Here is a 1,133,760-nt window from a genome sequence, read left to right on the forward strand (position 1 = left end):
TCTGAACAGTCATATAACTAATGGGAAAGAAAAAAGGTTTTCCCTTCTAAATCCCCATAATACCCTACGCACATTTATTACTGTACTTCCCACTATCAAATTTTGTCCAATGTTTGTCCCCCCAACTAGCCTGTGAGCTCCTTTAGCACAGCAATTACCTGAAGGATTAATCTTTGTATCCCCAGCCATTAACACTGCCTGTAACACAGGTCCTTAATGTCTGACATTAGAAAGTGCTGAAATATGAAGCAGTTCGCTATGACAAATATACTTCAGAAGCTGAAGGGAATAAAAAACTGCCAAAATGCAGAAGCTCAAAGATTTAGAGGAGGACAACACATTTAGTTTTATTTCAGTCAAATCACAACACTTTCTTTTCCAACTGCTGAAAAGTGCATCTACAATTTTCTATTACAGATCCACTTTTTAAAGGTTTCCTGTGACATTACAGCAAGCCTATTTTTTTCATAGAAATAATCCAAATTCTTCCTCAAGTAAAAATAACTCCATTCCAGTAAATGGTAATACATGAAATTACAGTAAACCAGACACTTAAAAGGACAGCCAAGAAGTCTTCCAACAGTTTATTAGAAAGAATGTAGACATTAAAAAAAAATTCCCACTGTCATGAACATAAATTGAGGTTTTCAGCCTGGTACAAGCTGGATCAAAAAAATAAAAAATCCAATAGTGTATTAACATTTTTATCACTCATTTGCCATACTGACAGTGCAAATACAAATTTGGTCTAAATGTACAGACTCTCAAGCAACAATGTACAGCCTTTCCTCGTCCTCCATGCTAAGAGATGTAAAAGGTTAAGGGTCAAACAATACCAAATGTACAGGCTTCAAAAACCATCTAAATTAGGGCATTCACTAGTTTTAGCTAAGATACATCTGGAACACTGACAAGTGATCACTTATGTACAATAATGTGAAGTAAATTTTTTTAAAAATAAAACTTTAGTGGAACAATCCTGAAGAATATACCAGAGGAACAACGGGTTACCAGTTTAAGGTATCAACCAATTTGTTTTGGCCAGTTTGAGTCCATGTTCTAAAACCTAAAACTTAAGTTATCTTTCTGTAAGCCAAGAGCTTTCTATTATGTCAGTATCTATGTTATGAAGTAAAGGAGACTCAGGTGAAATGTTTTTATTTATCACAATTGCTGTATCAATTGTCTATGACCTCAACAGTGTCATGGAAATCTGGGAAATGTTCATGCATAAGGTGACTTAAAATTGCTTCCTTAACTGACTTAAAATTGCCCCATACAATGGTACCTATCAACCCTTAGTGAAGCCTTTAAGAAAACAAACAGGTTGAAAAATGGGTTAAAGGAGGCAAATACAGCATCTGCCTTTAGAGCTATCAATTCAGGAATTCTCTCAATTCTGAAATCTTGCAGAGAAGTTATTTTTCTTTCTCAAAATCTGGTGACGACAACATTCCTTACTCCAGGTCTGGCATTTCTGAAAGGATTTTTAAAAGATTAGTATGAATTACAAGGAAATAATCTATCAACTTCAAAGTCTTACAGAAAAAGCAGCCAGCAACAGAGCCAGTTTCTTAGAGAATTGGTTGTCTCTTTATGAATCTGAATCTTGAATCATTTAAATTTCTGCTTTGGGTATTTATTAGAGACCATAAAGAAATAATCATTTTTCTTCTAAGAATTGTAAAGAAGTTAACTTCTGCTTTGAGAATTGGTCTTTGATGTGAAATATCACTATGTAATACATATTTTTTACAAACACACTTACTTTCATCATCACTGTCTTGTGAATCCTGCAGAAGGGGAAATAAAAAACAGTTACCAAGTTGATTAAGTATTCCTCTGCAAATTAAACAGTTTGCCTTAAAAAGCTGATGCACTGTACTTTTCACTAAAGTAGCAAAGACATACGGTTATATCAAGCTTATGAATATCATCAATTGACTTTACAGTAAATTTACTTAGGACGAACATATGTACTGCTGAGGAAGGTGTGCCTTTGGCAGGAACTGTGCCGCCCTTCAAATTCCCCATCAACCAGACTGACTCATGGTATGAAATGACTTCTCTTCTCTCGACATTCAATAAAAGAGAAAAAATGACTCAACTAGACCCTGGGCTGATAGAAGACAATGAATTCTAATCATAGCTGTTGAATTGTCTAAGTATTTTCCAAACTGTATTAAACAACTTTCTGAAAGATGTTTAACAGGATGCCAGAGGGGGGCATGTTGAGAAGAGCGGTCCAGTATATCCTTTGTAGATTCACAGCATCCATCTGTTTACTATTATCTCTGACCAATCCTGCCGTGGAAACTATTTAACTTTCTTTGTCAAAATAATTCCTAAACTAACTCTTAAAATTGAGTAAGACACATGATGTCTCTATGTAATGATTCTTTTGAGATCTGATCTCTTTAAAAATGGTCCACAGGATACCAGTTCCCTAGTAGGTATCCATCCCTCAAAAATAAGCACATTTAAACAATTATTTTTCACCCCTTTAGAGAAAAAAAGTATTGAGAAGCGGCAAAAAAAGCAAATATTGAATCTATATCAAACCTGTCAAATACATTGTTTCTTATTATTTAAGTAAACAGAAAAGAATTGATAGACTTACATCATCTGCTCCATCTACTTCTGGTAAATCTACATCCTCATCACCACCCATGTTGTTCATCATCTATTTGAAGTGTAAAAATTAGTTTTAAAAATGATGTTAAATTAAGCCCTAATTATTAGGTTGCACGCTCCAGAACAAACTTTATATCTGCCATAGATTTCCACCAATAAAAAAAAAGCAAACAGTAAGTAGCTTCCTTTCTGGAAAAGGTAAATCATAGATAATTACATAAAATCCTGAAAACTTGTAGGGAAGAAGTTAAAACTAAGTTATTGAAAAAAAAAAAAAGTGAAGTTACTGAAATTCATCCAGCAAGGTATGTATGACGTAGAAACTAAACACCCAAATCCCGAATAGCAGTTACCACTGATTAAAAAAAAGAATGGGGTTCATTTGTAGTTGTCAAGTTCTATATTCTGAGCTAACTGGCATGTGTATTATAGTATTCTCATTACAGTTTTAATTATTGTGAAGAACAGATAAAGTCCTTCGGAATAGTTTGTATAAAAGACCTGAACACAGGCAGACGAGTGGCTCAGTTGGTTAGAGCACGAGCTCTGGGCAAAGGGGCTGCTGGATCAATTCCCACATGGGCCAGCTGGCGCCCTCCGCAACTAAAATGAAGTCAATAAGCTCAGCTCCCGGGTGGATAGATAGCTCAGTTGGTTGGAGCGTGGGCTCTCAACAACAAGGTTGTAGGTTGGACTCCTTGACTCCCACAAGGGATGGTGGGCTCCTTCCCCTGCAACTAACAATGGCAACTGGACCTCAACCTGAGCTGAACAACTAAGATTGAAACGACAACAGACAACAACTTGACTAAGAAAAGTCCCGGAAGTACACACTGTTCCCCAATAAAGTCCTGTTCCCCTTCCCCAGTAAAATCTTTAAAAAAAAAGACCTGAACACATTGAATCAAAGACTAAACAGTGGTTAACTAAGTTAAAAACATAAACACAATACTTGAAAAAAAGGTACACACCGTGGAAAATAACCATGTATATATATAAATACCCTTGTATATTTACAATAAACTGGGACTAACAGAACATACTTACTTGAAGTACCAATTTCCTACATTTAGTTGTTTCTAATCATAAAGCAAGTAGTGTATTATTTAAGGAGGTACGAATAGCCAAAGATGAAATTATTATCAGATGGGGAAGGTTACAACTTTTCTGTGATGTTTAAATTTTTAAAACTTTATAGTATTTATACAACCATGCGTAACTTTGTAAACAAAAATCAAAGACTTCAAAAATATATGCTTACTTGGACTTTAGACATCTAGTCAAGTCTCTTGGTATAAAAATTCTGACCAATCTAGTCTTGAATGACATGAATAGTAAAATTTCCCTACATCTGAATGCCATGTCAAACACCTTGGTCAGGCTTCTTTGAGGAGCAAAATGCTCAAAATATGCCAAGCACAATTTAAGTGCTGAGGATACAGCACTTAATAGAAATAGAACTGAAGGACCGGCCCATTGGCTCAGGTGGTTGGAACTGCCATGCTCCTAACGCAGAGGTCGCCAGTTTGATTCCCACAAAGGCCAGTGAGCTGCGCCCTCTACAGCTAAGATTGTGAACAACGGCTCTCCCTGGAACTGGGCTGCGGTGAGTCGGCATGGGCTGCTCTGTGCAGCCATGAGCGGCCGGTGGCCAGCGTGGGCTACTGAGAGCGGTCGGCCAACAACTGGCAACTGACTGCCTCACCTGGGGGGAGTGCAAGGCTCATAATACCAGCGTGGGCCAGGGAGCTGTGTCCTACACAACTAGACTGAGAAACAACGGCTTGGACCAGAGGGGGGGTGGGGGAGGTAGAAGAAGGAGGGAAAAATAGAACTGAATATATTCAAAAGCTATAAGCTATGGAGAAGGTAAAACAAAAAGACAAAGCAACAAAGACAGCAATTAATGTTATATTGGATAGAGAAAGGCAGTGAAAAAGAACACTGTTAAGAAGTTGGGAAAACTCACATAATGGTGGCACTAATTGATACGGGTAAGAAATAGCACAGTTGAGGAGAATCACATGAATCCTTCCCTCCTGCTTTTGAAATTAAGGTGCCAGAGTCATGTGAGGAGAGATGTTAAATGCGCAGTTGATACACGAAGCTGGAAACACACTCCTTTTAACTCTTGTTTTCAAAAAAGAAATATAAACAGTCTAGTCAGTTTTTCAAACTGCAATGAGAAATGTATTTCATGGGCATATCTTCAACCTACACCTAATGTCCTCTTCTCTGATTAGTTTTACTGCAGTACTTTTGATAAGGTCTAGTCTACCTAAAGTGACATCTATGATTTGTTCGGCCATGGCAATATGTATTTGGGAAACATCTTGGAAAAACAGACTTACTTAAACCCGTTCCTTGACTTGGCAAAATAAAATATCCCTATATAACACTCATTGCGCACATCTGGTCATGATTCTTTAAGAGTTTATTATATTCACATTATACGGCTCCAAAATGCAAGCCAATTACTGTATTTCGTGCTCCTAAAAAATCTGTTCCAATGCTGGAATAAAAACTAGCTGTGTTACACTGATTGACTGAATGGTTTATTTTTTGTCTTTATACATAAACTTCAAAGCTTAACATGAATTTTTTAAAAACCATACAAAAAATGCTAAATTTCAGGATTAAATGACTATTGTAAGATCTTTTTAGTATATGTGCTGCCGAAACGAGCACTATTGTTAAGATCTTATTTGAGGACGGCCGGTTGGCTCGGTTAGTGTGCAGTGCTTATAACACTTAGGTCACCGGTTCAATTCCCACATGGGCCAGTGAGCTGTGCCCTCCACAACTAGACTGAAAACAATGACTTGACTTGGAGCTAATGGGTCCTAGAAAAACACACTGTTCTCCAACAACAAAAAACAAAACGAAAAAAACCCCACAAACAAAACAAAAAACCCAAAACAAACAAATGAAACAAAAAACTCAAAAACAACCAGAGACCTTATTCGGTTTTTACTGCAAAATGGCCTTCAAAGTAAAGCGATGCGTATCTTAAATACTACTATATGCTTTAAAAGCAAATTAAACTGATTACATAGAAACAACTGGGAGGGCGGCAGAAGAATGCATTTTAAAGAACTTACCTCAGAAAAACGATCAAAATTGGACATGTCCTCATCTGAATCATCTTCCCAGTCTTTCCAATTATTGAAGTCCACACTAAGCCAATTAAGCTACAGAGCAATAAAAACACCATCCTATGATTAGGTTAACTTGCACTCATTGGTGTGTACTTTTAGACTGGCTTTTTTCTTTTTTAAAACTGGGCTCATACCCACTAGGAATTAGCACACAAAAAAGAATAGACTAAAAAAATCAGAGTTTAGTCAAATGCAGTAATGAAGCTTCTTTCACAGTTATTAAACAAACCTACTTTTTAAAAGCAACAACAAAAATTCACTGGTAGGAACTATGCTAAGATATCTGATTAACTTCCTTTGTTCAGTGGCACAGAAATATGCTCCTGGGTGGTATGTGAATAACTTATGAAGGCTCACAAATGCAAAAGATTCTACACATCAACTAGTGGCTGATCTTGTTCTGACCACACTTGGCTTTAAGTTAAAACTAAACATTAATAAATCTCAAAGTAGAGAAAAACATGGTCTATGAAACAAAAACATTATGTTCCTCATACCAAACAAATGCATTTTTTGTTACTTAAAGTAAAAAAAAACTTTCGAAGAATGAAAAAGAAACCTACCTTTGCCCTTTCTTTTGTTAACCTTGGCCATGACTGGCCAGATTCTCCTTTTCGTAAACAACATAAAATTGATCTATCCGTTCTTTTATGCTTGGAATCCTAAAAACAAAAACAAAAGCTCTATCACACCAGTTATCTCTCCAGTATCACTGTAAGATATCAAGTAGCTTGTCATTCCTCATGTCTCCTTTCTAACTTCTTTCCCTCAGCTCTGAAAGACACATCCCCTAACTACTGAGAATTTCATAAGCTATCCAACTGCAAAAAAGATCATTTTTTCTACCCTGGACAAGGTGAATAGAATAAAACTTTTTAAAAAATTAAGTAAATATGATACAATCATAGAACAGTTTAAAGATTCTATACTTCGGTAAGACAAGCCTCAAGAGTATCAACCTGAGTCCAAACAGTGACGGTAAAAGCAGTATGCAGAAGGGGGAAAATATTCCAAAATACAAACATACCTAGGTAGCCCTGTCAACTATTAAGAAAAATAGAATTAGTGCTCACTGCTAAAAAGAGTACTTGAAGTATGTCTCTTTCCTCATGATTTAAAAGCAGGATTAAAGCATCAAGACTACTTACATTTGGATCAATACAGTGAAAAAGATCAATTTCATTTAAATGTTTAAAATTATCACTTCCTCCAAGACAACTGTATAAAAAAAATAAAGAAAAAAAAATGAGTCTCTTCAAGAGGTAAAGATTAGTATAGTAACTCAATGAAAACACAAAACAACAAGCCAAAGTTATTCAGTTGTCTGAAAAAACTTTTTACCCAATGATGTAAAATGGAAATTTACCTGAATGTAAGTTTGGATTTTTCAAAATTTACATTTACATCTTTACTGTCTTCAACACAAAATTCAATGAAGACATAGTCCCTTCGATCGTACCACTTTGCAGAAGCAGGCTGCCTACAAAGAGATAAAATTAGACAAAGTTAAGCTGGAATTCATTAACTAAATATTTACACAATCTCCAAAGTTTAGCATAAGTAACATATTTCGCTATTCCATTAGAGCATTGATTATTTTATGACAGTTTACCACAATTTCTAACAGAAACTACATTTTTATCCTAACAGCTACATTTCAAATTAAAACACAATGATACTGATTTTGTACTAAAAAGGATTTAAAAATAAAACAATGTTCAGTAGAGTTAACCAATTATGTAGTCGTGTCAAAATTTATGTACCATTCCCATAAAGCTCTGCTCCTAGAATTCAACTTCACGGAATTAAAAAATGAGGCAGACTAATCCACTGTCAAGTGAAATATAGTATTCATCATTTTTACTTAAAATGCTAGGAGCCATGGGGAGAACTTAAAAGTATGAGACAGACAGTATTTGTCCTCAAAAAATATTCTCACCTGCAGTTTGTTTCTGACTATGTAAAGCAACCTTTGTTTTTTTTCTGAGCAAAAACTCTAACAAACTTTTGATTCTAAATGACATTAGGTAACAGCCTCGTTGTTTATTTACACGTCTCCAATATATGCTATACTAGAAGCAACCTACTTGCTTTTTCCTTATTATTCATCTGTTTCTATTGCTTGCAATATAGTATTATCCATCTTCATAGTGTCAGCTGCCTAGAGCTTTCTACCCATCTGTTAGAATATGGCTAAAAAACTGTTAGAAGCAAATACAGTCAAATGTGGTTGATTAACAGCTGAAAGATTATATGCAGTAAATACTTAAAAATTTTTCTTCCTAATCTTTAGCCAAGTTACTTAAATATCTGCATATGCATAATTCCTAGAGGAATTCACACGCACATAAATTAGCTGCATTTGCCTCTGAAGAATGAATCGGAAAGACAGTAAGGGAAAGAAAGAACCACGTCATTCTCAAATGTTTCAATTATTTTTTAAAATTAAGCATGTGATGTTTTGACAATCTTATTAGTTATTGGCTATATAGAAATTCTTTGTATTTTTGTAATGCTTCTGTAAATTCAAGATTTCAAAATAAAAGTTTGAAAATATTAATTATATGTTCAAACACTACTCATAAATTAACTCAACTGAAAAAATTGTTTTGTTTCCAAGCTCTGAAATTCCCAACCCAGAAGTAGCAGTTTATAAAATCCCTTCTATAAATAAAAGTTGCAACCAACTATTCATTTTTATACAACTGTTAAACTTGACCACTGTACTCTGGAACATTGATATTGTATCTGAAGTAGGTTAAAAATTATAGATGGCAGTATCCAATGTCTAAATACCAGCATATCTGCAAGGGTAACGCTATTTCTTTAGGCATCCATTGGCGGATTCAAACCAAAAAACCAGATTTTAAAAATTCCTCTGAAAAAGACATTTAAACCAAACTTCTGTGGACTAAGGAATCACAACTTCTATTAGCATGTTAATATAGCTAACAAATAATTTAGTTTTATGAATAGGTCATAATCCCAGTAGGCCACACATTATTTCTACTAATTTTCTTGCCCTAACGGTATTTTCAATATGTGCTAACATGTTTTGTCTTTTATAGAAAATACCTGCTAACTCAGTAATTAAAACTTTAAATGACTAGGTTCATAGATTTTCAAACTGAAGTGACCGCATAGTCCTATTATTAAAAAGGACCAATGATAACAATCTGCAGCAACTAACACTCCAGTGCCAAAATACTATTTCCAACTAAGAAACCAAGATTCCTACAGAGAAATGGCTGACCTTAGGCCTGAGGAGGGAAACACTGACACCCCGTGCAAATGGGACTAGTAAGGACAATGAGGTCAAAACAGGAGGCAATGATCAAGGTCTCGCACCTTGGCCAATGACAATTTGAGCATCAGAAAGACTGACTGCAAATTGATTCAAATACAGTAAATATAAAAACTGAGTTTATAGTGATTAAAAAAATATGTAAGGGGCGGTAGGTTGGCTCAGTGGTTAGAGCGCAGCGCTCATAACACCAAGGTCGTTGGTTTGATTCCCACGTGGACCTGTCAGAAACAACAGCTTGAGCTTGGAGCTGAGCCGCCTATAGGCAGCCGGTTTCCTCAGTGGTTAGAGCGCAGTGCTCATTAACATCAAGGTAGCCAGTTCGATTCCCACATGGGCCCAGTGAGCTGCGCCCTCCACAACTAGATTGAAAACAAGGACTTGACATGGAGCTGATGGGTCCTGGAAAAACACATGGTTCCCCAATATCCCCCAATAAAAATTTAGAAAAGAAAAAAAATATGTATACAAGACAAACTACCTACAATTCTTGATCACTGAAAGATGCTACAGCCCCAATTCTTTACAAATTGGTAACTAAAGAGCCAGGCATTTTTCCTTCCTTCCCTTTATGAACCTTCATTTATGGTAACTAAATAGGACCAGTTTATGAAGGAAACTTCTGTACAGAATTCCAGCTTTGGTGTAAGTGGGAAAAGTCACTAGTCTGCAGCCTTAAACTGATGTGGCAGTGATCATAATGGATGAAATAATTAACAATGACAAGATGAACAGTTGATGAAAAGAACTTACGATCTTAACATCACTTAAAATGGGACAGCTCAACATATCTCCTAATCTGATGCAACATGATACATTCCACAGTAAACTTAATTCCAATCTACAGGAAATATGAGAAGGGACAAGTTAATAACACAAGAAAACAAATCCAGAGTACTGTTTCTTAGATCAATGGTGTAAAGAGGAGGGAAGAACCACTCTAGATTAAAAGATTTACGAGTTATCAAACAAGTGCAATTTGTGGACTTGGTCTGCCATCTTGATTCAAATAAACTAAACATAAAAAAAGATTACTGAAACAGTGGAGATATGGATATGGACAGAATATTAGATGATATGGAAATTACTGTTAGCTGTTAGGTGTGAAAGACACTTTTTATTTTTAAAATGTCCATTTGAGATGAAAACTGAGGTATATGGGGTTTGCTTTAAAATAAGCAGGAAAGGAAAAAAGGGACAAAGGATAAAGCAATGTGGCAAATGGCTGCTAAGAGCTGAATCTGGATGATGGGTAGATGGAGACCTATTATGTTCGTAATACTTTTTAAAAAATGGTATTAAATGATTTTGGCATGAATGCTTTCTTGCTTTGGAGCAATCCAGTCTAATTATGAAATTACATTATTTAAAAATTTTAAAAGCAAGAAAATCAATCTTTTCCATTCAATTAAAACACAAAAGAAAATGAAGACTGCAATAGTAATTATAGCTCACAAAATCTGGCTGTAATTGTCCAATCATTTATTCTACAATTTCGAAAATTGTTGCTTTGGTCAACAGCACTTCCTAGTAGCCATAGGTATCCAGACTGTAAATGTTCCCTATTTTTAAAGAATTGTATCTGGGATTAACTTCAAAATAAAATCCTCTGGGGAAAAGGGGAGGAAGTAGACAAAAAAATAATGACCCTGTGCTGATACTGGTTGAAGCTGAATAACGGGTACATGAGGATTCATTGTAGTATTCTATTTTTTTGTGTGTTTGAAAAAAATACATCATAAAGCTAAAATAATTAACTGGGTTAATGAGAAGATTCTTCTCCCAATCCATTTTACAAATGGCTATTTCAATAAACTCTGGTAAATACTTTCGTAGCTACATTTAACAATATAATCTGAAGATACTTAACAGAGTACTGTTTACCTTGAAAACAGTTACATATTAAGAGCCTAGTAATGGTGGAGGAGCACATTTATGGTGACCTGGTTATTACAATGGCTCTATCAAAAACCAAGTATATAAGCTCTTCAGTTTCTGTCCATATTAAGGACAATGAAACCAGGGGAGAATCTTTTTCCTTTCTTCAAATTCATATTAAGTATTTCCTCAAATTCACATTAAGTAACCCAGGGTTACATCATTGTTATGGGCTGAATTGTGTCCCTCACCAAATTCATGTTCAAGTCCTAAACTCATAGCACTTCAGAATGTGACTGTATTTGGAGAGTCTGTCTTTAAAAAGGTAATTAAGATAAAATGAGGTCTTAGGGTAGGCCATAATCCAATATGACTGGTGGCCTTACAAGAGAGCAAGACACAATTACAGAGGAAAGACCCTGTAAAGACACAAGAGAAGACTGCCATCTACAAGCTAAGGAAAGCCAAGGAGTGAGGCCTCAGAAGGAAACCAACCCTGCTGATACCTTAATCTCTGATTAACACCCTCCAGAATTGTGAAGAAATAAACTTCTGTTTAAATCACCCAGTCTCTGGTACTTTGTATGGCAGCCTTGGCAAACTAATACAATGACTTCCCAAATTAAATGATCTAAACTTAGGTTGGCCCAGGAGCCAAAAATGGTTTTTCTATTTTTTAAAGAGTAAAAACAAGAATGGGACAGAAATATTTGTGGCCCACACCACCTAATATTTACTAGGCGATCCTGATCTAAACCATCGAAAATATGAGGGGCCCTACACAACCTAAACCAATAACAAACATATATTCACTAACTTGAAAGGGAAATCAAGAATCTATGAAATCCCTTTTTGTCTTCAATGAAGATCACAACACTCCTTTTTCTCCTATTAACTCAAAGAGGGACTGATTTTACTTTAGCTCCTAAACTAATTACCATTGGATTTATCCCTAACTGTATATTAACATTGGCAAAATTCTTAACTACTGTGCCAGTCTGTTAATTCATTTTAGTAGTAACATACCTATAGATGCAAAAACTCTTTTCACCTCAGCATATATTACGTAAATAATCTACTACTTAAAATACCAAAAAAATTAAAAAAAATAAAACCCACAGTGGGACATTCCAAGCTCTTCTGACAAGAACTTCAAAGCTCCACATTAGGGCTATGTCAATTCAAGCAATTAAATTTTGCATAACCTAAAAAGTCTCCTCTATAGTTCGGACTAAAATTTCTTAGTTTGTCTTAAAAGAACAGAATGGAAACCATGTGTTCCCAAACACTATTTTTAATATGCTAGTATCTGGTGGGCTTTACTTCTAATTTGTAGAAAATTACAGGCACCACTCACTTTAAAAAATGGATGCACCAGTGCAGTGGTCTGAATGCATCACCCCAAAATTTGTATGTTGAAATCCTAATGCTCAATGTTATGGTATTAGAAGGCAGGATCTTTGGGAGGTGCTTGGTTATGAGTGGAGCCCTTATGAATAAGATTAGTGCCTTATAAAAGAGATTCCAGAAGAGATCCTTAGCCCCTTTTCACTGCTGTAAGGACACAACAAAAAGCTATGAATCAGGAAGAGGGCCCCTTCACCAGAAGGTGACCATGCGGTGCCTAGATCTTGCACCTCCAGCCTCCAGAACAGTGACCAGTAAATATATTTCTGCTGTTTATAAATCACCCAGTCTGTGGTAGTTTGTTACAGCAACACAAAAAACTAAGACAACCAGCAAAGCTAAATGGAAAAAATTTGCTAAGGAAAATTTCCCAGTTACTGCAATTCTTTTGACAGTTTACTATGTGCAAGGCATACTGAATTATAAAAGACAAAACACCTCCAGCCTTTTATGAACTGGTAGAACAGGCACACTACACATAATTTGAGGTACGTTCATAAAGTTTAAGTTTGAAAAACCAAGTTAGGGATAGGTCACAGATGTCCCTGAAGACAATGTAAAGAAGGTTATTTTGTCACTGGGTAGTTAAAAAAGCAGTATTAATTACAGTACCATGTTTCTCCAAAAATAAGACCTAGCCAGACCATCAGCTCTAATGCGTCTTTTGGAGCAAAAATTAATATAAAACCCGGTCTTATTTTACTATAAGACCGGGTCTTATATAAGAAAACACGGTATCATCCCTTTAGAACTTTTGAAATTTCAGAGGGGGGGGCGGGAGAATTCCATATATAATAGAATTCTACAGCACATGACTTGTCTTTATAAACAACACTACGGTCAAAGCTCCAACATCTTTATTTTCTTTTTTCTCAGAAATCCCAAAGTTCAAAAGTTTTTAAGCAGATACTCCAGACCATCACATAGCAAACACGAAAAATCTTAAAGTTCATACATGAGAATTTAGTGAAACAAAAAATTACTAGTATTCAAGTGAGAGGCCTACAAATCTTAGCCAATACACAATTCTAAATGTGGCTACCTGAAGTATATCGTTTAGATCGACATCATGGGAGATACATACATACATACATATATATAGATAGAAAAATATATAGATCTATCTATATATCTCATTCCCTAGAATTCCACATTATTTTGGTATATTTCCCCCAGAAATCTTTAATGTCTGTCATGGCTTCAATCAGATCGGTTCCTTTATTATAAAGTTTCTATCATACGAAATGTGACAAACCATTGTTAATATTTGAATTACTCTAACCCATTGGAGAAAAAAAGGATAATATCATTTGGTCACAAAATATTAGGCTCTTCAACACATACAATGACTGGAGAAAATAGCAATAATGACCATTTAATAAAAATGTTCTACTTCTGTAAAAGTATGTAAGGGACTGCAAAATGTGATACAAGGATGTGATAATTAACAATAATCTTTATGATAAAACAGGCAAATGTTTTAAAATCTATTAAGTTTTATCTTCAATCAACAGCCTCATATAGAAATTAAGCAGAAAAAAGTGGGAAAAAGGGATTAATTTTGACTGAAAAATCAACTTCTTTAGATTTTAAAAAAATTGGTGGTGGTGGGTAGAATTAGTTAAAGGGAAACCTATGGCAATCATCCACAGGTAAGAGAAAGTTCTGACTGAAACATAACCAATAAACTAAATATTCCCACAATAATTCCCAAAATAAAGGGTTCACAAATTAAATGTACTTTGAGGGTATATCCTGATAATGGTGGTTCTTTTCCAGATTTCCCAAAATATATCAAAGCCTCAATAGAATATAAAATTAGATATTTGATTTATAGATGGCACTCACCAAATTTATCTTTCAACTACTGCCCACCAAGCTATATGAGATATATTTACTGTGACTGAAGATGTCATATAGCAGAATACAGGACCAGTAGAAGACCCCAGTTAGTCCCAACCCTCACCGTAGTCAAGCACCTCATGTGTTCTTTATAGCTAAAATTCATTTCGTCTTAATGTTATTCAATAAACAAATGTTTATTGTGTTTATTGAACATGGTGCTAGGAATTGTTCTGGAGCTACAGCCGTCAACAAAAGACAAAAATCCCTGCCCTTAGGAAGCTCACAGTTAGATGAAATCTAGGCCCAAAATCTAAGAAACATGAGGGTAATGGAATCAGGTCCATTACTAGCTATGGTTTATCTTTCTTAATGTATAAATAGGTGGGACATCATAAGATAGCATCCTTTGGTTGTTAGTACTTTGAAAGGTAACATCTACATTGTGTATTTAAACTTGTAAGATGTTGGAGAACATTAAGATATTCTGTAATAGTATACAACCTCAGATACTTTATTTGGAAGTAATTAATGAGTGTCCTCTTAAGAGTTTCTTCGTAATGGAGCATTATTTGTCTAAATTAAAAGATCACTTTGAATTCTAAAATAAAATAGAAATCAGAAGACTAGTCTATTACTATAGCTTAATAAGGGAGTAAATTTCTTCTAGGTTTAGAAAGAAGCTAAATGTAATACTATTAAGTGAAAAGCTTCTTCAAGACTAGATTCACTAATAGTTTATACATCCCAGAGCATCTTTAAATATCAAGAAGGGTTATAGAAAAATAAAACTCATTAAAACCAATAAAAAAAAAGTTAGCAGTAAAAAAAGATGTTATAAAGTTCAGAATTACTGATTTTTAAAACTAAATTTGTCAACTGGGTTGATTTGCAAAAGATAATTAAGAAACTGGTATATCTATTTCAATTTGTACTAAGTGAGAAACGATATGGAAACATGAAAATTTTGCTATAGAAAGGGAAAAAGTGGTTCTAGGTTCATAGGCTGAGCTGTTTTTCCTTAAATATTATCAAAAGCCCCGCCTACAAATGTCTAAAACCAAACTCTCTCATACACATATTCTTTGCTCAGAGAAACCCCAAGATATGCTTCTCATAGTTTCAGATCTTCTGTATTATGTAAAACTTTCTGGAAAGGTGACCTAAATACACTCATGCTAGCCCTGTGGTTCCCAAATGACGTGCCAAGGTGCATGAGGGCACCACTACACAGGAACCTACAGGGCAGCCACAGAATAATTTGTTTGTTTCTTCTCTTTTTTATGTTAGTTCTTTCTTTTTTGAGAATATTTTCAACTTGAGAGGAATTCAGTGATACTCAACTTCCATCAAGATACCAAGTGGTTCAGTTTCAACTGTACGTTGCTCTACATGCCTCGCCATTAGATTGTATCTTTGCAAAGTGTATCTTTGCAAAGCTGGCTTTTTGGTGGATGTTATAACTAAACCAAAAAAACGGGAAACAGGAAATGAGATGCAACTATCAAGGTATAAGAAGTTATGTAGTGCCCCAAAAGCATACTGTGATTATACAATAAACTACATTTTTCTTTCAATTTATGTGTATTCATTTTTCAGAGTTACTAGGCTGTTAAGACGAACTCAAGTTGTTTGGACCCAACTACCTAATAAACAGAAATGCTAGGTTACTCCTTTTGGCCATGCAGCACCATAAAAAACAAACAAACAAACACACCAAAAAACTACCGTGTTTCCCCGAAAATAAGACCTAGCCGTACAAATTAGCTCTAATGTGTCTTTTGGGGCAAAAATTAATATAAGACCCAGTTTTATATAATACTATATAAGACCCGGTATAATATAACATAACATGACCGGGTCTTAATAAGACTGGGTCTTATATTAATTTTTGCCCCAAAAGACACATTAGAGCTGATTGTCCGGCTAGGTCTTATTTTCGGGGAAACACGGTACAAAGATACCAAGGTGCGAACAAAGAATGTTTGTGAATCTGGGAGCTAGTGCCTTTATTTGGTAATTCCCACTCTAAAATAGTAAGAGTGAAAGCTGTTCTTAAAAATAACACCCCCCCCCCCAAAACTTAGTGCTTTTCTTCTCTGAGCTTCCCAGGTTCCCACTTTTGTGCACACATCCTTTTAATATTCCCCAAAGCAGGTAAAATAATTTTTCTTCATATAAATTTAGACTCAAACAAGATCGATCTCTCACTGCCTCCACTACAAATTTCAGAGCCTTAGGGCTCTATTACAGTACTTCAAGAAGTGGCACGGGGGGGGGGGGGGGGGGGGGGGGGAGGAGAGGAAGGGTGTTAGCTGAGTTGGTTAGAGCACGGTGCTAATAACACCAAGGTTGATGGTTCGATCCTCAGATGGGCCACTGTGAGCTGCGCCCTCCTTAAAAAAATAATAAAATTGCATTAAAAAAAATGGCACAGGTTTTAACAGAAGCAGTGATTTAGATTATATAATAAAACTGAACTACAGAGACGTGGTTATTTGTCTGGAGATAAAAGGACCACCTGAAAAATTACTCGCCCTTTTTTCGTAAATTAGGAAAAAAATTAGCCTTCTGTCACAAATGCTTGGTTCTAACCCTTGGTTCCAATTCTATTTGGGACAGCTCCTTATATTAATTAGCACTGCATGAACTGCTATTTGAAGAACCAGATCCCAGAATAATATTTTTAAATATTTAAACACTTATGACTTAGATTCTTTCAGTACACAAGGGTAATTAAACATGCTGAGTTGGAAAGGGCCCTGATATAAACATGTATTAGCAATAAAGTATGGCTACATGTGAAGAAGATCAATTATTGCACAGAAAATCCATAACAGCACATTTTATTTGGCTTTGGAATACAACACGGGGGAGAATGTATTGCTCAAGATAAGGCTGAAAGTTATTGCCATTTTCCTGAAAAATGAAAAGTTCAAAGATGTCCTGAAAAAGTATGGAAGTCAGTCTATCATTGCCAATCTATACAGTAAATAAAAAGTTTACTATAACAAAGTTTGTATTTTTGTAGCAAAATATACTAGATACAACAACTCTCAACTTAGGAACTCAGGTAAAACACCAATCTAAAGCATTTAAGAGCTAGGTTGATTCTAAACAGTTGATACTATAAAGGTATTTTTCCCCTGAAAAGTGACAATTACTAACCACCTAAGACCCCCAAATTATATAGCTTCTAGAAGATTTTAAAATCGAGAAAATACAATTAAACAGGAGAATCTTAATTAACAATACCAGTACACACTGGTCTGCACTCAAGTGATTTGTCCATTCCAGTTTCTACTGCATTCTAGTTAAAGTCTAACTAAGCACAGAAAGAAAAAAAGTAAATCCAGTTGCCAAGTTACAGTGGTTAGGAAATCAACACTTAACAAAGGCCATCATCAGTTACTCTTCCTTAACTTACAGAAATTAACTATCTAGCACATGTTCACTATTACAAATTGTTTTGGAGGCTAAAGACTGATTTTATTTTGGGGTCTCAATCTTATAAAGTCGAGTGATAGCAAAGGAAGAAAGATTTTAACCAATGTTAAACAGTCACAGTATGTTTCTGGACAATTTTTTAAGTACCAGACACCAGAAAGAATGACTTCAAATAGCTCAAAATTCATGAAACATTTTTCTTTGTATCTATTGTTTATGGGTCCAACTTAGAATTAGAACCAACAAGAATTAAAAAAAAAAAAAAAGTAGTGCAGTCGTCCTGCGCTCCACCCCCCAGGGGCTTTGGCTGGGCTCCTCTTAAATGGGCAAAGGGAGGTCCTAAAATCCCAGCTCTCTCCAAGGTAGGTGGGTGAGAGATTGATGGCTTTTATGTAAACTACTAGACAAAACTTTAAAAATTTGATTAAAAGAAACTTACCTACGAAATCACTACTAAAGAGAATTCAATAAGAAAAAAACAGACCCTAAAACCCTTAATATATCCAGCATAAAAGTCTCTCTCCACATCTAAAAAAATTTTTACAGCAGATATCAACAAAATGATTATCAGACCATTATCAGACAGATTCTTCCTAGGACTGGATGACCCATTAAATGTTTTTTTGCAACTAAGCAACTGACTCATAATATTCACCTTGTAAATTCATTCAAGTCATTATTAGTTCAGTAAGATCCCCTAAAGAATTTGCAAGGTGACATATACTGAGTATTTTAAAGAGGATGAAATTATCTGGCCTCTTCAAAACACTAATTTTGAAGTAGCCGCTTATAAACTACATAGAAGGCTTTTTGGTATTGGTTGTTACACTTTTAATCCACTTACATAACGTGTCTTACCTACTTTATTTTATATGATCTCCAGAAAATTTCTATTTCAAACCATACTAAATATGGTATTTCTTTGTGAAAAGATGTATTTGGCTACATTAGTCTATTAAAAGTTGGTAATGCTCTGAGTATTCATTTTGTACTCATATATTTTAAGATAGACAATCCTGCTACATTAGTTAGAAGAGATTTCAAAGGGAAAAACAAAAACTATTTTACATAGATCAAAATCTATTAGATACCACTTTTAGAGGGGGAAATCCTTCCAAAATTCTAATATATCCCCTTTACAGTAATACATGCGTTCTTCTAGACGCTTGTTCTACGACATCAACTCAGAGTGTATCCTTTCCATTTAAAATTCTAGCCCAATATACTCACCGTCAGTTATTATTTTAAGTAAAATTGAAAGTGCATTACTTTTTATGGGAATAAAAATTGTTCCCCTTCTATTGCTCTCCGTTAAAAAGGAGAGCAGTTAAAAAACAAACAAAAAAAACCCCAAACCTATAAAACCTGCAGTTCTCACATCTGAAAAGATAAAAACTTTTCCTAAGAATGTGAAAGCCCGGAAGCGGCAGTGCCAAGAATTCCTCCTCGGTTAAAATCACCAAGGTTTTCCTATACCATAAAAAAGAATCTTTAGTTACCCCCACGTAAACAGATTTAAGCGCTTTAAAACAAGGCAGTTATATTCCTATTCCATCCTTAAATTAAGAAAGGATCATGAAACGTCGCACAAAGTTTAACACACAACACTGAAAAATGTCCACAACTATCCTTCGACTCGACACGTGCAGAACTACCTGTTCTATGGTAACTCCTCGCTGCCAGGGACACGACTGAGTTTTGGCAACCTTCACTCTCTTCGAGAGACCGGAGTTAGGAGGAGGCCAGGAAAGCCCCCCCACTCGCGAAATCACGGCACCCGTGAGAAATAAGTTGTGGTGATGATTTGGCCTCCCTCCGGTTGCCTAGCAGTCCCTTGTCGCTCACGGTGGAGGGCCGCGTGGTGCTCTACAAGGAGCACCACCGGCCTCTGGTAGCACCCACCACAGGTGCACTTGGCCCAGGACGGGCGTCTGAGAGCGGCAGAACCAGAACGCCCAAGAAACGAAGTAGCAATCCAAGACGGTCCACGCCTCCAGGGCGCCGCATGGCCAAACGCTCACAGGAGATTAAGGCCTAAAGCTAAGTTCCGGAGAGTTAGGAGTGACCCGAACAGCCCAGGGAGAAAAAGTGGGATTTCCGGCATGGGGAAGCTGAAGGACGGTTTAGAGGTGGGGGAAGCGGACATCTGGTGGAAAAATGTCCTCCACCCGCCAACGGTAACCGGAAAAAGGATACTGGACCTCCCACCCCTAGGCAAGAACGACTGCCACCACGGAGGGGAGAAAGCTGAGGGGCCGAAAGCGGGGGAGGAGAGGGGGCGCTTTCCGGCAACCCCCAGCGTGGCCTCGGCCTCCCTCTGGGGCGACCATCCCTTGGCGGGTGTCGCACTCACATCGTGAACGGGGCAGGGGGACGGGTAAACGGGTGGGCGGGCCTCTCCGGTGGCAGCTGCTGGGCAATCGACTCTTCTCCGGTGGCGACTCCGGCGTTTTCTCCCCGGTGCGGCCTCTTCTCGCTTCTCTCAGACGACGGCGGCGGCGGGTTCGACCTGGGTCCCCAGAATGCACCGCGCGGACAGAGCGGCTCCTCCGGTCGGGGAGAAGAGGAAAGTGTAGGAAAAGGGACGCGAGGACGGAGAATGAACGTGCGTGCGTGCGAACGAGGGCTGGTGAGGCCGGGCGGCGGCTGGTGACGCAGCAAAATGCCCGGGCCTTGCCGCCGCGCCTGCGCACTCTTTGTTTTCAGGCTCCGGCCCGGCTTTCTAGAGATATCTACGGAAAGGGCGGGGCCTCCCAGCGCGTTCGCGATCCTTCCCGGCGCAGGCCCCGCCCATCGCCCCCGCCCTCCGGCCTGACTTGTTCCCGCCTCTCCTCCCGCGTTCCCTTCTCGCGGTAGAAAACCGTTGGCCACCTAACTGCCTTGCCACGCGCGTTGGGCGGTCTACCCGGGAGACGGATGCGTTGACAGCGGGAGGAAGGTTGAGGTGGAGGGACGCACGGAGGCGGGAGGCTTGGAAAGTGAAATGGGGGATTGGTTACTGTGGAGGGAATCCATCAACTCGCTAAGGATACGTCCACCGCATAAAGATTTGAAAAGAGCGCCTTTCGCTGGTTATATTTGCGGAAAAGGGCTAACTTCAGAATCGAGGACCTTGGTCCACTTCGCCATTTTTCTGAAGATTGGAGACCCTGTTCAGGGGCAACAGAAATTTGAGGCCTTTGAGGAAGAACGTTTGCCATTGGGGGCGGGCATTTGCCCCTGCTTTGAGAGATTAGTACTGTAGGTGAGACAGGAAGGTTATTAAAGTGGAGAGCCAAGGTTTGTGGGAATGGACTAGAACAGTCGTGGCTCCAGGCACATCAGTTGGGGAAGAGTGTTCCCTATCTGTTTTCAACCGATCTCTCGAACTGCAGCTTTGTGCAGGGCAATGGAAGATAATAACCAAGAATCAGCAGTATACTCATGCTTACTCCAGAAGGCCGCGTTTAACAATGGAGTAAGGGAGAAATACAATGCATCGCTAGGTAGAATACAAAGGAGGTTTATGGAAAGTGCTATAAGACGTTTTGGAGAGAGTGGGGGTTTCATATTAAACATTAAGCACTTAGTGTCCTGGGTGGCGGGTTAGAGCACAGTGCTCTTAAGGATGCGGGTTGGATCCCCGCATGGGCCACCTGTGAGCTGCGTGCCCTCCACAGCTATATTGAAATAACTACATAATTTGGAGCTAATGGATCCTGGAAAAACACACTTAAAATAAACTTTTAAAAAAGGATTTAGTGTCTATGCTGTGCAAGGCAGGTATCGGGAACAACTGGACCCTGTGCCCAAATCCTGTTAAAATGGAAGGTTAAATCCCAGCTCTCAAATAGTGATTCTAAGGAGCCTACTGCCTGTTAGGGGAAATAAAATACACAAATCAGGATAATGGAAGTACAAAAAGTAATGGGAGAATGAAAGGAGGAGAGGTCGAAAGGAGGAGATGTCGATATTGACGGGAACAATTAGGACAGGCCTCCTGAAGAAAAATTACCCAAAATATGGAAATAGGCAAGGAATAGAGGAATGACCTCTCAGTTCATACAGGGATATGGTTTAAACTGCTTGCCCAATGATTAGTCTCTAGGAGGGAGATACCTGTGTTTGACTTTGCTATTCAATACATGATTGGAGCTTAAATATTAATGAAGTTACTTGTTAAGTTGTAGACTTCTGACTGACAGAAAAGCTAACCCCAAAGTTACGGGTTTGTTGCTCTGTAAGGCAATCAGTTTTGTTTAACTTGTTACCTTATTCTATTTATTTTTATGCCTATAAATACCTACTTCCTTAAATGCTCCTGGAACCAGCTTTACCATCTTACTGGTTCTGTCAATAAGTTAAATGTCTGGCTCACATTAATTTTATATTTGTGGGAGAATCATGTTTTAAATTTTTTTTTATAAACTATTTTGTTATTTAAGATTTTATTGGGGCAAGGGAACAGGACTTTATTGGGGGACAGTGTGTACTTCCAGGACTTTTTTCCAAGTCAAGTTGTCCTTTCAATCTTAGTTGTGGAGGGTGCCATTCAGCTTCAAGTTGTCCTTTCAGTCTTAGTTGTGGAGGGCGCAGCTCAGCTCCAGGTCCAGCTGCTGTTGCTAGCCGCAGGGGGTGCAGCCCACCATCCCTTGCGGGAGTCGAGGAATCGAAATGGCAACCTTGTGGTTGAGAGCCCACTGGCCCATGTGGGAATCGAACCGGCAGCCTTCAGAGTTAGGAGCATAGAGCTCTAACCGCCTGAGCCACCAGGCTTGCCCTAAAATTTTTTGAAAATTCTACTTTGACACCTCATAGAGGTGACAGCAGGAATGAGTGGGAGTAGTACATTCCAGGCAGGTGTCTTGATAGGTGTGGAGATAGAAACAAGTATTGGAGGTGCCAAAAGAATGTATACAAATGGACACTTCGGTCAACATTGCTCAAGCAGTAGTTCGCTGTAATCAGAAATGTCTGGACACTGATGGTAAGCATTTTCAAAACTTCTTGTAATTGCAGAAGTCAAACATGACTTGTATTCGTCTTTTGTTATTGGTATATATTGAGTATTACAATCTTAATAATAGTTTTCCTTTCTTAAAATGTGTATACTTTTTTTTGGCACCCTCTATATATCTAGGTCAGGGGTTGGCAAACTTTCTGTAAAGGGTCAGGTAAGGCCACAAGTTCTCTCTTGCGACTTTGGAATTCTGTTGTAGCATAAAATCAACCATAGAAAATATGTAAACAAAGGAAAGTAGCTGTGTTAAAAAATAAAAAAATACTGAAAGTTGTTTCTTTTTTTTTCTGTTTATTTTATTTTTATTTTTTTAAATTTATTTTTAAATTTATTGGGGTGACAATTGTTAGTAAAATTACATAGATTTCAGGTGTACAATTCTGTATTACATCATGTATAAATCCCATTGTGATGGCTATCATCAACAAGACAAATGGTAACAAATGTTGGAGAGGCTGTGGAGAAAAAGGAACCCTCATACACTGTTGGTGGGAATGCACACTGGTGCAGCCGTTATGGAAGGCAGTGTGGAGGTTCCTCAAAAAATTACGAATAGAATTGCCATATGACCCAGCAATCCCTCCTCTCCTGGGTATCTACCCAAAAAATCTGAAAACATTTATACATAAAGAAACGTGTGCTCCAGTGTTCATTGCAGCTTTATTTATGGTGGCCAAGACATGGAAACAGCCAAAATGTCCTTTGATAGATGAATGGATAAAGAAGTTGTGGTATATATACACAATGGAATACTATTCGGCGGTAAGAAAAGATGATATTGAAAGTTAAATTTCTTATGTTCACAGGTCACAAGATATTTTTTACTTTTAAAAATGTAAAAATCATTCTTACCATGAAGGCCATACAAAAATTGGCAGCCTGCTGGATTTGGTCTGTAGGCTATAGTTTGTCAACACCTAGCTTACATAGTTCAGGGTGCAGGAGAATAATTCAAAATAAGGTTTTGAAGGTAGGTCACAACCAAATAATGCTGGCACTGAATATCAGGCTAATTGTTTTCAACTTATTGCTCTTACAGTGGGAAGCTATTGAAATTTTTTTGAACGGGAGTAGCACTTGTGTACAAGAAAGATTAATTTGGTAACAACGTATACAATGAACTGAAAATGGAGGAACTAAATTGAAATAGAATGTAGAAGACTGCAACCCTAAATAACGTATTTTTCCCTTATCAAAAGAAGTGCCGTGGGAAAAACTGCCTTTCAGACAAGAAGTTTTTGAAAATTCAGCCCTGTTGCTTCTGAATTCATATTATATACCCCTGTTGGGCATATTTCAAGTGGGTTCATGTTAGTGTAACTCTGGAAATGGCTTCTCACCCAGAAGTTGCACAAATACTGTAGTTATCAGGTTTATCCATGGCTTTGCATGTTATCACAACCATTAGCTGGGGGGGACCCAAATTGTACCAGGTTCTTGTTTTTGTTTTTTCAAATTCACTAACAAGTTCTGTTTCTAGTAGGGCCCCAAATCTAGATTCAAACATGTATGAGGTATGACACTTAAGTTCGCAAACTCATCCTAGAAAAAAACTCATCCTAGACTGTAGTGATTGCTGAATATCACTACAGTCACCTTCAAAGTATTCCCCTTGGGAATCTATACACCAATGCCAGCGCCCAGTCCACCCTTCAAAGCAATTTTGGAACTCTCCAGAATGGCCATCAGAGTTGTCATATTATCCTATATCCTGAATATCACCAAAATGTCTTCCGTTCAATGTTTCCTTTATCTTCGCGTAAAGAAAGAAGTCATTGGGGGCCAGATCAGGTGAGTAAGGAGGGTGTTCCAATACAGTTATTTGTTTACTGGTTAAAAACTCCCTCAGACAGTGCCATGTGAGCTGGTGCATTGTCATGATGCAGAGCCATGAATTGTTGGCAAAAAGTTCAGGTTGTTTTCGTCTAACTTTTTCACGCAGTTTTTTTAGCACTTCCAAATAGTAAACTCGGTTAACTGTTTGTCCAGTTGGTACAGATTCATAATGAATAATCCCTCTAATATCAAAAAAAGGTTAGCAACATCGTTTTGAATCTTCATTTGGACGGACAGAACTTTTTTGGTCGCGGAGAATGGTCTGACTTCCATTGTGCACGTTGACACTTTGTTTCAGGGTCGTACTGGTACACCCATGTTCCATCACCAGTGATAACACAGCCCAAAACATCGTCTTGCCTCTCCAAAAGGTCTTGGCAAACTTCAACTCTCCTTTGCTTTTGTTCATCGGTGAGCTCCTTTGGGACCATTTTAGCACACACCTTTCTCATACCAAGATTTTCAGTTAAGATTTTCCTAACTGTTTCTTTTTAAACTTTTATTTATTTAAGTGTGTTTTTCCCAGGACCCATCAGCTCCAAGCCAAGTAGTTGTTTCAGTCTAGTTGTGGAGTGCGCAGCTCACAGTGGCCCATGTGGGGATCGAAAGAGCAACCTTGTTAAGAGCACTGCGCTCATAACCGGCCGCCGATCCTAACTATCTATCGATGTTTACTTGGTCTGCTATGTTTCTCACAGTCAGCCAATGATTTTGGTGCACAATTTGATGAATTTTTGCAATGTTTTCGTTAGTTCTGCGAGTTATTGCCTGCCCTGACCGCTCTTCATCAATGAGGCGTTCTCTTCCCTCAGAAAAACGTTTAATCCATTTGTATATCTCCGTTTTCTTCACGGAATATCCCCATAAACTTGGACTGACATGTCCCTGATTTCACTTACACTCTTGTCAAGTTTAACAAGGAATTTAATATTTGTTCTTGGCCGGCCCGGTGGCTCAGGTGGTTGGAGCTCCATGCTCCTAACGCTGAAGGCTGCTGATTCGATTCCCACATGGGCCAGTGGGCTCTCAACCACAAGGTTGCTGGTTCGATTCCTCGACACCCACAAGAGATGGTGGGCAGCGCCCCTTGCAACTAAGATTGAACACGGCACCTTGAGCTGAGCTGCCGCTGAGCTCCCAGATGGCTCAGTTGGTTGGAGTGCATCCTCTCAACCACAAGGTTGCTGGTTCAACTGGGGGTGCACCCTGCAATTAACAGTGGCAACTGGACCTGGAGCTGAGCTGCACCCTCCACAACTAAGATTGAAAGAACAACAACTTGACTTAGAAAAAGTCCTGGAAGTACACACTGTTCCCCAATAAAGTCCTGTAAAAAAAAAATGTTTGTTGGTTGCTCTAATTCAAGCTCAGACATTCTTGTAACGGCACACAAAAACACAGAACAATAATGAACGCCACTCAGCAAGACACCGCCACACGTCGACACGAGCACAGCTGTGAGACACTGATACAGCAAGGTTATGAAACCTTCCCGAGCTGTTTGTACAGCGCTGCCAATGTAAGCGTACAGTGGCAAGTTGGCAAACTTGTCATACCTCGTATAGCTATAGTGTCAGGGCTTTGGGGATAGAACGCTGCAATCCGAATTGGCAGAAATTAGAAAATACTTGACAAGTATTAGGTACCATTTCACAAGTTTAATCCTAACAGTCTCCTAAGAGAAAAGAAATTCCCAGGCCAATTTTTTGTTAAATTCAGAAACTACTTATCAATTATCATTGTAGCATGCGCCTTCTCTCTGATATTTTTCTGAGGACTGAATTTAAATGTGTATACAGTCACTAATAGCAAAAAAGATCTTTATAAATTGACACGAGCAATTTTTTAAAAAGTTTATAACAGATGAGAACAATCCAGTTTTATGAGGGAGTTTGCTACTGTGTTTCCCCAAAAATAAGACCTAGACGGACAATCAACTCTAATATGTCTTTTGGAGCAAAAATTAATATAAGTAAAATAAGACCCGGTCTTATATTAATTTTTGCTCCAAATTTAATGCATTAGAGCTGATTGTCCGGCTAGGTCTTACTTTCAGGAAACATGGTAATAAGAAAATAATTTAGAAGTTGTTAACTTTATATTTGTAAGGCAAATAAACAGAAAAGGAGCAAAGTAGTAATCTAGGTATAAAGAATAAGAAATTGCTCATAAAGTTTAAGGGAGACACCATGACCTAGCTAAATATAAACATCATGTACAGCAACTTACATTTCTTTATGTTCTCTGATGTCATCATTATCTTCCCACAATTTGGAAGCGTACCCTATCAGTCTGGTTTAACTGTAATGGAAAGGGTTAAAAATGACTGTGTCTTGTGGTGAGCTTTTTCATATTCTGAGTTTTGCTACCAGTATCTAACTGTGGGTGGACAAAAGCATGAATAGCTAGGTGAAGGAAGAGGCATTAAAAAGCTAATTTACATTCTTAAATGAAATATATTGAAATCAAAAAATGGTATTCTACCCCAAACATCATCACCTTACACACACACACACACACACACACACACACACACACACATATAGATACATAAACTATATATCTATATATATATACACATACATATATACACACATACATGGAGTTCATATTATAGAAAATAAGGCTATAAAAAGAGAGATATATGCTTATTTCAATGTAAATTAGCAATAGTCTCGGATCAGAAGAAATCAGGTAGTAAAGGCTTTTAATTTCATGGTCTTCATGAAAGAGAATGTATTACAGTTCCAGGGTAACTCTGCCATAAGTAAATACTTCATTGTGCTCTTTCCATTGTATATCGTAGGCAGTGACAAGAAGGTGACATACGCATTCAGACGTTAGATTTTGGAAGAATATTATGTAACACCATTTTGTTCAGCACCTTGCAGGATAACTGAGGGATAATGGAGGGGCAGCCAGATGGCTCAGTTGGTTAGAGAGTGAGCTCTTAACAACAAGGTTGCCGGTTCAACTCCCACATGGGATGGTGGGCTGTGCCCCCTGCAACTAGATTGAAAACGGTGACAGGACTTGGAGCTGAGCTGCACCCTCCACAACTAGATGAAGGACAATGACTTGACTTGGAGCTGATGGGCCCTGGAGAAACACACTGTTACCCAATATTCCCCAATAAAAATTAAAAAAAGAAAAAGAAAGAAAGGGATAATGGAGAAATAGGATTTGTTTCAAAGATAAGGGGCCTTCTTTTTCTCTCATTTTTTTAAGTTGTTCAATGCCAATTTTTTTAATGCTCCCTTTTCTAGGAAACAAAGGCAGTGTAATGCCATTTGGGGGGAAATAAGAGAAGACCAAATGCTAAGAGATTCATTAAAAATATATATATTTGGGAACCATCCATTTTCTTTCAGAGTGCACTTCCTTGGTGCATCAAGCTTTCACTTTAATGAAACATTCTCTCTGGAAAAAATAAATTGAAATTTAGAGCCTACTATGTGCCTGATTCTGCAGAGCAATATTGTTCCTGGCCTCCAGGATTTGTCTTATGAAAAACGTAAAGAAGTAAATAGATTATTGTGCATCTAGGTTAACACACCTTTGAAATACCAGAAGTAATGCCCCTCAAAGGGGGCATTAATCCTCAAGAGGGCACATAATCTTATTAACTATCCTGTAATCCAATGCCTCTGTGCCTTGCTTTCTCCCACCTCCATGTAATCTTCCTTACATTCCCCCCTTAACTTCAAATGCATAAATGAAGCTGCAAAACTGTTATACTCCAGAGCACTTGAGATTTTTGCTCCCCAGCATTGTCGTCAGTTTGGCTCAAATAAACTTATTTAAAAAGTAAACAGATAAATTATAATGTGTTGTAATGAGTACTATAACTTAGCCTTGTATATTAGAGCTATAAACAGTACTGTGGGAACAGCAACCTGAAGAACTAGGTAGGGGAGTCTGGGAAAGCATCAAAGTGGGATAATGATTAAGAGCTGAGTTTCAAAGGCTGAATAAATTTTTCCCAGGCCAATGGTGAGAGGCAGAATATAGGGTGTTCCAGGCAGAAAATATAGCATATATGAAGCAGAGGCAATGGAATTTTCAGGGATCTGTGCAAAGTTCAGTGTGACTGGAACTTAGGAGAGACGTGAGAGAGAAGGCTAGAGAGGTGGATTCAGGCCACATTGCAAAGGGCCCTACATGCCTGCCTAAGGAGATTGAACTTCTATTGGCAACAAAGAGAAGTTTTTAATGGGACTGATGCTGCAGTGTGTGTGGACAAGTTTCTTGAATATAGAAACTAGTGTCATATTTGTCTTGTGTTTCCAGTGCCAGACACATAGTAGATGCTCAGAATGTAATTTGCCACCTGGAGTGGAGAAGGACTGCAGACAAACCAGCTCTGGTATTTTAGGCAAGAGAGTAGACACAGAACTAAAGCAGTAGCTGTGGGAGTGAAGAGAAAAGGTCACCCAGAATTTTGATAAATTTCTGACCTTGAAGACCAGTGAGAAAAGGGGGAAGAGATAAGGAGGTTTCTAGTTTGGGAGATTGGGTGAAATGTGACACCCTTAGCTGAGACTGAAAGGGACAGATGGAGGAGTAAAAAGATAGTATTGTATATATTTAGTAGTTGAGGGAAGGGTTTTATTTTTGTGGCTTGTTGAGGAATGAGGGGGGGTGGTTTGTTTTTGTTTTTTGTTTGAAAGGTGAGAGAAGAAGAGGTCTGTGGAAAGGGAGGGATTGAAGAAGACAGGATAACTGACAGAACAAGGTCTGGCATGAGATAAGAAAGGATAAAACCCAGAGGAAAGAAAGAGAAGGCTTAGGAAGAGGGAAAGGGATGAAAGTAAGTCTAAGGGCTTTTAAACTAGTATGTCTTTTATGTAGTTAGGACTATTTTGGTAGTCTAATCCTGGAATGTTGCAGTTTTGGATTTGTGCAATGGACTGAATGTTTCTGTTTCCCCAAACTTCAGATGTGGAGATCCTAACCCCCAATGTGATGGTATTAGGAGGTGGGGGCTTTAAGAGGTAACTAGGTCATGAAGGTGGAGCCTTCATAAATGGGATTAGTGCCCTTATAGAAGGGACTCCAGAGAGCTCTCCCTCTCCACCATGTAAAGACACAACTGAAAAGTCAGCAGTCTGCCACCTGGATGAGGGCTTTCAGCAGAACCCAACCATGCTGGTACCTGATCTCAGACTTAAAGTGCCAAGGCGTTGAAGGAATATTGAAATCACCAACAATTCTGGAAGTTGAAAGAGTGACAGAGAGCCGAGACTTAAAAGTTTAAAGAAATTAAAGTAACCGAGGGGAAGAGGAAATAAAGGAGGAACACATGAAGGTGTATGGCGGTGTAATCTGATAAAATATGATTTGAAACGGACTCTCTTCCTCTAAGTCCAATGGTACCAAAGGGTGTTGGAGTGATAACTACATTCAAGAGGGATGCAGGAGAAACATTGCCATCAGAGGAGAGCCAGGTTGCAGTTATGAGACAGGTTAGTTAACATGTTGTTAGGTAGACAGGAAGGTCCCTGGTGGAATAAACAAAAGACAGCCATATCCTGAAACTCCAGGTTCTGCAATGGCTCATTCACTCCAGGACAAAATGTAATGGCTCCTTGAGGTTAATAAGTTATCTCATAAATCCATTTTGGCCAGACAAACGGAACAGATCTAATCGATAGAAATGGGTTCGTTAATCCCTTTAGGATGGGCAAACAAAACAAAACTGATAGACGAATTCCATTAGAAGGTGTCAGCTCCCTTCTCCAAACAGACAAGGAAAGATATAAAAATAAGATCCTTTTTGCCCCAGGTTGGGCACCCCAGTCGGGGACCCTCTCTCCTTCCGAGAGCTGTGACTCTTTGCTTTTAATAAACTATTCTCTTTTACAATGCCTTGCATCTCCTTTGTCCGTGCTTCCATTCTTTGGTTTCATGAGACAGGATCCTGTCACTCACGGAAATTTCCTACATCAGTTAGAGCAAGAAGGTGAAAGGAATGTTCAAAGAAATTGAGGATATAACGGATTTTGCAGATATTTGATCTTGAGTTCAGTTGTGAAAGAATTTCAAAAGATGGGACGGGGTATAAAATGGAGTTAGAAGCCCTGATGTACAAACTGTAGGACTAGTAGAGTCCAGGATATAAGGCATGTCTGGAGAATCTTGTATTCCTGTGATAACTGACATTACCAGGGATAAAGGGCATGATGACCTCAAAGGGGATGGTGGTAGAAGAGCCTGTGAATGTTGAGAAGAGTGGGGAATCTTGCCAGAACATGCAGAATTCTGGGGTTCCCACTTGACCTCTGCTAATAGACAACAGTAGGGAGACATACAGAGGGGCTGTTCCTACCTTGAGGATACTGACTCCCTCTTTTTTTAATTTATAAGAATATATATTAAAGTGTACAAATTTGAGTCTCTCTTGACTTCTCAGAAACCTCCAGACTCACAAAGGGGCATTCTTAATTCCTAGCCAATGGGCAACTCCCTTGACCCCTGCAGATGCCAACAGAGGTCTTCACAGAAGTGGTTTTATTCCTAGTAGCTTTATCTTGATTCTTACTTAATAAGTAATTTAATGAATGAATGCATCAAGTTCCAGATCCATGAGGGAAATAATTTTTTACTTCAGAGCACCTCAGATCAGTTGAGTTCTGTGTTTCCAGGTTTGTTAGGTACTGCAACATGGAAATAAAACTAACATCTAACTCCCTCATAGTATCTAGCATATCTAGCTTTGAAATCCTCCGGAAAATGCCAAAGAAGCCCTTATGTTTCTCGATTTTCTGTTCAACATGTATGGCTTATTGCATGATGCTCATGAATAGAAAACTGATTAAATACTAACATATTTATTGTTTTCATCAATATGAGGAAAGAGCAGGGATAAATGTCATAATTGGTCAATTATTTCTATATCTATATTTTCTGTCAAACTTCATGCCACCTATAGTCCCATTTAAGCTTCATCTGTTTAATTCTTCATATTAGAAAGTGATCCTGAAGTAATATTTAACTCAATCTATGCGTATTTTAGCTTTTAAACTCCATATCTTAAAGTGAGCGTGCTAATATTGCATTGAACTTTAGTTTTCTAGGACAACCCAAAGTTTACAAAATGTGAGGCTGCAGAAAGAAATATCTAAATGCAAGAATAGTGTAAGGCTACCTTCATCCTCACTGACATTGAGGACATTACTAAGTGCCATGTAAAAATTGTGAAGTACACACACACACACACACACACAGGCACGCACACAGTCTGAAAATGGTATGAAGAGTCTAAAATATCATCAGGAATCCAGGCTTTTAAATTCTCCACTCCTCCATCCCCAGAACCCTGTTTTTATGGCCTAAGATAGTTGTTGGAGTTCAGGCCATTACATTCATGTTCCAAGCAGCAGGCTAGAGGATTGGAGAGAAAGAGAAAAAGAAGGCATGCCAGCAATCTTTTAAATCAGTCTGCCAAAATCTGCCATACAACCTTTTTTACTTGCATCTCATTGGCAAGAACTTATGTGGCTATATATAGCTGCAAGAGAGACTGGGAACAGGGAAGTATTTAATCCAGGTGATTATGTGCCAAACTAAAATTCAGATTTAGAAAGATGAAGAGATGTTGGGATAGGTAGCTAACAGTCTCTACTTCAGACATGTTCACATACAATTTTTAAAAAGTGGGAAAAAGTGCAGGTCTCAGAAACAAGATACTCATTACAAGGGGTGGTTGGAAAAGGGGTAGAAGGAGAATGGGAATGGCTAATATGGATAAGGATCGGGTTAACATTTCTTTGAGAATACCTTTTAGTATGGTACAGTAATGCTACACATGTCCTTCCCCGTCCTCCCAAAATAAATTATTCAAATTAGTGAGAGTGGGGAGGGAACTCAAAGTGGAATAAAAACAGTAACACATGAACTTAACTATATTATAAATAAAAAACAATCACACTCGAAGAGTGATGAAACAACTACCCTAAATAACTTTAGAAAATAGGATATTTTAGAAAATAGTATCTAGGTTAAGGACAAAAATAGGGCAGCCGGATGGCTTGGTTGGTTAGAGCGAGTGCTCTTAACAAAGTTGCTGATTCGGTTCCCGCATGGGATGGTGGGCTGCGCCCCCCTGCAACTAAGATTGAAAACGGTGACTGGACTTGGAGCTGAGCTGTGCCCTCTACAACTAGACTGAAGGACAATGACTTGACTTGGAGTTGATGAGTCCTGGAAAAAACACACTGTTACCCAATTAAAAAAAAAAGACAAAAATGACTACATAAATGCTGTAATATAGTTAGTAAACATGTTTTCCATAGGAATGTGGGTTAGTAATTCTCTCTGTCTCTCTCTGTCTCTCTCTCTCTCTCTATATATATATATATTATATATATATATATATAATAGAATTGAATAAGTAAAAATATTGTTTAAAATGAAACTTGTGAAGTCTACTTTGGCTTTCATCTCTAAGGAAGTGTTCTCCTTCAAGGCCAGGATGACCCTTCTGCCTGTGTTCTTAACCTCATTGTCTTCTGCCTTTTAGAGGACTATGCGTTTTCTGCTTGTGCCTTTAATTTTTCCACCTGCCTACAAATACAATATGTATGCTTATCTTCCATCTTAAAAAGCAAGGCAAAACCACAACAAATCCTTTCACGCTCTGGTTTGCTAAACTTTTTCTGTACTTCTAAGCATAGTTCACACTTATTGTTCTTACTAAAGACACTTTTTCAATATCTGTTCACTGGTTCCCACCCTCCCCAAGCTACAAAAAAATACTGAAGGTCACTCAGTTGCCACATTCAAAGGCCTTAAAATTTTTAAGTCCCCATTCTTGACCTCTTTAAAGCATTTGACATGGTTGACCAACACTTCCTTTTTCTTGAAATGCCTCTCTTCTAGTTCTTATCAATCTCTATGACTGGCTGGCCTTTCTATATCCTTCACTGACTCTCTGCTATTCTCTAAATATAGGTAATCTCTCAAATTCTATTCTTGGAGCTCCCTTCTCCACCACCAGTGGCTGCTATACTTTCTTGATCACAGGACCTTGTTGATGTGTGTGTGTGTGTGTGTGTGTGTGTGTGTGTGTGTGTGTGTGGTCAGTTCTCATTATTTACAGTAGTTATGGTCTAAAGTCACCATGAGCACTGAATTAGCAAATACTGAACCGTTGCTCCTAGGAGATATACAGGGTTGGATTTCCTAAAAGCCTCTGGTCACGTTTTTGTCACTGATTGGTACATAACCTTGTTTTATCTGTGTTTCTGTTTAAAAATACTTTATTTAATATACATTGTTGGTTCATTAACATTGAACTCACCACCAGCAGCACTGTAGCATGCCTGAACAAAGCTTATCTGACACACGTATTTTCTCTATCAGGCACATGACAGCATTCTTGCACTCAGGAAAACTAGACAGCACTTCAGCACTACACATGGGGGGCATTTTAAACAGTGCAATCAGTGACAAAACCTGCAAAACGCAAAAAACATGTCACTAAGTATACCACAAAAACGCTTGTTTACAGTATGAGAACATAAACAACCTCACCTGGGAACAGGCCCATCAGGCATCTCAGGGTTTTCACTGCCCTGCCCGTGTCTGTGGATGACCATGAACTCACAAATATGGAATCCGTGAATGATGAGGATTGACTGTATATACATACATATTTATAAATTAAAAACTTGTGCTACCAGTTGTTAATATACTTGTCTTATATATCTGTCTCCCTCAAAAACAAACAAACAAACACAAAACACCTTGAACTGTGTTGTGCAGGGTGTCGTGCAGAGTCTCTGCTCCCACTCCCCACACAAGAACGCAGGATATGGTGAGGCCAAAAAGGAACACCCACGGAGCCATAGGTAGGGCAGTCATACTAGTATATTCTCGCTGGCGGCACTATAGTCTCACTAGAGGCTGGATCCACACTGTCCGCAAACCGCCATCCACGCTTGCCAGCCCAGCCGCCATCTTCTTGCTAGCCCCCATTCTTTCTCTCTCCGCTAGCGTAGCCACGGCAGTTATATTAGTGGCCAATGGCTCACTGGTTACAGCTGACGGCCAACTAGCCACAGCTGACGGCCATCCAATCACAGTTGATGGCCATTTACTACCTGAGCCAACACCTTTCTATGTGAGGCCAAGAGCCTGGAAACTGCTTTTTGGGGTTCTGTCCCCACAAACTGCTTGATACAAAACTGACTTTTATATCTCCATCCTAGCAGCACACTGTGAGGTTTTGGGGATTCTCACCTATGCTTGTTGTATGTAATCCAAAGGTTCCTGAAAAGATGCAACAGCAGGGGCCTACCAGTCAAATGCATAACGTCCTTGAAAGAATGACTCTTGATTTCATTTTCTACCTTAGTGAACTGCGTTCACTATATAGAAAACTACCTTCCCTTAGTTTCTTAAATCCTAAAGAAATTCCTATGTAGTCAGGTCCCTATTCCTTATTCTTTGGACCCCACCCAGAGTTCTCCATAGTAGCCCAGAAACTTGGAGGTCCACCAGTGTTCCCCCTTCTCTAGTCGATTTATATCTATCCTTAGATTTTATTACAGGTGAAATTATAGTCCTCTGCTTGCCTAGGCAAGAGAATATGGGTGGAGGGGGAAGGAAGGTGGGCAGTACAGTTTTACTTCCCATTGTAAATTACATCCTATCAATAGTTTTCTGCATTTCTATGGTAGCTTTAACACAAACCATATTGTAATTCCTGGGTGGTTACCATGGCCCTTCCCTAAGTTGGAGGTTGAGAGAACTACTTTTGATTATATTCTTTGCTTTCAAGGAGGAAGGGAAAGCATAGCGGAAGTTAGTTTTGGGGTGGCTGGGGCAGAAGCTTGTGTAAATTCCAGCTACTTCATCTCTAGGTTCTTAGTTTAAGGTTTTCTCAAGTTCCCCTATTCTTCTGCAAATATTTGTGATAGCAACAGTTACCATGTGTTTTTCGTATTTAGTGTTTTTCACAGTTCTTGGAATGAGAAGGAGTGAAGGGAAAAATTTTTTTAAGATAGGAAGGGTAAAAACGATTGCTCAGTCTTAGCATCTGGCTAGTGTATCTCCTGGGTAGAGAAACAGGGGTTGTGTCCAATTACAGTTATCCCCATTATAATGGATCTGTTCATTTCCCATCATTGTGGTTTCTCCCTGTGATTTTGGTGGAGGCTTTCCTGAACTATTTCAGCAATAATAGAAATTACCAGAAATGTACAGTGGGCAAGTCAAGAGTCCTTATTATTGGGTCCCAAGTGACTCTTAAAGGCTTGTTTCATTGTTGAAGACACAAGCAATTGTAAATTGCTAACCACAGCCCTTTAGTTTTAATTTTAAATAACAAAAGAGGATTTATTTATTTATTTGCTCCTTAACACAGCTCTCCATCATACAGTTGGCCAAGAGCAGTTAGCAACTTTCATCCTTAATTTGTGTCCTCTGGGAGCTGATGCTTTCCCAGTCAAGATCACTAACTGGATCTAGGCAATTATTGCCTCTTTAACCCAGAGTTGTACCCAAAAGGAAAGACAGAGAAGATCTGACTTGATGATTTCTATGAACTGGATCAATAAATTGATGGGACTGCAGAGTCAGCTCTTGGGACAGAGGTCAGGAATCTTTGTGCTTAATTCAGAAATCAAAAACCTATTGATTATAATCCTCATGCTTGATCAGATACTGGTTTGAAAAAAACAACAACTATAAATGACATTGGAGAATTCTGAACACAGATTAGTATTCAATGATTAGTGAATTATTGTTAATTTTGTCAGGTTTAATTATGGTATTATGGTTTTGCAAAACAATACTTTTTTTAATTCAAGCATCGCATATTTCTATTACTGAATTGAGGTTGTTTTTATTACCTGAATGTGATTAGAGAAGTCTGTGATCTTCTTTAAGGTAAGTGAGACTTACCCCCAAATTTTTTTCCTTCAATTTAGTTTTCAATCATAGTTGAATACAATATTATACGTTAGCTTCAGGTAGACAACTTAGTGTACAACATAGTGATTAGACCTTACAAAGTGATCACCGATAGGGCTAGTACCCATATGGTACCATACATAGTAATTATTACAATATTGACTATGTTCCCTATTATTGACTATGTTCCCTATGCTGTACTTTACATCCCATGATTTTTTTTTTTTTTTTAATTTTATTGGGGAATATTGGGGAACAGTGTGCTTCTCCAGGGCCCATCAGCTCGAAGTAGTTGTCCTTCAATCTAGCTGTGGAGTGGGCAGCTCAGCTCCAAGTCCTGTTGCCATTTTCAATCTTTAGTTGAAGGGGGCACAGCCCACCATCCCATGCGGTAATTGAACCGGCAACCTTGTTGTTGAGAAGCTCGCGCTCTAACCAACTGAGCCATCTGGCTGCCCCTCTGGAAGCTCAGCGGCAGTTCGTTGTCTTCAATCTAGTTGAAGACAACTAATTGAGCCATCCGGCCGCCCTGAAACTTTACTTTTAAAATGGTTTCTTCTAATATTTTAGGGCCTCTTTTCCCTGTTGGGTTTGGGGAAAATGAGATATCATTTTAGTAATATGTTATGAGTAAAATATAATGAGAAAAGTGAATCTCAATATATTCCAAAAATATAGGAAAACAAAAATAAAAATGTTTTTCCTCAGATAAGTTTCAAACTACATTTAACTTCCATTTCATGGACAATTGGGAATTGGCTGCAGTTCCAAATGTAGCTCTTAAGAAGCTTGGTATTTTGGTATATTCTCCATCCAGTAAGTGTAGGTTTCTAAGTCTCAGGGGAGGGAAGCAACCTCTTTGCACCTTAAAGCCAACTTTGAGGAGTAAGATGTTTATGTGTGAGAACTGTTCTCCTGTTTGGCTCAAAATGAGACACATTCATGGAGTACTGGACAAAGTGAGACACATTCATGTTTTCTTATATATGTAGTCAGAAAAAAATTAAAGATCTTTGTACCTGGATATCTTTTCCTTATGCTTATTTAGTGAAAAATCTGTAGTTGGATAAGACAGACCCAAATCAGCCACGTATTTTACTTTACTGCTTCAAGATTTTTTGTAGCCGTCTCAAGGACAGTCTTCTCTTTACCTAAAGACGTCTCCCAAGGATGTGGCCATTCTATCTAAATGCCTTTGGCCTTTGTTGCATAACGAACCACCACAAAACCTAGTGGCTTAAAACAACAATTTTTAAAAATTTCTTACTATTCTGTGGATTGCCTGGCTACAGCTCTGTGGCTTTTCTGCTCCATGTGCTATCAGCTGGGGTCACTCATATGACATTCATCTGGAGGCTCTGCTGAGTATAAGTGATCCAAGACGGCCTCATACATTGGTCAGTTGGTGTCTACTGTTGGCTGGAGCTTTTCTCTCCACATAATCTCTCTAGCAGGATAGCTGGACTTTTCTGCAAGGTTCCAAGAGAATGACACATGGAAGCTGCCAAGTCTCTTGAGTCCTAAGCCCCAAACTGTCACAGCTTTATTTCACCCACATTTTTATGGTTAAAGCAAATAGCAAGACCAGTCCAGATTCAAGGGGTGGGGAAATAGATGACATGTCTTGATGAGAAGAGCAGCATGCATGTATAGGAATGGCAGGAAGTATTGGTAGCTATCTTTGCAGACAATCCACCACATGCGGGGAAAGAGAAGACTGAAAAAAGGAGAAACATGAAATGAGACAGGGAAACAAACAATACAGATAAGCTTATACAATGCTTTTGTGAGTTAATTCTTGAAATTCAGGACAACTAGCCGAAAGCTTATGTACATTTGTTTTAAGAAAGGAAGGTGACATCATGTATTTTGTCTGTCCACCTTGTTCTTAAGTCCAGAATTTGTATGGTCATATATTATATAATACATAATTCATATGTATTATATTTTAAATATTTATATTGTTTTATATATTATGTATATTATTTGTTTTATATAACATAATTAATATTTATCATATATTTATATATGAATTGTTGTGTTTAGAATATAAGTTCTCAAGAACAACTTCTTGAATTCAAATCCTTTACCACAAATTGGACGGTTACCTAATTTCTCTAAGTCTTAGTTTCCTCATTTTAAAATGGGCTTAAAAGCAATATTTATTTTATTGGGTTATTGTGGGGATTAAATAAGATAATGTACTCAGCATACTGTCTGGAAGATAATGAACACTGAATAAATGTTCGTTATTATAATTAAATCTATTAAGTCAGTCCTCATTTGATAGAGACTATTCTTCTGGAATGGGTAAGGATTTCAGGCAGTGTAAGGTAATTATTTTGGCCTTCTGGGTTAAGAACTCCATAACTTACTTTGTTTTTTCCCCCCTGTGTTCCTAGACAGACAAAGAGAACATCAAAACTAATGTTTACAATAGGTGAACATTAGAGGTCATTTAACCTTCCATGTAATGGGCAAATCCTCAAAGGATCTCAACAAAACCTAACCTCTATTTGAGGTATTATTATCTAATAATAATGCTTAACATTTGTAGACTATTTTGAAGTTTATAATGGCTTTTCATATCCATTATTTAATTCTCACCATTCCGTGAGGTATTATCCTCATTTTACACTTAAGGAAATTGAGACTCAAGGGTATCAAATTACATTCATATCCAATATTACATAGCTATTAAGTGGCAGAATTGGTATTTGAATCCGGTGTTATAATATCTATAATTTAAAGTATTTTAGTACAGAGAGTGAAATATTATGGATATGCCAAATTATACTCTAGGTGCAGCTAGCCTTCTAATTGGGAATTTACACTGCGAAGGGATCACCAGAAGCATTTCGGCTGTCTTAACTCTGATCAACATTACATATTTTGCTTATTAAACTAATGAATGTCAAAAATTAATTTATAACGGAGATATTAATGGATTGTTAATTGTTGATGGTTGTTAGAAATGGGCTCTCGTTGAAAATAGTGGTATTGTGGATTGGCTACAATAATTAAAATGTTCCCAGTGCTTACATGAATTGGTAATGGTACATAAAATGATAAAACATGAAAGAAAGCATTTCAGTTAAAATTTAGCAAGGTCTATAGCCTATGTCCTTAGGGATGGAACCTAACACTCAGCATCTAAAAGGTTCAATGTCTTGCCATTGCAGGGGAGGAGTTGTGGTTGACTGATGCCAACTCTAAGGACAATGACATCCTGACTTTGTAGTGTTATTGCATCTTTCTTGATTGAAGCTTCATGCCAAATGTGGTGGGATGATGGAACATAGTGCTTGGAGTTTTAAAATTGTTTTATTTGGCTTGCTTGGAAATATTTAATATTAAATGTCATTTAAAAAAAATTTATTGGGGTATATTGAGGAACAGTGTGTTTCTCCAGGGCCCATCAGCTCCAAGTCGTTGTCCTTCAGTCTAGCTGTGGAGGGCGCAGCTCAGCTCCAAGTCCAGTGGCAGTTTTCAATCTTTAGTTGCAGGGGGCGCAGCCCACCATCCCATGAGGGAATTGAACCGCAGCCTTGTTGAGAGGCGGCGCTCTAACCAACTGAGCCATCCAGCTGCCCTAAATGTCATCTTTACAAATTTTTTTTTCCAGTCACACTTGACATTCGATATTATTTTATATTAGTTTTATATAGAGAGCATTTATATAATTTATGCAGTGAACCCCTGATTAGTCTAGTACCCACCTGGTACTAGGTGTTGCAACATTGGCTATATTCTCTATGCTGCACTTTACATCCCCAGTGACTATACCAATTTGTACTTCTTTTTTTTTTTTTTTTTAAGATTTTTATTGGGGAAGGGGTACAGGACTTTATTGGGGAACAGTGTGTATTTCCATGACTGTTTCCAAGTCAAGTTGTTGTCCCTTCAATCCTAGTTGTGGAGGGCGCAGCCCAGCTCCAGGTCCAGTTGCTGTTGTTAGTTGCAGGGGGCACAGCCCACCATCTCTTGTGGGAATCGACTGGCAACCTTGTAGTTGACAGCCCACTGGCCCACGTGGGAATCGAACCGGCTGCCTTCGGAGTTAAGAGCATGGTGCTCCAACCACCTGAGCCACCGGCAGGCCCCCAATTTGTACTTCTTAATGCCTTCACCTTTTTCACCCAGGACCCCCAATCCCTCCTCCCCCTAAATGTCACCTTCTGACTTATAAACTTATGCTCTTTTTATTACATCACTAGCTGTTTCAGCTTCTTTAATATAAACTATAGTTTTCTTTTTCTTTGTATAAAAAACTACCTACAAATCTCACTTATACAGATACAAAACACCTTACTGGCAAGGCAGTTCGGAGGTGAAGGGGGAGTCTGTTTAGCACTGTGGGGTTGGGGGCTCCCCGGCGTTTGAGCAGGCTCGGGGGAACCTGCGGGCCAACGCAATTCAGGCCGCACCCTCAGGTCAGCCCGAGACTTCTCTCGGGTCTTCCCAGCTGCCACCGAGGACGGTGTCTATGAGCTCCCAAACCTGACTCTGGAGGAGCAGATGAGCTGGAGAATGTCCTGCCCCGCAGCGGGAGGTGCTAGTGGAGATCCATTACCTGCAGGAGGAGCTCAGTGAAGCCATGAGCGAGGTGGAGGGTCTAGAGACTGATGAGAGCAGTAGGACCTTGCAACGAACCGGAAATGGCAATGGTTTGGAAGAACTTCAAACATGGACCCCAAGAAGGAGTCTAGTTCTTGGTGGAGAACGAACTTCTCCGGTACACAACCGAGGAGCTCGCCCGTTTCCTGTATAAGGGCAAAGGCCTGAAAGAGACAGCCATGGGGAAGAGGGAAGAGCTGAGCCTGGCAGCGCTCCAGGCCGTTGCAGATCTGCAAAAGTTCACCGACCTCAATCTGGTGCAGGCCCTCAGGCAATTTCTATGGAGCTTCCTGCCTCCCCACGAAGGCTCAGAAGATTGACCAGATGATGAAAGCCTTCTCCCCGAGATGCTACTGCCTGTGCAGTCCTGTGGTTTTCCAGTCCACGGACACATGCTACGTACTGTCAAGCCGATCATGCTGAACACCAGCCTTTACAATCCCAACGTTTGGGACAAGCCAGACCTGGAGCGCTTTGTGGCCTTGAACCCAAGTATCAAGGAGGGCGAGACCTGCTGAGAATCTGCTCAGGCACATGAGCCCTTCAGGATTCCTGAGGATGATGGGAATGACCTGGCCCACACCCTATTCAACCCGAACCGGTAGGGCTGGCTCCTCACAGATAACTGCCTCTGTTTTGAATACACAACACACAAGGAGCCGAGAGGAATCATCATCTCCCAGAAGAATCTGAGCACCCAAGAAGTGGACAACTCCTGGAAACCAAACTGCTTTGAGCTTTACATACCCAATGACAAGGGGCAGTATGGCTGGTTGGTTGAGGGGAACCCATAGTGTACTGGATCTCTGCCCCCACACAGGAGGAGACGGACAAGTAGATCAAGTTCATCCAGGCAGCTGTGAGCATGGGCCCCTTCTATGGGATGCTGCGGCAAGGAAGAAGCAGGTTTCTGTCAAGAAGAAGCAGGAGCAACCCTGCTCCCTTGCTCCCAATTATTTATTAAGGAGCTGCCCCACCCTAGTGGCTGGACCCCTGGGCTCAGCGGCTGCAGATACTGGTTTCCCCTTTGCAAAATTCACAACCTCTAGTACCTCTCTCATTATTTGTAATTAATGACAGACTGTTGATAATTATTAATTATTTAACCACTAAAAAAAAGTAGGGAATTTTCTACTTTGTGGGGCAGTTATTCTAAACAAAATATTAGCAAAGAATAATACTTTACAACTAAGTAAAGATTATTTTTGGAGTGTAGGGATGGTTTAATATTAAGAAAATGATTATAATTTATTATAATCATATTAAGATTATGATATTAATAAATGCTGGAAATTTTTTGATAAAAGTCATCATTTATGAATAAAAATGTAAATAGTAAATAATAAAATAGGTCTAAGTAAATAAGAATTCAAAGAAACAACTTAAATATAATAAAGGCTATATAGCCAAACAAATAGTAAATATGATCCTAAATGGTAAAACACTATAGCATTTCAGTTAAAATCAGAAACTTATAGGGATGCCCCGTTACCATTTATTATTTTGTATTTAAGCTTTTCATTTTAATCAAAATTATACATGCACATGGTTTAAAGAGTCATTTAATTCTATAATACATGTTTTGAAAAAATATCCCCAGGTCCTTAGTCTCTATCTCCCCTTTCTCAGAGACAACCTCTTAAGTAGCAAAACATATAGAAATCAATACGATTTTTTTACTGTAGCAATAGGCACCTAAAAACCAAATAAAAATATTCCATTCTCAGTAGTGCCAAATGTATAAAATACTTAGAAGCTAACCAGAAAGGTTACAGAAACCAAATAAGTATGTTTATTGCTCATGATGGCAAAAACCTTGAAACAATGTGAATGTCATCAATAGTAATTGTTGAATAGCTATGCCATGTTCCCACATCATTATGTACCTAACAAAAACCGTTATACCAGTTGCTTTGAATAGATTTCTATGATGTAGGGTTGAATAAGAAAACATGCAGAAAAATGTTTAAGACTCTATTTTTATAAAGCAGTTATTCTAGAAATCTTTGTGCACTGAAAAAACAGTAACAAGAGACTTTTGTAGAATATTTTTGCATGTATGTAAAGTTATATATATGTAAAATCCTTCTAGCAAAGCAATTAGTTCCCTCTATTAAATCTCTTTCCTGGCTTATTCCTGGCTTCCACAAAACTCAACAAATTTTTGTTCACTCCAATATTATAATGAGAAGTTATCATTCACAGATGAGACATTATATAGATATTACTGTCATCAGTAACTGGCCAATTTTAACATTACCAAGATAAAAAAAAAAGGCTTGGCTAAGTTTATTGCTTTCTGTGACTAACTGCCCAGTGGAAAATTTACCATCATGAGGGAACAGTTTTTTTTAAAAAAGAAAGGTAACAGGTTCCGTTTTAATTCATTCTAGTTCTAATATGGAACAATGCTAAGTATATATGTCCGTTCTTCTATATAATAATTTTGAGAAATTCACCAAGGTGGCAGCTTCGTATCCCTAGAATGAGACAATGAATCATGAAGAGAAGCTGTAGCAAAATTAAGTGGCCCTGGAAGTATTATTTGAAAATGTATTTTTCTTCCTTAGAAGTTACTGCCAGAACTTCATTATTCCTAACTTGATTTTAATCTGTCCTCTCTATAAAGTGCAAAGAATGAAATAATACAACAAATGAAATACAAAATGAAATAACAATACAAAATGAAACAATGCAAGTCCAAAGCAGCATAAGGCACACAGATTTTCAGCAAGTTAAAATTTTACTCTAAGTAAATCATCAATTGACAATAATTGTCAGTCAGGAAGTAAGGAAATACAGTAACTAGGTTCATGATCTAATATGCACAGCTTTAGGCATCGCTCCTATTTACTCTGTTAACCTTCCCAATGCTTGGAATTATGAAAGTTATCAGAATTAACTTCTAGTTGTATTTGATTGGACCTAGCCCTATCTGCTCCAAATTTGTGGATTGCCTTACTTGATTTCACTGTCATCTTCAAAACTGGTTTTTTTTTGAGACTTGAAAACAAAGTATAAGAGCTTTTTCTCAACTATGCCCACACTCTATGAGTGGGAACCCTAATCCTAAGGTATCAGGGACAAATGTCTATAAAAGGAAATAATTAAAGACTATAACCTATGTGGCTGGGGCCTCTTTCCAGTCCTACTTGAATAGAAGTAGGACACTGCTCTCTACCCAAGACGGAGTAACAGGGATTTGAGATAATCTAACTGAAAAAAAAACCAAACAAACAAAAAAAACTGGACAAAATATATGAAACAACAGTTTTCAAGATATTGGAGTTCAGGTAACAAAGGATAGTGATTCCTTAAAGATGAGAAAAAAATGAAGTGAACCCTATGCTTGTCCCAGCTTACTGCCTGGAGAGAATTTCTAGGTCATGGCACAAGGAAGAACGTTGGAGGAAACTGGTGGTCACCCTGACTTGAGATGGAGGCTAAGGTGGGTAGAGAGCACAGGGCTAAATACCAGAGAGGAGAGAGTTATACACAGGGACTTTTAGAGAGCTTTAGAGGTTTCCCCTTTGAGTCTTCTGCTGAGTACTGTTTAGTACATGTACGTGATGAAACCACTTACTGGGGAAAGAATCATTTGAAATGATTGAGAGCAGTATCTGAATCTCACATAAGACCAGGAATAGTGTCTGTTCCCACTAGCCAGAGTGAAAAAAACAAAACCTCATAAGTCACTAGGCAGAGTATTTAGAAGAGATTGCTTGAATAGTGGGAAAAAATTAGCCCTAGTTTAGTTGAACTCTGCTCTGGCCCCAACTAACAAAGTTTAAAAGCAAGACCCAAAAGTATCAAACTATGTCAAAGTAATTTAACTACACCACAGAACAAATCTCAAGAATATTTATAGGAATACAAAAACATCCAAAACCCAACAAAGTAAAATTCACATGTTGGGGTACTCAATCTAAAATTAGCATACATACAAAGAAGTAGGAAAATAGAATCCATTATGAGAAGAAAATCCAATCAACCGAAACTAATTCAGAAAGTATACAGATGTTAAAATTAGTAGACAAGGATATTAAAACAGTTATTTTAACTTTATTTCATGTGTTTGAGAAGCTAGAGAAAATTCTGAAAAGATGGTGGAGTAGGAAATACCACAGATGTCTACCCACCTAGAAAAAAAAGGATTGGCACAATCTGTTTGATGTAACTATTTTGGAACTCTGGAGTCTATTGAAGACTTGCAACTTCCAAGGGAAGGCTTGGAGAGTAAACTGTAATTAATTTTGGTCAATTTTAGCTCTTAACACAGTAGTAGCAGCTACCCATCCTCCACTCCCAGCCCCATGGCAGGCAGCTGTGTACAAGTTCCGGGAGTGGCTTGCAAGCAGCTTGTGGGATCCAGAGTGGGCCAACAGGACCCTCTCCTCCACATGTTGGTGATCTGTGTTCTGATCTCTGATTTCTGCTTCTGATCACAGAGGTGCAGACAAAGACATGGTGAGTCATTGTTGTTGCCCCTGCTCTATTGTTGCAAGTCCCTTCCACTCTGGCTGAAGTGACTTCCAGAGGATTTAAATGACTGGTAGCTCCTTTTTTCCCCCTCCTCTTTATTTTTCTCTTCCCGCCTTTGGAAACCAGACAAGAAAGACAACAAGCACATTCTAAAGCAACTGCATAGATGAGGAAAACTAGAACGTGACTGCATATGCCCAGAAAAAGGTACAGGCTTAGAAAAGACAAGAGACAACATTAAGTTTACACCTACGCTGATCCTTGGCATAGAGACAGATTGCAACAATGAAAATACTAGAACAACAGCAAATCTGGGGAAAGGGAGAATCTAATTTCTAGAGTTACCACATTATTAGATTCAAATGTCCAGTTTTCAACAACAACAAAAAAATCACAAGATATACAAAGAAACAGAAAAGTTTGGCCCATTCTAGGAAAAAAATCAACAGAAACTATTACTGAAAAAGATCTGATGGCAGATATACTAGAAAAATACTTAAAAATAACAGTTTTAAAGATGTCAAAGAACTAAAGGAAGATGTGGAGAAAGTCAAGAAAACTATGGTTGAACAAAATGAAAATATCAATAAAAAGATAGAAAAACCTAAAAAGAAACCAAAAAGAAATTCTGGAGCTGAAAATTACAAAACTTGAAATGAAAAAAAATTTGCTAGAGGGATTCACAGACAATTTAGGCAGAAGAAAGAAATAATGAACTTGAAGATCAGATAATGGAAATTATTGAGTCTGAGGAACAGAAAGTAAAAAATATAGAAGAAAAGTGAACAGAGCCTAAAGGATTTGTGGGATAGCATCAAGCAAACTAACATATGCATTGTGAAAATTTCATAAGAGATGGAGAAAGGGGCTGAGCTATTTGAAGAAATAATGGATGAAAACTTCCCAAATTTGATGAAAGGCATAAACACAAACATCTAAGAAAGGATGAATTCAAAGAGACCCACACAGAGACACATTACCTTCAAACTGTCAAAAAGCCATAAACAGAGAGTTTTAAAAGCAGAAACAGAGAAGCAAGCTGTCACATACAAGGGATCCTCAATAAGATTATCAGCAAATATCTCATCAGAAATTTCGTAGGCCAGAAGGCAGTGGGTTGATATATTCAAAATGCTAAAAGAAAATAAACTGTCAGCTAACTTCCTGCGGCAGCCTGTGAGTTTATAACCACTGCCGCCTTCCCCCCTCAGCTCCAGAGGCAGAGCAGCAGTGGCAGCAGAGTCTGGACACCTTGCCTCAGGTGTCTGTGGCCTGGACCCCACCCCTTTCCTCCCCTTCCCAGGTGCCAGCTGGGCGGGAGGGTAAGTCAGATTTTATCAAGTGGGCAACCTGCTGCAACTGGTTCTGCCTGGACAGCCTGAGGAGGCCCCACTCCTGGGATCCAGGACTCAGGCCTATTCCTACCGTGGGTACAGCTCCTTCCTTTCCTCAGCAGGCTCGGATCCAAGCTGCAAGGTCTGTGGGGCCAACTTTGTAAACATGGCAAGAGAGCAGACCTTATTGGACTGTAAGAAAATTCTGCATGACCTGTTTGGGCCCTGCCTCTGCCTTTTCTGCCAAAGATTCCAAGCAACAGCCTTTCAGTGGGAGGAGCTCATAAAGATGAAGGTGAAGGACCTGAGGGACTATTTCAACCTCTATGACATCTCTACCAAAACGTGCCTGGAGAAAGAGGTCCTGGGGATCTTGGTGCTTGGTCAGCAGCCTGTAATCTCCCAGGAGGGCAGGACTCAGATGCTCACCTTGTCCCAAGACTTCCTTGAGCAACAGACCTTGCTGACGCAGACTCATGCCAGCACAGTACCTCCTACCTCACCCAGACTCCTTTCTTCACCCTCACAAGCCACCTTTGCTCCCCCAGCCCAGGCTCAGGAAATTCAGCCGGCTAGTGGCCATGCGTCTCAGGACCAAGAACCCGTCTACTTGGAGAGCACAGCCAGAGCACCTGCTGAGGATGAGCCCCAGTCCATCACTTCAGAGAATAGATGGAGGGCCTCTGTCTGACTTGACCAACCTGGAGGACATTAAAGGTCTGACTATGTGGCAGTTGAAAGATCCTGGCTCACAACGACAACTACAAGGGCTGCTGTGAAAAGTGGAGGCTGATGGAGAGGGCGAGTGGCTGTACAAGGACCAAAAAGGACTCCAGCACCTGGTGTGTGGTGCTGAAGACCAGAACGGGGGAGCGTGGAGGAGAATCCGTGTAAGATCTGCATGGGCTCATCCACTGACTGTGTCCTGCTGGCATGTGGCCACACGGTAACCTGTACCAAGTGCGGCAAATGCATGAGTGTCCCATCTGCCGGCATCACGTGGTCTGAGCCATGCTTGTCTTCCGATTCTGAGGGCTTCATACCAGCTTCTTCAGTGCCTTATAGGGACATAGCATGAGGTGTTGGGCACAGGCTTCGCCAGCTTGCAGAGGGGCAGCCTAATACAAAAATTTGCAGTGTTCCCAAGACCAGGGCCAGCAAAGATGCTCTGTCACCTCTGGGCATGCCTGTCTTGCCACAGAGAAGCACTTCTTGGCTGGCAGAGCCCAAGATAGTGAGAACTGCTACAGACTGCATGGGCAAGTCCCTGTTTTAATGACCTTGGGTGATGATGGTAACTGAGAGGACTTTACAGAACTTGGTCCATATCTTTCTTCCTCCTGTATCCTACCCACTCTCCTCAGCTGCTTCCCTGTGTTTTACCAATCAGAAGTCTTGGTAGAAATGGTTCTCTTTCTCAGCGCATTTGGATGTATTTTTGGTCTCTCTGGCTTTTTGTGCTTTAACCTACCTTTGCTAATGTTTCTTGCTACATTGCCTGAAATCCACTTGTTTCTTCAGACTGAAAAGATGTTAGCTTACCAGACCAATAGTGATCTTGCTATTGAAAAACTTCAAAGTCATTAAGAGTTGCTTCCTTAAGTGCTGGGATTGGAAGCTATCAGTCCCCCGACCTGACGTTGTTGGGACCCAACAAAGCATCTGGTTCCCAACTGCTGGGAAATTCCAGTCTGTGTGCGAGATGGCACATGGATCATTTCTGCTGCTGCTCTGAGGCCTGACTTTGCGCCATCCTTAATTTTAGTTTCTGAGGAAACGGAAAGTATTGGGTGGATGCAATGGCTTTCTGCTTAACTTTGACTTCTCCAACAGATAGGAGTTTTAAACCATTTTTTCCTGAGAATGAAGTCTCTTTCCCACGAAAATTTTAAACACAGTCTCACTGAACGCATAGACTTGGGCAAAGAGACTTGTTCTTCCCTAGCCAGACTTCTCATGAAGTTCCTGGAGACCAAATGTGTAAGACAGAGCACCTAACAGGTATCAAAAAGTACTGTATGAAGCTCGTTTCAGCCCTTGAGCAGACAGCTGGGTCTTAATTCCCCAGGTTGGTGGGGACTCTCTACTCCCCTTCCTTTCTCAGTCTACTGATTTGGGGGTGGGTGAGGAAGAAGCATTCTCTAGGCCCTTTAGGCAGGACCATGCAATGAGTAGGTCAGACTCTTGAGCCCTCTTCAGGTCCTTACATCACTGAAGAGCCAAAGGGCTAACGAAACTGGAGCGGCTTAGCCAAGGACAAACATACATGCTATCAGAAGAGCTGTGTGTGCTGTCATTACCAATGGATGAACTGTATAAACCCTAAATACTTGAGGACTTTAGCAGATCCTCCTCCCTCCCCCCACGCAGCCAAGATCTCAGATTAGAAGAACCACTCATGATTCTGGAAAGCTGTGGGAAACCTCTAAGGAAACCTATTTATCAGTACAGACATACTTATGCGTTCCCTCCATCAACTACTAATCCCTTTTGGGGAAATGAAATAATTTCATCAAGTAGTTGTCAGCTAAACACTGGACCATTTACATTGACATTATATCAAGTCCTGGATGATTTGATTCTGGGCGACAGCATTTGTAGGAACTGGGGGAATTGAGATTTCCCTGTGAAGACATCTTTCTGCTGGGCGGTAAGTACTATAGTTTACAATCCTACAAGTTTAGCAAAGGATTCAGCTACTCCTCGATTGCAACTCAGTTAAACTCTAGCAATAACTTCAGGGCCGAGGATGACTCTTACCCAATTTAAAACTTGCTTTCTCTGCTGAGGCTTTACCTACCTCTTCCTACCTTCCAATTTCCGTCCTAGGCATGAGTTAAAAATATCCTAATGGTTGGTTAGTAACCTAAGAATTAGAACTGATGCCATTTATTCATTTTGGAGAAAGAACTGGCCTTTAAGTCTTCTAACTTCTTTTGGTGAAGGTTTTAAGGTGTCAAACAATGCTGATTTATTTATTTTTTGTATTTTCTTTGTTATTACTCCAAATAAAAGTTGGGAATTCCAAGATCCCATTTCAGTTACTATCTAGCCTAAGTAGAAAACTTGATTTTTTTATCCTTGAATACTCCTTCCTGCCCCTCACAGACCCTTGGTCTTAATTATCATGGAATCATCTAATCCTTAAACTTATTCTGTGGCTTTTGTTTTTTATTATTCAGAAGTTTCAGTTGAGACATTTTAAAAGACTTGGAGAGCTAACTGGTTCATAATACATTGGAATACTTGGATTCAAACTAGTAAAAATAGTGCTCAATATGTTGTATAAGTTTGTTGAAATCTTTTGGATGTGAAATGTTACGTCAAGAGGCTTATATTAAGATTCTCTGAGACTTATTCGGGTGTTAAAACAAACCGAAATGTGTTATTTTTTGTCACAAAGCTCTGCTTTGTAATTTTGTAATAAAGTTTCAATATAGGTGCCAAAAAAAAAAAAAATAAACTGTCAACCAAGAATCCTATATCCAACAAACTGTCTTTCAAAAGTGAGACTATACCCATTAGAAGGCAACTATCACAAACCCCCAGAAAATAGCAAGTGTTAGTGAGAATGTGGAGAAATTGAAAACTTTGTGCACTGCTGGTGAGCATGTAAAATGATATAGCTGCTGTGGAAAACTGTATGGTGATAACTCAAAAAAATTAAAAATAGAGTAATTTTATGATCCAGCAATTCCACTTTTGGTATATGCCCAAAGGAATTGAAAGCAGAATCTCAGATTTTGTATACCATATTCATCATAGCAATATTATTCACAATAGCTAAAACGTGGGAACCACCCGAGTGTCCATTGACAGCTGAATGGATAAGCAAAATGTGGTATATAATGGAGTATTATTCAGCCTTACAATATGGATGAATCTTGAGGACATATCCTAAGTGAAATAAGCCAGTCAAAAAAGACAAGTACTATATGACACCACTTATATGAGGTACTTAGTAGAGTCAAAATCAGAGACAGAAATGTAGAATGGTAGTTGCCAGGGGCTGAGGGAGGGGGTGAATGTTTCTTTCTTTAATGGGTAGAGTTTCAGTTTTGCAAGATGGAAAGAGTTCTAGAGATGGATGATGGTAATAGTTACACCTTATGAATATTATTATTTAATATCCTTGAACTGTACACTTAAAAATGGTTAGGGTGGTAAATCTGATGCTACATATTACCATAATAAAAAATTGGGGGCGGCTGGTTGGCTCAGTGGTTAGAGCACAGTACTCATAATACCAGGGTAGCATGTTCGACTCCCACATGGGCCAGTGAGAAACAATGGCTTGAGCTTGGAGCTAAGCTGCAGATGGGAAGCCGGTTGGATCAGTGGTTAGAGCGCAGTGCTTATAACACCAAGGTCACCGGTTCGATTCCCACATGGGTCAGTGAGCTGCGCCCTCCACAACTAGATTGAAAACAACGATTTGACATGGAGTTGATAGGTCCTGGAAAGACACATTGTTCCCCAGTATTCCCCAATAAAAATTAAAAAAAAAAATTGGAAGAAAAGATAATTGGCTGTTTAAGCAAAGCAATAACCATAAACTGCAGGATGAAATCATACATAGAAGTTAAATGCATGACAAAGACCAAGAAGGAAGTAATGGAAAACATATTGTTGCAAAGTTCTTAATGCTGTAATGATTTCTTAGCTTTAATACCAAATGTACAAGCAACCAAAGGAAAAAAGCAGATAAATTAGATCAGTAAAATTTTAAAATCTTGTGCTTCAAAGGATACTATCCAGAAAGTGAAAAGACAACTCACAGAATGGGAGAAAATACTTGCAAACCATACATCTGAAAGGAGTCTAGGATCCACAATATATAAAAAACTATTACAAGTCAACATTAAAAACACCAATAACCTAATTCAAAAATGGGCTTTGAAGATATATTTATCCAAAGATATAAAAATAGCCAATAAGCACATGAAAAGATGCTCAACATCAGGCATGAGGGAAATGCAAATCAAAACTGCAATCAGATACCAATTCACACCCATTAGGATGGCTAAAATAAAAATAACAAATTTGGTGAGGATGTGGAGAAATTAGTACTCTTACACCTTGCTGGTGGGCTGTAAAATAGTAGAGTCACTTTGGAAAATACTTCCTTGAAATGTTGAACATAAGAGTTACCATATGACCCAGCAATTCCACTCCTAGGTATATGCAGTACTGAAGAGAAATGAAAACTTATGTCCACACAAAAATCTGTACATGAATGCCATAGCACCATTATTAATGACAGCCAAAAAAGTGGAACCCCAACTGATAAATGGCTGAAGAAAACGTGAATTTATGGTTACATGAATTTATACATGTAATAAAATTGCATACAATACCACAGATACACATTAAATGAGTACATGTAAAAACTGGTGAACTCTGAATAATGTCTACTGACTATACTAATGGGAACTTCCTTTTTATATACTAAAGAAAGATGCAATCATTAGGAGAACTACATATATTGTACTTGTGACATCTGTACTATTTTTGCAACTTTGAGTCTATCTATAATTAGTCAAAAAAACTAAATGGATGGGGAAACAGTATACAATACTAAAAGTTTAAGTGGTTATATTAGTAATTAGCATAAGTAGATTTCACAGCAAAAATTATTGCCAGGAATAGTCACTTAATAGTGATAAAGGGATCAATTCAGCAAGACATAATAATCCTAAATGTTTATACTCCTCATAGAGCTTCAAAAGACATGAATCAAAAAATTTGAGTTGTAATGAAATAGAAAATTCCACAATTAAAATAGATTTTTAACATTCCTCTCAATAACTGATAGAATAAGTAGACAAAAAATTAGTACAAGTAAAGACTTGAACATTACCAATTTAACCTAATTCACATTTATAGAACACTCCACATAACTACACACACTCTTCAAGTGCACATTACTTCTACCAAGATAGACCATATCCTGGGCCATAATACAAGTCAATAAATTTACAAAGATTCCAGTTATACAAACTATGCTCTAGGGCCACAATGGAATTAAATTAGAAACCAATAGTAGAAAGGTATCTAGAAATCTCCAATTTTCAACTAAACAAAACAGTTCTAAATAACCCATGAGTCAATGAAGAAATCAGAAGGGAAATTTAAAAACGTTTGAACTGAATGAAAATATCAAAATTTGTAGGATTCAGTAAGGTAGTACTTTCTGGGAAATTAGTACTAAACTTATTTACTCAGCATTTAAAAGGAATAAACTATTGACTCACACAACAACATGAATGAATCTCAATTATTCTGAGTGAAAGAAGCTAGACAAAAGTGTGTTATGTGATTCCAATTAGATTTTTAAAAGTTCTAGAAAATGCACTTTATCTCTAGTGGCAAAATTAGTGATTGCCGGTACCAAGGTGTGGGGTGGGGAGAGGGATTACAAAGGTGCATCAAGAAACTCTTTAAGGTGATTTTTTATTCGGTAATGGTTAATGGGTACATATGTCAAAATTTATCAAATTGTACACTTTAAATATAGTTCATTGTAAATTATACCACAATAAACTGTTTAAAAATTAGAAGTCCAGAAGTTGCAGAGATCTTGAATCTTTGATTAAATACTAAACTGTACACGTGGGGATTAAGTTTCCACTTAGTTTTAGCTTTCTGACTAAGCGCCCAGTGTTGACACAATGCAAAGAGTTTATCCATTCTTTAAAATATTTGAGATCTATTACGGGACATGTAGCGGGAAAGCAAAGACCAATGAACTCCATTTCCACAAGGAGCTCATTCAGAAACACCAAACCCAATCTTCAGGAGCCAGGCATGCAAGTGTAGAGACCAAGCCAGAAAATACAGACACCAAAGCACACTAGAAAGGACAAGTGTGACAGCAATAAAACCCAAATACTATGCACATTTCCATACTATTTAAACAATTCTGAGGGCTGAATCTGGCTCATCATTTTATCACTCCTATTGTAGATTCAGGCATAAAGTGTGGCAGGTACAAGTTATGCTGGTATATTGGTGAAGAATATAGGCAAAGGATTGCAAAATAAAAGTTGCTTTCAACAAGTAGTTGTATTTGGGAAGGCTGGAGAATGTTAAGTGAGAAATCAATACTTGTCCGTTTAAATATTTGCCTAGTGCTGTCACTAGACTGTGTAGTGCGGTGGAGTCTATTCCAATGCCTTGGAAAACAGGCTAAATAAATGCTTAAATGAATATGTAGAGTCATACATGGAGGCCAACCTATGGAATTTAGATCGCTGTAATTGCCTTTCCCATTATACTGTAATTTCCACTAGGGCAGATACCGTGTCTTATTCTCTATTGGAACCTCACTGCTTAGCAAATAGGAACTGAGGAATTTATTAAAAGAATGAATACTAATTCCCACTTGTTTTCATCCTCTATTCTGAGAATATGTTAAGGCTGAGTGGGCTTACTAGTTTCTTCAACCTGAGTTTAATATTAGAATTTTAATTTACTCTTATTTTAAACATAGGATTCATTTGAGAACCAGGAAGAAATTACTCTTCAGGTTTGTTCAAACGATACACTCCCTAATTTGAGAACCAAAAGTTTAATCATTCTGTGACAGAGGAAATCAGTCATACATTTCAAGTGTGATGGAAAAGAATGGTTGAGAGAAAGGAATTAATGAATAGAAAAGAAGGGGTAGCAAGAGCAAGGTCCTTGAGGTGGGAAGAAACATGACAGCACTGGTGGCATTAATAGCCTTGAACGAGGTACTTCTCTAAACAAGGGAAGGGTGAGGAAATTATGAGTTAATATCCCTAAATTTATTCCTGAAATGAGTATTGGCTGACTAGGATTTGGCAGCCAAGGAGCCCATTGTCTCATTAGTTCATCAAATGATCTAATATGCTCGACCCGAGTGAAATGCAAGGTCTCCCTCAGTCAAATGTTAATTTGTGCTCCTTCAGGATAGCCTACCACTTCCTACCAACACAGCCTACTAGAGATGGCCCTGCTCTTTAGTGACTGTCTTTGGGGAAGTCATTTAACCTCTGGTCCTCAGCTTTCACTCAACATCTACTAAAATGCCTACTCTCATAGGGATCGAAAAGACTCAAGTCAGTAATAAAAATGTCTATCAACTATAGTTCCAAAAGTCTTCTACAATGTTAATCTATTTTCATTCTAACATTCTTTCTAGGTATAATGTTACATTCATTTTAGAATTCTTGCCTCTAGTCATTGTAGCTTTTCTATTTCCAAATTTTAGTCCGCTGCTTCCCCTAGACCATTTTCTAACAACCCAAACTCAGAAACTTGACCCTTAGGACTTCTGCAGACCTATCTATATTTATCATAATCTGGCTAATCATATGCACCAGTTTGCCTGGTACAACTCTGGTTTTCACTCATTGTCCTAGCATAATTATGGCCACCCTAATTATAATTTACTTCGTGGATTAAAATGTCTGTATAGTGAATGTCTAAGAGCAGAGTTGTCTGCATTGTATACAAGTCAAAATCCTCTCCTTCATGAAGTACCTTTTAATTTGATATAAAATGAAGTCTTTTCATCCATATTCATTATGCACCCTCTCCAACCCTGTACCAAGCTCTTACATGTCAAGATGTAACCAATGTGAACTGCCTCTCAGAGGGAAGATGAGGCCCAATATGTGTTCAGAACGATGGTAGGTCAGAGACGGTGCTGGTTATTAAATAATCAGCATTTGCTTACAGTTAACATTTGGGCAAGAAACTGAAAACGAGAAACTTCACAATTAAGTTATAGTCTCTGAAGACAACCAGCGTCTTAACAGATAGCCTAGTACAATACCTTCTTACAAGCGAAAAGGCTGAGGTTTTCAGGGGTATCTGTGGCACTAAAGATTCTGAAGCTGAGGTCTTAAGAGTAATAAATGTGTTCTCATTTCTAGAGTATTAATGTATTTTTTTGGAAAGAGACCAAGCATCCACTTGAGTTCATCCCACAAGAAGCCATAACTTTATTAATGATAGAAACAGTACAAATTTCAAACCAAGCTGCGGTTACTCTTTTGAAACACCAAAAAAAGGTCCTTGTCTTTTATAGATGGTTACATCGTTAATTCCTGTAAGAGAAAAAAGATCATCAGAGGCACAGGCAAACAGAGAATTCAAGTCACTAACACCCGAGGCAACTCAGGATAGCCTTTGGAATGAGGCTTCCTAATCGGCTGATATTAAGCATAGAAAACACAGTCGCCCATAATTGATCAGGGCAGAGGAAGTCAGGAATAAAGGCTTGGACACTTACCATAATAGCATTTACAATATCATTACTGTTGTTCTTTAGGGCTCGGACTGCCTTTGCTCTCGACACATTTGCTTGTGACATGACCAATTCGATGTCCTTAACTTCCACACCTGTTTCATCAACCTGAGAGGGAAAAAACATGCAATAAACTAAAGGCAACAACAACTTCAGTATAGTTCTTTGGAGTCAGGAGGCTCTTGAATCTAGTTTTAATTTAACTCAAAAACTATTATACTTCATTCAATGGGATTCAAGAGCCTAAAACAATATAGAATTCACCCATCAATACAAACATACTACTATCTGGAGAGGATTAAAAGTATAAAATATTTCCTTGTATACCTCTTCCTCTTCGCTCTCCTCTTGTACAGTTGGAGTCTGCGTGTTTTCTTGAATGTTTGAGACAGCTTCACCTTGAACTTTGAATTTCTCAGCAGCTGCTAGCTGTGCTTGCTGAGATAAATCCTCGATCTATAGAGCAGAAAATAGAGATTCATGTGATATCAGTGTGCAGTAAATGAGAGAAATCATTTACATCTTTTCCAAAGTCACTCTAAACCCACTTCAGGTTAATTTACTAAACAGCTTTAAATTGCTTGCCCTCATTCAGATTATCTATCACTGTATAAATAGCTTAGGCTTTAAAGCAGTAATTCTCAACTAGAGGGTGATTTTTGCTTCCCGGGTGGATATCTGTTAAATACCTGGAAATTTTTTTGGGTTATCACAACTGGATATGATGCTGCTAAACAAACATCTCTAATGCATAGGGTAGCTCTTCCACAATAAAGAATTATCTACCCCAAATGTCAATGGTGCTGAGGTTGAGAAACTCTGGTCTAGAGCAGCTCCCAAGAAAACTTTCCTTACCTTTGCTTCCCCGAAAACTATGTAGGTATCTGAAGCTGGGCTCTTGTAGACATCTGGTTTTGTGATGACAAAGAGGATATTCTTAGATTTCCGGATAGTGACCCTAGTAACCCCTGTAACCTGTCGAAGACCCAGTTTGGACATAGCCTAAGGAATAGAAAAGAACATCAGATTTTCAACTTCTTTAGAAGCAGCTTTAGGAAGGACCATAATACCACATCCAAAGAAAGCCTTTTCCTGGGCTAAGAAAAGTTTATGTAAGAATACAGAATTGGTTTATAGGATTCTTTTATTTTCTGCCATAGTAACTTCTATTAAATAAACATACTACCACTACTAAGAATTCTACTTCAGTTCCCTCTGTTCTAAAGTTGCTTCATCAGAAACTTTAATTCTTGCTTCTAAGTTAAAATCTTACCTTCCGTGCTTTCTTTTCACTCCGGCTCTGTTTTGCTTTACTGACAGGTTCTTCATCGATTTCAGCTGCTGCTGCCAACTAAGAAGATAAAACAGCTGTGAGTAAGCTGGAATGTAAGACTTGGCTAACACAACCCCCCTGCGGTTTTCCCCTTTATGAAGATTTATAGCTCCAGATACATAGCTACATGAAGTCATCTTCTCTGATCAACTCTGGTTCTCCAATGCTTCCTTAACTCAAGTACTTATACCAGTAAGAAATACCTACCTGGGCTTGTTGTGTGGTAGCCTGTGTGGAATCTTGTTCCTCAAGCTCTGGTACTGATTCATCACTGTCAGATTCTGTTCCAGACCCTAGATGACAAGTAACTTTTACTATTTTATAGTAGAGATTATTAAGGAGGAGGCACTTCACTATGGCCTGCCTGAACTAGAGGTCACTGGCTTATGTTAGATCTTGCAAAGTTAAATGTAAATCAGCTGACTTGTATGAAGTCAGCTCAACAACTCCCCACTTAGTCACAAACTAGTGTGTACACATCCATTCAAGACCCAGCCCCAGAAATGAGAGGTAATTACCAGATACAGCTAAACAGTTCATACACTATAATGGCTTCCTATCCCTCAAGGTCTTTACTTCTTGGTATAGGCAAACACCAATGACCTATGTAACCCAAATCCTACCCAATAGCCCAACCACCCCAGAAAGGTTCTGGCAGACAAGGGGTCTGCAGATACAGTGAAGTGAAAAAACAGTATGATCACATAGCGGAGGCAGACCAGGGAGGGCACTTTCCCCTCATCCTTTAAACTGGGTTGGGGGAGGCCAGAAGCAGTTGTGTACACACATTTAAGCCTTATTTTCAAACCACTCACCCTAGCAATTTGATCTTATCAATATAGCTTAAAGATTCTCAATGATGCCGACCCATAGTTCCAACAGTCACCTCTACTAGTTATTGTCCCGTGACCTCTCCCATATCTTTCAAACATAATCCACATATTTTAAGTTTTCCTCAATTGAAAGGCCAAGCATCAATAAAGACTACTGAGGGAAAAAAGCATACACCGGCACCATTCTCAGGCTAGGAAAAATAGATCTTTTAAGAAAAAGAAACCCCTGGGCACTGGTCATTACTAAGTCTAAGAAGTGAAAAGAAATTCACATGGTTCCAATATTCAATAGTTTCCCAATATTTTAGCAAATCCCAGGCCCAGGGACAAGGTTAGTGATGTGGTAGAAATTAGAGCAAACTAAAGATCTAGTAGGTCTTGGTTTTCAATGTCAGATCAGTTAGGTAAAAAGATGGCAAACTCAGGTTAGTCAGGACCCCATTACACAAGATGATACATAATGGACTATCTGAAGTGATGAAAACCAAGACTCTCTTTCACATTCCTAGTGCTTTTGCATTTAAAATTATGATTCTATGTTCTATGTCCAAACAAACAGATATTCTGAAGAAAGCGGCGCATCCTAGAGTTAGTACTGGTGGGTAGCCCCCAGGAGGGGTGTGGGCGACACACCATGCACACGGCAAACCAAGGCAAATACCCTTGTTGTTCTTCAGAACAGGCTGCTTGGCAGAGGGGGTTGGGACAGGGATCCCAGCAGGTTTGGGGCTGGGCATGTTGACGAGGACCGACTGGAAAGGCACTCCCCCCGAGATTGGTTCCGGGGGAATCAGAGGCGGCAGCTCATCCTCATCAGCAGGGGCTGAGGGCTTACAGGGTGATTCCAGCACCAGCCCAGGTGAGGACGGCAGAGGTTGCTGTTTAGGAAGCAGAAGGGGCACTGGGGAGGGAGCAGGAGGCAGAGAGACTGATGGGGTGGGTGCTGCAGAAAGAGATGCTGATCCAGCTTTAGGAAGGACCTTCTCAGAAGCAGCTTTTGTTAGAGGGGTAAATGTCTCAGACTCAGGAGGAGGAGCCACAGGACCCTTTGGAGAATGAAAAGAATCTTTGCCTTTTAGGGGAGAAATAGGGTGGGATTTTGGAATCTTTGGAGAAGTGCCTTTCTGAGCAGAGACTGTCAGTGGAGGGGCTGGAGCCACTGAAGAAAGGGGTCCTTTAGTACCATTCTTAGCCGAGGGATCTGGGCACACAGGAGGTGAACTCTTCTGGGCTGGTGGACCTTTCTGAGTGGGAGCTGTGATGACTGGTGCACTTTCTGAAGCTGGGGCAACAAGCACTGCTTTGAGAGCTGTGGGGTCTTTCTTCACTGAGAGCCCTTTAGATGCCTGAGGGGCATTGGACCCCAAGGAACACGCGACTGCAACGGGAGAAGTAGGGGAGTCTTTGGGGGATGGGCTTGCTGGTTCCTCTTTGGGCAGAGGAGGAATTACAGGTGAGGGATTGGGGGCCCCTTTGGGGGCTGAGGCTCTTTTGGGGGCTGGAGACTCTTTGGGGACTGGAGAAACCACAGCTGAAGGAGTAGGGGCCCCTTTGGAGGATGCAGTTCCTGGGGCTCTTTTGGGGGCTGGAGTTGTTGGGGCCCCTTTGGGAGATGTGGTAACTGGGGCTCCTTTCCGGGAGGAAGGAGTCGCAGTCAAGGGAGCAGGGGCTTCTTTGGGAGATGCGGTAGCTGGGGCTCTTTTGGGGGCTGGGGTTGCTGGAGACTCTTTGGGGGCTGGGGTAACTGGGGCTCCTTTCGGGGAGGAAGGAGTCCCAGTTAAGGGAGCAGAGGCCTCTTTGGGAGATGCGGTAGCTGGGGCTCTTTTGGGGGCTGGGGTTGCTGGAGACTCTTTGGGGGCTCCTTTAGGGGAGGAAGGAGTCCCAGTTAAGAGAGCAGAGGCCTCTTTGGGAGATGCGGTAACTGGGGCTTTTTTAGGGGCTGGGGTTGAGGGAGACTCTTTGGGGGCTGGGGTAACTGGGGCTTTTGAGGAGGAAGGAGTAGCAGCTGAGGGAGTGGGGGCGTCTTTGGAAGATGTGGTAACTGGGGCTTTTTTAGGGGCTGGGGTTGCTGGAGACTCTTTGGGGGCTGGGGTAACTGGGGCTGCTTTCGGGGAGGAAGGTGTCCCAGTTAAGGGAGCAGAGGCCTCTTTGGGAGATGCGGTAACTGGGGCTTTTTTAGGGGCTGGGGTTGAGGGAGACTCTTTGGGGGCTGGGGTAACTGGGGCTCCTTTTGAGGTGGAAGGAGTCGCAGCTGAGGGAGTGGGGGCCTCTTTGGGAGATGTGGTAGCTGGGGCTCTTTTGGGGGCTGGGGTTGCTGGAGACTCTTTGGGGGCTGGGGTAACTGGGGCTCCTTTCGGGGAGGAAGGAGTCCCAGTTAAGGGAGCAGAGGCCTCTTTGGGAGATGCAGTAACTGGGGCTTTTTTAGGGGCTGGGGTTGAGGGAGACTCTTTGGGGGCTGGGGTAACAGGGGCTTTTTTAGGGGCTGGGGTTGAGGGAGACTCTTTGGGGGCTGGGGTAACTGGGGCTTTTTTAGGGGCTGGGGTTGAGGGAGACTCTTTGGGGGCTGGGGTAACTGGGGCTCCTTTCGGGGAGGAAGGAGTCGCAGCTGAGGGAGTGGGGGCCTCTTTGGGTGATGTGGTAGCTGGGGCTCTTTTGGGGGCTGGGGTTGCTGGGGATTCTTTGGGGGAGGGAGGAGCTATAGTTGAGGGAGTGTGGGCCCCTTTGGGGGCTGGGGTTGCTGGAGACTCTTTAGGGGGTGGGGTAGCTAGGGCTCCCTTGGGGGCTGAAGTTGCAGCTGAGGCAGTGGGGGCCTTTTTGGGAGAGGTGGTAGCTGGGGCTCTTTTGGGGGCTGGAGTTGTTGGGGATTCTTTGGGAGAGGGAGGAGCTATAGCTGAGGAAGTATAGGGCGCTTTGGGGGCTGGGGTAGCTGGGGCTCCTTTGGGGGAGGAAGGAGTCGCAGCTGAGGGAGTGGGGGCCTCTTTGGGAGATGTGGTAGCTGGGGCTTTTTTGGGGGCTGGGGTTGCTGGAGACTCTTTGGGGGCTGGGGTAACTGGGGCTCCTTTCGGGGAGGAAGGAGTCCCAGTTAAGGGAGCAGAGGCCTCTTTGGGAGATGCGGTAGTTGGGGCTCCTTTGGGGGAAGAAGGAGCTGCAGCTGAGGGAGTGGGGGCCGCTTTTGGAGACGGAGTTGCTGAAGCCCCTGTGGTGGGTGGGGTAGCTGGGGACTCTTTGGGGGATGAAGTTGCTGAGGCTCCTTTGTGGGAAGGAAGAGCTACAGTTGGGGGAGTGGGGGCGTCTTTGAGGGACAGAGTTGCTGGGGGCCCTTTTGGGGTGGGAGTCACAGCTGGGGGCTTGGGAGTCTCTTTAGGGGGTGGGGTTGTTGGTCCCCCTTTTGAGGAGGAAGGAGCCACAGCCGAGGGAGTAGAGGTCCCTTTGGGAGGTGGGGTAGATGGGGACTTTTTGGGGGATGGGGTTGCTGGGGCTCCTTTTGTGGGGGAAGGAGTCATAGCTAAAGAAGTGGGGGTCTCTTTAGGGGATGCAGTTGCTGGTCCCCCTTTGGGGGAGGGAGGGGCCACAACTGGGGGAGTAGGACCCTCTCTGGGGGCTGGAGTGGGGGAATGCTTCTTGACCAGTGAGACTTTAGGAGCTTGAAAAGAAAGATTGGCCTCTGGAAGAACGGAAGCTTCAATTAGAGAAACAGGGGACGAGAGATTTCCAGCAGGAGTATCAGGGATAGCAGGTACACTTTTAGAAACAGAAGGAGCAAGAGTTAAAGTAGAAGTAGCTGAACTCTTCTTGGTTGGAGGTCTTTTAGTCTGAGGAGACACACTAATCCCTAAAGGAGACGGGGAGTCAGCCAGGTAAGTTCCTTTGGAAGATGCAGTAAGAGAAGCACCAGAGTCCTCAGGTTGGCACCCTTCAGGAGAGGAAGCCATAAGTGCCAATTGTGAGGTTCGAGAAAGAGCATCAATGTTCTTTACACCCCGGGGAGTACCACCAGCTGGGGGAAGAGAGGGAAAAGGCTCAGACTTGGAAATATCAGAAGCCAATGCCAAGGGAGCTGGAGAAACAGAAACATTCTGTGGTGATGAAATCACAGCTGGAGCCCCAGGGCAACTTTCAGGGGTAGGAGGAACCAAAGGTAAAGTAGGAAGAGTGGAAGTACCCTTCTTGGCTGGGTGGCTTTTAGGAGGTAAAGAGACAGCTCCTTCTAGAAAAGGGCAGGCTGTAGTTGTAAGAGTGGAGGTGCCTTTGGCAATTGTAGGAGCCATCCCCGAAGTGGCAGCACTTTCCAAAGGAAATGTAGCCATAGTTGTGGTGAGAGAACTTTTGAGAAGCCGACACGTGGAGTCTGGGCTCACATAAGGGTCTGTCCTGGTTATAGAGGCTGGGGAAGTAACACCCAGGGGAGAGGCAGTACTGGCTGGCTTACCTACGGGAAGAGGCTCCACAAGGCTTTTCTTCGCTAAGATGACTTCAGGAGAAAGAGCTATCTCCAGAGGAGATGATGTACTTTGGGGACAGGGGAGATTTTTAGGGCCTGCCAGGGACAATGGTAGTAGAGTGGGGTCTTCCTTGGTAGGGAGTCCTGCCTGGGCTGGTGAAATAGGGGCTCCTACAAGAGAGGCAGGTACAGTCTGGAGATCTTTTTGTGTTGGCAACTTTACCAATACTGAAGCAGGGACACTTTTGGGGTCCTTGGGGGCTGGCAGAGGAGAGACCGGTATCCCCAGAGTGGTTGTTATTTGAGGAGCAGGAAGCTCTTTGGGAGCCAGAGGTGCCACAGCCAAGGCAGTATGGGAAACTGATTCCTTACTACTTATGGGACCTGATGAAATTGGAGGAGACACACAAGTAGTGACCTCAAAGGTAGACGGTGCTACAGAAAATGTAGAGGGATTAGTCATCACAAGTGAGGTGACTCCAATAGAAGAAACAGGAGCTTCTTTTAATCCTGGACTCCCTGGAGAAGCAGGAGGAATCTGGGTCACCAAAGGCTGTTTTTGAGTGGCATCAGGAGAGCCTTTGAGAATGAGAGAGGCTGCAGGAGGTAAGGGAGAAGAGATCGCTGCATCTGAGGAGGCAGCAGGGCTGTAGGAGGCGATACTAGTGATGGTAGAAGGGCCTTTGTCAGCAGACAGAGCCAGGGGGGAAGGTGGAGCCCCCACTGGAAAAGCAGCCACAGCAGCAGGAACTACCTCATTTCTGGAAGGAAGGGGAGGAATTACAGATCGCCGAGAAGAGGCCCCTATGGAAGAATGCTCTACAGAAACGGTTTCCACTACAGGATCTGACAGGACAGTAGAGCCCGTCTGACCCATAGGTTGGACAGTAGAACCAAGACAGCTCTGATGTAAAGGTGAAGGATGAGAGCCCCGAGAAGTGAGGAAAACCGGGGACACATTGGGAGCCACAGGAACAGGCTGGGTTGAAGGAGATAAGGCAGTAGGTGAACTAAGGGGCCCCTTTAGGCTGAGGCTTACAGGGTTTTGTGGAGAAGTAAGAGCTGAGGAAACAGGGCTGCCTTTGACCTGAGGGGAAGTGACGGCTAGGGGAGTGGCGGGGGAGGTCTGAGCACAGGAAGCTACTCCAGATTGAACGGAGGCCAAGGGAGTTACCACGGGAGTTACGAGATGGGAAGGATTAGCACTGACTGTACCGGGAGGGATGGGGGTACCTTTCAGAGTAGGGACTACCTGAGAGGGAGCTTGAATAGGAGAGGTCTTTGGCCCTGAGGAAGCAATGGGGGCTGACAGAGATGTCACCGACCCTGACTCAGCCACAGGAGCTGAAGGCGAACTAAGAGGGTTAGGTGGATAAGCAGAGCTTTTCTGAACTGAGTGGGGAGCCAAGGCCACCAGAGCCAAGGGAGCTGAAGAGGAATGGGCACCTTTCAGAGTTGGAGTTATCATGGGAGAGGCCAGAGCTAAGGCAGCTGGGGAGATGGGAGGCCCTATTAGGTTTGGCAGGAAAGTTGGGGTGTCAGGGGCGGCTCCCAAAGGCAGGGCTGTCTCAGAGAATGACTGGGGAGAAGGAGCTTCAAAGGAGGTTGAGGCAATAGTAGAGGGAGAAAGGAATGGGGAAGGCTGGATAGGGGTTGCCGGAGGGAACTGTTGGGGGGCCAGGGAGCAAGGAGGGGGAAGGGTAGGTTCAGGCTGCCCTAAGGCAGCAGTGACACGCAAGGCTGAAGACACAGGAAGCAGAGCTGGAGGAGAAAAGCAAAAAAGGGGATAAACAAAGAAAGGGAAGGAAAAAAATAAAGGTGAGTTATGCAGCCCAACTTGGTACAACATGCTTCATAAGAAACACTGGAATTTTTAATCTGAGGATGAAAGTCACCACACAGGATTAGACAAAGGTAACAGGCAACAGCAACCTTCCTGGAACATACTACAGTAATCAAGTTAAGAATACATCCCTCCCATTCCTTCCTCAAATGAACCCTAAATCTTTCTCACAGGCCATATAATAACCACTAGAAGAATAGCTATTCCACCCTGTCCACTCAAGGATCATGAACTAAATAAAACAGATACTGAAACGGGAACAAGGAAGGTAGTGAGTGGTGATAATGATGGGGAATTAGAGCTGAATGAGAAAAAACAGGTCTTTATATGCTCAGGCTTCCACTAGGTCAGGAAAAATCTGACTCTTAGAATAAAGTTTTAGGAAGGGGGTCTGGCACAAGTCAATTCTTCCTAAAGTGGACACTTCAGAATTTAATACTAAAGTATTACATTAGCCCACAGCCTCCCTGTGCCTTGGTTTACTTACTCCAAACAAAAATCCAACCACAAATGAGCTATACTCCATGATCTCTACAGACCTGCCCAGGTAATGTTAGCTCTTCAGACATCAATCTAAGATGAATTAGACTGCCAGGAAGAGCTTAGTCACAAGGGTAGGGAGTGAGTGTATTATGAAACTGTAACCTAACTTGTTAAACCTTTGGTCTATTTTGGAAGTAGGGAATTGGAGTGGAGCAAATATATTGGTTTCCCACCCCTTAATCTGGACAAGCATGTCATTCTGCCAAAATAGACCAATATTTGGCACTAGAGTAAAGCTAAGCAAGATTTTCTGAATGACAGAAAAACCCATGCTTACTATTCAGGACATAATAACATTAGAGCAACAAATGCTCAACACCTAGAAGGGCATATTAAAAAAAAAAAAAAAAGCCCATAGCATCCAAATTCACAATTTACACAACCATAATTCGGAAGTTCTTAGAGTAAAAACACAGCCAGCTCAACCAGTATTACCTGGCGAGTTGGTAGGTCTTATGACTACAGTACAAATACAAACTTAAAATGTTTTCCTCTGACTGGACCTCAAGATGGGATAAGACCCAGATTACTTGGTTTAGACACCATAACCAATTCCCGAGTTAGTTTCCTCATGCATTCTAATAATTATTTAATTATACTTACAGGGAAAAATCTGAGTGTTTATCACTGGCACTCCCATTAATACCAATATTAGTATTAAACCTATGGCGCAAGCTCAAATTATTCAGGAATAAGTTTAATAGCACTGTCAAAGGATTGCTTCAGAAGCAAATGGAATTAGTTTTGACGCTTGAAACCAGATTATTCTAAATTCATCTGAACTTCAGTCTCCACATTTGCAAAACCAAGTTGTTCAATGAAACGCTATGATTTTGTCAAACACTGAAATTACAGGATTTTTTAGAGACAAGGCCTTTATTTTTTCCCTTCCTTAAGTCCCTGTAGTTCAAGGATTTCATATTGCTCATTCTCCAGCTCAGGGCCCCCCCCTTTTTCTTTTCTAGCAGCTGTATTAATCCCTTCAGCTGCTAAAATCAGACAGGCGGGGAGGGAGAACCATAATACTTTCAACTATAAACAACTCTATTTTAATTCCAGGAGACAAAAATTGCCCTTAAGTGACAGGTGCAATTTAAAAAAAATAATGAATTTACCATAAGAAAAAAGCGAGGATGGAGTTGACAGCCTGAAGATCCCCCTCATTTAGTTCTGCACAACTGACTCAGCAAGATCATCATTATATTTTTTCATTAACCCCCTTTCAAACTGTATAGAGATGTATTTTAACCAGAATTCAAAACTTGCCTTTACACTATGTTCTACATCCATAATTTCAAAGCTGAAGAGCAGTCAAAGGAAGGCTTTATTTCAATCGTGGGTTCCAGACCAGCTGTTGATGCAGGCCTTATTCCAGCACACTAGAAACATCTCAGCACCAATCCATAAAACAAGTTAACCGAACTAGAAGGGCCCTTGGGCCCAGTAGGACACATTTACCACCAGCACACATCTCATCCAGACATGTGATGATGGCACAATGCCAAGCTCTGCCATCTAAAACCTTGATGCAACTTGCTGGCTGGAACTTCACAAAAGCTCAGGTCTCCTCGGCCTGCCAGTGTCATCCAGTTCTAATTGGTAAGAATCACTGAGCCCCTGCACTGCTCAGTTTTCCTGTGTATATGAGGTGAGGGTTCCACAGCCGAGTTCCCTTTGAAGCAGTTGCCATACCTACAAAGCGGGCCAGGGAGCTTTTAATGTTCCTGAAACTTAAATATACTGTTTTTATTCCACTCCCTAAAGAAGTCCTTCTAGGACAGCAGTTAACATTATGGATTCTCCTCCCTGGCAGAGCTACAGCTCATCCTCTTTAGTAAGAGTTAACTCTGAAAGAAGTGTATTCTTTTTGTCACTTTACCCACCAAATGGTCTTAGGGTCAGTCTTAATTAAGGGCACGGGGGCTAGGGGAACCTACCTGTCTCAGCCTGCGGCTGTGGCAACTCCTGCTCTGTAGCAGGAACGGTTTCTGTGGCTTCACCGGGCATTTCTGAAGGGAATAAAAATAAAGTCTCAATTGACTGGGATCCGTTCTGCTGCCCAACCCAGAGTCAAATACTCTTAAAAACTCTGCGGAGGACTTTAAAGGAAAAATCATGAGGGTGTTTAGGGGCAACCCTCCCCAGAGCAGCTGGGAATAGGTTGAGAAGTATGACATGACCCTCAGAAATCCGGTCAAGTGAATCACCTTCTTTCACCACTCAACTCTTCACTCTGTAGAGTGGACTTCCCAGTGCCAAGGGGTTCATTTTATTCCATATTCCAAATCTCACAAGGGCAGCAATCAGCATTGCGTTCTCAACCCAAGGGAGGACCTCGGTCTGGCTGACCGTGGGAGGCTTTAAAACGCTACCTTGACCCACCTCCCCATGTACGTTCACGCTGTCTGGGCTGGGACCTCCAGGACTCCCGTTTGCCTACTTCCGGAAATCCGAAGGGGAAAGAGGGTGCCCTCAATCCCAACACTCGCTTGTCACAATAAGAACGATGGGGTGTGTGTATGGGGGTGGGGGGAGTTTCCAAGGCTGTGACCCTATAACCTATGGATTCTCGTGAAGCCGTTCCCAACAGCAGATACATTTCGCTTTCGCCCTCAGCACCGCAACCGCCCCATCACCCCAGGCCTGAACTCCGGACCCGAATCGCGGCCCTTCTGCCCTGCTTTTACCAGGACACCAATCGCAGACCCCATTTTGTCCGGAGGCCCCAAAGCCACACTTCCCAGTGTCGACTAGGAACCCGGCGGCCGCATAAAGCCTCCAACTCTCCTTAGCTCTCAATCCCCCGGGCAGCTTAGCCTGCAAGAAAGGCGGATGATTGCGGATAGAGCAGCGGCGAAGACAGAACTTACTGTGCGGGAAACGCGAAACCAAGATGGCGGCAGAGAGAGAACGAGCGAGAGCGTGACCCACGCCTGTTGCAGAAGGAAGCCTGGTAGAGGGGGCGGGGCTAGAATCTGCTTCCGGGTCAGGGGCTGCCGGGGCAGTCACTTCCTTTAACTAGTGACCCCTCCGTCCGGCTGTTCCCGGAGGGTGGTGATGAGGTCTAAATAAGGGTAAGAATTCAGAACAGGACGCGCTGCCCTGGCAAGAACTCTCATTTTGGAGCCACGCGGTCCTTAGATAGCCGACCCCTTCCCGTCCCCCAAGTCGAAGAATTTTTGATACCCGAAGGGTAACTGCAGTGAGAGAAGCAACAAACCTTTGCCCTCTGGTCAGCAAAATAGTCACAGCAGTATTAAGGCGACTTCTAGTTTTCCCTTCTCAAACAATGCAGGAAAATAGGCTTTAAATAATATCGAATGCCAGAGATTGTATTCACACCAGTGGAAGTTAGCGGTGACCTAGGTTAACCCTTATTTTATTTTTGGAATACACAATTTGGACCTATGTTGAAATTATAGAGGTAGATTCCGCTTTTCAGAAGAAAACACACATCCGTTTCTTTTTGCTTGCTATTTTGGGCCCTTCTTAGCTATCCTGAAACATCCATTCTAGGCGTCCAGCATTCCACGTTAAGAACCCGTACAGTACCATTCTTGAGAAGTAGAATAATCTGTCTTGTTCATGAAAAAGCTGTGGGTCCTGACTTCCATACTCTCAGCCCTACCAAAAGGAACAACAAATATTACCTAAACTAGCTAATACTACTTGAGCTATGGCTTTAAGACAATTGTGGCTGCCTTTTAAGGGAAGCAGTGAACACTTAAAATGCTCTGAAAGCTACTTTAAAATATCTAAGATCTTTACCATAATGAAGTAAGGATTAGGATTAAATGATAGTTTACCAGGAATGAAAATGAGAAATTCTGAAATTTTCAGACAGGAGAGGTAATCTTGTGATTAACATGGCCCTGAAACCAGACCCCTTTGTCTGAATCTCAGCTTGGTCACCTAATAGTGATCTTACGCAATTTAATTAGCCAATTTGTGCCTCAGTTTCCTTATAAAATGGCGATAATGGTAGTTACTTAATAGGATTGTTCGGAAGATTAAATTAGGTAAAGTATGTACATCACTTAAAAAGTGTTTATTGTCACTATTAAAATTGTAGAGATCTGCCTAAGTAAATAAGCAATCTGAGAGATACCAGTGCAGTCCACTTACCGTCAGAAGGGCCAGCAATTGCCAACTGTCTCCTTAGACAAATAAAACGTTTTGACCTTTCTTGCTCAGCAAGCCCACTGACTTTTCCATCTATTAATGACTAGCTAAGGATATTATTTTCTTTCTTTGGGTTTCTTTATAAATTGGGCAAGTTTGGAGATGGAAACCAGTTCTGTGCCGTTTCTACAGTTCTCATGGATGGGTTGGCAAATCAGAGAATAGGGAGGTCAATAGTTTTTGAGCATGTTTCTGCTATCTTCAGGAAACAAACATTTATTTACTCTTTTACATGAGCACAGTATGTTTTATAATTAATTTTATGGGCTAATATACGAGCTTTTTTTTTTTTTCTTGACCAATCTAAAGTTATTTAAGCCATCTCCTACCATAAGCAGAGGAATGGAAGATTAGTATACCGGCTTTTATCCAAGGGTTTAAGCTTTACACATCTAGTTGAAAGTGTGTTGCCAGTCTTTTCACTCTCATCCTGAGTTCTTAAAATGGACTAATGCGTCTATATTAAGTTTGTATTCAGGAATTACAATTGACCCAGTTTTCAAATCTGATGACTGAACAATATGTAATAAATAGAAGCTCTCAATGAGGAATTTTGCACAATAGTCTTTAATATTTTTTCTTAAAAATTAGAAAAGAGAAATGAAGGCATTTCAGTGTGTTGACTGCATTACAGAATGTTTTATATAAATCAAAAGATAAAAGAAAAAACTATAGAGAAAACAAAAGGAAATGCATAGGGAGGAAAATTTTCATAACTCATAGAAAGTACCCATCTGATAGCCTGCTCCCCAGAAGATAGAATGCAAACCAGAATGACTGTTTTGTTTAGATCAGTTGTAAAACCAGGCAAAAGAAATCTGACACTTCAGAATCTATCATACAAAATAAAATATGGAAGAAATGGAAAGTTTAATATTAAATTTAAGTATCTGGATATATAGAAAGTTCAAGTGTTTTGACAAAACAAGTATAACAGGATTTATGTTGGTGAAGTCGATTATTTTTTTCTAAGCTGCTTCTTTATGGTGTAGACTAATGTAATTGTTCCAGTTCTCTGAGGGAAGAAGTTAGGAGCTATAATTGCAACAGTTGTAAACCATACTCTACTAATAACTCATATAATCTAGTAACTCATATCTTTAAGTTTTGGTAGATTTAGATGAGTTTTAAAAGATGGATAGTGAGGAGTGGCCTGACCCATAAAAATATCAGTAAGCAAAATTAGGAAATGACTGAACACACACTCCAGGTATAATTAACTTAAGTGTCTAATACTTAAGGACAAAGCCCTCATTTACCTAGAGTATTCACTCCAGAAATATGGAGGCTGTATCCAGTGAGCTGAGATTAAAGTCTTGGACATATTACTGCTCAGTTACCTCTATACATGGCAAATGGTAGAAGCATTTGTATCAGAAATCTTAGAATTATCGTTGTATAATATTACATTTTACAAATTTATCTGCAATCCTCTTACTCCTCTCACTATTGCTCCTTCCAGGAATCTGAACATCCTCCCTTGGTGAGCTTAGGAATCTTTTCAATATAATTATTTCTCAAGAAAAGGAAATTTTGCTTTGAGCATTAAAATGCATACATGGTTTGCCACATTTATTAAATGACTTGAAGCATTTGATTCTTGGTTGAAGGTAGAAGTTATCCATATTGGTTGGAGGAGAGTTGTTATCTTCAGAAGTCTTTTTGTAAATCTAAAATAGAATAGATCTGTATCAAAGGATAGTAAAGAAAAATAAAAGCCCATTTATTTTCACATTCTGATGTGCTTAGTGCTTCCATTCAATTCACATCATGCATAAAGATTTGCTTTCACATTTGCTGAAGCCCACATTATAGGCTGAGCTAGTACACAAGAAGAATGCAAAGGACTTAATATGGCCAGTTGGAATGGCAGTTTCAACCAGGCTTTCCAAGCTCAGTCATCATTGTTCATTCAATAGGCATATACTTGAGTGTCTTCTATGAGTAGAACATTGTCTTAGGCACTACTCTTTAACCATCACACGTTTTATTCACAAATGAAGTAGAAAAGGAGTTTGTATTTCCCTAATGTTGCTACAGTTTTCTATGGTATCCATCAATCTCCTGAATAATATTCACTGCTGATTTTTTTGCCTTTTGCCTCACACATACGCTCAGGTCTCTCCTATTTAAAGAACTCTTCCTTTGACACTGCTATCCTCTTAGCACCTCCCTCTAGTTCCTATACCAACAACATTTTATCATTTCCCTAGTGCATTTGACACTTGATAATCTTGAAAATTTCCTTTCTCATGGCTTCTGTGGCACTTTCATATCCATCTTTCATCTCTCCACTTCCAAATCATTACCAAGTTTCAAGGATGGCTCCAGTATTTGCACCTTTTGGAGATCTCGATGCTACTGTCCTACTGGTAATAGCCCAATTGAAGGTTCTTTCTATCCCCTACGTCTCTTCAGATATACTGTTGCTAGATTTATCTTTCTAGACAAAACTATACTCCCTTCCTTCAGCCTGCTTCCTCAGATTTCTATCCCATCACTTCCTGACACATCTTTTTCCAGGTTAGCTGTATTACTTGATGGCCTCTAGAGTGACCCAATGCTTTTCTGCCTGTATGCCTTTGTTCCTGCTATTCCTTCAAGAATAAAAAACCTGTCTCCTTTTTCCACTCCTGTACCTTGATCTCAACAAATCTCTGCTTGTGGAAATACTATTCATACTTCAAGGCATGAAGTATTGGTAGAGGAGATTAGAATTCATATAGCAGCTCAATGAAAAGAGTTCAGATACCACCCTTTTATATCTTCTTGGGTTATTTCAATGAGATAAGATCTCTTTCTTAGCATTTTGGACTTCTTTGTTTTTGTACCAGTTAGTACTTCCTAAGGGCAAGGAGGCATGGAGTGGAATTCATCTTTGTGTAATTTATCTTTGTTTCCCTCATAGTACCTGGAAGGTGTTTAATATGTATTGAACTGAATTAAGGGACCTCAATTTTCAAAAACACTAAGGACAGTAAGATAAATCAATAACTTTTTTGGGGTGTGCAAAGACTAGACCTCTAAAATTGCTCCCTTACTGGATGCTTTAAACTACCCATACTAAGATCTAAATAGCTAGAAGGGAAAGGTATAAATTCTTACCACTCTTCTTGAGAAGTTCTCCTTTTCGGGATTTATCCAGGTTTTCAAGAAACTGTTCAAAAACTTTTACATAAGGAGCCAGACTGGTCTTCTTATAATCTAAATTATAAAGACCATGCATTATAATTAGCTAGCATTTTGGCAGCAAGAATAACATGAAAGTATTAACTTTAAGTTTCTTGTAAGAATTCTCTAGACCAATGCTCTCCAGTAGACATATAAGAAATGTGTAATTTTAAACACTCTAGTAGCCACATTAAAAAGGTGAAATTAATTTTAATGTTTTATTTAACCCAGTATATCTACAGTATTATTTTAAAATGTAATAAAATTGAAATATTTCACATTTTCTTTCATACTATGTCTTTGAAATTTAGGATTTTGTACTTTAAAGTACATCTCAGTTTAGATGTTATAGTATCAGAAATACTTGATCTATATTTAGATTTAAATTATATACAGTTGAAAAAGTAGGCTCATATACCCAAACATAAAAGTTTTCCAATAATATAATCAAGCATCAATTTTAAAATTTAAATTAATTCAAGTTAAATTAAAAAATTAGTTCCTTAGTTAATAATAGCTGCATTTCAAGTGCTAATTGCCACATATGGCTATTGTGTTAGACACAAAGAGACAGTATTAAATTTTTAAAAACTTAAAGTAAAATATGTACTTTAAAGTAACATATGTACTTTGTTAAAAAGAGTAAAATAGTACTAACAGGTTTATAATGGAAAACGTATCAGTTCCCTGCCCTAATTCTGACCTCTCCACCCTACTGAATAGCAACCACTTTTTTTTTCTCTAACCTCCATTTCTAATGAACACTTCCATTATTATTTAGAAATCCGAGGCTATTCTTCTTAGGTCTCTGTGGCTTTTGTGGGGGGAGTGGAAGTAGGATGGGGTCTGAAATCTCTTAAGATCTTTTTTTTTAATTCTCACTGTTCTGAAATTTCAAACTCTGTGCTTTGGTATAGGTCTGTTTTCCTATAATGCTGAGCCCTTTCAATAAAGGACTCATTTTGGGGATGTTTTCCTATGTAATTTTGACAATTATTTCTTTCCTGTTTTATTTGTTCTTTTTCTGAAACTCCCATTGTCAGATAATAGATCTCCTGAAGCAGTCCTCTGGTTTTATCTTTTCCTCCTTAAAACAATAACCACCACTACAACAAACTTATCTTTTTTGTACTACTTTCTGGGAAATCTCAACTTTTCTTTTCCATCTCCTCCATTGAACTTTTTATTCTAATGATCATGTTTTTTATTTCTAAGACCGCTTTCTTGTTTTATGAGTGTTTCTTTTTCATAGTATTCTGATCTTAACTTTGTGGATGCACTATCTTCTCTTGTTCTCTGAGGATATTAGTTTTTTTAAATTTTTACTGGGGAATATTGGGTAACTGTGTTTTTCCAGGACCCATCAGCTCTAAGTCAAGTAGTTGTCCTTCAATCTAGTGAAGGGTGCAGCTCAGTTCCAAGTCCAGTCGCCATTTTCAATCTAGTTACAGGGGGCGCAGCCCACCCTCCCATGCGGGAATTGAACTGGCAACCTTGTTGTTAAGAGCTCCTGCTCTAACCAACTGAGCCATCCAGCCGCCCCAAGTTATTTTTTTCCCAAGGTTTCCTTTGTTCATTTCATTGTCTGTGTTCCCTGAGTTCCTTTTTCCAGTTTATTTTGATTTTTCATGTTGGAGACATTTTTCAAATATTTTAAACAGAATACTTGTAATCACTCTTTAAACATTAATATTGGAATGTACTATGTTTAGGTATTCTGTTAGAGGTGGAATAGATGAAGTGATATTTGAGCATGGGTTTTGAAAGAAGGGTAACAACATTTGACCAAAAAAGGTCAATCAGAGATCACAGCTCTATACTGTCCATTACAATAGTCACGAGGCACATGTGGCTATTAAAATTAAATGAAATTAAAAATCCAGTTTCTCACATTCCAAGTATTCAAAAGCTGCAAGTGGCTAGTGACTACCATGTTGGCAATGCATACCATTCCATCATCACAGAAAGTGCTATTGGACTCAATTACTACAGTGTCTCTAGGGTATTGGTATAAGATTTGAATTCCATTACAGTAGCAGGAAGATTTATAAATTCCCTAGCTTCTTCAAATTCTTGACTATACAATTCAATCACAGTTTACATATATTTACCATGACACTCATCTGGATACATCAAAGAATAAAAGTATTGTATACATAGTTGTTAAATAAATAGCTATTGAATCTAAGACTGAGATTCAAACAACTATCAATACCAATTGACAACTTAATCTTACAGCATAGATCCTGGCATTTAGATATTGCTTAGTAAATATTTGACGTCTCAAATTGGATTAAACAGCACCATTTGGGCAATTGCTGAAGAAAGGAAAGAAATACTGCTGTAATATTTGTTACTATTCTGGTTTCAGGATAAACATTGATCCATTCTTGGCTTAATACAAGAATTAATTACTGGAGCAATGGAAGGATGTCTATACAAAAAGCTTATGTTAAAGTGAGACTTCAATATATTAACCTACCTCTGGTTCTATGTTTGATATCGGATTCAGCTTTGTTCTCTTCTTTTTCCTTTTCATTAGTGGAAATGGCATCTAATTCATGGCAGATGGAGCTACACATAATAGAATAAGAGAATTTTAAAGTTGGTTCTTGGTCAGCATTACCCAGTGTATCATAGCACATGAATCCCACAAGATTTTATGTGAAAAAATAATGTGGCCAACTACATTTGGGATATTCTAAAAACCATAATCTCTTCCTGGAGTTTTTCATGCATATTGGCATATTAAAGATTGGGAAATCTTGCAAAAAGAACTTTTAATCTGTTTAAGTCAGCATTTCCCAAACTTATTTGAACTTAAAAATCTTTTTCTTGCATAATAGCAGCTGAAAAACTGCTATTGTGGACTCACTAGAAGTGTTGTGCTCTGTGGACTCACTAGAAGTGTTGCTCTACTAGGGCGTCATCATACAGCCTCTCTGGAAGAGATCCAATCCAATCTACTTCAAATTCAGAATAATCAAACAAAAACAGTGATTAATGATCTGGAACATACCTTATGGTTGGAACAGTAAATGGATCAAACTGATCCACTTTCTGTAAATCAATAGGCACAGAAATTCGACCTGGAAGAACCAAAAGTTAATAATTGTGAAATACAAATTGTTACAGGCTGCCACCTACAACTTATTTTTGGCTAAATGTTAATCTAAGGTTTAGAAAAAGGGTTAGACTTCTCTGTTAAGAACAATATTTAGAAAAATAAATTAAAAGTACTTTCACATTGTGCCTTTTATTTCTTAAAACAAAACAAAACCAAAAACACCAAAAAATAGGTATTAAAGACTGTTGAGCTATTACTTAGTTGCTCTTATTTCTTTCCTTTCCTTTCTCCTTCCTTCTTTGCCTGCCTTCCTTCCTTCCCTCCTTCCTTCCTTCCTTCTATATTAAATACAGAATGATCTCAAATTTCGTGAGTCTTGAAAATGGAATGAAATAGATGGAAATTGTTCATTTCATTACCTTGGTTTATTTGCGGAGATCAAAACAGACACCTACATGTTGGGCATATTTAGAAAGCATTTTGGAAATAAAATAGATAACATTATACTACCCTTTTATAATATCCACACTTGGGACACTACATAAAATTCATCACATCTCAAAAGCGAGATAATGAATCTAAAGAATGCCAAGTGGGTAACAAAATTAATTAAGGAAATTAGAAGTTGCTGTTTGAAGATAATAAAAAGACTACACCGCTACTTAATGGGAAAAGGATCTCATCAAAATGTATATACTTATGAAGATAATTATTTATCCAAACCTTGAATATTAGAATAAGGGGATACCCACTGAAGCTTTAGAATTAAGCTTGAAATAAATATTAAGAAATATTTAACTACCAAAATAAGCTAAAAACATAGCTGACAGGTTTGAAAAGGGCTACATAAATGTATGGATTATAGCGTATTAAGAGAAACTAGGCAATTTGGGAGAATTGAATGTGTGACACACTTTTCTAAGTGCTTTTACAGTTTAGATCGTCACAATAACCCATTGAGGTAGGTCCTTTTATTATCTCTATTTTACAAATGAGAAAACCAAGGCACAGAGAATAATTTGCCTAATATCCACAGCGAGTGGCAGAGTTGGTTGTTGACATTAGAAAGAACAACTATATACTTCTCATTATGTCTCTTGGTTGGATGGAACAATGTATGCCAATATAGCCACTTTTATATTTAAAGTCAGTTTCAGTCCATCAAATCTTATCGAAGAGAAATGTGAAAGAGGAAAGCTACAACAATTGAAAAAGCACTGAGGGAGGCAGTATAGTAGAAAAAGTATTTGAGTTTTAAAAACTGAACTGTTCCTAGCTCTGATACAATTTGTTTTAAAACTATGGACAAGTCACTTTAATCTCTTGGGCCATTGTTTCCTCATCTGTAAAACAGGAGCTGTTGTCCTGTAATTTCTAAGTTCTTTTCCAACTTTAATTCTAACACTGAACCTCAGAAACCCAACTGAAAATTATTTACATACTAGAAACTAGAAACTCATCTGGTAGCTACTAATTAACAATTTAAAAATACGTTTAGGTATTAGCTGACAGAACAATTCTTCAACCTTTAATATCAGACATCATATGTATTCACACCCAGTGACATACTTGTTAAAACAAAAAATAATTTTCATTTTTCTTTTAGTTTTCCTTACTTTCTTTACATAGTACCTGTTTTAGGATGAACACTAAAAGGGCTCTTCAGCAAATGATTGATTCCTTTGCTAACATTGATATCCAGTCGTGGAAAACAGTACTGGAGCATGATCTCACAGTCAAGCCAGGGTCCACATTTGTCATTTTTGATGTTATTCTAAAAGCAGATGCAAGTCTAACATGAGGATCAGTATGAACCTTTGAGGATTTTTTTTTTTTAACTTTTATTTCCATCAGCTCCAAGTCACGTAGTTGTTTCAATCTAGTTCTGCAGGGCGCAGCCCGCAGTGGCCCATGTGGGATCGAACCCGGCAACTTTGCTGTTAAGAGCACTGCGGTCCAACCAACTGAGCTAACTGGCCGCCCCGAGGATTTCTTCGAAAGTGTTAAAAAGTGTTCAACCATCTTAAAAATCAAAACAATCAGCATTTAATTAAGATTACATTATTATATTTGTAGTACAGATTTCAATGGAACATACCGGACATCTGGCTATTTTCTTCACTTTCTCCCAACGCTGAAGTGAATTGTGATGCTTTTGGAAGGCTTCCTGAAGCTTATCATGAATTGGTGATGGGTCATTAAGGAACATACTCATTTAGGCACATCAATGAACAACTTATTTTCTGATGTATTCCCAGAAGGATATCTAAAGTTTATATAGAAAGTAATTACTGTTTTCTTAAATGCAAATATTAAATACATAGCCTTAAAAAATGCCCCTGTAAAAATACAGTAGTGATATGACAGAAAGAATGCCAAAATAACAATATAGTTTAATATAAAATCTTTCCCTGGTTTGTACATATTTTGACTAAATGATTCAGCATTCTTTAAATAGCCATTAATTCTAGGAGGATCAACTTCCATAATAAGAATATTTATAAAATGGCTTGTCTTATTATATACCAGAATAGAGATACAAAAATGCAGAAATACAGGAGATATTTTATATAAAAAAGATTAAACTTATAAGAATAAGTATGAGACTATGCAGGCAGAACACATAATATAGATCAATACAAGTAGCTCATATAGAAATGGTCTTGGGAAAGGATATTTTCAGGAGCAAGGGCTAAAATCTTATCGCAGCTTTCTTTATTTCCAAGAATATCTTGATCAATCAAGGCATATTTTTCAAAGTATTTATTTATTATGTTTATAGATTTTCTGTAAGAATAACAAAGTCCCAATACTATTAGCAACACATACCCCACATAGCTTTTGTTGTCATTTGGGAGGCTAGTGCTTATTTTCACTGAATTTCTAGAACTTTAGGATACTACCCCTTCACAGGATTGAGAATTAAATGAGACACAATAAGGGAAAAGAAACTAGCATAGTACCTGACTTACAATAGATATTCAAGAAATGTTTACTTCTTAAACTCCACAACTTAGAAGGTTAATAACATCATAAATATGTAACAAGGGTAGAAAGCAACCAATTCAGGACAACAAAATAATACATCAGTAGTAGAATGTGGGATACAGTCTACAGTTTCAACTCTGAATTGCTTGCTTTAATATCAATAATTATATAGTGTTTAGCAATTTGCAAATAGACTTCACATCTACGGTTTCATTTAATCTTTGTCACAACTCTGAGATAGATGGAGTAGATGTTGTTCTTCCCATTATACAGATAAGGAAATGGAGGCTCTAATATTTTATCAAGCACATAGAAAGTGGCAGAATAGGGACTTTACTACTAATGCAATGCTCTTTCCACTATCCTAGAGAAGTAGTGAATTCAATGGAAAAAGTATGGGTTCTGGTATCAGGTAGAACTGATACCAACTACAGGACATGAATCCTGAATTTAATGATTACTTGTGTGATGCCAAGCAAATTATACAACCTCTCCAAATCTCACTTTGCTCATCTGCAAGTGGAGAGATCATCATGTACCTCATGAGGTTGTGGGAAGACGAATGAGAACATTTGGAAAGCACCTATCATGAACACTACAGCTTAAAATAGATAAATTAACTCTAGCAATTATTATTGTAAAATGCTACCCTCGTAGAGAAAATTTATAACAAGGTAATTCTACAAGCACGTGTAGGTAAATCGGACACAACTTGAACTGCATGGAGTCTTTACCAACAGACCTCACAAAAGGGTGAAGTTTTTCACTTAGGTGAACTTTCTTTTTAACGTCTTGACCACCCTGAAAAATAAAACATCAAAAAAAAGAGACCTTCATTTATATCATATAACATAGATTAAAAAATTTCTGTGTTCTAAAGATACTGATTCAATTCTGTCAAAGTATATAAGCTTGCATGCTATTTTATAGTCCCCAATACCTGTAAATTTCTGGGTTAACTTGACTTGATATAATTGAACTAGAAAAGTAAACTAACCCTCTTTTTGCCACAAAGGAGAATACTTACAACAAAATAGGAAATATCTTTAAAAAATGTAGTGACCATGATTTTAATGGATCTACTGGTAAGATCACCCACACTGGAATGTGGATGCTATTAAACACAATTTAATTCTGTTACTAAACATACCAGGTTTGGTAACATCTAGTAAAAAAGAAATGTAAATTATCATTAAGAAGATCTTACCTTTACAAGACTCAAATACTCAACTATCCCTGAACGTACAGCAGAGGACAATTTTCTGACTGATTCATCACAGACCCAACAATGAACACCTCTTCTTCCAGAATATACCCAGAGGCGATGCTTAAATCCAAAGTCCTCTGAGGGGAGAAATAATAGGTTTAAAACAGGAGTCTATAAACTCCTGGTTCTTGCTCACTTCCTTAGCTTCATTTTTGACCTCTTATTCACATGTACTCAACTATACTAAATTATTTGTACTTCCCCGTGGCCCCCTACACCCCCATGTTCTTGCCTTCATGATTTTACCTATCCTGGTCTCTCTGTCAAGAATTTCTTACTGCCCCAGCACTTCCATTTTTCTTTCTGACCAATTGCCATTTATCCTTAAAGACCCAGCCTAGGGATATTAAAGGAGTTAATAATTTAAAGTGCCCTAAACAGTGCCTGGCATATAAGCCTCCTCTATAAGAGTTAACTGTTATTATCATCCTATTCCTCCTCTTCTAGGAGGCCTTTTCTGATCCGATCACTGCCCATTCCTGTGTGCACTCCTGCTGTCCTATGTCCCCACAGCACCCTGTACATATTAACACAAGTGTAATCCTCAGTTTTCTTATCTGTCTCCTTCGTAGACTGCATAACCTACTTGAGGTAAGAATTGTTCTCTTTCATATTTCCCTCATCTAGAACAGTACCTAGTACAGAGTTGCTCAAGAGATGACTGAATTCGGAAAAAACTCACTGGTTTGATCACAGCTTTATGAGTTTCAACTAGACCTTTATTCTAATCTTTTATTTTTCCATCATAGGTTTTTAAGAAAACATGTTAGAAATTTATGGGATTTGATTATAAAAAGGTATAAATAGTCTAATATCCTGAGGAACCCAGATTCTTGCATTTGACCTCACTTAGACACAGCCAGTACTTGCCCTTCAATGCTCGGTCAATGATGCGTATGGCCATGGTCATGAGGGTCCAGCACTTAGAACATATGTCTGCAGAACTAGAGCAGAATTGTCATTACTCACTGTCCATGATGTCACCCCCCCTCCCAGCAGGGCGTGAGGTGCTTACCTACAACAGCTCCTCACATCGTCATAGTCTGTCATGTCAATGTCAAACACCAGTTCTTTTTCCTGTGCCTGGAAAGCTCCTAGCTTCACTGTATTATGTTGATTGGGCTACAAGTATAAAGCATCAATCAGTTGCTATAAGAGCTGCCATGCTGCTAAATATGCTTATTTTCTACCCACACAGAAAAAGTGGCCAAAGAGAAGTGAAGAAACCATGTAATGCCAAGTTGTCAGTTAAAATTCATTAATTCATATACATCCAGAATTTGATAGTGTAACTTGCATCTACTTAAAACAGGGTTTGGTAAATACATATTACCATAAATATTTGTTTTTTTCCAGTTCTACTGAGGTATATTATAATTGACATATAACATTGTATAGTAAATATTTGTTGATCAATAGAAATAATAAAGCTTTTTTAGGTTTCTGATAAGGAAAAGTACATACAATTAATTAATGCCCTATTGTAAGGACTTCTTAAGGAACTTTATTTGTTGCTGGACATGTAAGTAACAAAAAGATCTCCCCAATTAGTATGAACTGAGTCTTTGGCTCAACCTGTAAGCCTCCTTTGAGACTACAGATTACCAGGTAGAAAAGGCAGACTGAAAACAGATACTTATTTTACTCCATTCATACCTGCACAAAAATGACTTTTATAAATCACTTAGACCCATGAAAGCTCTCAGTAAGGAAAGGTAAACAACCCAACTTACACCTCAGGATCCCCAAAAGGCTCAGAATAGGTGACAATGGGTATCTCTGAAGTGAGTGAATGAGTGAATGTACGTGTGGTGGTGAAGCTGAGATTAAAAATCAAGGACTGGTTAAAAATCTATTTGTGAAGCAGTTATTTTCCCAGATTCCTACACTTCCTTTGCAGAGCTAGGCAACTGTGTTTCCATTTCCCAGGCAGACACCTGAATTATTATCTGGAGATAAGAAAACAGAGGGTATCTGGACCGGGGGTGGTTGGGGGTGTACGACAACAGGCACAGTTGAAGAAGGTTGTATTGTATTGATATTTAGGGGATTAATCAGACAATTACATGTGGAATGTTGAGACACAATTCTCTCCCCCCACTTCTATACCCTTCCACTGCCACTCCAGGCAGGAGACTGGGAGATTCCTCTCTGAAGAATCTGACCAGGAATGTCAGGCACTGTTATAGGCTCTAGGAATAGATCAGTGATCAAAACAAAGATCTCTATGCTAATATTGTTTTTATTCCAGCAAAGATATAGAGAAACTGACATCAGACCTTCCCTCCAATAAAATGGACCAGCCACATCACCCTCTAGTGAAGAAATCTCAGCCATTTGTACAGAGCTTCCAAGCTGTTCTTAAATAAAAGCAAAAAGCAAGAAACTAACAGACATGAGGAAATCTAATAAAAGAAGCGGGGTGGGGGGGGAAGAGGAAAAAAAAGAAGCAACTTAGAGAAAACAGACTGTGCAATGGAAGAAAACTTGAAAAACTATCATTGATATCTTCAGAGAGCTGAGACATATCAATGAAAAAAGTACAGGATGCTCCAAAAAAAGTTCCTGTAAGTTAAAATATAATAGCAGAAATGAAAATTTCTGAGGAACTTCTCCAGACAGTAGAGCAAAACGACAAAGAAATAGAAAACAAGAAGGAAAAAAATAGAATTAGGGGACTAGTCTAAGACATGTAACATCTGATTTTAGGATATCCAGAGAGACTATAGAAAATAGGTAGGAAAAATATTAAAAAAAAAAAATAAACAATGAAAATTTCCCAGAACTGAAGGACATTAGTTCATGATCATAAGGGCTTATTATCTAACGTAATAGATGAAAAAAGATGCACAAGGCCCATCATGAAATTTTAGAACACTAAGGATAGAGGGTATAAAAAATCCTAAGAGCTTCCAGGTCCAACACAATGGAACAAGACTCAGAATGGCATTAGTCTTAACAACACTGGAAACAAGATAATGTAGCAATCTCCAAAATTCTCAAGGAAAATGATTTACAAACCATTAGTTAAGCGTAAAGATAGAATGAAGACATTTTCCAGATGCAGAAAGTATGAAATATTTTGTCTTCCATACGCCCTTTCTCAAGAAGCTTCCAGAAAATATGCTCCACCAAAACAAAGGAGTAAACCAAAAAAGAGAACATAGGATCTGGGCAACTGGGGATCCAACATAGAGAGGTGAAACGAACCAAGATGATTATAAGATCATACTGTACTTAACCCATCAGACTTAAAAAGCAATCAGTCCAGTTTGGTAATCGGAAGGCTGGAGAAATTCCGTCAGAATTAGATTTACAAACTACTTGATGGGTGTCTAAATCAGGAAGAGTTAGACAACTAGCAAAGAGTTTGGGGTTGAATTTGTGATCTAACCCTAATTTTTAATCGAACAAACAGGAGCATGGGAATGGGAAGGTTGTATGAGTGGTGAGGGTAGGGATAAGGTTAAAAAAAAAAGCTAAAGCCACATCTGCTAGAATGGAAAGTCAGTAGACAATGCTTGAAATGGAAAAATAGAAGACATAAGCATGTTATTTAAAGACAAGGAGACAAATACCTTCAGAATCAGCTGAAAGAAAGTGATTGCCTCTGGGGAGCAGAAACGAGGAAAAGTAAGAGAACTTTTTTTTTTTTAAGTCAAAAGCCTAATGAATTGACATACTTGATTTTGTAAACTATGTGCATATGTAACTCATAAAAATCACAAACAAAATACAAAAAGAGAAAGGTCTATAGACACCTCTGTCTTGGCCCAGTAAAAAAGTGAGGTATTTCCCAGTGTTGGGGAGGAGTAGAGTGACACCCTGGCCGTTCTAGAGACTTCAGTTTTAATCTCCACCTCTAAAGACGAGTAAACTGCTACAAAGCATTTTTCCTGCCTGCTTTTTCTTATCTCTTTTTCCCCTTCCCCAGGGATTTAGTCAGAAAACCTGGTTCAGGTCCTAGGTCTATCATTTAGAAATAGTGTGACCTAAGGCAAATTAAGCTCTCCAACCTTGTTTTCTCTTTGTAAAATGAATGAGAATTTATATGAAAAACAAGTTATACAACACATGAAAAAGCTCCACACAAAGCTATTATCTAGTGTATATTTTTAAGGAGAGGAAGAAGGGCAATTTTGGTACGTTCATTCATTCAACAAATATTTATGGTGTACTCTCTCTGCCAAGTACTATTCTAGGCACTAAGACTATATCAGTGGCCGGGGGTAGGAGTGGCAGGTGGCAGTAGGCCTCTCTGAGTAAGGACTGTAAAGAGGTGAGGGAATGAACCAAGATATCTAGGGAAATGGGTTCTAGGAAGTGAAACTGCTTGAACAAGGGCCAGTTTGGCAGAAGCAGAGTGAGTGAGGGGGTGCGGGGCTTTTACTTTGAGTGAAATGGGGAGCCACTGGAGAATGGTTTTGAGCACAGGAATCAGAGAATCTGACTTGTTTTAAAAGGATCTTTCTGACTGCTGTTTTGAGAAATAGGCTCTAGAGCAGGGGTGTCCAAACTTTTTTCAACGTTTTTCACCAAGGGCCATATGCGGTAAAATACACAAACAGCTGGGCCACTCACTCGAGGTGAAGTACGTATAGCCTCACCTGGTTTATTTAAGTAAACTAAATATATTTTTGGAATTTGCTGCGGGCCAATTAACAATGGATCATGGGCTGCAGTTGGCCCGTGGGCTGCAGTTTGGACACCCCTGCTCTAGAGTCTATAGAAGCAAATTGTTAGGAAGTTTTTCCAGTAATTCAGATGAGAGGTGATGATGATGGTAGTAGCACTGGTAGCAGTGGTTGGATTTTAGATATTATTATGGTAGAGATTTCCTAATAGAACAGATATAGGAGTATGAAAGGAATAAAGAATAACTCCAATGCTGGAAGAATGTAATTTTCTTTTAATTCCCTGCCCTTAAACCATGATGACTTCTTCATTTAGTCTTTTATCCAGATACTCATTTTTTTTTTTGTCTTAGTGAGAATACAACCAATTCACTGATTTGGTGAGAATACAACCAATTCAGTGATTTCTAGTCGGTAATGTACAGTGTCCAAGCATAAAAAATATTATAATCTACTTGCAAAAACAGTTAAATAAACTGTGGCTCTTCAACTAGAATAAACTCTAAAAATTTTGTCTCAAAACGCTAGGGGTTCTTGGTGTAACAAAACAAAACAAAACAAAACAAAATACATAACAAAACGATTTCTTACTCTGTGGGAATATACCGCGCCTATATCAATCTTATATGGATTCATTTTCTGCATCTCCTTTTCCAGATCATTCTGGTTGTTGAAGGATTGGTAGCGAATGTAAATATCATCTTTCAACGTGAATGAAAATTCACGGTGTTGAAAGTAATTCTTTATCACTGCAAAATAAACATACATTTTAAAGTTAATTTGGTACTTCATTCAGCTCAGGGCATTATAACATTAACCAATGAGAAGATATTTTTAATGAGCCCTCTGTGCCCAACATTGTGCTACATGTAAAAAAAAAAATGTAGTCCCTCATTTGAAGGGGCTTACTACAGGGCATCTCAGAGGGAAAGGTAAAAAATGAGAAAAAAGATGCAGAAATAAATATGTAATGCCACCTGTCCTCGGTGGGCAGTAATAAATTCAGCCGCGAAGAGTTAAGTACCTCTTTCCCTCCCGGAGATACCTTCGGTCCCTGATGCAGATCGCGCCTCTGCAGCTTCATCCCACGACCAGTCAGGTAAACCAGACACCAAACGTGTCCGACCACGTAGTGGTAGGAGCAACGGCTCTGTCTTTCAATGTGTGGCCTGGTCATTATATCCTCTCTTGGCCCATTTATACCTCAGAGGTGGTGGGGAGGGCTAGAGATAATAAGTGAAGGAGCCCTGCCCAAAGGCTGACGCGTAGAAGGCACTTCATATTGTCATTCCAAAGTACCCTCTTCATACTCCCCTCCCGACCTACTACTCATTCCGCTCCCCGCCTCCATCACCTCCGCCATAGTTGAGCCAGCGATAGTACTGGGAGTAGGGAAAAAGCCTCCGGTAATAAAGCTTAAGCAGCTCCGGCAGCTCCGCGGGATCAAACGCCTCCATGGAACACAGTACTCAGCCACGGCAGGATTACCGCAAGAATTGGCGGGAACCGCACAGCCGGAGCTTTCGACACAGCGCAGGCGCATCGTGGCCGTGACCCATCGTCTGCAGGGGTCACTGGGAATTGTAGTTCCCTCTTGGGGATGTAAAAGCTTGGCGCGGTAGGCTCTCCCGGGGTCTCTGCTCACCCTCTCCGACTGAGGGCCCGCTGCTCAGGTGGGCCAAAGGCGGCTGCGCCGATTCCAGGAAGATCTGTGGAAAGATGAGCTCTTGAGCATATGAAGATGAAGTAAAAAAGATGTTCGCTAATTTTGAATGTTTCAGAAATAACACATTTAAACAGTGTAAAACGGTATCTTTTTAAGAGGGTTTGGAATTTATTTCTTCATGGTATTACTAGGTCCATTACTATGTAGAAATATTTCTCATCAAATGAGAAAAGCAAAGGCTATTGATTCAGAGTTTGCTATACAGCAAAGGAGTCAGCTACCGTCACTTGCGTTTTGGCAGAAGACTCAAAGGCAATCATAGGAGTGGGAAAGCTTTATGGCAGAAAAAGGGAAAGGTTTCAGGTGTGACCTAGTTCAAGGCTGTTTGCTTGGGGAAGCTGTAGGTGGGCTAACTAGGAGCAGGGCATCAATGTGATTTGGTTAGGGGTGCATATTTGACCTTCTCCGGTTGGCCCTAAGTTGGAAGTGGGGACAAAAATTAGAGAAGCTGCTAGTTATTAATCAAGTGCTGGCCATTTGGGACCAGTTGTTACAGGGGTTATTGTTGGCTTTCTGGACTATCACTAGAGACAGCGGTCTGACTTATAGCAAGCTGGCTTCCTGGGCTGTTTATTATAGATAAAGCAGATGGTTTTCTGGGTAGGCTTTTGCAGGTTGTGGGTCAGTGTTCTGTTTCTATATATGGTCTGGCCATTGTTTGTATTTTCAGTCTCTCAAATAGAACACCCAGGAATACTAACATTTGAATTAGAGGTAGCTTGCAGAATCATGGGAACTTTGCAAGTATGAAAGTTCTGTTTGCTATTGATGTACAGATCGTCAGTCAGTCTTACCTGGGAAAGATACACCTCATTGCAAATGTGGAGTGGGATGGACAGTCTGATAGTAATCCCATTCGTATTGTGTCACTTGAAACCCATCATTTTCATGAATTTTGTTTTTACAATAATAGTAGGAGAGCAAGGAGAGAATAGTCTGTAGTAAGTTATTATTAGCCTATTCTTGAAAATGATTATAGTCCCTCAGCTCCTGTGGGCAACATGGTAAAAGATGGGCTCTCAGCAGATTACACTTATTTTGAATATTCCCAGAAATCTGGCTTCCTGCACAAATCTTAATTGATTTTCACAAACCCTAGGCATCCTGTTTTAGGTAAGGTGAATTTCATTGCTGGGAAAGTCTTCACTATAATAAAACTAACAAGAGGGCCCTGTAGAGCGCTCTTTTCCAGAACCACATCCCCTTGGACTTTTTAATGGAGGTTTCTCAAGTTCCTCATTGCTGCCTTTAAGAACTGACTTCTTTGTGCTATTTGGGAGTCCCCTATTTAAGTTTCAGAAACACTAAGGAGAATAACACCTTAAAGAGCGAAAACATAAGGGGAGAAAGCAAAGGAAGTTATATTAATTGAATTACTATGGTATGCTCGATTTATTTAACATAGTTTTCTCATTAGGAAAAAAGGAATAATAAAGACTAACATTTATTATGCTGTCAAGTACCGTTTTAAGAATTTATTCCTCATAAGAACCCTGTGAGGTAGGTACAAATGTTATCCCTGTTTTACAGATGGGGAAATATGCAGAGAACTGAAGTAATCTGTCCAAGGTCACACAGCTACCATGTTTCCTCACAAATAATACTGGGTCTTATATTAATCTTTGCTCCAAAAGATGCATATGGGCTTATGTTCAAGGCATGTCATCCTGAAAAATCATGCCAGGGCTTATTTTCCGATTAGGGCTTATTTTTCGGGAAAACACGGTAGTAAGTAGGAAAGTCAGACAGCCTGGCTCCAGAGTTTAACCCCCAAGCTACATACTGTGTCTACAAGGGGTTGTTGTGAGGGTTAAATGAGATAAAATAAGAGGTGCCTAGCAGAATTCTTGGCCCAGAACCACTCAATGTGAGAAAGCTATTCTGTAAAAGTGCTCTGCTATAAGAGGCTTTTATCCCAAGTGCCACTAAGAGGCAGTATTGCCATTCAGTTGGTTTCTCCTTGTGCTTCATCCACGTAGTAGGTGCAAAACCCTTGTCCTTCAAGTCTTACACTTTTTACCATCCTCTTTACATTTACTACTTATGTCTACTAGCATCCTCTTTAAGTAATCTATCAGCCCTAGGTCTCTCTCCTAAGTTCTTTGCAAACTTAGACACTTACCCAATGGACTTCCCTTCCAGTGCAACTCCTATTGTTATTATGGATGTTTTTAGCATGTGAAAAGATGATCTATTCTGTAAAGATATGGTTCATTCAGTCATCTTTTAACTCATTCACTTATTCCACAATTAATGAACATTTGTGTTGGGCACTTAGCTGGGCTCTGGGGAGAAAAAAATTAATGACATGATTTCTGCTTCGAGAAAGTTATAGTCTAGTAGGGGCAATAGACACAAATCACAAAGTGTAATGAAGTGTTATAGATGCATATAACGCAAGTGTTTTCGGGCACGAGCATTTTCCTGAAGAATTGAATAAGATTGGCACAGGGACCACAGTCACAAAAGTGTAAGTGGCATGGCAGTTTCAGGAAACTGCAAGCCATGACCAGAGCATTGCATGCCAAGCTAAGGAGTATGGAAATAAAAATTATTCATCTTCCGTTTTTACTCTGCTTGGGTTAAATTAAAATAAAATATTGATCATGTTAATATTTCATGACAAGCCTTGGGAGTAAATAATCTTGTTGAAACAAGTACGTTGGAAATTTGCAGTACTCTTGTGTTAGTTATTTTCCTTCTCAATAAGAAAAGAGAAGATTAGAGAATGCGTTCTGTTGACACAAGAACATAATGAACAAAGGGAGACTATCTAGGTGGGGCCAATGTCATATTTAAGTTTAATTATGGTAGGTTCTGTCTCTTACTATCATAAACTACTAAAAAGTAATAAAGAGTACCTTTATATTTGTTTAATGACAAAGTTTTAGTTTAATCTCATAGGAATGTTTCTTTTAACTACAAAGCAAATGATGACCACAAAGCTGATAACACATATGTTATAGTACATTGCAATTGTTCTTTAATCTATATAATGTATTCAATATATGAAATTGAATTTTTTCACCTAAGCTAATAATTAACACACCAGATTTTTGATTAGTAACTTGCTAATATACATATTGTATAGGTTCTCTTGAGAGTCTCTTGGTAGTCATAAAACTACATACTCTTTGGGTCTAGCTTTCTCCTTGCAGACTGCTTAAAATAAAGGATGGCAGGTTCATATCAAAACACAACATAAAACCTTGTTCTTCCATAGGAATTTGGATTTATCTAAAGACAGTGGGGAGTCTTGCAAGGCTTTTAAGCTGGGGAGAAACATAATCAAAGTCGTGTTTTATAAATATCTCTGGAGCCCTGTGGAGGGCAAATAGAAGGGGAGAAAGCAACCAGAGGTAGAGAAATCCCAGGAAATTTTTGCTGGGATCCAGGTGACAAGGATTCGTGGCCTGAACTAAGGCAGTAAAGTGGAGATGGAGGGGATTATTTGAGATAGATTTAATATCAATTAGATGTAGGGAATGAGAAAGCGGTCTAGGATGATTTCCCAGGTTTTAGGCGTGGGCAACTGGATGGAAGGGGGTTGTCTGGTACCTAATGGGCACTCATTAAATTTGTTGAATACATGTAGGGATAGGAAATAACATGAAAATGAAGAGGATCAGATTACAGTGACTCATCATTACTTCAGTTTGAAAAGTTGAGTTTGAGTTACTGCTGTAATACCCTCTAAGCTTTCTTCCATAGCCCATTCATCCAAATGACCACATACATATTTCTTATAAATCACAATATTGCATACTGATAATATGCTACAATACGGATGAACCTTGAAAACATACTAAGTGAAAGAAGCCAGTTAGTCACATGTGAAATGTCCAGAACTGGCAATCGTAGCCACAGAAAGTAGGTTAGTGGTTGCCAGGGGGCAGGGGGAGGGAAGAATGGTGACTGCTAAGGACTACGGGGTTTCTTTTTGGGTGTGCTGAAAGTGTTCTGAAACTAGATACTCTGTGAATATACTAAAATCCACTGAATTGTACACTTTGAAAAGGTGAGTTGTGTGAAAATTAATAAACACAAACCTCAGGAAGCTAGAAGAGAGAACTCACACACGTCACCCAACACACACTACTGATCCCAACAGGAAGAGACTTACCTTGCATCTTCAAAAGGAAGCAATACTACATTACTACCTCAGAAGAAGGAAGATTTCTCCTTGTCCCGGAACAGCTCAACCAATAGGAGGCTGCCATAATTCAGTCAGTGAAAAGTCACTATACTTCGAACTTTCAGTTTCCTCCACTGGACTGTTTACAACAGCCCTTCCATAAAAGAGCGGTCCTCTTGTTTGTTTCTCTGGACTTGCACTTGTTTTGCCATTAGACTTCACGTCCTGAATTGCAATTCTTCATTTTTCCCAAATAAGCCTACGTTGCTAGAGAAATATCTGGCAATCTGTTTGTTTAAGGTCAATTTGTATAGTATGGTATGTGAATTATGTCTCAGTAAAGCTGTTGTTTATGAAGCTGGCTGCAGGACCCAAGACATGAAGCAAGTGCAGCTCTTTTGGAAAGGTGTGTGACAGCAAGAGCCCCAGTTTATAGCAGCTGATCTGCGGTTGGCAGGCTAAAATTAGCCTGCCTTCCCCCCTTCCTGATGCCAGCAGGGGCTTTCCATACTAGTATTCCAACTTAAATCAGAGGGTGGGGGCTGAAGGGCACTGGAAACTCTCTGGCTCTGGTTGACGAGGGCAGCTCTTTTCTTTCTGCTTTTTATTTTGGCTGTAACATCTGATTCTCCAGCTGAGCAAGGAAGACACTGGTGAGAAACAGAGAGCAAAAGAGAGCAATAGAGAGTGGAGCAGCCTGGACTCTTCCCACAAAAGGAAGGTATTTTGAAAGCAGTGCAGAAGGTGGGAGCATGGGGGGCCAGCATGGGGGAAAGAAAGGGGGTGCTACCTAGTGGGGGATTCATGAAGTCCTCTCAAGTCTCCAGACTGGACTCTTTCTGAGCAAATGATGTGTGTGTGTGTGTGTGTGTGTGTGTGTGTGTGTGTGTGTGGTGTTGGACGGGAGATAAAGTCTGTCTTTTTGGAGAGGTCATGATCATAGTTTTTTCTTTTCTTTTTAAACTTTCATTTATTTTAAGTGTGTTTTTCCAGGACCCATCAGCCCAAGTCAAGTAGTTGTTTCAATCTAATTGTGGAGGGCGCAGCTCACAGTGGCCCATGTGGGGATCGAACCGGCAACCTTGTTAAGATCACCACGCTCTAACCAACTGAGTTAACAGGCTGCCCCCTAGTGTTTTGTTTTTTTTTTTCTTAAAAGATCTTGCATCTTTGATTCCTGGAAGAAATTCATCACCATTGTTTTCTCTGATTTTTTGACTTTCACTCCTTTGGAATTTGGGAAAGTATTGTTTAGAAATTGGGAATGATTTTATATTTACAAAAAGAACCCCCTGGGTATGCTTCGTAAATTGGGATTCTTGGCAGTGGGGAAAATCAGCTCTTTCTTAGTTCTGATAGCTGTGGCGTAAGTTTGTGAAACTTTGGGTAAGCAAAAGGGGCCTTTTTAAATTAAGCCACGAAAATTGTGTTGCTGAAGCTCTGTAGTCTAGTTTGGGTCCTGCCTTAACCTCACCTCCATCTCCCACTGTGAGCAAGCTCTTTGCAATGGGAGTGGTGAACATTTTCTTTTCTTTCTTTCCTTCCTTCCTTCCTTCCTTCCTTCCTTCCTTCCTTCCTTCCTTCCTTCCTTCCTTCCTTTTTGTTTTTTTTTCCCATGTGGCCATAAACAATGGTTTAATAGTTCCATCATTCCTTCCCACTTGTTACATTTCTAATCTTGTAGTGAACAGAGAGGAAGTACAATCCAAAGGAAGCTAAACAAGAAATATTTGAAATCCCAAACAAGAATTCTTCAGGTAACATTTTTCCTTTCTCTTTGTGGAATCCTATATACTGATGTGAAATGAAGTGTGATATTAAAACAAATGGCAGTACAAGGCATCAGCTGCCAGAGTATTTGCTAATTTTTTTCCCTCTTGACAGAGGGATTGAGTCAGCTTTTGGAGTGAGGCTGAGATAGAGAATCTTAAATTTTATTCTGGGACAAATATAGCATCTTCAAAAAGAGTCTGAGGTAACCTACAGTAAAAGACCCATATACAATAAAGTTATTAAAATGCAAATAGAAGTACAAAAAGAAATAGAAAATAAAAGTGATGAGAGAGGAGAGAGAAGAATAAAAAATGCTGTTTATAAGTGCTAACAGAATTATTTTTATACCTTTCTTTCCTTCCCCCCCTCATACTTACATTGCCCCATCCACAAAAATAAATAATCCCTGGGAGAAGAGATCACTCCTAAGTGAGGAGAGCAGGAAGGGCATCTCAGGGTGGGGGATGGTCAGATGCCCTTTATACTTCATGCCGATAATCCCAGCACCAGTGGGCCATGACTATACTGTTGGTAAAGAAAAGGCTCAAGGGAAACACAGAGTCATGTTTGGACCTGAGCATCTCTAGCCCAAGGAAGTGGCTGAGGGAAGACACCTGCTAAGCTGCGCCCAGACCTCAGTATTGTTCATCTCTTGGGGGCTTCTCCCAGGCTTTCGAAACCTTTCCTTCTCTCAACATCCTTCAGGTTATTCTAGTTGTTCTGCCTGGGGACTGATGATGTGGGTGCGTCCCCTCCTCCCCCCATTCTCACCTACACTAATCTTTTTGATAACAACCATTCTAACAGGTGTGATCGCTGATATTTTATTGTGGTTTTGATTTGCATTTCCCTGATGATCAGTGATGTTGAGCATCTCTTTAAGTACCTGTTGGTCATTTGTTTGTCTTTGGGGGAAAAAAAAATCTATATTCAGGTCCTCTGCCATTTTTTTTTTTAAAGTGTTTGCCATTGGGTTTTTGTTTGGCTGGCTGTGTGTACTTTATCTTCTGATCATAAATTTCTAATTCGGTGGGTCATGGTGGGTAGTCATGCCCCAGGCATACAACTTTTTAGTAAAAGGTTGATTTTTGCCTTAAGCAAGCCCTGTCCATTTTTGTGCATCTAGGTTAAAACACCTTTGAAATAATCACCCTCCAGAGAGTAATTTTGTTTACTATCTTGTAATCCAATCCCCACCTTGCTTTCTCCCACCCTCATGTACTCTTCCTTACATTTATTCCTTAATTCAATTTTGGCTCAAATAAACTTGTATAAAAATTCTGTAGAGGTTTGGATGTTTCTATGTTGACATATACATGTTAATAAACTTTTACTTCATTAAAGAAAAAAAACCACAGGCCCAAAATGGCATCACTTGTGCTAAAAGCCCATGATACCAAACTTAGATCTGATACCTGATCTAACTGCAGTGTCATCCTCTCTCAGAAACATTATCTTAATCAACCAGTATGGAATTTTTTGGTTGAGTACCATAAAGTAAGCTGTCACATAGGCCCTCTTCATCTGCCATAGAAAGAAGTTGCAGTCTACATAATAAAAAACCTTCCCCTTCTCTCTTCCCCCAAAGAGAAGATGTCCTGCGCCTGCCAATTTTTAAAATTGTATTGTTTTGTTTGTTTGTTTCTATTGAGTTGTATGAGTTCTTTATTTTGGATATTAACTCCTTATCAAATATGTGGTTTGCAGCTATTTTCTCCCATTCTGTAGACTGCTTTTTCATTTTGTTGATTGTATCTTTTGATGAGCAGAATCTTTTTCATTCTTTTAAGCCCCACTTATTTTTGCTTTTATTGCTTGAGCTTTTGGTGTCATATCCAAAAATTTGTTGCCAAGACAAATGTCAAAGAATTTTTCCCTGTTTTCTTCTAGGAATTTTGTGGTTTCAGGTTTTACATTTGTCTTTAGTCCATTTTGAGTTAAATTTTTTTTTTTTTTTTTTTTTTTTTTTTTTTTTTAGGGGGCAATTGGATTGAAATCTACTTTTCTTTTCTTTCTTTTTTAAAGATTTTATTGGGGAAGGGGAACAGGACTTTATTGGGAAACAGTGTGTACTTCCAGGCCTTTTTTCCAAGTCAAGTTGTTGTCCTTTCAATCTCAGTTGTGGAGGGTGCTGTTCAGCTTCAAGTTGTTGTCCTTTCAGTCTTTGTTGTAGAGGGCGCAGCTCAGCTCCAGGTCCAGTTGCCGTTGCTAGTTGCAGGGGGCACAGCCCACCATCCCTTGCGGGAGTCGAACCGGCAACCTTGTGGTTGAAAGGATGCGCTCCAACCAACTGAGCCATCTGGGAGCTCAGCGGCAGCTCAGCTCAAGGTGCCGTGTTCAACCTTAGTTGCAGGGGGCGGAGCCCACCATCCCTTGCGGGACTCGAGGAATTGAACTGGCAACCTTGTGGGTGAGAGCCCACTGGCCCATGTGGGAATCGAACCGGCAGCCTTCGGAGTTAGGAGCATGGAGCTCTAACCTCCTGAGCCACCGGGCCGGCCCCATTTTGAGTTAATTTTTGTGGGTGGTGAAAAATAGGATCCAATTTCCTTGTTTTCCGGTTAGGTCTTATTTTTGGGGAAACACTGTAATATAGACAGGAATTGGGAATACTGGAAGAGAAGCAGTTTTAGGAGAAAAGATGATGAGTTCTATCTTGGATGTATTGAATATCTGGTTAAACATCTGGCTGGAGAATACCTAAGAAAATTAGAAATACAGGAGAGAACCTCAGAAGATGGTCAGGTCCGGGGATATAGATTTGAGCAGCTGTGTGGAGGTACAGGTTGAAGCCTTAAGGCGGGAAGAGATTGCCAAGGAGAGAGTGAGGAGCAGACAGGGAAGAATTCTGGGACAATACATTGGGGAATCTTTGCATTTAGGGTATAGGAGAGGGAGGAGGAGTGGAGGGGAGAAAGGAAAGGGATGCTGTGACAGACAGAAGCAAGAGAGTAGAGTATCTCAGAAGTCAAGGGAGGAACATGTTCTCAAAATTGAGTAGTCAGAAATATCAGATGGAGGCTTCTGACTGTGAGAGGCAGGAGCTGAGTTTCGAAGAGCAGGCCAGGGCCAGACCACGAGAGTGAGAGGAAGTGTTGCATAGTAGTTAGATACAGGCTTCTTCAGGAAGACACCCTAGATTTGATCTTGTCCATACTACTCATTATCTGTTTGACCTTGGATAATTCACTTAATTTTTGCATTAACCTGTGCCTCAGTTTCCTCATTTGAAAAATGGGCATAATTGCACATAACTCTTGAAGTTGTTGTGTGAGGATCACGTGAGTATGTGTGTGTGTGTGTGTGAGAGAGAGAGAGAGAGAGAGAGAGAGAGAGAGAGAGAGAGAGAGAGAGAGAGAGAGAGAAAGAGGCTTTGAACAGTGCCTGGCACAAACTAAGTGCTATATTACGGTTCACTATTACTATGGAGCAAGCTGGGTAGTTTTGACTTCATCCTGTGGGTGACAGGGAGCCATGGACAGGTTCCATCCAACAAAGACATGGCATAATCTGAAAGCAATCTCCTCCTTCACCCAAGACCAGGTTGGAGTCTGATGAAATCACTAGAAAAAAGGAAGGGCTAAATATCGCAGTTAGGTCTGAAAAGGAGAGATAAGAAGCCTTGGAAATTAATTGGCTCCTAGGTCCTTGGTGAGCTCTGAGAGAGCTTCCAGAAAGTATGGGAATGGAAGGTAGAGTATGAGGGGTTGGAGAACACGTGCGTAGCTAGATAATAAAGGCCCTATGTTTATGCTCTTTGAGTATTTTGGCCGTACAGGGTAAGAGGATTGTCATTTAATGGGTGGCTGGGTAGCTTGGTCATAGGGAGAAGGAAAGACAAGCAGTAGCATAGAGGACAATATGGACACATGTAGAGCAGAGCTGCCCTTAGTGAACCTGGAACCCCCTGAAATGATTGACAACTGTTGGGTATGAATTAGAGTATCCAGGCATTGGTTTGGAAGTGAGGAGGATGGAGGTTGAGCTGACCTGGATTTTGGCAGGGAGGCAAGATGTGAACTCATCTGTGGAAGGAGAGCCAGAGGAACATGAAGTTGGGAAATTGAGAATGTTGGACAATACTTGGAAGAGGTGTTGTTGGGAAAACGTTAACAGTGAAAGTCCAGCTGAGACAGGGTATTATCAATTTGTTGTGGAAATAACTAACTTGTTTTCTCGCCTTTCTCTAGCACCACTTGGCAGCTGGTAACTAGAGAATGTGTACAGTAAAGGTTTTGAGGTTCCAGTAAGCACCCCCCAAGTGACCGAGTGTAGGACCCAGGCTGAATAGGAGGTAAATGAAGCCATGAGAGGATTGCAATAATAGAGAGAGGCTGAGGACAGGGAAGGCAGTGAAAGGAAAGATGGTGGAGAAGTGAGGGAAGAAAGGGAAGGGCTCTCAAGATACGAGGGGGCTGTGGTCAGAGAGGGCAGTTTTAACTGTCAAGATCTTTCTGGGAGGGCAGCTTCAATCAATGAAGACCAAGATGGGGGTCAGGCGTGAAGTAAACAGCAGAAGATCTTAACTTACTCATTGTGATTCTGAAGGTGTTTTCTAGGTTCAGTTTCAAACTCCTTAAAATAAATTAACCAGGCAGCACCATATGGATGATAAGGAAAGAGACTGACAATGTAGTGTAAGAAAGCTAAATTCTCATTTGTGCTAAAAGGAAGTCATTTGAGAATATCTACTTGTAGAATTGATAAATCAAGAAATAGTATAAGTATTAAATGTCTTGCATCAAAGGCAGAAACGTAAGTGATTGCACAGCTTTTGCAGATGAATGGTTGCAAAAATAAGCAGGCCACTTTGGGTTTGATATTTGAAAAAGTCAAGGCATCTTCAGGTATTAATTTGTGTTTATGTTTGGCCAATGTTTTGGGATGCTGCCTGGCCTAGCATATCTCTTCTGTAAGTATAGTCTTCTTGCTGCTACCATGTTTCCCTGAAAATAAGACCTCGCTGAGCAATCAGCTTGTCATGCAGGGTGTCAGGCGGGGTCTCTGGTCCCGCTCCCCACATAAGAACGCAGGATATGGTGAGGCCAAAAAGGAACACCCACGGAGCCATAGATGGGGGAGCCAGACCACTATATTCTTGCTGGCGGCTGGGTTGGAGACACAGGAAGCAGGAGCCACACTGTTCGCAACCCTCAGTGTGCCGCTTGCAGGCTTAGCCACCATCTTCTTGCTAGCCTCCATTTTCTGCTAGCGTAGCCATGGCAGTTATATTAGTGGCCAATGGCTCACTGGTTACAGCTGACGGCCAACTAGCCACAGCTGATGGCCATCCAATCACAGTTGGTGGCCATTTACTACCTGAGCCAGCACCTTTCCATGTGAGACCGAGAGCCCGGAAACTGCACTCCTGGCTCTGTCCCCACAGTAGGTATGCGATGGTTGAATAGTAAAACCCAGGGAGGCTTTGGGGTCTGCGCTTCTCCCTAATGGATTTTCATCTTTGACTGGCATCAGGAAATTATCCTTTTAGTCAATAAACAGTCAGGGTGAAGCCTTGTCTGTTACTACAGTGCACCAGAGAATGCCATTTGGGGAGAACAGAGGCAGCTGGCTAGAGAACACAGTGCTCTCAGATTGGAGAGAGGCAGAAAGCTTGGGGGTGGAGGGCAGAATGGGGAGGTGGGTAGAGAGGAAAAGGAGAGACAGAAGAGAGGCGGAGAGAGCAATCAATGTCCCAATCCACTATTTTTTCCTCTTCATTGGCTTCTCCAATTTTACTCCCCTCCATGCTTAGTCTGAACCCAATTACAACATTGCCGGGAGAGAGTTCTCCCTCACCAACAAGCAATTCTCCATGACACCAGCTGGGTGTGCTACATTTCAACTCAATTCTGACACTGTCTACCAGGAGGTAGCATCAGATTTGCAGGCTAGAGGTTCACTCCTACAAGACTTCCTGTTCCTCTTCCACTTCAGACACCAGTTGCAAACTCTGACTGACTATAATTTGGAGGTTCCAACCACCCCCTCCCTGGATTTGACTAATTTGCTAGAGCAGCTCACAGAAATATTTTGCTTACTAGATTCCTGGTTTATTATAAAAGGGTATAACTCAGGAACAGCCAAATTAAAGAGATGCATAGGATAAGTTATGGGGAAAGGGTGTTGAGCTTCCACGCCCTCTCTGAGCATGCTACCCTCCCAGAATCTCCAAGTGTTCACCAACCTGGAAGCTCTTTGAACGCTGTTTTTTTGGTTTTTAAGGAGGCTGCATTACATAGGCATGATTGATTTAAATCATTGGCCATTGGTGATTGAACTCAATCTTCAACTCCTCTCCCCTCACTGGAAGTCTGGGGGTGGGACAGAAAGTTCCAACCAATTTTTCCAGTATGGGACTCTACTGGGCAGTCTTTGCTCCAGGACTCCACATGTCCAGGCTGAGACTTTCTCAGGGTTGTACTTCAGTTTCACAGTCTTCCTCTCAAATCCTCCTTTTCTCTCTCTCTTCTTTCAGAGGTGTCACACCTGCATTACCACCTCTTCCTGCACTCTCCCTTTTATTCTACAGGTGTTTCCTCCCATGAGTCTCTTGCTTGTCTAATTCTGTCTTGGCATCTAAACCAACACACAGCGATGTGACAGGACCTTAAAGGCTTTTGTGAGAGTTCAATATGTATGTGAAATGCTTACAACAGGGCCTGACCTGAGACACAGCAAGTGCTATGCAAGTGTTAGCTGTTATTATTTTATTATCCTTCAGATCTCAACTTATATTTTACTCTTTCCAGAAAACTTCTCAGATCTCCCTAGACTGGCTTAGAAACCTCTCGTGAGTGCTTCAGCAGCATCCTGCCTGTACTTCTGTTATATTGCATTGTTTTCTTGTCAGTTTTCGCATTTAGACTGTGGATTCAATGAACAATGGAACGTTGTTTTGTTCACTATTGTGTGTCAGTGTCTACTGTTGTGTCTGACTCATAGTAGATGTTGAACTGATGTTTGTTGAATGAAAAGGATGGTTTAGTGGAGTCTTAACATATGAGTGCTATTTGCCAAATGGATGAGGGCTGGGAAAGAAGGAGTTGTAGAGAACTGTGTACCGAGGCATGAAAAGCCTGTGTTTTGCGGGGTGCTGAAAGTTGCTTTTTATGACTGAAGAGTAAAGTGCAAGGAGGTATGGTGAAAGAGAAAGCTAAGGAGGAAGGCAAGGGCCAGAGCACTGGGAAAGTTTTAATGGCAAGCTCTTGCAGGCCTCTATGATGTCCTAGCGGGCCCATGCCCATCTTTGACCTCCCCTATGTCTTTTTGAATCATATGTTAGTTCGACGAACACCAAAAAATGGTGGATGTTTCTCCAGAACTACATATGGAAATGTATGCATCTCTGAACACTCATTTCTTTTGAAGAGGAAGGGGATCCCCTCACCATGTGGCTGTACCTGGCGGCCCTTGTGGGCCTGTGCTACCTTCTGCGCTGGTACCGGGAGAGGCAGGTGGTGAGCCACCTCCGAGACAAGTACGTCTTCATCACGGGCTGTGACTCGGGTTTCGGGAAACTGCTGGCCAGGCAGCTGGACCTGCGAGGCTTGAGACCTAACATAAGACCCCGTCTTATTTTACAGTAATATAAGACCGGGTCTTATCTAACATAAGAACTACATATGGGTCTTATCTAACATAAGACCCGGTCTTATTTTACAATAATATAAGACCAGGTCTTATTTAACATAATGTAATATAAGATTGCGTCTTATATTAATTTTTGCACCAAAGGACGCATTAGAGCTGATTGTCCAGCTAGGTCTTATTTTTAGGGAAACACCATAGTTCCAAGTATGGAGTAGAATCCTTTTCAGATGTTCTGAGGTAATGCTCTTGAGTTAGAATAAAAACAACTATTGAGCACTTAAATATGTCTTAGGCCTTGTGTTAATTACTTTCACCTACATTATCTTATTTTATCACTCCAAAAATCTTGATATTTAAGTATCTTTCTCAAACTTCACTTGCCACAACCAGGACTTGGCAGAACTGGGTTTTGACCCCAGGTCTTTGTCTCCTGCCACCACATCACACTTTAATTCTCAAGATTTATTCTTCATAAAATTTCATTTCTGAAGAGAGGATGACTTCTTTTTTTCTTAAAGTGAATCTGTCCTTGTCTCTGCACGGTGATTCTCTTTCTCTCTCAGTCACCTGGTACAAAATATTTCTGCACACTGGTAGGGGCTGACCTTGGGGAAGTTTCCCTTGGAAATAAGCTGTGAATATTATAGGCTCCATGTATTAGTTTCCTATGGCTGCTGTAGTAAATTATCACAAGTAATTTACAGTGTCTATTGTCTTAAAATAACACATATTTATTCTCTCACAGTTCTGGAGGCCAGAAGTCTGAAATCAGTATCACTGGGCCAAAATCAAGTTATTGACACGGGCATGTTCCTTCTGAAGGCCCTAGCGGGGAATCGGTTACTTGCCTCTTCCAACTTCTGGTGGCTGCCAGCATTCCTTGGCTTATGGCCACATCACTCCCATCTCTGCCTCCATGGTTACATTGCCTTCTCTTCCTCTGTTAATCTTAATCTGCCTCTGCCTCTCTTATAAGGATAGTTGTGATTGCATTTAGGGCACACTCATAATCTAGCATAATCTCGCCATGTCAAGATCTTACTTAATTATACTTTCAAAGTCTTTGCTATACAGGGTAACATTTACAGGTTCCAGGGATTAGGACCTGATATCTTTGGGCGCCATTAGTTAGCCTACCACACGCTATGACTGGTATACGTCTATTACAGTGCACATATTATATTACCTGCCTAGGAAGGGAAATAGGGAAATAACCGGGGAAATTACATGAGTTGTTACCATGGGCAGGCACCTCTCCTGACTTCCTGTTTACCCAACATCCTGTCTACCTGCACGGGGCTGCTGCCTGCTGATCTATCACCACTCACGATTGGTCTCTTGGACTCCTTGACTCATTCCCAGACCAAAAGCAAAGATATGTCCTTTCAACGTTCAAATCACTATTTGGTCTCTTTAGAATATTTCAGTTTCCCTTAATTATGCTAAGGATAAACAGGGAAAGGAAGTGTTGTCCCACATTGAGTTGTGGTTCCAAAGGGGAATGGAGATGTTGCGGGGTGAGAATAACAGTGAGCGAGCTGCAAGGGGAAGTGAAATTTAGAGGGCAGAGGCACACCTGGCGTGCATAGACCCTCTTCCAGAGCATGCACAGGCACTTGGAGAATCTTTTTCTGAAGGTTTAACTTGGAAGGTTTTAGGTTGGGGTTTGATAAAGGGAGGGTTTTCCTTTAGAACAGTGGTTCTTAACCTTTAGTGTGCCTCAGAGCCACCTGGAGGGTTTGTTCAAACGATTGTTGGGGGTCACCCCTGAGTTTCTAAGCCTGGACTGGGGCCCAATAATTTGCATTTCTAACAAGTTCACAGATGCTGATGATGCTATTGATTTGGGGCCCACATTTTGAAAACCATTCACTACTTTAGAGGAGCATGATGCTTTGTGTTTTACCTTCTTGTGGACCATTGTTTCTAACATTTCTCCTTGGCATGACCTGGGACTTCATCTTCTCCAGCAAGTCTGCTTGAACCTATAGATTAGGGAGCACCCCTCATCACTGTCCCTAGGGCACCTAGACTATACCCCTACTATGGTGCACAATGCCATTTTACTTCACTTGATGAAGGCAACACTTAGCCCAGTGCCTGGTACATACTCAGCCCCTAATAATTATTTTTGGAACTGTTTATTAGACTAACCTGAATATTTTGGAATGACCAATGACTGGTACTTTTAATTTCCACATCATATTCCATTAATGGTCTCTTGTAGTCTTTGTCACACTGTAATTTTTCACAGGCTTATGTTTTTGCACTGCCTGCTATTCCACTGTTCCGCTTTCTTTGCTCAGAAATTTCCTCTTTATGCTTCAAGGCTCAACTGAAACAACCTCAGAAAATCTGTCTACATCTTTCCCTCTACTAATGTAGCCCCTTAAATACCTCTCCTTTATAATTCTTTTGAGTTGTATTGCAATTATTTGCTTACTTATTGGACTCACCCACTGTGAGCTTTTTGAGGCGAGGAACTGAGTCTTAATTTTCTGATATTGTACATGTAAAACACTTAGCACACAAGCTGCCATAAAAATGCTAATTTTCTTCATTATTGTTTGTATTCTTCATGCCTCCAGCATCCAGCACATGGCAGGTACTTAATAACTCTATTAAAAGAGTGGATGTAGAATTGAATGGTTATTGTAGTTTGTATAATCATATCCCAATTGTTGGACCTAGGTATGTTTAAAATTTTAATTTTTTTCCTATTTCATTATTTTAAAAAGTATTCAGTAAACGTGTTTTTGTAACCTGTTTTGTTTTGTTTGTTCTTCCCTCAGAGCATTGAAATTGTGGTATCTTTAAATCAAAGGAGTTAATTTGAGGATTTTTTTTTTTTCCCCAGGCATGACCTTTGACATTTTGGGGTGAAGAGCAGGATAGTTGAACCTGGCTACTTCAGAACTGGAATAACAGACTTGCAGGTGTCCTTAGAGAAAGGGAAGCAAGTCTGGGAAGAAGTCCCTATGCATATTAAGGAGACCTATGGAGAGAAGTGTTTTGATGGCTGTGAGCTTTTCTTTTTCTAGGATAATGGACAACCTTGCATGAGAAGGGAAAAAAGGATCGGTGGAGAAGAATTGGCAGATCCTTTGAGAACAGAGCTCCTTAAACAAAGCCTTCCCGTGCAGGAGGGGTTTGGGAAAGTACCAGTGCGTTCAGGGCTGGCTTGTGATGGCTGTTGTGGCTAAGGAAGAGGCCATATAGACAGCCTAGGGCCAGGGCCTGCCCTATCACTTATGGGCCTAGCCACCTGAGAATTAGGATAGAGGCATGGAGCCTCTGGGTCTTTGAGACAGGGTACGCTGGGTACCCCTATGAAGTTTGGCAGGGTTGGTGTGGGAGACATGCTCAGCTAAACTGCAGCCTTTAATATTGTCTACCCTTTGGTAACAACAGGCCTAGCCACAAACACCATGTCTTCTTGTGAGAGGAGAGGGGGTGTCAGTGGGAAGAGGTAAGTGGGTGAAGCCGAGGCTTGTAGGGCCCTATCGGCTATTCCCAGAGACTGAGCCTCATGTGCAGGCCATGGGAGCCTTGTGGGCATGAGATGGTTCATTTCATGTAAGAATGTCATTCTGATGACCTGGAGGAAGAGGCAGTTTGCGGGTGGAGGCAAGGCAGTCCTTTTGGTAGAAGTAGGCCCTGCATGCTGGTGTGGGGCTCTACCTTCCTGGGAATAGGGGTGCTTTTCTTCACACAAAGAAGTCTGCAGCTTGCCAAGGCCTAGGGGAGCCTCTTTTCCATTTCACAAAAAGGTCGTGTGGTGGATAGAAGCATTCCTTTTTGGGATGATGTCTTTGGGTGATATTGTAGTACAGAGGACAGGAGAAGGGGAGTGTGTAGACAGAAGACTCCTGACCTGCAGCGCTGTCGTCTGGGTGCATCAGGCCTGTGAGGGTCATTATCAACAGAGGAGAGAGAGAAACTGCATCAAGGAAAGGCTGACACGAAATAGTACCTGAGCCTCTCAGAACACATAGCCAGCTAAGGAACTACAGTTCCCACCATGCCAGGGGCCAGCCATTGTTCTAAGTTTTTCCCCACCTAAAATTTTAAACTGTCTATTAGGGAATTTCCCCCCCTTGCGGGTACATGTAGTTTGATAATAAAAATCAATAGGAAAGTAGAATTTCCTAAATGACTATATATAAAAAAAGGGATATATGTATTTCATGATATAAAAGGAATTGGAATTGTCCATATATCTGTCTATAAATTAGAATAATCTAGATCAGTGCTGTCTAATAGAAATGTAATGAGAGCCACATATGTAATCTTAAATTTTCTAGTGCCACTTTTAAACAAAGGAAAAGAAACAGGTGAAATTAATTTTAATAATGTATTTTATTTAATCCAATATGTCCAAAATACTAGCTTTTCAATATTTATTATCAATATAAAAGTTATTAATAAGGTATTTTATATTTGTTTTCATGTTAGTCTTTGAAAATTGGTGTGTATTTTATACTTACAGCACATCTCAACTTGGACGTTAAATTTTCCTAGGAAATACTTCACCTATTTAAATTAATAAAATTTGTAGTTGCCAGCAGCATTATTCATAATAGCCCCAAAGTGGAAACAACTCAAATGTCCATCAACTGATGAATAAATACAATGTAGTATAGCCATACAGTGGAATATTATTTAGCAATAAAAAGGAAGGAAGTACTGATGATACACGTTACACATGAATGAACCTTGAAAACATTTTGCTCAGTGAAATAAGCCAGTCACAAAATGCCACAATGTATGATTTTATTTATATGAAATGTCCAGAAAAGGCAATCCATAGAAACAGAAAATAGATTACTGGTTGCCTAGGGCTGGGTAAGTGGTAGGAAAAGGGATGACTGCTAATGGGCCTGGGGTTCCTTTTTGGGATGATGTTCTAAACTTAGATTGTGATGATGGTTACATAACTGAAAATACTAAAAGTCATTGATTTGTATTATTTAATTGGCTAAATTATAGATACCGTGTTTCCCCGAAAATAAGACCTAGCTGGACAATCAGCTCTAATGCGTCTTTTGGAGCAAAAATTAATATATGACCTAGTCTTATATTATATTGTTTTATATTATGTTATATTATATTGTATTATATAAGACCCAGTCTTATATTAGTTTTTGCTCCAAAAGACACATTAGAGCTGATTGTCCGGCTAGGTCTTATTTTCGGGGAAACACGGTACATGAATTATATCTCAATAAAGATGTTAAAAAATTTCCAATATTGAATAAAGTATAACCACATACCTATGTTGTTCCAAAGATACTTAAAAGTTTTCCAATAACAGAATTGAGTTTTAAATTTTAAATTAATTAAAATTTAAAAGTACAGTTTTCAGTCACATTGGTTATATTTTAAGTGCTTCAATAGCTACATTTGGCTAGTGGCTGTCATATTGGGAAGTACAGATCTGATTGGCCTAATCCTTGTAGAAATTAAATGTAGTTTGACTTCTGCGACTGTGTGCAACAGGATCTTAAAATAAAAATACAAGGAATAAGATTTCTGACCACCATTTCTCTTTTTGTATAGATTGCAGTGAGGTAAAAAAAAAGGGCTATTGAGCTGTAGTACCAACCTGAACCTGGTCACTGACCGCATGGAACACACTCTGACATCTGTGCATCCCCGTCCCCGCACTCGATATTCAGCTGGCTGGGATGCTCAGTTTTATTTCATCCCTCTATCTTAATACTTACCTACATCACTGGCAGACTACATATTGACTAGATCTTCAACCAAACCAGCCCAGGCATTTTAAAGAAAACTGGTTTGGTGGCTCTTGAAATGAAGAAGACAAAAGTCTGAAATTGTCTCAGTAATCCTTATTTAGAACCTAAACTTTCTGTAACAATAAGATTTAATGCCTAAATTCATTTATCTGGCATCATCTGAGAACCAACATATTTACATTCCAGATATCCAAAATTTACTCTTTTAGGTGATGAATCTTTATTATTTTAACCATTTTTTGACGAGAGTATTTCCCAAATGCATCATTCTTCCTTTCCCTATTAACCAGATAGACTGAAAACAATTTAACTTGTTTTGATGTTATTTCTTTATGTAAATGAATAGCTGTTCTGTGCTGTGATAAACTATTGCTCAGGGACTACTGAGCAATATGTGGGTGTGTTCATCCTTACTTAATATGTATCTGTACTATGGTACTTTTAATAAATATTTCATCTTGCTTTCTTCCTATTTGCCAGCTAGACTTTATTTATTTATTTATTTAATAAATTTTATTGGGGAATATTGGGAAACAGTGTGTTTCTCCGGGCCCCATCAGCTCCAAGTCATTGTCCCTCAATTCAGCTGTGGAGGGCACAGCCCAGCTTCAAGTCCATTGCCGTTCTCAATCTTTAGTTGCAGGGGGTGCAGTTGGCAACCTTGTTGACAGCTCGTACTCCAACCAACTGAGCCATCTGGCTGCCCCTCCGGAAACTCAGCAACAGCTTGTTGTCTTCAATCTAGTTGTGGAGGGCGCAGCTCACTGGCCCATTTGGGAATCGAACCAGCAGCCCTGCTGTTCAGAGCTCATGCTCTAACCAACTGAGCTATCCGGCCACCCTAGAATTTTTTAATGTTTCTTCTTTACTTAAAAATAAATGATTTTAGGGGTGGCTGGTTAGCTCTGTTTGTTAGAGCATGGTGCTAATAACACCAAAGTTGCCGGTTCTATCCCCGTATGGGCCACTGTGAGCTGCGCCCTCCTTAAAAATAAAAAATAAATAAAAATAAAAAATTGAAATTATTTCAATTTTTAAAATCAAAATAACATTCACATATACAGTTAAAATTCAGTTAATACTCAAAAGCTTAAAAGTGTAAAGCAAAAATTCCCCACCCTTCATTGCTGCTCCACAGAGGTAAATGCTTTCAACTTTTATCTATTTCTTCTGATATTTACCTCTGTATTTCTAAATAATATACTGTTATTTCTTGATTTATTAATTTTAGACATTCTCAATGATTTCCTGGTAAAGCAAGTGAGAATTTAGCTTTTCACCACTTTCCTGACCATTTTCTGTATTCCCATAGTTCTAATATAATTATATCACATTTTGAATTAAATAATAGTGTTTGCATGGTTAAGTATGTGACTACTGTTTAGTCAAGTGTTTTTCCTTTATATTACCTTTTTCTGTTGGTTTTTCTTGAAGGTAATTATTAGCTTGCTTTTTTACTTGCATTTTATTTTATTTTATTTATTTATTTATTTTAAAGATTTTATTGGGGAAGGGGACTTTATTTGGGAACAGTGTGTGCTTCCAGGACTTTTTCCAAGTGAAGTTGTTGTCCTTTCAATCTTACTTGTGGAGGGCGCAGCTCAGCTCCAGGTCCAGTTGCCGTTGTTAGTTGCCATTGTTAGTTGCAGGGGGCACGGCCCACCATCCCTTGTGGGAGTCCAACCAACAACCTTGCAGTTGAGAGGACGTGCTCTAATCAACTGAGCCTTCCTGGAGCTCAGCTGCAGCTCAGCTCAAGGTGCCATGTTCAATCTTAGTTGCAGGGGGCAGAGCCCACCATCCCTTGTGGGATTTGACGAGTCGAACTGGTAACCTTGTGGTTGAGAGCCTGCTGGCCTGTGTGGGAATTGAACCCACAGCCTTCGGAGTTAGGAGCGCGGAGCTCCAACTGCTTGAGCCACCGGGCCGTCCCAGCATTTTTATTTTTATTTTTAACTTGCATGGTTTTATATTTGCTTTAATTTTTTAAAGTTCTCTCGGTTGTACCACTATCAATAATACGAGGTCTGACAATTAAGTTCGCGAACTTGCCACCCTGCACTTACATTGACAGCACTGTCCAAACAGCTTGGTAAGGTTTCATAATCTTGGTATCATGTTTCCCCGAAAATAAGATCTAGCCAGACAATCAGCTCGAACACCTCCTTTGGAGCAAAAATTAATATAAGACCCAGTCTTATTTTACTATAAGACTGGGTCTTATATAAATTATATATATTATATAACTTATATAAATTAACTTACATAACTTATATAAATTAATATAAGACCAGTCTTATTTTACTATAATATAAGACCAGGTCTTATTTAACTATAAGACGGTCTTATATAATATAAGATCCGGTCTTATTTTACTATAATATAAGACCGGGTCTTATTTTACTGGAAGACCGGGTCTTATATTAATTTTTTCTCCAAAAGATGCATTAGAGCTGATTGTCTGGCTAGGACTTATTTTCAGGGAAACACGGTATATCAGTGTCTCACAGTTGTGTTCGTGTCGACAAGTGGCAGTTTCTTGCCGGGTGGCGTTCATTATTGTTTTTGCGTGTTTTTGTGTGCCATCATGAGAACATCTGAGCCTGAATTAGAGCAATGAACAAACATTACATTTCTTGTTAAACTTGGCAAGAGTAGAAGTGAAATCAGGGACATATTAGTCCAAGTTTATGGGGATAATGCCATGAAGAAAACGGCAGTGTACAAGCGGATTAAACATTTTTTTCTGAGGGGAGAGAACGCATCACTGATGAAGAGAGGTCAGGGCGGCCAGTAATGAGCAGAACTGATGAAAACATTGCAAAAATTTGTGGAATTGTGTGTCAACAATTGTTGGCTGACTGTGAGAAGCATAGCAGACCAAGTAAACATCAAAAGAGAAACAGGAAAATCTTAGCTGAAAATCTTGGCATGAGAAAGGTGTGCACTAAAATGATCCCGAAGGAGCTCTTGCATCACAACAATGCACCAGCTCACACGGCACTGTCTGTGAGGGAGTTTTTATCCAGTAAACAAATAACTATATTGGCACACCCTCCCTATTCACCTGATCTGGCCCCCAAAGACTTCTTTTTTTATCTGAAGATAAAGGAAATATTGAAAGGAAGACATTTTGATGACATTCAAGACATCAAGGTTAATACAACTACAGCTCTGATGGCCATTCCAGAAAGAGTTCCAAAATTGCTTTGAAGGGTGGACTAGGCACTGGCATCAGTGCATAGCTTCCCAAGGGGAGTGCTTCGAACACATATCTGGGGAGTGCTGGGGACACATATCAGTGGGCATAGATGTCATAGTTATATCCAGCAATGAGGTATGTAGCACATTTTTTAGGATGAGTTCGCGCACTTAATTGTCAGACCTTATTTTCTAGCTAGTTAAATGGATCATAGCATTATCCACTCTATTTCAACTGATCCAATACAGGATCACGCTTTGATTTAGTTGTCATATCCTTGTACTCTTACTTAATCTATAATAGTTTCTTAACCTTTTAAAAATATTTTATGATTATGACATTTTTAAAGAGTATAGGCCAGGTGTTTTGTGAAGTGTCCCCAATTTGGATTGTATAATCTATCCTCACGATCAGGTGCAGGTTATGCATTTTGGTAGACGGGCCACAGAAGTGATATTGTGTCCCTCTCAGGACACATATCAGTGGGCATAGATGTCAGTTTATATCTTTGGTGATGTTAAGTTGGAACCTTTGGTTAAAGTAGAGCCTGCCAAGTATTTTTCACTGTAAGGTTAGCTTTTTTCCTTTATAATTAATAAATAATTTGTGAGGATATTTTGAGATTATATAAATGTTCTGTTTGTTATCAAACTTTTACCTACTAATTTTATGTTCCTGATCAAACCTTTATCTCCTAAATGATTAATGATTCCTTTTAAAATCAGTTATTGCTATGATGGTTGCAAATGGTGATTTTTAACTCCATTGTTCCACTTACATTTACAAATTGAAATTCTATCTCCTTTATTTTTTATTTTTTTATAAGAATGGACTCATGGATTCTTGTTTTATTTAATTAGTTATAAACCATTTTTATCCATACGTGTTTCATATTTTTAGAATTCCTATATCCATTCTACTATAAAAATCAAATCTACCAGTTGGAGTTCAGTATTTGCTTGTGGTTCTTTTAATTTTTAAACTGAAAAAATAGTCAAATACTTCTTGCAAATATTAGTTCTTTGTTTTTTCAATTCAGTGTGTTATTATTATTCATTTGAAATAATTGCAATAAAGTTTGGTTCATTTTTTTCGTTTGTTAGTGTTTAATTTGGTTTTCCTTCCTCCTGCATTTTTGTTGATTCAATGTTATTTTTTAAATACATAAAACATTAACATGGTTCTAAAGTCACACCTGGATTATTTTGAAGCAAACCTCATATATCATATAGGAACTGTAAAAAAAATTACCATTTACAATAGCAAGAACACAATTATAAGGTACCTAGGAATAAATCTAACTAAAGATGCACAATACCTTCATATGGTAAATTATAAAATTTTATTGCAAGACATTAAAGAAGGCCTAAGTAAATGTAAAAAGTACAATATTCATTAACAGAGGATCAAAATGAGGAAAAGATATATCAATTTTCCCCAAAATAACTTATAAATTCAGTGTTATTCTGATCCAAACAAAATTCCAATAGCATTTTAGTCAAATTGAGAAGCTGGTTTTCAAATTTAATTGGAAGAACAAAAGGGCATGCTGAGTCGAGAATTTTGAAGAACAAGGTGAAGAAACCTGCATCCCCAAGCATTAAGACTTACTACTATAAAATTGTAATAATATAAACAAATAGATACAAAGCAAAGGTAGACAAATAGATGTAAAGAATAGAGTGGAGAGCTTGAGATACAGAAATGTGATATAACAGGTATTATAATGAGGTAGTGGGGAAATGATCCAATAATGGTGATAAGACCATTGTTTTTTTCTTATGGAGAATAATAAAATTAGATAATTGCTTCATCCACACACAAAAATGAGTTCCAGAGGAACAAATATTTTAAAGTGAAAAGCAAAACTTTATCAAAATAAAACATTGAGAACATATTTATGTCTTTAGGATAGGGAAGACTCTTTAAACAAGATACATAAAAACTCAATCGTAAAGGAAGAGTATTAAGTCTAACTACAATAAAATTAAGAACTTCTTTACATCAGATACACCTTGCCTAAGTCAAAAAACAAGCCATCAATTGGGAGGTAATTTGCATCATAGATAAAGTTCTTTTTTATTGTTTTTATTTTTTCAATTTTGAGAAATAATTGATATATATCACTAAGTTTTAGGTGTACAGCATGGTGGTTTGATTTACATATATTGTAAAATTATCACAATAGGTTCACCTAACATCCATCTTCTCATCTAGACACAATGAAAAGCAAAAATTTCTCCTTGTGATAAAAATTCGGAAGACCTACTCTCTTAACACCTTTGCTATGTACCATACAGCGGTGTTAACTCTAGTCATCATTGCATGATACATTTTTAGTACCCCCTCCATCCACCTATCTGATGGTTAACATGAATGGGCTTAAGCTGCATGTATGTAAAATAGGTAAATTTTAAGAATAAAATGAATGAAAAAAATAAGTTGCGGAAAAAATAGATGGTGGTATGATACCTTTTGTTTAAAGTGTTAATTTAAAACTTGCAGAAAGTGCTATATTTTGTTTATGGATATATATATATATATATATATATATATATATATATATATATATATATATATATGTAGTAAAAGTACTGAAGTGTTTATAAGAGTGATAAACATGAAATCCTGATGGTAGCTATCTCTGGGTATTGAGGAAGGCTATATTAGAGATGTCAATTGAAGTAATGTATTTATTAAGCTGGGTGTTAGATACATAGGTGTAGGTTTTAATATTCTCTATACTATTTTGTAGGACTCAAATACTTAATAACAAAAATAAAATTTGAAAAATGTCATAATCTGTGTAATCTCACACTACAGGAATTTATATCTCTTTAAAAACCTATTCCTATGCTTGTGTATAGTAAACAGTCAAAAAGCATTTGTTGAATGTAAAGGACAAATCACATTTTTTTCTTTTTTTTAATCAAAGTTTATTGGGGTGACAATTGTTAGTAAAGTTACACAGATTTTATGTGTACAATTCTGTAATACATCATCTATATCTCACATTGTGTATTCACCACTCTGAGTCAGTTCTCCTTCCATCACCATATATATGACCCCGTTTACCCTCTTCTACAACCCCCTCTGACAAACCACATTTTTTTCAATAAAGAGTAGTAATTTGAGTCTACTTTTCTATGTTCTCATTTTAGTGGATATTGTTGGAAATTTTACTGTGATCAAACACTGATTTTAAAATTTTATTTAAGTAAGTCTAGTAGGAAGACCTGTTTGCCTCGTCAACTGATGTAAGTAAAGTGCAGAATATTTAGAGGGCAACCGCATTACCAAATAGCTCAGTCCTTGGGAAGAAATCAATCAATGAATGTGTCAATAAAATTTTAATCTCTAGGACCTTGCACCCAGTAGTCACTCATAAATATTTGCTGAATGAAGCAAATACAGGAAATATAAAATTATGTGATATGTAAAAGCTGTTTTTCTGATGCTTTGAGAGGGAGGTTTTCTTGATAAGTTAGCAGTTGTAGGCATGAGAATCAGAATTTAAATTGCTAACTGGAACTCAAAAGAGTGAGAGTTCTCGATGAATATTTAGGAGTTTTCCCCACAGACTACATTATTGTGTAACACTGAAAGCCTCTGAACACTTATTTAGATCTGTTGGACAGGTTAAACAAAACATTGATCTTCCTGTTAATGAATTATTTCAGCAAAATCTCTAAATCATCAACTTCTTACCTATAATACATGGAAAGCTGTGTCTAAGATGCACTATTAAGTGAAAAATAGAGAGTAGCATATATAATATGAAACCTCTGTAAAAATAAATTTATATATATATACATACTCGTATATATACATGCGTGTGTGTGTGTGTGTGAAATAATCCATTTTTGGTGTGTATCTCAGAAGTGGGATGAGGGTTGGACCTACACTTTTTGCATTGTACATTTTTATAATGTTTGAGTTTTCTATAACATATTGTGTTTATGATGGGGGAGGGTATTTATACTTAGCACATTTATGTCAGGTCAGAAAACCAGTCTGTTAATCAGTACAGTGGGGTTCTTGTTCTTAGGGAGTAGAGGGAAGACACTTGGGGTAGATAATGGGTTGGGAGTTGGGGAGAGCACTACCAAAGCCTCTGTAATAATTTAAGGGCCAAGTGGACACTCTAACCACTTGTATAGCTTCTTATTGCACGAGGAGCAGGTAAGCAGCTCTTGACATTGTCAACAGTACTTTCACTTCCAGTTGAAGGAAACCAAGCCCTGGAAAAGTTTTCAGGGCTTATCTTGACTGGAACCCTTCACCGCAGGTCTAGCAGCAACTATCACCTTCCAAATGGGGCAGCAAAGTCCATAAGGAAGCCTGAAGTCCTGGCTCAGGGCACTTTCACCCACTGCCTGTGGGAGGGTAGATTGATTTGACCCTGTTGGGGGCCAGTACGATGACACATCATTAGAAATTGTAATATTATGAATACTTGTATATCCAGCAATTTAATTAAGTCTTTATTCTATGGAAATAAAGTACAAGCCAAGAAAAGGCTTAACTACAGTACAAGGAATGTTCATGTTTGCATTTAAAGAAATATAAGAAAAGAAATGAGAAATCACTTGAATTTCCAAAAAATAGGAAAAATGGTATAAGAGAAACTAAACAGCCGTGTAATATATGAATATTTAACATATTCTTTTATTCACTATATATATATTCACAATATATTTATAAATTCACAATATATTCACAATATATTTAATATTTCACAAATTTAAGAATAATAAATTTATATTTACATAGTATAAAGTAAACATAACACATTAACATTATTAAATAAAATTAACAAATGTTATATTTAGTTTAATATAATAATTTAATAAATATATTCACAATACACTTCAAAAGTGAACAAAGACTGCAAAACAGTCTGAATAGTATGATCTAATTTTGATTTAGACAACATGGATGTATCTAAAGGGTACTATGCTAAGTGAAATAAGTCAGACTGAGGACAAATACTATATGGTCTTACTTATATGTGGAATCGAAAGAACAAACAAAACGGAAACATAGATACAGAGGGCAAACTGATGATTGCCAGAGGGGAGAGGGTTGAGGGACTGGGTGAAAAAGGTGAAGTGATTAAGAAATACAAATTGGTAGTTACAAAATAGTCATGGGAATGTAAAGTACAGCACAATATTGCAACAACTGTGGTGCCAGGTGGTTACTAGACTAATTGGGGGATCACTGCATTCATTTATATAGATGTCTAATTACTGTGCTGTGCACCTGAAACTAATATAAAATAATATTGAATGTCAACTCTAACTGAAAAAAATAATTAAAAATAAAAAAGGATACACATGTGCACACACACACACAGTGCGCACACATACACACACAAAGAAAAGTCTGGATGGTTACACAGTAAATTGTTAACAAGGGTTATCTATCGCTAGTGGGATTATATATTTCTTCCTCCATCCTTTAGCTGTCTGCCTTCCTTCCTTCATTCTTTCCTTCTTTCCTTTCTTCCTTGATTCTTTCCCTCCTTGTTTTCTTCCTGGATACCATACTTTCTAAATTTCCTACGATGAGGATTGTATTATAATAAGCAAAAAACCAGTAATACCAACCTCGGCTGCTCACTGTAGCCCAGCTCCAGTGAGAGCTGTTGTTCACAATCTTAGCTGTAGAGGGCACAGCTCACTGGCCCATGTGGGAATTGAACCGTTGACCTCAGTGTTAGGAGCGTGGCACTCGACCACCTGAGCCACTGGGCCAGCCCTGAAATGTTCTTAATGCCACTTAACCATACACTTTAAAATGGTAAATTTTATGTTATATATGTTTATCATAATAAAAAAATAATATCTCAGTTTAGGTATCACTCCTGAGAACACTTTCCTGACTCTTTTCTCTTCCCCTAAGTCCGATGAATTGCTTTTTCTCTGGTCATAGCACAGAGCATCCAATGTATGGCTGTCCTAGCACTTATCACACTGTAGTGAAAGTGTTGAATGACTTAACTATTTCTTCCACTAGGTTGCACAATTTTGAAGACTTCAGGCACAAAGAGATTTGTTGAGCTAATGAATAAAAACTGCAGCTGGTTCAGTTATCTCCCTACATCTATGTTAAATAAGAGTTTGGAGTTGGAGCATGGTTTTAAATAATATTCCTAATCTCATACCTTAGTACATGCTATCTCTATCCTTTGGAATGACCTGCCCAGGTGACCTCTCCCTCCTAGGGACTCCCATGGTGCTTCATCAGCACAATTCCTGAGCCGCTTACTCTTTTTTATTCACAGACTTCTCTCCCATTGTAGATTACAACATTCTGGAGAGCAGGATGTCTCTCAGAGTTCCTGGCCCTGGCCCATCTAGATACAAACACAATAAATATTTGTGGAATGAGTGGATCTACATGATTTTCCAGCACCAATACATCAGATTGAAGAGCAAATATTAACATGGCAAAATATATTAAATCTCTATCTTTTACTTTCAAGATAAGGTATTTGTGTTAAACTCTTGTCAAGGAAGGATGCAGACAAGTGCAGAGGTGAACAGGCACATCTTGAACAGAAAATTCAATGGTATGTTTTGAAGATTTTTCAAACATCAGAAAATATTAAAGACATGTTAACTGGAGAAAGAAAACACTAAAATGGTGTATGATCCTAAATATAGAATGACGAAATAATTTATTGCAGGAATATTTTTGGAATTGAAAGTCAGTGCTGAGATACTTAAAATTATATAATTTTTGCACTATTTATTAACAGATAAATTAGTTTTTAATTTATTAGAAGACATATAATAAATAGTTCTACTCAAATCCATTTTCAAAAATAAGATTCTTTAAAAATAGTAACAAATCTGTGAATATTAAATCATAAAATCTTCTTTGTATTAATTATTTCAACATTAAAATAGTTTAACCAGAATTCTTATTTTCATACTGATTCATGTCTTTTAATTAGTATATCAGCTTTGTCTGTCTCTACTAAGTCATTAAAAATTTCTGATGAATGTATTTTTCAATATGGTCTTACTATTTTTAACTTTTCATAAAATTGCATGTAATTGATTAATAAATTTGAAATAGTTGAAAACATTAATTGATTCTTTTCTGTAGTTCATAATATTTTTAATTGAGAAAATACTTACTCTATAGGTACTGAGTACCTAGTAACTTCAGAGGAAATTCTATTGAATGGAGCCTATTTTCAATTTTTTTTGTATTGTAAAGCATATGTATTCCAGCCCAAATATTTTCATAAGTACCTTTTTAGGGCTATATTAAAAAAATAATTCTGACCATAAAACTTGCCTCTATGGTTTCACAAAATCTAGATGCTGCAAAATGATAGACTGTCTCAATTTTGTTCTATTCCAGTACAGAATATAAGTTTACCCATTAAAAATAGGAATTCTAAATCTAAGTGTCCATTGACCAATGAATGGATAAAGAAGATGTGGGATAGCACAGAGACAGATGGTTACTAGACTTAGTGTGGTGATTGCATCATAAGATATGTTGTACACCTGAAACTAATTAATATTGTATGCCAACTATACTTTAATACAAATTAAAAAATAAAATAGAAAAGAAGATGCAATATATACAGAGGGAGCCAGAAAAGGGTATACATATTTTAAGAAAGGAAAAAACTGTATTTAAATTGTAATACTCAACATATACTGATAACAAAAGATGAATACAAGTCATGTGTATACATTTTTTTTGGCCTTCCCCCCAGAATGTGCCAAAAAATATGACTTGTATTCATCTTTTATTGTTGGTGTATATTGAGCATTACAATTTTAATACAGTTTTTTCTGTTCTTAAAGTGTGTATACATTTTTTGGCACCCTCTATATTACTTGGCTATAAAAAAAAGTTGAAATATTGCCATTTGGGACAAGATAGATGGACCTTGAGGGTATTGCGCTAAGTGAAATAAGTGAGATGGAAAAGGACAAAAATTGTATGGTTTTTACTCATATATGGAATATAAAACCAGAAATAAAAAAAAGACAGGCAAATGAACAACAGAACTAAACAAAAACAAACTCCTAAATACAGACAACGGATTGGTGATTACCAGAGAGGAAGGGAGTTGGGGGAGGGTGAAATGGGTAAAGGGGGTCAAATGTATGGTGAACTAGACTTTGATGGTGAGCACACTATAGTGTACACAGATAACAGATTATAATGTACACCTGAAACTTATATAATGTTATAAACCAATGTTACCTCAATAAAAAATATCAGATGATACATACAAAACACACACCCAAAAAGAAAAAGAAATTAAGGATGAAATGATTATGAGGTAGTGTCAAAATTATCATTATATGTAATACTACATCTGCGACATATGTGACATATCTGAGAAAATAAGAATTCACTATAAATGATTACATTTACCAATAGAGGTGGAGAGTTTCTCTTGTTTGAAAACAATATATATGCACATACAAACCATTGCTATTTAGTTGCATTAACCTATTAAAAGATAAAAATGTTAAAAGTCATGTTAATAATAAAGGAGATTATTTTGAAAAATTGGAATTCCATAAAAGATTCTTTCCATAAATCCATACAGTCCAAAACAGTAACTATTGAATAGACTTTCAAAATTAAACCTTATATACTTTTGAGTTCTCATTATTAATTTGTTCTGTTTCTCTTTTGTTTTGTAGGGATGAATTTAAATGTCTTGGTGTTTACAATACTATTTGTTTTCAATAATTGCCATTTGCTAAAAGTTTCAACATGGTGTTCCATTTGTAGAATAATGAATAAAGATTTCTAACTGGTTTTGAACACAATCCAATTAGAACTTAGAAGACTCATTTACAAAAAGTTAAAAATGTAGGGCACAGAATGATTTACAAGGTAATTCTTCAAAGGCTCATGCATTTCTAATATTGAATTAATGATAAGCAGGAAAGGGAAGAAGGGTGTCCTGCCGTGCTGAGGTAGTTTTTTAAAACCACTTTATTGAGATCTAATTCACATTCCATAAAATTCACTCATGTAAAGTGTACAATTTAGTGGTGTTTAGTATATTCACAGAGCTGTGTAACCATCACCACTGTTTAATTTCAGAACATTTTCATCACCCTAAAAAATAACCCTATAGCCATTCAAAGTATTTATTTATTTATTTATTTATTTAAATTTTTAACATTATTTTTACTGTGAAATACAAGGTATATATGAAGAAATGCATAAACATATATAGGATTTAATAAATAATTATAAAATGAATACCCTTGTATTCATTTTATTCCCACATTGGTTAACATATAGAACATTGACACAAATGAAAGGTGTACATCAAATGTATACATACCTTTCTCATTTGATGGTCTAGAGGTAATCACCATCCAGACTTTTGTTAAAATTATTTTCTTGGTTTTGTTTTAGTTTACCTATGATTTTCTTTCCTTTTAAAAAATTGAGATATGAGTACAATTGACAGCTAGCATTAGTTTCAGGTGCACAACATAATGATTTGATATTTGCATATATTATGAAATGATCCCCACAATAAGTCTAGTTAACATCCATCATCATGCATAGTTACAAAATTTCTGTTTCTTGTGCTGAGAGCTTTTAAGATCTACTCTCTTAGCAACTTTCAAATATACAACACAGTATTGTTAGCTATTGTTACCATGCTAACATATTACATTCCGTGACTTATTTATTTTATAACCAGAAGATTGTACCTTTTGACCACCTTCACTCATTTAGCCCACTCCCTACTCCTACCTTTGGCAGCCACCAAATTGGTCCCTGTATCTATGAGCTCAGTTTTTTTAGATTCCACATATAAGTAAGGTCAAATGAAACTACCTATGATTGTAGTCCTAAAAAAAATGTTTGTTTTGCATATTTTTATTCCTCTATATCTTGCTTCTTTTGATCAGCATTATGCTTACAAGATTTGCCTGTGTAGTGTTGTACATGAAAGTATTTTGTTCATTTTCATCACTGTGTATTCAAACACATGAAGACTTTCTAGATACTATTTAGTTATTGATTTGTAGAACAATTATCATTTGGGCAGAGACTTTGTCATCAGAAGACTTTGGTATTTGTTGAGACTTGTTTTTTTGTTCTGTTTTTAAAAGATTTTTATTGGGGAAGGGGAACAGGACTTTATTGGGGAATAGAATTGAAGGCTAAAGAGCCAGGCTTGAAGACAGATTCTCAGTAGCAAGAACTCCTTGTCAGATTTGTCAGGGCACTATTCTGAAATGTGTCCCAACCATCCTTAGCATTTGTACTGCTCAAAGTCTAGAGAGAGATAATGATAGAGATTAGATAGATAGGTAGATGGATAGATTAGATATAGATATAGAATATTTCAGCTGATCTGTGGTACTGTGCCCACCCCCTTGTCTAGAGGAGGCAGGGTGCTGGAATGTACACACCCACTTGGCCTACAGACCATGAGAGAGGTATTAATAATTCCCCCAAAGGAAATCAAGGTACTGCATTGAAGAAGAGGAAGCAATGGAAGTTGGGCAGTCAAAACCCAAATGCCTACCTTACCCGTTACAGTCTTTCATCTGGCTTATGGTCTTCTTCTTCTGTCACAGTTCTGCCATCAGTCTGGATGTCTCCAGTGTTCATGAAGATTATATAATATAATAGTTTCACATTTTCTTGATGTTCCCAACTTTAGTGGCCATTTCTATTTCACACAGCCACAGGCCATAACTTCAGTCTGGACTTACAACACTCAGCGCTGTTTCTTCACCGAATTCTAAAGTTCCAGTGCCTACTTTCTGTTCACAGAGTCCTGTCTTTCCAGGTCTCTCAGTTCCGTCTTCCCACATTCCTTTGCTATGGCCTCATGTAGACCTCAGGTCCCTTGATCCTATCCTCCATTTCCTCTGATCTGTCAACCTGTTCCTGCCTTCACTTTCTTCCCAGGAGAACAGACACATGGCCCATTGTCTCAGTCAATCTCTTGCTGCTTTGTTATTGAGCTTACAGTGTAATACTGAGCTTATTACAGCAGCTTCTGTGTCCCTAACTAGCTATCTCCCATTCCCCTGAGAGTTATTTTAAAGACTCACCACTGTTCTCAATGTCCTGACCCCACAATCTACTTGTCATATTGAGAGAAAATTTAGGGTACCAAATGAGAAATCCCTCCATTTCCTGTGTTCCCCACTAACCAACAAAATTTCCTCCCCTGCAGTTTTATGGGAGAAGTGTCTCTTTTCCTATGTAAAGCTAATTCCTTCCCCTGTGTTCTGAATCCAATCCCTTCCTGAGTCCTTACGCCAACAATTATTCCTTCCCTAGCCTGTATCCTCAATCTCTCTTTTCCATTGGCTCTTCCCCTAAGCCTAGATGCTGCCCTGTCTTGTTCTTCCCTTTGAATTCAAAACCTTCAAAAAGAGTAGTTTACATGCTCTTTTCCACTTCATGCCCTCCTCAACCTAGTGCAATATGCTCTTTTCTTTGCCAGCACCACAACGACTCTTTTACCCTTCAGATTAAAAAATTCATGGACGCTAGTCAGTTTTGACCTCAATTGACCTTGCTATGTAGCTTTTGCCTCTTGACAAATCCTTCTTTCTTGAGACTTCTTTGTAACATCGCCCCTTCCCAAGTCTTCTTTCAGAAGGGCTCTTTCCTCTGTGTGTCCCCAGGCAAATTCGTACACTTCTTTATGGAGTTAGAAACTGAACTTCTATTTCTATGCAATTTAGTTTTATGAGGAAGAGTGACACATTTTGTTATAGCAGACAAGTTCTTCAGTCTGAGGACGCAGTTTACTTTGTAGGTATTGCACTCCCTTTCTATTAGTCACAGGAACTGAAATGAGACTATATCACGCACCGCAAAGTTTTCCTAAACTTTAATAGCCTTTCTTTTAAAAGATGTTTCTAGATGACTTTTATCATGCTGAAGTCCCAAGTTACATAAATTTAAAAGGCACAGGGAAAGCTGGAACAAAGGAAGTACAGGATGTAATGATTTTGAAAGCATGAGTTACAGAAGTAAAGCTCGATGCATTTATAATAGTGCCTTTGTTTATCTTTTGCAGTGGGTCTCAAGGGGACTACAGGAGACATCAAAGGAGATTGTTCCTTGAACATAATAGTTGCTTAATAAATATTCATTGAATGAGAAAGCAGACACAGGCATTTCAGAGCTTTGCAGATATGAAGAGTTGTTCATTGAGATGTGCTGCAGGTTTTTGGTGTGGGTGGAGGTGGTAATTAGATCGTGGTTTTATGTGGAACACGCAGGGCACAGAGGCAAATGGATGGAAAAGAATGCCATGGTAAACTTCTGATGTGATTATGTACAAAGTTACCCAGATAGGAGAATGGAGCTCTAACCGCCTGAGCCACTGGGCCAGCCTTGTGTGTGGGTTTTAAAGAGGAAGCAGCAATTGCCAAAGCAGGAAGTGAGTGGTGAATCAAAAATGACATTGTTGAAGATCCTTCAAGGATTTGAAATCAGGTAAAAGTTGTGCTGAGTCACTCGCCCTAGGGCTGGAGCTTTTTCAGGCTGGTCTTGTTCTGAGGGCATCAGGATCAAATAAGTGAGAATCGAGTTTCCATATGGGGAGGATAGTGGGGAAGAGAAACATATACTTTCATTGGAAAGAATAGAAAATGATGAATAATAGATGACGGAGAGAACGGAGGAGGCCAAAGTCCACATCATCTTCTCTCATGTTAGCCAGGACTTGCTGAACCCCCTGGTCCCATGTGCCACCCCTACCCCTTCCTCCGGGAGGCCGTTAGACCACAGCTCCCACTTCTAAGTTCTCCAGTGCTTATTCCTGGCTTCACTACTGTGACGTGCACTGTACATCTTCTTGCATGTGTTTGCTGTGCTGCCCTTGAAGGCTAGGATTTATTTGCATTTCTCAGTGTATTGCCCAGAGTTTCCATAGGGACTGGGAAGGCAGCCTGGGCACAGATGATTACAATGGCATCTGAATGGGCCTTCCACCTCTAGCTTGCTTCCCACTACCCTTCTTTTCAGCATATTTTCTCATGACAACCTCAGTTCTCTTGCTCAAAAACTTCAGGCATCATTTTACTCTATGATAGAGTAAAAAACAGTGATTAAAAATCAAGTTGTAGAAGGATGATGCTTAATGAATAGGGAAATATTCATGACATATGGTTAAGTAAAATGCAGATTTTGTTCAGTATGATCTTCACATTTAGTTAAAAACAGGCCACAATGACTGAAAACAAATCGAGATGCTAACAGTGGTGAGATTTCAAATGATCTTTTATTCATCTTTCTGTATTTTTCAATTATCTACAATAAATGTATCTCACTTTTATATTTAAAAAGACAATAAATTTTTTAAAAGACAAAAAAATGTTCATCAATAGAAGAATGAAGAAATAAATTGTGGTATATGAGGTCTGACAATTAAGTACATGAACTCATCCTAGAAAAAGTGCTACATACCTCATGGCTAAATATCACTACAGTCACCTTCGAAATACTCCCCTTGGGAAGCTATGCACCGATACCAGCACCTAGTCCACCTTTCAAAGCAATTTTGGAACTCTTTTTCTGGAATGGCCATCAGAACTGTTGTTGTATTACCCTTAATGTCCAGAATGTCATCGAAATGTCATCCATTCAATATTTCCTTTATCTTTGGGTAAAGAAAGTAGTTATTCAAGGGTCAGATGAGATGAGTATGGAGGGTGTTCCAATACAGTTATTTGTTTACTGACTAAAAACTCCTTCACAGACAGTGCTTTGTGAGCTGGTGCAAGAGCCATGAATTGTCGATAAGTTCAAGTTATTTTCGTCTAACTTTTTCCTGCAGGCTTTTCAGCACTTCCAAATAGTAAACCTGGTTAACTGTTTCTCCAGTTGGTACAAATTTATAATGAATAATCCCTCTGATATCAACAAAGTTTAGCAATATCGTTTTGACTCTTGATTTGGACGGACAGAATTTTTTGGTCATGGAGAATTGGCTGACTTCCATTGTGTACTTTGACACTTTGTTTCAGGGTAATATGAGTACACCCATGTTTCATCACCAGTGATAACATGGCCCAAAACATCGTCTTGCCTCTCCAAAAGGTCTTGGCAAACTTCGACTCTCCTTTGCTTTTGTTCATTGGTGAGCTCCTTTGGGACCATTTTAGCACACACCTTTCTCATGGCCAAGATTTTCAGTTAAGATTTTCCTAACTGTTTCCCCATCGATGTTTACTTGGTTTGCTATGCTTCTCACAGTCAGCCAATGATTTTGATGCACAATTCGATGAATTTTTGCAATGTTTTCATCAGTTCTGCTCGTTATTGGCCTCCCTGACCTCTCTTCATCAGTGACGCATTCTCTCCCCTAAGAAAAATGCTTAATCCCTTTGTACACTGCCGTTTTCTTCATGGTGTTACCCCATAAACTTGGACTAACATGTCCCTGATTTCACTTCCACTTTTGCCAAGTTTAATAAGAAATTTAATGTTTGTTCGTTGCTCTAATTCAAGCGCAGACATTCTCGTGACGGCACACAAAACACACAATAATGAACGCCACTCAGCAAGACACTGCCACACATTGACATGAACACAGCTGTGAGACACTGATATACCAAGGTTATAAAACCTTCCCGAGCTGTTTGTACAGGGCTGCCCATGTAAGCGCATGGTGGCAAGTTCACGAACTTAATTGTCAGACTTTGTATACATATTCCTTTGTGTATGCAAATAATTATAATTAAAAAGTGGGGGACTACATTGTAAATAATGCAAGGAAAGAATGAGTGGGGCCCAGTGACTGATCAGATTGTTAAATAACAAAAATTCAACTGAGTAAATTTGAAAATCTAATTTGATTTATTTAATGAGTTACCAATTGGGCAGCATCTCATCCCTTAAATAGAAAGGAGCTCCCCCAAGCTATTGAAAAGGAAAGGGTTTTAAAGCTATAAAGGGGGTACAGAAAAGGACATTATTAGCAAAGAATGCATGGTTTCAGGCAAGGTTGCGCTCCTAGGGGTAACAGAAGGGGTCTATCAGCAGATTACCTTCTAGGGTTGACCAGGAAACTCCAGGTTAACTGGTTAAAGTTACATTTCTGGGAAAGGTTGAAACTACAATTAGGTTAGGTATTAAATTTTGGTTTGCTGATGTGGGGCCTAACCCAAGTGAGTCCATTTTGGGCCTATTGTTTTCTTTTAACAATAAAAAGTAGTGAGGGAAGGATTCCAGTGGTCCTTTTTTTAAAAGATTTTATTGGGGAAGGGGAACAGGACTTTATTGGGGAGCAGTGTGTACTTCCAGGATTCTTTCCAAATCAAGTTGTTGTCCTTTCAATCGTAGTTGTGGAGGGCGCAACTCAGCTCCAGGTCCAGTTGCCATTGTTAGTTGCAGGGGGCACAGCCCACCATCCCTTGCGGGAGTCGAACCAGCAACCTTGTGGTTGAGAGGACACGTTCCAACCAACTGAGCCACCGACCAGGCCGGCCCCGTATACTTTTTGATGAAAAAGTGTTATTTTTTTTTTTTTTTACCAATGTCATGATTCTCACCTTATAAATATGAATTCTGCCCTTTTGTAAATTGCTTAGTGTGTATAGATGAAAACCAATTTCTTTGCTTCTATTTCTTAAAAGAGGAAATAATTTGGGGTTAAGTTAGAATGTTAGCTATCTGACAAAATTCAGGAAGTCCAGCCAGGAAAACATCTAGCTCAACTTATACAACACTTGCAAAACACTGCCTTTTACAAACATTATGTATTGACAAATGTATTGAAAGAGATGGTTTTGACAGAGGTCGCCATGAATCACATTGCTCTGGGGACAGACATCATAAAAGCACCATCTGAATTAAAGAGACATCGTTATTTTAAACAATATTTATTTATTTATCTATTTAAATTGAAATATAGTTGACATATACCATTACATTAGTTTGAGGTGTACAACATAGTAATTCAACATCTATATACCTTATAATGTGATCACCACAATAAGTCTAGTAACCATCTGTCATCATACAAAGTTATTATGATATTGTTGACTACTTTTCCTATGCTTTACGTTATATCCCCATGACTTATTTGTTTTCTAACTGGAAGTTTGTAACTCTTATTCCCCTATACCTTTTTTTATTCCCCACTCCATCCCCTCTGGCAAATATCAGTTTGTTCTCTGAATCTACAAGTCTGTTTCTGTTTTGTTTGTCTTATTTTTCTTGATTCCACATGTAAGTAAAATCATGTGGTATTTGTCTTTCTATGACTTATTTTACTTAGCATAATACTCTCTAGGTCCATCCATGCTGTCACAAAGTCAAATTTTCATTATTTTTTATGGCTGAATAATATTCGATTATATATATATATATATACACACACACACACACACACACACACACACACACACACTACATCTTCTTTATCGTTGAATACCTAGGTTGTTTCTATATCTGAGCCATTGTAAATAATGCTGCAATGAACATAAGGGTTCATATGCCTTTTTGAATTTGTGTTTTCATTTCCATATTATAAAGAATTCTACAATGAACATCCTTCTATGTGCCTCGTTATAAATATGTACAAATGATTCTCTAGTATATACCTAGAAATGGAATTTCTGTTCAAATTTTTCACATTTATTGTTTATTTATTTTTAAATTTTAATTAAAAATATAATAGTAAGTACATGCACATGGTAAAGAAAAATAATTCAGTAAAAGAGTTGTGCAATGAAAAGTAAGTCTCTCCCTCAAAACTGTCTCCATTTTTACAGGTCTCTTCCCTAGAAGCAATCACTGTTGTTAGTTTCTTGGGTAACATTAATACTGTTTTATGGTACATTCTGTTATGTACCTTGTTATTTTATGTTGAGACAATCTTAAACATACAGAAAAGTTGCAAATACAGTATAAAAAAACTAGTTTTTTCTGAATTATTTGAGAACAAGTTGCTAACATGATGCCACATCGCCCTTGAATACTTCAGCTGTATTTCCTACCAACAAGATCATTCTACATAACCACAATATAACCATCAATATCAGGAAATTAACATTGTTACATTGCTACCACCTCATCTGAGACCTTACTTACGTTTTGCCAACTGTCCTAATATTGTTCTTTGTAAGCAAAGATCCAGTTGGGAATCACATGTTGTATTTAGTTGTCGTGTCTCTTGACCTCCTTCAATCTGGAACAGTTCCTCAGCCTTTTCTTGACCTTCGTGTCCTAAATACTTTTGAAGATTACAGGCCAGTTATATTGTAGAATGTTCCTAAATTTGGGCGTGTCTGCTGTTTTCTCATGGTTGGATTCAGGCTATCTGTGGCAGGAATATATCATACTATGTCCTTCTCATTGCATTCTTTCAGGTGGTGCATTACTGACAAGGTTCACTTTCATCACTTGATTTAGGTGATATCTGCCAAGCTTCTCCACTGTAAATTTATTTCCCTTGGTAATATGTGTATTTTGTATGGAGGTAACTACGAAACTATGTAAATATTCTATTACTTGTTAGTTAATTAATTAATATCAAAATGCTAATTAATATTAAAATGAACTCATGGTTTCCTATTTTATTCAATTGGTTATTTTATATTAACTTTAACATTTATTTTGATGCTCAATTTGTCACCTATATAACCAGTGGGATTCCATTCAAACCAGCTTCTGTGCCCAAATGTCATGTCCCCATCATTCTTTGAGCATTTCCTTACTTTCTGGCAAACAAAAAAATATATTCCAGGCTCATCTTGTACTTCCCCCACATCAGCCCTGAAATAAGTATCTCATTTCTTTTTAGTGGAGAATGGTACTTAGAAGCCAAGATTTGGGTGCTAGGTGCTGCTGCTCCTAGGCCCTCTCAGTGAGAGAGTTCGGGAACATATGCCTATGTTCACATATACACACAAACATATTCACTTTTAGACCTCCTCTCTCTCTCTCTCTCTCTCTCTCTCTCTCTCTCTCTCTCTCTCTCTCTCTCTCTCTCTCATCTATCTATTGAAAACCTTCACTTCACACAGATACCATTAATACCAACCCAATATCTCAGGGTTCATTCTAGTTTTCTTCTTTTCCATATTTCTTAGTCTCTTCACAGCAAGAACTCTGGTTTTTATTCTTCCTAGTAGACTTCTTATCTGAGCAAAGCCCTTGTATGTAACAAATTTCCCATTGCCTCCTCCTGTGTGTATATTCCCTTCACATGCCGCTTGGACTCTGACACCCCACACCAGGCAGCCTTCCTTCACGGACTCCCTCTTCAACCTGCTTAGGTTCTGACATTTCTTTCTGGCCATTGTAGCTCTTGCTATACACCACCACTTCCACCTAGCATGCATGCCTACCCTGCTTTAGGACTGAATTATTCGGGAATGGGCTGGTAGAAAAGAGGAAAAATGAACCTTGCTTTTAAAAATTATTTTGTTACTAATTTTAAAAATCACAATTATGTATACATCCTTATCTTTAAGAGTGGAACATTAAAGGTAAGATTAAAGGCTCTTTTGATTGTTAACTCCAATTCTACTCTGCTTACTCTGTCTCCAGAAGTAACCAACTCCTACTAGTTGGGTGTGTATCCTTCTAAACTTAAAAAAATAAATTTGCATTCATATATATGTTCTTCCCCCCAAAATATACACATTAACTTTAAAATTTTACTCTCCATTTTAAGAAAAGCCCCTGAGACCAAAGCACTTAAAGTTTGGTGGAACTCTAAGTCCTTTTCTTTGAATGAGGCTTACTAAGAGCATTAGTCAGGACTCTTGTTTGCCAATGACAGGAATCCAACTCAAAGTGGCTTACACAAAAGGAAAATGTATTGGTTCATATAATTGGGAAATTGAAGGTAAAGGGACATTGGGCATACAAGGAAACAGAACACGTAATCATGTGCATCTAGGCTATCAGTTAGTGCAACTCCACCCAGAGCAGTGGGAGTAAAAACAGACGTAGTAGCAAAATATCCACATACTGGCAATATACAATCACATGGAAGAAGGATGTGATAAACATCTACCAAGCAGAGATTTTGCAAATTCTAGCTAGTATCCCACAGAACAAGTTTTTGATTTGCAGGGTAAGGCTACCACATTGTGCAATTCTAGGTGGCAGATCAAAGGGTTGGGTTCCCAGCTTTGTCAAAGAGCATTCCACTGCAAATAGAATGGAGAAGCCATGGATGAAACTCTAAGATTCAACATCTTGGTACATAGCATTCTGTTCAAAGAGGAAACATTTAATGAAGAAAACGCCCAGATAGATTCAAGACCCTAACCTGTGTCATTAAGATGCTGTCTTTCTCCATCTTTTGGTTCCACTCTGTGTTGGCATTCTCAGTCAAGCACTCCCCTTGTGATGGTCAGGATGGTCAGTAGTTAGGCCTACATTCTCCTAACATTACAAGTTTCCTAATAGTCCCAACGTAAGTCCCAGGATTAACTCTCATTGGCTTGGCTTGGGTCATAAGCCCATCCCTGAACCAATTATTATGAATAAGGGGGGTAGAAATAATTTTTCAGCATTAGGCATATCATTACTCAGAGAAAGGAATCATTTTCCAGGCTCCCTTCAATCTGTATGTTGCCCTTATGACTAAATTCTGGGTACTGGTCTGTTATCAGAAGTAATTATGTAACTTAAAATTCATAACCTAAAGGAAAGGAGCATGTCTCCTTTTCCCTATTTTCCCCTTTCTATTGGTTGGAATTAAGACTTTATGTTGAGTCATATTGGACTGTGTGAACAAGGGCAACACTTAGAGACGGTAAAGCAACAGGTCTAAGGAGCCAGATTCCTGACATGTTGGAGCTGCCGTACACCCTGGACTGTTTGTGCTCAAACTACTCCAGAGAGAGAAATAACTATCTATTTTAATTAAACTACAAACTGGCACTTTAGATACCTGTTTTGTAACCCAATTTACTCTTGAACTATGCAAGTGCTAAGTATTTCTTAGGGTAAGGAATTGACCTTCTCTATCTGATCATCTAATTTATTTGTATGGTTGAGAATGCTTCTACCTGCCACTCATATGAAGGCATAGATTTAAAATTCTTTATGCATTATTTTTCTGTTTTTATTTCTAAAGTAGCTATTAAATGAAACTAACTTTTTGTTTACATTTTTATTGGGATTTAATTCACATACCATAAAATTCACCCTTTTAAAGTTTACAATTCAGTGGTTTGTAGATTATGCAACCATTACCACGATCTAACTCCAGAATATTCATCACGCCAAAAAGAAACCCTGTACCCATCAACAGTCACTCCTCATTCCCCGCTGCCATCATCCCCTGGCAATCACTAATCTACTTGCTGTCACTATGGCTTTGTCTATTTTGAACATTTCATATAAATGGGATTTTACAATGTGTGACATTTTATGTCTGGCTTTTTTCACTTAGCATATTTTCAAGGTTCATCCATGCTGTAGTATATATCAATAGTTCATTCTTTTTATGGCTGAATAATATTTCATTGTATAGATATACCACATTTAAAAAAATCCATTCATCAGTTGATAGACATTTGGGTTATTTTACTCTTTAGGTCTTATAAATAATGCTGATATGAGCATTTGTGTACAGGTTTTTGTGTGCACATCCTTTCAGTCCTCTTGCATATATACCTAGGCGTGGAATTGCTGGGTCATATGGCAACTGTATGTGAAACTTTGGGGGGAAATGCCCAACAGGTTTCGAAAGCAGTTGCATCATTTGGTGCAATTAACTTTATGTTCTTCTTGGGCCAAATTTCCTAAATTTGCATCAGTTTGTGGTATTTGATTTTCTTGGCAGCTAAAGCATTGTTGGTTTTAGATTTCATCCCTGATCTATATAATAGTTAAGGTAATATTTTAATGTATTTTCTGTGGTTGGGCATGTTCCCATTCTGCTCTTGTAACCACAGAACCAGTTCAAATGGTCCTATCCTGTTTCTAACAAAACCCAGAACCAAAGTTTACACCACTCATGTGTAACACTTGTGAACCCTTAACTGCTCGTCTCTCATGGAACCAAAGAACCGGGACATGACCCGAACCTGAGTGCGGTAACCCTTTCAGAAGAGAAGGGTCCGTTGTCCTGGAAGGTCTGGTGTTGAAACCCCTTAAAATTCTGCCCTGAACCCTGGATCAGAAAGTCAGATTTGAGCCTGTCTCTTGTCTGCTTGCCAAGTGACTCACAAATAAAGCTTTTTCTTTTCTCAAAAGCCAATGTCATAGTATTGGCTTCTATGCACATTGGGCAGTGAACTCTTGCTTGGTTGTTCATTTTAACACATTGTACAAGCAAAACACCCTGATTTACATTTTTTGGAGTGTGTCTTAGTGTCCAGATATATAATCAAACTTGTGACATGTATGTCTTCTTGGAAAGAAATGGCATTTCTTTATCTTATTTGTCAGTTATTTATTGTAATATATAACTTGTGGGCATCAAACAAGAACCTTATAGTGTATAATAGATTCATCATTAACATTTTTGCTTACTACATATCATGCTTTGATAGTCAAACATTGAAATCTTTAATTATATTTCTACCTATCCCTGCTTCCTGCTCATTCCTCTCATCTTTATAAATTGTATTTTGTATCTAGTTGTTCAGGATCATTAACTTTTTGATAAGTTATTTTTATCATTATTGAGTGATCCTCTTTTTGTTCTCAATGATTTTGCTCTGAAATATATCATGGCGAGAACACTTGACTTTCCTAAATTATACTGACATGATAGATCTTAGATCTCCTAATTCTTGTTCATGTCTTTTTAAGTGTGTCTTGTTGCCACCAAATTACTTGATCTCTTAAAAATATCCCTGACAACTCTTCTTTTTACATGAGAGTTAATCTATTTACATTTAATGTTTTATTTAAGAGACATTTTTACTGCCCTCCATAGTTATTGTTGTTTGCTTTCTCCATTCAGTTCTGCAGTTTCTATAGCAGATTTTAAACTCATTTTTCTTTTAACATGATTATAAAATAGTTTATCTAAACCATATATTTTTCCATGTCAACATCAAACATTTAAAAATAATAATCATTGGGGAGGCCAGATGGCTCAGTTCATTAGGTCGCAAGTTCTCAACAACAAGATTGCCGGTTCGATTCCCACATGGGCCAGAGAACTGCGCCCTCCACAACTAGATTGGAGGACAACAATTTGGACCTGATGGGCCCTGAAGAAACACACTGTTCCCCAATATTCCCCAATAAAATTTAAAAAATAAATAAATAAAAAGAATAAAAATAAAAATAATCATCATCACACTTTTTTGGTAACTGACCATTACGTAAGCAACCTTTGAACTTATTTTTGGAGGTGATAAAAAACAGAGATAACTTTGCAAACTGGTTCCCCAGCCACTTTGGGGCCTCGCTTGTCAATTACAGCCTGGTAGATAGCATTTTTGGACTGTTCAGGCAGGCTTACCTCTGATTGTAACCTCGTTGCCGGGTGCTTTGGTAATGAATTCTCATCCCTCTCACGCAGGTACTTTAGTATCTTTGAGGTACAGGCTTTGTGAGCTGCCCTTGAGGGGAAGGCGAATGGTCAAGATTTCTTTGCTCAGCTTCAACTAAGAAGCCTGGCTTTCCCAGAAACCCTGTTTGCCCTGAAACAAGGTGTTAACCTTAAAACACTTAAGCTATCTCTTTTAATTCAGTGAAATTTTACATTTTACATTTCTTAGACTCTAAAATTATTCATCTGTATTTATCCTATTGAGTTGTAAGAGTTCCTTATATTTTTTGGATATTAACGCCATATCAGATATATGGTTTGCAAATATTTTCTCCCATTTTGTAGGTGTTCTGTTCATTTTATTCGCTCCTTTGCTGTGTAGAACATTTTTAGTTTGTTTATTTTTGCTTTTTTGCTTTTGCTTTTGTTTCTTTTGGTGTCATATCCAAAAAATCATTGCCCAGACCAATGTTAAGGAGATTTTCCCTATGTGGTGTTTTTCTCTTTTCTTCTTCTTCTTCTGCCTCCCTCCCCCCCACCCCACCCCCCGACCCCTTGCCACCACCACTCAGTTCAAGATGTTGTTTGTCAGTCTAGTTGTGTAGGACACAGCTGCCTGGGCCATTCACAGCAGCTCATGGCAGCTCTCACTGGCTGCCGGCCACTCATGGTAGCCCAAGGCAGCACAGCAGACCAGCTCCAGGGAGAGCAGTTGTTCCCAATCTTAGCTGTAGAGGGCACAGCTCACTGGCCCAGGTGGGAATTGAACCGGCGACCTCTGCGTAAGGAGCATGGTGCTCCAACCACCTGAGCCACCGGGCCGGCCCTTACCCTATGTTTTAAAAAATATTTTTTTAATTTTTCAATTACAATTAGCATACAATATTATATTAGTTTTAGGTGCACAACATAGACATTTATATAACTTATGAAGTGATCACCTTGATAAGTCTAATACCCATCTGACACTATACATAGTCATTACAATATTATTGATTATATTCCCTATGCTGTAATTTACATACCCATTACTATTATGTAAATACTAATTTGTACTTCTTAATCCTTCCCTACCTTTCACCCATTCCTCTAACCCACCTCCCATTTGGCAACCATCAAAATATTCTCTGTATCTATGAATTTACTTCTTTTTTGTTTGGTTTTTATTTTATTTTTTTAGATTCCACATATGAGTGAAGTCATATGGTACTTTTATTTCTCTGTTTGATTTATTTCACTTGGCATAATACCGTCTAGGTCCATCGATGTTGGATAGCAAGATTTAATTCTTTTTTATGGCTGAGTAATATTCCATTGTATATATGTTCCACCTCTTTTTTAATCCATTCATCTATTGATGGACACTTAGGTTGCTTCCATGTCTTGGCTATTGTAAATAATGCTGCAATGAACATAAGGGTGCATATGTCTTTTTGAATTAGTGTTTTGGGTTTCTTTGAACAAATTCCCAGAAGTGGAATTACTAGGTCCTTTTTTGTCTCTTGTTATAGCCTTTGTTTTAAAGTCTGTTTTATCTAATATAAGTATTGCCACCCCACCTTTTTTTTCCATTATCATTTTTCATGAAATATTTTTTTCCATCCCTTTACTTTCAGTTTGTGTATGTTTTTCAATCTGAAGTGAATCTCTTGTAGGCAGCATATGTAAGAGTCTTGTTTTCTTATCCATTTAGACACTCTGTCTTTTTTTTTTTTCTTAAAAGGGCGTTTTTATTCAGGTAAACAGTTTATAAATTGGGGAAACACAGCCTCCAGTGAAAACCAAAAGTGCGTTGCCTGACACCCTGTCTTTTGATTGGGACACTTAATCCATTTATATTTAAAGTAATTATTGATAGATATGTAGCTATTGACATTTTATTATTCCTATTTTTGGGTTTTTCTTCTTCTTAAAGAAGTTCCTTTAACATTACTTGTAATACTCGTTTGGTGGTGATGAACTCCTTTGGCTTTTTCTTGTCTGGGAAGCTCTTAATCTGTCCTTCGATTTTAAATGATAGCCTTGCTGGATAAATTAGTCTTGGTTATAGGTCCTTGCTTTTCATCACTCATCACTTTGAATAGATCCTGCTAATCCCTATGGCCTGCAAAGTTTTTGTTGAGAAATCAGTTGACAGTCTTCTAGGAACTTCCTTGGAGGTAACTAATTGTCTTTCTCTTACTGCTTTTAAGATTCTCTCTTTGTCTTTAAACTTTGTTATTTTAATTATAATTTGTCTAGGTGTGGGCCTGTTTGGGGTCATCCTATGTGAGACTCTCTGCACTTCCTGGGCTTGTATGACTATTTCCTTGGCCAGCTTAGAAATGTTTGGTTTTTTTTGGAGATAGGCAAAGCAAGTTCTCTTATGCTCTTTACTTTGCCTTCTTATTTTGGGGGTAAAAGATGCATTACATATAACTTACCATTTAAGAACCACATATAGGTGAAATCATATACAATATTTATCCTTTTGTGACTGGCTAATTTCACTTAGAATAATGTCTTTAAGATTCATCCATATTGTATCATGTGTCCAAATTTCCTTCCTGTTCAAGACTGAATAATATTCCGTTGTATGCATATACCATGTTGTGTTTTTCCATTCTTCTGTCAGTGGACACTTGGGTTGCTTCCACCTTTGGCTTTTTAGAATGTCCTAATCCTTTCATCTCCAGGCCCATAGCTGCTGTCAGTTCATATAATGGCCTCATATAATACACAATTCTCAATGAAACACCACAAATACTTCTTATCACCTAAGAAGTCATACATATCACTGGAAGACATACATGATCACAGGAGTACAGTGCTGGGAAGAGGAGGAAGGGGGGCAGAAGCAAGGTGGGAAAATCATGATAAATATAAAATTATCTGATTAGTGTACTTACAGCATCTTAAGACTCAGTGTCATGGAACAAAATAAAACTAACCCCAGAATTTCATAGTGTTAAGATCCCGAAACCTGGAAGGTTAAGTCTCAAACTATATTATTTGAGGTTATAAAGGTGGCAAGTGTTTGTTCAATTGAAAATAACCTATTTTTATGAAAACTCACATCATTATTGTTGTGGTGACCGTTATTTGTTTTCTCTTCTTCTCCGGGTAGGGAAAGTACATGCATCTTGTTTGAAGTGGGAGCAAGATAGGCGACAGAGCCCCAGCTCCCTCCTGCCCCCAGCACACTGGCATTTTCCCCATAAGAGACTGGCATAGTTCAGTGCCCCAACTTGGGTTATCTATGGTATTATTTACATTCTTCTGAGTAACGGGAAGAGAAAGATCTTTTTAAAGGAAAAAATGAAACCTGAATCCCTGGAGTGACTTTGGGGGGCGTTGGAATGTTTTACTCCATGGGCAAAGGATGGTAAATTTTTACTCTGTAAGAATGAACTTCTGGCCACTGCTTGAGCAAAGAATTTTGTGACTTGAGTGGCTAACTTCACAGCAAGCCGTTAAATCATTTTAGTAGCAGAGGACTTCAGGTCAGCTTATGGAAAACGGACATCACTTCCACTAGACCCTTGAAAGAACCAAGAAAAGAATCAAGGTGCCCTGATCAGGACTTCACGTCCTGACCTTTGTATGCTGTGGTATGCACAGTGACACAGAGTTTATCAGGAGTCCTCCTGACATTTTCCCCGAGGCACCGGGTGGCTTGTGCTCATGTCATCATGTTACGAAACAGTCTGTGGATCTGATAGTTTAAATCACCCGCCATAGAACTTGAGAGAAGCCGTCATTTGAAAGACAAAATGAGCATGAGCCACACAATTACATCTACCTTCCCTTATACTTTCTTCCAAGACCTGATTGCCCTTGTTAGCTTGGGAAGTGGTATGTGCCTACAATAAGAACCTTTACTTATTTATTTATAGAGATAGTTGTTTTTCTAATTTAGCAGGCAGCAGAAGAGAAACCAGTGAAAACATGTCCCATTGTTACGTGCCTAAGCAAGTAATAGGTGGGTGGTGGAAGTACATTTTCAGTGTGGCATCTGGATACATCTTAAAAACTCTGTAGTTCTCGGAAGCCTTGTCTGGGTCCTCTTTGTTCTTGATTTTTTGGAAATCAATGTGATAACCCCATTTGGCATTTTTTTTAATGGCCACTAATGAGGGGCCTTTTTCTCAGTTTTTATAAGCACCTGGAAAACTTAAAAAGAAAACACAAAAACTGATGTAGTTGGTCTCAGGTGAGGCCCACACTTTTTCTTTAAAGTCTCCCTAGTGAGTCTAACGCACAGCCAAGGCTAAGAATCACTGTGGGTTTCAGATGGTTTCCCCTGAGTGCCAGAGTTCCGGCAAGCACCTTCGGGTTGGCCTTACGGGGAAGCGAATGAGTGCAGGCAAATAGAAGGGGTTCTTGGCCCTTCCTGTACCCTCTTCTGCCTGAGAAGCTCCCCGATTTCTGTTGTACATATCAGCTTGCTGTGTAGATTTCATCTGATTTGCTCTATTTTCCAGTCATACATTGAGTCACTGTCTCCTTTAAGCCATCTTGAGTGAGTGCTTCTGTGTGTTGTGGCCGCTGCCACTTAAAGGTGAATTTCTTCTGTTCATCTCCTTTTTCACAACTATGTAAAGGCTGGTATCCCTCAGTCAAGAGAAGTAGCAACTGAGAAGAGAATTAAGATTTGGGGACATGGCTTCCTGCTCTTTCATTCGATAGTTGAGCTCTTCTCAAACATCAGGTCAGGTGCTAAAACGCTAATCACCGTTCCCTGATGTGCCTTTCATACCTGCCCAGGCTACTCCTGAATGACGAATCCCCACTTCTCTGTTTGGCGAGCTCAGCTTTCAGAATCCACCTCCAGGTCACTTCCTCTGTGAAACTTTCTAAGAGCTCGGTTCTGGAGGCTGGAGGTCTGAGATCCAGGCCAGCATGGGTGGGATGCCGACTTCTCATTGCAGCCTCACGTGGTGGAAAGGGCAAAGGAGCTCTCCCTGGCCTCTTCTATATTAGAAATGTTTTCAGTCATTATTTCTTCAGATAGGTCTCAATCTTTTGCTTTCTCTATTCTTCTGTCTGGTACCCCTATGATGTGAATGTTGTTACACTTGATGTTTTCCCAGAGGTTTCTTAAACTATTCTCATTTGGGGGGATATTCTTTTCTTTTTGCCGTTTCAATTGGGTGTTTTCTGTTACCTTGTCTTAAAAATCACTGATTTGATCCTCTGCTTCATCTAGTCTACTGGTGATTCCTTCTAGTGCATTGTTCATTTCAGTTATTGTAGTCTTCACTTTTAACTGGTTCTTTTTTATGGTCTCTTTGGCCTTTTTTATGCTTGCAATCTCTTTGTTGAAGTTCTCACTAAGTTCATTGAGCATCCTTATAACCACTGTTTTGAACTCTGTATCTGACAGGTTGCTTGACTCCATTTTTTTTAGTTCTGTTTCTGGAGTTTTCTCCTCTTCTTTCACTTGGGATGCATTTCTTTGTTTCCTTATTTTGGCTGCCTCTCTGTATTTGTTTCTGTGTATTAGGTAGGTTTGCTATGTCTCTCAGTTTTGGCCAGGTGACGTTATATTGTAGGTGCCCTGTGGGGCCCAGTGGCACAGTCTCCCTGGTCACCTGCACCGGGTGCTCCAGGAGTGTCCCTTGTGTGTGCCCTCCTGTCATAGTTGAGCCTTGGTTGTTATTGGCATGTCAGTCGGTGGGATAGACCCCCAGGCTAATTGGCTGTGGGGTTTGGCCACATCCACTATTTACAGGCTGCTGTGCAGGGGGTGGGGTGGAGGCTTACCCCACTAAGTGGGATTCACCCCAGTGGGCTCTGGTGCCTGTTGAGACTACCCTTTGTTTGTGCCACTTGTGGGGCCTATTGGGCAGTGCTCTGCTATGATCTGAAGTCAACCTCCAAGTATGTTGGTTCTGGGGCCTCTTGGGAGGGGTCCTGGTACAGGCCCAGGTCAGCCAATGCCTGTGACTGCCTGGGGGATACCTGGTAGGAGCTACCTGATAATGATCTGTGGTCATTCGTTGCCTTGCTAAACCTGGAGATGCATGGGAGAGGCCATGCTGTGATCCATGGACGGCTGCCACCAGTACCAGACCTGGGGTAACTGCAAAAAGCCAGGACACTCAGAGCCTGCTGCCACCTGATAAAGCCTCATGTGTTGTGCAAGTTGGGTGAGGCAGGGTCTCATGTAGTCACTAGAGTGGGAAGAGTTGTGGTCACCAGGTTAATGTAGACTCTGGTTTGGTGCCAATGCTGAGCCTGGAGTAACTCAGCAGCACACCGAGGGCAGTTGCTGCCTGCCTGGGACCCATGGACTCTGATAGTTTTCCCAGAAAGAGTGCAATGCTCAAGGGGCTGGCTGGTCACGGAGAAGGTGCCTCTGGTGGTGAGAGAGTTGGATGAGGTAGGGTCCCAGCTGGGTCAGCAAGGCAGAATAGCAGAGATCACCAGGCCAATCAGATTCAGTTTTGGCCTGTGGGGGCAGGCTCAATGTAGGAAATATGGCGCCAGCCTTCCGGCTGCATGGGAGAAAAAACCTTCACCAGGAAAATGCCCACTGTCCTAGAGTTCTCCTCCTGAAGCCACACACCTAATTCTGCCCTCTATATGTCTCCAACGAGTCATTGTCCCTCTGCTGGAGCCCGAGGTGAGTGCATGCGAGCGAGTGAGTCTGTGTGCAGGCCGTTTAAGAGATGTCTGAGTTTCCCACAGCCTTTCATCCCACCCAAAGGGTCTGAATCCTTACCGGTTTTCATAGCCAGATGCTGTGGGGACTTCTCTTCCCAGCACCAGTACTCCAGGTCCTTCTCTAGCGTGTGTTCCTCCTCTCTCTCTTTTCCCCGCTTGTCATTACAGAGGCTGAGGTCCCTTGTTCCTCCATGGGGAACCTCGATGGCTGAGATATCCCTCCTGATTCTCAACCACCACAGGGAGGTTTGGGGTCCATTCCTCGTCTCCGTCCCCCCTACCAATCTTGGTGTGGTCTTCTTTATACTTTTAGCTATAGGATTTCTGTTTGGCTAGACTTCAGATGATTCTTCAGGTTGATTATTATATAATATATTGTAATTTTAATGTGTTTACAGAATGATGCAGGCACTATGTTTATCTACTCTGCCATCTTGGATCTTTCTCCCTCTAATGTATTCTTCATTTCAGTCATTGTATTGTTCATTTCTGACTGGTTCTTTTTTATGTTTTCTATCTCCATTTTTATGTTTCCTATCTCTTTATTGAAGTTGTCCCTGAGATCATTCAGCATCCTTAAAACCAGTTTTGAACTCTGCGTCCGGTAGACTGCTTGTCTCCATTTTGTTTAGTTCTTTTTCTGGAGTTTTGTTTTGTTCTTTCATTTGGGACATGCTTCTTTGTCTCCTAATTTTGACTGCCTCCCTGTGTGTGTTTCTATGTATTAGGTAGATCTGATACATCTCCTGGGCTTGGTAGAGTAGCTTTATGTAGTACGTGTCCTGTGGGGTTCAGTGACACAGTCTCCCTGGTCACCTGATCTGGGTGTTCCACATGTGCTCCTTGTGTGGGTTGTGTGTACCCTCCTATTGTAGTTGAGCCTCGGTTGCTATTTGCGTGTCAGTTGGAGGGATTGACCCTTGGGCTGATTCGTTGTTAGGACTGGCTGTGACTTCAGTGGAGGAGCTGTTGTGTAGGGGCTGACACCACAGAGCAGGATTTGATTTATCAGGCCTCTGGTGCCTGCTGAGTCTGCCCTTTGGGTGTCTTGTTTGTGGAGGTGGTTGGGTGGTACTCTGGTGTGGTCTGAAGCTGGCCACCATGTTTGTTGGTTCTGGGATCTCTTGGGAAGGACTCTGTTGCAGGCCAAGTTCAGCTGCTGCCTATGCCCTGCCTGCGGCCACTTGGTAAGAGCTACAAAGTGATCTACAGATGGTTGCCACTTGTGCTGGGCTTGGAGGTGCCTGGGAGAATCTAAGCTATGAACCATGGATGGCTGCCACTAATGTCAGGTTTTGGGCCACTTAACAAGAGGTACAGGGCTTGCTGAGGCTCAGTGCTGCTTGTTTGGGGTTTGTGAACCTTTGAGAGTTTTCAGGGAAGTCCACAGCACAAACCAAGATTGGCTGTTCATATGGAAAAGCCCCTGGAAGTGGATTGGGTGGACCCTAAATTTTGGTGAGGCACTGTCTCAGGGAATCACCAGGGTGGAACAAAAGGTGTTAGCCAGGTTGATAGATTGGCATCTGCCTGTGCCTGCAGGCTGGGTGGGGGAGGGCTCAGCAAAGGAACAATGGCTTCTGCCAGCAGTCTTTCTGGGAGAAAGCTGCCCCTTCCAGCCCTTGTCCTAAAGCCAGGCAATTTAGTTTCTCCCTGTATGTCCCTGGCACTTTTCGAGCTGCTGCCCCAGTACTTGAGCTCAGAGTGTGTGAGTTCATCAGTGAGCAAATCCATGCATGGGCCCTTTAAGAAAAATGCCTGGGACTCTAGCAACCCTTTGTCTCACTCAGCCGCATTCCCCGCTGATTTTCACAGCCAGACCTCGAATCCTGGGCTGGGGAGCCCAGGTTTAAGGCTGGGATGCCCTCACTCCTAAGAGCAGGACCTCCACAGCTGAGATATCCTTCCTCATTTCCTAACTGCCAAACCCTAGGTGTGGGGCCTGCCTGGCCCATGTCTCTGCCCCATCTACCAATCTTGATGTGGCTTCTTCTGTATAGCCTTAGTTATAGACTCTGTTCTGCTAGACTGCAGGTGATTCTCAATGATGGTTTTTCTGTAGTTTAGTTGTAATTTTGATATGGTCATGGGAGGAGGCGAGCACAGCATTTGCTTACTCTGCCTCCCCCATCTTGACCAGAAATCTTCCCTATGTTTCTATCTAGGAGTTTTAAGGGTTCAGGTCTTTAATCCTTTTCAAGTTAATTTTTGTGAGTAGTGTAGAGGTCCAATTTCATTCTTTTGCATGTGAATATCTAGTTTTCCCAACTCCGTTTAGTGAAGAGACTATCCTTTCCCATTGAGTATTCTTGGCTCTCTCGTGAAATATTAGTTGACCATATATTAATGATTTATTTCTGGTCTCTCAATGTTGTTCCATTGGTCTGTGTGTCTGCTTTTATGCCAGTACCATACTGTTTTGATTACTATACTTTTATAGCAATGGTTCTGATCTTCTTGCTCCACAATATACCTGAGAGATAGAAAACATTCCCTTGAGTAACAATGGCTCTTTATGTTTAAGGGAACTATGTATTTCATTACACTACTAACAATTATGCCAGGACAATAGGCATAAATCAATATTGCAAACTGAGACATATGGGCACCCTAATTACAGCAGTGATTTTCAACTGAGGAAAAGGTTTAATCTCTAAAAGAGTATGTCAGAATAGCCACGGGTTAAGTATCCGTTAAGGCCTAAATGGAAAAACAGAAACCACAGAAGCTATTTTAAGAGGGAGAATTTCACATAAAGAATTGCTAATCGGTGATTGAGAGAACTGAAAAGACAAGAAAGGAACACTGAAGTTTTCTGGAAGTGAAACTGCAAGAAGCAACTGCCACTTCTAGGGCTGGGAAAGAAAAGATGTTGGGATTATTTGAATCTTCGTGCTCCAAGGAGAACACCCGCCACCCCCACCCCCACCCCCCGCCGCTCCCTAAGTGTCTGGAACTCAGGTCCCTGAGGATGGGGCACTGGCTGGATGGTGCTGGTGCTGTAGGAGCTTGGAGGAAGTTTGTGCAAATCTGGGAGTCAGACATCTGGGGTGAAAGTGTCAGTTGGCTGGTGGTGGTGTCTCTGAAGGGGCATAATGAGGCCAGTTTGGGGAATGTAGAAAAGAACTGCTCCCTGCAGCCAAATATTGTTACTGAAACTAAATGTTGATACCAGAGGGAAGAACAGTTGCTAGGGGGGCACTTATAGGAACAGAAAGCAAACAGGAAAGAGTAAATCCCTTACCCGCTCTAGTCTTCTAGTCTCCCTATACAGCCTCTATTAGATGATTTTAATGGGAAGGACTGGCAGAATAGAAATATGGTTTGCAGAGTCCCATGAGGCATAGCAGCATAAAGCAGAGCAAAGAAGGGTAGAAGCTTAGAGAAAATAACTTCATAACCAGCATGTTCCATCCATTTGTCTACTTGGCTTCCACTCAATCCTTCTACAAATATTGAACTTCCATAAAAGAACAAAACAACTTTATGCCTTTGATGATAAGATGCAACTTCCATGTGTACAAATGAAGACATTCTCATTCTCTCCCCATAATGAGAGAACACAAAGTCCTAATACTCATGTATCCACCCCTGGGTTTCAAGCACAATATCCTTTTCTGGAACATAGGTGTATAACTGGTTAAAAAAATAAAAATAAAATAAAATAAAGCACCCTTTCACCCCTATCTTATGTCTTATTACAATGAGAACTCAACTCATTTTTTCATTTTCCAAGAGAGAAAATGATTCCATTTTGAACAGGTTGGTGTCTCTGAAAAATATCTTCACTGAGCTTCAGGTACTACTAGTTCAAAGTGATTATTCCACGCATATAATGCTATGTTTGCCAAATTTCTGTTTACTCCAATTAGAGACTCTGTTTAAGAAAGCGTTTCCTCCTTCACTGGCACTTGTCCAGTTGAAATCCCCATCAGCTAAGTATCTGATTCCATGTAGCTATTGGAAGCAACTACTGCAGGGTATACAGGAATCAAAGTAAATCATTCCTGGTCTTTGTTCTGTACGTTCCCACCTCAATCTGCTCCTCACACCTGCTCCAACACTCTTTCTGACATTCTTTGAACACTGCCTTTTTCTGCTCATTTTTGCCTCATCTATTCAGTTGCACATTTTTGATTTAACACTTGGCATTATCACCAAACTTAGTATTCTTATACAAATGACGCGGTTCTTCTTCTGTTTATGCTCACTCTGACCTCTCGAGTAAAAGCTCTTCTTGCTGAGCTCAGCCCAGGACTCATCCAGCGGACCCAGCAGGATTGGGCACTGACCATACCCCTATGTAGTTATACAATGACACTTCTGCTAACACATTCTCCCTGCTTGTATTTTCCAGGCTGACTCTACACAAATACGTAACTCTGCTCTCTACTGCAGCCATGGTTTTCAGTAATTCACCGGAGCAAGTTGACTGTCTTATAAATTCTGCCCCTGTGGCATTAACTTCTTCTGCAAACCTGACAAACTTCCTTACCCCAGACAATTGTCTAATCTTACTAGCCTTACTGGTTAGTTTTCTTTCCTATCTAATTCATGGGAAGTAAGCCACTCCATAATTATTGTTAGATGACAATAGTATATCTTACTATATTTCAGACTCAGTTGCTTTTTTCAGACACAGTTTTAATAATTTTGTGAACATCATCTCACTTCACAACAACCCATTTTATAGTTAAGGAAACCAAGGCACAGAGAAATTAAGTTATTTGACCATGATTGCATAGTTGGTAAGTGGTGGAGCCAGGATTCAATCCTAGACCAGCTGGCTTCAGGCTACCTGCTCTTTGGCTACCTCCTCCGAGGCTCCATGTAACACCCCACTCCTCTGTCAGAACTCTACTATGCTCACACTGTGGGTGGGTGTCATGTGTATTCAAGTCATGTACACACGTCACATTCCAACACTGCTTTCTAGCCCCAGTGAACTCAGAAATTTCTCAAGCCACTTCAGTGTGACACTAGTAAACTGTCTCTTGGGTCGGGTTGCTTCTAGGATGGCTCACCTCACATTCAGAGAGTGATAGGATTTGTAACTTTATTCTCAAATTCTGAGATCATCAGCCAATAGCTGCCTTATGCATCAACTAGGGAGTTCAACATGTATGAGTGAAGTGATAATACGTGATTGTAGTGATTTGGCAAAGAAGGGAGAAGAGGAAGAAGGGAGGACTCTATCATTGAATTAAACCTGGTTAATTGCCAGTGATTATATTCAAGTAACTTTAAAACTTTGTACTTGTTCTATTTGTTTTGGCAAAGCATAAACGTGTAATCTGTTTTCATAAGAATGACCTTCGTACTGTGACCCTTGAATCAAACAGACATAAGTTTTACAGAATCCAAACAGGTGTCATTTGAATAACTGTATGACTTGTAGCACTGCAGAAAGGAAGACTATGAAAGTAATTCAGCTTAGAATATAACTGGGAAGGATCTGTTGGATCCAATCAGTTGGTGAAGTAATGTGGATGGGGTTGCAGGCTTAACTCAGACATAAAAATTAGAGGTCACACACTCAAAAGCTTATCAGGGGATTGTGTGAGATAGGGACAGGGACATTAAAAGAGACTTCTAATGATACTTGTCCTCCATCATTGTGAGAAAACTCATCCTAGATGTTGTTGAAATAAACTTCTAGGCCCAAGATGGACCTGCTCCTTCCCGAGGTGCCATGTCAACAAACCAAATTTTTGAATTCCTGTAAATTATCTGCTTGACCAGAAATGCAGCGTATCCAGCCAGCCAATCCCCAAACACCATTTCAACTCTGGACTTTCACTTATTTTCTTGTTCCTTGATCTTTCTAAAAAGGTCGGACAGGCATCCCAGCCAACCATGCCTCGTTTGGGCGTAGGAACTTCTTTCTTTCTTTTTTTTATTTGATAGCAGCTTTTTTAAATTGGTTACAAAACCTAAGCCCATATACAAAATTAGGAACACATTTAGATGCCTCTTTTGAAAGAATGTTTTAGTCTTTTTTAACTGAGTTTTAAAAAAAATAAAAACAATGCAATTTTTCAACACTGTTTCGAAAATTTAAAAGTGCAGCAATATACTTAATTTCCTTTATCTACGAAATGGCGCAATTCCAATTCCAAACTGATAAGGTCACAACAAATTGAAACAAGCAAATGCACACATACGTCTGCACAACTTGATGCTAATGTTCACTTATGTTAGTTTGCGCTTCAAACACAAGAGGAAATGGGAATCTATACAATAGAGGCCCAATTTAATCTCAATGTGTGCAAAATTTAAAAGGTAACTGTCAGTAAGTATGGAGAGTCCAGAAGAAACTAAACTGGAAGGGGTGCAATTCACAAAATCAAGAAGATTTGGGCATTAAGGCTTTCACCGAAGTTTGTGACCTTAATTACCTTTGATTTTGTTATCCCTACTTTTAGCGAACACCACACAGTTTCAAAAATTTAGACTACCATGTCTGAACAAGATGCAGTTACCATATGAAGCTTTAACTCAAACTCTGGGTAAAGAAAAAAAGGCACAATGAACTTCAACTCAATTTTATGTGCACAAGAGTTGAAAAATCTGAGCCACCTTAAAGAGAAATTGATTCTAAAATTTATAAAACCTATAAATAATCAGAGGCCAAACCACTATATTAAAATAGATTATCTAGCAAGTAAAAATCTTGCAATTTAAACACACGCCTGTATCCACTTTAGGTACAAAACTCACTCTTTAAAGTGGCTCCGCCTTGGCAGATACATATGTTTGTAATGAATGCACACCTACTACGCGTTGTTTATCAGTGAAAACACCCCAGCTGATTCACAAAGCTCTGATGGCATCATCTGTCTCATTTTCATCGCAGTAAATATACCCCCCATCAGATAACTACATTAGTTTAGATTTTCTATCTTTTCACACCAATGCGTTGGAAAATTATACCCAGTAAACAATAGCAGTAAAACCATTTCCATGACAGCACAAATTATTCAGTTTAAAAAATTTCAAATTCATATTGTTTCATTAACAACAGGGCCAGACAACTTACCAAAAGCAGTGACTTTACATAATAATACCAGATTTTGCAGATGTACTTAAAGATCACTGCAAATCAGGTTTATGTTAAGTAACTGCAGATTATTCCTCATACAGCTTCTTGTCTGAATCTTTTAATACGTGAATATGCTTTTAAGTAAGATCTGAATTAACTTCCCCAGTACTCAACGAATGAAGTTTTATGACACTTCTAGATAGTTGCTGGTTTGTTGCCAACCACATTATCAAAAGCACTGGTTACTAAGTAAAAAATATTTTAAGACTGAATTACAGTAAACATGAAAGCTCCACAGTTTAAACCCAATATAAACCAGCCATACCCAATTATCAATTTAAAACGAAAAATATTAAGTCCTGAAAGCTAAAAGCAAGATTTTCTTTTTTAATATCACCAATGGGTACTTTAGACCTTTGTGTTTTTTGCTTTTTTTGATTATTTTCTTTATAGTCAGGGACTCTTGCTTTCAACTTAAACAGAAGTTCAAGTCCATAACAGGTGGCAGCTCAGGTAAAACACCCTGCACAGCATTTGATTATTTCAAAACAGCAGGAACACACAGGCTGAAGTGAGTGGTCAAATAGGGCTTGCTGTTCTCAAAAATTAGGTTTAATGGCGAAAGCATTACCATCCATAGCTAAAGTTCTTCCTCCAACCCTGGCTTCTGAGGCAGATAATAAACATATCAATTACTGGTAGATGAAGTACAGTTTTTTTTTTAAACTTATCTGTTTAATCAATAACCAAGTTTCTTTTTTTAAGTTACTTTTTTTGGGTCAGTTCCACCAATGAACATCATTTGGCTTGTACTTTAAAATCTATTTTTCCACATAAAGAGTATGAAAATGTGTTTGTGGAGGACAATGATGGAGGCTCTTTAAGGTCTTCCAACGTGTATATACATCATACCAAAGTGTCTTGATCCACAGCGCACCATTTTCCAAAGGAATATCAAGTGGGCAGCTGACACGCCACCATTACGGAATATTCTATACTGGAGATTGCAGTTGTCAGTGTGTGGCACCAGGGCACAGGGAATAATAGGGAGTTGAGATTGTTAAGGAGAATTCTAAAACAGTTGAGGAAATCACGCGTATGCATTTACAGTCCATGCGATAGTGACTTTTGGCAACTGCAAAGTGAGACTGAGACATGGCTTGCTTTAGAAGCATCAAAACGAAGAGGCATTTGTGTTTTGGAGCCTTTTGTTGTTGTTCTTGTCGTTTGGTAGCTGTCTGGCGGTGCTTCATATTCAATGTGGGAAATATGCTGCACTCAACTGAGCTCAAAAATTAAATTCTTTTGTTTGAAGGTTGGCTGTCGGGACAAAATTGTAAGTACCTCCTTGGGTTGCTTCAGGAATGAGGCTAGGATTTTCATCAATATCATCACCAGAGAAATACTGATCTATGATTTCAAATGCTAATTTATATATGTCTTCATTTTCATGTTGCTGTAAGACTTCAATTTTCTCCAAACCTCCACATTCTTCTATTATTTCAGCTATTGTGCTTGCTTCATCACCAGCCATTATCAGAATGTTTTTCAGACCATCTAGAACCACCTGAACAACTTGAGAATCTTTTACTGACAGTAACTTACAGAATGGTGGTATTACGTTCTGCTGTACAAGGTACTCAACTTGATCTTTTCTGCCACTTATTGTTAAGTTGCTAATTCCCCAAGCAGCTTCCTTTTGTGTTCCCAAGTCTCCCTTAGCTAGCTGATGAATAATCATAGCGATTTATCCAGCATCTATTACAGCTAGAACTTGCTGCTGGTTGTCTGCTGTTATGTTGGAAAGGAACCACACTGCTTCCTTATTTATCTTCTCCTTCGGGTGTGACAAGACATTTGGGACGTGGGACAGGACGTCACAGTTGAGAACAACCTGGGTCTGCTCATCGGTGCCAGTCACTATGTTGCCAACTGCTCTGAGTGCTGCCGTTTGACCTTTCACTTCCTGGTGGCTCAGAAGGGGTACAAGAAATGGCACAACCCCCAAATCAATAACCATCTGTATCTGCTCATTACCTCCATCTGTCAGGTATGACAGAGCCCAAACAGTATCTACAAGGATATTTATGTCCATATGGTATATGAAGACACATAATGCTGGCAAAATCTCCTGAACTGTCTCCATAGGCGGTGGGGGGTCCTTATTCCTGTAGAGATTGACAATGACCCATGTGACATTCCGAAGGAAGGTGATGGGAATGGAGGGATTGATGAAGGACAGAAGAGGTTTGACAACTCCCAGTGATATGACATAATCTCTACATTGAGGACCATCACCTATAATGTTTCCTAAAGCCCATACTGCTTGTTCACAAACATGCTGATGGGTGAATGGAGAAGTCTCAGAAAAAGAGGTACGGCATTAGACTGTACAACAGCTTGAGTCTGTGCAGAAGTTCCTGATGCAAGCAGCTTCAAACTGTAATGAAGGATTATCATCCCTTTCTAGACATTTGACTAGAATTGGTAAAATCCCAGATTTTATTAGGTCATCAATTGGTGGGTTTCTCTCACTGGATAACAGCTTTCTTGCAGCCTGGACAGCGCTCAACTGGACTCCTGGGTTATCACTTGTAGCATTCTGCAATATAGCTTCTAGTGTTACATTTTGTGATTTAAAATCAGCATCAACATCTGAATCTTCTAAACTTTCTTCTTGGGGAACATTCCCTTTTTTCAGTAAGTGTTCATCTCTTTTATTCTTTCGAAGTTCAACTGTCACTTCATTTCTGTGTCTTCGCATTGTTTCCACATCGGGCCCTTGTTCTTAAAGCTCTTGATGCTGTGGTTCTCCAAGCCGGGGTTCTCGGCCATGGTTGCCCGCGGCTCCAGCGGCGGCTACTCAGGAACTTCTAATGCTCTACAAAACTCGCTTTTGCCCAAAATCCCCTGGGAAAAGTGCTCCACTGCTTGTGAGGCACTGTACTCCCCCAATCCATGGATTGTTTTTCCTTAACTAAAGGACATTATACTCATTATTGGAGTTTTGCCATTTGACAATGTCTACAGTTATAAATATTCTTATCCCAACCAAAGTCTCAAGTCTGTATGCAACCTCACCTACCCAAAAGGGCAATGTCAAAATTCTTGGGAGAAAATAATTTCCTCCTCTGTGGGTAAATGTCTGGGGAGATTTAGAATTAAGGATAGAGATGGCTAAGTAAACCAAGCCCTGAATTATTGCTATTTTGAATTAAATTTGGGAGTACTCTATAGCTATATAGTATTTTAAGTACTTAAAACAGGTAAGAGAATTTGGTATATTAAAGAACAATTTGGCATAATAGACTAACAGATTTGCCTTATAATTCTAATTTTAAAATGTATAATGAGTATGTTTTAGATTTATAATTTTAAGACAAAAGAAAATTGTGCTAAATTCATAAACCGTATTAGAAAGTTTAAGGTAAATTTGCCATATTTATATATTGTTATTTGATTTGTAAGGCTTATTTAAAGTTTGTTCATCAATCACACAATTAATGCACTTTTTAAAAAGTTAAATATGTTAAATTTCTAAGGCAGTTTAAATATTTCAAAGGAGCTTAATTAGCAGAAACAAATATTAATCAAACTTCCCCTTAAAAACTGTTAAAATGTGGTAAATTTTATGAATAAAATAAGATCTATAAAAATCAAAAAATTGTTAAAGAAAAAATATTTTTAATTACAACTTTAGTAAATCAAACATTAATTTTAAGAATCAAAGTAGCCTGAGAAGTCTTTTCTACTCATATGTCTTGCTCAGGGACACACACACACTCACGCACACGTGCAAACCTCCTTTAATGTCTAGCATTATGAAATGGGCCTTGAGTCCAAGAGACCCTGGGTACTGGTCTAACTCTCAAGTGAAAAAAGCATTCAAATTAATAGAAAAATAAACAAACGATGAGAATACTCACTTTACAAAAGAGAAAAGCATCAGTAAACGTACAAAAATAAACTTTGCAATGGTTAAAGAAACCCCAAGTAAAGCAAGAATGACTTTGCAATAACCAAATGTATTTTTTGCTTGGTGTTTTTTTTTCTTTTTTTTCTTTTTATGACAGATTCTGCCTCAGCTTTATTTGTCCAACTAGCACAGGAGGACACCAGGCCCATGCAGACAGCAGCCCAGGGGTCCCACCAGTCCTTCTGTCCTCACATTGGCAGACAGAGGCCTGTGCTCTGGAGCCTTCAATGGGGGCCTGGGCAGGCGGAGCTGCAGCTGTGGGCGCGGCTGGGGCCTTGGTTTGAGCTTTGGCCTTGGCCTTTGGCCGGCAGAGCCTGAGACCCTTGGTGATGCGAACTCAAGCACGGTTGCCAAGCTTGGGGTGGGCAATGTAGGCAACTCGACTGAGCTTGCGGCTGCCGCCCTTTGGGATCTTGGGCTTGACCTCCTTGGGCTTTATGAGGGCCTTGATGACCTCAGCCCGTGCACTCATGGCCCTGGCATTGTTGGTTTGCATCTTCTTTAGGCCCTTCTCGTCGTGCTTCTTGCCAAAGCACATGTTCCTCCGGACTTGGGGTCCACCTCCTTAAGAGATTCGTATCTTTGTGATCGCGGCTTCTTGATGCCATTTCTGTGCCATTTTCCGGACTGGTTGTACGTGGTGTGGTTTTTGGACTTGGCCATGTGTGCACACAAGCCTACAGCTGCTTGGTTTTGTTTTAATGCAAGTGTCCAATGTCAGCAAGAGCTCAGGGACCTGGGTACTTATATACTGACAGTGGAGGATAAGGGTAATTTGGTAGCTCATAAAAAACATTAAAAACCACATCAATTATACATAGCTAGTGGACCAGCATTTTTATTCTCAAATTTTTATCCTAAGGTAATAATGAAATAACAACTTAAGCATTTGACCACCTTGCAGTGCTGTGGATAATTGCTAAAAATTGGAAAGAATACAGCCAGCCAAGAATAAATAAAACGTGGTATATTAATACAATAAAAACTATGTGATCTAATATGACATAAAGGATATTTAGTACTTAAATGTATAAAGAGAAAAAAGTATCATATGAACACTGTGACCTATTTTTGAAGTGTATACATACATAAAGAAAAGTCTGCATCATGGTGAGAAAAATATTAATAGTGGTTATCTCTGAGTGGTAGAATTATGCTCATTATTATTTCCTCCTTTTTTGTTATTCATGTGTTCTAGTGTGTTACAATGAGCATATATTGCTTATATAATAAAGAAAAACAATAAAAGGGCACATTCATCTGTGTGTGTGTGTGTGTGTGTGTGTGTGTGTGTGTGTGTGTGTGTGTGTGTTGTGTGTTGCTTGTTTGTTCATCTGTTTTAAGGTATGAACCAATCTTAAGGTAAGGTAGGAAAAACAAGATGAGACCTCAGGAACAACATAAACAACATTGCTATAAGGGGCTAATATGCCTGACAAATGGACCTTTCCTTCAGGAATCAAATACCTATGTGACATTCATCCCACAAACATTATTGAACACTTCCTATGGGTGGGGTACACAAATGAAAATAGTGTCCCTGCCCTCCAGGAGCACAGAGTGTACAGAGAAATATCACCTGTGAGAGATCAGGCTGTGAGAGTAAAGAGGATAGTCACCTCACAAGGGAGGGATTCAGGGAAGGCTTCCTGGAGGAGGTGATGCTTAAAGGGAACCTTGAATAACTAGTAGGAACTGCTTGTGTGGAGAAAATGGGGAGGACATGCTTTCCCTTCTTGAAATGTGTCTAGATAGGTTTCAACCTCTATAGTAGAAGCTGAAAGGTGAGGACGTTCTCACCTGAGCTGCAGATCCCTCTGATGGACACAGGGCTCTCCAGTCTCCCCAGGTTCCCATCTACAATCTTTAAAAACAAATGAGTAATACAGCTCAATGGAGATCAAGTTATGTTTGTGGATTTGCAAACCATCCTGGTTTAACTGGAATGAGAGAAGTGCAGTGGTTAGACAATGGGTATATGTAATAATTGAGTAGGTAAAATTACCTGCCATTTATCCCAAGCTTATCATGATGTACTGCTCTGAGGAAAACTCTTCACTGACGGTGTCTCTCTTAATCCTCAAAAACACTCTGAGAGGCAAGATATAATTATCCTCATCTTATCATTACACACAGTGACATCTGGGTGACAGTCTGTTAAGAAGAGGTCTCATGAGCCCTCATGAAATGGCACAAGTGGCCACTTAGTTGCAGCATGAACAATGGAGTATGTGGAGGGACTAGCCCTCCTAGACTGAGGGCAGTGAACCCCTCGTATTTATCTGTTCATGATCAAAGTGCAGAATGTCATCCAGACACAAAAATTCAATGACATACTTGAAATTTGGCTCAGATCAGTGCTATTGGCTGTGTGACTGTGGACAAGTTATTTAACCTCTCTGTTTCCTCTTTTACAAAACAGAAGAAGTAACACTTTATAGGCTTTAAAGGTGATAATGTATGTAAACATATGCATATAAACATATACATGTAAATGCTTAGCCCAGGGCTTGGCACTTACGAAGATCTCAATAAAGATTGGCTGCTAGTATTATTTTATTTTTTCTTCTATCTTATTGCAGGCTTTCAAACCTAGGACAGTGGGAAATTCTTACTTTGAAAGAGTTAGTACTTAACACTTACTGTAAGGTATCACTCTCTTCTACTGGAGAGTCAAGAAGACACCACCATTGGCAGGTTAGAATGGGTCTGTAATAAACATTTCCCTCATACCTTTGTCACTTATGAACAGCTCAGTCATTCACATTTAATTTTCCACAAAGGATCTGAAAACCAACCTGACAATTCTGTCCCCCCAACCCCCTCTTCCCCCCCACACACAATTGGCTGTGAATGTCTCACACTCTTAGGCCACCCCTCACCTGCTCTCTGGATCATATAAGAACTTTGGGCTTACACGGAATGCAGAGGCTCCCTACCATTTCCTGCCCCCAGCAGGAGTGTTAAAAGGGAAGTCATTTATTCTAAAACTGGAAATTGGAAATGGGAAAAATTGGGTTGACTCTTCAAGCATACTCAAGACCTTTATATTCAGCCAAGCCTTCTGAATCATATTTGTTGTGGGATTTGTCAGGCATTATATTAGAGTTAGTGTCCACTAGAGTGTTTGGTTTAAACTTCCAAAGCATCTGGACTCCTGTAGTGGGCCCAAGAGTGAGTCTACCTCACTTACTATAGGTTATACTTAGTACCAGCTAGAAGCAGGGGTTCTTCCAGGAAAGTCAGTATGAGAGAGGAATGTAATGTAACTTGGCAGAGTAGTAAGTGTGGTCATATAAAATAGTCAGTGTGTGCCCCTCGCTGTCTGTCTCTACAGACAGATCAATTTGCTTCAATTAATAACCTTTATAAATAGGTACAGTCTATAGGGACACAAGGGAAAGCTTTTTCAACCACACGTAGGAAAAAGATCTATGAGAGAAGTGCAGGGTAAGCCTGAGAAAGCTGCTGGGGTAGATTGCAAGCCCTCTAGTTCTATTCCTAAATTCTACACTGGCCTGTAGATAGAATCTTTCTCCTTTTAGTAGGGACCTCAGCTTGCCTTCTATGACACCACCATGTAGAAATAGATCATTTATTTCTATTTAGCTTTGCTAAATAACTTGGTTCACTTCATAATAGAGGTGGGAAGCAACTAGAGACTGTCTTACCCCTCTCTTTTTACTAATAAAAAAGGGGGAACTGGGACTGGCCTGTTGGCTCAGGCAGTTGGAGCTCCATGCTCCTAACTCCGAAGGCTGCTGGTTCGATTCCCACATGGGCCAGTGGGCTCTCAACCATAAGTTTGCCAGTTCGATTCCTCAAGTCCCACAAGGAATGGTGGGCAGCGACCCCTGCAACTAAGATTGAACACGGCACCTTGAGCTGAGCTGCCACTGAGCTCCCGGATGGCTCAGTTGGTTGGAGCGTTGTCTTCTCAACCACCAGGTTGCCGGTTCGACTCCCGCAAGGGATGGTGAGCTGCGCCCCCTGCAACTAGAAAATAGCAACTGGACCTGGAGCTGAGCTGCACCCTCCACAACTAAGACTGAAAGGACAACAACTTGAAGCTGAATGGCACCCTCCACAACTAAGATTGAAAGGAAAACCACTTGACTTGGAAAAAAGTCCTGGAAGTACACACTGTTCCCCAATAAAGTCTTGTTCCCCTTCCCCAATAAAATCTTTAAAAAAAGGGGGGGGGGGACTTAGAGATGTTAAGAAGTTTGCTCAACATCACCGAGTTACTCAATAGTAGACCAGGATTAGAATTTCAAGATTTCTGAGTCCATTTCCCATCAGGGGCATAAATCTTTTCTATGTCAACTAGTTTTATATGTCATGCTGGGAAGCTGCCAGGAAATCTAAGATTTTGTTTCTCAATAATCAGGTCAAAGATTATTTTCATTGCTGCATGAAATCTCTCTGGCTATCTTTCTAAATCTATCTGGTTTAAATAAACATTAAAATAAACTAGCTTTCCTGGATGATCACAAACCAATTTAAATAAGTAGGGTGAGGCAAGGAAGCAAAGTAGAGGGTGATCTAGAAGTCAGGTGAGAGGGTGGAAGGTAGAGCTAAACTTATCCTGGTTTGCACATTTGTAAATAATGCACAATGTAAACTAGCTGCCTGCCTAACTCTGACTCATTCCTTAATGTTAGTTCAGACACTACTTCTTCCAAGAAGCCTTCTCTCATCCTCCAAGTCTAGACTAAGTGCTACTGTCTTATATGAGTTCCTATTAACAACCTGCCATTATGCTCAACATACTTTATTATAAATGCTCATTTATTTGTGTCTGCTCCTTGGTAATGAAAGTTCCTCTAGAGTGGGAACTGTGGCATGATCGCCACTGCATCCTCAACCCCTAGCACAGTGCTGGGCTCTATAGTAGGTACTTACACAAATCAGTTGAATGAATGAATAAGGTATGGTCTTGGATTTTTGACACTTGGAGGAGAATGTCTTCAGCAGCCCCATCCAGGGCCTTCATTGGGGCACCTCAGATATAGGTTCCTGGTCTCACTGAAGCCAGAGTTGAATTGCTTTAGAAAGCAAATTTCCAGTATAACTACGTATACACACATGTGTGCATGTGTGTGCTTGTGCTTGTGCACACATACCTGTGCACGTGTGCAGTGGGGGAGATGGGGGAATGCGGGGGACTAACATGCTAAGGAGAACAAATACCACAGTGTAAGACTTCAGGAAGCTAGTTCTCTTGGGATTAAACTGACCAGCTTTGAGGGACTTGTTCTCTGTGGATCAGAGCCATTTAGGGCTCAGAATCAGTTGTTCTGAACCAAAGGTCAAAAAATACTTGCTGGAATCGTGCGCGAGGCGTGGGGTGGTGCTGAAGAGTCGAGGTTGGGGTGAGCTCGACCCCCGGACTGTCCAGGGCAGCGCAGCGCGGCAGGGGCCCACACCAGAGCAGCCCCGGAGCAGAAGCTGCCTCCGCTACCACCGTCTGTGCAGCCCAGCCGCGCTGGCCATGGCGTTGTCGGTGCCGCTGACCGGGCTGAAGGAGGAGGACAAAGAGCCCATCACTGAGCTCTTCGTTAAGCCTGGCAGTGATGGTGAAAGCAGAGGAAACTGCCCTTTCCCCAGAGGCTTTTCATGATTCTGTGGCTCAAAGGAGTTGTATTTAGTGTCACAACTGTTGACCTGAAAAGGTACTTAAAGCTTTCACCAAAACACCCAGAGTCAAACGCTGCTGGGATGGACATCTTTGCCAAATTCGCTGCATATATTAATAATTCAAGGCCAGAGGCTAATGAAGCATCGGAGAGGGGTCTCTTGAAAACACTGCAGAAACTGGCTGAGCATCTAAATTCTCCTCTCCCTGACGAAATTGATGAGAACAGTATGGAGGACATTAAGTTTTCCACACGTAAATTTTTGGATGGCAATGAAATGACATTGGCTGGTTGCAACCTGCTGCCCAAAGTGCCCATTGTCAAGGTGGTGGCCAAAAAATGCCGCGACTTTGATATTCCAAGAGGAATGACTGGCATCTGGAGATACTTAACTAATGCTTACAGCAGCGACGAGTTCACCAATACCTGCCCCAGTGACAAGGAGGTCGAAATAGCATATAGTGACATAGCCAAAAGACTTACTAAGTAAAATAACATTTATGAGAGAGATGCCTTCACATCTTTCCTTGACTAAGAATATGCTTTTCCTAACAGACTGCTCCTCTTCCTATAAAGTAGAAATTTTATTTTGCATGAACATGGCAGTTATCCAAGATTAGGATAAAGGATAGACCAGGTGTAGTAGCTATCTTTAAACATACACTCCTAAGCAGCATTGTTTTAAAATTTTATCCTGCCTACCTCCCCTCCCCCATATCCTCCTCTCCTCTAATTTGGAGACAGTTCACCAGAAACTTTTCACTTTAGAGGTAGTTTGCCATCTCTCTAGGGCCCTCATCATTGTGTCCATTCACTGTGGCAGGACTTTTGAGGTGCAATGTTTGTCAGTTAAAATAGTAACCATGACCTCATCAGTCAGCCCCAAACGGGTGCCTAATGCATGGTACAAGGAGTATTTATGTATTTTTTAGAATTTTATAATATTTAGTAAGAGTATATGAAAGGATGGCTACTGTATCAAAATACTGTTCCAACTTAGTCTATCCTGGATATGTACCAAGGGAGTTACCACCAGAGAAGAGAGCCTTCCTTCTACAGAAAGTCACTACAGATTTTGCTCTTTGACTTTGTACATGGATTTTTACTTTTCCTAAAAGCATTTATTCTTTATACCAGTTATAACATCTGACACTATGTAGAAGCTAAAAGTTTAGAGGGAGGGATGATAGTCTCAAGATCTTCCTCGAGCATTTTATCCATAGAAGAGAAACCATTGGGCACCTGATACTCTGACTAAATGTGTTTGTTTGTATGTATTTTGCCCAGTGCCATTCATTTGGAACATTATTGCTTTCTTCCTTTATTTTAAAAACCTCCTTTTTAGGTAAGCATAGACCTTACTGTTTGTAGATATTTTGAGCAACACTACATAAACTGATATTTAGTTGATTTAGCTATAACACAGTACAAAGATTAGTAGGGTAAAAATTAACACTTTACAGAAATTAACCTAAGGAATATAGGGTAGGGTGGGTTTGTCAAAATATCAAGTAGAATTTTGTCTCTAAAGCATATTTAATGTGGGTAATCTAAAGGATGCATTGTCCATCCTATATTAAAAACAAGATAAAACACACATACATTACCAGCTTTCCCCGTCCCACCCCCCTTTACTGTTAGACTTTGGGAGGAGGCTGGGTCACTCCTTTTGGACTAAATTATAGTTGTTGTGGTGAGTATGTTATTACCACCGTTTTGCCTAATCTCAATCATTGTGTTTCCTTCAATTAAATTTTTCTGCAGCCACATTGAGGAATAGCACTCTGCATGGTTGTTTATTTCTTTGAAATTGAAGTCCTAAACCAGGGATTATTTGTACTCTAACAAGGGAGGATGAACTTGGTGAAAATAAAACAAAAGTTTGCTATATATTTATTAATTTTTTAAACAAATTAGACTTTTTAAGTACGACTCCAGAGCCAGGGTTATAACTGTATTAATTTTTGGTAATTTTTTATACCTAACTTGTTTTAAGAAGTGCTATTTCTCATAGCCTGTTTTTGGAAATTTTGAATATATTTCTTTAAAATGGCAACGATTTTCCCCCTTGATAGGCTAACATTAAGAAGCACTGACTTTATGGAAGCAATCTGGTTTTTATAAGCATACTGCGTTTTTTTAACCTATCAGTAATTAGCTCAGTATAGAAAGATAAGAAAAGCTCCATATTGTATCCATTTGGCCCAGGGAGATTTTTTCTTTTTCTTTATCTTTCTTAGAGCTCCTTATAGCTGATCAAAAAGTTTGGGCACCCACCTTTTTGTAATTAAATACTGGATTGTGATTTATCTGGTTCCAGGAAGAAGCACTATCAGGTAATCTATTAAGAAATTCTATAGCAGTAGCTTCGATGAGTGAAAAATGTCACATTTGCACCAGTACACAGACAGCCATCGTCATTTTTCATCTATTTTTAAAATAGTGGTAACTTGGCTTTCAGGTGATATTGAACCTTTCCTCAAAGCTTAAAGTATGAAAAAGATTCAAAAGAAGGGGTGTCTATTCTTTCAAGTGAGTGGTTGGACTAAGTAGTGCACGATGTAGGGCAAGTGAGGAAAGAGCAGCATTTCTTAAAATACAGTGATGAAAAACACACTCTGAAACTCACCTGTGGAGTATTTTCGTCTTGGCTATTGTCTTTGGTTTTTTTAAAAATTTACCCCAGGATTACACTTGGCTGTCTCGATGTACAAGGAAGGCAGGTCTACCTGTTACGATTTTGATGGAGGCAGAATTATTTTTCTCTGTAGAAAGACAGATCTTTCTTATTACTTTATCAGGGAAGTTAATCAAATAGAGTTGAAATTGGCAAATGGACAAAAGCCAGTAAAAAGGATGATCCTAGAACATGCTCTTTACCCCGTCTTATATTTGTGGAAAGATCACAGCTTAAAATTGGTGGAGATTTGGGACATAAAAGTTTTCATGGCAATTCATGTAGTGTATGCATTGACATGATGGAATCATCTGATATTATTTCTGCAACTACTGAATCATTTCCCCCTTCATTTAAACCAATGAGGAGATGAGAGTCTAAATGGAAGCTATCACTATTTCCCAAGGGATTCTGAAAAAATTTTGTATTCAATAGTTGGAAAGCTTTCTACCATTTAAGTTGATATGACTTCCTTTTTTAAAAAATGTAAATGCAGATTTTCTGTACATTAGGCATTTTGACTTCCATTGAATTTTGAATCTCTCCAGAGTTGCATGTAGATAGCTTTCATTTCTGTGCATTTAAAATATCTATTTAGAAAATATCTACAAGGTAAAAATGATAAAAAATAGAAATGTATTTTTTCATGAACATTTTGCTACACATTTCATCAAGTTTATTGATTAACCAATTTCTTACACTGGTTATAATATTTGATTCAAAGAGAAGGGAGCATTCATTATTGATACACTATATGGGCTTTTTTATTCCATTCTTTACAAATTATCAAGGCTGGGGCTGTCAAAATTATATTTTTATCATGGAAAATAATTTCAACTCCCCAAGTCATAATGTTGAACAGAATTGGAGTATTTTCTTCAGAATTACTTGAAAAGGCAAATGAAAGCTTATTATAGAATGCTTGTATTTTCTTTTGTCTCTCTGGAACCAGTATATTGCTGGCAGCTATTGTATTAAAATAAAGTATATTTTCACTATCATAAAAAAAAAAATGCTTGCTGGACTGCTGGTAAATAAGAGTCAACAGTTTTCAAAGAACGTCTACCTTTAGTTTTCTTTGCTTAATAGAGCAATATGGACCCAGATTTCCTCAAGGATGTTATTACCCTTTCAGGGGTGAAATGACTATGCTAAATTTGCCAGGTTTTATGATGCAAGCTTTAACTCCAAAGTAGTGGGGGAACTTCGATCTATGGTGTGAAGAGAACGGCAAATCCTCTCCTCCAAAAACAAGTATAAAATTGGACAAATTTTAAAAACAGTCAAAAACAATAGTTCTCTGGAAATCAACAAAAGGTAAACAAAAAATTGGGAATCATTATTCATGGAAAACTGCTTTCTCTTCAGCAGGAATCTGTGATTTTCTCACTGAAACTGTTCCTACATCTCAAGAAGCAAGAATGCCAGAGCTGGCCAGAAAATTAGCAGCTTTGCTGCCAAAGGGTAGGCTCAATTTCAGGGAGAAGGTGAAAACACACCACAGAATTATCAGTAAAAGCACGACATGAATAGAAAAAACCCACAGATCTTCTAGTCTGAGCCTGTGGCTCTGATTGGGGCAAGCCACAGACCAATCAGAAATTTAGCAGTGAGATCCTGGAAATGAGAGAGTCATCGAAGGGCTGGAATAAGCTCTCCATATATAGCCCGCTGACTGGCACACTACTTACATGCATGAAGAAACTTGTGGGAGCCACGTTAAAAGCTAAAGCCAAGACTGACCTGAGAACTAGCTGAACTCTGAATGGCCTCCCAGGCTGTGACAAGCAAAAATGTCTCCAGACATTTCCAAATGTCCTCTAGCAGGAGTGGGGGAGCAATATTGCCCCTGGCTAAGAACCACTGCTCTAGAGCAACTATTAAGAAAATAACATTTTTTAAAAAGTTTTTAAAAATCAGAAGAGGAATTAAAAGGGTACACTAAAACTTTTAACACAAAAGGTGGCAGTAAATGAGGAACAGAACAAAAATAACGTAAGACCTAAAGAAAATGAATAGCAAAATTACAGATGTAAATCTAGTGACATCAATAACTGTGTTACTGTAAATAGAGTAAACTTTTCTATCAAAGGCAGAAATTGTGGAACGAGATACAAAAGCAAGACCCAACTATATACAGTCTATAAGAGACATATTTTAGCTCCAAAGACAACCAGATTGAAAGTTAGAAGATCAAAACATATATACCATGCAAATAGTAATTGTAAGAGAACTTGAATGGCTATATTAACTTACTTTAAAAATAGAAATATTACTAAAGACAAATAGGGACATTTTATAATGTCATTACATCTGGAAGGTATAAAATTTATAATGTATATGCACCTAATAACAGAACCTCAGAATAACTTGAAGCAAAATGAACAGAATTAAAAGAAAAACTATGCAACAAGTATAGTTGTAGATTTCAATGTTCCTCTCTTGAGTATTGACAAAAAACATTTAGACAGAAAATTAATAAAATAAGGAAACTTGAACATTATCAACCAACTTGATCTGATAATTATAGAACACTTTACTCAGAATACACTTCATTTTCAAACACACAAAAAAATTCTCTAGAATAAATGATATGCTAGGCCATAAATAAGTCTCAATAAAATGTGAAAGGTTGATCTCATACAAAGATTGTTCTATGACCATAGAGGAATTAAAGTAGAATTCAACAACAAGAAGAAATTTGAATGTCTCCCCACCCTGCAATATTTGGAAATTAAACACATGTCTAAATAATCCTTGGGTCAAAGAAAAACAATCATGTGGGAAATTAGAAAATATCTTAAATTAAATGAAAATAAAAGCAAAATTTATGGGATGCAGCTAACGCTGGGCTTACAGGGAGTTTTATGCTTTTTATGTGCTCAATATCATTAATTATCAGGGAAATGCAAATTAAAGCCATAATGGGATACCACTGCACACATACTGGTATGGCTATAATCCAAAAGACTGACAATACTAAGTGTTGGTGAGGGTTTAGAGAAAATAAAACTCTCACACATTGCTGGAGGGAACGTAAAATGATACAGTCACTTTGGAAAGAGTTTGGCAGCTTCTTAAAAAGTTAAACATACCGTAGGACCCAGCAGTTCCATTCCCAGGTATCTACTCAAGAGACGTGAAGACATATGTTCATATAAAAGCTATATGAATCTCACAGTAGCATTATTTACATTAGCCAAAAGCTGGAAGCAATCCAAATGTCCCTCCCTGGTGAATGGATAAACGAAATGTGGTATACCCATTTTACAGAATACAATTCAACAATAAAAAAAGACTGAACTACCGAGATACGCAACAATGTGGATAAGCCCCAAAACATTGTTCTAAGTAAAAGAAGTCAGACACAAAAGACTACATAATTGTATAATTCTATTTATATAAAATTTCTAGAAAAGGTAAACCTATAGAGACAGAAAGCAGATCAGAGGTTGCCTGGGGAGACTGGAGTGGAAATGGGAATTGACTTCCAACAGGCACAAGAGAACATTTTGGATGAAGAAAATGTTTTATTACTGGACTGTCCAATGGTTGCACAAATTGTATAAATTTAGTAAACAATTATCTAACTGTACACTTACATAAAGTTCAATGAGTGAATTTAAGGTATGCAAATGGTACCTCAACAAAACTGTTAGAAAAATAGAGACCACTCTCTAACTGCAAAGGAAGTAACTCAAAGACTAAAACTGATTGCTCATGAAAAATGTCTCAAAACTCGTCTCAATTCTCTGCCATTAAGAGAGGCTCGGGTACATTAGAAAGGGAGGATTCCTAGAATCTGAAAGTCCAGTCCAGTCCTCCTAGAGAAATCGCAACCATTTGGCCCATAGATTCAGAAATGCAATTATTAATCCTTTTGAACACCAAAGACTATAAAGGAAGCAGCTGTTGCTGAAGATCCCCAACAGGAATGGACTTATCTTGGGTGGCAGAGACTGCCAGCAGGGCCACAATATGCATTCTTCCCTTCATCCGTAATAATGAACGTTTTAGCTGAATGCATGGCTCTCAGAAAGAGAACCAAATTTTAGCCTGTCTTGTAGCTAGATGTGACAATGTGACTAAGTTCTGGCCAGTGTGTTATGAGCACAAGTGAAAAGAAACATCTGTGCTATGACCTTAAAGGGTAGAGGCCTGTCCTTCCTTGTCCCATTCCTGCGGGCAGGAGCCATCTTGGACTGTAAGATGGCATCGCAAAAAGACCAAAGGAGTTTGAGCCCCTATTACAAATTACAAATTTGTCTCTATCTAGTCTCTATAGCAAATTAATAGAGAGGAGACACCATACTATTCTAGATTTTTCCATGAGGAAGAAAGAAACAATTGTCTTGTGTAATTCACTGTTAATTCTGGTGTCTGTGACACATAGCTGAAACTATATCTTACAATAAAAGTACAATCTGTTGTGTACAATCCAGCAGCTATAGAATGTGGACAATAATTTCCGAATGTTTCCATCAACCATTCAGAAAGGAGGGAAGATGGGAAGGATGGAGGGAGGCAATAAAGCAGGAGGGATAGAGAGAGAAAGAGAGATATTTCTATCCAGCCATGATATCTGGAACATTTTCCTGCTGAGCAATGAGACCAGTATATACAGAGGATGCCAAAAAAATGTGTACACATTTTAAGAAAGGAAAAAACTGTATTAAAATTGTAATACAATGATGACGCTAGAATTCATTTGATTAACACCGTCTTTTGAGCAAACATCATACTACACAGTGCTACCATAATTCAATTCAACTTCAAAAAGTAATACATAGATAACATCTCTTAAAATGTGTACATTTTTTTGGGCATCCCCAGTATATATCTAGGGAGGATGGCTGTGACTGGCAAATCTCTCTTCATGTAAAGGAGAACAGAAGCCAATATGAGAAATGCAAGGAACTACTGAAGCCATCCTTCCCTGGTTCGAGGTCTGAGCCCAGAGCTCATGAAAAGCCCCCAAGAAAACAAGACCCTTACATATGCTGCCTACACAAGACTCACTTCAGATTGAAAGACACACACAGACTGAAAGTAAAGGGATGGAAAAAGATATGTCATGCAAATAGAAACAAACAAATAAACAAAAAGCTGGGGTAGCAATATGTATACCAGACAAAATAGACTTAAAAAAAAAAAAAAAAGCTATAACAGGAAAGAAAGAAGGACCCACTTATCCCACTTCTTGGTATTTATCCGAAGAAACCCAAAGCGCTACTTCAAGGAGAAGTGTGCGTCCACATGTTCATTGCAGCATTGTTTACAATGGCCAAGATGTAGAGGCAGCCTGTGTCCATCGATGGATGAATGGATAAAGAGGAGGTGGTACATATATACAATAGGATATTGCTCGGCCATGGAAGGGAATGGATTCTTGCCACCTACAACAGCATGGATGGACCTGGAGGGAATTATGCTGAGTGGAGTATAACAGACAGAGTAAGACAGATGCAATGTGATTTCGCTTAAATGTGAACTCTAAAGAACAAAATAAAACAGAAACAAATTCATAGACACAGAGAACATTTTGATGGTTGCCAGATGGGAGTGGGGTTGAGGGGGTCGGTGAATAATAGGAAGAGATTAGGAAGTACAAATTGGTTGTTACAAAGTAGTCATGGGGATGTAGGGTGTAACATGAGGAATACCGTCAATAATATTGTGATAGCATGGTACCGTGTCAGTTGGTTAGGGTATTTATCATGGTGATCACTTCTTTAGGTATATAAATGTTGAAAAATACAGTATACACCTAAAACTAATATAACATTGTATGTTAGCTATATTTTAATGAAAATCTTTTTAAAAAACTCTAGGAAAATACAAAAGCTATACAAAAAAGTTATGATCTTAATCTTAAATAAACTAAAATGTAATATTGAAGTAGATATTAATCTCTCAAATCCAAAAAATATCTCAACTATTAATGATGGGTGGCAGGATAGACCTCAGAGCAAAATATTCAGTCTTCTAGCATCTGCATAGGTACCTCTTAAATGTCTGCTGTCCCCATCTACATGCCCATATATCTGGTGAATCTCTACTGCCTTCCTGCCACAGTGAGACGGATGAGTTTTCTGTGAGGTCACCCAGGGCCTAAATGCACAATGTAGCTGCAATTCTTGAGTCTTTCCACTTCCCCAACATACTTCCAGAAAGTGAACCCTGGTGCCTCCTACTCTGGAAGCTCCAAATCTCACCTTCTTCTCTCATCAGCCAAAGTGAATCTCCTTATCTGAGGGGAAAGGCCCCGCTTCTCTGAGATAGTATATGCATACACAAGTCACATTTTCTTTTGCTTCTTCCCCAAATTCTGTAATTTCTCTAAAGATATTAGGATTGGGGAAACTAAAGCTGGAGAGAGTGCAAGAAATGTATTTGTTCTATTCTGTCAACTATCTCACCCTAGGTAAGGAAGTACTAAATTGGCTCCCTACCTGAGTGGGGAAAGTGAAACTAGGAAATCAAGGAGCAATGAAAATGTGTTAATATCTCAAAATTAACTAGCCATAGTGTCCCCGTAGTAAATTTTTGAGTCTTCAAAAAAGAAAATTTATTTTTGACCTAGATTCAACTCTTTCAATAGCATAGAATCTGAGTTTTGAATTTTCCCATTCTGTCCCATGATTAATCTAAACACTTCATGGCAATTTGCCCCCTTGTTAGTGATTGGTCCGGGGATGGACAAACTTAAGCGAATTTGGGTCAGTGAGGTTGAAGGGGAGCCTTGGTAAGGGCTCTGCGAAAGAAACTTCCTTGATCTTTAACGCCATAGAAAGACAGGCTCTTTCTTCTCCTATAAATTGTGAATGAGCAGAGTTCCCACTGCCACTGGCAGTCATACGACAACAATAAAGATAATTAAATTTATAGGTTCAAGCCAAAACTGTGGCTGGCCGAGCAAAGAAGCAGAAAGAAACTGCATCCTTGATGGCGTCATTCAGCGATGGGGTCCTGCCTGAATTCTTTTTTTTATTGTTTAAGCCAATGTAAGTTGGCTTTTCTGTTACTGGCTGCTCAGTGATTTCTACCTGATACAGAATTTGGTGCCAGGGATAGAAGTGCTGCAAATAACAGGCTCAGTGGATTGCATGGTGGTCCCCCAAAAGATATGTCTACATCCTAATCCCTGGAATCTGTGAATGTTACCTTATTTGGAAAAGGAGTCTTTTTCAGATGTAATTAAATTCCATTTTATTATTTTCAAGTTCAGCTGGATGTTAAAGAGACGCAAATTAAAGACATTTTCATTAAAAAATTCACATTTGACCTTTATTACATGACCATTCCTCAAGATCAAAAAAGTCTTTTCAATAGAACGTCATATGGCTCAGAACTTTAAGGCTTTTTAAAAATTTTTAGTTCAATGACTTATTTGACAGTGTTACTAATTTCAGAATTTTATTCTCCTATAATTAAAACCCTAGTCTGGGAACCTGAACACCTGAGTTTTGTCTTGGTCACCACACTGGGGGACTGGGTAGGTCACATCTTCCTCTGAGCATTAGTTACTTCTAGGGAACAATCAAAGTTCCCTAGTCCCTAGTGCCCAGCTACAGCAGAATCATGCAGGACCTTGTTTCAAATACAGATTTCTGGGCCCCATCCCAAGCCTACTGAATCAGATTTTCTAACATTGAGGCCTAGGAATCTGTATTTTTAATTAACCAGGCAATTATGATATACAGCCAAGTTTGGGAACAACTGAATTAGATGACCTTTAAGATTCTTTACAGCTCTAAGAATTTGATTTTCTCATTTCTGTTTCTTCTATCACTGTTTGTCCTAGCTCTACTACTAGATATTGTGCCAAAAAACAAAAACACAAAATAAGCCAAGACCGTGATTTAATCATGTTACATCCTTCCAACACCTACACAGTGCCTGGTATGTAGTAGGCACTCAATAAATACTTGAAGCATTAATCAATGATGATTAAATAAATGAACACTATTTCATGTGGACCCAATCACCTATGGATAGAGAATTCTAAAGAGAAAGAAAATATTATAAACTTCTGTCTGATATAATCTTGTACTCCCTGTCTGCCTTACTACATACTTCAAATAATGGGTTATGTGAATGAGGCTAATGCGTAGTTAGAGACCCAATAGGAAAGTGGTTGAGATTCTCCTGTGGGCTAGATTATGCCACACTATTTCCCGGTGGCCGTGATAACCGAGGGAGGCTCGTGATTCAGCAGGAGCTAGTTTTCCTCTCCTTGACTTTTCTAGGTCCAGAAAAAGCCATATCCTGAGTGGGTGACAGGTGTCCCTGGGGCGATGCTACAGGTCTTTGAACTTGCAAAGCCCACCTTAGGTTTCTGTGGGGCCCCAGTGAGTGGGAAGAGGCACTTCTCTTCTGTTAGAAGTTATCCACAAATTCGCCAGCAGTGGGTGTCAGCCAAGCACAGTGTCCACAGAACATTTGGTGCCACCTCTTGTGACCCCAAAGTCCCTTCTCCCAGCCCCCTCCTCTACACCCCACTGACCACCCCTTGGGCTTCCCCAGCTCAGACACTGTCTGCTGGCCTTGGAAGGTACCGGCTCAGGATGAAATCTGTCACAGGGGTGGGCAACTTAGCCAGGGGGAGGTAGAGGAGTTTGGCATCCAGGCCAGGGTTGTAGCGGATGCGAGGGCTCCGTGAAACAATGGCATGCTCCATGCTGTTGGTGACCTCTCTGATCCTTGGCTCTGCCAACTGCATCATGTTTTTTAACTTCTCCGTATCTGTTTGAGGGTACAGGAGAAGAAAAACAACAACATCAAAGGCTCTGTTATTCTACAGTAAAGACAGTTTCTTCTGAATTTCTTCCAAGCGCCCTTTCCATCAGATCGCTGATCTAACATTTCAGGCAGATCTACCACCCCGTCCATGTTGTGCCTTTCACAACCACCCTGTAAATAATCTTATTTCTCTTCCTAAATTCAAGAATTGTGTATTGAATTCCTACTATCGCATTACACTAGCACCACAAAAAAAGTGCCCATTTCTGACGCTTATTAGTTGGGTGACCTTGAGCTTTAACTGTCATCATCTGTAAAATGGGGATAACAATACCTGCCCTAGAGAATAATAAAGATGAATAACAGCAAGGTAGTCAGTGGGGGCAAACAGAATAGTGTATGTAAGTCCATAAAAAAATTGGAAAAAAATAAGTAAAAATATTGTCTGGCTGGCAGAATTCCTAGTCACTGGAGGTTTTTTACCTCCTAGAGTTCCCAAATTTTCTACAAAAGCATGCAGGGAAAAAATGTTATTAAAAAGTAGTAAGACTGCCCTTGCCTTGGTCATACGGCCATTGGGGGGCTCAAATGAAGTAAGGCACAGACAGGCACCTTGTTAAGGCTCTGACAGATGTGAGGGGTACTCTGCTACCCTGTGCACATGGGTGTGGAGATGGGTACAAGGCCCCCAAGTCCAAGTCAGCCAAAGCTCATCACACAAGTAGGAAACAAGGCACACGATATACTTATGGGCCTGATCTGCCCCTGTGCTCCTGGCCCATACTTCAATGAGAGCTCCAAGCACGCTGGAGAAAGTGGTGCCTGAAAGTCAGACTTTGAGATAAGAGATCGAAAGTTGAAAACAAAGAGGTAGCAAAATCAAGCTCGACTTTGGGGATGGTCTAGGAAGGCAAGGAATTCACCCCCTCTTTGCAGGACACTGGTGGGCTGTTGATGAGGACAGGACAGTGTTATTCAAGTGTCCTTAATCCCAACTTTGAGGAATTTCCCTTTCTGTTTCCTAGAGAGACAACAACTGTAGCGAAGAAGGTAAATTACATTTTGGGGTCCCCCAAAACAGCCATGCTGACTTAAAGCGATAATGTCTTAGGAAGCCTATACTCTGCCCTCCATCCTTGGGCCGGACAGAAAATCCACCACCAGCAGGTCCCAGGCAGGGAGGAGAGTGTCGAAGGACTCATTCAAGATGCTTCCTCAGAGCCAGGCAAAGCTGTGTGGACTGCTGAGGGTGACAGGCAGGCTGATGTGATGGGTGGCTTTGGAGCTAGGCTCTAAGAGATGGGGAGGACCGCATAGCCAGGGGTCGGAAGCTATCTGCGACATGGAAGTGGAATAAGGCACATTCTTCCATTGTTCTCTCAAATATTTGTTGTGCTCCTATTTTGTGCAGGGCAGCCTGTTAGGCATGGAGTGGGAAGGGGGACAGAGGTACCATTGAACCCCGTCACTCATCTGGATAGTGAGGAAGACCGTGGGCTTTGGATTCAGGCATCTAGGAAACATTTGTGTTATTGTGAGAATTAAGCCAGACAAAAATCCATAAAGTATCAGGGACCAGGCTTTGGCAGTTAGTATAGACCCAATAGTTGAGTTTCTGTTCCTTCCTCCTTCACCAGGGACAGGTCTTGGATTTCCGATCTAGTCCCTCCCCAGGAAGAGAGTGGAATTTTTTTTGTGGTCTCCCTGGCAGGAATAAAATGAAGAAAAACTTGACAGGTGGCTGTGTTGCTCCTAGGCTGTGGCTAAACTCCAGGCTTATTAGGATTTGAATGCTGGGCTCTGTTCACGTGCTGGTCCCCTCTGGTCACATGATTCTGTGTGCTGCTTCTTTGGGAATGTTCCCATACTAGGTTGCTATTAACTAGCCATTGCCAATATAGTTCTGTTTTGGGGATAGTTAAATATCACTCCAAGATACCTAGCCTGTCCCAGGGTTCCCAGGCCAGGGGACTATTTGGTTGACCACAGTAACTTGCTGGAGTTTGTGCTCAGTGGTGATGTGTGACCACTCCTAAATATTTCTTCAGTCTGTCTCCACAGCACCTGCTCCCCGAAATACTACCCCCCCCACACACACACACACACACTTCCCACAGCCACCAAGACTTCTAACTCATGCCTTTGTCATTCCTTCACTGGGTTTCTGTAATAGCTTCCCATCATGCCTTTGTCATTCCTTCACTGGGTTTCTGCAATAGCTTCCCATCATGCCTTTGCCATTCCTTCACTGGGTTTCTGCAATAGCTTCCCATCATGCCTTTGTCATTCCTTTACTGGGTTTCTGCAATAGCTTCCAAGCTGGTCTCAGGTCTCTACCTTCATCCTTCCCACAGCAACACAAATCTGATCAGGTCATTTCAGAGTCATTTACTTAAAAGGTTCTCCAACGTTTCTGGGATAAGAGTCATACTCCTTAGTGGAGCTATCAAAGCCTTTTATGATCTGACTCCTAATCTCTCCCAGCCTCATCCCTACCACAACCTCTTCATATTTCTCTTAGGCCAGACTAGTTCTAACAGTGATGGCTGAGGTTTGTTGAGCTCTCCTTAGGGGCAGGATGAGTAGCCTCGGAAATTGACCACCTCCTCCAGGATACAATGCAAGGTGCCTCACTGATTACACACGTAACAAGTGACTGAATATGGCACCTGACGCTGGAGAAAAACAAGAAATCAGCCTCATCCAGCTTGGCGAATCCCTATGACAGGGACCTGATCTTTAGCTAATTATAATGTCATTATAATCTCATTTTCATTGCGATTATTATGGCTCCCAGCATGTATCTGATACCATGATAGTTCCAGAGGAGCAACATAAGGAAAGAAAAGCAAGAAACAGAGGGTCCCGCCCAGAGAGAAGAAACTGATGAGCCATGTCAATGGGACATTGCCAATTCCTGCCTCCCAGAGATATAAATACCCCTGGTCAGGACTTCCTGGGCGTGACTCCATCTCTGACTTGTTCCACATTTCCCTCTCAAGGGTGTACTTTCGTTTCAATAAACTCCTTCTGCTTTCCTGCATTTGTCTTGCTCTTGAATTCTTTCTTCCATGGAGACCAGAACCTGGTCACCGCTGCTCCGGGATGAGTCCTCTCTGGGACTCCTCGTGAGCCTGCAGTGACATTATTATATGTCCGAGCTGAGTGCTTTACATTCTTGTTTAATTCTCCAAACAGTCTGTGAGAGAGGAATTATACTTTGTAGTGAAGAAACTGAAGCTTAGAGAGTTGTGTAACATAGAGGACGGCTGTAAGCTAAACTCTGAATCCACACTTGCCTCCAAAAGCACGCAGTACTGTCAGGTCTCCAAAATGCTGTTCATGCTCTTCCCTCTATGGGAAATAGCTGCCATCTTTTTCTTTTTTTGAGAACTCTTATTCACTCTTCAAAACTCACTAAGTCATTCGTCTTCACCTCGTGAAGGCCTTGCCACCGCAGAATTAAGATTCAATACTGTTGCCTTGTATGTATGTCCATCGCTGCATGATACTCTGTGTGGTGTTGTATTTGCTTTTAGATCTCCTCAACTAGCTTCCCAGAGACATCTCTGTATCCCCATAAACACCAGTTAAAGTGAAGTGAAAATTAGAACACTTGGAAAAAAATTTAATCTAAAAGTAGTCAAATGGCTGCCTGAAAGTTTTCCTCTGCACTCATGGGGCAGATGACAGATGCATCAACACATGGTATTTTACTACTCTTCAGAAGAATGATAGCAGCTTTTGACGTGGTTTTCAGAGGAAGTTTGCCTTTCTCCATATTCTTTTATGTTCCACAGGAGATTACAACTTCTGCCTGCATTGAGCCACTTCACATACTTAGAAAATGGCCTTGTGAGATTTTCAGACACTGGTTGAATCTGTGTTTCACCTCAGCCCCACAGTGTTCCCATGAATAATTTGGACCACTCTTGGCTAAGGGAGAGTTTTAGGGGGATCTCACAGAGGATATATATTATCCCCCCCACACACACACTCCCCACATCTATTTCCCTTAAGCAACAGCTACAGATTTTTCTTTAGGATCTTTGCCTCTGCCAGTCTGAGTTCTTTGGTCTGGACGGAGCACATGACATAGCCTGAGCCAATCAGATCTTCACATTCCCCCGAGCACAGTGATGGGCTCAGAGTTGGGTACATCCTACAGATCCCTCTGATCCTGCCGTTATAGGCCCACCAAGTCAGAGTGAATCTTAGGCCTTTTAGGGGAGCTACTGAAAGGACTATCCCTGGGAGGAGGTGAGGAGATGCTGCAGCCACGTGACCTCCACAGGGAGTGCTTGTGAGACTGGAGTCGCGACAAAAGCAGCAGAGCCAAGAAATAGGGTAAAACCAGGTCCTAACAACATCATCTGCAGACTGGATTAGACTATAACTGAAGCCCATATCCCTCAACTTTTTAGTCATGAGTGCCAAGAAATTCCTTTTCTGCTTGAATAATTTGAATTGGATTTTCTATTATCACTGAGAAAGTCCAACTGATGTAAATCCTTAGGACTTTTTTTCTCCTCAGAGAACTCTAATATGTTCAGAACTAAAAGATTACTTACTTTAAGTAATACTACTCTGAATATTTTCCCCTAAATCAATAAATGAATGATATTTTCATCCACCAGGTTCCTTGAATTATAAACCTAGCACTTTTCCATGATGGCGTCCTCTCCCTCCTAGTGCTAGCAGGTCTAATATACACCTGGAATCTCTCAACTTCTTTTCATTTTCTCCACCTTTTATCTAGTCCAAACCAGCATCATGTCTAGCCTGGAATACTGCAGCAACCAGAGCAGTCTTTCATAATCACAAATCAGATCACATCCTGAATCCTCATTGCGCTTTGCTGCTCTAATTTATCCTGTGTGCCTCCGTTCCCCCACCCTCCGTCATTCTTAAAATTCCTCTAAAGATTTTTCTGCCTCAGGGCCTTCCTACAAAAATTTCCCTGCCTATCGTCCCTTTCCACTTTTCAGTAATGCCTAACTTATACTTCCCCATAGTCAACTCAGAGAAGCCCTCCCCTATGTTATCATCTAAACTGGAGCCCCAACTTCCAGCCCCATTCTTCTTTCATAGCTCTGTGTTTCTCTCCATGGCACTTATACACATTTGCCATTAATTGTGTGTGTGTGTTTATTAAGATCTGTCTCCTCTACTGGGCCTAAGCTACAGGCAGTGAGCTGTGAGCCCTGACACGTGGTCTACTCTCACTCCTTAGCCTCACACAGTGTCTGGCAGGTGGTGGGCTTTCAATAAAATGTGGATTAAGTGAATAAATTTTCATGGTTTTGGTGTCTTGGCTTTTTACTCTGGTGATGTATGATGTTCAGGAGAGCATCACACTAAAATAAACTCCTCTGGACAGTTAGATACCTGCCATGGATTTGATTGAGTGATTACGTTTAACCCATCCAGGGTTTCTGGGTATATTTTAAAAATTCATTACTTTGGATTTTGGATAATTACTATCTAAGCATCTATTTTTGCAATATAAGAACTGATAGCTTATAAGTACCATGCTGTCTGAGGGAGGATTAAAAACCAAACTTTTATATCAAATTGGTCTTACCAGGGACCAGGTAATCTAGGCATTTTATACATATTAACTTGTTGCATTCTCATAACTCATTAAAGATGAAAAAACAAGGTAAGCAGGAGAGCTGAAATTTGCACTCAGACAGCCTAGATTCAGAGCCTAAGAGCTTAACCACAACAGTAACTGGTCTTCCAGGGAATTTCATAGAAGCCAAGTAAAAAAAGAAGAAAAAATCTGGGTTAAAGAAATATGTCACTAGACCGTTGAGGTCCAAAGGGAGCAAGAAAGGGGCTGAGAGCCTGGCTACTTCACTCTGGCAGAAGAGAACCTCCTGAATCAGCAAAGTACCAGCCCCACCTTCTTGGCTGGTGGCCAGGTCAAGAGAAGCAATTGGAGAAGTAAGTTGCTAATTTTGTCAGTACCAATTTCTATTGACAAGGGTGTCTTTCACAAAGGCAGCTACAGAGGTGGCTCTAAGGTGCTGAGAGCCAGAGAAATGGAGAGAATAGGAAGTCTTCTGAATCATCCTCTCCTGAAACCACACTTTCTGCTTCGAGATTACATGATCTGAGTGAATGCTGGGCCTTGTGGTCCTCAAAGTGGCCACCTCTCTCCTCCCACGGGTGCTCCACTAGGTCCTGTGGCCATTCATCCTCCACTGCACCCTCAGGCCACCCCCTCCTCTTGAGCCCCAATAGTCAGGGCTCCATTCATCCCTCAAAAACTGGAAGAACTGCCCAAGGTTTGGGGGCAGTATAACAAACAGCTGTGATGTGCCACCTCTACTCTCCAAAAACACCTGAGCTTCCCAGGAGACCCTTAGCTCAGAGAGGAAGAGAGCTGCCGAGAGCCTCTTCCCTTTACATACCGTACTCGTACGCTCCTTTTTCTCTTTATTGATTTAATAAGCACTTAGTGAGTGCAAGATATTTCACAAATATTAATTCTCATAGCAGCCTTGTGAGGTAGGCACTATCATTAACTTCATTTTATAGATGAGAAAACTGAGACATAGGGCAACAAGGTAACACGCCCAAAGTCTCCTAGCTGGTAAGCGGTAGAGCTGGGATTCAAACTCAGGCAGTGTGGCTCGAGCAGCTGTGCTCTTAATATCTTCTCTGTACTTCTGTCAGTACATTTTCACCTAATTCACCAAGGTAATGATGTTTTGGGGGTCAGGTGCCAGGAGTGGGCAGTATCTCTCCTAACACCCCATCTTCCCAGCAACTATGGTTCTGCCACACACTCCCAGCAGTTGCCAACTTGGTCTTTGTTCTTAACCCCCAGCATTGCCACTAGTTGTTGAACGTTGTGCCCATAACCCCTCTGAGCCTGCATCCCATCACCTATAAAATGAAAGCGGGTCAATGGCCCCCAAGATCTCCCTGTGCCCCCTGGAGGCCCCTCTCCCTCCCAGGGAACTCACAGATACAGAAGTACTCCTCTCCATAGCTCTCCCGGGTCTCCTGAGGCAGCCGATCCCACAGCTTCTGCAAGCGTGACTCCATGTTCTCTTTGCCCAAAATGGCTGTCCGATAGTTTCCTGGCTCAATGATGCTGACTTTCACCCCAAAGTAGTGGAGTTCACGCCTGGGAAAGAAGAGCTGGACTTAGTCTGGGGCCCCAAGATGGCAACGGGTCATCAGGGAGAGTCACCTCCAACACCTCTAGAGGGACTGATCTCCCCAGGAACCTAGAAGTGCTCTCCCAAACCCTGCACCAGGCCAGGCTTTGGTTTCATGCAAATAAGCCCTGTCATGGAGCCTCAGCCCTTTCCCAAGCCTGGTCTCTGGGCAATTCGCATTAGGCAAACCCAGACGGAGGAAGTTAACAGAGAATCTAGACCAAAGCCTTTCCTCCCACCAGGTCCCCCTCACTCAGCCCCACACCCAACACTCACATGGCAAAAGGAGTGAGAGGCTCAATGGGAGGCTTGCGTCCCCCTCTGAGGGTCTCCCACAGGCACATCTGCCCCCAGTCCTCTCTGTTTGGGGGACAATCCCTCCTACAGGCCCAAATAGGGTTTTATTTATTCTGGGACAGCTCAAGGGCAGGCAGGAAGATAGCCTCCTATCACCTCACTAGTCTTCTCATCCTGTCTTCTCTCGGTCCTTGGGGAAAGCCCCCTGAGGGCTAGCCTTCTTCCTGCTGCTGTTTTATCTTCCTCCCATGAGAACTCCCTGCCCACATTCTGTCATTCCTCCAGCCCCAGCCCTCTCATTCTGAGGTGAAACCCCAGGACTCCCAACCAGAGTTGTTTGGCACCGGGGCCCAGTCACCTGATGCTGTCCGAGAAAGCCTCGACGCCAAACTTGGAGACGCAGTAGCCACCACCAATGACAGCCACACGACCACCAGAGCTGGACATGTTGACAATCCTGCCCCGTGCTTTCTTGATCATGGGCAGCATGTGGAGGGTCACTTCAATCAGTCCCACCAGGTTCACATTGATCACCTTCACAAAATCCTCCTTGGTCAGCCATTCGTTGGGACCACTGGGCACGCCCACACCAGCGTTGTTCACCAGGGCCCAGAGGCCTGGAGGCAAGACAGAGGGAGAGAGAACCACACAGAAATCAGCACTGTCTCTGGAAAAGCATCCGGGTCTACTACCCAGTGGCACAAGACAGCCAGCCTGGGGCCTGGGTGGGGAGCTATGACAGCCCAAAGGAACATGTACTTTTGCTAATTAGTTTTCCCTAAAGGGGCACTTTTTCTGTTTCACACAGTCTGCCAGCTAGCTGGGCCCTGTACCAGGTAACACTCCAGGCTTTAGCTAATACATCTAAGCTATTAGCTCTGGGAAAAGAGGTATAATTGTCACCCCAATGGATAAATGTTTGAATTTCTTCCCCCATTATGCTTCCCCCTCTATATTCATCTAAGCATAAGAAACCAAATCTATTACACACATTACCAAAATCACTCCATTCGTTCACCCATTCACATATCCATCCATTCATTCATGCATCTGTTCTCTGTCAGCTACAGAGGACGGTATTCGTGACATAAAATGAACACGACAGTGTTTTATCACTCAAGGAGCTCACAAACCAGAGAAGAAATAAATAACAGTTATAAATAAATATATGAAATATTTAAATAAAATAATTATGGAAAAATGTGAAAAAGGCTCTCTGAGATAATTAAATTGAATTGGTATAAACGGAGAGAAATAATGCTAAGAATTGTCATTCAACTCTGCAGGGACCCAGGCTTGAAGAGCTCAAATTCTAGTCCTGATTCTACCTGCAGCCTTGGACAAATCACTTGTCTCTCTGGGCCCCAGGTTCTTTGTTGACTGGACTAGAACAGTTGTTTCTAGCCTGTGGTTTGCAATCCTGAGAGTTTCTAGGCTGAACCCCAGAACCTGCTAAGGGAGGGAGATGCAGGAGAAGCTCAACTTTCATTTGTTTTACATACTGAGCTTCCAAGTAAAATTCCATTCGGAGGCAAGTGTTTGATGCTAAAACATGTTGGAAAAGCCTCTAAATGATCGCCTAAGGATGCCTTCCAGCTCCTTCATTCAGGGATTCCATGAGCTTCTTGCCTTGGTTTCTTCCCTTCCCAAGCCCCGTGCCACCACCCCACCCTGGCCTCTGCAGCCTCCTCTGGGCACACTTCCCACTCTCTCTTGAGGGCAGTTCTGGATATAAGCACCACTCGCTCGTGGTCCAGCCTTTCCCGTTGGCCTGGCGTCCACACAAAAGCTCTGCCCCCACCCTATCGTCCTGCCTTCCTCCAATTAGAGAGCCCCCAGGAGACCAAATGACTGGTAGGACTCAGAACATTCCCAGCTAAAGGAGACCCTCTTGTCTTACAGAGGAGACAATGAGGCTTTTGAGACCAAAAGCCTATAAAACCCAAGTGATCTCCACCTGGGGAGCAGGAACACATACTCCCCACTTCCTCTAATCATCCCTGGAAATGGCTCTGCCTGCTTGGAAACCAGGACAATCTTAATTTTTTTTTTCTGCAAAGAGCAACTGCAGAAGTGTCAGAGCAGTGTGAACAGCTTTAGGGTCAACCTGTCATGTCCAGAGCACTCAGGGGCAATAAGAAGGCATACCAAACCTTACCTCCATTTCCCAGTGGGGTAGGTAGAAGAATGTCCCCCCAAAGATGTGCCCATACTAATACCTGGAATTTGTGAATATGGTCGATTACATGGGAAAGAGGAATTAAGGTGGCAGATGAAATTCAAATAGCTAATCGACTGACCTTAAAATGGGGAGATTATCCTGGATTAGCCTGGTAAACCCAGTATAATTACAGAGATCCTTCTAGTGGAAGAGGGAGGCAGGAGACAGAGAACCAGAGAGATGCAGTGTGAAAAGGACTTGGCCCAAGCTTGCAGGCCTTGAAGTCAGAAGAAGAGGGTCACGAGCCAAGGAATGCAAGCAGTCTCTAGAAGCTGGAAAAGGCAATGAAATGGATTCTCCCCTAGAAGGAACACAGCTACCAACACCTTGACTTTAGCACAGTGGGACTCGTTTTGGCCTTCTGACCTCCAGAACGACAAGATAATAAATTTATGTTGTTTTAAGCCACTAAGTTTGTGTTAATTTAGTACAGCAGCAACAGGAAACTAATATACCCAGTGAATCATTAACAGAAGTGGCTCAGGGCTGAATCTAGGGCGCTGGGCGAGGCAGCTTATTGAAAGAGAGACTCACTCTTGCTGAATTATTCATTACTTAGTTCATCCAACAAATATTTGGCAACTTACTAGATGCCAGACACTGTTCTAAGTAAGTACTAAGAATATATATGAAATAAAATGCACAAAAAGCCCTGCCCCCCCCCCAGAAGCTTTATTCTAGCAGGGGAAATAGACAATAAATAAGAAAAATAAATAAACAGTATTGGATAGTGGATAGTGGTAAATGTTAAGGAGAAAAATAAAGCAGGGAGTTACTGTCTGGCTCCTCCTGGGCCCAGGGCTCTCCTGGCCCCACCTGTGTGCATGGACCCCAGACTAGTTCCCTTGGGAATCAGGACTTCCCCTAGGCTGCTGCTTCTGCAACAGAACCACCCTGTTCCTCCCGCCCCTGTGCCCACGCACTGCATGCAGGAAGCTCCCTGGGGAGGTGCCCATGCAGTCCTGGTCCAGCCCCAGCCCACAGCCTCCTTTCCCAATAGCAGCCACTCTGACATTGGTACTTATCCTGAGGTAAACCCAAAATCCACCATGATGTGAGGAAAAGGACAGATCACTCTCTCCCCAGCCTTCTAGCCTGACATAGTCAAAGAGAGCAAATGCCCCCACTCAGGGAGTCCAGTCTCCTATTCCCATCCCCTTCCCTCCAGCCTGATTCCGATAAGCAGTGCACTCACATTTCTGTAGGAGCTGATAGTCAGGACAGCTAAAGTTCCAGAGAGACAACTCCATTTTTAGAGGTTTGGACATACAGAACACATCTTCTGTCCCCGACTACCTATGGCAACCTCCTTCCATCCCTCTGAGTTTCTGGGAGAGAAAACTTGCTTGGGAAATTACCCCTTCATGCGGACAGAATAAACCATGCAGCGGCTTCCAGTCCTACTGAGCCAGAGCCCCAGTCCCTTTCTCTACATCTCCTCTCCCACCTCATCTGAACAACATGGTCCCTGATAACTGTCGGATAGATGCCTCTGGGAGGAAGAGAGAAAAAGAAGAAGAAACTGAGAAAGCCAAAGAATGTAATTTGCCCCACCTTGCTCTCCCACTTGGTCCCTCACCCACTGGGCTGCTGCCTTGATGCTCTCGGTCTTGGTGACATCCAGTAGAGTGGTCTGTAGACGGTAGGAGGTATCTTGCCGAAGTTTGTGGGCCCCGTCCTCAGTGAAACAAGCAGCCAGCACCCGCATTCCCCGATCAACCAGCTGCTTGGCCAGCAGGTTCCCGAAGCCCGAGTCACAGCCCGTGATGAAGACGTACTTGTCTGAGAGGTTGCGGACAAGATTGCAGTTCTTGAACCAGCGGTACATAAAGGAGAGGTCCGTGAGAGCCGCCATAGGGCAGGGAGGAGGTGATGGTCAAGAAGGATTGGGCTCAGGAGACAGTGGGAGAGGCTGGTCCTCTGAGCCCCAGCTGGAAGTGTGCTGGAACCAGCTGAGAAGAAGAGCTCCCCTCCTTTCCACTGCTGGCAACAGACACAAGGCCCCTGAGTGAGCCACTCTATAATTTTTATAGGTGGATGCATCACCACACCAATTAGCCCAGATGCAAGAAATTCAAGTCTAACCTGAAGCCTTGTCACTTCAGACAGCCCTGGCGGGTGACTCTCTCTCTCCTCTAGCCCTGATGGGTGAAGGTGCCAAGGATGGGAAAGACCCCAGTAGTGAGGTCGGTGCTGAAGGTGGCTCACCTGGGTGGGCTGAGCAGGGCAAAGGAGAAAGGAGGACTCAGCCCAGACATGCCCCCTGGAAATCCCCCACCTCTGGTCCAGGGATCAAAATCATTTGTCATGGTGCAGGCATGTAAATAAACTTAATTTTTATTTTCTGGGGAAAAACATTAAAGCAAATGCATTAATGTAAAACAAACAAAATTGGGGTGTGTGTTTTTTTGCCCTCCAAACCCCCAAAGAAATGAGTTCTAGATTATTAGTTCTTTGGAATTCTCCGTCCTTAGGTGAATCTCCTTTGTGAGAGATAATGAAAAATGAAGGGTTTCTCTCAGGATAGCTATGCCTCCATTGCCCTGAATCAGAGGTGGCAGGGAAGCTGGTGATGTGCCTCAATTCCCAGAAAGACTGAGGCTCAAGGCCTGGGCCCTTGGCAGGTGATACTCAGATCACCAATGAGGAGCCTCCACTGTATTCCAAGCAGGCCCAGCTCTGGCCCTCACCCAGTGACCAGGCAAATGGAGGGAATCAGGGACTGAGGACATATCAGCAACCTTGGGGCAGGGACCCCACTGGGCATTTTCCTTCCATCCCCAGGATCAGACACACACTTGGTGATCTGGTGAGCTGAGGAGCCTGAAGCAGCGTGGGAGGGTGGTGACAGTGGAAGGAAGGGACTATGAAGTCAACTGGTACCATGGCTAATTGGATGTGCAGAGAGAAGGGAGGCCAGGAGTCAAAGTGATTCTAAGGTATGGGGCTGATAACAGGTAGAACCACAGCGGACAAGAGAAGTCAGGAGGGGGGACACTTTGGGCATAGGGAGAGAAGGCAAGAGAAGAGAGAGTTCTGATATGAATATCAGTGAAATGAGGTCTTGCCAGATGATGAGGATGGGTCCTTAGTTTCCCAGGCAGCTGCAGAAAGGGCCTGGGTTTGAATCTTGGCTCTGAGATGGGATAACATATGGGAGGAGCAGAAGACTAGGGCCAGCGACTTGAAAAGCTCTCAGCGTCAGGACTTAGAGGGGAGGGAGAGATTCCAGACAATGGGGCAAAGAACTCACAGAAAGGTAGGAGGGAAACTGGTAAAGGAAGTAAGGATATGAGACAGAGGTATGAGTAGTGAGGGACCACACCCAGGATTGCCTAAGGTGCAGGGACAGAATGATGCTGAAATCTACAGTGGTTCTTTGGATAACCTCTGGGGTCACCATTCCTCAGGATGAGCATGGTTACCAGCTCATCCCCACGGACCCAGGGCCAACTGTCCACACCTTCCCTCTCTAAAGGGTATGACACAGAAATGGGGTCACAAAATTCCCAGAGTGAAGATACAAGGATGCATCTCTATGTTCCACTATCTACCAAGGTTGGTCAGCTCCAGAATCGGATAGCAGGTGTCACTTGGAAAAAGCCAGAGACCTTGGCCATTCTGTACCAAGGGTGGTAGGAGTTCAGATCATGGACCCACCCTTGGGGAGCAAACCCAAAGCCTATGTGGGAAGTGATAGAAGCAAACCTCACCTACTTCATAACCACCCCAAGGCACAACACCTCCTACACTGTATCTGGGAGGCATGTCCCAATTCTGCCTCCTGGGTGACTGAACAGGGAAGTCTTGACAGGGAGATGTCAGGTAATGTCATTTGAGAGGTGAGCAAGCTCAGGAGTAACCCAGTTCTTGAGAAGAGAGGAGAGATCCAGAGGTTGCCTCTGGATCTAGAAAAAGATGACTTGGAGGTGCCCCAGCACAGACCTGGGCCTGACTCATCATCTCATGGGCTTCTCTACTGATTGCTGGCTAAGGCAGTGTTCCCCTGGGCTCTTATTCCAATATCACAACATGCAAGCCATGGAGTATGTTTGGAGGCTGCAGAACTACACAGAAGGTAATTTTCCTAGGGCTGAGAATGCCACCCACTCTCAGAAGACAGGCCTCCCTGTGGAGTTGACACCTGAGGCTGATGGGTCAGCTTGGTGGTTGCCCTCTACACCTCCACCTCTGTTCACAGGTATCTTCAGTGGAGAGAGGCCTTCACCTCCTCCAGCTATTGCCATTCTGTGATAGGAAGAGACTGGCTAGAGCCAAGGCACACTCTGAAGAGGTAGACAGAGGCAAAGGAGAGGGGTTGAGACCCCACCCAGTGTTGACACCCTCCCTTAAATGAGGATTCGGGGCCATGAGGCTCAGAGCCTTGAGAGGCTGCTCAAGGAGCAGAGCACATATATATGGCATTGGGTCCCTGTTCCACATTATCACACTGGTTCTTTCCTCCTAATATTCCCAGGCCCCAGGAGAATCCTGGGGCAGAAGTGAGGAGGAGGATAAACTACATGACACTAGAAACTGAAGAGCTCACTCCCTCCACCCTATTTTCCTTCTTATGAAACATCAACCCTCACATAGAACCCTAACTAGACCCACAGAACACCCCAGTCTTGGGTCACAGGGCCTTGGCAGCCCTTGGGGAGCTCCAGTAGCCCACAGCATCCACCAGGAAGGTGGGCACATAGCTCATAGGGAGGTAGATGAGCTTGGCCTCCTAGCCAGGTGAGTATCAGGTGCGTTCCATGCAGTTCGTCACAAGAGTAGACTCAACTTGCATTTTTTCAAAAAATTTTTGTTATTTTGATGTCTGTTCAAAATGAGAAAAGATCTTTATATACTTCCCCGTCACTCCTCTCCAATTCACGGCTCTAATTTGGGAAGAAAATTTCACTGAATTCTCTCTCTGGCTTCAGTTTCCTCTTCAACATAATGAGGGCTTCAGGTCCCCAGGTCTAACAAACCTAAACCTTTCTTTTCTTTCTTTTTTTTTTTTTTTTTAAATTTTATTGGGGGAATATTGGGGAATAGCGTGTTTCTCCAGGGCCCATCAGCTCCAAGTCGTTGTCCTTCAATCTAGTTGTGGAGGGCGCAGCTCAGCTACAAGTCCAGTCGTCGTTTTCAATTTTTATTGCAGGGGGCGCAACCCACCATCCCTTGCCGGAATTGAACCGGCAACCTTGTTGTTGAGAGCTCGTGCTCTAGCCAACTGAGCCATCCGGCCACCCCTCCAGAAGCTCAGTGGCAGCTTGTTTTCTTCAATCTAGTTGTAGAGGGCACAGCTCACTGGCCCATGTGGGAATCGAACTGGCAACCCTGTTGTTCAGAGCTTGTGCTCTAACCAATTGAGCCCCCTGGCCGACCCTGCTAAACCCTTTGTTTAGGTTACAAATTGGCCACACAGAACCATAAGGATGGAGATAAATGTCCCCACTGTGTGAATAAGTCAGCCAGGAGAATAGACCTGAGATTGTAGGAGGCTCTGATGATGGACCCAGGCTTCCATAAAATAGTTAGATTCTCTCCCCATAGTCCACAGCACACTCACTGGATGCCAGAAACTTCTCCCCATAGGTCTCCTTGACCTCTGGGCTAGCCGGATCCCATCTCTCCTGGAAGCCCTGAGAAAACATCTCAGGGTGCTCATGTTGGTCTTGAAATAACAAGACTTGATGATAGCCACCTTCCCCCCAGAGTAGGAGAGCTCTCTCCTGCACAGCAGACAGGCAAAGGGGTAAGGACTTCAGAGGACTTGGGAAACAAACAAAAATAATACAATCCCAAAGAAGACTGGAGTACGATAAGCTTAAAAGCTTGGGGAATTATGAAGGGCAGCAGTCAAGGGGAGAAAATTTATGAAGATGGCATAGTCTTTGGATAGAGTTGAAATACTTTTCCATATATTTTATAATCATGAGCTTATTAGCTCTAAATCCTATCTATTCCACTGCAAAGCACCATTTAAATGCTGTCTCCTCCTACTTTCCTTCAAATGCTATCAATTTCCAGAATTTGCCCTCTTTACCTCCTCCGTACTCCTCAGTCACCTCCCTCCCCTCTCCTGCTCTAGTCAACTCCCTGGCCATCCGTTCTCTGAGGAGCATCTCTCTGCCTGTGGTTTCAGCTCCCCCGTATTCAGAGCCATCCTCCACCCTCCAGACAGTGGGTTCTCTAGAGGCTGATTTGACAAGTTAGCTGCCCTGATTTAATCTGTTCCAAGGAGATCTGCTGCCAACACATGAAGGTCCACGGCCTATCCAGGGCCCACATCCCCCCATGAGTCCAACTTGTCCACTTTCCAGCATCCCTCCTGCCAGACCAGGCCTAGACGTTTATTCCTGGAGGAACCCACAGCATAAGCAATCAATCATTACTCATCCTGGGCCTGGACCGACATTTCCATATCCAGGAAGCTTTCCTGTCTTACTTTGCCATGTTGTCAAGTTCAGTTCTTAAATTCTCAGCTCAGAACATTCCCCTCATTCCATTGGCTACCATGGCTACCATGGCTACCATGATCACAACCATTACAAGAGATGGGCACATAATTTCTGTGTCTCTTGTCCCTTTCTCAACTGCCAGAGGTTTTAGTTTAAGGATAAAATCTTGTTATCCTCAAACATAATAATTGTGCACTCACATAAGTATCTATAGAATTTAGGCAAAATGCTATACTGTCTGTTCAAGGGCTCCATGTAGCTGAATATCATAGGAATTAAGGACATGGCTCTGCAGCCAAGTTATCCAGATTCCAATTCTTCCACAGACACTTTCTGACTGTGGACCTTCCTCCAGGACTTGGATAGGTTGAATCAAACTCTACAGGCCTAGGGACCATCTGGACACGCAAAAGATAAAAAGGAGCTTCCCAGTGACTACCTGGCACAAAGCAAGAGAGAGGAATCTGGGAGGAAGAGCCTCTGAGGTTGCATGAAATGGATGCCCTGAAAAAAGCTCCCCTGGAAGCACAGAAGTAAGAGTACGGAGGGAGGGGCTCTGTCCCAGTCCAATACCTGAGGGAGTCCGAGAAGGCCTCGACGCCGTACTTGGAGATGCAGTAGCCCCACCGTATATGGACACATGACCCAAGACACTGGAGATGTTGACAATGTGGCCCTTTGCCTTCCTCATAGGGGCAACAGACTCAGGGTCACCTCAATCACCCCTAACAGGTTCACATCGAGTATCTTCATGAAATTTTGTTTGGTCAGCCACTCATTGGGTGCCGTGGGCACAGAGATGCCAGCGTTGTTCACCAGGCCTCAGAGTCCTGGGCACACAATGGGGAGAGAATCTTACTGTGCTGTGACCATACAATGAGGACACAGCTGTGGTTCCAATGCACATTCCAGTTAAGTTTATTTATTTATTGAGTCAACAATGTGCTTCATGGTATAAGGAAAAAGAGTAGAGAAGAGGAAATAGGGACGTGGTGGCTACGGAGTGTCAGGGTTTGCAAACACTTTGAGCTACTGGATGGCAGGGATGAGCCTTCTCATTTTTCTGTTTCTCGGTGCCTGGAACCCAACAGGCAAAAAAACCATCTTTGTTAAATGCATGCACAGAGTTTGAGACAATAGAGTAGTGTTCAGCAATATCTTATAGGAGAGAGACAAAGACAGGTAGAGAGAAATAGGTAACAGACAGAAGAAATTCAGGGAAAACTAAAGAAGAGAAAAAAAAAAGAAATAAGAAAAAGGAAAACCATGAATAATTATTTTCCACAGCCTGGTTGGGAGAGACACACTTGAAATCCCAAGATTGGGGTAATTAGAGAAAGGACTTGCATTAGACATCAGGGGACAGCTTTGAAACAACCTGCTTCACTTCCAAGGCAATATCTGCTAAGGAAGCCAAGTTCTCCCTGTGTGCTGAGAAATTCCAAAGTTCACCCAGCATTGAATACCCAGGGCAGACTTTGGGAGGAGGCAAGAAGGCCTCCTAATGTAGACTGCACACTTGGCCCCAGGAAGTGTCACTGATTCCTTTCACCCTCCCAAAAGGCCACCCTCACCCCATCACCCTAGGTCCCCAGGCTAATCACCTTTCAGGGAAACTCTTTGAAAAAGACGGGGAGAAAAGATGCAACAAAGATTGTGTTTCAGACCCACAGACCTCAGTCAGAAGGCATAGGGTATTCGGTGAGCTGGAGACGGCGTGGGGGCGTGGGGTGTTGGGGTGGGCAGACAGAGTTTGACCCTGGATATATGGGAAAGAAAACAAAGCCCTGCAATATCAGTCCATCCCCTGCTCAAAAACCTTCTTAAGCCTTAAAGAAATGCATATTCTTTGATTCAATTACTTAATTTTACTTAACAAGCGTTACTGAAAATATAGTGAAAAAACTCCACTGTACTTCGCTCCTGCTGATGCATCCCTTCCCTCACATACCCAGCTCTGCCCAACCATGAACCCCAGTCTTGGGTCACAGGGCCTTGGCAGGCCGTGGGGAACTCCAGGAAATCATAGCGTCCACCAGAAAGGTGGGCATGTAGCTCATGGGAAGATAGAGGAACTTGGCGTCCCAGCCAGCTGAGTATCGGGTGCGAGGGTGGCAGGCGGTCAGGGCATGTTCCATGCAGTCCGTCACCAAGGACAGATTCTGCGTACACTGTTTCTTCATCGATCCAATTATTTTCATGCCTGTCCAGAACGAGAAAGAATATGGATATAGTCCCACCTCCAGCCACTCCCACAGTAAGATCAACTTAGAGAGTGAATTAACAGAATTCCTGACTCCCCTAACTTAAATGCACCCAAATTCCTTAGAGAGTGCCCCAACTTCTACCCAGGAGCAACAGTTGCACACTAACTGCCTTTGGCTCCATTCCTGAGACTATCAGAACCTTAAACTGGAGGTCTGTACAAACACTGGGAATCTAAGACCTGACAACCAGATGCTCTAATGCCAGCTTGCCTGGAGTCCTCGGGTGTCTTATCTCTCTGGCTGTAATCCCCTCCTCGACATAATGAGGGGTTCAGATGAGACAGTGGTGCCAGGTCTAACAAGACTGGATCCTTCCTTAGGTTACCAGTTGACCACGCAACCATGTGGATGGATGTAAAGGTCCCCTCCAGGTCAGGGCCTTGGAGGATGGACGTGAGAACGTAAGAGATTCTAATGATGGACCCAGGTTTCCAGGAAATAGTTGTCTTCTTTCCCCAAGACCACAAAGCACTCACTGGATGCCAGGAACTTCTCCCCATAGACCTCCTTGACTTCTGGGCTGGCCCGATCCCATTTCTCTTGGAAACTTCTAGATATCATCTCAGTATCGGTCACAGCAGTCTTGAAGAAGCCGGGCTCGATGATAGCCACTTTCACGCCAAAATGGGAGATCTCTCTCCTGCCAGACACACAGGCAGAAGGGCAAGGATGTCAGAGGACTTGTAAAACAAAACGCAAAACACATGAAAAAACAATAAAACACCAATATACGATGGCGGTGGGAAAATATCGCGGGAGATGTGAAATGCAGACGCCAGGGGGTGAAAACTTATGATGAGGGAATTGCCTCTCTATGGAGTTTGAGTGTTTTCCCAAATATTTCACGTACATGTGCCCATAGCTCTAAATCTTGCCACTCATGCTTCAGGGCATCCCCAAATCGTATCTCGTATGATTGTCACACTCAGGGCATCAACAGGCTGTGACAATTATATCTTTCCCATAGTCTTCAGTCCCTTCGCTCTACGCTCCCACCCGATCCACCTCCAGCCATCTGTCCTCTAAGGGGCATCTCTCCGCCCGCAGTTTCAGCTCCTCCACCTCACAGCCATCCTCCCTACAGCCAGTGCAGTCTCTGCTGCTGCTGCGATGAAAAAGCTCCCTGAATAAAATGCTTCCCTGGGGTTACACTGTCGACACAGCTCCCGAACCTGATTATCATGGCAGTTACACTCGTACACATGGTAGGGCTGTGCAGCCAAAGAAGATCGGTTACAATTCTGCCTCAGACTTATTCTAACTGGGCTTTTCTCCAGTGCCACGAGGTGGAATGAAACTCTGTTGACCTGGGGCCCATCCAGGCACCCATGGATAAAGAGGAGCTTCCCAGTGAATTTCTGGCACAAAACAAGAGAGAAGGATGTGGAAGGAAGAGCCTCTGAGGCTGTATGAAATGAACACCCAGGAAAAGGCTCCCCTGGAAGCGCAGAGGCAGCTGTATGGAGGGAGGGTCTCTGTTCCGGTCCATACCTGAGGGAGTCCGAGAAGGCCTCGACGCCGTACTTGGAGATGCAGTAGCCCCCACCATACAAGGACACACGACCCAAGACGCTGGCAACGTTGACCACACGGCCCCTCGCCTTCCTCACAAGGGGCAGCAGACTCAGGGTCACCTCAATCACCCCTAACAGGTTCACATTGAGTATCTTCATGAAGTCCTGTTTGGTGAGCCACTCATTGGGTGCCGTGGGCACAGAGATGCCAGCGTTGTTCACCAGGCCCCAGAGTCCTGGGCACATGTGGGGAGAGAGCAATACTGTGCTGTGACCTTGTAGTGAGGACACAGCTATGATTCCTGTTCACCTTCCAACTGAATGAGCACAGTATGGGGGAGGTGGATGGGGAGTGGGTAGAACAGATAACATACTGTCTGAAGGGTTTGGGGGAGTGCAGACCCTGTAAACTCTAGGTAAAAAAAATGATGCCTTCCTCCTGATTTATTCTTTGTGACTCAGCCTCGTGCCTGCAAGACAGAAGGCAACCATCCAGATTCGATGAGGCAGCAACAATGTTAAGACCTAATGAGTCCACAATGTGGATCAAGGAGAGTTATCTTTGGATTTTCACACATTAATGTTGTGCTTGCAAGATATTTTAATATTCACCATCATTTTCCAATTTCTGAACTGCTTCCTTAGTGAATACTATCAGTGAGGGAAAGAGAGAGGCATAACAAGAGAGCACGAGGAAGGAAGACAGCGAGAGGAAGTAAACCACAATAAATAAAACACAAAATGACAAAAGATGGTGCATATCTGGGGACCCTTTGGTTGTGTAAAAGAGACCTGAAATTCCAGACGTGGGGGAACATGCATAACAGGCCTGCAATTGAGCTCAGGGCACTAGCTTTGACACACCCGGCTGCAATATGGAGCGTTGTTCCTGTAGGAACCTCGGAGAATTTCAAGGACAGGCTTTGCGGGGGACCTAAAACTGCCTCTCCCCACCTTAGAGGACAGACTGCACCCTAACCCCTGACAATGCCACCCTCTCCTCCCACCTGCACAGGAAGCCACTCCCCCCACCACCTTCCTGGACTCACCACACCCAACTTCATGGAAACTTCTCTGCAAAACACAAAGACAAAATCCCAAGGACATAAAGTATTACCAACTACAGAGCCCAGGGCTGCAGGAGCAGGGATTATGAGGACACGGGGCAAGGGCTGCCAATGGGGACTCTGGAAGTACTGACCCCGAGAGTTGAGTCCCTGGCCCGCTCAGATATGCCCTGACCTTATAGGAATCGTATTCTCCCACCATATATGTGTAGTTTCCTTCTAAGAACCCAATCAGTGCACATAGCTATAGAGTAGAAATTTGAGTAAAAGGAAGTTTCCCAAGACAGCATTTATGTTGATTGTGATGAATAAAATGTAGGAAACAATCTCATATCATACCATTAGATACTGTTTAGGAAGTAATGCTATTCATAAAGAGAGAATATTCTCAATCATTAAAAATTAACACTTTCGTTTCCTTTCAGATCAGGATTAAGACAAGGATGTTCACTTTCAACCCTTCCATTCAACACAGTATTGGAAGTCCTAGCAACAGCAATTAGACAAGGAAAAGAAATAAAAGGCATCAAAATTGGAAAGGAAGAAGTAAAACTGCCATTATTTGCAGATAGCGTGATACTCTATATACAGAACCCTAAAGAGTCCACCAATAAATGATTAGAACTGATAAATGAATTCTGTAAAGTAGCAGGATATCAAATTAATATTGAGAAATTGGTGGCATTTTTATACACCAATGGTGAACTATTAGAAAGAGTAATTAGCAAAACAGTCTTATTTACAATTGCATCAAAAAATAAAATGCCTAGGAATAAATTTAACCAAGGAGGTAAAAGACCTGTACTGAGAAAATTATAAGACACTGAAGAAGATACAAATAAATGGAAGCACATACCATGCTCATGGATAGGAAGAATTAACATAGTCAAAATGTCCATACTGCCCAAAGCAATCTAGAGATACAATGCAATCCCTATCAAAATACCAATGGCATTTTTCAAACAACTAGAACAAATTATCCTACAATTTGTATGGAACCACAACAGACCCTGAAGAGCCAAAGCAAATTTGAAAAGAAGAACAAAGTTGTAGGTATCATGCTACCTAATATCAAACTATACAACAAGGCTATAGTAATCAAAACAGCATGGTACTGACATTTAAAAAGACACATAGATCAATGGAACAGAATAGAGAGCACAGAAACAATCCTACGGTTATGTAGTCAATTAATCTATGCAAAGGAGGCAAGAACATACAATGAGCGTAAAGACGGTGTCTTCATTAAATGGTGTTGGGAAAACTAGACAGACACATAAAACAATGAAACTAGATCATTTTCTTATACCATGTACAAGAAAAAGTCAAAAGTGGTTAAAGACTTAAATGTAAGACCCAAAACCATAAAACTCCAAAAAAAAAAAATATATATATAGGCAGTAAACTCTCTGACATGGCTCTTAGTAATATATATATATATATATATATATATATATATATATATATATATATATATATATATATATATATGATATGTCTCTTCAGTTAAGGGAAACAAGAGAAAAAAATAAACAAATAGGATTACATCAAACTAAAAAGCTTTTGTACTGCAAAAGAAACCATCAACAAAACAAAAGACAAGCTACTGAATGGGAGAAGATATTCATCAATGATACATCTGATAAGGGGTTAATATCCAAAACATAATGAACTCACACAACTTAACACCAAAAAGACAAACAATCCAATTTTTAAAATTGGGCAGAGGACCTGAACAGACATTTCTTCAAAGAGAACATACAGGTGTCCAATAAACGTATGAAAAAATGGTCAAAATCACTAATCATCAGAGGAAAGCAAATTACAACCACAATAAAATATCACCTCACACCTGTCAGGATAGCTACCATTAAAAAAATCAACAAACATGGGGTGGCCAGTTAGCTCAGTTGGTTAGAGCGTGGTACTGATAACGCCAATGTTGCTGGTTTGATCCCCCCATGGGCCACAGTGAGCTGCGCCTTCCTTAAAAAAAAAAAAATTAAAAAAAAATCCAACAATCAGTGGGGGACTGCGTTCAAGCTCTTCCCTGTATTAAATTAAAAAACTATTTTAAGAAAATCAACAAACAAGTGTTGGCAATGATGTGCAGAAAAGGGAACCCTCGTGCACTGTTGGTGGGATTGATTGTATATTGGTGTGGTCACTGTGGAAAAAGTATGGAGTTTCCTCAAAGAATTAAAAATAGAACTACCTTACAACCCAGCAATTCCACTTCTGGGTATTTGTCTGAACAAATCCAAAACACTAATTGGAAAAGATATATGCATCCCTATATTCATTGCAGAATTATTCACAATAGCTAAGAAATGGTAGCAACCTGAGTGTCCTTAGACGATTGGATAAAGAAGCTGTCACACACACACACACACACACACACACACACACACACACACACACACAAAATAAAATATTACTTAGCCATAAAAAAGAATGAAATCCAATCATTTGCAACAACATGGATGGACCTAGAGTATTATGCTAAGTGAAACAGTCAGACAGGGAAAGACAAATACCATATGATTTCACTTATATGTGGAATCTAAAAGACAAAATAAACAAATGAACAAAACAGAAACAAACTCATAGACACACAGAATAAACTGATGGTTGGCAGGCAGGAGGAGGGTTAGGGGGCTATGTGAAAAAGGTGAAGAGATTAAGAAGTACAAATTGACAGTTACAAAATAGTAACGGGGATGTAAAGTACATCACAGGGAATATAGTTATTAATATTGTAATAATTATATATGGTGTCAGGGGGGTACTAGACTTATCGGGGGAATCACTTCATAAGTTATATAAATATCTAATCACTATGCTGTATACCTAAAACTAATATAATATTGAATATAAACTGTAATTGAAAAATTAAATTTTTAAAAAAGTTATCGTTTTTGAAAAAATTCTCCTTATGTTGTATAATTCCTCACCTTCTTTTAATGGAAAGAATAGGATACAAATATGTCCAAAATATAATACCATATCTATACATGTTAACAGCACTTATCTCTAGGTAGTAAGATTACGGGTGAGTTTTCTCTATCCCTGTGCTTTTCTCTATTTTTCACATTGATCATGTTTTCACATTGATCATCATTCTTAGATAAAGGCAATAGATGTGTTTTTTTTTCTTTTCCCATTATAAGGCAGGCACAACTGCAGTAAAAGAAACAGAGAGGAAGTCACCCCGCACTAGTTCTCTGACTTTCCTTTGGCAAGTCCTGCAAGTTCAGTGTCCTCACCTGAAAATGGGTGATATCAGCTCCCTGGTCAGACAATTATGGGACACCAGCAAGAACATGTTAACGTGCTGAGAACAGGAGCCCGGCTCCAGCGCTGCCACCAGCCAGCCACGTAAGTCTTCAGGCCAGTGCCCCCTTCTCTAACCCTCCTCCAGACTGTGGGCCCTGATCGCCCCCTGGCACTCAGCATCTAGAACTCCAGAACCTCTGCTGAGAGAGGAGAGGACGCCATAGATAGGAATTCTGCAAGGGCAAATCCTTGTCAGGGCAAACTCTCCCTGAAACTGCAGAGATCCAAGGTCAGGAGGTGGAGGGCAGTGGAAGGAGAAGAGGCTTGGCTGGTAAGCTGGGTGAGGTGCAGAAAGCTAGCATGACTTCAAGCCCTGGCAAACACATGGGGATTCTTCCCCAGAGAGCAGGCAAAGGGCCTCTCCTTCACTGACAGGGAAGAAACAGAGTGAGAAACCTGCATGGTACCTCTGTCCCCCACACGCTCCTTCACCCACTGGGTGGCCACAGCGATGCTCTCTGTATTGGTGACGTCCAGGATCACCGTCTCCAGCCTGTCGGATGTCTGGTTCGTTAGCAGCTCAGCTCCCTTCTCCGTCAGACACGCAGCCAGCACCCTCAAGCCTCGCAGGTCCAGCTGCTTGGCCAGCAGGTTCCCGAAGCCCGAGTCACAGCCCGTGATGAAGACGTACTTGTCTCGGAGGTGGCTCACCACCTGCCTCTCCCGGTACCAGCGCAGAAGGTAGTACAGGCCCACAAGGGCTGCCAAGTACAGCCACATGGCTTTGCAGGGGACAGGCAGGCAGGCAGAGGAGAAACAAGAATGTGGTCAGTGTTCAGACAGCAGAAGCTAAGAACACACTGGGTGGGAGTTACCACACCAACCTCCAGACTCTCTGGCATGGAGTCCTCTGGTTTTTCCTCTTCACTGTGCTTTGTTTTATTGATTCTGTTCCCAACTTGTATGCTCTTGGGTATACTTATACCATTTCTATTAGATGCTATTGCATTTCTTTTGACCTGAAGATAATTTTCCCAACCACTTTCTGCGGGTTTTCCCACTCCTCCCTGTTTCCCTCTAGCCACCTTTCTCCCCAATATGGAGGCCCCTGTGTCCATGATCTCATGGTTCAGAGCTGTCTTCTTACCTTTTTCCTGCTCAAGTTCCGGACCCTGGCCTCCCTCACCTCCTGTAGTTTCTCACAAAGTGGATACACTTTGAATCAAGACACGCGTGGGTTCAAAACCCATCTGTGCTCCAAGTACTGTGTGACCTTGGCAGCTGGCTTAGACTCTGAGGCTGGACTTCCCTAAATGGCTTAGCACAGAATTCATTTCTTAGTAAAGTAAGTTGTGTCTCTTTCTAGAATTAGAAGGAGAAGTTAAAAGAGTAGGAATACCCTGCTGATACAGTAACTCTCAGTGGCAGAAAAGTGTTCCAGAGACAACAGGGGATGTCTGACCTCAGGCAAAGAAAATGGAGAAGAAGGGAATGGGGCGGACACAATAGTGAAACTTCGCCTACTTGCTGGGTGGATGGAATGGAAAGACAGGCAAAGTGGGACTAAGAGTTGTGACCCTCTCACTCCATGAATATGCCCTGTCCCCAACCCTGTGTGCCCAGTTACATAGTCCTCTGCCCCTCCTGTGCTGAGGCTCTCCCCTGCGGCTACACATGGAGAATCCAGACAGAGATACAACTCCAAAGGCAAAAGGACCAACTTGAACGGGTCCTTACCTTCGCCATCAGGGAGGGCTGTAAATCCCCGTCACTGGAAAGGTCTCAGCTCAATTTGTATCAGGGTGATGATGGGGAGCTGGAGGGAGCTGCCCCCTCAGAAAACTAAAGAAAGGACTAGAGACTGGAGCCCAGAATAGCTATTCCTGAGGGCCATCAGGGTGAAGTGGAGGAAACCATTTCATAAAAGGAACAGCGAGTGGAACACAGCTGGGAGTGGGGCAGGGACAGAAGAAGCCAGTTTCAAGCTCTGGGTGTCTCCCTCACTGTCTACCCTTATCACAGTTCTGCCTGGTAAGTAGGAAAGAGAAGAGGCACTGGGACAGGGAAGGGTAGTTTTCCCCACAGAAATTAGACTCAAATGCCCCGGACATATGCCAGCAAGCGGAAAAGACAGGGCACAGATTCAGCTTCTGTGTATAACCTTTACCTGCAGGTACTTGACTAACATCTTGAGCGTATTTGTCTCTCAATTTGTGAGGTGGCAGCAGCATGGTACAGGCTGATCCTGCACAAACCAGCCTGTCGCAGATTCTTGGGGTGACTGCCAGCGCCCTCCCACAAGAACTTGCCAAAGTGGGGAGGAAGAAGGCAAGGAGGAAGGAAGGAGCCCTGGAAACTCTCAGAAAGCCAAGGTGACATTGAAACGCTAACCAGACACCAAACCCTGCTATCGGACAAGGTCATGGTTTTTTTTTTTTTTTTTTTTTTACTGGGAAAGAACCGGAAATTTTCTTTCTCAGTGACCACATTCCTTCTAAATTCCAAAGGGTCATGAAGCAGAGATCCCCCAGCTCTCGATTCTGCTGCTTCACTCCTGTGAACCCTGAAAGTAATATGACTGCTTGGGGAGGTGCCAGGAGCTCCAGAGCCGTTGGAGGTCGGAACAATCACAAGGTGACCAGGAAAGTAGTAAGAGAGAAAGGGAACCCGGGTGACACTCACCTGGGAGTTACAGGGGCTAGAATGAGAAATCCTTCAGGGACACCCGAGGATGGAGTATCACCGTGAATCTCTGCAGGGAGATCCTTCACAAGAAGTGCTAGGCAGAGGCAGCTTGGTCAGGGTCCAGGGCAACGCCCTGAGCAATGTCGGCAAGTGGAACAGAGAATTGCGCCCCCTGGCGGCCCCCACGGAGTCTCAGCGAGGACTTCTGTCAAGAGTCAGGGCGTCCACCACCTATTCCCCGTTCTATACCTTGTATGGGTCTTGAAAACGAGGAGGCTTAGAAAACAAAAAGCAGTGCTGGAAATGGCAGAGAGTGAGGGTTCGTCGTGCAAGCTTGTTTCCAATCCTACAGGCCCCCAGCCCTACTACCTGGCGTGTGGATCCAAAAAAGCTAAGATACACTCCTGCCTGTAGATGTGAAGGTCTAGAGTATGCAGAGGACGAGAGTTGTGGGTGGGGAGTCATTGACCTAGTGCTTCTCAAAAAGGCCAGGACCACAAAGGGAAAGAGTGAGGGCAGCATTTTTGTGACACCCTGTGGACTCTCATGGCCTGGATCGCAGCCCCTGACAGGTCCATCCATCCAAGGATGGAGCCTGGAAGGAGGATGGGTGGGGCTTTGTTGAAGGTCTAGCGTGAAGACTGGGCTGGTTTGCACTGGACTTTTTTGCACCGCCATTGTTGTTCCACCTTGTCAAATAGACATCCTGGAGTCAGAACACACCCTTTGGTGCATGGCACCCATCTTGCTGCAGCGTTGTCCCCCACGTAGAGCCCACCATTAAGGGATAAAGCTTTGTAACCTCACAGTTCTCTGACATCCTGGAGAGGACTTCTGGGGCGAGTTTAAGCCTTCTGAACTCATACAATTGAAGCTATGAAGTGGATCAGTGAGTCTTCATTTTATTTTGTTTGGTATGTCTGGCTGGGTGTGTGTGTGTGTGTGTGTGTGTGTGTGTGTGCACGTGCGTGTGTGTAATATTAAACATGAAGCTCTTACTTGGCATTTGAGTGGGAGACATGCATTGACATTGAGGAGGCTGACACCAAAACATTGAAGGACTCAGAGATCCTTGAGGATCCTCCCAGCCACCTTCATATCTTCAGAAGTCTTGTGTCTCACTCTAAGCCCTCACTACAGGCTTGAGAATGAATGGCACCACAACATCTCACCTCACTCTCTCTTATCACGAAGAACAGTGATATTGTTCTACAGCACAAGGTTCCCCTAAAGGCTCCATGTCCTCAATTTTAAACTAAAGGAGGAAAACCAGGACACGTGGCAATTTGTCCTCAGCCCAGGAATCTGCATCACTTTGTACAAAGGCCCTCTCTGTGAGTCCGCCACACTCAGAATAGCATCACAATAGTGGAGACAGTGAGAGTTGGGGACTCAGGAAGCACTGGAAAATTAACGGGATTCCTGCCCAGCACATAGTAGGTGCTCATTAAAGGTTAGCTGAAAATGATCCCAGGATTCAGAAGGGACTCTAACTCTCCTCCACTGGAGGGGTGTGAGGTGGGGGTCTGGGCTTGGGAAAATGGGAGATGGTAGAGAATGGAGGTGGTGACTCTAAAGGAGGGGACTCATAGAGGTTACTGGTGGGGAAAGAGGCTTGATGTCCCCAAGGGAAGGGTCTGGTCCCTGCCCAGGCCTTGGCGACCTCTACTTATTTGTCTTGTGTCTAATCCTGTGACCCCCAGTTACTTGATAAATCTTGGAAAGGAAACACTTGCCCCTCACGTCTGTGAAAGAAAGTAGAGGCAGTGATGATGCAACTTCTCTCTCAAATCCTTGTCAGGTCACTTCATTCATCCCCTGACCTCCACTAAGGCACTGGAATCTTCTTCCTTTAGACCCACATCCTTGCCTCTCTGAGACAGAGTCAACTCACTGGGCACATATAAACTTTTAACTTGTATTTTAAGGCAAAGACAATCAAGATAAATTCATGGTGTCAAGACAAAGCAAAATCTGGTTCTATGCCCTCCAAACTTGAAAACAAAGGAATTCCATGTCATCGGCTCTTTTGAATTCTCTACTCCTAGTTGAGTCTATATATTAGGGGCGTGAGAAAGAAAGGATTTCCCCCAGGGTAGATGTACCTCCACTGTCCTGAAGTGTCCTGAAGGAGAAGGCAGCAGGGTCTTTCTATGGAGAAAGCTGCTGGTATGGGACACCAACTACCTGGAGGTAAAATGATCAAGGGCCCCAGGGCTAATAACGTAACTACTGAGAGAATTGTGTTGTGCACATCAGATACCTGGAATGTAAATGCAAAGAAAAAGCAAAGCATTAATTCTCCATAGTGCAATAAAGAAAAAAGACTACCCACACCCTTTTCTTAGAGCACATACGTACTTTAGAACACGTGCCATTGTGGATGCTTTCTCTGCTCTTTGAGAAGTAAGTCAATACAAGGGTTCCACTGGGGAGCCTCCCCTGTGCTGCAAGCGGGCCTTGCTTCTCCTCAGCGACCAGGCGAATGGCGGGAGTCAAGGACTGAGGGAGCAACCCCCCTGCCCTCTGTCAGGACTTTTCCCCTTAACTCCCAGGACCAGGCACTTGGAGGTGATGAGATGAGCCTGAAGGATATAAACAATGTGGTGACAGTGGGAGAAAGGGACTCTGAAGCCAGTGACACTGACTAATTGGGTGAGCCATGGCAAAGAAGACCAGCAGTCAAAGTGATGGCAGAGTCTACGATCATCGCGACCCTTAGACAGAGTCCCAGCCTCATCATTGCACCCCCAGACAGCTGTGTCCCCTTCTGTCTGCCACCACCTACTCCAGACCCAGAACATGCACTGAGGGGTAAAAACTGGCTGGTGTGGAAGGTCAGACTGGCTGAGCAGAGCACTGTAATGAAACGGTGGCGACAGGAGTCTGGAACTGAGCAAGAGCTGAATGACCCATGGAGGAGAGGAATCCTCTCCCAGTTGGTTATAAAAGAAGCCCACTGCTTCTCTTGGAGGGGACCTCAGGTATTGAGCAAAATACTGAAGGTGATGAGAAAAAAAAGCAGCCGGTGACCAACTGAGGAGGCAGAGAGAAAATTGAGACCAAGCTAAGAACTACTTTCTCCACAGCTTTTCATGTAGACTAATATTCGGCTTCTAAAAATTCTCTAAAGGAAATTATATACTTAAAAAGTTTTTTTCTTATTCTTCTTGACAGCTAATATGCTTTTTACCAAGTCTCAGGATAAAGTTTATTGCAAGGACAAAGATACTGTTAATATAACTACTACTGTTTTCAGCCATGTCCCATTCCCCTCCCTTCCTTGAAAAAAAATCAGTTTCTCTCTCTTCGGGGGGAAGCGGGTCAGTCTATCTGCATAAATTAATGTGTGTCATTTGTGTTTTAGAGTACAACTTTTTCTAATTAAGGAGGACAACATGCCCTCGACCCATCATGACAATCTGTAACAATCACGACAAGATTTTAAGAATTTCTTGATATCTTTTTTTCACCTTGGAATTTTCTTAATTTTCGTGGATTTCTCAAGGAATCTTTATTCTTCCTATTAGTCAGGTGTAGATATTACCCTCTTTTTTTTAGCCTTCTCTCTCTTTTTCAATCTGGTCACCAACCATTTCTACTTTGGTGGCTTTGTACTTAGAGAAAGGACACATGATCTTGACTCTACTCATCGTCTGCCACGCTGGGTCCTTTGCTGATGTCTCACAAACTATTTCCTCATCTTATTTACTGCAGCAAATCCCTCGTCATTTGATGAGATTATGCTCATGTTCCTCTAATCCCTACTGTATTGTTTTCTATTGTTGCATTAATAAACCATCACAAATTTACTGGCTTCAGACCACACCTTTATTATCTTACAGTCTTATTGGTCAGAAGTCTGACACAGGCTGTAGCCTCACTAGGCTAAAACCAAGGTATTGCTGGGCTGTATCCCTTTCCGGTGGCTCCAGGGAACAATTCATTCCCTGTCTTTTCCAGGATCTAGACTAGAGGCCATCTTCAGTCCTTGGCTACAGCCCGTTCCTCTATCTTTAAGGCAGCAAGGACAGGTTGACTCCCTCTCACATCACAGGGTCCTGACCTGTTCTTCTGCCTCTCTCTTTCACTTCTAAGGGCCCTTGTGATTACATTGGGCCTGCATGGATAATCCAGTCAATCCTCCGATCATAAAATCAAATGATTAGCCATCTTAATTCCATCTGTAATTTTAACTCTCCTTTGCCATGTACGGTAACAAATGCCGAGGATCCAGGAATTAGGACATGAACGTCTTTGAATGGCTCTTCTCCTGCACACCACATCTACCTGTTTGAATGGTTTCTCATTGCCTGCCTTGAAATGCTTCCTCTTCAATTCTCTAAAGAATGACGGGGTGAAATTACAACAAAAGACGACCCTAGAGAATGTTTCCTCAGTAAACACCAAACTAACATAACCATATTAAGAGAGGTATATTTTATGTTCTTCTGGGATATAAGCTCCTCAGTGCAGGAGAAATGATTTCAGTATGTTCTAGTGTGCTTGGTATACAGTAAAAGCTCAATAAATATTAACGATTGGAAGTAGTGAGGCGATTATAAATATAAGAAAATAAAATACAAAACCTGTTTGGGTGCTGCTTCTATTATATTGGATTAAATTGGAGAATGTCAGCAATTTCAGAGAATTGGCTCCAATGTGACGTAAGATAAAGTGATATACGGCCTCAGACATTTCTATGGACAACATAGATCTCTTACACAGTGAGGACAATATAATAATTAATCATTACATGAAGCCCTTTATTTGCTGTGCCTGTTCATTTTCTGTGGATCCCACAGAGAGCTATTCCTCCAGGATTAGGAATATATCAAACTCTTAGACGACAGACCTCCTTGTTGAGTTGGTATCTGAGGGTGATGGTTCAGGCCTGTGGTCACACTCCACGCATCCACCACTATCCAAAAATTTCTTCAGTGAAGAGGGCCTTCACCTACCCAGGTCACACCGAGGGAGAGGGAGACCGGACAGGTCATGGCACACTCTGAAGAGGAGGACAGAGAGGCTCCCAGCTTCTCACACACTCCCAAAGTGTGGACTCCTCATGGTGCCAGCAGGGTCATGTGGCTCAGAGCTTTCAGAGGCTGCTAAGGAACAAAGCACAGATGTGCGTGTTTGGATCCCTGCTTCTTAAATGCAAAACTTGGTCCTTTCCTGCTAATATCCCCAGAGTACTGAGTAATGTCCTAAGTGGAAACAGGTGAGGTGGGGAGGGTGGTGGAGTAGGTGCCCCTGAGACCCGAGAGCCTCCATATTTGCGCCCCTGATGCATCCCCTCCCAAACACATTACCCAACTCTGCCCAACCATGAACCCCAGTCATGGGTCACAGGGCCTTGGCGGGCCGTGGGGAACCCCAGGATATCATAGCGTCCACCAGGAAGGTGGGCATGTAGCTCATGGGAAGATAGAGGAACTTGGCGTCCCAGCCAGCTGAGTATCGGGTGCGAGGGTGGCAGGCGGTCAGGGCATGTTCCATGCAGTCCGTCACCAAGGACATATTCTGCGTACACTGTTTCTTCATCAATCTAATTATTTTCACGCCTGTCCAGAACGAGAGAGAATCTGGATATAGTCCCACCTCCAGCCACCCCCACAATAAGATCAACTTAGAGAGTGAATTTCCAGAATTCCAGACTCCCCTAAATTAAATGCACCCAAATTCCTTAGAGAGTGCTCCAACTTCTACCCAGGAGCAACAGTTGCACACTAACTGCCTTTGGCTCCATTCCTGAGACTATCAGAACCTTAAACTGGAGGTCTGTACAAACACTGGGAATCTAAGACCTGACAACCAGACGCTCTAACGCCAGCTTGCCTGGAGTCCTCGGGTGTCTTATCTCTCTGGCTGTAATCCCCTCCTCAACATAATGAGGGGTTCAGATGAGACAGTGGTGCCAGGTCTAACAAGACTGGATCCTTCCTTAGGTTACCAGTTGACCACGCAACCATGTGGATGGATGTAAAGTTCCCTCCAGGTCAGGGCCTTGGAGGATGGACGTGAGAACGTAAGAGTTTCTAATGATGGACCCAAGTTTCCAGGAAATAGTTGTCTTCTTTCCCCAAGACCACAAAGCACTCACTGGATGCCAGGAACTTCTCCCCATAGACCTCCTTGACCTCTGGGCTGGCCCGATCCCATTTCTCCTGGAAACTTCTAGATATCGACTCAGTATCGGTCATAGCAGTCTTGAAGTAGCCGGGCTCGATGATAGCCACCTTCACGCCAAAATGGGAGATCTCTCTCCTGCCAGACACACAGGCAGAAGGGCAAGGACGTCAGAGGACTTACAAAACAAAATGCAAAACACATGAAAAAACAATAAAACACCAATATACGATGGCGGTGGGAAAATATCGCGGGAGATGTGAAATGCAGACGCCAGGGGGTGAAAACTTATGATGAGGGAATTGCCTCTCTATGGAGTTTGAGTGTTTTCCCAAATATTTCACGTACATGTGCCCATAGCTCTAAATCTTGCCACTCGTGCTTCAGGGCATCCCCAAATCGTATCTCGTATGATTGTCACACTCAGGGCATCAACAGGCTGTGCCAACTATGTCTTTCCCATAGTCCTCAGTCCCCTCGCTCTACACTCCCACCCGATCCACCTCCAGCCATCTGTCCTCTAAGGGGCATCTCTCCGCCTGCAGTTTCAGCTCCTCCACCTCACAGCCATCCTCCCTACAGCCAGTGCAGTCTCTGCTGCTGCTGCGATGAAAAAGCTCCCTGAATAAAATGCTTCCCTGGGGTTACACTGCCGACACAGCTCCCGAACCTGATTATCATGGCAGTTACACTCGTACACATGGAAGGGCTGTGCAGCCAAATAAGATCGGTTACAATTCTGCCTCAGACTTATTCTAACTGGGCTTTTCTCCAGTGCCACGAGGTGGAATGAAACTCTGTTGACCTGGGGCCCATCCAGGCACCCAAGGATAAAGAGGAGCTTCCCAGTGAATTTCTGGCACAAAACAAGAGAGAAGGATGTGGAAGGAAGAGCCTCTGAGGCTGTATGAAATGAACACCCAGGAAAAGGCTCCCCTGAGAGCACAGAGGCAGCTGTATGGAGGGAGGGTCTCTGTTCCGGTCCATACCTGAGGGAGTCCGAGAAGGCCTCGACGCCGTACTTGGAGATGCAGTAGCCCCCACCATACAAGGACACACGACCCAAGACGCTGGCAACGTTGACCACACGGCCCCTCGCCTTCCTCACAAGGGGCAGCAGACTCAGGGTCACCTCAATCACCCCTAACAGGTTCACATTGAGTATCTTCATGAAGTCCTGTTTGGTGAGCCACTCATTGGGTGCCGTGGGCACAGAGATGCCAGCGTTGTTCACCAGGCCCCAGAGTCCTGGGCACATGTGGGGAGAGAGCAATACTGTGCTGTGACCTTGTAGTGAGGACACAGCTATGATTCCTGTTCACCTTCCAACTGAATGAGCACAGTATGGGGGAGGTGGATGGGGAGTGGGTAGAACAGATAACATACTGTCTGAAGGGTTTGGGGGAGTGCAGACCCTGTAAACTCTAGGAGAAAAAATGATGCCTTCCTCCTGATTTATTCTTTGTGACTCAGCCTCGTGCCTGCAAGACAGAAGGCAATCATCCAGATTTGATGAGGCAGCAATAATGTTTAGATCTAGTGAGTCCACAGTGTGGATCATGGAGAGTTATCTTGGATTTTCACACATTAATGTTGTCCTTGCAGACATTTTATATTCATCATCATTTTCTGATTTCTGATCTGCTTCCTTAATGCATGCTTCATAACTATCGATGAGGGAAAGAGAGGGGCACAATGAAAGAGAGAATGAGGAAGGAAGACAGCGAGAGGAAGTAAACCACGATAAATAAAACACAAAATGACAAAAGATGGTGCATATCTGGGGACCCTTTGGTTGTGTAAAAGAGACCTGAAATTCCAGACATGGGGGAACATGCATAACAGGCCTGCAATTGAGCTCAGGGCACTAGCTTTGACACACCCGGCTGCAACATGGAGCGTTGTTCCTGCAGGAACCTCGGAGAATTTCAAGGACAGGCTTTGCGGGGGACCTAAAACTGCCTCTCCCCACCTTAGAGGACAGACTGCACCCTAACCCCTGACAATGCCACCCTCTCCTCCCACCTGCACAGGAAGCCACTCCCCCCACCACCTTCCTGGGCTCACCGCACCCAACTTCATGGAAACTTCTCTGCAAAACAAAGACAAAGTCCCAAGGACATAAAGTATTACCCACTACAGACCCCAGGGCTGCAGGAGCAGGGATTATGAGGACACAGGGCAAGGGCTGCCAATGGGACTCCGGAAGTACTGACCCCGAGAGTTGAGTCCCTGGCCCGCTCAGATATGCCCTGACCTTATAGGAATCGTATTCTCCCACCATATATGTGTAGTTTCCTTCTAAGAACCCAATCAATGCACATAGCTATAGAATAGAAATTTGAGTAAAAGGAAATTTCCCAAGACAACATTTATGTTGTTTGTGATGAATAAAATGTAGGAAACAATCTCATATCATACCATTAGGTACTGTTTAGGAAGTAATGCTATTCATAAAGAGAGAATATTCTCAATCATTAAAAATTAACACTTTCGTTTCCTTTCAGATCAGGATTAAGACAAGGATGTTCACTTTCAACCCTTCCATTCAACACAGTATTGGAAGTCCTAGCAACAGCAATTAGACAAGAAAAAGAAATAAAAGGCATCAAAATTGGAAAGGAAGTAGTAAAACTGTCATTATTTGCAGATAGCATGATACTCTATATACAGAACCCTAAAGAGTCCACCAATAAATGATTAGAACTGATAAATGAATTCCGTAAAGTAGCAGAATAGAAAATTAATATTGAGAAATTGGTGGCACTTTCATACACCAATAGTGTACTATTAGAAAGAGTAATTAAGAAAACAATCTTATTTACAATTGCATCAAAAAATAAAATACCTAGGAATAAATTTAACCAAGGAGGTAAAAGACCTGTACTCAGAAAATTGTAAGACACTGAAGAAAGAAATTGAAGAAGATACAAATAAATGGAAGCACATACCATGCTCATGAATAGGAAGAATTAGCGTAGTTAAAATGTCCATACTACCCAAAGCAATCTAGAGATTCAATGCAATCCTTATCAAAATACCAATGGCATTTTTCACACAACTGGAACAAATTATCCTACAATTTGTATGGAACCACAACAGACCCAGAAGAGCCAAGGCAATCTTGAGAAAGAAGAACAAAGTTGTAGGTATCATGCTACCTAATATCAAACTATACAACAAGGCTATAGTAATCAAAACAGCATGGTACTGACATTAAAACAGACACATAGATCAATGGAAAAGAATAGAGAGCACAGAAACAATCCTACGGTTATGTAGTCAATTAATCTATTGCAAAGGAGGCAAGAACATACAATGGGGGTAAAGACGGTCTCTTCATTAAATGGTGTTGGGAAAACTAGACAGACACATAAAACAATGAAACTAGATCATTTTCTTATACCATGTACAAGAAAACATCAAAAGTGGTTAAACTTAAATGTAAGACCCAAAACCATAAAACTCCTAGAAAAAAATATAGGCAGTAAACTCTCTGACATGGCACTTAGTAATATTTTGGGAGGGGATATGTCTCCTCAGGTAAGGAAAACAAGAGAAAAAGTAAACAAATAGGATTACATCAAACTAAAAAGCTTTTGCACCACAAAAGAAACCATCAACAAAACAAAAAGACGTGCCAGCCCGGTGGCTCAGGTGGTTTGAGCTCCATGCTCCTAACGTGGAAAGCTGCCATTTCTATTCCCACATGGGCCAGTGGGCTCTCAACCACAAGGTTGCTGGTTCACCTCCTCGACTCCCTCAAGGGATGGTGGGCTCCGCCCCCTGCAACTAAGATTGAACACAGCACCTTGATCTGAGCTGCCGCTGAGCTCCCAGATGGCTCAGTTGGTTGGAGCACATTCTCTCAACCACAAGGTTGCCGGTTAGACTCCCGCAAGGGATGATGGGCTGCGCCCCCTGCAACTGACAACGGCAACTGGATCTGGAGCTGAACTGCGCCCTCCACAACTCAATTGAAAGGACAACAACTTAATTTGGAAAAAATCCTGGAAGTACACACTGTTCCCCAGTAAAATCCTGTTCCCCTTCCCCAATAAAATCTTTAAAAAAAAAAAGACAAGTCACTGAATGGGAGAAGATATTCACCAATGATACATCTGATAAGGGTTTAACGTCCAAGGCATATAAGGAACGCACACAACTTAACACCAGAAAGACAAACAACCCAATTAAAAAATGGGCAGAGGACCTGAATAGATATTTCCTCAAAGAGAACATACAGGTGTCCAATAAGCATATGAAAAGATGGCCAATATTCACTAATCATCAGAGGAATGCAAATTACAACCACAATAAAATATTACCTCACACCTGTCAGAACTGCTATCATCAAAAAAATCAATAGACAAGTGTTGGCAATGATGTGGAGAAAAGGGAAACCTTGTGCACTGTTTGTGGGATTGCATATTGGTGCGGTCACTATGAAAAACAATATGGAGGTCCCTCAAAAATTTGAAAATTAAACTACCTTATGACTCAGCAATTCCACTGCTGGGTATTTATCCAAAGAATTCCAAAAAACTGATTCAAAACAATATATGCATCCCTGTATTCATTGCAGCATTATTCACAATTGCTAAGAAATGGAAGCAACCTAAATGTCCTTAGACGATTGGATAAAGAAGCTGTGACACACACTCACACACACACACACACACACACGCAAATGAAATATTACTTGGCCATAAAAAATAATGAAAACTTACAATTTGCAACAACATGGATGGATCTAGAGGGTGTTATGCTAAGTGAAACAGTCAGACAGAGAAAGACAAATACCGTATGATTTCACTTATATGTGAAATCTAAAAGACAAAACAAACAAACTCATAGACACACAGAATAAACTGATGGTTGGAAGGTGGGAGGAGAATTGGGGGGCTAGGTGAAAAAGGTGAAGGGATTAAGAAATACAAATTGGGGTGGTTGGTTGGTGCAGTGGTTAGAGCACGGTGCTCATAACACAAAGGTCGCTGGTTTGATTCCCACAAGGACCAGTGAGCTGTGCTCTCCACAACTAGATTGAAAACAACAACTTGACTTGGAGCTGAGCTGCACCCTCCACAACTAGATTGAAGAAAAAGCAACGACTTGACATGGAGCTGATGGGTCCTGGAAAAACACACTGTTGCCCAATATTCCCCAATAAAAAAAGAAGAAAAAAGAAAAAGAAGAAGTACAAATTGGCAGTTACAAAACAGTCATGGGGATGTAAAGTACATCACAGGGAATATAGTTATTAATATTGTAATAATTATGTATGGTGTCAGGGGGTACTAGACTTATCGGGGAAATCACTTCATAAGTGATATAAATATCTAATCACTACGCTGTACACCTAAAACTAATATAATATTGAATATAAACTGTAATTGCAAAATTAAATTTTTCAAAACAGTATTGTTTTTTGAAGAAACTTTCATTATGTTGTATAATTCTCACTTTTTTTTTTTTTAATTTCCATTGCTACTTGGAAATTTTTCTTTTTTTTATTTCCCCCTTCTTTTGCCCCCCCCCACACACACACACACACTCTGGTTCATGCCGTTGTTTCTCAATCTGGTTGTATAGGACACAGCTCCCTGGCCCATGCTGGTATTATGAGCCTTGCACTAAACCCCCCCACTACCACCCCCATGGCTGAGGCAGTCGGTCACCAGTCATGGGTCGGTTGGCCGCTCACAGCAGTCTCTCCCGCTGCTGGCTGCTCACGATGGCTGCTGGCCACTCACGCTGGCTGTCAGCCACTCACACTGGCCACCAGCCGCTCATGGCAGCACACGGTAGAGCCCATGCCAACCTCCAGCTGCTCACCGCATCCCAGCTCCAGGAGAGCTGTTATTCACAATCTTAGCTGTAGAGGGTGCAGCTCACTGGCCCATGTGGGAATGGAACTAGCAACCTTGGTATTATTAGCACCACGCTCTAACCAATTGAGCTAACTGGCCTCCCTTCATCTTCTTTTAATGCAAAGAAAAGAATACACACTGTGTGCAAAATATAATACCATCTGTATAAATGTTAACAGCACTTATCTCTAGGTAGTAAGATTATGGGTGAGTTTTCTCTATCCCTGTGCTTTTCTCTATTTTTCACATTGATCATGTTTTGCATTTATTCTTAGATAAAGGCAATTGATGCTTTTTTTTTTTTCTTTTCCCATCATAAGGCAGGCACAACTGCAGTAAAAGAAACAGAGAGGAAGTCACCCCGCACTAGTTCTCTGACTTTCCTTTGGCAAGTCCTGCAAGTTCAGTGTCCTCACCTGAAAATGGGTGATATCAGCTCCCTGGTCAGACAAGTATGGGACACCAGCAAGAACATGTTAACGTGCTGAGAACAGGAGCCCGGCTCCAGCGCTGCCACCAGCCAGCCACGTAAGTCTTCAGGCCAGTGCCCCCTTCTCTAACCCTCCGCCAGACTGTGGGTCCTGATCGCCCCCTGGCACTCAGCATCTAGAACTCCAGAACCTCTGCTGAGAGAGGAGAGGACGCCATAGATAGGAATTCTGCAAGGGCAAATCCTTGTCAGGGCAAACTCTCCCTGAAACTGCAGAGATCCAAGGTCAGGAGGTGGAGGGCAGTGGAAGGAGAAGAGGCTTGGCTGGTAAGCTGGGTGAGGTGCAGAAAGCTAGCATGACTTCAAGCCCTGGCAAACACATTGGGATTCTTCCCCAGAGAGCAGGCAAAGGGCCTCTCCTTCACTGACAGGGAAGAAACAGAGTGAGAAACCTGCATGGTACCTCTGTCCCCCACACGCTCCTTCACCCACTGGGTGGCCACAGCGATGCTCTCTGTATTGGTGACGTCCAGGATCACCGTCTCCAGCCTGTCGGATGTCTGGTTCTTTAGCAGCTCAGCTCCCTTCTCCGTCAGACACGCAGCCAGCACCCTCAAGCCTCGCAGGTCCAGCTGCTTGGCCAGCAGGTTCCCGAAGCCCGAGTCACAGCCCGTGATGAAGACGTACTTGTCTCGGAGGTGGCTCACCACCTGCCTCTCCCGGTACCAGCGCAGAAGGTAGTACAGGCCCACAAGGGCTGCCAAGTACAGCCACATGGCTTTGCAGGGGACAGACAGGCAGGCAGAGGAGAAACAAGGATGTGGTCAGTGTTCAGACAGCAGAAGCTAAGAACACACTGGGTGGGAGTTACCACACCAACCTCCAGACTCTCTGGCATGGAGTCCTCTGGTTTTTCCTGTTCACTGTGCTTTGTTTTATTGATTCTGGCATCAACTTGTATGCTCTTGGGTATACTTACACCATTTCTAGTAGATGCCAGATGCCATTGCATTTCTTTTGACCTGAAGATAATTTTCCCAACCACTTTCTGCGGGTTTTCCCACTCCTCCCTGTTTCCCTCTAGCCACCTTTCCCCCTATCACTTTCCCCCCAATATGGAGGCCCCTGTGTCCATGATCTCATGGTTCAGAGCTGTCTTCTTACCTTTTTCCTGCTCAAGTTCTGGACCCTGGCCTCCCTGACCTCCTGGAGATTCTTACAAAGTGGATACACTTTGAACCAAGACACGTATGGGTTCAAAACCCATTTGTGCTCCAAGTACTGTGTGACCTTAGCAGCTGGCTTAGACTCTGAGGCTGGACTTCCCTAAATGGCTCAGCACAGAATTCCTTCCCGAGTAAAGTAAGTATGTCACTTTCTAGAATTAGAAGGAAAAGTTCTGAGTAGGAAGTCCATTGCTGATTGATATAGTAACTTTCAGGGGCAGAAATGTGTTCCGGAGACAACAGGGGATGTCTGACCTCAGAGGCAAAGAAAATGGAGAAGAAGGGAATAGGGTGGACACACTCACTAGTGAAACTCTTCCCAGTGGTTGGGTGGATGGAATAGAAAGACTTAGACAAGGGGCTGCTTGTTAGCTCAGTTGGTTAGAGCGCGATGTTCATAGCACAAGGGTTGCCAGTTCGATCCCCGCATGGGCCACTATGAGCTGCACCCTCCACAACTAGATTGAAAGAACTACTTGACTTGGAGCTGATGCATCCTGGAAAAACACACTTAAAATAAATAAAAGTTTTTTAAAAAATGACTTTGGCAAAACAGGACTAAGAGTTGTGACCCTCTCACTCCATGAATATGCCCTGTCCCCAACCCTGTGTGCCCAATTACATAGACTCTGCCCCTTTTGTGCTGAGGCTCTCCCATGCTGGCTACACATGGAGAATCCAGACAGAGATTCAGACTTCAAAGGCAGAAAGGACCAACTTGAATAGGGACCGAGGACAAGTCCTTACCTTCACCATCAGGGAGGTCTGTAAACTTCCATAACTGGAAAGGTCTCAGCTCAGTTTGTATCAGGGTAATGATGAGGAGCTGGAGGGAGCTGCCCACTCAGGAGACTAAAGAAAAGACTAGAGACTAGCACAGACAGCTCACTTCCCCTGAGCACTTTAATGATGAGGTAGAGGAAACCACTTCATAAAAGGGGGTGGAATGGCAGGTGGAACAGAGGTAGGAGTGAGGCAACTTTTCATGGCACTTCTGTGGCATTGACAAGATTGGGCTCTAGGAGCTGCTCATGTCCACAGGACTGTATCAGATCCCCTCATCAGGAAAACAGGCCTGCTAGGATCTTGAGGCAGGCTGAGGCTTGAGGGACTTTGAGGCTGGGTTGCACTGGACCTCTTTGTCAAAGCAGTTTTCTTTCCATTGTGGCAAAGTCCTTCAGTTGTAGCCCCAGGTGGAGCCCTGTAGTAAGCCTCAGTGTTGTTTGTTCTTCCAGAAATGCTAGCGGATATCAGAGACCTGCTAGCATCTTGAACATCTTTCCTCAAGTGTTACTAAATGGATCAATGATCATTGTTTTGGGGGAAGAAAATGACAAAATCTAGAAGTCTGCTATAGGTTAAGCCTAAAATAATGGTTTCACTTTAATGAAGCAAATTAGAATGTGGTTGAGTGTGCTGAACACTAGAGCATTGATGACTTGAAGCCCTTGGAGGGAAGGTACTGAGTCTTATCATTTTTATATGTCTAGCACCTGGCAGTGCCTAGTATCTAACAGAGATATATGAATGTTGAGGTCGATGACACTGCAATATTCTGATTCACTCTTTATTTTCATTTGCATTTCTTACATTGTCTGACAATATGAGATTCCCCAAAGCCTCTATTCCCCACATCTTTATAATGAAGGAGGAGAACCAAGATGATTTCAGTGTGATTCAGGGTCAAGATGACAGAGTAGAGAAACACTTGTGCTTGCATCCTGTCATGACCACATCAAATTTACAACTAAACTACAGAATAACCATCATTGATAATCACCTGTAATCTGGCTGAACCAAAGCCCTGTAACTAAGGACATACAGAAAAAGCCACCTTAAGACTGGTAGGAGAGGCAGAGACGCAGACCAGGCTGGTCCCACACTCGTGTATGACCATCAAAAATTGGGAGGGATGTCTCTGCTGTGGAGGTTCCCCTTGGAGGAGCCAGAAGTCCCAGCCCCATACCAGGCTCCCTAGCCCATGTTTCCAGTGCTGGGGAGAGAAGTCCCCATAATTTCTAGCTGTGAAAAACAGTGGAAATTGTGGCTGAGTGAGACAAAGGACGGCTGCAGTCTTAGGCAATCCTCTTAAAGGGACTGCGTATGAATTTACTCACTGACGGACTGACTCGCTCTGAGTTCCAGCACTGGGGCAGCAGCATGAAAGGCGTCAGGGACATAAGAAGATGAACTGAGTCATCTGGCTTCAGAGTGAGGGCTGGAGGGGCAGCTTTCTCCTCCAGCCCTCACTCTGAAGCCAGATGACTAAGAAATAAGCTGGCGGAAGCCAGGTTTCTTTGTTGAGGCCTCACCGCTCCTGGCATGCAGATGCAGCCAGCCAGGCATGATAACTGAGTCTCCCTCAACCCGGCTAACACTGATCATTCACCCCACCCTGGTGATTCCCTGAAACCCTGCCCCACCTAAATTTTGGGCACACACAAGCCACTTGCAGTGGCTTTTCCATACAAATGCTCTGTCTTGGCTTATGCTGTGGGCTTTCCTAAAATCTTTCAAAGATTCTCAAAACCCAAACAAGCAGTATCTAGCTTTGGTGTGTCCTGTATGTCTGGCTGAGCATACCCAAGCCTGTCATTAGCAGCAACTGGCCTCAGTTAGCTGCTTGGCCTCTCAAGGACCTCCAACCCCAGCGCAGGTGGTGGCAATCTGCAGATTGCTTTGTGGCTCATGCCAGGTGGCCCCAGGCAGGACACAGTCTATGGTTAAACTTAGCCTATGGCCAGGCCCCTACCATAGGTGCTGGGGCTGGCACCCCCAGTGGACAGCTTCAGACCAAATAAGCATTACCGGGTGCTTCAAAGGATTACACACCAGAAAGTCAGACTGGGCTGGCACCAGAGCCCTGTTAAAATTAATCCTGTTCCATAGCATCAGGCCCTGCACAACAGCTCCACCACTGTGGTTACAGCCAGTCCTCACAACCAATCAGCCCAAGGGTCAATTCCACCCACTGACATCCAAACAGCAACCAAGGCCCAACTACAACAAGAAGGCACACACAACCCACACAAAGGGCACACTTGGAGCAGCTGGCTCAGGTGACCAGGGAGACTGCACCACCGGGCCTCACAGGACACTTACTACATTAACCACTCTACTAAGACCAAGGGACATAGAAGCTCTACCAGATACATAGAAACAAGCACAGGGAGGCAGCTAAAATGGGGAGACAAAGAAACATATTTCAAATGGAAGAAGAGAACAAAGCTCCAGAAAAAGAACTAAACAAAATTGAAACAAACAATCCACCAGATACAGTGTTCAAAACACTGGTTATAAGGATGCTCAATGGAAATCCAAGATGGCAGAGTAGATAAATACTGTGTCTGCTTACTTCTGTGAATGAATTAAAATTAAAACTAAATTATAGAACAATCAATCTGGAGAGCCATCTGAAGTCTGGCTGAGCAGAAGTTTTATAAACTAAGGATATAAAGAAGCCATGTCAAGACTGGTAGAAGTAGAGACACGGAACTGGCTAACCCCAAACCTCCATGTGGTGATTGAGAATCAGGAGGGATATCTTGGCGATGGAGTTTCTCCCCAGGGGAGTGAGGGACCCCAGCCCCACACAATCCTTCCCAGAATAGAGTACTGATGCCAGGAAGAGGAGCCCTCACAACATCTGGCTGTGAAAAACAGTGAGGATTCTGACCATCAAAGTGTGATGGAAGGTGGCAGGAAACCCAGGCATCCTTTTAAAGGGCCCGTGCACAGACTGTCTCACTTTGAGGCATTCACCTTGGGCTCCAGTTGAGGGTCAGTAACTCAGGGGGTGTTGGAGACATATGGGGGCAGACTGAGTTGCATGGCTTTGAGGTGAAGGCTAAAGGACAGTTAATATTTTCCCTGTGAGGCATCCTTCTCTTATGCAGCCAGCAGGCTGGTGCCATCTTTTCTTTGTTGAGCCCTCCCCCTATGCTTATGGCCAAATCTGAATGTGAATAATCTAGTGAGATCCAAAACTCCACCCTGCTGACTCACTGGGACCCCATCCCACCCAACTCCCCCAACACCAGAGGCATTTTCTCCAAGAGCAGCCAGCCCCACCCTCATTGCACTCTTTCTTGGAAAACTATCAAGAGTCCAACAGACCCCAGGTGGGTGGCAACTGGGTTTGGTGTGCTCTGAGACTTTTGCTGAGTACCTTTAGGCTCAGCACTGGCACCAAACCAGAATTTACATTAACCTGATGGCCACAACTCTTCCCACTCTTGTGACTCTCTGAAATCCCTGCCTCACCCAACTTGCATACCACACGAGGCTTTATCAGTGGCTGAAACTTAAAGGAGCTGGCAGATGGCAACAGGCCTTGGGGTATCCTGGCATTTTGCAGAGTTGTCCCAGGCCCAGTACTGGTGGCAGACATCCTTGGTTCAGAGCGTGGCCTCTCCCCCATGCCTCCAGGGTTAGCACAGGCAGCAAACAACTGTGGATCACTTTGTAGCTCTTACCAGGTAGTCCCCAGCCAGTCTGTCACAGGGAGTGGGTGACCTGGGCCTGCACTGGAGCCCCTCACAAGAGGCCCCAGAACTAACATACTTGGAGGTTGGCTTCATACCACAGCAGAGCACTGCCCATTTAGCCACACAAGCAGCACACACAAAGGGCGATCTCAACACGCACCAGAGCCCGCTGAGGAGAATCCCACCCAGTGGGGTAAACTCCCCTGCACAATAGCCTGTAAGCAGTGGATGTGGCCAAACCCCACAGCCAATCAGCCTGAGGGTCAATCCCACCAACTGACATGCCAATAGCAACCAAGGCTCAACTATGACAGGAGGGCACACACAAGGGACACTCCTAGAGCACCCGGTGCAGGTGACCAGGGAGACTGTGCCACTGGGCCCCACAGGGCACCTACAATATAATGTCATCTGGCCAAGACTGAGAGACATAGCAAACCTACCTAATACACAGAAACAAATACAGAGAGGCAGCCAAAATGAGGAAACAAAGAAATGCATCCCAAATGAAAGAACAGGAGAAAACTCCAGAAATAGAACTAAACAAAATGGAGTCAAGCAACCTGTCAGATACAGAGTTCAAAACAGTGGTTATAAGGATGCTCAATGAACTTAGTGAGAACTTCAACAAAGAGATTGCAAGCATAAAAAAGGCTAAAGAGACCATAAAAAAGAACCAGTCAAAAGTGAGGACTACAATAACTGAAATGAAGAATGCACTAGAAGGAATCACCAGTAGACTACATGAAGCAGAGCATCAAATCAGTGATTTTTAAGACAAGGTAACAGAAAACACCCAATTGAAACGGCAAAAAGAAAAGAATATCCCCCAAAATGAGAACAGTTTAAGAAACCTCTGGGACAACATCAAGTGTAACAACATTCACATCATAGGGGTACCAGAAGAATAGAGAAAGCAAAAGATTGAGACCTATCTGAAGAAATAATGACTGAAAACATTTCTAACATAGAAGAGGCCAGGGAGAGCTCCTTTGCCCTTTCACCACGTGAGGCTGCAATGAGAAGTCGGCATCCCACCCATGCTGGCCTGGATCTCAGACCTCCAGCCTCCAGAACTGAGCTCTTGGAAAGTTTCACAGAGGAGGTGACCTGGAGGTGGATTCTGAAAGCTGAGCTCGCCAAACAGAGAAGTGGGGATTCGTCTTTCAGGAGTAGCCTGGGCAGGTATGAAAGGCACATCGGGGAACGGTGATTAGCGTTTTAGCACCTGACCTGATGTTTGAGAAGAGCTCAACTATGGAATGAAAGAGCAGGAATACATGTCCCCAAATCTTAATTCTCTTCTCAGTTGCTACTTCTCTTGACTGAGGGATACCAGCCTTTACATAGTTGTGAAAAAGGAGATGAACAGAAGAAATTCACCTTTAAGTGGCAGCGGCCACAACACACAGAAGCACTCACTCAAGATGGCTTAAAGGAGACAGTGATTCAATGTATGACTGGAAAATAGAGCAAATCAGATGAAATCTACACAGCAAGCTGATATGTACAACAGAAATCGGGGAGCTTCTCAGGCAGAAGAGGGTACAGGAAGGGCCAAGAACCCCTTCTATTTACCTGCACTCATTCGCTTCCTCGTAAGGCCAACCCGAAGGTGCTTGCCGGAACTCTGGCACTCAGGGGAAACCATCTGAAACCCACAGTGATTCTTAGCCTTGGCTGTGCGTTAGACTCACTAGGGAGACTTTAAAGAAAAGGTGTGGGCCTCACCTGAGACAAACTACATCAGTTTTTGTGTTTTCTTTTTAAGTTTTCCAGGTGCTTATAAAAACTGAGAAAAAGGTCCCTCATTAGTGGCCGTTAAATAAATGCTGAATGGGGTTATCACATTGATTTCCAAAAAATCAAGAACAAAGAGGACCCAGACAAGGCTTCTGAGAACTACAGAGTTTTTAAGATGTATCCAGATGCCACACTGAAAATGTACTTCCACCACCCACCTATTACTTGCTTAGGCACGTAACAATGGGACATGTTTTCACTGGTATCTCTTCTGCTGCCTGCTAAATTAGAAAAACAACTATCTTTATAAATAAATAAGTAAAGGTTCTTATTGTAGGCACATACCACTTCCCAAGCTGACAAGGGCAATCAGGTCTTGGAAGAAAATATAAGGGAAGGTAGATATATTAACTGTGTGGCTCATGCTCATTTTGTCTCTTGAATGAGAGCTTCTCTCAAGTTCTATGGTCAGTGATTTAAACAATCAGATCCACAGACTGTTTCGTAACATGATGACATGAGCACAAACCACTGGGTGCCTCGGGGAAAATGTCAGGAGGACTCCTGGTAAACTCTGTGTCACTGTGGATACCACAGTGTACAAAGGTCAGGATGTGAAGTCCTGATCAGGGCACCTTTGATTCTTTTCTTGGCTCTTTCAAGGGTCTAGTGGAAGTAATGTCCGTTTTCCATAAGCTGACCTGAAGTCCTCTGCTGCTAAAATGATTTACCGGCTTGCTGTGAAGTTAGCCACTCAAGTCACAAAATCCTTTGCTCAAGCAGTGGCCAGAAGTTCATTCTTACAGAGTAAGAATTTACCATGCTCTACCCCTGGAGTAAAATATTCCAACCCCCCAAAGTCACTTCAGGGATTCAGGCCAATTAGCCTGAAGGTCAATCCCACCCACTAATGTGCTAATAGCAACCAAGGCTCAACTATAACTATAACACATACAACCCACACAAAGGACAAACCTGGAGCACCCGGTGTGCCCTGGAGCACAGGTCACACACTACACAAGGCCACCTAGCCAAGACTAGGGGACAAAGCAGATATACCTAATACATAGAAACAAAAAACAGAGCGACAGCCAAAATGAGGAAACAAAGAAATACGTCCTAAATGAAAGAGCAGGAGAAAACTCCAGAAACAGAACTAAACAGAATGGAGGCAAGCAACCTACCAGATACAGAGTTCAAAACAATGGTTATAAAGATGCTCAAAGAACTTAGTGGGAACTTCAACAGAGAGATAGCAAGCATAAAAAAAGACATAGAAACCATAAAAAAGTGAAGAATACAAAACCGGAAGTGAAGTGAAGAATACAAAAGTTGGAAGTGAAGAATACAAAAACTGAAATGAAGAATGCACTAGAAGGAATCACCAGCAGACTAGAGGATTGAATCAACAATTTGGAAGACAAGGTAGCAGAAAACACCGAATCAGAACAGGGGGAAAAAAAAATGAGGATAGTTTAAGAGCTCTTGGGTACAACATCAAGCGTAGCAACATTTGCATCATAGGATTGCCAAAAGGAGAAGAGAGAAAGCAAGGGATCGAGAACTTATTTGAAGAAACAATGACTGAAAACTTTCTTAACATGACAGAGAAAATAGACGTAAGTCCAGGAAGCACAGAGAGTCCCAAACAAGATGAACCCAAACAGGCCCACACCAAGATACATTATAATTAGAATGGCAAAGTTTAAGGACAAAGAGACAAACCTAAAAGCAGCAAGAGAAAGGCAACTAGTAACTTAAAAGGGAACTCCCATAAGATTGTCAGCAGATTTCTCAATAGAAACTTTGCAGGCCAAAAGGAATTGGCACTAAGTATTCAAGATGATGAAAAGTAAAGACGGGCAACCAAGATTACTCAACCCAGCAAAGCTATCATTTAGAATCGAAAGACAGATAAAGAGCCTCCCAGAGAAGCAGAAGCTAAAGGAGTTCATCATCACCAAGCCAGAATTATAAGGAATACTAGACGGACTTCTTTAAGATGGGGGTGGGGGAGTGGGGATAAAAATTATGAATAATAAAATGGCATTAGCTACATATCTATCAACAATTTCTTTCAATGTAAATGGATTAAATGCTCTACTCAACAGGTATAGGATGGCTGAATGAATAAGAAAACAAGACCTTTACATATTCTGCCTACAAGAGACCCACTTCAGATTAAAAGACACGCACAGATGAAAAGTAAAGGGATGGAAAAAGATATTTCATAAAAATTGAAAATTTAAAAAAGAAAGCAATATGTATATCAGACAAAATAGACTTTAAAACACAGGCTAGGGCCAGCCTGGTGGCTTAGATGGTTGGAGCGCTGTGCTCCTAACACCGAGGTCGCCGGTTCCATTCTCACATGGGCCGGTGAGCAGCGCCCTCTACAGCTAAGATTGTGAACAACAGCTCTCCCTAGAGCTGGGCTGCCGTGAGCAGCCGGAGGTCGGCGAGAGCTGCTGTGGGCTGCCGTGGGCTGCTGTGTGCTGCTGTGGGCTACTGTGTGCTGCCATGAGCGGCCGGTGGCCAGCGTGAGTGGCCGGCCGCCATCATAAGCAGGCAACAGCCGGCAAGAGCTGCTGTGAGCTGCTGTGAGCTGCTGTGAGCGGCCGACCGACGACCGGCCTCCGACTGCCTCAGCCAGGGGAGCGCAAGGCTGATAATACCAGCGTGGGCCAGGGAGCTGTGTCCTACACAACTAGACTGAGAAACACCACCTTGAACCGAGTGGGGGGTGGGGGGACGTGGAAGAAGGGGGGGGGGAACACAGGCTATAACAAGACACAAAGAAGGACCCAGTAATCCCATTTCAGGGTATTTATCTGAAGAAATCCAAAGGCTACTTCAAGGAAATGTGTGCATCTGTATGTTCATTGCAGCATTGTTTACAGAGGCCAAGATGTGGAGGTAGCCTGGGTATCTGTAGATGGAAGAATGGATAAAGAGGAGGTGGTACATGTATACAATGGAATATTGCTCAGCCAGGGAAAGGAATGGATAGACCCGTGGCAGCATGGATAGACCTAGAAGGTATTGTGCTTAGTGGAGTATGTCAGCTAGAGAAAGACCGATGCAATGAGATTTCACTTAGATGTGGAATCTAAAGAACAAAATAAACAAACAAAACAAACAAACTCATAGATACAGAGAACATTTTGATGGTTGCCAGATGGGGGGGGAGGGTATCAATCTTTAGTTGCAGGGGGTGCAGCCCACCATTTCATGCTGGACTCCAACCGGCAACCTTGTTGTTGAGAGCTCGTGCTCTAACCAACTGAGCCATCCGGCCGCCCCAGGGGGATCACTTCTTAAATTATATAAATGTCTAACCACTATGCTGTACACCTAAAATCAATATAAAATAATATTGAATGTCAACTCTTGTTGAAAAATTCAAAAGTGAGGGAAGGTAAAAGGGGAATAAGAGGTTCAAATTTCCAGGTATAAAACAATTAAGTCATGGGGATGTAATACACATCATAGGAAATATAGTCAATAAAATTGTGATAGCGTGGTACCGTGTCAGATGGTTGCTGGACTTATCAGGGTGATCACTTCTTTAGGTATATAAATATTGAATAACTATGGTGTATACCTGAAACTAATATAATATTGTATGTCAGTTATATTTTAACAACAATCTTTTTTTAAAAAAGATGACTTCAGCAAGTCCTCTCAATTCCAACTCTCAGGGAGTCTAAGAATCCACATGTTCTCATCAAAATGGTGAAACCTGAAGAAGTTGGGGCCTCAGGAAGCACTGGAGAATTCAAGGAGAATTTCTGTCCGGCACACATTAGGTGCTCAACAATAGTTGAAACTGAATAAATCTGGAATAAGCAAAGCACATCTACAGAAATGCCAGGCATGTGCTGGGGATCAGGAGGTGGGGGAATCTGAGGTAGGAACAGTAGCTAGGGGAGGGATAGGTGTGGGGGAAGAACTGAGGTACACTGGGAGGTTGCTGGTGATACCAGTTTCCCTGGGGGAACGGTACCTGGGGCCCTTCCAGTCTCTATCAGTCTCCCCAAGTTTCCTTGTCCTTAGAGTAATGTTGCACAGCACCACCCCAACACACACACACACACACACACACACAATTGGGAAAATTACAGAGAGGAAACGATTGTCCTTCATCTTGTGGATGGATGAGGCTTGGGAAGCAAAGACAATTCACCGACCCTTTCTCAAACTCTTCCCCAGACCATTCCACCCTTCTCTCAGCTTTGATGAAGAGCACTTACTTGAGAAATTACCCAGAATGTCCAGGGCTGAGTCACCTCCGCAGAAGTGTACACTCTACCCTACTATTTTTGTCCTAGCTCCTGTCCATGAGAAGTTCTTCTATATCGATTGTTCTTAACCTTTTGGATATCATGGTCCCCTTTGAGAATCTAAGGAAGGCTCTAAGCCCCATACAAATGACTTAACGCAACAGACAGCCTTTTGTATATACAGTGGTACCTCAGTTTTCTAACGTAATCCGTTCCCGAAGACCGTTCAAGTTCTGAAACGTTCGCAAACCAAGGCGTGGTTTCCCCATAGAAAGTAACGCAAAATGGATTAATCCGTTCCAGACCTTTAAAATCAACCCCTAAAACGGCAAATTTAGCATGAATTTTACTATCTAATGATACCATAGATCCATAAAATTTATGGTGTTCGTAAACCGAAATGTTCGTCAACGGAGACATTCAAAAACCAAGGTACCTCTGTACTTTTCAGGGAGTTCACAGACCACCTAAAACCATTATGTGCTAGGAATCCAGGTCAAGAATCTCTGTAATAAGAGCTTACTAAACTACTAGCCGTGTGACTAAGGCTTCTTTTTCCTACCACAGTACCCACCTCGTTAAGTTGTTATGAGGATTAAATGAGTTGATACATGAAAAGCATCTTGCAATCGTGCCTGGCAATGGTGAGTAGTCAATAAATGTTAGCTGTTACTACATCTCTTCTATGGTAATTCAAAGTGGCATTTGGGGATGCTCTTGACCTTCTATATAAGAAACACAATGTCAGACAACTAAACAAAAGAGAAAGCTGGTGTAGGTCCATTTCAGAGAGAAAGTGGCTGGTGGTGGAACTAGGGAGAAGTATCTCAAGATAAATTCCAGAAGAAGGATCTCTTCCTCCTCATCTCCAAGAAGTAGAAAAGGACCATGCTTATGCCAAGCATGTTACACATCTCATGCATCTCATACAATAACCCTGTAAAGGAAGCATTATTATCCTCACTTTATGTATAAAGAAACTGAGACTCAGGTTAAGTGACTTGTCTGAACTCACACAGCTACTAAGTGGTGGAACAAGGTGTCAGAGCTGGGTTTGGTCCCCAAACTAGTGTTACCGCTGCTGTGTCTCGGTGAAGTGTGAGTGAGCAGGAAAGAACTGAGCCAAGCCAAAGAGGGTCGCTGGATCACATCCTTCTTTGGGGAGCTTGGGGAGCCCTTTATCTGGTGCTACTGGGCAGCCAAGGCTGCCTCCCTGGTAGAGGGAACCCATGGCAGGAGGGCAGAGCAATTTCTATGACCGGACTTGGCTTCTGTGCTCAGTGACCTTCTGGAAGCTGAGGCTGAGGATGGGAGTGCAATTGTTACCAAACTCCTCAGCCTTAACCTGTTCACAGTCCACCTGCCCTTGCCACATGAAGTAGGCTCCTAGGCCACAAAGGCCACAAGTGAGGGAGATTCCGCCTCTTCCACCAGGGGCCAGGCACAAGCTTGGCCCTCCCTCGGCCCTGGGAAGATGCCTGCCTTTGTCTGTGCCTCCCAACAACTCTTCCCTGGTACTTTCCTTCCTTTCTGATTGTTGATTGAAATGTCTTGCCTACATTTTTTTAAAGGGAGTTTGGGGAGGAGAAAGAGTAAATTTCCAGGAATTGTTTCACTGCTGCCACTCCTTTTGCTTGGAGCAAAGCTGTTTGTCCCCCTCCTCCTACCCAGATTGGCAAGGAGCCTGGGCTCCTGTCCCACCCTCCTTCCCTTCCTTCCAGTCTCTCTTTCCAGCTTCCACCTTCTCCCTCCAATGAAAAACATCCACACTAAAACTGCAGAGCTATCACTTATTTCTTCCTGAGGGAACAGATTTCCCTCTGTGTCTCTACCAGAAAGGATCGCCATCACTTCCTCTGGCTGCAAATACACATTGGGTGACGTGAAGTCATAGGGGGCTGGGGAGAAGGTGGAGATGAGGCTGCAGGGGCAATGTCTCCATGTGGAAGGGAACAGGTCCTGGGGTGGAAGATTCAGAGACCTAGGAGAAATGAACCACTAAAATGTAGTCTTGAGAGGAATGGAAATGGCCATGGGTTGAAATGTGTGATCCATGTGGACAGAACAGAGACCGGAACTATGGTCTCCCAGGAGGGGGCTTGGTCTAATGGAGTCTCCATGTGCATGGGTCAAAGGCATAGAGAAGGAAGTAAAATTTTTCAGAAGACTCCTTACTGAGAAAAGATATCCATAGGCTAGAATTTGAGACCCTAAAGAGAGAGAGAATAGAACCATCTGAAAAATCCACGTAAACCACATTTTGTATCATCATAGCTCATCATGACAGATGTCTTGAGGTAAGAATATTCTGATGTATGAGTGGAGGTGTGACATAATAAGAAATATGTATTTGGTCTCTGCCCCCACTTCCTGGGTGATAGGAGCATCTTTTCTTCTAATTAAGTGACTCCTGGTGGGCTCCTGGAGGGGGCTTCAGGATGGGGGCTGGTCACCAGAAAGAGCAAACCTCTATTAGAAGTTTGGAACTTTCAGCCTCACCCCCCATCCTCCGCAGAGAGGATGGACTGGAAATTAAATTAATAATCAATCATGCCTACATGATGAAGCCTCCATAAAAGTCCCTAAACCATGAGTGAGGTTCAGAGATCTTCTGGGTTGGTGAACACATCCACATGCCAAGAGAGTAGCTCACCCCAACTACATGAGAACAGAAGCTCAAGACACTTCTCAACCTCACCCTATGTACCTCTTTATCTGGGTGTTATCTGTATCCTTTATAATAAACCCGAAAATGTAAGTGAATGTTTACCTGAGTTTTGTAAGCAGTTCCAGCAAATTATTGAAACTGAGGGTGAGTTGTGACCATAGTGAATAGAAGTGTGGGGTACCTGGGGACCCATTGCTTGTGACTGGCATCTAAAATAAGGACAACCTCTTACAATTGCCAAGATATGGAAATAACCAAAATGCCCATCAATTGGATAAAGAAATTGTGATACATATATAAAACGGAATATTACTCTGCCGTAAAAAGAATGAAATCTTACTATTTGTGACAACATGGATGGACCTAGAGTGTATTATGCTAAGTGAAATAAGTCAGGTGAGAAAGACAAATACCATATGATCTCACATGTAGAATCTAAAGAATAAAATAAACAAGCGAACAAAGTAGAAACAGACTCGTAGATACAGAGAACAAACTGATGGTTACCAGAGGGGAGGGGAGTTGGAGGGCCGGGTGAGAAAGGTGAAGGGATTAAGAAGTACAAATTTGTAGTTACAAAATAGTCACAGTGGGTGGTAAACACACAATGTGAGATATAGATAATGTATTACAGAATTGTACGCCTGAAATCTATGTAACTGTACTAACAATTGTCACCCCAATAAACTTTAATTTAAAAAAACAACAACAAAATAGTAACAGTGATATAAAGTACAGTATGGGGAATATAGTCAAAAAATTATAAAAACTATGTATAGTGTCAGACGGGTACTACTGGGGTATCACTTCATAAATTATATAAATGTCTAACCACTACACTGTATACCTGAAACTAATATAAAATAGTATTGAATGTCAACTATAATTTAAAAAAATAGTCATGGGGATATAAAGTACAGCATAGGGAACACAATCAATAATATTGTAATAACTATGTACCATGTCATATGGATAATAGACTTATTGGGGTTATCACTTTGTGAGGTATATGAACGTCTAACCACTATGTTGTTTTGTACACCTGTAACTAAGTTTGAAAAAGAATAATTTTAAGGGAATAAAATAAAATAAGAACAATCTTGTGGGCCTGAGACCTTAAGCATGTGGAGTCTGACACTAACTTTAGATGGTTCGTGTCAGAATTGAATTAAATTATCGGACACCCAGTTGGTGTCCGAAGAGTTGGATAATTGGTTGGCATGGGGGGGAACCCTATACATTTGGTGTCAGGAGTGTTGTGAGTAGAGAAACAATTTTTCTATAGAGGCTTTAAGAAAAATTAAAAACCATCCCTTTCTACAGAGATAGTTGGTGGTGATGGTTGCACAACAATGTAAATGTACTTAATGTTACTGAACTATATACTTAAAAATAGTTAAAATGGGAAATTTGATATTATGTTCATTTTACCACAATAAAAAGTTAATTAACAAACTTTTTTAGAAATCCCGTTTGAGTAAACAAAATGTGGTATATCCATGCAATGGAATATGACTCAACCATAAAAAGGAATGGCGTACTCATACATGCTACAATGTGGATGAACCTCAGAAATATTATGCTAAGTGAAAAAAAACAGACACCAATGTCACACATTGTATGATTCCTTTTATATTAAATATCCATAATAGGTAAATCCACAGAGACAGAAAGCAGAATGGTGGCTTCCAGGGACTAGGGGAAAAGGGAAGGAGTGCTTAATGAGTATGGTGTTTTCTTTTGGAGTAGTGAAAATGTTTTGGTGGTGGTTGCACAACAATGCGAATGTACTAAATGTCACTGAATTGTACATTTTTAAATGGTTAATATTGTTATGGGGATTTTACCTCGATTAAATATATATAAACCTAGTCCCCTCCAGCCCACACACTTTTGTCCTACATCCTCAAAACATGGGCCCAGCTCCAGCTGGCTCTGCCATCTGGAGATGTGAGACACGCAACCTCACTGGGCTTCACAGAGGATAAGGAAGCCCATCTTCCTCTCCACAGAGGTACCTCAGGGATCAAATGATTGATGCGGTGAAAGTGCTCTGGGAAGCAGGAAGCTCTGCTGACACGAGATGTTCACCAACAACGAAATCCATGCTATGAGCCTTACCCCCATGGATTGGAGGAGAGAGAAGCCTAGTGACTTTCAATCAATCTCTCTCTCTCTCTGACACACACACACACACACACACACACACACACACACACACCATGCATACACCATGCACACACTTCATGAGAAGTACGGAACGATGGGGAAAGGATGCTATTCTCCAACTCCTTTCCATCCAGGAGTCTCCCTGAAGCTCAATGCTGCCCCTTCCCCACCCCACATCCAGTCTTCCTATCTCTCTAGATTCTCAACTGAAATTAAAAAATGAAGACTGGAGAGAATGGCAGGGGGTGGGCATGAATCAGTGGAGAAAGGATCAGAGTGATTAAAAGTCTGACTGATTTTCAAATTTATTTTAGCCCTCCCACCCCTCATCCAGTTCTGCTTTAGAAGGAATCAAGACAGGCAAGAGTGGGATTCCAAGCCTATTTAGAGAATGTAAAACACGTACATATATAAAGCATTTAATGCAGGTCCACCCCTGTGCCAAGCACTTCACCATGATGTCTCATTTAATTCTCACCACACCCCTAATAGTAGATACTATTGTCCCATTTTTCAGGCGAGAAACCAGGCTTTAAGAGATAAATTTGCACAGCTAGTGAGGAGTCTGGATTTTAATGCTTGCAGCCTGACTCCTCCCCGCTAGGGCACACTGGGTCTTTTGCTGTGACTTCCTCTCTAAATGGATTGGGGGAAGGCAGGAAAAACCCCAATCCTCGGCCAGTGATATTGCTTCCCGGATGAGAAGGGCGGCCCTGAAGCCCAAAGCGAAGCCAGCCCCACTGCCACAGTCCCTCCAGCCTCCTTGCAGCTCCCCAACAGTCCAGATCCGCTGGCCCTCGGAAGGAAACTCAGGTGAGTGTTGTCCCCTCTCAGGGAAGAAGGGATTGGAGACCACTGCCTTTCCTGCATGGTCCACAGATGTTCCCAGGGATGAATTAGAGGGGTGTGTGTGTGTGTGTGTGTGTGTGTGTGTGTGTGTGTGCATGTGTCTGTGTGTCTGTGTCCCAAACCCATAGCCCAAATGGCAAAACAGAGCGAGGGCCCCTAACGAAGGCCAGAGTGAACGGGCGAAGCGCCAGGAGACAAGTGGAGGTTGGAGACCCCCCGGGGCTGGAGAAGGGTGGGACTGGCCAGGCTGCATAGAAATCTGGTTTGGCGCAAAGAGTTCTGGTCTCTCCCACCATTGAGGCCCCTTAGCAAAATATCTCTGCTCTTGGGTCAAAACTGAATTGTGTACTATTTTACCATTTGAATGCTCAACTTCCCTTTCTTGTGTCTTCAGACCTAGAATCTTTCCTCAAAGCCTCCTGGTCCCTGTGATCTGCTACCTGGGGAACACCAGGCTGTTTTCCAGGTCTCCTTTCTCTTCCAACCCTCTCTTCTCCCCACTAGGCATTTGCTGGTCCTGATGTCAGTCATGGCCAGCACGGGGTCCGGTCCCACTAAGGAGGTCACTGCAGGGTCTGCCGGCGACCTCGGAGAGATCCACAACTGGACCGAACTGCTCTATTTCTTCAACCACACTTTGCCTGAGTGCCACATGGAGCTGAGTGAGAGCACCAAGCGAGTGGTCCTGTTTGTACTCTACCTGGCCATCTTCGTGGTCGGGCTGGTGGAGAACCTCCTGGTGATCTGGGTGAACTGGCGCTGCTCGGGCCGGGCAGGTCTGCTGGGCCTGTACATCCTCAACATGGCCATAGCAGACCTGGGCGTCGTCCTGTGTCTGCCCGTGTGGATGCTGGAAGTCACACTGGACTACATCTGGCTCTGGGGCAGCTTTGCCTGCCGCTTCACTCATTACTTCTACTTTGCCAACATGTACAGCAGCATCTTCTTCCTGGTGTGCCTCAGCATTGACCGCTACATCACCCTCACCCACGCTTCTCCCTCCTGGCAGCGCCACCAGCACCGAGTGCGGCGGGCGATGTGCGCAGGGGTCTGGGTGCTGTCAGCCATCATCCCGCTGCCCGAGGTGGTCCACATGCAGCTGGTGCAGAGCTCTGAGCCTATGTGTCTCTTCATGGCACCTTTCGAAACCTACAGCACATGGGCCCTGGTGGTGACCCTTTCCACCACCATCCTGGGCTTCCTGCTGCCCTTCCTTCTCATCACAGTCTTCAACCTGCTGACGGTCTGCCGGCTTCGGCAGGCAGGACGGCCCGCGGGCCGGCGCCACTGCCTGCTGGTGTGTGCCTACATAGCTGTCTTTGTCATCTGCTGGCTGCCCTACCACGTGACCCTGCTGCTACTCACACTGCACGAGACCCACCTTTCCCTCCACTGCTACCTGGTCCACCTGCTCTACTTCTTCTACGATGTCATCGACTGTTTCTCCATGCTCCACTGCGTCGTCAACCCCATCCTTTACAACTTTCTCAGTCCGAGCTTCCGGAGCCGGCTGCTGAGCGCGGTGGTGCATTACCTTCCCAAGGGCCAGGCTGGGGCAGGCAAACGTGCTTCCTCCTCCTCCTCCTCCACTCAGCATTCCATCATCATCACCAAGGAGGGCACCCAGCCCACTGCAGCAGGCTTCCATCACCACTCCACCCCGAACTTTCAGGCACCAAACGCTTCACCCATCTCTGTTCCTCAATCTCTTATGGCTAGCTGAGGTAGAGTCCAGTCTCCTCCCTCAGTGAAGTAGAAAGCTGGAGGCGTGGGTGAGAGATTTGGGGGAAGTGGGAGCGGGGGAAAGGATCAGAACACCCACGGTAAATTTTGAGTTTATCTTATATCCTGAGATGGGGAGAGGGAGAAGGGGCAGGGAGGGATAAAGAACGTGCCCTTGCTGGTGTACTGTTTGTCTCGTTTCTTGTGTCTAATGCAGTCACACAGGAAAAAAGATGAAATAAATAATAGAAACAGTCATGACTCTGGATCTCTGGGAAAATCTGCACTTGCAGCTGTGATTGAGAAAGGAGCTCAGGCTAAAGAGATGCTTTGCTGAACCTAGACACTCATTGCAGCAATCACCCTGCCGGGAAAGTGAGCTCCACAGGAACCTGACAAAACTTTCCTTTTGTGTTTGTGTGCTTGTTTATCTCCCAGCACACCATGCAGATTGTGGGGACAAGAGGCCAGAGGCCAAGGAACCAGGAGGCCTCAGTGTGCCGGTTTCCTAGCAGTGCATCCTCAGTGCTGTGATAAATGCAGGGAATGGGGAAGCAGTGGGGGTTGGGGGAGCCAAGGTCTGAGCAGGCACCCAGCAGCTGGGTCGGCAGATTGGTTCTCCACCCCCTTCCGCCATCCAGGAAGCTCTCCATTTCCTTGCTGATACTCTCCCCCTGGCTTGTCCATCCTGCGCCCCTCCCCCCAAAGCAGAGGAGCTGTCCCAGACTCCATGCTCTTCACAACCCCTCTCCCAGCTTTGGATCTGGGAAGAGATGTTATCAGAAATCCACCCCTGTGGAAATCTTTATCTACATTCCCCCTGCTCATTGGGCCCAAATCTCAAAGGGTCTTAAGCTACCCACTGTTGCTCCCCTTCTCTCCAGATCATAGGAAAGCATCAAGGGACAGCCATTCTGGGAGCAGACGTTGGGACAGCCAGCAGCAGGCACTGACAGATGCTCTGCCCCTCAGCCTTTGTTTGCTTCACAGGACGGGAAGTAGAAAATTTCCAATTCTGTCACAGAGCAGAGGTCTGACGGTATTCTTCCTTCAGTTCTCACTTGTATACTTCTCCCTGGCCTAGTCTTTTCGTAATTTATCTGTCTTCTATTAACACTTGCCCTATAGATAATAAAAGAAGTTCTCTTATTAACAAGTAGGTCTTCTGGAAAGGCTCGTTTATCAGTTTGGGAAACTTAGGACCGTGACCATAAAGAACTCTGACTGAAGTAAAAGCCTAAGAACAGGTCCAAGTCCACCAGTTCCAAGTCCTTGGTCTTAACCCTGCCTGTGGAGACTGAATGGCTTGTGGTCATAGTCACTGAGAGCCTCTGTCCTGCTCAGTACTGTGTCTATGTTTAACAGTTGCTTTTAGAAATCTGCAACTGTATTCACCAGATGCATTAAACATGTGTATGTACCAATGTTGTATGTACCCATTTGTCAGTATGGGGGGAAAACCTGTATCTACAGTCCCCCCTGCTCACTGGGCCCAAACCTCAAAGGGTCTTAAGCTGCTCAGTGGCACAGAGCTGAAGGCTTTTTCAACCAGGATAGTCTGGACTGTGAGCTGGGGTTGCAGTTAAGGGCTTAACCTAACAATGCAGAAAATGCATTAAAAAGACTTTCCTCCCTTGTGCACACATAAAAACCAAGCCAACATCCAATGCCCCTTATCACTGCCTCCTCTGACTTGGGTTTGAGAAGTTTCATAAAGGAAACCTAATTTTACATGCCACATCCCAGGTTACCTCAGATCTTGGCCACTTCCCCAAAATCATCCCCCAGTCACCACACTGGCAGCGTGAATATTTCCTGGGCCTTGGAAGGAGGGAACTGGCTGTGCTGACTGCTCAGCATGTACTGAACAGGGATGGGAGCCAGGCCCGCCGCAATGTGCCCTGAGGCCAAACGGACCATATCACACCATAATTTCAAGAGGAAATTATGCCAAACTTCCATCTCCGGTGTTTCATCTGCCTGTCTCCACTCCAACACACCATGTCACAGGGAATTAAATGGCACTGGCAAGACAATTTGTGGCCAAATCTTGAGTCCAAACAGACATTTACCAGAGGTCCACTGTACTCTCTGGGCCAACAGAAGATCCCCCTCAGGGACGTCTACCTGAAAAGGTGGGGTCATTGACCATGTTGACACAGGTCAACAAGTTAACCCTGGGGAATTCCAGCTACAGGAAAGAAAAATGTACTACCTAAAAGAATACTGCTTCTGAAGGGATGACAGCCCACATAGTCTGAACTCCAGGGATGAGCATGAGTACGGTAAATAGGAAAAGAACTCCCATATCCAATTTCCTTTTTTTATTCTAAATAAAAAACCACACTTTGTGCCGAACAATGGAATATAAAAAAATCAGATGTACAACGATTTTAGACATCTACTATTTGGGGGGAAAGTTTACAAAATATACAAAACTTTACAGCAATAGATAGTAAACACTTAAATATTAGGAGGTCAGTACTTATTAATTTAATGGAAGGAGTTAGACGTCAACAACGCTTCTCCATTTCATAAGAGACTTTAGCTAGTAGAGGTGGGAAGGGCGGGTGGACTGGACATGGGAAGGGTGTTAAAGAAACACTGAAATCCAAAGTTTTATTTCCATCCTGATGTAAAGTTTATGGCGAGGAATCACATTGAAACGAATGCTGTGTGCCCTGCTTCCTGACTCATTCGTGCAGGTTTTAGGAAAATGGATGTGTAGAGACTCCTAGATGGGCACAGATGTCTCCACACAGCCTCCTTTCGTGCCAACAAAATCAGTGTCCGTCCATAAAGGGATTTAAATTCACTTCCGCAGTGGAGTAGTCTGGGAAAATAGGGCACAGCAGGAGGTCAAAAGAGAAAGAAAACTTATCAGTAGCAAAACCTGACTGGGGAGAAGGTATTTAAGCCCAAAGGCTTGTCCTGGAGACAAAAGGGTGCTTGCTGACAGATCAGAAGAGAAGTCAAAAAGAACTTTTACCCATTTTCTGGTTCTTAGGCGTCACCTGGACCAGATCCCACCCCCAACTCCTTTCTTCCCAACTAACGTGAACTATAGAGAACCCATGGAATCTTAAAATGTAGGACTAAATATGAGGGTAACGCAGAGCTTCTCAGTGGGTGCTGTGGCATCAGTGAGTCATCAGTGGGTCCCAGGAGAGCTAGGACCCTGATCCCCTCCTCTGGCCACATGCAGCCTCTGCTGTTTACCCCGGTGTGCCATACAAGTATTACCCTCCCCTCAGGAAACAGGTTGGGAACGGCCTCATGCTTGGTTTAATGCTCTATAGTTGCCATCTTGAAATTCTTAATTTTTTAAACAAAGGGCACTGCCAATTATGCAGTTGGTCCAGGGTACAGAACAAGAAGCAGGAGGAAAAGGGAGAAGACAAGACATTCAAGGGTCAAACAGAACCTCAGAACAATACAGCAGGAGACAGTACTAAACTGGGCTCCAGGGCAGAGGGTGCAACAAATTCAAATGAACAGAAGATTGAAAAAATAAAAACTCAAAATAAAACGAATACCTTCCACCAGGAATCCTAGAGTGCCCTTTGCCACAATAGAGTTTCAAGTAAAACATTTCAGAAAATGGTGAGAGGCCGAGGCAGTAAACATGACTCCAAACAGAGGGAGGGCTCAGGTGTGACTATGGGGGACACGTGGAGAAACAGGGTTTGGTCAATGAGCCTCATGAGCTGCTGAACCTGCTACATGTCTAACTGCAACCCACTGTGCCAACCCGAACCACTGGGCCTCAGGAGGATCACGGAGGTGCAGTTGTTTTTTTTAGTGTTTCAGGGGCAAAGTTTCAAGGATTTGCTTTTTGGTTTACTGGCAAAAAGGGAATACTTCACAGTTTCAGGTTAAGTATACAGACTACCCAGCATCCACGACACCCTCTGTTTAGGAAACCGGTTTCTCCAGCATACGGATCCATTCTCAGCTGTCGGGTTGGGTTCCAGTAAGTAGCACCTCTCTTAAATCCGGCCATTCAAAAATCAGTCCTCACCAATAGTCTGGGAGGAATCACTCAGGCTTGAGAAGCTTAGCAGACACTTGATGGTAGTCTTTTACACATTTGCCTTCTTAAATTTCTAATGGTCAGTGTGGGAGACAGAGGGAGAAACTGGTCAGGGATGAAAAGTCTCAGTACTGCTTTCCTGATAAGAATTCCCAAAGGAACATTTAACAAGGTGGGTTTAGATGGTGAAAGGTGGCCATTTGTACAAGTCCCTCATGTAATGGCCACCCCACCAGAGAGCCCTGCACTCCAATTCAGAGGCTTTAACAGTCTCGGGCTAGAGAGAGGCAGCAGGTCCAACAGGGTTTGCCTGTACGACTTCATGTAACTTTCCAAGTTTAGGAAGGATGAGAAAATGTGCAAAACAGGTCCTTCGTGTGACTTGATCCCCTCAACTCAGTCCCCAATCTACTCCATCACAGGATGGAAGGAGAACGAAAGGCCTAGGAATTGAACAAGCCCCAACTTTCTAGAATTTACATTTATTACCTAAAGAGTTCCCTGGCTTTATTCTCCAAGAGACTATCTGGAGATAAAGAAAAGAATTTGTTTGTTTAAAAGCTTGACACATTCTCCCCCAGTTCTAGCCGATTTTCCAAATCTCTGGCCAGGACTGTCCCCTGGAATACGGCTCCGTGCTGGGGAGAAACTCACTTTCCTGAAGTCTCTTATCCAAAAGAGATGCTGGGTAATATGTATACAAAAATAAAAATAAATAAATATTAACATCCAAAAAGGCGTTGTTAGTTAATTAAAACCACTTGCTATGAAACAGCCCGCAGTGCTGCCGAGTCCCACAGGGGCAGTGTCAGGGCCGAGGCCAGGGGCTTGCAGAGCTCGCCTGAGCAGGTGAGGTAGTACGAGTTACTGAGGTGCCGCCTAGTGAGTCTACGCGATTGAGGGCCCTCTCCCTCAAGCCTTCTTTGGGCAAGACCCCTCCAAAGCCAACTAAGAACAAAACCAATCAGCCCCGTGGACCAGGCAGACACATTTCCCAGCCACCTAGGGAGGGTCTGAACCAGCTCCCAACCGATAGCACCCCCTGGCGGAAATGCAAAGACAGATCAGGATAAATTCCAGCAGGTCAAAGGTGAGCTGCCAAAGCTCCTGCCCAGTTGCACAAAGTAAACAACAGGTTACCCAACTGGGATAGACAGAACGCACATCCCACTACGTGCCACCAGTTACTTGGTCCCTTTAATCCTGAAAGGGCTCATATCCACCACTCCACCACCTCGTGGGGTCTTCTCATCTACACCATAAGCCAAACACACTTCTAAGTGGGAGACTGCACATAAATTAAGGCAAGGCTGCTGCTGTCAGAGACATCCCCACCTCTCTATCAGGAAACTCAAGGTCCATGGAGGCAGCCAGATAACAGACGACTACATCAAAATGGCTCCCTGTCAGGGAAGGCCTGATGTCCTGGGCCATCACTCCATATCATGTTTCTTTGGAACTGAGGAGGAAAACAGAAACCTTCCTTTCTATCCATCCAGGCTGGTACTTCTGATGGCACTGCAGGACTTATGGCTGGCAAGGCTTCATCCCAAAGCTTTCTAACCTAAATAGAAAGCTTAGTCCCCAGTCTGGATCTCGCTGCCAAAAGATTTTACTGTCCAGTCAGCAGATCAGAGCCATGGAGCAAGCAGGCACCCCCATTCCTAACACCTTCCCTGCCGAGGGCTGGGCCAGGGACCTGAGGTGAGCTGCCCTGCCGACTAGTCTTTTCTGAATGATCACATTCCCCAAATCTCTCTCATAGCTGGTATCCCAGTTGGAAGTCTGGCAGTAATACCCACAGTGAAAACCTCTCTCCTCCCCCTCTATCCAGTGAGGCTGTTGGTTGGATTCTTAGCAGCATAAAACCGATCAGTAAACTAAAACTCAAGCAGCTGGGGAAGGGGATCTAGTTGGCACCGGCCTGACGAGATCCCAAGACCAGCCTCAAAAGAACCAAAAACACAGCCCTCAAGGGCAAGAATCGGTAAGGAGGTAAACATGATAGGGCCGTTGCTTCTCAAAAACAGTAACAGCTCATGTGCTATTTCTTCTTTTTCTTCTTTAAATACAAGACAGAATTCCTAACAAGGCAAAATTGTTAACTTCAGCTGGGGAGAGACCAACAGCCATTAGAAAATCAACGTCCTGGCTGCCACCTGGAAGACCCACCCCCGCCTCCCCCGGCTCTGCTGGGACCCAGTCAGCTGTCAGGGTTCTTTTCAGCCTCTTTGGAATGGATAATGTACATGAAGGTCTGCTCAATGGTGAAGTCGGGCGGGAGGCTGCCTTTGTGCACGCCAACGTGCTTACTCATGAGGTTGAGGGTGGAGCTATAGTGGCCACAGACCGTGCAGCGGTACATGAGGGCCCCTGAGTGCGTCTTCAGGTGGCACTTGATAGTTGAGCGGCCTCGGAAAAACTTGTGGCATACCTTGCACTGGTATGGTTTCTCGCCCGTGTGGATCCGCCGGTGGTAGTTAAACTCGCTTGTGTGGGCAAATCTTTTGCCACAGACCTTGCAGCTGTACTTGCTGTTTCCAGGTTGGCCCTGCAGAGCCAGCTCCTCACTCAGGAAATCCTCTGCTGGCAGCTTCCGCTTCTGGAGAGCTGGGTGCTGTAGCCCAAAACCAGGCCGCGGGTCAAGGCCACTGTTGCATTTGTGCTGGCTGACGTGGTAGCGATAGGCAGCCTCCGACTTAAAGCTCTGGCTGCACAAGTGGCAGCGGAAGAGGGTGTCTTCTAGGCTTTGGTGCACAGCCATGTGCTTCTCGAGGAGCTGCAAGTCCACAAAGCTGTTGGCACAGACAGAGCAGGAGAAAACCGAAATGCCGAGATGGGAGAGGGTGTGCCACATGAGGCTGCAGAGGTTGAGGTGGCGCTGGTCACACACACTGCAGGCCTGGCCCTTCAAGTGTAGATGGTCAAGGATGTGGCCCCGGACCACGTGGAAATCTTTGGCCAATGCCTTCCCACAGGCAGCGCATTTCAGCTCTGTGGAGGCTGCCCCTGAAAACAGACCCAGCTTCCCAGGTAAGGGATCATTGGGGTGAACAATGATGTTGTTCTCAAATATTCCATCCCGTCGATGAAGGGTCAGCTGCCACTGGGTAAAGAACTTGGTTTCACACATGTCACAGGAGAAGAGGAAAATACCAATGTGGGACAGAACGTGAGTCACCCGGGAGTTTCTGTCCTGAAAGTGGGTCTCGCAGACCTTGCAGTTGCCTGTTAGCAGGTCCACGTGGTCCCGAGCATGCTGTCGGATCAGTTGAATATTGGGCTCTAGAACTTTCTTGCACACCTGGCAGGGCATGGCCTTATTCTCTCGGCTGTCGTTCTCTCCAAAGGTCAGCTCATCCTCACTGTCGTCACTCAACTCAATCACCTCCTCCGCTGTGCCGATCTCCTCGGTGGGGTCTTCAAACTGCAAGTCATCATCCCCCAGCTCCTCCAGCTGGAGCTCATCCATCTGCCCAAAGCCTGGATCTCTGGAGTGGTCACTATTGCTCAGACAGGAGTTGGTCCCAGTGGTAATGTCTATTGCATTGTCAGGGGGGAAGCAGCTGTTTTTACTGAAGTCTCCATTGCTCTGAACTTTGTATGGCTGGCAGGAGCTTGTGCTCGTTTGGATGCCCATGCTGACGGTGCCTAGGACGGGCTGAGTCACCATATTAGGTACAGACGTGAAAGGAGCAGGAGTATCACGGTCTTCTGTCTTTGGTGGCAGTGGCTGCTGAGGCTGAGGCAGGCTATGGTTAGTGTCACTAGAAACATTTCTCTCTTCCTCTTTATAGCTTCCTCCAGCATCACTAGGTAAGACATAGTTTCTATCAGGACCAAAGTGTTCCCCAGCACCCCGGAGTTCTCCAAGGGGATGGGCAGGCTCTGCTGAGCTACAACTCAGGGAGCTGGAGTGGCTCTCACTGGTGTTGGTCAGGGGCTTGGCCACAGCAGTGCTCTCCAAGTCAGGAAAGGTGGAGTGACAGGCCCGGAGGAGGTCCTCCATACCCAGACGCTCAGCTACCTCGTAGATGACCCCAACGTTGATGAGGTCCGTGAAGAGCTCCGATGTGTAGACAAAGCTCAGAATCTTCTCAAAATTGGCAGGGGTGATGAAGTCCACCACATAGGTCCTGGCAGCATCGAGCCCAGTGTTTAGGAAGAGGTTCTGGAAGTAGCCAGCCGCACAGGCCAGCACAGCTTTGTGGGCTGGGAAAGAGCGGCTCCCCACCACAATGGTCACATCGCACATGGTCTCCGAGAGCCGGCACTTGTTGAGTTCCTTCAGCAGGTTGTTGGGGTGGTTGGTGCTTTGCAGTTTGATCCTCATGCCCATCTTAGCAGCTCCTATGAAGTTGCCTTCTTATCAGCACAGTTAATCTGTGGACAGCAAAAAGAAAAGTTGGATGGCCAAACACATCCCTGCAAGTGAGGCACTCTGCAGGAGAAAATACCATCAGTCTGAGTGTTTCTAAGCCCCAAGTTGAGGGGGCAGGAGTGAACAGACATGGAAAGCTGCTCCATTCTGCCAGGGGGAAGGACAGCAAAAATGATGGGACAATGAATGACCTCTCTCCTTGTATATACTCAAATACAGAGTTATGACAAAATCCAAGAGTACTGATCTGATACCTAGTCTTTAAGAGACAGTGAGAGAGGTTGTAGGACTGGTTGGACAGAAGCCAGTGCTGTAGAGGTATCCGGCCAGAGATATCGTCTCAGACACAATCTTACACTTCATTTCCAGAGCAACAGGCTCAAATCTTTCTCACATTAATTTCCTAATTTCCTCCTGAATACAGGCTTTCCTATCTCGTTGAGTACATTCTCTTCCCTTACGATGCCAAATGCCATATACATACTTGAACACAATTATCAAAGTTCCATTAGCTACTGAGGAAAAGCTACGATGTTCCACTCCACCTTTCAGTTTTCTAACATTACTGTGTCCTTTCAGTCTCTAAATAAATCTTGTGCTCATTCTTGAGTTCCCCTCTCTCCCTACCTGTGCTACCTGCCTACTCTCATCTTTTCACAACCCAGAGCCATTCAGAAGTTAAAACACTTCAGAGCCCAAAGGAGTAAAGCAAAGAACACAACTGTAGTACTTAATATTGCTTTATGCTTTATTTCTTTTTACCACCCTTTCTGGGGTTTATGCTTATGTTGACCAGAACTAAGAGATTTACTTGATGCCATAAGAACACATCAAGTAAATCTTGATGCATCAAATTATATAGGTAAGGCTCCTGAAAGGCTTGCTCAATACCACTTTTTCCCCTTTTCCAGTCCTACAAGCCTAAAGATAAGTTAACTGCATTCTCGTCCTGTCTCACAACTCGCCCTGCGTAACACAGCCCCCTTCTCCACCTCACCATTCTAGTAATTCCCAACTTTTTCTGGGGCCCAGGAAGCTTCTGAGCATTGTTTGGGTACCAGCCAAGCATCTCCCGAGCCCTGATGGCTACATATCAACGGTCAGCAGGTCCGGGCACTGGGAAGTCTGCGTGGGGAGTAAGAGGGAGGCAGATTCCGAACTTCCGAGAAGGCACCCCAACAACCCCGTGGCTCCGCAGTCTCCCCTCTGGAAGGTCGAATCCGGGAAGAAGGGCGTTGGATCCGGCTGGGGCACTCCATCGGGAGGGCACCGAGCGCACCGGTACATCCCCAAAGACCGGCGACTGCCTGGGAGACTCCGGAGGGGGTGGGGGGCAGGCGGCAGGGCGCGGGGCCGGCCGGGGAGCAAGGGATCCGCGGCGGGGCCATCCGGGGTCGGCGCACGGCCGGGGAGGATGGGTCCGGCCCAGGGGAGTGGGCTGGAAGGAACACAGCGAGAGCGAGAGAAAGGACGGGACGGAGGTCGGGCCTCGGCCAGGGACAGCCCTCTGCCCGGCCGCGCTTACCCGGCTCCGCGGGGCCCGAGCACCATCGCCGCCGCCGCCTCACACAAAGGCCCCGGCCCGCCGTGCCCGGCCCGACGAGGAGGCGGCGCCGCCGGCCGCGGCCAGACTCTCCATCCGCCGCGCCGCTCGCCGCACCGGCCCGGGCCGCCCCCGTCGCCCGGCCCGCAGCGCCCCCCGCCGTCCCGGAGGAGGCAGCGCCCCCCGCCGCTGGGCCTCAGCGTCCCCCGCCGCCCGGGAGGAGGCAGCGCCCCCCCATGGCGGGGACGGGAGCGAGGCGGGAAGGGTGAGAAGCCACCAAGCCTGGGACCCGCTCCCCAGACCCCGCGCGGCCCTGCGACGTTACCACCACCACCACCACCACCCCGCCCAGTTCTGGCTTTTCTGAAGCACTCCAACCACTCCCTCCTCGTCCCGGTACCTGAAGAAGTGAAAAACCCTATTGCCAACTCTACGCTCTCCTCGCCTCTCCTGTTCTCTCTCCCTCCCTCTTCAATACATAGGAACCCCTGAGTCTCCAGGACCCTTCTGTTTGAGCCTCTCTCCTATCTCATCCACTTGCAGATGACAGAGGGCCGTCAGGCACAAACCCCCAAGGCAGGCACATGCTCCAGTTCAGTAATTGCTGGATGGATGAATGGGGAAAAGGGGACATACCAGATGATGCCAACTGATCTAAGCCGGTTTGGCTGTTCAGCAATCATGAGTTATTTTGATGAATTTGAGAGATTGTGCGTCCCCTTTTCCACAACCTCACTAACTGACGGTAGATGACACCAAAAGCAAGCATAATATTAAGTGCTGCCAAACATGTAATATTTATTAGCAAGGAGATGTAAAAACAGCCATATGACCTGATCTTGTTTGGGGTCAGGCAGTCTCATTTAGCTCTCTCATGAAAGGGTCAGTTGGAGACTGATACATGTTTCAATGACAGGCCCAACCCCTACAGCTGGATGAGGTGGCCAAGTGCTCCTGAAGTAGAACATCACACAATGAATATACTCCAAACCTCCAGCATCAGCATGATTCTGAGACATTAGGCTGCAAGACTTGCCAAGAGTCTTGAGCCTGTTCAATCTTTTTAACCAACTGCCTTCCATCTATTTAAAAAGAGACAACAGGCCCAAAATGGAGTCACTTGTGCTGAGCCATATTACCAAACAAAGACTTAATACCTAACCTAATTGCAGTTTCAGCCTCTCTCAGGAATGTAACCTTAACCAGTCAGTCTGGAATTTTCCTGGTCAGCACTAGTGAGGTAATCTGCCTAATAAAACCCTGTTGGGCCTCAGAGGTAGGTGACCTTGCCTGAAACAATCCACTCTTTGCTAAATAACTTCCTTGTCCCACCTCTTTCTGCCTTTAAAGGCTTTCCTTTTCTACAGCCCTTCGGAGCTCCTTTCTATTGTAGCAAATAGAAAAACATGGGATTGATTGCCTGATCATGAATGGTTGAATAAAGACAATTTGATCTTAAATCTACTTAGTTGAATTTTATCTTTTTAACAGTGGCAACCTTGCATCAAGTAAGTCCATCAGCATCATTTTTCTAACAGGCTTAGATGATGATTAGCATTTTTTAGCAATAAAGCATTTTTTAATTACAGTATGTATATTGCTTTTTTTAGACATAATGCTATTGCACACTTAATAGGCTATAGTATAGTGTAAACATAACTTTTATATGCGCTGGGAAACCAAAAAAGTTTTGTGCCTCGCTTTATTGCAGTATTTACTTTATTGCAGTGGTCTGGAACCTAACACGCTATATCTCCAAGGTATGCCTGTGTTTGTATGGTCTTCATGCCCATTTCTGTCACAGAGCTCCTAAAAATTTCCTAAGTGATAGAGAACCATGATGGTGTCTGTTGTTATGTAAATAAATGACTTTTGGACCACACCTAAGATGGGGGTTGGTTGCCAGGAGAACCAAACTTTTGATTAGAGGGTCCCAACGCCCTGACCTCCAGTGAAGGAGGAAGAGAACGTGGAGGTTGAATCAATCACCAATGGTCAATGATTTAATCACTCATGCTGTCAAGTGAAATAAAAAAGAGTCTGGAGGCTTTGGCTAGAAATAAATGATGAAGATTTATTTAAGGGTCTTAAGGTTTGCAAACCAGAAACACAACTAGGCAATACCCAGAGTGTTCTGAAGAAGAAAGAAAAGCTAAGGGTTCTTATAGTAAAAAGTACATTCTTGAGAGGAATCAGTCTGGTATTCTTAGCCTCTGGATTGGTTCAAGATGGGAATCCTCTAGATGACTGTTGGTCTGAATAATGGATGTGTCAGGTGGTCTGGATATGTAAACATTCTATCCTTAGTCCTTCAGAGGGTCATCAGAGGGTTATTTGGAGGTTCAGAGTATATACAGGACTGGAAAGTTAAAAAATTTAAGTGCCTAGCCTAGTTAAAACAAGACTAAAATTGTTTCCTCATGCCTCAACCTACTTTAGTTATTTAGCAGCTTGACTATAGTGATTCCATTTTATTTCTTCACTCGATTTCTCAATGCCTATTTAATGAAGCCTCCATAAAAACCAAAAGTTCAGCGAGTTCCCCGGTTGGTGAATACTTGGAGACTCGGAGAAAGGAGAGTTGGGTATTCCAAGAGAGCGTGGAAGCTCCACACCCCTTGCCCCATGCCTGGCCCTATGCATCTCTTCCCTCTGGCTATTCCTGAGTTGTGTCCTTTTATAATAAACAGGTTATCTAGTGAGTAATTGGGTTTCCTGAGTTCTGTGAGCCACTCTAGCAAATTAATTGAACCCAGGAAGCAGGTCATGGGAACCTCCAATCTGTAGCCTGTCAGTCAAAAGCATAGGTAAGAAGTTGGGCCTGGATTGGCATCTGAGGTTAGAGTCTTGTCAGAATAAGCCCTTAACCCATAGAATCTGATACCATCTCTGGGTAGATAGTGTCGGAGTATTGCTTGGTGTGTGGAAAACTCCCACTCCACACAGGTGGGAATTGAGTCCAGAACCTTTAATACTGAAGTCTTTTTAAAAATAAATCATGCAGTCACAATAGCACACATACACAAAGCTGAATGGAGAAGGGCTGTGAATCCAGTCTTGTTGACCAGGTATCCTTAGGCATCAACTTCTTTATAACAGGAAGAGGAGAGGCAGGATTCCTTCACACATTCTCCAAGTACAAAAATGGAATCTGATTTAAAATGTGTCTTTATTTTTCCTGGAATCCTCAATACTGCAATTTTTATCAGTCCCACCAGAGAGCGACCTTTCTGCATGTATGCTCCTACTTGGCAAAGTGTGTCGTCTCAGCACACATGCCAGAGTCCCAAGTTTGAGCAGAACCAACTCTTGAAGCTTTCATGACCCAGATAAATTCCCCAGATTCTGCAAAAGATACCCTACTTTTAAACCCTCTAAATAGATCATTTTGAAAAGTCAACAAGATGACTCACCGGAAAAAGGCTTAATGATCTGGGCTGAGGGCATTCTTTGACCTCTAGCATGTCACCTGACACCAAGGATACTGAGGTGAGCTCGCCCTTTTTCTCAGCCCTAACATACAGCTGTGGGTGCAAAGTTGCCCCAGTCAAGTTCTGGGAAGAGAGAACTTTCACTATGTTGAAAGAACTGCAGGAAGTGGCCTCTGGCCTCATGGTCTTGTCTTTATACTTCCTTGGGAGAGCTGAATATTGACTTGTATCAGGGTGGTTGAGGGGCTTGGCCAAGGTCCCTGCACCGGTCTAAGATAGAGAAACTGAGGATTTCCCAGGCTGTTCCATTAGGGTACAGAACTCCCTTTGAGATCAGTGGGCTGTGATAGTTGGCACATCAGATGAATGAAAACACCCATACACACCTCAGTTAAGTGGCTTACATATACTGTGAACAACTCGACCAGTGTTACAGGAGCTGGTGCATTATAGAAGAGTCTGAAATAAATGTTTCCCCTTTATAATAACTAAAGTGACCAGTTAACACTGAAAACATCTGCTCTCTTCTTTCTCAGCTGCTACAGTAACTTCTCTGTCCATTTCCCATCCTAGCAAGATCAAGAGTTGTTTTCTTGTCCACAGCCCTGCTAGACTGTAAACACTGTATATGGGTCACCATCTCATCCCCATGACCCATTGAAGGACCCATTCTTGACATTTGGGGACAGAATAATGATACAGTGCTAGAGATGCATACGCTTCTGTGGCTGGGTCTTTGCACAGCCTTGATCCCCTCCTCCCTCCTCTAAGTAGAGTCAGATTCAGGGATTAATATCTCACAGGCCCATTCTAGAAATACAGACAAGCTCTTCAGAGTATGTTTGTTATTTATCTGAAACTAGTCTGTGAACTTTTTTGAGTGCTAGAAACCATCTTCCAAAATCATTTATTTATTCTTTTAATCACTAAATAAATCTCCTGATGCTAATTGTATGGAGCACTGAGTAAAACACTGTTGGGAAAATTCATGTGTGCAAAATAAAGATACTTCCATTTATATATGATATACATGTGTATGTGTGCATATCATATATATGTATGTGTGTATGATGTAGCTGGAAGAGTCAAGGAAGAGAAAAAGAAAACCCCACCCACCAACAAAATACATGACTCTAGATCATACATAAAAATCCTTTATTGTTGAGGAGACCAGGGGAATCTATAGTCAATGCCAGCTGGGACAGTGGATGCCCACTGAACAGTTTCCACATCACTATGGGGTAGAGGGATGGGGAAGGAGTCAAAGCACGAGTGTTACAAGGCTGGGAAGAGAAAGGGAAGTAGGAGTGCATGCACCTGGGGATTCAGAGAGGGCAACAGGGTGTCTTCATGATGCAGAGCCCAGGAGTCCAGAAGTGAACTGCTGAGAACCAAAAAAAGGAAATCACATCTTCTAGCCTGTAAAACTCCACCAACCACGGGCTGGGGAAGCACGGGGAGATGGGGAGGGCATCTGTAAGGGAGATGCGGAGAGAATGGAAGTCTGATGCACAGCTATCCCTCAGTGTTAAATAGAGGACTGAATTCTCATAGCTGCAGGTGTTTGTACCTTCCCAGCTGTGTATTTCTCATTCACTTATAAACACCTGTGCACATGTTCTGTTGAGGACTACGCAAAAGATGTAGTGACAAAGTTCATATCATCCTAGCATCCGCATGAGCCAGGCACACACACAGCCCCATCCACTGCACCCTGGTGCTGATGCTCCCCCAGCCTCACCCAGTCCTTCCTCCTCTTTCCAGAAACCCCAGAAGGCCTGGGGACCACTTCCTTTTTCAGCAATTTCATCTGAATGAAATAAGATGATACAATGATCTTTGTTGATTCATCCCGTCTAATCTCTTTTAAATGCCAGCCACCAGGGACCTTATGTCCTATTCTTCCTGGCACCTAACAGGTTGAGAATGCTCCATCAGTGGTGAGATTATGAAGGCTGCAATTATGGGCCTCTGAAAGAGCCTAGATTCACCAGCAAGCAGTAAAAGTAGATTTCCACAATGCACTTGTTTCTGCTATTTGTATAAAATACTATGGCAAAATTACACTGTAATTATTTTTATGGCCGATGCATAACGCTGGGAGAGAGTATGTCATCCAGATATAGCTGTCCGTATAATTATCTGGCGGTCGGCAGGACTGAAATAACCATCTAATGAGAGCAAAATGATACGGTAAGTACCATGTAATCAGCGAGTTACGGTTATTACAGCTGTTTGCGCCCTCTCACCCAACACTGAATGGGGGGCCAGACCTCATCTCTGGCCCAGGGAGTCATGCGCAGTTTCATCGAGAGCCAGTTCCTGCTCCTTGGGTCTCCCTTGAGACCAATGAGTGTGGGTACCAGGGGCAACAGTCCCTCCGTAATAACTGAGGCTTCCCAATCCCTCTCCTTCTCTCCCCCCACTTCTTTCTTTGAAACCAAGTGCAAAGAAAGCCATCAGTTAAGCTGCTATTGCCGTGTGTGGGAAGATAGTGTCAAGGCAGAAATTTCCGTGTTCTGACTAGACGCTTCCCTGGGGTACTCTCACACTCGCAGAGCAAGTGAGAGATCCGTCAGCCCACTCAGGCCTGGGGTCCAGCCCAGACTGCTCTAGGCAGACAGACCGGAGCCAGCCAGGCCAACGCTAGGACATTCCTCATGCCGCCCAGACCGCAACAATCATAACGAAGCCAGCAGGGCACTGTGTGCCCAGCACGGTTCGGAACACTTTACCTATACTCAGTCATCAAAACCACAGCCCTGCAAGGTACTATCGTCACCCCTATTTTTCAGATGGAGAAACCGAGGGACACGGTCAAGGGGCCACAGCTAGTGAGTGGCAAATCCAGGATTCAAACTCAAGCCATCCTCTTATCCATTACACTACACAGAGCAACTAAGATACAGTTTCCAGCTATTAGATTTTAGAGTTCCTTGCGTCTCTTCCTAAATCACCCTTGTGGAGAACTATACACTAGACCCAGTAACCAGAGATTCTGAATGATCCTAACAGTGAGCCTGCCTAGGAGGCGAAATGTTTCACTTGTGAACTGGATGTGGTACCTGTAATTATCAGATGATGATCTCTCCATCTTTGGCACAGATCAGGAGAGAACGCAGTCCAAACAACAGAAGTTGCCCATCAGGGAAGCCCCAAAGGAAAGTGATGAAAAAGAGAGGTGTGTGTGCGTGTGTGTGTGTGTGTGTGTGTTCGCAGACAAGCACATACCTCTAAGTGTTGGTGTGTTTGACTGTGTTTGGGGCACTGGCAGTGTATTTTAGGGCAAATTTATGAGCATTAATGCCTGTAGCGTCAGACAAAATGTTTCTCTGTCAACCTACACACACATAGTCCCCCCTCCTCTCCCTCACCGACAATCCTTACCTCATTCCACATTGGTAGGATACTTGAGGCTGCCAAAGCTGGGGACATTCTCTTGGTTCACATCAATAGGAGAGTCTGGGGTGAAGTAAACACTGTCGTTAGGAGGGAGTTTTCTGAATGTGACCTTCACCCTGACCCGACAATGAGGGACTGGCTGTGAAAGGCAGCATTGGAAGACAGAGTCGGGAGGAAGAGGTGCTCTTCGTTCGGGAGATGAGGAGAAAGCAGGGCCTCCCTAACCACTCCTGTTCCCAGCTGCAGCAGAACCATCTTATAAGGCTCTCCCCACTCTGCTCCCAGAGAAGGCTGCACTGTGGATCCAATCTGATTGGGGAGAAGGGGCTGAAGAGCCCTCACTGTGGCTGAGAAAAGTCATCACTTTCCCTCTGAGAACAAATATGAGATATTTGACTTCTGCGTATCGTGGCCAATACTCTAAACCCTTCCACACACTCCTACCTGGCTGGATGTTCCTCTTGCCCATAAGTCCCACGAAGAAGTCATGCATGTCACCTGCAAAAAAAAAAGGCCAACATTGTCCACAGTGACAATGAGGGGGTGATGTGTTTCCTGAGACACGTGTCAAGTCTTCTGAGATTGGATTTCTCGTCTCTGTTTCTGTCTCTTGCCACAGCTTGACACCCCACAGTTAGCAGGCTTTTCCCTAAGCCCTCCCTCCACCCATCTCGCCCTCCTCCACATTTCCAGAATTCTCTGCCCCAGCAGATGCCTGGCTTAGAATCTTCACAGCCACCAAGAGGTCCTCTTGGTTCCCAATAACCAGCCAGCAGAGGAAGAGTCCACCATGCCCCTCACACCTGCTTCCTCCTAGTTCCCGTGGCCTCCCAATTCAGGAGAGGCTAGCTGAACCCTTGCAGCTGGCATATTGCTTGTGCCAGCTGAGATGGGGCCAGCCAAAATAGTCACTGGGCCCGTGCCCATGATGCTCTGGGCAAGTGGTCAGCAGAGATAGGGAGGAAGAGGCTACTCACGTTTCTGGAAGAGTGACAATTTCTTAGGATCTGTGAAAGCAAGAACAGGTATATAACTAGGGATTGGAATCTGGAAAGTGACTATTGGTGGGTGTTCAGATCACAACCCTCAGTCATTCACTAGGCCATCTGCAGGCTCCTTCCCACCTGAAGGGGTCTCCCGGCCCATTTCATCCTCAGAATTCTGCCCCCGCACATCCTTACCCCCAGGGCTGCATCCTACCCTGGCTAGCCTTGCCCAGAGTTTTGAGCAATTCATCCACAGAGACTGAGCCGCTGCCGGAGAGAGTCTTGAGCAACTGGTTGATATCCGGGACTTTCTAAGGGAAAGAAACAACGAGGACTGAGGCAGGAAGCTCACACCCAAACTATTCCCTCTTTTCCCATGAGAAACAGCCTCTCATAGAGACTATCACAGCTGAACCTGACATCTCATTTCTTTCAGGATTTCCTCTGGTATCCAACAGAAGAGAAATGTGGTCCATGACCCAGGAGCACCACCACTGGGACCTTGTTAGAAATGCATATTCTCAGTCTTACCCCAGACCTACTAAGAACCTGGATTTTAACCAGGCCCCAGATGCCTCACATGCATACCAAGGTTTGAGAAGGCCTGGGAAAGGGGACACGTTGGGCATCCCTTAGCGACTAACCAATTGTCTCCCTTTGCCCAGGACTGAGGGACTTCCTGGGATGTGGAACTTTCAGTGCTCAAGCTGAGATGGTCCTGGCAAAACTGAGACAGTTCGTCATGTGATCTCCAACTCCAGGGCCCTTTTGAGCCCTCTCCCTTGAGGCTGTCTCCCAGCTCCTGCCACCTCGGTTCTTTGGGCTGTCAGTTCTTTGCTCCCTGGCACATCAGGAACTAATTTGCCCAAGGATGCGTTTGCCCCACTGACTGAGCCATGAATTCCCCCATCACAAGAAAGGCTGATGAGACAGAGCAAGTGTCCTCTGGTCTGTGCTCCATGACTGAGTTGCCGACAGGACTCTGTCCTGGGGACGGGTGAGGGGAGGCCGCTTGGGCACATCTGCAGCCCTGAAATACCCGCACTCTGCACTGTCTGTGGATGTTTCTCTCTGTGTTTCCCATTGCCTCTCACTCTTTTTTTCTCCATGGATTTCTGTCTCTGGATTTTTCTGCCTCTTCCCTTTCTATCCTGGATTTAAAATTCCAGGAAGGCAGCACGTTCAGAGTGATACCTCTTCTCCTCCACCCGCAAATGACCCTTAGATTCTGGACCTGATGCCAAGTAGAGGCTCTCAATTGTCTTGGTGATTTTTTTTTTTTTTTAGCAACTTGGGCACAGCAGGCTGATTGGTGGGCACACACCACATACCCAGCTCATTGCAGCTGCAGAGAGACTGATAGTAATCATGCTTGGAGATTCTCACCTTGAATCTCAGAGGTGCCACTCTGTCCAGCGTCCACACGTCCCTGGGCTGCTGAGCACACACAGAAGCACAGTGACACAGGATGCACCCCACACGGACCAACCCAGTTGCTTAGGCACTCATAAGTCCTACCCTCTTCCCACCCCAATTTCCCTCATCGTCACAGACCTGCGAGGGAAGCGGTGTGACAGAAATGTCTTTCATTGACCAAGAGCAAGGTCTCAAAGTAAATCTGTCTCAGAGGAATATACCCAGAAATGCTATCTTAAGCTGAAACTTTGGGTTCCAAACACAGTGTCCAGTCCATATTTGGCACTCCCCATGTGTTTTTTGAATGTGGTACAACTGCTGCCATCTGCCAGGCTGTCAGCCTATCCGGCCCTGGGACACCTCACCAGCTGGATGAAGGCTGGTGATCTCTCTCTTTGCCCAGCACATAGCTTCCCAGCTAACCATATTCCCCAAATTATTCAAATGCTCTGCCCACCTCCTATAAAGAGATGCTAAACAGATTTGAGGGGGAGAGGCAGTTAGACTTCACACATTGAATTCGTAATAAATTCCACCTATAATCGTCTTAAAAGCATTTGTACCAATATAATTGCTATCATTTCAAAACCCTAAGAAGATTTCCTCCTTGTTCTCCCTCTGTAGCCCTACCCTGACAAGTCCTGTTCTTTTCTTAGAAGAGCTTTGAAAATCAGGGCCTAACCCATTTTGTTTGTTTGTTTGTTTGTTTGTTTCCCTATCCTGACTAAGCAAAGGCTGGAGGAGGGAAAGGGGGATGGTAGAGGGAAGGCTTGGGATCTTAGGACCACCTGAGTTTACCAGGGGTGGACGAGCAGGGGATAAGGGAGTTTATTTGAAATTTGAAAACAAAATAAGACACATAACTGATAGATAAAATAGCATACAAATGACCATTTGGGAGAGAAATTCTGTGTTTCACTACATCCAGGGAGCAGAGAGGATCTGCGCGCCCTGCAAAGGGACAGAACCTGAGCTGGACCAGCGAGAACCTTAGACCCCCCTGGCCTACCCCTCACAGTACCATCTAGTCACCAAGTCACCAGTCCATCATATTGGTAAGGCACCTTTTACATTCAAGGCGTCCAACTCACGCAGAGGGACAGAGACACAGACACACCCAAGCAGTGAAAACAGGAGTTGACAAGAGATGCAGGGAAATCCAGCCCTCTGAGGGATAATTCTGCCCCACTTTCCCCCCTACAGCTTTTGGGACCAGCAGAGCGCTGCTCGCATGATGTTGCCCAGTACTCTGCCAGGGCAGGCCCAGCTGGAGGGGTACCTTACCTCCTTACGGCCCCCACGAGGTACCATCTGCTCCTGTGACTCCTCACAGACAGCCCCCTGAGCCAGGCTGAGGGCCAGGATGGCTGCCAACAGCAGGGCACTCCGCATGGTGCCTACGAGGGCAAAGGGACAGAAAGGGAAGGTGGGGAGAAGGATGCAACACGGGCGAATGCAGGAAACATTTACAACCAGTAGCCCTGCTTCCCCAGCTTCCAACTCCCACATGCGAGCCCTGGTCAGGGTGAGCACCTCCGAGCAGGGGGACATCCCTTGGGCTCAGTTCACCTGGCAATGAGCAAGGGGGCAATAGGGCCAGGGCCCCTGGGCTCTGAAGGAAGATGATAGATTTATAGGACATGCACAGATCTATTTCCTTACTTGGCTTGAAGAGGGATCTGGATGTTATCCTCCAGCACTAGGCAACACCAAGACTTAGACAAAAACTTTCTAATGTGAAACAACCAGCTTCACCCAAACATGACTAGTTCTCAACCCCTTTCTTTCGGCATTCTGCTCACTTCCCAGGGCCCTGCTCCCCGATTAAAGGCTGCCACCTCCTTTATTTCTCCTGACTCTGGCCCCTGTCCTTTGGTGCCAGCTCCAGCCCTTCCCTTTCATGCCTACCTGTGGAGCAGCTTTGAGCCTAGAGCTGGATGGTCTAGCAGGATGAGGGAGCTGGCCGGGAACACTGCCTGCTCCCCACGAAAGCTGGGGATGCTGATGCTGCTGTGAAGAGAGAAGCAGGGAATGGAAGGGATCTGGGAATGTGGCAGGATCTCCGCCCGAGCTCCCTGATAAAGACTCTGGGAGAGTCTGGGGGAGCTGGGGGAGGGGCTGAGAATCACCAATCCCAGGGTGGCTGGAGAGGAGCGAGGAGCGGGGAGGCTGGTAGGAAGGAAGGTATAGGCTGCGGCCACACACACACACACACACACACACACCACAAACCCAGCAGTGAGCTGGAGTTATCTGGCAGCCCACTTTCCAACAGCCCCTGAGCTCGGCATACAAAGGAATAATGTGTGTATGGTTTGTCACAAAATGTCCAAGCGAGGTCTAGCTCAATAAGTATAGTCCCTGGGCCTCTTTTTCCTCCTTGTTCACCCTCCAGCTCTTTGCCCTTTAAACCCTCAGACTAGACTGCCAGGCCAGAATAGTTTCAGTCTAGTGCTTCTCTAGCCCTCCCACCACCAGGACGGCCAGGCTCAGATCCCGAGGATGGGGAGGGGAGTCTGGCATCCCCTCAAGTCCTCGTTTCCCCCTCTGTCCTCCTCTCAGCTGGAGCAGAACCGTCACCCCCGTCCTCCAAAGAACTGCGGGTCAGCACTTCTCCCTGCTGTTGACTACAGAGACCCCCAGGGTCTGGCTCTCGGCACCACCCCCACTGCCCAGGCCTCTCCCCACTCCACTCCCTCTGGAGCCCTGAATCAGCCTGACTTAGCTGCATCCTTCTAGAGTACTAACTTCTAGTTGCCCCACTATAACCTCGGAAAGGAGGAACAGAACCCTACAGCTGAGCTCCCCCACACTCACCCTCAACCCCAGCATCAATCTCTTCATTGCTTCTTTATTTCCTCACAGTTACATTTCCCCCCACTCTCATCTGTCTTCCTGCAGCTCAGGCATCTTCTCCCCTGACTTTTCAAGCCCTTCGTTCACACCCCACACTGTGGAGGGGGCTTATGTTGCTTATTTCACACCCAAGGTGGAGCCTTAGGGGAGAGTCAGTCATAACCAGGATCAGAAAGGAGACACCGAGAGAAAAGATGCTGCTGAAAGAGATGAGGAGAGAGGCAAAGTGAAAACTGCTTCAGGGTGATTCGTCACTCCCAGTGTTTATAATGGGTTCAGGGTTTGAACATTTGCAAGGTTCACACAGAGCAATCCATTTGATTTTCATCAGCACCACCATGTGAATAGAAGATGTTCCCATTTTTCAGATGAGGAAACTGAGGCTCACAAAGCTCAATCACATGCTCCAGGACATACAGCTACTGGACAACAGCCTCAAATCCAGGTTTTCTCACTCTAAACCTCCCCTTCATTTTATTACACTGGTATGAGCTTTAACGAACAAGGGAACAGCTAACTCTCCCAGAGGAAGTTGTGGCCTATTTCCCCAAGAGACCTGGAGATATGCGACCTCGTACTGTCCTACATCCTGAGATTAGGGAAAGGACCATAGCTCTGTTGTGTGTTTCCTACAAAACCTGCTCACTAACACCTTCCCCAGTCACCCTATTTAAAATTACTGCCACTCCATGCTCTGCATCACCCACCTTTTTTTCTTTCTTTTTTTTAAAGTTATTTGTCTTTTATTATTGAGTTATACGAGGTTTTTACATATCGTAGATAAAAGTCCCTTATTAGATACAACTTGCAAATATTTTCTCCCATTTTGCGGGTTGTCTTTTCACTTTCTTAATGTCCTTTGAGGCACAAAACTTTTTAATTTTGATGATGTCCAATTTATCTATTCTATTTTGTGTTTGTCCTTTTAGTGTCATACCTAAGGATTTGCCTAAACCAAGATCACTAAGATTTACTCATATTTTCTTCCAAGACTTTATAATTTTAGCTGTTACATTTAGGTCTGTGATCCATTTTCAGCTAGTTTTTGTGGATGGTAGGAGGAAGTGGTTCCAATTCCTTCTCTTGCGTGCAGATCTCCAGGTGTCTCAGTAACATTTGCTGAAAAGACTGTTCTTTCCATATTGAACTATCCAGGCACCCGTCCCTAGTCCAAGTGCAGCTGCCTCCTCCTCTCCCCCCACCTTTCTTTTCATCATGCACTTACTACGTCCAACATACTAAATACTTTACTTAGAGTTTGTCTAGCGCACCCCCCCACCGACCAGAATGTCAGCATCACAAGGGCAAGGACTTTTGTCTGTTTTGTTTGTTATTGGATCCCTAGCTTTATAGTGTTTGGCATATAAATGGCTGCTCAATAAAAATTCATCTATAAAGCAAAAAGGGAGTCTGAGCCCAGCTTCTTGCATTGCAGCCCACCCTGTGGATCATCCACAGAGCCTCTCAAGCGCTGCTAGGGTCTGAAATGTTTGTCTCCTCCTCTACACTCCTCGCACCCCACCCACCCTGGGACTTAAGCCATACTGAAAGAAGTCACTGGCTACGCTACACGCGCCCCATGCTCACCCCTGAGTGAGGGCAGCAGCTGGGTGTGAGGCCCCTTTATTATGTGATAGGCTAATGGGGCCTCATCAAAAGCTTCCTGTTATCCACCTAATTACAGGACCAGGACCCAGGGTTGGGAGCCTTAGGTGGGATGATGGGTAGAAGTGGGAGGCTGTTTACACGTAAATGGCATGACTGGTTCATGTCTTTGAGAAGCTCAGTGCTGTTCTAATTGGACCTAGTCATCTCTCCCTTCCTCCCCCACCCATCTAGAGGAGGTCTAAGCTAGGCAGGCTGGAGGAATTTGGGGGTGCAGGAGGAGGAAGACTGAAGGCTGAGGGCTAAAGCCTCCTGGGTCCCATCTCTGTGACAGCCTCCCACCCCCCACCAACCCATCCATCCCTGCCCACAAGCCCTGGCACTAGGGAAGCAGGGCTTCAGCAAAGGTCCACCATGAATAATGTCCTTTGATGATGTGGCATCTCACAGAGTATGGCAGGAGTCCAGGATGGGGGGAGCAAGGCAATGGCAGGGAGAACTCATCATGCCTTGATCTCTGGGATTAACAAAGACTTGAAAGAGCTGATGCTAAACTAAATCAGAGAGGTGATAGAGAAGCTTTGGAGGTATCCACCAAATGAAAATGAATCAGGAGGCTTCCTTAGAATTAAATGACAAAGTTTTATTCAAGGATCTTAAGATTTGCAAATCAGAAGAAAAAAAAAACAAAACACTACCAAGTAACACCTACTGTGCCAAAGGGGAAAAAGCTGAGAGTTCTTACAGTTAAAAGTACATTCTTGAGAAGAATCAGGGCTGCATTCTTAGCCTCTGCATTCGTCCAAGATGGTAATCTTCAGATGTCTGATGGTCTAGATAATAGATGTCAGGTGGTCTGGACATGTGAACATTTTTTCCTAAGTTCTTCAGAGAGTTGTCTATAGGAATTTTGTATATCTCCAGCACCGATGCACAACGGAAAGTTTAAGTTAAATAAACAAGTAACAGGCTAAAGTAAAATAAAATCTATTCCGCATGTTTCAGCCCATTCCGATTTAAGTAATTTTGTTAGCTTGGCTATGGTGATTCCATTTTGTTTCTTCACTCTTTCCTTAGAGGGCAAGGGGGCAGGCCAGGCTTCCTTTTGCTCACAAATCATGTACAAATGGCATGTAAAGTGGGTGTTGCATCTACAGAGCACCGAGGTATTTTTTCATTTGAACACTAACTCTTTGTTTGAGCCACAACTCAGATGCTGTCACTCGCCTAGAGAAGCAGCATTCCTAGCAGGTCCTCCTCCGGGACCTGCCTGCCTTGTTGCTGGGGACGGTGGGGGGTGAGGCCAGGGAAAGGTGTGTACAGTTGAGCTGAGACGAGAAGGGTCAGGCAGCTGTTCCCAGGGGGTAGAGGTGGAGCCGCCCCAGCATGCGCTTGTGCACACGAATGACCGCACATGCCCACCACACGCACAGCTTGGGTGCAACATTTGGACTCCCTCAACATCCCGGAGGGGTGCTGCAGGGGGGAAGGGTGGGGCCAGGCCACATGTGCCACTGGGTGAAGAATGGAAGGATGGCAACTTCTGCGTCCTGCCGAGTCCTACAGCCAGGAGACAGCTTGGAGATAATCCACAGAGCAAGGAACTCAAAGAGCCCCTCAAAGCCTGGGAGGAAATGGCTGAGCCAGAAGGGCGTGAGCCGTGAGATGCTGGAATGGATCCTCATGGGGGTTATGTGGCTCCAGGGGGCTGTGCACCTCAGAGGCTGAAACAACCTAGACTTTGAGCAAATGCTGGACTGGCCAAGTGGGGTGAGTAAGGGGCAGCAGAACTCCAGCTTCTCCCATCATGACAGAGCCAATTCAAGCCTTATAACCCAGGCAGGGAAACTGAGCCCCTGTAGACTTCAGGGAATAAAAACACACACTCCTGGACTCTAGAAGAGAAGAGAGGCAGGGACAGGAAAGAGGAAGGAGATGGAGAGTAAAGAAGGAGAGGAACCTCCACCCTTCTTCAAAGTAGTATCTATCCACAAGACTGGTGGGTGGGGAGACAGGGGAGAGAGCAGGGCCCTGGGCCTTCCCCCTCGCAGCATCTGTGCCCCGAGAGCTGACAGTGACTTCAGCCCCAGGAAGTGAAAAGCAGGGTAGAGAGCAGCAGCTGCATATTCTCCTGAAATTGCTTCTGAAAATGACCAGGCACTTCCCTGGAAATGTGACGACAATTTGGGCCCTGGGAACAGGAGATGAGGCGGAGAGCAGGGGAGGTCAGGCTTTGGTCACCACCCACCCTCTCTTGACCAGACAGGATCTCCTCAGCCTGGTTCTGAGAAGTCGAGGATGAGGGGAGCTGCTGTGGGGGTGGAAGGCTGGACAGAATCTGAGCCACCTCCACCTGAGACACATCCCCCCACAACAGCTTTAGTCCCTCACCCTCCTGGGTCCTATCTCAGCCCAGAGCAGATTGTGCCAGAAAATGGGCTTGTGCTCAGAGAGCAAGATTAATCTGCAGGCAAGAAGAGAAGTTAATGAGGCCTCCCTCAGCGTGATGACCCGGGGCCTTGAGCTGCCTGTGCATGAAAGCCGGGTGGAGGGAGACCCCAGCCTCAAGGCACAGTGAGCTCCGTGGTGGAGACAGGAAAGAGGCAAGAAAGGCACAAATCGTGAAAGGAGGGAGAGAGACACCCAGAGACAGAAACAAAGGCAGCCATTTGCACACTTTCACAAAGCACAGATCTAAATTTTCCTGCAAATATAGGAGCTGCTTTTTCCCTAAAGGTAGAACCGGGGTGCAAGAGGCTGAGACAGAGTCTATGATGAAATACATATGAAGGGGGAAATATTTAAGGCATGATACAAAATATTACATATTAACATCAGAGCCCACAAAAACGGGGACAATGAGATGGTGTGAGACAGTTGGAAACGGAGAAACAAATAATGACGATGACCCAGGAAAAATATCTGAAGACAAGAGGAAAGCGGTCACAGGGGTGGGAGAGTCTGGGTAAGGGAGCGTCCCCATGTCAAGTGCCACCAGCTGTAGGCCCCAGCTGTGGACAGTGATTAGCAAGACAACTGTTGGCAGCAGCCTGGCATCTCTGGTGTATGGGAAGGAAGGGGGTACAGGGGTGGGGCAGCTGTGATGAAGCCCAGTGCTGAGCTTGGTTGTAGAGGGGGTGTTAGAGCTCCTGGGTCCAGGGGACCCTGCATTCCTGAGCTAACCTCAGCTCACATGAGCCCTCCAGCCTTGGGTCTCTTTTCAGGCTGAATCTCCAAAGGACCCCAGTTTTCACCAAGACAGGATCCTCGTTTCTTCCCTCCAGGGACACACTTAATGAATCAGTCTATTGGCCACCTGCGACCTCAGACCCATCTCTGCCTCCATCTCAGTCGCTCCAAACCCTGCCAGAGCTCAGCCGGTCAAGGACCCAAAGACAATTTCCCTTCTTTTCCATTCTTATTATCTGTGTTAGCTGGCTCCAAAGAGCCTGAAGGAGGGGCAAGAGAGGGGGACAGTAGGCCTAATTACAAGCCCGTGAGAAGATGGGGAACAGCCACTCGCCCACACTAACCAAACTGTTGGAAAGTCACTTGTTTTATTAGTGGGCAAAGAGGCTAAGGGTGGCAGGAAGCTAAGTTTGGAGAAAGGACTGGGAAGCTTTGAGAGAAGAAAGGTCCTCTTCAATCTCTGAGCACCACCCCAGGATCAGAGTGGTTAGACGTGAGATCCTCCCACACAGGTGGGTGGGTGGGGTTAGTGCTGGACCAGGAGGGAGAAATGGCTGTCTTTGCATCAAGCCCCACCTCCTCAAGATATAGTCACTTCTAGGCAATGACTCCCCTTCTTCTTGCAGCTTAGCTTGCCATTCCCATCACCCCTCTGGATGACCTTGACAGTCACACTGCTCTCCTTGAACTTCACTGAGAACCTGGAGGGGGAAGAGACAGAAAGGCAAAGCTAGTGCCTTCATTCCCTACTCTCATTATTTTCATGATGGCTTCCCCACTCCGTCTGGAGACAATTACATCCCCCAACCACCACCCCCTTCTGTGTCAGAAGACTCAAGGCCCCAGAGAACTTGGGTGGGGAGACTAAGAAGCTCCTCTAAGGCCCACCCTGACATAGTAAACGTCACTTTCCGACTGCATGCATTTTCCTGCTACAATGACCAACAGCTTGGTCATCTGCTCCCAGCCATCCCTCAGCCCCAGCTCACGGCCTTACTGCTCAGTCACGGTGATTGGAAGCTGCCTCTGCGTGGTATCCAGCACAGCCCGGTACATTCTGGTCAGCAGTTCAACCACGTGCTCGCTGACCAGCAGGAAGTCTCCCTTGGAACCCACTGATGATATCTTAGGAAGAGAAAAAAGTATAGCAGGGAAGGGGTTCATTTTCTGTCGTCAGGAACAGGCTGAGCGACATCAAAGGCGCAGAGTAAGAGGCCTGGTCTCCGTCACCTTCAGCCTGCCCCAGCCCTGTGCTGCCCACCACCTTCTCCGGTCTGAGGCCCTGCCCCCACCCAACTCTGATACCTCGCTCAGATGCAAGCAAAAAAGCCCATCCTTGAAGCTGGTGACTGACACTCCAGCCACACTGTCCAGCCCGATGACAGCTTGGGCCTGGGACTTCTTGGAGTCTGTGAGAATCACATGCCTCTTGGTCAGGAGGAGAATTCGAGAGGAAGTCTAGGGACAGAACAGGAAAGCGTGAGGAAAGGCGGGATCAACCCCCACCCTTCCAGCTACAGCCTGGGCTCTGCATCGGCCATGGAGAGGAGTGCGGGTTGCGGGCCTTCACCTTGCCGTTGCCGCGGTTGACCTTCTTCACCGTCTCCGCCACCAGAACAGGCCCTTCCTCCCTGCTCGTCAGCTTCTGTAGCTTGGGGTTCCCTTGCAGGCCAACGTAGTCACCGTGGAATGGAATGGGAACACTGAGGGTACGCAAGAAGTATGCAGTGGGGACAGAGTCCTTACACTGACCCCCAGGCCCTGCACCTCCCCACGCGGAGCCCCCATCTCAGTCCTCCCGTGCCCCCTCCTCCCTCCCCCACCGTGTCTCAGCGGTTCTCAGAGCAGGGTATGAGACCAGTATCCCCTGGGAACCTGTTAGAAGGCAAATTCTTGGGCCCCACCTCCAGACCTGCTCAATCAGAAACACTGAGGAGGGGGTACAGCATTCGGGGTGTTATCAAGCCTGCCACATGATTCTGATGCCACACTAAACTTTGACACCCACTGCCCTATCCCACCCGGGAATCTTTGCTTTGCTCTTGATGAAACTGTGCAGGGTCCGCGAGCCCTCACCTCCGGGGGTATGCAGCCTTCTTGTCCTTGAACAGTTCGCTGGCACAGAGCTTCTCCCTCAGGATCTCTACCTGCTTTGGGGACAGCTGATCCCGGAATTTCTTGCACTGTGAGTAGGGAGGGGCAGAAGCTACAATCATGGAGGAAGAGAGCAGGGCTGGGAAGGGAGATGGGGAGAACCCTGAGACGTGGAAGGAGAGGAGCAAGGACTGGAGAAGAGAGGCAGAGGGCAAAGAACAGGTGCTAGAAACCTCAGAGAGGATGGGGACTGAGGGATGCTGGGCGAGGGGGAGGGGAACAATCAAATACCAGCCCCGTGAGGGCTGTAGGCCCAGCACCCAGCACAAGGCACAGTCCCAGACAGGTGCTCAATAAATATTTCCCGAATAGAAGAGCACTGTGCTAAGGGAAATAAGCCAGCCACAGAAAGACAAATACTGTATTTCACTTATATGAGGTACCTGAAGTATAGTCATGCACCACATAACAATATTTCAGTCAACGATGAACTGTGTATACGACGGTGGTCCCATAAGATTACAAGGGAACTGAGAAATTCCTATTGCCCAGTGACGTCATAGCCGTGGTAACATTGTAGCATACGCGTCACTCATGTGTTTACGGCGATGCTGGTGTAAACACACCTACTGCGTATCACGCATGAAAGTATAGCACATACAGTAAGTGCACTGCATAATATCTGATAATGGTAATAAACAACCATGTTACTGGTTTATGTATTTACTGTACTGTCCTTTCTATCGTTATTTTAGAGTGTACTCTTTCTACTTATAGAAAAATAATTTGCTGTAAAACAGTATGTCGTGTTATGCCGGAAGCAGCCTCACGTTTACCGCGTCTCTTGATTGCATCATTTTCTCTTGTGCGTGATTTAATCTTGTGTTGTTTTGTACAGTAACATGCTCTACAATTGTGCTGCCTGGGAACTAGACTATACACCAGACAGCCTGCGTGTGGAGTAGGCTATACTTCGGCTACACCGAGGTGTGTGTAAGCGCACTCTATGATGTCACACAACAAAATCTCCTAACAACACGTTTCTCAGAACATATCCCTGATGTTAAGTGGCACATGACTCCAGCCAAGTTCATAGAGACAGAAAGTAGATTATAGTTTCCAGGGGCTCGGGGTTGGGGAAATGGCGAGTTATTGCTTAATGTGTACAGAGTTTCAGTTTGGGACGATGGAAAAAAGGGTGGAGATGGATGGCGGTGATGGTTGCCAAGCAATGTGAATGTGCTGAATGCCACCGAACTGTGTACTTCAAAATGGTTAAAATGGAAAATTTTATTATGTATGTTTTACCACAACTCAAAAAGAAAAAGAAAAAAGAAACAAGCGGAAGAGGGAGGCAGAAGAGGAAAATCAGAGGGAGGAGGAATACGACACAAATGAGAGGAGAGGGGCCTGGGCACACGTACCTTCCATCGGTAGAAGAGCTGCTGCAGCTCCCGATTAACTGTATTGAAGCACTTGTAAGGGGCAGCTGGCCACTTTCTGTCCGAGACGTTGGTAGATGGTAAATTGTTCTTCAGCCCCAATAGGAATTTCTGTACCTGGGTGGGAAGCAGGAGAATTGAGAGGAGAGTGGAATGATGAGAAGAAAGACCTCCCAGTGGGCAAACTCACACCCAGATCCTGCCACTTAAATGGAGGAAGGCCACACACAGTGAGGAGCAACAAGTGGAGCTGAGGAGACAGAAGGGTGTCACCTCTTGGATCTCTTTCTGCATGAAGTGTAGGCTTGAGGCTGGGCAGTAAGAGCATGAATGGGAGATTAAAGGAGAGAAGGACTAGTTCCAAGCAGAGACCTGCTAACCTGCCCCCCACCCCCCGGTACTGAGGGGGAAGGAACCACCTCAAAACTTTTTTTTATTTTTTTTTTTAAGGAGGGCGCAGCTCACAGTGGCCCATGCAGGGATCGAACCGGCAACCTTGGTGCTATCAGCACCGCGCTCTAACCAACTGAGCTAACCAGCCACCTCCTGGCCTCAATATTTTGCTCCTGTAGCTTCCTGCTTTCTCCGCTCACAGGTACCTACAGCTGGCTGCCACTGTCTGAGTTAGGGGTTGGACAGGTAACAAATCTCCCCTCCTCTCTGGTCAGTCAAGCCCAACACCTCAACTTGGCATTCAAAGTCCTCTACTTAGAGCCCAGCCTCTTGTCACAGAATGTCCTGCATTACCGCGGCACACCAACCAGACAGGACTCCTCGCAATGCCCTTACCGCTCTGTGCCTTAGCGCATGCTGTTCTCAGCTCAACTCTGCCAGCCCAGATCCTACCCATCCTTTCAGATACAGCTCAAAGCCTTCCCAGTTCCCTGGGCCAGGGGTGCCTCTCCTTTCTTTGGAGCCCCCTGGCACTTTGGCTGTACTTCTGTTTTTGTACTACTGTTATTTGCATGGAAATCTTCTCCCTCTTTTAGGCAGCTGGGGAGTCAGTCTCCCGGGTCTTGAGTTTTTCACCATTCAACTTGTATTGACTGTCTGCTCTGTGCCTGGCTCTGTTCTTCTCGGTATGAAAACATAGCAGTGAACAGAGCAAACGAAGTCCATTCTCATTGAGGGGGTGTGGAAGGAGATCTCCCACAAGCAAATAAGCATATGTAATGTAATGCCACATAATTATATATGCTATGATGCAAAAAAAGCAGGCCCTGAGACAGGAATGAGTGGTAGTATATTCCAGAAACAGAAAGAAAGCCAGCGTGACTGGACTAAATTGAGTAAGAGAAGAGAAGATCAGAGGACGATTGGTCAAGGACAGATTACGAAGGGCCTTGTAGGCTGTGGTAACACCACCGGCTTTTGTTCGGTGTGAAATGAACACCAGTCGAGGCCTTTAAGGGGAAGAGTAACATAATCTGACAAGATTTTAAAAAATGTAATGCAATTTATTTTCTTATTTGGAAAGTTTTTAAATTTGCATGAACTTTGAAGCAGACATTACAATGAACGTCTACATACCATATACCCCTCACCTAAATTCACCAACTGATAATGTTAACATCTTGCTCTTTCTGCACCCTCTCTCTCTAACATATGAACACACATATACAAATGCATATAAATATATAAATACACAGATATATACCAATCTTCACTGCCATATCATCCTAAAGTAGGTCGCAGATATCATGACATTTTCCCCTAAAACTTAAGCATGCATCTTCCAAGAACTGGGACAGTGTCCTATATAGTCATAATTCTATTACTACACCTAAGAAAATTAGTATTAATTAGATACACTCACCCAACAGCAATACATACTCAAATTTCTCCTAATGTCCTTTATAAACTTCTGAAAATATCCTGTTCCAGGATCCAGTTGAGTGGCACCTATGGCACCTGACTATTTAAGGCTCCCCCAATCTAGAATCACGACTCAAATCTTTATATCTCAGGAGTACCCAGCACCCTCTTTGTTTATGGGATAGAATTATTGAAGGTATAGAAAATGATTTGATCTTGAGCACTTCCAAATTTTTGGAATTTTCAAGAAAACTTTACACTAAGACATGGAGTTAAAAAAAATTAAACTAGACAAAGGCAGAGCATGTGGTGTCCTGCTCCAGGAACTGCCCACACTCTGTAGCTTCCACTACAAAGACCTACTGGGCTTGGTCTAATCTCCCTGGAGTCTCTAATCCGTGGTCTGGTTTGATTTAATTCAATAAACATTCCTAAACATCTCCCATAATCCCCCAGATTCCAAATGATGTGGAATCTCTGAGGGTTTTCTTTTTTTGTTATTTTTTTTCCCCCTAGATCTATAAAGTTCCGCCTTTCCCTATGCAGCCCTCTTGCCCCCAGGTCTACCCAGGGCCATGTGTGCCTGGTTGCCCGGGCAGTCTTAGGCAATGGTTAAAACTCCGGAGTAAAATAGTTTGTATCCCAGCTCTACCACTTACCAGCTGGGGGACTCCTAGCAAGTTATTAAACCTCTCTGGGTCTTAGTTTTTTACCTATAAAATGGGGGGAAGAAAAGGGCTTACCTCATAGAGTTGTTGAAAGCATTAGAGTTAATACATGTAAAGGGTTTCGTGCATAGTTAAGTAGTCAAAAAAAATAGTAGGCATTAGTATTAGTTACAGGCAAGGCAATGGCAGAATACAGACTAGTCTGAAACGCTGAGGGAATCGCTGCCCAGTGGCTTCCTACATGCATCTTTCTGTGGGGGATGCGAGTCAGTGAAACCCTGATCTGCACCCACCCGCTCCCGAGGTAACATTCAGCAGATGCCTGATAATACACAGGTGAAAGAAAAGGTGGAAGAGGGGCAAGTCTTGAGATAAAAGCAAAATCAGAGTACAGGTCTCAGGTATGCATTTACGCAGCAAGAAAACAGGAACTCTGAGAAGGCAGACACCCTGGAGCCAGCTGAAGCGAGACCAGACAACAGAAGAGGCCTAGGAAAATGGAGCTTCCCTGGGGAGGGGGGCAGAGGACACAAAGAAGGCTCAGGTAGGCAATGGAGAGGCCCAGAGCCCCCACTTGGCCAAGGGATCTGGCCAGGGGATCCAGCCTCTCGGACAACAAAGAAGAGTTCCAATGAACGTGTCTCATATCTGAATGAGCACAGTTAATCAGTAAGAGTCCTAATAACCATCCAAAATAAAACCAGCAGAAGGCAGTTCTCATTTACCCCAGCCCTCTGTCCAAGACCTCCCGTTCTTCCTCCTCCTCCTCTCTGGCCTTTCCCAAGACTTCACTGGAAGTGCTGTTCCCTCCCTGTCTAGTTTCCCACCGACACTTCCAGAAGCACCATCGCTGTCAGATGGATGTCTCTGGAAATCACCCTGCTCTGTGCCTGTTTTCCTCTCATTGGAAACTGCCCAGAGATTGAATGCCCAGGCCTGGTCCTGCTTCTTCCTGCCCTCTCTGACCTGAGTTCTCCAGAATTAAGATCCTTCCGAGATTTAATCTCAGGCTCGTCTGCTATAGTTTCAGAAGAGCTAGAAGGAAGATATGGTTCCTCCTGCTTCATCCCAACCTTAAAATGGACCTCGGAAAGTTGGGTTAGTTAATCCCATGTGTGTCCTCACTCTGTTCTTCAATGAGGCTCAGCCTCTTCAACTGTTGCTAACCAGCCAGCCCCAGTCTCTTCTTGGGCCTATTCACTGTGGATAGTTGGTGGATGTGCTGGGACCCCTTCCTACCACAGAGTTACCTGCACTTCCCACTCAGGCCAAATGTGCTCTGATTGTACCCCTGGGCCCCTACGCTGGGGAGGGTCTGCTCCCTGCAAGTTGCTGCCCCACGCCCTTCTCCCAGGACTGAATGAAGTACATGCAGATCAGGGAGGCTCTTGGGGGAAAGCTTTGAGTCACCTCTTCTCAAACCTCACATCTGCTTCTTCTAAATCTGTCCCTCCCTCCTCAACACCCCCTCCACCACCCTCAGTGCCCACCACTTACCATGCTCTTGTAGATGAAATCTGACAAAGTGAGGGCAGCCCCTGATCGGAAGTATTTTCGATAGTCCTTGCGGGCCTGGCAGGAACATACAAGAAAGGAGCCAAAGTAAAGACAGACTGTTAGACCAAGAAGATAGAAGAAGATAGACCTAGGAGAGATTCTACCCTTTCAGCCACACAAAGAACAGAGAAAGATAAAGAGCTGAGACTAGCTGGAGGAGTAAAGTCAGACAAGTTGACAATGAGGACACAGCAGAAGGCAGAGCTCTGCTGCCAAGTCAGAGACACGCCCCGGCATATATACAGACCTCCCAACATGCAACCACTCTCCAAGACACACATGGAGCCCAGACACAGACGTGCCATCACCCAGAGGTACGTCCTGGGTATGGGCAGGACTTGATTTCTGCTGCTCTTTACCCCCAGCAGCTGGAACAATGCAGCAAGAACCATGTGGGGGAAGGAAACAGTGTCGGGAGGGAACCATGTGTGGGGAGGGAACCCCTCTCCCCTTCCCCATTACCTTCCACCCTCTCACGTAAGCCTGGAGCAACAATACTGACGCCTTTATCTTCCCATAGCGTTTCTTTTGCTGTAGAAAACAATGGGTCTGTTAGAAAAAGTCCTCCTCCTGAACTACCTCTCCCACTTCCCAGTCTCCTATTAGAGGGAGGGGCATGGGACTTTGCGGGTAACTGGTACCATGTTGCCCCGAAACCAAGAGGAAATGAGGATCTGACTGGTGCGCATCAGCCGGTAGTGGGTGCGGCAGCGCCAGCCTCGGTACGTCTTCTGTATGAGCGTGGCCAGCTGCTGCAGTCTCAGGCGCCGCTGCTCTTCCAGGTAGAAAAGCTGTGGAGAGGTGGAAGGGTGGGACAGAGACGCTGGCCTCCGGGAACAGCGCTCTCTCCTGTGCAGCCCATAGCACCAGGGGCTTCCCAGCCGGTGCTTTATAGGAACGTTCCTTTGTCTTCTTAGTTCATTCATTTATTTATTCATTCATTTAACAATCACCTACCGAACTCTTAACTCTGTAGCAGGCACTATGCTAGGATTTGGAAACTTAGACACGAGCAGCTCATCCCCCTGAGCCTCAAGGAGTCCTCCTTCAGGCAGAGGCACTCAGAGAGGGCCGAGCAAGCACACCTGACTCCCAGGGCTCAGGCCAGGGTGGGAACCCAAGGATTCAGTCCCTGCAGAGAGGAGACTTCCTCATCCACTATCCATTCCAGGTTATAGATGCTCCCCTCCCCATCCAGCCTCTTACTCAGATGAGATCTCCAACTCTTCCACCTTCCACCCCCACCAAACATAAGTGCGCTCTCCAACTCACCGTCTTGGGGCTTCGAATGAAGATCTTTGTCTTCCCAAAGGCCACCTCCTCTGAGGACGTGCTCAGCTCCTTAAAGAGCTTCTCGACACCCTCCCTACAGGAGCAGATGGGGAAAGCTGTCGGGGGGCAACCCAAGGGATAGTTTTCTCCACCATAGGAGAAAAGTTCAGGGCTTGACCAAGAAGACTTCAGAGTCTCTTCCCCCACAGATGCTCCCTGCACTGCCCTCCCCTGCTCCCCACTGAGTCTTACCGGTCTCCCCCATTCCAGTGAGGCCAAGTGCTCCGGCTCAGCAATCGGTACCTCTGCAGGAAGAGCCCATACGCCTGGCGGAAGGCATAGCCCGCCCGTCTCACCCGCACGTTTTCTAGCAGCCCCAGGTACCGAACCTGGGTTGCCACCAGCTCCGAAGAAAACTGACCTCGCTGTTGCTGCTCATTGGGCTTTATACACCTGGTGGGAGGTGGGGCAAGGCACAGGCTTCAGGAGCTTCACCTTTGCCAGTGTAACCCCTCCTGGTCTCTACACCCCTATCTGCATACAGGTTCCCCTTAGGTGAAACATTTCAGAGGACGTGGACACACTGGCCATTCTAGTTTCACTCACTGTGGTATGGTCCCTACCAAAATCTGATGCTCTCCTTGATACAAGACTCTCATCTCCTCATCTGGGACTGTTTTCCATGGGGAAAGGGCCTCTGATACCCTTATTCCAGAAACATTCGCCCCCCCAAGGACATGTTCCACAGTGCATGGACCCTGCATGTGCCAGCACGTATCCAGCATGTCCCCTGTGTGCCCGTCATGTCACCTGATGTAGTTGGGGTTCTTGGAATACAGGTTCTTCATGAGTATAGCCACAGAACTCTTGAACTGGGTCCCAGCAGTTGGGGGGCGTTTAAGAGATGCCTGCTTGGGATCACCCTCAGGGAACAAGGACCGAAGGAGGGGGTGCTGGGCCTTCCACATGGCCTGGGACAAGTCCCGGAAGAGTAGGTCGTTATTCTTGTCAATGAAGCCGTTCACGTTGTATGTCACCTGTAAACGAACAGCTATTAGTCTGGAGAGCCCACGACCTTGTCCCAGCACTTGGCCTTCCCAGTCTCGTTGTGAGGTATTCCCAGTTCTCGTCTCCCCCCAGTTCCTCCCCCGTTGCCTTCAGCCTGTGCTCAGGCCCCAGTCTTGACCATCCCGCCCTGCCATATCACCTTGCCCGCATAGTGGCAGATGCGGAAACAGTTGAGGCCCATGGTGCGGTCATACTGGCGCTGGGCGTACTGGCTGGCTTTGCTTTCATAGTGACTATGCTTCAAGAAGAGCTGGTTCAGCTTTGACAGGAAGGTGGAGTCACTGACCACCCCAGGCCGCAGGCACTCCTCATCCAGCATGGCTAGGATACCTTTCTGATTCTGGCCAAGGAAACAAGATCAGCCCAACCTAGACCTGGTCCTCCAAGATGTCCGAACTCTCCCTGCTGCCTCTCTGCCCTCTTTACCACCCTTACCAAGTGGAGTCAAGGGAGGGGGGAGAGAGAGACAGGGGAAGGATATTCAGGGGAGGTCCCAGAGATAAGAAGGATAACTCACATGCTCAATGAGGTTACAGATAATGCCATTATCAAAGAAGTCCACATTTTTCCATGGTATGCCCTGGCAAGGGGAAACATGACAAATTATAGGGAGCAGGTCTCAGATAAGTCTCCAAAGACCTCACCAGACCCAGGGCCCTTTTCACCTAACCCACAAAGGACCCTCAGAAAGCCCTATAGTTCAGAGGGGTCCTTGGTGTGGTTTCAGTTTATGTTCCCATTTTTCCAGGGTTGATGGAGAATTTGTGGGTTGGGTAGAGAGACAGAGCAGCTGTGAGGGGGAGACAATGCAGAGAGCCCTGTAGGTGCTGTAGGGTGGAGAGGGAAGTGTAAGATGCTGGGTGAGGACTGGGGTAGGGGCTACCTCACTGTGGGGGTGGGGAAGGATCCTTGAGTATGTGGAAGAGCAAATGGCCACACTGCTCTGGCAGCAAACTATGGAACCAAAGCACGTAAGTGAGTTTATCATCAAATAGCAAAGCCAATTTGATACATCTTCAAAGACCAACAGCAATGATTCTCAAACTTCAGCGTGCATCGCAAGCACCTGGAGGGCTTGTTAAAGCACAGATCACTGCCCCTGCCAGCGGGTCTGGGACAGGGTCTGGGAATTTGCATTCCCACATGTTCCCGGAGGGTGTTAATGCTGCTGGTCCAGGACCACACTTGAAGAATCACTGATCTATATGATACTTTGGGACTGTATAATGGTGTTTTTTAAAAAAAAATAAAAATAAACAAGAACAGTACAGAAGCAGAAGACCCAAAGACAATCATTCTCTGCTTTCGGTATTTCTTCAGCATCAGGCCTGCAAGCAGGAGAGCTCCTGATCCCACCCAAGGGCCAGACTTCCCAGCTCAGGCTATTCCCAGGTGTGACTGGGGAACACAAGCTTTTCTCTCCCTCCTCCCTCACAGGTCGTAAGTAAAGTTGCCCTCCCACGTCATTCCAGAAATGCCTTCCCTGACTGATTAAATGAATTATAATCCTATGTAGCTGTCAAAAAGCATTTTTATACACTGATACAGAAAGACATCTTGTTAACTTATGAGAGAAAGGCATAGGAAGAGAGTATATTCACAGCTACTTGAACAAACTTTGTAGAAAAATATATTTACAGATTTGTTTGATTCCACATCAAAGACCTCTGCGAGGAGGCCCACTTCAGGTGCCTCTAGATGGGGAATAGAACTAGCTGGGGACCGGGTTCTTTCTTTATACACCTGTTTAAGCTTTTTGAATTTTGAAACATAGGAATGTATTATCTACTTGATGATTTAAATTTTTAAAATCAAACTATACAAACAACTGAAAAAACTTGTCCACACGTTGTGACCACACTGCCTGAAATTCTGCCACAACAGATTCTGAGAGCTCACAGGGAGCATCCCCAGGAGGGTTTTGGTGAGTGAGACTCAGCCATTCACACTTTGCAGTGGATTAGCTCAATCAGAGCCATTCTCACACGTAGCCACAGAGAACAGGGGTTTTCACTGAACGGGGGAAGGGGTGTGGAAAGTCTGAGCCATGGGGCAGTGCTGGTGGGGAAGTCTGGGATCAGAGTGCTACAAGAGCAGAAGGTGACAGCAGCCAGGGCCTGGGGCAGACAAAGGAGTCTGAGATGTTAGGGAAGAACACAGAAAGGGATGTGGAGGGGTGCCAAGCCCAGGAGATACGTCCCTTCCAAATTTGGCTCACAGTATGCCATAGGCCAAGCTACCTGTCACTTCACTCTTGTCAGGACTCCCCCCAGCCACACACACACACACACACACACACACACACACACACACACACACACACAGCCTTCCATCAATCTGCCCCTTCCTTGCCTGGCTGGAGTGGGAGGATGGGGAACGAGGGGATAGAGAGCAGAAAATGAGAGCTTCTTGGTAATGCTGGAGTGTTCAGCTGTTCAGGGGAAACTTTTTGTCCTTTGTGTTCCTATCTGGGGACAATGGAGGGGAACTCATGATCAAGGAGAAAGAAAGATCTGGCGTGTGCCTAGAAGTCATTTAAGAGAGAAAGGTAGGGAGACGTCTCAGTTTACCTCTCTCTTATACTCCTCTTGCTCCTCTTTCAGTGTTAGCTCTATGAACACCTGCTGCAGCTTCTCATTGCAGTAGTTGATCACAAATTGCTCAAAGCTGTTATCCTGAGGGGAGGTACACAGGTTAAAGAGAGACCAACGCAGCCTAAGACGCGTCCTCCCTCTCAGCCCTGCCCCTCCTCTCTCGCATCCCCCTTGGAACCCATCTGCCCCTAACCACAGGGAAGCAGGGTACTGAGGTTGGGTGAAGCCCTCTTACCTCTAATATTTCAAAGCCGTAGATATCCAGGACCCCCATTACCTTCTTCTTCTCCGCGGTGCCCACCTGAAGAGAAGGAAAAGATAAACCTGATGACAAGCCACATCTGCACACCATGCCAGGCCCTTCTGCGGTGGATGTGCCTGGAGCGAGGATCAACTAGACCTCGGGTGAGCTTGATCAAGCAGGAAAGCAATTGTGATTTTATTCTCCTTCCTCCTCTGTACACTGGAGGACAGCAAAGAGGGGGGGCAAGGAGGAAGAGGAAGATGCAAATAGATCCCAGGATGGTGCTCCCACGAGAATTAAAAAATTCTATGTTCTTATTTCATTAATCCGATCATATTAACCCTATAAGGTTATTTTACAGATGAAAAAATCAAATTTCAAAAGGGCTAAGCACTCACCCAAACCTAGATTCAAATCACACGTTACCCTGCTGCCTTCCAGTAATAGCGTCTAAATTGATAGCACTTTCATGTACATAATTTTAAAATAATAATGCTACTTTGATCTAATTCACATACCATAAAGCTTACCCTTGAAAGGTTTACAATTCAGTGGATTTCTAAAGACTAGGCAGAAGGTGTACAGCTATCACCACTACCTAATTCCACAGCATTTTCATCATCCCAAAAAGAAATCTTGTACCCACACCATCAGCAGTCACTCCCCATCCCCCTCTACCCACTGCCCCAGTTCCTGGTAACTACTGATCTACTTCCCATGTCTATGGATTTGCCTATTCTGGACATTTCATATAAATGGAATCATACAAAATGTGGCCTTTTGTGTCTGGCTTCTTTCACTCAACATGTGTTCAAGGTTCATCCATGTTGGGTGTGTATCATCACTTTATTCCTTTTCATGGCCAAATAGTGTACCATTGTATGAATATACCACATTTTATTTATGCATTCATCAGTTGATGGAAATTTGGTTTTTTTCCACTTTTTGGCTATTATGAGTAATGCCTCTATGAACATTCGTGTACAGGTTTTTATGTGGGTATCTGTTTTCAATTTGCTGAGCTATATACCTAGGAGTAGAATTGCTGGATTATATGGTGACCATGTACATAATTTTATCTGATCCTCATTAAACCTGTGAAGCGGGTAGGCATTAATGTCCCTTTTTCCAAATCAGGAAACTGAGGCTCAGAATCTTTGTGAAATTGAAAGGCCACACTGCTAATAAGTAGCAGATCCAGATAGTCAAACTCAAAAACCAGTGCTGTTTCACAATGACACAGTGTTGGAAGAAACTGTATGCTACCCCTTATCGTCACTGCTCTGTTCCATCTCAGAACCCAAGGTATGGGGTTGGTGACCGGGGCAAGGGAGGTGAGGCAGCCAGGGGGGTGTGGAGGGAAGAGGGCCGTCTCTCACCTTGATACTCTCGTTGATTCGATTCACTATCCAGTTGAAGAGACGGTTGTAGATATTCTTAGCCAGAGCATCTCGAGCATACTTAGCCTGCAAGTGAGGCCAAGCTGGTTAGTGTGGCAGCCACAGAACAGACTCAGAATCAGCCCCTTCCATAGGGCCACTTACCTGGATGACATTCAGTGCAGTGACTACCTTTTCTTTAGCAGTTTCCATGGTCCTTGAGCACAAAGCTCTCTCTAGTTCCTTTGAATTCAAACCCACCATCTCCCCAATCTCCTGAACACCTGGGTGATGAGGAAATAAAACATGGCCTGAGAGAGGGCTTTCTCCTAGGGGAGGGAGGAAGGGCTGACAAATGAAATTGCTGGGAGACTGGTGTCCCTGAGTCTTGCTGGGGAAGTCCTTGCAGCCAATCCAGAACATGGCCCTGGAGGAAGCTCTGGGGAGGGGGAGGAGAAAAGGGAGATCTAGGAACTTTGCATGCAGTATCTACTTTAAAATGAGCATCTCCTGAAATAGGTGTAATTGTCTCATTTTGCAAAAAAAATCAACTGAGACTTGGAGAGGTCCCAGAATCTAGGTCTATCAAACTTCAAAACCTCGTTCCAATATGGCTTACTGGGAGTTCTCAATGAGCATGTGTGGGGAAGAACTCAGGAGCAGGCTGCGTGGGACTAAATCAGAATGAAGTGGATTACGCTGGAGATAGTGGAAGCCCAGAAATTGCAATAGGAGATTCAGGGAGCTGGGTGGGGGCTCCAGCAGGGGGGTGCAGACCTCTCCCATCACAGATGCCACTTGCTGATATCCCATTGGCCTGGTACTCCTCCGACAGCTCCACGTTCCCCAGCTTCAGCACCAGGGCCGTCACCTCTAGCACCCATCTAATCTCCTCCTCCGAGAATCCAATCACAGTCATTGCACTCTTCGGGAGAAAGCAGAAGAGTTCAGAAGCTGAACTGTCCAGTGCCTCCCTTCTCAGAGCTCGGGCCTGGGCTCCGAGGACCGGCTAAGGGCCTGGGCCCCCTCTCCCCTGGGCACCCACCTGAACAGCCTTGAAGTTGGAGGCATCATCCATTTGATCCACTCTGGACACTTCCTGGTTCAGATAGGCATAGCCGCTTCTATCCCGCTCGAGCTTCAGCGCCTCTGGGAGGGCCAGGGTGTGGGGAGAAAGTTAGTACCTGGCTCTCTGGAGCCCTCCAGCCTTGACCCTCATAGCCCTTGCCGGAGGCTGGTTCATTCATTTATCCAAAAGAGCCATTTTTGGTTTAGGTTCTCCCCTTGCCTCCTTTGTTTTGGGATCATTAATTCCTATAACAGACTAAATTTTTAAGTGGTCTGTAGGGTTTCGGTATTCATAATTGTTGGAGTTTCCCCCAACTTTTATGAAAGAGAAGCATCATTTTACTTGTCTCCACCCTCAGGGTTCTAAACAACGAAAAGAAACAAGCAAACCCTCCATACTGCTCAGGTCTCAGTGGTTCTGGGACGATGAAAGTCAGGAAAGAAACGTGAGCACATATCCCTCCCCAGCCTCAATCCTTCCCCCTGGTTGGTGCATTCATTATTTGTTCACTACGCAATGACAAAGTGGCAGGTACTATGTTCCCCAACACTGACCCCTCTTCTGGAAGGTTTTCTCTGGCGTTGTGGGGCTGAGCCAAGTGGCTCTCTTGTGTCCCCCCACGGTGCATCTCTATCTCAGCCCCAATCACACGAACTAGGTTTGTTTTTTTCCTTTCTCCCATAAGTGAACAACTTGTATTCTGGAACTGTTTTTTATCTTCATATATTGTGTGTTTGGCTGGCATGCAGAGAACTTTATTCTTTTTAACAAATGAATCAAGGGAATGGTCAAAGTTGTTTACCTGAGGTGGGAAGGAATGGGTTAATCATGGATTTTGGGGGATATGAATTATCTGTTATTCAAATGATCTGAAAACCAGGAAGTGTCTCTCAAATTAGAATTTAATGGCAGCTTCCCCTGAGACACCAATTTTGAAACTGAAACTTGCTAAAGAGGGGTGTCTGAACAGAGAGTGAGTCAGAAAGGACCTGGGATGTGACACGAGGGAGGCCCTGTCTGGACTTAACTTAAACCAATGATGAGAGACCCAGCCGGAATAAGACACTAGTGTCTATGATTCAGACAAATTGAATACAACCAAGACTATTAAGCCAGGAGGGAGGATGAGACCTGCAGGGGCTCTTGAACCACAGTGATCTCCCAGAGGGAAAAGGAGATTGGCACAAGGCCAGCATAGAATAACCAGAAACCAAAGGGATAGGTCCGTGGGGCCAGATATCCCCAGTGGTCACAGCTAGAGGTGAGATTGGGAGGCAAACTCGGGCAGGATCATAAGTCCCAGCAGCCCCTGCTGTGATGCCCACCAGAGCTAACTCAGGCCACTACAGCATTCAAGCTGGGATGGGCTCTTCCCCAAGACAAGGCGGCATGCTCCATGCCTTCTGCTCCCATCGCCATCTGCAGGGGCCGTTTGGCACTGATTACATTGTATTGCTGTGTATCTGTTCACACATCTGCCATCCCTAGCAGACCGTGCGGTCTTCAAGGACAAGGTGCATGTCAGTCAAATCCATATCCCTAGAGGCTGTTACAGTGTTCGATCATAGTAGGTGTTCAACAGATGTTTGATGAATGAATGAATGAATGAATAAATGAATGGAACCTATGTAGAACTATCTAAGAAGAGGAAATCAAGGGCAGGATCCTAGGTGAGGCAGATGTAGAACCAGGACAACTTTCAAAGCTCACTGAAAGTTCTTGAACACTTGCAACATCCTGATTTCCTGCTGAACTATCAATAAAGTCCCTTACGTTGAAGATAGGAATGGATGGTAGGTGGAAATGAGTGTTCCATTTTTGAAACCATCTTGGAGAAAGAGGAACCAGGCCGGACAGAGGAATAAGCCCAGTGAAGAGACAAGAAAGCTTATTCCAACAATAAAACCCCAGAAAAAGAAGAGAAAACAGAGTTCCCAACAATGGTGAGTGAGACTCAGAATGAGGAATGCAGGAAGGAGAAGTCTGAGGGGCTCAAGGGAAGAGGGCTGCATGGGGCCCAGAGGGGGCGGAATGGAGTTTGGGGCAGACACATACTCAGCAGCTGTTCATCTGCTCCAGCCAGTAGCTGATAGAAGATGTGGAAGTTCCTTTCTCCTTTGAGCTGCTTCACCACTCGGGATTTCTCGAGCAGATCTGGCAAAGAATTAGAAAACAATGTCCTGATGGTCTGGAAGATATCTTAGCTTCCCTCTAATTCTGCCCTCATCCCCGGTCTTCCTAGTGGTTGGGAAGTCCAGTCGTCTCATATTCCTCCTACCTACAGTGGCAGCTTAGCAGAAGGGACCTGGGGGCAGGTAGAAGAGAGAGGCGGTAAGTGGAATGGGGAGACACGTACAGTTTGTGATGACGCCACCGAGGGGGGATCCCTTGAAGTCAAACTCAATATCCATGTATTTTCCCTTCAGAGACCAGAGAGAGAGAGAGACTTTGCTTCCTCCGCTTCTCACCACCCCGTCCAGGAGGGGTCTGTGCCGCATGCCTCCCTCTCAAGCCCCCACACTCTGTCCTCCCAGCTCAGGGAAATGTTCACTCACAAATCGAGAGGAGTTGTTGTTGCGAATGGTCTTGGCATTGCCAAAAGCTGCAAGAGACAAGAAAGGGGCAGTGAGGTGGCTGAGGGGGGAAGAGGGATTCTAGAGAAGGGAAAGGAGGAAGGTCTTCCAGTGAATTGTGCCAATCTCAGATTTTTCAGGCTCAATGAGAACAGAGGTTTGGGAACACTGAGGAAGCGGGTCTAGGACTAAGTGAGTGGGGGTGGCGGGAGGCGGGGGGGGTGGGCAGTGGAGTGGGCAGAGCCTGGAATTCTCACCCTCCAGCACTGGGTTTGACTGAAGCAGTTGCTCCTTCACAGAATTCACCTGCTCTCCTTTCCCACAGACGGCCGCCACATAAGACATCACTAGCTTACTGGCCTCTGTGCAAGAGAAACCCTCTCATGAGTCCCCACACCACCCTCATTCCAGCACCTCAGACCCCTCAGTCAGAAAAACCAAGAGGGAATTTCAGGGGTGGAGCAGGGGCGTTCTAGGCCTGGCTTGGAAAGAGACAAGAGGGTGGCCGGTGGTGACTCCACAGCTTTCCCCCGTCAGGTGCCTCACCAGTCTTCCCAGCTCCACTCTCGCCCGTGATGAGGATACACTGGTCTTGGTCCCGGTACCTCAGTGACTGGTACGCCTCATTTGCCAGTGCGTAGCTTCGGGGAGGAAATGGGTAATGACTACTATGGAGCCAGCCCCAGACACCATCTTTCTCTCGAGCCCCAGCCTCCAAATTCATCCACCCTCCACACTTGGACCAGACTGAGGCAAGTGACAAGACTAGGAAGAGGCCTCCAGAGGGCCAGGGGAAGAAGGGGCAGCTGGCAAACCTCCTTCAGGAGAAAGAGGAAATTAGGATGTCTCATCATCAGGAAATCAGGAATATCCATCCGCTTCCTCTGGTCCCTCTACTCACATATGGGGCTTCAGCTCATAGAAGGTACAGTCCTGGTATTTGGCAATGAACTCTGGGCCATAGATGGGCAGCTGTTGGTAGGGATTCACTGAGACCAACACGTTCCCAATGTAGGTCTGGAGCCAGGGAAGAAGGTGAAGGAAATGAGCAGATGTGGGGGTTGGAGGACGGCGGGAGCACATGAAATCTAGACGCACACCCACAGTCAGGGGCACCCATAACAACTCACATAAATCTCTCTGCTTTCATAGCGCAGCTGGAAGTTCTTGAGCAGAGACTCCTGGTCCAGGGGTTCCAGGAGCAAAAGGTCCTCCACCCCCACGGAATTTTCCAGGAGAGCCATGTCCAGAGGGGCTACTGATCCTGGGAGTAAAGGAGGCATTTTGATGTCTGCTCAGCTTTAAAGACCAGTAACTGAGGAAAGGAAGGCAGAAGGACCTAAGAGAGCCTTCTTTTCCCCGAGTCCTGGCCGTGGAGAGAGCCCACACCTAGGAGAGGCCTCTGGACTAGCCCAAGCTAACTGTGGAAGGCTGCAGAAAACTCAGCAGGAGGTGGGGGAATCCTCTGCTCCCTGGATCAGGGTGGGCAGGGGCGAGGCAGGGGACGACAGGACCATGGCCCCTGACTACCAGGGTAAGGAAGGCATCAGTAGGTAATGACTGGGGGAGCACAGTTGTGCTTGCGAGAGAGAAGGTTGGGGAACGCAGGGTAAGCAAACTTTGTGCCATAGTCAGGCGTCAGAAGCTCTCTCCCTCCTGCACTGAGGCCCTGGCCAGGGTCTAGACTCCCTGGCCATCTGTTCCCAGTTCTCCTTTTCAACTCCTTACCTCTCACAGCCCCTATTTCACTCAGCCAACCCACCCACATCCATTTCAAAAGTTCTTCCAAAGGTCTCCTGCCCTCTCATTGCCACAGTGAGATTTATGTGTTACATGGGGACCGGACAGGGTGATGAGTTTGACAGAGGCAGGAGTTACTCCATAAAAGATTGGAACATCCCAAAGAAAATCAAAGTGAGATTTGTTTCCCCAACAAGCAAGTAACTCTCAGGACCTCTGGATGTGCCTACACTTTCGTCCCTATTTTTCTGTTTCCAGTTTTCACACCCATTCCTATAACCTGGCACGAACTTTGCCCCAGAGGGACACACCCAGCTCTGTAGCAGCTGGTGGGAATGGGCAAGGAAAAGCAGAGCTGGAGGGGCAGGGAGCATTGTGGGGCTCAGCCCCAAGCAGTAGGCAGGTGTTTCCTAAGGAGGAAGCCGAGCCATCCTCAGGCTTCATTGTGGGACACAGTAGGCAGAGTGGCTGGGCGCAGGACAGAATCATTAGTATGATGGTCAATGCTACTCCCCAACAGGAAGACAAGAGCCGTGTCCTGCTCTTCTCCTGCACTGCTGAGCCTGGGTGGAGGAGGGGAAGGAAACAGGAATGGAAGGTGGAGCAAGAAAGGGACACAGGCTGCCTTCTCCCTTCACTCTACTTTCCCTGAGCTCCAGGAAAATAAAGCACTTGCCACTTTCTGGAAGGACATCACAGAGGGAGAAATACGAATAATTATAATAGCAATCATATAGCAATTACCATGGGCCAGGAAGGACTCCAAACACTTCACATCTATTCATTCACTTGATGTTTACAATATCCACATGAGCGAGGTATTATAATTATCCATTTTCCAGGTTTAAAAAAAAAGTTCAGTTGTTAAGTAACTTGGCAGGGAAGGGTAAGAAACAGAAGCAGGGCTGGGAGAAGGCATCTTCTTTGGATCTCGATTTAAGGGAAGTGGGCCTGTGATTGGTTGGAGGTAGGGAAGGAGAAAAGGAAGTAGCCCCCAGACGGGTACTCCAAGATGTAAAATGAGGAGCAGTGACAGGTCAAAGCAAGACTCACCCAACACTGGAAGCAGGGTGTAACTTCACTGTCCCTTGGAGAACAGTGGATGAAATCCCAATTTGACAGGAAGGGAGCATAGGATGCCCAGGCCCCGACGGTGGAGAGGTGCCCTTTCTAGCAGGAGCTGTCCATGGTGTCGGGGAGGTCAGGGAAGAGGCTGCCTTCCTCTCGCTCGTGTCCACTCCTCTGACCTTCTCCGTGCTGCCTCCTCCAGCTCAGGGCTCCCTGAGTCAGTCAAACCAGGAGAGGCCAGGGATGGCTGCTCAGTGCAAAGTCCAAGTATGTTTCTGCTCAGGGTGTGGCTCGCTTAACCCTTCACAGGCCTGAAGGCCCAGAGGCAGACACTCAGTCACAGGGGAAAGTGATCTCTAGGTAGGAAAGGGTGTCTGGCTGGCCTTAGCTGAACGGCTCAAGTAGAGTTCTTGCTCCATTGCCCCCAAAACTTGGAAATGAGAGAAGTGGAATATAAAGCCAAAGACAAGCTTTTCCCAAAAGTCATGACTTTTGCCAAGGAGGAAGGGAGGCTTGCATGTCTTTCTAAGAAAGAATCAGTACACTGCCTATCTTATTGAGAGTCGGGGTTGTCAATGACATTATTTAAAGAACTAAGCAGACAACATCCCCAAATTCCTCTCTACTTCCTTCCTGCCACAAATCAGACCCCATCATGCAAATCTAAAGATGAAAGTTAGTAATAACACTTGACATTTGTATACACATCAGTTTCATTGAACTCCTACCTGTATCGTCGCACTGCATCACACCACCCTGACCCTGTGAGGCAGGCCATGCAGATACTCCATTAAAAAGGAAAATTAGAGGCAAACACCGAGACTCAGAAAGGTTACAGAATGTGTCCACAGTTCCACAGAACCAGGAACAGAATGCAGCTTCCTGACCCTGTCAGCCACAGGTTCCAGCTCAAGTCCAGATACTTCTAATTTTAGTCCTTATTCTGTGCTCAGATACTGAATAAGACCCTGAGAGCCTCTTTCCCGGACACTAGGCCAGCTGGAAATATCTGCTTCTGACAGACAAAAGCTTATAAAATTCTATTTTCCAGGATACCCCTTCATCCACCCAGGGAAATTCCTAAACAGTAGGCTCTCTGCCCACCGTTCTCCCTCCCAGGCATGCACAAATGGCAAATTAGGTAATTACAGACACTTAGCTGAAGATAGAGACGTGATTCTCCAACTCCCAGTCACAGCTGCTTGGTTCAAGGTCCAAGCTCTATTGTTTTGCAAAAGCACTCTGCATAAGCCTGGCCCATCAGCAGTTCCATTATCAACCTGCCCTTACATAATTTATTGATCTACTATATATATTTGAAGGGGGGAACGGCAAGGAAAAGAGAAAAAGCTGAGTGGACATGACATCAAAACATAATCCCATATATAGGTAGAGTAGTATCAGTGTCGGAGGCAGAACTGACAACAGATTCCATTTTACACTGGAGGAAACAGACCCAGAGTGAGAAACCACTTTCCCAGGAACACACCATAGCAAACCTGACAGAGCTGGGGCCAGAACCCAGGTCTCCTGTTTCCCAGGCCAGGAATCTGCAGCCGCCTGCAACTGAGTTTATCTGTGTGTCCACTCATTCACTCATTTATTGAGTGCCTACTATGTGCCTACAAGAGAAGTGACTCTAAAATGAGACGGCATGCTCAGGCTTAGAAACAATGGCATAAATATCACAGCTAGGGTGACCAACAGTCCTGGTGTGACTGGGACCTGAGATGAGTTCCCTGGACACAAGAATGTGAGCGCTAAAACTACGAGTTCTGGGCAAACTGGAATGAGTAGGTCACTCTAAATTAACAAGGTATGAAATACACATCCAACTCAGCTGGGATTCAAGACCTGTCAAAGCATTCCTGAGGTGGGGAGGAGGCGTGGGAGGTGGGGTGCAGGATGATGGTCTCCTGCTCCCCAAAGCTGAAGCCACTGGAGCTTGTGTATCTTCCTCCACTGACTCTGAAACCCCCTTCCTCTTTCCCCCATTACAATTTCTAGTCCGTGTAGGGGCATGAGTGAAGTTTTTGGGGTGATGGAAATGCCCCGTATCATGATTGTGGTGGTGATTACACAACTGTCTCCATTTGTCAAAACTCAGCAAAATTTAAAACTGGTGAATTTTGTTGTATATAAATTATACTTCAATAGAGAAGAGCGAGAGCGAGAGAGCGAGAGAGCGAGAGAGCGAGAGAGCGAGAGAGCGAGAGAGAGAGAGAGAGAGAGAGAGAGAAAGATTTCTAAATCCTTTTGTGATTTCTGACCGAGTTGGGAGGCTGTGGTAGTACAGGGTTTTCCTGACTCTCACAAATGATCTGGTGTCAATTAGTAACAGCATCAATCAAGTACTTCCTGTGTGCCAGGCAACAAGCAAATGTTTTATGTTCTCACTATTCAAGGTGAGGTCCCCAGACCAGCAGCATCTGAATTCCCTGGGAGCTTATTAGAAATGCAGAATCTTGGGCCCCAACCCAGACATACTGAATCAGAAGTCTGCATTTTAACAAGCTCCCAGATGTTTCCTATGAATGTTAAAGTTTGAGAACTGCTTTAAACGCCTTTTTTTTAATCCTCCCTAAAACCCTATGATGTTTTTGGGGATAAAAGCACACCTGGCAATCACACTTTAAGTTTTTATTAATTCAGCCATTAATGACCATCTGTGTCTCTTATTTACTTAGTATAGTCATAGAAGGGAGAGGAAAAAAGATGCCATTAGTGTGCATTCATCTACGTTAATTTCCATTGATCCACATCCTGTTTTCTTCCTTCACCATCTTTGAGAAATGGACAATGGATTTCCATGCAGTCTAAACAAATAAGAAAAGTACAGAATTAATGCAAATGCTATAACAGATTCTCGGAGCAAAGAAAACGGCCAAAACATGAAAGACGGAAGGTTCCAGACTCCTACTACAGAAGCTGAGCCTAGACATAATTGAAGTTTTTATTCCGTGGCCCCTAATGCTCACGACAGCCCTGCTCCCTCTTCTATCCTACACAAAGTTCTTTGGCGGGCATTTCACAGCTGGATCCACAGGTCTTCCCCTCGCCCTAGTGGAGATATAAAACAAATACTTTATGCCATTAAAAAAAATATTAAAGAACTAAAGTACAGCGTAGCTCCCTGGAGAAGGAGTAGCATATACATTGTTTTTCCTAAGAGACAGAACAGTGGTACAACCTGCTACTCCTGCAAGAACACCCCTAGAGATCTGGCATCCTGGGAAATGATCAAGTCCAGGGATGGAAGTAGAGCAAGTCAGACCCAGGATGGGCAGCAGTGGTTATGAAAAGAAAGAAAGCAGATGGCATGTGAAACCATCTCATTAGAAAGATGAAACTGAGGAGCAAATTGCTGATTACCTGAGAACAAGAAATCCAAACAAGAAAAGTACATGTTCATTAAGAGAAACCACTATAAAACTTTATTAAAATTGGGATTACTTACAAAGTTGTACAATAAAAGTGAAAAAATATATAACATCGTTATTTTTTCTTACAGAAAAGACTGAAAATAAGACTCATGGCAAAGAGTCATCCCTGATCATTTTGTTCCTTTCAAACATTCATGAACATTTATTTTAAATATAAATGACAAATCTTTTCAAATAACACTAAGGCATTACCCATAGGCTAAAACTTACCCAGTAATTCCTTACCCCTGCTATTTCATCAGCAACTCTCGAAAAATGGAAAACTGAGGCAAGTGCAGGCTTGTAACAGTTCTAATACTCACTCATCTCTAGTAAACTTGGGAGAAGGTGATTTCACCATTTTTAACTCAATGTCAAGATTGTAAAGGGGAAGATGACACATGGGTTAGGGTGTGGAAGCCCAAAGCCTCACATTTTGAGAGGCTGTGTGCCATTCCCATCCCCACAAAAGCTCTACGTTGATGTTCCCATGAATCTGTGTTGTTTATTCCTAGCAGGCTCTGGCTCCCATCACATAAGGCACCGAAGAACCTTTTCAAGATAGTAGCCATCTAGAATCCAACTCTACAGCAACTGAATTCATAAGCTAAGTTAGCAAGAGACACCATCAGATCACCACCATTGCACAGGTTTCCCTAAAAAAAATTACTTCTGCTGTATCAAAAAAGCAAAAGGTTATGCCTTGTGCAATGGCTATTTTTATGTTTATTACTTGGTTACAATGCCTATGTAAGTTGAAGGCATAATAAATCTGTCAAACTGTCCTCTCCTTGGTTCAGATAAAATTCTTGGCATTTCAATATAGGTTATCATCTCGTATGTCAGATCTGAGTCCAAAGGAATATTAAAAGGACATTTAATTTCCTTTCCTCCTACTTCAACTTTCCTACTCAATTCAGAGAAAAGTTGTTAAGTACACAGCGAGGAACCATTTTTACGCAGGCATCCATCTGAGCCCATCTTTTTTTCTAGAACAACAAAAAGATTAAGGACAATTGCATAATCCATTCCCAAGCCTTTTATGGATATCAGGGCCTTGGGGGACCGTCTGGTCTATTTGGGTCCTATCATTCATCAAATCTCTATTGTATGTGCCAAGTGGAGATTGGGTTGTAGGGAACAGTCAATGAAGAGAGGGCTAGGACCTCCACAGGGATGTATTAGCACAAAATGGAACATTGGAACTATAATGTAACTATTACCAGCAAAATCCCCTTTGCACAGACATAAAAGTCATGAATTTGGGGGAAGAAATAAACTAGTTTTGGTGAGAGGAAGTGGCTGATAGGAATTTCTTATTAGAAGGTATCAAAGTTGCTAAATTTTCCTTATTTTTGTTCATTGGTCTCATGAAAGCAATCTGAGTGGGAAAGTGAAAGGGAGGTGTTTTAGGCCAGTTGGCTCTTGTATTCCCATTAATGGGAGACATGCCCTACACAACTTGGTCAGACCGATTAGAGGCAATAGATTTCCGATGCCAATGAGTCCCTGAGGCCCTAGGGCCAATTTACAGCTTGACGTTTGCAGAGCAAGATGCTGACATGGCAGCAAACATGGCTCCAACGTTCGGCTAACTCCACAGTGATACCTTCAATCCTTCTTGATGAGGTCAGTCTGAGACATGAGACTATGCTGAAATTGCAAGAGCTGTAACTGCCAGAGAAAATTAAATGGGGGCCTCAAGTAGTGACTGAGCCAGCAGACTAAGTAGCCAACAGGGAGACAAGAGCAGCTTCTAAAGAAGGTTTCCGAAGTCAAGTAATCTCCGGGCACACGGAGGCTTGGAAGCATCTGGGGAAGAGCCACACAGGCAGGCAGGGCAAGGACATGCAGCACACCAGAGGCACTGTCCTTCACTGTCTCAAAGCAGATCTCGCGCTGCAGGACCCACTGCAATCTCCACTGCCTACAGTTCAGTCTCCAGCTACCAGGCGGGAAGTACGGAATAAACTGAGCTTGATTTTACTCACCCAAATTCAAACACAGTGAATAAAACTGGTCTTAAGATGGAAACCGTATTTCACAAGTTTACTAAACAGAAAAAGAGGAGAAGCTTTCCCTACCTCACAATGCTTTCTCACTGAAATACGGACATGTCAGGAAAAGTCACCCTGGAGGCAAGCTACCACCTCCCTAAGTAGCTATTTGGGGGAAGGCACCAAAGTCTCAAGGGAATCTGAGACCACTTGTACAGTTGAATCATTTTTTCAAATCAACTTATGCTCAAATATCCTAGGTCTCAACTTCTGTAAATAAAGACAACAATAGTATATTCCAGAGGTCTTAACAGTTCTTTGTAGAGGGATAAAAGTTTACCATGTACGTAATTCACAAGGGCGTAAAGGTTTTCCTATATAAAGCTCCTTTACCCTGCAACTTTAACACACAGCATCTGCCCAAATACTGCTTATTTTTCATTTTCTACGCTACGTCTATTTGCTGCTGATTGAAGTAGTTGTCACTTTAGGACAGTTTAAAGCTGTGGGAAACACTGCTGGAAATAACCAACTGGCCACCTAGAGGGAAGTCTCAGAGCTGACATTTTGGAAGTCAGTAATGGAGCCCAGGGCCTTTCAAAATTATCTGCTAAATGGCTGGTCTGAAAGAGTTATTAAGGCTTTTTGAAAAATCATCTGCCTTCTCTATAATCATGGTAAGCCAGTAAGTCTAATGCTACAGTCTTGCCATCAGTTTCTATCTTCCGAGCTGGAGTAATTATAGCTTTCTCCCTGGAGGAAGGTATGAGGGTGAAGATCACCAAGACAGAACCAAGCTAATGACAGAGACTTGGGAATTTGCTCCCTCATAAATGGCATTGATGGTTTATAAGGGTAGTTTCCAATGGCAAAAGAATCTGAAACCAATGCCACTGTAATAAAAGGCTGCATAAATCTCTGATTAGAAATGGAATTGCAAAGAAGTATAATAAACTCATGGGAAAATGTGCCTGATCCTGCTGGTTGAATGAGCCTCCAAAGGCATGAAGATTACCTGGAAGTCTATTTCCTGGCAATGAAAACTGTGACAGCTACATAGCTGCAACTTGTATGTTGTATCAAGAAACTTCATAGTTTCAGGGCATACAGATTAGCAGATTTCATGCGGCAAGAGCATAGGTGGTAAGGCAAGTCTGGAAGGAATAGGAAGAATGGGTAGACAAAGGAAGGGAAGGAAAAAGAAGACCGTTTCTTGATTCCACAGAAACTCAGATATGTGACCCACTGACAAGAAAAACGAAGGACCTGTAAAAAGCATTTAAATTTCCTAAATAAGATCATTTCTCCTAAATAGCAGGAATAATGCTAAAAACCAAGTGGAAGATAATATAAGAAATGAAACAAACTCTGAATCGTACACACTTCACAGGTAAGGGAACAGACCCTACATGAAAAGGCAAAGGGGAAAGGACAAATGGGAAAGAAAGAATGCAAATGTATTTTTAAGATGGAATTGAACGTTGAAATAATAAAAAGCCCAATGGACCATCCCTACAGAAGAGCCTACAGACATGTTCCTAAAAGCGCACAGAACTTAGAATATCATATGTGTGAGAACTAATTCAGAGCTCAACACAACAGCTTCTGGGGTTTTAATGGAGAATCCATATTAATAAATACGTAGGGGCCTGTGGGGCTAGTCACTCTGGAGTATTTGCTGGTTCTGGAACATGAGTTTCTTACATTTTAAAACATATATTCATTTTAAATGTAAAGAAACGTGAGTTTCTTTACATTTTAAAACATAACACAAACAAATAAAAACCTATTTTCCTCTTAAAACAAGGATAGTTCTAGTCACTGAAATAAAGGCAGAAGTGAAGGAGGCTCAGATTTGTGGATTCCTCTCTGGAAGACGTAGCCTATAGTCTGAAAGCATTACTGCATGTATAACAGTTCTCACTTCTGAGTGCCAGCCAGTGGCAGAAATGCCACAACTGAATCAATTTTCAAAGAGAAGCTAGAATGCTGTGCTAGCTATGCTCATCCAGTTTCTTTGGAAACATAAAGGCACGCTGACAGCTTAACCAATGGGAAGCATTCATTATTTTATCCCTTCTCATTCCTCAGAGATCCCACAGAGAACACCAAGATCATTTCCAGAGGGAGGCCTATTCAGGCCTCTAATTTCAGTGGGGGAATTTCTGCACTATCTCACTCTGTTTCAAAGAGCTGAGAAGCAATTGCACAACACATGCGATATGGACCATCAAGGTACCAAGCCAGTCCACATAAAAATAACTGACCACCCCCTAAGTCAGGAAGTTGTTCTGCATGATAGTGGGGTAGCGAGAAACTGAGTCCTCCTCCTCAGAGGATGTTTCTTCATAGATTTCATCCTGGGCAATGATGCTTCCTAATCCATATTCCTGCTCATGGACAGAAACCTCATTTGGTGTGAGGTGAAAAGAACCTTCCACAAAGTCAGCAAATCTAGAAAAGAGAAGATAATACTCATTAGGAATCTTCTGTCCTTTCTGGTTTTCTTTCAAAATAAGAATAAACTGAAACCCTGGATATGCTCACAGCTCAAATTATTATCATCTAGCCAACATCCCTATCCTTACTCTGGCAGTTAAAACGACTAAAGCAAGACATAAGGAGCAAAGGAAAGCTGGGATCATAGGCCAACATCCCCTGCAACCCCATCCTGCTTGACAAGCACAAGCCTATCCATTTTAGTTATGGAAGTGCTAAGGTTCCTTTAGTCAGCCAGAATCCTGATAAGAGAAGATTAAGGGTCATTACACATTCATTTATGGTCCTATAAACTTTATGCCATCAGGATTCCAAACTGAAACTTCACATATTCATTGGTATAGTTGCTCCCAAATAAAAAGGAAAAAAAAAAAAGAAAAACCCACCCCCTCTCTCCCACAAAAAAAGAAAAAAAAACAACACTCAGAGAGCAATGCAAAACTATCAGAGGGGAAACTTAATATGGTACTGGAGTCTTCTCATCTCAATGCTACAACCAAAGCTAGAGTACGTAGTTCCTTAGGGAACCAAAAAAACAGGATAGTGCTTAATATATGATATACACACTTTTCTCTTAATTTTCCTAGATGAACAGGAAAATAAAGCCACAACTACAAAATGACTATCTAGAAGTATGATCTCTGTTAAAACTCAAGGTCACAATTACCCTAAGAGATGCTTGGCATATCTGTCCAAGAGTTTACCTCTTTGGAGACTGGATTCGAGAAACAGTCTTCCAAGCAGAGCAGTCTGGACTGTTACAGTATTTTCGAAGCTCCTCTAAAGCCTTTTGGGTCTCCACCTCTCCTTGTATCCGATACTCTTCTTCTGTCAGGAGACGAGGGGGGACAGTCTTTTCTGTTGCCTTACACATCTTTCTGTACTCACCAAAATAACACCATGAATCATTAATCAGTAATCTGTGTCCACCCTCACCTCTAGCTCCCTTCAGTGGGTCAACCATACAGCTGAGAGCCTGAACGTGAACAGTCATCACTCCCACCTTTCTTTCCACAGATATCTTTATAATGTACTCCTGACAGGTTAGACTACAAGTGCCAAGTCAGAGTAGTCAATATTATTCACTAATGTGAATAAAGTCACTTATTTTCCAATAAATGATAGATAAAATATTTATTTTCCAGTAACTGGAAAAATGACAAGAAAACGATCGTATAAGATTGTGGTCCATTAACTTGGATTCCCAAACTGAAGGAATCATCTTGACTATCTGTAATAGAACAACCACGGACAACCTTAGAACCTGTAACCATTCCTTCACTATAAAAGGTGATAACATGCTATGATTTACATTTTAAATTAAGACTAGGACTCCCAGAGCAATCTGAGAGCCAATGTGAAATAATCTGAAACCAGGTGACCTGAGGCATGTGATATAAAAGTAATATACTTTGCACCACCTAGTGGTAACAGGAACACATGACACTTTACTGGATACTTTTATATAAAATGACTGGAATACAATTATAAACATGTCTATACAGAGTCTAAAAAAAGAGATTCAGGAAGGAACAAAAGCAGAAGCAAAAATACAATAAATTTTCATTAACAAAGAGGCTCACAGGTCAACACTTCTGTATCCTTTTGCTGCAACTGCATCCTACATGGCACGTTTCAATAGCTACATTGTCTTTCAGTCACCTGTAGGTGATGTACAGCCACCGAACAGGGTACTCCAGGTTCTTAGTACACAGGGCGATGATGATAATGGCGAGGGCAACGTGTGGTATCTGGATACCAGAATACATGAAACACAGGCCCGTCAGCTGCAAGGTCCAGGTCAGGAGGTTGATACTTCGTTCATTCTCCAAGGGCCCGTATTTGTAACAGACTGCAAAACTCATGAATCCGACTGTAAGGACATAGCCTATGACAAGAGTTATCAGAAGACATTCTTTTTCATCAATAACAGGTAAAAAAAACTTGTGTGGGGAGCAGCAGTAAATTCACTATATAGCACCTATTGTACCAGGAAAATGGACAAGACTTTTACTCAGTTATTCACTTTTTTTCATTATTCAGATATATTTGTCTCTTGAATCTTCTATCTTTTCTGTTGTCCCAAATTTATTTGATTCAAATGTAGCACTGCTACATGTTGAACAACTCTAGAATAGTCTATTTAAAAAACCCAATATATGAAAATTCAGATTAATCACCTCTCAAAGGGTATATTAAGAGTTACTATCTGTACATACAAAGGATTCTTGCTTTATAGCTAAGATTCACTGCAGTTCTTTATTTCTTAAGGTGTTCAAATGTTATTTAAAATATGATTATATTAATAAAGAAAATTTACAGCTTTTCAGAAAGATGCCTATTGTGTAAAGAAAGGTGTACTTATCAACACCAACAAATTAAAGTCTTCTCCCTAGCAACATCATTCTAATTTAGGAGAAGGTGACAACTGTAGAAGGGATAGAAATAAATGAAGAACTATGATTCCTAAAAGTTAGTAAAATGTCATGGATCATTAAACTCCTTAAGCAACATGAGCACATTAACTAAAACAGCCTATAAACATATAAAACGGAAAACAAAACCAACAACACTTACTTAAAAGATACTGCCAGTAACACTTCCAGATCTCTTGTAAATTTTTAAATACTAGTTGAATGAGGTACAGCGAAAAGGACCAGCCTCCTACCAGGATGATGTAAATGGGACTTTTCTAAGACAGAGTAGAAGTGAAAGCACAAAAGTTACAACAGGCTTTCCATACATAAAAGCAAAATGGAACTGTGATTAAAAAAATAAATTCAATCTACTAAAAATCATCTCTCTTAAAAAGATGTCCTTTATATTTAAAATAGTACAGTCTGAAAAGAAAAATGAGAAAATGAGATGCTAAATAATTTAAAAGCTTGACTATGTTATTAGCAAACAGGAAAAAGTTTAATCCCCCAATGAGCATAGAATTTTAAATAAAAAGCGAGAGTTTGTATGTAATCAGGCTCCAGGGTTCATCACGGAAAGTACCTTTCTGAATCAAAGAAAGAATAGGATACTGGCTTATCAGCCACCAACGCAAATTTTCAGTGCTGTAACATTATCCAAAACAGTCCTTCAACTATCCAAGCTCACCCTAACTACATGAGTATTCTGCTACTTACCTTGGGCATAAACTTGGACAGTATGAAAATGATGATTAGCAGAGAGGCCACAATTCCTACACTTATCCCAGTGGAATAGTAGAAGATTTGGCTTCTGCAAAGAGAAAATGTATTTCATGACTGTGTGTGTATTCTTCACACATGGCATTGTTCACACTACGCCAAAAGATAAGGAAAAAAATACAAGATTAGAGCAGGTATTTGCCCAAAACTTGAGGTCAGAAAACTGAAGAGATGGGTACAATGCAGCTGCTGCCAGATTATGAGGATCAGTATCAAGGAGGTCCCCTCGAATATATCCCAATAATAAACCTCTGCTTAGTCTCCCACTCCCATCCTCAGCATCTCGCCCAACCCAATTTTTAATAAGAATCTTTCTTCTGAGGAACTGTATAGCTTCTCTGGAGAGAAGAAAGGGACAAGAATACTGCGCTCGTGGAGACTGGAAACTAGAACTGAACTGATTACCCAGCAGGATAAACCAAACACAGGGCCTAGAACAGAGAGCTCCTACTCCTAGTCCAGACTCTCTAGCTATTCCTCCCTCACTGTGAGTTTCTCTTAAGATCCCCAAAAGAAGGAACTACCACCAATCTCACTCCAGTTCAACTTCAAACTCCAGCTGTTAATCTTACATTCACTACTCCACAGATACTCTTTTCACTTGCATATAAAGTTAATGTTGATTCTACCTTTGTTTAATGTTTGTTTAGTTATCTATGTTTTCTTTATATTTGTACATGTCAGTTTCACCTAGCTTAGCTAGTAGGCTCCTAAAGACATGAAATGAATTAAGTAGTTCATGCCTGTTTCTTTACCTCTGAAGGCATGAAACTTATCAACACATAGTCCAGTAAAAATAAGGACTTAACACATTATTTCTAATGGTGGCAAGAGTGGATGATTTGTTGGCTAAATCCCATCACAAGAGGGGTCAACCCAATGGGGGGGATTTCATTATTGTCAATCTGTATTACTGTCACTCTTGTAGTATTCTATACAAGAAAAAAAATCATAACACATATTCAAGTATTTTTAAAAATCACCCAAGCAGACAATGGCCTAGCCATAAAGGTTCTAGAAAAGGGAATGGCAGCACTTCTTTTTATGATAAAAGTCAAGCAGGGTGGCTCTAAGCCTCATCATTCCGCACTCTAGCCTTGGAACCTACCTGCTTAGCAAGTCTCCACAAAAAAATAACATAAGTCCAAGTAGGAAAACGAGGAAGAGTTTGGGGTCAAATCCTGAAATAAATAGAGACTTCTGCTTAATAGGGGAACCAAACAGTTTAAGGCAGTATAGTAGTTCCCCCCTCATCCATGGGGGATACATTCCAAACCCCCAGTGGATACCTGAAACCGTGGATAGTAGTGAACCCTCTATATACTATAAATGAGGTATGATCACAAAAATAGTGAATGTTTGAATTTTAAAAAAATTTATTACAGTATAAGACACATTGCCCTCAAAATACTCCCCCTCACTTTGAACACACTTATCCCATTGTTCTTGCCACTTTCTGAAGCAGTTCTGGAAGTCCTCTTCTGTGAGTGTCTTTAGTTGCCCTGTCTTGGCTGCCTCAATGTCCTGAATCAATTCAAAATGTTTACCTGTCATGGTCACTTTGACTTTGGAGAAGAGCCAGAAGTCGCACGGTGCCAGATCTGGTGAATAAGGTGGATGAGGACACGCCGTAATGTTTTTATTTGACAGAAATTACCGTACTGGAAGCAACGTGTGACATGGAGCCTTTCTGTTGTGATCACAAAATACGGTGAATGCTGCTGCTGAGTGCCATCCAATGTAACGGCAGGGATCTTCAATACGGGAAGCAGCATGTTGAACCTTAGTAACAGAGTTTGACAAGTTTCAACTTGCTCGGTGCAGTCAGTCGGGTGTGAGCTACGGTTGAGAGAAGGTGTGTTTTAAAGTGTGCCGTAAATCATCCTCCATCTTGACAACGCTTCTTATCACACATCGCTTCTTATATATGGCAATTTCTGTCAAATAAAAACATTATGGTGTGTCCTCATCCACCTTATTCACTGGATCTGGTATCGTGCAACTTCTGGCTCTTCCCCAAAGTCAAAATGATTCAGGACATTCAGGCAGCTACGACAGTGCAATTAAAGACACTCACAAAAGAGGACTTCCAGAACTGCTTCAGAAAGTGGCAAGAACAGTGGGAAAAGTGTGTTTGAAGCAAGGGAGCGGGGGGTATTGAAGGGGATTAATGGCAATGTCTTTTACAGTAATAAATTTTTTTTTTATTTAAACATTCACCGTATTGTTTGATCACACCTCGTATGTGGATAGTACTGAACCCTGTATGTATGTGTGTGTGTGTGTGTGCATATATATATATATATATATATATATATATGCACACACACACACACACATACATATATGACAGTGTAATTTATAAATCAGGCACAGTAAAAGATTAACAATAAAATAATTATGACCATATACTGTAATAAGAGTTATGTGAATGTGGTCACTCATTTCTGAGGATCCCTTACTGAATACAGGCTCAATGTCCTCTGGTGCAACACACTGCCTGCCATCAATTGGAACACATTTACTGTTCATGTTTTCCACCCACAAATTTAATGCCTTTTTCATCTTAACGAAGCACTTATCACGCACTATATCTGTAACTTTTGCAGTTTGAGGTGCAACAGCAAAACTAGAACAGATTTCTTTTTCCTTCTTCACAATTTCATGGATAGAAGATTCATTCTTACCATTTATCTTAGCAACCTCAGTACACAATTTTTTTTCTTTCCTTATTAACTCAATACTTTCACCTTTTCACTTAAAGGAAGCACTTTATAGCTTCTCTCTGGCATATCCAAATCACCAGCATCATTACTCTTGTGTTTTAGGGCTACTAGTTAGTAAACTAAGGGTTACTTGAACATAAGCACAATCACCGGTGACAATCAATCTGATAACCCCGACGGCTGCTAAGTGACTAATGGGAGGGCAGCGTATACAGCATGGATACACTGGTCAAAGGGATGATTTGCCTCCAGATTGGAGAGTTCGAGATTTCATCACACTACTACTCAGGATGGCGTGCAATTTAAAACTTATAAATTGTTTATTAAATTGTTTATTTACGGAATTTCCCATTTAATATTTTAGACAGAGGTTGACCGCAGGTAACTGAAACCACAGAAAAGCGAAGCCATGGATAAGGCGGAACAACTGTATAGAATAAAAGGCAATGTTGGCATCATTGGTCATCCAATAAAATAAATGCAAACAGCCCTCTTAGACAGCATTGTAAATTCCACACAAAGCCTGGACACCTTCTAAAGAGAAAGTGCAATTAGATCTCTGTCTAACCTGTACTTCCCTAAGATCTTATTTTTATTTTGACTCCCTACACTAAGGCTAAAAGAAACCAAGCTTTCCTTCGGACAGAGCCAGGCATAGTGCCATCAGCACTTCATGCAATTGCCCACAAGGGGTCTCTACCAATCTGTCTTTCAAGCCTTAAGTCCTTCACAGGCTAGGATTCAGCAGATTTACCCAGAACTTTGGGTCAGGGCCCTCTGTTGTTCTCTAACTGGCTGCTTTTCTTACTCCGCATCACCACTTACTTCCTTTCGCTGCACAACCACTGTGTTGGAAAAGCCTACACTCAAACACATGTCACCCAGGACCAGGGGCCCAAGCAGAGGCCTTAGTGGCACACCAGACGCTCCCACAGCTTTCACATTCAAGAGCTCTAAGTCTAGGGGAGGTCCACAAACAGAACAGGAGCAAGAGGGATCAGAAAATGTAAAAGGAAACCAAAAAAACAGGCCACTCCCATCGAACCAAAGAACTATGGAATTCTAGGACAATTAGAAGGGCACAAACTATTTCGTAGCAAAACCCAAGAATATTTCTACTACTAACACAGGACCCTGGGTAGTAACAAGGAGAAACCAAGTCATAAAGAATTCCACAGGATAATGACCTAGCCCCTCTGTGAAACTTTCTTACATTCAGAGACAGGAAATCTTCTCCTAGTTGTACTGAATAAGCCGTAAACTGCAGTGATCTTCATATTTATTTATGGTTCCACAAATACTTTTTACTTGTGAAGTATTAATAGTCAGTTCTACTTTTCTTCAGTTTTTATTGTTTAAGCATTCATGTCTTCAAATGTAGACCTGTACATTTCAGGACATCTATCTGTGTCTAAAAGTGCCCAGAAAGCAGAAATGTACCTTTCTTACTCCAAAGAATACTAGGAATATCAGGTCAGGGCCATTGGAAGTATTAGGAATATTCATCTTCACAATTCGAGATAAGGAGGTACTCAGAATGATCTAAGATGAAGTCTCAATTCTAGGCCTAAAAGGTTTTATGTGGGGTGGAGTCTCTAAACTGTTTGGAGCAGTGGTGTACTCAGGTTATAATCAAAACCAAAATGGAATTGTCTTGGGCTGACTTCTTTGTCTCACTAATTATACCCTCCAAAGCTCAGTCCCTTCTCACTACAGAATCTATCAGAAAAGCAGAGGTGAAACTTACTGCGGAACACAGTGACACTGTATTTGGTGTCGTCCTCTATGAGCTCAACTTTGAGGCAGGTTTTTGTGCTGTATAGACCCACGTTAACATAGGTATCATTCAATTTCTCTCTTAAAAAGGAGGAAAAAAAGTTCCAGATACTAAACTGCTCTAACTCCTTCAGTTTCTCTTCATTTTCCACCTGGGTGACTCGTACCAATCTGGAACTATTTACCCGGATCTGTAACATGAATAAAATCAGGATGAGAAAAAAGGAAGTAGTAATTTAAAATTTTCACAAATACAATTTTTTAAAAAAACTTTAGAGTATGTATCTGAATCAGAAATGGTACTAGTTTTCTACAAACCTTATGAGAAAGAGAGATGCAGCAGCTAAAACATAATTGGGGAAAAAACATTGCACATGGGACACAGAGTTAGCTGTTAGAATGCCTTGTTATTAACATGATCTGAATCTACTATTAGGACAGAACATAGATGGGGTGGGGAGGGGACTTCCAAGCTGAAAGGGTTATCAAGACAGCTATTTGTGAGAGATCATATAAAGCAAGGATCTAGAATATTAAGAAAATTACCAGGCATAAACAGCCCCAAAAATGTTTCCCGTAATGACAGGCTGAGCAATTCAACCCTTTGTCACAAATCACTGATTATGGGTAAATGTTGGTTATAATTTGCCCCAGATGGAATATGATCTTTATATCAGACAATAAAACAAGAGAATTAAAAAAACCCACAAGCCCACCCTTATGTTTTTGATGTGAACAACAAATGCCCTTATCAGTAACTTTGCTTATAGCAGCAGCAGTACTTCCAAAAGGACTCATTTTGTTCAATCATTATTATAGCCAGGTAATCTGGCTTGCCAGGTGGCTTAACAGTGTTATGAAACAAATGAGACCAAAGTCATTCCATCAAGGGGAAACTTGCGGGGTTTTTGAAACATCTTGTGTAGAATCAAAATAAGAGCAGCAAGGCAAGGGTTTACATCCTGGGGCAGCCGGATGGCTCAGCCGGTCAGAGCGTGATCTCTGAACAACAGAGTTGCTAGTTCGATTCCCACATGGGCCAGTGAGCTGTGCCCTCCACAACTAGATTGAAGACAATGAGCTGCCGCTGAGCTTCCAGTGGGGCAGCCAGATGGCTCAGTTGGTTAGAACGCTAGCTCTCAACAGGGTTGCCGGTTCAATTTCCACATGAAATGCGTGGGCTGCGAACCCTGCAACTAAAGATTGAATACTGCGACTGGACTTAGGAGCTGATGGGCCCTGGAGAAACATACTGTGTTCCCCAATATTCCCCAATACAAAAAAAAAAATTTAACAAAAAAAAGAGTTTACATCCTGACAGGCACACAACAGTTTCCAGGCCAAAGAAGGCATAAGGCCTTCAAAAAAGACAGAGGTGTGTAGAGGGGTGTGTGTGTGGTGTGTGTGTGTGTGTGTGTGTGTGTGTGTGTGTGTCTAAAAGAGAGGGCAAGAGAAGGAAGCAGTTTCTTTGGGGAAAGGAGGAAGGAAGTTCAACCTCAGGGCCAAGTTTTGTAAGATACTTAAAGGAAGAGAGAGAGGAACACAAAGCAGCCATAAATACTTATTGATGAAAACACAATTCAGGATCATCTCAACCCTACCAAGGTTGTTAATACTTTTTTAAAATTATGTGTGAAAGAAAAGAAACACATCAAAGTACTCACTAATACAGACAGACAAAGATTCACAGAAGCTGCCCCTGCCAAGGGCCTCCAAATTATTACCTGTATCCGTGTCCATACATCATGCCACTTTGGGATAAGCACATTTCTATAACAGAATTGTTGCCTAGTGATCATATTATAAACTCGGGATTCCTGAAGCATGACCACGTTTACATCAATTCCAGCTTTATGCAAAGAAAGGAAATAAGAATTAAAAATAACAACTTAATAACTCATTTCATAAAAAGAATTAAACTGACCGCTTTCTTCAAGTTGGGATTAAAATGTCAATGACTGAGAAACAAGAAACAAGAAAAAAGGCAAATTTATTTAAGTGTTACAAATAGTCACTAACCCAGAATAGTAACAAAAGCTACTATTAAGTGTTATATTAAGACAGGCAGTAGGCTGTCTGTTTCATCAACCATCCCAACAATGCTATGAGGTAGGCACTCTCATAATCCCTATTTTACAAATAAGGAAACTGATGTTTAAGAAAAATGAATTTACCCAAAAGTCTCACAAACAGTAAATAGCTTAAATGAGACTCACACAGGTCCTGCTTCCATTATAAAGGCATAGCTAAAGTAAACCCATCTGGTGCTTTTCTCTATCCCTTTCCACAGCTGGATGAACAAAACTGGCAACATTTTGTACCTATGCAGAGCACTTTTAAGTAGATACTAAAATATTGCCAAGTTGCTTTTCCAGCTGTCTTGTTTCAAGTTTTAAGAACAGCCAATGAATACATGCAGTCCCTTTGGTTTTACCAAAACAGAAGATTCATTCTCTCCCTCAGAAGTGTTGTATTCAATCTCAGCTAATTTAAGGTTTTAAAGTGACCACTTCTTTGCATCTTCCCGACCAAGCTGTGCGAGCTACCTTCTTTACCACAAAACATTTAAATAACTTTTCCTTGAGTTCTTTCTATATTATACTTACCAATTTACTGAGTGCTATTCTAAGTGGAAACTTACTTATCTCTCTGGTTCTTAGTATAAAAGTGGGTAGATTTAAATAAACTAAATACACACACATACCCCTCAACCAAACCTTAAAAAGCCAAAGTTACACACACAAAAAAGGCAGTGATGCCCACCGATCCAAAATGGTTTTAGGGTGAAGCTAAGATGAATCTTGAAGTTAAAGTCAGCCTTAAACCGAAATGTAAGAACAAAAACTGTAAAACTCTTAGAAGAAAACACAGGTGTAAATCTTCATCATTTTGGATTAGGCAATGGTTTCTTAGATATGACACAAATAGATATATAACATATAGATATGCTATACAAAATATGAAAACCAAAGGGAGGAAACACAGATAAATCAGACTTCATAAAAATTTTAGACTTTTGTTTCAAAGGACACTATCAAGAAAGTGAAGACAATCCACAAAATGGGAGAAAATATTTACGAGTCATATATCTGATAAGGGTCTAGTATCCAGAATACATAACGAACTACTACAATTCAACAATAGAGAAATAACCCAATTTTTTAAATGGGCAAAGGATTTGAATAGACATTTCCCCAAAGAAGATACACAAATGGCTAATGAGCACATGACAAGAGGCTCAACATCATTAGTCATTTGGAAAATGCAAATCAAAACCACAATGAAAAACCACTTCACATTCACTAGGACAACACCAAGTGTTAGAGAGAATGTGGAGAAACTGGAACCCTCATACATTGCTAGGGGGGATGTAAAATGGTGCAGCCTCTTTGGAAAGCAGTTTGGCAGTTCCTCAAAAAGTTAAACAGAGTTATTACATGGCCCAGCAATTCCACTATGTATACCCAAGAGAATTGAAACATAATGTTCACACAAAAACTTGTACACAAATGTTCATAGCAGCAATATGCAGAACCAGAAAGTGGACACCCACATGTCCGCTGATGGCTAAACAAGATGTAGTATAGCGATACAATGGAATATTACTCAGCCATCAAAGTACTGATACATACTACAGTGGATGAACCTTGAAAACATTACAGCAACTGAAAGTATCCAGACCAAAAAAAGACCACATATTGAATAATTCCATTTATACGAAATGTCCAGAATAGGTAAATCCACAGAGACAAAGTAGATTAGTGGTTGTCGGGGGCTGGGAGGAGAAAGGAATGGGAAGTGAATGCTAAGGTGTATGGGGTCTCATTTTGGAAGGATGAAAATATTCTGGAAGTATTCAATGGTGATGGTTGCACAACCTTGTGAGTGTACTAAAAGCCACTGAAAGGGTGGAGTTTAGCTAAGTGAATTATATCTCAACTTTTTCTTTTTAATTCAGTCTTGATATTGTAGGGGAGGAAAAAGTTTTCCTTGACCCTCTTCCTTGGTTGGGTCTGAAAAATAAACTGACAAAGACAGATTAACAGGAGAACAGCAAATTTATTTAATGTTTTGCGTGACACAAAAGCCTTCAAAAGGAAATGAACCCCCAAAAATGTGAGATCTATGTACTTTTATGCTGGGTTTGATGAAGAGTAGACAATCCTAGAGAAACAAGTCAGGTTTATGAGTATGAAGTAATTGTGGGGAACTGGGAGAAACTGAGCAAGGCCTGTTTCTTAGGATTCTTCTTGGGGTCCCTTTGTCTTCGGCAATAAGCAGGCTCCTTTCCTCCAGGTATAGGAAGAGCACCTCTCACATGAGGATTTTATGACCTGCTTCGGGGAAGAAGGGCAAAAGGGGGGAGGTCAGAGTGACCTTCCTGCTTCTGCTGTTTTCTCAAATTCCCTCAACTTAAAATGTTCAATATGCCAAGGTACCATATTTTGGAGTAGTGTGTCCTAAACCCTATCTATCAATTTTTTACTAGGATTTAATCCAATACTAAGTTGGATTTCCTCCAAACCTATCTTTCATAAAATGAAACCTTTTTAAAATCCTGTTGATATCTGTCTCACAAATATACTTAAAGAATACTTATTCACAAATATGGATCAAGAGTTTATTTTCTTCTGGAGACTGTAAGAGAGTAAGGTTATGTGAAGCTTAAAACCACTGTATTTACAATTTTTTAAAAAGATTAACACTTATTAACCCCTTCTTACCCACAGCACCAAGTAATATAACAATGTACTTTTTTAAGCCCACTATTACTTTCAAGAGGATAGTAAGATACAAATAATGAATGTGTCACTAGCACAGGCCATTTGACAAATTTCATGCCAAGAAAAGGCAATCGTGTTTTTAACTAACTTTTAAATTTTCCAATGTCATTTTCCTAAAGAAATAAACTTATTTTACAAAAAGCAACACCTTTTAAAATCTAGTTCTTCCTTTTCCAGAGTTCCACACCATCCAAGGGAAAGAACTGTAAATAAATAAATAAACAAACAAATGTTTCTAATAGTAACCTCCTACACAAATCAGCACCATGGCCAGTCACATCTGTGGAAATTCATTGATAGGAAATTCATTGAAATATTCCAGTTCAGCCTAAAAAGGTTAGATAATCTGTAGAAACAATCACCACTCCAGCTATGGCTTAAGTTGTTAGAAACACAAAACTAAACCAAATGACCTTAAACACATACAAGTTACTAAAATGCTCATGTTAGAACCTTGTACGTCCCATAGAAAAGGACATACACCACCTTTCTTTCTCTTTCTAAAGTGAGTTAGCCAGCATGTTAAAAAGCAGAATGAATTAATCATTCAGGAAAAATGTTTTCTGAGCCCAAAGATCTACTTATTCTCAGAAAATGCCTTCTTGGAATTTAGTGAATCACAATGTGCTTATTGTATTTACCCATAAAGCAGCTACCCAAAGGTTAATCACTTCATATTTACTTACGATCATTACAAACTTATTTCCACCTGCTTTTCTATTCCACCTGCTTTTCTATCAACAACACTGATCATTTAACATCTAAGGTAATGAAAATGAATTCATAGTATGTGAGGACCAGAAGGGATCCTATAAAGTCATGAAAAACAACCTCTTCTAATTCTTAAGTAGCCTCTATTCATTTCTGTAAAGAGTTCATACTTAAAATCTTCCTTAAAAACTAACATTTTAAATCAGTGGGCTTAGCAAAGGATTATTCAATGAAGATGCTCGGACAACTGACAGGTTATTTGGAAAATAAAATCTATCTAGATCCTTATCTTACACCAAATGTTAACAATAATTATAGATTAAAAAGTAAAATAAAAAATTAAATTGTACCACAAAAAATAATATCAATTCAATTTTGGAGGGTTAAGCATTAAAGCAAGGGAAATAAATCTAAAGAATAAAACCAAGTGACCACATAAAAATACAAATCTTCTATTTAAAAAGATAAAAGGGAGTAAAGTTCTGTGATAAATAAGCCAATATAAATATATATATATATCCTTAATGCATAAAAGTTTATACAAGTTGATTTTAAAAGTACACAAAAATCACAATAAATAGTAATCACAATAAATAAGCCAAGAACAAAGGACACAACTTGAAAAAATTCAAAAGTCAAAACAGAAAATTAAATAGCCAATGAACAGTTGAAAGATGCTCCCTCACAAATAATCCAAGAAGTGCAATGTACATTAAAATACCACAAATTAGCAAAAGTGTTACAGTCTAGAATCTCAAATGCTGGCAAGGGTCACAAGCAAATGTTGCTGATAGTGGTGTAAACTGGCACAACATTTCAGGAAAGTATTTTAGCAAGATGTTTCAAGGATCTTAAATATATTTTAGCTTTTGATCTAATAAATCCATTTCTGAGAATCTATCCTTTAAAAAATCCAAATGCAATAAAAACTTACAAAGATGTTCAGTGTTATTTACAATTAAAAATCAGAAACACCACAAATATCCAACCAAATGTTTAATTCAGAAACGTTAAACAAATGATCTTTCCTTAGAACACAAGTAAAAGTAACATCTATGAAGAATTTTAAATGACATAAGAAAATGCTTATGCTACAGAATCAAATGAGAAAACTATCTCTGGTAATAACCGGTGGCCTCCAGGGAAGAGAACAGGATTGCTGACAGAAATATGAATGTACTGTCAATTAAAAAAAAATTTATTTAATTAAAAACATGTTGGAAAAGACCAGAAGCAAGTGTGCTAAAATGGATCACTGCTGAATAAACAGTGAGGGTTTTTCCTACTTCTTTATAGTAATTGTACTTGACAAGTAGTCTAAAATAAACTCATTATTTTTATAATGAAGTTTTTCAAAAACTTCCAGTGAGAAAGAACTCCCTGCTTTTTGAAGTACTCCATTCTGTCCTTAGGTACCTATGATTTTTAGAAAGTTCTTCTCTATTACATGATTGTTACGTTGTAGCTGCCACCCACATGTTGTATCAGGCCAACAGAACAAAGATCATCCTGGAGTTTACCCTTCTTTAAAGCCGAGTCCCTGTTCCTCCTAATTAAAGAAAGCTAGAGATTGCTGATTGAGCTCTATGTAGGAACATTTTTGCATATATTTTCTCTTCCATCCCCACAATCCACAACCTCATTTTAGAGCATAAACATCTGGCCCAAGTTCATTCGGGCCATAAACAGCCCTTCAAATGTTACTCTGGGCCCTGCCTCTAGAAAAGTTACCTTCCTAGATACCTACCCCTTCCACCCCCCAAAAAAATCTCTCAGAAGGACGCTGCACTTTGGAACTAGATCTATGGATCCTGAAACAACCTTAAAACTGCAGCTAAGGATAATTATAAGTGACAGCATGAGATAGGCAGCAAACGAAGGGATAGGTAAGGGAGTGTATGTGTTGACAAGATAAAATTATCTTAAACCCCGTGAGTTTCAACTCCCTCCAGTGGAGGTTTGGAACCCTCGCTTATTTTTCTGTTTCGCATTTAACGACAAGTGGCAGACGGAAGTTCTTTCAAACACTAGGATTTCTGGATTAAAGCGTAAAAGGAAAAGTGTCATCCCAGCCCAAAGCCAATTATCCAGCAGTAAATATCACATTTGTTTGCCTGAGGAATTAAGTTTCCAAAAGAAACCTATTCGGTGGTAAATGGTGCTTGTATCTTTTTTCTTTTTCTTTTTTGATATGGGAATTTAAAAGCTCCAGGTCCGTTCTACAGGGCCAGTAGGAGCCAGAATCTTACAAGCGCAGAAAACATGAGAGATCACTGCATTTCGGCGAACCATAATTATCGGTTCAGCCACCCGTGCCCAGAGTCCAACCGAATCTACGCTCAGAAGGTGTTGCTAATTTGCGGAATGAATGGGATGCTCCCTTCCCACTGACAGCTCTGTCTGCCCGTCACAGTTCTCCGTCTCCTTCCTTTTTAACCAAGAAACTCGAGGAGGCCCGTGCAACGCGACGCAGCAGTCCAGACCTCCCTTCCGGTCTCCGCCGAGAGGCTCCCGGCTCCTCCTCACTCTGGGTAGCTCCACGAGGCCGCCCCAGGCCCTTACCCATCAGTGCCCACGCCCATTAGCCGACAACTAGGTTTCTTCCTTCGCGCACACCCGCCCCACTGCAGAGTAACCCGCCGCGCCTGGGAACACTCCCCACTTTTCTAAATATAACCCCCTCGGCACCCGCCCCCTTGGCAGCTGCTGCCCGGGCGGTACCTGAGCCGCAGACCAAGCAGCCGGAGAGAACCAGGAGCAGCAGCACTGCCCCACCGCCCCCGGCCTCCCAGCCCCAGGGCCCGGCACCAACTGCCGGAGAGACCGCCACTTTCATTCCTCCCGCCATAGTCGCCTCACGCCACCGCCTCCTCACGTGCCTCTCCCCAGCAACTAATCCAGAACAGGCAGGGCCAACAGCCTATCCGCTACTAGACCCGCCCCCTAACAACCAATCGGATGGGCGGGGCTTCAAGCACTCAGTCCCTTGCGGACCCTATAATCCCGCCTCTTAGCAACTGATGCGAGAGGGCGGGAGAAGCAGCTTTTAGCCTATTAGAAAACAGTTCTCACCTTAGCAATGGCGACAGGAAGATCCCACCCCTTAACAGGCTTCCGTCTCCAGTTTATTTACAACTGATGCGATTGATGTTAAGTTTAGCCAATAGAAAATCAGAATAGGCGAGGTCTCCTTGACCAATCTTGATACAGTAGTACCTCTGGTTTCCAAAGTCTGCGTGCACGAACGTTTCGGTTTACAAACACCGTAAACCCGGAAGTAAATGCTTCGGTTTTTGAACACACCTCAGAAGTCGAACATGTCACTGGCGACTTCCGCTGAGTGCAAGATCCTGAGGCCTAGCTGTCAGCTGTTGAGTCCTGAGCACCCACGAAACAGGGAGGTGATACTTGGGCTTGTTTGGTGACTGTGTGCCATCAATCTATACTCATCTCATCTCAAGAGCACTCTTGCAACCAATTTGTTTTTGTGAATGTGTGGAACCCAGTGCATCAATCTGTGTTCATCTAATCTAAGTAGCCCTCTTGCAACCAATTTGTTTTTGTCACTGTGCAATCAATCTGTGTTCATGTCATCTCAGGAGCCCTCTGCCAATCACCCCTTGCTGTGAGAAATGGATAAAAGCTGCAAAGCCAAGAGAATCATTAACAGAACAACAATAGAGGTGAAGAAGGAAATTATTTCCAAACATGAAAGTGGTGTCCGTGTATGTGATCTGGCAACGCAGTTTGGTATTGCCAAATCTACAATTTGTACCATCTTAAAAAATAAAGAAGCCATTAAAGGAGCCAATGTTGCAAGAGGTGTTAAAACACTTACAAGACAAAGAACACAGGCAATTGAAGAAGTGGAAAAATTGCTTTTCATATGGATAAATGAAAAACAGTTGGCCGGTGACAGCGTTTCTGAGAGCATAATTTGTGAAAAAGCTTTACATTTGCATGCTGACCTCATCAAAAACACCCCTGGAACAAGCGCTGAGAGTGATATTTTCAAGGCAAGTAGAGGGTGGTTTGAAAAGTTTAAGAGGAGAAGTGGCATACACACTGTGGTAAGACATGGTAAAGCTGCCAGTGCCAACAAAGAAGACGCCGACCAATTTGTTTTGGAATTTAAAGATTACGTAGAGGCAGAGGGTTTCCTTCCCCAACAAGTTTTCAACTGTGATGAAACAGGCCTCTTTTGGAAGAAAATGCCAAAGAGGACCTACATAACAAAGGAGGAGAAATCATTGCCAGGACACAAGCCCATGAAAGACAGGCTAACCCTTCTATTTTGTGGGAATGCAAGTGGGGATTTTAAGTTGAAGCCTTTGCTAGTCTACCATTCTGAGAACCCCAGGGTATTTAAGAAAAACAATGTCATAAAAAGCAAATTGCATGTGATGTGGAGGGCAAACAGCAAAGCTTGGGTAACCAGGCAATTTTTTATTGAGTGGGTTCACGAAGTGTTCGGGCCAAGTGTAAAAAAATATCTCCAAGAGAAAAATCTTCCAATGAAGTGCCTGCTTGTTATGGAGAATGCTCCAGCTCACCCCCCAGGCTTGGAGGATGAGTTGATGGAAGAGTTCAGTTTTATCAACGTAAAGTTTTTGCCCCCCAACACGACTTCTCTCATCCAGCCCATGGACCAGCAGGTCATATCTAATTTTAAGAAGCTTTACACCAAAGCACTGTTCCAAAGGTGCTTCGAGGTGACCTCGGACACAGAGCTAACCCTCAGAGAGTTCTGGAAGAATCATTTCAATATCCTACATTGCTTACATCTCATAGACAAAGCATGGAGGGATGTGTCTCACAGAACAATGAAGTCAGCATGGAAGAAATTGTGGCCAGACGCTGTCCCTGACTGTGTATTTGAGGATGTTGAAGAGGATGCTCCTATTGTTGAGGATATTGTGTCTCTGGGAAAGTCCATGGGCTTGGAAGTGAGTAGCGATGATGTGGAGGAGCTAGTGGAGGACCACGAGACTGAACTCACCACAGAAGAACTTCAGCACATTCTGATGGAGCAGCAACAGGCGGCAACTGAGGAACTGTCTTCGGAGGAGGAGGGAAGAGAAAGAGTTCCTACTGCACTGATCAAAGAAATGTGTGCAAAATGGATTGAAGTGCAAATTTTTGTTGAAAAATATCACCCTGATAAAGCTGCAGTAAGTCATGCCACTAACACTTTCAATGATAATGCTATGTCTCACTTTAGACAAATTTTAAAACATCGGAAAAAGCAAATGTCAATTGAAAAATGTTTAGTGAGGAAAAGATCCAGTGAGTCTAAACCAGGTGTCAGTGGTATAAAAAAATCAAAGGAAGGAATGGCAGAAGAGGAGTCACCTACAGTGATTCTGGAAGAGGGCTACAGAACACCTGAACAGCAGTCACCTATTGTGATTCTGGAAGAGGACCACAGAACACCTGAACAATACTCACCTATTGTGATTCTGGAAGAGGACCACAGAACACCTGAACAACACTCACCTATCGTGATTATTGAAGGGGACCCCCCATCCAAACCATGACTGTCATCATTGCAGGTAAGAAAAAATTACATTTTCATTTTTATCATCTACAGTACTGTTTTTACATTGTTTATTATTGCTTTTACAGTGTAGTATTTTGTGTTTATTGCTTTCATTGTGTATCATTTTATGGATCGTATCATTAGATAGTAAAATTCATGCTAAATTGCTGTTTTAGGGGTTGATTTTAAAGGTCTGAAACGGATTCATCCATTTTGCATTCCTTTCTATGGGAAACCGTGCCTCAGTTTTCAAACGTTTCAGAACTCGAACAGTCTTCCGGAACAGATTACATTCGAAAACCAAGGTACCACTGTATTTCCATCAAAACTGTGTGAAGTTGTTTTCCTTCTTTCCTTCTTATCATGATCTTTTTGTTCTGGGAAACTTGTAATTGAAACCTCTTTACAAGTAGGGTCCTGAAGGGACAATTTTTTTAAAGTAAGACGATTGTTGTCTTTCGAGGTTCTAAACAATTTAAAACGGAAAAAAAAAATTGTCAGTGTTTTATGGAAATAAATGTTAGCATTTTAAAAAATAGCCATTAGCTCAGTTGGTTTGAACGTGGCGTTAATAACACCAGGGTTACTGGTTCAAGCCCCGTATGGGCCACTGGGAGCTGCGCCCTCCTAAAAAAAAATAAATAAGAATAAAGCCACAGGGATTTTTTTTTTTTTTTTTTTGGAAGCAAAATGAACATAAGGATTAAGAAAAAGTTTTTTATTCCTCACAATATCTTGTGAGACAAATATTATCTCCATTTAAAAAGCCAAGGCTAAGATAGGCCAAGGTACCTGCCGAAGGTCAATATCAACAGTAATAAGTCAGTTGATAGCATGTGAAAAATAGCATTTTACCTCTGTGGTTTTCCTCCCAAAAACCCATAAAACTAATCCAATCATGAGAAAAACATTAAACATTCAAATAGAGGGGCATCCTATAAAATACCCAACATGTACTCCTTAAAACTGTCAAGGTCTTCAAAAACAAGGAAAGTCTGAGAAACTAACAGCCAAGAGGTGCCTAAGGAGACATGAGAACCAAATATGATATGATATAATGTATGAGATCCTGGAACAGAAAAAAAAAAAAAGGTAAAAACTAAGGAAATCTGAGTAAACTATAGACATTTAGCTAATAATCATATATCAATACTGGTTCATTAATGGTGGCACATGTACTGTATTAATATAATAGTGGAAACTGGATGTGGGTTATATGGGAACTCTGTGTACTATCTTCTAAATTTTTTTGTAAATCTAATAAAACTGTTTTAAAAAATAATTTGTGTATACACACACACACACACACACACACACACACACCACTTCATTTTCAACCAGACCCCAAATTCTCACCATTCAGAGCTCACTCTTTGGTTTTCACTAATGGCCAGCGAACAGGGGAATTAATTCCAAACTTGGGAACTACGTAATTCCCAAAGATCATTGATCACTGATTGCTATATGTAAAAATGAGGTGTACAAGTAATGTACATAAACACATCACACCTTACCATCCAAATGAATTCTGTCACTTCACAGTAATCACTCAAAGGTTTTAACATTGTTTTAAAAATGAGGACACTGCTCAAAACACTTTGAGAATCATCTTTGGATTCTATAGCATGCATTGCAATGAATATTCATTATCTGCAGGTGGATCTGATTTGTGCAAATAACCAAAAGAACTCAAGCCAAGACTGATGAGTATAATGGGGTGGGAAATCTGGATAGCAAATGTGTTTCAGAATTTTTTTAGATTTAAGAAAGGTAATATGGTGCATATACAATATAAAGCAACAGTCCCAATGGGGTCTGGGACACTACCCTGTAATCAAAGAAATTAATATTTCTGCTATGAGATATGTGAATAGTCACACTGGGATAAAGCTATGGAATAAACCTAAGTGTGATAAACAAAAACTACAAATAGCCTCATGTAAGTTTAGGTCAGGTTTGCCACAACATAAGTTCAGGTCAAATTAGGTGTTTCAACAAATGAGATTTAAAAGACTTGGTTTTCATATATATGGTGTGTGTTTTTTATTTAGGAAAAGGATTGCAGACAATAAATATTTGATGAAGACGATTCCCAAAACTTTGAGGAGAAGCACTCCATTCCATTTACTCTGTCACCCAAACTAGAGAGTCACCCTAACCCGTCTTCTCTTCCCTCAACACCCTAGTCACTTAATCATCAGGTCTTATTGATTTGAATCTTAAAATCTGTCCTTTCCTCTCCATCCTATGCCAGTGATTTAGTCCAGCACTTTGCCATCTCTCACTTGGAACCACTTTAGTTTCCTCCAAGGTGGCCTCCCTGCTGTTTTTGCAGCCATAAAGCCCTTCCTCCACACTACTCCTAAATGCAGATCTGACCATGTCACTCCCATGTTACAAAGTCTTTATGGTTCCACAGTATCTCCTGTGATGAAGCCCAGGGTCCTTACTATGATATGAAACGTAGATGTAAAGACACAACTATAGCAACGCTATTCAAAGTTTGTTACTAATCTGCAATGAAACAATTTCAGAAATAAAGTGTAAGCATTTAGAAACTTTTATAGCAATTTGACAGCAAAGTTTTATATTTATTGAATCTAATAAAAATGGGGATTTTATTTCATTTTTCTGTTAACCACTTTTTGTGTATTTTATAGACGTAGTGGACAATAGATTGGGATTTCTTAAATTGGTCCTTTATTATAGTTTGAGAAGCCCTAGTCTATAATATCCTTAATGGCCTTGTAGACCTCCCTGGGCTCCTTTTTAAGCACCACCACCACCCATCCAGCAATAATTAACAATGTCTAGTTTCTCAAACATATTGTTTCATACTTCCAGGTAAGTTTACATTCTGCTCTCTGACTTGACTGTGCCTTCCTTCTGGAAATCTGTTCAGACTTCAAAATCCCAGGCTGCATCATCTCCTTTAGATGCCTGTCTAAACCTGTCCCTCACAACTCCAGGCAGAATAGATCACTGGCTTCCTATATTTGTGTCACTGTTTGTACCGCCATTATTGCATTACATTGTAATTGTTTATAGGTCTATCTCCCCTACTAGTCTATGAGCTCCTTAAAGGCAGTTCCTTTGTCTTTTTGAGGCACAGTGAAGCACCTCCTCTAAGATGCCTAAATTGAAGGATAACAGTCCTTAGACTATAATTCTAATATGTTACTGAAAAAGGAAAAAAGGAGGATCATTACTTTATATTTTTCTATTACCAGCAAAGAGTTCAGCCTTCTACCTTTAACACCTGGGCATGAATTAATTTACCAGAATAGTAGACATTTTAGAAGGTCAAGGAACCAGACTTGTGAGACTTGCTGGAAACTTTAAGAAGGATGGAGACATGGAAAACAAATGTCTCCACTTAAACAGTTTTGCCCACGTTCAGCTCCTTTTGGAGTAAAATCTATGTCAATTGCCCTTTTCAAAGTTGCTCAGGCCTAGAAATAGCATCATCAACCCATTTGTTTCAGAGGGCCCACCAGATACCCAACCTACACCGGAGAGGTCTTGGGCTATGGGTGAAACAAGCAACTATAAGTGAGTGTACAGAGAGCCATGAGGCCACTGAGGGATGGGAGCAATTCTGCCCAGAGGGAGTACAGGAAGGAGAGGGTCCAAGAAGGTGACATTTGAGCCAGACCTTGCAAAGTAAGTTGGATTCAGCCTGGTGAAAAATTGGGAGCGGTGAAGGGATGGGGGTTAGAAGTGCAATCTGCTAATTAAAATGTACACATCCCTGGGAATGCGAGTCCGCCAGGTTCGCGATTTCCTCACTCCTCTTTTCACCCAATTTCTTCACAATCTTTTCCCCTTTTCTTGGAAAATTGGGACTGAGGATACTGTTTCCCATCCTGGAAGAGACCACTATAGACAATAAATTAGTCAATTATTTATTAATAAATTATTCATTGACAATAAATCATTTCATTAAATGGGATCCGTAGCTCTGCGTGCCTATGAGAACTCTGAGGTGGGGGGAGCAGGTAAGTCAAGTAGGGAAGTGGTCCTGAGCCACCCTAGAGAAAATGGAGCCCATGCAGAAAACGAGAAGAAATGAAGATCTTTGTATTTGTCCCACCCACTTTTTGTCATCTTCCACACACACACACACACACACACACACACACACACCTTTATGTTTTTCTATAGTTTCTCACAGTCTCAGCCTCTCTGTCTCTGTGTCTCTCCTTTTGCTAAAGACTGGAAATTCCTTGTTCTCAACGGAAGGGAGTAGGAGGGAAGGTGGGGGTGGTAGAAGTGGGAGGGAAGCAAAGAACAGACATCTCAGCAGCTCTGGCTGCGGGGGTGCTCTGGGCTTCTGGTGGGGCTTGACAAGTCAATGATTTTTTAAATGTATACATTTTAAAATCCACACATAGGGGCTCACATACAAACCTAGACAGAGGCACAGATACACAGTAGATGTAAAGAAACACATACAAATACATAATCTCTGGCTACAGAAGTACGAACTGGCTGTAATATCTTAAATTTGCTTAGCATTTTACAATTTACAGAGTTTTCACATACGTCCTCTTATTTGAACCTCATGACAACCCTGAGAAGCAAAGATAGAAAGGCTCAGGAGTTTCACAGTTTCGTACGCAGACAGACCCCTAGGGGAGATGGCAGGCTTTGACGGCGGGATTTTTCTCCACTCTTCGGCCGAGTACCCGCCCCAGGACGGAGGAGTGAAGGCCTCTAAATTGGCTCCTCCCTCGTCTTTCCTGGGGTGGGACCTAGGCGCCCGGCGCCCAGTGGGTAACTGCCCTCTTACTTCACGCCCTACTCCGCCCTCTTCCTCAGTCCAGCGTCTCCCTCAGGATACCGGGGCTCAGCACCGCCCCAAGAAGACCAAGTGGGAGGGAGGGGGGCGCCTCAGCAGAGGCTGCGTGGGCGGAGGATGTGCGTCACGGGGAGCGTGGGCAGGGGGAGGGAGGAGGCACGTGGAAACCCGCGGCCAGCGACTGGCAGCCCAGACTCCAAAATAACCAGAGGGGGTGGGGGAGGGGCGCCCACACAGAACACAGGGGGTCGGAGTACCCCCGAAGGAGCCTGTCTAGCCGTGTCCCCCAGTCGCGGGATAGGGGATGGGGAGGGACTCAGCTTTGTCCTATCACCCCACACTGGGTTGGGGCTTAATGGGGCAGGAAAGAGAATTTTAGCTACTGAAATCCCTCCAGTGATGTACCCCTCCTCTTCTGCCCCCAGCGGAGACCGAAAGGTCCCCTCGCCAGGCCGGAATGTAGAACCAGCCTCCGCACACGCCGCCCACGCCCTGCCGGGCCGGGCCACTCAGAACTGCGGAATGATGGGGCGGGGCTGAGGTTTTAGACCGAGGGAACCTTGCCTCTGGCCAGTCTGTTCGCTTCCAGTCTCCCTCCCCCATCCCCCTGCCATCGTTTCCTCTGGGCCTAGAGCCGCAGGGCCAGGCCCTCAGAACCCCCGCCTGTCTCCAACCCAGTCCTCCCAGCCGTGGGCGGGAGTGTAATGGGAACCAGATGGGGCTGGAAGAAACAAAGGGGGGAGGGATGGTGGGTTGTGGAAGGGGCTAGGATCCTTGAAGGAGCTCCTCCCTCCAACTCCTCCGTAGGGAGCCGCGCCATCGGCTCCCGGTCTCCTGCCCATCCTCCACTAAACTCTTGAGCGAAGTCCCCTAATAGACGTCCCTAGAAGGGGTATTCTCCATATCCCAGCTTTGCCACACAGGATTCCCCAGGACCAGGTTCCCATCCTCGGCAAATAGGGTACGAATAGTAGACGAAGGCGGGGTATCCCTCCCATCCCTGCCTGACCTATGCGCTAACAAAACCCTACGCGTCTAATGAACGCGTCTAAGTGGTAGGTTCTAGCATAACCCGCCCATTCCTGTTCCCCGAACTTCAGCTTGAACTAGAGGTAGGGATGGGGAAGGCCTGGGTTTCCCAAAGTGGTCTCTTCAAATTACTATTTTGGCCGGAGAAGAGCGCTGGGATACCTAACAGATTCCTGCAACGCCCCACTCTCACAGAACTGCCATAAATGCACACACTCTATGGGAGTCAGATGCATGCACGAGAGGAGCCGCGCACCCTGAAACTCCGCCAACTTTTCTCGGCTCACCCCTAACATTCACACGTCCACCACCGCGAGTCCTGAGTGTGGGCAGTGGGCGTCCGCGTAGTTGGTTCAGCGCGTGTGTACGTCCGTGAATTTCTGTGTCTTTGTGTACCTGTGCGTGGTTGAGAAACTCCGCTCTCCGCGCGGAGGGGGGAGGAATGTCGCCTCCTGGGTGCTCACGTGGGTAAGTGGGCGAGAAGAGGGCCGGCTGTGCATCCGGCGTGGGTGGCACGGAGCGACCTCACCCCTCCCGCTAGGTCCCCAAACCCGCCTTCCCTATCCCGGCCTCGGTCACCCTAGTCCCAGCTCGGCGTCCCGGCTCCGAATCCCCGCCCCCGCCTCCTGCTCTACACCCCCTCCCCCCCAGTCCCCGCCTCTCCTCTCCGCCGCGGAGTCTCCGAGGCCCTCGGAGAGGCCCGGGCGCCCGCCCCCCGCCCCCGGCCTCCGCCCCCATCTCTACCCACGCCCTCCGCCCGCCCGGCAGCCAGCGCCGCGCGGGGCCTCGTCTCCGTGCGTCCTGCGGGGGCGGAGGCGCGGAGAGGCGGCAAGCGCAACCGGGGAGTGGGGGGGCAGAGGCACAGACAGAGTCGCGGAGGCTTGGAGAGAGGAGACGTGGAGGGAGGGACGGAGCCCGGACCGCGGCGGACACGGCCTCGCGCGCCGGGAAGAGCGCAGCGCGCACCAGGCGCCGAGCGCCGGGCATCAAGAGTGGTAGCCCCGGTGGTCTCAGGCCGTCCATGCACAGACCGCCCTCCCCCACAGCCGAGCAGCCGCCGGGCGGAGGGGACAGCGCCCGCCGGACTCCGCAGCCCAGACTCAAGTTAGTGGGCAAAGGGAAGCGGCGGGGAGTGGAGATGGGTGGAGCTGGACTCGGAAAGGGGTCCGGAGGGCGGAGGTCGCTGAGAGGACGAGGGGAAGCGGGACGGAGGTGGGGGGTGGAGACTGATGGAAAAGGGGGTGAGTCTTCAAATTAGGGGGCTCTGGGAGCAGGCAGGGGACTTGATGAAGCTGGATGTGAAAGAACAGTATCTAATTCATCCCCCGTTTACTCTATGGGCATGATCTGGCATGTGAGCCCCCTGCAAAGAACGTGGGGGCCCCCAAGCGCCAGGGGAAACCTTGGAACTCTAGCTGGTAGCAGCGTCGGGGGAGGGCCGCTCCGCTGGCTCAGCCTGTCTTTGGCATGGGGCACGCGGGCCCAGGGATCCGGGAGAAGCCGGCGCTTTTGAGCCAAGAGAGTATCAACGGGGCTGTGGAGAAGCAGGGGATATCTTAGGCGTCCTTTCGGATTTTCTGTATCTTTATTTACAGTGTGGGGAGGGGAGTTTCGGCGTGCAGCCCCTCCCTCACGAGGACTTGAGCCGCTCCCCCACTCCACTTGAGATGTGGGTGGAAAATAAGGGAGAGGGTAGGCGGGAGCCCCCCGGCGGTTTTCTCCTGCAGACGCTACCAATGTAGGAGTGTGTGGGGGCGGAACAGGCCCAGAGAACAATTGAGGCACTCCTCCCCTCCCCCCTGCCTGAGTTGAAGGGACAGGCCTACCTACAGAGCAGTTGGGGAAGGTCACTGCTGCGTGAGGGCTAGAGGGGGGAGGGGTGGCACTGAGCAGAGGGGAGGTCCTGGAAGGAGAGAGCAAGAGTGTGCTAAGAATGCCTAACTGGTGGGAAAAGCTGAGGGTAGTGAGGAGAGCAGAGGTCCGCCCGCTCACAGAATGGGAAAGGACAGCTAAGGGGCCACACCCCTCTCAGGCACATGGGCAGGATGCCACTAGGAAGTGAAGCTGGCCAGCAGTGGTCCCAGGTATATCCCCTATGGGGAGGATGGAAAAGGGGTTTCCTACATTCACCTCAGTGTGAGATGTCACCAAGTAATGGGCAGACCTGCTGGTATTTAGAATGGAAGGTGAGGACCATGTTCTGGAGAAGAAGAACTAGCCATTCTGGGGTGTGCTGACTCGCCTCAGCGCTCAAGGTCTTGCCCAGGCCAGAAAGGTAAAAGCTGTGGATAGAGACTAAGAGATTTTGACTTCTGCAGAGACTGTGCTGGCTTTTGGTACTTCTGGTCAGTTGGGATGGCACTGGCGTGTCTGTGCCTCTGAACAGTGCCTGATTCTCAGTCTGGGCACTGGGCAGAAAAGGCATTCAAAAGAGAGGAAGAGGAGCAGGCAGGAAAGAAGACAATTGTGAGTGTGGGTTGGTACCCAGTAGGAGGACTGACGGCCTCCCTCTATCTCTTGTGCTCCTCCTTCTCAGGCCTAGTGCCCGAGCCATGGCACTTCCTCGGACACTGGGGGAGCTGCAGCTGTACCGGGTCCTGCAGCGCGCCAATCTTCTTTCCTACTATGAGACCTTCATCCAGCAGGGAGGGGACGACGTGCAGCAACTGTGCGAGGCGGGTGAGGAGGAGTTCCTGGAAATCATGGCACTTGTGGGCATGGCCACCAAGCCCCTCCATGTCCGACGCCTGCAGAAGGCACTGAGAGAGTGGGCCACCAATCCAGGGCTCTTCAGTCAGCCAGTGCCTGCTGTGCCAGTCTCCAGTATTCCGCTCTTCAAGATCTCAGAGACTGCAGGCACCCGGAAAGGGAGCATGAGCAATGGGCATGGCAGCCCAGGGGAAAAGGCGGGCAGTGCTCGCAGTTTTAGCCCAAAGAGCCCCCTTGAACTTGGAGAGAAGCTGTCACCACTGCCTGGGGGACCTGGGACTGGGGACGCCCGAATCTGGCCAGGCCGGAGCACTCCAGAGTCCGATGTTGGGGTGGGAGGAGAAGAGGAGGCCGGCTCACCCTCCTTCTCCCCACCTGCAGGGGGAGGGGTCCCTGAGGGGAACGGGGCTGGGGGTTTGGCAGCAACTGGGTCTGGGAGTGGTCCGGATAGACTGGAGCCAGAGATGGTCCGCATGGTGGTGGAGAGTGTGGAGAGAATCTTCCGGAGCTTCCCAAGGGGGGATGCTGGGGAGGTGACGTCCCTTCTGAAGCTGAACAAGAAGCTGGCGCGGAGCGTGGGGCACATCTTTGAGATGGATGATAACGACAGCCAGAAGGAGGAGGAGATCCGCAAATACAGCATTATCTATGGCCGCTTTGATTCTAAGCGGCGGGAGGGCAAGCAGCTCAGCCTGCATGAGGTGAGGACCCCAGCCTCCCAGGATTGCTCTTGGCTGCCAGGCCTCAACCTACTCACCTCTGAGAATCCTCACACTCCCAAGTCTGTTTCATTACCCCTTGACCAGGACCCCAGCCCCTGACCCCCTCTGTCCCACTCCAACCCCAGCTCTTGCAATGCTTTCCTCCTCAAGTGAGGGGAAGCAAAGCCCACCTGTCCTGTCTGCTCAGGACCACACAAGAATGAAGGAGGCTCCGGGCATTCCTAGGAAGCTGTGGGTGCTGACCTCTATCTTCCTCAGAAATCGGCATAGTGCCAAAACCCAAGCAAGCATTTGATGGGTGGGCCTCATTTGTCTGATGGTGAAGGATTGTGAGGACGTCTGGACAAGGCAGTGGGGAGTTAGGACTCTGACTGCTCTGGCGGTTCTGTCCACAGCTGACCATCAATGAGGCTGCTGCCCAGTTCTGCATGAGGGACAACACGCTCTTACTGCGGAGGGTAGAGCTCTTCTCCTTGTCACGCCAAGTGGCCCGAGAGAGCACCTACCTGTCCTCCTTGAAGGGTTCCAGGTAAGGCCCCCTGCTGCAGGTCCTTTCTAGATTAGAATCTTGCCAAGGAGCTGGGTCATGTCCTAATTTCCAGTTCAGGTGCCTCCAGGCCTGCTTCCTACCCACTTGCATGTCTTGACTTTGGCGAAGTCCACTTGTCTGAGGTCTGGTCCCTCTTCCCATCCATCTCAGGTCTCCTCTGACCCCCCTTCTCACAATAATAGTGCCTCAGCTGGAGACTCCTGCTCAGTCAGCATCTTTCCATGGTCTTGAAATGATGCATGCCCCTCACAAGTTTCTGTGCCCTGCCTATCATGTGTCCCTCTCGCCAGCCTCACCTTCTGTATTGCTCTCCATCTTTGCAGGCTCCACCCTGAAGAATTGGGAGGTCCCCCACTGAAGAAGCTGAAACAGGAGGTGGGTTTTCGAGTGTCTATGTAGGGGGCTAGGGCAGCCTTCCCCAATTTCCTACCTTGCTAGGTCCTCATTTCCCCATTTGGGGCATCCACAGGTTGGAGAGCAAAGTCACTCAGAAATCCAGCAGCCTCCCCCAGGCCCTGAGTCCTATGCACCCTCATACCGCCCTAGCCTGGAGGAAGACAGCGCCAGCCTGTCTGGGGAGAGTCTAGATGGACACTTGCAGGGTGAGTGTGCATCAGAACACTTCTCTCCTCTGGGTTGGGGAGGGAAGGTGGAAGGCGTGGGAGGAGGGAGCCAGGAGGCAACTGCCTGGAACAGGGTTGGGAGGCCTGGCTGGATGGGGGCAAAAGGGCCTGGGCCTTTTGGGTCCAGCTGTGTGGTTGAGGGTGGGGGTTCTGTTGACTGTAGTCCCTTACCTGACCAGTGCCCATGCCCACAGCTGTGGGGTCATGCCCAAGGCTGACGCCGCCCCCTGCTGACCTGCCTCTGGCATTGCCAGCCCATGGGCTGTGGAGCCGCCACATCCTGCAGCAGACACTGATGGATGAGGGGCTGCGGCTAGCCCGCCTCGTCTCCCATGACCGCGTGGGCCGCCTCAGCCCCTGTGTGCCTGCAAAGCCGCCTCTTGCAGGTGAGGCAGCCAGCAGAGCTGTCCCCAATCACCCCCACCACCCAGGCCCCACAGTAGCAATCCTGGTGTCCTGGTGCCAGGTGGGAGGAAGAGGGATGTAGACCCCAGAGAGGGCAGTAGGATGGTTGGGCTCCAGCCACCCAGCCTTGGGCAGAGAAGAGGAGGACCCTGCAGGACTGTTCCCACTGGGGAGGGTCTGACCATAATGGAGATCTCTGAAGGGGGAATTGGGGTGAACAGGGAGACAGAATGGGGATGATGGGGAGCAGAAGAAGGGTCACCTGGAAGGGAAGCTTGGAGAGCACTTCCACCAATGCAGGAGGGTGGAGCAAGCTAGGAGTTGGGGTGGGGCTGCCCAGCCTTGAAGTGGAGGGGCCAGGAGGGGGATGCTTTGTGTGTGGATGGGGAAAAGGGGAGAAAGCTAGCAAAGGGCCGGTCAGTTTTGCTGGGCAGCGGCTGGGCTGAGAGTGATGCAGCAGACAAAGCCACCAACTCTGGCTTGGTATTTTTAAACTGTGTGGGTGAGAAGTGGGGGCAGGGACTGAAAAGGGGGCTCTTCTTTGGGGAGGAACTGGGAGCCTGGCTTCCTGTGTTCCCCCTGACTTTGCTTCTGAGAAACTTGGGGGGCATGGTTGGTTGGGTGGGATCTGGGAGGGGGCCAGAGATGAGTGGGGGCGGCAGAGCCTGGGAAGAGGGGAGGGGGAGAGGTCAGAGCCAAGCCGCCCCCACAGCTCCTGACAGAACCAGAAATTCCAGCGGAGCGGAGGAGGCGGGAGAGACAGAGAAAGAGAGACACACAAACAGAGACAGAGAGCTACACACAGCCAGAAAGAGGAGGGGCACACACATTTGGATATGGAACCCCCCATATATACGCGTTGGGCAGGAGGCAGTAACGCAACACAGCAAGCTCATCTTTGCTACCTTCTCTACCCCTGCCTCTGTTCTCAATCCCCTCTTTCTGCAACGTCCACCCCGCAGCCTCCTAACCAACCCCTTTGCCCTGCAGAGTTCGAGGAAGGGCTGCTGGACCGATGCCCTGCCCCAGGACCCCATCCAGCTCTGGTCGAAGGTCGCAGGAGCAGCGTGAAAGTGGAGGCTGAGGCCAGCCGGCAGTGAGGAGTGGGCTTGTGTTCTCAGACCCAGGCCCCCGGACTTGTGGCTCCCACAGATCCCTACACTGTCAACCCCTGGCATCTAGTCACAACCCTGGATCCTTCTGCTGCCCTTCTGCCTCCCCAACTGCTCCATGGGCATAGGACTATGGGGCTTCAAGCAATAATGAGTAGGGGCCTGACGAGAGGATGCAAGGAGGGTGTGTGCTGCCCCTCACCCTTGCCCGGAGCTCGGGGGCAAGGACTGTCTGCAGGGTATCTGGGGTTCTCCCCTCCCTTGCACAGCACACTCCCATTCTCTCTAGTTTGAACCTGTGGTGTGAGCAGTTGGACTCAGTTTGGACATGGGGGAAAGGGGACTTCCCTGGGAAGGTCCAGCAGCTAAAAATGGAAACATTTCCCCCCAGAACTGGGGGCCTGGGAACACTGGACCTGATCCTCCTCCCCTCTGCTCCCCCATTTTTTGTGCTTCTAGTTTGTTTCTATAATTTAATAAGTGCTGCAGTTTACTCACCTATTCCCATTTCCCCCCCCCAAAATCCTCAGCAATTCTTTCCTTTCTGCCCTACCCTCTCTGGGGTGGGGTGGATGTGGGGTTCCCTTCATCTGTCCCCATGGGAAGCCTGGGTTGGACTCAGTGTCTTCCTCAACTTGGGGCTAAACCACAGTACCTGTCCGAGCAGTTAGAGCATCTTTCTTTTCAGATTGTGTACAGTAGATTATTTATTTTGTTATTTTGGAATAAAATTTATTTTATGGCTTAGGATCTATGACTCCCAAGAGGGAGATAAGGGTGGCATGGGGTGGGAGAGTGGAGGAAAACTGGCGGTGCCTGGGGAAACAGAAAAGAAGCAATGGGGGAGAGACCCTAATACACCGAGGGCATCACACACCTGGTGTGGCCCCCAACTCTCACCCCTGCATGATTGGTGGTGGTGAGACACGGAAGCTGCAGCCACATGCAGATGTCACAGGCACATAGTCCTACCTGGACAGTCATACTCAGAGCTGAGTACATCTGGGTTAGCATACGTCAGCGGTCAGCACACTCACCAGTGTCTTTTTGCAGTGTTTCACGCTTCAGAACTTGTCACATAGACAAAATCGGATTATGTGGCCATAAGAGAAGTATGTGTGACATTTCTACGTCCACATGTCTCAGGTATACACACTTGCACATAGCTATACACCAAGAAACTCAGGCCATGCATTTCACATACACAACCAAAAACCTCTGACTGACAGGAATCTGGAGCTGTTTGGGATTTGATTTTTAACGTAGGTGTAACCCACATCAATAACCAAGTGTACAAGTCCCTCTTCTCCCCCTCAGGGTCTCCTAAACTGTTTCCTCATCCCCCAGGGACCCAAGCCATCCCCAGCCTCTAGTGCAAGTGTGCGCATGTGTCTGTGCATCCTGAGTCCTGGCTATGGGTGGGAGGAGAAGCCCTCCATACCTAACTTCTGCTCTTGCCCATTTCACTTCCTGCTTAGTCCCATCTCCGGGAGAGAGCCGTGAGTGTGTGTGTGTGGTGCGTGTGCAGGCATGCTGGGGTGTGTCACTTTGGAACCTGAATTTCTCTTCCGGTACTGGAAGGGAGAGGGCAGGGGTATGTGATAAGAGGGAAGGAGTGGATAGGCTCCACCCACTGTGCCTTCTCCAGGCAAAGTCTTTTCCTCCTGACCAGGAAGTAGGTGGGGACAGGACACCCCCCCTGTCTGCTGCTTGGCAGGAGCATGGGCAGGTGTCCAGAGCAGGTCCATGGGGGTGGAAGAGCTGTCTCTCTGAGCTCCTCCTCCAGCTGGGATCACCAACTGGGGTTGGCCCTTAGGTCCAGGTGAGACATTGAGATCCCAGACTGCCCATAGGAGGAGGGCTGCAGGAGGGGTTGGGCTCCCAAGGATCCTCCCCCTGATTCCCCTTGACCCTCCAGGAGAAGCTTGGTGAGGTCCTGTTCAGTGGGAGGCAGCAAGTGCGGAAACATGTCTTCATCAACCCTACGAGGAGGAAGGAGAGAAGCCGTGGGATAGGCACTCCTCTAGCCCCCACTCAGCTGCCACCCCCAGGCCACCACTCACCAGGTCCCCGGAGTGAACCCTCCTACAGGCTGTCTCAGGCAGCTGTCTTCCGTCATGGTCACATCCGAGCAGAGCAGGGACTCGGGGCTGGACATGGCATGCTCCCGAGGCTGGCATGACAGCAGACCCCTGCTGCGACCAGAAAAGTAAGATGTTGAGGCAGGGGAGGCTGGGAATGAATAGGGCACATGGGATCGAGATGGGGGCTGTCACTCACTGGGGGTGAGTTTGGTCAAAGGGCAGGCTCATGTCGCTCAGGTTGGGGGGCATCTGCAGGTGAGGTCTGGAAGCAGGAAAGAGGGCACAGTCAAAGGAAGGCTGGGCAAGAGCCTTTGCAAAGTCAAAACCACTGAGTAAGGAAACAAATCTCAACACTTCATCCTGACCGCATAGCCTTGAGCACGCTATCCCTACAATTGGGAGCTCAGTCTTCCCATCTGTTAAGTGTGGTGGGTGTGGTGCACTGGAAGGAGGTGGGGGCTGGATTAACTACTTTCTGATGTTTCTTTGCACTAGGAATTTTGGTGATTCTAAGTCCCCCACCTCAACTCCTGGAAGGGGAGATGTCATGCCTTGATTAAGAGTTAATAAGTACCTGAGTGCTCTCTGGGATACAGAAACGTCTAGACCACTTCAAGGTCAAAACAGATGAGTAAATAAAAATGAAGACTGCAGATAAGTGAGTGTGGATTCCAGGAGCAGGCGAGAACACTAATCCTTACAAAAATAGCTCTTGCTATGAGCCAGGTACTATGCTCAGCTTTACACATATTATTAATTCATTTAGCCTTCACAATAATCCTATGAGGAATGTATTATTATTTTCCATTTTACAGATGAGGCACCAGAGTTAGGTAATTTGCCCTGAGTCAGTAAGTAGCGGAGCTGGAATTCGAATCCAGGGAAGTCTGGGTCTTAACCATTAAGCCTCAATGGAATGGGCAGAAAAGACAAAGCTTTTTGCTGCCCCTTTCTCACAGAAGACCCTCTCCTAACAAATTCAAGTGCCCATTCCCCTTGTAGCTGGGTATCCCCACCCTATCCCCAAGAGGCTCTTCACTTACTCCTGGAAGGCTGGCAACACGTTGACTGATTCTTCCCGGGGGAGGGCTTGGTATGAGGACATGGAGTGAGAGTGTGGTGGGTACACCTGGGGCCTGGGGAAAGAAAGCAAGACTGCTGGATGCCAGTCCTTCTCCTGGACATCCCCAGCCCCTGCCTGTGGATGGGAAATCCCTTCCCGCCTTCAGCCCCCTGTGCCAGGTCTCCCAGCGGCCCATACTGAAAGCCCGCCTGCACAGACCACCCCCATTTCTGTCTCTCAAGCTCCTTACACCATATCTGGTCTGAGCTGCATGGTCATGGAGTCAGGGGGCATTCCAAGATCATAAGAGGGCACCATGGTAGGCATTTGGGGCTCGGGGGTGGGGAGCGGCTGGTCCCTGGAGGAGGGAAGGAGACCCATGTGACGGACCAAGTGTGGATGCCACCACCCCTTCCTACAGGTAAGTACCACACCCCACTCATCATCACCACCACACTCACCTTTCCACAGTCATCTTGATGGTAGCTGGGACGTAACCCCTGCCATCCTTACCTATCTGTTCATCTGTTGTTGGGAGGAAAGGAGAACTATGGAATGCTCCAGGGTTAGGAAGGAGGGGAGGTAGGAGAGGTGGACATAGCTGATGGGCAAGTAGGAGAAGTGAGGCTACAAAAATGGAGAGAAGAGTCAGGGATGACACAGAGTGGGCACGGGAGGGGCAACTGGTAGCAGGAAGGAGGTGGGCAACAGGAAGGAGTCAGAGCTCTTAGCTCCAGCTCACGCTTGTAGTGGCTCCGGAAAGCCTCATCCTTGGGTTTCTTGGGGTAGAGGTTTTTGAGCTGAGCAAGGTCCCGGATTCGGTCCCCCAGCGAGCGAATGGACAGGTCTTTGGCAGAGAATGGCTGGATGTTCTCTATCTGTGGGGAGCCTATGATAGGAATGAGACCCTGAGTCCCCTCTGTCCAGATTTTCTTCCCCTTCCCCAGCCCCCACACAGAACTCATTCTCAATCTACAAAGGCAAGGGGAAGAGGACCTCAGGTGGGGGTCTTGGGGAAGGAGAACCACTAATTTCCATCCACAGAGCTCACAGTGAGAAGATGGCAGTTTAGGCCACAGAAGGAGGAAGAGAAGTTGGACCTAAGGAAGAACCTGCTGCAGATCGGGGTTGGCATCAAGGAAAGCAAAACGTTTCCTTCCCAGAAGAAACCCCAGAGGCACAGAAACACAGGACTGGCTGTGATGACCTCACCATCCTGGCCCCGGATGACGTGAGCAATGGTGATGCCTCCAATCTCTGAGTCGCTGAAGCGAAGGAGGAAGGTTCCATCGGGCTCGTTGAGAAGAAGGCTAGTAACGTACTGTTTGCTGATGAAGCCAATGATCAGCCTGGCCAGGATGAAGGAGAGGATGGGGGTGGAGGCGCTGGATGTGGACAGGGAGCTGCATGTACAGCTGCTCAGGCCACCTGGGGCAAAGACTCACCGATCTGACCAGTAGCTCTTGAGACAGCGTTTGGTGAGGTCCAGGACACCATCGAACCACTGCCAAAAGGTGAAGCCACGACCCAACAGGATTTCCTGTGGCGTGAGGAGGAGCTAGTGTGAGCATGAAAAGGCCAGAGCTGGAGCCTGGTTAGGCTAGGCACTGGGCTGTGTGTGCCCACACCACAGTCGCAGCACTGAGGGACCAAACTGGACCTGAGACCCCCATCAGTGACAATGGCCAACACTCACGTTTACCATGTGCCAGGCATTATTCCAAGCCCTTTCCATAATTTATCTGATCTTGTCAAGACCATGGAGGTAAGCCCTGTAACTTATCCCATCTTGCAGATAAAGAAATGGAAGCCCAGAAAGGTCAAATAACTTGCCCAGGTCCACACAGCTGGTGAGAGGCAGAGCTGGGATTTAGCCCAGGAAGTTAGGGCTGGGGCCCCTCATAACCATTGTGCTCCCCTCATCCCTAATGAGGCCTGGTAGACGTGGAGTCCAGAGAAGGCGGCCGCCAGGTGTGGGTCCTGCTCCCTTTGCTAATACATCCTCTGGTCGTGTGGGCTTTTCTTTCTTCCTTTTTATCTAAGAGAGCAGTACATGACTACATTTACCCAGCTGGTGATCAACCAAGACACCCAGATCTTTTTCTCCGGTTCTTGTAACAGACCCCGTTCTGAGCCACCTTGTTTTGGAGGGAGTAAAATATAGTAGCTAAGAGTAAGAGTCAGAAATATGGGGTTCTATCCCAGCCATGCTACTCACCTGCTGGGAGGCTTGGACAAACTACTCAACCCCTCTGAGCATCAGGTTCCTTGTCTGTAAAATGGGGATACTAATGTACCCACCTTGAAGGGATGTTGGGAGGATTAAATAATATACGTAAAATGCTAAGCATAGTGCCTGGCATATAGTAAACTGTCAACACATGGTTGCTGGTATTACTAGTGTATGTCCCTGTGGGATTTCATCCCTGTTTTTGTAATAGGAACTATTTTACCAATAGGTCAAAGTCATTTTGAATCAGAGCTGTGTTTACACAATCTGGTTGAGTCATATAAGTTACTGGTGAAGAGGGAGGACAGAGGGCCAAAGCCTGAGGGGTCAGAGTATGCATCCTCCAGGCTGACCCTGAGCTCCGGGGCCCCTCCTGAGAGAGGCCTTTGTGGTGAACATGATGGGGCATGATGAAAATCCCAGCAGTTGGTCCCTGGGCAGACGTTGGGGAGGCCCTGAGTGCCCCAGGGATGAAGAGCTTGGGGTTGGGAGGTCTGAAGGGCAGGGGAATGACCTTGTTGAACTGTGACCAGGACACAGAACGGTGCTGGAAGGCCTCTATGTTGAGGTTGTTGTCATTGAAGATCTTCTGGGCCAAGAAGAGGAAGTGCTCTTGGAGTAGCCCCTGGTTGGTCCCCACCTCAGCCATGAACTTGAGGTTCAGAGTTTCACACATCTTCTCCCAGGGTACCCGCTCAGCCACCACAAAAGGCACACGGTCCTGGAGTGAAAGGGGAAGGAGAGGGTGCCTCAGCTATCACCCCCATTCTTCCTCAGGAGGGGCCTTCATTCTTCCCACCTCCCCTCCCAGGCATTGTCCCCCTGAGCTCTCTCACAAAGATGGTGCTTTTCCAACAATAGTGCAGGGTGCTACGACAGGATAGTTAAGACTGGTATGAAAAGAGGTAAAAAGCATGAAAGCAGGTCCATGAGAAGAAGTTAAGGTCACTCACATTTGAACATGCCTGCCACCCCACCAGCCTGTACCCCACCCCCCATGTTAGAACCCACTCTGCCCCTGTACCCCCCATTCCAGGTCTTTCCTCACCATCTCAGAGAAGGCATTGTCCCACAAGATGGTGGCTTTGGCATTGTTATCTTGGTTGCCATGGACGATGACCACCAGGGGCAGAGATAGGGCCTGAATGGGATGAGGAGAGGGGGTTCTTCTTATTAGGGCAAGGGGCTTCCTCAGGGGCTGGCTCTGAGGGGAAAGCTATTGGACTCACACAACATAATTAAAAGCTTATAATATGTTATCAAATGCTTTCTGAAGCTCAATTAGGGCCTTACTGTAGAGAAGTGGTTATGAGTCAGTGCTATGGAGCCAGACCTCCAGGTTTCAAATGCCAGCTCCAACACTTAGTAGCTGTGTGACCTGGGCAAATTACTCAATCTTTCCGTGTCTCAATATCCTCATCTGTAAAAGGAGGTTAGAAATGATACCCTCTTCCTGATGTTATTATGAGAACTGTGTATGAGTGTGTCACTTAAAACAGGGCCCTGGTCCACAAGAAGGTGCTCGTTGCTGCTACACTGTTATTCCTTGACACATGCACTCCATGCTCTTGCTTCTCCCTGCTCACCTGGCCCCAGTGTGCATGAATCCCAGACGCACAGTGTAGGGGGCTGTCATGAAGGAGTGAGGATACAGGACCCCAGTGTGTGCCATGGAGGGGCCCTGGGGCCCCAGACTGGGCAGGGCTGGGGGCTCAGTTCACCTGGAGCTGGATGGGGAGTTTGTTGGGGCCGAGAGTGAAGCTGGTGGAGAAGAGCACAGCACACTTCTCCTCGGTGACAGACTCGGTGCCCTTCCGTTCACACCTCTTGATTTTCTTCAGAAGCTGAAGGGTGGAGTGAGGGACAGCAGGACTGAGGACAGAGATTCCTGGGCTCCAGCACCCTCTCCAAGGAGAGTCCCATAGTCTGAGAATCCCGACCCCCGCCCTGCCCTGAAACCCTCACCAGGTTCTTGAACAGGGCAGAGCAGCAGTTCCCAGAAACACTGATCTCCAAGGGCACAGTGTTGTTGGTGATTTCCCCGGTGCTTTCTCTGCCAGGGGAGACCACAGAGTGAGCGGGCTGGACCAGGTAGGGGGAGGACCTTGAGTCACTGGGTGAATGGCATGGACTTCTGGCTCCAAATCTCCATCTCCCCGCCTGGGTTCTTAAGGGAGGCAGCCCGTCTTGGCCAAATCATGCTCCCCCCACCCCATTCCAGCACTGATGGGTCCCTCCCCTTCCTCTGCCTTGATCATCCCATGGCCCTCCCTCTCAATCACACAGCTCTTGGAGGTGCCGGTCCCCCAGGCTCCTCTGGCCTCCACCACCCCAAGAGGTCTTCTTCAGCCCCAGCTTACGCTCCAGCCCCAGGCCCCTGGGGCATGCTCAGCTCCCTCGCCTGCTTCTCAGTCACCATGTCGGCCCTGACCAGTGGTAGTTTGGCTGAGGCTCCCAGGAACCGTAGGCCCAGCAGGAATCGAACCCCAGCAGAAAACTTGGTCTGAGTTTTCAGAACCTGGGGGGGCTGCTTCTCCACCAGGAAAGAGCTGGGAGGAGTGAGAAGAACAAAAGAGAAGTCAGCAGATGGGTCCCTCCTGGTGCCTTCCCCGCAATTCTCACCCTCTTCCTTCCTTGGGGTCTGGCAAGCTAGGGGCTCACAGGGCATACCTGGTGACAAGGGTTCGAAGGACTTCATCCAGCCGGCTAATCAGTGCTGCCCGGTTCTTGGGCTCAAGCTCTCCACCAGCTGCCCCCACCTCCTGCTGCAGCTGGGAATAAATGTCCACCAGGCTCTCACACCTGGGGGTAGGACAGTGGTCAGGGGACACAGGATTCAGGCTACCTACTCCAGCCCAGACACCCTACCCTTAAACCCTGGTAGGAAGCAGGATAGTGTGTGTGGAGGGGTGGGATGGGCAGGGGGTGTGGTTGCAAGACACCTGTGCTGAAAGAGTTCTGGGACCTACCTTGGCTCTGGATAGGGGGTTCCTTCTCAGTGCCTGGATCCCCTGTGAAAACCCCGCTGCCTCTTCCCCAGGGCTCTGATACCCAGGTCAGCTGCGAGCACGTATGGTGCTTTTGCACAAACTGAGAGGTGCCCTGCCTAATAGGTCAAACAGAAGAAGGCTTCCTATTCCCCTGGGCATGGGGCTTGAATAGAGAAGCGCGGGTTCGATAAACTCCCGCTTGTGGCCCCTAGGGCGGCTGGCAGGCGTAATTGTACAGGATGCAACCTGAGCAACAGTGTGCATAGTTCTGCTGGGACTGACTATTCTGAGTCTTGGCCCACTCCAAGGCCCTCTCACCTGGCTTTTTCCCTCTCACACCTGTGGTTCCTCCAGCAGAGACAGCAAGTGCCCACCCCATTCCACTCCATTCCCCACCAGCCCTGCTCCAACCTCTCCTGTAGTAGGGTCATGCTTTCATCAAATGGGGCGCCGTTCCCTGCCAGCTGCTGCTGCCGTTTCCAAATCTGGATCCTCTTCAGCACCAGGGCCTTGACAGCCTCCAGCTCCCCGACAGTCTCTTGCAGCAACGAGGCCAGGGCCTGCGGGCAGGGAGGGCCTGAGCCAGGGCCACATGCTGCCTCCTCACCCCGCTCTCCTGAGGAGAGGGCTATCTTTCTCACCTCTCTGCCCTTCCCTTCCCCACCTCTGTCTCTCTGAGGTCTAATCTCCATTCCTCCACAGATTTGAGATGCCTCAAAGATTGTACTTTGAGCTCAATCTCCACCTCTCAGTCCATTACTCACCTCACTTGGCTCAGTCCCATTGGCAGGGGTTTGTATCAAGCTGTGCAGAGACACTGAGGGTAAGGGCAGAAATCAGGGGTGCAGATAGATTTGAGGTTCAGTCAAGGTTGAGGTCCAAGAGGGGGTCACTCCCACACACTCCCCAGAACCCTCTTAGGGCTCCAGGCCTAGGTTCCCACCTTGGCCAGCCTCAGTCCCCTGCTGCAGGGCTTCTTGGAGAAGGCGAATTTCGCCTACTCGGTGCTGCAGCCTCTGCAGAGCTGTGTTAAACTTGAGTTCCTCCTGCTTCCAGTGGAAGGGCATTGGCAGGTGGCGGAACTGCGCAGGAGGGACAGACGCCAAGAGTTGAATTGTAATAGTCTGCCGATTTCTTCCCACTCGACCTCCACTCCCTAAAGGGATGCCTGCTGCCATGCCACTTGCCTCGACTTCCCTTTAACTATTCTTCCTGACTTTTTGGAATCTTCCAGAGATTAAACTTCTCTCCTGGCAAAATCAGCGCTTTACTCCTTCATAGACCTCACTACCCTCAAAACGTTCTTGGTTCATCCTGGGACTAGAACACTGAGCCTTTCCTGAAGTTCAAATTCTTTCTAGTTTCTCAACGCTCAGGCTAATGTTCCAGGAAGTTGAGTTGGGGTGGGAGGTGGGGTATGACAATACCTGTTCCATAACAGCTTTTTTCTCCCCTTGAAGTATTTGTCTGAAAATGGCCACCAGCTTCAGGGGGTCCCTCTGATAGATGCTCTATAGGAACGAAGGATGATGGACAGGGTTAGCCTGGCTGTTACCCAGTCAGTCTCCTCCTTCAACGCCCCCCCCCCCACCCCTATTCTCACATGCACTGAAAGGCAACACAACTGTAGACTCCTGAAGTTTTCATTCATTTGCATGCTTTTAAAGTCTAATTTGCATGCTAGCTAACAGCTAACAACAGGAATACCAATTTGCTTCCAGTGTCCAACCAATTTTCTTCCAGCATCCAATGCTCACCCCACTTCCACTCCTGCCCCACTCCAACCTTGTCCCCTCCCCTCCTGCCCCCACCTCCAGAGTGCTGATGTGCTGCAAGATGGCACTCCCCTCCCCCTGCTTTCTGGCAGAGGTCTGAAGATGCTGGACAGTGGCGGAAAGTAGGGTGCTGGCCATGTTGCAGCAGAAGGCATCAGAGCCGACCAGGAACTCCCTGTGGGAAGATCAGGATGAAGAGGCCTTGGGTCAGCGCTTCCTCAGCTCTACTGACCCTCCACCCCATAGCAAACAGCTCAGCGGCTCCTTCCCATCCTATGGGAAGGTCCTCTGCAGCCTTTATCGTGCCCCTTGTCCCCCAATCTTCCAGTTGTGATGGGAAGTGCCCTTGCCCCAGGGGACTCCATGTGTCAACATGCATAGTCTGATGGGTGCGGCACAGACTCCCTGTTACATCTAGGCCACCACACATGAAATAATGGGTCCCAAGTCCCAAAATGGAGCAAGAAATTCTAATGAAAGGGAGAATGGATGGGGAGGACATGGGGGACGAGCATGGGGCAACCAGAACTCACCAGGGCTGGTTCTCCAGCCAGTCACCCAGGAGATGCCGCAGGTGATGGGGAAAGTCGACATAGAGCCGCTGCAGTTTTTCTGGGGGCATCTGGGAGACCAGCCCCCACAGAGACATGACCTGGTGTTTGGAGGGCATCTGGAGAAAGGAACAGGTCACTGAGAAGTGCCCAAAAACGGTGGCCTATGTTCTGGGGGGGAGGGACCTCCTGTAGACAGCCCTCCCAGAGACCAACCCCCCACCACTCACAGCCAGACCACCTCAAACTAGGGACATCTTTGGTCAGTGCCTGAGACAAGGGTATCCCTCAGTGGTAGACACAGGGGTGGGAAGAGGTGAGCTGCAGCCAGAGAGGTGGGGAGACAGGTGATATCGGGCAGTAGGGAAAGGTCTGTGAGAGAAAGCAGGGGACGAGGGTTGCATCTGTAGACCTGGCTTTGGTACTGTGGGCAAGGAACCTCCCTCTGTGGGCCTCAGTCTTCTCATCTATAAAATATGAGGCTCGGATAAGTGCAGAACTTTCCAAACTTTTTAACGCAGTAGAAAATTTTAACCTGTGGAATCCCAATTATATAAAAGGTATAAAAATTGCAGTTTCTCTGTTGAAGGCAAGTATGGTAGGCCTGGAACGCTACTACTTCTAATTGCCTCTCCCCATCTCCTGACCCCAAACGTGTCCCTGAGAAACCCTTCAAAGTTCCAAGTCTCCATGAGATAATTTGAAAACTAGCCAGCTAGATGATGAAGAAGAGGATGTAGGACAAGAACAGCTACCGTTTACTAAGCACTTTCTATGTTAGTGCTCATTAGAGCCTCACAAAATTTTAAAAATATATAATTATCCCCTTTCATAGATGAAGAAACTGAGTCTCAAGGGGGTTCTCTAACTTGCCAAGGCCACTCAGCAAGCTAGTTGGAAATCAGGATTGGAATCTGAATGGGGACACATTGGACCACCACATTGGACTGCTAGGATCCCTTCCAGATCCAAATCCCATCATCCTAAGAGGAGTGCTGAGGGAAGGGAGTTGAAGAAGGGGTGACCGAGCAAAGGGGAAAGTAGAGCGAACTCAGCAAGAAGGTGAGAGAGAATGAAGAAAAAGTGGAGTTAAGCCTGGAGTGAAGAGCCTAGAGGAGGGGGAGAGGAAGCTAGAGGCTTGGCTAGAAGGCCAAGGACAGAAAAGAAAAGAGGGAGAGAGGAAAGGAGGAGATGGGAGTAGGGGAGAGGGTTGTGTCCCCATTTCTGGGTGGGTTGCAGGGTGGGGTGGGTAAACAAGTGGTTTCCCAGGGGTCTCTCAGTTCATGTTTCTCATGATGTCCCTCTCCCAGAGATGAGGGAGAGGAAGGGGTTGGAACCTCCCTGGGAAACCCCGAGCCCAGTAACCCCAAATCCTCCTGTTGTGCTTTTAGCCTCTCCCTTCTCCCAGGACTTCCAAAAGGATGGAGAACAGAGGATCCCTTTCTCTGGAGACTCCTGCTTCAAGATGAACTCCCCCAGCCCCAGTCCTCCCCCCTTTTCTCCCAGGATTAGAATCCTCTTGCCCCTCCTCCCCAACCCCAGCACCACAACCCCAGCTCTTTTCTCCCAAAAGCAGAATCCTCCCCCACTCCTGCTCAGGGTCCTCCAATACAACAGGCCTTTCTCTACCCTTTTTTTTTTGGGGGGGCGCACCTTTTGGTGTGTGTTTCAAATTCAAGGGAGGACTCCACTCCTCTCTCCTCTCTTCCACTCTTGTTTCTCTTGATGCTCAGACCTTTGACCCTCTACCCTTACCCTATTGAGGACTGAGGCGATCCTTAAGCCATCAGCAACCCCTCTTTCTTCTTTGTCCCCGTGTTGAGTGACCAGCCTTCTGGCCCAGCCCTAGCTTCAAATCTCCTCCCCCACTTCATCCTCAGACCTCAGGAGGCCACACTTTCCCCCATCCCCACCCAATAACAAGGCTGGGTCGATTGGCTCGCCAAAACAGGAGCACCACCTGCATAAAGGCCCCCAAAGACTGGAAGGGACACGGAGGAGCCACAGCATGAAGGGGTGGGGCCAAGATTTCCTTCCCAACTGCGAAGAAAAGCACGACGTCCAGGGTTCTCATCACCCACTTCGTGACCTAAACCTGATCACCTCAACCCCTACATTTCCGAGTCCTCTGACCGTGGGACCACAGGATCAAAAGTCAAAAGAGCTTCTCTGAGTTGCCCAATGTGTATTTGTGGCGGTGGGGGCGGGGAGAGGGTGCAGGGAGGCGGAGCCAGTTCAGCACGAGGAGGGTTAACGCCGCGCCGCTGGGAAATCTCGGCGTCTACAGCAGCCAAGCGAGAAGCAATTTTGAGGGGGAAATTCCCCCTCCTCTGGGGCACCATGAGGTCTATATCTGGGGATCACTTATCCCCCAGTTCCTGAACAGGAACCTGGATAGGGGAACAAGACAGGAGTTTGTCAAAGACCCACTGCCCTCTGGCATCAACCTTCTAGGGAGGGGCAGCCACTTCCCCCCACACACACTCAGCAGGCAGAGGGTCACCACCTTGCCCTCTTTTACCAGTCTTTACTTGTCCTTGGAGGTTCCGGAGGCAGGGGTGTAGAAAAAGTGACCCATGAGGGGGAGGTGTGAGTACTGGGCCTGTACCCATCCCAGATTCCTCTGAGATTCGAAACTGCCCAAACCCGGTACCACCAGCTACAACACCAGCTGAAACAATTTCTTGGGGACCATCCGCCCCGCCCAAGGAAGGATCCTGAGAGCCCCCACCCCACCCCGTTAATTAATTCACCCTCCCATACACTGATAATCAGAGACCCCCACCCTCCCATTATCAGAACCATCCCCTCACCTTGGTAACCCCTCTGCTGTCTTCTCCCTTTCTCAGCGGGCACTGCCAGGCCCCATGGGTCTGTAGCTCTGTCCAGCGAGTTCAGGGCTGGCCCTGCTAGCACCCGCCCTCCGCCATCACCACCAAAAAGAAAAAATACACACACACACACACACACACACACACACACACAAAATCCTCTCCCGTCCTTCCTCCTCAGTGTAAGCAGTGGCTGCCCCAGCCCGCTGTTTCCGGCTTCTCTGTCTACCCAGGTCCCTCCCTGGAGCTCTGACGACACAGAGAAGAGAAAGTAGGCTGGAGGAGGAAGAGGAAGAAAGTGGGGTGAGGATATGTGCCTCCTGTGCCGGGCGGGGGAGCCAGGACCGGGGTCAGGGTCCTGGGGCCAGGCTGGAGGGGAGGCTGATCCCCACTTACTCTGTTTTCTCAAAAGCGATAAACTTTCCTCCAGAAAGTCATCTAATATCAAGCAAAGACATGCGCCCCAAACTGCCTCTCCCATTCTCAAACTTTTGCAAGAGCCCCTGGGGTTTGGGCTCCGGAGGGACTGGGCTCCCCGTGGTCTCTGGGAAAGCAAATCCCTCTGGGCTTTGTGCTCCCTCCAGTGGAGGACCCTGAAAAGCAGCAGGGAGCTTGATGTCCTAAGGCCTAGGTCCCCCTCCCTTATTGGCAGAGAAAGCTTTAGAAGTCGCGTGACCACTGGTGGGAGGGAGTGGGGGTCCCCAAGCTCAGAATTCTGCAATACTCCAGGAGTGCCTCAGACTGACCGTCTCTGCCCCCTCCTCCCACGGTGCTTGCTAGTCCTCAGACCCCGGTGGGAGCCAGCACAAGCTGAAGTTGCTGCCTGCAGACTCCCCAGGGACAAGTTGGATTATGACTCTGCTGTGCAGCCTTAGTGAAGTTCCTGTTTCTGGGGTAAACACTGAGTGAGACACACCCAGGAACACACATGCACAACTTCCCCGGCCACAAGAACACACACACACACACACACACACACACACACACACACGCTTACACACGTGCGGGCAGGCTCATAGACATGTCAGCACTCAGAGCCATATGCAGTCACAAGGAGACACACGTACACAAGGCTTGCTCAGCTTCTGAGTCATCATCCATCATAACTAGTGGATGGTTTCTGCAGCTTTTGCTAGAGGAGGAGCTGAAGGAGGCTAAGGGACCCAGAGAGGCCTTCACACTTCCAAACCTGAGAGAAAGTGTGTGGAAAGGGTGGTCTCTTGGGGAACTTGGGAGGTGGGAGGAGGTTTCCACCCCCCTCTCACCCAACAGGGCTGGGCTGAGGGGCCAAAGCTAGGCCTATGCTGCCCCCTGGTGCCTGAACTGATTGCCAGAACCCAGCTCCTCCCCTCCCACCCCACGTGGCCGGGCATGTGTGTTCAGGAGTGCATGGGTGTCTGGCCCAGCCAGTCAACAGGGTACCAGTTAAGAACTGTTTGGGTTCAAATCCTGCCAACACTGCTAACTGCACAGCTCTGGGTGATTTACTCTGTGCTTCAGTTTTGTCATCTGTAAAATGGAACAAATAATAGTCTTAACTCATAAGGTTGTGAGAGTGAAATATGATAATACACGTGAAGGCTTAGAACAGTGCCTGGTACTAAATATTAGGCACTATTTTGATTGCCCAGAATAAACCAGACATGAGGAAGGCAACAGGGCCTCCATCCTACGTCAGGGTCCCTGGGTTTGGGGATATTAGCTCTACAAAGACAGAGCCTATTAGAGGTATGTGTGTTTATGTGTTTATTGTGTCTGAAAGGCAGTGAATTGAAGAGGAGGGAGAGCAGGGGTGGAGATGACCAGCAGGGAATCTGTCTTAGGATCGATCACGGTGTATGCAGTTTGCATGTGCTCCCAGGTGGCCATGCTGCCTGCAGACATTCACAGACAGTGGCTGAATTCAGGCTCCAGCATCTAAGGGTCTTAGAAGGTCCAAGTTCCCCCAAAGTTTGGTAAGAGGAGGGAAGGAGTGAATGCAGTCTCTAACTTTGCTTCATTTTGGGGGTAGGAAGATGAGGAACAAATACTAGTAGGAAAACAATATTTTTTGTCATCCTCTCTAATTGATTGCACTAGTGGGGACACTGTGATGTCATGGAAAGAACTCAGAATTTAGAGGAAAATCTGGTTTGGGTCTGACTCCATTTTGGGTCAAACCCTCAAATGGAGACAATAACTACATCTACTTTACATAGCCTAGACTAGGGTGCAAAATTTAAGGAAGCACTCATCTTCAGGTCGTGCAGTTGCAGGGTTGGCCAGACTTTCAGTAATGACACCCCTACTTGCACAATCCTGAGAATGAGTGCTTTCCTTGTTTCACCCTCCTTTGGGTCCTACCATCCCACCAAATGGCAATTAAGATTGCATGAGAGAAAACATGGGAAAAAAGAACTTTTGGGTTTGTGGACTGCAGCAACCCACCTGAGTCATAAAATCGATTTGGTGAGTGTGTTAGTTTGCTAGGGCTGCCATAACAGAGCACCACAAGCTGCACGGCTTAAACAACAGAAACTTATTGTCTCTCAGCTCTAGAGGCTAGAAGTCCAAGACCAAGGTATTGGCAGAGTTGGTCCCTTCTGAGGGCTGTGAAAGAGATTCTGTTCCAGGCCTCTCTCCTTGGTTTGTAGCTACCATCTTCATGTTTATATGGTGTTCCCCCTATGTGCGAGTCTGTCTCCAAATTTCTTCTTTTTTTTCTAAGGACACCAGTCAGATTGGATTAGAGCACACCTTAATGACCTCATTTTAACTTGATTACGTCTGTAAAGACCCCATTTCCAAATAAGGTCATATCCGGAAGCATTGGGGGTACCTCATATGAATACGAATTTTTGAGGGACATAGGAATTCAATATATAATATGTGAATTTTCAAAGACACATTTCAACCCATAATAAGGAACCTTGACCATCGCTTTTTTTAAACCAAGTAGAATAGAAAATACCAGTATGCATCACACAAAGTAAGGATAGGTAGTGTCTAATGAAACTTGTTTCAGTTTTATATGTGTATCTGAGTTCTAGGTCTTGATGTAAGAGATACATTTTAGTGCAGGTTGAGATTTTTTAAAAAGCATTTGGATGTAATCACCTTGCATTGCTTTTTAATTATTTTATGGGTACATCCTTCTTCTCTGACTAGAACATAAGCTCCCGGAGGGCGGGGACTCATATCATTCTGCAAACACTGCTGTGTAACTAGAAAAGACAACATTCATTCTTGCTAGTAAATACGAGGACTACCATTTACTGAATGTTTACTGTGTATCTGGCAATGGGCTAAATGTTTTACATACACTCTCTTATATAAGGACTAAACTTGGTGAAGGATTGATAGCAAGATCTCAGTACATTTCACAGACAAGAGGAGTGGGTGCCATGGGCAGCAGGCTGGGATTTGGGGAGGATTGAGGGACAGAAGGAAAAGGTCACTGAAGAAGTGTGGGAAGCAGCGGTGGACCCCTAGCCAGTTCTGTGTCCCAGGCCTTTGCCATTGTCCCCAGATTTCCATCTTAATACTAACTCACCACTTAGATTAAACAGAGACCCTCCGCTGGAAACTTCCTAGTTTCCTGCTCTCTATCAACAGACATATTCATCATCACCTGAGCCCTCTCTCAGGCTCAGAGGAGAGGGTGTCTGTGTCCCTGCCCCTGCCCACGGTATGTTCTTCCACCTGTGCTTAGGACCCCTCCCTTCTGCTTCTCCAGGCACTGTTCCATTCATGGTTCCCTGGATCCTCCAAATCTCCAACCTCTCATTCTCTAATTATTATAACTCTTTACCCTCAGCATATAAACATGTTCAAATCCCTCCCATCTTTGAAAAAGTAAAATGAAACTGGTAGCAAGCAAACAAAACCAATCTGCCCAGAATCTATGCCCAGTTAATTTAACAAAAATTTATTGGATATCTGTTCTCAGGCTCGTAAAGCTGAGAGGAAGAATCCAATTAGTTAACAATGATACTACAGGATAATGGGAGTTGTCATTCTAGTGAAGCACAAGGTGCCATGGAAGCATATAGGAGGGGAACCTAAACTAGGTAGAGGATAGGGGAGATCAGGGAGGTCTTCCTGGAGGAGGTGATGCCCAAACTGAACCTTGAAGGAAAAATAGGAGTTATCCAGTCAAAGAACAAGAGAAGAGTTAAACCAGGAAGAGGCTCTAGCATGTGCAAAAGCATGATACTATGGGAGCATGGTACCTCTGGAAACAGGTAGTAGTTTGGCAATGGGGAGCATTAGAGGATTTAGGGCAAGTGAGTAATATGATGATGTTTAGTCGGTGTGGAGGATGGACTTAAAGTATAAGTCTGAAGCCAGGAGAACAGTTCATATGGAGGAGACCACTTGGTGGAGTAGAGGTGAAGCAGTGTGGAATCAAGTCTGGTTAGGAAGAGAAGTAAAGATATGAGGAGCCAATGGGTAAAGGAAGAATAGAGTAAAGGAACTGGAAGTCTCAACAGGCCTAAAGACCAGCCTTCTTGGGAGCAAGGGAGAGAAAAAGCTAGGGGCTGGAATGTTGTATTCAGAGACAAGGGGCTGAGATTTCAGTCCAGCTCTCCTGGCAGGGTGTGGTACAGGTTGTAGCTATTGGAGTAAGTGACTGTGGCAACATGGAGGTGAGTCATCAGAGTTGAGGAGGGCAAGGAACCAAGAGGCCAGGGTGCTGCTGGACATTGAAGCCATCTGGCTTTGCAAAAGACCTGGGATGCACAGGAAGACAGTGAGTCAGATGTCAAAGTCTTCAAGAAATGTGGGCAAGTGACCAGGACATCAGTAGATGACAGCAAAACAACTAACATCTAGTGAGGGTTTATGTGTTACTTCAATTCCTACTTTAAAAACATCTAAGCCCTGTATATTTTATCCTACAACAATACTATGAGATAGAACTATGGGTCCAACATGGTAGCTACTAACCATATGGGGCAATTTAATTTTAATTTAAAAATTCAATTCCCCAGATGCACTAGCCACATTTCAAATGCACGATAATCACATATGGCTAATGGCTACTATATTAGCACAGACATGGGATATTTCTATCATCACAGAAAGTTCTATTGGATAGTGCTGATAGCCCTCATTTTTACATATGAGGAAATTGCAGTGTGGAACGGTTAAGTAACCCACCCAAGGCCAAAAGGAAGGCAACTGAGCTGGGATTTGAATCCAGTTAGTTTGGTGCGAGCACTGCTGCCCTTAAGTTGCATGCTACCCATTTTCTCAATGGAAGGTGAAATAGCAGGCCCTCAAAGGAAGAGGAATTTTTATGACTATCAGGGCAAGCACTGATGGTGCCTGTATAGCAGCAAGCCTTTCTCCCTTGCTGAGAAAGTCTGGATTTTGTACAGGTGTTCCCCTCCCATGCATTCAGGGAATGAATCTTATTGATCTAGCCTATCACAGTATTTCCATTCCCCTGGCCAATAGGACCTTAGGGGGCTCTTGGGAAAGATTTTGTTCTTCTTCAATGTCAAGTCTATACACGAGGATTGGAATAGCTGCAACCATGTTGCAACCATGAGGAGAGATACCATCAGCCACTGAGGATAGACTAGCGGTTCAAAGAGGTAGAAAACTCTCATTGTCTGGGTGATGAACACACAATGGGATTTATAGATGATGTAATACAGAATTGTACACCTGAAATCTATGTAATCTTACTAACAATTGTCACCCCAATAAATTTAATAAAATAAAATTAAAAAAAAAAAAAGAAAACTCTCATTGGGGCCAGCCCGGTGGCTCAGGCGGTTAGAGCTCCATGCTCCTAACTCTGAAGGCTGCCGGTTCAATTCCCACATGGGCCAGTGGGCTCTCAACCACAAGGTTGCCAGTTCGATTCCTCGACTCCCGCAAGCCATGGTAGGCTGCGCCCCCTGCAACTAGAAATGGCAACTGGACCTGGAGCTGAGCTGCGCCCTCCACAACTAAGACTGAAAGGACAACAACTTGAAGCTGAATGGCACCCTCCACAACTAAGGTTGAAAGGACAACAACTTGCTAAACTTTCAGGTATAAAACAAATAAGACATGGGGATGTAGTGTACAGAATAGGGAATATAGTCAATAATATTGTGATAGCATAGCACAGTGTCAGATGGTTGCTGGACATAATCGTGATCACTTCTTTGGTATATAAATGTTGAATAACTATGGTGTATCCCTGAAACTATTATAATATTGTGTTAGCTACATTTTCAATAAAAATCTTTTTAAAAATTAAAAAAAAAAAAAAAAAAAACTCTCATTGAATCAACCAACCTTGGACCAGCTCTAGATTTCCAAATTGTTCAGTCTACTTTAATCAGGTCTTCTGTTACTTGCTGCTAGATGCATCCCTAATTAAGATCTTGGTGGAGCCATACTGACTATAGGAAATGAAGAGCCCAGAGCAGGCTGACTGCCCATGCTCCCACTATCACCTGTCTTGTGCATTTGGAAAAATAAGTGATATCTCTTTAAAGGAAGAGCATCCTCAGGGAAGAGCCATGTTTCAGACAAGCAAAGGGGAGCAAAGACAATCTAAGCCCAGGGCTTTGTGCAAGGGTGAGGGTGGGAAGCAGTGTAAGGGTGGTCAGGAAGAGGAAGCACTGGGCTGAGTGGAGAAGGGTAGACGCCCATTGAGGCCTGCCAAGGATGACAGGACGTGAGCAATGGTGGGGTCAGCTGATCTCAAGGTTCCCAATGAAGCCCTGGGCCTGTCAGAGGTTTACTGTGGCCAACAGACCTTCGCCTCACAGAAGGACAAGTAGCAGCCCTGGTAGGTGGGCAAAGCCAAGCATCTCTGGATAGAGCCAGCTGTGGTTAGGATTGAGCCTCGGCAAGGAAATTCCAGCCCTCTAACTAGCACTCTAATTACTATCTTTTCCCTCTCTCTCTCTTCCCCTGTGCAGCCAAGTTCCTTGGGAAAGTTATTCACACTCAGTCTTTCCTCCCTCACCTCCTCAGTACACTCTCCCACTAGTCCAATGAAACTGTCCTGGCCCATGTCACACATGCCCTCCTACATGTCGAGAATGATAGCCTGTTTCTGCCCTTCTTTCGCTGGACTTTCAGCAGTATTCCACACTGTTAGCCACTCTTGAGTAAGCTCTACCCCTGTTGGTTTTCATAGCCCCTCTCTCCTGGCCTTCCTCCTCCCTCTCTGAATGCTCTCTCTCTCTCAGTCTCCTGTCTTCGCAGGTGACTCTTCCTGAGTCATCTTGTCCACACCCAAGGGTGCAGCATGCCAGGAGCAAAGCAATGTAATATGGTGATTAAAACCATGGCCTCGGAGGCCAGGCCACTTGGGTTCAAATCCCTGCCCTACCACTTGGTTGTTTTATGATATCCAAACCCCTGTCAAGATATAGATAACTATCCTGGTCGCAGCCCCATCCCCAGGGGAGCTACTGTTCTGATATTTTTTTTTATATCGTAGGCTAGTTTTGTCTGTTTGAGAATTAATATAAACAGAATAAAACAGGACATGCTTTTATGTCTGGCTTCTTTTACTCACCATGTTTGGAGATTCATCCGTGTTGTTGTGTGTATCCATAGTTTGTCCATTTTTATTACTAAGTAGCATCCCATTGTAGAGATATACCACAATTTGTTTATCCCTTTTTTAAATGATAGACACCTGGGCTGTAGCCAGTTTTGGCCTATTATGAAGAAAACTGCTGTGAACCTTTTTCTTCCAATCTTTGTGTGAGCATGTTTTCATTTCTTTTGAATAAATAACTAGAAGTATAATTGCTGGGTCATACGGTAGGTATATGCTTAGTTTTATAAGAAACTGCTACATGTTGTTCTAAATTGATAGTACATTTTACATTCCCGCCACAATATGTGAGTTCCAGATGCTCTACTTTCTTACTAACATTTGGCATTGTCAAATTTTTAAAGTTTAACCATTTTGGTGAGTGTGGAGAATTATCTCATTGTGGTCTTAATTTGCATTTTATTGATGACTAAAGATATTGAACACTTTTCATGTGTTTATTGGCCATTCATATGTTCTTTTGTGAAGTATCTGCTCAAATCTTTTGTGCATTTTTTTAAAAATTGGGTTGTCTTTCTATTACTGTGTTATAGCAGTTTTATATATATCTTGGATACCAGCCTTTCATCACATCAATATTTTGCTTACCTTTATGGCTTACTTGTTTCTTTTCTTTTTTTTAACTTATATTTATTTTAAGTCTGTTTTTCCAGGACCCATCAACTCCAAGTCAAGTAGTTGTTTCAATCTAGTTATGGAGGGCGCAGCTCACAGTGGCTCATATGGGGATCGCACTGGCAACCTTGTTGTTAAGAGCACTGCGCTCTAACCAGCTGAGCTAACCGACCACCCCACTTGTTTATTTTCTTAATGGTGTCTTTTGACAAGTGTTTTAAATTTCGATGTTTATCATTTTTTTCTTTTGTGGTTATTGCTTTATATGACTTAAGAAAATTGTGACTACCTCCAAGTCATGAAGATATCCTGTATTTTCACCTAAAAGCTTTATAATTTTAGCTTTTATAGCTTAGATCTATGAGCCATCTTTTTTTTTTTTTTTTTTTTTTTTAGATTTTATTGGGGGAAGGGGAACAGGACTTTATTGGGGAACAGTGTGTACTTCCAGGACTTTTTTCCAAGTCAAGTTGTTATCCTTTCAGTCTTAGTTGTGGAAGGCGCAGCTCAGCTCCAGGTCCAGTTGCCGTTTTTCTAGTTGCAGGGGGCACAGCCCACCATCCCTTGTGGGAGTTGAACCGGCAACCTTGTGGTTGAGAGGACGCGCTCCAACCAACTGAGCCATCCGGGAGCTCAGTGGCAGCTCAGCTCAAGGTGCCGTATTCAATCTTAGTTGCAGGGGGTGCTGCCCACCATCCCTTGTGGGACTCAAGGAATTGAACTGGCAAACTTGTGGTTAAGAGCCCAATGGCCCATGCGGGAATCGAACCGGCAGCCTTCGGCATTAGGAGCATGGAACTCTAACCACCTGAGCCACCAGGCTGACTCTCTATGAGCCATCTTGAAGTAATTTTTGCATATAGTGTGAGGTAGAGGTCAAAGTTCACTTACTTCTCCCATATGGATAGTCAGTTGTTCCAGCACCATTTGTTGAAGACACTCCTTTCCCCAATGGATTGCTTTGATATCTTTGACAAAATCAAATGACCTTTAAGTGTGAGTTTATTTCTAGGCCTCAGTTCTGTTCCATGAGTCTGTTTATTGATCCTCATGACAGTACCACACTGTCTTGATTACTGTAGCTTACAAGTCTTGAAGTAGTGTAACTCTTCCAGTTTGGAGGTTTTAAATTTTAATCTTATTGTTGTTGTTGTTGTTGTTATTATTATTAGTAGTAGTAGTATTTAGCATTGGATTTTAAAAACTCCCCCGGTGACTCTAATGTGCAGCCCAAATTTGAACACTTTAAGAATATTCTAATGTGAGCCAAAGTTTCCAGACCCAGCTTTCTCTGTCCCTATCCTCTAGGGTAATATGATAAACCAATTAGTATACTTGATTATACCTCCTTAGAGGAATCCTCTTCCTCTCCAGCTCTCTGGCTGATGTATTAAGGACTTCCTCAATTTTTCACCTGGCTCCCCACTGCTTGTAGGAAAAAACAAAATCTAAATTCTTAGTGTGGCTAAAATCACCCTTTGTATTTAGGCTCCCTGATCTTCATCCATTACCCTCCCCAATAAGTACTTTAAAACTTCAGACATATCGTATCAGTTATTCCTCAAATGTTTTAAACTTCCTCATGCCTCCATGCCTCTGCCTGCCAGCCTAAAACACACTTTTCTCCTGTCATTGCTTGTCATTTCCTTTTTTTCTTTCAATATGTAGCCTGGCGTCATTTACCCTGCTCTGCTTTGACCTCCTTATCTGGAATAAGTATCCTGCCCTGGTGTCCATGGCCCTCTGTGCTTGCCTTTATCGAGGCATTAAGGTACCGTGTTGTAATTGTCAATCATCTTGTTGTACTGATCTGTATGCTTCTTGAAGGCTGAGACTATGTATTTCTACCTCTTGTTCCTGCTGCCTAGCAAGGTGCCTCGCACATATGAGGTACCTAATAAATGTTTATTCCGTCTATGAAAACTGGCCTCCAATCTGCATTGTGATTTGGGGCAGATTCCTTAATGTCTCTGAATCTCTATTTCCATATCTACAAAGTGAAAATAACACCTTTGCCACAAGGTGGTTATGAGACTCAAGTGAGCTAATTCATGTAAAATCCATTGTGTGGACCTGGTACATGGTAAGTGCCCAATAAATCTTGGTTCTCTTCCCACCTTTCCATCAGACCGGTCAGACACCCTCCCATTTACACCTCTTTAGTTGACCACTAGGTGGTGTCAGTCTCTGGCCTGACATTCAGTCCCAGAGCTGCCCCTTAATGCCCCATTCCAGTGCCTGTTACACTTAGACAGGAAAAGGAGATGGTTAATGATTTGCTGGGAGATCCAAAAAAGGAGATATCCTCTCCCAGACCAACTTCTTTGCCACTGTCACCATTCTAGGTATCCTGATTATGGATTGCAGAGAATTCTTCCTTGATTTCCCACTATTCTCCATACAAGGATTTGAAGATGGAAAAAGCTTCTTAAGAATAGAAGTGGGAGAAGAAGCTGGAGACAGAGAGGGATTGCATAATGAGTTACTATAGAAGAAATATGGAGAAGATGCTTACAGTCACATTCCATTTGACAGGAATTAATTTTGATTGTCTCCTCAACCAGCACAGGTACTCCCAGTCCTAATGCTCTTGCCAGCATCCCCACCATCAATCGAAAGTTCCAACCCTGTGTGGATCCAAAGAAGTAAAAGACATGGACATCCCTGCCCTTAAGGAGTTTATGGTCTGGTGGTGGACATAGACCCGGCAAAATTAGGTGCTAATGTCTAGGTACTGAGGTTATCTTTTTTTTTTTTTTTTTTTTTAAGTTTTTTATTTATTTAAGTGTGTTTTTCCAGGACCCATCAGCTCCAAGTCAAGTAGTTGTTTCAATCTAGTTGTGGAGGGCGCAGCTCACAGTGGCCCATGTGGGGATCAAATCGCCAACCTTGTTAAGAGCACAGCGCTCTAACCAACTGAGCTAACCGGCCGCACACTGAGGCTATCTTGAGTGCCAGTTTGGAACAGGAGAGATGGGCAGAGCGAGAACTAACAGGAGAGCTTTTCTGAAGAGGGTAGGGAGGAGCTGGGAGAACAGTATAATTAAAGGCTCAGGTAGAAATATGCGTTCTTTCACCTTATAGAGACACCCTCAGCAGTTTACATAGTGGAAATAACCTAAGTGCCCAACACCCCCCAAAAATAGTGGGGATTCCAAGTAGCCAATATAAAGAGTGAGCTAGATGTGTGTGTACATTATGGAAAGGGATCAAGACAGGTTAATTGAAAAAAGCAAGTTACGGAACAGTATATATTGTATGAGCTCATTTGTGGTTTTAAAGGATGTTTATATATATTTATCATTTAAAAAAAAAAACCTCTTGGAAGGAAAACCATGGAACTCTCAGTAGTGGTTACTGTAAGGGTGGAACTGAAGAATGGGTGTGGAGAACAGCAAGTTTACTCTTCACCCTGTACCTTCCTATACTCTGAGTTTTTTTAGCCACTAATTACTACTACTTTTTATAACACAAAGTTAATAAAAATAAATACACATTCACATTCAGGAGCTAGTAAGTGTTGGGACGTAGCAAGGGAGAAGTGTTGACATGCTGTCTGAGGTCAGATTTTGGATGGCCATGACTGGGAGAAGAGTTCACATTTGATTCCGTTATCTCCAGACATCCAGTAGCGGTTCACCAGCCAGGAAGAGACTATACAGGGAAAGCAGATTTAGGAAGATTCACCTGTGTGTAAGGTAGTTAGCAGGGAGAGAAATGAGACTCCCCCTTCATAAACTTCATATGGTCACTCCAGCTAGCTTTTTCCTTTCAAAGCTGTCTGAAATCTGCCTCAATATGATTTCACTTGGACCACAATATTGGGAGTTCTGAGAGAGGAAGGAACCTAGGAGGCATTCATGAACAACATTTAGAGTGTCCCTGCCATGTGCCTGTCGCTGTGTTAGCCAATAATGGTTGAATAAAAGGATGAGTAAGTCCCACCCCTGCCTGAAGAAATTCTGCAGTGGAAAATGGAGGAAATCTGAGCTCTATTTCAAAGGAAAAAATAACAGACCTTGAGCATAGGCTTGCAAGACTGGATATAGTTGGCAAAGAGTCTGAGGTTTCTAGCCTGGGAAACGAAAGGCAGGTGGCCTTGGCCCTGAGCAAAGTGAGCCAAGGAAGCTCTGGTTTGGGGGAAAGGTCAGGTTCCCTCTGGATTCCTCCTCACTGCCATCAATTGACAAGTCCTCCATGCTGCTCTGCTTTCTGCCAGGAACTGACTGGAGTGAGGACTTGGGGCCCTTCCTTGACTAGAATTTTAAAAGGGAGAGCGTGGTGCAACCCTCTCTCATCCCTAACTGTCAGTTTCTGGCAGCCAAGGTCGCCTGCTGTCTCCCTGAACTCTGACTTCAGACACCAGAAAGACAGCCAGGGTACAGCCTTAAAACGCCGCCCAGAAGGGGGCAGTGGCCAGAAGCACATTCACCGGGCTCTGGAAACAGCCTCGCCTTCTGGACTCAAAGTAGCATTCCCGTACAGGCTCAGAGCCGGGACAAAGGTCCCGCACTCATTAGACATCTCCTTAGAACTCCGGTCCAGAGTCCCTCATCTTATTCCAAATCCCTGTTTGCTCGGAATCTAAAACCTCGACTTGGTGAGAAGCCAGTCAGAAGGTATAAAAAAACAAAACACCAAAGAAAAAAAAATAAATGAGCCCCGACCTCTTGGGGCGAAGTGGGGTGGCCCTTCCTCAACCCCACCCGCTGGTGACTCACCTCCCTCCAAACCAGAGACTGCCCCTCCCGCGCCCGATGCCAGGCGACCAGGGCGGGGCGGGTGCTAAGGTGGGCTCCATCTCCAAGTCCTAGGCGGGCAGACAAGCTCCGGCGTGTCCCCGCGGGTGTCCCTGTTTACTCCGAGCCCTGGAGCGAAGTGGGGGCGGGCCCTCGCGGCCCCTCCCCTACCCCGCCCCCCTTCGCCGCAGGCCCCAGTCCTCGTCCCAGTCTTACGAAGTCTCCAAATCAAAGCTCAGCCTCTCCCTGTATCTTCCCTGCAGACTGGCGGCCCCTGCCCCCACCCCAGGCAGGCGAGGCACAGTCCAGGCTCTCGGTGGAAATCAGGCCTCGGCCCAGATTTGGATCCCCAGGTCTTGGATCCCCAGACAGCGCCTGAAACCCTAGGGCATGACACCGAGTTTCAAAGAGAAGCCGCTCCTCTCTCCGTGTCCACTGCCCAATCCCCCCATGCCCCTTCAGCAAGCTGCAGCGTGGGGGAGAAAGTCCCAATTAGGGGAGAGGGCGCTCTTGGCCCCAAATCAGCTAGCGACGCCCAGATCCCACCACTCTAGAACCGCTGGCCAGAGCTCCAAATCTCGTAGCTGCTCAGACACCCCCCTCCCCAGGGCAGCGCGCCAAATCTGCGCATGCGCACTCACAGGACTGCCGCGTAGCTCTTTCCCCCCCCCTTTTTCTTTCCCCGCCCCTTCTCTCCCTCCCTCCTCTACCCGTCCCCTCCCTCTCCCCCACCTCAGCCCGCCCCGCGGCACCTCTGTCCGGGGAACTGTGGTGCGAGCTCCAGGCCCGTGCACTGAGGAGGCGGAAACGAGGGGAGCCCCCAGAGCTCCATCAGGCCCCTTCCAAGGGCTCCCCCACCCGGTCCACGCCCCCCACCCCCCACCCCGCCTCCTCCCAATTGTGCATTTTTGCAGCCGGAGGCGGCCCGGAGATGGGGCTCTGAGCTTCGCCCAGGGAGGGGGATAGAGGAGCGAAGAGAAAAGCAGGGGTGTGAAGGGTTTGGAATTGGGGGCAAGGGGCGCAGCCCCATCCACAGACCTTCCCTAAGGGACTCCGAACTCTACCTCTTCACCCACGCCCCTGGTGCGCGTTGCGGAGGGCTAGGATAAGAATAGAGGAGGAGGGGGAAAGGAGGAAAAAGGGGGACCCCCCAATTGGGGGGGCGACGGCGAGAAGTAGCAAGACCAGAGGGGAGGGGGCTGCTGCTTGCATCAGCCCACACCATGCTGACCCCGCCGCAGCTGCTGTTACTGTCCCTGTTCTCAGCTCTGGTCTCGGCCGCTATCGATGGTGAGTGAGATTCTGCGGCCCCCTTGGACCCCTGGGGACACCCACTCCCCAGCCCCCACTCCTGCGTTCGGATGGGGAAGGGAGGCGCGGGAGGGGGTGCCTTTTGTTATCCCAGTCCAGCTGACACCGCAGCGGCCCAACTGGGGGTGGGGATGGGGGTCCAATTTGGAGGATGAGGGCCCTGGGCAAATGATGCTTCCGGGGGGGCCCCCCAGCCCAAACAAAGACCAGAGGCCTGGGAATGGAGAGGAGGGTTCCCCCTTTTTCTGATCCCAGGATCCAAAGGCCTTCTCTTCCTATCTCTGGTCGGGGAGGGCCTCCACCTCCCTTACATCCTCCCCCCCTCTACCCCCATCTGAATTGTGAAGGAATCCAGATTTGCAACGTAGGGCTCCAAAAGGGGGTGGAGGGCCTTTTGCAGTGGCCTCTGAATCTGAAAGGGAGAGCCAAGTCAGGGGTGACCCGCTAGGCAGAGGGCAGGCAGGCCCAAGAAGGCTGTGGGTAGAGAGGGAAGGCCACGGAGAGGGCCCCCTGCTTGGATGTGGAATCCGGGCCTGGGAGACCAGGCTTAGAGGCCTGGGTCCAGGATCCAGATGGCTGCCCGCCTGGGTTCCGAAGTGGGCACTTACCCCCTCTCAGAGCCTCTGTCAGTAGCATGGATAGGGCTGTATTGGGGAGCAGAAAAAAAGCAAGTGATGCTATGTGACTGAATTTTTCTTAATTCCTGGGAGCTGTGAAATGAAAAACGTCAGATGTCATCGCTGGGGAAGGGGACTGGAGAATGGTCTGGAATGCTGAGGTGGGAGGGTAGAGGAAGGCTGCTTTCTCCCTGATTTCTGGCTTGATCACAGTTTGGACTGGAAGGAGAGTTGGAGGTTGGATGGGGGTTATGGCTATGCCCCCACTCCCCAATTCTCTGCTTCTTTGGTAAATGTGTATTTCTCTCCACCATTTCCCCTCCTGCCTTCATATACACATATTTTGTATACTGTAGTTAGGTTTGGGCTAGAACACTGTCCTTTTGGGGACATGGGGTGCCCCTTCTCCCCTTTTTGTGTCAGCTATTTTTTCTCTTACTTATGAGTCACTGGTTCAAGTCTTGCCCAAGCTGGGGTCATAGGGTTGGGCTGGGCTGGGCCCCTGATTTGAGAAGCAGTGGGATCTCATCACTTCCCGTCATTTTAGTTCTGTCATCCGGGGAAAACATTGGCCTAATACCATCATGCACCCCTCCTCCATCTTCTAAATTTTGCCAGGTTGGAATTGGGAAAGTTTTTCTCTGAAACCAGATTATCTCTCCCTCTCTTCCTCTCCCCCCAAATTGCTTCAGTTGCAGGAGGGAGGTTAGGGGTTCAGGAAGTAGCTGTGTCCAGAAAAACAGCGTATTCACTGGCCCTCAATTATGCCATCTGGGGGACTGTCTGCTCCTCCCCCCCGCCCCCTACTACCTTAATTATCTACCCAAGAGGAGGAAAGAGGATCTGCCCTGAATATCCTCCAGACCAGCCCTCACAGCCAGCCTTTGCCCATGACTTCCTCTCTTTTGCACTTTCTTTCCTCTTGTTTTCAGCCCTGTGAGGTGGGAGGGGAAACCGAGGCAGAGAGATTTGGGTATAGCAGCTTCTAGGAGGGATAGGGGAAAAAAATTAAGAGAGAAAGAGAAAGAGACCACCAGGAACCCCATGACGAAGGATGGATGGAGTTAGAAGCAAGGGGGGGGGGGCGGTGAGTCTCTGTGGAGAGCAGAAAAGTTTCCCAGCCCAGTCAGGGATGACCCCAGCAGCATCACGCCTAGGATTCTAAAACAGTTCTATTTGCCACACCAAGTTGGTTGGTGGTCAATGGAAGAAGGAGACTGAACATGTCCTCCTTAACTGTCTCTACCCTTTCTTACAAATTTCACCCAATCCACAGCAGTAACCCCAGCTCAAACCAACTGTATCGGAAGTCCCAGGGAAAGGACCCCTCCCCAAACACACACTACTGTTCTTGCCTTGGGACTGGAGATATGAATCATGGGTCTCACCAGGTTCGGGGTGAGAAAGGGGAATTGCACAGATCCGTAGGGCCAGTGCTATCCAGGTAGCCTAGGGGATTCCGTTATCCCTACTCCTGCCTTCACACCCCAAGCCCACTGACACAGAACTTCCTCCTTTCAGAGAAGGAAACCCTGGGCCCCAGTTTACCTGACTTAGTGTCTAACCTTCCTTCCTGCTGCTCTGAGGCCTGGTTGCTTTCCCTCCAGAGGAGCAGCCCTCAGGGCCTTCCCCACCTCCTCTGCTTTCTCTGCTATTCTTGAACCTACCCCGAGGTCCCCTTCTTTTTGGGGAGCAATGTCACTCACCATGAGTAGACAGAATTGAGTGTACTTGATCGCTACTGGAGAGGATGGGGAAACAGATGGAGTGTGGAATGGAAAGAGGGGTTATTGAGGACTCTGCTCAGATTAAGAACATTTTGTAGTGAGGAGGGCAGCCCCAGGCAGATGCGGCTCAGACAGAGAAGGCGGACTGCCTCCTTTCCTCCGCCTTCCACACACCCCCTTGAGCCAGTGTATTACCAGTTAGCAGACAAGCTCGACACTTGAAGTGAGTTTTGAGGCTGAGGTGTTTTCCTCCTGACTCTCTGAGAGAAGGTTTCAAACTCCTTTCTCCCCTGGTCGGACCTGGATCCTTGAACATCTCCCCTCACCCTCATCTTTCAAAGCAGGGACGTGTAGGACATTGATTTTGAGATTGGGGGGATATTTTGATGTTTGAGGCTGCTTTACAAGACTTCCTTTTACTCCATCCTTGCTCCATTTTCTCCCTAGTTTTTTGCCCCCAACCCCTCCCCTATCACTGGGCCTCCTGAGGATGTCAGCTGGGGCCCTGACCAGAGCTAGATCTGTCCGAATCCTGCAAGTCTTCAAAGCTCCTTCCTTACCTTTGGGAAGCCCTTCCATACTCAAGTCTTTCTTTCCTCCTGCTGCAGTCTCCACCTTGCACATCAGAACCCCAAGCCCAGAGCTTATTCCTTCTCAGTAGTCTTTTTTTCACGGTTCCCACCCACCTCTGTGGACTCTCCAGCTTTCAAGTCCTTCAGCTCTGGATGGGGGTGGGGTGGGGGGCTCATTGCCCAGTTGAGTGGGACCACACAAGGATCCCTGACCTGGTGGAGCTGGCAGCTGATGTGAGTGTTTGGAGAACCTAATCCCACCCCCCTGTGTTCAGTCCCAAATTTCAGCCCAGTTAGCAGGATCCTGCATTGTTTGGAAAAGGAAGCAGTTGGATCTGGAGTGCTTCCGGAGCAGTAGCCCCAGGCACCAGTGTAAAACCTCCCTGGGAGTGAGGTGAGGGATGGTGGGGGGAGAGGCATTTGTCCCTCTTACTCATCCTGGGGAGGTGAGTCTCCCCAGGCCTTAGCTGCCATGGTTGAAAAGCCCTGTCTTCCTTCTTCCCTCCCTCCCAATTCTGTGGGAGGCAGTAGTCCCTATTCTGGGTCTCCCTTGGGTCAGACATTGGTAGGGCAGAGACTCTGTCTATCTAAAGCAGGATATATGCTGCCCCCACCCTAATCTGAGTTTCAGGGAGGTTGTTATTCTCCAGGTTCATCCCAATACAACAGTGTCATTATCTTGGCAACCTCGGCTTTTTTGCCTCTGACTGTCTATCATCCATGTGTGCAGTCTTGGCCTCTCAGAAATTCTGTCTCTCATCTTCTTGTTTCATCTCTCTTGTTGCCCATCCTTCATGGCATTCTCTGTCCTGTCTCTTTCAGTCTCTGTCGCTTGCTTTGTCTCTGCCTGTCTCCATCCACCTCCATCCAGCTTCTCAGTTTCCTGAAAGCTACCCAGAAGCAGGCATCTCTCCTGGGCTTTCTCACATGCTCCCTAGCTCCCACCTTGCCATTTTGGAGTTATTCTTCCCTTCCTAGGCCAGACTGGGAATATCTAGTTTGGCAGTGAAATTCCGCCTCCACTTTCCTCCAAGTTTCTCTCTTATTCCCCTCCACTAATTTTGGGAATGGATGTTGGAGAGAATGTTTCTGCAAGAAGAGAACTTGATACCCTTTGTGGGCTAAGTAAGAGGGAGAAAGGAAATATTTCAGAAAGAAAGAGGGAGGTTAGACTTCTGGCAGAACTTCCTCATGACCTGAGAACTAGAGAAAGGTGTGGGGAATGGGTCAGGAGCTTAGAGCTGTTACTTCTACCGAGTATAAGCCATGTGCGTGTGTTGGGCAAGGCTTATAAAGGCCTGGTAACAGATACGATGACCTCTAGGGGCATTCGAAGGGTCTGAATTTTATTTGTGAGAAAAGGAAAAGATGGTGGGGAGGTCACTTGTCAGGCTAATGTGCTGCTGAGTCAATATTGACTCAAGATGGAGGGGGAGACCCTTCCCCTCCCCGGGCAGTCCAAGCCATCCTGTCTGTTCATCTGTCCAGGCCGCAAAGCAGAGGCCCAGACTCAGGAATGACAAAAATGTGTCTGAGCCTCACTGAGCTGCGGGAAGGAGCCACCGGGTAACACCCAAAATGCATAAAATTCAGTGAAAAGCTCTCGGTTTGGGTTTGGGAGGCCCTTGCTGCCCCACTCCCATATGTTTGAAAGTTTAGATTCCTGCAGGCTACCCCCCTACCTCCCACCCCTTGGCTCCTCTGTTCCCTTAGATATATCATGTGGTTCCCTTTAGAAAACATCCCCCCACACACAGCCTATCTCTGCTGTATCTGCTCTTGAAAAGGGCCTCAAGGGTCTCTTTCATGCATTTCCTGCCTCAAATCTCCTGGTCCTTTAGGAAGCACCGTCTGAGGTCTCACCTCTCTTCCTCTCCCTCACTGCTCTCAAGGAGATCAGGGATGAGTCCCCTTCTCTGGAGAAGACTCCCTCAGGGCCTTTACTTTCCTCACCCTCTCTTCTCTGGCCAAGCACTCTCACCCCCCTTCCCCACCCCACCCCCAAGGTCCCAGAATGGGATAGAGGACGACAGCCAAGGCTCAAGCAGGGCAGTGGGGTCCGTGTTGTGTCTGGAAGCACACCCAACCCTACACCTCCTGTCCTGGCTCCAGCTTGGTGGCCCTGGGGGGCCATGGCTGGGCTGGGTGCCTGGATTTGAGGGGAGGCAGGGGTGTTGGCCAGAGTTAGCATGGCGGTCACATTCATCTTCAGGCAAAGCTGAGAACAGACGGCCCCTGTGTCCTGGCGTTCTCTCTGCAAACTTGCTCGTTCTCCTCCCTTCCTAGTCCTCTCCTTCGCCCTCCTCTCTCTTGCCTCTTCTATCTTGTTCTCGTCCCTCTTGTTTTCTCCATGCCCTCTTCTCCTCTCTGAGGAGCCCTGAAGGCCACTACCACCCACTATAATCCCGCTCCTCATTCCGGGTGCCAGAGGACCAAAATATTCTTCCTGCCGTTTCACTTCTTCATCCTTCTCTATCTGGCGGCATCATCAGCGTAGCCAGTGAGGAAACCACCTGTTCAGTTAATAATTGCTCGGTGCCATGCTTTTGTCATCTCTATGATCGGGATTGCAACAGTATCCACCTCACAGGATTGTGAGGATCGAAATGAGTTAATATGTACGAAGTGTTTCAGATTGGTGGCTGACGCATAGTGCCCATGTGGAACAATGCTCGTATCGTATGGAAGCGCCAATTTTCATGAGGGGCAGGAGGCAGGGGAGGCTTGTAGATGATCCCAAATTTAGGACTGAACTTAGTACAATGTTATTCCCTCATCTAAGGGCCACAAAGGTGGGTTTTCTGGGTGCTGGTATCAGATGCAGAATGCTCAGCGGTGGGGAGTGGGGTTGGCTGGAGGCTCTAAGCAGATTACCAGCTTCCTACCCCACCCCCACTGCAGCTCCCTCCCAACTCAGAGTGTGGCTTCCCTTGGCTGTGTAGACTGCCCCAAAGTAGGTTATTTGTTTCTTTCCTCCCCTTGAAGGAAATCAAACACAGGCCTCAGCCTTCAAACTCCAGATTCATAGGGCTTTCTCTACCATTCCTGACAGGAAGGAAGTTCTTTCACTTATCTCTCCACAATCCTTGTGCTGCCCTGGCCCTTGGGTGATGTGCAACCCCAAGTCCCTCTGCCCCTGGGCCTGAAGAGATGCTGCTGTGGGATAGCCCCCCCCCCCCCAGGGCTCCTCTTCCTTTCACTTCCCCCATCCCCCACTCCCCTCCCTCTGCAAGAGCACATCTGGTTTGTGAATCTCTCTCATTCCAGCTTTCGGAGTTTGCCAGCTGCTGTTTCCTCTGTCGGGTTCAGGCCAAAAATGGGGGTGGGGGACAGAAGGGGGGACAAAGTGAGGGCCAAAGGAGGGGGTATCGTGGCTGGGACACAGAATGGAGGGGAGGTTGGAGTGACCAACCAGTGACCTCAGGCCCAGGCTGTGAGTACTGGCCCAGGAGGAGTGGGGGTGTGGACTAAGTCCAGGGGGGTGAGGGGGGTGGCGGGCATGGGGACTGTTTCTGGGCTCCAAACAGTCCATCTGCCTCTGAGTCCCATTCCAGCCCCCTCTACCAGCCCCCACCACCACCACCACCACCACCAGCCGGTCTTGGCTGGCCAGGGGAAGAGGACCGTTCTCCAGCATGCTAACTAGGCTGGCGGGCTGTTTCCCGGGAAGACCTCACAGCTGGCCCAGTGGGGCAATGAACTCAGCATTATCCACCTCCTCAAGGGGCCTTTATTCCCTACTCAGGGTGGGGGGTAAGGGAGGGGGACTCTGGGGGGGGCCTGGCCCAGCTATCCTTGATGTGTTTCCTGAACTCGACTCTCATCCTGGCCAGGGGCCTGAGTGTAGTCCCCTCCGCCAGAGATGGGGGCTAGGGAGGGAGGACATCTCTGTGTGGCCCCCCTTCAGACTCTGTCCCTCCCTGTCAGAGCCCTGACATACTTGACTTGTCCTCTGTCCTAGCCCTGGGCTCACTCTGCCCTGCATTCAAGGCAGTGATATACAGCTGTCTTCCTAAGGGGCTAAAGCTCCTGAGGAGGCATCTCGCTCCTCCTTGGCACCCCAGTACCTAGTGCAATGCCTGGCACAGAGCTGGTCTCCAGTGCAGGCCGGCTGAATAGAAATGGAATTGACATAGGCCGAGGAAAAGGCGATGAAGAGCAGGGAGACTGGGAACCCAGCCATGGGTGGGGCTGAAGGCATGGGGAGACTTTTCTTCCCATAGAGGACATGGTAATGGGGTTGGGAGGAACAGCTCCTGAGTATCTCTCATGGGAATGGGGAGACTGGTATAGACTGCCCTGGTTAAAAGCTTACAGTCAGCTCAAAACCAAGTGAACCCTGGTTTTGTCACTTGCCTGCTATGTGACCCTCCCCTCTCTGAGGCTCAGTTTCCTCATCTATGAACCTGTGGTATTAGTGATACCTACTTCTTTATATTGTGGAGAGGATTCAATATGATGATACATGGAAAGAACTGGTTTCCCACAGTTCCCAGCACATAGCGAGCCCACAATGAGAGTCAGTGTTACCATTCATAATTCCTCCTTAGAGAATGATGTAAGAGAATGGCTGGTGGGGGTAAAGGGACAGGGCGAAGAGGTACTGGATATAGTAACTTCATGGGCTGGCTGGACTAAAATCAGCTCCCCCAGGTCACCCCAGCCATTCCCCTGCCTCGGCTTTCCAACTCCATGATCTCAAGCAATCTTTAGGTGCATCTTACCTCTGAGGACGTCTGCCGAAAGTCCTCCCTGAGGTTTAACCACAACGGAGGCTGTATCTTTAGAGCATGGAGGTGGAGGCTGGGCTTTCTGCCATGCCCTGCCCAGCCTGCCCTCCAGTACCTCTGTGATACCATCTCCTAGCTACCGCTGTACCGAGGGCACCCCACAAACACACTTTCCTTCTGGGGGCCTGGTAGTTAGGAGTTGGAGATGGGTGGGATGATAGATTCCAGGGACCAGAGGGCAGAAGAACGGACGCTTAAAAAAGACCAGCTCTGGGCTTCTGGTGGGAGGGAGAGAAACATAAAAAGAAACCATGTCAATGCCCCCTAAATGTCCCATCCTTCACTATCACTCTCAGTCAGCAAAGCCAGGAGAGCTGGTGCCTGGCCAGAGTAATTGAGACAGCAGGGCTTTGACCCCGAGGGCTGGAAGAGGGGCACACTGGACAGGCAGCCTAGGGGGCTGGGTAGAGGACAATAAAATATTCTTCCTGCACCCTTCCCTTACCCCCACCACAGGTACACAGTGTTCCAGGAGTGACACACAGCCACCCCCACCCCAACCCCCAGCTCCCTCCCCAGACACGTGGATTGTGGCTCAGAGTCTGGACCAGATGGGAACTGATGCTGGGGAAGGAGGAGGAGCCATAGGGGGGCTTTAGGGCCATCACATTGGCCTCCAGCCTTCATTTACACCCCATTTTCTTTCCTTATCCTTAGCCCCTAAGACTTGCAGCCCCAAGCAGTTTGCCTGCAGAGACCAGATCACCTGTATCTCAAAGGGCTGGCGGTGTGATGGTGAGAGGGACTGCCCGGATGGATCTGATGAGGCCCCTGAGATCTGTACGTACTTTTCTGGGTCCCTGCTCCCAAACCCCTGGCTTATCCCTTTTCCTTTTGGCCCAGGCAGTTGGGATGAGGACCGCTGATCTCTAGCCTGGTGTAGACCTTGCTCTGTAATTGTTTGTCCATGACACAGCTAGAATTGTCCTCTCCAACCTTTGGAGTGCCGACATCATGGCTGGTGTGCTCAGAAATGACACATCCGATTGCGCCCTGAGCCGCTACCTACCCAAGCCTGCCAGAGACTGTGTTCTTTGCACCGACAATTCTGTTGGAAGGAGAGGGCCCAACCTCCCTTTTCTTTTGTTTGTCCCACCTCAGAGTCTCCTGGCCCTTGCTGAGTGCCCCCAGGTCTGGCCAGGTCCCCTTCCTGTCCTCAGGCTCCCAGGCCAAAGGCCACCAACTCTTGCTCAGTCTCTGCACCAGAAGCCCCACCCCTATGCGTTTCCCGACACCCCCGCCTTCCCCTGCCCCCAGTAAGTGGTGTAATCAGAGGCAGCTGTTTAAACTGGGAGAAAGGTCCCGCCCAGCCTTTACCCTGCCAGTGGGGGGTGGAGGACTTGCTGGCTGGACCCCGGAGTCCTGAGCAGCTGACAGAGTGCTGAGGTCTCCACTTTCAACCTCTCCCCTGCTTGGTTAATCTGGGCCAGGGTCCCCTTATATTCTTAGGTCTGCCTCTGTTCTCTCTCCTGGGTTTATTCTGTTCCAGCCTGGTCCCCTGTGCTCTCCCCAGCTCTCATCCATAATTATCAGGGGTAATTTTAGGGCCAGAGAGGGAGCCACCAGCTCTCTCAGCCTCACCCCCATCCCCTGCCCTGGAGGAGTGATGGCCAGGGATATTCTTCACGTGATCCTGTGGTGGGGTTGGTTCAGCCTGGAGTATCTTCTTGTCTGATGCCACCTTTACAGCCCGCATTTCTAACCTGATGCGTGGTGTTAAGGATTAAGAAAGCCTTGCAGAGGGGCTGGATCTGGCTCTTTTTGTTCACTCTTCCTTTAGTTTGATGCAAACCCTACCTTATATACATCCCTACACTGTCCCCACTCATACACATTCCTGGACCCATCACACTCACACACAGCCCCTCCTGGGCACTGACTCGCCTAGCTCGCCACCCCTCACCCCGACGTACACAGACAAAGGCAGACACCGGCACAGACGTTCTCACAGCAACACAGTCAACATTCAAACGGGGGATGCAAAAGCACAACCTGCACTCAGACAGATGCCCCAGACACACACAAACTCAGACTCACTCCCCAAAGGACATGGAAATGCACCTACTGAGGCCAGAAACACCAGCACATAGGGACCCACAGATATACCCTCGTCCACACCACATGCCTCCCTCACCTGTGCATGCAGACCCTCCCACGTACATGCAGACACTCTCACTCACACACCCTGTCCCCGTTTGGGAGCCCGTAGGCAGGAGTCTGTCTTCCAGCTCATGGGCTCAGCTGGCATCTCAGCCTACATGGCCTCCTGAGGATTCTCTGAGCAGCTCTACCCTGCCCCTAAGCCCATCTTCTTGGGCAAGAAAGGAAGTACCAGAGATATCACCAGTGGGCCACCACTTTTGACCCTTCCCAAATCCTTCCATCAGGCAGGCTGCTCTGGGGTTGGGGGTCTAGAATAATGCTGTCCAATCAAAATACAATGCAAACCACGTAGGCGATTTTGAAGTTTTCTAATAGCCACATTAAGAAACGTAAAAATACCCAGTTGAAATTTTTATTTTATTTTACCCAATGTGTCCAAAATATTATCCTTTCAGTATATTATTCATATAAAAGTATTAATGAATTCTTCTGCTTTTTTTGGGGGGGGGCAGGGGGGTCTGTAGTATTAACTCTTCAAAAGCCAGTGTGTATTTTATACTTACGTTTTGAACTAGTCACAATTCAAGTGCTCTGTGGCTGGCGGTATGTATTGGACAGTGCAATTCTGGAAGTCCTAGACCCCCTGTCAGCCCCAGGCTCTGGGCCTATGGGAAGGAGGTGTTTTCTTTTATCGTTTGAGCTTCTCTGCCACGGACTGTTTCCTCAGCTCATCCGAACCTTCACCTCTGACCTCAGCCTGTCTTCTGAGTATAGAATGTGGTGGCGTTGGGGTCCATAGGCATGAGGCATTTGGAGAGTGGGCTCTTGGCTGAAGGCCTAGTTCTCCCTCCACCTGGCTGCTCCCAGGTGTGTGACTGCTGTTTGGAACGGTGTAGAACTCTAGGTCGAAGAGTCTAACCACCCCTGAGGCCTCCTGAGATCTAAATGTGCAGATGTCTGAAACCCTAAGCTCAATTCACCTCTTCTTCCCCCCCGTGAGCAGCTGGCCAGACGGCCGCTTGAGACAGTGTGGTCATGTTAACCTTTCCATCTGCCCCTCAGGCCCACAGAGTAAGGCTCAGCGATGTCAGCCAAACGAGCACAATTGCCTGGGCACTGAGCTGTGTGTTCTCATGTCCCGCCTCTGCAACGGCGTCCAGGACTGCATGGATGGCTCGGACGAGGGGCCCCACTGCCGAGGTAAGGGCGTCTCTACCTCTTCTGTCCCAGATGGATGCAGTGAGCTCTCAGTTGGGCACCTGCGTGGTATGGAGGTCCACCATCCGAGGAGTGTCCTCACACCTCCAGTGGACATGAGGCCTTGTCTTGCACCCCTATGCAGTATTACCACCCGGCAGCGACCCAAATCTGTGGGTGCTTTGAGCTTGGAGCTTGGTCAGCAGCCCTGCAGGCCTCAGTAAGGGCCCTGGCCTGGGCACTTCTCTCTGTATGTGCTTGGACAAGTCACTACCCCTCTCCAGACCCCAGTTTCCCACCTGTGAAATGCGAGCTTTATACTAGATCAAGGTTTTCTTATTTATTTATTTATTTGGTGCATAGTGGGGTCATTTCTCCATATGGTTTCATGAAACATGAGTATGAGCACAGAAGAGCTGATGCTGTGATTGGAGCTGGGGCCGGGGGTCTGGAGCTTCGTTCGCCGGCCTCGCCAGCCTGTGGGAGGAGCCCCCCGGATGCTGCTCGCTAAGGCGGGGTGTGTAGAGCAAGGGCGTTCGTGGAAGATTTTAATCCTCTGCTTTGGTTGATTTTGCATGTTTTTTGTCTGAAACTCCTGGGATAGGACACAGAGTGTGGACCTAGGGGCTGACTTCAGTTACAATGCACATTTCATCAGTTTGTGCATGTTCAAGTTTGCTTCCTTTTGAATACCTTTTCAGCTTCAAAAACAACAAAAAGCCCCAAAAAGCTAGGGTTTGAACTTCCTTCGCTGATGTTACAGAAGTTGGATCTCCTCATCCTTCTATCCTATGTTACAAAGAGAAACTCTTTTCTAGATTTTCCAGAACATACAGTACTTTCCCCCTTTGTGAGGGGAGGCTGGGCAGGTAGCACATTTGGGTGAAGGTGTGGAAGAAAAGGAATAACCGGGGTCTGGCCCCCCATCCCAGCTCTGCCTGGCAGGCTTAGAGCTTCTGAACGTCTTAGCCTCTCAGGCCGTTCTCACTCCTAGGTGGGGGTGTGGGGCCGCTGGACAAAGGGGTCTTTGTAGCCAGGCCGCCTGGCCCCACGCAAGGCCATTAATTGGGTCGCTGGTCTGGGGGGGGCAGCTGCTCCCACCTCTCCCCCCCTCCTGTCTCATTCCCTTCTGTCTCCCCTGTGGAAGTGGGTCAGTGGCAGGAGAAAGATTAGAGAAGGATCCCGAGGGAAACAGTTTTGCTCCTCCTCCCATCCTCCACCTGGACCTTACGTAGGCCTTCTCTCAGAGGTCTCTAGGGCTCAAGGGGTAGGTTGGAGGGGCGCTTCCAAGCCAGAGCTGGGAATGACTCGATTCCATACCCACTGTTCACCCTCAGCCCTGGAGCCAACATTGTAGTCTCCGGGCAGTGCAGACAGAAGGCGTATGAAGGAGTTAAGATTCTCTCCTCTCTCTATTTGAGCCCAACCATCTACCAAACCGCTCTCCATGGGGACAGAGAAAAGCCAGAGCAGGGAGATGTGGTTCAATGCCATAATTGGCTGTGACCTTGGGCTGTCATACCCTCCCCGGGTCTCAGTTTCCCCTCTTGCAAAATATAATAGACGCTTCCTATACCCCTTCCATTTCCAACACTGTAGGCCTTGAATGTGGTTTCTGAAGGGTCAACGGGAGTTGGGGGAAAGTTGCAGTCTGGGGGTGGCTGCCAGGTCTGGGGGCCTGAGCATGTGTCGCCTGCCCCCTCCACAGAGCTCCGAAGCAACTGTTCTCAGCTGGGCTGCCAGCACCACTGTGTCCCCACACTCAACGGGCCCACCTGCTACTGCAACAACAGCTTCCAGCTGCAGGCAGATGGCAAGACCTGCAAAGGTAAATGAGTGCAAGTGCTTGTGTGCTGGTGGGAGTGAGAGGGAGGCAGGGCCAGCAGGCTGGCTGGGTAGGAGAAAGTTAGATGGAAGGTGCAAGAGAGGAGGCACGACTACACTCCCTACAGCCTCCAGGCATGACTGCGAGCCCACTTGCTTCCACCAGACTTTTAAAAATTCATCTTAAAATTATATAGGTTACGTGTGAGTTTTCTTGTTAAAAAATAAAAATAAAAAATTAAAGCCTTACAGAGAAAACCAAAGTCCACTTTGACAAATCCTCTTCAGTTCTGGTCCCTTTCCCATCTCTGGAAGTCAATTCTTTTATCAGTTTGCTATCTCTCTTTCCAGGCCTTTTTCTGTACATCTGTATGCATGTACTCACGGAAAATCTAAGTAAAAGCACTCTTTATATGCATCTGCTCTTTTTTTACATAACTATCATACTGTACGTATCTGTTTTCAATTTTTTCACTCAGCATGTTCTAGAGATTTTTCCATGTTAATATGTAGAGATCTCCCTCATTCTTTTAAAACCTACTGTGATGTATGACTTACCACAGTTTACTTGGCCATCGCCCTATTGATGAGTAAGATGTTCCCAATTTCTCTCTCTTACAAACAATGCAAACTTTTCTGTTTTAAATTTGCCTCCCTCGAGTCTTTGCACAAATGCCACCTTCTCAGTGAGGCCATCCCTGGCCACTCTAAAATCACACCCCCACCACCTGCATTCTCTATCCCCTTTCTCTGCTTAATATTTTTCCCATGGCACCAGTCACCTTCCAGTGCACTAGCACCTCAAAAAAATATAATTTACCTTTTTGTTTTATGTATTATTGTAATAACAGTATTTCATTTTTTATCATAATTTACATTTTATGAGGGCAGCAATTTGAATCTGTTTTATTCACTGATGTATCCCCAAAGCCTAGGACAGTACTGACACCTAGTAGGTACCGAAGAAATACTTTCTGAATGAATGGGTGATGAGCACATATGTGGATATTTCTATAGGGTAGATTCCAAGTCTGGCCTTGCTGGATGATAAAGTTTGCACATTTCTTGTTGTAATAGGTTCTGCCAAATTGTCCTCTAAAGTAGCCGTAGGGATGGACACACCCAGTGGTAGTGTCTGAGGGTACCCATTTCCATGCCCTTGTCACAGTGGAAATGACCACACCTTTGCCCTTTTCCCTGCAGACTTCGACGAGTGCTCAGTGTACGGCACCTGCAGCCAGCTCTGCACCAACACAGATGGCTCCTTCACATGCGGCTGTGTGGAGGGTTACCTGCTGCAGCCAGACAACCGATCCTGCAAGGCCAAGAACGGTGGGTGGGGTCAGGTGTGGTCAGGCTAGGTTCCCTCAGTGTTGTTCCCTGATGGGGAGTGGCCTGAGAGGTCCTAGGGTCTCTTGGTTCATTGACCCTCCTCTCCCCCATCTACAGAGCCCGTAGACCGGCCCCCAGTGCTACTGATTGCCAACTCTCAGAACATCCTGGCCACGTACCTGAATGGGGCCCAGGTCTCCACCATCACACCCACCAGCACGCGGCAGACCACAGCCATGGACTTCAGCTATGCCAACGAGACTGTATGCTGGGTGCACGTTGGGGACAGTGCTGCCCAGACGCAGCTCAAGTGTGCCCGCATGCCTGGCCTGAAGGGCTTCGTGGATGAGCACACCATCAACATCTCCCTCAGCCTGCACCGTGAGTCACCTGCTCCCAGCTTGGAGGGCAGGGGAGGGCAGGGAGATGGAGCCTGACTGGCACAGAGGCCGAGAGTTAAGCAGGATGACCCCTGTCTGGCACAAGAGCCTAAACAAGAAGCCCCCAATGGAGGCTGGGGCAAAGGCTGCACATATTGACACCTGTTTGTGGTAGGGACAGAGTCAGGCTGTGCTTTTCTGGCCCAGATCTGAGGAAGGCCTTGCAGGAGAAACAAGTGGTCAGTCTCCAGAGATCAGGGACTGTCCCTTTTCAGAGAGAGGAATGTTTATTAGGCCGACAAGGGGCTTTCCCAACCAGCAGGAGCCAGGCAAGGAGAAAGGGGCCCAGAGCCTGTGGAGCCTGGCTAGTTTGTGGCTGAGGGCAAAGCAGCCAGGGCCTGGCTGGGTCTGTCTCCATGTCCCATGGTTTCCCTTGGGGGTGTCACCAGAAGGGACCTCCTCCTGCAGCATGAGTGTGGGGGTCCTGGGGCTGTTTGTGGCAATGGATGAGACCAGAGGAGCAGTGGGCACTGGGCCACCTGAGCGTTTTAGGAAACCCTGGACGTTCCCATTCAGGCTCCCTCCCTAGGCTATACTTTGCTGTCCTAGGGGTGGAAGAAGGGGTGTTATTGGGGGTGGGGATGGGGCCAGGGCATAGATACACTGCTTGGAGCAGTCCTGCTTGGCTCAGATGATGTTATATAAACAAACAAAACATCTGGCATCATCACATTCCCAGGAAATGCACCACAGGGCTGAGGGAAAGATGGGGCCTGTGGTTGATCTGACCCACGGGGGAGGGTAACTGGATCTGTGACCTTGAGTAAACCAGAATTCCCTGTCTCTGCTTTGATTTCTAATCTGCATAATGAGTTTGGGGTTGTCTGTCCGGATCAGATAAATTGAAGTGAAAGCCAGACATAACTGGAGGACGGCACACACAAGGTTTCGGGTGGTGAACCTTGGGCCAGTCTAGATCTTGAGGTTCCTTCACTGGGTCCCCATGTGATGATCCCCACAGAAGACAAAGACCCCAGGAGGGCACAGGGCTTAGTTCTGGGGGGAGCAGGTATTCCTCTGAGAGTCCTTGCCCTCGATGGCCTCATCCTATGGTCCACGCCTGGGCTCTCGTCCTCCAGAGCGTCTCCGTGGTGTCCTTGGGCTGTTGGTGACCGGGGCTTGCCTGTGAGCAGACATATGTCCTTGGAGTGCTGGGCTGGGGGCTGCCCCATCTGCTTGGCTGGTCTTTAGGGGGCGGGCAGCTCAGGAAACCCCATAATAGATAGGGTCGGATTTGGGGGAGACCCCATGAGACAACTGCCCTCTCCCTGCTCCTTGTTGGCGGCCCCTCCCAATAGGCCTGTCTGGGCAAACAGCTCCAGCAGTTCCCTCCCTGGCCCCGAGGGCCAGACCATGGGCTCTTGGGGGGGGGGGCGGGGGGTGCCCTGATGGGAACCTTCTCAGCTTTTGCTCTGGCCTGGCCCCTCTCTTGCCTTCCTCCCCAGGAGAGGCAGGAAATAACCTCAGGCGGGTACCCCTCCCTTGGCAAACAGAGCCTTGCCTCCCAGTCTGCTAGGTTCATCGGGCCCCTCTGGGGCAGAGTCCAAAAGGCCGAAAGAGACCAAGGTTCTAGGGAGAAATGCTAGTGGGGTTAAGGAGTGGGTTTCTCTTGCCCCCAGCCTCTGTCCCTTCCTCCCTGCCCTGCCTCCACCCCATAGCCCATGCCGCCTGGATGTCTGGCTGTCACCCTGAGGATGGTTGTTTTGCTCTCATCCCACAAACTAATTATGGGCCCTGAGCTGAGGATATAGGAAGTGTCTCTCCCCTAGTGCCCTCCCCACATCCCCAGCTTATCCCCCCTTCCCAGGAGACACTAAATGGCCTGTCCTAGTGTGTAGGGCAGCTGGTCCCAGGCACTCACCTGTGCAGTGGGCTGCTGGCCTATAATTAGCTCCCCAAGGGGGAAGAAGAGAGGCTGCTGCTTTCTCCTGCTTTCTCCCTGCCCTCCGGGGGAGCCCTCCCTGCTATCATTCCATTCTTGGCTATGACGATGACCTCCTTCAGACCCCTGGGCTGAGCCCCATGCAAGAGGGAGGAGTCTGACAATTGAGAGGTGCTGGTGCTCAGAGGCCAAGAGGCCGAAAGAAGCCCGCCTGCTGGTATGGGAAGAGGGAGAGCCTGCCACAGGAAAACTCTGGAAACAGAAATAGAATAAAAGGAAAGGAGGAAGCCAGGAAGTTTGCCTGTTTTCACATGGGTCCTGGTTCACATGGGTGTGAGCCAGATCTGCTGCGGGTCCTCAGAGCCCTAGAGGGCCCCTCCATAGCCCTGGGGTGACCGGTGGTTGGTGCAGCTTCAAGGAGAGGCTCATGGAGTAGGCTCAGGACTGAAGCTCTTTCTTTTTCCTGTCTTGACCCCAGTTTCTTCCCTCTGTTTGTACTCAAGAGTGGGGGACAGCTATTGATCAAAGTCCCCAGAATTCTGAAAGGTGTGTGTGTATGTGTGTGTGTGCTTTCTTCCCTTACCTAAGCCTCAGCTGCTGGCCCTCTTCCCCCGGCTCCAGTGCTTTCACTGCCCTGGACTGGGGTGATCTCTTCCTCATCCTGCTGGGATGTCACCCCAAGGCCCATCCTCCCTTCTGCTGCTGTCCCAGCAGGATGGGAGATCTCTTAGGACTCTGATTCCATGGCTGAGAGCATGACAGTGAGAGCCGGAAGACCCTTGGCGAGGACCAAGACCAGCCCCTCAGTTTTTAATACTGCCTTTCCCAAAGTAGGGACGCCTTGATTTTAAGTTGTACGTAGATGTGCATTGTTTCTATTATTATAGTTACATTTTTACTTAATTCCCATTAGGAAACTCCTATAACTAGCCTATCAAATCTATGATTTCACAGATTATTTAAGATGCAGCAAAATAAGTGAGTTGATTTAAAACGAAATAGTAGGTAAGTAATAGTGCACCTATGCATAAACATGGCAAACGTTTTGAAAGCGATACACAAAAGACTGAAGTTATGGAAACTGAGGCCCAGAGGGGTCCACAGGCCTGGAAGTACCAGAGCCATGCCTGGCCTGCCCTCCTTACCCACCACCTCTCTCCACCCTTTCAGGAAACCTGAGGCCTTGTCTAGTCTCCTGCATGGCTGCCGCTAGGCAGGGCTGGAGGTCTCCTGACCCCACCCCACCCCCAGCCCTGCATTGCCTAAGCTGCAGTCCTTACCTGTCTTCTCTTCAATTTTGAGAATATTTCTACTGTAGAAAGAATGAGGGCAGACTGCAGGAGTAGGGCCCGGGGAAGGTATGTGTGTGTGGTGAGGGGAGGTTCTGAGGTTACAAATAGAGGCCTTGAAGGAAATGAGGTATGCTGAAGTCACTTAGTTTTGGGCTGTGTATGAGGATGCTCTGGAGGGGCCCTCAAGAGTCCCAGGGTTTCTCCCCTGCACTATGCTGCGTGAGGAAGAAGGAGGTAGGCGGGGAGGCCCAGAAAAGGCCCCCTAGCTGCAGGCAGCAAGGTTGCGAAATGGGTCCCCAATTCCAGCTGGCCAGCTTCACTTTTCCTTTCCCTCCCGTGTGTGTGTGTGTGTGTGTGTGTGTGTGTGTGTATGGGTGTGGGTGTGGGTGTGTGTTTAAAATCACAACAGGAAATGAGTAGTGATTTGTCTAGAGAGGGGGCAGAGAGCAGCCCCTCTGAGTCTGTGAAGAACTGGTTTCCTCAGCTGGCAGGGGAGCTGTCTTCTCACTAAACTGGGCACCCCTCGCAGCCTCCTACCCTATCCATGCCTGTGGAACACTTCCAGACTCTATGTATGAAAGCCAGCCACCCCCTTCCTTGGCCTTTCTCACACACAGAGTATTAGAATATTGGGAGGCTCTAGCCACCCCTTTCTTTGGCCTTGGGCCCCCTGCATCCTGGTACTTTTGCCTCCCATTCCCGTTCAGAGTTTCCTAATCATTTAACAGCCCTCCTCTCCTCTTCTCTCCCAGGCCAGGGCCTGCCCTGTGTCTCAGGCACAGCTCCAGCCCTGTCCTCTCCTCCCCCGCTGTCTCCTTGAAGTTGCCTCTCCACCCAGCCTGCTCCCAACACCCCCCGTCCCCCCCCACACTGTTTCCAAGCCAAAGGAAGTAACTTAAGCAAAAGCCGTGTTTTAGAGTCCAGCAAGGATTTCTCAATAGCAGGAAGACCCTGGTTCTGATTCTGAATCAGAGCTGCAGAATCCAGGCATCTCATCCCTGGGACCCAGGATTGCATGAATACCTTTGTGGACTGGACATGGGCCAGGTGGGGGATGGAAGCAGGGGGAAGTACGAGCAGGAAGGGGGCCCAGGGGACAGAGGTGACACAATGTGGCTGAGCCCCGGACTTGCTGGTGGAACAAGAAATGCTGAAGTCAGGACCTGGCAGGAAACAGGAGCATGAAGGCAGGCCGTTTAGCAATGCTGCTGTCAGGCCTGCCTGGTGGTCTTGGTCTACCTGTGAAGGCCCCAGATTCTTGATCATCTTCCCAGCCCTCCCTCTATCCTCCCAGCCCTCAGGACGAGATCCCTGAGTGGCTCTGACCAGCAAGATGGCATCTTCCACTGTCTCGGACATTCAGAGAAGGAAGATTCTGGCAGTAGAAGGGAAGGGAAAAAGTGATCTCAGCTCTGGGACAACTGAGTGAGGACTCAGGACTCAACAAATATTTGTTGAATCAATCAGTACATGTGTGTCAAGAGCTGGGAACAAAGATGAAAGACAGCGCCCTGCTCTCATAACACTTGTAGTCAGGTAAACAGGCTGTGATAAAAGGAACTACTGGGGTTATGGGAGCCTGCATACTGCCTACCTGGAGGGTTTTCTTTAGTCAGGAGGCCACAGGACTCTGGCTGAAGGCACAGACAGTAACTTGGTGGAGAAGGTAGGGAAGGATGGGGTGGAGATGAAGGAGGACGATAATACAAACCACAGCTCCCATTTGTGGCGTGTTTATTATCTGCCACGCCCTGTGCTATGTGCTGTGAATGCACCGTCCCATTTTACAGTTGAGCAAACTGAGACTCAGACATTAAGTCACTTGCCCATAGTCTCACAGTTGGAAGGTGGCAGAACCAGGATTCAAACCCAAGCTGTTGGCATATAGAGCCCCAGCTGGGGCCATGGCAGAACAGAGTGATGGGCAAGGTGGGGAGGTTCCTAAAATACTAGCCAGATGCAACGTGTTCCCTGAGATTATGGTTAAGGAGGAAATGGCATTCTTCCTCACCCAGGGGTCTCATGCCCTATCCTACAATCTTGGGGTGTGTGGATATGTTGAGGATATTTTCTCAAGGCACAGAGGTCCCCTTCCCCATGTTTATTTTAGGGAGAGTGACTGGAATCTTGCAGTTAAAGCCGGGGTCTTCTTGGGAATGGGGTAGGGTCTGTTGTTTTTGGAAAAGCCTCCACTATTTAGGGAAATGCCTCTTGAACAATGTGAATGATGGAAAAGTTGAGAAAAACTGGAGTTGTGGGGAGTATAGAGTGCTGAACACTGGAGTCAGGGTACAGGGAGGGCTCAGCACTTACACACATACACCAGGTCTATTCTGGGGCCTGGAACTGAAAGTCTTTTGCGACATCACAGGCAGGCTGTGGTCTGTCCTCTGGCTGTCTCATCTCCCTCCCAGCTTCCTAACAGCCTTCTCTATGCTGGAATCCCCAACTCCTTGGTCCCCAGACCACCCCCCCAAGCTCCTCCCACAACACGGCGTCGCTCCCCTTGGTTTACCTGAGACTCTTCTGTCCTCAGGATTTGGGGCCTTTGGACAGAGCCCCTCTGGAGGATGTGCTGGGGTGGGTCCGCTCTGATAAGGCTGGGCCACGAGGGGGCAGCTACCCTCTGGGTTTCTGGGGTCAGAATGCTCAGGTCCTCTAGGCCCAAGCCCAGGACACTGCTTTTCCCCCATGCCTTCCACGGACAGAGGGAAGTAGCCTAGACACTGCCTGTGGAGGAGCCTGGGAGAGAAGGCACCCTCTCCCAATCTGAACACATCTCTACACTGGTTTTGGAGTGGTGTGAGTGGCCAAGCGTCTGTGTGTGCATGTGAATTTGTGCATATGTGTGGTGGGGCAGGCCGAGGAATCTGGACTTTAGGGGAGAGGAAAATAATGTGGTGGAGGGGGTTGGATAACAAAGGATTTTTACTTGCAACTAATAGTCTCCAGCTGCAAAAATACCAAAGGGGAGGCCAGGCTGGGCTGGAGACCAGCTCTTGCCAACTCCTCACCGGCCTGCTGAGTGGGGCCCTGCCTGGCCTTTGGGAGGTGGAAGGGGAGACCAGCCAATGGTAAATATCTGCGAGCAGGACGGTCCCTCTGCCTTCCTTCCTGGAACTGGGATGGAATACAAGCCAGGAGGGAGTCCCAAAGTTCAGCCTCGTCCTGAGGCGTGGGAGAATTATTGTGGAACTGCACCTGGACGGGGGGTATCAGATCCCTTCAGGTGTCTTCCTCCTCCCCTCTTGCCAAGGGAAGGGTGGGTGGGGAGCAGCAGGGCAGGGTGTTGCCAGCCCTGGAGCCTGGTAGTGACTCGGAAGCCTCAGAAGTTAGAGAGAAGGATGCAGCTGCACCAGCTGGAGCTGGGAAAACAGCTTCAAGTGATGAATTTCGTCTACATGCCAGCAACCCCCCAGAGCCCTACTGTGCCCACCAAGTAAAGGGCACACAGCCCTGATTGCCTTTCAACCACCTTGCTGGCTGCCTGGGGCTGCGGCCCGTCCCCCCCTGCCCTCCCCCTGCCCCCGCACAACCTCCCCTTCCCCCGCCTTTGGGACTTTGGCTTCCTCTGGAGGTAGCCCAGCAGCGTTCATTTTAATCTGTGTTCTCTGTGGTAACAGTGTGTGGGGCATTTTGATCACCTTACCCCTGCACTGGGCCCTCTTCCTATCTGTACTGGGACCCACATTCCCAGGCTGCTCTGTCCCCTCTCTCTGACCATGTCAGTACCGGAGCCCAGAGGAGAGAGTGGCTGGGTTCAGGGGTACATCAACACTTACAGGGGTAACTCATCCTTGTGTCTTTCTCCATTCACCTTGGAGAGAAGTTCAGTGGGGGTGGGGGACCTGAAGAGGAAATTAGTTTGATGAGAGCCTCAAATTGGCTGTTTCCCCTCCCCCCCAGCCTAAGTCCTGTGACTCTGAGTCAGTGTCAGGGCCCAGCCAAGTTCCTTGGGAACCATGTTCCTGTTCTCTTTGCCCCCACCCCCACCCCCACCCACTGTTAGGAAACAGCCTGAGTCCCTAGGGGAGGAGAAGGATTAGGGAGGGGTTGAGCCGAATGCCCAGTCATCACACCTATAGCTGTGTGGGGAAAGAATATTCCCCACTAGGTTAAGTGTGGGGTGATTTTCAGCCAAAGGCAGGTCATCCAAAAGTTTCTTTCCCTGTTGGGGAAGTTGGAGGTAGAGTGCAAGGCAGGGGTCCCAGGGAGTCACTGTCTTGGAAATTTCACAAATTGCAAGGGGCATCACCTCTGAGGGTAGTAGTTGAAGGAGGCAGGGGGTGGAACAGAGCCAGTGGATCCTAGAGAGGAGGGGCCCAGAGGAGGCCAGCAGAGGTGACTGTCCCCAGACTTCCTGCCTCCTAGACTTCCGGCTGCCCTTGTCCCACCCGTATTCTCCTCGGCCCTTTTTGTTCTCTTGGATCTCCTCCAGACTCATGGCGTAGACTGATGTAGTACCTGATCTCCATCCTCCTCCCCCACTCCCACCCTTCTGAAGCTCCCCCTCTTTCTGAGCCATGCCTCAGTTTACCTTCAGAGTCCTTTGATGGCCCTCCTATTATGTGCTCTCTCTTCCAGCCCTATATCTTAGTCCCACCCTCCCTAATATGAGGAAATTGAGCGATACGGAAATTGAAAAAACAGGGTAGTGGGGGTGAGTAGAAGAAGTTTATTTTGGCCCATGTCACTGGTTCCAGACTTTTGCCACCATGGGCCATCCTTTTTCCATCCATGTGGTGTCCATATTTTGGCAATCTTTTCTCTCAGATTGGATTAATTGTTGAGTGCCCTGCTTTTGCAATAGTACAGCTTCCAGTCAGTGGTCTGGTTAGCATAAGATAACTCGACTTACTGTATAAAATTGATGCAAGCCCAGCCAAAAGCAAGGATCTGTGATGTTTTAGTTAGCCTGAGTGCTCTTATCTCAAGTAAAAGCAGATTTAAAAAAAAAAACAACAACACAAAAAACTAGAATGAGCTAGTGGACCTGTCCTCACTGCCTTTTGGGACCCCAAGGAGATGGGACTGTTCAAGGAGGGGCTGGTCAATGAACCACCCAACCAACACTTACCCAGTGCCCCCTGTGCCAGCCCTGACTCAGCGCTGGGAATGGGGCTGTGTGGGACGATACTCAGAGACTTCCTGTTGGAGAGAACAGATAGGTGGAAAGATGGCAAAGATCGTATGGCAAAATGTGCCACTGTCGGCAACTCCCATAGGAGCTCAGGGAAGAGAGACAGCCGTCGCCTGGGTGGTGAAGGAGGGCGGCCGTGTCTGTGGGAGGACTCCCTCCATAGCTCTTTCATTCACACTCTCCAGACGTGGAGCAGATGGCCATAGACTGGCTGACGGGTAACTTCTACTTTGTGGATGACATTGATGATAGAATCTTTGTCTGCAATCGCAACGGGGACACGTGTGTCACTCTGCTAGACCTGGAGCTCTACAACCCCAAGGGCATTGCACTGGATCCTACCATGGGGTGAGAGGGGCAGGCAGGGTCTGTGCCCTGGGAGCGGGGAGGCAGAGGCTACAGTGGAAGGGTGGGTGCCCAATGTCCAGAACCCTTTTAACGTGCCATCTGCCCACAGGAAAGTGTTTTTCACTGACTATGGGCAGATCCCAAAGGTGGAGCGCTGTGACATGGATGGGCAGAACCGCACCAAGCTGGTCGATAGCAAGATTGTGTTTCCTCACGGCATCACGCTGGACCTGGTCAGCCGCCTCGTCTACTGGGCCGACGCCTACCTAGACTACATCGAGGTGGTGGACTACGAAGGCAAGGGCCGGCAGACCATCATCCAGGGCATCCTGGTGAGGAGGAAGCCTTTGTGGGGAACCACTGGGGGGTGGCAGCGGGGTGGCCCTGAGCCCCCTCGGAGGGAGAGGGCTGGTTATGAGCACTTTGGGGAAAGGACAGGATATGACTTCCACTCTGATGGGAACAATTATTTTAGAGACACCTTGTACTTCCCATTTCTCATTTGATCCTTACAATAACGCCTGGTTGATGAATGAACAGAATACTCAGTTCCCTTTTGGCAGATGAAAAAAGCAGAGGTTCAAGAGTCTAAGTGATTTGCCTGAGGTTACACAGCTGGGAAGTATTATTCAAACCTAGTCTAGAAGCCTTGCCAGCTCAGAGATGGCACCTCCATTCTAGAATAGACCATCCATCCTGGTTTGCCTGGGACTGTCCTGGTATTAGCCCAGAGAGTCCCACAAACCAGCAAGCTTGTTTGTCTTGGACAAATTAGGACAGTTCGTTCCCTTAGGTAGGTTATGTGGGTAGTAGAGGCTGTTACAGGGCTTGCTTGGGGCCAGTCTGTCCTCTGAACCCTCCCAAGACTGGAGGCTGGAGTCAGGCTAAGAATGTTCTCGATGGACAGTTTAGGGCCCGACTCCAATTTAACCCAGAATCATGCCATCATCTACTATGTGCCTGATTCTGTGGGAGACATAGTTCTTGCTCTCAAAGGGTTGGAGCAGAGTGGGTACAGTAAGTCCACAAATCACCAGACAGTGGAAAACAGCAAGACAGATGGAATGTGGAAGGAGAGACCATCTCTGGTTTGAAGATTCCAGAAGTGCTTCAAAGAGATGCTCTGTGAAGCATGAGTGGGATTTTGACAAGCAAAGGTCTCAAGAACAGGATAGTTCAGCCGGAGGAGACAGGAGTAAAGCATGGAGTTAGACGACTGGAATGAATTTGGGAATGCACATAATGACGTTTGGATGGGAAGCTGAGGAGCTCTTCAGGGGCAGAGGGAGAATTCCCTTCTCTTGCGGTACTGTTCTCGTCTCAGATCGAGCATTTGTACGGCCTGACCGTGTTTGAGAACTATCTCTATGCCACCAACTCGGACAATGCCAACGCCCAGCAGAAGACAAGCGTGATCCGCGTGAACCGCTTCAACAGCACCGACTACCAGGTCGTCACCCGTGTGGACAAGGGTGGCGCCCTCCACATCTACCACCAGCGGCGTCAGCCTCGAGGTGAGCAGGGCTCCACAGCCCCTCCAGGAACCCTCCGGTGGGAACCCCTGATTCTCGTATCATGACTGCTTCTCCTAACCATCCACCCCAGACTATGTCCCCTGGCTCCTCAGCTCCCCCGCCAGCCCTTTCTACCCCTCAGCCTCCATATCCCACCCCCAGGGAGCCCCTTTTCTCTTCCTGCTAAGTTCATAGAGTGCCCCTCCCTGTCCTGGCTAGTCTAGAGGAGAAACACCTGGCCATGGGCAATTGGGTGACTCTTGCCTGGCCATGGCAGCCCCCACCTGAGTCTGACGGCTAGGTTGTGGTGGGTCAGAGGGGACCTAATCTGTGGCTTCTAAATCCTCAAGTGGAACAACAGGCACAAAGACCACAGCAAGAATGGTTGTGGGAAGACTTTAGTAAGCCTTCTCAAGACCTGGGCATGGGGGCTCTGAGGGGTCCTGACCAGCTCTCCAACCTGCCCCCAGTGAGAAGCCATGCCTGTGAGAATGACCAGTATGGGAAGCCGGGTGGCTGCTCCGACATCTGCCTGCTGGCCAACAGCCACAAAGCACGGACCTGCCGCTGCCGCTCTGGCTTCAGCCTGGGCAGTGATGGGAAGTCGTGCAAGAGTGAGTAACAGGGCAGGGTGTGCATGCCTACTGGGATGGGTCGGAAGGTCTCCTTATCTGCCTCCCCACAGTTCAGCCACTTCTGTCTTAGATGCAGAGAGATGAAGGAACTTAGCCACAGTTTCACCATTAGTAAGGGGCAGAGGCAGCATTTGAACCCACATCCAAAAAGAGGGCTTTTCCCACTATCCCACTCAAGCTCCATAGAAGACTATACTCACCCTTTCATGCATTCCTTCATTCAACAAATAAGTATGAGCATGTACTATGTGTCTGGCACTGTCCTGGCAATGAGAATTCAGCAGTGAACAGATAAATGTCATCTCTGGCCTCTATGGGCTTATGGTCTGGCAGGGGAGACAGACAAACAAATAAATAAAATTTCAGGTGGTGGTAGGTGTTAGGAAGAAAATAAACAGAGTTAGCGGTGGCACTGAGGGCTCCAACTTAGATAGACTGGTCAGGGAAGGCTTCTCTACAGAGATGAAATTTGAACCGAGCTCTCTGTGACGTGAGGTGGTGAATCATGTAACTACCTGAAGCAAGAACATTTCTGGCTGAGGGAATCACCAGTGCCAAGGCTCTGAGGCCTGTGTGAGCTTGGCCTCTTTGAAGCAGAAAAGTGACATTATTTGATTCACATTTGTAAAAAGATCACCCTGGCTGCTGGGTGGAGGACATACAGCAGGGAAGTGGCAGGAGGTTATTTCTGTAGGAAGAAGTGACGTTGCGTAGATTAGGATGGTAGCAGAGGAAGTGGTAAAAAGCATCAACATATTTTGATGGTGCTGCTTTTGGGTCACGAATTTCACTGCTGAGCAGTGTACTTAACTGAAAACATGCTACTTGCTACACTTGCCCCATTTTCCATCCCTAGAGGACAGGTTAAAACCCCCAGGGCATTGTCCCCTGGTCCTTACATATTTATGGGTCTGTCCACGTGACCCAGTGCCCCAGTTGCCCCATGTCCCCAGGGCCAGTATAGCTGGGGCATTGCAGCCACTTGGGCCACGGCCCCCGAAGCTGGATGGCAGTTGTGTGTGTGTGTGTGTGTGTACGCCCGCACACGTGCTTACACACATGCATATGTGTGTGTCTGACTATGTGCCTCCGTTTGTGCCTGCCCTAGAGCCAGAACATGAGCTATTCCTTGTGTATGGCAAGGGCCGGCCAGGCATCATCCGGGGCATGGATATGGGGGCCAAGGTCCCAGATGAGCACATGATCCCCATTGAGAACCTCATGAACCCCCGGGCCCTGGACTTCCACGCTGAGACCGGCTTCATCTACTTTGCTGACACCACCAGCTACCTAATTGGCCGCCAGAAGATCGATGGCACTGAGCGGGAGACCATCTTGAAGGATGGTAAGGGCCCCGGAAGTGGGAGGTGGATGGAATGGACTCCCAAGGGACATGGCCCACTGGGGTGGGAAGCAATTTGGGGCCTAGGCATCTCTTTCCCAGTGCCCTCGCAGCATGGAGAGTCCTCTGCTGACTGGCTGGCTGGGCTGGTTGGCATGGAGATGAGGGGATGACAGATTGACCCCTGTGTGACCTCCTTCTTGGCTGAGCCGACAAGAAGCAGGAGGATGGATGGATTAAGCAGTGTGGGCTGTCCTTGCCAGCCCTTGGGAAAACTCAGGGTCTCTCAGCCATTGGCTCTGAGCCCTGGAGCTGGAAGCACCACACAGCCGGGGAGAGACCTGAGGCCTTGAATCAGAGCAGGCACCCTGACACCCCTCTGCACACGCAAGGTCTGTGCAGCCAGACGCCACAGCCGCCGAACGCTGCAGGCTTCCATGTTTTGTGAACTGAATCCAGTCTTTCCCTCTGAGCTGCTCAGGCAGGTCAACAGTGCGTTGTCTTCTGAATATCCATGTGTGAATATCTGTGTGGATGGATATGAGCCTCGGAGCTAAGCTCTGCCGCTTCCCTATCTGTGTTAGGAATTGCCAAACCTGCACGTGGGCCCCCAGGGTGTCCTAACCGATCGATCTAGCTGACGCCAGTTACCAGCCTTTGCCCTGCTCCCCACCCCCCGCCGCGGGTCAGAGAACCTCAGCAGTCAGCAATCATAAGACTTGGGGGAAATCAAAAGTAGCTCCTCATCAGGAAAAGATTGGGGTTCCCTATACCAGGGGAACTGCTATTTAAAGGACACTGGAGATGAAGCCGTTAGCTAAGTGAAAAATCACTTCCTGATTTATTCATTTTGTTAGCTCAGGATTTTTAGGCCAAGGACATGGCATCACACTTGTGCCCAGAGCACATTGCTTCAGCCGTCCACCCCGGCTCAGGCCCAGACATGCCCTCACATGAAAGCCTGTATCCGCCACGTAGGTGGACTGGCTGCCATGTGCAGTTTTGAGAGGCTCTGTGCGTCAACACAGATGTGGCAACACAGATGATCTTCCAGCTCCTTCTTCCATATTCCCATCCCCATCCCTCCCACCCTCTTGGGCACAAGGGGCTCCCTGCCGCCCCTGCTAGCCAAGTTGCTCAAAGATACGCGCATCCTGAGGGGCAGAGGCAGGCGGTTTTGAGCATCCTCTGAGGCCCTCCATCATTGCCCCCTTCACTCCCCACAGGCATCCACAATGTGGAGGGTGTGGCCGTGGACTGGATGGGGGACAATTTGTACTGGACGGATGATGGACCCAAGAAGACCATCAGCGTGGCCAGGCTGGAGAAAGCTGCTCAGACCCGCAAGACCTTAATAGAGGGCAAAATGACACACCCCAGGGCCATTGTGGTGGATCCACTCAATGGGTGAGTCCTCCCAGGGCCTTGGGGTAGGTGGACCGGGCACCTTATAGGTCTCAAAAGTGGGGGATGAGACGGAGAGTGAACAGGGGAGGGCAACCTACGTGGGATGCTTAGGCAAGGATGGGTGTTTGAAAGGGGAGAACGTGTCCCTGTATGCAGGGCAATGGGAGTGATGCCTTAAACACATACATAGAAATCTGATTCTGTCACTCCCAGCTCAGAGCCCTCCTCTGGCTTCCTTCCCCTTAGAGTGAAACCCATATTCCTTATTATGCCTGGGGTCTGCCTGCAGCTTGCTTGACCTCATCTACACCTTACTTCCTGCCCTTGGAAGTTCTGTCCCCACTGCCTCCTTTCTATGCCTCAAACAGACAGCCTAGCTCTTTCTGCCTCAGGACTTCTGCTCTTAAGAGTTCCTCTGCCTGGAACTCCCAGGTGTTTGCAGATCTAGCTCCTTCTCAACATCCACATCTCAGCTCAGATGCCTCCTCCTCAGAGAGGCCTTTCCCACCTGCTGCCTGACCATTCTCCATGCTGTCACCTGCTTTGTGGCTTTCCTGGCTTTTATTACTCTCTGATGTGCGAGGCCTTCTTGGTTCACTAGTTTCTTCTCCGTCTCCCTGGGTGGGACATGGGTTCCAGAAGAGCAGGGGCCTTGGTTGCCTTCGTCTCCACTGGGTTCCCAAATGCCAGACTGTGCTCAACTTGCAGTAGACACTCATCAAATATTTGTTGAATGGAGGAATAAAAGAATGAAATGTGTGGGCCAGGGTTGTCTCATACATGGATTAGTATCACAGGGAGGCTGTTGATGGCAGGGTGGCCCATGTGCTAACCAGTCACTGCCCACAGGTGGATGTACTGGACAGACTGGGAGGAGGACCCCAAGGACAGTCGGCGAGGGCGGCTGGAGAGGGCCTGGATGGATGGCTCACACCGAGACATCTTTGTCACCTCCAAGACAGTGCTGTGGCCCAATGGGCTGAGCCTGGACATCCCAGCGGGGCGCCTCTACTGGGTGGATGCCTTCTACGACCGCATCGAGACCATATTGCTCAATGGCACAGATCGGAAGGTGGGCGAGTGTGCACCTGTGTGTGTGTGTTCGTGTGTGCATTGCTAGACCATATTTGCCTGTGGGTGAGGCTCTGTTTGTGTCTAGGCCCGTGGGCTTCCTGTGTGTTTGCCTGTGTTCCCATGGATGTATACATTTGTGTGCTTTTGTGTCTTCTGTGTCGTGTTGTTTGAGGTTTGCCTCTATTAGAGTGCGTCTGTGACTGCGCAGGTTGTCTGCAGGCTTGCCCACAGCTTGTAACTCCCAGCACACATCATAAAGTGCTGCCCTCTGTGCCTTTGCTCATGCAGTTCTTTCTGCCTCCACCCAGCGCCTCGTCACCTGGCACACTGCTCAGGGGCCACCTCCTCCAATATTATCTCTAGTGCCTTCTTCCACCCTGGATTACCATGTATGCCTTCAATGAGACAATGAGCAGCTCCAGGGCAGGAACCATGTCTTTTTCATTTCTTGGTGTGTACCACAAGTTGACCTTTAATAAATCCTGGCAAATGTTTGTTGGGTGAAGAAATGAACAGATGAATTCTGGCTGTCTGCTCAGTACTGTGTGTGTGTGTGTGTGTGTGTGTGTGTGTGCGCACGCATATTGGAGGGATATGAACAAATATGAATGGGCCCAAAAGAAGACCATGTCACCATCAGCCTCCTGCTGGGTTCAGCGTCTGGCATCTCACTCTGTGCAAAGCTATCACCCTCAGGGGCTCCCATATAATGGGAGCAATAAGACTCAGACCCAGGACATGGATAAATGAGGGTATGAAGCAGTGACCCCTCTGGGCCTTCCTCAGGCCCCGCATTTGTCTCGAGCTCCCTAGTAACCTCCCTTCCATTCCTAGATTGTGTATGAGGGTCCTGAACTGAATCATGCCTTTGGCCTGTGTCACCACGGCAACTACCTCTTCTGGACTGAGTACCGGAGTGGCAGTGTCTACCGCTTGGAACGGGGCACAGGAGGTGCACCTCCCACCGTGACCCTTCTGCGTAGCGAGAGGCCCCCCATCTTTGAGATCCGCATGTATGATGCCCAGCAGCAGCAAGGTACCCCCTGGGGCTGGGGCTGGGGCTGGTGATAGGGTGGGACCTACATGGGGGTTGAGACTCCGTAGGGGGTGAAGGCACTGCCCAGGGCTCCTAGACTCTGACTTCTGAGACTCCAAAAGAGAGGCCACCCAGCCCAATTTGACTCTGTATTTCCTATCTCCCTTCCTGCCCCATCTGCATCTCCTTCTTTTCAACATGCTCGTGTTCCCTCCCTTTCTGTCTCTTCACTTTAATGCATCTCTTCCCCTATCCTCTCACCTCCCCTCCATCTCCTGTCCTCCCCCTCCACCCCTGACGCCTTCCTGTGGTCCTCTTTCACAGTAGGTACCAACAAATGCCGGGTGAATAACGGGGGCTGCAGTAGCCTGTGCCTGGCCACCCCTGGGAGCCGCCAGTGTGCCTGCGCTGAGGACCAGGTGTTGGACACAGACGGTGTCACTTGCTTGGGTATGAGGGGCCAGCTGGGGTGGGAGGTGGGGAAGCAGACCCTAATAGGAGGAGACCACAGGGTCCAATCAGAGATGAAGGAGGCAAAGGGCCCTGTGGGCGCAATGGGAGGTGAGAGATGGGATGAGAGAAGGCTCTGGGGACCAGAAGGGGGTGAGTTAGGGAGGACTGAGGGGTGGGAAGAGTTTGAGGAGGCACAGAGCTTAGGGGAAACTGAGTGATGAGCAGGGCAGCTATGGAAAGAAGAAAATATTCTTCTTTTACATTTATTTCCCCATTATTAAAGTAATATAACAATAGTTCTAAGTATTGGAAATTAGACAAGAGAAAACAGGCCCAAATCCCAGCAGTGCACACCACTACCTTGTTAGCAAGGTGCTAAATTGTACACCATCGTTTCATGAGATGGGTTATATGGTTGGTTTTTGCAAAGCTGTAATCATACTGTATACATTATAAAATAACTTCTGCCCTTGTGTCATAGCATTTTCTGTGTTTCTTGCATTATTTTAAATAGCTTCAGTTTTTAAAATGAAAATAAGTCTTGCTCATTGTCAAAATAAATAAACAAACATTGGAGAAAACTATAAGGAGAAAGTGTAAGTCACCCCAAATTTCACCACCCATAGATACCACTGTTACCATTTGGGGGGACCCCCTCCCAAACATTTCTCTACGCATTTACCTTTACTTAAATGGAATTGTGCTGCACATACTGTTCTATTCTGCTTTTGTCCCTTGACAGTATGTCATGAATACATAGGCAGAATTTTTAATGTATTTATATTTATAAGTAAATAAATTATATCAAATATATTTATTTAGTAAATATATTTCATTTAGTAAATGTTCCATAATTTATTCAACCATTTTTCTGCTGTTGGGTGTTTAGGTTGCTTCCAGTTTCTTGTTGTGATCACAGCCAACATTTATTGAACATAAACCATGCACTAGACACCGTTATAAGCAATTCCCATGCAGTAACTTATTTACTCCTTAAAATAGGGAAGGTATTTTTATTTTCCGTAATTTACAGATGAAGAAACTGAGGCCCAAAGTTAGAGCAGAAAGTCTGACCCAGACCTTGATTCTTAATCACCCGCTCTGCTATTTCTCACACCTTCATGCCATCCCGTATTCTGGGTGGATTCCTTATGATAGAATCCCGGAAGCAAACATGGGGCCTTGGTGCACAGCTAAGAATGAGAGAAAGGGGAACTGAGTGGCTAGGGTAATGAAAGGATCATGTACATGGACATTGAAATTACTAAGAATGAAAGCCGGAGTGATTTTTGAGAAAGTGACACTGAGCCAAGCGCTGAAAACCCTTGAGGATGACAGGGAGTAACCCGGAGGCCCGTAGAAGTAGGGGTTGGGAGAGTCTGATAACATGAAAGTCAACGCAGATTTTTCAGAAAGGAGAGAGGAGGCATAGTTGGGAAGCAGTAGTGAGAAGCAAGGGAGACACACACCAACCTCCAGGCCCAGTGGTCAAGGGCTGTGGGAGAGAAAATAGCTGCCCATGGAGCCCCTAGGAAGGGTCAGGGTGTAGAGTAGGGATGAGAGATGAGTCAGAAAGGGGATGCACAGACCTGGAGGGTCCAGGGACAGGGGCTGATGTGGGAGTCCTGGGCTTCTCGAGGTTATCGATGCAAACACAAGTATGCAGTGATTTTCCTGCTGATAGATGGCCCGGGGCAGATGATGGTGGTGAGGGGTGAGTGCTGAGGGACAGACGCACGGAGCCAGCAGAGTTCTGGGGCCTGTTTTCATTCCTGCTGGTAGAAATGATGCATCTGTGAGGGAAGAAATTCAGGGACCAGGGGTCCTTGAGGGGACCTTGAGGGTTCCAGACACGCCTTCCAAGGAGCAGTTCGTGGAGATGGCAAGGACAGCGGGAGGCGCGGTCTGCTCAGTGGGGACGAAAGTATGGGGCTCTGCACTCTCTTGGAGCTGGTTATTCTCAGGCCACACTGAAGTACGGGACATATGAGTGTAAACGTCACCCTTGTGGCTTGAGAGAAAGTTGCGATTTCCATTCCAGATATTTTGTTCATGAAGAAGTATGCACTAGGAAAAATTATCCTGTGATATTATTTTTAAATAATAAAACAAGCACACAGAGCACCTGTCCCATGACCTGAGTCTGACTTTCTCCCCTCACACCCCTGTGGTGCCCACAGCGAACCCATCCTACGTGCCCCCACCCCAGTGCCAGCCGGGAGAGTTTGCCTGTGCCAACAGCCGCTGCATCCAGGAGCGATGGAAGTGTGACGGAGACAACGATTGCCTGGACAACAGTGACGAGGCCCCGGCCCTCTGCCGTAAGTCTGGGGGCAGGCCTGCAGGGCAGCTGGCGGAGCTCGCTGCCTGCTCAGTGACGCCTGACCTGTTTCCTCCCAGATCAGCACACTTGCCCCTCTGACCGCTTCAAGTGCGAAAACAACCGGTGCATCCCCAACCGTTGGCTCTGTGATGGTGACAACGATTGTGGCAACAGTGAAGATGAGTCTAATGCCACTTGTTCAGGTGTGGAATGGGGGGTGGAACACACTGGGCACCCCTCCATCGGGGAGGCAAGGGAGCGGGGAGCCAGGCTTGGGAAGACAGAAGGGTCTCAGGGGAAAGAAAGGAGTGTGGGGGCTTGTGGCAAAGAAGTTGGAGTCCCAAGCAGGAGAGGTGCCGTCCCCTTCCCCTGAAGGTCAGGGTTGGCTGGCAAGACTGAACCTGCAGGGGACAAAGCACAGCTCTAAATGGGACCTACCAGCAAGGCAGGCTAGATCTTCTTGGAGGAGACCAGGGACCCCTTGAGAGATGAGGTGATGCAGCCATTTCTCTTCTCTAAGAGAAATGGCTTTGAGATCCTCAGGCAGACTTCCTGATAGGCAGAGAATAATAGGAAAGAAAAGGAAATTAAGAAAGAGAGACAGGACAATGAGCACTCACGCCCATCCCTGTCCCCAGCTCGCACCTGCCCACCCAACCAATTCTCCTGTGCCAGTGGCCGCTGCATCCCCATCTCCTGGACCTGCGATCTGGACGATGATTGCGGGGACCGCTCTGATGAGTCAGCCTCGTGTGGTAAGAGGGTTAGCGGGAAAGCCCGGCTGGCACGGATGGGAGAAGGCCAACTATGAGAACATGCCCTGGGGCAGGGGTGCTGCACAGACCCTGCAACTTAGTACCTGGGTGGCTTTGAGCAGGTTACTTAAGCTCAGTGGCCTCTGTACATTTCATCTGCAAAGTGGGGATAATAAGAGCACCCACATCACAGCTTGATGTGGAGGTTCAGTGAGATTACGCATGAAAAACACTCAGCACAGGGCTCATCTTTGGTAGCTAAAAGCTTTTAGAAAAGAAAGCTCAGAAGGGTGGGGATGAACAGGCAGAGTTTCAGACTGAGTCATCGCTGCTTAGCCTTCTCTTTCCTGTCTGGCTGGGCTAAGGGCTGCTGGCTACAGGAGAAACCCTGTGCCCACCTGCTCGATACTATGATGCTATGTAACCTTGAGGGCCCTACTCAGCTATGCTTTCTCTCTGACAGCCTATCCCACCTGCTTCCCCCTGACTCAGTTTACCTGCAACAATGGCAGATGCATCAACATCAACTGGCGATGTGACAATGGTAAGAGCGTGCCTCCCTTCACCTGCCCTGATTCCCAGGAAAGCTGGAAGCTGCAGCCAGGCCCCGGGTGGGAGACCAACAGGTTTTAGAATCAAGCCAGGGTCTCCCGCCAGCTCACTTATACCCCACTGGGTTGGCTGGGAGAAATGGGGACGCAACAGAAGTGCCATAGAGGAACCAAGATGGACTGAGGGGGACCCTGCCCATCGCCTATCTGCGCCATCCCTTCCCAGGCAGGGCCTGAGCTGTGCATCCTTTGGCAGGGATTCTGGGGCCAAGGAAAGATAAGCAGGAAGGGCCAGGGAGGAGTGGGGCAGAGCAAGGAGAGCCCAGTGCCCAGCTCCCTTCCTCCTGCAAACCCCATCTCCTGAGGTCCTTGGTGCACCCTCCAGGCTCAGGAGCCCACCTGGTGGTCAGCCATGGAGCAGGTGATATCAGCCCTGAGCCACGGGGGCCAGTGGATCATCGTGTGTGTGCCGTCTCAGGGTTCTGGTTGTGTCTGTGTGGTGTTGTGACGTGTTGTACCAGTGGCTCCAGCCCTGGCTAACGTGTGAGAGGGTGAACTGGATCAGCGCCATGTTGCCCCTCATCTTTGCCTTGTCTCCTGTGCCAATGGTTGCCCTGGCGGTTTCTGTGTTTCAGAGAAGGATTGTGGGGACGGCTCTGACGAAAAGACCTGTCCTGAGCCTGCCGGTCAGTGCATAGAAGCACATGCACCATCACCCCAGAGCCCCAGCTGGCCTCAGGCCACTCTCAGGACCCCCGGGCAGCTCCCCTCCCTGAGCTCCTAGGTTGTGAAGGAAAAGCTAGAGAGAGAGATTGAGAGAGAGAGAGAGAGAGAGAGAGAGAGAGAGAGAGAGAGAGAGAGAGAACGTGATAGAAGGAAGGAGAAAGCAAACAGTGGAAGGGGAAGAAGCAGAGAGGGCAGAGGGAACCTCTCAGAGAAGAAATGACAGCGCGATGGGGGCAAGAAGACCAAGACCTAGTGAGAGGAGAGAGTTAGAGAAGCAAGTCCAGTTGAGAAAGAGGCAGGAACACAACCCAAGGAGGAGAGCCGAACCCCAATCTTCCCCAGCATCCGAGAAGTGTACAGGGAAGTCTGGTAGCCTCCACCCACGAGGCCTGGAAGCAGGACATCCATTCAGTCTCCCTCAGATGCCTTCCAGAAGTGGCTCCGGACCCTTCCCAGCTGGCTCCCTTGTGAGCCAGGCGCCCAGCACATGGGCCCAGCAATGCCCATGCTCAGGGTGGGGCCTGATTAAGCCCTTCCCTTCCCAGCAGAGAGGCCTCACCTACATTCCACCTATCTCTTTCCCTCCAAACCCAGAGAAATCGCTGCCTTTCCCCAAAAGCAAACAGACCCCTGTTCCCACACCCAGCTCAAATGGGAAAGGAACATATCCTTTGTCCCCCTCCCTCCCAGCCTCCTGGAATCCAGGGAAGGGCCCTCCTGGAGCCCACCCCGCCGCCCCTCCCCCCCATGGGCCATGGTGCATGCTGCAGTCTATGCAGTTTCTGTGTCTTTTCTGTTTGTTTTTTTCTCAGTGGGGGGTTGGGGTGGGCCGAGGATGGGAATGGGGAGGTGGGAATGGGGGCCCCAGGCTGGGGTCACAGAGACGGTTGCTTACTGACCCCCTCTTTGCCTCTCCCCTTCTTGCCTCCCCTCAGACAATGACTGTGGGGACAACAGTGACGAGGCCGGCTGCAGCCACTCTTGCTCTAGCACCCAGTTCAAGTGCAACAGCGGGCGCTGCATCCCTGAGCACTGGACCTGTGATGGGGACAATGATTGTGGGGACTACAGTGATGAGATGCACGCCAACTGCACCAACCAGGGTCGGTACCCGGGGCCAGCAGGGCGGGAGGGAGACTACGCACATGCCCGTCACTCAGCCAGCCACCCTCCATCCATCCTCCCCACTGCATGTTGTTCCCATCTGGGAACCAGAGATAACCCAGACATGCCGCTTATCCTGCCGGAGTTTTCAGTCCTGTGGGAGAGGGAGATTGCCAACAGCTCATTGTCACACACTGTTAAGATCGCAGGCTTTGCAGTTGGGTGGCCTTAGGTTTGAGCTCCAGCTCTGCCACTTACTATCTAGGTGGCCTTGAGCAAGTTACTTAATCTTGGTGGCCTCTACATTTCATCTGCAAAGTGAGGACAAGAATAGCACCAACATCACAGCACTGATGTGGGGGTTCAGTGAGATCATGCACAAAAAGCTCTCAGCATGTGGCTTTGTGTTTGGGAGCTGGGAGCTTGGAAAGGGGGTGCTCTGAGGGGTAGGGGTGAATGAATGCAGTGGGGACCAAGGAGAGAGGGGTTGGCTCTGTGAGGGTCTTGGTGCCCAGGCTTCCAGGGGGCAGTGGGGCCTGAGTTCACTGGAAGACACAGACCCTCTCAAGGGATGTTGGTTTCTCAGCTCTGGCCAGTTGTACCATGCAGAAATACAGGCCCAGGACATTCCAGAGAAGTCAGAAATGCAGATTTTTATGTAAAATCTACCCATTTTTAAATACTGGTATATTAGTTTCCTAGAGATGTCACAACGAATTACCACAAACTGAGTAGCTTAAACAACAGAAATCTATTGCCTCGCAGTTCTGGAGGCTCAAAGTCCAAGACCAAAATGTTGGCAGAGTTGGGTCCTTCTGAGGGCTGTGAGGGAGAATCTATTCCAGGACTGTCTCCCAACTTCTGGTGTTTGCTGGCAAGCTTTGGCATTCCTTGACTTGTGCATGCTACAACCTTCATCTTCACACGACGTTCTCCCTGTGTGTGTGTCCGTCACTGTGTCCATCTGTCCTCTTTATGTAAGGATCAGTCATATTGGATCAGGGCCCACACGAATGACTTCATCTTAAATTGACCATCCGGAAAGACCTATTTCCAAAGAAGGTCACATTCACAACTACTATGAGTTAGGACTTCGGCATCTTTTTAGGGAACACAAATCAATCGTAACAACTGGTAATTGATTTTTAAAGTTTTCAAAACACTGCAGGCCAACATCTTTCCGCAGGCCTCATCCGGCCCCTAGGCCACCAGCTTACAACCTCTGCCGTGTAGAGTTGAGGTTCACACCAATGGGAACAGTACTGAGTATTGAGCCCAGCACTGAGAGGGAGGATAGGGAGGGTCACCCAGGCCTGGGAGACAGTAACTGAGTCTCCAGGGCCACCACTGACAAGGGTTGGATGAGCAGAACAGGTAATAGTGCCTTGGGATTCCGAGAAAGGGCCCCTGAAAGCCTGTGCGAGGCATGGTAAGAAGAGCTCCAGCCCTTCACTTAAGAGCTGGGCCAACTTGGGCAGGTTGCTTCCTCTAAGCCTTGCCTTCCTCCTCTATGAAATGAGAGGAGATGGGGGTGTGGGGCTGGCATGTGTGAGCAGGGATGTTGTGGTTGGTAGCAATTGTCAACTATGGCTGTGAGCTGGAATGGTCTGGGACCATTCAGGACGAGGTGGAATTTAAACTGGGCCCTGATGAGCGATTAGACTGGGTAAATGGGCAAGTGGGAGGGTCTTCAGGGTGGGGTTTGGGGTGGCCTGGAGAACTCAGCAGTAAGACTTAGAGGGTGAAACTGAGCACTCCCACAGGGGACAATGGGGCCAGGCGGGGCCCTCAGATTGGAGAGAACAGTAAGGAATGAGGCTATGTTGAAGGGGGCAGATTACAGCAGGTGGAAGTCAGGCACTGGGGACCTTCAAGGGATTGCAAGGGTGGAAGGTGATAAGATGTAGATCTTTCAGAAGGTATTCCCTGAAATGGGATTAGATTGGAAAGATGTTCAGGGGCCCGAAGGAAGGAAAATCAGCTTGGAGGTTGCTGCTGAATTTCAGGCACAAGAGCATCAGCCATATTCATGGTGGGGCAGCTGGGAAGAGTGGGGCTGTGGCAGCAGTGTGAGTGTGAGGTAAGGCTGGTGCACAGTCACCTGTGCCTCCCAGGTGCTGCTCCTGCTCCTTCCCCAACTTCCTGGGTCAGGTCTCAGAGCAGTAGCCAGAGTGATCCTGCGGAACCTAAGGCAGATTACGCCCCAGTTCTGCCCTCAAGCTAATACTGGCTTCCATGTGCTTAGAATCAATGCCAAACACTGCTCCGTGGCCTGCAGGGCTCCCCCCTCTCTGACCTATATTCCTGCCACCCATCTCCTCCTTCACTCTGCTCCAGCTGTACAGCTTCAAATATGCCCTGGGCATTTTTTTGAATATGTCCTACCTCAGAGACTTTGCACTAGCTGTTCCTTCTGCCTGGAATACACCTCCAGGTATTCTCAAGACTCACGCTGTTCAGGCCTCTGCTCAAATGTCTCCTGCTCAGAGGGCTTCCCTGATTGCCCCATCTAAAGCAGCATCCCCAGCTCTCTGTAGCCTTGACCCAGCTTTGTCTCCATAGCTTTGATCACTACCTGCCATTCCACTCTGGTCTCTGTGTCGTGTCTTCATTGTCTCTCTTCCCCACTAGAATTTCCGCTCTCTGAGGGTAAGGACTTCATCTTACTTACGCTGGCAGCTGGAATAGTGGCTGGCACACAGTAGGCAATCAATAAGTGTCTGTGGAGTGAATGAATGAAACAGAGGCTAGTCTAAGGTGGGGAGCATTTGAGCTCTGGCCTAGCACATTGCTTATCCAGTCATGCTCTCGTGTGTAAAACAGGGAGGTTAGACGAGATGCTCTTCGGGATCCCTCAGTGAGTCCTTCCAAGGAGTATTAGAAGGACACAGAGAGCTCTCCATCTCTGTCTCTATTCATAGCCTTGGGCTGGGCATAGCAGGAGGGGGTTTGGGAAGGCAGAGATGGGAATGACTGACCTGGAGCCCCTACTCCCACCTGTCCCCCTGCAGCCACAAGGCCTCCTGGTGGCTGTCACAATGATGAGTTCCAGTGCCGGCTGGATGGTCTGTGCATCCCCCTGAGGTGGCGCTGTGATGGGGACACTGACTGCATGGACTCCAGTGACGAGAAGAGCTGTGAGGGAGTGACCCACGTCTGTGACCCTAACGTCAAGTTTGGCTGCAAGGACTCTGGTAAAAAGAAGTATTGGAGGGAGCATGGAATGGGGCACCATGGACAGGAGGAAACCATACAGAGAGCAGAGCAGTGGCGAGGGAGATAGCACTATACTTGAGGGGTGCAGGAGGGGACATTGAGGCAAAAGACACACAGAAAAAGCTTGTGCATGATACATGGGGAACGCATGAAGGGGCCTGGGCCTGCATTAAGGGCCCTGAGAACCAAAACCCTCACCAGAGTTAAGCTTCAGCACCTCCTGCAAATTCCTGCCTCCTTCATTGCCTATATGAGTTTGACACAAAAAGCCTCAGAGTTCTTCGTGGGCCCTATGGCATTGCATCATGACCCTGTTAGAGAACTCCACGGGCTCTGGGAAGGATCTAGGGAGGCCCTGCAGTCCCTGCCTTGCCCCTCATACTATAACCATCCCTCAGCTCGGTGCATCAGCAAAGCATGGGTGTGTGATGGCAACAGGGACTGTGAAGATAACTCGGATGAGAAGAACTGTGAGTCCCTAGCCTGTAGGCCGCCCTCGCATCCCTGTGCCAACAACCCCTCGGTCTGCCTGCCCCCCGACAAGCTGTGTGATGGCAACGACGACTGTGGAGATGGCTCTGATGAGGGAGAGCTCTGCGGTGAGGCCCAGGCCTAGGAGAGGCCCCAGGAGAGGAGTGGGGAGGGTGGCTGGGGAAGGAGTCTGGGCCAGGGCCAGGGCTCTGTGGGGAGAGGTCCAAGACTAAGAAAGGGCACCTCTGACTGCTGGACGAGTAGTGCCCAGGGCAGTTATCAACAACCCATGTTGATTTACAACTCACCTTAGCAAGAGGCTGTGCTAAGCACATCACTCTATTATAGTATTTAATCCATAAAGCAACCCTGTGAAGCAATAGTGTTATCATCTCCATCTTACAGATGAGAAAACTGAGACCTATGGAGGTTAAATAACTGGTCCAAGGTCACACAGCTCCTAAAGTGCTGTGGAGACAGTGCAGTGCAACCCCTATGCTGCCGGCCCAGGCCCCTCACACACACTCGTACTACAGAGCAGTACAGAGCCAGCTTTGGAGATGAAGGCACCAGGTTGAGTGTTGGTGTGGTCAGGGTAGGCTTCCCAGAGGAGGCAGGGATTTAACTGGATTCTTAATGACGGGTAGATCTTTCAGAGGGAGTGAGAACGTGAGGGAAGGAGGGTGTGCATGCAAGATCAAAAGAAACGTAGGGGGTCAGGGAGGACCACCCAGAACGCTGGGGGATGAGGAGCAGAGCAGAGCAGCCTTATCTTCTGTGAGCCAGGCAGAGCATGGGGTTCCTGGAAGGAGAGGAGTGGGCGATAAGGCTGGTCGGAACAGGCCCTGAGAACTGCTGATGGGTCATCTGTCAGGGCTGGCAGATCCCAGGGTGTGTCAGGACTCAGGGACAGGACATTCCCTACCATACCCCACCACAGAGCAGGAGAGATCGAGGAAAGGGGAATGGATTTCCAAACCTCTGAGAGAGAGGCAAGAAGCTGCGGTCACCACCATGGGCTCAAAAAGGGGTAGGGAAGTAGAGACCAGAGAGATGCAGCCATGGTGTTGAAAGGGAAAGAGGAAGGGTGGTCCCAGTGGTGGGCACACGGGTCCCAGCCCAGGACCTGAGAAAGCCTAGGAAGCAGTGGGACAGGGTTGGCCAGGAATGGAAACGGTGAACACCACAGGCAGGGTACCAGGGCTCTGTCTGGGCTGCCCCGGAGTTGGGGCCCAGCAGGGCAGTGTTCCTGCTTCCTCCAGAATCCTGACCCTGATCCTGTCCCCCCGCTCCTTGTCTCCCAGACCAGTGCTCTCTGAATAATGGCGGCTGCAGCCACAACTGCACGGTGGCACCCGGGGAAGGCATTGTGTGTTCGTGCCCCTTGGGCATGGAGCTGGGGCCGGACAACCACACCTGTCAGATCCAGAGCTACTGTGCCAAGCACCTCAAGTGCAGTCAGAAGTGCGACCAGAACAAGTTCAGCGTGAAGTGCTCCTGCTACGAGGGTTGGGTGCTGGAGCCAGATGGCGAGAGCTGCCGCAGCCTGGGTAAAACATGGGTGAGGGGTGGCAGGGTGTCTGGGCAGCTGGGCAGGCCAAGGCAGGCCCCTGAGCTGTAGTAGGCTGGGCTTGGGCAGCCAAGTGTCAAAGGCTGAGGTTTCCATCCAGGCTCAGTGCCAGGGCCAACAGAGACCCTGCCTGCCCCTTGTCAATGTAAGAAGCGTCCAAACCTGTAGAGAATTTTTATGAGTTTATTTGAGCCAAACTGACAACAATTGCCAGGAAGCAGGATCTCAACGGATTGAGAAAATGCTCCAGAGAATGGCAGTTTTGCAGCTTATTTTATACATTAGGAATCAAAGGAGAAGGTGTAGGGAGGGTTACATGAAATCCATTGGTAGTAGATCAAGGGGGCGGGAGAAAGCATAGAGGAAAATCTCGGACAGGATAAAAAGTAAAACAGAGAGAAGTACTTCTTTTACATTGATGAGTACAGGATAGTTAATAATTAACATTTACAGCACCTAGAGATGGTATAGAGGGAACAAGATAACAATGAGGGGTCTATGCTCTAGTGAAGAAATTGTGCCCTGAGGGGTCTGGAAAAGATTACTCTGACATTTCAAAGGTATGTTATCTTTGATGCAAAAAGACAATAGACAGGCTCACTTAAGGTAAAGATTGACCTTTGTCAAGGAATCTACAGGCCTAGGACGTGACTACCAATGACTGGCTTTTAGTTAGGAATTTTTATGTTCAGACCATGCTATGTGATTACTTTCAGTCTCTGAGTTTGTAGGGCCCGCCATGCTGGACTCCCCTGAGCTTGTCAGGTTTAGTATGTGGCCCTTTTTCTCATCCACACTTCTCCCTTTTGGTCACAAATCAACCCAAAGGATGCATTAATGACAAACCTCTTGGTTAGATAATGTGTTTCCACAGTGCTAGGAAGGCTCATTCCAAGAAGTCTTAGGGTCATCATTTGTCTTGCTGAAATGGCGGACCACGGAGGACAGGGCAAGACTGTAACCTTGGATGGAAGTCAAGGCCAAATTTTTTTCGAAAGGGAAAAGCAGATAAATGGGAAGCAGTCAGGTTTTATGGGCCTTCATTAAGAAAAAACACCCTGGATCATTTCTAACCTGCAAGCTATCATGATCCAAGTTTTGCTCTCTGTCTCACTTTTCTGTATTTTGCATCTTGTATAACATTTACTTATAGTTTGAAGGCACAACCACACACCTCTTTGGTTTTCACAATCTTACACCTCTTTGGTTTTTACAATCTGACCATGAGATGGGTTCCCATTTATTATTATTATTATTACTATTATTATTACTATTATTATTTTAATACAGCCCATCTACTTCCTATTGGAAGCACTCAAGTGTCGTTCATTATTAATCTGATTCCTGCTAGTTGTACAATTGGGAACTATAACTTTAAGCTTTATTTGGGGCCAAATCTATAAGAACACAATGACATAAATTACAATTGCCATCAAAAAATTTTCCACAAATATATGGTGATGGAAGGAGAACTGCCTCTGGGTGGTGAACACACAATGGGATTTATAGATGATGTAATACAGAATTGTACACCTGAAGTCTATGTAATTTTACTAACAATTGTCACCCCAATAAATTAAAAAAAAAAAAAAAATTTCCAGAGGCCAGGAAGACAGTAAGAGTTTCGTAAGTAAATTTCCTTTGCCTCAGAAGCCATTATAAAGGGCCACTTTTTGTTTTTCATAGCCATTTCAGCTTCCATCTGAATTAACATAATAGTCCTCGTTGGGTTAGGAGGTAAGCATGTTCCCATAATTGGGTTCTAGCGTTATTCATACATGAAATTCCTTTCTCAAGATTCTTTTTCCACAAACCTTCTACAGCTTCCCTTGTCCTTCTTAGTTTGTCTCTTTTTTACTCATTTAGAAAAAAACAACTTATTACTTCTTTTAACTTCTCTAAAACACACACACATCTCTTATCATCTGCCATAACATTCCTTCTAAATTTCAAAAGAGAAACCATAAGAAGTATTATTAATAATACAAAAGTTATCTTATACACCTTCATCAATTATGAACAGTTGGGCTATGTAAGAACAGGGTTTGAGAAAAGCCCAAAGAACAAGTATAACTATTATTACTAATATTAATAAACAGGTAAAGACAATCAAATACATGTTTTTTTAAGTTCAACATCAGTTTGTAGGTATACAGACTTTGTCAATATCTTGGGAAAACTGTCTACCTCTGATGTCAGCGACTTCTCATCCTCAAGGAGGCTGATGTCCGCTGTAGGCGGAGGCAAGTGTCAGAGTCAAGGGAAGCTACCCATTTGCTATTGGGCTCCTTTTTTTTTTTTTTTTTTTTTTTAATGAGAAATGTGAATCATGGAGTTCACCCCTTTAAGTTTAGCTGGATTAGTTAGTAATACCTGATAAGGTGCCTTCTAACAAGGTTGGAGAGAGTCTTTAATTTATGTCTTTTCCAATGGAGACAAAATCTCCTGATTATAAATCATGGTCTTTGAAGTCTTCATCTCCCAGGAGCACACTTTGAAATGAATCAGTTACGAATTTATCAGTTTCTTTAAGGTGGTTAATAAATCCTTGATGCTAATGCAGAATGTCTTCTTTTAGTAAGGTGGGTTCATATGTCCCTCTATCCACATGCACAGAGCGATCAGTGACTATTTAGTGAAGAGAAAGGCTATGTTTACCAAAAGGAGTAGCTCTCAGGTTGAGGAGCACTATAGGGAGAGCTTTGGGCCAAGGGAGATTAAAAACTTTTGAAAATAGGAAAGAAAAGCTTCTGAAAATTTACCTAGTTGACTTTTAATTATACCATCGTATCTTCCACCAATCCTGAGGACTGGGGTGATAAGTGCAATGCTGTAGAATAGACAAAATATTACAAATGAACTGCATTATTTGCCCAGTGAAATGAGTTCCTCAGACACTATGTAACTCAGACAGAAGTCCTCAATTGAGAATTTTTTTCTTCCAATAAAAATTTACCTACCGTTAAGTTAAGGCTGTTGCTGTCCTGCAAGGGAATGCCTCACCCAATAAGAGAACATACAAATCATAACTAACACATATTTGTGTTCTTGACATGTGACATTTGGATAAAATCCAATTACCATACCTCAGATGGGCCTAAAGGAAGTGGGAAATGTCCTTGGGACCTGTGGAGTGATTTTTCCAGGGTTATATTTTAGACAGATAGAACATCAGCTATACACTTTAAGAGCTACAGGAGGAGAAAGTTTCCAGTAATACTGTTTACTCCATGAAATCATCTTATCAGGACCCCAATGTGTTAGCTCATGTACATGTTGAAGTATAGCTACTTGAGCCCCTATAGGTAAGATTGATTTCTGATTGGGTCCAAACCATAGCCATTTATCTGGATCAAAGTTCCCCCTTTTTGTTGCAATATCCTCTTTTCTTTTTCTGTAGCTGTCCGTTGGAACTATAAAAGAGAATCTTTTATTGATTTAATAGGGAGCAAGAAACATTCTCAGATCTAGATAACTTGGCTACTTATTGCTGCTTATCTAGCTGCAGTATCAGCTGAATTATTTCCTTTTGCCTCCATGGCGGCAGCTTTAGAATGTTCTGGAATTTTATAATTGCCAGTTGTTCTGATTACTGTAAGACATCTAATAATTCTACAACCTGTTTTCCATTCTTTGTGGGCTGCCCTGAGGAAGTTAAGAAGACTTGCTGCTTCCACAACATTCTGAAGTTGTGAGCTACACCAAAGGCACAGCAGCTATCAGTATAAATTTGTCTATTGATCTTTGTCTATTTGATCTTTGGCTGATTGACAAGCTTGAGTTAGAGCAATTAATTCAGCTTGTTGGGCAGCTCTTATTTCATTCAGATAAATAAGAACTTTCGCTTATGTCCACCATGGAAGTTATTGCATATCCAGCTCAGTAATGTCCCTGTTCATCTTTCAGATAAGATCTGAAATTAAGTCAGCATTATCAATAGGAGTTTCCTGTAAAAAATGATTTACAGCAACAAGAAGGTGCTCAGTAAGAAAAACTCCATCATGGACGTCTTCATCCTGCAAAGGAGATAGCAAAATTTCTGGGTTAAGACTGTTACATCAAGCTAAAGTAACATTAGGTGCAGAAAGCAACAGTACTTCATAAGAAGCCAGTCGACTGACAGAAGTGTTGAGTGTGATGAGAGTTCTGTGGAGATTCAACAGAATGAGGAACATAAATAAAGGAGAGCCCATAACTATTTCTTCTGTTTGTTTGCATGTGGCTATCGCAGAGATGGCTGTCACAGAGGGAGCCTTGGGGTACTGAGTCTAATTGACTATAATATCCTATAGGTCCATGATGATCACTATATTCTTGAGTTAAAACTCCTAAAGCGTTTCCTTTATTTTCATGCAGAAAAAGAAAGTTTATAATTAAAGTTTCCCAGAGAAGAAGCATTAGCTAATACTTCCTCTAGAGCTTCTTCAGCTTGTTTCCCTTCAAGGTTCCATTGAATTGGATCAGGTCAATCTGATTTTAATAAGACATACAGAGGCTGGGCCATTAATGAAAAATTTGAGACCCAATTATGACAGTATCTAGTCAGACACAGGAACCCTCTAAGCTGTTTTTTTGTTTGTTTGTTTCTTTATTTGTTTGTTTTTAGAAGAGGAAAGGATAGGATTCCTCTGAGTCTTTCAGGGTTAATTAGTAGCCCATCTTTAGATATTAGATAACCAAGATATCTTACTTGGGGTAAACAGAATCGAAGCTTGTCCTTTGAGACCCTATGTCCCTTAAAGGCTAGCTTTTATAGGTAAATTGTGTGCTCTTGGGAGTCCAGTATGTCTTAGAACATAAAAGTAAATCATCCACATATTGGATTAGAGTAGAATTTCTGGGAAGTTCCACATCATTCAAATAATTTCAGTATCTGAAAGAAATAGTGGGATTCTTCGTATATCCCTGGGGTATTATTGTCCAAGTAAACTCCCGATCTTCCTAGGTGAAAGCAAAGGGGTACTTACTGTCTTTTTTTTTTTTTTTTTCTTACAAGAATGCTGAAGAAGGCACTCTGTAAATCTATCACTGAAAAATATTGGTGGTCCACAGGAATAGCTGATAATAGGGTATTTATGTGGATTTGGAACCACAGGATGTCTGGGAGTAACTATTTTATTTATAGCTATGAGATCCTGTACAAATCTCCATACTTTCCAGTTGGGTTTCTTTATTGCAAAGATAGAATTATAGGGGCTTGTACATGGAATTATAAGCCCCCTTTTTATGTAATCTTGTATAATGGGCTTAATTCCAGCAAGTACATCAGGTCTTAAAGGATTTTGGTGAATATCAAGTAGAGGCAAAGTATTGTCAATAGTTATTTTAATAGGAGTGGCTGACTTAATCTTATCAATGTCTCTACTGGAAAAGGCCCAAAGTTGCATTGAAACATCCTGTCAATCTCAAGAATAGTTTCCTCTTGTGGAGGTTCCTTTAAAATCATTACTTTCCCGATTGGTTAATATCTGATTCATTTAGTTCTGAATACATTTCACCCTTTTGGGAAAGGAATATGTGGCTTGTCATTGGTTTCAAGAAAATCTCTCCCTATCAGGTGAATTTGGGCAGATTTGACTAGTGAAAATATAGGTTAACCTGTAACATTCCCTAGCTGGAAGGGAACAGATTCTGATTTAAAAATAGATATTGGTTGATTAGATGTCCTTACCATCCGTACAGAAGCTTAGTCTAAGGGAGAGGGCAGCTTAATTGGGTATGGTTAGGAACAGATAAAGTAACCTCAGTATCAACAAGGGCTCAGTGTTTCCCCTTTTATATAATTTCAGATTCTCCTAAAGTATTAATAAGAAGGGGCAATGCCCTCTCATAGCCCTATGTTTGTTTCTGTTTGTTTTCTTTTTCTAAATTCCTTTTCAGTTTTCTACAGTCCTTCTTAAGGTTGACCTGACTTTTCACAATAAAAACAGACTCCTCTTTCCCCTTCTCTAAAAGACCTTCGGGAAAATCTGACCTGATTGCTTAATTACTGGAGCTGTAAGTTCACGACTTTGGCAGCTTTGTCTTTTTCTCTCTTTTGAATAGTTTTAGATAGTTGATCGGCCAGAATTGCCGGTTCATTAGTACCTGTGGTCGGCCAGTTTAATTTATGTTGTTCAATCGAAGTTATAAGCTCTTCATCTAGTCCTTCCAAAAACGCTGAGTTTGGTCAGGCGTCATTCCAATGACCCTTAGCTCTATCTGGAGACAGACCTCAGTATTGTCTGCAAGTTTTTTGAAACATTCAAAGAACGCAAGCCCTGGTTCCTCAGGCTCTCTGTTACATTGCTGGCCCTTGGTCCAGTCTGTTTTCTGGGGGGAAATTTTAGTTATGGCTTGATAAAGCGGTGGGCTAATTATCTGCGTTTTTCCCCAGTCTGTCTTTTTTTTTTTAAGTCCTCCATGGGAGTTTCCTAGCAAACCTTATTTTGCCTTTCTGTTGCTTTGCTCTTAGAAACCGGTGGGTATATTAATTGGAATAGGTCAGAATAGCCAGGACCATATGTTCTAACAGTCAAATCAAATTCCTTTGTGAACCCATCAAGGTCCTGGAGATGGTCAGGTAAATCTTCAGGTAGATCTCTTAATTCTGGTCTAGTCCAAGTAATATATACAGTCGCTGGTTCCCCTCTGCCTGAGACCAGCTTTTCTTCAAAGGGTCCTGCCAGAATTTCTGATTTTTCTTTTCTTTCCCAGTCTATCCTGGTCTGGTTTTCTATTCTGAGAGTCCCCTAGGTCAGTAGGGAGCTGTGGTGAAAGAGGAGTAGAAGAGAGAGAGAGTGGGGAGGAGGAAAGGAGAATAAGCTAGGACAACAAAACGAAGGGTACAGCAGGGCAGTTGAAAAAGAGAGAAAAGTGGGATATTGGCATTGAGCAGCTTCAGAAACCTTTAGTTCAGACTCTAAAATTTTCTCATTAACTTTCTGGAGAGAAGAAGGTCTCTCTGTGCTCTGTTTTAGAGGCTCCTATTTGCAAACTGAAGTAAGCCTCCCGTTCACTCATTTTGGTTTTAGAGCTCGTTTTTTTTATTTTCTGTTGTGCATGCAAAAAATTAATGTAGGGGTCGAAAGAGCTCCGTTTTGCCATCTTAAGTTGATGTCCCTTCTAGATAAATCTTCCCATTTCTGTAAGTACTTGCAAGTAAAGGCTCCCTACAAATTCTACATTTATCTGCAGGAGTATTAATGGAGGCTGGGGGCTGGGGGCTTGTCAGCCTTGAAGACACAACTTTGCAGGTCAATTTTAATTTTCTTTTGAAATCTGCAGATTCTGAACAAATTTCTAGGGATATTGTGTAGTGGGTTGAAGTGCATTGCTTACGGGTTGCGCTCCAAGGGGCTGTCACCTCCCAGGTCGCTCCAACTCTCTTACATGTCTCTGTATCTCTCCCTGGCTGTCTAATACAAGAGTGAGGACTCGGAGCACTAAATAGCTGGCCTTATGCGTGCATCCCCAGACAAGTCAATTATTTAATTACAGTTGTGTTGGAATTCCCTATGGAGCCGAGCCCTGCTTGTCTTGAGGGGTACCCTCAGACACCTCCACATAAATTCTTAGTCACCTAAGAATACCCGAAATTCAAGATGGATGGAGTAAATGTCCCTTATCTTCAGAGCTGAACGAGTTCAGACTCATTTATCTAGCAAAAGGTTTTGTTCAGACTCTCAGTAAGCAATGCCAGTTGAAAAGCCAAAATTAAAAACCAGCCACCCATTTTTTTCTCCTGTCCCTGAGTTATCTCAACTCTTATCCTTAGCCTGGGTTAGCTCAACCCTTATCCTGTAGTGCCACCTCAGGAATGGATGGATTGATTGACCAATTATTTACAACAGCTCAAATAAAGTCAGGGCCTCCTACCTTAAAATAGGAAGGCCCAGATTCCAAGAAAAACTCACCCATGTTCACCCGATGCAAAGCAGGGAGCCAATGGGGCACAATGGGCCTCTCCTGGTACCTAGCACTGGGTCTACAGGGTGGTCCTGGGTGGGCTTCTTGGGAATCCTGCCGACTATGCCAAGTTAATGTCAACATAAGAAATGTTCAAACCTGTAGAGAATTTTTATGAGTATTTGAGCCAAGTTGACAGTTGCTAGGAAGCAAAATCTCAATGGGTTGAGAAAATGCTCCAGAGAATGGCAGTTTTGCAGCTTATTTTATACATTAGAATCAAATGAGGACATGTAGGGAGGTAGATCCATTGGTGGTAGATTAAGGGAATGAAAGAAAGCATAGCAGGAAATCTCTGGGACTAGATAAAAAGCAAAACAGAGAGACATACTTCTTTTATGTTGGTGGGTACAGGAGAGTTAATAATTAACATTTACAGCACATGGAGATGGTATTGGGGGAATAGGAGAACAATGAGGGGTCTGTGGTCTTCTGCTCTGGTGTCAGCGGTTGTGCCTTGAGGGGTCTGAAAAAGAAGATTACTCTGACATTTCAAAGGTATGTTATCTTCGATGCAAAAAGGATAATAGACAATTTCACTTAAGGTAAAGATTGAACTTTGTCAAAGACTCTATAGGCCTAGGACTCTCTTTCAGCTAGGAATTTTCGTATTCAGACCATCCCATGTAGTTATTTTCAGACTCTGAGTTTCTAGGGCCCACCATGCCGGCCTCCCCTGAATTTGTCAGGTTTAGTATGTGGCCCCTTTTTTGTCCACACCGTGGACAGAGTGGAACAGAGGCACAAACCCCTTGCTGACTCCTATCACACCCCTCCTTAGACCCCTTCAAGCCATTCATCATCTTCTCCAACCGCCATGAGATTCGTCGCATTGACCTTCACAAAGGAGACTACAGTGTCCTGGTGCCGGGCCTGCGCAACACCATCGCCCTGGACTTCCACCTCAGCCAGAGTGCCCTCTACTGGACCGACGTGGTGGAAGACAAGATCTACCGCGGGAAGCTGCTGGACAACGGAGGTGACTGCCTGCCCGCCCTCTGTGCCCGGGCCTGAGGCAGGGCTCTTGGGTGCTCAGCCCAAAGTGGAGGCCCTTAGCTCCCCCATCCCTCACACTCTTGCTAATTGGGTTAGATTTTACTGTGGGTCTCACTGCCTGATGCCCCCTAATTATTGTCAGTAGAGCTGCCATCCTGATAATTAACAAAATGATCAGGATTTCTTTGAAACTGCCTGGAGCATGACTCCCCAAATTCTAAAATTACAGACTTGAAAGGAAAAAAGCATTTAGGAGTGGTGTACCTGAACTCTGCCTCTGTCCCAAGGCGGCCTGACCCATCACAGACTTCTTTCATTCACTCAACACACGTTTTGAGCACCTGCCATACACACTGGGCCCTGGGAGGCTGCAGTGATCAAAACAGGCCAAATGTCTGCCCTCGTGGAGCTTACATGCCAGTGGGAACATCAGCTATAAACAAAACAAATGAGTACACTGTGGAATGTGACAGAAGAGAATAGTGCTATGGATAAAAAGAAAGGAGGCAGGGGGGTGGGGTAGGGAGAATGGGGATTGACATTTTAAATTGGATGGTCAAAGAAGGCCTCCTGAGAAGGTGACATCTGAGCAAAGACTTGAAAGAAGCACATTTTACTAGAGGAGTTTGTATCATTTGTAGTAGAGAAAACTTGGAACCACCTCAAATGACAAATGTCTATCAACAAGGGACTGGCTAAGTAGACTGTGATCATGTTCTCACTATGCAAGAGTTTCTAAAGTAATGAGGTCCATATGTGTATATTTCCATGAGAAAATCTCCACGACAGTCTGCAGAGTAACGTCTAGAAAGTTCTGTTCTCTTCATATTGGGTCTAGGTATATAAATACTCCACCCTCTGCTCTGACCTCCTCCCATGTGTTAGCCTTCCAGAGAGCTGTTAGCAGAAGATGGTAGTCACCTCCCCTTCTCCAGGGTTCTGGAAGCTGGGCTTCTCTCCCATTTAACCTCCTGGTCGGGTAGGAGACCTGGATGAAAAGAGTTGGGGGCCCGGGGTACCCCAGTTAAATCCAGGGCCCATCAGAGGTATTGGCAGAGGCGTCAGGTTGAGGGTGGGTCATAGAGGGTTCCTAGGATGCCTTGAGCTCAGTCCAGCCCACCCCATGGAACTCTAACTTCCCATTACCCTCTTTTCTCTAGCCCTGACCAGTTTCGAGGTGGTGATTCAGTACGGCCTGGCCACCCCCGAGGGCCTGGCTGTAGACTGGATTGCAGGCAACATTTACTGGGTAGAGAGTAACCTGGACCAAATTGAGGTGGCTAAGCTGGATGGGACCCTTCGGACCACCCTGCTAGCTGGTGACATTGAGCACCCAAGGGCAATCGCACTGGATCCTCGAGATGGGTGAGGACCCTGCCTAGCCCAATTCTGGCCCCGTGGTCCCCCGGAAGCCTCATTCACCCTAGACGGGGTCACCTGTCTCCTTGTTGCCACTCACCCCCCTCTACCCTTTACCTAGGATCCTACCACAGCCCCTCCCCCAGGCCCCCAATCTTGCCCCTCCTGACTTCCTTCCCATTCCCCAGGATCCTGTTTTGGACAGACTGGGATGCCAGCCTGCCCCGAATCGAGGCAGCCTCCATGAGTGGGGCAGGGCGCCGCACCATCCACCGGGAGACAGGCTCAGGTGGCTGGCCCAATGGGCTCACTGTGGACTACCTAGAGAAGCGCATCCTTTGGATCGATGCCAGGTCAGTGCCCTCCACCATCCTCAGGAGGCCTTTGTCTTTCCCTCCCCTCCAGGGCCAGGGTGGGCCAGGATCCCAGGACCTGGCAGTGAGGGGGTGGTAAGAAAGTCTGGGGGAGTTAGATCTAGAACAAGGGTGGCCAAGGGCTGGGCCCAGCAGGACTGCAGTGAGGGGAGAGACTGGGCTCGGGGAGAGGTGTGGATAGAAGAGGGTGGAGGCCAGCTGTCACCCTGCTCGGACTGCCTGGCCGAGGGCTGAAATACAGCCTCCTGCTCTCACAGATGTGTACACTCTACTGGCAAAGTGTGTGGTGGGATTTCAGTCTGCCCAGGGGAAGGGGAAACTTTCTGTAATTGGTCTCCCCGGAGGGGATGCCTTTTTCTCATCTCCAAAGCTCTGGGTGCTATTGGCTGCCCTGGGGAGAAGTGTCGGTGAGTGGGGGGCACAGGAGTTGGGGATCCTAGACATGGCAGCAGGTGGTCCCCACTGCTCAGTTGGTTGGTCTGCCTTCCCTGGCCAGCAGGGTTGGGAGGAGGAATGCTCCAGTGTGCTGAGGTGGGGGGCGGTGGGCCCAGGCCTGGGAGGAGCACCCCCAGGCAGGGTGCCCTGAGGCTGCAGCCCCAACTGGCATCCTCACTCTGCCCCGACCATGTTCTCAGGTCAGACGCCATCTACTCAGCCCGTTACGACGGCTCCGGCCATATGGAGGTGCTTCGGGGACACGAGTTCCTGTCACACCCATTTGCAGTAACGCTGTATGGGGGGGAAGTATACTGGACAGACTGGCGAACAAACACACTGGCCAAGGCCAACAAGTGGACCGGCCACAATGTCACCGTGGTACAGAGGACCAACACCCAGCCCTTCGACCTGCAGGTGTACCACCCCTCTCGGCAGCCCATGGGTAAGGCCAGAAGGAGCCAGAAGCCTCACTAGAAGCCCTAAAGAGAGGAGGTGGAGATGAGAACAGGAAGGTGTCTGTGCTGGAATGGTGGGGGTGGGGCAACACGCTGACAGAAAAGGGCTGGCAGCAGGCAATGCTGGAACAGGGAGGATGAGAAGGGCTGAAGAGGGGTGGTTCAAGTGAGAAAAGCCACGGAGGGGCCAGCAAGTCACAGGATGTTCTCCTCTCCTTCCCCCAGCTCCCAACCCCTGTGAGGCCAACGGGGGCCGAGGCCCCTGCTCCCACCTGTGTCTTATCAACTACAACAGGACAGTCTCCTGCGCCTGTCCCCACCTCATGAAGCTCCACAAGGACAACACCACCTGCTATGGTAGGAGGCCCCTCCCTCCAGAGCCAGTGGTAAGCTGAGGCTGCAGGGGAAGGTGTCAGCACCCAGGCTGCCCATTGTAATTGAAGGTTGGGAGGGACCCAATGGGGGAGGCTCCAGGGACAGCCTCTGTAAGAAGAGGTTACACCCAAGGGAGGCACTTCTGATAGCCAAGGGTCAGCAGCAAACAAAAGTAACGAGAAGGAGGGACCCTCATCTGGGTGGGTGGGTGGGAAGCACAGACGTGGGGGGCACCCTTATGCCCTTATTGACCTGCCCTGTGCCCCACAGAGTTTAAGAAGTTCCTGCTGTACGCACGTCAGATGGAGATCCGGGGCGTGGACCTGGATGCCCCCTACTATAACTACATCATCTCCTTCACTGTGCCCGATATCGACAATGTCACAGTACTGGACTATGACGCCCGAGAGCAACGTGTTTACTGGTCTGACGTGCGGACACAGGCCATCAAGCGTGCCTTCATCAACGGCACAGGCGTGGAGACCGTCGTCTCTGCAGGTTCTGTCTAGGCCCTGCCTGTCCCTGTGAACACAGGTGCCCCCCCCCACCCTACCCTGGTCCTCGGCACCCACTTCCTGTCCCCCTGGGTCCCTCAAAGTACTCCAACCTGGTTTCCTGATCCCTATTCCCACAGAAACCAGGCTGCCTCTCCACCTCCCAGCCTCTGCCCTACAAACCCCCAACCACCACCTCCCCAATGTGCCCTCAGATTTGCCAAATGCCCATGGGCTGGCTGTGGACTGGGTGTCCCGGAACCTGTTCTGGACAAGCTACGACACCAACAAGAAGCAGATCAACGTGGCCCGGCTGGATGGCTCCTTCAAGAATGCTGTGGTACAGGGTCTGGAGCAGCCCCACGGCCTGGTTGTTCACCCCCTGCGTGGGTCAGTCCAGGGCCCAGGGTTAGGGTGTGTGGGGGAGGGGGGTAGAGGAAGAACAGGGCTTTGAGCCTCCTCTCCCTGCACCCCCCCCCCCCCAAGGAAGCTCTACTGGACCGATGGGGACAACATCAGCATGGCCAACATGGATGGCAGCAACCGCACCCTGCTCTTCAGTGGCCAGAAGGGCCCTGTGGGTATGAGCCTGACCTGCCCACGCTGCAGCCCTCCCCTAATTCTCAACCAGGACATGCTCTCAGGGTCCCCTAGTTGCCCCCCCATCTCTCAAACTCCCAGCTTAGTGTTTGTCCTCACCACTCTCCCCTGAAAACCACGCACCCCTCACACATACAATGTGCCAACCCTGGAGGTGAGCAGCCCAGCGGGGTCAGGCTCTGGGACCCCAGCTCTGGTGCCAGGCCCTCCAGCAGTGACACCCCCCTCTTCCAGGCTTGGCTATTGACTTCCCTGAAAGCAAACTCTACTGGATCAGCTCCGGAAACCACACCATCAACCGCTGCAACCTGGATGGGAGCGATCTCGAGATCATTGACTCCATGCGGAACCAGCTGGGCAAGGCCACTGCCCTGGCCATCATGGGTGAGTGCTACTGGGTGGGAGCAGAGCAGGCCAGACTGGACTGGCTGGGGAGATGGGGGCTGGCCTGGGGGCAGCCTGCCTGCCCTGGTAGGGCAGGCCCTTCAGGAGAGCTAGTGGGAAGGGCCTTCCCAAGGGTCTCAGCCCTTCTTTCCATCCCAGGGGACAAGCTGTGGTGGGCAGATCAAGTGTCGGAGAAGATGGGCACGTGCAACAAGGCTGATGGCTCAGGGTCTGTGGTCCTGCGGAACAGCACGACGCTGGTTATGCACATGAAGGTCTATGATGAGAGCATCCAGCTGGGTGAGGCCGGGGGCAAGGGACAGGGGCTACAGGATGGGGGTCAGAGAGGTCAGGGCTGTGGCCAGGAGCCCCTGGGCAAGGGAGTGAATGGGAATGAAAATGGGTTGGGCTCTGCTCACCACCCAAAGGGGCTCCCCTTTCTAATTCTCACTGGGACACCTTATAGGCTCACAGCCCCCCTGGTCACAGGGCCAGGGGCCAGGAGGACAGACGACCTGAGAGCTGGTTTGGGTGGTGATCCCTACTAGGTCCAGGGTAAAGGTGGTGACCATCCTGTCCCTGGGCAGCACGAGCCTGCACTGAGGTCCCAAAGAGCCACTAAGGTTTTTTTCTGCCTCCTACCTCCTCCCCCAGAGCATGAGGGCACCAACCCCTGCAGTGTCAACAATGGGGACTGCTCCCAGCTCTGCCTGCCCACATCGGAATTGACCCGTTCCTGCATGTGCACAGCTGGCTACAGCCTCCGGAGCGGCCAACAGGCTTGTGAGGGTCAGTACCTCTTGGCCCAAGTCCCCAACCTTGACCCGTCCTATCCTACAGCCCTACCTTTCTCTCCTCACTTTGACAACAAGACTGTATTCGCCATGTAATATTCAGGGTTAGATGCTTAGTAAGCCACCCTGTACTGGGTACTAGCGGGGAAGCCAGGGGAGAGAAGTCCCTGACCCTGTGCTCTGCAGCTACAGCCAGAAGGGGGGGCCAACATGTAGGGGAAACTGGACCACGAAGTAGCTCTGCCTTCAGTAGGAAACTGGAGAAATAGGCATCAGAAGGTAATACCAGGGCCAGCGTCATGGAAGAGGTGTGCTGTGAGATGGGTTTAATAGGACAACTAGGATTTAAGTGTGTGGCTCAAAGAAGAAGGGACAATATGCAAGGCAAGGGGTCCAGAACAATAGGAGGGTATGTGAATGGGTGCTGAGGTGCCAAGCAGGAGTGGTGGGCAGGGTGTGGGGGAGTCATGATGATAGGCTGTGAGGTAGGACAGGGCCCTGCATTCTCAGCCAGGAGTGCCCAGAAAGTGTTGTTTGGGGCCGATTAACCTGGTGGCAGGGAGCCAGCAGAGTGGGGGAAGAGAAACCGAGGCAGTTAGACCAGTTAGGAGGCTGTTAGAGTAATCCCAGTATTAGGAGATGGGGCCTAAGCTGGGGCTGAAGATATTTCTCAGAGACATTTTTCAAGAATCTGCTGACTGATTTACGAGCTTGCCCTGGGATAGGATTTTCCAAAGTACACTCCTGGACACCTCCCTCTTTAATGTGGGTAGATGTTACAGAAATATTGGGTTGAACAAAGTTTTAGTGGTTTCTATTTCTTTTTCTTTTCTTTCTTTTTTTTTTTTTTTGCTGCAGAACTTCTCATTGCAGAGCCTTAAATATGCTCATTGGCACTATTTTTCAAGAGAAGGCTAGTGTTTGGAATTTCCCAAACTCGCTCAACCATGAATCCTTTTTTTCATGGAACCTGAGCAACCAGAATCCATTTGGGGATTCATTTGGGGACACTGTATCAAAGGATAACGGCAAGGGAGGATTCTGGGATGTGTAGATATGACACCTCATTACAGGGCATGGGGAAGCGGAGTGAGATGAGCGGGGTGTTGGGAATGTTAAGTGTCAGGTGTTGGAGTGAGGAGAGAACAAAGATGTACTAAGATGGAAATCTAGAGTTGGGAGTCATCCAATGTGATTATGTTGTCTGAACTCCCCAGATTCTCCCTAACGGCCTTTGGGGGTGCAGGGCTGTATTTGAGGGAAGCCATACTGCAGTTCATAGTGCAGAGGGAGAAAGCCCGGCTTCTGCTGCCCTCTAGTGGGCAGTCGAGGTCTTGCAGGTGACCTCCCTGCCCGAGGCTCCAGGCTTCAGACTAGGAGGCACATGTGTGTATGTTGGGGAAGTGGGGAGTGTGATAGCTGGGGGAAGATATCAAAAGGGAAGCAGAGAAGAACGGATTTGAGGGTGACGGAAGCCAAGTATAAAGCAGTATCAGGGAGGGCCATGCCTAAAGTGTCCTTGTGTTTCAGGTGTGGGCTCCTTCCTCCTGTACTCTGTTCATGAGGGAATCCGGGGAATCCCCCTGGATCCCAATGACAAGTCAGATGCCCTGGTCCCAGTGTCAGGAACCTCCCTGGCTGTTGGCATCGACTTCCATGCTGGTGAGCCATTTGATGGCAGGAGGGAGTGGGGCATGACCTTTGGGGGTGGTGTGCTCTGTGGGGGGGGTCCAGTGTGAAGCTACCTGATCACAGCTTGAGGGGCAGGCATTTACCACAGCCGCTTCTGCCCCTCCATCTCCCCTTCCAAGCTCCCTGGCCCCCTAGCACTCATTCATCTTTATCCTGACACCATATGATTTTGACCCCTCGCCTCACCCCTGCCTTATTGGGCATCCCCATGTTGGCTCCTCCACCTCTAGAAAATGACACCATTTACTGGGTGGACATGGGCCTAAGCACCATCAGCCGTGCTAAGCGAGACCAGACATGGCGTGAGGATGTCGTGACCAATGGCATTGGCCGCGTGGAGGGCATCGCAGTAGACTGGATTGCAGGTGAGGATGTGGAGCTCAAGAGGATGGGGGAAAGTGGTATCTAAGAAGGAGGGGCAGCCAAGAACATATAGGGGAGCAGCAGGGGTATCTGGGAGCTGGGAGGGGACCAGGTACATGTGTTCCAACCCCACACCCCTGAGCACCACCTACTCCCTCCTCAGGCAACATTTACTGGACGGACCAGGGCTTTGACGTCATCGAGGTGGCCCGGCTCAATGGCTCTTTCCGCTATGTGGTCATCTCCCAGGGCCTGGACAAGCCCCGGGCCATCACTGTCCACCCGGAGAAGGGGTAAGCAGCTGGACAGGCTAGCCAATCCCCATTCCTGCCTCTGGTCTGGCCCAGTCCCCCAGGCCACAGCCCACACTAATGAGGCCTCTTCTCCATATTCTGGACACTGACACTCTCCTTCTACCTCCGTCCCACAGGTACTTGTTCTGGACTGAGTGGGGCCAGTATCCACGTATTGAACGGTCTCGGTTGGATGGCACTGAGCGAGTGGTGCTGGTTAATGTCAGCATCAGCTGGCCCAACGGCATCTCGGTGGACTATCAGGTTTGGATGCAGGCTTGGCCCTGAGGGGTGGACCCCATGCACTGGAGGGAAGCTCCCCTTATCTTCTGCTCTACTCCTGTTCGAGTCTCCTTGTAATGACCTCCATTTGGTAGGAAGATATGGACCCAGCGAGTCATGGGGTCTTCTGGCCCCCACCCAGAGTACACCTTATGCCATCCCAGAGATGGTGGGTGGGAGGTCATTCAGCAGTGGGGACTAGAGAGAAGCCTAGAGGTCAGCAGGTCAGAGGGCAGGAGGAAGTGGAGGAAGGAGGAGAAAGGCATGAGTCAGGAGTGAGTGGGACACTCCCTGCTGCCTGGGATGTGGGGGCTGACAGGAGCCTGGTGCCCTGGAGATGAGGTGGGTGCCTTGGCGTGTAGGATGGGAAGCTGTACTGGTGCGATGCCCGGACAGACAAGATCGAGCGGATCGACCTGGAGACAGGTGAGAACCGCGAGGTGGTTCTGTCCAACAACAACATGGACATGTTCTCGGTATCTGTGTTTGAGGATTTCATCTACTGGAGTGACAGGTGAGGGCTTCCGTCATGGCCTTCTCCTTGGCCGTCTGTTCCCTCCCTGCTTACCCCAGTTGACATCTTGCTCATGGCTCTTCCCTTCCCCTAGGACTCACGCCAACGGCTCCATCAAGCGTGGGAGCAAAGACAATGCCACAGACTCTGTGCCCCTGAGAACGGGCATCGGTGTCCAGCTCAAAGACATTAAGGTCTTCAACCGGGACCGGCAGAAAGGTGAGGCCAGGCTCTGGGCTGCGCAGGGGAGGCCAGAAGCACCCTGGGCTGGGATTGTGTACCCCAGAGAACCCAGAGTGCAAGGGGCTGGGAGAGAAGACCCAAAGGGGCACTTTCCAGTGGCCCCAGAGACCCAAGGGTGGTGAGGAGACGCTGAGAAGCTGGACCCATCTGGTATTGGGCACAGGGTTCCTGGAGGGTTGTCTGAATTGGAGAAACTGAGGCAGAACAGTGTGCCACCCAGAATTTCCACCTCAGCTGAGATGACAGAGGCACCAATGAATCCTTCCCAAAGGTGGGCCCTGCCTTCTGTAACCCCCTCCTTCCCCTATGCCCTCCCCCCAGGCACCAACGTGTGTGCAGTGGCCAACGGTGGGTGCCAGCAGCTGTGCCTGTACCGGGGCGGTGGGCAGCGGGCCTGTGCCTGTGCCCATGGGATGCTGGCTGAAGACGGGGCGTCATGCCGTGAGTACGCTGGCTACCTGCTCTACTCAGAGCGTACCATCCTTAAGAGCATCCACCTGTCGGACGAGCGCAACCTCAACGCTCCTGTGCAGCCCTTTGAGGACCCTGAGCACATGAAGAACGTCATTGCTCTGGCCTTCGACTACCGAGCCGGCACCTCCCCAGGCACCCCCAATCGCATCTTCTTCAGCGACATCCACTTTGGGAACATCCAGCAGATCAATGACGATGGCTCGGGGAGGACCACCATTGTGGAAAGTGAGCCCAGATTCCAAGTCTTCCCAGGATTGGAGTGGGGGGAAGGGGGAGGGTCAGCAGAGACTCAGGGTAGAAGGGCTGGCAAATCTCAGCCAGCCCACCCCTGCCCTGTCTGAATCCCACCTCTGCGTCCCCAACCGATGGCCAGCAGGTCACACCGTGCCCACTGTAGTTACTTAGATATTTCTCCACCTTTGGAGGCAGAGTTGGCTCCCTCTTACTTCCCCCTCTGGTCCTGGTTTACCACCAGGCTGCACAGAATAAGCCCCAGCTCTACTCTGTGTGGCCAGTGCTCAGAGCACAGGCTGCAGAGACAGGCCAGGTTCAGGCCCCGACACAGGACTTAAGTCACTTGGGCAAATTTCCTACATTCCCCAAGCCTCAGATTTCTTGTGTATGTAAAGATACAGGAGCACTGAGGCAGCAAAGGTAAAAGCTTAGATCAGCACAGGACAAATGGTGACGCTCCATGAAGGGCAGTGGGTGCTAGAGCTGTCATCCTAAGACAGCCTCTCAGGTCTTTGAAAACTGCAATTTTGTTCCACAACAGTCTTGTCTTCTCCAGGCTGGACAGCCCCCAGGTCCTTTGTCTCAGTCATGTGTTCATGCATCCCGTTCAGAAAGACCTGCCACACAGTGAACTAGGTGCCGGGTACACAGTGGTGATGAGAACAGACCTGTCCTTTCAGCCTCCTCTGGGCATTTTCTGCTTCACATAGTCCAGTCCACATGTCTGTCTAAAATGTAGTGTCCTGTGCTAAACCTGATACGCTGCAATCTTGGCTTGATCAGCAGAGACTGGCAGAACGGTCCTCTCCCATCAGGCTATTGTTCAGGCTACAATACGTCTATTAAGACAGCCTGCTGACAACCACTTCGTCATACAGCTTGAAGCCACTAAACCCCTGAGTCTTTTTTCTCTTAAGTGACTGCTCCCCTGGATCTCCCTCATTGTGTACTTACTTCTTTAACCTGAGTTTAAGATGTCTACAAAACAATCCAGGTCAGGGTCTTTTTAAGTAGGAATCTTCCCAGTACAGCCCAAGTAGGGTTTGAGTTACTGAAATCCAGTTCGCACTCAACATGGCAGAACTGTAGCTCAAGGGAAGTCAAATCTACCCAGTGGTGGGAAGACGCAGGAAAAGGGTCAAGGAGATGGACCATGGGCCATTTGGAAATAGGGTGATACAGGAGGGATTGGAGGCACCAAGGGCTGTGCTCTCACATGCTCCCCAGCTCCCACAGTTCTCTTCCGACCCCACATATGCCAGGGAAGTAGGTGCTACAGGCTGTTCCCCTTAGCTCCTGCCCAGGCTGTTCCCTCAGCTCTATTCTCTGGTTCTGTCCTGACCCATGGCTGCTCCTATCTCCTCATAGATGTGGGCTCCGTAGAAGGCCTGGCGTATCACCGTGGCTGGGACACTCTCTACTGGACAAGCTACACGACATCCACTATCACCCGCCACACGGTGGACCAGACCCGCCCAGGGGCTTTCGAGCGTGAGACAGTCATCACCATGTCTGGAGACGACCACCCTCGGGCCTTTGTGCTGGACGAGTGCCAGAAGTGAGCTGCCAGGCCCAGGGCATGGGGGAGGGTGGGCCACAGGGCAGCAGAAACTGCCCCAGGCAGACCTGGGAGGGCGGTGCAGGAGCAGGACAGGTTGGCTCTAACCTGAGATCGGCCACTTCCTTGCTGTTTGACCTTGGGCCAGTTGTGTGACCTCTCTGAACTTCAGTTTCCTCATCTGTAACATGAGGATTGTAATGTTTCAGGGACCGTGTTTCCCCGAAAATAAGACCTAGCTGGACAATCAGCTCTAATGTGTCTTTTGGAGCACAAATTAACATAAGACCCAGTCTTATTTTAATATAAGACTGGATATAATATAATATAATATAATATAATATAATATAATATAATATAATATAATACCGGGTCTTATATTAATTTTTTTGCCAAAAGACATATTAGAGTTAATGGTCTGGCTAGGTCTTATTTTCGGGGAAACACAGTACCTGAACCTAGGGGACGATCTGGGGGCTGTGGAGGACCTTCTGAGTTGGTGATTAATTGATTAATTCATTAGAAGGCCATGTTCAAGGCACATAGTAGGTCCTCTGTATTTCTGGGACTCCAAGCTTAAGGCAAAGATTACTCACTAAACACCTGCTGTGTGGACACCTTGAGCTGGGCCTGTTCAAGCCACCGAGCTGGGGGGAGAGATCATACTGGTGGGCAGTACTGATGACCAGCACAGGGCTGTGCATGATGACTGAGAGGCACCACGGAGGCGGCAGGTTGGCACAGGGCCCAGAAGTGGAAAGACCAGGGAAAGGCAGAGCAGACAGGGGAGTGCTTTCAGCAGGAGCTGGAGGAGGGAGAGCTCTAGGCAGGAAGGGGCTGCAAGGAGCCTCCCACGCCCATTCAAAGGGCTCCCATGGTGGGAGGCTGAGGATGGCTCAGGAGGCTGGGCTCTGGTTGCAAAGGAGTCCAGAACACAAGCCAGGTAAGTCCACTGGCTGGAGAACAGCTCTGGGGCCAGAACTTCAGAGGGATGGAAGGAGGAGGGGCACAGAGGTACTTGGTGAGGAGCCGAGGGGAGGCAGGGCAGCTCCTCTGATAAAACTGGAGAACAGAAGTGGCTTCTGTGCAGCTCAGTGGTTCTCAAACTCCAGGATGCATGAGGATCGCCTGGGGAGCACTGGTTCCCCGACCCCACCCCAGGCCTAACCCAGTGAGTCTCTGGGACCGAGGACCCAGGAATCACGATCCAATGCAGATAGTATAAGGACCACACTGTCACAGCCAGTGTGGTGCTTGACCAGCGCTGAGGTCTTCCACATCCATCTCTGGAGCCATACCCCATGCCCCAGAGAGGAGCACGGCGTGGCCAGCCTGCTCCACCACCTCCTTTACCGAGAGGAGGCCAAGAGGCTCATTCAAGGGCAGAGATGGGGCTCAGACCCCAAATATGCAAAGGCCTTAAATTATGGAGAAGGAGATTCTCAAGAGCTTCTTAAGGGTAGGATCCATGCATCCCTAGGACCTAGGACACAGTAGACACTGAACAAGGGTCTCCTGGATACTGAGAGAAGAGAACAGTTAATAAAATAATAGAAAATACTCACAGAGCATTTACTGGCTGTCATCGAGATGAATATTAACTCATTTAATCCTCAAGCCACCCTATAGGAGAGGTGGTAGTATTATCCCCATTTCATAGAGGAGGAAACTGAGGCACAGAGAGGTTAAGTAACTTGCTAGGGTCCCTAGCTGCAAAGTGGTGGAGCCACAGCTAGAACCCCAGAGCCTGACTCACTTGGCTACACTGTCTCTCAGTAAATGCAGATGGTCATTACACAGACACTGAGGGACATTTGCTCTCACAGACTGCAGTAGCCAGGCCCTTCCTGGACACTAGGATTGTGTTGGCCTTGGCGGCTCAGAGGTTCCCTGTGGTACTGGGGTCTGGGTCCCACCCTGGCTGACCCCTGGATTCTGCTCATCTGCACGCGCTGGCCGGGGCCCTCCATGGCAGACCCCTTGGCTTTGACTCCTCCCTATGGCTCTCTCTTCCCCCAGCTTGATGTTCTGGACCAACTGGAATGAGCAGCACCCCAGCATCATGCGAGCGGCCCTGTCAGGAGCCAATGCCCTGACTCTCATCGAGAAGGACATCCGTACACCCAATGGCCTAGCTATTGACCACCGTGCTGAGAAGCTCTACTTTTCTGATGCCACTCTGGACAAGATCGAGCGGTGCGAGTATGACGGCTCCCACCGTTATGTGAGTTTCCAGGGCAGGCAGGACGGGTGGAACAAGGGACTGGGGTCAGGGGATGGCCTGTCAGCCAAGAAGGAGACCACCCAGGCACAGAGCAGCAGAAAGGGAGGCTGCATGCTGGCAACAGCCAGGCCGACCATGAGGGGTCCCATCCAGGCCCTGACATTGCCACTTAGCTGTGTGGCCTTGTGCAATCCTCACCTCCCAGGCTTGTTTTCCCTTATCAATTAAATGAGAGAGATGGCAAGATGCCTCTGTGGGTCCTGCCCATTCTGTGACTGTGTCCAGGGGACCTAGGGCAGGGCCAGGCCCCCTCGTCCCTGGAGCCAGCTGCAGGGGTGTGGAGTCCGGGCAAGAGGCCTGAGCGATACCCGTGACGGCGAAGGTGCTGTGTCCACAGGTGATCCTGAAGTCAGAGCCAGTCCACCCCTTCGGGTTGGCTGTGTACGGGGAGCACATCTTCTGGACTGACTGGGTGCGGCGGGCTGTGCAACGGGCCAACAAGTATGTGGGCAGTGACATGAAGCTACTGCGCGTGGACATCCCCCAGCAGCCCATGGGCATCATCGCTGTGGCCAATGACACCAACAGCTGTGAGTGGGGCCGCTGCCACCAGCCTGGCTGTCCTGCCCACCATGCCAGCACACATGCACGCACACATGCACACACACACACACCACCCACTCTGGTACCATCCACATCCTCGGACACCCCAGTGCATGTTCTCACCATTCCTCCCACCCAGAGCCACACGTCCCCTGGAACCTGATCTCACACACACAGCCCCGGCTCTGCCTGCACCACCCTCTGTGCACGTGCACAGACACACTCCCACACGGGGCCTAGCTGACCGAGTGTCCCCCACACAGACCTGAAGCTTTCCTGGGCCACTCACACAGGCCCTGGGGGCCCCACCACTACACACACAATCTCAAGGCTCCTTAGACTTGAATCTCCCCAAAGCATGCCTTGAGTTCCATATCCCCCCACCTAAGAGGACACACGTCTTCCACCTCAGCCCCCCCACCCCACCCCAAACACCTGGCCCTCCATCACTGTGCCACAGCCAGTGCCCAGGAGCTCAGTGAAGCTGTAGGAGTGGGTGTGGGTGCACAGCAGAGAACAGTCTTACCTCCTTATGCTCCTTCCTTGCTCAGGCGAACTCTCCCCTTGCCGCATCAACACTGGGGGCTGCCAGGAACTGTGCCTGCTCACCCACCAAGGCCATGTCAACTGCTCCTGCCGAGGGGGCCGCATCCTCCAGGAGGACCTCACCTGCCGGGGTGAGAGAGGGAGTGAGGGAAGAAGGCACTGGTGGGGAACCCTGGGCTCTCACTGGGGACCAGCTCCTCCCAGACTCTGCAACAGCCCAGCTCCTTGATCCTTTCACGAAGGAGAAACTGAGGATGACCTCAGTTCCTGGGGGAGAGGGGCATGGGCACAGAGGGCCCCAGGGCCCTGGATCATGAAGCTCCTTCCCTCCCCCACAGCGGTGAATTCCTCTTGCCGAGCACAAGATGAGTTCGAGTGTGCCAACGGTGAGTGCATCAACTTCAGCCTGACGTGTGACGGCGTCTCCCACTGCAAGGACAAGTCTGACGAGAAGCCATCCTACTGCAGTAAGGAGCTGCCTCCCCCAGACCTGTGGCCTCTAGTGACCAGCCTCGGCCCCCAGCAGGGCAGGGCCTGGGAGTGAGAGGAGCAAAAGCTCCATGACCCAGCTCCATGGCCCGAGAAGGAATTTTGGGAGCTCATGGAGGGCGGAACCACCGTGAGCCCAGTGCCAGACCCATAGCCGGATCTGCACAGTTTGTCAAGGGAACAAATGCATAACGTCTCATAAGAGGCAGCCCCTTTGCTATAGTTGCTGCTAACTCAAAGCCTGCTTCCTCCCCACCTGCAGACACACGCCGCTGCAAGAAGTCCTTCCGCCAGTGCAACAACGGGCGCTGTGTGTCCAACATGCTGTGGTGCAACGGGGCAGATGACTGTGGGGATGGCTCTGACGAGATTCTCTGCAACAGTGAGTGGGACACTGTGCCCGGGCCTTGGACCCCCCCAAGCTCTGCACCATCCCCACCTTAACGAGCTTTGAGCCCCAGACCCCAAGGGGTCTGGTTCAGGGTACTCTATGACAGGTTTTGGGCCAGGAGATCTGGCCTGTGCCCTCCTGGGCCCCACAGGGAGAACTTGGCCTGATGGTACCGGGTGGGCACTGTTCTAGAAACGGCCTGTGGTGTGGGCGAGTTCCGTTGCCGGGACGGCACCTGCATCGGGAACTCCAGCCGCTGCAACCAGTTTGTGGACTGTGAGGACGCCTCAGACGAGATGAACTGCAGTGAGTGGTACCCTCTTCCTGAGCCCTCCTTGGGTCCTGCTAGGCTGCTCCCCTCTCCTGCCCAGCCTTCCTCTCTACCTTCCCTCTGGGCCCACAGGGCTGCCACAGTCCCCTCGCCACAGCCTGCCTGTCTCACGCCTGCTCCCTGCCTCCAGGCCTGGGCTCCCCTGGGGTTCAGGGAGAGGGCAGTGAGTGGAAGGTGTGGACAATGCCCCACCTAAAGGATGCTGTTCAATTTTCCAAAACACACGGAGGCCCCAATGGGCCAGTGGTTGCCTGGGAGGGTGATGGGAGGGAACCTGATGTCAGTCCTCACCGCCACCCACACCAGGTGCTACCAACTGCAGCAGCTACTTCCGCCTGGGGGTGAAAGGCGTGCAGTTCCAGCCCTGTGAGAAGACGTCCCTCTGCTACGCGCCCAGCTGGGTGTGTGACGGCGCTAACGACTGCGGGGATTACAGCGATGAGCGTGACTGCCCAGGTCTGGCCGGTAGTCGGGCGTGTGGGGAGCCGTGCATGTGGGGAGCCGTGGGCCCCGAAGGGAGCAGGGCCCTCATGCCTTCCTCACCCCCAGGTGTGAAGCGCCCCAGATGCCCCCTGAATTACTTCGCTTGTCCCAGTGGACGCTGCATCCCCATGAGCTGGACATGTGACAAGGAGGACGACTGTGAACACGGCGAGGATGAGACCCACTGCAGTGAGTGACCACAGCATCCCGCCACCTGAGCTGGGAGCCCAGAGGACCTGCAGTGGGCCAGGCTTCCCCGTAGCCACTAAGACCCAGTCCAGGCCCCACCTCTTAGCTCCCTCCCAAGAAGTGCCCTCCAGGGAGAAGGGTACCCGGGGCCTTCACGCCAGGCCCCCCCTCCCAGACCCTAAGCAGAGGGGTGTCATCTCTCCAGCTCATGCTGAGCCCTCCACAGAGGGGTACCAGGGGTCTCTCTCCCATTCATCCTGTGGCACCTGAGTGACCCACAAGTCACTACCCCATCTAACTATGGCTTCTGACTGCCCCAGACAAGTTCTGCTCAGAGGCCCAGTTCGAGTGCCAGAACCATCGCTGCATCTCCAAGCAGTGGCTGTGTGACGGCAGTGACGACTGCGGTGATGGCTCGGACGAGGCAGCACACTGTGGTGAGGGGCGGCCGGGGTCAGGGCGGGGCGGCGCCCCAGGAAGGACGGCGCAGCACAGGGGATGGCATCCCGCTGCCCGACTCTCATCTGCCTGCTCCTGATCTCTCAGCAGCTCTCTGTTCCCTCCACAGAAGGCAAGACGTGTGGCCCCAACTCCTTCTCCTGCCCTGGCACCCACGTGTGCGTCCCCGAGCGCTGGCTCTGTGATGGTGACAAGGACTGTGCTGACGGTGCTGATGAGAGCGTCACAGCTGGCTGCTGTGAGTGACGGGTCATGAGGAGTGGGGTGGGCTACGATGGGCCACAGTCTCGCTTTGCACAAGGGACACTGAGGTCAAGAAAGGGAAGTGCTTCAGCAGGGGTCACACAGGCCATTAGTGGCAGAGCCCCATCTACAACTCAGGTGTCTGGCCCCCTATCCACTGCTCTGCCCGTTCTACCGCGTGGACCACAGGAAGGTCTGGGGGTGACAGTCAACAGCTGGTCAGGCAGGGGCAGAGGGGCCATGTCCTCCTCTGTCCACAGTATACAACAGCACCTGCGACGACCGCGAGTTCATGTGCCAGAACCGCCAGTGCATCCCCAAGCACTTTGTGTGTGACCATGACCGTGACTGCGCCGACGGCTCCGATGAGTCCCCCGAGTGTGGTGAGCCCTGGGGCCATGGGGGAAGACAGGCCCTGCCCTCACGGTGATGGGCTTTGCCCAGGCCACCAGCCTCACCCGTCCCCTCTTCCCCCAGAGTACCCGACCTGTGGCCCCAATGAGTTCCGCTGTGCCAACGGGCGCTGTCTGAGTTCTCGCCAGTGGGAGTGCGATGGCGAAAATGACTGCCACGACCAGAGCGATGAGGCCCCCATGAACCCACACTGTACCAGCCCAGGTGGGCCCGATGCCTGACTCCCCGCTCTCGCCTTGCCCCTCTACACCTGTTCCCCAGATGGCTGGGGACCCTGCTGACCTGCCACCTCCACCCCTCCCTAGAGCACAAGTGCTACACCTCCTCGCAGTTCCTGTGCAGCAACGGGCGCTGCGTGGCCGAGGCGCTGCTTTGCAACGGCCAGGACGACTGTGGCGATGGCTCAGACGAGCGTGGCTGCCATGTCAATGAGTGTCTCAACCGCAAGCTCAGTGGCTGCAGCCAGGACTGTGAGGACCTCAAGATTGGCTTCAAGGTGTGCCACGACCCAGGGTGGGAGCTTCCACACCCCCAAGCCTGGTTGGGAACTTCTTTTTCTACCATTCATTCATTCATTCATTCATTCATTCAACAAAGGCTTACACAGCACCTGCTCTGTCAGGCAGCATTCTAGGCAGTGGGGACCCAGCAGTGAACAAAACGGAACTCTGCTTGGTTGGGTTCTGCATCTATTTGGAAGGTAGAACCAGCAGCTTTGCTGGAAGATGAGAGAAGGACTGTGAGAGAAAAGCGTGTGCAGATGTCAAGGCGCTGCACAGGCCTGTGGTTCAAGGAGGAGGCCAGACAGGAGAGGGAAATCTGGGAGTTATCACCATAGAGACGACATTTAAGTCCATGAGTCTGGATCAGATTCCCAAGGGAGTGAGCATAGATGGAAAAGAGGGGAGGTCTGAAGCCTGAGCCCTGTGCTCGGCCACCCCGAGGGCTGGGAGGTGAGGGAAAGCAGCAGAGGCCCCTGAAAATGGGCAGATGCTGGGGCTAAAGAAGAGCAAGTTGAAGAAACCGTTGGAGAGGAACATGATCAGCTCTGTCAAATGATGCCCACGGGCCCAGATGAGGCCTGAGCACTGCCCTGTGGACGTGGAAACATGGTGGTTGGGGATTCAATGTAGTGGTTTGGGTGGGGTGAGAGCCAGATAACTAGCGTGGTTGGCTCAGTACCTGTGTGCTGCCTGCCTCCCCCAGCAAGGCTGGGCTTCCCCAGCAGAGCCAGCTACCCAGGGTGAAGGAACAGGGCCCCATGAGGGCTTCTGATCCCCGGTCTCTAGGGTGGGAGGCTGTCAGCTCACGGGGAGGCCCAGACCCCTGCCCCATCCCCAGCCAAAGCTCCCTGTGCCTGCAGTGCCGCTGCCGACCCGGCTTCCGGCCGAAGGATGACGGCCGCACTTGTGCTGATGTGGACGAGTGCAGCACCACCTTCCCCTGCAGCCAGCGCTGCATCAACACCCACGGCAGCTACAAGTGTCTGTGTGTGGAGGGCTACGCCCCCCGCGGCGGTGACCCCCACAGCTGCAAGGCTGTGACCGGTGAGATGGCCCAGGCAGCTGAGGGCTGTTGTGGGAGGGCTGGGGAAGCAGAGCTCACGACAGGCTGGGGACCAGGGGTGCCCAGAATATGCCCCAGCTAGCGGTTGAGCCAGAATCCTGTCTCTAGATGAGGAGCCATTTCTGATCTTCGCCAACCGGTACTACCTGCGCAAGCTCAACCTGGACGGCTCCAACTACACGCTGCTTAAGCAGGTACCAGACCTCCTCCCCCTACTGTGTCCCAAGCCCAGAGCTACTGTCCTCACTCAGTACAGGCCCACGTCCTCCCCACTGGCCCATGGCCATCACCCCTTCCTGACCTCTCCAGCCACCCCTCCTGTCTCTGCAGTCACCCCTCTCCCCCACCCCCTAATGCAGGGCCTCAACAACGCCGTCGCCTTGGACTTTGACTACCGAGAGCAGATGATTTACTGGACGGACGTGACAACCCAGGGCAGCATGATCCGAAGGATGCACCTAAATGGGAGCAATGTGCAGGTAAGTCCGGGGCAACCCACTCCCCAGCTGACAACTGTGGGGGTGCAGAGATCCAGCCTCATTGCCCCTCCCCACAGGGCGCTGTTTCAAGGCCATCTCCCCACCCACCTCCCACAATTATTTTCTTCACCCCCTTCCCTACTGAATCACTACATGACTGCTGGTCCTCACCTTTTCCTCTCTAAGCCTAGAGGAAGACCTAGGAGATTTCCTCTTGTTCTATCCCTAATTACCAGTAAGTTCCCCCTTATGTCTGACCTCCCTTAAACCTGTGCTCCCAGGCACTGTGGTGGTCCCGCTCATCTATAGACCCCTTTCCTAGAGCCTCAACTGACATCAGGCCCAAAGCTGCGCCTTTTCTCTCCATTGTCCTCCCCGCCGAGCTCCCCGCTTTACACATGGGGAAGCTGAGCCCCAGAGAGGCTGAGAGTCCGACCACAGGGCACCCAGGCTCTTCCTTCCCTGCCTGCAGGTGCTGCACCGGACTGGCCTCAGCAACCCCGACGGGCTGGCTGTGGACTGGGTGGGCGGCAACCTGTACTGGTGTGACAAAGGCCGGGACACCATTGAAGTGTCCAAGCTCAACGGGGCCTATCGGACGGTGCTAGTCAGCTCTGGCCTCCGTGAGCCCAGGGCTCTGGTGGTGGACGTGCAGAATGGGTAAGTGGGCAAGGAGGGTTGAGGGAGCCTCTGAAAGCAGTTGACATGGTGCACTCAGGCACCCAGGCCCAGCCTCCCCACATGCAGGTGGGAGCTGGAGGGACCAGTCACTTGATTTCTTGGGGCTCACTGCCCACCCACCTGCCAGGTACCTGTACTGGACAGACTGGGGTGACCACTCACTTATTGGCCGGATTGGCATGGACGGGTCTGGACGCAGCGTCATCGTGGACACCAAGATCACGTGGCCCAATGGCCTGACCCTGGACTATGTCACCGAGCGCATCTACTGGGCCGATGCCCGGGAAGACTACATTGAGTTTGCCAGCTTAGATGGCTCCAATCGTCACGTTGGTCAGTATGCCAGTGAGGCTGCCTGGGCACAGCACACCTGATGGGGATGGACAGTGAAGCTGCAGGGGGTCAGGCCTTCAGGGCAAGAGTAGCATAAAAGCCAGAGGGCATGGTCCCAGGACACCACCCACCAGCAGTGCGTGGGTTCAGAGCATTGAAGGGTCCACTACTGGAATCAGCCCAGGCGTGAGGACCCTCCCCATGTACAGTCCCAGATGATGCGACCCCAAGGCAGATGGGAGTGGGAGGCCTGGGATCGGGGTACTTCCGTGCTCCCCACTTCCTGACAAGAAACCATACAATACTGTGACGCAGAAACCTGCTATCAGACAGACCTGGACTTGAGTTCCAGCTCTGCCACTTATTAGCTGTGCGACCTTCGGAATCCACGTACCCATGTGGCACTGAGGCTAACGCCTACCTTCCAGGGCTGTTTGGGGATAAGAGGGTATAGCAGGGAAGGCGCCCCGTACATACTCAGCGCGGCCTGCCCCCCGGGCCTGTCCTCCCGCATCTGCAGTGCTGAACCAGGACATCCCGCACATCTTTGCACTGACCCTGTTTGAGGACTACGTCTACTGGACTGACTGGGAGACCAAGTCCATAAACCGAGCTCATAAGACCACGGGCACCAACAAGACGCTCCTCATCAGCACGCTGCACCGGCCCATGGACCTGCATGTGTTCCACGCCCTGCGCCAGCCAGATGGTAAGCGACCAGGGCTTCCTGCCAGATGCCGGGAGATGCGGGAGGCTGCAGACAGGCTCTGGGCTGGCTCGTAGGAGCTCATTCCAGCCTGGGGCCAGCCCTGGGGTCTTGTAGCAGCAAGGCCTTGAGGCCGGTCAAGTACGGTGGGTCGGGGTGCAGACCACTGAGGTGGAACCCTGAAGGCAGGCAGGCCACAGCTAAGGGAGGGTGCAGGGGAGGCAGTGTGTGGGCTTCAGGACAGTTCTGATCCTGGGACCTCAGGAGAGTCCTCTCCTGTCTGTGGCTTCAGCTCTCTCCTAAAAGAGCAGGATTTGGACCCATCCCACGTCTGCCCAGGATAGAGGGGGCTGGGCAGCCTATGAAAGACCAAAATGTGTTAGCAGCTAGTGCTGCCCTCACTCTGCCAAAGGTCAAGTGGCTCAGGGAGCAGTGGTCCATAAACTGGCACAGTTGGCCGCCCTTGAACCACTTTTTCTCTGGCAGTGCCCAATCACCCCTGCAAAATCAACAATGGTGGCTGCAGCAACTTGTGCCTACTGTCCCCTGGGGGCGGCCACAAATGTGCCTGTCCCACCAATTTCTACCTGGGCGGCGACGGGCGTACCTGTGTGTCCAACTGCACAGCAAGCCAGGTGAGGCTCTTCCCCTGGGCCCCCATTCATCATTGCCTCATTCCCCTGAGCCCCCCACACCAGTAGTCCCACTCCTCCTCGGACCCCAACACCCTTTCTAATGTCCTCATGCATCTGGTTTTCCCACGCTAACACCCCTACATTTCTTGCCTACCTCTTGTCTCCCCACAGCAATACTTTTACACCCGTCACCTCACACAAACACCCCTACACCCTAACCCTGACCCTCCCTCACCAATACCCCTAACCTTACCTCCACACAGATACTCCCTTGCCTGGCCTTCCTGCACTCATCATATCCCAGCCTTCCATCCTGCTCAACCTTCTCCCAAAATACCCTGACCCTGCTGCTCCTTGAAACATCCCAGCCCCTCAAAAGAAAACCTTCTGAGTTCCCCAGACCCCCACCAACCCCTCTTGCCCCCACCTGCCCTCCAGTTTGTGTGCAAGAACGACAAGTGCATCCCCTTCTGGTGGAAGTGTGACACAGAGGACGATTGTGGGGACCACTCAGACGAGCCCCCGGACTGTCGTGAGTGCCCAGAGCAGGGGTGGCGAGAGGGTCATGTGTAGGGGCAGCCTGACTCCAGGGCCCTGTGTGGCCCGCCCACGCCAGCCCTTCTGATGCTAAGCCTCCCCTCCCGCCAGCCGAATTCAAGTGCCGCCCAGGACAGTTCCAGTGCTCAACAGGCATCTGCACGAACCCTGCCTTCATCTGTGATGGGGACAATGACTGCCAGGACAACAGTGACGAGGCCAACTGCGGTAAAGGGCTGGCCAGCCACTGGCTGCCCTCCTTCCCCTCTTTGCCCTTCCTCGGGATCTGGGGGTTTCATACTGTGCTCCCAGGGCGAGGAAGCTCAGCCCACAGCAGCCTCCTCTCCAGGCTGGCGTCCTGCTGCCCCAGGCCCTGAGCCTGCCTCTCCCGCCCAGGGGTGGGCACCAGCGCCCTGCCCGAGTCCTCCGTCCACCATGAGTTACCCTGCTCTCCTCCCCACCCCACACAGACATCCACGTCTGCTTGCCCAGTCAGTTCAAGTGCACCAACACCAACCGCTGTATTCCCGGCATCTTCCGCTGCAATGGGCAGGATAACTGCGGCGACGGGGAAGATGAGAAGGACTGCCGTGAGTGCTCCACGCTGCGGCAGGGACCGGGGGGTGGGCACAGGCACCACACACGGCGCATGTTGGCATCTTCCCCCCGCGGTCTTCCAGGGCCGATGTTGCTCTCAAGTAATGTTATCAGAGGGCAACATATATTATATTGAGTGTGACTTGGTTGCTCATAAAATCATCCTGCTCGGTAGAGAGATGTGCACATCCAGAAAATAAAAAGCACTAAAATTGGAAATAAACTGTACCTTCCTCCCAAGAAATTGCTGGCAGTGCCTGGGGGAGTGCGGGCAGGGCTTGGGAGAGGGAGAAGATGGTGTTCTTAAAATGTGGTGGGAGGCAGAACAGGCGGGTCCTCATTTTCTCCCCTGCCCCGCAGCCGAGGTGACCTGTGCCCCCAACCAGTTCCAGTGCTCCATCACCAAGCGCTGCATCCCACGAGTCTGGGTGTGTGACCGCGACAATGACTGTGTGGATGGCAGTGACGAGCCCGCCAACTGCAGTGAGTTGCCTGGCACCCTGGAGCCTAGAGCCTGCCTCCCCACAGGAGCCCTGCCCCCTGCCCCCTCCAGCCTCTGGAGCCCCCCCTTTCTCCATGGTGTCTCTGCTCCCACCACCCCCACATGGGACCCCCACCCCACCCTCACAGCACATTCCTGAAAGGAGCCTCCCCCTCACCACCGGGCCCACCCCCTTGCAGCCCAGATGACCTGCGGGGTGGATGAGTTCCGCTGCAAGGACTCAGGCCGCTGCATCCCGGCCCGCTGGAAGTGTGATGGGGAGGACGACTGTGGGGACGGTTCTGACGAGCCCAAGGAAGAGTGTGGTGAGTCTGCCGAGTCCTGACTCCCAGGGCAAGGCCTCCTGCCTGGAGAGGGAGGTTGATGTCCACTGATGGGGGCAGAGCTGTGTCTCCGCAGAGCCTGGCACCTGGCTTCCTGCCACCTCCTCCTAATTCTCCTGTCCCTGTGCCCACCAGTGCCTCATCAGCACATACCTGTGCAGAATCTCTTAGATCTGTTCATCCCCTCCCAAAGCAGCTCCCCCGACCCCAGCACCTCCTTGTAAATCCTGCATCTCAGAACGCTGCCTCCTAATGCTGACCTTCTCAGGCTGGAATGCCCACTGTCCCCCTCCTGGCCCTAACCTTTCCTGGCCATGCTGGCCATGCCGGTGCGAGACCCTGACGTCTGCCCCTCACTCTGTCCCTGACTGCGCTCCCACCTTGCCTCCCCTAGACGAGCGCACCTGTGAGCCCTACCAGTTCCGCTGCAAGAACAACCGCTGCGTGCCAGGCCGCTGGCAGTGTGACTATGACAACGACTGTGGGGACAACTCGGACGAGGAGAGCTGCAGTATGTCCCCCACCTCCCCACACCCCCTCCCCCCCGCCCAGCAGGTGCTTTTCCCCCCCAAAGACCTCCGGCACCTCGCTTCTCAGCAGCCCTGCTCCCACCCCCACGAGGCTGCACTAGAGCAGGTGGCCACCCCCAGGGCTAGGGGTCAGGAGCCCCTCCCTCCTCACCCCACTCCATGTTGTGTATTTGAGTTTGTGCCATTTCACCTCATCTCATGTTTCTCTCCATTTTCACACTGTCCTCTCGGGGTTACAGAGGTAGGTGTCTCTGATGTACCGTGCTCCCACCTCACCCCTGCCTCTGCCCCAGAGCCCACCTGTCCCTGTGCTGTGCCTCAGCCTATCATCCTTTACTGGCCGCTCCCTAAACCCTGGTGCTTGTCTTAGTGGTCTTGTCCCTCCTCTCCCCTCCCCACACAGTCTGTCCTGAGGGCAGGGCCAGGGACCCATGCCCTCTCTCCTATGTCTGCCCCAGAGGGGTAAGTGAGCACCCTCTGTGCTTCGCAGGTCCCATGAGGGCAGCCAGTTGGCTACCCAGGATTGGTTGAGCATCTTGGTCATTATGCCAGTCCGCTGTGGCCTTCAGGGACACAGATATGGGCAGCATCACTCTGCCAAGGGCTGGAGATGCCCTCAAGGGCTGAGTGCCCATGCCCACCTTCTTGGGGCCTGTCTGTCCCTTATCCTTCCCCAGCCCCTCGGCCCTGCTCTGAGAGTGAATTTTCCTGTGCCAATGGCCGCTGCATCGCTGGGCGCTGGAAATGTGATGGGGACCATGACTGTGCAGATGGCTCAGACGAGGTGGGCAGGGAAACCGGAAGGAGGGAGAGTCAGGGCAGGGTCGGATGGGTGCCCAGATCTGACCAGGATGCCTGCTTCCTGGCCCACAGAAAGACTGCATCCCCCGCTGTGACATGGACCAGTTCCAGTGCAAGAGTGGTCACTGCATCCCCCTGCGGTGGCGCTGTGATGCAGACGCCGACTGCATGGATGGGAGTGATGAGGAGGCCTGTGGCACTGGCGGTGAGCACTCCCTCCCCCATAGCAGCACTTAGTCAAAGAGCCACTTGGGCTGAAATCCAGCAGAAACCTGTGGGCTGTGTCCCTCTAGGCCCCACCCCATAAGTTCCTACAAGGCAGTCGGCTGCCCTGAGAAACAAAGTTCCTGCTCTCTCTCCTTTTCCTGGGCAATAAGGTAGTGCCTGCTCCTGGCTGATCAGCATGGGCTCGGCAGCCTAGAGGGGCCAGTGTGAACCTGAGTAAACGGTTGGGGCTTGGAGCAGAGACCCCAGCTGTGAGGTAGACATCCTGGCTCTGCCCTGGTGGGCTGAGGATGGGGACTGGCACGAGGTATCCTCACACCAAGCCCACTGTTCCTCCTCTGTGCCTGCCATTGATCTACCCAGTGCCCCAGTGCCCCACCACAACCACCAGAGAAAGAGGACCCTTTGGACCCCTCAGTGCACTCTTCCCAAGAAGGCCTCTTCTGCTCCCCTAAATACCAGAGGAAGCAGTTCTGTCCTGGCTGTTCAGCTGGTAGAAAATTAGAGCTGGGTTCAATCTGGCTGTACCACTGCTAGCCTGGGGACTCCTCTGGCCTCCACCTGTGGAGGGAGGGGTGTGGGCAAGGTCCTGCCCCCAGCAGCCTGCGGCTCAGCTCATTCCTTGCCCTTTGTTGTCCATGGCGCCCAGTGCGGACCTGCCCCCTGGATGAGTTCCAGTGCAATAACACCCTGTGCAAGCCCCTGGCGTGGAAGTGTGATGGCGAGGACGACTGTGGGGACAACTCAGATGAGAACCCTGAGGAGTGCGGTGAGGCTGCAGGGCGAGGGCAGAGCGGGCACCCAGAGCAGGGGGGGTGGGCTCTGGAGATGGCGGCTCTCACGCTCCCCAGTGGCCCACAGCTGCCCCCCAGGGCTGATTCTGGCTCTGTCTCCTGCAGCCCGGTTTGTGTGCCCTCCCAACCGACCCTTCCGTTGTAAGAATGATCGCGTCTGCTTGTGGATTGGGCGCCAATGCGATGGCACCGACAACTGCGGGGATGGGACTGATGAGGAAGACTGTGGTGAGCAAGGGGCCAGTGCAAAGACGCTTTGGGGGCCCATAGTGGGGTGCTACAGAGGATGGGGTGAGCCAAGTGCGAGCTGTGTCTGGAGTCACCAGGAAGAGTAGGCTCCATTGTTGGGAGCCTGGGGGCCCTCCCTGCGGAGGGAGAAGCTGCTGGGGAAAGGCACTGGCAGCTTCCTGGTACCGTAGGTCTTGAGGGAGAACCTGCACGTTTAACCCACTTCCCCTGCAAGCTTGACAAACAGCCAGGCTTGGGTCCTACCTGTATCCATGACTGACTGTAGGCCCCTACGGGAGGAGGGAGCAAGGGTGGTGAATACCCAGGACCTGAAGTCCCTGCCCTCCCCAGAGCCACCCACGGCGCAGACCCCCCACTGCAAAGACAAGAAGGAGTTTCTGTGCCGGAACCAGCGCTGCCTCTCCTCCTCGCTGCGCTGCAACATGTTCGATGACTGTGGGGACGGCTCCGATGAGGAGGACTGCAGTATTGGTAAGAGGGGTGTGTGCGGGCAACGGGGCAGGTGCAGGGATGGCAGCGTGGAGAACCGAAGTCCAGGTGTAGGGCGGCTCAGGAGAGAACCCACTCTCTGTCCCCCCACAGACCCCAAGCTCACCAGCTGCGCCACCAACGTCAGCATCTGTGGGGATGAGGCACGCTGCGTGCGCACCGAGAAAGCTGCCTACTGTGCCTGCCGCTCGGGCTTCCACACTGTGCCAGGCCAGCCGGGATGCCAGGGTAAGAAGGCAGGACCCAGGGGGCCTGGGGCAGAAACCCCAGCCACATGGCGTTTCTCCATGACCCTCCCGTGTAATCCCCAGACATCAACGAGTGCCTACGCTTCGGCACCTGCTCACAGTTGTGCAACAACACCAAGGGCGGCCACCTCTGCAGCTGTGCTCGCAACTTCATGAAGACGCACAACACTTGCAAGGCCGAAGGTACTGAATCCTGAGCCGGGAGAGGACGGGAAGAGTGGGCAGGGCTTTGCAGCACCAGGATATAAAATGGGTGGACCCAGAGTGGGATGTTTTCCTCCATACACCCTTGCGTAAGTGTGGAACCCCAGACCCACAGGTGCAGCCTTCTGGGCACAGGTCCTGGACTGGCTCATCTGAGGAAGTCTGGGGTGGGGGCAGCCCCCTTCCTTCCACACATGCCTCCTCACCCACCACTCCTAGGAGGAGTGCACACAGACACACATTGCCACACTCACGTGTACCCCACCTGCATATTCCCATTATGCTTTTCTTATTTCAGCTTTATTGAAATGTAATTGACAAAACTGTCTGATATTTAATGTGTACAATGTGATGATTTGATATATGTACACCTTGTGAAAGGATTCCCCCATGAAGTTAATTAACACATCCATCACCTCACGTATTTACCTGTTTTTGGTTTTTTTTTTGGCGAGAACATGCAAGCTCTCCCCCATATGCCTAAGCACCTGCACCTTCCTCATGCCTGTACACAAATACATCCACACACCCGTGCACATAACCCCCGTGCACACTCAAAGGCATGCATATACATACAACCCCACCCCACATGCCCAAGCGCACTCCCGTGCCATGGGTGCCTGCACCCCTCACGCCTGTGCATTTAAATCCACATGCACTCACAGGCACACATCAGACAGTGTGGAGCAGGGAGCATGGTGATGCCAGCCAGAGGCCATGAGTCAGAAGTCGCTGGGACTAGAGGAGCAGGGACAGCTTTCCAGAGTAGCAGGTCCCATTAGATCAGCTGAGGGGAGGAAGGGAGGAAACACCTTCAAGGGCTGAGGCTGGCACTAGGGCCTGGCACTGGGGTGGGTTGAGCAGAGGTTTCTGATGGTGCAGATGGTTTGATTAGGAGAGAAGACATTGTTCATGTGAAAGGGGCTGGGCTGGGTGTAGGAGCATGTCTCAGGCACATTCCTCCCAAAACCGGGCCCGACAGCCCCCAGCCTTGGCGCCCAGGCCTGGCCTCCTGCCCCTGTCTTTCCCCACACCTGACATCTGACCTCTCACCCCTCCAGGCTCTGAATATCAGGTCCTGTACATTGCTGATGACAATGAGATCCGCAGCCTGTTCCCCAGTCACCCTCACTCGGCTTACGAGCAGGCCTTCCAGGGTGACGAGACTGTGCGCATCGATGCGATGGACGTCCACGTCAAGGCTGGCCGTGTCTATTGGACCAACTGGCACACGGGCACCATCTCCTACCGCAGCCTGCCCCCTGCCGCGCCTCCCACTACTTCCAATCGCCACCGGCGACAGATTGACCGAGGTGTCACCCACCTCAATGTGAGCACCCAGCCTGGGGTGGAGTCTACAAGGATTGACTGGGTGGAGAGACTCCAAAGAGCAGCTGGTTTCGAGCAGAGTTTGAAAAAGACAGTGGGTGGGCAGAGGCTGAGACTGGAGGCCGAGGGCAGTCAGGATTATGTCGGGAGGCACGGGCCACAGATGGACAGAGCAGTGAGAACCCGTCATTGGCTCTGCCACACTGCAGCCCAAGGCAGCAGAGCACCCTGGGCACACAGGCCTTCAGCACAAGAGCCATGTTCAATTCCTGATTGTCACTGCCGCCTACTGTGTCAGTCTTGGCCAACACCTCTTTGGCCTCTTTGGGCCTCACTTTGTTCTTCAATAAAGCAGGGTAGTAATATCTAACCCAGCAAAACACGTGAAAGTGCTAAGTGTGGCCCATAAGATAAGTGTCACTGAATCTCTTCAAAGCCAGGCAACTGGCTCAGTCTGGCATGACTTTTTAGGAGGGACAGGCTGGCAGAGTCGGGGGTAGATCATGGGCAAGAAGACAAAAGGTGGTGGCCCCTGACCCTGTGACCCCCGCCATTCAGATTTCAGGGCTCAAGATGCCAAGGGGCATTGCCATCGACTGGGTGGCCGGGAACGTGTACTGGACTGACTCAGGCCGAGACGTGATTGAAGTGGCACAAATGAAGGGCGAGAACCGCAAGACGCTCATCTCCGGCATGATTGATGAGCCCCACGCCATTGTGGTGGACCCGCTGAGGGGGTAGGCCAGGGTCCTGGGAGAGTGCATCCTGTGGGGAGGGCCGGGACAGGGGCAGGGGCCCAGAATCCCAGGCGTGCCCTTCCCTGAGCTTGAGTCTCCCTTGGCCTAGGGTCTTCCAGGCTGCCCCAGTCTGGCCAACCCCAGCCTGCCTTTGCCCAGGGCTCAGACAGGGACCTGACTTCTACTTGGCTGGCTGTCCTGGACAGCCAAGACTTGGCTGCTGCTTTGTTCTAGGGGGCAGCTCTGCCCACTTTGCAGCACACTGTGGCTTTACAACAAAAGATTCTTAACCTGGTCAGGAAGCTGACTCCCCCTGGTTTTCTCTGAAGGAGGCAGACAGAATGCCCTCCTCACAAGACCCAGAAGTCTCTGTGCCCAGGCCAGGAACCTGGTGGCCCACCTTGACTGGCCTCTTCTGGCAGCCCCAGGTCCTACCCACACTCACCCCTTCTCCTTCCCCAGCACCATGTACTGGTCAGACTGGGGGAACCACCCCAAGATTGAAACAGCAGCGATGGATGGGACACTGCGGGAGACCCTGGTGCAGGACAACATCCAGTGGCCCACAGGTCCGAGGCAGCAGGGGACGGTGTAGGAGGGGAGGGGCTTGGACTGGAATGGGGCAGGTGGATTGTGGAGGCTTTTCCAGAAGACGTGATTGGGAGTGGTCATGGGAACAGGGTGGATCCACCCCAACACAGACACAATTCTTTCTCCCCCAACCTGAGGCGGGAGGGGCTGGGCTTCATCATGCTCTCTGCCTCCCCCAGGCCTGGCCGTGGATTATCACAATGAACGTCTATACTGGGCAGATGCCAAACTCTCAGTCATCGGCAGTATCCGGCTCAATGGCACAGACCCCATCGTGGCAGCTGACAGCAAACGAGGTCAGCATGACAGCAGCCTCAGCCAGCCTGGACCTGGGGACTCCTGTCCTCCCCACTGAGCCCAAGCCCTCCCCCAGCGCCTGCCATCCTCCCCAGCCTGGCCCCCCACAGTCCTGCAGTGTCTTCCAGGCCTCTCCTAATGGGATTCCCCTTGCACCAGCCCTGCAGGCCTGACACCCACCCTGACCCTCTGGCCTACCTGTCCATTCATTTGTTGTACCAATGAGTATTAAACTGCGCGGAGGAAACATAGGTGGCAGTAGGAACTTAGCAAATGTGGGGAGAGGCAACAGAAGTCAGTCCTCTTCCCAGAAGTCTAGGGGTAATGGGACATTTTGCCAGTAGTGGCCACAGAAGGAGGAACAGGCTGGGAAGAATTTGGTTTTGGACATGTTAGGTTTGAGGTGCCTGAGAGCCAGTGTCCTGAAGGACACTACCAGGGCCTGAGTCCCCTCTGAGTCCATGTCCTCCTCCCCCAGGCCTAAGTCACCCCTTCAGCATCGATGTCTTTGAGGATTACATCTATGGTGTCACTTACATCAATAATCGTGTCTTCAAGATCCATAAGTTTGGACACAGCCCCTTGATCAACCTGACAGGAGGCCTGAACCACGCCTCTGACGTGGTCCTGTACCACCAGCACAAGCAGCCTGAAGGTGGGCAAGGAGGGAGAGCCCAGGCTGGGGCAGGGAGGCCTGGGGGCACTAGGTCTCCAAGCTGTGGCCTCGGTTCCTGGAGGGCAGGGGAGGGTCTTGGGTCCACAGGGCTCAGCATCCTCTCCCGCTGGCCCACACCTACAGTGACCAACCCCTGTGACCGCAAGAAGTGTGAGTGGCTCTGCCTGCTGAGCCCCAGTGGGCCTGTCTGTACCTGTCCCAACGGGAAGCGCCTGGACAATGGCACCTGTGTGGCTGTGCCCTCACCAACACCCCCACCAGATGGTATGCTCACACCCACCCCTCCCCTGCCCCTCCCCCTGTGCCCCAGAACCCTCCTCCTTGCAGCCCCTGAATTCCTCTCTCCCTGGCTCTGCCCCCATGGTCCTTCCTGCAGCTCCTCGGCCGGGAACTTGTAACCTACAGTGCTTCAACGGTGGCAGCTGCTTCCTCAATGCACGGAGGCAGCCCAAGTGCCGCTGCCAGCCCCGCTACACAGGCGACAAGTGTGAGCTAGATCAGTGCTGGGAGCACTGTCGCAATGGGGGCACCTGCGCTGCCTCCCCCTCTGGTATGGCCTTCAGTTCTCCCTCCAGGACTGCTCCTGGCCCCTTGACCCCAGCCCCCCAACCCACTGGCCCCACCTCAGGCAAATCCTCAGCCCCTGCCCCACCTTGCGTCACTTCTGCGTCCCCTCATGCCTCCTGTCCACACCCCTGTGTCCCATCCCTCTGCTACCTGCCTCCCACCTGGGGCCTTCCAGCCCTGTTCCTCTGCAGGAGGGCCAGGTGGTTCAGTGGGCCACAGGCCCACTCACACATCCTCTCCCACCAGGCATGCCCACGTGCCGCTGCCCCACAGGCTTCACAGGCCCAAAATGCACCCAGCAGGTGTGTGCGGGCTACTGTGCCAACAACAGCACCTGCACTGTCAACCAGGGCAACCAGCCCCAGTGCCGATGCCTACCTGGATTCCTGGGTGACCGCTGCCAGTACCGTGAGTCAGCTGTCCCTGGGACCCAGGGAAGGAATGAGGGTAGCTGGGGGACCTGAGAGCCTAGGGTGGTAGCCACAGGAGTGAGTTCTAGGGAGGGAGGCCATTCTCAGCTCAGCCAGGCCCAAGTTGCTGGCACTCCCCTGTGGAGGTGTCGGCACTTCCCCCGAGGTAGTGAGCCCTCTGGCACCAGGATTATTCAAGCAAAAGTGGTGCCCTGTCAGGATGCTCGGGGATGTCCTTGTACCCTGCAGTCTGTGATGTGAGGGCTGCCAGGGACTCAGGAGAAGGTAGCGATCATCCAAAAGACCTGGGGGCCCCCTCAAGTGTCTAGCTCACCCCACAACCGATGAAGGACGTTCATGAGAATGGAACTTGAAGTACCTCCTCTCCCCCCACCCCAAACCACAGGACAGTGCTCTGGCTACTGTGAGAACTTTGGCACGTGCCAGATGGCTGCTAATGGCTCCCGCCAGTGCCGCTGTACCGCCTACTTCGAGGGGCCGAGGTGCCAAGTGAACAAGTGCAGCCGCTGTCTCAATGGGGCCTGTGTGGTCAACAAGCAGACTGGGGATGTGACCTGCAAGTGAGTGGGGCCCCACAGTTGTGCCTGGCTAGACTGCCCTGTCACAGCTCTACGCCCTCCATCTGCCCCTCCCAGCCCTGCCCTGCCTCTTCCTCAGAGTCTCAGGCACCCCTCACCAGCCTCACACCAGCCTTTCACTCCCTCCTACAGCTGCTCTGATGGCCGGGTGGCCCCCAGCTGTCTAACCTGCGACGGCCACTGTAGCAATGGCGGTTCCTGCACCATGAACAGCAAAATGATGCCTGAGTGCCAGTGAGTTGGGCCTCAGCCTCATCGAGGCCTAGATCATCCCCCTTCCCCAAATCTGGGCTCGCATCAGGATCCTGGGGCCCCTCCCCATTTCCCTGGCAGCCATGGCTGTGGAAGTCATGTCTGCTCAGCTCTGCTCTCCTGTCTGCAGGTGCCCACCCCATATGGCAGGACCCCAGTGTGAGGAGCAGGTGGTCAGCCAACAGCAGCCAGGACGTAGGTGGCAGGGGGTGGGAAGGCAGGGCTGCTGGGACCTGGAATGGGGTGGGGTGCTTGTGCCTCCTAGGCCTTTTGGACTGAGTCCCCCACCTCCTCCCCTCTAGATATGGCCTCCATCCTTATCCCTCTGCTGTTGCTGCTGCTGATGCTTCTGGTAGCCGGAGCAGTATTCTGGTACAAGCGGCGAGTCCGGGGGTGAGTTACAAGGAGTCTGAAAAATTCTGGTCATTACCTTACCACCCTAGCCTTACCCCCCTAGAATCTCTACTCCTATACTCCTGCCTCTCCCCAGGGCTAAGGGCTTCCAGCACCAACGGATGACCAACGGGGCCATGAACGTGGAGATTGGGAACCCCACCTATAAGATGTATGAAGGCGGGGAGCCTGATGATGTAGGGGGCCTACTGGATGCTGACTTTGCCCTGGACCCTGACAAGGTGGGCTGGGAGGAAAGAGGGGGTAACTTCCAGGGCAGGGGCAAGAGGTTATGGATGGGATGACTAAGGGTGTTGGGTTGGATGATAGAGTGGAGGTGTGGGTAGGGTACCTGGGCCATAGAGCCCAGACCCTGAGCCATACCTGAACCCTCTGTCACCTTGCAGCCCACCAACTTCACCAACCCTGTGTACGCCACACTCTACATGGGTGGTCACGGCAGCCGCCACTCCCTGGCCAGCACGGATGAGAAACGAGAACTCCTGGGCCGGGGCCCTGAGGACGAGATAGGAGACCCTTTGGCATAGGGCCCTGCCCCATCGGACTTCCCCCAGAGAGCCTCCTGCCCCCTGCCAGAGAAGTACTTCAATGAGCCCCACTCCTGCCCAACAAGCCCTCCCCAGCCCTGCTGGGATGTATAAATGTAAAAATGAAGGAATTACTTTTTATATGTGAGTGAACAAGCGAGCAAGCGAGCACAGTATTATCTCTTTCCGTTTTCCTTCTGCCTGCTCCTCAGCACCCCCACCCCCCATGTTGCCTTCAGGGAGCTGGGACAGCAGGGCTCTGGGGGTTCCTTTGGCTTACAGGTATAAGGGGGCCCTGCCCACCAAAATGCACCCCCACTGGGAGAGCTGGTGGTGCTGCCTTCCCCTCCTTGTACAAGACACTTTGTCAGGGCTCTCCCCTGTCACCCTCCCCCTCACCCCTCCCAACTCCTTGAGGGCTAGTTCTGGGGAGGGAGAGTCCTTCACTGCCTCTGTCTGGAAGATTTGGCTCTGGCTGAGGTAGGAAGGAAAGGATGGAGTTTTTTAGTTTTGGAGGAGGCCATCCCATGCCCCAATCCCCATTATAGAGGCACTTTTGAGATGGCCATACTCAATACCCCTCCCAGACAGCTCCCCCTTCTCCAGAGTCCCCACGGTGGCTCCCTGGGCTGGAGACTTTGGTAAACAGTCCCCCAGCCTCTCTTCCCCTGGGGAGAAGGAGGAGGTGGGGCACACCAAGGAAGGGTAAGTGGGTCGCCCCGTTTTGGGGACATGAACGTTTTAATAATTTTTGCTGAATTCCTTTACAACTAAATAACACAGATATTGTTATAAATAAAATTGTTAAAAAAAAAAAAAAAGAAAAAGAAAAGAAAGAGAAAGAAAAATGCCACTTGTGTCTACCTATGAGTGCGATACTCTGTGAGCTGGGCTGTGCTTGCCTGCTGCAGCCACCAGAGGTAGCCCTAGTCTGTGCTGGAGGCAGGCTTGAGTCTGGTCTTCAGTACCCTTCTCTGAGCTCCCTCCCTCTGCATCTCTCTGTGGCAGAAGAAGGGGGTGGCACTGGACTTGACAAGAAAGACTTGCTTCTCCTGGGTGTGTGACCTTGAGCCAGTGACTTCACCTATCTGGATCTTGTTTCCCTCTGGCTCTAGGATACTAACTCCAAGATCTGTTTCTGTGCATTGTCACTTTTAGGGGACACCACCAACCCTATCCAAAATGAACTCCCACAGTGAGAAATCCCAACATGAGAAATGGACATCCTGGGGCTGTGAAGGGCTTTATAATCCTTCAGGGTGGTCCTGTACAGCTCTCTGCCTGAGGTTGCTCTTGAAGCACTAACATCTCACACTTCATGGAAACTAACTAACCAGATGCCAAGAGTAGAATCCTGGATTCAGGAGAAGGGGGGTCCCTGGAGTGAAGGAGAACTGGGAAAACCAGTCTGCCAGGTCCCATGGGCCACCAACAGACCCAGCTCACCAATCATTTTAAACATCCCAGGGGTGGACAGGAAAGGACAGCTACAATCAAAGGGGTCCCAGGTCTACTTCAACCCCTGCCAAGAGAGCGGAACCTCTTACAGAAGATCACACAGCTTTACACTGTCCAATACAGACAGGGTTATAGCCCTACTCTCCCCTCAACAGCAAATACAGCTTAGAGAGGGCAGCTACAAAGAACCCTTACCAACTCCCAAAGGGGAAGCATTGCCTTTCATTACCCCTCCCTCCCTAGTTCAACTTCCTCAGTCTATTCCTCCTTTCTTGAGCAAGCTATGGGTCTAGGCACCTTTAAAAACAAAAGCCCTCCCAGCCCTGAGATCCCATCTCCAACTTCAGTCTCCAAGCCAACTCTGAGATCCTCTACTGTCGCCGAGCTTCCCAGGGCCCAAAGGCTCCAAGGGCCCCGGGGCAGAGAGAGACCCTGCTGAGAAAAAAGGGTCATCCTCGTCGATTGTTGAGAGGGAGGCTTGTGCCCCCATCTATCCACCAGGTGGCGTACGCACTCCTGCAGCGCCGCTCATCCCGAAGCCCAGCACAGCCCCCTCCCCAACACACTAATTATGTACCTGCGGGCGGACCCCAGGTCCAACCTCTCACTTGCTTCCCTCAGGCTATTCTGCCACACCCCCTCCACCCTCCTCCAGCCGGCTCCCTCCCTCAGCGCCTGCCTGCTCCCCCCACAACACCACCACCAGCCCCACCCCCTCACTCCCTCTGCCAGCCGTGCATCTGGCGCCCCCGGGGAGCCACTGATTCTCTGCCTGTCGCCTCGATCCTGGGCAAAGCGAGAGGGGCTCCCAGCTGCGGCTTGGAACGCACACCCCTCCCTCTGCATCCTCCCTCTGCCCTCCAGGACCCACCAGGAGAGGGTCTACCAAGAGGCAATCCTGGAAAACTCCCCACCTGGCAAGGAGGGCAGAGGCGTCCTAAGAGATGGAGAAGAGACGGGAGCAGAGGCAATATAGACAGAATGAGAAACAGATACAGAAATGGAGAGATACAGGGACAGAGGCAAAGACCCAGAAAAGGGAGGGGTGTGTGTGTGTGTCTGAGATTGCAGCAAAAGGAGGAGAGGTGGGGTGGGTCAGGACTCCAGAAGATCAAGACCCTAGTGATGGGTTTCTGTCCTGGGCACTATAGGCCTGGGTGTGCCCACTGCCCCCACCCACTGCTGCAGCCCCTGGGCTTGGAACGCACCCGAGCTCAGGATTCTGGTTGGAGCCTTGGAGCTTTGGGCCTTGGCCACTCCTGCTCCCTCCTGCCTCTCTCCTCTCTGCCCCACGTGCACCCAGGTTCCTTTCTCCTGGCTACTGTCTGTCTCTCTCTGGGTGTCTATGTTTGCCTCATCTTCTCAGTATCCCTGATCTCTGTGTGTGTGTGTGTGTGTGTGTGTGTCTGTCTGTCTGTCTGTCTGTCTGTCTGTCTGTCACATCCGTATATCTATCTGTCTGCATGTGTCTGGGCTTGCCGGTGCCAGTGTACACCTGTGTGTGTGTCCATCTCTGTCTGTGGATGTTGGCCTCTACTAAGGCAAGAAAGCAGGGATGGGCTCTGAGTACCTGGTTGGGTGTAGTTGTCTCTTGGTGCAAGTGTGCATTTGTCTGTCTCTGTGTGCTCCTGCGTGTGTGTAAACCAAGTGTGTCCGTCTGTGTGTCACTGTGCCTCTAGTGTGTGCTGATCTCTGCATGGATGTGTTTCACTTTGCCTGTGTGCTCTCCTGTATGGTATGGCTTGCACTTGTGAAGCATCTGCGTGCATGCCTGGGGTGGGGGTGTTGGTGTCTCAGAGTATGTGCCCGTCTCTATCTCTTTGCTTGTCTCTATCTCTCTGCTTGTCCCTATCTCTAGTTGTCTAGGTGTCGGTCATACCACAACCTCAGCCACAGCCTCACTGCATAGCAACAGCTGACAGATGAAGATTCCCGGGCAGGAGAGAGAGAGAGAGAGAGAGAGAGAAAGAGAGAGAGAGAGAGAGAGAGAGAGAGAGAGACTGGGGGAGGAAGAAACAGTGAAGAAACAGCCAAGAGGAAAGGGACAGAGACAGGGCTGGAGCTGGGGACAGAGACAAGGACAGAGATATAGGAGCAAGGAGACAAGGACCGAGAGGAGCTGATGGAAAGATGGGGCAGTGAGAGGGAAGGGATAGAGATTGCACCAAAAGGCCGGGCGGGCGGCGCTGAGGGGGACTTCCTGCCCAACCCCCACGCAGGGACACTCTGCGTGGGACGCGCAGGGGTCAGCGGCGGGGGGCTAGGGGCAAAGGTGAACGGCCGGTCTAGCGGAGGTGCCCTGGGGGCGGGAGTGGGAGCGGCGGGCGCCGTTTGTCAACCCTATTGACAGACGTGATGGGGTTTCCGTCCGTGATCAATGATTCTCATCTCCGGGCCGAAAGAGCCGCGGGGCGCCCATCCATCCCCGTCAGCGCCGCGCGGTACCAGCTGCCCGAGACCCCGCCCGCCCTCACCTCGGCCCCGGCCCTGCTCCTGCCCAGGGACCCACCTTGGCCCCGAGCACCGAGGGTCACCGGTCGTACTGGGCCCTTTGGGAACACCGTTCTGGAGCTCAAGCCCCACGCCCTGCCCTATTCCTCATCCGTGCACAGACCCAGACCCTTGGTTCATGGTCCCTGAGCCCCGCCGCCCTCTCTACTTCGCACCTGGGCCGGGGGCGTGTCCGGGGCGTGTCGGGTTGAAAGTCACCTTCGGTGCCCCCAGCCGGGCGGGAGGGGGCGCGCGGGGTGCGGCCGGGATTGGAGCGCCGCGGAGCCCCGCCCCCGCCCGCCGCCCGTGTCGGACCCAACTTTCTCCCCCGCCCGCGCCCCGCCCCCAGCGCCGCGCTCGCTGCTAGCGCTCAGTCCGCGGGCCGCGCCGCCGCTCCGCCGCTCCGGCAGCTAACCCCCCGCACGCCAGCCCGGAACCCCTTGCTCCCACCTGGCTCCGGCCTGCCCCGGGACCTGACCCACCCGCCCCGCTCGCCGCCCAGGAAGATGCGGCTGCTCCCGGAATGGCTTTTCTTGCTCTTTGGCCCGTGGCTCCTGAGGACGGTAAGAGCAGCAGGGCTGCAGCGCGAGCGCGGGGTCCGGCATGCAAAGGTCCCAGAGTGCAAGGGGTTCCGTGCGCCCGCCCCGCCCCCAGCGTCCCAACTTTGCGCCGCGTGGAGGACGCGGACAGACAGACTCCCAAGTCCAGGACAAGCGTGCTCCCAGTGCAAGTTGGCTGAGGGTCGGGGACTGGGGCAAGGGTGGAGGCCCGACTCGGATCTGGCTTCAGGCGCGGCGGGGGAGGGGACTAAGCCCGACCCGCGAGTGCGCCAGACAGAGCGGGAGTGCGAGACAGACAGACAAGCCAGCAGGGTGTCAGCCTTGCCGCCTTTCCGCGCCAACCTCGCTCGCCTCCCTCTCTGTCTGTCCTTCCACCCCTCCACTCGTGCCTTCCCATTTCTCTTCTCTGCACTTGTCACCATGCCAGGTGGGCACTGTGTTCCGAGCATACACGGCCCCAAAACACGCGCGCACACACGGACGCACACAGATACTGCCCAACTTGGCTACAGTCTCCCATCATATTTCCCGCGGAGACACCATCTCCCCTGCACAACCTCACAGACACACCCCTCTCTGGTGTCGGCTGATAGGGGTGGGGGCTGTCTGGAAGGGGAGTCTCTCTTCCCGTCCCCTCCAAGGCCCCACCTCCCAAGGCTGCCTTTTTTCCCTGAGGCTCTGGGGCGAGGACCCAGAGGCTAAGGGGGCCCAGACTTGATCTGCCTTCCTCCTGACTTGGAGGCTTCAACTCATGTACACGGTGTGCTCATCTGTGCTGGTGTGGAATGTGTGAGGCAGCGTGTGCACCTGTGTGCATGCATGTGGGGGGGCAGACTTGGCTGTCTCCATGCTGGGGACCAGGGTGCATGTGTATGCTGGTATGGGGTGTTGTGTTGGCTTTGAAGGAGTGAGTGCAGGTGCCTGCTTCACAGTGCAGCCATCTGTGCCCCGCTGTGTGTCCCACACTGGGGACCGAGGCCCTGGCCCCCTGTCTCCTTCAATCAGCTCCCCTGCCCATGACTTTCCTGTTTCCTGCACCCCGACCTACATAGTTTAGGGGCATGCAGGTGGTTTCCTAAAACCCTACTCCCTGCACCCTATCCCCAGCCCCTGCAGAGTCTGGAAGGGGTGTAGTTCTCCCTTCAACATTTGAATCTCCATCTGCTCAGCCAAATCACACTCAGCAGCTCCAGAAGGGCAGGGGCTGCCCAGTGAAGCTGGCGATTGAGTTCCCTGATTCTCCCAAACCTGCCTGGTGACCTTGAGGGGCTGGAAGGTGGGCAGAGGAGCCCCCTCTTCAGAAACTGCTCCCACTAGCTAGAGCTTCTTTTGGGCTTGCTGCCCAGCTCTGCCTTTAGAGGACTGCAGTGGGGGGGGGGGGAGTCTGTGCCCCACAACCTACTGTGTGTGAAGGCCTGGTGGAGAGGATGGGAGAGATGGTACTCCCCACCCCTCCTTTCTACTTCCTCCGCTCTCCTCTTCACTCTCCCCATCACATAAACTCCCCTGTGGACAGATCTGGTTTAATTTCCTTTGCCCCCTGAAGGGGAATGAAACATCTGGTGGAGACTTGAGGGAGAGTAAGCACGAGGATGTGAGTAATGGGGATGTAGCTGAGTGTATGTGAGCTGCAGCTGTGGGCCTCTGTGTTGGGAATCAGTGGGGGGGGGGGAGTGTATCTCCCATTTAGTCCAGCTTGTGTGTTTGTGAGAACCTGTGTTTACTTGTGTATACAGACTGTGGGTGTGAGAATATTTATAACTGTGGGTGGGGGTATATGTGTAGAAAGATGTGTCTGAGTATGTGCGTTTGTCTACACTTGTGAGTATGTCATGTGCAAATGTGTGTACCCCAAGGTGGTACATCTCCAGTGCACCTGTGTACTGGGGCCCATGTGTTGCCTGTATGAGTCTCGAGGGTTTGTGAGTGTGTATCTACGTGCTTATGGTTTTGAGTACATTTGATGGTGGGATTGCAAACCTCAGGATGCGTTTGTGTATCTGAGTGTGGCCTATGTATGTGTGTGCGCTCAGGGCTGTCTCACTGGCAGGGTTGGCAGTGGGTGGACACTGGGTAAGAGGCTGGTAGGGGACAGTTTATAAGACAGCTCTTTGGGAAACCCTAACTGTCCATGATACATAACAACCCTGCCTTCTTTCACCCTGTTCACTTGCCCCTCCTCCTGAAGCTCATTCTCCTTTTTCTTTGCTCAGGGTTCCTGGTCATCTCTCAGGGCCTGGGACTCTTGCCTTCCACTGGCCCTGGGGCCCTGCCCTCTGGGCCAGGCCTTCTTCAGTATCTTTCTAATACCGTCTGGTCTCTGATTCTTCTCTCTCTCACTCTCTCTCTTTCTCTGTGTGTGTCTTCCCCACCCCTTGCCAAAGCAGCTGCCTACTGGGAGAAGCAGCAGGCAATCAATAGTCACTAATCACTAATCACTAATTACTAATTAGTTGGGGGAGGGCAGGGGTGGAGCCCTGTGGGAACTTCCAGCTCTATCATGCCTGGGGGAAGGATTAAGCTGGAGTCTCCAGTCTCTGGAGCCGGCTGGCCCTGTCCATGTGTCTAGCCCACCCCCTCCCATCATCACCTCTAGCCCCCCAGCTAATCTCTGGCTGGGCCACTTAGGCACGGTGCAGCCTGGGCTAGGCCCTGGAGCTGTTGGTAGGGATTTGGGGGTAATCAGGGCCGCAGCTGGGCTAGGGGCACAGGAGAGAGGGGCAGCGCTGTGACAGCTCCCTTGGGCCCAAGCCTGCGAGTGTGGGAGGGGTACCCGCTGGAAAGGATCTAGAGGGTCTCCAGTGGGGCTGGGGGAAGAGCTGGAGATCCAGGACAGGATGACTGGAGAAGACGTGAAGTAATTAGGGAACAGAAACAAGGTAAAGAAGGGTCACTAGGGTCAGAGACGGTGTCATTGGGAAGGGGAGAGATAAACGGTGAAAGAGACTAGGTAAGTGGAGGGGGCATTGCAGGAGTCAGAGATGAAGTCATTGGCAAAGAGATGGACAACTTTGGAGGAAGCTTCTCAACTCCACGTGGGCGGGGCCCAGGAGGGGGACAGGATAACAGAGAGAGGGCAGAGTCTTGTGGGAGGGGTCCCAAGGCTCAGGCATTGCCCGGCAGAGTGGGGAGTCGTGGGGTGTGGGGTGGGGAGCAGGGAGCTCTGCCTTGAGTGCTGGAAATTGGCGAGTCTCCCCTCTCCCTCGCCTGCCCCTCCTCCACCTCCACCCCGCCCACTCCCCCTCCAGCTCCGGCTTCGGGAAATTACATCGCAGCTCCGCGGCTCCCACCACCCCCCTCACCGCGCCCTGGAGCCCGCGCCTTTATAGGCACATTTATTGCAATAATAAAGTGAGGCGCGGGGCGGGGGGCGGGGGGCGCCGTTCCCGTGGGGACCGCGTCGGCTCTAGGAAGCAGGGAAATAAAATAAAATAAAATAAAATCAAAATTCAGATAACGGTGAGCCTTGCGCTGCAGGCAGAGAGCAGGCGGGCAGGCGGGGCTGAGGGGGAGGGGTGCCCGGCCCAAGGGCAGAGCTGGCCCCACCAGCGGTCCCCGCCCCCTCTCGCTATAGTAAGGTCTGGATGGAGGTGTCTGCGCCTCCACCTGCCTGGCCCCCTCTCGTAGCCCAATCCTGCTCTTCTGCCTTTTCCTCTCACTTGTCTCCCATACCTGTCCTCAGCTCCTGTCTTCCTCCCTTTCTCCTACCTCCTTCCTTGTCCTCGATTTCCCATTCCAGTCCCCATTCACCTTCCCCATCCCCACCCCCTGGGTCTCTGCATCCCTCAACATCCCTGTTTCTGCCCAATAACCATGTCCCATTCCCCATTCCTGTTCCCACCCGCATCCAGTCCCCATCCCATTCTCATTCCTGCCCATTCCTCATCCACCATCCCTGTCCTCCCGCATCCTCATTTTGGTTCCCATCCCATTCTGTCCCCTCTCTTCATTTCCCTGGTCCCTACCCCATCTGCGTCCCTGTCTCTGCCCATGCCTGTCCACCATTTCTGATTTCCTCTTAATTCCTGTTCCCGTGCTTCATCCCTGTTCCTACCTTTGTTTTATCCTCATCTCTGCACCCAGTACCTGTGCCTTCCAGAGGCAGGTTTGCATTCCCAGTCCCCCTCCATATCTGTTCCAGTCCTCACCCCAGCCTGTCCTGTCCACCCTACCTCTGACTTCACCCCCATCTCAATCTCTGGTCCTCAGCCAGACCCCAGCTACTCCATCCTGTTCTGACTGCAGTGCCCCCTCATCTTTCTAGGTGCAAGAGCTCAGCATGCTCTTCCCTCCTCATCCCCAACCCAGGCAGGGAGCACTGTTTCTTCTCCAACCACAGGGTGCTGTCCCTTCCCCCGTCGGAATCCTGAGCGGCCCCGCCTGACCCAGGCAGCAAGAGAGAAGCTACCGACCAGTCTGGAGGCCCCGGGGAGGTGCACTCTGCAATGCGGTTGGGGGGCTAACAGTCTGATCCTCACCCCCCTTTCCCAGCAGTCCCGTCCCAAAAGAGCCCCCTCCCCCAGTGGAGTTTGTTCAGCAGCAAGAGGCAGCCTCAACTCCCCTCCAGTGCGTGGGCTCGCTGCCTTGGGGGCAAAGAACTCCTGGCTCGGCTCCCGGCCCCCCCAACCATGGGCCTGGAAGCGTGCCTGGTGAAGCTCACCCCTCACCCCCCTCCCTGTCTGCCACAGAACACCTCCGCCCCCCCAGCCCACAGCCCAGCTAGCTTCTCCCCTCTGCAAATGTCATCGTGCTCAATTAGCTTAATTAAACCAGCTCTGGAGCAAGGGGAACCCCTCCTCGGACAAAACCCTGCTCTCACTTTCAGTCCTAGAGGGGGAGGAACAGCACCATGATTCTGGGCAAAGAGGGGCTCCCTTGTCACCCTCCTTCGCCCTCACTCTCACCCCCACCCACAGTTGGAGACAGACAACCTGAAGGATAGAGGGAAATAACCACAGAGACAGACAGAAACAGGGAGAAAAACAGAATCATGGAAGGAGAAAATTAGAGACAATGAAGAAGAGACCGAGAGAGACTGAGAGGAGAGTGGGGAAGAGAGAGGGAGAGAGAGAGAGAGAGAGAGAGAGAGAGAGAGAGAGAGAGAGAGAGCAAAACAGTGAAAAAGGGAGAGCGAGAGAGGGAGAGCAAGCCGGCGAGCAAGGAAGCCAGAGGGAGGATTTGATTTTATTTTATTCCATGTTCCCATTTCTCGGCTCGTTTCCTCGCAGACTCTCGCCCCTCCCTGTCCGACACCCCCACAAGGTCGCTTTGTCCGCCCCCCCCAACTCTTCCGTTTTATGATGGCTGTTTCCTGGGCAGGTGGGGGGTGCGAGTGCCCAAAGCCTGGGGATTTGCCTGGATCAGAGAAGCGTAGACAGCAATTTGTCTGGGGTCAGAGGGGAGATACCTGGCACCCTTCACAGCCCAGCCAAAACTGCTTCCGTCCCAACCCCTGACTGGGAGGGTGCAGGACTTCGGGTGCTGCTGGGGTGTGTGCTAGGGGCGGGGTGCCTTGGAGACATTTGGGTTGTAGCTGCAGATTGTGGGGACTGATGGAAGCCCCGGGAAAAAGCAGTGGTTGGGCCCAAACGGGTGAGGAGTTAGGTGTTAGAGTTCAAATGGTGCCCCCCAGCCCCACCCTTAGACTTTCGCTGGAAGCTTCACACACTTCATCTTCCAATGCTCTCTGAGCTTGGAGCTCGCTCCCTGCCCTCTCAAAGCCCACCTCCTGGGGCGGGGGCGTTGGCCCCTCCTCCTAGGAGGCCCTTCCTCCTTCCCCCTGCAGCCTAGGACCCCTGCCCCCAGCCCCTCTCAGTCTCACCCTCCGGGTGTTAACTGCCTATTCAAGCTTGTCTGTCTGAGTCAATCACTCTTGCCTCCCCCGACCCTCTCACCTGAGCTGGGAGGAGGGATGGATGGCAGGAGGAATGGGGGGTGGGCGATAAATATGTATGATGAGCGGGTGTCGCTGCATTAATAACCCAGGATCGCGGCGCTGCAGGGGTGGGGACCAGGCAGTGGAGCTTCTAGCCCCGAAGCCTGACTGCTGTTCCTGTCCCCTGTAGACTTATGGTATATACACACACGGGTGTGTGCAAACAGAGGGCGACACCCGTGCTGACAGGCCTCTTTACCTACCCAAAGCTCAGCCAGCAGGGACCATTCATATACAACTCACACACATGCACCCCCCCCAGGGGGGGAACACAGTGAGCACACTTATTCTATCATTGTGGATATACTGACACACACCCTTTAGAAAGAGCTTGACACATGGACACAAGATGATAGCTCACACAGGAAAAGTGACACACCTAGAGTCACACACAGCCACCCTCAGACATATAGCCAACCTTGGCATACAACCACAAACTGATACTCAGCCTCACTCAGATTAACACACGTATACACAGCCAACCCAGGCACATATACAACCCAGGCACACATACATAACCTCCACAGACTGACACAACAGACATTCAGCCACCACAAGCAGCAGACACACGTACACAGCATCCTCAGACTGATACACATGGGCATACAGACACATTCACAGTCACCAGGACCACACACAGAGCCACCCACCCTGCACAGACACCGCAGGCAGACACACACCCATCACCATAGGTAAATACGCAAATACACATCACTCCAGGTAGACAGACATGCAATACAATCATCCCAGGCTAACAGAAACACAACCACCCCAGACTGATACACGCAGTACTCCCAACCCCCGTCTGAACCCACACGCAGTAAAAGCCACACTAACGGCCACAGCTAGCACAGTCTGACTGACACACTCTGACACACACACAGCTCCTCTCCCTCACTCCCTTTACTGGAGCGGCATCTCCATATTTCTTCCTCTTGCTCTCACCCGTCTTTTTCACTCCCGGCCACCCCCACCCCCCCACCCCCAGATAATTGATGGCTTGGGCCTGGCCCCGCTGCTCCTGCCTCTCGATCTATCTTGTACTCGCGCCCAAGCTGTCTCCCAGATCGTCGCCACCTGAGACAGGAGGAGACGGGTAGGGGCGGGCCAGGGCGGCTCCTCCTGCCTGCCTCTGAGCTCATAGGACCACCAGGAGCCACCCCCCCACTACTGCCAGAGCACTGGAGACTGGGAGGGGTAGTGGAGTAGCCCCCAAGTCTCACCCCCCATACCCAGACTCTCCACTGCTCTCCTCCTCTCTACCGGTTTCCCGTGCCCCTTCCTGCAAGGGAATAGAGGCTGAGGCGGGGGCTCTAGTCTCAGCAGAGGCCTTGGGAGGTCTTCACCTCTTTCTTACTGCTGGATGTTGACAGCGGTCATGGCCTCGCTTGCCTGAGTCCAGCTCCTCCCTGGCCTATCACTTTGGACCATTTAGGCTCCAGGCTGGAGGAAATGGAGCCCAGGTCCCCAGCTCCACTCCCTATTCAAACCCACACTGGCTTGGGCTTTCTCACCTGCATCGGAGTTCTGGAAGAACATAAGGATTCTCAGTGTCATTTCACAGATGTAGAAACTGAGGCCTAGATAGGTGAAGTGACTTGGGCAACACCACGTACATAGCTTGGTAGGGCTGCAGGTCTATTCCAATGCACACTCCCTCAACCACTGACGGCGGACTGACGGATTCCATTTGGTCTCCTAGGGACTTTTTGAAAGGAGCTGGTGTGGGTAGGGCTCTGGCGGGGTGGCCAGGGACAACCCCTGCGTCTCTTTTTTCCTCCTTATTCTGTGTTCACAGGCCGTCAGTGCCCAGATACCGGAGTCCGGGAGGCCACAGTATGTGGAGCTGCGCCCCGCAGCGGCTGGAGGGGGCGTCCCTGGCCAACAGCTCCCAGCGCCCAGGTCTTCCGACGGCCTGGGCACCGCTGGCTCCTGGAGCTGGGCGTGGCCCGCTAACCACACCACTGCACTGGCCCGGGCGGGAGCGGCGGGAGCGTTGCCAGCGCCGCGCACCAAAAGAAAGCCGTCTATCAAGGCGGCCCGCGCCAAAAAGATCTTTGGCTGGGGAGACTTCTACTTCCGGGTGCATACCCTCAAGTTCTCGCTGCTGGTGACCGGCAAGATCGTGGACCATGTGAACGGGACTTTCAGCGTGTACTTCCGCCACAACTCGTCCAGCCTGGGCAACCTCAGCGTCAGTATCGTGCCGCCCTCCAAGCGTGTCGAGTTCGGGGGCGTCTGGCTGCCGGGCCCCGCTCCCCACCCTCTGCAGTCCACCCTTGCCCTGGAGGGTGTGCTCCCTGGGCTGGGGCCCCCGCTGGGGCTGGCAGCCACAGGGTCAGGGTTAGGAGGTACCCTTGGGGGAGCGCTGGCGGGCCCACTTGGGGGCTCGCTCGGAGTGCCTGGGGCCAAAGAGTCACGAGCTTTCAATTGCCACGTGGAGTATGAGAAGACAAACCGTGCGCGTAAGCATCGCCCGTGCCTGTACGACCCATCACAGGTGTGCTTCACCGAGCATACGCAGAGTCAGGCTGCCTGGCTCTGTGCCAAGCCCTTCAAAGTCATCTGCATTTTCGTCTCCTTCCTCAGCTTTGATTACAAACTGGTGCAGAAGGTGTGCCCAGACTATAACTTCCAGAGCGAGCACCCCTACTTTGGATAGTGCGCCCCTCCCTCGGCCGAACTTCCCGCCAAATCCCGGCCTCCCTAAGTGGGACCCCTCCCCATGCCCCGCAAGTCCTGTGGCCGCATCCACTCTTCCATTCTGGGGGCGGAGAGGAACAGCCCTCCCGGGGAACATCAGTCGGCGTCAGTCTCCTTTTCCCTTTTGGGAGTGCCTATGAGGCTGGTAGTCCCCTCGGCTACACCCCAAAGTGGAGGGGCAAAGCGCAGCCCAGAATAGGCGGTTCCAGCGTCCCCTACATCCACATTGGGTCCCTTTACGCTCCTGACGCTGGGCTGGACATTCCCTTTGCCCACAGCTTTAATAATGCCTGGCCTGGCACCCTCATCTTACCCTGACTTTATTGCCCCCAGGCGCTCGTCTTCCTGCTCCACCCTGTTCCTACGTCAAGACTAAAGAAGTATAAGCTGCGGCCTATCCTCATTCCCTTCTGCCTGCCGTATGCCTGTCCCCTTTCCCTCAAACTCCAATTAGGGTAGCGAAAGCAGACTCCTGGGTACGTGATGGACTCCAGCCCCTGCCCTATGCCTGCCTCCTTCCTGTCGCTGTAGTCCTGGTCCACCTGCCCCTTTCCCGGTTGCTTCCTCTCCGTGATATTTTTTCTACTCCAAAACAGTCGAGAAAGGAAACAAAATAAAGTGAAATCCAATACGAGTATGTGTGAGACCTTTGTAGGGAAGGGGGAATGATGTGGGTTTATGTCTGGCAGAGACCTGGCCAGGGCCTCCTCCCCGTCCCCCCGCGACTCGCGGGGAAACAGGCAAATATTAACGGACCTAGCACCTTGGAGGTCATCCGAGACTGCATCAGACAGAGATGAGGACGACCCTTGGGGTAAGAGATAGGTAGCAGTTAGGATGGGGATTAAACCAGAGAGGGGATTGCCAGCGGACTAGTTGGCACGACTTGGGGGTGGAGGTATAGACCTAGAATTCCCATTCAAGGAGATGCAGGGACAGCGTAAGCAGAGCGCTGACAACCTGCTAAGCTCCGCGGGGCTGGCGGGAGGCGGCAGGTGGGGGAGGGCGAACGGTGTTTGCAGCATCTGGAGTCATCGATCTTCCTTTTCCTTCCTAATTTCGTGGGCGCTGAGTTTGCAGACGGATGAGGGAGGGAGGGAGGGAGGGAGGGAGGGAGGGAGGGAGGCCTGAGACGAGGGGGTGGGGGAAGAGACGAGCGCGAGTTTGGAGAGCCGGGCCTGGTCATCGCTGCCGCCGCCTGCAAACGAGGCCCCCTTCAGCCAGCTGCCCACCGTCCTCACCCCCGCCTCTAGCTCCCTTCAGCAGCCGCGGCTGCTAATTTTATCCGCCCCCAACCCTTGCCCAGGCGTTAATTGGCTGCGGCTTCATTAGCAGTTCTCAAGCTCAGCCTCCCCCCACCCCTCGGGACCACTGACTGGGACGAGGGAGAGGGTATGGACGAGTTGCGGCACCGAACGACGCCTCGTCTTCAGCCTTCCTTGGCCCTGAGTCCTGGGTCTAGGTACCGACTCGGAGAGGGCAGTGTTCTCCAGGGGATTGCCCACTGGCTCCAGCGGGAAACTGAGTCAAAGGTGACTGTGAGCCAGATATGCCTGGGAGTGAAAAGTCGGTAAGGAGAAAATAAATATTGGATGGATGGATGGATGGATGGATGGATGGATGGATGGATGGATGGATGGATGATGGGTGGATAGGTGGATGGATGAATAACAGGATCAACTGAAAGAAAGAGGAAGGTAGGAAGTGGTTCTGGGTCAGAGATTGGAGGGAGGAGAATAACCCAGCAGATTCCTAACACCAGCCCTATTGCTGCAAAGAACTGAGAACACTTGGGGCTAGAGTGGGAGGGAAGGAGGTTAGAGTTAGGGGGGACTTCTGAGGCCCTGGTATGAGATCCAAATGGGAATGATTGGAATTAACAAGTTAGCCCATCTGAGCTGCAGTTTCCTCACTTGTAAAGCAATAATAAAATAGCATGAGAGTAAATGATACTTTGCAAGTGAACTTGCTTTGTGATGAATTGTTCTCCCCGCTTTCTCTGACACAAATCTGCCTCCTCCAAGACCATCCTCTTCTCTTCTTTCTCCTCCTTTACCCCCCCTTTCCTCTTTGAACATCTGGATATCTGAGAGCAGAGTGAAGTGCCCCTGCCTGTAATTGTACTTGCTGCATTTTGTGACCTGTTCACTTCTTGATGTCCCAGCATTCAGTGATCTATTCTTATGTCTCCAGGGCTATGGCATGCCTGGCACAGAGTAGGAACTCAATACAGCTGCTGAATTAATTGATTAATTAATTAATTAATTAATTAATTAATTAATGTGTAATATTGCTATGTGAGGCAATATTGCTATGTGAGGTTCATTGCTTATTAGAATTATTGAGGAGAGGTTTCATTGTGTGTAAGCACGAGTGGGCAAATGCCCACTACTCTTTAAGATCCATTGAGGATCAAATAAATGTGATGGAAGGAGAACTGACTCTGGGTAGTGAACATACAATGGGATTTATAGATGATGTAATACAGAATTGTACACTGAAATCTATGTAATTTTACTAACAATTGTCACCCCAATAAATTAAAAACAAAAAAGACAAGGAAAAAAAAAAGATCCATTGAATTAGAACCTCTGAGGAGAGAGGCTCCACACTCATATGTTTATATCATATTTCCCAACCAATTCTGATGTCCAGGTTTGGGAACCTACTCCTGGAGGGGGGGATCAGTGAGTCCCTCCCCCAAAGTATGAGTCCAGAGGAAGTCAGGTTGAAAGGAAGATCCCTTCCAGTTCCAAGGATCTATAGCCCTAGGGATATAAAAATAGTTCACTGATTGCTAGGGTGGCAAGAGGTGAACAGGTAAAATTCGACAAGTGTAATGACAGGAGGGGGCATCTCACTCAGCTCCCAGATATCTCAGGCGAAGGAGGAGAAGGCCAAGGAGGAAGCAGGTTTGTCTGTCAGAGGAGGAGGGGGGTAACAATCCATCACAGAGTATGTTTACATACAAAGCCTCTTTTAATCCCACCACATCTTATTTATTTACAAGTGAGGAAACCGAGGCTCAGATAGGCTAATTTGCTAGTTAATCCCAGAGCTGGAACTTGAACTTAATGTCTCTCACCCTTCCAAACCAGTTAACCAGGTGCCTTCCAGTGCATCATGGCTCTTTAGCTTGTATAGGAGTCTTTGTATTTCCCAGAGTGCCTAATAATACTAGGTATTCAGTAGGCATCCAATAAATGGTTGTTGTCTGGATAGCAGGAAAAAAAATCCTGAAGAGCTCCAGCACAGTGAGGAGATGTGGCGGCACTGGATCTCTTTACTTTCTAGCAGGAGCCTCTGACCCTGGGGCTACAGAAGGCAAATGAAGCGGAAGAAAGGTGGAAAAAACTACAATTCCCAGAAGACCATAAAGGTGTCACCTCACGCATGCGTAGGCTCCTCCCCTTAATACTGTGGCTTCTTGGGCCGCTCTTCTCGCGCACGCGCTCTTGGATCAGTCTTTTTCCGACCCCTCTGTTTCCCGCGGCCGGAGTTGGTGGCTGGACCTCCTGCGACTTCGGGTTGCGATGCTGTCCTTCTCTTTGCTCTGGAGGACTCAGGTAAGAATGGGGCTCCGGAGACTGGGCGACTAGTAGAAAGCAAGCTCCCTTCCTACCGTAGTTCCCATTCACAAACTTTGGGGTTCCCTTGGCTTTTCCACGCACGTGGTCTGGGTCCTCCAGGAGCTGACGCGCAACTAGGATTCCCTGAGACCCCCGGGTGCGCGTGAGGTAATTGGGGGCCCTCCTCCTCCCCATTCTGGTAACCAGATGCCCCAGGGCATTGTGACCATCCATTCCACGTGGCATTAAGGGAAAGAACTGCACCGGGTGCCCCGTGGACCCTGTGCTGGCGAACGAGCAGGGTTCCCGGCCTGAACAGGCAAGCTGAGTGTTTCCTGCCCGCTCTGAGCCGTGTAGATGATGCAACCGAGCGCCACTGCTTGCATCAGTGGTTAGTGGGCTGGAAGGAGATGAAAAGGGAGCCTGGCAAAGGACAGGATGTGGGTTTTGGCTTTCCTGCCAGCAGACCCCCCACCCCCACTCCCACTCCTCTTCCCGAGGTCCTGCTAAAGGTCAGCTCCACCTCCTCCATTGTTCTGAAAACCACCTCTACAGCCTGTTGTCCCTTGAAACTTCTTCCTCCCCACCCCACCCCCACTGGAGTATCAGTTTATGGAGGCCCTACAGGGAAGACCCTTTTGTTCCTGTGGGTGGGGAGGTTCTGGAACCTCTAGCTTCCAGAAGACAGACTTTACCCTGTGGCTTTGCAGAGTGGTTCATGGGTCAAGATGGAGGAAAATTTTGAGGTGAGGTGAATGGACTGAATGAGAACCACCCCCTGGACATTGATCTCAACCTTGGCTCTAAAACTGGCTTTTGAAGGTGGGGTGGTGAAAACTGGAACAGGCAGGCTGGACAGCTGGCTGCTGGGTTTGGAGCCAGAGGGCCCAATAAGCATAGCTGAGAGTTATTGGGAGACTGTTTGTCTGGATGCTTTTATTTGACACTGGCTTTTCCTCCCCAGCCTCTGCAGAGATGTGCTCAGCTGGTCAGGATGGCCGTAAGGTGCCAACACAGTGAGGCAGCCCAGACCCAGACCGGAGAAGCAACCAAAGGCTGGACAGGCCAGGAGAGTCTGTCAGACAGTGACCCTGAGATGTGGGAGCTGCTGCAGAGGGAGAAGGACAGGCAGTGTCGAGGCCTGGAACTCATTGCCTCAGAGGTGGAGCCTGGGGAGGGGTCCAGGGCTTGGGCCACCATGGGTGCAAGAAGTAGCATGTCACCTTACTGCTATTTCTCCAATCTCCTTTTCAAACTCAGTGCCTTCCTGCTGTGCTTTATCTCTTGCTCTTCTTACTTTCCCTGAAGCAAAGGCAGGGCCAGTCTGGGTTATGGGATGGAGGCATTAGAGAGCTTCCAGAGCTTTCCAGGGACCCTACAAACGAGTCTGGTCCCTACCCCCTCCCAAGAGAAAACAGGAACCTGGAAGCACAGGTGGAGAGGTGGCCTTGCTGGGGAGACATATCATGGCAGTTGGGTTTCTGAGGATACTGTCTCTGGCCCTGCTCCAGGCCTGGCAAGGATCCCCTGAATGAATGGAGCTTGCTGTAGAGCCCAGGTCCTCCCAGCCCAGGACACTAGCAGGGTGGACTGTAGGGGTCCAGGGAGAGGGGCTCAGTATCTTCTCACATTGCCTCCCCTCCGCCAGAACTTCTGCAGCCGAGCTGCGCTGGAGGCCCTGGGGTCCTGTCTGAACAACAAGTACTCGGAGGGTTATCCTGGCAAGAGGTAAGGGATAGCCCAGAGGGCTAGAGGGCAGCCTCAGGGATGGTGTTCCCAGTGGCGGATAACTGCCTCTACCCTCCCAGTACATTTAGAGGAGTGGCCGTCCCTGTCCTTTGCTGGTCAAAGGGGATGGTGGAACCCTTTCTCTGCCCTGATATGCCCCCCTCCCATGGCAGGTATTATGGAGGAGCAGAAGTAGTTGATGAAATCGAGCTGCTGTGTCAGCGCCGGGCCTTGGAGGCCTTTGACCTGGATCCTGCACAATGGGGAGTCAATGTCCAGCCCTACTCCGGGTCCCCAGCTAATCTGGCCGCCTACACAGCCCTTCTGCAACCTCACGACCGAATCATGGGGCTGGACCTGCCTGACGGGGGCCAGTGAGTGTGGATGGGGTGGGCTCGGGGGCAGTATTGGTATGGGAGAGGAGTTATTTATTGAACCTCTACCGTATGCCATGCATATGGAACAGTCCACTCCCTGTCCTGCAAGTTACAGTACAGGAAGAAGATAAGACCCGAGGAACCAGCGCTCAGCACAGTGGACAGAGCCAGGCTAAGAGCAGTGCTCCCAGGACGGGTCTTTGGAGTGGGGCAGGATAGTCATGGTTACGTCTAGGGGTTACTCCATTTTGAAGCCTTCTTATTTCCTCTCCTCCCCTCCCAGTCTCACCCATGGCTATATGTCTGATGTCAAGCGGATCTCGGCCACATCCATCTTCTTTGAGTCTATGCCCTATAAGCTGAACGTGAGTGCTCTAGGGTGCGGGGAGGAAGCTGCTCAGGCCGTGGGGGCCTTCTCCTGGGAAAGAGAGGCTGGAGCCTGGGCAGTCCGCAGGGTGAAGGAGGGGAGTGAGCTGCTCTCCTTCTCAGGGCTTTAGCTTTTTGTCTCTGTCCAGCCCAAAACTGGCCTTATTGACTATGACCAGCTGGCAATCACTGCTCGACTCTTCCGACCGCGGCTCATCATAGCTGGCACCAGCGCCTATGCCCGCCTCATTGACTATGCCCGCATGAGAGAGGTTGGTGGAGGCCTGGGGTACTGACCACTCCCCAAGGGGTAGTGTGGAGATTTTGGAGGAGGGGCAGCTTTGGGCAGACCTGCCTGGGCCCTCCCCAGGCTGAGGCCTGTCTGTACCTGCCCAGGTGTGTGATGAAGTCAAGGCATACCTTCTGGCAGACATGGCCCACATCAGTGGCCTGGTGGCTGGCAAGGTGATCCCCTCACCTTTCAAGCATGCAGATGTTGTCACCACTACCACCCACAAGACCCTTCGAGGGGCCAGGTCAGGCTCCCCTGAGGTCAGGCCTTGCCTTTCCCTGCCTTCATGCCCTATTCCCAGGGCGCTGTTGGGCTGGATCTGAGAGGAACTCACACCACCTGAAGACTCCTACCCAGTCTGACAATTCTCTTTCCCATGGTGGCAATTCCTTGGCAGGGGGCTTGGGGGTGGGAGGGAGGGTCTGCTCCCCGCCAGTACTGGAGTCCGGCACACTGAGCACAACTGAGGTGGACTCTGAGAGCCCTCAGGGGGGCTCGGGCCAGCCAGCTTCCTCTGCTCTTTCCATCCCTTGCCCTTTCTTTTCAGCTTAGATTCTGACTGCCTTCTTCCCACACAGGTCAGGACTCATTTTCTACCGGAAGGGGGTACGGTCTGTGGACCCCAAGACTGGCCGGGAGATCCCTTACACATTTGAGGACCAAATCAACTTTGCTGTGTTCCCATCCCTGCAGGGAGGCCCCCACAATCATGCCATTGCTGCAGTGGCTGTGGCTCTAAAGCAGGTTGGGGAACCTATTCTTGTTGGGGGGTGGGCACTGGCGTGGATACTCAGACCCTATACCTTGCTCACTGAAGTTGGAGCTGTTAGAAGGAAAGTGTCAGAAGGGGAGGGTTCAAGGCTGGGGGTTACATCTGTGCTGGGGGAGGGGGAGCAGAAAGGACAGGACTTGGGGGCCCAGGTGCTGCTGTCTCATCTCCAGGCTGGCACCCCCATGTTCCGGGAGTACTCCCTGCAGGTTCTGAAGAACGCTCGGGCAATGGCTGATGCCCTGCTAGAGCGAGGCTACTCACTGGTGTCTGGTGAGCCAGGGGGGTGGCTGAGAGCCTCTGTAACCTCAGGCAGAGGCCCAGGACTCACCACTCCCCGCTCATTGTTTCCCCTTTAGGTGGCACTGACAACCACCTAGTGCTGGTGGACCTTCGGCCCAAGGGCCTGGATGGGGCCCGGGCTGAACGGGTGCTGGAGCTGGTATCCATCACAGCCAACAAGAACACCTGTCCTGGAGACCGAAGTGCTATCACACCGGGCGGCCTTCGGCTTGGTGAGACCTGGGGTTCCAGGAGGGAAAGGTGGCTGCCAAGGCTTGGCCTCTGCTCATCCTCTTCTGCCTCTCTCCCAGGGGCCCCAGCCTTGACTTCTAGACAGTTTCGAGAAGATGACTTCCGAAGAGTTGTGGACTTTATAGATGAAGGCGTCAAGATCGGCTTGGAGGTGAAGAGCAAGACCGGTGAGGGCCAGGCTCCCCTGAGCCAGCCAATTTATATTCATATATGCCCTTCCCCCAGTCAGCTAACTGCCTTCCCTACAGCTCTGACCACGTGTTTTCTCACCCCTTTCTAGCCAAACTCCAGGATTTCAAATCCTTCCTACTCCAGGATGCAGAAACAAGACAGCGACTGGCTGACCTCAAGCAACGGGTGGAGCGGTTTGCCAGGGCTTTCCCCATGCCTGGTTTTGAAGAGCACTGATGGCGCCCAGGAAATGAGCCCCACAGCTTGAAATTATTCTTCTCCCTACCTGGACCAGTGGTGGGGGTGCCTATCTTCCAGTGTTTTTTGCTGGAGGAGGGAAGGCCTCCTACTTAGGAAAAGAGCCAGGTGTAGTTCCCTTCCCAGAATTTGTAGCTGAGGAGCTTTCGTAAGAAGACTTAGACAAAGGAGGTTAGGGCTTTCAGCACTCACCTCTCTCATTATTTCAGTGTTACAGACTCCTGCCCTTACCTGGGGGTGGGGGAGTTACTCTTGTGAGCCAGAGGAAGGGGGGGTAGGCACCCTCCTTTCTGTTTTTATCTAATAAAATGCTAACCTGACCTAAGCTTCTGTTACTGTGGGAGGGGTCCCCTGGGCCAGGTGGTGGTCGGCCTCCCTCCACGTGTTCCTCCCTTCCCTCCTGCCACCTCCACGGGGACCCCTGGGGCTGCAGCCTCCTCTCTCTGTCTCAGATCAGAGCCGACACCAGACGTGATTAGCAGGCGCAGCAAATTCAATTTGTTAAATGAAATTGTATTTTGCCCACTGCTGCTTCTGTTTGATCCCAGGGGACAAAAGGGAGCAAGGGAGGGGCGGGATGGCAGGGGAAGGCCCAGGTGCAAGGCAGGAGGGGGTCCCTGTTGTCTTGTTGGGAGGCAGGGGGCTTGGGCGCGGGGAGGAAGGAGTGAGCTGCTCCTGCCTGAGCATAGGTGCCTTCAGGGCAGGCTGGGCAGCAGGCAGTGAGCCCAATGGAGCAGCTCCGCCTGGGCTGTAGCCTGAGCCAATGGGCCTGCCACGTCGCTTGGCACTCAGAGGCCCCTGCTTGCTCTTGGCTCACGTCAGCCACGCTCAACACGTAGCCTGTGCCACACCCTACCATGCCCCGGTAGCAGGGCAGAGGGACTGGTTTAGGGCTTTTGGGTCAAACCGGCTGTTGCCCACCCTCCTAACTCCTCCCCCGCGTGGGACTCAAGCTGAGGGTCAGAGGTGCTTCCGCTGTAGGGAGTGAGGGAAGGGGGGGTGGAGCCGCCTCTCCGTGTGGGAACCGGGCTTGTGTATGCAGGAGCTGGACAGGGTGGCTAGAGTGGAGCCCTGGGGCCTCGGGGCAGAGAGTGGAAGAAGTGAGCTGGCTGACGGTGGTGTACACGGGAGCGAGGCTCAGAAGTCCGGCCGGTCCTTCTTCAGCTTCTTATAGTCGGTGGAAACTGCAAGGAACTATTGAGGGGAATTGCACTGAGTGCCCCAGGCCTCCCTTTGCGGGGAGGCTCGGGGTGCTGAGGGGTCATCCCGGGACCAGGAGGTGAGAGGATGGAGGTGCAACCCTAGAGTTACCAAGAGGTACCTTGTATTGGTCATTGGGGCTCAGACGGTTCCAGGGCTCCGGGTTGTTCTTTCGGTCCCAGCTGCGGAGAGGGAGTGAGGGCTATGGTTTCCTTTCTGGGAGCTAGGACTCTACCCAGGGTCTCTGGCTTTATGCCTGTATCTCCCTCCTACCGTGGGGAACCCATTTCCCAGAGACTGACAGGGAAGGGGGCACATTAGCGGTTGCTGACAAGTGAGGCAAGAAGGTTGTCACCGTTGTCTGCGTGAAGCTGGGTGACAGAATGATAACCTGGCTCGGGTTTACGACCGCTCCTCGCCACCCTAGGTCAAACCGGCAGAGCAGAGCAGCGGGAATCAGGCAGAGATCCCCAGGGGCTGGGTTTTCCGTGAAGAGTCTCAAATTCTGATAACGCAGAGGGGATCCCGATGCGTGCGGAGGACGCCCCCCACCCTCGCCGCCTCTGACCGAGAGTGGTGTCTCCGCGCCATCCTGGCCCCAACGGAGCCCCAGCCGCTCGCCTGCCACACCCCCAAACCCCTGGGCGAGGAGATTGAGGTACCCAAAGGCTGCTAGCTGCCGGTAGAGCGGCGTCGCCATGGCAACCAGGCCTGGAGCGGGGCGGGGTCCGCAGCCCGAAGTGGGCCCAGTCGCGAGCCACCGAGGAAAGAGCGATCCGATGGGCCTGAGCGGAGGCGGGCCCTCCCTGATCAGGAGCGGGCTCCAGCCGCGAGATTGCCGGGCGGGGCAGTGGCAAGTGAGCTACCGTGGAATCTCCGCTAGGACCCCCCATCCCCACTGTTCCCGAGAGGTCCCCGCGTTCCTGCTCCATCTTGCCCCACCCAGGACCCCACCACTGTCCAAAGCGCAGCCTTTACCAGACGTCGGGGCTGCGCAGGGCGAGCCGCAGCAAGTAGAGCGCAGCGCTGCCCATGCCCAGGCCAATGAAACCGATCATCGGGATGAGCTGCGGGGGAGACGGAGGGCACTGTCAGAGTCAGCCCCCTCCCCGTGGTTCTCAGCAGCCCTTTGCAAGCTTTTCTGCCCGTCCGCCCCCACCGCTGCTCCAGGGCTGACGCTCCCTCCCTTCTGGAGAGAGCACCTGGAACCAACCACCCCACAGTATCTGTCGTAGCTTCCCTCACCCCAAAGCGAGCCTGTCGGAGGGAGATTCAGGAGGCACCGGGGCACATTGCAAGTATGGTTTAAGGTACTCTAAAGAACAATTAGGAGACCTGCGGGAACTAGGCAAGAGGAGGGGACTGGGATATTTGGGGGCCGCCGGAGCAGCGAGAGAGTTAGAACCGGTGGCTCTGGGGACCGAACTCACCGCAGGATGTCTCTTGATCTGCCGGTAGAAGCGGGCCCCGAGACTAGTTCCCGCCATAACGCCTCTCCAGTGTCTGGTCCTCCCCAGCGGCTGGGCTCCCTCGCTCCTACTGGGGTCCCGCCCCCGGCTGGGGAGGGGTCAACCCAGCCCAACCTTGCCCAGCCCGGCCCGCTGTCTCCGACTCATCCCACACCCGCCCATCTTTCTTTTTCCCACAGTTCCAGGCTCAGAGCAGGGAGGAGAATTGTTGGGGAGCAAAGGGATTTCTACTCCCCCACTCTCTCCAGATGCCCACACCCTGGCCATGGGACACTATCATACTTGGGGCTCTGGGTTGGTCTGAGGGAGAGGCCTCACAGGCTTTGACCCAGACTCTGATGGAGAGGGGATCCAGAAGTAGGGAGAGGAACTCCGCATGAGACAGGTGGACAGACAGACCTCCAGCAAAGTGCAGGTGTGGAGTGCTTACAGGTGGTACCAGGGAAGACTGACGGCATCTGCAATGCTTCCCTGACACTCCTAAAGCCATCCAGGATCTAGCAGCTCCTGGAGGCCCTGTTTTTGTCCCCTCCAGTGTAGTGGAAGGAGCAGGAGGGCAGACAGGCCAATAGCACTAAAGCTGCCCCAGCCCCTCTAGTCCTTGGTGGTTTATCCAAGTTGCATGGTTGGCCTGGAATACTACTTAGAGGCCAGGGGAACAGAGTATCTTAAACCTGACTCAGGACAGAATAAGTCAGTGAAGTTTGGGGGCTTGAGAAACTTGCTTGCCCTGCCTGCCTCAGGTAGGGGTGAAGGTGGAGCCACCCAAGGAGGCCACTCTGCCTCTGGCTGTGATGGAGAGGAAGAGAGTGGAGTGAGGGAAATAGACAAGGAAAGACAGACAAGATGTTGAGAAGGAAAGAGAACAAGACACAGAAGCTGAAGTGTAGAGCGATTGCCTCCACTTCAGGTGTATGCTATGCTGTCAGCATGAGAAGGCTCACTGCCACCTTCTTTGGGGAACTGGGTCCTAGGGACCTAGGAGCCCAGCCCTAACCATCTCTCCCCCACTCCCAAGCTAGCCTCCACCCTCTCTCCTTCCCTACTGCCCCTTGGGTAGCTGGGTTCTGTGGAGCCCCCCTTCTCCCCTCCAGAGCCCTGTGGCAGCTCTGGCTGGGGTGAGCTGTGCACCCACCGCTGGGCCCCTCAGAGGTATAGAGAGGGAGGGGGCCTTTCCTGAAGGCCCCATTCCTTTCCCCTGTGCTGATACCTCTCCCGTCCCCTGCACTGACAAGCTCAGCTGTAATTAGGCTGCGGGGTCCCGGCTCTCCGCCTCCCTCCGGCGGATAATGAGATAAAGTGTCAGAGACACGGCGAGAACAAAGAGACAGAGACTTGCTGCGACGTGTGTGTGGGGCGGGGGAGGGGAATGACGGGATGTCAGAGCTTAGAGCAGCACAGAGCCCGGCCCTCCCTGAGCACCCGCACCTCCAGGGTCGGGCCAGGGAGTGGGGTGTCCTGTCACCGTGCCCCCCAGCCCTTCAGTCTCTGGGACTAAAAATCAATGCCGGAGCTCGAGCTTGAGGGGCCGCACAGCTGGGCTGCACATCTGGCTCTATGTGGCACAGCTGGGGCACCAGGACGTCGACAGGGACGTCTGGCCCCTACGCCGTGCGTGCCCCTTTGCTTCTCCAGCCCTCACCCGTTTTCCTGTGTCCTTTCTTCTGAGTTCAGGTGAACCTGGAGCGTCCCAGACCCTCCGCCCCGCTCTTTTCCTCGAGGTGCCGCGGATCCTCCCGCCTTGGGCCTCTGCCCAGCTCTATGAGTTCCCTATTACAGGATTGCTTCGGATTTGGCCCCTCCTTGATCTTTAACCGGCTCCTGGTGCCAGTCGCTGACCCTTTCTCTGTGACCCTATTTCTATGCCCCGCCCTCATGGTGGCCTCTGGGGACCGAGCTGGAACACAACTCCTTGGGTTCCAAATTCCATCTGTCCCCACGTCCCCGCACTTTTCCCAGCAGAAGGATTCAGGCCACTATGACCCAGCGGGTGAGGGACAGCAGAAGTCATTAGCTGAGTATTAGGCGAGGCCGGGGGCGGGCAGGATCCTACCGGGACCCGATTGTGAACGCTAAATCGCTCAGGACACTATTCCGTGCAGGCAGAGACGCACGTCAAAAGCAGCAAGACTTGGCGCAGCAAGCTGGAGGCCGGGGCCGTGGGCGCGCGCGCCCCCTGGAGGCCGAGCTTCTCCTAAGCTCTCAGAGGAGATGCCTCGGGCGCCCCCTGTAGTGCCGCGTCGACCCTGCACCCCTCGACTTGCCCGCAGGTAAGTCAGCGCCTAATGTGGGTCCCCGCCCCACGCGCGGCTCCTGTCACTTCGGCGGCCAAAGCAGTGGGTCCCGCAGTGGGCCGGGAGGGTGCGGAAAGGGGACGCGAAAGCTCCCACCTCTCCAGCCTCGGGCACTCCAAGTTCAAGCGTATTCCTTTGAAGTTGGGCGGCTCCAGACGCCTGGGGCTCCCTGTCCTTCCTGGGACTGCCCTCTGCCCTCTGACTCTGCCTGTCCTAGTCTCTGGCTGCCCTTCTTTCTGCCTCTTTCTTCTTCAGGCCCTGCCTGTTTGTCTCTGTCTCTTCATCTCTGTGTATGTCCGTGTCTCTCTGTTCCTTATCATTCTGGCTGTGTCTGTCTGTCTATTTCTCTGTAGCTCTCTACCTGGCTTTGTCCTTCTGCATCTGTTTCTGTCTCTCTGTGTTGGTCACTCCCCTCTACATCTCTCTACCTCGCTGGATCTCTCTACAAATGCCTCTCTGTCACTGTCTTTATCTCTGTCTCCCCCCTCCCATTCCCTGGCTTCCTGCCTCGGGGTGGGTGGTGGGTGGGTGCTGCAGCAGTCCAATGAGACAGCCTAGGGACAACTCTGGGCACTGCCTGGGGCCCCCTTCCCGGTCACTTCCTCATGCCCGTCACCTCGCTGCGGCCTCCGTCTTCCCTCTGAAGCTGTGGGGCATGGAGGGGGCGCCCAGGAGGGAAGACAGTGCCCAGCATCTGCTCTGGATCTCCGGGTCCCCTGACCCCCTCTGCCTCTATTAAGGGCGCCTGGTCCCGAGGCTCTGAAATGATCATGATTGCATCAGCCAGACAGCCGCGCAGCCTGGAGCCGCGCGGAGAGCGAACGAGCAAGCGAGACAAAGACGCCCGCACCATCTGTTTATGCAAAGCGCTCTCCGCCCGGACCCTGGCGTCCCGGTGCCTGGCCCGGTTCGGGGCACAGGGTCATGAGTCCGCTCCTGCCTGGTGCCCCCGCCGCGCCGAGGCTCCCTGCTTCTCAGCACCCAGAGGGGCCGCAGGGCGAGAAGAACGGAGGGGGCGGGGGTGTTGATGTGATTGGAGCCGACGCGGCTGTTTCTTCAATAATGGATGGAGATGATGCGGACCGCGGAGCCAAGCCCGCCCTGAGAAGAGAGAGGAATAGAAATGGGGAGAGGAAGGTGAGGGGGCGGGAGATTCACTCCGGCGCGCGCGCGCGCGCGCACACACAGACACACAGACACACGCGCACACGCACGCGAGCGCCGTGCGTCACACTGTCATTCGAATACATGCCGCCTTGTGGCTCACACCCAGGCACACGCCCACGTACTGTCACCGTGACACACACACCTACAGACGGAGACGCCAGAGCAACACACACTCACCAGAGGCTCTTACTGATTCTCACACATACAGTCCTGCAGGCAGAGACCCACGGAAATACCCACACGCGGGGCACACCCAGGCATGAAGAATGAACAGACATGTCAAAACACATATGCACATCATGACACCCAGGAGCTTAGACGGACAATAATTATAGAGGCGGGGGGGCAGAATGGGGACAAGACTGACAGATACATCACGCACACTCCAGGGGCACACCAACATACACACCATACCTGGGGCTCTGATAGACACCTCACACACTACACACGAGGGCCATAGACACCCATAATTATCAGGGGCATAGAGAGACCCACCCACCACCATGCATTCAGAGGTTGGCACCCACACATATGCAGAAGCTGCTGCCTGTACCCTCCGGTGGTGGACTGGCAGAGAGGTCGCTGGGGTCCCTGTTAGCAGGCACTGTTAGCTTAACCATATAATGAGGTCCTGATGACAGGAGGCTCCTGGGGCTGTTGACCCTGCACCATCTGCCTGCAAGCTTCCTTCCTTGGCCCCTCTGGTCGTGTGATGCAGACCTTGGGTCACTCTGGCCTCAAACGACCCAGCCAACCCCAACCCCAGTAGTTGGGAAGAAGAGCAGGAGCCATAGAGTGACATTGGTGGCTGCACAGGCAGACTTCCAGGATCCCCAACACAGCCAGGAGGCAGGGGGTGGAAGAGAGGGTCACTCCATAGACATAAGTGCTTCATCCCCTGTGCTGCCCAATCTTCCGAATTCAAGGGGCACTTGCTTTGCTAAGAGTTGGATGGGCACTGGGGAGGGGTAGGGTGCGGGTTGTGTCCTGGACCCTAGTAACCCGGCCCCTCCTCCCGTCTATTTTCGATTCAATCTGCTCCTTGGCCCAGACTTATGACCTTTGCAGCGTGAGGCAGCATCATCCATCACCCAGTCGGCTGCTTGGGGGAGTAGGGGCGTTGGGGGCTCACACAGGGTCGCTGTCGCTCCCCCCTCCCTCCTCTCCAGAGACCTGCTCTCCGCCGGAGGGCCAGGGCTCAACCAACGGACAAGTACTGGGGGGAGGGCGTGACCATGGGGCTCAATCGCGATAGTGGGCCTTGTGTCCCCACCTCTGGCACCCCAGCACCCGTCCTTCGATCTCAGCACAGCCGGCCTTCCCGCTCCTCCTGCTGCCCTCCCTCTCTCGGGCCTTTTGCTTAATTTCCTATTAACTGCTGATAAATCCAATTAAACTGCCGCTCTAATTAGGGACAGCTGCCGGCTCCGCAAGGCGGGGAAGGGGGGTGCCCCTCGAGTATATGGGGGGAAGAACAGCCGCTCTCTCTGCTTTTCGGTACCCCCACACCAACATCGCCGCCCAATGAGCCAGTAAATTGCTTTTGCTTCAGCATTGTGGGGGGCCCCCTCGAGGATCTGGGGGGCTCTGGTTTTCAGTCCCTCAGACCGCTTGATGAAGAGATGCGACCCAAGCCCTAGCCACCTCCCCCATTCGTGGTAGGCGGGCCCGAAGTGGCATGGGGGCAAAAGGCTTGATTTGTGTGTGGTGGTGGAGGGGAGCATGTGATCTGCTATTCCAGCCCAGGCATGATTAAAGGGGGGCTGCCTGAGACTTCCTTTATGACCCCGTTGTCCCCCCAGGAGTCCAGGACAGTCAAGGGCAAAGAGAACAGGATACAGAACCCAGCGAGTCTTATGTGCTTTCCCCTACCCCCACCGCACCTCAGCCTTCTGGAAGGAAGTGGCGAGCGCCCGTCCCGGGCCCTCCTCTTCCCCAGCCCAGCTGAGCCTCTGTCCTCCCCCCGCCAGCAGCAGATGGTGCCCGGGCTCCCGCTGCCAACCTTGCTAGGCGGTGCCAACCTCAGGCTTGGCAGACAACGGGCAGAAGAGGATCTCCTGGCTGGCCACGCTGACCCTCCCCCATCCGCCATCAAGCTCAAGACCCTCCGCCTTTCCGACTCCAGCGACCACCCCACGCTGCCTCCCAGGTCCCCAAACTCCTCGTCTCCTTCAGCTCCCTTCCCCACACCTTCCCGCTCCCCGCCACCTGCCACCCTGACCAGGGCCGGTGCATTTGCATATCTACATATGCAAATAATAACATTTGCATAAAGCGCGCCGCAGCGGGGGTCTCCGCGTGAGTCGGTTAGCTGTCTGCCCGGCTCCTTCTCACTTGGTACCTGTCGCAAAGGGCTGGGGCGGGGGCCGCGCGAGAGGGGTTAGGCCCCCCGGCCTTGCTCGCTTGGTTCCCAGAGGACTTGAGGAAGTGTTGCCATGGAGACGGCACGCACCCCACCCCCTCCCAGGCCCAGGGTCTCGGGCTCCGTGTCTCTGGTTCTCTCCTCTTCCCACCACCCCCGCCCCCGCCCCGTCCCTCGCTCTCCAACCGAGATCTTGCATCGCCCCCTGGCGGCCCAGCTCGGCACTGAGCCAGGTTCCGAAATGTAGGGGCTGCCCGCGGCAAAATCGCCAAGAGCTGGGTGGACCTACCGGGCTACGAGATCCTGCTCCAAGCTGCAGGGGCGCCGGGGCGGTGACCCCAGCCCAGCTCCGCTTTCTTCAGCGACGACAGAGGCCTCTTCTGGCGGACGCACCTGACTCCTCGCCTCCCACCAGCCTCAGCCCAGGTGGGTTTCAGGTTACCGGATGGTAGTGAGGTAAGACAGTGGAGGAGAATTCTCCACTCCTTCGTAGGCGCTCCCCTCCCTGTCGCCTTGGATCCCAGTTAAAGAACAAACTTTACTAACTTTTGTCAAAACTTTTAATAAATCCGCAACATTCAACAGTTCGCCTCCCACCCACCCCAGCTCCCCCAGAGCGCCTCCTAGTGGAGACGCATTCTTTTTCCAGTTCTCAAAAGCTGGACCTGGGTTGCTGGAGAGGCTCTGGGCCATCAGTATCCGAAGCCCAAGGTCAGGGGAGGGAGCGGGAACCAGTCCCTTCCCAGGAGCCCCGTCACGTTCTGCCGGGCCTTCCCGCTCTCCCCTACCCAGCAGTATAGTTGCTTTCGCCCCTTTCCTCTTCAATTTCCACTGGGCCTGCCCAGAACGGGGCACGAGTTTCTCCCGCCAGCTGGCGCCGGCATACCTAAATCTCCTCTAGGAAGTCTGTGGGAAACAGCCCCACCTTGCGGCCGGTGTAGACCTTGACGTAGCCGCCGGCTTCATCTCCTTTCTGCACCACGATCTAAAGATGAAAGGATTAGGGAGGAGAGGAATCAAAGGAAAACGTAGGAGAGGAGAGCAGGGGAACCCAGAGTTATGGAAGCCCATATATTAAATGGGTTAAGATCTGCAAGGAGTGCGGTTTGCAGAGGAGCCTCGGGCCTGGGGTTGGGCTGGGGCACCAGAGCTACCTGGTCCTTCTTGAGAGTGATCTGTCCTATTTCGCGGTTCCCCACGAAGGATCTCGTTACCCGGTACACACGTTCTCCAGACCGGACCCGAATGATGAAGTTTGGAGGGAAAAATCCGACCTTCTCCCCTATTTTCCCCTAGAGGAGACAGCAGGGAGAATTGGTCTCTTAATCTCAGGTTTTAAACTCAACCCACGTCCCACCGTGGCCCGTCATTCGCTTACCCGCCACCACTCCTCGTTGGAGTCATCAATGACTGTGATCTTCTCTCCTGGCCTGGCAGAGGAGGCAGGGGCTCTGAGATTTGGGGCCTTACTCATATATCCAGTCCCTTGGCTCTGCCCAGGTCCCGCCCCAATAGGCTCCACGCCCTGAGTAGCCCCCCTCCTCCTTCCTTTTCCATAGGGAGCTGGGCTCTCTCCTCTTCACTCCCAGTACGCTCCCACCCCAATCCCAAGGGCTCTCACGGGAAATCCAGGTCATCCTTCTCCAGGGCTTTGAACCGATAGAGAGCCACAAAGTAATGAGACTGCTGGAAACCAGGCTGCTTGTTCTGGAGGGTAAAAGGGGGTGGGTGATGAGTCTCAGGGCTCCTTTTTCCCACACTGAGGGGCAGGGGTCAGGCAGGGAGAGGCATTCTCCAGACACACTACAGTCCGTCTACCTCCCAGGTCCCTGAACTAAGAGGAGTGTGTTGGTTGTGTGTGTATGAGGTGGTGGAGAAGGCAGGTTAAGGGTGATGGGAACCCACAGAGTAAGTGTGAGCTTTAGTTGAGGCTGTGAGTAGCGTTGGAACTGGGTTGGGGAGAGGACTGGGGTCCCTGCAGGGAGAAACTGTTCTCACCTTGTCATCAGTTGTCTTCTTTTCAGCCTTCTTATCCCCTTGAGGTTTTCCTGGGATGGGAAACACCAACAAATTGGCTCCTGGAGGGTAGTCTTCATTCTCTTACCTTTCTGTTGTAGGGCCTCCTTTATCTCCAAACCTGGCATGCCCTTTGACCCTCCATCCCCTGTGGCTGAGCCCCTGACCCTACTCTATCTCGATGGATGGAGGTGGGTGTTACTCACCATCCTGGGGTTTGCCTTCCTCTGGTCTTGCAGACTCCGGCTCCTCTTCCATCATGGCTGCTAGAGGCTGGAAGGGGCACCATAGTTAGGAAGATGCTGTCTTGGGAACTCTTGCTTGCCCTGGCTCTCCAGTCAGGCCAGAGAACTATAGAATAATAGAGTTGGAAGGAGCCTTGGAAGAAATATCTAGTCTACCACCTGCCTAATGCAGGGACTTCCGCTAAAATATCTTAGTAGGTGGGTCATCCATTATGCTTGAATGTAGCTCACTACCTTGCAAAGTAAGCCTATGCAATTTGGGGGCAATTCCCTTTATTAAGCCTATGTCAGTCTCCCTGTAACTGTTAGTTCCTGGTCCCGATTTGCCCTCTGGAGCACGACAGAACAAATATAGTCCCTTTAAAGATCTGAGGACAGCTAACATACCCTTCCTGTCTTTTCTTCTCTAATCATTCTCAGTCCCTTCAAATCACCCTCCTTAAAAATACTCCAATGTGTAAGAGAAAAAATGGGCAACAGTTTTTATAATTCCCTTAAGAAAATAGAACCGGAATGTGCTAGCCCTTTTGGATGCAGTCAAATCACATTGTTAGTGTCTTACAGTCATAGCTCACTTCACAGAAATCCTTAATTTGCACCCATCCTCCATATCAACTACTTTGAGGCCATATCTCTAATTCTGTTTTTGTGCAGTTGAACTTTTTAAATCTAAGAACAGCTATGTACATTTTTCCTTACAAAATTTCAAATTATTAGATCTGGGCCTTTCTTGTAGTCTAAGATTTTTTCCCCCTCTAATCTGCCATCTTGAAAGTCACTCTAGTCTAAGATTTTTTTGAATATATTATTCAGTGTTTCCCACAAACTTAATGGATATACCATTTATGTCTTCATTTGCATCAGTGAAAAAAATGTCCACAGGTGAGGACCAAGGACCAAATCATGTTATGAGGCATCAGGAATCTCCCTCTAGCTGGACACTCCCTAAAGGACCAGAATCCTTTGAGTACTGTCATTCAACCAATTTTAGGAATCCATCTAACTGTAACCATTATCCACATTAGTCCATCCTGGTTGTCCAGAAAAACATAAGGATGTGAACAAATTCCAGCAGAACTGAATGCAAGTCTATGGCATTACCAATCTAGTAACCCTATTACAAAAGGAAATGAAACTGCTTTTGGCCACTAGTTTTGCGCCTCATTTACCTCATCTATAGGATAAATGGGTCAGACTAGATGATTGTCACGGACCCTTACATAACTCAGAATTCTCTGAATAGTTGGCATGGCCAGTTCTCTTCCCCAAATCCAAAGCATAGCTCTTGCTGCTGTTGTCGAGCAATGCCCGGGGCCTGGCGTTGGGGAATGCTTCGGTTCATTATGGTGGTTAATCTGACAAATTCAGAAGGGAGTTCCTGGAGAAAACACATGCTATGGCAGGAGTTCTTAACCTGAGGACCTCTACAATTGCATGCAAAAATGTGTCTGTCTGGTTATGTGCGATTTTAGGAAATAAGGATCCCTAGCGTCTGTCAGCTTCCCCGAGAGGAGCCAGGCGCTGCTCCCTGGGGTCTCTGGAAGGCATCTCAGTAGGAAGGGGCGGCGCTCACATTTTTCTTGTCTGCCTGGCCCTTCTTCCGCTCCTTGTTTGCCATGATCACCCCAGTGCGCAGCGTTTCAAATACGGGGTCATTGCGATTGGCGGCAGCTAGTGGGAATGGGAGAAGAAAGAAACTGTTACTGGGGAGGCAGAGAAAGGCTTGGAGGACAGAGGCACCGCCTAAGGAAGGGAGAGGTGGGACTGAGTAGATATGTGCGTGTGTGCGTGTGTCTGTGTGTGTCTGTCAGATTAGGGAAGGGTCATTTGGGCAAACCCAGGTCATCAATCTACAAAGAGCTCTAAAAACATCACTGGAAATGTAATGTGATGGAGAAAAATATTTATCAGTACTCCTTCTAGGCAGGGCATTCTCAGAATCACTATTCTCCTTCTAGGTAGAGTGGTCCTTTAACTGTTCGCTTTTGTTCCACTGAGTGGCATGTGCAAGCTGGGGTGCCACCACCAGTGAGTTCTTTTTTATACCCATGCTCCTCACAGAATTCAGCCTCTCCTCCAAATAAATGTGGAGCCAATTGTCAAATAATGTTTTGTAAGGGTTGCCAAATGAAGAATCTGCCCAGGGCGTCCACAGCTCTTGGTCTGGCCCTCAGTCTGAAATTCTTCTGTAAGGAGGAGGAGGACAGTCAGAATCCTTCTTCACTTAAAAATGGTTTTGCATATGAAGAGCACAGATTTTGAAGTTAGGCAGATGAAGGTTTTAGTCTTGGCTCTGTCTCTTGCTAGCTGTGTGGAGACCTAGCTAACTCAGCTATCAAACAGGAGTATTGACTCTGCATCCAAAATGGCTCAAATATTAGGTTGAGAGAGAACCATGGGAAGTAGAATCTTTCTGTTTCAGAATTTGGCTTCCAAAGCTAGAGATGGTGCTGAAACCATCTCTATCTAGGCTTGCCCATTCCCTCAGGTCCCGGGGGGGGGGGGGGGGGGGCACTTACAGAGATCTTTGACACAAGCGTACTGCTGGTCGCTGTAGAGTGGGGAGCTATAGGCCCGACGGAAGCCAGGGGGCTGCAGGGTAGAATGGGATGGGAGAAAGCATTAGAGAGAACAAAGTAGGGCCCAGAAGCCCATTTCTCCCATGAGTGCTCACCCCTTCTCGAAGTTAAGAGATAGGCTGAGAAAGAGAAAGCAGGGAAATGGATGGGGTGACCTGAGGGACTGGCAAGGGGGTAGCTGGCACCTGTCCGCTCCCTCCGACTGTCTGGCTCCCCAGTGTACTCACGATCTTGCCGAAGCATCTCTGCATCTCCACGTAGGACTGACAGTGATCGTGGATGCTAGTTTTGCAGTTCTTACAGCGAAGCCCAAATTTGTTGTTGACTTGGGAGAAGGGGAGGACATTTGGGTGAGGCTCCTGTTTCCCTCTGCCTTGGTACTGTTGTTGCTACTCTAGCTCTCAGGTCCCTCTTCTGTCTGGGAGCCCACACTTGAGGTCTCTAACTGTTATTTTCTTAAAGCCAATTCTTGCCACAGCCTGTCTGCCATACAAACACTCCTCTGCTAACCACCCACCCCGCCTCCCGCCTTTGACATCACACGTTCTCCACTTCCCTTCATGACTCACGCACAATCATCCGGGCACAGACATCACAGAACTTGGGCTTCTTGAAGAAATGATCTTTGAATTTGTGGGGCTTATCATTGACAAGCTTAGGAGGTTCTGGGGGTGGCTCCTCTTCTTCCTCTTCTTCCTCCTCTTCCTCATAGATGTAATAGATGGGCCCACCCCCAGCTCCCACTGCCTCCCCGTTGGCCTGGGGCTCTGGGGGAAGCTCCATTTCCTTTGTCCCTGTAGACTCCTTCCTGAATAACTGCTTCAGCCGCTGTAGCTGAGGGAGGGAGGGAGGGAATGAAGGAAACCCAATGTTAAAAGAATTGTCATGCTCTCTAGGTAAGGCTGAGGCTAACTAGACATGTTCCTAACCTGGGGTAAGGGGCACACCCCAGGATTAGGGGGTACGGTGCTGGCTAGCATTCTAACAATGAATGAGTCGCATACAAGCGCCATCAATTCAAGCACTTTTCAAGGGCTGCGGTGGCTTCGCAGCTCCCCACACCCCATGGTCAGAGGCCCAGACTCACCCCACTTTGCCGAGTCTCTGCTGGGAAGGAGGGCTTAGGCGACTCCAGCACCTCCTTTTCTGTCATCCTGCAAGAGGTTGGACCCCACTATGAAATCTAATCTCTGACTGCCATTCTTCCCTCCCTTATTCCTGTCCCTCATAGTAGGGTGGTCCTTGAAGGGGAGGCTTTGGGAGAAATTTGGTTAAACAGAGATCCTTTCATAGGGCTTATGAACAGGAAGATTCCATGGAGGTCCAAAGAAAAACCCAACAGACAAAAGAACTTCCCAACCAGTTCCTCTAACGATATCCATCCTTCCACCCTGAGGGGCAACCCTAGGCATTTTCCTACAGACCCTGTTTCACAAAATCTGTGGGCAATGAGACATGACACACACCTTCCCGAGATCTTTCTTCAAGAGGTTTGATGTGTGGAGGGAAGCGCTGGGACATTTGTTATCCCAACCTCTTTCTTGAGCCCTGGAGGCCCAGGGCCTAGTTCCCAGCCTGCCTCAGGCCTCAGCTATTTTAAGTTTTCAGAGTAATAGGAGCCTTTCCTTCCCTTACTACTCCGTTCCCTTGACCCAACCCCCACCTCCCCTCCAGTCTTAGCTTTTTGTCCAGGAGTAGAACAGTAATTTCACTCCTAAAACCCAAACTACTCACAGACAAGGAAAGAAATGAAGAAGCTGAACAGACTCAGCATTGGGGAAGCTGGGGTGAATAGTCCTGGAAATGGAAAGGGGAATTGGCAACTTACGTTTGGGGTTCCCTAAGTCAATCCACAATCCGTGGAGGGAGGAAGGAGCCCCTGCAGTGTTGGTGGTGGCGCTGGAGGACTGGTCCTCTTCCTTGGGGGCTAAGCCCCCCCAGTACCCTCCGTACTCACACTGGCTACCCAGGCGGTATTTGTAGACCTAGCCTCTTGCCTTGGTGTCAAAGCTGAAATGACAGGGCTAGAGGAAAGTGGACAGCTGAGCGACACAGCTGACACAGAGAAATTGGACACGGAGAGGTCTGGGCAGGGCTGGACCCTAACTTCTCCCATCCCCCAGAGCTGCTGTTCCTTGGTTTTTCATCTATGGTGTGTAGGTCAGTCGGGGCTAAATTCAGGGAGAGACAGTGTCCATGCTGTGTAGCCGTGGGTGAGTTTTAGACGACTAATGGAAAGACCAATTACAAACAGCTTTCCCAATCCCCGTTCTCCAAGGCCCAAACATCTCCCCAACTCTGCCCTCCCTGGACCTACTTTAGGAACTAGGCTTTGACTTCTCAGCCGTTGTCTTCTTGTGGCCATGCGTTTTTATGCCCTTAAGCCTTTAAGAAGGAAAAGGCTGGGAACTGGTGAAGAAAAGAAAATTTGAATTTTCAGAGCTCCTGTCAGCCAGATTGCTTTCTTCTCTATGGGTAGATGGAGGGGTACATGCTGCCGTCCTGTATGGGAGTGAAGAACGTGTAGTACTGCTGTGTTCCTTCCAGTTGTTCCCAGAGACTTCTTTCCCTCTATTCCTCTAAAATCTTGTCCTCAGGGTGAAGGGATTTCTAAGAGCTATTAAACAAAGCCAGGTTGTGACTTCCATCTGAGGGCTCTGGGAGAGTAAAGGTCTAATGATCAGGTAGAGACACTATTGTTGACACTGGACAGACGATAATAAACAGCTGCCACGCAGGGCATTTTTACTGTCTGTAAGAAATATCCCTTCCCCATGAGAACTGCAATCTCTTGGAGGTGGTAGGATGGCCAAGCCTCACACTTCCTGAATCATTCTGATTCCGATTCCTCTTCCCTCTGATGCCCCAGTGTATGAACGGATGGGTCAGTGAGCTATCTGGCATTCTTATCTCCCAGGGATGCAGCCTTCTGCTGTGTGCTGACACCGTGTAAGGGAGATACTCCCATGGTAGGAGAGCAATTTGGAGGTGGCGATATAGTGTGGCTTTATCCCTTGTATCTGTAAAAAGTAAAGGATTGCTTTGGAGGTTGGGTCAGACAAGCCCCAGAGGAGCCCCACTAGAGATACTCCTACCCAGAGCCAAGAGATTCCCGGGGCGATGTTCTTTGTCATTTCTGCTCTTTTTCTCTCTTCAAGAGGTGGCTCAGATTGAAAGGGGGCTGCTGGATGATTCTGTGCCTACAGGCTCTTTAACAACTGGTCTGACAGGCTGAACAACTAGGCTAGTTTTGAGAAACTTCAAAGGAAAAGCTCCATCTTGTAGGCAGGTGACTTCTGCTCTTCACCTTTCTTCAGCTGCATAGGACAGGGACTACTGAGCACGCCTGGATAATACGGCATCTGGGCACTGCAAATTTAACGGCTGGAGCTCTGTATTGTAAGAAACATCCCCTTCTGTTCCTGCCAGGTAGAACCCAATCCTCTGGCTTTAAGATTAAAGGCCCAAGTCTTCCATCCCTGAACATTAGATGGACAGGCATGAGGCGCATCTCAGCCCAGGTCTGGACCTCAACTCCCCCTCCCCAGCTCAGGCTCAAGGACCCTAAATGAGTGTTACAGAATTAACTGAGTGGACGGAAACTCAGGGGTCACCTAGTCAGTCCACATCTCTTACTTTATTGATACAGACTCAGAGGTCGAGTTGAGAAGTGATGTGCTTGATGAACCAGAGTTAGCTGCAGAGTTGGGAGCACCCAGGACCCAGGTCCCATTAGAGACCCAGCTACCTCTCAGAACTATGTGTAAGGAGGAAGCTGGGGCACAGGGAATAGTGTTAGGACAAGATAGGTGCATATGCTAGGAAAGCCATCCAAACCCACGTCAAATCCCTCCAATCCCGTGGGGCTGTACCTTCCCAGGACCTCCAACCCCTACCCACACCAGGGCGGCAACACAGAAACAGGGACTGACGTTCAGTGACAGATTTTTTTTTTTTTATATTTAAAAACAAAATCAACCTCCCCCCAAATGATGCCCCCCAAACAAACAAAAACTCAGATTAAATAAAATTTACAGTGAATATACCCAGCAAACATCTGTTATGTGCAATTAAATACTGTGTCTGTTACTTCGGCACGAACCTCAAACAAACAATATACAAGTGTTCTGGGGAGTAGGGGTGGAGGAAGGCCCAAGTTTTGGGGTTTGGGGAGACAAGATGGGGGAAGTGAGAGAAAAGGGAAATCAATTTCATTTTTCTTAATTCTGTCCATATAAATATATTCATAAAGACCAAAAAAGAAAAGGGAGCTTGGGATGATAAGGAAACAGGAGAATAGGGGAGTGTAGGACTCTCCCAATTCTACCCAACCAAAAAATATCAAAGAAATTAATTTCATGGTGGGAGAAGAGATCAAAAATGATAGACGAGGATGGGAAGGAGGGGGAAGCAGAGGAAGGCCAACCAGGGAAAAAGAGGGGACCCATGGCAGGGGAGTAAGGAGTCCAGTGCCAGTGTGTCTGTTTCCATCTTCATCCCTACTGTTTTAGGCTCCAGTTTAGTGTCTGTCACCTTCCTTTCTGTCTCTGTCCATGGTGTATCAGGGTCCCTCAACACCCTCCACCCTACCCTCACCCCTGCTGTGCTGGTTCCTTCCCCGCCTCCCTTTATTGGGAGCTGGCTCGCTCCAGGATCCTCAGGTCATAGTTCTTTTTGGCCACTCGAAGTTTGAAGCGACTCACAGAGTTGTTGAGGCGAAGGGAGGCATTTTGGGCTGCCAGGGGGCTGGGGAACACAGCCACGATGGTGTACAAGGCAGCAAGGTCCGCGTGGCGGCCGTTCTCGGCAGTCCCACTATTGTCCCCCCCACCTCCGCCAGGCAGCCCCTGAGCATCCTTGAGCCATTGGATCTTGGCGCCGGACATGGCGAGCTGAGTGAAGAGTTTGTCCGCTTCGGTACGAGTGATGCCCTCAGGGAGATCTGTCACCTCGAGCACCCGCCCCAGGACTGGAAGAGGAGGAGAGAGGGCAAGGTTGTGAGACGATTAGAGTAGGAAGGACTGCACAAGTATCCAGCTGGCCATGTCTGTATACAACGTTCTCAAAAGCCTGGCCTTTCTCACTTAGCCCTTTCCTCCTTCCCCAGTCAACCCAACCCCTCGCTATCCAGACTCTGAGCAGGGCAACTAGGAGAAACAAAGGAACCTTTCTCCTCTAGCCTAGAGATGCAGGCAAAGAGAGACTGGGAACCAGAATCCCAGGTTGAAGACGTGGAGACGCGCACCTCAGTTCTCTCACAGGGAGCTGTTCCTGTGAAGGAGTGTGGCTTTTGCTGATGTTCTTTGACAAAGTCAGTGGCGTAATCTGAAATATGTTCCATAACTCCCTTCCCAGAGGCTGGCCCCAGTAGATTCCTTTCTTATTGTCTACGGAAGTCAGTTTCCCCTCCTTTCCTTGTTTAGCAAACTGTTCAAAATAGGGGAAATCCTGACAGATCTTGTATGCCTAGCACGGAAGGCCTACAGGAGGCATTACTCCTCCACATTCCCTTGTCAAGCTTCTCCTAAATTAGGTCTAGGACTACCAAAGGTAGACACCCTAGACTAAAGTCAGGGCCACTCCCACAAGACTCTGCTGATAATAGGCTCAGCAACCCCCATCGTTGTGTTATTCCCAATTTTTACCATCATCTTCCCCAGCACCTGGAATAGCTTGGTGAGGAGGGGAGAGATACTTCACTTCTGCAACTTCTCCTTGCTCTTGAGTACAGAAGGGTACCATTTCTACTCCCCACCCTAAGCTGGCTTTTCCCAGCCATCCTGGGCTAGTAATGTAGGGCTGGAGGAGTGAGCAATTTCTCTTGGAGATTCAGCATCCTGTCACTCACCAACGTCTGTCATCCCCAGGTCAGTGGAGGCAGATTTGAGTGCTTGTCTCTTGCTCCGGTTTCCATGTTTCAACCCACTCTGTCCCTTCAACATTAGAAAGGTAATTCTCATCCTGGGTAAATAACATTGACTGCCTTGCATCCCAGTGTCTGCCTGAGAGGTTAAGGGAGGAGCAGCACCCAACCCTGAGGACCCCCTGCACCAGGTAGTCAGATTGGTCAAAGAACCGCCACTGAGAAACAAAGAGCCCCTCCCTCTTGGCCACGGGGTGGGGAGAAAGGAAGGAATGAGTACTGGAGTGCGGTAAGGCCCTTCCACTTTGGCCATTCTCTGTCTGTTGTCTCCTTTGTCCACCCAGCTGGCTGAGGTAGATGGCTCAGAGATGGGGGCCCGAATGAGAAGGGGGTGTCTGATGGCCCTAAGGCTGATGGACACCCTTACCTGGTGCACCGTGTAAGTCGACTGGCCATGGAGCAGAGGAGGGCAGATGGACAGATTGTACTGTAATGGCTGGCCCAAGAGGGAGTAGCGCCCATCGCCTAGGGAGGAAGAGCAGATGGCTTTCTGGGAGTTTGAGCTTCATGGTATGACTTATGAGACTTCAGGGGCTTGGGAGATGGATACTAGTCCTATTTTTATTTATTTATTTTTTTTTATGATAGGAGTGCCCATGTGATTGATTTAAGAGTTGTCTTTCTTCCTAAACCCTTTGGCTCTCAGCTATATCTCAGACAAATGGGGCTATTAGGTTCCTTCACTCTTAAAGAAGGGCTTTGTCCATTATAGACAAAAGGCCCTGGAGGAAACGTATAGACCCTTATGAATGTCTTTTATTTCTTATATAGATTCTGCCCCCCACTCTCCCGCAAACCCAGGGCTCAAGTTTCTGACTCATGTAAAAGGCAGTATCTTGTAGTGGACAAGAACACAGACATGCAGCTAGACTGCCTACATTCAGATCCTGGCTCTGTTACTAGAAATGGGATGTTGGTTATGTTTTCCCCTCATTAGTGTTGCTGGGAAGGTTAAATGAACCTAAGACATGTAAAGCATTTATAGCAATGCTTGATACATACTAAGCACCGTAAGTGTTAACTGTTATTGTTGGTGAATGTTGTTTCACAGCACTTTAAAGTTTTTAAACCATATTCTAATCTTTTTTTTTTAAACTTTTAAAATTTATTTGAAATGTGTTTTTCCAGGACCCATCAGCTCCAAGCCAAGTAGTCGTTTCAATCTAGTTGTGGAGGGCGCAGCTCACGGTGGCCCATGTGGGGATTGAACCGGCAACCTTGTTAAGAGTACTGCGCTCTAACCAACTGAGCTAACCGGCTGCCCTAATCTTGTTTTTATATTGCTGTGACAGCCAAGGCAGAAAGGGGATAAGATTATTCCCATCTTATGTGTGATTAACCCTACTTTATGGATTAGGAAACTGAGATCTGGTTCCAAGTTTAAGTAACACGTTCCACATCACAAAGCTACTTAGAGGTGGAACTAGAATTTGAACCTGAGTCTTTTAACCCAAAGCCAGTGTTCCCTCTTCTCAAACCACACTGCTTCTGATGCAGCCCCATATTCCAAGGCCTCTGACTCAGTACTGATGAGTTGAGCCTTTTGGTTTATTAGAAAGTTCAATGACTTCTTTTCCCTGGCTCATAGTCAGTCACCTTACTTGGCAGTAAACACTAAATATGTAAATGAGGTGTGGAGTAAGTTAAGTATGGGCATCTCTAAAGAGAGGCAGGTGTCCTTGGCCTACACAGGGATGCTAAAGTAAGACCTGGCGCCCAGAGCTGGATGAGCAGTCACCCCGGTGCCCTGCCTACTGCTACCCTCTCGATCTCCCCACTTGGGAATGGGATGCAAAGGGTGAAGCTGACAGCAGTCAGCCCTAATCTAACTCCTTACCCTGTGCTGGACCCCCAGGCCGGGGGAACTGTGTGAGGACGGGAAGGGGACTGAGTCCTGTGCAGACACTGCTGAGGCTGGTGACCGGAGAGGGTGCTGGAGACTGGGTAGGAGACGTGACGGGGCTGCTGCTCATTTGTGTGTTGGCCTATGGGAGAGAAGAGCACACACAATATAAACACCAAACGTTACGTTCTTGGCAGTCCTATGGCTTGGCCTAAAATTCATCTCCCTCAGGAGACTTCTCCTGCTGAACTCTGCCAAAGTCAGACTGTTCCTTCAAACTGCCCTCTTAGTCCCTAATTAGTATGTGCTATTTTAATATTCACTTTTTGAAATACTGTTTTAAGTATTCTCTTAGCATTTTCAAGTATGTGTCCCATCTGCTACCTTAGATCTTAGGTTCTTTGAAGTAAGATGCTCTCTTCTGTTTCTTCCCAAAAAGTGCCCAGGGAAAGACATATAGAAGAAGTAGCTCGGTCAATGGCAAAGATTACCCCGAGAAGAATGTCGTCACCTCCTTGCCAAGACAAAGGTGGGCTGCAGGACTCACCTGGGGGCTACTGTCAGGATTGTACAGGTCTCCAGGTTTCTGCCCCCGCTGGTCCATGCTGTAATATTTACAGTGACTCCACTGGACCATGGATGGGTTCTGGGGGGGCTGGGGTCCATTAGGGACATTCAGCTGCATGACCACCACACCTGGTCCAGAAGGTGACACTCCTGAATGGCAGAAAGAAAGAAGTTGGTAGAGAATTCAAACTATATTTTGGCCTGTCAGCTAACCCTGAGTGGGAAAGCCAGTAAGCAAATCCACCAGCTCTCTTCAGAGTCACTTCAACTATGGCCTGCCAGGAATCTGAGAGACCTGCTAACAGGGTTTCTGATTCCCTCTCCTCAAACCAGTGGAAGTTTGAGTGGAAGGGTTGTAAGTACCAGATGCTAGTGTTCTCCTGGCCTTTACCTGGTAGGGGGTATTTTAGTATGCTTGGCAGAAAACTGCTCCATTCTGTCAAAGTTGGGTATTACCAAATGCCCAGGTCAGATGGCTCAAATGTCTGGGCATGGTACAGGTCTGAGTTTGGGGCTGGACCAGGGCTGCAGGCACGTGCAGGCTTTTCTGATAATGGCTGCAGATAAGTTAGTGATCTCTGGTTGTTCTGGAAAAGATGACTGACTGCACACAGCTTCACTAAGCCAGACCCTGAAGGGACTTCTTGGGCAAGGGTCGGGTGAGCTGGAAACATTTCAAACAGAGAGAATGGCAGAGATGTATGCCATATTCAGGAAATGACAAGTAATTCAAGGTGTGAAGGCACTGGGGCTCTGTAGGGGAAGTAATAGGAGATGAAATACATGCATTCATTTCTTCAGCAAACATTTATTGCACATTTACTATGTGCCAGGTCCCATGCTGGGCACTGGGTGTACAACAAACAAAACTGGTACCTGCCCTCATGGAATAGTTTATTAGGGAGTCAGATAGTAAACAAACAGTTGGTGTCAGAGTTTGACACATGTTCTGGTAAAGGTCTTTATCCTGTAGGTGTTGGGAACAGGACTTGTGCTTTAGAGAGCTAACTCAAGTGGCCCAAGGTAAGGTGGCTGCAGGGAGGGAGACTAGTGGCAGGAAGACTAGTTAGGACGCTGCGGAAACTGAACACGGAGGTCCTGAATCAGAGCACTGACAGTAGGAAGGGGGTGGGAGTGTCAGACCTTCTCTGCAGGTTTTCCTGACAGGTTCAGGTGACTGACTGGATGCAATCCTGAGGTTTTAACACAGGCAACTACGGATGGCCTTACCCTGTCATGGGCGGGAGGAAGGAAAGGGCTCAGCGAGGAGGAACATTAAGTCCCAAATCTTCCTCATGGTGAAAAGCAAGGTAAGGGGTCAGGGAGAAGAAGTTTGATGGACAGTCCCCGCTGGGAGGGCTGCGCTGGAGCTCTCTGCTTCCCCACAGGGGATTGTCTGGTGTGAGGGTTTGTTCTTGACCTCCCAGGCTATCCTTTCTATAGAGGGACAGGCTGAGTTCATGTGTGTGTGGTGCTAGAGAAATGGGACCGGGGCTTGTAAGCTTGAAAACCTGCTGCAATGCTGCTGTTTTCATGGCTTGGTGCTCTGGGGCTGCCACTGCTGCCACCATCATACTGCTTCCTGTGACGGGAAATGTTGCAGCCTCTGCCCTGGGCACGAGCCCTGCTGAGAAGCGAGCATGATTGCTTTTCTCAGGTAGCATCGGTCAAAGGAAAGGAAAAGAAATGGCAGGAAGCCTGAGAGAGCAGCGCAGGAGACACAGCATCTGTCGTATCTTATTCCCAGTCAATCTGTGGCCCCCTCCCGACCCCAGGTTCATCTAGTTGGAGAGCACAAATACTCTGAGCGACAGGCTCACACCTCCCCATGCCCTGCAGAAGGGGACAGGGTATTCATCAGCAAGGCTTGCAGAAGGGCCACAGGAAAATTGCTGAGTGTCATGCATTTAACAACTCCCCCCTCGCGACACTTGCTTTGGGCATTTTATTTCCCCATCCTCATAGCCCCACCTGCTCCAACATCCTCTACCAACAAAATTGCAGTTGACCTTATTCAAACATCTCACTGCTACCCAAAGAGACCAAGGCAAAAAATAATCAAATCTATAGCTTTTCTGGAAGGCAGCTCATAATCTGAGACTAATGCCCTGGGCCAGGAAAGGGTGGAGGATGTGTGAGTCCATAGGGTGTGGGCATAAATAAGGTGGTGGAAGCGCCTTCTAATAACAAGTAGCCATAGGGCGCTATTAGGGGACTCAAGGGAAGGGGGAAAGAGAACACAGTCCTCATATTCTTTTCTGTGATTCCCAACAAAAACAAAGCCAGGGCTCTCAGCGGCAGCCTCAGTCCTGAGCTCCTCCCCACACTAAGTCCCTCAGCGCTGGCCTGGAGCATTGTTCCTCACTCAGCCGAGGACGCAGAGCTCTACGCTGCTGATGAGCTGATTTTTATGCTTCTCTTCCTCAAGCCAAAAGCAGGTGGCATCCTTTAGCAACTGAACTGTCGCTACTTCTTAATGGACATGACAATAAAAAAAAAAAAGGGCAAACCACCCCACTGCCCAGTGACAGCACTTCCATATAATCAGGTTGGAGGAAGGAGCCTGGGTTGGAGTGGGAAGGGGGTTGAATAAGGAAATCAATTTTAGCTTGAAAGCTCTGAAAGGAGCTAGGGGACATGTGAATGGCTTTTTAAGTGGCATCATTAAACCTGGGCAGAAAGGTCGATTGGGCAGAGCAAACCACATAAATATAAACAGATGACATTTATGTCTGGCAGAATTGGTTTTGTTTAGCTTTTTTTTTTTTTAATCACGGAGGTAGAAGATTGGTAAGGCTTCTTCCTTACCACCAGGAATCAAATCTATGGAAAGGAATGTCCAGAGAAATAAAATTCACAGGCACCTTTCCCAAATTACAGAATAGAATCCAAGAGTATCTGGTCTATTCCCTTTTTGGTGGAAGAAAGAGATTTATTCAGTGAGTGGGGGAGAAAAGAGTTAGTTTCAGCCTTGGTAACCCCTCAGCTACAAAGTGAGCCCGTATGTGAGAGGTTATCTGTGCGCCTCACTCTGGCCATGCTACCGTGTCACTGGGAGTTGGGAGTCTGTATATAGGCTTCCTGCCCTTTCACATCTCTGTGCGCCTTTTCCGGACAAGCATCCCTGCAGGAACCTCAAGGGACCTGCAACCCAGTCGGAAGTAAAGTATTTTCTGGGATTACAGTTATGTTTAATATCACAATGGAGGAATTAAGGTCCGGGCCTGGGGGTAAACTGAGCAACTACAAAAATGTATTAATAAACCAGAACAGTTGTTGCAGGAACAGCCAATCCTAATCCCTGCCTTTATTTTTGGAAAAGTGACCATGTTGCCACATGGGAGAAGGGCGGGTGACTGTCCTCTGAAGGTGACATAGCAGTCCCTGTGGGCTATGCTGGCATTCTATCTTCCCAAGTAAAGGGTAAACTGGAAAGGAAGGCAGAAGAAGCAGTTTTTCTCTTCTACTTCCTGTTAAAGAGTTTCATGAGCAGGAACTTTTAAAATCAGTGGTATGGTGAATATGTCTCTTAGATGATGTGGGTGGAACAGAGGGTCCCATCCTCTAGGAGAAGGAAAAGGGATCAGTCAGAAGCCGAGGATCGCTCAGGGTAGCTAGAAAGAAAGGAAACAGAACAGGAAATTCCAAAGAAACAAAGGAACTAGATGCTGAAGAGGGTGTCCTCCATTTCTATTGATTAGGAAAGAGCCTAGATTATCTCCTTCTAGTCCCAGTGCAGATCTCTAAGTGCTGCCAACTTTCAGAATAACAGTTGTTTCAGTTTACTTAACTCAGCACTAGGTCCAGAGTAGGTAATGAAAAATTCTTTTCCTTTGGTTTGTTTCAGATTCAAAGATCTTATATTTGAAGAAGAACAGATATAACCACAGAGACCCAACAGATATACTGATACACCACTAACGATAGTACATCCATATGCACACGCACGTATTTATTCTATCAAATGGGAGAAAATGCCCTGCGGTACCAAGCACCACCACAGGCTACGGTGGTTCTTGGAGCCAATTTCTACAATTTCCATACCCCGCTGGGAATTTCAAGGTCAAGTGCCCCTGGCAGACACTAGGAGAAACAGCTAGAGAGACCAATAATGTAATAAAGGGTAAGGGCTGTTGAATTAAAAAATTCTCAGCCTATGAGAGATCCACGTTTGGTCTGGATGAAGGCAGAAATCAGTACTCCTTGAAAGTAAGAACTGATCATGTCTTATGAGCAAGATTAATTCTGGAATCCACTCCACAGCATCTAACACAGAGTGGAAAAAAAAAATCGATGTGAAAAAGATTCCATTTCTAAATGGGAAAAGCTGGCAAAAATACCTCTCTCACCAGAAGAGGGCACTCTGATATTCCCACAATAAAGGAGAAGGGGGATGGTTGGGGGCTACATTAAGACTTCCTGTCTTCCAGAACCCCGGAAGTTTCTTTAACTGCCATATAATGCTATGACAGGGTGGGGTGAAAGGGAAACAAATAAGGGTAGCTGTACTAGTTGTGTTGGGGGAGTTCTTGGCAAAGGCTGACAGTGAGAGGCTGCATGGCAAAAGCACCTGGGAGAGCTGGTCCCTTCCAAGGAGGACCTTTAGCTGTTTAACACAATACCCATTTATTTCCCACTGGAGGGAAAGGAATAGAGTACAGAAAGCCTGTTGAAAATGTCTTATTGAAAATGCAGCAGGGCCAGCCCGGTGGCTCAGGCGGTTAGAGCTCCATGCTCCTAACTCCAAAGGCTGCCAGTTCGATTCCCACATGGGCCAGTGGGCTCTCAACCACAAGGTTACCAGTTCAACACCTTGAGTCCCGCAAGGGATGGTGGGCTCTGCCCCCTGCAACTAAGCTTGAACAAAGCACCTTGCGCTGAGCTGCCTCCCGGATGGCTTAGTTGGTTGGAGCACGGGCTCTCAACCGCAAGGCTGCCAGTTCAATTTCTCGAGTCCCGCAAGGGATGGTGGGCTCTGCCCCCTGCAACTAAGATTGAACACGACACCTTGAGTTGAGCTGCCGCTGAGCTCCCGGATGGCTCAGTTGGTTGGAGCGTGTCCTCTCAACCACAAGGTTGCTGGTTCGACTCCCACAAGGGATGTTGGGCTGTGCCCCCTGCAACTAGAAACAGCAACTGGACCTGGAGCTGAGCTGCGCCCTCCACAACTAAGACTGAAAGGACAACTTGAAGCTGAACGGCACCTTCCACAACTAAGATTGAAAGGACAACAACTTGACTTGGAAAGAAAGGCCTGGAAGTACACACTGTTCCCCCAATAAAGTCCTGTTCCCCTTCCCCAATAAAAAATAAAAAAAAAATGCAGCATAGGATATGCCAAGTCAAAGGACCCAAGTTCAAGTTTTAGGATTGTGACTGTAGGCAAGTCATTTATCTTCTCTGAGTGTTAAATTTCTTCTTCACAATGTGGTGAGAATTATGATAAAATGTATGTGAGCACATAAGAAAAACTATGAAACCAATCTAAGATATGACTTAAAAAGCATTTTATCAGCCTGTCTCACATTCTCTAGAGAAAAAAAAAAGCTGTCTATAGGAAGAATGAGCACAGGTGACAGAGGTAAGCACTTCATGTCTCAAAGGCATGTGAGTAGTGAGTGTAATGCTGAATTCAGAAAAAGAAACAAAAAAAGAAAAGAAAGAAAGAAAATAAGGAACCCAATTAGACATGTGGCTTCCCAGGAACAGGGGTGGGATAACCAACCTGGCCTTTCTTAAACCTGGCCAGCCACGATCTTGGTCTTTCCTCCTGATGGGGCCACAGTGGGGACAGAGACAATCCCTGAACTCTCTCTGCCCTTCCCAGCTTTAGAGTATAAGTTTTTCAGCATTTGCTCTCAGTACCCAAAACCCTCCAAATTTTTATCCTCTTACCTGAGTACTGCTGTGGCATCTGTGGTGGACTGCAGGGAGAGGGAGACTGAGGCATCTGGTACTGCTCAGAGCCAGGAGGTTGCAGAAACCCCACAGAAGGGCTGGGGAGATGGAGAAGAGAGGAGTGGTAAAGCAGTAGAAGGAGGAACACAGCTCCTAGCAAACAGCTGCCGCTTCCTGGGCCTCCCCCGTGGGAAGCAGAAGCAGCTCCAAGCCATTCCCAGACCAATTTGCTGTGCAATTTCTAAAATCACTCATCAGTTCAAAGTTAATTATATATTTGTACTTGATCATCTTTCAATTAGGAAGCTGCTAATCAGTGCTGTAAGTGGAATGTTAGTGACACAGTCTCTTCCCAACAGTGTGAAAACACCAGACACACACATGCATACACACACAAACACATATACACGTTGAGGAACACACAAAGAGAATGCCAGAGACAGACACACAGTGCAAGAGAGAGGTAGGTAAAAAAAAGAACTAAGGAGGTGTGTGATTTAGGATATTTACACAATGGCAAACACTGATAGTCACGTAAAGACAAATGGGGAAACCCCCCCACAAAACTCAAGACAACAGGAGACATACATACATAAAGAAATAAACATGCACACTGACAGAGACACAGAAATACAGACAGGTAGGCCCGCCCAGACTTGAGTTCTAGTTCCAGCTCTGCTTTTAACTAACTGTGTGGCTTTGGGTAAGTTTCTTAACATCCCTAACTGGAATTTCTTCATTTATTAAAAAAAGGGAGAAAAAGAAAACAAGGGGAGTGGACAAGATAGTTCTAAGGTACCTCTACCTCTAAAATTCTATCACCTATGGTCTATACTAAAATATATAAATGATACAGAAATAGACCATCTGAGATTCACCCATGGACATAAACAGAATTTTACACATACATACTCTAAATTGCTTGTTTTAATGATGCGCAGTGTCCATCCCACAGTTCTGAATCTCACTGATTAGAAAAACAAAAAAAATGGGAAATTATAAAGCCTCTGTCTCTGAAGCAGGAATTTTTTTGTTGATAAGCTCCTATGGCAGTGTCAAATCAACAAGGAGAATGAACTCTCTCATATTCTACCTGCTACCACTGGGATCTTTACCCCTGCCTTTCTTTTCTTTGTCCAGTGGGAACAAAAGCATGCTGCAGAAGTTGCTGAAGGTCTATGGGAGATGCGCCCCAACTTTCTGGGAGTCCTCACCTCGTACCGTTCTGCTGAGCTGGCGGGATCATGCTGTAGTACACTGGCACGCCCCCCGCTGGGAGGCCCCCTTGCACAGATTGGCTCGCAGGGACCAGCATGGGTTGCTGGAAAGGCGGCTGGACCACATTTTGTGAGTCATTCCCCACTGGGACCTGAATGGAGAAGAGAAGAGAATGACTACTTGTATTCCCAATGAGTTCATCCAGAGAACAGCCCAGGCATCACAGATCAGGACCCTCTAACTTCCTTCTCTACTTCTTAGATACTCCTGTTCTCCTCATCTGCCTTAAGGAAGTGCTTATAGAGCTACCTCCATTTCCGTCTTCTCCAAACACCATCCTTGGGCATCTAATATGAAGAAAGGAGCCCGACTTCCTTTAGACCCTACTTTTCTGTGCATATACTCATTTGCATGGCTGTATAAAGGTCAAACAATTTAAATAAAGACTTCTCTCAGAGGAAAACAACCTAAACATTTTAGGGGTGAAGGAAACAATATTTTAGTGTTAGAACTGTCAGATGTGGGAAGCTGTCCCCCATCCCTCATCCCGAGGCCTGGGGCATCTTTCCCAACGCAGAGTGCACCCACTTGGTAAGAAGGCAGTGGAGTGTACTGAACCACCAGGCCTTGCATCTGGCCCCCCACGCTGCTCCTCTGGTTGCTGAGCAGGCCCTGGTTTTGTGGCTGCTGGACCCCAATCATGCCTTGGTAAGCCGCCTGCTGCTGGTTAGGCATCATGGGCTGTAAACCTAGGGATGGGCAAGGCAGAGAAGACATCAGCATGGTTTTCACAATGTTTAGGAGGTCATACTCTGTCAGCAATTTCTCTTCTCCTGTCTATTTTACCTTTTCGTTTTCTGGAGATCCTGGGTCCCTCTTTAGGACTCTACTCATTCCTGCGTATTTTTTCCTCCTTTTTTTTTTTTTTTTTAATAAAACAGGGAAGGCAATTCTCTCTTTCCCAGTCTCTGCCCTTCACCTATTCACTGCCTTCTTATACTAAGAGTTCCCCTTACCGGGCTGCTGGGATGGCTGAGGCAGCTGCTGACCACGTTGGGGGCTGTAGGCCACCGGGTGAGAGAGAGGTCGATATTGCTGGTTGGAGTTAGGATACTGTCCAGGGGGATAGTAAGAAACCTGGATCTATGATGAGAGGAAACAGATGTGTGAGAAGGCCCCTCAAATTCAGCCCCAACATCCCCAAACTATCAAATTCATCAGGGCTGATGGCCAAAAATCTGTAAATGGAGATAATTTGGGTCTGCGATTGCGGCACTGGTCCTGTTCTGGTTTGAAACAGAACAGGAAGGACTTGTGTCATCTAGAAAGCCAACCTTCTAACTAGAAAGACAACTCTCAAGTGCAAGGTGGGGAAATGGAGGTGGGTGACAGGCATCCCCTATGGTCTTTTCTTCTGAGGAAGAAAGAAGGATTGTAATAGTGGACAAACTGAATTAGTGATTTCAGCTCAGAAGAGCCGCTCACCTGCTGAGGGGGCTGCATGTAGCCCTGGGGGGGCAGGACTTGCTGAGTAGGTGGTGCATGGCTAGAGGTGGAGTAGTTGGAAGTGGGGAGAGGCTGTCCCGTAGAAGCCATGATGAAGCTAGTCTGCTGAGGGTGCTGGGAGATAAGTGGGGGCTGGAACAGAGCTGAGGATGGGTCAGCTGCTTCAGTAGAACCTTGGCGACTGAGGCTCATCTGTCCAAATGGGTTGCTGAGGTCATCTGCCTGTTGAGAGAGTGGGGGAAGACGCAAGGACTGAGGTCATATCAAGCCCCATGTCTTTGCTTTCAAGACAGACAGACAGACAAACAGAAATAGCAACCTTCTCTGTAGTCTTCCTTACACCAAATTTGAGACAGACCTGCCTCTGTGCCCAGGGAGGCGCTTTTCAGCCCTAAGCCTCTATCTTTATCATGTGGTGTTTTAGATTGCTATGAATTGAACAGCTGTTTGAAGCCTAATTCTAGAGCCAGTCTCCCTACCACATATGAGGTAACAGTGGCCACTCTGATTATGATTTTTATTAGAATTTGTCCTGGGGAGATGGGAGCAATGACACAACATATGTATATGTATATGTATGTGTGTACACACACACACATACACACACACACACACACACACGACAAACTAGTGGGTTGAAAAAACAGACTGCAAGTCTTTCCATTTCCTGTCTTCCTCATGCCTCTAGCCATACAATACAAAGTGCCCCTACATTGCCATAAATCCCGTTTTTATAATAAAGGACCCAGATAACATCCTGAGTGGATTAGGGATGGCTAGGTTCATGTGTCTCCCCAGCTCTGCCTCTGTAGCGGAAAGACTGGTGGGCTCCCACTCCTGCTGCTTATCTCCTTACTCCCTCTCGAGGTTATTTCCACCTCTGTTCTCTGACACTTGCCTCGAGTTCTCCTGCCCTTCAGAAACCACTTCCAATTCTCACCTCTGAAAGGAGGCCAGGGTGAGTGGCTGAGCTGGAGGGCGAGACTGACTGGCTAGTCTGTAATTGCCTTCTCTCTCAGCCCTCTTCTCTAAGCAGCAAGAGTGATGGTGTTCCATCTCTCACTTGTACGGTGATAGGTTAGAGTTTGTTAGCTTCCTCGTCCCTTCCGCTCCCTGGGCAGTAATTGACACACACAAACACATGCACACGCAGAGCAGAAGTTCTTTTGCAAAAAACCTAGTAGAAACAAAAGGCAATGCTTTCCTGTGGTTTCACTCAATTTTCGGGGATCTGATCTTCAAGTTAGCTATTTTGCTATCTTAGTGAGCAGAAATAGATGACAAGAAGACTGGACTGCAGATTATTTGAGGTCCATATTCCAGGACTTTTCAGAATGGAGATAAGAGGTGGGAGAAAAGGGGATCCTAGTGAAAAAGCTGATGGGTGTGATTAACACACATACACACACACACAAAATCAGGGCTCCTATAACTATGATAGAGGTTATCAAGCATGAGACAGATTCAAAGGATCTGTCGTTAAGGTACAAATCATTTAAACTGCATATATTATGTATTAGAAAATATTTTTTTAATGTAAAATAACATGGTAAGATAGGGGGATATTTTAAGTTTTAACTAGTGGTGCCAGAGAAATCTGCAATTGCGTTTTTATTTTTAAAGGAAATGAGGAGCCCAGGTTAGACCAATATCCCATTTTATTCCCCCTCCTAAAACTCAGGGGAGCTTGGTGTTCCTCTGTCTTACACTTAGGCATCTTGATGGCTCCAGTGCTGTGATGAGTGACTAGAATGGAGGCTAGTTCAGCCTGTGCTGGCCCCTCAAGAAGAAACACCTTTTAACATGGCCCTCCAAAAAGCACAACTGCTTTGCAAGGTTGTCCTAGACTGACCCAGACATACCCACAAATACATGGACAAGACAAAACGGGGGAATGGAGTTTATACCATGTTGTACTGCTGGGGCGGAGAGACTGGCAGAAGGACTTGGGGACAGGAGCCTGGAGAGAACTGAACAGGCTGCGGAGAGGGCTGCAGAGCCGGGACTGGCTGTGGACCCGTAGAAAGGCATGTGGAAAGGGAAGAGAAAAGGAAGGCATAGGGAAAGGCAACAGGGCAGAGATGGGGAGGAAAAAGGAAGGAACAGCAAGGTTAATCATAAAAGAAATTTCACATGAATAGCAGGGCTGCTGAGCAGGCTGGAGACCAAGCCCAGGATCATTGGTGGCTTTTCCCACCTCTGACACAGGCCATCTTTCCTATCAGGAGAGATCTGCTGCACACCCAGCCCCACTGGCCACTCAGAACTCTGCAGCTGTTGTGAGCAATCGTAGGACTCTCAGAGCCAGGTCTGCTGCCTGACTGCAAACACAGGGTTTCCCAAAAGATTTTTTCTGAACACATGATTCCTGGGGAGCACGATCATAACCCTCCTCAAATGCCCACTTGAAAAGGGATTCCTGCTTCTGTAGAAAGGGTCATACAAGGTCTGGCTCAGCTCTCCCAGCCAAGCTCCTGATTTCACACCACAGCTCTCCTGGAGGGAGTGCTCATTCACAAGGATCGTCTCCCTAACCCTCTCCCTCCCGAGGGCAGAGAAGGAAAAAACAGCCAGTTCACGCCTGGTTCCGGCTACTTCCTCCTCCTCTATGACTCTTCTGTGCCCCTCCAGGCTGTAAGGGCAGTATGAAAAATGCCCCCACAAGCAAACGGAGGGATTTAGGAATAAAATATAAATAGCCTAGTTTTAGCTTTTGTTCCTTCAGTCTCCATTAGCCTCAAGCAGGAGGATTTGTTTATTTGGAACATGGTGTATTCTAAACCAACTAATGGAGAGCTGTTTTTCCTTTCTGTTCTTCCCCTCCAGCCATTTCAATCACTTCATCGTTCTCCAGCCATCGCCCCTAATGGTGGTAGGAGGGGTGGGAGAAAGGGGAGAGGCTAGGAAGAGAAGGGGAAATCACATTTATATACGTTGTTTCATTTACATACATTATCTCATTACAGCCTCACAATCTTATATGGAGATTTGATAACTTGTATTTGCAGTTAAGACAGTAAGACTCAGAGAAATTAAATCACATGAGCAGGATCACACAGCTAACATGGCAGAGCTGGGATGGGGGGACCTAGTTCTGCCTGACATACCTTCTTTCCACTCTACTCTAGCAGTAGGGAGGGCATGAAAGAAGTCGAATAGAATTACACTAACGTGTTTTTCATTGTATCATTCTCCTCCCGCCTTCCAAATTTAGAGTATTAAGTAAAAGGTGTGGGGGACCAAGGTATCGCTATCTTCTTCTGCTGTGTATCTCTGGAGAGACCCTTTCACAGAGGGACTAACAGTTCCGGAAGCCGAGAGTCCAGAAATTAGAAGACCTCCAAAATGGAATACTCCTGATATCTGAATTAAATAAAATGTAAGTCATTTTGGTTAGGAAAAAGTTACCGAGACTCCACTGTGTGACTTGGGAGAGATGTTGCCATAGCCTTGACAATACCCTCTCAGCTCTCCTGCTGTACCTATTTTCTGTAAGCCAGTGGTACCCAAATGTAACTGCTGGTCAAGCTGCTCAGCATGAGCTACCTGTGCTGGGAGTTTTTAAACCCATTTTCTACTATTCTAATCTTCTTCTTTCTCTTGGGGGACTGTTTGTGGTGCTTCAGGCTTTATACCCACTCGGCAGAAAGGGGTGGCCATAGGGACAGTGAAATGGTAAAACAACACTGCCTGTTTTCCTCACATTTGTGAGTTTTGAGTAAAAAGTGAAGAGAGAAGAAATGATACTTTCTCCTAGGCCTCTCCTGCTGAGGTAAGTAGTGGTAAAGGTGGGCACCTCAGTGCTATTTTTAAGTTATTCCATCACTACCTTCCACTATAGTTCTCTTCTCAGAGAGTCTCAAATTCCAGAGCTAGGGAACTTCTGAAAAACCATGGGCGAGCCAGACTGGCCCTGAGGGATTTGACTGCCCCCTAATGGTGAATTCTGGGCTAGATCATTGGTTCCTGGATGCCTGACTGGACCTCAGGAGAAAGGCTCAGAGGGCTCCTTTTCAAGCGGTCCACTCCACTTTAAGTAAATTGGGCAAAAGGTAGCCTCTGGCCCTTTAATCCTCAGCCTATTTGGTTTCACATGTTCAACTGATACATGATATGGAGGCCTGCTCTGACAGCAGCGGCCTCCCGAGGAGGGAAAGAGCATACTTTAGCCAGCACTGTCCCTATGCCTGGGGCAAATGCCTCTGCTACAGAGCTAAAGTTTCTCTTCCAAAGGAAAAACTTCAAAATACACACAGTGGTGTGTGTGTGTGTGTGGTCACTTCCTTCATTCCTGCACTGCTGTTGCGTACCACTTGAGAAACGGAACAATAAATATTCTGGGGCTCAGCAACTTGAGTTTGGAGAGCCACCAGCACTGAGAGACAGAGAAAAAGAAGATAGAAAGAAAAAGGTAGTAGGAAGAGGAAGAAAGAGATAAAGAGAGAAGGAGAAAAAGTGAAGAGGAAGAAAAAAGGAACTACATATAGTGGTATAATATTAGCAGCTACCGTAAGTGCTTCAGGGACAGCAAAACTTAACCAGGATAAGACTTTTTGGTTTGGAGTTTGGGATCAAAATTAACCTCAGGAACAGACTTCCAAGGGAGCAGAGATCTCTATACCGAATAATGGCTCCTACAGAGCCTAGCCCAGCACGGACTCCCTGCGGGTCAGTCAGTACCAACAGCTGACCCACTCACCCTCACTCACGATGCAGAAGCAGGGACAGAATCTGAGGAAAAGTTTGGGATTTAGGGCCAGGCACCTGGACATCCTGTCTAATTTTTTTTTTTGTCCCAAATGTTTATTCTCTTTACTTGTCTCTTTATTCCCATCCTACTTCTGCTGTCTGTTTCTAGATATGGATGGAAGGAGGATGCAGATGGAAGAGTAAGAGGGAAAAAAGAGAGCAAGACTATTAAAATCTACATTTTAGAAAACTCAAAAAAATACTGGGATCTTATCAAAGTGAAACATACACACACAGAAACACAGTAGGAGACAGCCAGAGGGAGAAGAGAGTTTACCCACTTGTAGGTCTAAGTTATGACACAGAAAAGGAAAAGCACACACACACGCTATGCTTCAGTATGGAGCAAGGTAAGTTGACATGAATGGGATTTAATGAGGCAGATGGTGGTAGAAGAAGAAAGTCAGGACTACAGAGAAACTGATTTATGAACTAAGATGAAGGACTACAATGATCTGCATGTGGGTTATATTAAGACACAAAGCAGGGTTTCCTGGATCTTCACTGTTCTATATTTTAGCTTCTTTTTTTTTTTTTTTTTAGTTAAAGTTTATTGGGGTGACAATTGTTAGTAAAGTTACATAGAGTCCAGGTGTACAATTCTGTATTGTATCATCTGTATATCACATCATGTGCTCATCACCCAGAGTCAGTTCTCCTTCCATCACCATATATTTGATCCCCTTTACCCTCATCTACCACCCCCCTCCCTATTTTAGCTTCTTTTCACAATATTCGAACTGGGCCCTTCAGGGGTCTTTCCCCTCTAGTTTCCAGTTCCTAGGGTATGAGTGCTTAGGGCTTGCTTCTTGTGCCTATGGAACACAAATACCTGAGGCCAAGCTGGACTAACTGAACAGGGAGATGAGGGGGCTTGGGAGGTGAAACAAGAGCTTCAACTGCAGCAGAAAAGAGTACAGACACTGGCTTCCTGACCACCAGAGAGTACTTCAGGATAAAGCATGGCCTTATTCACGAAGAGCTCTAATCATGCAAAAAAAAGACTAAGTGGAGATCTCAGTGCACTTCTCAGGGTATGAAGGGGACTCAAACCTAGAACACGGAGAGGTTCCATTTAGAACATGATCTGATTCTTATGCTGATGACCTGCATGGTCTCCACAGAAGCAAAACTGCACCCACACCCTAGTTGGTACCAACATCTCTCCATCCAGTAAAAGGCGAGAGAGCTCTTCTATGCATGGAAACAAAGACAACAGGGAGTACTGTGCTAGGTTAGGCCCTGTAGACGGGGGACAGGGGAGCATTATTTGGTTCTATGCCTATGGCATAGGTATGGCAGGGGTCTTGAGTGTCAATTTCCTCCCCCCCAACACAAAACACATGTTTATGGGTCAACAGCTATATGAATACATTCAGACTATGGTGAGAGCTGTGATCTTTTCAAGCTCCATATATGGAAATAGTGAGCAAAATCTCCTTGCTAATTACATAGGCTGTAGAGGGCGGTGGGGTACAGCAGAAATGGGGAATGGGGTAAAAGATCTCACTGACAATTCTCAGGAGGTAGAGGAGGAAATGTAAAGCAAAAAACTCCCAGACTGACTACCAAGACCACTTTGGCCAAACCTTCACCCTTACTCTTCTTTCCCCACAACTAACAAATTGAGAAATGGGGGAGGGAGTGGCATGTCTCCAAAAACAGATCTTTCCTGCCACCCACAGCACAAGAGACATGACTACTTCCAAAGCTTGCTTAAATTGGAGCGCAGGGGGTTCTGGTGCTGAGTAGTGACTCACCTGTGAGATCATGTGATTATTCAAGGGTGGCTGTTGCTGAGGCGTGGGTGGGAGAGCAGGAAGCGGCGGCTGCTGCTGCTGCTGCTGGGCAGTACAAGGGAGAAGCCCCCGGACAGACTGGGATGAGGTGACCTGGTGGCACACTTCTGGGGCACCTGGTGCCATACCTAAGGCAAAGAGGAGACCCGCCAAGAGCTATAAGCACAAGTCATGACCATTCCACCCTTGGAGGGCCCAGCTGCAGGACTCTAGGCATTTCTCTTCACTCTCCTTCTGCGCATTTCCCCAGCTGTCTGGGGAAGGCCCACGTATTAGCATGGATGCATTTCAGCTGCCTACTGAGGCGAGGCCTCATCTTAGCAGGTTTCTGCTCCCTCAGGACAATAGCCACCGTGACTGGCAAGGTTTGGTTTTGGAATTAAACAAAATGTGAGGTTGCTAAGTCACCTCTCCTTTAGTGTCTAGAATCTGTCCATCATAAAAACTGAAAACGTGAATGTTTGCTTCCTGAGAAGGCACAGATTCCTGGTCCCTCAAGATACCTGTCTTCTTTGATTTCTTCTTAACTTGTAGTGTCTCACGAAAGTTGCTGAGAAGACAACCTTGCCTCTCCAAGTACGTGCCTGTGCACACAAATACACACACCCTTCATCTAACTATTTTCCCCATTTCCAGGCTCTTCAAGTCATGCATGCATTCACATAAAATACTTTTACTTAATACCGCCTATGTGCCAAGCATTGTATAATGAACTGAGGACATAAAGGTGAAGGGAACACAGTCCTTGCCCTTAAGCAACACAGGATCTTCTGACATGAGATGAACATCCACACGATTACCACCTGATAAGGGATGTACCAGTGAGATGAACAAAGTTGTATGAGAGCAAAGATGAAAAGTACTAACTCCCAGAAGGGTTAAAGGGAAGGGTTTAAAGAGGAAGTGGCAGGAGAGATGGGCTTGAAGGGTGAACAGAAGGCTTGTCAGACTGAGAGGGCACAAAGCTAATGCCATATTCAGGAACTGGTTGGCGGGCCAGAGGAGGATGCACATCTGGACATGAGACTGAGAGGGCAGACTGGAGTCAGGAAGTTGTGCCGTATCAGTGATTTGGATTTTATTACGTAGGGAAAGCAGAAACATGAAGTTTGTAAGAGAGGAGTGACTTGATCAGATTTATGTTATAGGTTGGTAAACTGGCTCTATAAAGGGCTGAGGATGGAGCAGGGAAACTAGCTTGGGGGCCAGGGTTATAATTAAATAAAAGACGACGAAGGCCTGGATAAAGGCAGAGGCAGTAGAGTTAGAAAGGAGGTAACAGGGAAGAGCAGCGGAGACCCAACAGTCAGAGGCAAAATCTTCACCACCACTGAGGTCTTCTGAGACCTACAGAACTTCTGGGATAAGAGTCAAGAAATTCTTTACAGGCAGGAGGATGGTCCACTGGGTATAAAGAGTTAAATAACCTTCTGCTAAGAGTGCAATAGGAACACATGGAGGTTACACAGCAGATCAGGAGAGCTAAAGAGTGACGGAGGGGCATGTGAAACATATGCTCCTTCTCAGTGACTAAGCTCCAGAGAAGAAGTCACAGCAGTGTCTCTCAAAGTTCCGGCCTATTAGCTGCTACCAAGTAATTACACATAGCTACACTCTGAGGGTTCCCTCTGCTCTACAAACCTTCTTTATAATCTCAGAGGCCACAGAAGGACAGCAGCTGTCATTCCCATCTCAGTGTATGACCTGAACCTGGGCTGACAGGGGTGTTCAACCTCAGTCAGAAATCAGATACAATAATCTCTTCTCAATCAGTTTTTTTCCAATTAGGAAAGAAAGTTTGAAAGAAAATCAGAGAGAGGATTCCAAAGGACAATGGATTCAAGAAATGAAATTTCCCCTCATCTGGCTCCGTTGGGTTTCCAGGACACGATATTGGGACAAGTGTTTTGTTAGAAGTAAGTATCAGTGATGTTTTATAGAAGATAAGCATGACACAGAAAAGGAGAAACTATAGTACCTGGCCTGGAGATCCTTCCTGCACTGCCACCTTTACTGTTCCCAATGCTGTCACCACGGGTGAGGATAGAGATTCCGCTGAAGCTGCTGGCTTTGGTGACAGGGGGCCGCATGCTCCGGACAGAGCCATCAGAGTCCGTGCTGCTCCAAGGCCGTGGCTCCAGGGATTTGAGTTCGCTGTCTGTGCTGCTCTGGCGGCTGCTTGAGGTACGGCTCAGCCCCTCACGGTTCCCCCTGTGAAGACCACAGTGGTCAGAGCACCCCCCACCTACCACTTCTGCCGAAGGGCTAGGAGAGAGTTCATTTCTATTCTTTCAGTAACAAAGAAGGGGCGAGGGTTGAGGGGAGGATGGACACGGACTTCTTGTTAGTTGGCTGGCCAACCAAGACTTGATGAGAACAGAAAGAACAATACCCAGTACAGTTACAAAGAGCACAGAGGCAAATCTGGAAGACAGTGCACTGGCAACTAATTCAGTACATCAGACCAGAGGTGGATGGGAAACCACATACATGATGCTGAGATTGGCTGTGGTCTCTTCCCCCCAACCTCCCACTGCAGGGATCCCACACATGCAGGAAATAGTTGGGAGCAGAGGGGTACCAGCTCCTTCTGGGAGTTCTTAAAACAAAAAGACTCCTAGAAGTAACTAGTGCTAGCCAATGACATGGATAAATCCCACACTAGGTCTTCCACATAACATACGTATAAGCCAGCAGAGGTGCTGCTTATGTCCACTGTCCCAGGGGTGGGAAGAGTACAGTGGACTAAAGGGACACTCTGGACAACTCAGCCTGATAGTTCGAATTGACCTAACCTGTGCTGTGGAAGTTCTGTGTTGGTATCTGGGAACAATTGGTTCCAGGGTCTCTCAGGCATGAAGTTCCAGGCATGATCAACCAAACATGCCCTTGGGACCCAGGATGGCAAGTCCTGGGGGGCTGACTGTGCCTAGCTGCCTCCATATTAAGAACCCTATTGCTCTAGGCAAGGCACAAGGCTATAGAGAAAAGGAATTCATTCTCTTTTATTTTATTCTACAAATATCAGGGTTATCCTGATGTTACAATCACTGAATGTGATTATAAACAGCTGCACTCCTCAAGCTAGACGGCGTTGGCCTGAAAGCCCTAAGTCTTGTTGAGTTCTTACTGCTTCTTAATCAGTAAGCAATCAAGAACCAGGAATTTTCCTTTCATATCCCCCACCCCCAACAACTAGTGACCTAAGGAAATCAAATGACAACAATTACAAAGATTTTGGTACATATACTGGGGAGCAATTGAGAAAAATTCATAGTATCTTGGGCTCCCTTCTTTTCACCACCATCCCACCTAAAGCAAATAGAAAACCCCATCTCAATCCCCTTAGCTGCAAAGACATTAGGCTCAGAGTTATTCTAATAAAGGAAGGTACTTTTATTAAGAAGGTGATAATAAAGAAAATACTTTTCTTTATTAGAATATATGCTCCAAAAGTACTACAGAGAAGATGGGCAAAACATATGCTAGGGTCACTATTTCAGTTTTTAGCCAAGCTAACTGTGGTGGGCGAAGAACACACTGGCACAGCTGGTTAGGGACGTGGCTAATTCTTCTCTGAATCTCAAGTAGATGTCTATGTAACCTCAAAGCTTCTCTCTATATAGTTAGAATAGAGGACTGGAAAATATTCCTGCTTCCCCAAAACTTTACTGATTTTTGGGGGATGTCAAAAGTAGAATGGGAAACAAGAAGTATAAATCAGGGACTCTCCAGGAACAGAACCAGACTCAAGTAAGAGCCAAAAGCTCTGTCTCAATGGACAAAGTCAAGTCTACTGAAAGGACTCAGTAAAGATGTGTGTGTGGTGGGTGAGGGGATATGGCAGTGGCAATGGATGAGGCTGTACATTAGACATTAGAGCTTGAATTTTGCAAGACGAGTCCTAATGGCCTTTTATACCTAAATCAAATACTGTATACTATCTATTATTACAATTCTGTCATTTATTTTCTCTTTCTACCAGAGGTCAGTGAATAAGTCAACTTTAAACCAAACACCCTGGGAAGCCAAAGTGGCAGCACTTCTATACTCATCCAGTTTCCCCAGACAGCGATGGCCAAGTGCTCAAGCTGTGGCCTGTCCGATGGCCTTCTGACTAACCTGGGTTAGTACACTATAACCCTGAGACTTAGAGAATCTGAGATGAGTATTGGCAAGGAAAGAGATCAGTTTTCCTTCTCTACAACTAAATCCAATCTCTAGTTATGGCATTCCACTTCACTAAAAATAAGGCAGTTACTTCACTAAAAATAAGGCAGTTAGGGAAAACTACCAAACTCAATTCTGAGCACCGGATTGGGTTGTGTGTGTTTTGGGAGAGGTGGGGGTGAAGGACAGAAAATATTCACACTTCATATTCCCGTGAAATCAGAGCTTAGTTTTTACAAGTAGATTCAGTGCTGGTGAAAAGTCCAGGTTAGTAGGTCTGGGGAGTAGGTAGAGAGGTCTGTGGAAGAGGTGGCAATAAATACCAGTAACCCTCACTGTAGCTATTCATCAGTTGAGTAGAATCTTCCAAAGAATTGGGAAGTTGCCATATTTATTGCCAATCATGGATGAGGGAATCTGGTATATTGGTATTTGTTTCACAAACTTGGGAAGAAAGGTATAAAGCACTTAGAGAAGATCAGCTTCTAATCATTAGAGTTCTGGACTAGTCCCCAAATAGAGGAAGAAGTTACTCCCTTAAGAGTCCAGGGAGCTGCATTTAAATAACCTAGATCTTTAATCAAAACTTGGTAGGGAAAGCAGCAGCATAAGAGGTCTGGATAAGAGCGGCTCACTAGGTCCTTCAAGCTTTTAGCCACACAATTTGATAGAGTTTGAGGCGCCACAGCACTAACCAGGGCGTCATTCTTAGCAGTGAAGCTGAAGCAGGGCTCTGAATGGAACCCTACTCAGAGAGGAAAGGGTGATGTTTGTAGAGAGCTGGTGTGGTATGATGACAAGTACACTGGACAAAATCTCAGTCCCAGTTTTGCCACTAACAGCCATGAAAACTTGGGCTGGCCACTTAATGTCTCTGCTTTTGTTTTCCTACATGTAAACCAGCCTACCAACTCAGGACACAGAGAGAACTGAATCCCATACAGTGTACTTTGGCAACTGTAATGCACTGAGCATTAAGTCCCACAGAGAAGTTAGTTTAAAACTCTTATTACAGGTATTTTGGGATCATTTATGACTCTGAAGGGTAAAATATGGAACAGGATTTTTATTTTTTTTAAAGAGGACTCTATCTCGACCACCACAAACAATGTAGAGCCCTCTCCGCCTGGGGCTTTCAAATGGACCTCAGGGTGGGATAATTTAGGGAAAAAAGTTCAGAGATATGGAAGGGGAGATAAATCCTCCATCCCAAGAATGGGAAATCTTGATATGCCAATTGACACATGGTTTGCCTAGCTTTAGAAAGGAAGATAGGGAAGGGACAACTGAAGTACTGCGAGTGACAGCTTTAACTAGTCTGAGTTACTCAGGTTCTATCAAGCTTAGGATTCAAAAAGAGAGGAAAGGGTTAGACCTGAATCCTAGTATTAAATACTCAGGTTTTCTGTGCTCTATAGTTTTCCTATGGTAAATGGGAAGAAGATGCTTACAATGAATTGGTGCCAGGACAGGGCCTTGAAGTAGTGCTTCTCTCACCACCACCTTGCGGAATCGCTGGGGTGGGACTGAGACTGAAATGCAAGGGAGATTCTCCAGACTGCTTTGTGGAAAATGGAGAAGATCAGGCACCGGAGAAGATAACACAGTAGCTTTCACCAACATTAAGAGCAACTCATGGACAATGATGTAAAGGACACAATCTAAGTCCCTTCTAAGGCACGCAAATCCTTTCTGAGATCTTTGTGGGAGCCTCAGAAATGGGTCATCTTACCCATTACATTGTTTCAAAGAGAAAACTACATAGACAGAGGTGTTTGTATGTGTTTATATATGTGTGTGTTTGTACTATTCTTTCTTAAAGATACAAGACATTCTTTATGCTGGGTAAGGGTTAAGCTCTTCACATCTTTGCACAGATTCAGAAAGGTAGCTGGAAGACACCCATTCTTGTACCTTAATATGTGTCAAACCCCTCCAAAAATGCCCAATTCCATCAAATTTCTGGGAGGAAACAGTACCTATCCCAGACACACCTATTTGGTCCCCTTCATCACCTATCCAGGACTTAAAATGAAATCAACAACAATAAAAATAGAGTCATTGAGCAGGAGTCTTTTTTTTAATGGGGAAAAATATCCAATATTGCAAAAACCACAAGCTGAATTATTTCACAAGCAGCCATGCATGGAGCAAACTCACTCCGCTGAAAAGATTACAGCAAAACAAAATAAAATTTAAAAAAACAAAAAAAAAACAAGGAGAGATATGTATTACACAGAGGTACCTAAAAATCTGCCTTCTCTTGTGAGAGCTAGAAGAAAAGGCTTCTTTGGAGAGTCTGTTGGTTAACATCAAAGAAAAGCATCATTACAGAATTATATTAACCTCACTGACAAAGCTCAATGAGAAGCAGGGAACATGCTAAGTGGTACTAACCTGATGTCATTTAGATATCCGTTCTGGCCAGTCTAGGTGAGGGGGAGAAAACGGAAAATAACTTATAAGAAAACAGCATGGCATAACCAAAAAGGGTGTCCATGATGCTATGAATACCCAAGGTCCTCAAACCAAGCTCACCCCCCAACAGGGAGAGGGGGAGCAGGGACAGGATGACCCACACCCACACCCCCAGTCTGACTTCTCACCTTTCATGGGAAAGAGCAGTCAGCATTTTTAGCCTTCCCACAGAGTGTTTAAAAAGAGAAGCTGATAAAGGTAGGAGTATGGAAAGGAGGAAGAGGAAAGTATTAACCTGACTATGATTTCCTTTTTAGCTTTAAATTTATTCCCTCTAGAGGGAAGCTGAGCATAATAGTTGGTGTGCTTGGTCCTAAAGAGTGTGTTCAAAGGGAAGGAAAAGGGAGACAAGAGAAAGAAATTTAGTTTTTTTGGAAATTGTCCTCAATGATTATTCCATTTCTGTCCTCTACACTGGCCAAAATGAAGACATTCTGACCTGAGACCCAAGGAGAGTAAGAAATTGGGGAAGCAAGTACTTTTCAGAGCCTAGAAAATATAAGAAAACTAAAAGCCTGAAACATTCCTTGTGGGGATGATTTCCTGACAAAGCCACTGAGCTGAGTGAAGTAAACATTATGGTGGATTCCCAAACCTTAGAAAAAGGTGCCAAAGAGTGTCCAGCTTCTGAGCAGGCGGAGTTCTGCACAGAGCAGGGCCTACATTGGGGCAGTTTTCCCAATACGCAGCTCAGGCTCTAGAGAAGGCTGCAGCAGCAGCATTTCCATCCAAACACCATCCTTGCCATTTCCCTTTCTCTTCGGCCTGCCTCTTCCTCCTCTCTGCCCCCCACCTACAACGCCACCCTTAATCATCTCCCTTTGATGGGCCAGGTTCCTCTCCACATGGGAATCTTTGGAGTATGGTGGGCTTTGGACATTTTTCCTTGTCTAGGCTTTTGAGAATCCTGATGCCTCTACCACAGCAAGAGTTACAAAGTGCTGAAATGAAAGTGATAAATCCACAAGGATTTAACAAAGAATACATATAGTAGTAGGGGCTTGAGAGACTATAAATCAGGAGAAAAAAAGGAGAGAAGAGCTAACTTTGACTGTTATGGTTGTAGGTACATATATTCCAGTGTTGCTCATAATTAGCCCCAATACCTATTAAAAGTTGTTTCTACTTTCAGAGTATCTGTTGCTTTGCTAATGGCTGGCTTGGTGGGACAGTCATTTCCATGTGTCAGTGAAGCAGAGGTACACATCACAGGTAACTATGCTATGACGTCATTGGAACTTCTTAATCTAAGGAGCCCAGGGCAGAGCAAACTATTGAGAGGTAGTTTCCTTTAGGGGTTAAGAGCATGGGCTCTGGAGCCGGACTGCCTGAACTCAAATACCAGCTCTTTCACTAACTAGTGGTGTGATCTTAGGTTACCTAACCTCTCTGCCTCAGTCCCATGTGTATAAAATGAGGAAATAATGTAACCTACCTCATAAGCCTAGTATGAGGATTCAATAATTTATGCAAAGTGCTAAGAACAGTGTCTGAAAGATAGCAAGCACTATGTAAATGTTTGCTATTACCATCACCAACCTGCTCTGTCCACAATTTAGGGTCATCACTGGCTACAGCCGTGTACAAATTACCTCTCTCCTCTCATTCCACCCAACTGGTTTGCAGGTGAAGGTTAGAGAACCCTCTTTGGGCTATGACTGGATAATCTGGAGGATGGATTTTTCTGACTCAGAATGGAAGTCTACGTAACAGAAGCTAAGAAGATTCCTTCTCCTTGGACTTTGGGCCAGAAGGTTTGTCATGTATCTGTCCCCAGTGAGGATCCTTGGAACACTTGGGTCTCCTGAGACAATGGAACAAGTTCATAGAGGAGTTCCGTTTTTTTGAAGTTGGAGGCAATATTTTTCTGACCTAGGTGATGATGAAAAAGTATATATATATATATATATATATATATATATATATATATACTTATATATATACATATATAAGTATATATATAATTGTCTTGCTGATGGAGGGGAGAGTGGGGGAGATGGGAGGAGAGCAGTGTCCATCTAAGTATCTTGATTAAAATTGGCCATCTTGTAACAATGGAGGGAGGCTGGCTCTTCCTTTTTTGACTGTAAGACAGTGCTGCTATCTGGATCCTACATTTTCTGCAGATTTATTCCTCTCTTGCCTGTTCACAGCCTTTCCTGAACTTCTGCTATATTTCTCTTTAGTCTGGTAGGCAAAGGCCACCAGATACAGAGGGACCAAGTATTTTTGATATGGCCCACGATTCTTAAGAATAAAGTTGCCTAAAATGATTCATGTTGCCTTTTGGCCCATGGAGCCTAAGAAGCAAGGTAAGAAATATAGGAAGAAAGAGACTTGCCGTTCACATAGAGACTGGAGGGACGAGTGAGTGGTACCCTCTGTGCATGTGGAATGTGGAGCTTAGAGAATGGATGCCAGATCTGTGTGCTACCAGTCACGAACACAGCCTAAAAACAAGGCTGGCCAAACAAGATGAACATATAGGCTGTGTGGACACTAAGTCTTCCACTTAGAAGCAGAGATGCCTAAAATGGATAGTGGCAGTTAAAGAGGGTAAGTGGGAGAAGGGTTTGACAGGAAAGATTCAGAGCCCTTCCATAAGGCCTGCCAAAACAATTTCTATTTTCAGTCTAATCATATCCACCAAATTCAGCCACTCCATTTATTCTCTATGTATGCTATACAGCAGAATGTATTAAAAATAATACAAATAAAAATGTGCAGCTTCCCAATAAGCCACATTTAATTTTAGAATTTTAGAGAGCAAATCTGGGGCTGGCTGATTTTGGTTAAAAAACAACAACAACAAAACATTTATGGAGGGTTCATTTCCATTTACAGTTCCAAAGATTAAGAGCTAAAGGCTATGGGCTGACAACTCTCAGAAGCTACACTTACCTCTCGGGCAAATATTCTCTCTCGGACCCTTTGATATTCCTCCTCTCTCTCTTCTATTGACTTGCTCCTCCTTCCATCCTGCAATGGAACTCTGATCTAGATCGATGAGCAGAATTAAGCTAGTTAAGTTCTCCTCGTACTGCAAGTTCACTGCACACCAGCAAGGAAGAGAAACCGGGAGAGTTTATAGTTGCCATCAAAAAAATGGAAAAAAAAGAAATAAAATTTCCAGTGTTGGACAGGTTTTACTGGGTACATCTGACCATGCAGTTTGGGAGATCAGATTTTCTGGATGGTTGGGGCCTCTCCATCTCCCCACCCCCACCCCCAGAGTATCAAGAACAACTACTTATAAGGATTGGGTTGCTTCCTTATCGTAACCAGGTACTTTCCAGCCAGTAAGGATCAAGAGAATAGCTGAGGGAATAAACAACATTGCTTTGGAGGGAAAGCTAGGGATAGGAGGAAGCTAGAAGGCAAAGAAACAGGTATTTAGCAGAGCTGAATGTAGAGAAGAGTTTTACAGCTCTAGCACCTGACGTTGTCCCTTCTTCAGTTACTAATGTCATGATTTGAAGACCCAAGTCACACACAGCTCAGCAAAGAAGGCCTTGGAAAGGAAATCCCAAGGGCGAAGCTAAACTCAAGGCTTAAGAATCTTTTCTTATCTATAGCTCCTGGAGGGAGAGAAAGACAAATTACAGAAAGAGAAGAAGAACAGAGCAACACAAAGAGGAAGAGAGAAAGGAAAGGAGAGTAGAAAGGATGGACAGAGAAAGGAACAGACAAATAGATACAGGGGAAGGAGGGGACAGAGAGGGCGATAGAAATGGAAAAGAAGGAAATGGAGGACAGAGAACCTTCCATGCCCTGAGAAACATAGTGAGGTGACTAGCGGGGATGACTGAGCAGATCACCCACCGCCTCTGGCTAGTTTACCACCCAACCCCCAACACTGTCCTTCACTCTCTTGGTCTGTCAGTTGTGAGCACTGTCTCGGGGAGGGTGTTACAGTGTCCTTTTTCATTCTGCTCTTGAAGGCAATGAGCTCTGAGGGAGGTAACCCATCAGATGAATGTCAACAGTTATAAGATTCTGACCTTCAATTGAGAGGCTTTGAAAGCTTCAGATGAAGCAACCAAGGAGACTACTGCTCTAGGCTGATCTTACCGAGCTTCACCAATCTCCAGAGGGAGGCACAACTTCAGGAGTATCAACTTTTGACTAGATTTAGTTCTCACTAGCCTTAAGAACCTAAATTCTACAAAATGTCCTTTTACAAATCCCATTCCGAGAAGACACAGGACCGTCACGTGCTATATTGTCCTCAGCCCCTAGCACTGATAAAACAGTGGCAGAGAAGAGCATTATGGGCTTTGAGGTCAGACGGGAGCACAGCTCTGCCACCTCTGAGTAATGTCACTTCATAACTTAACATCTCTTAGCCTCAGTGTTCTTACATTTAAAGTGGGGCTAATAACCCCCATCTACATTGGGCTACGAAGAGGATTAAAAGAGATAATGTATACAATGTGTTAGGAACAGAGTCTAGTTCAGGGAAAACACTCAACAAGATAGCAATACTGTGTTTGTTATTAACATCACAGACAAAAAAGTGCATAGAGCCTAACCTAGTATGGATCAAGCCTGAAGCTGAGAGGTGAAAAGTTCACAGTACAGACAGATTCCACTCCGTCTCAATATGCCTCTAGGCCTGAGTAATTCCTGATCCACAGAAAAAGGGTTTTGGGAAAATGGAGAGAAGGGCATCAGGATGGAAAGGCTCTTTCTTGTTTTTTAAATTTTGTCTTTTTGTATGTTTCATTTTTTTCAATCAGACCCAGTGTGTTTGTCCACAACAAATAATGGCGCTTTTCTCTAAAGGACTCCCTCAAATACTCAAGTAGCAACCAGGAAAAGTCCTAGTCTCAAAACCATACAATACCTCAAGAAAACTAATTTTGACTCTAGACGTAAGATATTATCATAGTTATTATTAATTAGCAAGACTCATATTGGCTCTACCCAATCATGCTATTCAAACTTTAATCCTGGTTCTCCACCTAACCTCCTTTAGAGGCCAAGTAGAAGCAGGCTAATCCAATCCCTGTATGTGGCTAGGAAAACTAACCCCCAAATAATCACTCACTATCGGAAGGGCGAGCTTGAAGTCAGGGCAACAACGAGCCCATAAATGAAAGGATGGGGCAGATTTGTTCACTTCTTATTCCCACAGGAGTGGATCAAAAAGGGGATACTGTTTGAGGTTCCCAGCATCAAAAGTCAAATTAACTCACTCACCTTGGTGGAAGGAATTGGGAAAAGAGTAAGGAGTTTGCAGAATGGGATCAGAAACACCTTTATATGTGGGTAAATCAGATCACAACTTTGCCTGTTCAAGGCTAGCCCTGAGCTAGGTTAAGAGTGGAAGTGGGAAAAAGTAGCTTTGGGTGGTTCCCAAAGAAATCCCTAACTATTAAAGAAAAAAAGAATGAAGCTATCAGCTGGATCAAGGCTGAAGCAGGGAGGGACCTTGCTTTGTCCCAAAATAACCTGGAGTCAGAAGTCAGTGGCAGAACCCGGGAGTTCCAGGACCAATGAGAAAACCCAGCAAACCTCAGCACCATGTCTCTCTGGGGCTAAGAGGGCGGCATTCAGCTCAACAAGCGTAGTCAGTCCTCAGCAGGAAGCCAAAGCCAACTTGGTATAGCTCAACATATTTTCGCACACTATCAAATTCCACACTGCATCCCATAAAAATCCTTCTGCCCTCCCAGTTTCTCTTACTGCAACCTTGCTATGTGCCCACCCCTTTCCACTCTTCACCTGGTTATCATCTCGGTCCATACTGGCATCATCCCTCTTGAGAATGAATCTCTGCTGAAATTCTGTATTCTTCTCATCCTTTATATGTTCCGAGAACCTCTGTTCAGGGCTGGAATTGGGAGAGAAATGCGGAAGGAAGGCAGGAAAAACACCCTTTGTTAGGAAGCAGACCTCCTCGTACAGCTCTCCTAAGTTCCCCAACTCCCTCTCAGGGGATTTCTGGAGTTAGCCGTCCAAAAAGTCACATGAAGGTTTTAATGAAATCCTCAGGGACTGTTCTTTATATATCTACAACTTGTCTTCTCCGAAGTTATACCTGTCCTATCGGTAAGGTGGAGAGGCCAGGTGCCAGTCTTCACAGAACAACAGTGCCTCTAGGATTTATCTCCAAGGCCTCACCAAGAGCAGGAATTGATAATACAGCCCCCCACCCCCCACTCTGGTCCCTCCCCAGAAAGAGACATCTTGAACCCTACAGTCTTCCTCTTCTAGCCCAGAGGCTATCCCAGGAAAGTCCTCCCAATCTGTGGTTTCCTCGCTTACATTCTTGTGTTACTGGTTTTGTTGATGATGACAGCTTTTCCAGTTTGATCAACATTGTGGTCCATCCCGAAATAGGCTGCTACCCGGTGTAATAGCATCCGGTGATATGAGGTCATCTGAGGGAACTTCTTGAACTGGTTACTGAAGGGAAATCCAGGGGGGAAAAGTAAAATAAGGACAAATAATAACCAACCGTAATTTTTCTTAAAAGTGTCTAAAGTGGGGACTTTCTTAGGAGAAGCAGACACATTATAAGAAAGATATTTACTCAATGGGAATAAATATCTTTCCCATTAAGTCCTAGGTCTCACCCAACTGGATGATTTTCTACAAAGAAAAAGGGGGATATTTAAGAATAATGAAATATGGGCCAGGGGCTAGTTGCTGAAAATGTATAAATTCCTTGCAACTGAAGTCTATGCAATAACTTAAAAAACCTCACTTGGTTTTCACACATATACTTTTTAATCCATTCTGATTACTTCTCCCCAACTCTTTTTGGTTCCCAGTGAGTAATTCCTTTAAGGGAAAGATGAAAGAGGGATATCCTAAAATTGTACCTAAATTTCTTCCCGGTGCCCCTCCCATCTCTAAATGTGTATTTCATTCAAGTAACTTACTTGTTGTCATTAATAAACTCCAGAATCTCCTGTTCTAATTTTAACAGCATCATTCTGTCCCTGTTTAGAAAAGATTAAGACAAAACAAAACAAAAAGCAGCCTCCCATAGACATTCAAAGCAAGAATTAAAAACACAACCTGCTCACTACAGAAGCTGAGGGGAGAAAGATCCAAATCCCAAATGGACCAAAATGCAGTGACTGTTGAGCCTCACTGACCTGTTTTATGTTACTTTAAAAAAGAAATCAACTTTTCATTTTGCAGATCCTCCTAACTATGTACTTTGTTTTCCTTATCGGAAACCTAATTCTGTTGGCAGTCATATACCTGTAAACACATACTTTATACTTATGTATCTGTTCATTATTCTATAGTCCATCGGGTTATTTATAGAATTTTTAATCAATTATGATTTAGCTTATGTACAAATCAATTATTTGTTCTTCTGTGATTTTAATTATAGTCCCAAGCCTTCAGATTTCTTTGTCTTTGCATTCTTCCACAGAATTTTTCTCAACTCTTCTGAAAGCAGAAACCTTAATATCAGGGTATTCTGAATCCCTCCCAGCACATAAAACTGTACTGGAGAGAAATGGTGTTCGGGAATGGGCAGCCTAGATTCTAATGGAAAAATTCTGAGAAGCTACTTGGCCCCTTGGGTATCTTTCTGGCCGCTGGCCCCTTGCCCCCTTCCATCAAATCATGTTATTACCTTGGGTTCTTTTTCAGTGTATTTACAAGAAATTCATGTAGGTCAATTCCAGTGGAGTCCGTATATTCTTGGCTGGAGTCTAGAACCACCACAACAAAAGAAATTAAAAACAAATGAAACTACCTTGCATGACACCTAATCCCAAGCAGAAGCCCACAACCTGATCAGGAGAGATGAGAATAGGAAAGGAGAATCAAACTTCAGGGGTTTTAGCTTAAAAACCAGAATGATTTTGATTTGCCACCACCCCTCCCCCCAATTTCTCATTACAATTATAGAAGGCAGACCCTGGGTCCCAGTGTTGTATCAGTATCACCATCAGTTAAGTGTCTGCTGAATGCCCTGACCAAACAAAGCTGGTTTTATTCTAATTCAGGAAAAGAGATTCCACGTAAGGATAGTCAGGGCTGAGTTTTCCAAAATCTCAGCAAAGATGCTCAAATGTTGATTATTTATATTTATTTATAAAATTTTAATCCCAAGGTTGCCTATTCCCTCTCAGCTATCATTTTTAGGGATCATCTCTTTTTGCCTTCCACCCAAGAATTTAAAACCAAAGAGAGCTTAATAATAATATACAAATCTGCATTGTTAAAAAAAAAAAAGACTCCAAGCATCCCCAAACCAACATATAAATGCTACCTCGAGGAGCTGTAACCAGTGATGATCCACGTCACTGTTTATTCTAGAGCAAAAATAAAATAAAAATTGGCTGCAATGTCCTCCTATGGGTAGCACCAATGTTAATGGAATAGGTCTCTGTGGCACGTGAACCCCTAAGACAGGCTGGATAAAGCAGCCAAGAAAACAACCTAGTCAGGGACCTTCCTAAGCAATGATGAAGTCAGCAGGACACTGAACTGTGGGGCCCGTTAGGCAAGCAGGTGCCAGGCGTCAAGACAAACGGAGAGCCAGGCCCTAAGACGCAAGAGAAAGGAGGAGTCCTCACCTCTAGACAGCATCTTCCTCGGGACCTTTTCTTTGTTTTTGTCCTTGTCTTCCTTTTCAGAGACATCCTTTGTGGATTTTTCTTCCTCTTTGTCAGAGGGGCAGCTGATGTGCAACTGAATGATATCCTTGGACAAGGGTAAAGAGAAATATAATCAAAGGGAAAAAAGGATTCAACTTTCCTGTAGCCCCCTTGAAATCTCAAAGAAGATAGATCTTGGGGTGGTAGAATTCTCTCACAGAAGAGAGTATTTTGTTAATTAAATTGTTTTAGCTTTTGTTCTACTAAAAGGGTAGAGGCCAAGCCTTTTCTGCCAATAATTACAGCCTACTATACGGAGAGCTCAAGTTACAGGGCTTGTTCTTGGTGTAGGGATTGGATGGAAATGGTTCTAACCACCAGAGGGAAAAGGGTGTGGGTGGGAAAACAAGATCCAGCCCTGGGATCTCCTTGCCTGCATCATCGTGTGTGGTCGAGGTGTGAAGACCTATATACTTCAAGCTCTCGCCCATGTCATGATTCACTGTAATGGCTTGTTTTGAAGCTTCTTCTATCCTGACTTCCAAGACTAATGTTGATGCAGTGGTTGCTATACTACAGTTTACCAAACAACTGCCAAACTCTTATAGAGGACCTACCTGGGTTTCTAATGACCCATCAGCAAATGGGACAGAGGACTCCTCACACACTGCCAGGCTGCGTACCAACTTCAGCTTGGAATTAGACTGAGAAAAAACAAATAACACATATATATTCCCTCAGTGGACATTCAGAAAGCTTTTGGCTGAATGACAGGCATCTTCTTTGGCTCTGTTAGTTGCTGCTTCCATTAAATAGGGTTTTTTAAAAACATGTCGTGCTTGCCAGTTCCTGATTCACTTGAAAGATAATTCTCCTGCTTATAACAGTAGACATATAAAAACAAAATGGCTACATTCGACAGATGATGGGAAAACCATTTCACTTAGCTCTCTTCTCTCTCTAGCCCAGTGCTCCAATTTCAGACTCAGAAGTTTACTGAGAATACATAGCAGCAGAGCTGATAGAAAGACACTGGATTTAAGACCCAGAAGCCCTAGCTTCAACTCCTGGTTTTGTGCTTATGAGCTATGAGACCCTGAGCAAATTACTTGACCTCTCTGGGTCTGTTTTTCCTCAATAAAACTGGAATAAAAATACTTAAAGGGCTGTTGTGAGAATTAGATGATATAAAGTATGTAAACATATGTATCATAAACAGCACCTAACATAGAGCAGACAATAAATGACTCTAAACCTGAGATGGCAAGGGACGGAAAGTAGTGTCTAAGAAAAATGAGAAAGACAGAAAACTTTCTAACAATTGGGAATCAATGTGATAAAAAGTGAATCCACTTGGTTTACTTCTGCTGGCTGGAGAATCCCCAAAAGATCTGAAATCCACTTTGCAAATCACTGCTCTCCTAGGGATCCCCAAAGTCAAAAATTGTAGTGACTTATTAGAAATCTACCTACCTCAGTAAACCTAACATTTACTGAGAGATATTATAATAAAATCAAGGTTTACAGTGAATACAAAAGCACAAATGATGGTACGTGTGTTCTAGGTAGTGTAGTATAGTAAAACGAACTTGCAAGTCTGAAGAACTGACTTTAAGCCGAGTTCTGCCACTCACTAATAAAACGTCCTCTGTCAAACTCACTCACTCTCTATAAGCCCGAGTTTCCTCACCTATAAAATGGAGATAATGGTCTTAATTAACTCAAAAAGTTTGATAGGAAGTCACGCAGCAGTGAATACCCTCTGAACTTGAATGTCAAGCCCATCACTGTGGATTATGCCATGTAAGGCAAAACACAGAACCAAATGACCATACATCGTGGTCATCTTCAAACCCAAGTTACATATGGCTGGGTCACTCCCAAATTCTGCCATTATTTTTCTGGGGGAAAAGGGTAGATACCCTTAATTATTAATTCTGGTGATAATTCCTCCCACTGTAAGAAAAGTTTAATATGTTACTGTTCCCCAACTAAAATTAATAAGCTATCACATACTAACACATATATTCTTCCCTGATAACACTGCTCAAAATAATGTGATGTGCTAATTTTATCAAACAATGATTAAAAACGAAGTCTTCCTTCCTGCCCCAACCTAAAAAGTAAAACATCTTTAAAAATGGCTATATTTTTAGGATGTCTAAAATGTTGAGTCATTTCTACTAATGGAGCAGGATTTATCCTAAAAAAAAAATTCACGTGGAAAAAAAATGTCAGGGGGGAAAAGACTCACAGCAGCCTTTCTCCTAGAGAAGCCAGAGCTGAGCACAGAAACTGGCACTGCAGCAGAACCAGTACCAATTTGCTCAGGCTTGTGGGAGGCTCTGGCTGGGTATCCTTTCAGGTATCTGAAATAGACTGTGACTGAACTAGAGATACTGGAGGAAAATAAAACCAGACCTTCCAACAGGAAATGTGTGCGTGCATGTCTCTGTGTCTGTAAATGCACGTTCGTAATTAGGGTACAAAGTGTAGGCAAAAAAGTTTGCCTATATATAATCCAAAGAAACTAGATGTTAGTGATAAGTCCATTTGTGAAACATATTACTAATAGCACCAGAAAAGTAGCTATAGAGAAAGGGCTCTCACCTTGGCTCTTTTCCTGGCATGACCATGGTTGGATGTCCGCCTCTGTTAGAAGGGGATTAGAAAACATTAAAGGTGGGGGAAATCAACACTTAAGTTAAAAGCATACAAGTTTATAAAGAAAAAGCACTAACTGTAAAACCATTACAACAGCTAAACTATGATGAGGCCCACTTGGTGTGGTTATTCCCGTGCTGCAACTCAAGCAACTATGACACGGAAGGCATTACAGGCCACCTACAGACAAATCACCACTCACTATAGAGATAAAGAATTCCTTAGGAAGATACTGACTGTTGTCGTATTTCACAGATTGATAAAAATTACTTTTGGATAAACCACGAATCCTCCCTTGATTAAGATGCTTGTGGACATGAAATATGACCCCTAACTGTCACTTATAATAACATCTTTATAGGACAATGCATTCAGAGTTCCAATTTGAGATATTCAAAACACCTGTCCCTCTAGCTGCAGAAATGAAATAAAGACTCTTCTTGCCAATTGCCTCCCTCCCACTTCTATGAGAATTCTCCCAGTTCTAAGTTCCTGCTGGTGGCTCTTACAGACTGTCTGGGTTACGGATATAAGATGCAACAGGATAAAAAGAAGGGAGAATGGAAGATATGGTCAAGAACTCCATAACAAAAGGAGGATAAGGAGAGTGGGTAAGGAGCAGGGTAGAAGCTGAGGAAGATAAGCATGAGGGCTTGAGGTGGGATGAGGGAAGGAACAACTAATTAATTAATGAGGTTTCTGAACAGCTGAGAAGTCAAAATGGGGGCTTCTGGGAAGAGGTATGGGTGAGGTCCTTAGGTCTCTGAGGTGTGTGGCATGGAACTCACTGCCCCGGGGTACGGAGAGAACTGAGGCGGGTGGGTAGCTGGGGGAACAAGACAGACACAGTACTAGGGTGGTCCTGGGTGGGTGGGTGAAGATTCCCCTTTCCTTTGTCCTCTTCCCTAGTTACCAAACAAAACTACTAAAATGCAACATGGAGAACTGGGAAGGTGGATGGAAAGAATAAGAAATGATGGTGGTCTGGTCAGTGGAGAGATCAATTACAGTAAAGGAAAAGCCATAGTCCAGGAATATGAAGCAGTATTTTGTCACTATTTTTTCAAATATATAGTAATACACACATGGCACAAACATTCAACAAGTATAGTGTGGGCCTGTGTCCCCCAGCTACCTGGTTCCCTCAACTAGTACTGAATTTCCTGTAACCTTTCCAGAGATCTTTTATGCATATATAAGCTTACTATACATGTGTACACACAGGTGTTTTGTTTTGTTTTTTAACCAAATAGAAGTATACTGTACACACTGCTCTGAACCTTGCTTTTAAACTTTTTTTCATGGATATCATGCTACAGAAGATCTACTGTTTTTCTTAATGGTATTCCACTATGTGGCTGTACCATAACTTATTTTATCAGTCTCTTAAATTGCATCACTTTGGATGTTTCTGATCTCTTGCTAGTATAAACAGTGTTTCAAGGACCATAACACTGAGTGTATCTACAAATAAAGTATATCTGTAGTCCACTAAAATTTTATAAAGTATTACCAAATTGCCCTTCAAAGAGGTTATATAAACTTATAACGCTATAAGCAATGTATGTATGTATGAATCTGCTTATATCCCAGAATGGATAGTGTTCATTTAATAGTCAAACATATATTGAAAGCCTAATGTGTACCAGACACCATGCTAACTACTGGAAGATACATAGATAAAAGACACAAACCTTGTCAAAAAGGAACTCATAATCCTGTTGGAGAAGACAGACAAACAGACAATTACAATACAGTACATTAAGTGCATTACAGAGGCACTCATGGAGTGCTATCGGAGCACACACACAAGTGTCTAACTCAGACCCAGCAATTCCAAACTCATATGTTCACAAATATTGAGTGCTTGCAAGGAATTGTGTTGGGCGTTACAGATATTAGGTTGGTGCAAAAGTAATTGCGGTTTTTGAAATTATTTTTAACCTTTTAAACTGCAATTACTTTTGCACCAACCTAATACAGTGGTAAATCCAAACTGACTGAGTCCTGGGCCTCATGGAGCTTATAGTTCTGTGAAGGAGACAGGCATTAATTGAAGAATTACACGATGTACACCTGCAGTGAGTGAGTATGGTTGTCAAGGAAGGCTTCCTGGAGAAAGACACATCTGGATTGAGTTTTAAAGAATAAGCAGGTTATTAGATGCCAGTGGGGGAGAAAAGCAGTTGTCAGAGTGAAGGCGGCCAGAGAAAGAACACCAAGGAGGACATTCTAGGCAGAGAAAGCATGTACAAAAGCATGCTTGCCCCAAACTTTTCGGTCCCTATTTATAACAGGGACCCAGGAATCACATAATGCTGAAGCAAAGGACGCCAGACGCAGATGACCAGCAGGTAAGGGACTAGGTCACAATATGCCATGCTGACAAATCTGGGACTTAGCCTAGGGCAATAAGACATACACAAAATTTGAGAATTAACATCACATCTTTACTTCAAAACCATCTTTCTAAAGCAGTACGGTAGATGAATCAGAAGGGATTACATTAAAGGCAGAAAGCTCAGCTAGGACGCTATACCCAGCTGGTTATTTAAAGGACCCACCTAAGTTCAGTATGTGTTAAGTCAGGGCTTGCCCATTCTAAACTGAATCTTAGAACCTGCCTTTTCTAGCATCACTTCCATGCAAAAGCTGTTCTGAGTTCCAACTGCTGATTCCAAGGATATGTCTCACACAGAACAAGTAATGCAAGTCCCCTTCTGCAAACTTCCCAGTTCCAACTCATCACAGGCGCTCCCTTGACAGCGTCAGTAAGATTCTTGGGGAGACTTCCGGAGTGTGAGTCAGGGGGAAGGTAGAAGTAACAGAATGTTTAGTGCTGTTGAAGGGGCACATGATCTATTGGGAAAAGGTAGAGCGGAGAGGGCTTGCCAAGGGTGGCCAAAAGGACTGAAGACTTTGTAGGAGCAGCAGCAGCTCTCCCTGATCTCGCAGCAGCAAAAGGAGTCAGAGGGGAGGCAGGTTTCCCTCAACAACCTCCCACACAATCTATTTGTACATCTGGATGAAGACATTCTTCAAGCAAGCGAGTGTCCACAAGACATGTAAAACCTATAGACATCCTTGCTTCTCCGCCTGTCATCAAGAAGTACACACAACAGGAGTTCAGAACACCACTTAAAATAAAAATAGTCTCCTGAAAACTGAGTAACTTGGACCCAAAAGTTCATTTAATTATATCTTCCATGTAACGTGACAACACATAATTAAACATAAGTTATCTGTCTTCAGGATTTAAATTCACTACTAGTATCAGCGGAGGCTGGAAACTCTGGAAGGATGGGCAGGGAATGATAACTCATACAAAGGATAATGGAAAGAAAAGCAGCCAGGACAGAGATCTGGCAAATTATTAAGAGGAAAGACAGAAAAGCAGGCAGCTAGAGAACAAAATATTTCAAAAGTTGTCTGATTTAATTCATCCCTTTATGTTGTTGTTTTTTTTACCTTTAAAAAAAGACAAGGCCTAGGTATATTGGGTTGTCAAGAGAAATTATGCTTCAAGTTTCCAGAACTTCCAAAATGTTGTTGCTACTGCTTTTTAAACTAATTTACTGGAGTTAACAGTCTATCTCCTAAGCATATCATAAAGACTGGTCTCACCCCTGGGCATGAAGGAAAAGATTTGTGTAATGTGGGTTTGGATACCAGAGGAAACCGGCAGTGACCACAGAAGAAGAGAAGGACGGGAACAGGTAGGCGAGAGGAGGCTGAGAGTCCGGGCTGGCTGGGGACCAAAGAGGAGCCCTGGAGGAAGCTCAGCTGGCCATCATCTCCTGCCATCATAGCTGCACTGCAGTATGAATTTGGATGGAAAACAACATGGCAACCAAAGAGTGAAATTCCTCTCACTCACATTTACCAAGTGGCATGTTCAAAGACTATTTCTGACCCAGAAAATGCTGACTGCTTTATCACAACCAGGATATGAATTTAACACTGTATGTAAAGCCAGGCAGCTCTAGTTTTAAGAGTTTATTGTATTAGTCACATTATGACTTGTTAAATATGTGTTTGTATATATTTTTTGATAACTAAAAAATCTCAAAATGTAGCAAACAGTAGTGTAACTCAGGTCCAAATGGATTAGGTATTTCACTGTCTTCTTTAGACTCCATTGTGGCATCTATGACAAAATGGGCAGGAGACATTTCTTGAGAGCCAAAGTTGGGATTTTAGGGAGAATCAAGTGTTTGGACAAGTGACTGGCTTCCTATAGATCCCCAATACCACCTATAATCACATTTCTGTTCAGATCTACAGAGTGTGCACATGTTGTACTTCTAATCCTTACCTGGGTTTCCTGACGCAAACTGGTATCTTCACACTCTTTCTCAATTTCTTCCTTACTTTGAGTCTTAGATATAAACTTGTTTTTGTTTACAGATTCTTCTACCAGTTTTTTTTCTGACTCTTTCATTATTTCCAGGGTCTCTTGAGTAGTGTTACTGTTAGACATCTTCTTCAATAGAATACAGCAGCCTCTATGGACTCCTAAAGAAACATCAAATGCATTGAATAGGAGGTGTGTATCCTTACTTAACACACATACAAGACTTGTATTTCACATACAAGTCTTCAGCAGCCTCCCTGTAACCCAGAGAAGGGTCTTTTGACAAATGCTGCCCCTGGCTGTTTATTTTCCGTTTTAAAAAAGGATTATTGAGGTCACACTGACATACAATAAACTGCATATATTTAAAATGCACAATTTGATGAGTTATGAAACATGCACACACCTGTGAAACCATCACCACAAGCGAACAGTAAGTATATTCATCACCCTGCTCCTTTGTAAGCCCTTCCTCCCCTCCCCACCTTCTCCAGTCAACCACTGATTTGCTTTCTGTCACTACAGATTAGTTTGTATTTTCCAGAGCTTTCATCATACATTACCAGGATTCTTTTACTCAGCATAATTATTTTGAGATTCACCAGGATTCAGTTCTAAAGCAATATAGTATGAATCCTCTTGGCACTTTATTTGCCCTCCTTTGTTCCCTACAGAAATTTGCTCACATTTTCAGCTTGACCACTCCAAAAAGTTAACTCACTAAACTCTCTCCTGAAAGAAGAAAAACATATTATAAAGCTCCATTCACTACCAGACGACCATTCTCCTTTCCCAAGGGAGAAGAGCCACAGCTGCCACAAAACACAACACTGTTACCAACTTCAAGCTTCTCCCCCATCAAAAAGCAGCAAAATCAAACCATGGTTACAGAATCTTAAATTCTTTCCTTTATTTTCAACAAGCTGAAAAAGGAAGAGGGGGCGGCCTGTTAGCTTATCTGGTTAGACGCAGTGCTCTTAACAAGGTTGCCTGTTCGATCCCCACATGGGCCACTGTGAGCTGCGCCCTCCACAACTAGATTGAAACAATGACTTGACTTGGAGCTGATGGGTCCTGGAAAAATACACTTAAAATAAATAAAAGTTTTGGTTTTTTTTGAAAAAAAAAAGGAAGAAAAGAACTCTATAGTGATCTGTCCTTCAGAAAGACTGGGTCTCTCCCTGGAGGAAGAGAGTCTTTGTTTCGCTATTCACTATTTGGGTTCAGTCACTCTCCTGCCTCCCAAAGACACAGAGCATCTGTAGTGCAGGGGTGGCTAGCTCTTTATCACTTACTATTGCTACCTGGGAAATCCTGTAATGAAGTCAACACAGTTCTCCAAGCACACACTCAAACAAAAGTTGATGTTCTATACATAGATTCATGTCCTCAAGCAACCGTTGAAGTCAAACATCCTTAGCTCCAACATGGTTAAAGGTTGTATTTCAATCCTGAATACTTTCCCTCCTTTAAAAAGATAAGACGGAAAACCCTCCCAGAAGTCATGTCTATTCCTTGTGGCCCTAGAAAGGAGCTAGACAAACAAACAGCAGTGCTTCAAGAAAATCGTCACACCAGACATTTTTTCCTCCTTCAAATTAGTTTGAAGGTTAAAGATCCAGAAGACTATTAAGCACAGGTAGGGTGGCTGGATAGCTCAGTTGGTTAGAGCAGGAGCTCTGAGCAACAGGGTTGCAGGTTCAATTCCCACATGGGCCAGTGAGCTGCGGCTTTTGCAACTAGAGTGAAGACAACGAACTGCCGAACTGCCGCAGCTCACTGACTGCAGCTGAGCTACTGAGCAGCCGGCTGGCTCAGTTGGTTAGAGCTGCAAGCTCTCAACAACAAGGTTGCCAGTTCGACTCCTGCATGGGATGGTGGGCTGCGCCCCCTGCAACTAAGATTGAACACAGCACCTTGAGCTGAGCTGCTGAGAGGCAGCTGGATGGCTCAGTTGGTTGGAGCATGTGCTCTCTACTACAAGGCTGCCTGTTCGACTCCCACATGGGATGGTGGGCTGCGCTCCCCATAACTAAATTGAAAACAGCAACTGGACTTGGAGCTGAGCTGCGCCCTCTGCAACTAAGATTGAAAGGACAACTTGACTTGGAACTGACGGGTCCTGGGGAAAAAACACACTGTTCCCCAATAAAGTCCTGGAAATATACACTGTTTCCCAATAAAGTCCTATTCCCCTTCCCCAATGAAATCTTTTAATAATAAAAAAAAGAAGCAGCACAGGTAACCTCATCCTGGCAAAGTCAGATAGTCTGAAAGATCATTGCTTTGTTCACCTAGTGACAGCTCTTGAGCAGCTGCCTGGAGACTTTGTTTGCACTGGGCTAGATAAACTCCCTTTAAAGGGGAGGCGGGGGAGGGGGGGGGAAGAAGGCCAGGGAGTCATTCACACAATCATAGTCCTACAGCTGAATGTAAAGTTGAGAAGTACTGGAGGAAACTGACTACAAAAGAAAATGGTTGATATTCTATTTTTTAATTAATTGATTCAGTACCTAGAGGCTTCTATAAAGAATTATAACCTAAAGAGCTTTATGGATCATTGACTATACATAAGAACTATATATATATATATATGTATTTATTTTTCCCCCATGGGTAAATCAAGCCACCATTCTCTTAAGTTTGAAATATAGTAAAACTCAGCACATGCCTTCTCCATATCTCTTAGCAGAGAAACATCAATAATGAGAATTGGAAGAGTTCTTAGATATGACCTCAAGTAATCGCCCACCACATCCCCAAAGAGGAGCTCCTTTCTGTAACTTCCTGAGAGGGGACCGCATGCCTCATTTCACTATTTCTTAAAGCAGTCTTAACTGTTATATAGTTGCTCCCTATAAAAAGCTATAAACTATTTAAATCTTGATCCTAAATCTGCCTTAGAGTCACACAAAATTAATTTTATTTTTTACCATATGATAGACCTTTAATATTTTTATTTAGACTTAAATAGCCTCAAATAGATTTCTCTGTCAGAAAGAGAAACTGAGGGGTGGGGGGGAATTGGATGAAGGTGGTCAAAAGGTACAAACTTCCAGTTATAAGATAAGGAAATACTGGGGATATAATGTACAGCATGAAGACTATAGCTAACATTGCTGTATAGCATATTTGAAAGTTGCTAAGAGAGTAGATCTTAAAAGTCCTCATTACAAGGAAAAAAATTTTTTTTGGTAACATATACATATATGAGGAGATGGATGTTAACTAAACTTATTGTGGTAATCATTTCATAATAAATGTATGTCAAATCATTATGTGATACACCTTGAACTTATACAGAGCTGTGTGTCAATTATAGCTCAGTAAACCTGAAAAAAAAAACACACACAAAAACGAGAGAGGGTGATATGGAAAAATATAAAGCAGCTGGTTGTTTCTTTTTCCAGGATGGGCCTCAATTATGAAATAGGTATATTTCTTCAAATCAGAATGACAACTTTGCAGTTCTTCTTCACATGTGGGCCAGAAAAGTTTCAACTATCTGTACACCTGGACTAATTCATGGTGTCCAAATACTGTTTCTCAGACAAAGCACTAAGGAAAAAACCAAACAAACAAAAAAATGATCTTTCGTAACAGCTACCTGTGGAATAGGGTCACATATTCCAACTCAAGTTTTAAGAAGCCACATGGTTTAATTCATTCACTGAGAATCAGAAAAACTTGAGCTTTCTTAAAGATGGCCATTAAAAACAGTGATTAATGCACCCATTTTCAAGAATTTTGACAGTCTTCGCCACTGAGATCACTGGCCTCTTGAAGAGCTGTGTAAAACAAAGCAATTCTTACTCTGAGGGAAAAGGAAGCAGCAGAGGAACGGGTACAGTAGGGCACTACACTGGCTGCCTACTCGAATCTCCCCGTTCTTCCCCATTCATCAATCTAGCTCAGAAATGCTTCTGGTGTCTACCTTCCTCTAAGGACACTTGCTCAGAGAAAGTGAACATATTCCTGAGACCTAGGAGGTGGATCTTAATTAGCTAGACAAATTGGGGTAATTGTTTCCTTTTAGTGACTGGTTTGGAAAGGGACAGGTGACTTGTCAATAGTGAGACATGAGAGGACTTTGCTGGATGAGTGGCTTCAAAGGCAGCTTCCTACTGTATTTATATATATATATATTTTTTTTTTTTTTGGGGGGGGGAGGGAACAGGACTTTTATTGGGGAACAGTGTGTATTTCCAGGACTTTTGTGTGTGTGTGTGTGTGTTTTTCCCAGGACTCATCAGCTCCATTCAAGTCAAGTTGTTGTCCTTTCAATCTTAGCTGTGGAGGGCGCAGCTCAGCTCTAGTTCCAGTCACTTGTTAGTTACAGGGGGCACAGCCCACCATCCCTTGGGGGAGTCAAACCGGCAACCTTGTTGTTGTTGAGACCTGTGGTTGAGAGCCCGCGCTCCAACAGAGCCATCTGGCCACCTGGGAGCTGAGTGGCAGCTCATTGACTTCATTCTAGTTGCGGAGGGCGCAGGTTCACTGGCCCATGTGGGAATTGAACCGGCAGCCCCATTGCCCAGAGCTCGCACTCTAACCAACTGAGCCACCCATCCACCCCTGTATTTATATTTTTTAAAAAGCCACTGGAAAAATAAATGGTGGTTATCTTCTGATGAAGGTGCTCTTGTGTGCAGAGTATTCCTGCAGGGACTATGGCCACAATCTCCCAACACGTGGAGGACGGCAGAGCAGGGAGAGGAAGCTGGATCCTAGATGCTGTGGTATGCCCTGAATTAGTCAACCTGGGTCCCCCTAGCTCTTGATGTGAGGTCATAAATCCTCTTATCATTTAAGCAATTCTGAGTTGAGTTTACAGTTCCTTTTAGCCAAAAGCATCGTGAGTATGTTAAGAGGAGGAGTATCTGGACCAGGCAGAGAAGGCCAGCTCTGTTAGGTAGAAGTAACTGACAGGGAGAGAGACGTTAATAATCAACTACATTTTTTGAGTGCTTACATTGTGCCAGGCACTACCCTAAAATGCTCTATGTATCTCATTTCATCTTACAACAACCCTGTGAGATACATATTATCATCATCACTACTTTATAGATAAGTAAACTGAGACACAGAGAAGTTAAATAATTTGCTTAAGACCACACAACTGGTACACAGCAGCATTAGGACTCAGTACCTGGAAATTTGGCCCTTGCCCTTGCTTTCTTAACCTTTATGCAATACTGCCTCTAACCAAGGGGACAGGTGGTCAAAGACCAGGCGACAAAATGAAGTCTACCAAAGATACAAAGGAATCATGGAATCATAATTGGAAGGGTACTGAAAAGATTTTTCATTCAGCTCCATCCTTCTGCATCTATAATCTTCCCCAGTCAGGTTCTTGAATCATCAGTAACTCTGAAAAAAGGTTATCCTGACCCTGGTTGTATACCTCTAGTAAAGGGAAAATCTTTACCTCCAGATATCTTTTTTGGGGGTGGAAATTATAAAGAGGCAAAACTCACCTTCCTGTTATTTCCTCCCACTGGCCCCAGGTTAGTTCTCTGTGCAAGTTATAAAAGAACAAGCTTAATCTCGCTTCCATGTCAGTCGCTTATAGAAGACAACTTTATTTTACTTCCCTTTTCTAAACATTCCCAGCTTCTTAAGTCAGGTCTTCACATCACATGGTCTTAAGTCTCCTCACCATTTTGCTTCTAGGACAAAAGATGCTGTCCTCAAGTTAACAAAGGCTAGTAATGAGGGGTCAGTGTTTCTATTCCAGAGTCAAGGTCCATCCGAAGACACACTGAGCTCAAAATCCATCAGAAGATCTTTCTTGAGCTGAGGCACTCCTTTGTTCTCCAAAATAACTTTTAACGACAGTCATTTCCAGCCCTGAAATCCTATGCAGAAGGCTCTCCTTACTCCTGGGGCTTAAGGATTCCTGGAAACAAATTTTTCTGGGCCAAAACAAAAGCAAAAGTTGCAGCTAAGGGACAAGACAATTTACTTACTTGAAAAAAAAATAAAAGGCTTAAAAAGCGAGACTAAAGCCAGTACAAAAGGATTAAAAGGCAGAGACAGAATTTCCACTCTTCACACTTTACTTGGTATAGAGAGGAAATGAAGGGCTTGGGAGGTTTTTTGGTGGTAGAAGAGGAGAGGAACTATTTCCTATGTAATGTGACTAGAACAAAGCCAAGACATTAAGCCCCAGGAGAGCCTAGATGTCTGCTTCCCTACCACCTGCTTGCGCACGGTACATGTCATCCGGACAAACTGCACAGTGTTCCGGCAGAATGTCTCCTGAGGACACTGAGTGGGCTCAAAGCTGCACAGAGGACTGTCAGAAGTGAGGGGCAAGGAGACCGAGTGAGGAAATAAGATGATACAGAGGACGATGCTTGGGAGCCAAGATTTGGCAATTTTCAGGAAGAATACTGCATATTCCCCATAAATTTTTTGACTGCCAAGGTAAGTACCTCCCAGAGCACAGCGAGATTATATATCCTTCCATCAACTCTATAAACAACTTTCTAGGCATTGGGCCAAAAAGAATGTATTATATAGAGGACACTCAGAAACAGGACAGTTTCATTTTCTCCCTTTTAATCCATGGCCAAGTAGAGACTGCAAGCAAGAAGATAATAGCTAGAGGCTAAAAATTCTGACTTACCCTGTGGCAAAATCCCTGTAGAATTTCTAGTCTTTTACTAATTAGTATATCAAGAGTAAATTATTTCCAATTGGTACCCATATTTTAAAAATTGTTTAAAATCTAGGGACTCAGGAGAATGGAAAAACAAATTGTGGTATATTCATATAACAGAATACTATTCAACAATAAAAAAGAACGAACTGGGCCGGCCCGGTGGCTCACGCGGTTAGAGCTCCATGCTCCTAACTCCGAAGGCTGCCGGTTCAATTCCCACATGGGCCAGTGGGCTCTCAACCACAAGGGTGCCAATTCAACTCCTCGAGTCCTGCAAGGGATGGTGGGCAGCACCCCCTGCAACTAAGATTGAACACGGCACCTTGAGATGAGCTGCCGCTGAGCTCCCGAAAGGCTCAGTTGGTTGGAGTGCATCCTCTCAACCACAAGGTTGCCGGTTCGACTCCCACAAGGGATGGTGGGCTGTGCCCCCTGCAACTAGAAATGGCAACTGGACCTGGAGCTGAGCTGCGCCCTCCACAACTAAGACTGAAAGGACAACCTGAAGCTGAATGGCACCCTCCACAGCTAAGACTGAAAGGACAACAACTTGACTTGGAAAAAAGGCCTGGAAGTACACACTGTTCCCCAATAAAGTCCTGTTCCCCTTCCCCAATAAAATCTTTAAAAAAAAAAAAAAAGTAAAGCACTGCTTGCAATAACTAATCAAAGAGAAAATCATTAAAAAAAAATAAAAAAAGAACCAACTTTTGGTGTTTGCCTTCCTCTGTGGACACATGATCAGAGAACGTGACAAAATCCCTGAGCCTTAGGAGGTGAATATTAATTAGCTAGATCAATTGTCGTGATTCTGTTTCCTTTTTGTGACAGGTTTGGAAAAGAACAAGTGACTATATCATCATCAGTGAGACATGAGGGGATTCTGCTGGGTATATACTGACATAACCAAAAACATGGCTGATCTCAAAACTATTATGGTAAATAAAAGAAAGATCATCTCCCTCCAAAAAATACATATTCTATAAATCCATTATATGAAGTTCAAGAGCAGACAAAACTAGCCTACAATGCTTTAAACCAGAAAGTGGTTGCTTAAGGTGTGGGGCTAAAATATTCATTGGAAAGACATAAGAAATCCTTCAGGAGTGATAGAAACATTCTATCTTGTTTGGGGTAGTGGTTACATGGCTGTATACTACCATTTATGAAAACTTTTTAACTGAACGTTTAAATTAAGGTCTGTGGAATTTATTGTATGTTATTTAAACACACAGGGGGGAGAAAAATGCCTTCAGGAGTCAAGACAGCAGGAAAGAACTATCCATAAGGTCAAAATGGAAGGTTAAAAACAAAATTGTTTAGGTGCTAATGCGTAACAAGCCTATTCTTACACTCTTTGACATAGGAGTTAGGAGGGAAAAAAAGCACTAATGTTTTTGAACAAGATTATGAACCTGGTTCTTTATGCACTTCAACTCATATCCACTTCGAGTAGTTAAGCAACTTGCCCAAGGTTGCCCCGCCAGTAAGTGACAGAACCAGGTAACAGAACTCTGATACTAATTCTAAAGTCTACATTTTTTCTATGACTTTGATGATTGTTTCTCTACATTATTTAATCCTAACAAAACTCTTTGTTACAGAATTTTTAAGATGAAGAAATCAAAGCTCAGAGGAATTAAATAACTTTCCCAAGTTAAGTATTAACAAGAGAGGCAAGGGCAGGATTCCAAACTAGCTGTGTCGGATCCCAAAGCCAAAGTTCCCAAGGTGGACATTCAGGAACATTCTTTGGTGTGAAGTGTGAGATGGGAGGGGTGCCTAGATCTAAAGCCTCTCTTTGGAGAATGTCAGTGGTGGACATATTTTGGGGTTCAAAAATTAGGTTTGTAGAGGCATCTGGTTAGCTCAGTTGGTTAGAGCACGGTGCTCTTAACAACAAGGTTGCTGGTTTGAGCCCCCTGTGGGCCACTGTGAGCTGCGCCCTCCACAACTAGACTGAAACAACTACTTGACTCAGAGCTGATGGGTCCTGGAAAAACACACTTAAAATAAATAAAACTTAAAAAAAAAATTGAGTTTGTAAACTCTCCCATCTTTTCACTCAATCTGGGCTATTCCTTGTGACTTTAAATTTTTTAGTTTATAGAGAGTATTTTATTTGATCTTCTCAAGGTATAAAATATTATCTCCCATTTTATAAATGAAATACTAACACTCAGAAATACTAAGTGAATTGTGCAGGGCCATACAGTACATGTATAAGGAGGCAGAATTCAAACCCAGGTCTTCTTGATTCCAAAATCCCATGTTCTTTCCACTACAACGCCCAAACAAAGGACAAAAAACCAAAACAGTATGATAACTGCACCCTAAAGAGGTAAATGGCTCATTAACCCTTGGGTGAGGGGCAGGAAAAAAGGCTCTGCTAAGCTATGAATGAGAGATATGGGCTCAACACTCCCCTCTCTTCAAAGAAAGAGAATGTAAAGCACTCATGGAACATGTAAAGCTATAGTTATGTGACAGTTACCAAGTCCTTTAAAGACTTCAGAATTCAGCTGTCATAGGTTTCATTAGTACCAGGCCAATAAAAATAAAAACAATGCTAATTTTCTAAATCAAGAAAGCGTGAGAAAATCATTCTGCTCTATAAATGCAAAAGGATTCACTGGTGTGTAAGGAAGGCCACAGGAGTTGGCTGATGTCCAGAGCAATTCCTTAGGCAAAGTAAAGAGAGAAACGAGATTAAAATGTTCTAGACATGTACCCTTTTTCTTTGTTCAATATCTGTTATGGCTGTACTTGCCCTGAAATGAGAACTGCAGGTGCTTTGATCAATGGACTGTAGTGTTAGTTGGGCTTCATTATAGTTTTTTATTGGCTTCTCTACATTCTTGGCCCAAAATGCCCATTTTACTTCCTCGAGTAAAACAGAACAAATCATATTTACTCTTCTTTCAAAGAGCAGCAGTGGGGCTTTTCCCTCTGCTGCTTCCATTTTCTCTAGCTTTATCATGGTAATGCCACTAGGTAGAAAATAACCCAGAATCTTAGGGATGGAAAGCACCTTGAAAGTTCACACTCTCTTTTTCCATGCCCTGGTAAAACTGCCCCCAACTCAACTCAGGCAAAACACTCTGGAAAAGAAAAGAAAAGAAAAAAAAAATCACAGTTTACCTACTGTTGATGGCATTTCAGGATGCCTTCTATTGCTAACTTAAATGCCGGGCCACTAAGTCCATACTGTCCTATGGTGATGACCTTAGAGGTCAATGCCTCCACCTGTTAGGTGAAGAGAACACCTAAGTCAATAATTTAGTATTAAAAGAATCTCAAAATCTAAAATTGAGTGTGAGACTGGTCAGAGAAATGAGATAGGAACAATCTAATTTCACATGAAGGAACCGGAAACCTTTAAGAATCATCATTCCAGTCTGTGGTAATTTGTTATGGCAGCTCTAGGAAAGTAATACAAGTAGTAAATACACCTTCTATGAAGTATCCTTAAAGGAAGTGGGCAGCCCTTCTTTACTTTACTCATCCCTAATTCCTGCTGGCTTGAATGTAGAAGTAAAGGCTGGTGCTTCAGCAACCGTATGGGACTGTGAGATGATACTAGGATTGAAAACTATAGAGAGGGTGGCAATCGATAGAAGAAACTTGGGTCTTGACTAGACCAGCCCAGATTGGACTATCTCTGAATTTTCTGAATGTGAGAGAAAAATACATTTTTTGTTTTGTTCAAGGTACTATTTAGGTTTTGCTGTACATATATGTTAAAAGCACACATACACACACAGTATAGTAGGAATAATGATGAAAATAACAAACAATTCCTCAATTCCTATAAGCAAGGAATCCTGCAGCAAAACCCTGAGCTTATATGTACGTGTGAGGGAAGAGGTAAAGTGAGGGAAAATTGTCATTTTTATGGAGGATCTAAGAGCATCAGCCTGTTCTCTAATACTACCTCTGCTGCAAGGAAAAGGCTGAGCATCATCATAGGACGAGTTAGGGGCAGCAACCATCAAAATAAAGAACATTCAATCTCCAGAGTACAGAGGTAGCAAGGATGTTATAGTGAGTAAATTGTTTAAGTAAGGTATTTAAAGAACAATGTTTGATGGCTCAGATCCTAAGGAGGCCTCACTTCTAGAATGTTTATCACTGATCACTCACTCTGTTGTATGTACAGTAAGACATTTTACAGGTAGATATTATCATTCCTTTCTTTACAGAAGAGTAAAATGAAGATCTAAATGATCAGGGAGAAAATCCTGTTGACTCTAATTTCAAAATATATCCTAATCTGATGACTTCCCACACGTGTACTGCCACCACCCTGGTCTAAGCTGCCATCTCTTTTGGCTGAATGATTGCAATAGCCTTCTAACTGGTCTCCTGCTTCCAATCTCACTCCGCTACAGTATTTCTTAAACAGAGCAGCCAGAATTGTGGAAAAACATTTCAGATTATATTACACCTTTGCGCAAAATCCTCCAGCTGCTCCCCATCTCACTCAGAGCAAAAGCCAAAGTCCTTAACATGACCTCTAGTTTGCCCTCTAACCCTCTCTCTTATTCTTCCCCCCACCCACACAGTTCCACTCACACTGACTCCTCCGTGTTCTAAAGCCACGTTAGGGTGACTGCTTTTACTGTTCCTTCTGCTGGGATGCTCTCTCAGACAACAGCATGGCCTATGGACTGTCTCTTCAGATCTTGACTCAAATGCCACCTCAGTGAGCCTCTCTCTGGTTACAACTAAAATTACAAATCCAAATACTTCCTATCCTACTTCCTTAAGGCCTCCCCCACAAAAAGTTACTCAATCAAATAACGAACAGACTTTTTGCTCCTCGTTGCTTAATAGATGAATCTGAAGTTTGCTGGTTTGTTTTCCTCTGAGACAAAAGGCAATGGCAAAATGAAAAGTTCACATCTCACTCATAGAGGCTCGAATAGCTCCAAAGAGGGGAACAAACTCATGGACCTCTTGATTCTCTTTTAATCCTTCAAATAGCTAAACATGGGAGCTTTGGAGACGAGAACAAGACCCACCGTTAGTTTTCAAGTATCCCTGATGTAAAACATACAAAGAGAAACATAATACTCTTGACTTCTTTCATTTACAAGATCTAGAGGGGGAATTTTCTTTGTATGAATGAATCAGTCTCTAAAGTAATAAATAAGGCACAGAAGACAATACATGCCGTGATCTGCTATGACAAGGAACTAACACTGAGCTGAAAGAAATCTCCCAGACCAATGTTAATAAATATGAACACGCTGGCAAAGTGAAAACGGAAAACACAGAAGCTACTCCCAGTGAATCTTCTAAGTCCAAACCAAATGGCACGTAACTGGAACATCAACAGGGATCTACCATATCAGAGTTGAAGAAAAAAAAGGGAATACAAGGAAAAGCTGCCAATTCCTGACTCAGCTTTAAAACTACCAAAATAATCAAGGCCGCTTCAGATATAAAGACAAATCTCCTCTGGTCTAGAAGGCCCGAGTTTGACTTAGACTTGGCATAAGCCCAACTGACTGCAGCAGCAGCTCAATTCACAAACAGATGATAGATATTTCCTACCACATCTTCTCCCAATCAAATCACATTAAGAAGATAATGTATCATTATAGTGTTTATATTAAACAGCTAATTCTGAAAGAAAAGAGAAAAACACCATTCTTGAAACATTTTATTTCACAGCTCTATATATAGTTATGGTATTAATGTCATATATCACTGAGCAAATGAATTCTGCAAGGTTAAATGATGATGTGTTTATGTTCTATCTGCTCATTGGCCCCTAGGTCAGCCAATCTGAACCAGGACTCCATAGCAACAGGCTCTATCACTAAGAGCTACAAGATGAGATGCCCCTTACCCCCCCCCTTTAAATTTAAAAATAAAGCATTTTTCACAGAAACTGCTGCAAACACTGTCAAAGAATATCTCTACAGACAAATAAGAAATGCTGTCCTTCTGATATACTAAAAATGAATAGCGGGGGGAAAAAAGTCAATAGCAATGACAATGAATCTATGCAAACAACAAGGGATCCCCAAAACTCTGAAGATTTCCTCTTGTTTAATTTAATCCTTGAACTGCAAAAAAACTAACACCAGGACAAATTGAGGGATTACTATAAGGGGAGTGCTGCCCAGCTAAAATCACAATATTGAAGCTTCCCATGCCATAATATATAGAGCTAACCTTTGTTTCCCATAACTTTTTTTTGAAATGTTAAAATCAACATTAAAACTCACAGATATCAGGCTTTTATTCTCTATATTCTCAAATCACAGTCAGCTCTTACAGTCCTTGGAATTCTATGTCTGTCCTCTTCTCTATACTCCCCTCCCCATTATGCTTAGAGAAAAAAAGATTGCCATGTCCAAATAAGGAAATTATACATTTGTTCTTCACATACCACATGCCCCCAGTCCTTCTCTCTCAGTGCAGGCCTCCTTGAAGCAGAGGAAACACGGTAATTACAAACCAGATGAGGAGACTAGACAGAAAAAGACTCATCATTCTCCCCAATGTGGTCATTAACATTCTATAATCCACCTGATGTATTATAAGGTATTCCCCCCTTTCTGGCATGCTTTTCATCAGTAACTGACTTAATATCTCTGGCTGCAACAAGCTACTTTTGTCCCCACCTTCTGGTACATGGTGGTAAGTGAAGGCTGAGAAGTAGAATCTGAGAGGTTAGGGTTAAAATTAGCTTGGAAATTGTACATTTTCATCTGGCTCATATTATCATATTTTTTGTTTTAATTGTGGTAAAATACATATTACATAAAAATGACCATTTTCATCATTTTTAAGTCTACAGTTCAGTGGCATTAAGTACATTCACATTATTGTGCATTATAGAAGAGAAAATGGTCTCAGGCACAAACGCCCTGGCTGCAGGCAGGGGACTGGGAGGCTGGCTGGAGAAAGGAAGGGAGGAGGAAGCACCAAGTGGCAGTTACAAAATAGTCACGGGGATGCAAAGTACGCATAGGGCATACAGTCAATAATACTGTGAACTATGCATGGTGTCAGGGGGTGCTAGACTTATGGGGGGATCACTTCTTAAGTTAAATAAATGTCTAACCACTATGCTGTACTCCTGAAACTAATATAATACTGAATGTCAATTGTAACTGTAACCGCAGAGCCAGCTCCAATGGTCCTATCTTGTTTGATGAGCTGCTGAATGGTTTTTCAGGGGCAGACCAGGGCTGTGGGTCACACAGCTGAAGCATGCACAGAGGAGATGCCCGTGCACAGAGGAGATGCCCGTGCACAGAGGAGATGCGCAGAGGACAGAACTTTGGCCTCCACTGGCACCTGGAGCCAAAGTCTCGCCCAACCCCACCCCGGCACACAAAGGACCAGGACATAACTGGAACTTGAACACCAAAACTCTTTCAGAAGCCAAGGGTCCACTGTCCAGGAAGACCCAGTGTTAACCCCCCTTTTCCATAAATGGCCAAGTTCCAAGGTCCTCTAATTAAAACTTGCCCACCAGCACTTCTGCATACCTGTGTTACCCCCAGCCCCTTAAAACCCTTAACCTAGTCCAGAGGGCAAGATGGAGTTGAGGCACCATTAGGTCTCCCATCTTTTTGGTTGGTGCCTATTCAATCGATAAACCTTTCCTTACTCCAAATCTGACATTTTTAGTTTTGGCCATCAGGCACACAGACTTTGGTTTGGTAACATAATTGAAAATAAAAAAATAAAAAAGTAAATAAAGATTACAGTCATTCTTTCTACGACTATTTACTAAACATGTATTTATTGTACAACACACATATTAAGAATTATAGTGAATTAGTGAATATAGTGAATATAGTGAAACAGTCAAGTGTTAAGAATATCTGACACTACTTCCCAGTAAAAACAGCCACTGACATGTATATTTTCAGTATATTTTTCACATGATGAATGTAATTTCCTATATACACATCTTAGTTTTTAACAAGTCCGAAGTAGATGGACGTCTACATCTCTTGTGAGCACTGAGTTCCAAGGGGCCCAATCCATAAGGGCAGACTAACATGAGAAGCAATAGACAGAGTACCAGAAATTTCCTAGAACAGAGAAAACCCTTTCTGTTACACTATTTCAAATCTCCCAAGAATTCTTAAGGAGACAACCCATAAAGGGGGTAAAAATAACTTGTAGTGGGAGCCATAAATTATATCAAAGCTAAAACAAAAGTGACCGCACAGAAATCACTACTAGGCCCCTCTCTACATCAGTTTCCTCTCTATATGTTCATAAGAGAAAAACAAAACATTTCACTCTGGTCCTATAACCTTTTCTCTTTTCTTAAAGATCTTGCACCAGTATTATACATATAAAGGGACAGCATACTTATTGATCTCAGAAGGACAAGACACTGCACGAATAGGATATTTTCTCAGTGATGTTGCTTCTCAATGTGAAAGCCCGAGGCTCTGATCATAGGAGGCTATTTTCCTCAAATAATAGCAATAGCAGCAGCAGCAGCAGCAGCAGCAGCAATCATTTATCGAACGTTTACTGTGTTCCAAACACTATGCTCGGGAATTTATACAAATTATCATACATACACACACACACACACACACACACACACACTCACCATAACATAATCTGAAAATTTACTTTCAGATAATAACAGTAAGGATTTAAAATATTTTTATTCTTGTTCTATGATTAGAAAATTACTATAGGCTTCTTTATATTTACAGAAAATAATACAAGTATTAGAAGAAAAGAAAAATCACCCATAATCTGTAACTCAGAGATAATTCTTTTAATAACAGTAATGTTTTGAGATATATTTTTCTAAATTTTGTTTCTATATTTGTATGAAATTGTTATCCATATTAGATATGTTTCCATGTCCAATAATTTTTATGTAATTTACATTATATAGAATATTTTTATACTATGCTTTTTACTACTACTAAACTGTGACCATTTTCCCATTATTATTTTTAACAGTCATTTTAAGAGCTGTCTAATAACATACATGTACCATAATTATTTCCCTGTTATTGACTATTTAATAAAATAATGCTGTGATGAGTATCTTTGTATTTAAATCTTCATTTACATTTCTCATCACCTCCCTAGGATAAATACATTCTATAGTTTTGGAGATAAAAAAAATTCCCCCTTAGTTCACTCCAGTTGATAGAAACAAGGACAGTCACACTATCTAATTATAGTGTTTCTCATCTGGTTCACTTAGCACCGCCCATGAAAGTGCCTGGACTTGAAGGACATTCACTCAGGAAGCGCTCCTCACTTTTTTTCTTCAACTCATGCCCCTTTTTAATAATATTAACTCTCCTTCCCCATAGATTCCACCAGAGAAGATATGTACCCTGTACTCCTTAAGATTCACTGGCCTAAGATACTTCATAGGGAGGAAAGGATAAAACGCTACACAGGTTGGTATTCTCTTTGCCACGAATGTTGCACACCTTACCAGCTCTTGTCAGGGTACCTTGAAGTCATCCAAAAGGTGAGTCCTCAAAACACACAGAAGAGTAATACTCTAAATCTTTAGTATGAAATTAAAAGAAGGTAAAAGGGCATGGAGCTATTCCATATTTTAGTATTTGTTTGTGTTTTGACATTTAGTCTATTTAAGATTCCAAATGTTTAAAAGCTAGATTTTAAGGAGTTTTTAAACATAGTACTTCATGTAAATCTTAGTCTCACAAATACACGGAGGAAGAACACCACACCAACTCACACAGAGAAAAGCAGAGGAGAAAAAGTTTCAAAGGTAGACAATGGGTAAGTATGTCCTAAGATTTTAAAGTAGCTCAGAATCAATAGTAGAAAAAAAAAAAAAGATCAGCCATCATCTATAGAAGTCAAAAGATCAATGGTGGCCAAAGAAAGAAATGGAGAGCTGTTAATCTGAGGGAATTTGTTTTCCAATTTGACTTATAAACATCAAATTAGGAAAAAAACACCAAAAGAACCAATTGTGTCAATTTTAATCTTAAATATTTAGATTATACTTATATTTATTTTTAAAAGTCAATATCCTACATGGCTTGAAAATCTCTCCTGACTTCCTCAAAAATTATGGGTGACCTGAAGATATAAATGGTATATCCCTGTTTAATTTCTAAATATTAATAATGGCTAATGATAAGTAAGCCTTTAAGATGACCAGGAACTATGTTAAAGGCTTTACATGTATTAACTCTTTTAATCCTTAAAACAACCCTAGGAGATGGATACTATCATTACCTTCATTTCATACGTTCAACATATGAAGAAATGGAAAGGTTAAGTAATTTGTCCAAGGTCACAGAACCAGCAAGTGGCATAGGTGGGATTTGAACTCAGGCAGCCTAAATCAGAGTCCAAGCATTTAGCCACTATGTTTTTCCAAAAAACAAGCTCCTAACAGGCTATATAGCAGTGGGTGTGGGTGGGTTATGAGAGGAGAACATGGGAGAGAAGTACATACAGTAATTTTCAGGCACAGAAATAGTCATTGTCAATTTCGCCAAAAAGTTCTTCCAACATATTTCACATTTTTAAATATCCCAAACAGGGTGATGTTAAACACTTTTTGCAAAAGCAGTTCTTGAGCTTTTCCTCCTCCTTTAATTAAAAAAAGTGGAAAAAAGGAAGGATAAAAAGAAACAAATCTTCTCCATCGTTTTTTTCTGTAACCTTTCAAAACCTTGGTTAGAAAACAAAGATTAAAAAAGAAGGTACCTTCAGTTGAAATAAAAAGACTTCTAAATACTATTTCCATTGCTAATGATTGAAACATTTAAGAAAGACTTTAGGTCTAACTCATTCACTCCCAAATGGAAGAAAAACCAAGTTAACAAAAACCATCTTTTAATTTCACAGCCATTTTCTTCCCCCTCAAAGGCTATTCTTGTCCTCAATGCAGACAAGAGAACCGCTCCCAGTGACGTCAGAGCAGTCTCCCAGCAACGATTAATGAGGGTTGTCCACCACAGGGGTTTCCTGAAAAGCTAGCAAGAAATTATCTACATATTTGCTGCAATACTAAGATGCATGGATGCAGTGGAATTCCTCTTAACCCTTACAGCTCCAGTCTCGGGCAAGTTTGTAATAGGTTAATTCTTCTGGAATGCTCTTGGTTTATCCTAGGATTATCTTCCTTTCCTGCTTCCCCCACTTCTTTCTAAATAAAATTAGAATTTTGTTAGTTTGAAGTATTTATGGCTGTAATAAATATTAATATAATTGAATCATCATAAAAAATAGGACTGCATAATGTAAGCTGAAAAGCAGACATTACTTTTTTTACTTCACATATATAACTTAGAATAAATGGAAGCATAGAACAGAAAAGACTATCAGGATAAAAAATAAACCAGCAAATTCTTAAAGATAATTTTCCACATATGCTATCCAAATACATCCAAAGATAAGCAAACCTTAAATTTTCCTAGGCTCTAGCCTATTGAATTTTTCACACTGACCTTTGCAGGCAGCCCTCCACAGATCAGTGGTATTAAAATGGAGTTGCATAAAAAGGACCTGGACACCCAAGCACTTAATCCAAAAAGATAAGTTCACATCTAGGAGTATATCTAACCGTTTCTTCCTAAACCTTTGCTTTAGCTCCATACATTCAAAATGAGAGTTTTACTCTTAACTCCAGTGGCAAGGAATTTATGTAACCACCTATTTTTGAGGTCTGAGAAAACAGCGAACAAACTGCATGCTCAGGACCAGTGCAAATAAGGTAGAAAAATTCCAAATTCTATAACTCAAGCTAGAATTATTCATGGATGATAAGTTCCAGAAACCTGCTTATGAGACATTTCCATTCCATATTTAGAAAAAGCAATTAGGTAAAATTCATTAGCAGTAAGACACATAGGGTTAATTCAGGCACTCTGCTTCAGCAATTCTAACTTTGGCCCCATTCTAAAACAAAACCAACAAACACGACAGCATCCTTAGCATTAACAACACCCCACTTTGGCTGCAGCTCTGTTTAGTGCACCCACTTATCATCAAGGCAAAGATGGAAGAACGCACCGCTTCTGATGGATTTTTCTTCTTCTTTCAATTTGTCCCCTCCCTTTCAGAAGAAAAAGACTGCAAACAAAATCACTACGTCACAGGAGGCAGAGGGAATCCCATCTCTGCACTCTTTAGAAACCAAGGCCAGCAAACAAAAACAAGCCAATTATAGGAAATAAACAAGTAATCCAAAATAAGCAGTAAACCCACAGGAAAATTCTTATGACAACCTCAACACATCAAAAGGCATGTTTCGATAAAAAGGCTGAACAAATTCCTCCTAAGACGTTCAGAATCAAAAAAGCTTCCTCGACACAGCAAAAGCAACATTATTTCATCTTATCACATTTAAAGACTAAGGGACAGTTACATAAAGACATGAGAGAGACATATTCACCAGCTGGGTGTGGATAGCTATGGAATGACACAGTGAAGGATATTTATAGGGGATTCCCTGCTTCCTGCAATGTGCGTCAACAGCATCACTAAAGAGAACAGAAATCACCACTGTTCTCAGAAGCTAAATCTGAATGAAGCATCACTTGAAATACCATGAAAGAGGCAGAATCTGAATATACAGTAAAAGTTCCAGCAAACCTAATTTAAAAAATATTTTAAAGATAAAAAATATCATACAAAAATGCCCACAACACCCTCACAAAACTTAATACATGAAAATTTCTCTAATTTCCCTCGTGTGTTAAATTGGCCAAGATACAAAAAGATAATCTATTTTTCTAGCTGCTTCCCTCCCCAGGCGGTGGAGTTCAAGGACTTTATATAAAGAAAGAAAATGTTCTGAAACTCACCCAGATGGATCTGCACTTAAACCAACAGCAAGCTCACATTATTAATGGAGACCTCATTGTAAGAATCTGTTCTGCCGGAATTTTGCCGGAAGAAATTCCTTCTGGGAAACCTGTGCCTCTTCCTCCCCGCCCACAGTCCCCTCCAGCCCCCTTCACCCTTGAATGAAACGCTACTGATCCTGGAGGCTGCGTCTCCAGCAAGCTAATTGCTCTGACAAGCAGTGCTGAAGCAGACCACGGCCCAGCTGTTCAGAGGGATGTCACCTAGAGCTCTGCCAACAGTCACATTCGCGTGTGCGCGCGCACACTCACACACACATGCACACACGCTGCAAGAACCCCCCCACACACACGCACCTCCTCTCCCATTCAAGCACTTCAGTGACATGCCTGCCTCCACAATGCTCTGAGGATAGCTTTTAAAGACACAGCAGCAGCTCTTTCCTGCTGCATAAGTTGAGATGCCAAAATAGAGTCTTATTAAAGAATAATGAGTTGGGCATGTGTATTTAATTAAAAGTTCACTTTTAAATTTACTTTGCCTTTTTCTCACCTGCAAAATAACTGAGACCAGAGAAATGGTCTTTGCCTAAAAGCTACTGGAATGTTGCTTTTAGGCAACTTTACAAACTAAGACCAAACCTAGTTACAGATAATTTTCTTTCTAGTGAGCTTTATTTAGTAAAATCACTTTTCATTTTGGGGAAGAAGTAGGCAACATAGGATACTTGTAGCTACGTGTTCCTCCTCCCATATCTGTTCCCAAAAGGACGGGAAAAAGACTTTGGCTATAAAATGGGGGAATAAGAAAACGGCAAAGGTACCTTACTGATAGAACTGATGGAAAAGGATAGGAACACAGTATAAGGATCGGGATGAGGATAAACAGATTAAAATAAAGTGGTAGAAAGGATACCAGCAAAGAAGAGTAAATAGTTCTTAAAAGGATGTGTGGCTCTGGGACATAAGACTCAAATGACCTTAGGCCCTAATTTTAAGAGCCTAAAGAAAGGTAGTAATAATCTCTATTGTTACAGCAAGAAACGGACATTATAGGTGGTGCAAGGTCTGTAATAGCACAAAGTAACATACGGTAGCAGGGTCCAGGAAAACAGTAAGACCTGTCACAAAGACAACTAGTCATTCATTAAAGCATGTGTTTGTTGTATGCTTGTGTTCTTACTATGGGCCAGACACTATGATATATTCTAGACATGAGACATATTCATGAAGGGTTATGCAGAAGAAGAAAAAAAGAGAGGATTCTGGCTTTTACTCTGAATGAGCTGAGAAGCCATTAGAAGGTGAGAAGGCTTATTTATTTAAAGGGCCAAACAGACCACTGAAAGGAATCTGGCTTTTACACTTAGCAAGATGATAGGCCACTGGGAGTTTTTAAGCAGAGGAATGGCATTTTTTTAACCTGTATTTCTTATTTGCCTCCAAATTTTGGAGAAATATTTAACATACAGAAAATATGCAAAAATTGTCACGTAGTTCATATACAGATTTAGCACGTATGTATGTATGTACGTGTGTATAATTGTTTTCAGAACTATTTGAGATGTCCTCATAATGACCTTCACACCTGAAATAATACAGTATGTATCTCCTAACAATAAAGTCACTCTGACTATGAGAATAACCACTGGGCAAGTCCTACATGAATTAATGGGTAGTAAACATGCAAAGCAGATCTAAATAGTACTGCGAAAGTTTAGAAAACTGAAATGACTTCGGAATTACCATCGGCTGAAGGCTGGACAGAACTTGCAAGCTGAACCCACCCAGCTCAAGTGTCTGCTAAAATAAAATATTCACCGTAGCATTTAAACAAGCCCCAGACCCTTGTAATATAATATTCAAAATTTCCATAATACAATCCAAAATTACTTGGCATATAAAGAACCAAGATAATCTCAATTTATATAGGGAAAGATGAACAGATACAACATTGAGATGATACAGATGTAGGAATTATCTTGACAGGTATTAAAATAACTTATAAAAATGTTCCAACAAATAAGGAAAAACACTTCTGAAACTAATGGAAAGATAGAATATCTCAGAAAAGAAATAGAGGATAGAAAAAAGAACCAGATGGAAATTTTAGAACTGAAAAATATAACAGCCAAAATATAAACATTTACTTGGTGGGTTCAATAGCAGAGTAGAAATGACAGGAGAATCAGTGAATTTGAAGACATATCAAATTCGAACTGAAGACACATAATTTTGAAGACAGATCAAATTTCAACAGAAATATCAAATATGCATCAGCATCAAATATGAACAATAAAGAGAAAAAAGATTATTGGGGGGCCAATAAAGAACCAATCATCAAGAACCCAGAGGACAGGGGCCAGCCTGGTGGCTCAGGCGGTTGGAGCTCCATGCTCTTAATGCCGAAGGCTGCTGGTTCGATTCCCACATGGGCCAGTGGGCTCTCAACCACAAGGTTGCCAGTTCAACTCCTGGAGTCCCGCAAGGGATGGTGGGCAGCGCCCCCTGCAACTAAGGTTGAATACGGCACCTTGAGCTCAGCTGCCTCCCAGATGGCTCAGTTGGTTGGAGCGCAGGCTCTCAACCACAAGGTTGCCAGTTCAATTCCTCGACTCCCGCAAGGGATGGTGGGCAGCGCCCCCTTCAACTAAAATTGAACACGGCACCTTGAGCTGAGCTGCAGCTGAGCTCCCAGATGGCTCAGTTGGTTGGAGCGCATCCTCTCAACCACAAGGTTGCCGGTTGACTCCTGCAAGGGATGGTGGGCTGTGCCCCCTGGAACTAGAAAAACAGCAGCTGGACCTGGAGCTGAGCTGCGCCCTCCACAACTAAGACTGAAAGAACAATATCTTGAAGCTGAACAGCACCCTCCACAACTAAGACTGAAGGAACAACAACTTGAAGCTGAACAGCACCCTCCACAACTGAGATTGAAAGGACAACAACTTGACTTGGAAAAAAGGCCTGGAAGTACACACTGTTCCCCAATAAAGTCCTGTTCCCCTTCCCCAATAAAATCTTTAAAAAATAAAAAATAAAAAGAACCCAGAGGACAATACCAAAAACTCTAATATTTGAAGGCCATCAGTGTCCCAGGAGGGGAGAAAGAATGTGGTAAAATATTTGAAGAAATAATGGCTAAAAATTTCATGAATTTGGCAAAAGGCATAAACCGATAGCATCAAGAAGTTCAGCAATCCCCAAACAGGATAAACACAACAAAATCTATTCCTGAATTAATAATAATCTAACAGCTAAAAACTAAAGACAAATAAAAAATTTTTAAAGCAACCAGAGAAAAATGATGCATTACTAATTAAGGGAACACTGATTTAAATGACTTCATATTTCTCATCAGAAACTATGAAGACTAGAAGGAAGTAGAGTATTTTTAAAGTGCTAAAAAGAAAGAACTATAAACAGAGAAGTCTATAACCAGAGAAAATATCCCTCAGGAATGAAGATGACATTAAGCCATTCTTGGATGATGGAAAACTAAGAGAATTCATTGCCAGCAGACCTCCTCTAAAACAATGGCCAAAGAAAGTTCAAAAATATGGGAAATAATACAACTAAACTTGGAATACTAGGAATGAAGGAAGGAAAATACAAATGCTAAATATCTGGTTACATGTAATAGACTATTCTTCCCCAACTGAGTTCTTGAAAATAGATTTGAAAGAAAAAATTGTAAGATTATATCATGGAGTTTTCAATGTATGTACGTAAATGTAATAGATAAGACAATTAGAACATTAAGGGGGATAGGAAAGGAACCTATGTGGTGGTAATATTTTAACATTCCCCCTAGAATGGCAAAATCTTAATTCTAAGTAGACCATTAAAAGTTAGATATATATACATATATATGTGTGTATATATATATATACACACACACATATGTATGTGTGTGCGTGCGTGAACAGAGAGATCAAGTTCCCTAGAGCAACTAATAAAAAACTATATAAAAAGATAAAGTGAAAACCTAACAAATAAATTTAAATAATTAAAATACTACAAAATGTTCAAATGACTCAAAGGCAGGGAAAGGGAATCATGGAATCATCAGAGGATTAAAAAATAGGAAGAACAAAGAAAAAACAAATAAGATGGTAGTCCTAAATCTAAACATAACAATAACTACATTAAATGTAAACAATCAAAAATACCAATTAAAAGACAGAGACTGTCCAAATAAATTAGAAACTCATTTCAAATATAATGATGTAAGCAGGTTAAAAGCAAACAGAATAAACTATTCTGTATACTACTTTAATAGTGGATACATGATATACATTTGTTAAAACCCACAGAATTGTACAACACAAAGAGTGAAACCTAACATAAATTATGGACTTTAGTTAATAATAACATATCAATACTGATTCATCAATTTGCATCACACTAATGCAAAATGTACCACACTAATGCAAAATGTTTACAATATGTGTATTCGGGGAGAGTGGGATATGGGAACTCTGTAATTTCTGCTCCATTTTTCTGTAAACCTAACACTGTTCTGAATACTAAAGTCTATTTTTAAAAGATACATTATACAAATGCTAACCAGAAAAAAGCTGGAATGGTTATATTAATATTAGACAAAGTAGACTTCAGAGCAAAGGAATTACCAGGGATAAAGAAGAACACTACATAATGGTAAAAGGGACAATTCATCAAGATGACAACAATTCTAAATGTCTATACACCTAATAACAGAGTTTCAAAATACACAAAGCAATAATTGAGAAGCGAAAGGAAAAATAGACAAATAGTCAAATATAGTTGGATATATCAACACCCCTCTTTCAGGAACAGATAGTCCCATTAGACCAAAAATTAGCAAGAATGTAGAACTGAACAATATCATCAAACAATAGAATCTAATTGACATTTATAGAACACTCCAAGTACAAACAGAATACACATTCTTTTTAAGTGCTCCTGGAACATACACCAAGATAGCCACATATATGGAGTCATAAAACAACCCTCACAAATTTAGAACAACTGAAATAATACAAAGTATGTCCTGTGACCATAACGGAATTAAACTAGAAATCAGTAACAAAAATGTAACATAAAAATCTCCAAACACTTGGAAACTAAACAATATACTTCTAAAAATTCCATTGGTCAAAGAGGTCATCTCAAGGGTAACTGGAAAACATTTTGAACTGAACAAAGAAGGGGAAATATTTATGTAGCACTAAATTCTTGTATTAGAAAAGTAGTGTCAGGTACTAAATACCTGTGTCCCTCCAAAATTCATATGTTGAAGTTCTAACCCAGTATGTCTTTATTTGGAATGGGGCCTCTACAGAAATAATTAAAGTTAAAGGTCATACAGATGGAGCCCTGATCCGACAGGATTAGTTTCCTTATAAGAGACACTGAAGAGTTTGCTCTTTCTCTCTCCCCCAGCATGCACAAGAGGTGATATGAACACACAGTTAGAGGGCAGCTGCCTACAATGCAAAAGAAGAGGCCTCAGAATGCAGTGCTGACATCTTGATCTTGGACTTCCCAGCCTCCAGAAGTCAGAAATAATTTTGTGTTGTTTAAGCCACCCAGTCCTTGTTATTTTGTTATGATAACCCAAGCTGACTAATATAAGCAGAAAGATCTCTTATAACCTAACTTTCTACCTTGAGAAACTAATAAAAGAACAAAATAAACTCAAACTAATCAGAATGAAGATAATAATAAAAAACAGAAATCAATGAAATTGAAAACAAAATAAAATCAATGAAACCAAAAGCTAGTTCTTTAAAAAGACCAATAAAATTGACAAATCTTTAGCAAGACTGACAAAGAAGAGAGAAAACACACATAATAACACAAATGAAAAAAAAATCATTACAGATCCCGCAGACATTAAAAAGACAATACAGGTGTATTACACACAATTTTAAACACATAAATTCAACTACTTAGTTGAAAGAGTCCACCTTCCTTAAAAAACACAAATGTTCAAATCACCCTAGCTGAATTAGATAACTTGAATAATCCTGTAATGTAACTATTAAATAAATCTACAGGCCAAGATATTTTCTCTGGTAAATTTTAGCACACATTTCCAAAAGAAATAGTACCAATTCTATATAATCTCTTCAGAAAACAGAAGAGAAGGAAACACTTCCCAACTAATTTTATGAGGCCAACATTACCCTGATACCCAAACCAGGCAAAGATATTACAAGAAAACTATAGACCAATATCCTCACAAAGGTGTGAATCTCAACAACATATTAGCAAATCAAATCCACTGATATATAAATAAGATAATGCATTACAACCAAGTGGATTACGTCCTGAGAATGCAAAGCTGGTTCAATTTTTCAAAAGTAATGTAATCCACCATATTGAGAAGAAAAAACCACATGATCATTTCAACTGTTGCAGAAAAAGCATTGAACAAAATTCAACATTCACTCATAATAAAAACTCTCAATAAACTAGGAACAGAAAAAAATTCCCTTAGTCTGATAAAGGACAACTATAACAAACCTACAGACTGATGCCTTCCCCTCTAAGATCAAAAACAAGGCCAGGTTGTCCACTGTCATCATTACGATTCAACATCATAGTGCAAGTCCCAGTCAGTACAAAAAGCCAAGAAAAAGAAATAAAAGGCATTGCCAAGGAAGAAATAAAAACTGATCCTCTTCACAAACAATATAATCGTGTATATATAAAATACCAAGGAACATACATACACACCACACACACAAAACCTCCTAGAACTAGTAAATATGTTTCGCAAGATCATAGGACATAAAGTCAACACTGCCTAATCAATCAAATTTCCATATACTAGCAATGAATAACTTAAAAACAAAAAAAATTTTTTTTAAAGGTTTTATTGGGGCAAGGGAACAGGACTTTATTGGGGAACAGTGTGTACTTCCAGGCCTTTTTTCCAAGTCAAGTGGTTGTCCTTTCAGTCTTAGTTGTGGAGGGCGCAGCTCAGCTCCAGGTCCAGTTGCCGTTTCTAGTTGCAGGGGGCACAGCCCACCATCCCTTGTGGGAGTTGAACCAGCAACCTTGTGCTTGAGAGGATGCGCTCCAACCAACTGAGCCATCTGGGAGCTCAGCGGCAGCTCAGCTCAAGGTGCCGTGTTCAATCTTAGTTGCAGGGGGTGGAGCCCACCATCACCTGAGGGACTTGAGGAATTGAACTGGCAACCTTGTGGTTGAGAGCCCACTGGCCCATGTGGGAATCGAACCGGCAACCTTTGGAGTTAGGAGCATGGAGCTCTAACCGCCTGAGCCACCGGGTCGACCCCAAAACCAAAAATTAAATAATACCATTTATGATTGCTGCGTCAAAATTAAATACCTGGTACACACTTAACAAAATATGTACAGAAACTGTATACAGAAAACTACACGACACTGAAGAAAGAAACCAAAGACCTAAATAGATGGAGAGACATACTGTTTTCCTGGACTGGAAGACTCAACATATTAGTAAACATGTCAGTTCTTCCTAATTTGATCTACAGATTTAGTACAATTCCATTCAAACTCCCAGTAGGGTTTTTTTTTTTTTTTTTTTGTAGATACAGACAAAATAATTCTAATATTTATATGGAAAGGCAAAGAAGCAAAATAACCAAAACAATTTTGAAGGCTAAAGTTGTAGGTTCATAGTACCCAATTTTAAGACTTACTATAAAGTTACAGTACTCAAGACGGTACAGAATTGGTGAAGAGAAAGGACACAGATCAATTGAACAGAAAAAGAGAGTCTAGAAACAGACTCATATAAATATATCAGCTGATTTTTTACAAAAGTGAAAAGCAATTTAATGAAGAATGGACAGTCTGTTTAACAAATGGTATAGAAATCACTGGACATCCAAAGGGAAAAATAAATTAGTATCAACAGAAAAATTAACTCAAAATGGACTGCTGATCTAATGTAAAACTATAAAATGTTTAGAAGAAAATAAAGGAGTAAATATTTGTGACCCAGGATTAGGCAAAGAGTTCTTAAGATACCAAAAGCACAATCCATTAAAGAAAAAAAATTGACAAGTTGGGCTTTATCAAAATTAAAAACTTGTTCTGCAAAACACTGCTAAGATAAAGACAAACTAGTAGACGGAAGAAAATATATGCAAATTATGTACTCAACAAATGACTTGTATCCAGAATATATAAATAACTCTCAAAAATCAATGATAAAAAAAAAAAACCCAGAACAACTCAATGATAAAAAATAACCCAATAAAAAAATGGGCAAAGGACTTAAATATAAAATACTGATAATCATAGTGAAGATATGGAGCAAATGGAACTTTCATACATTGGACCTCTCATACACTGGTATAGCCACTCTTGAATATGTTTGGTAGTTTCTTATAAAGTTAAAATACACTTATCAGATGACCCAGCAATCCCACCACTCCTAGTTATTTACCCTAGAGAAATGAACTTACTTTCATATAAAACCTGTACAAAAATGTTTATAGCTGCTCTATTCATAATTGCAAAAACAAAAACAAAAACGAAACAACCTAAATATTCTTTTAACTTTGATTATTAAAAGATTTCAGGTTTACAAAACAACATAATGATTAGACATTTACACCCCTCACAAAGTGATAACCCCACCCCCAACCAAGTCCATTAGTGGCCAGGCATCTACACAGTCTATAGAGTGATCCCCTTGGTAAGTCCATGCCCATCTGGCACCCTACATATTCTTTACATTACAGATTACATTCCCCATACTGTATTTCTCATCCCTGTGACTAATTTGTGACTACCAATTTGTACTTTCTAATCCCTTCATCTTCTCCCCTATCCTGCAACCCCCCCCCCATCTAGCATCCATCAGTTTTTTCTATGTATCTTTTAGTCTATTTCTGTTCTGTTTGCTCGTTTATTCTGTTCTTTAAATTCCAAATATAAGTAAGATTATATGGTAGGTATTTGTCTTTCTCAGTCTGACTTATTTCACTTAGCATAGTACCCTCTAGGTCCATCCATGTTGTTGCACGTGGTAAGATTTCATTCTTTTTTATAGCAGAGTAATACTCCATTGTATAAATGTGCCACAATTTCTTTATCCAGGTGTCTATTGATGGGCATTTCAGTTGTTTCCATATCGTGGCTATTGTGGATAGCGCTGCAATCAACATAGGGGTGCATATATCTTTTCACATTAATGTTTTGGATTTCTTTGGATAAATACCCAGGAGTGGAATTGCTGGGTCATAAGGTAGGTCTATTTTTAATTTTTTGAGGAACCTCTATACTGTTTTCCATAGTGGCTGCACCAATTTGCATTCCCACCAACAGTGCACAAGGGTTCCCTTTCCTCTACATCCTTGCCAACACTTGTTTGTTGATTTAAATATTCTACAGTGAGTCAATGGATAAACAGTGGTACATTCATACAATGAAAGTCTACAGAATGAACTGACGTATGCAACAAATTGGATGAATCTCAAAGACATTATGTTGAGTGAAAGTCTGTATCAAAACATTACCTACTGTGTGATTCTATTTACATGACATTCTGGAAAAGTCAAAATTATAGGGATAGTAAACAGATCAGTGATTGCCAGGATCTGGGGTGAAGGAAAGGGACCAACTATAAAGGGCAAAAGGGAACCATTTAAAATAACAGAAATATTGTGGTGGTAGTTATTAGACTATATGTTTGTCAAAATTTATAGAACTGTTCACTTAAAAAGGGCAAATATTCCTCTATGTAAATTACACCTCATCTGACTTTTAAAAATAAGAAAAATAATAATGAGGGTAAGTAATGGATGTAGGTACAGATTAAACAAGAATAGTAGAATGTTGGGGTGGCCGGATGGCTCAGTTGGTTAGAGCGCTGGCTCTGAACACCAGGTGTGTGGGTTCGATTCCCACATGGGCCAGTGAGTTGCGCCCTCCACAACTAGATTGAAGACAACAAGCTTCCAGTGAGCTTCCAGAGGGGCCATGATGGCTCAGTCGGTTAGCGCATGAGCTCTCAACAACAAGGTTGCTGGTTCAATTCCCGCATGGAATGGTGGGCTGAGCCCCCTGCAACTAAAGACTTGGAGCTGAGCTGCGCCCTCCACAACTAGATTGAAGGAAAATGACTTGGAATTTATGGGCCCTGGAGAAATACACTGTTTCCCAATATTCCCCAATAAAATTTATTTTTTTAAAAATTAGTAGAATGTTGATTATTGAAGTATACATTGGGGGATGTTAATGTAATATTTACTTTGTAGTTTTGAAATTTTTCATTAAAAAAAAAAAAAAGGTCAGGAGAATCAGCAAAGGAGACTAAGAAAGAATGGCCAGTGAGAAAGGAAAGTGATGTTTTGGAAGCCAAGTGAGAAAGCATTTCAAGGAAAGGGCGATAAACAATGTCAAATGTTTAGGTCAAATGAGATGAGAACTTACAACTGATACTGGATTTTGGAATACAGTCGTAGTGGTGGTGAAAGCCTAAGTGGAGTGGGTTCAGGAGAGAAAGGAGGACAGAAATTGGTGATAGCAAGAACAAACAACTCTTTCAAATAATTTTGTTGTGAAGAGAAATGAGGTGGTAGCTGGAGCAGGGAGAGGATCACAAGAGGTTTTCATAAGATGGGACAGACTGCGATATATTTGAATGCTAATGCTCCGCCACAAAGTTAAGCTCTTAAAAGATCATTAGCTAAATCCATATGGAGTATGTTAAGACCTCCAGATCATATTAAACGATAAAAGCAAGATGCATTTGCCAAAATCTTTTTGAGTATTTTCTACAGTAAAAGCACTAAGTATTTTAAATGTTTTACATTGAAATCTCATTATTCAATAATCAAAAATATATAGAACTTTTGTATAGAATATTCACAAGCATTATTTATGAGAAAAATCTAGAAATTAACAATAGGAATCATAATAAATAACAAATTCAAATGAATATTATAAAGTCATTCTCATGATGTATTCATAATTTTTTTAACAAGGGCAATATATATGATAGTCCAGAAAAAATCTTATGTAAAACTATGTATACATTATGGTATTAACTATAAATAAATATCTATGAAAAGATAACGGATTACAAATATATAACAAGTATCTGTCTCTTAGGAGTGAGATTACAGGGGATATTTATTTTCTCCTCTATATAGTTTTGCTCACTGAATTTTATAAAATGTTTTTAATAACCATGCACTGATTCTATAATCCGATTATTTTAAAAATACTCATTCTTGTACTGACCTACATGAGCTAATAGATGACCCTGATGAGGAAAATAGGTAATTGGAAATGTTTAGGTCCCTCCAGCTTAGTATAAATGTGAGCTTTACAACAAAACAAAATCTTCAAAACTGGACTTAGGGTTAACTAAGAATCTTAGCTATTTACTGGGTCACAGAAATAGGATGTTTAGATCCTCATAATTGTGAGCAAAGCAAGTCAGTAAGTTTGACTTGGGCAGTACGGGCAAAACGGGCAGTATCACAATTCTAGTATAAGCCCTCTAGCTCTTCTAGATCGCATCACACACACACAAAATTCAACCACAGCATCCCCAAATAAACACTAAGGGACTCTCTGGTTCCCAGTTTGTTCAACTAAAAAGAAGTTTAAATGTACGGACCTTGTTAGGACCCATATTCACACAATTATAAGAAGATACCTTGGAGACAGCGGAGGAAAACAAAACACGAACTGGGTATTAAATGACATTAAGTATTATTGTTAATTTTGTGAAATATAAAATGGCATGGTGGTTAGTTTTAAAAAGTCCTTATTAGTTATAAATGCATCCTGAATTATTTACAGGTGAAATGACATGTGTGCATTTGCTTTAAAATATTCCAACTTCAATAACAGCAAAAGTACTCGTATGTATCGACTGTGTTGAAACTGAGTACTGGATTCATGGTGGTTCATTAGACTATTCCCTATTGTATTTATGTTTAAATCTTCCATAAGAAAAATTTTGGAAAGAAAGTTTACATGAGTGAAGAGAGTGAGGCTTTAGGAAAATTTTCAAGACTTTTCCCACATTTGGATGGCAAATAAAACTACATCAAATGTTCAAAGAACCAAAACAAAAAACAAAAACAAAAAAAAGAGATGTAGAACAGGGAGCCGCTGGTGATTCTGACAAGGAAAATATGCACATGTAATAAGACATACTCTGAATTAAGTCATAATTAAGACTAAAGAACAAGTGTCCATTAATATCAAGACTTAAAAGGAAGCAATAACTAAGGACCATGAATAGTAAGTATTGAGGGAATATGTGCTGTTTCTATAGCAAATAGCAGATGGAGAATTCATAAAGAAAATGTTAGTAATTCGTTTTAGCAAGACTCTCTACTTGTCACTGAAAAATTTTCCTCAAAGTAAAGCACAGGACTAACTGTGACTAATTTATAGGCTTTTTACTCACTAATCATGTAACTGGCAAACTACTCTACCTTTTTGAACTTCACCTATAAAATGGGGATAATTGTACCTCCTTGCAAGATAATACAAAAATTAGAAACAAATTGCTCATATAGTACCTGGCACAAAGTATGCAACTTAGTAAGTTACACCTAGTATTATTACTGAGCTTAACAGGAAAGAACATGCATTAGAGTCAAGAATGATATAAAGCAGCCACCATCACTGTCTCTATTGAATACTGAATTAGATGAAAGCAGTAAGACACAAAAAATTAAGAGGTATAAGAATTAGACAAAACTGTCCTAAATTTAGCAATGTGTGTAGTAGAATCCAAGAAAATCTAAGGACTAACCATTTAGCATTAAAAAGAACTCAGCTGAAATGAAGATCAAAGTACTAAAATTAACAATGTATCTATATTCTAAGAACAGAAAAAGGGAACCCATACACAATTACAATCAATACTACCTAGGAACAAATCTAACAAAAGATCTTTAATGAAAAAGTTATAAAACGCTACTGAAGAAATAAAAAACCCATACAAAGGGAGTTACAGACCATACCTCTAGCTAACTACTCAAAGAAGCCAGTTCCTTCCATGTTAATATACAGATTCAATGCAATTCCAACAAAAAAGAGTCACTGTTGTTTGAATAAGATAAACAAGTAAGAGATCCGCCCTATGAGGTACAGACTTCTTATATAATAATTAAGACATGTGGAAATTGAGCAGACCAATGGAAAAATAGAGAGATCCTAGAACAGACAGAACAACATATCAAAAAGACTTCAAGGCAAAATTAGAGGAGGCAAAATTAATATTGAGTAACAAATGGGTTGGGGCAAATAGTTATCCATATAGAAAAAAATTAGAGTTCTATTCACACCACACACAAACATAAATTCCAGGTGGACTAAAAACCTACATATGAAAAGCAAATTCTTAAAACTTCCAGAAGCAAATATACAAGAATCTTTATGACCTCCGCATAAGGAAGGATTTCTTAAATAAGAATCAGAAGAAGCAAAAACCAGGAAAAAAAGATTGTAATATTTGATGACTTTAAAATTTTTAACTTCTGTATTATTAAAAAAACATAAACAATTAAAAGCTATAGATTGAAAAAATTTTTTTGAAACAAACATATATGACAATTAATTGGTACTCAGTGTATATACATGTAAGCCAAATAGAAAAAGACAAATTTTAGAAAAGCTGGCAAAGACTCACAAGTAGAAAACCAAAAGGCCAATAATAAAAGTAATGAAGCTTATCTTCTACTAGTAACGAGGTAAATGCAAATTAAGATGAAGAAACACCATGTCACATCCAAAAGACTGTAAACAATTTTTTAAATTAATAGCTTTTACAATATCACATACTGGTATATCAATACCAGTTCATTTTTATTGTTGAGCAGTGCCCCACCGTATAATAAACCACAATTTATATACTTATCTTTTGAATAATATGAGTTGTTTACAATTTTTAACTTGTATAAATAGAGCTGGTATAAACACTGATATGCAAGTCTTGATGTAGACATATGGATTCACTTCAAAGGCAGAATGGCTGTGTTGTTATATATGCATAATTTAAAAAGTCAAAAGTGGCTGTATAATACATTCCTATCATTAACATCTAAGAGTTCCAGTTGCTCCACATCCAACATTTGATTTGGTCACATTTTTGAAGGTCAGCCATGCTAATAGTTGTGTAGTGGCATCTTATAGTTTTAATTTGTATTTCTCTCTGACTAACGATGAACATGTTTTCATGTGTTTATTTGCCAATCCCGTATCTTCTTTAGCGAAGTGTCTTATCCACTTTTAAATTAGGTTGTTTTATTGTTGAATTATGAGCTCTTCATATATCCTATACACAAGTTTTACTTAAACTTATTTTCTGCTACTCGATGACTTGTCTTTTCATTTTCTCTACTGTATTTTTAAGAGAAATTTTATTTTTATAAAATCAAACTTACTGTTTTTCTTTTATACTGTTTTTTTTTAAAATTAGTTTCAGGTATACAAAGCAACGTAATAGTTAGACATTTACACCCCTCACAAAGTGATAATCCCCCCAATCTACTACACCTCCGACATCGTATATAGCTGTTACACCATTGATTATATTTCCTATGCTATACTTTACATCCCATGACTACACACACTCGCACACACACACATACACACTGGGGGTGCCAAAAAACATATAGAAGTGGATACTTTGGTCAATGTTGCTCACGCAGTAGTTTGCCATAATCAGAAGTGTCTGAATGCTGATGGTAACCACTTTGAGCACCTCTTGTAATTGCAGAAGTCAAATGTGACTTGTATTCATCTTTTGTTATCGGTATATATTATTACAATTTTAATAGTTGTTTTCCTTTCTTAAAATGTGTGTACATTTTTTTGGCACCCCTGTGTATATATTTAATTATAGTTGACATTCAACACTATTCTACTTCGGCCTCAGGTGTATAGTGCCGTGATCAGGTAGCCACACAGTCCATGAAGTGATCCCCGGTAAGTCCAGTACCACCTGGCACCCTACATAATCTTTATAACATTATTGATTATATTCCCCATACTGTATTTCATATCCCCATGGCTATATTGTGACTACCAATTTGTACTTTTCATGTTCAGCTAATGAAATCTTTGCTTAATCTATGATTACAATGATTTTCTCAGATGTTTTCTTCTAGAACTTAAATCATTTTAGCCTTACATGTAAGTCTATGATCCATTTTAAGTTAATTTTTTGATGGTGTAATGTTAGAGGGTTCTTTTGCTGTTATTGTATTTTTAATGTGGTGAAGGATAGAATTTGCCACCCCAAAATATGCACTTTAGCGTGAGGATTATTTTGAGCAGAAGGAAATTGAGAAGCAGATACAAGAAAAGCTGTCCCTCTACTTGCCAAAAAGCAGGACATAAATTTACAAAGGTGTCCTCCCCTCTTTATCAGGAAGGACAAAAGCTAATCACAAATAACCCTTATCACCCTGGAGATGGCACCAAAGGACACTACACCACAAACTTTACTAACTAGCATTTATCATTAGTTTCACAACTATTTGCCTTCCCACAATTGGCCATCACTAGACTGAGGATTTTTTTCCTTTATATTATCACTTCTCTAAAAATTTATTGTTCCTTTGTTAAGATGCTAGCTATATAAACCTAAGTTCTAACCAAATTTTTGAGTTACTCATCCATGAGTTTCTCCTATGTGTATATGAGATACACATTAATAAACTTTTTTTTCTTGTTAATGTCTTTTGTTACACAGATCCAGCTGAGAACCTAGAAGAGTAGAAAAGATTTTCCCTCCTTTACAATGGTTATCCAATTGTTTAAGGACTACATATTAAAACTTTATCCTTTCCCCAATGAAATACCTTAGTAATGGTCAAAAATCAATTGACCCTACACTTGTGGATCTATTTCTGGACTTCCATTCTCTTTCACTGATCTATGTTTCTTGTTTCACCAATACCACACCATCTTAATTACTAAATATTTATAGTAAATTTTGAAATCAGGTAGTGTTAAGTTCCCCAACTTTGATCTTTGTTTTCAAATTTGTTTCGTCTACTCTAGACCTTTTGTGTTTCCAGATAAATATTAGTCAGTGAATCAACTGATTGGGATTATATTGAATCTATAGATCTGGAAGAACTGAAATCTTAACAATTTTCAATCTTTACATCCATAAGCAATGTTTTGTGGTTTTCAGGATACAGCTATTGCATCTGTCTTGTCAAATTTAGCCCTAAAATTTTGTATTTTTATACTATTTGTAAATGGTATGTTTCATAATTTCAATTCAGATTGCTCTTCTTGGTATATAAGCAAACTGACTTTTATATACTGACTTTTATCCTGCAACTTTCCAAAACTTAACTGTATACTAGTTTTGTAGATTCCTTATGGTTTCATATACATATGATGCTACCCTCTGCAGTGGTAAAAGCTTTACTTTTTCCTTTACAAGCATATGCTATTTATTACTCCCCCTTACCTTATTGCAATAGTGAGAATCCTCATTACTATGCTGAAAAGTAGTGGTAGAGCAAACATCCATGCCTTGTTTTTGTTCTCAGGGGCAAAGAATTCAGTATTTCATCATTAAGTATAGTATTAACTATAGGTTTGTCAAAGATGCCGATATAAGACTGAAGAAGTTCTTTTAATTTGTTGGGTTTTTAACACAAATGCTTCTTTTAATTATGTTATTTTATTTTTTAGTCTGCTAATACAGTGAATTACATTGCATTCTGAATGCTAAACCAACCTTGAATGCTGGGATAAACCCTACTTCATCATGATTTATTGTCCTTTTCATATACTGGCTTCAATTTACTAAAATTTTGTTAAGGATTTTTGTATCTGTGTTCATAACAGATATTCGTCTGTAGTTTTACGTCTTTGATCTTGGTATCAGGGTAAGGTTGGCTAATAAAATGGGTTGGTAAGTGTTCCCTCCTCTTGAAGCTCTTCGAAAGTTTATAGAGAAGTGGCAAATAAGTTCTTCCTTAAATTGTAGGAGTACTTCAGCAGTGAAGCCACCTTGGGCCTGGAGTTTCTCTAGTAGAAAAGTTTTAAACTTCATTCAATTTATGTAACAGATATAAGCCTATTCAGATTCTCTCTTCCTTTTTGATTGAGCTTTAGCAGTCTGTATCTTTCAAGAAATTTGTCCACTTAATGTACATTGTCAAATTTACTGGCAGAGACTGGTTTGTGGTATTATCTTTATAAGGGCTGTAGAATCATCAGTAATGTCCCATCTTTCATTCCTTCTGATAAGGGTAATGTGTTCTCTCTTCCTTTTCTAAGTTTGGCTAAAAGTTTATCAATTTTGTTTGTTTTAAAGAACCAGCTTTTGGTTTCATTGATAATCTCTATTGTCTTTCTGCTTTTTATTTCAATGCTTTTGGCTCTGATCTTTACAAATTCCTTTCCTCGGCTTACATGTAGTTAGATATGCTTTTCTTTTTCTAATTTCTTAAGGTGGAAGCTTATGTCAATGATTTTAGATCTATTTTTGAAGTATTTAATGTTATAAATTTTAAGTACTGCATTAATTGCATCCCTCAAATTTTGCTTTGTCATATTCTCATTTTCAATCTTCTAAAAATATATTCTAATTTCCCTTACTCTTCTTTGATCGATGTCTAATTCAGAGTATATTTAATTTCCAAATATTTGGGAATTTTCCAGATATTTTTCTGTTACTAATTTTTAATTTAATCCCATTATGATAAAAGAACATGCTTTGTATATTTAAATCCTAAATTTATTGAAATTTCTTTTATGGTCCAGAATATGGTCTGTCTTGGTAAACATTCTATTAATACTAGAAAAGAACATATATCATGCTGTTGTTGGGTGAAGTGGTCTATAAATGTCAACTAGGTCAAGTTATTTACTGATTTTTTTTGTCTAATTTTTCATCAATAATTGAGAGTAGTGTTGAAATCTCCAATTACACTGGATTCTCTATTTCTCCTTTCAGTTTTATTATGCTTCATGTACTCTGAAGTTATTAAATGCATAAACTTATGATTGTTAGTACTCTTGAAGAACTGACCCTCTTTTCATCATGAAACATTGCTCTATATCCATAGTAATATTCCTTACTGTAAAAACTCCTTTGTCTAATATTCAGACAGTAGCTCCTGCTTCCTTCTCATTAGTGTTTACATTAGTATGTCTTCTTCCATCCTTGTATTTTCAGTCTATTTTTGTCTTTAAATATATTTAAAGTGGGTTTCTTATAGATAGCACTTAACTAGGCGTTACTTTTAAATGCCATCAGATTATTCCCACCTATTAATTGTAATGTTTAGATCATTTGCATTTAATGTGATTACTGATATGGTTGGATTGAAGTCAACCATCTTGCTATTTGTTTTCTATTTGTCCACTCAGTTCATCTTCCTTTTTTTTTGGATGTCTTTTAGATTAATTACACATTTTTATGATTCAATTTTACCTCCTTTAGTGACTTATTAACTACACCTGTTTGCTCCCCCCCCCAATGTGGTTTCTTTAGGATTTAGGAGATACATCTTTAACTTATTACAGTCTACCTTCCAGTAATATACCACTTCACGTAGAATAACCTTAGAACAGTACACTTCTGTTTCACCTCTCCCAACTTTTTGGACAATTACTGTCATACATTTCATTTCTACACGTTATAAATCCCACAACACAGTTTTATTATTTTTGTTTTAAACAGTCAATTATCTTTTAAGTGGCTTTTTTGAAATAAAAGAAGTCTTTACTATTTTCTATATAGATTTCTGATTCTCCTCATTCTTTTACGTAGATCTAAATTTCCATCTGGTATAGTTTTCTCCTGCCTTTAACACTTCTTGTAGTGGTAATTTGATGGTGATTAATTTTATCAGCTCTTGTATATTTTTAAAAGCTTTTATTTCATCTTCGTTATTTTTATTGTGATAAAATTCTTATCCCATACAATTTACCCATTTAAAATGTATGGCTTTTAGTATACTCAGAGTTGTGCTTTCATCACTAAAAATCAATTTTAGAACATTTTCATCATCCCAGAAAGAAACCCTATCCTCATTAGAAATAACTCCCCATTTTCTCCAAATCCTCAGCCCTAAGCAAACATGAATGTACTCTCTGACCCTAGAGATTTCCCATTCTGCACATTTTCCTCTTCACGTTTGAAAGGTATTTTCAACACATATATAATTTTAGGTTTACAGGTTGTTGTTTTTCATTTAGCACTTTAGTGCTACCACTCCACCACCTTCTGGCTTGCCTGAGTTCTAATGAAATTTTGCCATAATTCTTACCTTGTATATTAATTAATCTGCTAGGGCTACCATAAAAAAATACCAGGCTGGACAGCTTTAAAAAACAGAAATTTATTTTCTCATAGTTCTGGTGGCTAGAAGTCCAACATCAAGGTGTCACAGGTTTGGTTCCTCCTGAGGCCTCTCTCCTTAGCTTGCAGGTGGCAACCCTTTCACTATGTCTTCATATGGTCTTTCCTCTGTGCACTCGTGTTTGGATCCAAATTTCCTCTTCTTATAAGGACACAGTCAGATTGGATTAGGGTCCACCCTAGCAGACCGATTTTAACTTAATTGCCTTTTTAAAGGCCCTTTCTTCAAATATAGTCACATTTTGAGGTACTGGGGGTTAGGGCTTCAACATTTGAATTTTGGGGGACACAATTCAGCCCTACAACACCTCTGTAGATAATGTGTGTGTGTGTGTGTGTTTTCTGTCTGCTCTGAAGACTTTCACTTTTCACTAATTTTAAACAACTTGGTTAACCTGTGTCTTAGTATAGCTCTCTTCATGATTTTTATTTTGGGTTCTCATGGATCCAAGTACCTCAAAGAATCCAAAATAGAAAAATCATGAAGAGCTACACTAAAGCAATATCATAATCAAATTGCTTAAAATTAGTGATGAAGAGAAAATCTTAAATGAGTGCTTTGGATCTGTGAGTTTCTAGTTTTCATTTAGAAAATATGTAGTCATTATTTCTTCAAATATTTTTGTCCCCACCCCCACATTCCTGAGACTCCAATTATACATATTCTTAGACTGCCTGATGTTGTCCCACTGCTCACTTACTCATTTATCACTGTATATTTCTTATCTTTTTCTTACGTTTTATTTTGGATGTTTCCATTGTTATGTCTTCAAGTTCATTAATTTTTTTCTTCTGCAATGCCCACCTGCTGTTAATTCTGCCCACTATATTTTTCATTTCAGACATAATTTTCACCTTTAAAAGTTTGATTTGGGTCATTTTTTAATCTTCCATGTATCTACTTAACATGCTCCATCTTTCACCTAGCTTTTGAACATATGGAATAGTTATAACTGTTACAATGTCTACTAATTCTATCATCTGTGTCATTTCTAGGCCTATTTCTAGTGACTAGTTGTTCTCATTATGAACTGTATTCTCTGCTTCCTTGAATATCTGATAATTTGTGATTGGATGCCAAACACTGTAAATTTTGCATTACTGGCTGGAGTTTTTAAATTTTTCTTTAATTTTAAGCTTTGTTTTAGGAATCAGTGACTTGGAAACAATTTGATCCTTCTGAGTCTTGCTTTTATGCTTTGTTGAGCAAATCCAAGGCAAATCCTTTATACCACGGCTAATTTGACACCATTATTGAGGCAATACCCTTCTAAGAACTCAACTCAATGTCCCAGGTGTTAGAAGGTATTTCTACTCTGACTAGTGGCAACACAACATATTTGTGGCCCTGTATTCCAGGAACTGTTCTGCCTAATGCTCTCTAGTGGTCTTTTTCTGGCCTTGGGTTAAGTTCCTCACTAATTATGAACCGATTAGCACTAAGCTAAAGAATATAAGGTACTAAAGTCCAATAGAACTTTCTGTGAGGATGGAATTATGGCTACTGAGCATTTGAAAGGTAGTTAGTGCAACAGAGGAAGTGAACTATTCTTTTAGTATCTGGACGTGGCTAGCAGCTACTGTACTGGGCAGTGCAGGTTTAGGGGAAACCTCTTGCTCTTTTGTGTAATGCTTTCCTCTCTCAAATATTCTGCCCACAAAATTCTAGCCTTGACTTTCCAAAACTTTTACCTCTGTCTCTTCAACCAGGGAGAGTGCCAGTTCTGTTTGGGTATCCCTTCCCATCCTGGGTAATTTAGGCTAGAAACATTCTTCAGGCTGAAAGGTGAGGTCACCATAGGACTCAACTTGTTTGTTTCACTTCTCTCAGGTATCACCGTTCTGTGCTACTGCTTGTCCAATGTCTAAACCAGTTTTTAAAATATATTTTGTCCAACTATTTATTTAAGGCAGGAGCATAAATCAACTTATTGTTACTACACCATGACTAGAACTTAAGTTCCCTTCCATTGAGTTTTTAACTTTTAATTATTACATTTTTTTATTTATAAAATATCTAGTTGCTTATTTTATAAACCAACCAGTGTTGCTTTATTCTCTTGTTTCTTATTCATGGTTTTTATTCACTCTTCTATTTCATTAAATATACTTGTTTTATATTCTATATCAAATAATTCCAGTATGTGAAGTTTCTGAGTCTGGATCAGTTGTTTCTGCTGATACTTGTTCATAGAGACTTGTTTATTTGTGATATTGTTATTAGCTCATTTATTGGCAATCTATCTTTGGGAATTCTTTGAAGCTAGGGCTGAGGTATGTTCCACCAGGGATGACCTGAGTTGGCTTCTCTCAGGTGCCTGGGAGCTATATCAACTTAGATCTACTTTTTTATTATATTCAATTTATATATATTTAACTTTTTGACCAGAAAATAAATTCACATGATTCAAATAATTTAAACTAGTTCCTTTCCCATTTCTCTTGGTTTGTCCTAAGGATTAAACTAGCACAGTGTACAGTAAAGAATTTAACCTTGCCCAAAAAGAGGTATGGTCTTTGCCTCAGCTCCTGGAAGTAATCCTAAACCTTTGGAATGTCTTGCTCGTTAAGAGTCTTTATTAACTGGGGGCCTCGATCTGTGCCAGATAGTCTAACAGTGTGATTTATGGTGGGGACTTTGGGTCACAGAGTATCAGCTTGAACTCAGGAGGGACAAGCAGGCAGTGAACCATATCTGTGTGCTGGCACATATCATTGCCAGGAAGAGTTGACGTCCACGACTCCACTGGGAGAGGACAACCGGAAGTTCAGCATTTAGAACTCTCCTGGACTCTGTCCCATGTGTCTTTTCCAATTGGCTGGTTTTAATCTGCATCCTTTTGCTGAAATAAACCATAATTTTGAGTGTAACAGCTTTTATTGACTTCTGTGATTCCTTCCAGCAAATTACTGAACCCAGGGGTGGTCTTGGGGACCTTTGAACACTGCAATTGGTTCCAGGAGTGAGGGTGGACTTGGGGGACTGCTCCCTAACTTTGCACAGTCAGCGGCATTGGGGCTAAGAAGGCACACAAATACAAATGGTCAAGAGATTGATTTCATATTGAAGGATTAGGCAAATAAGTAGTCTCAAGCAGTTTTTCTCCTTGCCTTCTTCACTCAGGAACCCCCAGTCTCCCACCTTTTCCCCCCATACCCCAGGACCTAACACCATCAAATGATCTAAAAAGTGTCAGGAAATAAAATATAGCTCCACCTCTTAAAAGGTCAGAGACCCTAGCTCTGAATTAATATCCCTAAGGTAAACCCAACTCTCATGAAAAGTGTCATGGGGGGCTATAAAATGAGGTTAACAGCCCTGCAGATAATATGCAATTCTGGTTCTGAATGTCAACTAGAAGACTTTCATAGTAGACTGATGTGAACTCAAATTTATTAAGAATGAGCAACTACATCATCAGACTGTCAGGGATAGACTTTTGCTCAAGTGAGCCACCCTCCTAGCATGCCAGTATTAAATATGCTCTAACTGTTATGCAGACAAAACTTGGATGGCTGTTTTAGAAACCAAGCATGTCTTTTTGGACTTCAAATTTGTAGTCTGTCATTTTGGTCTCCAAAATATAATTCAAAGTAAGACTGTAAAGTCTTAGTATTCTTACCATTCTAAAAGATACAAAATAGAGAATCTCTAATACTTAGGATTCCTCTTTTCCTGCATTGATACCCTATTATCCAATGAGTCTGTCCTGCAGTGAGGCAGCTGACTGCCTACCATGTACAGAGAGCAACAGGAACAGTTCACAAGAGTCCACAGAAAACAAAATACTTGCTCTTGTCTTTTCAATTGAAATCTGGAATTTAAAAATATATGTGAAATTAAAAACCAACAGAAATTCCAAACAATGAGAAAAACATGTCCATTCATCTCTGATTTCCTCCTAAGTTGCCTAAAGCATGTAATTTTGCAATGGGTTTTTCAAAGAGTCATGGAAATGTATTGGCAAAGAGAGTCAAGGTAAGCTGGAGGAGAGCAAAAACACAAGGAAAAGATAGTAAATTCAGTCCAGTTCAACTTGTGTGATGCAGCCCAAAGAAACGAGCTGAATGAAATGTCAGGAGGAGTCAGTGTGTGGGGCTGTCCTAAAGTCCTGCTGAGAAACGCTGAATTTCTGCAACTGAGAGCTACTCTCACAGGGGGGTGAAATGCTAATAACAACACCTGGAATCACTGAGCAGGGAGACACCAGTTTCACAGTTAGTGGCACTGACCAACAGAAGGCCAAAAATCTTGTTCTAGTTCAAAATATAAAAGTATCTCATCACTACCCCAAGAACGGAAACCAAATCTATACCATTACTTTTTTTAAAAAGGTATGAGCAAACTCAGAGATGGCCAACAGGGTAGGGGTACAAACAAGGTTTCTCCTTCTCCAGTGCCCAATGATTGACAGGTATCACCTTTCTGCCTACAGTGATACGAAAAGGGAAAATATTTTAAAAAGTAAAGAATACACAAGTAGTAGTGTACTCAGACATTAAAGAGAAATTAAAAAAACAGCAACATCAAGAGAGAAAAATATTTTCATGAAAGACAGGAAGCAGGATAAAACACATGAAGACAAAAGAGAAACACTAGTTCTGATGCATCAGAAAACAGAAACAGGAAGGAAATATCATTCAAAATAACTGCCTCGCTCTTAGGTTTTGCCACCCTTTTTCCAAGCCTACAGTCTGTAAGGTGAGAGAACAAGCAATGAGAAGAAATAATCCCAAACAAAATAAATGAATCCCCCACAAACCATACCCCAAGACCAGAAAATTTCAAAGTGCCCCCAAGAATCAGGGTCATATTTGTAACTGAATCTAAATTTAATGCTGTGTTTTTCATAGGAATTCCTCCCTATCTCTCCTAAAAATGCAACAATTGCAAAAATATAAATGTCATCACAAAAATCAGCACAGCACAATCTCTATTTCTGAGTAGTGTAAGGAAAGAACATGGCATAGCTTCTACCTTTCCTACTGCTGCCGAAACAAAATAATAATAATCTGAAAGTCTGAATGTTCTACAGTATATCATAGATTGTGGCCTGTTCCCACACTGCCTTGCAGCCTTCCTAGAATGGACCAGTGGGATTTAACATGAACCAAATCTGTCAACCAAGTTGAAGACAGACACATGGGTTCTAATGAGCAGTGGTAAAAAAACATACTGCTCCATTCAGTTCCAAACAATGATAAATAATTCAGGAAAAGAACTACCGCAATACAGAGCACAGCAATACACAGCACAGCAGCCGGATTTAAAAATAGACCACAGGCTACAGAGCCTAGGTGGCAGAATCAGGAGTCAGAGAAAACGGATTTATGACATAAATTCCCAAGCCCTTTGCAATACAGGATGCTGCTGAAACTGTCACTCAAAACAAATGCCAGAATTCTAATGTGCTTTTTAAAAAAACAAGTATTTTTCAGGAACTTGGCAACTTTGGTAACAAGAGAGCTAATAAACATTAGTACTGTTTGGCAATAGTAGTTATCATAGACAAAACAAATCCAAATGACATATGGAAGACATGTGTTTTAAAAAAAATTAGAAAGCGGTTAAAATTCTATTTTCTATACCACCAAGTTCTAGGTCTAACATAAATTTGGACTTTTACTTACTAATTACCCTCTACTATTGAGGGTACATACCGTGTTTCCCCCAAAATAAGATCGGGTTTTATATTAAGTTTTGCTCCAAGGATGCATTAGGGCTTATGTTCAGGGGATGTCATCCTGAAAAATCGTGCTAGGGCTTATTTTCAGTTAGGTCTTATTTTTGGGAAAACATGGTAGCATCCAAGATTTTTCTATTCATTTGCCCACCTCTAACAGATCTGATCTCACAAGACATACAAACACAAGATTCTCACCTGTTAATAAAAAGGGTAGCTAGAAAACGGAACAGAAGCCATGCCATGGTTATGTTCTTAACAGATTTAAATTAAACTCCAAATCTGACAGAATTGATAAGTTTACAATTAGATGAGGATAGTCCAAGATCCTGGGTTTATGTGGACTGTGCAGGTTTCAATCTATTCGAGAATGCTCCACGTATGGAGTCTGATGAATAGTGTGGCTGGACAGTCAATCTTAAGACTTGGTGTCCTGAGGGTTATAAGTATGACCAGAACCCTAATGTAGTCTACAAACTCAACAACATGTGATGAAGAAATAACATCCTATATTGACATTACATTTCCCCACAGCCATCAACACATACACCACTTTCTCCTCATAAGTCTGAGATCGATTTCAGACAACTGAAAATTTTGAGACTATATAATGATGTCTAATTTACCTATAACGTATAATACAAATACAAAATAAACCATAATCTGGTCCTTTTATATACTGCTGTTGGTTTTAGTTTTTTTTTTTAAAGATTTTATTGGGGAAGGGGAACAGGACTTTATTGGGGGAACAGTGTGTACTTTCAGGTCTTTTTTCCAAGTCAAGTTGTTGTCCTTTCAGTCTTAGTTGTGGAGGGCGCAGCTCAGCTCCAGGTCCAGTTGCCGTTTTTTTTCTAGTGGCAGGGGGCACCGCCCACCATCCCTTGCGGGAGTCGAGGAATTGAACTGGCAACCTTGTGGTTGAGAGGACGCGCTCCAACCAACTGAGCCATCCGGGAGGCAGCTCAGCTCAAGGTGCTGTGTTCAATCTTAGTTGCAGGGGGCGCAGCCCACCATCCCTTGCAGGACTTGAGGAGTTGAACTGGCAACCTTGTGGCTGAGAGCCCACTGGCCCATGTGGGAATCGAACCAGCAGCCTTCGGAGTTAGGAGCATGGAGCTCTAACCGCCTGAGCCACCGGGCCGACCCTATATACTGTTTTATTCTAAGCAACAAACAACGCTGAGGAAATTCTTGTTCAGTATAAACTACAGACCAATACATAAACAGACCAATATGCTCTGCCTCACTTGCCTTTAAAAGAAAAATCAACTACATCGCCTTCATAGCTGTGCCATTCAATTTAAACTACACAAAAGTCAGAATGCACTTGGAATAAGATGAAGTTGTTTTGTTTCGTTTTTTCAATTCTTAAATTCTCTACATTCTAAGAGCAAACACTAACTAGCATTTTCAAGGGAGAAACAAACAGGCTCACTTACAACATGGCCCACAGAAAGCACTTCTCTAGGCATGACATACCATGGTCAGACCAGCTGTTTTCCACCCCTGCCTCACTCACCAGGCAGCACTCCATCTCTGCTCTTTCTGTAAATTCAGGCTTTCTTATCGTTGACAACAGACAATGTGGTCAGACGGACCTGAGTTTGAGTCCTGGCACTAGTACCACCACCATTGGTTGTGACAAGTGAACCAGATTCTGAGTCTCACACTTTAGACACATCCACTCTCTTCCCTTCTGACTTGTCTATTCCCTCAGGGCAAGATGTTCCTGGGACCAAGGGGACACACCTATCTAAAGTGTCTGACTCTATCACCTCCAACTATACTCTGGATCTCAGACTTCCCTGCCCAAGCAGTCCCAAACCCACTTCCAGAGCCTTCAGTAGATCTCTAACTGTTCTCCATAGACAAGACCCACTGTTACACACATTCCATGGTCTGAAGGGTGGACAAGGGCAGATGATGAGAGGGGTACAGATGGAGACGAGACTGCACTGTTCCATCCTGTCTCAGAGTTTGAGGAGTCTAAGAATTCTGGCCCCTAGGTCATTATGAAAATATACCTGTCTAAGTAGGAGGAGAAATTTTTTTTAAAATCTTCATTTATAACTTAAAATATTTAGACACACGGAATATGTATTCACATTCATGCTTTTGCCGTGGGACTTAAAACTATTAGGAGCAGGCCTATCAATTCTATCACATACCAGCTGTGTGAGCTCATATTATTATAGTAACCACTTCTGTAAGCCTCACTTTACTGTAAAATAAGATAGTTAAAACCTCCTTAATAGGATTTTAATGTGATGAAATAAGTTTCAAAGTAATTTTGCAGAGTGTCTGATGTACAGCAAATCTGTGACAAACTAAGGCTATTATTATTGGCTCTGCCACCACTCCTCTCCCTAGTATGGACAAAAAGGGACCAAAAGGGCAAAAATCGTAGAGCCAATTTCAGAGAAACTACAATCAAAACACAGCCATTTGTGCGTCTCGTTTCAGGGATTTCTGTCATTGTTCCATGGAAATCTAGTGGCATTATTTTTCTTAAAACCATTTCTCCTACTAAAACGTAAGCTCTATTTTTTTGCACTACATAAACGATTATTGTGGTAATCATTTTGCAATATATGTATGTCAAGTCATTATGTGGTACACCTTAACCTTATGCATAGCTGCATGTAAATTATATCTACAAACTGGAAAAACATGTAAGCTTATAAGGGCAGGGATTTTTCATTTTTCTTCACCGCTATATCCCTTAATCTCAGACAGTTCTTGGCACAACGAATATTTGTTAATAAATCATTAACTACAAAAAGCAAATACAGAGTGGTTATATGACACCCCAACATCAATATAATATGAAAATAAGCCTGGCATAACGAGAAAATGAGTTATTTATAGTATATGGCTACTTCATTTAGCTGTTTCCTCTAATTTCAGAACAGTTTCCTTAAGAATCAAGTTAATAAAAACATTCAAGTATATCTTTAATTTGAGGACATTTCTGTTCTCTTCAACTTTGCTTCGTTATCTGCCTGCACAGGGATATTAATAATACTCAATAATTTCACACATAATCCCACTAGAGAGGATAATTCAATTAACCAAATTATACTGAAGCTTTTGTTTTAAGCTCCAAATATTATGGGCTATAGTAGAAAGAAATCCAAAAGAGCAAGTTAGGAAAAATGCACCTTTCTACATGTCTCTCATGCTTTTATTCCTACCTCCCTTGAGTCTTGCTTGCACAGGTCAACCCTTCAACTCTTAAGAATTCAAAGCAAGTCTACAAACTATATCCTATACCCCATCACATTCTCAAAAACATATTTTGGTTTTCAAATCTCCTGAATACACTTCTCTCTCTGATGTACACCAGTTTCCAAACCAAAGGTTAGAATACTGTGGAGGAAGTAGATAATTTGGAATCACATCTATTCTGAAACAAACTGAAATGACCTTGACAACATTATACATGACACTCTCAGGTAGACAATAATGGCTGGGGAAAAGGTAGCTCAGCAGCACATCCTGCATATTGAAAATTAAAAGTGTGTCAAAAAGGGGGACATGTTGCAGATGTGCTTTCTGTAACACAAATCCCAAAACTAGCCTGGGTACTTAATCAAAAGCTTATTTAATAAAATTGCATCCTCCATATTGGTCTGATTCTGAAACACATCTACCACATAAGGCATCATCTTAAAGAAAAACTACTCTTGGTGATCTCAAGATACTATTAGCAAAAGACAAGTATGCTATTCCCGGGCAATGGCGAAATAAACTCCCAATAGCTCTAAATTCTATGACTGGACTTACCTGGATTAACATAACTCCTCCCAGAACAAAATTCAAAGCCTTCTTTTAAAAAAAAACACACAGGACACAAAAGCCAACAATCTCCAATACATCCTATTCTAGACCAAAAATGCAAAGCTATACATGTCTAGAAATGCCTCAAGGTGTGTAATTACTGAAGTTAATTAGTATTCTCAAAATTAAACATCCACTGCAATGCTCAAGGGATTGTGGGGGTAAAAAGGAGTTATGGGCAGATAAAGTTTAGATGCAGCTAATAAATAAAGGAATCAGGATTCTGGAAATAACCAATGTAACTCTCAGGGAGAAGAAAACTGATTATCAACCGCCTAAATCCCAACTAAAATGAGAAACTTCTTGTTGTTATTCACTGGAAAAGTGGGAATTAAATGGGCTGGAAGCTCAGAATTGTGATAATGATTTTGTGATAAAGATAAAATGAAAAATCTTTCCATTCATACCCCCCAAAAAGGAAAACGTTGTTTTAAAAAGAAAACACATTTAAAAAAATCTATACTAAATCATTTTCTATCAGATCACCACTCCAGAGTTATGCCAATATAATTTTACCTTTAATCCTCACTTACCTTTATCCTAACAAAGAATATAATTATGGGATCCTGAGTAAAGAAGACCATTCAGTATTCTGTACAGTATAGTTTTAGATATTTGATTTCCAGCTCTGCCACTTACAAGCTGTGTGATCTTGGGCAAGTTACTTAATCTCTTGGTGCCTCAGTATCCCTGATCTGTAAAACAAAGGTAATAGTAACTATCTCATGGGACTGTAAATGAGTTAATATACAAGTAAAATGATCAGACACACGGAACGCATTTAAATAAATGTCAGCTATTATCTTTGTTGTTATTTAATCTTCTCTAAATTAAAACAGCAAGAGTGGCGGTCACTAGTTTTAAAACTTGGAAGAATATAGAAATAATATTATCTGTTTTATGGTTCCTTTGAAACTGAGGGGTCTGCTTGCATACAATGAACAGAATAAGTAGGCCCAGAGTGATATTAGGCTTTAAGGTCCTCAATGTGTATTTTCCTCTTAGAGACAAATATTCTTGGATGCAATCTAATGTTTGTGTGCCAGGGGAATGAAGTTCTCTTTCTGTGCCTACCAGGAACGTCAACGGTGCAGGAGACAAACCAGGTAAATTGTATGTATAATGTAGCTAGAGCTGCTCACAAAGTTAAACGGAAATAGCAGGAGCAAGCATCGAAATCATCCTGGAGGAAAGGCTTTCGTTAGAAGGGGATGCTTAAGCCTAATCCCCAAGGACAAATAGTATTTAACCAAACAGAGAAGTGGAGAAACAGACCCAGATTCCATGTTTACTAGCTGGATGATTTGAGGCAAGTTACTTCATCTCTCTAAACCTCAGTTTCCTAGCTATAAAATGGAATGACAGGAGTACTTCTTTTGGAAGGCTGTGTGACGATTAAATGAGGTAATATATATATAAAGTACTTATAACAGTGCCAGGAACATAGTGTGAACCCAAAACCACAATAATATTACTAACACTGATGTATGGGTCACCATGATGCTTTCTCAGAACGGCAAGTATTGCATAAAAAAAGCTATAGCATGAGGTACACAGAAAAGTGGCCCGAGAGGAAGCTAGAGGTTAGTGGAAACAGGATCATAAAATATCTTGTGTACTTACTAAAGATGAGAAACTTATAAAGGAGTTTCAGAAGAGTTACTTTATCATGTTTCTGTTTTAGAATTACTTTTGCTACATGTGGATGGCTTAGAAAGAACATAAAATAGAGACAGAGACACCAGCTAGGAAATAGAATTAGCTATAGAATGAGGGGACTCTGACCCAAGAGGCACTAAGAAGCTAGAATCATTACGATTTAGTGATGTATGAGATGTATGTGATGATTGGGTGAGGAGAAGTCTAAGAGGACAGCCAGGTGACCGGAGAGAAAAGCACCTCTCAAAGTGTGGCCTCGGACCCCTGGGAATCTCCCAGATTTTTTCATGGGATCTGCATGGTCAAAACCATTTTTATAATAATACTAAGACTCTCTTGCCCTTTTCACTCTCATGCTCTCAACAGGTATACAATAGTATTTTCCAGAAGCTCCCTGACTTGAAATATCACAATGAATTGAATAAAAAGGCAGATATTAGAATCCATCTGTGATCTATTAACCCCAACATTAAAGATTTGTAAAAATAAACAACAGGCTGGCCCGGTGGCTCAGGTGGTTGGAGTGCCATGCTCCTAACGCTGAGGTCGCTGGCCAGCTCGATTCCCACATGTGCCAGTGAGCTGCACCCTCTACAGCTAAGATTGTGAACAACAGCTCTCCCTGGAGCTGGGCTGCAGTGAGCAGCAGGAGGTTGGCACCAGCTGCTGTGTGCTGCTGTGGGCTACCATGTGCTGCCAGGAGCGGCCAGTGGCCAGCGTGAGTGGCTGGCAGCCGGAGAGAGCTGCCATGAGTGGCCTACCTACGACTGGTGACCGACTGCCTGGCGGGGGGAGCGGGGGGGGGGCAGGGGGGCAGCACAAGGCTCATAATACCAGCGTGGGCCAGGGAGCTGTGTCCTACATGACTAGATTGAAAACAATGGCTTGCCCCAGAGTGGGTGGGGGTGGGGGGGAGAGGAAAAGGGAAAAAAGTAAAATAAAAATAAAAAAACAAAGACGTCTCACAAACTTTTGTTGTTTTAGAAAACTTTTTCATAAACAAAATTGCTTTTATTTAATTAACATGTAATGGATTTATTACCATTTTTAAGTGAATTAATATTTTTAAATTTTTTTCAATTTTTAATTTCTGATGCATTAAAATTGATAGGTGTAACCCACATAAATAAAAGCTCTTTTAGAGGCCTCAATAATTTTTAAGAGTATAAAGAGATTCTGATACCAAAAAGTTTGTAAGAACAACTGGGTTGAGTATTTCCATCACTGAGACAGGAATACTGAAGAATAAACCAGTTTGGAAAGAAAGATGATTAAGTTCTGTTAAAGCCTGGCGCACTCGTATGCGACGTACCCAGGGGATGGCAAAGTCAAAGTGCCCAATAGGCAGTTACACCAGTGAGACTGGGTATCTAGACCACCAAACTGATAATAATTGAAAGCTTGGATTTTCAAGGGAACAGTGGCAGATTAGCAGCAGAAAAGGCTAGAGAGGTGAGGAGAGGCCTCAGGACATACCAGTATTTAAGGAATAAAGAAGAGGAGGAAGACGTCATATAGAGGAAAAGTTATAAATATTATAAATAAAAACAAAACATAAAAGAGCACATGACTAGCTATAAATTAAAGAGAGAAAAAGCTGGTCAGGGCTTTGAAGAAAATGCAAAGAACCAATCCACCATTGGTAACGGCAGGGAAAAAATAGAATGGCTAAATGAAATACAGCATTAACTCATTTTAGCCAAGTGTTTCAATCTCTTCTCACATACTTTTTTCTTATCAGAGTCACTCATAATGATACAATGGTTTCAGGTTCATCTTCTTTGCCTTCGTTCTTCACCCTCTGAAGGGAATGCAAACAAGTAAAATGACAAAAGACAGAGATGGAAAGAAAAGGAAAGATCCTGGATGAAATATACGAAGGGAGCTGACTGAAGCAGTAACTTCACGAAGAGACATTCATTCATCCAACGCATACTCAGTAACCACTCTGTGCAAGACGACATGACAGACACTGTGAAAATCAGCGGACTAATATACCAAGTGTGCCCTTGGTTCATCAGCAGAAGCGATAGACTAGAAATAGAAATGAAACTTTCCTGATAAGACTGGCACAAGAAGAGGAAGAAGCTCTATTCCAAACGTGGCTCTAGCAGATTCCCAGAGATCAGTCATCTAATTATTGAAATGTGCCCTAATTACACAAAATGACTCCAGAAAATATTTTCTTCAAGTGGTCAATAACTATGTAGTCCTATGACAACATAATATCTCTCTGAGTTTTTAAAGAGATTAAGTGCAACTTTGAAATGCAGAGATAAATCTTTAAGGAATCCTAGTATATATTTAAAATCATCATAAACTCTGACATAAGCTCTACAACTAGTAATAAAGTTCAAAGGAGAATTACCTAGCTAGTGCACTTAGGCTGGACAGGCTGCTTTAACTGGTCAACTGTACCCTTTAAATACAGAAAAATGTGATTTTATAAATATGACCATTCTTTCAAGAAAAGAAACAAGAAAGGATATATTATCACACACAAGCTGTCACTAAAATCTTTTCCTATCATTTTGTGCTATAGTAAATGACCTATTTCTAGCTCTAAGCCTGTATCTGATTTGGAGATTTCTGGAAGTAGGTAGGCTTCAACGGACACTGAACAACAGCAGAAGCATTTTTTTGTTATATTCAGCCTCCATTTCCCTCCCCCCCCCTTTTTAAGAACTTCATAAAGGAAGGAATTATTGGATAGAAGTTAGTAACAATGAGTATTCCTAATTTATTAAAAAGTTTGGGGAGGGGGTTTACTTCTCATTTATATGGAGTAATAGGGATCACATATACCTTCCTGGCACAAACAACTAAAAAACAGATAAAATGTATGAAACAATGGTTTTTAAGACACTGAAAATCACACAATGAAGGACAGTGATTCCTGACATGGAAAACAAACAAGGAAAGCCCTATGATTACCCAAGCTTAATGCCTAGAGAGAGTTTCCAAGTAATGTCAAAAGAAAGGGGGATTCAAGAGAAAACCCAGACAAAACCCAAGATGCAACCTGAGTGGAGAACACAGGAATGAGAGTCTGAGAAGGCAAAGGAGCCTAGTGTTCACGACAGTAAGCCACAGATTGGAGAAAATATTTGCAAACCATTTATCCAACAAAGGACTTATACCTAGAATATATAAAGAACTCTGAAAACTCAACAGTAAAGAAACAATCCCATTAGAAAATGGGCAAAAGACATGAACAGACATATTCAAAATCATTAGCCATTAGGAAAATGCAAATTAAAACCACAATGACTTACCACTACACATCTATCATAATGGCTAAAATAAAATACACTGACCATACCAAAGGTTGATATGGATGCAGAAAAACTGGATCACTCATGCATAGCTGGTGGGAATGTAAAATGGTACAGTCACTCTGAAAGACAGTTTGGCAGGTTCTTATAAAATAAAATCTGCACTTATCATACCACCCAGCAATTTTATTCTTGGACATTTAGCCCAGAAAATAAAAACTTAAGTTTACAAAAGAAACGATAATGTTCATAGTAGCTTTATTCATAATACCCAAAGATTGGAACCAACACAGAAGTCCTTCAATAAGTAAGTGCTTAATCAAACTTTGGATAGCCATACCATGGAATACTACTGAGCAACAAAATGATACAAACTACTGATACATGCAATGACTTGAATGGATCTCAAGGGAATTATGCTGAGTGAGAAAAAAAGATCATTCTCAAAAGATTATACCCTGTATGATTCAATTTAAGCAACATTAAGAAATGATAATATTATAGAAATGAACAAATTAGTGGTTGCCTGGGTTGGTTACAGGTTTATGAATGGGGTGGAGGAAGGTGAGTGTGGTTATAAAAGAGCAACAGGAAGGATTCTTGTGGGACTGGAAATGTTCTGTATCTTGAAGGTAGTTGTAGATAGACAAATTCACACATTATGAAATTCCATATAACTACACAAACACATAGGCGTGCATGTAAAACTGGTCAAATCTGAATAAACTCTGTAGATTGTATCAATATCAATTTCCTAGTTTTGAAATAGTACTATAGTTATACAGGTTGCTCCATTGAGAGAAACTGGATGAAAGCCACATGGAACAATGCTGTACACTTTTCTTGCAACTTCCTGTAAATTCCACTTATTTCACAATGAAAAGTTTAAATAAATGACTGAGAAGTTATACAGGTTACAGAATTAGTGAAGGAGGAATACATATATGCAAAAATCTAAAGGAGAAAGTAAACATGGTAAGTAGAATAAGTTAAAAAAAAATCTCTGAAATGTTAGAGATAAAAATACACTATATAAGTCTAACAGCAGATTAGAAATTCCAACAGAACAAATCAGGGAGAAAAATCTGGAGGTCACAGCAATAGAAACTAACCAAAATAAAACAGAAATAAAAAAAAACAACACACCATAAAATAAAATGAACAAAGCACCAGTAAATTGTGGGATAAATTCAAATTGCCTCATATATATTTGTGAGTGGTACTTACAAAGAAGAGAGGGAAAAATATGTAAAAAATAATAACTTAATGTTTCCAAATTGGAATAAAACTAGAAATACACATATTCAAGAAGCTCAAAGAACCAAACCAAGACACTCACCAGATTACCTAAAAGCAGTAATAGAGAGTAAACCTAAAAGCAGCCAGAGAAAAAAGACATATCATATATACAAGAACAAAAATGACAACAGAATTCTCATTGGAAACTACTTAAGTCAAAAGACAATGGAGTAACATCTTAAAAGACTGAAAGAAAGAAAAAACTATCAACCAAGAATTCTATACTCACAGAAGACATCTTTAAAAAATGAAGGCCAAAGACTTTTTCAGACATAGAAAAGCTGAAAGAATTAATCACCAGCCGACCTGTAGTAGTCCTTCAAGCTGAATATGATAACAAATGGAATTACGTATCTACACAAAGGAATGAAGAGCACCAGAAATCATAACAATGATGTGGGTAAATATAAAACCTTTTTATTGATCATTATTTAATATGTATATTTTAATCATCAACTATTCAAAGCAAGAATAATTTAAAATATATTATACAATTTATATACAAGTAAAATGTATGACCAGAGTAGGGCAATGACCAGGAAGGAAGGAACAGAAGTATACTATTATAAAGTTCTTATATGATACATGAAGCAGTATATATAACATTACCTCAAAGTAGAATGTGTGGCCTGTTACAGGAAAAATGGCAATCAATAGAAACTAACTTGGAATCCCAAGCTCTGGACTTATTAGATAGACTTTAAAACAGCCATTTTAAATAAGATCAAAAAAAGAAAAGGAAACTATGACTAAAGAATTAAAGAAGAAGTTTGAGAACAATGTCTCACACACACACACACACACACACTATATATATATATATATATATATATATACACACACACACACACATACATACATACATACATACATACATATATATATATATATATATCATAGAAAGTGACCAAATAGAAATTTTGGACTTGGAAGTATAATAAAGGAAATAAAAAACATCACTAGAGGGGTTTGACACAAGATCTGAACAGGCAGAAGAATCAACAAACTTTAAGCTAAGTCAATTAAGATGATCCAGTCTAAGAACAGAAAGAAAAATTAAAAAGGATCAAAAACCCAGAGAATGGGCCAGCCCAGTGGCTCAGGTGGATGGAGCACCGTGCTCCTAATGCTGAGGTTGCCTGTTTGATTCCCACATGGACCAGTGATCTGAGCCCTCTACAGCTAAGATTGTGAACAACGGCTCTCCCTGGAGCTGGGCTGCAGTGAGCAGCCGGAGGTCGGTGTGAGCTGCTGTGTGCTGCTGTGGGCTACCATGTGCTGCCAGGAGCAGCCAGTGGCCAGCATGAGTGGCCGGCAGCCGGAGAGAGCTGCCGTGAGCGGCTGACCAATGACTGGCAACCAACTGCGTCAGCCGGGGGGAGCCCAAGGCTCATAACACCAGCATGGGCCAGGGAGCTGTCCTACACAACTGAACTGAGAAACAACAGCTTGAACCGGAGTGGGGGGGAGGCGGAAGAAGGGGGAATAAATAAATAAATAAATAAATAAATAAATAAATAAATAAATAAATAAATAAATCAGGTTGCTTATTTTTTTAAAAAAAAAAGAAAAACACATCTGACATTTAAAAAAAGAAAAAACCCAAAGAACTGTAGGACACCATCAAGCATATCAATAAATTCCTATTGGGAGTCCCAGGAGAGGAGAGAAAGGAGAATAATATTTAATGAAATAATGGCCAAACATTTCTCAAATTTGATTAAAAACACTAAACCTGCAAATCCAAGAAGCTCCTCAGAAACCATGGACCCAGAAGGCAATGGGAAGATATATCCAAAGAGCTGAAAAGGACTGTCAACCAAGAATTCCATATCCAGCAAAAGTATCTTTTAAAAACAAAGGAGAAATTAAGACATTCCTACATAAAAATGAGAGAACTCATTACCAGCAGACCTTGTATACAAGAAACGCTAAAGATGGGCCAGCCTGATGGCTCAGGTGGTTGGAGTGCTGCGCTCCTAACGCCGAGGTCGCCGGTTCAATTCCCACATGGGCCAGTAGGCTGTGCCCTCTATAGCTAAGATTGTGAACAACGGCTCTCCTTGGAGCTGGCCTGCCATGAGCAGCTAGAGGTCAGTGTGTGCTGCTGTGGGCTGCCGAGTGCTGCCAGGAGAGGCCTGTGGCCAGCATGAGTGGCTGGCAGCTGGCAAGAGCTGCCATGAGCGACTCACCAACTGGCAACCGATTGCCTCAGCTGGGGGGGGGGGAGTGCAAGACTCACAATACCAGCCAGGTAGCTGTGTCCTACACAACTAGACTGAGTAACAAAGGCTTGAACTGGAGTGGGGGGGAGCAGGTGGAAGAAGGAGGGGGAAAAAAAAAGAAACGCTAAAGAAAGTCACTCAGGCTGAAATAAAAGGACAATAAGCAAGAACTAAAATGCAAATGAAGAAATAAAAAGTACTGGGAAAGAAAACTACATAGGTAAATGTAAAAGAGTATAAATGTATTTTTTGTTTGTAACTTTTTTTCTATCTGATTTAAAAGACAACTGCATAAAGCTATAACTATAAATCTGTATTAGTGGGCACACAATGTATAAAGACGTAATTTGTATGACAATAGCATAGCACAAAGAGGGGAGAGGGAACAGAGCTATACAGGCACAAAGTTTTGTATACTAGTATATACTACTATAACTGAATTTTGTATACTATTATAATTGAGTTGGTATTAGTTGAACTACATTGTTACAAATTAAGATGTTAATTGTAACTCCTAGGGCAATCACTAAGGAAATAACATCATAAAGAGGATCCACAAAAGCCCGTAAGTAACACTGTATTTAATGGTGAAAGACTGAGTACCTTTACCCTAAGATTAGTAACAAGATAGAGATATCCACTTTTGCCACTTCTACTCAACACTCCACTGGAGGTTCTAGCTAGAGCATAAGGCAATAAAGAGGAAAAAAAAAGGCATCTAAATTCAAAAAGAAGAAGTAAAACTATCTCTGCAGATGACATGATCTTGTATTGAAAAATCCTAAGGAATCCACTAAAAATTAATAAGTTCAGCAAAGTTGCAAGATACAAGGTCAATGTACAAACATCTATTGTATTTCTACACACAAACAATGAACAATCCAAATATGAAATTAAGAAAAAAATCAATTTACAACAGTAACTGAAATAAAATATTTAGGTATAAATTTGAAATCAAATACTTAGGTATAAATTTAACAAAATAATTGTAACAGGGTAGGGTAAAAAAAGTGTGAGACTTGTATATTGAAAATTACAAACTATTACTGACAGAAATTAAAGAAGCTCTAAATAAAGGGAAAGATATCCCACGTTCATGGGTTGGAATCTCTATCAAAATCCCAGCTAGCTTTTTTGCAGAAAAATTTACAGATTGATCCTACAATTCACATGGAAATGCAAGGAACCTAGAATAACAACATAATGTTGAAAATGAACAAAATTGGAGAACTCACATTTTCTGATTTCAACTTATTACACAAAGCTAAAATAATTAAAACAGTGTTGTAATGGAACAGAATTTATTGCCCAGAAATAAACCCTTACATTTATGCTCCACTGATTTTTTTTTTCCATTATAAAATATTAAATATTTTATTAAATGTGAAAGGCACTTTTCTATATAAATGTTATTTTATTAAGAACATTCCTGGGTGCTTCAGGGAAAGAAAAAAAATATCATAAGCTCCTTTTAAAATATAAATTCAAACTCATCCTCCAAAGTATCACACTCAGCTACTTGACATCTCTCCACATTGTATGCTCCACTGATTTTTGACACGGATGCCAAGACAATCAAACAGGCCAAGGATAGTCTTTTCAACAAATGGTGCTGGGATAAGTGGATATCCACACCTAAAAGAATAAAGTTGGAACCATACTTCATACCATACACAAAAATTAACTCAAAATAAATCACAGACCTAAATGTAAGAAACAAAAACTAGAAAATTCTTTAAAAAACAACAACTTTGAAATAAACCTCTACGATTTTGGGTTAGGCAAAACCTTCTTAGACACAACACTAAAGCATAAACAACAGAAAATATAGATAGGTGGACTTTAACAAATTTAAAACTTTTGTCTGCAAACAATACCATCAACAAAGTGAAAAGACAACTCATAAAATGGGAAAAAATATTTGCAAATAATATATTAGATAAGGAACTTGTACCCAGAATAGAGAACTCTTTCAAGTCAGTAACAAAAAGACAATTTATCTCATTTTTAAAAGGCAAAGGATTTAAATACACATTTCTCAAAAATGATACACAAGTGGCCAACAAACACATGAAAAGATACTCAACATCATTAATCATCAGGGAAATGTACATCAAAACCATGAGATACTACCTACACCCACTAGGATGGCTAGAACAAAAAGACAGACAAGATGTTTTGTGAGGACAGACAAATTGGAATCCTCATACAGTGCTAGTAAAACACTGCACCCACTTTGGAAGCAGTTTGACAGTTCTTCAAAAAGTTAAACATCGAGTTACCACATGATCCAGCAATTACACTCCTAGGTATATAACCAAGAGAAATGAAAACATATGTCTACACAAAAACCTGTAGATAAATGTTCATAGAAGCATTATTCATAGTACCCAAAAAGTGGAAACAATCCAAATGTCCACCAACTGATGAAGGGATAAACAGAACGTGACATATCCACACAATGGACTATTATTCACGTATAAAAAGGAACAAAGTACTGATACATGCTACAACTTGGATGAACCTCGAAAACATTATACTAAAATGAAAGAAGCCAGACACAAAAGGACACATATTGTCTGATTCCTTTTATATGATATATCCAGACTGGGCAAATACATAGATACAGAAAGCAGATTGTAGGTTACCAGGAGGAGGAGGGAATGAGGAGTGATTACTTAATGCGGTGGTTTATGGAATGATAAAAAGTTTTAAAACTAGAGAGCTAGTGGTTGCACAACATTGAAGATATACTAAATACCACTGAATCATGGACTTGAAAATTGTTAATTGTATATGAATTTCATCTTAATTTAAAAAAAATGAAATTAACTTGGAGGAAAAAAGTGTATGTCCATACCAAGATTTGTACACAAATATTCATAGTATAGCTTTATTAGGAATTGTGGAAAACTGAAAATAACCCAAATGTGCATCACAAATGTACAAGTGAATGGGTAAACAAACTGTTACAGCTATATAACGGATTGCTACTCAGCAATAAAAACAAATGAACTATTGATGCATGCAACAACAGAGATAAATCTCAAAATAAAATTATGCTAATTTAAAAAGCCAAACCAAAATAAATAAGTGTGAGAGTATATACTTTACAGTTCCGTTTATATAAAATTCTAGACAATGGAAACTATGCTATAGTGACAGAAAGCTGATCAGTGGTTGCCTGAAGACCATAGAGGTTGAGGGAAGGATTACAAATGGGGATAAGGAAACTTGGGGTGATGAGTATGTTTATTATCTTGGTTGTGGTGATAGTTTCATGGGTGAACACTTATGTCAAAACTTAAATTGTATACTTTTAATATGTACAGTTTACTGTATATCAGTTATACCTCAATTAAGCTTTTTTTTTTTAAAGATGGGGAAAGAAGAAATAGGTCAATGTACTATGTTAGCCACTCAGTAACTGGTAAGGTAATAATAAAAGCAGTTTTACTTTACCTTGTTGTAGAGACAACACTTGGCAAAATTAAACATGGAAAACCACTCAAAGTTTAGCACATAAACTTGAATTTTTTAAACTTAAAAATCCTTCCATTAACCTACATTATAATTTCAGAGATGCTTAATCTTCATTTTTGACTGATCTTCAGTTGACAGTGTTAGAACCCTCCCAGTTCTGACAAGTACTACAATCAATGAGATCTGCAAATAAGCGTTTAGATACACCAACAAAGCTCCTACAAGAAACTTAATAAGGTTCCTTAAAGCTAAAAGGACCTGCAACAGCATCTCAAGTGTAACAAAATCAACCAAAAAGACTCCTACTATCTATATTAATCACCTCTTAAGAATTCCCCAGTTATAGCAGCCACTAGGGAAAATGGAAAACAGTTTGGACGTTCCTCAAAAAATTAAATATATAGAATAACCTCATGATCCAGCAATTCCACTTCTGGGTATTTACCCGAAGAAATCCAAAACACTAATTCGAAAAGATATATGCACCCCTATGTTCACTGCAGTATTATTACAATAGCCAAGATATGGAAGCAACCTAAGTGCCCATCAATAGATGATTGGCTAAAAAAGATGATACATAAATACACAATGGAATATTACTCGGCCATAAAAAAGAATGAAATTTGCAACAACATGGGTGGACTTACAGGGTATTATGTTAAGTGAAATAAGTCAGACTGAGAAAGACAAATACCATGTGATCTCATATGTGGAATCTAAAGAACAAAGTAAACGAACGAAACAGACTCATAGATACAGAGAACAAGCTGATGGTTTCCAGAGAAAGGGGTTGGAGAACTGGGTGAAAAAGGTGAAGATAGGTCATGTCTCTTAATTTGCAAATGAGCCATTTTCTGCCTTTTGATTATAGCTTATTTCTAGGTTAAATTACATTGCAACAAATCGTATTGCAATGAAATCTCCCTTTAGAACCAGAACCATTTTTTTTTTCCTTAAAGGAGAAGGCTTTACAAAGATAATGCATAGCCTGAGATGTTGGTTAGGGTTATATTTTTAGAATTAATATATTTTGAAGAAAAAAACTTCCCCAGTTATAGATATTTACCTTTTGTAGATATTTACTCAAATAAATTTAAATTATTTCAAAATATTTTATCTACTCTCTAAAAACTTAGAAAAGCTTTACAAAGTTACAACTATAAGCTGGATTTTTCTTTACCACTGTTTTAAAGGCAAACAAAAAGTATGATGCATTCACTAGAGGAAAAAAGTTATGGAAACTGGGTGAAGTTCAGTCAATCAAAACCACTTTACATTCATGATATTTATACCAGGTAAGGAATGACACCATTTAATGCAAGCTACCACTGCCCCTCATTTTGACTACAGCTGTAGCCTTCTTTATGTTTTTTTTCAATCTTTTTTTTTTTTTTTTAAGATTTTATTGGGGAAGGGGAACAGGACTTTATTGGGGAATAGTGTGTACTTCTAGGACTTTTTTCCCAAGTCAAGTTGTTGTCCTTTCAATCTTAGTTGTGGAGGGTGCCATTCAGCTTCAAGTTGTTGTCCTTTCAGTCTTAGTTGTGGAGGGCGCAGCTCAGCTCCAGGTCCAGCTGCCGTTTCTAGTTGCAGGGGGCACAGCCCACCACCCCTTGTGGGAGTGGAACTGGCAACCTTGTGGTTGAGAGGATGTGCTCCAACCAACTGAGCCATCCGGGAGCTCAGCAGCAGCTCAGCTCAAGGTGCTGTGTTCAATCTTAGTTGCAGGGGGCGGAGCCCACCATCCCTTATGGGAGTCGAGGAATCGAACTGGCAACTTTCTGGTTGGGAGCCCACTGGCCCATGTGGGAATCGAACTGGCAGCCTTCGGAGTTAGGAGCATGGAGCCCTAACCGCCTGAGCCACCGGGCCGGCCCTTCCTTATGTTTTAATTCAGCTGAACTGAATATTGATATAGTCTCTGAGTCTCAATTTCTTCATCTATTAAATGGGTACAATAACTCTTCCAATCTCATGAGGTTGTGTGAGGATTAAATTAAGAATACAGGTATAGTAGCATTTAGCTTGTTGCCTGGTACATAGAAAGTGCTGTATAAATGTTACCTATTATTACCTGAATAAATGTTCAGCCTCCATGAGTCCAGTGCTGGAATGGCATCACATATAAGAAACAAGTCTAACCTCAACAAACAAACAAACAAACAAAAAAACAAAACACAAAAAAAAACCGTAAGTAAAAAGTAACTTAAATCTTAACATATTGAAACTCAAAGAAAATAAAAAGAGATCCATTTCAAACTCCACAGCTGCTTCTTACCATCTTCTTTCCCAATTCCTCTGCTTACAATGTTTCTCCTGACTCTACACCTGCCCTGAACTCTCTATCTCCATCCCTTCTCAATTCACAATAAAACACTGTTCATTTAGCTCTTTCCTCTCTATTGATCCCTTTCTTATAAGCAGTTCTCGGTCCACTTTCTAATATAAATTAATCATCTAGTCTTACTCCTTGAATTTCTTCAGCTGTTTTTTACCCATGATCCTTTTACACAAGTCTAGAAACTGAGCTAACAGATCTAGATTCTTTTTTGGTAGGTAAGAAGCAAAAGTAGAGAGGCCAGAGACAGAATTTTCTTCTGTGAGTAGAAATTATTACAAACACGTAATTTAGTTATGTCCTCACCCTGACTGCAATCTTTATTATTATTATTGCTATTACAGGACTGAGGGCTGGCTGCTGCTTAACCCACTTCAGAAACCCTGAGCGCTGAGCACCACCACTGAAACCCTTAAAACACCAAAGCTAGTCTGTGCTCTTGGAAGTCCACAAAATACCTACGCCCCACTGTGTTCTATGCTGAAGTGAGGAGGACCCTTAACTCACCATTTTGTTTACAACTCTATCCCATGAATGATACCACAGCACCAAAGTCAGCCTTCCAAGGTTATACAAAATTTTCTATGAAAAAGCTCTTCTGGTTTCTTTCTAACCCCTGCACCTCAGGGTTTGGGCATTAGCGAAGCGTGGAGGCATGGCCAGAGGATACTGCTCTTCCCCTTTCACCACCAATCCTGGTCCTCAAACACTGCCTGCGTGGTGAAATTTTCCCCCCAGGAAATGCCTTGTTTTCCCCTATGAAAAGAAATTACTAGTTGCCCTTCCACACAGGCCCTCAAGCCACGCCCAGATGTGTCTGATTTTTAAGTGGGCACAGTGGGTTCACGCTGAGAGCTTTGCCACAGCAAGAGCTCACTCCCCAATTTTGAGTCAGAGAATCAAGAGCAATATAATTCAAAGCACACACTAATACTTGTTGCTGTAATGGTTTTCTGGCCCATTTGTAATCTTAACCAAAATTAAAAGTGGAACACTTTCTGATAAAAGTTTAATTCTTGTCTGCTGGCCCTCCTCCATAGCCCCCACACAGCTTGCAGTTTTTTAATAAAATACAATAGCTTCTTAACTAATCTACTTCCACTCTGGGCACTCTGCTATCTGTCCTCCCCAGAGAAGCATGAGTGTTCTTTAAAAAATATAAATCAGATCATTTAGATTTCTTGCTCCACCAGCTTCCTCCCACCAATGGCTTCTCATCATCCCCAGCAGGTCTATCGAGTCCCACAAAATCTGACCCCCGCCTATTCTTGAACATACTAAACCACAGGCTCCCCACAGGCCTTCCTATTGTATTTGCTGTCCCTCCTTCCCAGAACACTCCTCTCCCATCAAGGAAACGCGGGTTCTGCCTCCCCTCGAGTAATAAGTAATAGCTCAGACGTCACTACGAAGACTCTTCCCTGACCACCCAGTCTGAAGTAGCCCCTTCTCCTTTACTCTCAATCTCATCACCACATTTATTTTCTTCTCAAACAAGAATGTAGTACAAGTTCTTTGAGGACAGAAATCTAGTGTCTTGTTCATCACCTGCTCCTCCAATGCCAAACACTGCCTGACACATAGTAAGTACTGAAACCGTTTTCTAATTGTTTGAATCATTTACAAAGCTAAATAGTATCTCTAAGGTAAACTTAGGTTTTTAAAGGTGTTTTTTTAAAAACTTATTTGTACAGCCAATAAGATGGCAAAGCTGTCAAAACCCTGTGTTCTCATTCTAACAATCTGCCTTGTATTCTCAGAAAGTTCCCTTCCTTTTTCTGAAGGTAAAATTTGCACTCAGGAAAGTTCTCTGGGTCTGTGGGACCCAAATCCAGTGTTCTCAGGCACTAACAATTCCCAAAGATTTGGCTCCAGCATTGCATTGAGTAGCCTCACAACCCAGAACAACTAAGCTAAACTGACCCAAGCTATAAATGCCTATGAAAGAATCACAGCTAATAAGAGTTCTGTGAAGCACTCCAAATGTCTTAAAGATAATTTCACAGGAATAGGAATATTCGGTTCAGCCATCTGACCTGTGATGCATTCCATAAAGCCTTAATAATGACCCTGTCACCAGAAAAACAGATACTTTGTCCCAGTCTTCTAACCAGCTGCCTTTAGCAGCCAACATCCATCTTTTGTAATAAAATGCCACCTCTGAGTTCCTATTCCTACCAAATTATCACTAGTCTGGGCAATAGATAAATTAGAAACCACAGTTAAATCTACTTGTCTGGGACCTAAGACAATTAATTAAACTTACTTAGAGATGCAGAATAGCCTCTAGTCACCTGGAGACAAATTATAAAGATCCTTACAACTGTAATATTTGGGCACACCATAATGGCTGTAATGTGAAAGACAGTCACATGTCACTTCCAATGGTGCTCCTATACTGAAAGTGACCTTCCAGCTCCAAAATAATGTTTAAAGTCAACTGAATCTTGAACAATGACTCGGATTTTGCTCTAAAATAAGGACCAAGACAGCTATCTTAATGAGAGGACCAATAAACTCAGGGCAAGGGGCTCGTTGTGCTGACATTATTTGTCACCTCATCTAGGACTTGAGCTGATTCATCCTGATGGGCTGACAGGTCACTGACATCTGCACCTTGCCCAAGATTCTTGTTTATTTCTCATATAAAACACTGTCTACTCAAGACAACTGCAATCCAGACACCTGCTATGAAGCCTTTCCTTTCCCGACTTCATTGAGCACCTGGGGGAAAAAGTCGTCATTTCAGGCCCATGTAACTGCATGACTGCCAAAGCCCGGGGTGGGGTGGGGGCTCTGAACAAAGCCCACTGAAGGACCAGAGTGTTCACTATCAGCAATACCAGTTACAAAAAGATTTAAGAACCAATCAAAATCACTTGGGGAAGAAATTAACCTCTTCAGTATTGAGAGATGTTTGGTATTATTATGGTAATTTGGAAAATAGTTGCAAAGTCAGGACCTGAAAATATCTGATCCTTGGCCACACCAAGCAAAGAAAACATCCTTTAATCAAGTTAAGTTTTGTTCTAACATGAACTTCAAGAAGAAAGACAAGTCAAGGCAAAAGAAAACCCCACAAAAAACAACAACCCACAAACTACCTTCATTTAAAGGGAAGAGAGGAAGGGAGGAAAGAAGGGAGGAAGAGGAAGACGGAAAAAGAAAGTAGGGGGAGGGGACAAGGAAGAACAATGCCCACTGTTGTAGATTAAACATGACCACAAATTATTTGCAGCAATTCCCATCAAGAAATGTTCATTTCCCCACCCCCTGAATCTGAGTTGCCTTGTGATTTGCTTTTGTCCAATAGGATGCGGCGTGAATGACGCTGTGCAATTTCTGAACGTAGGCTTTAAGAAAACTTCCATTCTTACACTTCTGAAACCCAGCCACTCATGTAAGAAAGCCAAGACAGCCTGAAGGAGAGGCCATAGCACCCTGGATGACAGCTCCAGCTCAATGCTAGAATGAGGCTATCTACCCAGGTACAGCCAGCCCCTGGCCAGCACGCCAGCTAGCCACAAACACATGAGTGAACCCAGCAGATACCAGGTGGAATAGAGGCAAGCCACGCCAGATGAGCCCTGCCCAAACTGCCCACAGGTAATCACAAGCAAATACAGTAGACCCCCCCACCCTTATCCGCAGTTTCCCTTCCCAGTTTCAGTTACCCACAATCAGCCACAGTCTAAAAATATTAAATGGAAAATTCCAGAAATAAACAATTTTTAAGTTTTACATTGCACATAATTCTGAGCAGTATAATGAAACAGTATACCTTCCTGCCCCATCCACCCCAACATGAATCATCCCTTTGTCCGGTGTGTCCACACTGTGCACCCTCACTTAGTAGCCACTGGTTATCAGACTGACTCTTGCAGCATCAAAGTGCTTGTGTGCAAATAATGGCCCCAAAGAGCAAGTGTAGTGATGCTGAAAATTCACACATGCCAAAGAGAAGCTGTGAAGTGCTTCCTTTAAGTAAAAAGGTGAGTACAGTACAATAAGACATTTTGAGAGACAGAGACCACATTCACCTAATTTTTATTGTAGTACATTGTTATAACTGTTCTATTTTATTATTAGTTATTGTGCCTAATTTATAAATTAAACTTTATCCTAGGTATGTATGCAGAGAAAAAAACATAGAATATATAGGGTTCTGTGTGCTCTGTGGATTTAGGCATCTGCTGGGAATCTTAGAACATATCCCCTATGGATAACGGGGGACTACTGTAAATAACTATTTTAAGTCACTAAAAGTTGGCGTGTTTGGTCCACAGCAACAGATAACAGAAACACCAACAATCAGCTGAGACTAATTCAAAACATTAATGGGTCACTCAAAATCAGCATGTGCATTCCCATCATGTAAGCAAACTAGAATCTCTAAAGAACACTATACAGGACCATCCTCCATTGATAAAACATGTACCACAGAATCCCTCCCAGCAGATTTGTTCCTGTATCTATCCCACATGTAAATACCTGGAGAAGATATGTACAAATACATGTATTTGTATCCCACAAAGGACTCATATGCAAATTATACAAAGAATTTCTACAAATCAATAATAAAAAGACAACCTAATTTTTTTTTTTATTGGGGAAGGGGAACAGGACTTTTATTGGGGAACAGTGTGTACTTCCAGGCCTTTTTTCCAAGTCAAGTTGTTGTCCTTTCAATCTTAGTTGTGGAGGGTGCCGTTCAGCTTCAAGTTGTTGTCCTTTCAATCTTAGTTGTGGAGGGCGCAGCTCAGCTCCAGATCCAGTTACCGTTTTCTAGTTGCAGGGGGCACAGCCCACCATCCCTTGTGGGAATAGAGGAATTGAACTGGCAACCTTGTGGTTGAGAGGACGCGCTCCAACCAACTGAGCCATCTGGGAGCTCAGCGGCAGCTCAGTTCAAGGTGCCATGTTCCATTTCAGTTGCAGGAGGCGCTGCCCACCATCCCTTGCAGGACTCGAGGAATTGAACCGGCATCCTTGCGGTTGAGAGCCCACTGGCCCATGTGGGAATCGAACCGGCAGCCTTCGGAGTTAGGAGCACGGAGCTCTAACCACCTGAGCCACCGGCAGGCCCAAGACGACCTAATTTTTTAAATGGGCAGAAGTTTAACAGGCACTTCACAAAAGAGGATGCTTAAGGCCAATATGCCTATGAAAAGACAATCATGTCATCAGGGAAATGCAAATTAAAGCCATAGGAAGACATCACTACATCCCTAACAGGCTAGCTAAAATTAAAAGGACTGACAGTACTAAGTGTAATCAAAGATACAGCAAAACCAGAACTCTCATAAATTGCTGACAAGAAAATAAATTCATACAACCCCTTTGGAAAACTGTAGTAAACGTACACAAATCCCATGAACTAGCAATTCCATTCCTGAGTATAGAACCAACAGAAGTGAATGTTTATGTCTGTGGAATGACATGTACAAACATGTTCATAGCAGTATTATTCATAACAGTTGGAAAACAACTCAATGGAAACAAACCACTGCTATATGCAACTACATTCATGAATCTCAAAGACAATGTTGAGCAAAAAAAAAAAAAAAGTAATCTATTCATCTGAAATTCAAAAACAGATAAAACTAATCTTTGGTAACAGAAGTCAGAATACTGATTACCTTTGGAAGCCATTTTTGCAAAAGAGGTTCTACAGCATTTCTGTGCTCTTGCCCATGCAGCCAACCAACAGATCCTGCTAGGCTTCGTTCTGCTTTAGGAAGGACATGCTCTACCCCTGCACTGGTCTGTAAAGCCTGGCCTTCTGTAGCTCCATGACCACCGTCAGTGCCTTAGCTTAGGACCTCATCATTTCCCACAGGCCTCCTTACACACTAGATACACAGTGATAAGGGTGATCTTTGAAAAATACAAATATGATGGCATCATCCCCCCACACCCCTACCATACATGTATATGTATATGTGTGTGTGTGCGTGTGTGTGCACAACCCCTTCCCCCACAAAAAAAAAAAAAATCCTTCAAAGACTCTCCACTGCCTATAGGATAAATTCTGTACTCCTCAGCAGGGTACTTAAGTTCCTTTATGATCTGGCCCGACTACTTTTTTCTCTCTCTCCATATATCCTGAGTTCCATAACAAATTACTTGTAGTTGACCTAGAAAACTATGCTTTTCCTCACCTCAGTATCCCTGGATTTATAATGCATCGCATCCTCTATCTAGAACAACAGTTCCAGTGTAGTCTTAGGAGGTCTAAGACGTCAAACTATTTTCATAATTACACAATGTTACTTGTCTTTTTCACCACGGTGACAAAGGCAATGTAGGTGTAACTTCCAGGGTCTTAGCATAAATCAAGGCGGGGGCACCAAACTATACTAGTAATATATTCTTCACAACCCCACAGTTGCAGTTTAAAAAAGAAAAGTTTTACTTATGAATGTCCTTAATAAAAGCAGTAAAATTTATTAAATTTCCACCCTTGAGTATGTGTCTTTTTAATATTTTAAGTGACAAAATGGAAAATAAGTATAAAGCACTTCGGCTGCATACCAAATAATTGTCTTAAGAAAAAGCAACTGAGCTGCAAACTGAACTAGCTGCTTGTTTCATGGAATATTTTTTTTTTTTTTTAGTAAATAACTGACAGGCAAACTATGGTTTTCAGACTTGGGTATGTGGCAATATTTTTCACAAAAATGAACAAAGTGAGCTTGTTACTTCAAAGAAAACAAATGATAGTATTTGTTACTAGTGATAAAATTCAAGTTTTTAAGCTAAAGTCACAAATTTGAAAACGTGTATATACTGTGAGCTTAGCAATTTCTCAATATGTTAAGACTTTCCTGATGAAATGGTGGTGATATTAATGAATGTGATTTTTTTTAATTGCAAAAATGCGATTTACAAAAATGTGAAACAATGTCCCTCCTTCTTCTAAATCTTTTGTTTTAAAAAGTTTTACTTTAAAAATGTGTTATATATTAATATATAGAGCTTATTGTTTTAATAAATTAATAAATATTTAAATATTTTCTTAGTTTTAATTTCTGAGACAGTAATTATTGGTAAATATAACCCACATAAATAAAAAGTTCTTTGGCATCTGTGATAATTTTTTAAAGAGTTAAGATGCCAGAGATCAAAAATGTTGAACTGCTAATCTAGGATTTCCTGGGCCTCACTTGTCCTTCAAAGTTCTGCTCCCCCAGGAAGCCTTCCCTGACAGCTTAGGTAAAGCTGATTTGCTATGTTTGCTTACAGTGGAGAGCTAAGACTACATTCTTTCATAGGCACTCAACGGTGTGTTGAATGAACAAAGCTAAAATGCAATCGAATGCTGAGTGCCAGATTGTAAATATACGAGTATACAAGTACATAAATAAAAACTTGGTTATTTTGTATATATCCACCATGACTAAATGTTTTCTCAAATCTTGAATCAATAACTGGTAGAAATGTAAACTGCATATAGTTTTTGGAAGGCAATTTTATAATATCTATAAAAATTACAAAAATATACATCTTTAGAAATGTATCTTAATCATTATTCCAAATACACAAAATGATGTATGTACAAAGTTATTCACCCAGCACTCTTTGTAACTGCAAAGACTGGGGGGGGAAAATCAAAATACTAGGAGAGTGATAAAATTAGTACCTACATATTAGGTAACACTCTGCAGATATAAGTAAGAATAAGGAAATTCTTGATGCACTTTTAAGTTATATTGCTAAGTGAAAAGGGCAAGAAGAACCATTTTTGTAAAAAGGGGGAAAAGAATATATATACAGATCTACATGTATTTATGCTTATAAGTACATAGAATGCACAAAAACTGGTACTATTAGTTGCCTCAGGAATGAGGAACTGACCGGTATGGGTTATAGGAGCCAGAAGAAATCTTCTCTCTCTGTTTTTCTATCCTTAAAATTTTGAACCATGTAAATGTAATACCAAGTCAAAAAGTAAATCTAAAAATGTGTAAGAATCTTCATTTCACATAAGGAATAACTTCTCATCTTTTCTCTAGCCTCAAAAAAGATCTCAAATCTTTAACTGCCTAAACCAGATACCTATAATTGACGTAATAAAAGATGTCCACTATGAATGAACCCTTTGAATTAATTGTGTTAAGTGGTTATAGGGTCAGAATCTTCACTTTTTACCTTATGTACTTTTGAAAATTATTTAAATTTCTTACAATGAGTACATATTACTTTCATAATCTGAAAAATGCAAATCTCTGTAAGATTGAAGATGTTAAATAAAAAATCTATAGTCCCAACTTTGAATTGGAAATACTGATATGAATTTGTGATATACTTAAAAAAAAAAAAAAAAAAGCCACCTTATTTCCTAGCCTTATTCACTGAAAATGGCAAGAAACAATGACAAACCCACTAAGCAAATGAATGAGTACTTTTGCACCCAGACTGTGGTCTCTAAACATCATTTCTCCATAAAGGAACCAGGGTTTTAGGGGCAATGGCTGATATATACCCAGTATGGAAATGTAACAGATGATCTCAGAACATCACCTCAGCAAGAAAACAAGCTATCAAAGAGTAACAGAATCATAACAAAAGGACATGAGTGAGACAATTGCCAAGGTGAGACAATCAATGAGACATCAATAAGGATAAAACTGAAATTGGCTGAAACACATAAACATACTTACTTAGAGAGTTCATAATGACAAAATAAAACTAATCAGCCACCTATGCAGGATGTTAGTGAACAAACTCATTATACTGAAAACGGTAATAACTATTAATTAAAAGAAAGACTCAAGCATTAGGCTTCCCTTTCCTGTACAAGTTATACCTCAGAGTAACCAAATAAGTGATGAGGGAAGTTATCTCTTTATAAAAGTATTTTAGCTAAAATAAATTAAGAAATGATAGAATTTGAAAATCACCATTTTGTAACCTAATGAAGTAGGGAGTGGAGACAATGGCTACTGACATCATAAAAAAGGGACTAACAGTGATCACACACTTCTTCCTAATAGAAGTATGCAGTATTCTAGCCAAGACAAAAACATTAAATCTGAATCTGATCAAGTCTCTAGACGTAACTGTCAATTTGAAGGAAATACATGGGAGAGAGAAACATGACATCACTATGACGTTGATTGCCAAATCCATCTGTGGGAAACTCTACTGAACAGATGACCCAGTTTCTTCAACAAATAAACTACGAAGTAAAAAAAAAAAAGAAAAAAAAAAAAAACAGGGAAGGGAAACCTTTTAGATTAAGAGATTTTAAAGATATACTGACCAACTACAAGGTAAAGACTTTATTTGGGTGCTATTTTAAACATATAGGCTGTTTTAAAAATTATGAAACAATCAGGGAAATACGAGTACCAGATATTTAATATTAAGGAATTATTGTTAATTATTTTAGATTTGCAAATTGTATTGGTATTAGGTTTTTTAAAGTCCTTATTTTTAGAGACATATACTGAAATACTTAACAGATTAAATAATATACCAGATTTGCTTCAAAATAATCAGGAAGGGGGGGTGGTTAGCAATATAGATGAAACAAGATTAGTCATAAGCTAATAACTATCCATGGAGGTTCACTTTACTATTCTTGATTTCGAATGTTTAAAATTTTCCATAATATTAATAAAAGCCCAGTTCAATTCTTACCTCTTTCCTACCTTTCTATATTGCTTTCTCTTTTCTCATTTGTTTGTACTACACAATTAGACTCAACTAAATTCTATTGCATTCTATTTATATTACAGAATCTACTCTACTGTATCTATTGGTTTTTTTGATCATTAAATGTTTATGGTTTATCTCCACAGCTAGTTAGTAAGGTCCTTTAATGCACACACACAAAAATTGGATCCCACAGCCCTAGCATGATGCCTTTTAATGGTCCCAAGTACCTTACCTGACACTCAAGTTGTCTCTGAAAAACCCTGGGACCTATAGAAAAAAATGCAATATTCTTCCCTAGCACCCCAAGGACTACTTTGTGCTAAAATAGCTTTTACTCTAGTAAAAGCATATACTGTCTTCTTCCAATTTTGCAGAGATCCCTTTTGTGACATCAAAATGCCAAGTCTCCAGCAAGTTAAGGCAATCTAATTAATAATAAGCACAAGCTTTTCCTCCCAAAGTTCATATGGGCAATCTATATTTTCACAGAAACTGAATTATATGTTCCTAGGTTTAAGTAGAAATTTTGTTAGCTAAGTGATTGATTAAATACACTGAAGTTATTTAACAAAAACTTTAGCTATAATATAAAAAAGAGAGATTACCCAAAAAATAGTCAAAAAGCCCAGAAAGCAAAGAACTCACCACCTATCTAGAGACCAATCAAGAACGCTGGAGAACACCTTTAATGGAGAACTTACAAATTTTAAGAGTTGATTTATAGCCCCTTTATCCTGTTTTTCTTTTTTTATGTCCGCTCTTATTATTTGTTATTCTTAGAAAATCTCATTTTTGACTAGACTCAAATTTAGAGGTAGAAGCTCTCAGAGAGGACAGTCTATGTCTCTTGGCAATCTGTTCCTGGCATTTTTCTTTGGTCTCCTTCACTCTCTTGCCCAAAAGTTCAGCATATTTTACAGCCTCTTCCACATCTGTCTTAGTCCGCTGTTTCTTCAGAGCAATACGCATATGCTGATACCGGTGATGCAGGACAAGTGAAGTAACAAGATGTTGAATCTTGGGTGCTTTGGTCCTAGTTTACCGTCTTTGTTTCGGGGACTTCTCACAGCATATTGGCGGATGTCATCTTCTTTAGAGAGTGTGACAAGTTTGTGGATTCTGCTAGCTCTTTTGGGCCCCAGGCAATGAGGCGCAGTAGTATCAGCGAGACCAGGAATATCTTTCTCCCCTTTTTTTACAGACCAAGTTGAGAACACTCAGATTGACATCCACAACACAACCCGGAAGAGACTGGTCTATATCAGGAGTGCCCCTTACTCAGGAGCAGGCGGACACCACCATGGGTCAAGACACACTGCTTCATGGGGAAACCTTGTTTGTCGTTCCCACCACTGATTGGAACCACAATAACCCTTCCATTCTTTACCCAGAGTGTCAGCAGCAACTTCTGTGACCACATGCTTCTCATAAAAGTTACGAAGTTGCCGTTCATCATTCACTTCAATGAGTTTCTGGCAGCCAGTGTTTTGGAAAGAAATGTTCAACGGTATCCTGAAGTAGCCACCCGCCTCCAAGGCACCACAAAAAAACAGCACCCCTTTATCCTTCTAAAAAACACAAGTTCAGGTTCAAAGCACAAGTATGAACGCCCTGGTTTAGAAGTTTCCCTTTCTAAGGAGATTTTAATTCAGACAGCAGAAGATACAGAGAAACAATCCTTAATGACAATACCTGATTTTACTGATATTTTCCTCTAATTATAAAAAAATCCATGTTGTTTGTAAATAAAGATAAGCAAAAATAAATAAATAAAAACCATCCTGCTACCTCCTTCATAACATTTTGCCTCACTAAACAGTAAGCCCTTTGAGGGCAGCTCATTTCTCCAAGGAACACAGAACCCTCTCTTCTAGAACTCATCTGTGGAAGCTCCAGCAGGAAGTGTGGGGCGGGCAGGGGGGAAGCACATGGCTTTCATTCAGTGACAGTAATATGTAGATTTGTTTTCCAGTTTTCAACATTTCACCATTTGTATAAATCCAGGATCCAAACAAACAAACAAAAATACATTCTGGGCCGGCCCAGTGGCTCAGGCGGTTGGAGCTCCCGGCTACTAAAGCCGAAGGCTGCCGGTTCGATTCCCACATGGGCCAGTGCCAGATGGCTTGGTTGGAGTGCGGGCTCTCAACCACAAGGTTGCCGGTTCGACTCCCGCAAGGGATGGTGGGCTGTGCTCCCTGCAACTAACAACGACAACTGGACCTGGAGCTGAGCTGCGCCCTCCACAACTAAGATTGAAAGGACAACTTGACTTGGAAAAAGTACTTCCAAGTCAAAAAGTCCTTGACTTGGAAGTACACACTGTTCCCCAATAAAGTACTGTTCCCCTTCCCCAATAAAATCTTAGGGGGGAAAAAGATCTTCTATTTTTATGGATTTTTCTTGATTTACAATAATTTTTTGGCATTTTTTCCAGTGTCCTTAAAATTTCTAGCAACAAAGTCCTACATTTTCAATTCACTCTATATGTAAAACCTTACTCTACTTTAACTATACTTAAATTAGTCAAAATAACCATTACTTTTATTTGCTATTTCTTATGTTGAGATCTTACCCAACTCAATCAAGACTTTCACATTTCATGTATAGTTAAATGTACATGGAATAATTTCTCCTCAAAATATCCTACACTAATCTAATTCACACACATGCAAAATAATTCCAGTGTCATAAAATTCACTCACAAGTTCCCAAGTGTAATGCTCACCTGATCTCTAGTTCAGATGTACTACCTCTTATCAAGGACAATCTGGGGAGACAGTGGGGAAAGGACAGTGGACAGCCTCCAGCAATTCACCTAGGAGAGGCAAAAATTTATCCCTTACACACCCAGGGCCTAGGCTCTAACAAGTTTTCAGCAAGTGAAATAAAATTCTCACAACAGTTCTGACTTTTCACTGGACTGTGTCTTAATTACGTAGTCAGGGTGACAGTGCAAAAATTAATTTGAAGCTACCTTTATTCTTCCTTACTGCAAAAAACTGAATATTGTCTGTCTTGACTATTAAAATCCCCAGAGATTACAATTCCGCAGGAGCTCTACATGGTTCTAAAATTAGCCAAGTAATAGAAATAGTTGGAAGGCATGCAATTCATTTTAATATCTGCACTTTTAGTTGCCAAGCAGCTACTTTCTTAAGTAATCTTAGAGCAGTCATCCACATAAAAGAATAAATCTATAAGCCATAAAATTAACAGGTTGGTACTGGTGTTAAGTAAAATATTATCTGTAAATTCTGGGAATGACCAATGTCCCCCTCTAAAAATAAATTCTATATTTCTTCCACAGGAATAACAGGCAGGATTTTAAATATTTCAACAAAACATGTTAACAGCACATTCTCCCTTTCCTTACAGCTTATTTATGTTTCCGTATCACAGGAACATATAGATAGGTTTAATGGGTTTCACCTTCAGTGCAAAACGTTTTTGTGGAGGAAACTGACATATCTGGTGTCATACAGTGTCCTAGAGCAGGACATTCTGTCTACTGGGCTGGAAGGATTGGGTATACCAGATCCAAATTCTAAGGCTAATTCTATTTTGGATTTTCTAAAACATCAGCCCTCAGGAGGAGCCATAAAACCATACTCTAACAGAAATGTTCAATACATTCAACACCCTGACTTCATGTCAGTTTCCTACACTGTATTCACAGACCAATATGTAAAATATATATACAGATGAATGCAAGTTCAGGTTCAAAGCACAAGTATGAAAGCCCTGGTTTAGAAGTTTCCCTAAGGAGATTTTAATTCAGACAGCAGAAGATACAAAGAGAGAAACAATCCTTAAGCGACAATACCACAGGAAGAAAAAATACCAATGACATGAAAAACAATAAGGAGAACTGCTCTGAATTAAAAGACTAAAAAAACATGACAATTACATTCATGATCCTTGAATAAATCCATGATTGGAAGGAAAGCTACAAAGCTCTATTATTAAGCTAATTGAGAAAATATGAGTATAAACTATATGTGATTATTATATTAATGTAAAACATTTTAAATGTGATAATGAGTTTGATAATAGTCTTGTGATAATGTAGGAAAACATCTTGTTTTTAGGCAACATATGTTTAAGAAATTTTGGGATGAAGTTTCCTGATGTCTGTAATTTCCTAATACACTAAATAAAAATTCCTAATACACACACAAAAAATGTACATATGTGTAAGGAGGGAAGGGAGAGAGAGAGGTGGAAAGAGAGGGAGCGGGAAGAAAGGGGTAAAGAAAATGTGAGAGCACCAATGTGGCAAAATATTTGACAAATATAAGTAAAAGTCATACTGGTGTTCACTGTATCACTCTTTCAACTTTCCTGTAGGTTTGGAATTACACCAAATAAAAAAGTTGGGGTAAACAAGAACAAGAAGCAACATTAACCCAAACTCTTGGCTATCCAGTGTCAATTTTGCAGAGTCCTGTAAAGCAATTCTAGGTGGTGGTTACAAGCACAGACTTCAGCATGAAGCTGGGTTATGTTCTGGCTGCATGATGATGGTCAAGTAACTTAACCTAACCTCTCTATAATAGTCTGAACGTGTCCTCACAAAACTCATGTTGAATCCTAACTCCCAAAGATGATGGTAAAGGAGGTGGGGTCTTTAGTAGGAGGTGACTAGGTCACGAAGGCAGTCTTCATGTATGAACTTAGTGCCTTACAAAAAAAGGCTCGCGAGATCCCTATCCCCTTCCACCATGTGAGGACACAGTAAGACACTGGCTATGAACAAGGAAGAGGGCCCTCCCCAGAATGTGACATGCTGGTGCCCTGATCTTGGACTTCCCAGACTCCAGAACTGTGAGAAATAAATTTGTGTTGTTGATAAGCCAGCACCATCCTGTGGTATTTTGTTAGAGCAGACGGACAAACTAAGACAGTCCCTAAGCTTCAGCTGTAAAATAGTAATTATACAGTACTATGCCATGGGAATTATTATTCTGATTAAATGATCTAATATGCGTTATTATTATGCTTTCATGATATCACATTCTTTGTTCACTTAACTACCTTGTAAGTATGGGGAAACTGAACAAATTTTTAGCCTATGTCATTCCAACTAGTTTACAGGCTACAAAAGCTTTATTAAAACTTTGTGAATTACCAAACATATCCAAATTCAAACAAAAGAATTAAAATGCATTCCATCTGAATCATTTTTCTGTCTGGTTTCTTTCACATAGCATAATGTTTTCGAAGTTCATCCATTTTGTAGCATGTTTTCAGTACTTCACTCTTTCTATGGCTAATATTCCTTTGTATGAGATATACAATATTTTATCCATTTATCAATTAAGATACCGGGTTGTTTCCACTTTTTGGCTATTATGAATACTGCTGCCACAACATCTGTGTACAAGATTTTGTGTGAACATGTTTTCATTTCCACTGGAAATAGAATTGCTAAATCAAATGGTGACTCTGTTTAACCTGAGGAACTGCAAGACTTCCAAAGTGGCTACTCCATTTTACATTCCCACCTCAGTGTATAAGAATTCCAGTTTCTCCACACTTGTTATTATCTGACTTTTTACTATAGTCACCCTAGTGGGTATGAACTGTTATCTCATTGTGGTTTTGATTGCATTTTCTCAGTAATTAATGATGTGGAGCATTTTTTTCATGTGCTTCTTGGCCATTTGTGTATCTTCTTTGGAGAAATGTGTACTGCAATCCTTTATCCACTTTTGAATCGGGTTCTTTGTCATTTATCATTGAGTTGTAAGTTTTTTATATATTCTAGATATAATTCTTTTATCAGATATGATTTACAACCACCACTATTTTTGTACAGCCTGCAAACTAAGAATGGTTGTAGGGGCGGCCAGTGTGCCCAGTGGTTAGAGCGCAGTGCTCATAACACCAAGGTTGCCGGTTCGATTCCCACATGGGCCAGTGAGCTGCGCCCTCCACAACTAGATTCAAAGAAAAAAAACAAAAAAACGACTTGACTTGGAGCTGAGCTGTGCCCCCCCATAACTAGACTGAAAACAATGACTTGACATGGAGCTGATGGGTCCTGGAAAAACACACTGTTCCCCAATATTCCCCAATAAAAAATTTTAAAGAAAAGAATGATGGTAATATTTTTAAACAATTGGAAAAAAATCAAGAGTAATATTTTATGACCCGTGACAATTATATGTGACTCAGATATCAGTGTCCATAAAGTTTTACTGTAACACAGCTATGCCCATTCATTTACATAATGTCCATGGCTGTTTTTGCCATACAAGGGCAGAGTTAAGTAATTGTGGGCCATATGTTCTGCAAAGTGGAAAATCTTTCCTATCTGGTCCTTTTTGGTCAATCCCTGCTATATCCTCTGGCTTCCAAGAATCAGGAAGTTAAATCTAAAGGCTTGATTAAATTTAAATTCAGCCATTTTGACAAGACTACTTCAGAGCTTATAGCTTCACGCTGCATAACACCTGGTTGTCCCTCTTTTAGGGATGAGATTCATGGGGGCTTCAGGTGGTGTTTATGGACTTAAAGTTTGTCTCCTCCCCCCAAATTCATATGTTGAAGCCCAATCCCCAATATGACTATTTGGAGATAGGGCCTTTACAGAATTAAGGTTAAATGAGGTCATAAGAGTGGGGTTCTAATCCATGAGGTTGGTGTCCTTATAAGAGGAGGAGATGCCAGAGGGTGTTCTCTCTGCTCTGTGAGGACACAGTAAGAAGGTGGCCAGCCTTCTGCCAGCCAGGTAGACAGTCCTCCCCAGAACCCAACCACAATGGGCACCCTGATCTTGAACTTCCAGCTTCCAACTGGGAGAAAATAAACATCTGTTGTTTAAGCCACACAGAAAAAAAAACCACCCAAATGTATTCCATGTAAGGATCAATTAAAATAAATCCACCATTAGCACAAATAACAGAGCTAACTTACTTTGAAGTACCTGTAAGCTTCTCACAACTTACATCTGCTCCTTCCTCAAAACACTAGTGGGTTACGTGTCAGGAACAGGCACAGGCTGCCTTGGTCCTCAAAATGTCAATCTTTACATTAAAATGCAATGCCATCAGGATCTAAGTACCTCTTAAATTTTGGTATTTTCTGGGGCCTCATCTCAGCTCTTGTATCATTCTACTAGTTTGCCCAAGATGATCTCATACCCTTATCATGGACTGACCCCTGCATGTGCAGTGTACTCTAAAACCTAAATACACTGCCGCTCTCTAGAACTGCAGATTCATTTAGACAACTAGCTGCTACACATTTCCAAGTGTTCTCTCTACCCACACTCCTCTAACCCCAAACCCGCCCCCATTTTTAGTGATAAATATATCAGTTACAACTGTACACGATTCAATATATGTATATATTGTAAAATAATCAAAGTAAGTCTAGTTAACATCCATCAACAGACATTTACACATTTTTTTCCCGGTGATACAAAGACTTTTAAGATCTGTTAGCAACAAAATATAAAATACAGTATTAACTATAGTCAGCATGCTGTATATTACATCACCAAGGCTTAGTTTTTTTCATAACCGGAAGTTTGCACCTTTTGTCCACCTTTACCCATTTCGCCCACCCCTCACCCCCACCTCTGGCAACTACCAATCTGTACTCTGCATCTAAGCTTGGTTTTTCTTCTTGATAGATTCCACGTAAGTGTGATCATACAGTGTCTTTCTCTGCCTTATTTCCCTTAGCATAATGGCCTCAAGGTCCATTCTCCATCCATGTTGTCACAACTGACAGGATTTCCTTCTTTTCATGGCTGCATAATATTTCATTGTGTGTGCATGCACGTATGTAACATTTTCTTTATCCATTCATTTGTTGAACACTCAGGTTGTTTCCTTGTCTTGGCTGTGAATAACGCTGCAATCAACATGGGGGAGCAGATATCTCTTCAAGATAGTGATTTCATTTACCTCAGATATATACCCAGAAGTGGGACTGCTGGGTCATATGGTAGTTCTATTTTTAATTTCTTGAGCAACCTCCATAGTGTTTTCCATAGAGGCTGTACCAATTCACATTCTCACCAACAATGCACCAGGTTCCCTTTGCTCCATATCCTTGCAAACACTTACCTTGTCTTTTTGATGACAGCCATTCTAACAGTTATGAGGTAGTATCTTTTTGTGTTTTTGATTTGCATGTCCCTGATGATTAGTGGTGTTGAGCACCTTTTCACGTATCTGTTGGCCATCTGTATGACGTCTTTGGAAAAATGTCTATTCAGTTGCTGTGCTTATTTTTTAATCAGATGTTTTTCTTTTCTATTGTTCTCTATTGAGTTGTATGAATTCTTTATATATTTTGGGTATTAACCCTTTATCAGATATATACTTTGCAAATATTTCCTCCATTCAGCCGGTTATCTTTTAATTTTGTTGATGGTTTGTTTCCCTTACAGTGCTTTTTAATTTAATGTAATCCCGCTTGTTTGTTTTTGCTTTTGTTGCCTTTGCTTTTGGTGTCAAGTCCAAAAGAAATCATCACCAAGACGGATGTCAGCAGCTTACTGCCTGTTTTCTTCCAGGAGTTTTATGGTTCAGGTCTTAAGTTCAAGTCTTCAATCCATTTTAATTTTTGTGTATGGTGTAAGATAGTGCTCCAGTTTCACTCTGACATGTGGCTGTCCAGTTTTCCCAAGACCATATATTAAAGAGACTATCCTTTCCCCATTGTATATTCTTGGTTCCTTTGTTGTAAATTAATTGGCCATATATGCATGGGTTTATTCTGGGCTCTCTATTCTGTTCCATTAATCTATGTGTCTGTTTTTATGCTAATACCATACTGTTTTGATTACTATAGCTTTGTAATGTTTGGAATCAAAAAGTGTGATGCCTCCCGTTTTGTTCTTTCTCAAGATTGTTTTAGCTATTCAGGGTCTCTTGTAGTTCCATACAAATTTTAGGATTGTTTGTTCTATCTCTGAAAAACGCCACTGGAATTTTGATAAGGATTGCACTGAACTTATAGATTGCTTTGGGTACCGTAGACATTTTAACATTATTAATTCTTCCAATCCATGATCATGGAATATCTTTCTATTTACGTGCCTTCAATTTCTTTCCTCAAAGTCTCAGTTTTGAGCGTATAGGTCTTTCACCTCCTTGGTTAAATTTATTTCTAGGTATTTTACTCTTTTTGATGAAATTGTAAGTGGGATGGTTTTCTTAATTTCTCTTTCCAGTAGTTCATTATTAGTGTATAGAAACACAACTCATTTTTGTATATTAATTTTGTATCCTCCAACTTTACTGAATTTATTCATTAGTTCTAACAATTTTTTGGTGGTTTAGGGTCTTCTATGTGTATCATGTCACCTGCAGATAGTGACAGTTTCTTCCTTTCCAATTAAGGTAACTTTCTTTTCTTGCCTAATTGCTCCAGCTAGGACTTCCAATACTACACTGAGTAAGTGGTAAGGAAACGCTTTCAGCTTTTCACTACTATGTTAGCTGCAAGCTTATAATATATGGCCTTTATTATGTTGAGGTACATTCCCTCTATACCCACTTTGTTGAGAGTTTTTATCATAAGTGAATACTGAATTTTGTCAAATACTTTTTCTGCATCTATTGAAATGATCATGATTTTTATCCTTCATTTTGTCAATGTGGTATATCACATTAATTGATTTGCAAATGTTGAAACATTCTTGCACCTCTGAAATAAATTCCACTGGATTATAGTGTATGATCCTTTCAATGTGTTATTGAATTTGGTTTGCTAATATTTTGTTGAGGATTTCTGCATCTATGTTCATCAGGGACATAGGCCTGCAATTTTCCTGTAGTATCCTTGTCGATTTTGGTATCAGGGTTATGCTGGACTCATAAAATGAGTTTGGAAGTGCTCCCCCCTCTTCTATTTTTTTTGGAAGAGTTTGGGGGAAAAGGAGGCATTAACTCTTCTTTAAATGTTTGGTAGAATTCACCAGTGAAGCCATCAGATCCTGAACTTTTATTGGGAGCTTTTGATTATTGATTCAATCTCTTTACTAATAATGGGTCTGTTCACATTTTCCATTTCTTCATGATTCAGTCTTGGTAGTTGTATATTTCTAGGAATTTATCCACATCTTCTAGGTTGTCCTATTTGTTGGTGTATAATTGTTCACAGCACTGTCTTGTGATCCTTTGTTTTTCCTATGGCACCAGTCGTGATGTCTCCTCTTTCATTTCTGATTTTGAGTCCTCTCTCTTTTGTTCTTGGTGAGGCTAACAAAAGGTTTATCTATCTTATCTTTTTTAAAAAACAATTTACTTTCATTGATCTTTTCTACTGTCTTTTAGTCTCCATTTATTTCTGCTGGTATTTGTTATTTTCATCCTTCTACTAACTTTCGGCTTTGTTCGTCTTTTTCTAGTTCCTTAAGGTTTAAAGTTAGGCTGAGATCTTTCTTGTTTCTTAATGTAGGCTTTATCACTATGAACTTCCCTTTTAGAACTGCTTTTGCTGCATCCAATACATTTTGTATTTTATGTATTATGTTTCCATTTTTATTTGTCTCTGGAATTTAGTTTTCTTCTGATTTGTTCTTTGACCCACTGATTGTTCAGTAGTATGTTATTTAATCTCCACATATTTGCAAATTTGCCAGTTTCCTAACTCCTGTCAGCCCTTCAAGATTCAGCTGGAGCATCACTCCCTAACAGAGCCTTTCCAGATCTCCCCTGTGCTTCTAAAGCACTTCGTGCATTCCTTTAGCTCAGTATTTATCAGGCTGTAGTATCAGATTGATCTGTCTAAGCTCTTTGAGGGTAAGAATTACATCTCATTCTTTTACACCCCCAGCGTCTATATTGTAGCTATTCATAGACTGGTTGAATTAATTAATCCCTTGAGATTCAATTCAGACTTCACCTCCTTTGAAAAGTTGACTCTGATTCTATCATTTAGAGTTAACCTTCCCTCCTTCTTGCTCTCACATTACTTTTTATCACCACCTTGTAACACTTAAGACCTTGTAATTTAGTCTTTTGTAATCTGTAAGAAAACACAAGCTCCTTGAGGACAGGGATAATGTCCCATTTATCTTGGTATCTTTAGCATTTAACAATGTCTAACAAATAATGGACATCTATTAAACGTTCAAGAAAAGGAAATGAGTTGTTCTTTTTATAAATTTTCTTGATGTTAGGTACTGTTTTGGAAACAGTTCTACAAACCTGACTTAAAGATCTCTCTATTATAAAAATATAGAAGGACCAGAAACTAAAAGAAGACCTTCTAACAGAGAACTGTCCTGGGAAGAAAACATATATAGGTAATGTTTTTTCTAACACAAACTAAAAATAAACTGACAGTTTCTCTGATTTCTAAGCTAATACAATAGGATAGGCTCACAATGCACCAAAGCAATCAGATAACAGGATTGCATCTGTGTTAGGTGAGAAAAGCTAGCTTGGTAAAATGAAACAGTGGCAAGTGAATGCCTGTAGTTCTTAATTGAAAATCTGTAATCTTTTCAGGGGGCCTCATGTGACAGATTGTATGTATACATAGGTAAGGCTCAATCTGTATCCTCTACTGTGGGCACTGAGCAAAACACAAGTGAACAATAAATAAGAGCATAGAATAGAGAAACAGAAGAGACTCTCAAGGCCTAGAAAACATTACAGATCTGACTGGATCCTATGGCTGAATCTAGCCAGTCTACTAAATTGAAAAGACAATTGCCATTTCCCAACCTATAAGAAACCAAGAGACAGAAAAACTTATGAAAGCAATGTAAATTCCAAAGAATAAAAAGAAGAAAAATAAAAGACAGCACAAAGAAAAAAAGCACCACTTACTCTCTGTCAATATTAATTTCAATGCTGTTATTTATTTAAGAGCACTGGAGGACATTATTTAAAGACTAGTACTGTTTCCCCAAAAATAAGACCTAGCCGGACCATCAATTCTAATGCGTCTTTTGGAGCAAAAATTAATATAAGACCCGGTCTTATATTATATAAAACTGGGTCTTATTTTACTATATTTTACTTATGTTAATTATTGCTCCAAAAGACGCATTAGAGCTGATGGTCCGGCTACGTCTTATTTTGGGGGAAACACGGTCATTTGATCATGTTTAATATAGACTGTCTTCTGTGAGGCTATACTTGCTGTGGCCACCAAACAGGTGTAAATATTAATACATCCCAGCTACATGGAAAGTATGCTCAGTTAGTACCTGCAGATAACTTTGTCCCTCTTCTGTGTTATCTGCTAACCCTAGGTGGAGTAGAATATTGAAGCTAGCCTAAGAATCCATTAAGTTCAATCTCAAGTCTTTACATTTTTAAATTAATAGATGTATCAAAAAGTATTACTGTACTTAACCTTAAGAGATATATCCAAAAGGCAGTTTTCTTCTATGCTAAAAGGAAACAGACAATCAACTCCGTTTTACATATAAAGACACTGATTCGGCAGAGTTAATGATGGTTAAGCAAAGCCTCAGAGAACTTCAAACAGGCTTAAAAATCCAAAGTTTTAAGCACTGGCTCTGATTTTACTCCCTCACAAAGCCTACACAGAAACCAAATAGGTTTGTATCCTTTCAATAGTCCTCCTATCTTACTGGTCAAATAACTTAATTTTTCAGCCATCATAGTCATTTGGTTCAAAAACAAGAAAAAGAAATATTTCTGCACTATCATATAAGGAAAATACTCCAAGTGCAAACCCTCTTGGTCTTCCCCTTTCTTCATAGTCAAAAATACTGCCAGGATGGAGAATAAAACACAGGAAAATAAATTTTAAACCAAATAACCCCGAAACGTATATAAGGGGAATCGGAAAGAGGAATAATATAAGGCTGAAAATAACCTCGATAACAGCAAAGGTAAAACTTTGATGGTACAGGCAGCAAGGGCAAACAGTTCAGTTATTGGCCTTAGTATAGCTCTGGCCCAAATCAAGACTTGAACAATGATCTTTCTTGGATATGGTGTTAGCTAGGAGGGCAAAAACAACTGGCAAAATCACAATCTAGAACATACCGGGGTACCAAAAAATGCATACGAGTGGACACCTTGGTCAACGTTGCTCAAGCAGTAGTTTGCAGTAATCAGAAGTGTCTGGATGCTGATGGTAACCACTTTGAGCACCTCTTGTAATTGCAGAAGTCAAATGTGACTTGTATTCATCTTTCGTTATCAGTATATATTATTACAATTTTAATAGTTTTCCTTTCTTAAAATGTGTATACATTTTTTTGGCACCCTCTGTACACCTCTAGAACATAGCCTCATGTCATCTAGTTTCTTTCTTTCCTATTCTTTCCTTACAGCTAGTAGAGGAGTAAGACGAAAATCACATGCTCTAGAGAGCTCTTCTGGCACAGGAAGAGATCACCATCCTAGCGAATTTCACTTCAGAGAGAACAGAAACTCAGAATGAAATGTACAGAGGGAAATATAGTAAGGTACAGACAGAGAGGAAGCCACCTTTGTGGAAACTGGTTCAAAAGAGGCAAAGTAAGCGGTTTGGGAGACCCTGAAAGGGTTCCAGAACATGGTCCTCAAACCAGTGAGCATTCTTGCTTTTGTTGTTTTGGGGTGGACAGGCATCCAGGGGAGACAATGGTGTATCTGAAGGCAAGTTGAAATAGGGAGAGTAATAGAAAAGTAATGAATCTGTAGCTGAAGCCTAACCCTGAAAGCAAAGGGAAAACAGCAAAATATAAGGCAGGTGAGGTAAAGCAACAAGATAGCTTAAAATAAATAAATAAATAAAGCCTAGCCTTTGTACTAGGAGCAAGAAGACGACGACATTAAAAGGTTTTAAGCAGGAGAAAATAACAGATTTAGTTTTCTTTGGCTAAAGGGTACAGAACTGGAAGCAAGACTAGGGCACGAAGGCTAGTTAAAAGCCATTACAGTTCTCCAGAGAGATGATAGTTTCCAGAACTAAAGAAGTAGCAATGCTGATGGAGAAAAATAGAAAGATGCAAGAGAGATTTAGCAGATAAGAGTCTACATAACTTTATGATTATTGATATTAAAAAGTAAGAAGGACTCAAGTATGACATCCAAGTTTCTGGCTTATGCAACTAGGTGGCATCATTAACAGAAAAAAAGAACTCAGAAAGACACATTTCCATGGGAAAATTATTTTTGCTTTGGTTATGTTGAATTTGAGGTGCTGTATGACAGTCAAATGGAAACGTTTAAGAGACCACTGAATAAACAAGCCTAGAGCTAAGGCAAGAGATGAGAACTGGAGACAGAGACTGACAAATTGTCAGCTTATACATAGTAATAGATGCTAAGTGAAGCCATCAGGGTGGCTGAGACTAACAGACTGTGCAGAGCAATGTTTTTCAAATCATCCAAGACAACTCACCAGAGCTATCAGAAACATCTTGAATGTTTGTTAAAATACAAATTCCTGGGCTCCACCCCAAAGCTACTAAATCAAAATCTCTGGGAATAAGACCCAAAATCCCACATTTCATTCATTCACTCACTCAATAAATGTGTGCTGAGTGACTATTTTAGGCACTAAGAATATAGCAGTTATAAAATAAATAAGGTCCCTGTTCTCATTGGGTTTAAGTTCTAGGCGTGAGCCAGACTACAGATAAGAAACCAACAAGATAACTTACGATAGTGGTAGGTGCTACGGAGATAATGAAACAGAGGACTGTGACGAAGCACAAAGGGGAGGGTAACTATTTTGGATACGATGGTCAGGGAAGGTCTATGGAGGAATCGTCTGAGCTGTGACTTGAATAATAAGGTTAAGTCAGGTGAAGATCTGGGAGAACAGCATTTCAGGCAGAACGGACTATAAGCGCATGAAAACAGCCGCTATGGTTAGGGCATAGTTTTTGTAAGCGGGCATTTTCCTGCCAAATCGCGTCGTAACGCGGGGCTTTTTTGACATTTTCTCGCCAAAATTAGACTTTCCGTAAAATATTCATATCTTTCGATCTATTTGATATTTTTCTATGAAACTTTCAGTGTTTCAGTTTAAAAAGAGGTCTCTATTTATTTACTTTGCAAAATTTTTGCCGGTTCCAACTAGAGGCGATATGACGAGTTTACTCGTTTCCCGCAAAAAATGTGTTAAGATTAGGGAAGTGTGGTACAAGGTAGGTCAGAGAGTCTGGCAGGGGCCAGATCATAAAGGCTTTCATAAGGCACATTCTTCAATTCTCCAAGAGATGCTTATGCTGTTAAGGTTTAAGAATCAGCGGTACACAGGGAAAATACAACAGAAACCTTAACGAAAACACACACAATTAAGGGATGAGCAGGAGAAAAGAGCCAGGAATACAAGTGGAAAAGAAGTCATGTCACTGAAACATTTCAAGAAAAAGGATCAACAGTGACAAACGCTGCAGAGAAACCAAGCAAGGATGAAAAGGGGTTCATTAGACCTAACAACAATGTCCATCATGTTCTTTCAATTGATTTTGATGGCTGTTGGCCGCTGCCTCCACCAATAGCATTAGAAACACTAAGTGACCACTTAGTCACTTAGGTACACATTCACCTGCTACCCATCAATACCACACTGTTTCCTGGAAGTTAGCAGGTGGTTACCATCCTAAGTTTTCTTCTCTTTTGTCACAGAATCACAAAGCTAGGTTAAGGAGAAAGAACAATATATGAGTATAGAGAGAAAATGTATTTTAAATATATCCATTATTAAGTCTGGATTGTCACTGCCTTGATTACTTTCCTCCTAATTGTTATGAAGCTTATAGGAAGAAACTTTCACAAGTCTGAACCACCCTTCTCCAAGGGATGAAGAACTATCTGATGCCCATAATGCTACTCACATGCCAAAACCATGCATAAATTCTTGCAACTGACATATGCAACAAAAACACTGCCCCCACAAAAAATATGAACTGCATATTTGGAAAATCTAGTATTTTAATATAAATATTGGCATCACTTTAAGGTCCAATGAGCTTTTAGGAAAGAGAAAAGTACTTAGCAATTATGAAATATGGTTTTGATCATTATTTATAATAAACACTGCACCACAAATGTTACCACCATGAAATATACCAAAAGCATCCACATAAGGAAGATAATGGGCCAAGTGGCAGAGGAAACTAGTTAATGAAGTTAAAACTGTCTATTCTCTACATTAGACAATAATTGCACAGAAAACTAATAGTGGGAGCAAAAATACCTCCAAGAGATCAAGATGGAACTTGACTAGCCTGTAGACCAGTTTTTCTCTTTCTTTTCTCACTATAGGCTAATAATCAAAAAAAGGCAACGAGAAATAAACTCAGTTCTCTTAAGCCCTGCTGATTATCTTTACACTTCTAGCTCTGTAGGATAAGGACTTAAGTTGAGATCTTTTGGGACCTCAGAAAAATTATATGGGTTCAAAATTAATTTTCACTTGCTTGCAAAAGATTTTGAAGTCTTCGATGCGTAAAAAAAACCAAAAAACAAAAAAACAACAACTGTAAAACATACTATTAATGCCTATAGGGAAATGAAATAATCGGAACATTGGTCTTAGCTAGGGAAGAGACCTAACGAGAGCATTTAACAACTAGCTTCATTTTATTCCCCTAAGAAAATACCCAAAAAGGCCTGAAAATTACTTACCAGGAAAACTCGAAGTCTTTGACAATTTAGAAAAGTCACATTGTGACAGTAAGTAAGCAATTAAAGGAAATGAAAAGATTTTTGATGCTTTTGTGATTAACAAACTAAAGAGAAACAGAATAAAATGAATCCTTTAAAAATACAAAAAGCGTTTTGACGATTGGGAGACATGACTTCCTGAAGCTTTTGCACCTTTACTCCTTACCCTCTCTCTTTTCTAGACTGAAGATTTCCAATTTGATCAGTTCTTTCTTTTTAAAGCACTCTGCGAAACATTGTCAAAGCTAGAAAGTTGAAACAGCTTTCTCAGTATGGGCTCAAACACCTGGACTGAACAACTCATCCTGCAGAAAAGCAAAAAGAACACCTGGATTTAAGAGGCATCCCAGAATCTTTCCTTCCCTACATCCGAAGTAAAAATGATAAAATCACTGCAGATTATCATAATTAAGGGCTTTCAACATCAATTTTTTAAAAGTACTGGAGAAAACAGATATATGCTAAGGAAATCTAAGGAAACTCAGAGAGGAGTCAAAACAAATTAAGGTTATGAAAACTTTCTATATCTGTTTTCAGAAATAAACTCAAACTTAAGAAAGAATGGACAGAATGATTTCATTGGTGAGATGGAACAGGTGCTATAACTGCTAAATTGGCAACCATGGTAAGAACAAAAGTTAACCACTAAAAGACTATTAAGCAGAATGTTTTCTACACAGGGTGAGAAGGATACAGCCGGAGGAAAATACTGAGGCCACTGTGTATGAAGAAGGTCTCTAAAATTAGACCCACCAACTGTATTCATGTACACATATTCAAGTCATGAGTCCAGTTATTTGTCCTATTGTAAGTTGGCAGCACATTCCACAGAGGTACACTCAGAGTCCCTCATCCAATCTTACCAGGCATAGGAAAATCTTAAACACACACACACTCTCCTCTGCACTTCCTGGGACCATGTAACCAAAATGCAACATTTTATCCCTTCCCCAAAATCTGCTTTTTCCTGAAAGTTTTCCTTGAGTTCATGAAAAGATCTGGCACAGGAATAAGCAATGCTTCGTTCAAAAACCGTTACCTACACTTAAACCATTGTCAGTACTCAGTATTTATCTGTAAGAGGTGAGAATATAGCATAGAGATGCGTATTTCTCAAGCTTGAGAAAGACTTTCTAGAAACTTTGTGAAAGGTTTTAAAAGGAGACAATAGAAGTTTGGTAGAAGCTTTTATCAATCTGGCTAAATAACACCAGAAAATGAGAACTATTAATTCACAAAATGAGAATTACTAATATACTTCTGATGCTCTTACTTCTTTACACTAGTAATATTCAGACCAAATCCTGTCCAATAGATATAAGATCCCCAATTCTTCTACTCCCTTCCCTCAAACCATTCTCTCATTGGCCTGGCAACTTTCAAAGTCCGAGCAAAGGTTTAAGCAAAACCTTTGGCTTTGTCACCAGCATTCCCACAAAGTGTTAAAAGCACTACCTCACCCTAAGCTGGAGGACAGTGGCCAGGACTGCCTCAAACCCAAAGAGAAATCTCATCCAGGCCACTCTGGCCAGAAGGTCAATGAAGGTAACTGCACCAATGAAGAAATAAGAAATGAAAAAATAAATGAGGTATGATCCACAGAACTCAGGGGGCCTGCTCCTTTTGATTCTCAGACTTAATAGAGAATTTAGTTACTAAAAATGCCCCCCAAAATGGATTTGTGAAAAAAAGTATCAAATGTTCCCCAGAACCAAACACTCCACCATTGTTAGAGAAAGCTATTATTATGGTTTTTGAGCTCAACTGTCTCCATATGAATGGGGGGGGGGGGGAATCTAACCTATACAGCCTGGACTATAAATACTAACATCCTCAGTCTACTGAAAAATTCAAAGTGGAACCGGCTTGCTCAGCTCTCTGGGGCCAAAGGAGTAAAGATGGTGGTATTTGTCTCATCAGGGATGTGAACAAACCTCAAGGGAAGAGCCTGAAACAGTAGGTAGAAATCCAGCCACATGAGGTGTGAGATAATCTTCCTCTAAGACCACCAACACCAAAGAGCCCCTACACTCCACCCTCTGCGTTCAAAGTGCTTTCATTCAATGACCTGAAAGCTCAAAATTTCTGTCGGAAATGTGACAAGAACTGACAGAAAAAAAAAATCTCAATTTCTTCCAACGAGGACCTTACAAAATCCTAGTGAAAATGTATTCCACACGTTCAAGGACAACCAATTATGATCAGAAATTCACAAGAGAGTTTTTTAAAAAGTCTCCTCTTCACCTATTCAGTCAATAAATTTCTTGAGTACCAAATGCAGGCCAAGTGCTATGCTCAGTGCTGAGCATATAGCGATTAACAAAACAGGACTATCTGCCCTCAAGAAACTTATTTTCTAATGAGGGAGACTAAATATATAGTATGTTATAGGTTGATAAGGGGGAAGGAGAAAAACAAAGCAGAGAAGTGGGATAGGGAGTTAAGTAAATGTATGTGGGGAGGGGCTTTGCAATTTAGATAGCCAAGGAAATGTCACTGTTAGAGTAACGTTGACGAAAGACCTGAGGTAGGGAGGGTACAAGGCTGTGCAGCTTTAAGAGGAAAAAGTGATCCAGGAAGATCCAGGAAATCAGTGCACAGACCCTGAGGCAGACGTGTGCCTGGTGTGCTCAAGGAACAGCCAGAAGACCAGAGCTTATACTGGGGGCAAAAGCGTGCTACACATCTAGAGCTTTAAAGGCAATTGTAAAATCTATGATTGTTATTCTGAGACAGGAAACCATCTCCTCTTCTGACTCCCTTTCCATTAAAAATATATCAGGCACCCTATTTTTAGACATTCACATTTTTAAAAGTTTGTTTTAAATAGTGGAGATCTACAATATAGCTCATATATTGGACATAAAGACATCTAGAACTCAACTCTGAAATTTAACTTTTACTGTCAGTTCATCAGACTTTCAAGAAAGGTTCTAGTTCTCTCAATCCTATAGAGAACTGCAACAGGGGAAGAAAAATACAACTAAAAAATGAACTGAATTAACCTAATCTACCACTTTCTGCCACTAAACCATCTTTGTCTTGATGCTGCAGGTCCCACAAAGGGAAAATAAAGGAAATACTGAAGAAAACAAACAACAAAAAATTAGTGAAAACCAAGAGCCACAAATCTAATTCAAGTGCCAATATGACTAGCCCAAAATACAATAAAATGCTAGAAATTTGTGACATTAAGTGGAACCTGTCACCTCCCTCTTCCCCAGTCTCCATGTTGCCCACCAACATCAGCCAGGACTCCAGCTTCTCAATTTCAGTTAAGTTTACTTGAAAAAAATATATACCAGAACGTTCACCCAACTGGGATCTAAATTTAAATTTTTCCCACACCTTCCTTTGGTTTCATGATCCCCTGTGGCTGTTCGTGTTATTCGGTGATTTCTCATCGTTATACAAGAACAATTCACTTTAAGTAAATAAATACTCTGCGGTAGTACTAGGCTAACGGTCACAAATGTTGAAAATGTTTGGCTCTACAGGAAAGCGAAATGGAGAAGAGTTTTCAGAGGCCCAAGTGAGTTATGAGCTTAGAGTAGGCCCAACTTTTAAGCTCCAGAAACATCTCCCTGTATGTTCCAACTCAAATCCCTGTCCCCTAATAAACTCGGCCACCGACATGATTTGAAACACTCCAACACCTTCCCCTCCCATTTTTCCAATGCTCGAAGGAAAACGGAGACCCAAGAAACACATGGAGCTAGTTCGCCCCGAGCACTACCAGGGCGCAACAATTTTTATGTGCCACCGCACAGGCCACAGGTAGCACCAGCCCCCGCCCTCCACCCCGCGCCCACTCGGGGAGTCTCTGGCGTCCGGGCCGTCATTCCCGGGAGGCTCTGGCCCTGACCCACCGCCCCCGGCCCAGGCAGCCCCAGCGCGAGGAACCCAGACCGGGGGCCTCCGCCCGCCCGCCCGTCCGCCACGCCCCCTCCCCACGGGCCGCCCGCGCCGCCCGCCCCCTCCGCCGGGAGGTGGCCTCACCTCACGCGGGCCGTAGCGGGGAGGGCGCCCGCGTCTCCGCCCGCCGCCCGGGCCCACGGCCGCTCGGCTGCGGCTCGCCCCGACGGCCGGCGGCGGCGCGCTTCTGGGGGCGGGTTCTTCTCAGCGGGGGTTTCCCCAGGGCCCGGGGCTGGGAAGCAGGGGGACTGGGGCGGGGGAGGGGAAAGGGGCTTGGGAAGGAGGGGGGAGAGGGGGAGAAAAGGGGGGAACCAAACCCGGAAAGGGAGAAAAGGGGGGAGGGGGAAAATCAGAAGGGGAATAAAGGCCCAGAGTCCGCCCCCCGCTGCGGCCTGCGCGTAACGTCACCACGTCCGGCGTAATCGTCACCGCGTCCTGCGCCCCGCGCGTCGCTGTTTCCTGTGTGCTTCTCTCCACGCCTGCAGACGCCCCCTACCTGCCCGCTCCCCCACCCACCCACCACGCACACGCGCTCTCCCCAATGCTCTTGCACACCTACACGCAAACGCACTCGCTCGCTCACTCGGTCGCGACCTCCGCATTACCTGTGTCTCAAGCCACCAATGCACGTCCACTGCGATCCACAGTCCACCTTAAACTCATCAAGCCTGCTAGATTCATCAATTTTAGATTTCAACAATACTAATAACCGTAATTTAAATTTACAGAGCACTTTCAAAACAGTCTTTCACTTAGGACAGTAACTCCTGTGCCCAAAAGAGCGTTTTTGCAGTAAATATTTGTAGTATAAATGGATAAAAATCATGTGGTAGGTAACGGTCCATTTTTCCAGATGTAAAACTTTAAATAAAGCAGGTTTAAGTCCATCCTATTAAAATCGCTTCTTACCACCACCTCCTCTATGATATAGTTCTTTTTATTAAGAGTCATCTTAAATTTGCAACCTCCCCCATTCTGTCCATTCTTAGAGAATCGATTTAGTTATTGGTTATGTGTATTTCGATCGTTTACTAACTCCCTCAAAGAGGCGTTGTAGTCTTACATTAATAGAATTCGACCATTAGATATTTACTATGTGACAAGAACTGCAGTGGCAAAAAAAATCAAATAATTATAGTACAATGGAAGTGCTATAGTGGAGAGGTGTTCAATGTGCTATGGAAACACAAGGAGTAATTAGTTCTTAGAAGTAAGGGAGATTGAGTAAGCTACAGAGAAGCTACAGGTGCAATTTCAGCTAACCTCGAAGAACATAAGTAGGAGTTCCTCAGAGAGGCAAGAATGGAGATAATAGCAGCCATAGAGGTATAAAATTCTTCTTTACTTCAAGGATCAGCAAGTTCCAGGTTTTCAAGTTGGAGGCAGGGGTTGGTAATGGCCAAGAGAGAATAATAGCTAATATTTGTGTTATGTATGTATGGATAATGTAGAATATATAGTATTCTACATCTATTATTTCAGTTGAATCCCAAAACAATAGGCACTGTTGTTATACCCAGTTTATAAACAAGAAAACCAGATTTTGAAATTTATCTTCAGAGCCTGCTCTTCATCACTGCATTATTTAGAAATATAACTGGAAAGGGCAGGTTACAAAAGACCTCTGTGTATCATGATACAGAGTGAAACAGTTGGGTCTTTCTGAGGTAAATGCAGTAACTGAAGAACAGTTAAGGCAAAAACATGAAGCACCCACCCCTAAAAGAAACTCCCTTTTGCTCACCTCTCATTCTGCAACTATTTACCAGAAAGAAGGAGAGCAGCGGATGTCATCCTAGGATTTAAGGGGGGTCTTGGAATGGCATACAGAATCAAGTCATGGAACAAATAGCAATATAACTACCTCCCCCCAAATTCAAGATCAGATTATTATCCAAGAGTGAAATTAGGAACAATAAAATGAACATTAAAATGTTGGAGATAAAATCAATCCCTGTAGGTTTGGGTGAGGAGCGTCAGGGGTTAATGTTAATGAGTACAGGGTTTCTTTATGGGGTGATGTAAATGGTCTTAAATTAGTGGTGATAGTTACACAATTCTGAATGTACTAAAAATTGTACACACTAAAGGGTGAATTTTATGTTATGTGAATTATATCTCAACAAAACCGTTATTTTTAAATAAATAAATTTATACTAGAGACTAAATAATAAATCTACTTCTATCACAGCCCTTAAAAAAAGGAAGAGGAAAAGAGAAAAAAAGATCAGCCTCTGTAGAAGAGAGCTAAAAAACTGTGACACACAAAAATCCAGTCAAGGTGACTTAAATATAACTTCTGAGAAGCAGCCTGGATTGTAACATTTATTCATTCAATAAATATATTTTAAGCCTTTATATTATAGACCAGGCACTGTGCGCAATGCTAGGAATATCTTGGGAAGCAGCAGAGATGACTTGCTAAGTGACTAGTAATATAGATGGTGATCGGGGGCATGGGTCTAGGAAAGGAAAGTCCAGAAGGGCAGATATTGGCAGAATTTCATCAGCACATCTAGATGTAAGGGTACAATAAACTTCCATTAAGCACTTACTATGTATGTGCCACTGTAACTGCTTTAAAAAATTATTTGAATCTGAAAACTCTTGAGATAATCATTATAAATCTATAATCCCATATTCAAAATCCATTGGTTCACACTTGTTTCAGAATTCAGGAAATTTCAAGTTTTAGAAAGGGAAAATGGTACATACGGTATACATTACATAACACCCCCAGGGGTAGCATCCCATAATCAAATAATATTTCTGGAGTAAAAAATGTATAGTCTCAGTATGATTTTTTAAAAGACCATAAATAACCTAACTCTGTTCAGGTCAGGTTTAGCCACAACATGAGTTACCAAAAAACATATATGGATTATTTTTTTTGGATTCTGGAATGGTGGATAATAATTTTTCCCATTTCTCCGATGAAGAAAACTAGAGCAAGAGAGGTCAAGTAACTTGCCAAGAGTCACACAGCTAATAAAAGAAAGAGAATTTTAACCAAGGTCATGTCTGCTTAAAAACCTATGCTCCTTGGGGCCGGCCCAGTGGCTCAGGCAGTTAGAGCTCCATGCTCCTAACTCCGAAGGCTGCTGGTTCAATTCCCACTTGGGCCAGTGGGCTCTCAACCACAAGGTTGCCAGTTCAATTCCTCGAGTCCTGCAAGGGATGGTGGGCTGCACCTGCAACTAGCAACAGCAACTGGACCTGGAGCTGAGCTGCGCCCTCCACAACTAAGACTGAAAGGACAACAACTTGACTTGGAAAAAAAAAAGAAAGTCCTGGAAGTACACACTGTTCCCCCATAAAGTCCTGTTCCCTTTCCCCAGTAAAAAAAATTTTTTTCTTAATTATAAAACAACAACAACCTATGCTCCAAACTCCCCTTGCCGTGCAGGTAAATGTGCCTGGTGGAAACAAAAGCCTTTCCCTGGAGATCTACTACGGACCTTTGAGGGAAAGCCAAGAATTCTGAGAAATCTCAAAATTTCTTTTCCTAAACACAAGAAACCCAAAGTAAATCTTGCTCTCAAGCCCCTTCCCTACCTTCAAACTTCCCTCTGAGGACACAGAAGACCTGGCTAGAACACTTCTCCTCTCCCTAACTCTCAGACTGTATGGTTTTCAGTCCCACTAAGCAAAACCCAACAAGGGCTAACAAAGAAATCTGGATTGTGAACCTCAGGGATGGAAGGGGTGGGGTGGGCTTTGAGAAGTACCAGGCAAAGGAAAATGCAACTCTCATTTACCTGCATAACAGTGACTTAAAGAGCCTGCCAATAATGACCCCCTCTTATTTGAGAGCCACCCTTTAGCACTCTATCTTAAAACTTCTGATCTCTGCCTTTCCCCATCAGGCTTCCCACCAAGGCCGTTGATCTGAAGAGGAATTTCATCTCTAACCTTTGTCCCAGGCCTGGCAGGCAGCTCACATGAGTAACCCACTATCTCCCAACATTGGCCCAGGGAAACTTCTTTCCCCAAACAAACCACCCTCCCCTCACATCCCCCACTCTGTACTTTCACTGACTATGTGTTGGCGACTTCTGCCAAGTTCTACCTGTAACTGGCTTAATCTCTCAAATCAGATGTTTGGCTGCACTATCCTCTGCAACAAGAAGTCATGCCAGCTGGACACACTCTCCTTCCTAGGCCCCTAACAGCTAGAAGGGAGCCGAGACCACAGCTTTTAAGACCCTGAGCCCCAGGTTTGTGGCTCTGTCTCAACTGCGTCGCTCAAGGAGGGCCATCCCCTGCAATGATCTCCTCGTTGTTCCTGGCTTTCTTATTCCTGACTCTGGCCACAGTGGCCATTCCCAGAGCTGATAGTCAGTGTCTGGCATGTGGGGAGCCAGCCTTGGACCTGAAGAGCCAGCGGAAGCTGCTTCTCGACCTGGCCAAGAGAAGCATCTTGGACAAGCTGCACCTCAGCCATCGCCCAACACTGAGCAGGCCTGTGTCCAGGGCTGCTCTGAGGACAGCACTGCAGCGCCTCCATGGGCCCCCACAGGGGGCGCATCCGGAAGCTGACAATGGACAGGAATATGAGATCATCAGCTTTGCTGAGACAGGTGGGTTCCTAGTATGTAGCTCTTCCCCTGACCTCTCAAGGAAAGGAAAAGTGTCTTCCCCAACTTACCCCTGGCTTTCTCCCCCAAACCATCCCAATTCTTGCCTCTCAAGCCTGGAATCTCCTAATCCAGAGCTCCCACCCCCCAGGCTCTCTCTTGTAGTTTAGACTTGCTCAATGGATAGCTGGGAAGTGGGTAAATACCACTGCCCCCATCTCCTCTAGCCCATCTCTCTGCACACCTCACGAACTTCCCCAGGCTGTATGTGGTGAGAGCCCATCCACTTCCTGGGCCTGGACTGAGGGGCTAGAGGCTGAGGAGTCTGTCTTTCTTTGGCCCAGGATCCAGGCTCTCCATCCCCCCACCCCGCAGATGCCTCATGTGGGTAAAAGGGGGAAAGGAAAAACACCAGGACTATAATACCTTTCCACCTCTACCTGCCCTCTTGCCTTCATACTCTGAGTACCACATCAGAAGAGGGTCAAAATGGGACATAGAAAGGTGAATAGAGTGTAGAAGAGAAGAGAGAGTTACTTCCGTAGAGGGAAGAGGAGTTGGAGAATTTAGTGGGCAGCTGGAGAGAAAGATGAAGAATTCAGAGGTGCCTGACCACTGCAGTGTACACCTGAAGCTGAAGCCGAGTAATACTGAATGTCAACTATAATTTAATATGTATATAGTCACGAGATGTGGAGTACAGCATGGGGAATAGAATCAATGGAATTGTAACAGCTATATACGATGTCAGAGGGGAAGTAGATGGGGGGAGGGAAGTTATCACTTTGTGAGGGGTATAAATGTCTATTACATTGTTCTGTACACCTGGAACTAATAAAAAAATAAAAGAATTCAATTCAGAGAAAGGACCCTAGAAAAAGAACACAAAGTGATCTATCTATCTGGCCTCTGAGCTTCCTGCAAGCTCTTTCTAAGGTCTGGAAAGCTCTTCTCATTCCTGGCCCCTTTCCCCTGGTCAGTACCTACTCGCCTCTCCCTTCAAGTCCCAGCACTCCCATCCTCAAAAACCTGCGGTGACCTGAGGGTGAGGTGTTTCCTCCTTGGTGGCCTCCGCACCTAAACTCTCTATGTGGAATTGCCCGTTTCCAGGTTTCCTATGAAGCCTGCCTTCCCATAGGATATCAACCCCTTGAGGTCAGGAACTGTTATTTATTCCTCATGTTATCACCAGAGGCTAGTATATAGTAGAAATAACTTACACTTATCCCAAATCACACTGTAGGTCCGCTTGACCATAGTCTAGGGTCCCCAGTGATGGATGAGACCCTATCCTGGTTCAAAAGGTAGTTTCTGCTCATGATTAACAATACAAACTCTGGAGCCAGATAGCCTGGGTTCAAGTCCTTGCTCAGGTGCTTATTGCTGTGTAACTTGGGTTGTTAATAGTTTCCTCATGTGTAAAATGGGGATAATGAGTGGATAGTTGAGAGAATTAAATGACCTAATACAAGTAATATATTTAGAAGGTGAAGGTTAGGTGGGAAAAGGAAATAGAAGACTCAGCTCCTGCCCATAAGGGGTTTAGTTACTGCAGCTGGAAGTAAATTAATTAGAATATAAGGCAGAATTAAATAAATGCTAGGTGAGGGCACAAGAGCTCACCAGGTCAGGAGTAACTCAGTTGGGACCTGGTGAGACAGAGAGGTCTTTCAGAAGACTACAAATGGGTTCGTATTGTAGACTAAATTTGACTACAATGGGTAGAGAACAGTAAATAACATCCTTAATGGAGGGGGGAAAAACATGGGTGAAAGTCTGAAGGAGTAGACTACATTTGGAGTTGAAAAGTGGTTTGGAGTGAATGAGCATAAGGTAGACAGATGGCCATGAACTATGAATTCCTTGAACACTGAAATCCTGGCTGGTTTTTGTTTTCACCTTTGGATCCCTGACACTTAGCCCAGTTCCTGGCACATTGTAACAATAATGATGGTTACCAGATATTCAGTGTACTTGCCTCATCTCATTTAATCCTCTCAACTACCCCAAAAAGTAGACTTTAGTAGTCCCGTCTTATAAATGCAGAAACTGAGACTCAATGAAGGTAATTTACATGACCAAGGTCATATGGCCTGCAAGGGGCAGAATTCAAACACAGTTCTCTCTGACTTCAAAGTCTGTATACTTTCCACATATTTGCTAATCAGTGAATGAATACAACATTCAGGTGGGAGTGGGGGGCTGATCTGAGATGAAGTTTGGAGGTAAGAATGACGGATACCTGGATTCCATCTTTTACATTTAAATACTTTGGCTTGAAGTTTTCATTCCAATTTAAGTTATCATCTATACCATAGTGTGGAAGAAAGATCTGGAAATTGTTCTTGCTGGAAGTATGAAGAGAGACACCTTGGGGCTCTGGGAAAACTAGGGTTTGAGCCTGGAAGTGGCTCATACTGGCTCATGAGAGCTGATTGTGAACATAGCCCAGCTCTGCATCTAGTGACGTCACATTGGTAGTTTGAAATTAGCCATGGTGGAAAAATTTATACCACAGAAATTGCCAAACACCACAAATCAGGGCTTTTCATTTTCCTCTGGAATCTAGTTGTTAAACATTTACCAGCACACCACTGCCTGTGTCCTAAAAATACACGTTATCTGCCTCCCACACATCTAACATACAATGCTAACACAGGGACAGGACAACCGTAACAGATACTCTTGTTCTAAATTGGAGATGGGGAAGTGGGGGACACAGAGCAGTCACTGATCCATGAAAATTCTGATATCCAGCCAGGCACATGTCTCAGTGTACCCCAAATCCAGAAGTGCTTGGGTAGGGCCTGATTCTGCTCCCTAGTAGGATATTCCCCTCTTCTCAAGGAGAGCCCACCAGTGCTCCCCTTAGCTTCTAGAGCCACTCTCTCAGCCCTTGCTCTACCCTCTTCTGAGATGTCTTTCCTTTTAAATAGGAAATGACCTATGTTTGTGGCTGAGTACTTTTCTCAGCCTTCTTCCTGCCCAAAGAAATTGGGGGCCCAGAGGCCTCTTTTCCTTTTTAATTGTCTCTGTCCCCTTTAGTCTAAACTGGTACTGTTTTCACTACTAAAATGCTCTTTAAAGCTCTGTGGGCCTTCTAAATAATAAATTGTAGTCTACTCAATTAGCCAAAAGGCACACTACTCTATCAAGACAGACCCCTCTTTAGGTTATAAGTCAGGGTATTGTGGGACACCCTCTTAAGGCTCTTAGAAGCCCTTTTGTCTGGTTGAGAGGGTCTATAAAATACCGTCTTAAATTCTAGAACTTAACAAAGATGTTAGATCTTAGCAAAGAGTCTTATGCTAATCTTTTATTTGTTTTGATCTTCACACTGAGGCCATGTTTTACTGGCAGTGCCCTGGATTTGATTTTTGCTCTGAGACCATTTCTTGCTTTGAGAACCTTTTGCAAGACAGAGACAAGGAATGAAAAAATATTTTATTGTTCAATCTAACAAGTCCTGTTGGAAATATTTTATCTGAATTATGCTTGAAAATTGAACAGTTTCTTTTTTAGTTCATCTCTCTCCTGAAATGCCTCATCACAGGCAGCTAAAATAAGCCAATTGACACTTTCAGCATTCTGCCTGGAAATATCTTTAACTACATTTGCAACTTTGTTAGGTATCATTTCTAGCTTCCAAGTTGCCACAGCCGATAGCCAATACATAACACAGGTTCCCCTTTCTCTAGCTTCCAAAAGCAATTTCCTCTGCTCTTCCTGCCTTCACTAAAAATCTCCATGTCATCCTTCCAACCTCTGTTTGCCACCCAGTCCCAAAGCCAATGCTACTTATGTTAGGTCTTTGTTATGGAACATCTACTTCTGATACTAGTTTCTGTTTCAGTTATCCATTAATATAACAAATCAGCCCAAATGTAGAGGCTTAAATTTTAAAAATCAGTATTTGTTATGACTTTTTGGTTTGACTGAGCTTATCTGGACAGTTCTGCTCTATGTGCCTAGCTGAGGTCACTCATGTAACTATATTCAGCCAGGAGCTCAGATGGGATTAGAACATCTAAGATGGTCTTTGATCCTCCAAAGTCTCTCTCCACATGGCTTCTCATCACTCAGTAGTCTAGCCCAAGTTTCTCGGAAGCATGGAGGCTGGCTTCCAAGGGGACAAAGCCTCAGAGTATAAGTACTTATCAAGCTTCTACTTGCACTGTGCTTGCCTATGTCTCATTGGCCAAAGCAAGTCACATGGCCAAGCCCAGACTTAATATGGGAAGAAACTGCACAAAGCCATGAATTGGGAACTGTTGTTAATTGGGGGCCAACAGTGTAATAGTCTACCACAGTCCTTGCAGGTCATGTGTCTGCCTGCCATAACTGGGATGACTTAAGAGGCCCTAACAGTAGGGCACTTACTGACCTAGCAAGAAAAGATTAGTTGGGCCAATCAGACTCTTCTAGGATTTTGGAATTGGGACACTGGAATATCAGCTCACTTAGCTAGGAGGAGGTAAGTAAAAGGTTCTGTAGACTTAGGAGCTGGGGCCACCATTTTGGGAACCGAGGAAGCTGATAAGGAGGCAGAAGAAGTAGATCCACAGAGAGAAAAGAATAGAGTAGACTTATAGAGAGAGACTGAGGAAAGGGAGACGTTGGCTCTGAGAGCTGTCAAGAACAGCCTTATTCCTGACTTTCCAATTCACATGGAGCCTAGTTGAGCTTTATTTTCTGCCTTTTTATGTCCCTGAGAATATTAGTGGCATTCTCACAAGAAAGCACTCCCTACTTGATAAAGAAAAATAAGAGGTCAGTAAGACTGGCCAGGGCAAAATGGCAGGGTAGGCAAACACTGTGCATGTCTCCTTCCATGATCACATTAAAATTACAAGTAAAATATAGAATAATCAACTGGAGAACCATCTGGAGACTAACTGAACAGAGGTCCTGTGACTAAGGATATAAAGAAGAAGCCACATTGAGACTGATTTTTCCCATTATAAATCAACCAATCAATCAATCAATCAATCAATCAATCAATCAATGTTTACTTAATAAAGAGCATTCCCTGGCAGGGGAGGTGAGTGAGAAAAATAAGGGTAGCTATGGTCAAATCATAATGAACATTTGACTCCTTCCTAAAAGAGTTTGGACTTTATTCACCAATATGCTTTTTGAGACAATGAATTTTATGATCTAGCCAAGTTTTTGGAAAAAAACTCTGGTGTCAGTGTAAAATAAGAATTAAAGAAATGAAAGACCATTCATTCAACAAATGTTTATTGAGTGCCTACTATGTACTAAGTACTAGGGATACAATAGTGAACCATATAGGCGCAATCTCTACCTTTATGGATTTTACGGTCTAGCTGGGGTGGGCGGGGGAGGAGACAATGGAAGAAGAAGCACATAGTAAACAGATGAACAAATAACCAAGATGATTACAGAAAATGGTAGTGGCTATAAATATAGCTCAGCTGGATGATGTATTAGAGAGAGAGAGGTAGAGTTGAAGATACTTTAGATAGGTTAGTCTCTCTGAGGAGGAGACATTGAGCTGAATGCCAAAAAGGAGCCAGTCATTCAAAGACCTTGGAAAGACATTCCAGGCAGGGAAAATAGCAAGTGTAAAGGCCATGATGAGGGTCTGTGTTTGGTGAGTTCAAGGAACATAAAAAAGCCAGGATAGGTTGAATACAGTCACTAAATGGCACAATGCCTGATCATACACGTTTTCTATGTTAAGGGGTTTAGATTTTATTCAAATGGCAATGGGAAGCCTTTGAAGGATTTTAAGCTGAGGAGGTTAAGATGATCAGATTTATGTAATAAACAGACCATTCTGGTTGATGTGTGGAGAATGGTTTGGAGGACAAGAATGAAGCACTAGGAAGCTATTGCCATAGTTCAAGAAAAAGATGATTGTGGGTTGAACTAATGTATAATAAAGGAGATGGAAGAAGTGAAATTATTTACGAATTGGAGGTAGAACTGACAGACCTTGCAGATAATTTCAAAGCAGGAGATGAGGGCAATCAAGGTTTTGGCTTAAGCAATGCATTTATAGGAAAGGGGAAGATTGGATAGGGAATAAGTTTGGATTTGGGGATAAATCTAGAGTTCTTTGAGAAAAGTTTGAGATATCACTGGATAGCCAAGTGGAATATTGGATCAGCAGCTGGATACACAAGCCTGAGGCTCAGGGAGGGGTCAGGGCCAGGGATATATATTTGGGAGTCATCAGCATATAGATGGAATTGAAAGCCACAGGAATTGAGATCGTTCTGAGAGTAAAGATGAAACAAAGAAAGAAGGGAGCTCAGGACCACCAACACTTAGCGGTCAAGCAGCGTAAGAGGAGCTGCCAGCAAAAAGGACCAAGATGGAGAGGCCAGAGGCATGAAAGCCAGGAGAAAAAAATATTTCAAGAAAGAGGAAATGGTTAAGTGTGTCAAATACTGCTTAAAGACCAAGTAAGATGAATATAAACACACAAAACCATTGGACTTGGCAACATGGAAGGTGTTGGTGATCCTGACAAGAGTAATTTCGGTGGAATGAAGGGAACAGAAATGCATTTAAAGTGTTTCAATGGGGCAGGTGAGGGATGAAGAGGGGAAAGCTGGGCAATAGTAATAGGGATAGGAAGAAATGCATAGACATTAGAACCATTGTGGTGAGGTACTGGATGTGGGGCATACGGGAGGTGACCATAGGGTCTCTAGAGATGATTAGGAGGGTAGTGGGGCCACCAATTCTAAGAACAAAAAGAGAGGTATATGAGAAAGAAAGTAATGATTTCCACTTAGGACACATTGATTTTAATGCTCAGGCAGGACGTTCATGTGGCCTGAAGCTTGGTTGTTCTCAGATCTATATATCCAATCCAGAGGTGCAAAATGGTCTGGACTAGACATACAAATTCGGGAATCACCAGCATAAAAATTGTGTTGGTTGACCACAAGTGTGGGTAAGAGCTCCCCTGGGTGTAAAAGGGAATGAGGGTCAACGACAAACCCTGGACAACTTTTGTGTTAAAGTGATGGTCAGGCAAAGAAAAGCCAGCAAAGAAAATCAAGGAAGACTCATAAGAGTTGTGTAATGGAAGCCAAGAGAAAAGATTTTCCAGAAGGAAAGGATAGTCAACAATGCCAACAATGTAGTCAAGAATGCACAGAGTGTTACAGCGTGCTGAGAATAGAGAGGTAGCTAGAGAATTGACGCTCGGGAGGCCACAATGACTGGGGCTTCTTGTGTCCACAGGCCTCTCCAACAACCAGACTCGTCTTGATTTCCGCATCTCCTCTGATAGAACTGTTGGTGGCATGGAGGTCCAGCAAGCCAGCCTTATGTTCTTTGTGCAGCTCCCTCCCAATACCACCTGGACTCTGAAGGTGAGGGTCCTTGTGCTAGGCCCACGTGACGCCAACCTCACCTTGGCCACTCAGCACCTACTGGAGGTAGATGCCAGTGGCTGGCACCAGCTTTTCCTGGGGCCTGAAGCTCAGGCTGCCTGTAGCCAGGGACACCTGACCCTGGAGCTGGTACCTGAAGGCCAGGTAGCCCAGAGCTCAGTCATCCTGGGTGGGGCTGCCCATAGGCCTTTTGTGGCAGCCCGGGTCAGAGTTGGGGGCAAGCACCGGGTTCGCCGGCATGGCATCGACTGCCAGGGTGGGTCCAGGATGTGCTGTCGACAAGAGTTCTTTGTGGACTTCCGTGAGATTGGCTGGCACGACTGGATAATCCAGCCTGAGGGCTATGCAATGAACTTCTGCACAGGGCAGTGCCCACTGCATGTGGCAGGCATGCCTGGCATTGCCGCCTCCTTTCACACTGCAGTGCTCAATCTTCTCAAGGCCAATACAGCTACAGGCACCGCTGGAGGGGGCTCATGCTGCGTGCCCACAGCTCGGCGCCCCCTGTCTCTGCTGTATTATGACAGAGACAGCAACATTGTCAAGACGGACATACCGGACATGGTGGTGGAGGCCTGCGGGTGCAGTTAGTCCCCGTGTGGGACGAGAAGCCCAAGGTGGGAGAGGCAAACGTGCCCCCACAGAGGTGCCCTTCTTGAGAAGAGGGACTGACTCCATTACTGCCCCTGTCCCGAAGGTAGCCACTTTCTTTCTGAACAACCTATGGAAATTATCCCAACTTTGACTTACGGGGTTCTTCATCTAAGGAGAGTCACTGTGCCATCTTCACAACCACCAGCCTCTCTCCTAGACCGTCCATCCAGCAAATTCCACACGCTTCACTGCCATCCCAGAGACTCTGATCCACCTCCAACCATAAGCAGTGCCATCTGGTTCCCAGGCAGACACCCACAGCCCACCATTAATCCACCCCATAATCCTCTATGCCTCGCTGCCCTTTCTACTCAATGGCTCCCACTCTGGATAAGTGGACCCAGCCTCCTCCCTTGATTTTCTGGATCTCCAGAAAGCACCCTCCTTGGTTTCTGCAAAGATTTTTACTTGCCCGAGTGAGCTTCTAAGGCTCTCTTGGCACACCCACATGTATTCTTTGTCTTTCTCTGCCTTGCCCTATAACCTTTGGAGCTGATTGACCTGGGCTCCTTTGGCCCCTGCTTCCTGCCAAGTTTGACCAAGGGGATCCACAGGCAGGAAGTCAGTGTATTTCTTATTCCTGCTCTTTCCGCCTAGGTGCCATGTTTCTGCGTGGCTGTGGCTGTGGCCATGTCCCTACAGCTCCTATCTGGCTCCCACTCCATGGCTCCAGCTCTGCTTAGGTTCTGATATCACTGCTTCCAACATCAGGGCTTGTAATGGCTCTCTACTCTTGCTAGTGTCTGGGTGCTTCAACATCCTTGTTGGTTCCCTTAACCTTGCGCATACCTATGCAAAGAAGTCCCGCGTTAAGTCTTCTGAGTGATGCAAACACAGACAGCTGAGTGGGTCTTTTGTCTCCTGCCAGGACCCTGACTGACACCCAATGAATCAGAGCCTGCCTGTCCTGCCCACTTCTGCACTCTCTTCACACAGACACCTTGGGCCTGAGCTATGGCGTCCATCCCACACTTCACACTTCTTCGTTAGGTCCCCTCCACCTTCCCAGAACCAGTTGTGCTGGCCACAAGGCTAATAAAGACCTGGGTTTTACCTGCTCCTCTCCTTCTCCTGTACCTACTCCAAGACATAAGACAGATCACTACCGGTCAGCAAGTGGGCCGACAACCTGTGGGCACACACGTAGTGGGAGGCAGAGGAATGGCTCAGAGCTGTCTGGCTTCCCTTCACTGATCCCCAGGGCTCCATCCAGGAGTCCTGCCTGGAAGCTGGAACTGGCCAGGGGCCACTTGAATGGGACTGAGAGAAGAAAAAGAAGGCCTGGGGTGAGAAGAGGGAGGCATTTGCTCTGAGACTGGGTCTTCTCTAGACCTTTGCCCTCTTCCCCCACCATCTCCTCCCTTTGGTTGGACAGCCCTGAACCATGAGGTCGATATTGTCTGCAGCCCAAGGCCGAGTTTTCGCAAAACCCATGTGTCCTTCGGGTTACGTGATGTCTGTGTTTGCTCAGCTTATAAACCCCTGCTACCAGGGTCTGAGGTCCCTGGAATAGAAACCCTAGAGGAGAAAGTCTGAAATGGACCTTCTGGGAGACTGCAAATCTGAGTTGCTGAGGAACTTCCTGAGCAAACTTATGGAAGTTATCCCCCGTTTTTCTTAAGGAGATCTTCATCTAAGGAGAGAATCTAAGGCAATTTTCTACTGCCTCTCCCTCCCCACACTCCACCCCCGTCAGATCTTCCCTCCCTCCCTCCCTCCCACTACAGCTCTAGTCCCCAGGACCAAGGCTAAGGGGAGGTGAAGTGGGGCACTCACCTTAGGGGCAAAATTTTAAGGTGATGCCAAAAAAATTCATCAATCAAGATAAATAATATCTTAATTCAATATTTTTAAAACATCAAAATTAATGCAAAAAATCCATGATGAACAAAATGACAAATTTTAAAATACACACAGGATCAGTATTATTCCCATTCTTTTTTGGCTCCGCCTTTTGTAACAAGGGGAAAGAGTGGGTCTGTCTTCTTCCAAACCTTTTCTTTCAGAGCCCCCTGTCCCCTAACGCTAGACTCTGTCAGGCTTTTCTCATTTGGGCAAGATATAATAATCACTCAGGCTTCTTCTACTTCCTTACCCACACCCAAGCCTGTCACTAACCCCCAGCCCCCAACCAGGTTGGTGGTAGGGCGGGCCTGTAAGGCAGATGGCTAGGGTATTTATAACCCAGGAGCACTTCTTGGGAAAAGTGATTAAGATGCTAAGAGTATATTTATAGCTGGGTTCTGACGTAAGTGTCAGTGGGGAAGTAGGGCCAGGCCAAGCACAGCAGCAAGAGGGTAGGAAGAAGCTGGAAATTGGGGACACCTGACAGAGAGGGTGGGGAGAAGTAGGGTCAGTGACTCCTACAGCCACTTCTTGCTGTTTCCCTCTCACCTGGCACTAACAGGTAAGCCCTCTGAAACACACCACCATGGGCAGAAACCTCTACTTTGCAGTCGTACAGTCCAGACCTGAGGGGATAGAGAGCTGTCACTCACCGGCTTGACAGACAGAGAAGGAGCTGGGAGCTGGGGAGAGTACTGGACAGAGGGGCTTGAATATGTTTTAGGACCTGGAGAGATGTGCAGGGTGTACAGGAGAGTCTAAACGTCTCATTGTCCCTTCTCTCCACACCCCACCACACAGTGCCCTGAGTTTCTAGGAAGAGCCTCGCACCTATCACCAAGCTCCATTGCCCCCTGTCAATGTGATGAGGTCCAAAAGCAAAGGTAGCAAGCAGTGAGGTGGGTCCTGACGACAGCCTCTGCTCTCTGGTAGTGTCTAGGTGAGAGAGCAGAGGGACCGGCTTCGCTGTCCCCTGTTGGAGAGGCAGGGTCTCCAGAGTGCGAGGCTGGGAAGTGTTGCATCTCTCCACTCCCCAGAGTAGCCCTTTCCCTAGGAAACTGGTCAGCTCTAAGACGGCTGCTGTCCAGTGGCACGACACTGCCACAGAGTGGACACTGGTGGTACTGAGGCCCAGCCCCCAAAACACCTCCTCTCTCTCCCCCTTGGGCCAGACCTCGTAGCATCTCTCGACAGCCCCCACCGGCTAAATAGTGGGGAAATGAATAAAATGGAGTGGGGGCACATTTACAAATCACAGTCACATCCTCCTAGCTTCTTGAAGAAACTGGAGCCTAAGGAGAAAGGCCAGCATGAAACCTTCCCTCATGAGCCCAAGGTGGCGGGGCCTTGGCCCACCCATATAGTCAGTGAGGAAGTATGGTAAGGAGGGCTGGGATTGGCACTAAGGTTGCTGTGCTCTGCTTTGCTCTTAAAAGTCCTTAAACCACCCATTTCCCACCCCCATTAACAGAGGCCTGGCACCACTTCTAGGATACCCCACATTTAGGCAACCCTCAGAGTTCCCTGCAAGCGAACCAGCAGCTGGGTACAGGCTCTACCAAGTCCCATGCCCTCTGCCAGCCTTGATGGACTCTGCCCTGCTATATGATTGCATCACCCCCACCCCCACCTCTCTGGGTTTCCCCAGACATCACAGTAACATGCCAACACCTATGCCCCTGCCCTCCTCCACGTTGTGCTTCAGTCCAACTGGACTCTGGGCAGCCAGCATAGGCAGGGGCAGGAGGTGACTTCTGTGTCCCGTGGCACTGCCACCTTGGCCTGGGTGAGAGGACTCCGTTCCTCCCGCCCCCACCCCCCAACCTCTCACCCCTGTCCCAGCCCCATTGCTAGAAATAAAGAGACCAGAGTTCTTCTTGCCCAGACCCTAGAGAAATCACCACTGGAACTTATAGCTGTCTCATGAAAACTGCTGCAGCAGTGGCTCTGGGGCAAGTTAAAAGGCTGGAGGGATGGGGGGAAATTGCCCTTCCCCACCTTGCTATATGGAATTCCCTCCCCCGAGTCCCAGACCTTGGGGACTGAGCATGTGAAATCATCCTCTTTCTTGCATCATGCGTGTCCACATTGCCCCCCCACCCCCATACCCCTACCTTAAGCTCAGTGACCAGGGCCAGATGGTGAAACCGGAGCTCCAGGGGGGAACGTCCACCCCCTGTAGGGGCTTGATGGGCAGCACAGCTGGCCAATCTGGGGCTCAGAGGGTAGGTCTGCTGGCTGACCACGAGGTGAGGGAGCCCCAGGCTGCCGGCTCTAAAGAGGCCCGTCGGTAACCAGACATGAGCTGTGAGGGTCAAACTGGCAGATTGTGCTAAACACAGCTACCCATCGGACCATCCACCTTCTGCCTTCCTGAGTCCCCGGCAATAGAAGACAGGTGACTCTACCATTGGCTAAGGGTAGGTGTGGCACTGGTGTCTGCTGCTGCTGTGCCCTCATTGGCCTCCACAAAATCACTCAATAGAAGGAGCAACTGCCATCTAAGGCTCTCGCCCAGACCCAGGGCCATTCACCAGGAACATGGAGCTGCCTGATGTCCAGGTCCGGCTGGTGCTGCTGTGGGCACTGGTGTGGGTGCATGGGGCAAGGTCTGTGTGTCCCTCCTGTGGGGGCCCCACACTGGCGCCTCAAGCAGAACGAGCTCTGGTCCTGGAGCTAGCCAAGCAGCAAATCCTGGAGAGGCTACACCTGACCAGTCGTCCCAGAATAACTAATCCTCCACCCCAGGCAGCACTGACCAGAGCTCTCCGGAGACTACAGCAGGGAAGTGTGGCTCCAGCTAATGGGGAAGAGGTCATCAGCTTTGCTACCACCACAGGTGGGTGAGGGAGAGACAGATAGCAGACAGGGAAAGGGAGGCAGAAAGGGAGACTGACAGAAAAGGCAGACAGAGCTGGCTGTGGGAGGAGGAGGAGGTGCTGGGGCAGGAACTGGTTGTGGAGGACGAAAGGCAGTCCCTGTTTCCTCTAAAGATGGGTGCTAGGGAGAGCATGGGCAGGCTTGTGGGAGTCTCAGAGGAGAGCTCCATCTCTGGTATTCCCTCAGTCCTTTCTCCATCTCTCTGGCAGACTCCTCCACTTCACCCTGCAGCTCCATGCTCATCTTCCACCTGTCCACTCCCAAGTCCCACCACCTGCACCACGCGCGCCTATGGCTGCATGTGCTCCCCACACTTCCTGGGACTCTGTACTTGAGGATCTTCCGATGCGGCCCACGGAGGAAGCACCGATCCCGCGCCCTCTTGGCTGAGCACCATATGACAACTCCTGGCTGGCACGCCCTGACTCTGCCCTCTAGTGGCTTGAGGGGTGACGAGTCTCGTGTCCTGAAACTCCAGTTGGACTGCAGACCCCTAGAAGGCAACAGCACGACTGCTGGACAACCTCGGAGACTCCTGGACACAGCAGGAGACCAGCGGCCCTTCCTGGAGCTTAAGATCCAGCCCAATGAGCCTGGAACAGGCCGGGCCAGGAGGAGGACCCTGACCTGTGAGCCTGAAACCCCCTTATGTTGTAGGCGAGACTATTACGTAGACTTCCAGGAACTGGGATGGCAGGACTGGATCCTGCAGCCTGAAGGGTACCAGCTGAACTACTGCAGTGGACAGTGCCCTCCCCACCTGGCTGGCAGCCCCGGCATTGCTGCTTCCTTCCATTCTGCTGTCTTCAGCCTCCTCAAAGCGAACAACCTTTGGCCCTTGGGTACCTCCTGCTGTGTCCCTACTGCCCGAAGCCCTCTCTCTCTCCTCTACCTGGACCGAAATGGCAATGTGGTCAAGACAGATGTACCAGATATGGTGGTGGAGGCCTGTGGCTGCAGCTAGCAAGAGGACCTGGGGGTTTGCAGTACAGAGATCAAGTTGGGGGTTCCCAGGCAAAAGGCATCTGTGGCTGGAGGCATCAGATTCCTGATCTGCAACCCCCCACCCAGTGGGCCACCTGGCAGTATGACTGGGTTGACCCCTATGGGACCCAAATGGGCACTTTCTTGTCCAGACTGTGGTCTATTCCAGGCTGGTTGATGTGTGGGGAGATGGGGAAAGTGTGTCCTCCGAAGGAATCTACCCAGAAAGCACAATTTCCTACTCTAAGTCCTATGAGAAAATGGCAGAGGTGAGGGAGGGAGGGGGAGAGGAAGGGAGGGAAGGAGAAGGCTGAGAAAAATGACTTAGTCTCTCCCAACAAGAGAAAGTCTTCGAGTGAGGGAAGGAAGAAGCAGACTGAGGGCCCAGCAGGTTTGGGACAGGGGAAACAGGCTGGCCAAGGGTGGAACTGTTGAGGTGCTTTAAGGGAAGGTCAGGAGGGAAATGGGCAAGGGGCTGAGGGAAGGTGTTTAGGAGAGTCCAAGAAATGGGAGTCAGGAGAGAGGGGTGCTGAGCCTGAGAAATTTCTTGGTTTTTCCCAGCAGGGGGTAGGACCCACTGGGGAGACAAACTTTTATACTTTCCTAATAAAAATGTGGAAAAAAATCAGTAAGTGTGAATCATAAAGGTGGGGTGGGATGATGGTCTAGAACAATGGTTCTCAAGGTGTGATCTGGGGACCCCTGGGCGGTCCCTAGATCCTTTCAGGGGTGTCCACAAGGTCAAAACTATTTTCATAATAATACTTAGATGTTATTTGCCTTTTTTAAATTTTCATTATCTCTAAAGTGTACAGTGGAGTTTTCCAGAGGCTGTGTGACGTGATTACGTCATCTTTCTGACATCATTTTTAATGGGATGTGTGCTTGTGTATTCTTGGGTCACAAACTTTTTTTCAGTTTTAACTTCTAATATGGTAAACTAATATAAACCATATAAACAAAAGCTCGATAATTTTTAAGAATACAAAGAGGTCCTGAAACTAAAATGTTTGAGAATCGCTGATCTAAAGACCTGGGTGGGAGGAGAAAGCAATATATCTAAAAGAACTCCCCTGGAGGAGAGGACACATGGCTGAGACCGGAACCTGTGTAGGGTCCCTTTTTCTCCAGTGACAATTGGTCTTGCGTGGCCCGGTGGGTATAACTGGCATCTGGGTCAAAGTCATGTGGGGAGGAGGCTCAAATAGGGCTCTTTATCTGTCCCTCACAGCTACTAGCTATATTTGTCTGGCCCCAACCTCTTCCTAGTTTCACCTTTTCCCCTTGACTCCCAGATTGAACAGTTAACCTACTGACCCTTCTAGATCCAAGGAGGTGGTTCTTGGAAGCGGAACTAGGATGTGGGAGGTCTGTCTGAGGGGTGACAGAAGAGGAAGGGACTCCTTTCCCCCACCATGCTTTCTCCCCTTTCTCATAAAGAAAGGTCAGGGAGACTAAAATAGCTGCCCCTTCCCCTGCATCCGGTCACCATGGCAACACAAATCCAAAGGGACAGGGCATTCTACTATCAGACACTAGTGCTCTGCACTAGCAGCCTCTGCCAGTGTGCCCCTCCGTCTGTTTGGACTCATACAACCAACCCCCTTCCCTGGGCTCCTAACTGGGGAGGGGACCTGTAAAGCCAACTCCTTTTAGCTCCCCCAGTCTCCTCTGCCTCGATTCCTAGAGGGTGTCATGTGCCAAAAAGGCCAGCAGAGGGAGCAGACGGCCTAGAAGAGTAGAAAGAGTGGGCAGCGCAGAGGTGCGGAGGTGGCCGCAGTCTCCAGAACTTCGAGACGAAGGAGAACCCGGGTTACTCCGGAACAGCGCCTCAGTGCTTGGGTTCCTTAGTAACCTTGTGAACATACACTCTGCACCAAGAGCCTCAGCCGCTGTTCCTCTCTTTTATGTTCCGTAGACCCCTCACCTTTCGCCCAGAGACCCCCAACCCAACTCTGCCCCAATCCTGTTTTCCACCAAACCCCAACCCCCTTCTTGTATTTATCATCCAAAGAGTAAGCCCGGCTGATAAACTACAGGTCTGCGGAATGCTCAGTTAGCACTAACCAAAGTCGACGACCTTACCTCCAACATTATCTTTCTGGGATAAACTTTTTCGTCGCCCCCTGCCCCGCCCCCAATATATTTCTCAATCTGTTTTTTCTGGCTCTGGTTCAGGACCTCTTCGTGGGCAGCCGATCCAAAGATCCATACCGGGATTTACTGCCCACCACTAGCAGCGTGTTCTGCGGGCGGGGGGGGGCGGTTAGGCAGCCTAGGGTCCCTCAAGGGAGGGGGAGGATCCTGGGGGTCCTGGGGGTGCAATAAGCCCGACACCCCCTCTCTCGCTTCCAGCTACCCCGCCTCATCCTCCAGAACAGCAAGAGGGAGGGAAATAGGAGGGAGGTGAGGGGCGAGCGGGAAGAGCGGCGGCGCGCCAGCGGCTAGAGCGAGAAAAAGTTTTTGCAGAAGGGAAAAAAAAGTTTGCGCTTCTCGCGGGTGGTCCCGGCTTGCGGCCCGTAGGGCTGGGCCGGCGGGAGGGCTGGGGGCCAGGTTAGGGGGGGTGGGGGTGGCACCGAGGCTGCGCTACCGTGGCTCTGTCCGCCCCCCCTCCCCACCGCACACCCCCCAGCCCAGACTCCAGCCCTGGACCGCGCATCCCGAGCCCTGCGCCCAGACGGAGGTGAGAGGGGGGCAGGCGGGGGACCACCTGGGAGCTGTGGGGGAGGGGGCCTGAAGGGATGCTCTGCTTGCGAGAGACTCTGCCCAGCCAAGAGGGAGAAGTGGGGCACAGAGGCAAAATGGGGTGGGAGAGCCTGGGGTGAGATATTAGAAGATTTGGAGAATTTTTTCATTTATGTCTCCCTTTCTCTGTATCTTTTTTTTCTTCTGACAGTCTGTGTGTCTCTGTCTCAGGCAACCGTGGATCTCTTTGTCTGTCTCCGCCTCTCCCATACATTAGAAACATCTCACTTTCATGAGGTTGGGATGAAGAGGCTGGAGGGACGGCTAGCTGGAGGTCTGCGTGGTAGACAGGGAACTCCAGGTGTGTCTCTGAGCGCCGGCAGGAAGATGTCAGTGTTTCTGAAAGGAGGGACAGCTAAGGAGAGAGCCCTAGGTGGGGTGGGGATGGGTGTGTATGAGGCGGCAAAATCACTGGGGGGCGGCTGGACTTGAACCCCTGATCTGCCTTATGACAGTTGTGTTTGCTAGTGCATGTGTATTGGGGAAAAGGAGTGTCTTCTGGACAAGGAAGGGGACTGGAGTGTCTACTTTAGGCCCTAGAGCGACTCCTCAAGGAATTTGGACTCCTGAGTCCCTAGGGCTGTGGTCAGGGTGCTAAGGAGGAGCCGAGGAGGCCTAGTCTTGACCCTCTGACCTCAGGACCACCAGGGCAGCTGGGACCAGCTACAGGGAGACCCCTACTGGGACTGGGCGGGACCACCGGCCACTGCCTGCCTATGCATCCCCGTTGGCCCCCTCCCAAACAGGAGCTGGGGACCGAGGCCCCTCCTCTGACTCAGACCACCCTGCCTGCCCTTGCTCCCCGCTCTGAAGCCTCTTTCAGGCCCCGTGACCCCGAAACAATTCGCCCTGGGCAGCTAGCTTTGGGGACAGGATTAGGGAAAGGGGATCCCATAGAGACTGAGGACTGAAGGTTTTAGGGGGCTGGAGAACTGGGGTCTTCATAGGATAGGTCTTTACGGTCCAGTAGAGGGAGAAGGCGGGGCGATTTCCCTGGGGAATTGTAAGGGCCGGGAGTTAAGGTGGTTTTCCCTAGGGGGGCGGGGTCCAGACCCCCCCATTACCTCCTCGGCATCCCCTGCTAGGCGGCACAGACCCCGCCCTTGACGTCACTAAGGGGGTTCCCGGGGGTCTGCAGGGGTTAACCCTTGGGAAGCCAACTAGGATACCCAGGAGCCTAAGGTGCCCTGACCGCTTCCCTCCCCACAAACACACCTTATTTACCCAATCACTTTTCCTACAGTTTCTGGATTCTTCTCTCTTTTCCGCCCCGCCACTGGGACCCCCACTCTTCAACAGTGCCCCCCCACCCCTGGCGCGCGCATCACTACCAGCTTTCTGGATGCACTGAGGGGAGGAGGGGAAAATTTGTCCCGCCTCTCAACACCCCCCCACACCCCCCGCTTCACTGCGGCTCGCTCGACTAGGCTCCCGGGGCGGGCGGGGGAAGCGGAGCCGTCTGCAGCCAGAGCCTGCGGCGGCTACTTGGGTGGGCCGAGGAGGCACGGGGGCGGGGAAGGCGGGACCAGGAGAAGGGGGCGGGGCCGACTTCGGGGAGTTGGGGAGCGGGGGTGCAAGGGGGACTCTGGAAAATTGGGAGACACAGAAGATGATTCAGGGTTCCAGCCGAGAAACCCTAGAGCTCCCTGCCCCATCCTGCACTCTCATCCACACCCGAGAAAAACTTAACTGAAGCTGGAAAAGTTGGCTAGTGTGAAGGGGAGTCGTGGGTGGGCCGTGGCACGCGTGGGCGAGTAGGGATGTCGCCCCATTTCCATAGCGGCTCCCCTGCGGCTGGGCACTGGGGCAGAAAGATGACAGAACAAGCACGTTTGGGGGGTCGTTTGCGAGCCCCCGCCTCCTTCCCCTGGGTGAGTCATAGAGGAAGGAGGCGGGAGATGTGTCCTCCGATCCAGCTGCCAGCCAGCTGTGCCCCCCCCATAGTGCCAAGCTCGAGTTGGGAGGTCTTGGATGCGGGATCCGGATCTCCGCTAGGAAAGGAGGAGTTAGGAAGGGTACAGCCCAGGCTGCAACGCTCGGGCTGGGTCCTGGGGTCCGGGTTGCGCTCCCCGTCTTACCCCGCCCTCACCCTAAATCCCAGCATCCCGGGATCACCCACCACGCGGGCCGGCCCGCTCCCGGTGGTTCTCCACCCTACCCCGCCCCACCCCACCCTCACTCCCGGGAGACCGGAAAACCCGGGGTGGAACAAAACCAGTTTGAGGAGAAAAGCGGACAGCGGCACCCTCTCCTCCCTCACTGCTCCTCTCAAATGGATGATGATTTTGTTTTTTTATTCTCCCAAAGCCTTCCCTCAAAGTCCTTTTACTGTTCCCCCAAAACAGACCAAAAGAGTTAAGTGGGCGCCCAGATTCAAACACAGAATAACACCAGCTTTCATCCTTTGTACTCAGCTGACCCTGGAGGCTCCCCTCGGAAACCTTATCCCCTTCTACTCTGTTTTCTGACTTAGAGAAAAGGGCAGATCCGTCGTGCTCTCTCCTGGCCCCACCATCCTCTCCGTCTGGGCTGCAGCAAGGGCTCCCTCTACTGGACACTGGAGAGATTGTAGGCGAGGTGTCCCTGGCAGAAACAAATGAAGGGAAGGGAACCGGGTTCAGGCAGAACAGCCAGCCCAGAGCTTGAAGTCAGATGCTCTGCATCTGAGGAGTCCCATCCCACTCCTCAAAACTGGCCCATGGTCAGAGCAAGAAGAAATAGAGGTTGTATGGTATTAAAGTCACTTGAAGCTCATATAGGCACAATTACTCCACAACACCCCACTACACACACAGGGAAAGCTCCTACCCAGTTCCCACAAAAATCGCCAAGACTGCCCCTGCCTCTTTGAGACTTCTCTCTTTATCCTCACTCTGGCTGAATGATGCTCATTTCAACCTGATGTCCAATGGTAGATGTCTTGGAGAGGCTGGGGGCACAGGGGAACCTCTTCCCACTGTTCTGTGCCTGAATTAGTTATCTGACCTTCCCTATTTCCCTCCCACTTTTATAACTTGCAGATCTCCCTCCCCCTCCTGCAGTGTCTCTACACTCTTCTGAGACACCATGTTCAACCCGATGACCCCACCACCAGTCAGTAGCTATGGCGAGCCCTGCTGTCTCCGTCCCCTCCCAAGTCAGGGGCCCTCCAGCATGGGGACAGAAGGTTAGTGCATATACCAATTCCCGGGCCTTGAGGACTGGCAGATCTCTCACCCTGCCCGAGGAATCCCTCTTCTATCTCCTATCCTATGCCCGTTTCCCATCTACAAGATTTGAGGCCCGATGTCATGTGGGCTTAGAATATGGGACCAGGCCTTGCCTGGGGTTTCAGGGTGAAGGTTTGTGTGTCCTCCATTCTCACCCCCCATCCCAGCTGTCTCTCTTTTCTAGGACTGTCTGGTCTGCCCTTCTGCCACCAGGCCAACCTCATGTCTGGCCCCCACAGTTATGGGCCAACCAGAGAGACCAACAGCTGCACCGAGGGTGAGGCCTCAGGAAACATCTCTTCACTTTCTGCCCCTCTGGGACTTGTTCTGAGGGAGAAAGTGGGAGGGCAGGGGATCGAACTGGGAAGAAGAAATGCTTGGAGATGGGAGTGAGGGGTCAAAGCATGATCAAGAGGTCACAGATGGGGTCAGTAGGGCAAGATAGAGTCATTTTTTTGCTGAGGGTCAGAACTCCCGGTTGGGTGCATGGAGAGACATGCCCTTTACCATATTTATCTCCCCAGTTTCCTGCCCAGCCCCACTCTTTCCTCCTCCCCGGAGTGCAGTCAAGTTGACCAAGAAGCGGGCACTCTCCATCTCACCTCTGTCAGATGCCAGCCTGGACCTGCAGACAGTTATCCGCACCTCACCCAGCTCCCTCGTGGCCTTCATCAACTCACGCTGTGCCTCTCCGGGGGGCTCCTATGGTCACCTCTCCATCAGCACCGTGAGGTGCAAGCAGCCTCAGGCTAAGAGAGCCCCAAAGCTCCTACCAAACCCTATTAAAAGCCTCAAGCCCTCCAGAACATTTCACCCTACTTGAATTCTTTCATTTCAAGTGTCGGAGCCCTTCTCAGTACTGCCCCAGGACTGCCTCAGCCATGTCCCATACCATTTTCCACATGCCCTCCACGTGGCCCCAGAATTCCTGAGACTTTTTGACGTGATAGTCCTAAGTAACTGCTTCCCATCTTCCTCCTCCTCCTCCTCAGCCCAGCTCTGGGATTCCCACACCAGATGAATCACCAAAAAGGGACTTCGCCTTCTTTCGGGGTCCAGCCCTGTGGTCCCCATGACCCCACCCAGGGAGGGATGATGACACATCCTCAGGCCCGGGGACCCCTCCCAACTTGCCAGGTGAGAGCCCTCATATTGCCACCTGATTTCCCAGCTGAGGGGGGAGGGGAGAGGACGTTCAAGGGGAAGATGAAGGAAGGACAGGGAATATAAAAGTTTTCAGTACCAGAAAAATAAAGGGGCACAGGGGCTGGGGTTCACTCTGGGGGTTGAATCAGACTCTTCCAAATGAGATCCCACCTTTAGCCCATCCCGTTCATCAGTGCAGTCTGAGGAGAAAGTCTCTCCCAAACCCAGGGGTTCCAGCTGCTTGGGTGGGGGCAGGAAGACCTGGCTGGGCTCCTTCTTCCTTCTGCCCACTTCTACCTTCATCACCCTCACCTCTTCCCTTGGGGAAGCTGAAGTCTGAGCTGGACATGCTGGTTAGCAAGTGCCCAGAAGAGCCCTTGGAAGGTGACATGTCCAGCCCCAACTCCACAGGCACACAGGTAAGGGTGGGGAAGATTTTTATCTCTGGAACCTGAGTGAAACAAAAACTGTCACCTAAGTGACCGTAGGATTGCCTCTCCTGCCCTAGGATGCCCTGCTGGGGATGCTGGATGGGCGGGAAGACCTGGAGAGAGAGGAAAAGCCTGAACCCGAATCTGTGTATGAGACTGACTGCCGCTGGGATGGCTGCAGCCAGGAGTTTGATTCCCAGGAGCAGCTGGTGCATGTGAGCCCCAGGGGGTAACAGGAATGCTGACTAGAGCCTGTAGGACATTCTGGGTGGGACACTGTGGAATCAGGTTGAGTGCCCTATTGGACAGTCATAAGCTCAGGAGCTGTAGCTTTGTTTTACAAACTTGGAAGAACTGAGATGTGGGCTATGATGTTCTTCCTGCCCCATTTTCCCCTATGAGGTGGAGGCCTGGAGGAATATGGTGGGGTGGGGAGGTCAAAGGGAAGGTCTGTTTTGGGTCTTGGAGCATAGGGGAACCTCGGAAAGCCTCTGCATCTTCTCTCTCAGCATATCAACAGCGAACACATCCATGGGGAGCGGAAGGAGTTTGTGTGCCATTGGGGGGGCTGCTCCAGGGAGCTGAGGCCCTTCAAAGCCCAATACATGCTGGTGGTCCACATGCGCAGACATACGGGCGAGAAGCCACACAAGTGCACGGTGAGGTACCCACTTCCCAAGCTCAGGGTCCCTCTCTAAATTGGGGATCCCCACCAAAGCAGGGCCCCATTATGACTTTCATGGGCCCTAGGCCCTTATGCCTTTGTAGGCCCCTTCCTCCATAAATAAATATTTTAAAAATTTGTATTTTATGACTATTGGAATGCAGATAAACATTGATCTATTAGGACACTTTCTTGGATCTAAAAGCTAACTTTTCCCTTGCTTTTAAAAGAAATTAAGACATTTTTGTGGGTCCCTGAAAGTACTCTGAGCCCGAGGCGTGGTGCCTACTGCTCTGCCTAATGGAGAAGCCCTGCTCTGAGAACAGAAGACACTCCCCGACGGCCCCATCCTAAGACAGTCTGAGATCCCCAAGTGGGGAGACCCGCCCTGGCTTGACTGGGAGATGCTCACGGCCTCAGCTCCATGTTCCTGCAGGCAGAGTGTCTCCAGCTACTTCTGTTTCCCCAGCTTTTGCCTGCCCTTCTCCCCTAATCATGGGAATTCTCCTGAAGCCCCAGTGCTCTCCCATCTTGAGTTATATTCTTTTGATGTATGTCCCCTTTGAGATTTAGGGTTCCTCTAATTCCATGTCCTTCTGTCTGAGAGCTATTCTTTGACCCCCATATCCCTCAGTTTGAGGGGTGCCGGAAGTCATACTCACGCCTCGAAAATCTGAAGACGCACCTGCGGTCACACACGGGTGAGAAGCCATACATGTGTGAGCACGAGGGCTGCAGTAAAGCCTTCAGCAATGCCAGTGACCGAGCCAAGCACCAGAATCGGACTCACTCCAATGAGGTGAATGCCCCCCTAAGAAACCCTCCCCACTTGAGAAGCCACCTACTGGGGAGATTCCCCCATAAGAAATCCCTTAGCCCAGCACCCACTCCACAGAGGTGAGTTCCCCCCACCCATATAATTCACCTGGAGAAGGCCTTTCTGAAACTAAAAATGTCTACTTACCATCCCACCCCCTACCTCTAACCAGCCAAACGGCTAACATAAAACAGACCCTAAAATTCTAATTTGAGGAGACCCCTGGCTTCTTCAACCCCTGAATTTATGAGGCCTCATAGACTTGGGTTCACCGTCATCTTTCCTAGGCCTGGGCGTCAGTTTTTCTAATCTTCCTCTTGATCCTCTCATGTTTTACTCCAAGGGCCCAACTCTCCTTACTTCCTTGGGTGCTGTGTGTTCCCCCCTCATGCCCCCCCATCCTCACTTGATGCCCCTTTTTCCCATTCCTTCTTCATTCTTCTGCTTTCACCCCTTTGCCTGCTGTCTTCACTCTCTACTCAACAGAAGCCGTATGTGTGTAAGCTCCCTGGCTGCACCAAACGCTACACCGATCCCAGCTCGCTCCGGAAACATGTCAAGACAGTGCATGGGCCTGACGCCCATGTGACCAAGCGGCACCGAGGGGATGGCCCCCTGCCTCGGGCACCATCTCTTTCCACAGTGGAGCCCAAGAGGGAGCGGGATGGAGGCCCCGTCAGGGAGGAGAGCAGACTGACTGTGCCAGAGGGTGCCATGGTGAGACAACCCAGGCAACCCTCTGTCTCCTTACCCGACTGCCCTGCTGATACCTTTCTAGTCCCTTCTCAACTCATCCATCTCCTCCTATCACTCTTCTATGGCCAGTCCTCCAGTTGTCTCACTGTCGCTCCTTGCACTACCCCAGGTCTAGGGATTTTAGTGTAATTACTTAATTGGTTCAGCAAATTCTTATATAGGACTTTTGTATTGTTCTAAGCCTTTTACATGTGTAATTTCATGTACTCCTCACAACAACTTCATGAGAAAGGAACTACTTGTCCCCTTTTTTGGATGAGGAAACTCAAGCATCGGGAAATTGCTCAAGGTCATAGAACTAAGAGGATAAATTTGAGCCCAGGCGGTCTGTGCTCCAGCCCAGGCTTTTCTCATCAATGTCTCTCTTCCAGTTTGCCCTGTCCCTCACCTGCTCAACCCTCTCTATTACCTGTAAGCCTGACCTCAATCCTGGCAGTCACTGAAACAGCAAGTTCAGGGAGCTGTGGGAAAGGGGGAAGGGTGCCCCCCTCAGCCCTCATCTTCCCCACAGAAGCCACAGCCAAGCCCTGGGGCTCAGTCGTCCTGCAGCAGTGACCATTCCCCAGCAGGCAGCGCAGCAAATACAGACAGCGGTGTGGAAATGACTGGAAATACAGGGGGCAGCACTGAGGACCTGTCCAGCTTGGATGAGGGGCCTTGCATTGCTGGCACTGGTCTGTCCACTCTTCGCCGCCTTGAGAACCTCAGGCTGGACCAGCTACATCAACTCCGGCCAATAGGGCCCCGGGGCCTCAAACTCCCCAGCTTGACCCACACCGGTGAGACCTGAGTGTGGTGGGTGGTTGCTGGGCTGAGATCTGGACCTTTCCTGAGGTTGGTCCAACCTCAGGACTTAACCCTTCAGAGCTGTAATATAGCACCTTTGTACACTAGAATATGTCCGCCTTCCTTAAGACACTTTCCTTCCATCCACCAGAAAATTGTTGTGATACAAAGTCTGTGAAGTGAATGCTGTCCCCTCAGATTGTGCAGTGTACAACTTGTACAACTGTTCACAGCAGCCCTGAATCCCTGGTGACACAGAAGTAGAAAGGGAATGGGAGAAAAAGACAGAACTGAATGATTAGAGTTAAGGAGTCTCCCTGGGATTCCAGGACAAGGCTGTCCCATGGGGGAGGCAGGGTGAAACTCGGGGCTCCCTGACCACCCTGCCTTTCCTTCCTATCACTTACAGGCACACCTGTGTCCCGCCGTCTGGGCCCTCCAGTTTCTCTTGACCGCCGCAGCAGCAGCTCCAGCAGCGTCAGCTCGGCCTACACTGTCAGCCGCCGCTCCTCCCTGGCTTCCCCTTTCCCCCCTGGCTCCCCGCCAGAGAATGGGGCATCTTCTCTGCCTGGCCTCACGCCTACCCAGCACTACCTGCTCCGGGCAAAATATGCTTCAGCCAGGGGAAGTGGTACCCCACCCACTGCAGCACCCAGCCTGGATTGTATTGGGGGTCTTCCTGGACCACCCTGGAGAAGCCGAGCTGAGTATCCAGGATATAACCCCAATGTTGGGGTTACTCGGAGGGCCAGTGACCCAGCCCGGGCTGCTGACCGCCCGGCCCCAGCCAGAGTCCAGCGGTTCAAGAGCTTGGGTTGTGTCCACACGCCCCCCACTGTGGCTGGGGGCGGACGGAACTTTGATCCCCAACTCCCAACCTCTGTCTACTCACCACAGCCCCCCAGCATCACTGAGAATGTCGCCATGGATACCAGAGGGCTACGGGAGGAGCCAGAGGTTGGGACCTCCATGATGGGCAGTGGTCTGAACCCCTATATGGACTTCCCACCTACTGATACTCTGGGTTACAGGGGACCTGAGGGTACAGCAGCTGAGCCTTATGGAGCTAGAGGTCCAGGCTCCCTGCCTCTTGGACCTGGTCCACCCACCAACTATGGCCACAACCCCTGTCCTCAGCAGGTCTATCCTGAACCCACCCCAGAAACATGGGGTGAGTTCGCCTCCCACTCAGGGCTGTACCCAGGCCCCAAGGCTCCAGCTGGAGCCTACAGCCAGTGTCCTCGTCTTGAACATTATGGACATGTGCAGGTCAAGCCAGAACAGGGGTGTCCAATGGGTTCTGACTCCACAGGACTGGCACCCTGCCTCAATGCCCACCCCAATGAGGGAACTCCACGCCCACAGCCTCTGTTCTCCCACTACCCCCAGCCTCCCCCTCCCCAATATCCCCAGTCAGGACCCTATACCCAGCCAACCCCTGATTATATTCCTTCCGAATCCAGGCCTGGCCTGGATTTTGATTCCCCCACTCACTCCGCGGGACAGCTCAAGGCTCAGCTCGTGTGTAATTATGTTCAGTCTCAACAGGAGCTGCTGTGGGAGGGTGGGGGCAGGGGAGATCCCCCAGTCCAGGAAGCTCTCTATCAGAGTCCCAAGTTTCTCGGGGGTTCCCAGGTTATCCCAAGCCCTGCCAAGGCCCCAGTGGCCACATATGGAGTTGGCTTTGCACCCAACGTGCCCAACCACAAGTCAGGCTCCTATCCCACTCCTTCGCCATGCCATGAAAATTTTGCTGTGGGGACAAACAAGGCTTCGCATAGGGCAGCAGCACCCCCCCGACTTCTGCCCCCACTGCCCACTTGCTACGGGCCCCTCAAGGCAGGGGGCACCAACCCCAGCTGTGGCCACCCTGAGGTGGGCAGGTTGGGAGGGGGTCCTACCTTGTACCCTCCTCCTGAAGGGCAGGTGTGTAACCCCCTGGACTCTCTTGATCTTGACAACACTCAGCTGGACTTTGTAGCTATTCTGGATGAAGCCCAGGGGCTGAGCCCTCCCCCTTCCCATGACCAGGGGGACAGCTCTGAACACACCTCACCTCCCTCTGGACCCCCCAACATGGCTGTGGGTAACATGAGTGTCTTATTGGAATCCCTGCCTGGGGAGACACAATTCCTCAACTCTAGTGCCTAAAGTGGGGAATCCTACTCATCACAGATCCACATTTCCTAAGGGGCGTCCGTCCAGAGAAGTCAGGAAGAGGAGCCATAGCCCCCTGGGATGCCCAGGGTAGGAGGTACGGGCTGGGAGCTGTATACAATCTGTATATGTTTGGGGGAAGAATTTGATAACGACACTGTTTCTTGTGAATAAAGGAACTGCATCAGAAAGAGCCCTGCGTTATGTGCTGTTATCTTGGGGAGGGGTGATGACAGGGTACAAGACAAGCACTTTTCTCTTTCGAGAAGCTCTCATCACATCCCAACCTCTCAGGTCAGACTCACAAAGATGGAGACAGTCATTGGGGAGACACAGGATTTAAGAGACATGGTTTAAAGGGATATCCTCAGAACATCCGAACCCCCAACACCACATTACCAAAGGGTACCCAACAGAGACCACTGGAAATACATTTTCTCTTCCTCCTTGCCCCGTCAGAAGAGGCTGGTGAAGTCAGTGAGCATCAACTGGACTAGCTGCCCAGGGTAGAGTGCATGGGCTGCTGGGTCAGATGTCTCCTGCTCAGGCCGAAACAGGGTTGGTCCAAACACAATTCCCAGGTTGTGGGGGGTCATGCGGTTCTTTTCTGAATGTGCTATCACCCTGCGGGCAAAGGCCAAGAAAAGGGACTCTAAGGCAGCAGCTTTGCTACTTCGAATAAATCTAGCCCTTCAAAGGTTTGATCAGGGAAGAGTTCTCTCTGGGATCCCTCCATGTGATGGCCAAAGAAAACCAAGGAGAGTCTCAGGGGGATGGAGATGGGACCAGTGAAGAAACCTTCAGGATACAACTTGAAGATACAACCTAGGATACAATCACCTCTTCTCAGCTTCAGTGACTGCCCACAATTTGGAAGGCTTAAATTTAAATGGCTATCCTCTCTCAGAAGTCACTGCCCAGGCCCAGCTCCACTGATAAGCCATCACCACTGTCCCAATAGGAGACAAAGAGGCAGAGGGAAGGGAGAGCTTAGATTTCCCTTATTTCTCAAACAGCATTCCTGGGCTTCTCTTGGTCCCCATTTACCCATTTGATGTTGACCAATCAAAAGGCTTTGACTTTCATAACACGTCCCCTGCACAGAGGTTGCCTGTTTCCTTGATATGCTCTAAATTTAGGTGTTTCCCTACCTTCCCCCCATCTGAACAGAGTCCCTGCTGCATGCCCCACCCCCCCTCTTCCCACATGAACAAAGATGTTCAGTCTTTCTGACCTGCATAAATGCTCCAGGAGGTACCTCAGAGTGTCATGGTTGGGCTTTGGCATTGAGACTATTAATTCTCGTATTTGAGAGCGGCACTGCTCTGATTCGGAGAGTGCTAGAGAGAAAGAGTAATGGGAAAGGAAAAGGGGTGAGATTAGGGAAGCCATCAGGGTAGGGTGGGTAACTTACTACTCTTTCCCAGGCCCATGGAAGACATCGTTTATCTATCACAGCTTTCTTTTCCACTGAGCTCAACTGCAGCCTTAGTAATGCTTTCCAATTCAGCCCTCTAAACATTCACACACAAGAATACTGGAGTTGGAACATGTGTTGAAAACTATTTTCCATTTCTGTGCTCACGATGAGATGGAAGAGTATAAGGGAACCTCTACTCTAGTCTTTACCCTTCATGGCTCCCCCCCGCCCCAGTATCAAGGGTATTGCCCAAAGCTCCCATCCCTTACCAAGGGCAGCACGAAAATGGGGCAGCAGCAGTGAGGGTACCAGAGGCTGGGGTAGCTCCCTGAGAAAAAGCTTCAGGGCTCCAGTGACCACATGAATGTCATCCCACTCAGCACTGTCCAAATCTAAGCGGCCTTCTGGAAGAAGGAGGTACAGAGGGGTTCAGGGCTCAAGAAGGGCCAGATGGACCCGGAGGCTGAGAGGTCAGGAGTTTGGGAGAAGATCCAGCTAAGGCAGACCACAAGAATGCCTAGGGGATCTACAGCGAGGCAAGACAGCAGGACATGGGGGAACACATGGGGAGCACAGAGGATGTGGGGAACTTTTAAGGGTCTAAGAGGCCTCCATGTAAGTACCTTGTCCTGGTTGTTCAGGGAACACGTACCTCCCATCGGAGGTGACCGCCCGCTCTGTAACATGTGTGAGAAGAGATCAAGAACTAAGACGCAATTCCAGCCAGACCACCTCCCTTGTCCGCCAGATCCCTCACTCAGAACTGCCTGTGGTTCTGAGGCATGAAGTTCTTAGTACCCCCATCTGCCCACAGGCCTTCTCACCTCTGTCCACAAGGAAGCGAAGTTTCTGGACCACTGCCAAGTTCCCGCTCACCCGGTAAATGCCATCTACATCTAGACCTAGGAGATGAGGCAAGGAACAGATAAGGATTCCTGCTCTAACATGTGTAGTAGTGAGGTCTGGTGAGGGATCTGAGGGTGGAGAGAAAAAGGCCAGAAGGAAGACTAGGATGAGTGAGGTGGGGAATTCTAGGCCTTCCTCTGTTGGAAGGGGGGATTCAGGGTTGTTTGGGTAAATGACCTCTCTTATCCACAGCAGCAACGCAGAGCCGCACAAAGCTGGGCACGGTGTCCCCTTCCCGCTGGCACAGTGATTCCAACTGGCAGCCAAACACCTGGTCTGGGGGGGCACAGAGTGAAGGTGGGAAGCCAGTGTCAGCATCGCCCATTGAAGCTCTTCTCAGCACAGGCATTCACCCCAAAGTTGGGATGGCCTTCCTGGCTGCCTGTTCCAAGCCTGGGCAAGGAGGAGCAACCCCCTCACCCCCCAATAATCAGCAGTAGTGGGAAAAGCAGTGGTCTCAGGAGACCTCTGATCTATTATAATTATAGTTCTGAGAAGCTCCACGCTGAGCTTTGCTGAAGTTGTCTCATCCGTGAAATGGGCTGATGCCCAGATCAGGAACGTAAAACCACTACAGCACACATGAAGGAGAAAGGTGCCAGCAGGCCCAGCCCACCTCACCTCGGAGCAGACCCCGCTCCTGCAGGCTTTGCAAGGGTGGTCTCTTCGCGATAAGCCGCTTCAGCTTGTTCCGCACGCGGTTCTGCTCAGTTCCTTCTGGACAGCGACCTGTAGGAGGCAGGTGGAATCAGAGCTAAAGCGCAGCCGCGGGGAGGAGGAACCCGGAGACTGCCCCCAGGTCCCGCCCCCAACCCCGACCTGCCCCTTACTGGAGCTCCTGCGGGCGCTGAAACGCAGCAGTGGCTTGGACACGGGTTCAGACTCCTCTTCTTCGTCCTCCCCGGCGCTCAGCTCCGCGGGTCCCGAGCTTGACAGACGCAGCTCCAGGGGGTTCTCCCGATCCTAGACCCGGATGGGCGAGGTAGGCCGAGTCGGATATTGGAAGAGAGAGGAGAGAAATCTGCACCCCCATCTCGACGCAAGGAGACGCAAACCAGCGGCTGGGATCTCACGTCCCAGGCCCACCCAGGACTCTACACCGAGACCACCCTGCCCCCCACCACCTCCCAATCCTATTGTTCCCTTCCCACTCCCTCGGCCCCACTCGGGCCGGAGCCCGTCCCCGGCTCTGCCCCGCCCCCTCTCGCCCATCTCACCAGGCGTTCGATGACCTCTCGCAGCGCGTGGTGCCAGGCCCGCAGCTCAGTCTCGTGGTCTGACTGCAACAGGAACTCATGGCCAGGGACCGTTCGAATCTGAGGGACCGACGGGGAAAGGCTTGGATCAGCGGGGAGGAGCACAAAATCAAGGGAGGCCGAGTGGGAGACCCGTGCGGATAATTGAGAACGCACCCTCGGGTCGGGTGGGGTTTTGTGAATGCTTGGGAGGGCACTCACGTGCAGGACGTTGCGGCGACTGGACAGGTGACGGCCATGGGCCAGGGCCGCCCCGCGCAGGTCCACACTGCTTTCGGGTCGGCTACCCGCTGGTCCCTGGCAATCGGGAGAAACTAAGGCCACCGCTCGGTTTCCCTCACCTCCTCCCTCTTGGCGGACGACGAGACCGAGGGAGGCTATGCTCCTTCCTAACTCCCTACGGTCCTCTACGACGCCCTCCCCACCTCCGCCCCCACAGTTGGCCTTAGGAAGTTAGAAGTGTGCGGGAGCCCCTCCTGCATCCGCCCTTTCCTTCCTCGCACTCACCCAGGCTGAGGAGGGCGCGGTCGGCGGTGGCTCTCGGTAAAACACCAGGCTGTTACCCGCTAACACCACCCACGATGGGCCCCAGTTCTTCCTGCAGTGGCAGAGATGGCAGTGGTATTAGTACAAAGGTCATTTATAATCATATGGGGAAGGCGCTTTCCCAACACTCTGCTCTACTCTTCGCATGGAGTCCGACAGCCCAAGCCCCTGCGGTATTCCCAGCTTTCCTCACCTGAGCTTGCGCCCCCCCTGGGCGATCTTAGTCACGTTGAGCGGACCCGACTTTTCCACCTCCTGGGAAGCGGAGAGAGGGGTATCGATAAGTCACCCAGTACCCCGACAGCCGCCGCGGCTTTCCCCAAAGGCTCTCCCAAAAGTGAGGTCCTTTAGAGTTGCGGGGGAGGCTGGATAAGCGACAATACCCACAGAATAGTCGAAAGAGGAAAATGTTTCTGGAAAAGCAGGAATTGGGGGACGGGGCGGGGAAGATCTTGGCATTGACACGAAAATGGGAGACTTACATGGGGGTCGTCCAGGACGTGCGGCAGAGGCCGAGGGGTCTGCCAGGCTGAAGGCTGGTCTGAGGGGTTGAGCTGGGAGGTGCGTTGGCAGAGGTAGGGTGAACCCTGGGGGAGGTGATTGGAAAAAACAGGTGGAGGAAACTAACCTGGGAGTCCCTGGCTGTGGGAGAACAGGGGTGCGGATGTGGGTGACAAGAGGGGGGTGAAGCGGGGGGCAATAAAGAAGAATGTCTTGCCTGAAAGAGAAAGGTCGTGAAAAGATGGCTTTTCTTGCCTGTGATCCGGAAGAGGAAGGGATCTCACCTGGGGGTCGAGCAGTTCTGGGGTCCCTGTGTCAGATTCTGAGCCCTCTGCCTGAGATTGCAGGACACCGTTGTCCCTATTCAGGGTCTGTGTCCCCTCCATGGAGCCAGGGTTCTGGGGGGAGAGGGAGGTAAAGCTACATCCAGATGCCGTCTCAACCAGCTCTCAACATTCTTCTCACAGTTTTCTGATTCTTCTGATCTAAGAGCCCCAGAAAGAAAACATTACACTGGGGCACAGTAGGGGAAACGAGGCGATTGAGGGGCCAAAGGGATAAGCAGGAGGGAAGGTCTCACCGTCTCTCGGGTGCGACTGCGGCGTGGGGGCTTCCAGGACTTGCAGCCAGTTAGCGGATTTATGTAGAAGCAGCGTCCGGAGTTGGGGTCCAGGTGCTGTTCCCAGGCATCCAGCCTCTGCAGAGGGGGGCAAGCAGGGCTTGGGGGCGGGGACCGGGGACAGCGGCGAAGGTCCACCAAGTTGCAGTACACAGGGGTCTCTGACATGAGGGGCTGGGGTCCCGCCTGAGGGGAAAGAGGGTAGAAAGAGGTAGTTATTCTTCCTGTTTCCCTCCCGAATCTTCTCTCCACCTAACCACCTCCTTCTCTCTCCCACCAGTTTTCTCACTACCAGATCCTGGCTGGGGTGACCCAGGTTCTGGGGGAGAAACCCCGTCCCCAGCTTTTTTTTTTCTTTTAACTCCCTCACAGCTTTCTTTGCTCTTCTCCTCACTTCCTGTTGCCAACTTCCCTCCTCCCCCACCCCACCCCCACCCCAGGGCCGCAGGAAAGGGGAACAGGCGTTGTATGTGTGTGTGGGGGGGGGGGGGGGGTGAGGGGAGCGCCCCACCCTCATATTCTCCAGAGTAAAAGGAGACAGGGAAAGAGGGAATATGAGATAGGAGGGGTCATTTTCATCCACTAGTAAGTAAGAGAGGGAAGAGGCTGAGTCTTTGGGAAGAGCAAGGGAGTTACATCTCTAGAGGAGACTTGCTGTTGACCTGAGCTGGTAAGACAGGACACAGGACAAACCCTGCGCTGGGTCAGGAGTTAGGAGGAAGAGAGAGACAAGGCAAGGTTGGCCTTCTTTTAGTCCTTGTACCATCTGCTAGGTTCCATGTGACCTCAGGATCTTTGCTACTAGCTGTCCCTGAACTAGAATTCCTTCTCATCTCCTAATTTGCTTCATGCTGTCCCTGCCTTCTCCTGAATCGTATTCAATTAAATGGTATCTTTGAGATGCCTTCCCAGGCCACCTCAGTTACTTTCCTCCATATTTACCTTCTTGGTAACACTATCAGTTCCAAGGGTTATCTTACTTATTTGTTTTATGTGTGTTGTCACTTGTGGGAATCCCTTGAGAGCAGAGAGTTTGTCTGTCCTGTTTGCCATTGTGCCTAGAACAGGGCCCAGAAGTAAATATCTGTTGACTGCTAGTGCTCAGGAGAACTGTGACTTACCACGTTGGCACTGGCCTCTGTCAGCAAGTCTTCCTGGGACAGAGATCTTCCACTTGGTCCTTCCTGGAATGGCTTCAGGGGGGTAGACTTCAAATCGGTAACACTAACACTTCTACACATTTTGGGGGGAAGAGGAGGAGGCTGCTGAGAGGTAGCCTGGGCTCTGCCTGGGGTTTCCTGAGACAGGTGCAACTTCTCCAATGAGCCAAGAAACAATTTTGGCCCTGCAGACAGAGAAATGGGGAGAACAGGGGCACGTGATCAGAGGCGTGATCTTGGCTGGCTCCCGTGTTCTGGCGGCTCACAGGGAGGATGGGGGGGGCTGTGAAAAATAAAATGAGAGCTAGAAGGCTTGAGACTAGGAGGAGAGGCAATGGGGACACCAGGTAAGGATAAGGAGTAGGCTGGTCACAGGAAAATAAGAGGGGAAGGTCAGCAGAAGCTTGGGGGAGCCTCCTTCCAATCCCTCCCAGAAGCCAGGGAGGTAGAAAGGTGCTGGGGGAGGGCTGACTCACCAGGACTCCAGAAGAAGTGGCCGGGGGTGATGGCGGTTGGGCTCTGGGAAGGGACAGATTCCTCTGTCATGTAGGCAGCCGGGACAAAGATGGGTCGAGAGGTGGAGGAAGCTCCCAGGCGCCTCACCAACCACCAGTCTGAGTTGGTCTTCCGAAGCAGTAGGAATCTGTCCCCTTCAGCCAGAGACACCTGCCGCCCATCTGCCGCAGTATAAGTGAAGGCATAGAGGGCACAGAGCTTGGAGCCCCGAGAAGTGTTTCGGGGCCCCAGCCCTAGACTCCCCCAAGTACTTGGCCACCACCGGCCTGACAGCATTGTGATCAGTACTGTCACCTGTGGGAAAAAGGGGTGTTGGATATCAAGAAAGGGACAGGACTGGGTACTTCCAGGCAGAGAGACATGGTTCTAAGAGCTGTGCGGAGGTAAGGTAAGGACAGGAACCCTGGGGTGAGAGGAGAGGATAAAGCAGAGGACCTGGGTGGGAGGGTCAGTGACAGGTTTGGGGGGCTGAGAACTCCTGGGTGATGTGACTGGTGAGGAAGTATATAAGTAAAGTAACAGAGGATGTGGTCAGCAGGGCTGTGAGGCCAGCAAGGCAGGAAATCAGAGGACATGGGTGAGCTTGGTGATTTTCCCCCAAATACCTGCTGGGGCCCATCAGAAGATCCAGGGGCAGGAGGAGCGTGGTGGTGGTGCGACTCTTGAGCTGGACACAGGAAGATGAGGCGAAAGAATCAGTTCTGAGACAGAACACAGGCAAAGAGAAAGGAGTTAATGACAGAGATTAAAAAAAAAGTTTGTTAACTTTTATTAAATGTACACAGGCACCAGTGTTTCCGTTGTTGATCACCTCAGACTTAAAGCTGCATGCTTCCTGTGTAGAGTCAGAGAAACAGAGAGCTAAAGCAACAATAAGACCACATTGGAAAGAACAAGAAAGTGGATGGGAGAAATATAGAGGAGTTCAGAGTTAGAGGCATAGGTGAAAATGTCACTATCCTCCCAATCCAGGACACGTTTTGGGGAGCTGGGAAGCCTTGATACATTCCTCAGTATTTAAGCCTCTTGGGCAGGCTGTTGTTAGTGTGTGGGTTCATTCATTCATGCTCTTAACAAGAATTGTCCATGTGCCTCCTGTGTGAAAGGAACACTGTTAGGCACTAGAGATAAGAGAGGGGAAGGAGATAGACATGGCCCTTGCTCTCTTGGAGCTTAAGAACAGATATTAACTAAAGACACAATAAATGTATTAATTACAATTGAATGAGGGACTACGGACAAGTAGTACAGGATGCTATGACAGCGGATGGGGTAGATGAGAGACTAATGCCAACTTCTCCCTGGAAGGTGGGTAGTGACTTCCCCTGTCCATTGCCAGAGCTTTAAAACCCACACTTGTGCTTTCTCCTTACCTGACCACTCTTCTTTCGGCTTTCTCTCAGTTTCTCCACTGCACAAAGTGAGGCTTTCTGTCTGGCTTTCGAGACGTGGGGTAGAGAATGCTCCTCCCCCTTGGTGGCATCAGACAGCCAGCTCACCTCCCCTGACTCGTGATCTGAGGGTTGGGCTGCTCGTACTGGGATTCTGCCTCAGTGATCTTTCTTCTTAGTTTGCGCCACTTTCAAAATATGGAGAATCTCATCCCTCAACCCTTCTTGCCCACTTCCAAAATAGTGACCAACTTCATCCATTCATTCATTTATCTGATGTTTGGTAAGTGCTCAAATCCCATCCTTTTCTGCTTTCTCTGAAACTGTCCTTCCTGCACTTTATCCTCTCCCTCTTTATTGACTCCTTCCCATTAGCTTTGAAACATAGCCAAGCCTTCCCCTCTTTAGACAAACCTCCCTTGACTGTGCTCTCTGGTTACCACCGTGTCTCTCTCTTCCTTTTTTTAAAATCAAACTTCTTGAAAGAGTTACCAACACACAGGGTCTCTATTTCTTCCCTCCCGACTCCCTCACCTTTCCAAGGTCACTCCTCGCTAGGGACACACCTGACTTTGCACAGACACTTTGCAGTCGTCATGCAGTTTGACATCTCAGCAACAAACACAATTGACGTTTCTCTCCTACAAACACTGCAGGTGTCACCCTTACCTTTCTAGCAGTTCCTTCTCTGTTGCATAAGGAAGGACTTTCTTTTGCTTGTTCCTTAAACTCCACAGGTCTGTCTGAGATCCTGTACTCTTTGCACTCTGTATACCCTAGGTGGTCTTATTCTCTCCAGCTCAGATGACCTCCGTTATGCTGCTGAGTACAATATCTCCAGTCCAGATCTTTATCTGGAGCTCCAGTCTAATCCACTGTCCACTGGAAAACTCCACTTGGGTATTTCACAGGTACCACAAACACAGTTATGTTCTAAACTGAACTTGTCAACTTCCCTCCAAACCTGTTTCTTCCAGTACCACTATTCAGTTAAATTTAAATACAATAAGTATTTATAGAATGCTTATTAGCATATGAGGTCAGACAATTAAGTTCGTGAACTCATCCTAGAAACAGTGCTATGTAACTCATTGCTGAATATCACTACATCACCTTCAAAGTACTCCCCTTGGGAAGCTATGCACCAATACCAGCACCTAGTCCACCCTTCAAAGCAATTTTGGAACTCTTTTTCTGGAATGGCCATCAGAGCTGTCGTCATATTACCTTTGATGTCCTGAATGTCATCAAAATGTCTTCCTTTCAATATTTCCTTTAACTTTGGGTAAAGAAAGAAGTCATTGGGGGTCAGATGAGATGAGTAGGGAGGGTGTTCCAATACAGTTATTTGTTTACTGGCTAAAAACTCCCTCACAGACAGTGTCATGTGAGCTGGTGCATTGTCATGATGCAAGAGCCATGAATTGTTGGAGAAAAGTTCAGGTCGTCTAACTTTTTCACGCAGCCTTGTCAGCACTTCCAAATAGTAAACTTGGTTAACTGGTTGTCCGGTTGATCCAAATTCATAATGAATAATCCCTCTGATATCAAAAGAGGTTAATAACATCGTTGCAACAAGTTCCAAAACTTAATTGTCGTATCTGACACTTTGATGGGGATGGCTGGAAAGCTGGTATCAGCTGGAGCTGTCAGCCAGAATGTCAACGTGAGACCTCTCCAGCATGGCAGTCTCAGGGTAGTAACACTTCTTACATGGCCACTCATGGCTACCAGAGTGTCCCAAGAAGCATGGGCAGAAGCTTCAAGACTTCTTATGGCCTAGCTTCGAAAGGCCCAGAACTTCTACAGCATTTTTGAGAATGAAATGAATGTATGTGAAGTGCTTAGAATAGTGACTGGCTCATAGGTACTATTATTATTCTTAAGGAGATTCGAAGATGACTAAGAAGGATCCCTTTCTCAATTACTCATATGTGTGCACTGCCTTGTATAATACATACTTGTTGCCAAACTCTTAGCTTTACTTCCCCTTAACCTGACCTTTTCCCTACACATGCTCCCTCCCTCTTTAATGAGATTGTCTAGCTGTATGTGAGCTGCAGACTGATATTAAATCAACATTCAATAATTACATTCTTTTTTACTATTAGGTTATCTACACTAATTTCCACTGTGTCACTAAAGTCAGTTTATCGTAACTCTCAAGTCTTAATCCTTATGAACTTGAATGGAGAGTTGGCCATTGCGAGTAGCTGCTGTCAAGACATCGCAACAAGAGGGTAGTAGACATTGGTTTCCGTCACCGCCCTCTCGAGGCATTAGAGGATTAAAGTGCTCGGGGCCCTACCGGTAACTTTCCCCCGGGGCCGCCTACCAAAAAAGGCGCCGCTCTAGCACTGCATCTACAGCCTCTTCTTCTCTATGATATTCCTGTGCTGGTTCCTAGTGTTGCACGATGGGAGAAATAGTCTACCACACGCGAGCGGTGCGCAAGAAATAGCTTAACTCAGGACTCCATTTCCCGGCGTGACTCGCGTTGGTCGCTCAGGCCGCAGGCGGGAAGCCAGTTCCGGTTGCATCAGCGTGGGATCCACGGCAAAATGAGACTGTTCGTGAGCGAGGGCGCCCCGGGAAGCCTGCCTGTGCTGGCCGCGGCCGAGAGGGCCCAGGGCAGAGCGGAGCTGCTTATCAGCACTGTAGGCCCCGAAGGTAGTCGGGTTGGTGCTGGTGGGCGATGGATGAGAGGGGCGGGAGCGAAACACGCCGACTCGCAGTCCGCAGGTGTCTTGGTCAAACCCCAATCTCTACTTGCACTCCCGTCAATCTCCTCCCCCATTATCCTTGGTCCCCCATACCCTCTTCTTATCCAGTCATATCTTTCATCAATCACTTCCCTTAGTTACCCTCAGTATACCTTTCCCTCATCTCTAGCCTCCCCTTCATCTTCTAGGACGCTCACTGCCTCACCCCAGTGAACTTCTCTTTCCAACTTTCTCCCCCACCTACCAGCCCCTCTTTCTCCCCGCCAACACCCACACTAGTCACTCACAAGACAGCCCCCAGCCACCTCTTGTCGTTCCTAGGAAACCCTACTCTCCTCTCCTAAAACACACACATAAACGCTCCTTTTGGTTTACCTCTTCTCCTTCTCAGCCAACTGTTTGAGTGACTCTTAAGCAGTCCTTTTGCCATTCTTAGTACTGTTAATTTTGTTCCTCCGCTGTTATCTCAGATCATTCTCATATCCTAGTTACTTTTAATTGTTCCAGGTCTTGGCTGCAGCACTATCCCAATACCACCACCTCCTCTCTTCAATCCCCATCTGTTGTTTCCAGTGGGCAGTCTCAGCTGATCCCCTGCTGGTCTCCCCAGCTCTTTCTGGACCTACTGCCTTTCAGTGGTCCTATCCTGGAACCTCTGGATTGAGACTACCCATCGTTCTTCTCCTTTCCCCTGAATAATGCAAAGTTGTCCTTCTAGTTGACAAAGTATTTTTCCTCTTTTTCCTGTTATTCACCCATTTTCCTTTCCTGCATTAGATTGTGTGGTCCCGTTCCTGACCTGGCCTAAGCTCCCTGTCTTGCAACTGGATAGTGGCAATTACCTTTTCTCCACCAGTGCAATCTGCCGGTCAGTATTGGTACTTGATGTAGGGAGGTGGCTGAATCAAATCAGGGTTTACTGTCCTCTGTGTGGCCTTATTCGCAACCACTGTTTTACTGTGGGGTGAGAAATGGGTTAGACAAATGGGCCCCTCTAATTCCACCTTCTGTTGCTCTCTCTGTGGCAGATACTTCTTTCTGTTATCCGGCTGGGAGCAAGATGACCTCACTAATCAGTGGCTGGAATGGGAAGCAACAGAACTACAGGTGGGACCGAGACATGGGGGATGGTAGGCAGGCCCTCGTGCTGCATGGCCCTCCTGACCTGTGTCCCCCGCATTTTAGCCAGCTTTGTCTGCTGCCCTGTACTATTTAGTGGTCCAAGGCAAGAAGGGGGAAGATGTTCTTGGCCCAGTTCGGAGAGCCCTGACTCACATTGACCACAGCTTGAGTCGTCAGAGCTGTCCTTTCCTGGCTGGGGTAAGTTGGGCCTTGAGATGGGGATCAGAGGAAGTTGTATGGTATAAAAATTAAGAAGAAAAACAGTATTCAGAGTGTTCAAACCCCAACACTGCCACTTGCTAGCAGTGTAACCTTGAAAAAAATCATTAATCTTTCTAATCTCTTTTTTTCCATCTATGAAGTGGGAGTAATATGGGAACCCACCTCACTGGGTTGTGAGGATTAAGTGAGATAATTTAAATGCTCAGCATAGAGCTTGACATGTAGTGAGTGCTTAGGAAATGTTAGGTATTTTTGTTACTGTTGGGGAGAAACTGAGTCTCACCTGTATACCTTTTTCTTTTCTTTCTCCAACAAAGGAGACAGAATCTCTAGCTGATATTGTTTTGTGGGGAGCGCTGTATCCATTACTTCAAGATCCAGCCTACGTCCCTGGTAAGCACTGTGCATATCACTTTACTCGCAGCCCCTACCCTGGGAGCTTGGTGTAGGGGTTATAGAATGAGCTGTAAAAAAAATCAAGGACCCACTATGAGGTTTAGCTTGACAGGGCAGCTATAGCAGAAAGATGGCAGAGGGAACTGGGGAAGGCAACTGGAGAAACTTCATGAAGAAGGGGAGGAGGTCCACTCCTGAATGCCCCTTACTGGGCTTGCTGATTTGATTCCCTCCTTTCTCCCATGCCCACAGAGGAGCTGGGTGCCCTGCACAGCTGGTTCCAGACACTGAGTTCTCAGGAGCCATGCCAGCGAGCAGCAGAGACTGTGCTAAAGCAGCAGGGAATCCTGGCCCTCCGGCCCTACCTCCAAAAGCAGCCCCAGCCCAGCTCCCTTGAGAGGAGGGCTGTCAGCAATGAGCCTGAGGTTTGGAACAGAGCAGAACGGTCCCCACAGAGTCTCCGTGCCTGAGGGGGGTGGCTTGGAAAGGGACTCTGAGCATGGCCACTAACTTTTTCAGTCGGAGAGCACTGAGAGAGTTTCTTTACTCTGTGGGGCCCTACGTACCTGGTGAGGGATTTTGTTCACTCTTCATAGGAGGAGGAGCTGGCCACTCTATCTGAGGAGGATATCGCCGTCGCTGTAACTGCTTGGGAGAAGGGCCTGGGAAGCTTGCCTCCCCTTCGGCCAAAACAGAATCCAGTGTGAGTTGGCACAGATGAATGTGGCTTGGTTTCTTAAATGGAGGTTGTTGATAGAACCAAGTTGTTGATAGACCTGTCTGCCAGTTCCCCTTTGCTGCTAAAAAGGGGTGCCAAAACAGTGTATACAAGTAGACACTTTGGTCAACGTTGCTCAAGCAGTAGTTCGCGGTGATCAGAAGTGTCTGGACGCTGATGGTAACCACTTTGAGCACCTCTTGTAATTGCAGAAGTCAAATGTGACTTGTATTCGTTTTGTGTTATCTGTATATATTGAGTGTTACAATTTTAAAACAGTTTTCCTTTCTTAAAATGTGTATGCATTTTTTTGGCACCCTCTGTATAATAGACTGTAACCTCCTTGAGGGCAGAACCCTGAGCGTGCCTTTCTACCTCCCACAGTAGTAAGTACACTCACGATGAGGCATAAGTTACAGGATAACAAAAGGAGCACACAGTGCGCTACCACGTTCTCAGGGACTTGGGGTACGGGGATGACTGGGTGGAAGGCCACTCATCAGTGACGGAAGGCTTTCCGGAAGGAGCTGATTTTGAAACTGGACTTTAGTGTTCAGCGAGTGTAGATGGAGAATGGTTGGAAAGATAAAAGGGGCCCTGATGAGGTGTCCGTGCTAAGGAGGGCGGGTGGATACTTGATGTTGCAGCTGAGCTGTCAAAGATGATGAAGCCTGAAAAGAGTAATTGATTGAGTGATATCAGATAGCAGATTGAGTGATATGAGTAAGAATGATCCTGGAAAAGAGGGGAGGAGAGGGTGGTTATGAAGGTAGTAGCTGGTGCCTGCTGGTTTGAGTCAGGCCATGGGGAAATGAGCGACAGGGATTAGGGAGAGAAGAGTCAGGGTTAGCGAGCTGTAAGGATTTCAGGTGCTGACTAGAGGTAATACTAACACAGCACCTGGGAAAAAGGGAAGAGGTCAGTGCTGGGGAAGTTTTTGGGTGGCATCAGTCTAACAATTAGTGAGGGAAGCTGATTGGACAGAGCCTCGGGAGAGTGGTCAGTACCCAGGAAGTTGGAGCCTGAGAATGAGCTGATGGAAAAGAAGCAGTCACAGGAGTACAGAGGGACGCAGGTCGGTGTTGGAATGCGCCTGCTTAGCAGCAGTACACGAGGCTTGCTCACTGCGGACAGGACCCTGTACTCACAACTGTGGGGGATCGTAGGGCTTTGGGGGAGTTTATGGCCCTGTGGAAAGACTTCAGATACAGCTGACCCTGTGACAGTGGACTAGGTCTAGACCTGTGTCTGAGTAGCTAGTGTACTTTTGGTCCCTTGACCCTCGCATCTTCCCCATGCACTGTTCTCTTCCTCTGTCCCGACCAGGTTGCCCGTGGCTGGGGAAAGGAACGTGCTCATCACCAGCGCCCTGCCTTACGTCAACAACGTCCCCCACCTTGGAAACATCATTGGTTGTGTGCTCAGTGCTGATGTCTTTGCCAGGTGGAGCTGGCTGCTTGGGGAGAGACCTGAGGAAGCAGTGGGCCCCAAAGATTGGGACGCCTCAAGGGTGGCGTCCTGGGGACATGGGGTGGGGCTGAGATGGGGGCCCTCCGTGATCACCGTATTCTCTTCCAGGTACTCCCGCCTCCGCCAGTGGAACACCCTCTACCTGTGTGGGACAGATGAGTATGGTACAGCAACAGAGACCAAGGCTATGGAGGAGGGTCTCACCCCCCAGGAGATTTGTGACAAGTACCATGTAATCCATGCCGACATCTACCGCTGGTTTAATATCTCGTTTGATATTTTCGGTCGTACCACCACCCCACAGCAAACCGAGTAGGTTTCCTGTGATCAGGCAAAAATGGAGGGTGAAGGCTGGGGCTGGGGACAGTAAGACTATCCTGGAGACAGAGGAACCAAGATGGTTATGTCAGCACTCCCCCTAAACTTAGGATATGAATATTGCCCTGAAATGTATTAAGGGGACTCGGTGTGTGCAGGAGCCTAATCAGGGGCTGAAGGAGCCGCTGAGGGAGGGAAGAGACAGGATGTAGGCTCACGGGAAGTATCTGCCTTCCCTCTACCGCCTCCCTTCTCTTCTCTAGCTGCCTCAGAGTCTGAGGATATTCCTTCCCACTCCTCTGGGTGTTTATAGCAAATACACTTTCTTGCTCTGCCTGATATTCATCCGTATAAAATATCCTTATAGTAGAAGACAGGCTGCCAGCTCATAGTGCTGTGCAGTTTAGTAGGACTGATTTAATTTTAGTTTTTAGGACATGCTAAAGAACAGTGCAGTCCTATTCTTTTAGAGAGTTTTGTTAAGAACACAAAACAGATAAGTGTATTTAACAAAGAAATTCTGAAGAAGTGTTGAGGGAAGAGGATGTGTGGGGAGCTGTGGAACGTGTTTGAGGAGTCTGGGTTCGTCCAGTCAAACTCCCTAAAGATAAGTACAGAACCTTTGCATTGAGGGGCCTTCTGCCTGATTTCGTTGGCATTTGGAGTACATGAGTTTGGGCCCTGGGTGGAGTGCCATGAGAGTGGGGTGTACCACTTCCTCTGACTTATCTGACCTGTCCCTACCCTATCCCATGCTCAACTTGCCAGAATCACCCAGGACATTTTCCAGCGGTTGTGGAACCGAGGTTTTGTGCTGCAAGATACTGTGGAGCAACTGCGGTGTGAGCGCTGTGCCCGCTTCCTGGCTGACCGCTTTGTGGAGGGCGTGTGTCCCTTCTGTGCCTACGAGGAGGCCCGGGGTGACCAGTGTGACAAGTGTGGCAAGCTCATCAATGCCATTGAGCTCAAGGTGAAAGGAGGATCTCATGGGATCCCAGAAGGAGACAATCTGTTCTTAAGGGACTCCCAGTCTTTCTACTCCATCTCAGCAACTGATCTTTCAGTTCATTGAATAAATATTTAATGAACATTTTCTATGTGCTTAGTGTTGTGCTGGGAAATAGACAAGTTGAGTTTATACTTCCCTACTGTTGCTCCTGCTTCAGACCCCCGATCTGCATTTCTTTAGTTCCTTCTCTCTTCCATAAATATTCTATGTTTATTCATTTGTTAATTTATTCATTTAACAAACATTTTTTGTTTTTACAATAGGGTAGTTACAGTTCTAGGTGCTGTGAAGATATAGCAGTGAACAAGACAGACTTATCTAGTGTGGGGAGGAGACTAAAGACAAGAGTATAATTATAGGATAAACTGCCGGGAGATGTGATAGAGAGTGACTTCTGGGGCATGATTTAAGGAAGGTGATGAGGGACGGCCTCTCAGAGGAGGTAACATTTGAACTGAGAGTTTTAACTGAAGAATGGGAAGGAGCAAGCCAGGCAGTGAGTGGGATTAAAAGTGTTCTAAGCAAAAGGACCAGGAAATGCTAAGGCCCAAGGCAGCAAGGAGCTGAAAAGGTAGAACTGAAAAGGCCAGTGTCGGGGGCAGGTGGTTAGATCAGTTGGTTAGAGCGCGATGCTTGTAACTCAGGGTTGCCGGTTCGATCACCACATGGGCCAGTGTGAGCTGCGCCCTCCACAACTAGATTGAAACAGCTACTTGACTTGGAGCTGATGGATCCTGGAAAAACACACTTAAATAAAAGTTTAAAAATATATATATATTAAAAAACAAAAGAAAAGGCCAGTGTTGCTATAGCATAGGAAATGAGAGGGAGCGGGGAGAGAGATGAGGTCAGATTACCAGGGCCTAGTAAGCCATTACGGGAGTTGAATGGCAAGCTGCTCTGTGGGAAATGGATGGGAGGGAAGCATGAGAAAAAGCGGGGAGACCAGTTTGGAGGCTAGAGTGCTGGCTCAGAAATGGGATGATGTTGGCTCGGACTAGGTTAATAGCAGTTGAAATGGAAAAATAAGGCTTTGAAATAGGTTTTGGAAGCAGAGTCTAGAATTGGATAAACTGGAATTCAAGGTGAGGGGGAAATCAAGAAAATGATGATTTGTAAATTTTTGGTTTGAGCAGCTTGGGTAGATGGTAGTACCATCTACGAGCATCGGCATAATTGGATGAAGAATAGACTTGCTGGTGGAGTGCAGTGAGACTGTTTGGTTTGGGTTTGTTAAATTTGAGTTGTCTCTTAGACACCTAAGGAGAGGTGTTGTTACAATTTCTCACCTTCAAAAACCCAGATCAAAACTCACTTGGAAGCTTTCCTTGATTAGCCCCACCTAACTGCTTAGTCCTTTAATCTCACCCTTCAGGGTTTATATAGTCAGTTTGTACCTTGAAAATAAATATTTCTGGACATTTTTGCTTTGTAAAGTTTTCCCATGCAAGCCCTCTCTCCCTAACTTTTGTTGCTCCCGCCTCCCCTCACAGAGCTGCATACAGTACAGTGTATTTCTCAGAGAATGCTTTTTCCCCCTATTTTGTTGATAGGAAAGAGATGTGAAACTCAGAGTAACAAATGTTATGCTATGTAGACTTGCGTCTCCAAGTTCACAGAAGGCCCAAGTAGTAGATAAGTTGGCCGGGTGTGAGCATGAAGCTAAGCTAAATGACAGGTTGGGAGCTCATCCCTCTGTTCCTCTCCCCTTGCCTGGACAGCTCCCCTGCCTGCAGTCCTGATCCTGACTATCCCCCCTTGGGTCACCCCTTCTCTTGAATTTCCCTTCACAGAAGCCTCAGTGTAAAGTCTGCCGGTCACGCCCTGTGGTGAAATCCTCTCGGCACCTATTTCTGGACCTGCCTAAGGTCAGTGGGCCTTTCCCTCAACTTGGTCTGTACAACTTCTGCCCCCTCTGCCTCAGCCACAGATCTGTACCAGATCACACTCAAATGTTTTAAATGCCCATTTAAAAAGTATACATCTTAAAAAGATGTCATAAATTAACGGGCACAAAGCAAAAGGCCAGGCCCACTAAGTGCCGGGCCTGCTTACCAGAGCAGAGCTATTTACAACTGCTGTTTTCCTTTGTGTGTATTCAGTAATAGCGTATGTATATGAATGAACTGTTACATATATATGTGCTCTTTACTCTTAAATATATTAATGTGTGTTTCCTAAGACAAAAGACACGTTCTTGTATAATCACAGTACAGTTAACAACTTTAACAATTATACATATATATGTGTATATATACGTGTGTATATGTATATATATATATATATATATATATATATATATATATATGGTCATCTGATCTACCATCCATATTCCAGTTTTGTCAATTATCCCAATAGTATCCTTTACAGCATTATTTTTCCTTTAGTACAGACTGGCTCAGGATCATGTATTACATTTAGTTTTTATACCTCTTTAGTTTCCTTTCATCTGAAACAGTTCCCCATCCTTTATCTTTTATGACATTAATAGTTTTTAAGAATGTAGGCCCTGACCCCCTTTTAAAAATACTATATTCCTCATTTTGGATTTGTTGGGTGTTTCCTCATGATTAGATTCAGGGTATGTATCCTCAGTTGGAATACTACATAAATATATTGTGTTCTTTCCGTAGGCACATGATGTCCATTTCTCCCTAATTGGTGATGTTAATCTTGTTCAGTCAAGGTTTTATTCAGTTTCTCCACTGAATAATTAATATTTTCCCCCTTGCAAGTTATAAGCAGTCTGTGGGAATATACTTTTAAAACCATGTAAATACCTTGCTCTTTGTTGAAAGGTTCCTTCTAAATTTAGCATCCATTTATTTAATCATTCTTTCCTGAACCAGTTTTCATTAAGATTTTCCAATTCTACCACTCTGTCCACATTTACTCTTCTCCTTTGTTCAGTCATTTCTTTAGTTATGATTACCAGTGTGGACTCTTGGATTCCTATTTTTTGCAGTGGTTTATAATTCATTCCTGTCCTAAGTTAATTTTCATGTTCAAATTGTCCCTTACTTGGCCAATGGGAGCCTCTTCAAGATTGTTTCTCTCTGTGTTTTTGAGATCTCCCACCATTTTTCAAGCACTTTCTTGTTTTCAGGCATAACAAGATATTCTGGATTCATTTTGTTCTTGCCTTGGAACAAATCAACCATTTCTCCAAAAAACCCTGGTTCATTTTAGTAAGAAACAATATTAGAGACCAAATTTAGGTGTGCTTATTGCCACGGAGGTGTCGTTGCTTGTAGGCCCTTTCAGCAAAGAGAGTTAGGCATTGATTTGAGGTTCACTCTGACACCAGCAATTCTAGTCCATCCCCACAGGGTTCTTCCTCACTTCCCCTCGTCATATTTGTATCTTCCTTTTTCATAGCAACATTTACTTATTTGCTCAATCCTACAATACACCTAAAAATAATTTCAGAATCGCTTCACCCAGACCACTACCAAAAACCCACTAAAAAGAGTTTTTTGTTGGCAGTCCTGTCTGTTTCCTCCAACTGACGGTATGTAATCAAATAATGTGTTCAAAATGGTCTTAGTTTAGTTTTTCCACCTTCCGTGTGATTGTGTTACTGAAATAAGTTAATAAGTTTTGTTGATTTTCTTTTAGTTTTTTTCTCTCATGCTTGTTCATGTAATTTTTTGAATATTTAGAACATCAGTATGTTTCTAAAAATCAAAACCATACAAAAAGGTGTGAGAGAAGTGTCATTCTCTTTTCCTGTCCATGCCACCTTGTTCTCCCGTCGTCTGTGAGTGATCAACTTCATTTTCTGATTTGTCCTTAGTGTGTTTACTTTTATAAAGATAAGCTTATATATAAAGCTAAGCAGAGAGGTGTGTGTGTGTGTGTATACATATATATATATGTTTATTTCCCCTTCTTATACAAAATATAGCATACTGCATATATTCTTTTGCATTTTGTCTTCCACCTAACAGTATGTTCTGGATATCACTCCATATCAGTTCACAGAGATCATCCTTACGTGTGTGTGTGTGTGTGTGTGTGTGTGTGTGTGTGGTTGTGTTTTAAACAGCTGCATAGTACTACGTTCTGTATAGGTACCATAGATTATTTAACCAATTTTCTATGTTCTTCGTTTAGGTAGTTTCCAGTATAGCTGGTCCTCAAATAACATTTTGTTCAATGTCATTTTATTATAACTTTGATGACATGCTGTAGGAACTTAATTCTTGTTTATGTCAATTGTCTTATGGTAAAATTGTTTCACTTAAAGTTGCAGAACCTATTGCTGACGTTAAGTGAGGCCTTACTGTATTTTGCAATTACAAATGATGTTGTAAAGAATAGCCTTCTGCATATGTATTTTTGTATTGCTGGAGTGTAGCTTCAGGATAAATTCCTTAAAAGTAATCACTTGGTATGTTAAGGGTAAATGCAGATGTAGTTTATTATCAAATTTTCCTCAGTACGTAGTGTTCCATTTTTGCGTTCTCACCACTAATCTGTGATTGTGCCTGTTTCTTCCTAGCATTGCCAATAGAGTATATTGTCAGGCTTTAGAAACTATGGTCTTTATGTGGGTGAATCACATGAACTACCTCTTAAAAAAAACTTACCTTTGTTTTTCTGCTTACAAAAGTGATGTAAGCTTGTTTGTAAAATTTCAGCTGGGAACATATGGTATAAACATGGATGTTCCCCATTATCCCATCTGAGAACAAAGCACTGATATATATTTTTTCCTTCAGAATTTTTTTCTGGGCTTATGTTAACCTGTGTATTAATATTTATTTTTATAGTTATAGAGTTATACTCCATACAGGTAACCCCCACATAACACGGCCTTTTATAACACAGTTCGATAATTGGGGGATACCCTCATACAACACAGCATCCAAGAACATGGTTTCACTCTAACACGGTTTGAGAATTACAGAAATCCCTGAATAACACGGAGCATAATAAGAGCTTTTAAGAGCAAAAGCTATCTCATTTGAAATTTTTCATTCGAGCATGGATGTCATATCAGATTTGACTGCAAAATTTAAAAATTTATTAGAAATTTAAATCCATTTTGTTCATGGAGTATTAAGTTCAGAGGATGAAGATATCTTGTCAAAAAGAAAACACCCTCCGTTGATGGTGCTTAGTAGTGATGACAAAGAAAACATTAATACATGTTAATATGTTATACTTTTGGTGAAAATTGCTTTAATAAAGATATTTCTCTTAATTATAAAAATATAATAATGTGTTTTTTTAATTTCTGGAACCTAACCCCCTTTTTTGTACTAGTTCTTTGTTTTGTATAACACGGACTCGCATAACACAGCATTTTTCAGTAACCTAACAACTGTGTTGTTCGGGGGTTACCTGTATTATTGTTTTGCATTTTGCTTTATTTAGTTAATAATGATTCTTGGAGCTATATACATGTTAATATAGGTCTACCTCACTCTTCAATGGCCTTATAAGTATTTCATTGTATTGATGCACCATATTTCTTTAAATTTTAATGATGGGAGTTAGTTTCAATTTTTTGCTATGATGAAGTTTACTTCTTTATATACACATCTGTACACTGTTGTATGAATATTTCTGTTGAAAAAATTCCTAGAAATGGAATTGCTATGTCAAAATCATAAGTCTTTTAATTTTAATTCTGTATTGTCAGACTACTTCAAAAAGGTTGTACGTATTTATCCTTTTGCAAGCCATGTATGAGACTGTCCTAAATCAGTCCTCTCTCTGTCTCTGCTCTCTCAGCTAGAAGACCAACTGGAGGGGTGGTTGGGGAAGACACTGCCAGGCAGTGACTGGACACCCAATGCCCGGTTCATCATTCGTTCTTGGTTGCGGGATGGCCTCAAGCCACGCTGCATAACCCGAGACCTCAAATGGGGAACCCCTGTACCCTTAAAAGGTTTCGAAGACAAGGTAAAAAATCCTACACTTTGGGGTGGCTGGTTAGCTCAATTGGTTAGAGCATGGGGCTAATAGCACCAAGGTTGCCAGTTTAATCCCCGCATGGGCCACTGTGAGCTGCGTCCTCCTTAAAAAAAAAAATCCTATGCTTTACTCATATCGTGTTATTCGGCCTTGGTGTTGAGACCCTGGTCTACCAGAATAAATATTGAGTACACAATGCGGTGTGATCAAATAATGCGGTGAATGTTTAAATCAGGGGTGTCCAAACTGCGGCCCGCAATCCATTTTTATTGGCCCGCAGCAGATTCCAAAAATATATTTAGTTTACTTAAACCAGGTGAGGCAATATGTACTTCACCTCAAGTGAGTCGCCCGGCTGTTTGTGTATTTTACCGAGTATGGCCCTTGGTGAAAAACGTTGAAAAAAGTTTGGACACCCATTGTTTAAATAATGTATTACAGTAAAAGACACATTTCCATTAATCCCCCTCAAAATACTTCTCGCTTCGAACACACTTATCCCATTGTTCTTGCCACTTTCTGAAGTAGTTCTAGAAGTCCTCTTTTGTGAGTATCTTTAATTACACTGTTGTGGCTGCCTCAGTGTCCTGAATTAATTCAAAACGTTTACCTTTCATGGTCATTTTGACTTGGAGGAAGAGCCAGAAGTTGCACAATGCCAGATCCAGTGAATAGGTGGATGAGGACACACTGTAATGTTTTATTTGACAGTAATTGCTGTACTAGAAGCGATGTGTGACACGGAGCACTCTCATGATGGAAGATGATATATGGCACACTTTTAAAACACACCTCTCAACTGTAGCTCACTATACTGAATGCACCAAACGGGTTGAAACTTGTCCATGCTGTTACTGTGTTTCCCCAAAAATAAGACCTAGCCAAACAATCAACTCTAATGCGTCTTTTGGAGCAAAAATTAATATAGGACCCGGTCTCATTTTACTATAATATAAAACTGGGTCTTTAATATAATGTAATATTATAATATAATATAAATACCGGGTCTTATATTAATTTTTGTTCCAAAAGACGCATTAGAGCTGATTGTCCAGCTAGGTCGTATTTTCATGGAAACACGGTACTAAGGTTCGATGTGCCACTTGCTGTTTTAAAGATCTCTGCCTTTCCGTTGGATGGCACTCGGCAGCAGCATTCACCATATTTTGTGATCACAACAGAAAGGCTCCATGTCACACGTTGTTTCTGGTACAGCAATTTCTGTCAAAAACATTACAGTGTATCCTCATCCACCTATTCACCGGGTCTGGCACCATGTGACTTCTGGCTCTTCCCCAAAGTCAAAATGACCATGAAAGGTAAACGTTTTGAATTGATTCAGATCACTGAGGCAGCCACGACAGTGCAACTAAAGACACTCATGAAAGAGGACTTCCAGAACTGCTTCAGAAAGTGGCAAGAACGATGGGGTAAGTGTGTTCGGAGCGGGAGGGGAGGAGTATTTTGAAGGGGATTAATGGCAACGTGTCTTTTACTGTAACATTTTTTTTTATTTAAACAGTCACCTGATTTCTTTTATCACACCTCGTATGGCTTGTTTAAGTCTGAGACTTTGGGTTGGTGAGGTTTTCAAATGTTCCTTTGTCCTACTGTGTCTCTCCTCTTGACTCTCCAGGTATTCTATGTCTGGTTTGATGCCACTTTTGGCTACCTGTCCATCACAGCCAACTACACAGACCAATGGGAGAGATGGTGGAAGAACCCAGAGCAAGTGAGCAGTTCTTGGTTAGCCTGTCTGGGGGCAGGGTGCGTGCATGTGTGGGGTGGGGCGGGGCGGCGAGGGTTGGGTATCTGATCTTCCTTAGGCCTTTGAGAAAGGTCTCAGAAACTCTGTCTTCCAACTGTAGGTGAACCTCTATCAGTTCATGGCCAAAGATAACGTTCCCTTCCATGGCTTAGTCTTTCCTTGTTCAGCCCTAGGAGCTGAGGACAACTACACCTTGGTTAGCCACCTCATTGCTACAGGTACCCTGGAAAACGGGACTGGGGATATTCCTAGGGAATGAGGGCTGAGGCAGTACTTGGAAGATGATCTTGGAAAGGTACTAGGTCTTGAGTTAGGAGTTGAGATGAAAAGGAAATCATTAGAACATGAGAGTTCAACCCAGAAGAAGGAAACAAAAACCTGAAGAAAGCAAAAGTCCAAAGCTAAAACTTTGTAATGGGTAGAAGCAAAGGCAAAAAAGGCCAGAATGGAGAGGAAGCATCTCCCAAGTTCTGTGCAGGCTAGCTATTCAAGGACAAGTGTTGCTGGACACCCATAGTTGAGGTTGAGGAGAAGAATTAATGGGTCAGAGAAGAAAGGATGTGATTTGAGCAGAAGGTTCTCATTCAGTCTCTTTCTGTCTAGAGTACTTAAATTATGAGGATGGGAAATTCTCTAAGAGCCGGGGTGTGGGAGTGTTTGGTGACATGGCCCAGGACACAGGGATCCCTGCTGACATTTGGCGCTTCTATCTGCTATACATTCGACCTGAGGGCCAGGACAGTGCCTTCTCCTGGACAGACATGTTGCTGAAGAATAATTCAGAGCTACTTAACAACCTGGGCAACTTCATCAACAGGTGAGACTTGGTGAGGGGTCAGAGTCAGCTGATGAGCTGGAATGGGGCTAACTCTGCTCCATGAAGTAGGAGAGATGGGAATGTGGAGAGGCCTAGTGAATGGGCAGGAAGCTGGGAGCGATGGGGAGGATAATGTGGAAAGTGGATTTCTATCATTTGGGACCTGCTCCTAGAACGTGGTAGGCTACATATGCTTAGGGGAAGTTAGTTGTAGAGATGTGATTTAGCAAAGTGGTTCACAAAATGAATTTTTGCAAATTGTTTTATTAATGTTCTTTGTAGAATTGAAAATGTGTTCTCTCCTAGCAAAAAAAAAGTTCAGTTGCAGACCATTGAAAAAGTTTGGCTGAAGAAAGGGTTTATTTTAGTGTAGGAGTAGGAGACTTTTGCTGTACTTTAGGCTTTTTTTTTGTTTTGTTACTTTAGGCTATTTCAGTATTGGTCCCTATCTCAGGTATTCTGTGACCTAAAGAAATATCCTCCATGAGTACCTATCCTTTTAGGTTTGGTCATTAACCACATTTGATAGTCCCTACTAGAGTATTTGATAACAATTTACATATATTTCAACTTGATCATTCTGAGTGTTGATTTTTTTAAATTAAAACGACTAATTGCTTACCAGGTTTCTTTAAACAACGGATATCTTGTACATGTAATGTCTGTTACGTGCAGATTCATATTCTTAGGAGAGGGGATAAGAATTACTTTTAAGTTTGCCTTCCAGCTTGAGGGAGCCCGGAGGTGTCAGTTCTGAGAGAATGTAGAATTATGAAAATTGAGACAAATTTCTGTAAGGAGACTGGGAGGTAACTCCTTTTTCCTCTCCCCTCTCCTTCCCCATTCCCATTGAGAGCTGGCATGTTTGTGTCTAAGTTTTTTGGGGGTTATGTGCCCGAGATGATGCTTACCTCTGACGATCAGCGCCTGCTGGCCCACGTCACCCTGGAGCTCAAGCACTATCACCAGCTGCTAGAGAAAGTTCGGTAAGTAATCTACACCCATCTCATCTCAGCGATCTCCGCCCATAGAGCCCCATACTGGTCCCTTCAGGACCTTACATCTTGGCCTGCCTACTCCCTTCCCAGGATCCGGGATGCTTTACGTAGTATCCTTACCATCTCTCGCCATGGCAACCAATACATTCAGGTGAATGAACCCTGGAAGCGGATTAAAGGCAATGAGGCTGACAGGTATGTAGGGAGGTAGGGCTGGCTACAGGAATAAAGTGGCTAATAGGCTGTGTACTCCTAGAGGTTCTAATCTCTCTTTTTCTCCAGGCAGCGAGCAGGGACAGTGACAGGCTTGGCAGTGAATATAGCTGCCTTGCTGTCCATCATGCTCCAGCCTTACATGCCCACTGTTAGCGCTACCATTGCGGCCCAGCTGCAGCTACCAACTGCAGCCTGTAGTATCCTGCCCACAGACTTCCTGTGCACTTTACCAGCAGGACACCAAATTGGCACAGTAAGTCTTCGAGGGTCAGAAGAACCAATCTCTTAAAATTCCAACGTTTGCCATGCAGTCTTTGGGGAGGGTCAAAAAACTTACTTTGGGCATGGGATTCTCACAGCTGTTTTCCAAAACCCTGACCCACTCCTCTGCACTCTGCATGTAGGCTTCTGATACACAGTCATTATTGGTTCACGAGCCCATTATCTGTAGCCCATATGTCCTCACTGTTCTTCATGCCATAACCCAGTACCTGGCACATAAAACTTAAAGTGGTGTACAGTAGATATTCGAAGAAACACCATGGTCACCTCGTCTCCATCATGCTAACAGGCAGCGAGCTGTGAGAATACAGGGTAGCCATTTCCTCTTTGACACAAGATGATGAAGTAAGTTCACGAACTTCTCAACTTTTGCATCAACCTAGTATCACTAAATAGTTGTCTTGGACCCTATGAAGCCTTTGGGCTTTCATAGTGACTGCCAGGGCTTTTTCTGGATTCTGTACTGAAATTAGCAGGTGTTTACTTAGTTCCTTACACTCAGTGTTTCTCCTAAAGCATTTAGAGTTCCTCAGTGTCAGTGATTGGGGTTGGAGAGGCCCTCTGTATAGTCTGGTAGAGTTTATACCTAATGACTGAATGATTCTGGAATTGTTTTCACAGGTCAGTCCCTTGTTCCAAAAATTGGAAAATGACCAGATTGAAAGTTTGCGGCAGCGCTTTGGTGGGGGCCAGGTAAGAAAGCGAGACTGTACTGTCACCGAGCAACAGCCAGTGTCATCTCCTTAGTGTCCTTAAGTAGTCCTCACTCATCACTCTTTCTATCTTTTGGCTCTGCTGCTTCCTCACTTATAGTTTTTCTTTCCTGTCGTAGCTGGAAGAGTCCTTGGAGTTAAAGGTAATCACTTTCCCCGAGATGTTATATAAAACTTGAGGTCAAGGGACATTTACGGAAACAGGTGATAACTCTGTTGTTTTTCTCCAGGCAAAAGCATCCCCCAAGCCAGCAGTTGTAGAAACTGTGACAGCAGCTGGATCACAGCAGATACAAGTGCTGATGGATGAAGTGACAAAACAGGTACAAAGCGTAAGCCCTATGTGGGAGACTGAAACACTAAATCCTACATAGGTCCTTTCTGATCTCACTGTTGTTACTCCCCTGCCTCCTCCCTCTTAGGGCAACATTGTCCGGGAACTGAAAGCACAAAAAGCAGACAAGAACCAGGTTGCTGCAGAGGTGGCTAAACTCTTGGAGCTGAAGAAACAGTTGGCTCTAGCTGAGGGGAAACCCCTTGACACCCCTAAAGGCAAGAAGAAAAAGTGAAAGTGGGAACTTGGCTCATAGTCACTTTAATGGATATGGACAGTAATAAATGTACAATCTATTTACATGCTGCGACCCTTTTCCTGTTGTCTATCTCAAGCTTTCCCCCTACTGTGGATATGGCGTTGAGGGTCACATCATTGGCACTGGTCAGTTGGTCAGTAGCCACTTCTGGGAAAGTGCCCCGAGGGGGAAGTGATGGTCCCAAGTTTCATGCTTGGTGCAGACTGACCATTCGATCAATTAGCGCTCGGCGAGTTGACTCCACTTCCCTGGTCAGGCGCTCGATTTCCTGCTTGAGCCGCTCATTCTCTTCAGCTAGTTGTGCCACTTTCCTTTCATTCTCTTGTTCTTTCTCCTTCATGCGTTGCTTTCCAGCCCGGGCTGGGGACTGGCCACTCCGTTTCCGTTTCCTGGGTGTTCCTTGGTCTTCCTCTTCCTCCTGAGCCAGGGAGCTCTGACTGGAATCTGGAGAGAGAGGGCTCTGGGAGGTGCCCGTGACCTCTGCTGGTCCTGGCTCCTCAGTCAGCCAAGCCAGAGAGGCGGGGTCAAGAGTGGTGAAGGTTTTTGATTCTTCCTTCAAGGGAATGAGGAAAGGTAGGCACTATTAGTTGAGAAGGGAAGATCAACATCCCCACCAAGCTCTAGGCATAGCATTCTCACCTCCTCATTTCCAGGGGGAGAGACATAGGTACCCCCGTTTTCATCTGAGGACAGCACTTCCTGCAGGTCCTCATACCAAGCTTCCAGCTCCCAGCTGGACAGTGTCCCGAAGGAGAAAGACAAAGACTTGGCTGCCATCGCTGCAGCTGGACCAGGCTCTGGAAAAGGACATACTCAGGATAGTGGGGGATGGGGGTGGGGGTGGAACAAGCACTACAAAGCAGTCTGTACCACAGGTTGGCAAACTGGCTGGTTGCCTGTTTTTGCAGATCAAGTTTTATTGGAACACAGCCATATCCGTTAATTTACATGTTGTTTATGGCTGCTTTTATGCTACAACAGTGGAGATTAATAGTTATGACAGAAACTTTGGCCTTCAGCATCTGAAATATTTATTATATGGCCCTTTAAAATTTACCAACCCCTGGTTTATACTAATATTCCCTCCTAGCTTTTGCCCAGCACTTGAAGAAGCAAGTGCCCGGATATACATTTTTATGGGATCCTTGTAGAAGTTAGCCACCCTGGGGAACTCCGGTGGTAGTTTCCAGGGGCAATTACTAGACCATTTGTGTACCTTTCTTCTGTGTGGGAAGTCCTGTGGGTCAGTCTAACCTTGATGGGGATTGAGGTGTGGTAAAACAAACCAATTATTTTTGTTGGGGCTGACTGCTTACTCAGAACCAGATTTCAGTTAAGACATGCTCTAAGAATAGTGATTTAGTCACCTTGTTAGGCGCAGGCCAGGTGGATGGACATGGTCTGACAGCAAAAGCCTGCTCAAATTCAAACCCTCTGCTCCCATCTTCTCTAGGCGTTTTCATAACTTCTTAAGAGTCCCAATAAAGGGAGCCTAAGGAGCATCTCTTAGGAGTTGGTTTTGGGAAAGAGTGGTTAGGTTTACCTGCTTTCAGGTGTGGTGATGTATGAAGATACACTTCCTTCTGGAACACTGTGGAGATCAAAGATAAATGTTAGCCATTTTTGTAAGGGAGAGAGGCAGCTTCTTTCACTTTTATCTCCAGTCTCCTATTGGTCCGTCCTTTCTGTCTTGTAGAGCACGGATAGTTAACAGTCCTTGTAGCCATTTCCAAGGACAGCAGAGAGCCTAGTTTCCTTTATTTTTAGTTACTGACATTTGTAATCCTGATTACATAATAAGGAAGTCCTGGCCAACTTGGCTTTCTCTAAATTCAAGGCAGGCCAGGGTAAGGACTGGACTATAGGGAAGGGAACAAATCAAGTGGCATTTTCCTAATTCCATTCCCACACTGACAGCCTCCAAATGTACATTCCTAGTCTGGACCTCCAACTGTTATCTAACTCTTACTTGCCATCTCCTTTCAGATGTCTAATAAGTATCTCAGACGTAATATGTCCAAAGACAAACACCTGCTAATATTCCCCTTCCAAGGTATTCCCCAGTCTTGGTAAAAGGCAACTCTAGTTGCTTAAGCCAAAAACCTTGGTATCCTCAGTCCTCTTCTCTGACACCCCCACAATCCAATCCAAATCACCAGCAAAATTTCTTAACTCATTCTTCAGAAACTCAAACTCTAAATACTTTTCACCAATTCCATGGTTAATCTAAATCAAGTTACTATGTCTTAGATGACTGCAGAAGCCTCTTGACTGCAGGTCTCCCAGTTTCTGCTCTTACTACCCCTCCCCCAATCTATTTACAACATAGCAGCAAGAGTGGTCCTTTTAAAATTTAAGTCAGGTCATGTCATTCTCTGTTCAAATCACCCCAGTGACTTCCAATTTCACACATAGTACAGTCTTTAAAATGGCTTAGAAGGCTCTACAGTCTGCTCCTTCCCTGCCCTGGAATTCTCATTGACCACTCTCCCTCTTGCTCACTCTAGTTCAGCCAACTGGCCTTCTGTTCCTTAAAGATAATATGTATACTCCCACCGAAGGACCTCTGCTCTTTCTATTCCTTATCCTGGAAAGCTCTTCCTTCCACATACCTGCATGGCTTACTGCCTCACCTCTTCTAGGTCTTTGTCATCTCAGTGAGGGAACGCCTGGCCACTCAATGTAAAACTGTAATCCCCACCCTGAGCATTCTCTACTTTTCCATGCTTTAGTTTTTTTCTATGACACTCGTCTGTTTGTTTACTGTATGCCTCTTCCCATTGAACTGTAAACTCTGTGAGAGCAGATTTTTCTTCCTCTTGTTCATGGATGTATCCTGGGCCCCAAACTGCACATAGTAGGTGCTCGTTAAGTATTTGTTAGGAATGAATGCAGAAATTCTCCCCAGTGTGTCTTACAGGGAAGGGAGGATGAAGCCCAGGGGCAGAGCAACAGCTGCCTATCCCTGGGGACTGTAGATGCAATATCACCCTGAGTGTTTCTCTGCAGGGCTGTCCTCCCTGGGGGACCCCCCTTGCCTTCCAGTGCCTGGGATGTGCCTTTCATCAGCAGTGGAGCCCCAGGCCAGAGGGCTGCAGAGCCAAACAGGGGGCTGGCCTGATGCAATGGTTACACAGAGATTAGTTGGAGACAGGACAGGGGAAAAGAGGCAGGGACCAATCCCAGGGGAAGGACAATACACTGGGGAGACCCCAAATGACTTTCCACACTTAAGAGATCCAGGATGCTCTCTTGTGCAGGAGGCTCAGGGTCCTCTGGGGGAAAGGAAAAAACCCATCTCTGCTCTCTGTTCATCGGCACCCCTCTTCCCAAAGGCTGTGTAAGTCTCCTAGAGGTACTGTCTTCTACTAAGGTGCAGAACGGCTGTCCTCTGGAGGGTTCAGGAGCCCCAGCTACCGACATGGCTATGCCAGCCCTGAGCCGCTGTCTCTGATACAGGATTGGGGGTGGGGCCGCTGGTGGTAAAACGGAGGCAGCGGCCTAAGCTACAGTCAACCAGGCTTCCCGGCGTGGGGGTGTGTCCTGCTGTCCCGCCTCCCACCGGCAGGCCTAACGCGGAGGCCTGGGGTCAAAAACCAGAGAGAACAGAATAAATCTCCCGAGGGCAGCCGGGCCCTTTCGCCCAAGAACACAGAGCACAGCCCGTGCTCCGCGCAGGAGTGGGCTGACACTGTCGTCTGAAGGAGGAGGGATCTGTAAGCACTTCTCCCGAATAAAGGATTCTCCCCATCCCTCCCTCGGACCGTCACCAACTTCATTACGGAGGGGGTGGGGCCACATCCTAAAGAGCGTATGCCCCAACTTTGAGTGGACAACTGGTGTTCGCAAGGCTGCAAAGGTAAAAGGTAGATGGGGAATCAGTACTCACCTCTCGCCTCAGGTTCCGGTTCTGATTTTGGCTCTCTCGCTGCCACCCGCTCATCTTCAACATGATATACCTTGTGTCTTAGACTCAAGCCTCTGACCTGGCTATCCCCGAGCCCTGATCTTTTAACAGGACCTTGCCCCCCTCTAGGGGGCGGATTCAGCAGCCTGCCAATCAGAAAGCGGCACGCCGGCGTTGGCCCCGCCTCATCCTTACATCCGCCACTCAGGAGCCCTCGCGGCACCGCCCCTTTTGCTCCCGCCCTCTTGGGGGTCGAAGTCTTGTTGGACCCGGAAGTGGCTTTGGGTCACGAGGCTTCGCGGAGGAGGTGAGTGAGTCATGCGCGCGCGCGGAGGGGAGAGCTGGAAGGGGGAGGGGAGGAGATGGGGGCGGGGATGATGCAATGTTTGGCAACCGGTGTCGCGCGCGCACGCGCAGGGGACTACGAGGGTGGTGGGAGGTGCGGGGGGCGGGAAGGGGTGAGAAGAGAGGGCGGGGCTCCAGTTCCCCTCACCCAACGGCCCCAACGGCTATCAACCGTGGCCGCCCCTAGGCTGCCGAGTGAAACCTCACTGTAGCTTCCTGAGGAGTTCTTGGTTTGCCCATCTGGCATTAGCCCCCGTTTTACCTCCTTCCATAAGGGACTTCCATTTTCCTTGGCCTCTCCCAGCTAATGGGCACAAGGCCTTTTAAACCTCCCTCCTGAAAGTTTGCATCCCACCGCCAGAATTGTCTACATCTTCTAGAGTCTTCTTAAAGGGGTCTAATCTTTTAGCCCCCTAACTCCCCAAAAAGGGCAGCCCCCTAACTCCCCAAAAAGGGGCCAAGGTGCACGAATCCCCTTGGTAGTCATTTCAGCTCCTTTCAGACAAGCAACTTTGTGAAGTTTCTAATGAGCCCTCAACATGCCAGAATTCATGTTCTTTGCTTGGTGGACCGGATTCTGTTTCCCCACTCATCTCCCCTCATGGTGCTCTGGTGCCCTTCACCAAAGACCAAGACCGTCCTTTTTACCAGACAGCAAGTTCTGAGAGTCCCTGCTGTGAGGAGCTGGCCACAGGCCTCCTGCCTCCCAGGTGTTTGGACTACAGTAGAGCCTTGTCGCCTGGGACAGCGCATGGACTTGAGCTCACGACTGCCTTGGACTAGGTTGTCAGGAGCCCACATTCTAGCTGCAGCTGCCCCTCACTTGCTCAGGGATCCTAGGCCAGCCACCTAATCTCGTTGTGCCTCGCCGTTCTTGTTTGTAAATAAAAAATGCGTTGTGAAGGTAAAATGAGAACTATGAACTTGGAAGCTGCTTGAGCAAAAGTGAAAAACACCATGTAAAATACAAAGTATTTTTCTTATGCTATTATGTAGAAAACAGAAGCCATGTGGTAGCCTGTTACATATCATACCATACCCTCACGGGGACAACCAGAGTTTATCTAAGTAGAAACTGTCAGAAGGCCGATGTGGCTGGCTGGAAGGTACAGATGGTGGTGTGACAGTGACAGGTCCTTGGCTAGGCCTGCTCGGTTTTTCCAGACCTCCATTTCCCCTTCTGTAGATGGGGCCAGGAGTGGGTTGAAGGAGATGCTCTCTCCTGGCTCAAAGACAAGACCAGGTTGTCAGTGACAGGCAGAGGTCATGTGACTTGACAGGCCGAGGTCGTGTTGTGACATGTTGACCTGGGGAGGCGGGTCAAGTCCCAGCACACTACTCGAGAAGCCTTTGGGGCGGGGCAGGACAAGTCGCGACTTTCATCTTTGGGGGCTGGCCCCTCCCAGACCTGACATTCCTGGCTTCCCCAACAGATTGTGGCTTTGGAAAGGGCCCCTCCCGGGGGAAGGCTGGGATTGGCCACCAATGGCCTGGGAAGAGGTTCAGATCCTTCCGCGGAGGGCGGGGGGGCCGCGTGGGGTGTTTGTTCTCTTGGGGATTAATGGGGGGTTGTGGGGGAGGGGTAGGCGCGCTCCCGCATGCGCACTGCGGCCCCTCCTGTTGGCTCGTCGTTGTCCGCTGGGCGGGGGCCCGGCCCCGCCCCTCTCCCGTCCGGGCGGCGGCGGCGGCGGCGGCGGCTGCGGCGGTGGCGGCGGCAGCGACGGCGGCGGCAGCGGCAGCAGCTTGCGCAGTGCCTTCTGGGAACGGAATCCCCAGGGCTGCCCCTGGCCCCCATGGCGCATGCGCGGGAGGCCGCTCGGTGATCCGCGGCGGCGGCGGCGGCGCTTCCTGCTAGGACCGGCCGGGGCCGTACCGGAGGCTCGGGCTCCACCGACCCTCCTCCCACTCCCTCCCACTCACCCTCTGGGCCGCGACTGCGCAGGGCGGGGCCGGCCGAACCATGGGCCGCGGTGAGTGCAGGGCCCGGCCCCCCCACCCCGCCCCTCCCCCTCCCCTCCCCTCCCCTCCTCTCCTCTCCTCTCCAGTCCCTACCCTCTGCCCCCTCCGCGTCCTCTCGGCCCCTTTCCCTGGCCCCATCCCCACTCGCCCGCCCTCACCTGCCCCCACCGTTTCTCCCTCTCACTGCTTGACTTTTGCCTTCTTCACCTCCCTCCCCTTAGTGCTTCGCCCACCCTCCGCCCGCCCTCTCCCCAAGTTCCTTCCTACTTCGTGCGCCTTCCCCTCCTCCCCAAGCTGAGGGAAGCAGGCTGGGTGACAGGGCGCCTTGTTATGAGAGGGAAAGTTTTGAAGCCGCGAGTATGGGGTGGGAGCGATGGTTGGGGAGGATACTTGCAGGTTTGAGGGGCCGCCCCACATGTTAGAGGAGAATCCCAGTTGGAGCTTATTTGAAGCCTGTGGGATAGGAGGTGCTGAATCTCCTTGCCTTAGGCTTGGGGGGAAAGCAGGAGCTTCTCAGGATTCTGGGAGAAGACCCAAATGAACCAGATCAGTGATTGTCCAATGGAGCAGGCAAGGGGGGAGTTCTGTTGGTACCACCCCAGCGGGCAGTTGGGCAATTGCCTGGTGACCTGTGGGGCAATCTGTACTTTTTATATGATCTTCCTGGGTGGGGGTGTAGGGAACAGCAGGGGCCAGACTCTATGGGAAACTTCCTAGTGGCCTGGCATTATGGAAATTTGCCCACACTGCTGGGTGAAGTCTTCTGCCCCTGATGAGACAAAAGGACCCTGCCCTTTAAGTCTAGGGATTGGGTTGTGATTCTTTGGTCCCTGGGAGTTGAGGCTTTGACCCTCTGGTCCGTAGGGACTGCACATGGAAAGGATGGTTGTGGACTCGGCCAGCAGCTCCCTGAGATTTTTATGGGCACTTACTTCATTAAGGATCTTTTTCCCTTGAGTGTCTTGAGCTATGGTGCTCTCCTGAGCTGGGCAGATTACTGACAGTCCCTTCTCTTCTCTCTCACAGGTGTGGGCTAAGCCGGCGGCCCCGGCTTTAGACTGGACCCCACAATGTTTGCAGAGATGTTCAGGTAGCCATGGTGGGATGGCGGAGGGTTCCCCCTCATTCTTCCTCCCAGCTCTCTGAGGGTGTTCCCTTGCCCCCGAGTTCTCTTGGGTTTCCCCACACAACCTTTGCCTTCCTGAGTACTCCCTCAGGTACCCAGCCCAGTTTAATCCTTCTAATGCCCACATTGATGTGTGTGTTATCAGGCACGTGGGAGCTGATTACACACAATGAATGGGGGCAATGAGAGCAGTGGAGCAGACAGAGCTGGGGGCCCTGTGGCCACATCTGTCCCCATTGGCTGGCAGCGCTGTGTTCGAGAGGGTGCTGTGCTCTATATCAGGTATGGATCCTCAGAGTTCGCCAAATTCTACCCCCAGGCCCTTCGGCGGCCTGAGTCCTTTCTCCTGCCCCACTGCCCAGATCTCTGCTACCCTGGTGCCTTCCTGTTCCTCCTTCCTTCCTCCCTCAGCCTTTTTGCTCTCTGTATCTTTGGTCCTTTGAGTCTGTTATCTGTCTCTTCCCACATCCCTTACCCTAGGAGTGTTTCCTGAGTCAGTGTCAACTAACCCCATACTTTCTGACCCTCTTAGCCCAAGTGGCACAGAGCTGTCTTCCTTGGAGCAAACACGGAGCTACCTCCTCAGTGATGGGACCTGCAAGTGCGGTCTGGAGTGTCCACTCAATGTCCCCAAGGTCAGAGTGGTGAGGGGTGCCAGAGAGTACAGGGATAAGCCGAGAGACTTAATGCAAATCACTGTCCTTGGGAGCTCTTGTCACAGATTCCACCCCCTCAGGGTCCCTGTCCTGGCCTTCTACCTTACAGGTTTTCAACTTTGACCCTTTGGCCCCGGTGACCCCGGGTGGGGCTGGGGTGGGGCCAGCATCAGAGGAGGACATGACCAAGCTGTGCAACCACCGCCGGAAAGCCGTTGCCATGGCAACTCTGTACCGCAGCATGGAGACCACCTGCTCACACTCTTCTCCTGGTGAGTCTTCACTTTACAAAAGACTGAGGACAACTTAAGGGTCTGGAAGAGGGATGGTGGGAGGAGCTCCATGAGAGGGAACAAGAAGAAGGATGGAGTGGGGAGCTGCTTGGTGAGAGGAGGGTACAGTAAGACTGGGAATTTATGGGACACAGGATGAAGAAGCCAAAAGAGAATTCTTAGAAGGAGAGCCACGGGCTAACCTATCATTTCTCATTTATTGCAGGAGAGGGAGCGAGCCCCCAAATGTTCCACACTGTGTCCCCAGGGCTCCCCTCTGCCCGCCCTCCCTGTCGAGTTCCTCCCACTACTCCACTTAATGGGGGTCCTGGCTCTCTTCCCTCAGAACCACCCTCAGTTCCACAGGCCTTCCCCCCTCTAGCAGGCCCTGGGGGGCTCTTCCCACCACCAAGGCTTCCTGACCCAGTCCCCTCTGGAGGCAGCAGCAGCCCCCGTTTCCTCCCAAGGGGCAATGCCCCCTCTCCAGCTCCTCCTCCTCCACCTGCCATCAGTCTCAACGCCCCCTCATACAGCTGGGGAGCTGCCCTCCGATCCAGCCTGGTGCCCCCTGACCTGGGCTCTCCTCCAGCCCCCCATGCCTCCTCTTCACCACCTTCAGACCCTCCTCTCTTCCACTGTAGTGATGCCTTAACGCCCCCTCCTCTTCCCTCAAGCAATAATCTCCCTGGTCCCCCTGGCCCCCCTGGTCCTGCCACTCAGCCACCAGTGTCTTCAGCCACTATGCACCTGCCCTTGGTCCTGGGACCCCTGGGAGGGGCCCCCACGGTGGAGGGGCCTGGGGCACCCCCCTTCCTTGCTAGCAGCCTACTCTCTGCAGCGGCCAAGGCACAGCATCCCCCCCTCCCCCCTCCCAGCACTTTACAGGGCCGAAGGCCCCGTGCCCAGGCACCCTCAGCTTCCCACTCATCACCCCGTCCCTCTCAGCGTCGTCCCCGCAGACCCCCAACTGTGCTACGATTGCTAGAAGGGGGAGGCCCTCCTCAAGCCCCTAGACGGAGCCGTCCTAGGGCCCCTGTTCCTGCTCCCCAGCCCTTCTCTCTCCCTGAGCCATCCCAACCGATTCTCCCTTCTGTGCTGTCCCTTCTGGGACTCCCCACCCCTGGCCCGTCCCACTCTGATGGAAGCTTTAACCTTTTGGGGTCAGATGCACACCTTCCTCCTCCTCCAGCCCTCTCCTCAGGGAGCCCTCCCCAGCCCAGGCACCCCATCCCACCCTCCCTGCCTGGGACCACCAGTGGCAGCCTCAGCAGTGTGCCAGGTATGTGAGTGTGAGAGAGGCCCTCCTCACCTGGGGTGGAAAGAGGTAGCTAAGGCATTTAGGGGAGAGTGGGTTTTCTGGGTTGGGGGCATGGAAGTGGGGTTCTTTGGACATTGGGAGAAAGGGCCTCCCTTGAGCTATATCTCTTTTCCTTTGCAGGTGCCCCTGCCCCACCAGCTGCCTCCAAAGCCCCCGTAGTCCCTAGCCCTGTGCTTCAAAGCCCATCTGAAGGGCTCGGGATGGGGGCGGGCCCAGCCTGTACTCTGCCTCCCCTGGCTGGTGGGGAGGCTTTCCCTTTCCCCAGTCCTGAGCAGGGCCTGGCACTGAGTGGAGCCGGCTTCCCAGGGATGCTAGGGGCCTTGCCTCTCCCTCTGAGTCTGGGGCAGCCTCCACCTTCTCCATTGCTCAGCCACAGCTTATTTGGCGTGCTGGCTGGGGGAGGGGGACAACCTCCCCCTGAGCCCCTGTTACCCCCACCAGGAGGACCGGGCCCTCCCCTGGCCCCAGGCGAGCCCGAAGGGCCTTCGCTTTTGGTGGCTTCCCTGCTTCCACCACCTCCTTCAGACCTTCTTCCACCCCCTTCTGCACCTCCTAGCAACCTCCTTGCCTCTTTCCTGCCCCTGTTAGCCCTGGGCCCCACAGCTGGGGATGGGGAGGGATCTGCAGAGGGCACTGGGGGTCCAAGTGGGGAGACATTTTCAGGTTTGGGAGACCTGCCCCCGCTACTGTTCCCCCCACTTTCAGCTCCCCCCACCCTCATAGCTTTAAACTCTGCGCTGCTGGCTGCCAGCCTGGATCCCCCCTCGGGGACAGCCCCCCAGGTGAGGATAGGGGGTGAGTGGGTGGGACAGAACAAGAGGTAGAATCAGATGGGAGCTGGGAATCAAAGGCTTTCAGTTTCATGCCTGAGCTCTTAGAGCCTGTGGGGAGGGCTCAGTGCTTGGCTGGGGGTAGGATGGCTGCGGGAACTGGGCCTGTATTTAATAAGCATGGCCTACTTCACGTGAGGCTTCAGTGAGATTGTGGATGTGAAAGAACAATAGAAGTGTGGCCCACTTTACACACATTAAGTGTTACAACCATTTTCTCCTTAGCCCTGTGTCCTGAGTGCCCCCCAACCTGGACCACCTACCTCCAGTGTCACCACGGCAACTACTGACCTGGGAGCCTCCTCTCTGGGCAAGGCCCCCTCCAACTCAGGGAGACCCCCCCAACTCCTTAGCCCTCTGCTGAGTGCCAGCCTGCTGGGTGAGTCTGAGGGAAGACTGGTGTGAAAGAGAAGCAGCAGTAAAACTTGGGAGTAGCAGCTGGATGAACTGGGGAAGAAAGTCTTTGATCACTGGGTGAAGCTTACAGGAATAGGGTTTGCTCAACCTAGCTGGTTTGCCTCGGGAGCCCCGACTTTCTAATTCCTCAACAGGTGACCTGTCTTCGCTGACCAGCAGCCCTGGAGCCCTCCCCAGCCTGTTGCAGCCTCCTGGCCCTCTTCTCTCTGGCCAGTTGGGGCTGCAGCTCCTCCCTGGGGGGGGAGCTCCTCCACTCCTCTCAGAGGCTTCTAGTCCCCTAGCCTGCCTGCTACAGAGTCTCCAGGTGAGAGTGGGGGGTGTGTTTGTCAGGAAGTTTTTCCAAACTGGAAACATAAGCATCTGAGCTGTAAAGCAGAGGGACTGTATTGATTTTACTTTTTGCCTGCAGGTTCCTCCCGAGCAGCCAGAAGCCCCCTGTCTGCCCTCTGAGAGCCCCACCTCGGCCCTCGAACCAGAGCCTGCCCGGCCTCCCCTCAGTGCCTTAGCCCCACCCCACAGTTCTCCCGACCCCCCAGTCCCTGAGCTGCTCACTGGGAGGGGGTCAGGGAAACGGGGCCGGAGGGGAGGAGGGGGACTTCGGGGCATTAATGGTGAGGCCAGGCCAGGTCGGGGTCGAAAGCCCGGCAGCCGGCGCGAGCCTGGCCGACTGGCCCTCAAGTGGGGGGCACGTGGTGGCTTCAATGGACAAATGGAACGGTCCCCAAGAAGGACCCACCACTGGCAGCATAATGGGGAGCTGGCTGAAGGGGGTGCTGAGCCCAAGGATCCATCCCCTCCTGGGCCCCATTCTGAGGACCTTAAGGTGAGTGCAGAGTGATGAAGGCTCTGAGGAAAGGCTGGTGCCACGGTGCCTTCTGCTAATGTTCCTTACACACACAGTCCATCTGTTCTCAGGTGCCCCCAGGGGTAGTCAGAAAGTCTCGTCGTGGCCGAAGGAGAAAATACAAGTGAGTATTGGGCCCACCACAGTCCTGGCCTATCCCCACTTCTTGCTGGGTTTATAAAAATGTCTCAAGAGTAGCTTGGCTTTCAAAAGGACAAATACTTATTTGAATATGAATAAGGATGTTATACATTTAGTGTCCAAGTGGAGAAGTTTCCCACTCAAAGTCTGAAATTCACGTGGTGCTTGGGGAGCTGTGCTGATCACCTGTGCCCCTTATTGCAGCCCGACCCGGAACAGCAATAGCTCCCGCCAGGATGTTACCTTGGACCCCAGCCCTACAACCCGAGTAAGTGTGTGTCAGTGGCTGGGTGGGAGGGAGTGTGTAAGGGATGATAGGAGGATAAGGGAGTGGGTAGAAAATAAAAGACTTCTTGATACCTAGCTGTTTTATCATTTCTTTCAACTTCCCCTCTTGCATAGGCGGCTGTCCCTCTGCCTCCCCGGGCCCGCCCTGGCCGTCCTGCCAAAAACAAGAGGAGGAAACTGGCCCCATAGCAGCCATACCTGGAGCTGGATCTGACCCTGATTGGGGAGAGCTGAGTGCTGAGCCTTGGGAGACCCTGCCAGCCACCTGCACCTGTGGACAGTGGGTGGGGCACTACTCCCCACTCCGAGCACAAATGCAAGCCCTTCCCCTACAATCCCATCCTGAGCCATTGCAGGGGGTAGGGAAGCTCACCCCCCCTCCCCCCCAAAGCCATGTCACTGAAAAGGCCTGGGGGGGTGGTATATGGCCCGCTCCCCACCAGGCTAAGGGGAACACCCCCTTCCCCAGGTCTTTTATTTGTTTAAGTTATTTTTGCACAAATGATTCTTTTATATTTAATTCGACTTCATTGCCTCCCTTCTTGAAGCCAGCAGGCTCAGTTTACAAACCTGTGAGCTACTGTTGGCTGCTGCCCTCCTTCCCAGTGAAAGGTACAAAGCAATAAGCATCATGCATCCTCCCTTCACCCCTCCAACACCCCTCTGTCTCTGGCTCAGGTTGCTCAAAGCACAGATCCCCCTCTTACCCGTCCCCAGGTTTGAAACACATAGCCTCATTTCAAGGTGTAGCCAGCTTCCCTGTACTTTCCTCTGGGATAGAAAAAGGGGGTAAGGGGGCAAAGAGACCCCCCTGGGCCTCTCCTCCCATACACACTACACTGCCCCTTCTCCCCCCATCAAAACGCTCAGAGACGTTGTGATGATGCGACTGAGGATTATGCAACGTGGTCCAACCGGAGCGGCCAGCATGACCAGCTGTCCAGGGGCTGCCTCCTGCCTTTTCTTTTGTAAAGACAAGACCCTTGGGAGTTTTAATTCTGTTTTGTACTTGCCCTGTGGGGCCTCCACTGCTTTTCTATGGGAGACACTCTTAATTTAACAGATGAGAATATTTTGAAACTCTGGCTCTGACTCTGTACTCATTTTTTCCTTAGTTCTTTGGTATGAACAAGTTACAATTTAAATCCTCTTGTAGAGAGTAGCTTAGAGTGCCTATTATGCTGTGACTGTCTCAGTGCTGCCTCTTCCCCAGGAAACACAGCAGAGGCCACACAGAGTACAACAGCATTTAATGGTCAGAAACAGTTGTACAGTGTTACAATCAGCCACAGAAGCTGTATTGGAGGACAGGACCCAATCCTTCCCCACCGGACCAAGCAGTATTGGACATGAGCTGGCATGTGGCTGGGCCCATGTCCTCATCTCTGGGGCCTGAGGACAGACCACCATCTAATATCCCCTAGCTACCACTCTAGACATCAGAGGAGAGGTATAAACCCCACATGCAAGAATGTCCCCAGTGTCAAATGGAATGGGGATGTGAGAGTTATAAAGGAGAAACCCTATCTATGAGAGCTGTTAACAGTTCAAAGGGGTAGTCATTACCCCTGTTCTCCATCTCCCAAAGGGGCTCACTTTCCCAGCTTCTTCATCCGTTCATCAATGTTGGCAAAATTCCCCTCAACTGTGGACAGGTTTTCACGCATGGTTGTCTGCACCTAGAAAGTGATACAGATGTTTTACTCTGTCAGGTTCCGGTGCTTACCTCAATGAGGACCTAATTCTCTTAGGACAGAAGTGAAATGGAAACACAGCTTATGAGCTCCAGAGCAGAGAGGTTATAGCAGCAGTTTTCAAACTACCCTTGAAGTGCCATGCACCTAACTTGGTCTGCCAAGCAGGCAGGACTCTTAAAAAGAGCCAAATAAGGTTTTGCTGAAATAGGGTTTCACTGGTTCAAAACTTCTGGAAGCCTGCGCTAGAGGAAGAACGTTATACCAAGTACTTTATATGTTGTTTTCATTTACTTTGATGGCCCTGTGATGCTGGTCTCTTAACTTCAATCCCCCCGCCCAGCAGGGAAAACTGCCTCCAACAGAAACATGGACTCACTATGCTGAGCACAGCTAAAAGAATGAAGGTGAGGCTCACTGCTCAGTCAGGAAGTGGCAGGACCACGCAGGAGCCTAGCTCCTGATTTGAAAGCCCGTATTTCCTCCCTGTGCTCAGAAGCCTTTGGATGACGATCCAGGGAGGGTACAGCTAAGCTGAGACGACAGAAGGAAAGTAGATTTCAGAGGAAACACTGATGTTTACTGACCTAACAAGTCACCCACATTATTTCACCTAGTCCACATAACTCTGAGGTAGGTGTCATTTTCCAGAGGGTTAAGACAGGTTCATAAGCTAAGTACGTTGTCAGAGGTCCCATAACCACTGAAACATAGTATGCAAATTCAAAGCAAGCCCCTGCCACAACACCATGCTACCAAAGGGGTAAGGCAGAGCCCTCTGAAGATACAGCTGGAGAACCTGGTGTGTGTGCGCTGAAGAAGGGAGGCCGCAAACCAAGAAAGGGGCACACACCTGGGTCAAGAGGGTGGCGTTGTCCTTGAGGGAACTAGCAATCATCTGCTGTGTGGTATCCAAGTGTGTCAGGAGCTGACCAAACTGCATGGCTGCAAAAGGGGAAGAAAGGTATCGGGGGGCAGGGGGTTAGAATCCAAGACAAAGGGGAAGGGAACAAGTCTTTCCAATTCTGAGCACCCCTGGCAGCTGGCCTCCCACCTTGTTCATGCAGCTGCTTGATGGTGACAAGTCTCTGCACCAGCTCAGGAAGGGTGGAGGCGACAGGACTCCAGCGCTGTACGGTTTCATATAGCTGGTGCACCTGCAGGGACATGACAGGGCAGAGGGGACAGCCCAGCCATCAGTGAAGTACACACTGAAGACTACACAGGGTGGGGCAAGGTCAACTGGGTGGGGACAGAGCAAAGCACTGCCCTGATTTTTCAGCTGGTAAGTGTTTATGAAGACAGGGACCTGAGGATTCAGTGTTCTCATCCATTACCATTAGGATGAGTCGGAGAACATGAGGGAGCAGGAAAGGGTTTGAAGATGAGGAAAGATGTCTTCCTGACCTTGCTTTGTGTATCTGCATCCTCTACAGAAGCTTTATGCTTGGCAATCTCATTCACCTTCCCCAGGACACTCTGTAAGCACAGATTTTAAGGTTGATAGTAAGGGCATCCAGGGCTCCCAAAGTCCCAAGCTACCTGTAATCCACTTTGCCCTCCACTTAATACCTGTAGCCGAGCCTCCACTTGGTCCAATACTGCAAGGTCCAGGGCGCTCACCTTTGCCTGCAACAGCTCTACAGTCTCCTGGGGGTGGGGGTTGGGACAAGCTTCATGAAAGGGAAAGGATCAGACTAGGAAGAGGCCACTCCATATTCCACTACAGTAATTAATACATAGCTCATATTCCACTGGAGGTAGTTAACACATACCTGAAAATTATTCTCCAAGCAACCCAATCCCAATATCCCTTCTTCCTTTTACACTCACCGTAAGGCAGGCTCCCTGTAGACCTGCAGAAAGGGGATTCTGGTGGGGAGAAGGAGGAAAGAAATCAGTGGTTCTGATACCTCCATGTGATTACTATCTTCTCCCATCCTTTGTTTTAGCTGGCAGCCCACTGGTTGATCCTGTAACTGAAGCCCTCTCCTGACTCCTCCCAGGATTCGGTGGCCTGCTGGGGACCTTAGGCTTAGGGTACAGGATGTGAGGGTCAGACTAAGTACAGGAGAGCACCTGACCTGAGCATCCTGATCACAGCGTACAGTTGCTTCCAGCTCTGTCAGGCGCTTCTCCAGTTCTGCAACCTAGGGGAAGGATGGAGGTAGGATTTGCTAGCCACCTCCCTCTACTGCAGTGGGAGGTAAGATCCTGCTCTTCTCTGTCTGCTTGCCACTCCGCTCCCCACTCCCCTTTGCCAAGGGACTCCTTTCTCGGGAACACATCCCTAGTCACAATCTTAAAAATCCTAACTGTAAGTAGATGGGTGATGGAAACATGGAGAATGAGACATCAAGGGGAATCAGAAGCATTCCCAGCATCCTCTCCCCAGAACTGATCTCTTGGAGGAAGGCAGGAAAGTCTCTAGGGCCACGTCTCCCCTGGCTCCTCAACCAACACTACAGACATACTTACTTTGGCAGCTTGAGAGAACTTGTCCTGCTCAGGCCGAGAATGTAGTTCGTAAGTGACAAGGCTGCTATCTGGGACGGTCCCACTTATGGTCTTTCCCCCTGCACCAGCCCCTTTGCTGTTCTTTGTTGCTTCCAGTTGCAGCAGCAGGCGCCTGGGTCAGGAGACCAAGTAGTATCAGGCCTCGCAGGAGGACCAGCCCAGTGACTCTCTTTCATGTCTACCTCTCAGTCAGCATTAAGGAACAGCTAGGCCAGCCCTCCCTTAACAGCCCTGTCAGTACCTGGCTGAGTCCCTCTACCACCATCAGCAATGATTTCCCAACCACGTAGGGCACCCACTTAGCCAGAGCTCCATCGGGGTCAGTGAGGTTGATCGCTGCATCTGGTCCCAGCAGCTTCTCCAGGTGGGAAGAAACGAGCTGCTGCTTCAGGGCTGCCAGCTGCTTAGCCAGCACCACAGGCGTCAGCTTCTCCTCTGTGGCTGACTCTTTCACTGTTGTCTGGTATGAAAAGTAGACAGTGAAGGGTGGCAAGAGTGAATCAAGGGGAAAAAAAATGAATCAAGACCAGCTGTGGCTGGAAGTCACCGCGATGGTTCTTACCCGCCTATAGCACTGAATGTAGATTCGTGTATATTCCTAAAGTTTGGAAACCTCAGCCCTCTTATCCAGGAGCTTAGGGAATCTTTCTCTTCCTGCTAGGAGATCCTCCTTTGCTATACAAGTCATAACAGAGAGGGAAGAAAAGTTTATAGTTACCTTGATTTTCTCAACTTCAGTTGTCAGCTCTTGGACTTCATGCAGTAGTCGCTGATACTTTTGCTGGGGTGTCTCCTTCACTCCCAGACCCTCTCCAAGCTAGAGAGCAAGCACAAATGGGGATGTTACACCTCCCTGTACAGGGAACCTCAAGAATTAATCCCAACTCTGGGCCTGAGTTATAGGGTATGGATGACACGAGCGCAGAACTGAGACAGCGGGGGGCCTGCAGACTCCACAGCCAGTGCAGAGGGACAGAACATTCTCAACTGCATCCTGCTGGTTCCTCAGGACCCTCAACCAGAGAGGAACTTGGAATCTGACTGTATCCCTTGATCTCCTGCTACATAGGGTCACTGTACCATTCCCATCAACACACACACAACAAACCATCTCATATTCTCCGGATTCATATCCTGTCCTCTTGGTTTTTCCAATACGATCTGAGAAATCTGTCAAGAAAAGAAGATGGATTTGAAGGCTTGATCTAGGCCCAGGGCAGTCATGGCCTCAGGTGACAATGAGGGCTTCCACAAGACATCTCCAGAAGGGACCCTTTCCCAAAGCAAGTCACTAAGGCCTGAGGACAGGATTCCCTCCCACCCAATTTTCAGCCCAGTCTCACCGAGTCCCTTTGTCCCCACTCTCTTGTCTTTGAACTTGTCATAGGCAGCATTGGGATTGACAATGATATGCTCCACACTTGTGCTCGACAGCTCCTCCTGCAGGAATAGGTAGTTCAGGCCCGGGGCAGACTCACTCACACCCTGGAACTTCCCCACAAAATCCCCAAACCATTAGGAGACTGGGCCCTATTTTCCAAGAGGAAAGAAGGGCAGCTCGATTCCAAGCTGCCGACCCAGCCTCGACCTAGGAAATGGAAGCTTCCTGGTAAATTTGGAGTCTCAGTTGTACAAATATTAACACCCTGGTTCAACTGGGAACAGAGGTAGCATAACCTCCCCACCCACTCTGTACATAAGCCTCCCCATTTCCCCACCCCATCCAACTGGGCCCTCCCAGTTATCTGGCACACACCATGCACTCAGGGCAAGAAACCAACCTGACCTCTCTTAACCTCCCCCTCCCAAAAGTAAATTTCCTTGCTGCTGAGGAAGTCCATTTTCAAGTTAACCTTCATTCTTGCTGGAGGAAAAGAGGAGGGATGGAAGATAAGCTACGAACTCTAAGGGTGAACATTAGGACTTTAATATGCTGCCAAAGGGAAGACACCAGCTCGTAGATACAAAAGGAAGGTTGGCTGGCTGAGGGCCTGACCAGAAGCCCTGTTTCCAGGCTGCCATGAGGCCAGGGAATTCAGGGGAGAGAGAGAAGAGGCAAGGGTTTACTGTATTATTTTTTAAGGGACATCTTAGCAGCAACAAGCAAAAGCAGTATCTGCTTGCCAAGAGTACCTGTGGGGCAAGGGCCATATGTAACTCCTGAAATAGACAGCACAGCATCTTTTTAAAGAGAACCTATAGCGCCTGCCCCTTCTCCCTGACCCCTCTGCTGTCTCCAACACTGAAGCGCTTCCATAAGCAGGGGACATGGTAATGAAAGTGAGAGATTTTACTCTAGAAATTGAAGCAGAGAGGTTCCCTCCTTACTAGGTATCCACTGGCTGTTCAGATTCCAATAACTACACCCAGACCGAGTGCTTCAGACTGCATGTCTCTCCTTCAATTGTCAGCAGTCCAATAACTCTCACTACATTACTGAAGGAAGGGGAAAGGGGGAAAGAGGCCCAGGAGTCCTTTTCTTCTGAGGATGACATCTCCACCTTCTCCAGGAGGAAGGCCAAGTGTCTTCTTTCCTTTAACAGGAATAATGGTTCTCAACCCTGGCTGCACAATAGACTCTCTGAGAAAATGTATTCAAAAAGAAAAGAGGCCTGGGCTCACCTCTGTAGATGCTGATTTATTGTTCTGGGGTAAGGCCAGGGCAGTAGGCCAGTTTAAAAACTACTCAGGTGATTCTAATATGCAGCCAGAACCCAGAATCTCTGCCTGTGTGTGGGGGGGGCGGGGTGGGCGGGTGATGATGGAGAGACATCATGGAGAAAGAGCAGCAGACAAAAGCTCCGTCCTTCATGTCTGGTCTGCTATGAGAGGAGTCAGTGTGAGTGGCAATAATCTTCACGGATGTGCAGGGCAGAGGGACAAGATAAAGATTAAGGGAAAACAAAAGGGTTCAATGTCCATGTGCAAGTGCATAGGAGAAGAGACAACTCACTCCCAAATCATTATCTCTTTAATCTCCTCTGAATGTTATGGCCAGAGCACCCACCAGCCAAGGAACTGTGTGGTCTCCAGCTTCTATAAGTAAAGTATTTGAGAAGGACTCGTGCTCAGCAAAGAAAATCATTTTCTTGTAAGTTCATACGCAAGAATATGCCACTGCTCCCTGTGAGTGCTCCAATCGAGGCCAGTGAAGTAGAAATCCAATTTTTAAAAAAAAATCCTCTTAAAAAGAGGAATGGGAGGTGTAGTCTACAGGCCAAAGAAAGAAATTAATCATAGCTACCATTTGGTAAGACCTTATTATGGGTCAGGCACCATGCAGATGAGAACTTGCTTTCTTATTTACTTTCCTATATAAGGAAGGGGTGGAATAAAAAAGGTAAACACACAGCATGTGAGTTTCAGAGCTTCTGGACAGCACCAGGGAGGACAGTGCTTTCATCTCACTAGTCCTGCTCTGGGAGCACGGCCTGGGCCAGGAGGGCTGCCCGACACTGGCATCCCCACACTGGCAGCCTCAGGTGGGCAGCACACTCAGTCTTCCAGTGGCACCTACTCCACCAGTGTCTCAGAGATCTAGGGACATGGGTCAGGGGTAGTGCCATTACAGTGATTTGTGCAATGGGAAAAGGTTGTCCACTGGGGTGGGGCAGAACAGATTACAGATTTAGTAGAGACAAAAGGAGAGAGAAACACTGCCCATCACAGCACACCCCGTTAAAAAGCAGATGAAAGGTCAGGCTTCTTACCAGCTCCTTGTGGTTTCCCCAGAGGTGAGAAAATCAAAAGAGTTAAAAGGAAAGGGAGTGGGGAAATGGGGGTGAGGGAGGGGAAAAAAAAAAGACAAAATGTTATTAGCAAATTGTCACATGCACTACATGACAGTCTTCAAACACACTGCACCACAGGGCCCAGGGTAGCCTAGCAAAACTTGAGGGCCAAAAAAAATTTCAGCTGGGGTCATCACATACTCCAAGAGAAAGAAGAGCTTGGGCACCTTTCCTCTCTGGTGGTGAGGATGTCATGAAGGCTTGCTATTAACAGAAGCAATTCAGGACCATCTGAGAACTAGCAGTTAGATGCTAAAAGCTAGTGGCATGGAATAAGAAAGTGGGAGAAGGCCGAGGTGGAGAGGAAGCTGTAGAAATGGCAGAATGTGAAGCAGAGGCTATGGTGATTCTGAGGACCTATAGCTGATTGAGAGTCCATAATTCTCAAGCGGGGAGCTCATGGCTCAAGTCTTGTCTCCTGGTTTCTCTAGTTTTGAAGAAAAAGACATTTGGATGGCAGAATCAGTCACAATGAGGGTGCTCACATGGGTGGATTGGTATTTTAGGTAAAGCAGAATAAATACGTCAGGTATAGATGGTGAGTTTAGGGAAACATGAAGTACCTAACTGCAGCCCCATTCTCATTCTCTACTGCGGAGGAGAGGCAGGGCAAATCCAGGTCCCTCATGTGGTCTGGTGTGTTTGAATCCATCTCAAATGATGGGTAACTCACCCTGTAGCTCTAAGGGATCTAGAGCAATTCTGCCATGATGTGCTAGCACAGAGTCCAGAGGACACCAAGATTCACAGCGACCAGCCCATGTGCGGGACATGTTTCTTCAACCCTCTGTTCACAAGATTCACAGGGGTTGGATGGTAGAACGGGGGGGGGGGGGGGGGGGGGGGGGGAGGTGACAGTATTTCAAAGAGGCCTTATTTTAGTCCAAGCCACATAAATAAGACTCCCACTTCCTGGCAAGACTGGTAAAGAACTGCCAGGAGAGGAAATCCAGCTGTATGTCCTGCCTCTCTAGGAACTCTACTGATGGGCAGATAGAAGTGTGGAGGGTAGAGGATGGTTATGTACATATGGAAACACATGGTGTAATAATGACAGGTACTCCCTGCTCCAGAGGTTCTCAGCTAGATACAGCTGAATTTCAACCTCTTCATTCCCTGGCTGATGTCAGGGCTCAGTCCAGCCAAGAATCCTCTCAGCTCAGGGCAGAGGTGGGCCTGAGTCCTGTGGTCTGGGCTGGGATATCTCTGCAGAGTAGATATAAGCACTCAAGGGGCACACATGCAAATACATGAGGGGAGGCAGACACACCACACCTTTCTCTTACTTGCCCAACCAAGCTAAAACCAGCTTGGGTGAAACTCAAGGAGAAAGAGAGGACAATGGGCCATAAGTTCAAGTTCAAATCACAAGGAACAATCAGAATGGGAGAGAACAGAAAATCAAAGTAAAGGAAAAGTGGCATATTAGTTTGTAAATAGTATATACCACCTCCAGATCTATCCAATGGGTGGATTGGGGGAGGGGTGAATGAGATTTTAGGCATAATTCCTGTAACCTATAACAGTCACCATGGAAACCTAGTACACCCAGCCACCTTGACTGGAAAATTCTAAGTGCCGTGATCCCAGGTACCAGTTTATCTGGTACCTGATTCCCAGTCTCTCTCACTAATGAACTCCCAGACTCCCCAAGGCTGTTTGGCTAAATGGCTGTGCCTCAGAGGGCAAGACGTGAAGTTGTAGATAAGGCAGGGGAAGAGGCCACTGAAGCTCTCTGAGCCTCTTCAGGCTCTATGCCAACACTGGAGCCAGGGGACTTCGGAACCATGATGACAAGGAAGATGGATAGTACTGTAGAATAAAACTGTCCAGGATGGACCAACGTAGCGCTTGACCATCCATCCATTTCTATAGGAGGGGTACAGAAACAGGAAGACTCATGAAAGCATGAATAACCCAAGTTGTTACCTTAAAATTGCATACAACATCCCTTTCCTAACCTATTTACCTTTCTCTAAAGGCTTAGCATAGGAAAAGATTAAAATGAGTTTTTCCCAGGCATAATCCAGAGTAAGGACGGTGACTGTTCCCCTTGTTCACCAGCCTTGTCTAGAATGGCTAATAGTCATTCCTTTCCTCTTGACTCCATTTCAGTCTGAGGAGGAGAAAGGCAACCCCCTTCTAACTTAAGCCCCTAAATGCCTCATGTCTAAAAGCATTCCTAGCCTCCATGTTTCTATCCCATCCTCCACTGGACAGTTTTAATCCGCAGACCTCACAAGGGGATGAGACAATGATTCATGGACCATAGCTGTGCTTCTAAACCTTGATTAATGATCTTTAAACATAAGGCCAGCAGGCCCCTTAGTGATCTAGCTAGGGACTCATTAGGATTTAAAACGATTAGCTACAACAAAAGCACAGTGACAGAGCACTGCATGCAAGATGGCAGATGAAAAAAGCATGCAGAGAAGAAGCATCGAATGGTCTTACTTGTGCAAACTAGTGTCCAGGCAAGGTGGTGAGGAGGGAGGATGGGGGAAGCATTAGGAAAAACTCAGGTTAAGTTCAAGTGTGCCAACAGTCAATGAACACAATCAAGCATACTCTATACCCCAAACTGGAAGGGAGAACCTACTGCTCATTTCAGGCTGGTGGAGTGTCCAGCAGTACCTACCCTTTGGAGAACTGAAGCTTCTGCCAGGGCCCCACCAAACTGTGGCAGGTCATTTTTCCCCTTTCACATGGTATTGGAGATAGTTATGATATAAAGGGAGAAACTAAATCCTGTTTCTAGTGCGGTTTTTTCAATTTACTCCCCTTGCTCCAGCAGTTCCAAAGCCATGAGCAGAATGCCTCACAGACCCGAGGCAGGCTGTGGGAGGGAATTCCAATTGGGAATTAGCTTTCTTGACATTTTAAAGACAAGTCTCCAAACAAACCCATCACCTCAATCAATCCAGGAGTGTCTGAAATGCAGAGAGGAGATCCTCCTACATTAAGGAGGAAAGGGCTAGCCTATGGTTTTCTGGCCCATTCATTTTAGAATATTTTACCTCCTGCTGAAATTGTTTTAAAGGGATAGTAGGAAAATCAGGATTATCTTTAACAAAATTAAAATGTTCTACTACTTTCCTTCCCCATCCTCCCCACTGTGGGAATTGCAAAACTTTTATATTTAAGTTAAACTAGAAATTACAATCTTTAAGAGATATTAGAGAAAATTATTTCCTTCAGCAGCCCAATTTCTTCCACAGGGGAGCAAAGAAAGGAAGGAGGTTAAAAGATTGGGGGAGAAGAGCAGTCAACATTCTGCCTATTCCTTTAAATAAAAATCTGCTGACTGTCCCCCTCACAAACGGTTTCATAAGAAACTGGTCATAGTGGTTGTCTCCAGGGAAGGGAACTGAGTGGTGGCAGGCAGTGGTAGGAAAAAAGACTTTTGTTCTGTGTGCATATAACACCGATTTTAAAAACCAATAGAATTAAAGTTGGAAATAATCTGGAGACAAGGTAGAGCATGCTGTTGCCAGCGGTTAAGCAGGTGACTGAAAACCTCATGGTCAGCCACAATAGTGGTGACATGCACTGTTTCCTGTACTTGGTCTAAAGAGGGTAGGTGAGAAGAGGATAGGCTGCTGGTGAGAGTCCAGGCCTCATGGACATGGGGTCTCTGGATTGTCTAAGTACCACCCACTGCTCCTCAAGCTGCATATTTACATCGCTATTAAGAGCAGTGACAGAACCATTACTCAGCTGACTTCCTGAAAGCTGCCCTCCAAAGGCCCATGGGACATGCAGGGGCCAGAGACATTAGCTAACATCAGGAAACATCTCAGCAACCCCCACCCCTGCCCAGCCCTCCTGTAGCAGATGAAGGTCTCCACCCCCACTCACTCTTCCCTACAGAGTCATTTACCCTCCAGCTCCCATACACTCCGAGACTGACATCCTGGGCAATATGCCGCAGCAAATAAACACTTATGTCCTCTCCCCATCACATGCTACTAAAATAGGCTGCTCAGTCTCAGCAGAGAAGCAGCCAATCAGGGCTGCACATTCCGGTTCTACCATGCCCGGAATGGGTGTCATCTTCTTTTTATTAAGATATCCCAGTACCTTCAAAAGAAAATTACAATGTATTTTTTGGTTTGGAATGGGGACTGCTGTGGTACTACCTATCTGTATCATGGTCAGTGACAAAACAACAAAGTTCCATTCATTATCTTGCCACGAAGGCTTGATTCTTACTGGCCATAGTTGAGCATTCTCTGAACTGTGGCAGTAGAGTGGAGATCTCAGTGTACACACTGCTGCCCTGTGAGGTCAGGCAGCTCCCTAATAAGACACCTCTTGGAGTGACAGGGGCACACCTAGGTGCTTGAGCAATGACAACATCTGCATTATCTCCACATACTCAGGCTTGGGGGACAGACTGACATGCCAGCAAGTACAGAAGCCACAAGGCACACACCACTGAGAGAGGGGATGGGAAGGTGTTCCCCACAAAGTAGGAACCACTTCCACATGGGGGAAATCAAATAAGGAATAAGTGAGTACGCCAAGCCATACATTATAAGCCAGCAACCAGCATTCTCGAGAACTAATGAGCCCCACAGACAAAGGACTTACAGACACACATACTGAGCCTGTTCCCACTGACTCTTGGTCACAACTTTATTGAGCTCTCACACCATCCATGTAACCCTAGCCCAGCTCTTTTTGGAAATAACAGAACCTAAAACACATCCTATAAGACATGGTAATAGATCTTTGTTCCCCTTAGCACTTACATACAGAATTTTTACTATGTTGATTTTCATTCACTCAATTTTGTTTTTTCTTTCGTGTTTCCCATATGTATCCTAACTCCCCCATTAGTCTGGGGGATCCTTGAGACTAGGGACATTTCTTCCTCTGCATTGCACACACACAAAAAATCAACACAGAATGAACATATTCAGTAAACAATGCTAAGTGGTTCCCCTCATTAAAATGTGTCCACAGCTAATTCCTTCCTCCTCAGAACTCTTCTTGGATCTGAGCGCTATCAGGGCCTCTCCTATGCTGATATCAGACTTGTGTTCTTCCTCAAATTTGTTTTGTTCTGACCAGGTCTCTCTTCTTTCTAAAATCTCCAAATTATTTTCTTACTCCTTGCCCAATGGCTACTGGATATTCATATAAAAGAGTACTTCTCTATACTTCAAAGTCTAGCTCTTGGTAGGATGCTAATGAACATGTATTAAATGAAATATTTTTGAACTAGAAGGTCTAGGTCCTAACCTCTAGCAGTTTATAAGAGCTTCGGCTTCATGATTCCTTACCACGGCTAGCACCCAGGGCCTTAACTAAATCACTAGTCCCAAAACTGTTCTGAGATATTTCAAAGGTCAAGGATCGGGTCTTATTAGTTGGAATTCCACTGACCTGACACTCCTTCCTGGCACTGCTCATTGGCAGCTGCAAGACAAGCAAGGCCTCTGTAAGCCCCGCCACCTACACACCACCCAGGCTGGGTTGGCATACCCGCTTATTGCTGTGGCTCCCCAGAAATGGGAAAGGGCCTGCCTGAGGGAGAAAGGTCAGAGTCCAGAGGAGTCCTGAGGCAGTGCACAGTCTTACCGCATCAAACTCCGCTTGGTCATCCTCAGGTAGGTCGCTGGTTTCATAAACATCTGGCTCGTTCCTGGCCTGCAGGTAGAAGCAGTGACCACCCAGCTTCACTACGGAGCATCCACCAACACCCCTGACCCTATTCCATTTGAACAAGTTAACAGAGAAGGCAGGTTGTGATGCCAGGATTCTGTCCCTTCTCTTCCACCTGCCCGGTTAACTGCACATCAGTTCCCATGACTTAGAGGGATGGGGCTAATAGTGGGACAACTGGGACCTGATGGTAAATGGTGAGTGTAAGTGATGACAAAGATGTTACCCTGAATCTGAGGGGGGTGGGTCTTTGGCAATCATTATGGCAAAGGTAGAAGGACTATCCTTGAATCAGGTTCTATACACCACTACCCTGGCACAAGGGTGTGAGTGACTCAGGACCTTAGTACCCATGATCCTGTGACCCAACCCCCACTCCGAGAATGCAGGCAGGACAGCAGAAAAGGGTACATGACGGCATGTGAGGGGTAGGGTGGGGTTGGGGTGGACACTCCCAGGACAGTTCTCCATCTGGCACAAGAAGGGTTCTGCCACGGTAACCTCTTCCTTGGCAGGATAAAGGCCATCACTAAGTGGCCTGGTATGTGTTTCTGGGGTGGGGATGGGAGGTTTGGGGAGACACGGGTGGTGCTGACACGGATGGCAAACACTCGACCACAAATGGTAAGGGCCCGGAGACAATTTCTGGGCCGAGAAACCGGCGACTGCCGGAAGAGGGGCCTGGTAGGCCGTCCCAAAGCCTGGCCCAGTCGGGTCAGAGGAGTCCGGAAGATGCTGCGGCCCGTCCGGGAGCGAGCCCCGGAGCCCCGGGGGCGGAGGAGGGGCTGCAGGCGGGAGGGGTCACGGGTTGGTGTCTGTTGGGGGTCCTTAGGAGGTTGGGGGCGCGGTCCTGGGGACCCGGGGCCGGCCCTGTACTCACAATGCCGGGAAGGTCGGCGTATTTAGGGTCCGCCATGGCGGCGGCGAGGCGGGGTTGGGGGACCGGGGACTCGGCGGAGCCGGGGCCGGTGTTCGGGTAGGGGAGAGGCTGGGTCCGGGTCCCGGGTTAAGGCGGCGGCAAAGGGAGCGGCGGAGGAGGCGGAGAAGCAGGAAGTCTCGCGACAGCAGTAGCATAGGCGAAGGGTAAAGCAAAAGTCGCGAGAACAGCTCCCTACCACACCCCTGAACAGGCGAGGTTTGGCGAGAACGAGGCCAGAGAATGAGGTAATGGCGGGGCGGCGGGGGGAGGGACGCCGCATAGGATTGTTGGATATGTAGTCTTGGCCGCCCCGGTATTGGGCGGGAGGCGACATCCCCATCCCAAGCCACTTAGTGATGGGAGTTATTTCATCCAACTTATTTTCTTTAATTTTCACATCGTCTGTGAAAAGAGTTTTTATAATTCCTGTTTTTCAAATGAATAAATTTGCACTTCCAGAAATTAAATGACTAGATAAAAATAACACAACTAGGCATGTTGGGGCACAGCCAAGACTTCAAAAACAACAATAACAGCAACAACAAGTAAACTTTAATAAAGCCTCAGTCACGTTTAGAATGAAAAAGTGAAACAATTTTCTCAATTTAGAGCTGTCATATAAAATACAGGACGCTAGTTAAATATGAATTTCAGATAAGCAGCTAATAATTTTTTTTAGTATAAGTATGTCTCATACCATATTTGGGACATAATAGCACAAAATATATTAGTGTGTTTTTTTAATCTGAAATTCAAATTTAACTGGGAATCTTGTTTTTGTTTTTCAAACCTGGCAATCCTATCTCAAGTTCATAAATAGGTAAATGGTGGCTCTACGTCTGAGCACCCTCTGTGCTCTTAGCCACTTCAGACTTTTGAATTTAACAGTTCAATAAAATTAAAACAACAACAAAAACTTTGTAAGGACAGATACAGTATCGTTACCTTCATTTTGCCAAGTAAGCACATTAAAAGAAAAAAAAAAAAGAAAACCTACTACTTACTATTGCCATCATTTCTAAGTAGAAAAGTAGGAAGGATATGCTCTCAGAATAAAACAGTCCTTCGAAACTTAGTAAATCCTGATTTATGAAAAACCACAGTGTGTGGTGTTTTTTTTATTTGGGGGGGGGGGGTGCTTATCCATAAACTTTTATCTCTGACCAGTGACCCTCCATGAACTAGCATTTTGAAACTCCTTCACTGGAGCCACCCTGGAGCTTTTGGGGGCCTGAGGTTGAGATGTTTCCCAGGATGCTCTCTGAGCTTGCAGGATGCTGCAACACTTAGAAATAGTGCCAGACCAAGTGACTAGAGAGATGCCTATTTTCCTGAGTTTGGAACTCACTGTCATTCTATGCATACTTTCCTGGCTCCTCCCCAAGCCTCAACCCCTCCTTCTCCATAGTCCTCCTGCCTTCCCATTCAGTTTCTTATGCTGCACCCTTTTCCTTCAGTGTCCTTAAGATTCAAGGTAGGTTAGAGGTATAGGTCCCATTTGGGAAACCCTCTCAGCTGAGTTCTGAGTGGTTAGGTCTTGTCTGGCCAGGCTGTCATTCTCTCCTCTTGCCTCATAGTGTCTAAGTGACCTTAGACAATAACTAGGCAGAACCTCCATCCCCTCCTCCCTTCCCCCATCACCCTGCTCCATCCCTTGGCCTAGAGCCTTGACTCCTGCAGTCTAACTCTGTTGGCCAGCAGAGGCCTGTAATGTGGAGAAAAATCAATTAAGCCAGTTTCTAGATGGTTCTGCCCAGGACCTGCAGCACGAGTCTGACCTAAGGGGAGGAAGGACAAGGAATCTCTAGGCTTGTTTTTTTTTTTTTTTTGTCATCTTTTTTTGTTTGTTTTGTTTTGTTTTGTTTTGCAGGGAAGGGAGAGAAACAGAAAAGAGGCCTGAGGAAAGGGGCTGGGGTGTAGGAACTCTGTCCAATAGTGACTGGAACAGGAAACACACTCACATAGGTCCGTACACCTGCCTAAAACCCAAATGCAGATGTCTGCCCTAGAAGGCCAATTTTATAGTCCCTCTGACCTTACCCATTCCCATCACTATCCCTTCTTCACTGCTTTCTGACTCCCTTTCTCTTGCAAAAGTTACGCCTGCCCACCTCCATCCCAAGCCTAACCTATGAGGCAAAAATGAGAGTCTTATCTGTTTTTGAATTCTGATAGCCCAGAATGGGAGTTCGTCTTCCTTCAAATCGGAGGCCTGGCATGTATGTTGGGGAGAGAGTGGAGTGCACCTCTGAATGTAGAGGGAAAGGGAATAGCCAGACATACCCTGATACTCCTCAATGAAAAATGGAACTTGGACACCCACTTCCATAAGGGCACAGGCAGCTGCCCTTGAAGGTTGAGTGGGTTGGAAATCAGTGCCAGGAGCGTCGGGAGAGGGAATGAGAAGTGTGCTCCCAATTTGGAAAGAGGATTGTGACGGGGGTGGAGGATGCCCTGGGGTGAAGAGGGTGGAAGTGCTGATGATTCTCTCCCCTAGACAGGCAACAGGCCCACTGCAGACCCCTTATTCCTTCCGAAGGAGTGGAGTCTGAAGGAGGGACAGTCAGGTCAGGGACGCAGTCAGTGACTTGGGTGGGGAAGGGGTGAGGGCAAGCTCATCTTCGAGAGTCAGGGGTGGGGAGAGGAGGCAAGAAGAGAGGAAAGGTGCCACCACTCGAAGGTGGACACCCAGCACCAGGCGCCTCGCGAGGGAAGCCCCGCCCTCTCCTCGGTCGCCGCCCCGCCCAGGCCCGCAGCGCGGCGCTGCAGCGCAAGGGGCGGAGAGGCAGAGCTCCGCGAGAGGACCAGACGCCTAAAGTCGCCAGCATCCCGCTGCAGCAGGAGAGAGGAAGTGCTCCCTAGCCTTCATCCCGGCGCTCCCAGAGCTTTCTCGGCCCCAGAGACCCAGCACCTGTCCTCCAACTCGGCCTCTGCTGAGCTCCCGCCCCCGGAGCACTAACCATCCCTTCCGCTCAAGAAGCGCCCAGCCCCAAGCCGGCGACCACCATGGCAGAGACCAACAACGAATGTAGCATCAAGGTGCTCTGCCGATTTCGGCCCCTGAACCAGGCCGAGATTCTGCGGGGGGACAAGTTCATTCCCATTTTCCAAGGGGACGACAGCGTCGTTATTGGGGTGAGTGCCGCCCCAGGAGGGAATTTCGGGGAGGGGGCGGGAGGTTGAATCCCACCCCTCGCTGGGCCTTAACCCCTGTTTGTCACTCTGCGCCTCCTCCTCGCCGCTCATCCTCCATCCTTTTCGCCGCAGCCCCTCCTCTCCCCAGCATCAGGATGGCTGGGTGTGGCCTGGCCAGGCCCGAGGCCCAGGTTCCGCAGAGTGGGAGGGGGCTACTTCCCCGCGATCAGGTCACCCAACTCCCCTTTGCTGCCCTCTGCAGCGTCCCCACCCCTTAAGAGTCAGTCCCGTGTTTTTCTGATATTTTCCCTCTCCCCTAGAGGAAGCGCATCTTCCCTTTGTTATTGGCTCAGATCTCTACCCCAACCTCCCAGGAAGGTGTGGGGGGGGAACTAGTGGATGGACTAGATCGAAGGTGGGCATTCCAGGGTCTCTGCGGAGGTATAAGAAAATGGGCTCTGGGACCAAGCCCTCCATCTTCTCTTGAAGTAGTTAAAGCCTGGACTGGGGTGGGGAGAGCACAGATCTGATGATAGGTTTTCTGAGAATGAAATACATTGATGACACACCCAGGTTTTTTTGGTGGGGAGCCACTGGGGTCCTAAGGAAATGTCTGCCTTTCTCTCCCAGGTACAGTAGGAAGAGGATTTCAGACCCACCCAACTCCCCCTAACAAATAAAAATAACCAGACCCCGGGATCCTAACAAGTACTTGCTTATTCATCCTTTCTCTTGATGATCCAATAAAAATTAGCAAGCCACCTCTACCTCATCATGACAGCCCCATGGAGGAGATCTTATGAAGAAGGAAAACTAATGTTTACTGTGTGCTTGTTACTCTACATTTATTATTTAACCCTCAAAACAACAGTCTGAAGTAAGCATTAATATTTCCATTTTACAGATGAGGAAATTGAGGTCCAAAGAAGTTGAATGACTTTATCAAGGTCACACTGTTAATTCATGGATCTGAACCTAAATCTGTGACTCCAAAACTCATGTCTTTTCCTATGTCACATTGCCTGGACCTTTATCTGTGATGGCCCAAAGGGAATTTCTCACCTATCCCTCCTTTGCTAGGTTGGTAGGGATTGTCAGACTATGGGGTGAAAGGATTTGGGTTGAGTCCAGTAGGGCTTGAGGGGTGCTAGGCCAGGAAACGGTTGCCAGTTTGAGAAGGGAGGGGCACATATGAGGGCAGCCCTCAAGGTCAGGGGCACTTCTTATGTATCTTTGATCTACAGTGCTTGGCCCAAGACATGCTTGTTAAAGGAATGAAGGAAAGATGGGGAGGGAGCCTGTGCATTCTGAATCATTGAGAATGGGACTTTAAACACGCCTTAGTAAGAGACCTGCTTACATGTCCTGTCCTCAAGGGCCCCAGTCTGCCACCACGCTGAACTCTCTCACCCCACACTGTGAACTCAAATGGGTACTTTTGCCATGTGTGTGCTTATGAATGTGTGTGTTTGCCACCTAAGGAGGGCCCCTATCTCTCTCTGCCTCAGGGACCTTAGGCCTTAACTGGTCAGTGGATCAACCCTAGGGGACTCCTCTCTGAGTAGTCTGGATAGCAGGCATTAACTAGGAGAATAGTTGGAGCTTGAGGTCCCTCTGAGATATAAAGGCTGAGAAACAGGAGGGAGGTGGGTGAGTAAATCCACAAAAGGCTTCTACTTTTAAGCCCAACTTCCTTGTTATAAGTTTTTCAGGTAAGTCTAAACCAACTCTAGACTCTCTGGGCCGTTCATCCTGGCCTGGCGAGCATGGGACATGGGATGATGTTGGGAGGAGTTGTAGTGTTGATCTGTCCAATTTGCCCAGCTAAACAGGAGAGACACTGTGGAAGGTGGGGTAGGAGGAGAGATGAGGGGAGGCCCAAGGCCCCCTGCCAGTTCAGATTCTGTCTTAGCTCCACAGCTGGTTCTTCCCTGTCTGTTTTGCCTGCTATTTGTAGGGCTCTACCTTTGTCTCACTCTCTATCTCCCCTTGCCCTAGCCCTTCCTGTCAATCTCTTACTCCAAGATAAAGGCTTATGGCGGGGTGGGGGGGGCATTTTGTCTCAGGCAGCATCCTTAGAGCTTATCTTCCCAGCCTTACTATTCATTCCTCATTCAGGAGGATGAGGGCTATAGGAGAAGTGATTTTTGAGGAGACCCTTGAGGTTCCCAACAAGGGAAGGAAATTTCCTACCCGCTCTTCTCTTTCATGCTTTAGCTCCCTTTGGGGCCCAGTGTGTGGGAAACTGTCTGAGGAATTAATGGAGGAAGCTGTTTCAGGATGTCTGAGAAGGTGAGGGAAGAGGGAAGGTGGGAGAGGGTGATCTCTCCACATCTAGCCCCTGCTCCTTTCTCTAATGGCTCTCTTCTCTGCTTCTGCAGCACTGCGGCTAGCTCTGGGCTTCAGAGTTCCTAATGTTTGTGGGTTTTTTCTGCTTGGCAAAGGGTTGGAGAATAAGCTAGAGAGACAGCTCTGTGAGCCTTATCCCTCACCCACTCCCCTGACTTCTCCCAGGAATCTGGGGGATGGGGCTTAACCAAAGTTAATGGCCTGAGTCATAATAGAAGAGTGTCCAGGTCAGTCTGTGTGTGCTCTGTACCTTGTTTTGCTCTTTGTGTCACTCAGAATCCACTGTGACTTATTCACTGGACCCATTTAAATGTCTCTCGTTCTTAATCTTGGTGATCAGAGTGTCCCGCTGCCTGCTGTCCGGGCTGCTACATCTATACCCAATGTGGGAAAGGTGACAGTAGGGAAACACACACACACACACACACAAACACACACACACACACACAAACACACACACTTTTTTCTCTTTCTCTTTCCCTCCCTCCCCCCTCCTGCCTTCATTCAAGTACTGCCTGTTCTCCCTCCCTGAGGTCTCCCAATGGTTAAGTGTGTTCTTTAGGAGGCAAAAACCCAGGCCCATCAAGTACTTCATTTGGAAAAGCTATGTTGGGACCTTCAGGATTATTGGAGAAGAGTCAGTATTGTTTGGGTAGCCCAGGATTCTTTTGATAGCTGAAGAGGGAGAGCAGGTCTCCCCTTAGTTTTGGGGGAGTCTCAGAAAGGAAAATGGAGAGGGCAGGTTTGTTCTCTGTGGCCAGTGTCTCTCCAGCATTACCATGGCAACAATCCCCAGGGGTGTCACCATAGAAATCAGGCCTCCTGCTTGGAACTTCAGCCTCTACCGAGCACTTAACTAAGGGTTGAAAGGTCAGTCATCTTTGGACCCTGATTGTAGGCCCTCCCATTAGCTTTAGTCAGCAGACTAATGGAAAACTACAGGAAGGTGCTGGAGACACAAATGGACAAAGAGACAACAAGGAGTGAGGTTAACCAACGGCAGCGAGCCCTGGGCTGCGAGACTGAGAGGCTCTCTGGAGAAGGCTGTGAGGAGTTCTTAGACTGCTGTGGGTGGGAGAGAGAGAGGGGCTCAGGGGAGTTCCTCCAAGATAGAGGGTCTCCCTGAGCTTTTCTAATTTATCAAGTCTTCCAGGCTCTGATGTTGCACCAACTCGTGGGGTCTTGCACTGCCTGGAGGTAGAGACGGGGAGGGAGGCTCCTCGGAGAGGATGGGTGGGAGAATTGTATATTTCTAAAACTGCGGTTAAGGTTGGAAAAAGGGAGTGATGAAGGGCTTTAATTGTGTCTGGAAACATTTGGAGAATGTCCAAATTGGGGGGAGGGGCATATGGAGGAGGGGAAGGAAAAGCCATGATAAGGATCTGACGCAGTGTTGGCACTTCAGTTCTTGGATCACTTTGGCAGTGTGGGTCTGGAATCAGATTGCTAGGGTTTGAAACCGTGCTCAAGCATATCTCAGCTGTGTGACTGGGCAAGCTATCTCACCTTTCTGAACCTCAGTTTCTGTATCTATAGAATGGAATAATAATAGTACTTACCTCCTAGAATTGCTGTGAGCATTAAATGAGATAATGCGTATACCTATCACATGACAGGCACATAATAAACTCCCAATAAGAGTTAGATGTTATTTTATATATATTGTCTCCCCACAAGCTAGCCTTTTACACAATTGGAAAGTGGTTAACATTTGCCCTTCTTACTGGTTGTTTCATCCAAACATCCAGGTCTGTAGTGTCTTCTAGGTCTCTTCTTCCATCAGTATCTGTGTTTATTCAACAAATATCTATGAAGAATATTCTGGGCCAAGGACTTAAAGGGATTTAGAGGGAATCCCTCCCTTCAAAAAACTCTTGGTCGACATGGTGATCCAGACTTCGGAGTGGTCTGGGCAGAGGCCTGGGAGGGGGCATCAGAAATGGCTTTGGGGGTGCATACACTCCGCCAGATTCTGACAAGAAACCCCCCACAACATACTACAGTGTGACTCAAAGCAATTGGGTATCAGTTGCTTTAAGAGATGTAAGTAATGGTGCTGTTTCCCATGTGTGTAGTCTAGAGGCAGAAAAAGTACAAAATCACTGGTCTAGTTATTTTCATAAAAAGGTCTGATGAAATGAATTCATACTGAATATAATTAATCGAAAATTAAAATATCAGAAATAAAAATCTTAAGATAAAGAAATTAAGAGCTAGACTTGAAATTTAAGGGCTCACCTAAGAGTAGGGAAGAGGTAACTGGGCTTCCCAGAACCCTGAAATTATAATCTGTGTCGATGGCTTTCCCTGCTCATGAGATTACATAGTGCACCCATTTCTAGCTCTTGGATATCTTTTATGCTCACAGTACTGAGAACGCCACCTTTCCTCTGTTTCTAATCTCTTTCTTCTTTCTAGCCTAGACTGAGGAAAAGGGGTTCCTCAGGCAATGAATGCCTTCAGCACTTGGAGAGCGCCCTCCATTTTAATGCATCCACAGCACCCTTTGAAATCTTTAACTGGGAGTGTTTTAGAGAGATGCGTGCGTGAGCGCAGAGAGAGAAAGAGAGAGAGAGAGAGAGAGGTTGTGCGTGCGCAGGCCTGTGTTCGCAGAAGGGATGAAGGGAGGGGCAAGGTTAGCTTGAGAGTTATATTTAATCCCTTTTGGCTGCATGCCTGGCTTCAAGAAACTTGGATAGACATCATTAGTGGAGAAGAGGTGAGAGTCATTGGCCTGAGATAGACATGTTTTGTTTGTTTCTGTTTCTTGGCCACTGGATGGAAGAAACATTGAGTTAGATTACAATTCAAAAATCAAGGTTCAATGAAAAAAATAATAAAACAAAAATTTTTGAAAAACATATTATCACTGAGGAGAGGCATCAATCTGTTTAAGCCTGTTTATTGTAATACTATGATTTTCTTCTATGTAATAAGGATTTTTTTCTTTGTAATGAAGTATAATGACAAACTGTACATATAAAAAGGATGAAAAGTTCACAAAAGTCCTCTGAATAACCCATAAACTCACTCAAACCTTAAATTTTTTAATAATATTAAACATAATCTGATTACCACACTAATATATTTTAATTGTTGACAAAGTTAAAAACAAAGAAAAGCACATAGAAGAAACAAAAAATCAGTCAAAATCCCACCACCCCAAGAAAAACACTCTTAACAATTTGATGTATTTGTTTCCAGTGGGTTTTTTTCTGTATATACGTATACATATATTAATTTTAATAAAAGTATCATAAACTATATGTTGTTTTGTAACCTATTTTTTCACTCACAAAATACCATGACTATTTCACCATCATAAAATATTTTACATAATTTTATTTATTTTTTGAATGTTTAATTTTTGAAAAGACCTTACATGCACATGTGACAAAATTCAAATAGCACTAAAAGGTATACAATGAAAATTAAGTCTCCTTCCTACCCTTCTTGCCTAGCCACGCAGTTCCCTTTTCAGAAAACAACCTTATTACCAGTTTCTTGTGGATCCTTCTAAAAGCATAAGTTTATAAGCAAATACATATACACATGTATATATATATTTTAAAACACAGAGAATAGCATACTATACATATTGTTCGGTACCTTGCTTTTTTTTTCCTTTAAAAATGAGTCTTGGAGATCCTTTGATATCAGCATATAAAGATCTACTCATTCTTTTTAACAATTGTATAATATGCCATACTTTATTTAACCAGGTTCCTATTAATGGACATTTAGAGTTGTCATAAGCATTTGATATTGATTACGACAACCTTGTATATGTGTTTGAATGACTTTGTATATATGTTTTTTAATATGTACAGTGTTTCTGTAGGACAAATTTTTAGAAGTGGAAGTCATAAGGTATATGCATTTAAAAATTTAAGAGCTAGTTCCAAATTGCCTTTCACAGATTTGGCTCCAATTTATATATGCCCTCCCTCACTAATGCAGTGCGTTGTCATACCCTTATTTTAGCCACTTTGATGGTATTTCTTAGACGGTATTTCTTTGTCTTAATATGCATTTCTCTTACTAACAATGAGGTTGTGCATCAGCTTATATTTTAAAAGTCATTTTATGATGTTATATTTCATGATAGCACTTATTGAGTTATAATTTATATGCAGTGAGTGCACAAATCTTATGCAAACAGCTCGGTGAATTTTAACATATTTTGACACGCATGTAACTATTACCCAGATTGAGATGTAGAGCATTTCTATCACCCCTAAAAAGCTCCCTTGTGCCCTCTTCCTGTCCTAGGCAACTGCTGTGTTGACTTCTATCACTGTGGATAGGTTTTGCCCATTCTTTTTTTTTTTTTTACTTTTGTTATCATTTATTTGATGCTGAATTTACTCCTGGGCCATAAGTTTTGTTTGTTTCTTCAGTTTCTTCTGGGAGATCTTTTTCATCTGTGCAACATCCTCTTCTGGTTTAGGAACAATTTGCTCTTTTTCAGTAAAGATCTCAGTGTGGCAGGGAGAGCTCAGGTATGGGCTAACCCGCCCAGGAGCTCTGTAAGTTCTGCACCACAGCTTGGGAGCTTTGTTCACCTGGATGTGCTCAAAGGCCAGAGAATCTACATCTAAACCACTAAGTCCAGCATTACTCTCTGCATTTTTAAACATTTACAGCAAAAATTCAGCACTTTTTGGGCCACCAACCCTATGTCCAGCCCCACTATTTGGCCTGGGCACACCTCCCAACTCCGCCATTGTAATGGCAGAATGGCACACATTGCTTCTGTAAAGTGACATCCTTTAGATACTTGGTGGCTTTTCAGATATGCATACCCTTGATGGCCTGGGCAGTTTCACCAGTATTCTTAAAGGGAACACAAAGATTTGAACCTCTTGATTTGCATGATTTTGTGGGGTTTTCTGGTTCAAGTGAATAGTGAACCATTTTCACAGGTCACCTCTGGCCGTTTACAGGAAGAGCAAGTTTTGTCTATTCTTGAACTTCATATTAATGGAATAATACACTATGTGCTCTTTGTGTTAGAGTTCTTTCACTTGATGCTTTTTTGAGATTTATTAATATTCTATTATGGTGTCATTTTAAACAGCAGCAAAGAATATATGCACATGCTATAAGGTAATCAATTCCTTATGTAAACCAGTATCCTAAATGTTACTCCATTGAGTTGTGTTCAATTTCTTGTTATTATAGGCAGTGTGATACTAAACATTCTTGTGGCTAAATATTTGCTACAAGTATATCTGGGCCAATGGATATGTTCAATTCAAGGCTTTTGAATATGTATTTCTGAATTGTACCCATAAAAGTTGTACTGTCTTACCAGAAAAGTATGAGGGTGCTTATTTCAAGGATATTATACCACTTTCTTAACCATCAGTTACACTGGAGATTACGATTCAGTTGTGTTTTCCAATTTGATAGGTGAAAACTGATGTTACTGTTTTAGTTTCCTTCTTTTTCAAAAATGTTGAACATCTTTATGTTCCTTGAACATTTGTATTTCTTTTTCTGTTGTTAGAACGTAGCTCTTTTTTCTGTTTAGTTTTTGTCTTTTTGTTACTAATTTATGAGAGTTCTTTATGTCATAAGAATATTAATACCTTTGTTTTAAAAACCTAAAATTTTCTTATTTAAAAATTGTGTTTTTATTTTAGAAAAGTTTTAAATCTAAATCCAAAAGAACAAAAAACTCCTAAAATCTCACTGTCTAAGAATAACCTATTAACGTGTTTTTCTATGCAAGGTATACATACATATATATATATATATATATATATATATATATACATATACATATATGTGTATATATATATATATTTTTTTTTTACAGAAATCGAATCATTCTTTACATACTTTTAAAAAATTGCATACTATTTTAAAAACCACCTTTTTGCTTAACAGTATTTCTTGCTTACTTTGTCATGTCATTACATATTTTATAACATCATCTGTAATATTTTATATTTATATTTAAAAGCAATATGTTGCCATTGTAACATATTTAAATATCACAGGAAAAAATGTAGTAAGTGTAAGTTCCTGTCATTCAGCTCTCCAGTGATAACCACCATAAACAGCTCTGTGTGTAGTCTTCCAGATATCTTTTTTTAAGGCTATTCCATCCATACACCTTTTAAAAAATGTAATCACATTATATACATTGTTGTTTTTTGTGTTTGTTTTTTTTTTTACTTAGCAATTGATCTTGGACATGTCAATATATGTAAATCAATCTGGCTTATTTTAATGGGAGTACAATATTGGAGGTATCATAACCGATGTCTTTTTGGTGGATATTTGAATTGTTTCTAGTTTTTCTTCAATACACACTGTTGCAGTGAATATCTTTAAGTGCTCAAGCCAGTGTTGTAAAAATGAATTCCTAGCCCTGGAATTGTTGGTACAGAGTACAAACAGTATGGATGTATAAATATTTAATTGTCCTCCAGAAAGGCACTATCAGTTTACAGTACACCCTTCATTGTAAAGAGCGCCTTCACAACTTCTTTATCTTGGTGGATTCTGTTTTTTGGGCTTCAGAGGCTTTCACCAGCTAAATATTTCAGGTAGATTTTTATAACAAGCCAGATTTTTCAAGTCTTATCAATATTTTTAAATAATATTTATTAGTTTTCCTTTATGCAAAGAAATAAAAAGAAGCAAACAGAATAATGCACTATTGTCTTGCCCTCTTTGACATTAAAAAATAAAAATTGTAATACTTACACATGGTTTAAAAATGTCAACAATCCAGGATACAAAGTAGAAAATGAAAGCCTCCTCCTTTTTAGTTTCTCTCCCTAAAGTAATTCATACTTTTGTGCAGTTCTTTCTAGAAAAATGTTCTGTATAAATTGATGCAATATTATAATTATACCTGGAGCCATATCTTCAGCTCTAGCCAAGTTTTATGACTTTCCTTAAATAGTTAAAATTTGTCTCCCAAACTCTAGTGTCCATAACCTAATAGAGATTACATTTCAGTTGGATAAAGATGGGCTTTATAGTAAAACAATTTGACAACTAAGTCATAGTATCTTTATGCTGAATGGCAGGAAAACAGGACTGAGAAATTTGTCACATGATGGAGAATAAGCATAGTCTCATTTAATCTTACCAGAGATCTGCCCTTTAATATGATTAGATATCAAATATATTCTTTGTTTGGCTCCCTGGGTTGTAAACATTTTCTATCTTTAGCATTCTTATCAGCACACATGATTTATAACATATTACCTGAATTAAGCAAAGTACTTATAGGTGTGAATGATTTGCTTTACAGTTTCTCTTTACTTGAAGCTGATCCCTTAAAGGAGACTCATATTTCTGATTTCATATATTCCTTTCTAAAGGGAGTTTGTGTTAATGTTTTCACAACAGCTCAGCAGCTCTGTGTGTGTGTGTGTGTGTGTGTGTGTGTGTGTGTGTGTGTACATGCACGTATACATACATTTCATTACACAATAGTGAACATACTATATATAGGTTTCTAACTTTTCATCTTTCACTTAGTACATCTTGAGGTCTTTTCATACCAGGATATATGGGTTATTGAGGAAAATATTTTTAAACTAGGAGTAGATTTTTAATGTTAATGAATCATTCTGCTGTCTGTAGCCTGTGTTCCTGTTGTCTTTTCTCATTTGGTTTCCCTGGGTGGAAGGGTCTGGAGTAGTGGAGCACTAAATCATCACACCCAGACCGAGATCCCCTCACATAGTCTCACTTTGTGACACTCCTCAGTGACACTCGGTACCACATAACACAACTCTTGGTGTCAATACTAAATTTTGTTTGTCTCTCTAGTTTCCCTCATCCCCATAATCGTCCATGCATATGGATGGTTGAATACCGAGTGCCTTTTCAGGCTGATAGAAGAGGCTTCAGCATTTCTTCTTCCTCACATCCTGCCTGCTGATGTCTACCATCTTTTATTTCCACTCCAGGGGAAGCCATATGTCTTTGACCGTGTATTCCCCCCAAATACGACTCAGGAGCAAGTTTATCATGCATGTGCCATGCAGATTGTCAAAGGTAATGGATATATTTTTAGAATGTATTTTTTTAGGCTCCTATTCCCTACCCTACTTCACTCCATCAGTGTTCTTTCTCTACCATCTCTTCCAGATGTCCTTGCTGGCTACAATGGCACCATATTTGCTTATGGACAGACATCCTCAGGGAAAACACATACTATGGAGGTGAGAGTTCTGACTTACGTGGAGAGTGAGGAGCTGGGAGTGTTAATGGGAAGCCAAGGAATCTCAGTGAGGGAAGAGCTAGGAATCAAGCGTTGCCTGGTCCGGGCGTAGCTGGGTCCAGACGATGAACCAAGGGGCAATGTTCTGGTAGAAGTTTAATGGAATCCCTTCAGCCTGCTGCAGTTTAACGTCCTTTCCACTACTCCAGTTTTCTTTTTTGATCTAGAAAAGCAGTATCAATGAAAGTCCAAAGGGCTGTTCAGTGTTCTCCTCTTTCTACTAAAAGGTAGACATGGCAGTGACCATCTCCTAACTTAGGATGGTTCCTACCAACTATTATCTTTGTGTTCACCTGCACACCTCTGGGTTGTCTCATTCTTCCTGAGTCCCAGCCTCATTCTGGAATACTCTTACTCCCCAGGGAAAGCTGCATGACCCCCAGCTGATGGGAATCATTCCTCGAATTGCCCGAGACATCTTCAACCACATCTACTCCATGGATGAGAACCTTGAGTTCCACATCAAGGTGATCAGGGCATGACTGCTGGGCATTCTCAGATGGGGACTGGGAGGAGACGATCTAGTATGAACCCACTGAGGTCCTGGGTGCCCCAACTTATTCTCCTCCTCTTGGTTACTTTAGTTCTTCTTCTCCCCCAAGATAGTCTCTTTTCCTCCCACTACCATTATTGGAGAAGGTCACATTAGCTTGAGATTCCTTAAGATAGGTCCTCTTCTCTTCATACTCCTCCTTTCTCCCTAACCAGGTTTCTTACTTTGAGATTTACCTGGACAAAATTCGTGACCTTCTGGATGGTGAGTGGTGCTTAACCCCAGTGGGTGCGTGAGGGTGTGAGGAGGGCAAGGAAACGAAAAATCACACTGCTCTTGGGGTTAGGTACTGTTTGGCAAGAGATGCAGAGGGCATACAAGGGCACACACACCCATACTCGTGGCCCTTGCCTCCACTTACCGAGATTTCTCAACACTAAAAGGGTCAGAGGATGAACTTAGACACCCAGGCCTGCATGTAAACAACCTGAGACGAGCTGGACCCCTGGGGCTAGAATCCTGCAAGAGGACAAACTGAGTCTTTAGCATGTTCAGGGAGTTTAGGCTTCACAGGGGAGTCTCCCTCCCTTTTGCACGTAGAAGAAACCACCATCTCTACAGAATACAGGGTATGGGGAGTAGGGGTGGGGGTGGAAGTGGTGGCCTTGCTCACCCTCTGTTGTCTTGATTCAGTGACCAAGACAAATCTGTCTGTGCACGAGGACAAGAATCGGGTGCCATTTGTCAAGGTGAGAGTGGGGATGGGGGCACCCAGATGGGGCTAGTGTATTGCAAATGTGGGTGTGGGAGGATGATAGACCAGTGATCCAGAAGTTAGAGGGTGGATGTCCTGGAGGGGTGAGGTGTGCCAGGGACCTGGGGAGAGTCTGGGGTCTTGAAAGGCACTGTCTGAAAAGGTCATCTCATCAGTGTGCAGGTAATTTAATTTTCAGATCAAAGTTGATGGGTTGCTGTCCATTTACCCTCTGCAGGGTTGTACTGAACGCTTTGTGTCCAGCCCAGAGGAGATTTTAGATGTGATTGACGAGGGGAAATCAAATCGTCATGTGGCTGTCACCAGTGAGTGGGGATATAAGGGGCTCTTGAGTCTGGGGTCCACTTCTCCTTTGTGTTCTCTGGGGTTGAGAGACTGGAAAGAGAGGAAGAGAAGACTGTCCTCCAGAGGAGGAGGGACTCTGTGTGTCTGACCCCGTGGCCTGGGAGATATAGTGGCAGAGCTAGTCCTGGCAGCACCTTCTCTTTTGGTGGGTGGCAGCAGTGGTCAGGGGAAGCCGGGCTTAGGGCTTCAGTCCTCGGGGGTTGGTACCAGGACCATTTCTCTCTTCTTCCCTCAGACATGAATGAACACAGCTCTCGCAGTCACAGCATCTTCCTCATCAACATCAAGCAGGAGAACATGGAGACTGAGCAGAAGCTCAGTGGGAAGCTGTATCTGGTGGACCTGGCTGGGAGCGAGAAGGTTGGGGGTCTTGTGGTGGTGGGGTGGGGAGGGAAGGAAGCCATGGGGAGGAGGTGTCTTTTTTTAAATCAAAATAACTTTTTATTGAGACATAATTCACATTCCATAAAGTTCACCATTTAAAAGTGTACAATTCAGTGGTTTTAAGGATGTTTTCAAAGTGTGAAACCATTGCTACCAATTTTCATCACCTATTAACAGTCACTCCCTATTGTCCCCTCCCTCATTCCCTGGCAGCCACTCATCTACTTTCTGTCCACGGAATTGCCTTTTCTTGGCATTTTATATAAATGGGATCATATAATATGTGTAATATGTGGGCCAGAGGGGGTGGCCTTTGGCAAGGGAGTTTAGGGGAACAGAGGAAGGGCCTTCTTTATCCTCTTTCCCTGTCCCCTCCCCTCCTTGGCCTGAGCCCCACTACTTGAAGAGGAGGTGGTGAGAGCCCTCTCCCTTTGCAGTGGCTCATGACACACTTGTCCGTTCATACTCTGGTAGGTCAGCAAGACTGGAGCAGAGGGAGCTGTGCTGGACGAGGCAAAGAATATCAACAAATCACTGTCAGCCCTGGGGAATGTGATCTCCGCACTGGCTGAGGGCACTGTAAGTGTTCCTTCGGTCCTCTCAGCCCTCAAGTTCCACCCCATCACCCACCTTCTCCTAATGCTGCAATTTCACCATGCCCCTATTCATGGATTGCCAAACCCTAGTCAGCACCACTGTCCTTTCTGATTCCCCTGTTAAATTTATTTTTCTGATTCATGTCTCCCTCCTCCTCCAGAAAAGCTACGTTCCATATCGTGACAGCAAAATGACACGGATTCTCCAGGACTCTCTGGGAGGAAACTGCCGGACAACTATGTTCATCTGCTGCTCACCGTCCAGCTACAATGATGCGGAGACCAAGTCCACCCTGATGTTTGGGCAGCGGTCAGTGGCAGGGTCCCCAACTCCCTGCCCAGCCGCTGCTGCTCTCTCCCCTCAGCATCACATGAGCCTTAATGGACGTCTCGTCTCTTTGTTCCCTTCTCCTCCCTCAGGGCAAAGACCATTAAGAACACAGCCTCAGTGAATCTGGAGTTGACTGCTGAGCAGTGGAAGAAGAAATATGAGAAGGAGAAGGAGAAGACAAAGGCTCAGAAGGAGACAATTGCAAAGCTGGAGGCTGAGTTGAGCCGCTGGCGCAATGGTTAGAGAGGGGACCTGTGAATGGGAAAGGCAGTGGGAGGGATAGTGGGGAGCCAGAGAGGAGCCAGAGTGGTGCTAAAGGGCAGGCTGGTCTTCAAGGAGGGCTGGATTTTTGGAGGGATATAGTAGTGCGGTCATGAGGGAAAGGGATAGGGCCTGACTACCATATCCCCCTTCTGCCCCCATAAAGGTCCACTTGGCAAGAGAGATGGAGGCCTGGAAGTCTTGGCTCTGAGGAGTGAGGGAGGAAGGACTGATGGATGCAGCTTTCCCTTCTCCCTTCCCTCACCTTGTTCTACCCCTTTGCCAGGAGAGAATGTGCCTGAGACGGAACGCCTGGCCGAGGAGGATGCAGCTCTGGGGGCCGAGCTCTGCGAGGAGACACCTGTGAACGACAACTCCTCCATCGTGGTGCGCATCGCACCCGAGGAGCGGCAGAAATACGAGGAGGAGATCCGGCGCCTCTACAAGCAGCTTGATGACAAGGTGAGGACAGTCAGGCAGGGCACAGAGGTGAGCCCAGTGGGATGAGAAGTCAGGGATTTAGAAATTAGCTTATATGGCCCTTTTCTGATTTAAAAGGGATACATGCTCATTACTGAAAATGTGGAAGATAAAGGTACGTAGAAGGATATTAAAATCATCCATCATCCCACCATTCAGAAGTAACACTTAACATTTTGCTTTTCTCTGTGCATATACCATGCAATTGCAATACACTGTATATGTAACTTTACATCCAATTTTTTCATTTAGTAGTATAGAATGGACCATTTCCTACTTTGTTAACAATTCTTCATAAAAGTATTTTAAAATGGCTGCCTAACAGTCCATTTATCAGAGTATATTTAACCGTTCACTTATTAAAGGGCTTCTAGGTTTTTTTGGTTCTGTTTATTTTTGCTATTACAGACAACTCTGAAATGACTGACTTGCCTCTTGTGCATAAGATTTTGCTTTTGAGTGATTTGGTTAGAATGGAGTGCTAGAGTAGGATTTCTAGGTTAAAGGATATAAACATTTTAAGGCTTTTGCCGAATGTCGTCAAGGTTATACCAACTTCCAGGAAGAAAGGACTTTAAAAGTGAGGACAGACTTGAGGAAAGAAGCTGAGGAAAAGACTTATTTTAAAATATGGGTTTTTTTTTAACACAAAGCCTAAACTATCTGGATTTTATCAGGATCCTACCTCTCCCTCAACCCCGTACGTCTAAACCGGAAGGACTAGCTTCCCTTCCCTCCATCTTTCCCTCTTGCCTCCAACAGGATGATGAGATCAACCAGCAGAGCCAGCTCGTAGAGAAGCTCAAGCAGCAAATGCTGGACCAGGAAGAGGTAATGGGGAGAAGAGCAAGACATGAGAGGAGAGGGGTGTGTGTTCATCCCTGGAAGGCATAAAAAAAGACCTTTTTACAGTCAGATGGAAGAAGGGGTATTCTGCTAGGGTTAGTCACCTCCAAAACTATGGAAGTCTGGGACTTAACTGGGGCTTTGCTTAAAGCACAGCTTTGGGCATCTAGGTGCGTCTTCATTCTATTGCCCTATTTCTAAGAAGCATTAAAGCCCACTTCCTCTTGATTCTTGTTTTGGCCCTTGCCTCGCATCTAAAGCTATGCTTGGGTTGGAGGCTCAGCTTCCCCAGAGCAAGGGGCCACAGAAGTGGTCAGTGGCAGCAGACTCCCTCACATGTCTTGCCTCTCCCTTGAAGCTGCTGGTGTCCACTCGAGGAGACAATGAGAAGGTCCAGCGGGAGCTGGGCCACCTGCAGTCAGAGAATGATGCTGCTAAGGATGAGGTGAAGGAAGTGCTACAGGCCCTGGAGGAGCTGGCTGTGAACTACGACCAAAAGTCCCAGGAGGTGGAGGAAAAGAGCCAGCAGAACCAGCTTCTAGTGGATGAGCTATCTCAGAAGGTGGTGAGTGGCCAACTGGGGTTCAAGAGCTCCCTGGCCTCAGAACATTCTCCATGTCCAAAGGGACCTCTGCTTCCTTCCAGGGCTGCATCATGTTTGCACCTTTGCACTGCTGTTCAGTGTGTTGTGAGACCCTCCATGACCCGCTCACTGCACTTTGCCCTCCCAACTCCTCTCTATTCCAGACCCTTTTCCAGGGCCTGTGTTCTCTTTGTAGCAGCTATAGCAGCCATCAGGGTCGTGCATGAAGGGAGAGGCCTGTGCTGGGGCTGGGAAGGTGAGCAGGAAGATGGCAATGGAATGACCTGAAGGGCTGTCCCTAGGCCACCATGCTGTCCCTGGAGTCTGAGTTGCAGCGGCTACAGGAGGTCAGTGGACACCAGCGAAAACGAATTGCTGAGGTGCTGAATGGGCTGATGAAGGACCTGAGTGAGTTCAGTGTCATCGTGGGCAACGGGGAGATTAAGCTGGTGAGTAGAGAAAGAGGCAGCCATCATGTTCAGGTCATTCCTGTTCTGGGCACTGGTGGGAGATGCAAGGTGGGACAATCCAGGCCAAAGATTTAGGAAACATGCCCTCAAAGTAGATTCAGGAAAACAAGTAGAGGTTTGCATAGACTCAACTGAAAATACACCTAGAGTATGCTGAATAAAGAAGCAATGGACATATACTCATAGCAGGATTTAGAGATGGGGGCACACAGTTAGAAATGATAGATGCAAATCTGTGGCAGTGACAGTGACCCATCTGGGTGATCAAGCAGAACAGTCTGACTGCAAAAGAAAATCATATTGCTTTATAAGATGGAAGAGGGTGACCGTCGGAATTAAATCTGTAAGGCAGATTGAGGGATTTAGTGTGAAATGCCAGGTGACAGAGAGCTGCTAAAAGTTGTTGGGAGAATACCTGTCTCACCTGAGTCCCTGTGTTTGTGAGTATGTGCAGGGATAGAGTGGGTGGAAGGCAATGGATAAAAGCTTTCAGCAGAGCACTTCTTCCCTCTGTTGCCCCCATAGCCGGTGGAGATCAGTGGGGCCATTGAGGAGGAGTTCACTGTGGCCCGACTGTACATCAGCAAAATCAAATCGGAGGTCAAGTCTGTGGTCAAGCGGTGCCGGCAGCTGGAGAACCTCCAGGTTGAATGTCATCGCAAGATGGAAGTGACCGGGCGGGAGCTCTCATCCTGCCAGCTCCTCATCTCCCAGGTGAGTGCCGGAAGTTGAGAGCTTTTTCGTGCTGTGGGAGAAAGAGGACGACTCTCCAAGCACATCTTTTATGTCCAGCCCCTAAGGTCAACTGAAGTCAAAGACAGAGGAGCTTGGGGTAGCAGGGGAGTGTGCAGGCCAGAGAAGTGAAGGTTCAGGGGGGATATTGGCCTCTGAGCCAATCGGGTCTAAAGGAAAGGTCTCCAGAGGATGGCCCCCAACCCTGCATCCTCACAGAAACACAGCAGGAGGGGAGGGCCTGGGAGGAGAGCTGGAGTTTACAGAGGTCTGCACTGCCCAGAGTGGTATCCTTTGCTCCATCCATCTTCTTCCTCTCACCAACCCTTCCCCTACCAGCATGAGGCCAAGATCCGCTCACTTACGGAGTACATGCAGAGTGTGGAGCTAAAGAAGCGGCACCTGGAAGAGTCCTATGACTCCCTGAGTGATGAGCTGGCCAAGCTCCAGGCTCAGGGTGAGGCCTTCTTAAACCTCCAACCCACCCATCCTGGGATTTGAGATCCCAGAGGGGGCAGGGAGGGAAAGTGACAAACATCAAAAGAAACCACCAGACAGCACACTCACCCAGAGCATGGGACCGAAATCATGGAGACCAACTCACATGCTACTTAGCAAGCTTTTGCATGTAGCTTATTGGACACAAACCGTAAACCTTCCATTGTCCTCTGTCCCTGCTATATCAAATTGGGCTGTCCTAACACGGAAGAACATCCCTGTGGGCCCTGGTCACAATGTGAAGTTCTTCCTGGGGGAGGTTGGTGTGATGTAAGCTGTCTTCCCACCTTTCCTCAGAAACTGTGCATGAAGTGGCCCTGAAGGACAAGGAGCCAGACACACAGGATGCAGACGAAGTGAAGGCAAGTGGGGAAGGTGTGGGGATGACCAGGGCCTGGCAGGGCTGTGCTGGCCCTCAACAAGCTGGTGTTGGGGAGTCTGGCTTTGAACTTGGGATGGCATTGTTTGCAGAAGGCCCTGGAGCTGCAGATGGAGAGCCACCGGGAGGCCCATCACCGGCAGCTTGCCCGGCTCCGGGACGAGATCAATGAGAAGCAGAAAACCATCGATGAGCTGAAAGAGTAAGAGTTCCTGAGGGTGGCTCCAGCCTCCACCTGTCCTCTCACCTTTGCTATGCCCACTCAAATGCTCTTTCTGGGTCCAGGATCTAGTTCTTTAACTTCCATGTATCATTCCTCCAAAAATGACACGACTTTGCAGCCCTATTCCAGGAGATACAAGGTGTAAGAACCAATCCCAATCCTCGAGGCTCTTCTGACTAAATAGCTCAGGGTTCCTTATTCTGTCATGGAAACAGTGGCTTGAGTCTGCCTGTGATATCTGAAGGTAGACAAATCAATTCTAATTAATCAATTCTAATTGGACTCACTTGTACAAGAGGGAAAATGCCTGAGGAGCTGGTCTTCCCTTTTCCTGTCATTCACATCCTTTTGTCCTCTCCAATACCTCCTTGCCATCCGCAGCCTGAATCAGAAACTCCAGTTAGAGTTAGAGAAGCTTCAGGCTGACTATGAGAAGCTGAAAAACGAAGAACATGAGAAGAGCACCAAACTCCAGGAGCTGACGTGAGTCACGAGTCCCCCCCGCAGAGCTGCAGCCACATAGCTGAGACTGCTACTCAGCCACACCTGCAGAGGCAGGATGCAGTGTAGAATATGGTGACCATAGGAAGCAATGGCTCAGAAGAATAATTTGATGGGGTGGGGAAGGAAAAACATAAAAGGAGACTTTCAGAAATGAACTCTGTTGAGTATTCGCTGACATGGAAAGATGTTTGTAATATTCTGTTAAGTGTAAAACTCATGTTACAAAATAGCGGGAGTGGTGTGAGCCCATAAAATGTATATGGGATGTACATGCATAGAAAAAAGTCTGGAAAGAAGGACACCAGAATTAATGGTGGTTTGATCTGTAGGTAGTAGAATCATGGGCTTTTTATGAAACTCGTTTTCCTTATCTTTTTTTGTTTTTCATTTTCTAATTTCTGCACAGTGAAGATGGGTAACTTGTATAATAAGTATATATATATAAGTAATTATATATATATATATATATACATATATATACATATATATGTATGTATATGTATATATAGTGTATATATGTGTATATATCTATCTATATCTATATCTATATCTATATCTATATCTATATCTATATCTATATCTATATCTATATAAGGATTGGAGGAAGGAGGAGAGAGGAAGGAGAGTCCTGAGAGATTCTTCTATCTTCCTCTTCCTCCAGATTTCTGTACGAGCGACATGAACAGTCCAAGCAGGACCTCAAGGGTCTGGAGGAGACAGTTGTGAGTGGTTTCCACCTGTGCTGAATCTCTTCCCCCTGATTTCTTCCTAACCCCATTCCTTTTGCCCTCTGCAAAGTCAGTTTGTGGCATATATAATCAGAACGTATCTTTCCCAAAAGGAATGAGTGACTCACTTGACTAGATAAACTGAAGTTTCCAGTAATTTCAGAGTGAGAAGGTCAGCCTGGTATTTGGCTACCCCAGTCTTTCATCGTTCTTTCCAGGCCCGGGAACTCCAGACCCTCCACAACCTTCGCAAGCTGTTCGTTCAAGACGTCACGACTCGAGTCAAGAAAGTGAGTGCCACCCTCGCTCAGGCTCTTCCCAGCCCCCATCTTCTCCTCCTGTTCTCAGGTTCCTCCAGCCACTGGTCTCCTGTGGGGCTGGCTTGGCCTGGTCTGGGTGGGACCTGTTTAGCTTCAGAACAGCCCCATCTTTCCCTCTGTCTATAATCAGAGTGCAGAAATGGAGCCCGAGGACAGTGGGGGGATTCACTCCCAAAAGCAGAAGATTTCCTTTCTTGAGAACAACCTGGAACAGCTTACAAAAGTTCACAAACAGGTAAGAGTGGGGGGAAAGGTGGAAGAGAATTCTTGAGGCCAGGTGCCTAGGATACCAAATCCTCAGTGGCCCCTTGAATTTAGGAAAATCTACTTGCATGCTTTCCTTATGTTTTCCCACTAATCCCTTCTTTATACCATATTTGGTTCCACTTTTACCTTGTTCTTTGTTCCCTGCCTGTTTCCCCTTCTTAAAGCCCCCAACCTGCCTCTGCTCAAAGTGGAATCCTCAAGCCTATGTTATTGGAGGGAGAGGTTAAAACTGATAAAGGTTTCAGAGGCATGGGACTGTAACGGTTCATGACGGGTACTGCTTACACTGTAGCCAGAGACAGAAAGCAGTGGGACAAGAAGAAGCCAGGAAAGCTGGGCTTTCTCTTTCTCTCACGGAGAGAACTCCATCTGCTTAGGCCTAGGGCAGGCATGCAGGCCATTCAGTGATGTCCTCTAGATGGCCCAACCAGCCCCTGGTCAGGGCCAGGCAAAACTCCTGGGTATTAAGTTGCTGCCTCTCTGTCCCCCTCCTTGCTGCTGCGGTTCCTTAGGTGGATGACTGGGTTTCAAAGGTATGGGGTGGGGAGGTAGAAGGGAAAGTCCAAAGGAGTCTGGACAGGAAATGTTTGGTACAGACAGAGCCAAATAGCTGAGCCTTGAAAACAGGTACAACAGTCTGTCAACAGGCTCTTTTAACTAAATCAGAAAATAAACCGTAACCTATACTTCATTCCCTTCTTTTCAAATCCACCTTAAAATTCCATTTAGACTCATGTTCTCACTAAACTAGAGCTTAAACTTCTTTTCCTCCCAGTGCACTGCCCAGCATATATAGTAAATACTCAGTACAGCTTTCTTCTTTCCTTCCCTTCCTTTCCCTTCCCTTCCCTTCCCTTTTCTTTTCTTTTTTCAGTAATGAAAAAAAATCCCAGAACTGTGTGTCGCAGTGATAGTCTGCAGGGTTTATTTGTTTCATTTGGGCCTGCAGAGAGCTTTACTGCCATCTCTTTCCTTTTGCTTATTATAAAACAGTGTAAAACATTATAGAAAAATTAAAAGACATGGAAAAAACATTTGTAATCAGTTCTGCCATTCTTTTTCATCTCTGTGTGTTCATTTTCCTTTATCTAAATGCATATTATGTTACTTTCTCCTCATTTTTTTATTTGACAGTTATTTTTTTATTTTTAACATTTTTTAAATTTTTTATTCATTTTTTATTTATTTTATTTTTTCATTAGTTCCCCCCATTTTTTTATTGTGGGAAAACACACATAACATAAAATTTGCCACCTTAATCATTTTAAGTGTACAATTCAGTGGTATTAAATACATTACAATGTTGTACACCAGTCACCACCATCCATCCGCATAACTCTTTTCACCTTGTAGAACTGAAACTCATATCCATTAAATGATAACTCCTCATTCTCCCCTACTCCCTTCCCTTGGCACCCACCATTCTACTTTTTGTCTCTATGATTTTGACTGCTCTAAGTACCTCATATAAGTGGAATCATATAGTATTTGTCCTTTGGTGACTGGTTTATTTCACTTAGCATAATGTCCTCCAGGTTAATCCACATTGTGGCATATGTCAGTAAACCACAGGCTATTTTCTTTCCCTGCATTGAAGTCTCCCAAAGACTAGAAACTACTCACTTACAGGACAGAGGACTCCTCAAAATTTTCTACCTCAGCAGACCTGAGGCTAGAAAGGAAAATGAGAGAGATGTAGAAACTTCTCCTTTAACAGAATCTTAAATAGCCAAGACTACAGCACCGTTACTAATTAAGCTAAGCTATTGTCACAGCAAAACACTCTTTATAATCTGTAAGTTATCCAAAGGTAAAGGGTCACAGAAGTGTTTCTAGCTCTGCCCTTTCTCCCAGTGTTCCCGGCTACAATGATTTCCCTGGTATCTTCCAAGGCCAGCTTCTTTGGCAATCTGTAGAGCCTCCAGTCATGTGTGAGACCCTGTAAAAAAGATCAGGAGGTCTTTTCTGGCTGTAAGGTGGTTGCTACCACACTGTAGCTTAACTTAAGTAGGGGAGGGATAGCCCAGGAAATCCTTGAGTGGAAAAGTAATGAGCACAAATGTTTGTGAACCTCAAACATTTTCTTTCCTTCCTCTGGGGTGTTGTGTGTGTCGGGGGGTAGGGGATGAGGTGGGGGCTCCTGTATTCCAGCTTCTGCTGCTGCTCTGCTCTGTACCTCACCTACGCTCAATGCCATATCCACCCTCCAAACTGCGACTGTGCTCTTGCTGCCCCGCCCTGTGCATGCCCATAAAGCCGTCTCTGGGTGAGGGGGTGCTTCATCCCCATGGTTGCCCTGGAGCTGTTGGTTTGGCACAAGCTGTAGGATTCTGGGGAGGGGTGTTGTAGGCCAGGAGGAGACACGGGCAGGGCACTGTCACAGGAGTTCTGGGCCACAATGGATTCGGCACATTTTGCTGCCCAGAAAACAATGTGACTTTTTAATGCCTGACCACCGTTTCCTCAGGAAGAAGGAAAGAAATGGCTAAAACAGCATATTAGGTAAAGAGATTGAGGCTTTTCAAGGAAACATGTTCTCCATCTTCTCTGACTTGATTTTTCTTTACTCTCTCTCCCTACCTTCACCCCACACTCCACTGTTGGCTCTCTCTTGGGTCCATTGCCTTTCTTTCTGCCTCTTCCCTGGGGCTCACCCCACAGCTGGTACGTGACAATGCAGATCTGCGTTGTGAGCTTCCTAAATTGGAAAAACGACTTAGGGCTACGGCTGAGAGAGTTAAGGCCCTGGAGGGTGCACTGAAGGAGGCCAAGGAGGGTGCCATGAAAGACAAGCGCCGGTACCAGCAGGAAGTGGACCGCATCAAGGAGGCCGTTCGGTACAAGAGCTCTGGCAAGAGGGGCCATTCTGCCCAGATTGGTGAGTGGGGAGTGGGTGGCAGTAGGCAAGGTGGGGTTATCACTTGGGGAAATTCAGCAAATTCTTAAGTGTTAAGCAGCTAGATTATTGCTTCTTACTGTACCCTCCCCAGCCTCACCCCATCATCACCCCCAGAAAGTATAAAAGTGAATTACCTTATAAGCTACTCAGTTCAACTCTAGATAAATGACTGCAGGGACCAGGTAACAAATAGCTTCCTCAGGGTCATTTTCCTTTCTTTACCACAGCCAAACCCGTCCGTCCTGGCCATTACCCAGCGTCCTCTCCCACCAACCCCTATGGCACCCGGAGCCCTGAGTGCATCAGTTATACCAACAACCTCTTCCAGAACTATCAGAATCTGTACCTGCAGGCCACACCTAGCTCCACCTCAGATATGTAGTGAGTGACCCTGGGCGTTGGCTGGAGTCCCAACCCAAGGCTGTCTGCACCCTGTAAGGCATAAGGTTGGGTCAATTATTGGGTGAGACATAATTCTTTTCCTACGTGGCTTCATTAACCCTTTCTCAACTTCACACCTATGATTAGAAGGTGGGCATCTGCCTTCCCGGCCTATGTTTGCTGTCATCTGTTCTCTGGGATGGGAGGGGTGTATGGCTCCATTCCTGAGGGTGAGTGTGGCTGCATGGTCCTTGGAATGGCGGAGGGTGCGTGCCAGAGGCTACATCTCTCTCCTCTGCTTTATCCAGCTTTGCAAACTCCTGTACCAGCAGTGGGGCCACATCTTCTGGCGGCCCCTTGGCTTCCTACCAGAAGGCCAACATGGACAATGGTGAGTGAAAAAGATGGGTCACCAGCCTTTGGGATCCCGAGGGCAAGTTGACAAGTATAAGAAAAGTAAGTGACCCTGTACCTACAGGTTGAACACTGCCCATCCGTTCAGGGTACTGGATTCTTAGAAGTAGATTACCACGCCTGCCCCACCCTCACCTCCCTATCCCATCCCCTTCTCCTCTCCTTCGTGAGGGGTCAGGGAGGCTTCTTCTCAAACAAAATAATGATGCAATGGGGTAGTTGTAGATGAGTGTCACAGAACCAGACAACAGCTAAACTCCAAAGAGTGTTACCCTTTTACCTAAGGGATTAGGACGAGAGAGGGTTTGCGGAGACTGTTTCTAACACCCAATCTCCTCTTCTTCTTCTTCTAATCCTGTGGTCTCGATGATCTCTTCAGGAAATGCCACAGATATCAACGACAATAGGTACACCAATCCCCACTGGTCTTGGGTTCTCCGGGTGGGACCAGAAGAAATGATTCAATTTCCCTCATGCCCTAGTTAGGAGTTTCCCTGGAGCCTTTCCTGGGAAGGAGGAGGAAATGAGAATTGGTCTTGCCATCACTGTGTCGTCAGGAGATCCAGTCAGTCTACATCCCCTCCTCCAATCCCATCTGTGGCTACTCCCCATTCCAGTGGGGGGAATGCTGCAGACATCTGAGGCCTTGGGTTTCCTTCCTACCTTGGGGAACTTTGTGGCCTTGGGCAACTCAGCTCCATCTCTCTGGCCTTGCTTTTCCCTGTATTCCTATAAAACCCAAATAGTCCCTGCCCTTCATTATTTCACAGGAATGCTATGAGAGCAGAATGACAGGAATGCTTTCATTTATATGGGGCTGACAATGCTGTGATTGTGCTGGGTCTCTTCTTCCAGGAGTGACCTGCCATGCGGCTATGAGGCTGAAGACCAGGCCAAGCTCTTCCCTCTCCACCAAGAGACGGCAGCCAGCTAATCTCGCACATGGACTACTGCATACCTGCACTTTCAGGTAGTTTCAGGCCACTTCTGACCAGCCTCAGGTTGCCTCCTTTCTTGTCCTCAGCCTCTTTGTTTCTCCCGCTTTTTTTTTTTTCAGTCTCCTCAAAACTTTTACTGCATAGTTGTCCCCCAACTCCTGCTTTCCCCTCCTAGGGGCGATGTCTGTGATGCCCCACCTCCTCTGGATCTCCTCTCCCCGCCTTACGCTTTTTCCCTTCTGCAACAGTAGTAACCACAGTTCTGCCTTTCTGCCACTAGGGGTCACTGCCACATGTCAAAAGAAGTGAGAAAGGGGAGGTCCATCTAGAGGCACAGACAGATAACAGAATGCAGTAGATATTGGAAGACCTTGAGAGATCATCTAATCCTCCCTCGGCCTCCACCCTCAAATAATTATGGGTGGATAGGTATTTTCTAAGACATCTCTAGTAAAGGAGATGTTTGACTTATTCCTGCATCTGGATCCTATACTAGTATCTGTGTGTCAACAATAAGCTTTAGGAAATGCCCCGGGAGTCTAACTTTTTGTTTCTCCAGCTGCGTTGGCAGCATTGCTCTCTCATCTTGCTCAGTGGAGATGTAGAACAGCTGTGTCCCCACCTCTAGGCTGCCCCTTCTCCACCGCTGTCTCCAAGTCCTCTCGCCTAGCAGCACAGGCATCTTTCTGGTTCCTATGTGTCACCAGGTTTCTCGCCATGGTTGCTCTTGGGCCAAGAACTGGGCACTGGGATCCTGTTTTAGGGTCCATTTTGGATGCTTGGAGAACTAGAAATGAAAGAATACAGCCAGTCTTGTACTGGGCTGCATCCAAGCGGAGCCCTCTCCAGGGGTTTTCCAGTAGAGTAAGCCCCCCTGTCCAGGGATTTTCCAGGACAGTAGGCCAAGCACACAGGCAAAAGGCATGAGAAGAGGTAGGAATGGGGAAGGAGGAGTTAGGAAGATCTGGGGTGGAGTAGCGGGGGCTGGGAGGTTGGTGTCCAGTCATTGGAATGAATGGAACAGGCCTGTAAACCAAAGTGTCCAAATGCCACACTGTTCCTTTTCAGTGGCTGGGCCACAGGTGGTTCCTCACAACCTCTTTCTCTTTCTTCCTCAGTTTCTAAGAGGGAATGAGGCCTCTTCTCTCAGCATGCTGCAAACCTGTGGTCTCTGACGCTAACTCCCTCCCCAACCCTTGTTGTTCCGACTATACTATGTTTGATGTCTTCTCTTACTCTGTATCTCTTTGTACTCTGTATCTATATATCAAACGCTGCTACTATGTCTGTGTCTTATTCTCCAAGTATCTAATGATGTATTTAGCAATTTCTAAGCATAGTATACTCTCCTCATTTGGGGCAATAGAGAGGAGGGCATGTCTCTTCTTTCTCTCATATATGCGTTTCTCACACTGCGTGGTGTTAGTCACGGAGATGATAAAAGGAAAAATGGGAGCTAGAGGGCTGTGATCCTTCACACACACGCGCGCGCGCACACACACACACACACACACACACACACACACACAAAGCCTTAAACAGAAGAATGTCGTAGCATCATAGGAAGATACAAAAATAGGCTCTTCCTCCGTCCTTTCACATATAGCACAGGGGAGGGTAAAATGGAAGGACTACTAAATTATATGAAGAATTTTATTCATACCCCTCACCCAAACTGAGGGATACCAGGTGTGTACCTCTGCCCTCTGCCTTTTTCCTCCCTCTTCCTATTCCCCCAGGATGACTGAGAACATGGATTCCTCAAGGGACCACTTCCCTTTCTCCTCAAAACTCCTTTTGATATTCTTGACCCCAGAGCTCATGACCAGAACGTAGAGTTGCTTTGAAATGTTTTGAAAAATGGAGGAGGCAGATCCTCCTGACCAGTCTGTCAAATAGTTGCTCATCTGCCCATGGTAGTTATAGGCAGGCATAGTCAAATGACCGCTTCTTTGGCTGTGAGGATGAACAGGCTGGGAAATTCCTAAGTATTTTTTGCTAGTAATGAGCTGGGTTCCTTTCTCTGTTCCATATTGTGCTGCATGTTCTTCCCATCTCCACCTATTGGCTTGGGGGCTTCCGGTTCATTGGCAAAATGTCTATTTTGAGATGCCTTCCTTTCAAGCTAGAGCCTGCCTTTTCCCCAATATACATTAATTTTTTTTTTTTACAATGAATTCCTTACATAATGTCCCCATCTGGTAAGTGCACTTTAAAGAAAGGGGCAGGGCAGATTTCCCAAAGGTGGAGGAGCCCAAGGGCTTGAACTAGGGGTGTCTCCTTCCCCAGGCTCCCTACCCACCATGTAATTGATAGGACTATGTTTTGGTTTCAGACGTCCTTTCCTTCCACATGGTGCTAAGGTGGTTTTTCAGGTAACTAACTGCAACGATGGAGAGTGGAGGTTACAAGCCAGTCCAAATCAAGAAAGAAAGTCTGGTGTCCAGATATCCAGTCTTATCTAGGATGGAAGAACAGAATTCCCCCAGCAGCAGAGAAATCATCTCCTAGCTTCTAAGTCAGGAAAGAAAGCTCATTGTGAGTGTTAGTTGGTAAATACAGACCGCATTGGCCTAGAACTCCTTCAAGAAAAAGAAAGTCCCTTTTCCCTTTACCTATTGGGCCGCTTTTAGCAATTAAGGAAAGCTGCAGGGGGAAAAATACAAGAGGGATGTGGAATAAATCCAAGGCAGTGATATTCAAACATTTTTCAAAAAAAAAAAAATCTTACATAGAACCCTGGTATAAGAAATAACTAAAAGTGAGGCAGACCTGGGCAGATTGCATTTTCTTTATTAGGTGGAAAATGCTTCATTCATTGAGGAGTCCTGAACAGTCCTAAGAGACCCTGAGGCGTTCTGTAGTTTGAAAACCACTGCTCTAAGGGGTCCAATCTGACTTCCCTGTCCCAAGCTTGCAATTCATAGCAAAGACCCAGTCAGAGAGGAAGAAGACACCTGTGCACCTGTAGACTTGTGCTAATATTTGCCAGGATGGCATTTAAAACTCCAGTGGGTTTTATGTAATCTTGCCACCAAATGAGTCTTTTAAAACACGTAAGAAAATGTGAATGTGTAGGGCAGATAAGGAGAGGTGACAGAGGAAGCAGCCTTCTCTTTAGCAAGATGTAAGGGAAATAGAATTCACTTACATAAATCAGAAACGACACACACACACACAAAGCCTTCACCAGAAGGTTCGCCCTACGTCTTCCTCCTGCTCCCCCGTCCCTCCTTCCACAATACTGCATCCCTTTCAGAGAGCCAGGTTCACCACAAAGGGTACCTGGCCTGCCCACTCACATCTGCCAAAATGTTGCATGCCATCGTGGAAGATAAACCAAACTGCACAAACCCCAGTGTGTATTTATTTGATGTATATAGATACCTTTAAAATAAAATAAATTCAATGATGATTCTATGGTGTTGTAAATCTTTTCCCTCCCCAGTCTCTCCTTCCTTTGCATATCATGGCATTTGACAGTGTGGTATATATCCTTCCAGATGTTTTTCTATTTATACACACGGTTTTGGGTTTTTTTTCCCCATTTGACAATATATCCTAGGGATTCTTTTCATGTCAATACATATAGATTTACCTAATTAAAAATATATGTAAGGGCCGGCCCGGTGGCTCAGGCGGTTAGAGCTCCGTGCTCCTAACTCCGAAGGCCGCCGGTTCGATTCCCACATGGGCCAGTGGGCTCTCAACCACAAGGTTGCCAGTTCAATTCCTCGAGTCCCGCAAGGGATGGTGGGCTCTGCCCCCTGCAACTAAGATTGAACACGGCACCTTGAGCTGAGCTGCCTCCCGGATGGCTCAGTTGGTTGGAGCGCGGGCTCTCAACCACAAGGTTGCCAGTTCAATTCCTCGGTGGGCAGCGCCCCCTGCAACTAAAATTGAACACGGCACCTTGAGCTGAGCTGCCGCTGAGCTCCCGGATGGCTCAGTTGGTTGGAGCCTGTCCTCTCAACCACATGGTTGCCGGTTCGACTCCCGCAAGGGATGGTGGGCTGTGCCCCCTGCAACTAGCAACGGCAACTGGACCTGGAGCTGAGCTGCGCCCTCCACAACTAAGACTGAAAGAACAACAACTTGAAGCTGAACAGAACCCCCCACAACTAAGATTGAAAGGACAACAATTTGACCATTGTTCCCCAATAAAGTCCTGTTCCCCTTCCCCAATAAAATCTTAAAAAAAAAAAAAAAAAAATATATATATATATATATGTAAAACTTCATCTATTCTATAATTTATTCAACCATTCCACTACTGGTGGACATTTATCTAGGTTGTTGGTAATTTTTAACAAAAAATACTCTCTTCATTTTTTCCCCCAAGACCATCATCACTTCAGTCCCAGCATCAATTCTGTCCGTCTCGAGCACGTCTCTCTCCTGCTCTTGCCAACAGCTCAACTCTCTTGTCCCAAGACCATCTACCACAATTACCCTTCTACCCCCCATTTTACAGCAGACCCTTAACCTGTCCTCTGCTTTTACCTCAAAGCTGCTGAGATTCATGGAGAAAACTGCACCACCAAAACACCGAGGCAACTAAAAACAAAGAGCCTGCAAACCTAACTGGACCTTCCTTGTGTGTGTCCCTGCTCAGTTTTCTCTACCATGCCCCAGAGCAACTGGTCTAAACACACACTCCTCAAGGCTCCTTCTCACCTTCCTGTCTTAGGCAACAACTTTGCTTTAAAGGGAAAATCAAAGCAATTGAGATGAAATTATTCATCTCCCTCCCCCCAAAAAACCTACAAGTAACTCACATATACCTGTTCAGATCCTTTCTTTTTTCCTTTCCTGGCCCTTCTCTGGGCCAAAGCAAGTCCCTTCTAGATCTTCATTCGGTAGACACTCAGAATCCCGATATATAATAAAATAACTAAAAGTGATGCAGACTTGGGCAGTTTGCATCTTCTTTGTTAACTTCTGTCCCAATGATTTCTTCCCTTCTTGTAAGGTCTCTCTTAAAAGTCCCTCCCTTTACTGTGTTTCTCTTTAAGCAACTCCCCATCTTGTTTTCTTAAAACTGAAATTCCTGAAAGTCCCAGGCTTCCCATCTCCACTTCCTCACCTCCCACTCATTCCTCAGCCCACCTTGATCTGGCTCTTGCTCTGTTGAACCTGCTTTTCCAAAGGTCACTAGTTACCAAGTACAATGGGCACTTCTCTGTCCTTGTCTTGCTTCACCTCTCCATTGACATCTGACACTGCTCTCCACTTCTTCCTTCTTGAAACTCAACTCGCTTGGCGTCTGTGACCCTGCTCTCCTGGCTCATTCTCTGGCCACCCTTTCTCAGTCTTCTCCCACCAGCCTCTTAAAACCCTGGGTCTATCCCAGGGTTCAGCCCTTGGTTCTTTCCTTGCCCTCTCTGGGAAACGTCATTCACGCCCACAGATTCCACAACAATAATTAAATCTGTACCCCAGTATAGACCATTCTGCTGAGCTCTCAGGCCAAGTGTCCAATTGCCCTCAGATGTTCCTAACACGTTCCAAACTGAACCCATCTCTTCGCCAAAACTGCTCCTTTTCATTTCACCACTCTCTCTTTTCACCTTAGCCAGAAACCTGGGAATCATTCTCAGTGTCTCCCTTTCCCTCAAACCCTACTAAAAATCACTAAGAATATTCCAAACCTACACCAAACTATACCTTTAGATGCCATCCCCTTCTTTCCATTCCAACAGCCACTGTTTTAGTTCATTATCTCGCGCCTAGAGTTTTGCAGTACTCCAATCACCCTCCAGAATGATGCAGAATGGTCCTTCTAAAAGCACATTCAATGCATTAAAGGGTTCCCCAGCTAAGGGTTCTCCTACGTGGTTAAAAAAATGCTTTGGGGTTAGCCTCAGGCGGGCGGTTACTCTTAGAAACTGGGCAAAACCAGCAGGCGGCGACTTTGCAGCAAAGAACACCTCGACCGAATAGGGAAGCAGGCCAGCCGAGGCCACATCCCCACGGCCTCGGCGGCCTGCCAGGGCCTCGCGGACTGCGTCCAACCTTCAGTGGACACGGCTTCCGCGCGCCCACCCGTGTGCCAGGTGAGCCCACCCGCCGCACAAGCACTGGGGCCAGCGGGCGCCAAGGGGCGGAGCCAGCCCCGCCCCGCCCCACCCCAGTCGCGCGCCTGCGGGCCAGCCTCCGGTCACGTGACGGCGGCGCAGGTGAGCACCGCTTCCGGGGTCGGGAGCCCGGATAGCTGCCGGCTCCGGCTTTCACTCAGCAGGGTACGCGAGAGGCCATGGCGTCCTCCTCTGCCCCGCCGGCCACCGTACCAGCGACGACAGCGGCCCCCGGTCCGGGTTTCGGCTTCGCCTCCAAAACCAAGAAAAAGCATTTCGTGCAGCAGAAGGTGAAGGTGTTCCGGGCGGCTGACCCGCTGGTGGGCGTGTTCCTGTGGGGCGTAGCCCACTCGGTGAGACCCAGCCCTGCTCCCCGGTAACTTTGTCCGAATCCCTCAGCTCCTGCGCCTCCGGGCGTCCCTGTTTCCAGGCTCCTGTCTCTGGTGCCCCTCGCGCTGCCACTTTTCACCTGGGCTGTCCTGTTCCCTGCTCACCAACCCCCAGATGTTCTTCCAAGTGGCTTCTTGCGCTAGACTTTTTTCCTTAACCGTAGACTTTTGTCTCCCTCTCCGTCCTTTACTTCTCCACCCTAGTTCCGCCTTCCCTGCCTGAAATCCAGCTCCCTGCCTCCTTCCTGCCAGGTCCAACCTCAGCCCCGGGCTACGGAGACCGGCCGGGGCCCGGCTTCTGCTGGAAGGACATTAGGGGGAGTGGCTTTTCAGAGGTGGTGGTGGTGAGGCCTCCGTTAAGAGAGTGTATATGTGGAAGGGGAGCAGGAAGGGGAGCTGGGTAAAGGGATCGTTCACTTTCCTTTCCACCTTGCTTTCCAGCCGCTGTCCCTGACTTTGGAACCTTGCCTTTGGGGGAAGCTCCAGGTTCCCTGGCCCTTCTAATCCTGCTTGTCCCTTCTTTTCCCTTCAGGTACAGCATTTTAGAGCAGCTACCCCACCCGAACCTAGTGGTTGCTCTCACTCAGCCTTTGGTCTTAACTGCGTCCCTATTGTTGGCTGGAGTGATGCTGTTTGGTGTAAATGGGGGTTACCTTTGACGGAAGAGGTGGCTGCGGAGCTCTGGTCCTCGGGACACTGGTGGTGAACTTTAGAAGCAGGAAACTCCTGTAGAGGGTGTGGCCTGGAAATCCAGGGGAAGCCAAAGAGGCCGGTGCATCTCCTTTCCTGAGGATACCTCAGGTGAAGGAAACACAGCCATTGCCTCCTTCTCTAAGGTCTGGAGTGGGAAGGATGCAGTGACCTTGAATGTGACAGGCAATGTTGTATAAATCAACTTCTTTGAGTTGTTACAGTTATGGAAAGGTTGTGGAGGTGGAAGGGGGTGAGGAAGAATACAGTTTCTGTTACATTAATTTGTGGTTTAAAATGTTGTTTGGGGTCTGTCAGCTCTCGTTTGCTTTTGTGACTCTGGACTGCTTCCAGCTCCCGGGGTGGTCATGTCTCATCAGCGAGTACCCAGTCTACGGCACTCGGTATGAGTAAGGCTGGTGGAGGCAGGGCTGCCTCTTACATGTACCTTCCAGGTGACTCATCTGTCCCTTTGAGTAACTTAACAAAGAGGGTTTTCCTTTAGTAAGAATTGGGAGAATTACACATAAGACCTGCCTCAGCTTCCCTAGGTATATATGCTTTAGCTTCAACACCCCACCTTCCAGCCAACACACATTTACTTCAGGTTTCTGGAATGGAGAAATTCCTTGAACATATGTCTTGGTGATGATTCAGCCTGCTTAACAGCAAGTGGCGAAAAGATGGGGCATGAAGAACTATAGATGAATTTTAGGCTGGGATTCTCAAGTGGCTTTTTTTTTTTTTTTTTCTGGAGGAGTATGCTCTGTCCTCCTTTTCTGCTGAGAATGCGAGGAGCTGGGATTCACTGCAGTATATAGGATTATTCTGGGATTCACTGCAGTATATAGGACTGTACTTCATAACCTCTGTTGAATGATCAAGTAAGGATAGGCAAGGCATCCATTTATTAAGTTCATAAACACTTCAGGACCGCTATGTGCCAAATATTTTGCTAGCTAGACATCTGAGAGATGCAGGCATCTAGAACTGGTCTTGCCCTGTAAAAGCTCACAATCTAGATGGAGAACTTATGTAAACTAGCGATTAGTCATATGATAAGTACACTGTTAAAGGTGGGCAAAAGATTCTGTGGCAACACTGGAGAGAAAGCTCATTTCCTTGAGATTTCTTAGTAGAGGAACTCCCTTTCCACCCTGAATTAGCAGACTGTTGATTCTGGGGGCTGAGAAGAACATGCGATGCTTGTATCCTTTGGGCTGTGGGTTGGCTTGACATTAGTGAACAGACACCTAATAAGCTCATATCCTCTGCTTGCCTGTGTTCTCTCTGAAATCAGCTGCTCTTCTCTTACTTTATACATAGGCAGGTGGGGACCTACTACAGAGAACTGAGTCAGAGTGGTCTGGAAGCACTGGTCCTGTTTGTAAGGAGATGCCTCCCGCAGGATATGGACACTTCTTTCTTAGTGCTCTTGACCCCTTAGAGTCCCATTAACTCTCTTGTGTACTTTGAAAATGCCTTTTGTTTTGTTTTTAATGGAGCATGGAACTATTTGTCTTGAGTGTCTTGAGTCTGCTGGGGGTATTTTTTTTCTTCTGGAATTTCTCACAGCTTTAAAAATAGTCCTGAGTTGCTTACAGGGTTTGCCTGATATAAAATGACTGTTGTGAGCATGAAGTTCCATGGGGGCGGGTACGTGAGGGGCTGTGTGTGAGGGTTGCTTACTGCTGGGCAGCAGAAGAGGTCAGACATATTCTCTCACCTCTGTCAAGCGAATGCATACCAGTGTTTTTAAAGGAATGAGGTCTGAGTTGCCCTTTTCTGACTCTTAACCAGACACAGTATATGAGTAGCTCTCCACACCCCTCTTCACTGCCTCCCTATTTTGTTTTGGTTTATCAGATCAATGAGCTCAGCCAGGTGCCTCCCCCTGTGATGCTGCTGCCAGATGACTTTAAGGCCAGCTCCAAGATCAAGGTGAACAATCACCTTTTCCACAGGTATGTGGGGATTCCTGGCCTTCTCATGTCAACCTTCCTCGAAAAGAGTAAATAATTTAAGAGTTAAGATTTGATGAGTTGAAGATTTTAGATTTAGAAGGCAACTTACATGTTGTATTGTCTAACCTCCTTCCCAGGGCAGAAATTCAGTATTTACAAAGAAGCCATTAAAATAATTTTCAGTGTTCCCACACCCGTATGCGTATGAACTAGTTTATCTCTCCTCTTGCCTAGCAACTCCATAGAGTAAATACCATTACTTTCTGGTAGGGAGTCCCTGAAAAAAATGCCTGAGTCCTCTAAGCCCTCCTAGTATCAGAAGATGCCATTCAAAGCAGTGGCACCTATTGTGAATTTTAGGATGTTTGTAACTTGCTTGAAATTTGGGAAATGCTGCTGTGAGGGTGGACAGTAGATCTTAGTTCTACTTAAGACACTTAACTAGGCCTATGATTTAAGCAGGTCACTCAGGTACCCTGAGCCACAGCCTCCCCTTCTATAAAATGGGAATAATGCACCTTTAAAGTACCTCACAGGGTTTTATGAGACTCAAATAAGGTAATATGCGTGAAGGTGCTTTATAAACTGTCAAGCCCTATATAAATGTAAGGTAATATTGTTACTTTGTTTTCTTACCTTCAAAACCCCTATTTCAGGGAAAATCTGCCCAGTCATTTCAAGTTCAAGGAGTATTGTCCCCAGGTCTTCAGGAACCTCCGTGATCGATTTGGCATTGATGACCAGGATTACTTGGTGAGAGTCTATTATTGGCTAAGGGTAGTCCTTTCTCCCTAACAACTGGGGAATCCCTGTGACAGTCATATTTTGGAGAAATGAGAGCCTTGGCAAGGATGATTCTTTGTGTTTTTGTTGTCACAGGAATCTTCAACAATCTGGTGAAAGCTATAAACCCTTGTCCTTGGGGAAAAAATGTATATATGTTTAAAATTTTGCTCTACTTTGAGTCCATATGTGGACACCATATTAAGAACCCCTGCCCAATCTCTTACGCCAAGGTTTTATCCACTTTCAGACATGTTCAGTTGACCATCATCCTATGACTTGCATCTCCATATAAAGGAGGGAGGAAAAGAGCCTTTGGCCTATTTGTGTCCCCAGGTGTCCCTTACCCGAAGTCCCCCAAGTGAAAGTGAAGGCAGTGATGGTCGCTTCCTTATCTCCTATGATCGGACTCTGGTCATCAAAGAAGTATCCAGTGAGGACATCGCTGACATGCATAGCAACCTCTCCAACTACCACCAGGTCAGGCCTCTCTCCAGCCTTTTTCTTTCCATCCTTTTCCTACTCATAGCTCAGCTGCCAGAACACATAGGGAGGCTTCCTATTCCTTTTCCTCCCTACAACCCAGTTTTCTCCCCAGGAAGCACTTGACATCATGTTTTTGAAAAACTAGAAATTCCAACAAAAGAGCCTCTGCATACCGAATTGTGTTTGACTACATAGAAGAATTTCGATGTGATCCTTCTCATTTGATACTTAACAATCTAAAACCAGTCTGGATTGATACATAAAGGGCACACGTGTAACAAAGTATAGACAAAGTCAGAATTAGTGAAGTGTCAACACCAAATATACTACTATCAGGAATAAATGCAATTTGGGGAGAAAACCAGGATAAGTGCACAATTGGGATAAATTGAAGGGTAGAAACCATGATCATATCCAGCTCTAAATTGGTTTAGGGAAGCTATTCTGTCTGATTAGATTAACCTGGTACATGGAGTTTCTGGAATATTTTGGTGATAAAAATACTGCCTGAATGTCTTTCTACTGATGAAAAATCTCACTTAAATCAATGAGCAAGGAATAAATGAAAGACCATCTTTGGTTTATCCAATAAATATTGAATGTCTATTATTAGTAGGCCCTATGTTAGGCTGTGGAGAAAGAAATGAATGAAATGGTCGTGGCCCTTGAGGATCTATCTCTTGATTTAATGGCAGAGTCCAGTAAGCTTGCCTTAGCACACGGCAAGATGTGTGCAATAGTAGAGGTAGGTACAGAATGCTCTGGGGGTGCAGAGGAAGAGCATCCCAACTCAATAAGGGGAGAAGGTACACTTGGGAGGCTCAAAGAGAGTTTTTTAGAGGGAGTGTCACAGGAGTTGATTCGTGAAAAGCTGGAAGGAACTAGCCATTGGGCAATGTGGAAGAGAGCATTCTAGGCAAAGAAAAGGAGCACTTGTAAAGGCACAGAAGCATAAGAGAACTTGGTGTTAGGGAACTGCGAGAAATTGAGTGTGACTGGGGTATGGTATTGCAGAAAAATAGTTAGGCAGGTGCCAGATGGTGAAGGGTTTTATAAGCAACACAAAGAGTTTGGACTTTATCCTGAGGATGGTTTGCAGGGGAGTGATATGCATGTTATTTAGAAATATCCCTGTGACAGCACTTTAGAGAATGGACTGGAGGGTGGGGGGATATTGGGAGTGGAGATACAGTTAGAAGGTACTTGTAATAGCCTAGGTGAGAAATGAATGACAGAGCCTGGAGGAGCAGTGGCAATGGCGTTGGAAAGGAAAACTTAGGGGAGAATTGTGGGCATTAAGGCAAACACACCTCCAGGTAGGGATACTGGGGCCCCATTCACCAACAGTTGGGAAGCAGAAAAAGAAACAGGTTTTTGGAGGAAGACAGTTCTGGTTTAGACACTTTGAGTTTGGGGTTTCTGCAGTTCATACAGATACCAATGTCCAGTAAATGGTTGGGGAATGGAGTTCAGGAAAGATGATTAGAGTAAAAGTGTAGATTTGAGAGTTATAGGTGAAGAGGTGGTAATTAAAGTCACAAGTATAGATAAGCTTATTGAAGGGAAGTGTGGAGTAAAATGAAAGGAAGTATTGTGCAAAGAATGGTTGAGGATAGACTCTTAAGGAGCAGCTGGAGAAAAGAGCCCCTAAAGAAGACTAAGAGTCAATGGACACTTTTAATTATTTATGCCATACTTCATTCCACACAGGATTGGAGGACAGAGAGGAGGGGAATCAGAAGAGTGGTTTAATGGGAGCTGAGGGGGAAGAGAGTTTTAAGGAGAGACTGGTCAGTAGTATCATGTGCTCAGTAGATATATTACAATGACTAGATACTCATTGGATTTGGCAACTGAGGGATTTGGGGGAGGGAAGAGTAGAGAGATTTCAGAGGAGAAATGAGGGTCTAAGTCTTATTTCACTGGTTTGAGGTGTGAATAAGACAGGAAGTGGATTAATTGCTGACTACTTTTCTGAGAAGGTTGGCTATGAAGAGAAGTAGGCAGCAGTATTGAAGGAGAGAGAGATGGAAACATTGAAAGAGGAATAATTATGTAAGAATCCAAATTATAGGCCATCATGCAAACATTTTTACTACGGGAATCTGGCCCACCAAGAAACATTGATCTAGATAAAATCGGTTAGTTGATTTGATAAACATATGTAATTTCTAATCCTGGTTCTGTGACCATCTGCATATAAAGAGGGTCTAAAATAAGGATAATAACACCTACATTCCCCGTCTCAAAGAATGATAGCTATGAAATGAGAGAAGGCACTTTAAAATTGAGCCAGTATGCAAATGAATTAAGCAGAGGAGATGAGGATTCGGAAACTGCGGGCAAAACCAAGGGCGTCTTCAGAAAGCGCCCACCACTTTTGACCTTCTTGTAGCCTCTCTACTTGAAGCTTTCTGCCCACTGGGGAATGGTAGTGTTTGAATGCCCACCCGTGGGCTGTTTGTGTATCTGCTGCTCAGCCTCCCCCTATTCTTTCCTCCCTTCCACCCCAGTACATTGTGAAGTGCCATGGCAACACTCTGCTGCCCCAGTTCCTGGGGATGTACCGCGTCAGCGTGGACAATGAGGACAGCTACATGCTTGTGATGCGCAACATGTTTAGCCACCGTCTTCCTGTGCACAGGAAGTATGACCTCAAGGTAAGGAGAGGAGAGCTAGGGCGGAGGGGGAGGCTCCTGATAGCCTGAGCGTGGGAAGGACCCGGGAAGGCACTGGATGATTCCTTTTAAAGGAAAGAAGGCTATGGGTTTGAGTACTTGTCTTAGGGGCTGGATGTTGACTGTTCTTTAAGCCACTTCTGTTGACTTGATCTTTGGGTCTCTTTCCACAGGGCTCCCTAGTGTCCCGGGAAGCCACCGATAAGGAAAAGGTGATACTAATTTTAGGGTGAGGGATAGGGGAGGGATGAAGATGAAAGGGATCTTCTTAGGATAAAGAGGCAGGTATTACCAGCTATTTATTCTTATCTTAAACCCCTGACTAGGAGAGAGATGTAAACATGTACCAATCCAGGGATTGTGTGGAAGGGGCAGTGGGAACAGCTGCTTTGTAACTGGCGTGGGTTATTATTCCATTTGGAAGGTTTGGGGATGGGTGAGAGTGTCAGACTTAAAGAGCACAATGCTTACCTTCCGCCTCCCACTTTGGGCTCTCCTAGTCAAGCAGCTACTTTTGCTTAAGAAGAAAGAAAAGTCAGCATCAAGGGCCTTGATGAAAACCATAAGCAGAAAGTAGTGAGCTGTGATTTGGGGTACATCTACAGTGACTGAATCTGGGGAAGCCACTGGAAGTGAGAGCAAACTCTGGGCCAGCATCCCGGTGTGGAGTCAGATGAGAGAGGGGCTATAGGATCTCTCTCTCCTAGAGCCCACTGAGTTCCAGATAGAGCCCTAGAGAGAGCAGGGCTCTCTGAGGCCTTGAGGGAAGGGATAGATTCCCAAGACGTCCCTTTACCTATTCTCAGGTTAAAGAATTGCCCACTCTTAAGGATATGGACTTTCTCAACAAGAACCAGAAAGTTTATATTGGTGAAGAAGAGAAGAAAGTATTTCTAGAGAAGCTAAAGCGAGATGTGGAGGTGATGATTGGGGTGCTCTGGGAAATGGCTTTGTTTCCTTTTTTGCTTCCCTGGGGGCAGTTGTCTCTCCATTCACGATATGAGGGAACTCCTCCCCTTTATTCTTTGGGTTCTCTGCATGTCGGGGAGTTGAGTATGAGACATGGAAAATCCCTAGAGGTAACCCATGGAGGAGGTGGCTGGAATGAGCTAAAAGAATAATCTTAGACACCAGGACGTTTCGGTACTAAAGGACAATGGTATACTCCCAACCCTCAATTTTTATACATCCTTTCTCCAGGAGGGCTCCAGAAATTCAGGGGTGGAGGTATAAGGGTGGTACCTGGGAGTGGGGTGGGAGATCTGGGGTGTCTGATTTATCGGTGGGTCTCAGTTCCTCGTGCAGCTGAAGATCATGGACTACAGCCTTCTGCTGGGCATCCATGACATCATGCGGGGCTCTGAAACCGAGGAGGAAGGGCCAGTGCGGGAAGAGGAGTCAGAGGGGGATGGGGACTGTGGCCTGACTGGACCTCCAGCTCTGGTGGGCTCCTATGGCACCTCCCCCGAGGGTATCGGTGGCTACATCCATTCCCATCGGCCCCTGGGACCTGGAGAGTTTGAATCCTTCATTGATGTCTATGCTATCCGGAGTGCTGAGGGTGAGAGAGATCCTGGAAATTTTGACGTGGGGACGGTGGTCCTTGGGGGATGGAGACCAGGGTGGTGGGTGGAGAGTCCAGTTAGCTTTTCAGAACAGATCTGACTGGTTCCTGGGGAGAGGGAATTGGGACTGTACTTGTTCTTCATTGCTGGTTACTCTCCCCAGGGGCCCCTCAGAAGGAGGTGTATTTCATGGGCCTCATTGACATCCTGACACAGTATGATGCCAAGAAGAAAGCAGCTCATGCAGCCAAAACTGTCAAGCATGGGGTGAGGGTTCCCCAGGGCCTTTCCTTTCCTGTCTTGAGTTCACTGTTCTTTGGGAAGAGAACCTCTTGTGCTAGAGCAGTGGGGTGGCCAAAGGATGAAGGGTTGGGTATAGAAATGATGTGGGATGGAATGGAGTATGGGAAATGGGAAAGAGTGATGGGGTGACCTGACACCATGTTCCAAATCTCTCTCACAGGCTGGGGCAGAGATATCTACTGTCCATCCTGAGCAGTATGCTAAGCGGTTCCTGGATTTTATTACCAACATCTTTGCCTAAGAGACTCCATGGTGACTGCTGCTTTATGTTCAAGGTGGTGGGGTTCTTCAGAGAGGCTTGGGGGAATTGTGGATATTCTGGCCACTACTTCTTCTCTTCCTCTTTGCTAAATTCAGGCTACAGGCTCTGTTGAGTAGGCTCTTTGTGGCCCTCAGAAATACATCCTTTCTACACTTTGTCCAGTTTTCCTCCCTCTCTCCCTCTCCTCCAAGAAGTCTGCTTGCTTCATTAGAGTGTAATTGTTGACTCTCAAGTGCCTTGATCTTTGTAAAATGTCCCGTTGTTTCTGTAACATAGGAGGAGCTGGGGGAAGGGGGTTGTTTGCTGTCTTCAGGACCTGATTGGACAGATGGACCTGGCTCAAGCAACTACTCTGGATGCACTTTGCTGTGTGGGATGAACTAAGTGTCTGAATTTTGCTGATAACTTTATAGAACTCATTATGGAATGCTTCCTTCTGGTAGGCCCTGGGGTGGAAGACTTTCATGATACTACAGATGTGGGTGCAGGAATGCACACATATGATGGGATATGGCCAGTTTTACACACACAAGTTGGGTGGAGAGTGGTCAGCAGGCTGGCACCTCATGCAGGTGGGACCTAAGAGGACTCTTGTGATTATGCAGGGAACTGGAGAAGGTCTCTGTCAAGGATTGACTACTCTCCAATCTCTTCCCTTACCCCACTTCCACCACCACCCCTGTACTTGTGGGTGCAGGAGCCCAGAGATGGATGGCCAAAGTGTTCAAGCCTAGGTGAAAGTGTTTGACTTTTGCTGCTCTTCCCCAGGATCGTACACCCCTCCTGGCACTGGAACCCTTCGGTGGGGGTATGGCCAGTTCTGGAGGCTGGGATGATGGGCCAGGGGTATAAGGTAGATTCCGCATGTTAAATTTCCCTTCTTCATGTCTAGCCATCCATGAAGTTTTATTCCCAGGAGAAGGGAATATCGCTACCTGGGTCAACCCCGGCCATTTTAAGAGGATGGAGGTCTCAATTATGGGAACCTTCTCTGGAGGTGTGTGCCTAGCATACTTCCTTCCCCCACCCACTCTCAAACCTTTTTCCCAGTTGGATTTGTTATTCTGTTCTCTTCTGTCCCGTCTTATACTGCTACTGTGTTTCCCAGGGGACAGATGGCCTTCTTTGTCATCTTCACTCTCCACCCCCAGAGAGGAGTCAGAGCCATAACTCAATCACCCTGCCCCCTCCAAAGATAGTTGAGTTGATGCATGATATTCTCAGAATGTAGAGGACCATCATGAGCCCAGATAGCGTTCTCCCCTCCCGCCAATGCCTTTGGGGCTAAGGCTGCCATTTCTGCTATCCTCCATACCCCTTGAGGCTCCTACATTTTTTTCTTAAACACAAAGATGGGCACCAGCAACTGGCCTGTGGGGATGCAAAGATTCTTTTCTCTGTATCTGGCTGGACTGATCTGTCTCACAAGAAGTCATGAGGTCGTAAAGAATTCTTTCTCCCCTCCATCTTCTCCAAAGAAAGAAGAGTCCCCAGTTAAGGATTGGAGCCCCTGTGATATCATCCTGTCTGGAGCCTGATGGATCTTTTTCATTCCAACCATCTACCTTTCCCCTGTTGAATGCAATAAAACTCCATGACACCAGCAACTGTTCTTTAGAAATGTGTTTTCTGACCATGTGGCTGATGTATCATGAGCAGTATGGTCTTCATTTGTTGCTTCTGATTTTCATCTTTTTTTATTAATACAAAAGATCTTGTGTATTTACTCCCATTGCTGTCACTATATAGAAATTAAATTATTGAATCCAAATCCCTTCACAGAAATGCCTCTTTTTTTGTTTGTTTTGTTTGGTTTTCCTTTTCTAAAGAAGCCTGTGCTTAGGGGTACACGGACCAGGTGAAGAATTCTGATCTTTAAGGTATTGGTCCCCTAACTAAGGGTTTGGGTTTCTAGATAGATGGCTGTAAACTTAAAAGTTTGTGAGGATTGTGCATGGGAATGAAAACTTATTCTTCCACTTTGTGGCAGTTCAGCTATAGGGGGGCCAGGGAGAGCTGAAATGATGTGACCTTCCCTTTTCCCCCAGGGTCCTGGGCTTGGTCACATCTCCAACTCTGTAAAGGTGATGGTCTGTCAGCCTAGCAGCTAAAAGAGAAGGAATTCAGTGTTCCCCCAGGCTTCCTGGGAAAGATGTCCCCTGCCTGGAGGGCAGGAAGAGTACAGTAGGGTCCTGGGAAAGTGAAGAAGAAAGTGACCAACCCTCCAGCTCAGAAGGGGAGTGAAGAAAGGGGATGGGTGGCAGAGGTTATTGCCAGTCTGGAAGACCCAATAGGGCTTGGCCAAGGAGGTCTGGACTGGTGGAAAAACCTGGCTTGATGTGGCCCCAGGGAAGTGAGTTGGACTGGGGGCGGAGATTGCTCTGATGTGGGAAGCAGAACTGAGCAGAGTTGTTTTTTTTCTTTGAGAGTTTTTAACTCTATTTGAACCATAGGCTTGACACTACTACCACCCCATATCACTTGAAAAAAAACGTATTCACTTCCCATTCTGCACCAACCTCAGTTTCCCTGTCGTGGAAAGAAAATAATCAGAGAAGCACCAATACCCATCTGGGAGAGGGTTGTGGGGGGTCAATCTAGGAAAAGGCAAGAGATGAGGGAGGGATTGAAACAGTTTAGTCCGGGCGTTTGTTTATTTTTTAGATCCAGCGCTTTTCTTTCCACTATGAGTCCTCATCCCATATTATTCCTCAAAGACCCTGATAGCATAAGGATCACAAAACAATTGACCCCTCCTCCCCATCCACCTAGACCAGCAGTCCTCTCTAGCTAGAAGCTGCCAAGCAGCTGGCTGGGAAAGAAAAAGCGAGAGGGCTCCTCCGGGAGCGGGTAGCGAGAAAGGTTGCGTCTCTTAACGGATTTAACCTCCTACCCTCAGTTCCACGACGCCACTCCTTCCCTCCAAAGACTGGGAGGGCGCCTCCATTTTTGTTTTGGGGCGGAAGGGCAGGGTCTTGTGGATAGAAGGGGTCAAAGGAAACGGTCATTGTCACCTGGGCGGGGGAGGAGGTGCAGTTCTCCTTCCCTTTCCCTCAAAGTCTGCACCCCTTAGACACTACCCCCACCTTCAAGGGGTCTCCCCCCCCTTGTTGCTAAGGCCCAGGCCGACATCCCAGCAACAGCCTCAGTCATGTGACCAGCAATGGCGGCGCTGACGAGAGGTAGGTGAGCCCGGCGCCCCCACACCCACCGCGCGCCCCCCCGGACCCGCTCGCACCCCTCGTGCGCTCTCCCGCTGCCCTTGTGCCCCCTCCTCTGTTTCATTCCTCCGTGCGGGGCTCCGGGGCCCCTTCCACGTTTGGTGGATCTTCTTTTTGTTATCCTCCAGCCCTGGCCTCCATTTGGGGGTTTTGGGGACTGCGATCGCGCCGACATGCACCCATACCCAGTGGTAGGGCTCCGGGGGGCTCCACGAGACGGGGAGACGGGGACTTGGGGAGTTGGTTCCGGGTCGGGTCTTGCAGGAGGTCGTGGGGGGAGGGGTGCAGCAGGCTCAGCGATGCCTCCAGGGACCCTTGCCCTTCCCTGCTGCCCCTGCTGTCGGTCCCTATCTGGAGGGAGGGACTGGCCCCGTGTCCCGCCTGGGTTGCCCCAGAGGAATCTAGAGACCCAGCATAAACTGGCCCCGCCTCCCTTTTCTGTGCCATCAGGACTTGGAGCTAAGGACACCTAGGTCCTGGCTTCCCTCTGATGAGGGGTGGAGGATGTTTCACCTGGATAGACAGTACGAGCTGAGGCTCTAGGGTTCCAGTTTCACGTTCTGCATCTCGAAGTGCATCTGGCCTTGAGGGGGTCTATGATAGAGACAAACGAAGAGCCGCTCCCCTTGGGATCACTCATGGCCCCTCTTTCTATTTGAGCTGCATTTGGAGGTGTTGTAGGTGCTGAACATGGCAAGACTCAGGGGAAACCTTAGACTCCTCCAGCGGAGCCCCACCCCTCCCTAAATGCAGACTAGATTGCTGACCGGCTTGCACTTCGTGTGCTGGGTTTGAAAGGTGACAGTGAGAACTTTGTTATTGCAGGGGCTGCTGCCACTTAGTTTCCATTCCAAACGGACTTCAGCAGAAGGGACTTGTTTGGCTTTCAAGGAAGGCTCCCCAGCAATAGGGGCTGAATTATCTGGGACTGTGGAGCACAGGAAATAGTCTTGTCCATGTGATCTGAGGGAGGTGGCAAGAAAGCCCTTCATCTGTGTGGGCTTTCCCCTCCCTGACTTACCTGTGCTCTAGGATTTCTTGAGAGCCTCAGAGCTGGGGAAGAAAAGAGGAAAGTTAGCGTGTTGAAATTCCTTATTTAACAACTTGGGGAGAGGCTGGGGATGGAATTCTGCAGGAGATAAGGAGAGGTAATGAAAGTTTTTGTTTTGTTTCTGGGCAGACTGGGGAAAATGGTAACATATGTCATCATAACCCTTTACCCTCCCCCCTCCCTCCAGTCCTGGTCAGCTGAGTGTGGAAATAGAAGGATTTCTGCTTCTGTCATCGTCCATGAGCTTTCCAGGTATCTGCCTCCTGAGGGAACCTCAACTTTCACCTTTAAATTGGTTTCCTCCATTCTATGTTCAAGTAATCCTATTCCCACTAATTTACACCCAGGTTCCCATCTCTGCTGGGATTGGGGCATATGTGGGCTGCTGGGTTGGGGCATATGGGAAGAGGGAAAGGGGTTTCTCACTTACCCTCCTTTTCCTATCAACCCACCAGGTCACACCACCTACAAGTAGGGAGCAGGGACAGAGAGAGAGCCTGCATGCCGTTTCTAAGCTCTTCAGGATCAAAGTGAGCAAAAAGGAGGGTCAAAAAGTCTCCCCTCTCTTTTACAGAACCCAATTTTCGCCCAGGGAGAGGGAGGGGCAGATTGTTTCCGTGATCTTGGGAGGAGTGAAAGGAGAACCAAGACTGATGCTTGGCTTAGATGAGAATAATGTTTACAAACTTCCTTACTCTTCTGTGGGTGCTGGGGTTTGAAAGAAGTAGAGATAGAAAAAGAAAAAGAACTTGGGGGAAGAGTTGGAGGTTGGACTTTGAGAAAGTAGAGATAATTTAGGGTTGGAAAAGAACCTGAAGTAGGAGGTACTGATATTTGTCAAATGGGGACCCCCCCCACCCTGAGTCCCTTTCACCCTGGGGGCAGTGTCGTTCGTCCTGTCCAGAATGGCAGCCTGTGGAGGCACCTGCAAGAACAAAGTGACTGTCTCCAAGCCTGTGTGGGACTTCCTGAGCAAGGAGACCCCAGCCCGGCTGGCCCGGCTTCGGGAGGAGCATCGAGTGTCCATCCTCATAGATGGCGAGACTTCTGACATCTATGTTCTCCAGCTTTCCCCACAGGGCCCTCCCCCGGCCCCTCCCAATGGGCTCTACCTGGCCCGGAAGGCTCTCAAGGGGCTGTTAAAAGAGGCAGAGAAAGAGCTGAAGAAAGCTCAGAGGCAGGGGGAGCTTATGGGCTGCCTGGCTTTGGGGAGTGGGGGGGAGCACCCTGAGCTGCACCGCCCAGGCCCACCCCCTCTCCGAGCAGCCCCACTCCTGCCCCCAGGGGCACGGGGTCTCCCCCCCCCTCCTCCTCCCCTGCCCCCTCCTCTTCCTCCCCGCCTTCGGGAGGAGGCAGAAGAGCAGGAGAGCACCTGTCCCATCTGTCTGGGGGAGATCCAGAATGCCAAGACATTGGAGAAGTGTCGGCACTCATTCTGTGAAGGCTGCATCACCCGGGCCCTGCAGGTGAAAAAGGCCTGCCCCATGTGTGGCCGCTTCTATGGGCAGCTGGTGGGCAACCAGCCCCAGAATGGGAGGATGCTGGTCTCTAAGGACGCCACACTCCTACTGCCCAGCTATGAGAAATACGGCACCATCGTCATCCAGTATGTCTTCCCACCCGGTGTACAGGGGGTAAGGAGACTGCGGCCTGCCCTTCCCTTTGGTTTTTACCCCAAGCTCCTTCTCTGACCTAGGAAAGCTGGGGGAGGGGAGTGTGTTTGTTAGATGTGACACAGTCTTGCTGCCTCCCAGAATGCATTCCCACTCAGTGCTCTGGAGCTAGGAGGTCCCCTTGAGGTCCAACTTTTTCATCCCCACGACCTCAAGGCACACATGAAAATCAGGTATGAAAGAAAGGAATTGAGTACTATTTCCTCGATGAACTTGGATACTAGCAACTATTCTTGGCAGAGGTGAATTCTGTGGAGATGGTGGCTCAGGTGCAGGCATGCACAAGCAGGAAGGGATCTAACCCTCCTAACTGGGAGTGTTACTCCATTCCAGATTTATGAGAGAGGAAAACCTCGATGACAGTGGAAGTTTAAAACAGAAGTGTTCAAGAGCCTATAGGTGTCTTCCTGCTTGACAAAGAGTAATTTCCAGTTCTGCTTTTCAGAGGGATGAGGAAGCTCTAAAGAAGAGTAATAGAAAAATGGAACAGGTTAGACAGTGCAAGAAGTATTGGAAGTGTTTTCAGGTGGAGAAGGGAAAGCTGAGAGATAAATTATTCTCAGTCTTCACATTTCTGCTGAGTTTTCTGGAGAGTAAGGACCAGCTACCTTCCATCACTTCTGAGAATCCATTTGTTGCTGAATTGAGACTTAAGGGATTGAGACGGGGAGAAAGAACTATTAACAATAAGGGTTTTGTCCAGAAACAGGCTCCTGCTGCCCAGACCCTAGAGTCTCTCCTTCCCTGAAAGGCTGTCAGCCTGTTCTTGCCCTGTCAGCATTAGCTGGGCGTGCACAGACAGAAGGCTGGCCAGCATGACCTTCCACTGGCATGGTGGCCTTAAGATGCCCAGCTGCTCATTGCCTACTTTGCTTCCCACTCCTCCCAGGCTGAACACCCAAACCCAGGAGTTCGGTATCCTGGCACCACACGGGTGGCCTACCTCCCGGACTGCCCTGAGGGCAACAAGGTGCTGACCCTGTTCCGCAAGGCGTTTGACCAGCGTCTCACCTTCACTATTGGCACGTCCATGACCACAGGGAGACCGAATGTCATCACCTGGAATGACATCCACCACAAGACCAGCTGCACAGGGGGACCCCAGCTGTGCGACACTCCTTCATTCCCCTTCCCTTGGCTCCGCCCCTTCGATCCATTTCCACTGAGGGAACAACATCAACCCCCTCCTTCTGGGAGCCTCCTAACTGGAGAGGACCACCCCCAAATTATTCAACCGTCTCTTCCATCCCAGTTTCTCCTGTATTCAACCTGGTCCTGATGTGACCAGCTTAACCTATAGAAATAATTGGGCTAAATTATCTTGGGTTTGGATTACTTTAGGGAAGAGGGAGTGGGGCCACAGTGGGGCACCCAGAATGAGAGTGAGCATGGGGGTAATATGAGTAAAGCCGAACAGCTAACCCTGACCCTCATTTCTCTTTTCTCCCAGGTTTGGGTACCCGGACCCCACCTACCTGACCCGAGTGCAAGAGGAGCTGAGAGCCAAGGGTATCACAGATGACTGAAGGACATCCCCTTTGCCAAGGCCCCTGCCATTCTCTTCCACTAGGACCCAACGGAAGCCTCTGTTCTCCTCTCTCCCTCTGCCCCCCCACATCACAGAGTAGGGGACCTGTCTGACTAGGGAAGGAGTCCAGAGAGGGAGGGGGTAATCCCTTCCCATGTCCACCCACAGGCCAAGTGCCTCAGTGCACTGTGAGCCACTCCCTTCTGACAGATGCTGATCTGGAAGGCTCTGCTTCCCTCCTCCCCTTGTACATACTCCCAGTCTTCCTGCCCCCTCCGTTGCCCTTGGCTTTTTCTGGTATGTGCTGTGCTCCAGTGACTAAGCTGAGAAAGGACCTGGGTGGGATGGGGAAGGTCTCTTGAACACACACCCCCCCCCCCCATACTGTTCACTGCTGAACTTCTGTGCAGGGGAGCCATGACGTGTGTTCTTCAGAAGCAGTTCCCCATCTACCTTAACCTTGTCCTTTCCTATGTCTCTGTTTCTGTCAGTCTGTCTTTCTCCCTCTCTTCTCTGCCCCCTATAAGGAGCCTCCTTACCCTGTTCTGGAATCGCCGCCAGACTGTAGCTTTTAATTTAATAAAAATAAAGTAAAATATGCAACTCTCTATGCCACACCCGTTCTGTTCTGTGGACTGGGTGGGGGTGGGGTGGGAGCGGGACCTGCTGCAAAGGAGAAGGGGGTGGTAATCAGGAAATCCCAGTGGGTCTCCCCTAGTCTCTCTGCCTGCAGAGGGCCTGGGGAAACGGCGTGTTCTCAGTGGGCTCCACAACACTGCGAAGCCCCGGGTCACGCTTCGACTTTGGAATCGGGATTAAGGGGTTTGTTGTTGAACTATGGTTGTAAGAAGGAACAACCCTACCCCTTTTGAAAAGTTTGGCTGGGGTGGGAGTGGGGGCGGAGCCGGGCAGGGGGCGGATTCGGCAGCAGCAACTTCCCGGACGCACGCAGGCTTCAGAGCCCCCCAGCTTCCGTGCCCCCTCGGCCCTGAAACTTGGAGCTGGGTAGGGGTCCAGCATGAAGCCCCCGGACCGCCCTGCCCCTGGCCGCACTGACCGGATACTGGGGGTCATGGGGGGCATGCTGCGCGCATGCGCCCTACCTGGGCAAGAGGGGGTAAGAAAGGGCGACTTTGGTGGGGTTCGGGGGTTTTTAGGGGTCTTCAGGAGGGCTGCACCCCACAACTATGTTTACCCGCAAAAAGAAATTCTGCGGGGCACTCGCAGGAATCTAAGAGTTCCATTAAGGGCCATAGCCACGTTCTGGGTGAACTTTTCACTCCAGCCTTGGCGACCCCTTTATAATAATGTGGATTTTGACAGCTGGGGGAAGGGGGAGGTCAAGGCTGGGCTTGGGGGGAAGGGTTCCCTTACGATCTTTCTATCCCTCCCTCGAAGAGAAGCCCCCTAGGACCGGAGGGGACCGAGCCAGAATCAGCCTGTATGGAGGGTGATCAGAGAGGGGAGCGCAAACTTGAGGTCCCCGCTTGGGCTCCGCTGCCCGGTAAGAAGCTGGCGATGGGGTGGGGCACAGTTTGTCATCTCCTGCGCAAAGTGGTGAATTCAAAAAAAAATCTCTTATTAGCATAAAGGTTCTCATCTAATTTGCATGAGACCCATTTAATCGCTGAGATCTCCAGCTTCTTCTCACCCTCTAGTCCGTTGTGTGTCCCCCACCCAGCCAGTCCCGAGCCCCTGCAGGCAGAGTGTCCCCGCGCCCCACCCCTGGCCCCTCGCCAGCCCAGCCTCCAGGACTTCGCCTTAATTGGTGATTAGCTTCGGCTGGAGTCCTGGGGCCTGGAGGAAAGAAGGGTCCGGCGAGAGGGCGGCACCTGAGCTGTGTTCCCCACAAAGAGCTCCCCATTCACGCATCCCTTCTGGTGGTCCTTGTCCACCCCTGCGCGGCTAGGGACAGCCCCAACCCCAGCACATCTTCGCACAGGCCAAGGCCGCATCCACCGGGCCCTTCTCCACCGCAGAGTCCGAGAGGCGACCCAAGCAGATCCCCCGCCGCACCGTTTAACCCCCACCCCAGCCCTCCGCAGTCAGAGCCGAGATGCGGGAGGGAGGGGGAACCCAGGCTGCGGAGGAGGGGCCGAGGCGCATAGGACGTGGAGTGGGAACGTGGTGGTGCCTGGGGGAGGGGGAGATTGAGGAGGGAACCCGGCGCTGGCAGAAGGGGGGAGAGGGCGGAGCTGGGCCGCAGAGGCCCCTCCCCGCGACTGTACCGCGGCGGGGCCTGTGACTCGGAGAGTCTGCCCCCGCCTTCTCCCCTGCCCGGCCTAGAACCGCCCCCAACCCCAGAGGCCCGAGACGGAGCTGGAGCGGCAGCCGCATCCCGGCCCAGCCTCCCCCACCATCCCTCCCCTCCCCGCTGGACATCTGGACCTTGGGCCCCGCACCGACAGGGTTCCGGAAACCCTCCCCGCCCAGCTCGGCTGCCAAGCCCCGCGCCGCCCTCTCTGCAGAGCCCCCAGCCCTCCTCCAGACCAGACTTCCGCCTACCCCTGGACGCCCCTTCCCCGTTCCCTCCCTCCCCACCTCCCCCAGCCTGGAGCGGGGTAGGAGGGAGGGGGGGTGTGCGCTCTGCGCCGTCCCCGCCCCGCCCCCCGTGATTCCCCCTGCATGGCCGGCCCGGGTGGGGGGCACGGGGGGGCCCGAACGCCATGCGGGGGGGGCACAAGGGGGGTCGCTGTGCCTGTCCCCATGTGATCCGAAAAGTGCTGGCAAAATGCGGCTGCTGCATCGCCCGGGGGGGACGTGGTGAGTGCGAGGTCTCCAGGGCTCAGTGTTGAAGGGGGGGCGGAATGAGGGTCCAGGACTTCTGTTTGCCCTGGCCCTAGGGATTTATTTAGAAGCTGGAGACTGTACCTGTTTTCCAGGAAAGTGGCTTAATAGATGATCTCTAAGATCCCTTCTGCCTCCAAATTTCTATCAGTTCAAGTTAAGGAAACTGGGGAAGGGGCAGGGGACTTCTCTCTTTCCTGTAGTCAACTGGGTATGAGAAAATCCCATCCACAATTCCCTTAAGCCTAGAACCGCATCTTCCCTCAAATCCTTTTGCTGAGAATCTACTTCGGCTTTGAAGAAGGACAGGGGGATGGATGAATGAGGAATGAGGTTGATCTACCCCGGGATTTCTCAAAAATTGCAGCTCCTCTGTCCCAGCCCAGGCCAAAGATAATCCTGGTGACCTCTCCTCCCTTGCCCCTTCTATTGGGTTTGTGCGTGTTGGGGAGGTGGGCTGTGGAAGTCTTTTCTTTTTTTATGAAGATTGCTGCAATTGGTGGGGGAGGGGTCTGGGGCTGGCAGATGAGCTCTTAATTCTTCACCCCCCTTCTCAGAGAATGGTCTGTACCCATTGGAAGGGGGAGGGTTGTAGGAGAGCAGATGGCCACCCCCAGCTTCCAGTGTCTGCCCAGATGGCTGCCCCCACCCCCATATCTGTGCTGTGCTCAAGATATGGGGGAACCTCCACATGTTACTGGGGTTCCAGGCCTGGGGAGCCAGGTGTTTACTGTCCTTCTTCCCAGGGGTGCCCTGGTGAAATTTTCTATCCTGGCCAACTCAAATGAGGATGGCAAGAGAGTGAGCCCTGGGGGAGAGGGGCGGAACATCATAGAGAGGAGATTGGGAGTTTCCTAGGGACCCAGAGTCTGGAGCTGGAGCAATATCTATCACCCCCTTTCTTCCTCCCCACCCTGTTAGAATCCTATTCCATTGCTGGCAGTGAGGGGAGTATCTCGGCTTCAGCTGCCTCCGGTCCGGCTGCCCCCTCTGACCCCAACTCTGGCCTCAGCTCTGGCCCCTGTTCCCCGGGCCCCCCAGGGCCAGTCAGTGGACTGAGAAGATGGTTGGATCACTCCAAACATTGTCTCACAGTGGAAACTGAGGCAGATGGTGGCCAGGCTGGACCATATGAGGTGAGCAGGGAGTATCACAGAAGCATGTAGGACATCCATGAAGAACACTGGGAGAGGGAGCAGGTTGGGGTCTGTTGGTCTTTGGGAAGACACAGCTACTGTTCCTGACCTCAGACAATTGACCTCTGGCCCCCAGAACTGGATGCTGGAACCAGCTCTAGGCACAGGAGAGGAGCTGCCAGAATTGACCCTGCTGACCACACTGTTGGAAGGCCCTGGAGATAAGATGAAGGTATGAAGAAATGGGTCTAGAGTAGCTCCCCTGACGGAGGAAGCATCCATTTGCTTACTCTAGGATGTTCCTTCTTTCCAGCCACCTGAGGAGGAGACTTTGTCCCAAGCCCCCAAGAGTGAAGAGGAACAGAAAAACAAGGCTCTGGAAAGGAGTATGTAAGTGTCCATACACTCTCCCTTCCACCCCCACGCCCCCACTGCACAACTTCCAGGGGACTGTCCCTCACATTTTAGATTTGAGACTTGGAATTTCCTCTGAGATTGACTGTGGTAATGAAGGGGCTTCTTGTCCAGGAGGGAGGAAGTGGCTAAACCAAGGATGTGCACTCCTGCTTTCTTCCCAGGTATGTCCTCGGTGAACTGGTAGAGACTGAGAAAATGTATGTGGACGACTTGGGGCAGATTGTGGAGGTAGTTCCCTTTTCCCTTCCCAGCCCTGGCCTAGCCCTTTCATTCTGCCCGGGGCTAATTTTAAGAAATGCCTTGATTGATGCTCCTCTGTCCCACCTTCCCAGTCCCGCTACATCCCGGACTTCTTGGGGAGGGAGTGTTCCCACCAAAGCTGGCTCCACACACCCCTGCTCTCACCCCAACTTTTCCACAGGGTTACATGGCCACCATGGCTGCCCAGGGGGTCCCTGAGAGTCTTCGAGGCCGTGACAGGATTGTGTTTGGAAACATCCAGCAAATCTATGAGTGGCATAGAGAGTGAGTGGTGGAGTCCTGAGGGCAAAGGGGAGGGGCATATGTCTGGTTGTCTCTGTGTCCCTCCCACCCATGGGCCTATTGTTGCCTGAGGAATGTTTGGATAGGCTCCATGGGGAGCATCACAAGGGCAGACAGCCCTAAGTTGCAGGGGTCTGAGTATTTAACCAACATTTTCTCTGTCAACTCCTCCAGCTATTTCCTGGGGGAGCTACAGCGGTGTTTAAAGGATCCTGATTGGCTGGCTCAGCTATTCATCAAACACGTGAGGCTTGAGAGGGTGGGATGGGGAGGGGCTTGGGATTGGGTGGGGCTCTCTGCAGATGTGCTCTCCCTCCTCACCCACCCAGCTCTTTCTTAAATTGTACCCGTTAGGAGCGCCGGCTGCATATGTATGTGGTATACTGTCAGAATAAGCCCAAATCAGAGCATGTGGTGTCAGAATTTGGGGACAGCTATTTTGAGGTCAGTGGCTGAGGCACCTTGGGAAAAGGGACAGAATCCTCAAGAGCAGGTTTTCCAGGCTGCGTTACCACCCTGTCCTTGTCCCTGTCCCCAGGAGCTCCGGCAGCAGCTGGGGCACCGCCTGCAGCTCAGTGACCTCCTCATCAAACCAGTGCAGAGGATCATGAAATACCAACTGCTGCTCAAGGTCAGGGCCGCCTGTTCCCTGGGTACACAACTGGTTGGGACAGCCCTTTCCTCATTCATCTCCCCAGGGTTCTGAAGGCTCCCCCTAGACTTCCTGGGAGTCCGCACCTGTGTTCTTGGGGGAGGGATGTGAGAGGTTCCTAGGGTATCCTCATGACTTACAGGAGCATTTGTTTTCTGCGTCTTAGGATTTTCTCAAGTATTACAGTAGGGCGGGGATGGATACTGCAGAGCTGGAGGTGAGGACTCCCAGGTCTTCCAGGACACACCACGCACTCCTTATCTTTTTAGTCTTCTGGATTTGCCCAGGGTGGTGTAGAACTGTCTGGATTTTGGGGAGGGGAGGGTTGGGGGTCGAAACAGGTTCTGAAGAGGGCTCTTTCCCAACAATGACTACCCTCCTCTCTTTACCTGCATCCCAGCGAGCTGTGGAAGTCATGTGCTTCGTGCCCAAGCGCTGCAATGACATGATGACCCTGGGCAGGCTGCGGGGGTTTGAGGTATGGGGATGGAGCGGGAAACTGGAGGCCCAGTGCTTTTCTGCCCCATTCTGAATCCTCAGGAAGTCCTTATGGGGAATTGTTCTCTCCTGGTGCTGATCCCATGGTTGGTTGGGAGCGTCAAGGGAAGGAGGGAGGTGCAGAGAGTGGCCCTTTTTCTCTTCTTGTTTTTTTCTTGAAGTCCACTATCCTTTGGTTCTAGGGCAAACTGACTGCTCAGGGGAAGCTCTTGGGCCAGGACACATTCTGGGTCACGGAGCCTGAAGCTGGGGGGCTTCTCTCTTCCCGGGGTCGAGAGCGGCGTGTCTTCCTCTTTGAGCAAATTGTCATCTTCAGTGAGGCCCTGGGAGGAGGAATGCGAGGTGGAACACTGCCTGGATATGTGTACAAGAGCAGCATCAAGGTGGGGAGGGGGCTACAAGGGAGGAGTTTAACTGGGTTGGGGTGAGGCCTCTGAGAGGATGTCTGGCTCTTGGATTTGTTGGAAGGAGACAGGAACCAGAGAGGGCCTGAAGAATTGGGGGGTGCTATCTCTTATTTGCCAATCCAGGTGAGCTGCCTTGGACTGGAGGGGAACCTCCAAGGTGACCCTTGCCGCTTTGCTCTGACCTCCAGAGGGCCAGAGGGTGGGATCCAGCGCTATGTCCTGCAGACTGCAGACCCTGCAGTCAGTCAGGCCTGGATCAAGCAAGTGGCTCAGATCCTGGAAAGTCAGCGGGACTTTCTCAATGGTGAAGCTCTCACCCTCCCTCCCCTGTGTGCTCCCTCAGCCCTTTGACCTTCTGAATCCCTCACCACCCAATCTCCCAACCGTGCCCTCTGACCCTGGCTTCTCCTTGTCCCCTATCACCAGTTTTCCACTACTAGCTCAAGATTTGGTAACTCAGAATCCCCTAAAGTCCAATTTACCTGGATGACAGTCCTTTGGAAGGCAAAATGGGAAGCTGACCTGAACAGAGCCCTCAAGGAAAGGGCCTGTCACTGCTGTAACCCTCTTTCTGTTCTTTTCTTTGCCCCAGCATTGCAGTCACCCATTGAGTACCAGAGACGTGAGAGCCAGACCAACAGCCTGGGGCGGCCAGGAGGGCCTGGGATGGGAAGCCCTGGGAGAATTCGGCCTGGAGACCGGGCCCAGGTCAGCACACACACACCCATCAATGGCTCGCTCCCCTCCCTGCTGCTGTTACCCAAAGGGGAGGTGGCTAGAGCCCTCCTGTCCCTGGACACACAGGTATGAAGAATGGTGTTCCCTGGTTGCAGGGGTAGAATAGGGAGGGTCTCCCTTGTTCTGGGATCCCCAAACCCCTCTCCCGAGTATCATTCCTCTCTTCCACCGCCTTCCCTTCGTCTATCTGCCCTTCCCACTTCCTGTCTCTTACCCTCCCCCCTCCACTTTAACTGAGGGTCTCAGGTAATCTAAGATGTCTGGCAGGAGGTGACTTCACTAGGGGCTTACACTGAAGAAAGGCATGAGGGTGGATTCCTGAACTTTTTTGATCCTCCAACTTGAGTCTTTCTTCAGACCCTCAGTGACATCCCCCAGACTCCTCGTGACTCTCCTCCAGTTCCACCAATTCCAAACACTCCTCCCTGCCAGGCCAGACTTGCCAAGTTGGATGAAGATGAACTGTAACTGGTGAAGGCCATGGGGGTGGTGCTGACTCAGCCACTCTCTTCCCCAAGGAACTTCAGGGCAATCCTTCTGGCACCGCCCCGAATTCCTCCCTCTAGGTGTGTCTGGAGGGTGGGCAAGGCTAGGAGTGGTGTCAACTTGGAGGAGGGTACGTAGACTCAAAAGGACTTGTTTCTGACCCAGGGACACAGGTTCCTTTAGCTCCCACCCCTATGCATGCATCAGGATATGTGGGTGGTGGGAGGGCTGGGGCAAGGGCCAAATAGACGTTACTGGTTTTGTTTTTCATTTTGTCTTTTCTGTTTTCTGAGAATAAAAGTTTTGTTATATCAGTGGGGCTGCTGTCTTGGCAGAGGGAAGGGGAGGCTGTGGTAGGAATAAGTGGGGTGAAGTTGTACGGAAGAGCTTAGCTGGCTCCTCAAATCAGTTTGAGAAGGGGTCTGGTGAAAGGAGAAGGGCACAGGGTGTAAGATAAAAGACACTGCTATCTTTGTCTCACGTCTGTAGTTGCAGCATCTCTCAGTCCAGACCTGGGGCCTGGGGCCACCGGCAAACCCTAGATCCTTGATGTATCCTCCCCTTTACCCAGCCCTTCTTTCCCGCCCATCTGGCCTCTGTTCTAAACCTCATAGAAAAACAGTATAGTCTAACTTCCCACCATTCCTCCAACACCCAAATACCCAATGTACCTTTCCTTCTGAAGTCTCCATGTTCAGCTGAGGGAGAATGAGAAGGTGGAGAGGTTGCTGGGGGCTGTGGCCCCTTCTGGCTCTGAGTTTCCTTATTTTTGCTCTCTGTGAGGTCCTAAGGCATATCCATACTGAGCAGGAATGGATTCCTCTTCAAGCCATAGACCCAAAAGTAGAGAGGCCGAAGGGGTCTTCACCCCTCCCAACTTCTGAGACAACCCTTGGGACAGAGAGAGGCAAACATGCAGGGATCCATGTCCAGATACCCTGTCCTGGGTCCTCAGGCATTGGTGTGTCCACAGTGTCCATTCCTCCCCTGGGCTTGGTCACGTGTAGTTGGGCTTCCTAAGCAGACAATAGACTGCTGGGGTGGGGGGTGGTAAGGAGGAGCAGGAGCCTCCCTGTGGGCCTGAGGTCCCTCTGGCTGACAATGGGGGGAGGGACTTTTAAGGAGGGGGACAGGACGTACAGCCCAGATAAGAGTTATGGGGAACAATAGGAGGAATTGAAGAGGGGAGACCCACCCTCACTGTACCCCACCCCCAGGGCTTTGGGGTCAGGGACTGGGGACCAGAGGGTTTTAGGGAGGGGTGCTAAGGATTCTTGCGGAGGAGGGGATGGGGCAAATAGCAGGATTTTGAAGCTCAGAGCCTTTGTATTTCTTTAGGGAACATGGTACGAGAGGTGGGTGGGTGACTCTTTTGTACTTAATTTAACCATAAATGTGCTTTTGAATGCCTACTTTGTGAATTGCACGTGAATATAATAAATAGTACTTCAGGTTTTCTGGCTTCTAAGAAATAAAACATTCCTATCAGTTCAGTATTTTCCCTAACTCCCTGAACTGGGGATTTGGGCCCAACCTCTCCCCGTAGAGATGTGGGGTGGTGGTTCTCTGTCATCCAGTCCAATATATGTAGCTGCTTCCCATCTCTGTGGTTTGTGAAACTGCTGAGGCCAACAGACTTCCTTAATGCTTTCTTGGGGGCAATCTGTGTCCCAAGAGGATTTGCGTGTAGAGCGGAGGGGCTGGTATGGGGAGGGGCTGAACTTACTTGCTCAGGTGGGGAATGCAGAAGCTCTGGGAATGGCCAATAACCCCAGAGGAGCCAGCTTCTGTCTGGGCCCAAAGTGCAGATTCGATAGGAACCTGGACTGTAGGGGCGCAAAGTGAAAAGGCTTAGGGGTTGGGTGTTGAGGGTGCTCTTGTCTTTTGGTTTGTCGCTGGTCCCTACACCTACCTATCCACAGCCGCCGCCCGCAGCTGGCTCCAGACCGTGTTATCAGGCCCAGGATATGCGAGGAAACGCCTAATATAGAGACGCACCCTCTCTAAGAAGCAGCTCCCTCCTGCCGGTAGAAGGTCTCTTAAGAGAGGGCGCCCTCCAGGGCCGGATTGGACCCTGCTTCTTGGAGGCGGGACTCGAGGCTAGAGGGTTGAGGGGTATTTAAGATTGCGCGGAGTTGGAGGTGGCCAAGGGCAAAATGAGTGGGCTTTTGGGCGCCCGGACCTGCTCAAGCGCGGGAGAGGTCTCGGACCTGAAGTGTCCTCTGGGCGCCAAGCTCAGGGAACCTCTCACCGAGGCGCGGTTCCAGCAAATCTTCGGGGGTGCAGAGCAGGAGCCGGATCTACTCGCGGAGCCCCGCTGGTCCCGCCGGTGCAGCCTGTGGAGGCGGCGGGCCCGCGCCTGTTCCGCACCGGGGGCGTGGCGCCTGCTGCTGGCGCGGCTGCCCCCGCTACGCTGGCTGCCCCACTACCGCTGGCGGGCCTGGCTGCTTGGGGATGCGGTGGCGGGAGTGACCGTGGGCATCGTGCACGTGCCCCAGGGTGAGCCGCCCTAACACTGGCCTGTCAGGGGCCAGGGGGCTGGGAACCCGGGGACGAGGTGGTGGTTTAGTGTGTCTGAGTGTTTGGACACAGGAACCCGAGACCAAGTTCTGGGTAAGGACTATGGAGCTCCATCAGATCCCCACCCCCAGTTCGCCTCATCTGCTGCAATCCTGCAAGAAGTCTTGGACACGTTCCGGCTCAGGGAACTGGAGAGAGGCACAACGCCAGCCCGCGCCGCCCCCCCTCCGCCCCCCAGGACTCTGGTGGACAAGGATCTGTGACGTTCGGCCAGCGACCTCCTACCGAGACCCGTTAACCCCTCAGTTCCCTCATTTGGCAAGATTTAGCGTCCCCGTGCCAGCCTCTAAGAGTGCAGGAAAGGGGCAGCGTCCTGGAGGCTGGGCGCTCTCCATAGCACAACCAACTGGAGATCTTTCCTTCCACTTCTCCCCCAGGCATGGCTTTTGCCCTCCTGACCTCAGTGCCCCCAGTATTCGGACTCTACACTTCTTTCTTTCCTGTCCTCCTCTACACCTTGTTGGGTACTGGGAGACATTTGTCCACAGGTGAGTGACCCAGTGACTCCTCGCCTTCTCTGTGGGAGGAACATGGACAGGGGTTTGAGGCTTTCCTTCTTGAAATTCCCCTAGCTCTTATTACCCTCCTCACCACCCCACCCCACCCTGCCACCACCCAGCCATGATCCTCTGACCTAGGCAATGCTTGTTGGGGCTCCTTGAGTGGATGCAAGAGGAGAGAGTTTACTCGTACTTTTTCTCCCCGTGAAATTTGGTTAAAATGAACATCTCTGAGGCTTGGAAGAAGGGAGAAGAGAAGCATGCAGTCCATAGGGTGTCTGCAGGAAGGGGCAGTGGTGCAGTTTTGGGGCAGTTTTTGCCAGCTGGTGCCCCCTCCGAACATCCCTCACCACAGGTTCCCGGCTGCTGCACCGGCTCTTGGCCCGCGGGTTTCACCTGAGTTCTGCCTTTCAGGGGAGCGGGGTATGACAGCAGCAACCAGGACCGAGAGCCTGGGCTGTCACCGCGCCCCAGGCGGCACAGCTGGTGATCTCTGCGTTTGTTCACCCGGCGGTAGGAACGTTTGCGGTACTCAGTCTCATGACTGGCTCCGCGGTGGAGCGGCTGGTGCCCGAACCCCTCGGGGGGAACCTGAGCGGAATCGAGATGGAACAGTTGGATGCTCAGCGGGTTGGGGCGGCTGCAGCCGTGGCCTTCGGAAGCGGGGCGCTGATGGTGAGGGAGGACCCTGGGGGATCCGCGCTGGGGGCCCCGGAGAATTGGGCCAGGAGAGAGGGTGGGACACGTCTCCCGCGAGGGTCTCGGCGGGAGAAGTGCGCGAAGCCCGAGCGCGCACAGCGCTCCTCGTGGTCTGTTCCTCCACCTGTGATGATTGCGCATCTTCTCCCACGCAGCTGGGGATGTTCGCTCTGCAGCTCGGCGTCCTGTCCACCTTTTTGTCCGAGCCGGTGGTTAAAGCGCTGACCAGCGGGGCCGCGCTACACGTGCTCGTGTCCCAACTGCCGAGCCTTTTGGGATTGCCCCTCCCGCGCCAGATCGGCTGCTTCGCTCTCTTCAAGGTGGGGGTGGGAGAACAGCGGAGAAGAGGCCTCTAGCGGTCCCGGGAAGCCGACAACCCGAAAAGGAAGGAAGGACTAGTGGAGGGATAGTGTGTGAGGGGGGCGGAGCAAAGGAGGTTAGAACCAAGAGGTTTGAGTGAGGGTCGCCGTGGAGGTGGAAGCCCTGATGGGAGCCGGGAGAGAGAGGGTCTTGCCTAGGTCTGGTGGATCCGCGCTGGGGACAGTCGCCCCTGGCACCGGCCCTCTGCTCACCGCTTCCGCCCGCAGACGCTGGCCGCTGTGCTGACCGCACTGCCCCGGAGCAGTCCGGCCGAACTGACCATCTCAGCACTCAGTCTGGCGCTGCTTGTGCCGGTCAAGGAATTGAACGTGAGATTCCGAGACAAGCTACCCACCCCGATCCCAGGGGAAATCGTCATGGTGAGGATGGCTCCTGGGTCCCGGCTCCCTGCACCGCAGACCTTTCCGTAGGAACTAACCGCTGTGCCCCCTAGTGGAATGCAGAGAGGTCACAGCCGAGAGGTCCTGCTTACACGTGTCCTTTTCTAGGCCTCTTCCCAGAACACTTTGATTCTCCGGAATCCCCCATCCACACATTCCCACTTCTCTCACAGAGGCTCCTCTAGACTTCTTAGAATGCGTTTTTCCTCCTTACAATGCTCCCTTGCGGTGTCGGCCGCCACAGCACCTCCACTCTTTCTCTCCTCACCTGTCCTTCACCATAATTCACAGTTTATCTCCCTGTCCATGCCCACCTACATTTCTCTCTCTCCCCCAACTAAATAAATGTTCCACGTCTCCACAGATCCCCTACATACCCCCAGACATAGCCAAGCTTCCCTTAGTTTACGATGGCTAGGTTTTGCCTCCTTATATCCACATTCCTCATAGGAGCCCCCTCTTACTCCTATCCATCTCTCTCCATAGCCCCAGGTATGTATCATCCCTCTTTCCCATCCCTCTTCTCCTTCACTCTAAATCAGCTGTCAGGCACCCACCCAAAACACCTCCCAGCTCCTGCAACCACCCAATCCTGCATTATGATCCTCTCATGTTGAGCTCTTTTAGCTTCTTCCAAGGCACCCATTTCCTCCCATGCCTTAATGTGCTTTTTCCCAGGTGCTTCTGGCCTCTGTGCTCTGCTTCACCTCTTCCCTGGACACAAGATATAACGTGCAGATAGTAGGGCTGCTGCCCGGAGGGTAAGAGAGAATGAAAGGATACCAACTTTTTCTTCTCACACCTCTTCCACCCAACACCTCCTCTTGTCCTGCTCCACCCTTCCCCCCCATCTTCCCTATCATCCTGGTTATACCCAACCCATTTTTACCATACACCCCTCTGTCTCCAGATTTCCCCAACCTCTCCTCCCCAACTTGGCTGAGCTGCCCAGGATTCTGGCTGATTCACTGCCCATCGCACTGGTTACTTTTGCTGTGTCTGTTTCCCTGGCATCCATCTATGCAGACAAATATAACTACACTGTTGACTCCAATCAGGTGTGACTCTGACTGGGGACCCCAACTTCGTTCGGGAGACAACCCCCTAATGTGACTCCCCCAGTCCACATGCCTTTGCCTCTCTCCTCTTCATCTCACTGTCCTCCCCAGGAGCTCTTGGCACATGGTGTCTCCAACCTCATCTCCTCCCTCTTCTCTTGCTTTCCCAACTCGGCCACATTGGCCACCACCAGCCTACTAGTGGACGCTGGTGGAAACACACAGGTAAGACTGCATGCTTGGGTGAGGAGGAAGGTGGGGGCATCCAGGTCAGCCAGGTAGTTGTGGTGAAGAAACAGGTGGCAGCTATATAGAGGAGGCTGGGACCCTGTGAGGGAAGTGAGTGAGGGGATGGGATTATCTAGGTAGGAGGGAGAGAAGAGAACAAAACTTCATTAAGACCTTTGTAGAACGTAAGCCCTAAAAAAGTTTGTGGTGCCCCATGTGTAGTTCAACATAAAAACAATACTAAACAATAAAATAAATTTAAGAGACAAAATTCCAATTTAATCTCCCATGAGGACATTTTCTTTTAAAAAGAAATGTTACATATCAAAATCTCCCCTAATATTTTTGATTTCCTGTACTTTGTTGGTGCCCTAAGCATATGGTTGGCGTGCTTTTAGGGTAATCCAGCAGTGGCTTTTAAGAAGGAGGTGGGCTACAAAAACAGAGAAGTTGAACTACATCTAGGGGAGACTGGCGAATGAGGCATTTAATTGGGGGAAGGGGAGAAAGGTAGGTATGAGTGGCAGAACATCAAGAAGCTTGTTGAGGAGTGAGGAATATCTGTGTGGAAGGGGATTTGGGAGGAGGGAGACTTCCAAAGGAGATGAGGCCAAGTGGGAAGGGAACCCAGCTCTCACACGAGGGTGGAGGAGGTTCCCTGTCTTCTTTGCTTCCATTGATTCTTTCCTGTAGCTGGCAGGCCTCTTCTCCTGCATAGTTGTCCTGTCAGTGCTGCTGTGGCTGGGGCCCTTCTTCTACTATCTGCCCAAGGTAAGAAGCAGAGAAAGTGTGGGTGCGGCTGGGAGGGGTGGCTATATTCCAGAATATCAGGGTAGTCAGTTCACCTCCTCTGCCCCAAGGCTGTCCTGGCCTGCATCAACATTTCCAGCATGCGCCAGATGTTCTTCCAGATGCAGGAACTTCCACAACTATGGCGCATCAGCCGCGTGGACTTTGTGAGAAATGGCAGCATTACCCCCAGATTACCCCCTCTCATTTCCCCAGCATCCCCAACCTCTACCCTAAATCAAAGCTAATTGTCCTGGTCCTAAATTCTGTGATCTACCCACCCCCAGCATGCATACCTCCTAATCCCTTTCCTCCTGCAACAAGGTGAGGGGTGGGGTTTGAAGCCCTTCAGACCTGAATATTTGTAACTCCCCAGGTGGTGCAAAGTCTGGGGTCATTACATTTGGTGTATATCTCCTGTTGAGTCAATTCTGTCCCTTTCTTCTGTTACTCTTTCTACCTTCTCCTGGGCCATTCCTCCCCATCACTTGCCCTCGCAGTCACTGCCCCTTTCCTTGGCAGTGATGGCCTGGCATTTTTATTTATTTTTTTTTTATTTATTAAATTTATTGGGGTGACAAGGCCTGGCATTTCTTCTGGGCACTTCACTTCCATCCATGTCCTGCAGGCTGTGTGGATGGTCACATGGATGGCTGTAGTAACCCTGAGTGTGGACCTGGGCCTGGCCATAGGTGTGGTCTTCTCCATGATGACTGTGGTCTGCCGCACCCAGAGGTGGGAGTAGAGATGAAGGGAGTTGAGATGAGGGGAGGGGAGAGAACAGTGCTTGGGGTGACTCGCCAGCAGGCCAGGCTGGGAATCTGACCCTGGCTTCCTGCCTAGGGTACAGTGCCTGGCCCTTGGACTGGCTGAGGGGACAGAGCTCTACAGGCCACTCAGAGAGAGCCACAAGGTGAGTGGGCTATAGCTAAAGAAGGAAGGGAAGATTAGACCCGGATGTTTCTCTGACCCTCTGACCCCTTAGCTCCTCCAGGTCCCAGGGCTCTGCATCCTGAGCTATCCAACACCACTCTACTTTGGGACCCGTGGACAGTTTCGCCGCATCCTGGAGTGGCATTTGGGGCTTGGCGGAGGCAAAGTGAGGGACTTGATCAAAGGGGAGTGGGAGGCAGATGGATTTCTGAGGGGGGTCATTGTGATCAAGGGGTGCACGTTCATGCTTGTGTCTCGAAGTAGTGACTGCCCTCTACTCACAGGAGACTCCAAAGACAGATGGCCCACCTAATGCAGGTGAGATGACATGACAAGGAGGGAGATGTGGGCATGATTCATGGAGGCATCTGGGTACTCCTGCCTTCTCCCATCCTAGTTGCTGAGCCTGTCAGAGTGGTGGTCCTAGACTGCAGTGGTGTCACTTTTGCAGATGCTGCCGGGGCCAGAGAAGTGGTACAGGTGAGAGAGAGGGTAGGTTGAGGAGAAAGCCCCCTTATAATCACATGCATACTCTCTGATGTAAGACTTAACCCTCTGCCCCACCTCTGCAGTTGGCCAGCCGATGCCGAGATGCTGGGATCCACCTTCTCCTGGCTCAGTGTAATGGTGAGAGGTGTGGGAGATGGAGGGACCTGGAGGCTGGGGAATGACCAGACATTTGTGGGAGGGAAGAGGACAGTGTGGACTTAGGACCTGAAGCCTGACCCCCTCTCCACACAGCCTCAGTGCTGGGGACACTGACTCAGGCAGGACTCCTGGACAGAGTGACCCCAGAACAGCTGTTTGTGAGTGTCCAGGATGCAGCTGCTCATGCCCTGGAGAGACTGGTGAGGAGGTGGTAGCAACACAAGTAGAAGTCAGGAGGTGCTGGGCTGTGGCAAGTGAGGTGTGACTCAGAGACTGAAGGTCCAGACAGAGGGATTTGGGAAGGGGGCTGAGGAGGAAGATGGAGGAAGGGTGGGGATGAAATGAGCAGTTGACTTAAGACTAAGCCAGGAAGAATGGGCCCAGCTATGGATGAAGAACTGAGGAACTATAGGTCCCAAAGGGGGTGTTGTGCCCCTCAGAAGACTGCCAAATTTGGGTGAGGAAGGAGGAGTACCTAATCTGTTCTTGGCATGTCTCCTCCCTTTTCCAGGAGCTCACTGGCCCAAAGACTTGCACAGTGTGGGTGTGACCTGGTCACTTGGAGTACGGAGAGCCCCAACAATATGTGTGTGAGGAGAGCCATGGCCCCTGAGCTCCATTACTTAATGTAACTAATAAAATGAAGCTGAATCCTCTGGGGTTCATGATGTGAATCTGGGTGTCATAACATGGGCCCCTGGTGCCCTTTCCTCCATACCCACAGCATTGCAGAGACACGACTAAAAATGCCTTTCACCTATATGTTCACCAGCCCTCACCCCAGATCCAGAGTCATTAGTTCTTTCCATAGGGGTGGGGCTGCAGCCGGTACACAGAGTCCTGGATCCAGAGATGGGGGAGCACAGCAGAGTCCTGGGAATACATGGTGAGGGCTTCCCCACCCCCTCAGTCCTCAAGAGATGAGTATTTCCACTTTAGGTTCTTAGAGTCCCCATGGGCTCTTTGGCACTTGGAAAACGACCCCCCACCTCCATGAGAAGGGGTGGGAGGAGGACTTGGCACTGGCTGTGGGATGAGTTATGGCTCCATCACGCCTCTGGGCACGCACAGAAAGGAGGAGTGTCACCAGGACAAGCCCCTATTAGGAATCTGGTTCTGAATGGGATCAGGACAGTCAGTAGAGTTCACAGGGTAGTGGGATTTGATAGAAATTCCTGGCAGGGACAAGGAGGCAGGCCCAGCCTGACAGTTAGAAGGCCCCCAGTGGCCATCACTCTGAGGTCATGCACTGCAGCCGGTGTTTGAAGAAGAGCAGGCGGTGTTTGGCCACCTGACTCTCGTCCAGTGACCCCGGGTAACGGTACCGGGCATAAGTCTCGGTCCCAGCATCTCTTGATGTCCAAGGCAGCTTCAACTTGGATGCATGATCTACAACGACATCTGAGCAGGAGCCAACCCGAAGGGAACCAAGTCCATCCAGGAAGAATTCTGGGGGTGGAGGGAAGGGGAGTACACAACGAAGGGTCTTCAGGTTGCAGAAGGCCAACCCTTAAGAGAGAACTGAGATTTGGGGTGTGCATGCAAAGACTGAATTTCTAAGGACCTTGGGCATGTAAATTAACCCTTTTGGATCTTAGTTTTACCCTTGTACAAAATGGAGTCAATATACTTATCTTGTGCTCTGAAAAGGAAACCTCCCATTCACCCACCCAGAGGTTCAATAAATGCTGAATGGGCTGCTCAGAGGAGGTCTGAACCAGGAGAAGCTGCTGGGAGTGAGGTAGAGGTGGCAGTGACAGGGGTGAGAAACCGTGACGGTTTACATGATGTGCGGTCCAGGAGGTGGGCGCACTGATTCTTGCTGGAGCATAGGTTTTGGTAAAATTCCGCAGAACTTCTCTAGGGGCCCTGGGTGGCAGCCAATGGGCTCCACAGGGGTGGGCGGGGAGTACCCGCTGTCCTTGGCGCTTTGCTGCTGGGAGCCTCCCCCGGCACCCAGCTGGGAGGGAGGGCCACTCACCCAGATGCGCCACGCGGCTGAGGCGGGGGTCGAAGCCGACCTCGCGCACCTTGTCGGTGCGCGCCAGGAAGAAGTTGACCACGCCGTCTGTGACCACGCAGCCTGGGAAACCCACGAGCTTGTGGTGGAAGCCGCGCCTTTGCCGGAGGCAGTTCCCGCGGCCTGGTGCACCCGGCTCCACACTCAGCATCTGCCGGTAGGTGGTGGCGAAGCCCGAGATTTCTCGCACCGCGCCCCCCACCTGTCAGGAGTGGGAGGATGGCTCCAGTAGGGGCGAGGACTGGAATGGGATAGGTCTGTGTTCCCTCTGCCCCCAGTCGGTTCTCCTGCCCGGTCCTTTTCAGCGGCGCCCTTGCAGGACCCAGATAGGCCCCCAGGCTATGCTTCTTTGTCCTCTCTTGTCCCAGGATGAGCTGCTCTCAGCTAGGTCTTCCTAGCTGTGGTCTTAACTTCCTGGAGGCCCTACTCCTGCCCCACACCCTGCAGACCCTCCCTTACCAGGTCCAGTGGCGTCCGCTCCAGTACGTCCACAAGCCTCTCCAACCGCGTCCGCGCAGTGAAGATGAAGTCATCGTCCACCCACAGCACATACTTGGTGGTTACTTGGGACACTGCCAGGTTCCGGCCTGCGAACCAACCCTGGGGAAGGGTATGTATTGTTAGTGAAGCTGCAGAGGTAAGACATACACCCCTCTGCCACCTTTCCTCCTCACTCCTGACCCCTCTCAACAGCTGGTACCCCTCTCCAAATTTTCGAGTGCTCAAATGGCGGGGAGCTAAGTGGGAACAAAATGCAGTTTCTCACTGTCAGAGAGAGATACCGAGTTAGTGCTCTTGGGGAGGGTCTTGGAATGCATTTAATTCTTGCGTGCTTTCATTCAACTATTTATCGCGCACCTACTAGGTGCTAAGCACCTTGCTAAGAATGCAGCACTAATAAGATAGGCAGGATTCCTGCTCCCACAGTCTGTATTCCAGAAAGCCTCACGCTTAACAGGCACCCCAGTGATTGTGAGGCATGTAATCTGGAATCACCACTCGGAAGACTGCAGACTGGGCGCGCGCCCCCTCCTGGTGCCCTCGGGCGCGTGGTTCAGCCTCACTCGCTGCGCACCTTGCCAAATGGCATGAGATAGTGCTCGATGTGGGGACCGCTAATGATTTCTGGCTTGTCGCTGTCGTCGGCGATGACCACAGTGACGGTCGGATAGAAGCGGCGGATGCTGGCGATGAGTGCCCGCAGCCGATTGTAACGAAGGAACGTCTTAGTGGCAATGGTGACCAGAGCGCTGATGTTGTACTGGGCTGAGAGCGAGGGGCAGCGTTAGGTGCAAATAAGGAGAGTGAGGAGTGAGGAGCAAGAAGACAACTTCTCCCAGGGCAGCCCGTTCCCAACTTGCTCCCCACTGGGCTGCATCTAAGTCCCTGCGTGCACCAGCCTCACCTCCCTGGGGGAGAGACCCAGGTGGGTACAGTCGAGGGTTGGGGGGGTGTCTTATACGAATGGTGAAGGCGGCTTCATGTCCCTCGGTGGAAAACCGGACTGGGAAGAAAGGACATGACATGTGGACCTTAAGGCTGTGACAACATTCTGTTTTCAGTAAATCAATATTTAAGTGCCTACTCAATGTATCACCTTTCTAGGCCTTAGTGAAGAAGAATGCAATTTTCTTACCCCCAAGGAACTTACATTCTAATGGGTGTGAGAAAGATAAGAAAAGATTTCATTAAAGGCTATCTTTATTGAGCATTTACTATGTGCCAGGCACTTTTTAAATTATCTTAAATATATGAACTCACTTAATCCTCACAATAGCTCTATTAAATAGATTTCTACTACAGAAAAAGGTGGAGAGAAATTAAGTAACTTGCTACATTTATACAATTATTAAGCAACAAAGCTAGAATAGGAACATAGTTTGGTACCAGGTTAACCAAATAAGAAACTTCAGATACTGGTAAATATTGAATAGAAAATAAGACAAGTAATGTGATAGTAAAGAGGAGACATTTGAGCTGAGATCCAAAGGACAAGAAAGAGCCAGCCATGCAAAAATCTGGGGGAAGAGCATATTAGGCAGAGGGAACAGCAAGTGCAAAGGACTATAGTGAGAGCAGCTTTGGTGTAGCAAGCCTTGGAGAAAAGCAGGAAGGCTGTTATGTCCCTTTTGCTAGAAGAGAAATGGGAGCTTTTGGGAGATAAAGCCCTTTGCCCAATAGTAAGTGGTGGCCTGGGAATAGAGCACGAGTCTTCTGGCTCCTGGGGCACATCACTTCCTGGGGCTCCCATGGTTGGCCTGAAGAGGGGACACACCCAAGGCTCAGGTTTCCCTCTGGCCTGCTCTGGCCTGCTCTGGCCCCAGATGAACAAAGGCCCCTTCTCTCCCTCCCTGGCCCTGCTGGCCTAGCTGAAATGCCCATTGTGTGGCTGGGCAGCTCTGGCCATTGCCCGAGTGTCTCCCACACCCTTTGCCATTTGCCCGCTCCAGCCTTTCTGGGTTCTCTCTGTTCACCCAGCCTGCCCCTACCCATGCCTCACACCTGTGTCTGCTGTGTTTGCCTGGTAGCTTGTGCTGCTATAAGTGACCAGCTGCAGCTGCCGATTGAGTAGGTCCAGCCCTGGGCTGGCGAGGGTGAGATCTGGCTGCCCCTCTCCTGTGAGAGTCACTCCAGTCACTTCCCCTGCCACATCCCAGGTGCCCAAGGAGGCAGTCAGGTTCACCTGCGAGGGGATTGGAGAGTACAGTTAGTCCCTAGACCTACCTCTTGCCTCCTTGATTCCTCCATCCCTCCTTTGGCAGCCCTGTTTCCCTCGAAGCATCCTGGATGCCCACCTGGCCTCCCTGCCCTCCTGTTTCTTCTCACCTGGTATACCTCCTGACCAGAAGCAGCCTGCAGGCTCAGCCCTGGGAGGAAGGAGAGGGATCAGAATCATAGACAGCCTTCAATTTTCCCTCACTTTCTCTTCCCTCTTCTACCACACACAACACAGAACTTCTCACCCATCCCCTCTTGAGGCTGCTGGGTACATTGCAGGATGAAGCCCGGATCATGGAGTAACTGATTTTTACTCCTTCCCAACAAAGCAGAAGCTCTTCTATAACCTGCCCTACCTATCCACCAAGCTTTTGATTAGTCTGCAAAGAATAGATTCTTTCCCCAAAACCTCTCCAGTTACATTTTATGCAATTCCTGACAACCCAAGAGTCCCTTCTGTTCCCATCTCCCACTTCATGAGTCCCCTTCTGACCTCAAGCTCCCCTTTCATCAGAAGTCCCCCGCCTCCCACTCCAATCTTCCCTCATTCTTGTCCACCCAACCTTGGGTTCTTCTACGCCCACAGCAGCTTAGGTCATCACCTGGGACCATTCTCCCCACCTGGCACCAAGATGCTCCTGAGGGGTTGTACCTCCACACCCTGCAGGGGGTATTGTAGTGGGGAGTTGGCAGGGGCTACAAGCAGCTGGTCAGCAGCAGATTGGCTCCTGGCAGTGGAGATGGAGGTGGAGAACAGAGGAAGAGTCAATGGAGAGGGGCTCTCCCTCCTCTCATACCTACCCCCACACCCCCACCCCAGGCATCCCACTGCTCTCCACCTGCAGAGTCATGCCCTCCTTTCTTGCTGGTACCTTGAAAGGAAGGCCTGGAACTCCTGCTCCCTTGAGGCAGAGGCAGCCTTCAGTTCCTTTGGGTCAAAGGCCTTGGTGAAGTCAATGGCTTGGACCTGCCTCTGGAACGGAAGGTGAAGGCTCCCTACACTAGACTCACAACTGCAGTTGTTCCCAGACAGCAGCCTGGAGCAGGGAGGAAGGGTCATGAGAGCCCAGCCATATACCTCCATTCATCCCACGAAACATTTACACAGCACCCCACACCTTGACCCTTCAGCCCTGCCTATCCAATATCTGTCCCCTTAAACACTGCTCTTCAAATAATCTCCAGGAGGAGGGACCACGGTGGGATGACCTATCCCCTAAATCTGGATTTCAGAGGTGTAGAATAGGGCCAATTGCTAGGATTTCACTTATCTACCCACCATTCAGGACCCCACCTGGACTCTCCTTTCAGGTGGACATCATCAGGACAGGGCCATCCTCTGACTGCACACCCTCCCTTCCCCACCACCATGACAAGGTTCAGCGAGGACAGATTTTTCTACAGCCCAAGACTCAGTAGCCCCCTCCACCTCTTACTCCCCCCCCCCCCAACCATTCAGGGAAAACCATGGCATCAGAGCTCGGCAGTGAAGGAAACAAAAGCTCCCCCCCCCCCCACCAGTGAGCGACGCACTGCCGCCACCTCTCCTGGCACTCACTCCACCACTTGCTCCTTGATCCTGACCGGGATGTGGGCGTAGCGGGGCTCGGGGACGAGGTCTGGTAGCTCTGGCCTGGGGGGTCCCTGTAGGGGCGCCCACAACGCAAGAGGTGCGGGAAGGCCCGGCGCGTCCCGGGTCCTCACGTACAGAAGCCCCAGCGAGGCGCAGACGAGCAGCAGGACCAGCACACAGAGGGCCCGGCGGCCCAGCCGCATCCTGGGTGGGCGGTAGGGGTGGGTGGGTGAGAAAGGTGGGTAGTGAAGGTGTGGGTGGACCCTTGACAGCCCCCAACCCCGCTCCCCAGGGCGCTCTCCACATCTTGCATGCTAGGATTTGCATAGCGAATCGTTCCCCCCAGTGCTCCCCCCACTCCCCGGGCCTTGGGTCTCCCGGCCTCCTTTCTTCTCCTCCTCCTCTCCTGCATCTCGGTCTCCTCTCACACCCGAAGCCCAGCATCTTGATGCAAGAGACCTTTGGATGCGGTGGTTTCGACGCGACCGCGCATAAATAGAAGAGCACTGCTTTATTACAGCAGCGGATGTCCCCCAGTCCCTTCCCTCCTACCGCCCCCCCCCCCCGCACCGGCCCGCGCGTCCTTCTACCCCTCGGTCCAGAGCGTCATCTGGCCCCGGGTGGGTTGCAGAGGGAGGCTCCACACCTTGCCTGTCATGAAAAATGCAGAATCACGCCCGTGCTATTGGCTGCCCCCGGCGGAGTTGACCCGGTGAGTTGACCCGGGCGGAGTTGACCCGGTGAGTGGACCCGGGCGGAGTTGACCCGGGCCTCGGGCAGCTGTACGGAGAACAGGGTGGACCGGCGAGCGTGCCTCCTCCCGCCTCCAGCTCGGCCCTCACCCGGCCTGGGCACTGACCTGTCTAACGCTCTAAGGCCGCCGCAAGATTTCGGTCCCGGCTGCGCCAGACTCTCAGCCCCCGCCTGGGGGTCCTCATGGGGCTGGAGGAGGCCTGACGGGGGGGCCGGTCGTGAGCCTGAGAGCGTGGGGGATCCTCCTGTCTCCCGAGCGCTCCCGACCCCTCCTGCCTTCGTACTGTCTGGGCTTTGTAGATTACGGCGCTGGGGTGGATCTGGGCGTTTCCTGCCAGGGTGCGGGACAGAGTGAGCAACCTCCGCACCGAGCTGAGAAACCAGCCTCAGGAACAAAGCCGGGGCTTCCCTGCACCCTGTCCCACTTGCCAGGGAGGGCTCAGGCCGCCGCCCAACTCTTCAGATCGCCGCGCGGCGCGGCGCGGCTTCCAGGCTCGTTACCGCGGAGGCTCAGGCTAGCCGCCGGGAATGCGGGCGCCTTCTGGTGGGAGCCGAGGACATTGCGGGGGCGCGAAGCGGACGCCGGGGGAAGGTCCTTCTTCCTACCCCCACCCCCCAGCTCTCCGCCTCGAACCCGGAGCTCTCAACCATCTGCCCCCAATCCCATTCGTTCGGAGCCTCCCTCTCATCGAGATCGTAGGCGTTGATTGGTGATAATTTTCGTCCTGAGCTTGACATCTTGGTTTACTACTTTGTCTTTGTGAGTTTCTTTCGTGTGTGTGTTTGTGTGTGTCATGGTTAGGGTTCAAGGTAGATGACAGAAACCACTCTAGGGGTTTATTGCTGGGTATGAGGTGGCTTACAATGTGGTTTGGGGAGTTGTTTTTTGCATAAGTGATAGTGCCTTCTACAGGAACCTTTTTTGTGTGCTTTTTTTTAAAAAAAAATATTTCTAACTGGGGAATATTCAGGAACAATGTGTTTCTGGGGAACAATGTGTTTCTCAGCAACAGTGTGTTTCTCCAGAGCCCATCAGCTCCAAGTCGTTGTCCTTCAATCTAGTTGTGGAGGGCACAGCTCAGCTCCAAGTCCAGTGGCAGTTTTCAATCTTTAGTTGAAGGGTTCGCAGCCCACTATCCCATGCGGAAATTGAAGGAGCAACCTTGTTGTTGAGAGCTCATGCTCTAATCAACTGAGCCATCCAGCCGCCCCTCACTAAGTTTCTTGAGAGTCCTGATAACCAGTGTTTTGAACTCTGCCTCCATTTCATTTACTTCTTTTTCTGGAGTTTTCTCCTGTCTTCTCATTTGGGACATGTTTCTTTGTTTTCTCATTCTGGCTGCCTCAGGTAGATCTGCTATGTCTCTCAGTCTTCTCTGGGTGCCCTTATATAGTGGGTGTCCTGCATAGCCCAGTGGTGCAGTCTCCCTGATCACCTGTGTGCTCCAGGAGTGTCCCTTGTGTGTGTTGTGTGTATTCTCTTCTTGTAGTTGAGTCCTGATTGCTTTTGGCACATCAGTGGGTGGGATTGACTCTCAGGCTGATGGGCTGTGAAGATTTGCCATACCCACAGCATATGAGCTGCTGTGTGGGGGCTGACCCCACAGAGGGGAATTCACCCCAGTGGGCTCCTGTGCTTGTTGAGACCACCCTTTGGGTGTGCCACTTGTGGGGCTAATCATGTAGTGTTCTGTTGTGGTCTGAAGCCGGCCTCCAAGTGTGTTTCTTCTAGGGGCTCTTGAGCAGAGCTCCGGTGTAGGCCAAGGTCAGCCACTGCCTGTGACTAGCCCAGGGCCAACTGGTAGGATATACAAAACTATCCATGGTTGGTTGCTACCTGTGTTCGACCTGGAGGTACACGATGATGCCTGACACCCTGCAAACCAAGGCCAGCTGCCACCTAGCTTAGAAAAAGACCCAGGGCATCCTGAGTCCTGATGCCACCTGCCAGCTGCCTGTAAGGCTCAGCCACTGAAAAAGCTTCAGTCAGTACCTGGGTTGGGTGAGGCAGGGTCCCAGGTAGTCACCAGGTTGTGGCGAGTGTTCACCAGTTTAATGCAGATTCAGGTTTGGCAGCAGTGCTGAGCCTGGGGACCCTCACAAAAGTCCCAGAGCACACCGTGGCCAGCTTCTGCTTGCCTTGGGCCCACAGACCCCCCAAGAATTATCCAAGAAAGATTTCAGTGTGGTTGGGGGCTGGTTGCCTCCAAAGGTGCCTCCAGCAATACATGAACAAATGCCCACTGTTTGTTACGAAAGAGCTTCCTGAGGCACATGGGGCGGGGCTAGTTGCCTGCCCACTGAAAGTGCCTCCCAGGATCCTAGGTGACTTGGGTGGGGTGGGTCCCAGGGAGTCAACAGGGTGGGGCAAGCAGTGTTCACAAGGTTAATGCAGATTCAGTTCTAGTGCCAGTGCTGGGCCTGGGGCCACTCCACAAAATGCCCAGAGAACACTGAGGCCATCTGCTGCTCACCGGGGACCCACAGACCCCCAAAAATTGCCTAGGAAAGTCTTCAGTGGGTTGGGGCTGGTTGCCCACCACCAAATGTGCCTCAGACAGTGCACAAGCCACAGCAAGCTGTTTGCTGCTGAAAAAGCATCCTGCAGTGCGCAGGGTGGGGTTGATTTCTCAGGCACACAAGTCGGGCAGGATGGGGTCCCAAGGTGTGGTGAATGGAGTTCACCAGGCCAATGCAGTTTCAAATTTGGCCATGTGTGGGAAGGCTCGACACAGGAAAATGGAGGCTGTCTCTCTAGCCCTTGACCTGAAGTCACACAACTCAGTCTTTCCCTGTATGTCTCTGGTGTTTCTCAAGTTGCCATCCTTCTGCTGGAGCCCAGGGTGAGTGCCTGCAAGTGAGTAAGTCTGTGCATGGGTTCTTTAAGAGGACATCTAAATTTCTAGTAGCCTTCCATCTCATCCAGATGGGCAGAATCCTCAGTAATTTTCACAGCCAGATGTTGTGGGGCCTTCTCCTCCTGGCACTGGAACCCTAAGCTGGGGAGCTCAGTGTAGGACTGGGACCCCTCACTCCTCAGGGAGGCCCTCTGCCACTGAGCTATCCCTCCTGGTGCTCAATCATTACATATGGGTGTGGGGCCAGCCTCTTTCGTGTCTCTGCCCTTCCTACCAGTCTCAATGTAGCCTCTTCTTTATATCTTTAGTCACAGGATTCTGTTCAGCTAGTCTTCAGATGATTCTCAAGGTTGATTATTCTATAATTCAGTTGTAAGTATGTTCATGGGAAGCCGCAAGCACAGCATTTACATATCCCACTATCTTGCCCAGAACTTCACACCACAATGCATTTAAACTGTACTTAAATTGGATGAAGGAATTGATGAGCTGGCATTATTGAAAGGATACATCTTACATTATTGCCAAAGTTTGATAAAGTCACTTAAAAGAAAATGCCAAATAGGTAACCCCTTTCTTTCAGAGAGAGGTCCCAGGAGACAAAGACTTTAAAGATCATTGACTGCCACTTGGTGATTTGGTTTATTGGAAAGGACATCAAATGAAAGAGGCTCTCCAAACTTGTTGGAAGGGACCTCATCGGGCACCTAACCATGAATGGACATCTACCCTTGTCTCTGACACTTGACTCCATCTACAATGGGCCACAAAGACTCCTCGAGGATGAGATGCTGCTGACATCAGACAGCTATCCCAAGACATCGACAGGCCTGTATACCTATGGATTGATGTTGAACGCAGAAACCAATTGTTTGTCTTTACCTGTCTATGAATGAGATTAGTCATAATAGTCATACTTGTTCTTTGGGTTGTTCTATATAGTCCAACTTAATGATTACTGAAGATGTATAAGATAATTTTTTAAAAAATATATATTTTTAATTGAGGAATATTGGGGAACAGTGTGTTTTTCCACAGTGTCAAGTCATTGGTTTTCAATCTAGTTGTGGGGGGCACAGCTCACCTCCAAGTCAAGCCATTGTTTTCAATCTAGTTGTGGAGGGCGCAGCTCACTGGCCCGTGTGGGACTTGAACTGGCGACCTTGGTGTTATGAGCACTGCACTCTAACCACTGAGCAAACCAGCCACCCGAGAAAATTTTTAATACCCCTTTCATGATTTATGAAAATGTTACACTAAATGCAAAACACAGAAAAGTGAGACAGATGGTAAAACTTGGATCATGACAGTTCACAGGATAGGAATTATCCAGAGTGTTTTTAGCAATGAAGGCCATAAGATATGCCATCCATTTACTTGCCCTTCCCTTTTGGGAAAATGTGGACTTAATTCATATCCCATGATTATGGGATTTCTCCATCCCCAATGGTCCATTCAACAAGATAATGTTGATACTGAGACTTCCTAGGAATGAACCTTCTTAGCACTGTGAGACCACATTATCTGACCAAAAGGTTGGTCATCGATGCATCCTTCAGATTTATTCATGACCAAAAGGGGGAATTGTGGACAAAAAAGTGGCTCTACAATTAATGTGACAGAAAGTAAACTCACAGGTGATCCGATCATAAATTCATAACTGGGCAGGTCATAGTGGGTAGTCACTCCCCAGGCCTGTAAAAAGGTTTATCTTTTCCTTAAGGAAGCCCTGTCTATGATTCTTTGAAATGTCAGAGAAATGCCTCTTTTTCAGACCTCTTGGAGGTATAACCACCCTCAAGAGACCACATTATCTTGTTAATTATCCTGTACCTTGCTTTAATTCCAAATGTATAAAAGAAACTACAAAACTGTTGTTCTCCAGAGCATTTGAGATCTTGCTTCCAGGCATGTTGTCAGTTTGGCTCAAATAAATTCTTACAAAAATTTTCTATGGTTTTGGATGTTTCTTACACCAGCATAGTAACTAGGGAAATGAAAGTCAAAACTGCAATGAGTGGGCAGCTGGTTAGCTCAGTTGGTTAGAGCGCAGTGCTCTTAACAACAAGGTTGCCAGTTTGATCCCCACATGGGCCACTAGATTGAAACAACAGCTTGACTTGCAACTGATGGCTCCTGGAAAAACACACTTACAAAATAGATAAAAGTTAAAAAAAAAAAAAAACACTACAATGAGATACCATTTCACACCCATTACATTGTCTACACTGAAAAAACAAACAAACAAACAAACAAACAAACAAACAGAAAACAGCAAGTGTCGGTGAAGATGTGGAGAAATTGAAATACTTGTGAACTATTGGTGAGAATGTAAAATGGTACAGATGCTGTGGAAAACAGTATGGAGTTTCCTAAAAAAGTTAAAAATAGAATTACCACATGACCCAGCAATTCCACTTCTGGGTCTATACCCAAAAGAACTGAAATCAAGGTATCCAAGAGACACCGTGTTTCCCCAAAAATAAGATCTAGCTGGACAATCAGCACTAATGCATCTTTTGGAGCAAAAATTAATATAAGGTACTGTATTGTATTATAGTATAGTATAGTATAGTATAGTATAGTATAGTATAGTATAGTATAGTATAGTATACCCGGTTTAATATTATAGTAAAATAAGACCAGGTCTTATATTAATTTTTGCTCCAAATGACGCATTAGAGCTGATTGTCCGGCTAGGTCTTATTTTCGGGAAAACACAGTATTTGTATATTCATATTCACAGCAGCATTATTTACAAGAGCTTAGATGTGGAAATAATCCAAGCATCATTGGATGATGAATGGATAAGCAAAGTGTGGCATATACATGCATAAAATATTATTCAGCCTTCAAAATGAAAATAAATCCCTCAGTGTGCTACAACATGAATGAATCTTGAGGATATTATGCTAAGTGAAATAATTCAGTCACAAAAGGACTATATGATTTCACTTATATGAGGTACTTAGAGTAATCAAAATCATAAAGACGGCCTGCCCAGTGGCTCAGGTGGTTGGAGCACAATGCTCCTAATGCTTAGGTTACCAGTTCGATTCCCGCATGGGCCAGTGAGCTGGTCCCTCTACCGCTAAGATTGTGAACAACAGCTCTCCCTGGAGCTGGGCTGCTGTGCGTTGCAGCCCTCTGTGTGCTACCGTGTGCTGCCAGGAGCGGCCAGCTGGAGCCGGGCCAGCAGCCAGCTGTGAGCAGCCGACTGACCTGCTGAGGCCTCAGCCTGGGGAACGCAAGGCTCATAATACCAGCATGGGTCAGGGAGCTGTGTCCTACACAACTAGACTGAGAAACAACGGCTTGAACCTGAGTGTGTGTGTGTGTGTGTGTGTGTGTGTGTGTGTGTGTGTGTGTGTAGCTAGTGGAAGAAGGGAGGAAAGGAAAAAAAAATCATAAAGCCAAAAACATAAGTATAATGGTTTTTGCCAGAAGCTGGAGGGAGGGGATAATAGGGAGGTATTGTTTAATAGGAATAGAATTTCAGTTTTATAAGATGTAAAGTGTTTATAGGATGGGTGGTGATGATGGTTGCACAACAATGGGAAATTAAGTGTACAGAACTGTATACTTAAAAATGGTTAAGATGATAAATTTTATATTATGTGTATATTAACACAATAAAAAAAGAAGAGTCAATTGCTTACCTATATACGAGCAATAGCAAGTGGAATTTGAAATTAAAAACACGATACCATTTATATTAGCATGCACAAAAATAAAATACTAAGGTTTAAATATAATAAAATATGTATAGTGATTTTATGAGGAAAACTATAAAATTCTGATTCAAAAAATCAATGAAAAATTAAATAAATGGAGAGATAGTCTATGTTCATGGATAAGAAGATTTGATATTGTCAAGATGTCAGTTCTTCCCAAATTGATCTATAGATTCAATACAATCCCAATCAAATTACCAGCAAGTTATTTTGTTGATATTGACAAACTGATACTAAATTTTGTATGGAGAGGTAAAAGACAGAATAGCAGACACAATATTACAAGAGGAGAACAAAGAGGATTGACACTACTTGACTTCAAGACTTCCTATAATTAAAACAAATAGTGCTATTGGTGAGATAATACACAAATAGATCAATGGAATAGAATAAAAAGCCCAGAAATAGACCTACGTAAAATAGCCAACTGATCTACTGATCTTTAACCAAGGAGCAAAGGCAATATAATGGAGAAAATGTAGTTTTTTTTTAACAAATGGTGCTGGAATAACTGGACATTCACATGCAAAAAAAAAAAAAAAAAAAAAAAAAAAAAAAAAAAAAAAAAAGAAGAAGAAGAATTGAGACAGTTGTACCTGTCATCAATGTTAACTCAAAGTGGATCATAGACCTAGGTGTAAAATGCAAAACTATAAAACTCCTAAAAAGTAACATAGAAGAAAATCTAGATGACCTTGGGTATGGCAATAACTTTTAGATACAACACCAAAGACACCATCCATGAGAGAAGTAATTGATAAGCTGGAATTCATTAAAATGAAAAACTTGTGGTCTGTCAAACACACTGTCAAGAGAATGAGAAGACAAGTTATAGACTGGGAGAAAAATTTGCAAAAGACATATCTGGTAAAAGAATATTAGACAAAATATACAAAGAACTCTAAAATTCCACAATAAGAAAGCAAACAACCCAATTAAAAATTGGAAAAAAGACACCTCACCAAAGAAGATATACAGATGACAAATAAGCATATGAAAAGATGCTTCATATCCTATGTCATTGGGAATTGCAAATTAAAACAACAGTGAGGTACTACTACATACCTATTAGAATGGCCAAAATCCAGAATGCTGACCACATCAAATGCTAATGTGGAGCAACAGGAATTCTCATTCACTGCTGTTGGGAATGCAAAATGGTAAAACCACTTTGGAAGACAGTTTGACAGATTCTTACAAAACTAAACATACTCTTACCATACAATCCAGTAATTGCACTTTTTGGTATTTACTCAAGTGGATTGAAAATTTATGTGCACAGAAAAACCCACACATGGGTATTTATAGCAGCTTTATTCATAATTGCCAAAACCTTTGAAGTAACCAAGATGTCCTTCAGTAGATGAATGGATAAATAAACTGTGGTGCATCCATATAATGTAATGTTATTGAGCCATAAGAAGAAATGAGCTGTCAAACCATGAAAAGACATGGAGGAACCTTAAGTCCATACTCATATTACTAAGTGAAAGAAGCAATCTGAAAAGGTTATGTACTATATGATTCCAACTATGTGATATTGTGGAAAAGGCAAAACTATGTAAATAATAAAAAGATTAGTGTTTGCCTAAGTTTTGGGGGAGGAAGGGGTGAATAAACAGATCACAGAGGATGTTCAGGGCAGTGAACTGTTCTGTATGATACTAACTATTGTAGTAAGTACATGGCATTATACATTTATCAGAATGCATAGAATGTACAACACCAAGAGTGAACCCTAGTGTAAACTGTGGACTTTGGGTGATAATGATGTGTCAGTGTAGGTTCATTGATTGTAATGAATGTACCACTCTGGTGTGGGATTTTGATGGTAGGAGCAGGCTGTGAGGGTGTGAGGACAGGGGTTATATGGGGACTCTCTGTACTTTATGTTCAATTTTTCTGTGAACCTGAAACTGTTGTAAAAAAAAGTCTATTTCATAGAAAAAATTGAAATGTGGTTTTTAGAATACTAGCCCCAGAATCACAGCAGTATATAGAACAGTGGATTTGAAACTGAAAGATATAGTTTGATAATGAGCACACTCTCCTTGCAGACAATACAAGAAACCTAGAACAATTTAATTTTATTCATCAGCCTCCCAATGGATATGTTATTGTTGTGGTGTGTTTTAATTCTATCTTAATGTTAAACTCTAGAAGACATTAGTATTGTTTTTTTACTGTCAGTGATCATGTAGGATTTTCACCTATCCTCCACTTCATTCTTGGAAGGTAATCTGTTTCTATGGCTGCTTTTAATTTAATTTAATTTTTATTGTAGTAAAATTTATATGCAGTGAAATGTACAGGACTTATATGTTGTAGGTCAATGAGTTTTGACAAATGCATACATCATATAACTCACACTCTGGATGCTTTTAAGATCTGCTGTTTTTCTTTAATGTTACTAAGTTGCACTGAGATATGTCTATGTATAGACTTCTTGTCATTTATTCTTTAAATTTGTTGGGCCTCTTGAATTTGTGGGTTTGTATCTTTCATTAGTTCTGGGAAATGCTCAAACATTGTTTTTGCTTCATTCTCTCTTACTCCTTCTAGAACTCCAATTAGATTTCTCACTTTACTCTCCGTGTGTCTTACTTTCTCTTTCATATTCCTCTCGTTGTTGCTCTGTATTGAATCCTGGATAATTTCTTTAATCTATTTTCTAGTTCATTAATCCTATATTCAGTTAAATATAAACTGCTCTTTGAGTTTCTGAAGAGAAAATTTAAGTGGAAAATTTCAAATATAATCAAAAGTAAAGTATAATGGGGCCGGCCCATTGGCTCAGGCGGTTAGAACTCCGTGCTCCTAACTCCGAAGGCTGCCGGTTGGATTCCCACATGGGCCAATGGGCTCTCAACCACAAGGTTGTCAGTTCAATTCCTTGAGTCCCGCAAGGGATGGTGGGCAGCGTCCCCTGCAACTAAGATTGAACATGGCACCTTGAGCTGAGTTGCCTCCTGGAGGGCTCTCAACCACAAGGTTGCCAGTTCAATTCCTCGAGTCCGCGTCCTCTCAACCACAAGGTTGCCGGTTAGACTCCCGCAAGGGATGGTGGACTGCGCCCCCTGCAACTAGTAACGGCAACTGGACCTGGAGCTGAGCTGCGCCCTCCACAACTAAGACTGAAAGGACAACAACTTGAAGCTGAATGGCACCCTCCACAACTAAGATCGAAAGGACAACAACTTGACTTGGGAAAAAGTCCTGGAAGTACACACTGTTCCCCAATAAAGTCCTGTTCCTTTCCCAATAAAATCTTAAAAAAAAAAAAGTAAAGTATAATGAATCTCCATGTACTTATTATCCTGCTTCAACTCTTATAAAATATGGTCAATTTTGTTTCCTCTATACCCTTACCACTTCTCCCAGACTCCCACAGAATTATTTTAATGCAAATACCAGACATTATGCCATTTCATTGGTAAATACATAAGTATGTATCTCTTAGAGAGAAGGACTTTTTTATAACATAACATAACATAACATAACATGTGACAATAACACCATTATTACATATAGCAAATTTAACATAACATAACAAATTTAACATCACATCTAGCAAATTAACAATGATATCTTTTTTTTTTCGTTTTTTAAAATATATTAATCTTCTTTTATTTATTTATTTATTTATTTATTTATTTATTTATTTATATTTTTTAAATTAGTTTCAGGTGCACAAGACAAAGCAAAACTTAGACGTTTATCATTTATATCCCTCACACTGTGTAACAATGATATCTTAATATCATATAATATCCAGTGTCTAAATTTCCCTAATTGACTCATGAAAGTCTTTTTATAGATGGTTTGATTCAGGATCTAAACGAGAGCTATCCATTGCATTTCATTGATATGTTTCTTAGATCTCTTAATCGTTAACTGTGCTCCTCCCCCTCTTTTCCCCTTGCAATGTATTTATTGAAAAAACCGGGGCATTGATCATGTTTTATTCCTGATTACATCAGAATTACATTCTGATGGTGTCATTTAACATATTCTCCTATTTCCTGTAAACTGGCAGTTATATTTAAAGTTCTGTATTTTTGGCAAGAATCCTTCATAGATAATGCTCTGTACTTCCTATTGTATGCCATCAAGAAACGTGCAATTTCTGATTTTTCCTCTTCATGATGTTAAGTTTTATCACTGTATATACATGATGTCAGCTTGATTCACCTATAAGCCTCTTACTTGATGCTTCTGACAGTCATTGATGATTATTGTCTAGATCAATTATTTCATTAGGATTGTAAAATGATGACAGTATATCATTCCTTCTACACTTAGTTGGAATTAGTTGGAATTCTTCTATGAAGAACAATTGCTTCTTCAACTATTTAGTTACTTTATCCATTCAGTTTTTAATTTAAAACTTTATATTTTTCATTTCTAGAACCTGTATTTTAAATATGTTAGGTCATTTTTATAGTTTTCTGATACATTTTCAAGTTTCTCTTTTAATTCTTTAAGTATAGTAAGCATAATTATTGTATAATTTGTGTCAGATACTTACACTATCTGAAGTCTTTCAGGCTCAGCTTCTGCTATTGTTTCTTCTGGTTCTCTTCATGGCATCTTATCTTCTTTTGTGTTTACTTATTGTTTATTATGAGCTACTAATTTTCCTTGGGAAATGATTTGTAGGAGTTCTTTGGTACCTAGGATGAAGGGACATTTTTCCAGAGTGAATTTGTGTTTCCTTCTGTCAAGTACCTAGGGCATTATACTCTCCTCCTTGGAACCACTTAAATCTAAATTTACAGCTTGAATATTTTTAGCCACCCAAATGTTTGAAATTGGATTGCAAATTTCTTTAAGGGCCTACTTGTGGTCAAAAATCTCCCTGCTCTGTTTGACACCAAGCCAACCCTCCTTGCAGTTCCCTGGATGTGGGGAACTGGGGGCAGCTTCACTGCAGGAAGGATCTTCTTTCAGACTCTCCACCTTGAGTGGGACTTCTGTCCCTTTCTTCAGAAAACAGCAACAACAACAAGAAAAAACAACACAACAACAAACCTCAATTCTTTAATTTGGCAAATTCCCTTCACGCAAAGGTGACTGCAGTGTTTCGAATATATCGCTCTAGTTTTCTGACTTCATTTAGATTTTGGCCGGTTAATTCTTTTTTTGGAGGGGGGGCAAGAGTTACAGGACTTTATTGGGAAACAGTGTGTACTTCCAGGATTTTTTCCAAGTCAAATTGTTGTCCTTTCTTTTTTTTTTTTAAATAGTTGTCCTTTCAATCTTAGTTGTGGAGGGCGCAGCGCAGCTCCAGGTCCAGTTGCCATTGCTAGTTGCAGGTGCGCAGCCCACCATCCCTTGTGGGAGTCCAACCGGCAACCTTGTGGTTGAGAGGACGCGGACTCGAGGAATTGAACTGGCAACCTTGTGGTTGAGAGGACGCGCTCCAACCGACTGAGCCATCCGGGAGCTCAGCGGCAGCTCAGCTCACGGTGCCATGTTCAATCTTAGTTGCCCGTGCTCCAACCAACTGAGCCATCTGGCACTGGCCCATGTGGGAATCGAACGGGCAGCCTTTGGCGTTAGGAGCACGGAGCTCCAACCGGAGCCACCGGGCTGGCCTGGCCGGTTAATTCTTTACTGTCTTGTTGGCTTTACCATGCTTTTAAGAAGGAAGATACTTAAATTTTACTTAGGACTTTTAGTTGTTTTTAGTATGAGGATAACCAACCATATTGAAGAAAACAGAAGACTGTTTAGCATTTCTAGCACAAGTTTTTATTTTCATTAGAATTGCTTTCTTTTTCCCCTTTACCTTTCTACATACTTATCACTTATTATTGCCCCACACTCTCCTCTGGTTATACAAATATCTTCTCAATAAGTTCAAATGCATTAGGTATTCTATCAATTGTATTTCTTAAAGAAATCATTCCCAAATGCTCTGAACTGCTCTAATCTTGATGAATTGATTTTTAGGCCTGCTCTACAATTTGGAATGTCCCTTTACTTTTGCTTTGGGGATTCCTTTTGTTTCTTTTTTGTGCTGGATCCCTCATTTCTGGCATTCCATACCGTTCTCTTTTTTGACTTACTGACTTGTCTTGATATAATAAATCCTTTCCTGTCTTTCTGAAAAACAATGCCTAGAGTATCAATATTTTGAGGGCTCACATATCTGAAATTATCTTTATTTTGGACTTACAATTAAATCCATTTGGCTGAATGTAGTATTCTAGGTTGGAAATAATTTCCTTCTAAATTTTGAAGGCATTTCTTCATTGTCTTCTACCTTACAGTGTTGATGAATTGACAAGCCTAACGCTGTTCTGATATTTGATCTTTGTATGCAACTTGTTCTTTCTCTCTGGAAACTTTGGAATTGTTTCTCTGTGTCTGATGTTTTGATAGTGTATAAAAATGTGTCTTGGTGTGGGCCTGATTTGTTTTGCTGGATACTTAGTGTGCCCTTTCAATTTAGAGGCTCAGTTCTTCATTTCAGGAGAATACTTTAAAATAATTTCTTTGATTATTTCTTCCCTCTGATTCTCTGTTCTCTTTCCAGGACTCTCATTATTCAGTTGTTCTACCTTTTGGAGAGATCCTCTCATTTTTATTATTTTTCTCCTAAAGTAGAGTAATTTGATCTTCAACTTTATCCTCCAGTCGTTTCATTGAATTTTTATTTCTGCTATCATGGTTTTGATTTCCAAGAGCTCTTTTCCCTTATCTGAATTGTAGTTACTTTTTTTTTTTTTTAAGATTTTTATTGGGGAAGGGGAACAGGACTTTATTGGGGAACAGTGTGTACTTCCAGGCATTTTTTTTCCAAGTCAAGTTGTTGTCCTTTCAGTCTTAGTTGTGGAGGGTGCAGCTCAGCTCCAGGTCCAGTTGCCATTGTTAGTTGTAGGGGGCGCTGCCCATCATCCCTTGAGGGACTCAAAGAATGGAACCGGCAACCTTGCGGTTGAGAGCCCACTGGCCCATGTGGGAATCAAACCTGCAGCCTTCGGAGTTAGGAGCATGGAGCTCTAACCGCCTGAGCCACCTGGCCGGCCTGTAGTTACTTTTTAAATAGCTTCCTGTTGTTATGTGGTGGATAAAATATATTATCTCTCTGAGGACATTAATGATGGATTTGTTTGTTTTAAGTTTTTTTCTCCCTTGCAATTTTTGTTTCTTCTAAATTTATTTTTTTCTTCTTGCTTCTTTTGCTTTCTTTCTTGTCTTTTAAAAAGACTTTCCCTAAATGTCTAATTATCTTTGGCTGTCTGCTTATATTTAAGAGTGAGGACATTAAAAAGCTTATTGGAAAGATCGTGTGAGAGCTGGACATGTAGACCAAGGCTTAATTGTAGGATTCCTTCATCTATTTCATTAAGAGAACCCTAATGAGAGTCTCTTGGAGACTTTTCTTTTGGGTTGGTCAGATTCCCCAGACAAGTTTTCTAAAGGTACAATCATGCTCTTGTTTACCTTTGTTTAGGAATCAATTTCTCAGGTTTGCTAAACCAGTTACCATTCTCACATTTGCTTTCTCGCTTCTAAAATGTTGCTGCTGTTGTCTCCTTCTCTTTCTCTTTGATCTTATAAGGTCTGGAGGATAATATGTGCATTTGCCTTTCCCTCTCCCCAGTCTTTAACTGGAAGCCCCCATTATTTATTTATGATAATTTTATTTGAGGACAACATATTGTACAGACAGAATCGTGTAGAAAGGTTTTGACACAAATTACCAGATTGCCCTTAAGTTGTACGTATATATGAAAAGAGGAGCACTTTTATATAATTGTTTTGCAACAAGTATTAAGTATCTTTCAGGGGTATTGCGTCCATCCACTCATTGGCCTCAAGCCTCCACCTGGTGGGGACAGGCTACAGTGCAAGAAACGACTGAAACAAAGTAATAAGAAATGATGCGGGTGACAGCTGTGCGAAGACAGAAAACTGCTTAAAAGGGCCCAGCATAGACCACGCCTTTCTGGAACTGGGAGTGAGTGGGAGGAGGTATTATCTCGTCGATGATTGGTTAGCCTCTCGAGCCAATCACGAGCAGCGAGTGATTTTGCCAATGGTCATGATCCACCTCCCTGTGGGCTTTGGAGTCACGTTTACAAATGGGAATAAGGCAGGTGAGAGGGACAGAACATCTAGCCAATGAGATTTTGGGGCGTTAATGGGCGTGGTGAGGCTGCTGCCAGGTTTAGGGCGGAAGGAGTCGATCTGGATAAGGAGGGGAACGAAAGATGGCGGCAGAAACGCTGCTGTCCAGGCTGTTGGGGCTTCTGCTTTTGGGGATCCTGTTACCTGCAAGTCTGACCGGCTGTGTCGGGAGCCTGAACCTGGAAGAACTGAGTGAGATGCGTTATGGGATCGAGATCCTGCCGCTGCCTGTCATGGGAGGGCAGGTGAGGAGGCGTAGAGCGGGCGAGAGTCCGGGGCAAGGGGAAGGGGGAAAAGTACAGGAAGAAGGGCAGCTAAGGAGAGAGCCGAAGGAGTGGCGGGAGAATCAGGAAGAGTAGGTAGGAGTTTTACGATGTCTCCTGAGTATCGCAGACTGAGACCCATTCCCTCGGGGCCAGGGACTGGCAGGGGTGGGGCTTCCCGCTGTCAGCTTCAGGTCCTAGTTCCTGATCGAAACCACCCCCCCGACTCCGCCCCTATGGAGAAGTGGGTGTGCCCTCTCCGGTCACCTGCTAAACAAAGCTGGAGGACTTGTGGCCCATTCTGTCTTGACTGGGCTTTCCCTCGGAGTCTGAAGAGGATCTCGTTGTTCTGCCTGATCCTAGGCTCTCTTTGCCTCCCTTTCCACCTATTCTCCCTTCTTTCCCCAGAGCCAAGCTTCGGACGTGGTGATTGTCTCCTCTAAGTACAAACAGCGCTATGAATGTCGCCTGCCAGCTGGAGCTATTCACTTCCAGCGTGAAAGGGAGGAGGAGGCACCTGCTTACCAAGGGCCTGGGATCCCTGAGTTGCTGAGCCCAATGAGAGATGCTCCCTGCCTGCTGAAGGTGAAAGGGACTGGGATGTATGGAATGAGGGCTTGGGTGCTAACTCTATCTGAGAACCAGAGTGCCAGAGAGTAAGGCTGGTTAGGGAGGACTTGTCAAAGTTAAGAAGGCCACTGGAGGAGTATACATTGTACAGACAGGAAAGAAACAAAGAATTTTGCAACCACTGGTGACACTTCGCTGAATGTAGAGGAGGGTTAGGATAGAAGATCTCAAAATAAGGGTTAAGCCAAGGGTTGACCCTAAAGAGGGTCAGTGTGGAGTAGGAGGGGCACTCCTCTAGAGAAGCTTTCCTGGTAAAATCACCCCCTGCCCCTACCACTGTCTGCCCCAATATCCTATTTTATTTTCATCATCGCACTTTTCATCTGAAATTATCTTATTAACTGAATCATCAGTGTATTTATTTTTGGTCTAGTCCCAGCACTAAAGTCCATGAGGTCAGAGAATTTTTCTTGTTCATAGCTGTATCCCCAGTGACAGAACAGCATGAAAATGTTGTAGAAGTTAAATTAATATTTTAATATTTTATGTTTCCCTGGTCTTAGTGCTTCAAGGATATCATGATTTATTATCTTTATGGAGAGCAAAAAGGGTTAAAAAAATCATTAAAAAGGTAGGCTTAAAAAGCCCACAGGTGGAAAACAGACTTTATAAGTATCTCTCTGAGTCACAGCCCTCCCTCCATATTGAGAATCTGGTGAATTGAGTGTGGAAGCAGAGGGAGATGAGAAGTAGGTGATAGATTATGTGTCTTGGAGCCAGGAGAGATTCTGGTTCCGAGAAGAGACATCTGCACTCCATCCCCCTGACTGTTTATTTTTTTATTGTCAGACCAAGGACTGGTGGACATATCAATTCTGTTATGGACGAAACATCCAGCAGTATCACATGGAAGGTGACTCACATCTACATTTTCCCTAAGCCCTTAGCAACCTGTCATGGAAGGTGACGTCACCTGCCTTCCCAATCCTCTTCTCTCCTAGTCCCCTTAGAAGGGAGTAACCATAATTTGCTGTGGTTTCTCTTGCAGATTCAGAGATCAAAGGTGAAGTTCTCTATCTCGGCTACTACCAATCGGCCTTCGACTGGGATGATGAAACAGCCAAGGTGGCAGGAGTGTGGGATTGGGAGAGAAAGGGGTCCTGGCTGCAGACTAAGAGCCCTGAAAAGAAGGGGAGGGTTAGACTTAGCTGTTTTCTGGGGTTTGGTGGCCATTAGGACAAGGTACCATTCTTGCCTTCTTGCTGTCTTTCTTGCCCCACCCCTCCTGCCTGATGTCCTCCCCAGGCTTCCAAGCAGCATCGCCTGAAACGCTACCACAGCCAGACCTATGTCAATGGATCCAAGTGTGACCTCAATGGGAGACCCCGGGAGGCCGAGGTTCGGGTGAGTTTTGAAAGAGGGAAGTTGATACTCCCTCAGTGACAATGCAGATTCTAATAGAAGAGGACAGGGTTGCATTGTACAGTCATGAGGGTCTCTCTCAGACCCTAAACCCTACGTTTAAGACCTTTATTTCTAGTTGCCAGCTGGATATCACTGCTTGGATATTCAGAAACACTTCTAGTCAACATTTCCCAAGTCTTCCCCTCCGGACATCCAACTACACTTACTCTTTTTTTCAATGTTTCTCCTTTCTGTCACCTAACCTAGAAACCTGAAGGTCATTATTGATCCTTCCTTCTCCTTCACTTTGTTCTCCTTTCTTCAGTAGGTTTTGGGCTCTGCTCTGGGAATAAAGTGGTAGGCAAACACACAGCCCCTGCACTCATGGAGTGCGTAGTCTAGAAAGGAAGACAGATGTTCACAAAAGAACCACAGAAACGAGTCTGTGATTACAAACTGAGGAGTGCTATAAAGGAAAGGGATCTAGTTCTCTCGTAAATACCAAAGCATGTCCAGTCTATTCTAGATTTCTCTCACAATTTTCTTCTTCTTTCCTATGCTTGGTACCTTCATCTCTCACCTGCATCACTGCCAACAGCCTCTTAACAAGTGTTTCTGGTGCAGTGGTCCTCAATGAGTTCAGGCAGGTAGGCAGAGGTCTGGTGAGAAAAGTTCCTTAGGTAATTCTAATGTGTATTCACAAACGTACACACCTGTAGAGAACCACATGACAAGAGTTAACTTTCTGTAATACAGATTTGCACATACAATTGTGTGCTGGTAAGTGTTGTACATGCACATCATTAGGGCAGGGTAAGGGGTGTGGAGACGGGCGTCCTGATTTATAATATTTGCCAATATCCATGTTATAAGTATTCCCACCATGGTCAAATTAATGCTATTACCATGATGTCAACTGTCTCGCAACATTGCTGAAAATTTGCCAGTTGGCTCTTGTGAACTGGTGTGAACTGGCCCCAACATGCTACTATAAGCATGTGTCACTTCTCTGCCCAGTCCTGGAAAAGTTTTGATGATTCTGCCGTGTTCAGAGGATAAGATCCAAATACTTCAACCCAGACCAGAGTGGTAGCAATGGAGGTAGTAGGAAGCAGTCGGATTCCGGATATATTTTGAAGGTAGAGCCAATAAGATTTTTTGATGGATTGGCTGTGGGGTAGAGTCAAGTATGACTGCAGTGTTTCAGCATGAGCAACTGGAAGACTGGAATTGTCATTTAGTAAAGGAGGAAGGAACAGGTTTGGAGGAGAAAACTAGGTTGGCGTTGGGCATATGAAGGCCAAGATGCCTATTGGACATCGCAGTGGGATATCTAGGCAGTGGCTAGCTGCCTGTGTGATTCTGGAGTTCAGGGGTGATGTCTGGCCTGGAGGTATAAGTACTCATTGTGCTTCTGCCCCACTGGCCTTCTTGCTTTCCTTTAACCAGTAGGCCTCATTATTTCCCTCCATCTTTCCACATGTCTTTGAATGGCTGGCTCCATCCCCTCATTCAGGTTATACTCGAATATGCCGGTGACACCTCCACAGGGAGACCTGACATAGGCACACAGATACACACACACAAACACACACACACACACACACATACACACACACACACACACGTACGCATGTGCACTCTTCTGCCCCCTTCCTGGTAAATGCCTACAGTGTTTTATATTCTTTGAAGCATGTGTCATTTCCTGAAATTATCTTATTCGTTTGAGTGTACGATCTCTCCCCGTCTACCCCACTACAATAAGCTCCGGGAAGTCAGGGACAAGGTCTGGTTATTTTCTCTTGTGTCCTTAGTGCCTGGAACAGTGCCTGGCGCCAAGTAGGTGCCCAAAAATTATTCCTTGAATGAATAAAATGAATGATAAACCAGGTCAAATATCATTTATTTTATGTGAACTTTCTTGGCTAACCCAGAAGTTAGTTGTGTTCCTTCAGCATTTCATATACGTACATCCACACCCACCTGTATCCATGTCTCAGTCCACAGGCTGGGTAGCTTATAGACAATAGAAATTTATTTCTTATATTTCTGGAAGCTGGAAGTTGGAGATCAGGGTGCCAGCATGTTTGGGTGAGGGCGCTCTTCCAGGTCACAGACTTCTTGTATCCTCACATGGTGGAAGGGTCTGCAGGGCTCTGTGGGGTCTCTTTTGAAAGGGCACTAATCCCATGCATGAGGCTCCGCCCTCGTGACCTAAGCTCCTACCAAAGGCCCCGCCTCCTAATACCATCACATTGGCGGTTAGGATTTCAACACATGAATTTTAGGGGGACACAAACATTCAGACCATAGCAACCTATAAGCATCATGCATATAATCTATTATAGCACTTTATTGTATTCTCATTATTTCTTTACCTCTTTGTAACTTCAGTAGACTAAGAACTGAAGGCGAAGACTGTATTTTCCTCATGTCTATTGAACATACAGGCCCTATGCCAAGCACTATAATAGAAACTGGGTATAAAATGATGACTGAGAGACCAAGTCCTGTTCTCAGGAGACAGACATTAAATAAACAGCCACAACAAGTAGGATAAATACTCTGGTAGGTGAAATAACTCTGATGAGTGAAGTATCACAGGGGAGCATACAATGAAGGAACTAACCAATTCTAGGTAAAGGAGAGGCCTCTGGGAGAAAGTGATTCTTGAACTGACAATTGAAGGATGAGGAGTTAGTCCAGTAGCTGTAGAGGAGTGGGAGAGAGAAGAGAGCATTCCAGGTTGACGGTATAGTAAATGCACAATGCCAGGAGGCAAGAGGGAATGGCCTGTCTCAGGACTTGAGAGCTATTCACAGTGACTGGAGAGAGAATTGTGGGAAGGGGGTTTGGGAGGTTGTGTGAAGGGAGCTGGGCAGCTGTCCAGAGGGGACAAGTCACAGGTCATGAAGTCTGTAGCTATGTTAATGAGTTTGGACAATCTGAGAAACATGGGGGAACCAATGAAGTATTTTAAGCAAAATGATGACATAATCAGTTTTGGTGTGGAAGGCTCACTCAGGCTGGCGTATATCAAATGATTGGGAAACCAGCTAGGCAATCCAGGTGAGAAAACCAGGTGGCCCAGGGATGAAGAAATGGGAATTTTTTGAGAGATTTAGGGGATGAAATCAATAGAATAAGATTCCCCGGTTTCTGGCTTGAGCAACTTGATAGACGGTGATTCTTTTTACTGAGATAGGTTGGGTGGGAAGAGGAGTAGGTTGGGTAAAAAATGATCTTGGTTTTGAATAGGATGATTTTAGTGGCTATAGGCATCAAGTGCAGATATCTGAATAGGCTTTTGGATCTATGGGTCTGGAGCTCAGGAGAATGATCTGATTTGAACACAGAGGGTTGGGAGTCATCAACATACTGGTTATAATTGGATTCATGGTATGGATAAAATCCCCCTCCCCCAGGAAACCTTATATAGTGAGAAAGGGGGGCCAGAACTTTGAGGGAGCCATCATTGAAAGCATGGGCGGAAGGGGGCTTTGCCAAGAAGAAAGGGCCGGAGAGGAAACTGGTGACATGGAACCCAGGAAGGACATGTCTCAAGGAGGGACAGGTCCATGGTGTTGGCTGCATCTGAACCTTCAAGGAGGAGGAGAGTTAAAAACGGCTTGTATGTAATCATAGGAGTTATTATTTTAATAAAAGCAAAATATGCACACAGAAATAAAAATTCAGACAGTTAGCATGGGAACCAGATGAAAATTCGTAAATCTTCTAGCCCCGGTCACCTTTGCCCAGTCCTTTGTTGGACTTGATGACGGAGGTCATTGGCGATCTTTGCTAGAGCAGTTTCAGTGGGGGTGGTGAAGATGAGGTATTGAGGAAAGTGGTGACATCTAGATGGAAGGAGAGGGAAAGACAAGCACTAGTGAGGGGCTGTGGGGTAAGGGAGGGTGCTACTCGGTGGTTTTGTGTCTTAACATGGGAGCAGGTTTAAATATTGGGTGGACCTAGTAGAAAGAAGGAGAGGCTGAGGTACCCGAGAAAGAACAGGAAGAGAACGTGGGCGGTACAGCGATGCAGAACACAGGAAAGCAGTTTTCCTGAGGAGTGGGGCTCTAGGCTTGTAACTAGAGTGAGAGGGTGCTATATTTGCTGGGGAGTCTGCAGGTTTTAGTAAAAGAAAATTGAGGGAATTCCTGCCTGGTTGCTTCTCTTTTTTAGTTCTCATAGTCTGACCGACCACTCAAATTCGTTGTCTGTGTGATTGAGTAAATCCCTCACTCCAGGTCAGGCATGGTGAAGTTTCATCTTCCCCACGCCTCAGTGCCTCGGTAGGAGCTGTGTACATAGTGTTTGGGAAATATGTAATTTCTGTGGGGTTTGAGAATGATTCGTTAGCCATCTGGAATTAAATAAGTTTGGATCCCTATCTCAATTCTTGTATAAGATTTCAGAGAGATCTAGGATTTTTTTCCTTTTTAATTTTTAATCATGAAACATTTCAAGCGTAGAGAAAGTAATGTCATAGAGACCCATAAATCCACTGCCAAGTTAAACAGATGTTCACATTTTGCCATATTTGCTTCAGATCTGTTTGTTTTTTTAATAAAGAATTAAAATGCTAATGAGATCGTTGAAGCCCAGCCTCTCATTTCTTCCCTCTCCCACCTCTCCAGAAACAACCCCAACCATCTCCATACTTTTTATTACTGATACACGTATCATAGACGATATATATTGTTTTGTGTTTTAAAATTATACATCAGTGTTATCAACTTGCTTTTTCACTAATCAGTGTTTTTGCCATTCTGTGGCATTACATGAAGATATCTAGTTCAATGATATTAATGGCTGCATTGTGTTTCATTGTCTATTTAACCATTCCTCTATTGAGAAACAGTTGGGTTTCAACTCTGTGGCTCTTCACATGCAGTCTTGCAATATAGGTCTCATTGTGAATGTGCAAGAATTAGAAGGAGAGTTATTGGGTTACTGGGAGTGCATATTTTATAGGTAAATTTGGTGCATTGCCCATTTTTCAATGTCTTTTTTTTTAACATGTTTGTTTTTCTTATTTTGTTTTATTATCTGTTTTTATTATTAAGCTATGGTAAAATATATATAACATAAAAGTTACCATTTTAATAATTTCTAAGTGTACAATTTAGTTCTTTCAGTGCATTAACAATGTTGTATAACCGTTACAACTATCTATGTGCAGAACTTCATTATCCCAAGTAGAAACTCTGTGCCCATTAAGTAGTAATATTCCATTTCCTCCTCTCCCAGCATCTGTTCTACTTTCTGTCTCTATGAATTTGCCTGTTCTAGGTACCTCGTATAACGGGAATCATATAATATTTATCCTTTTGTGTCTGGCTTATTTCACTTAGCATAATGTTTTTAAGTTTCATCCATGTTATAGCATATATCAGAATTTTACTCCTTTTTATGGCATATTCCTTTCATGGAATATTTAATAATATTTTGTTTATTCATCTATTGGTAGATGGACAATCTTTCCATCTTTTGGCTATTTTGAATAATGCCTAAATGAACGTTGGTGTACTAGTATCTGTTTGGTGTACTAGTATCCTTTTGGGTATGTACCTAGGAGTGGAGTGTACCTTAGAGTAATTCTAATGTTTAGTTTTTTGATGAATTGCCAAACTGTTTTCCACAGTTGCTGCACTATTTTACATTCCCACTAGCAATCCACAAGGATTCCAGTTTGTCCACACCTCCTCCAACACTTGTTATTTTCCTTTTTCTTTTTAATAATGGCCATCCTAATGAGTATGAAGTGATATCTTTTTGTGGTTTTGATTTGCATTTTCCTAATGACTGATGTTGCAGAGCATCTTTTCATGTGCTTATTGGCCATTTGCATATCTTATTTGGAGCAATGTGTATTGAAGTACTTTGCTCATTTTTGAATGGGGATATTTGTTTTCATTGTTGAGTTGTAGTAGTTCTTTGTATATTCTGGATATTAATTGCTTATCAGATACATGATTTGCAAATATTTTCTCCCATTCTGTGGGTTGCTTTTTCATTCTCTTAATAGTATTCTTTATGCAGAAATTTTGAATTCTGACAAAGTATAATTTATGTTTTTTCTTTTATTGACTGTGTTTTTGTTATACTTACAATAATTATAAGATTGTTTCGGTTTACTATGCATGAAGCATTAATAAATTATAACTTCATAGGCCATTTACTTAGTTGTCTACATTTTTAAGTGTATTAGCCATAAAATTATAGTATTTTCTTTTTCATAATGTGTTTTTTGAAAATATATCCTCTTTTTAATTCTTAATATCAACTTTGCCTTTTCTCTTTTTGTTGATCTGTCTTGCCAGAGAATTATCTATCTAATTAGTGCAAGAGCCATCTTTTGACTTTGTTCATCCTCTCTATTGTCTGTTTACTACTTCATTAACGTCCTCATTATTTTATCTTTATTATTTTCTTCCTTCTCTTTGTGTTCTCTTTCTAACTTCTTGGGGTTTTTCACACTTATAAAATTCTCTATTTAATTTTTTGAATGGGTATTGTACATTCTCACAATTCAAATATAGAAATGCTTTAAAAAGTATAGGAAGGAAAGGCTTAACACCCTTTTCTCCTCATCGGCCTGGTCCCATCTCCGTAAGAAAGGTAACCATTGTTAGCTTCTTATACACGCAGAGATTTTTTTAATGCGTATACAAGCATATATCTTTGAGCTCTTTCCAAATCAATGTATTAAAAGCTTCCTCATCCTTTTTTATGGTTGCTATTATTCTCTTATACACTTGCACCATCATTTATCTAAATATTTCCCTGTTGATGGACATTTTAGGTTGTTTTAACTTTTTTATTGACATAAAAGTACTGCAGTGAATAACCTTATACCAACAGAGTATATGGAGATTAAATTCCTAGAAGTAGATTTGTGTTGTTTTTATATGTACTGTCAAGTTACCCAGAATTATATGAAAATGCTGGTTTCCCTACAGCTATGCCAACCCAGTGTATTTTTAAGCTTTTGGATTTTGGCCAATTATCAGATAGGCATCAGATAAAGAATGATTTACCAGCGTGGTTTTAACCTGCATTTCTCTTTGTCGGAGCCTGCCGACGAGACGAACGGTTCCTGAAGTGGGGAGTGAGGATTGAGAAAAAAATAGACAAGAGACAAAGATGGGATCGGGAGGGCGAGCAGTTCTAATTAGACTGCTGCGCCTACTTTATTTTTCAGCTTTCTTTTATACACACAAAAACAAGAAGGTTACATAAAGCAGCTAAGGCAGCAAGTACAGATTAGTTATGTTTTCCCAAAGTTTGGCCCTGACTGTTCTTAGACCTTTTGATATTTTCCCATTCCCAGGGTGGCAGGTGTCTGTTTGTTCTTCATGCTTATCGGAGTTCCCCTTAGTGATCCTCCCAAACTCTGCTTGAAGTTACATTTTCTTAACCCTTAATGCTCCGGCTCCCTACATCTCTTACTCTTATTTAAGAGTTGTGTGTCTCTCTTTCCTCCTTTACTTTTTTTTTTCAATCACCCAAATTCTTTGCTCATTTGCCTAATGGGTTATTGATCTTCTTCTCAATTTGTAACAGTTCTTTGTATAATAGGGAGATTATCCCTTTCTCCTTATAGGAGTTGCAACTATTCTTCCAACTTCATGTGTGGCCTGCTTCCCTCACATTCTCCTTTCCTAATCATCTACTTCCTTCTGAGGACCATGTTGGTTGCATCCCTCAAGTTTTGATATGCAGTGTTTCCATTTTCATTACGACTTGTACTTTGCTTCAGAACTTATTTAGAATTATGCTTTTTATGTTTCTCAACAAATATGTTTATTTCTGTTGTTTTTATATGATTGCTATTGATTTCTAATTTTATGCTGTTGTGTCAATGATTGTTTTGGTGATTGTTGACTCTCTTTATGGTGAACTTTAAAAAAGGGTCTGGGTGTGCTTGAAAGCATGTGTTTTCTCTAATTACCCAGTTCTAGATTTTAATTGTGTTGGTCAAATTTTCTACTTATTTTTTGTCCAGTTGCCCAATCAGTTGGTGAAAGGGGTGTGTTAAAATTCTCGCTGTATATTTGGCAATTTTAATTTTTCCTTCATATATTTTGAGACTGTTAGGAGCATATAAACTCAGAACTATGATATCTTCGTGGTAAATTATTCCTCTCATATTCCTCTTATACCTTAATGTTGTGACCATTTTTCCTAATCACATTTACAAAATTATTGTGAAATATACCACAGTACATAAAACTATATAAAACACACCTGTATTGTGTAAGAAATAATAAAGGAAATACCTATCTAATCACCTCAGGTTATGGGAAAACCCTGACAGTACCTTGAAAGCTCTTCTGTGCCCCAGCACACCATATCCCTCTTTTCCCTTTTCCACAGGGGTAACTGCTATCCCGACTTTATGAAGATAATTCCTTTGCTTTTCTTAGTTTCACCATCTCTGTATACATCCCATTTAATTTAGCCTTTTTTCTGAACTTTATACAAATGGCATCATATTGTATGGACACATTCACGGTACAGAGACAGAAGTCTTCTAGGACTTGTTTCTTTTGCTCAATACTCTGTTTATGAGATTCATGCATGTCGATGGCTGTGGCTGCAGTGCATCCATGCTTGCATAGTGTTCCTTTGTATAGTTCATCAACATCTATTCATCCAATGACCTTTCGTGGACATTTGGATTGTTTCCAGTTTTCTGCTACCACTAAAAACGGGGGCTGTGAACAACATTCTTTTAAGTCCCTTCTAACATACAAGAATTTCATTGGAGAGGATTTCATCTAGGAGTACAATTGCTGAGTCATACGATATGAAGGTGAGCCCATGTTCTACTTTATTTGGCAATACAGAACATTTTCCAAAGTTTTTGTTCCCATTTACATTCTTATTGCAATGTGTGAGTTCCCAACATTCCATATCCTGGCCAATATTTGATATTATCAAACTTTTAAATTTTTACTAATTTATTGGGCATGTAATGGTATCTCACTATGAATTTAATTTGCATTTTATTGATTCCTAACAATCATTTTTTCAAGTATTTCTTGATAATTATGAAATTGATTTAAACTAATGTACTTAATTGATATCCTAATATTAAGCCAAACTTTCATTTGAAATTAAATGATTTATTGATTTTCTAATATTAAGCCAATTTTGCATTCCTAAGATGAACCCAAATTTGGTCATATGTATTATTCTTGCCCATCCCTTTTATATCTTGCTGGATTTGGTTTGCTACTTTTTCAAAAGATTCTTGTATACAGCACACCTTGGAGATATTATGAGTGTGGTTCCTGAACACTGCAATAAAGCAGACATCGCAATAAAGCGAGTCACAAATTTTTGGTTTCCCAGTGCATATAAAAGTTATATTTATAATATACTGTAGTCTATTAAGTGTACAATAGCATTATGTCTACAAAAACAATGTACATAAATTAAAAAATATTGTATTGCTAAAAAATGCTAACATCATCTGAGCCTTCAGTGAGTCATAATATTTTTGCGGTGATAGGCCTTACCTTCAGTTTGTAAAAAACCCAATATCTGGGAAGCACAGTAAAGCAAAGCACAATAAAACAAGGTAAGCCTGTGTATCTCCTAAGAGACAACGATCTGTAAGTTTTTCCTTCTAGTACTATTTTGTAAAAACACATTTTTAAAAAAATTTTGCAATTACAGTTGACATTCAATATTATATTAGTTTCATGTGCACAGCATAGTGGGTAGACACTTATATAACTTACCAAGTGATTCTCCCCCCCATAAGTCTAGTTCCCACCTGGCACCACACATAGTTATTACAATATTTTTTACTATATTCCCTATGCTGTACATCCCTGTGACTATCTTCTAGTACTGTCCTTATCATGTTGTGGTAACAAAGTTTTGCTAGCCTCAAAAGGTAAGTTAAAAAATGTTCTCACTTTTTTTGTACTCTGAAGAGTGTGTAAATAGCAATTTTTTATTTTGTGAATATTTGCTTGAATTCACCTGTAAATTCATCTTGGTCTAGGTTTTCTTTGTGCAAAGATTTGAAAGTACTGAATCATTTCTTCAGTAGTTTTAGGAGAATATTCAAGGTTTTCTATTTCTAGTTGGGTCAGTTTTAGTAAGTTATATTCTTTAGGAATTTGTCTAGTTCATCTGGTTTTTCAGATGTATTGTCATAAAATTGTTCATGATATCCTTCTAGTACCATTTTAATTTCTGTAGCATCTGTAATTAGATCCTTCTTTTCATACCACATGGGCTATTTTTGCCTCTATCTTTTGCTATTGGTTAGTTTCACCAGAGGTTAGTGTCATTAGTCTTTTCAAAGAACCAACTTTTGGCTCTGTTGAGCCTCTCTATTGTATTTGCTTCCTATTTTATTAATTTCCACTCAGTCTTTATTTTCCTGCCTTACACTTTTTGGGGGTTTCTTTTGCTGTTATTTGTCAACTTCTTGAAATGAATGCTTAGCTCATTCACTTCCAGCTTTTCCTCTTTTTTTTTTTTTTTTTTTTTTTTAGATAGATTCATTTCACCTATTCTTTTTTTTTTTTTTTTTAATTTTATTGGGGAATAGTGTGTTTCTCCAGGGCCCATCAGCTCCGAGTCATTGTCCTTCAGTCTAGTTGTGGAGGGCGCAGCTCAGCTCCAAGTCTACTCGCCGTTTTCAGTCTTAGTTGCAGGGGGCACAGCTCACCATCCCATGTGGGAATTGAACCAGCAACCTTGTTGAGAGCTCGCGCTCTAACCAACTGAGCCATCCGGCCACCCTCAGCTTTTCCTCTTTTATAATAATATATCTCTTATAAATTTCTTTCCAAATACTACTTTAGCTATTTCTCACAAGTTTTTTTTTCTTTTTTTTTTATGGCTATTTTAAACTTCTTTATCTAAATTTTAAAAGGATACTTTCCTGTGGTTCAAAACCCAGAAAGTATAAAAAGATGTACAATGATAATTCTCCTTCCCAAACTTATCTCCTATCGGCTTAGTTCCCATCTTGCCCTCCCACCCACCCCCTCACCCGACCGTCAACCCTGTTCCAACCCTGTGTGTCCTTCCAGTATTTCTTTGTGTGTTTACAAACATTTATCACAAAAGATCCTTATTTCCTTTTCTTTTTCCACACAATATACTATTAAACACATGTTCTTGACAATAATTCTTAATTCTTAGAGATCATTCAATGACATCTAGAGCTGTATTCTTTGTTTTACATCTGCATAATATTCCATTGTATGAATATCCCACCATTTTGTCACCATTACTGTACTGATTAAAATTCCCTCCCCCAATTTTTTGTTACCACAGAAGATTACTACATTATACATATTTACATGTGTGAATATATCTTAAAAGTATAATTTCTGTGTGCAGTTTGTATGTTTAAATATTATCTTTTTAAAATTTTTATTATGGAAAATTTAAAATATATAAATCAAAGATAATTATGCTATGAGCCCCTGCATATCATCTAGCTTCAACAAATATGGCCAGTCTCATTTCATCTTTCTCTTAGCCAACCTCCTTCTACCATCTCCTTCACTCCAGATTATTTAGAAGCAAAGTATAGGCATTATATTATTTCATCCATAAATATATCTATATTCTTAAAAAGATCAGTTATTTTTAAAACCTAAACACAATGTCATATCACACTAAAAGATTAACAGTAATTCCTTGTCATCAAATAATCAGTGTTTTCAAGTTGCCTGATCGTCTTAAATATCTTATAATTATATAGACTTTTTTATGGTTATATCATTAAATTTGAGTCCTTTTAAATTTGTTGAGACTTGTTGTACAGTCCATATATTTCAATTTCTGTGTTTCTTTGTGCTTGAAAGGAGTGTGTGTTCTATTGTTAGGTACAGTGTTTTTTGTATCTCTGTCGTGATTGTTAATCGTGCTGTTCACATCTTTTGTACCCTTACTGATTTGTCTCCATGGATTTGTCTGTTATTCTTTATTCATTATTATTCTGTCAATTGTTGCTTTATGTATCTTGAGGCTATGTGTTAATTTATTCAACAAATGTTTATTAAGTGCTTCTGTGTGCCAGGCACTGTTCTAGTTGCTAGGGATAGTTCAGTGAACAAAACAGACAAAAATTCCTGCTCTACGTGACAGGGACAGATAATAAGGAAGACAATTACATGTAATTGAAATTATTTTCCTCATAAACTGACCTTTTTAACAGTATGAATTGACCTTCTTTATCTTAGTAATTTGTTTACTTAAAATCTGTTGTGTGATAATAATATAGCTATAACAGCTTTCATTGTTATTTGTTTACTATATTTTTTCATCCTTTTACTTTTTTTTTTTTTTTCTATAGAATTTTTTTTTTTTTTTTTTTTTTTTAAGATTTTATTGGGGAAGGGGAACAATGGTCAAATTGTTGTCCTTTCAATCTTAGTTGTGGGGGGTTCTGTTCAGCTTCAAGTTGTTGTTCTTTCAGTCTTAGTTGTGGAGGGCGCAGCTCAGCTCCAGGTCCAGTTGCCGTTGCTAGTTGCAGGGGGCACAGCCCACCGTCCCTTGCGGGAGTCGAACTGGCAACCATGTGGTTGAGAGGACAGGCTCCAACCAACTGAGCCATCCGGGAGCTCAGCGGCAGCTCAGCGGCAGCTCAGCTCAAGGTGCTGTGTTCAATTTTTTTTTAGTTGCAGGGGGCACTGCCCACCATCCCTTGCGGGAGTCAAGGAATTGAACTGGCAACCTTGTGGTTGAGAGCCCGCGCTCCAACCAACTGAGCCATCCGGGAGGCAGCTCAGCTCAAGGTGCTGTGCTCAATCTTAGTTGCAGGGGGCAGAGCCCACCATCCCTTGCGGGACTCGAGGAATTGAACTGGCAACCTTGTGGTTGAGAGCCCACTGGCCCATGTGGGAATCGAACCGGCAGCCTTCGGAGTTAGGAGCACGGAGCTCTAACCACCTGAGCCACCGGGCCGGCCCCTCATCCTTTTACTTTTATCCTTCCTACAATCTTATGCTTTAACTGTGTTCTCTGAACAGCATATAGTTGTATTTTTAAAGATTTTAACCGTTTGTTTTATATATATTTGTATGTAATATTTTATGCTTTCTTTTGTCCCACTTGTTCTGTTTCTTTTCTGTCCTTTTATTTACTTTTTTAATTAACTAAATAGCTTTAACTAACTAACTAAATAGCTTTATCAAGGTATATACTTCACATATCATACAATTCCATGTGCAAGTCAGTGGGGTTTTTATAGTATGTTCACAGAGTTGTGCAACCATCACCACAATCAATTTTAGAACATTGTCATCACCCTAAAAGAAGTCCCCTATCCTTTAGCAGTTACTCTCCATTCCACAACCCTGACCCCACACTCCACTCTAGACAACCTTTAATCTTTCTGTCTCTATAGATTTGCCTATTCTAGACATTTCATATAAACAAATCATACAATGTATGACCTTTTGTGTCTGGCTTCTTTCACTTACTATGTTTTCCACGATTATCTATGTGTAGCAGGTCCCAGTGCTTCGTTACATTTTACTGTCCAAATCATAATATTCTACATCCTATTTATCCATTCATCAGTTGGTGCACATTTGGATTGTTAGCACTTTTTGCCTATTATGAACAATGCTGCTTTTAACATTTGTGAACAAGTTTTTGTGTGGACATGTTTTCATTTCTCTTGGCATATGCCAAGGAGTTGAATTGCTGGATCATATGGTAATTCTATGTTTAACTTTTTGAGGAACTGCCACACATTTCCCAAAACAGTAGCACATCTTACAGTCGCACCAGTGGTGTATGAGGGTTTCAGTTTCTCCACGTCTTCATCACTTGTTTTTATCTTTTTGACTATAGCCTTCCTGGTGCGTATGACCTGGCATCTCATTGTGGTTTTGATTTTCATTTGCCTGATGGTTAATGATGTGGAACATCTTTTCATGTGCTTACTAGCAGTTTATCTATCTTCTTTGAAGAAATGTCTATTCAGATCTTTTGCCCATTTTAAAATTGCATTATTTGTCTTTTTATTATTGAGTTGTAAACTTTCTTTATGTTCTGGATACAGTCCCTTATCAGATATGTGATTTGCAAGTATTTTCTCCCATACTGTGGGTTGTCATTTCACATTCTTGATGGTGTCCTTTGTAGCACAAAAGCTTTTAATTTAAAAAATTCCAACTTACCTATTTTTCTTTTATTATTTGTGCTTTTGATGTCATAGCTATTGGGTTGGTGCAAAAGTAACTGTGATTTAAAAGGTTAAAAATAATTGCAAAAACCGCAATTACTTTTGCACCAATCTAATAATAAACCATTGCCTCGTCTAAGGCCTTGAAGACTTAAACCTGTGTTTCCCTCTAAGAACTTTATAGGTTTACATTTAGATCTTTGATCCATATGGAGTTAATTTTTGTATATGGTATGAGGTAGAAATCCAACTTTATTCTTTTGTTTGTAGATATCCAGTTGACCTAGCATCATTTGTTGAAAAGACCATTCTCATCGAGTTATCTTGGTAGCCTTGTTGAAAATTCCATGATGATAAAAGTGAAGGTTAATTTCTGGATTCTCAATTCTATTTCATCAGTCTATATATCTATCCTTATGTCAGTACCAGCTGTCTTGATTAGTGTGGCTTTGTAGCGAGTTTTGAAATGTGAAAGTACAAGTCCCCCAATTTTGTTCCTTTTTTTCAAGATTGGTTTGGCTATATGGAGTCCTTTGAATTTTCATACGAATTTTAGGATCAGTTTGTTAATTTCTGCAAAGAAGGCAACTGGAATTTTTATGGACATTGCATTCAATCTGAAGATCAGTTTGGGGAGTATTGCCATCTTAACAGTATTAAGTCTTGTAATCTATGAAGTTGGATGTCTTTCAACTTATTTAAGTCTTTAATTTCTTTCAGCAGTGTTTTGAAGTTTTCATAGTATAAGTTTTATACTTATTTTGCTATATTGATTACTAATTATTTTATTCTTTTTGATGTTATTGCAAATGGAGTTATTTTTTAAATTTTATTATTAGATTGTTCATTGAAAGTGTATAGAAATACAATTGATTCCTGTATCGTGCAATCAATGGAATTCATTTATTAGTTCTAATAGTTTTTTTAGTGTATTCCTTAGGATTTTCTATATATGAGATCAGGTCATCTATAAATAAATATAGTTTTACTTTTCCCAATCTAATTGCCTTGTATTTCATTTTCTTGTCTAATTGCCCTGGTCAGAACCTCTAGTACAATGTTGAATAGATGTGGCACAAGCAAACATCCTTGTCTTCTTCCTAATCTTAGGGGGAAACCGTTCAGGTTTTTACCATTAAGTATGATGTTGACTGTAGATTTTTCATAGATGCCTTTTATCAGGTTGATGAAGTTCCTCTCTATTCCTAGTTTGTTGTTTTAATCATGAAGAGGTGTTGAATTTTGTCAAATGCTTTTTCTGTGTCCATTGAGATGATCATGTGGTTTTTGTCCTTTATTCTGTTGATAGGGTATATTAATTACATTGACAGATTTTTTAATGTTATCCCAACCTTCTACTCATGGACTAAATCCCGCATGTTGATGAATTCAGTTAGCTAGTATTATTTGAGGATTGGAGTGGGGAGGTGGTCTGCATTCATAAGAGATTTTAGCCTTTGGCTTTCTTTTCTTCTGATATCTTTGTCTGGATTTGGTATTTGGCCTCATAGATGAGTTGGGAAGTATTCCCTCCTCTTCACTTTATTAGAAGAGTTTGAGAAGCTTTGCTTTTTATTACTTTTTAAATGTTTGGTAGAATTCACCAGAAGACCCATCTGGCCCAGGCTTTTCTATGTGAGTAGTTTTTTGATTACTAATTCAGTCTCTTTACTTGCAATAGGTATATTCAGATTGTCTATTTCTTGAGTCAGTTTTGGTAGTTTGTGTCTGTTTAGAAATTTGTCCATTTCATCTAAGTTATCTGATTTGTTGGCATATAGGTGTTCATAATATTCCTTTATAATCCTTTTTATTTCTGTAAGGTTGGTAGTAATGTCACTCTTGCATTCCAAATTGTACTAACTTGAGTCTTCTTTTTTTTTTTTGATCAGTCTATCTAAAGTTTTGTCACTTTTATTGATCTTTTAAAATATCAACTTTTAGTTTCATTCATTTTTCTGTATTACTTTTCTATTTTCTATTTCATTTATTTCTGTTCGAATCTATTATTTTCTTCCTTCTGCTTGCTTAGGGTTTAGTTTTGCTTTTCTTATAGTTTCTTAAGGTGAAAGTTTAGGTTATTGAGTTGAGGTCTTTCTTCTTTTTTAATATTGTCTTTTACAGGTAAAACTTTTCTTCTCAACACTGATTTAGCTGCATTCCATAAGTTTTAATATCTGTGTCTTAATTTTCATTCATCTCCAAGTATTTTTTCCTTTGACCCATTGGTTATTTAGGAATGTATTGTTTAATTTCCACATACTTGTGAATTTCCCAAATTTCTTTATATTATCCATTTCTAATACCATTCCATTGTGGTCAGAGAACATACTTTGTATGATTTAAATTTTTAGTTCTTTGAACATATTTTATAAGGAGTACTTTAAAGTTTTTTTCTATGAAGTCTGACATATATCACAGGCATTTTCTGTTGCCTGCTTTTTTCCTGTGTAAAGGTCCTACTTAACTATTTCTTTGCATATCATAATTTTTTTGTTGTAAACTAGACATTTGAGGTAATATAGCAGCTCTGAATGCTGATTGCTGCCCTCCACGACAAGACTTGTTTTTGTTGTTTGCTTGTTTATTTCTTTAATGACGTGGCTGGACTATTTTAATGAAGCCTATTTCCCCTGCGATATGAACCCCTTATGTCACTCCTCTGAGGGCACAGTCTTGGGCATGTATGCAATCACCCTAGATGACGGTGGTTTCAGCAGGGCTGTCTTTGACTGTCTCTTGCTGACCTGTTAAGCTGTCTGCCTTTGCTGGTAACACATCCACTTGTTAAGCTCCACGAATTGGTGGCTGATTACTCTATAGTTTTTGACACATGGGGCATAAGTTGCTCCATAGTCTGATCCAATTAAATTTGGGCCCCTTTACAGTTGTTGTTTTTAATGCAGATATTTAGGTTTGTTCTGACCTCAGGAGAGCTCTTAATTGCTGTCTCTTTCCTTGGTTCTCTGTTAAACTGGCTAGCCTCTGATTTAGCTCGTTGCTTGAATGGAGCTACCAGCCTTTTCTGAATTGTTTTCCACCAAAATCTCCATTTTTTAAAGGGTGCCCTTAGGCTTGAACTTTCTTATACTCTAAAGTCACATAAAGTCAGTTTCACATAAACTCAGTTTCTTTGGAGAGAGGTTTAAAGCTCTCTGTTCTTATGGACTGCCTCTTCTCCTGGGCAAAATCACTAAGCCCCTGCTCTGGAGCTGGTGTCAGGAATAGTGATCTATTTCTCTCAGAGTGACACTCCTGTTTTATTATCTGGGAGTTGCGCAGGGCTGATAGCCTCTGGTCCTCTCAGTTGCATCTCTGTTGTGAAACCTCTGTCCTATTAGTGATCTGGGGTTAGGGTGATCAGGGGCCCAAGATTCTTGTCCTGCTGGACCTTAGCTGAGGTACAGCCTCCGTGCTATGAATGGGGCTGGGTGGAGGAAGAGTCCTCAATCTCTTGACCACATTCACCAGGCACGTAGAACTGGGGAGGGTTGAGAAATATTGGTGGTCTGCCCCTCCTGGTGAAATAGCGTATCTCTTGACTGGACGCAGAGGGGATGGGAAGCCTTATTTCTTTTTACCACATTCTCCTGGAGTGGAACATCTGTCTAATTTAGCTGTGGGGTGGGGTTAAGGGTGTAACCAAGGCAGGTCATGGCCCAAGTGCTACAAACTTTCGCTGTTCAAGCGTTGGAAAATTTTCTGTAATAGCTGTTTCTTAATTTGCTCGATCCTTAGGAAAATTTCCAGAGATTTTAAATGTTTATGTTTTTAGAAATTTTTCACCTGTTATGGAATTTCACTAGGGAGTGGGTCTACGGAGCTCCTCATGCTGTCATTCCAGAAGTGGGAGTCTCTTTCTTTTAATTTTAATTGTTACTCTAGAAATTACAATGGTACACATTTAATTTGTCCAGGGCTAACATTAATTGATATCTTTACTCTCTTTTTTGAATAAGGACCTTAGAACTGTTTGCAATTTTAATTGTTTACACACATACACATAGAACATATATATATGTACACACACACACATACATATAGTGTATTTGCAAAAAGCAAGAATGTGAAACAGAAATCAGGTGGTTGCTTACAGTTAAGCTGCCTGAGTTCAGTCCTTGTTTTTACCGTTTACCAGATGGTCAACCTGAATAAGTCCCTTAACTGCATCAAACCTAAGTTTCTTGATCTACAGAGTTGAGATTCTAATACTAATTTTTGATAACTAAAGGAGTTAATATATGTATAGTGGCATATATATAATGTATGCATAGTGTCTGACACACACTAAGTGCTTAATAAAAAGCAGCTGCTCTAAGAACTAACGGTAATTATTGGTGGTAATTACTATTTATCCTCTCTGCCTTGGCAGTTCCTCTGTGATGAGGGTGCTGGTATTTCTGGGGACTACATTGATCGTGTGGATGAGCCCTTGTCCTGTTCCTATGTGCTGACCATTCGGACTCCTCGGCTCTGTCCTCACCCTCTCCTCCGGCCCCCACCCAGTGCTGCTCCCCAGGCCATTCTCTGTCACCCTGCCCTGCAGCCCGAGGAGTACATGGCCTACATTCAGAGGCAAACTGGTGAGTAATTAAAGGAGCAAGGAGAGCAAGGAGAGCCATGGGAGGGACAAGTAGAAGATAAAGTATTGAAGAGCCCGGAGTAATGTGTCCTTGTCCTACTACGCTGTTTTCCATAGAGTCAAAGCAGTATGGACATGCAGTCCTAGAGGAGCTGCAAGGCCTGGAGCCTCACATGTGGAGTGAGACCAAGCCTGAAGTTGTGCCCGCAAAGAGAGCGGGTAGGACCTTGCTTCACCTGTTCCGTGCAACTTGTCTCCATTTCTTCCCTTCCCCAGTCTTATTGTCCTGTACTGACTGCTGGGATGTGGTGAAAAAGTACTCAGGGCTCTACCGCCTTAGTAACAGCAGGGGAATGTCCCCATTCTATTTGTTCCCTTCCGAGTCTCACCTCCTTTCAGATTCATCCCTGTTCTCTGTGTCCCAGGTGCAAGCCCAACCAAGGATGACAGTAAGCAATCAGATTTCTGGAAGATGGTTCATGAGCCAGAGGGCCAGGCCCAAGGTGGAGAGGACGCACAGGCTGAGGTGAGAGCTAGCTTCCGAGCCATTTCTCTGATGAGGCTGAACCTGGCTGTAGGATGGAGGGCCATTCGAGCTGAGGTCATTATGAGATGATGTACCTCTATCTAGGGATGCAAGGATATACCCAGAACCATCGCCTTAAAAATATGGTAGGTGTAAACAAGCTTGCATACTTGACTCTGCCCTCTCCTCTTCATCAGGAGCAGGAACCAAACCTTGAGCCAGCAGATCCAGCTCCAGGCTCTCCCGATGGTGAGTGAACCAAACCCTCCAGGTCTCCTTTACTTCTTGAATGTATTTTTCGGGTTGGCAGGGGTAGGGGTAGAACTAAACACTGGGAGGGAGGTTGGGCAGCCAGGCCAGTAGCAAATTCATTTTTACAGGAATTAGTACCCTTTGTAGACAACAATCTCTTCTAGGGAGGTAACAGACGCGGCAGTTCCACCTCTCGCTGACTTTGTAATCTTGGATGATTTCATGCAACCTCAGTTTCCTCACCCATAGCACGTGGGTAATCACCCCTACCTTAGAGCATTGTGAGATTAAATGAGAATAAATCTGTAGTTCACAGTGGAATGTTTGGAACTGAGTAATAAGACATTTATATTTGTGGAATGAGAAGAACAGGATCCAGGGGAGAGGAGCCCTTGGCCCTAGAATCTCTCCTGGAGTCCTAAAAATGGGTGATTGCCAGAAGGGCCTCCGCGCTGTGTGAAAGATCAGGGGCCTTAGCAGCTTGTTAGCATCCTTCTCTCTCCCACCTGAACCCACCGTAGGCCAGTGCTCTCTGGAGATGTATGTTGGCCCCTATCTCGGACCAGACAGGTTGCTCCATGTCCTTCCTTGGACTCCTCAACTCTTCTCCTTAGGAAGTCAAAATAGGATTTAGGACAAAATGGGTCCATTCCTATTCTTTCATCTCAGATTTTCAGAACAACGTGCAGGTCAAAGTCATTCGGAGTCCTGCAGACTTGATTCGATTGATTGAGGAGCTGAAAGGTGGAACAAAAAAGGTACAGGCCTTGCTCAAGGGAGGGGTAGTATCTGCCTTCCTGCTGGGAGCATTTGGAGAAGCACCCCTGACCTGAGCTGGGCCCTGTAGAACTGATGCCCTGCCTTTACTCCTCTTCAGTCACCTGCTACCACACCCCAGGCACTGTTTGTCTGCCTCCCACCATGTGTCTCTCCTGAAAGCGCAACCATCTACCTCTTTCTTCCGATCCCCGTCCACCCAGGGGAAGCTAAATGCAGGCCCAGAGCAGCCTGCAGACGATGCTGCAGAAGTCCCTCAAAGGGAACCAGAGGTGAAGGAAAAGGGTGACACAGAACATCACAATGAGGTGGAAGAAGAGGAGGAGGAGGAGGATGAAGACGAAGATGAGGATGAACGGCAGTTACTGGGAGAATTTGAGAAGGAACTGGAAGGAATACTGCTCCCGTCAGACCGAGAGCGGCTCCGTTCGGAGGTGAAGGCTGGCATGGAGCGGGAACTGGAGAACATCATCCAGGAGGTAAGCACAGCTGTTCCTCCTGTTTCCACAGCTGTCTGCTCCTGTGGGCAGGTCAGGCCAAGGGGCTGAAACAGAACAAAGGGTGGCCCCTGGCACAGCACAGTGCCTGGGACAGAGCCCTCTGAAAGGATAGTTGTTATTTAATTAAAAGGGGGGATGGTGGGGAGGAGGTATCAGAGAGAAGGATGAGACTTAGATATGAGTCTCCTGTAGAGTACGGACCACTGGCCTTCGCTGCCCAGCCCCTTAACTCTCCACTCCCCTTGGGCGTTCCAGACAGAAAAGGAGCTGGACCCAGACGGGCTGAAGAAGGAGTCAGAGCGCGATCGGGCTCTGCTGGCCCTGACATCCACTCTCAACAAACTCATCAAAAGGCTGGAGGAAAAGCAGAGTCCAGAGGTGGTGAAGAAGCACAAAAGAAGGAGGGTTGTCCCCAGAAAGCCTCCACTCTCTCCCCGACCAGCAGGTGAGAGCTGTCAGCCAGGAAACCAAGTCCCTGTCTTTAGCCCTCAGCTGCTGTGTGCCAGAGGGCATCATGTTCTTTCCCTTCTGAGAGTAGAGTTCTCACTCCCTTCCCTCTTTCTGGAACACTGTTCTCACTCTTGCCTTCTTCCCACCACCTCTATCCCTTTGCCTGGTTACCTCCTATGCATCCCTTTAGGAAGCAGCTTCTAGAGCATGTCTGTCTTATTCTCTGATTGGCTCCCGTACCCCCAGTGCTTAGCACTTTGCCCGGCACATAGTGGGTAATCAGTACCTCCAAGCTGAGTGACTGTGAATCTGTGTGCTGAAGACGACACATCTGTGCCGGATGCAGCCTTTCAACAGCAGGACTTTGTACTGGGAGAGGCCCCAGCTAGAAGGCTGTGAATAGGCAGCCAGCTGCTCATCAGCCAGTTGCCTGGACAGGCTTGAAGTTATCCCTTCTTCTGGCACCCCCTTGTGTCCATTCCATGGGGTGCTATGGGTGTAGAGGCAGACATTCCAAATGGAATGTTCGAATTTCAACCCTCCCTTCTTACTTTCTCTGTAAACATTGAAGTGCCTTTTGGGGGCCAACATGGGGAGTGGCAAACCACAGTTTTCCAACCTGCTTCTTAAAACAAAATTTCTTTGTAGGCCCAGGTGGCCTGATTTTTGCTTCAGAAAACAGTTGTTTTCCTGTAGGTGATGGGCAGAATTATTGGGTCCGGAGGGAAGAAGGAAAGCTGCAATTGGTGGAGGGATCTTTGTAGCTGGAATGGCGTCAGGAGATTGATTTATTTTGGGCCCTGGTTCAACACGTTTGAGGTGGAATAACTGCCAAAACCAGTTGATGGTTTAAGGAGAGGTGAGCAGCACAGCCCCTAACCCTGGAGTCACGGCTCTGCTTTGTGTCTCCCTGTGTGTTTCCCCCTCTAAGAGGAGGATCCTGAGCACAGAGTCCGGGTCCGGGTCACCAGGCTCCGTCACGGAGGTCCCAATCAGGATCTGACAGTCCTCGAGATGAAACGGGAAAACCCTCAGCTGAAACAAATCGAGGGGCTGGTGAAAGAGCTGCTGGAGAGGGAGGGCCTCACGGCGGAAGGTGGGCCCTGGAGGGCGGGGCTGGCTTAAGAGCTGTTGGAAGGGCTTTCGGCCCGAAGCCAGGGGCTGGGTCAAGGTGGACTGGAAACCTCGGCTGGGAACCTGGGGGCAGAGGACCTGTACTGAAGCCGCACTTCCTCTTCTCACTGCCCATCCCGCTCCTTTCCAGGGAAAATTGAGATCAAAATTGTCCGACCCGGGGCCGAAGGGACTGAGGAGGATGCACGTTGGCTGACTGATGAGGACACGAAAAACCTCAAGGAGATTTTCTTCAATATCTTGGTGAGAGGCGTCCTCCCCCTAAGCCCCGAACCCCCAGCCTGCCCCCTCTTCTAGCACACTGTGGTTTTGAGAGCATGGGTTAGAGTCACACAGGCACATCCCAGCCTCTCCACTTTCCAAGCTTCAGTTTCCTCACCTGTCAGAGAGGCTGGTGGTGCTGGCAGCTGGGTGTTCGGGCCCTCAGCAAGAGCCCCCTAAGTGTGTGTGCCTGTCCCTGCCTTCCCCACGCTGCCAGTCCCTGGATCCTCCAGCGCCCAGTGCTTCCCTGGGCCCACCAGCAGCACTCCAGCTCACACCATGCCCCCCCCCCCCCACCAGATGCAGGGAGCTGAAGAGGCGCAGAAGGAGCGGCAGCGGCAGAAAGATCTGGAGAGCAATTACCGCCGGGTGTGGGGCTCTCGAGGCGGGGAGGGCATGGGGGACCTGGATGACTTTGACTTCTAAGACCACCATTACCATCAATTCACCAAGGAGGCCAGAGTCTTCCTGGACTGGCCTTGCTGCCTCCCCACCCGTCTTCCACCTCCTGGCGTCCTGAAGGAAAAACGGCAGAGTAGAGCTGAGCTGTGGGGCCCCAGCCAGGGGTGTGGAGGGGCCATGGGGTAAAGTGCTGCTGCTACTGCTGAAAGCTGCCCTGAAGACCACGCCAGACCTGTGAATTTTGCTCTCCCAGGCTTCTGCCCACATCCCTTTCCTTGCCTCTCTGGCTTCCCCTGTTATGCCCCTAACTTGTTGGTTCATTTCTCCTCCCTACCTAAAGAGGCAGTGATCATTTGAGTGGAGTAGAGAGGGGAGCAAGAAGCATGGGCCATGCAGCAGGCCCTAAGAGGCAGGCCCCTGCCCATGACCCTGCTGCTGCCCCCTTCCCTTGGATTGGCTTGGGGTTTCCTGCTCCTTTCCCTTTCCACACTGTTCTCTATAGTCTGTGCATCTGAAGTGAGGTGCCTTCCTCTGTTACTGAGGAAATGCGAGAAAGTTGCCCACCACCTCTGACACAATCCAGTGAAAAGGGTGGAATACAGACCCACTCACCATGTTCTTGAACAATCAGGTTTCTAAATAAAGAACTGGACCATCTAGCAATCGTTTTTTTTCTTTTGTGGGATGTGGAGGGTGGGTAGGTGGGGTGGGGACTCAAGTAGGGAGGAAGCTTGGTGCTCTCTTCATAGTGGAGCACACACTCTCTCATCTTGTTCTGCTTCCACTCATCCCAGGTGGGGGGGGGGGGGGTTTACAGGAAGAGACCAGGATGGATAAGCAAGTCCACTGGCCTGGCAAGATGGAAACACCTGCAGTCCTGTCATCCCTCATTTTCCTCATCTGTGCATTTCTGTTCCTTCTCCCCTCCCTTTATGACACTGTGGTATTAGCCCACCACGGGGCTCCTTCTTCTGCTCTCCCTGCAGCATGCTGCAGGTCCCACTTGGCAGCCGCACCCCATACCCACCTAGCCGCACCACTCAACATTTCCCAGAGAAGATCTCTCTACCGTTGGCCATACCCAGAGAGAGGGCTGCTGCTCACACAGGCCAGCTTCCTAGTGTGCCCAGGGGTAGGTGGGCCTGGGGGAGCGTCTGCATCTCTTTCTCATTGCCAAGTGCAGACATGGATTCCCCCAGTCTTTCTCCCTCCTCTTGTTCCTCATCTCTGAGGTGTACACCCTTCCTGCTGAAGACTCTCCACTGACTCCTAAGGTAAGAAAATGGCAAGAAGGTATGGAACTCCCAGGTCTCCAAAAGTGGAAAGTGAGGGATTCAATTGTTGAAGGAGGTTGTATGAGACGGACCCTCTCCTTACTGACTGTATGCTTATTGTGCATGCTGCACTTAAATTGTTTTATTTAGAAATGTAATGGGTAGATCCCCAGATCCATTTGTATATCTTGAGGAGAGGGCTGCTTCACCTGGGCAAGACCCGAGACACGGCCTCAAGGGCAGCTGTAGTCAGCGTGCGGGGTTCAAGCCCTCACCCCTCTATTTACGATTCAGCGGGGCCTTGAAATGGTATTTAATTTTCAAGTGCTGTTTTCCTCATGGGTAAATTGTGGGTATAAGTATACTGGCCTTGTAGGGTGGTTGTGAGGATTGAATGAGATATAGTGTGTCATGCTCTTAGCCGAGTAAGTGCAGAGGAGTTCTGAAGAGACTAGGTGATACTTGGAGTCAAGGGTCGTAGAAGGAATCCCAAAAGCTGATCAGGAGTTACAGTAGAATCTTTTAGAATGGGGGGTGAGGGGTAGAAGAGGCTGGAGCGGGAGGGTTATCTTTGATTTGATGGGAATGGAATCTTAACATCATCAGAAAATAGAGTTCTGGAATCCTCACTAGATTTAGTCATTTTGTACTTTCAATAATAAATTCCTTTTTACTTTCCTTTGGCTTTTTGGTGGCAGTCCCATGGAGGAGGTTGGTCGGCCCCAGCCATGCTAAGGCAAACAAAAGGAGGGGAGCAGGGTATGTGGCAGATGGCAACCAGGTGGGGTGGGGAGGAGAGGGGGGATGGCAGCAGGAATCCAGGGTGAGGAATCCAAGGTGAGCTAGGAAGGTGGCATGAGTAGCAGCTCTCCTTCAGCCCCTCAGGGAATCCCCTTCTAGAGTCCTATCCTGCCACCACCTGGAGGGCTTGTTTTGTCACCCATCCACTACCACCCTTTACATCTCCCACAAGGCCAAAGATGATGCCCATGAAAAAAGAACCCCATGGATTACTCAGTGTTGGGATCTGCTGTGGGGGTTGCTGACACCCTGACTACCTTCCACTGGCTGGAAATGGAAGGAACTTCCCCCTGGCCTGTGGTTCCCTGTGGTAACTCCGTTCTCCCCAGGGTCCGTCTCCTCCCCATACTCTCTTCCTCTTGAGCTTCTGAGGAAAAGAGACAAAGTAGGGGGAATCCAGGGTCTCTTAACTGCAAGGGGAAATGGCCAGGTCTCCCAGTTGAGTCTTCTTTGCTACTTGGCCCTCTTCCTCTCGCTGTGCCTTCCTGGACCACATACCTTCATCTGCACCTGTCGCTGTACCTGTACCCCTGGGTCAGGCTGCTGTGCTGGGTGGTCCCTCTGCCTAGGACCCTGCAGAACCAGGGCCTCCATATGAATGGGAACTGGGCCTGTTGCTGCAACCACACCTTGTTAGCTTGGTGGCACGACGACGGCAACTGAACATCATGGGGCTGAGAGAGGCTGAGGGCCAGCACCACCTCTACTGGAAGATGCTGGACCATTGGTTCATCAGGGTGGGTGACAACACGTGGGATGGCTGTGCTCAGCCTGTTCTGGCTGCTGGCCCAACACCACCCCACCCAGCCCTCTCTGAGGGCAAACACTTTTGGGACAAATGGCAAGACTGGCTACATGCTGAAGCAGGAGGTGCTGCAGCTGTTGGCAGTGGCACTGGCCACGGGCCTCTGTGGCCTCAGTGGCCCTGTAGATGACATGGAGGGGGTCGAATGTCTGCATTGGCTGGCCATGGAGTTTGTGGACACCAGGGACCTCTGTGCTGGGAGCTCTTTCACCTCTTCCCTCCTGGCCAGAAGAAGGACCCCTACTGTAATAAGCTCTACTTCTATAAGGTTGGTGCAAAAGTCATTGTGGTTTGCAAAAACAGCAATACTTTTGCACTAACCTAATAGTACCAGGGGCTCAAGGTGAGCAGGCTAGCCTCGGGCAGTCCTCCACAGGCCTTACCAGGTGCCCTCTGCACACATATTGTTCAGATTACAAAACAACAGACACCAACCTGCCCAAGGCAACCTCGCTAAGTAGTGGAGGGCCCGGTTTCAAAATAAGATCTGACTCCAAAATTCCTGCTCGCAACCAAAACTACCCCATCTCACCTCTCCAAGCAGCCCCTTCCCAGTCCTCTCCTCTAAGTTCCATACCCCAACTCCTTCCCAGAACTGGGGTCATCTTGGGAGTCAGTGACTTCTCTGCTCCCTGGATCCCCACTGTTATTCTGACCTGTCTGTCTCCTATTACATGAACCCAGAACTGTTTTACATGAGGTATCTGACCTGCTGCTACCTCCGTGCCCTCGGATACCACCCTGCCACACCAGCCCCAACAGAAGGCACCCTCTGCTGGCCCTCTCCCACCTCCAGTTCCCCACCTTGACCAAGGCCATTCCCTGACCCTCCTCTTCAAGAACAGACCAGTAGCTCACCCCCTAGACAAAATCATTTCCTCTTTAATTGCTGTTGAAGACTCACACCACCTGCCTCAGAGGAGATGGGGGCATTCCCCCCTGCCCCGGCCCCTCTCCCCTCCCCAATTACCTGGTCCTTAGCAAAATATTTTAGCCCGGAAAAAACAAACAAAACAAAAACAAAAACAAAAAAAACCCAAAAAACAGAAACCACTGACACAGATGGCCCAAGGCCTGGGTTGATTAAGGAAGGCAGGGCTGGGCCAGGTACGTCCACCCCACCACCCTCTTTCTGGGGATGGGGCAGGGGTCCTGGAAACCCTCCCAGCCACCTCACTTCTTACCCTGGCTGGGAGGGAGCATGGGGTTAGGGATGGGCCTGGAGCTGCTCCAGTGGGAGGAAGGGGCTGGATAGGAAGAATAGTGGGGGAGGGGTCCCATTGTAGGGGTGCCCCCTACCCCAGATCACACGGGTGCTGCACAGTCACAGGTACGCAGTCACGGTCACAGACACAACCCAAGAGCACCCCCACCCCACCCCACCCTTTTCCCACCCTTGGCTTCCCCTACCCTGAAACACCCTCCCCAAGCCCCTGCCCACCCCTACCCCTTTGCCTTTGTTGGGGAACAAAGCAATAAATTACAAGGCCCCTCCCCAATCCCCTTAGCCTGTCCTTATGTCATCCCTTTTCCCTCCCAAGATAGCAGTGAGGAGGGACTCAGGCTCTTGGCTCCCCCAGCCCTTTAGCTTCCATCCATGGGTGGGTGTTGGGGGGACATCCTTATTTCCACTCCTCATGGTCCCTTTCACGGAAAGGGTTGGGGACCCCCTACCCCCATGGGCAGCAGGGGTCCTGCCCCTCGCTGCCCTTCCCCATTCACTGGGCAGTGAGATTAGCATGGAAGGGGTGGGGGCCCAGTATCGGCCCCAAGTCCTGGGGCTAGCTCTCTCACGTACTAACCCCTCCCTCTGGCTTGGCGTCGCCCCAGGAGCCAGCCTGGGTATGTGTTCCCGCCGTGGGATTGTCGAGCACAGGCAGGACTGGGCCTTTCCCCCACCCTTAGGGGACGCGAGCAGGCATAGACAAACGCCCAAGAGCAGGTACCACGGTGCGGGCGCCGGCGTCCCCTTCCGCAAACACCGAGCAGGTAGACCCAGAGCAATCCCAGTGTGGAAACAGTGGAGAGGGTGCGTGTTTAGCAGGGGTCTCCATGCCTCGTTGGGGAGAGGGAGGTGAGTTGGTGTCTTCTGGGAGGCGTGGGGGCTGTGCCCTCGTGGGGGGAAGTGCTCCCGTGGGGCAGGGTGCGGATTCGAGAGGTGAGTGGGTGCTTCTGTCCAGAGGTCCACCCATTGCGGACGTGCCCGGCCCATGGGGGAGTGGGGGTGTCTCCCCCACTGGGCAACTATACCAGCGCGACGGGTGCATCGGCCCGGCCCATGCTGGCGGCGCTGCTCCGGCGGCGGGGGCTGGGCGTGGCGGTAATGCTGGGAGTGGTGGCCACGCTGGGGGTGGTGGCTGCGCTGCCGCCCTCCCCGGGGCAGCCGTGCTGGAGAAGGATGTCGGCGCACAGCTGGTTTCCGGCCTGGCGAGCGTAGAACAGTGCGGTGCGGCCCTGCGCGTCGCGGGCAGCCACATCGGCGCCGTACTGGAAAGAGGAAACAGCCTCGTTACCGTGCGCCCCCGTGCACGACACCCACACGCCGCTCCCCAAGATTTCCAGGCCCACTTCCTTTGGAGATACCAGGCTTCCCCCGCCTGGCTGTTTTCGAGATGGAGACCTCAAAGACTCTTTACCCAACCCCCACTTACGTACCCACAGCAGCAGCTGCGTGATGACAACGTGGGCGAGCTCAGCCGCCAGGTGAAGTGGAGAGCGAAGCTGCGAGTCCTCTACGCTGGTATCAAGCGGCCCGTGTCGTGCATGTGCCAGAAGCAGGAGAACGGCGGCCACGTCCTGGGCTTGCACCGCGGCCCACAGCTGGCGGCCCAGCGGCTCCTCGGGAGTGCCCAAAGGTGCCAAGAACAACAGCTGCTCGTACTTGGCGCGAATCCATGACTCACGCTCCTCCCTGCAAGACCAGGCATCAATGGCAAGGGCTCTCGGGATCACCAGCCAGACCCTCTACCCCTGGGATCCTCTCCGGATACACACACATACACACCAATCTGTTTCCTCACACGTACCGCGAGGAGTCCTGCGTAGGTTTGGCGCGGCCCCGCGTGTCGCTCTCCCACACGCAGTTGGCCATATCGTTGCCAATAGCCATCAGCACCAGGGTCAGCTCCCGCGGCCAGTCGTCCAAGTCCAGCGAACGGACGCGGGACAGATGTGTGCCCAGGTTCCGGTGAATGCCGGAACACTCGATGCAGATGAGTGCGCCCAGGTTCAAGCTGGCCCACGTCGGGTCTGGGGACGAAGTGCAGAGGTCGGCTCCCTGCCCATCAGCATGGGTATCCCCGCATCCGCCAACTCCAACGAGTCAACGCTCCCTCCCAGGCCCCTCCACTGCCCCCTTGCGCTCACTGGGGGCCCCGCAGTCCACGCAGATAGAGTTCCCCTTGGCATTCCGGATGGCCTGGATGGCCACGGCTTCACTTTGGCTGTCTGTGCGCAGCTGCAGAAAGGGTTGGGGTTATTATTGAGTGTCCCTCTGAGCCAATCTCCGACTCCTCAGACACTCACCTCTGCTCTCCCCTCAAACCCCCCTACCCGCATTACCTTGACCTTGCTGCTCTCACAGCATTGTAGACTGGCTAAGATCTGACTCTCGATCGCCTGGACCCAGGCATCCCGCTCCTCAAAACTGGCTGCCTCAAAGTGCCACGTCTGACCAGTGCTGGACACGATCAGGAACTCGAAGTTTTCCTCTGGGTTGGGGGTGGGATGGGGTCATTAAGGGGAGAGTTCAAACAGGGGCCGCCTTCCCCAAACCCTTCCTCCCTGATGTCCATCCCAAGCCCCTGGGAGTGGGGCAAAGGGGCTGGGGAAGCAGAGGGTGGAGGAGAGCAGGAAGCTTGAGCACATGCAGGGGAAGGCAGGGGCACCCCCCACCCCTCTGCACCCCAGCTGAGCGCCCCTCCCAGCTCCCCACTTGTTACCTGCTTTATAAATATTTCTTAAACTACCAAAGGATTTTAGTTTCCACATTTTGCGCTTGGCTGGTTTCCCGAAGCGAAGGAGATAGAGATAGAATAGAGAGCAGAACAGAGAAAGAGACCAAGAAAGAAGAAAAAGAGGCAGATGGAGAGATGGAGAAAGAGTGACAGAGAGTGCCAGAGACAAAGCAGGACAGACAGATGGGGAGAGAAAGCAGAACTAAAGTCAGTGGCCCCGGAGCAGAGTAGAGCAGAAGCCAAGAGCCATGAGAGTAGGCAGATCTGGAACCTGGGTCTGAGCACCCGGCAGAGAGCAGGGGCATGGGGACCAGTTATCATGACCAATGAGGAGCTGGGTCTCTGGGAGGGGAAGGGATGGTCAGGATCTGAGTAAACACAGGGGAAGGGGACTGAAGGTGGGTCACAACCCTGGGATGAAAGAGCTTGGGGTTCAGGAGGAATCTTGAGGGTCTGAGGGCTTCACTGGGTACAGAGATGGGGATCACTGTGGTCAAGGACTGTCAAGGGAGTTTCATGATAATGGGAAGTTACTGGGAACAGGGGCTGGGTGGTCACCGAGTCCAGGAGCTGAGGAGTCAATAGGGGACAATGAGGTCAGAGGCTAAGTTCCTGGGGGTCATGGGAGCTTCTGGGTGCAGGGGCTGGAGTGGTATGTAGAGCTGAGGGCAGGAACAGAAGCTAGAGGGTCATTAGAAGAGGAAGCAGGAGCTACAGACTTATGGGGGTCACTGAGCATGGAGGCTGGGGGACTGCTGGGGTAAAAGGCATTGGATGGGCAATGGGAGGAAGGACAAGGCTGAAGGGTGTCTATCCATTTTTTATCCCCCACTAAATTATGTGCAAAGTGGTAATGATAGTCAAGCACTCAGCTCAGGCACTTTTCCTCCTGCAGGAACTAGGCCAGGGATCTGGAGTTGGGGGTGAGGATCCAGGGTGGGAATGCAGCTGCCCACCAGGGCCTTACCTTCAGCCTGCCCAGCCGAGCCTTCAGTCTTGGATGGTGTTGTCAATTTTTTCCTCCTCTGCTTCTTCACCATGGGAGAAGGAGGGGGTTCCCGACTCAGGGGGCTCAGGTCTCCAGATGGGGTACAGTCTTAGGGAGGGGGATACAGCTGCCTCAGTTGCCCCTCCACAGATTTCCTGATTTCTCCATAGCCTGTCTCCTCCCCTGAACTAGCTTTGGCATTTTAGGGTGCCCCTCCTCGGCTGTCCCTCTCCAGGAGGCCCCTCTTGATCATTCTTGAGGATGTGGGCAGATGAGTGGTTTAGAGTCACACCTGCACTCAGTTCCTGGCTCTGCCACTTACTGGCCTTGAGACTTTGAGCAAGTCACTTAATCTTCCGAGCCTCAGTTTCTTCATCCCTAAAATGGGGACAATAATCTTGACCTGACAAGGTTGTTGTGAGGATCACTTGTTACAATGTTTCTTGTTATTTTAAATAAACAAGCAAACAAACACTTCCAAACATTCTAAACACTGATTGATGGCTGACTATGTGCTGGACAACGTTCTCAGTTTGTTTAAGCCTCAAAGCAACCCTCTGAGGTAGAAACTATTATCTCCATGTTATACATGAGGAAATCGAGGCATGGAGAGGTCAAGTAACTTGCCCAAGTGGTAAGCCAGAATTCAAGTTCAGGCAGTTCAGCTCCGGAACCCACTTGTATTAACTATTATGATAAACATGGTATGACTGAACTTGGTGCCTGGCACTCCGCTTCTCTGGGCTCAGTGTGTCCACTCGTGCATTGATTCCAGCCTCCAAGCTTCCACCCAATTTCATTTCCCATCCCCAACCTATTTGGGTCTGGAAAACAGTGGATAGAGGATGGGTTCTCACTGACCAGTGCTGAGGGCTCGGGCCAAATTCCGGTCTGGTTTCAGCAGGTGCTTGGATGTCTGGTCTGGTGGTGGCTGCAGGGAACTGGGGCTGGGGCTCGGGCTTGGGGTGGGAATAGTGGCTTCTGTTGGAAGGGGAAGAAGATAAAACCTCAGTGAGCCACTCAGTCTCTGGGCCCCATGCCTTCTGTGGTCCCTGTTTATCACCCACCTTCCCAATTATCTAGTCCCAGCCCCTACTTCCTTACTGCCCCTCCTTTTCCCCTAGCCCTGGCCACTCTCCTGACCCTTTGTCATGAGCCCCACTACTCACCATGCCCTTCACCCATCTGGACCGTGCTCATGTCCTTGACCAGCCCGTTGATGCTGGCTGAGGGGCCAAAAGCAGAGATGGCCCGTGGGGGCCGCTTGCCGGGAACTTTAACCGTTGTGCGTAGCAAATCCATTTCCTTGCCATGGGTACTGTGGATGTAATCCTAGAGGGGGATGGGGGTTGAAAGTGTAGGGAAGGTTGGGGTCTTTGGTGGCGCTGGGAAGCAACCAATAGTATGGGCTAGAGAGGAACTGGGAAGAGGGCTCTGGGAGCTGAGTGGGTTGGGTGAGCTTCTAGAGGATGAGCCAAACAGACTTGGCCCAGCATTGTCTCCTCCAGAAAGCATTTCCTGAATGGCCAGCCAGATGGAGGTCCTTTCTCCAGGCTCTCCCACTAGACTGCAAGTTCCTGGGGAGATATAGTCACCTTCCCATCCCCAGTATGGGCACATAGGAGGTGCCTAACCTTTAACATGCTTGCCAAACTTAGGAGAACAGAACAGAAGCATCCCAGAAATTATGTTAATGTTTGTCAGAGGAACAAACTCGTAGAGCTGGAAGGGCACCTAAGTCCGGCCAGTCTCTGCTACTCACATTAATGCTGGGGTGGTAAAGTAGGAAGCCATTACTAGACAAGGTAACATATTTCTTCTTCCATTCTTTGTTCAAGGAGTTGCCACTTCGCTTTAGTAGGAAGCTCTGTAGTATGGAAAGAAACGTTTGGGAGAAAAGCCAGTGAAGACCAGCTACCTGCAGCCTGCCCCCAGCCCTTGGACCACCCACCTGTTTGATGGGGATAGCTCGCCCACTCCCTGTTGTCTCTCCTCGACTGTCCAAGCTCCGCTTCTCTGAGTCACTGCCCCGACGATTCTGCAATGGTCAGTGGCATCAGTTAGAGGATGGATGGAGGGATACACTAATGGAAGGACAGGGAAGACAGATGAATAAGGGCCCAACAGAGGGGTCTAGGAACCAGAGAAGATAGGCGGGTAACAGGAGACAGGAGGATAGGAAGGTCAGCATATCCAATACCGCAAAAAGGCTGGTCCTGCGCTTGGCTGCCCGGTGCAGAGACCCTGGGGTACTCAATCCAGCCACTGCAGCTGCTTCAGCTCGGAGCTCCCGGTGACCAACATTGGGTGAGGATGGAAGGGAAGAAGAGTAGTCGCTAGTGTGGCCCCCATTACTCGCCTGGAGGCAGATGGGAAAAGTCAGAACGGTTGAGATGCTGCCACCGCACCAAGCTACATTTACATCTAGTGATGAGGAATCCGAGAAATTCCTTGATTTCATCACCATTTATTTGTACTATCATTAATAATAAAACTCCTGACTAGCATTGTCATGGTGCTTTAGATTTTACCAAGGTTGGCTTCACAAGTTGTATGCCATATAATTTTCCTGACAACCTAGGGAGGTTTAGGTGACTTGCTCAAGGACGTTGCAAATGGTGTTTGAAACCTTGTTGCTTTCCAGTCCAATGCACTTTTTACAAATGGTGTCACTACGATTTCTATCTGCCTCTCCCCCACAACCTCCTTGGGTACTCCGTACCTGTCCTTGGATCTCTAGCCACACCTTTGATTCTTACCAATCTCTCTTTGGACCTTGAAACCCCAACTCACCTGCCCAGCTACAGGAGTGGAAGCAGCTGAGTGGCTTGGGGAGCTGGGCAGGGACTTGCAGGCAGCCAGAAGCTGTTGCTGTTTGCGCAAGGTCACCACCTTCTGGGCCACTGAGAGATGGGGGATGGGAAGGAGATGTGAGCCGGGCAGACACCCAAGAGCAGCCGTCACTACCCAGCTTTGAGAAATCCCCAATAGATAACATAGGCCCCAACTTCCTTGTCACTGTGTCCTTCATGCCACCTGTAGCCTTGCCACTCTTCCAACCCACAAAGACCTCGAGGCTATTAAGTAAAACTTTTCTGACCTCCCTGATCCATCCTTCCTCCCACACAGACTAATGTCCTATCTATCACTCACAGAGAGAAGCTTGGATACAGAGACCCCTAAGACTATCCTAGGCCTCTAGCTCCCTGTTTCTCACATATCTTGGGATCATCACACTTACCCTCCTGGAAGACCCGGTCCACATTGAGCCCATAGGTTGCACAAGTCTCGTAGTAGCTGCAGCGTTTCATGTCAGTGCACAGAGCTCTGGCACGAGTGTCATCCACAACTCGAGGGGATGAAGGACTGATCCTGTCTGAGGGGACAGGAAAGGAGCAGGATTGGGCCTCCTTCCCCACTTTTCCTGCCTTCCTTTCCCTTGAGCTCCAGTCCCTGGGCCTACTAGGGACAGGGTCTGAGAGAATGTCTCTCCTGGACCCAGTGGAATGGAGTATAAAAGCCTTTTTTTGAGTGTTGGGCCCAGCTGTAGGCTGCGTGAGCTCTGTGTGTCTGTGTCTTCCAAGAATACTTCAGAGTTGAGTGGAGCTTCCTGACAAGGTCTGAAATGGGTGAGATTCATGAGTAACAATCACCCTGTCCTGCAAATCCAACAGACCCTGAACTGAGTGGAAGGACACCTGGCATGTGAACTAGGAAAAGGCTGAATGCCATGGTATCATGTGGACTGCTCATTCTGAAGCAGGAAACCAGGAGGCAAGCGACAGGTGGAAACAGGCACTTGCTGGACAGGCATCCAGACAGAGAGTCCTGCCAGCTCGACACAGGTAGGTAGTGGAAAAAGCTTTTCCTGGCCAGCACGGAGAGTCTGAGCACCTCGGAATCACTTCTTTGAGAACTAAAAGGTTTTCTGCTCTCTGTGTTTTCTCCGTCATTTCATTTGTGTTTTCTCTTTGTTTTTAGGTAAGTTCCTTTGAGAGGTGTCAGCCTGACCCAGCTGTAGCAAGGGAGAGATGGAAGAGGCTTTCTATCTGCACTAGGGCCTGAGATTTTGTGTGTCCCATGGTGGTGACATTGGAAAATAGCAGTGTGAGAACACAAGGTAGGTGACATCTCAGAGGAATGGAGACTGCTACTATAGCTGTCCCTTCCTCCCTGGAGAGCGCCCTTTACTCTGCTCAGGTCTTGGGAAGTTTGTTTTGGTTTAATGACTCACTTATCTAGAGACCAGGCTCCTTCCAGAAGGTAACTAGAATCCAAGTGGCCATTTCCACACCTTATCAAGTTTTTTCATGTGTTGGGCAATACCCCAGTGGCCATCAGTAGTGCCTTCCCAGCCCCTCCTTACCTTGTGTCCCCACCAGTGCCAGTGCCAGACCTCCTCGTCCCTCCCCCCGAAGGGAGCTCAGCTGCCCGTGGAGACGGCTCACGGCCTGGAAACTGTTCTCATCTTCCAGGCTGAAGACCAAAATCACAGCATCTGCCCAGCCTGAGAACTTGCGGGGGATGAGGGAGCAAATGGAGGGTCAAACAAGTCTACTTCTCTGAATGCTATTCCCAGGGAGACCTGGGGAAGCAGAACCCTCTCCTTCAGCCAGTGCTGACCCCAGCCAGCCTGCCTACCCTCTTCCTCAGTCCTCACCTTGGCATCAGGTGCCCCAGCTTCCTCTCGGATTAACACCAGATGAGTCTGTCCATCCACCAACATCTCTTTCTTGTGCTGCTCACCTGTCCAAAAGGGTTGGAGATGGTAGTAGGTCAGCGGTCGCAGGTCACCAGACCTCTCCAAGCTCCCTCTCCTTTAGCTGTCATGGCCTCATCCTTCCCTGTGGTCTCCATCCCTGCGTCATCACTGATCACACTGCCTAGTCATTGATCCTGGATCCCTAACCACAATCCCTAGTCTGCTATGGTGCCTGAGAACTTACTCTCTGTCTTCTCCAGCAACTGGTACGAACCGGTCAGGAATCGATGGATGAGCGATGACTTCCCACTCCTGGCGTCACCCAGCACACCCTGAGGACAAGGTTGTGGGGCAGAGATTGTGGGAATTAAGAAGAGGCAGGACACCTGGGTCTGGACATTCCAGAGAACTTAAAGAGACTGGCAGTGTTAACTCATCCAAAGAGGATCCGACATGTCCTGGATGACAGTTGGTCAGGAAAGAACATTAGGGAGGACCAGGCGAGGAGTGTGGCAAGAAATGATCCAAGGCTCCAAGTGGACCACAAACTGAAGAAGCTTCAGCAACTCAGTACCGTATGTGTGTGTGTGTGTGTGTGTGTGTTGTTTAGAATACATTCTAGATGTGTGTATGGTGGGGGAGGGGCATGTCACAACCCTCGGCACTGGTTGGGAAGTGTTACCCAATTGTAAGCTAGAACATTGAGGGCTAAGGGAGAGATGCCAGAATTGAAGAGAAGCCTGCGAGAGGACCGTGGACAAACAGGGAAAAGGAGACTAGAGAAGAAAAAGTTGTGAGGATATATGAAGCTCCAGGAAGGTGCTATGAAGGTAGAATCTCTGGATAACTGGAAAACTATTCCCTACTCTCACAGAGAGAGGAAAAGGAAGAGGCGAAGGGGAGAGAGGAGAGTGCAGTGGACAGGAGATCAACCTTTGTACAGACAAGGGGACTGGGTTACCTACCAGGCGTAGTTCAGGAATGGAGCGGCTCAACGTCCATTCCTGGCTATTGGCCACAGCCTCTGTAACGGGAAAGGAGCCATCAGATGGGATGCCCCAGACCAAGGAGGACTCCCAAGCCTCAGCTACCCCTCCTCCTTTTGCAGCTTTCCTTAACCCCCAGGGCCCTTCCTGGGCCGGAGAGCTGTGCAGAAAGGCCAGGTTTGAGAGTGGTCCCCAGTCCTCCCATCCTAGCCAGCTCTCCCCACAGCTGTTGCTGCCGCTCAGTGGTTGCTTAGCAACGGCGCCAGCAAGACGAAAATACTTCAGATGGCATCTCCCTTAAAACACATCCCCAAACGTAGGTCCCTGCTCCAGACTGGGGGACCAGGGATCCGACAGTGGTGGGTTCTTCCCTGTGGAAGGAGAATAGAAGAAGGTCTCCTCTGCCTGATTCCCAGGGCAGACCCTGGGAGGAGGGACTGGGACATTTAAGGGAGTGGGTCTTCCTCAATTTCCATTTCACAGGAGAGAAACTGAGGTGAGGGATATCCCTTCCCTTTTTCAAGGTCAATGGCATGATGGCCCTGACCCCTCCCCACAGCCCAAGGAATGGTGCGCGGATTTTCCATGCCTCCCTCTCCCATAACCTTCCCCACAAGCACCCTCCAAAAGAACCGTGGGGAAGGGCTCCGTTCCCTGGCGGAGAAAAGCCACAGGCCCAGCGGAGAGGGGGATGGATAGATGCTCCTTCCGCCCGCCGGGTCCAGCCCCCGCGCCTGACACTGGCCGGACGTTCCCGGGGCGCCACAGCTGCGGCGGGAACTCTGAGATCCGGAGCCATCTGCTCCCACCCGCTCCACAGCCAAACCCCGGAGCCGCCCCCGCTTCTCCCGGACCTGCCTCCTCTCCGGGAATGTGAGCCGAACCATGAGTCCCTCGCCTCACTTCCAGAAAAAAAGATAAGAAATATAGACACCCCTCCGAAAGAAAACAAAAAAAACACTACCTTCCCGGTATCCCCTCCCAAGTCTCCAGGGGGTAAGAATTGCCTTTGCAGCAGTTCCGCCCCCTTTAGTCACCCCCGGTCAGCCCCCTGGGAGTTTCAGTACGGTTCTGGGGCCCTGGTGGGCAGTGGGGGAAGTGAGGCTCCCTTCAGCCCCCTCTCACTTCGCATTCAAGTATTCAGCACGACCCACCCGACAAGCACGCAGGTACTGCCCAACCCGCCGTTACTGCACGGAAAGAAAGAGTCCCTCCTTGCTGCCTCACTAGCCTGCTCTCAGCCCAGGGGAAGACCTGTCCCTGGCGAGGAGCTGCCTGCAAGGTCACTCTCATGCCACCTGCCCTGAGCGCTCAGGAGAAACTTAGGCTTCCTCATGCCCCTCACCGTCAAGGTTCCTCTGCACAAGGCAAAGCACTGTTTCCATGCTCCCAGCGTCCAGCTGAGGCTGGAAGTGGGGTCTGGGGCTTCTCGGGGAGCAATTTCCTACAGTCACTCTGACCAAGGGCATTATTTTCCCAGAAAGCTCTGAGGTTTTCTGAGTCCTGCCGAAATCAAGTCAGCTCTCATGTCGTCGCACAATGTAAGCTACTCAGCGCCCTCCCTCAGGACCTCTTATTCTTTACCCCAGTCCTCGGCAGAGAAGTGAGCCTGGTTCGTCCACCCACCCAAGAGAGAAGCATCCCTAGTTGAGTTCGGCACATGGGTCCCCACCCAAAGCTGAGCATTCCAGGTGCCCTCACCCTCCCTGTTTCTCAGGCCCTGGTCCTACTCACTAGGGGAGGCGCGGAGCTCTGCGCCCAGCAGCTCTTTGGACCCGCTGCCAGAAGACAGGCCCGGGAGTCCAGGAGGGTGCCCGGAGCCAGGAGGCCCCCCTGTGCTCTTGGTGAAGATGCCGCTGATAAACTTGAGCATCTTGCGATCTCGAGTGGATGCTCGGCCCCCCTCCCGGCCCCGTTTCAGCCCCGGAGCTGAAGGCTCCAGAGTGATTGGAGGTGCAGGCCCAGTCGGCTGCGCGGAGGCGGCGGTACCAGCAGCGGCTGGAGCCAGGGTTGCTGGGACAGTTAGCGGAGCAGCAGAGCTGGAAGACGGTCCCGGGTGCAAGTCACTGTTGTCCAAGGTCTTACTCTTGCCTTTCCGAGGGGAAAGCTTCCCTCGTGCTCCGGGCCCAGCCACGACCCCACCAGAGGTCATGGCTGCGGCTCCCCCTGCCCCAGCGGCAGGGCCGGCGGCGGCAGTGGCAGAAGCTCCAGTCCCGGCGCTGCTCTTTGATCCCTTGACTCTGGGCTTGCCCTCGCTTTCGGGCCATGACAAGCGGCTACCCGCACCTTTGCCCCCGCCGGCTTTGGCGCCACTCGTGGTCACTGTCTTGCAGGGTTTGGGAGCCGGTGGAGGAGGTGCCACCTTAAGCCTCCGGCTGCCGGTGCCGGGGTGCGGAGAGGACGAGCCGGGGACGCCGCCGCCCGCCCGGCCTTCGGGTTCTGGGCCCCCCCAGCTCGGGCTGCTGAGCAGGGGGCGCCGGGAAGAGGTGGGGGCGCCCCCCGGCTTGGGGTCGGGGCTCAGCCCCCCGGAGAGCGGGGGCCCTGGAGGGGCGGCCCAGAGGGAGAGGCGGCGGCCGGGAGCGGGGGAAATGGGGCGGGCCGGACTGGCCGGAGCCGGGGACAGGGCGGGGGGCTCGGCGCCCCCGGTGCCTGTGCTGCTCGTGCTGATCCACAGCGCATCCTGCCGGTGGAAGAGACGCTCGTGCCGCTTCTTGCCCGGCTCCTCCGCGCCTCGGGGGCTGCCAGGATCCCCGGTCTCCGCACCTCTGGTCCCGGGGGCGCCTGCTGCGGCCGCAGACGGGGAAGGCGGCGGCGGAGGCACCGACTCGAGCTTGACCAGGGTCAGTGAGATGAGGTAGGTCGTTGTCCGGCGCTGAAGCGCGCCCGCGCCCCGGCTCATGGGGCCCCGAGACCCCCGAGCTGGGGAGGGGAGGGGACTCCCCCGGACTGTTTCAGGGGGGCCCGGCCATGGGGCCGCCCTGCTTGCTGCCCCCAGCCCCCGGACCCCGCTGAGCCCCTGGCCCGGCTCCTCTGTCGCCGCCGCCTCCGCCGCCTCCGCTTGCGCCCCCCTCCCATCACACGGGGCGCCCCCTCCCCATGCTCCCCGCCCTGCGCCCCCACCCCGTTGGAGCCCCGGGACCTTGGTGCTGCTCCAGGGAGGCGCGCCGGACCGTGCACCCCAGCCTGGGTGGGGGCGCTGAGATGGACGGGGGAGGGCGGGGAAGACAGTAGTGGGGGCAAATAGGGGAGAGGGAGGAAAGGGGGGCAGAAAAGGGGGACCTGAGGCTAGGGGAAAAGAGGAACGGGTGCGGGGGAGTCAGGGGCGGGGTATCGGGACTCCAGGGACAGGGGCTGCGGATGGGGGTCGGAGAACGGGTGTTTAGGATGGTGGGAAGCTAATGGTGCGGGGGATTCGCAGGGGCGCGGGGAGGATGCTGGCGATGGAGATCCAGGCGCCGGCGGGGGAGGAAGGAGGGAAGCCGGAGGGGGTGGGAACCCACGGGTCTGGGGTCTGGGAGGGGAGGGGCGTGAGATCCGGGTGAAGGGTCTGGGGGGCTCGTCGGGGCTCGGCTCAGTCCGGATGCGCGCTGTGTCCGGGCGCTCCCCTCACATTGAGGAGGAGGCGGCCCCCGCCCCCCCTACCCTATCTCCCCCCCACCGTCTCTCCACCAGAGAGGCTGTATGCGAAGGCGGTGCAAAATCCAGGACTGGATTTCCCTCCCAAACCCTGGGCTGGATTTCCTGGAACTTGGACTCATCTACTACAACTATCTAGCCCCCTCCCCTAGCACAACACAGGGACAGCGACTGTTGGGTGTAGCATGTAGGGATAAGGGTAAAAATCAGTCTATGGATGGACAGTCTACGGCGAAAACAGAGCAAATTCGGGGTCACTGCCAATTCCGGGGAAGCTGAAGTGGGAAAGTGGAGAACCCTGAAATCCCTTTCCCAGGACCCCTTGTCTCCGCTAGGTACTTACACATGTTCCTTTCTCCCATGACCCAGCTCCCTTGCCCACTCCACCCACCCCCCAATACGCAATACATCGATGGGGCCACAGGTTGAACTTAACTGTCCCAAAGTGAACTTGGAAAGTGTTCCCAGGGGATGGGGACAAACATGGAACTTAGCAGGATAGGAAGGAGGGGTGGTGCCATCAGGCGGGGAGACATCTGGGGGCTCGGAAGAGCCTGGACCGAAAAGTGAATCAAAGGCTCCAGCTCGAGGTGGAAGGAGAAGGAATATGTCTACAGATTGACACCCCCCCATGCCAAAATGCATCCGGTCTCCATAGCAACCGTAGCTCCAAGAGTGCCTCAGAAACAGCGGGGATAAACAGAGAGGAAGGATCAGGGTGTATAGTGGTGGTGGTGGGTCCGCCATGGGATTTGGGATTCACGGAGGCACCATCCTCACACCTGGTTACCCACATGTGGGGTATTTAGGCCCTGAATATAAGGAGTCCCTCAGTTGAGGCAGCTGGAGCCGGCTTCTTTTTGGTTACCACTCAGTCTCCTGAGGTTTTCGGAGTAGGGCTCTTTTAGAAGGTTAAAGAGGAGATAAAGAGAATGGGAAACGTCTGCTCTTCACCCCCCCACACCCCTCTAGGGACCCTGGAGTTCAAGTCTCACTGTCCTCCAGCCTGGGGAGAAGGATGAAGGGGTTAGGCCGATGGGGAACAGAGGCTGAAGTGGGATGGGAGTCGGAGGAGGCCTCCCTGGAGCCTTGTAGACCCCTTCTCTGGACTCAGGGAGTCTCAGCGTTCCCCTAATTTGGCGTCCCATCCTCCTGACGCAGCCGAGACTATAATAGTCCGTCGTGGGCGGCTCTTGGAGGCAGGAGCCGGCGAAGCGCTCAGCCTGGTAGGGGGGTGAGAGTGGGAGACTGTACCAGGGTGCTGGGTGCCCTTTGTTCTCCCCAAGACCTGTACCCAGTCCCTCCGCGGGCCTGTACCGAGGTCAGCAACCTTTCCACCCCGAGGCCCGCCCCCCGCCGCCCCCCTCTCCCCCGCAGCGCCAGGATGACACCATCCCCAAGACAAGAGACCCTTCAATGTCTTTTTCTGAGAGAGTGGAGATTTGTTGGTTCTGGCTTAATTTTCCTTCCTTCCATTGGTGGCCTCAGTTTTCCTTTATATTCAATGGGAACAGAATCCTGACTCTCAGGGAAATAGTGGAGCAAATATCACTTATGAGGAGTGGAGTCTTCTCAGAGATATTCTCACTTCCTACTTTTCCAGGGCTAAGCAAAGATCCTCTACCAAGATCTAAACATCCATCCTCCCTCCACCTTTTTTTTTTTTCTTCTTCTTCTTCTTCTTCTTCTTCTTCTACAGGGGTGGGGCTTGGAGTTCCTCCCTAGGAGGTCCCATGGGGCCACTCCCCCTAGGTCTGCCTTTCCAACCACTAAAGCTGTGGGGAAGGTGTCAGCTGTAGTTCTTGGCAAAGGGTCCAGGACAGGACATAACAGGGGCACTAGTTTCAGAAGGGCATTGGAAGGGGATCAGACTGCTCCCTTAGGAGCCTGAACCAAACTGTTCCTTCCCCCAAGTTATTGTCTGGTGCCCTTACCATCATAGAGATCTGGCAGGAGGTATCCTTTAAGGAAAGAATGGTTTCTTGACTGTCCCCACCCACCACCCCCAGGTAGGCAGCTAAGAATGGAGAGGGTGGAAGAGACCAGGATGTGATGGAGGATGTGCTTCTCCCAGACGCCTTTCATGAGCAAAGTAGCCTGCTTTTGTTAGCTCTTTGTCGCTTCAGTTGATTGAGATGAGAACAGGCCAGAGACCACCTCCAGCTCCATCAGTTCCTTAGTGGTGGGGTCTCATGGATGGATGAGCTGTTCCTGCCAGGGCCCCACCACAGAATTGAGGGCTGGGGTGGGCAAGAGGATGTGGCGGATGGTGTTGCCATGGCAGCACTTCCTCCCTATGTTGTCATCACTTGCTCTAATGGCAGTAAGGAGGTAGAGCGGAAGGTGTGTGGGGGAAGACAGGAACAGGAGCATGGGGAGGAGAGCAGACCTAGAAGAGTCCTGGGGACTTCTCTGCACTTCGGCTGTGCAGAGCATGCTGTGAGTGTTAGTGTGTGCCTGGAAGCATGAGAGTCTCTGTGTGGTGTATTTCAGTGTGTGTGTGTGTGTGTGTGTGTGTGTGTGTGTGTGTGTGTGTTTCTCTCTACAGCTGGAGAACAAGAGGTCACTGATCCTTCATGGGTCCTGGGAATGAACACATTATCCAGTCCCAGAACCTCCTGCCCCAGACTGCTTCCTGCCCTGGACTCCCCAGGCAGGGTCCAAGTCTACCATGGGTCTGTCACGGCCCATGCTCACCCACTTCTCCATTGCCAAGAAGATCAGCTCAGCAGTGACCTGTATTTTGATCCCCTGGGAGAAGGATCAGAGTTGGAGAAAGAGTCCACGACACCTCCCATGTCTTTTTCCATCCTTTCCAAATGTATTCTTCCCCTGAGTCTCAGCTCCATTTTGGGGACAAGGAAGTGGCTGATTGGGAAATAATGCATGACCTGGCAAACCCTTCTATACCCCTGCTGGTCGCTGATACACCCAAGTTGGGAGAGAGCCCTTCTCTCTTACCTTGTAGGCTGTTCAGTGAGTCTCGGATGCTGTCCCGAAGTTCCGGGTCGCCCACCCTATCTGCCAGTGTCCTGAGGCGGCTTAGAGCCTTCTTGGCCACGTCATGTCGTTTGACTTCTGCTCTCACTGCAGCTACAGCCAACTGCCTCTGGGCATGCATGTTGCCCAGACCGGTCTTGCCAGGCTAACAGCAACCTCTGGCCCCGAAGCCCATGGCCCCGCAGCCCCCAAACCCCAGAAGGCCCCTTCTGCTGTGCCCCAGAACTCCGTGCCCCTGCCCGCCCTTCCGTCTGTCGGCCTCACTTCCTGACTGGTGAGTTTCAAACCCACAGCCTGGGACAGCGCTACCTCCTGCACCTCCCACCCCCTCTAGTGTTGGCCCGTCAGCTCTGCCAGCAATCCTCTGCTATGATTCCCCAGCCAGGTGGATGGAGAGACCTTAACAAGCATCCTAGGGCCTCCTGTGGGAGGTGGTTAATTAAATGGGTGTTGGTGCTGGGAGAATGTGGCAAACCAGGTCCCAGGTGTAATCCCAAACTCTCAGTAACCTACAGATTTGTGTTCAGTCTCAACCTCTCACAGGAATCCATACACACTTGGCCTATCACTCTTACAGCCCTGGATTCCAGTTTACAGTTGTACTTATCACCCACTCTACATATCCAAAGAGCTTGCATACTTACATCTTGTAATGTCCCTACTGTAACCACCTCCTAGGGAGAACAGTAACCTATAACCAGAGAATATCACCAGGCCCCATGTCCAATTACATTCATAAAAATGAACTTGCCCGTAACACAATACTTTACAATGTACCTTCATATATATCATCTTCATGACAGGCCTGAGTGGTAGGACTATTATCCTTTGTCTGCAGCAAAAGAAACTAAAGCTCAGAGAGGCCAGTAAGACATGAAACAAAGATATGGATCTAGATCTTCTGATTATAATTCTGATACCCTTTTCACTACACCATGAAAACTAGATGATTGCCAACCAGTCCCCCTTATCCCTAATGCCATTGTCTTCCCTTGGTTTAGGGCCTGAAAGAGAAGAGGGTGGATGAGGAATTGAAGGACAGAATGAAGATGCAGGGGGGATGGGGAGGGAAATGGTGGATAGTTTGATCTGATCACTTTGTTTCAGGTCTCAAACCTTTCTAGCCCTCTCAAGTGTCTCTTCTCCTGCAAATCTTCTTGATATTAATTTATGAAGGATAGGGCATTATAACAATGTGAATATTTCTGTAGTTGGAGATAAGGGAATTGAGGTTGAGATTACCCACTGAAACCTGTAAAATAGCTGAACAATAATAACTAACACTGAGAGATTACTATGTGTCTGGTATTGTCCCAAGCATTCTATGTATATTAACTCATTCAAACCGCACAACAATCCAAAAGGTGGGTAGGTATATTGTCATTTATCCCCATTTTACAGATGAGGAAAAAGGCAAAGAGCTTAATTAACTGACCAAAGGTTACAGAGCTAGTGAGTGGCAAAGATGGAACTCATGCCTTCTGACTAGCAGTAATACTTTACTGCTTATGCAGTCATAGAATCCACATACACACAAACTTAAATCATTCTGTGGGGTTGAAAGGAGGTTTTTCATTTGTGTTCCTACTAAGGCTGCTTCTTTTTCTCCCATTCCCATAAAAAGGGCAGTATGTCAAAGCACATATTCAATAATAAACGTATGTTGATCAACCACAATGCCCACCCTCATATATATTCATATTCAAGCTTGGGGTCAGACATGTACACTGAAGACACCGGGCACATCCATGTCTGTATCTGGCTTTGTCACATCCAGAAATGAGCCGGCACAGGCTGCTGTTTTTTCACATTTAATTTCTAGCATGTTCACATACGTTAAGCGGGGATATGGAACAGGATACGTGTACTAATAGACACGTTGCAAACGTGTGAGGATCTGCTTGGTGTTGCTGTACCCAAACCGGGGCCTCTGTGACCAGGCTAAATAGCTCAATATTTTGCTCCTCTGGGTGTTCTCGAGTGTGACGCAACAACAACAAACAATGGCATCATCATGAGGTCACTGCAGGACAAGGGGAAAGGGGAGAGGAAAGGCCTTCCCTCGATGGGAGGAGCCCTCTGGCCTTGCCGCGAAGCTGCGCCTTCATTCTTATCAACCTGATTTGCTCCAGAACCTCCTCTCTTGGATTAGCCCTCTTCCAGCTGTGACCACGGAAAGCTCCGCTTTCAATCCGGGGTTTTGAAGTTTAGGTTCTGGTCCCTATGAGAATTTCTGTTAAGCCCTGCCCCCAGTTTTAAGTTTCATCCTATAAAGAACCTAAAGGAGGGGCCGGGAGGCGGGTCAGTGACGCAATGCAGATTGATTTTCACTCAGGCCATCGACGTCCTGGATTAGCCCTGAGTTTCGCCAATCCAAGGGACAGGGGTGGGACTGTACAGGCGCAGAGGATTGGGTTTGGCTGGCTAGATTTAAAGAGACAGAAGTTGTTGGGGTCCAAGAAGACGGTTCCCAAAACCCTCTCCCCAAGTCCTTGGGACCACTTGGGTCACCAAAGCTGGGGAGATGGTTTGCGGTGGCTTTGCTTGCTCCAAGAATGCTCTGTGTGCGCTCAACGTGGTCTACATGGTGAGGTTTTGGGTGTGGGGGAAGCTTCAGGGCGGAAAGGCGAGTGGGGAGAATCTCTAGGGGACTTCCGGTGGGGAGAGGGGTGTACTGGGGGTTCCGGGAAGATTCCCAGGAACTTCCGGCGAAGAGGGAATTCCTGGGGCCTTCCGTGGGAAGAGGGGAGACTTCCGGTGATCAGAGGGTTGGTTTGGGGGTGGGGGGAATGAACTGGGGACTGTGGGCACAAAGGCTTAGCCCTCCTTCCTGTAAACTTCAGGAGAAGTGACGAAGCTAAACGTTCGTTTTTATATTAATAGATTACTCTTCCTGCCGTGCCCTCACCCCCATCCCAGGCATTCTGACCTAGGACGGGAAGAGTGCCCAGGGATGCTTAAAACAAGTATGTTTTGTCCCCATAGCACCTCCTCTTCCTCATTCACATACAGCTCAGTCCTCCTTTTTGTCCTGGGCGCCCTGTATGGCCTTTGGCTGTGCTGCACGCTAGAATTCTGAGATGCATCCTGCTTTCCATTTCCTGTAGCTGGTAGGCTTGTTGCTCATTGGAGTGGCTGCTTGGGGTAAGGGCCTGGGTCTGGTGTCCAGCATCCATATCATCGGAGGAGTCATTGCTGTGGGAGTCTTCCTTCTTCTCATCGCAGTGGCCGGACTGCTGGGTGCTGTCAACCACCACCAAGTACTGCTATTCTTTGTATCCTGAACGAAGTAATGGGGGCGCCAGGGCTCTTGGGAGGGCTGAGTGGGCTAGGAAGAAATTAAGGGTAGACTAGGGATCTTGGGGACATGTCTCCTTGCCCTACTCTATGAAACAAGAGCTGATGATTGTTTTAAACTGACACGGTTGCGTAAGTTTTGTGAATAGATGAGATCAGATGGTTGTTACAGGTGGAACATAAAAGAATCTAGGACTTTTTTTTTTTCCATAACTCTTCCTCTCAGTACATGATCATCCTTGGTTTGGTTTTCATCTTCCAGTTTGTAATCTCTTGCTCATGTCTGGCTATTAACCGGAGCAAACAGGTAAGGGGATGCCCTTTCAGGTACTTGTTTATCTCTTTATCTTCTAACTCCATCCTCTCAGCCTGGCCCGAGATCATTCTTAGGCCTACTTCCAGACTCTTGAACCATTTGCTTCCTCTGGGATGTCTGGCTAATTTTCCACGAGTATGATCTAGAACCTGACATGGATATAGATCATTGTGTCTGTAGAATTGTGAGATTATATATATAATTTTATTTATTTTTTTGGTGGATGTTCAGTCTGTTTGCTGGAATAGGAAAAATGAGGCACTTGAACTGAGACCAAGATGTAGGGGGATTCTTAAGATTAGCAGCATCGAACCATTTCCCTCTGCCTATATATCCTCCAGACAGATGTCATCAATGCTTCTTGGTGGGTCCTGAGCAACAAGACACGGGATGAACTGGAAAGAAGTTTTGATTGTTGTGGCTTATTCAACCTCACAACCCTGTATCAACAAGATTATGCTTTCTGCACTGCAGTGAGTTGGTAGGGAAAAGGTGGGGATAGGAAAACTGGGTAAGGACAGTGCCCAAATTGGCAGATTTGAGTTTGAATGGGATTGCCTCTCAGTAGCTGCTTTCTTGTATTATTAGAGCAGTGTGCTGGTGGGATGGGGGATGGATAGAAGCCAGAGAATTAATCCAGTGGGATTTCATAGGATACTGATCAAGAACTAGTAAATAATTTCTGGGACCATTCACCAAAGGTATTGGGATAGGGCAGCTTAGTAACTCTGCATCCTCCATACAAATACGTTGTATGTATCCTAGATCTGCAAGAGCCGGATTCCCCCATGCCAGATGTGTGGAGAAAAGTTTCTTAAGCATTCAGATGAAGCCCTGAAAATCCTGGGAGGTGTTGGACTCTTTTTTAGCTTTACAGAGGTAATTCTCCAGTTCCCTCATATGTACTGTTTTTCTACATCGGTGTTAGCCCAGAGATTCAGAATTGGTGCTTATTTCTTTCCCTTTTCCTCTACAGATCCTTGGTGTCTGGCTAGCAATGAGATTTCGGAATCAGAAGGATCCTCGAGCCAACCCCAGTGCCTTTCTATGAGACTTTGGATCCTTCTGACTTCTCCCTTGCTCTCCCTAAGCCTTTTCTGTCTTAGGGAGAACCCAGGGTCTATAGTCTTTTTTGTTTGAAAAAAAGGAAAGGCCCTTTGCCATACCCTAAAGATGATTGAATAGCCAGGCTTTCTGCCTTGACATGTTTTAGTGGGAGCAAGATTACAAGGAATAACTTCCTTTCTCCCTGAGTGGATATGGGAAGCTCCTGGGAGTATATAAGACGAGATGGGGGCTGGAGTCATTCCTGTCTGTCTCTTCTCCCTTCCACATACTAGACCACCTCAACACATCCTACCCTGGCTCCAAGCATAAATCAGGAACAGAGCCAGGGAGAAAACCATCAGAAACTCTTGTAGTAAGCAGGACACAGTTTGGAGAAGTTATAAAATAAATGCCATTTAAACTCCATATTCAAAGAAGCATAAATGCCTTGTCTTCTCTTGCCAGTTGAGGGGCTCCTCTGACTATGTAGGCCCCACTACCTAAGGAAAATCTTTAAGATTCTGCAGGCAAGTCCATCTTCCAAATGGTTTTTCCAAATCCCCAAATGGCAAAGCCAATCAGAGGAAGAAACATGAAAAAAAAAGAAAAAGAAACAAGTATTTCTTTGTTTTGTTTTTTCCTGTATAAAAATGGATCCCAACATCAAGGTATGGAAGGGGAGAACAAAGGACATACTCCTTGGTGTAAAGAAGTAGGGGGGCAGGAGAAGGATAAGCCTCAAAAGGAGGGGAGGGAGGGGAATGTCATTAAGGCAGCATGATATTCTCTGTAAAAAGGAGGAGGCGTACCCACAGCCTCAGAGCTAAAAAAGGCACAGAGTGCCTGCCTTCTCAGTGGGGGTCTCTCCAATCAAGTGCTGGAGAGGGCAATGACAGCTTCTCTTCTCTTGGTTCTGTTGCAGCCACACCATTGCTCACTCTGGGTTACCTTCTGCCTTTTGTAGATAAGAGTGCTGCAGGGCTCGGAAGGCAGAGATTCGCTTGTGTGGGTTAAAAGTCAGCATCTCCTGAGAGGGGAGGCAAAGGTCAGAAAACTGTGAAGAAAGAAAAAGGACTTTTGCTCACCCCCAACAATACCTATGATGGGCTATTTTCTACATCCCCCTCTTTGTATTTGGCCATTCACAGCAACAGTAAAGACTAGTCTACCCACCAACCAAGTCTCAGGAACCATTGTTTTTCATCCCCATCTCATCCCGTGCCCATGCCCAAACCGAGTACCAGCAGCAGCTGTGCTCCAGACTCCTCCATCTCAGGCACCACTGACTGCACTGGGCGGGGCCCTCTGGGGGAAAAGGCTCCTCGGGGTAGAGACACATCTCGGGGCCAGTCATCCTCTGGAGGCAGCCCAATCAAGCTATAGGGAACAGGAGAACTCTGGTCAGGGGGTTCCTTTTCCAGCCCCCATATGCAGGGGCAGAGCCAGTTGCCATCCAGGACTCAGCAGAAAGAAAAACTAAGAACAGAAAAATTTTCCCTCTTGCCAGTCACTTACTCAAAGATTTTGCCTAATTGATCAGCTTCAGAGTTTCCACAGAAGAGAGGCCTAAGGTGAGAAGGGACACAAGGTAGCAGTCATTTTAAAAGATATGGTGGTAGAATGATTACTCATTAGTGGCTTAAAACAGAGGGTATGGAAACTAAAGGGTAAGTTCCCAATTCTAGGACATTTCAGAGCTTCTGGTTATGGACAAGGTGGTCAGTAATACTCAAGTGAAAAGAACGGGCAGGGTATGGATGTGGTTTATGAGTAGGATTTTTGGGAAATTCAAAATAGTTCAGGATACTTGGGTCCCATACTTTCGACGAAACATCTCTGCAAAGATACAGCCAACACTCCACAAGTCCACAGGTGTTGCATACGTAGACTGCAGAAGAACTTCCGGAGCTCGGTACCAGAGTGTAACAACCTAATGGGAGTAAGAGAGTGGATGAGAGCCCTACGGGTTACCATAAAGCGTAACTGCTTAACTGACATCACAAAGTGCATGACTCTACTGCTATGGGCAATCTTTCTCCTACCCCCAACCAGAACCCATTTTGACTACTAGCTTTCTACTGACCACAGGTGTAAGTGCCATCTGATAGCTGTAGATTCTGGCCAGACCAAAGTCAGCCAGCTTGACTGTTCCACCACTTGTCACTAGAATGTTCTCTGGCTTCAGGTCTCGGTGAACAATGCAGTTGGCATGAAGGAAATCTAGGCCTCTTAGAAACTGGCGCATCAGATCCTGGTTTGGAAGGGAGAGGTACAGAAGAACTGGAAACTAGGCACCATACCTGAGATCACAACAATTTCTACTACAAAGGTCCCAATGTACCTCTCAGTGTCTGCCCACCCTACTCACCTTGATGGTCTCCACGGGCAAGCCTGGTGGGGGTGCCTTGTCCAGATACGTCCTTAGATCTTGGTCTACATGCTCAAACACCAGGGTCACTTTGGTCTCCCGATCGGTTTGGGCCGTGGCACAGACGTCCATCAGCCTGGCCATAACAAACGGTCGCTGACTAATCAATGCCCTTTGGCCCCAACATGGCCTTCCCCACTTCTTTCCTGACCATCACTCCCCACCTATAGGTTATCTTTTTCCCTTTAATACCCACTCCCAACCCTCCGCTTTCTCACCGGACAACATTGGGATGCTCAAAAGCCTCCAGTCGCCTCAATAAGGCCACTTCACGAACTGTGCTGATGGGAAGGCCCCCTCCAGCACCTCCTCCATTGGGGACTCGCACGCTTTTGAGAGCCACAAAGTGGCCACTGTGGGGATCACGAGCCTTGTACACTGTCCCATAGGCACCAACACCAATCTCAGCCACTGGCACATATCGAGGGGTAGCCATTCTCAGATCAGAGGAGACCCTACAATCACAGAGACTCCTACCACCGAAACTCCCTTTCAGAGTTCAGATGGTTATGAGCCTGTAGCAACAAAGTAACTCCAACAAATGACATCACAAAGACAACACCACCAGTATACCATCCCTTTCCCAATTTTCCCTGAGGCCCGTCCCTCAGGTAACACAATGACTCTAATCCCAGCCCCTTCAGCCACGTGAGACCCAAGAATGAAAAATAACTTTTCCTTTGGGACCGTCCCTTCCTGCATAAGGGAGATCCCACAAGACACACCCCCTGCATCGAAAACCCTACACCCTCGTGACCTAACATTACACCTCCCTATGCCCACAAAGGACCAGATTACACTCTGCCCCACTTCCCGCCCTCAAGCGACCCTTCCATAACTAGCCCGCGCAGGAAACCATGGTGGACGAGAATGGTCTCCATTCCTGGAAAGGGGCTGCACTTACTTCACCTCGTGCCGGGAGCTGAGGGGGCGGCCCGTTATCGGGACCCCGGAGCGGGTTCCTGAGGCGCCATACACTCGAGCTCTGTCTGGGGCAGCCGGATTCTACGGCCCGACCATAGACACAGGCCGCAGGATAGAGCGGCCCCCTTACCCCCACCCTCACCATGTGACCAGCTGCCAAAGAGGCGCGCGGAAACCGAGGGGGCGGAGCGAACGCCGGACGTTCGGGGAACGTGACCAACCACTCATGCGCAGAAGGGCGGGGAGCGGCTTTGACCGGGAAAGGGGCGGTGAGGGGTAGGGAGCCGAGGGGAGATGGTAGCCATGTGATCTGTTGCTATCACACGTGACCGCTTGACATTGCTCTGAGGAGCAGAGGTGTGGTTACGCGGCAGAGCACGTGACTAAGTTGCCATTACCCTGGGGTTGGGGGAGACTGGAGAAGATGAAAGAGGGTGGAGTCCAAGTCGGTGCCATGGCAACCTGGGCCACCCTGATCCCAGCTCCCGGCTGCTGGCCGAGCCTGAGCGCATCCCGTCTCTCACTACAAGTCTCTCACTTTCTCTAGATGGAGGCGGGGGAGGGGGAAGCGGGGAGACGGGGAGGAGGAGGAGGACTAGAGGTGGTACTGTCGGCTTTCTGCTCCACCGCCATCGGAGAACATATTCTCATTTGTGTCTTTGTTTCATTCATTCATTCATTCAACAAATTTTTTACTGAGTGCTTGCTTCCTATGTGTATGTGGGGTTGTATGTGGGGTTTCTTTTGGTGTTTCAGTCCCTAGCCTTTTGAAGTAGTGATAGGCTATCAGTAAAGATGTAGCCAACAGTGTGGTCATATAAAATAGGGGGTAGACAACGCCCATCTGAGAGCAAAACTAGGATTAAAGGATTGATGCAAGGCAGATTAATACAGTAATCATACAGAAAGAGTGGCAAGGTAATGCCCTCTTCCCAACTTTCACCCCTCCCTGGGAGTGGTAAGGCAGAGATGACCCCAGATGCCTTCTGGCAGAGTTTTCAGTGAGTGGGAGACAGGAATACTTTTGATTACCTTTAAGGTTCTTTTAAGTACTACGATGTTATATGTGCGTGTATGTGTATGATATATACATCATATACAGACAGATGGACATACATAGGAGTGAGCATATGCAAGGAAGTTACCACCACCACTACCCCAGACCATCACGTCGCATGAGAATGACTGGTGCCTTTCTGAAAACCTTGTGACTCATTATTTGGGGTCACTGTGTTTCTTTTCCCCCAGTGCAAGCTTTCTTAGCCTTTGCGCCTGCCCAGAACAGATCTTTCCCAAATGGCCTCTGCTCACAGACACCTAGGTAGACAACAGGCAGGTTTCTCTGGCTTCCCTTGTCTTACTGGTTCCAACTTCTTTATCTCCCAACCCTTTGGGGGCATGGGAGTAAGGGAGGGAAGGGATCAGTGTCATTTGTGAGAACTTGTCTAAAATTTGAAACCATTTTATCACTGTATTTGTCATTTCTTCAATCCCTAACATCTATTCTCCTTAACCATCTGCCTGAGAATGTAAAAGTTCAGGCTTGAGAAGAATATAAACCACACTCCAGGGTAGAATGGAAGACTTATCAGTAGAGTCCCCCTCTGCATTATGATAGTTATAGCTCTGGGCCCTTGCTGGTAAGGGCAGCTGGGACTAGCAAGAAAAACCTCAAGGTCTGAACTGGCTAAGGGGCTTGTGAAGTGAATGTTTCCATATCTATCTTGCTAGGACTGATTGGTTTTTAAACCTTCTGGAAGGCTAAGTGTCTCTGAATGTGTCAAACTTCCTTTCTATGCCAGCAGAGTTCACCTCAACCTCCACCACAGCTCACTGTCTTTAGAAGTCATCCTCTGTGTTGTCTTGGGATCCAGCCCCTTTTTCTGATTCATTCATTCATCCATCCATCCAAAACATTTGAATGCTTCATGAGAACATTACTCTCCTTAATCACTTTCTATTGAGGAGCCTTAGTTTGGCAGTTCTGTCCCTGGTCCCATACCCTCTTCTCCTGTTAATTACTCTTCTACTAATTAATTTTTCCCAGTGTGTTTGACCCAGTGGGCTCCCTTGGAATCCCTTTTCCCTCAGCCTTGGACAAGGGAGGAGAAGGAGGTTGTAAGTGTAAGGGAGAAATAATATGATGGGGTAGAATTGGTTCTCCCAGTCAAGGCTCCCATAAAAATAAAGAGGTGTGTGTGTGTGTGTGTGTGTGTTGTTCAGCGTAGTGGTGGTGAGGGCAGTAGAGTACCAGAAAAGACACTCATCCCTTTAGCACTCCTGTTTCCCTTGCTCACTCACCTTCTTTACACATTACACAGCCACACACTTCTTTTCTCATACAATGATTCCATCCCTTACACACACATCTCTTCCACAGCCCCACACCGTGCACACTTTTCAGTCCTTTGTGTGTAAGTGTTTGTTGCTTGAGTCCATCTCTCACTCACTTACCTCCCTCATACCTAGGACCTTTGTATAGCTCTTTCTTTGCACACTCCCATTTTACACAAGCCTCTCCCTCCCTGGTGCACCTGCGTCTTTGACCACTCACCTTACCTCCTCACCCGTTCACCCCTCCACCCCCATTCACATACCTATTCTCCTACCCTTGAACACACTCCCCTTTCTTGGCCACTCCCCTCCCTTCATTCTCCCCCAGGCTCGCACACTCGCCCCTGCCTCTGGGGACACCTGCTCGTGCAGGGCAGGGCGGGGATGCGCAGCCGCGGCCACTTCTCCTTCTCTCCCCCTCCCCGCCCCGCCCCTCCCTTCATCCCTCACCGGCTCCCCGGCTCCCGCCCCGCCCGCCCCACCCGCCCGCCGCTCCGGGGGGGTCTCCGCCGCCGCCGCCGCCGCCGCCGGAAGGAGCCGCCATTTGCCACCGCCAAGCGCACGGGCCGAGCTGAGCGGGAGCCGGAGTGGGACTGCGGCCAAGAGGACGGCGATGGGGGGCGGCCCCGCCGCAGGAGGATCCGGGCGCGTAACCCCGGGAGCTCGGCCCGCTCCGGACCCAGACCCGCGGGGCGCGGCACCCTGAGCCCCCTTCTCCGCCCACTGCCCCGGCCATGGCTGCCCGCCCCGCCGCCCCCGGGCCGCCAGCCCTCCCGGCCCCGCAAGCCCCGAAGCCCTGGCGGTGGCAGCAGTGAACCGCGCTCGCAGGCCCCGAAGACCCCGGCCGGGATCCGCTCTCCAGCGCGCTCCCCCTTCCCGGCCTTGTCCTCTCCCTTCCCCCCGCCGCCCGAGAGCCCCCTTGCACGCCGCCCCCCGCCCCCCGGCGCCCGGACGATGCTCAAGTCTCGGCTCCGCATGTTCCTGAACGAGCTGAAGCTGCTGGTGCTGACGGGCGGGGGGCGGCCCCGGGCCGAGCCGCAGCCCCGGGGGGGCGGGGGAGGCGGCTGCGGCTGGGCGCCCTTCGCCGGCTGCTCAACCCAGGACGGCGACGGCGACGAAGAGGAGTACTACGGCTCGGAGCCGCGGGCCCGGAGCCTGGCCGGCGACAAGGAGCCGCGGGCCGGACCTCCGCCGCCTCCCGCGCCGCCGCCGCCGCCGCCCCCGGGCGCGCTGGACGCCCTGTCGCTCAGCAGCAGCCTGGACAGCGGGCTCCGAACTCCCCAGTGCCGAATCTGCTTCCAGGGCCCGGAGCAGGTCAGGCCTAAGCGCCCCGCGGGGCGTGGAGGGGTGGGGGCGCGCACCTGGGATGCCCCGGGAGACCGCGAGCAGGGGGCGGGGCCTGAGGAGGCTGGGCGGGACCCAGGACCCAAGAGGGAATGGAGTGAGGTTGGGGGCCTGGCTGGAGACTCCTGGACCGTTTGTTTGGGGTGAAGGGGAGTCAGGTATCCCCAGGAAGGGGTGAGACTTTTTCCTGGGAGGGTTCAAATTCCCTCTCACCCATTAACGGGGACAGTCTTTCTCCCCCCACTTCTGTCACCCCGGGGTCTCTGGAGGTTGAGGAGGTGGGCAGAAAGTCCTTCTATTCCCACTGTGAAGGACGGGGCCCAGCCGGCGCCCTTGCCTCACTCAATATTTCTCTTCGTGGGGCACTTTTCTTCACTTCCCATTCCGCAACTTTCCATCTCATTCCAAAGAGTGCTCTTTGTTTAAAGGTTATGGACAAAGTTGTCCAGGGATAGTGCCGGGGGTGTCTCTATATCGTGAGAGATTATTCCTTGAATAAAGGGGAACACCCTCTACTCCACTCCCACTACTAGGATTTCTCTCCCCTTTTGATATTTGGAAACTCAGGACGATAACCCATCCCAGTCTGCGCCACATCTGTGAAATACTTTATAGTTATGGAGTGGGGTGGAAGGCATGGCTCAGAAGCTCTGACCCGAGTCCCTCCAGATCCTAAGGGGCAGCCTTTCATTTGGGAAGCCTTAAGGACCACCCTCTTCAAATTTTAGGAAAAGACTCAGCACCCACCCACCCACCACACCCCAATCCCTTTTTGTCCCTCATCTGTTTGGTCAGGGAAGTTTGCCTGGAACTGTAACTTTTGTCTTTTCTGCTTCAGCCTTAGACTCTTGCCCTGTTTTGGGTAAAAGTCCTGAGCTTTTTTAAGGTGGGCGAATGACTGACTGGAGAGGTTTTTGTCTCCAGGAGCCGGGAGGAAGGGTATCAGGGTGGTGATCGCTGAAAGGGACCCTCGTCACTCTTCCTCCAGGGGGAGCTCCTGAGCCCCTGCCGCTGCGATGGCTCCGTGCGCTGCACTCACCAGCCCTGCCTCATCCGCTGGATCAGCGAGAGGGGCTCCTGGAGCTGTGAGCTCTGTTACTTCAAGTACCAGGTCCTGGCGATCAGCACCAAGAACCCACTGCAGGTGAGGTGCAAGGACAGAACAACTGTCAGATCGGGGCAAGGGCCTTTCAGCAATCAGAATCAGAGACCCTCCAAAGAACCTATTTGATCCATTTACTTAGCCCTCCCCACTGTTACCACCATCTCCTGTCTGTGAATCCTCCCTTCTTTCATTTATTTACAAAGATATTATTGGGTGCCACCTGTATTCCAGGCACTGTTCTAGGCACTGGGACAACGAAAAAGACGATAATGTCAATGACGATGATAACCAATATGTAGTGTTTTCTATGTGTCAAGCCCTTGGTGTGTATTAACTCTTTTAATCTTCATAATAACCCTATTAGTTATATATCATTATTATCCCCATATTAAAGATTGTTACACAAAGATATTTAAAAACTTGCCCAAGGTTGCTCATCCAGGAAGTGATAGAGTTAGGATTTGGAATTCAAACCTAGATGGTCTGGCTTCAGAGCACTTGTCTGATCCCGTCTTTCTAAAAGATGACAGACAAATGGTTTCAACAACATGAAAAGTGCCACATTCTAGGTTTGATCAGGACCCAGAGGAGACAGTTGTTAATCCTGCCTGAAGGGTTTCAAGAAAGGCACCTGGAGCATCTTCCTCTTCAGAGCTACCCATCACCTGGCTCTCCATCTCTTTCTGTGACTTTTGAAGTTCTTTCTCTCACACAGTGGCAGGCCATCTCCCTGACGGTCATTGAGAAGGTCCAGATCGCAGCCATAGTTCTGGGCTCTCTCTTCCTCGTTGCCAGCATCTCCTGGCTCATCTGGTCCTCACTCAGCCCTTCAGCCAAGTGGCAACGACAGGATCTGCTCTTTCAGATCTGCTACGGCATGTACGGCTTCATGGATGTTGTCTGCATAGGTGAGGACCCCTCTCTTCTCCTTACCTGATCAGCAGCTTCCTCCAACTCAAATTCTTAACTTTTCCTGCCCATTCCCTCAGCTTCATGGCCACATTTTCTACCATTGAGAATCTTTAGGGCTATCTTAGTACCCTTCCCTTCCCCGCTTCTCCAGGCCCTTTGCAACCCTATCTCTTCACTCTGGAGAAATGCTTGCTTAAGCACATCTTGCCTAGATCTGGGCGGCCGTTGACCCTGGATTTCTTATCCCTCTTGCTCAGGCCTCATCGTCCATGAAGGCTCCTCTGTCTACCGCATCTTTAAGCGCTGGCAGGCAGTGAACCAGCAGTGGAAGGTCCTGAATTATGACAAGACCAAGGACATAGGAGGAGATGCAGGGGGAGGGACGGCAGGGAAGCCAGGCCCCAGGACCTCACGGACGGGCCCCCCCTCTGGGGCAGCCAGCCGCCCCCCGGCTGCCCAGCGCATGCGGACGCTCTTGCCTCAGCGCTGTGGTTATACAATCCTGCATCTCCTTGGACAGCTGCGGCCACCAGATGCGCGTTCCAGTTCCCATTCTGGCCGAGAGGTTGTCATGAGGGTTACCACGGTATGAACTGGACTCCAGGAGCGGGAATCTTGAGTCACTGCATCGGCCAGAGATGAGCTATCATGGCTGCTGGAGGTACCACCAGGACCAGACGTTCAGGGCATGCTGCCCCCACCACTGAGGATCTCCGTGGGCAGCCTCAAGTTGGAGACATTGTCTGGCCTCTACTGCCCACTGGGTAGAGACATCTGGATGACATTCCAGCCCCCACTGATAGCTCCTCATGCTTATTCTGGGGCAGACAGTGGGCAGGTGGGGAGAGCAGCTTTTCTCCCCTAGAGAACCGTCTTTACCTCAGCTCCTAGGGCCTCCAGCCCCCTGTCCCCCAGCTCCACCACAGTGACTTGGTGAAGGGGGACCAATGCCGAAAGAAAGGGGCTGTAGACCCCCCCATTCCTCACCCCATGGCCACAGGGCAGCTGGCAATAAGACTAGTATACATTGACCTCCCGTTCCCTGCATGAGGGCGGGGGACTTCCCCCTGCTCCGCCCCCCATTGCATGGGGGGAGGGCATAAAGAATCATTTATATGCACGCGGAGACTCCTTTCTCATCTGGGGCTTTTCTGGAGGGTTGGGAGGTATGGGGAGGTTTCTCTGCAGAGGTTGCAAATCCCAAATGCAGCAGTGGGTTCTGAGTTGGAGGTGTAACTCCCACTTGCTGGTGAATAATTCACATTGGCTGCTAGATGGCAGTGCTCAGAGGTATCTAAAGGGTGGACCTGCTGCCTGTAAGTTGTGTGATTTAGGGGGAAAAAAAATCTCTCCACTGTGGTTTTCCTGTCTACCTCATAGGATTGGAATGAGGATAAACAAGGGACAGGTTGAGTGCCATTGCAAAGAAGATCAGCGATGGCATAAAAAGATTTCTACACTAGATGATGGTCCATTTATTTCAAATAGTACCTGATTAACAAAATTCCAAAATGTGTTTTTCATCTGGAGTTGCACAGAGCCTTGGAAATTTGTGTTGTTACAATAGATATGGATATATGAGGGGAAATAGACATTGTAAATGTGAAGGATGGTGGTTATTTGCAAAAATGAGAGGTCCTCCCACCCCCTAAACACTGGGGGGTAGGGGGAGGCTGGAGCTCTCCTTCTTGCTCTGGGGATTGTGTGGGTTGTACTAGTCCTTCCCAGGTAATGTGCTTGCCCAGAGAAGTGGTGTGAAGTGAATTTGGACTCATTTGGAGTGAGATGGACAGAATCCTTCCATGATATGAGTCTCCAACTCCAGTTTAAGCTCCTCCTATGGCAACTCAGGGTCATAGGTCTGATCCTGGTGTGTTCCAGCTTTCGGTATTAACTGGAAGGTATTGTGTTTGGAGGCAGAAGCATAGAGGGAAGCTGTCTATAGAGAAAAGGTTTGGGAAGGACTGGTTAAAATGTGGGTCGGTCTGAAGCCTGGGCCCTTTCTCCTGAGGCCTTGGGGCTGTGTATTATATGAATGATGATGTCTTTTAAGTAAACTATTTATTAGCAATTAAATTAATTACTTTACACATTGCTAAAGTCAGATCCAGAGACCTTTCCTATTATTGATCCTCCTCTTAGAGAAGGTTTCTCCTGGGGATGTTTTGCAGAAAATGCTTCCTACCAAAGGTCACATACCCTTGCCTGGGTAAAGGCCAGCCCCTACCTGTCTCAAAAAGGGGTCGTGGCTGCTGTCCATGGTGCTAGGACCCAGATTTACCTGGGAATGTAGAAACCAAAGCTAGACTTGGGTTTGAGTCACCTGGAAGTGTGGTAGTGTATCACTTCCAACCTCAGAGGGGATGAAAGTAGACAGGGAACTGAGGCTGAGTCCCCCATTTTTCCAATGGGAAATTGTTTCCCCAGAGAGATAACCCTCCATATTCCCTACCTGGGAAGTACCAGACTTTACTGATTGCTATTCACAGAATAGCTTGTGGGGATCAGAAGGGAGCCAGCGAATCAGAGTGATTACTAGTACCTATCCTGACAGATAGGGTTCAGGTAGGTATGATAGAGTTGGGGTTTCCTGTGCCAAGCCTGGGCTGTCCCCCAGGGACAGCCCCACATAGAAGCTTAGACAATCCCAAGAACATAGGCACACTCATACACAAACACACTGTTTCCATTTCTACTCTGAGTCCTAAAACCAGGCCAAGCGAGACTGTACGTTCCTCTTCCTTTCAGCACCATTGGATGTCTTGGTATGGGGTTGGGACCAGCAATCAGTATGGTCCCCTCTTCTTCCTTTTTCCAACTTAAAGAGATTTTTGTCCAGGAAAGGAATCATAGAGACTGTTGCCCTCAAGTGAGCAGTCCTATTTGCCCAAATGAGGAGTATGGGTGTGCAGAATCCCCGTCACTGAGTCCAGGGGAAAGGGTCTGAGAGGAAGGGGGTTTTTACTCTTATCTCGAAGCTCAAATCTGCTAAAAATCAGGTCATTTAGGTTTAAGTTGAACTTTGTACTAGGGGAATGCAGATGGAGACAGTACAGTAGAGAAGGAGCTGAAAGGAGGGGCAGAAAAGAAAGGCACACGAATCTTGATCTCTGCACAGGGCTTTTGGAGCACCCTACCCCTCTGGAGATCTTACATAAGTAGATACCCACCCCCCAGAAGGCTTGGTGGTTAATGGAGTTTCTGTGGTCAGGGAGCCACGTCTAGGGCAGGGGGCCAAGGTGGTGGGGAGGAGAAGGAAATGTAAAGTGAAATTTCCATCTGTATCCAGCTAATTGGAATGGGGTGTGGGGAGAGCAGGAGGAAAGAGGGCAAGTCCTGACATGGGAAGGGTAATCTGGGCTACAGCGAGAGCTGCGAGGAGTGTGCTGAGAGATTTATTTATATGGAAGATGAGTTAATCTGTATACATCACAAGGAAAAGACTGTGCCTAGCTGCTGGGGGAAGGCAGGGGGCAGAGAGTGCTGACTCAGGGAAGCAGAGGCTCCTGCCCAGCCCCTTTCTGCTGCCTTGGTGCCCCAGGGCTTCTGGCCACCCCCACACTCAAATTTCATCCTGTCTGTCTGACTTCACTTCTCTGCCTGTATCCCTGTTTTTCTCAAAAGGAAATCACCTTACAGCAACTTTTCCAGAGAGGGCAGAGTGGCCATTCTGGGATGTCCTTTCATTCTGGAAGTCCAGGTTCCAAAAGCACTTCTACCAGAGTCAGCTGCCTCTGGCCATCTCTGCAAATCCCTACCTCCCGACCCTTTTTTACAGCCTAGCCCTTGCATTTACTTTTCACCACCACCCCCTTAATTTCTTACAGGGAGCCAGACTTGGCTGTTCCCACTCCAGACAGAAACGTGTCTGGATTTGTGATGCAAACCCCTCTCCCAGGTGTCTAGACCTCCCATGTTATGGGGTCACTCGAAGGACCTGAGAAACCAAGGTTGGAGATTTGGATGAAAGTCTTGCCTCCAAGGTATTGTAGGCAGTGGGAGTGGGAGAGAAGTAAGTCAAAAGTCAAGGAGGGAACATTCAATTTTTTAAATGTCAAAACTATGAATATTTAAATTGTTTAATATATAAAAGGAAGGCATGTGCAGGGACAGGTCAGGAGACGGCTCTGCTGGGAACTAAGTGGTGGGGCAAGACAACCTAATAGTGACCAGAGGGGCACGGGGAGTTTAAAAAAATTATAAACCAGGCAAGGACAGACTCAGCTTCCTAGGGGTGAGATGAGAAAGGTATAGTCTAGACAGAGCCTGGTAAGCTGCTTACCCCTTCTGCCACATGGTCCAGATTCAAGCTGAGAATCTATATGGTGTCACCTAGTCAGGGATAGGCCCTGGCAGGGGATATAAAGACTGGATAAGGCCTTACTCAGCCTCTCACAGAGCTCACATGCAAGGAGAGACCAATCAGGTGCAGAGCAGATGCATAATTACTTAGCTCATGCCATGCTAAGAGCTTAGCCAGCAGCATCAATGAACACTGGAAGCCCCAAAGGGCAGTGGTGGAATTCTTCCTCAGGTCACCCAGCATTATTAGTTAAAATCTGAGTTGGCCCTTGAAGGATGCATATAATATGACCAAGAGAAGGGCTGAGCAGGTAGAGGAACCATGGTTTTCTCTGGGACTTCTGGGTGAGGCCAAGTGCATACTTCATACCTCGGTCAGGGCTGCCTCACGCATTTTGCTATGGTCATTCTGACAAGTTTGGTCACATAGACAGGCCTCAGGGAGACTACATGTCTCTTGGATTTGTGCCTAATAAACCCTTACAATGAGAGAAAGGGTGATGGTGACCGCCTCCTTCCATGGGACTATCTGTCCACAAACTGTAGGTTGATGCTCCTCTCGGGTACCAGGACCGTCCGGGTCATGGGTCTGACTGGGGCAGCACCTGGCTCAGGCTGCACCTCAAAGTGGGTCAAGATCTGGAAAGGAAGGAAGAAGCCTATCACTACGAGAGGGGTTGACAATGGTGGGTTTTATTAGTAATGGGCATTATTAGTGTTAGGATGGTCAAGGTTGGAATGGCACCTGTGGCTGGAGTGGACTTCTGAGTTAATTAGGATAAGGGATTACGGTTAGGAAAAAGATAGTCCAAATACCCTTGCTAACTGTCCAGGCCTATAATGGGTTTGACACATTTCAGATTAGGTCTCCCAAGTCTTAAATGTTTTCTGATGCTTGTCACTGAGCTCACAGCTTTAGGAGGTCAGGGTTTCTTTTGTCTGGGGAAGGTAGAAGGTCTAGATCACTCACCTGGGCCAAAGCCATTTGCAGCTCAAGCTCTGCCAGGCGTCTCCCCATGCAGCTGCGCTTGCCAAAGCCAAAGGGAAGAGATGCAAATGGGTGGGGGGCTGGACCCTCCTCCAGCCAGCGAGCCGGCCGAAAAGCATTTGGCTCTGGAAACTGGGCAGGATCCCTTGAAGTAGCATAGTGACACAGAGTGACCAGCGTCTGGTGGGAGAGGAGCACAAACTTGTCAGTTTAAGCCCAGGAATGCAGGGAGGGACATAGAGAAGAGGATATATGGACAGGAATGAAAGCAGGCTCTAGTTGGTGATGGGGAAGTTTTCTGGGCTGCTTTTGGAATGATTTCTCTACTGCCCCATTATATTCCAGAGAGAAGCACTCAGGACAAGGGGAGAGTTTGAAGGGCTTGTGGGGGATTTGAGAACAGGACCAGGACCGAGATAGTGAGGGATGGCTTAGCAAAAGGGACACATAGTCTCTACTCACATTTTTGGGGATAATATAGTCACCCACACGAATGTCTTTGTCTGGAACACGGGAATTTCCAGGTACCACAGGGTACAGTCTGGGTTGCAGAGCACAAGGGGAGACAGCAAGGTGAGGCGAGGGGCTGTGAGCTTCCCTCTCATGCCCGCAACTTCCAAATTCTTGGCCAGGAGTAGAATACCATTTTCCTCTGCTCCCATCTATTATTTGCTTCCCTAGCCCTTCCCCAGATTTTCTCTAGCTCCCCCTCTCTTGTCCCCTCACCTTAGCACTTCCTTGAGGACTGCTTTCAGCAGGGGCAGCTGGGACAGAGCACTGGCTGAGGACTGGGCATTGGAGCCCTGGCCCAGGGCAGCTGTGATCTCGGCGTGGAGTGCGGTCTGGACTTCAGGGTGCCGAGAGAGTTCATATAAAGCCCAGGAGAGTGTGTTGGACACCTGAGGGGACAGGGAAGAACATCAGAGGTGTTAAGAGTGGGGAACCAGTGTAGGGGGAAGAATGTGAAGCAGTCTGGAGCCCAGGTGGTGCTAAGCCAAGCTGGTCTAGAGGGCCATAGTGGATCCTCTGTAGCAGGACTGAGACCAGAGATGCTGAGCTCTGGAAGTGGGGCTCGCAACGTGGAGGGAGAACTTCACCGTGTCCACTCCGGCCAGTAGCAGCTCTGTCACATTCCCTAGGATGGACGAGGCAGGCAACTGCTCCCGGAACAGGAAGTAAGTCAGGTGCGCCGCAGATCCCGTGTCCTCCTCAGGTTTTTTCCTCTTGGCTACCTCAGCCTCTCGCCGCTCCACGTGCTGCTGGGCTGCGTGGGGAGAAGATACAAGGATGCCTCACTAGCCCCGAGCAGCTTTACATTCTCCTGTCTTCACTTCACTTCTGTGCCTTACCAAATGCAAACATCTGGTCCCAGTCTCGGCAGAGGCGGCCCCAGGGTCCGGGCACGAGTCGGTGGAGCCAGTTGGGCATCGCCATGGTCAACAGCGTAGACACAAACACGGATCCCACCGCGCGGATGAAGGTCTCTGTGTCTGGAGGCACTTTTGCCTCTAGGCAACCCAGGCGCGAACCTAGCAGCACCGCTGCTATGCCTGGCCGGGAGGGGGCGCTGTCAGGACACTGGGAGACCCCAGCCGGTGTCCCCCAAGCTTGTCCCGAACTGTCTTAGGGCTCACCTTCTAGTCCAAACTTGTAAAATTCTCCGGCTACGTCCTGAACCAGGGCGGGCGGCCCAGCGCCGCGTCCCCGTTGGCGCCGCAGTCTCCGCACAAGGTCAAGAACCACGTCGTCCAGGGTCCTGGCATAGCGGGAGGCTGCTTGAGGCCGGAGGAGGAGCGGGGCCAGGAGGCTGCGGAGCCTCTGCCATTCTTCGCCTTCCCTGTAAGAGTGCGGAGAGGGGTGCATCAAGGCAGATGGGGGTACGTGGAGGCTGCCCAATGGGGCTGGCAGAGGTGGAGAAGGAACGTGTTCAGCTCGGGTGGCTAGGGGAGGGATTGCGTCTGCTCCCTCCGGGTACAGAAACCTGGCATTGCCTGCGCGCGCTTTTCATCCCCCTTCCTCGTTACTCATTTCCTGCCCCACAGGGCCCTGGGTTCCTGGGTAACTCGAGTCACAGAATCTTACATTTCACCTAGATCCTGGTACCCTAGCCCTGTCTGCCGGTTCTCAGGATTCTAGCCTCAAAGATAAGGTCGTGGAGGGGCGGGGGGCAAAGGCCGGGCTCTACCTGAGCTTGGGCGTAATAGACGGGTGGGAACCCCTATTTGCCAGAGGCTGGGGGAACCGGCTGACCTTCCTCTACACCCCAAACTGTCTCCATACCGGCCACAGGAGAGGGACACAGCGGGGCATCTGGGTTCGGGGGCCACAGGACTCACGCGGTAAGCAGTCCGCAAGCCCGCTGGCAGCGGCGACGGTGCTCGACCCACGGTGAGAAGCTGCAGCGCTCGGGCCGGGGCCCCTCCTGTCGCAGCAGCTGCTCAACGAGTGTAGGGGCCGCTAGGTACACCGTGCGCACCTTCCCGAAGCTGGCCAACCACACTGGTCCGAAGCGCGCGGTCCCCTGCACCTGGGAGAATGGGCGCAGCGGACACTGGAGACGCGGATAGGGGACTCCCAGCTTGGTCCCTGCCAAAGCCAAGGGTGTTGGCTGAACTTTGGGAGGGGGTGCCTCTGCTCCTTTGCGAGCTCCCAGCCAGTGTATGACCCAGATGCTGCAAACCCTTCCTCCTCTTTCCCTCACTTCCCATCCCTAGGAAGTTTGAGTGTGGTGGGCAAAACTGAGTAACTTTGAGTAAAGCAGACTCAGGACCTCTTTGGTCACCTGGGCCGAGCCGAGGCGGAGAAATCCTTAAAGGTTCCTCACGTGGAATATTCATCTCATGATGAGCCCCAACAGAATGTATAGGAGCGCATGTAGCTTTAAGCACAATGCGCTCATTGCGCTGGGAAGGTACTGTGCGTTTCCGACTCCCGCACATCGGTCCTGGACCTACCCGGCTTCCAGACTTCTGCACGGCGAGGTGCTGAGAGCACCCCTCTGCTCGGTGTCGGGATGGACTCCGCGCCACTCGAGCCACAGCCCCAAACCCCTTGTCTTTTCCGTAAGTCATGGGCATCCGTTCTTACTAGCCCTCCTTCCTGCGTTCTCCACTAGTCTATTTTCCCAGCCTGTCGTCCCAGGAACAGAGTCCCCCTCTACCTGCAGCTCGTGTAGTCGTGACAGCCCCCGCTTGCAGAAAAGTTCCGCAAGGAAGCCCGGTGTGGAGGGGCCTGGGATGTCCGCCAAGCTCCGAGGTGCTGAGTCGTAACCTCGGGAGCCCAGTAAGGCGCCCAGGTCAGGAGCACAGCGGACGCGATGGAACACTCTGGAGGCGAGCTTGAGGGTCTGAGTCATGGTGTGGTTCAGGCATACAGCACTTCTGAGCATCTTGCCGGCGCCCCTATTAAACCCTTGGGCAAGGCAGTGGCAACGCCCCTCTCCAAGCTACTCAGCCAATCCTCTCTGAGTGGTCGGGATTAACACCCAGAAACAGTAGGCGGGGCTGGGGCTGCCTTCGCAGCTCGCTTGGGTCGCACGATGCAATGACCCTCTTGGGAGGAGAGGCCTGCCTCAGTTTCTCCCCCTGGCCTTGTGTCCTAGTCCAGCAGGCTAAAGATCTCTTCCTGGGAAAGGCTATTTAAAGAAGCTTAGGTGACCAAGATAGTCAGTCCCTGACATTCCCATCACTTCCCCCAGTGAGCTAGTAGGCCCCTCAGGAATTCCCCATCCTCCAGCATCTCCGGGAAGGGAAGCGTGGAAAGAGGCACAGCTGTAGCCATCCCCATATTCTTGGCTTACCAGGCTGCACCCTCTCTGCATGTGAGCAGAACTTTCCTGCACTACTTCACTGAGCAGATGACAGGTAAGTTAAAGAGTTAAAATTGCTCCTGGAGCCTTCATCTTTATTCCTGGGTGGGTGGGGGGTAAGGGTCTTTTAGGTTCCTGTCCTCGCCACGGGAATTTGGGGCTTGAGGAGAAGAAATGAAGGAATTTTTCAAATTAGAAAAGTTCAGAGATTTCTCTGGGCTGCTGGACAGAGCAAAGGCTAAGTGAACACTCTGAATCTCCAACAGACTCCATCCCCTCTGGGGGGCTTTCTAGCCAGCCCCTTTCCACTTTTAGCCTTAGAATCCTTGTTTCTTTCTCAGCTCCTCACTCCCCGACCCCATCCCCATCAGGCTGTACCAGCCAGTCAGCTCTGAAGCTCTGGAATGGTCAACATGAAAAAGGAAAGGGTCTCCACCCCCACCCCCTCCCTGGGGCTCTCCAGCCACAATAAAGGGAGCACAAATTCCCCAGGTCAAATCTTAGGCAGAGAGGATGGGAGGAAGCATCTAATACGCATTCCAGGCTTCTCTGAGAAACAGGAGCACACGCGTGTGCTCACATATACATTCTCCCCAGGACTGCGAAGTACACACAAGTGGACAGGTGATTTGAACCTAGGAGGCAGTTTAGATGGACAGTGGAGAATTGCATTCCTCACTCCAGCTGAGGAGAGATCCAGAGGGGGAAGAGAGTGCTAAGGGAGAGCAAGACCCCACACCCCCGCCAAACGTCTCTTCTTGTCCAAGGTCTTCTGATCTTCCCAGGCAGCTTCTTCAGCTTTCTCCTGGCAGTGGAGGGGCAGGGAGGTGAAAGGAGGCAGGGATAGTTGTGAAAACCAGGATTCTGCCCCTGGGTAGTTCCCCAACTTCTTTGAAAGACTGTTGCCTCTCAGGCCCAGCAGTCTCAGCTGGGAAGTTCCAGGGGGCTTGGTTTTTTTTCTAGTCCCTGGAAAATGGAGTCCAGCTAAGGCAAGGTAAGCGGTCAGTGAGCAGGGGGGGTGGGATTGGGGGTAACCGCCTGGAGGGTGGGATCCTGTATTCTTCGGAAGATGGCTGGGAAATTCTTTCCCCCATTGCGTAGAACTTTCTTTCCCTCCTCGGTTGAAGTGCCCAGATGTCCAACAATGGGGTCTTCACTCTGGGAGAAGGGTTTCGTAAGTCCCTGTCCGCCTTCAGACTGCCCCTGGCCCCGAGATTCCCATCCCATCCTACTGGCACTAAACTGGGTTCAAAGAATAAAGAACCACTCTGGAAAGGGGCTGTATCTTCACAATTTCCCTTATAGGCCCCCAACTTACCAGCTCCTCCAGAGGCACATGCTCAAATAGGGGGTGTCCTTTAAAATGGGTGCACATCCAGTCGTGTAGCTCTAGCACATCAGTTATGGTATATACCAGGCCCTGTACAGGCAAAATTATCCTAGACAGGGGGCTGCATGCAATTGAACAGGGAGCTGATGAGATACACCCTCATTGAATCCTTAGTGGAAGGTCCCTGAATAGGCCACTCACCCCACCCTCCCTCCCACTCCCGACTTACTCCAACTCTCAGCACGTAGGCATACTCTGCCAGCAGTGTGGGACTGATGATTCGCCACTTGTGCTTCGTCCGCTTGAAATGTGGGTCAGGGAAGAGGAAGAACATCTTTGTCAGCTGTGAGACACACATGCAGGGACCGAGTTGTGAGAGCCTGGCCTCCATGTCCCACCTGCCTACCAGCCTTACCCACCAGGGCCTCTCCCCACCTGTCCCTTGCAGAAGAAGTTAGGAAGGTGTTTCATGGCATTGCTGCGGAGACAGGCGATATTCTGGAAGCCACCTCCAGGAGCTGCTCGTAAGGCCCGAATCCGGTCTTGGACATAGTCTGAGACCTTCACCCTAATCTCCAGACCCAGAATCAGTGTGTCTGGGAACAACGGTGATAGTTCCACTAGACACAGAAACAGAAATGGAATTACCAACTTCATATTTGCAGGAAGTGTCAAGGTGTCAACATAGGAAAGAAAGACTCAGTCTGCAACTACCAAAATCAGGAATGGCAAATGAAGACAGAAAGATGCCTATATGAATGATTCTACTATGTTGGAGTAGAGGGCTGGGGGAGATCCGCAACTGTCACCAGGACTGGAAGTGGGAGGGCCTGGGAATACTGTACATTTGCAAGTGCTTTAGCATTTTTACACATTTCATCATTTAATCCTCTTAACACTCTGTGGTAAATGTGAAGATGAGGAAACTGAGGGTCACAAATGCCCAAGGTCATAGAGCTATGGAAGAGTTAGAACCGGAACTTGAACCTAAGTTTTCTGCCAACAAGTACCACGCTCTTCCTCTCTGTCATGCTGTTATCTTTATGGGAACGTCTAAAAATAGAGAAGTGGCCTAGCAAACATGGCTCGGACAATACAGACAATATCAGAGAAACTCAAAAACAAGAGGGTGGAGCAGAAGGAATAAGTTCTGGTGAGGAAGGGGGAAGGGGGAGAGGGAGTGGTGGAATCCCTGAGACGGTTCAGGATCACTGGCCACAGTGGCTAATCTCTGACGCTTGTGCTGACCAGCTCACTGACCCGGCACCTGGCAGGTGAAATGGCTCATGTAGCGACTGGGGCCAGGGATGAGGCCAGACAGGACAACCCAAGTTCTGGGAGGCATTTGAGGCAGGCTCCTCCCTTCTCCAGGGCAAAGGCCAGAGAGGGAAGGTGGAGGCTCTCCACACTGATGTCACAGCACCAGTGTCTGGTCCGAAGGGGAAAGGCCAACCATGGCCCCCACCAAACCTGCTGAGGTGGCAGAAACTAGATAATGCCTCTCCTTGGCCCAGAGAAAGGGCCAGAGTGTTACCTAACAGGCCACCATAGCCACAGCCTATGTCTGCAAACTCCACTTGGGCTTGAGCTCTCTTTTCTTTCTTATCCTTTGGGTCATCGTGGCTCTGATTTTGAGTCAGTGGATCGAAGAACTCTGGGTATAACTCAGACCAATCCATTTCCTCTGGCTTCACAGGGCTATTGGAGAGAAGACGTGAGAAACATGAAAAGGCTTGTCATACCATTGCAAAAGTGGTACTACATGTGTGTGGGTGGATGGGTAAGGGTGGGAAGTAGATGGGAGTGTTTCTCAAAAATTCTGTAAGAGTGGGCCCTGGGGCCTCTAGGAGACACAGTGGAAACCACCCTTAACCCCCAGTGTGAATCATAGGCCCATCATGAGGCCCGTGATTGCTGACCTGCGCATCTCCATTTCTAGGAGATGATGTGACTCTGGCTGGGCAGCTCTCCTTTCTGGGGCACAAGTTCCCCTTTTCCCCAAGACTGGCTGCCTAAGTCACTTTACTTTGTTTACGTGCTCTGTGCGAAGAGGATGGAGTAAGGCGAGGGAGGGGCTGGGCGTACGTTTGTCTTTTTATTATATCCAACAAAGGAAACCGAAAGATGGAAAAGGCATTCTGCCTCCATCTCTCTAGTCTCTGACAGTTTTTTTCTCCCAGGCTTGCACCACTACCCAGACTGCAGACAGAACGCCACGCCCCCTCCCAACCCGCCAACTCCGCCCTCCATCAAACCTTCCCCATCCATCCTCAAAACGGACGTCACCCAGCCGATCCTCCCGGGTCTATCCTGAACCCTCCCAGCAGTCCCAGCACAATCGCTCTCCTCGGCTGCTCCGGGCTGTTCTGAGACTTCCGCCCTCCTACCTTCCCCTGCCCTGCTCACTCACTAGCGCAGTGTGTGGTCCGCCATGGGGTTGGAGTGAGCACGCTGCCGATAGTAGCGCTTCTGGGGCTGCGAAGCCTCGGCTCCTGCAGCGTCCCCAGGCTCGGCTCCCGCCATGATCCCCACTGCCGCGTTTTTCCACAAAACCCACGTGGAGACCGAGGCCCAGGCGCATGATAATGACGCAGTCCGGCACGTTATGGACAGACCCCGCCCCTTAAAGACCCAAGTGTGGATTCGGTTGGGCTAGGAGCCCGGGAGGGCGGAGGGGCGCACAAGAGGGTGCCTCCGCACCTCAAGTCTGCAACTGGGTTGGCAGGGCCAGAGCCGGCACCCAACCTCTTTCCTTGGCCTACGTCAGCCTGGTCTGGGTTACCATCCTGGTTGCAGGCACCAGTGCAGCGCGCAGGTAAGAGGGATCTGGGGACCCCATTTCCTACAGAATTAATTCTCGCTCCGCTCGCCTCTTTCCGGGTCTCGAACTAATCTGCGGGTCTGACCCGCACGCGTGGTCTGGAATGAGCCCCATCGGCTGTTCACTGGGGACCATAGCGGGCGGGACAACTCCTCATTCCACATCCAGGAAGTCAAACTGGAGGAAGGAGGGCAAACTCGGGGAGGCGGGGCTCGGTGCCACCGGGCAGCGGAGACAGCCGGCGACCCCCCGCCCCCCACCCCGCTCCAGATCCGGGATCCCAGCGCTGGCTGCGGCGTCTGGAACTCTTTGGGCCAGATGGCGGACCCCCTCTCAGATCCTGCATCCGAGCCCGAATCGGTGTTCCCACGGGAGGTCGGGCTCTTCGCCGACTCTTACTCGGAGAAGAGCCGGTTCTGTTTCTGTGGGCACGTGCTGAGCATCACGCAGAACTTCGGATCCCGCCTCGGGGTGGCAGCGCGCGTGTGGGAAGCGGTGAGGAGTGGGTGGCTTTCTGGTCCGCGGAAGGTCCAAACCCCGCACTCTCCCTCTCCCATATGGAACCATCTCCACGACAGTCTTTTTTCCTCTTTTTTTCTCTTATAGGCTCTGAGCCTCTGCAACTATTTCGAAAGTCAAAATGTGGATTTCCAAGGCAAGAAAGTGATTGAACTGGGCGCGGGGACGGGCATCGTGGGGATCTTGGCAGCGCTGCAGGGTGCGTGAGCTTTGCTGTGGCAGGACGGGCTTGGTGGGGATGGGGATGTGGAGAAATTGTCACTTCCTGAATTCTTGGGAGAGGGGAATGGTTTGGGACCAGTCTAGTAGCTTCTTTTTTAATTTTTTTTTTTTTTTTTTGGCGCTTTCTTTTATGTGCCAGGCAACGCTCATTGGCTGTCAAAACACCCAGGGTGGTTATTTGGGCAGGATATAAAAACTAGGCAAGCCTTAGTAGGAGTTTTTGTTTGTTTGTTTTTAAACTTTTATTTATTTTAAGTGTGTTTTTCCAGGAGCCCATCAGCTCCAAGTCAAGTAGTTGCTTCAATCTAGTTGTGGAGAGCGTAGCTCACGGTGGCCCATGTGGGGATTGAACCAGCAACTTTGTTAAGAGCACCACTCTCTAACCAACTGAGCTAACTGGCTGTTCCAGTAAGAGTTTTTTCTACCTTTCTTTTTCTCTTCATGATTTCATGGACAATTCTGTCACTTAAAAGAGCCTTTGCTTTGGACATGGTCTTCTGCGAAAATGCATATTTGGGGAGCACCCTGTAGGGGGAGTAATCTGTGGTATTAAAACCTCATGAATGCTTTATAACCTTACTATGAATATATTTTAGATTTTTATGGTTTTGATTGCTTGGGAGAAAGCTTATGAGTTTCTGAGGGTTAGAGTGTGTTTTGTGGGAAGTGGAGTAGAAATTAGGCACTACAGACTTGGGAAAGGAAAAGGTAAGGAAAACTTGGCTTCACTTTTGTCAAGAACCAAAAACTACAAAGGAAAGTTTCCTAATTTATAATCTAATTGGCAGACAAAACCTCATTTAAAAACACAATGTCATCTCCCTAGAAATGCAAATTAACATGTGTTTGTTTAGATGGACACAACTAGGTCACATTCAAGGAAGTCTTACCAGACGCAGGCATTCATCCTTCTATTCAGTTCCCTATGTGCCAAGAATCATGCTAGGTATTGGAATACAACGAGTTCGGCAGATTTCTCCTACCCAAGGAGCTCATGGTCTAGTGGGGAAGATGGGGAACATGTTACAGTACAGAACTCTGGTGAGTTATGGGCAGGGCCAATGGACTTGCTGTGGCCATGTCTCCCTTGACTCCCTGGAATCCATCGAAGAGAAGCTCTGTCAGAAGAGGAGGAGGTGAACATTATGAACACAGCAGGCTCAAAAAGAACTGAGGGCGGTCAACAGCAGTTTTCCATGAAGGATGGGTGGAGGAGAGGCGGGCAGTTATGCTAAAATGGGAGAAAGGCATGTAACATGAATGGGAACACCTACTTTCACTTGCTCCTAGACTGGCTTCTCTTCCTTTGCCCCCTATTCAGCTGCCAAGGCAGAAATCTGTGTCATCTTGTCCCTTGCCGTTTCCCCTTACATCCTAAACACCTGATTTCTGCCGTCTTACCCTTCAAACCTCCAAATGCCTCCTCCCCTATCTTTACCCTCAGCCGATGGCTTTGTTTCCTATCTCTTCTGATAGCTTCTATTCTCGTAGAAAACATCCACGTGGTCTTAGCACAATGTCTACTCACCTAACTGCATCTGGGTCTGTATTCACTGCCTTTTTTCCTGTTACCATGGATGAATGCACTGTGCTCCTAGCTAAGGTCAAGCCCTCCACTTGTCACGAGACACCAAACCTTCTCATCTACTCAAAGACAGTTCCAGTAAACACCTCCCCTCCCCCAGCTCTCCTGCATTACCAGTTTTTCCTTCTCTCTGGATCATTCTCTCTCTCTCTCTCTCTCTCTCTCTCTCATGCACATAAGTATACTGTAATTTCTCCTCTCAGAAAAAACTCCTGATCCTACATATCCCTCCAAATACTACCCTGTTTCTCTCCTCTACACCAAAGCTCAAGAGTTAATACTCACTGTCTGATTTCCTCTCTTCCTATCTTTTCCTCAGTCTATTCCAATCAGACTCCCCCCACACACCCAACACACACCATGCCCCCTCCACTCCATTGTTCTAGTTGAGGCTGCGCTTCATTCCAAACTCTATGTTGTTAGATACAAGTTTCAATTATGAGACCATCTTACCTGATTTTGCAGCATTTGACACTCTCTCCTCTTTAAAACACTTCCTTTGGTTCCCAGGGCTTGGTTCCCACCTCTGGTTTCTGCCTACCTCAGGGGCACTCTTTTGCATTCTCCTTTGTTGGTTCCTTTTTGTCTTCACAATTGAAAATTTGAATGCTCCAGGGTTCAGGAGCAGTGCTGTGAGCCCTTCCTTTTTCTGTCTACACTCTCTCCCAAGCAATCCCATCACCTCATGGATTTCAATGCCCTTTCTATGCTGATCACATTCTAACCAACTGAGCCATCCAGCCGCCCCTCTGGAAGCTCAGCGGCAGCTTGTTGTCTTCAATCTAGTTCTGGAATGCACAGCTCTCTGGCCCATGCGGGAATCGTACCGGCAACCCTGTTGTTCAGAGCTCACACTCTAACCAACTGAACCATCTGGCTGTCCCCAGAGTAATCTTTTAAAAGCATAAGTTAATCTATGTCATTCTTCCATTTAAAATTCTCCAATAGCTTCCTGTCTCACTCAGACTAAAAGCCAAATTTCCCACAGTTTCCTGACAAGGCGCCAGTTAGGATTTGGCTCCTACTCTTATCCCCGTCACTTCCTCTGCTCCAGTCACTGGCCTTCTTGCTGCTCCTTAGGCCTGCCGGACACAGTCCTACCTCAATGTCTTTGCACTTGCTGGTCCCTCGTTGGGTGCGTTTTAGCCTGAGAGATCCATCTGGTTTGTTCCATCACTTCCTTCCACTTTTTGCTCAAATATGTCTGCTCGGTAAGGCTTTCCCTAACCGTCCAATTTAAAATTACCTTCCCTGCTTGTCCCCCGAGCAATTCTTACCCTCCTTCCCTGCTTGCAGCTTCACCAGAGTAATTTATTACTATCTGACATACAGTGTATTTTATGTATTTTGTTTGTTGTCCGTTTCTTGCCACTAGACTATAAGCTCCATGAGCAGAGGGATTCTCATCTGATTGGTTTATTCTCAGTACCTGGCATATAGGCATGTAATAAATATTAATGAATGAATTCTTAATACTTCTCGTTTCTATAATGGCTATCATGATGATTAAAGAGTTTTGCAGTACTTAGTGTGTCTCTACCTCTAGAATAAAACTCAAGGAAGGCTGAGGTTTTGTCTTGCTCACCACTGTATCCCCAGAACTTAGTAGGCGCTCAATACATATACTTTCTGAGATGCTAATCTGATCATCTTGACCTCCTACTTCTACCTTTAAAACCTATTGCCCTCAGAATCGAGCCTGAATCTCCTTAGCATGTCATAACCATTTTTCTCTTTACTCTCATGTCTTGACACATTTTTCCTCCCTTCTACATTCTCTAAGATCTAGCCTTCCTTGAGTATGCTGTGCTCGCTCACCTCCAGGCCTTTGTACTCTGTTCTCTGCTTGGAAAACTCCCCCTGACTAACTCCTACTTGTCCTTTAAAGCTCACTGAGGTCATGTCTTCTGGGAAGTTTTCCAGACCCCCGAAGGCTGAGCTGTGTCAGTAGGGGGTGGGTACATAGCCCATCTCTAGCTTAGTGCTGCCAGGCTTCTGCTGACGTACTTGTATGATTGCTGTGTTTGGGGCACAGAGGTTGAAGATTAGCTTAGAGAGAATGTTGATGTTGTAGAATGTAGAGTAATGAGAATGGCGGTGGGTAAGATGGAGGTTAGGGCAACTAAAAGCAAAAGTATGGACTTCAGGTTGTCAAGACATTTTCCTCTAGGTCCAGAGATTTCTGGACCTTCTGGGCAGGAGCCAAAACCCTTTGGTTGGTCCCTCTGACTTGATTTCTCCTCCGTTTTTCTCAGGGGGGGATGTTACCATCACTGACCTACCCCTGGCCCTAGAACAGATCCAGCGCAACGTCCAGGCCAACGTGCCAGCTGGAGGCCGGGCCCAGGTCCGTGCCTTGTCCTGGGGGATTAACCAACATGTCTTCCCTGGAGACTATGACCTGGTGCTGGGGGCTGATATCGTGTATCTGGAGCCCACCTTCCCACTGCTGCTGGGGACCCTCCAACACCTGTGCGGGACCCATGGCACCATCTATCTGGCCTCCAAGATGAGAGAGGAGCATGGGACAGAGAGCTTCTTTCAGCAACTCCTGCCCCAGCATTTCCAACTGGAGCTGGCCCAGCGGGATGAGGATGAGAATGTCAACATCTATAGGGCCAGGCACAGGGAACCAAGACCTGCTTGATGTCACCTTCTGCTCCTTTGAACTCCTTGTCCTAATGAAGGAACTGCCATGTCTCCAAAGCCAGAAACATAAGGACCAAAAAGGATGGATTTCCCTTGCCTTTCTGTTTCCTCCTTCCCTCTTAGTTCCCCCAGATACTCTTGGGCAGGTGCAAGGAGGTACCTGCTTACTGGGAATCCTAGAGCCCTAGCAACACTGGGTTAGAGTGCAAAGGAAGTTCCCAGCTCTTGTTCTCAGCAGAGGAAGATGGGAAGGTACCCAGGGTTCTTAGGGGGGGGGGGGAATAAATGGGATGTGAGAGCAGGGGCTACAGAGAGACTATCATTGATTATTTCCTCTCCTGCTGTTGTCTTTTTATACAGAATAGATTTGCGGAGGGGGCAGGGGAAATGCAGATTCTACTGGAATTTTTTTAAAAGGAAAAAAACATAAGCATTAAATATCTCTTCTGCATCCAAGGAAATCAGGCTTTTGTTGGGGGGCTGGGAAGAAAGAAGCCTCAGACCACCCACTTCTTGCTTCTAGAGTCTGGTGGGCCCATGGCTCTAACTGGGTCAAGTTCTCCCAGGCCTGAAGCTGAGGATAGGCCGCCGAGCTGTCCTCTGGACTGTAACGTCATCCTTTTCGGAGCTGGGGTCCTGATCACTAAGTACTAGGTCCTTCTTCTCTTTAAGTTTCCAAGCCCTGTCAGTCCTTCTTTCCTAATGTGTTTTACCTTCACCCCTTTTCTCTTCCCACTGTGGTACCTCTGGTTGGGGTTCTCCTTCCTTAATCCATGGGCCACATATCACCTCCTCTGGACTCCTGGACTTCAATTCTTGTGATCTTCCCAAATCAGCTCTGCTTAGCTTCTGCTGCTGCCTACAGAAGTACGAGTAAGCTCCTCTGCTCGGTCCTCAGTCTCCCTCTACTTCATGTCCTACTGGTTTCCAACATGTATTGCAACCTTGGACCAAATTACATAAGGTCTACTATTTGTTCCCTAAATCCACACCAAGATTCCCTCCCTTATTTCTCCTTCTTCTTCTTCTTCTTCTCCTCCTCCTCCTCCTCCTCCTCCTCCTCCTCCTCCTCCTCGTCCTCCTCTTCCTCCTCCTCCTCCTTTTTCTTTTTTTAATGATTCCCTCCCTAGAAGGGCTATTTCTACCTGTTAAAATCTTCATTACGCTTAGCCTATTTGCTGAAAAAAGCTTTTCCTGAGCCTCCTGGTTTGGATGTGATTTCTTTCTCCCTTGACACTGTTTGTTCATCTTATGGGACTTAACTTGTCTTGTGTGGTCATATGTCTGCTCCCTATTTTTTTCACTATTAGATTACCTTGGAGGGTAGGGCTGTGGTTTACTTATTTATAATTCCCTGAAGCCTAGCACAGTTCCTGGCACAACGTAGGTGTTCAGCAAATATTCTGTTCATTCAACAAATATTTATTGTGTTTATTGCCTACCTCCTTAGGCAACCTCTGGCAAATTTCTGAACCCACCCACCTACCTCACAATTTTGTCTTGAGTCGTAAGTGGATAATAAATATGAAAGCGCATTTGAAGTAAACAAAGTGTTACCACATGCCTTGTACTGTTATTTTGTGACGGCTTTCTCTCATGGTTTCCTGTTTCACCTGTGGGGAGGTAATTCCTTCTTGAAACATAGTTTCAATAAGCCAAGTAGGGGACGCGAATGCGCTCCCTCCGACCAGCAGGTGGCACTCTCCCGATTTGGCGCGTCCCAGTGGAGAGGTTTGGCCCAGCCGCCATGCCGTAGGCCCGTGGCCTCGCCCGTGCGCCCGCGGGCTGGAGTGTCCGGCGGCCGGAGACATGTCGCTGCTTCGGTCCCTGCGCCTCTGCCTGGTAGCACGGACCGGGAGCTGCTCGGTGAGGGGTTTTGGCCCTAGTACCGACCTGCCTTCCTTTAAGGTCTCCCGTGCACTCCTCCCTCTGACCCCTTTCGGCTCCATCCCACCTTTCCCCCAACCTCTGCCTCTTCGTGGTCCAGCCCCCGCGCGCTGCCTTTCCCCCAACCCCGGGGACCCACCTTGTCCTAAGGTCGCCTCCCTGCCGACGTGCCTTTCAGCCGTGGAGCACTTCGCTGTTTCATCCCTTGTTTCTTACCCCTCTCCCCCCAGGCAGGATCCCTGCTTCAGTCGCCCCAGCCGTGGCACACATTTCATGCTGGGCCCTGGCTGTCTTCCTCGGCCTCCAGCAAGGAGCTCCTCATGAAGCTGCGGCGAAAAACGGGCTATTCCTTTGTCAACTGCAAGAAAGCTCTGGAGACTTGTGGCGGGAATCTCAAACAGGTGTGGGGGAGGCGGGAGAGGGGAGCAGGGAGGGGTACTAGAGTCCAGTCCCAGTCTTTTAGGGATGTCACGCTGGGGAGCACGGAAGTCGGGGCTGTTGTCTGGTGACTCAACGGCAGACCTCTAGATAGGATTCTCACTTAAATGACCTCAGCCTTTGACTCTGTCTTACTTAGAAGCAGTTGACTCAGGATCTCAGGGTTAACAAACCCTATTCCATGCAAAACTGCTATGTTGTTTCCTGCTGCTTAGAGCTGAAAGGGCATGTTTGAGCTTTGGAGTCAGACGGACCAGGACTCAAATCCTGTGACCTTGGACCACCCACTTCTTGCTTCTAGAGTCTGGTGGGCCCACCTTACTTAATCTTTCAGTGTGGCATTGTTCTTGTATATATAAATGGAAATACTGCTATCTATTCCATAAGGTTGTTGTGAAGATTAAACTTATCCAAAGCAACAGACACAATGCTTGGCATTTGGCATTTCATGGTAGGCTGCCAGTAAATGATAGATTACTTCAGTTTCTATTATGGGATTGAGGGGAAGCAGAAAGAGTCAGGGGACTTGAACATATTTTAGAGCCCCATTCAGTTCTAAATTCTCTGACTTTGTCATCGGCCCTTTTTCTTTTCAATGTATAGGCAGAGAGCTGGCTTCATGAGCAGGCCCAGAAAGAGGGCTGGAGCAAAGCTGCCAAGCTTCATGGGAGGAAAACTAAAGAAGGCCTGATTGGGCTGCTGCAGGAAGGAAACACGACTGTGTTAGTAGAGGTGAGTTGTCAGAAGTGCAGATACCAGGAACTTTGGTGTAAGGATTTGTGGTAGACTCTTTACATTCTTAAAGAAGAGATGTTTGAGAGCCACAAAGGGTATTTGAATTAAACTTGTGAGATCACAGTTATTAGTTGTGGATTCATTTAAGTACAGAAATACACAGGTATGTTGACGAGAAAAGGCCTAGCAGTCTAGAATATTACTCCTAAATGTGAGCCTAGTGTAGCCTTACACCTTGTCACTGATTCTTTCCTGGAACAGTTAGATTTTAAAGCTAAGAATTATATTAATTAGTTGATGGATAGAGACTAGCTGTTTTAGAGATTTGGGGGCCACAATTGTTGAAGAATCAGATGTGGATTAGAGTGAGATTGGGGTGGATTAGAGTTTAAAGAGAAGGAGATAAATAAACTGAGCAAAAGTAGTTTGTAGTTTGGGGAGAATGAGGTGAGTATGACATGCAGCCACAGGCAAGTGGGGAAGTTGTAGTGAGTCTTTTGGGGACATTATGGAACCATCTTCTGAATGTGCACGTCATTGCTAACTCAGGGACCAAGCAGGAATCACTTCATTTAGTTTCTGGCCTCAAACTAGGAGAGGAACTGCAACTTTAAAATTCTGGGGTCATTTATTTCTGCTTTGTTGAGTCTACAGCTTGTTCTATCAATACCTTGGTTTACCCTCCAATTTAAGGCACTTTTGGAAACTATCAGTAAGCAGCTTATGTAGCAACTTCAATTTGTTCCCACAGGTAAACTGTGAGACAGATTTTGTTTCAAGAAATATAAAATTTCAACAATTAGTCCAGCAAGTAGCCTTTGGAACCATGTTGCATTGTCAGAGCCTAAAGGATCAACTCTCCACATACAGTAAAGTGAGTTTTGCCATCTCCAACATGCTGGATTTGTTACCCCTACCTCCCTTAGAGTCTTTGCTATTCTCTTTTTTCAGACATTCTGATGCCTCACTTCCTTACTTCATGTCTCTGCTTAAATGTTACCTCTTTGGAGAGGCATACCCTTCTTCCTGTGGCTCTGTCCCCTTATTTACTTCATTTAAGAATCTTTTGTTATTGTACTTATATATTACATTTTTATTTATTTGTATGTTCTCTGTCTTCCCCAATAGAACACAAACTACATGAGGCAGGGAAATTTGTCTTTTCACTATTATGTTTCTGATGAAAGAGAACTGGGCCCAGCCCTTGGTTGAGGCTCGGTAGCTGTGTGTTAAATGAATGAATGCCACTTGGGTGGAGTCAGTCAAATCATGTGCAGATTTGTATTTAGAAATCTAGAATGGCCTGAGGTAAGGATTCCTAAATAAAGGTACTGGGAAAGGCACAATTTAGGAGAATAATCATAGTCTTGTCCATAGAAAGAGCAAGGAAGGAGTTATATCAGTTTGCCTTTGATTCAACCTTATTGTAAGGCAAAAATGAACCAACTACTTACACAACTTTTTTGTGTTTAGTACCACCTTTTTGTTCCTATTTCTCCTTGCCTTGAGATCTCATGGTAAAAGTTACTGGCATTAAATAGTCACATTACATGGAAAACTGTGTTGAGATGATTTCTTAGAATTGTATTGAGTGGATGTGTCATTTGAACTAGAAATTTTAATCTTGACTTTGCCATTAACTCTATTTGTAACCCTGAGCGATTCACTTTCCTGTGCTTCTGTTTCATTATCTGTAACAGGGAACTTTGGTTCCTTCTAGCTTTGTTTATTTTTTTCTCCTTTTGGTCTGTAGTTTAATTTTTTAAACTTTTACTTTGAAAAAAATTTAAGTTTACAGAAAAGTTGCCAGTATTCTACAGAAAACCACAGTGGGCTTTTATCTGAAGTCACTATTTATTAACAGTTTTCTTTATTTGCTTTATAAGTTTTTATATACATATTATTATGACAATTTTTTTTATCCTTTTGTGAGTACGGTGCAGACAACGTCAGGACCCTTTATCCCTTCAGCTTATATTTCCTGAAAAAAAGAGGACATTCTCTTATATAACCACAATACAGTAATCACATTCAGGAATTTTCGTGTTGATACAATATTTTTATTTGTATAATATACAATACATATTCATATTTTGCCAACTTTCATTTTTTTCTTCTGATCTAGGATACAATCCAGTATCATATGTTGCATTTAGTTATCATGTCTGTTTAGTTTCCTTTATTTGTCCCTCAGCTTTTCTTTGTTTGTTATTACATTGACAGTTTTGAAGAGTACAAGACAGTTTGGTAGAATGTCCTTCAATTTGGGTTTGTCTGATATTTCTTCATAATTAGAATATGGATTTTTGTAGGAATAGTAAATAAATTATCCTGTATTTTTCTCAGTACATCACATCAGGAGGCACATAATAACTGTAGGTCCCAGTATTGATGCTAATTTTGGTCTCTTGGTTAAAATAGTATCTGCCAGATTTTGCCACCATGTTCCTCTTTGTAATTAACGAGTAATCTGTATGGCAGATTCTTTGCGAGTGTAAGCATCCAGTGTCCTCAAAACTTTTGCCTAATAGTTTAGCATGATTCTTGGCAAGATCCGTGATAATTTGATAGTTTTATAATGTTTATTTTTCTCTTATAATTTCATTTATGTATATTAGTTTTATTAGTTGGCATTCTACTATAAGGAAGAGACTTCTCCCTTTATTTAGTGATTAGTTTGTCCCAACACTGACTCACGGATTCTTATTTTATACAATAGGTTATGGCTCATTGTATAATCCAATATTCATTGATACTCAAATCATCCCTGGATTTGGCCAGTGCAAGCTGAGCCTGTGTAAGCTGGCTCCACTGTCCTTTAATATATCATTATGTTCTGAATGTTTCTTTACTTTTTGACATACAAGATGTTCTGGGCTCATGTCATACTTTCCTTGCCCCAACCACGGAATTGTTCACTTCTCTAAGGAGTCCTGATCCTTTTTAGTGGGGGAATGGTTTTTAGAAACCAAGGTCTGGGGCATTAGGTATACTTATTTCTACTGAGATGGTATTGCGGCTCTGCTCTTTTAGCAGACAGAACTAGGGGGTGGGGAGAGAGAGAGAGATTGACTGATTCAGTCTCATAGTGGTGAGTACACTGGCTCCTAGCAACTTCAGATGTTTACTTATCTACCCAATGTTACAATACACACTAAATTGTTTTAGAGTTACTGTACCCAACCACTGCAAATAGCAAACCTACTAAGGAGTTCAAGATTGCTTTGATGTTCTTTTTGTCTGTACACTGAAGTTATGTAGTCAGAGGACATTATTGAAAGTTACTTGGTTTAGTTTTTTCCCCCTTCTGTGAGGTTATGTTATTCATTTGAAATACAGTTAGAGTCTTATGTTTCTGTTTAGTCAGTTTTTGTTTTCACCCCAAATTCTGTTAATTTAGTTTAATTTTTGAATGTGTAACATAATAATAACAAGGTTCTGAAAGTTAAGACTAGTACACACACACTGAAGGCTTCTTCCCTCTTCTATCCCATTTCCTATCCACTCCTGTAGATAAATCAACTTCATTGGTTTCTAGTTATCCTTTATGCCATTTTGCAAAAATAAGCATATTTATATAAATGTTTCTTTTTTACACAGGTGGCGGTATAATTTGTATATACTCTTTCAAATTTTTTTTTTTCCCTCTTCATATTAATAATATATCCTGGAAATACTCCATAGCAGCTCCTGGAGCTCTCCCTTCTTGTTCCTAGCTGCATAGTATACCATCGTATGGCTGTGCTCTGGTTTATTCAACCAGTCTCTTCTTCTGTTTGGGCGTTTAAGCTGATTAGATATTTTTGCTCTGGGGTGGCTGGGTGACTCAGTTGGTTAGAGCACGAGCTCTCAACAACAAGGTTGCCCGTTCAATTCTCACATGGGATGGTGGGTTGCACCCCTGCAACTAAGATTGGAAATGGCGACTGGACTTGCAGCTGATGGGCCCTGGAGAAACACACTTCCCCAATATTCCCCAATAAAATTTATAAAAACAAAACAAACAAACAAAAAAAACTGTAGTAACCTGATTTAAAAAAAAAGAAGAAATAATTGCTCAATGAGTAACTTTGTGCATATGTACGCTCATATTGTTAGAAGTGTATTACCAGAGTAGATTCCTAGAAATAGGATTGCAGGGTCAAAGGATAAAAGTATACTGGTACATATATAGTTTTGTTAGCTATTGTCCAATTTCCCTCCTTTGGATTTGTACCATTTTGCATTCCTACCAATAATCTGCAAACCTTTTTAGCTTTAAAATTTTATGACTGTATGAAATATTATCTCTGATATCTAGGAAACTACATTCTAAGAAGATAGGCCAGAGGGTTGGAATTGGAGGTGGTGTAGTGTAGAATAAAATATTTATAAAAATGGAACTGTTATCAATATTTAACATCCTTGGCTTAATGAAAAACATCATCTATTTATACTTGTCTTAAATCATTTTCCGAGAAGTAGGCTATTTTTCCTAGTCTTTTGATAATTTGAATAGTACAGAACTGATTCTTGTTCGTTTTGTGTTTTTTTTTTTGCGTGTGTGTGTGTGTGTGTGTGTGTGTGTGTGTGTGTATGTATGTGTATGTGTGCACTTAGGGCTTCTTGAATTCCTCTGAGCTCTCTGAACTTCCCATTGGGCCTGAGAGAGAAGGCTCTCTCAAGGATCAGCTGGCCTTAGCAATTGGTGAGTATTTGTAAGAAAACTGGAAATTAAGAACTGGATCTCCCAGTATCTTTGGTATTCTTCCAAATCTGCAGCGAGACTTGTAAGCTCATGGGCCTACAAGGCTCAGATAACATGAATGTGCGAAGTAGGTTGTGTGTTAGATATTAGGGAGCAGTAGGACCCTAAAAAGCTCATACTCTGCTAAATGGAACCATTACCAAGCTCTAGCCAGTTGTTAACCTTGGGGGAAATGGGGTCCCATTGTCATCAGAAGTTTTTGGATCCTTTAAAAGAATTTATATTTGTATACAAAAATCTTTGTTTTTAGCTGTTTGCAACTAATTAAAATTATTTCAATACTCTACAGTCATCACTGTGCTGACCAAACAAAGCGTGTCTTTAGGCAGAGATGGCATTTTGACTTCCGGTTGACTACTTCTCTGTACACTATAGGGGAAATTATACGTCAAAGTTCATTGTACCTTCTTTATAAAGGGATCCAGGAAACTGTAGGGGCATTGTTTTTAGGAATTTGATCTCTCTTTAAAAAAATCGGATCCTGAATTTGTGAAGGTATAGTCTTTCAGAACCCACTGGCTATAGGAACTGTATCTGGATCATTGTGGTGGGACTAGTGGGGATTTTTCCTACGTCCTTGATAGAGGGAGGGAAGTAATGCTGGGGTTGGAGCTTGCTGGGAATTTATTGCTCATCTGATGTTTCCAGTCAAGGCATCAATTTTAGGTTTTTATCAGGTCATCATGAAGTATGTATACTGTTTAGTGAGTCATGGATGAGAAACCAGGCAGACATGGGACTTATTAAGAAATTCTGGAAGAACTGGGTGTTTCAGCCTTGTCAATTTCTGGGAATTAACTATTGTGTAGATGCTTTGGGCTGTTTTTAAGATTACTTCTAGTTTCTGGATACTCCTCTTTCAGATGTTTAGATACAGCTACGGCTAATGCCGGGATATTTATCCAGACCCCTTTGTTTATTCTCCTACCCCTTCCTACCTTTTGGCTTATTTGGACTTAACGTTGGAGGAAAGCATCCTGAGAAAAAGGGGAAAACTGGAATCCGTTTTTAGTTCTCATAAACTTCTCTGAAAATATGATCTTTTTCTTTTCGATGAGAGGAAGTTGCAGCTATCAGATGACACGGGGTTTTGGATTTTCTGGGGCTTTTACTTGTGGACTTTTCCCTGATAGAAATGGATGATCAGGAGTTGTCTGTGTCAGTTATGGTGGTATTCAGGAGGGATGGTAATTTGGTGGGGGAAAAAAACGATTGCGTTGAAGTCAGATCTGAGTTTAAATTCTAACTCTGCCATGTATTAGCAATGTAACCTTGGGCAGGTTGCTTAGCTGTCTAAGCCTAAGTTTAATAATAATAGCCAGCATTTAAGTGCTCACTGTGTGCCAAGTACTGGAATAAGTGCTTTTACATCTATTATGTACTTTTCCCAATAACCCTGTTTTCATGTTCTTGCAAGTGGTAGCGTCTCCACTTTACAGATGAAACTAAGGCTTGAGAAATTAGTAAATGGGGTTACGTCATTAAGTCACTTGCCTAAGGTCATACAGCTGGTAAGAGGCAGAACTGAGACCCGACTGAGTCCAGGGTCTGTGTGACACCATAGCCTGTGTTTTTAAATGTAGTGGGCCTGGCACATAATTGGTGCTCCATAAGGGACTGTCCATCTCCCCCCATCCCTGCACACACCTTTTGCTCTGTAAACTGAAAATGGTATCTCCATTTTACAGCATATCCTCAGTGTACATGCAGGGACTGTCTCCCAAGCTTGGCCGCCTCTGTGCATGTGCATATTTTGGTACTACCACAGGCATCATATTCTGGAAGCATGTTTTTTGTTTTTGTTTTTTTATAGGGAAACTGGGAGAAAACATGACTCTTAAACGAGCTGCATGGGTGAAGGTGCCGACTGGGTTTTATGTTGGCTCTTACGTCCATGGAGCCACACACAGTCCCTCACTCCACAACCTGGTGCTGGGGAAGTACGGGGCCGTGGTTATTTGCGAGACATCTGAGCCGAAAGCAAACCTTGAAGACCTTGGCCGCCGCCTTGGACAGCATGTGGTGGGCATGGCCCCTCTCTCTGTTGGTTCCCTGGACGATGAGCCCGGCGGTGAGGCAGAAACCAAGATGCTGGCCCAGCCATACTTGCTGGATCCCTCCATCACATTGGGACAGTATGTGCAGGCTCAGGGGGTGTCTGTCATAGACTTTGTGCGGTTTGAATGTGGAGAAGGTGAAGAGGAAGCAGAGGCTGACTAGGTTCGAGAGACTTGTAGTCTAGGAAGGAAGGTTTCTTCTTAGTTCTGGACATTATTACAAAAAGAAGTTTGTCTCAGCCTCTTCAAATCCAGAATGTTTCTCATTTGAGTTTATACTGAAATTATACTTCATGGGTAAAGTTATTAAATAAAATTGTTTTATAAAAAAGAGAGTAGAATCTTTCCCTTGTTTGCGTAATGCTGGGTTTAGCTATTTTGTATCTTGCTTGTGACAAGTTTTAGGAAACAACAGGTGGGCGTTGCTGAAGTGACTGACAGTGTCTGCGAGAACAGGCGTCACCAGTCGTGCTGCTGCTCCCGTCAACACAGATTTACTATGGCGTCCCTAAAGATTCTAACTGAGTCCATCTTATTCCTTCTGTGACATGGCCCGCGCGTTCTGTTTTCACTTTGTGATGCTTTGGACTATCCTGGAACTTCTATCCTGGAACTTCCCAGTTACATGGATGGATTCCTTTGGAATTGTTGACTCAAACTTAGAGTCAATCTGGAAAATGTGGTTCATTTGTTGATGTCTACAGCGTGCTTTGAAGGCTCTCTGCAGTGGTATACACGCTGGTTCTGGCCTCATTACTGAAATCAATAACACATGGCCCTACTTCTCTTTTGGATAATGGGGTGTGGTTGGGCGGGCACTGAGGTTTCCTGGACAGCTGGAAGGCAGATTTTGGCATTTTTCTGCCAGAAACAGGAATTATAGTGGTCCAGTTATCCAGAGAGCTCACTCAACAGTGCCTCTTTACTTCCCCAGTACTGGGACGTTTCTCCCAGCATAACGTCAAATTATTACTATAACAGGCAAACCCAGAATATTCCCATTTGCTCATACAGGTATCTTTATTTGAAAAGTTAAAAAGCTCTGGCACATACAGATCTGGGCATTTGGATTTTGGCTGTGGGGTATACATGTGATTAATTTCAATGATTTGTGGGTTAAATACGTTTTGAAAATACCGATTTTAAAATTTTAAATGAATTAGATCCTTGCCTCAACACTTTAAACTTAGTTTTCTGTTCTCTTACTTTTGACTTCTCCAAATTCATGTAGTTTTTGTGCTTTCTGCTGAGGCTATAGCCAAAAGGCCACAAAAATAAAAAAATGGGTAGTTAACATTTTAGGTCTATAACTAAGGAATGCAAAGATGAGAAAAATGGAGAACATGCTATGATTTGCAGACCCTATTTTCTCTAAATTAAGTAGCTGGATGTTAGGCAACAATTGGAAGATAAATTCTTTCCTGTTATTGGCACTATCTGCTCTCTTCTGTGGTCCAGCAATAGGCGTATGCTTTCTTGCCTTAGAAAAGCCCCTTTTCTTTCTTCATTTGGAGCTGTTTCCAGCCAGGCAGAGCAGCAAATTGCCCTCTTGTGATGCCAAACACAGAAACAAAGTCCTGTTCAGAGAGGTAATTCTAAGAGAGAAGAAGTTTCCAGTTAGAAGGAAGACATAGCACCTATCAGTGCCAACAGAATTTGGGGGAAGGGGGCCAAAAAGGGTAGGTCCTCAAAGAGGGAAGTACAATGAATTTTCAGAAAGTCTGTAATAGACTTAAATTATTCACTGGAGAGTTTTTCAGGTTGTAGAGTCCCATGTTGGCCTGTGGAAGAACTGACTGGATTCACTGCTCTCAGGGTTCCACCTGGCACCAGTTTCTTGCCAGAAGGACAAGAAATTGGTTATGTATTATGTATGAATTCTAGACATTAGGTTTTGGCTAAATAGTGAGATAAATTGAGTGATGGTTTTCCTTGTTTTATGCCCTTATCTGACATTTTTATCCAGACATTTTCAAATACAACATCAGGTGGATCTTGTTGAGAGCATAAAATTCTAACATTTATTTATTGATGCTTAATGAATATTTTCTATCCGAGTAAAATTATTAAGATATGGCCTCTGTTTTCAAGAAAGTTGTAGTCCAGATACTTAAGAGTTGGTTTGATAAGACATTGTAGAAAATCCAGAGACCCTTCCCAAATCAAATCCTTCAAGGGAAAAATAAATGAATTCTTTTACCATGAAGATGTTAATTCAACCAAAACTTAAGAGGTGCCTACCATCTGCCAGGCACTGTTTTAGGTGCTGAAAAGCTGAGAATGTGATGGTGAACAAGACAGACAAGGTTCTTGCTCTTAAGGGTATTAGGAGAGGGAGAGATAGACAATGAACAAGTATAAAGGGAGGGGTGAGGGGAGCAGTGTTAGGTAGAGTGGTCAGGGAAGGCCTTCCTAGGGTGGTGACATTGGAGCTGAGACCTCAACAATTTGAAGGCGTTAGCTCTGACGATCTGGGAGAAGAATGTTTTTTCAGGCAGAAGCAATAGTGAGTGTAAAGGCTCAAAGGCTGGAGTGAGCATGTCTGAGGAATGGAAAAGCAGCCACTGGCCGAAGGGGGCTAAGCGGAAAGGGTAGTGGGATGTGAGATGAAATCAGAGAGGGCGACGGGTCAGCTTGGATAGGGACTTGGAGGCATGGACAGGACTTTGGATTCGTCTCTAAGTGCAGTGGGAGGCTGTTCAAGCTGCTTTAAGTAGAATAGTGTCATCTGTTGTAAAAGCCCATTGGTTGTTATAGGGAATGGATTGCAGGGAACAGGAGTGGGAGCCAGCTGAAGGACTATTGCAGTGGTCCATCGTGGCTGGACCAGACTGGCAGCAGAAAAATGGAGGAGTGGACAGGCTAGCCGATGGATTGATGGGTGGGGGGGGGGGTGAGAAGAAAGAATCAAGAAGGAGCCCTGGGTTTTGGCTTGAGCTACTGGATAGCTCAGATGTCTATTGAGTGCTTACAGTGTTCCAGAACTGTCCTGGCCAGATGATGAGACAGGTGCTTTACTCCTGGAAAGCTCCACTTATATGAGACACAGTTTCTTCAGCCACTCACCTCTTTTTTGGCAGGGTCCACATCCTCAGGCAGTTCTTGATTCTGATTTTTCAACAGAACTTCTATAGGATAATATTTTAGCTCAGAATTCAGGGAAAGGGTTGTGTTCTTCAGGTCCTAAGTAAAAAAAAAGATGTAGACTCAGGATAAAAGACTGTTTAGGTCTGTGCAATCAAAGTTCTTTGTGTGTGATATTTAACATTTTGGTTTATAGCACTTCACCCTTTTAGAACAATGGTCCCCAAACCTGGCTGCCTGTCAGAATCATCTGGGAATCTAAAATATTCAGCTTTGGGGGTCCTTCATGGGAAAACTGATTAAGTCTAAGGTAAATCCTGTTTGGCATAAATGCTGTGCTTAAATCTCATTTAAATATTATGATCACATCTCTTCTCTTGGCACTTTAACTTAGGCTCTACATTTCCAGCCTTTAAATGACTTCAAATTGAAGTCATACTTAAATACATTTTAAAGATGCTACATCACCATTAGTTTTGAAGTCTTGAGTTTGTGGAGCACAAAGGACAAAATTGCCAGATGGCTTGGACACCTGCTGCCCTACACTCATCCTGATGTTAAACTGCTGTTGGATTCCAGGCTAGAGGCTCCACTTCTTTTAGCCATTAAAGTAAGGGTAATGGCCTGAGTTTCTGTGGACTCCACTGTCAGAAACTGATAAACATATCACTTGCGTTAGAAGCTTATTATTTCTGAAAAATGCTGCCAATAAATTTAATCTGCCCTGAATGACAGAGTTGAATAATAAAATTAGTTTTTGTTAGGGTTTTTTGTTTTGTTTTTTAAGGAGGGCGCAGCTCACAGTGGCCCATGCAGGGATCGAACTGGCAACCTTGGTGCTACCAGCACCATGCTCTCACCAACTGAGCTAACAGGTTACCCCCTCTTGTTTGTTTGTTTTTTTAAACAGCAAGTATTCTAAATTCTGGAAGGCAGTAAAAAAAGGAACTTGGCTCTGAGACCTGCTTTTTTACTGATTAAAGCAATCTTCGTATCAGAATAGACCACTAGAGTGACCCGAGGCAGGACATGGTAGGGTTTCACACACGTGGCATGTGGAAGCATTTGCTGTTTCTGGCTCTAGATGCCTTTGTGACTTGTTCCTCCAAGAAACTCACAGCAGTGATTCTCGTGATAGCAGCAGTGTCTCCCAGCTCTTCTTTTAACTGTTCATACGATTTTCCTGCCTGAAAAGAAAACACAGGATGAGGTGCTGCATATAGCGGAGGGCCATCTCAGGCCTAGTCTGTACCTTTGGGAAAAGCGGAAAAGCCAGGGAATCAGAAGACAATTCAGGGATGAGCAAAAGTGAAAATCCTCCCTTCTGGGCCCATGCCAGGTTGGAAGGTACGTAAACATGATCTGCATTCTTTGCTGGTGGCTTCTCAATCCTCCATACGAGATTTAAGACAGAGCAGTTGACTAGGAGTCGGAAAACCTGGCTTCTTCCTACTGGTTAATTGTGACTTTAGACAAATAACTTTTCTAAGAGTCCTTGTCTGTAACATGGCAACACAATGTTTGTCCTAGCTGTCAGGATGGTTGTAAAGCTCCGAAAGATGATGTGTGTGGATATACTTTCTAAACATTGTTACTTCTACATTCCTGAGACAAGCTGTGAGTTCTCTAACTGGACTTAGTTCTGTGGTGGGTGGGAAAGAGAAGAGAAGTAAAAAATAGGGAGGGGAGGAGAGTGGGGGAAATGTGGTTCTGGATTTACTCAGCCCCTGAGTACCCCACCTTCCCACTGAGAGATGAATGCTGATCTCCCTGGCAGTAAGAATGGCTTCCCCACTCGCCCTGTTCTTACACTCCAAATGTGAGAGTCCCAGGCCAAGAACCAGCCTGTGAAGATGGGAGGCTCGAACCCCTGTTTAATGATCAGGATAGGTGTGTCAGCGTCCCGGCCGCTGGGATGAGTGTGCAGGTACTCCTGGGCTGTAGCCAGAGCGTTCTCCTTCTCTGCGGCATTGGCCTCAGCCCCAATCCACAAGAACACCTGTTGTGGGAAAGATGGAGTATTTGTTAATGCACTCATACTGAGAACTATGTATTAGATCATAAACACTGCCCTGTCTTCTCCCCTCAGCAATCCACAGCCTCAGCAGAAAAAGCTTTTCTCAGAGTAATCTTGATTTGTGATTTTAGTTGCCACGGGTATCTCCCACGTCTACATGTCCAGTCCTGAGAGCTCTGTCTCTCTCTGTCTCTCTCTCTCTCTGTCTCTCTCTCTCTGTCTCTCTCTGTCTCTCTCTCTCTGTCTCTCTCTCTCTCTCTCTCTCTCTCTCTCTCTTTCTTTCTCTCTCTCTGAACTTCAGCTTCCTAAACCCAATTACTTGCGAAACACCTCCTCTGGGCTGTCTTCAAACACCTCAAATATAACACCTCTAAAATGTAGCTCTTCTTTTCTAAACTTGTGTCTGTGCATTCTTGGTGAGTGGTGGCCATGCAGTCATTCCTATGGCAGTAGCCTGGGAGTCATCCTAGACGCTCCCATATCCAGTGAGTCCCCAAGGCCGGCCAGTTTACCTCCTACGCATTTGTCAAATCAGTGACCGCGCCTCCATCCCTACTCTACTGCTCCTGTGCAGGCCCACAGCAGCTCTGCCTGGACTATCCCAGTAGTCTCCTGACTGGCCTCCCATCATGGTCTCCTTTTGCTCTCACCCCCATCTCTCCTCACCTACACTGGCTGGAGTGTTCCATGTAGAGCACAGTCTGACCTTGTCATTCACCTGCTTACATTTCTGTAGCTTTCCAGGATAAATCTCAAACTTCTTGACATGATAGGTAAGGTCCATCCCTACTTCTTCAGCTCCATTCCTAGGGTGCTCTTCAACTCTGCCTTATGCTCTGATAATAGTATTCATAGTTCCCTGTACGCGACTATTTCATGCCTTGCTTTTACTTGTGCTATTTCCTTTGCCCGGAATGCCCTCTTTTCCTATTTAATGCCTACTTATCTTTTGAGATGCAGCCTGGGAGCCATCTCCTCCAGGAAGTCGTCTCTGAGCCCCTAAACTGTATGAGTGCCTCTAATCGTGCTCCTATGGCACCTCGTATGTACCTTCCTCACAGTAAAACGATGTTTCTATGTCCCGTCCCCACCCACTCCCATCAGCCTGTGCAGTCTGAGAGTGGCACGGGCCTCTTCACCTTGGTGACACCACACCTAGCACTAGACTAGAACAGAGGAGGTGCTGGGTATGTTTGCTCAGCCATATTGAAGAACATGGGATGTCACGGAGAGGTTGTCTTGAAGATATCCCTCTCTCACCCCTTTATTCCCTAAAAGGCCCATATCGCTGGATGTGGAGCCCGCTGCTATTGATCCTAAAGAGACAGAAGTACATGGTGATAGGATGGCCTGATTTTCCCAAAGCAAGGTGGGAAAATTCCCGGGAGGGTGAGTCTTAAACAGTATTGTCTCCAACCCTGGCAAAAAGCAAGCTCTTTCGTTGGTCACCACGGACAATTGCTTAATTGACTGGGGGATGGTCCAGGGCTACCCTGGGTTTATCCTGTCAGGGGAGGTGGTATACAAAAATAGCTGAAACTGTGAGGATCACTGCCATTTGTTCCAAGCTCTCTGGCTATGTCTTACCTGGTCCCAGGTGTCCAGGAGCATCACGTCGCCCGGGTTCAGGTCATCCTGGGTGAAGTCTGTGATCTCGGTGACAATGAACCGGCCAGTCTTATTGGAACATTCAAAAAGACGGGAATGGACATCTAGGATTTCCTGCTGTAATCTGCAAGACAGTCCGTCAGGAACTGAGCTGCTTAGAAATCATGTGCAGTTCACCAGCCTGGGAGGCAGAGGGAGCCAAGAGGAGGGGATGCTGTGGTTCCGTACCTTTTGTCATTGGCATAGGGAGTTTTCCCTCCTAGCAGGTCCCAGAACTCAGCAGGCTCCTGGCCCTCAGCCACAGTGTCCTCGGTGTCATTACAGAGAATCCCAGCCAGCTCCTTAGCCATTGCCCGCTCATCCCCACTAGACCCCTGCGAGTGGGGCGAGGAGAACACAGATGTTAGTCACACGCGAGCACGTTGATGTGGAAAAAACGCTGAGCCCAGTAGCTCAGTGTAGCCAGGATCAGCTATGAAGCCACAGCACCTCAAGACAGGGTTTGTTCTAGTGCTGGGAAGGGGGTGAGGGGCGGAGCAAAGAACCGGATTGGACTCTGAAACACACCATAGATGTGAACAAGAGTCTCCTTTGCATTGGCTTCAGTTGGAATTTTAGCATCTATTTTTGATTTTTTTAAGAGAAAAGAATTTAAACTTATTTTTAAAATTCTGTACAGGAAACTACACTTTTTGGGATACATCTCTATGAGTCTTGACGAATGCATAGAATCTGGTTACCACCACCACAGCAAAGAATCAGGACAGTTGCTTCCCCCCTGCAAAAATTCCCTCGGGCTACCCCTTTGTAGTCAAACCCTTCCAAATCCTTCACCTCTGGCAACCACTGCTCTGTTCTCCATCACAATAGTTTTGCCTTTTCCAGAAGGTCATAAATGGAATCATACACTCTGTGACCTTTGAGTCTGGCTTCTTTCACTTAGCACATGCTTTGGAGAATCTCCTTTGTTGGTGTGGGAAGCACAGCTTGTTCTGTGTGTTGCCGAGGAGTATTCCATTGCATGGATGCACCACTGTTTATCTATCTATTCTCCAGTTGCTTCCAGTTTTTGACGATTACAAATAAAGGTGCTATAAACATTCATGTACAGGTTTTTGTGTGAAGAAAATTTTTTACTTCACATGGATAAATACCCAGGAGTGGGATTGCTGGATCATAGGTAAGTGTACGTTTTGTAAGAAACTGTCCAATTGTTTTTCAAAGGCTGTATTTACATTCCCACCACGAATGTGTGAAAATTTCTGTTGCTCTGCATCCTCACCTGCACTTGATATTGTCAGATTTTTTAGCTATTCTAGTAGGTAGGTAGTGGGATCGCATTGGGTTTTCATTTGCATTTCCCTAATGAGTAATGATGGTGGGCATCTTTTCCTGTTCAATTCTCTTTTGTAAAACGATTTTAGTGCTTTTTAATGCAGATGCAATCTGAATTGACAAAATCACATTTTTAGTGCTTTTGTTCAGGGTAATGCCTGTCCTATTGCAATCCATGAAACTGGTGTGGAAAGATTGACGTACTCAGCCTCCATTTATTTATGAAGTTTACGGAGTATCTCCTGGGTGTGAGCAGTGCTGTCATCGACTTTCTAATTGGAGGCCTATTTGTGGGGAATGTTGGCGGCCCTTTTAAAGATCCTTTAGGAAAAAGGCTCCTCTTTTTGCGGACTGCTCCAGCCTACTGTCTGTAGTTCCTTTGCCCGTGCCGACAGGAGGGTGAGCGCAGGGCTGGTGTGACCACTGGGCCCAGCCGTCCTACCTTGCCGTACCACAGATAGTGCGCTGTTTGGGTCCGCAGCAGGAAGACGTCATTGGAGTTTAGGGAGGAGGCGAAGGCTGGAACCTCCACTGCTTTGGTGTTAGATTTGGCGTTTCCTTGAATCTGGAAGAGTCTTACTGGAGGATCGGGCTCAGCATTTCCCTTCCTAGAAGTCCCACCCTAGCGAAAAGGAGAAAAGCAAAGTCTAGATCTAAGATGCACCGTGTGAACAGAGGCGTGGGCTAGCTGTTTTGGAGAACATGGATGTATTTGTCACCATCTTTGCCCTTGAGGAGCTTGTAGAAGCTTGTAGGTGGGGTGAGCTGGAGTTACGGTACCAATCATGCTAGCTTTCATTCTGAGACCTCTGTTACAAGCCGGGCTCTGTGGCTAGTGCCTTACCTCCATCATTTCATGGATCCTCCAAATAACTCTGAAGTAGGCATTATGATCCATAGCACAGATGGGGAAACTGAGCCTTAGAAACCTGGCTAATAAATGACAAGACTAGGACCTGACCACAGACTTGTGTATATCAGGCATGTGACATTGTACATTTCTGGTAAGGCTTCAGCCAGGGATTCATGGAAGAAGTAGGACTTGAATTTGAAGGGGCACATTCGGTGGAGGTGGTGGACAGGGCATGATATGGCACATGTGAGGTCCAGTGAGGAGACCCGCCTGGCGAGTGGAGCTCTGTGTAGGTTAGGGAGCTGAGGGTAACGTACCTTCACAGGTAATATGGGTCAGATGATGAAAGCCGTTGAACATGAATTAGACAGTGATTTGGACTTGAATCCCTGGGCAGCTGGGATTCACTTCAGTGGCTTCGATTAACCCCTTCTTGTACAAGTCGACCCCAAGCCCCGCTCCCCACCCCTCCTCTCCTCCACTGTAGCCCCTGCTGGCTTGTTAGTTCTGAGCATTCCTGCTCCAGGTGTGACTTTGTCTGTGGGGTCTCACCTCAAAGATAACCAGCTTTCCTTTGAAGATAGCCATGAAGTGGCGTGGCTCCTTCCCCATGGTGACCCGGACCTGCACCGGGGCCCCATCAAACTGCCGATCCACCTCCACTGCCTGGTATGCCGAGGCTGCCAGCTCATCCTGGGAGGCGTGGCGGCCCTGCAGCGGGGACAGGGTAGGGATGGGCCCCTTCTTCCCCTGCCCCAGCTCAGTGGCCAGAGGAAGCACCATCTCTCAAAGCTGAGAGCCTGCCCCAGGCCTACCTGCCAGATGTACAAGATGTAATGCGGCTTCCCATAAACCTCGTATGTATAGAGAACCAGATAGCAGTCTCCCCCATAAAAGAAGCCGTACCACTGATGCTCCACGGGGACCAGCTCCAGGTTTTCAATTCTCCAGACCTGGGCACAGAAGGAGACACAATTCCCCAGAGATGGGGGTCCTATTTGAAGAGACAGCTGCCTGAAAGGAATGGGCCATGCGTAGCAGAGAATCCCCATGGGTAAGGCACTTGCGTCTGTCCACTCAAAGTGCCCCTGCCCCCTCTGGTACTGCTTTCCCAATGGTGAGGCTTATCACATTTGCATGATTTGAATCCGGAGGAGAACTGGATCATCCCTGGTCAGGCGCCTCCCCATCACAGCCCAGAGGTGATTTGAATAGATCTGCTAGATGAGTTATTGAGAGCTCACTGGGGTATCTGCCTTTTGCTTCCCTGAAGAATTGTGGGAAAACTCTGCAGACTCAGAGACCTCTCAGAGAATACTCCTGAGGCACCGGAGGTGAAAAGGAAAGCAAAATAGACCGGGAATCAGCTGCCCCCTCCTCTCCAGCTGACAGCCAGGAGAGCCAGTGCTGCCTGCCTGCCCTGAGACGTGAATCATTAGGCCTACCTCAAATTTTCCGTTGCCATCATCGACCATTCTTTCCTGGGCAGCTACCTCTGGTTTATTGTGCAGCAGAGTCACATCAAATTTGTCCTGGGAAACTTTAGCTGCGGAGAGGGGGTTGGGAGAAGCCAAGTAGGTGAACAGCATCCGTGCCTGCCTTTCTAGAGTCCCAGCAGCGAGAAGACAATCTGGGGAAATCTTACCGATTTTACCGATGCTGAACATTTTCCCCAGGCCCGTGGTCTGCTCCTTCACTGACCACTTCTGGAACAGCTGCTTGAACATGGCTGACTCGGCACCGTCGTTGACGGTCTCCACATTGGTGCTGCTGGGGTAGCCCTTCATCTTGATGAAGTTCTGCACACACGCCCCACCCCCAAAAGGCAGGTCAATCAGGGAATGCCCTGGGTGCTTTGGATCCACCCCTTTGAAACCAGTTAGTAGGATCGCTCCCTTCTCGAAGTCGGAGTCAGATTCTAACTCACTCTGTCTAGGCACCAAGTTACCTGCCTCAAGAAAAGGACTGAGCGGCACATGCTGGCATCTCTGTATTGGCCTGGCATGATTTTCACTAATGTTTTTTGCAAGATCCTGTGTCCTCCGTTCTTTCAGCACTCATGGACTCTACTGACTGTATCCCATTTATGTGCTCGTTTACTGCTTTGTAAGTGCACCCTGCTTGGTTCAGCTGCCTGGGTCTGCACAAGAGCATAAGCTCCTTGAGGACAGGGCCACTAACCTTGGTAAGTGATACCTATCCCCTTCAGTAATAGCAGCCATGTTTTACTGAGCCAGTGTGTGTGCCGAGTCCTGTTCTGAATGCTTTACAAGTGTCATTTAATCCTTGCAACACCACCGGGAGATGGGATTAAGCCTGGATTTGAATCCCAGTTTGTCTGTCTGACTTGGAAGTCCGTGGATATAACTCCGATGTTATCTGCTCAAGTGCCTAGTAAGGCTCTCTGAGCACATCTGAAGTGTTACTGACCAGAATTTTTTAGACAGTATCACACATCTGTAGCTCCTACCAGGGCTTTAGACATGGCCATCTGTTTCTCAGCTTTTGTGGCTCCTCTTCCTTTCCACACATAGATCTTGGTTCCACTTTGGTCCAGGATGTAGCAGTCCTGAAGTGGTCAGGGATAAAAGTGGTTACTGCAGCTGAAGGCCTTTCCCTAGGGCCTGCCCCCAGAGCTGGGCCTGGCCACCCCAAGCCAGGCCCACCCAAGCTCTACTTACATCATGGTTCAGTAAGTCCTGGACCAGTGGCCTTGTTGCTACCTCCGTGACCGCCAGCTGCCCCGCCGAGTCTGAGACACTGGAGAAGGGGAGAGTTTAGCCTGTGCCTTCTCTTCTACAAAGTATCTTGTAGTCATTTGATATTTTCCTGGCTTTGGAGTTTCTGAGTAGAGTTTGACTTCCTATGTCAGGTGTCACTTGAGCACAGGTGAGCTGTGAGGGACTCTGTTCTCTAGAGGAGACTTTTGTGCATCTGTTTCGGAACATTATCCCGTCCACATCCCTGAGCATGTATAGACCCGAGTGAAGGAACGGTCTCTCCAAGGGACCAAGAAGAGTTGCTGACAAGAACGGATGGTAGCTGCCTCCTTGAGTGGGGAACACCGAGCTCCTTCTAGAAGCTGCATTTGAAAAAGACTAAAAGCCAGACACCTGCACCCCAAACGAGGAACCAAGCAAAGTGCCTAATTTTCCAGGGTCTCCACAAGGTGTCTAGGGAAAAACTTCCCCCTGCCCCAGCTTCCAACCAACAGCCAGGTTTAGCTACTCACTGATATAACATGACATTCGATTTCTGCTGCTGATCTATGATCTCGTCAGGGACCGCAGGCGGGATAATGGAGCGTCGGCCGAGGGTGTCCTGAAGGACCTTCATCAGCTCCGGGCTGGCGGCCTCCTTGTCTCCCTCGATCACTCCTATTTCAGCACGGCCCCCTCGCTCCCTGTCCCGAATATCCTTTGCCAGAAGCATAGCCTGTCAAAGAAGCCCATGGAAGCCCTCAGCTCGTCTGGGCCCCCTTTCTGCCTGATAGCGTTGGGAGGAACAGCCTGGATCCCAGACATGAGTTATCCTGATGCTGAGAAGCCCAGGGGTGAGTCACAGACTCTCTCTCTCTAAAACAGTTTCCATTCCAAAGCAGGGGTCCGGCTGGAACCTCAGGGACGAGCCAATGAGGAAGGAAGAAGGAAAAGGCACCTGAGAGAGCCAAGTCCCATGACCAGGCCTGAGGGAGAGGAGGAAGCAGGAAGACTGGAAGAGAGGTACCTTCAGGCGCTCCCCACTGTTACTCTCTGGACCATTCCATTGGATGATGACCTTCCCAAGGTCCAGCAAGAAGACATCTCCTCGGTTAAAACTGTCCCAGCTCATTTCCACCTGCAGATGAGAAGTAGACATTGTTCAGGAGGAATTCTTAGGTACCAGGTAGAGAGGCCCTGAACCCAGGACAGATAGTCAGCAGGACGTACCTCGGTGGCCCTGATGTTTCTCTTCCCCTTCACGTGTAACAGCCGCTTAACATCATAGGTGTTGGTCTCCACGTGCTTCATCCCAGAGGCCACACCCCCCTTTTTGTATCTGAGGGAACATCCATTCAGTTATTTATTGCACACCTGCTGTGTGCTCAGTATGGGGGAGGCGATGGCAAATTACACAAATGCAGCCTCTGCCCATGTGGGTGATGATAGTAAATAAGCCAGGTAAATCTAGGTGGTGGTAACCGCTGCCACAAAAGATGCAGTGACGGATTTTTTGACAGAGTGGTCAGGGCCGTTTTCTGGGAAGGAGTGACATTCCAGCTGAGCTATTAAGAGGAATAGGAACCAACCACCAGAGAACTAGTGATCCAGACAGAGGGAACATCCGTGATTGAAACCCTGCAGCATGGAAGAGCTTGTTTTGTTCTAGGAACTGTGTGACTATCAGTGTGTGACACGGAGAGGGACACAACCAGGAAGCAGCAGACGCATTAATGACACCATGGGCTTAAGACCAACCGACTCCAGAAATCCGTTCTCCCACCCTGGCACGCACCCCAGCCCAGCCTCCATCCCAGGCGTCCCGCTCGTGAAGGGCTTGCAGAAAGCCACGCTGGAGCAGAGGGGCTTTGTCTTTGGTGCCCTGGTGACAGTGTGGTGCTCTGTGCCTAGCAGGTCCTCAGTCAGTGGGGATGGCCGAGCTGCCAGAAGCTAGCTTTGGACCAGCCTCAGAATTCTCAAGCTCATTGGAATTTCTCTTTTTGTTTTTAGTCTCGAATGCAAAGTCTTGAATTAATGAAACTCCTCAGTTCATGGACCAGCATTGTCATTGGCCTTTACCAGACCCCTCTCTTGTTTTAAGTATGTATGGATTCCCTTTGATCTGCATGCCCTACTCCCAGTCCTCTCCCCGCCATGGGCAACCACTCTAACAGTTTGACATCTATCTTTTTATTTTCATTCTGGTAAAATGTGTCCTGTTGTTTTGTATTCACGTATTTAAAAAAAAAAAAACAGTAACAGAAAACAGAAATTGGCATTCTGTTACTTATCTTAAGGCTGTTTCGTACTGTTCACTAAGCACCATGTGTTGCAGCTCTGTCCGCCTATTAGGTGTATCTCTAATCCGTTGCTTCCAGCCGCTGCACAGTACGCCTTGGTGCCATGGAGTATTGTTCCTGCCCAGTCTCCCAGTGATGGGCCCTCTACGTTGCCTGCCGCTTCCCACCACCGCTAACGATACTGCTGTGACCGTTCTGGTTCATGAGCCCTTACGGAGCTGGGGATGTGAGAATTCCTTGGAGTCACGTGCCCAGAAGTGGGATTTGCCTCAGTGGCAGCGGACTGCTCTCCGGAATGCTGTGCCAGTCCTCCCTCCCACCAGCAGGGCACCAGGGCTCCTATTTCCCCACAGCCTCGCCAACGCTTGGCACCACCCAGCTGTCTAATTTGTGCTACTCTAGTGGGCGAAAATGATAGCATTGTTTTGATTTGCATTTCTCCGATTACTGTCTTCGTGTACTTATTGGCCCTTTGGGTTTCCTCTTCGGTAAAGTGCCGTTTCCGTCCTTGCTCTATGCACAACTACTCACATGATGCCCTGCTTGAAGTAGCCACGGAAGGTGTCGGACTCATGGTACTGGACCTCCCGGTGCTGCACGGGGCTGCCCCCCAGGTAGTCATCCAGCTGTGTAGTGTAGATGGCTGCACAGCTCTGCTCGTCATGGGAGGAGTCCTTCCCGATCCAGAAGTGGATGTTCTGGGACAGGAGACTGCCTGCTTTCCGGGTCTGGGATGCAGCCAGAGAGATCAGGTCAGGGGCCAGCGTGCCTCCCTTTGCTGCTGGCCCCTCTGGCCTGGGGAGAACGTAGCATAGAGTGGCTCGTTTGCTACGCTGGCAGGCTCCGGGCCTCTCCTTTCCTGCAGCAGCTCCTGTGTAGACCTGCTGTGTGGCTCAAGCTCTGGCAGCCCGATTCCTCCCCCATTTGGGAAAAATTGACAGCTTATTGTTCTCGAAATCAATGGAAACCAATGGGGACCTTTTCTGAGCGGGACTGCGGACTTACCTGGCCGCCCCTCTGCTCCCCTGCAGTTACACAGCTGGCACAGGGCTGATCTGTGCGGCTGCGTAGCTCTGTCAGCACTGCTCATGTGGGATATTGTTTCCTCAACTAAAATGAGCACTTTGAGGCCAGAGATGGCCTGTGATTATCTGGCCTTCCTCACACCACTTTAATCTGGGGTCTGGGCCTCTGGAGGGAGAAGTGCTACTTGTGGGCTACTCACCCAGGTTCAGACTGAGGGCCCCACCCCCACCTTCTAATGCAACATTTAAAACCCTGGCCTAAGAATGGACTTTGATAGTCAAACTGGAGGCCTGTTCTGTATAAGCAAGACGGATGCCAGGGGCCTGATTAGCACCACTGGCAGCGGAGCCTGGCTCCCAGGGGAGAAGCTTGTGGGAATGAGGGGGCGGGGGAAGGATGGTGCTCACCGAGAGGATGACGTAGCAGTCCCCCTCGTAGAAGTTGCCATGGGCACTCAGGGGCACCAGCACCAGCTCCATTTTCTGGAAGGACAAGGGGTGTGTACAGGCTGCATTCCCTGCTTCCTCTCCTCCCCCCACCCCTGGCCTCCTTCTCTTCTGCATCATTTGCCACAGGTGGCAGGGAGAGGAAGGGGAGATGTCCGCACTGATCTTGCAGGGTGTGGCAGTGAGCTGCAGGGTTCGCCTGGCCACTCTCTGTCTTCTGAGCTTGACCTGCTTGGCCCCGTCTGAATCTGGGTGCCTGTCTGCACCCCATCCTCCTCCCCACCGCCTGCCTGGTCCTGTCTTGCTGCCTTATGAGCCAGCTCCAGCCCAATGCAGGGAAAGGAGTTGCATATAAGCTATCAGGTAAAACCCTGCCCGCCTTTGAGCAGGAGCACCAGTGCCTCCATCACTGTTCCCCAGTGATTTCAGACGCCGGGGCTGGCCAAGGTCTGAACTCACAGAATGCCAGGATTCTGTGAGGCTATGGGGCGTGAATGCCAGCAGTGTGCGGGGCTCCAAGCCCAGTGTCCCATATTTGGAGTTTGAGTGGGGGCCCTGATTTGTCACCTGCATATCTGGCTTGTCCCAGGAAGGCCATTCACTTGGCCTCTAATATGAATTTTCATCACTACCTCCAAGTGAAATAAACTTGCAGTCATACTTGTGTGTATTCTATGTAAAATGTGTGTTTAATGTAAAAATGTTAAATATCCCATACTTTCTATACTCTTTCAGTATCTATTGGTTTTTAAATAAACTGTGAGCCTTAAAACAATGGAAGTGAGCTGGACCTCTCATAAGCTCTGAGCTGCTTGCTAGAGGCTGTGACTCCCTCTTCCTAATGGAGGACAGTGGAGTGAGGTGTCACCTCTGGGTTTTATGCAGCAGCCACTCATTGGGCTCAGAGCAGGGAGATGGAGGTAGGGGGGTGGTCCTCACATCAGGCAGGGCCATTTCCAACTATAAATTGCTGGAGCTCAAGGTCAGCTAGAGGGGCTCAAACCCAGGTGGGAGAAGGGATGAACCATGGCCCCGATTGTGCTGTGTTCCCAAACCTCCCCTCTACTGTGCAGGAGCCAGAGCACCCTGTGGTGGACAGATTCCATTTTTCTGAAAGAAGTATCCGTCCCCTGGGTGGGCTGAGGCCCCACCCATCTCTCCAGGGCATTTACTAGAAGTGCAGGCTCACTGAGCAGATGGCTGGATAAAGGGGAAGCTTATTTTTGCTTGAAGCCCTATTCTCCAAGGCCAAGAACATTTCTTCCACCTGCCAGCTGCCTTCTTTGAGCACCCAGGAGGGGTCAAGGATAGGAAAATGTGTACTTGGATGCTGCCTTTCACTGTTCAGTGGACCAGGGAGTGCGGGAGGGCTGTGATGTAGCAGGCGTGGGTGGCCAGAGTCTGCCCCAGTTCAGTGAGGAGGCAGGTGTGCCTCCGGCCCAGGTGTGCCTCACCTCTATTCTCCAGGTGATGATCCCAGGGTCGTTGCCCACAGACCTGAAGGCGCTGCTCAGAGGCATGGCTCTTGTCTTCTTGGGACTGAAACATCACAGAGCATGGGGGGAGATGATGCCTCTCCCCGAAGGCATCCGTCCAGCTCTCCTCCTGTCACTCCCCAATCTCGTCAGCCATCCTGCCATGTCCCTGTGGCACATCCCTGTGCTACTGCGGTGATGGATGGGGGAAATGACTTGTCCAAGTTCACATCGTTAGCCTGGCTGGTCCAGGGATCCCCACCCTGCTTCCCGTTTGCCACTTCCCTTGTTAAGACCTCGGGTGATAGCCATGATTATTTACTGAAGGGTGATAAATACGTTGAGCCCTGTGTTGATTCACTTTATTATCTCATTTAATTCTCATAAACGGAGTATATTTTCTTTATCTTACATTGTAGGAAAACAGAGGTTCAGAGGTTAAATAATTTGCCCAGAATCATACACTAGAATGAAATCTGTATCTGATCCTAAAATCTGTGCTTTTAGTCACTTTGTTGTCCTGTAGCCCTTTCTAAAGTTATCTAAATTCAGTGGTACATGGAGAGAAAAACTTATGTCAGAATAAATATTTCTAAACTGAAGCTGAAGTAGAATAATATTGTATGTCAAATATATATATATATATATATATATATATATATATATATATATATATATTTATGTATTTACAGGATGTGGAGTGTAGCGTAAGGAAGACAGTCAATGGAATTGTAACAGCTATATAAGATGTCAGGGGGTAGTAGCTTGGGGGAGGGGAGTTATCACTTTGTGAGGGGTGTAAATGTCTAACTATTACGTTGCTTTGTACACCTGAAACTAATTTTTAAAAGCAAGAATAACTATTTCTAAACTGGGCTGCTTTCTCTCACTCTCATCCCCTCTAACTCTTCCCAGATCCTCTCCACTGTCAACTCTTTGATCTTCTCTTTGGGCTTTTATATTCCACTCTTTTTTCTTTTAAGTAAACTATCCTAAAACTCAAACAACTTGTCCTACTTTTGATTTATGACTAGTATATTCCCTGTACCTCACAGAAGAAAAGGGAAAGTAAAATGGCCGGGCTGGGCCTGAGACAAAGAATGCAGGTGCCACAGGGGAAGGTGGGTGTGGCCCGGTCTGCCTGTGGGCAGATGCCCTTCTTCCCCTCCCACGCAGACCCACCTCCCCCACAGGCAGCCTCCCACACAGACACTAAAGAGCCAGTGGTGCTGTGTCTGGCCTTGGGGGCGATGGGGGCGGGGGAGGAAGTGGTAAAGAGAAGGCCTGGATTATACAACATCCCTGTTCATCTCTAGTCCAGGCGTTATCTATCTCTGCAGGGTTATCGTGCACCCACACACATCCCTAATTACGGAGGGGCTTTATATAATTAAAATGCCTGCCTGGTTCTTGCTCTCAAGGAGCTTGCAATCTGATAATACACATGACTGATGAATGCTCCCAAGAGGCTAAGGACAAGGGCAGGCTTGATGGATCTACATGGATGAAAACCCACCTAGATAGGGCTGTGGAGCTTTGCTGTTTACAGGCACATTGTGCTTAAGAGGCATATCTGGCCATTCTTTCCTTGAGCCTTTGTGGATGAAGCCAGGTTTGGAGGACATGTGCCATTATCTAGTATGGACTTCGGCAAAAATACAAAAAGAAACTCCCTTTGTCTATGGCTAAGGCAGGACTAAAGCAGAGCAGTGACGCGGAGCAGCCACTGTTTGAGGATTTAATTTGATAACTTGCATTGCCCCACCCTGCGATGCTCTGAACTACCAGGAAATATTTGTTAAGGTTTTCTTCAGACCCTAGATTTCAGTCATTAAAGGTAAATGCTGTGACACAACTAGGGGAAGGGGAAAAGAGCCAATGAATTAATTCCTTGAAGATAGAAAAGTATCAGTCTGATAAAAGGCAAACCAACTGTCATTAATTAGGACTGTGACTCTCAGAGGCCAAAAGCAGTCCCATTTCCTAGCAAGGACTTAGCAATCAGGAAGGACCTTGTTGGGCCAGGGTCCCCCAAACGTAGGAGAGGACATGCTCAAAGAAGGGACTTCCTGCCACACTGGAACACCTAGAAAATGATTCCCTCAAAACTCAGCCACTTCCTCCATCCTCCCTAAGTCCTTACTAATTCAGCACCCCTTGCGATCACTGCAAAAACCCTGGGCGTGGGTTGCAGTTTTGAAATCCCAGGTTAAAAGCCAGTGGCCCTTAATTCTTCAAGGTATCCGTATGAATGGACCCCAGGGGAAGCTGCTTTTAACTTCTGCCTTGCCCCAGACCATCTTTCTGAGGTAGGTGAAAGGGGTCTTCTCCATCTTTCCCAGCTTTTAAAAATGTGCCCTGTTTAGTGGTCTCTACAAACGGCCTTGACATCTCAATAGGAAGTTTGTAAAACTGGTCACAAACTCCTGGTTCAATGCTGTAAAAGCCTCATTCAAGAAGACAAAGCCAGGGAAATCTGAATCTCCTCTTCGTTTCTTCCTGGTTCAGTAGGACAGCTTTACTGACGTGCACCCATAAACCATAGACCTTACCTTGCCTTCTCTCCCACTGTCTTCTCAGTTTGCTGGTGAGTAAGCAGCAGCGGTATTGAAGAAGCGCCCCAACGCAGGCGGCTCCAGGTCCCGCTGCCTGAGTGTAGTAATGGCTGCGCAGACTCTGGGTTATATTTGCTTGGGTTTGCATCTTCACCACATTTTCCTAGCCCTGGCCAATCATGGCCAGCCTAGCTCTGGGCTTGACTTATTCAAACCAGAGGGAAAGCTTTATCTGTTCCTATTCAAAACAGCAAAAACAAGAGCAGACTTTTAAAGGCTTCTTTTCTCTTTTAACTCCAGCTCCACGCCCTGATCTAATTGATTTTTAAAAAGTACATAGCCCATCAATAATGCAGGAAGGAGGATATGAAACTTGCCATATTATAGATATAAATGCATTTTGCTGATGACAGGAGGCAGGGGCTGGAGCTGCCGCCGAGGGCGTGGGATGTCCAGGCTTGGCAAGCGCCTTCCTGAGAAGCTTCTGGGCATGTCTCAGAGGGGAAGTGTACTCAGAAGGGCCAGGAGTGTTATTACATCATCCTGTTTTGCTCCTTGGGCTCATACTTTGGTCATCAATATTTGAGGGCCTACTGTGTGCCAGGAACCATGCAGGACTCTGAGTTTCAGGGATCACAGTTTGGGAATATCGGGAAGGGGCACAGAAGAATGACGACTCCAAGTCCCCTGGGGGTGCTGGTTCATCCCCAGAAGTCAATAGGACACCGAGCATATGCTTATTAAGCACCTGGATGGCAATGGAGTTGGCTCCACTGGGGGTCGGGGAAGAGCTAATGTAGCTGGATGTCTGTAAGTTTGAGCAGAAGCCCAGTGCTGAGTCTCTAGTAGGTCACACGGCCATGGTACTCCAGCTTCGTCATGACAGAACAGGTTTTGAGGGAAGAACGGTGTGCCCAGTAAGTGCCCAAATGAACAGCAGGGTCAGGAGGCAGCGCCCATTCCTGGATGGGTTTTTTAAACCCGCTTTTATTAATTAATTGTAAGTAATACAAATATTCCAAAAATATAAACAGACACTTAATGGCGTCCTACATTTCAAGTTTTTGAATACAACAAATTTATCAAACCATGAATCTGTAAGCAAGGTAGTCAGAACCCCATAGCCGTTATAGTGGGAAGCAGATCCCTCACCCTCCAAATGGTATCTTGGAAAGTGGCACAACGTGGAACACATCAGACTTGGGATAACTACAAGCAAAGAAGCTCACGGGGCCCCAAGAGGAGGGTCTGCTCCAGGGGCAGGCCCGACAGCATTAAAGGAATGGGGCAGCGAGCCAGACCTCTGCCTTCCCTCCCCTGCTTGAATGCAAGTCTTTACGACTAACCAAAAACAAAACAAAACAAAACAAAAAAAACCCAGCAAACGAAAACCCCATTTTACTAAAAGTGACTGAGGGACAACAGTGGTAAAGTAACCAACTGAAGACCTAAAGAGGAAGATAGGCTTACCTTCCTCACACTTGGCTTGGCTGACTGGGCCGCAGAACGGCCTTGCCAGGGGGCTGCCCTCCTGAATGAGGCCTCAGGAGCAGGGCAGAGGCGGAGCAGAACGGCATCCATTGCCCAGAGAATGGATGCCTTTAGATTTCCCATGCTTTACAGCACAAAGAAGCTTCTGGGCCACTGTTAACAGAGGTGAGTTTATACACTTACAAAATGGTCAAAATCTTTGGGAGGCAGGAACGAAACAGAAGGTCCCAGGTTAACTGAAGGCAAATTTACTCAATCTCTCTATAGTAAGGGACCTGTGGGCCTATAGAGTGTCCCCTCTACAATGTGCAGAGTGGAAACTCTTACCCGACCCTTTCCAAACTGGTCCTGTGTCCAAAGCTCCCCCTATGAGAGGGACACGAACATCAGGCTTTTGATTGAGAAGCCTAATCAGAGAGACACACTGTGTCCCTGAAGAGGCACCTTAAAGAACTGACCCTGGCAGGTGGGCAGATTCCTGGCATGGCTTGAGATGGTGCTGACCAGGCCCAGTGGCCTATTGCCTCCCAAAGACCAGCCTCTAATGGGAAGGGCTGGGGGAGGGGGGAGCCCTAGGACACCCCTGGGGTGGAACCGGCTCCCTGCCAGTCTTACACTGCTCCCAAACTGAGTCTGGCCTGCTTCCTTGCAGGAGCAGTATCACCTGCCCCTAACGCATGGAACCTGGAAACCAGACAGATGAGGCTGGCTCTGGTCTGTATGGGTGGACCATTTAGGTTTGGCCTCATCGTTTCTCTAGGGAGTGGGAAGGGCCTTTCTGTTGAGGAACTGCAGGTGGGCAAGGCAGGGTTCTGCTGGGAGCTAGGCCTGTAGAGCAGGGTCTTCATGCAGAAGCAGCAGGGATACCCGACCAAGCTATCCTGGGCTCTGGTCATGAGTCATTTGGAGCCTTCAGACAGCCGATAGGAAAGGGGCTGGCACAGGCTCTTCCTTTACCTGGGGGAACATGGAGACCCAAATGAGGGCAGAGAGTCCCAAGAACTGGATCAGCTTAGAGCCTCTATTGCTTAGTCAGAAAAGCTTGGCTGGGCCCAGATGGCAGATTTGGCCCAAGGGCCAACCCTTAGGCTGGGCCTTGGGAGAGAGGCCTTATCCACAATATTAGATGGAGGTCTCGGCCAGGGCCTTAGAATGGGAAGCTCCCATTTTTCCTTCAGGAGACATCATTCCTGGCTAGCACCAGAGCCCGATTCCCTCAACTGCAGCAGGACCCCATGGGCACCAGGGAATGATGCTGGGGGAAATGGTCATGTGGGCTTTGGGGACTCTGCTCCACTTCTGTGACACCAGACAGACAAGGCCTTACAACCTTGGACAAAGTGGGGAGGTGGCACCACAATGCTAGAGCAAGATGCTAGTCAGCCAGCTGCCACTCAGAACACCAGGCAGATGCTCCCCAACCTGGCTTTCTTAAGAACAGTTCCTTCCTCAGGCTGGGCCTAGTGTGAAGAAATTGAAAAGGATAATGGAGATGAATCCTGAGTGGGAGGTGTCCTCACACCTGAAGTGACACTTGCCTCCAGGGAAAAGAGATGGATATAGGAACGCCCTCTGGTCCCAGGAGAGGGGGGCAGGGAGAGCGGGAGGGAGGGAGGGAAGAGGAGAGAACCCCACCCAGCCCCGGGGAGGCCATGATTAAGGCAGTGATGCTGAGGTGGGGCCCCCTTTTGGGGGGGCCCCCTTGTGCTCCCAATTACAGCAGCACTTCCCCTTTTGTTTTCTATCCTAGGCAAACTTTCATTTTGTAACTAGTTTTTAAAGCATTCACTATGAAGAAACTGAAAGCAAGACACACAAAGCACAGGTGTATGAAGGGCTCGTCCTACCTGGTACCAGAGCCAGCAGTCATGTGTGTTAGGTGGGCAAAGTAATGATGCGAACACCCACTCCCCCTTGAACCAGGAAAAGCGGGAGTGCCTCTGAGGCCGTGGAAAGAAAAAGCGACAGCCAAGAAGGATGCAGATGAATGAAGCAGAGTGCGTGGCACAGGCCAGGCCCTGGAGGAAGACACAACAGGAAAGAGCCCTGCCCAAGAAACAGGAGGGGCAGGGAGGGTACGCCCTTCCCGGACTTTGGAACAAGAGTCCTTGCACCAGCACCAACAGAGAATCCCTGAAGAGCAGACTATGGACAGTCCCAAGCTCAGCTGATCTACATACAAGTCAAGGGGACACACACATTCATGGCTTTTGGGATTTTCCTCTTCCCTGTACCCCCAGCGCCTCCCATGTTCACCTTAAGCCCAGGACTGCAGCTTTGTCAGAAACAAAACAGGCCCAACACACCATGTTTAGAAAGAGAATTTTAAAAGAGTCAAAAGAATGGAAATCAGTTATCTGCTTTCTTCCATGGCACGGAAAAGACCTCCTTCGCCATGAGTTCAAGACTATGGCTAGGTGGTGAGGAAGGCAGGCCTGGTGCCCATGCCAGGCACTCGGCTGGAGGCAAGTGCAGCCCTTGGGCTGTAGGAGTTGATGGCCACTGGGGCTACTGGTTCTGGAAACAAGATTTCATCTTCCAGACATGTCGTTTATCTGCAGCAGCTGGCTGAAGAAAGGTTTCAGAAAGGAGTGTGTCTGGGGCAGCCGAAGGCAGCCTCTGACCCTTCCTTTCTCCTTGGCACAAGGCTTACAACACTGAGGCAAGGCCATGGATTTGGCAACAGAGCCGTGAAGAGTCTTCATCCCTGTAGAGCTCAGCAGCTCTCAGGGTGACTGGAGAGGAGACGAGCTTCGGGCGAGTCTTGCCCTTTCAGCTTCTTCCCCAACCTGAAACACTCATGTCCTGGGGCACAGCTCAGGGCCACACAGACACGGGCACAGATGGGGACACACTCACACACACACACACACACACACACACACACTCTCTCTCTCTCTCACATCTCGGGAGCCCAACTCCGGGAGCAGGCAGCTCGGGGTATCACTGGTGTGACAACCGCCCACTCAGCATCTAAGCTGTCCTAAAGCTCTTCCCCGTCACTTCTACTGCCCCATTTGGTGGGATGCTCCAGCTTCTGCTCCATCTGTCAGGCTGATCATAAAGGCACAGTGTAGGAAAGTCCCCTACTGGGATGGCCGTTGCTTGGAAGCAGGGAAGGCTAAGGGGCCCGCAGCTGCCCAAGGCTGGTGTAGACATCCTCTGCTCCGCTCAGCTCCTCAAAGATTGGGATCAGGTTCAGCAACTCGGTGTCTGCCATGTCATCAAACCAAGACTGCACAGGCACCTGGGGCGGGGGGGGAAAGATAGCATAAACCTCCTGCCAGTTCTTCCTCCCCTGGCTGCAGAGCCCCTGCAGGCTGGTGGGGTCCACTGGTCGTGGTGCGCCCCCCTGGTAACGCCCACAGTTCTCCCGCCCACCCTCTTTCCCACTGGGGCAGGAACTCTCCCAATCCGTGCAGTGTGGGCGTGTCTGGACCACTCACTGCATTCTCTGGATGGAAGATGTAAGAAGCAGGCGAGTTGTCCAGGATGAGGGTTTTCCTCAGGTCCCTTCCCAGGCGGCTGAGGTCCTTGACATAGCAGCCCTGGTGGAACACACAGGACTCACGGAACAGGCGGGCCCGGAACACCCCACACCTGTCCAGTAGATCCGTTACAGGGTCGGCATACTGGAAGAAGAGAAGACGCTTCTGTTTGCTGCAATCCTGGTTCCCCAGGGACATCCTGGTGACCAGCAAGGAGCATCCCTGTCGCAGCCACACCTCCTCTCGGTTCTTTTCTCCCCTCCTGCCCCCAGGTACCTTGGCCAGGCTGGCAGTGAAGAGAACACATTCAAACAGTTCCCCCATCCGTCTCAGGAACTCATCCACATAAGGCCTCTTGAGCACATACACCTGAGGAAAAGCAGAGCGGTTTAATGAGGCATCCCTGTGAGGAGGCAACCTCTTACACGAAAAGCAGCAAGTAGTTTGGGACCTTACTCTGTCCAATTCCCATACCTCAGCCTCCAGAACAGCCTGGCTACAAGCCTTCTGTCCCAGAGACCAGCACACTAGCGTCACCTCCTCACCAGGCTCCTGCTGGCTCGGTGGTCCCAATCTTGACCCAGCTCAGGAAGAAACACATACACCTACGTCCCGGGAGCCAACTCTGTTTCCGGCGGCGAACCATCAGCTGCCTCCAGAAACAAGTAATCAAGAATAGGCCTCACAGATGGAAACAGCCTATCCTGGATTACTTGAATCCAGCCACAGCCTCTGTGGGAGCTTCCTGTCCTTGGCTCTGGCAGGAAAGTCTGTCCAGGTCACCATCAGGCAAGGTCGCAGATACTTCCTAAAACCTCACGTCCTCACACAGCTTCTCTGAAATGCACCAGGAGAAACGACTTTTCCCCTCAATGACCGCAGACCGGACACTCTGCTGCCTCCACCCATTTTGTAGTTGATCCTGCCAGACACCCCTAACACTTATGTCCACCTTTCATGACCCTGCACATTTTGGCTTAAAAAGATCATTGGCTACATGTCCCTCATCGGTCTGCATTCTATTGCTTCCCTGACTCCAGCTCTTTCCCGCTCACCCAGCCACACAGGTCTACTGGGACCACTCCTTCCAAGCTCCTTTTATCCGTGTCACTCCCTGCTCAAAGAGCATGTGCCTGCCATGCTTCTCGCTCCTCAAGGTGGCCTAAACTGGCCACCACTTCCTCTTAGCTTTGCAGCAGGAACCCTCTGTTCCAGGTGTTACAACTTGGCTCCCTACCGTTTGCCATTTCTTCAACCTTCGGGGCCCTCCCTCGTCCTGGCTCTTCATCAAGTTTGGCATCCCCTCAGCGCCCTCTGCTGAAAACCTGCCTTCTGCAGGCAGTGCCCTCCTCTTTTTAATCTCATGCCTTTGTCATTATTCATGGCCTGCCTTCTAAACTAGGAGTTCACCGTATATATTTGCCTGTTTGAAAACATGCCTTTGTCTTTCCCTGTGAATTCTGTTCGTATCTACACCCTCAACTAGACTATACAGGGATGCTGGGCAGAGACTGGGCAGCCCAATGGCTGAGCCTGGCTCTGAGCAGGTCTGGCACTGGGCCACGCAGAGCACCACAGGTTGAGGGGTGGGTTGTGTGTGTGCTGGTGAAGAAAAGCCTCTGATGGATGCAGGGCAGTGATGACAACCCATGGAAGCCTTAAACCCCATTTTCCTACAAGCAACTCTACTATTTAACCTGGCCATGCAAGCAGGCATCAGGTTCCTGACTCCCAGGCCTGACGGCAGGCCTTCTGGGCAAACGTTTTCAGTAAATGGTTTTCCACTATTAATACCACATGATCCTTAAGTCCAGACTGGGCAGGTTACGCAGGGCCTGATCTTATTTAGATTCAAGTGCTCTTTACTTTGACAGATATGTACTGAGCACCTTACTGGAGCAGAATCCAGTGTAGGGACCCAAGGGGAGGAGAGTTGGACTAAGCTCCACAGAGGAGATGCCTGAGCTGGGGAGGAAGACATTCCGTAACTAGAGGGAGTCGGCAGACGTGGGGAGGAGAGAAAACAGCTAGCACTGGCTTCCTTGCCTGGAACAGGCAGAGAACCAACTAGTCAGGGTTAGAGAAAATGTAATAAATTATGTTAATAGTGCCAGTCACACTGGGAGAGGGGGGTGGTGATCAATAAATGATAGCTATTACTGTTATTCAATAATAATAATTTCAAACAGCCTGGATGCAAAGAGAAAAAAGGTGACAGCCAGTGGGGAATGAGGGACTGAATTTTTTTTAAGATGAGAAAGGCTTGAGTCTGAAATGTCTCAGTAATAAGGGAGAGGCTGAAGGTACAGGAAAGGGATCAACTGATAGAACAGAAGCCCTAAGAAGAGCAGAGGACCCAGAGCCCTCGGCGGGGTGTGGCCTGGCAGGCAGCTCACCTGATGAGTGGTCCCCTCAATCTCTACAGGCACTATGAAGTCGGCGTTGTTGATTGGCTGGAAAGAAGAAAAGTTAATGAAGTCAGAGAGGTGGGAAGAGGACAAGAAGCCACCGCCACACCCAGTCCCTGACACAGCCACTGCACTGTCACCTGGGAGGGGTGGGAAGAACAGATCTTAGAGACTCTGGAAAGTTCCTCCTAGCAGCCCACTAAGTGGTTCTTACCTCAGCACAGGGTGCAGTACCCCCTTCGGTTTGCCCTAGTTACCACCACTCCAAATTCTACATGAGCTGAGAGTTTCAGGGCCTTCTTGAATTAACACACATCTTGATAAAATGGAAAGGGGCAAGATCCAAGGCTGATTGAACCCCCCTTTTGACCTGTCCTGTACATAGCCCCGGCGGCTCTCTGTGCTATATGACGGGGGGAGGGGGGGCAGCTGCAGACTGTTGGTAGTAACGGGGGAGCAGGGGTTCCCACTCAACATTCTTCGGTGTGGTCTCAAGATGCCTGTGACACCAGTGTGGCCAAAATGCTGGAGGCCCGGCTGGCCTCGTTCTGATCACTCTTCTATCATTAACTTTAGGCCACCTTCGCCAGGTTCACAGGACAGCCCAAGACGGGTGTAGGAAGTGCTCCAGATGTCGAGTTACCTTAAAAGAGCTATGCACAAGGGTTTCATCCAGGTCAATGACCACGCAGATCCTTCCTTGATCTTCTTCTGTCACCTCTGGGAGCAAGCAAGTCCCTGGGATCTAAAACCAGAGCCAAGCTGCTAAGATCTGCCACCAAGAAAGCCCGATTGTTCCCTCAGCAGAACTCTGGGAAGAGCTGGGCTCACCAAGGGGACAGAATACCCCCCAACATCAACCCAGGAGAGGCACTACCTGAAGGCCAAGAGGTGACAAAGAAGAGACAGAGTTGGCTCCTTAGCCCCGCCTCCCACTGGGACTGTGAAATGCTCTGGACACTGGGGACGGAGGCCAGGGCCAGTGTGCAATGGACACCAGCCGTCCCCCCAAATCTATGCCCTGCACAGTGTGGGCCCTCAGCAAATTATCTGGGGTAAACGGCTTCTCAGGACGGGGAGGTAGCCAGCTAGGCACCGAGGAATGAGGGCATCACCCACGGGTGAGCAGGGAGCACTGGGGCTTGGGCTCCTGAGCACGCAGCCGTTCAGATTCACATACCTGATAAAACTGGTACTGCAGACACTGGAGCAGATCAGACTGGGGGAGAAAAGGAGGCGGTCAGTGCCACCCCACCAACGCCTTGCCCGACCCATCCAGAGCCCACTGTCTGCCTCAGGTCTGGAGGGTAACTTTGTCCCCAAGACCCCAGCCCCCTGGAAGGTCCTGATATGACAAAGATGACTTTTCTTAAGAGCTGGGCAGGGAAGGCCAGAACTTCCTTTCCACATTAGGCCCGTTGAAGGGTGGAGATGACAGCGTCCCTGTTCTTGGCTGCCACTGCCTCTCAGTTGAACAAACTGAGGAACAGGGAACTCAGGCAGGTGACGTAGGGACACAGAGTCAGAGACAGAATCAGAGCTCCTCATTGTGGTGACTTAGCCTCTTGCTGGAACTAAGTCCTGGAACTAAGACTTTGCTTTGAAAACGTGTATTTTCTGTGCCCTCCTTGGGGGGGGGATCATGGATGGATGGGGGACCCTGAGCCCCTACAAAACAGAAGTAAGCCAACGTGAACCCACACTATGGGTCCTGAAATGGGTGGGGAGGTGGAGTGCAGAGAGCTCAGAATGGCTTCCCTGCCATTTGCTAATAATAAAAATGTTGTTATGGTATACAAAGTAGTCAGTGAGCTTAATGGAAACCCTGAAGAAAAATTAAAATCCTAGCACTTGGAAAAATTTTTTGGCATTTTAGTGTATTTCCTTCAAGTTTGTTTTAGCAGTCTTTTTTCCCCCTCTGTAATATATAATTTTGCATTCTGCTTTTGAACTTCATGTTACAACTCAATACTTTTTTCATTTTATAGTGAGCTCTTGGTAAAAATCAATTGCTTACTAATACCGTCACTTTGTACTTTATTTAACCATTTCCCCCTGTTGGATAATGAAGTGATTTTTTTCACTGATGTAGTTAGCCTGGTTTGGGGAGAGGGAAAGGACAGCTAGACCTCGGTGTTTTGGAAAGAAGTACCAATGACACTGGGAGTAGAAGGATTTTTGGTCAGCGCTGTCCCGACCCTGAAATGCCAGACACATCTACTTGGTCTCTGTGAGGATCAAAGACACTCACACAGCCCCAGTGTCTCTCATAGGTACCGGTGACAGGGTTGGAAGGGGTTATCAAGAGTGTGGAAGAATTTCGATTCCTTGGTTGCCTGAAAATCAAGTAACTTGGAAGATAGCTTTGCATAGTATAAAACAAACAGGATTTACAGCCAGAATGATCTGAGGTGGACCTCTGACGCTACCATTTATTAACCATTAACTCTTTAGGGGCTACACAAAGCCTCTGGCCTCAGTTTTCACATATGTAAGTGGGAATCCTGTAACTCTCTTTGAAGGGCTGCTACATGGATCACATGATACAATACGTGTAAAGCATCTTGCACAGTTTCTGGAACCTGGAAGGTTCTGGACTGCAGGGGCCTTCAGAAACCACAGGGGCACCCGGATGACCCCCACCACAAATGGGAAGCAATAGAATGAAGATGAACCAACTATGGGTCCATCAGAGGAAGGGCTTCCTTTGAGCGAGAGCTTCGTGACCCCAGGCAAGGCTGCTTGCCCACTTGCCATGGGTGTAGGGACCCCACTAACAGGCCCCTCCCTGATGGCATCACACCACCCCGATCCAGCTACCTTAGCAATGGTGTTGGCTTCCTCCTTGTATGCGGAGAGCTCAGTAGAGGAGCTTGACTGGCCAACATGCTGGGCGCGAAAACAGCAGAAAAGGGCCTTGAAGATGTTACGTCCACGAGGCTTCTTAGGAGAGGACTTGGAGACCAGGCCTAGAGCAGAAGGAATGATGAGGCATTAACAGGGCATCTCTGTCCACAGGTGCTGACCCCCCAATCCTGGTGCCACATCCCCTCTAGTCTGTAAGATCCATCCGGATATGTAGCATGTGCTTGGCGAACGACCAGATACAGCCAACAGAGAAATGTACATGTTCATTACAACATCTTCTCTCCAGAGCAGAAACAGCAGGAATCACTGCTCTTTGGTTCGGGAAATGAGCTGCAGGGAATTTGCTCTTCATTTTATGGTGTGGGCACTCAAAGATGGGGCCAGGTATAGAACCCAGGTGTCGTCCTGCTCTGGTAGCAGCACTGAGGGTACCCTCAAAGTTAATTCAAAGACACAAATCCTCCCTAACACCCATTCTCAGAAGACTACCCACTCTAAACAAGGGAGTAACCTAGATCCCTTCCCTTCAAGTCCGTGGAGCTGCAGTGCTGTTCAGGGTCACCTTCCCTAGTTGCTGGGTCAGTGGCAGCAGAATTGAGCCCAGACTCGATACAGCAGATTAGAGAACAAGACCTACAGCTAGACTGTTCACACACTTCCCACATTCCAGCGACTTCCCTTAATATTCCCTCCCCTATTCTTAAACCACAGGCAGATGAACCCCTCGGGACACGCACATCCAACATCAGGTTGTAGGCTGATGTCTTTGCTTCCGGACTATAGCTGCTTGGTCCTGCCTTGACTGACAATCGGGCTTTGGAAATACAAAGTCATTTTAAATGGGAGGCTTGGCAAAGGCAGCCCCAGAAAGGCCAAGCTAATACAAAAAGCTATGGGCATTACAGGACCAACCAGAAATGGACTTCAGAATACAGTATCTTTTTCCAAGTTCCTTTCGCTTTTTAGATGCACTGTTGGCAATTGTTGAGCACGAGTAGGAAGACACGATGGGTACTGCGGCCAGGAGGTGGCACCACACAACCACTGCCAGAATGGTCCTTAGCCACAGGTCTCATCTCCCCAGGGCTGGGCAGGGGATGGGCCTAAGGATTAAACCTAACCCATTCCACTTTAAAGCACAGGGTAAACTACTGTGAAGGAAAAATAAACACTGGAAATGCCTGTCTTAGTGGAGAAAAAAAACCCCAACCTGCAAAGAGAAGGTGGCACTAAGGACAACCTTCCCTGTGAGACGGGAAGGGGGAGGCAACGTGGTGGGGCACCCAGCTTCCCCCACCCCCCGTCCTCAGAGCACGCATTGCACCACTGAGGTGGCCCCTGCAAAAATGGCTATGGAAGAGTCATTTAACACCCAGTTACTGGGCTTGCCTATGCCCATGGAGAGAGGGAAAACCAAACTCTATCCCCCAGGACCAAGGGTGAGGAAATGGCCAATGATGAGCGGTCAGTCAAGTGGCCGTCAGCCACCAGGACCTCTGTCTGACTCAGCTCTGACTCCACACAAAGACGGGGCATTTCCTGAAGGTGCAGGCCGGGCTTGCCGGTCGGTCCAGAGCGCTCTCCTCCTCCACTCCCTGGTTTAGGCCGAGTCCCTCAAAACTGGTATGACCATTAGAAACCTTTTAGAAAATGATCAGGCCTCTTCAGCAATTAGCCAGCTAACAAGCTGGATATCACTCTTGGCCCCAGTAGAGAATTGAGATTTCCAGGGACTGGCGATTTTGTCATGAAGGAAGAATGTGCGTTAGGGACCTCCCCCCAAGGCCCATGTATCAAGGAGACAGACTTTAGAGCAGAGCCCAGCGCTTAAAGACAGCAGAATGAGAGGTTCCTTGGATTTTTCCTACTCTTAATAATCTATGCAGAAACCAGAGGGAAAGGACAGCTCCTCCACCTGCTTGTATGGCCCACGTTCAATTCCAAGCCCAGGAACTCAAGCAGACGCTGAACACAAAGCTCCAAGACCAAAGCTGAACCATTGCTTTTCCTTTGGTTTATGGTTTCTTCACGCAGAACCACAATCAGAGGCTTAACCCGGGCACTGAGCCTTTCTTAAAAGGCTACACAGCCCAAGCCTTTCCTGAAGAGAGGCAGTCATGAATGCACTCAGCATCTTAGTGACAGATGCTGTGAAGGCTGAGTAATCTGAGAGGCAGGGAGGTTGAAAGGGGCAGCTGGCTGGGGCCAGAGAAGCCTCGCTGGTGCCCACTGCGGGAGGCCCAACAGGCAGAAGCGCTTCAGCCTTAGACAGGGAACGTGGTGGGGTGGGGCTGGGGGCTCCTCGGCTTGGTTTGGACTCTGCAGGGGATGTGGGTCTTCTCAAAAACAATGTGACTAGGCAGCTCCCAGGCCTCAGAGCCCACAAATGCCTTGACCCTGGGGGCAGGCGCTCAGAGTAGAGCACAGAGCTGCGGCTCTTGGGGAGGGTACCCTAACAGCAAGGTCAATACCCCAGGTGTCCCTCATTACCCCTTCCCCTATTGGGGCCTCACTTTCTTCAGTCCGTCTCCAGGCTGTCTGTCCTCCTTACGTTTACAAACCTGCCACTGAGAATTTGTCGGGGCCTCTTCAGCCTCCCCCCAGCATCGGCCTGCAAGGGCCTCAGCCAGTACATTCAGCGGTCTCTGGCTCTCTGTGTAGTAGGTGCTCAGTAACTGACTGGCTGAGTAAGACTGCAGGGGCCCCTAGGGTCTTTCGCTTCCACAGAGCCAGGGCCTGGGGAAGCTTTCAGTGGTTTGCAGCAGCCCAGACGAGTCCGTGCAGAAAAGGGATTGGGGGGGGGGGGGGGGGGTCTGACGGAGCTGAGCACCTGACGCAACCTCGTTTAATCCTCACTACAAACCCATCTGTAGGCACTAATCCCCCACTTTCCAGGAGGGAAACTAGAGGTTAAGTAACCTGCTCAAAATTACGCAGGTCGGAGGACAGCAGAGCCAGAATTTGAACCCAGGTCTCCTTGAGCCCAGAGCCAGGGCTCTTAGCCACCACCCCGTAAGGCCCCTGACAGCTCAGAGGCACCCCGTGCGTTTGCTCCTGCAACGACTGGGAGGCTGTGGGGCTGTGGGGCTCTCAAGGGTTCTTAGCAAGTCTGCTCTACTCTTCTCCGGGTCGGGCTGCTTCGGCCCCCGTTCTTCGCTGTCCTCTTGGGCAGGCCATGGAAGGTGCGAGGAGTAAAATGGTACAAGATTCTGGGATTCCACTCCAGGGCTCGCCTCACGCACACCCCAACCCTGCACCTGCTCTGCCGGGCAGTTACCTCTGGGAGATCAAGAGGACAAAGGGGGAGGGGGAGGAGCTGGAGCCAGGAACTTTGGTCCAAGACCCGCTTTGTTCAGTGGGTTTCAGGGTGAGGGGAACACACCAGAATGGGATCTGAAACTTCTGTCAAAGAGCCTTTCAAAGGGCTGCTTTCAGCCAGCACTCAGCATTGTGTCCCTGACAGCCAGGTGCAGGCCACCCCTCACCCCTCCGTGTGTGACAGGGAGGGGTACTGGCCCTCCCCCCCAGGAAAGGAACAACGGGCACAAGAAGATTTATAGGCCTGTGGGGGATTCATTGCACACAGTTTCCCCAAGAAGGGAGGGCAGGATTTCAGTGGGTGCCATGTAGCCCCCAAACCAGCAGCTCTCCCTCCTTCATCCTCCTGCTACGGGCTCTGTGGACACCCAGCCTCCTCTTCTGCCTGGCTGCTGAGGTGTCTGCGCTCCCTGCTCCCAACATCTGCCTTGGGGCTACACGTCAGAGAGGACCAGCACAGACCTCGTGGTGGGGAGCTCTGGCGTAAGAGGAGAGTGTACAGGCGACTGAGAACAGGGGAGCCAGGCCACCCCTCCAGCCGACTCCTGCAAGGCTTCCTACTGAGGCAGGTTGTGAAGAGAAGGGGGCATGAGATCTATCCCCTCCTCTGAGGGCCACCTGGGCTGGGGTCCAGGCTCTACCAGTCACTGACTCAGCCACACAGCCTCTTTGAGCCTTAGTTTCCTCATCCATTAATTGTAACAGCAAGATTTCACTTCGGACTGAAAGGATAAACAAAACTTTCTGTCTACACAGTAACGTACTGTGCAAACTAAAGCTAAATGTCCTACTCATTTTCACTAATTATCTAAGGGGAGATGACCACTACATAGCAACATTGTGGGCCTTATTCCAGGAGGACAGCAACAGGAGAGCTGGAGCCCTCCCACCCCTGGCATGTGGTTGAAGCTCAAAAAAGATGGAAGGTGCCAGAGGAACTCTGACCATGAGCAGGTTTCAAAAAGTCAAAACAAGCCCCATACCTTCTCCCAAACCCGCTACAGAAGTTGTTTTCCAAGAAGCACCAGGTGGGGACATTATTTACCTCTGTCTCTTAAGAAGCTTGTGCATGTGCGTGCATGTACGTACACACACACACACACACACACACACACACACGCACAGATGAAAACTGGCTTTGCCAGGACACTATTTTTAACCTTCTTCTGAAGGTCAGGTTCAGATATCAATGTTGCCAACAACACAGCTTCGTGTCCCAGCAAAGGAACTCCTCACACATCCGCCTGGGATTCAGCAGAACGCAAGCTCTCAGGCTGCTGGATTTTAACAAGCCCATTCACGTAGAAGGATGCCTTCTTGGTTCACCCTCAGAAGCACTTTTCTCTCCACCATCTCCCATCCCCTCACAGTACAGGATTTCAGTCTTGGCTATCACTATAAAATGGCCTCTCTGAGGGGGCCTCCCTCCCCTTAGCTATTGGAGAAAGGAGAGTATTTGGAGAATTTCCGGCCCTTCTTGGCCAGCTGCCTGGGCCTTGCAGCCAAGACACATCTGATTGGGGCTCCCCATGGAGAGGAGTCCTCCCAGGTCCTCAGCAAGGGGCATCTGTGCCTTGGCTAAGGACAGGCCCTAACGTGCCAGGTGGACGGAAGGGCTCTTGGACCAGCAGGTGAGTCGGCAGGGAAACAAGAGGGTGAGAGATGCCTAGACATCCCCCACACAGAAAAGCCTGGAAATAATGGGGAGGGTGCACTAGTTTCCACAAGGCCCAAATGCTGACACTGTTCTTTTCAGCTAACAAGGCAGAGAGGGCCTCACCCAGCTCAGCACCAACCAGTTCCCAAAGTTCCAAAGAGCAGCTGTGAATCTGACGCATGGACCTTTTTTTTCCACCAAAAAGGATTTATTTGGGAAAAAGGGTTGCATTCCGTTACATGCAGCCATGGTGAGCCACGTGCACAAAGAGAGCAAGAAGAACGGCAAGGACTTTTAAAAAGTTCTAACCATGCCGTTTGGCTCACACTAGCATGTTCTACATCGGTGCCTTCCCTGCGGCCAGCACCTGGGCCACCCTGCCTACAGAGAAGTCTCCCTGTCTGCACGTAAGTCTCCATCAGTTCCCCTTCCCTGGGCAGGAGAGCTGCCTGCATCTCTCTCCGTTCTAAGAAAGGAGAACTTTCAGTCCTGGGTCCCTGATGCCACCTGTGGGGGGAGGTCACAGGAGTCACTGGCTGCCTTGCCTCCTGCCCTTTCCCTGACCACGTTAGCAATCCAATCACTAACGTCAACATAGGGCTTCAACTTTAGGGAACTTCCCACAAGAAGGACTGTTTTGGGAGCAGGAGATTCCTGAGAACTTATAAAACATGATCAACATACTCTATCAATTTCAGAATCAGCCTTTAAAAGAGTTATTGCCAAAACACACTCCTGGACAGCTCTAGCATACTTTAAAAATATGCTGAAGTGGAGGTGAGGTTCCCAGCAGAAGCAACAGGTCCTGGACCGCAGACGGAGGAGCCATTTCCTCACAGCCATTTCCTCACAACTGTCAACAGCAGGCTCAGCCCCCAGCCCCATGCCAGACGGCTCTTGGAAGGTGTCAGGAAGTGATCTGATGGCCCACAGCGCCAGCAGGGACAGACCTGAGAGCCCATCCAGGAACACCCGAAGGGCTGGATCCTGCCCCCACCCCAGCACCAGCCAGGGCACTGATGTCATCATGGGGGTCTGGAAGCCACAGCTGCCCACCTTGAGCCTCCCTCTCCCCTTAAGGAGGTACTGAGCAGGCTCCTGTGGGAAGCCGGGAACCTAAGAGAAACCTGCCAAGCAGGACACAAACACCCTCTTGGTGGCTGTTTCAGGCCCTGCCTGGGCGCTCTGCCCCTGATTTCTGGAAAGCTTGGATTGGTGGAAGACTAAAAAATCCAGTGCCTCTGTTTTCCCTCCAGCTGTGGAAGCCTGCTTTGGGTGGTACATGCATGAGAGTGAGATGGAGAAAGAAGAGCAAAGGCGCAGGACAAAGCAAGGGACCCTAAACCATCTCTCCTCTGACCAGTGGACAATACAGCGATTTACACAAGTTACCCCAGACTTGGCTTTAAATCCTGCCTCTGTCACGTATAACGTGTGTGGCCTTGGGCCTCAGTTTCTTTATCTTTAAAATGGGAAGACTAACATTACCTATTTCACAGAGCTATGAAAATTACAAGGAACTTAAGGTGTGTCCTGGCCCTAGTAAATGCTCTGTGTCAGCTGTTAGTCAGTAAGTACAAAGCACTTTCATACCCTTATCTCAGTCTCAATCTCAAAATGTGCACATAGAAAGAGACCATAGAGATTTGTTTTCATTCCAGAGGTCACACAGAGACAGTGGCAGGGCCAACCCCAGGAAATGGCCTTTCAGGGACCCCACAAAAACCAATCACAGTCTCGCTCTCTCTCACACACATACACACACACAAATTCACTGAGATTGGCCAACCAGTTTCTTCCTTCCTTCCTTCCTCAGCAGGACTGGAGGGGGTCAGTCAAGGAAGGACTGCTGGGAGGGAGTCTGCCCCACAGGGACACTTAGCTGCTCCTCCCACACCCCAAGCTTCACCTGGGACCAGCCAAGCGGCAGAGATGTATCCACCTGGAGCGCTGAGCTGGAAGTCAGGACAGCTGACTCTCGCCCCACTTCAGTCTCCAACAGCTTCATGGTCCTGCCTAAGGCACAACTTCTCTGACGTTCAGAGGTCAACTGGGAAAGGTTTACACCCTTACAAGGTGGCTTCAGCCTTGAGTTCAGCTAAAGCTTGAACTCAAAGGCACTCACTCTAAGTGGAATGCACAATGCCGGTGAGAGGCAGTGTGGGTCATAGCCAAGGCTTGATTCCAGAGCCCGGGTCGTAGCTGCACTAACCAGCCGCGTTCACTGGACAAGGTGATTCAGCTCTCTCAGCGGGGGTTTTTCTTATCTGTCCAGTGGGGATAATTCCTATCTCACAAGGGCATTGTGAGCATAAAGTGAGATAGTAGATATAAAATGCGAGGAACAGTGCCTGGCCCATAGGACGGGTAAGTATTCAATACTGTCAGTGATCATTACTGGGTAAGCGAGGATCAATACTCTGTCCATTCATACCCAGAACATTTTAGGACTCCCCTCTAGGAGCCACAGGATCTTTAACAAACAGCAAAACTGGATCCCTCCAGGGGACTCTTCCTGCTCAGGGCTAAACAGGCAGTTGGGGCCACTGCTGTGATTAGCTGGCTCATCTCCAGGGACACCTGTCAGAATCACAGGGAGCACTTGGAACACGAGCACGTTCAGCCCACCTGCTCATGCTGATTCACTAGGACCCAGGTGGGGTCCGTATTTTTAGTGTCACAGGAGATTTTGATGTTGTGTCCTTGGCTGAGAGCTAGTGTCTAAAGGTCGCCAGTGGTCCCTGACTGGAGGGGCTTCAGCCAGCCGCCTCGGCCGCCTTCCGCTACCGTATCTCACTGGTTCAGTTATCTCTGCAGATCTAGGAGGTTTTGTGCCCCAGGACCTGGTTTTCCTTTCGAGGGGGCACTTGCTCTATTCCATCATCTAGTTAAGACCCAAGTCTGCTGTTGCTTCCAGCAGGCCCCTGTTCCAGTGAAGGAGGGGCCCTAGCTCCATTCTGCTATGGAAACGGAAGAGCTGGGATCTATGATCCGCTTCCTGTGTTATGCAATTTGAACTTTCCCATGAATCTGTTTGGCTCTCACTGGGGTTGGGGCCACATTTGTTCCCTGAGAACAGTGCAGGTGGGAAAGGGCAAATTCTACAGGATGCAAAAGCTACTCATATGTCAAGAGATTAAAAAGTCTGATTGGGAGCGGGGGAACTAGGAGCACCTGGGAAGGGAAAAGAAATGTCAGGAGGTCCACTCAGGGATCAGGTTCAAGGCTGATGAATAAAACAGGACATTCGTACCTCCTGCCCAGAGGGAGGCTGTGTGCTCGCTGGAGTTCCCATATTGTAGGCACAGACCTGGGGCAGAACTGAAGGGCCAGGCGTTATGCTGGACAAAGAAACTCTGTGCTAGTTGGCCTCTGGTCCAGAGAGGATTCCAGTTCTAAGTCAACTTCACCACTTGAATTTCCACTAGTTCCTTCATAAGATTTGCATGTTAATGAGCTCATCTGCATCCCAGTTGGGAACTATTCTTCCATTTCAGAAGAGGGAGGGAATCATGTCAGGGCCACACCCAATCCCATGTCCTCAAGACAACTGAGTTAATTCTGTGCTTCGGGAGCTGGCTGGCCTGAGACAGGATGAAAAGCAGCTTAATGCTGCTTTTGTGCTTTCTCAATGTTGTACCCCAAAACCACAGCAGCAAAGGCATAGCTTTAAGAACATCTATGTCTCTTCAAAACCCCCGTTTCTTTTCCTCTCCTTGATACTAGAATTCCTTAAAAGAAATATGAACCTCACTGGGTTCATTAACTCTCAAAGCAAATGCAGACGGTAAGAAAAAGGCAGCACACAGTTGTGTCAAGTTTTCATTAGATTCATTTCTGCGAGGGCAAGCAAATGCTTAGATTTAGACTTCAGAGACTCTTCATTGGAGGTGGATGGCTCCCTGGCCTCAGCCCACCTCCCCCAGATGCCTAGGCGCCAGGCAGAATTGCAAAAGCCCCAAGGCACATGCTACTCGCATTAGTGCAGATAAAAATCCTACCCCAAGTCACACTGGCACAAAGACGGGGTCTGTACAGCTTGCTGTCTGCAAGCCTCGAGGCTGATCCTTCCAGAAGGCGCAAGCCCCCACATCAGCGTCCCCTCTGACCCCTGGCCACCTGTCTTTAACAATAAAACCCTCACAACTGTGTGTTATTTGCACTGTGTCCTGGGGAATGGAAGAGGCACCAAGAAGTAGTGGTTTAGTTGTGTAAAAAAGAAGGGATATTAACATTATGAATCACCTACTAAATACCAGGCATTATAGAAGTGTAGATATCAATATTCCTATTTACAGACAAGTCACTCAGGGTACTAAAGTGATCTGTCAAGTCTCATTGTGACTAGGGAAGGCAAGGATTTGCACCCAGGCCTGAAGCAAACCAATTTTGGTCCTGGAAGAATTCTTTGAAGTAACAATGAAAACTATAATCGCTGCCCCTGCCTCCCCCATCCCAAGATGGGAATAAAGACAATACTCCAAATTACCCAAAAGCTAGCAGGGAGAAAGCTGAGGGAGAAAAAGGGACATATATTTGTATAAAATCTGTACATAATTACACAGTCTTTCTTTCCCACGCTTAGTTACGAACATCTCTATACACTTCTATTAATGAATTCTCCACAGAAATGCTGGGAGCGTCAATTCACCTTGGCTAGAAATGTGACTTCTGTAGTAGTATTTACCATTTTTACCAAGTCTGTGATCATAACGGATTTGGAAGGTCCCACAGAGACAATGAAAGGGGACCTCTCTGTCATCCAGTTTCTTTAAGATCCCTCAAGTCGAGGAGGGAGGAGACAGGACCACCCCCTCTGCCATCTAAGGAGGGGTTTTTCACAGCAGTTCCTAAGTCCTGCTCGGTTGAAAGTTCTGTAAGTCAAACTGAGCAGCAGAACTGCAAACTCCCCGCCACAGGATGTTAGGCATTTCAAACTGTTGCTGAGTTAGCAGCACTCCCTTGAGCAAACACAAGCTCAAGTCACCACACAGCCCCTACCCCACTCCAAGATGGGGGGAGGGGGGCTCCAAAGGAGACAGAGGAGGGAGCCTCAGCCAGCCACAAAGAGGCCAAGTCGGGCACTGGAGAAGGAGGGAGAGGAACCAGTGGGACAGGAGGAGCCAGCTACAAACAGGCATCCTGGACCCACACAGAGCAAGCTCGGGAAGAAAGCCCCAGCAAGATTCAGCCTAAGCTTTTCAAGTTAAGGGCCGAGCTACAACTACAGTGAAAGGTGTTTGATCTTTTTCATGAGAGAATAAGGCAGAATTTCTCCCTCTGGGGAGAAGGCAAGAGCTAGAGAAAACTTGCCACCATCCTAATTCTGAGGGATGGTCAGTTAAGAGAACCTATCTAGCTCAAGTGAGGCGACAACCCCAGGCGTCATCACCCTCTCCCTGAAAGGAAGGGGCACTGGGACTCATGGAAAACAAAACCAGTCCAGATGCCCCCCCAAAGGGCCTGTGGATCACTGTGAGTTCTGGAAGAGGTAGCCTACACCCTCATTTCACACTGGGAGGTTGGGGTTGGAAGGGGGCCTGTTTCCTTGGCTTTCGCTACCTAACCTCCCAGCAGTGGGGTGACACCTTTATATGGGGCTGCAATAAATGGCTATTCTCTGACCAAAGTGATATTAACTTTTCTTTTTTACTTTTGATATTACACACAGCCCTGTACTTGCTGCACCAGGAAGCCATTTCACCCATCTGTCTGGGAAGATGATCCAATTTTGGTCCTTTTATCATCAATGCTTTCAGCAACTTTCTTCTACTTCCCCTACTGTAATTACTTTTGAATCATCAACACACCCAGTCAGCCTTAAAGCTCCGAGAACAGAATGCTAAAACAGAAAAAAAAAAAAAAAAAAAAAACACGGAAAAAAACAACACAGAAACAAACCAAAAAAACCCTTCAATGGCAACAACTTGACTAAAAAACACTCACGTTAGGAACAATTTGATTTTTTTGTAGAAATTTACTTATTTATAAACTGCCTCACACTCCTTCCTTATTTTCCAAAGGGAGGAAGGCCTAGAGATGGGGGGCTGTGGACAGGGGGGAGGGCAAAGAACTCCTAAAGGAGCTAATTAAAACATTTGCTCCCCACTCCAACTTTTTTTCTTTCTTTCTTAAGGATGCAGGATTTGTTTGTCAATGATAAGGGGCTCAGAGAGTTGGCCTACTGGTTGCTGGGTGCCCAAGCAGCCTTGGAAGAAAGTATGCCTTTTCTGGAATGCAATCAAATTACATGGGGAGAGAGAGAGAGACCCATGACTGCCGGCTTAAGAATTCAGATTCTTAAAAAAGGAAATGAAAAACGTTAACTCCAAGAAAACCCAACCAGCATCAACAACTGAACACTGTCAAGAAGCCAGATGCTTTGCTTTCTGCTATCATCTATTCTTTTCCCTGCCATTTGCCCTGATGGATGAAACATACAGCTCTTATTTGTTAAGAGGCCCCTTCAGCCATCCAACTTTCTTTTCCCTCATTCCAGGTGTGGTGCCATCACCCAGGAGGCACCCTCCAGAGCCCCTATGTGAGGGGAGGGAGGACCTGACAGGGGAAACACAGGGTTCTTCTTTTTCCTTCTCATCAACACTGCCCCCTCTGGAATCCTTCGACACCCAAATTTCTTCAGCTCTGGCTAGCTCTTTGAATCCTGTCCTGGGGTGAGGTTCGGAAGAGAGTGCAAGTCAGAAGTGAAATTAACAATACCTAAAGCCTCCCTTCTTCGGCCCTCAGCACAACTAGGCAGCCAGCAGAGGAGTGGTGAAGTTGCAGCCTGGGTCACACAGCATGCTTACTAATGCAGCCAGGGACTTTGGCGGGAGGGAGAAGAGGGGAATCTGAGTAGGCAAGGCTCTTCCCCCGCTCCTCAAGACAGACTTATTTAAAGAAGGGCCAGTGATGCAGGAGGCATACACTGCCCCCCACCCCAGGAATTGAGGAAAGACTGACACCACCAGCCCAGCTTCTTCACCCCTAGGCAAGTTGAGGAGCTCCTTGGGACCGGGAACGCCAGGAATAAGTGATCTGATGACGAATGTTGCCAAATAGGATGTGGGGCAACACCAGGGCCTGCAGTTGCCGCCCACCAGGCTCTAGGCCTCAAACTGTTTAACTGCAACACTAGCCCTTTTCGCCCAGTTCTGAGGGGTCCAGGGAAGTGCACGGACGCTCTGAATTTGGTCTCCCCAGCCTCAGGGCCAGGTGGCCCCAGTCCGGGAAGTTCTCCAGAAAAAAAACCGACGCTAGTCCATACTCCCCGCGTAAATTCTGTCCGCTATTTTAGACACATTCCTCAAGGCCCTAAGAGGAACGTGGGGGAGGAGGAGTTTCGTGGCCTCCACAGTGACCAAACTCAAGAGAGATCCCACCCTCCGGCCCCAACCTTTTCCCCGCCCCAGGAAAGGCCTCAGCCTTATCCCGCTCCGGTCCCCAAGCCCACCCCAGAGAGGGCCCGCCACCCTCCGCGCGTCTCCACCTGACCCTCAGGAAGGCGGGGGCCGCGAGCCGCTGCCCACGGGGAACTCGCACTTTTTCGCTGCGCGATTCAGAAACACGCCGGGTCTGATGCCATCCCGCGAATTATGTAATCAGGGACACCGCTCCCGGGCTAAACAAACGCGACTCTGTGTGCAGCCGCGGCCCCGGGGAAGCACACCGGGACAGGGAGGGGCTCGGGCCCGGCCTCGGGTCAGATGGGTTTGCTCAGCAAAAGAGCCCCGCGCCGCCGAGGTCCCAGGCCGAGCGCCGGGCGGCGGGCGGGCTAGGTCGGGTCGGCCAGGGCTCGGCCCCTCCCCCACCGCGGCCGCCCCCGCCTCCGGGCTGTGAACTTGGTCCCAAGTCCCGCCGGACGCCGTCACCGCCCGCTGCCAGGAGGACCTCGGGCTTGGGGGGAGGGGGGCAGGAAGTGCCGGACTCCAGTCCCGGCTCCATTCCAGCTCGGGACCCCTCCGTCCCTCTCCCCAACCCTCAACCCACGGTCCTGGGGCAGCCGCGAGCTGTGGTGCGGTAAAGTGATGACCCCACCCCCCCAACTCTGGAGGAGACAGACGCCGGTGGACTCGTGCTTCCAGCACTACCCCTTAGTCTCTCTGGCCGGGGGGGGGGGTGCAGGACGGGGTGACAGCTGCGCGAATGATGCCCCTCCCCCTCCGGTGCCTAGAGCCTGGGCCCCGCGCAGCCCCCACGCGGGTCTGTGTGCAGACCCGGACGCGAGGGCTGATGGACTAGGGGGTACGATCGGAATCGCCAACTCTGGAGCCCCGGGAGATCAGGGGCCCAGAGTCGGGTTCGGGGCTGTGTTAGCCCCCTCCCCGCCTGGGGGCGACGCAAAGTTTTGGGAAGTTGCAGCCTTTACCTTGCTTGGTGAGCACCAGGGCGTCTTCCCTCCGCGCCTGGGTGATGATGGAGCCGTGTTCCATCTAACAATCCCGCGGGCCCGGGCTGGCTGGGCGGGAGGACGGGCAGGCGCGCAGGCTGGGCTGGGCTGGGGGGCCTGGGCGGGGGCCCGCTCCGGCTCCGGCTCCAGAGACTCGGACTCCCACAGCTGTTCACATCCCTGCTCTCGTTTCCTCCCTGGGCTGGGAAGGGAGGCAGCCTATACCGAGAGCGGGCGGCCGGGGCAGTAGCTTCCCCGGGTGCCCCCGGCCCCGATCCCCCGGCGGCAGCTCCGGGCTCCTCAGTTTGGGTCCAACATGGAGAATCCGGAGCGAAAACAAGAGGAGGAAATGGGACACGGGGCGGTTTCCAGGCTCCCCCCTCCCCTCCGTACTCCAGATAAACAACCCGCGGCTGCAGCGCCCACCCCCGCGCGCCTCTCGGCTCCGGACCCGGCCTCTCCACCGCCCGCCGGAGTCTCCCGTTGCGGAACACTGTCCTACGCCACGGGACTGTCCACCAGCGAGCGGCTGGGGCTTCGGAAGATCCCGAGCTTTGCTATTTTGTTACGGAAAAAGCGAATCCCCGAGGGGGGTGGGGTGGCGGGCGGGCAGGCTGGCAGGGGAGACTTGAAACCGCTCCGAGGCTCCGATTGGCCCGCTTGCAGAAAAGGGGCGTGGCCCCTCCTTACTATGCGGTGCGAGGACCCAACAACATTCCAGTCGCTACGGCCACGCCCCCGGGCCACTCCCCCTTCGTCTAGCAGCGGCCTCCCAGTCTCCTCGGCCACACCCCCTTCCCAACTACTTAAAAGGACACTCCAAAGCTCGCTTTTCCCTACTCTGTGCTAGGGTGTTCTCGTTTGTTGTTTTCTGCTCGGGCAATCAGGGGAAGCCGCGAAGCCTAACCGAGGTCGGGCGTTGGTGAGAGAATTCGGGGCAGTTTTCTTACTTCCTGCTTGGCCCTCGAATCGTGGACCCACTATTTCACATAAAAGAGCACAACCATCGAATCCCGAAAGAGATGTGTGTGGAGGCGGACGCAGGATTCCAGAGTATCAGAGGTGGAACTGACCTCGTGATGTCTGACCCCTACACTTCAAATGAGACAAGAGGTGCACACGGGCTTTGCTCAAAGCCATTCATTTATTCCCTTTTGAGGCTTAACCCTTCTGCTCCTCTCAACTCTGCACAGCTCTCTTCACTCCTCCTCCCGGTATAGTCCCAGCCTCAGTTTAGATGGATGGAGATCCCTAAGGGACGAGCTTCAGCTCTGTGGACTCTTTCTCGCTGGCCTCTCCTTGCTCTTAGGCCCCAGGCTGGCATGACTCCTGGACTCTCAAGAGCCTCCTGCCCAAGACTAGCTGAGGGATATTCATTTGTTTCTCATTTGTTTCCCAAGAAGTGAGGGCTCCACAAAGGCAAGTAGAAGCTCAATATCAGGTCTTTTGCAGTGAGCTACGTCTGTCCACAGGTGACATGGTCTACCTTGGAAGGAAAGAAGCTGTTCAACTCAAGGCTGGCAAGAGTGATGTAGAGTGAGATTGCACTGGGTGACTTTTGAGCTACTTCCTAATAGTCTATGATTCAATGGAACTCACTCACCCTGCCAAGGAAGGGGCTTCCAGGAAGATCAAGACTTATCTGGTCCCCGGGGTGGCTGATGGATGGCCTTCCTGCTGCAGTGCCCATTGCCCAACATGCACCTGATCTCACTGGGGGGGGTCAGAGGACAAGTAGGTCAATTTTAATTTGCCATGTTAAGTTAATTTATCAAACACCTGCTCCCCATAGTCCCTCATTCATGAGGACAGGTGAGGGGTGTGTACATGCCTGTGTGCCTTAACAGTGCTCATGGTGCCTGTTCCTTCTGTTCCCACACATACATATACAAAATCTTTTTACATAACACCATTTTAATGGAAATGCTGTTTTTCCAAAAAGAGAGTAGCTGTTACAAAAGATCTGAATGATGCTTATGTAACTTTAAACACTGAGTTTGGGTAGATCCTAATTCATTGACAGGAGGTGATAGGGAGGAGTTCTCACAGCTTTACCTCCCGTCATTATGAGAAGATCATTGAAACAATAGTATTCTTAAGGTAAATCTTCAATAGTCAGGTTGCTAGGGGGCCTTTTGGGCTCTGCCCCCTCCCTCTTACAAGGTAGCTCAGTTGCAAAGGAAGGAGGAGTGCAGGCAGGAGCTGAGGGCTGAGGATTCAGGGGGGACCTACTACCCCCAGCTCTGTAGTATTAGGCAGGACACCTCTCTACAATTCCATTTCCTCATCCATAGAGGCAATCCCTCCCTATTTATAGTTTACAAAGTACTTTCACATCTGTTTCATTCGATCTCTTCTTTGGGGTTGACAGAGCAGATAAGCTCATTTTGTAGATGAGGAAACAGAATCTGGAAAGGTTAATGGACTCACCTAAAGGTCTCACAGCTTGTTCAGAAGAGGAGGCAGAACTAGAAGTAGTCTTTAGACTTTGCTACTAGAACTCTTGACATGTTACCATAATTCCTTTCCTGTCTATAGGATGGAGGATATACTAGAACCTAGTTACTGTCTTTTCTTCCTAAGAACTCTGACTGCATCACCTCCTGTGGGAAGCCCTCCCAGATATTCACTCTCGTGTCAGGGCTTCATAGCCTCCTACCAGTACATACTCTCTCAGAGCAGTTAGCATCATGTCTTGCAATTGTTAGTTTGCTTATTGGCTCCCCAACCAGAAGATGGATTGAGACTAAGGACTATAGTATTCATCATTGGGTCTCTTGTACCCAGTGTAGTGCCTGGCACACAGGCAGCCTTTATGTGTTTGCTATATGAGTATTGACTCTGACTTAACCAGTGTTCTTTTGACCAGAGGTTCAGTGACCCACAGCAAGAAACATTTTATATTGTGAGATAACTGAAACAAGTTTCATGGCAACAATACTTATCCTTGTCATGTGCATGCACCCTGATATTTTCTATTGTATTTAATTTCATTTTTCAAGGTGTTGGCCATAACCGTTGAAGTTGATTTCACGACCCACCTCCAGGTTGTGACCTATAGTTGGAACAACATTGCTTTCATCTGCTGTCTGCTGTGGACACCTAAGTGTAGGCCTCTAGATGTTCCTGAAAGGTGCAGAGAAGATGGCCTTCACGTACCTCTTGCTATGAGGTTGAAGAAAGGTTTATGTATAAGAAAACAGACAGTGACACTTCCAAGACCAGAGGCACAGGGTATGAGTAGAACCCAGGGCGGGAAGGCGGGATGGGTGGGGGTAGGGTGGCAGTGTTAAACGAGGGAAGATTCCCACTGAGGCCTGGTGAGGACCTTTGTGCCTCCAGAAACTATAAAGACAGTGGCATCTTTACTGGAGCCTTGAACCCCAAAACACAGACAGGCAGGGACTCAGTGCTATATGCTTCTCACTACCCTGTCCCCAGATTACAGGTCTCCATGCCAGAAAGTTCTCTGGGGTCATGATGGCCCTCTTTCCTACAGTGAAGGGGTGGGGGAGGTGGGAGGCAAGTGGACATTCTAACTGCTGCCTAAAACAGCCTCGTAAATAATAACCTCCTGCTCCAGGCCCTGGGCCAGTTGCTGGCTGTGTGACTTTGGGTAGGCTGCTTAATTAGGTTCAAGAGTGTGACAGCTGAAGCCAGGGAGCTCTAGGCCTAACAGCTCTCCCAAGAAAAAGCTACAGACTCTCTCTTGTCACCTGTCTGCTCCATCCCTTTACCTCAATTGGAAGGTTGGGGAGAGGCAATTTGGAAAAAGCAGCACCCCTATCCCCAGTGCAAGCAGTGGGGTGGTGAGGGTGGGGCTCAAAAGAGTGGCAGTCCCTGTCTGTCTCCTGTGACTACTCAAGTTGGATTGGGTGTTCCTGAGCCAAGTTTTGGGAAAGGGAAACAGAGCTGTAGGAGCTTCCTCTGTGGGGGACGCATGCTTGATCCAGAACCCAGCTCCTTTCTCCACAGAAAAGAAACACAGGGTTGGGCCTAGGCAGACCTTTCATGACCCTCTGATGTCATTGAAATGTTCTATTTGAATTTTTTTCTTACTTTTATTACAGACGGAATACATCCATTTTCTTGGTTTCTCTGATTGTTCCCAGAGTCTCACTGCCGTTTTGTATTGTAACTGGGAAGGTGGAGTCTCAGTATGAGGGTTCTGGAGCCCTGTGCCCTCCTGTCACAAGGCTTGCATGATCCCATCCTGGCTGCTCGGCAAGGTCCTGGGGGTAAGGTGGGGTGGATTGAAGGAGGGAGACCCAGTGACAGTGACAGAACAGCTGTGGGGTGCCAGGTGCTAGCGCTGGGGAGAGAGGAAGAAGCCTGTGGAAGTGGATATAGCTTCTCTGTAGAGTAGCCTGGGTAACCTCACTGGGGCTTCGGATTTGGGATAATACATTCTGCAAGATGCAGGCCTGCTCATCATCTTACCCTTACCATTTGATTACTTAACCCCTGATTTAGTTTCCTCATATTAAAATGGGGATAACAGTAGTACCTACTTCATAAGTTACTGTGAGTATTCAGTGAGACTATCTCTTTTAATGAGATAGTCCCCGAAACACTGGAAGTGCTCAGTGAATATCACTCTCATCATCAACCTTTCCTTCAAACCTGTTCCTTCTGCATCCATCACCTGCTCAGTTCCCCAAACCAGAAACTTGAGCTCACTCACGACTCTTCCTGCCCACTCATACCCACCCCCAAGCTGTCCTGAAGATCAGTAGCTCTTCCTTTTGTCTGGCCTTTTCATTCTGCATTCCCACTGCTGCTGTCTCGGGGGAGGCAGGCGACAGGCTCCTAATCAACCTCTTTCCTTCTCTAGGTCCCAAATCCAAATCCATCCCCAGCTCTCCTAGAAGATGCAAATCTGATCCTGTCTACATGGAATGATTCAGCAATTCCCCAGGACTTTCGGGATGAAGCTTAGATACCAGCTCTGGCTCCTGTTGGATTCTTTGATGCTCTGTGCCTCCACACCTTTGCACAGGTAGTTCTCTCTGCCGTTACACTATTCCCTCTCCTCACCCTTTAAAATATAATTCAAGTGCCACTTCTTTTTCACATCCTCCCAGGTCTAGTCTGACTTAGGTGCTCCTTTGTGCTCCTATTTTTTCATTACAGTTTACTTGACCGTTCCCCCCACTCCAGTGTCAGCTCCTTGAGGGCAGGCACTGTCTTTTTTTTCTCCACACCCCTGCCTATGACAGAGCCTGGCACACAGTAGGCTCTGTTGGAAGCCAGTTCCAGCTGGCACCTTCCTGTCTGGGCACTGCTAATGTCCTGGGCCACTGAGGCAGGGAGGCTGGGAGGTGGCATGCTAGCCTCCTGGGTACTTTCTCCATCACCCAGGCCAGGGAAGTCCCAGACCCTGAGCAGAGCCTCAGCTTGACTAGCACCTCAGGGGTCATGTCCTATCTAACCAGAGCTTTGTGAAACCAGACAGACCTTGCCCGGTTTAGAAAGGGCACGTGGAGTGGAGGCACCCGCAGCAGGGCAGACCCTCGACCTTCCACCCCAGGTCAATGTTCCAGAGTGTAAGAGAAGGACAAATGGAACTATTTGGGGTGGGAGTTGGTGGGCCTGGCCGGGATTCCTGCTTCCCTTGATCCCGGCTCCTCGGGAGCACAGCTTCCCCTCCCCCCACCCAGCCCTGAGCAGTCACGTGACTTGCGCCCCCAGCAGCCACTAAATCGCCTGGCTTGGGCCCTTCTCCTAAATAGGGAAGCGACAGGAGCAGATCAAGTTTCAAGGCCCGTATTTACAGGTTCCCTAGACAAGCCAAACCTCCTCCTTGCCCAGTTTCCCCCACTCCTGCGGTGGGGAAAGAGAAGGGGCCCCTCCTTGCCCCACCCCCTCCTGTGCCCCACCTCCACCCATCAGTGCTCAGGGCCCCGGGTGCGGCCCCTCCCTCCCCGAAGCTCAGCCTGCCCCTTTGGAGGCAAAGCTTAGGTCGCTGTATTCCCAGCCCCACGCGGCCCTTTGAGGTCTTGGCGTGGTGGGGGTGGGGTGACAGGAAGCCCCTGACCCAGGCTAGCGACCTGGAGGCTTTCCAGTGATGCAGATCCTGGTCCCTTGTCACCGGCCTTCGCGGAGGCCAGATTCATTTCGACCTGTAGAGCTCCTGGAGTGTGATACTCGGCGGGTTTTTACCCTGCAGTGCCTAACTGTGTGTCTGGCGCAAGCCGAGCACTCACGCTTCTTACCTCTAGTCCTCCACACGCCCCAGGCAAGGGCCGCATCCCTTTGCAGTTGACACTGGCCAGGAGTACCTAGGCCTGCCACTTTAAAGGGCTGGAAATCTCAACTCTTGGCCTGCAAAATGGATAGGGAGATGAGAAAATTAGATAGAGCCAGTCGCTCAGTTTAGGCCAAGATCTATCCTTGCTAGGCAGGCCAAAGCCAGAGCAGTGTTCCTCCTTTTTAGCCTGGGTCCCAGGCCTCTGAGAGCTGTACTTTGGGCCTGGAGACAGGGAATCCAAGAGGGGATTGATATCCTTTGGAGCTGGGCAGCCTAAGCTGCTCACTCCATTCTAGTGGGAACTCAGATAGTTAGACAGCCCTATTACATACTAGAGCTGACCCTGGTCACTTGAAAAGTCTTTTGCTTCTTTATGATATTGAGGCAGGCGTGGGTAGATTGCATGCTGAAGCACCGGTCACAGACAACTTTACTGAGAAGTATGACTTTGTAGGACAGAGAGAGAGAGAGTACAGAGTAGAACAGAGATGGCAGAAAGGTGGCAAAAATTTTGAATGGAGAGGCAGGGCTGCATTTTTCATGAATCATTAATTCACTCATTTGAATATTTATTGAGCCCTTACTAAATGTGAGTTGTGTATTTAACTATTTGCATGATCATTGACTGTTTTACCATGCACCAGGCCACTCTAGTGGGAAAGTCAAACAAATGAGGGACATTTACAGGTAAAAGTAACAGTGGGAAGCACAGCTGTATGGAAGCACAGAGAAGGAGCACTGAGCCCTGATCAGGTGGGGGATGAAGATAGCTATGGAGGACGTGTTGTCTAAACTGAGGCCTGAAGTATAAACCCTCGTTAATTGCTTGGGGTGAGAGTGGAGTAGGAAAGAATAGCCTTCCAGATAGAGGGCACAGTGCGTGCCAAGTCCCAGAGGCACGATCTGGAAACTGACAGTTCAGTAGGGCTGCATAGCCATTAGGTGGATTGCTGACGGAGCAGGAGGAGATAGATTGTATTTGGGAGAGGAAGATGATGGAGCTGATAGATAATGCCCACTTGGGAGAGGATGAAGAGTGGAGAAACCCCTGCTCCTTTGTGTCCACATGGGAACCAGCAGGCATGCGGTAGTGGAAGGTGTGACACCTCCTTTAATAGATGTTTACAAAATTAATATTTATTTTTATTAAGGTAATACATACACATAGCTTAAAAATCAAATGTTTCTAAAGGGTTCGTAACAAAAACAGAAGTCCCCCTGGCCTTTCTCCCAATCTTTATCCTCCTCCCTAGGGGCAACCACTTCCAACTCTTTTAGCTACTTCTGCTGGTATTTCCTTCCTTATTTCTAAGTAATACATGCACTGCCATTCTGGATTCATCTATCTAATTTGTGGACTTCTTGTTTCAGTAGATGAAGATTTTGATTCTCTTACTGCCTCTTCTCCTCCCCCACCCCCATTATGTTTATAACATAATTTGTGGCTAACTCCATGTTCAGTGATTTCATTATTGACTTTGAAAATAGTTTACTTTTGAGGCAAGTATTCTGGTTACATTTCCTTTTCTCATATAACTTTTTGTTATGTGCTCTGTTTACATTTCCTTTCTTAAACAACTTTTTTTGTTTTTCTTGGAGTTAATTGCCTCGTTTTTTATTTGCTTGGTTTTCTTTGCATCTCTGGCTCCGTCTTCTCACACCCTTGAACAGTTCTGTAAAAACGTTTCAGTACAATTTTGTACATGGTCAAACCCATGTTTGTAATCTTATAGGTTCTGTTTTGATTCTCCTTGGAGACATTTGTCCTGGGGCGCTCCATCCTACTTTTCTCTGGATGTGTTGTTCTCCAGTCCTGTAGCACACCTGTCACTCTCAGACTTCCCATTGCCAGTAGTTAAGAATTCCCTTTGCCCTTTTCTCTTTTTCAGGACCTGCTGTCTTCCTCTTTCTTGGTTTACTCCCTTATTTGGATGAAGCACATCCTCTAGTAGCTTCCTGAGAAAGAATGCCTGGGAGGTAACGTTTTAGAGCCTTTGCATACCTAAAATTGCTTTATCCCATCCTCACTTGTGAAGAATAGTTTTGGCTGGGTATAGAATTTTAGGTTGAAAATCCTTTTCCTTCAGAATTTTGAAGACAACGTTCTTTTGTTTTCCAGCTTCTAATTTTGCAGTTAAGGAGTCTCATGTTCTTTTGATTCCTGATACTTTGTGAATTCACCTCCCACTCCCACCCCACCCCACTTTTAAGATTTTTCTATTTTTTTCCTCATATATTGAAACATCACAATATACTGACATTCATTTTCCTAGGTACTTGATAGGTTTCTTTTTATCTAACCATGGTATTCGAAGTGTGATCCCTAGACCAGAACCATCAGCATCACATGTGGGAAAATGTTAGAAATGCAAATTCAGGGCCCTATTGCACATCTACTGAATCAGAAACTGGTGATAGGGCCAGAAATCTGTATTTAACAAACCTCTGGGTATTCTGATTCATGCTAAAGTTTAAGAACTTCTATTCTAACAACTTATGTCCTTTAGTTCTGGGAATTTCTTTGAAATTTCTGCAACTCCTATTATTTGGAATACTGGACCTCTTGGATTGATCCTCCGATTCTCTTCTTGTTCTCTTATTGACCATCTCTTTCTTCTATTTTCTGGGAGTTCTCCTCAGTGTTATACAAGTTCGGAACTCATTAAGTTCGCGAACTCATCCTAGAAAAATTGCTTCATACCTCATTACTGAATATCACTACGGTCACCTTCAAAGTACTCCCCTTGGGAAGCTATGCACTGACGCCAGCACCTAGTCCACCCTTCAAAGCAATTTTGGAACTCTTTTTCTGGAATGGTCATCACAGCTGTTGTCGTGTTACCCTTGATGTCCTGAATGTCATAAAAATGTCTTCCTTTCAATATTTCTTTTATCTTTGGGTAAAGAAAGAAATCACTGGGGGCCAGATTAGGTGAGTAGGAAGGGTGTTCCAATACAGTTATTTGTTTACTGGCTAAAAACTCCCTCACAGACAGCGCCGTGTGAGCTGGTGCATTGTCGTGATACAAGAGCCATGAATTGTTGGAGAAAAGTTCAGGTTGTCTAACTTTTTCACACAGCTTTTTCAGCACTTCCAAATAGTAAACTTGGTGAACTGTTTGTCCAGTTGGTACAAATTCATAATGAATAATCCCTCTGATATCAGTAAAGGTTAGCAACATCGTTGCAACCAGTTCACGTACTTAATTGTCAGACCTCGTATGTCAATCCATTTACTAACCATATTGTTGTGACCCTTTCTCTTTAAAAAAAAAAAAAAATTCAAGAGTGCTTCATGTTCCTGTTTTTCTTTTCTTTTTAAAATAGTTTCATGTTCTTTTTCTTTGGATACATGCCTTATCTGAGGATATTAATTTGAAATGTTTTTCTCCTGTATTGTCTCTGTTTCCTCTGACTTTATGTTTTCTGTTGTTTTGATTTGTATTATGTTGGAGACTTTCCTCAGATGTCTGGTTTTCCTTGGCTATCCATTCATATTTGAGAAGGAGGCACTTAGAGACCAGTTGAAAGCTCTCAATGTGGGCTCATAAGGGGGCAATTAGGTGGCTGTCTGGACTCTTTCACTGAGGACCCCAATTGTCAGTATCAATGGCACAGTTTGTTTTTTTCCAGAAAAGGATCTTCTAGACTTGACCCTCCCACTTGAAGGTTATAAGCTTACCTGCCCAGAGTCCTAAGATGCACTGTGGGAAGTGGTGAGAGGTGTGTGGCAAGCAGGCTGAGTAACGCAATTCAGAATGCTGGCTTTCACTCCGTTTTTTATCCCAATCCTTCTCTACCCTCACCCTCTACAAAGTTCAGAATCCTTCTGTTTCAGTATCTGCAGAATCAATCTTCCTATTTCTTGCATGAGTGGGGAAGGGGACACAATAAGTCACTTAATTGTGTTGGGAATGACTGGGTTTCCTGACTAATTACTCTTTAGTTTTTAGACCCCTGCCTTCTGGTTTACTTGCTACTTCTAATTGCTGAGCTTCTCTGGGCCTCTGAGGGAGGAGTCGGCTTGCTTCTTGTGGGTATATGCCTCTGGATATTTTGGGCCTGTCTTTCCTAGTCATTTGCCACTCTTCTATCCACTTTCTGTTTTTACATGAAGTGGTTCAGGATTCTAAATGTCTCCTAGTTTAATTGAAGATAGAGTTTGGGTTTCTGTTTCTTATTCTTGTCATTCTGAGGGTGAGAGAAATGGGGGACAGAAAGGATTTTACTCCATCTTAGGACCAGAAGTCTGAGATGACTTCTTGAGATGGACAGCACGGATGTCTGTCTTGGTTCTGCTGACAAAGAGTTAGGGAGTGGATCATCTGTAGGAGGAAGGTGAGCAGGGCAAGGAGAGAAGCTTCCAGAACTTAGAAGAGCTGCTGAGGGAACTTGACTGGGAACACCTCAGAGATGACAAGGATGAGTACTGGGTTCCATGAGGCCTAGTTGAGGTGAGAATCAGTGGTGAGTATAGTTAGGAACAGGAATGGAGGGAGTAAGCAGTGGGGAGTAACCCCCAGATCAGAGGGAGGGAGTGAAGAAGGGTGGAGAGCATTCCAGAACCAGAGGGATGGGTAGTAGTGTGGCTGGCTTTGGGGCAGACCCTTTGCCATGAGGCTGAAGAGGATAAGACAATATTGACAACCACTAATTGGATATTGATATGGGACTGGCCCAAATCAGGCTCGGTGGGAGTGGGAAGCCAAGAGGAGGAAGGAAAAGAGTTGGAGGTTAGAGAAGGAAGGTCTGAGTCTCACATTTGAGGGTGGAGCAAATCTGGGTGATGATGGAGTCTTGGGTCCAGAGGTGGGAGAGCTGCTCAAGTGCAGAACCGTGAAGCAGCACGTCCTTGAGGAAGGTGAGAGATGAGGTGGTGGGAAGGAATGGCAGCACAGTTGCTCAAGTCTGAAGGAAAGGCAGTGGGAAATGTATGGTGATGGAAGGAGAACTGACTCTGTGTGGTGAACACACAATGGGATTTATAGATGATGTAATACAGAATTGTACACCTGAAATCTATGTAATTTTACTAACAATTGTCACCCCAATAAATTAAAAAAACTGTATAAATAAATAAATAAATAAAATAAATATAATACATTAATTAAAAAAAAGAAAGAAAGGCAGTGGGTGGGAGAGGCCAGTCATCTCGGTGGATGGCCTCTTGGACACCAAGGAAAGATAGAATTTTTAAAAGGGAGGGTGGTCACTTCTGTCTACTTCAATATGAATGTCCATGTGATCCATCTTCCCTAGGTTACATAGTCACAGTAAAGTCACCTGAAACATACAGCCTCTAATCTATATCTCAAAACTCAGCTGACTTTTTCCTGGGGTCTTAGGGCTATTTCACATCGGCTTCTGTGTGGACATTCCATTCTATTTCTTGGATGTGTGCTGACATCACTCCTTCTGGCTGTGAATGCTGCTCCTGTCACTCCTCACTGAGCAGCCCCAGAGCTGCTTCAGCCAGAATTCTGTGGTTACAGGCCACAGAAACCAATTCTGGCTAACTTGAGCAGAAAAACAATTTGTTGCAAGATTATTGGGCAGCTCATAGATTCAGTAGCCACTCCCTACCTTTTTTTCCGTGCTGGTAAGCTTTGATTTTTGTTCCTGGATTTACCCGCATGTACCCAGGAAAGGAGACCCTTCTCAGCCACAGGAGATAAATGTTGATAAGCCTAAGCAGTCAGTCAGGCACTTCTACTTCATTGCCAGAGACTGGTTAGGCCTAGGCATGTGATTCAACCTCGCTAACAAGATATAAGGAGCAGCCCACTAGGCCCGGGGTCTGGATAGAATTGCAAAGAAACCAACTGGGGCCTTGACTTTATTGAAAGTGGAATTAACCGTCTCTGCCTCGGAAAAATGATATACTTGCTCATTGTTTAAGCCACTTTAGTTGGTCTTCTGTTGATTTCAAGCAAAAGGTCCTAACTGACACATAAATGCCGGGCATCTTTCCCAGGTAGTTGGTGGGGTAAAAGAGGGAGAAATAAGCTGATGGCTAACGGGCAGGATTAATAAGTTTTCAATATAAAAGAGGCTGACACATCTTTTGGAGATACAAGAATTGCCTAATAGATAAGAACTGACTGAAAATGCTAGAGAGAAGAGGAATAACCGAGGGAGGAGGCCACCACTCATTACGCAGACACTTAGTGTATACCAGGCTCCATGAAAGACGCTGGGATAGAGTGACGAGCAGAAGACAGGATGCCTGCTCGTATGGAACCTTCAGTGTGGGTGGGGTGGAGAGACAATGAGCAGGTAAATAACAAAATAGACAGGATCATGCGAGGTACTTTTTAGGGGGGGTGGTTAATTTTGTTAAGCGGGTGGTCAAGAAAGTCCCCTCTCAAGAAGAGAGCCAAAGGGTGAGAATGAGTCACCCACATGAAGAACCATATGAGGATTCCAGAAAATGTCTCAGGGCAGCAATTGACTCTGTCCTGGCTGGGAGTCCAGTGCGCATTCCAGAAAGGGAAGGAGATGGCAGCAAAACTTTCCTTGGAGGCTCATGCAGGCTGGGAGTGACAAAGTAGCTGAAGTTATCACCTACCACAGGAAACGTCACCTCCCCTGTGGTAGGATAGGCTGGGAACCGAGGTGTCACTGACATTCTAGAGACTGGACAACTTTGAATGGAGTATTTGGAGGGAGAGCTTATGGGTCGAAGGAGAGACACATGGGGCCAGCAGATGGTCCCCTGGTCCCCGAGTGCCAGGTGCTTGCTTCCATTCTGGAGTTCCAACTTGTTCCCCTGTTTTCACATGTCATAGTTCAGGCCACTATAGCAGAATACCATAGACTAGGTGGCTTATAAACAACAAAAATTTATTTCTCATAGTTTTGGAGGCTGGGAAAGCTAAGATCAAGGTGCTGGCAGATTCAGTGGCTGCTGAGGATCTCCTTCCGGGCTCATAGATGGCTATTTTCTAGCTATGTCCTCACATAGCAGAAGGAGCAAGAGAACTGTCTCTTTTATAAGGGCACTAATCCCATTTGTGGGGCTCATGATCTAATTACCTCCCAAAGGCCCCACCTTCCACCTCCAAATACCATCACATTGCAGGTTAGGATCTCAGCATATAAATTTTGGGAGAACACAAACATTTAGTCAGTAACAAAGTTCAACCAAATCAATAAGCACTTCCAGAGTGTTTACTTTTTTTTTTTTTTTTTTTTTTAAAGATTTTATTTGGGAAGGGGAACAGTGTAGTTTTCCCCAGGATCCATGGCTCCAAGTCAAATTGTTGTCCTTCAATCTAGTTGTGGAGGGCGCAGCTCAGCTCCAAGTCCAGTCACCGTTTTTAATCTAGTTACAGGAGGTACAACCCACCATCCAATGTGGGAGTCGAACCAGCAACCGTGTCAATAAGAGCATGTTCTCTAACCAACTGAGCCATCCGGCCACCCTCAGAGTGTTTACTTATTGTGTAGCTTCTGCTGGGAGTTCATGTGGGATGGATACCACAATAGAAAGATAAGGCCTGGCCTCAAGGACCTTGCTGGTCAAGGATTCAAGAACACTGCATCTAAAACAATTAGAAAACAATTTATCAGCAAAAAATCAAGAATACCCAATAGGGTTGTATACCATGGGCAGCTAGTGCAAGTCCCTCACTGTCTACTCATCAGTCACAATCTCCCAACCTAGTACCCACAGTTCTCCTCTCCTTGCCTACTACTCCCTTCTTCCCCAGGGATAAGGTTGGACTATTTCTTACTAGCACCCTAAATCTCTTTAGGGGTGATTCATCACATTGGAGCCTGATGCAGGATTTCTGCTCATCCTGTGCTCCCTTCCTCCTGTCTCCTGGGGATGTGAAGGAAGAGGAGGGAGGGACCAGTCAGCTGGACTCCTTTGCCCAGAGGTGACAGTACCACAGTGGGGCTCTTTAAGGGCCTACCCAGCAAGAGGTCCTAGCTTTGGGGGTCATGTGGCCGAACAAATGAGAGAAATATTGAATGCTTGCTTAACTTGTTGGTCTGTTGAAGAGGCAGGCCACTAACATTTTTCTTGTATTATCTTCTTAAATCCTACGACAGTCCTACAAGGTGGGAACTTTAATTATTCCATTTTACAGTTGAGGAGACTAAGGCACGGAGAGGTAAAGTCACTTGTCCTGCTCAAACGAATAGTAAGTGGTATAGCCAAGATTTGAACCCAAGCAGACTGCCTGTAGCACGCTGGTTGACATCACTGTACACACTGCCAAATTGGCTCATTCTAGGAATTTCCTTTGTCTTTGCCACAACGTTAGAAACTGAGCTAGAGGCTATTCTGAGCAAGGACCAGTTCCGTCTCCTCCCTATGTGAGGAGAGGGAACTGGGATCCAAGAGAAGAGGAATTCCAGAAGAGACTGCCATTTTGGCTATTTTTTTCTCAATGTTCCCCAGGCAGGGAGCTCTAGCTTTTGATTTGCCAAGGATCTCTCTGTCCTAATTAACGCCAGAATCAGCCTTTAGTCAGAGCCCTGCCTAGAACTGGAACCCATAGCCCTGTGGCTCAGGGGCAAGCCCTCTGTGGAGCCAGAGAGGACAGAGCAAGTACTGACTCCGGGTGGAGTTTCCTGTGATGATGTTCCCTTCGCCTCATCTATAAAAAGCACCAGTATGATCTACCCCATTTATGGTGGAGGCCAGGGTGGCAGAGTGTGCGGGAGGAGGAAGAATCAGACTGAAACAGCTTCTCTTTGCCTCCCCAGATTCTCTTCCAAAATGCTGTCAGTACTGCCAGTTGGAAAATATTTTTCTCCCTCCCTTTGTCTTCTTTCTTATTTGAAAAAAAAAAAAAAAAAAAAAAAAAGCCATCTGGTGTCAAATTCACTCCTGGCACATCATAAAGGGTAGCACTAAAAATGTCCCTGAAAAACTAAAAGCAAACCACAGCAGTACACATGGGATTTAATTTCAGCATCTTAGAATTTCAGAGTTGCTAGGGGCCTCAGAGATCAAACCGTTCCTTGAACATAGGAGGAAACTGAGGCCAAGAGGGATTAAAGGATGCTTTCAAACATGTTTATTGAGCACCTACTATGTTCAAGGCATTTTTCAAGACTGGGAGATTAATCATGAACATAGCAGACACAAATCTTTGCCTTCTTGGAGTTTTCCAGTGGGAGGTTCTTGCCTCGGTCTTTGGGTCTGCCTCTATTGCTTGCTCCCAATTGCCCAGGGGCAGGGCCCTTGGCTTGGCCATTCTAGCCTCACGTTGTGCTACCAGAGGGCGTGATTGTCACCTCCTGATGGTGGATGCGGTGGATGCGCCTGGACCCTTGGGCGGAGACACTTCCCAGCCGGAAGCACTGTTTACATTAGGGTGCAGTTTGCCGCGGGGTCCCCGCCCGCTGGCTGCTGTAATCTCCCACTGCTTCCTCCCGCGCCGCTGTGGCTCCGCATTCCTCAAGCTTGAGCAACAACTTTCCCTCTGAAGGCGGCTGGGCTGGGGCCAGGCGGGACCGCTTGCACTGGGCCCCTCGCGGGGCGTGGCCCGGATCGCCAGCACAAGCCTCCTAATGGGGTGTGGTCCAGGTCTCGGGTTCCTCCAGCGCCATCCGAGGCGCGGGGCCCGGTCCAGAACGCAGTGCAGCCGCTAGTCCCTCCTCTGGGAGCCGAGGCCCAAGCGGCCGCGGGGTGCAGGCCAGGGTACAGTGCTGAGCTTCCTACCCACTGTGGCAGCATTGCCTAAGGATGAGGTAGGAGCGTGGGCCTGAATCTGGCCTTGACCATCCAGCTGGTCCAGGCTGACCGCCCAGCTTGGCGCCCTTCACCGGGTGAGTGGCGCAAAGTTTGCTTTGATGTTTTACTCCAGTTGTGAAGATTCTTTGACGACAGAAAGAAGAGGGTGTGTAGTAATTAGTACGGAAGAGAGGTCCTAATCCATTTCTTGGTCTGGATCTAAATATGTACAACAATCATATTAATACAAGCACTTTTATCCTTTAAATATACTCTCATGCCTACTCAACCACAATATATCTCTGGGACGAAGTTGGTTTCTTACTAGTTTGCTCATTTTACAGATGTGAAAGCCCAGGCACATAGTTTCATGACTAGCTTGAAGCTGAGAAGGAGTTAGTCCAACTCAGGGCCCTCTCTGGGGCCACCTCAGGTCTCCTAATTCTCTCAGGTCAAGCAAAGCCCTTCCTGGACCCTGATGCGATGGGGGAGAGAAACTGGCCCCACTTTTCAGTTCTGGGAACTGAATTCGGGAGCTTGTAGGGTAGAGTGGGGTTAGATAAACAGATTAAGCTATAGATCCACTAAAATATGAACTCCAGGAGGGCAGAGGTATTCCCGGCTCTGAAAACAATACTTGGCACATAGTTGATGCTCAATAAATATTTGTTGAGTGGGTGAATGAATGTAGCAAAGGTCTTCAGATTCCTAACTGAGAATTAAATATGTATCTTCTTTTCTTGCTCCTTTATCTTCCATTTAAACTTATACTTTCACTTACTTCCTGCCTCTTAAATCTTGAGCTTATGTTTTAAAGTCTTTTCCTTTTTTTGATTTTATTTTAATATATTGTTTGGAATAATTTTAGACTTACAGAAAAGTTGCAAAGCTAGTATAGCAAGTTTCCATATACTCTTCACCCAGTTTCCCCCAAAGTTAACGTCTTACTTAAAACCATGGTACCTTTGTTAAAATGAAGACATTAACATTGGTGCGATACTGTTAACCAAACTACGCACCTTGTTTGGATTTCATGTTTTTCCACTCATGTCCTTTTTCTGTTCCAAGATCTAATCCGCTATATCTCGTTGCATTTAGGGCTGGACGCATTTTAATGTGTAAGCCGGATCTCATTGTGTAGGGTCGCTTTCCTGGGCAGTGAGGCAGTGGGCAGAGTGCCTGGCACTGGACTGAGCTCCCTGTCCTGGGGGCGTAGGGAACACTTTGAGCTCTAGTGTTCCTGAGAGTGCTATTAAGGGATTCCTTCTGTGTCTGCATGATGGCGCTGGTAGCATCTGGTACAAATCCAGACCCCCATGGCCTATACTGAGTCTCCCCTCTTTGCCCCCTTTCCCCAACCATGCACATACCTGAAGGGATGGACATGCCGCTCCACGTGATCTGGCCCAGGTCTGCATTTCCTTTGGGACCTCAATCTTCTCTGTGCCCCTCATCACCTAGCTCCCATTCCTTGGAAGGGGCAAACCTTTATTCACCACTCTCCAGCCTCACTGCTCCTTTTTCTTCATCCTAGCATCATCTTCCAGCCTGAAACCCTCAGTGGAGCAGCTTCTATTTTGGGCTGTGTTACTTGGTCACAGCTCATCATTGAGCTAAGCTTGGAATTGGAGATGAGTGAAGTGAGGGACAATCTATTTATTCAGGTGGCCAGGATTTATTGAACATGGCTGGGTCACAAAGACGAACACTTCTGATCCCTGCTCTCCAGGATCTTACTGTCTGGAGGAACAGACAAGTAATGTGAACAAATAATTGCATACATTGTGGAATGTGCCCTAATGGGGATAATGTGTGTACACAGTTGTGTGGCAGCACAGAGGGGCAGAGCCCAGCTGCTGAAATTGAGGAGGAGCACAGGGACAGCTTCCAAGATGAGGACATGCTTGAGTTGGGTCTTGAAAGGTGGATAAGAATTGGTAGGTGCCCAGGCAGGGGGCAAGGATAGGAGAGAAGAAGGGCATTTCCAGAAGAATTTATAGCAGGTGTGAAAGTGCAGGTGTGTTTGAAAGCCATGCATTTTCCAGGAACTACAGAGTAGCTCAGTATTTCCAGTGGCTGGAGCATGAGGGTGTTGGGGCCAGTGGGTGGGGGACGGGATGGGGGAGTGCAGAGGTGGAGAGACAAGCTGGACAGGGAGAACAATCGGGTCTTAGGTGCTACAGTAAGGAGTTTGCAGTTTGTTCAGAAGTGGTGAGGACTATGAGCCAACTTACTTCTTAGAATGGTCACTTGGGCAGATCTTTGGAGCCTGGACTGAAGTTTGGGGGGTGGCTGCTATGAGAATCCAGGTGAGAAGCCATGGGGTCTGAATCAGGGCAGTGGGGTTTGGGGCAGAGGGGACAGACACCAGAGAGACTTAGGATGGCGGGAGGGATAGACAAGGAGGTGCTGTTTGGTTCTGGGAATTGAAGAGGAGGTCACCAAATCATTCCAGATACACAAGCTGGCGCAGGATTCAGCGCCTTCCTCTAATCAGAGAACCAACTAGATGGGGACATGGAGGAGCTCCTCAGGGCCCACTCAGAGCTGAGGAGGCAAACAGATACATTAGCTTCTCTGTCTTTGGACATTTCTGGACCCGCTGGAAATCTAGAAGTGGCTGGCGTTTCACTGAAGGCTGCTCCCTCTGGTTGTGGGAGGGGCAGAGACACCTGAAAACACATATGTGGACAGCTCAAATTGCCTGGAAGGGACCTGTGGCAGATTTCTAGTAACTAACCCTGCAGAAACCCTAATTCCTAGCTGAACACTATGAAGAACTGTGAAAATATGAAAATTGTATCCTATTTACAAGATAACAAATTAGCCCATGTAGCTGCTGGCAGGAGCTAAGACTCCTGGGTCAGAGATGGACAGTTCATTACTCACAGTAATAACAATAGAAGAATATCAGCCCCAATTCCCACAAGGCTTCATAAAGAAGACCAGGTGATACCTGGACATGGAGTGGGTTGCATTTCAGGAGTGGAACCCAAACTTGGGAAGCCCAAATCTTTTATAATAGGCCTGCCCTTCGCTCTGGAGGAAGGACTATATACCTTCCATGGATGTTCACTATCCTGGAAGTGAGAGTCTGAAACAAAGGACAGTCAGTGCTTCACTTGTAAGACATGCAGAAATGCAATACAACCTTGGAGAATTGTCTGCCAACAAACACATGGTCATATAAAACAAACAACACATTTCCCAGCCTCTCTTGCAGCTAGGTATAACCACCTAAGTAAGTTATTGTCTATTAAGTGTAAGCTTTTGTGTGACAGCTTCTGGGAAATTGCAAAAAATGCTGGCATGTGCCTTGGGCTCCTCCTTCCCGTCTTCTTTGTCCCTGGTGGCTGCTGTAATGTGGATATAATATTGGAATGTGAGCAGTCAGGTTGGGCCAGGAGTGGCATGTAAGGACTAAGAATGGCAGAGCTACAAGATACAAAGGGCCTAGGTCTTTGGTGGTGGTGGAACTGAAAAACCAGGTCTATGCTGATTATCTTTGGACTTCCTTACATGAGAGAAAAGTAAACTTCCATCTTGTTTTAACGTTGTTTTTTTTTTTTTTTTTTTGGTATATGCACCTGAACTTGATTCCAACTGATATAGGACTAGCACAGAGGAACACCAATGGAGGGTTAAATCTATCAGCAGAGAGAAAGGTCTAGGGCTGTTCTCCCCCTTTTCCCACCCCCAGCCTCAGCAGTGATGGGGGAGAGGATGGGGAGTCACCTCTGGCTTCTTCACCACCCACTGGTGATGCCCCATTCACAAGGGGGCCCAGCCTGGCCACACGACCCAGCAGCATCCATTTGAAGGCAACAAGCAACAAGCTGGCTCCATTCACAAACCCTGTCCTCCTTTGAAAACCAATCACCGTACGAAGCATGACTGGGTGGTGGCCAGAGCTGGCCCATCTGTCACGCCCTTTCAGAGAGCCAGGCGATGGCAGCAGGCCTGGGCTGAGCCAGCCCCTCTCCCTTTGTACCCTAGGGACACACACTGTAACGAGATCACAGTGCCTACTGAATTATTCAGAGCTGCCCTGAGTGTCAGTTTTATTATAAACATGCAGATTGCTCGGGGCTCCAAACTTCCAAACCTCTAGCAGCTCTCTCCCTCCAGGATTTGTCATTGGTTGCTTTGTGCCTGTGATTTCAGACTCCCCAGGACTTGATGGCCTAATTTGCCTTTGATTGGTTCCTACCTGCCGCCAGGCATGAAGGCCTCCATTCCCTTTACCTAGCGCTTCTTCAGGCCCCATTCTTTGCTCAACAACTGTCCTCACCACCACCCCAGCAGTCCTGCCTCTTCCCACAGTCCTGGCTGCATCGCCCAAGTTGGTGACACCAGACTCTCCCAAGTTCCTGCCTGCTGGGGACATATTAATAACAGAATCCTCCACTTCTGTGGGCCTCTGTCTAATCTGTGTCCTTTTGAGGCTTTAAGCCACTAGGTCTCTCTTCCCATCCACGTGTTTTAGCCCCAACTCAATCTCTCCCCTTACCCTACAAGTCCCAGATTCCCAGTTCCTTCTGGAGTTGGTCTGGAGAATACCCCCGGCTGGTAATGAGGCAGAGATGGTAATGCACATTTAAGAGTAATGAAATGCAGTGATATTTCAGGCCTGACAGACCTATTTCTGGCAGCCTTAGAATTAAAATGTGAAGCTTTGTACTGCAGCTGCTACTAGGAGCCTTCAGAGTTTTTCTAAAGATGTGAATAAAGCTTCCAGGGTTTCAGCTCAGATCACTGTGGCTATTTATCCTGCTGCTGCTTTCATTGTACCTTTTTATTTGAAATTTTAGAGCTTTTAGATGAAGGAAACGCAGCAGCAAGTGCAAAGCATACAAACTATCCTAGTGGGGGAGAATGTCCTGGTTTTTCTCTCTGATTGTTGATGGCAGTTCTGGGGAGGAAGAACTGCTTATGGGGCTGCTAGAACAGGAGACTTGCCTCCATCTGCCCTTTGAGTAGGCTTCTCCTGGATTCTAGCCCTGCTGCAGCAGGGAGTGGGCCCCCTGAAAAAGCTCTAGGAGGAAGTCCATGCCACCAAGATTGATGGGGCCCGGCGTGGGCTGGCCCTCCCTGGCCGCCTCACTGCTGTGAGCTGAGTATATGTTGTCTTGGTTGTGTAATGTCGCAGAAAGGAGTAGATCCACTCTGGGCCAACAGTGAGAGCTCACTCTCCAGATTCCAGCCAGGAAAGCTGGGCTGCTGATTCCTGTCTCTGCACCCAATTTCTTCCCACTATGCCCACCAGGAAGGTTGGAGTCATCCACTCGGAGAGGCCACGTAGGTCAGTGGGGCAGACCATGGTCTCTGCTGTCAGACAAACCTGGGAGTGAATCCTGGCTCTGCTCACCAACTGCAGTGCCCAGGGCAAGCCACTTACCCTTTCTGGATTGAGGTTTCCCTACCTGTAAAATGGGGATAATGATGCAGCATTAATCGTTTAGGTCCTTGTGGTGTACGAGTATGTAAGTTGCAATCGCTTTTATTAACATTCAAGTTGTCTCAGGAGTCAGGATAGCTAGCCTTCCTTTCTGGCACTGCCACTCATGTGCCAAACCTCTTCCCCATCCTGGGGCAGTGGAAAGACAAGGGGCTTTGGAGTCAGACAGAGCCAGGTTCCAACCCCAGCTCCTACAGTGTCTGGCTTTGTGAGCTTGGGCAGGTTGTTTAACCTCCCTGAGTGAGTCCCAGTTTCTTCATCTGTCAAAGCAGTGATAACGAGTACTCACCTCAAATGGTTGTAGAGAGGATTAAATGAGATTATCTTTATAAACAACCCACCAAGTGCCTTGATGTTGTGTAAACAACGGCCCCCTCCTCCCTTCCCTTCTTTTCCTGCTGCTTCTGTTCAAGGGAGGGAAATTTTAGATCCAGCCTCCAGTTCACAGGAAATGCAGGAGGAACACAAGCATGTCAAATGTCAGCAGGGGGATTCCATCAGCAAAATCCCGATTTGGGGAAATTCTATAGGACAAACGACCCAGGATCCTCAACTAGTAGATGACAAGGGAGAAAAAGAGGGAGAACCAAATGGAATGTGTGGATTGTGTTTGGATCTTGATTCAAGCAAACCAACTGGGTTAAAAAAAAAAGAGAGACTATGAGGGAAATTTTGCTATTGACTGGATATTTGATAACATTAAGTAATTGTTATTTTTTTTAGGTGTGATAATGGTATTATAGTTATGGTTAAAAGACTATCACATACTTAAAAAATTACAGATTAAATGATATGGTCATTGGGAGTTGCTTTAAACTAATTTCGTGGAGTGCAGGGAGAGGGTGCTGATGAAGTGAAACTGACAGTGTGGATAACAATTAAAGCTGGGTGATGGTATGTGGGGCTTTGTTAGAGTATTTTTTTTACTTTTGTATAAGTTTGAATTGTTTTTTGTTTTTTTTTAAAGGCAGTGATCTTTTCTAGATCAGAAGTATCTCTCCCACCTGTCTCTTCCTCGGTCTCCTCCCAGCCTCTCCCTCGTCTCAGGCCTTCCTCCTCGCTTGCCTGGACTATTACAACAGCCTCCGACAGTCTCCGAGCCTTTGGTCTCTCTCCTTTCCAATCTCCTTCCCCTTCTGCCACCAAAGTTATCTTCCTAAAAAACAAATCAGATCCTGTTACTTACCTGCTTAAAAACCTTTCGGCAGTCCCCTATTGCCAATAATCTATTAGAGTATAAAATCCTTGTTATGATATTCAAAGCCTTTCACAGTCTACACTCAGCCTTCCTGTCCAGTTCCAATCCCAACCCTACCCTTGCCCCCTGTGAAGCCTGGCTTTGGTCACACTAGCCAGGCCTCCGTGACTTCTCTTGTATAGCTCTCTATTTGGCAGGTCCTCTTCCCTTGTCCCTAACTTCATCTACTAAAGACTAAAATGTTTTTCAAAGCTCAGTTCAAATGTCATTCTTCCTTCATGCTTTCTGGAAGTCTTTACACTGTTCACCAAATACCTCTGCTCCTCTGCCTTCTGACACATGGTACAATCTCACTTCCTGGCTCTCTGAGGTTGAACTGGGCCATGTGACCAGTTTTAGCCAACGGGTTGTAAGGAAGTCATACATTTCACTTCTGGGCCAAGAATTCAATTGCTAATTCAAAACCTTCCTGAGCTCTCTTTCCCTCTATCTCAGTAATATCCAGATATCGGGTTCTCCATCAGACTGAATTCTGGTGTGATCATGCCACCATGGAGTAGAATCTCCTGTCCACCATGAGGGCTACGTAGGGTGGAATAAAGAAATCTGAGGGGTTGTTTGTTTCTTTATTATATCCTAGTCTATCCTGACTGGTAATTCTTCCCTCTGATTTAGAATCAACTGTGCTACTCTCTGTACTTTGGCATTATAGTCCTGTGTATGTAATATGTCTAGATGATACAGACCTTAGGTTAGGAATTCTATTTTATGGTCTTTGCATTCTGGCCCCGAGCACTTAGCACGGTGCCCTGCAGAACAGAGATATGAACTGAGTGCCCAGAAGTCTGTAGCTGTGGTTGGTGCAGGTAGAGAATATGTAGTGGTTAAGCTGTGCCATCCTTGTGAGGGGCCCCCATGCTCATTAGTCATGGGAATCATGATGGTTTGGAGATAAAGCCAGGATCTGGCTTGATGTTCTCAATGGATGGTATGCCCAGCCCCAAGGAATAATCATGAATGGTCTAAGCCAGTCATAATAATCTCCTTCCCTTGTGGTTATGATTAGTGTACACATAGGCACAATGAACCAGTTCTGGTGAGATGTAAGGGAAAGTCTCATTCTCAACCTGAAAAACAGAAAGAGATGAGAAATGTAATGAGTCTGCTCTAGTTTGGATTTCCTTGAAAGCAGAGCCTGAGGATTCAAATGCTAATAGCTCTGTGGAGGGAGGTCCACAGGGAGCAGGAGAGAGGTAGTAGGGAGAATGAAGCAGGGCAGGAAGACAAGCCAATAAAAGGTGTACTTCTGAACTGCTTCCACTGGGTCTCAATCCTGTTGGGGACCTGAGGGACATCAGAATTGTCCCTCTAAATGGTAGAAGGCCTGGATATTTATCCAATGACTTCCTTCCTTCTTTCCTTCCTTCCTTCCTTCCTTCCTTCCTTCCTTCCTTCCTTCCTTCCTTCCTTCCTTCCCTCCTTCTTTTTTTTCTTTCTTTCTTAAAATTTTTATTGGGGAATATTGGGGAACAGTGTGTTTCTCCAGGGTCCATCAGCTCCAAGTTGTTGTCCTTCAACCTAGTTGTGGAGGGCACAGCTCAGCTCCCAGTCCAGTTGCCGTTTTCAGTCTTTAGTTGCAGGGGGCGAAGCCCACCATCCCATGTGGGAATTGAACCAGCAACCTTGTTGTTGAGAGCTCGTGCTCTACCACCTGAGCCATCTGGCCAGTGACTTTCATTAATTGCCGGTTGCCCCTCATTTTACTGGAACTGGATGTTCATCAGTGACTTCCTAGTGACCAGAATCCGGGCATGTTTTTGTCCAACTCCTTCTTTGCTATGTCGGTCCCCGACTTCCTGCTCCTGAACTCTCTTTTGTCCTGATTTCTAGGACAGGTCTCCGTCCAGTGCTTCTCTGCAGCCTTTCTGGCCATGTCTTCTTGGTTTCCTTGCCAGGTTCCTTTTTCTTTTCCACTCTGTCGATGAGCTCCTGGATTCTATTCTGGTCTTCCTCGCTTCTATCCACTCTCACTGAGCAAACCAATTCATAAAAGGGTTTCAACTGTTACAGTTGTGATGCCAGCTCCCAAATCTATACCCTCAGCTCTCTCTTCTGACTTTTGCAGGCATATATCTATTCATTCATCCAACAAATATTTATTGAGCATTTTAAATATGCCAGAAGTTGGGATAAAGCAGTAAACACATCTTGTAGGAGTGCGACACACATGGAGTTAATGGACAAAATCCAAGTAAACCAGACAATAAAACAGATCAGTGTGATAGAGCTTGTGTGTGTGTGTGTGTGTGTGCGCGAGCGCACGCGCGCGCGCGTGCTTGCACTATTTTAGAGTGACTGCTTTGAGGGCGTGGCATTTGAGCAGAGATCATACAGTGGTGTCTACCATCTGTGGCTGTGCAAGTGCAAAGGTCATAGAGAACTTATTAGTGTGTTTGAGGGTGAGGAGGAAGGCTAGGGTGGCCAGAGCAATGTTAGCACAAGATAGTGTGGTATGAGATAAGGTCAGAAAAATAGCAGGGGCCAGGTCAAGTCAGGCAAGGTGAGCCAGGATCCCCAGGTGATGCCTACGTACCCTTTTGCATACATTTGAGAACAACTGGGGTAGATGGAGAAGAGAGGAGAAAACCTCATTTAAAAGTTATTCTTAAAAAGTATTTTGGAAAGTGTGGAACACACAAAAGCATAAACTACTACCACAGCCACCTATGTGCCCATCACCCGGCTTCAACACCATCAACTTAATTTTACAAAGGAAATCGAAAGCAGTAGCCAGAAACATAGGAGGAAAACCTGAGAAGTATTATGTCCATGAAGCATGTCAAAGAGAGAGAGGTCAACAGTGACAAATAAAGGCAAAAAAGGTTCTGTCGGGTTTTTTTAGTGTATGTGCTACTGAAGTGAGCACAGGTTCTGTAGGTGTAACAGAGGTCATATCCATGTGGTCCCATGGGCATCTCACAGTAAACATGGCGGTTAAGGTGCTGGCATCACCCAACAGCTTCCCTACAACCTGCTGTTTCTTTCTTGTTTCCTCTGTCAGAATGTCTTCAGTGGCTCCGGTATGGGATGAAAGCAGGGCTGAGGCTTTGATGTGGTGAGTTCAGGGAGTTTATGTGGGAGGTGACCCTGGGAAGCAAGAGTGGGGGAGCAAGGAGAGTGAGGCCGTGAAGGCAGAAATCCACAAAGAGTTGTGTCACTGAGCTGGTTACCACTGTGGACAACTGGGACTCAGTCTGGCTGGGGCCCCTGAGGCACTGGGTAGAATGTATCTCTAATTGTCCCTCAGGAGAACAGGAGGCTAAGGCATCTATTCAAAGGTCTCTCGTCCCCATTTCTGGAAGGTTGTGCTGGGAACATTAACCTCCCTGTATTTCTGGGCTGCCCTGCATGCTGGCTGAGGGAGCGCCCCAGGCTTCACCTGGCAGAAAGCCAGAGATGTGGTGGCCACTCCGGGATGTTATTAGTGTGGGGGGACTGTCTGCTGCAGCTGCAGCCGAATCCGAGGTAGGCTGAGGGCTCGTACTGCAGGGCACCTGAAGTTGTCTGCTGCAGCTTCCATCACTTGCGTGATAGAATCTAAACTCCTCAGTGTGACACTAGTATCCCTCTATTACCCAAGACTGGAACCTGAGAGTCTTTCTAATCACTGTCTCCCTTGTTTGTCTCTGCAGTCATACCCTTAATTCAGGTGGTGATTTCTTGTGGACCTATCTTTTATTAAGTACCAGTGACACTAAACATATGATATAATATGAGAAGTTCAAGGCACTGTAAGCACGAGGGAGTACATAGAGGGCATCTAACTCAGTACTCGGGGCACAGGGAAAGCTTTCAGGAAGAAGTGACATCTAAACTGAAATCTCAGGATTGAGTAGGAATTAGCCAGGCAAGGAAGTGGGATCAAAGAGTTTCAGACAGAAGGGAAAGCATGTGTGAAAGATCAGGAAGAGCATGGCAAATTTAAGACACTGAGGAAAGGTCAGTTAATTTGAAGTGTGAGGGAGGAAGAGAAGAGAGAGAGTGAGATTGGAGATAAACAGTGGCCAGATCATATAGGATCCTGTAAGCTTTATTAACAAATATTGACTGTATTCTAAAGGAAATGGGAAGCCTGAAGGATTTAAAACAGAAGAGTGATGGGACTGAATCTGAATTTTAATCAGATCACTTTGGTTTAAGTATGGGAAAAAAAATTAGTGGATTACGCAAGATTAGAAGAAGAGAGAGCAGTTGGGGGAAGGTCACAGTTGGCCAGGCAAGAGGGGCTGCTGTGGTGAACTAGGGTGGCAGCAGTTGGGATAGAGAGAAATGGAGGAGTTGGAGAGCGATTTAGAGGTGGACTCAGAGGACATGGAGGTGGGGAGTGAGATCAAGGGAGAATGAGGGTGCACCGGTTATGCTGCAAACTCCAAATCTCAGTGGCTTAATACAACAACGGTTTAGTTCTCATTCTTGCTGTAGCTCTATCACAGATTGTTAGGAGAGTTTCTTGTTTTAAGAACCAGTGTGAGGGGCCTGTGTACATCTCTGTGCGTGCTTCCATAATCACTTGAGGTAGGAAAGGGGATGTGGCAAATCCCTTTAAATTAGTACCCAGTGTTCTTTAGCCAAAACGAGTCTCATGATCTTCCCTCATTTCAAGGGGGCAGGAAAGTGTAGTCCTACCATGTGATGAGTGGGGAGACTGGACATGTCGGGTAAACAGCACTAATAACTACCCCAGATGGAAAATGATAATACCATTCACAGACATGGAGAAATGGGTAGGACCAAGTCTGGGATCTTGCACACCTCCAACATGTCCTCTCCTCTCCTCTATTCTGTGGCCAGAATCATTGTTCTGATACAAAAGTCTCATGTCATTCCTCTGTTCATGTTCTCTTTAGGAGCCACCTACCTGTAAACCTCGTAAACCTGTAGTGTGGCGCTTGAGCCTTTCATGGCCTGGCACTTGCCTACCTGTCCAGCTCCACCTGCTGGCATTCCCCTCTATCCCAGCCACTGCCTCGCTCTTTATTCTCCAGTGGGACTTGCGTGCCCTGAGTATGCCAGACTTTCTCAGCCCAGCCTCCATGCCCTCATGCATGCTTTTTTTCTTTGCCTGAAATGCCCTCTTTTATCCTTTGCCTCCTTATCTACCTGGATATCATCTGCTCCTCCTTCCAGAAGCCTTTCTAAGTTTCTCCAGGTGGACGAAGGTGCACCTTCTTTTATTCCCCTGGTTAATATTATCCCCATTTCTGTTATAGTCCTAACCTCATTTTGGTAACACCATGTAGGTGTGTGTTTCCCTTTTCCTTTGTAAATTCCTTGTTGTTTGCCTACCTGGTAGCCATTTCCTACTTCCTTCCACAGTCCACAGTTTCCTTTTAGAGAATTTCACCCATTTTCAGCCATGGGATTTGGGTGGGATGGACTCGCCTCCCCAACTATCCCGAAGCTAATCAGCACACTTTCCACAGTGGCTGGTTTAGGGATGAGCACTTGACTCATTTCCAATGAATGAGAGAATATGAGTCTCAGGACTTGTAAAGCAGTTACTAGTATGAAGATGAGTCTGGAATTGCTGTATCCACTTTATGACTGCAATGGGAGAGCCTGGAGCTGCTGGAAGGCCACTGTATGAAACATGGTGATGAAGCCACCGTGAAAGCCTGAGTGGGAGAGGTGGGAAACTGAGTCCTTGATGACATTGTATGAATTCTTGGATCAAACTTTGCTCAAAGCTAGTTCTTCCTCTGGATTTCAGAGTAATGTGAGCCAATAAATTCTCGTTATTGTTTAAGCCAGTTGAGTTTCTGTCCTAACTAGCACAGAAATTAGTTTCATGAGTGCCTCTTGAAAGAGGACTACCACGTAGAGAAATTAGTCCTCTTTCAAGAGGCAGACCATAAAAGATGGAATTGATTCAACCAAGCTAGTAAGAGTAAGGGCTGTAAGAATCCCTATGTCTTGGGTTGAGAAATGGGCAGTCTAATACAGCTATTTATACAGTTTCTTATTGTATCTGGGGACACAGATCATGTGCCTACTATGGCCGTAGCAGACATTTAGAGGTTAGATTGGGTTTGCTCCTTCTGTTTGCTATGGGTAAGGTACTATAAAAAAAATTAAACCTATATTCAAATTAGCCTTCCCAAAGACAAAAAAGGAAGAAAATACAGCTTAGCTAAGAGAAAACCGTATTTTTGTAAAACTTTTTTTCTTGTCATGAGAACTTTTTTTTTTTTTTAATTGGGGAACAGTATGTTTTTTCAGGACCCATCAGCTCCAAGTCATTGTCCTTCAATCTAGTTGTGGAAGGTGCAGCTCAGCTCCAAGTCCAATCGCCGTTTTCAATCTTAGTTGCAGGGGCGCAGCCCACCATCCCATGCAGGAATTGAACCGGCAACCTTGTTGTTGAGAGCTGTAACCAACTGAGCCATCCGGCTGTACCTCCGCATCTAGTCGTGGAGGGTGCAGCTCACTGGCCCATGTGGGAATCGAACTATTAACCCTGTTGTTCAGAGCTTGTGCTCTAACCAACTGAGCCATCCAGCCGCCCTAAGAGAAACCCTTTTTGGCTATGATCAAAATTGGCTAAGTCTGGAAACTGGAAGGACTATAAAACCCTGTAAACATTGCCCCAAGGCATGTTAGTATAAGCAGAAGCAGTGATAGGAGAATATATTGCATGAGATAAGAAAGATATGGATGCAGCTTGCTCCCTAGTCCTTTCCTAAGCTCCTCCTTCCAAGTAAAAGGGAACCATCAATCCCATTAAAGATGTAAGTGGGATATAACCTGCAGGCAAGGACCAGACTTGGGGTGCTTTCCCAGTTGTTTTAAGGAATAGTTTAAGATTAAATCTAAGGCTGAGTTTCTGGAAGGGCATTGAGGCCTGTTGCTTAGAGAAAGAAATATGCATCCCGGACTCCAGTCCCAAAGGCTAGTCTAAGCAAGATCTCTGGTTTTATATATTAGCTCATAGAATCCACCAGAAACAAATAGACTGGAAGCCCACCAAGGGAATTATACAGGTAGTGCCAAAGAAACGCTAAGCCCAGATGACAATGACCAGAGATTTTTTAACTCCTAACATAATTCTTAGGTCCCCAAACACAGTGAATCTACCTTCACAAGGTTACATTAAAGCAGTAATTCTTATACTTTTATATGCATAAGAAGTTTATTAAAAGTATCAATTCTTGGGCTTCATCCCCAAAGAATCCCTTCTATCTGGGATTAGGCTCCGGAATCTGCATTATTAGTGAATGTCCCTGGTGATTCCCATGCAGGTGATAGGGAATCCCACTTTGGGAGACGTTGGATTTAAGGAAATTATTAAATTCCTTAAGGGGTGGCAGCAGGACTTCTTTTGTCCGCGTGGTCTCTAGCACTGTGTAGGGCACAGAATAGGAGCTCGGCAGAGCTTTGTCTACTAGACCTGAAAAGCATGGGTTTCCAGAATCAAGGAGGATTTAGGAAGTAAATGAGTGTAGACTGTGATTCCAGAGACCGATCTGCCCTGAGTCCCTGTTCCCTTGCTCCTTGATTCTGCTGAATCGTGCTTTACACCTACGGGGGCAGCCTTACCCAGACACTGAGCTGGCAACGGAATATGCCTGGGATCCTCTGTCAGTGCCCTTTGTATAGCCAGAGAGTTCTGGATATTTCTTTGGGGGTGAGGAATGTGTTAAACATTGGAGAGAGTGTTTACTAGGCTTCTCTCCGTGATTGCTTTCTTCCTTCCACCACACCTCAGGACAGGGAGTGTTCTGAGAGCCTTAGTGAAGCAGTTATACTTTTCTGGCACCTTGTGTGAGTCATGTGTCTCAGCTCTACACACCCTCCATCAAAGGCCTTGGAATTGTCAAGGTCAGGATATTTAAAACCACATTCTTGGGAGAGCTCTGGACATTGCCAGCTCAGCTCAGGAAGAAGGAAGTGCCCAGAGGACAGCTGTCAGTGTTAGTGCTCACCGTTTATGGCAAGTCTAACAGCACATACCAGTTATGGGTATGGCCACATCATTGTTTAATTCTAGCTGGTGACAGCCAAGTGGCCATAGATTTTTCTTTATTCATTCTCCTAAACATTTAAGTCAGCACCTACTGAGTGCCAGATGCCAGTGAGGATACAAAGATGTGTATACAAAACCCTACCCTAAATGAGCTCCTAGACTAGGAGGCAACATAGTGGCCCTGCAGAGAGACTCATGAACAATAATCACAGGCACAGGTAAGGAATTATAAGCTCATCATGGAAGGGCATCGAACTTGGAGTGGTGGAGATGATGGGGCTGGGGTGTAGGGAAATCTTCTGGGAGCAGGGTCCTGGGTTGAATATATAAACTTAAGTAGAACTTATCTAGGCCAAACTCAGTTTATAGCCAAGATGGAATAACAGGGATGGAATTTACCCTGCTACCTGAAGCAATGAAAAAGTTTTGCAAAATATATGAAGCAATGGTTTTGGACATCAGACAGCACAGGACAGTGCTTCTCAAGAGAGGGAAAGCAAATGAGATGAGCCCGGTTACTGCTTCAGTGTACTGCCATGAGAGAGTTTCTAGGCCACAGCACAAAACCCAGGTGGAGTCCAACAGTTTCTCTGATTTGAGGAGATGGACCAGGGAGTCCAGGGAGACCACGGTGGGTGGAGTTTTCAGGGCAGAGTACCAGAGAGGAGTGAGATGTGGAGAGAGGAAGGAGAAGAGAGGAGAGAGAGACAGATCCAGAAATCTGCAGAGGATTCCCTTGAGTCTTCAGCTGAGTACTGGTTAGAGCACGGTGTGAGGAAACTACCCGACTCTAGGGAAACAACCACACAGAGGAGTAGAGGAAGCAAACCCTGGACCTCACATGAGGCAAAAACTAGTTTGTTTCCACTGGCCAGGATGGCAAACCTCATATAGCAGAAGGCATCAGATACAGTACTCAGAAGGGAATTACCTCAGTAGTGGGGCAAAATGAGCTCTACGTTAATGGATATTCTGGTCCCAACTAACAAAGCTTAAAAGCAAGCCTCAAAAGGATCAAACTGTTTCCAAGTAACTTAAGTTTCCCAGAACAAAGCTTCATTTTATAGGAATACAAAAATATTCAGCACCAAACAAGGTAAAATTCACAATATCTGTTATTCAGTCCAAAATCACCAGGTAGGCAAAAAAACAAGAAAATATGACCCATAACAAGAAATCAATCAATGGGAGTAGACCCAGAAATGACACAGATGTTAGAACAAGGACGATAGTAGACAAAGACATTAAAACAGTTATTATATATTCAAGAAAGTAAAAGAAACATTAAACGTGTTAAGTAAAGCCATGGAAGATATAAAAAAGATCCAAGTCAAACTTCTGGAGATGAAAAATATAACGTGAAATATCTATCTATCTATACCACCAAATGCTGGATAGAGTTAACATAAGATTAGACACTGAGGAAGAAAACACTAGTGAACTTGAAGATATGGTCATAGAAACTATCCAAAGTGAAACAGAGAAAAAAGATGAAGGAAAGAAGAAAAAAAAAAGACTAAAGCATCAAGTGATCTATGAGAAAACTTCTGGGGGCCTAATACAGGTGTAATTGTAGTCCCAGAGAAAAGGGGGAAGGCAGAAAATATGCTTGAAGAAATAATGGCCAAATATATTCCAAATTTGAAGAAAACCATAAACCCACAGAGCCAAGAAACTCAATGAACCCCTAGCACAAGAAAGTGAACTACACCAAGGCATATCATAATGAAATAGTTTAAAACCAGTGCTAAAAGCAGCCAAAGAAAAAGATACTTTATGTACAAAGGAATAAAGATAAGAATGACAGTAGATTTCTTTTTGAAAACAACGAAAGCCAGAAGTCAATGGAGCAACATCTGTAAAATGCTGAAAGAAAAAATTGTCATGCTAGAATTCTTCACCCAAGAAAAATATTTTTCAAAAATTAAACTGAGGGGGGCCAGCCCGGTGGCTCAGGCGATTGGAGTTCTGTGCTCCTAACGCTGAAGGCTGCCGGTTCGATTCCCACATGGGCCAGTGGGTTCTCAACCACAAGGTTGCCGGTTCGATTCCTTGACTCCCGCAAAGGATGGTGGGCTGTGCCCCCTGCAACTAAGATTGAAAGGACAACAACTTGACTAGGAAAAAGTCCTGGAAGTACACACTGTTCCCCAGTAAAGTCCTGTTCCTCTTCCCCAATAAAATCTTAAAAAAAAAAAAAAAAAAAAAAATTAAACTGAGGGGCAGCCAGATGGCTCAGTTGGTTAGAGTGCGAGCTCTGAACAACAGTGTTGCCGGTTCGATTCCTACATGGGCCAGTGAGCTGTGCCCTCCACAACTAGATTGAAGACAATGAGCTGCTGTTGAGCTTCTGGAGGGGTGGCTGGATGGCTCAGTTGGTTAGAATGTGAGCTCTCAACAAGGTTGCCGGTTCAATTCCTGCATGGGATGGTGGGCTGCACCCCCTGCAACTAAAGACTGAAAACTGCAACTGGACTTGGAGCTGAGCTGCGCCCTCCACAACTAGACTGAAAGACAACGACTTGGAGCTGATGGACCCTGGAGAAACACACTGTTCCCCGATATTCCCCAATAAAAAATTAAAACAAAAAATTAAATTGAAAGGGAAAATTTTCAGATTAAATGTGAAAGAATTCATCACAGGAGACCTGCATTATAAGAAATGTTGACAAAACTCCTTCGAGCAGAAGGAAAATTATGCTGGCCAGAAGTGTGGATCTATACAAGTTAATTAAGAGCACTAGAAATGAGGCATTCTATCTATTAAATGAAGGAACACTATAATTAAAATATCACAATTTTGAAACCTCTAATGAGTTAATGGATCTAGGCAATGCTGAATAATGGCTGACAATGACAAAAAGAGAAACAACTAGATATTTATACATTGATAGAGGCACACGTCACCTCCTATGTGAAGTAATCTTGCCAAAAAACCCCCAGAAACAGTAAAGGATAATAATCAAACCTGAATCTGCCCTCTAGCTCTAACTACCAATTTACAAGATATGTAAGGGATGGAGAAACATGTTAAATGACACCACTGTGTTTTAATTTAAAAAAAATCTAGATGGGAAATTCTGTAGGATAAACAAAGAGATTTTTTTTCCATTAAAAAAAATTGCAAGGAGAGAGAGAGAGAATGAGAGATATTGACATTTACATGGAGGGGGAATTATAAACTGTAAGAGACTTAAGAGATATATCAATCAATCAATCAATCGATCAATCACAATGTATGGATCTTGTTTAGATTTCTAATTCAAACTCACTAAAAAGCGAAAAATTATAAGACATCCAGGGAAATCTGAACACTGCCAAGTATATTCAAGAATTATTGGAGAAAAAAAAAGTTACCCAGACCAAAAGGAGGAAGATCACACCAGGGACAGTATAGGAAAAGATGTGCCTTTTTAGTGAGGGGGTGATAGTGTGGTAATTACAGGAGAAAAGGCTCCTTTTACCTTTCCCTTTGGGCTCGTGCTGGCTGTGGTACGCTGGTTTCTGAGAAATGGAAATGCAGAATGTTGACCTGGAGACAATTTCTGTTGACCTCTTCTGGTTTCCCTGGGTGTGGGGGCCACTTTGTGGGGAGGAAGTCTTGTTGAGGGCTTTCAAGGCCACTCTCAGCAACAGGGGACATGGACCCAGAGGCTTAGGAGAGACAGAGGCTTTGAGTGCTTTAACCTCATCCCATCCTTCCAGCTCTGCCTGGGACTAGAAGAGCAAAGGAGGAGTGACCAAGCATGGACTAGAGGAAAGAAGAGCGGGAAGGAGAGACAGAGAAGAAAAGGGGCAGAAGAGGGAAGAGAACAGGAGAGGCTGAAGTTAGAGCTCCATACGTACTTAGTGGCTTCAAAGTACCAGTTGACTTTTGGCCTCTAAACATGAGATAGGTTGCTACCCTCCACCCTCGTGGTACCTGAGCCTCAATTCAGTAGCAAAGCTGTGTGTAAGGAGAGATAAAGGGGGCGATCCAGCCACAGAAATTAAGGCTCAGGTCAACAGGCAAGTTGAGATGATGAAATGGTTGAAGGACAAGCCAAGGGACCTGATCTCTTGTCCATGATCACCCAGGGTTGACCAGGTATGCCACGGTGCCTTGTCCTGTGGTTCCTTTTGCATCAAGTGCCCAGTGAGAAATAATAATGAGGTTCGTATCAGCTAACATTATTGAGTGCTCACTATGCCAGGCCCTATTCTTAGTGCTTTACATTTTAATTTATTTCATCTTCTCAAGAACCCATTGAGGAAGGTACTGTTATTAAATTCATCTAATAGATGAGGCAACTGAGCCCAGAGAGGTTAAGTAATTCCTTAAGGTCACACAGAAAGTAAGGGGCCCAGTTGTAACTGAACCTAGGAAAAGTCTAGTTCCAGAGCTTATACTCTTCACAACTACTCCAAACAGCAGTGATTACCTGGGTCCAGACAAGTGACCTCAGCCCACTACTCTGACAGAGCTTTGTACAGACTCCTCCGTTCCCCCCGAGAGCAGCTGGGGCCCAGGGCTGGGACCGAGTGAGGCTTCCCGGTGCTCTGGAAGAGACCTTGCAGTCACACTGGGAAAGCAGCCCTGCGCATGAAAGGCTGTTAGGGCCCCAAGGCTGGGAAGAGTTTGCCAAAAACAACAGCATGCCTGCCCTAAACTGTTCTCAGCTGCACAGCCTGGATGCAAAGCTGCTTATCCATGATTCTTATCAGCTCTCCGAGAGAGAACTCTGAATTGCGAGCATTCCAATCCCAGGATATTATGAAGGAACTGGAGAAGGGGGTGTACAAGGCAGCACTCCACCAGAATGAGATCTCAGAAAGGCCCGTATGTGAAGCCCAGCCTAGCTCTTGGTGGGCAGCTGGGTCCCCTCCCAGGTTCTGGCAGAACACCCTTGAACAATTTAGCCTGAAATAGCATAAGAACTTCTTTCCCATTTTTTTCCAGGCTTTTGGATGAAATTATATTTTACAAATGACTCATTATTATATTTATAGCTTCTCTCCAAATGATTCAAATTGTGGTTCGTCGCTTCCCTGTCTCTCAACTCCCCCCAGCTCTACAGGAAGAAGTGCTGTTTACTGTATGGCCAGGTGTGGCTGCTGAGCATGGCTTTGCCCTCCCTATAATTACGTTTGCCTAAGCCCTGACAAGCACGCCGGCACATTTATTCATGTGCAGCCTTTGTTCCAGCATGTTGTTGGGAGACAGTATCCGACATTAACTCGGCTTGGAATCTGCTCCTGTAGGAAGTGCATGTGTGTGGTGGGGGAGTGGGGAGAGAGTGGGTAGCATGAGGGGGAGGCCTGTTCTGGGGAGGCTGTGACAGAGGGTGCCTTTGTGAGGGCAAAGGCTGGAGAAGCCGGAGCTGCAGTTCCTCAAAGCTCCCTGAGAGGAGGCAGCGGGCAGGCCAGGGCCGGTGAGGGCCGAATGGGGGGGGCAGTACTCCTCCTCACGCCCCACCCCCGCCTCCATTGAGCAGTTGAGAGGGCAGCTGGTGGCTCAGACATTCCAGGCTGCACTAGTGTCTGGCTGTTGATGCTTCACGGTTTCTTGTGAGAAGCCACTCTGGCTCTTTCAGGAGTGGGGGGTTCTTGAGTTCCCTCTCCCTTCCAGGGAGCTCCCAGCCAGAGTGACTGCTCAGCACCTCAACCTCTACCCTCCCACCAGTCTCCTCCCAGGCTCCCAGGAAGGTGTGGTCAGGCTAGTCTGAGCCAGCTTGTTCTCAAACAGGCCACCTTTGAGAGGAAGGGTGGAGAGGAGGCCACGGTGTGGTCCCTTTTGCAGTAACAGTTTATTCCACCAGGAGCCCATGGGATCAAAGTCCACTTGGTCTGCCCTGCCTGGGTACTAAGAAAAGTTAAAAGCTCACAAAATGGGAAAGAAGGGCATTTGGGAAGTCAGGGATGTTCTCAAAGCCTCGTAACAACTCTCTGCTCCTCGGGGTCTTTGGACCTGGGCTGTGGTGATCCATAGAGGCCTCTGACTGGCTGTGGAGTGAGGGCTCCGGGCGGCAGCAAGGATAGGCCATTCTGCGCACCCTGAGAGGGAGAGGAGGGAGGGGAAACAGGCCACCCCAAAGGGAGCCAGCTTCTCAGGAAATCTCTGATACCCCTTCCTGTGCTTTAAAGCAGAAATCTGCTCCTTGATGTTACAGACTCAGCAGCTGAGGTACAGCGAGTGGCTGCATGGAAGGCTGGACTGGATGAGTTCTGGAGCCTAAAGTTGTCCCTGGGCCAAGCCTTGGGCTTTGGTTATGTCCCCAAATCACCTTCCCGGGTTCCTTCAGGTCTGCTTCCATTTTCACTTCTTGGCATTGCCTAAGTGAGTGGGAAGGGGCCTCGGGAGGAGGTGATGTGGGACTGGGTGTGGATGAGCATAACGTAATTTTGGTGAAATCAGTATGAAGTCTTAACCAGATGATTTCCATCTGGCCTGAGCTGGGTCCCTGTGAGGTATGTGAGGCAGTGTTGAGCTGTGGCTAAGGCCGGAGACCTCCTCCTGGGAGAGGCCATTGACAAGTTTTGAAGGGAAGGGAAGGCAGTAGTTGGACCAGACAGGGTTGTGGTGAGGTACCGGTGGCAAAGGGAGGAAGGGAAGGGCCAGGTGTGGGCTTGCCTGGGCAATGGGGGACCTGAACTTCCTCCTTAGACCTGAGGAAAAGAGGCTCTCATTGCAGAAGACTGCTGCCACCAAGTCCTATGGAAGAAGAGCCAGAGCTGGCAGGTTCTAACAGCAGCACAACCAGCTGGTGGTCAGACTGAGGGGCAGCCAATTCAGCCATCTTTGGGCCACCTTCTTTATGGGGTTTGTGGTCTTGTAGCCACCTTTCTTGGGCTGGCACCTATTCACCAGTCTTTTGGATGGTTATGTCAATGCATGAGAGTGTTTTGAACATTAGGAGGAGCCGTTTTTGAATATGTGCTCATGGGATACAGCTCGTATGTATGCCTTTCCCGTACTCCCTCCCCAGCTGTGCTCCTGCTCAGAATCCTACGCCATGCTTCATTGAGGCATCCTGTGGGCAAAGCTGGATCCTGCTCTGAATAAAAGCTAATCATGGAGAAAAAGAGTCTTGATAAAATGGGGGTTTCGTGGGATGGTTGGATGGCTCCGTTGGTTAGAGCACGAGCTCTTAACAACAGAATTGCAGGTTCGATTCCTACATGGGCCAGTGAGCTGCAATTGAAGACAACGAGCTGCTGCTGAGCTGCCAGTGGGGCGGCCGGATGGCTCAGTTGGTTAGAACGAGAGCTCTGAACAACAGGGTTGCCGGTTCAATTCCTGCATGGGTGGTGGGCTGCGCCCCCTGCAACTAAGATTGAAAACGGCGACTGGACTTGGAGCTGAGCTGAGCCCTCCACAACTAGATTGAAGGACAATGACTGATGGGTCCTGGAAAAACACACTATTCCCCAATAAAAATTACAAAACAACAACGGGGTTTTCGTGGCAGAGACCAGACCAGACTATGAAGGACTGTGCCTCATTCTACCGTGGATGAGGAATGATGATGACTGTTATTGTTTTGGTTGTTTTTACTGAGTTATTTGTAGTCTACCGCCTATTTTCAGGTAGCAACTTTCTTCTTGTGGTCGAGATGTTTTTAGTTTGACCAAGTGAAATAAGAGATGATGAAACCAGTTGGCACATACTTCTCAAACTATGTTCACATCCATTGTCTCTCTCAGGGCTGATTATTGTCTTCTCCATTTTCTTTATAAGGACATTGAGATAAAGAGATTAACTAACTTGCCCAGGAGTGCACAGTTAGTTAATGACTGAACTAGGTTTAGAACCAAGATCTGAAGGCTCCTGTTCCGGTGGAGACTCCTCTGTGGTTCTGTTTTCAATTTGAAAGGGATCCAGTACCTCTGCACTCTGGGCGGGGTTAGCAGACAGCTGACTGACCATGAGTCAGAGAGAGTAGGTGAGCGTGCTCTCCTTAGCTCAGAACTCCAAGACGGGTAGATAGAGCTGCTGTGATCCAAGGTGGGCGACAGAAAAGCCCCTATTTGTTAAATTAATTGCACATGTCTCTTGGGTTCAGCATGAATGTTGCTGACATTACTTTTTTAATGTGGTAAAATATATATAGCACAAAATTGACCATTTTAACCATTTTTAAATGTACAGTTCAGCGGCATTAAGTACATTCACATTGTTGTGCAACTATCACCACTGTCTAGCTTCAAAAACTTTTTCATCCTCCCAAACCGAAACTCCATAGCCACTGAACACTAGCTCCCCATTCTTCCCTCTACCCAGCCCCTGGCAACCACAATTTTACTTTCTGTCTCTAGGAATTTGAAGGCTCTAGGTAGCTCATGGAAGTGGAACAGTATTTATCCTTTAGTGTCCGTCTTATGCTGATTTATTTTTAATTGGATCATCATTTGCAACTATAATAGGGATGCAGATTAGCAGTGCTCCATGCCCATGAGAAGTAAAAAAAAGGTGAGAACAGGAGTGATTTGGGTGGATTTCCCAACTGTCGGGAACCAGATGAGGAGGTGGGGGTGGGGGGGGGATAGGGAGAAAATGTTACCTGGAAAACAAAACATTGTGCTTTGTCATTCCAGGGGTGGGGCACATGCCCCTGAAGGTAAATGCTTCTGTTTGGAGGATGACGCTGTCAGCAGCCTGATGAGGAAAACCACTCTGGGGAGAGCCATGAGACTGGGCATGCTGAGGGCAAGACAAATTGTTCTGCTGCAGACATCCACAGGAACTTGGAGTTTAGATGGGGGGGGTAGAGAGAGGCTGGAGAAGATAGTATAAGTTGGGACTTAGGGAATAGTGAGAAATTTTCTGAGGTGGGAAATGGTTGATGAATTTTGAGGAGAGTTACTTCTGTGAGTAGATTCTAGTGCACTTGCTGTGATTCCCCCTCTATGACCCCAAACTTTGAGTAAAATCTGCTGCTGTGCTTGTGAGTCTTGTGTGAGTTGGAAGGGGAATGCAGAAATGTAGAGGGAAGAGGCCGCAGCTGCAGGAGGTGAGAGGCACATGGAACGGAGGAGGTGGAAAAACAGGAAATCAGAGCCAGAGGTCACGCAGTTGGGTGTAGGGGCAAGAGGCGAGAGGGACTGTAAGGCTGTGGGGACACAATGATGGGGTCCCCAAAATTGATGGGATGGGGCTTGAGTCATTTTCCTGAGTATTAGCTGGCAGGCATTCCAGTTAGTCAGCCTGAAGGAAGGCGTGGATGTAGATCTTCTCTTCTTGGAGAACTTCCAGCAAAATCTGGACAGGGCACAGCCTGGGTAACTTAGGAAGCAGAGGCTCTCTGAGGTCCCCTCAGCTCAGCTCACTGCCTCTAGGATTTCCATAGTCATGGGAAGAATACTGTAGATGGGAAGATAAATGTAGATGAAGCTAGAACCTAAGCCAAGCCCAGAACACGTCTTGACTTTTCAGAACACAACACTCTTTAAAATTGTCTCAAAGCAGAGATCTGAGGCTGTGACTGTCTCTGTTGGAGAGAGATGATTTGTGGACCGCCTAGATATAGCAGGAGCCCAATGAGAAGGTCCAATTGCTTCCACCCAGAGACCCCAGAGGAGCCCGCTATGGAAAGCGAGTTTTGTGTTTCTGGGAACGTTTGGAGAGTCCCTGAACCAGGTCTTCTGCTGAGTGTAGGCTGGGGATGGAGTCCTGCCTGGAATTACTGATGCATCCTGAGATCTTGGGATCAGCGGTGAGGCTGACTGAGGACATGTCCCTCGTGACCTCTCCAGCCTTGGCCCAGAGAACCAAAGCTTGGGGCTTGTCTGGCTGGACCCCATTTTTGTCCCAACCCAGTATCCCTTCATCAGTTGGGTCCTGGGGAAAACGGCCTGGCTTGACTCACACTCAAGGAGGTTTGCCAAATGTGTTAGTTGTCACTAAAAGCTTGTAAACTGGGGGGGGGGGGGGGGGGCCTGGGCTGGCCTAAGGATGGGCAGTTTAGAAGTTCCCTGCCTGTGGGGAGGGAGGAATGTCCCTACAGAATCCCAGGTGAGCCTGTATTGGGGCGGGGCCAGCTTTCCTTGTGGCGGCCCCTCGGCTCTTGCGGAGCTCTGTGTTCCCTTCTACTCCGCAGCTTGGGAAAGACCAGAGGCCCTTTCAGGGAAAGGAGAAAGAGGGAAACAGTCCTGACAACACTGCAGTGAAAGCCGAATTCTGAGCTTCAGCTGTGGACCCAGACCCAGAGCACAAATGTATTTTCTGCTCAGTTATGAGAATGTGGAATGTTCTTAAAGGTCGTTGAGGGGAATTGTGGAGCTCAGAGCATGGGGTGCTAGGAGGATCTTAAAGACCAGCTAGTACAGACCCCTTATTTTGCTGGAAGGCTAATTTGAAACAGAATGGAATTTGGCAGGGGCTGGGGTGTCTTTTTTCTTCTGAGGCCCCATTTCCTGAAAGAGACAGTGTCTGAGATGGGTTGATTTCACTCATTCACTCATTGCACTCCTTGGTGCATTAAAAAAATAACCAAACAAACGAAAAAAACCTCAGTGGTTCAGTTCTGGTTTCTTTGAAAGTAACAGAGTTTGTGGCTTCCAGGGTGTTTTCAGTTTGGAGCCATAATTTCTGTTTGTTCCTTTAAAATGTTCGTTCACCACAGGCTTATTGCCAGGTCTCCCTCTGCACGTTATCAGGCTGTGCTTGTGAATGGCTGAGGGAAGCCAGCAACAGAACTCAGGAAAAGAGTGGAATAAGGTAGGGGTTGGTGTGGTCTAGGAGGGTGGGAAGGACGGTGGTTGACTGGCCTGTGGTTAAGGGGGGACATCTGAGCACCCTCAATGTGGAACATTACAGCAACAGAAGAGACCTTGCAGAGGTGTCTGTGCAGCGCTGAGGGGCTCAGCCCCCTGAGGAAGCAGATGCACCTCCTTAGGAAGATGGCACCTGGGTTCTTCGGGGAGGGCTCCGAGATGGTCAGGCCTCTGGCACAGGAAGCTTAGGAAAGAGGAGATCTGGATGGGGGCAGGCAGGGAGGCAGGTAGATCAGAAAAAGAGCAAAAACAGAGAGAAAGCAAGTGGCACTGAGTTGCCTGAACTGAATTATCAATTTGGGGAGGGGCCCAGGAGGCTGCCAACTTTGATTTCATTTTCTGGACAGGCCTTTGGGTTACTTCTTATACCTACCACCCAATCACCAGAGAGTTACCGCCTTCTGATGGATGAAGCTCTTGGCAGACTTGTGAGACATATGCAGCTGGGACTGGGGACAGCACATACTGGGTGTGGGCTAGGGAGGGACTTACTATGCTGGGGGAGGGGGGGCGGAGAGGAACATCTTACAAGCTCCTGTCCTGGGAGGCAGAGTAGGGGAGCAGAAAGTCAGGGCTCAGGACAAAGACTGTGAGCCTGTCTTGTTCCCATCGTATCCCCAGTGCCCAGCTCAGGGCCAGGTTCAAGGAAGGCACACACTACGTAACTGAATGAATGAAGTTGGTATCGGAATGCATGGAGTGCTATTCCTTTGAATCCCTACGTTAACTTATATTTTTCTTCTTTAGAATTTAGAGAATAATAGATAATATTTGCCTAACTTTCCCTTTCAGGAAGGATCTTACTATTGATGTGACAGAGGGCACTGAGGCACTGTTCCTTGAACTATCTCTGCATAAAAGACCCTCCATGGGGGCGGGGGAGGGGAACTGGAGGAGGGTCAGAGTGACCTCTCAGGGCCCAGCTGGCTCTGGGATGCAGAAGGTGGACTGAAATTCGCCAAGCTCTGCTGGTCCTGGCTGAGGTCACAGCAAGGTGGTGCATTAGCAACTTCATTAATTGCATCATGTTTTTCCTACATGTGACAGCGCTGGGTTTATGCCTCCTCCCCAGCAGATGACCAATGGAGGAAAATAAAATGGAATTTAAATCTTACTCCTGACAAGGTTTAACCCCTGGAATTGGTTACTCTTAGCAACTGAGGGTGTCCTTCTTTGGTCAATTTCTGAGCCCCTCACTGTGGTTTACAGAAAGGACAGGGCACTGAGAGACCTTACCTCTCCTCCCAGCTCTCCCTGAGAAAGCCCTTCACCTCCTCCTGGGCTTGGTTTTGGAAGTGATGGTTAGTCCTCTCCCATTGTGAGCACTTCCTGGAAGGGTTTGGTATATATATTCCTACAGAGACGGGGTGGCTGAGATGACCTCTTCAGGTCTTGCCCACTCTACAGTTTCTGCGTCTCAGAAGGATTTATGCATTTCCTTTCCTTCAGAAGCTGTCAGTTAACTCTGCGTAGATCCTTGTAGCTACGCTTCCCTCTAATTTTTAAAAGATCTGGGCTGGTTCTTAGGGCCTCGGAGTCATGTATTTATTTTCCTTGGCTCTGTCTGAAAAGGCCACATCGGGTTTTTTTCCTGAAAGCTAGGTCCTCTGGGCTAAACACAACCTCCTCTCAGCCTTAGAAATGGCTGATTTTCATCATGCCCTTTTCCTGCCAGATTATTTCTTAAATTGCTCCCCCCTGCTGGGTGTTGGGGCGGGGGTGGGGGGCGGACACAGAAGCCAGTCTGTGGAGGTCCCTGGCTTTTCTTTCTCCGTGAGAAGTTGGGGGGAAAGTCTCAGTTTCTCCATCGTAAGGTTTCACCGAAAGGGGCAGGCCAATCCGGCCTGGGGGTCGGCGGGGTCGGGCGGGGCGCCTCCTGCCCTTCTAACCGTATCCCGCTGCTAGACTGTTGGGGAACAAACTTGCTGGGGCCAGGGGGAAACGCCTCAGGAACTTAGCACCGGAGGGAGGCCCATCGATCCCGCAGCTCCGGGCTCGAGGGGCTCCCGCGCTTGCTGAATGGAGGCCCAGGGCGCCCCCACCCCGGCTCGCCCCGCCCCCTCCGCTCCGCCGAGCCCGCCGGCCGGGGCCCCTCTGGGAAGGGCTGGAGGCGACGCGGGGAGGGGGCCAGAGAGGAGGGAGCGTTCCTGCAAATCACATGATTTTCCCGCTTATATAAATCACAGCTTGTTTTTCTCAACCGGCTGTAGACTTAAAGGTGCAGTGTCTGCTTTCTCTCCCCAGGGCGGGGGCAGGGCGTGGGGCCCGTGGTGCTTCTGACGACCTCGAAGCTGGGCTGGAGGGGGCTTCACCAATGTGGGTGTCAGGGTTTAAGGAGCCCCTGCACCCCATACCCAGAGATGTTTCCTCTTAGCTGGAGACCAGGGAAGGGCATGGAAATACCATCACCAATGAGGAGGCAGAGCCGTGTTGGTGATGTCGGTCAGAGACCGACCTTTCTGGAGACGCGCTGCCCCTGCCAGTCGCTGGGGCCCTGGAGGCCTCGGGGGACCCTGAGCTGATGGGTCAGCATGCAATTGGCCTGTGGGAGATCTGTGGTGGCCAGAACCAGGCTTCCGAGGCTGATGCTTATTATTCTGACCAGGCCCCGCTGTTTGTTTGAGGCCAACACATGTGGGAAGAAAAAGGAAATCAACACATATATTAAGCACATACTACCTACCTAATAGGCACTGTGTGTGTGTGTTTGTGGCGGGGGAGGGGGAAACCAAGACCTGTTAGACAGTCTTCATCTTCTAGTGGTTTATACTGTTTGGGTTGATGAGATACAGGCTCAGGAGAGATTAAATAGCACTAGTCTGTTTCAATGCCTGTTCCAGGCTAAATAGAAGAGTTACAAGGCAGTGCATAATTACTGCCCCAGGAACAGTGCAGACAATGAGTTCTGCTGGCTTTGCAAGGAGGGCTCTGGAGGCTTTGACTAAGAGGTGGCAGGAGGGAGGAGGGGGACAGCCCGCTGGGTGATCTGGGGGCCTCAAGTGGGGAGGGGAGGAAAGGAGCATGGTGTTGGGTAGGGTGCTTTACAGTGAGCAATCCTTTTGCTAAACTGAGGAACTGGGGAGTGTTGGAGTGGGGAGTGAGGCGGGAAGGCCATGGGGCCAAATGCAGGGAGCCTAGAGTGCAGGCTGGGAGTGGACTTGGTCTGATGGCCTCAGTGTGTGATCCGGCAAGGCTCAGGGCAGGTAGGTGGTCTGACCAGTCTGGCAGCAGGGAGCAGCATAGACTGGAAGCACTGAGGGAACCAGCTGGAGGCTTCTGCGGGAACCAGGCAGACATACAGTTCTAGGATATTAAGAGAATAAGTAGAAACGAAAAGTGAGAGGTAAGAGATATTTTGAAGAAAGAATTGAGATAATGGAGTGATTGTGAATATAGGAAAGGGGAGAGTTTGGGACACAGGGGAGAAGAGGGCTACCCTCAGGTGTGTGTATGTGGAAGGGGATGAATGGTGAGGTGAGGAGCTCCTTTTAGAAATACTGTGTAAGGACAGTGGGATCTTAACTGGGAACTGTTTAGGGGGCTGGAAATCAGGACAGAATATCTGCGCAGAGGAAATACCACAAGGGATGAAAGAGATACCACAGATTTTACAGGGAGATAACAGAAAGGGAGAAAGAGAAATAAGGCGAGGGAACACACACATTTAGGAGGGGGAGGAGCCAATGTGGAGGGACTATGTACCCTGGAAGCAGGCCAGCCTGGGTGAGTAGTGTCTCTGCCTGACCTTGGCTAAGTTGTTTATTTTCTCTGAACCTTAGTATTCTGATCCGTAAAATGGGGATAACAGCACCTGCATCATAGTCTGTGTGGATTAAAGGAAATATATGAAACTTCTCCCATACTGCATAGTGCTTGGCACAGAGCAAGTGTTTGATACGAGTGTCTTTCCACGCTTCCCTTCCCACCTTGCTCCCTACACCATTTCCTTTAAGTGACAGGCACTTGAATAGTTTCTCCCTTTCTAAACTGTAACTGAGCTGTTGCTGCTGTCATTGTTTTTCTTCTTACCCTTCCTCCTCCTCTTTATCTCCTTCTTCTTCTCCTTCTAGAAGAAGCAGTTTTGTTTTTATGACTAATATTTGAACCGGATATACCCTCTATTATAAAGGAAGGAAATAATAAATTTGTTTCCTAAGGGCTTCTTAGCTGAAGATGGCTATTACCTTATTTGATCTTCCAGCAGCTCTGCAGGGTTCGGGAGGGCAGGTATTATCAGGCCTTTTTTTTTTTTTTTTTCCCTCTCTATGGCTGAATGGAAATGGAAGAATGGTTGTAAAAAGTTCTATTATGTTTGAGAACCACATGTCTATCAGTACCCTCTAGTTAAAAGATTTCCAAACTTTGATTTTTAGCCTTCATTTTTGGAAATAAATTATACCCAGTAGTAAAAAGTATGTGTATATTATATATATATATGCAACAGAGTTCTGGTTTCAGTGGCATGGAGAGGTTCTGAATCTCTGTTGTTCAATTCTGTTCCCACTCTCTGCCAGACTGGGAAATGGGGCTCTGCTTCTGGGGTAACCCAGCCCCCAGAGTCTCTGTCTCTATACTCAGCTTCTTTCTCTTTGCTTTCAGCCACAAACTTCCTGACTTCGAAGGCTAGGTTGGAACCCAAAAAGGCTTTGCAGACCCCTGGGTGTGCCCAGTGTGTGAGCCAACAGCTCAGCTCTGCCCATGTTTCAGCTGCCTGGAATGGGAGCCAGCTGAGCAGGACCAGCGCGCTCCAAGGCAGAAGGCCAGGTGTGCTGTCTCTGGGCAGGCAGGATGACCAGCCATGCCTGATGTCACCAAGGCTCAGGAACCACTCTGGGTGGTGGGTATGTATGCTGGCCCGCTCTGCTAATGTGCTTTGGGTCCTTATTTCCTCTTTGAATGTGTTTCTTGAAAAACAAACTCTTTGAGGTGAAGAAACAGTTTATGGTTTTTAGTGATGATTTGCAACAAAGCAAATATTGGTAACATGCTCTGCACACAGTTATATAAAGCTGTGAAAGAGCTACAGAGAATTTACTATAACTGTAGTACTATTTATCATTCTGTACAAAGTAGCCACCTTTGGGATTCACTTCTTTGAATGGTATCAATTCCCCAAAGAAATCAGCATAAAAAAAGCGATTAAAAATTTTACGTGATTTTGCTTTTAAAATAAAATCTTGGTAAACCAGAATCCTAGTTTTATGCTGTTATTTTTTCCACTGATTTATCTTTTTATTTGCATTATAAAGGCAATATGCACTAATGGTAAAAACACAAATAATTCTGAATGGTATAAAATGAAAAGTAGAAGTCCCCTCTCATTACCTATTCTCATTCCCCTGAGATGATAGAAGTTAATGGTTTTGTGTGACCCAGAAACTTTTTGTTGTATGGATATGTGTGTGTGTGTACATCAAATCTAATATTTAAAAAAAAAATTGTTTTGTCGGGGAATATTGGGTGACAGTGTGTTTTTCCAGGACCCATCAGTTCCAAGTTAAGTCGTTGTTTTCAACCTAGTTGTGGAGGGCACAGCTCACTGGCCCATGTTGGAATCGAACCCGTGACCTTGGTATTATGAGCACTGCACTCTAACCAACTGAGCCAACCAGCCGCCCCCTAATATTTTTCCATAAATGGTCTAGTCTTGTGATTTCCCCCCACTTAAATGTATATATTGACACACAGGTCTCTCTCATTCTTTTTAATGATTTTCTAGCTTTGGTGTTGTACTGAATATTTTATATAATATTCCCATATTTAGCTTGTTTCCAGTTTTTCCCCATGTAAACTGCTATAATAAGCATTTTTGCTTATTAGTATGCACAAGTATTGTATACTTGTGCATATGCTAATACATATGTAGGATAAATTCCTAGCACTGGAATTTATGTGAAAGTATATGTACATTAAATTAAAAAAATTTATTCTCTTACTACTTAAGAGGTATGAAAACATAAAGAATAAAAACAGCTTAAAAACAACATTGTCAACACAGGTAAATAAATGCTCCTTTGTGCAACCCTGGTTGCTGTCCCCCTGTTGTACCCAGAGGATGCCAGGATCCTGAATTTGGTAATTATCTTTTTCCCATGTAATGTTTTGAATGTTTTTACATTTTACATAAATAGTACTTTGCTATATATATTTTTCTGAGACTTGCATCTTTTCCTTAACGTAATGTTTCTGAGCTTCCTCCACGTTGATACCATTTTTGAGCTAATTTCTTTTTAGTACTGAATAGCTTCAAATTATATGAATATACCACAACTTATGTAACCATTTTCTAGTTAATGGACATTTAAGTTGTACCAGTTTTTTTTTTCTGTTACAAACAATACTACTATGAACATTTTTTTTTTTTTTTTAAAGATTTTATTGGGGAAGGGGCACAGGACTTTATTGGGGAACAGTGTGTACTTCCAGGACTTTTCCAAGTCAAATTGTTGTCCTTTCCATCTTAGTTTTGGAGGGCGCAGCTCAGCTCCAGGTCCAGTTGCTGTTGTTAGTTGCAGGGGTCGCAGCCCAGCATTCCTTGAGGTAGTTGAGGAGTCAAACCAGCAACTCGGTGGTTGAGAGCCCACACTCTAACCAACTGGGCCATCTGGCCACCCGGGAGCTGAGCTGCAGCTCATTGACTTCATTCCAGTTGTGGAGAGCGTAGCTCGCTGGCCCATGTGGGAATCGAACCCGGAGCCCCGTTGCCCAGAGCTCGCACTCTAGCCACCTGAGCCACCCATCAGCCCCCGGCTATGAGCATTCTTGCGTATACCTCTTGGTTGTCCACGCATGGGGATTTCTTTAGGGTATTTGCCTAGGAGGGAATGCTGGTTAATAGAATATTGGAATCTTCAACAGTATTAGAAATTGTTCCCTAAAGAGGTTTTACACTCTTACCTGTAGTCAGTTACTCCACATCCTTACCAACTTGGTATTGTCCAACCTTTTAACTTTTGTGAATCTGATTGATGTGAAATGCTTGTTGTGGTTTTCATTTACATTTCTCTGATTCCCAGTGAGGTTGGGCATCTTTTCATGTATTTTGTGACCATGCTTGTTTCCTCTTATGTGAATTGCCTTTGCCCATTTTGTTTTGTCAGTGTTTGTCCTTTTCTCATTGGTTTACAGAATTTCATTATATATTGTGCTTACTGGTCTGTTATGGGCTGAATAATATTTTTTCCCAATCTGTTGATTGTCTTTCACTTTTTAAATGGGTGACTTTTGATGAACTGATGTTGTTTTAATGTAGTTGAGTTTTGTATTGAAATTTTCGATGTTGTTAATTGCCCGGCTTCGACTTCTGTTGATAGTGTATCAGAGTGCCTGGTTTTTCCATACTCCTGCCAACACTGGACATTGGCGGTTTTAATTTTTGTTAATCTGGTAGATGAAAAATGTCTCATTATTTTGGTTTGTCTTAATTATGAGTAAGCCTGAGTATATTTTCACAGTGTTACTGGCCTTTTGCATTCTTTTCCTGTATTTATTCTTCATTTTTCTGTTGAGAAGTTTGTTCTTTCTTAATAGAATTTCCTAACTGATTTGTATGGTTTCTGAATGTTAAGGAAATTTGCCTGTGTTCTGCCATGTGTGTGGCTACGTGCTATATGTTATGTATACCCCATTCATTGCAGCCCATTGCTGATGTGATTAGGGAAACCTTAGCCTTGATAACACATTTACCCTCTTTAGCCCTTGAACACTTGGCCATTTTGAGCAATAAAGTAAAAAGCTGTCATTGGAGACTTTGTGGGGGCGGCAGGGGAACCAGTATAGTTCTGTGTAAGTAGAAAGCAGGAATGACTGAGGTAGGGAGTGTGTATGTGCGCTGTGGGTATCCATCTGATGTTGAAGTATGTGTAAAAGGAAGACTGGAGAGAAAGTTCGAGTTGGGGTGATGGCGATGTGGCCTTTGTTCTTATTTCTTAAGTCGCATGTTACTAATGCTTGGGTGAGTAAGTCTGTGGTGTGTTGGTAGCCTGGCTATTCTTGGCTGGTGCTGAAAGTAGAGGAATTGAATAATTCTGAGTGTCCAGTGTGTGCCCTGATGGGAGGTGTTGTTAGGTGGGGGAAATGGAAGCTTAAGAAAGCTGACTTGGTCCAGGTCACACTGCTGTAGGTGGCCAAACTAGGACTAGCTCATTTCCTAGCCCAGCTCTTCGCAGTAAACTAATGTTCTACCGTGATTAGACTCAGCTAGGGGAGTACTTGGCTTTTATAAAGAGATTTGTCAGGAGAATCGTCTAATAAGAGAGTAAAATTAGGACGTATTTTAAATATGTCCTGTCTCAACAGTGAAATTTCACATTTCTATGTTTTGCTGTTAGTAATTAGCTTAAGTAGTCCTTCTAGGAGAACACAGGTAAATGAACAGTAATTGTAATTGGACTCTATTGAAAAAGAGCAAGAGTCTTAATAGTCCTGTTCACTCCTAAAAGAATGTTCAACATAGAAACCAGCCAGGATTCCATTTTATCCCCCTCTTGCATTTGGTAGAATTTGGATGACACTAAATTTTCCCTGCACTCATTTTTTTTTTTCCATTCAACCACTGTTGACTAAATGCACACTTGGTGCCATTTTGCTAAGAGCCGAGAGAGTGGTAAACAGAACAGGCCCAGGTCCTGCCCTCATGGAGTCTACAGTCTAGTGGAGAGGGTAATCAATAGACAAGTGAACACACACATGAAATACTTAATGATTGTTATTAAGTGCTGTGAAGGACATATACAGGTGCTGTGACAGAATAATTTGGGGACTGACTTTAGATGGGGGAGTTGGGTAATGTCACATTTTGTGGGTGATGGGTACTAACATTTATTTTTTGGTTAAAAAAATACCTCTACAATGATCCTCCCTATAACCAGGTTTGTTTTTGTATTTTTTGTTTTTTTTTTCTCAGCCCAGGAGAAATAGCACCAGTCTATGAAGAAGAAAAGCAGGGCATGGAATTACTTATTTTGGGGGCTACAAAATTAAAAAAATGAGGCTTCCTACCGTGGACAGCCTCCTCTGCTCAGTTCTAAAAGAAAGTACCATGCATCCTAGTGCATTCTTTTCATACTCTGTGGGTGTGAATTGTGATTTTTAATGGAGATTTCTTACTTGAGGTAAATAACTACCACTCGTTTGTAATGGGAGGACCTGAAAGCATTTAGGAGAATATAAATTCCAGAGGTCTGTCCAGAATGAACATGAAAAATCCTCTCCTGTGTTTGCTGCCCTTGGAGAGAAAGCAGCTTCCTCTAGGCCGGTTTGCAGGAGTTGCTTTCTGTCTCCCACCCTGCTCCCTATCTGCATTGCCAGTCCAACAAGGGCCTGGGGCAGGACATGGCTTAAATCCTGCCCAGCAAAAACTCTCTCCAATGAGGAGTTTCTTCAGTCACAAACACCTCGCATTTTGTTTGTTTGAGGCATGATGAGAGTGCCAGGCTTTCAAGAATATAATTTGATGATCCTCGTTAGGGATCACTATACATCTTCCAGGACTTTTTGGGGGACATTTAGTTTGTTCTGCTTTTAGTTATGTATATTTATTATTTTCTCAACCTACAACACCATTAACACACCTCACAAAATTCTTTGGTTTCAGCTAAATCCTCAGGCCACATTCAAATTTCTGATTCTTTTATTTGGGCTTGAAGCGGATCTCTCTTTCTAACCAATTTTTAGAAAGTTCTTAGCGTTGCTCCTCTCTCTTCCTACATTTTGTCTTCCTCTGCAAAGTAACATATAGCTCTAGACAATTTCTAGGTATTTGTCTGATCACCTGTGGAAGAGATTTCACTTTCCAGGGAGAGAGAATAAAGGAAAACTGGTTCTGAACTGCATCGGATCGAAATGAAATCCTTGCCTCTGTTAAGGTGGTGTTTGGGGCCCTCTGGTGACCAGAAGGGTTTTTAACACAAACCAGGTCTTTTTGTCCTCTGGCGGTGAGAGGTGGTGTGACACCCTAGGAATCCTTTCCCTGCCTTGTTAAGGATTACAGAAATAAAGATACAGATCAGGAAGGAAGGGAGTTAACAGTTAACGTTTACTTAACACCCAGAAAGCAGATGGGGCTCAGAGATGAGCCAGGAGAGTACCAGCATTGGCATGGCACCTGCAGTTGCTGCCTGCTGTCTGCAGGGTACTTAAGAAAACCCCAAATATGAAAATCCAAACGTACAATTTTGTGTGATGTGAATATATGACATATTCTCATTTTTGGGGGGATCTTTATCCTGTGCCTAAAAATCACAGAATTTTAGAGCTGGAAAAGATCTGAGAAATTAGTCAAGAAAACTGTATAGAATTTTTACTATTAGCCTCTGTACTAAGTGTTGTTAGGGACCTAAGATGAATTAGATATGTAAAGGCCTGTCCTCAAGGGATTGAAAGTGTAGCCGCAAAGACAAATAAACACGTAAATGCCATAGACTGTGCAGTAAGAGTAGAAGAGCATGCGTGCTGTGAGGACAGACACAGAATGGCCACCTCTACCTGGAGGTCAGTGAAGGCTTAAAAGAGAGGAGGTAGCATCTGATCTGTGTTTTGCAGAATGCAGAGTTTTCCAGGTAGGCTGGGGGAGGGTGGAGATAGAAGAGGGAGGCCCAGGAAGCTGGGGAGCACACGTAGGGAGGTGGGAAGTTGTATTGGGTGTCCAGGCATTGTAAATATGGCTGTAGCATGAGGTGGCTTAGTAGATGCTGCATAAGTCCTTGCTGAATAAATGAATGAATGATGATGGTGGGAGTGGTGAGAGAGGAGGGTGAAGAGGTTACGTTGGTGGCAGATCATAATACTAAGGAATAGGAACACTATGTGGTAAGGTGAAAGGCCACTGAAGTTTTTTTTTTTTTTTTTTTAAGATTTTATTGGGGTAGGAGAACAGGACTTTTATTGGGGAACAGTGTGTACTTCCAGGACTTTTTCAAAGTCAAGTTGTTGTCCTTTCAGTCTTAGTTGTGGAGGGCACAGCTCAGCTCCAGGTCTCGTTGCCATTGTTAGTTGCAGGGGGGCACAGCCAAACCGGCAACCTTGTGGTTAAAAGGACATGCTCCAACCAACTGAGCCATCCAGGAGCTCAGCGGTAGCTCAGCTCAAGGTGCCGTGTTCAATCTTAGTTGCAGGGGGCGCAGCCCACCATCCCTTATGGGAGTCGAGGAGTCAAACTGGCAACCTTATGGTTGAGCCACTGAAGGTTTTAAGCAGTGGAGTTACAGGATCAGATTTATGTTTTAAAAATAATTCAGGTAGCAGCAAGAATAAGGCAGAGAACAAATTGTGAGGCTATTATTATGATTCAGTGAACAATGATGAAGGCCTAAGACAGTGGAAATGGAAACGTTGAGGAAGGAATGGATTTGAGTACTATTTGTTATTTTTATTTCTCATTTTTCCAGTTTTATTGATATGTAATTGACATATTACTTTGTATTAGTTTAAAGTGTACAATGTAATCATTTGATAGATGTATATATTGTGAAATGATTACCACAATAAGTTTTGTTAATATCCATCACCTCCCATAGTTACAAATTTTTTTCTTGTGATAAGAACTTTTAAGGTCTACTCTCAGAAACTTTTAAATATACAAAACAGTATTAACTACTGTCACCATGCTGTACATTACAACCCCAGAACTAATCTTACAACTGGAAGTTTGTATCTTTTGATCACCTTCACCGAATTCCCTCACATCCTACCCTTGCTTCTGGCAACTACCAATCTTATGTTTTATGAGTTGGATTTTTTTAGATAGCACATATAAGTGAGATCATATGATATTTGCCTTTCTCTGTCTGACTTATTTTACTTAGCATAATGCCCTCAGAGTCCAAAGGTCCATCCATGTTGTCACTTAAATAATAGGATTTACTTCTTTTGTATGGCTGCATGATATTCCATTATATACATGTCACTCTTCTTTATCTGTTCATTCACCCTTCAGTGGATACTTCGTTTTTTTCCATATCTTGGCTATTGTGAATAATGCTGCAATGAACATGGGGGTGCAGCTATCTCTTCAAGATAGTGATTTTGTTTCCTTCGGATATACGACTATACCCAGAAGAAGAATTGCTGGACTATATGGTAGTTCAATTTTTAATTTTTTGAGGAATCGCCACACTGTTTTCCATAATGGCTGTAACTTCACAATCCCACCAACAGTGCGCCGAGGGTTCCCTTTTCTCCACATCTTCCCCAACGCTTGGTATATCTTATCCTTTTGATGACAGCCATTCTAACAGGTGTGAGGTGATGGCTCATTGTGGTTCTGATTTGCATTTCCCTGGTGATTAGTGATGAGCACCTTTTCATGTATGTTTTGCCCATTTGTGTATCTTCTTTGGAAAAATATCTATTTTTATCCTCTGCCCATTTTCTTAAAAAATTTTTTAAAAAAATTTTATTCTTTTTATTGTGGAATGTTGGGGAACAGTGTGTTTCTCCAGGGCCCATTAGCTCCAAGTTGTTGTCTTTCAATCTAGCTGTGGAGGGCGCAGCTCAGCTCCAAGTCCAGTCACCGTTTTCACTCTTAGTTGCAGAGGGGTTCAGCCCACGATCCCATGTGGGAATTGAACCAGCAACCTTGTTGAGAGCTCGCGCTCTAACCAACTGAGCCATCCGGCCCCCCTGCCCATTTTTAAATTGGATTCTTTTTGCTATTTAGTTGTATGAGCTCTTTAAATATTTTGAATATTAACCCCTTAGACATATGGTTTGCAAATATTTTCTCCCATTCTGTAGGTTGCCTTTTCATTTTGTTGATGTTTCCTTTGTGGAAGCTTTTTAGTTTGATGTTGTCCTACATATTTTTGTTTTAACAAAATAAAGCAAGACAAAGTGCTGAACGAGGTGACAGGCACTTCTCATCCATTGTTTCTGATTCTTAAATAGAACCCTTCAAGATAGACACTATTGTTATCTTCCTTTTATTGCTGAGGAATTTGAAGCTCAGTGAGTTTAAATATCTTGCTCAGGGGCACACAGCTAATAAGTGATAGAAAATAGTATTTAAATTGACTTCTTACCTTTGTAGTTCCCACAGTTGAGGGAGAGTCAGGGTGGGAGGTAGGAATTAAGTAAGAGTGGGTTGAGACCTGGGGATGAGATGAAGAACTGTGACGAGGTGAACAGAGGCAGAATTAAGTTTTGTGGGACTGAAGCTTTTACAATTTGGGGGCCCTCTAAGGGAAAAAACATGCAAAATTATGTAAAAAATTGCCTATTTAGATATTTATTTAGGACGAGAAAATAAATCACAACAAATTATTGATGCTTTGGAGATTCAGAATACTTTCTTCTGGTATCTTTTTAGGCAATTTACCAGAATTGCTCACACAAAAATGTCTTGATTGTCACCTGGCTTTGCCTCCCCATCCAGCCCCTCTGCAGCTCCCAGCGCTCCCAGCACTGCCAGAGGCCTCTCAAATGAGCGGCCTGATGCTGAAGCTTCGATAGCCTCACTGTGAATCACCTTTGGAGGTGACTAGGGTGTGGGGTGAGCGATGGGGTAGAGATCAGAGTTGGGACAGGACTGGGAGAAGGATTTGGATTGTATACATTACCTGATGATAAAAAATGAAGGGGTTGGGGAGAGTGTGAAGAGAAATGGTGCCTTATTTTTCAGACCTTGTTAAAAAAAGCAGCCCCACATAAAACATTCATGTGCTGTCCCCATTTCCACCATGGCGAGCTCCAGTAGATAAGGAGGTTTTGTGCTGAAGAGGCCTGCCCCCTAGTCCATCGTGTCAAGGAGATGGTTTAATGAAAGGGACACCTGGGAATGGAGTTTTGACAGCAGTCCATCAGCAACAAAAGAGTTTTACTATTTTAGTTTTCTTTAATGCAACCATGCATTGAAGAAACAGGTGTGTGTGTGTGTGTGTGTGTGTGTGTGTGTGTGTGTGGAGAGAGAGAGAGAGAGAGAGAGAGAGAGAGAGAGAGAATGCTTGTAAGGCAAGCCAGTGTTTAATTTCTGAATAACTTTTTTTCTTCATAACTTTTTTAGATTGACTGTTAAATCTTGTTTTAAACTAAATATAAAAAGATCTTTTATACTGAGGAAGACAATTATTCCCAATACATTTTTACATTTGATTATTTCTCTATAAAACAAGGATGCTGTGAGGGGATATCTAGGGAAGAGTTCCTTTACAAAGGAGACAGTTGAAGGTGGTCTAGGCCAAGAAACCTGGATCTTTACTGCTTTAATGCAACCTCCTTCCGTGGTTGTCTGTAAGCTTAACAATAGGCAGACCCATGATGTTCTCTTGGAGACCTTTGAGCTGGGGGTGGGGGGTGGGGGCTGAAGGTCTGGCACAAAAGCTGAGTCTCAGCTTTTGAAGGATGAATGACAGAAGGATGAATGACAGTCCCCAAGGTAAAGCCAAGGGAATGGGGTAGATTGCTGACGATAACAAGGAAACAAAGAGGGCATAGGTGAGCAGAAGTACTTAATAAGCCTTGGATACAGCTTAATTGCAATTCACAGAAATCTTCCAGTCCAAAAAATCTAACACATTTTCTATGCAGCTTAATTTCAAAAATCTTTTTTTTTTTTTTTACTTTAAGATTATTAGGGAAGGGTTACTCATGATCAGTCTTTAACAATTTAGAGTGACTTATTTTATTAGATCCCTTCCGAGAAGTAACTGTGAAACTTTATTATTTTCTTTTTTTAAAAGGAGGAAAGGTAGAGAGGAGGTCACAGCCTGCCCAAGGAGCAGGAGGAGTGGGGTGCTGTTGGGGCCTAAGTGTATTGAGTCTTTAAGTGGGGTGCTTGGGTGGTACTTGGCTAATTTGTAACTAAAAGAAGACTGAGGAAGCTGTCGAGGACAAACATTGCCTCACTTTTGCTGAGGGCCACCTTGCATAGGGGCTAGTCATGAGCCTCCCTTCATGCTTGGAATGGAGCAAGTAGTGCAAATGTGGGTGGAAAGGTGTGGTAGGTGGAATAATGGCCCTCTAATCCCCGGCCTCTGTGAATATGTTGAATTCTATGGTAAAAGAGACTTTGAGAGGGAATTGAGGCCATAAACCTTAAAATAGGGAGATTACCCTGGATTATCCAGATGTGACTAATGTAATCACACGAGCCTTTAAAAGTAGAAGAGAAAGGCAGCAAGATGAGTCAGAGAGATGAGACTAAAGAAGAGGCAGGAGAGACTCAAAGCTTGAGAAATATTCTAACCCTGGCTGTGAAGATGGAGGAAGGGGGCCATGAGCCAAGGAATGTGTGCAGCTTCTAGAAGCTGGGAATAACACTCGCACGACAGCCAGCAAGGAAATGGGGCCCTCAGTCCTACAACCTCAATGCACTGAATTCTGCCAACCACCTGAATGAGCAAGCAAATGGATTCTCCTCTAGACCCTCAAGAAAGGAATGCAGCACTGCCAACACCTTGATTTTTGCCTGTGAGACTGTATCAGACTTCTGACCTACAAAACTGTAAGACAATAAATTAGTTTTAAGTTGCTGAATTGATGGTAATTTGTTACTGCAGCAATAGAAAACTAATACAGCAGTTAGGGCACTAAAATTTCTTGCCAGTGGTACTTCCCTTTCTGACGGTCATACACCCCTTCTAAAATCTGATGAAAGCTATGGATCTTCTATCTAAAAGACTTCGTATACACACAAAACTGAATATGATTTCAAGAGGTTCCTGAACCCACCAAAGCACATCTCACAGACCCAGGTTGAAAACCTTTGCAGATGGTGACGTTCAGAGGAGACAGCGTGGTAAAGGAAGGCTTCCTTTTCATAGCTTTGTTATCTCCCAACAAAGGCTGTCACAGTACCCAGGAGAGCACTTAGCTGGGCTGCATTGAACAAATTTGCTTTTAATGAAATGAATTTCCTAGATACTGAAGCTGCAAGGCAACCATCTCAACCTGAGCTTTCCCCGATGGGCTCTGTGGGATGAGGCCACACTGTTGTGTATGACAGTGTTCATCAGATAGCTGCTGATACCTAGCGATTTGAGGATAACTCCAAAAAATTAAAGTGTAAAAGTCACTAAGAGTGGGAATTGATTTTTATTTCCCAGAGAGTATGTACAGAAAAACCTTCATAGACATAATTAATTAGTAAATTAAATTTACCAGAAGTTAGTGACAATACTGTCTGGGAGATTACATAGACTTCTTGTTTGTTTAGAGTACTGCTGTCCAATAGAAATACATATCATGTGAGCAGCTTAAGTAACTCTAATAGCCACATTTTAAAAAGTAAAAGGAAAGGGTGAAATTAGTTTTAATAATATATTTATTCTATCTAGAATATTATTTAAACATGTAATCAACATAAAAATATCAATGAGATACAGTCCATTCTCTTTTTTTCCTTCAAATTAAGTCTTCAAAATCCAGAGTGTAGTTTACACTTACAGCGCATCTCAATTCAGACGAGCTACATTCCAGGCGCTCAGTAGCCACATACGGCTAGTGGCGATCATATTAGTTGGTACAGGTTTAGAGAATAATGAAGCATTGGAATCAAATTTTTGAGGTGTAAACATTATTGAATAACACATATATACACATACATATATATGAAAAGAGCCCAGAGGCCAAAGTACTTAGTATGTATGAGGAATGACTGTCACTTGCTGCTCCCTTTGATCACATATGTAGTGATACCATTGGCAATAATGTGTGAAGGAAGAAAAATAATGAAAATCTAAAGATTTTTTTCCCCAGCAGATTTTAATTTAATCTGGTTGACCTTAAAAATCTCTTATATGACCTCTGCACCTAATAGGCCTTTATATACACATCTGTTTAATTTTTGCCATTAAAAATAGAATTTTAGTATTGGAAAAGACTTGAAATCATTTACTTTTTAAAGTGAGGAAGCAGAGATAAATAGATGGCCTTTCTTACATGGGGTTTTTATAAAGGAAGCTTTAGTTCTTTGTTTCTTCTTTCCACTACCATTACCTGTTATTATTGAGCTACTAATGTGTCAGACACTAAAACCATCATTATTAATCTTAAAACAGCTCTACAAAGTAGATCTTATTATCTTCATTTACAGATGAGGAAACTGACCCCTAGAGGGACTATTATAATGTGTCCAAGGTCATAAAGCTCCTTAATGCAGAGCCAAGAGTCACACCTACCCTTTTCTAGTCCAAAGCCTGTGCTGTTTCTAATACAGTCGTCACCACTTATCCATGGGGTATATGTTCCACGACCCTCAGTGGATGCCTGAAACCACAATAGTACATACATACTTAAGATAAAATTTAATTTATAAATTAGGCACAGTAAGAGATTAACAATAACTAATGATAAAATAGAACAATTATGACAATATGTTATAATAAAAGTTATGTGAATGTAGCATTATTAAGTAAGGGTTATTTGAACACAAGCCCTATGAAACCACGACAGTTGATCTGATAACCAAGATGGCTACTAACCAAAACTAACCTTTGTAGCTTTGCATAGACAGGAAGGACACGCTGGACAAAGGGATGATTCATGTCCCAGGTGGGACAGAGCAGGATGGCATGAGATTTCATCACTCTACTCAGGACGGTGTTCAATTTGAAATTTATGAATTCTTTATTTCTGGAATTTTCCATGTAATATTTTTGGACTGTGGTTGACCACAGATAACTGAAACCTTGGAAAGTAAAACTGTGGGTAAGGGGGAACTACTGTATGTCACGCAGGCCATGTGAGGCTGGGGAAGGAGCTTGTTGAAGCACGAGTGGATGATTGGTGAAGTACTAGTGGATGATTGAAGCGGCCAAGGGAAGGAGGGGTGAAGAGAGAGGGAACAAAGGAAAGACTGGAGAGGTGTGGCCTAAGTGGGGAAAGGTGGTCAAATGAAACGTTCGCGTTAGTAGGGTGGTTTCTTCCACTCTCCATAGGTGGATGGCTTGGGGGCCCTTTCTTGACAGCCTGCCAGGCAAGTGGGCTCTAGGGCGGTAGAAGAGGAAGACATTGGTGAGTTGCCTGACTCCTTTAAAGAGAACCTGTGCCTTGTGGCTGTTGCACAATCCTTGCCCATTGGCCGATATGCTTTTTCTTGGCTGGGATTCTGAGGATGGTAAAAACAAAGTGAGGGTTAAAGGCACATGCCCTCTATTCACTCAATATCCTTTAGCTTCTTGGAATTTAACGCATGCATTTAGTCAGACCCAAGAAACATCTATCTCTGCTGTCTTCTCCTTGCATATCTCTTGGTGATGTTTAGTTTCATACCCATGGGTTTAGTTTGTCCTTGTTTCTTTGTGCCAGCTTCCATAAGTGGAAAATTATTTTCGTCCAGGATGAAAATATGTGAATGAAACTAAGGTACACTTTTCAGGGAAGATAAACACAACACCCAGTCTTTGAGACAAGGATGATGATAGGGGTGTGTGGTTATAAATTTGAGTACTTATCCTCAGGGCATAATACTGGTGCTGTAGTCTGCTGCTGGGTGGCAGCCAGATTGACTACAAGTTTTGGGCATGCACCATGTCTTTTTCCAGGTTCTCAACCACAATGTTCCAAAGCACAGCTGCAAGGAAAAAAAAAAAAAAAAAAAAAAACAAGAAGCAAAATTCAAATAAAAAGTTCCCATGGGTTCCATTGGAACCATGGACACAAAGAATGCTTACAGTTCTATGGACTTCCACTATAAAATGTCTTGGATTTATTTCAGAAACTGCGGTGGGAGAAGAAGTGGGTGGGTATATAGATGAAACAAGATTGGGTATGAGTTGAAGCCGAGTCTGGGTACACAGGAGTTCATACACTCTCTCATTTTTGAATAAGCTTGAAGCCCACTTGAAATACCACCAGAGATTTCCATTATTAACATTTTGTTACATGTGTACTTTCTATGTGTACTTACCCATAATTTATATAAGTAGGATCACAATGAACATGTTTTGTAACAAGCCCTTTTCACTCAAAAGTACATTTAGTCTTATTTATAAGCCTTTGTTTCCAATTTTAACTAATATTGTAACGAACATTCTTGCACATGCATCTTTTCTCTTTTGCATCATTGCTGATTCAAAGGTGTGCACATTTAACATTTTGATACATGTTGCCAAACTGCACTTCAGAAAGGCTGAACCTATTTATACTGACAGTACCTCATCTCACATCTAACCAAAACTAACCTTTATAGCTTTGCTAGTCCAATGAAAACATGGTATCTCATTATTGGGATTATTTGTATTTCTTAACTAGCAAGAATAAAAATATCATATGCTTAGTAGACATTTATTTTGTGTGTGTGTGTGATTTGCTTCTTCATGTTCTTTACCAGTTTGTCTGTTAGGGTGTTGAACCTTTTTATCGACATGTAAGAGTTCTTTGTATATTAATGACATATACCTTTTGTCATATAGGCTTATGTTGCAAATATTCTCTCTGGGTGATGCTTCAACTTCAATTATGGTGAATGTGTGTGTGTTTTCTTCCCCCCAATGTCGTAATTTTTAACTTTATGTAGCTTAACCTAAACTTTCATAGTTTTGGGCTTTGGAGTCATGTTTAAAAATCCTTCCTCCCTACAAGACTATGAAACTAAATATTCATTTATTCTTATAGCATATATTTTCTTTTTTTTTTAAATTAAAGTTTATTGGGGTGACAATTGTTAGTAAAGTTACATAGATTTCAGGTATACAATTCTGTAATACATCATCTATATCTCATATTACGTGTTCACCACCCAGAGTCAGTTCTCCTTCCATCACCATATATTTGACCTAATTTTCCCTTTTCTAGAACTCCCTCCTCCCTTAGCCTCTGGTAACCACTAAATTATTGTCTATGAGTTTTTGTTTATTTATTTGTTTGTCTTGTTCTTTTGTTTTCAGTTTTATATACCACATATCAGTGAAATCATAGCATGTATTTTCTTAAGATGCTGTTGTAAAAATGAACATTATAATACTTAATACAGATAGAATACTTGTCATTTTAACCCCAAAGATAAATACCACCAATAATTTATATTTATATAAAGTATATTACGTATATATTTATATAGAAATTTATATATAATATACTTTAAAAATTTTCATGCATCTTGGGCATCTTCTTTTGTCAATATATTAGGTTGGTGCAAAAGTAATTGCAGTTTTTGCAATTATTTTTAACCTTTTAAACCTCAGTTACTTTTATGCCAACCTAATACATACATCTACCTTATTCTTTTTAACAGTTGCATGTCAAATTGTATAGATCAGTTTTTCTCAGTTTTTATTATTCCTCTATGAAGCCTTTTTAGACATTTTTTCTTAATTATCTCCCCATATAATTTCAGTACCACATATATACTGCAAATCTGTTTATGTACTTTATGCATATTTGTGCTTTATACATAAAAAAGTCAGTTTTGTCTTCCCCAAGAACCAATTTTCACTTCTTTGGTTGTGATATTGCCCCTTTGAGAATGCATGGCATAGATATCCCATACCTTAATTATTTCACATGTGTATACTACTTTTGATATTCCAATGCTATATTATCCGTATTTCCTTTATACATATATTTTGTGTTTCTATAAGATAAATTCCTAGAGGACAGAATATTCAAGATGGCATTTTAGAATAAAAAAAAAAGAGAGAACACACCACACACAAAAAAGATAAATTACTAAAATTGAAAAGCTGTGTCAAAGGTATTAATATTTAAAAATTTAGTAGATATTGCTAAAGATTGTACCAATAATACACCTTCTAATATGTACTGAGAATCTGGCTTTAGTTTTTACCTATAAGTCATAAATCCACTTAGAATTTATTCTGGGATGATGAATAAGGTAAAGACCTATTTTTGTCCCCCAAATCTAGTTCATTGTCCTTAAATACTTCATTGAATCAATCTTTTCTTGATTTACCATATATTAAATATGGTAAATGTTCCTATATATACTCAGGCTTTGAATTCTCTTCCATGATTGTTTATTCCTACTGAATTACCATCCTATGTTGATTATTCTTGCTTTAACAACATGCTTTGATAGCTGATTTTTCAATTCCCTTTTATAAACTTCCCCCTATTTTCTTGTTATTTAAATTTTTTCCCTCTGAATTTTGGAGTAATTTTGTTTAGTTCTAAAGCAAGCAAACAACAACAACAAAAGCTGTTAAAATACTATTGGGATTAAGATTGGGATTATATTAAATTTGTGGATTAATTTAGAGAGAACTGCAGAATACATTATAGAGTCCATTATATAGAAATAAATTTAAAATAAGTCATAGAAGAAACTGAAATAATGTTCACTTAATGAGGTATACCTGTATTAGGATGTTTTGAGTAGTAAATCACGAAAATCCAGGAAAAAACCCCCCAAATTTAAGCATAAAAGAGAGTTTATTGGCTCATTTGACTGAGACGTCTAGGGTTGAAGCAGTCGTTAGGCATGTCTGGATCCCTGGACTCAGGTAATATCATCGGGACTTGGTTTCTGTCTTCCAAGTTGGCTTTTTAGTTTCAATCTTAGACAAGTGATAGTGAAGGTGGCCTGTATGCTCCATGTTTATATAGTCTTTAGCACCTGCAACATGACAGGAAGAGAGTCTTTTTTCCTTTGGTGCCAGTGAGTGTACCAATGGTGACTGTCTCTGGCCAGATCTGGGGGGTGGGGGAGGGGGAGGCTGGGAATCAGCCCCACCCGAACTGTGCAATACCCATTTTCTTATAAAAAGGGGATTTTAAAGAAGCATTAAGAAATATACTAAGTTGAATTTCTAATAGTATTTTTAAGCATATCCAAAGTTATTTTGGGGCCATAAATGTGAAAAGAAACCAGGTAACTGAGTAGGAAAAGATGTTGAAATATTTTTAAAAATCATCTTTGTAATTGAATATTTGTTAGAATTGTAATGCTAATTCTTGACAAATGACTCTTCTCTCCTTTCTTAATCTAATTACTGTTTAGAGCTCACAAAATCTTACTTCATACATTTATCTTTTTTTGCAACTTAATCCTCTCTCCTAGTTTTGCCTGCTTCTAAGGAAACTTCATGCCTTACTTCCCTAAACAAATCAAAACCCTGTTAATTCATCTGGTCTTTTAAGCTCCTATATTCATTGGTCAACTACAAAGAAATTGTTTAGTTGAAAGTCATCAATGATTTCTTAATCACCAAATCCAATGGCCTTAGATCTTTCTCCTTGATGGCCTGCAGTCTCTGCAGCATTTGATAATACTGATTGACCTTTCTTTCTAGAAACATGTATTCTTAGTTTCTACAAAACTCACTCTCCTGATGCTTCTTGTAGCTTTCTCATGACTTCCTCCCTGTTTACTTTGTTGGTTCTTTTTCCTTACCTTCTTTACATGTAGGTGATTCTCAAGGTTTTGGCTTCAAATTGTCTCTATTCACTATTTTGGTCCTCTCAAATCAAACACTTCCCTATTTTCAAAAGAAAGGTATGCACCTTCTTTTTAGCTGCTTCTGGTCAGTTCCTCCCAACATCTGCATGATCCAATCCTAACTATCCATTGTCAAGGCCCAGCTTAACTTCTTTTGAAAAAAAAAGTTTTCTTCTGAGTCCCATTGTGTCCCCCCACCCTCCCCCTTTAAATGGCTTTCCATCTTGGAGTAGTTATTTATATCTAAGAATTGTCTTACTTTCTGGCCAAAAGCTTCTTTAAGAATACTTTCTAATTCAACCCTGCATCTCCTATACTGTGAAACAGTGTCATGTATATTCATTTCTTTATTCAACATACATTAAGCACCTACTATGCATTGTGCTAGGTCCTGGATAAGTGGTGAAGAAAACATTTGTGGTTTCTGCCCTCACTGGATTTATAGTCTAATGAAATAACAAATACGTATTGTGATATGTTTAATAAAACTTTGAGAGAATGAATCTTACATTTTTAACTCCTCTTTCATCTTCTCTCCTCAAACTCCTGCCTACATTTCCTGCACCCTTTCCTCTGAAAATCGCACAGATTTCTCAAACTCAACAGCTGAATTTAATTCATATGCTGTGGATACCTGTGATTGAGAAGTTTGTCCTGTTCAAAAAACTCAGTCAAGCACCTTCTCTCTCCAAACCTTCTGCTGATTTTGGTATTTATATTAATGTTACTACCTCATCCTCATTACCCAGAGGAAATCTTGCTATTCTATTTGATTTTTTCTTTTCTTCATATTTAATTCTTTTCATTGAAATACTTAACATTCTTGCTTAGGCCCCTTTATCTGTAGCAGAGGTTGAAAATCAGTGACCCCTGGATTCTACCTAGCCAGTAGAGGTGTTTTATTTGTTCTGAGTAATAGTCTTAAAAATATGGTGTTTTTTCCATGAAAAAAATCAGAAAATCTGGCAACACTAAGTCCTCATTCCTCAAGAATTGGCTGGAATTTAGATAGGACATCTAAACTACCACTCTAATCTCTACCACTCCTTATAGTTTTTACATCTAGTCTACTTCCTCATTTATAAAACCTTCTGAGTCCTTAATTTAGGTGTTTGAGTTGAGTTTACAATCTCCGGTCTCTATGATTATAGAATGTTAGTACTGAAAGAGATAATAAGAGATCATCTTCTCTAGCAGCCTTCTTTCTCCTCTCTTCATTCTCTAAGAGATGGAGAAATTGAGGTCCAAAGAATTAATTATATATACTTGACCAATTTTATACAGCTCATGTATAACAGGATTCTATTATATGCCATTAGACCCTTCGCTCACCTTGGTGGGTAAGTCCCTAATGTAGACCCAGCGTCCCTCAAATTCCCCACCCAGGGCCTGTAGTTAAAACTTTCCAAGTTCAACGTCTCTATGCTTAAAACTCTTGCTTTATCAGGCCCTGATGCTGAGACCTTAATCAGGTAAGCTAGGCCCTAAGTGAGGCCACTTGCTTGTGAGGTTCTAGAATATGTCCCCAATCTTTCTAGCCATATCCTCTAGTGCTTACCTGCATATAGCTTATATTCCTGGGATATGTCTTTCTCCGTGTGTGTGTGTGTGTGTGTGTGTGTGATCTAAAACATACCCTATATTTTCCAACCTTTTTGTTTTTTTTAGTGTTATTCTCTTTACCTAGATTATCCTTCTCCAACCTCTGCCTGACATAATTTTTTCCATCCTTTAAAGTCTACTTGAATGCTGTCTCTTCCATAAAGTTTAGTAGTTAAGGTGGTCTGTATGAAAAGGGGCCACATACTAAACCTGACAAGCTGGGGGATGGGGGGTGGCCTGCATGGTGGGCCCTACAAATTTAGAGACCAAAATTAAGCACATAGGATGGTCTGAAAATAAAAATTCCTAACTGAAAAGGGTCGTGGCAGATAGTCACATCCTCGGTCTGTAGCTTCCCTGACAAAGGTCAATCTTTATCTTAAGTGAGCCTGTCTATTGTGTTTTTGCATCTAAGACAACAAACCCTTGGAATGTCAGAGTAATCCCTTTTTCTGGACCCTGCAGGGCACAACCCACCATCAGCACCAGAGCAGGAAACTACAGATTCCCTCATTGTTGTTGTCCCTTGATTACCATCTCTGTGCTGTAAAATGCTATTAACTATTCCTGTACCCACCAATGTAACAGAAGTATCTGTCTCTGTAATTTACTTTTTATCCAATCCCAGAGATTCACCCTGCTCTTTGCATTTTCCCATCTCCTTAATCTACCACAAATGGATTTCATGTAACCCTCCTCCTTTGATTCTAATGTATAAAATAAGTTGCAAAACCCACCACTTTCCAGGGCATTTTCTCAATCCCCTGAGATTTCGCTTCCCTGCAATTGTTGTCAGTTTGGCCCACATAAACTCTTAAAAGCTTTCTCTTAGGCTGGATGTTTTTTCATGGACACATATGATGTCGGATGATTTATCTAATCTCTGTAAGCCTCAGTTTCTTCATCTGTAAAAGGGGACTAACATCCCTTTTACAAATGGGTTGACCATGATCCCACTAGTTTAAAAGTATTTCTACGAACTGTAGCAATCCCATCTCACTTTTCTTTTGCCTCAAATGCTGTCTTGATTTATAGTTATTTGTATTAGTTATTATAGTATTCATATTACTAGTTATTAATCACATATTATAAATATGCTATTATATGTTATATTTTTTCACAAGAGATGAGAGCAGGGACTTTGTCTTACATGTATTTACATTTCTCAACAAGAACTTGTAACAGTATTCTCAACAAGAACTTGTAATTACTGAGTTAGTGAATATAAGCTTTCTGAGATGTTCCTAAATTCTATAAAAAAGAAATAAACACAATAGTAACTGCCAGATCTCACATTATTCCTTTATGAGGACTTTGGGAGAATTTTTTTCTTAGGCTTCTATACCAAAAGTACACTTCTCTTAAGCAACTTAAAAAAAATCTTATAGTCCATGTGAAACTTATTAACTATGTTTTCCCTTTGCTTTAGTTGCTAAGAACCTCAGAGCCTAATTTGTGGTGGCACCTCTCTAACACACACGACCTTTTGGCATGAATTTTTTGGATATTAACATACCCTGCCTTTATTTTGTTTTCCAATTACTTTTTGTCTCTGTTTCATCCTCCAATCATTTTCTTCTATTATAGTATATATCTCTTCCTGAGCACACTCAGTCTTTTGTGAGAGAGGTGGGGCATCAATAAATAATAGATATATCTATAAAATACACTTAAAAAAATGGTTCTTAAAGCTTGTTAAAGGATCTTATTTCTTTTAATCTCCTAGCTCACAGAGTCATCATCTACTTCAATGCCATCAGAAGAGCACTTCCTCAACTTCCTACCTCATTTAAAAAATTTATTTACATCTTTAAAAGAGCAACATTTGTCCTTATAAAATATGTTTATTTTATGGAATACAGATAAGCAAAAAGCAGAATAGCTAAAACAACAACAAACATCATCTGGTAAGAACCTACACACTACTGCTTTCACAACCTACTTTTCTCTCTTAACAATGTATTTTACATTTCTTTCTTTATCATTAAATAGTCTTCTACATTATTATTTTTACTGGTTCAAACCATCCCATTGATTATGCCTCAAGGTTGTCAATTAGACTGTATGTAACTGCACATTCCCTTCCTGGAAAACCTGAGGATGCTCTTAAACAAGTATGAGTGAACTTCTCTTATCTGCAATCATGTTATCTATTTCTAAGAAGTATGGGTGTAATATATTTAACCTATCTTTTCTTGGTGGACAAGCTGACTTGAACTCCACCCTGCTTAATATGGAGGTATGACAATTAAGTTTGCAAATTCACACTAGAAAAAGTGCTACATACCTCATTGCTGAGTATCACTATGGTCACCTTCAAATTACTCCCCTTGGGAAGCTATGCACCAATGCCAGCAGCTAGTCCACCCTTCAAAGCAATTTTGGAACTCTTTATCTGGAATGGCCATCAGAGCCGTTGTGGTATTACCCTTGATGTCCTGAATTGCATCAAAATGTCTTCCTTTCAATATTTCCTTTATCTTTGGGTAGAGAAAGAAGTCATTGGGGGTCAGATCAGGTGAGTAGGGAGGGTGTTCCAATACACTTATTTGTTTACTGGTTAAAAACTCCCTCACAGACAGTGCCGTGTGAGCTGGTGCATTGTCATGATGCAAGAGCTCCTTCGGGACCATTTTAGCGCACACCTTTCTCATGCCAACATTTTCAGTTAAAATTTTCCTGTTTCTCCATGAATGTTAACTTGGTCTGCTATGCTTCTCACAGTCAGCCGATCATTTTGATGCATAATTCAATGAATTTTTGCAATGTTTTCATCAGTTCTGCTCTTTACTGGCCGCCCTAACCTCTCTTCATCCGTGACGCATTCTCTCCCCTCAGAAAAACATTTAATCCATTTGTACACTGCCGTTTTCTTCATGGCATTATTCCCATAAACTTGGACTAACATGTCCCTGATTTCACTTACACTCTTGCCAAGTTTAACAAGAAATTTAATGTTTGTTTGTTGCTCTAATCCAAGCTCAGACATCCTTGTGATGGCAAACAAACATGCAACAACAATAATGAACACCACTCAGCAAGACACCGCCACACGTTGACAGGAACATAGCTGTGAGACACTGATATCCCAAGGTTATGAAACCTTCCCGAGCTGTTTACAGGGCTGCTAATGTAAGCGCATGGTGGCGAGTTCATGAACTTAATTGTCAGTCCTCGTATATGTAGTTTTGATTATTTCCCTTTGCGAACTTCCTAGAAGTATACTTACTTGATCAAAGAATATACACATTTTAAGGATTTTGATACATAGTTTAAAATGCCTGGGGGAGAGGGAAGATGTACTAATTTCTATTCCCACCTGTAATGTCTGTTTCACTGAACCGTTGCCTAACACATATTATTTTCTTTCTAATCTTTGCCAATTTAATAGGTATTGAATATGCCATTTATATTTGTGGCTGAATATACCTATTTATTGGCAATTTTTATATATATCTTTTGATAAACTTTTGTTACTCTTTTGCCAATGTATAATAGTTTTTAAATTATTAACATCCATACCCCCCTTGACATCCTCCTTCCCAGTTGTGCCTCCTAATGAAGCTAATTTACATACTTGATCTATGCATCTCAGCTCCTGATATTTCTTTAAGGATTCATTCAGTTATCTTCTTTCTTGACAGTATCTTTACCCTCTGACTACCAGTTTCTTCTCTTGTACTAATAAACCTCACTAAATATCTTCTCCTTAAAGAAAAACCCCAACTTTTTTCTTTCACTTGCTATTCTCCTTTGGCTACTGACCTATCTCTTTTCCTTTACAGCCAAACTTCTTGAAAGAATTGTCTTCACATGCTGCATCCACTTCATTTCTATTTCTTCAAGTCACTATGAACAGACTTACATTAAGATCTTCAATGCCTTCTTTCTTGATAAGATTTTGATAACAATTATATATATGTGAAAAAGCAGGATACAAAATAGTTTTCCCCAAATAAATTCAACTATGTAAAAAATATCGATGCAGAGAAAAATCTAATAGGCAATACAAGACAATTTTAAGTTACTTCTGGGTAGTTAAATGGAGTTCTTTCTTTTAAAACTTTTCAACAATTTTAAAAGCAAAATAATTTGACATTGGAACACATTACAGTGTAAGTTAGAAGTTCTCAACCTACATTTCCTAAAAGGAGGCAAAATACTAGAGAAGTCACAGAAAGGAGCTACTGGGTGACTCTTCATTTCGCCTCAAGGCTCAAAGGACAAGAGGACCCAGATCCCCAGGGCAGGCGCTCCCGCGGGACACGGCTGGAAAACCTCCTGATAGGATAATCTTGTCTTAAAAGGGCCCTCATGCCCCTTTCGCTCATCCTAAATGACCTCTAAGCATTTCAGCCTCTCCTGCTAACGTCTCCAAACCGCAGATAACGATCAAGCGTCTCCAGTTGCCGTGGTAACAGCCGACACTAACCCAGCTTCCATAACTCTTCCCAGAATGCTGAGCACCTTCTCTCATTCACTTCCGGTTTCCGAAAGCTGACTCCTCCCAGAAGTACATGCCTGTCATTCACCCTGCGCATCCTGACCGTGTGGACCTGCTGGGACGAGTGTGGTGTATTTCTGCGGAGGGCGGTGGGTAATGCTTTGTTTTTCCCCAACATTCAGAATGACTGGAACGCTAAGGGAAGGCTGTAATCTCACCGCATTTTTGTTGGCCCTCGTTAAATGGGTTAGACGTTAGTTATTCAAAAGCTGAAAGGCGGAAAGCACTTTAAAATTATCCTCTGCTCATTTGTTGCTGTGATATATTTAAAGAACTTGAAACAACTTCTTATAAAAAAAGCAGTTATTTTTGCCTTAGAAATGAAGGCAAGTGCAAACAACAAAACACCCGAATTCTACCCACTAGGTACAAACCACTATGTACAGTTTGGAGTAGTCTCCCAGGCCCTTCCTGTGCACGTAATAAAATTTCAAAATGAAATCACGTTGTATATGGTATTTTGTAACTTAAAAAACTTATGAACACATTTCATTAAGAAAAGACTTCAACAATATGGTTGCATGTACTCACTCCATTGTACCTCCTGGGCATTTAAACATTTTGTATCCTTTTTGCTTTTACTTAGTGCTGCAATGGAGAAATGAAAATTCATAGAGCTAAATCTTTGCCAATGGTCTCATTTCTTTGTGGTAATTATGTTTTTCTCCTTTTAATTTAGTCACTTGGATTTGCACTTCCCTATCTGTCCCCTAATGCATTCCCATTTCACCCATGTCTATACTATAAGTGAATGAAGTTACATCCAAAGCTTACTCAATTTTTAAAAGTTTATTTTTCTGAATATGAAAATAATACATGCTTATTGTAGAACATTAGGAAAACCCAGAAGAATATAATACAAATATTCCAGTACCTAGACAACTATTGATCATATTTTGACATAAATTTATTCTAGTTTTCTCTCTCTGTTGCCTTCAGAATGAGTATTGAAAACACATTTACTCCTTTGGTAGGAAAAATGCAGCTTTTAATTTGCATTTCTTTGCTTATTCATGTAGCTGAATAATATTTCAAATAGTATTTCAAATGTTTACAGGCTATGGCTTATTCCAGGCCTCATCTTCTCTCTCTAGCCTTTCCTGAGTATTACAGACTAAACACACTAACTTGAATGGTCTAGTTTTCCATATATGTGTTTCATTCCCTTACTAGATTGGAATCTGGTTGTATGATCCTGGATAAATTATTCAATTTTGCCAAGCCCATTTTCCTTATCAGCAAAATAGTGATAATATTATAATACTTACTTTACAGGGTTGTAGTGGGGATTAGAAATAATGTATCCAAGGTGACCTCAATAAAAAGAGGCTTTTTTACAATTTACAGCTTTAGTATTCTATGTATGTAGGAGTTATTCATATTTTCATTTCAAGTGGATGACTAATCCCAGCATCCCATCCAATTTACACCTTTATTGAGCATCTGTGACACATAAGGCACTGTTCATAAGGTCTCTTTAGCCTTTATTATTTAGATACAGTTCAACTTCAGCAATTCTCTTGTTCTATTTCTGCTACCATGGCTGACTGGTCATAGTAGGTGCTGAATAAATGTCTGAGCTGAACTGAGTAATTTATTGAGGGCAGAGAAGCTCAAATGAAACCTGGCGGGCTGTAATGAAAGCCATAATAGGTATAAAGTTCTTCGTACATTGGGAGATCAGGAAAGATTAATTTTGATTATGGTATCTGGGAATGTCCTGTGGAGTAGGTAGATTTGATCAGGACCTGGATAAGGGCCGAGGAAAGGGGCTTAAAGGTGGAATTAAAGATGAGTTAAGGCTTGGACGTAGAAATAAGCAGGTTGTGTTTTGTTATCAGAGTTATTTGGGGTAGCAAGAGAGTAGGGTGGGTGAATGGGCCCAGACGAAACAGAAAAAATAGTTGGTACTATATTTTGAGGATTTTGATGTTATCAGTCATAATTGTAGCTTTCAAATGTTAAAAACTGCTTTCAGAGGAGAAGTGGGCCAGAAACTGCAATTAGCAGTCTCTGCTAACGATAGGAAGTGGGTGGATGGCGGAGACCTTCAGAGGGAAAAGGAGATCAGTGGCCAGTATTGGCCAGGAGGTGACCACGAGGATGCGGGGCTACGGAAAGACGCTATGGGGACTGGGTAACAACACTGCGAAGCCCGCAGCAGCCTGGGTGCAGCCTGCGAGGGCAGAAGCCCACCCCAGCTCCCCCTGCTGCACGCGACCCAACACCCCCACCTCTCCTGGAGCCCCTCGCCCCGCCCAGATCTCGCTCCGCCCTGCGCCTTTCGCCCCGCCCAGGGCTCCTCGCTCCGCCCCGCGCCTTTCGCTCCGCCCCGCGCCTTTCGCCCCGCCCAGCGGCCCTTGCCGGGCTCAGAAGCTCCTCTGGCCCAACCTCCTCGGCCCCACCCTCCGACCTTCTTGCTGCCCAGCTACCCGTCGGCCCCACGGAGAAAGACCCTGAGCAGTGAGTTTGGCGAGAGGGTGGTTACTTTTCCTAGACTCACCCCGTGCCACCCGAGGCAGGAGGAAGCAGCGGTGAGGACCGTGGATGGCATGGCAGGAGCTTCGGACGAGCGTAGGCCAGGCCCTGCGGCCGGGGAGTCGCTGCAGCAGCAACACGTCGCGTGCCAGGTCTTCCCCGAGCGGCTGGCTCCGGGGAAGCCCCAGCAGGGGTTCCTCTCCAGCTTCTTCAGCAACAATCAGAAGTGCCAGCTCATGCTCCTGAAGACGCTGCAGACAAGTAGGAGCTGACCCGGAGGCTGGGGGTCGGGCGGGGTGGTGTCTGAGACCTGGCGGGCAGGGAAGAGCCTCGGTGCCACTCGGCCAGTCTCAGGTGCGGCATGGGCCGGGTTCAGGCACCTCAGCGCAGAGACTAGGCAGATTCGGCATTATGGGCGAGGGGGTCTGGGCCTCAGTTTCCTTATCAGAGGACGCGCTGAGGCCCCTGTGGGCACTACTCTTGCGGAATGAACAAGGAGTAGGGCTAGGAGTTTGCCGTTTTCTGACACACTCACTGGTCTGATCGATTCTCTGATTTCTTATGTAAGTTATGCAGCAATATCGGGGGACTTTATATAGAGTCTGGGTGAAGCAGTTTTAAAGAGCCACGTTAATTAAGGCGTACTTACTGTTGGCAGTGCAAAAACGACCGTTTTGCAAACCTACCTTTCGGTGGAAGGAGTCCTTAATCTTCATACCTGGGTGGGCTTCAGAGTGTTAGAAACCCCTGAAATGGACTGCGAAATCGTGTGCGATTGCATCTACCTGCAGTTTTTGGGAGATAGTTCATAGCTTCATATATATATATATATTTTTAATTTTTATTGCGGAATATTGGGGTTACAGTGTGTTTTTCCAGGACCCATCAGCTCCAAGTAGAGTTATTTTTTTCAATCTAGTTGTGGAGGGAGCAGCTCACTGGCCCATGTGGGAATCGAACCGGCGACCTCGGTGTTATGAGCACCCGGCTCCAACGAACTGAACCATCTGGCCGCCCGGCCTCCTCATATTCTTAAAGAAGCCCATGACCCCAAATGGGTTAAGAGCCACTGCTGTGGTTTAAATAAGGACATAGCTACCTGCCTACGTAGGAATTTACGTCTAGTCCCAGGGACACTGCACTAGAGAGTTCTTAACTCCTTAACTCCTTTACTTCAGACATAGAAGTCTTAAAGGTACTTGTCCCAAAGCAAGGTTACTCTTTCATAGCTGGCCAGAGTTCAAAAATCAATCACCCCAAAATTTCCTACCTTGAGATTACCAAACCAGCATATATGGAGTCAGGGGGGGTGGGAGGAGGGAGAGTAGAGGGAATGCTGAGATTGTATTTAGTTTGCAAATATATATTGAGTACTTCCTAGGTTCTGGTGTGGGAAAATACTAAGATGAGTAAGGACCCTGCCTTTAAGATGTTTCAGAGTGGAACGCAGAGGAAAGAATATGGCATGCAGAGTTAGACATGGGTTCAAGATCTGGTCCCTCTCCTTGTTAGCTGTGGAAGAGTGATTTAACTCTATGATCCCCTCTATCCATATCTGCAAAAAAAAAAAAAAAAAGGGGGGGGGAGGAGATGGCATAAAAATACCTCTTTTAGGGTTGTTGTGAGGAATAGATTTTATGAATGTAAAGTGTCAGCGTATCAGGAGCTGATAAAGGGTAGTTGTTCCTGCAGGGGACGAGCCAAACAGTGAAGGAAGAGTTGAGATAGGATGTGAGGAGGGTGAGGTGCTGAACATGAGCCCCAGTAGGAATGAATAGGCCTCAACTTTCTGCAGGGAAGGCTGCTGGGAAAACCTGTTGGTAGAATTAAAGCTCTGTCATCCTATCCCTGAGGATGATGGGAGGTGGGAGAACCAAGGGGGTGATGGGAGAACCAAGCCACATGGGAGACCTTTGTTTTCTTGTTCTTCAAAGCAAATTGATTCTAAAATACTGTAGGTTCTTTTTGAAGTACAAAACCACTGTGCTCCCTGCAAATTTTTTTTTTTTTTTTTTTTTTTTTTTAGTAAGAGGACAATAGATTTTTGAACCCACTTTAACTTTGTAAACGTCTTTTATTTGCTTGAATAATAATGCATTAGTATGGTGCCTGACACCTGATATACACTAAATAATACTTATCATTAATAATAATTCTTTTACTGTTAACACTCTTAGGAGGTGGGTTAGTAAAGCAATAACCTAACCTAACTTTATCATCCCAACTACTACTTTTCTCTTACTCACCTGTTTTTGCTTTCAACACTTTTTTAAAATTAAAACCTTGATTTCTTTTTCTGTTTTTTTCGCTTACATCATGTAATTTGCTGTGCATTTATACACTTAAGACGCCTATGTGAAAAGTTATTGGAGGCGTTCATTGTACTTTCCTGTAATTGTCACAGGCATATAGACTCTTAGAAGTGAAAGGAGCCTCAGGAGTCATAGGCCTCTTCACCCCCATACAGAAAAACTTCTGTGCCATCACTGACCAGAGTGTTTATAGATGTCTGCAGGAACAGGTTATCTGTTCTTTGAGGCTTACCTTGAGTGTCTTTTGTATCAACAGCTTTAATTATTGGAAAAATTCCTTTCTTATATTGAGTTGAAATCTGCTCCATGTAACGTCTACCCTTTGGTCGCTGTTCTGCCTTCTGTAGAAATATTGACTGAATTCATTCCCACATGGAACTCCTTCAAATACTTGAAGCTGTGTGGTCTTTCTCCTTTCCAAATCCACAAATCCTTTATTACTTCTTACCAAACATAGTCCTGTACTGTTCTAATTGCTTTCCCTCTGTGGAAGAGCTTCAGTTGGCAGGTCCTGTTTAGAGTGTGGTACTCAGAATGGGACACTGGGTTACAAGGGTAGCGGGACCAGGTCAGACAATGGTGGGGTTACTTCGGTTTGCTGATCTGGATAGTGTGCTGCTGTTCATTTCTGTGGATATGGCCCCAAATTTCCTCAGTCTTGGTATATAGTTTAATACCATGTGTTCGATCATTTAACTAAATATGGCTTTTAAAAGCATATTTGACATTATCTAAGGTGTTTGGTAGTACTCGTCTTGTTATTTGTATCAGTGTTTCATTTCATTAAGTACTTGTTTTTATGTTAAGGTTGTCTTTTTATAACCATTTTTACCAATTTCAAGATAGTATTACTTCATTAAGATTGGTGAATTACTTTTTGGTAGTATCTCACGCTGCCATTGGATAATTTGATTGGCTATTCTTTCCAATTAGCATATGTAATTGAATCAATATCTTTTTAGACCCATATGTCAAGCTTCTACTTGATGCCATGAAGCATTCGGGTTGGTAAGTAAATCGTTTTGAAGTGCTGCTCTATATTCTGGCTGCTAAAAACAAAAACAAAACCCAAACTGGAACAATTTAAGATTTTTCACTTGAGGCTACAAAGCCTTTTCCATGTGGTAGGTGATGGTGATTGGCTGCGTTCTCTGCAGGCAAGCCTTGTTCTCGCTGGACGTCATCTGCCCTAATGCCAAATCTCTGGCTCTCCCATTCACCTCGGGTATTTAGTAAGGATTATACCTAAAATCTTTCTCGTAAGTAATTGCAAACCCAGCTTTACTGCTATGCCAGTGTCAGCATTGTCCTTAATGGAGAGGAAATCTCAGCTTGTTGCGGAGGAGCTCTCCAGGTGTTGTTTAATTTTGAAGGGATTAGAGGAAGACTTCTGAGGTCCACTTCTTAACATTCTGGCCCGAGGGCAGTAACTCCATCATATTTCCAATATGGCCTTAATTAGTCGACCAAAAGCTTTATGGAATCATAAGGTTCATAGAATTTGAACTAGGATAGATATTGCAGAGACAGTTTCCTTGTTTTGCAGATGAGTCCTGAAGGTGTTAAGTTACTTTCCTGGTGTTTCTTATGCGTTAGTGGTGGAGGGGGTTTGATACAGTTCTGACCCAGGGCTGTTTCCTCTGTGCCACATGCACACTGCTTCTGGATATGGTCTCTTTAATCCATTCTTGCCTTTCAGTGCTGTGAACAGAGAAAGACACTTTTCTTGTGAAGACTGTAATGGAAATGTCAGTGGAGGTTTTGATGCTTCAATGTCTCAGGTAGGCATTTTTGCGAAGTTGTTTTCTTTCCTCCAGTTCTGATTTTGCTGAGCACCTTGCACATGCTGGGCGTTCTGTTTGGTAGACATTGTGTGGGATTCACAAAATGAATTAGTCATGGTCCTTACTCTTAAGGAACTTACACTCTCCCAGGGGAAATGGGGCATGAATACAGATCATGATAAAATTTGAATCAGGTTATAAACTATTTTAGGTGGGCATGGTTACCACTACAGAACAGTGATATGATTGACTGAAAGGTGCCAACAGATTCAGCTAGATTCACATAAAGCCTCTTCAGGGCAAAGAAGACAAACACTGTTGCCCAAAGCAGGGAAAGCATGAGCGAAGGTGACATATTGCGAAAGCACAAGGTATATTTGGGGAATGGCTTGTTGTCTAGTTTAGCTGGAGGGCAGGAATGCATGGGGAACAAGAGGAAGTAAGATTGGAAAGAAAGGTAAGCCATAGGGTTGGATCCTTTGAATGCTGAGCTTAAGAATTTCACCTTTACGTGGTGAGAAGTGATACACCTTTGAAAACTTTTGATTAGGGGAATGAGATTTCTTATCTGTAAAATATGGGTAATGATTATATCTATCTTATAGAATGGATATGAGAATTAAATGAGACGTTTCTTATATAGAAAACATAGTAAGTATTCAATAAAAGTTATTAATTTTAAGTCACTGGAGGGTTTTGACAGAGTCTTGGAGGTGGTAGTTGGATTATGTCATGTGATGGGGGTAGTTGAAGGAGGTGTTATGAGTAACTGTTTCCATTTTACATATATAACCCACATCTAACTACACTTAATTGTTTCCTTCTGGGGAATTTTATATGTATTTGCATTATTTATAACTGTTTCCAGTAATCATGGGAAAAAGCAGCATAGCACAGGGGTGAGTGGCCTGGGTTTTGGAGTCAGGTAGACTTGAATTCAAATCCTAGTTCCTCTGCTCGTTAGCTGTGGGGCTTGGGCAAGTTATTTGCCTTATTCTCTGTTTCCTCATTTGTAAATTGGTCATCACAATACCTATAGCTCTCAAAGTGAGTCTTGGTAAGTTCTTCCTCCCTTGTGGTTAAATACAGTGGATGTTTTGAACCTTCATCTTCTCAACAGTGTTGAACACAGTGGGTACTCTCTTTTTATTTTCTTTTTGGAATTAAAGTTTGCATTGTGAGGTATCTCATTCATACAGAAAAGTAAAAAAACCTATCTGTACACTTTCAGTCATAATACAATGAATACCTGTGTAGCTGCTGCCCACATGTGAAACAACCTTGCCAGGACCTCAGCAGCCGGTGTTCCCTTCGTGGGTCACATCCCCTCTCCTTCCTTATTTGGACTTCTGTGGTGATCATTCCCTGCTTTCTGAGGGGCTTTGCCATCTGTAGATATTGTCCAACAATGTGTTACTTAGTTGTCTGCTCTTAAGCTCTGAGTTATATGTGATAGTTGGTAGCTTTATGAAATTAAACAGTACATAGTCTTCTGTAACAATTCTTTTGCTCAACATTGTGAGAGTGTTTCCTGTTGTGTATATCACTGATTTATTTAGTTTCACCGTTGGCTAGTACTCCATTGTGTATCTATACTACAGTTTACTCTATCTAATACTGACTTTTTCCAACATTTTTATTTTGAGTAACGCTGCTGTGAATATTTTTACCTTTTTTTCCTGGTGCACATGTGCAGAAGTTACGGCTAGGAGAGGAATTGCTAGGTCATATGGTATGCATACCACTTGACTTTAGCAGGTAATACCAAACACTTTCTTCCCAGGGTTTTAGGTATACAGTACTCTTCTGCTGCTCCTTTGCTAGCTTACCTTTCTTTATCAGTCCTGAAATGTTGAAGTCCCTTAACCCTTGGTGTTAGATCCCATTCGTTTTTCCTCTATACTCTGCCAAAGGGATCTCATTTATTGTCCTAGGTCAGAGCTCTCTTTTGAACTTCACATCACTATATCCAAGTGCCCACTTAACGCCTACACTTGGATGTCCGCAAGGCATCTCAGACCTGACATGTCCAAGTCCAAGCTGGTAATTTTTACCACACCTCATCCCCATCTAACCTGGTCTGTTAGTTTTGCATATTTCAGTGAATGGTACCACCATCCATCCTATTAAATAGCCAGAAATGAGGGAATCATTCTTGATACCTCCAACTCCCTTCCCATATTCTATCCATCACTAAATTTTGTCCAATTTACCTCCTAGATACCTTTTTTTGGCTCCCACTGTCTTATTGTCAGATATCATGACTCCTTGCCTAGAATACTTGATTAGCCTTCAACTAGTCTCTCTGCATCTAGTTTTGGTCTTCTGCTTATTTTCCCCACTATAGTCAAAAGGAGAAAGACAAAATAAAACAAAAGCACACCCCTGTTTCACCATTCCTTTCTAGTGACTTCCCATTGCTCTCAGGATAAAGATAGAGTTCAGTGATTTGGCCACTGCTGACTGACCTCACCCGCCTTACCTCATGCCGACCATCTCCAATGCTGTGCTGCAGCAATACAGGCCTGCTTTCAGCTTCTCACACATTCTGTTCTTTCAACTCTCCCCCTACCCTCTGCATAGATTGTTCTCTCTGTCTGGAATGCTCCCTTCCCTTCTCAGATTTAACTCCCATTCATCCATTAGATCCCAGTTTAAACATTCCTTCTGAAGAGAAGCCTTTCCCAGCCTTTCAGACCAGGTCAGGCATTCTCATTGTAAATACTCACGACCACCTGGGTTTTTCTCATGACAACTGTCATTGCGTGTATTTAAGCATTTTGGTAAATATTTGATTAATTTCTATCTCCATTAGTAGATTATAAATATACTAATAGGTCTTAATAAATATTAGTTGAATAAATGGATGTTGCATGAATGTATAGGAAGTATCTAGCCTGTATCCCAGTGTCTGGCGCATAGGAAGTACACAATAAGTGGTAACTGTTATTATTAGGATACCTCATGTCTTTATTATTCAGTGTGCTGCTTGCTTTTTGCACATTTTTCTGAAGGTCTTTCTAAGGATTTCCCCTGAGAATTCTAGTAGAATGGGACTGTGGTGGTCATTCATTGTTGATTCATTGCTCATTTAGAAACTTGATAAGAAACATTTTATGTATATTCTCATTTAATTCTCACAATTCTATGAGGTAGGTACTCTATCCCCTTTTTATAGTGGAGGAAACTGAGGCACAGGGAGTTCAGAGACTTGCCCAAGATCACCGAATTCATAAGGAATGGGGCTGGAATTTGAGTCTGTCTACTTCCTTCCAAAGTCCACACTCTTAATATGACACAAAACTCCACAATGCTGTGGAGTCCAAGACATACTGGTACAGTCAGCCCTGTGAGGACAGTGAATAAGTGTCCTTACTGTAAGTGCTGCTGTGGTCCAAAGAGAGGAGAAGGGAGAAGTTAGCCCTGGGGAAGGCTTAAAGAGTTTGTAGTTAATACTGGGCCTTGACACATAGGTGGGTGTGGGGGTCAGTGGAGAAGCGTGTGCAGAGACAATCCAAGCAGGTGACGCCCCTCAGGTGAGACAGAGGATGGAATCCGTGAAATGAGAGTAGATTGTAGAAATAATCGAACTTCTCTTGTTTTGGTGCCTCCTAGATTGTTTTGTGCCAGAATAATATTCGTAATCAGGCCCATATGAACAGAGTGGTCACTCACGAGCTCATTCATGCATTTGACCATTGTCGTGCTCATGTCGACTGGTTCACCAACGTCAGACACTTGGCATGCTCAGAGGTAAGTTTCATTGTCAAACATGTCTTTTTGCCCCCAGGACACTTTGAACATTTTACTCAATTTATAGTTACTGTCATAATTCCACGTTAGTTTTGAATTTCTGTGTTTAACTACTGAATATAATTTTTGAGACACAAGAGGCATTTTAAGTATCTTTTTAGAATTGTCTTAAGTATAACCTTTAAATCCTAATAACAGTGATGATTAACTAATTAACTAACTATAATAATAAACTTTTAGAGAATAAACTATATAATGTAAAAAATAAGGATAGTTAACATTTACTGAGGGCTGTGTGCTCAACACTATATGGTTTGTGGATTCTTATTTAATCTTCACAACAACCCATGGAGGTGGACACTATTATCCCCATTTTATATCTATGGAAAGTGAGGCATTTGTTTAGATTCCGTAGTTAGTAAGAGGAAGAGGCAGGATTGCAACCAGGGTTCTTAACTGGTTTGCTGTGCTGTCTTCCATAGCTTTGTCTTCCAACGCTCCTTGCTTGTCCTAGAGCAAAACATTTAGTCTCAAAAATACAACATAAAAAGATAGCTATTAAGTACTTTGTATTACTCTCACGTGTGTTTTATGCACATGTACTCGTATCTGCCTACTGAGACATACATATTTCATATTTGCATTTTATTAATTGAAGTGTGCAACGTGCTAAGTTAAAAAACTAGCTAAGTTAAAAAACTAATACAAATTTTAAGCTATGTATACTTTATAACTTTGATTATTTTCTCTTACCTTTGAAATTAATAAGCAACCCCAGTACATGAAGTTATAACTCTTATTATTTGGAGAGTAGACTAAAACTAGAGTTTCGAAATGTGTCTCTCCTTTGGGTGTTATGAAAATTAATAATGCCTTTTAGCTAGTGAAAGTGTGTTAAGTGCCTTGAGCGCCTCAGAGGAACAAGGCCATGTTATTGTAGAAGTAGCAAGAAGTGGGCCGTTCTATTTGCAATGAATTAGCAAAAATGTGGCCAGGTTGGCTGTAGAATCTATGTGGGTAGTTCCAAGACTTCTTTTTCCTTATCTATTAAAGCTGCTTTTTACCTTAGAGATGTAGTAAATTAGAAAACATGTCCTAACTTCAGGCTGTCATGCTCAGTTTGGAATGTTCTTGGTTCTCTGTGCTTTGTACCACTTAATTTTGCATAGGACAATCGAGCCTCTGGAGGAAGGTTATGAACTTATACAGGTTTAAGGGAAGGTCCAAAAGGGCTTCAGTGATTTAGGCTATGGCTGGGAAGTTCTTATGCTCAAAGTGTCTTAGATATTGATGTATTCAGTTTTAAGTCACATTGAAACTCAGTTTGTAGATCTTTGGAAAAATGCTTTCTTGAAGTCCTTTTGGAAATTTTGGATGTTTGTGTCTTGTAGAGAGCATGGACTTTTTAACTCTTAAATCCAAATCTCTGACTTTTGGTTCCAAAGAAATTAGTTCTGTCAGTAAGGCTACCGTGTAAAATTTTGAAAATTTTCTTTGTTAGATGATTGACTCCCCCCCCACTCATCCCCACCCAGTGTATTTGGCATTGTCTAGCATAGCTCATCCATATCTGTTCTTTTTCTTAATTTAAGAACACCTTGAGTCAATAGAGTTTAAAAAAGTCTTACAGACACTCTGTTCTCAGAAAAACTTGCTAATTTTATATTATTTTACAATAAAAAATGTGTGGATATAAAGGTATAGAGCATAAGCATTTACTTTCTTTTCATTTGCCTTCTGTCTCTGTGATAGGTTCGAGCTGCTAACCTTAGTGGAGACTGCTCACTTATAAATGAAATTTTCAGGTTACATTTTGGATTAAAACAACACCATCAGGTAAGAACTAACATGAAATCACTTACCCTCAAGAGTGCTAAGAGTGCAAATAGCGAATAAAGAAATAAGAAGTACATTTAGTATTTGAAATTTGAAAGAACTACTTATATGAAAAGAATACAAAATGTATACCGTTTAAGCCAAACAGATGGAATTTAGTTTTACTTTGTAATTATGGGCACGCTGTGTGACGGATGGAGATTTTTACAGTGACAAGAGCTCTGATCTCACCCTTGGGATACTTTTTCAGATGGGAGTAGATAAGGAGTGGAAGTGAAATCACAGCCTGTCTTATCTTTATCCTAGCAGTCCTGGACTTATATTTGGAAGCTACCACGGTATTCTCCAGACAAAAAAGTGGTACCCTTCAGAACAGAGACTGCATTGCAGCACAGGTTATGGCTGTGTATTAGTGCACCTTTACAGGATGTAATATGTGATAGCAAAGCTTTGGATTGGAACAGACTTGATTATGATGAACTGAGCTGAGAGGGATTTTGTAAACAAAACAAAGCAAAACCAAAGAAAACTATAGGCCAGATGATCCTGCTAGAAAGCTTTTAAGATCTGCAATGGATGGACACGGGGAGAAGAGTATAGACCTGATGGACTGATAATGAATGTAAGCAGTTCTGCCCACAGCAGCCCAGGGGCTCTGTGTCCACACTTAGGAGAAAGGCTGGTCAGACATTTTCTGTGGGAGGAACTTGCTGGGCCAATTTGTGAGGTACATGGGCATCAGCATAGCAGTTTAACCAGATGCAAAGAAGATGGGCTTGGGACAACAGGAAGGCCCTTTGTTCTTTAGAGAAGAGTAACTGATCTCTGGGGTGGAGGGTAGAGTCACAGGGAACCACTAACAAACTGTGAACTTGGTGAATGGGAGCTAGAAGAGAAGCAAGCCTGCTGCCTGGAGAGGGTTATGACGCAGAAAGGGGCATATTCCGCTTTCAGCCTGTGCTAAGTCAGCTGAGTGATGTGCCACTGAGTTGCCTTGTACCACATGTCTTCTGTGCCCTTGGACCCCTGTTTCTCTGGTCGATTCAGCTCAGGCTGCATTTGATTGGGCTGTGTGCCCTGGCTCAGTGGGAAGGGTGGAAGTAGGGGTACACATCGGCTCACCTAGGGAAGAGGATAACGTGGCTAAGGCCTGTGGTCTAGGGCCAGAGTCTTTGGAAGAGAAGTCTCGCCTCTTTTTACCTTGGGCAGCAGCAGCAGAAAACAAATAGCACTAGCAGCAGGATGGAAAATATGTGGAGGTAGTGAGAGCCTGGTTGTGGGAGAACAGTCTTAGAGAACGGAGTCCCTGCTTTTGTACAGCATGTACCCAAGAAATAGAAACAATGATTACAGTAACTGATTGTAAAATTGCACACTTTTAACATAAATTTATTATTTCTGGAAAGAAGTAAATCTGGACTGTGATCTATACTTGCGTCTCCCATTTCTGTGGCTCCAGAAGACAAATTTTTACCACCATTTTTTTTTTCCCTGGAGGAGAGAAATTTCCTCTTTCTGGCATTTGCTATTGTGGCTTCCTCTCTTTCTTATTCCTTTATGCCTGAGGGTTAGTTTTAAAATCAGTGGTATAATTTAGGTTGAGAAGCACTGGTTTATAGTCCAACATTAGTGAGCATTTCCAAGTTGGGTATGTTCACCAGGCTAAAGTAAAACTGGGAACATGCTGAGAAAGTCAGTGATTGACAGGATGCATAGCCATCAGAACCAGTGTTTGGTTAATTTTCAGGAAAAAGTTAAATGCCATTCTTTTGAGTTTTAGTTTGATCCTGTGGAGAAATAAATTGATTAAAAGCTCTCCAATAACTGCACTGGCAGGATCTTATGCTTCTTGAAATATTTAGAATACTGAGCAATTTTAGTCTGTTACTATGTAAATTATAAAGTAAATTTAGGTAAATTATTTTCTTAGTAAGAGAACTTTAATGCCCATGCAAAGAATACTAAGAAAAAAAATGTTTGATTTTTTTCACCCCCTTGAAAAATGGAGACACATTCCAATTTTGTGTATATGTGTGTATGTATGTATATATATATATATATATATATATATATATATATATATATATATATATATATATATATGATTTCCTATTGCCTGGGGGAAGAGTGCTTCTCTTGAAGGAAAAGTTATCTAGCATTGGTCTACTGAAAAGTTAAGGAAAAGAGTTGCAGAAGTAAAGTATATTTTAAATTTATTTAAATTTTATTAAAAATTCAACCAGAACCTTATTTATACACTTTCTATAATTTTCCGAATTGGGAGTTATTGTTTGGCAAACACTGCCTAGAACTTCAGAGAACGACATCTGCTTATATTATTGGAAAAAATGAAAAAATTGGAGGAGGTCTTACTTATACCTAAATAATTATATGTATACCTAAATAATCTTTCTCCTTAGACTTGTGTGAGAGACAGAGCCATTCTTTCTATCCTGGCTGTTAGGAATATCAGCAAAGAAGTAGCTCAAAAGGCTGTTGATGAAGTTTTTGAATCTTGTTTCAATGACCACGAACCTTTTGGAAGGATCCCACATAACAAGACTTATGCAAGATATGCTCATAGAGACTTTCAAAACCGTGATCGGTATTACTCAAATATATGAAGACAATGACATTTTATATTACAGAGCTTCAACGATCATGGAGAAAATAATGGTTTTCAAGCGCACAAACGTATAAAATGTAAATGATCAATTAAATCAAGATAAAACAGAAGATGCTGATTCTAGCATATGATCAGAAAAAGTAACTCTGGTAAAAAATGAAACTGCCTTGAACTCTAAGGCAAAAATTATATCTTTATAATTATTTGGTAAATAAGTTAACTGTTTGGTAAATAAGGCAAATAAATTACATTTTTGTATTTTCTGTATTGTACTTGTGTTTTTTTTATATTTGTGTTTTATTTATTATTTGATTTTATTACGTAATTATTTTAGAATTTGATTATGAAACCTGTGAAGTGTGCCTTTGTATGATGTTGATAGGTGACCACTGTTGGTATTTACATTAAGTGTAAAGAAAAATGTATGGATCTCATGATAGGACATTTGTTGAGATGCTGTAATGATCAAAACACACAAAGATTGAAAGTTGGGAATAATTCATTCAATGATCAATGCCTTCCCTCTTTTGCTCTACTATATGGCTTAAATTTCTGGGGACAGTCCTGATTACATTTTTTTTTTTTTAAAGTAAAGACAGTGCATTACATTTATAAAGCAATTGAATTTAACTTTGTATATTTAGAATATTTTCACATAATCATTCTCAAATATTTTGTCAAGCTTTGATCTGAGTTTTTGGATTCAGAAAACATGGAAACGTGGTCATCTCATCTATCTCCCTTAACTGGTAACTGCATCTTCCACCTGTCCCAGCAAACATCTCTTGGCCTATGTCCAGACTGAAAGACAGTGATGCCTGTGTGTAGAGGTGGCTAATTAAAGGTTTGAAGATAATGTGAAGTTAACAGGATTCTTTATTTTTTTTTAATTAAAAAAAAAAAATTTTTATTGAGGAATATTGGGGAACAGTGTGTTTCTCCAGGGCCCATCAGCTCCAAGTCATTGTCCTTCAATCTAGTTGTGGAGGGTGCAGCTCAGCTCCAAGTCCACTCACCGTTTTCAATCTTAGTTTCAGGGGGCACAGCTCACCATCCCATGTGGGAATTGAACCGGCAACCTTATTGTTAAGAGCTCGCGCTCTGACCATCTTAGTTATTTGGCCACTTCTCCGGCAGCTCAGTGGCAGCTTGTTATCTTCAATCTAGTTGTGGAGGGTGCAGCTCACTGGCCCATGTGGAAATCTAACCAGCAACCTTGTTATTAAGAGCTCGTGCTCTAACCAACTGAGCCATCTGGCCATCTGGCCGCCCCAACAGGGTTCTTTTGAGTTAAAATTTGATTAAATATAAATTATAAACTGATACCTCAAGCTTAATAACTTATTAAACATTAAAACATGGTTTGAGGATTCTGGGAAGACGGTGGAATAGGAAACAACAGAAATCTGTCTCCCCACTTAAGACAAAATTACACCGGCAGAATCGGTCTGATATAAATATTTTGGACTCCTGAAGTCTATTGAAGGCTTGCAACTTCCAGGGGAAGACTTGGATGGTAAATTGCAGCTAATTTTGGTCACTTTCAGCTCTTAGCACAGTAGTAGTTACCTATCTCCCACATACTGCCCTGTGGCAGGCAGCTATGCATGTGTTCCTGGGACACAGACTGTGGCAACCAAGGTGGGCAAAAAGCACCCTGTCCTCCCTGTCCTCCATATAGTTGGGATCTTCTCTGATTGCTGATTGATGCTTATTTTCACAGAGGTTCAGAAAAGGAGGTAGTGGATTGTTGCACCTCTTCCCATTTTTGCAAACTGCTTTCCATCGGCCGAAGTGACTTACAGGGTATTTAAAGCGCTGCTGCCTTTCTTCCCCCATTCATTTTTATCTTTCCCCCCTTTTGGGAGCCAAACATTGAAGACTAGAACATTAAAAAAAAAAAAAAAGTATACAGGGGAAATTAGAAAGTCACTATTCATGTCCAGGGAAAGATGCAGGTTCAGAAAAGACCCAAGAAGACCTTGAATTTACACTTAAGGCAGATCCTTGGTACAGAGACAGCGTATAATAAAAACAAACAAATAACCCCAAACCCAAAACAACAGCAAATCCGGAGGAAGGAGGAGAATCTGATTTTCAGAGTTACCACATAAGTAGATTCAAATGGCCAGTTTTCATTAAAAAGCAAAACAAAACAAAACAAAACACAAGGCATACAGAGGATATACAAGGCATACATAAGAACATGTGGTTCATTTAAAGGAAAAAAACCAGCAACCTCCCTGGAAAAGACCTGATGGTAGAGCTACTAGACAAAGAATTTAAAACAATAGTCTTAAAGATGCTGAAAGAACCAAAGTAGCATATGGAGAAAGTCAAGAAACACTATGAACAAAATGGAAATATCAACAAAGAGATGACTTAAAAGGAAACCAAAAAGGAATTCTGGAGCTGGAAAGTACAATAACTGAAATGAAAAATCTACTCAGGGGTTCAAAGACAGATTTGAATATGCAGAAGAAAGAATCAGTGAACTTGAAGATAAGACATTGAAAATTATTGAGTCTGAGGAATAGAAAGAAAAAAAATGGAAGAAAATGAAACAGAGCCTAAGGGACCTGTGGGACACCATCAAGTTGACTAACATTTGTATTGTGAGAGGCCCAGAAAGAGCAGGAGGAGGAAGACCAGGAGGAGGAAGAGGAAAATGAGGAGGAGGAGGAGGGGTGGGGAGGGAGAGAGGGAGGGAGAGAGAGAGAGAGAGAGAGAGAGAGAGAGAGAGAGAGAGAGAGAGAGAGAGACAAATGGGCAGAGAGAATACCTGAAGAAATAATGGTTTATAACTCCACCTTTTGTTTTCTACATATTTTAAGAGGCTAATACATTTAAAAGAATTATTAGTTTATGTTTTGGGGCACACAGTGTGTATATATATTTGTGAAATCAACTGAAAAAGGTGGGGAAGGAGTTTTAAAGGAGGAGTGTTTGTATATTATTGAAGTTATGCTGGTATAAATTCAAAGTAGAGTGTTAAAACATTAGGTTGTTAAATGTTATCTCCATGGTAACCACAAGGAAAAGAGCCATTGAATACACAAAAGGAAATGAGAAAGAAGCTTACATGTTTCACTACAAAAAATCAACACAAAAGAAGAGAATAATGCAGGAAATGCGCGAGAAGAAAAAGCTGCAGGGTATGTAGAAAAACAAAGCGAAACACCAGAAGTACATTCTTCCTTATCAGTAATTACTTAGGTGTAAATTAATTAAATTTTCCAATTAAAAGACAGAGATTGCCAGAATGGACAAACAAAAACACAAAAAACATCCAACTATAGGATGGCTACAAAAGACTCACTTAAGATGCAAACACAAATAGATTAAAGGTGAAAGAATGGAAAAGGATTTACCATGCAAATACCAAAAGATAGCAGGGGTGGCTATACTAACATTAGACAAAATAGACTTTTAATCAAAGAAGGTGACAAGAGACAAAGGACACTATATATTAATAAAAACTTCAATAGAGAAAGAAGATATAACAATTATAAACATTTACACACTAAGATCATCAAAATATGTGAAACAAAAATTGACAGAATTAAAGGGAGAAATAGATGGTTCTACAATAATAATTGGACACTTCACTACCCCACTCTCAATTATGGATACAATAACCAGACAGAAGGTAACTAAGTATATACAGGACTTGAAACATAAAAAAACCAACTAGATCTAACAGACATATGCAGAACACTAAACAACAGCATACCCATTCTACAAATTAAGTCTCAATATATTTAAAACATTAGATATCATACATCTACCACAAAGGGATGAAGTTAGAAATAAATAACTGAAGGAAAATCGAAAAACTCACAAATTTGTGAGAATTAAAGAACACACTTTTAAACAACCAATGGGTCAAAGAAGAAACAACAAGGGAAATTAGAAAATACTTAGAGATGAATGAAAACAAAAATACAACATACCACTACTTATGGGACACAACAAAAGCAGTGCTAAAGGGGAAATTTATAGCTATAAATACATATGTTAAAAAAACAAAACAAAACAAATATTTCAAATCAGCAACCTAACTCTACAACTTAAGGAAATAGAAAAAGAAGAGCAAACTAAATCCAAAACTGGCAAAATGAAGGAAATAATAAAGATTAAAGCAGAGACCAATGAAATAGAGAATAGAAAAGCAATAGAGAATCAATGAAACAAAAGTTGATTCTTTGAACAAATCAAAATTGACAAAACTTTAGTTAGATGGAGTAAGAAAAAAAGAGAGACCTTAAATTACTAAAACTAGAAATGAAAGTGGGGACATTACTACCGATTCTACAAAATTAGAAAGGATTATAAGACAGTACTGTGAACAACTGTATGCCCACAAACTGGATCACCTAGATGAAATGGACAAATTCCTAGAAACACAAAATCCACCAACACCAAACCATGAGAAAATAGAAAATCTGGTTAGACCTATAACTAGTAAAGAGGTTGAATCAGTAATCAAAAATCTCCTGACAAAGAAAATCCCTGGACCTGATGGCTTCACTGGTGAATTCTACCAAACATTTAAAAAAGAACTAATACCAATCCTCCTCAAACTTTCTGAAAAAATTACACTCCCCAACTCATTCTATGAGGCCAAACTTATTCTGATAGGAAAGCCAGACAAAGATATTACAAGAAAAGAAAACTATAGACCAATATCCCTTATGAACATCATTGAAAAATCCTCAGAAATTCAAACCAAATTCAGCAACCTAGTAAAAAGGATTACACACTATGACCAAGTGGAGTTTATTCCTGGAGTGCCAGGATGGTTCAGCATCTGAAATTTGATCAATGTAATATACCACATTAACAAGGAAAAAGACCACATGGCCACCTCAGTTGATGAAGGAAAAAGACCACATGGTCACCACAGTTGATGCAGAAAAAGCATTTGACAAAATTCAACACCCTTTAATGATGAAAACAGTCAACAAACTAGGAATAGAAGGAAACTACCTCAACATAATGAAAGCCATATATTGAAAACCCACAGCAAACATACTCAATGGTGAAAGACTGAACATTCTTCCTCTATGATCAGGAAAAAGGCAAGGTTGCCACTTCTATTCAACATGTTACTGGAAATCCTAGCTAGAGCAATAGGCAAGAAAAACAAATAGAAGGCATCCAAAGTGAAAAAGAAGAAATAAAAGTATCTCTGTTTGCAGATGATATGATCTTAAATGTAGAAAACCCTGAAGATTCCACAAAAAAACTGTTTGAAGTAATAAATGAATTCAGCAAAGTAGCGAGATGCAAAGTCAGCATGCAGCAGGATTTCTATACACAATAAATACTCTGAATAAGGAATTAAAAAAAGTATTTACAATAGAATAAAAAAGAATAAAATACATAAGAATTAACTTACCCAAGCAGGTGAAAGACTTGTACAAGAAAACTACAAATCATTGCTGAAAGACATTTAAAAATATCTATAAATGGAATAAATGGAAACATCCCATGTTCATGGACTGGAAAACTTAATATTGTTAAGGTGTCAGTAGTATTCAAAGTGATCTACAGCTTCAGTGCAATCAAAATCCCAATTACAGTTTTTTTTGCAGAAATAGAAAAACCCATTTTAAAATTCACAGGGAACCTGAAGAAAGCCTGAATAGCCAAAGCAATCTTGAAAACAAAACAAAATAAACAAATAAAAACAAAAGCACAAAGCTGAGGGATTTATAAACCAGTGGAACAAAGTTGGGAGTTCAGAAACAAACCTTCGCATATATGGTTATAGGATTTTTGACAAGGGTACCAAGACCATTCAATGAGGAAAACACAGTCTAAGGTGGTGCTGAGAAAACTGGATATCCACATGCAAAGTAATGAATTTGGATCTTTATCTAACACGATATGCAAAAATTAACTCAAAATGGATTAAACTACATCAAAGACACAAAGCGAGAACCATAAATGTTTTAAATTGGTAAATTAGACTAAATTCAAAATTAAAGACTTGTTCATTGAAAAATATTAAGAAAATGAATAGGCAAATGATGGACTGGAAGAATATATACATTTATCTGAGAAAGGCTTCTTATGTGAAAATATGAAGACTTTCTATAACTCAATAAAAAGACAACCCATAAAAAATAGCAAAACATCCTTTGTAAAGTATGATGCATAATTGGCTGATCAACACATCAAAAATGTTTTAATATCATTAGTCATAAAATAAATACAAATTAAAACCACAATGAGAAACTAATACATACCCACGAGAAAAGCGAAAAATTTAATGGACTGCTGACAAAATTTGTTAGGATGTGAAACAAATAGAACTCATACGTTACTGGTAGGAATGTGAAATAGTACAATTACTTTGGAAAAAGGATTGGCAGTTGCATATAAACATATACTTATCCTTTAACTCTGCTATTTTAAGCTAGGTATTTTACTTAAGAGAAATGAAAACAAATCCACAAAGACTTATACAAGAATGTTCACAATAACCTTATTTATAAAACCTAAAAACTGGAAACACCAACATCTTTCAACAGAAGAATGAATAAACAAATTGTGATATGTTCAAACCACGGAACACTTCTCGGCAATAAAAAGGAATGAATTACTAATACACACAAGAAGATGAATGAAGCTCACAAACATTATGCTAATTAAAAGAAGCTTAAGGTACAAAAGAGTACTTACTTGATGATTCCATGTATATGAAATTATAGAACAGGCAAAACTAATCTATGTTGAAAACTGGTTGTCTGGAGGGTGGGGGAGAGGACAAAGAAGTGACTGGGATGAGAGAGAAGGAAATTTCTGGGGTGATGCAAGTGTTCTATATCTTCATTGTAATGTGGGTTACACGGATATATCCATTGTCAAGTTGTACAGTTAATATTTGGACATCTCAATATATGTAAAATTTAACAAATAATTGAATGGCAGGTGGAGAGTGGATCGAGATATCGATTAAACAACATGGCAGAATGTTGATAATTGTCAAACTTGAGTGATGGGTATAGGATATTCGTTATATTATTCTGTGTACTTTGTAAATGTTCGAAATTTTCCACAATTAAGTTTTTTCTTAAACTGGGGGAAATGAATTAAAGATTAATAAGCATTGAAATCTAAATGCAATAATCTTTTTTTAAAAACTGAAAATCATATGAGAACTGGCATAAACACACATTCTTTGCTAGGCAGAAAATTGAGTGCTAAACAATTAGAAAACCATTGTTTTGTTCATTTCTGCCTTAGGGAGAGAGAGGGAAGGGCTGACAGAAAAATGAAACAGGATAATCTTAGTCTGCAGCAATCAGACCACGCTGTTTCAACTATTCAACTTCCCCCTTCTCAAGGGGATAGAGATATCCAGCCAAGATATTATTAAATCAAGTTTTTTGTTAATTAAACTCACTTCAGAGCAATACCCTGGGTGTATAATTAATTAAATTTTAATTTGTTGATGATAATGTTGCACTTGAATTTTTAAACTTTTTTTCTGACTTTAAAATATTTGAGAAGCATGAGCTAAACATTCTGCTAATAACCTGCATTTTTCTTGCATTATTTTCTTTTTTCTTTCTCTTGCCTGCTGATTTCTACTTCTAACTTTTACAATGCAAGTATTAGAGTCCCCACGAGCAGAATTTGAAATACAGAAATTACAAGGTAGACTATCTGGGAGTTTAAAAAGACAATATTGTTCACTCAGCAGGTACCAAGGCTAAGTTAAAAGTAAACAATTAATCATGTGACAGACATCCTAAGTGGCAAGTGAGAGCTTCTCCGAGTGCTAACTGCATTCATACTGCCTCACATCCAAGGCGGTAAAATAAGAGGAGAAAAAAACCTCAAACTGCGCTAAGAAATCTCTTCTAACATATGCTTTTTTTTTCCCCCCTGAAAATTAGTAAGTCCCAGATGTCCCAGACCAAGGCCATAGCTATATGCACTCTCCAAATCTGCGTCTTTAGGGTTAAAGCCAGACATGTCTGGTGCGGGCCAGGTAGGCCACTGCAGTGGCCACTTGCTAGTAGGAGGCCCCGAGGAGCCTCTAAAACTCAGGTGGCTGAGTCAGGGCTCACCGAGGGGACCCCAGCTCCTCCTCATTCTCCCAGCCACAGCATGAGGAGAATCAATCTGAGGGAGAAAATAGTGCATTCATTCAACAAATATTTATCAAGCACTCACTATGTGTTACATCATATTAGGCTCTAGGGATACTGAAGTGACCAACACGGATTGGATCTTTTTCATCGTGGGGAACAACTGCACCAAAGAAGAAGTGTGGGGTGACTTGGGGATATACAACATCGCATCCAACCTAGAGCAAGTAACAGTTAAACTGAGAACTGAAGTATAAAGAGGAGGTAGCAAGTTACAGTGAGGAGGAATGAGACTTCTAGACAAGAAACCTTCTGTGTGAAGACTAGAATGGGGCAGGGGCAGTGGGGCCAGGGCTATGGAAAGGGATAATGCGGAACAAACTACCTGGTTCCCAAGGAAACTTGTACTCAATTTCCAGGGGAGAAGCTTTGTGACCTGAGTGTCAAACCAAAAAGATAAACTTAGTGGGAAAGAATGAAATATTCTGTAAATGGTTTGGGGAAAATTGGGGACATTTGGAAAAAACTGTTAAATCTCTAAATCATTCCTATACCCAAATAAATCCCAGAGATATCCCAGATGTTAACAGAAAAGAAAGCCATAAAAATACCAGAACATGGAATATATTTTAAAAAATAATCTTAGAATTAAAAGCCTAAAGTAACACAAAAATCACCAAACCATAAAACTCATATTGATATACTTAATAGCATTTTTAAAATCTTTAAAAAATAGTTAAAGACAATATTTTCAACAATGAATCATGGAATACCTGATGTTATTTATAATAAAATGACTAATATTTTTTTTTACATCTTTATTTAAAAAACAACAACAAAAAAGAGCGAATGACATAGTAGAAAATACAAATGGGTGCCTCTCGAGCATAAGACTTATATGATCTTACTCATAAGATATATGTAAACTATGACATACTGTTTTCACCTATGAGATCTACAAGTGTCAAAAATATGATATATATCAAACTAAAAACCTTGTGCACAGTAAAGGAAACCATGAATAAAATGAGAATATGAGAAAATATCTGCAAATCATCTATCTGATAAGGGGATAATATCCAAAAAATATAAAGCACTCATATAATTCAATAGTAAAAAACAATTCAATTAAAAAATGGGCAGATCTTGGGCTGGCCCGGGGGCTCAGGTGGTTAGAGCTCCATGCTCCTAACTCCGAAGGCTGCTGGTTCAATTCCCACATGGGCCAGTGAGCTCTCAACCACAAGGTTGCAGGTTCAACTCCTTGAGTCCCGCAAGGGATGGTGGGCTCCGCTCCCTGCAACTAAGATTGAACACGGCACCTTGAGCTGAGCTGCCGCTGAGCTCCCAGATGGCTCAGTTGGTTGGAGCGCATCCTCTCAACCACAAGGTTGCCAGTTCCACTCCCACAAGGGATGGTGGGCTGTGCCCCCTGCAACTAGCAACGGCAACTGGACCTGGAGCTGAGCTGCACCCTCCACAACTAAGACTGAAAGGACAACTTGAAGCTGAACGGCACCCTCCACAACCAGGATTGAAAGGACAACAACTTGACTTGGAAAAAAGTCCTGGAAGTACACACTGTTCCCCAATAAACTCCTGTTCCCCTTCCCCAGTAAAATCTTAAAAAAAAAAAAAAGGGGCAGATCTGAATAGACATGTTCCCAAAGAAGACATACAGATGGCCAACAGGTATAAAAAAAGGTGCACAACCTCACTAATCATCAGAGAAATGCAAATCAAAACCACATTGAGATATCACCTTGTGCCTTTTAGAATGGCTACCATCAAAAAGACAAGAAGTAACAAGTGTTGGTGAGGATGTGGAGAAAGGGGAACACTTGTGCTCTGTTGGTGGAAATGTAAATTGGTGCAACCACTATGGAAATTAAAAAATAGAACTACCATATAATCCAGCAATTCCATTGCTGGGTATTTATCCAAAGAAAATGAAAACATTAACTTGAAAAGATATATGCACACTATTTACAATAGCCAAGATAAGGACACAACCTAATTGTCCATAGATAAATGAATGGATATATACAGAGCATGCCCAAAAAATGTATAGATAGGGTTGCCGGTTAGCTCAGTTGGTTGGAGTGCGGTGCTGGTAGCACCAAGGTTGCCAGTTTGATCCCTGCGTGTGCCACTGTGAGCTGTACCCTCCTCAAAAAGAAAAAAAAAATACACATTTTAAGAAAGGAAAACTATTAAAATTGTAATACTCAGTATGTACCAATAACAAAAGATGAATACAAGTGATATTTGACTTCTGCAATTACAAGAGGTGCTCAAAGTGTTTACCATCAGCATCCAGACACTTCTGATTACAGCGAACTACTGCTTGAGTAATGTTGAACAAAGTGTCCACTTGAATACATTGTTTTGGCACCCCTGGTATATATAATTCAGCCATAAAAAAGAATGAAATCTTGCCATTTGTGATAACACGGATTGACCTTGAGGACATTACGCTAAGTGAAATAAGTCAGACAGAGAAAGACAAATACAGTATGATCTCACTTATCTGTGCAATCTGAAAAACTAAAATAACCTCCTCTCCCCCTCAAAAAAGCTTATAGATACAGAGAAGAGATTGGTGGTTGCCAGAGGTGGGGGTTGGGAGGTGGGAGAAATTGGTGAAGGGGGTCAAAAGATATAAACTTCCAGTTATAAAATGAATAAATCATGGGGCTGTAATGTACAGCATGGTTACTATAGTTAATGGTACTATATAGCATATTTGCAAATTACTAAGAGTAAATCCTAAAAGTTCTCATCACAGGAAAAGATTTTTTTTGGGTAACTATGTAAGATGAAGGATATTAACCAGACTTATTGTGGTGAACATTTCACAATGTACACACCATCGAATCATTATGCTGAACACCTGAAACTAATTTAATAAAAAATAAATTAAAAAATATGATACACTCTCATACATCGTTAGTGAAAGAATAATTAGACTATAACCTCTAAGGAGAGTAATTTGACAGGTGTTCTTTAAATACACATACTTTTGGTATGGAAAGATCTCCATGATATATTGCTAAATAAAAACAGCAGGCCATTGAAGACAGAAAGAGGGGAAGATGCAGAATATGTATATGTCTAGAATATCTGGATGTAAATCCAATGAGCTATAAATAGCAGTCTCCACCAGGGAGTGTGAATTGGACATTGAAAAGGAAGTATTGCTATTCACTGTGTACACTTTTGAATCTTTTGAATTTTGTACATGTATTATCTAAAAAATAAATTAATGCACATTCACTTATTGTTATTCTTCATAATATTTTCAAAACTGTTATGTCAATATAACCAATGAATCTTTGTTCTGAGCAAATAGTTGCAATGTTAACCTAGATGTTGTTATGTATATGACATTTATTTTCATGATATTAGTTTCATTTTTCAAGCTATAGTCCCAAGCACCCTCCTTTTTTAAAACTGTCTACCATGAAGTTCCCATTTTAATTGGATTCTCTTTCAGTAGTTTTATCGATGGCACCAGTTATCTGATAATGAGGAGTCCCAAATACCCATTTCCAAAGCTAACGTGCATACTAGTTCACCACAATCTTAAGTACTTAGTACAAACCTTGTTTGTTTTTATTGTGCTACCGTACACATAAAATTCACCATCTTCATAATTTTTAGTGTACAGTTCAGCGGTATTAAGTACATTTATATTGTTGTTCAACCATCATCTCTAGAACTATATTCATCTTGCAAAACTGAAACTCTATACCCATTAAATAATAATCGCCCATTGGCCATTCCATGACCCTCCAGCAACCAACATTCTATGTTCTGTCTCTGTGATTTTGACTACTGTAAGTTCCTCAGAACTTTGTTGTGAGGAATAAATTAGTCTACATATAAAAGACTCAGAAGAGTGCCTAGCACATATGTTATTAGCTCTTGTTATCTAGGTATCACTGTCCAATAGAACTTTCTGTGATGATGGAAATGTTCTTTATCTGAACATCCCATGTAACATACACTAGACATATGTAGTTACTGAGTATTGAAATTTGGCTAGTGTGACTGAGGAATGGAATTTTAAATTTTATTTAATTTTAACAAATTTTTTATTTAATCTTAATTAATTTAAATTTATTAGCCACATGTGACTAATAGCTACCCTATTGAACAGCATGGATCTCAAGCTTGGAGAGGCCAGGCCTGGAGTTACAGATGGAGTTGTCCCCTTATGTGTGGTCATTGAAACCATAAGAATGAAGGGGGTAAATAAAATGGGAAGGGAAGAGGGGTGAGGATTAGAAACTGGGGCATACCAGCATTTAATCATTCTGCCAGAGAAAGAAGAGCTGGAGAGAATGTGGTCGAAGAGGCCAAAAGGAGTGGTACCCTATAAGAAAAACAGAGAAGACAATTCCAAGGGAGGGAGTGGTCGCCAGTGTTACCTGCCATCGACTGAGTCATAAAAATTAGAACTGAAAATGTTGTTGACCATACTTTTGTGCTCCAAGTAGGTCTTGTGACTTTGAAGGTGGTAGGGTGGGGAGACTGGCTATCCAGTGGAACTCGAGGCACTGTTTGGAACTGTTCTGCTTTTTCTGGTGAACACATGCAAAAGACCTCAGAAAGGCATTGGCTTTGAGGTGAAACATGCTCGAGGAATAAATATTTTAATACCAATTCTCATGACTAATTCTGAAGAGATTTGAAAGACAACACTGTCCTGCTTTGTATAACACATTCCCACAGAATGTTGTTAGAAGGCTCTGGAAGATTATGGTGGCTGTTTCCATATTAAAATGTTAATGTATGAGTCAAATTGATGGTTTTTTAACCTGGAGGATTAAATAGTTTCATTTAATTGTATTAACTAAATTGATTTTAAACCAGCAGAATTATTTGCAGTGCTTAAGAAGTCATTATGCTCCATCCAAGCGAGACAAATGGGTCACCCTGGGATTTGCAGTTGGAGTTTACCTTTATGGCAATACATCGGGAACCAAGTCATTTGTCCTAAAGAGACTCTCTCAGCAAAGGTTCATCAAACCTGTCTTGATTAATTTTTCAGAAGCACATGAGGAGATTTACCAATTATACTTTCAAGGGTTGATTTGTTGAGCTTCACGTGGTTGCACAATCTGCATATTGCTGCTTTAAGCTCCAGCAGACTAAAATGGTTAAAAAAGGTCTGATGGAAATGAACTATGAACTAAATTCTAATATGATCTAACCTTGTATGCTTTAAATTACTGCATATTTGAGATGCTGCATATAAAATGATCTAATACAAATTCTCATACCATTGCTGAGCAAGTAGTCAGGGAGCAAATATGAATTCCTTTTGGCCAGTGTAAGGATTGAAGATGACGCAGTAACCCACTGCAGAACTATTAAGTTTTTCTTTCTCCTTCCCCTCCCTCCTTTGTTTCTATGGCAGTTTCTATCATTACAGTAATGGGGTTGTAAGAACTCTACATTTTCAATTCATGCAGACATTATGTCATTCCATATTGAAATAAATACGCTTTACTGGCCTCTTCTAAAATCTTGTTCCTCTATGTGTGGTCCTTGGCCCAGCAGTAACTTCGTGGCTGGAAGCTAGTTAGAAATGCTGTTGGGACAGAGTCCCAGGAGAGCAGTTTCCAGGCTCTTGGCCTCACGTGGAAAGGTGCTGGCTCGGGTATTAGTTGGCCATCAGGTGTAACCAGTTGGCCATTAGCTAGCCACTTTTGTATACAACTGCGGGGGCTACATTAGCAAGCGTGAATTGCAGATGGTGTGGGTATTTTGGATCTTGCGGGGCCTACTTCCTGTGTCTCGCCTGGCCACCAGCGAGACTGTAGTGCAGGAAGACCCCTTGTTGGGGTGTTGGCGGATGTTTGCTTTTTGTGTCTCGACCAGCCACCATGGAGAATATAGTGGTATGAACCGCCTATCCATGGCTCCATTGCTGTTCCTTTTCAGCATCCACGTCTCCTGCGTTCACCTGCCAGGAGCTGAGACCCTGCATTACAAATGCCCACTGATGTGTGCACATCGAAGGCAAGATGCACCCCCTGCAGGGACTTGCTGGCCTCAGGACTGTGCTTTGCCCCTCTGGCTGCCTGTTATTTGGGCTGCTTTTAAACCTTAAGTTTCTTTGGGATCCCAACCTCAGGGATTCTGATTTAGTTGGTCTGCAGGTGGAGTCTGGGTATTCTTGAGATTTAAAACTTCCACAGGTGAGTCTACTGTGCAGGCTTGAGATTCACTGACTTATATTGCATCTAGGTGCCCTTATTTTTAAATTTACCATTCTGAAACCAAAACAGAAAAAAAGAATGGGGGCTAGCAAGAAGATGGCGGCTGGGCTGGCAAGCGTGGATGGCGGTTTGTGGACAGTGTCGACCCAGCCTCCAGTGAGACCGTAGTGGTGTGACTCCCCTACCTATGGCTCCGTGGGTGTTCCTTTTTGGCCTCACCATATCCTGCGTTCTTGTATGGGGAGCGGGAGCAGAGACCCCGCAGGCCTCCCTGCACGACACATGGCGCAGCGAGCAGGGTCTCCCGCACGACAAAAGGTATCTAGGAATTCAGGATTTCTTTCATTCAACCTGTCCATTAATTAAGTCACTTTTAAGAACAAATGTTTTTAATCTCATGTCTGACTGACCCTGCTAATTCAGTCTTTTGCTTTAGGCTTTGATATGTTAAAACCTATGTGTCTCACAGAATATGAGGGTAGAAACAGAAAACAGAGAAAGATATATTTTGCTTTTATTCATTACTTTGGTAGGATAAACACTGACTATCACAAGAGAAAAGAATTTCAATTGTGAAAATCAGAGGCACACTTGAAAATAGGTAAATTCTCCAGATAAAATACAGGAAACCCAGTTAAATCTGAATTTCAGATAAACAGTGGATACTTTTTCCTAACTCAATAATTTAGTATTTTTTAGTATAAGTATTTAATATAGGTATGTCCCATGTAAGTACATGGAACATATTTTTATTTGCCAAATCTGGCAGCCCTAAGCAATGGGCCATGTTAAATGAGGAATACATTATACCTATAATTAATAAAAATTGGAACCTATATACTCTGTTAGCAGGATGCCTACACAAATTGTCTTCTATGGACTATTTTACAATTTAAGGAACAATATGTATTCCATGATTACAGCTCAATAGGAAATCTCTAAGTGTTTTTGATCAAGACACCTCTTTGAGGTGAGGATTGAAACATGAGATAGTAATTTTAAAGAATTCTGTGCATTTTCATTACCATTCTACTAATAATTTTTACGAATTTATGTGTGAAAAATTGAACCACCGCATGGTTCTTAAAAAAAAAAGAAAAAGAAAAAGCTGTACTGAGCAATCCGAGCTGTTGGAAAACCTAGCCAGTAGAGGGCACTAATGTATCATTGATGAATTTTGAGTCCTAAAAGGCTCCTTTTTGCAATTCTTTGTGCAACTTAGACTTTATTTAAATATTTATTTTAGTCAACTTTGTCCTGCAGTGTTGCTAAAACAGATTAGAAACTAAATGCAGTTCTAGTGTACTGTTCAGCTCTTGCATTGCCCTGAATGATCTATTTCTTTAGCCCAAGATCCTTGGCTAAGCAATATACTTTAGCCCATGTTGGCAATTGGAAGCACTGCACTTCAGGTTTAAGCTTCAGTGCTGTGGTCTCTGCAAGTGTGTGTGATTGTGTGAGTGATCATAGGTCTAATTAAGAAAGGCAGTGGTGAGCAGAGATTTATCAAGTGAAGGAAGTTAAAATCCCAGTGGGGGTGGGAAATGCCATGGCTGGCCTGACTTGACTCCTGAACCAGAGAATGGCTGTCACATGCCACATTTCTGTACTCAAATGTACACACCTTAAAGATGTGTGCAGGCCTAGTTAAATTCAGGACAATTTCATTTTCCCCACAGTCTGCCTGTATACAGAGAAGGTGCATTCCTTGTGGGCCTTTGTGCGAGGCTTGCCCTTTTATTTATTTGATTTCATTTCAATCTCATGACAACCCTGTGAAGCAGGAGTTATTATCATCTGTTTACAGAAGAAACAATAACAACAACAACAACCGAGGATGAGAGTAATGACGTATTTCCAGGGACACTATTCTTGTGTACAGTGGGTACTCATTTAACATTTGTGTAATGTAGCATTTCCCAAACTTTGTTCTGAAAGACACTGGTGCCCTTCAAGGTTTCATAAGTTTTCCTTATGAAATAATTTTGGAAAATGTTGCAGACTTTAACCCTCAGAGTTTCACAATATGCAAACATGTTTTACAGCTTCTTAAGAAATTCTGTGTCAAAGAAACATTTAACTTAGCACAACTCAGGTTTCTCAACCATCATTGACTAAGGAGGAACCCTTCGTCTTCCTCCATTTTTAATAGAACAACCATCAGTACTGCAAAAGGTATGTACCTCTTATGGAACATTGTTTGAGAAACATGGGTGAAATGAAATATGGAATATATTTCATGGTAGGAATAAAAGGGAGTTATATCACTATTATTATCATCATAAAAAAACATTCAGCCCTTTTGGTTTGCAGGGCAGTGGGTTAGGACCCAGGGATGTGACACAGACCCTGTTGTAGAGACTTTACAGTTTAGATGAGGCTAAATGCCTTTTGTTTCAATGGGATGATAGCTTTAATCCCTGTGATCTTATTTCTCTGACTTTTTGAGTAGGATGGTGATAATGGGTAACTGGGTTTCCAATGGTTTCTTAATGTGGCATTCTGTTTTGTTCCCCTAGTGAACAATTACCATTTTCTTCCATTAATTTAGTATAGCTCAGATGTCTAGAAGATGAGAAATTTTAAACATTTAATTATGAGTAAATCCTAGACAGAAGTCAGTAAGAATCATACATCTTTGACACACCCCGGGAAAACAGATGTTCTCTATTTCACACACACATGCACACATGCACAGGCACACATTCAATTTCATCTCCTCAGTGCATCACCTCTTCATGCCATTTCTTAGATGAAAAAAGCAAATGAAGAATGTGGATATGTATATTGGGATTGGTCAAAGGATTTGGTGTTAAATGAAAAATTTCAGGTGTTTTTCAGTGATTTGATGGTTTGTAAGTTGTCACTAAGCCAGAGATCTCAAGCCTTTTCTTCTCCAGATATGTGGTATTTCACACAATTCTGGCATTTTTCTCTAAGACTCTTTCAAAACCTTATCGAGCAATGTACCAGACTACCAATTGGGAAAATGAAATTAATTTGTTCTTGCACCATTAATAGGAGTTGAGGGTTAGCCTCGTGGCTCAGGTGGTTGGAGCGCTGTGCTTCTAATACTGAGGTCGCCAGTTTGATTCCCACATGGGCCACTGAGCTATGCCCTCTACAAGGGTTCTCCCTGGAGCTGGGCTGCCGTGAGCAGCCGGAGGTCGGCATGAGTGGCCGGCAGCCAGTGTGGGCTGCTGTGTGCTGCCATGAGTGGCTGGCAGCCAGTGTGAGTGGCCGGCAGCCAGCGTGAGTGGCTGGCAGCCAGCGTGAGTGGCCGGCAGCCAGCGTGAGTGGCCGGCAGCCAAGAGCTGCCATGAGCTGCTAGGAGCAGCTGACCGATGACCAGCAACTGACTGCCTCAGCCGGGAGAAGTGCAAGGCTCATAATACCAGCATGGGCCAGGGAGTTGTGTCTGACACAACTAGACTGAGAAACAACGGCTTGAACCCGAGTTGGGGGGGATGAGGCGGAAGAAGGGAGGGTTAAAAAAAAAAAGGAGTTAGAAATGAAATATTCAGTTGTGATTGAGTATGCAAAGGAAAATGTGAAAATGATGACAAATAACCCAGATAATTCAATCTAGAAATATGTTTTCCTGAGGTATGCGCATGCCTATAACAAAAAAATGCTTTTTTCAGTTGAATCACCTCTTTAAGCCAGCCGCATGTCTGCACCCCTTTGAAGTAGGGCTCTGCATGAAAAGGCTCTGGGCACACAGCCATGCTTTTGGAAGTATCAGGATTGTATCTCCATCTAATCAAGTTCATCTTCTTGGAGAGAATATATGAAAGGTTTTATCTTTGCATCTACATATTTCAGCAGCCTTCTCATCCTATTAAACCACCAGGCCTTATTTATTCAGCTCACAAATAACTGAGCAGTGTAGAAGTAATGGGATACTGATGGCAAAATGTGTTTTTCCACATTATGACTATAGATAAGTTACCTGAGACAACTCTTCAGAAGCTAATTTCAGTATAATGGTTTAAACCAAAATCCAATGAAAGGAAGTAATTTTTTTCACATAATGCAATCATGATTAGGAATGATTATTTTCTCTTTACATTGATAACACCTAATCCTTAATCCTCTTTGGAGATTTGCTTTAGTATCTAAAAATAAAGGAAATTTCTGAAAATGTGCTTGTAAAAAAAACTACAAACTCACTAGGATTTGCAGAGACTGTCCACCTGGGAATTTTTCATATGAAATTGGAAATGTCTCTAGAGATTACTTTGGATAGTTCCTTAGGGGAACACAACATACGTCTGACAATGTAAATGGGATAATTCATGTCTTGGTCCAAATTGGCACCATTAGCAGGCTTTCTGCGTTGGTGTCTCTTCATTTCATAGAAGTACACTGTGGGGTCTTGGAAGAAATAGGCCAATTCATCATTTAAACTGTTTTCTACATTAAGAAATTGAGAATGCAAAACAAAAGGAGTTGATCCTGAGAGTTACTGGTTGCGATCTCTCCCAGTACTATTCACAAGTCACAGATCGATGTAAATTTGTTAGGGCCACGTGGGCCACTCGGGACTCTGAACTCACTTGTTTATAACAAAGATCAATGATTTTAGCACTTGTGAATCCAGTTGTGGCATAAAATCATCACTTAACCAAAACCTTCCAGTTAACCAAAAACCTTTCTTCAATACTTATATTCATTTCTTTAGCAAATATTTATTGAGTACCTGTTATGTGCCAGACATCATTCGGGGCACTAGGATACTGGTGAACGTGATGGATTAAGTAGCTTTCTTAAAGCTTACTTTCCAGTGGGAATAAAGACAATAAACAAGTTAACATAGAGTCTGTAAAGAAAATAAAACAGGGTAATGTGGTTGAGAGTGATGGATATGGGATGAGAAAAGGCCTTTTTGAGGGAATGTTTAAAGAGATGGAGTCAGCTAAGGAGAGAGAAGAGCATATCCAGCATTGGAAACAGCAAGTGCAAAGGCCCTGGGGCATAGCAAACTTGGCCTGTTCAGGGCTCTGGAAAGAGCTCTTGTAGCTGGAACCTTGTGATCAAGAGAGGGAGAATGGAAAATGAGGAAGGAGAGGCAGGCAGGTATTGGGCTATGTGGGATCTTGTAAGGCCTTAGTAAGGAGTTTAGATTTTATTCTATGTGCAGTCAAAAGCTGTTGAAGAGTTAAAAGAATCTTTCTTGCTGCTGTGAGGAGTGGGGGCCAGAGTAGGAGTGGGAAGACAGTTTGGGCTATTTTAGGTAAGTCTGGGGTCTTTGAACTAAAGTGGAAATGGAGAGGTTGTTGATTCAAAAATATACTTTGGAGAGAGAAACAATAGGATATATCGATGGATTAGATATAGGGATTGAGGGAAAGAGACATTTGTCCTGAGCAATCCAGAGACGGGAAAGAAAAGTTTTAGGGGATGGAAACGAAGAGTTTGATTTGAGCATGGTTAGTTTCAGAGGCTTATTGGACGTCAAAACACTAATACCAGATAAGTCAGAGTTGAAGACCTACATTTAGGCATCATTTGCATATTGGTGGTATTTGAAGACCAGGGACTGGACCAGCTGACCTTGGGGGAGAGTATAGATCCAAGAGAAGACACTCCAGAACTGCATCATAGGTCACACCAATATAGAGGGGGGAGGGAAGGAGGAGCCAGCAAAAGAGATGGAGAAGAAATAGCCAGCACAGTAGGCAGAAAGCTGGAGAGGTGTGGTGTTAGGGAAACCAAAGGAAAAAAAGGGTTTTAGAGAGGAAGTGTCTACAGCTCCTGAGAGATACGGTAAGATGAGAACAGGGAAATGGTCATTAGATCTGCTTCTTAAAGGTTATAAGTGAACTTGAGAAGAGCGAGACCCCTAATAAGGATGCCAAAGAGGACGAGACTCAATCTTTGTCGTTAAAGAACTGACGATGTAGTCACAGAAACAACACTTTATTTTGTGGTTACACTTAACTTCTCAGAGTACTCGCGTACTGTGGAAACCCAGAGTTATTCTATGGAATAATGTGTTTTCTAGATTTATGGTCCCCCAGGGATTGAATAGTCGAAACTTTCACCTTAGGTCTTTCAGGAAAGGGCCGACAGATGTCAATGTTTGCACAATCATTTCTGGGGATGGAAGTTCATCTTGTAAGAGAGTCCATAAGTGCATGGAGGACTTTCATGCCAGGATGTTTTTTTTTTTTTTTTTTTAATTAGGGAAGGGGAACAGGTCTTTATTGGAGACAGTGTGTACTTCTGGGACTTTTTCCAGGTCAAGTAGTTGTCCTTTCAATCTTAGTTGTGGAGGCACAGCTCAGCTCCAGGTCCAGGTCCAGCCGTTGTTAGTTGCTGGGGGCACAGTCCACCATCCCTTGTGGGAGTCGAGGAGTCAAACCGGCAACCTTTTGGTTGAGAGCCCATGCTTCAACCAACTGAGCCATCCGGGAGCTCAGTGACAGATCAGCTCAAGGTGCCGTGTTCAATCTTAGTTGCGGGGGCGCAGCCCACCATCCCTTGCGGGAGTCGAACCTGCAACCTTGTGGTTGAGAGCCCACACTCCAACCAACTGAGCCATCTGGCCACCCGGGAGCTGAGCTGCAGCTCATTGACTTCATTCTAGTCGCAGAGGGCGCAGTTTGCTGGCCCATGTGCGAATCGAACCGGCAGACCCGTTGTCCGGAGCTTGTGCTCTAACCAACTGAGTCACCCGTCCGCCCCCCAGGATGTTTTTAATGTATGGCTATACCTGCTATTTCTCCCTTTTCTCTCTCTCTCTCTCTCTCTCACTCTCTCTCTCTCTCTCTCTCTCTCTCTCTCTCTCTCTCTCTCTCTCAGTGGAAACAGCATGGCTTCTGAGTTAAACAGATAAAGGTTCGTATCATGGCTCTGGCACCTGGTAATTGTTCAGTTTTAGGCAAGTTATATTACTTTTTTTGGTAGCAGTCCCTTGATTAGTAAAATGAGGACAACACCATATATTTCATGGGCTATAATGGGGGAAGAATGCGGTGATCTGTGTAAGACACTCATTGAATTTCTGGTAAACAGCAGGTGTGCAGTAGATGTTCGTGACTTTTTCCTCCCTTAGCTCTGTTGTGAGACCAGCTCTTGGCTTGGCTGGGGCTTCCTCTGGGAAACCTTTCTCGACACTCCCTACCACTCCCAACCACACTCAATCAAGTTTTCTTCCTCTTTTTTTCTTTGTATGTACCTTTATCGGACCATTTAGCACATAGCTTTATGATTGGTCACTTCATTTTTCTCGGACTAGATTGTAAACCCTCAGAAATTGGGAAGTGTTTCATTTTTGGGGAGGTAAAACTGTATAGTGATTAAGGGCATGGCTTGAAGCCAAATTTCTTGGGTTTGAATTCTAGCTCCATTCCTGTCAGCTTAGTGGTTCTAGGCAATTTACTTAATCTCTCTGTGCCTTGTTTCCTCAGCTGAGGAATGGGTATAATTCTAGTACTGCCACACTTGGGTGAGGATTAAATGAAATAGTTCTGATAAAGTTCTTGAGACAGTCCCTGGGACAACATCAGCATTCCATAAATATTTGTTACTAGGAGGACGGTCTTTGAAGCCCCTGCAGTGCCCGCTCTGGGGACAGATGCCTTAAAGGAGCTGCTGTGTAGAATGACTGAACAAAGTGACCAAAGAGAGAACATGGAATACGACCTAGAGGGGTAAGTGTATCAGAGAATAATATAATTTCAGATGATATTTATAAAAAATATAATTTCAGAAGTTACACATAAAAAACATTCTTATTGTAATAAATTCAAATAATGTAGAATTAAATCAAGTAAGAAAAAGTCCCCATTCATACCTTTTCTCCTCACCAGTTCCTTACCTCTCCACATGTACCAATAAGTTTGCCGTGTAGCTTTCCAACCTTTATTATTTTCTGCATTTATAGTTTACTCATTGTGGTTCAGGTGTGTGCCCTCATGCTCATAGATTGAAAAACAAAGTCTACTACCCATTCACCCCAAATGTCAGAGATGAAGTAAACAATTAGAATTAATTAAGAATTGATTCTAAGTTAAGTGAGAAACTTACGACTAACCACTCATTTTTATGCCTGACTTAAACCTTTCGTTTCCTCCTTAAGATGATTTGTGTGCGTGCAGAGTTAAGAGACTGTGCTGCCCTTGTCTGGAGATAATGGGAAGAGGTGCCTTGTTCAAAAATTCTCTCCCACTACGCTGGTCCTATGCAATGTTCTTATTAGAGCTGAATTTCTTGGAGGTAAGCTATTACTGCCAGAAAGCTCCTGTGAAGTTGCAGGTAAGCAGAGTTCCTGGACAAGGCAGCTTATGGGAAGGGCCCTGAGGGTCCTGGGAAGCTCTGTCCATGGCAGAGTCGGGCCTTGGCTTGTGTTGCCCCAGGCATCAGAAACCCAGCTCTGACTCAGAAGCTTGAACTCTCTTGGTTCCTACCTCTTGCTTTTGTAATGCTCTGCTTTTTCAGTGAAACTTCCTCTCTTTAGACCCCTTTCATATTTAGCAAAACCAGTAGGAGGAGCTCTTTGGATTAGTTGAGGCTATTGCCATCCTTTGATCATAAACTTTTTATTTCTAAGGTACTGTGCACAGACCTAGAGGCATTTTACTGTGGTAGTTTTTAAAAATCTCTTAAAAAAAATAAATAGAAAGAGACACATGAAATTTTATCAAATCATTAATCTAAACACAAAGCCAAGAATGTTGCCTCATATTTTCTAATAATGTTTTATTACTAACATTTTCTTATTATCCTAAAAACTAGTTACTTCTCTTCTGATTTTATCACATAAAATTATTGGTTGGAAAATTATTATAGCTGTTTTAGATTTGAAGACTTATTTTGGGATTGGAGTAATATCTTTTGGGAAAACATGATTACACATTCATAGATGTTGCTGATTTCCTAATTAAATCTTTTAATTTTTATAGTATCTTAGTACCTTTATTTGCCTAAATGTTGAAATCATCAATAAGCCAAGGCTTAGTGCTTAAGTGTCATTGTATTTAGGACAATACGTTTTATATTGATAATTTAAGGATCCCCATCTAGTTGATCATTATAAATTGTGAAACCTCACTGGTTGAAATCTGGGTAGATGCTGCTGTTAGGATTCTCTCTCCTCTGTGGCCAGCAGTTGATGTGGAAGTTAGCAGCTGCTGTGTTTCCTCGAAAATAAGACCTAGCCGGACAATCAGCTCTACTGCATCTTTTGGAGCAAAAATTAATGTAAGACCCAGTATTATATTATGTTATATTGTTATGTTATGTTGTGCTGTGCTGTGCTGTGCTGTGCTGTGCTGTGCTGTGCTGTGCTGTGCTGTGCTGTGCTATGTTATGTTATGTTATGTTATATAAGACCTGATCTTATATTATAGTAAAATAAGACCGGGTCTTATGTAATTTTTGCTCCAAAAGACTCATTAGAGCTGATTGTCCGGCTAGGTCTGATTTTCGGGGAAACGTGGTATTAAACTCTACCCCTATGAACACCCCTATCTTTTCAAATGATTATAATGTTTGATGAAGTGAAAAGTATTTCTCACAAAGAGGTATAATTGGAAAAGTTATGCATCAGTGAACAAATATTTGTTAAGAACTGGCACCACACTAAGTGCTGGTGAGATATAAAGTCACAGTTATCTTAGCTCAAGGTACCATACCCCCCCCCCAAAAAAAAAAAAAAAAAAAAAAAAAGCAAAAAAAAAAAAAGCTGAGCCTGACAAGGGTTTGCTGGTAGGGAGTTTTATTTTGGGAATAAACCGGAGTGGAAATTGGAAATAATAGAATAGGAAAGGAAGCAAAATGTTACTGAGCTGGCTTACCACTGTGGGAACTAGGGTTCAGTCCCACTCGGGACCCTCTGCGAAGCTGTGTAGTATGCCCCTTAGAATTGCCCACTTGAGATATGAAAGTAGGCAGTACTCAATTATTTGAATAAGGAGGGTCCTTGGGTTTGTTAACTCCCTCCACTTTCAGTTTTGTGTAAGAATCAGAATGGCTGAGTGACTCTTGGTGTCCCCAAGCAGAGGCAGAGAACCCCGATAGAAAGCAAGAGATACTGGTGCAGCTGGGAGAATGCGCTGTCAGTTTTCATCTGCTGGTGGCTGTGCCCAAGGCTGGACTAAAAAGTGGTCCAAGAAGGTGTGAGATAAGGCAGAAGAAGAGTCTGATAAAACAACCATGCGCTCATGGGCCTTGTTATCTAGCGGTAGACTCAGACACGAAGCTACTACAAACAAGACAACGTGAGAAGTGATAAGAAAGAAGGGAGAGTTTATCAGCAGAACGGTGTTGGGCTCCATATAACAGAAGCCCAGCAGTTGTGGCTTAACCCAGTGGAGGTTTATTTTTCTCATGTAACAAGAAGCCCAGAGGAAGGGCTGGCGCAAATGCTCAAGGAAGTCCTGCCGTACCAGGCTCCATCCAGGTTCCTGCTCTTCCATCCTTAGTGTCTGGCTTTCCTCCTCACAGACTTTAGATGGTTGTTCTACTTCTGGGCGCTCTGTGTTCCAGGAAGGAAGACAGGGAAAGGGTAAATGGCAAGAGCACATGCCAGCTCAGTCCATCTGTTTTTATTAGGAAAACCATAGCTTTCTGCAAGCCCGACCCAATAGAATTCTATTTATATGTCGTTGTTATAATACAAGTTCTTTCAAGTATTTTACATTTTTTTTGGTCCTTTTAAATGTGATATCCTAGCACATGATAAAGCTAATGTACTATGAGCATAAGGTGGAACTTTCTCAGCAAAGCCAGATGACAAGTTTTCCTCTCCAGTGAGAAATGGGCTGTAAATTCCAATCTTCTCTGCCTCTGCCAACAATATGGTTGAAGGAGTGGGGGTTGGGGCAAATCCCGGGACCCTTCCTCACAGGAGATACTTTGAGGTCCCACTCAGGAAGGGGCCAGATGATCCAGACTGCTCTACCCAGGCTTTTGACATCAAACCATCCCAACCCTCCTTTGCTTCCTTGCCCCTTCTCCCCAATTTCAGGGCCTTCTGAGCAGCTTACTTTGTTTTGTAAAATCAATCATGAGGAAAGGGGAAAAAAGGGAGCTACAATGGAACAAAAGAAAATATAACAACTTTGACCTGGGGGCTCAGCACCTCGGTCTGAGCCCCAGGGGTCCAGGCTGGGGCAGGGCCAGGCAACCCCTCTCTACTGGTAGTGCATTTGCTCTTAGCTTCAGGAGATGGTGAAAGAGAAATCTTCCCCTTCGCAGGGCTGAGGCACACAGACCTTCTGATGTTTGATGCCCATAGGTTGTCTTGACATGGACCAATTCTGGAAGGGTACAGGGTGAACAGAAGCATCTGGGCAGGCTGTTGCTTGGTGACTCAGATCTTGGATCCCCTTCGGGATGGTGGGTGTCAAGTGGCAAGCTCTGATGGCTTCTGCCACTCCTGGAATGCTTGTCAGAAATATTGGTTCTAAATTCAAGTGTCTTCAGAATGTGAAGTGTAAACCACTCTTTGCAACATCAACTCTTAACATGTTACCAAAAAAAAAATAAAAAAAAAAAAATTCTCCTCCCTTTCAATCCTCAGCCTATGTTGAGATGAAGTCCTTACCTCCTCACCCCAAAAGGGACTTCCTCTTTCTGGGGTGTCTGCGGGGAGGATCAGGGAGAATATGGCAACCCCCAGACCTGGGAGAAAACTCTAGTTTAGAACAGCCTTTCCCCACACCCTCAAGGCTTCCTTGTGCCCCCAAACCCAGCAGAGGACAAACGCTGAGGTTTCTGTGGTGCTGGATGCAGTCCAGGGCTGAGCGACCTGAAGGAAAGAAAGGGGGAACAAAGTGAGAAGGTGGCTGGGGTGTGGGAGACCAGTGTCTGATTCAGTGCAGGGCAGGCACCAGACTGGGCAGGGAAAGGCCTCAGCTCCCATTGTCAGAGCAGGGATCATATACTCATCCTTGGCTTTTGAGACAACTGGGTCACAGGAACTGAGATGTGCTTCCTACATACTAGTCACTGGGAGGGCAGAGGTGGGGGAGGGTGTAGGCTGAGAGCAATTGGGTGGCCAAGACTGAGGCAAGCCATTGCCAGCCTGGGATATTGTCTCCTACTACCAACCTTTGGGCCAGGACCCAACAGAGGGAGCAGTTGAAAATGAGGGCCAAGGAAGAGTCAGCGATTGAGCAACACCACCACGAACGTCTGTGTGCTGCCTGGTCCTCACTGGGAGTGAACGCATCGTCACGCCGCACCTGACACGCAGCCCCGTCCGTGGGGGTCAGTCCTCCCTAGCTTCAGATGACAGTAGACTCCAGCCATCCATTGTCCGTCATAGCCCAACCCAAGCAGTCCGTGTCTGAAGAGGAGAAGTCAAGTATACTCTATGTCCACATATACCTTCCTGCCATGGGGCTTCTCCAACTGGCAGGGTTCCCCTCACCCCCCACCTCCTCCTCATCCCTCATTCCCAGGCAGGGTCAATTGGAGGGTGGGCAGAGATGGCTCGCAGAGGGGGATGCAAGATGGGGAGACCCCACCAGGCCCAAGGGAGAAGAATGGCATTTACCTCTACCTGTTATGAAACAAAGCCTCCTTGAAATCTCAAGATCGTTTAGAGCAACACAAGAAACATTTCCAAGCTTCAGCTGCCAGGTGTTCACCTTTCCCCTCTGAGGCGGGGAGACAGTCAAGCTGAGGATAAGTGTGCCCCAGATCCAGGCGAACTCTCTTCTCTAAAAGTTTGAAGCAAACTTGGCCTTGGGGTTCCAAGCGTAGGATGAAGGGTGTCACAGCAGGACAGGGCCTGGTGTGAGGCAACAGCAAGCAGAGCAAGGACACGAGTGTGGCAGCAATGTACAGACATGGGACATCAGCTCCAAACGATGCAACAGCAGGGGTATTTGGGTGTGGCTCTCATCTGAGCTGCCCCCAACTCTCTTGCCTCCAGGCAGGAGGCACTGTACACGCAACTCAGAGCCCACCCAGTCCAGGCACAGCCAGACAAGGCGGGAGCTCTTTGAGTCGACTCCATTGAGGAAAACAGGCTTACCCCTTTCCAAGGGTAGGGGAAAGACATCACTTTCTCAGGATTAGGTGGAGCTTTTCTGATTTTATTTATTTATTTATTTATTTATTTATTTATTTATTTATTTATTTATTATGGTCGATTTTGTCTTTTTTCCCCCTCAGGGATGAAAAATAAAATAAATCACCTTTCAGTAGTCTTTTCTGGTATGAGCAGCATCTCTCTGGGCTGGGGAGTAAGGGGTGAGAGGAGAGGGGAGTGGGGAAAGGCCAAAACCTTCCCTGATCTCTACTTTTAGGTCCTTTGGCTTCCTTCTCCCGGAAGATGGCAGAAAGGCATGGTGGGGACAGCAAGAAGAGAACATGGTGATGGCAAGCCCCAGATGATAAAGGGGCTGGTGCTCGTGGGCCCCAAGGGTGCTGACAGAGCCTTCCATGGGATGGTACTGGGCAATGGGGCTCACACGGCCTTCTTGTGGCTGCAGAGGTGGCTTGAGGGAGAGCAGGGCTGTGGCCTACCAGCTGCAGGCAGGGCTGCAGAGTGACTTTGGTGATCCAGCCAAACTATCAGTAATTTAAAACTTGATATATATAATTCCCCCCACCTCCCCTCCCCCCCCTTAGAAGAAGCTAGGATGTGAAGAACAGTCATAGAGAGAGGAGGGGAAGGGGGTACATGGAGGCTCCTGCCCAGGGCTACCTCTGAGAGCCCAAATGGTGTGTACATTGCTACCCATCACGAAGGCCCATCCTAATGACTCTAGGCGTGTCCCTTCTATGTCTGTTCTCCTGAGACTTGGCACCTCCATGGACTCTTCTCCATCCCACTTTCCAAACGAACAAATAAATAACAAAACCTAGGGCTAAGGGGCTTTTCATTCTCCCCAACTCTGTGTGTCTGAGTGCTAGCTTGTCCATTGGCATCTTCCTGGATGGGCTGGGCTGTGGGTGGTGCAGGGGGTTGGCTGATCATGGTGGCCAGTCTGCTGGAAGACTGGGAGGGGCATAGCCTCCTGCTCTCATGGCCACCACCTCCTGTGGCCACTGGGGGATCCTTTTGGTTGCTCTCTTCACCATGGGGGGATCCACTCAGAAGTCTTTGAGACGTTGGAATTTGTCAATGTCTAAATTCTTGTCTTTGGAACATTTCAAGAAGGCCCAGATTTTCTCTATCCCACAGAGTCAACCACTGTATAGTCCTTCAGAGTTTTCTTCCTGAAAATCCTTGAAAATGTCTACCCAGAACTTCTTTTCCAGGCATATGGCCCCTTCTAACTGCAAGAAGCTGGCAGGTGTTATCTTCTGAATGTCCACCAAAAAGAAATAAATGTATATAGATGAGGATGGGCAATGCCTATGAAGGCACATGAATACTTAGGCCGCTGGAGTGGCTGCTCATAGGTGGAGGGGGCCATGTGAGCAATCATGGGTTTCATTCTCAGAAATGACAGAGACTTCTGGGTACTAGCAAAATGTACCCAGGTATCTGGCCTTTGGAGAATGAGGTAAACTAGAGTTAAAACCCAACTCCACAATCAGTGGAAACCCAAAGCCTCAAATAGATGGTTGCAAATGGACTGTGCATTAAAAATAGACTTATTTAGAGCACGAGGCAGAAGAAAGGAGCACCCAGTCCTCAATCATGGACCACAGGAGGAGTTCGGAGCTCAAAAACCAGGGCACTGAGCCATCGCTTTCTTGGTTAGTTGCTTGTCCTTTACCTTAACATTTGGCTTCAGTCGGCAAACAATAACTCTGAGCAATAATGAATCAATTTCAGTCATCTGTCCAGTAGTTTAGGTTATAAGATTTAAATGTAGGCAAATGCTAATTTATTCATTTATGCCTGTCTAACTGCTAAGACGTGGAAATATACGCTTTCTTGTAAATAGAAAATAGCAACCAAAGTGCCCTTGGCCAAGAAGCAGCTTGTCCAACCCCCAAGAGGAACTTTGAAATAGAACTTGAGTCGGCTTTTAATATTTACATAAAAGTTTTTTTAAACAAAAAATGTTTTAAAGGTAAAAATATTATTTAAAAAATGAACCTGGAATAAAGGAAGTCTGATCAGGGTGGATTGTGTGAGTAGAAAGCATTTGGATAATTTCACTACATAATTGAGCCAAGAATTTCAGTGGTGAAGAATACGTGCCTTCTAAGTAGGGGTCTCTGTTCCTTGATGACATAAATCCTCTCTTTTTGCAATTAGAGAATGATGGTGAAGACTGCATGCCCTGGCCAGCAAGAGACCCTACTGGAGTGATGGTTTGGGGTTTCCTCCAAGAAGATATTTTATCCGGTCAAACTTCTCAGTCAGCCAACAAATGATGATAACACATTCATCCATTGTTTTTTGCTTTTAAATTGCCTAAAGCTTGAGAACCTAGGGGTCTCAAGAGAGGGTGTCAAGGTGGCTCGTAGACCATTTACTGCTGAAGTGACTATAAACCCAATTTCTCTCTTTCATCACTTTGAAACATGTGAATTTGGAAATAGTCAATTCCAGATGAAAATCTGAAGCTGATCCCACGCAAAAATGAGCTGTAACCCCAGTTGAATGCCTTTTATTATTTTTTTTTTTAACCAGAGCTTTTCTTTTCTATGTGGCTGGTAGAAAGAGTAAATTTAACTGAGGCTTAATATTTGTAAATTATCCATTTCAGTATTCTTGGGGACTTCAAAGTGTAACCTCGACAACTGTTTGGGTGGCAGATACCTGGGCTAGTGGTGAGACAGAGCTTGGGTTGAATAAGGCAGAAACATTGGACGCACAGGAGAGAAGATTAAGGCTCTGATCAATGGGAACAAATGACCTCAGTGGTGAGGAAAGTTTGAAGTGGATACTAATTTTATAGATGGCCAATTCATTAGTGCATTATTTCGAGTTCTAACAACTTTTGCTTCCCTTGTAACTGAGGTCTAGAATGAATACTCTAAATATGAGGACTCCGGTAGACCGTGGTATGTCTGCTCATATTCGGTCCAAAGTCAGTCAGTTTGCCATTCCCAAAGTATACTCCACCCATGCAGATGGTGGGGGCAGGAGGTGGGGGTTTTGGGCAGTAATCTAAGCCAGCATTGAAAGCCCTGGAGGAGGCACACAGAAGATTCACTTCACCCTCTCTGAAAAGGAGAAGGTGAGTAGAGGCAGATCTTGGGGGAGTGGGAAAGAGATGGAGAAAGACTTTTCGGAGTTCAGTGTAGCCTGGAAGTTTTGTTGGGCTGGGTCTCCATACTACATTTTCCAGTTATGATTAGCACTTGGGGGATCAAAACTTTTTAAGTCCGTGTAATGTATATAAGACTATGTTAAGACTATATTTATGTAAATATGCCATTTATTAAGCCCCTACTATGTACTAAGCCTTGTGCTAAGTGATTTTCATGCTTATTTCAGAGGTTGACAAACTTTTTCTGTTAAGGGCCAGACAGTAAATATTTGATGGCTTTGCAGGCCAGAAGGTCTCTGCTGCAACTACTTAACTCTGTTGTTGTAGTGGGAAAGTGCTGTAGATGGTACAAAAGTGAATGAGTGTAGCTGTGTTCCAATATCACTTTATTTATGGTATCTGGAATTTGAATTTTTACATCACTTTTACAAGTCATGAAATATTATTATGCTTTTGATTTGTTAAAACCATTAAAAAATGTAAAAACCATTCTTATGTTATGAGTTGCAAAAATATAGGTGGAGGGCCAGATTTGGCTTGTGGGCCATAAATCGCTGACCTTCGCTCTATCTCATTAAATCTTCACAATAAACCTCACGAGGTAGTTATATTATCCCATGTTATAGATGAATATTGCAGAAGTTTAGTATTTCTGTCAATCTCTGGCAATCAGATACTATCTAATCAAGAAGTTAGTGTGATTCTTTTGCTTTTAACTAATGATGTGTTCATGATGTGTAAATAGAACTATAGTGTCCAATGTTTTCTGAGTGTATTTTAAATATCACCTGTACTACAGAAAGAAGATACCTTCATCTGATTTTTCATGATTTTAAACATTCTGTTGATGCTTAAATTATTCAGTTATTACATAACAATTTATTTTAGACTTCTCTTCCATTTAATTATATTTTGTTTGGGCTAATGCTAAAACATACCAATTTCTCCTGAATACACTTTGAGGAGAGAGGAAGGTGGTTCTGAGTGATGGCAGGGAAAATTAGTGTGGGATGAAAACTGTCCTTTTACATGCAGTTAATTGAGAAATGGCTAAGTGTAGACAAATAGGAATGCACGTGCATGCATACACAGCTCTCTCCCTCCCTCTCTTTCTCTTTCTCTCTCTCTGGAGAAAGAATTCCCTTCCTGAACGTGACAAAACCTGGAAAAGACATAAAAGGTTTTCTCTGTTTCACGTTCTCAGTGTGGTGCATTAATGATGCCTCAGTGAGTTTAAATAAAACAACTGTGCTCATAAGAATTCATACATATTTCCAGCATATTACATTTTACACTATAATAAAAATTCCTTTATAATATGGATTTTTTGGTTAAATGGGTTTAGCTAGAATATGAGCCGAAGAATGTTCCTTGAAACACAGTCTTTGCATACAGTAAAGATTTGATCCATCACAGATATTAGTTTTAGCTTCCAGAATTCTTCTATATTTAAAAATTTGAAACTTCTTATTTAAATAATAGGCAATTAAAATTTTCAGAATGTATCCATTGCATATGACTAAGGCATTTAGGACAAAGGGGCTATATACAAGGACTGAAGAATCTCATGTGCTAATGAATAACGTATCCACTCTTTGTATGTTTGAAAATATCTGAATTGTCCTGCATGGCTGTCCTGCATGGCTGTGTCTAATTGCGTATCACAATGTCAGTGGGTAATTGTGCTTTCTATGAGAAATATTTGTTCTAAAGTCAAAATGTCATCTTGCTATCAAATAATCCCACAGATTACTATAAACAGAGCTAGAGAAATTGTGCTATGACTGAGGAGATGTGATATGAATCCTGCTCATTACCCAAGACATGACTTCCATTGTAATTATCTACCTATCACAATAGCTTCCTTCTGCCATCTACTATTTACCTGCTGCCACAAACACATCTCATTAACATTCAGTCAATACGGTGCCATTTGTACAGTTAGCCTCTGAGCAAAGTGAGGTCATTATTTCATTATGATGGATTCTGTAATAACACAACAACTTGCATCAAGAATTAATATTTTTCTTTTTTTCATTTATGGTTAAATTAGTAATTAGTCTAACACCTGGGTTCCATTATATTCTTGTTTGTCTGATCTTATGTTGAGAATTCAATTGACTTAGAGGAAACTTCAGAACCCTCTTGTTAAGGAAGAGCTGCATTCCTCTCTGGCTACATCTACTTTAAGAAGTAGAAAAAATACTTGGCATCAGGTGTGGTCTGACTATGAAAAACATTGGTGATATGAAATGAACTAAAGGAATATACAGTCTAGAAAGTCCATTGTGGCTTATGGAAATTGAGATTAAAGTAGCTGAAAGTTCTAGCAACTTTTTATTGGGTGAGAAACTTGAATCTGAGTGCATCCTGGTGTTTCTAACTGAAATGTACAGATCTCAAGTTTGCTTGATTTTCAAGACCTTTAGTGTAGCATCTCATTCCCTTTGGTAAACTATTGTCAGCAGTTGCATTCTATGTAAAAAAGTGGTTCATTTTCCTACATGTAGTTATTTGAACTAAGTTGAGAATAGAATTATTATAGCAAAACATGTTTAAGATGGAAGGGAATTTCACTTTTAAAAATCATCTCTCATTATAAAGAATAACAAAAGTCAGGGAGGGGCAGCAAGTGGGAGAGCTAACGCTTCTGAGAATCTCTATTAACCTTTGGTGTCTGTGCCCATTACTGTTTTTTTTTCCCCCAACCACTCTGGAATGTTGTTTAGAAATTCTATGGTAATTAGTGGAACACTTTACAAAGCTTTATTTTATGCTTCTGTGGCTGTCTTTGGAATGAAAGTTTGAATTAACTTGGCATGTTTACAATTTTTGCCATGGACAGTTGAATAAAATCCCTAACATATATCAGAATAGTGAAAATTCACAGAGCTAGGCCTTTTAAAATAGGTACTTTCTCTGGGACAAGTACTCTACTGGGAGCTCCATGTGGGCTTTTTAAAACATGCAATGTGGGTGTTATTGTACCAATTGGAGATGAAGAAACTGAACCTCATAGAGATTAAGTGATCCACGTAAGACCACACACCCAGAAAGTGGTGGAGTCAGAACTTAAAACCTGGTCTTTCTGAAAGAGAGCCAATGCTCTTTCTATCATGATGTGCCTCATTGGACCATTCATTCATAATGGAGCCAAGTAGAGGAAGACAAACGATTGTGTGCTTATCTCAGAAAGAGAAAACACAAGCAAATACTAAGCAGCAAAATTTTAAAATGAAAAATCAATCGAATTTATGATTATATAGAACACTATATACCTAGGCCTACGCAGGGCATTATTTAACAGGAGGATCATTCAGTGGCCTAAATAGATATTCGGGTATTTTTTTTTTTTTTTTTTTTCGGGTATTTTCTAAATGTAGAATTCTCAGAATGGGTAGACTATGTTTTTCAAAATCTGGAGCTTTACATTTAGGCACGGTTTTGGATTTTTTTTGGGTTGGAGCGTGCCTTGCATTAGAAAGTAGCAAAGGTTAGAAATGTATAATATTACAGTTAGTTCATCAACAGTCTATATTGTAAATATTGCATGCAAATAAGAAAAGCTAGTGTGCCGGTTATCAACTTATTGCCTCTCAGCTTCAAATCCATCCGTTATTGCCTGCTCCAAGAAAATTTAGTAGGGCCCTTGAAATAGTCCTCCTTTGGCAGCGGCATGATGTTAAGCTTTGTCTCTAGAGGGCGCTGGAGGGATACTGGAGGAGAAAAGTGTTAAAGAGGGTCATCTAGAGGATGTGACAGCTGGTTCGCCTGCAAGCTGGACCTGGACAATCGGAGGCCCCTCACGCCTCCCTTGTTCTTGGAAAGCACGTTCTGTTTCCACAACCAGAGCCATTTCAAGGACAAAACATCGCGAGAGTAAGGTGTTACTGAGATCACCTGGACGGTATACGTGACTGAACCTGGTTAAAGCCTCCATATAAACTTTTAAGCTTCTGGTGCTTGGGGAGATGTGGTCTTGTGGTGCCTGAAACAAGCCTCCTAAGCAAATTCCCTTGCTTGTTAAACCTGCCACCTACCAGTCTGGAATGGTCTTCCGGGTCTCCTTTCACTTCACATCTGGGGGCCAGTTTTTGAACCAACAAAAAGGTTTTTGTTTTTGTTCTGGTTCCAGTATGTTCTTTTGTCAGGCTCCTGCTGGTTCTGTGTGGGATTTCACCTCACAGGTGGGCATTGCAGGGCACAGCTTTCTTCAGCACTTAGCTCCTGCAGTGTGTGGCTTCCCTAGCGTCTGGCTCCTCCAATGCTTGGCTCCCACAGTTTATGGCAACCAACAGCATCCAGCATCCAGCAGTTCCTCTGAGAACCCCTTGTGCAGCTTTGCAGCAAGTTCCAAGGCATGGCACCTCCCTGTGAATGGCTTTTTCTGGCGCCCCAGAGGGTGGATTTCCAGCAAGTTCCAACAGCAATGGCACCTCAGCAACTACTCTCTGCCCAGTGAGCTATGGCTGTACTCTTTCCCACAAGGTAGGGAGCTCAGCCCTAGGAGGTGGGGTGCTCTTCCTTGGGCAAAATATCTCAGCCCTCTGGGTAGCAGCTGCTCCTAATATCGGCAATTCCTATATTTTTTAGTCTTTTTTACTCTCATACCCCATTACTCTAATCTGTTATAGTTAAAATTTCCTTTTTAGAAGGACTGTGTAGTTTCTGTCTCCTGGTTGGACACTGACTGGTGCAGCTGAGTAGCAATGGTGTGGGAGTTAGACAATGCCTAGACATTGCAGAAATCTTTAGTCGTCTAGGAAGTGTACAGATAGACTTTGAGAGCTGAGGATAAAGAATGTCTTGATATTTGTTAGATTTTGGAATAGAAAGATGATTCCAGGGAAGGGTGAATTCTTAGGAGGGGGCATTAATTCTCTGCACTGTGGTGTTCCCATCTTACTGAGAGAAAAAGCCAGGCTTTACATGACCTGTCCAGTCTCTGACCTCTGACCTTACTTCAACCCCATCTCCCGTCACTCACTCCGGTGGCTCTTTAACATCCTTGAACACCTCAAGTGTATACACCTGCCTTAATGTCTCGCATCTACTGTTTTCTTCCTGGAATATTTTTCTCCAGATACCTGCCTGACTTACTTCCTGTCTCCCTACACATCTTTGCTCCATTGTCATCTCAGTGGTACTAGGCCTGCCCTGATCACTCTCTTTAAAATTTGCAAACTTGACCTTGCATTTTCTATCCTCCTTATCCCCTATCAGCCTTCCCTCATTTTTCTCCATAGCACTGGTCATCTTTTTTTTAAAACCTCCATTTTATTTATTTTTTCTTCCTCCTCCTTCTGCCTCCCCCCCACTCCGGGCCGGTTGTCTGTTGGTCACTCACAGCAGCTCATGGCAGCTCTTGCCAGCTGCTGGCCGCTCACGATGGCTCACGGCAGCTCACGGCAGCTCACAGCAACCCCCAGCTGCTCTCGACAGCACAGCTCTAGGGAGAACTGTTGTTCACAATCTTAGCTGTAGAGGGTGTGGCGTTAGGATCATGGCGCTCCAACCACCTGAGCCACTGGGCCAGCCCAACATTTACTTATTTATCTTTTCTTTGTCTCTCTCTGACCAAAATATACATTCCATGAAGGATGGATTAAAAAAAATTTTTTTTTCAGTGTTGTGTCCTCAGTATCTAGAATAGTGCCTAAATATTTGTAGATTAATGAATGAATGAACCCCTTATACTATTAGGCTGAATATGATTCAGACTATATACTTTATTTATAATTTTTAGTTATATCATTGGGTGGATGTGTGTGTGAGTTTAACCAGAATTCAAGAGATGATAGACTTTGGTTATGCACACCTTTCTTAGTGGCCTCTGCTTCTTCTTCTTTTTTTCCCTTTTTGGCCTCTGCTTCTTGAATGAGGGATACCTATGATTGACTTGCTGTAAAGTGGTATTTTGCCCATGTTTTAAAATTAATGATTTCAGTGGATATTTGTCATTTTTGCCTCCTATCAGTTATCTCCTTCTTAATGGCACCCCAGTTTTGCTTTGATGGGCTATTAATCAGTGACACGATGACTGCTGACCCAAGCCAGGTGGCTGGAAGGCATTTACATTCTTGAGAAGAGTGATATAATGACCCCAAATGGCCAGCATTATTTATCTCTGCAGCACTCCCTGAAGTGACCATTCATCAGGTCCTGCCTTTGTTTATCTCTGGGGTAGCTCTAGTTTCTGTCCTTCTTGAGTCTGTTTATTCCACACTTTGTGTCATTCTGTGAATTACCTTGTCTTCTTCCCATTCTTTTTTCTGCTTTAGTTAGCCAGGAAGTGTCTATTTCTTGCAACCAAATCATCTTAATTGATAAAATAATTCACTTTATCATTAAAGGAGAATCTGTATTTTATTTTACAGATTGAATACAATATTCCCGGATCACTTATTCTGTAGAAAATATGCTTTTTAAGATAATGAATATTTAACAGAAAAATGACAATTTTTGGTAATGTATTTCAATCCTGATAGACTAAAGGCATTTAGGCAAATTAAATCAAGAAATAGAAATGATGTAACCTCTGCTAGCATTATATTAGATATGTTTTGCAGCCTCCTTTACATTTCTTGTCACCATCAGTTTTAGAATGAGTGATCGATATACTTAGGTACTGGTAAAGAAGGGCTCAGTTATAGAGGAACAACAGAGTCTGTAGTGAATTTATGTGACAAAATGGCACGTTACAGACTGTTTTGTTGCACAGAAAGCTTCTTCATTCTGTAATAGCTAGAATAAATTTTAAAGAATAATGGAGAAATGTGCCACATACTTCATTTCCAAAACAATAGCAAGCTATTTACTGGCATAATAAGAAGGTTAAAGAAATCTATTGGTGATGAAGTTAAGAAAGTTGTCACATTTTTCAATTCAAATTAACTCAAGACATCATAATAAAAAATATTGTAAATCATTGTTAAAATGTCATAAAATCTGGAAAATAATATCTGATACCTATAAAAAACAAAGTAGATAATTAGGAAAATATGTTCTTGATGATAGAGGTGTTTGCAGATCAAATAACTTATTTTTTTTCCCCTGAAAAATTGATGTAGTCCCACTTGTTTATTTTTGTTTTTGTTGCTTGTGCTTACGGTGTGATATTAAAAAAAATCATTGCTAAAACCAATGCCCAGGAGGATTTTCCCAGTATTTTCTTCTAGGAGTTTTATAGTTTCAGGTCTTATAGTTAAGTCTTTAATCCATTTCAATTTAATTTTTGTGAGTGCTATAAGATAGGGGTGCAGTTTCATTCTTTTGCATGTGGATATCCAGTTTTCTCAACATTGTAATTTTCTTTCTTTTTTTTTTTTAATTTTATTTTATTAAATTTATTGGGGTGACAATTGTTAGTAAAATTACATAGATTTCAGGTGTACAATTCTGTATTACATCATCTATAAATCCCATTGTGTGTTCATCACCCAGAGTCAGTTCTGCTTCCATCACCATATATTCGATCCCCCTTACCCTCATCTCTCACCCCCCACCCATAATTTTCTTACTAAGAACTTTCTTTCATCAACTATTTGGCTACGCTAAGATACAATTCACATAGGAGAGGCAGAATAAACGCTTTATTTTTTTCTTTACCAATTTTCAGTTTTGGGGACCATAATTTTGGTAGTAATGGTTAGGTGAGGGTCCTCTTACTCCAGGAATCTTTGGATATGACACCACCTGGAAATTCTTTGGTTTGTATTTATGATGACACTTACACTTTACTGTCTATGGGTACAAATGAGGTCACATAAATTCATCTTTACATTTTGATGATTCTTGACGCTTTCTCCATTTCTGTACTACTGAGTCCCTTGCAGATTCTCTCACTCCATTTCTTCCTAAAGTCTCCTGGTGGTGTCTCCCATCCACCTATGCTTTCAACAGATACCCTGTTTTCCTGAAAATAAGATCTGGCCAGACAATCAGCTCTAATGTATCTTTTGGAGCAAAAATTAATATAACACCTGGTATTACATTGTATTATATTATATTATACTGAGTCTTATAGTAAAATAAGACTGGGTCTTATATTAATTTTTGCTCTAAAAGATGCATTAGAGCTGATTATCTGGCTAGGTCTTATTTACAGGGAAATCTGGTATTTGTTGAATGTTTGCTGTGTACCAGGCACATGTACTCAGGAACAATTCTATTAATATTTGTTCTGCTGCTACCACTGCTGCATTGACAAGGAGACTTGTCATTGCTTTTGAGGTGGATCTTCTTCTTGAAAAGGCCAATGTATGTGCCAAGGCTGCTATCGACCAGTGCTTCCAACCCAGCAATCCTAGCTCTGTCAGTGCAGTGCTGGGTTCTGTGTAGCAGTGGGGAGAGTTCTCCTTCCACTATCTGAGTTGTTGCACTTTGTCATCTGGGTTCTGGAAGAGCACCTCTTTCTGACCAGTGTTCCACTGAGTCTTTTAGGAAAAGCTCCTTCATCTTTTGACTTCATTTACTGGAACTTCAAACACTACAGCATCCATTGTCCTTGTCTCCTCCTTTCTCTCCAAACACTCATGCATGAAACCCCTTATTCTTTAGCAAATTAAACCAAACCACAAACAAGCAAAGCAACCTTCCCATTCATCCTTCCTATCATTGAATGAACATACGTTTCTGGAGGGATCGCTAGCTTATCAGTTCCACAAAGAGCGAGACCACTGACTCTCAAACTTTGACAAGCAAATTTATTCCCTGAGAGTATCTTGGAAAAATGCAGATTCTGATGCAGCAGGACTGGGGTGGGACTGACAATCTGCGTTTCTCACAAGCTTCCAGGGGATGCCCTTGCTGCTGGTCTAAGGACTGTGGTTTGGTTTGAGTAGTGAGGAGCTAGACTGCCTTCCAGTTTTGGCTTAGCTGGGACACTACTAAATAATGAACTTACGAGTACAAAAAAAATAGCATATATTATATATATTATACTTTATATAATATAAAATTGTGTATGGTCACAGTAGGGTTTTGATACAAAACCCAGATTCCCCTGTAGCTCCATCACAGGATGTGATGGTGGTGTAGACTCCTTTGCCTGTGCCGTCCAGGTCCTGTTCATCTAAACTGTCAGTTTCATCTGCTCTGGGAGGTTTCTTTCTGCAACCAGGGTTCTGATCTCCAGTCTCTGTTCATGAGCTTTCCCCACATTCTAAACAGTTATTCTCAGTCTAGGTTGTACATCAGAATCCCTGGTGGAGATTTTTTTTTTTAATGCAAAATCTCGGGGGGATTTTTTTTTTAATGCAAAATCTCGGGGGGTGGGACCATGGCATTTCCATGGGGGGAAAAAAAAATCTCCCCAGGTGATTCTAATGTGCAGCCAGAGTTGAGAATCAGTGTTAAATCCCAATTTTTTTATTTCCATGTTGCTAAGGAGATTTACTTCCTCAAAATGGCTCTGCAAAAAGCCTGTTATTAATCCTTACGAGTTTGGGAATTCCTACTCGGGTTGTGTAGCACCATGGTTCTGTCTCGTCTCAGTGCTGAGGTCTTGGTGAGTTATAGATTCTGCTTTCTAAATACCTGCTGACCAAATGGAAGGACTTTTATTTTCCTATCTTTCACTTGACGAGCAACTTTCCTATTGCAGTCCAAGCTAAAAATAGGACTTTCCCATTAGGCAGGAACTTGGATACCAGGAAAGATCCTACACGTATGCTAATGTCGATGAAAAAAGCGCCACATACTAAACCCGACAAGCTTAGGGGAGGACAGCATGGCAGGCCTTACAAACTCAGAGACCAAAAATAACCACACAGGATGATCTGAACATAAAAATTCCTGACGAAAAGTGGGTCATGATGTGTAGTCGAGTCCTAGGCCAGGAGCTTCCTTGACAAAAGTCAATCTTTACCGTATGTGAGCCTGTCTATTGTCTTTTTACATCTAAAATCACATACCTGTGAAATGTCAGAGTACTCTTCTTTTCCAGACCCCTCAGGGCACGACCACGGCCACCAGAGCAGGAGACCACAGACCCCTCATTGTTATCTTGCCCCCTGCATATCACCTCTATGTGCTGTAAATGTTAATTATTAACTATCTTATACCCAGCAATGTAAAAGAACTACGTGTTTCTCCATTTTGCTTTTTATCCAATTCCAGAGGTTTCCCTGCTTTGCTTTCTCCTGCCCCCTTAATCTACCACCAATAGATTTCATGTAAACCTTCTTCTGTTTCCTCCTTTTATGTTAAGGCATGAAAAATAAGCTGCAAAACTTCCATTCTCTGGAGCATTGTCTCAACCCATTGAGATTTTTGCTTCTTGGCAGTTGTTGGTTTGGCTCAAACTCCTTAAAATTCTCTACAGGTTTGGACCTTTCTTGTGTTGACACTATTAAATGGCTGGTTATTTGTGTTCAGGTGGTTTGCATTAGGTGGTTTTCTTCATATAGGCAGTGGACAGAGTTTTTAGGCCCATCAAAACAGAAGGGGCAAAGTCTGCTGCAGACATCAGCCAGAAGGCGGGAAAGAGGAATGGGAAGGGCAGTTGCAATTTAGGATTTAAAAGGCTTTACAAGGTTGCCAACTGAGAAATGAGTTGTGTTGCTGCCCAATTATCCATCTACCTGCTCTGGTCCATTGGCTTTCTGGTATCCGTGCACTGAGAGAAATAAATGATTCTAGGGCAAAGATTTGGAAACCAACCTTTAGAACTGTTTGCCAGATTCTAACATTAAGTATGCTGAGGTTCATCCTTTTCATTTTCTGGAGGCATCTTTTTGTGTACTGAGCGCTGAATTTAGATGCTTTCTTTTTTTAAATGACATAAATACATTTCACCTCCCTCTCTCTTTCCTGGGCAAAACAAATATATATTGTTCCCAATCCTTTTCCTTGCCAGGAGAAAAGAAAACCTCTAACAACAACAACAACAACAACAACAACAACAACAACAAAATAAGAAAAGGAAAAGATATTGAATCTGAGATCCTACCTAATGGAAACTGTGCTTGTAAAAGTCTGTCAAGCAGGTTTCTGAGAAGAACAAATGGTAAAGTCATTTTGGGTCTGAACTATATGATTCAAACCCGTGCTTAATGGCTTCTCCATTCCTGGAGAGGCATTGGGAGGTAAACCGGTGAGGGATAAATCAAAGCACTGTGGTCATGGACGTGCCACTCAGGTGGCGAGGAAGGAATTAATTGCTAAAGTCAGGACTGAAAATGGTGGAAGGTGGGGAGGAAACAGAGCAGGATTAAAATGAATCCGGTGATTAAACCCTAGAGACAGGGTCATTTAGGCCTGCAAGGAAAGAAGGCAACTTCTGTTGAGTTCCTCTGTGGATAAGTGATATGCCCCTTGAAAATCCTTCACCTCATAGAATTGCTTGGTGAAGCCTTTTGTTATTTATAGTTTTCAAAAACGCCAGGCTAAGGGGCATGTGTGTGTATGTATGTGGAGAAGGCTAAGAATACCAAAACTTGCACAAGGAATTGAATTTGTTGCATTAAAGGAAAGAATAGGAACTGAGCATTTTTTGAGCATCTGCTGTATTTTTGGTGCTTTATAAGTTATTGCATTATTCCTTATGATAACATTCTGAGGTTGATAATAAGAAATATTAAAAAGTTATTAAATAGAAGAAATTTTAATATGAAACTCAAATTGGAAGTGAACTTGACAAACGGAAAATTTTGTCTTTTGCTCCATTTTTTCCTAAGGAGGTCAAAGCAGAATGGCTTTGCATGTCCAGGTATTTGCAGAATAGCTATTCATTTTATCTTTCTTTTGCTTCAAGTAATTTCTTTAGCAAATCTTTCTTATTTCCTAACAAACACCTTCTCCCGCCTCTTCTCCCATTTCTTTGCTAGGAACCAGGTTCACTATAATGGAAAATGCAGGTAACTATCTTCTTCAAAGAACAATGGAGAACCTAAATTGGTTCTCTTAAGTCAAGGACTACCAAAGCAAATAAAGCCTCAGGAAACTCTTCTCCTCCCCATTTTGTTAAGTGGGCTGTTTGGAGGGAGTACTTTCTCAGAGAAGACTGGGAAAATATTGTAACGCTCTGGCTTATTAAACCTCTGAGTCAGGTGTGATGAAAACGTGACTTGACTCCCAAGGCCGGACCTCATTCTTTTAATAAAATCTAAGATTCTTCTTGCCCAAACATTTTGTCTGTTTTAACCTCCAAAGACTGACACCTAAAGGAATGTCTAGACCTGGGAACTATAAATATTATTATTTTTTAGAAGTAGAATTTGAGTCTCAGGAAGTATATTAGTTTGCTAGGCCTGCCATAACAAAATACCACAGATAGCGTGGCTTAAACAATAGAAATTATTTTTCTGCGAAATAAGTCAGACAGAAAAAGAAGAGAACCATATGATTTCACTGATATGTGGTATATAAACCAAAAACAACAAAAGAACAAGACAAACAAATGAGAAACAAAAACTCATAGACACAGACAATAGTTTAGTGGTTACCAGAGGGTAAGGGGGGTGGGGGGTGGGAGATGAGGGTAAAGGGGATCTATATGGTGATGGAAGGAAAAAAAATAAAAAATTATTTTTCTCACAGTTTTGGAGACTGGAAATTCAAGACCAAGGTGTTAGCAAGTTTGGTTTCTCTTGAGGCCTTTCTCCTTAGCTTGTAGATGGCCATCTTCTCGCTTTGTCCTCATATGATCTTTCCTCTGTGTGAGTGTTTCCCTGGTCTCTCTCTTATAAGGACACGAATGATACGTATTTGATGAGGGCCCACCCTTATTACCTTATTTAACCTTAATTAACTTCTTCAAAGGCTGTATTTCTAAATTCAGTCACATTCTAAGGTACCAGGGGTTGGGGGCTTCATCATATGAATTTTGGGGAAAGACAATTCTGTCCATAGCAAGAAAGTTATGTAAAGTGGCCAAGGTCATATAACTGGAAAGAGGTGGAGATAGGACAAGAACCCATGTGTGTCCTGTTGTAAAATCTGTCCCTTTTTGTACCACACCTATGGTTGTAGGGTCAGTTCAGGGTTGAGATATCGTGGGTCAGGGAGATTGTGTTAATTTAGGTGTTTATTATTATTTTTTTAAAAGATTTTATTGGGGAAGGGGAATAGGACTTTATTGGGGAACAGTATGTACTTCCAGGACTTTTTTCCAAGTCAAGTTGTTTGTCCTTTCAATCTTATTTGTGGAGGGTGCCGTTCAGCTTCAAGTTGTTGTCCTTTCACAGTCTTAGTTGTGGAGGGCACAGCTCAGTTCCAGGTCCAGTTGCCGTTATTAGTTGCAGGGGGTGCAGCCCACCATCCCTTGCGGGAGTCTAACCGGCAACCTTGTGGTTGAGAGGACGCGCTCCAACCAACTGAGCCATCCGGGAGCTCAGCAGCAGCTCAGCTCAAGGTGCCGTGTTCAATCTTAGTTGCAGGGGGCGGAGCCCACCATCCCTTGCGGGACTCAAGGAGTTGAACCGGCAACCTTGTGGTTGAGAGCCCACTGGCCCATGTGGGAATCGAACTGGCAGCCTTTGGAGTTAGGAGCATGGAGCTCTAACCACCTGAGCCACCGGGCCGGCCCCTAATTTAGGTTTTTAAGTCTTTTTATTTTATTGCCAGCAAATTTCCAAGACTCAAGATGTGTTTTAGAGACAATCAAGATATCTTCCTTTTAAATCTGCTAAAGACTGTATCTAAACCTCCACCCATTAATAAGCCTCCCCCCCCAAACCACACCTATACACACATGTTATTGAATACTCACAAAAACAATTTGACTTCAGTAAGCACAAATCTAATAAAACTCAAGTGACTTTAGGCAACAACTTTTCATTAGCTGTTACATTTGCTAACAAATAATTTGTCCAGTCAAAGCTGATTAGTTATCTACTGCTGTGTAACAAATGATCTCAAAACCCAAAACCTTATAACAATGATAAACATTTGTTACCTTTTACGGTTTCTGTGGGTCAGGAATTTGGGGTGTGTTAACTTGGCTAGGCTAAACTGTATTTCTCAGAAATCTCTTTCTAATATGTTTCCAGATAGGGTGGGCTACTAGAGTGGTTGTCTTGTGAGAGCTGGAGGATGGAAAAGAAGCAGCAACCATTTTGTAACACACACACACACACACACACACACACACACACACACACACACACACCTTCTCCCAGTAATTTAATTGAACACCAATCTAGGTGCTGCTGTGAAGGGATTTTGTAGATATAATTAAAGTCTCTAATTAGTTGATGTGAAATAAGAAAGATTATCTTGGGTGGGCCTGACCTATCCAGTTGGAAGGGAGATTATCCTTAGTGGGTATGACTTAAACAATTGGAAGGACTTTTAAAAGAGTATTCAGGCAAGAGAGAGGAGGGTGGGTGAGGAGAGAGGGGATGGAAGGGAGAGAGAGAGAGAGAAAGACACACAGAGAGAGAGAACCCTGTTTGTGGACAGCAGCTTCTGCCTGCGTCCCTGGAGTCCCTCCTTGCTTGCTCGCTTGCAGTGGTCTCTTCCTGACTGCCTGTGAACAACAGTTTTGGTCTGTGTCCCTGGGGTTCCATCCTGTTCGAGATCTTTCCCTCTTGATTGCCTGTCCTATGGACCTCAGACTTGCCAAGCCAGCCCCCAATTTCGTAAGCCAATTCCTTATAATAAATCCATATGTTGCCTACTGGTTCTGTGTCTGTGATTGAACCCTAAGACAGAGTGGCTTAGCTGGGCTGTTGTGGCTTGAGGTCTCTCCTGAAGTTATAGCGAAGATGTTGGCTAGTGCTGCAGTTGCCAAAGGCTTGACTGGGACTGGAAAATCTGTTTTCAAGATGGGTCATTCATATAGCTGGCAAGCTGGTGTTGGCTGTTGGCCGGAGGCCTCAGTTCCAGGCCATACAGACTTCTCCATAGTGTTTCTTGCGTACTATCATGATGTGGCTGCTGACTTTCCCCAGTGTGAGTATCCAAGAGAGCAAAACAGAAGAGCAAATGTCTTTTATTATCTAATATTAGAAGTCACAAACTGTCACTCCCACTGGTTTCTTTTGGTCACCTGGCCCAACTGTGAAACCGTGTGGAAGAGGCTGACACAAGGGCATGAATAGTAGGAGCAAGGATCCCAGTCATTCTGCAGGTGGGCTACTAGAAAGCCTTTCTCGTCTCAACTCATGCTTTTGGTGTCATAGGTATAATAGTAGACATAAATATAATAGTGCAAAGGATAAAAAAACCTTATTTATCTAAAATTTAAAAATTTAAATATAATTTGATAAATTTAAACAATTGAATTTAAAAGATAATCTAAACAAAATTAAACATTTAAATGTATAAATGTAAATAAAAAAGAAAAAAGTAAAGGATATAGTAGAATGAACTTTCACACACTTGTCACTCAGATTCAGCAAATATGAAGAGTTGGCCAATTTGTCGCATCTGTTTTCTTTACTCTGCTTTTTTCTTTGCGAAAATATTTTAAAGCAAATTTCTAAAATCAGGTCATTTCACTTGTAAATACTTCCATTTGCATCTCTGGAAATTATTACTTTTTATAAGCAACCACCATGCCATTCTTATACTCAACAAAATGAACAATAATTCCTTAATATCACCAGTCTATATTAGAGTTGTCCTCATGTCTTCTTACAATTTGTTCCTTTGAAACAGGATCTAAACAAGGACCAAACAATGCATATGATTGTGTGTCTGCTAAATTTCTTTTAACCAAGGACAGTTTCCTCCTCCTTTTTATTTCTCCATAGCATTTATATGTGTTTTAGTGCTCCATAGCACTGGTGTGTTTCAACTCATTGTTCTTTTTGATTTCCTTTAGGCCAGTGGGGACCCCTTTATGGGGTCCTGTTTCCCTTTGACATGAACCCATTCATTGTTGAAAGCTTCTTTTCAAAAGGATGTCCCAGACTCATTTCGATGCATGTTCTGCCCTAGACTTGGAGTGAGTCATTTATTCAAGGGGCTCTTCTCCTTGTAGTGGGAAATAGTACACAATCCGGTGCTGGGGAGCTCACTGCTACTGCAGTATTTTGATAAGGCTATTTTACAACCGGCTTAATAAGGCAGCAAATAAAAACAGCTGTGTGTTCCATTTCAATTCAGTCCAATCTGACATGTTGTAATCCATGTTACATAAACAGGGACCACTGAAGTAGAAAGTCAGACAGGACGTCTTTAAGGTAGAATGAGTTACCACTGGGTTACATTGTAGACAGAATTCTGCTTAGAAGTCAAACTCAAGTCACGGGCAACTCAAGGCAAAACTGAAGCAGACATCATTCTTTTGACACCTCCTAGCCTCCTTATCTGTGCCTTTCCCCCTTTTCCTGTCTTCTCAACTCTTCTTGCTCAGTGTTTCCATGATTTCTGTTCTCTCAGAAGGAAACACCTGCACATTTACTTTGTTGGTGACTGTTCTCTAAGGGAAGCGTATGTTGTAGGGGAAAAGTGCAAGACCGTTATGGAAAATGGAAGTGGGTTTCAATCCTGGCTCTGCTTACTGCATTTTACAAAAAGGGTGCCTGGACAGAGGCTGCTGGACCTCAATAATTCATCATTAATGGAGAAATTTCAGGTCTTGGGAAGGAAGATATTTCCAGGTTGAGGATACCTTCCAGATGTCTCAAATTCTCTCTTTTAATCATTTAATTCTATTTGGTAAGAAAATAAGATCTGTTTATAAAGTTTCATCCCAGAAAATTAACCATGTCTCACCCTCCTGTATGTGTTGAAAAGAACCCTTTAAAAATTCTCCCAATGTATTATAGAAGGGCGTGAAATATGCCCTTTTAGCAGAAAGACTCAGAAGATGGAAAACCATACATCCTATAATTTCAGGGGTTAAAGCAGAAAGGACAGATTTTTTTTTTTGCACCAGAGTAAATATGTCAAGTACAGCCATATTTGCATATGTTGTATTTTAAAGTCATGCTTAGAACTGCCTCATGTATTTTGAATCTGGCAAGTAGAAGGCAAGGAGGTCACCTGTACAGCTGGTGCAGGTGATGGAATTCCCATCAGGCACATTTAGAAGCTTTAAAGTAATGTGACAAACACAGCGCTCCATCTGTTGGTCGCCCAGTGAGATGAGCATCAGACAATTTAATATAGGCAGTGTATCTTGGGAGTAACCATGGATATTAAGTATCTTTAATTTTGTTTACTTTCCATATAATTATTCTAGAAGTAGTTACAAGTATGAACTGTACAGGAGTATGAATGCTGGCAAACATAATATTTCAGTCTTAATTATACTACGTGAAGAAAAAAATGGAAACATGTTTAAGCACAAGGCACTTAATAAACCATATGTTATTGAAACCTGTCTAATAAAAGGCTGGTGGCAGTTAATTCATGATGTGCAAAATGACCATAAGCAGCCACGTGAAAAATATTTGAGATAAGAAGATGTAATAAACCTTTTCTAAATCATGCTGTCATTTTAAACACTTTGATCATTGATGAAAAAACAAGTAATTAAACACAAACATTTTTAAGCAAATTATAAAATATACCATACAACTGAACGTATGTGATAGGATAGGTTACTGCAAATTCTACTAATAGCTAACACTTAGCATCAATATTTTAAAACTAATTCCAGTAGCCCTCACCTGGAGCAGCAGTTCCCAACGAGGTATGTCCTTTGTGAGGTGTGTCACATGTAATTTGTAGTTAATAATAGTTACCAAAGTTTTAAAATGAATTACTCACTAGAAATTAGAGCAAACACAGAATGATCTGTATAATGAGGTCATCCAAGGACATGGGACTCGCTGGCATTCTGTGAGCTTACAAGATGGGAGTGAACTGGGGAAGGGGGAATTGTACACAACCTGCAGCGTATTTCACCTGTGCCAAGCCCTTAGTCTTAGTGCTGCACGTGAGTGTCGTTCATCACGCATGTCACCGCAGGTATAAGGTCAGGAACTGCCAGCTGCTTGAGCAAAAGTTGATCCTGGTGCTAGAGACCCCTTGTGGGTTGGCCTGATACGATCACTTCTGCTTTTTGCTTAGCTGTGGCTGCTGTTTCTTTTTTTTTTTTTAAATTAAAATTTATTAGGGTGACAATGGTTAGTAAAATTACATAGGTTTCAACTTTTTGCTTAGCTCCTAATGGCTCTCCAAGATAAGGGATGATGCTTACTGTTTGGAGAGACCGTGCTTTTGATATTGTTTGTCAATTAAGTTTCCTTCTACAACACTTGTGTGAAAAATGTTTGCAAAGGAGAGTGCCCAGCTGCCCAGGGATGTATATTTGCCTGGATTATTAAGTAAGGATCTAGGAAAAGCAAAGTGTGACATCATTCAACAAAAGTAAAAACTAAAGTAGTAGAAAAGTAATACTGGGCTCTTCATTGAGCTCTTTTTATGGTCTATAATACTACACGTTCATTATTATCTTCATTTTACAAATGGGATAATTGAGCCTCAGGGTGGTTAAGAATCCTGCTCAGGGTCCCAGCTAGGGAGTGACAGTCAGGTTCAACCCAACGTCTTCGCGGTGCCCAAGGCTACAGTCATGTCTACTCTGCTGTATTGTTGCAAAGTAAGGGGCGGTCCCACACCCCATGAGTGTGCCAGTTCAAGAGATGTAATAAAAATCATCGTCTATCCTAACACCAACTTGTACGTTCAAAGCCTATTACAGATCACAAAACTTTTCACATATACTATCTCACTGACTATTAAAGCCGCTGGGGAATACCCCCTTTTAGTTTAAGATCTCTCTCTCTCTCTTTCTCTCTCTCTTTGTCTCGATGGAGAGGATTCTATTCCTTGTTTCTCAGAATGTGAAAACAGCATGAAAAGTACAAAAGTTTCAAAGATCCTCATTTAGAGTGACCTGGATATAGATAGATAATGTTTCCTCGTAAAATAAGAAATAGAGCCCGACCCTGGCTCTTTAGACATGACCCAATTCTTGGCTACTTTTCAATTCTTCATTGATTGAGTGTCCCTGGAAAGCCAGGCTTGTGCTCCATTTGGCCTGAAACCAGCACCTGTGGGTCTCAAGCCCCAGATTATATCACTCCCGACCTGTGGGCAAATGGCATCAGCGGGCTCTGCTGTGAGGACTTGAGACCGAAAAGGCAGAGGAAATGTGGGGCAATGACAATGAGGACCTTTTCCAAGGACTGCTTTATAGATCACGCTTTCAGGAGTCCAAAAGTATTAATTAGGCTAGACATTTGGGGGAACAAGAGCTAAGTCAAGAACTTGGCCTTTCAACAATCAAGTCATGGAGGCATCATGTATGAAATATTTGCATGTAGAAATAACTTGAAACATCTGACCACAAGTTTAGCTTTCCTTCCCTTGTGACTACCCACTTATGCATTACCCAAGTCCATACCGAGTGACAACTTGTTAGGTGTGAGCCAAAATGACTGTGCCCCCAGAAATATGGTTTAACTTCCTCCTGCCTGGAGGGGAATATATAAAGCCATCTGTGAGGAGAAAGGATTTCTTAGAGCACAGAATTCATGAAGTATTCCATTAGGCACCTGGTCCCTTCTCGTTTTTCCCTTCTGAGGAGGTACAGAGGGTATTTGACCTGCTCTCTCTGTAACCCCCACCAGCCCAATGGGTCCTAGAGACTATCCTGTGGAGTGTGAAGGGTGATTCTAAACCATGAAGTTGGTGCCTGCTTCTTGTGAGGAGCTGCTATAAAGACTAGGGGCTGGCACATGTGCCTTGTCACAGCTGGGTATGAAGGAGCCATGGAATGGTATAGCTGAGAGGGATGGAGAGTGTGTCCGGGTCCCCACCACATCGCATTTTCTGTGGGTCCAGAATCTCCTGCAGAAGTGAGTATGGCAGCTGCTGGTTTGCAATCCTGCCTTTTCCCCAGGGTGTAGAGTCAAAGGGAAGGAGGAGAAGGAAGACGTGAAAGAAACTTGAATATTAACTGAGACAGTACCTCCTGAGGTGAATTAAAAGACACTGTTGGACTGGGCCAGATTTGGTGGATTGGATTCACTGTCAAATGGAGTGGAAGCTTGTCAAAGAGAAGTGTATGCAGATACAAAAATAACGGGAGTTTCAAGTTTCCACATAGCTGATTTGTTATTGTCTAGTCATACCATTTACACTAGATTTGTAAAGTCTACAGTGAGGCAGTTATTGAAAGCCAGACTGTTGAAAAGAACATATCTTTCTAAATTCCAAAAGCTTCTCTTTAAATAACAAAACCCCCAAATTTGGAGGGCTGAGCTTACAGCTCAGGAGGAGAGGGGAGAGGGAGAGGATAAGGGCAAAGGTCTTGGCCTGTGGGCCTTTGTCCACCCTCTTGTATCTCATTGAAAATCTTTAGGGAATGGGGGTTAGAAGTAATCAGAGGACTTTAGGGAAATCCTGAAAAGGAATCTTTCACCATCATTGGAAATTGGGCTCCAAAGGGAGATGAGATCAATCCTAGATTATATAGGGAGTTACTTTTTTTTTCCTTACACGTTTGAATGTTATATGTATTACTGCTCACAAGCATGCAGTGGGCCTCCAGAGAGAGGATTAGACATCCTCACCCTACTGAACTGAGGCATGGCTGTGTGACTTGCTTTGGCAGGTGAAATGTGAGCATAAATGGTGGGTGGTGTTCCTTCCAGGCTGAAATGTTAAGACACATGACTGGTCATCCTTATTAAAAGAACTCTACCTCTCACCACCGTGGAAATATGTGTTGAGATGGAGCTTAGGTCAGCCTGGACTCTTGAGTAGATTCCCCTTGTCAATCTATGATGAACAAGAAGTAAACTTTTTCCTTATAAGCCACTGCAACTTTTGGCTCATTTGTTACTGTAGCATAAACTATCCTTTTCTGAGCAATACACAATATGAAAGTTGTATCCCGATCACATAGTCTGTATAACTCCATTAGCAACAGTTATCCTTAGTTTGCTGAAGAGGGAAGTTGGGTCATATTCCAATCCAAGGAGGGAGCATTTAGCTGGGGTTTCTACAATAATTTAAAGGGTTACTTACTTCCTTTAAAAAATGATACCTATTACTTTCTATTTGTATTATAGTTACGGGTGATGTATTAACTCTTCGATTAGGCTGAAGATTCCTTGAGAGTAGGAAACAGATCTGTCTCATTTTTGAATGAAAGTACATTCTTTACAAGGTCATATAAGTTAATGGTAGAAACTATTGGTAGTAGCTTGATTAGTCTGAAATCACTGAAAAAAAGCACGATAGATGTTCTGGAGGTCACAATTTCCTAAAATATAAACATATTTTTCTTGTTGTATTACAGAGATATCTATCAGTTAGAAAAGAGCCTTTTTGGGTGGAGCTGTTGAATGGAAGTGTTTGCAACTGTAAACTCTTCATATAGGAGAAAGAAGAAAATTATTATTAGTTAACATTTATTTATTATTTACCATGGGCCAAATACTGTTCTAAGCTTTTTGCACTTATATTCTCAGAATAACCCTTTAAGTTGGGTACTATTATGATTCTTAAATTCCTGATAAAGAAAATTAAGTAACTTGTTCAAGGTCACACAGTAAGGTGGTAGATTTGGGATTCAAATGCAGTCTGGTTCCAGAAATTTTGCTCTTAACCCCTGTGCTGTACTACTAAGCATGCAGTAGAACTGCTTTTTAAAAATTTTATTGGGGAATATTGGGGAACAGTGTGTTTCTCCAGGGCCCATCAGCTCCAAATTGTTGTCCTTCAATCTAGTTGTGGAGGGTGCAGCTCAGTTCCAAGTCCAGTTGCTGTTAGTAGAACTGTTTTGGAGGCTTCTCCTGCTCTCAGCTCTCCTGTCTGGGAGTTACCTGTACCCATAGCTCACATTAAAGGCTTGGGCTTATGCCTCCTCCATAGCTGATTAGACAGACTATGGGTAGACTGGTCAAAGATTTTTCCAATGGAATATTAGATTTTTTTTTCTCTAGAAAATTTGAACCAAGAATCACAGAGTGTGTAATGAGTCAGGGTTTGTATAAGGAAAATAGAGATGAATTTAGGATCTTTGAGCTCAACCTGTTTTGTGTGGCACACAAAGTGTTTTGAAAATATTTGAACCAAACAGTGAAAAATCAAAAAAGGAGCAAGTGGAAAAAAAATCATAAAATATTGTCCATGTTATAAAAAGTAGCATGTATATATAATATTCTACTTAGTTATAATTATACATGTGTGTATAAAGAAGTTCTGGTGTTGAAAACACAGCAACCCAAAATCTATGGGTCATAGTGAAAGCAGTCCTCAGAGGGAAATTCATAGCAATGCAGGCCTACCTGAAGAAACAAGAAAAATCTCAAATAAGCAATCTAACTTTACACCTAAGTTAACTGGAAAAAGAATAGCAAACAAAACCAAAAGTGAGTAGAAGGAAGGAAATAATAGAGATCAGAGTAGAAATAAAAGAAATAGAGACTAAAAAGAAAATAATACGAAAGATCAATGAAACCAAAATTGATAAACCTTTAACCAGACTCATCAAGAAAAAAAGAGAGAGGACCCAAATAAATCAAATCAGAAATGAAAGACAAGAAGAGACAACTGACACCACAGAAATACAAAAAAATTAAAGAAAATACTACAAGCAACTATATGCCAACAAATTGGACAATCTGGAAGAAATGGATAAATTCCTAGAAGCATACAATTTTCCAAGGCTGAATCAAGAAGAAATAGAAAATGTGAACTGACTGGTTACTACTAATGAAATCGAATCAGTAATCAACAAACTCTCATCAAACAAAGGTCCTGGACCAAATGGCTTCACAGGTGAATTTTACCAAACATTCAAACCTATTCATGCTCAAGAATAGGAAAAATTAATATACTTAAAGTGTCCATTACTCAAAGCAATCTATAGATTCAATGAAATCCCTATCAAAATACCAATGGCATTTTTCACAGAACTAGCACAAATATTCCTAAAATTTATATGAAGCCATAAAAGACCCTGAATAGCCACAGCAATCTTGAGAAAGAAGAACAAAGCTGGAAGTATCACTCTATCTGATATTAAACTATACTACAAGGCCATAATAACCAAAACAGCATGGAATTGGCATAAAAACAGACAGAATGATCAATGGAACAGAATATGAGTAGAGAGCCCAGAAAAAAATTCATACCTATATAGTGATTTAATCTATGACAAAGGAAGAAAGAATATACACTGAGGTAAAGACAATTATTCAATATAGGAGTTGGGAAAACTGGACAGATACATGCCAAAAAATGAAAGTGGACCACGTTCTTACTTCATATACAAGAATAAACTCAAAATGGATTAAAGACTTAAATGTAAGATCCAAAACCATAAAACTCCTAGAAGAAAACATAGGTAATAACCTCTCAGACGTTACTCTTAGTAATATTTTTACTGATATATCTCCTTGGGCAAGGGAAACAGAATAAAAAAATAAAAAAATGGGACTACATCAAGTTAAAAATTTTTTCACAGCAAAGGAAACTATCAACAAAATGAAAAAACATCCTATTGAATCAGAGAAGATATTTGACAACGATACATCTGATAAGGGGTTAATATCCAAATTAAAAAAAACCTCATACAACTCAACACCAAAAAAAAAAAAACAATCTAATTAACAAATGGGCAGAGGACCTGAATAGACATTTCACTAAAGAATATGTACAGATGGCCAATAGACATATGAAAAGATGCTCAGCATCACTAATCATCAGAGAAATGCAAATGAAAACTACAATGAGATATTACCTCACACCTGTCAGAATGGCTATCATCAATAAATTAACAAACAACAAGTGTTGGTGAGGATGTGGAGAAAAGGAAACCCTCATGCACTGTTGATGGGGGGTGGTAGATGAGGGTAAAGGTGATCCAATATATGGTGATGGAAAGAGAACTGACTCTAGGTGGTGAACACACAATGTGATTGATAGATGATGTAATTACAGAATTGTATACCTGAAATCTATGTAACTTTATTAACAATTATGTCCCCAATAAACTTTAATTAAAAAAAAAAAGACAGAAAGAGAAACTGACTGGGTGGTGAACACACAATGTGATATATATAGATGATATATTACAGAATTATACACCTGAAATCTATGTAACTTTATTTTCACCCGAATAAACTTTAATAAAAAAAAAAAGAATGAAATCTTTTGCAACAACATGGATGGCCCTACAGAGTATTATGCTGAGTGAAATAAATCAGACTGAGAAAGACAAATACCATATGACCTCACTTATATATGGAATCTAAAGAACAGAATAAACGAGCAATCAAAACAGATACAGACCTGGGCCGGCCCAGTGGCTCAGGCGGTTGGAGCTCCATGCTCCTAACTACGAAGGCTGGCGGTTCGATTCCCACATGGGCCAGTGGGCTCTCAACCACAAGTTTGCCAGTTCGATTCCTTGAGTTCTGCAAGGGATGGTGGGCAGCACCCCCTGTAACTAAAGATTGAACACGGCACCTTGAGCTGAGCTGCTGCTGAGCTCCCGGATGGCTCAGTTGGTTGGAGTGCATCCTCTCAACCACAAGGTTGCCAGTTCCACTCCCGCAAGGGATGGTGGGCTGCGCCTCCTGCAACTAGCAACGGCAACTGGACCTGGAGCTGAGCTGCGCCCTCCACAACTAAGACTGAAAGGACAACAACTTGAAGCTGAATGGCACCCTCCACAACCAAGATTGAAAGGACAACAACTTGACTTGGAAAAAAGTCCTGGAAGTGCACACTGTTCCCAGTTTCTTCCCCAATAAAGTCCTGTTCGCCTTCCCCAATAAAATCTTAAAAAAAAAAGAAAAAAAAAGAGGGTTTTTCACCCTTTAAAAAAAACACGAAAAACAGATACAGACCCATAGATACACAGAACAAACTGATTGTTGCTAGATGGGAGGGGGTTTGGAGGGCTGGGTGAGAAAGGTGAAGGGATTAGGAAACGCGAATTGGTAGTTACAGAATAGTCACGGGGATATGAAATATATCATGGGGAATGTCAATAATGTTGTAAAAATTATGTATAGTGTCAGATGGGTACTAGATTTATCAAGGGGATCACTTCATAAATTATATAAATGCCTAACCACTATGCTGTGCACCTGAAACTAATATAAAATAATATTGAATATCAACTATAATTAAAAAAAATAGTCATGGGGATATATAGTACAACCTAGGGAATGTAGTCAATAATATTCTAATAACTATGTACAGTGTCAGATGGGTAACAGACTTATTGGGGTTATTTGTGAGATATATAAATGTCTAATCATTATGTTTTGTACACCTGAAACTAATAAAAAATTGAAAAAAAAAAGGGGTTCTGGTGCATAAAAAATGGTCACCAAAATGTTAATGGTGGCCAATACAGAGCAACAGGATTTCAGGTAATATCTATTCTTCTGCATACTTTCATGTATCTCTTGACTACTTTGCAATAAGCATGTATAATTAAAAAAAACTATTTTAATTTTAAATATATCATTGAGATTTTACATAACTGTATTCCTAGGTACTGTTGAAATTTGAAAGATCTGGCATTGCTGGAATCACATTTTCACATGGCAACAATGGCTGAGGATGTCTTGGCTGCCTCCTTTATACATGGTGGATACTCTCTAACCTCCACAACCTATTGTTCTTTATGCTTGACCTTGTTTGCTCTTTGATATTTAGTGCGTGGACCTTTTGGCATTTGATGGACTGTTCTTTAGAGAAAGGTCATACAGACTTGGGGTTGGCAGCCATACTGGGTTATGTGCAACCTACAAAAGCCATGTAAGGTTAGATAAGCCATGCAAACCTAGGATCTAGATCAGTGCCATCTAATAGAACTTCCTGTGATGATGGAAATGAGCACTTGAAATGTGGCTGGTGCAACTGAGGAACTGAATTATTAATTTTATTTAGCTTTAATTAATTTTAATTAAAATAGCCACATGTGGCTAGTGGCTACTATATTGGACAACGTAGATTGTGTGCATGAGGGAGGGAGGGAAGAAGAGAGGGAGGGAGAGTGAGAGAGAGAGCGAGAGAGAGAGAGAGAGAGAGAGAGAGAGAGAGAGAGAGAGAGAAAGAGAGAAGCAGAGATGAGTTTGTTGAGGGTGGAGATATTCTGAAGAGAGTTCCTATGTAGGACTTGCTAATAGGTGGCCCAAAAGACACTCATAGCCTACCTTCAGACGTATATTGGAAAAGAAAAGAGTGATGAAAAAAGGGATTGGTACATGAGCATTTCTTTATAGAGAGCTGTCAGAATGTTCTATATTTCTCCCCCTTTTTCTGCCTGCTTCAAGTCAAGTGAAGGGGGATTCAGGAGGACTGCACAGAGAGGTGACATGTTCTCTGAATTTGCAGGGCTCAGGAATGGGTGCTTGGCTCTCCTTGAGAAGTATCATAGGAGAAATTGACTAGAGATGCCCCTGACCACAGAGCAAGGAGAAAGGGCTATAACTGGAACCTAGTGAGTTTGGCAAAAGAAATCCTTTGGGCTGAAGAGGACTCTACAGAAGGTGACAGTTGGGTCACTCCCTAAGAAGATGAGGTACCTGCAACAGGAATAGTCTCTGTGATGTCCAGAAACTGCTGCTGGAGTGAGGGAGTGGAAGACCCCCAAACATGCCCCCTGAAAGAGAGATCCAGCGGTGAGCACTGCTGTTCAGAGGGTACCAGCCTCCAAAGACAGGAGCACCCATCACTATAAGGGTCTTTCTCCCTCTTTACCTCCCCTGCTTATCTCTGCCTGGTGAGGAGATGGAACAAGGACAGCAAATACAGATTCCATCTCCTATCTTCATAGAAGGTTTTCAACAGGAAGAATGGGTTGCCATTTATTATAGATGGGGACTGATAAGGGAAATGTTTTACTTTTTGGGGGCAGGAATCTAGAGTTCAATTTGTAAAGGTGGATAGTGGTTAGTCAGCCAGGTGGAGAAGTTGACGAGACAGTGGTCTGGAGTGCAAGAACAAGAGGAGATAGAAACTTGGGAGTCGGCCTACAGATAGCATTTAAAACCACGGAAGTGGATGAGCTCATTTAGGGAGTGAGTCCAGACAAAGTAGAGGGCCAAGGACTGAGGCCTGGGGTGCCCAAATGTTTAAAGGCTGGAGATGGGCGGATTCACGTTAAGTGCTTAATAGGGTCTGGCACGTGGTGAGTGCTCAATAGCTGCTCTTAACTTTGACTTGTTGCAGCTACAGAGGGGGCCAATGTTCCCCATAGGAAGAACAAGTGGCGAACTTGCTAATTCATGTTCTTTATATAGCTCTTTCCCCAAGGCTAATTTACGTTAAGGACTTGTCCTGTTCGAAATATATCTGGAATGAGAGGAGATAAGGATGGCATTTAGACAGAAGCTGGGTGTAGTCGTTCTGTTCCAGAGTGTAGCCCTCAGCCTTACAGGTGCAGAACCTGTATATTGGCTTTGCAGGCTGAGTTGGGCATGGTATCCCTGTGGCCAAACTCAGAAGAGACTGATGGATACATTGAAATGCCATGCTGGTAATTTGTGATCGACAAAGACTTCTCTCCGTCCCGCTCATGGCTTCTCCGTCTCCCGCCTGGACCTCCACATAGCTCCCAACTTGCTTCCCCACTTCCACTCGTGTCCCTTTTCAGTCCTTTTTCCACAGGCTAACCAGAGTGATCTTTAAGGAATATCAGTTGGATCTTGTCCGTCTCAGTCTTTTAAGTCCTTCTGTGTCCAGTTGTTATCAGAATAAGGTCCAAACTCTCGGGAGTTTGGTCCTTCATGGTCTGAGACCTGCCTCCTTCTCCAACTTCATCTCAAGCACCACTCCTCTCTTCCTCCTCCTTTATTTACACTAGTGTTTTCTCAGATCCAGATTCTCATGTGTTCAAAGCCTTTCCCGTCTCCAGGTCCTTCTGCCGGTGATGTTCCTTCCCAACCCTTCGCCTGGTTTCCGCATGTTTCAAATGTCAACTCAAATATCTCTTCCACACAAAGGGCCTTCCTGATCTTCCAGTCCAAATTAAGTTTTTTCAGTTATTGTTTCTTATCTTTCCTTTGTACACTTAATAACAGTTATGATTATACATTTGTTTGTATGTTAATTTGTTTAATGTCTGCTCTCTGGCCAGACTTCTAGTCCATGGGGCAGTATTTTACTACCATATTGGCCAGTGTTTGGCAGGATACTTGGTACATAGAAGTTGCTCAATTAAAATTTGCTGAATAAATGAACGCAAAGGGAAAGGGGACTGGAATGTTGTCTCTGCGGTTCAACAGTTTATTCTCTCAAAAATTTACCTGAGAAGCCAAATTACACTCTAGAGGTAGTAGCAGCATGGAATTAGAACAGCATGGAATTAGGAGACTGACTGGTCAGGTGATTTTGATGTCTTTGAATTATGGTATCCTGGTGCAACTACTTTTATTCTGCCAAGGGGTCTGGGAACCAAGTCCTTTGCATTTTTCTGGGCATCAGGCTGACTCTTTCCACTGACACATTCTTTCACCATGCAATCAACCATGCTGCAAATGGAATTATGGGCTTCTGAAATGATAACTGGAATCTGGGTGTACTAAAACTTCTCAGCCATTTTTTTTCAGATTATTGCTTAGGGTGGGTTACCTTTTCTGACAGTTTATTTTAGTGATTAAAATTTTTTTACTTGAAATTTCCTGTTTAGCCTTATCTTCAAGTTTTGGGGATATCTTGTTGCTACATATGCTAATGATATAGTGGTATAAACCTTGAAAATTCTTGCTGATTCTGGCTTCCTAAAGTAAAACTCAAATTTCTTTAATCTATTAATAGATTCAATCAAGGCATACATAATAAACTTTGAAAACAAAAAAGCTAAATAGAGGCATAAATAATAATGCTTTTCTCAGTGTTTCTATCTTCCTGTTAATTACATTTTTAGTTACATAAATAGTCTATGGCTGATATATAGATGATGATTACAGAATTGTACACTTGAAACCTATGTAACTTTACTAATCATTGTCAACCCAATAAACTTTAATTAAGAAAAAGTCCATGGCAAAAGAGCCAATTCTAACTTATACAATCTTATTAACCAATGTCATCCCAATAAATTTAATTAAAAAAGAGCTAACTCTAGTTAAAGCTGGTCATTCTGGCATATGTCAAAATATAGAATTTACAGTGTATATTTGTTTAAAGTTAGTTCTCTTTCAGGAAGTTATTTGAATAAGACTATGGAAAAAGTCTGGAAGAACTGAAACAAGAAAATCATCTTTAAAGAAAATCTTAAAGCTATTATTTCCATAATCTTATAAATGTTTTTATGAAAGACATGCCCACTAAGCTTTGCCAGGCCACAGTCAGTAGTGGATAATATATGGTTAAATCCTGCATTTCTCACACTATATGAATTATGGGATGCAGAGTGACAGAATTTATGCAACTTTATGAAACATGCCAGAGCAATGTAGCATTTAAGCTAAGTATTTAAATGGCCCAATTTGTTCAGACTGCTTAAGGATAAAAAGTGATTTCACAGGATTCGCTACTATTAATCACCTTAGTATTTAGATTGTGGGCAGGTGTTTTCAGGATTATACTAATAATAGAACAACAGACATGTTTTTAGTAGTCGAATTATAATTAGAGATAATTAATGTAACATTTTTAATTAGAATGAAAGGGCAAAGTTAGCATATTATAAAATATTTAATGTATTAAATGCAGACACAATAATCTTTCTTCATGTTGCAATTACTCATTCTGCTTACAATAAGTAATTTGGTAACAGAGTCAGGCTAAACTTGGGAGAAAATGAAAGGCATCATTACTTAACTCTTGGTGTCTAGGAAGAAGAGCAAATAAGCAATATTTTAAGAAACCTCTGAAAAAGAGTTCATGTTAAAAAATGCCAAGACTCAGGTTTATTATTATTCTCCTGGGGCACACTTTGAAATGATATTTTCACATGAGGTAGAATCTGAAATTTGAATCCTGTCATAGCCACAAAAATGCTGAAAGTCCAGATCTCACAGGGAATAACATTTAAATATTAAATGTCTATGTCTGAGGCAGATATGACAAGAATAAAAACGATCCCATTTCAAGTGAGATCTCTGTCCTCTGTTTTTTAAACTGGGTTAAATTAGCATTTTTTGTTCAGTTTGGCCTAAAAGAATATAAAGTAAATATGATAAGAAGCAAAGAGTTTGGAACTATAATATTCACATACTCAAAGTGATTCTCCATTTCACTGAAGGCCTCCCTTTTCGTGGAAGCATGGGATTGTTACTTACAGGCTGTGGGACCAAAACAACTGGTCCATCGTCAAACTGGACGCTTAGTGCAGTGGAAAAAACCAAAGAGATAATTAACTGAATTTTTCATTTTGCACCCAATTGTTTTGGCATCAGAGAAGTGGTCTTATAGTCATCACTGTTTGGCCTTTTCCTCCATTTTTAGGACCTTTCTTACATGTGCCTGTCACTGGATGTCCTGAAGAGCTCCAGCAGTTATGGGACTACCCTTTCCTTAAATATTTAAATAAGAGTAGCTAGGGTCCTCACATCCCATGTGTTAGAGTATTGAGGAGCACATAATTAAGGGCCCCCTTTTCCTTTTGTAAGTTCTAAGTTGGTGGATAAAAAATACAAGTGATTGTATAGAAGGCTCTGCGACAGGTCCAGGTTGCTGTATAAAGTGCTCTGCCATGAGACCTAACAAATCTGATGGTGTTTGCAGTGTCTGTGTACGCTGAGATGTGTCTGGAGGCTTTGCAGGCCCCTACCGGTGAATTATAGTGCATACCTGCCTTAGAATTCTAGGGCAAAGCTCTGCCATTCTTTGTAGGTAGCTAATCTTTGAGAAACAGCTTATAGCTTGCTACTGGGACTTAGTAGAGACTCATCACTTGGCCATGGGACACCACATGAACATGAGTGGCCTATTATAAAGTGGGTGTTGACTGGCCCACCGCACCATAAAGTTGGGTATGCCACACAGCTTGAGTAGGTCCTGAAGGCACAAGTAAGTTGAGTGAGTGAATGGTGCAGGTGTCTGTGGCCCCTACTCTTGCTACCTTGCCTCCTCTTTCTCAACCCACACATATGGCCTCATGGGGAGTTCTCTATGACTAATGTTGACTGAGGAAGAAAAAAATTCAGACCTGGTTTATAGATCTGCATGATATGTGGCGTCTCCCAAAAGCAGACAGCTCAGTACTGCTGGCCCACTCTGAGGTGGCTCTGAAATGCTATAGCGGTGAGGGGAAATCCTATTGTTGGACAGTACTTCAAGGAGTACAGCTAGTTATTTATTTGTCCTGGAAGAAAGAATAGTCCAATATAGGACTCTACATTGATTCATAGACGGCGGGTAATGTTTTGACTAGATGGCCAACGTTATGGACTAGATGTTTGTATGCACTCAAGGAGAAACACAACTGGGAAATTGGTGACAAGGAGGTCTGTGGATAGACTTTTCTGAATGGGCACAGAGCATGAAAATGTTTGTCCTATGTGATTCCTCATCAAAGAACAACCTCAGTAGAGGAGGATCTTAATAATCAGATGGACAAGTTGCCTTGCTCTGTGGACGTCGATCAGACTCTTTCCTCAGCCACCCCATCTTGGCCCAATGGGCTCATGAACAAGTGGCCATGGTGTCAGGGATGGTGGTTATGCATGGACTCAGCAACATGGTCTTCTACTCACTAAAGCTGATCTGTTTGCAGTCACCCCTAAGTGCCCAACCTGAGCCCAACTCTGAGCTTCTGATCTGGCACCATTCCCCAGGAGGATGAGACAGCCACCTGGTGGCAGGTTGATTGCATTAGACAGTATCCATCTTGGAAGAGGCACTTGCTCTCAAGCCTTTTGCCAAAACCACCATCTGTGGACGTATATAATATGATTCCCATCATGGTATTCCCACAGCATTGCTCCCGAGCAAGAAACTCCTTCAATAGCAATTTAAGTATGGCAGTGGACTCATGTTAATGGAATTCACTGATCTTATCATGTTTCCCATCACCCTGAAGGAGCTGGCCTGATAGAACGCTGGAATGGCCTTTTGAAGAGTTAGTTTCCATGCCAGCTGGGTAGCAACACCTTGCAGGGTTGAGATAAAGCCCTCCAGGATGTGATATATTTGTTTGCTCTATGTCAGTGACATAGGTATGGTGCTATTTCTTGTATCACTAGGATCCATGGCTCAAGGGAAACTGGAAATGGGAAGGATTCCTTTCATTGTTATCCACAGTGAGCCTGTATTTGTTGAAGTTCAGTGTAGGGTACCAGCCATTTTTGGAGTTCATGCATGTTGATACTGATCGGCTGTTGTATCTTGTTGGCAGAAGGCAGCAGCCACGCTCACAGCTGCTCTAGCTCCTCTTGGCTCACCTCCTTCAGGTTCTCTGAATTCTAAGCCAGGTGTGTGTGCAGCTCTGTGGTGAAGAGTACCAGCTCCTTCTGTAGATCACCTGTGTTGTCGAGATTGGAGGTAGCAAGAGAGAGAGAGAGATGAGTGCTCCCATTTGTCCTTGCGCTCCCCTGTCCATGTCCAACTCTTCTTCCCAACTGCTAGTCCTGAGGCTCACGGAGACTTCGGCCCACAACAGGCAAGGAGGTCACAGCCTTCCCTAGAATTTCTCAACAGCTCCCCCAACTATGTAAGGTGTCATCGCTGTAGTAAATCCCACATGGTGGTTCTGCTTGCTTGTTTGACAAAGCCTAAGTGACACAGCATCCCTCTGACATCTCGAAGATTCCCAGGGGAAGACTTGGTCCCCTTCTTTATTGGTCAAGTTTCCTGTTTCTCAAAATTTTCAAATTCACTGTCATCTTGACTCCTGTGTCTGTTCCTTTGTCTATGCCCCGCGTGAATCAAAATGTGGAACACCACGTTTTCTCTTTCATTTACCTCAGATACCACTCATGAAAGCAGATACCACTCATGAATTTCATAAAGATTCTGTGGTAAAAACGGCAGTTGCATTGAAGCAAAGTACTTATAGCAGATTACTAAAAATTGAATGTTAGTTGCCCCTGTTTTGAAAAATCTAGCTCCCTGGCCTGCCAGCTGCCAATTTACTCTTCCTGCTTCTCTCATCTCTATGTCTCTCTAATTTGTAATCCTTTCCTTGCTCCTGGCAACTCAAAATTCCTTTTATAAAAAAAAAAAAGTACAACAATTCTGTTCTCTCATTGTCTTGTCTTTGATCATGCTATTGTGTGCTTTCCCTTTCATAACCAAAGAGGCCACCAGAGAAAAGACAAATTTCTCCTGAAAAGGAAGTTTATTGCCAGTGAAAAAAATATAGTCCTGTCACTTCACATCCATATTTTGAATTATCTTACATTAGATCTCAATGGAAAGGGACACTGTATTCTTTTATTTATTATTTATTTATTTTTTATTTTTTTATATTTTATTAAATTTATTGGGGTGACAATTGTTAGTAAAATTACATAGATTTCAGGTGTACAATTCTGTATTACATCATCTATAAATCCCATTGTGTGTTCATCACCCAGAGTCAGTTCTCCTTCCATCATCATATATTTGATTCCCCTTACCCTCATCTCCCACCCCCCACCCCCCATCCCCCTTACCCTCTGGTAACCACTAAACTATTGTCTGGGGACACCATATTCTTTGTCATCACCGATTTACTCTAAATTAATTCCATAAAACAAAAACCTTAAAAGAAAGATTGGTAAAATGATTGTATTAGGAGATGTAGGTCCTGCTAAGACATAGCTTTGAGAAAGTTTTGAATTACGTGTTGTTCATAACAGCTGTAGGTTGCAACATTTTCCCTGGTGAGTTGTTTAGGATGCCATTGTGTATAAATTTTAAGCTTTATTCTAGAAGCTTTCATTTAGAAAGTTGATATTTCACTCTTTTAAGAGTATAAAGGAAATTCCAGGCTGTGCCTTGGTATGTGAAATTGTGGGCAAATTGTAGCATTTAGAATGACATACTACAATTTGTCAATTTTTTAAGTACAATGTTCGTCAATTTTTACTACAACTTAAGGAAGCAATAGAATTGTAGCAAGGTGGGTATTTAAATTCAGAGAATGGGGAGAAAATACAGAAGGAAATTGAGGAAGGTGGGAGAATTATTTTTTAATTTATTGAGACATGAATAGAAGCATCTTATTTTAACAAAAGCATGACTAGTTGTAACAATATTGAGGCTATCATTTATCAAGAATCTTTACATAGTCCCATAGATTTCTAGGATATTTGAAAAGAAACTTTCCAGACCAAGAGTCTTTTAATGTTCCATTGCCTCTTTGCTATTTTTGTGCTATTGGTTCAGATTCTCATATTAAAGTTTTGGATTTTTAATTTAGCAAATTAAAATAAAATGTAAGAGGGAAAATGTATCAAATTAATATGTTTAAAACTAGAAAGGCCCTTGCAATTCTCCAAAAGATAATGATGTGGAATAGTGGCTTTAACCTAAACTCCTTGGATCACTTTCATATCTTAAACTTACATGCTGTTTCATGTCAAATATAACAAATATAACAATAAAACAATAAGTGAAACTTCTTTCTGCAAATTTTATTAAATTTATTGGGGTAACACTGGTTAATAAGATTATATAGGTTTCAAGTGCACAATTCTGTATCTGTATGTTGCTTGTGTGTTCACCACCCAAAGTCAAGTCTCCTTCCGTCACCATGTATTTGACCCCCTTTACCTTCTACCTCCTCATCACCCCCTTTTCTCTCTGGTAACCACCATACTATTGTCTGTATCTGTGAGTTTTTGTTTGTTTGAAACTTTCTTTTTGACTGGAGAGATTCTAATCACAGATTTTTATTGTGTGGATGTCTTGTTTACCTCTTCCGCTGCAGGGAAGGGTAAGAGAGTTTTGAGAGAGAGAAAGCCTGTGGGCAACTCCTTCAGTAGCCTCTATGCAAGAGGACAGTTGGGGGAAGACCTTGCAGGTTTAGTGCCCACAGTACTTTTGGCATTCTGTTTTCTTGATGTCTCATACTGACATGACCAGAGCCCCAGGATTCAGAGTGTGATCAAACCGCTACTTGATTCTATCTTAGGAATCCCTTTTGTAGAAGCTGCTCTAAAACTGTTTTTTTTTTTTTTTAAACTTTTTTTGGTTTATGAAGCTCTTTCAGGGTCTAATGAGGTTATAGACCCTTTCCAAATTTATAAGAAAAATGCACATATCTATATACACACAAATATTTTCAAACAATAGCAGAAGATTTGTGGGCTCCATGACAGTGATCTAAAGAGTTTAGGTTAAAACCCCTATTTTATATCATTATCTTTTGGAGAATTGCAAGGGCCTTTCTATTTTTGAACACAGAGTTACCTTTTCAGTCCTAGTTCTGTGTGTCACTGTGGGGACAGAGTCCCAGAGAGCGGTTTCCAGGTTCTCGGCCTCACATGGAAAGGTGCTGGCTCTGTTATTGGATGGCCATCAGCTGTGATCAGATAGCCATCCGCTGTGGCTGGGTAGCCATCAGCTGTTGCCAGTTAGCCATTGGCCACTAATATAACTGCCATGGCTATGTTGTGGGGTTGGTTGGTTGGTTAGCAGAGAAGCGGATGGCGGATTGTGCATCGTGTGGAGCCTGCCTCCAGCGAGACTATTGTGGTATAACTCCCCTATCCATGGCTCCGTTGGTGTTCCCCTTTGGCCTCACCATATCCTGCGTTCTTGTGCGGGGAGCGGGAGCTGAGACCCTGCATTACACATGGTACAGTGAGCAGGGTATGGAGGGTATGGTGCCGGCCAAAGCGCTCTGAAGGGCGGTGGAGCAGTTTGTGCATATGAACACTCAGTCTCAAGAACACTGTGAGGAATGGCGCCGGGAAATGGAGGCGCGATCTGCCTGGCAGAAATGTGATCCCTCGGTGAATTGGTCCTCTTGAGCCTCTGGATGGCACATCGCCCTATTGGCCCATAGTGGGCGTTGCCTGCTTTCTAGTGGTCACCTGCTGCCATAAGCTCTTAGAGTTGTGGACATCTTACACTGGGGCCACACCCACTCGGATACATGGCGCAGCAAGCAAGATTCCGGCCAGGTAAGAATGATGTCTGACTCTGGGCAAGAGGACATGTGGCCCCCACACAGTGTTTGGTGCCTGCTGGCCACTGTTCTCAAGAGCTGGACCCCCTTGGAGGGGTTGGGGGACATGGACAGTTCTCCGACCTGTATAGGCTGGAGAAAGTGAAGTTTGTTGCGGGCCGTGTGGGTTGGGAAGTGCTTGCTGAGGCAGCTCAGATGCGGGACTTGTAGTCCTAGAAGGAAATGCTTGCTGAGTCCTCGGTGGAGGATGTGGGTGAGGTCAGGGTCATCCCTCACCCCCAGGTTGGGGAGGACTTGGAGCCCTCACCCTGCGGAGAGGGCACACATTGTGAGGCCAATGCACAGCCCTGGCAAATGACTGTGGACTATGGGGAATTGCCTTCCATCCCTGATTTGATGGACCACTTGACTGTTTGCTTGGGAACATACCACCATGTAGTGGAACTGGCAGATGTTTGCTTCCTATGTGTTGCCTGGCCACCAGCGAGACTGTGGTGCAGGAAGGCCCCTTGTTGGGGTGCAGGTGGATGTTTGCTTCCTGTGTCTCCACCGGCCACAGTCAAGAATATGTAAGTGCCTTGGCTTTGAGCCACTCTTGTTCCAGCATGGTGCCCTAAGAGCCCTGGCTGTGCCTAGGAGGTCTGGCTGTGCGCAGAAAGACTGGTGGTACCCTGAGAATCCTGGCTGTGCCCAGGATATTGCATCCACCTTCAAGTTCCTTGCACAGGGCCCCTTGAAGAAGACGCTTGTCATGTAGATTGTTAGGCAAGACCCGGGAGGGGTGGAGTGTGGAGACAGAGTCCCAGACAGCAGTTTCCAGGCTCCCGGCCTCACCTGGAAAGGTGCTGTCACGGTTATTAGATGGCCATCAGCCATAATCAGATGGCTATCTGCTGTGGCTGGGTGGCCATGAGCTGTTGCCAGTTAGTCATTGGCCACTAATATAACTGCCGTGGCTATGCTAGGGGGTTGGTTGGTTGGTAGAGAAGTGGATGGCGGATTGCACATTGTGTGGAGCCTGCTTCCTGTGTCTCCAACCCAGCCGCCAGTGAGAATATAGTGGTACGAACCCCCTATCTTTGGCTCCATTGGTGTTCCTTTTTGCCTCACCATATCCTGTGTTCTTGTGTGGGGAGCGGGAGCTGAGTCCCTGCATGACAGACACTCAGCTTTTCGGGACTTAGAGGAGGAAGATATAAATTCATATACCTCACAGGTGTTTAATGCAAGGCTGAATGAATTCTAAAATGAGTACAGCCGCATTTGTTGTCTCTTGTTTACTGCTGTATTCCAGGTTCATAATGGATACTCAGTAAGTAACTGTTGAAAACTTTTGCTTCAAACTATAATGCTATATAGTAAAGTGAGGAGAGAGACCACAATGGGCTATCATGTGCTCCCGGAGGTCATGAAACTGGGTCTCTGGTCCCTCAGAGACCATGGGCTAACCCATAAATAAGTGACTCCTTGCTGTCCTCTAGTCTCACTGGTAGTGGGAGAAACCTGAGGCTGCTTGAGAAAATTAAGCTGTGGGTAAGGTTGCTGGGGGATCAAGAAGACCCAGGGAGAAGTTGATATACCGTGTTTCCCCGAAAATAAGACTGGGTATTATACTAATTTTTGCTCCATTAGGGCTTATTTTCAGGGGATGTCTTATTTTCTCATGTACAGCAATCTACATTTATTCAAATACAGTCATGTCATCTTCTTCTGGAACATTGTTATAACATATTACATGTGTCCACCTGGCTGAGATCTTAACTGGGGCTTATTTTCGGGGTAGGTCTTATTTTCGGGGAAACATGGTAATGATGCTCTAGGTGTTGAGAAAGAAAAGCTAGTTGTTGGACAAGGGAGTTGTGAATGCTCCCTAATTGAGCTAAGTGTCCCTAATGTGGTTCCCATTCAGGAGGGGATGTATGTGTCCCCAGGAGTAAATTGGAAGGAAAGGGTTATTTAAATTTTTTTTTTCATGACTTTATTGGGGAACAGTGTGTACTTCCAGGACTTTTTTCCAAGGCAAGTTGTCGTCCTTTCAATCTTAGTTGTGGAGGGTGCCGTTCAGCTTCAAGTTGTTGTCCTTTCAGTCTTAGTTGTGGAGGGCACAGCTCAGCTCCAGGTTCAGTTGCTGTTATTAGTTGCAGGGGGCACAGCCCACCATCCCTTGCGGGAGTCGAACTGGCAACCTTGTGGTTGAGAGGACGCGCTCCAACCAACTGAGCCATGTGGGAACTCAGTGGCAGCTCAGCTCAAGGTGCTGTGTTCAATCTTAGTTGCAGGGGGCGCTGCCCACCATCCCTTGCGGGAGTCGAGGAATTAAAATTGGATCACATTAGTATTGGGCTTTCTGAGGGAGCCAGTAATTTACAATCCTTTCCTTGTCAAACTGAACCAATTGAAAAGTAGACTCAGGAGTCAAACAAGAATTAACAATCAGCTTAAAAATTAAATTAAATAAACAAACAGCTTACAGCTTATAGCTCAGTTAGTAAGTTCTTATCTCCAGTTCTGATCTTTCCCCTGCATCTCAGATTTGTTTTTCCAACTGCCCACTTGACAATTATACTTGGATATTGAATAATCATCTTAAACTTAAGATGGCCAAAGAAAAACTTAATTTCTTCCCAAACATGCTCCTTCTCCAGTGTTTCTCATCTCAGTAAATAACCCCACCATTTCGTTCTCAGGAAAAATTCTTTGGCATGTGTCATTACTTTCCTTCATACCTTCACATCAAATTCGTCAGCAAATCCTTTCAGTGCTACATTTAAAATACATTCTGAATGCAAGCACTTCTCTCCATTTCTCCTTCTTCCACCCTTGCCCAAACCAGCACCACCTGTCTCCTCGACCTTTTCCGCTGTAACTGATCTCTACTCTACCCCCCATCCTCCCACCCCCACCTCATAGTCTATTTTATACACTGCAGCCAGAGTGAGCCATTAAAATTGTAAATTTGATCTGGTCATTCTCATGTTTGCTTATTGTCTACCTCCCGCACGAACTATATCCCAACAACTAGAGTAGTATCTGGTCTATAGCAGGTATTAATAAATATTTGTTGAGTGAAAGAAGGAAGAGGAGAATCCAGCAGTACGTCTTTATGCTCAGAACACTAAATTATCCTGTGATCAGATCTCGCCAATAAAAAAGGAGCTTATTTTCTTTTTCAGTTGCATGAGGAGGTAGGTGTCCCACACCTATCCTGCTCGCCAAATAAAATTCTGCATTTCTTGGCTTTGTTTTTTTTCTCTTCTAAGGAAGAAGCATCCTTGACCCCAAGAAAAGGAAGTGGATTTAGATCATAAGGGAAAGAGAGAGCTGGAGGTGGGAAATAGGAGAAAAACTGCAGGATCAGTGTGTTAAGAGAGAGTTTTAGAAGAAGGACACTGGAGAACACACACTTGGAAGTATGCATTTCAGACTATTTCTTCAGGTTAGAGTCCCCAAAGTGAAATTACCTGGTGAAATGATCTAGACATCTTTTTTTTTTTAAAACTTAAAAAAAATTTGTTTATTTAAGTGTGTTTTTCCAGGACCCATTAGCTCCAAGTCAAGTAGTTGTTTCAATCTAGTTGTGGAGGGTGCAGCTCACAGTGGCTCATGTGGGGATTGAACCGGCAACCTTGTTGTTAAGAGCACAGCGCTCTAACCAACTGAGCCAACCAGCTGCCCCAAGATATCTTTAAGGGTTTTGATAACAAATTGCTTTTGGGAGAAGTTGTATCATTTAACCTCCTCTAACCCCTACCCCAGAAATACAAGAAGGTGCCCACATGTTGGTATTTTTCATTTTATAACTGAAGAAAAGACCTTCTGAAGGTGAGTCATTACACAACTTGGTAAATAACCTTTCTGTCTGACTCCAAATGTTGTTGTTTCCTGTACACGGCACCATGACAGTGATGAGAACCAACAGAAAATGGGACAAGATTGCCTTTGACTCAGGGCTAGGTGCCCTCGGGACAGAGCTGGGGAGTAGGGAAGTGGGCTGGCTTCAGGCCTCAGGGATGTGAGAAGGGCTGCGAACACCTGCTCTCACATGCTCGGGACCATCCAGACACTTCCCTGACCAGACGTCTCCAGGCTGCTTTCAGCCGACTTTCACGTTCTCAAGTTTAACCTTGTCAGACTTGATGATCAACAAGGTTGCAATGAGTATTCACAGAAATTGGTATAGAAGTTAATGTCCAGATCCGCATGAAATGCGGGCAAAAATGAAGACAGTGACACTTACCAACCTTGACAGAAGGGACAAAAGCCTAAACTCTACAAGAAGTGTTTGTAGCCCTCATCCGTGTGGTGCTGCATACTGCAGACAATACACACACTTTAAAATCACAGGATCTAAGCATTATGGAAATAACAATGACATCTTAAGGAGAGCTGTTGTCACTGTGGCAAGATGCTTAGAAACATGTACTGCTTTTCAGCATCTTTAGGATACCCCCACGTCCTTGGTTTTAGGTATGTTCTTCTGTAAGTTCATAAGATAAACGTCACATTCTTCCCGAATCTTAGTTCCTGAATATTTATGATCAATTATTCATAAGTGGAAAAATGAAAGGAGGAAAGGGAAGACAAATTTTACAAATACTTTTTCTATGCTTTCTGAAAAACAATCTTGTGGGGCATACTCATATAACCTAGAGGATGATCTCTATTTAAGGCACAGAGAAAAATGGATAAATTCACAGTACGCAAAGTGAAAGAAATTCCCCTTAATGAATATTCAAATATGCTCACTAGAATAATTTCAGTTCTCTGGTTTTAGATGCTTGGTTTTGTAGGCCATACTTTTTTTTTTTTTTTAAGCAGACATATTTTCTTTAATTTGTGAATAGTTCATTGTAATTTTTTTTTGTTAGTTTCAGGTGTACAGAACAATGTAATAGACATTTACACCTCTCACAAAGTGATAACCCCCCACCCCAATCTCCCACCCCTCTGACATTGTATATAACTGTTACAATACCATTGACTCTATTCCCTATGCTGTGCTCCACATCCTGTGACCACATATATATTAAACTATAGTTGACATCCATTGTTATTCAGCTTCAGCCTCAGGTGTACAGCTCAGTGGTCAGGCATCTACACCGTCCCTGAAGTATTCTTCCTAATAAGACAAGTGTATGGGCTATACTTTTAAAGGCCAAGTCAAATAGTCAGGGTGGCTTCTGGGTGCTAGACTCTATCTTCCAAGAGGCAATATCCTGCCTGTCTTAAAGTGGTCTTGTTTGCAAGCTGCCCACTAACAAAACTGAGCGTGTCTCAGAAAACTGGTCTGTTGCGCAGCAGAAAAGCCCCACATGATGCTAAGGTTATTATTTTTTTAAATGTGCATTATTTATTTCAGGAGCAATACAACCATGGTGCTGGATTTTGTCCAAGAAGACCACCATTATACAATGCCACAGCTCCTAGGGAGATTATGCTACATTCGATTGCTTGCAGAACATGCTTTTTGGAATTGTTTGTCCAGCTGCTAATCTCCTTCACTTTTTCCTTGTGTCCCCTGTGAAGTATATTAGGCCTTTGCAGTACTACTGGACAGTCAGCAGGCAGTACACCTGTGGCCACACAATGGCAAGCTGCCTGGGATCTTGGTCTGTGATTCTGTTTTCCTCAGCGCCATGTTCAGGCCATCAGCATCACAAGAAGTATACTAGAGTTCACTGCTACAGCAGCTGCTTGCCCTAGAGTGGGAACTGGCCTTGATGGATCCAGCCGGCTGATAGGCTTGCTAGGGTCTGGCCTATGGAATAATGTGTGGAAGTGTCAAGCCTCGGCAGGGTTCAGAGATGACCAGCAGCCCGCATGCTGAAGGCAAAGCCAGGAAGGAGAACTGAGGCAGGGAAATCAAAGCCAAGGAGGAGAGTCCTGTTGTTAGATATGTCAATCCAAAGGCATCAGCAGAGAAGAAGGGCTGGTTTGGAAAAGCCAAAGTCTAGGAAGACCAGAACTATTGGGGGCTGAAGCAAGTGATGGGGGCTAGGCCCGAGAAGCCACCATCCTGACACAGAGTCAGTTTGGGTGGTGGTGGTTGTTGGTAGTGGGTTGGGTGGGGAAAAGTGCTGAGAAAAGGTGTTGAAAATGCATAGTTTTGGTTCTCCCAATACTGAGGCTTCTCTGTTTTACCCTGGTGGTTTGATGCTGCCACTGTGGAAATATGGAGCCTGCACAACGTCATCAGAGGCTGTGCATCTGGAATCTCTCTAAGGGCATTGTTGGAAGTTTTGCCATGACTAGAGAAGCACTTCCTAATCTATTTGGTGCAAAGAATGGTCCAATTTCTGTCTGTCTCCCCCTTTGCATTGTTTAAAATGGAGACATTTTCTACTTGGTGGCCCCTAGGAGAGATGTTGAGTCTAAATGAGATTATGCTGTTCTTGGAATTCCACTGAGGAAATAGTTATGTAAATTCAATGTATTGTTATTCATGACAGGTGTGGTGAGCTGAAAATTCTAGCTACTCCCTAACTATGCAAACCATAAAATTAGACATCCTATACTGTGCACAGTAATTCTCTTTCTTATAGCAGAAATCACAAACCAATTTTGCCTTACAGAAATGTGCTCTCATCCAAAATTTTTAATACACATTTTAAAGATTGGCTCAGTTTTACTGTGAGGTTACATCTGAGAAAAGTGATACTATCAAAGAAATGTGTCTTACATACAGGACCATGCATGTTTAATATGCTCACTAGGAGATCATTATGAAGATCATCAATCTAAATGATCTCACAACTTTCTTTTTTCATATCACTCGTTCAATTAAGAAATAATTTTCAATATACAATTACAAATATATTACATTTCTGAATCTACGTACATCCATGCTGTGGGCCTTATTTGATTTTGTTGCTTACTATTTAATTCTTTAACAGTAGCAATTTTGTCTTTGCAAATGCATTGCGGGTAATTTATGTTGTTTTGACAGTTTGTTTCTTTGATATAATTTGCAAGTCTGTACCCAGAGTTGTAATATACTACAGTTTAGATAAATGGCATGGAAATACAGAGGTTATCTATGTAAAATGATTAATATTTCAAAATAGGAAGTATGTAAAATTTAAAAAATATATATAGCTATTAATCCCACTTTTTACATTACTTTTTTCCTTGATGGAGATTTGTTGCATTTACTATTGTAACATATTCCCAAAACACATTAGTTAAATGGAGCTGAAAATCATACATGTATATTTTATGGAAAAAATGTACAAATGTATTTTAAATTTTAAGCTACAAACTATAGCTTTTCTTGGATGATTATAATAATCTGGCCCATTTAAAATGAGCTATGTAATAAAAGTGGTGTGCAATAATAATTTTACAATGCTTAATAGTACAAAGTGCTTTATCTGAAAAATGCCTTTTAAAAGGTTTTATGCATAACTCAAGCACTTCCATTCTGTATAGAAAAAAAGTGAATGATATGCAAATGAAATCAGAAATTGAAACGGATTTAAAAAGTAATTAAACAAACCAGAGTTGGAGATTTTTGCCTGTTGGCTAGAACTAAGAAGTAGTGACCTGTTGAAAGGTTTTACGCTGTTGTCAACTGGGGGAAGTAGGGCAGAGTGACACAAAAGAAAACATTAGGTCCAAACTTTCTCTAATATAGGTATTAGGGTTTAAGAAAAAGGGGTTTAAAGGGTTATTTAAGTTTGTTGAATATGCTTCTTATTGTCAATTCATGTCACTGAAGGGAGTTCACCCTGGCTCACAGGAGAGAGGAGTTTTTAGATCTTCAACCAGACACCTGCCAAAGTACCTTTGACATGCAAACTAGCCAAGGGAGTTAGCCTGCTTCTAGTCACCATCAAAGAAAGCAGAGAACCTGAGGAAAGATTGCATACAGCCTTCCGGCTCTGCCCCTGAGCTAGCCCTAAGAAAGAGGCAAGGAAGACCAGGTTAGAGATTTGTAATATGTTTATTAATGAACATTGGGCTATTGTTCATTTAGAATCATCCAAAAGATTAAAATAATTTGGAAAGAAGCTAACAGTATGAAAAGAGGTATGGAAAATCAGCCCCAGTAGGAACAAATTAATTAGTCACCCACAGTGGAAACTGTGATCCACAACTTTTTTTGTACCTAAAATAATGGTAGATTTAAAAAAATTACATATTAACTAATGAGTAGATGGTCAAATGTAATAAAATTCCAGAATATCCTAAGGGCTTCAGTAAGAAAATTTAATATGTTGTTTGTAGTTTTTATCTACCTAACACCATAATTCTGTTTTGGTGAATTTTTTGTACTTGATGTTGATGAAGGTTTTTGTTGTATTGTCTGGTTGGGCAGCCATAGATTTTTCATTTTGAGTCAAACTCTCAAGAACAAATTTCTAAAAAGACACAATTTATAAATTTGGTCCTTCTCAGAGGTCATTTTCTTAATAATGTAATTAAAAAAAAGGCAAAATAAAGCATGAACCTTCTGAACATGGTCTAGTTACAATCTCGCCTGAAGGCAGGAGTGTGTGTGTGTGTGTGTGTGTGTGTGTGTGTGTGTGTATTACTTCATTAGAGCCTTAGAAAATTCAGACAGAGCTTTGGAAATAGACTCTCTGGAGCCTTGTTTGTAAGAAAAGTTGGTTGCTCTGGTTTCTCTGACCTCATTGTACCCCTGCTCTAAAATCTTTAATGGCACGCACGTCCTGATGGATCAAGCTTAAGATTCGCTACTCTGGTGATGGGTAGGAGAGCTATAGAGAAAAGGACAGAGGAAAGGTGTGTATAGATATGCCTCTCTTTCCCTCAATGCTTTCCATCCTTCTGGATTTGGCCTTTTCCTTGACCTTGACATCTTTGTATTGAGGGGTCTAAAATCATCACTTTTTGGGGGCCAATTATAACATTCTCTGAAGCTCTCAACAGAAAACAGAACAAATAGTGGTACTCAATAAATATTTGTTGGTTAGTTTAACCATAAAGAAAATGATATTGCTGCTTTTTAATGTAGCCTAAATGGACAGAGGATTTTTGTTGTAATAGAGTAATATTTATAAAATGTCCACTGTAGCTTAAAGAATAAAAATTTATTTTACCATAGTATTCTTTTATAAATGAAAATGGAAACATTTTAGGTGAGGATCACTTTGTTCCCTCTATCCTTTAGGTATGACACTCATTTTTGAAACGACTTTCTGGACTCTTTAGCCAAGTTTAAATCAACTCTGAAAAATTGCTTGTTTAATACTGACTTTTTTCCATCTGTTGTCATTTATTTTGGTTTTATTTATGTATTTATTTTACTCAGAGCAACTCCTTAGGAGGGCATTACATGGATAGAAATAAATTGGTTGGTTGATTGATTATGATTAGAGAGTGTGTGTTCTGAAGCTGGAGGTTAAAGCAAGCCAGTGCCACAGTTCTAAATACGGTGTGTAAGAGAAACATAGAGAAAGAACCTAATGCATTGCAGAGAGGGCCAGGTGAGATGCCTGGAGGACTTTGGACTACTTTCATTCTAATCTACATAAATTACTTTGGAACTGACTGTAAACTAGTTAAATGGTTGGTTGGTGACAAAAAGATGAAGAAAATAATGAATGCATACTGGGTGGCACAAAAGATTTAGAATGATTTGTATCAGCTTTGTAACCAGACTGACATGTGGGAAATAAAATTTATTGTTGCTAAACATTGAACATTACTCCTGAGGACGAAAGTAATGAACACAAGTAAAAATAAATAGCACTGAACTAAGTAGAGCAGCAAGACTTTCAAAAGAGCACTCTGGAGAGAGGAAGTAAAGGTTTTTCTCTAACAGACGTCTAGATAATATAACGCCACAATTCACCTATGCAATAGCATTAGGGTAATTATAGCTGCCCAGATGGCAGGTCAAAGTGTTTAGTTATACCCAATTCATTGACTCTTTCCTTCCAAATTCTGAAGAAAATATCACTATGTGTTAAAATATGCACATCAAGTGTTTGTATCCCCAAGTTTTGAAAACATAGCAAAAACCATAATACATTTTGAGTATTATTAGAAAGGTTTCAATTCAGCATCTGTATTGAGTGGAGAATAAACCCATTAGACCTTGAGATATTGCCTTGGAAAACATGAATGACAATGAAAAGTATTAGTTTAGGGAGTAGCCTCCCCAGGAAAGAGTCAGAAACTCTTATCACTTGAGACATTCGACATGGGTATAAAATGAACCAAGCAAATTATTTTCTCTCTGATGTAATTCAGAGCATACACAGTGAAATTTATTTTTATTTTTGTCAATGTGTTTTTCTCTCTCAGTTTACCATTAAGTACATTACAGATCACTTTTGAATCTCATAGTAAATGTATGTTTCAGTGTCTCCCCAGCAGGCCCGTATAGTTGTAGATTAATTATTTAGGACAATGTCACTTTTGTCACTTGCCCAGGGATTGAGTTTCAAACTGTACCTCAATTTAGGAATAAGATTAGTTTTTGTTGGAACTTCTTACTAAATGCACTTGTCTCTTCACCGAGGTACACTTTGAATAGCTGTGTCTTTGTACTTACTGATGTACAGAGGTGGATGGGTTTGATTGAAAGAGAGCCTTTGAAAGGTCGTATAATGCTTTATACTGGCATCACCAGATCCAGGTGATATGTTGCAGTGGATTTCTGGTTTCAGCTCTGCCACTAAAAAGCTGTTGGACTTTGGGCCAGTCAATTAGCATCTCTAGGCCCTAGATTCTTCATTTGCAAATGAGAAATATGTCTTCCCCCTGTTTGGGATGCTCTCTTAGAACTTTCTTTTAGCCATCCAGTGATCAGGCTAACGGTAATCTGGATCCAAGGTATAAAATGTAATGAGCAGTGATGTCCCCTGGAGGTCTCATCTAATGCAAGGACTGGAAAACTTTCTTTTAAAGTGCCAGAGAGTTAATATTTTAGACTTAGTGGGACAAGGGGCAAAATTAAGAGTATTATGTAGGTATTTACGTAACCATTAAAAAAAGGTAAAAACCATTCTTGAGGGTGGCATGAAAACAGGTGGTGGGCTGGATTTGGCTCTGCCGTAGTTGCCTCCCCCTGGTCTAGAGGAATAATAAACAGATAATCACACTCCAATGTGGGAGCTGTAATGATAGAAACATAAGGTACGAAAATTCATCTGAACTCTTTTCTTCCTTGAACCAGACATTTTAATTAAAATAGCCTTTCCTGGTTGTGTGAGAGCCCTTTGCCTCACTAGGGAACATGGAGAGGCCTCACTGGGCTGTCTTTTCTTTTCATCTCCCTCTCTCATCTTCCTTTCTCTTTGTTTTCTTCAACCTCACACTACCAGTCCCGTTTGCTCCAAGAGCTCTTTTATGGGGGACAAGATGAGCAGGCCTGGGGGGAGAGAGGAAGGGAAGGAGGAGGCCAACAAGAATTTTAATTTCCCATGCGCCAACATAATTACAGAGCAGATACAAATCCCTCCAAATCTTTTGTGCTGCTTTATATGCATTCATTATTTTCCTCATCTTTTTGTCACCAGCCAACCATTTAACTAGTTTACAGTCAGTTCCAGGGAAATTTATGTAGATTAGAAATCACCGACCTAAACTGAAGCCCTAAAGACATCTTACCTATTACAGCCTTGATAGATAATCTGTTTTAATAAATTCATTCTGTCTGTCAGAAGCATAATGTCAGCTGCACAGCCTGTCTTATCACACAGGTCTGTGAACTGCCCTAAATGTGGAGTATCGATGATCAGAAAGCCTCATCTCAGATTGTTCTGGAGTTTTTCACCAACCAGAGCTTATCGTTTTGGGAATTCAGTTAAATAGGTAGAAAGAACATATTAAGAGCCTAAAAAAATGCGTTTAACTCTGTTGCATTTTCCTTTTCTATGATTAATTTCGTTTCCCCTAGGATATGTTACCCTTTGAAGTTGTAGATGAATTAGAATTTTTCTCTCAGAATTATTAACACCATTCCTGACAAGCACTGAGCTCCCTATGGCAATCTTTGATTTTTCTCACAATTAAATGCAGTTAATATTGAATAAACGATCTGTTGTCATTATTAGTGTTTATTGTTAATGTGACTTGAACACCAGCAATATTTTCTCTTTGGGATATGTAGTTCTAGAATAAGACTTTTTTTCTAATACATTCTGACCGGTGCTGTGTATGTATTAAAAATGATGTGCTTATCCTTTGAAGTCTGGTCACACCAGCTCTGTCAAGGCAAACGAAAAGTAGTAGGACTGGGCTGGTATTTGTGGCTTGAGCCCAAGCAATGACTATTATGGGTTATACTACACATGTGTGGTGAGCTCATCTCTCAAACTGGTGGGGCTCTCTGCGAGGAAGTCGTTGATTATGACTAGATGAGCTCTGAGATTAAGAGGGAGACAGGCTTGATAAAGGCTGACCCATAATCAAAACTGTAGTCCCAGCAAGTGTGTGTGTGTGTGTGTGTGTGTTTGTGTGTGTGTGTGTGTGTGTGTATGTGTGTGATATAGATAGCAGATGCCTGCCACTTAGCCTTGTATTGGCCAGTCTCCCATGGACTCACAGATCGGTCGTAGAAGACCGAAAAGCCTTTGAGTAAATGGTCAGTGAGTGGAAGGCAGGATTGTAGTCCTGGAATTTGTAGTAGCCACTGCTAGTTGCCTGTTCACTCCTGGCAGCCATTCCCTTTCTTTTTGGCAAACACAATCTTGTTTTTTGGGGCACTGAGCTAGAGGGACTAAAATCATAATTGATATTAGTTGTCAAGGGCAATCTCATCCCTTTTGGCAGAGTTCTCCTTTCCCAATCTCTCCAGAGCCTGGGCGACCATGTATGTAAGCAGCTCTGCTCAGCGCTACATAAGGAGAAATCTGCAGGTGGGCTTCTGGAAGAAACTCTCTTACCTTTTTGCCCAATTGATGTTGTATGAAGATGTGCTGCTTGGATCTGTGGCAGTTATCTTGTGATCAACGGGAGACATGCCTAGGAAGAAAAAGCTGATAGACGAGAATGGCAAAGTCAAGATAGAAAGAAATGAGATGCTGGATGGTGTTGTGGAGCTGCTGCACCAAATCTGGAACTCTCTACCTCCAGACTTCTTGTCATGTGAATTATGTAAATGCTTGCTTTTTTTTTTTTTTTTTTTTTTTTGGCTTAAGCCACCATCAGTTGGGTTTTCTCTTTCTTTCGGTTGCTTGAAGCCAAATGAGTTTAACATCAGAACGGAGAGAGGCGCTCTCACGTACTTGAGCACAAACTTGGCACAGTGTCAGCACTTGTAGGGCTCTAGTTGTAGCAGAGCACAGGAAGGATGGCAGTGCCACGCCGGAGTGTGTGCAGCACCCAGAGTGTGCAGGGGAATGGCGGTGGAGGCAGTTGTACCCAGTATTTGTGGCAGCAGTGTCTGGTGATCCCAGCAGAAGTGGCAGACGTGCCTGACTGAGGTAATGTCAATGGTGATGCTGGGCAGATCGGTGGCACCTGGTCGACACAGGGACCTCATGTCGTGGGACCACAGCCAAAAAGAGAAAATAAAGCTACCGGTATGCAGCAGCGGACTGGATAGCTGATTTTACTTTTATGAGCACATGAGTCATCCTCCGGTTTCTGAGAGAGGACAACTTGTTGCAACATCTACACACAAACTGTTTAGGGCTCAAACACAATAGGAGTTTATATTTTGCCCACAGTCTAGTGGTCCGTGGATAGGTCTCCATTCAGGGGCTCAGGAGACTTCCATCTGGAGATTCAGCAGCCCCCTTGGACCTGGTTGTCATTTGCATCGAGCTGGTGGAAGGGGAAGAAAAGAACATGGAGGAGAGAAGCCTGCTTCTTAAAGACTTTGCTCCAGAGCGGTACACGTTGCTCCTGCCCCACCTCACAGTGAGAATGTGTTATGTGTCCACCTAACTGCAAAACGAGGAGTGGGAACTGGGTTTCCCTGGCTGGGCAGCCACTTTCAAAGTTACAACTTTATATCATGAAATGGGAGAAAGGATTTTGATGGGCAGTCTCTGCCATGTCCAGGTCTTCCCAGAAGTACTTGTTTAGGGGTAGGATTGGGGTGCGGCAGACAATTGGAGCGCCCTGGAGTTCTGAGCTGGCTGGTGGGGTAAGCTAGTGACATATAGGTAATTAGGCCAATAATTTAACCCAGTGATCTTCTAAATGCAGCAGTGGCATTCCCCCCCAACCCCTCAGAATTATCTGCTTGACTCTATAAAATTACCAAATAATTAAAGAAAAACCCTCCTTTTTTTGCCTAATTGTTTTTATCTGGTATGGACATAGTATTGAATTCATTTATGATTTAACATAAACCACGTATCAACAGTCAAAACTTTAATATATGCACCTGCCAAATCCTTTTACTTAAGAACAAAGCACTTAAGAGCACGTGGTCCCTTTATTTTAAAGGATTTCTGATCACGGCATGGCTTGTATCTACTAAGAAATGAAATTTCAAAATGAGCATCAGACTTATTTTTCAAGTTCCTTGTCACAGATGCATTGCTATCCATGTAATAAACTAATTTCCCTTGTGTGATCAATGTAGCCCTAGAGAAGAATGAGCCTTGTCTGATAAAATGGCTTTTATTAATCTCCTAATGTTCTTATTTTGTTCTAGAATTATGATTAGTTTCAAGAGAGTAGCAAACAGGTTATGATCAGAGTTGAATATTATTGCTATCCAGATATCTTTGGCTAATGCCTGCTGTTTATTTCAAAAACAAAATGCTTCCATTAAGAAAAATCAATGATAATGGTCTGACTTTATTATCAAGAAATTATACCTGTTATGCAAACCTTGCTAATTATAAGCGCTTGAATTCATTTGGGTGATATAACAGATGAAAAAGGCCGTTTATTAGGAGAAGTACTTGGCATTTGTACCAACATAATAAAACTGAAATAATAATAATAAAAAAGACAATCTAAGGAAAGCAGAAATGCTAATGAGGAATGGAATTTACCCAGTAATGAATGATACCAGGAGACAACATGAAGTGAGTGATGCCCCTCAACTTCCTCCAAGCCCATCCTCATCTTCCCCTCTTCTCACTCTCCTTACTTTTCCTGGGTGATCTCCTGTGTGCACCTGCTCCAGCTTCTGTTGACTCCCGTCTTTCTAACTTCAGCATTGACCTCTCGCTCATGGTCCAGTCTGCCTTCTGGCCATCTCGGCCTGGATGTCCTCGAGGAAACTGAACTCTACGTCTCCAAACAGAATTTATCTCTTGTCCTCTTCTTGAATCATCTATCCTAACCTGAATATCATAGTGTCACCCTTGACTCCTCCCTCCCTCACACCCCATATCCAATCAGCCACATCCTCTTGTTTCCAGTCAGAAAGTTCTCTCACATCTAGCTTCTACACTCACTCCCACTTGCCTTAGTCTTGGGCCGTCACCATTTTTTGTTTTAATGACTGAGCCATTGAACCAGATTTAGGATGTAAACATGAAAGCAACTTTATTTTTGTCTTCCTTTTATTATTAAATGTTCTCTCAACTTTTTATTTTGAAATACTTCAAACCTACAGAAAAATTGAAATAATAGAACAAAAAGATGTGTAACCTTTGTTCGCCAACTGTTGATACTTTGCCACGTCTCTCTCTCTGTCTCTGTCTCTGTCTCTGTCTCTGTCTCTGTCTGTCTGTCTCTGTCTCTGTCTCTGTCTCTGTCTCTCTCTCTCTCTCTCTCTCTCTTCCTCTTCCCTATACTCCCCGCCCCCCCAATTCCTCACACCCCTGCACAGAACCAAGCCCTGCTCTGGCTCCCTAAGGATTTATGCTTGGGACTGGTATAGACACTGGCATTCCCATCTGTTTCTGTTGGGCTGATTCTGGTAGTAAAAGGTGGTTTGGGCAGCATTGCAAGGAGACAGCAGAGAGAAGGAGCCATTTTGATGAGGGATGTTGTAAGCTGGGGTGTCTGGGTATTAGCTGGCGAGGAAGCCATTTTCCCAGGGTGCAGCTTGGCCACCTGAGGTGCAGGATGGTGCCAGAGGGTCAGGTGAGAGTGTGACCCCAGAGTGCAATGTCCTCACAGTGGGTTCTGTGGCGGGGTATGGACACCTCTTTGCAGTAGCTCTTTGACAGTGGACATTTGGAGCAGAAGGGTGTGAATAGCATTTGTTTCTGAGCACAGCACTTGGAGATTCTCAGAATGAGTGAGACTTGGAGGATGGGGAGGTGGCAGTGGCTGCAAAACCTTGTGAATATAAGTGGAGGCCAGAAAACAGCAAGAAGTGGGCAGTGTTGTTACTGTGACCTCACAAGCTGGTGAGGCCTGAGGACATTTGGGTTACTCAGGCATAGAAATTAAGACATTAAAAGAAATATAAGCTGCAAGGGGAACATTGCCTTTACCCTATAGTTTGTCATGTCTCTCATGGTACAGAAGCAATTCCTGAGTTACCCATCATCCCATTTTTTCATTTATACGTGTGATATAAACACAGATGACAATCTGCCTGTTTGGCCAGTTGATCTTCAAAGCCATTGAGGACTATTATCTCTGATTTTATTTCAATAGAAGTATTTTTGTCTGCATTAACTATATTACCCTGCCTTTCAAGTCATTAAAGGAAAACTCTGAAATCCTTACGGTCTCAAAAATATTGCTAATGGGTTTATTTATTTTAAAAAATCTGCTTTTTAATCAGAGGCAATTAGAATGTTGCAGACTGTGTTTTCCAAAGACGACAATAATGATCTCTCCCATTCCACATGCTCTTACAATGTGACTGTGACATTCCTTTCATCAAATGGTGGGGTCTATGTCCCTCTTATTGCATCTGGGTGGACCTTTGTGACTGCCTTGACCAACAGACTATGTGGCTTTTGAAGCTAGGTCATAAAAATGCCATACATTTCTGCTTTACTTTTTTTGGGACATTTGCTCTTGACACCCAGCCACCACACTGTGAGAAAGCCCAACTGGCCCACAGAGAGACCACGTGAAGAGGCCATATATAGGTGTTCCACCCAACAGCCAAGTTGAGGTCCCAGCTGACGACTAGCATCAATCACATGCGAGTATAAATCCTGTCAGTTGATTCCACTCCTCAGCCATTGAGTGACCCTCAATCTTTGATGCTTCCTAGTGAAATACTCAACTATCAGAGAGCAAAGACAAGCCCTCCCGGCTGTGCTGTGTTCAAATTCCTGACCCACAGAATCTGTGAGCATAATACAATTTTCTGCTACTAAGTTTTAGGGTGTTTGCTATGCACAATAGTTACTGGAACAGCATACACACCCTTTTCTGGTTTGTTGAAAACTCTGTGAGTTTTGATCAACTCAAATTTTTGTTGTTGTTGTTGTTGTTTTGTTTTGAACTCAAAATGTTTTATAAGTGAATCAGTTTGAAGACATTTTCTTTATCCCATATTGTTCAGGTCTTAATTTTAGAATCGTCTCTGTAAAATCCTTATTTCAAATATGCCTGGGTAGTCAGCAAGGTCTGTCTGTAGGGTAATGTCCCCAGGAGTCTTTGCATAAAAGACTATGAGCCTCCTGAGAAAGAACTCAACCTGAACAAAGAGACTCTCTGCTCAGGAACTTGGTGCCTGGGTGATGGTCCAGTGTTAGAGGGCTGGGTTAACTTTGAGTACAGTTCAGTACCATCACTTGACTTGCCTTTCAGCCTAGCCACTGTGGACCCAAGCCTGAATTCCAGAGAGAGGGGATTTGCAATATAAGAATGAATAAAAAGAGAGGAGCAGCTTCAACTGATCTTCCTTGAGGCTCTGAGAACATAAACCAACGCGTTCAACAGCACTGGTATCAGCTGCCTTGACCAAATAAAAAGACATATGACCTTGGTTATTGGGCATTGGGTGTCCCGTTGTTGATTTTGGTGGCCTTGGCAGAAAGCCAGAGAAGGCGAGGGGCAAATGGTGCTTGCTATGTGGAAGTTGAGAGGACTGTATTCACCCATTCATTCATTTATTTATTCGTTCGTTCACTATGTGGTGGGGACTCTGAACTGTCCATGAATTCTGTTCTCCCTTCTATAATAACAGAATTGTCGTCGGGCATATGGCTGCCAATCTACCCTACATTTATCAGCTTCTCTTCCCATGTGGAATGTGAGAAGTGATGTGTGCCACTAGACACCTGGATATGTGTTTCCAGGCTTTTTTACCCCTTCCTACTAGCTGGAACCCATCAACACAGCCTTGACATGCAGAGGAGAACAACACCTAAGGTCTTTGAATGACAGTGGGCGGAGCAGGGCCATCCACTGACATGAAATGCTCACCAATATTTTTTAGGTGAACAACAAACTATCTTTTAAAAATCTTTAAATTGTTGTTGAATCTCTTTGTTTTAGCAATTTAGTCTTACTCTAACTAATACTTATCCAGGCAACAAATATTTATGGACCTATATACCAGGTTCTGTGAAAGATGATGGGGATACAATGGTGAGCTTAAGATTTACTGGAGGATGCAGACAAATAAATATATAATTACAACTCTGATACACACTAAGGGCTCTAGAAGAGAGATATATGGTGAAATGAGATTATATAGTCAGGGGATTTCACCTAGTTGTGGAGATTAACAAAGGCCTCTCTAAGGAAAAAAAAAAGATTGAATTGAGGTCTCCAAGAAGAGGGAGTTAATTTGGGGGTAGGAGGTAATTAGCAGAGATCATTCTAGGTAGCAGGGACAGCATGTGCAAAGGCCCTGGGGTGGCAGTTTGCATGGTGCATTTGAGAGGATCTGCAAGGAGGCTGATGTGGCTGACATGAAAAGAGAGAGCGTGGTGCAAGGTTTGACTGGAGAGACAGAATGCGGTCCAGCTATGAAGGGCCTTGTCAGCCAGGATCTTAGTCTTTATCCTAAGAGCAAAGAGATTATCATTAATTGAATAATGACAAAAGCTATTGGAGAATTAAAGCAGAAAGATGACATCAGAGTTGTACTTTGAAAGCATTCTTTTGGTAGCTTCTGGGGAGCAAGAAGGAATGTAGGGAGTCTGGTTAGAAGGCTATTGCAATAGTCCATTTTACTTGGGAATGGAAGTGATAGACCCTCTGGGATTCCCAAGAATAGTTTAGGGGTGGTTTTTGAGTTGGGGCTAGGATTCCCAAAGTTGTGGGTAGGCCTGAACCAAAGACATATTATTTTGTGTTTACAACTCTTGTTTTGCATGTATGATATGGTAAGCCAGGGAGGCTCAGGTCACAAAAATGTAGCAACAGCTCTATTTTGTGAACCCCAAATTGAGATACATGGTGTGACAACAGGACAAATACTGGAAGTGTCAGGATGGTCTTTGGAAAATCTGGATTGTAATATCTGCTGGATAAACCTGAGTCAGATTTGGTGGCTCATGTTCTCCTAGTTCAGGTGGGACAGAAGCAACTGTAGGTTATTTCATACAATCCCAGGATGGAGTGTGAGCATCATTTTTTTTTAAAATTAAAGTTTATTGGGGTGACAACGGTTAGTAAAGTTACATAGGTTTCAGGTGTACAATTCTGTGTATTACATCATCTATATATCACATGTGTGTTCACCACCCAGAGTCACTTTTTCCATCACCATATAGTTGATCCCGTTTACTCTCATCTACCACCCCCCTCCCCCCTTACCCTCTGGTAACCATTGAACTATTGCCTGTGTCTGTAAGTTTTTGTTTCTTTATTTGTTTGTTTTGTTCCTTTGTTGTTTTCAGAGTGTGAGCATCTTGATGGAGTGTGAACTCTTAATGCTTTACTAAGATGTTTTATCTGCATGATGCCAAGCTGCTGATGAATATCAAGGCAGCTGTTGCTCAGCAGGCTCTTTTACTCTTTTTGCATTATTGTCACTGGTTAGGGAATCTAAGGGCCTGTGCGGTTTAAAGGAAAGACCTTATGCCCTCATTTTTTTGAGTCTTTGTAGTAGAAAGCCGACTTGCGCTGCTGTTAGAGGTTTTATTTGTAGGTGATATACAGTAGGTTCCATGTTCTACGGTGGCTTTCATGCTAGCTCTTTAACTATAGCATCTCTTAAGTTTTTCTCTTTGGGCAAGCTCATTGATGAAAAGTGTAACACTGACAATGATTTGAATTTCAGCTATAGAACAAAGGAGATAGCAATTTAAAGCTATTTTCAACTCAGTCAATTAGGCATAGTTTTGAAGATCATATGATAGTGACAAGTCCCATGATAGATGACATGGGATTATAATATTAATGGCTTTAAAAAAATCTCTATTATGGTTTATAGCTTAGTTTCCCTAAAGTTATTAGCCCCTGATTGATGTGATTTGTGTGAAAGTGTGCATGAATAAAGATGAAAAATAAAGATTAGAGTTGTTTGCTTTTCCTTATCCTTAATATGTAGGGATACATGCAGGTATTGTTTGCCTTGAATTTATTTCTTGATTTTGTGAGAGAAGCGGGGATACCATTAGATAAATGTCTGTCATTCTAGAATTTTAGCTCTTGAAGGGCTTAGAGAACACCCAGTCAAAATCCCTTTGTCTTCTTCTTCTTCCTAATTCTTTTAAAATTGTAGTAAAATACACATAACAAAGTTTAAAATCTTAAATGTTTGTAAGTGTACAGTTCAGTGGTATTAAATATATTTATAATGTTGTGCAACTATCACCATTATTCATCTCAAGAATTCTTCCTGTAAAACTGAAACTCTATACTCATTAAACAATAACTTCCCATCCCCCCACCGCATTGCCAGCCCCTGGCAACCAACATTCCACTTTCAGTCTCTATGATTTTGACTACTGTGAGTACCTCCTATAAGACAGCATTTGTCTTTTTTTTGCGCTTGGCTTATTTTACTTTGCATAATACCTTTAAGATTCATCTATGTTGTAGCACATGTCAAAATTTGCTTGCTTTTAAGGCTGAGTGATATTTCATTGTATGTATATACCACATTTTACTTACCCATTCTTCCTTCAGTGGACATATAGGTTGCTTTCATGTTTTGGCTATTGTGAATAATGCTGCAGGGGTGTATAGATAGCTCTTTGAGATCCTTCTTTCAATTCTTTTAGATATATACCCAGACGTGGAATTGCTGGATCATATGGTAGTTTTGTTTTTAATTTATCAAGGAACTGCCATACTATTTTCCACAATGGCTGTTCTGTTTTGCATTTCTACCAACAGTGCACAAGGGTTCTAATTTCTCCATGTCCTCGACAACACTTGTTTTTTGCTTTTTTTTTTTTTTATTCTAGCCATCCTAATGGGTATGAGGTGGTATCTCGTAGTTTTGATTTGCATTTCCCTAATGATTAATGATGTTGAGCCCCTAGTCATGTGCTCATTGGCCATTTGTATATCTTCTTTGGAGAAATGTCTATTTAAGTCCTTTGCCCATTTAAAAATTTCTTTTATTTGGTTTTAATGTCAGAATATTTTAATCACTCCAAAAAGAAATCTCACACCTATTAGCAGTCACTTCCCATTCCCAGATTCCCTGGACCCTGGCAACCACTAATCTGCTTTTTGTCTCTATGGTTTTACCTATTCTGCACATTTCACATAACTGAAATCATATAATACGTGGCCTTTTGTGTCTGGCTTCTTTCACTTAGCATAATGTTTTCAAGGCTCATCTATGTAGTAGTATGAATCAGTTGCTTTTTATGGCTGCATAATATTCCATTGTATGAATAATATTCCATTTATTCATCAATCAATGGACATATGGCTTATTTCTACTTTTTGGTTATCGTGAATAATATTGCTGTGAACATTCATGTACAAGTTTTTGTGTGGATGTATGTTTTCAAATTTTTTGGGCATATACCTAAGAGTGGAATTGCTGGAATATATGGTAACTTTACGTTTAGCTCTTTGAGAAACTGCCAAACTGTTTTCCTAAGAGACTGCACCATTTTATATTCCTACCAGCAAGGTTGGAGGTTTCTAATTTTTCCACATCTTGCCAACATTTGTTATTGTTAAATTTTTGACTGTAGCCATCCTAGTGGATGTGAAGTGATATTTCATAATGCTTTTGATTTGTATTTCCTTAAGGACTAATGATGTTGAGCATATTTTCATATGCTTACTGGCCATTTGTATATCATTTTGGGAGAAATAGCTATTCAAATCCTTCACCCATTTTTAATTGGGTTCTTGGTTCTTTATATATTCTGGATAGTAGGCTCTTATCAGATACATAATTTGCAAATATTTCTCCCAGTCTGTGGGTATCTTTTAACTTTCTTGATGATATAATTTAAAACACAAAGTTTTTAATATTGATTTTTTTTTTAATCGTTGAGTTTTAGGAATTCTCTATATGTTCTGTATGTTAATCCCTTATCAGGTATATGATTTACAAATATTTTCTCCCATTCTGTGGGTTGCCTTTTTACACTGTGGATATTGTCTTTTGATGCACAAAATTAAAAATTTTTTATGATGTTCAATTTGTCTATTTTTTCTTTTGTTGCTTGTGCCTTTGGTGCCATATTCAAGAAAGCATTGACAAATCCAATATCATGAAGCTTTTGACCTATGTTTTCTTCTAAGAGGTTTATAGTTTTAAGCCTTACATTAAGGTCATGGATCCATTTTGAGTTAATTTTTGAATACAGTGTTAGGTAAGGGTCCAACTTCATTCTTTTGAGTGTGGATATCCAGTTGTCCCAGCACTATTTGTTGAAAAGGTTATCCTTTCCCTCTCAAATGGTCTTGGCACCCTTGACAAATATCATTTGACTATATATGCAAGGGTTTATTTCTGAGCTCTCTATTCTATTCCATTGGTCTCTATGTCTGTCTTTAAGCCACTACCACACTGTTTTGATTTTTGTAGCTTTGTAGTGACTTTTGAAATCAGGAAGTCTGAGTCCTCCAGCTTTGTTTTTGTTTTTCAACATTGTTTTGGCTGTTTGGGATGGTGAAGTGACTGGGCACCAAGGTCACATGGTCTCTGACGTCCAGTTCAGTCTTCCATGCTCTGTATTTCCAAGGACCTACTGAATGCTGTCTGTAGAGTGAGTACAGGACACCCTCTGGCTTGTTGCACACACAGATGTGAGTGTGTGTGGTATGTGTAATCCATGTAAGTAGAAGAATCCAGGAATGTTATAGTCCATTAGTAGTAAAGATTTGTGTAAAAATGGCAATTTGATCTTGACATGAAATGCTTTGACAGTTACCTCTATTTTTTATTCTTCTTATCCCTTCATATCTTCTTATTGCATTGTGGTGTGGATCTTTACAGTTTATCAATTCTGCTTGCTTCTAAGGAGCCATTTCTACTTTAAAATGGGGGGATCACTGAGGGCAGCTATAGCAGCAGTAGAGGGGGTGGGTGTATTAGCTAGGACTCCTGGGGTGGCAAGTTAAAGAAACTGAATTTGAACGAGGGAAAGCAGAAAAGGGCAGGAGTGGATCTGGGGACTTGAACATCGTGAGGACTCCTGCTCTTCATTGTTTGTCTCGGCTTCTTTGAATATCAGCTTGTTTGCTTGAACTGGCTTTTCATGTGCCTGGAGCCACTGTTGCGGTAGCTCAAGCTTCACATATTTACAGTTCTAAGACCAGAGAGTTCCAAGGCCCTTCAAATTTGCTCAAGAAAAAGGGCTAGACAATATAGAAAATACAGAAGAACAAAAAGTTCTCTTTCCTCAGCTTAAGCTTGGCAAAAAAAACCCCAGCATGGAATTCTGATTGGCTTGACTTGGGTCACATATCTATTTCTGGACCAGTCCCAGGGACTGAGGGCTGAAACTTTATGATTGGCCCATCTTGGGTCAGGTGCCCGCCTCTTGGCACATGTTAGAAACCCACATCAGAACTACATGGTTTATGAGAACATCTACCTGCAGATGCTGTTTTGTGCACCTATTTTAATAAGCTGTTTCTTTGAAGTTCTCTTTCCCTCTGTTTCCTTATATTTATGTTTATTTATAAAATGACATCAGGAGAGAGAGTCTCTGTTAGGTCCTAATCTCTCTTTACCTCATGGTGGCATGTGAACATTCTTAACAAAGGTGAGGTGCCAATGTCTCTTTTTACAAGAAGGGTATGCTCAGGGCAGGCGCCCCAGGAACTCGGGGCAGGGCTCAGGCTGGCTGGCACCAGGGAGCAGGACCCATTGAATGTGCGTTGATTAACAGGACACAGTAAATGGGTCATAGAAGAAATTCTGAGTCTGTGTTTTTGGAGGGGTTTCTGTATTTATGGCTGCTGGTAGATAAGAACCAGAAATTTCTGTGTGCTGAAAACTAGAGTGTAGAAAGATTGACTCTTGTATGAGGGGAGAGAGAGAAAAACTGTACCTATGCTGTTTGGACCCTTGTGTCCACAGCCTTCCTCTCTTTTTTGGCATGTGTCTCAACTCAGGAGTTTGCCTGGTGGCTTCCCCAGCCAGTTTTAAGCCCCACAAGGCCCGAAAAAAACGCTTATTATTTTTTTGTCTCACTTTTAATCAGCTTGGAAATTTAATCAGAAAAATGCCAGGTACATGCAATTGTGGAAAAAAGAAACCTATTAATTAGTTACCCACAGACTTGCCTCCTCAAGTTAGGTTTAAACCCTGAGAAAAAAAATGACGTACAGCTCTGTTCTATACGCCCAGGTAGGGAAGCCACCGCCCGAGATGCAAGTATCTGTGAAGATACTGCTTTGGAGAGATTCAGACTTTATAGAAAAAGAGGTTGTGAGAGCTCATTCTGGATCACTGAACTGGTAAGAATTATAAAGAGCTCTATTTTCTCTTTAGTTTTATATGTGTATTGAATTTATTTATTTACTTGTTTTTGGTGTAACAGTAGTGCTCATAAAGGACCAAACACTCACTTTGCTAATGACACTTGGCCTTTCTAGTCACCTGGGAGACAAGGATGCCTAATTTCAGGAGATGTGCATAAAGGTGGTAATACTAATCAGCTGCCAGTGTAGACTCTTTTGGGAGCTAAACATTCAAAATGTACTCAGGTTCAACTCAGCTCAGAAATACATTTCAAATACGCAGTGGAACCAATTTGTCTGCCATCCCTAACTCCTCTTCATGCCCATGGCCTTTGGTTCATCCACCCCCACCACGTTTCAATCATTGGTGGCCTCTTGCCTTAGGGATGGCCAGTCCACTGCCAAGCAGCCAGCCCATTAGTCTCTCTCTCTCTCTCTCTTTCTCTCTCTCTCCTTATTTGAGGATCTTGCTAAAATGCAGCTCCTAATTCGACAGGACTGGGTAGGGCCTGAACGTCTGTATTTTAACAAGTTCAGGTGATGCAATGTTGCTGGTCTTGGGGCCACACTTTGCATAGCAAGGGACTAAGTCACAGAGACAGAGGGAATTAAGAGCTCAGCACCTTAACTGTGATGCTGGTGTGAAGGTCAGGGAACTGGTGCTGCACAAGGTCCCAGACAAGCTCTAGTTTTGTCCTTTGAGGTCTGTTTTTATTTTTGCCCTGCTTTTCCAGGAATCCCACAAGAGATGTATCTGTTGAACAGAACCCCTTTTCTTGAGCTAATTTGAAGGGGATTCTGTTCCTTCCTTACAACCAGATGTGCCTTGGCTAGGTCACAAAGCAGATGCATCAGCATTTAGAGAGGAGCCTACTGGTCAGGCCTGTGTGAGGTACAAATCCCCTTGGGCTGGCACCTTTCCCTGCTGCTCCATCTCTCCATCAGGTGACACTACAAGTCTGTTCCTCAGGGCAAGACCTCCTTCTGACCCTGTTAACTTGTTCATTCTTTTAGTACCAACTCTTCTAGTAAGAGATGCAATTTCAAAATAAAAATACTTCCAATACTGCAAATTGAAGAAGACATAAAATTTAGCTGTTTGATATAAGAAAATCAGAAAATATAGTAAATGAATCCATGGTTTGAATGCTAAAGAGTAAATTTGTTTGCAATGGAATAGCACATCAGTTGTGCTTTTACTGTGGCCCAGAATAATTTCCAGTTATATATCCACACTAAACAGAAACTAGCTTGTATTCTATTTACCATATTCACAAAATGGAGAGGAGCCTAGACAGAAGTGAATATTAGTATATGACTATTTAGGTTGTTTTATTGCTTGGCCTTGTATGGCATCCACACTCAGTTTGGCTCCCGCAGTGAAAACGAAATGGACAAATATACTCGGTGACATAAATAACAGTAGATAATAGGTCCTACTCAGCACTTGGCACGTGGATGTGAAAGGAAGGAAAATCCTTTGGGCAATATCTAGTCACTCAAGACATTCTTACTGAGCACCCACTTTTGTGCAAGGCACCACACTAGGTGCAGTGGGGGTTCAAAAGTGACCAAAATGCTGTTCTTCTACTCCAGGAAAAAATGATAAGAAATGCTCCTTTCTTCTCCCTCCAGTTTCTATTGGCTGACAATTACACTAACTCTTGTGCCCTTATCTCAGTGGAATACATCTCTAATGGTAAAGTTTTAGTTCCAGCACTTGGTCAATGAGGGAGGTATTTTTAACAGGTTTCTCAGATCTTCCAATGCAGGCGACAGTCCACCCTTAAGGCCAGACCTGTCTGTCCTTCTATTCTTTGCTCAGATAACAGCCACCTCTTCTGGATAAATGGCCCCTTCCATACTCTGTTAATCCTTACAACCTCCCTGAAAAATTTCTGTCTTTCCCTCTGCAAGGGACCACATGGAGAAGCTGTTTCAGGAGCCAAAAGGCAAAAATGACACAGTCTGGTGAATGAGTGAGTCTTGCTACCCACCCGCCACTCTCCCCACATGGCTTCCTCAAACCTTTTATTTTTGTGTGTGTGAAAGAATAGAGTATCCTAGTGAATCAGTGTGCCAAGACAAGGGTGATATGGACGGAATTGTGCCACCACCCCAAATTTGTATGATGAAACCCTACCCCCCATGGCTGTTTGTACACAGGACCTTTACAGAGGTGACTGAGGTTAAAGGAGGTAATAAAGGTGGAGCCTTGATCTGATATAACTGGTGCCCTATAAGAAGAGTTAGAGACATCGGAGCTCTCGCTCCACCATGTGAAGACATAGCGAGAAGGCAGCCGTCTGCAACCGAAGGAGAGAGCGCTCACTAGAACCCAACAATACTGGCATCCTGATCTCAGACTTCTACCCTCCAGAGCTGTGAGGAAGTAATGTTTGTTGTTTAAGCCATCTAGTGTGTATGGTATTTCATTATGGCAGCCCGAGCAGACTAATATAAAGGGTGACTCAGCAAATGGGAGGCATGATGAGATGGGCAGGGCGAGAGAGCAAGGGGGCTGTGGTCGGGGCTGAGGATTGGGGAGTGGGACAGTGCCCAGTAGACAACAGCGTCATCCTTCTCTTCAAGAGTTTAAAACCCACCGCTGGGAACCATGACTTCAGTTCTGGTGGATGGGTAGCAAGAGAAGCTGCCGGTGACAAGATGTGTATTTCATTTTGGATGTACTGGCAAGAGCATTATTTTACTTTAAACTACAAAGAAGATGCACATCTTATGACACAGATAGTGAAGGAGTCATGGGAAAATAGGCCTTTGGCCTCAGAACCAGTCTTATGAAAGTCGAAGTTCGAATTCCTGAATATTTCTGAATTTTTGATGGCTCCAATAAACCACACGTTAAAACTACATCTTCCCAATCTACTGATCTGATCATGAGGGTTTCCATTTCTCAGGAGTTATTAGGAGCAAAACAACTATATGCAAGCTACTAGAAGAAGCACCACCGCTGATAATTAGAAAGAAATAAAATCAATGACTGAATGAATGTGCCGTTTACACGCAAAGGTAACCTTTTATTCTTTCCAATTAGGATGCTATTTCTCTGTAGTCTTGGCAGATGAGGCTGTGTTATAAATAGAAGTGATATTTTGTAGGGTTCTTCTAACTGAAATGTGCATGTGGTCAAATTATAATCAAGGTAATATATATAAGTAATGAGCTGAGCCCTCATTCCCAGGCATTTATCCGTTTAGTGGTAATAAATGAGCAAAGATGAAAAGACTGCTTCTGGACAAAGACAGCATAATAGTTACCTGTGTGGTAGGAGCACAGCAACTTATCTCTTTGTAATGAATGCTTGCAAGTGATAATCAACTTCATTTGTTAATTGTATTCATGTATTAATGAGCTCATTAGCATAGCAGTCACATCCTGTTCTCCTGTGGTCAAAGTCTGGGGAATCACAAGTTTTGCACACCTTGTTGCTATAGATATACTTATGCATCCCAATTATGTACACATTCAAATGCCATCTGTATTGTCTTTATACAAGGACACCTTCAAATCATTCCTTGCTTGTTTTTAAGGGGGCTCTCTGAGAATTTGGTAGAGATCTTTTCTTCTCAGCTTTGTGAGTTTCATATTTATAATAAAGGTTCAAACTTAGCTCATGTTATTAGTAAGATAATCTTTTTCTGTACTGAGTTCCACACCCCCGTAATAGGTAGCCCTGAGCCTGGAACCTAGAAGGAAGAGAAAATGATGGACTATGGGCAAGTTCCAGCAAGAGAGGAAAGGGAAGTAAGTGAAAGTTTACCCCTCTGGCTGGGGGGCTGGGAGAAGGAAGAGAGGCTTGAGAGACAGTAGGGGTGGGAGATGGGTATGTTGGATAAGACCTTCAAGGACCTGCAGTTTAGGTTTGGAACTCTGGAGGTGACTGGCTTATCTTCTTCACCCAGGCAATTCCTGCATCAATTCATGTGGCATGGAGGAGACTTAGAAGTGTCCACATGCCTCCCCCACCCCAAGGGGGACAGGGGAGAGGACTGAATGAGAGCCACAGGGCCTGGCCTGCTTTGGGATCTGGCATGACACGAGGAAGGTGACCCCCTCAGCCATGTAGACCGGTGGGCAGATGAAGGATGCAGCAGAGCTTAAACCAGTCAGTCAGGGAAAACCACCAGGCCATTGTGGAGCCACAAGAGGCTGGCCCAACTCAGCTTAGGCACGGGCGTCCGCAGGAGACCCTAGCACCCCTCCAGATGCTGGCTGCTCCTTAAAGGTCCAGGAGCAAGCCCAGTCTAGGCATTTTGCAGCAGGGGACAACATGTGGAACCAAGGACCCTGTCCCTTCCTTGAACATCATCCTGAGGAAGAGAAGAATCAAGGACATCTAAAAGACTGAACACATCCAAAAGACATCAAATTATCTAAGGATTCTGTTGAGGTTTTGGGATTGGCCTGAGATTATAGGATTGAACCAAAATTTCTAGTTCCCTTTTTCAGCTTGCAAGGGAAGTAGGGAACTTGTAAGAGAACTTAATTGATAAGGAATGAAGCTTCATTTTCTCAGGATTTTTGAGTGTAGTATAAATAAATTTGCAATCTTACTACGTATGAAATTGCTGTCAGGAGGCAACTTCTTTTGGTCCTGTTACCCTTCCATGTCTGTTCCAGTTGTTTATAATGACTGCTCAGAATAACTACAGACAACCCAGCAGATTTAGAAATGGTTATGACTGTCCTGTCACCAGGAAGCAAACTGTTAGGTGCAATGTGAAGTTCCCGAGAGTTAGCCTTCCCCTTGACTATCCCTGTGGTGTCTTCTTACCTGGACACTTTCTTCCTGATTGTGTTTGGTACCTGGAATTCCTCTTTTTTCCCCTGTGACATTGACACATGCCTGGTGGGGAAGCCATGCCACATACTTCAGCTAGCTGGCAGGGCCCATATGCTTATAGTGTCCTGGTTGGTGCCATCTCCATTGTACAAATGGGGCATCAGGAAGCCAGGTGACTTACCCAAGGTCATGCATCTAGTGGCATATCCAGGATTTGAACTCATGTCAGGGTCCATGGTCTCTGTACTTAACACTACCCTCTACTGCCTTCTGGCTCATGTAAGTCTTTAGGGTGCTGTGCCCAGCCAGGCCCAGCTTTTACCACCTCCCTTTGGCTAGAAAAGCAGATAGGACACTGATAATTTGATTCCATCCTTCAACCTGCATAAACACATTTTACTTTGAAGCCAGTTTCATTGTACCTAAGTCATTAACTTCTATGATTAAAGTCTAAATTCAGGTCGGCTCTCAGACTATAGACAGAACTTCCCTAGGTGTAGCCACCCCAATGACAAGCAAGTCCCTGTGTGACCCCTGAATCCATCAGGGAAAGAGGTTGTTGTTTTCACAATGTTTAGTAGTTATAGTAAATAACTCCAAAGGAAGTGTTGTTTTCCATATCACTCTTCCTGTACTCCTAGATTGACAGTTCCAGATGAGGAAGTGTTTATTCCAGTGTCCAAGACCATACCCTCTCATAGCCGAGTGGAAATCAAGTAACTCGCTGTAGCAGTTTTGAAGCCCTGAGCTCAGACTCACCTGGAATCATATCCCAGTTCTACAGTTTATGAGCTGTGTAGCCTTAGGTAAGTCACCTAATCTCGCAGTCTTGGCTTTTCCATCTATACACGTGGAATCTGAGATTTGATGTGATTATGAGAGCTAAATGAGAAACCATACATCTAGTAGACACTATTGACACCTAGATGACACCCACTATCCCCATCTTCTTTGCCCCAACTTTGCTCAATTTTGCTTGAGTGTTACCCTTCGTATGTCGTGGGGGTAAACCCTGGGTATACCAATTGTGGTTGTACCCACTTGCCAGTAATTGGTTTAAGACGGGTCATGTAACCCAATTTTGGCCAATGAGATGTGAGGAGAAGTCTTCTAGAGGGATTCTGTGAAAGACTTTTCCTTTTCTCCTGGATGTTGTCATGTTTGGAATTGCAAGTGTCTTGTAACCAGGAAAGAGGTTACTTTGAAAACAAAGCTAACACATCAAGAATGTCAAAGAAATAATATGGAAAGAACTTGGTTCTTTGATGACATTAGTGAGTTAGATTAATTAACACTGGAGCTACTTTGGGACTTCTTCTTACGTAGGATAATATCTTTCCACCATTGTGTAAGCCATTTTGAGTTGAGTTTTCTATTACTACCATGTTTCCCCGAAAATAAGATCGGGTCTTATATTAATTTTTGCTCCAAAAGACGCATTAGAGTGTATTTTCAGGGGATGTCTTATTTTTTCATGTACAACAATCTACATTTATTCAAATACAGTCATGTCATCTTCTGGAACATTGTCATAATGTACTAACTGTGTCCATCTGGCTGATGATCTTAACTGGGGCTTATTTTCGGGGTAGGTCTTATTTTCAGGGAAACACAGTAGCAGCCAAAGGCATCCTAACTGACAGAATATGTAAACTGATGCAATATGTATGCTCTGTGTCTCTAAACTGTGAAATTTTGCAGTGGAAGGTTTAGGGGAAAGATATTGAGAATATAGAGACTGAATTTGGATTATATGGAGTATTAGTTTCCTATTGCTGCTCTAACAAATTACTACAAATTTAGTGGTTTAAATAAACACAAATTTATTACCTTACAATTCTGGAAGTCAGAAGTTCTAAATGGCTTTCACTGGACTAAAATCAAGGTATCTACAGGGCTGTGTTTCTTCTGGAAGCACTAGAAGAGAATCCACTTCCTTGTCTTTTCTAGCTACTAGAGGCCAACTGTATTTCTTGGTTTGTAGTCTATTTCTCCACCTTCAAAGCCAGTAGTGTAGCATCTTGAAATCTCTCTCTGCTTCTATTGTCCAATAGGGAGTCAGGCACATAGTTCTATGCAGTGAATACATTTTAATCCTGGAGGCCATAGGTCACTTGGAGTCCAGTGTTCTGTCACTCAGATTGCCCTCTGCCTCTACACCTGTGTACTGTGTCCTTGGAAGGGAACATGCAATTACAATTCATTACATTCTTTGGAAGATTCTTGGGAGAACTGCTTTGGGGACCTTGGTATTAGACCCTCTGCCAAAAGTGGCCACAACCTAATGTGGCAGGGGTACAGGATGATGCTGCTTTATTGGGGAACGATTGATTTAATGTCATCAGCAGAATATGCAGCAGCTTTGGTCCTGCAGGGTAGCTTTAGGACACGGTAGTATGGCTGAATGACTTTGAGGACCTCAGTGGGATTATGATACCAGAGACAGCCACAAGGCACTGTCAGGGTCTCCATGACCTCTGGAAGTCTCAGCAGCAGTTATTACTACATGGTCACTGAGAGGGCTGAGCTTCTGAGCACACACATGACACCCCCCAGCTCCTAGAAATAATGGGAGAGACCCTGAAGGGAGCTGGAGGTGCTACCAATAGTGTATGAAGGAAGAAATCCTGTTCATTGTCAGTATGATCTCGTTTTTACCTTTCAGACCAGGCTTTGGGAAACAAAGATAATGCAGACAAACGCTGTATATGCTATATGCAAGTAATATTTACTCACAAATAGCAATATAAGTAGATTAGATGTACATATATTAACATTAATATGCACACACAAGCAATATTATAACTATTATATATGCACCTATTTATGTATGTGTGTATGTGTATATACAGATATACATAAACAGAAATCAATTGATGATTAGAGTTTTTATTATAAGAAAGACTGATAGGCTCAGTCGCATGAAGAAAAATGTGAAAACAGTAAAGGTCATTAAAAAGCAACCAGTGAGCCAATAAATTTGAATGTGGTAGTCTGTTAGCAGGCTGACATAAAGCCCTCTGCACTTATGGAAAGTTTGGTAAATAACATCAGTAGATACTGTAAGACAGTCAGCTTTGTGGGTTTTGTGTTGTAGGTTTCTTTTTCTTTTTGTGAGTAGGAAGGGATGGATGAGAAATAGCCGAAACCATCGTGGGTGCAAAGATTTATTTTGTTTAAGTCAAAGCTAACATCCTTAATGGCTCTAACTATTTCTCTGAATCTGAAAAAAGATAAATGATTATTTTCACAGAATGGGGTTTTCTAACAGTGTTATCTGGTTTCCTTATGAAGAAGCAAAATTTAATAGAACCTTAAATATCAAGATTTGCAGAATACCAAAATTGGTATTTCCACAGTTAATTCAGAAAAATGTGGCTGATTTCTAAAAATTATGTTTTTATTTCTCTCTTAGTTTCCAAAAGAAGAGTTAATAGTTTTAATTTTTGGATGTGTTTTGGAAGGAGGAGATTTGTCTGGCAGAGGGAAGACCACCCTGTCACTGCATTTTGGTTATGGAAGGTCAGTGTGTGTGTGTGTGTGTGTGTGTGTGTGTGTGTGTGTGTGTAATTATCTATTTGTGACTGTAGGTACCTGCAAGAGTAGAGGAGGAGAAGGGCTTGTTTTACCATAGGTGTGGTTTATTCTCTCAAGAGTGTGAAAAGCTATGGAGGGTTGGTGATTCTGAGAGTGATGAGACCTGAGCTTTTTGGAGCTGGATGTGGCAGGAACGTCTTATGGTGTAGTAGATTTCTGTTGCTGCTGTAGCAAATTACCACAAACTTAGTGACTTAAAACAACACAAATGTATTATGTTACAGCTCCCTATTCCAGAAGTGCTGTGGGCTCACCTGAGTCTCGTGAGGCTAAAATCAAGATGTTGGCAGGACTGCTTTCCTTTCTGGAGGCTCTGGGGGAGGATCTGTTTTCCTCGTTATTCAGGTTGTTGGCAGAATTCATTTCCTTGTGGTTGTAGGACTGAGGTCCCCATGTCCTTGCTGGCTGTTAGCTGCGGGCTGTTAGATTTTACAGGCTGCCTGCATTCCTTGGCTCATGTTCCCTTCCTCTATCTTCAAAGCCTGTGATGGTTGGTAGAGTACCTTTCACACTTTGAATCTCTCTTGCCTCTTCTGTCTCATCTTTCTGATGAACATTTCTGTCTTCCCTTCCACTTTTAAAGGCTCATGTGATTATATTGGGCCCAGGATAATGTCCCATTTTAAAGTCTGTAACCTTAATTCCATCTGTAAAGTCGCTTTCACCATGTAATGTAACATACACAGGTATCACACCAGTGAAGGAAGGTGATGAGCGTCAAAATTTTCCTGGCACACATGGTTATGTCTATTTAGGTTCCTTTTTAGATTGAAGTGTTGGGAACCTCAGTGATCATCCCTTTGGACAAACTTGTTATAGAGGGAGTGAAGCTCTCAGTGGAGCTGGCCACTCTTGAATGGACCTCAAGGGCGTGGTCACTATTACATTCCATTTCTGCACAGCATCAGCGATCACGTGATTCTGCTGTTAAGCAGTAGTGACCACCATAAACTCTTATTCTACTAGGCCTCTAAGGTAGGGGATCCAACAGGTAGGGGATTCTTAAAATGACTAGCCTTGGACTTCTGGCCGAACTTGGAATACTGAGATATGTAGCAGATACAATGCCTTTAGCGACAAACAGCAAAAACTTGGATTCATCTAGCTAAATAATGAAGGACTTTCTTCCTATAGATAACATGAAGTGCAAAGGCCAGGTGGCTAAGGAGTTACTTAACCCTGTGTATAAAAATGCCACCGAGGACCCAGATTCTTCTCTGCCATCTCCAGCTCACTGATCTTGTCCTCAGGCTGTATTCCCTCAAGGCTGCAAGTTGCTGTCTTGTTCTACATCTACACATGCAATGGAGAAGAGATACATCCAATGAGGAAGAGATTATCGCTTTCTGTGTCTCTTTCAAATACAGAGGAAATGTTTTCCAGAAGCTTCCCAGCTTCTCTGTATGTCTCAAGCCAAAATTGACACCCCCCCCCCCCCCCCAGTCCATTTACAACAAGGTATTCTGTTGGGACCACTTAGGATTCACTCAGCTGGGCTGGGGCTGCGGATGGGAGAAAGGTGGACATCTGAAAGAAATTAGGGTAGGAAGGTAGCACACTGGAGTGGATGTTGGGAAGGCCACCAACAGCGCCCATGGAAGGGAGAGAGCCAGATTTAATTTGATTTAGGAAAATGAAGACTGTGACATTTATTACATCCCATTTCCACAGAGCATCAATGATCACATTAATTCTCACAGTACCATAAGCAGGGACACCTGATCAGAGAGTTTAAGAGACTTGCCCAGAGCCACCGAGCAGGTAAACAGAGGTCATGGATTTGGATTAGGTTTTCTGACTCAAGTCAATTTCTCTTTCTACTACCTTGAAGTTGTGTTGCAATAGTTGAATAAATCATTATTTATACCTAAATCATACCATATTCTTTAGCTGCACATTTTGATTTATGTACAAGATATGCCTATTTCTAAAGCACCTATTATGGTTTTGCCTAGGTCTTCAACAGAGATATCTAATTAATATATTGAAAAGAAGATAGATTTCTTCCCATCTCATACTCTGTATATTCACATCAGGATAGACAACTATAAGAAGGAGAGAGTCAAGATATATGTGGATCTTTTGCTTGACATTCAGTGGGACGTTGATTGAAAATTTTCCATTTTTATCTCAAGAAAAAGCTTTTTTAAATAAGGAGAAGTAAAACTATTACATTTAAAATTGTATTTAAAAATATCAGCCTCAAATAAATAAAAACGAAAACCACAGATAAATGTTTTTTTCTAAATGCTCTGCCTCAAATCACATCTGGCTGAGAAGAAAATGGGAGAAGTTGTTGCATAAAATATAATTGTTTTGGAGCCAATAATACACAGGGAACAAAGGTTAAGTAAGGAAGGCCACTTTCAGCCAGAAGAGTAATAAACAGAAGTAGAAAGTGAGCATATTTGGCAGGAATAAATAATTTTGTACAGAATTTTTAATATGGACTGTAACACTTAAAAGTATCCAAATCATTGAAAGTGGGTGAGGAATCCATTGCATCTGGGAATTGAACCAGGCTATCTCCGCATATAAAAGTAGAGAAAACACTAAATAGGCTAAGGAAAGTTGCCCCTCTACCCTGGCCCCTTGCCTTCTGTTAGTCTTATTTGAAACTTTTAAGGAATAGTCAGCTAACTGCACAAAAGCAACATCTGCTTGACAGATTTTCTTTTGTCCTGGAGCCCACTCTCCTGTTCTATCCCACTGAGCGTGTTTATTTGAAAGTATGAGCAGATTCCAGAGGAAGCACAGATGCATTTATTTAACTAGCGGCTTGCTTCTTTGGAATTGCCTGTTCAAATGAAGGCAACTGTTCTGGGGCTGGACACAATGGGCGGTGATGTCCACTTGGGGGAAATGTTGAATGATGGATAAAATAACAGCTGCAATGAGTATTTGGCAGAATGGGAAATGTCCTACATTTAACTCCCTTGAATGCATGGCTAGATTTTGATCAGTATTTTGGCATGAGGAGGTCAGAAAGTCATTTATTAGCCAAAATAACTTACCAAGGTCAACTTTTGATAGTAACTTTTTTGGTAGTAAAAGGTAACTTTTGGTAGTCTACTGTGTTTTTAAGAGCTAGCACAGGTCTTTGGTTTTTCTTTTTGAACCTCACTTTCTGAATTCATGGGTTTCAGTGTGGCTAGAGCACAGAACAGAGGGAGGTTGTGTGGAGAGAGGATGCTGGGAGGGAAGAAGGATCGCTACGGTGAAGAGAAGAATCTGTTCATTCCGTACTAAAAGATTGACCTCTTTAATGAGAATCTTCTGGGCAGGGAGTGACATGATCAGAATGGTGCTGTATAAAAAGGACCCCACGTCTACTGTGTGAAGAATAGATTGGAATCTGGGAAACTACTTAGGAGACTGTTCCTGGAATCCAGGCAATAAAAGATGGTGGCCTGTACTGAGCATGGGATGAAACGTGGAAGACTCTGAGAGCTGTTTAGGAGGCACATCCGCAGATCTTGGTGATTGGGGGGTGACTGAGAGATGGAAGAGAGGATTGCTCCCTCCCTATTAATGTAGGACTGCCTCTGGGACACTGGAATTTTCACTGGCCACACTGTCTATTTCACGTCTTCATGACCAGGGGGCTGCAGTATCACAGTTTGCCAGCAGGTGCTGTTCTCTAACACCTGAATTCTAGCTTAAAAACTCTCCAAGGTTTCAGGCTATATACCAGTAATTAGTTTTTTAACTTTAGCAATTTAAAAAGGTATGTATGGAGTTTTTTAATACTGAGGAACACCAGCAGAGTTTTTAAACTTAAGACTTCATGGCACAAGTTTCAGTTTATAATTCAGTCCTATAACTATGGCAAGACTTGGTTGGGTTTTTAACTTAGTTCTGTTCTGCTTAGACTTAGCCTGGACTTAATTCAATAAAGGCAGGCAAGTGTGGAGGTGGCCATTGTTGGAAGGTTGATCCCTCAAAAAGAAAAGTTCTGAATTTTCATTTCACAGACATCAGCACAATTGTATTATTGCTTTCAAGAAGGATTTTTCTCCTGGACTGGGAGGAAATATGAAGAGAACATTTGCTTATTGAGTACCCATTTTAATTTATATATTTTAATTAATTTAGTCCTCACACCAACCTTTTGAGGTAGATCATTTTATCCCCATTTTACAGGTGAAGAAATCTGGGATAAGGGAGGTTAATTAATATGCCCAAGTTCATATAGCTGCTAAATCACAGAACTGAGACTTTGTTGTGCAGCTACTTTCCCCCTCCACTTTATCATGTCATGTCTGCTAAGCCCCACACCCACAGCATGTCGTTATGAAAGATGCATGATTAAAATGAAGCTCTTTGATATGCAATTTAGATTTCAGTCAACTATCTTCTAATACATTCATTTAATCAGTTATGGCAGCCATTTTATTCAAGTAAGGTTAGTAGATTCAATGATAATGAGCTTGATAGATGAGTTGAAAAGGATACTGTTTCAGCTTAAGACATTTGAAGTGGTTATTTGTAAGCTTGAATTGATAAAGAAACAACTGTTAGTATAGGATGCTTTTTGGGCTTCATTGCTCAGGGCAGAAGGAATCCCATCAGTACAGCTTTTAGACAATGATAATTGGCCACCAGAGATAAAGGAGCAATACCTACATTCATAATATAGTTGCTTATAGGGCCATTGAATGGGAGCGAGGAGGAAAGTTGGCCATGTTTCTATTGTTGGGGCAAAGATGATCATTTGAAGGCTGCCTGCAAGGAGAATCCACCCATAAATAATTCAGAAGCCATCTTGCTGTAGCAAGGGAAAAAAAAAAAAGCGGTGCTGAACTCATTTGGGCCTCTTGAACAAAGAGGCTGGGACATGGCTACCCGTTTTCAATTCTTTACTTAGAGTGGTAACTCTGATAAAGTCCACGGAATCAGGAAAAGATGTTGTAGTAATGTTAAATAAGACAAAAGAGGCTTTAAAAGAAAGAGTATTATTAGAGATGAAGAGGGTTGTCACATAATAAAGATTCAATTCACCATGAAGATATGAAAACTATAAACTGGTATATAACAAAAACATACTTTAAAATGTATAAAGCAAAAATTCACAGAGATGCAAAGAGATAAGAGGTGGAGCTGCCAGACATATCCAGTAGCCGAGTGGAAGATTTTAATGTATCTTTCTCAGTAATTAAAAAATTAAGCAGATTAAGAAAAATCAGAAAAGATATAGCAGATTTCAGTAACCCGATTGACAACCTTAGTCCAATGGATGTACATAGAACACTGAACCCACAATCTTAGGGAATTTTAAAAGATTTAGAAAATTTATGGATTAAAGAAGAAATTGTAATAAAACATATTAAACAATAATATAAAGCAAATTATTCATAAGATAAAACCAAACTAATACTTTGAGGAAGATACACAGTCATGAATGCATATATTAAAAAAAGAAAGGCCAAAAATTGAAGAACTAAGCATTCAACTTAAGACAGAAATCTTAAGAAGAATAGTAAACTTAGAAGAAGAATAGCAAAATAAACTCCTTCAAAGAGGAGTAAGACCATAATAAAGATAGCACGTTAATGAAACAGGAAACAAAGGTGCCACAGAAAGTATCAAAAGAGACAAAAGTTACGTTTTTGAAAAGATTAATAAAATTGACAAATCTCTGGGAAGAGTGATCAAAAGGGAGAGAAGACGCAAGTAGAAATTATTTGGAATGAAAAAGAGAGCATCACCACAAATGATGTGATGATTGAAAGAAAATTTAAGAATATAATGAACATTCTGCCTATAATTTTTTTTAGCCAAAATGGACTGAAAAAGCATTTTAGCCAAATGGACTAGCCAAAATGGACATTTCTTGAAAAATACAAGTTTCCTGAAGAGTCTTATGAAAAGACAGAAAACATAAATGATCTTATAATGACTCAAGACATTAAATTAGTAATAGTTAAACATCTTTCCTTAAAGAAAATATCATGCCAGATGGTTTTACTGGCAAGTTCTATTGAAAATTCAAGTAGTGGGGTGGTTGGTTAGCTCAGTTGGTTAGAGTGCTGTGCTCTTAACAACAAGGTTGCTGGTTCGATTCACACATGGGCCACTGTGAGCTGTGCCCTCCACAACTAGATTGAAACAACTACTTGACTTGGAGCTGATGGGTCCTGGAAAAACACGTTTAAAATAAGTAAAAGTTAAAAAAAGAAAGAAAATTCAAGTAAAAGATTACCAATTATATTCACACTATTCTAGGAATAGGAAAAAAGGGAATCGCCTCAATTTATTTTGTGAAGCTTGTATAGCTTATACCTCTAAAGGAGGTATAAGAACCACCTTCTGGTTCTTAGGGGGCCCATACTGCTGGTGATTGTTGAGGTTGTGCTACAGAACTAGTGCTTTACCCCTAGTTTGGCACTTGGGGTGTCAAAAGTCTTAGAGAGCTGAAGCTGTTTGCTGCTGTAGGAGGAATGTCAACAGGAGCTACAAAACAGAGACTGCCTTTTCCCCTCTTCCATGTCCCAGTCTCCCATCAGTACCTCTTAGTGGCAGAGTCCTTAGACTGGTAAGAAGCTGGTATGTGGGAAATGTAGTAGGTAGGTCTCTAGTCTTGGCATTACAGAACAGAGTATAAAGGGGTGGGTCTGGGCTGAGAGACAAAAGGTGAATAATGGCACAATATTTAATGAAGAAGTGTTAAAAACATTCTGTTTCAAAGATAAGAATGTATGTTATAACCATTTCTATTTAATTTTGTACTAGATACCTTATCCAGTATAACAGGCCAAGAAAAATAAATAAAAAATACAAAATTTTAAAAGGATGTAGTAAAATTGTAATTATTTTCAAATGACATTATTATTTAACCTCCAAGAATCTAGAGACAAATTATTAGAATTAATAAAAGAGTTTTACAAGGTTACTGGATATAAAACTATTACACAAAAATCAAATGCGTTTCTGTGCATTAACAGCAAACAATTAAAAAACAAGATTTTAACATCTCATCTTTATAATAGTTAACAAAGTAAAAGGTACCTAGGTATAAATTGCACCAAATATATGTGGGACTTTTATGGAGAAAATCATAAACCTTTATTGAAAGACATTAAAAAATGTAGAATCATATCATTTTGAAGGATAGAAAGACTCAATATCATTACCAAATTGATCAGTAGATTCAATAAAGTTTCATTAAGAAACCTAAAAGGAGTTTTTGTGAACTTTGAAAAACTTACTCTAAAATTTAAATTGAGAAGCAAAGAGCCAAGAATGGCAAATACATTCCTGAAGAACAAAGAGATGGGGGAACTTATTGTGTAGCATATAGTTTTTAGACGATGTGGTATTGGTGCATGGGCAGAGAAATAGGTGAATGTAACAGAACAGAGTCCAGAAACAGACCCATCCAGATGTGAAAAGATATAATAGAAGTGGTATATTTCAGAACAGTGGTGAAAAATGGAGTATTCAATGAAAAGTGCTGGGAAAATTGACTGTTTTATGGGGGGAAAAATAGATCACTACTTATACCACACACAAAAATCAATTCTAGAAAGGTTAAGACTTAAATGTTAAAGGTAAAAGCTTAAAAATTTAAGAAGAAAATATTGGAGAATGTCTTTATGCCCTCAGAGTTGGAAAGACTTTTCAAACAAGATTCAAAGAGCATGTACCATAGAGGAAAAGACTGATAAATTCAACTACATTAAAAATAACTCTGTTTATCTTGAAGCACATAAATAACATGAAAAGATAAGTCACAACCTGGGAGAAGATAATTTCAATTTTATATACCTGACATAGGCTTAATTTCCAGAATACACACACACACACACACACACACACACACACACACACACACACACACACACACATATATAAAACCTAAAATCAATAAGAAAAAGACAAACAGGATCCAGCTCATCCAATGGTTCTGGTAGTCTGCGGCAGGCCCCTATAGACAGATATTAATGCAGACCTTTAGGCTTTTGGGCAAAGCTCTGCCATCCTCTCCAGATAACTATTCCCTTGAGAAACACCTTCTCGCTTGCTAGTGGACCTCAATAGAGATTGAACATTGACTGTGGGCCCCCAAGTTACCATGTGACCTGAGGTGCCCAGAGTGAACACTATGAGGAAGAAAGTACACTTCTGTTGTTTCTGTTATTTCCTGGCAACAATGGTCCTGTGGATAGTTTTTTTCCTCATGGCAACTGGAGTAGAGACCTCCGTGTCTTTTCCACACTTTGTGGGTGTTGAGAAGCAGGACGTGGTGGCTTCAGATAGTATCAGAAGTACTATTTTCCGTGAACCCAGCCGTTGAGGTGGTGGCTACCCAATTCCCTGACTCCCTGATAGTGGCAGCTGTAGGCCCCTTGCGTAGACCAGTTTCCCTGCATTGTTCTGGGAGTTGTTTCTGGAGGCAGGAACGGAATGAGTCAGTTTAGGTTGGCTGGGAAGCAGATGTCAAGATGGAATTAGATGTACAAGAAATTTGTTGGGGGAAATGCCTGTGAAGAACCAAGGGGGAGGCGGAAGGAGTGGGCAGGCAGAGCTTCAGACCATGATGTAGTTCTGACATTTAGGGGGAAGGAAGGAGTAGGAGTGCAGTGTAGCTCTGAGCAAGTCTTGGCTGGGCTCGTGGCGATTCTCTGAGCAAAGGCTGTTCATTAGCGGAACTGGCACTAGGCAGGCATAGCGTGGTCTAGAACCCCTGCTGCACTCAGGCCCTGGACGGCGTGTCCTGTGCGTGCTGTGGTGGGCCCTGACAGTGGCAGCTGGAGGCTGTCAGCAGCTTCTTCCTCCAGGAGGGAGCTGAGCAGCACACTCCTGTGACTAGCTTGCTCAGCCTGAAGTCTTCCCCTCCTCTTTTCAATGACTTTTTCCTTTTTTTCAAACAGCACCTGAATTTTGTTTCAAATCACTCTCTGCTCAAACTAGCTGGTATAGTTTCTGTTCTCTGCAGTTTAACCCTGACCAATATAATCCCCAAGCTTAGCTGTGGCTGGCAGTGAATGACAGTATCTGGCATATTGTAGATGATCAGTACATATTTCTCATATGAATGAATTTAAGTGGAGTGGCGAAAGGTCTTTCAGAACAGGATATTTAATATTTAATTGCCAATTGTTTGCATTGTTGCAAGCAATCATTTCAGCAAAATCTGATAGTCTCACTGAGCTAGGTTTAGGGATGATGAAAGGAAGGAAAGTGGTGGGCAGCAAAGGGAAGTGTGGCTGCCCCATTCACCAACCTAGTGATGTCGAGGCAGCAGGAGGGGTCCTGGTCCAGGGGTTCCAGGCTGTGGGTGGCAGTGAATGACAGTCTCTGCTGGTGCAGAGAAGCAGCTACAGCTTAAATGCCATGCAGGAGCTGATGGAAGGAAAGATACAGTGGTACGTCGGTTTTGGAACGTAATCCACGAGTTCTGAAATGTTCGAAAACAGCCGACAGCTAGGCCTCAGGGTCTTGCACTCAGCGGAAGCCGTGTGACATGTTCGACTTCTGAGTCGTGTTCGAAAACCAAAGCATTTACTTGAGGGTTTACGGCGTTCATAAACCAAACTGTTCATCAATGGAGACGTTCGAAAACCGAGGTACTACTATATACTAAAAGGAGGTCACCTTAGAATGGGTAGGTGGGTGGCAGGCAGAGGCTAATGTCTGGGTTTATATGCAAACCCATGAATTCTATATATGTCTATATAGCTCTTCCTCAGTCATAGGATCCACTTCCTTTTCTCTCTCTCTGCTGTCCTCCCAAGGGATCTTCAGTCCTTTCTTGATTACAGATGAGCAGCCCCTTCAATGGAAGGATTATGGCAATCACCCTAATTTAATCTACACTTGGGAAGGTTTGGTGTATTTATAAAATCTCAGCTATTTCCTGAACACTAGGTTTATTAAACTTTGAACTCTACTCTCAAATTCCAAAGGACATTGAATATAATAAAGACAAATATTTCTGAAAGAGGTAGATGTCAGTGAGGTTTTGCTGAAAAATTCCTCAGCACCGGTGAAAGTACACTTAAAATATTGAGACTTTAAAATTTAAAAGTTAGTCAGCGCTTCCCTAAAAACACTCACCTGTTTGCCAAGAAGAACTGCAGGAGACTTAGGTGGAAGTGGCAATTTGTCCAGATAATAAATACTTAAGAACAAGAGCAGTCATTGAAGTTTCTCCTCAACCCTATCCAGGCTAAGGGAGCAAAGTGTTTTCTAGTAAAGCCACTCTTCACTCCTGCATCTGGGACCACCCAGGCTGATGAAAGAAACCGATCTAGTATTTAGTTTTGCCAAACAGTGTTTAATATTTCAATTGAAGGGCTGTAGAATCTCACTTGAAAAAGAGGACAAATTTAAACCAGTATTAATTCTCAACCTTTCTTTTTTCTTTTCCTCATAGTGACCAGGTACTCCCTGCAGGCCAGTGCTTTGGTTCATTACTGTGTCTAATTATGACTAATTCTGACACTGTGTGGAAGGACTGCATCCTCCATACAAAAACAATGTAAGCATTTAGAAACACGCCATTAATATACTTTAGGAAAAGTACTATATATATATATATATATATATATATATATATATATATATATATATATATCACATGTATACACACATATATAATTTAAACTTCATTTATTTTAAAGTTAACAATTCTTTAATATCATAACATATCCAATGAGTGTTAAAATGTCCAATTATCTGTTAAATGCTGTAGGAGTTTTTGTCTTATAGTTTGAACTAGGATCTAAATACGGTCCATGCATCGTGATTATGTAAGCCTCTTTTTATCTACAGATTCCTCTATATTCCTCTGCCTCTGTCTCTCTCCCTCTGTTTCTGTGTCTTTCTTTGCAATTTATTTGTTTAAGGAATAAAATAATTTGTTCTGTAGAATTTCCATAGTCTGGATCTTGCTGATTGCACTCCTGTAACGTCTCTTCACACATTCCTCTGTTCTCTGTATTTCCTATAAATTGGTTGTTGGATGGAGGTTTGATCACACTCACGTTTGCCTTGGTGATCACACTCATGGATGGTGCTATGTGCTTCCATCAGGAGGTGCATCATATCTAGTTGTCTCTCTTTCTGTGATGTTAGCAGCTATTGGAGATTACTGACTAGATTAATTAATTCATGAGGTGGACCCTGACTTTTTATTTTGAAATAATTATAAACTCATAAGAAATTGTAAAAATAATACAGAGAGTCACAAGTACCCTTCATCCAACTTCCTTCCCTCAACTGTATAAGTTACTTCTTTTTTTTTTTCCTTTCAAATTCCTAGTTTAATAAGGACATGTTTATTTTGAGAAAAAAAGGTCCCAAATATCAGGCTGCTCACAAAGATAACCCATAGTATCGACTTTAGAATACAAATCTTAAGATTATTACACTAATTATTTTCCTAGAGGATGCATTTGACATGCTAACTCTCATTCACAAAAATGCTGTTACACTGCATTGAACAGCCCCACACAACATTCCTATATGGGGTATAACATACATACCTCTGACTCAAAGCTGCTCTCAGGTGCTAGTCAACTAATGAGATTGCCTTTGTAGTTAGGGAAGCAACTAACTACTGAACTCATGTACGAATGGAAACAACTGTCCTCCCTGCATAACAAGAGATTATTTTGGAGACAGTTGATAACAACCATTCATCCTTTTTATTAAGTCCTAAAGAGGTATCAAAATTAAAAGCAAAAATTACAGGGTAAGACTTGGCATAGCTACTAGGAGCATCAAAGGAAGTGAAGATGGGACGAGGTGCAGAGCAAGATGAATGAATGAACATGGGAATGACAAGAACAGGGAGAACAGTGAGCATGTGCTTAAGATACTAGGGGAGAGCATCTGGTGAAAATTTTGATCTTAGACAAGCACTCAGGTAAAGAAATAATGGGACAAGATTCCTAAACCCCACTATGTACTTGAGGGTCACCCTTACCAGTGGCGCTGTCTCTGTCATCCTCTCCTTCCCCAGCCTCCTTTTTCATCATCCTTGGTCAGCTCCAGCTGGTCATCCCCCATCTTCATTATCATCATCACGCAGTAGGCCCCCCTCCTCAGGAGAGGCAGCTGCACCCCCCTCAGACTCCGTCTTCACAGTGGTCTTATGTTTCTTCAGGGAGCTGCTGCTCTGCTCCTCTTCTGACTTATCATTCTTCATCTCTACTCCTTGTTTGCTCTGTTCCTTTTCAATTTTTTTATTTCCCAGGATTTCCAGTAAAGAATCCACTTTTTAAATTTTTTTATCTGGGTCAATTCCTTCTTAATGATCTGAAGGTCATCTCCTTTCAACTTTCCAGACTTGGACGAAGAGCCTTACCGTCCACTGTTAGAACTGAAGCCACTTTTGCCCCTTCATGAGGTGTTTCCTGATACATACAGGTGTTTAGAGGGCACTTCAGCCAGAGCAGTAGGGGGAGGGGGACGAACACGTGTTGGGTAACTCTACGTCCTGTTATAATAATCCCATTGAAAGTCATAGTCCAAGTCAAACGAGGACCTGAGTAGAGGGGATGGAGAAGGTAATGACCAGTACATCTCTGCTGTAGATCGTTTCACATGTACTTTTCCTCAGTTCACTTTTGGCTCTGCAGCAATCATTCTGCCATCCTCTCTTGCCACAGCAGCCCAGGCATTTCTCTCATTAATGTATTAAATGAAGGCAAAGCTCTTATAAACAGAGCAACTCAGTTTTGCCATATTTTGAGAAGATTGCCTCCACATCAGATTTCTTGACCACAAGAGTATTGAGATTCCCAGTGAATACACAGGTGTTCATGGAGCGAGGATCTGTCTTGTTGGTAACATTGCTGGCCATTGTCTTTGATGATAAGGTTATTCATGAAGCCAAAAAATGTGGCTGAAGATTAAAAAAAAAAAATCTCACTGGAGTGGACAGGGAGAAGAGATTAGATTCTGAATCTCCTCCCGGGTTCTACGTGGAGAAGCAGCCTGCTCCTGGAGGTCCACAACGCGGCCACAACTGCTCAGCCTTCCTCTCTTCACAAGATTAGAAGTATACAACCCAAGTTCAATATCAAAACCAGGAAACTGACACCCATACAATAATAATAATAATACACTTTTAAATGTGCGTGGAACCTTTTTCTTTTAAAAGTCCATTGAAAGAATCAAAATAAAAACTGTTGGTGATTTGGTTAATTATATGTGAGTTTCACAATTTTGTTCCATTTCAAGATAAAGATTTTTTTCTCTGAAAGTTAACTTATGAACCTACGTTAAAAATACATCAAAGCGAAAAAAATTACATCAAAGCTAGATTTATTTTGGGCTGAAGATAACATTGGCACTGTCTGATCCTGTTCCAGGAGATTTATTTGTAATTCAATGGTATAAATTTGGATTCTGGGTGTCCAGGAAAAAATGCCAAAGGCCCACTTTCTTTTGTTAGATGCAAAAGAAACAGTGTTTCAGAGATGAGGTCACCTTCCTTTCCCTTGAAATTCAGGGAATGTACTCATATAAAGACTTCATGGAAAAATAACACACCATACAGTTAACAGAATGACAGAAGCACGTTTGGTGCTTTCTAATTAGCAAAGTACTTTAGTTAAATAAAACGACACCATAATAAGGCATCTGAGCTTAAGAGTCAGTGGAGGGCATATCTTGCTTGGTATGTGACTCCTTTCTTTCTTTATAGTAGAAGAAAACTTGGCAATTTTGACACATTAACAGTGCTGCTTATAGTAGTTTGAACATCAGTACTTGTAACATTTCTGAAGACTTGTCTAATTTTGAAATTAAAAATTATTTTTTAAATGTATAACTTGCAGAAGTTGGGAAAATTTTTTCGAGATCGTTTGTGCTACCTACTTATGTTATAGCTGAAGGACTGAAGCTCAGAGAGGTGAAGATAATTTGCTCAAGGTCACCCAGCCAGCCACTGGCTGGGCCAGTGAGGTTATGTTTCTGATAAGCCAGGACTGGCGGCAGAGGAGGCAGCATGTATGGACCTACAGAGGCCTGACTGTTCTGCCTTCAAGGACCCGGGGCCATGTTTCCACTCAGTGTTGTGTCTCTAGTGCTCACTGCAGCATCTGGTCCAGAGAAGGCACGTGTGGCATTCATGAGTTGTTGAATAGGGCTAGCATAGGAATTAATGGGAGATGAGACTGAAAAGGCTGGCAGGGACAGGTCATCACGCACTTTGTATACCATGTTAAAGGATTTGAACCTTGTGTTGGTCAATGATGGCCCCGAAGAATTTTAATACAGCATAATCCAATGACCATTTTAGAATGATCACTTGGCATCAGTAGAAACATGAATAGCTAGAGGCTGATGAGACTGGAGCAGAGATGCCACACAGACACCTACCGGGGGAAGGAGGGAGAAATGATAAAGATCTGAACTAAGGCAGTGATATGCAGTTTAAAGAGTTGCACTTGAAAGACGCTTAATAGGTAGAAATGGTTAAACAGTGACTCACTGTAGAAGGGGAGGCTGAGAGAGGAGTGAGGACCTATGTTTCTGGTCTGGGCAAAGTGATTGATGGCTTTACTTGCTAAGATAAGGAAGTTAGCCTTGCTGGGGGAAGATGAGGAGATTAGCTCTGGAGATGATGGACGGAGCTCAAGGGAGAAGTGCCAGTCCCTCAGGGATGAGATAATACCGCGAAAGATCACAAATTTAACTGAATGCTATTAAAAAGCATTTTGTCTACACAATATAGACCTCAGTATGTTTCTGGCATTAAACTCACTCAGTTTGCTGTTTCTTTGCAGCAATGATTAAAATAAAAGTGCTGCGGATGGTTTCAAAATGTAAAACATGACATCGATTTCTCCTTATGCTGTATCCACACTTGTTTAGAGGAGAGGCTGAGTTGTGTGGAGAGGAGAGCAAGAGGCAGAGGGACCCGGCGGAACACCTATCACACACACCGCTGCACAAAACTGCAGTATGGGGTAGGAGACCGTTAGCGGTCACCTGTTGCTGCTCAGGTACTCTTCTCCCTTCCCCATCCCCAGAACCCTCCCCAAAGCCGCTTAGCCAAATATTTCTTCCAATCTCCTATAATATTTTCCCTGAGAGGGGTTCTGGAAAATACAATTTTCTCTGTCTCATTACATTTCCACCCTTTTAGAGCTGGTTACTCATTTTATTAAATTCATTTGTTTTTACTTCTGTATCTCTTACCCAATTATAAGCCCTTTGTGAGGAGGAAGTGCAACGTAATCATCCTTTATGGAAACCAGCTCCCAGTTTAGTTCTTTGTTCAGCTCTTAATAAATGGAATTCAAATGAAAAGTATTTTAGAGTTTCAATTTATAATTATTTTTTATAAAATAAAGATTTCCATAAGAATTATTATTTTTTTAGATAGGATTCTCTTGGTGTTTCTTCCTCTTCCTCTTCCTCTTCCTCCTCTTCCTCTTCCTCCTCCTCCTCCTCCTCCTCCTCCTCCTCCTCCTCCTCCTCCTCCTCCTCCTCCTCCTCCTCCTCCTCCTCCTCCTCCTCTTCTTCTTCTTCTTCTTCTTCTTCTTCTTCTTCTTCTTCTTCTTCTTCTTCTTCTTCTTCTTCTTTATTGGGGAATATTGGGGAACAGTGTGTTTCTCCAGGGCCCATCAGCTCCAAGTCGTTGTCCTTCAATCTAGTTGTGGAGGGCGCAGCTCAGCTCCAAGTCCAGTTGCCGTTTTCAATCTTTGGTTGCAGGGGGCGCAGCCCACTATCCCATGCGGGAATTAAACTGACAACTTGTTGTTAAGAGCTCTTGCTCTAACCAACTGAGCCACCCGGCCGCCCTTCCATAAGAATTATTATAGGAACTTTTATAAGAGAAACGACTGCCTTCCTCTTTCTCATTTGGTTAATTCAGAACTCTTTCTTACATTAAAAAGAGTGCTTAGAATATAGAAATACTTCCTAGAAGAAACAGTTGTTGAACTTCAGGTATGGTGTATTTTTCAGCTGTCTTTAGATTTGGTAACATCTTTAATTTTATACGTGTGGCTTTTAAAATGAAGAACGATTACATTTCAGGCAGATGGAATTTATACAAAAGTGCCTATGTTTCTGAGAGGAGGTGGCAAGGATGAATGTAAAAGCATGCATTCTGCAACAACCAATTCAAACAATAAATAATCTGGCTTCTGAATTGGTCAGTTAGGAAAGGCTAAGGTGGATAGAGATTAATGCTTAACATTCTTAATGAAACTGTTGTTAACGAAAGAAATACTAGGACTTTAAAGGGGATTTCTGTTTTATAGACATGGCAATGGGCAAACAAAACAGCTTGTTTGAGTGATTTTGTTTTCTTCCTAGGAGCCAGAAATTGATTGGATTATAGAGAAAAACCTTTTTCACCCTTCAAATTAAAAAAAAAAAAGATAGAGCTCTTCTAGCTCGTATTCTTTTTCATGTTCAGTTCTCTCATGTATACAGCTTTTAGTTTTTTAATGACAAAATCAATTTTTAAAGGAATAATCCATAAATTATTGTATGTTCTTAAAAATTCCAACAATGCAGAAGTAAGTACATAGAGTAAATAGAGGAGGTCCTTTTAAACACACTCTCCTCCTAAACCACCTCCTTCTAAGCAGTGAATGCTGTGAAGAGTTTGATATATATATTTTCAGTGTGTTTACATACATATATATGCACCTAAACAAACTTGTATTTCTTATTTTTTTAACATAAGTGTGATTATTGTATGTATTATTTTATAATTTGCTATTCTTCTTGAATGATGGATCTTTGAGAGTTTTTTCATGTCACTACACATAAATCTACCGTATTCTATTTGACATTTGCCCCATGTTACATCATATGGATGGTAGACACCACAATCATATATGCTTTGCCAGCAACCTCTGATTCTTTCCAGGTACAGGGGAGATATCCCTGGATCTCAGGGAAGGTAGGCCCTTTCTCCAGCCAGTCACGCTTCTCTTTACAGGAATTTACTTCCCATTCTTCTTAATAGCTAGAGTGGCCATGTGCACAGTTCTGGTCTATGAAATGTAAGGGAAAGTTGGCAGAGAGGCTTCTAGGGAATGTCTTGATTCCTTGATCAAAAAGCAAGAGTTACAATGAGGTTTTTCTCTGCCCTGGCTGCTGTCCTCACATCCCCAAACTTCCTGCCTTTGAAGACAATTATTGATTTCTGGAGTTTGAAACCATCTGAGACTATGAGGCCACAGGCATAAGGATGGAAAGCCAACATGCAAAGTATGTTAGTTAATTCTGCTGTCTAACAAACAACCTCAACATCTCAGTGGATTACAACAATAAACATTTATTTTCTTGCTCACAGGTGTGAGTTATCTCTGGCTCTGCTGGGCCCACCTGCGATTGGTTGGGTTTGGTGCCAAGTTGTGAATTAGGTTCGGGTGTATTCTATGTATTTCCTCATCCTTCTGTGTAGTTCTTATGATGCATCACAATAGTGCAAGAGATACCTCTTAAGACGTTGGCTTAGAACTAGCACACACAGTTACTTTCAGCTACATTTAATTGACTAATGCATGTTTCAAGGCCAAGTCCAACATCAACCGATTTTAGCACATTGCAAAGTTATACTGCAGAGGGAGAGAGTGAAGAGCTGAGAACAATAATCCAATCAACACACAAGGATGGAGCAGCAGGATGAAAAGACCCTGGGTCTTTGATGACATCATGAAGTAGCTGAACCAACACTGGCACTAGTTTTATCCAGACTTTTGTTATGTGATAAAAACGAACCCCTATTTATCTAAGGCACAATTTCTACTTGCAGTTGAAAACATTTCAAAATGATAAAATGCAGTTGTGTTCTAATTTAACTATTTATTGATGGGCATTTACATTGTTTCCAATTTTCCATTATTATAAATAATGCTACAATGAACAATTTATATCCAACTTGACCAAATGAATGCACATTTTTATCAGATAGATTCCTACACATGGAATTGCTGGGTGGAAGAGTACTTACATTTAAAATTTTGATAGATAATATCAAATTGCCCTCCACAGGACTTTGTCAGTTCATTCTTCATATCCTTATTAATCCTGATAGCATTACATTATAAAAGATACTTCCAATCTGATGGGTGAAATATAGTTTCAGTTCATTTGCATTATTATGACTAGTGAAGTTGAATGGCTTTTCATATACTTGTTAGCCATTTGTATTTCTTATTGTGTGATCTGCATTCATATCCTTTGCACATTTTTCTACCGTGTTGTTTTCTTTTTCTCTTAGTAATTGGTAGGGGATAATTTTATGTTTTAATCCTTTGTTTGAAACATGTTATAAATATTTTCCCTGTCATTTATTTGTCTTTTCTTTAAAAAATTTTAAATTGAATATTGCAGAATCTAAAGAGTATGTATGAAATATATTTAAATGCTAAAGAATGACAATACCATAAATTCCCAGGAATTCATGACCCAGTTAAATAACTTGTTCTTTCTTATTACCTTTGAAGTCCTCTGTGTGCCCCTCTAGTTCCAACCCCTTCTCTCCATATTCAGAGTAATCATAATCCTGGATTTTGAGTTTATTTATTTTTTTCCTTTGTAGTTTTACTACATACACCTGTGTTTACAAACAATATATTGTTTTATTTACACGTTTTTGACCTTTATAGAAATAGAATCGTGTTGTAAGTATTCTTTGATGATTTCTTTCATTTAACACATTTCTAAGATTCATCTGCTTTGTTTCATGTAGCTGTAATTTACAGCTGCAAAGAATTCCATTACATAAGATAGCATAATTGATTTATCTACTTTTCTGTTGTTGGTGGCCATTGAGTTGGTTCTGGCTGCCTCCCCTCCCCCTTTTAACCCCCCAAACAGTGGTGCTTTGAACATTCTCATACATGTTACTTGGTGCCTGTGGGCAAGAATTTCTCTAGTTTATCTAGGAGTTGATATACACCTTCAGCCTCGCTAGATAAAAGTGATTTTTAAAATCAATTTACACTCCTACCAGCAGATATAACTGGTTTTGTTTTTCCACATCCTTGCCAACACTTGATAATGTGATTTTTAAATTTTTGCATATCTGGCAGGAGTGAAGTGATGTCTTATTATAGTTTTAATTTGCGTTTTTCTGATTACTAAAGAGATTGGTATCTTTTCCTCTGTTTATTGAGCATTTGTGTTTTCCTCTTCCATGAAATCCCTGTTCATATCTTGGCTCTCTTTTCTATTGGATTGTTTGTCTTTTTCTTATTCATTTGTAATAGTTCTTTAGTCTGGATATAAGCATTTTGTCACTTTGTTAGTTCCCTACTCCGTGCTTTGCTTTTTTACTGTCTTAATGGTGTCTTTTGGTGAACAAAAGTTCTTAATTTTAAAGTAGTGAAATTTATCCTGTACTATATGGTAGATGTATGTGTGTGTGTATGTGCATGCACACACACGTGCATGTGGATGCTTTGCTTAAGAAATCCTTCCCTACCCTAAAGTCATACAGATCATCTAGATTGTCACCTAAGCATTTTATGGTTTTACCTTTTACATTTAAGTTTTTAATCCATATGGAAATGAGTTTTGTGTGCATGGTGAGATTCCTCACCCCCTTTTTAATACACTAATTGTTCTAGTGCAATCCATTGGAAGTCCACCTTTCTTCCACTGCTCTGTAATGACAGTTCTTCCAAACACATGGGGCTGTTTCTGGGTTCTCTATCCCATTCTAGTGACATATTTGTCTGTTACAATCCAAAAGTCACAATAGTGCAGCTAAGATGCATTAGTATAGCTAATGCATCTTATAAAACAACTTCTCCCACCTAGTTTTCTTCTTCAGGCATATCTTATTATTGGCTGCTTTCTCTTCCATATGTATTTTTAGAATCAGCTTGCCAAGACTCATAAGATTTTCTGTAGACTTTTTGATTGGAATTGACTTGAATCTTTAAATTAAGTTGGGGAGAATTGACATCTTTATAATAATGATTCTCTTTTTTTTTTTTTTTTAAAGATTTTATTGGGGAAGGGGAACAGGACTTTGTTGGGGAACAGTGTGTACTTCCAGGCCTTTTTTTCCAAGTCAAGTTGTTGTCCTTTCAATCTTAGTTGTGGAGGGTGCCGTTCAGCTTTCAGTCTTAGTTGTGGAAGGCACAGCTCAGCTCTAGGTCTAGTTGCCGTTTTCTAGTTGCCGTTTTCTAGTTGCAGGGGGCACAGCCCACCATCCCTTGCGGGACTCGAGGAGTTGAACCTGCAACCTTGTGGTTGAGAGCCCACTGGCCCATGTGGGAATTGAACCGGCAGCCTTCGGAGTTAGGAGCATGTAGCTCTAACCGCCTGAGCCACTGAGCCGGCCCAATAATGATTCTTTTTATACAGTGACATATGTCTTAATTTATTGAGGTATTTTTAATGTCTGTTAATAAATTTTATATATTTTTTCTCATGAAGATCTTTTGGTATATTTATTCCTAGATTCTTCACATTTTTAAAATGCCATTGGTGGTATCTTTTTAAAAAAGTACACTTTTTAACTTTTTGCTGTTGGTTTAGAAGGGCAATCAACTTTATATTCAAGTCTCACGTTAAGCTCAATTATTAATTCAAAAAAATCTATCAGTATATTTTGGGGGAGGTTTTTATATAAATATTATATCATATGCAAATAAAGTTTTATTTCTTCCTTTCTCATACTCATTTTATTTTTTTTCTTGCCTTATTTCACTGGTGTAGTTGTCCCATTGTATGTCACTTTATCCTCTCTGCTTTTTAACATCTCTTCCGTATTTTCAATCTCTTTTCTCTCTTTTCTGGCTAATTTCTTCAACATTATAGTCCATTTCATGAATTCTCTTTTTAGTAGGTCTAATCATATAGTAAACTAGTTCACTGAGTTTGAAAATTCAATTACTATAATTTTCATTTCTAATGGTTCTACTTAAAAATTTTTTTCAAAGTCTTTTTCTTCTTAGTCATATGTTCAATCCTCCTTTTATTTCCTAAACATAGTAAACATATTTGTATGTTTACTCCAGTATCTGAAGTTCATAGGTAAATTTATGTTGTCTGTTATTTCTGCTTGCTCTCATTCATGGTGCCTTAAATTCTGTGATTTGGGATTTTTGACACTGAGTTAATATTTCTTAGTATTTTATCCACTGGAGGAGTTTTTGAGGCCTGTGTTGAAGGAAGGTTCCTTCAGAGAGGATTTGCATTCGTTTCTGCTGGTGTCTGGGGCACTACCCAGGTGACCCCATTTTATCTTAAAGTATCTATTTAAGGTTTTCCAGGCCACCAAGTTAGCATGTATTTGGGCTATAAACTATTGAGAGAATCAGCTTGTGATAAGAATTCTCAAAGGAGATTCCGTTCCCTTCAATCTAGTGACAACATTTAGGACATGTTGCCACCTCAGGCTGGGGCTGGCTCATTTCTAGTACATCCTGACATTGTGAGTGTAGACTTTTGTGGTCCAGCTTTATGGAGGGAGGGTATCCCCTGTTAGATATCCCACTTTAGACTGTCCCTTATTCCCTCTAAGGCCAGAAAATGAAGTTCAAGGAATCTGGTGTTTGGCCCTCAGAGTAAATGTCAGCTTTGGGGCTCTCCTTCCTTAGGTTTCCTCTTTCTCTTGAATTTTGGGCTTTGAGGAGTCTTTATTTCTTTTTGGTAAGTCTGTTAAGTGCACGAAAAAAGATGTTTTCAGTATTTCCACCCAGAATTTTTAATTGCTGTGGGAAGAACATTCTTGGCAGAGGCAAGCTGGGTTGCGTAACCCTACTTCAATCAGCCTTAGGAGACAAGAAGTTTTTCTTCTGGTCCTGATTTATTTTCCTTAACAATTTGACAAATTTCAGCATAACATCTACATTCCCTCTGTGAAAGTATGTATGATCTCCTCTGAATTATGAACTTTTTTTGATTACGTTGAAATATTTTGTTTTATTTTATTTTGCAATATGCCTCAGTGCAACTGACCTTACTTGGGGCTATTGCAGAATGTGTAAATGGCTTCTCTTTGGTCTATTTTTAATACCTAAATGTACTATCCTAAATGAAAATTTCAAAGTGACGCTTACTTATGAACAGAAATTGGTGTTGAGAAATGATGAAATATGAAACAAATTTTGGGGAAATTTCACACATATTTCTACCGTGATGAACAGCACCCTTGGTTATAAGTTAGGTTACCCCATTCTACTGATCATCTTTCTTAAGATGGACACACTAGGCTGAGTAGAAAGAGGTAATCCCCCCCCTCATTTCAATCCTTGACATAACCATTCTGGAACCTGTTTGCCATCGTGTTTGGACTAGGCAGGGGCTGAGAAGAATAAGAGACTTTGAGGAGCTTTCAAATGTATTGAAAGTGCTTAGGAATAACAAAGTTATATGAGAGCACTGAGCTCAGCTCTCAGTTCAGTGATGAGAAATGATGCTGACGCACGATTGCCTAGGTTTGAATTTCGTGAGTGGAGATACAGGAGTTCAGATCTCAGTAGACATTTCAGAAAAGTTCTTAACAGTTTTTTTTTGGATTTAAAAGCTAAAGCTACATAAATTTTACAATATACACAAACTGGGGAAAATTTCTCTCTCCAAACTGATCAAGGATGTTATAAATGGTGGGTTAGATCTAAGGCAATTTTCTTAACAGTGTCATTACTTATATACATTGCTGGTCTTTCTTCTATAGTTGAAGTTCTTGTTACTTTTGATTGTTAATTATTGAGATTACTTCAGGTTGTGTATGTGAATGCATATATTAAATATGTCTGTGTATTACTTTGGGATGGTACCCATTCTGTCCTCCATATATATTTTTCTTAATCTTGATGACAACCTGGAAGACAGATCACCTGGAACTAGTTTCCATCAACCTTCCTCTGGTTCATTCATACAAAAGAGATTTGAGTGCCTTCCATGAGCCTAATGCTGTGCTATGTGCCCATTCAAGTATATTTAGGTCCATAAGTATTTATTGCATACTCTATATTTGCTAGATACCACCTGGAAGAATAGTGCATACTCCTTGGATCCAAGAAAATCTGTTTAGTTGGAGAGAAAACTGTAAATTTTAGGACAAATAATTTGGCAGTCTTGCATCAACACTGAATATGAATATAACTTCTTTGCCTTACTGCTCATGAAAACCGCATCTTGTGTAATTATTGATGTTGTTTAATCCAGGCGAACTAGGGAAATGTCACTAAAATTTTTTTAAATTAAATTTTTTTGGGTAACATTGGTTAGTAAAATCGTATAGGTTTCAAGTGTACAATTCTATAATACATCATCTGTGTATTGCTTGTGTGTTCACCATCTGAAGTCAAGTCTCCTTCCGTCACCATATATTTGACCCTCTTTGTCCTGACCTCCCTTCCACCCACTTTTCCCACTGGTAACCACCATACTGTTGTATGTATTTATGAGTTTTTACTTGTTTTATTTGTTCACTGTTGCTTTCAGTTTTATGTCTCACATATGAGTGAAATCCTGTGGTTCTTGACTTTTTCTGTCTTATTTTGCTTAGCATGATAATCTCAAGATCCATCCATGTTGTCTCAAATGGCAGTATCTCATCTTTTCTTATGGCCGACTAATATTCCATTGTATATATGTACCACATCTTCTTTACCCAATCATCTATTGAAGGACATTTTGGTTGTTTTCATGTCTTGGCCACTGTGAACAGTGCTGCAATAAACATAGGGGTACATTTATCTTTATGAATAAATGTTTTCAAATTTTTGGGGTAGATACCCAGAAGAGGGATTGCTGGGTCCATGTGGTAACTCTAGTCTAAATTTTTTGAGGAACCTCCATACTGTTTTTCATAGTGGCTGTACAAATTTAAATTCCTACCAGCAGCGTATGAGAGTTCTTTTTTCCTCACAGCCTCTCCAACACTTGTTATTACTTGTCTTGTTATAATAACTGTTCTAACAGGTGTGAGGTGGTATCTCATTGTGGTTTTAATTTGCATTTCCCTAATAGTTAGTGAAGCTGAGCATCTTTTCGTACATCTGTTGGCCATTTGTATGTTTTCTTGGGAGAAGTGTCTGTTCAGGTCCTCTGCCCACTTTTTAATTGGATTGTTGGTTTTTTTTCTGTTGAGTTGTACTAGTTCTTTATATATTTTTGATATTAGGCCTCTAATTGGCGGCCTAATTGCAAATACCTTCTCCAGTTTGGTTAGTTGCCTATTTTTGTTGTTGTGGTTCCTTTTGCTGTGCAGAAGCTTTTCAGTTTGATATAGTTCCTTTCCTTTATTTTTGCTTTTACTTCCTTAGCCTTTGAGATCAAATTCATAAATTCCTCTCTGAACCCAAGGTCCATGAGTTTTGTACCTATGCTTTCTTCTATGAAATGTATTGTTTTAGGTCTTATATTTAGGCCTTTTATCCACTTTGAGTTACTTTTGGTATATAGTGACAGGTAGCGTCTAGTTTCATTCTTTTGCACATGGCTTTCCAATTTTTTCAGCAACATTTATTGAAATAGGTTTTCTTTTCTTCATTGTATGCTTTTGGATCCTTTGTCAAAAATTATTTGCCCATATATATGTGGGTTTATTTCTGGGTTCTCAATTCTGTTCTGTTGGTCTCTGTGTTTGTTTTTCTACCAATACACTGCTGTTTTGATTATTGTCACTTTGTAGTATAATTTGAAATTAGGAGTGTGATACCTCTGGCCTTGTTCTTTTTTCTCAGGATTGCTTTGGCTATTTGGGGTCTTTTGTGATTCCATACAAATCTGATGATGATTTTTGGTTCTACTTCTTGAAAAAATGCCATTAGGATTTTGATGGAGATTGCATTAAATTTGTATATTGCTTTAGGTAATATGGCCATTTTAACTATGCTGATTCTTCCAATTCATGAGCACGGAATATCTTCCCATTTCTTGGTGTGTTTTTCAATTTCTTTCAACAATGTCTTTCAGTTATCAGTGTACAGGTCTTTTTACCTCCTTTGTTAAGTTAATCGCTTGGTATTTTATTCGTTTTGCTGCAATTGCAAACGTAATTGTTTTTTTCATTTATTTTTCTGAAACTTCATTGTTAGTATATGGAAACACAAAGGATTTTTTTACATTGATGTTGTAGCCTACAACTTTATTGTATTTGCTTGTTGTTTCTAACAGCTTTTTGGTGGAGTCTTTAGGGTTTTGTATATAACGAATCATGTCATCTGCAAAAAGTGACAATTTAATTTCTTCATTCAGTTTGGATGCGTTTTATTTCTTTTTTTTGCTTGATTGCTCTGGCAAGGACTTCCAATACTATGTTGAATAACAGGGGTTAGAGGGGACATCCTTGTCTTGTTCCTGATCTCAGAGGAAAAGCTTTCAGTTTTCATCATTGAATACGATATTAGCTGAGGTTTTGTTGTATATGGCATTTATTATGTTGAGGTACTTTCCTTCTATACCCATTTTATTGAGTGTTTTAATCATTAATGGATGTTGTATCTTGTTAAATGTTTTTTCTGTGTCTATTGATATGATCATGATTTTTATCCTTTGTTTTATTAACATGGTTAGCACATTGATCGTTTTGCATGTGTTGAACCATCTTTGCACCCCGGGAATGCACACCACTTGATTGTGATGTATTATCTTTTTAATGTATTGTTGTATTCGATTTGCTAGTATTTTGTTTGGGATTTTTGCATTTGTATTCATCAGAGATATTGATCTGTAGTTTTCTTTCTTTTTTTTTACTTGCCAGATTTTGGTATCAGGATAATGTTGGCTTCATAAAATGAGTTAGGAAGTAGTGCCTTTTTTCAATTCTTTGGAAGAGTTTGAGAAGGACAGGTATTAAATCTTCTTTGAATGTTTGGTAAAATTCATTAGTGAAGGCATCTGGTCCTGGATTTTTACTTTTTTGGGAGGCTTTTGATGATTGTTTCAATTTCCTTATTGTTGATTGGACTATTTAGATTTTGCAGTTCTTCATGTTTCAGTCTAGGAAGGATATATATTTCTAAGAACTTGTCCATTTCTTCTAGGTTATTGAATTTGGTGGCATATAGTCTTTCATGGTATTTTTGTATAATCGTGGTATATCTGTGGTGTCCATCATAACTTCTCCTTTTTCATTTTTGATTTTGTTTGAGCCTTCTCTTTTTTCCTTAGTGAGTCTAGCCAGAGGTTTGTCAATTAATCATTTCAAAGAACCTACTCTTTATTACATTATTTTTTTTCTATTATGCTTTTGTTCTCTATTTCTTTAATTTTGGTCTAATTTTTGTTATTTCATTCCCTCTGCTGACTTTGAGCTTTAATCGTTCTTTTTCTAGTTTTTTAAGATTTAATGTTAAGTTGTTTATTTGGAATTTTTCTTGTTTCTTGAGATAGGCTTATAATAATATAAACTTCCCTCTTATTACCACTTTTGCTGTATCCCCAAAGTTTTAATATGTTATATTTTCATTCTCATTTTTCTCTTTGTATCTTTTGAGCTCTTCTTTTATTTCTTCTTTGACCCAGTTGTTTAGCAGCATGTTGTTTAATCTCCACATAGTTGCTGTTTTTCCCGCTTGCTTTTTGCAGTTGATCTCTAATTTCAAAGCATTGTGGTCGGAGAATATACTTGGTATGATTTCAACGTTCTTAAATTTGCTGAGGCTGGTTTTGTGTCCCAAGATATGGTCTATCCTTGAGAATGTTCCTTATGCTCTAGAGAAGAATGTGTAATCTTGTGTTCTGGGGTGAAAGGCTCGTAAATGTCAATTATGTCCATTTGATCTAATGTGTCATTTAAGGCCAATATTTCCTATTGATTTCTGTTTGGATGATCTATCCATAGCTGTCAGTGGGGTATTTCGGTCCCCTACTGTAATTGTGTTGTTGTCAGTTTCTCCTTTTAGTTCTGTTAGTAGTTGATTTATAACGGGGGTGCAAAAAAAAATGTATACAAGTGGACACTTTGGTCAATGTTGCTCAAGCAGTAGTAGTTCGCCATAATTAGAAGTGTCTGGATGCTGATTGTAACCACTTTGAGCACATCTTGTAATTGCAGAAGTGAAACGTGACCTGCAGTCATCTTTTGTTATCAACGTACATTGAGTATTACAATTTTAATACAGTTTTCCTTTCTTAAAATGTGTATGCATTTTTTTGGTACCCTCTGTATGTTTTGGTGCTTCCTGATTGGGTGCATATGTTTTTATGAGGGTTATGTCTTCTTGAGTTATTGTCCCCTTTGTCATTATAAAAATGTCCATTTTTGTCTCTTGTTATCTTTTTTATTGAAATCTATTTTGTCAGATATAAGTACAGCTATAGCTGCTTTTTTCTGGATAGCATTTGTTTGGAGTATAATTTTCTACCCTTTTACTTTGAGTGTATATTTACAGTTGAGATGTGTCTCCTGAAAGCAGCATATGGATGGGTTTTGTTTTTTGATCCAACCTGCTATTCTGTGCCTTTTTATTGGTGAGTTCAGTCCATTTACACTTTAGGATGATTGATATATAAAAATTTCCTATAGCCGTTTTATCTTTCATTTTCTGGTAGCTTTGTGTCTCCATTGTTTCTTTCCCCTTGTGTTTCTGTCTGTTATTTTAGTTTGGTGGTATTCTATGACTTTTTTCCCTCTGTTTCTCCTTTTTTTTTTTTTTTTTTTTTATGCTATGTGTCTCAGTTCCAGATTTCTTTTGTGTGGTTATTGTTAAATTTATGCAAAAGAAAATTTCGTGTATACAGTTATCCTTTTTTTCTTCTGAATACATCTTATCTCCATTCTCCTATGAAAATTCAGACCTTTACTCTCTCCCCTTTTATATTTTTATTGTTACAGATTATCCCTTTTAGTGCTGTGAGTTAATTTCCAAATTGTAGTAGCTGTTGTCTTCTTTTCTCTTTTTAAATGTTATATTTAAGTGCATAATACCCTATTCTGAATAAGGGTTACAATTTCCTGCTTCTGGCTCTGTATTTTACTCATAGTTTCCTATCCTTTTGTCTTTTTTTTTTTTTTTCAGATAGAATAACCCCCTTTAGTATTTCCTGTAATGCAAGCCATGTAGTGGTAAATTCACTCAGCTTCTATATGTCTAGAAAAGTCTTTATTTCTCCCTCATATCTAGAAGATAACTTTGCTGGATATATTATTCTTGGATGGTAATTTCTCTCTTTCAATAGTTTGAATATTTGATTTCACCATCTCCTAGCTTGTAGGTTTCTGTTGAAAAATCTGATGATGTCTAATGGGATTTTCTTTATAGGTTACCATCTTCTTTTCCCTAGCTGCCTTGAGAATTCTTCCTTTGTCATTAATTTTTGACAATTTTAATATAATGTGCCTTCGAGAAGACCTTTTTGGATTGAGATAATTAGGTTTTCTGTTTGCTCTTTGGATTTGAGAATTCAGTTGTTTCCATAGATTTGGGAAATTCTCATTGACAGTTTTTTGAATAGGCTATCTGTTTCCTTCTCCCACTGTTCTTTTGGTATGCCCATTATTTTCATATTGCTCTTTCTGTTGGAGCCAGATATTTCTCTTGGAGTTCTTTAATTTTTATTTTATGTATGTATGTATTTATTTATTACTCTCAGGTCTCTCTTTTCTTCCATCTGCATAATTTCTAGGTTTCTATCTTTGATATCACTAATTCTTTCCTTTATCTGGTCAGGTATATTTCTTAAGCTTGCTAGTTCATTCTTCATCTCTTTTATTGAGTTATTCAGCTCCAGAATTTCTGTTTGGATCTTTTCAAAAGTTTCAATCTCTTTGGTAAAGTACTCCTTTTGTTTGTTGATTTTATTTCTGAGTTCATTAAAGTGCCTATCTAAATTTTCTTGTGTCTCACTGATTTTTTTCTGAACTTTAATCTTGAATTCTCTGTCATTTAAGTCACATATTTTCATGTCTTTAAGTTTATTTTCTGGAGATTTTTAATTTTCTTTCTGATCTGCCTTGTTACCTTGGTCATTCACAGTATTTGACAGATTATGTTTCTGCGTAGGCATTTATGGGAGTGAAATGTGTTTTTTAAAAGAGAGTTTAGCAGTTCTCTATTTAGTGGATTGATAAGTAGGGTCTTTCATTTGTTTTCCAGTAGGTGGCTTTCTCGAAATGCAAATTTTTATTTTCTCTTGCATTACTCTGGCTTCTTGGATCTTGGTGGGGCAGTAGACAATGCCCTGTCTTCCCTGTGGGTGGGCTGGGCTGGGAGTCTTCTCTGTAACCAGATCACCACGGTCTCAGGGCCCCACGTCTGTGGGGGAATGTGGTGGACAATGGGCTTCTGAGCCTGTGAAATCCCAGTGCTGCCCCCTGCAACCAGATGCTGCGGGGAGTGCTGCACTGCCCAAGGTGTCCTAGGTGGCACCTGCTGGGCTCATCTGAGATGAGTGGGGGCACGGTGGGCTGGGAGAGGTTGGCTGGTGCATTTCTGGCTTTTTTCTCCTCCCAGTAATGGTGTCTGCCAGACCTCAGCTGCCACACCTCTGTATCTCTACCTTTAGGCCGTGCACTTGTTGCTCAGGGAGGACTACTTCTGCCTCTCCAGTTCTCACGGCTACAGATAATGTGATCTGTAACCTGACACTCACTGCTACAGCTTATTCCGGGGCCCAACGGAGGAAGGGGAAGCAGCCAGGCTCCATGGCTTTGTTTTCTGCTGTTGCACCTCTGTTTTCTGTCTCTAGAAGCCCCAGTTACTGGGTTCAGCCACGGTGTGTACTGACCACTCAGGCAGGAAAGCTTATTCTACCTCTCTGCTCCTCAGGGCTGCAGAGTATGCATGCTGCAACCTGGTTGCTCCCCTCTCCAGAGACCTGCAGTGAGCTCTGGCTGTGTCTGTGGCACCCAGCTCCACTTTTCCCCCTTCCATCTTCCCCTGTTCAACCTGATTCATCCACCTTTAGATGTGTCAATGTGCAGGTCTCTTAGACCAAAATTCCACTTTTTTTCATTATTTTTTCTGTTACCTCTTTCTGAAACAGACTAGGATCTAATGTCTCCTTTACCACTAGCATTTAACAAATAAAACATAAATGATGTCCAATATACATAAATGGCCCATGCCAAAAACAAAGGAATTCTATCTTGTGTTTTCACAGTGGGCAATGTTATAGGTGGTGACATTTCCCAAGATCCTATAATGATTTGATTGAACACAAAGGAACAAGGCCCAGGTACTGGCTGGACAGCTCAGGTTTACTTTAAAAATAGAAAAAAATACCAACAATAAAAAATAATCACAAGGAAAATTGAACTATAGAAAGGTTTCTTTCTTTTTTTTTTGAATGCAGTTTTCTTACTTTCAAAGATACCTAGTATTGTGAACGAGGCAATATATTACTGCCTGCTAGAAATTATAAGGAAATCTGCTGGAAAAACTAAGATAGAATTATGATTAGTTCATCACTTATTCAATTAAGAAAAGGATACTTCCAGATAATCATCATCATCGTCTTGTACCACTGAGGGTTTATTGTGTGCTAGGAACTTTTCTAAGTGTGTTGTCAACGCTGACAATCTACTGTGAAATATAGTATATAAAAGTATGTATATGAAAATGGAGATCACAGTAGTGGTGAGCTCCATTATACAGATAAGAAAACTGAAGTAAGTCAGGTGAAGTAATTTGTCCAGATCACAACAGATCACACAAATTCGAACCCTTGGAGGACCGGCTGTAGAGTCCATGGTCTTAAGCTTTACTGCTTCAAGTTTGCCTTTTAATCACAAAAGTATGAACATTCACAATTTCCATCCTGTTTTCCACAATGATTTTGCTTTATTAATCTACTTAGCACATCTTTTTTTAAAGGTTGTAAAAATTCCATCCAAGACACTGCCCAATATATTAAAAGTTAGGATTAGTGGAGTCTAAATTTACAAATTGAAAGATGCAATTATTTTTATTGATGGTAGTTTGCATTCTGAAATAGTTATATGTATGCACATATCTAAAGAGTATTATTTATAAAAGCAAACAAAGGAAAAAAAAGAAAGAAAAAAAGAGAAAAACAAACTCCACAGTGACAAATTGGATAATTCACAGTGATGTCTAATCCTCTTAAGGAATGGATTATTTTATTCTAGTCTTTGAACGTTCATACTGATATTTAGAATAGTATATCCTCATTAACCCCTTTCATTAGATGGTCGTCTACAATTATGCTTCCATTGTGCTTTTGTCCTCCCTTGGGAAGAGAAAGATGATGGACTCAGCATAAAGCTGGACCTCACTGTATAAGTAAGTAGCCTGACTGCTGTGCACATCAGGATAAGTTTCATGACACATAGAGGTAACACAATGGAAATCACAGTTTAGAAATCCAATTTGTCTTGCTGTGAATAGAATTGCCTCCAATACAGACAACAATTAGTTTTGTTCCATAACACTGTTATAGAAATGTGACATTGAAAAACTGCTTGCAATCTATTAAAGAATTCATCTACCATGAGTTCACACCATGGAGGGAAAAATGTTAATTCTACTTATGTGAAAAAACATAAAAGGATTTTTCACAAGGAGCTGCCACAAGGTCAGGATATGACTACTGAGGTAATGAAGTGAAGGCTTCCCTGAAACTTTTAGTTGCTTATACATTCTATTAAAGTTGCAAAATTCTGCTGATTCTCGTTTCTTAAAACCACTGGGATTGTGGCTCAGTCGCATTATGGATTCAGCGGAGAGTGATGCCAGCCTTTATTGTTTCCTCAAACTGCACTGGAGCCTGCCGCTGATGCTCTCAGCCAGCCCTGGTTCTCCCCTTGTTTTGGCTCCAACATCCTTTTCCTCTTCTGACAGCACTGGTCAAGTCAGGTCACGACTTACATTATTATACAGAAAACCCATGAAATGCACCTTCACATTCACTGTGAGAATGAAAAGACCCCTGCTATAGAGTACTCAGGAAATTAAAAAGAAAAAAAAAATTGAAATATGGGTAACTTAGTTTTATCACCCATCTGTAGGCAAGCACACATCAAAAGGAAAATCTATAGTTTAATAAGATTGGACTCAGACATCTTGCAACTCAACTGTACATGTATTTATTGATCATCTATGAGGGGCAGGACTGTCTAAAGACACGATATAGTGGAAAGAGAATGAGATCTGGAGTAGGGCAGACTTAGCTGGAAATCCAGTCTCCACCATTTACCAGTTGTGTGAGCCTGGGCAAATACCTAACATATCCTGTTTGGTAAGTGGGGGATAATAACTATCTTGTGTAGTTATTGTGAGAAGTAGACATCACATATATAGTGTGCTTGGCACACCCTAAGTGTTAAGTGCTACCTGTTATTATTAGGCTATGTGAGGTAAATAAAGACGAGACTTGGTTTCCATCCCCAAGGAGAGTGTTCTAGAAGAAGAGAGAAAACATGTACATAAATATCTATGCTTCAAGGCAGGAAGGATAAAGGCCATGAAGGAGCTTCAAAATGTCTTGATAAAGGTGCTATGGAGAGAACCTCTTGGTTGGGGTATTGCAGCAACCTCCTAGCTGGTCTTCTTGACTCCTGTCATGCCCACTCTAATCTATTCTTCACACAACAGCCAACACATTCTTTCTCATATGCAAATCTGATCATTTGCTTAAAATCCTCCCTGGGCTTCTCATTTTCTTTGGGATAAATTGTACAGTATATAAACTCCTGCTAATTCTCCAACTTCATTTCTTTCCCTCCACCCCTCTCATTCCCAAACATATACTTCATGTGCTGGTCCTACTAAACTTTTTAAACTGTGCTAGTCAGAGTTCTCCAGAGAATCAGAACCAAAAGTGTGTGTGTGTGTGTGTGTGTGTGTGTGTGTGTATTATATGTAATAGCAAATTATTATTATTATATGGAATTATTATAAGGAATCTGCTCACATGATAATGGAGGCTGAACAGTCCCAAGATCTGCAGTCAGCAAGCTGGAGATACAGGAGGGCCAGTGGTGTAGTTTCAGTTTGAATCCAAAGTCCTGAGAACCAGGATAGCCAACGATGAAAGTTCCAGTTTGAGGACAAGAGAAGACCAATATCCCAGCTCAAGTAGTCAGGTAGGTGAAATTCCCTCTTATTCAGCTTTTTGTTCTAGTCAGATCTTCAATTGATTGGCTAAGACTTGCCTGGAGGGCAATCTGCTTTACCCAGTCTACCAATTCAAATGTTAGTCTCATCCAGAAACACCCTCACAGACACACCCAGAATAATGTTTGACCAAACATCTGGCATCCCATGGCCCAGTCAAGGTGACACGTGAAATGAATCATCAGTTTTTAAGAACATGCATTGTTTTTTTTTTTTTTGCACATGCTATTCCCTATGCCTGGACTACTCTTGGTTTCCTGACTCCTGGCTCACTCCTATCGGTTCTCCAGGTCTCAGAGTACAAGTCACTCTTTCTACACTGAGTTAGGTCCCTCTCCTATGTATCCCCACACCCCCTATGATAGCGTGTTTCTTTGTGCACTGTAATTTCCTCTTTCCTCGTCTCTGTCACGTAGGATGTCAGCTCAGTGAGAGTCAAGAACTTGCTTTATTCCTTCTGCAGTATCTCTTGTGTGTAGCACAGGATCTAATACATTGTAGTCACCCAATGGTTATTTGTTAAATGAATGAATGAATAGACTTAGTGGAGGAGGTGGCAGTTGATATAGATCTCAGAAGAAAGGAGATTTCAAAAGAAATATAATACCCAATTTGGGAAAAACAACAGGGAATACCAGAATATTCACCATGAAATTAAGACTTCAGATGCTTGTAGAGAGATTCTGAAAGCCAACGGTCATTTCCCTACAGCGAGAGTAATTATAGTCATCATGAGGTATTCTCCAGGAGCAAGGGGCTTTGTTTCTCATCACATTGAAAGAACGTTTTCTTTTAAATGTTTATCATTAGAAAATTCAAATGTATGGAACTTAAAAAATAGTATAATGAAACTCTATATATTCATCTTAAACAATTATTAACGTATTCCCATATTTGCTTTTTCTTTATTTGGCTGAAAAATTTTAAAGCAAATCCTGGACAATCTGATGTTTTTTTGCCTCCAATTATTTTAACATATTTATATATCTTCAAAATTAAGGACCTTTTTTTTTTTTTTTTTTTTTTTTTTTTTACCTTAACCGCTATACTATTATTATGCCCAACAAAATTAGCAATATTTCCTTAATGCCATTTAATACCCAGTCTGTATTTGAATTTCCCTAAAGTGTCCTTTCTTATTTTAACAATTGGTTTGTTTGAGTCAGAATTCACATAAGGTACACACATTTGATTGTTGTGTCTCTTGAGTCTTTTCAAGTCCTTACGTGCTTCCATTCCTTTTCACTCCTGCCATTGACTTGTTGAAAAGACCATGCTAGTTCTCATGGAGACTACCTCTTATTCTGATTTGTTAGATTGCTTCTTGGTGATGGCATTTAACTTGTTCTTCTTTCTCTTGTATTTCCTGTAAACTGAAAGTTAGAGCTACAGTATGATTAAGTTCAGGTTCAACATTTTGACAAGAATACTTCATAGGTGGAGCTGGGTACTTCATATTATAACATATCAGGAAGCATATGCTATCTTCTATTTTAAGGATGCAAAGAGCAATCATCTGATCCTTCTGTTGTAAAGTTGCATTTCTTCCTTTATGTCCAGCAAATAATCAGTGGGGTGTTACTTTGGTACTCTATGAATATCAGTTATCACTGTCCTTTCATATAATTGTTTTGGCGATGATTGATGGTTGCCTGAATAATTTTTCCATTGGGGTTGCAAAATGGTGATTTTCTAATGCTGTAATTCCTGCTACATTTATTAGTTGGGATTCTTCTATAAAGTAGAGCTTTCTGTCATCAACTGGAGCCATTTGGAATTCTGAAATAAAGTTTTTTATTCTTTTAAAAAAGGGCAAGCTAAATTCCAAATTCATTCTCTTTGAAGGTTTTTTTTTTGTCCCTCAAAAAATTTCATCATGGATTTTTATATATTTAGTGTATTTCAACCAATTGCAATCATTATTCATTTTGATACTCAAATTGTCCCATCTCTGGCCAGTAGGAATCCCCTTAAGGTGGTTTCTGTGACCTTTTAAGTTCCTTTAAACTTTGATGGTTTCCTTGCTTTTTAGAGCAACAAAATGCTCCAAGCTCATCTTGTATAATTTCCTGCCTCAGGCCTGGCAACAGCTTTTTCTCCAAGGAGTCCTGGTTCCTTTTAGTGGTTTGTAATACTGGAGTCCCAAATTTGGTTAGTAGGGGTGCTCATTACTGGGTACCCAACCCTGTTTGGTAGACAAGAGCTGGGAAATGTGTATTAAAAAAAACCCCATTAGTTCATTCTGAAATTTCTAATTCAAATGTAACTTTATAGAGCTTTTACTGAAAAAAAATTAGACATTTGCCTATTTTCTCTTACAGTGAAAAATCTTAATTCCTAGTAACAACAACATAGTTTTTTTTTATAGCATTATCATACTATCTATTCAAATAGCTAAAAATAACAACAGCAATATTATTTCTAGTCATTAGACCACTAAATGAAGTTTAAGGTTTTTTTTGGTCCTTAGACTATATCTCATTAAATAAGTATGACCCAAATACTGTGTTTTAAAGCCATTTGAATTATTTCTTTTCTCTGTGTGGTAATTTGTCTTTTCTAATGACTTATATACCACCACTAATGAGTCTTCATTATACTTGAAAAAACAAGGTACCTAAGGTTTTCATTCTAAAAGCCTTAGTTCCTGGAGGGAAGGAGACTAGAGATTAGAGTTGTATTCTAAATTAATTAGTTGGAGTAACAAAAAAACAGAGGAAAATCTATTTGGTAAAATGTGGTCACAAAACAGATTCCATCTTACTGAACCTTGTCAAGGAGTGGAGATTGACAGATGTAGACTTTTTCTGCCAATGTGAGTTATTGGGCTTCCTGGTTAATATCAGGACTTCCTAGATTTCTTAAAATGCAGCAAACTATAGGTAATACTAGATTTCCTATCATCTGCTTGGCTTCTAGGTCATCTTGGTGTAAGCATGTACTGAGCAGAAGGTAGGAAGTGGTTGGGTTAGGACCAAAGAAGGCAGTTGTCTTTCACCAGTACTGAAAGCCAGGATGAAGAAGATGCCTGGTGATTCTGCTCCTTCAGTAGTGTATCCTTTGAGTAAAGCTGGGGTAGGAGGAATGAGAGAGAGGTCAGACTAATCCTAGGAAAAAGGAGCTAGAAAGAGGAAGGAGAGACAGGAAGACAAAAATTACAATAGCTCTTTTCTACTATATCAGACACTGCTTGGCAATTTAATTAAACAGTTCTCAGAACTCAAATCCCTTTCACACTATCTAGAATGAATTGGAGGGTATATATTATCAATACAGTCATTTAAACAAAAATATTTTAGCCTCTTTTTGAGTCTTGTGTAATATAGTTATCTATTGAATTAAACATTTTCTCAGACTAGATGTATACTTTGGGTTGAGGCTGAGATGTGTACAGTGTTCACTCAATGTTTTTGTAAAGAAATAATTAGTTACAACCAGTATTATAATGACTCTTATTTTATTTTCCCAAGTCCTTCGCTGAGGACTTGGCACATAATAAATGCTCAATAAATGTTTATTGAAAGATTGAATTACCTAATTACTTTTTAAATCCTTCCAACCCCAAGATAAAGTGGAGAACTAAAAATATACTTACGAAGATTTTATACAGATGTACAATTTAGAGAAGGAGATGTATTGTTTGGAAACACCATAAATATTGAAATAAGCATATACAGGTAGCACCAGATTTACAATGGTTTGACTTATGATTTTTTTTTGACTTTACGATGGTGCCAACGCTGTACTCATTCAGTAGAAACTGTACTTTGAATTTTGAATTTTGATCTTTTCCTGAGCTAGTGTTATGTGGTATGATGGTCTCTTTTGATGCTGCCGAGTGGCCGCAAGTCGCAGCTCCCAGTCAGCCAGGTGACCACGAGAGTGAACAACTGACACTGTCCAGTGTAGTATTAAATGCATTTTCAATTTACAATATTTTCAACTTATGATGGGTTTATTGGGATGTAGCCCCATCGTAAGTTGAGGAGCATCTGTACTCTCTAATATAGTAAAAGTAAACATCACAAAAATCTGGGGATAATTTAATAAGTTTTCAGTGCTAAAAGGAGCCTTAGAAATCACCCAAATCATCATTCTGTAGATGAGGAACTTGAGGACAGACGTGACTGTGACCTGTGCAGGGCCACACCCTTGCTTAGGGACAGAGTCAGCTGCACCTACTTTTCTGATTCCTGCATCCAGGCACATACTCCACCCTATGCCAATGCCCAACCGAGGACAGGGAGGAGGAACGGACTTCCACGTTCACTGAGCCCCTAGGAGAAATCAGGCTGTTCCCTGAGAGGAGAATAAAGTCCGTAAGTCATGTATTTCAGAAAACAAATGAGAAAATTCAGCAGATCAAAATAAGTCTTTTAAAACTGAGAATCGGATATAGGATAGTTTCTCAAGAGACCAGATAGATGCTGCAATGTTAGGGACATTTCTGCAGCAATGACATAAAACTACTGGGATGCTTGGGTAAGAGTTAGTCTTCCATCCCACCAAGAGATTGGATAAAATGACTGGTTCTATTTTTAATTTCCCTCATGTTCATGATCTGTGTTTAGGATGAACAATCACAATCTTAATTATTTCTGTTTGGGATAAGGGTGGAGGACAATACTAATGATGTCACCGGAGGAAGCACACACAGAGGATTTACCATCCTGGAGATCAGTCAACTGAAATTTTTGCTAGCACATCACTCCTAGGGGGATGAGCTCAGTGGGAGCTGAGAGTAGCAATGAGTTGTGCCAGCAACCCACTGAGGGGGACAGTTTAAAAACAATGGACTGAAAAATGTCGTAAATTTGAAAAACAATGAACTGCCTGGTGTCAGGGTTTAGAGATTGATGGGACTGGTGCCTGGAAAGCCAGATAGAAGGAATTTGGAAATTCACACCATTTTAACATTCAAAATGTCCCTTGCAATGATTCATTAAGAGCCATATAGATACAAATGCATTATCTATGTGTATACACACACATACATTATTTATATTGTTTTCTACTGTGTTTAAAATTCTCAGGAGCTGAAACTTATTTGGAAGTGTTCAGTCAAGCGAAATGTTTCCTTTGGCAATATGCAGTTAGTCTTGGTAGCTCATGCTGCCTTGAACTTTCTGTTCCCTTTCTCCCTGTGTAATTAAAGGTGAAGGGCAAGCAGGAGAGTGTTACTTATTCAGGTGGTCTCCCAGCAGTGCTGCCACATCTGGCCACATAAGCTCTGCATTGCATAGCACAGATTATGAGGTGTTGCCACGGCACTGCCAGTCTAATGTAGCCAGATGGGGCTGTGGAAATGGTTTGCAAGTGTATTAAGCTATTGCTGCTTAATACCCCCAAACCTTTGTTGTTTGAAACAATGACCATTCATTATATTTCATGAGGTAAAAGGTCAGCTGGATGGTTCTGCTGATCTCGACTAGGGTCCATCATGCATCTGTGTGGTCAGCCGGTGGGTAGGCTGGTGGCTGGTGGGTCTAGGATGACAGGGACAGTTCATCTGTCCTCCGTGTTTCTCACATCCCTCCAGCAGGCTAGCTCAGGCTTATTCTCACGTTAGTGGTAGTTAATGTGGAAGCGTTTTGTTTTAAGCTTCTGCTGAGTCAAATTTGCTGCTTTACCATTGGCCAAAGCAAATCACATGGCCAAGTTCAGAGTCAGTGTGAGAAGGTACTACTAAAGGGTGTGGATACAGGGAGGTGTGAAAAATTGGGATTCTTAATGCAACCAATCTAATACAGAGTGAGTAAGCTAACAAAAATCTCAGAGAGGCTATCATAAATGCCAACAGTCATTGCTGTTCAGATCAGCCACGCTTTACTTTGGAGTTTGTGTTTATTCATTTATTCATCCCCCCAACATTTATTAGGGAACTAACATTTTTAGGCACTGTTCTAGAGTCTGGGACAAACTTTGTTCTTTACGTGGTTATCTGGCAGGACAGGATTTTCTTTGCTTCTGACAGTTTCTATTTCTTCTCTCATCTCAGGTATGAAGGGGATCTTTTGTAAATTGGAATAAAGAAGTAGGAATTTTGTTAGTATAATATAATAAGTCAAAAGTTTGCTCTGAAAGGTGGTCAGTGTTAACTTGAGAAAGATATGAAGGTCCTGAAGCCTCTTTACACAGAAACATTGTCCCTCTTGGGTGGAGCTGGGACTTGGGAGGAGGGAACTACAAGTAGGAAAGGACCAAGGCGATGGGGTGAGGGGGAGGGGAGGGGGCAGGTGGGGGGGGAGAGAGAGAGAGAAGAACTTTAAAGGCTTATCTGAGGTGCACTTAATTAACTGAAGGATGACAATGTGGGAAAACAAAAATGTGTTGCATCTTCCTCTGGATCCTGTGTGTGTGTGTGTGTGTGTGTGTGTGTGTGTATAACCAGTTAATGCTTTTTTTGTAACAGGTTCTCCTAATGTGGTCTCCCAGACACTCTGGGGATAACTGAGGCATTTCTTTATGTGGGAATATTGAAGAGTTAATCATGTAGCTTGCTTTGTTCTTCCCTTAACAGCCCCTCACACCTCCCCAACCTTATCTTCATTCTTATCACTTTCAATCACCATCAGCTTTACTTTTGCTCATAAAATTCTAAAATTATTATCTTCTTGATCTTTATTCTTCAACAACACCCTCACATCTTAACTCTCAGAAGATTACCTTCATTTTGATGTTATTCATTCATGGAACATTTAGAGAGCTCCAATGACCATGCAAGGCAGTGTGGCTACAAATAATATTATGTAAATAATAACAACCAAGTGCATGTGATATATGAGACTCTATTGTAAGCACTTTCATTTATAGAAACTCAACCTCATGATAATGATATTATTTTCTTTATTTTACAGATGAAGAAATGGAAACACAGAGAGGTCAAATAACTTGCTTAAAATAAGAGAACTGGTGGTAGACTTGGGATTTGAATCCAAATGGGCAGGCACAACTACACTAGATAAATAAAGGCCATTCCTGACATTCTGTCCTTTTTATCTGTTACCACAACCTCTCATTGTTTCAAACATTTTATGCCTCCTTAAGAAAAGATCCTTGATTTTTCAAAGTTAATCATTTATATGATGTTTTAATTCCCATCTTTACTATTTCCCTACCTGCAGTTTTGACCTCCTACGAGACCTCACTCTCTGTATGTTCTTGGCTTTTACTTTTATCGTCCATTACTTCATCTCTGCTAGCTCCTAGCAGCGAGCAAACATGCTTAGTGTTAAAAAAACAAACTAACTTGCTACTTTCATGAATCACACAATTAAAAAGAAATATGGGTCTTTAATAATCCACAGCTTGATAGAATCTGCTCTCCGGAGGTTTCTGAAGACCACATCAAAACCCGCCATCTTTTCTCAGTCATGTTCCTTCTATACTTCTGAGGACTTTCCTGCTTCTCTGATGGTGCTTTCCTGTCTCCCTAACTGGCTTTTACTCCTTCTCCTCTTACCCACCCGTGGGCATTGCCCAATGTCCTGTCCTTGAGCTCTTCCCTAATCTTTTAACCTTCTCCCTCAGTGATAGGGTGGCCATACAATTTATTGCCCAGACTTGGACACTATTGTCTGGGAGATGTGCTACCCTGGATGGGATTCCAGGACAGTAGGAGTAAACCAGGGATGCAACCTTTCCCCAAATCTCTTTCAGTCCACCATTTTCAACCCCTTACTGGTGGTTTCTACTTACACGTTCAGGGCTTCAAGCTCCATATATCTTAAATCAGACTCTTCATATTTTTCCTTCCTCTTCTAACCAACTATTCCTGATTTTCCCACTTTTGCCAATGGAGCTGCGATCTTGCAATGAGTGGAGACTTGAAAAGTTGGGGTCGTTTCTGAACGCTTCCCATACTGCCCATGGCATCAATCTCCAGGTCTATTTATAATGTTTCACTTTATCCTTCCTTTCCATTTTCAATGCTGCTTTTCTAGTTCAGGGCTTTATCACTTCAAGCTGAAAGTATTTTGGTAGCCTGAGCCCAACCAACTTTTAAAATTGTATCTCCTCCTACTTGTCCCAGAACTCTATGCATATATAATCCAGACCCTTTACTATCTCCTGTCCTTCATGGAATACTTTGGCTTTCAATAGTTTGATTATAATGTGTCGCATCCAGTGCAACACGGCCAGTGAGAGAACAAGAAGGGGTGGCAAAGGGTTAAGAAAGAAACAGAAATCAAGAAAGTTTTGAAATAGGGGCCAAGGGTCTCACAGTCTCAAAGGACTGAGAGCCCCGAATCGGGCCACCTTGTGGCTTTTATTGATGCACATACAAGGAAGTAGCATTGTTTTTACTACGGTCTGTGACTCCCATACACCAAACCAGAAAACTGGTTCAAACCAATCACCCTTGCCTGTCGAAAGTCCCATGATGTATAAATAATTATTGTTTGTACCTCCCCAGGGGACAAAACCTTTATGTTGAAAACTTACTGAGATGGAGAACTGATGTTATCATATCCCAAGCAGGTTGTGGGAAGGAATACAGCCACAGAGGCGAAGCTCTCCTTAGACGGGGGATGGTGGGGGTCTATGCCCACCTCTACCAACCCCCTGAATTCTCCTGGTGGTCCCCACATGACCGTGCCTGTCTTAGGTTGTTCCTTTCTTGAGGAATCTTACCCGTCCTTGGCTAGCCAGCCATCCTTTGGGGCCAAACAAGGAGATGGCATAAAGGTGAAGCAATGTCCCTGAAAGGAATAACCTCACAGACTCTTCTTTCTTTTTAGGAGTAGGTACGAGGGGACAGACAGGCATGCTGCTGTGTGAGAACAATAAAGTGTTTAGGTATAGATGTCTTTGATTTATCCTACTAAAGTTTGTTGAGTTTCTTGGATGTGATTAACATTTTTTCATCAAATTTGGGAAGTCTTCAGCCATAATTTCTTCAAATATTCTTTCTGCTCTTCCCCCTCTCTTTTCTCCGGGACTCCTAGGATGTGTATTTGGTATGTTTGATCATGTCCCATAAATCTCTGAGGCTCTGTTCATTTTTCTTTATTCATTTCTATTTCTGTTCCTCAGCCTGGGTAATTTCAATTGATCGGTTTTCAAGTTAACTGATTCCTTTTTCTGTTGATGCAAATGTGCTGTTAATTGCTCTTCTGAAATTTTCATTTCAGTCATTGTACTTTTCAACTGAAGAATTTCTAGTTTTTAGAAAATAATTTCTATCTCTTTATTGATTTTTCTATTTGGCAAGACATTGTTCTTTTACTTTTCTTTAGTTCTTTAGACATAGGTTCCTTTAGTTCTTTGAACATCTTTATAAAAGCTACTTTAAAGTCTTTGTCTAGTAAGACCAACATCTGGCTTCCCCAAGGGCGGTTGGTATTGACTGCTCTCTGCCTTCCCATCACCATATGAGCCTTACTTACCTGTTTCTTTGAATGTCTCATAGTTTTCGTTAAAATTGTGACACTTAAAATAATATATTATAGGAATTGGGAAAGTCAGATTCCACCCCCTGCTCACCCTCACCTGGGTTTGTTGTTGCTGTTTGTTTGTTTAGCGACTTTCCTGAACTAATTCTGTAAAGTTGGTATTCACTCACGTCTCTGCCCAGTTAGCTTAGTGGTCAGCTAATGATTGGACAGAGATTTCCTTTAATGCCTTGCACTAATAAATCTATCAGTCTTTGCTGAGGGGTTCTGTGTGTGTGTGTGTGTTGGAGAATGTCTTCAGTGCTGCGGAGGCATTTACAACATACCTTAGCCATTACTTACTGCTTGATCAGAGCTTCAAGGTCAGCCAGAGATTAGTAGTATGCACAGCTTTGCATATGGCCTTCTAGACACCCAGGAATAGGTCATAATGCTTCAAAGTCCTCTATGGACATCTCATTCCCCAGCTTTTCCTTTTAAGTTTTTTAGGTTTTCTTCTCATTTGTCCCAACTGTTATTGCTGCCTCAGGGAGCTGTAATATTAAACAATTGATGCTGATTGTTTTTGACCAATGCCCCAAGGGTAAAAGCCTGTTTTCACTGAATGAGCTCTGAGTCAGGTCAAGTAAAGGTGAGCCTTAGAATGAGGGTTTTCAGGTAACTGCCAGAAATGTCAAATAGAGGGGTGGGGTTTTGGGGAAGCCTAAATCTGTTGTACACCCTCCAGTAGTTGCTAAGTTGCTGGTTTTTCTGGCTATTGTGATTTCAAGGCTGTTGGTTTTCAAGATTACTACCGAGTTTAGGATAGGGTGATGGGAACAGGACAGCTTAAAACACCACAAAGCTTTCTGTTTCTTATGGAGATTCAGCCACTTTTTTTTGTTGAATAAACACTTCTTGGATTGTTATAAGCCTTTGACTAATTTCCAGAGATATGAAAATGATGATTTTGACAAATTTTGCTAGTATTCTCATTGCTTTTTTGGGAGGAGTAGATTTTTAGAATTCCTTACTGACATTCTTAAGTGAGAATTTCTGCATGGAATGCTTTGAGTTTCAGTTTCCATGTTATGAAATCCTGGATTCATCAATTCTGAATTGCTAAACCCTTCCCTGACCATAGCAGCTGAAAGAGATTTTTCCTTTTTGAAATTTCTATAGTACATTGCATGCACCACTTATACCATTTTCCTGAAACTTTATTGTTCATAGAAATAACTGCCAGAGATTTGGGTTCATGATAGCTAGAGAAGGGCTCAAGGATTTGCATTTTAAACAAGTCCTAGGGAATTGGGATGCTAGTAGCTCATGGGCCAAATTTTTTTTTTTTTAAAATTAAATTTATTGGGGTGACAATTGTTAGTAAAATTACATAGATTTCAGGTGTACAATTCCGTATTACATCATCTATAAATCCCATTGTGTGTTCATCACCCAGAGTCAGTTCTTCCATCACCATATATTCGATCCCCCTTACCCTCATCTCCCACCCCCCACCCCCCACCCCCCTTACCCTCTGGCAACCACCAAACCATTGTCTGTGTCTATGAGTTTCTGATTCTCATTTGTTTGTCTTGTTTTTTTGTTGCTTTTGGTTTATATACCACATATCAGTGAAATCACATGGTTCTCTGCTTTTTCTGTCTGACTTATTTCGCTCAGCATTACACTCTCAAGATCCATCCATGTTGTCACAAATGTTCCTATATCATCTTTTCTTACCGCCGAATAGTATTCCATTGTGTATATATACCACAACTTCTTCATCCATTCATCTATCGAAGGACATTTTGGTTGTTTCCATGTCTTGGCCACCGTAAACAAAGCTGCAATGAACATTGGAGCACATGTGTCTTTATGGATAAATGTTTTCAGATTTTTTGGGTAGATACCCAGGAGAGGGATTGCTGGGTCATATGGCAATTCTATTCGTAATTTTTTGAGGAACCTCCACACTGTCATGGACCAAATTTTAAGAAACACTATTCCAAATGGTATTCATAGTACTTACCACATACCAATATCTATATTACATATGTATTTATTATTTTATTTTTTGCACATCAGTACTTCTCTACTAAAATAAAAACTCTTTGTGTATAGGAAAAATGTCCTGAACACTGAATCCCTAAGTGTTTCAATAATATAGGCAGCCCTCTAAAAGTTTGCTGAATGAATCAATAAGTAAGAACATTGCTTTCATGGGCACTGAATTCTCAATTTCAAACTATGACTGACCAAGTAAAACTTTTGGAATTTGGAAGCTGATTGGTAAATTGAAAATCACAGCGATTGCTCTCTTAATTAAGAAAACAGTTAATTTTGTAGATATTTGAACTTAGAAAAATTACTTCAATTGTTTTCACAAATTGTTTTCTTGAGAAGTGCTAAGTAGTTAAACTCTGGTAAAATGTGTAAATGAAAAGATTTTCACCTCAGATGCTTTGGGAGAAAGGAGGGAAAGCACTGAACTGCAAAAAGATACATGCAGTTTTAGGTTAAATATCAATTTAGGTTAAATTGTCATCATTTATCTTTTTAGTTTCAAAGTTGATAACTTACAGATTTCTCTACTTTCTCTGCCTTACGGCCATCTGCCTCTTGTACATAAAATAGGTGTGAGTTGCCAGGACTTGTGAGTCTGGTTCCGACACAGATGGTGATGTTACCCCTGGTCTCAGATGGTCTCTGTGGTCCTGTGGTGTGAGGTGGTCTCCTGGCTGGTGAATTGATATTCTCTTGCCCAGAGAACTGAGGAAATGTTAAAGGAATCTTGGGGAAGAGAAAGGTGCAGTAGGATATTAGACCATATGGGCACAATTCCAGTTTTCTGCCAGAAAGTAATAGATTAAGTTGTGAGCTCAGCAAGTCTCCAGTAGAATTTAGTTAATTGTCCTGCACCAAATGAACGTTCATTAGAAATTGGGTAGGTGATCACAGGTTGTCTTTCTAAGTGCATTGTGTAAATAGATATTAGTTTTAAAATATTTAAGAAGATAATGGTGGGAAAAACACTGTAATATTTCTGAGCTGTATTTATACAAAATACATTTATTAGGAATAGTGGATCTCAAATGCAGCATTCAGGAAATGGAGTGACATCACTGGGAGTGTCTTTCTTTTCTTCCTTCCTTCCTTTTTCCCCTCCCTCCCTCCCTTTCTTTCCTCTCTCTCTCTCTCTCTCTCTCTCTCTCTCTCTCTCTCTCTCTCTCCTCTTTCTCTGTCTAAAAAGTTTTATTTAGGTATAATTGATATATAATAAACTGAACGCTTTAAAAGTATACAGTATCATATCTTGACACATGATTATACCAAGGAAATTATCACTGCAGTCAAAATAATGAACATATTCACCTTCCCTAAAATTTCTCTGTTCTCCTTTGTAATCTTTCCCAGCCATCCCTTTTTTTGCACTGTCACCCTAAGAAGCCACTGATATGCTTTCTGTCACTATAGATTAGTTTGTGTTATCTAGAACTTTACATAAATGGAATAATACCATGTGCACCATTTTTTTTTGGGGGGGGGGTCTGGATTCTTTTATTCAGTATAATTATTTTGAGATTCATTATGTTGTAGAGTTTATAAATAGCTCATTCCTTTTTATTGCTGAGTGGTATTCCATTGTTATGGATGTACCACAGTTGGTTTATGCAATTAGCTGCTGATGGACTTTTGGGTTGTTTCCAGTCTTTGGCTATGACAAACAAAGCTTCTAGGAACCTTCATGTACAAGTGTTTGTGCACTTTCATTTTTCTTGGGTAAATACATAGGGGTAGAATGACTGGATCATACGGTATACATATGTTTAACTTTTTAAGAAATTGCCAAACTGTTTTCTTAAATGGTTGTACCATTTTACATCCCCAGCAGCAGTGTAAGAGAGTTCTCGTTCCTCCATATCCTTGTGAATGCTTGGTATAGTCTCCCTTTAAAATTTTAGCCATTCAGGAGGTAATATAATGATGTCAAATATCTTTTCGTGTGTTTTCTTGATATACAGATGTATATCTTTGGTGAAGTGTCTTTTCAAATATTTTGCCCAGTTTTGAAAATTGGCTTTATTTATTTTCTTAGAGTTGAGTTTTGAGAGCTTATTATATATTCCAGATAAAAACCTTTTTATTTAATATCTACTTTGTAAATATTTATTCCCAATCGGTAGCTTGTCTTTCATTTCCTTTACAGTATCTTTTGAAGACCCTAAGTTTTCATTTTATGAAATCCAGTTTATTTTGATTTTGATTTTAAAAAATATATTCTTGTTGAGTATAGAATCTAGGTTGACAGTTTTCTTTTTTTTTAGTATTTTCGGTGTTGCTTCACTGACTTCTTGCTTATATTATTGTAAAGAGAAACCTGCTGTCATCTTTATCGTTGTTCCCCCCTATCTTATGTGTCTTTTTTCCTCTGATTTTAAGATTTTTCTCTTTATCACCAGTTTTGAGCAATTTGATATAATTTTCTTCATATTTCTTATATTTTGGATTCATTGAGCTTCTTGGATCTGTGAGTTGGTATTTTCATCATATTTGGAAACAAATGTTTATTATTTCTTTAAATATTTTTTCTGTACCCTGTCTCCCCTTGAGGGCCTCCACTTGAAGCTTTCCCACAGCTCTCCGATGCTCTGTTCATTTTTTAAAATTTTACTTCTCTCCCTATGTTTTATTTTAGATAGTTTCTATTCCATTGTTTTCAAGTTTACCAAATCTTTTCTGTAATTTCTAATTTACCATTAACTCCATCCATTGTAGTTTTTATCTCAGAAATTGTTGTATGACGGTATAGGAGTTCCATTTGGGTTTTTTTATATTTCTACGTCTCTATTTAACATTTTGAACACATGGAATACAGTTATAATAACTGCTTTAATGTCTTGTCTGCTAATTCTCACATCTGTGTCAATTCTGATTTGGTTTACCTCCTCACTTTTGGTTGTATTTTCCTGGTTTTTAATAGATGTTAAGTTATTTGAAAACATTTGATCTTTTTGGATCTTGCTTTTAAGGTTATTTTGAGGGGCAGAGCAGCATTTCATCTAGAGGTAATTATTTCTCATTGTTGATGCAAGTCGCGTTTGTGTATTTTACCCACTGCCCCATGAATCATGAAGTTTTCCAGCCTGGCTGGTGGGAACAGCTGGACATATTACATTTAATCCTTTCAGGTGGTCTTTCCCTGGTCTCTCAGGCAGTTTCTCCACACATATGCACTGATCAGCACTCAGCGTGATACTCGGGGAAGACCCCCTTTAGATATCTGAAGTTATGTCTCAGTGCATCTCTCTCTTCTCCAATACTCTGCCCTGTGAATTCTATCTTGGTCTCTCCTTACTCTCAGGTCTATTTCCTTGTCTCAGGTTGTCTGCTGAGTACTTTCAGGATTCTCCCTCTCGGTGTTGTGTCATGGAAACTTTAAATGCAGTAACCTGGAGCAATTGCAGGGTTCACCTCATTTGCTTTCTGCTTTTCAGAGATCACTGTTCTTTGTTGCTTATGAACTATGTCTTGAAAACCATTATTTCATATAGTTGTCCATTTTGGGGATTGTTTTAAGTAGGAAGGTAAATCCAGTCCTGCTACCCAGTCTTGGCCAGCAGTGGAAGTGCTCTCTTGGGAATGTTTTATACACGAACTTGCTTCATTATTATTGTGACCAGGCTTGTAGACTAAGTTACCTGTGGTTCATAAACAGACCTCTCCTCTCAAAAAGATATTCCAGTAATTTGTTACTTTTATCATTTGACATCCATGCCTATACTGGTATTTTCTTGCCTTAATTAAATCAATTTGCTCTTTAGTAGGGTGCCAGTTGAGTGGATTCTAGTTTTAATTGGAAAGATACTATTGCAGCCATTCTGAGAAGGAGAAAATTACTTTTTTGGAAGAACATCAATGTTTCAGTCCTATTTAATATGTGGGAGTGAAAGTTTAGTCAGCATACTGGCCTGACTTGAAAGAGTTCACCTGTCATTAGATCATGGTCAATTATCCACTGATTTAACCTAGCCCCGAATTTGTTTGCATTTGTCTTTCTTGGTTATTTCACGTTGTTCCTGAGAAGATTAAATAATTTTATAATATGTTTGTATTGTTAGAACGATATAAGAGTAAGAGCAACAGAGTGGGACTCAAGAGAGCTGGTTTCTATACCCTCTTCTGCCACTAATTAAACATTTAACCGTGGGCGGATCACTGGATTTCTCTAGGTCTCATGTTTTAATCTGTAAAATGAGGTTGACCACTAATTTCTAACATCCCTTCCAATGCAAACATTCTATGACATGTCAACAGCTTTTTGGATCTATGGTTCAGAGTACAGATTTTTGAAGAATACATAACAAAAAACTAAGTATTTTGAAATGACCATGAACATGCACTAATTCCTTGAATGAATATGAAAATGACGGTCATTTGAAGCTGTGAGACAAATTGAGTGATAACAGATAAACCAACCAACAAACAAAACCTCTTCATTGAAAACAAGCTTCTGTTAGATATGTGATAAAAAAGCTAACTGGCAGTAGTGAACTAATATCATAAAGTAAGGTTCAGCTGCGTATAAAGCCTCCTGCAGTAGAGTTTGGTGTGGTGGGGTCTCAATGAGTCAGCAGGTGGAGCTTCAGAGCTCACCAGGCCAATCAGATTCAGATTTGGCCGTAAGCGTAGGGGGAGGGCTCAACACAGGAAAGATGGGAGGAGGGCCCCACACAGAAAAAATGCTGACTGTCCTCCAGGCCTCCCTCTGAGGCCACACACCTCAGTCTGCTCCCCGTGACACCCCCAGGGCACCATCCCTCCGCTGGATCCCAGGGTGAGTACCTGTGAGTGAATCTGTGTGCAGGCCCTTTATGAAGATGGCTGGGTTTCCTGCAGCCTTCTGTCCCACTCGGATGGTCAGATTCCCCACTGTTTTTCATAGCCAGATATTGTGGGGCTCCTCTTCCCTGCACCGGTACTCCTGGCTGGGAAGCCTGGTGTGGCTGGTGTTTCTTGCTTCTCCATGGGGAAACACCATGGCCAAGATAGCCCTCCTAATTTTCACTCACCACTCGGAGGTTTGGGGCCAGACGGTTTTGCATCTCTGCTCTTCCTACCAGTCTAAATGTGGCTTTTTCTATATATTAGTTATGAAACTTCTGTTCAGCTAGACTTCAGATGGTTCTCCAGGTTCATTGTTCTATAACTTAGCTGAAATTTTGATGTGTTCATGGTATGAGATATTTTGCATGCCTCCACCATCTTGAATTGTTCTGATTTGAGGTCTTAAGAAGCTTTGGAATTTTTATTTTCTGAGAGAAAAGAATAATTTTGAAAGAATCACAGAATCAGAGGATGGAAAGTGAGGCCTAAAGAAGAGATATACAGAGTGATTTAGTTTAGACTCAGTGTACCCTGGGTTGTTAGATGATAATAGGTTGGAGGTCCAGGCCAGGCAAGAAGAAAGGTCACACTAGGAGAGAATGCAGGCTTGGATCTCCTGAGGGAACACAAGACACAGGTTGGGCTTATTTCTAATGTGGGCCAAAATAATGATTTTCTAAAAAAAAAGAAAGAAAGATGGTAAGTAGACAAAATTAGAAGCATCGGTCTCAAGGAGATAAAATGGTCAGTTAAAATTTAGAAACTGGTTAGTCTTTTCAAACCATTTCTTCCTGATAATCGTACCAGAAAAGTAGGCTTATAGCTGATGCTATATTAAATTCAATTAGAAATTAGGCCTAAGATTTACTATATTTAAAAGAGATCCTAAGGCTTATAGCACACAAAATGTTGCTTGCATAATTCTTTCTCTTCTACAAATACCACTAAAACTGGAGTGGAGAAATTCCCTATGGAAAATCCTCTACCTTCCACTCTTAGATAGAAAGCCCAGAGCAAGAATGGATTCTTTCTAGAGTCTGTACCTGGTGTATACAGGAGGCAGGTAACTCACCACAAAGGGAGGGATGGGAGCTCAATGTAAGATGGTTTTTACAAAGAGAAAGATAACCTCTTTTTCCTTTAGATTTGTGGCACACAGTGGAAGAAATACATGGTTAAATGTGCAAAATTGTTTTAGAAAATAATCTTAGGTAGAATTAGCCTGGAGTCAGATTTTTTTCTAAAGTGATTTCTAAGAAATACTATTTTATTATTTTTTTCTCAAATGTTGGTAGATACTCTATGAAAAAAAGTTGTTTTGTTTCCAAATGTTTGTGCATCTTGGTGTTAATCAGGTTCATTTACTGCAAAGCTTCTCAGAGTCTTGCTATGCTGATATGTATGTAGTTCTCCAAGAGGGGTGCACAGTATTAGGCCTTTCCCAAACCGGTTTACCTATACGACCGTGTTTTCTTGGAATGTGTCTTAGAGTTGGTGCTCCACAGAATACATGTTAAGAAAAGTTGTGTTAGAAATACATGAAAATGTAGACTTTAGGTTGTTTTCTAGAATACTCCACCAAAAGCCTTTCTAGTCAGGGCCCAGGAAATTTTCATTTCCTCCTTATTTGCTTTCTAATTTCTTTCTCTAATCATTTTTCAAGTCCTTGAAAAACAGAAATTCTGAATTAAGCGCTTGATATGTACCATGACAGTTAAAGAGAAGTAAGATCAGTTATTTGTTTGGTCTGGGTCTCAGTTTATTCAT

General features: G+C 45.1%; 46 protein-coding genes, 5 long non-coding RNA genes and 7 pseudogenes across 161 annotated transcripts; 29 read left to right on the forward strand and 29 right to left on the reverse strand.

The window, feature by feature from the left end:
• Positions 1–569: 569 nt before the first annotated feature.
• PTGES3 (prostaglandin E synthase 3) lies at positions 570–21,989 on the reverse strand. Its single transcript, XM_019742414.3, has 10 exons — positions 21,957–21,989; positions 20,703–20,819; positions 20,024–20,541; positions 7,159–7,272; positions 6,941–7,010; positions 6,356–6,454; positions 5,736–5,825; positions 2,621–2,683; positions 1,769–1,793; positions 570–1,477 (listed from the first exon to the last, which is right to left on the reverse strand). The coding sequence occupies exons 1-10, from the start codon at positions 21,987–21,989 to the stop codon at positions 1,458–1,460; spliced, it is 1,149 nt and encodes a 382-aa protein (XP_019597973.2). The 3' UTR covers positions 570–1,457.
• Positions 21,990–38,727: 16,738 nt separating this feature from the next.
• On the forward strand, positions 38,728–42,112 carry LOC109452914 (cytohesin-2 pseudogene; annotated as a pseudogene).
• Positions 42,113–42,461: 349 nt separating this feature from the next.
• Positions 42,462–47,886, forward strand: LOC109452916 (E3 ubiquitin-protein ligase rififylin pseudogene; annotated as a pseudogene).
• A 7,916-nt stretch (positions 47,887–55,802) lies between these two features.
• On the reverse strand, positions 55,803–68,127 carry NACA (nascent polypeptide associated complex subunit alpha). Its single transcript, XM_019742374.3, has 9 exons — positions 67,995–68,127; positions 67,062–67,133; positions 58,959–64,499; positions 57,672–57,757; positions 57,405–57,482; positions 56,987–57,133; positions 56,459–56,587; positions 56,117–56,239; positions 55,803–55,931 (listed from the first exon to the last, which is right to left on the reverse strand). The coding sequence occupies exons 2-9, from the start codon at positions 67,129–67,131 to the stop codon at positions 55,917–55,919; spliced, it is 6,189 nt and encodes a 2,062-aa protein (XP_019597933.3). The 5' UTR covers positions 67,132–67,133; positions 67,995–68,127; the 3' UTR covers positions 55,803–55,916.
• Positions 68,128–69,854: 1,727 nt separating this feature from the next.
• Positions 69,855–90,694, reverse strand: PRIM1 (DNA primase subunit 1). 2 transcript variants are annotated; one of them, XM_074325555.2, is made up of 15 exons: positions 90,283–90,694; positions 88,282–88,444; positions 85,788–86,142; positions 85,025–85,182; positions 80,815–80,921; positions 80,670–80,743; positions 79,740–79,876; positions 79,275–79,333; positions 78,222–78,331; positions 77,643–77,731; positions 77,177–77,318; positions 75,497–75,566; positions 74,960–75,051; positions 72,412–72,510; positions 69,855–70,976 (listed from the first exon to the last, which is right to left on the reverse strand). In XM_074325555.2, the coding sequence occupies exons 3-15, from the start codon at positions 85,888–85,890 to the stop codon at positions 70,957–70,959; spliced, it is 1,260 nt and encodes a 419-aa protein (XP_074181656.1). In that variant the 5' UTR covers positions 85,891–86,142; positions 88,282–88,444; positions 90,283–90,694; the 3' UTR covers positions 69,855–70,956. The 2 variants fall into 2 exon arrangements, with proteins under 2 accessions (XP_074181656.1, XP_074181655.1); XM_074325554.2 differs by lacking the exon at positions 88,282–88,444.
• An 8,686-nt stretch (positions 90,695–99,380) lies between these two features.
• On the forward strand, positions 99,381–105,585 carry LOC109452917 (17-beta-hydroxysteroid dehydrogenase type 6-like; annotated as a pseudogene).
• Positions 105,586–145,808: 40,223 nt separating this feature from the next.
• On the reverse strand, positions 145,809–147,629 carry LOC109453027 (importin subunit alpha-4 pseudogene; annotated as a pseudogene).
• Positions 147,630–148,843: 1,214 nt separating this feature from the next.
• LOC109452918 (large ribosomal subunit protein eL29 pseudogene) lies at positions 148,844–149,991 on the reverse strand (annotated as a pseudogene).
• A 4,368-nt stretch (positions 149,992–154,359) lies between these two features.
• LOC148759077 (chloride intracellular channel protein 4 pseudogene) lies at positions 154,360–158,084 on the forward strand (annotated as a pseudogene). Its single transcript, XR_016021993.1, has one exon. The product of XR_016021993.1 is annotated as a chloride intracellular channel protein 4 pseudogene (transcript).
• Positions 158,085–164,376: 6,292 nt separating this feature from the next.
• Positions 164,377–177,590, reverse strand: SDR9C7 (short chain dehydrogenase/reductase family 9C member 7). Its single transcript, XM_019742308.3, has 4 exons — positions 177,061–177,590; positions 173,644–173,902; positions 172,791–172,954; positions 164,377–165,816 (listed from the first exon to the last, which is right to left on the reverse strand). The coding sequence occupies exons 1-4, from the start codon at positions 177,359–177,361 to the stop codon at positions 165,599–165,601; spliced, it is 942 nt and encodes a 313-aa protein (XP_019597867.1). The 5' UTR covers positions 177,362–177,590; the 3' UTR covers positions 164,377–165,598.
• A 5,273-nt stretch (positions 177,591–182,863) lies between these two features.
• On the reverse strand, positions 182,864–192,925 carry RDH16 (retinol dehydrogenase 16). Of its 3 annotated transcripts, none has more exons than XM_074325550.2 (5): positions 192,768–192,925; positions 190,553–190,867; positions 185,720–185,978; positions 184,705–184,868; positions 182,864–184,164 (listed from the first exon to the last, which is right to left on the reverse strand). In XM_074325550.2, the coding sequence occupies exons 2-5, from the start codon at positions 190,863–190,865 to the stop codon at positions 183,947–183,949; spliced, it is 954 nt and encodes a 317-aa protein (XP_074181651.2). In that variant the 5' UTR covers positions 190,866–190,867; positions 192,768–192,925; the 3' UTR covers positions 182,864–183,946. The 3 variants fall into 3 exon arrangements, with proteins under 3 accessions (XP_074181651.2, XP_074181653.2, XP_074181652.2); XM_074325552.2 differs by lacking the exon at positions 192,768–192,925 and adding an exon at positions 192,253–192,450; XM_074325551.2 differs by lacking the exon at positions 192,768–192,925 and adding an exon at positions 191,233–192,158.
• Positions 192,926–197,358: 4,433 nt separating this feature from the next.
• On the reverse strand, positions 197,359–206,026 carry LOC109453012 (retinol dehydrogenase 16-like). Its single transcript, XM_074325553.2, has 4 exons — positions 205,669–206,026; positions 199,892–200,150; positions 198,877–199,040; positions 197,359–198,337 (listed from the first exon to the last, which is right to left on the reverse strand). The coding sequence occupies exons 1-4, from the start codon at positions 205,979–205,981 to the stop codon at positions 198,120–198,122; spliced, it is 954 nt and encodes a 317-aa protein (XP_074181654.2). The 5' UTR covers positions 205,982–206,026; the 3' UTR covers positions 197,359–198,119.
• Positions 206,027–222,468: 16,442 nt separating this feature from the next.
• Positions 222,469–224,608, forward strand: ACKR5 (atypical chemokine receptor 5). Its single transcript, XM_019742421.3, has 2 exons — positions 222,469–222,594; positions 223,135–224,608. The coding sequence occupies exon 2, from the start codon at positions 223,151–223,153 to the stop codon at positions 224,351–224,353; it is 1,203 nt and encodes a 400-aa protein (XP_019597980.3). The 5' UTR covers positions 222,469–222,594; positions 223,135–223,150; the 3' UTR covers positions 224,354–224,608.
• Positions 224,609–226,604: 1,996 nt separating this feature from the next.
• Positions 226,605–234,424, reverse strand: ZBTB39 (zinc finger and BTB domain containing 39). Its single transcript, XM_019742418.3, has 2 exons — positions 234,292–234,424; positions 226,605–232,768 (listed from the first exon to the last, which is right to left on the reverse strand). Exon 2 carries the CDS (start codon positions 232,722–232,724, stop codon positions 230,589–230,591), a length of 2,136 nt encoding a protein of 711 aa, XP_019597977.3. The 5' UTR covers positions 232,725–232,768; positions 234,292–234,424; the 3' UTR covers positions 226,605–230,588.
• A 4,454-nt stretch (positions 234,425–238,878) lies between these two features.
• TAC3 (tachykinin precursor 3) lies at positions 238,879–245,639 on the reverse strand. 5 transcript variants are annotated; one of them, XM_088800137.1, is made up of 8 exons: positions 245,453–245,637; positions 244,829–244,941; positions 243,515–243,565; positions 242,343–242,439; positions 242,120–242,149; positions 241,587–241,640; positions 241,128–241,202; positions 238,879–239,214 (listed from the first exon to the last, which is right to left on the reverse strand). In XM_088800137.1, the coding sequence occupies exons 2-7, from the start codon at positions 244,934–244,936 to the stop codon at positions 241,129–241,131; spliced, it is 414 nt and encodes a 137-aa protein (XP_088656263.1). In that variant the 5' UTR covers positions 244,937–244,941; positions 245,453–245,637; the 3' UTR covers positions 238,879–239,214; position 241,128. The 5 variants fall into 5 exon arrangements, with proteins under 5 accessions (XP_088656263.1, XP_019597862.1, XP_019597865.1 ...); XM_019742303.3 differs by having other exon boundaries at positions 238,879–239,124; positions 245,453–245,636; XM_019742306.3 differs by having other exon boundaries at positions 238,879–239,124; positions 243,515–243,562; positions 245,453–245,635.
• A 3,094-nt stretch (positions 245,640–248,733) lies between these two features.
• Positions 248,734–270,295, reverse strand: MYO1A (myosin IA). The gene is made up of 27 exons (XM_074325549.2): positions 270,100–270,295; positions 269,871–269,986; positions 269,516–269,610; positions 269,227–269,331; positions 268,952–268,998; positions 268,753–268,816; positions 268,452–268,550; positions 266,373–266,476; positions 266,105–266,252; positions 265,493–265,611; positions 265,328–265,414; positions 263,940–264,005; positions 263,681–263,785; positions 261,628–261,690; positions 261,250–261,450; positions 260,853–261,079; positions 260,295–260,495; positions 260,043–260,136; positions 259,412–259,561; positions 259,233–259,301; positions 258,711–258,785; positions 254,713–254,847; positions 253,271–253,377; positions 252,765–252,897; positions 252,500–252,652; positions 252,192–252,319; positions 248,734–251,895 (listed from the first exon to the last, which is right to left on the reverse strand). The coding sequence occupies exons 1-27, from the start codon at positions 270,250–270,252 to the stop codon at positions 251,775–251,777; spliced, it is 3,165 nt and encodes a 1,054-aa protein (XP_074181650.2). The 5' UTR covers positions 270,253–270,295; the 3' UTR covers positions 248,734–251,774.
• Positions 270,296–275,184: 4,889 nt separating this feature from the next.
• NEMP1 (nuclear envelope integral membrane protein 1) lies at positions 275,185–295,773 on the reverse strand. Its single transcript, XM_019742426.3, has 9 exons — positions 295,611–295,773; positions 289,119–289,243; positions 287,366–287,585; positions 284,001–284,073; positions 282,830–282,923; positions 282,273–282,387; positions 281,358–281,583; positions 280,400–280,573; positions 275,185–279,650 (listed from the first exon to the last, which is right to left on the reverse strand). Exons 1-9 carry the CDS (start codon positions 295,735–295,737, stop codon positions 279,470–279,472), a joined length of 1,335 nt encoding a protein of 444 aa, XP_019597985.1. The 5' UTR covers positions 295,738–295,773; the 3' UTR covers positions 275,185–279,469.
• Positions 295,774–295,983: 210 nt separating this feature from the next.
• On the forward strand, positions 295,984–301,052 carry LOC148759078 (uncharacterized). Its single transcript, XR_016022008.1, has 2 exons — positions 295,984–298,441; positions 298,605–301,052. It is a non-coding gene; the product is annotated as an uncharacterized LOC148759078 (long non-coding RNA).
• Positions 301,053–304,117: 3,065 nt separating this feature from the next.
• On the forward strand, positions 304,118–311,129 carry NAB2 (NGFI-A binding protein 2). Of its 3 annotated transcripts, XM_019742322.3 has the most exons (8): positions 304,121–304,341; positions 304,454–305,362; positions 306,795–307,668; positions 308,085–308,218; positions 308,563–308,614; positions 308,709–308,841; positions 309,042–309,248; positions 310,258–311,129. In XM_019742322.3, the coding sequence occupies exons 2-8, from the start codon at positions 305,280–305,282 to the stop codon at positions 310,365–310,367; spliced, it is 1,593 nt and encodes a 530-aa protein (XP_019597881.2). In that variant the 5' UTR covers positions 304,121–304,341; positions 304,454–305,279; the 3' UTR covers positions 310,368–311,129. The 3 variants fall into 3 exon arrangements, with proteins under 3 accessions (XP_019597883.2, XP_019597881.2, XP_019597882.2); XM_019742323.3 differs by having other exon boundaries at positions 304,141–305,362; positions 309,057–309,248; XM_019742324.3 differs by lacking the exon at positions 309,042–309,248 and having other exon boundaries at positions 304,118–305,362.
• Positions 311,069–337,660, reverse strand: STAT6 (signal transducer and activator of transcription 6). Of its 5 annotated transcripts, XM_074325547.2 has the most exons (23): positions 323,886–324,151; positions 321,485–321,539; positions 321,055–321,191; positions 320,558–320,696; positions 320,174–320,257; positions 319,690–319,828; positions 319,511–319,563; positions 319,158–319,306; positions 318,427–318,558; positions 318,117–318,305; positions 317,722–317,809; positions 317,478–317,600; positions 316,805–316,897; positions 316,271–316,477; positions 314,972–315,066; positions 314,739–314,875; positions 314,269–314,415; positions 313,988–314,051; positions 313,777–313,884; positions 313,507–313,599; positions 312,660–312,725; positions 312,443–312,574; positions 311,069–312,361 (listed from the first exon to the last, which is right to left on the reverse strand). In XM_074325547.2, exons 3-23 carry the CDS (start codon positions 321,189–321,191, stop codon positions 312,172–312,174), a joined length of 2,565 nt encoding a protein of 854 aa, XP_074181648.1. In that variant the 5' UTR covers positions 321,485–321,539; positions 323,886–324,151; the 3' UTR covers positions 311,069–312,171. The 5 variants fall into 5 exon arrangements, with proteins under 5 accessions (XP_074181648.1, XP_088656277.1, XP_019597878.2 ...); XM_088800151.1 differs by lacking the exons at positions 321,485–321,539; positions 323,886–324,151 and adding an exon at positions 337,568–337,660 and having other exon boundaries at positions 312,443–312,571; XM_019742319.3 differs by lacking the exons at positions 321,485–321,539; positions 323,886–324,151 and adding an exon at positions 324,650–324,780.
• On the reverse strand, positions 335,373–337,228 carry LOC148759079 (uncharacterized). The gene is made up of 2 exons (XR_016022002.1): positions 336,798–337,228; positions 335,373–335,730 (listed from the first exon to the last, which is right to left on the reverse strand). It is a non-coding gene; the product is annotated as an uncharacterized LOC148759079 (long non-coding RNA).
• A 15-nt stretch (positions 337,661–337,675) lies between the features above and the next one.
• On the forward strand, positions 337,676–422,282 carry LRP1 (LDL receptor related protein 1). 2 transcript variants are annotated; one of them, XM_074325544.2, is made up of 89 exons: positions 337,676–338,105; positions 346,490–346,612; positions 348,998–349,135; positions 350,841–350,960; positions 352,160–352,288; positions 352,406–352,669; positions 361,228–361,390; positions 361,500–361,722; positions 362,715–362,904; positions 363,375–363,518; positions 364,648–364,884; positions 366,108–366,288; positions 367,138–367,360; positions 368,197–368,398; positions 368,723–368,848; positions 371,032–371,172; positions 371,252–371,377; positions 371,813–371,929; positions 372,393–372,473; positions 374,142–374,309; positions 377,322–377,504; positions 377,925–378,125; positions 379,302–379,547; positions 388,296–388,493; positions 389,671–389,875; positions 390,058–390,222; positions 390,879–391,123; positions 391,362–391,493; positions 391,782–392,009; positions 392,221–392,395; positions 392,492–392,586; positions 392,840–392,989; positions 393,149–393,289; positions 393,644–393,778; positions 395,314–395,445; positions 395,706–395,840; positions 396,002–396,131; positions 396,269–396,395; positions 396,776–396,927; positions 397,022–397,146; positions 397,492–397,869; positions 399,247–399,436; positions 401,456–401,660; positions 402,058–402,250; positions 402,815–402,940; positions 403,148–403,276; positions 403,561–403,680; positions 403,882–403,995; positions 404,327–404,476; positions 404,570–404,692; positions 405,013–405,129; positions 405,261–405,389; positions 405,655–405,777; positions 405,872–406,012; positions 406,114–406,304; positions 407,172–407,355; positions 407,483–407,568; positions 407,734–407,853; positions 408,326–408,513; positions 408,662–408,867; positions 409,388–409,576; positions 410,060–410,208; positions 410,647–410,740; positions 410,857–410,973; positions 411,216–411,335; positions 411,703–411,825; positions 412,024–412,149; positions 412,562–412,678; positions 413,375–413,481; positions 413,571–413,703; positions 414,373–414,492; positions 414,623–414,745; positions 415,097–415,237; positions 415,349–415,483; positions 415,567–415,686; positions 416,769–417,037; positions 417,595–417,773; positions 418,236–418,342; positions 418,544–418,660; positions 419,140–419,316; positions 419,461–419,601; positions 419,714–419,887; positions 420,151–420,312; positions 420,721–420,895; positions 421,046–421,147; positions 421,296–421,360; positions 421,468–421,558; positions 421,656–421,800; positions 421,966–422,282. In XM_074325544.2, exons 1-89 carry the CDS (start codon positions 338,039–338,041, stop codon positions 422,104–422,106), a joined length of 13,635 nt encoding a protein of 4,544 aa, XP_074181645.2. In that variant the 5' UTR covers positions 337,676–338,038; the 3' UTR covers positions 422,107–422,282. The 2 variants fall into 2 exon arrangements, with proteins under 2 accessions (XP_074181645.2, XP_088656270.1); XM_088800144.1 differs by lacking the exon at positions 377,925–378,125.
• Positions 422,283–425,594: 3,312 nt separating this feature from the next.
• Positions 425,595–435,886, forward strand: NXPH4 (neurexophilin 4). Its single transcript, XM_019742222.3, has 2 exons — positions 425,595–426,617; positions 434,348–435,886. Exons 1-2 carry the CDS (start codon positions 426,561–426,563, stop codon positions 435,209–435,211), a joined length of 921 nt encoding a protein of 306 aa, XP_019597781.1. The 5' UTR covers positions 425,595–426,560; the 3' UTR covers positions 435,212–435,886.
• Positions 435,887–438,659: 2,773 nt separating this feature from the next.
• SHMT2 (serine hydroxymethyltransferase 2) lies at positions 438,660–443,636 on the forward strand. The gene is made up of 12 exons (XM_074325541.1): positions 438,660–438,818; positions 439,786–439,983; positions 440,470–440,549; positions 440,723–440,923; positions 441,210–441,291; positions 441,442–441,564; positions 441,689–441,828; positions 442,163–442,328; positions 442,527–442,626; positions 442,713–442,868; positions 442,947–443,054; positions 443,168–443,636. Exons 1-12 carry the CDS (start codon positions 438,786–438,788, stop codon positions 443,293–443,295), a joined length of 1,515 nt encoding a protein of 504 aa, XP_074181642.1. The 5' UTR covers positions 438,660–438,785; the 3' UTR covers positions 443,296–443,636.
• A 172-nt stretch (positions 443,637–443,808) lies between these two features.
• On the reverse strand, positions 443,809–448,014 carry COXFA4L2 (cytochrome c oxidase hypoxia associated subunit FA4L2). Its single transcript, XM_019742332.3, has 4 exons — positions 445,947–448,014; positions 445,495–445,583; positions 444,638–444,698; positions 443,809–444,510 (listed from the first exon to the last, which is right to left on the reverse strand). The coding sequence occupies exons 1-4, from the start codon at positions 446,001–446,003 to the stop codon at positions 444,454–444,456; spliced, it is 264 nt and encodes an 87-aa protein (XP_019597891.1). The 5' UTR covers positions 446,004–448,014; the 3' UTR covers positions 443,809–444,453.
• Positions 444,462–472,569, forward strand: LOC141570081 (uncharacterized). Of its 3 annotated transcripts, XR_012493938.2 has the most exons (4): positions 444,462–444,595; positions 448,088–448,255; positions 451,417–452,234; positions 472,020–472,569. It is a non-coding gene; the product is annotated as an uncharacterized LOC141570081 (long non-coding RNA). The 3 variants fall into 3 exon arrangements; XR_012493937.2 differs by lacking the exon at positions 444,462–444,595 and having other exon boundaries at positions 448,035–448,255; XR_012493939.2 differs by lacking the exon at positions 444,462–444,595 and having other exon boundaries at positions 448,035–448,255; positions 451,420–452,234.
• On the reverse strand, positions 452,346–459,174 carry STAC3 (SH3 and cysteine rich domain 3). 2 transcript variants are annotated; one of them, XM_019742330.3, is made up of 12 exons: positions 458,477–459,174; positions 457,736–457,802; positions 457,218–457,482; positions 456,876–456,973; positions 456,589–456,661; positions 455,643–455,740; positions 454,031–454,097; positions 453,807–453,856; positions 453,430–453,515; positions 453,187–453,238; positions 452,963–453,100; positions 452,346–452,793 (listed from the first exon to the last, which is right to left on the reverse strand). In XM_019742330.3, exons 2-12 carry the CDS (start codon positions 457,799–457,801, stop codon positions 452,695–452,697), a joined length of 1,092 nt encoding a protein of 363 aa, XP_019597889.1. In that variant the 5' UTR covers position 457,802; positions 458,477–459,174; the 3' UTR covers positions 452,346–452,694. The 2 variants fall into 2 exon arrangements, with proteins under 2 accessions (XP_019597889.1, XP_019597890.1); XM_019742331.3 differs by lacking the exon at positions 457,736–457,802.
• On the reverse strand, positions 460,266–595,639 carry R3HDM2 (R3H domain containing 2). Of its 28 annotated transcripts, none has more exons than XM_074325516.2 (28): positions 595,305–595,499; positions 564,763–564,825; positions 551,387–551,442; positions 502,352–502,551; positions 499,731–499,754; positions 497,983–498,024; positions 495,990–496,076; positions 495,352–495,478; positions 494,403–494,481; positions 493,690–493,749; positions 493,070–493,210; positions 492,527–492,635; positions 489,701–489,796; positions 486,719–486,750; positions 486,567–486,620; positions 482,130–482,362; positions 480,113–480,279; positions 475,511–475,612; positions 473,583–473,825; positions 473,114–473,240; positions 472,686–472,846; positions 472,094–472,248; positions 470,877–470,977; positions 464,962–465,131; positions 464,409–464,556; positions 462,939–463,036; positions 462,497–462,581; positions 460,266–461,617 (listed from the first exon to the last, which is right to left on the reverse strand). In XM_074325516.2, the coding sequence occupies exons 4-28, from the start codon at positions 502,514–502,516 to the stop codon at positions 461,277–461,279; spliced, it is 3,147 nt and encodes a 1,048-aa protein (XP_074181617.1). In that variant the 5' UTR covers positions 502,517–502,551; positions 551,387–551,442; positions 564,763–564,825; positions 595,305–595,499; the 3' UTR covers positions 460,266–461,276. The 28 variants fall into 28 exon arrangements, with proteins under 28 accessions (XP_074181617.1, XP_074181614.1, XP_074181615.1 ...); XM_074325513.2 differs by having other exon boundaries at positions 551,281–551,442; XM_074325514.2 differs by lacking the exon at positions 564,763–564,825 and having other exon boundaries at positions 551,281–551,442.
• LOC141570082 (uncharacterized) lies at positions 475,788–488,681 on the forward strand. The gene is made up of 4 exons (XR_012493940.2): positions 475,788–476,982; positions 481,925–482,067; positions 487,932–488,011; positions 488,426–488,681. It is a non-coding gene; the product is annotated as an uncharacterized LOC141570082 (long non-coding RNA).
• Positions 595,640–599,348: 3,709 nt separating the features above from the next.
• INHBC (inhibin subunit beta C) lies at positions 599,349–608,885 on the forward strand. Its single transcript, XM_019742460.3, has 2 exons — positions 599,349–599,800; positions 607,022–608,885. Exons 1-2 carry the CDS (start codon positions 599,488–599,490, stop codon positions 607,762–607,764), a joined length of 1,056 nt encoding a protein of 351 aa, XP_019598019.2. The 5' UTR covers positions 599,349–599,487; the 3' UTR covers positions 607,765–608,885.
• Positions 608,886–611,968: 3,083 nt separating this feature from the next.
• On the forward strand, positions 611,969–614,402 carry INHBE (inhibin subunit beta E). The gene is made up of 2 exons (XM_019742461.3): positions 611,969–612,511; positions 612,762–614,402. The coding sequence occupies exons 1-2, from the start codon at positions 612,214–612,216 to the stop codon at positions 613,514–613,516; spliced, it is 1,053 nt and encodes a 350-aa protein (XP_019598020.3). The 5' UTR covers positions 611,969–612,213; the 3' UTR covers positions 613,517–614,402.
• A 1,465-nt stretch (positions 614,403–615,867) lies between these two features.
• Positions 615,868–626,440, forward strand: GLI1 (GLI family zinc finger 1). Of its 6 annotated transcripts, none has more exons than XM_074325506.2 (13): positions 615,868–616,219; positions 616,433–616,582; positions 619,302–619,447; positions 619,675–619,767; positions 620,015–620,222; positions 620,483–620,627; positions 620,966–621,055; positions 621,145–621,282; positions 621,577–621,726; positions 622,366–622,530; positions 623,035–623,265; positions 623,816–624,083; positions 624,500–626,440. In XM_074325506.2, the coding sequence occupies exons 3-13, from the start codon at positions 619,348–619,350 to the stop codon at positions 626,239–626,241; spliced, it is 3,330 nt and encodes a 1,109-aa protein (XP_074181607.1). In that variant the 5' UTR covers positions 615,868–616,219; positions 616,433–616,582; positions 619,302–619,347; the 3' UTR covers positions 626,242–626,440. The 6 variants fall into 6 exon arrangements, with proteins under 6 accessions (XP_074181607.1, XP_074181608.1, XP_019598003.1 ...); XM_074325507.2 differs by having other exon boundaries at positions 619,323–619,447; XM_019742444.3 differs by having other exon boundaries at positions 616,453–616,582.
• Positions 626,441–626,569: 129 nt separating this feature from the next.
• Positions 626,570–634,674, reverse strand: ARHGAP9 (Rho GTPase activating protein 9). The gene is made up of 19 exons (XM_019742450.3): positions 634,545–634,674; positions 633,777–633,872; positions 633,132–633,465; positions 632,617–632,840; positions 631,457–631,681; positions 631,161–631,274; positions 630,858–630,962; positions 630,569–630,630; positions 630,337–630,427; positions 630,031–630,126; positions 629,791–629,889; positions 629,404–629,536; positions 629,195–629,302; positions 628,751–628,849; positions 628,492–628,569; positions 628,291–628,344; positions 627,937–628,071; positions 627,482–627,587; positions 626,570–626,871 (listed from the first exon to the last, which is right to left on the reverse strand). The coding sequence occupies exons 3-19, from the start codon at positions 633,445–633,447 to the stop codon at positions 626,703–626,705; spliced, it is 2,214 nt and encodes a 737-aa protein (XP_019598009.3). The 5' UTR covers positions 633,448–633,465; positions 633,777–633,872; positions 634,545–634,674; the 3' UTR covers positions 626,570–626,702.
• A 2,320-nt stretch (positions 634,675–636,994) lies between these two features.
• MARS1 (methionyl-tRNA synthetase 1) lies at positions 636,995–653,893 on the forward strand. Of its 3 annotated transcripts, none has more exons than XM_019742238.3 (22): positions 636,995–637,232; positions 638,063–638,153; positions 638,314–638,392; positions 638,471–638,605; positions 638,947–639,022; positions 639,278–639,450; positions 639,622–639,728; positions 641,070–641,186; positions 641,322–641,525; positions 642,300–642,501; positions 644,334–644,408; positions 648,283–648,453; positions 650,102–650,197; positions 650,334–650,451; positions 650,837–651,050; positions 651,905–652,036; positions 652,139–652,243; positions 652,331–652,517; positions 653,168–653,239; positions 653,379–653,402; positions 653,490–653,582; positions 653,682–653,893. In XM_019742238.3, the coding sequence occupies exons 1-22, from the start codon at positions 637,124–637,126 to the stop codon at positions 653,826–653,828; spliced, it is 2,727 nt and encodes a 908-aa protein (XP_019597797.1). In that variant the 5' UTR covers positions 636,995–637,123; the 3' UTR covers positions 653,829–653,893. The 3 variants fall into 3 exon arrangements, with proteins under 3 accessions (XP_019597797.1, XP_019597798.1, XP_019597800.1); XM_019742241.3 differs by having other exon boundaries at positions 637,089–637,232; positions 638,502–638,605; XM_019742239.3 differs by lacking the exon at positions 653,379–653,402 and having other exon boundaries at positions 636,996–637,232.
• On the reverse strand, positions 653,839–654,629 carry DDIT3 (DNA damage inducible transcript 3). The gene is made up of 2 exons (XM_019742270.2): positions 654,492–654,629; positions 653,839–654,405 (listed from the first exon to the last, which is right to left on the reverse strand). The coding sequence occupies exons 1-2, from the start codon at positions 654,627–654,629 to the stop codon at positions 654,040–654,042; spliced, it is 504 nt and encodes a 167-aa protein (XP_019597829.2). The 3' UTR covers positions 653,839–654,039.
• On the reverse strand, positions 654,491–657,804 carry LOC141570080 (DDIT3 upstream open reading frame protein). Its single transcript, XM_074325504.2, has 3 exons — positions 657,742–657,804; positions 655,396–655,443; positions 654,491–654,649 (listed from the first exon to the last, which is right to left on the reverse strand). The coding sequence occupies exons 1-2, from the start codon at positions 657,802–657,804 to the stop codon at positions 655,402–655,404; spliced, it is 105 nt and encodes a 34-aa protein (XP_074181605.1). The 3' UTR covers positions 654,491–654,649; positions 655,396–655,401.
• Positions 657,805–658,017: 213 nt separating this feature from the next.
• Positions 658,018–667,040, forward strand: MBD6 (methyl-CpG binding domain protein 6). 6 transcript variants are annotated; one of them, XR_012493935.2, is made up of 15 exons: positions 659,938–660,074; positions 661,090–661,153; positions 661,335–661,471; positions 661,722–661,824; positions 661,955–662,117; positions 662,344–663,396; positions 663,556–664,217; positions 664,491–664,644; positions 664,817–664,986; positions 665,092–665,505; positions 665,583–665,650; positions 665,872–665,935; positions 666,070–666,239; positions 666,504–666,567; positions 666,826–667,040. XR_012493935.2 is itself a non-coding variant. In XM_019742233.3 (13 exons), exons 3-13 carry the CDS (start codon positions 661,359–661,361, stop codon positions 666,142–666,144), a joined length of 3,039 nt encoding a protein of 1,012 aa, XP_019597792.3. In that variant the 5' UTR covers positions 658,018–658,066; positions 661,090–661,153; positions 661,335–661,358; the 3' UTR covers positions 666,145–667,040. The 6 variants fall into 6 exon arrangements, 4 of the variants coding, with proteins under 4 accessions (XP_019597792.3, XP_074181604.2, XP_074181601.2 ...); XR_012493936.2 differs by lacking the exon at positions 666,504–666,567; XM_019742233.3 differs by lacking the exon at positions 659,938–660,074 and adding an exon at positions 658,018–658,066 and having other exon boundaries at positions 666,070–667,040.
• A 148-nt stretch (positions 667,041–667,188) lies between these two features.
• On the reverse strand, positions 667,189–680,685 carry DCTN2 (dynactin subunit 2). The gene is made up of 14 exons (XM_019742268.3): positions 680,508–680,685; positions 679,544–679,612; positions 671,510–671,606; positions 671,275–671,336; positions 670,885–670,983; positions 670,466–670,626; positions 670,128–670,278; positions 669,734–669,799; positions 669,483–669,521; positions 669,222–669,299; positions 669,057–669,128; positions 668,704–668,806; positions 668,503–668,594; positions 667,189–667,634 (listed from the first exon to the last, which is right to left on the reverse strand). Exons 1-14 carry the CDS (start codon positions 680,541–680,543, stop codon positions 667,548–667,550), a joined length of 1,212 nt encoding a protein of 403 aa, XP_019597827.2. The 5' UTR covers positions 680,544–680,685; the 3' UTR covers positions 667,189–667,547.
• Positions 680,686–683,281: 2,596 nt separating this feature from the next.
• On the forward strand, positions 683,282–711,546 carry KIF5A (kinesin family member 5A). Of its 3 annotated transcripts, none has more exons than XM_019742229.3 (29): positions 683,282–683,681; positions 693,971–694,058; positions 694,152–694,225; positions 694,647–694,751; positions 694,993–695,041; positions 695,471–695,526; positions 695,770–695,857; positions 696,133–696,257; positions 696,756–696,860; positions 697,039–697,187; positions 697,298–697,446; positions 697,756–697,931; positions 698,712–698,780; positions 699,154–699,360; positions 699,681–699,827; positions 700,374–700,562; positions 700,920–701,037; positions 701,376–701,440; positions 701,550–701,659; positions 702,062–702,163; positions 702,846–702,906; positions 703,131–703,202; positions 703,363–703,467; positions 706,161–706,377; positions 706,626–706,779; positions 707,088–707,170; positions 707,573–707,600; positions 708,049–708,163; positions 709,250–711,546. In XM_019742229.3, the coding sequence occupies exons 1-28, from the start codon at positions 683,553–683,555 to the stop codon at positions 708,125–708,127; spliced, it is 3,099 nt and encodes a 1,032-aa protein (XP_019597788.1). In that variant the 5' UTR covers positions 683,282–683,552; the 3' UTR covers positions 708,128–708,163; positions 709,250–711,546. The 3 variants fall into 3 exon arrangements, with proteins under 3 accessions (XP_019597788.1, XP_019597789.1, XP_019597790.1); XM_019742230.3 differs by lacking the exon at positions 709,250–711,546 and adding an exon at positions 708,412–709,237; XM_019742231.3 differs by lacking the exons at positions 706,161–706,377; positions 706,626–706,779; positions 707,088–707,170; ... (1 more) ...; positions 708,049–708,163; positions 709,250–711,546 and adding an exon at positions 704,012–704,128.
• Positions 711,547–714,105: 2,559 nt separating this feature from the next.
• PIP4K2C (phosphatidylinositol-5-phosphate 4-kinase type 2 gamma) lies at positions 714,106–725,099 on the forward strand. 10 transcript variants are annotated; one of them, XR_012493929.2, is made up of 13 exons: positions 714,106–714,561; positions 717,154–717,251; positions 717,908–718,004; positions 718,371–718,514; positions 721,034–721,180; positions 721,372–721,410; positions 722,005–722,118; positions 722,492–722,759; positions 722,927–723,030; positions 723,227–723,318; positions 723,605–724,136; positions 724,221–724,325; positions 724,807–725,099. XR_012493929.2 is itself a non-coding variant. In XM_019742262.3 (11 exons), the coding sequence occupies exons 1-10, from the start codon at positions 714,388–714,390 to the stop codon at positions 723,305–723,307; spliced, it is 1,266 nt and encodes a 421-aa protein (XP_019597821.1). In that variant the 5' UTR covers positions 714,106–714,387; the 3' UTR covers positions 723,308–723,318; positions 723,605–725,099. The 10 variants fall into 10 exon arrangements, 4 of the variants coding, with proteins under 4 accessions (XP_019597821.1, XP_019597820.1, XP_019597823.1 ...); XR_012493930.2 differs by having other exon boundaries at positions 723,605–724,062; XR_012493927.2 differs by having other exon boundaries at positions 714,112–714,561; positions 723,227–724,136.
• A 992-nt stretch (positions 725,100–726,091) lies between these two features.
• On the forward strand, positions 726,092–731,409 carry DTX3 (deltex E3 ubiquitin ligase 3). 6 transcript variants are annotated; one of them, XM_074325490.2, is made up of 6 exons: positions 726,092–726,510; positions 727,582–727,697; positions 727,788–727,852; positions 728,056–728,130; positions 728,505–729,234; positions 730,163–731,409. In XM_074325490.2, exons 4-6 carry the CDS (start codon positions 728,102–728,104, stop codon positions 730,550–730,552), a joined length of 1,149 nt encoding a protein of 382 aa, XP_074181591.2. In that variant the 5' UTR covers positions 726,092–726,510; positions 727,582–727,697; positions 727,788–727,852; positions 728,056–728,101; the 3' UTR covers positions 730,553–731,409. The 6 variants fall into 6 exon arrangements, with proteins under 6 accessions (XP_074181591.2, XP_074181590.2, XP_074181592.2 ...); XM_019742269.3 differs by lacking the exon at positions 727,582–727,697 and having other exon boundaries at positions 726,107–726,510; positions 730,163–730,380; positions 730,724–731,409; XM_074325492.2 differs by lacking the exon at positions 727,582–727,697 and having other exon boundaries at positions 726,113–726,510; positions 728,486–729,234; positions 730,163–730,380; positions 730,724–731,409.
• Positions 731,410–731,714: 305 nt separating this feature from the next.
• On the forward strand, positions 731,715–738,779 carry ARHGEF25 (Rho guanine nucleotide exchange factor 25). 8 transcript variants are annotated; one of them, XM_019742249.3, is made up of 16 exons: positions 731,721–731,918; positions 732,200–732,305; positions 734,510–734,724; positions 734,861–734,956; positions 735,038–735,114; positions 735,303–735,369; positions 735,563–735,666; positions 735,859–735,928; positions 736,039–736,128; positions 736,223–736,315; positions 736,503–736,553; positions 736,737–736,814; positions 737,017–737,217; positions 737,365–737,545; positions 737,834–737,949; positions 738,337–738,779. In XM_019742249.3, the coding sequence occupies exons 1-16, from the start codon at positions 731,820–731,822 to the stop codon at positions 738,445–738,447; spliced, it is 1,755 nt and encodes a 584-aa protein (XP_019597808.2). In that variant the 5' UTR covers positions 731,721–731,819; the 3' UTR covers positions 738,448–738,779. The 8 variants fall into 8 exon arrangements, with proteins under 8 accessions (XP_019597810.2, XP_019597809.2, XP_019597808.2 ...); XM_019742247.3 differs by having other exon boundaries at positions 731,722–731,918; positions 737,834–738,045; XM_019742251.3 differs by lacking the exon at positions 737,365–737,545 and having other exon boundaries at positions 731,715–731,918.
• A 149-nt stretch (positions 738,780–738,928) lies between these two features.
• LOC109452927 (solute carrier family 26 member 10) lies at positions 738,929–747,317 on the forward strand. 4 transcript variants are annotated; one of them, XM_088800264.1, is made up of 18 exons: positions 738,929–740,964; positions 741,423–741,533; positions 742,063–742,220; positions 742,400–742,564; positions 742,832–742,984; positions 743,684–743,766; positions 743,916–744,063; positions 744,175–744,288; positions 744,985–745,062; positions 745,152–745,247; positions 745,709–745,815; positions 745,924–745,993; positions 746,066–746,179; positions 746,298–746,331; positions 746,411–746,493; positions 746,586–746,647; positions 746,755–746,861; positions 747,173–747,317. In XM_088800264.1, exons 1-18 carry the CDS (start codon positions 740,622–740,624, stop codon positions 747,253–747,255), a joined length of 2,109 nt encoding a protein of 702 aa, XP_088656390.1. In that variant the 5' UTR covers positions 738,929–740,621; the 3' UTR covers positions 747,256–747,317. The 4 variants fall into 4 exon arrangements, with proteins under 4 accessions (XP_088656390.1, XP_019597801.3, XP_074181576.2 ...); XM_019742242.3 differs by having other exon boundaries at positions 746,586–746,640; XM_074325475.2 differs by lacking the exon at positions 746,755–746,861 and having other exon boundaries at positions 746,586–746,640.
• B4GALNT1 (beta-1,4-N-acetyl-galactosaminyltransferase 1) lies at positions 744,545–754,378 on the reverse strand. 10 transcript variants are annotated; one of them, XM_074325483.2, is made up of 13 exons: positions 754,155–754,374; positions 754,010–754,056; positions 753,563–753,925; positions 752,958–753,176; positions 752,272–752,436; positions 752,021–752,127; positions 751,508–751,548; positions 751,184–751,364; positions 750,087–750,185; positions 749,757–749,947; positions 749,141–749,281; positions 748,643–748,883; positions 744,545–748,110 (listed from the first exon to the last, which is right to left on the reverse strand). In XM_074325483.2, exons 3-13 carry the CDS (start codon positions 753,628–753,630, stop codon positions 747,893–747,895), a joined length of 1,671 nt encoding a protein of 556 aa, XP_074181584.1. In that variant the 5' UTR covers positions 753,631–753,925; positions 754,010–754,056; positions 754,155–754,374; the 3' UTR covers positions 744,545–747,892. The 10 variants fall into 10 exon arrangements, with proteins under 10 accessions (XP_074181584.1, XP_074181583.1, XP_088656426.1 ...); XM_074325482.2 differs by having other exon boundaries at positions 754,151–754,374; XM_088800300.1 differs by having other exon boundaries at positions 753,563–753,752; positions 753,832–753,925; positions 754,010–754,374.
• A 14,117-nt stretch (positions 754,379–768,495) lies between these two features.
• Positions 768,496–794,415, forward strand: OS9 (OS9 endoplasmic reticulum lectin). 2 transcript variants are annotated; one of them, XM_019742244.3, is made up of 15 exons: positions 768,496–768,701; positions 769,128–769,304; positions 770,139–770,202; positions 770,338–770,414; positions 770,595–770,693; positions 789,245–789,455; positions 789,572–789,673; positions 789,880–789,980; positions 790,178–790,229; positions 790,902–790,990; positions 791,213–791,488; positions 791,765–791,954; positions 792,891–793,055; positions 793,224–793,336; positions 793,655–794,415. In XM_019742244.3, exons 1-15 carry the CDS (start codon positions 768,540–768,542, stop codon positions 793,778–793,780), a joined length of 2,004 nt encoding a protein of 667 aa, XP_019597803.2. In that variant the 5' UTR covers positions 768,496–768,539; the 3' UTR covers positions 793,781–794,415. The 2 variants fall into 2 exon arrangements, with proteins under 2 accessions (XP_019597803.2, XP_019597805.2); XM_019742246.3 differs by lacking the exon at positions 792,891–793,055.
• Positions 794,416–797,498: 3,083 nt separating this feature from the next.
• AGAP2 (ArfGAP with GTPase domain, ankyrin repeat and PH domain 2) lies at positions 797,499–814,224 on the reverse strand. 3 transcript variants are annotated; one of them, XM_019742235.3, is made up of 19 exons: positions 809,003–810,882; positions 807,248–807,306; positions 806,527–806,614; positions 806,241–806,326; positions 805,947–806,094; positions 804,822–804,956; positions 804,374–804,483; positions 803,781–803,939; positions 803,532–803,618; positions 803,343–803,447; positions 802,750–802,912; positions 802,442–802,561; positions 801,560–801,688; positions 800,578–800,637; positions 800,198–800,346; positions 800,003–800,093; positions 799,663–799,885; positions 799,292–799,547; positions 797,499–799,123 (listed from the first exon to the last, which is right to left on the reverse strand). In XM_019742235.3, exons 1-19 carry the CDS (start codon positions 810,165–810,167, stop codon positions 798,881–798,883), a joined length of 3,576 nt encoding a protein of 1,191 aa, XP_019597794.2. In that variant the 5' UTR covers positions 810,168–810,882; the 3' UTR covers positions 797,499–798,880. The 3 variants fall into 3 exon arrangements, with proteins under 3 accessions (XP_019597794.2, XP_019597796.2, XP_019597795.2); XM_019742237.2 differs by lacking the exons at positions 800,578–800,637; positions 809,003–810,882 and adding an exon at positions 813,866–814,224; XM_019742236.3 differs by lacking the exon at positions 800,578–800,637 and having other exon boundaries at positions 809,003–810,883.
• A 2,039-nt stretch (positions 814,225–816,263) lies between these two features.
• TSPAN31 (tetraspanin 31) lies at positions 816,264–818,990 on the forward strand. The gene is made up of 6 exons (XM_019742384.3): positions 816,264–816,491; positions 817,012–817,179; positions 817,428–817,508; positions 817,859–817,990; positions 818,283–818,396; positions 818,494–818,990. Exons 1-6 carry the CDS (start codon positions 816,429–816,431, stop codon positions 818,566–818,568), a joined length of 633 nt encoding a protein of 210 aa, XP_019597943.1. The 5' UTR covers positions 816,264–816,428; the 3' UTR covers positions 818,569–818,990.
• A 176-nt stretch (positions 818,991–819,166) lies between these two features.
• CDK4 (cyclin dependent kinase 4) lies at positions 819,167–824,000 on the reverse strand. Of its 3 annotated transcripts, none has more exons than XM_019742381.3 (8): positions 821,897–824,000; positions 821,211–821,447; positions 820,933–821,068; positions 820,648–820,815; positions 820,385–820,494; positions 820,080–820,130; positions 819,806–819,941; positions 819,167–819,591 (listed from the first exon to the last, which is right to left on the reverse strand). In XM_019742381.3, exons 2-8 carry the CDS (start codon positions 821,426–821,428, stop codon positions 819,499–819,501), a joined length of 912 nt encoding a protein of 303 aa, XP_019597940.1. In that variant the 5' UTR covers positions 821,429–821,447; positions 821,897–824,000; the 3' UTR covers positions 819,167–819,498. The 3 variants fall into 3 exon arrangements, with proteins under 3 accessions (XP_019597940.1, XP_019597942.1, XP_019597941.1); XM_019742383.3 differs by having other exon boundaries at positions 821,211–821,465; XM_019742382.3 differs by having other exon boundaries at positions 821,211–821,507.
• Positions 824,001–824,496: 496 nt separating this feature from the next.
• MARCHF9 (membrane associated ring-CH-type finger 9) lies at positions 824,497–828,731 on the forward strand. 4 transcript variants are annotated; one of them, XM_088800314.1, is made up of 4 exons: positions 824,497–825,564; positions 826,583–826,738; positions 827,415–827,607; positions 828,132–828,731. In XM_088800314.1, exons 1-4 carry the CDS (start codon positions 824,635–824,637, stop codon positions 828,251–828,253), a joined length of 1,401 nt encoding a protein of 466 aa, XP_088656440.1. In that variant the 5' UTR covers positions 824,497–824,634; the 3' UTR covers positions 828,254–828,731. The 4 variants fall into 4 exon arrangements, with proteins under 4 accessions (XP_088656440.1, XP_088656442.1, XP_088656443.1 ...); XM_019742228.3 differs by having other exon boundaries at positions 824,715–825,564; positions 827,869–828,731; XM_088800316.1 differs by lacking the exons at positions 826,583–826,738; positions 827,415–827,607.
• Positions 828,732–830,987: 2,256 nt separating this feature from the next.
• On the reverse strand, positions 830,988–836,637 carry CYP27B1 (cytochrome P450 family 27 subfamily B member 1). The gene is made up of 9 exons (XM_019742407.3): positions 836,062–836,637; positions 835,238–835,428; positions 834,536–834,738; positions 834,251–834,451; positions 833,999–834,165; positions 833,628–833,800; positions 833,364–833,442; positions 832,884–833,081; positions 830,988–832,552 (listed from the first exon to the last, which is right to left on the reverse strand). Exons 1-9 carry the CDS (start codon positions 836,287–836,289, stop codon positions 832,439–832,441), a joined length of 1,554 nt encoding a protein of 517 aa, XP_019597966.2. The 5' UTR covers positions 836,290–836,637; the 3' UTR covers positions 830,988–832,438.
• Positions 836,638–837,334: 697 nt separating this feature from the next.
• METTL1 (methyltransferase 1, tRNA methylguanosine) lies at positions 837,335–840,579 on the reverse strand. Its single transcript, XM_019742410.3, has 6 exons — positions 840,450–840,579; positions 839,574–839,737; positions 838,475–838,659; positions 838,269–838,382; positions 838,028–838,129; positions 837,335–837,867 (listed from the first exon to the last, which is right to left on the reverse strand). Exons 1-6 carry the CDS (start codon positions 840,560–840,562, stop codon positions 837,712–837,714), a joined length of 834 nt encoding a protein of 277 aa, XP_019597969.1. The 5' UTR covers positions 840,563–840,579; the 3' UTR covers positions 837,335–837,711.
• A 13-nt stretch (positions 840,580–840,592) lies between these two features.
• EEF1AKMT3 (EEF1A lysine methyltransferase 3) lies at positions 840,593–847,396 on the forward strand. The gene is made up of 4 exons (XM_019742413.3): positions 840,593–840,854; positions 841,131–841,355; positions 841,467–841,578; positions 845,442–847,396. Exons 2-4 carry the CDS (start codon positions 841,179–841,181, stop codon positions 845,831–845,833), a joined length of 681 nt encoding a protein of 226 aa, XP_019597972.1. The 5' UTR covers positions 840,593–840,854; positions 841,131–841,178; the 3' UTR covers positions 845,834–847,396.
• Positions 847,397–847,547: 151 nt separating this feature from the next.
• TSFM (Ts translation elongation factor, mitochondrial) lies at positions 847,548–856,032 on the forward strand. 3 transcript variants are annotated; one of them, XM_019742409.3, is made up of 6 exons: positions 847,548–847,701; positions 847,953–848,123; positions 848,764–848,892; positions 849,647–849,769; positions 853,495–853,582; positions 855,456–856,032. In XM_019742409.3, the coding sequence occupies exons 1-6, from the start codon at positions 847,645–847,647 to the stop codon at positions 855,860–855,862; spliced, it is 975 nt and encodes a 324-aa protein (XP_019597968.2). In that variant the 5' UTR covers positions 847,548–847,644; the 3' UTR covers positions 855,863–856,032. The 3 variants fall into 3 exon arrangements, with proteins under 3 accessions (XP_019597968.2, XP_074181594.1, XP_019597967.2); XM_019742408.3 differs by having other exon boundaries at positions 847,572–847,743; XM_074325493.2 differs by lacking the exon at positions 849,647–849,769 and having other exon boundaries at positions 847,568–847,743.
• A 655-nt stretch (positions 856,033–856,687) lies between these two features.
• Positions 856,688–875,909, reverse strand: AVIL (advillin). 3 transcript variants are annotated; one of them, XM_074325474.2, is made up of 20 exons: positions 875,095–875,909; positions 872,522–872,606; positions 871,029–871,103; positions 870,127–870,323; positions 868,526–868,634; positions 868,323–868,433; positions 867,829–868,031; positions 867,278–867,356; positions 867,067–867,165; positions 866,242–866,395; positions 866,042–866,142; positions 865,412–865,549; positions 865,149–865,307; positions 864,186–864,365; positions 862,637–862,782; positions 862,388–862,532; positions 860,594–860,782; positions 859,902–859,970; positions 858,766–858,882; positions 856,688–857,294 (listed from the first exon to the last, which is right to left on the reverse strand). In XM_074325474.2, the coding sequence occupies exons 2-20, from the start codon at positions 872,585–872,587 to the stop codon at positions 857,181–857,183; spliced, it is 2,451 nt and encodes an 816-aa protein (XP_074181575.2). In that variant the 5' UTR covers positions 872,588–872,606; positions 875,095–875,909; the 3' UTR covers positions 856,688–857,180. The 3 variants fall into 3 exon arrangements, with proteins under 3 accessions (XP_074181575.2, XP_019598016.3, XP_019598015.3); XM_019742457.3 differs by having other exon boundaries at positions 866,042–866,395; XM_019742456.3 differs by lacking the exon at positions 875,095–875,909 and having other exon boundaries at positions 866,042–866,395; positions 872,522–872,646.
• Positions 875,910–876,052: 143 nt separating this feature from the next.
• CTDSP2 (CTD small phosphatase 2) lies at positions 876,053–899,306 on the reverse strand. Its single transcript, XM_019742379.3, has 8 exons — positions 898,696–899,306; positions 885,305–885,453; positions 883,665–883,703; positions 883,128–883,229; positions 882,473–882,529; positions 880,353–880,445; positions 880,035–880,220; positions 876,053–879,835 (listed from the first exon to the last, which is right to left on the reverse strand). The coding sequence occupies exons 1-8, from the start codon at positions 898,757–898,759 to the stop codon at positions 879,710–879,712; spliced, it is 816 nt and encodes a 271-aa protein (XP_019597938.1). The 5' UTR covers positions 898,760–899,306; the 3' UTR covers positions 876,053–879,709.
• A 114-nt stretch (positions 899,307–899,420) lies between these two features.
• Positions 899,421–938,257, forward strand: LOC109453006 (uncharacterized). 3 transcript variants are annotated; one of them, XR_016022087.1, is made up of 6 exons: positions 899,421–899,829; positions 901,719–901,950; positions 902,787–902,954; positions 903,551–903,715; positions 906,856–906,943; positions 937,911–938,257. It is a non-coding gene; the product is annotated as an uncharacterized LOC109453006 (long non-coding RNA). The 3 variants fall into 3 exon arrangements; XR_016022088.1 differs by lacking the exon at positions 906,856–906,943; XR_012493932.2 differs by lacking the exons at positions 901,719–901,950; positions 902,787–902,954.
• Positions 938,258–939,877: 1,620 nt separating this feature from the next.
• ATP23 (ATP23 metallopeptidase and ATP synthase assembly factor homolog) lies at positions 939,878–983,579 on the forward strand. 5 transcript variants are annotated; one of them, XM_074325495.2, is made up of 8 exons: positions 939,878–940,032; positions 944,688–944,929; positions 968,479–968,616; positions 974,280–974,325; positions 975,017–975,098; positions 978,717–978,854; positions 980,607–980,690; positions 983,111–983,579. In XM_074325495.2, exons 3-8 carry the CDS (start codon positions 968,541–968,543, stop codon positions 983,312–983,314), a joined length of 630 nt encoding a protein of 209 aa, XP_074181596.2. In that variant the 5' UTR covers positions 939,878–940,032; positions 944,688–944,929; positions 968,479–968,540; the 3' UTR covers positions 983,315–983,579. The 5 variants fall into 5 exon arrangements, with proteins under 5 accessions (XP_074181596.2, XP_074181598.1, XP_088656474.1 ...); XM_074325497.2 differs by lacking the exon at positions 968,479–968,616 and having other exon boundaries at positions 939,918–940,032; XM_088800348.1 differs by lacking the exons at positions 939,878–940,032; positions 944,688–944,929 and having other exon boundaries at positions 967,883–968,616.
• A 110,823-nt stretch (positions 983,580–1,094,402) lies between these two features.
• On the reverse strand, positions 1,094,403–1,095,742 carry LOC109452959 (heterogeneous nuclear ribonucleoprotein C pseudogene; annotated as a pseudogene).
• Positions 1,095,743–1,133,760: the final 38,018 nt, after the last annotated feature.

The sequence above is a fragment of the Rhinolophus sinicus genome, chromosome 1 (assembly GCF_057876585.1).
Source record: "Rhinolophus sinicus isolate RSI-liver-muscle chromosome 1, RSI-T2T, whole genome shotgun sequence".
In the NCBI taxonomy this organism is placed as follows: Eukaryota; Metazoa; Chordata; class Mammalia; order Chiroptera; family Rhinolophidae; genus Rhinolophus; species Rhinolophus sinicus.

Bases quoted from the DNA above. Each gene is read 5' to 3' on its own strand.
- LOC141570080 (XM_074325504.2), bottom strand. From the start codon at position 657,804: ATGTTGAAGATGAGCGGGTGGCAGCGAGAGAGCCAAAATCAGAACCGG. The intron at 655,444-657,741 runs GTGAGTACTGAT...TGATCTCCACAG, and splicing joins ACCGGAACCTGAGGCGAGAG to TGTTCCAGAAGGAAGTGTAT.
- STAC3 (XM_019742330.3), bottom strand. From the start codon at position 457,801: ATGACAGAAAAGGAGGTGCTGGAGTCGCCTAAGCCCTCCTTCCCAGCA. The intron at 454,098-455,642 runs GTGAGCGCCGCC...TGCCCCTTCCAG, and splicing joins GCCAGGCAGACAAGAAAAAT to CCTCTAGCAGCCATGATGGA. The intron at 453,239-453,429 runs GTGAGAGCCCTT...CTCCTCTGCCAG, and splicing joins AAGGATGACCTGGATTTCCC to GCCAGGAGAGAAGATCACAG.
- CTDSP2 (XM_019742379.3), bottom strand. From the start codon at position 898,759: ATGGAACACGGCTCCATCATCACCCAGGCGCGGAGGGAAGACGCCCTG. The intron at 883,704-885,304 runs GTAGCTGGATCG...TTTCTCCCCCAG, and splicing joins AAGCCAACACCATTGCTAAG to TCTGATCTGCTCCAGTGTCT. The intron at 880,446-882,472 runs GTGAGCTGCCTG...GCTTTTCCTCAG, and splicing joins TTGAGGGGACCACTCATCAG to GTGTATGTGCTCAAGAGGCC.
- DTX3 (XM_074325490.2), top strand. From the start codon at position 728,102: ATGCCGTTTCTAAGCTCTTCAGGATCAAA. The intron at 728,131-728,504 runs GTGAGCAAAAAG...CGTCCTGTCCAG, and splicing joins CTAAGCTCTTCAGGATCAAA to AATGGCAGCCTGTGGAGGCA. The intron at 729,235-730,162 runs GTAAGGAGACTG...CACTCCTCCCAG, and splicing joins TCCCACCCGGTGTACAGGGG to GCTGAACACCCAAACCCAGG.
- COXFA4L2 (XM_019742332.3), bottom strand. From the start codon at position 446,003: ATGGCGGGAACTAGTCTCGGGGCCCGCTTCTACCGGCAGATCAAGAGA. The intron at 444,699-445,494 runs GTAAAGGCTGCG...CCCTCTCCGCAG, and splicing joins CTGCGCAGCCCCGACGTCTG to CTGGGACCGAAAGAACAACC. The intron at 444,511-444,637 runs GTACCTCTTGGT...TCCCCTCAATAG, and splicing joins GCCCCAATGACCAATACAAG to TTCCTTGCAGTTTCCACCGA.
- KIF5A (XM_019742229.3), top strand. From the start codon at position 683,553: ATGGCAGAGACCAACAACGAATGTAGCATCAAGGTGCTCTGCCGATTT. The intron at 703,468-706,160 runs GTAAGAGTGGGG...CTCACCCCACAG, and splicing joins TTACAAAAGTTCACAAACAG to CTGGTACGTGACAATGCAGA. The intron at 706,780-707,087 runs GTGAGTGACCCT...TGCTTTATCCAG, and splicing joins AGCTCCACCTCAGATATGTA to CTTTGCAAACTCCTGTACCA.
- LOC109452927 (XM_088800264.1), top strand. From the start codon at position 740,622: ATGAGTGGGCTTTTGGGCGCCCGGACCTGCTCAAGCGCGGGAGAGGTC. The intron at 744,064-744,174 runs GTGTGACTCTGA...TGTCCTCCCCAG, and splicing joins ACACTGTTGACTCCAATCAG to GAGCTCTTGGCACATGGTGT. The intron at 744,289-744,984 runs GTAAGACTGCAT...TCTTTCCTGTAG, and splicing joins ACGCTGGTGGAAACACACAG to CTGGCAGGCCTCTTCTCCTG.
- INHBC (XM_019742460.3), top strand. From the start codon at position 599,488: ATGATCTCCTCGTTGTTCCTGGCTTTCTTATTCCTGACTCTGGCCACA. The intron at 599,801-607,021 runs GTGGGTTCCTAG...TTGTGTCCACAG, and splicing joins CATCAGCTTTGCTGAGACAG to GCCTCTCCAACAACCAGACT.
- LRP1 (XM_074325544.2), top strand. From the start codon at position 338,039: ATGCTGACCCCGCCGCAGCTGCTGTTACTGTCCCTGTTCTCAGCTCTG. The intron at 378,126-379,301 runs GTGAGGCCCAGG...CTTGTCTCCCAG, and splicing joins TGATGAGGGAGAGCTCTGCG to ACCAGTGCTCTCTGAATAAT. The intron at 407,854-408,325 runs GTAAGTCCGGGG...CCCTGCCTGCAG, and splicing joins TAAATGGGAGCAATGTGCAG to GTGCTGCACCGGACTGGCCT.
- SHMT2 (XM_074325541.1), top strand. From the start codon at position 438,786: ATGCTGTCCTTCTCTTTGCTCTGGAGGACTCAG. The intron at 441,292-441,441 runs GTGAGTGCTCTA...GTCTCTGTCCAG, and splicing joins CTATGCCCTATAAGCTGAAC to CCCAAAACTGGCCTTATTGA. The intron at 442,627-442,712 runs GTGAGCCAGGGG...TTTCCCCTTTAG, and splicing joins AGGCTACTCACTGGTGTCTG to GTGGCACTGACAACCACCTA.
- PTGES3 (XM_019742414.3), bottom strand. From the start codon at position 21,989: ATGGTAAAGCTGGTTCCAGGAGCATTTAAGGAA. The intron at 20,820-21,956 runs GTAGGTATTTAT...GCCCCTGAACAG, and splicing joins TTCCAGGAGCATTTAAGGAA to GGTCTCCAATCTTCAGAAAA. The intron at 1,794-2,620 runs GTAAGTCTATCA...CCCCTTCTGCAG, and splicing joins AAGTAGATGGAGCAGATGAT to GATTCACAAGACAGTGATGA.
- TSFM (XM_019742408.3), top strand. From the start codon at position 847,645: ATGTCGCTGCTTCGGTCCCTGCGCCTCTGCCTGGTAGCACGGACCGGG. The intron at 847,744-847,952 runs GTCTCCCGTGCA...CTCTCCCCCCAG, and splicing joins CCGACCTGCCTTCCTTTAAG to GCAGGATCCCTGCTTCAGTC. The intron at 853,583-855,455 runs GTGAGTATTTGT...GTTTTTTTATAG, and splicing joins TCAGCTGGCCTTAGCAATTG to GGAAACTGGGAGAAAACATG.
- B4GALNT1 (XM_074325483.2), bottom strand. From the start codon at position 753,630: ATGACAGGCAAGGTGTGGAGCCTCCCTCTGCAACCCACCCGGGGCCAG. The intron at 752,437-752,957 runs GTGAGTGCCAGG...TCCCTGCTCCAG, and splicing joins ATCAAGGAGCAAGTGGTGGA to GCTGCTGTCTGGGAACAACT. The intron at 751,365-751,507 runs GTGAGAAGAAAC...ATCCCCTCGCAG, and splicing joins CTGGTCAGGAGGTATACCAG to GTGAACCTGACTGCCTCCTT.
- INHBE (XM_019742461.3), top strand. From the start codon at position 612,214: ATGGAGCTGCCTGATGTCCAGGTCCGGCTGGTGCTGCTGTGGGCACTG. The intron at 612,512-612,761 runs GTGGGTGAGGGA...TCTCTCTGGCAG, and splicing joins CAGCTTTGCTACCACCACAG to ACTCCTCCACTTCACCCTGC.
- ATP23 (XM_019742415.3), top strand. From the start codon at position 971,080: ATGGCAGGAGCTTCGGACGAGCGTAGGCCAGGCCCTGCGGCCGGGGAG. The intron at 971,267-974,279 runs GTAGGAGCTGAC...ATATCTTTTTAG, and splicing joins CCTGAAGACGCTGCAGACAA to ACCCATATGTCAAGCTTCTA. The intron at 974,326-975,016 runs GTAAGTAAATCG...CTTGCCTTTCAG, and splicing joins GCCATGAAGCATTCGGGTTG to TGCTGTGAACAGAGAAAGAC.
- METTL1 (XM_019742410.3), bottom strand. From the start codon at position 840,562: ATGGCGGGAGCCGAGCCTGGGGACGCTGCAGGAGCCGAGGCTTCGCAG. The intron at 839,738-840,449 runs GTGAGTGAGCAG...TCTCTCCAATAG, and splicing joins GCGGACCACACACTGCGCTA to CCCTGTGAAGCCAGAGGAAA. The intron at 838,660-839,573 runs GTAACACTCTGG...TTCTGTGTCTAG, and splicing joins TGGCTATGGTGGCCTGTTAG to TGGAACTATCACCGTTGTTC.
- R3HDM2 (XM_074325518.2), bottom strand. From the start codon at position 502,516: ATGTCTAACAGTAACACTACTCAAGAGACCCTGGAAATAATGAAAGAG. The intron at 482,363-486,566 runs GTACCTCTGTGT...TGGTCTTCACAG, and splicing joins AAGAGAAGGCAGATTTTTAG to GGGGAACCGTGAGGGGCTGA. The intron at 473,826-475,510 runs GTATAAACTCCA...CTCTCTCAACAG, and splicing joins CGCCCCAGCAGTACAACATG to GCAGATGACCTCAGCAACCC.
- STAT6 (XM_019742319.3), bottom strand. From the start codon at position 321,191: ATGCCCTCCAAACACCAGGTCATGTCTCTGTGGGGGCTGGTCTCCCAG. The intron at 319,829-320,173 runs GTATTGTCATAC...CCTCCTGCGCAG, and splicing joins AAAAAGCTGTTATGGAACAG to TTCCGCCACCTGCCAATGCC. The intron at 319,564-319,689 runs GTGGGAACCTAG...CCTTACCCTCAG, and splicing joins GGGGACTGAGGCTGGCCAAG to TGTCTCTGCACAGCTTGATA.
- RDH16 (XM_074325552.2), bottom strand. From the start codon at position 192,316: ATGCTGCTGCCACCTCACAAATTGAGAGACAAATACGCTCAAGATGTT. The intron at 184,869-185,719 runs GTATGGACCGGA...TGTGTCTGGCAG, and splicing joins GCCTTCTCGGACTCCCTCAG to GAGAGAGATCTCCCATTTTG. The intron at 184,165-184,704 runs GTGAGTGCTTTG...CGTTCTGGACAG, and splicing joins GGAGAAGTTCCTGGCATCCA to GCATGAAAATAATTGGATCG.
- PIP4K2C (XM_019742262.3), top strand. From the start codon at position 714,388: ATGGCGTCCTCCTCTGCCCCGCCGGCCACCGTACCAGCGACGACAGCG. The intron at 718,005-718,370 runs GTGAGAGTCTAT...TTGTGTCCCCAG, and splicing joins TTGATGACCAGGATTACTTG to GTGTCCCTTACCCGAAGTCC. The intron at 723,031-723,226 runs GTGAGGGTTCCC...TCTCTCTCACAG, and splicing joins CCAAAACTGTCAAGCATGGG to GCTGGGGCAGAGATATCTAC.
- OS9 (XM_019742244.3), top strand. From the start codon at position 768,540: ATGGCGGCAGAAACGCTGCTGTCCAGGCTGTTGGGGCTTCTGCTTTTG. The intron at 769,305-770,138 runs GTGAAAGGGACT...TTTTATTGTCAG, and splicing joins ATGCTCCCTGCCTGCTGAAG to ACCAAGGACTGGTGGACATA. The intron at 791,955-792,890 runs GTGAGAGCTGTC...TCCCCCTCTAAG, and splicing joins ACTCTCTCCCCGACCAGCAG to AGGAGGATCCTGAGCACAGA.
- PRIM1 (XM_074325554.2), bottom strand. From the start codon at position 85,890: ATGGAGGCGTTTGATCCCGCGGAGCTGCCGGAGCTGCTTAAGCTTTAT. The intron at 75,567-77,176 runs GTACTATGTAAA...TGGTTCTTCCAG, and splicing joins TAGTGTTCATCCTAAAACAG to GTCGAATTTCTGTGCCTATT. The intron at 70,977-72,411 runs GTAAGAATTTAT...ATTCTATTTTAG, and splicing joins AGAACTTCTCAAGAAGAGTG to ATTTACAAAAAGACTTCTGA.
- CDK4 (XM_019742381.3), bottom strand. From the start codon at position 821,428: ATGGCTACCCCTCGATATGTGCCAGTGGCTGAGATTGGTGTTGGTGCC. The intron at 820,495-820,647 runs GTCAGTAGAAAG...TACTCCCATTAG, and splicing joins AGATGGCACTTACACCTGTG to GTTGTTACACTCTGGTACCG. The intron at 819,592-819,805 runs GTACTCGGTTTG...CTCCCCTCTCAG, and splicing joins CTGGAGCACAGCTGCTGCTG to GAGATGCTGACTTTTAACCC.
- AVIL (XM_019742457.3), bottom strand. From the start codon at position 872,587: ATGCCTCTGAGCAGCGCCTTCAGGTCTGTGGGCAACGACCCTGGGATC. The intron at 865,550-866,041 runs GTAGGCCTAATG...TTCTGTGCCCAG, and splicing joins ATGGCAACGGAAAATTTGAG to GTCTGGAGAATTGAAAACCT. The intron at 860,783-862,387 runs GTAAGACATAGC...TTCCCACAACAG, and splicing joins TCCTGGACACCTGGGACCAG to GTGTTCTTGTGGATTGGGGC.
- TSPAN31 (XM_019742384.3), top strand. From the start codon at position 816,429: ATGGTTTGCGGTGGCTTTGCTTGCTCCAAGAATGCTCTGTGTGCGCTC. The intron at 817,180-817,427 runs GTATCCTGAACG...TCTTCCTCTCAG, and splicing joins ACCAAGTACTGCTATTCTTT to TACATGATCATCCTTGGTTT. The intron at 817,509-817,858 runs GTAAGGGGATGC...TATATCCTCCAG, and splicing joins CTATTAACCGGAGCAAACAG to ACAGATGTCATCAATGCTTC.
- TAC3 (XM_088800137.1), bottom strand. From the start codon at position 244,936: ATGCGGAGTGCCCTGCTGTTGGCAGCCATCCTGGCCCTCAGCCTGGCT. The intron at 243,566-244,828 runs GTAAGGTACCCC...GTGTGTGCTCAG, and splicing joins CTCGTGGGGGCCGTAAGGAG to CAGCCCAGGGACGTGTGGAC. The intron at 241,641-242,119 runs GTGAGTAGCCTC...TTTTTTTTGCAG, and splicing joins ATTGTCACTCTTCCAGAAAC to GTGACATGCATGACTTCTTC.
- DDIT3 (XM_019742270.2), bottom strand. From the start codon at position 654,629: ATGGCAGCCAAGTCTTTGTCTTTCTCCTTCGGGACACTGTCCAGCTGG. The intron at 654,406-654,491 runs GTGAGAATGCTA...ATTCCCTTGAAG, and splicing joins CTCCCCCTGGAAATGAGGAG to GAAGAATCAAAAACCTTCAC.
- ARHGEF25 (XM_019742247.3), top strand. From the start codon at position 731,820: ATGAAGCCCCCGGACCGCCCTGCCCCTGGCCGCACTGACCGGATACTG. The intron at 734,725-734,860 runs GTGAGCAGGGAG...TCTGGCCCCCAG, and splicing joins GCCAGGCTGGACCATATGAG to AACTGGATGCTGGAACCAGC. The intron at 735,667-735,858 runs GTGAGTGGTGGA...CAACTCCTCCAG, and splicing joins ATCTATGAGTGGCATAGAGA to CTATTTCCTGGGGGAGCTAC.
- AGAP2 (XM_019742235.3), bottom strand. From the start codon at position 810,167: ATGAGCCGGGGCGCGGGCGCGCTTCAGCGCCGGACAACGACCTACCTC. The intron at 806,615-807,247 runs GTAGGTAACCCA...CCTTGTCCTCAG, and splicing joins CCATTCCTGAACTACGCCTG to GGTGTGCTGGGTGACGCCAG. The intron at 799,886-800,002 runs GTGAGCGCAAGG...CTTCGTCCCCAG, and splicing joins CGTGGACTGCGGGGCCCCCA to ACCCGACGTGGGCCAGCTTG.
- DCTN2 (XM_019742268.3), bottom strand. From the start codon at position 680,543: ATGGCGGACCCTAAATACGCCGACCTTCCCGGCATT. The intron at 671,607-679,543 runs GTAAGACTGTGC...CTATTCCTGCAG, and splicing joins ACCAAGCGGAGTTTGATGCG to GAGGAGCTGTCGAGCACAAG. The intron at 669,522-669,733 runs GTCAGGTGCTCT...TCTCCCCACCAG, and splicing joins GCTGTGATCAGGATGCTCAG to AATCCCCTTTCTGCAGGTCT.
- ACKR5 (XM_019742421.3), top strand. From the start codon at position 223,151: ATGTCAGTCATGGCCAGCACGGGGTCCGGTCCCACTAAGGAGGTCACT.
- CYP27B1 (XM_019742407.3), bottom strand. From the start codon at position 836,289: ATGCTCAGAAGTGCTGTATGCCTGAACCACACCATGACTCAGACCCTC. The intron at 835,429-836,061 runs GTAGAGGGGGAC...CCATTCTCCCAG, and splicing joins CACGACTACACGAGCTGCAG to GTGCAGGGGACCGCGCGCTT. The intron at 832,553-832,883 runs GTGAGTGATCTA...CTTCCTTTCCAG, and splicing joins TGCAAATGGCTTTGGCCCAG to ATCTTGACCCACTTTGAGGT.
- ZBTB39 (XM_019742418.3), bottom strand. From the start codon at position 232,724: ATGGGCATGAGGATCAAACTGCAAAGCACCAACCACCCCAACAACCTG.
- MARS1 (XM_019742238.3), top strand. From the start codon at position 637,124: ATGAGACTGTTCGTGAGCGAGGGCGCCCCGGGAAGCCTGCCTGTGCTG. The intron at 637,233-638,062 runs GTAGTCGGGTTG...TTCCTGCATTAG, and splicing joins CAGCACTGTAGGCCCCGAAG to ATTGTGTGGTCCCGTTCCTG. The intron at 638,393-638,470 runs GTGGGACCGAGA...CCCGCATTTTAG, and splicing joins GGGAAGCAACAGAACTACAG to CCAGCTTTGTCTGCTGCCCT.
- GLI1 (XM_074325506.2), top strand. From the start codon at position 619,348: ATGTTCAACCCGATGACCCCACCACCAGTCAGTAGCTATGGCGAGCCC. The intron at 620,223-620,482 runs GTGCAAGCAGCC...CCTCCTCCTCAG, and splicing joins CTCTCCATCAGCACCGTGAG to CCCAGCTCTGGGATTCCCAC. The intron at 621,727-622,365 runs GTGAGGTACCCA...CATATCCCTCAG, and splicing joins AGAAGCCACACAAGTGCACG to TTTGAGGGGTGCCGGAAGTC.
- MARCHF9 (XM_088800314.1), top strand. From the start codon at position 824,635: ATGCGCAGCCGCGGCCACTTCTCCTTCTCTCCCCCTCCCCGCCCCGCC. The intron at 825,565-826,582 runs GTCAGGCCTAAG...CTCTTCCTCCAG, and splicing joins GCTTCCAGGGCCCGGAGCAG to GGGGAGCTCCTGAGCCCCTG. The intron at 827,608-828,131 runs GTGAGGACCCCT...CTCCTTGGACAG, and splicing joins CATGGATGTTGTCTGCATAG to CTGCGGCCACCAGATGCGCG.
- NEMP1 (XM_019742426.3), bottom strand. From the start codon at position 295,737: ATGGCGGGAGGAATGAAAGTGGCGGTCTCTCCGGCAGTTGGTGCCGGG. The intron at 289,244-295,610 runs GTACCGCCCGGG...CTTTGCATAAAG, and splicing joins CTGCTTGGTCTGCGGCTCAG to CTGGAATTGATGTAAACGTG. The intron at 284,074-287,365 runs GTAAGTTTCACC...TATTTATTTCAG, and splicing joins CAGTGTCACTGTGTTCCGCA to GATTTGACCCCAAACTCTTC.
- NAB2 (XM_019742322.3), top strand. From the start codon at position 305,280: ATGCACAGACCGCCCTCCCCCACAGCCGAGCAGCCGCCGGGCGGAGGG. The intron at 305,363-306,794 runs GTTAGTGGGCAA...CCTCCTTCTCAG, and splicing joins ACTCCGCAGCCCAGACTCAA to GCCTAGTGCCCGAGCCATGG. The intron at 308,615-308,708 runs GTGGGTTTTCGA...GGGCATCCACAG, and splicing joins TGAAGAAGCTGAAACAGGAG to GTTGGAGAGCAAAGTCACTC.
- LOC109453012 (XM_074325553.2), bottom strand. From the start codon at position 205,981: ATGTGGCTGTACTTGGCAGCCCTTGTGGGCCTGTACTACCTTCTGCGC. The intron at 199,041-199,891 runs GTATGGACCGGA...TGTGTCTGGCAG, and splicing joins GCCTTCTCGGACTCCCTCAG to GAGAGAGATCTCCCATTTTG. The intron at 198,338-198,876 runs GTGAGTGCTTTG...CGTTCTGGACAG, and splicing joins GGAGAAGTTCCTGGCATCCA to GCGTGAAAATAATTAGATTG.
- MYO1A (XM_074325549.2), bottom strand. From the start codon at position 270,252: ATGCCTCCTTTACTCCCAGGATCAGTAGCCCCTCTGGACATGGCTCTC. The intron at 269,332-269,515 runs GTGAGGCACCTG...TCTCTTGCACAG, and splicing joins GAGTGGAGCTGGGAAGACTG to AGGCCAGTAAGCTAGTGATG. The intron at 259,562-260,042 runs GTGAGTTGGAGA...ACCTCTCCACAG, and splicing joins TCATTCGAAGCCCCAAGACG to CTTTTCTACCTGGAAGAGCA.
- SDR9C7 (XM_019742308.3), bottom strand. From the start codon at position 177,361: ATGGCGGCTCTCACGGACCTCTCCTTTATGTACCGCTGGTTCAAGAAC. The intron at 173,903-177,060 runs GTGGGGCAAATT...TCTTGCCTCCAG, and splicing joins GGACCAAGTGGGAGAGCAAG to GCCTCTGGGCCCTGGTGAAC. The intron at 172,955-173,643 runs GTGACTGGGCCC...CTTCTTTCCCAG, and splicing joins GCTTTCTCGGACAGCATCAG to GCGTGAACTCCACTACTTTG.
- EEF1AKMT3 (XM_019742413.3), top strand. From the start codon at position 841,179: ATGGCGGACCCCCTCTCAGATCCTGCATCCGAGCCCGAATCGGTGTTC. The intron at 841,356-841,466 runs GTGAGGAGTGGG...TTTCTCTTATAG, and splicing joins CAGCGCGCGTGTGGGAAGCG to GCTCTGAGCCTCTGCAACTA. The intron at 841,579-845,441 runs GTGCGTGAGCTT...CGTTTTTCTCAG, and splicing joins GATCTTGGCAGCGCTGCAGG to GGGGGGATGTTACCATCACT.
- NACA (XM_019742374.3), bottom strand. From the start codon at position 67,131: ATGCCCGGTGAAGCCACAGAAACCGTTCCTGCTACAGAGCAGGAGTTG. The intron at 57,483-57,671 runs GTAGGTATTTCT...TTATCTTCTTAG, and splicing joins CTACCACACAACAAGCCCAG to TTGGCAGCAGCAGCTGAAAT. The intron at 57,134-57,404 runs GTAAGATTTTAA...TCTATTCCTTAG, and splicing joins GTGAAAAGAAAGCACGGAAG to GCTATGTCCAAACTGGGTCT.
- NXPH4 (XM_019742222.3), top strand. From the start codon at position 426,561: ATGCGGCTGCTCCCGGAATGGCTTTTCTTGCTCTTTGGCCCGTGGCTC. The intron at 426,618-434,347 runs GTAAGAGCAGCA...CTGTGTTCACAG, and splicing joins GCCCGTGGCTCCTGAGGACG to GCCGTCAGTGCCCAGATACC.
- ARHGAP9 (XM_019742450.3), bottom strand. From the start codon at position 633,447: ATGCTGTCAGGCCGGTGGTGGCCAAGTACTTGGGGGAGTCTAGGGCTG. The intron at 631,275-631,456 runs GTGAGACCTTCC...CTCTCCCCCCAG, and splicing joins GCAGTCGCACCCGAGAGACG to AACCCTGGCTCCATGGAGGG. The intron at 629,303-629,403 runs GTAAGGGGCAGG...TGCCTCCTACAG, and splicing joins CAGCGCCCGCAGGAGCTCCA to GTCGCTGTCCAGAAGGAACT.
- MBD6 (XM_019742233.3), top strand. From the start codon at position 661,359: ATGAATGGGGGCAATGAGAGCAGTGGAGCAGACAGAGCTGGGGGCCCT. The intron at 661,472-661,721 runs GTATGGATCCTC...TGACCCTCTTAG, and splicing joins GGTGCTGTGCTCTATATCAG to CCCAAGTGGCACAGAGCTGT. The intron at 662,118-662,343 runs GTGAGTCTTCAC...CATTTATTGCAG, and splicing joins CTGCTCACACTCTTCTCCTG to GAGAGGGAGCGAGCCCCCAA.